At 48.0% G+C, this 921,865-nt stretch overlaps 1 protein-coding gene across 7 annotated transcripts; it reads left to right on the forward strand.

Annotated features, from left to right (window-relative positions):
- The first annotated feature begins 75,815 nt into the window (after positions 1 to 75,815).
- On the forward strand, positions 75,816 to 747,361 carry slit2 (slit homolog 2 (Drosophila)). Of its 7 annotated transcripts, XM_072496476.1 has the most exons (40): positions 75,816 to 76,919; positions 78,719 to 78,790; positions 79,948 to 80,019; positions 130,206 to 130,277; positions 446,725 to 446,796; positions 471,415 to 471,486; positions 473,940 to 474,011; positions 475,451 to 475,614; positions 478,294 to 478,438; positions 502,291 to 502,362; positions 505,933 to 506,004; positions 511,221 to 511,292; positions 523,507 to 523,650; positions 525,899 to 526,062; positions 526,409 to 526,432; positions 532,515 to 532,532; positions 534,495 to 534,645; positions 541,995 to 542,069; positions 549,253 to 549,396; positions 559,994 to 560,137; positions 563,668 to 563,834; positions 569,914 to 570,046; positions 631,044 to 631,112; positions 632,679 to 632,750; positions 632,931 to 633,002; positions 636,076 to 636,147; positions 638,231 to 638,394; positions 640,764 to 640,888; positions 651,021 to 651,118; positions 665,849 to 665,988; positions 672,136 to 672,162; positions 681,046 to 681,139; positions 696,871 to 697,008; positions 706,355 to 706,595; positions 707,138 to 707,268; positions 731,626 to 731,780; positions 732,570 to 732,858; positions 740,837 to 741,048; positions 741,765 to 741,853; positions 745,593 to 745,844. In XM_072496476.1, the coding sequence occupies exons 1-40, from the start codon at positions 76,735 to 76,737 to the stop codon at positions 745,683 to 745,685; spliced, it is 4,587 nt and encodes a 1,528-aa protein (XP_072352577.1). In that variant the 5' UTR covers positions 75,816 to 76,734; the 3' UTR covers positions 745,686 to 745,844. The 7 variants fall into 7 exon arrangements, with proteins under 7 accessions (XP_072352577.1, XP_072352572.1, XP_072352574.1 ...); XM_072496471.1 differs by lacking the exon at positions 741,765 to 741,853 and having other exon boundaries at positions 75,817 to 76,919; positions 745,593 to 747,361; XM_072496473.1 differs by lacking the exons at positions 672,136 to 672,162; positions 741,765 to 741,853 and having other exon boundaries at positions 75,817 to 76,919; positions 745,593 to 747,361.
- Positions 747,362 to 921,865: the final 174,504 nt, after the last annotated feature.

Raw genomic sequence — 921,865 nt, forward strand, 5'->3', positions numbered from 1 at the left:
GCAATTTTCGTGGTTGATGCAGTTATACTCTGAGATCATTTTGTTCCTCTACCTCACCTATTTTTCTACAAAATGAACTCCCTCCCATTTATTCTGAATTGGTTTTCATTTGGCAATTATTTGCCTGCTCTGCATGTTTATTAACATTGTTGCAGTCTTCCTCACTATTAACTATTCCACCCAATTTGATGTCATCCTCAATGTAAAAAATGGTATTTTTGATTCCAAAGCCCAAATTGCCAATATAAATGGCGAACAGCCATGGTCCCCGCATTAATCCTTGTAGAATACCACTTCTTACCTTCTACTCCTCAGAACAACTATCCTTTACCCCCAGAATCACAGATATTTTCCAAACTAAAGGAGGCCATTCAGCCCATCGTGTCTGGACCAGCTCTCTCAATGCGCAATTGAGAGAGTGCCATACCCGCCTTCTCCTCAGATCATAATCCAATTCCCTCATAAATGCCTTGATTGATCCTGCTTGCACCACACTCTCAGAGAGGCGCATTATAGATCTCAACAAGTAATTAATTACATGAAAGCGCTTCTCCCCATGTCTTCATTGCTATTTTTTGCCCATTACTTTAAATCTGTTCCCTCAAATTCTCGATCCATCCACCAATGGGAAATATTTTTCTCTATCTACTCTGTCCAGATCCCTCATGATTTTGAATCCCTTGGTCAAATCTCCTCTCAATCTGAGCCAATATTGTTTAGGAAAACAGTCCTAACTTCTCCAATTTTTCTACATCACAGAAGTTCCTCATCACTGGAACGATTCTTGTGAGTCCTATTTACACTCTCTCTAATGCCTGCATTATAATAAATTATACGCCGGTATTGTCCAGGACCACCTGCTAGATGGCCTGCTGAATCCCGTGTCGGGGCAACTGCGCTTTTTAGGAAACACTTGAGAAGAAAGAGGCAGCCTGATAAAATAAAGTGCGGTTAGGGAACACCTGTTCCCCTGAGTTAATGGATCCCTGCAGAGCTACATAAATAAACAATCCAAAATTGTAACAAGCTGTCAATCAAAAAGCATTTGTAAATGTAAATAATCTTTATTGTCACAAGTAGGCTTACATTAACACTGCAATGAAGTTACTGTGAAAAGCCCCTCATCGCCTTTTACCAGGCAATGATGTGTGACATTAAATATGGATATAATTTTAGCCTTCTAAGCATGCATACAGTCTTCTATACTTTAAAGGTCATTTAAATTGACTGTGGGAAAACCACTTCAAAGGTTTCCACCACTTTAAAGGAATTAATGTGACCTCAATCTCACAGGCCTTTAAACTTGGCATACTGACAGACTTTGTAAACGGTTTGGGGTACAGGTGGGATCACTTTCACTTTATTATGAGAGATGTGTATTTCTGAGATACTGACTGACTGTTTGATGTGTTTAAAGGCTGCAGATGGGGAGAGCACTCAAACAAACCCCATCTCAGGAAAGACCTCCTGACCTGAGCCCCTCAAGCCCAGCACAAGCCCCCCTGACCCCACCACCCTGGAGGCAATTGTTGGAAGGGTACTTATCTGCTTGCCACCCCTCAGAATGCAAGGTGCCAGGATGGCACTGCCAAGGGGTGGGCCTGAAGAGGGGGATTGAGGTTAGGCTGAAGAGGTGGACTGAGGAGATGAGGGGGGGGATGAGGGAGAGTTGAAGGGGGATAATGAGGGGGACCTTGTAAGCAATTATGGTGGGGTGCTGCCTTTCCAGTAATCTGGGGGGCGGGGCTGCAGCACCATTTTGAGGTCAGGACACCCTACAAACATGGTGTCCTGGCCTCTTAGGTGTGGGACCTGTCAGAGCGATTTGGTCCCACCCTTCTAAGTCCCAGCACAGACCCATATGTGCAAAAGAATGCCACTGAAAACCCATTTTAGGCAAAAAAAATGTCAAAGTACAATTGCATTGAACGTCAGGGTTGTTCCCAGTGCCAGCAGGAATCATTCTGGTTTTCCTGCTGGTGGAAGGACTTAGTCGCGAATCAGCACAATCGCGGCCATGGTGCCCAGAACTGGATATAATACTCCAGTTGAACCATGTTTTATACTAATTTAACATAACCACCTTGCTCTGTATTCTATGCCCCCATTAATAAAGCTGAAGATAATGTATGCTTTAATAACTATTTTCTCAACCTGACCAGCTATCTTCAATGATTTATGCACACATACACTTAGTTTTCTCTGCTCCTGACCCCTTTTTAGAATTATAACTTTGTTTTATACTGTCTCTCCATATTGTTTACCAAGATGAATCATTTCACATTACTTTGCATTGAATTTCACTTGCCACTTGTCCACATGCTTTATCAACTTGTCTATGTACTTTGAAGTTCTACGTTATATTCTTCCCAGTTCACAATGCTTCCAAGTTTTCACCTGCAATCATCTGCAAATTTTGAAATTGTGCCCTGTACACCACGGTCTAGGGCATTAATAATATCAGGAAGAACAAGGATCCCAAAACTGACCCCTGGGGAATTCAAGTACAAACCTTCCTCTGGCCCAAAAAACATTCATTTATAGCTACTCTATTTCCTGTCACGGAGCCAATTTTGTATTCATATTGCTACTGTCCCTTTCATTCCCTGAGCTAGAACTATACGTACAAGTCTGCTGTACGGCACTGTATCAAATGCCTTTGGAACTCCTCGTTCAACAGCATTACTCTGTTAAACCCTCTCTGTTATCTCTTCAGAAAACTCCAGCAAGTTAGTTAAACATGATTTTTCCTCAACAAATCCATGCTGGCTTTCCTTAATTACCCTTTCTGACTTAAACCCAACTAGAAATCCATTCTGCCACTTGACCACTGACAACACATCCTCAAACATTACTTAATAGTGTATTGTGGGGCACCTTATCAAAGACCTTTTGAAAATCCAAATAATTTAAATCTACCGCATTGTCATTATCTCGTCTCTCAGTTACCACCTCAAGAAAATCAATAAACTTGTTCAAAGAAGACTGTCCTTTTTGAAATCAATTATGGTTCTTCATTGTTATATTTCTCATTTCTGCTGTTCTTCCTTTCTCTCCTATTATAAGGAAACATTAATTTTACTACCACTGGGAAATGTTCAGACTGGAGTCCAGTTACTAGTGGTGTACCACAAGGATCTGTTTTGGGGCCACTGCTGTTTGTCATTTTTATAAATGACATGGAGGAGGGCGTAGAAGGGGTGAGGGGTGAGTAAATTTGCAGATGACACTAAAGTCGGTGGAGTTGTGGACAGTGCGGAAGGATGTTACAAGTTACAGAGGGACATAGAGAAGCTGCAGCGCTGGGCTGAGAGGTGGCAAATGGAGTTTAATGCAGAAAAGTGTGAGGTGATTCATTTTGGAAGGAATAACAGGAAGACAGAGTACTGGGCTAATGGTAAGATTCTTGGCAGTGTGGATGAGCATCCTTGGATTGTGATGTCTAGCACGACGGGACATAGCTTTAAATTGAGGGGAGATAGATATAGGACAGATGTCAGAGATAGGGGGCGAAATTCACCTGAAATGGCGCGATGTCCGCCGACTGGCGCCCAAAACGGCGCCAATCAGACGGGCATCGCGCCGCCCCAAAGGTGCGGAATGCTCCGCATCTTTGGGGGCCGAGCCCCAACATTGAGGGGCTAGGCCGACGCCGGAGGAATTTCCGCCCCGCCAGCTGGCGGAAACGGCCTCTGTTGCCCCGCCAGCTGGCGCGGAAATGACATCCCCGGGCGGCGCATGCGCGGGAGCGTCAGCGGCCGCTGACAGTTTCCCACGCATGCGCAGTGGAGGGAGTCTCTTCCGCCTCCGCCATGGTGGAGACCGTGGCGGAGGCGGAAGGGAAAGAGTGCCCCCACGGCACAGGCCCGCCCGCGGATCGGTGGGCCCCGATCGCGGGCCAGGCCACCGTGGGGGCACCCCCCAGGGCCAGATCGCCCCGCGCCCCCCCCCAGGACCCCGGAGCCCGCCCACGCCGCCTTGTCCCGCCGTTCAAAAGGTGGTTTAATCCACGCCGGCGGGACAGGCAATTTATCGGCGGGACTTCGGCCCATCCGGGCCGGAGAATCGAGCGGGGGGGCCCGCCAACCATTGCGGCCCGATTCCCCCCTCCGCCGAATATCCGGTGCCGGAGACTTCAGCAACCGGCGGGGGTGGGATTCACGGCAGCCCCCGGCGATTCTCCGACCCGGCGGGGGGTCAGAGAATGACGCCCAGGTTCTTTACTCAGAGAGTAGTCAGGGCGTGGAATACCCTGCCTGCAAAAGCAGTGGACTCGCCAACACTCAGGGCATTCAAATTGTCATTGGATAAACATATGGATGATAAGGGAATAGTGTAGATGGGCTTTAGAGTGGTTTCACAGGTCGGCGCAACATCGTGGGCCGAAGGGCCTGTACTGAGCTGTAATGTTCTATGTTCTTTGTTGTTCTATATTTACCAAGACATGTTCTGTCCCCCTTCTTAAATATAGGAATTTGATTAGCTACCTGGCAGTTGTCTGCCATTGCACATTTTTCTAATGAATTATTAATTATGTGTAGCAATGCCTCTGTTTGCTCAACTCGAGATTATTTGAAAATACTGGATGCAATCCATCTGGACCAGGATTTTGTTTTCTTTCAGTTTCTTTAGTTTGTTCAATACTTTCCTTTTAATTACTATTTGCACTTATATCGTTGCTCATCTCATCATTCAACATCATATTTACCTGATAGATACCAATGTGAAATGTTTATGTAATATTCCTGGTACCTTTCTATTATTAGCTGTGGTCTTATCCTGTCTATACCTAATTCATTTAATTATCACCCCAGACTTCCTTTTTTTACTGATTGCCTGTAAAATGTTTTGCTATTTTGTTCTATGTTCCTTGATAATATAGTGCGCGACCTACTGGCCATGTCACACCGGGCGAGAGAACGAACGGGCCGGTTTGAAAGTGGGTGAGGCTGAAATCGGGAACCACGCAGGGTGGCGATTGGTTTCCAATCTAACCGGCCCGCTCCCGTTGGCGAGATTAGGATCCCGCTGCGGTGTCGTGGGAAACCAGTAATCACCAATTAAGACCAATCTCCATTGAGAGATTCCATTGAGTCTCCCAGGTAGGCCCCCATATTGAATGTCCTCCCGTGATCGGACTGCCTTCCCTGCGAGCGGTTACACAGGCGCCTTTTAGTACCTCTTTAAAACCTTGAAGCTGCAGTGGGAATCTGAAGAGGTGACCAGGCATCTTGGAAATCGGGCAATCAGCCCGGAGGCACTGGAGCCGCTACCCCTGTGCGCCGGGGAAGGAGAGGGGGGGGTTTGATGGTGGAGCCTCCGAGGGGGACGGGCTCAGTCAGGGAATGGGCCGCCACTGTTGAGGAGAGGTTGCCCTTGGGCTGGGGGATGCACTGAGGCCATGGGTCCAACATGCCCCCTCTCCCCTGGATAATGTATACCCAGAATGTGGGCAGTTCCAGCTGCTGCCTGTCCGTCCCACCGAACACACCCAGGGCAGAGCCCTGACCGTGGTAATATGGTGATGACCTTGGCGGCCTCTGGCTGCACAGCTAAGGCTATCGCTCATGGGGAATTGACAATTCTAGTAATGCGAGCACCTCACAACTCCCAAGTGGATCCCCGTGGGTACATGTGCCATGTTGCAGGTGGTTGTTACTGCCTCGCATCCCAAGGAGACTGCGAAGCCTGAACACTTTGCCTGAACTCCAGAGGTATCAATATCACAGAGGCAGCAGCCAATATTCCTACACCCAGGAGCTGTGCCATAGCACTGAGGACATCCCACGATCAAACGGTGGGTATGTCGACCGGGGAGGGAACCAGCGCTTGGTCCAGGTAATGTTCCCAGCGGGTGTCTGGGGTCCGGTGTCTAGGGTCCGGTGCAGGGGACCCTGCTTGCGGCTGGGGGGAGGGGGAGAGAGGGGGGGGTGTTCAGGGTGGGTTGGATGGCACCCTGAGGGTCGGCAGGAGATGTGAAGAGGGGGGTTCGCTTGGGGGATCTGAGGGCCCTGGGGTGGAAGCCACAGCTGTTCCTTAATCTCACACCCTCTCCAATTCCTTACATATATCACATTATGGATGATGTGGTGACCCCACAAAACTGCCATCATGGTGGCAGGCCAGGTGACCAGATGCCCAAGAAGGCAGCGGCAGCAGCTTCGACAGAGGCTCAAGGCAGCAGCTCATGTGCAGGGGCTCGTCCCAACAATGCTGAGTGCACGGCAGCCCATCAGGCCAGGGAGGGACCCAGAGGAGGAGGCCGGCGATGGCCCAAGGTTATCAGATGACGGACAGCATGTGCCGCTGGAGGCCTCGCATCCACAAGGGAACAGTGCGACAACTGTGCCATTACCTTACAGACTTGGCACCACCTGGAGGAGGAGGATATCCATTCCCGATGGCCGTCAAGCTTACCCCAGCCCTGAACTTCTGCACCTCAGGATCATTCCAGGGCTCGAGTGGGGACTTGTGCAGCATTTCACAAGCTATGAAATTATGGATGCCCTGTTTGCCAGGGCAGCCGACTACTGAACTTTCACCTGAACTAAGCACAACAAGATTCCCGGGCAGCAGGATTCTCCACCATCTCCGGGATGACCCATGACACACATGTCAACTTGCGCACTCATTAATAGGCAGGGGTTACACTCTCTAAATGTTCAACTTGTGTGCAACCACCACATGAACATCATGCATGTGTCTGCATGCTTCCCAAGGCGTGCGCATGATAGCTACTGTGGTAGTACCAGGTATTGCGGTACCTGAGAGGCTGATGACCATTGGTTAGACCCAGGAGTCTACCATTGGTTGTATTACGTAGCTCCGCCCTGAAGGCGGGGTATAAGAGACGGTGCCGTCCCAGCAGCCTTCACTTTTTGTACCGAAGCTGCTGGGGAACAAGTTCGAGTAGATTAAAGCCTTCAGTTATGAAATCACTTTGTCTTGAGTGTAATTGATTGCGCATCAATTTAATCTACTAGACTTAAACTGGAAGGATGGATCTCCGAATCAAACCGGGTTGCCTTCAACTCAGCCCCCACACGGAGAACTCTGCTGCAATTTTTAAACACTGGCTGGCGTGCTTTAAAGGCTGCCTGGAGACGGCCGGAGGCACCGCCACAGAAGGACAGAAAATACATCTCCTGCGCTCAAGGGTCAGCCCTGGGATCTACACCCTTATCGAGGAGGCGGCGAACTATGATTCCGCGATCGAACTGCTAAAGAACATTATATCTGCCCTGTGAATTAGTTCTACGCTTGTCACCTGCTTGTGACTAGGCGGCAAAGCCCTGAAGAATCGTTGGAAGATTTCTACTGGGCGCTACTGGTGCTGGGCCGAAACTGTGGCTGCCCACAAGTTTCGGGGAGCGAGCACACGGAACTTTTAATCACGGATGCTTTCGTAGCAGGTATGAGCGCCCCTGATATCTGCCGAAGACTCTGGAAAAGGGACACTCTCGGACTTAGAGAGGAACGGGCCCTGGCAGGGTCCATGGACATTGCCTACAGAAACGTGCAGTACTATGTGCCCGACCGCGCGGTGGCCCCCTGGGCTGCGTGGCACCTCACAGCGGCACCCCCACAGACCTTCCCCCTGACCCCGCAGGCCTGCTCTACGAGACGGCCCGCTAACGCCGCCGGGCCCCACTGTTTCTTCTGCGGGCAGGCGAATCACCCCGCCCGCGCTGTCCGGTCCGCACTGCCACCTGCAAAGGGTGCGGCAAGAAGGGCCACTTTGTGGGGGCCTGCCAGGCCCGCGCCGTGGCCGTGGTCTCCAGCGACTATGACCCGCCATGGCAACCCCCCCTTCAGGCCCCGACTGCCCAGCGCTCACCGCCACCCCCCTATCCGAGCGCCACGTGCGACCCATGGGCGCAGCCATCTTGCCCCCTGGACACCTCGCTGGACGGGTGGACACCGCCATTTTGTCCATCACCGCCACTATCTTGTTCATCCCCAGACACCATGTGTGACCCATGGGTGACGCCATCTTGGATGGAGCCCCAGGCCCCCAGCACGGCCGACTACACGCTACCCGATCAGAACTCGCAATTGCTGCATCTGGCCTCGGTGACACTGGACCAAAGTCGAACCCGGACACTTGCAACAGCTACAACGACGGTGTTCATTAACGGCCACGAGACGTCTTGCCTGATTGACTCTGGGAGCACGGAAAGCTTTGTTCACCCCGACACGGTAAGGCGCTGTTCACTTGTAACCCACCCTGTAAATCAAAGGATCTCCCTGGCCTCCGGGTCACACTCGGTGGAGATGAAGGGGTTCTGCCTAGCGAACCTCACTGTCCAAGGCAGGAAATTCGACAATTTCCGCCTGTATGTCCTGCCGCACCTCTGCACGGCTACCCTCCTGGGGCTGGACTTCCAATGCCATTTGCAAAGCCTGACCTTTAAATTTGGTGGCCCTATACTTCCCCTTACTGTCTGCGGCCTCACAACCCTTAAGGTCGACCCGCCTTCCCTGTTTGCGAACCTCACCCCGGATTGCAAACCCGTCGCCACCAGGAGCAGGCGGTACAGCACCCAGGACCGGACCTTCATCAGGTCAGAGGTCCAAAGGCTGCTGGGGGAAGGGGTCATCGAAACGAGCAACAGTCCCTGGAGAGCTCAAGTAGTGGTGGTAAAGACCGGCGAGAAACATAGGATGGTCATCGACTACAGTCAGACTATCAACAGGTTTACGCAGCTGGACGCGTACCCTCTCCCCCATTTAGCCGACCTGGTAAACAGGATCGCACAATACAAGGTCTTCTCCACGGTGGATCTCAAGTCCGCCTACCACCAACTACCCCTCCGTAATAGTGACCGCAAGTATACTGCCTTCGAAGCAGATGGACGGCGCTATCAATTTTTAAGGGTTCCCTTTGGTGTCACTAATGGGGTTTCAGTCTTCCAGCGAGAGATAGACCGAATGCTTGACCAGTAGGGCTTACGCGCAACGTTCCCGTATCTGGACAACGTCACCATCTGCGGCCATGACCAGCAGGACCACGACACCAACCTCCGCAAATTTCTCCAGGCCGCGAAAATCCTTAATCTGACATACAATAAGGATAAATGCGTGTTTACCACCGACCGTCTAGCCATTCTAGGCTACGTAGTGAGAAGTGGAGTTATAGGCCCCGGCCCTGAGCGCATGCGCCCCCTTATGGAGTTCCCCCTCCCTCACTGCCCCAAGGCCCTAAAGCGCTGCCTCGGGTTCTTCAGCTATTATGCACAGTGGGTCCTCAATTACGCAGGCAAAGCCCGACCCCTAATCCAGTCCACAACCTTCTCCCTGTCGACGGAGGCCCGCCAGGCCTTCAGCCGCATCAAAGCAGACATTGCAAAGGTCACGATGCGCGCTATTGACGAGTCCCTCCCCTTCAAGGCGAGAGCGATGCGTCCGACGTAGCTCTGGTGACCACCCTCAACCAAGCGGGCAGGCCCGTGGCTTTCTTCTCCCGTACTCTCCATGCTTCCGAAATTCGCCACTCCTCTGTTGAAAAAGAGGCACAAGCCATAATAGAAGCTGTGAGACATTGGAGGCATTACCTGGCTGGCAGGAGATTCACTCTCCTCACGGACCAACGGTCGGTTGCCTTCATGTTCGATAATGCACAGCGGGGCAAGATTAAAAACGACAAGATCTTGCGGTGGAGAATAGAACTCTCCACCTTCAACTATGAGATCTTGTACCGTCTGGGGAAGCTCAACGAGCCTCCTGATGCCCTGTCCCGCGGCACTTGTGCCACTGCACAAGTGGACCGCCTCCGATCCCTCCACGAGGACCTCTGCCACCCGGGGGTCACTTGCTTTCTCCATTTTGTCAAGACCCGCAACCTGCCCTACTCCATCGAGGAGGTCAGAACCGTCACCAGGGACTGCCAAATCTGCGCAGAGTGCAAACCGCACTTCTACTGGCCAGAGAAGGCGCACCTGGGGACCTGGCGCCCGCCGGAACCCCACGTGCACCCGAACAAATGCCCCCACCCCCACCCCCACAGCACCTCACTGGGGGGTCGGTCCTCCCGCCGCTCCTGCCTAGGCCATCCCACCCACCGACGCCCCCTATAAGCGCCCCCCCCCCCCCCCGTGTCAACTTTTTGCCCCAACAGCGCTGCCTAGGGGTGACGAAGCTGCCAGGGAGGACGAAACCATGCTCCCGGAGTCGCAACCACCGGGACACCCATCAGAATCACCACCGAAGCCCAGACGCTCCAGAAGGACGACCAGGCCACCCGATCGACTGATTGCTTCGCTGTGACTCTAACTGTGAACTCTGTACATATCCTCGACAGCACGGTACCTCCAAACCTGTTCATACCATGCGAATGTTACCGCTGGCCACCACCCCCGCCGGACTCTTTTTTAACAGGGAGTGAATGTGGTAGTACCAGGTATTGCGGTACCTGAGAGGCTGATGACCATTGGTTAGACCCAGGAGTCTACATTGGCTGCATTACGTAGCTCCACCCTGAAGGCGGGGTATAAGAGATGGTGTCGTCCCAGCAGCCTTCACTTTCTGTATCGAAGCTGCTGGGGAAAAGGTTCTAGTAGATTGAAGCCTTCAGTTATGAAATCACTTCGTCTTGAGTCTAATTGATTGCGCATCAGCTACATTTTGGGGCAGTCAGAGATCCCCAGCATCTTTGAGGGATACCCCGGGGTGACCGGTTGGCTCTTGGGAGATAAGGGACCCACCTAGGACCTGGCTACTGACGCCAGTACGGAGGCCGGTGACCGATGCAGACACCCGATTTAAAGAGGCCCATGTGGCCACTTGGGCTGTCATTGAGTGGTGCACTGGACTGCTGAAAATGTGATTCCGATGCCTCGACCACTCTGGTGGTGCACTGCAGCACATCCCCCGGCGGGTCATCTACTTTGTGGTGGTATGCTGTGCCCTGCACAACCTGGCACAGCAGTGGGGCAATGTGCTGGAGGTGGAGGGGGAGGAACATGCAGCCACCTCTGAGGAGGAGGAGGATGAGGAGGAGCTGGACCTGGAAGGGATGGAGGATGTGCCCAGGGAGGACCCACAGGAGGACGGAGGAAAAGCAGCGGCAGTGGCCAGGGTCCGTCATGCCTGGAGGGCCAGGGAGGCACTCATCCTTGCCGCTGCACATAGGATGTGGCTTTGTACGTCGTCTCTCCCCCTCTCCCGCTCGCTATCACACTTAGAACAAAATCCATTAGATTGCGCTATTAATTTCATAGTCCCTCTTTGACTTCCTTTTTTTAAACTACTGTCCTCTTCTCTTCATATTCTCTCGTAACATGCACTCCGTCTATGTACTTAATGTAGACCTCATACCTAACCCTCAGTAGTTCCCTTCGGTCTTTATTCATCCATGGAGTCTCGCTAGTGTTTAGTTTAGGATGTGTAGCCTAGTATTTAGGATGTAAAGCTATGGAGTCAAAACAGTAGAATATAAATCACTGGAAATAATCTTCAAATTGATGCTGCTCTGACCAGACTGCAACTTGAATGATGATTTCAGTTCTGGTCATTTTGCAACAAGTGAAGTACTGCTGGAGACAGTTCAGGGAAGGGCCACAAGGCCGATGCCCAGATTACAGTCTGAGTTATGAGAAAATTGTGGAGAAACTGTGGATATCCAACTTGGAAAGGAGACGTTAGGGAAGTGGCGTTATGTGGGTATGTAAGAATGTTAAACACATGGAAAAAGTTAAGCAGGAATATTATTTTAAATTAAACGGTGGTAATTCTGCAGCGGTCCAAATTTGTAAAGAGTAATTTTAGAACTGATATCAGGAAGCTCTCCTTCACAAAAAGAATGATCAATGTATGGAATAGGCATCCAAACAGACTATGAGGACAAAATTCCTGGAATCATTTAAGAAACAATGTGACAATGTGTGGTGAAGGGTTAGGATTTATCTGGCTAGTGGCGCCAAGGATCCTGGTTCGATCCTTGCCCTGGGTCACTGTCTGTGTGGAATTTGCACATTCACCCCGTGTCAACCCCAAAAGATGTGCAGGGGGTAGGTGAATTGACCAAGCTAAATTACCCCTTAATTGGAAAAAAACAGAACTGGATACTCTAAATTAAACTTTTTTTGAAGGATTTATCTGGCGAGATGTACTGAGCTGAGTTGAATAGTTTCCTCATCGATAGTTGTCTTGTTACTGTGCAAGGTTCTCAACGTTCTCCAGGTGTGTGTGCATATAGTTGAGAGAGCATAATATATATCACCTGGAGGTTTTGTTTTCGAGAAGGTGTGAGGCATGTTCCCAACAATGCTGATTGTTAAAACGTTTATTCAGCAACACTAATCCATTTGTGACACGTCACCGCTATGGGAATTGGGGGGGCCGGGGGGGGGGGGGGGGGAGCACGTGTGATCATAGAATCATAAAAACCCTACAGTGCAGAAGGATGCCATTCAACCCATTGGGTCTGTACCGACCATCTGAAAGAACAATCTACCTATGCTCACTCCCCATCGCCGTAACCCCATCCAACCTTTGGACACTAAGGGGCAATTTTAGCATGGCCAATCCACCTAACCTACACATCTTTGGACTATGGGAGGAAACCGGAGCACCTGGAGGAAACCCATGCAGACATCGGAAGAACACATAAACTCCACACAGACAGTCACCCAAAATCAGAATGGTGTTGGTTAGCTTAGATGTCAGAGCGTGATGCAAAATTATTTTAATGGTGCAGATTCAATCACCATACTGCCTATGGTAGTTCATGCCTTGCCCCACAATTGTAAAGTGATGACCCTCAAGCTATGTATATTGTCCAACATGAGAGAATCTAACCAATGTCACTTGACATTAAATGGCATTACCATTGCTGAATCTCCCACTATCCACATCCTGAGGGGTTACCATTGACCAGAAATTGAACTGGATTGGCTATGTAAATACTGTGGCACAATAGCAGGTCAGAGGCTATTAATCCTGCGGTGAGTAATGCACCTCCTGACCCCCGAAAGCTTGTCCTTCATCTACAAGGCACAGATCAGGACTGTGATGGAATACTCCCCACTTGCCTGGATGAGTGCAGCTCCAACAACACTAAAGAAGCTCAACATCATCCAGGACAAAGTATCTCACTTAATTGGCACCCCATCCACAAACATTTACTCCCTCCACCACTGACCACAGTGGTAGCAGTGTGCACCATCTACTAGAAGCACTGCAGGAACTCACCAATGCTCCTTTAGACAACACCTTCCAAACTGATGACTGCTGCCATCGAGAAGGACAAGTGCAACAGATGCACAAGAGCAGCACCACCTGGGAATTCACCTCCAGGTCACGCACCACCCTGACTTGGAAATATATTGTTGTTCCTTCACTGTTGCTGAGTCATAATCCTGAAACTCCCTCCAGAACAGCACTGTGGGGGTGTACCTACTCCCCATGGACTGCAGCAGTTCAAGAAGGCAGCTCACTGCCACCTTCTCAAGGGCAATAGGGATGGTAATAAATGCTGACCGAGACAGCAATGCCCAAATGAATATTTTTTAAAAAACAGTTGTCTCTGGAGAGGGTGCCTGCGGTCCTTTGTGCACTCTGGCCAATTATCTTATCTTACATTACCTCACTGCATTAGATAGTAAACAAATACAATGATGCATTGCGAAAATTGTTTATCAGCAAAATAATAGACAACATTTTCTTGCTTTTCAGTGAATTTTCTTGAACAGAGAAATTACTGTTATGGATAGTAGATAAACTGTTAATGCATCCAGATGATATCCAGATATGTTGTACAGATATTACACTACTTATTTTAAATAGCTTAATATCTGTGGCAAAATTGCAGACAGAGGAATGTGCAATGTGTTCATCTCCCAATATTGCCGACAGTCATTTATGGCTTTAGTCTCCGATGAATCATTGTGTGATTCAAAATTAACTGGCTCTGAGGAGGATATTTTAACCTAAACCATCCTTCAGAAATCGGACAGGATCAGACATATCACTAGCTTTACACCACATCAAGTTATACTTTCCATTGTCGTTACTGGAAATGTTTATTGGCTGTGGTGCTAAAATGATAGTCCACCTAATCCTGTGGGTTTCCCACCCAGCAAGGTAGGCTAACAGGAGTTGTCCTCATCCTGATCCCTCGCTGAAGTTATTCCACTTGTCGGCGGAGGTGTGGGTGGGTGGTTTTAATCAATTTCTCACCAAAGGTTATGGCAGAAGATCAGGGAAACCACTGCAGAAATTCAGGGACAGCAGTTTATTGTGGTGAATTAGACTTTGGTGGCAGCACATGATGGGTGACATCTCAATGGTAGCCTGTTTTATCCTCTGGCTTTCTTTTTGTTCTGTGGGAAAGATAATTAGGTGGGGAGTTTAGAATAATGAAAGGTGATCTTATTTAAGCATTTAAGATCCTGAAGGGGCTTGACAGGGCAGACATGCTGAAAGGAGCAATCTAGAACCAGGGGCCAAAGTTTCAAAACATTTAGAACATAGAACATTATAGCGCAGTACAGGCCCTTCGGCCCTTGGTGTTGCGCCGACCTGTGAAACCACTCTAAAGCCCATCTACACTATTCCCTTATCATCCATATGTTTATCCAATGACCATTTGAATGCCCTTAGTGTTGGCGAGTCCACTACTGTTGCAGGCAGGGCATTCCACGCCCTTACTGCTCTCTGAGTAAAGAACCTACCTCTGACATCTGTCTTATATCTATCTCCCTCAATTTAAAGTTATGTCCCCTCGTGCTAGACATCAGCATCTGAGGAAAATGGCTCTCACTGTCCACCCTATCTAATCCTCTGATCACCTTGTATGCCTCAGTTAAGTCACCTCTTAACCTTCTTCTCTCTAACGAAAACAGCATCAAGTCCCTCAGCCTTCCCTCATAAGATCTTTCCTCCATACCAGGCAACATTCTGGTAAATCTCCTCTGCACCCTTTCCAATGCTTCCACATCCTTCCTATAATGCGGCGACCAGAATTGCACGCAATACTCCAACTGCGGCCGCACCAGAGTTTTGTACAGCTGCAACATGACCTCATGGCTCCGAAACTCAATCCCTCTACCAATAAAAGCTAACACACCGTACGCCTTCTTAACAACCCTCTCAACCTGGGTGGCAACTTTCAGGGATCTATGTACATGGACACCGGGATCTTTCTTCTCATCCACACTACCAAGAATCTTACCATTAGCCCAGTACTCTGTCTTCCTGTTCTTCCTTCCAAAATGAATCACCTCACACTTTTCTGCATTAAACTCCATTGCCACCTCTCAGCCAGATCTGCAGCTTATCTATGTCCCTCTGTAACTTGTAACATCCTTCCGCACTGTCCACTACTCCACCGACTTTAGTGTCATCTGCAAATTTACTCACCCATCCTTCTACGCCCTCCTCCATGTCATTTATAAAAATGACAAACAGCAGTAGCCCCAAAACAGATCCCTGTGGTACACCACTAGTAACTGGACTCCAGGCTGAACATTTCCCATCAACCACCACCTTCTTCCAGCCAGCCAATTTCTGATCCAAACTGCTAAATCACCCTGAATCCCATGCCTCCGTATTTTCTGCACTAGCCTACCGTGGGGAACCTGATCAAACACTTTAATGAAATCCATATACACTACATCAACTGCTTTACCCTCGTCCACCTGTTTGGTCACCTTCTCAAAGAACTCAATAAGGTTTGTGAGGCACGGCCTACCCTTCACAAAACCGTGTTGACTATCTTTAATCAAATTATTCCTTTCCAGATGATTATACATCCTATCTCTTATAAACCTTTCCAAGACTTTGCCCACAACAGAAGTAAGGCTCACTGGTCTATAGTTACCTGGGTTGTCTCTACTCCCCTTCTTGAATGAGGAGACAACATTTGCTATCCTCCAGTCTTCTGGCACTATTCCTGTAGACAATGATGACATAAAGATCAAAGCCAAAGGCTCAGCAATCTCCTCCCTAGTTTCCCAGAGAATCCTAGGTTAAATCCCATCCGGCCCAGGGGACTGATCTATTTTCACACTTTCCAGAATGGCTAGCACCTCCTCCTTATGAACCTCAAGCCCTTCTAGTCTAGTAGCCTGAATCTCAGTATTCTCCTCGACAACATTGTCTTTTTCCTGTGTGAATACTGACGAAAAATATTCATTTAGCACCTCTCCTATCTCCTCGGACTCCTCGGATTTAAGACAGAGATGAGGAAGAATTCTTCTCACAGAGGGTTGTTAGACTTTGAAATTCTCTATCCCAGGAAGCAGTGGAGGCAGTGCCATTGAAAATATTCAAGGCTTAGTTAGACAGAGCTTTGGTCAACAAGGGAGTCAAGGGTTATGGGGCAGGCCAGAAAGTTACGTTACGGCCAAAATCAGATGTGGAGTTGGTTTGAGGGATGAAATGGCCGATGATTGCACCGATAGGTGGAAGGGCATGTTGTGATGAGGGTATTGTGCAACAGGATATAGATGGTTGGATGCCTGGGAGAAAACCTGTCAAATGTGGGGAAGTGTGAAGTTGGTAGGAGGAATCAAAAGGCAGATTATCTAAATGGAGAGAGACTGCACGGATCTAGGTGTTCTAGAGCATGGATCACAAAATGCTAGCAGGCCGATCCAACAAGTGATTAAGAAGACAAATAACATTTTGGCCTTTATTGCAAAGGGGTTGGATATTAAAAATAGGGAGATTTTGTTGCAATTGTACAGGATGTTGGCGGGGCTTCAACTGGAATACTGCATACAGTTTTGGTCCCCTTCCCTAAAAAGGGATATAGTAACATTGGAATCCAAAGGTGATTCACCAGACTAATTCCTGGGGTGAAGGGTTGTCCTATCAAGAGAGACTAAATAATTCTGGGTCTGTATTCCTTGAAGTTTAGAAGAGTGAGGGATGACCTTATTCAAACGTATAAGATCCTAGGGTGGCACGGTAGTACAGTGCCAGTGTTTAGCATTGCTACCTCACGGCGCTGAGGATCCAGGTTTGATCCCAGCCCTGTGTCACTGTCCGTGTGGAGTTTGCACATTCTCCCCATGTCTACGTGAGTCTCACCCCCACAACCCAAAGATGTGCAGGGTAGGTAGATTGGCCACGCTAAATTGCTCCTTAATTTGGAAAAAGAAAATGAATTGGGTACTCTAAATTTACAAAAGAAAACATATAAGATCCTGAGTGGGCTTGACAGGGTAGCTGGTGAGATGTTTTCACTAGTGGGACAGTCTTAAACAAGGGGACATGGTTACAAGATAAAGGGACGGTCATTTAAAACTGAGGTGCGTAGAAATTGCTTCTCGCAGAGGGTGGTGAATCTTTGGAATTTTCTGCCCCGGAGGATGGTGGATCTGGATATTAGAAATATTTAAAGTGGAGGTGGACAAATATTTGATAGATTGAGGAATAGAGGCCTCGGGGAAATGGCCCAGAAAAGGAGTTGAGGCCAGTATAGATCAGCCATGATCACATTGAAGACTTGAAGGACCCGGTGGCCGACTCTTGCTTCTAATTCTTGTGTTCTTGTATTGTCTCTTATGTTTCTTATTCTTACAGCTAATGAGTTCCAGAGTGTTCCCTTCCAATAAAAACAGAAAATGCTGGAAGTACATAGCAAGTCTGGCAGCCTCTGAGGAGAGAGAAGCACGTCATGATCTTTCATCACATCGGATAACATAAGATTCAATACGATATGTAGCACAGAAACAGACCATTTAGCCCAACCAGTCCATGCTGATGTTTATGTTCCACTCGAGCCACGTCTCATCTTTTCTCATTTAAATCTACCATCATTTTCTTTTAATTTTTTTCCCAATTAAGGGACGATTTAGCGTGGCCAATCCACCTACCCTGCACATCTTTGGGTTGAGGGGCTGAAACCCACGCAGACACGGGGAGAATGTGCAAACTCCACACGGACAGTGAAACGGGGCTGCGATCGAACCGGGCCCTCGGCACTGTGAGGCAGCAGTGCTAACCACTGTGCCACTGTGTCGCCTAAATCTACCATCATAACCAATTATTCATAAGCACCTAAGCGATAGGAATCATAGATCATTCAGGCCCTTGAGCCTAATCCACCATTCAATAAAATCATGGCTGATTTGATTGTGACCTTAACTCTCTTTTCTTGTCTGTCTCCTGTATAACTTCATAACCTTGTCAATCATAATTCTGCCTAACTCAGCCTTCAATGTGTTCAATGAACCATGTTCCATTGCTCTCTGTGGAGAAGAATTCCAAATTCTTCTGAGAGAAGAAATTCCTCTTCATCGCCTTAAATGGGAGACTCCTTCTTATTAAAATATATCCCCTAGATCTAGAACCCTCCACAGGGGGAAAAATCCTCTCAGCATCCACCCTGCCAAGCCCCGTCAGAAAATCATGTCTCGATAATATCACCTCGTATTCTTCTAAATTCCAATGAATATGGACAGAATCTTACCAAAAAATGACAAAGTGTCAGTTCAAAACCAATTCAAATTTAAGCCAATTCATGGTCCCCACAAGAGAGACAGATAAGGTCCAAGCTGACAAGAAACGGCATTACGCCTCATCGTGAGAAACCCGCTGTCATATGGGGTGAATAATGATAGACTTCACCATAAAGTCTTGCATTGGGATTTACCTCAGTGTTTCCTCAGTGAAATCAAACTTGTATGAGCTTGGGGTGTAATGCTTGGGACACCAACTATTTTGATTGAACCAACTAAACTAAATTAAATAAACTGAGGGACTAAATGAAAAGCAGCAGCCCCTTAAAGGACTTCTACCTTTACTGAATTCAAATTACACAATCTACCATGGTGGGATTTGAAATCAGGGGCGGGATTCTCCGATATCAGCGCGATGTCCGCCGACCGGCGCCAAAAACGGCGCGAATCAGTCCGACATCGCGCCGCCCCAAAGGTGCGGAGGTCTCCGCATCTTGAGCGGCCGAGCCCTCACCTTGAGGGGCTAGGCCCATGCCGGACTGATTTCCGCCCCGCCAGCCGGCGGGAAAGGCCTTTGGTGCCCCGCCAGCTGGCGCGGAACTAACTTTGCAAGGCGGCGCATGCGCGGGATCGTCAGCAGCCGCTCACGGCATCCTCACGCATGCGCAGTGGAGGGGGTCTCTTCCGCCTCCGCCATAGTAGAGACCATGGCGAAGGCAGAAGGAAAAGAGTGCCCCCACGGCACAGGCCCGCCCGTGGATCGGTGGGCCCCGATCGTGGGCCAGGCCACCGTGGGGACACCCCCCGGGGCCAGATCGCCCTGCGCCCCCCCCAGGACCCCGGAGCGCGCCCGCGCCGCCATGTCCCGCCGTCCCAAAGGTGGTTCAATCCACGCCGGCTGGCATGGGTTGACAGCGGCGGGACTTTGGCCCATTGCGGGCCGGAGAATCGCCGGGAGGGGGCCCGCCAACCGGCACGATTCCCGCCCCCGCCAAATATCCGTGCCGGAGAATTCGGCAACTGGCGGGGGCGGGATTCACGCCAGCCCCCGCCGATTCTCCGACCCAGCGGGGGGTCGGAGAATCCTGCCCCAGGTCTCCCAGGGCATTCCCTGGATTACTCGCTCAGCAACAATGACTCCCAGTGACAATGAGCTTAAACTCTGTATATTTCATTGGCATAATTGACTTGTCACTGAAGAATTACATTGAATATCAAGTTAATGAATGGCTTTTGTGACAGAAGAGGTACAGCTGATTAGAGTGAAGCCTGCAATTATCATGACAAGCACAATTCGAGAGGGCACTCTCGTTCTTCCAATTTACAGCCCTACACACTTCCTGAGAGACAAACTTCCCAGATCTGGACAAGTGGAATTGATGTTCAATAGACCTTAACCACTTGGTCCTCAGAGTTCTGCCTGAGTGTGAGGTTCTACTCAAAGTTCAGTTGTGCTTCCCCAAGTGATAGGGTGCTTGTTCCACATGAGGCAGAGGTGCAACCCATTCCTGAGAACCCCACTCTGACCTTGCATACGAGCCTCTCATGGCACCACCCCCCCCCCCCCCCCCCCCTGCATACAAGCCTCTCATGCCCCCTGGAACCTCACAGTCACCCCCAGTGCTAAAACTCTGTATTCACCTCCTCCCACCCACTTTCCAGCTCCCACTAAGGTCAGACACTCCCTCAACGGTGATTTGGCCACAAGCCGAGCAATGAAGACACAGGATGCTGGTTTGCCAGCCACTAGACCCCCTTAAAGCAAGGGGTGATCTGAGGTTAATGGAAAGGAAGGCCTGCTAGCGACTCCTCCCCACAAGATTTAGTGACTTAACCCAGCCCTGGCCCTGGGTTGAACTTATCTCTACCCCCACATCCTCTCCGGTGCACCCTGAACAGTGAAGAGCCTGGAGAACCATGGCTGCCTAAGCGCTCACCTCAGATATCCGCCTGAGAGGTGAAGCCCCAGGTTCACACTTTTCACAAACTAGGAGCAGGGGGAGACCATTCAGCCCTTCGAGGCTGCACCACTTTTCATTATGATCATGGCTGATCTTCAAACTCAATAGCCTAATCCTGCTTTCCCTCCATATCCTTCGTGCCAATTGCCAAATCTTTTTTTTAAAATTTAGAGTACACAATTATTTTTTCCAATTAAGGGACAATTTAGCGTGGCCAATCCACCTATTCTGCGCATCTTTGGGTTGTGTGGGCGAAACCCACGCAGACCCAGGGAGAACGCGCAAACCCCACACGGACAGTGACCCAGGGCTCAAACCCGGGTCCTCAGCACCGTAGGCAGCAATTGCCAAATGAAATGAAATGAAAATCGCTTATTGTCACAAGTAGGCTTCAATGAAGTTACTGTGAAAAGCCCCTAGTCGCCACATTCCAGTCCCTGTTCGGGGAGGCTGGTACGGGAATTGAACCGTGCTGCTGGCCTGCTTGGTCTGCTTTAAAAGCCAGCAATTTAGCCCAGTGTGCTAAACCAGCCCCTGGTGAATCTAACTGCTTCTTGAAAACATACAATGTCTTGGCCTCAACTACTTCCTGTGCTAACAGATTCCACAGGCCGACCACTCTCTGGGTGAAGAAAGTTCTCCTCATCTCTGTCCTAAATGTTCTACTCTTTATCCTCAGACTCTGACCCCTGGTTCTCGACATACCCACCATTGGGAACATCCTTCCTTCAGCTGCCCTGTCTAGTCCTGTTAGAGAGACCTGGAGCTGGCTTCTCCGCAGCACCGTGCCGAAATCGCGTTTGGCGCGGTGGCAAAGAATCAACTTGTGCGCCGAAACCCGGCTCGGCGCCGATCCGGAGATTCTCCGGGACCCAAGAATCGCTGTTTTCGCAAATTACTCTGCGCAGCTGAGGGGCCATTGCCAGAGGTCCGTTCAGCGATCCTCCACTCCCAGCCTGCTGAGTTCCTGACGGCATGGTTCTAATCACCTATTGCCGTTCGGGAACCTACGTGGCGGCTGTGGACTCAATCCACGCCCGTCCTGGTGGGGGACGGGGGGGTCGGGCACCGGGGGGGGGGGGGGGGGGGGGGAGGGGTGGGTGGGGGGGCCTTATGGGTGGCCGGGGGATAGATCGGGATGGTCTGATGCACGGGAGGCCTACATTTCGGAGCTGCCTCCGCAATCCGAGTCCGCCATGGAGCTCGGTGCAGCCGCTGGAGGCCGCCGTCGTGCGCTTGCGTGGACTTGAAGCTGGAATTGCGGAGACCCGTCTCCGCAGCTGAAGCTGCGTGAATGACTCCTGGTCCCTGCCAGACCCCTGAAGGTGAGTGAATTGGTTTAATATTTGTTGAGTAAACCCCGGAGTGCAACGCCAGCGTTTGTACGCCACCGTGGGGACATAGCTTCATTTTGGGAGAATCCAGCCGCTGTAGTAAATTATGCCGTTGTGACCCAGTGAATATTCCGTGAGGGGGGAGGTCTGGTGCGAATGATTGCTAATGACATGTTAATGTATTAAAATGAGCTTCCTGGGCTCCCACAGTGTGATTCGCAGTACTCCACTGGAGAGGGGAGGTGAAAATTCCAAAACCCAAACACACCGGAGAGAATTGTGCTTTTGATTCTCTCTGGATTTTGAGCCCGTGCTGATTTTCTCATTGTAGCGCACAAAGACTCCCGAGAGACGAATAGAGGTGAAGTCGATGAGGCTTTATTAAGCGTGACTTGTTCCCCGCAGTTCAGTAACAGACTGGCCTGCGGGGGAGAACTCCTGGTTCTTATACTCCGCCTTCAGGGCGGAGCTAGAGGTCAACAGCCAACCAGGACCAGGGATCTGTCAGCCAATGACATCACGGCTTCACAGTCCCACATGACCCCTAATGCATACTACCACATTCACCCCTTGTTAAAAATGAACCCGGCGGGGTGGTGCTTCGCATGGTGGTAGAGGTTTACAAGGCTGGTCCTGGGAGGAAAAACTTTTGCATGTCATCACAGTATGTACAGGGTATTTTTTTGTTTTGAACTATTTACAGTATTCGTAAGAGGAAAAAGGGTTAAAAAATTCTCGTTAAAGTCCACAACATTCTAGTGTTACACCGATGCCACAAGTCAGTCGGGTGGTCTGGTCGTCCTTGTCGATCGCCTCAGCGGTGGTGGTGGTGGTGCTTGTTCCAGTGTTGTCGCCTCCGGGAGCTTTACGGTTTCTGCTTCAGCTTCACTTCTGGTCGGACCTGGGAGGAGGACCGATCCTCCCGGGAAGGGGGCTGTCGCAGGGTGAGCCGGTGGCAGGGAGGGGGTGATAGGTGTCGGGGGGGTGTGCGTGTTGCCGGCGGGCGCCAGATCTCGCAGGGAGACCGTGTCCTGTCGGCCGTCGGGGTACTCCACATAGGCGTACTGCGGGTTCGCGTGGAGGAGGTGAACCCTCTCGACCAACGGGTCCGACTTGTGCGCCCGCACATGTTTCCGGAGCAAGATGGGTCCTGGGGCCGCCAGCCAGGTCGGCAGCGACGTTCCAGAGGAGGACTTCCTGGGGAAGACAAGGAGGCGCTCATGAGGCGTTTCGTTAGTAGTGGTACACAGTAGCGACCGGATGGAGTGGAGGGCGTCCGGGAGGACCTCCTGCCACCGTGAAACTGGGAGATCCCTGGACCGTAGGGCCAGTAGGACGGTCTTCCAGACCGTGCCGTTCTCCCTCTCTACTTGCCCGTTCCCCCGGGGGTTGTAGCTGGTCGTCCTGCTCGAGGCTATACCCTTGCTGAGCAGGAACTGGCGCAGCTCGTCGCTCATGAAGGAGGACCCCCTGTCGCTATGGACATATGCGGGGCAACCGAACAGTGTGAATATGGTGTTAAGGGCTTTAATGACTGTGGCCGCTGTCATGTCAGAGCAGGGGATAGCGAAGGGGAAACGGGAGTACTCGTCCACCACGTTCAGGAAGTATGCGTTGCGGTCGGTGGAGGGGAGGGGCCCTTTGAAATCCAGACTGAGGCGTTCAAAGGGACGGGAAGCCTTGATCAGGTGTGCTCTATCTGGCCTGAAAAAGTGCGGTTTGCATTCTGCGCAGATGTGGCAGTTCCTGGTGACTGTATGGACCTCCTCCACAGAGTAGGGGAGGTTGCGGGACTTTATAAAATGGTAGAACCGAGTGACCCCCCGGGTGGCAGAGGTCCTCGTGGAGGGCTTGGAGACGGTCTATTTGTGTGTTGGCACATGTGCCGCGGGATAGGGCATCGGACGGCTCGTTGAGCTTTCCGGGACGGTACAAGATCTCGTAGTTGAAGGTGGAGAGCTCTTGTCATTTTTAATTTTGCCCCGCTGTGCATTATCAAACATGAAAGCTACCGACCGTTGGTCAGTGAGGAGAGTGAATCTCCTGCCGGCCAGGTAATGCCTCCAATCTCGCACAGCTTCCACTATGGCTTGGGCTTCCTTTTCCACTGATGAGTGGCGGATTTCTGAGGCGTGGAGGGTTCGGGAGAAGAAGGCCGCTTGGTTAAGGGTGGCCGCTAGAGCTACATCGGAGGCGTCGCTCTCGACCTGGAAGGGGAGGAACTCGTCGATGGCACGCATCGTGGCCTTTGCGATATCCGCTTTGATGCGGCTGAAGGCCTGGCAAGCCTCTGTCGACAGAGGGAAGGTCGTGGTCTGTATTAGGGGGCGGGCCTTGTCTGCGTACTGGGGGACCCACTGGGCGTAATATGAAAAGAACCCCAGGCAGCGTTTTAGGGCTTTTGAGCAGTGAGGGAGGGGAAATTCCATGAGGGGGCGCATACGTTCGGGGTCGGGGCCTATGATCCCATTGCGCACTACATATCCCAAAATGGCTAGCCAGTTTGTGCTAAAAATGCACTTGTCCTTGTTGTATGTGAGGTTCAAGGCTTTAGCGGTCTGGAGGAATTTTTGGAGGTTGGCGTCGTGGTCCTGCTGATCGTGGCCGCAGATGGTTACATTGTCGAGATACGGGAACGTGGCCTGCAACCCGTGTTGATCAACCATTCGGTCCATCTCTCGTTGGAAGACCGAGACCCCGTTTGTGACGCCAAATGGGACCCTTAGGAAGTGGTATAATCGCCCGTCTGCCTCGAAGGCTGTGTACTTGCGGTCACTTGGGCAGATGGGGAGCTGATGGTAGGCGGACTTGAGGTCCACGGTGGAGAAGACCTTATATTGGGCAATCCGATTGACCATGTCGGATATGCGGGGGAGAGGGTATGCATCTAGCTGTGTGTACCTGTTGATGGTCTGGCTATAGTCTCTGACCATCCTTTGCTTCTCCCCTGTCTTTACTACTACCACCTGTGCTCTCCAGGGACTATTGCTGGCCTGGATTATGCCTTCCTTCAGTAGCCGCTGGACTTCGGACCGAATGAATGTCCGGTCCTGGGCGCTGTACCGTCTGCTCCTAGTGGCGACGGGTTTGCAATCCGCGGTGAGGTTTGCAAACAAGGATGGGGGCTCAACCTTGAGGGTTGCGAGACCGCAGATAGTGAGTGGGGGTATTGGGCCGCCGAATTTGAAAGTTAGGCTCTGCAGGTTGCACTGGAAGTCTAATCCCAGTAATGTGGGCGCGCAGAGTTGGGGAAGGACGTAGAGCCTGTAGTTTTTAAACTCCCTCCCTTGCACCGTTAGGGTCACTATGCAGTAGCCTTTGATCTGTACAGAGTGGGATCCTGCAGCTAGGGAAATCTTTTGCGCACTGGGACGGATGGTCAAAAAACAGCGTCTTACCGTGTCGGGGTGGATGAAGCATCCTGTGCTCCCGGAGTCGACCAGGCATGGTGTCTCATGCCCGTTGATCAGCACCGTTGTTGTCGTCGTCTGGAGCATCCGGGGCCATGCTTGGTCCAGCGTCATTGAGGCCAGACGTGGTCGTAGTGCTTCAGCGTCTTCCTCGAACCCCGTTGAGGCGTCGATGCTGGGGTCCATTGTTGCCATCCAAGATCGTGGCGGGGGTGAACAAAATGGCCACCCCCATGCATCGCACATCGCTTGGGGGTCACAAGATGGCGGCGGGGGTGGACAAAATGGCCGCCCCATGCGTCGCACAGGGCTGGGGGGACCCAAGATGGCGGCGCCCCTCCTCCCCTCGTGGTGGCCGGGACCCAAAATGGCGGTGCCTGCGGGTCGCACATGGGGCGCTGGGGGGTTGGGGAGCGTTTGAAACGCGCAGGACTCCTTGTTCTCCGGGGACAGCGGTGGCGGGGACTCAAAATTGCTGCACCTGCAGGTCGTACATAGGGCGCTGGGGGGGTTGGGGAGCGTTAGAAACGCGCAGGACTGCTTCTTCTCCTGGGACAGCGGCGACCTCCCGGGACCGGCACACAGCCGCGAAATGGCCCTTTTTCCCGCAGCTCTTACAAATCGCTGTGCGGGCCAGGCAGCGCTGCTGGGGGTGTTTCGCCTGGCCACAGAAATAGCAGCGGGCCCCCCCGGGACGACTTGGAGTCTGAACCGCTTAAGCCTGTGGGGTGGGGGGGGGGGGGGTTTGTTGCGACGGGGGTCCACGGAGCCCAATGGGCTGCCGCGCAGTCGGGGCCGTACGCGCGGGCGTTTCGCGCGGCTACATCCAGGGAGGCTGCAAGGGCCCGTGCCTCTGAGAGTCCCAGCGACTCTTTTTCCAAAAGTCTTTGGCGGATTTGGGGAGAGTTCATACCTGCCACAAAAGCATCGCGCATCAACATGTCCATGTGTTCAATCGCGTTTACCGGCGGGCAACTGCAGGCCCGTCCCAAAATTAGCAGCGCGGTGTAGAATTCGTCCAGCGATTCTCCGGGACTTTGCCGTCTCATTGCGAGTTGGTAGCGTGCGTAGATCTGGTTCACTGGGCGAACATAGATGCTCCTTAGTGCTGCGAACGCCGTCTGGAAATCCTCTGCGTCTTCGATGAGAGGGAAAATTTCCGGGCTTACCCTCGAGTGCAGGACCTGTAGTTTCTGGTCTTCTGTGACCCGGCCGGGGGCCGTTCGGAGGTATGCTTCGAAACAAGTCTGCCAGTGTTTAAAAACTGCTGCTGAGTTCACTGCGTGTGGGCTGATCCTCAGGCATTCCGGGATGATCCTGAGCTACATAGTCCTTTAAGCACGCTTAATAAATTGTAGCGCACAAAGACTCCCGAGAGACGAATAGAGGTGAAGTCGATGAGGCTTTATTAAGCGTGACTTGTTCCCCGCAGTTCAGTAACAGACTGGCCTGCGGGGGAGAACTCCTGGTTCTTATACTCCGCCTTCAGGGCGGAGCTAGAGGTCAACAGCCAACCAGGACCAGGGATCTGTCAGCCAATGACATCACGGCTTCACAGTCCCACATGACCCCTAATGCATACTACCACACTCATGGACGGAGAGTAAAGGCTCAAAATCACACCCTACAGTTCAACCTGCTCAACCTTTCCTCATATGGTAATCATGCATCCCATGAATTAGTGAATCTTTTTTGAATTGCTTCCAATGCAAGTATATCCCTCCTTAAGGAAGGGGGCCAGACTATATGCCGTATTGTACACGGCCTCACTAATATGCTGTACAGTTGTAGCAAGAGCTAGCTATTTTATACTCCATACCCCTTGCAATAAAAGCCTACATTTAATCTGCACATTTTATTACCTGTTATAACTGTCTGCTAACTTTTAGTGATTCATTTACAAGGGTATCCAGATCCCTCTGCATTACTATATTCTACATTTAAATAATACTCTGCTTTTCTATTCTTCCTTCCAAAGGGGCTGTTTAGCACAGGGCTTTGAAAGCAGACCAAGGCAGGCCAGCAGCACGGTTCGATTCCTGTACCAGCCTCCCCGAACAGGCGCTGGAATGTGGCGACTAGGGGCTTTTCACAGTAACTTCATTTGAAGCCGACTTGTGACAATAAGCGATTTTCATTTTTTTTTTCAAAGTGGAAAATCACAACTTTATACATTATAAACTATAATTCTCACATTATACTTGTTTTGCCCAAATTTTGCCCACTCATTTAACCTATCTCTTTGCATCCGCCTCCCAACTTGGATTGGATTGGATTGGATTGGATTTGTTTATTGTCACGTGTGCCGAGGTACAGTGAAAAGTATTTTTCTGCGAGCAGCTCAACAGATCATTAAGTACATGAGAAGAAAAGGGAATAAAAGAAAATACATAATAGGGCAACACAACATATACAATGTAACTACATAAGCACTGGCATCGGATGAAGCATACAGGGTGTAGTGTTAATGAAATCAGTCCATTAGAGGGTCATTTAGGAGTCTGGTGACTGTGGGGAAGAAGCTGTTTTTGAGTCTGTTAGTGACTTCTGTATCTCCTGCCCGATGGAAGAAGTTGGAAGAGTGAGTAAGCCGGGTGGGAGGGATCTTTGATTATGCTGCCCACTTTCCCCAGGCAGCGGGAGGTGTAGATGGAGTCAATGGATGGGAGGCAGGTTTGTGTGACGGACTGGGCCGTGTTCACGATTCTCTGAAGTTTCTTGCGGTCCTGGGCCGAGTAGTTGCCATACCAGGCTGTGATGCAGCCTGATAGGATGCTTTCTATGGTGCATCTGTAAAAGTTGGTAAGAGTCAATGTGGACATGCCGAATTTCCTTAGTTTCCTGAGGAAGTATAGGCGCTGTTGTACTTTCTTGGTGGTAGCGTCGACGTGGGTGGACCAGGACAGATTTTTGGAGATGTGCACCCCTAGGAATTTGAAACTGCTAACCATCGCCACCTCGGCCCCGTTGATGCTGATAGGGGTGTGTACAGTACTTTGCTTCCTGAAGTCAATTACCAGCTCTTTAGTTTTGCTGGCATTGAGGGAGAGATTGTTGTCGCTACACCACTCCACTAGGTTCTCTATCTCCCTCCTGTATTCGGACTCATCGTTATTCGAGATCCAGCCCACTATGGTCGTATCGTCAGCAAACTTGTAGATGGAGTTGGAAGCAAGTTTTGCCACACAGTCGTGTGTGTACAGGGAGTAGAGTAGGGGGCTAAGTACGCAGCCTTGCGGGGCGCCGGTATTGAGGACTATTGTGGAGGAGGTGTTGTTGTTCATTCTTACTGATTGTGGTCTGTTGGTCAGAAAACCGAGGATCCAGTTGCAGAGTGGGGAGCCAAGTCCTAGGTTTGGAGCTTTGATATGAGCTTGGCTGCGATTATGGTGTTGAAGGCGGAGCTGTAGTCAATAAATAGGAGTCTAATGTAGGAGTCCTTGTTTTCCGATCTATCTTTGTATCATCAGTAAATGTGTTACTTTATAGTTGACCCCTTCATCCAAGTCCTTATCTGATTATAAATAGTACATTTGTAACTATTATAACTATTATATAAATAGTTGAGGCCCGAGCACTGATCCCTGCAGGACTTCACTTAATACGGTTTGCATGCCTGAAAATATTTATCCCAACTCTTTTTTTCTGGTTAGTTAGCCAATCCTCTATTAAAGCTAATACATCACCCCAACACTATGGGCGCGTTTCAACTACCGCGTTGCGACCAGCGCAGATCTGGGCACATGGGTTAAATCACAGGTGTTGGGGTTGGTCAGAAGGTTGAAGCGTTTCAAGTCGGGGGTCGTCCCGGGGCCGGGGGGTGGTGAGGGGCTTTGCGTCTGTGAGGTGCTCAAGCCATCATTAAATATCGTGGACATCCATAACAGGGGCAAACTGCAGCTTTAGCCTGTCAGTCCTACCAAATATTTCCAGAACAGAGCCTCGCTGTACCTTCAATGCTGAAATTCAATTTCATTCTCTTTCACTGGGACCAGCCTCTAGCTTCACAGCTGAAGGCAAGTAACAAAATAGTCTTGTTAGCTGTGAGAGCACTGCCCAGCTGCAGGTTGTGTTTGCTGCTTGCTCCTGCTTGTGTCTTCAAATACCTGGAGGCTGCTGTAGCTGAGAGTTGATTTGCTGCTTGTTGCTGCCTTTCCTGCTTGCCTGCTGCCTCTCCCCCTTGGGCTTACTTACACTCCCCGGGTACCGGCACACAAGTGGCGGTGATTGCACATAATCTGAACATTCAGGGAATGGAACCCCTTCCTGTTAATGAAGGGCAATCACTGATGCCTCAGTGCACCCAAGGCGACATGTGTGTCATCTATTGGCCCCTGGACCTGAGGCATCCTGGCAATGGTAGGGAATCCTGCTGCCTGGGCATCTTGGTGGGATTGGTCCATTGAAGGTAATGTAATTGGGTGCCCAGGAGTACAGGTTAGTACACCCATGGGGAGTACACCCATGACCTCCTGGATGCACCTGTAGGCTGTATCATGAGAAATGCCGCACAGGTCCCTGCTCGAGTCCTGGAATGATCTGGTTGCGGTGATCTTCACCAGGAGAGGGTGTCCTCCTCCTCCACGGGGTGCCATGTTCACGAGGAGGTGGCACAGGAGAAGGAGTCTCCTGCGACATATGCTGTGCCTCATCTCATCAAAAAACCAACAATGCCTGTAAACGTTGGGCCGTCACTGGCCTCCCACACTGGGTTACTCCCCGGCCTGATGGGCGGCCGGGTCTTCAGGGTGTGTGGTGGTCCCTTGCACATTTGGTGCTGCCTCCAGCTTGCATTGTCGCTGTTGCCGCCTTCTCCAGTGTCTGCCTACCTTGGCTGCCACCAGCAATGGAGGGCAGCCTCTGCGGGATCCACTACAGCAACCATTTCTAATCAGGAAGGAGAGAGATCAACAATCAGTTAGGGCTTCCATCCCAGGATCCTCAAGTCCAACAAGCCCCCCAGCAACCCCCTGACCATGACTGTCCCGCCTTCTCTCAGAGTGCATCTAGTGAGCAAGTTGTGCTGGCAAACCTTGCTCTTCACACACACCCCCGGCCACATCAGGAGCCCCTCGACCCCAGAACTCTGCCGGGAACATTCGGGAGGCCAGGCTCCAGTGTCCTCTCCTGATCCACACTCACCCTTTGGTCATGAGATGATCCACATTGCTGACCCCAGCTCTTTAGTGTTTGATTGTTGGCAGCTGCTTCTATGGTGCTTCTAGAGTTCAGGCACAGTGTTCACAAGCTTTAAAGTTTCCATGAAATGCTGTGCATCTCTGGGTCACGGCACGTGTATTTTGGAGTAGGCACTTGAAAGTTGAGAACATTTTGTTTATTAAACGGTCAACAGTAACAAAATTTTGAAAATCAACGATCTAACATTTCACATATCACACTAATCATTAAACAACAAGGAAATGTTGTTGTTCCATATTGGTACTAATACAAAGCTATAACAGCTCATTTTCACAACAAAACAGACACAGGGGATCACCCCTCGCAGGTTCCGCAAGGGAAACGGAGAATGGGGGAGTGGGGGTGGGGGGTGGGGGCGGGACGGGTGTGCGTGCACTGGCTCCACAGCTGGTGGTATTGTATTATTTTGTTTTTTTGTCTCAATTTTGTCTTTGGTGTGCAGCTGGTGTCCTCGTTATATTCCTGCCTGTTTTGGGTTTTCTTACGGTGCACGCTACCTGTGCTGGTTGGCACGAGGGGCGGCACGGTGGCACAGTGGTTAGCAATGCTGCTTCACAGCTCCAGGGACCCACCGGAGAAAACCTATGGTTGTTACAAATTGATACCCACACCGAGGCGCCCTCCGGACCCAGGTGCCGGGGCCACTGCCCCCACATCCTTTGGGCCGACACCACCACTGGGCTCACAGAGTAGCTGGCCGGCAAGAACGTGAAAGGTGGCAACAACAAAGTCCTTAAACATCTACCTCTACACAATGCCGCCATAATGACCCCTCCCCCACAGCCTATTTCCTACCAGAGCAATATTCGCCACCCAGTAGTAATTCATCATATTTGACAATGTCAGCCCCCGCTCCCCCTAAATGCGCACAGTATACGGAACATGGTAAATGAGCTTGTTGCGCACATTGAAATTGGCCGGTACGATGCTGTGGGCATCACAGAGAGATGGCTGCAAGGGTATCAGGGCTGGGATCTAAATATCCAAGGATGGGCAGATGGGCGTGGTTGCATTGTTCATAAGGAATTAAATTAAATCAATAGCAAGAAGAAGCAATATAGGATCGGAAGGCATTGAATCTGTTTGGGTAGAGTTGAGGAATCGCAAAGGAAAACAGGCCCTGATGGGAGTTATGTACAGGCTCCCTAGCAGTAGTCAGGATGTGGGGAAGAAAATAAATCAGGGGATAGAAAAGGCATGTAAAAAGGCAATATTACAATAATCATGGGGGACTTCAATATGCAGGTGGGCTGGGAAAATCAGGTTGGTAGCAGATTCCAAGAAAAGGAATTTGTGGAATGTCTACAAGTTGTTTTTTGGAGCAGCTTGTGGTAGAGCCTACTAGGGTACAAGCAATTCTGGATTTGGTGATGTGTAATGAGGCAGACCTGATTAGGGAACTGAAGGTGAAGGAACCCTCAGGGAGCAGTGACCACAATAGGATATAATTTACCCTGCAGTTTGAGAGGAGTAGCTGGAATCAGATGTAATGGTATTAGAATTGAATAATGGTAACTACAAGGACATGAGGGAAGAGCTCGCCAGAGTTGATTGGAAGGGGAGCCTAGCAGGGAAGACAGTGGAACAACAAAGGCAGGAGTTTTGGGGGGTGTTTCGGGAGGCCCCACAGTAATTCATCCCAGGAGGAGGAAGCATGCTAAGAAGAGGACGAGAGAATGGCTGACAAGGGGAGTCAAGGACAGCATAAAAACAAAAGAAAAAGCATACAAGGTGGGGAGGACTAGTGGGAAGCCAGAGGATTAGGAAGCCTTTCAAAGTGAGCAGAGAACAACTAAAAAAGTAATAAGGGGGGAGAAGATGAAGTATGAGTGTAAGCTAGCTAGTAATGTAAAAGAAGTTAGCAAGGGGCAGCACGGTAGCATTGTTGGGGCACCACGGTAGCATTGTGGATAGCACAATTGCTTCACAGCTCCAGGTCCCAGGTTCGATTCCGGCTTGGGTCACTGTCTGTGCGGAGTCTGCATATCCTCCCCGTGTGTGCGGGGGTTTCCTCCGGGTGCTCCGGCTTCCTCCCACAGTCCAAAGATGTGCAGGTTAGGTGGATTGGCCATGATAAATTGCCCTTAGTGTCCAAAATTGCCCTTAGTGTTGGGTGGGGTTACTGGGTTATGGGGATAGGGTGGAGGTGTTGACCTTGGGTCGGGTGCTCTTTCCAAGACCTGGTGCAGACTCGATGGGCCGAATTGCCTCCTTCTGCACTGTAAATTCTATGATGAAGAGTTTTTTTCAATATATAAAAGGTAAAAGAGAGGTAACAATAGACATTGGACAACTGGAAAATGAGGCTGGAGAAGTAGTAATTGGAAATCAAGAAATGGCAGAGGAACTGAATGGTTATTTAGAATCAGTCCTCATGGTGGAATACACCAGTGAGATACCAGAACATCAGGGGGCAGAGGTGAGTGTCATGGCCATCACTAAGGAGAAGGTTCTGGGGAAACTGAAAGGTCTGAAGGTGGATAAATCACCTGGGTTCAATGGATTACACCCCAGGGTTCTGAAGGAGATAGCTTAGGAGATTGTGGAGGCATTGGTGGCGATCTTTCAGGAATCACTGGAGGCAGGGAGGTCCCCTGAGGACTGGAAAATTGCTAATGTGTCACCCCTGTTTAAGAACAGAGGAAGGCAGAAGACGGGAAATTATAGGCCAGTTAGCCTGACTTCGGTCATTGGTAAGATTTTAGAGTCCATTGTTAAAGATGAGATTGCGGAGTACTTGCCAGTGCATGGTAAAATGGGACTGAGTCAGCATGGCTTCGACAAGGAGAGGTCATGTCTGACAAATCTGTTACAGTTCTTTGAGGAGGTAACAGGGAAGTTAGACAAAGGAGAACCAGTAAAGGTCATCCATTTAGATTTCCAGAAGGTCTTTGACAAGGTGCCGTATAGGAGTCTGTTAAATTAGTTAAGAGCCCATGGTGTTAAGGTAAGCTACTGACTTGGATAGAGGATTGGCTGACTGGCAAAAAGCAGAGGGTGGTGATAAAGGGGTCTTTTTCAGGATGGCAGCCGGTGACGAGTGGCATGCCTCAAGGGTCGGTGTTGGGACCACAACATTTCACAATATACATTAACGATCTGGAAGAAGGAACCGAGGGTATTGTTGCTAAGTTTGCAGATGATACAAAGATATGCAGAGGGCAAGGTAGTATTGACGAAGCAAAGGAGCTGCAGAAGGACTTGGACAGGCTAGGAGAGTGGGCAAAGAAGTGGCAGATGGAAACAATGTGGAAAGGTGTGAGGTTATACACTTTGGTGGGATGAATGGAGGTATTGACTATTTTCTGAATGGGGAAAACGCTTTGAAATCAGAAGCACAAAGAGACTTGGGAGTCCTTGTTCACATTCTCTTTTTTTTAAATAAATTTAGAGTACCCAATTCATTTTTTCCAATTAAGGGGCAATTTAGCGTGGCCAACCCACCTAACGTGCACATCTTTGGGTTGTGGGGGCGAAACCCATACAAACACGGGGAGAATATGGAAATTCTGCACGGACAGTGACCCAGAGCCGGGATCGAACTTGGGACCTCGGCGCTGTGAGGCAGCAATGCTAGCCACTGTGCCACCATGCTACCCTTTGTTCACGTTCTCTTAAGGTTAACATGCAGATTCAGTCGGGGCACTGGTCAGACCCCATTTGGAGTATTGTGAGCAGTTTTGGGCCCCGTATCTAAGGAAGGATGTGCTGGCCTTGGAAAGGATCCAGATGAGGTTCACAAGAATGATCCCTGGAATGAAGAACTTGTCGTATGAGGAGCGGTTGAGGACTCTGGGTCTGTACACGTTGGAGTTTAGAAGGATGAGGGAGGATCTTCTTGAAACTTACTGAGAGGCCTAGATAAAGTGGACGTGGAGACAATGTTTCCCCTCGTTGAAAAAGCAAGGACCCGAGGACACAGCCTCCGACTGGAGGGACGATCCTTTAAAACAGAGATGAGGAGGAATTTCTTCAGCCAGAGGGTGGTGAATCTGTGTAGACCAAATCACTGAGTGTCTTTAAGACAGAGATTGATAGATTCTTAATTAGTAAAGGGATCAGGGATTATGGGGAGAAGGCAGGAGAATGGGGCTGAGAAACATATCAGCCATGACAGAATGCGGAGCAGACTCGATGGGCCGAATGGCCTAATTTTGCTCCCATGTCTTATGGTCTTATGGTTGCCGGAGGAACAAGCACAAAGATCAGTGTGGGGAGGGTGCAAGGTGTCAACCAGTAATCAGTGGGTGTGGGTGTTTGGGCATTTGAGGAGTGGCAAGCAGAACTGATACCAGGAGAGAGGTGGTAACCTACCCTTGCAGCTCGGTGGAGGTCGTTAGTTTTCTTCCGACACTGGAAGTGGTACTTCTCGTCATGCTGCCTACACTATTTTTTTTTTATTCTCCTCCTTTTTCACGTGTTCTCCCACATTTACACCCATCAACAATAAACAATAATCAACAAGATATGTCAATCCCCATAATAACAACGATCCCATCTACCCACCAACCCCCAAACCTCAACCCGCATGTTTACATAAACAAATGACAAAAAGGAATCAGGGATTACCCGTAGTCACCCTTAATCTACACGGCTCTTCACCCCCCCAACCCCCCACCCACCCCCCCAACCAACGCCATCCAGCCTCTAAAAGGGTACCTTACATGATACCCCAAAGTTGTACCCCCCCCCCCAAAGTCTCCAGCTCCTCCCGTCCACTGCCTCTTGTAAAACTCCTCCTCCCAACCTCGGTTCCCTCCCCCAACCTCGGTTCCCTCCCCCCAACTTTCCACCCCGGCTAGACCACTCGGACCCTGTTCTGTCAGGCTCCGATGGCCGCAGCCCCTCCCCCCACCTCACTCCCGTTCACTGGCCGGCTTAAACCGGCCAGCGTGGAGGCCCCCGCCTGGGTCCCTTTCCCCCTTGCCTGGCCCTAGGAAAGCCCAAAGTTCCCCTTTTAGCACACAAACCCCGCATATCCACCTACACCCCAAAGAGCCCTCCTTTTGAGTGAAAGTCCTGTCCCTTCCCTTGTCCAAATATATGCAACATTGGCTCCTTTAGCCTCTACACCCACGCGCAGTGATACAAAAAAAAGAAGAAAATACAGTCATGATGTTACATCGGCACATGACCATTCCTCAATTTGTCAGTTCTGCCACAGTCCTTCTGCCTTCGCAAACTCCTCCGCTGCTTCCGCCGTTCCAAAATAAAAGTCTCTCAGCTTCGCTGGATATACAATGCCGCACTGCACCTTGCCAATGTACAGTGCCCTCTTCACCCGGTTGAAGGCAGCCCGCCTCCTCGCCAGCTCCACTGTAAAGTCCTGGTATACACGTATACCAGCTCCAGCCCACTGCACCACCCGCTCCTGTTTGGCCCAGCTCAGGACCTTCTCCTTCACACTGTACCTATGGAAGCCCAGAGTCACTGCCCTTGGCGGCTCACTCGCCTTTGGTACAGGCCAACACGACCGATGAGCCCGATCCAGTTCATATCGGGAGGGGTCCTCCCCCTCCCCCAGTAGTTTTGCCAGCATCGCGGCAAAATACTCAGTCGGCTTTGGTCCTTCAACTCCTTCGGGCAGCCCCACGACCCTCAAATTCTGTCGCCTGGATCTGTTTTCCAGATCTTCCATTTTTCCTCGCAGATTCTTGTTCGTGTCCATCACCTTCCGCATCTCCTTCCCCATCGAGGCAAGTTGATCACCGTGCTGCAATACCATCTCCTCCACTTCCTTCAGCGCCTCCCCTTGCTCTCGCACCTCCGCCACTGCGCTCGCCACCGCCGTCTTCACCGGGGAAACCGCCTCCTCCACCTGCACATTCAAAACCTCCCTCATCTCCTTCCTCACCATCTCCATACATTTCTCAATCTGCGGCAACTGCTTTTGGAATTCCGCAGCCATCACCTTAGTTAGTTCTTCAGCCGTAAGCACTGCGGCCTCCCCTGGTGCTCCAGCCTCCATTTTCTTTGTTGACCCCGCGGTGACCTTTCCCCCTCCAACGGACTTTCAGACGCTTTTTTCCCGGCTGTTTTTTTGGTGTTTTTCGACATCCTTCTTCTCCTTGTGCTATCTCCCGACTTTTACTGCCGTCGCTGGCCCCAGGACCGGGCGTTACTCCCTGAAAATGCCGTTCCCAAACGGGAGCCTTCTAATGTGCGGCTGCCTCCCGCCCGCTGTCACCGGAAGTCCCGTCATGCTGCCTACACTGACAGCCACTGCCACTGCCTCCCATGCAGCATTGCTGACCTTGCTGCTGGGCCTCCGACTCCCTCGGGGAGATGGATGTCCCATCACGCATCCTCAGCATCAAGAAGCCTGGCCAGGTCAGCATCTTCAAAGTGTGGAGTAGATCGGGACACTGCCATGCTTGTGTGTTGACTGCGAGTGAGTGCTGAGGGAGCATTTAAAAGCTTTTCCCCCATGTTAGCACCAAAATACTGTGGCACCAGTCTGGCGAATCAGACGGCGAGACAGCCAGTTAAGTCGAGACTCACGTGTGGGCTCATTTCCGGCACTAAGTGCCGTCGAGGAACACCCCACCAAACATGCCCAAAATGACACTTGAGAAATTTTTCCATTGAATTGTGCCCTAAGATTTTATCTTCTGCGGTAACCTTTTAGGTGACTCCTTATTGAATGCCATTTGGAAATGCAAATGCACTACATCTGCACGTTCCCCCTTTTCCACCCTGTTAATACATCTCAAAGAACTCAAATATATTTGTCAAACACAATTTTGCTTTCACAAAACCATGGTGACTCTGCCTGAATGTATTATAATTTTCTAAATATCCTGCAACTCCCTCCTTAATAATGGATTCCAGAATTTTCCCAATGTTTTTTGAACTCCCCCTTACGTGCACATAATATTCACTTCAACCACACCCTGTGGTAGCAAGTTTCACATTCTCATCCTGAATTCCCTATTGGATTTCTTTGTGACTATCATATATTGATGGCCTCTTGTTATGCACTTCCCCATAAGAGGAAACATTTGACCTCTATCCACTCTATCAAAACATTTCATAATTTAAAAAAATTCTATTAGATTACATCTCAGCTTTTTTTGTTTCTGAGCAAAAAGATCCAACTTGTCAATTATTTTCTGATCTGTATCCCTACAGATTTCTGGTATCATCCTTTTTCAATGTTCTTTGCACTCTATCCAGTGCTTGTTCTTTTTTACAGTATGACAACCAGAATGCACTCAGAGCCACTCTCAGTGGCTTCAATTCAGGTTTGGCAAAACTTCTCTACTTTTCAATTCAATAATCTAGAAATAAAAATTAGTGCTGGGTTTGATTTTTTTAAATGGATTTTCTAACCCCCGTTATGTAACTTTTAGTGATTGGTGCATTTATAATCTGAGATCCTTTTGTTCCTCTGTCCCACCTGTATCTTCCATGTAATCAATGAGCTCACTTTTCTTATGAAAATGTACTACCATGCATTTATCTATGTCGATCTTCATTTACCAATTATTTGCCCATTCTGCAAGTTTACTAATGTTCTCTTGTAATTTCTTACAGTCCTCAGTATTGACTATCCCACCAATTTGGTGTCATCACAAATTAAGAATTGTGTTTTTAATTCCCAAGTCCAAACTGTTAAAGTAATTATGAACTGCAGATTTCCCAGCATTGATTCTTATGGAACACTACTGCCCACATTCTGCCACTCAGAATAACTATACTTTATTCCCATTCTCTGCTTTTTATCGTTTCAGAGCTGGGAAATGTTAGAAAAGTAATTGTCCTTCCCTTTTGACCTATCTCCCATCCTCCCCTCTTTTACTTGCTTGAAACCCATTACAATTCTAACTTTTCCCAGTTTTGATTAAAGGTCAGTGATTGAAGGACTGTAATTTTGTGCAGGCTTGTTTAGTGCAAGTTGAAGATCCGCCATTGTGTCCAAACCCAGGAGCTGACCCCACTCGGGTGGGTCCCTGGATCCCGATTAATAGGTCGTTATCAGAGTTGCGTCCATCTCCAAGAGCTTCCATCCCAATCAACAGCTCCAGTATTGCTCTTGCAATGGTGGCCATTGCTGAGGCTGCATCACCAGGTAGAGGGCACTTGAAAATGAAAAATGAAATGAAAATCATTTCACAAGTAGGCTTCAAATGAAGTTACTGTGAAAAGCCCCTAGTCGCCACATTCCAGTGCCTGTTCAGGGAAGCTGGTACGGGAATTGAACCCGCGCTGCTAGCCTGCCTTGGTCTGCTTTAAAAGCCAGCTATTTAGCCCTGTGTTAATGTTGAAGTGAGTTTGCTATGGGGGTGGTGCCTTGGACATGGACCAGCCATTCCCGCCAGTGCACCCATTATGGAAGAGTCTACCAGGAACCCGCCAGGTTCAATTAATGGTCTGGACACATGGCGGCAGGCCCTCCAAAAGTGGATAAAATGCTCTTGGGGGAGGTAAGTGATCCTTAGTTGGGCTATTAAGTGTCTCAAGAACAGCTAAGGTTTCTCTCGCAGGCATAAACTGCAGGAAAACATCAAGGTTTCCTCCTGATGCCTTGCCCCACCATATTGCCAGCCATATTAAGTCCCAAACATCTCCAATGGACCAGGAAAGTTCAGTCCATTAGCTCTTTTTCTTTCTCCACAGATGCTGCCTAACCTGTTGAGTATTTCCAGTATTTCTGTTTTTATTTCTAATTTCCAGTATTCACAGTATTTTGCTTTTATATTAGGTCCCTTCAAATGGACTGATGGGTTTGAAATGCCTGGGACATCCGCCTAACACCCTTCTCCAGGGTTTAAGTAGGGTTGATCTTTCTGTTCAACCATAAAGCTAGAAGTACTGTAACAGAGCAGGGTGGACCTTACACTGAAACATGCTTTTGCCATTAACCTCTGTGCATTGTCCAAGATCAACAAACATTGTTGGATGAGCTCTCAGCAAAACTCCATCAATGACCAGTCAGCGATGAGAGATGAAAGCACTCATGGTAAAGCTCAGACAGATATCCAAAGACAAAAGGATGTGATGATATCAGAAGCGAAGAAAGGCTAGCTGCAGCTTCCAAGGATGCAATATGTCACCATATTTGTCACTTTCTTGTTACTAATTCTGTCAATGTTCCCAGGCTTCATTGGGAACTTATTTTGTCTCTCCCTGAAAAACAAATTGTTTCTGTGGGAGAGAGGGATGTGTGGATTGCCTCATGTTGGCATCAGAAGGACTTGGTGTCTTTTAATTTTCTTCAAATATGTCAAAAATGAGCAAGAACCGACAGAATGAATGTTCAATCCATTTTCTGCTACCATCCACAGGTCATGTAGCAGAAAATCCAATCAGTGGTCTTCAGGTTTGACAGTTTAAGGAGCACACAGTAAAATACGGCAGTATATGTATCTTGTTTCCACCTGAGGCAACATTCAATATGCAACTCGATTATCTTATAGCAATGTCTTGTGTCAAATGCCTTTAAGATGTCGAATAACAATCTGATGCATGGATTTGCTGCAGTTCAGTCAAATGTTCAGTGAAATCCTTTTGTCAGGACAGCATTGCACAGGATGAAGTTCTGTGAATTTAGTCTGGGTCAGAGTAAAATGAATATATGGGAAATGTTTTTGACATGCATACTTGGGGCAAGTACTTGTATAAATGCTTTGTGTGATGAATATTGAAATTGTTATATATTATATTTGATGTGTGTGGCAGTAATGTTATTAAAAGCCTGGGTTAAGGAACATATTTGTTGCAGTAATATAATTAAAGATCTTAGGGTAAGGTAGCCAGACTGTGTGTCTGCTAAAGCTGTAATTGAAAAATCATTAAAGGTGAGGTCATGACTGATTCCAACCATTTACTTGTTGACGTATATAGGGCTAATGGGATATTGTCATGATTGCTGAAGACTCCTTGGAGAATAGATCATTTATAAGGGGTTGTATTTAGTCCCAGCTAAGCTGGGCATGTGACATCTTAGTAGGATACAGATGATGGAATTAATGGGAGGAGCCAGGTCTGTCTGTAGTTTTGCAGATTGCCATAGGTTTTGAATCTGACAAGACAGAGGAATTTATGTTGGACAGCAGTTTTTCCAAATGCTACTAGATTGAGCAGAAGTGTACTGAATCTGCTCTTGAAAGGATCTCTCTCCAAAGGTCTACACAACTAAGCAAGTAATGTGTTTGTTAACTTTATTTATTAGTGGCATTTGAATGGTATTGGGTTTCTTAATTGAAGTTAATATCAGGTGTAGATAGTAAGTTTAAGTTTTTCCTTGTGTTTAAGTACTGTTTGACTGATAATTGTAAAGCTATTTTCTTTGATGGTAATGTGATTAGTTCTGTATTTAAATTAAAGTTGGTTTTCACATTAAAGATACCCATTGATCAGTCATTATTCTTGGGGTGAAGTGTCCTGCCCTCAGTTTTACAAATTAAAAAAATTGTTTGGAGTTCTTGTCTGTATCCTAACAAATGTTGGGGTCTTGTCTTATATCCTAACATGTGCTACAGCCTTATTTTGGCAATTTTCTTCGGGTCAATCATCTTCTTCCAGATCTGCAAAGGTCCATTGGGTCATTCAGTCTTGCTGCTATGTTTGCTTATCCAGTCATTTTTGAAGAAGGGACCCTTTTAGCCTGTCCAGGATAACCCTCCTTTGCTACTTCATAGGATCTCCAGTGATGAGTTATCAATTATAATATTTGATTTGGCAAACTCTAATTTTCATCTGAAAGACATGAGGAGGGCTATATCCTGTGCTGGAAGAACACGGCCAAAAAGAACGAAATAATTATTTCACAGCCAGTGGATAGAATGCTAGGCAGGAGGAAGATCAGGTGAACCATGCTGCAAACAATAATATCAGTGGTTAATGGGCAGACAAGATACCTGCCTTTAAACCTTAATCACCCACAGTTAAAACACCGAATAGTGCATCAAGAGCAACTTCTAGAATCATGCATCAAATAATCTCCATTAGACCATAAGGGATTGGATGCCCCCTACTGGACTACTAAGAAGTTAAACAGTAAAATACCCAAATGAACAAAAGGAGGGGGTGGGGAGCATGCATGTTGGGAACTCTGATGTTATTTCTAATTCTATAGCCCTGAAAGGATGCTTGTGAATAAATTGTTTAAGCGGTTGTCTGAAATTTCTACCCCAGTATTTCAGCAGACAAGCTCATATATCCATTTTAAACAAAATCATAGAATCCTGGAAAAGCACAGTACAGAATGAGGCCTGTCAGCCTGTTGTGTCTGAGCTGGCACATTGCAAGAACAACTCAGCTATCCCATTCCCATATTAAAATAGCAATGAGGTGAATTCCATATGAATGCATTATGCATTCATCCATTTAAGTCCATGGCATAATTCCAGGGGCAATACATTTGCAGTATGAACCACACTTCATCACTGAGTGACAAGAATAAAATCATAAGGTAAATTAGCTTGACCTGTTCAGTGCACTGTTTGGCTAACAGATACAGAATCATTTTGTCTGGAGAGGCTATTCTATTTTAAAGCTATTATTCGAGCTAAATTTGTTGATCTCAGACCTTTCCTTAGTCTGCCCTCACTTCCAATAATCAAAACTGTACCTTTCCCTATCTAATTTCGGTCTGTTGTAGTGAGCTTGGGTATCACACAGAGGAGCGCTGTTCTTGTGTTTCACAGTTGATTATATCATGTGCCCTTGTGTCATCTTCTCTGCTCTGGAAGGCAATAGAGTCACCATTTCAATAGACAGCAGTTTAAGCTATAAACGTCCAAGTTCTACTCTACTGAACAAATGCGTGAACAGAAATAATGACGTTCTACAGTGTACCATTGATTCAGACTTATCCCTCCTTCTTTAAAAAATCGGAAAATAATGGACAATAGGCTAAACTGCATCTGAGGTCTTAGAAGTTGCTGGGCAATGCTATTCCAGCAGCCACATATTGGACCTTGACCCTGTCATGAACGTCCAGCCTACCAGCCAGAGAAGGACACCTCATCTACTTGCAGCTAGTGTGTGACTGGTCATTAGACACCCACTACTGCACACAGGCAACAAGTTCCAATACTTCCTATCATCTGAGGAAGAATGTGCCCAGATACCCCAAACTTTCATTCATCCCACAAAGGCCATTTTATCGACTCATCGCCCCCTCCCACTTTGAGCAAAAGTTATGATTCATTAAATGGAAAGAATCTTCCCTTAATTTTGAGAGTCTGTGCTGCTTCTCTGGCTCAAAACTTATGGATGCTTCAGAAAAACAGTTTTCCTCAACTTACTCGGCATATCAAGCCTCCAAAACTACGCAGGCTGGCTCTCTTTTGAAAGCTGAGGAAGCTCAGATCCCCAGCATTGGCAGTCCCTGCCTTCAGTCCTTCCTTCATGACATCATTGAGCCTTGAGCAGGAGGTAGTTCTGCCCCAAACAGAACCACTGGAAACTCCTACACGTATCCAGCTTCTGACAGAGTTTACAGCAATATTGACAGAATCCAATTGTAGTTACAATGAGAGTACACTGGAATGGCGGAATAATTTCTATCTTTTACCTGGCCGTTTGTTGCTGACTTGCCACAAGGTCTCTCTCGGGCATCTCCCTATGACGGAGTACACATGTTCAACAAACTAAAAAAAAAGCTTTTCATAAAAGATTGGGTCAAGCAACTATTTTACGTTCAAGAAGAGTTGTCAAAAAATATATTAGCGAAGAGAAGCCTCAAAAGTCTTGTATTAAAGGTAAATGGCTTGACCTTCCCTGACTAGTCATTACTGAACAGTAACACAATCACCAGACAGTTTGTGCCATGCTATGTTAGTGCATTATACTGGGAGTATAATACTAGGTTATGGCAGCTCTCCACAAGACCACAGTTAATTCTGAATCTATGCCAGGTTGTCTGGAGAAGGTGTTGAATGCAGTTGAAGTACTGTCCAGGTGGGTGCAAAGTAAATTGACAGTCAATAATCAATAGCAAGCAATCCCAATCCCATAGAACAGTAATTGACTTACGAATGGGACTTGAATAAAATGGTCGACATTAACACTTGCGACAGAACCACCCTCAGAGGACAGAAGCTCCAGATCCTTTACACGCGGCTGAGCTCCGATATCTTTCCCCTCATCCGGGACGCACCGACCTACGCTGAGGCCATGGCGCTACTGAAGGAGAACTACACTCAGCAGCCTAACAAAATCTACGCCAGGCACCTCCTGTCCACGCGACATCAACTCCCCAGTGAGTCTGTGGAAGATTTCTGGCGTGCCCTGCACATCGTGGTGAGAGACTGTGATTGCCGGGCCGTTTCGGCCGCTGAACATTCTGACCTGCTACTTAGAGACGCGTTCGTTACGGGCATAGGGTCGGCCTACATCCGCCAGCGCCTCTTAGAAGGGGCTACCCTCGACCTCGCGGCAACCAAGAAACTAGCGCTCTCGCTCACAGTCACCTCACACAAAATACAGGCGTATGCCCCCGACCACACGGCCCACCCCTCCTGGGCATCAAGGACCCCGCCAGTGAACACCCCACCGTGGACCCCACCAGCGACCTCCCCCAGCCAACCCCAGGCCTGCACAGCGCGGCAGCCAACCAACCCCGGGGGACCCAAGTGCTACTTCTGCGGACACTCATAACACCTCCAACCGCGCTGCCCGGCACGGAGCGCGCTCTGCAAGGCCTGCGGGAAGAAAGGACATTTCGCTGCCGTGTGCCAGGCATGCTTGGTCACCGCTATTGTCCCGGCACCCCCATGTGCAACCCGCGGGCGCCGCCATCTTCCTCGCCTCAGGCCATGTGCGGCCCGTGGGCGCCACCATCTTGCTCCCCTCACAACACGTGCGGCCCGTGGGCGCCGCCATCTTGCTCACCAACTTGTTCGCCTCACAACACGTGCGGCCCGTGGGGGCCGACATCTTGCCTGCCTCAGGACACGTGCGGCCCATGGGCGCCGCCATCTTCCCCGCCTCAGGACCCCTGCTCGTCGGGCACCTTATCGGGCTGCTCATCACCTGCAACCGCCGCCAACCAGCCACGTCTGTCCTCCATCACGATCGACCAGTCCCGACCGCACAACCTCGCGACCGCGTCGACGACAGTGAAGGTCGACGGGCACAAGATATCCTGCCTTCTGGACTCTGGGAGCACTGAGAGCTTCATCCACCCCGATACAGTAAGGCGCTGCTCCCTCTTGGTACACCCCATCAACCAGAGAATCTCCCTAGCCTCCGGGTCCCACTCCGTGGTGATCCGGGTGCATTGCACCGCCACCCTCACCATCCAGGGCGTAGAGTTCAGTGGCTTCCGGCTCTACCTCCTCCCCAACCTCTGCGCTGCCTTGCTATTCGGCCTCGACTTCCAGTGCAACCTCCAGAGCCTAACCCTGAAATTTGGTGGGCCCCTACCACCCCTTACTGTATGCGGCCTCATGACCCTTAAGGTCGACCCACCTTCCCTGTTTGCGAACCTCACCCCAGATTACAAACCCGTTGCCACCAGGAGCAAACGGTACAGTGCCCAGGACAGGATCTTCATCAGGTCTGAGGTCCAGCGGCTGCTGCGGGAAGGTATTATCGAGGCCAGCAACAGCCTCTGGAGAGCCCAAGTGGAAGTGGTGAAAACTGGGGAGAAAAACAGGATGGTCGTTGACTACAGTCAGACCATCAAGCGGTACACGCAGCTTGACGCGTACCCTCTCCCACGCATATCTGATAGCGTCAATCAGATTGCACAGTACCGGGTCTTCTCGACAGTGGACCTGAAATCTGCCTACCACCAGCTCCCCACTCGCAAGGCGGACCGCCAGTACACCGTGTTTGAAGCGGACGGCCGCCTTTACCACTTCCTTAGGGGTCACTAATGGGGCCTCGGTCTTCCAACGGGAGATGGACCGAATGGTTGACCGGTACGGACTGCGGGCCACCTTCCCGTACCTGGATAACGTCACCATCTGCGGCCACGCCCAGCAGGACCACGACGCTAACCTTTCCAAATTCCTCCACACCGCCAAACTCCTCAACCTAACCTACAACAAGGAGAAGTGCGTGTTCAGCACGAACCGATTAGCCATCCTCGGCTATGTGGTTCAGAACGAAGTTCTAGGGCCCGACCCCGATCGCATGCACCCCCTCATGGAACTCCCTCTTCCCCACTGCCCCAAGGCCCTCAAACGATGCCTGGGTTTCTTCTCGTACTACGCCCAGTGGGTCCCTAACTATGCGGACAAGGCCCGCCCACTGATCCACTCCACAATTTTTCCCCGACGGCCCATGCTCACCAGGGCTTCAACCGTATCAAGGCCGACATCGGCAAGGCCGCGATGCACGCGGTCGACGAGACGCTCCCCTTCCAAGTCGAGAGTGATGCATCAGACGTCGCTCTGGCCGCCACCCTCAACCAGACAGGCAGGCCCGTGGCATTCTTTTCCCGCACCCTCCATGCCTCCGAAATTCGGCACTCCTCTGTCGAAAAGGAGGCCCAAGCTATCGTTAAAGCTGTGCGGCATTGGAGGCATTACCTGGCCGGCAGGAAATTCACTCTCCTCACTGACCAACGGTCGGTTGCCTTCATGTTTAACAACACACAGTGGGGTAAGATCAAGAATGATTAGATATTGAGGTGGAGGGTCGAGCTCTCCACCTACAATTACTAGATTTTGTATCGCCCCAGTAAGCTCAACGAACGCCCCGATGCCCTAGCCCGAGGTACATGCGCCAGCGCACAAGTGGACCGACTCCGGACCCTGCACGACGATCTCTGTCACCCAGGGGTCACCCGTTTTTATCACTTCATAAAGGTCCACAATCTGCCCTACTCCATCGAGGAAGTCAGGGCAATCACCGGGGACTGCCAGGTCTGCGCGGAGTGTAAACCACACTTCTACCGGCCAGACCATGCATGCCTGATGAAGGCCTCCCACCGCTTTGAACGCCTCAGCATGGAATTCAAAGGGCTCTCCCCTCCACCGACCGCAACACATACTTTCTTAATGTGGTCGACGAATATTCCAGATTCCTCTTTGCCATCCCATGCCCCGATATGTTGTCTGCCACCGTCATCAAAGCCCTCAACACCATCTTCGCTCTGTTCGGTTTCCCCGCCTACGTCCACAGAGACCAGGGATCCTCATTTATGAGCGATGGGCTGCGCCAGTACCTGCTCAACAGGGCATTGCCTCGAGCAGGACGACCAGCTACAACCCCCGGGGAAACGGGCAGGTGGAGCGGGAGAATGGGACGGTCTGGAAGGCCTTCCAGCTGGCCCTACGGTCCAGAAATCTCCCGGCCTCCCACTGGCAGGAGGTCCTCCCCGACGCCCTTCACTCCAGTCGGTCACTCCTGTGCACCGTGACTAACGAGACTCCCCATGAGTGTCTCTTTGCCTACCCCAGGAAGTCCACCTCTGGGGTTTCGCTCCCAACATGGCTGGCAGCTCCAGGACCCATTCTCCTCTGCAAGCACGTGCGGCTCCACAAGGCGGACCCGTTGGTTGAGAGGGTACAGCTACTCCACGCGAACCTGCAGTGCGCCTACGTAGTATACCCCGATGGCCACTAAGACACAGTCTCCCTCAGGGACCTGGCGCAGCTGGGTCCCCACTCACCCCCGCCTCTGCCCCAGCACCACCCCCCCCCCCCCCCCCCCCGGCGCATCCCACCACAGCCCCCGCTCCAGGACGATCCGTCCTCCCCTTGGTCCCACCGGGGGATGAAGATGAGGTCGACACGCTCCCGGAGTCACCGACAACCGAACCGATGCCTGAATCGCCACCAGAACTGCGGCGCTCGTAACGACGGATCAAGGTGCCCGATCGTCTAAATTTGTAACCTCTTTCTTAAATTTTAAACAACCTGTATGTAAATAGTTTTCCACCACCCCCCCCCCCGGACTCTTTTTTAACAGGGGGTGAATGTGGTAGTCACCACTGTTGTATAGTATATACTGCATACGAGGGTATTACGCTAAGGCCCCTGTACTACAGGTATGGGGGTAGATCCCTGCCTGCTGGCTCCGCCCAGTAGGCGGAGTATAAATATGTGGGCTCTCCGAGCTGCAGCCATTTCGGCAGCAGCTGCGGGAGGCTCCACATCTCTGCGTAATAAAGCCTCGATTACTCTCTACTCTCGTCTCGTCGTAATTGATAGTGCATCAGCCGCCCCACCTGCTTGAAACCATAAAGGATTTCCTTAACTATGCAGATCGAGGATCTCCTGATGTCATTGGACCCCAACTGTTATTTTGATTCTGAACTGAGCAGGGAAGCTGGTTTGCTGCCTTAGGTCAGAAGAGACCATGAAGCAAAAGTGGACATTCAGGGTAAGCTGAATGGTCCTTTGCAGGGCCAGGAGCCCTCCTCTGAGTTCCACAAGGAAAGTTTAGGCCTCCCCAACCCTGGACTCATCTCCCTTCTCCCACATATTGAAATTAGCTTTAGAACCCCAGTTCCCATACCTTACTGAACAGTGGTAGGTGATTAAGGGATCCTCAAGTTTCCAAAACACAACCCTTTCTGGTGATTAAAATCACATGGTTTCATTCTGCCTCGGACAGGTGGGAATCTTACCAAAACCAACAGATTCCACCAGAAATCTATTAGCACTTAAACAAATGCCCACACCACCACACTTCCTCCTTCACCAGCCTCACTTTTATGGAATAAACACTCTCTTTGGCTACTTTGTCCCTTTCTCTTTTTTACAATCTCTGTTATACCTCCAGGAACTGAAGTGGTAATCGACTTAGATTTGTTCACACAAACTGAGTTATTCTAGAAATAACTCCTAACTGCATCATGATCCTTCAGAAAACTTTTCCACCCCACAACCCAACTTTCCTTAACAATTAATCAGTGGCGATACAAAACAAAATGTGACGCTCCCTGGACCTGTGAACATCTGATCAATGTGCAGTTAACATTATACGAATGAAACGTCAAGTTGAAGCTGAGTAAGATCTCCAGTTTGAACTCTGTACAACTTGGGATGCATGGCTATCTGAAGCTGGCTAACATAATAATAATCGTTATTGTCACAGTAGGCTTACATTAACACTGCAATGAAGTTACTGTGAAAAGCCCCGAGTCACCACATTCCAGCGCCTGTTCGGGTACACAGAGGGAAAATTCAGAATGTCCTAATTACCTAACAACATGTCTTTTGGGGCTTGTGGGAGGAAACCCACGCAGACACAGGGAGAACCTGCAGACTCCACACAGACAATGGCCTAAGCCGGGAATTGAACCTGGGACCCTGGAGCTGTGAAGCAACAGTGCTACCCTCTGTGCTACTGGCTCTGTAAGAGCTGAAGGCAATCCGAATAGCTTCCCTCTGCGTTGGAGGAGGGGACACTATTATTGTAAAATACACCACCTAATGGGCACACCAAACACTGGTGCAATCATTTATTGAGTTCAACTACCAGTCAAATTAAGATTCAAGAACACATTCAATAGCGCAGATTGAACCACTTATCTATTTGAACATCTATTTGAAAAGTGCAGATGTACATTTCCTTTTTCATGATCTGCCTGCGGTGTGGTAAGTGTTGGAGGCAGTGCAGCAAAAAACAGTTATGGTGTTGAATTACACTGAAATTTGAAATCCTACAAAAAAACAAGAATGTACTCTGCAGGCATTCAAAACTGGCTTGCCTTGGTATTAATTGCATGTTGTTAAGCAAACCTGTTTGATCGAATGGTTCTCCAGACTGCATACAAGAATTGTAATCAATATTATTGCTGCGCATGTTGCCAATGACTAAAATGGGAATGTTAGGGGACAGGAAAATTGCTGAACAGTTTGCTTAATGTAGGCTAAGTGTTTACATCCACATTTGTATTCTTGCTCTGTTCATTGGACAAGTAAAATATTGATGCCAGTGCCATTGGAACTTAATCAGCTAACCTACAAAGCAACATTTCAGTAAGCAACAAGTAAAATTCTTACTGTACTGACCGAATGGAACAGACTTAATAGGGTGTGTTACAATTACATAATGATGATCAATTATAGCACGCTTCCTTTTGAGTGTTATATCTGATTGATCATTACATGCAAATTCCTACATTTCTTTGCACCAGGGAGTGACACTATCAAAGCAATGGAGTGAAATGGATTGTATGGTTTTAATTTTCAGAAAAAACATTCTAAAACCAACAAACAATGCAAATACATTTTTCTAAATAGCTGGCAGTATAGCAAGTGCCTGTAATTCTCCTCCATTATTCATCTTTCTGAACAGAGAACCAGGGTAAGTGTTAAAATGTGTGCAAGGTTACATTATGAGTCAGTTCTTTCTCCATTTTTACAATTGAAAGCAATTTTTCCATATCATAGCACTTCCGAACAAATGCTTCCTCACCACTTCTGATTTTATTTCACTAATAAGCCCTGAAATTGTAAAAACAAAATCAGGAAATGGAAGTGGATCAAAGAGTTGCTAAAGGTCATTAATAATAATAATAGTAATAATCTTTATCGTCACAAGTCGGCTTACATTGCAACAAAGTTAGTGTGAAAAGCACCTAGTCGCCACATTCCGGCGTCTGTTCGCTGTGGTCATGATTTTCCAGCAATTGTGGTCATCTCATGTGAGATTCTGTGTTGCAATGTTGGGGCTACAGGCTTGGAAATTACACAGGAGTTCTCTGGTTTTCCCACATTCAGTTCAATAGGGAATCCACAAAGCCCCCAGAGAAACAATGTAAATGTCATTATTTCAAAAGCCGTGAATTTGCTGCAAATCCCAGCTTTATTCATAAGTTTGATTCAGTGCGACTTCTTGATGGACTGTCAATTGCAGAAGTGCAGAAATGTGGTTTTCAATGAGTGATTGGTCATTTGACATTTGCATGAGCGATGATATTCCTTCTTGGCTATGAAACATTGAAAGGATGAAAATTGAACTTCATAGAACTGGTTGATCATAAAACCGAGTACAAATAACTAGGAATATTGGAAACCAATTAGGCCATTCAGCCCCTCGAGCTTGTGCTGCATAGCAATTAGATCATGGCTGATGTACATAAATGTAAAATAGTTCTGGAAAGTCAGATTTGTTCTTTAATGCTGACTGCTCACTCTAAAGCAAGCAAATTCCACTGTACTAAGTTAACTGGGCTGTAGTTTAGAACTGTAAGCAAAGCATGGAATTACCTCAATATTCAATCATCAATTTCATAAACTGACCTCAACTCTGTAAATTAAAAACATAAAAATATTTTTATTCAGATGTCAATATGTATCAGCTCCAAACATGACTTTGTTTAACACAATAATTGTATTCTTCATAAATCTAGTAACTTTACAAATAATGCTATGTTAGAAGTGTAATTGCTGCCATATCTTTTCATTGATGTATGGGAATGCTTTGGAATGCATGGCCTGGAAGAAAATTCAATATTAACCTTCAAAATTGAACTGGAGGCTGTGGAAAATGAGTGGACAAGTGGGACGAATTGAATAGCTCTTTGAAAGAGCAGGGAAAGGTAAGATGATCAGAATTGACTTATTCTGAGCTCTATCATTATCTAATTTTAGGATAACCCTTGACTAAGTGTGGTAAAATAGGAATATCTCAAAACACTCAGATAATTTATTAAGGTTGAGAATGAGGCTTCATGAATTTGTCAATGACATTTGAAAGCAAGAGGTTTTCCACCCTTGAAACATACTGTACAGTATCATCTTTGGGATGGTGTACATATGGATTTTTGGGAGATGGGAAAGTAATTCTGTCCCAGATCAGTTTGTTTTTCTTAGTAGTGGTTGCACAGCCAGCGAATAAATCCACTGATGGAATTACATGATATGAATTGAAGTGTTATTTCACTACATGACTTGACCTACATTCATATTTTATTTTATTTACTGGATCACAAAGGAAAATTGGACACCTTGTGTTCGGAAAATAAAGGTAGATTTAAGGGATTTACATTTGTATTGATAAACATTTGAATTAAATAGGTTTAATTCAATGTTTCTGTGCCTGGAAGGGTGGGGGTTTGTTAAGTTCCAACTGTGTTTACATTGTGCATAGAGAGGGCTACAGCATGAAGAATAAATAAAAGGCATAATTGTGTGGATATTACTTAGCAACTGGAGGCCCTTTTAAGAGAAAACAACTTTTTCAGTTTTCATTTTAGCTGGATATATTGTAGTTGGGGATAGGTAGCTCTCACAGCTCAGCTAGACTAATTGGTTTAGAAGCCGACAGATGGGACAGCTCTCTCAGCTTTGCTACAAGTAAAGCCATGTCATGGAGTAATGGTTTATAAAGCAAATGCAAAGATCTGAAAAGCAGCTAGTTAAGGAAACCAGAGAAATGAAGAGAGGATTCCAAGAAGTCTCAGGTTCAAAGTACTAGAACAGAGAAATGTTAGGTAATGACACATTGAGCTACGAAGAAGGCTGAGAGGCCAGAAAGCTATCTGAAGTGATTTTCCGATTTGTGAGGTTTTACTAAGCCTGTGAATGTCAGTTGAAATAACAATGGAAATCAGTGGCTGGATCTCTGAGTTTGTGTAAAAGCAATTAAGTAAAAGGAAACCTGAAATGAATGGTGGAAAAACTTTTGAAAATTAATTTACAGGATACAGGTGTCACTGGTTAGGCCAGCGTTTATTGTCCATCGATAGTTTCCCTTCAGAAGGTGGTGATGAGTTGCCTTCTTGAACTGCTGCAGTCCCAGAGGTGTAGGTAAACTCACAGTGCTGGTCGGAGGGAGTTCCAGGATTTTGCCCCAGTGACAGTGAAGGAACGGCGATATATTTCCAAGTCAGGGTGGTGAATGACTTGGAGGGGAACCTCCAGGTGGTGGTGTTCTCAGATTTCTGCTGCTCTTGCCCTTGTAGATGCAGTGGTCGTGGGTTTGGAAGGTACTGTCCAAGGAACCTTGGTGACTTACTGTAGGTGGTACACAGACTGACACTGGTGGATAGTTTGAATGTTTGTGGAACGGGGAGAAACCAAGTGGACTACTTTGTCCGAGATGATGTTGAGCTTTTTGAGTGTTGTTGAATCTGAACTTATCCAGGCAAGTGCAGAGTTTCCATCACAGTCCTGACTTGTGCCTTGTAGATAGTAGACAGGCTTGGGGGGGGGGGGGTCAGGAGGTGTGTTACTCACCATAGGATCCCAAGCCTTTGACCTGCCTTGGTAGCCACAGTATTAATATGGCTATTCCAGTTCAGTTTCTGATCAATGGTAACCCTAAAGATGTTGATTGTGGGGGATTCAGCGATGGGCATGTCATTGAATGTCAAGGGGTGGTGGTTAGATCTTCTCTTGTGGGAGATGGTCATTGCCTAGCACTTGTGTGGCATGAATGTAACTTGCCAATTGTCAGGCCAAGCATTACCTGAGCAGGTGCTGAACATTGTACAGCCATCTGCGAACATCCCCACTTCGGATCTCATGATGGAAGGGAGGTCATTGATGCAGCAGCTGAAGATGGTTGGGCCTGGGACACTACCCTGAGGAACTCCTGCAGTGATTTCCTGGAGATGAGATGATTTACCTTGAACCACCACAGACATCTTACTTTGTGCCAGGTATGACTCCAACCAGCAGAGAATTTTCCTCCTGATTCCCACTGACACCAGTTTGGCTAGGGTCCTTGATGCCATATTCATAGAATTTACAGTGCAGAAGGAGGCTATTTCGCCCATCGAGTCTGCACCAGCCCTTAACCCCACCCAAGCCCACACCTCCACCCCACCCCCATAACCCAGCAACCCCACCCAACCTTTCTGGACATTAAGGGCAATTTAGCATGGCCAATCCACCTAACCTGCACATTTTGGACTGTGGGAGGAAACCGGAGCACCCGGAGGAAACCTACGCAGACACGGGGAGAAAGTGCAAACTCCACACAGACAGTGACCCAAGCCGGGAATCGAACATGGGACCCTGGAGCTGTGAAGCAACCATGCTAACCACTGTGCTACCGTGCCACCCAAATGCTGACCATTCGGTCAAATGCTGCCATGATATCAAGGGCACTCACTCTCACCTCACCTCTGGCATTCAGCTCTTTTGTCCATGTTTGAAACAAGGCTGTAATGAGGTCCTGAGTGACCCTGACGGAACCCAAACTGAGCAACAGTGAACAGGTTATTGCTGAGTAAGTGCCACTTGATAGCACTACTGATGGCTCCTTCCATCACTTTGTTGATGACCGAGAGTAGACTGATAGGGCGGAAATTGGCTTGGTTGGATTTGTCCTGTTTCTTGTGTACAGGACACACCTGGGCAATTTTCCACATTGATCGGTAAATGCCAGTGTTGTAGCTGTACTGGAACAGCTTGGCTAGGGGTGCGGCAAGTTCTGAAGCACAAGTATTCAGCACTATTGCCGGAATATTGTCAGGGCCTATCATAGCCATTGCAGTATCCTGTGTCTTCAGCCGCTTCTTGATATCATGTGGAGTGAATCATATTGACTAAAAATTGACATATATCTGTTACGATGGAGATCTCCAGAGGAGACCACGATGGATCATCCACTCGGCACTTCCAGCAGAAAATTGTCGCGAATGCCTCAGCCTTGTTTTTTGCACAGATGAGCTGGGCTCCTCCATCATTGAGGATGGGGATATTTGTGGAGTATCCTCCTGCAGTGAGTTGTTTAATTGCCCACTACCATTCACGGCTGGATGTGGCAGGACTGCAGAGCTTAGATCTGATGTTTGTTGTTCAATTACGTGCTGCTTATGCTGTTTGGCACACAAGTAATCTTAAGTTGTAGCTTCCCAACAACCAGGTTGACACTTTATTTTTCGATATGTCTGGCGTTGCTCCTGGCATGCCCTCCTGCACTCTTCATTGAACCAGGGTGGATCCCCTGAGTTGGTCGTCATTGTAGAGTGGGAGATATGCCGGGCCATGATGTTGCAGATTGTGGTTGAATACAATTCTGCTGCTGCTAATGGCTCACAGAGCTTCATGGATGCCCAGTCTTGAGTTGCTAGATCTGTTCGAAGTCTATCCCATTTAGCACGATGGAGGGTATCCTCAATGTAAGGATGATAGATTTCCTTCTCGAAAAGACATTACGACAATTGGCAATGGTTTCATAGTCATCAGATTCAGAATATTTTATTGAGTTTAAATTCCACCACCTGCCATGATGGGATTCGAACCTGGGTCCCCAGTAATCCAGAGACCCAGGTGTCAGTACCAATATGCCACCACCTCCCCTGGTACTGGGTTCCTTGTTAAAAGTGGAGGGGAAGATTTATTTAAAAGTGTCATTTGGAAAATTTGACTGGATTTCAGAATGCACACTTCCAAGGGAAAGCATTATTGTGAGAGAAGATTTTAAAGCGTGCTTTGGGAGTGTCATTTGGAAACTCTCATATGCCAATCATTTGGAGAGATTCTAAGGATAAATCCACAGACATTCCCTGGAGGTTTAGAGTGAAGAGTGTATTTGGCCACAGACAACTTGTGTGTTTAAAGGGACATTATGTTACTGAGACCATTGTAGCTTAAGATATATTTTGTAATCCGTGTTAATCTTAAAATTTATGTGTGTTTGTTAAGCTAGGGGAGGAGTAAAGAAGTATTCTATTGGCCCATGGAATCCGTACAGCGCAGAAGGAGGTAATTCAGCCCATTGAGTCTTCACCAACCCTCTGTAAGAACATTATACCTGAGTCTCCTACCCTATTCCCATAACTCCGTGCATTGATCATGGCCAATCCACCCAACCTGCATATATTTGGACACTAAGGGGAAATTTAGCATGGTCAATCCACCTAACCTGCGCATCTTTGAACTCAAGAAAAAAACGGAGTACCCGGAGGAAACCCATGCAGACATGGGCAGGACGTGCAAACTCCACACAGTCGCTCAAGGCCAGAATTCAATCTGGGTCCCTGGTGCTGTGAGGTAGTACTAATCACTGTGCCTCTCCCAACTTTTCCATGCTCAATAAATGTATTTATCTTGTTGTTAAAACTAATTAGCGATCCTGTGACTCTCCATCCATGTTGTATAAAAAAAGTAAAGGTTGTGGGGTGGGATTCTCCGTCGGCCGACGCCGGAATTGAGAAAGGTGATAGGGTGGAGAATCGGTTTTGACATGAAAATTGTGGCGGGCGCTGGGTACACGCCAAATCACAATTCTCCGGTGCCTCAACAGTTGGATCAATTCATTCCACTCTGCACGTAAATACCCTTGGCATATCAGTAGCGGACCTGACCCGGTATTCTCCGGGGCTTCTGTGATCCTCCGCCTCCACTGGGGGGAATTTCCGACTGCAAGGTTCACTTGCGCTTTCATAAAATCGGGAGACAGGCAGTGGAGGGGGCACGGAAAGTGTCCAACATCGCCATGGTGTACTAAAAGTTATGTTGCTGGCTAGGGAGCTTCTTCCAGGGCTGGGGAAATAGCAGGGGTGCAAGGAGGTGTGCTCTGGGGTCAGGCTGGATGGACACGGAAAACCATTGCTGCAGCCTGCCAGGCAGCCAAGTGGCTGCGTATGCGGCTGTCTGCCCATTGTGAACTTAGTGCCACAGGTGCTATGGGTGCCCTCCCCCAGGCCACCCGTCCTAGGTACCCTCTGGCCCCAGGCGACCCATCAACGGGATGGGCGCGCTCCAGCACAACCAGCGTCATCTTGTTGGCTGGGATGAGTGTGTGTGAGGAGCGGAGTGCTCATATGCAGCTGTTGCTTGTCAACATCTCGAGTGCCAACCCGACCCTGGCGAATCCGTCACCATTTTGCACTGGAATCGGTCGTGTTCCACATGGCCCCAGTGCTAGTTGCTCAACGGTCGCTGAATTAGTTCAGGTGCGGCGCCAGTTTTGCTGTGATAAAGCTCCACTAATCCTGCCCCCGGGTCAACACTTAGTCTCAGGAACAGAGGATCCAGCCGATGGTCTTCTGAGATAGGGTTCCATTCTGGGATCTACCTGTCCAGTTATATCATCAACTGGGATCGTAACATTTGCATCAATTATAATATGATGGTGGAAGAATCATACAACAATTGATCTCTCCATACAGTAAGTGTTCTAGCCAGTACAACACTGAGCGATACAGGCCTGGAATGCTCCTCCCTTGATCCCCAGAATATATTGTAGTAACTAATCTCAGACATGGTAAATGTAGATCAGTACAACTGACTTGTGCATTGAGGGACAGGGAATCACTGAACATGTCTTGTCAGTATCCAACCATTGTGAGTGAGTGTATGGGTGCCATGTAAGGACACACTAGGGTTTGATGGCCCTGAGTGTAATGCAAACCAGGGTGAAATAGTTTGCTGCCATCTTCTAGTGTTTAGTCAACACATGAAGGTTGGCCACTTTCTGGGCATTACAGGGGGTGCCTGTGCACTATATTGCAGCAAGAGTTGATGTCTCCAGGAACTTGTGCAACATGGCAATTAGATCAGGGCTGATCTATATGAATGTAAAATAGTTCTGGAAAGTCAGACTTGATCAGTAATATGGACTGTCTCATTGCCAACTTAGACAGCTTGAGAGAGTATGCTGCTGAGGTAAATTTACTTATCTACTGATGACCATGGCAATAGACTGAAACGTTGGACTTGGGATAAGGCTTTCCTGGGGCAGGCTAGTACTTTCCCCATTTTCTTTGCGCTGATCATAGGGGTGAAATTGTAATATGCATTGGAGAACACATACATTTAAGTTGCATGTCCAGTTCTGAACTGGTTGCTCGTCCACAGTCATCACCAAGCGGGAAATTGCAAAGTGTGTTCTTGGAGACCTTAGTCTTTGCCTGGAGTTTTCTCCGATTGTGTAGTTTCCCGTCCATGCAACACCAAACTCAAGATAAAATGGAATGGTTTCCATCGAAAACAAGTGCTTGACAGACACACAAAGAAAAGCATAGGGGGAGGAAATCCAGAGCTGACAACTCAGCCAAAATGCAATTGTCTGTGATATTCTGTCCTATTTGCAGCAGAACTGTACAGATGCAGGCCAACCTTAGTGTCACCTAGATGCACACCAGAACCCTGCCAAACACCCAAGATGATGAGAAGGATGAACAAGGTAGGTAGACTATACTCAGCTGAGAATTTATACTAGTGCAGAATGTGATAAACTAAATACTGATAGAGTATTCAGATAAAATAATTCCTTGAAATGTAAGAAAGTTGTCAATCAAATTATTTTTTCTTTTATGAATTTAGAAGACACAATTTCTTTCCAATTAAGGGGCAATTTAGCATGGCCAATTCATCTACCCTGCACATCTTTGGGTTATGGGGATGAGACACATGCAGACGTGGGGAGAATGTGCAAACTCCACATGGACAGTGACCCGGGGCCGGGATGGAACTAGGGTCCCTGGCACTGTGAGGCGGCACTGCGTCACCATCAATCAAATAATTAATCTTAACAGCATTGTGTGGTAGTATGTATTAGGGGTCATGTGGGACTGTGAAGCCGTGATGCTATTGGCTGACAGATCCCGGGTCCTGGTTGGCTGTTGACTCCTGGCTCCGCCCTGAAGGCGGAGTATAAGAACCCGAGCTTCTCCCCGCCGCTCCATTCTGTTGCTGAACTGCTGGGGACAAGTCTCGCTTAATAAAGCCTCATCGACTTCATCTCTACTCGTCTCTCTCGTAAGTCATTGTGCGCTACAATTTATTAAGCGAGCTTAAAGGACTATGGAGCTCCGGATCGCCCCGGAATGCCTGCGGATCAGCCCCCACGCAGCGAACTCGGCAGCAGTCGTTAAACACTGGCAAGCTTGTTTTGAAGGCTACCTCCGAACGGCCCCCGGCCGGATCACAGAAGACCAGAAAATGCAGGTCCTGCATTCGAGGGTAAGCCTGGAAATTTACCCTCTCATAGAAGACGCAGAGGATTTCCCGACGGCGCTCGCAGCACTGAAGAGCATCTACGTTCGCCCCGTGAACCAGGTCTACGCACGCTACCAACTCGCAACGAAACGGCAAAGTCCCGGAGAATCGTTAGAGGATGTGGTAGTATGCATTAGGGGTCATGTGGGACTGTGAAGCCGTGATGTCATTGGCTGACAGATCCCGGGTCCTGGTTGGCTGTTGACCTCTAGCTCCGCCCTGAAGGTGGAGTATAAGAACCAGGAGTTCTCCCCCGCAGGCCAGTCTGCTACTGAACTGCAGGGAACAAGTCACGCTTAATAAAGCCTCATCGACTTCATCTCTATTCGTCTCTCGTGAGTCTTTGTGCGCTACAATTTATTAAGCGTGCTTAAAAGAACTATGGAGCTCAGGATCATCCCGGAATGCCTGAGGATCAGCCCCAACGCAGTGAACTCAGCAGCAGTTTTCAAACACTGGCAGACTTGTTTCGAGGCCTACCTCAGAACGACCCCCAGCCGGGTCACAGAAGACCAGAAACTACAGGTCCTGCACTCGAGGGTAAGCCTGGAAATTTTCCCTCTCATCGAAGACGCAGAGGATTTCCAGACGGCGTTCGCAGCACTAAAAAGCATCTATGTTCGCCCAGTGAACCAGATCTACGCACGCTACCAACTCGCAACGAGACGGCAAAGTCCCGGAGAATCGATAGATGAATTCTACGCCGCGCTACTAATTTTGGGACGGGCCTGCAGCTGCCCGCCGGTAAACGCGATGGAACACACGGACATGTTGATGCGTGATGCTTTTGTGGCTGGTATGAACTCTTCCCAAATCCGCCAAAGACTTTTAGAAAAAGAGTCGCTAGGACTCTCAGAGGCACGGGTCCTTGCAGCCTCACTAGATGTGGCCGCGCGAAACGCCCGCGCCTACGGCCCCGACCGGGCGGCAGCCCCTTGGGCCCCGTGGACCCCCGTCGCGACAAACCCCCCCCCCTCCCCCCACCCCACAGGCTTGCGTGGTTAAGACGCCAAGTCGTCCCGGGGGAGCCCGCTGCTATTTCTGCGGCCAGGCGAAACACCCCCGGCAGCGCTGCCCGGCCCGCGCAGCGATTTGTAAGAGCTGCGGGAAAAAGGGCCATTTTGCGGCTGTGTGCCGGTCCCAGGAGGTCGCCGCTGTCCCCGGCGAACAAGGATTCCTGCGCGCTTCTAACGCTCCCCAACCCCCCCAGCGCCCCATGTACGACCCGCAGGCGCAACCAGTTTGGGTCCCGGCCACCGCTGTCCAGCGCCCCATGTACGACCCGCAGGCGCAACCAGTTTGGGTCCCGGCTACCGCTGTCCCCGGAGAACAAGGCGATCTGCGCGTTTCTGACGCTCCCCAACCCCCCCCAGCGCCCCATGTGCGACCCGCAGGCGCCGCCATTTTGGGTCCCAGCCACCACGAGGGGAGGAGGGGCACCGCCATCTTGGGACCCCCCAGACCTGTGCGACGCATGGGGACGGCCATTTTGTCCACCCCCGCCGCTATCTTGTGACCCCCAGCCATGTGCGATGCATGTGGGCGGCCATTTTGTTCACCCCCGCCGCCATCTTGGAAGGCAACAACGGACCCCAGTGTCGACGGCTCCACGGGGTTCGAGGAAGACGCTCAAGCACTACGATCACGTCTGGCCTCAATGACGCTGGACCAAGCACGGCCCCGGACGCTCCAGACGACAACAACAACGGTGCTGATAAACGGGCACGAGACACCATGTCTGGTCGACTCCGGGAGCACGGAAAGCTTCATCCACCCCGACACGGTAAGTCGCTGTTTTTTGACCATCCGTCCCAGTGCGCAAAAGATTTCCCTAGCTGCAGGATCCCACTCCGTACAGATTAAAGGCTTCTGCATAGTGACCCTAACGGTGCAAGGGAGGGAGTTTAAAAACTACAGGATCTACGTCCTTCCCCAACTCTGCGCGCCCACATTACTGGGATTAGATTTCCAGTGCAACCTGCAGAGCCTAACGTTTCAATTCGGCGGCCCAATACCCCCACTCACTATCTGCGACCTCGCAACCCTCAAGGTTGAGCCCCCATCCTTGTTTGCAAACCTCACCCCGGATTGCTAACCCGTCGCCACTAGGAGCAGCGCCCAGGACCGGACATTCATTCGGTCCGAAGTCCAGCGGCTACTGAAGGAAGGCATAATCCAGGCCAGCAACAGTCCCTGGAGAGCACAGGTGGTAGTAGTAGAGACAGGGGAGAAGCAAAGGATGGTCATAGACTATAGCCAGACCATCAACAGGTACACACAACTAGATGCGTACCCTCTCCCCCGCATATCCGACATGGTCAATCTTCTCCACCGTGGACCTCAAGTCCGCCTACCATCAGCTCCCCATCCGCCCAAGTGACTGCAAGTACACAGCCTTCGAGGCAGACGGGCGATTATACCACTTCCTAAGGGTCCCATTTGGCGTCACAAACGGGGTCTCGGTCTTCCAACGAGAGGTGGACCGAATGGTTGATCAACACGGTTTGCAGGCCACGTTCCCATACCTCGACAACGTAACCATCTGCGGCCACGATCAGCAGGACCACAACGCCAACCTCCAAAAATTCCTCCAGACCGCTAAAGCCTTGAACCTCACATACAACGAGGACAAGTGCGTGTTTAGCACAAACCGGCTAGCCATCTTGGGATATGTAGTGCGCAATGGGATAATAGGCCCCGACCCCGAACGCATGCGCCCCCTCATGGAATTTCCCCTCCCGCACTGCTCAAAAGCCCTAAAACGCTGCCTGGGGTTTTTTTCATATTACGCCCAGTGGGTCCCCCAGTACGCAGACAAGGCCCGCCCCCTAATACAGACCACAACCTTCCCTCTGTCGACAGAGGCTTGCCAGGCCTTCAGCCGCATCAAAGCGGATATCGCAAAGGCCACGATGCGCGCCATCGACGAGTCCCTCCCCTTCCAGGTCGAGAGCGACGCCTCCGATGTAGCTCTAGCGGCCACCCTTAACCAAGCGGGCAGGCCCGTGGCCTTTTTCTCCCGAACTCTCCACGCTTCAGAAATCCGCCACTCCTCAGTGGAAAAGGAAGCCCAAGCCATAGTGGAAGCTGTGCGACATTGGAGGCATTACCTGGCCGGCAGGAGATTCACTCTCCTCACGGACCAACGGTCGGTAGCCTTCATGTTCGATAATGCACAGCGGGGCAAAATTAAGAACGACAAGATCTTAAGGTGGAGGATCGAGCTCTCCACCTTCAACTATGAGATCATGTACCGTCCCGGAAAGCTGAACGAGCCGTCTGACGCCCTATCCCGCGGCACATGTGCCAACGCACAAATTAACCGCCTACAAACCCTCCACGAGGACCTCTGCCACCCAGGGGTCACTCGGTTCTACCACTTTATAAAGTCCCGCAACCTCCCCTACTCTGTGGAGGAGGTCTGTACAGTCACAAGGAACTGCCACATCTGCGCAGAGTGCAAACCGCTCTTTTTCAGACCGGATGGTGCGCACCTGATCAAGGCTACCTGTCCCTTTGAACGCCTTAGTCTGGATTTCAAAGGGCCCCTCCCCTCCACCGACCGCAACATACACTTCCTGAACGTGGTGGACGAGTACTCCCGTTTCCCCTTCGCCATCCCCTGCCCTGTCATGACAGCGGCCACAGTCATTAAAGCCCTTAACACCATATTCACACTGTTCGGTTGCCCCGCATACGTCCACAGCGACAGGGGGTCCTCCTTTATGAGTGACGAGCTGCGCCAGTTCCTGCTCAGCAACGGTATAGCCTCGAGCAGGACGACCAGCTACAACCCCCGGGGGAACGGACAAGTAGAGAGGGAGAACGGCACGGTCTGGAAGACCGTCCTACTGGCCCTACGGTTCAGGGACCTCCCAGTTTCACGGTGGCAGGATGTCCTCCCGGACGCTCTCCACTCCATCCGGTCGCTACTGTGTACTAGCACTAACCAAACGGCTCATGAGCGCCTCCTATTCTTCCCCAGGAAGTCCTCCTCTGGAACGTCGCTGCCGACCTGGCTGGCGGTCCCAGGACCCATCTTGCTCCGAAAACATGTGCGGGCGCACAAGTCGGACCCGTTGGTCGAGAGGGTTCGCCTCCTCCACGCGAACCCACAGTACGCTTACGTGGAGTACCCCGACGGCCGACAGGACACGGTCTCCCTGCGAGATCTGGCGCCCGCCGGCAACGCGCACACCCCCCCGACACCAATCACCCCCTCCCTGCCACCGGCGCACCCCGCGAGCGCCCCCTTCCCGGGGGGATCGGTCCTCCTCCCAGGTCTGACCAGAAGTGAAGCGGAAGCAGAAACCGTAAGGCTCCCGGAGACGACAACACGGGAACAAGCACCACCACCGGGGCCGAGGCGATCGACGAGGATGACCAGACCGCCCGACCGACTCGTGGCATCGATGTAACACTATTATATTGTGGACTGTAACGAGAACGTTTTCTTTTTCACCCTTTTACTGTAAATAGTTAAAAACAAAAAAAACCTCTGTACATGCTGTGATGACATGCAAACGTTTTCCTCCCAGGACCAGCCTTGTAAACCCTTACCACCATACGAAGCACCACCCCGCCGGGTTCATTTTTAACAAGGGGTGAATGTGGTAGTATGCATTAGGGGTCATGTGGGACTGTGAAGCCGTGATGTGATTGGCTGACAGATCCCGGGTCCTGGTTGGCTGTTGACCTCTATACACCCTGAAGGCAGAGTATAAGAACCAGGAGTTCTCCCCCGCAGGCCAGTCTGCTACTGAACTGCGGGGAACAAGTCACGCTTAATAAAGTCTCATCGACTTCATCTCTATTCGTCTCCCGTGAGTCTTTGTGCGCTACGGAGGAATTCTACGCCGCGCTGCTAATTTTGGGACGGGGCTGCAGCTGCCCGCCGGTGAACGCGATTGAACACACGGACATGCTAATTCGCGATGCGTTTGTGGCAGGTATGAACTCTCCCCAAATCCGCAAAAGACTTTTAGAAAAAGAGTCGCTAGGACTCTCAGAGGCACAGGCCATTGCAGCTTCCTAGATGTGGCCTCGCAAAACGCCCACGCCTACGGCCCCGACCGCGCGGCAGCCCCTTGGGCCCCCGTCGCGACAAACCCCCCTCCCCTCACAGGCTTGCGCGGTTAAAGCGCCAGATCATCCCGGGGGGGCCCGCTGCTATTTCTGCGGGCAAGCGAAACACCCCCGGCAGCGCTGCCCGGCCCGCGCAGCTATTTGCAAAAGCTGCGGCAAGAAGGGCCATTACGCGGCTGTGTGCCAGTCCCGGGGGGTCGTCGCATTCCCCGGAGAAGAACGAGCCCAACGCATCCCAAACGCTCCCCAACCCCCACCCCCAGCGCCCCATGTGCGACCCGCGGGCGCCGCCATTTTGGGTCCCGCCCACCACGAGGGGAGGATGGGCGCCGCCATCTTGTGACTCCCCAGCCACGTGCGATTCATGGGGGCGGCCATTTTGTCCACCCCCGACCACGTGCGATCCATGGAGGTGGCCATTTTGTCCACCCCCGGCCGCGTGCGATTCATGGACGCCGCCATCTTGGTATGACAGCAAAGGACCCCAGCATTGACGGCTCCACGGGGTCCGAAGAAGACGCCGAGACACTACGACCACGACTGGCTTCGGTGACGCTGGATCAATCACGGCCCCGGACGCTCCAGACGACGACAACAACGGTGCTGATCAACGGACACGAGACATCATGCCTGATCGACTCCGGGAGCACCGAAAGTTTCATTCACCCCGACACGGTAAGACGCTGTTTTCTGACCATCCATCCAAGTACGCAAAAGATTTCCCTAGCTGCAGGATCCCACTCCGTAGAGATCAAAGGGTTCTGCATCGCGAACCTAACGGTGCAAGGGAGGGAGTTTAAAAACTACAGGCTCTACGTCCTTCCCCAACTCTGCGCGCCCACATTACTGGGATTAGATTTCCAGTGTAACCTGCAGAGCCTAACATTTCAATTCGGCGGCCCAATACCCCCACTCACTATCTGCGGCCTCGCAACTCTCAAGGTTGAACCACCGTCCTTGTTTGCAAACCTCACCCCGGATTGCAAACCCGTCGCCACTAGGAGCAGACGGTACAGCGCTCAGGACCGGATATTTATTCGGTCTGAAGTCCAGCGGTTGCTGAAGAAAGGCATAATCCAGGCCAGCAATAGTCCCTGGAGAGCCCAGGTGGTAGTAGTAAAGACCAGGGAAAAGCAAAGGATGGTCATAGCTATAGCCAGACCATCAACAGGTACACACAGCTAGATGCGTACCCTCTCCCCCGCATATCCGACATGGTAAATCGGATTGCCCAGTATAAGGTTTTCTCCACCGTGGACCTCAAGTCCGCCTACCACCAGCTCCCCATCCGCCCAGGTGACCGCAAGTACACAGCCTTCGAGGCAGACGGGTGTCTATACCACTTCCTGAGGGTCCCATTTGGTGTCACGAACGGGGTCTCGGTCTTCCAACGGGAGATGGACCGAATGGTTGACCAGCACGGGTTGCAGGCCACGTTCCCGTATCTCGACAACGTAACCATCTGCGGCCACGATCAGCAGGACCACGACGCCAACCTCCAAAAATTCCTCCAGACCGCTAACGCCTTGAACTTTTCTTTCCATGTCCATGAACCAGCCAGCATTCTCTGGCCCAAGAACTACTCTCATTCTTCACTCATCCCCCACATTTAAGAGGTAGATCCCGTTACACCTGCTGCCCCTACCATTATCACAGGCACAGCATAAACACGTCCCCAATAACTTATTGTTCCTGATACATTCTATGGAGCTTGCATTGCCTCTTTGTCTCATACACATGAAGATACAGACACACACATGCAAACACAGGCACATGCATGTAGACACACACAAAGATGTGCAGGACAGATACTCATCTGCAGAGTATATACAGTCAGACACAGAGACATACATACATGCATGGAGCACAAATGGGTGTGAATGTAAAAGCACATGCAGATACACTCATATGCAGGCATAAACACAACTCGTGCATTTATTACTAAATATTTTCATCAAAATAATTACTTCATAAACAATTAACTTACCAAAAGTTTTTCCTCAGTGTTCCTATGCAGCAAAAAATCTGAAAAGAATTTAAAATAAGTTATTAGAAGTTGCTACTTTCTTTGGGTCATTATGTGTAAATGTAGTGCAAACTTTGGATTGTCACATGCCCACAGGTTTATAATATCCTAAACTTTGGTGGAACCTCATGGCTGTCCTAGAATCCAAGCATTTCAAATGCAGATAATTGGAATTCCTTCAAGTGACAAGTGGAAGCAGGAGATCTACCTATACAGTGCTACAACAAGATTTATGGACATCTTTCAGTGGTTGCAAGAAAGTTTTTGTTTAAGTTACTGGGGTCAAATAGGTTATTGGCACATATTAATAACACACAATGGCTTACATTATTAAATCATCAAATCAAACGTTAAATCAATACATGACACTTGCAATAAAATATTGCAGTCATGAAAAGGATTAAAATGCATCTCAACTAGATTTCTTTGCTCACCTCAGTCAAAACATTTTGTAGATTTATGGTACAAGAGTAAAACCAAGAATATATCTGGGAATATCTGCTCGAACTGTACGATTACATTCCCACAAAATGTTGAGAACAAGGCATTTAAACAAAACAAGTTTGATCAATTAAATTCCTTATACAATGTAACCATTAACCTGTAATGACACAGACCACTGGCATTTGTTAGAATGCTCCTTGTACATAAAGTAGTTGGAAAATCTACCTTTGTGGCATGTTTTTCAAATAGTCCTTAGCTTTTCATAATATCTCAATAGATGTATGAAATTAATTCTACCATTGAACTTAGAATCATAGAATCCCTACAGTGCAGGAGGAGGCCATTCGGCTCCTCGGGTCTGCGCCAACCCTTGGGAAGACCACCCTAATGATGCCCACACCCCCACCTAACCTTTTGGACACTAAGGGGCAATTTAACATGGTCAATCCGTCTAACCTGCAGATCTTTGGACTGTGGGAGGAAACCAGACCACCCGGAGGAAATCCACGCAGAGAAGGGGAGAATGTGCAAACCCCACACTGTCACCCAAGGTCAGAATTGAACCCTGGTCCCTGGCGCTCTGAGGTAGCATTGCTAACCACTGTGCCACCGTGCCACCAACTTTTTGTTGCTGAAATTAATTTATGATAATTTATCAAGACTGTACCAACTATTTGTGTTCAAGAAGCATTGTATAATTGTCATTTTAATATTGCTGGTTTACACTCTGTCTGCTGTGCACTCAAATCTGTGGGACAAGTGAATTGCTTGTCTTCTGCCAGTATAAAATAGGATCTACTTTAGACATACTGTATTTACATTGTTATGCTACCATGCTAGTGTCACCATCACAGTCAGTAGCAACAGCTGGCAGCTATAAAATGGTACTTTGCCATGGTCAAACATATGAGGCCCTGTTAAAAAAGTAGGAATATTGGACAGCACTTAGTCGAACATTTAAAAAATGCTATTTGTTGATCAGTAGCTACAGTGATTGTGCATCTGCCTTCGAAACAGCAGACTTTAAGTAAAGAAGCTTTTACATTGTTAGTGTCATTGGTTTCTGACATCTGGCTATCATACAGCCACTGGCACTACAGATTACAAACATATTGACCTAGTTACAACAAGCGAAAACAAAGACACAATTTTGCTGTGTCTCCATATCTTTTGCTGGTATTGCAACCTTTCACACTTGTGCACACATAGTGAGAGATGAGGAGAGTGATTTGACCCATCTTTGTTCATCCAAGCAGAGAGGCCCCACAGTTCCCCATTGAGACATTTATTTTTCCCGGGGTTTTTGCTCCACTAACCTGACCAGAAGTCTGTTTAATTTGTTAATCACTCTGTGTGAAGGAATCCTTCTGAATACAGTATCAGTTCTAAATTTGGCTCTTACTAGTTTGAGCCTGTGTGTCAGGATTTACTTTTGCTTCCTGTTTATAATCATATATACCTCTTTTGGATGCCTCTTTTCAAGGCTCAAAGGCCCAAGTAACTTAGTCTTTCGCCATAATTCAGACCCTAACACGAGGAAAGAACCTTCTGGTTGTCCTCTGCACTGCCACATGTTGCAGAATATCTCCCTATGATTTGATTACCAGACTAGGCCTGGTAATCAGGATCTGGTCTGACCACAGTACTTACATAGTTTAAACATGATTCCTCTGACTTGTATTCTACTGTTTTGGAAAATTTAGTTCAACATTCTATTAACTTTGATGATTGTGGGGCAGCATGGTGGCGCAGTGGGTTAGCACTGCGGCCTCACGGCGCTGAGGTCCCAGGTTCGATCCCGGCTCTGGGTCACTGTCCGTGTGGAGTTTGCACATTCTCCCCGTGTTTGCGTGGGTTTCGCCCCCACAACCCAAAAATGTGCAAGCTAGGTGGATTGGCCACTCTAAATTGCCCCTTAATTGGAAAAAATGAATTGGGTACTCTAAATTTAAAAAAAACTTTGATGATTGTTATTCTGCAGTTGTCGAAAATGTTGAGTGTGGAGTCTACTAAGATGCTTAGGACTCTACACATGTCTATGTTGAATTTCATTTACCACTGTTCTGCCAAGTTGAATTGTGGTGGTATGTATTAGGGGTATTAAGGTACCCTGTGATGCCGAGAGGCTATTGGTGGATAGACGCTGGGTCCCGATTGGATCAGCCGCCTGCTGGCTCCACCCAGTGGGGCGGAGTATAAGAGCCCGGGTTCTCCCAGCAGCCGCATTCTGTAACTGTGCTGCTGGGGAACAAGTCTGCGTAATAAAGCCATCGTTCGACTCCTTCTCATCTCATCTCTTGAGTGATTGATTGTGCTACAATTTCTTACTCAAAATTTTAAGGACATGGAGCTACGAATCATTCCGGAGTGTCTGCGAATCAGCCCCCACGCGGCAAACTCAGCGGCCACTTTTAAACATTGGTTAGCGTGTTTTCAGGGATACCTCCGAACGGCCCCCGGCATACCTACAGAAGAACAGAAAATTCAGGTCCTGCATGCCAGGGTGAGCCCTGAAATCTACACGCTCATAGAGGATGCGGACGATTTCCCGACGGTGATCGCCATGCTGATAGGAATCTACGTTCGGCCCGTCAACCAGGTCTACGCACGCCACCAGCTCGCGACGAGACGGCAAATCCCCGGGGAATCGCTGGACGAATTCTACAATGCGCTGTTAATACTGGGGAGAAACTGCAACTGCCCATCGGTTTCGGCTAATGAACACACAGTGCTGCTGGTTCGAGATGCGTTCGTGGCAGGTATGCTTTCATCCCAAATTCGCCAGCGATTGCTGGAAAGAGACACACTAGGCCTCAAAGAGGTACGGGCCCTCGCAGCCTCATTTGATGTGGCGTCACAGAACGCCCGCGCATACGCACCCGACCGCGTGGCAGCCCCTTAGGCACCGTGGACCCCCGCCGCGACCGAACCCCCGGGACCCCCGTCCCCCCGCAGGCCTGCGCTGCCAGAGTGGCATTTCACCCGGGGGGGCCCACTGCTACTTTTGTGGGCAGGGGAAACACCCCCGAATGCGCTGCCCGGCCCGCTCGGCCCTCTGTAAAGGGTGCGGCAAAAAGGGGCACTTTCTAGCAGTGTGCCAGGCCCGGGGGGTAGCCGCAATCTCCAGGGGAGAACCCCAAACTGAACCCCCCCCCAGCGATCCATGTGCGGCCAATGGGCGCCGCCATCTTGGGTCCCGGACTCCACGCGGGAGGGATGGGCGCCGCCATTTTGTGTTCTCCCGGCATCGTGCAATCCATGGGCGGCGCCATCTTATCCACCCCCGACCGTGTGCGACCCGTGGACGCCGCCATCTTGTCTGACGACTAAGGACCCCGGGATGGACGGCCACCCGGGGCCTGAAGAAAACGCCCCGATGCAGCAACTATGACTGGCTTCTGTGACCCTGGACCAGTCGCGGCCCCGAACGCTCCAAACAGCATCAACGACCATATTTATAAATGGGTACGAGACGCCCTGCCTGATCGACTCTGGGAGCACGGAGAGTTTTATACACCCCAATACGGTAAGACGCTGTTCCCTTCCGATACACCCGAGTAATCAAAAACAATTCCTGGCGGCAGGGTCCCATTCAGTAGAGATAAAAGGGTTCTGCATCGCGAACCTCACGGTGCAGGGGAGGGAGTTGAAGAACTACCGGCTTTACATCCTTCCCCACTTCTGCGCTGCCACACTCCTGGGATTGAATTTTCAGTGTAATCTCCAGAGTTTAACGTTTAAATTCGGCAGCCTTATACCCCCACTCACTATCTGCAGCCTCGCGACCCTCAAAGTCGATCCGCCTTCCCTGTTCGCGAACCTCACCCCGGATTGCAAACCAGTCGCCACGAGGAGCAGACGGTACAGCGCCCAGGACCGATCTTTTATCCGGTCAGAAGTCCAGCGGCTGCTGAGGGAAGGCATAATTCAGGCCAGCATTTGTCCCTGGAGTGCCCAGGTGGTAGTTGTAAAGACCGGGGAGAAGCAGAGGATGGTCATAGACTACAGTCAAACCATCAATAGGTACACGCAGCTAGATGCGTACCCTCTCCCCCGCATATCCGACATGGTCAATCGGATTGCACAGTACAAGGTCTTTTCCGCGGTGGACCTTAAGTCCGCCTACCACCAGCGCCCCATCCGCCCGAGCGACCGAAAATACACTGCTTTCAAAGCAGATGGGCGGCTCTATCAATTTTTAAGGGTTCCATTCAGCGTCACTAACGGGGTCTCGGTCTTCCAACAGGAGATGGACCGAATGGTTGATCGGTACAGTTAGTGGGCCACGTTCCCGTACCTCGACAACGTCACCCTCTGCGGCCACGACCAGCAGGACCAGGACGCCAAACTCCATAAATTCCTCCAGACCGCGAACGTCCTGAATCTCACAGACAACAGGGAAAAATGTGTGTTTAGCACCGGCCGTCTAGCCATCCTCGGCTATGTAGTGCGAAATGGAGTGACCCTGAACGCATGCGCCCCTTTATGGAGTTCCCCCTCCCCCACTGCTCCAAGGCCCTGAAACACCGCCTGGGCTTTTTCTCTTATTACGCCCAGTGGGTCCCCAGCTACGTGGACAAAGCCCGTCCGCTAATCCAGTCCACGGTTTTTCCCCTGTCAACAGAGGCCCGCCAGGCCTTCAGCCGCATCAAAGCGGATATCGCAAAGGCCACGATGCACGCAATCGACGAGTCCCTCCCCTTCCAAGTCGAGAGCGACGCGTTTGACGTAGCTCTGGCGGCCACCCTCAACCAAGCGGGCAGACCCGTGGCCTTTTTTTCACGCACCTTCCATGCTTCAGAAATCCGCCACTCCTCAGTGGAAAAGGAGGCCCAGGCCATAGTGTGGAAGCTATGCGATATTGGAGGCATTACCTGGCCGGTAGGTTCACTCTCCTCACTGACCAACGGTCGGTTGCCTTCATGTTCGATAATGCACAGCGGGGCAAGATCAAGAACGACAAGATCTTGCGGTGGAGGATCGAACTCTCCACCGATAACTAAATGATCTTGTATCGTCCCGGAAAGCTGAACGAGCCTTCCGATGCCTTATCCCGCGGCAGGTGTGCCAACGCACAAGTGGACCGTCTCCGAACCCTCCACGAGGACCTCTGCCACCCGGTGGTCACTCGGTTCTATCACTTCATAAAGACCCGCAACCTGCCCGACTCCATCGAGGAGGTCAGGACCGCCACCAGGAACTGCCAGATCTGCGCAGAGTGCAAGCCGCATTTCTACCGGCCAGATAAAGTGCACCTGATAAAGGCTTCCCGTCCCTTTGAACGCCTCAGTCTGGACTTCAAAGGCCCCCTCCCCTCCACCAATCGCAACACGTACTTCCTGAACGTGATTGATGAATACTCCCGGTTCCCATTCACCATCCCCTGTCCCGACATGACCGCGGCCATGGTCGTTAGAGCCCTCGGCACCACCTTTACACTGTTCGGTTTCCCCGCCTACATACATAGCGATAGGGGGTCCTCCTTCATGAGCGACGAACTGCGTCAATTCCTGCTCAACAAGGGCATCGCCTGGAGCAGGATGACCAGTTACAACCCCCGGGGAACGGTCAGGTAGAGAGGGAGAACGGAACGGTCTGGAAGACCGTCCTACTGGCCCTACAGTCCAGACGTCTCCCAGTTTCCCGCTGGCAGGAAGTCCTCCCGGACGCCCTCCACTCCATCCGGTCGCTGCTGTGTACAACAACGAATCAAACACCTCACAAACGCCTCCTTTTCTTCCCTAGGAAGTCCTCCTCCGGAACATCACTTCCGACCTGGCTGGCAGGCCTGGGACCCATCCTGCTCTGAAAGTAGGTGCGGACGCACAAATCGGACCCGTTAGTCGAGAGGGTTCATCTCCTCCACGAGAACCCTCAATACGCCTACGTGGCGTACCCCGACGGCCGACAGGACATGGTCTCCCTGCGGGACCTGGCACCCGCCGGAGCTCCACACACACCCCCAACACCAGTGACCCCCTCTGGAGCTACCCCCACCCCCCCAACACCAATCATCCCCTCCCTCCCGCCGGCGCACCCCACAGCCGCCCCCTTCCCGGGTGGATCGGTCCTTCCCCCGGCCCCGAATAGGGGTATTGGAGCGGGGAGAGGCATCGCGACGCTCCCAGAGACAACGGGGCCCGAACCAGCACCTGCATCACCACCGGGGCTAAAACGATCGGCGAGGACGACCAGGTCACCCATTCGACTCATCGAATCAGTATAGTTATGCAAGAAATGCCTCTGTAAATGATTTTTTTGGGTTGCCCAGTAAAAGCGGAATTGTAAGTAGTTGATATCGGAGCATAGCCGCCATGTTAGCAGCATCCTAGGTACTGACTCTGGAAACCCATACCACCATACGGCCCACTACCCCGCCGGGTTCCTTTTTAACAAAGGGTGAATGTGGTGGTATGTATTCGGGGTATTAAGATACCCTGTGATGCTGAGAGGCTATTGGTGGATAGACGCTGGATCCCGATTGGATCAGCTGCCTGCTGGCTCCACCCAGTGGGGCGGAGTATAAGAGCCCGGGTTCTCCCAGCAGCCGCATTCTGTAACTGTGCTGCTGGGGAACAAGTCTGCGTAATAAAGCCATCGTTCGACTCCTTCTCATCTTGTCTGATGAGTGATTGATTGTGCTACATGAATATTTTGTGGAAATATTTTTGCTGTTTTTAGAGCTATGTCCTCTGAGCTTGTCTAATTTGTATATGACTAATTTGCATTGTGTTCTGAATTTAAGTCATTGATGTAAATTTAAAACACTGAAGGGCCAAGATAACAATTGCTGGGGAACTCCCTCTCACCTTGGCATAATTAATCTAACAACTATGTGTACGTTTCTACCCTTCAGACGACACAAAGGTTGGTGGAATTGCGGATAGCGATGAGGACTGTCAGAGGATACAGCAGGATTTAGATTGTTTGGAGACTTGGGCGGAGAGATGGCAGATGGAGTTTAATCCGGACAAATGTGAGGCAATGCATTTTGGAAGGTCTAATGCAGGTAGGGAATATACATTGAATGGTAGAACCCTCAAGAGTAGTGAAAGTCAGAGAGATCTAGGTGTACAAGTCCACAGGTCACTGAAACGGGCAACACAGTTGGAGAAGGTAGTCAAGAAGGCATACGGCATGCTTGTCTTCATTGGCCGGGGCATTGAGTATAAGAATTGGCAAGTCATGTTGCAGCTGTATAGAACCTTAGTTAGGCCATGCTTAGAGTATAGTGTTCAATTCTGGTCACCAGACTACCAGAAGGATGTGGAGGCGTTAGAGAGGGTGCAGAAGAGATTTACCAGAATGTTGCCTGGTATGGAGGGCATTAGCTATGAGGAGCGGTTGAATAAACTCGGTTTGTTCTCACTGGAACGATGGAGGTTGAGGGGCGACCTGATAGAGGTCTACAAAGCTATGAGGGGCATAGACAGAGTGGATAGTCAGAGGCTTTTTCCCAGGGTAGAGGGGTCAATTACTCGGGGGCATAGGTTTAAAGTGCGAGGGGCAAGGTTTAGAGTAGATTTACGAGGCAAGTTTTTTACACAGAGGGTAGTGGGTGCCTGGAACTCGCTACCGGAGGAGGTGGTGGAAGCAGGGACGATAGTGACATTTGAGGGGCATCTTGACAAATACATGAATAGGATGGGAATCGAGGGATATGGATCCAGGAAGTGTAGAAGATTGTAGTTTAGTCGGGCAGCATGGTTGACACGGGCTTGGAGGGCCTAAGGGCCTGTTTTTGTGCTGTACTTTTCTTGTTCTTTGTTCTTCAGCCAACTATTTGCCCATTCCTGACCTTTCAATTAAATTCCTAGAACTTTTGAGGTCAATTATCAGCCTCGTATTTGCAACGTTATCAAGTCACTTTTGGAAATTTAGCTAACACCATGTTTTCGATCTTTCCACATTTCACTCCGAGTGTTACTTCATCAAAAAGTCAAGAAGGTGGGCCAGGTATGATTTTTCCAGCCACCCATCCCAAGTAGAGACATTAATGGGCTGGATGTTTGGGCAGGGGCCGGGACAGCAGTGACAGGCCCAGGGATTCTGAACCTACCCATGTCCCCGGCGCACCTGTTGCAAGCGTCCAGGAGGCGGCCTCCTGCCTGCACGCATCCAGTTCCACTAAGGGCAGCAGTGGGATTCCCGAAGGCCTGCTGGCCCACAGCAGGGGGACTGCTCTCCGCAGGCCTATTCGTAAACAGGGCAACTTGCCGCCTGTCATCCTACCGGCTCCGTCACATGGAGAGAACCTCTGGTGCCATGGAGACCGTCTCCAGTGAGCTGGTGGCCTCCGCACACAGTGGGCGAGGGAGGGGGTGATGCTACACCAACGGCAGTGAAGTACTGATGCCGGTATAAAATGGACTCATTCTGTACACTGCCTCCGGCCAGCCGCCCTGGGAGAGTACCCTGAAGGAGGAATCCCTCTTATATTGCCGGCCCCCTCCGCCTCCAACCCCGGCCCCACAGTGCTTGAAAATCCAACACATTGACCCTTGTTTACTTGGTCTCCAAGTTTACTCCTGCAGATACATTCCATTATTTACGTTGTTTTTTTGTGAGATATTTGAATCAGTGGCTATATATCCCTGATTTGTCACATCCCCTGACAAATGGTTCTCTTTTCGTCCATCACCAAACTACCGGGACAGCCCATTTCACAACATCGCTCTTCCACACGCCCCCCTGCGCTTTACTTCTATAAAAAAACAGAAATGCTGGAAATATTCGGCAGCAGCTGGAGAGGGAGGAACAAAGTCGATTACGTTTCCACAGATACTTCCAGTGTTGTCTGTTTCGGTTGTTTGATTTCCAGCATCCGCGGTCTTTTGCTTTGGACTCCCCTGTCTTATGGTGTCAATCTTTTACAAATCTCCTTTATGCTGAACCGTATTTGCAAATCAGCGTTCTTATATTATCTTTGGAAAATTACTTCACAGCATCAACCACACAAGTGTCATTGGCTTGGTGTTTTTGTTGAATTGCTTTTTTTCGTGTTATGCTAAGTTTCTTTCCCCCCCTAAAAATGAATACTTTTCAATACCGATTTATGTTTCTGCTTCCCTTTTAGGGGAGTCTGTGACAGATCTGATCTTCAGCTCTTTCTCATTTCACTTAAAACCTGGCACCAGCTTCAAAGTGCAAGAATTTTAGAAGATTGTATAAATCATTTTGAGCACAAAGGTGCGAAATAAAACTGATACAATTAGCCTGAAAAGGAGGGAAGCTATTTTACTCAGCAATAATTGGGTAAATTATCCACAGTATCTTAAGCATAGAAATTTAAGTTTCAGACTATCGACGAACATTATCTCAATTTCCAAGCTAAATAGGAGTGGGGATGATTCTTTTAAAGTTCTCGCAATATTTTGCTGATTTTCTTTTACAACTCTGAAGTTTTACGCTATTGTTAACAGCCTTGTTTGTCAATGTGTCTGTAAAATCGCCTTTATAAGTGGTCATTGCCAACCTATTTCTGTTTGCAAACACGCCGAGGTTAATTATATGACAAGACATCATTCTGTCACTTTGGGCACGGCACCACCCTTGGAAAATGACGCACGACCCTTGTAGCTCCAGTCTCCAAACAAAAGAATGCCTTCAACAATTCATTCATTTGTTTACGGCAGGACAACACCCCCACCAAAGAATGCGGTTTCACACCTAAAATGATGCTCCTTTGCACGGGTGAGGAATTACCTGGCCAAAAGTCTCATTGAATTGTGCCTCTGGAATATCTTTCGTGCCATTCACTTTTCTATGGCTGCGAAAATTCAGTAGTTTTGGGGAGAAGGGGAAAGTGGTGGTGGTGGGGGCGGGGGGGCTTAGCCTGTGCCAGCAGCGGGAGAAAGAAGAGGCGGGGACGTGAGGGGGGGGGGAGCTGGGGAACGTGAACAGCAAAGAAAGAGACAAAAGAGCTGATTACTATTTGAGTAGTGAGCGGTGTTAGTGCCAATTAGGTTAGGAGCCGATTGAGGATCTGGGGACTCTCCTGTTCATTCATTCCATTGTTGGCCGCGCCGCGTCTCCACCGTATGCTAATGAGCCGGCGTGCGGGATCCAATGAGACGATCGGGCGGGGAAAGGGGCGGGGCTTACGGCCTGACTACATTAGCGTGTGCCCCAACGCGCTGAATGTTGCAACGTTTGTGAGTGTGGAAGGGTGGCGGAGGCGAGCTTCCAGCAGCAGCAGCTCCTCGCAGGCAGCATGTGAGAGGGACACACACAAAACCGGGCTCCTGGCTACTTCCAATTTTCTCTTGTAACACCCAAACCAAGCAACCATCCGTCGCGCGACTGATGCAACTAGAGAGAGAGAGGTGCTGAGAGTTACAAGAATGCAAACATTTGTTTCAGTGCTCACCTACCTTCAGGTCTTTGGGGCAAATCGAAGATAAGAGATTTTTTTTAAAAATCTGGTCTTAAATCAGTCCTGGACGGACAGAGAAAGAGAACTCCTTCATTGATTACTTGGAATCTGGACTTAAAAAAACAGGCAGGTTGGCAAGACTTTAAGCAATTAAATGCAGATGAATAGTTTTTTCTCGTTGTGTTTGAATCAGGACTTGTGTGATCGCTTTTGCCCATATCCTCAATGATTCTCATGTCTGTCAATAATGACAGCCTGATGGATGCTTGAAGGGAATCAATGTCTGGCGTTGTATGCGGCGCTGTCTGTTGAATCATCTGAGCTGCCTTGGCCGAACGATCCGAAGCTATTCGCTGACAAGATAATTCATTTGGTTGGGTGGCATTTGTTGAAAATCCGGAGCCTCTCTTGTGGCGGTAAAGAAGGCGCTGTGATACGTGTTGTTGTCTGGGAACTGCTCTTCTGAGTTTGCAGGGATTGGAGCGATCGCTGCTTCGAAAACCTCTGCACACACCCCGACACCCTGGCATTGGGACAGAGAACAGAAAGTTGGGACAGCCGATCGGTCTCACTTGGGAGGCAGATTTGAAACGAGCAACTCGCATTTCGCCAAAGCTTTCCGTCTTGTTATTTTCAAAGAAACGAAAGTTTACCCCACCAGGACACAAAAAAAAAGCAGCGATGGGCCCGTTTGGATTCTGGAGGGTTTCCTGCTGCTTTCTCCTGGTGATCGGGACGAATACTTGGAGAGAAGTTGCTGCCCAAGTTTGCCCGAATCACTGTACCTGTGCTGGGACGGCCGTGGATTGCCATGGACTGGGGCTCCGCTCAGTTCCTAAAAGCATCCCTCGGAACACCGAGAGACTGTGAGTACAACACCATTCCCCATCTCTATTTCCCAGCTAGCTGGCAAGGCCTTTGAAACATTCCCATAGAATTGGCATACTCCATTCTGTGAATCCCCTATTTGAATGAAATAGTCTGCAGACAGGAATCGATACGGTGAATGGTGCCTAAGTGGTTTCAATGTGATGCAGGAACTCTGGCCAGATTTCACCAGGAGGTTAGGGGAAGGACCCGCATTGCTCTTTCAAACCGACAGCTTTAAAAACCCGCCTGCGGGGATCTTTGGCTTCAAAAGCCTCATTTTTGCGTGTGCTTGAAATGCTGTCATTGCAGGGCTGACAGGTTTGAGGAGAGGGGCACTGCGGGGGGGACTTGGAGCCAGCCAGCGGGAGCCTGGCTGCACTAGAGAGCGCGGATGATCCTGCACAGGTCTGTTTGACCCAGCTTCAAACATCTGGGAGAAGTGTAAGAATGGGAGTCGGATGCAATATCCAAATGGCATTGAATGCACACTTATTACTTGCTGACTGTCACGCTCTGCAGAATACCCCATCAGTAGGGATCATTTCCCCTAGTTTCGCCTTATTACACATTTGGCTGAAGTGTTCACCGTAACGGTATAATTTTAATTGCTAAACTCTGGAAGCACATATTCGTACCTAGCGGTCATCCGGAATACGCACTTTCTTAGGGACCCTGAGGTTGTTTCTTGGACATTCTCGGCTTATTTTTAAAAAAATGCAGGATCAGGACAGATTTCCCAACTGTTCACAAAACAACAAATCTGGTCGGGGTTACAGGAGGAAGAGTGGAGCTCTGGGTGCTGTTCCTCTTACAGCAGCTCTCCCTCCTTATTGCTGAGGATATTTCGCTTTGATAGAAGCTGCAATAGGGCAGTTTTATTTTAGCGGTTCGTTGAAAGCTTGGGAGTGGGTTTGAAAGAATTGTGCCCTTATTGAGCTTAGTTGACGAGTGTATAAGTGGTCTCAGATGCTTAGTGGGATTACATTTCAAGAGCTTGCTGCGCTGTCAAAGTCTACATTTGCTCGCAGCATAGGGACGCACACACTTTTCCATCAATACTGATTTCTTTTTGAAATGTGCATGCCGGTGAACTTTTCTGCATTTCATGTGCCGTACCTTTCACTTTAAAAAAATAAATAAAAGTAGTGGTACGAAAAATTCCCAAGATAAAAAATTCGTTTTGATATTTATTCAGGTCTCAAATGTGCAGCCTTCAGCAAGCGTGCACTTTTCTTCGGCGGACAACGATCACAGTTTAACCTCTTACCTGCCCCCTTCTTGTCATTGAGATTCAGAATCCGATTCATGAGTTCCCCACCTCCCAAATCCTCCACAGAACCCATTTCTCTGACGGTTTCTCCGCCCTCTGCCCCCAATCTCACCCCGGCCCCCAATTGCTGAGGCAGTTCGTGATCCCAAATGTGAAGGACCATGCTTACAGCTGTGCTAAAAACATCAGATAGACACAGCTTTTCAGTGTGGTTGAGAGAAGGGTCAGTATTTCTTCAGCCGTGTTCATATTTCTGTGGTTATTAATTATTTATTGGCTCCTCTTACTTTAACAATTGGGAGTGAATTGCTGGGAGGGTATTTAACTCCCAAACATTCACCCCCCTCGCGGGGGGGACGGTGGACGTATACACATTCCAGCCAGATTGAAAAATGTCACTGAGTGAAGTGTCAATAACCGGGTATAGATTTGACCACTTGGGTGTGCTTCAGGAAATGATGGTGAGTCTCTCATATTCCCTCTCCTCGCTTGACTGTCAAACACTTTGATATTTTTTCTTTTCAGGGATTTGAATGGGAACAACATCACAAGAATCTCCAAATCAGCCTTTTCAGGATTGAGACACATGCGAGTTCTGTAAGTCCAGATATTCCTGTCACTGTCTCCCAAAACGTTTCTGCTGTTATTTACTGCCAACTCTTCAGCTTGTGTCATTTAAAAAATAAATACAGTTTGATATCTCATGTTACCCTTTATGAATGAAATGCAAGAGTGAGATGTTGTATGAATTAGCACAAGGCAGAGTCAGCAGTGACTAAAAACCACAGAGCTAGACCATAACAGTCTTAATGCTGCTCTTCCAATGAATATCGGCATTCCATTTTTTGCAGGAAAATGTGATTGATTTTAGAAGTTAAAAACTGCAATGATGCCATGGAATATTTTATCCAGCACCTATTCAATGCTTCCAGCTACTTGCTGTTTTGATGTTTAATAGCACAGTATGACAGTGCACTTGGCAAACTCTACTGGGCCGTACTGAGTCCGTCTTTAACATTTTTTTATTTCACTTGTTCGTTGTGAATGGATAATAGTATTCACCAGTCTTTGAAAATTGGCACAACCAAATGCTACTCTTTGAGTAGCCGCAGAGGCACAGCTAGTGTCAAGTACTTCGCATGTGAAAATCTCAAAGATTGGAACAGGGTTTTTGCAGAAATCATAAGCATCAATGTTACTCCTTTTTAACAAATATTTCTATATTTGAACAAGCATTTTACAAATGCTTTATAAATTTCCCCAAATTAAATATATTAAGAACATTATTCCTGGAAGCACTGCTCACAAGTTATACTCTTAACTGTTGGTTGACTTGTCATTCTGTAACAGCATGGACATTTACTAAGCAGCAGCACTTATTCAGTCTGCCTCTGTTTTTCTGTTCTAACAACTTGGAGGTGCTCTGTTATTGGTAATTGTGTTATTTTCATATTTCTTCTGCTTTGCTTTTTATTTTAAATATATATAAAGCACATTTTATTTTAAATATATTTTTAATGGTGAAATGCCTTCTCTCGCCCATTCTTATTTTCTAAGCTACACATGTAGCAGGATGGCTTTCAGGTGTCAGTATCAAGCAGAGCAAATTGGATGCGAAATCCCGAACTCCAGAACGCTATGCTGTGAATAAAGACAAAACAGCCCACAATCTGCTATCAATGTTGTTAAAGGCTGCCTGCCTGTTCGTTACATTAAGATGCCATGACTTCAATTTTCTGTCATCTGCTTCACAGACAGCTCATGGAAAACCAAATAACCACCATTGAGAGGGGAGCCTTTCAGGATCTGAAGGAGCTGGAAAGACTGTAAGTATTGTCAGTAGCTGAACCTCAGAAGGCAACTTCCCAGTAAACTTAGAATTCAAATTTGGTCATTAGTGTTATCTAGCCAAATACAGGAAACAAACAGAACGCAATTCTCACTTTATAATCTCATGAGTTTGTGAGTTTTTTTTTGCTTCAACTTGTCTCTTGTTTTTTTCCTGGGTGCTTCCAGTATCTCGGGTGCTGCAATGTTCTATCAGTTAGAACAGGGTCCGTCCAACAAAATGTTTCAATAAGTCCAATATCTTCAGTTTGAACTTCTTAAAAATCTAGTTGTTTAGAAACACTTCAGACATATTTCTTTGTATACAAATTGAACTTGTGGCCTTCAGCTGTCTAAGCCCTACACTCTGGAATTTCCTTGCTCAGTCTCCCTGCCTCCCTCTCCTTTTAAAATCTGTGCCTTTGACCAAGCTTTGGTTACGTGCTGCAATATCCTCTGGCTCAATATCAATTTTCTTTCGTCTCATAACATTCCTGTAAAGCACCCTGGAGCATTTTACTATATGTCTTGTGCTATATAAATGCAAGTCGTGAAGAGAAAAGCACAAATCTATACAATTAGCTAATGCACAGTTGAGGGCCTCAACCAATGATTGGGGGAGGCAGGATGTCACCAACCCTGTCATTATCTCATGGGGTTAAAGCCCGGACGTCACTTTTAAATGGCGCCCAGGCAGGCTTCTATTCCCTTCAAGTGAGCAGCATCATTCTGCTTGTCTGAAATAAGATTTTGAAACTGAACTGCTGCCACCTCACCCCACTGCCACACTCGGGCCCCTGGAGCTGCAAACCATTACCTTTCATTCTCCCTCCATCACCTTTGACCTTCCCTCCATCATCCTAGACCTATCTTCTGTGTTTCTTGAGCCACCCTTGATTGAGTTGCTTCCCAGCACTCTGAGCTTGCCGCCCCACCACTCTTGACCTGCCAACCATCAGCCATGAACATCCCTTACCTTAGACCTACCCTGGGTTACCTTCTACTCTCCCAGCCTCAACATTGATCTGCCCTCTACAACCCTTGATCACCCCTCTGTCATGCTGAATCTGCTTGTGGCATCACTGTCATCTAGTTCCCTCCCTGTGTTCCCCATGACCCTTCTTAAGGCTGCCATGATCCAACCTCCTCCCTCAGACAACTATGCCATGACCTCGCTAGAGTGTCTCCACTGGCTTACTCACCTCTTTCCTGGTCCAACAAAGTGCTACATACTAGAAAAGTAGCCCTTACTCACTCCAAATCCACCATGAAGACTATTTCACCCGCTGCATGGTGCGTTGAAACAGTCGTAAATAGAAGGCACTTGTTTCTCGTTTGCTGCCGACTTAATCACAAAGGCACAATTTACTCCGCCAGTCTTAATAAGTATGCATGACATGCTAATGCATTAAAAATTGGTTCCCGCCTCTTACTGTCAGGAGCCACAATCTGTCTTTAATCTGTCTGCACTATACTTATCAACTTTAAACCCGTCATTAGGCAGCTGACATTTCACCTCCTGCAGAATTAACTACCTTGTTCCTCGCTTCCGGGAACCAAATTCCACCCCTTGTTAGGCTCACAATTCAAAGGCTGACATTTCAAGCTACATTATAAAACTGGTGTTCAGAGCAGTGGTATAGAGGACCCTGTATTTTCACTGCACCCCTTACTTGAATCTGTATTAAAAATCTAGATCACTCATGGCATTGTACAAGTTTTAGGCGTAGAGTGAGTGTTCTGTACATATCACATTTACTGACCTAGCATCGCTGCTTCATTTCTCATGGGGTTTTATAGTTGGCTCTGAAACTGTTCATTTATCTATCAATGCAATGGTGAGTAATGGCACCTTCATTTCACTCAATGGCTCCAAGTCCATGTGAGGGTTAAATTGGATAGACTCTATTGGTATATGATATGGAGAGCCTTGTGCTTTCAGAATGGTGATATCTTCACGGTTTCTGCTCTTTGCGTATCTTCCTTTGTTGTTCTTTTGAGTATTTGATGTATCATTGTTTTTTTTTCTTATTGGGATTAGTCTCCCAGGAATCCTGGGACTGGAAGTGAAAGAGGATAAGGCCAGAAAGTTGTGGTAGGGAGTGAATGGGGATGCATAAAATGGTAAAGTTCGTAGCAACAAGTGGGGAGGGAAGCAAAGATGTGCCTTTCTCCAACACCTTTATGTGAACCTCAGAAATAAAGGCAAACACAATGGACATTTAGTCCGACAAACTGCAATGAGATGAAGGCCCTATCAGCCTGCTTTTAGAGATGACAGTTTAGAAGGAATGTTTTTCAGGGATTGTTAGCACCTATCTAAACTACTGGAACAGGCGAATAGATTCCAGCCTTGGGTGACTGTGTGGAGTTTGCACATGAGCTGTTGACACCTATTCCCACAAGGTAGTGGCATCTCAGTACTGCCCTGCAATGTCAGACTGGATTATGTGCTGAATGCTAAATTGAGACATGAACCTGTAAAATTCTGAACTGGAAGCAATAGTGCTATCAAATGGGTCCGGTGAACAAAGTATTCAGCAGAGGCATGAGTGGTTCCTGTTCAAGGTATTGTGGTTGACAATGGAATATAAGAGCATATGTGGACTGGTACAGTTAATATGGAATAATATCTGCATAATCAAAGCTGTTTCTTTTGCCCAGGAGGGGGAGAATGGCAATATATATGTATTTATGTTTGTGATTTTCTGAATTTATAATGTGTGAATTATGTCTAATCGTTATTTGTAAGTGGCAAGGTGAAATAACTCTTTTGTTTACAATTTTCCCATGTGATTGGAGTGTTGTGACTGTGTGGACCAATCAGATAGAAAGAAACACTTGCATTTCTATAGTGATTGCTTCGCAGTCAATTGAATACTTTGATTGATGTTGTGTTCATGTAAGAAACATGACAGCTAATTCGCAGCAAGGTTCTATAAACAACAGTTACATAGTGACCATTCAAGCTGTTTTTTAATAGAGATGTTGGTTAAGAGACAAATATTGGCCAGGACAATGTTTGATGCTCACTGCAATCCTACATTCTACATGTGTACATTTCTACAGCCACCCAGGAGAAACTTTCAATAAGATCCTGGATCTGCCTCCAAGATTCGTCAGGGGCTTTGAGAAATGACTTTTCCAGGTGTTCTGCTGCTCTTGTTCTGAAGTTATGGCAGAAGACCAGGTAGAACCCCCACAGAAATTCACAGTGAAAGTATTTAATAATATAAATTATAGCTGTCACCCATGAAAACAGATGATCAACTGTGTCCAGTTTACACAATGCATTTCCAAAACTTTGCATCTGTTGATTATATAACAGCATGCGGCTGTTCACTAACATTAGTCTTATTCAGGAACTATTCTTTTTCGCTTCAGAAAAACTGCTGCAGCAATACCGTACAAGTTTGGTACAAAAGCAAGCTGCAGCAGCACTCAGTAAAAAAAATATAAATTACAAAGTTGCCCCTGCAAAAAACGCCTGTACTTTCTGGCAGACTAACTGCAGAACCAAAAAACACAAAAGCCACATTTTATTCTGTGACACAAGCAGTTATCACGAAACAAATCTGGGAGTATCTGTGGAGAGAGAAACTGAATTCATGTTTCAATTTGAATGCAACTCTTCTTCAGAGCTTCTATGTTCTGCAGAAGAGTCATAATCAACTCAGCCGTAACTCTGTTTCTGTTTCCACATATGCTGCCAGGCCTGCTGCACATTTCCTGCACTTCCCGTTTTCTCTTTCAGATTTCCAGTATCCAGACTATTTCATTTTTATAATGGCAGTTATCGCATTGCTGTCTAGGTGATTTCCTAGTTACAAGCATTGTTGTTTGGTTACTAAAGAACATGAAAGCACTGTATTATCAACATGACTGTTGTGTAAATACAGAATAAAGTCTTAAAAACAACAAATTTGTTTTATTCCTCCCCCAAAACTAATTGTGCTGCTGACGAACCCTGCAGCAATAGTAATTATATGTACTCTTGTGGCCTATGGTATTTATATATTGCTTTTCTAAGACTGCAAAGAATGAAACCTGACATGCTACTTGCTGTTCAAAAAACGTCACCTGAGCCTTGCTCTGCAATGTCGATGCAAACAAATTCAGTACAGATCAGGTTTGATGTATGTGTGTTCCCGCCAGAAAGGACGAGCCACCTCAGGGAGCTCTAGCATATTAATTGTATATCATGAACCAGAACCCACCATCCCGTATGAACGCACTGAAAATTAGTCTTTGAAAATAATTGCAGTTAGTAGAGGTGGTGTTTTCCACTGGTGTTCTATACAGCCCTCTAGCTTGCTTCCGGTTGGCTGCCTCAACTGTTGATCTATAGCTGGTAGGGGCCTGAATGAAGTGTGGGGAATTGAGTTGAATTTCAGTTGTGCACAGAGCCCCCTCTACCTCTAGGAAGTCACAGCTGTCAGCCCCAGAGCATATATTTCATATTTGTTCGGAATAATCTGCGGAAATTCCCATTGTTAGTGGCTGTCAAGTCAACCCGATGTGAAGAGATTGTTATCTGACAAGCAATTTATCTCTTGAGTGTCTATGGAATCCACAAGAAGATTCTCTTGAAGTTTGTATTAATCTGTAATGTGTTTTCATCATATTCTAAATTGAATTGTGATTTCGAAGTGATGTGTCTAAAAACCCCCTGAAGTTTGATTTTTGACTTGAGGGGTTGTTTCTCAGTGCTGTAACTACTTGCTCACCTGCACAGTCTGGAACATAGAATAGATGTTCCCACGATTGCTTCACATTGCAAGTTCCCTGACCTTGACCGGGATATTAAGGGGAAGCGGAGAGAGGGCTAAAGGCTTCTCCATAGGAGGGAAGGAATTTCAGCAGCAAATCACCTCCTATTATAGCAATTGCCTCGACTAGATTGAGGAGATTTTCTGCTTATTTTCGAAACCAGACTTGGTGCCCCTGTCAATTGTTTCAGCAGCATACTATATTCAGACCCTGTTAGGGAGAGATGGAAACAGAAAGTGAGTTGTGGGCAGCCTCTTTATGCTGTCTTTGTCTACTGTCATAAAGCTGGCTCCATTTACTACAGATGCATCAGCACCTGTTTGGAAGCAATTCACATTTCTGTTCACTCGCTTTGGGAATACAATTTCAAGCAGGTCAAACCAAAAGAGAGTATCATTCAGAGTTAAACATTTAAAACATATTAGAGAACATAGGCAAAAGGAAAATCTTGGTGCATAAAGTAGCAACATTTTGTTTGTTTTCTCTGAGAATTGCCACTGTGACGTGGTGGAGAGACTGGTGTTCGTCGACTTTCTCATGAGCAATGCCGTTGGGAGCTCCTTGCTGCTGGTAGGCCCACCCATGGCGGCAGATGTCAAAGTGCCGTCCAAACTCTCCTCAACGGCAGAACAGCCGAAAGAAGAAATGTGTCTCACCGGTTGCAAAGGCAGAAGAAGGCTGCAATGGTAAAGTGGTCTCATTCGTCAAGGTTTGACACATCACCAAAATCTGATCACCAACTCATCAGGATTGGGTGGAGAATAACAGCGCCGCAAGTTCCCCACATTAAACAAGGTCACACGCAGGCTTCTTTCAGTATCTGATAACGATTAGGTTTGCCAGATATCCAAATAAAGTAGAGTTGGTACATCAAGGGCGGGATTCTCCAAAAACTGGCGCGATGTCCGGGACCCGGCGCCAAAACGGCGCGGATCACTCCGGCGTCGGCCCCCCCCCCAAACAACGCAAATTATCTGGCCCCGAATGGGCTAGCAGCGGCATGACGCCATTCGCGATGGCATCACAAGACATGGACGGTGACGCCGTGTGGCGTCATTGACACCGCATGGCGTGACGGCTCAAAAGACGTGCCCCCCCCCCCCCCCCCACCCTGGAAGACCCGATAAGATGGCCGCCCACCGCGCAGCCCGGAGGTTCCATCGCGACATTGAGGCGCTCCTGGACGCAGTGGAGGAGAAGAGGGAGTCCCTGTACCCCGGACATGGCCGCAGGGTCGCCCCACGCCTCAGCCGGCGTCTGTGGAGGGAGGTGGCAGAGACTGTCAGCGCTGTGGCTGTGACACCATGGACAGGCACCCAGTGCCACAAAAAGGTGAACGACCTCGTCAGGGCAGCCAGGGTGAGTCCCCCCCCCACCCTACTCCCTGTCCGATGTGCGGCACACCCCCAGGTGAAACCAACCCTAACCCTAACCTCTGCACTATACACGAAACCGATGGCGTGCATTCATATACCTGTCTAACACAGTTGCCTTTGCCTTTTACCCCTGCCACCCACCCGCTCCCCACAGGAGAAGCATGCACACAACAATAGGGAGCATGAGAGGACTGGAGGGGGCTCAACTGATGAGAGGCCACTCACCGTGCATGAGGAAACGGCCCTAGATCTGGCTGGCGGACCTGTGGACCGCCGAGAGGTTGCCGATGCAGAGATCGGGGGCCCACCAGCAGGTGAGCCACCGACAGCCCGTCCCCATATCCCCTCTCCCCCATATCCCCTCTCCCCATGTCCCCCTCCCCGTATCCCCCATATCCCCCCTCCCCCACATCCCCCATATCCCCCCTCCTCCGTATCGCCCACATCCCCCCTCCCCATATCCCCCCCGCCCTCATATCCCCCATATCCCCCTCCCCCATATCCCCGCTGCCATATCCCCCCTCCCCCATATCCCCCCTCCCCCAAATCCCCCATATCCCCCCTCCCCCATATCCCTCCTCCCCCATATACCCCCTCCCACATATCACCTGATCACCGCCTGCGTGTCTAACCATGCATGCTTCATTGTGTATCGCAGGAGCAAATGTCGAGGCATCCATCCCCGCAAATGCTGACCGCCCGCAGGATATGCCCCAGGGCGACCATGGGATACGGAGAGACCTGGACCCTCTGGCACGCGACGCCCGCAGGATGCCCCATGGCGACCACGGGATACGGAGAGACCCGAACCCTCTGGCACGCGACGCCCGCAGGATGCCCCAGGGCGACCACGGGAGACGGAGAGACCCGGACCCTCTGGCACGCGACGCCCGCAGGATGCCCCAGGGCGACCACAGGAGACGGAGAGACTTGGAGCAATAGGGAGATGATGCCCCCATCTCGTGCAGGTGCGGCGACGCAGGCATGTGATACCCAGCGACGAGGGGGGCAGCCACTGGCCCCCATCGCAGCCGAGCCACGGAACCACTACCCAGGACAGCCCTACCCATGACAGCCCTACCCAGGACACCCCTACCCAGGACAGCCCTACCCAGGACACCCCTACCCAGGACAGCCCTACCCAGGACACCCCTACCCAGGACACCCCTACCCAGGACAGCCCTACCCAGGACAGCCCTACCCAGGACACCCCTACCCAGGACACCCCTACCCAGGACACCCCTACCCAGGACAGCCCTACCCAGGACACCCCTACCCAGGACACCCCTACCCAGGAAACCAAAATACAGGACAGTGACACAGAGTGGATAGGTGGAGACGAACTGCAACCCCAAAGTACCATGGACTCAGAGTCGGACGATGCACACGACACCACGCCACTGCTATCTCCAACACACTCAACCATCGCAGAGACACTCACCTCGGTTGGGCACTTTAGTGATGAGGCGTCTGGTACACTCACTGGTGCTCACAACACAGTTGTACAGGTACAGCAGGTGGAGGTAGGAGCAGCAGAGGGGCCGGCAGGTCGGAGGGCACCCTGGCGCAAGCGAACATCTGCTGCCCAGATGGATCCCAGGTTCCTGGAGTTACCACACCCACCCATAGCCCCGATGCAACCACCGAACCGAAGAGGGTGACGGCCGGCTTGCAGCGGCTGCAGTCGCAGGTGGAGGAGTGCACCCACGTCCAGGAGCTGGGAGTGGTGCCGGTCATGCGTGCCACCCAGGCCGACACCGCACGGGTGGCGTCCGCGGTGGAGGCAATGGGTGCGACGGTGTCAGACATGGGGAACAGTTTGCGAGGCCTGGGGCTTTCCATGCAGGCGGCGTCTGTGGCCCAGGACATGGCTGACCTCTCACAGGAGGCCATGAGCCAGCGCCAGCGGCAGATGGCAGAGGCGCTCAACGCCTTGGCCCTGTCTCAGCAAGCCATGGACCAGTCTCAGTAGGCCATGGCCCAGTCTCAGCAGGCAATGGCCCAATCCCTGCAGGCCATGGCCCAGTCTCAGCAGGCCATCGCAGAGGGCATCGGCGCCATTGCCCATGTGCTAGTCGGCGTCGCACAGTCACAGACAGGGATGGCCAACTCCCTGAGCTCCATGGCTGCAAACCTGAAGACCCTTGTCGATACCAGCACGGGCCTCCAGGACTGGCCGTGCCAGGTGTCGGAGGGGCGTCGGATGGCCGGTCCATTCGCACCCCCGACCCATGTAGAGGCCTGGGGGCCATTGGGCACCCCGAGGGAGGAGGAGTTGCTGGTGCCCGTCCCTGGTCCCCCTGTAGGGGAGGTCCAGGAACACTGCAGCACCTCGGACCCCCCCCTTCTGTCCCAGGTGTATCGGGTGGGCAATGGGCAGGACAGGCTGGCAGCTCGCCATCCCAGTCGCCTGGGCCGCAGCCTGGCCCGTCTAGGCCAGGACGCCCCAGGAAACGGCCGCCAAAGGGATCCCGAGTCAGAGGGCAGGAATCACAGGAGTCCAGCTCCAGTTCTGCTGTACCGTCTGGGGAACCACCTAGGCATAGTCAAAGGGCCCGTAAGGCCAAACAATTAGACACTGAGTAAGTTGGCACGGGTGCAGGGCACAGACAAGTTTTAGGGGCTAGGGCACGTGGATGCACTGTTTGTTATTAAAATCACTTCAACACCTACAGAAGCTGCCTTTGTGCTCTGTCCGAAGTGTGCGGGGGTGTCATGTACATTGAGCGCCAGTGTGTGTGTGAGGGGCGGTCTTACGTCGGCCTCAGGTGAGTCTGCCCCCTTCCTCAGTTGAGTCTGCCCCCTTCCCCCTGGGCCGCCTTCACCATCCCCCCGGGCAGAGGACGGGACCGTGCGCTGCAGGGTCACAGCCGCATGCAGGGATGGTCTGGGTGGATGGTGGTACTGTGGCCATGGGTCAGACATCGTCCAACGATGTGGAGCCAGGAGCTCATCGCAGAGCGGGTTGTCATCATCCTCCATTACCTGCAATAGACACACTTCCACCGGCGCCCGTGAGAGCCCGGCCGTCGTGCCGCAGGTGGATCTGCAATGGAGGGGTGGTGTGCATGCGGGTGGGGTGGGTGGATGGGTGGGGGGGGTGAGGCTGTTCGGGTGTTGCCATGGTGTGCTGTATGTGGCCATACTCGCCGATTCCCACGCCCCCTAGTCAGTGAAGCGGGCGGCTATCAGCCTGTCCCGTGCCCGCTGGCCCAGCCGGTAACGGTGGATAGCCACCCGCCCATGTCTAGCCCGTCTGCCCTGACCATTGCCCCCATCCCCCTCATCTGGGGAGGACTGCGCCTCTTCCTGCTGCTCCTCCACTCCGCCCTCCTCTGCCTGCGGCACATCGCCCCTCTGCTGGGCTATGTTATGCAGGACGCAGCACACCACAATGATGCGGCCGACCCGATCCGACGGATACTGGAGGGCGCCCCCAGAGAGGTCCAGGCACCTGAAACGCATTTTGAGCACGCCAAAGCACCTCTCTATCACACCCCTTGTCGCTGCATGGGCATCATTGTAGCGGTTCTCCGCGTCATTCTGTGGCCTCTGTATCGGCGTCATCAGCCACAACCGCAACGGGTGACCCCTGTCGGCCAGCAACCAGCCCCTCAGTCGGGGTTGGTGCCCCTCGTACATGCAGGGGATGTAAGACCGCAACAACATGTATGAGTCATGTACACTTTCCGGGTACCGGACGGAGACGTGCAGGATAATCATGCGGTGGTCGCAGACCACCTGGATGTTCATGGAATAGGTTCACTTCCTATTGGTGAACTCGGCCCTGTTATCTGCAGCTGGCCGCACGGCGACGTGCATCCCATCGATCACGCCCTGGACCATGGGAAACTCAGCCATGGCAGAGAAGCCCACGGCCCGGGGCATCCTGGCTGGCCCGGTCCACAGGGAAGTGGATGTAGCGGTGCGCCATGGCATATAGGGCATCTGTCACTGCCCGGATATACCGGGTGTGCACCGATGTCTGCGAGATGCCGGACAGGTCCCCACCTGGCGTCTGGAATGACCCCGTGGCATAAACGTTCAAGGCCACCGTAACCTTGACGGACACGGGGAGAGGGTGTGTCCCCCCCCAGTGCCACGCGGTGCCAGGTGTGCCAGCAGATGGCAGATGTGTGCCACGGTTTCCCGGTTCATCCGGAGTCTCCTCCTGCATTCCCGGTCCGTGAGGTCCTGGTACGACAGCCGGGGCCGGAACACATGGGGCCTCCTCAGGTGCCTCTGTTGCCGTGACGCCGTGACGTCCTCCTCCCCCTCCTCGTGTTCCTCCTCCCCTACGTGCTCCCCTTGCTCCTCCTCCTCCTCGTCCTGTCGGGCGGGTGTCCCTTCTGCCTGGGCGGCTACCGCCTGCCCCTATGCGGCATGCTCCTCTGCGGCACCCTGCGCCGCCTCTCTGGCACGCTCCGCCTCCTCCTCCAGGGCAACATGGAGAATAGCGGCTGCCACCATGGCGGCCAACATTGCTGGCTGATCAGAAAACATGACGGCCTGCGAGGGGGGGGGGGGGGGATCGACGACATGTCATCATTGCCCGTAACCCCCCCTCCCCCCAGCCAGGTGGCATGGGCTGCATGGGCGCGACTGTTGGAGGATGGCACCTGGCCAGGCGGACAAATTCCCTTGCCCTTGCACCCTCCGTTCCCGGCACTCACCCCCCCGTACCCGGCACGCACCCCCCATACCCGGCACTCACCCCCCGTACCCGGCACTCATACACCCGTACCCGGCACTCATACCCCATCCCTGGCACTCATCCCCCCCTCCCCGGCACTCACCCCCCTGTACCCAACAGTCACCCCCCCGTACCCGGCACTCACCCACCCGAACCCAGCACTCACCCCCCGTCCCCGGCACTCACCCCCCCGTCCCCGGCACTCATCCCCCCGTACCCGGCACTCACCCCCCCGTACCCGGCACTCATACCCCATCCCCGGCACTCATCCCACCCTTCCCAGCACTCATCACCCCGTACCCGGCACTCACCCCCCATCCCCGGCACTCATCCCCCCCTCCCAGACACTCATCCCCCCCGTACCCGGCACTCACCCCCCCGTACCCGGCACCCATCCCCCCCTCCCAGACACTCATCCCCCCCGTACCCGGCACTCACCCCCCCGTACCCGGCACTCATCCCCCCCTCCCAGACACTCATCCCCCCCGTACCCGGCACTCACCCCCCCGTACCCGGCACTTATCCCCCCCTCCCCGACACTCACCCCCCCGTACCCGACAGTCACCCCCCCGTACCCGGCACCCACCCCCCCGTACCCGGCACTCATACCCCATCCCCGGCACTCAATCCCCCCTCCCCGGCATTCATCCCCCGTACCCGGCACTCACCCTCCCGTACCTATCACTCACCCCCCATACCCGGCACTCATCCCCCCCTCCCCGGCACTCATCCCCCCGTACCCGACACTCATCCCCCCGTACACGGCACTCATACCCCCGTCCCCGGCACTCATACCCCCGTACCCGGCACTCATCCCCACCCCCCCATACCCGGCACTCATCCCCCCGTACCCGGCACTCACCCCCCCATCCTCGGCACTCATCCCCCGTACCCGGCACTCAGCCGCCCGTACCCGGCACTCATCCCCCCCCCCCCCATACCCGGCACTCATCCCCCCGTACCCGGCACTCACCCCCCCATCCTCGGCACTCATCCCCCCGCCCCCGGCACTCACCCCCCCCCCCCCCCCCCGTACCCGGCACTCACCCCCCCATACCTGTCACTCATCGTCCCCGGCACTCATCCCCCCGTCTCCCTCGCCGGCACTCAACCCCCCCCTTCCCCGGCACTCCCCCGAAGCCCACCCCACCCCCGCCGCACACACACCCAGACATACCTCTCCCCGACACACACAGACTGTGGCCACGCCATCACCTCTGATGCGGCCATGCCCCAGGCCGTGACCTACCCCCACGCTGGATGGCGTCAACCATCAGCACTGGTTGAGGCCGTTAAAAAGGTGTTTTGATTTACGCCGACGTCTCCCATCGGGCCGGGAGAATATGGTCAGCCCCGGAGTCCATTGTCTCGCACCCGTCCCTGCCATTCTCCGAGGCGGGCTGCGCGATTGACTCCCCGCCGACATTTCGCCCTTCGGAGAATTCGGCGGGCAGCAGGGGCGGGATTTACGCCGCCCCCCAGCGATTCTCTGACCTGGCGGGGGGGGGGTCGGAGAATCCCGCCTCAAGTTTCTGCTCAAACTATAGCATTTATATTAGGCTGTGGACTGCATTGGCCGGTAAACATTCTGAACTAGAATTATGTTTCAACTATTCTATTTTTCACCATTGAGAAAGATTGCTTTTGTGTGAAAACAAAGAAAAAATCAGAACTGTTTACCACCCCAAGCCCTGTCAACTTGTGTATGTTCCCATCTACTATATCATTAATTGAGGACACCAAAAGGGAAAGTCATCTGACACAACCTTGTTTATTTATAGCCTAGCCTTTTTTTTTAAATGTCAGTCTGGATGCAGTTGGTCTTTTGCTCGCTGACTATGTTGGTTGTGACTTTAAAACAAATATGTCTTTGTTTTTTTTCCATTTTTCTCTATGCTACTTCCCCCTTACTTTCCCTCCTGAACTCAACTGGCACATCCTGCAGTGCATTTCCACGTTGTACTGGTAGAGCGTGGAACCCCAAACAAGCCCAAAGATGTGCATATTAGACGAACTGGCCAAAATTGCCCCTTTGTGTCCAAAATGTTCGGTGGGGTTACTCGGTTACAGGGATTAGGTGAGGTGCTCTTTCGGAAGGCCGGTGCAGACTTGATGGGGCGAATGGCTTTGTTCTGCACCGTAGTGATTCCATGAGTCTAAGTGACTGTTCTTCATGTGTCGACCTGGATAGTGAGCATTGGTAGGCCATTCGCTCCATGCGGGCTACAAAGCCAAGCATGTGTGTGCCATACTCACCATCCATGTACATACATTTAACAGCTGACAACTGACACACAAAGGATGGAAGCCCTTAAGCAGAGCAGGCTTGATGGGCCAAATGGCCTACTGCTACCCCTGGTTTATATGATCTTTTCTTAAGATCTTAACAGCAACGTTGTGAGCTTAAATTCTAGTCTCAAACATCATGAGCTTCTAATTGCCCTTGTTGGGTGAGTCTCACCATTTGAGAGCCTCACAACACAGTTCAGAAGTTGGGTATTGCAGCACAGAAATTAACCTCCTGCCAGCTATCGGTATTGTAAAACAAAAGCACCTAAGATTGCCAACTCTGGTTAGGTGTATTCCTGAAGGTTTCACAATATGACCGCATGCCTCCAACTGCCCCACCCAATCAGTCTTTTCTTCCCATCTCTATTATTTTGATAACTAATGAAAGAGTTTGAAGGAAATGACAAAAATACACATTTATTCTTGACACCTCAGTGCTTTTCTCCTGGCTATGCGCAGCGGTGTCTGGAAGACTTGGGGACAAATCTGGAGGGCTGCGTTTCACTTTAGGTAAGATGTGAAGGCATTAGAGAGAGTGCAGAGAAGACTCACGGAAATGGTTACAGTGGGGAACTTCAGTTACCTATATGGATTGGAGAATGTGGGACCGTTCTCCTTGGAGCAGAGAAGGTTGAGAGGAGATCTGATAGAGGTATACACAATCATGAGGAATCTGGACAGAGTAGATCGTGAAAAACTGTTCCCGTTGGCTGAAGGATCGAGAATCAAGAAGTCACAGATTTAAGATAATAGGCAAAGGAAGCATTGCCGACATGAGGAAAAACATTTTCCCCCAGTGAGTGTTGGGTTCTGATATGCACTGCTTGAGAGTGTAGCGGAGGCAGGCTAAGTCAAGACATTTAAGAGGAAATGCGAGGGCAACACGGTGGCGCAGTGGTTAGCACTGCTGCCTCATGGTGCCGAGGTCCCAGGTTCGATCCCGGCCCTGGATCACTGTCCATGTGGAGTTTGCACATTCTCCCCGTGGTTTGCGTGGGTTTCACCCCCACAACCCAAAGATGTGCAGGGTAGGTGGATTGGCCACACTAAATTGCCCCTTAATTGGAAAGAATGAATTGGGTACTCGTAAGTTTATTTTAAAAAAAGAGGAAATGGGATTGTTATCTGAAAAGGAAGAATGTACAGGTTACAGGAGAAGGCTGGGAGTGGCACTAGGACACGATTGGCCGAATGGTTGTCTCCTTTATTGTAAGTATTCTGTAATTCAATTACATGTTGCACCTTCTCAACTAGAAGATGCGGCTTGGAAAGAAAACACAGCAATAGCACCATGAAAAGGAAAGAAAAAAGAGCATGTAAATAAATAAAACACTGTCTTGAGAAACCAGAAATTAATTTGATCTGACATCAATTTAAAAAGCACTCAGTAGTGCTGCCTGCTAATCTGCTGTGTGTACTGCTCGTTTCTGGTTATAATGGACCTTGAATTATTTTCTTTCACTCCTTTAATGACTTTCTTTTATGTAGTCTAAAAGTGTCAGACAGTCAATGGCAGCGAAATAATCCAATTTTTTTAAACCAAGAATTCCAAGCCATTGCCTGAATCCACAATAAGCGCTGACGAGGAGATTAAACAAGACCTTATTCAATGGGGACAGCTAACTGAAAGTGACAAATAGAATATCTTTCGTAAAAAGAATAGAAAGTGCTCATTTGGTAATAACGTTTGTATTTGTATGCCAGTGTTTCAAATAAACAGATGAATAGCACTGCTCAGCATGAGATTCAACAGCAGAGTGGTGCAATGGAATGACTATTGTAGCCTATTTGGGATTGCTTTGGGAATTAGCGCAGCTAACAACAATAACAACAGCTTAAATTTGTATAGCACTTTTAACATAATGGACGGAATCTTGTTGAGGCATTGGGGGTCTCGCCTGCTGGCTGGAGGGAAACCTGAGCTGCCCAACGAACCAAAAGCCAATCAGGCAGTGGCGAGGCCAGCGGTGGGCTTTCCCCATGGAATCAAGACCCCAGTGGCAAAAAATCATGCCAACCAAGAGCTGCCAGCCAAGCAGCAACTGGCAGTGTTGCTAACTTTGCCTTAGTTCAATTGCTCTGGTTTTTATTACCTTTGCTCTTGAGTCGCCAGGTATCTTTATGATACCGCCACGTGGTTCAAGTCCGAGTAATGATCAATAATCCAATACACCGCTTAGTAAGGTTTAAATCAAAGCACATTTATTATACACAGTAATCGCTACTCATGCACAAATTCTACGTCTAAGCTACTTCTACAACTAACAGGCCTATACTTAACTTGGAACTGGCCCACCAGGTCATGGAAACAAATGGCCTTTTGTTCAGGTTCTGAGCCTGCGGGATTCGAAGTTGGTACAGATTGGTAGCTCGGAGCGCCTATCTCGTAGCGAGCGTTGAATTAAACTTACAATTCGATCTTCACTGCTCTGGTCACGGTCAATGTTGGTTCGTTGTTGCAGGGTGACCCGGGCAAGATGAAGAGCTCGAAGAGGAGCTGCTGAAGAGTGAAGAGCTGGAGAAGCGGTGGTGAAGAGCTGAAGAGCGCAATTTGAACTTGGGGCTCAATTCTTATAGTTCCCAGGGGCTTCCCGCCTTTCGGGGCGGACCCTGTACCTGGTCCTAAGAGATTGGACTTTGTCCCAATCGCTTGGTTCGATTTTCTCCAATGCTGGAGCGGTTCCCTGATCGATGGGCGGTCTTGAGGTGCTCGTTCACCTCCTTTTGTGTTGGCTCCTGCTGGCGCCGAAGAGTCTGGATTTGCTTTGTGTGTCTAAATGTTGCTTATTGTTCCCGGGGATTGCTTATTAGTATGCAGATGGCTGGTGTTTTGTTATGCTGATGGTTGCTGGTATCGATCTTGTCTGGCCTTTCCAGAGGTAAATACACAGCCAACCTGCAGCTGCTCGTTTTTGTCTTGTTGGCTGACTTTCCCACCAGCCTTTGCCGTTCGCCATTTTGAATCGGGAGTTGGCCATTTTAAGTGGCTACAGCAGCTCTTGTATTCAGCAGCACCACTGGATACGCTGTGACTGCTGCTGGAAGGAGAGGCATCAGATTCGCAGGATAGCAGACTGAGCCAGACCATATGCAAATGATTTGGGATGGGGCCTGCAAGGAGATTGGTGCTGCAGGGTTGGTGGCAAGCAAAGGGTGTAGGTCTCAGCAGACCCCTCGCTCCTGATGTCCAGCCGCTTGAGCAGGCACTGAGCGCTTTTGATCTAAGGATACCTCCCAGGAAGTGGCATGCTGGCTGCACAATCGTACAGTCTGTACACACTGCGTAGTGACAGGCTGCACTGGGTTAATACCAGCAGTGACAGGTCAAGGCCCTGCAGTAGTCAGTAATTGGTTACTTCAGCCTCAATTGGTGGTGGGGTGGGACTGTCAACCATGGGCCTTCCCACCCAGAACATAATTTTGGTAGGCACAGGAAGGTGGCTGAGTTCAGGTACACCACCATTCGGCCTCATTAAATGCCGTACCCACCACCAAGCTTACCAAAAGTGAGAGCAGAAGGTTCCGCCCAATAAAATAACCCAAGGTGCTTCACAAAAGCATTTTAAAACAAAATATAGGGCAGCACGGTGGCGCAGTGGGTTAGCACTGTGGCCTCACGGCGCCGAGGTCCCAGGTTCGATCCCGGCTCTGGGTCACTGTCCGTGAGGAGTTTGCACATTCTCCCCGTATTTGAGTGGGTTTCACCCCCACAACCCAAAAATGTCCAAGCTCGGAGGATTGGCCATGCTAAATTGTCCCTTAATTGGGAAAAAGAAATGATTGGGTACTGTAAATTAAAAAAAATATGACACTAAACCACATAAGGAGCTGAATGTTACAGGGCGCCGTAGTCCCCGACCACCCGGCTCAAAAGTTGGTGGGAGCGGCGTTATTTGCTTTCAGGCGAGACTCTGCCAATATCTTATGAGGAAATTCCATCTTCGAGTGGTGCTGGCAAATTGGATGGCCATCAGCTTTGTAGTCCCAACAGCGCTTGGTGGAAGTGGTGGCCACTGCTGGGACTACAAGGCATCCTGACGAAGAGGAGCTCATGTTTAAGTCCGATTACCACCCAGGGCCATACTGGCAGGCCTTGCAGGGCAAATAGGGTGGGACTTGGTTTGAGAGGCCAGGCAGGGAGCATAAGGGGGATGTATGACTTTATGGGGGGTGGTAGTGACTTGCCTCTGATGGTGTCATGGTACCTTTAAGAAATGTTTTTTTAAGAAATGGGTATTATCAGTGATGTCAGAGTGTGGGTGGAGCTGGGCTCTCTCAGCTTTTTACTTTCGTTTTTGAGCAGGTTGCAGGGTGTGTTTTAGTTTCGTTTTCCATGTTGGAGCTGAAGCCAGACCAAGCAGGTGTACTGCTGTTCTCTCTGCCATCAAAAGACTATCTCTTGATCATTTGGTGAATTCAGAATTATAAATGTTCTCAGTAGTGAATGTAAACCTAATGTGCTTCTGGTAAAAGGTGTTTTAAGTCATATGGATGTTGAAAGGAAAGCTTAAAGAATTACTTAATGTTGTATTATTTGGGGGTTGTATTTGAATTAATGGTTGCCGAGATGTTCACTGTATGTTTTAAAAAGGTTAACTTGAGTTCATAGAATAAACATTGGTTTGCTTTAAAAAATACTTTTCAATTTCTGCTGTACCACACCTGCAGAGTGGGCAGTGTGCTCCCCATACTACAATCTATTAAAAGTTGTGGTCAGGTGAACTCCATGATAGACTTTGTGGTTCTCTAAACCCTGGCCCATAACAAATTGGGGGCTTGAGGGGTGTAAAAGTCTATCTATTGGATTAAAGAACTTAAAGACAGTGAGGGGTGAGCATATTGTGGTTGCTTTTCAGGTATGGTATTTCAGTTTAAGTAGGGAGTGTGTTGGGGACAATGGCTCTTTCAGAGGCTCAGAAGGTTTTGGGGTGGAGACGGTCACACGCAGTACCTTACGGACAGAGACTAAAAGCAGACTTTTAGATTTGGCAAAAACATTGCAGTTAACATTACCTGACAAAATGCGAAAAGATGAGGTAATTATGTCGGTGACTAAGAATTTAACGTTGCCTGAGATACAGTTTGACTCATTGGAAATAGCAAAAATTCAGTTACGAATTAAACAAATGGAACATGAGAAAGAATTAAAGCAGCTTGAATACGAAAGAGAGCAAGAGGAAAAAGAACGAGAAAGAGAAAGATAGAGAGAGGAAAAAGAGAGAGAGAAAAGGAAAACAGAAAGAATAGCCCCAGCAGAACAAAAAGAAAGAGAAAGGGAGGTAAAGATCAGGGGAAAAGATAAGGAGAGAGAGTTAGAACTTCAGAAAATGGCCATGAAACATGATAGTCAGTTAAAATTGGCAGACGTAAAGCGAAACGTATAGTTGGTGGATAGTGATGAGGATAGTGAGAAAGAGGGTCAAAGTTGAAGGCTTGGTCTGAATCTATTTAAATATGTCCAAGCATTGCCAAGATTTGACGAGAAGGAGGTAGAAGCCTTTTTAATTTCATTTGAGAAGGTAGATAAACAAATGAAATGACCACAGGACATGTGAGTATTCCTGATTCAAACAAATCTGGTAGGTAGGGCTAGTGAAGTGTTTGCATCACTACTGGAGGAGGTATCTGAGACGTATGAGGAGGTGAAAAAATCCACCTTAGGTGCATATGAACTAGTGCCTGAAGCCTACAGACAAAGGTTTAGAAATTTAAGGAAAGAATTTGGTCAAACATACATGGGGTTTGAAAGGCTCAAACAGAGTAATTTTGATTGGTGGATAAGGGCTTTGAAAATAGACCAAACGTAGGAAGCTCTCAGAGAAATTATACTTTTGGAGGAGTTAAAAAATTCAATTCCTGATGGAGTGAGAACTCACGTGGAAGAGCAGAGGGTTAAAACGGCGAGGTTAGCAGCAGAAATGGCAGATGATTATGAATTAGTTCATAAATCAAAGCTTGGTTTCCGACATCAGTTTCAGCCTGTGAGGGATAGAAACTGGGGATATGAGAAATACTCAAGTGGTAAAGGTAAAGGTGATCTGATGGGAGATGATAAGTAGAGTGTACCTCAGATTAAAAAAGGAATCCAGGAGGGTGGAAAAGAAATGAAAAATTTCAAATGTTTTCACTGTAATAAACTAGGCCATGTAGAGTCACAGAGTTGGTGGTTGAAGAAAAGCACTGGGAAGGCTGATGTGGTAAAAGAGATTAAGACAGTGGGCTTTATTAAGGTGGTAAAAGGAAAGCCCAAGTGAAGCGAAGGAGGTGCAAAAGATTGTACAGCCTGATCAAGAGATGATTGATAAGAAGGTGCCAGATCTCTTTAAATAATTTACTTGTGTGGGTAAAGTTGACTCATGTGTATCAGGAGGAGCAGGTAAAGAAGTCACAATTTTAAGAGATACGGGAGCTAGTCAATCTTTGATGGTAAGAGATGAGAAGTTATGTAGTTTGGGAAGAATGTTGTCAGAAAAGGTGGTAATATGTGGAATTCAAGGTGAGAGGAGTAGTGTTCAATTATATAAGGTAAGGTTGGAAAGTCCAGTGAAGAGTGGTGAAGTGGTAGTCGGAGTAAGAGAGAAACTATCTTGTCCAGGAATATAGTTTATCTTGGGTAATGATATAGCTGGATCGCAGGTGGGAGTGATGCCTACTGTGGTTGATAAGCCAGTGGAAAATCAGACAACTGAAGTGTTGAAGGACGAATATTCTGGGATTTTTCTGGATTGTGTGGTAACAAGGTCACAAAGTCACAGGTTAAAATAAGAGGAGAAATCAAAGAGTGAAGATGACGTTGAAGTGCAATTATCAGAAACTATTTTTGATCAGATGGTTTAAAAAGAACAAGAACAGGTGGAAGATGAGGCGGATATTTTTTGTTCAGGAAAATTGGCGGAGTTAAAAGCAAGGTTTTGTGGACCTTATCAGATTGAAAGGAAATTAAGTGAGGTGAATTATGTGGTAAAAACACCAGATCGAAGGAAAACTCACCGAGTGTGTCATGTGAATATGCTTAAAAGGTACTTTGAAAGGGAAGGAGAGAAAAAGGAGGAGGTTTTAATGATTCTAACTCAAAGTGACGAACCAAATCCAGATGACTGTCAATTTGACATACCTCAAATTAAATTGGAAAACGAGGATGTTCTTAAAAATTGGGATGAATTGTTGAGTTACCTTCCAGAGGAAAAACAAACTGACCTGAAAGAGTTATTGATATCACATGGGCATATTTGTGGAGATAAATTGGGAAGTACTAAAATGGCTCTACATGATGCAGATGTGGGGAATGCTGTTCCAATCAAACAACATCCATACAGACCTAACCCTTTAAAATTGGCACAGGTTAATATAGAGATTGAGAATATGCTTAAAAATTGCATAATTGAAGTGCGTTGCAGCCAATGGAGCTCACCCATAGTGATGGTACCAAAACCGGACGGTACCCAACGGTTGTGTGTGGACTATAGGATGGTTAATGCAATTACAAGAACAGACTCCGAGCCTATCCCACGTTTGGAGGATTGCATTGAGAAAGTGGGACAATCAGGTTTTATTTCCAAACTGGATTTACTTAAAGGTTACAGGCAGGTACCTTTATCCGAAAGGGCGAAGGAGATTTCAGCTTTTGTGACTCCAGATGGTATATACCAATTCAAAGAATTGTGGATAGCACAATTGCTTCACAGCTCCAGGGTCCCAGGTTCGATTCCGGCTTGGGTCACTGTCTGTGCGGAGTTTGCACATCCTCCCCGTGTGTGCATGGGTTTCCCCCGGGTGCTCCGGTTTCCTCCCACAGTCCAAAGATGTGCAGGTTATTGGCCATGATAAATTGCCCTTAGTGTCCAAAATTGCCCTTAGTGTTGGGTGGGGTTACTGGGTTATGGGGATAGGATGGAGGTATGACCTTGGTTAGGGTGCTCTTTCCAAGAGCCGGTGCAGACTCGATGGGCCGAATGGCCTCCTTCTGCACTGGCATGAAAAACGCCCCAGCCACATTTCAACGGTTAACTAACAAAGTCGTTTCAGGATTATCCAATTGTGCAGTGTACATCGACGATCTGGTAATTTTCAGCCAGACATGGAAAGAACATTTGAAACATCTGATGGAGTTATTCGATCGACTTCAGGAGGCGGGTTTGGTGATAAACCTAGCCAAAAGTAAATTTGGAAAAGCCCAAGTCACTTTCCTTGGCCATACAATCGGACAGGGTCGAATGGTCACAGGGGATGTGAAACCAACAGTTTTTGAGGAGTTTTCAATACCCTCAAGACGATGGGAAATAATGCGATTTCTTGGCACGAGTGGATTTGTTCGAACATTGGTGCAAAAGTTGTGTAGCGTGGTTGCTCCACTGATGGACTTGCTGAAGAACTGTCAAAAATGTTGGTGGACAGTGGAGTTTCAACAGGCATTTGACTGCCTGAAAGATGTGATAACCAATGCTCCTGTGTTGGAGAATTACAAGTGACTCTGTGATCAAGATTGAACTAAAGTATCTGACTTTAAAGAGAAATGCCGAGGCGTAGAGAAATGGACGGATTGTGCAGAGACCTTCTTGTTCAAAGAGACTGTCAATCAAGAAGGATTTCAGTTGGAGGAAGAAAAAAAAAATGCACTATGTTATTATACCTGTTTGAGTGTGTTGTTTTTTGAAATGAAAAAGTGTATTTACTGTGTGCATTTCTTAAAGAATGGAGAAAAGGCGAAAAATGGAACCACCTTGAAGTTGATGGGTTTTTTTTCTTGGGGGGAGGTGTCATGTGAGAGTGCCTTTAAGAAATGGGTGTTTAAGAAATGTACCTTTAAGAAATGGGTATTGATGTGTTATGTACTCTGGGATAACACATGCTGCAACTCGATGCAGCTTTGACCAAAAGATACTCCAGACTGTGAAGTAAGTTCAATGTGATTTATTGAACCATTAGCACAGTTCTCTATGAGTTTGACTCTCCTGCTAATCTTGCTATAGTAACTCAGTCTAACTAACCAGCCTGCTCTAAGCCACGTGGTGGGTGTGATGCTTCTGATCTGCCCCTGCCCTACTCTCTAAGTGTTGCCTGTGGAAAGAGGCAGAGCATAGATCATAGAATTTGCAGTGCAGAAGGAGGCCCATTCGGCCCATCGAGTCTGCACCGGCTCTTGGAAAGAGCACCCTACCCAAGGTCCACACCTCCACCCTAGCCCATAACCCAGTAACCCCACCCAACACTAAAGGCAATTTTGGACACTAAGGGCAATTTAGCATGGCCAAGCCACCTAACCTGCACATCTTTGGACTGTGGGAGGAAACCGTAGCACCCGGAGGAAACCCACGCACACACGGGGAGAATGTGCAGACTCCGCACAGACAGTGACCCAAGCCGGGAATCGAACCTGGGACCCTGGAGCTGTGAAGCAATTGTGCTAACCAGAATGCTACCGTGCTGCCCTACATGTGTGCCCGTCATTATATATGGGTTGTGTAATGCCCTCTTGTGGAAGTGTCACCTCTGGGTGTCTTGACTGCCCATTGGTCGTGTCCTATTCTATGTGTTCATTAGCTGTATGTCTGCATGTCATGACATCTCTGGTGCTCTCTCTAGTGTTTACTTAGTTGTAGTGTATTTACATTAACCCCTTGTGTATTTACAGTGATGCATATCACCACATCCCCCCTTTTTTCATGTTAAATGTTTTCTGTACAGTGTTAAAGAAAAATTGAACGAAAACAGGTAAATAAGTGATGACATGTACAAGTTATGATGACTGTGATGACGATACAAGATCAAAGAATAGTTATGATGACATTGAGGATTATACAGTACCAAATAATAGTAATGATGACGTTGAGGATTATACAATGCTAAATAATAGTTATGAGTCCAAAGTTCATGAATTTACACGATCGAGTGGCCTTCCTGTGCTGTTATGGAAATGTCGACGTTGATGTTGTCATTCCCTTGTGAACGCCGTCAGTGTCCTGATGTGTATGTAACCAAGAAGTCATCAGGTGTTCAAATGGTCAAATCACTTCATTGTCTGAGTTGGACTCTTTTTTGTTTTATGCTTGTAGTAGCAATTCTTGATGACATCTTTCCTGAAAGCTGGTTTGCTTGTCCGTAGTGTAGCAAACGTGAATTGGTAAGATGCGTTGACATGCCATGGTATGTTTGCACTCTCACCATTGTTCTGAGCTGGGCAGTAACATTGTCCTTCATTGGCAGAGTTGTACCATGTTGTACCTGTTGTTGTTCTCTTGTTGTTGTCATTGTTGTTATTGACGTGCTTGTTGTGTTTGTTGCCTCTGGTACGCTTCTTGTTGTTGTTTTTGTTGTTTGTGTATGTTTTGTTGTTGTGTTTGTTGCACTCAATGACCACACCGAGTGGAGAATTCGAGTCCTTCACAAAGTTACTTGTGTCAGTGTCCTTGGTGGCATCTGCTGTTTCATTGAGTGTGCCGTCTCTGATTCCTCGACGCTCCCCAGCTGGAGTCATGTCAGGTTCACTGGAATCATCTTTGGCTTGTCGATGCTCCCCGTCTGGAGCCCTTTCTGGTTCACCTGAATCACCTTTGGTTTCTTGATGCTCCCGGTCTGGAGTCATTTCAGGTTCTTGTGGAGAGGCCCGAGTAGATGAGGTTTGAATTAACGTGGTGTCACTGGAATCGCCAGGAGCCTCACTTTGATTGTCAAGTGCATCTGTACATACTAGCTGAGATCTGTCAGTCTCGCTGAGATGTCGCACATCTTGTATGGGAATTGTGAGGCCTTTGTCACTTGTCGCACATACAGTGGGTAGACCTTCAGTGACTTCTTGTCGGTTAGATGAGCTGGGTAGACTGTCAGAGTCTTCTTCTGGTGGCTCAAATAATCTGGGTAGACTGTCATAGTCTTTTTGTTGTTCACGTGAGCGTGGTAGACCGTCATAGTCGTCTTGCTGTGCACTTGAGCGTGGCAGACTTGCATCGTCTGCTGCTGGTTGCTCAGATAAGGTTGCTAGACCGTCATGGTCTTGTTCATGCAAGGACTGCGCTCTGGAGTCTTGTGTTGCTTCCATCGTGGAGTCTGTCAACGAGCTCGCTGTGGAGGCTTGTATCGCTCTCTGTGGAGTCTGGCATCATTCCCTGTGTGGAGTCATGCAGTGGTTTCGCTGTGGAGTCGATCTATGTTCTCTGTGTGGAGACGTTTAGTGGTCCTGCTGTGGAGTCTGTCATCACTTTCCGTGCGGAGTCGGGGATTCTTCGTGGTGCGTGGACCACTCTCTGTGTGGAGTCGGGGACACTTTGTGGTGCGTGGACCACTCTTTTGGCGTCCGGCTGCTCTCTGTGGGCTTGTACCGCTCTCTGTCTCTTGGTGCCAGGCTGCAGCAGAATCCTGTACTCATGGGTTGGGACGTCGTCTATGCTGGGCTGAGGATCCACAAATCCGAAGAACTCATCCAGGACTGTGTCGGATGCTTCAATGTACAACACATCTCGTTGCGGTTCGGATTTGGTACTGGGGTCGCCACGTCCAATGATGAAATCATCGTCTGAATCGTAGTCTTCAAGGACTAAATCATCTCTTAGGGCGGTGCTAACTGTTTGTTGCAGGGTTCTGCGGAGGTTACATTCAGCTACTAGTCGAAGTTCAGTCATTGTGCTGTCGTTGCAGGTGAAAGAATTGTGTTTTCTGGCTTTAAAAATTTTTTCCACTATTTTTGGACATTTCCCCTTTAAGTGGGCGTGGTCCGGGGCTTCTGACGTCATTACGCTTGTGCCGCAGAGTGTAGGAATGGATTGCGCATGCGCAAATCGCTTTTCCTTTACTGTGCGCTTTTTTCGCAACTACGCATGCACAGCTTCTCGCGCATGCGCAAAACACTGTTTTGCCAGTTCGCGTCTTCTGGGGAACGCGCATGTGCGGCTCCTTGCGCAAGATGGCTGCCAATCAAAATTGCCGTTTGCCTCTGCTGCAAGCCTACCTTTGCCTCGTGGTGAGTATAGGCGCTAGTTTTACCGATTTCTGTTGTGTTCACCTCGCAGTAGTTTTCAAACTTGTCCAGGACTGTCTGGAAGTCTCTCTTGCCTGCCCTTTGAAGTACTTGAAGGAGTTGAAGATTTCTGTTGCACTTTCACCTGCAATGGTGAGTAGAAGATCTATCTTCTCAGCATCGGCCATGCCATCTAGGTCGGATGCTACCATGTAAATCTCAAATCTCTGCTTGAATGCATGCCAGTTGGCACTGAGATTTCTGTGGTACCCCTGAGCTGTTGAGGAACCGGAATCACGATCATCTTGCCTGGGTGCTGTTGCTGGTAGTCACGAATCTTGCTGAGTTGAACTATGTAGATTCAACAGGCACTACTGGTACCATGATGTGTTATGGCACTCGGGGATAACACAGGCTGCAACTCAATGCAACTTTGACCAAAAGATACTCCAGACTTTGAAGTAAGTTCAATGAGATTTATTGAACCATTAGCACAGTTCTCTATGAGTCGACTCTCCTACTAATCTTGCTATAGTAACTCAGTCTAACTAACCAGTCTGCTCTAAGCCACGTGATGGATGTGATGCTTCTGATCTGCCCCTGTCCTACTCTCTAAGTGTCGCCTGTGGAAAGAGACAGAGCATGTGTGCTCTGTCCTGAGATATGGGTTGTGTAATGCCCCCTTATGGTAGTGTCACCTCTGGGTGTCTTGACTGCCCATTGGTCATGTCCTATTCTATGTGCTCATTAGCTGTATGTCTGCATGTCATGACGTCTCTGGTGCTCCCTCTAGTGTTTACATAGTCGTAGTGTATCTACATTAACCACCTGTGTATTTACAGCGATGCACATCACCACAGGTATTATCAGTGATGTCAGAGTGTGGGTGGAGCTGGGCTGTCTGTCAGCTTTTTACTTTTGTTTTTGGGCAGGCTGCAGGCTGTGTTTTAGTTTCGTTTTCAGTGTTGGAGCTGAAGCCAGACCAAGCAGGTGTACTGCTGTTCTCTCTGCCATCAAAAGACTATCTCTTGATCATTTGGTGAATTCAGAATTATAAATGTTCTCAGTAGTGAATGTAAACCTGATGTGCTTCTGGTAAAAGGTGTTTTAAGTCGTGTGGATGTTAAAAGGAAACCTTAAAGGATTACTTAGTGTTGTATTATTTGGGGGTTGTATTTGAATTAATGGTTGCTGAGATGTTCACTGTATGTTTTAAAAAGGTTAACTTGAGTTCATAGAATAAACATTGCTTTGCTTTAAGAAATACTTTTCCATTTCTGCTGTACCACACCTGTAGAGTGGGCCATGTGCTCCCCATACCACAATATAGTGGGTCAGGTGAACTCCATGATACACTTTGGGGTTCTCTAAACTCTGGCCCATAACATTGGGCACAGGTATCTAAACATGAGGTTCCCCACGCTTGCCAACACTAGCCCATGCATCTGCAACTGCACAGCTTGGCATAGACTTCTTCCTGCTAGGCCAAAATAGAGGTGGGGCAGAATGAAACCCTTATGTGCCCATTAATTTGCTACTGGAGGACCACAGGCCTACAGGTGGCCAGCCCAACTCCACCAATTTTGAAGTGGGGACCAAAACTGCGGCGTTTGTCTTCCCATGAATTAATTGAAGGACATTTCTGCTCTTCCAGTACTGGATGTCAGAGAAGGAATCGGATAATTTGGTAACATTGGAGAAGCTGAGAAACGTGGTGGTGAGGTGGATCTGGTGTTCATAGAATTTACAGTGCAGAAGGAGGCGATTTGGCCCATCAAGTCTGCATCGGCCCTTGGAAAGAGCACGCTACTTAAGCGCACACCTCCACCCTATCCCCGAAACCCAACCTAACCTTTTTGGACACTAAGGGCAATTTATCATGGCCAATCCACCTAACCTGCACATCTTTGGACTGTGGGAGGAAACCGGAGCACCCGGAGGAAACCCACGCAGACACGGGTAGCATACATGGGAAAACTAGCATTGCTTCTGGATGATGCCGCTAGGGGGCAGCATGATGATTGGACATCGGAGGAGACCAAGAGGGGGATAGATCTTCTGGGTAATGGTGTGCGAGCAGGAAGAGAAGCCATTGCAAATGACACTTTGGTCACATTTGGATAGATAAAAATGGAACCTAGTGGGAGAAGCCCCATCCAGCTGGATGACAATGGAGATGCCTTGATGGTTCAGATTAACAAGGAGGGAAGTTTATCTTTGACACAGCCACATCGGTTGTAATTTGTCACTTTGATAGCTGTTTAATAAGAGACTTCGGTGTTATTTCTTCTTGAGGCAGGATTTCATTTTAGCCTTCGAGATCCCAATGTTGGGACCAAATTCGGGTCCTGAGCCTCCATTTGTTGGGAGCCAGGCCAAAACAGTGATATTCCTGGAAATGGCCTCCTAATTGACATCCTCTGAACTCACAGGTGGCAGGTAGGATTTTGATGCTGCTAGCCCTATGCGAGGGCTGGCACCTCTGAAGCCTCAGCAGTCCCAATGGGCACTCCTGAGATGGTGTCGAGATCACGAGTGTGCCTCAACATGGAGTCAGTATATTTTTTACATATTGAATGGCCGCCGATGGACAGACCCCAGATATGGAGGGGGAATCCCTCCAGGAGGAATGTTTGAGCTATGGAGGCTGCCTTTCCCTCATGTGGTCCATTTAATGTCCATTGAACCTCTGGCCCCTATGCCCCGCGGACTGCCAGTGGGAGACTGACTGCATGAAGTTGGTGGCTTCCACTCTTGGCTGGAGGCCACTTTTCCACCGACATAATTCCAGTGAGCCCTCTACATCGGCGCTATATCGGGCCTCATAATTGCATTTCTCAGATGGCTCTGTTCGGCCGGCAACCATTCTGCATCTGCTCCTGTCACTGGCAAACGTTCCCAGTCACGGGGAGATGCCCCGACATAGCTCTTTGCTATTTTCTTGACGCCCCCACTGCTGTTCTTGCCAGCCTGGGGCCAGAAAAGTCCTGCCCATCTTTTCTGGCAACATGTTTCATTCAAGTTATGGAGATCTGGTTTAGTAACCCTCTCTTCCATGTTGACATTACTGACTCCGGCTTTCAGTCAGGCAGCAGTATTGGAGACCAAGTTTTTCCCTGTAACCTGGAGTTTGTCGTCAGGCATGAGATTCGCTCACATGTAAACATTGATGGAATCCTTGATTGCAATTTTACAGAGGACGACAGCCGCAAAACACAAGACTGGCCCTTTAAATTGTTTCGATAGAATCGTCATTAAAAACAGGGAGGAGAGCCAGCCATTGTTAAAATTCCAAGGACTCGACTGAAATGTGGAAAGATTGCTTGAAGAGGGTTTGAAATCAAAATGTCTAGGAAACAATCTCTTCTCCATCTCATTGTGCTGAGATAATGCTTTAAAGCCCAACAAGAAGCGAAATAGTCTGACACTTAATAATAAAAATAACCTTTTATTGTCACAAGTATGAAGTTACTGTGAAAAGTCCCTAGTCGCCACATTCCGGCGCCTGTTCGGGTAAGCTGGTACGGGAATTGAACCCACGCTGCTGGCCTTGTTCTGCATCACAAACCAGCTGTCTAGCCCACTGAGCTAAACCAGCCTATTCTTGATTCATTAGTGGAAGCTGAATGAAGGACAGCATCTTCAGCAATCTCAGGTTGTCTGCCATAGTCTTGTTATGGGAAGCGGAGAGTGGGGTTGTGGAGCGATGAAGAACAGTTCGAAGGAATGCCTTATACTGAATACCACTTGACGAAGGATGAGAATCACCACCGTTTTAGCAGGGTGATATTTTTAAAAGGAACAGTATTTGAATGAGGGGGGTGGGGACAAACTAATTATGACAAAAGTTGCCCCCTCCCCACTTCAAAACCTACTCACTGTTCCTGAAATGAAGCCTTATTTTTTTCCTGAAGCATTGCTGTCTGCTGCATTCAAAAAGGTGATATTGGACTCCAAAGGATTTGACCAAGAGGGAATCAACTGGTTTCTTATTTTTTGCAGCTCATTCATTATTTGTCACTCATACCTTGCAGTAAAAATCCTCAGAGTCTTTTTATAAAGGGCAGAGTGGGTGTGTTGCCGTAGAAACTCTTCAGAGGGAAGACCCTGGTGGGAAAAGAAACATTTCTTTTATCTGTCTGAATCCTTTAAACAAAGAAACCACAATAGATGGTGATATTCTCCCAGGGAGAGCAATGTGAATAGGCATTCCCACCTGACTGAAGCACAGAAGCTGCCTCTGAGGTGGTGTTGGGACATACCATTTCCATTCAGCTATAAGGAGAGGCATGAGGGTGGAAATGGCTCTTCCTGGTGATGGGTAATGCTTTTCTCTTTCATTGTTGGCACAAAGTGAGTTCTGAACTGTGCATCTTGAGGATGTTCAGTAAATCCCATTTTTATGGTGCATCAAACATATAAGTGCAGTTTTGAAAATAAAATAAGGTTTTCTGTAAATGCACTTTTAAAATCCGCTTTACGATTATAAACGTGAATTTTCCATTTCTACACTGACCCATATTGGTATAGCAATGACAGGACAATGAAAATGGGGCAGATGTCACTTCAGGGGCGGGATTCTTGACCCCCCGGCGGGTCGGAGAATCGCCGGGGGGGGGCAGGCATAAATCCCGCCCGGCCACCCTGCGATATTCTCTGGCCCCCCCAAAATCCCATCGACGTGAATTGCGCCGCGCGCCTCGGAGAATGTCGAGGACCGGCGCAACGCAATGGGCCCCGGGCCGCCTCAATTCTCCGGGCCGGATGGGCCGAAGACCAATCAAATCACCTATTTAACGGCGTCAACCAGTCGTGATGGTTGACGCCGGCCAGCGCGGAGGTAGGGGTCGGCGTGGTGCGGCCATCGGAGAAGTGACGGCATGGCCGCAGATGGTGGTGGGGGTCGCAGGAGCCGTTGGAGTGTGCATGCCGGGGGGGGGGGAGGAGCTGGCTGGGGGGGGGAACTGGGGGGGGGCCTGGGGGGAGGAGCTGAGGGGGTACAGTTGGGGGAGAGGAGCTGGGGGGCGAGGAGATGGGGGAGGAGCTGGGGAGGAGGAGCAGGTGGGGAGGAGCTGGGGGGGGAGGAGCTTGGGGAAGAGCTGGGGGGCAGGTGCTGGGGATGGAGGAACTGGGGGGGAGGAGCTGGGGGGAAGGGGAGGAGGGGGAGGGGAGAGGGAGGGGTTTGGGGGAAGGGGAGGGGGAAGGAGAGGGGGAGGGCAGAGGGGAGGGGGAGGCGTGAGGGGGTTGGGGGGATTGGGGGGAGAGTGGAGGGTTGGGGGGGTTGGGGAGGGTGCGTACCGGGGAGGAGAGGGGATGGCCAGGAAGGGCGAGTGATGGAGAGGATGCGTGCTGCGGAGGAGGGGTGGGGGGGCCGGAGAGGGCGGGTGATGGAGAGAGTGCGTGCCGGGGGGGAGCGGGGGGGGGGGGGGGTTGGGGAGGGTGCGTGCCGGGGAGGAGAGGGGTGGGTTTGGGAACGGTGCGTGCCGGGGAGGGGGAGGTGTCCGCGTGGCCATATGCCAGCTGCCAACAGTCGTGATCATGCAGCCCATAAGCCCATAGCACCTGGCTGCGGGAGGGGGATAATGTTGCTCTTTTTAATGAGCGGAATACTATCCCACCAACGTCACCAATAATGTTGCCAATTCGCACCAGAGACTCCAATAATGTTGCCAATTCGCACCAGAGACTCCAATAATGTTGCCAATTCTGGGGTATCTACTTTAGTCAGATATTAATCTGACCGTTATTAATGAGGATATTGCTTTCAGAGTCGCCAGGTATCAAATGATACCACCACAAGGTTCAAACCCCAACAACCAGTCAGTTAGTTCAAGTTTAATAATAGTTTATTTACACACAAGATTAACTCACACTTGCAACATAAAAACACTACAAGCTAAATTATACCTAACACTACAACAACCTGTACTTAACTTCAGACATCTGGCTTTGGCAGAGGAACAAGGCCTTTGTTGGAATGGAACACTTCAGGTGTTCCATTTCAAAAAGCGTCGTAAAAGGGTTACCATAACGGGAGTTAGACTCTAAGTCATCACCATCTCCCGGTTGCCAAACTCGTGTCTGGCGTTTTCGTGCAGTGGCCGCGTGGGCCATCGTGGGATCTGAATCGTCGTTCCGTATCAATCAACAAGAATTATCGCGGTGCCAAGGGGGAATTCTTTGGTCAGAAGGGGCGGTAGCTGCGAAGGGCAAATTTCTATCATCGGGCGGTGGTGGTGCCGGTGGCTCTGGTTGTGGCAATGAAAGGGGGTATGAGGGGCCAAACATATCTTGGTCGGGGTTCCTGGGGCCTGGGCGATTGTGCCATTGGTCGTTGATTTAAAATAAGTCTGGAGTGCTGTCGCTAGCGTCCGAATCAAGTTCAAGGTGGAAAGTCGTTCCTGGGGGCGCAGACAAGGTTGGGTCTGTGGACGTGCTGTCCTGGCTGGGGGAGGGTCGGACAAGGCTGTCAGTGGGCGGGGCGTAATCATCTGATATTGCCAGGGAGACGTGGTGTGAGTGGCTGCACTGGGTTCCATAAACCTTAAGCTGGTTGATATGAAACCATCCTGCCTTTCCATTAGGATACGTTATTTTATATACCGAGGGGCTTACTTTATCTGAAATTGAGTAGGGTCCTGCAAATTTAGGGGAGAGGAATGAACTGGGGTTATAAAGGGAAACCATCACCTGCTGACTGACTGTATACACTACTGGGTGTACTGTTTTATCAAAGCAGGCCTTACTCTGTTTTTTCCTAGCACCTAGTCGGACAGCTGTAGTGAGCTGGGCTACCTTAATATTTTCCATTACCTGTTGGACTGCTTTTTCGTGGGTGAGGGCGGTGACTGTGGGGCTGGCCAATTCAAGTCCTAATAAATATTCAGTTCCTTTCACGGGTCGTCAGGTCATAAGGGTGTGGGGGGTGAATCCTGTGGAATTTGATACCGTGTTCCTAATAAACATAAGTGCAAATGGAAGAACTGTGTCCCATGTAGTGTTGTGCTGATGCACCATTTTCCTGATAGTCGCTTTTAGGGTTCTGTTCATATGTTCCACAGTGCCGCTGGATTGTGGGTGATAGGCAATTTGGAATTTTTGTTTTTTTCCCCCAAATCGTCAAAACATTCTGCATCACTCTTCCTATAAAATGCGAACCTTGGTCCGATTCAATGCTGCGGGCGAGTCCCCAGCGTGTAAATATTTGCTGTGTTAAAATCTTGGCTGTTGCTTTGGCCGTGTTTGTCTTGGAGGGAAATGCTTCCATCCATTTTGTGAAGGTGTCGATCACTACCAACACATATTTAAAACCATTTCTGCGGGGAGGGAGGGGACCAATGTAATCGAGCTGTAAATTCATCCATGGGCCATTAGCAGGTCGGGTGTGTCTTAATTGTCCTTTCCTGGAGTACCTTTCTGGATTATTCTGTGCGCAGATTAAACAATTGTCAACATAATGCGTGACGTCTGCTTTTAAATTGGGCCACCAGCCCAAAGGTCTTAAGTGGGCAATGGTGGTGTCTGTCCCCTGATATCCTTGTCCATCGTGAAATTGGCAAATTATCTGGTTTCTGTCCTGGGTGGGGACCACATAAATTCCATTCTTTAAAATTATTCCGTCCTGTACCACCAGGTGTCCTTGAATTTGTCGTAGCGGGCTGGGAATTAACCGTTTAAAATTTGCTGAAGAGTGTCGTCTGCCTTTTGGGCCTGTGCTAAATCTTGGATATTCCTCTGTGAGACCTGGACTGCGTGTACTGAGGCACTCTCGGGGGGTCACCAAAAGTGACCGTGTCGTGATCCTGCCTTTGCTAGGGCGTCTACTTTTACGTTACCGGGTAGGGAGGAACGATGATGGCTTCTAACCTTTATGCTGCCATATGTGCGGCCTTTAGCTGTGTCAAGAATGTGCTTCAGTAATGGCGCTGAGAGTAGGGGTTTACTGTCGGCGGATATGAATCCTCTAGATTCCCGCAGGGGCAGGAATTCCATCCAACTGTTACAGACATATAAACTGTCCGAATATATATCTGCGGGGGTCAGGAAAGAATCTGGGTGCTGCACTATATATGCTATTGCTGCTCATTCGGCTGCTTGTGATCCTAAGTGACCTGGTCATTTTAGCAATATCTCCTCTAATGCACGTCCCTGCGTGTCTTCCACATATATACCACATCCAGTAATCCTTTTCCCATTGTCCATGGTGGAGGAACCATCTACATAAATTTTTTAAGAGTTTTCCGTGGTCGGGGGATTCTGTGCTTTACTACCTACACATGGGTGTAGCGATTTTGGAATAAAGGGTCCTGTGTGGTGCATGGCTGCAATGATCTGGCACTCATGTGGGGTTCCTTCATACTGCAAATTATCTGCTAAAAATGTGTGTGTCTTTGTCCTTTTTACTGTGATGTCCCTTCCTTGTAAGAGTAGGGTCCAGGGCGCTGCTCTAATCTGGCTAACTGAACCGTCCTTTAACCTGCCATCTAACAGTAGTTGCGTTGGGGTGTGCTCGTTACGGGGTTGAGGCCTGTGATGTATGCGAAGTACTGAACAGCCCACAAACTGCGAGCAAGTGCCTTTCACAGGCTGAAAATCCTTGCTCCACTGGGTCCAAATCTCGTGAGGAATAGGCTATGGGTCCTAAACGATCGTGCCTTTCTTGGAGTAGTCAGGCCGATAGGGTTCGGTCAGTGGTTGCTACTTCTATGGCGTATGGGGAGTGTGGGTCTCTACCTGCAAAGCGGGGGCTTTACCTAGGGCACGTTTTAATGCATCAATGGCATCCGTATGCTGTGGAAGCCATTCCCAAGGGACGTTCTATTTTAGGAGCTCGGAAAGTGGGGCTGCCTTCGTGGCAAAACCGTCTATATGGTTCCTACAGTAACCAACCAGTCCTAAAAATGACCAGATTGCAGTGGCATTATGGGGCAAGGGCAATTTAACAATCAAGTCAATCCGTTTTTGCTCTATCTCTCTTTTTCTGTTTGTGATGACTGTGCCTAAATAAAAGACCTTTCCTTTTAGGATTTGGGCCTTTTTCGGGTTAACTTTACATCTAATTGAGTGTAGGAGACCTAATAATTCGGAAAGAAGCGAAATGTGCTCATCCTTGGTATCAGTTTGTAGGAGCAAGTCGTCCACATACTGAATGAGGCATTTGGATCGGGAAAATTTGGATAATCCATTTGCCAATTGTCGGTGGAAAATGGAGGGGGAGTTGTGGAAACCTTGCGGAAGGCATGTCCACGTATATTGCTGTCCTTGGAACGTGAAGGCGAATTTGTATTGACATTTCTTATCTGATGGAATGGACCATTGCTCGTGTCCAGTACTGTAAAATACCTTGACTGTAGTCCCTGCTTTAGCATTGTCTCGGGACTCGTGGCAACGGTGGGGGCTGCTAATGGAGTTACTTTATTGAGTTCTCCGTAATCGATGGTCCGTCTCCATGAACCGTCTGGTTTCCTTACGGGCCAAATTGGGGCATTGTTTGTTGAGGCTACGGGCCGAATCACACTTTGATCTAATAAGCTTTGAATTACTCTTGCAATTTCTCCCTCGGCTTGCTGTGGGAAGCCGTATTGTTTCTGGTGCTTGGAATCGGGACCTGTAATTGTGACTGTTCCTGGAATTTTTCCACAATCGTGCTTGTGCTGGGCGAAGGATGCTTTATGTTTTCTTAGGACCTCTCTAATCGTCTTATCAAGGGGCTGTTTAGCACAGGGCTAAATCGCTGGCTTTGAAAGCAGACCAAGGCAGGCCAGCAGCACGGTTCAATTCCCGTAACAGCCTCCCCGAACAGGCGCCGGAATGTGGCAACTAGGGGCTTTTCACAGTAACTTCATTGAAGCCTACTTGTGACAATAAGCAATTTTCATTTTTTCATTTCTGTACTAATGGCTTGCGGATCAAACCAATAGTCGCCTACTGAGCAGATTCTATGTTCGTAGTCTCCGACTGTGAGCGTGGCGGGGGCTCTCGCTGTTCTAGCCATTTTCCAAACACACTTATTCACGGGGTCAAAGAAAAGGTTGTGTGAACTCATGAAGTCGATCCCTAAAATGTATTCTGCTGTTTGGAGCAAATCTACTAAAACAACTGGGTGCTTGGTATTAATGTTTCCGATTTAAATATCTACGGGGGCCGTTATACATCCCTGCTGGATATGTCCAGTAAATCCGCTAAGAGTGATAGTGTCTGTAGTGGGCCATTTATCTCGCTGAAACATTGTGGAGGAGTTTAAAGTAGTGCGGGACCCTCCTGTGTCCCACAGGAACTCTACGGGGTGTCCCCGGACTGTGCCTGCGACTACTGGTCTACCAGACTTGTCCCAGAGTGTGTCGCAGACCCAGATTGGGAAGTCCGAACACCGTCAATCTGTGCTATTTTTTGACCTGCATCTGTGGCGTTGGAGACTAAAATACGGGTCCATTTGGTTGTGTTTTTGACATTTAAGTGTGCGCGGACGAAATCTCCAAATACCGCTTCAAGTGTATACAAAGGCGTCCTGCGCATGCAGTCGGATGCTCTCCCTTCTTTTGTCTGCAGCGATTTAGACCTTCTACGGGATCTCCTCTGTTATAACCAATTGCATCTAAATAGCTGCCTTCATGTCCTGGAGGCTTCCTCCTCCTACATTCTGTGGATCGGGTAATGCTGAACTAACAGATGGGTCAAGGCTCATTACTATACGCTTCACGTCCTCCGGTTTGTCCAGACCGTACACAACTGTCTGTTGTCTTACTCACTCAAAGAAATGATGCAGGTCTGCTGTGGGTTGGAATGGTTCTATTTTGTCACACGCATCTCTCAATTGTGTGATGGTTAGTGGGGTGATGTACACGAAATTGGGTTGTTCTTCTATCGGTGATTTGTGCGCGTGGTGACTGGATTCATGGGGTTGTGTGCTGTCTGTGCAGTCGGTGGTGCGGGTGCTTTCTGTCGTGTGTCTTCTATATATCTATGAGCAGTTTCATTGAGTTCCTGCCAATCGGGGCCATTTTCCTGGTCTAAATTTGGTCCAAAGGTGTCTCTGAAACCATTTTGCACTGAAAGCAGTGACTGTAATCTTGAAATTTGCTGCCTGCATTTGGCGTGGTTTATTGAACTCTGCCTTTGTTCTGTTGTGGAACTGTGGAGTGCTCATAAAGCTGCCTTCAAATCTGTGCATTGGTTCTTTAACTGATCTACCAGTTGTTCCGTCTCTTCTCTTACTAAAACTGCGCGTTTTGTATCTTGGTAGGCCTTATCGTATTGTGTCTGAAAGCTGCTTAGGTGAGCTATACAAGATTGGTGTGCCCATTTGACATCATCAGCTAGCTGCTCTCGGAGTTGCTCATTAACGTTTTCACACTTGCTAATGTTTCCCTCACTCTTCTCCTCTTTCTCTACAAGGTGTCTGCAGAGTGTCCTCACGACCTCCTCTGTGCCTCGCAATTGTGCCAGACAGGACATGATTGCCATCAGCTTACAAACTTTTCCTAAACTCTTCTTGTGTATCTCGGTTAGGTTGTCCCACCAAGTTTGTCTTATACTACCAGGACCTGACTCTTCATACAAACAAAACTCAGACCAAAGGGGCCATCCTTTCCCCTTTAAGTATTTCCTTAGTTCCTCTTCCCATATGGGACACTGCTCTGCTCTACTGGTCGCTGCGACCTCGGGTTTCTGCGGGTTCATAAGGCGTTCCATTGCCTTTGCTGACATTTCTACCAGTATCTCTTTTCTGTATCCTAAGTTTGGGACAGGGGGGACTAGGGCGGCGATACAAACAGCGGGTATGGCCTAAGCTATTGTCCGGTTCACAAACCTCCCGATAGTTTTTACGCAACAAAATCTAATGAGTTTACCTTATATCCCTGTTAGTACGCATGCAAATTACTATGCACTTCCGAATCTTGGAGGTTTGATCAATACGGGTCTTACACTTGTGGTTTCTTTCACTTTTCCAATTGGGTTTCTAAGTCAACGTTTTGTGGGATCTCTCGGAGTGACAAAATCACTTCTAGGTTGAGTCCCGTCAGAGGTCGCCAATAATGTTGCTCTTTTTAATGAGCGGAATACTATCCCACCAGCGTCACCAATAATGTTGCTCTTTTTAATGAGCGGAATACTATCCCACCAACGTCACCAATAATGTTGCCAATTCGCACCAGAGACTCCAATAATGTTGCCAATTCGCACCAGAGACTCCAATAATGTTGCCAATTCTGGGGTATCTACTTTAGTCAGATATTAATCTGACCATTATTAATGAGGATATTGTTTTCAGAGCCGCCAGGTATCAAATGATATCACTACAAGGTTCAACCGGATATCGATCAAAGACCCAACAACCAGTCAGTTAGTTCAAGTTCAATAATAGTTTATTTATACACAAAATTAACTCTCACATGCAACATAAAAACACTACAAGCTAAATTATACCTAACACTACAACAACCTGTACTTAGCTTCAGGAACCCGGCTTTGGCAGAGGAACAAGGCCTTTGTTCGGATCTGGAGTGGCTGGGTCTGGAGAAGTAACTTTGGTTCTGCTGGGCTCATTCGTTTGGTAGCGGTCGTTGATCTTGAACTTGCTTCTGGTCGTGGTACAGCAGTTGGCTTCAGGTACAGGCCGGGCCGAAGAGTGCTGGTGTGCCAGGGCCAAAAGATCGAACACATGGCAGTGTCTCTCTTTACCCTTTGGGGGTTTCGCGCTCTTTTGGGCGGTCCTTAGCTTTGGACCCAATAATTCGGCAGGCTTCGCTTACTGCCTTCGATTTGAGCCAATAAAGGGGCAGGTGCCTTGATGGCTGGGCGTGTCCTGTGCGGTCACTGACCTTGGGTGTTTGGGCTTCCTGGGTGAAGGGAGTGGCGCCGATGTGTCTGGATCTGTATCTGATACCTGAGTACAAGTCTTTTGTCCTGGGGAAATGGGCGATTAGAATGTAAATCGGCTGGGGGTTTCGATAGTGTCTGGTTCTCTAGTGGCGAATATGCGCTTAAGCTCTGAGTTCGTCTGGATCCTGCAATGGCCATATTTCCCTTGATTCTTTGCAAGTGGCCATATTTCCCTTTGTGAGTGGCCATCCCAGATGGCTACAGTATGGGCAGTGATGACATGTCGCCTATCCCCCCCACCCCCACCCCCACCCCCACCCACACCCTGCAAGCCGTTGTGTTTGGTCATCACCCAGCGATGTTGGCCGCCGTGGCGGGAGCTGCACTTCTACATGTTGCCCTGGGGAGCTGGAGCAGCAGCGTGCCAGGGAGGCGGCGGAGGCTGCCGCAGAGCAGCGTGCCGCAAGGAGGTAGGTGGCAGCCGCCCAGGTTGGAGGGCCGTCCACACGACAGGACGAGGAGGAGGAGGAGGTGGTTGTGGTGCCATGGCGACGGAGACGCCCGATGAGGCCCCGTGTGTACCAGCCTCACTCGTCGTACGAGGACCTCACGGACCGGGCATGTAGGAGGGGACTGCGGATGAGCCGGGAAACCGTCGCCCATACATGCCACCTGATGGCGCAGCTGGCACCGCATGGCACTGGGGGAAGACACCCTCTCTCCATGGCCGTCAAGGTTACGCTGACCCTGAACGTTTATGCCACGGGGTTATTCCAGGCGCCGAGTGGGGATCTGTCCGGCATCTCGCTTGCATTGGTGCACCGGTGCATCTGTGCAGTGACGGACGCCCTGTATGCCATTGCGGACCGCTACATCCAGTTCCCTGTGGACCAGGCCAGCCAGGATGCCCGGGCAGCGGGCTTCGCTGGCGTGGCCACGATGCCCATGGTCCAGGGGGCGATCGATGGGATGCATGTCGCCGTGCGGCCACCTGCAGATAACAGGGCCGTGTTCACGAATAGGAAGGGGACCTATTCCATGAACGTGCAGTTGGTCTGTGACCACCGCGTGAGGATCCTGCACGTCTCCGTCCGGTACCCGGGCAGTGTACATGACTCATCCGTATTGGTGCAATCTTTCATCCCACCATGTTCGAGGGACGCCCCCGCCCCCGGCTGAGGGGCTGGTTGCTGGGCAACAGGGGTTAACCATTGCGGTCGTGGCTCATGACGCCTATATGGAGGCCACAGACTGACGCGGAGAACCGCTACAACGATGCCCATGCAGCGACCAGGGCTGTGATAGAGAGGTGATTTGGGCTGCTGAAGATGCGCTTCAGGTGCCTGGACCGCTCTGGAGGGACACTCCAGTACCCGTCAGATACCCGGGTCGGCCGCATCGTTGTGGTCTGCTGCGTCCTGCACAACACAGCCCAGCAGAGGGGCCATGTGCTGGAGGCAGAGGAGGGGGAAGGGGAGGAACAGCAAGACGAGGCACAGACCTCCCCAGATGAGGTGGATGGGGGCAATGGTCAGGACAGACGGGCTGGACATGGATGGGGGGCTGCCCACCGTTACCGGCTGGGCCAGCGGGCATGGGACAGGCTGATAACCGCCCGGTTCACGGGCTAGGGGGGCGTTGGAATCGCCGAGTATGAATCGTAGTGGTGCACACTACGGCACCAGCCTACCACCCTCACCCCACCCACCCAACACCAACCACGCTCACATCACCCGGATGCACACCACTCCTCCATTGCACATCCACCTGCGGCACAACGGGCCGGGCTCACACGGTCGCCGGTGGAAGCGTGTCTATTGGAGGCCATGGAGGATGATGACAACTCGCCCTGCGATGGGCTCTGGGGTCTCCATCGTTGGACAATGTCTGGCCCATGACCACAGGACCACCCTCCACCCGGACCGTCCCTGCATGCGGCCATGACACTGCAGCGCACGGTCCCGTCGTCTGCCCGGGGGGATGGCGAGGGCGACCCGGGGGGAGGGGGGGGCACACTCACCTGAGGCCGACTTTTTATCACCCCTCACACACACACTGGCGCTCACCTCACACCACATCCCCGCACGCATCGGACAGAGCACAGAGGCAGCTTCTGTAGGTATGAAAGTGATTTTAATAACAAACAGTTCATACACGTGCCCTCGCCCCAGAACTAATCTGTGCCCTGCACCCATGCCAACTTACTCAGTGTCTAATTGTTTGGCATTACGGGCCCTATGATTACGTCGAGGTGGTTCCCCAGACGATACAGCAGAGCTGGAGGTGGACTCCTGTGATTCCTGCCCTGTGACTAGGGACCCCTTTGGCAGCCGTTTCCTGGGGTGGCCCGGCCTGCATGGGCCAGGCTGCGGCTCGGGCGACTGGGATGGCGAGCTGCCAGCCAGTCCTGTCCGTTGCCCACCAGGTGCACGTGGGACGGAAGCGGGGGGGAGTCCGAACTGTCGTGGCGTTCCGGGACCTCCCCTGCAGGGGGACCCGGAACGGACCCCAGCACCTCCTCCTCACCTAGGGTGCCCGATGGCCCCCGGGCATCTACATGGGTCGGGGATGCAAATGGACCGAGCACCCGGCGCCCCCCCTCCCCCCCCCCCCTCCCGCCCCCCAATACCTGGCGCTGCCAGTCCTGGAGGCCTGCCCTGGTATCAACAAGGTTCTGCAAGTTTGCAGCCATGGAGCTCAGGGAGTTGGCCATCCCTGTCTGTGTCTGGGTGACGGCGGCCAGCACCTGGGCAATGGCGCCGATGCCCTCAGCGATGGCCTGCAGAGACTGGGCCATTGCCTGCTGAGACTGGGCCGTGGCGTTGAGCGCCTCTGCGATCTGCTGCTGACTCTGGCTCATGGCTACCTGTGAGAGGGCAGCCATGTCCTGGGCCATGGATACCGACTGCATGGAAAGCCCCACACCTTGCATACTGCGACCCATGTCTGACACCGTCGCACCCATTGCCTCCATCGCGGACGCCACCAGTGCGGTGTCAGCCTGGGTGGCATGCATGACCGGCACCACTACCTGCTCCTGCACGTGGGTGGACTCCTCCACCTTCATCTGTAGCTGTCGCAAGCCGGCCGTCACCCTCTTCGGTCGTCCCTTGGTCCGTGACTGCATCGGGTGTTGTAACTCCAGGAACCCGGGACCTGTCTGGGCGGCAGCTGGTTGCCTGCGCCAGGCTGTCCTCCCACCGCTCGGCCACTCGGCTGTTCCTGCCTCCACCTGCTGTACCAGGACGGCTGTGTTGTGTGCACCAGTTAGTGTCCCAGATGCCTCATCGCTAAAGTGCCCAACCGAGGTGAATGTCTCTGCGATGGTGGAGGGCGTAGGAGATAGCAGTGGCATAATGGCGTGCTCCTCATCCGACCTGAAGTCCAGGGTCCCCTGGAGTGGTGATTCCTGTCCATTCGCCCCCTGTGGGTGGGTGTCATGTGTGTCAGTGTCCTGGGCGTCGGTGTCCTGTGTGTTCGGGTCCTGTGTGTTAGGGTCCTGTGTGTCGGTGTCCTGTGCGTCTGTGTCCTGTGTGTTAGGGTCCTGTGTGTTAGGGTCCTGTGTGTCGGTGTCCTGTGTGTTAGGGTCCTGTGTGTCGGTGTCCTGTGTGTCAGTGTCCTGTGTTTTAGGGTCCTGTGTGTCAGTGTCCTGTGTGTCGGTGTCCTGTGTGTTAGGGTCCTGTGTGTTGGTGTCCTGTGTGTCAGTGTCCTGTGTGTTAGGGTCCTGTGTGTCAGTGTCCTGTGTGTCAGTGTCCTGTGTGTTAGGGTCCTGTGTGTCGGTGTCCTGTGTGTTAGGGTCCTGTGTGTCAGTGTCCTGTGTGTCGGTGTCCTGTGTGTTAGGGTCCTGTGTGTCAGTGTCCTGTGTGTCAGTGTCCTGTGTGTTAGGGTCCTGTGTGTCAGTGTCCTGTGTGTCAGTGTCCTGTGTGTTAGGGTCCTGTGTGTCAGTGTCCTGTGTGTCAGTGTCCTGTGTGTTAGGGTCCTGTGTGTCAGTGTCCTGTGTGTCAGTGTCCTGTGTGTTAGGGTCCTGTGTGTCGGTGTCCTGGGCATCAGTGTCCTGGGTCAGCTGCGACGGGGGCCTGTTGCTGTGGCTGCCCTCCTCGTCACTGGGTGTGGCCGGCCGGCGTCACCGTGCTCGCACTAGATGTGGACGGCGTCTGCCTGGTGCTCCGGGTCTGTCCCTAGCTCGTGGCCGCCCTGGAACGTCCTGGGGGTATCGTATGCCTGATGGGCCGGGTCTGTCCCCCCTTCTCCCATATCCCCCCTTCCCCCATATCCCCCCTCCCCCGTATCCCCCTTCCTCCATATCCCCATATGGGGGAAGGGGGGATATGGGGGAAGAGGGATATGGGGGAAGGGGATATAGGGCAAGGGGGATATGGGGGAGGGGGAAAGGGGGCAGGCAGTGGGGGGTCTCACTTGGCGCTGCGCGGGCGGCCATTTCGCCTGGCCTCTGGGGGGTGGGGGTCGTCTTTTGTGCAGTGACACCGTGCGCGTCCGTGACGGGTCACGCCGTTGCGAATGTCGTCACGCCGCTACTAGGCCATTCCTGGACGGAGAATTTGTGACGTTTCGGGGGGCCTGACCTCGGAGTGATTCGCGCCGTTTTTGGCGCCGGGTTCGGGCCATTGTGCCGATTCGTGGAGAATCCTGCCCCAGAGCTGGACGAATGAAGAGGGGTTTGAAATGATTCATCTGCACCCGTTCCATCTGCCCTATCCAGTATGGAGATGTGCCCGGTTACTTCATGTTGTTCTTGGAAGATACAATCAAACTGACATTAGCTGGCTCAAGACTTCCTCCAACCTATTGGCACAGGATCATGTTCTTAAAATGTCAACTGTGACTCAGAGGAACAAGGGCCATTTCTCCTCAGTGTCCGGACCAATATTCACACCTCAACTAATGGCATTAAAACACACATGGGGCTAAATTGGACAGCTACTAAAGTGGACAACACAGATGAGTAACTGTACTGTACATTAGTGTCAGCAGGGGGCCTAATCTGCACCTCTTAAAGGGGAGGTGTGTTATGGCTGGAATAGGTGCTGAGAGTCCTGGTTGAAGAGAACATGACCTGGCAAAGGGTGAGGGATGGCACAACATACGAGAGAGTAGGTTTCAAGGTTCTGAGCAGCTATGCTAGAGGTCTTGGAGGAAATGGGAGATTGAGGAAACCTCCTGTACCCACGATGGGAGATGGAGACCCCACAGACACATGATCAAAAGTCAATGAGAGCAGGTAACCATGGCAGTTACTGCCAAGATTCAACCCACAATGAACTGGATGTAGTTCAATTACCTAACTGATTGGCTGAAATCAGTGAGTGCACCATCAATTTTCATATCCTGCCAATTGGACCACGAGGCTCAGCCCCTGCTCAAACCATGACACCCAGATGACTCAACCACAACAACCTCTAACAATGCAAACTCATACCTGACATTCGTTTGTTTCACCTCAGCCTTATCTACTCTGTATTGCTGTTAATCTCACACCCACCATTCACAGGCAGTATACCCGGTCAGCTAGCCAATCAGTCGAACGGATTGCACAACACTCACTGGCACATTTCTTTCCCTCTGCACAACCAGAGACAGCAGGAGCTAACCTGAGGGGGAGAGGCACATTTGCATGTCCTAGCTCCCATGAAGGGGATGGTGAGACTGAGAGATGGCCATGGCTGAGTGGGTTGGCAGCAGTGGGGCTGAAACCATCAAAGAAGACGGCATCCTCACACCTCACCCTCCTGCTTGCATCCCACTTCCGCCTCATCCCACACTCTTATTTACAAGCTGCAGATAATTTAAGCAGGCACCTCTTAATTTCTTCTGACCTCTACTCCCCTTATCACGACATTATGTTTGTGCCTTTTCCCTCAAGAGGTGTCACCTGACCAGATAGTGGGGGAACGCCAAGAAGATGCTGACAATGAAGACAAGGCACCATCACTTGATTTCACACTCATAGCCATCAGCTCACATAATGTGGGGATAGATTAATAGCAGGGTCTGTTCCTAGGCATGAATGGGCTAGGCTCAGATCAGGGGTAAGGGCAGGTGCCCTCACATACTGCCGGGGACTCAGGTGAGCAGATTGATGGGACAACCTAAAGGAGAACACTGATGTGTATGTACAACAAAATACTTGGCGCATTGGAAAATCTGTCAGAAAAGTTACGGTTAATTTCATGCAAAAGTCCAAAACTAGCTTGGCACAAAGGCAATGTGAAGAACTTGGTGCCTGTTCTTTCCAGTGTGTAAGTGGTGGCAAACTCTGTTAGCACACTCGAGGACCCAAACATGACCCCTGTCAATCAAGCTCAGACTGCCACCATCATAGCTGTGGATTACCAGGTGTTTTGCAACATCCAAACGGAGTATCAGCATTGTTGAGGTTTGGCCCCAGGGAGTGACTGGCACCATGGAGCATAAACTCGCTGTCCTCTCTCAGAAAAGCAGCATTCATCATCCCATCACTGCCGCTCCACTAGTGCCCTTGCTGCTGCCTATGCCAAGATGGTGAAGTCTACAGCTGAGATTTCTAGGCCCGGGGGGAATTGCGACCACCCTCCAAGGCCGTCTGCAATCTCCCCTACTGAAAATTAGCAACCTTCCAGCTGCCATGCTGCAGCCACTGCAGTAATACAGCCTTACAGTAAAAGTAATGTAAAGTCACCATAGTCCCAGATGACCATAGGCTGCTTTCCCCTTTGAAAGGGAGAGCTGCCTGGTGGTGATTTAACCTGAGGATCACCACACTTCAGGCGAGGGGCAAGGTTGAGAAGGTAGGGTCTTCATGAATAACCTCACCAGGACGGGAATTGAACCCGCGCTGCTGGCCTCACTCGGCATCACGAACCAGCTGTCTAGCCAACTGAGCTAAACCAGCTCCCAGTGTTACTAGCATTAGGATAGGAAAAGGCACAAAGGTGGTTAGTTGACTTTTGTATGGAACATTGGACGATTTAATTTAAACATTTGGTTTGGAATTTTTATTTTGTGGTGGATTTTATTTTATCTTTTCATTGTGGCCAAGCAGGCATTGTGATGGTCTGTGAAGGAAGTAAAGAAGTGGGACTGTTGGTGAATGGGGAATTGGGATTGTGGTTACTGGTATTACATGGATGAGTTTTTCACAGACAGTAGAGATGGAAAGGAGCTGTGAGATTGCCTCCTCCCAACTCTTCTTCTATTTCCTTATGCTCCTGCTCCTCAGCTATTTGTTGGATAGATAGTTGTATGGTGACAAGGTTGTGTAACATACAGCAGGCCACCTCAAATTTTGCAGCCTTCTCTGCTGAGTATTGCAGGGCTCCTCCAGAGTGCTCCAGGCAGCAGAAACATTTTTTCCCCGCATGCAAATGTACGTTCCATCACATTTTGTGTGGTGTCATGGCTTTCATTGTGTGCACGCTGTCCATGTGTGCATGGGCCATACAGTAGATTCATGAGCCAGGTCTCATTGAATAGGAGCTGTCACCCAGTAGCCAGTGGCCTTTGTTTTCCTGTAGTGGCTCCAATGTTGTTAACTCAGCACGCTGCCACAGAATGAAGGCATCAGGACTGCTGTCAGGATACTGGGCATTGATCTGCATGATGCACTGCTGTTCATCATACAGCAGCTGGGTGCTGAGTTTTGGTTTCCATATAGGTCAGAGTTGACATGTGGCATCCAAAAAGCAATGTGTGCATCACTAGTGACGTTCTGCACATTGGGTGAAGACAGCAGTCGTAGTGAAGCCACCTACTCACTCTGCCTGCTGCTGTCTCCAAGAGAGAATTAAATATATTTAGCTCAGGGCAGCATGATAACGCAGTGGTTAGCATTGCTTCCTCACAGCGCCGAGGTTCCAGGTTGATCCCGGCTCTGGGTCACTGTCCGTGTGGAGTTTGCACATTCTCCCCATGTTTGCGTGTGTTTAGCTTCCACAACCCAAAGATGTGCAGAGTAGGTGGATTGGCCATGCGCAATTGACCCTTAATTGGAAAAAAAGATTTGGGTACTCTAAATTTATTAAAAAATATATTTAGTTCTCTTTAGCTAGAAAGTCCCCTTGCACAATGGATGGCATACTTTTGAGATGTTTCAAATACCTCTAACTCCAGCCTGGAGGAAGTGAGATCCATAAGTTCATGCCATCCTGCGGCTGCAGTTATGGTTGTGGAAAATTTGAGTGAAGGTGTCACAAACATTGATGTTCACTGTCTTCAGGTTGGAGAATTGCTCCCTGAGCATCCTGGGCAGATATGCTCTCCTACTGAGAGCCTTTCACCTGCTTCTCCTCCTCCCACTTCCAGTAACTTGTCCTACTCTGAATTGCCTTTGCTTATTCTCTAAGTAATGCTGTATTCCAAGGGAAATGCCAAATGGAGCACCAATGCCTAATAGCAACTGCTTTTGCAGAAGCATAGAGGTCAGTACACCCTGTTGTCTTTTGCATCTCGTAACAATTATACAAAGTGCCAAAATGTATACAGTCAAAGAAATACCATAAGAAATAAACCAGCAACTAACCTGTAAGTAGTTAATAATCACTTTAAATAGTGCTGGTCCTTCATGCTATTAAACGTGTGTTCCCCAGTGTGAGGTTAAGGCATGATGTTGAACTCCAAAATGGCAATGCTGAATCATCTCAGCATTACATCAGCAGAACCTCCAGCTCTGCCTCCTTCCAACGGACAATCGTTTCACATGCCAAAGGCCGCACCAACATCCAGGGAAAAACAACCCACTTGATTGGCACCTCATCCACAAACATTCCTTCCCTCTACCACCAACGCATAGTGGCAGCAGTGTGTACCATCTACAAGATGCACTCACCAAGGTTTTTCAACAGCACCTTCCAAATCCATGACCACTACCATCTAGAAAGGTAAGGACAGAAGATACATTGAAATACAATCACCTGCAAGTTCCCTCCAACCATTCACCATCCTGACTTGGAACTGTATTGCGATTTCTTCACTGTGACTGGGTGCTAACAGCACTGTGGGTGTACCTGCAGTGGTTCAAGAAGGCACCACATTCTTAAGGACAATTAGGGGTGGAAAATAAATGCTGGCCAAGCCAGATCCCTTGAAAGAATAAAAAGAAAACATGGTTGTCTTGTCCCAGAGGTGTGTGTGTGCGCACCGTGTATGGCATTTTAAGAGTTGTAAGGGCACTCCTGGTGCCCAAAAATGGTTTTGAAAGAGCCCAATTTCTCAGTCATTATCTCATTGTGGTTTGGAGGACATTGATATGCACAAATTGGTTGCCACAATTTGTGTATTGCAATAGCACCTACACGTAAAAAGCACATAATTTGCTGTAAAGCTCTTTTGAGCATTGCGAAATCATAAAAGGCGCTGTATAAATGCAAGCCTTTATTTAATATGCTAACATTGGCGGTTCATGGCTGGCTTAAAATGTGCGGTGCATGACTGGCTTAAAATGCAAAGTTATGTTCTTCATCAAGGCAATGTTGAAGTAGTTATTCACAGTCAGGTTTGTACATTATTGCAGGGAAAGAAGAGAAACAAAAAAATGTTGTGAACATTGTGAGAGCCTTACATTTTATTCTCATTGGACCTGGTTTCCTACTTAGTGAGCACATAGTTATACTCAGGAATACCTGGCTTTACGTGCAAATTCATAATTATCTGATGACAAGGCAAAATTGACCTTCAGTGATACCCAAGTTATTTGGTGTGCAGTATCACTGTCTGTACTAACCTCTATGACATCCAATGTGGCACAAGATTGTTTTATCTTGATGTTTGTCAAATTCAGCATTTTCTCCATTGGGACAGGATCATGTACACAACCATTAATCTGAGTAAGTACACTCAGACAGTCCAAGTCCCCCTGTACTAAGTATAACATGTTTCCTATCACCACATGTTTTGTTGCAGCAACTAAAGACAGTGTAACAGAGAGGGTTGACTGCATCTTAATAAATAAATAATTGCAATATTAACAAGATCTGTGGCAAGTTGTCAGAGCCATGTTCCACATCAGTGTTCCAGTCCAATGTGTATGAGTGTTAGCTCTTTAACTCATTTTGTCTTTAATGCTTAAATATCACAATGAAAAGTTTTTTTCCCATTCCCCGTTGCTACCACAGTTTCTTCCTGCCCATGCAGAAACCACTACTATTGCAGAGTTCTCAGTGCCTCTCCTTTGCTCTGGGTTGGGTTTTGCCTGACCTTTTTATGGCTATTGATGTTGAAGTGAGGAATGGGGTTTGTTTGCATTGAGCAGGACCTTTTTACTAATTCAGATGGCAAGCTGCTGTTTGTTTTTCCCACATCTGTTTTGCGCTGGTTCTTTGTGGCAATGTTTGCTGGATGCTGGCCCTTCTATTTTCTCCTGAAATGAGAAGCCAGTTTGAACGGATGTTTCGAAATGTTAAAGACACACACTATTGCTTGCTCCCACCCCCCCAGCTCCCAAGTCCTCTGGCGCCACTTTTATTATTATCAGCCCACAATGCTTGGACTGTATTTCACAAAAACAGTAGCTGTCATCTGTCTGTAGTTGAAGACTGAAAGGCCCCACAGCTTTCAAACTGTGGCTTGAATGGATGCGCTTTGTTTAAAAGAAATCGCAACATTGATTTAATTTTCATATTCTAATTCCTACTTCATCCCAAGTAATTTTCCTTTCACCTTTCCTTAAAATAGTAACACTTGCTTAGGTATATCTCACTGACGCTAGCAATTCACAAATATATTACTTAACTGATTGTCCTTCGTGTTCAAGCCTAGACAGTGAGTTTTGTCAAGCTGTTTGACTGAGGGAAGCATCACAACCAGGCCTGATCCTATCCTCAGCTGGAGACCACGCATTCACACTTTTCAAGAGAGGTTATTAGGCAACATCCTCAGCAGGCACTATAGATTATTCTTCCCCACTGAAGTTCATAGAGATTCAGACCATCTGAAAGTATTTAAAAACCTGTTTAACGCACATCACTGAGTATATGTAGACATTGAAATGCGATCAATCGCAGTAATGCCAGTGAAAATATGACTGCAAGTTACCACCTGAATGAATGGGTCAGTCACATGCTGCGCATGTTATCGTGATTGGAAAGGATCAAGAACAACCTGGGCCATCCTGAAACAGAGGTTTATTTAATTTAAGGTATCTTGAAACCAGATGCATGGAAAATCGTGCTTGTTTGTTTTTGTAATTTTGGCAAATTGTTCTATTAGCTAAGAACAAACAAATCACAATTTTGAAGCAACAAGATAGCATTAAACCTATGGATTCCTCTAACACAATGATTGGAAAGTTAGCAATAACTGAAAGGTTGATGCAATTACTGGGCTTTCAGTAAATATGAGAGAGTTCTGGAGTAGGTTAAAAACAATAACGTTCAATTCACCTGGGGACATCAGGAAAGAATTGTTCAGGTTTCACATTCTCATTAGCTTCGCTTCTCATCGCCTCTCGCTGGACTTATGGATTCCTGACTCACTTGCATGCCTACAGGGAACATTTAAACATTCCATATTGTCTTGGGTAAACGCTGCAGACCACCTTGTGGAGTTGACAAGCTGTTATCATACCATGGCCAAATGTATAACACATTTTTCATTTGATGCATGTGTAGCACCTGTGTCCATTAGAGTTTGGACCTTTAATAAACATACAAAGCCAGCCTTTGACAGGCACAATATGAAGAATATTAAGAACAGACACAATGTTCTTATTATATGAAAATGAGACAGTGGAACTCTTGGCGTGCTTCTGAGTACTCAACAAGAATGTTTAAAATGAAGTATCTTTTGCTCTTCAATTTATTTGCAGCCCAGTTTGTGTGAAGCTCATTGATCTCAATGGAGCAACAGTTAAAGGTTCTCTATCTGGCCTCAGGAAATGCCAGTCAGGGTCCTCACTCCTGTTTATTGTTGCTTTGTATCCTGTTTTGGTGAGCACATGATCAGTCCGTGTAGTGACCCTCTCATGGTCAAATAGCCTGTTGACAACTCGTGTAAATCAACTAGTTCCTCATTCTTAGCATTGAGCAACACCGAAAGGGAGCTAAAGTAGTGAAGCTCTATCTTCGATTTGGTGATCCCTCCAGTGCTATGAATTGCTGAGAGTGTGAGAATGCTAAACTTCGCCTTTATGATCTAGGTTCATAAATGAAGGATATCACTGAGCTGGGGTACTGGAGATTACACAGCATTGATTGAATTAGCACCTTGAAGGAGGCATTTGAACATTGAGGGGTGATTTTTGGGCGATAATAGATTTCTCACAACTATTTCTCTTTCCACATTCTGCCTCTCCAGCCGCCTGAATAGAAACAATCTACAGGTCTTGCCAGAGTTACTTTTCCTGGGAACTCCGAAGCTCTACAGACTGTGAGTAGTCAAGTTTCCTTAAACCTGTCAAATTTGACAATGAAAAAGACACCTGGATGATTTCAGTGCCATGTGGCTACTCCTGAACCAATTGCACCACATCAGCACAGCTTGACTCTTGGTAACTTGCTCTTCAATCTAACCTAACATTGCAAATGGCTCTATAATTATAGATATTTTGTTATACGGCTGTCTGAAGAGGGAATTTATTTTTGACTAATTGCCACAATTTTTCTAAATCCCTTACAGCTATATTTTTTGAGAGAACCAGTAGGATAGAGTTGTAATTTGCTTTGTGCTTTCTTACAAATCATAAATCAAAGCTAGAGCTTAAACTCTGAGTTATCCTCAGGCATTTTGAACCAAGCAGATGCAGTCCTGATGGTAATTTAGAAGGAAAACAGTTCATTCTAAAGCCATTGAGAAGTGAACAGCTTCAGAAAGGTACAAGATGAAGGTCATGTCTGGTATGGTTTCACATAGTTATGGTTAACTTGGAATTCTCTATGCCTAATGGGATAAAGTTCCAAAACTGGGATTTGATTCTGAACTAATCTGTGGTTCGTTTTACTTTCAATTTCTTGGCAGAAATGCTGATGTGTTCAGATCTTGAAATTTGAAAGCTTTTTGTTTTGCTTAATGGACGGATAGTAGCTGAAAATGTAAATTGCGGCTGGATTTGTCTTAGTTGTCATAGCGAGCGTTGGCAAATTCACAGTGGTTTATGTCTGAGGAGCCTCCTTTAATTTTAACTTGTGCCAATAGTAATTGGATTCCTCTGACGAAGAAAGACTGTGGGTGCAGCATTTCTCTTTATCAGGTGCGACTGCCTTCTAAACTGTGCTGCCACTCAAAGTGAGACTTAAAGAACTAATCACCTTGGGTCCTATTTCTTTATTCTGTGGGGACAAGTCATGGTTCTCAGAATTTCTTGAAGCAAAAATATAGTTTGTGTGCATTTTGTTGCAAGACTGTCATCCACCCCATATTCTTATGACAAATTTCAGAGTGATCTTGATGTGGATTGTGATTCCTTCAAGTATTTCTAGGTTAGTATAAATCAGTGTAAATATCAGATCAACATCAATCATGCCAATGCAGCTTTTAGCAGTTTATCAATATACTAAAAAAGCATTTGAAATTACGTTCAAGAGATTTTGTTGTGCCATAAATAATTGGATTCAAATTGTAGACAATACTGAGTGGTAATCATACTTTTCACTCCTCTTTTCATCCTCTTGTGTTCCCCCAATTTTGACCCATTTTCTCTCCCAAAGGCTTTGGCCCCTTCCCAGAGTATGAGGCGACTGATGCTTGTCACTCTGAAATACCTCACCTCAGCGTCCGTGCTGAGTGTGTTAGCCTGGACAGTCAGCATTAGCAGGCAGCTTAGTTGCAAGGTTATCATTTAAGCTTGAATCTGCGCTCACCTGACCAAATGCTGTTGGGACCAAGGAGGTGGTGGTGGGGTGGACTGTCGTAGGAATAGCAATTGGAAGTGTAAACATTGTCGAGACTGGTGAGAAAAGTTTTAGCTCATGATTAAAATGGGCAGTAACAAAGTGGATACAAAATTGATTCAGTAACGGGAAACAGTGAGTGGATATTTTTTGGGCTGGAGGAAGGTTTGTTGTGGCGTTCCCCGGGTAATAGGACCTTTGCTTTTCCTGGTATATAATGATCTAGATCTTGCTGTGCAGGGGACAATTTCAATGCGAATGGTACAAAACTTGGATGTATCGAAAACTAAGGAGGACAGTATGCTTCAAAAGGACATAGATAAATTAGTGGATTGGGTGGATAGGTAGCAGATGGAGTTCAGTGCAGAGGAGTGTGAGGTGGTGCATTTTGGACTGAGGAACATGGCGAGACAATATAAAATAAGGGATATAACTCTAAAAGAGTGTGCAGGAGCAGAGAGAACTGGGTATATATGCCTAGGTCAATGAAGGTGGCAGGACAGGTGGAGAGAGCTGTTAATAAAGTATACAGTATCCTGGGCTTTATTAATAGGGGCATGGAATACACCAGCAAGGAGGTTAAGCTGTATTGGACACTAGTTAGACCTCAGCTGGAATGGTTTGTACAGTTCCGAGTGCCATACTTTAGGAAAGACGTGAATGCATTGGAGTGCAGAAGAGGTTTGCAAAAAATGGTTCCAGAGATGAGGCGCGGGATTCACCCAACGAGAGTCTAAGTGCCGACGCTGGAGTAAAAATCAGAATGTTTAACTCCGGCGTCGACGCCCATTGCCAGACCCCTATTCTCCCCCCTCCATGGGGCTAACAGGGGCGTTGCACAATTTACGGGGGCGGGGCTTCGGCACAGCGTAAAAGACGCGGCGCCTTGGGTCCCGCGCATACACAGTTGGGCCGGCGCCTACTAGCGCATGAGCGGTGGCTGTCCTCCCCCAGGCCGTCCCGCACAAACATGGCGGATGGATCCAGGCTCGCCGGCAAAAGAAAGGAGGCCCACTGACAGAGAGGCCGGCCCGCCGATCGTTTGGTCCCGATCGCGTACCAGGCCTCTCCGGAGGGCCTCCCCGGGTTTGGGACCCCGCCCACTGGCCGCTCCTGGCCCTTGAAGCCCCAGGTCCCGCCGGCCCAACAGCAGGTTAGAACGGCGCCGGCGGGACTGTCATTTCTTTCGCCGGCCGCTCGGCCCATTTGGTCGGATAATCGCCGTCCGCCGTTTGCAGCGATTCCCCGAGTGGCCCGCCGCAATTCTCGCAGTGATGGTTTTGGGGGTGGTGGGAGAATCGCGTGCGGGGGTCGAGGCGGCATGATTTGCAGAAGAAGCAAATGTGATGTGAGAAATGTTTTTATCATGTGGCGAGTGGTTCAGTTCTGGAATGCACTGCCTGGAAATGCGGTGGAGGCAGATTTAATTTGAGACCTCACAAAAATTCCTCTCTTAACTAATATCAACAAAAGCAACTTGATGGGTAATTCTCTTGATGACTGCTCGTAGATGCTGTTGGTAAAGACTGCTGTTGGGTTACGTAGCAATGACACTTGTGCTCTGAAAGCAAATATGCAAAGCACTTTAATGTGTAAGTGTGATAAACAACAATATAATTGCAAGACTTGTGGATCATTTTATTTAGTAAATATTTGCAACTGCATCTCCTCACTGAAAACTGCCCAGGACCATCTCTGATGGTGGCAGCATCATTGCTTAAGAAGATCTCATAAACACCTCATGAAGCTCTTTGCCTGAGCATGATTAATAAAACCATTTTGATAGCAATTTCCAATTGCTTTCCAAATAAGACCCTGTAAATGGCAGCCTGAAAATAGTGCACGACTTGGCTGAGTAAAATAATTATACATTTTCAATTGATATTTTAAACTTTGAACTACTGAGTTCTGCAGCTGTATGTTTTATTCAGGCGTGCAACCTACTTTAAAAAAAAATCATTCTATCTACTTAAAGCTATGGTTCTCTCTGAGGGATTTTTCATCAAGGCAGCCTGCTGCACAGTATGTTATATTTCAGTTAAAGGTTATATGAATCATTTTATCCTCAAAAGATAACCATGTTTACTGTGGTGTTTTTTTTCTAACTGCATTTATTTTTCAAAGATGTTGACCGTCTTTAATTCAGAAAGAAATAGCTCCACTCACAACTTTGCATCCTGCACGATATGCAGCTGTCTAGTGCCAAAATGTACATTGCTAGTCTGTTCAGTGCATATTATACGTTTGTGCAGCATTGTAGTGTACTGTTAGTGACAATGATCCTGTTAATAAAATAAGTTAGGTTCTTGGATTCTACTGTTCTTCTTTCAGTATCTGCCTTGAGTTTAATAATATTTAGGCTGAATTAATAATGGGTCTGAGCACGAGGCAACCTATAGGAGTCATTTGGTTTCTGTGAAATTAAAAATGACTTTTAAAAAGCTGCTCTTAGTTCGTATTTATCCAGAGCTCAATTTTAGTCTTTGGCTTAGCTGAGTCAAAGGGCAATCTTCACAAAAGATAAGTTACACTTCCATACCTCAGCATGTAGTCAATGTATAGCACACATTACTTACTAGTAAATGGAATGTGGACTTCTAGCTTATCAGCAGGCGGAGCCAGTAAGAAACCAACTTAGTTCAGATTGACAGAAGCTGACCTGACCCTGCTCTCCCCGCAGTAATGCATTTTAGTTCATCGCATTTTGAGAACTCACAGCACAATATTCACTTCCCAATCTGAAGGTGCTGGTTGGTGTTGGTGAACAGTTTTGCTGATGCTGGTCAGTGTTTGTTACCTTGTCAAAGTAGTGACTTTTCATGCAAGAGTCTAGATACTGAGGGTTGATGTGTTATTTGACTGTAGGAGGCACCATCGCCATCATTCTTGTCTCAATCAAAGGCTGCGCATGCACATTCTAACTGCCGATGGCGATCAGGATCAAAAACCATTGCCAGTTTTGTCTTTGCCTCCTCCTTAACCAAGAGACATGAAGCGGCACCTTTACTACCAACTCAACACAGACTAAGGATTGAAGCTAGGGTATTCCCTCTCTGTGCAGCTTGACCATCCATTGATATAACTGGCTGAGCCATCAGAGGAGATTTCCTCTCTAACTTTGAAATAAAGATAAAATATGCATAAAAGGGGATATTCAGTAAGGCTGTGCTCCAGAGTGGAACCCCTCTTGACAGGATTGCAGGCTGGAGAAGTGGGCTGCAATTGTTATTGTCCTATCCCTCATCTAGTGAGGCTGCAATTTGTCCTATAGCACTTTGCCAGGCCTGAACAGATAGAGATTTGCTGGCTGCCTAGCTACAGCTCATTATACACCACACCCAATGAACAACTTGCCCAATCAGAACCAATCAGGAAGGTGCAGTACAGGCAACCAATCTGTTAACATAAGTCCATGTGAAGCTATGATATCATAGACTTTGCTGTGATTTTCAGCCCCCATCACGGTGTTTTTCTCGGCAGCGGGAGGCAGCCGACTGTTGGCCGGCAGCGGGATCTTCTGGTCCTGCCGCTGGCATTTCCCATTGAATCCACCCCCTGCTGTCGGGAAACCAGCGGCAAGGGTTCACTACTGTCTGCGGGACTGGAAAATACTACTGCTGAGAATGGCCAGAAAATCCCCCCCTCTACAGCTGTGAGGGAAATGGAAGATTTCAATGTAAAGAGAAGGAAACTGAAATATTAGATTTCTCTTGCCCAGGGGTTATTTTTGAACAGACCGTGAAATCAAGCATCTGCGTGTGTGGCTAATGTAGACCTTCACAAATAATGACTTAGTTTAGCAATGTTACTAAATCTGTATTTTTTCTGTTGAATGCTTTATTCTTTAACGTGTATAAAATGGATTTTAATTCAACAGTTTAAGTGACTTTGCAAATTATAATAATGCTGATAATCAGAAACTTGAATACTTAATATAGTGTGAAATGCTGCTCAAAATAAAACTCTTTCAAAACAATTGAACTGCCTTACAGACTGCTTAAAACAGTGCCAAATGAAATTACATTAGAATTTGTGTTGTGTTATCTATTTTCTTCAAGGAAACACGTCTATCAAAGTCTCCAGTAATGTTTTCTCAGGTTGTACTCTACATGCCAAGAATGATTAGCATTTTGTGGCACTCTGTTCCAGTCTCAAGTGAGTTATTTAATTTCTTTGTCAAAATATCCCTGAATCACAGATTGGGAATGATTGACAGTCTAATTCCTTTGTGCATGTGCAATAGAAAGTGACTTTGAGTCGAGTGATATGTGTCCATATATCAGATTGTTTAATGCAATCCAATGACTAGTATATAAGTTACAGGTGGGCAGCTACCTCTCTATCTGTTTGGCACAGATGAACAATCTGAGTAACTGGACATGTGAAGTATGTGTGATTAGTTACAGTTGGTCACTAACAGCAACCAAGGGAATTTTTTTTCACTCTTACTATCTGCTGTGTGGCTTCTCTTAGGGAACTATGCAAGCTGGAAGCATCACAGTCTTAGGTCAAGGTATTTGTTCTGTAACAGGAGTATAGTCACAGCTGTGTTTGCAGGGCTAGGATAACAGTTCAAATATCATTAGCACAATTTATACGATTCACCATTCTGTCATTTTGTAATCCCAGGTACTTGCTGAGCTATGACTACTACTATCCTTGATAATCTCCAAGGGAAGACTGTGCACTGTAATAATGGTGCGTGGGAATTCTAAAGAGCCTGCATCACAAGTGCCGTGCTACAGTTTAGACTTCTGTGCTGGGAGTGCTGAGCAGAAACTTATATTGGCTGTGTATCTCAAAGTTCCAATTCATTCCTATAACTAGTCCTGCTCCTCTGATAACAATCAGAAGGATGTGATTTGAAACACAGAGACCCAGAAGGGAGATTTTACATTGATTAAGACATTATGCTGTCAGTTTGCACACACCTGACTATGAGATGAATTCACACTATTCAAAAATGAGAAAGTAGATTTGTGAGCCTATCTCGATATTAATATCATAAAGCCCAAGTCCATCTTCATTGCATTATGGACTCCATTCCACTCTCATGTTGGCATAAGTAGACAAAAGAAACAGGCTTTTGCTAGCCACCTGAATGGGAACAGTATCATAGAACAAAAAGGCCACTTCAACAAACTTGATGGCAGTGATTGTGAAAAGGAAATTCATCAGTCCTGTCTATATGTGGTATAGTTACAGCAGTGTTTACACATATATATATGTATTGACCAAAATCCGCAGCTGTATCAGTGAACCCCTCCTGTAACTTTAAGCGCCTTTATACAATCTTCATTAACTAAGTTGCTCAGTCTTAATTTCTAACGAAACATTGTATACATGAGTTGGACAATTATAGAGTCTTTGAGGGGGTTTCCTGTTTCTTATAGCGCGACGTAATTCTGTGGTTTGAGATGCTTCCACAGGATCGATATTACCAAGAACTGCAATAACAGGTACTTCATCTGGCACAGGTAGTTCATTACTACTTGCTTCCACAGAGACATCAGTTATATCTGTAACAGGTTGATCAGGTACTTCGGTGCTTACAGGTTCGAAAACATTTCTTGATGGCAAAACTGACTGCTGAAGCGTCTCTATTCCTCAAATGGTCCACTTGTTTATGAATGATCCGTCCTCCACATCCACTTGGTATGAGACAATAATTCCAGGAATCTAACTTGGTCCACTACTGAAGTTTCATATTATGACACCATGTCATGTTATGTACTTAATATGGGTTTGTTATGTTACATGGCTCATTGATAAGACTTTGTCCCGCTTGTGTATTTAAACATGAACAATTTTTTGGGTAGGCTTTAACTATGTACAGTTCCAAATATGGTCTTGCACGGAGCTATTCATGTAGGCTTGCTGCTTACCAAGTTCTGTCGCAAACTGTTCTCTGACCATGTGACTATGTAGATCATTCTGTGGGCGGTGCCACTCTCCTGTCCCATGTTGTCCCTTGCTCTGCCGAGTACCTTACATTATAATACATGCATGATGTGGAGATGCCGGCGTTGGACTGGGGTGAGCACAGTACGAAGTCTTACAACACCAGGTTAAAGTCCAACAGGTTTGTTTCGATGTCACTAGCTTTCGGAGCGCTGCTCCTTCCTCAGGTGAATGATTCACCTGAGGAAGGAGCAGCGCTCCGAAAGCTAGTGACATCGAAACAAACCTGTTGGACTTTAACCTGGTGTTGTAAGACTTCGTACTATAATACATGCAGGCACATATCCTCATAATACAACAGTCTTAAGTCTTTATAGTTTGTTCACCATCACAGTCTGTCACGTGTGAAGGAAGTGTCATAGTACTTCGTTTCTGGTAGTCATGTGATGAAGTTTCTTCTCTTTCCAGCATTTCAATTCAGCATCATTTTCATCAACCATTTTATCATATTGGTTCTTGTGCTTTTCTATTAATGTGACCATTTCAACAATTCTTGTTCTGGCACGTAATCTCAGTTTCTTTCTCTGTCGGAATTGCTGAGTCTGCTGTCAATTTCAATGTTTTTACCTTTTCAGTTAATTTCTCGTTGTCAAGCTTCCTTCTTCAAGCTCTTTTTCTCCTGATTCAATTCTTTACTGCGCTTGTTCTTATTTTCTAGTTGTTTTTTTTCCCTGGAATTCAGCTTATTCTACATTATCTCATTAATTTCTCCTTCTTAGCTTCATTTTGTGAAATTGTGCAACCTTTTTTACTCCAAGTTTGCTGTCAGTCATTTCATCTTGTTTAATGTCTTCTCTAGAGCTTTAATTCTTTTTGCTGATTCTTCTTTATGTTCAATAGTTCCTAATTTATTCAGAAGCCTTTAATTTCTGTGTTTCTTCTGAGGAGAATCCATTATTTTCTTACTGGACATACACATTTCACACAACTTTCATTTCTGCATAAAATTAACTTAAGCCAAATCTTTTTGGCTTCACTGTTGATCAGGTCTGTCTCCAATGAAGTGTTAACTTGTTTCCAGTCTGCAATTCTCTCATTGCCCTTCTTGTGGGGGTTTTCATTGTCCTTCTTGTAGGGTCTTTCATTGCCTTTCTTGTGTAATTTTTCATTGTCCATCTTGTGGGGTCTTTCATTGCACTACTTGTGGGATCTTTCATTGCCCTCCTTCTGGGGTCTTATGTTGCCCTCCTTCTGGGCTCTTTTGTTGCCCTCCTTCTGGGCTCTTTTGTTGCCCTCCTTCTGGACTCTCATGTTGCCCTCCTTCTGGGCTATCATGTTGCTCCCTTTTGCCTTTACTTTGAGGTATTTTGTTGCCTCTTCTTTGAGATCTTCATTGCTTCCTCTGAAGTCTTCCCTTGCCTATTCCTTCAAGCCTTTGATGCTTATGGATTTCCAGTCTGTAGCCGGTTGTTTCTTCTTGTGGTTGCTGCTTTACATGTATAGTCATTTTAAGGGTATTGCTGCTTTAAGACTGTCATCGTTTTTCACTCAGCTGTCAGCAGTTGTCAGCTTTCTCGCAGTGTTTTTCCCATGATTTTGGAGTTTTGGCACAAACCTGGCTGCTCTTTTTTAAAAACTTTTTTACCAAAGGAAAGCCCTTTCACTGATCTTGCGTTTTCTTTCTTTTGGTCAGTTGAAGATTCCATTTTTTCCCTTTTAATTTTATGTGCCGGCTTTTTTAAATTTCTCACGCACTTGGAGGCCTTGTGCTCTCATGGTCTGGTCGGAGGCATTGTTTTTAAAAACTTGTTAACTTTCCTTTTTTAAAGAAAGTTGAGAACTTCTTTGCTTGGTTGAAGTTCATCTGTGTAGTGATTGCTGTCATGGAACCCCCCACAGGCTCTCCCTGACCCTGCATGTCTGGAGCCTGCCACTCTGCTTCAGCTTCATGATTTTTCCCGCTCTTCGGGACACCACGTTGCTGTTCACATTGGCCATTTTTTTTTAAATTTGAAGCTGCGGCACTGTTTAATAGTGCCAGCCATTTTATAAAACGCTTTTTGAACTTTTTTAGCTGTTACAATTCTTTGCCTTTTTTCCAAAGGTACCTGGTGTAAAGGTGGCAATGGGTATGTTTTGTGAGACTAAGTGTACCATGCACTGAACACTATGCACTAAACAGCAGATGCACACACAATCTTCCAAACTGAGATTGTGGCCTGTATCTCAAAGAAATAATAAATCATTTCAACATGACCTTCATAGCTATGATGGCTAATAGAGAGAACCCTGAAGGAGGTTCTTTGTGCCTGTGTTCACAGTAACTTAATTGCAGTGTTAATGTAAGCCTACTTGTGACAATGAAGATTATTATTATTATAATATGTGGATATTTAGAATCATTCAACTGCCTATTTCCGGATGCATTATTATAATTTTGTCAGAATTATTATAAAAGCCAACAGTTTTAACACATCCAATTTCAGTTACCATTGCAGTTGGAGTGATCGCATGTTTCTCTAATACCCATACTGCTCTTGCCGAAAAATCCCAATCGCGTGCTTCATTAAAGGGCTAAATTCTGCATTAGTGTGGGTCCGCATGGTGCACCATTCTGCAATTGCATTGGATACTCTGTTCTGCTGTGCGCAGTAGTCTGATGTATGTCAAAACTGGTAACTAAAAGCAAACTGACCCATGGTGGACATGTGTTAGTACATGTGAAAAGAAAGCAACTGAGGCCTCCATTTTGAGAAGAACACAAGATTAAGGACCGGTGTTTCTTGGCACTGTTGACAATTTCTGAGAAACCAGATCAAAATTCTGCACCATATATCACGTTCTTGGAGCTAGTTAAAAAATAAACAGGCAGTGCAATAATGATCTTGATACATCTCCATGACGGAGAATACTCTGAAGGTTTTGTGGGTTAAAACAGTGAATAATTGAAATATTTTCTGAATCGTGACTTTGAAATGTAAGAAAAAAGTACTTTTACTAAATGGATGCCTGTCCAAACATAACGCCTGTTATGTTTGTGTTTGGCCTCTTGGTTAGCTTGTTGATTTGTGGGCATTGGGAGTAGGTATTAATTTTCTGTATTGGTAAGTGATTTCTTCGGGCTGCAATGGTGTTGAGTACTACCTTATTCACATTCACAATGTAGTACTGTAACGGAGTAAAAGGAAAGTAATTTTTCAGCATGATTATTTGCTCCAGTGGTAATTTCTTTAATTTAATATTTCCAAATACTTTGAGCTGAACCACACAAGACCACAGGAGGTTAAACATTGATTTAAGTGGAATAGGGGAGTCTCTGGGGAAATATATTTGGGCTCTTTTGATATTTGTGCAGAACTAAGAAGTGTGTGTATGTTTATCTCTGTGTATGTGAGTGTGTTTATAGGGGTGGTGGAGGGGGGAAAACTATATTTTACAGAGAAATAGCGTAACATACTCTGTGTTTCATTTCTCAATTTTGATTTGATTTTTCAAATATTTCTTGAATAATGAAAGTTGCGTTCTTTGTTTGTTCTCTGCTGGGTTGCAGCTGCCCGGCTTAGAAAGTGGCTGAATAAAAGATCAGAATTGAAGCCATTTCATAGAATTGTACAATCCCTTCAGTGCAGAAGGAGGCCATTCGGCCCATCAAGTCTGCAGCGACCCTCTGAAAGAGCACCCTACTAGCCGCGCCCCCCCCCCCCCCCCCCAATTTCTCGTTCACAGTAATGCTGCCCTGCCAAAATCGCATTTGTCTCTTGAGAGCACATTGTTCACAGCTTGCTGACTGCTCATCTGAAGCAAATGGATTTTGACTGTTTAATTTGCCTTGTTGGATCACAGTTCAGTGATCGTTATTTTCTGCTCAGCTGTGTTGCAGTGCACCAAGTATTAGACCTGAAACACTGGAAACTCTGCCTTTTGGGAGTCTCGGCACTCTCACAGATGCATTCCTGTAGAACCAACCACTTCCAGTGAGGGAGACAGGTGGGACAATTACATGTAGGCTGGTGCTCAATGGAATAGATGTGCCAAGTGTTTGCGGAGCAGACTTCTTTGAGAAATGTGTCAATGTTATAATAATGCCTCAGTGATGTACAAAAGTGAGATCCAAACACACAAATGGGTTCAGCAGTTGCTTGATTTCAAGACACACTGATTGATTTGGAAGGAGAACTGCACACAAGCAACTGATCCTTTCAGCACCACCCTCCTTCCTTCATTCAAGGGATAGATACCGTCTGGGTAGTGGAATTCTCTTATGGTTTCAAGCAGAGCTGCTCAAGACGGATGGAGCAGGAGGTTTCCATGCTTTAGTAATGCAATAGATTTTTTTCTGCTGACTTTCTCACCCTATGATGGAATGGTGCACTCAACCTAATGTGTTCATCCCTGTACCATGCGCTGTCAGAAAAATGAGGTGCAGCTGATGAATCCCTGCTTGGGCAGGAATCCACAAAAGACTGAGCAGTGACTGAGCAAGATCAACACTCTGCCTTTTATTGTTTTAGACTTTAAGAAGCCAAACACCATTTGTTTTTCTGTCCCACTGTCTGCAGAACTAATGCATCAGGCATGTTCATAACTAACAGAGCTGGGCCAGACCACTTCTCTCTCCATCACAAATTATTACTTGCCACATTCAGATTTAGATTTGGATTTCAAACTTGTCAAGTTTGTGCAATAGGAGACTTTGGGGAGGGGGCACATTGAACATACTGCAAAGCTAGGTTAATATAACAATTACTTCTTTAGATTATATTGTGATATTCTTTTCCTACATTACAGCAGTGATTACAGTCCAAAAAGCACGCCATTGGCTGCAGAATTTTACAAGTATGCCTAGTAGTCATGAAAAGTGTTGAATAAAATGCTTTTTTCTTCTTTTGGTTTCTTAATTCTGTGTATAATGTATGCTCTTGGTTGCTTTCTTTACCCCTCAAATTAACATTTGAAAACTGATTGTTGTTTAGGCTGCAGTAGGTTTAGCTCTAATGTTGTTTTACTAGGGAGTGGACGAATTAATCAGGGTTCCTACTCCTGAACATTATCCAACACCCCTCTACACGATGAATGCAGAGACCAGATTGACCTTGATGGTGACATAGAACATACAGTGCAGAAGGAGGCCATTCGGCCCATCGAGTCTGCACCGACCCACTTAAGCCCTCACTTCCACCCTATCCCCGTAACCCAATAACCCCTCCTAACCTTTTTGGTCACGAAGGCAATTTATCATGGCCAATCCACCTAACCTGCATGCATTTGGACTGTGGGAGGAAACCGGAGCACCCGGTGGAAACCCACGCAGACATGGGGAGAACGTGTAGACTCCGCACAGACAGTGACCCAGCGGGAATCGAACCTGGGACCCTGGCGCTGTGAAGCCACAGTGCTATCCACTTGTGCTACCGTGCTGCCCCTGTTGATGTTGACACTGTTGATGTTTCAACAGTTTGCCAAAATTCATATTCTAGATGCACATTTGAGGGATGATGATAAGGCTGCCGTTGTCTGTGGAACATTGTGCCAGTGGAAGTCGCCATCTTTGGCATTTCAGGGAAGTAAAGGAGACAAAAGTTCTCAAAGAAGCATAAGCACAAAGAATTTATAAATGTCCTTCATTTATGAAATTTGAATGACTTTTTCTTTTAATGCTGACATAACATGATTACTCAAGTGAAATAGATAAGTGATTTGTAAAAGGAAGAAGACAAATGTCTCATTCTGAAAGAGTGTTTCCTGAAATAGAAAATATTTTCTTTGAGTCTAGCAGTTGGCAGGATTGAGAGTTTTGCAGCCTATAACAAAAGCAGGAGCGACACAGGGAACCATCTCGAAAATCCTCCGGAATTAATTTCTCCCAGCTATGATTAAAGTGCAGGACACTAGATGTGTCAGATGCCATAGTTCTTGGCTTCATTTTCTTCCTGGCCTCTCTGGCCTCTGCCGCATTGAATCCAACAATGGCTGTGCAGGCTTCACAGGTTACTGTTGCTATGGTTACTGTCGCCTTGTCAAATCAGAACCATTACTCATCTTGTGAGCTGCCATGATAACTATTGCTGGTTTCAACACTAGGAAGACTCTGGAGATAGTTTACGCAGACGCGAGGGAAGTAGCTTGACTGTGTTCTGTGAGGTGGATTTTAATCTCTTGGCTCTGCTCGCATGGGACAGCTGTCGAGCCCCTGTAAGTTTTCTCTGTCAACCTTGGCTCTTAATTGTCATGGAAACCTGAGAGAGCGATGACTTGGTAAACTTTGTAACACTAAAAGTTTTTTTTTTCAGTTCTAGTCAGGGATTATACCTCAGTGTTGATTTGCCCTGACATTTTGGTTATAACATTATGACCTTTTAAAACTACTTGTATCTTTGAAGTAGTTGAGTTGGTAAAACCCTGTTATATGAATGGGAAAATGCTTTGCTCTTAGTCATCAAAGCTGCTGGCAGCTCATGGTGTCCTTCGGTGCCAGGCTGAAGAGCTTCAAAAGAGCAGACCGACTTTGCAGCAGGGTCTTTAAAGAAGCCGATGACATTGTAAATAAGACATCAGACAATGCGAATTCACAAAGTGGCCTAATCCCTGTGGAGAAAAGGGCTTGTACACAGACAAGCTACTATCTTAGCCAATTGTGCACTTGACTCACAACCTAAAGGTCAAATGTTAAATTACCATTGAAGGGACAGCACTGACAAGTAGCAATGGAGAGGTCCCGAGCCCTTTGCATTGCACCGTCCTGGAAGAAGTGCATAATAAGGATCTTCAGGGACTGATAATGCGGAAAATGTATTATTTTATTATAGACCACTTCTGAGGTTTCGCTAACTACACAAAGGAATTAAAACCATTGGTTCCCCTTCGCGGGGATTTGTCAACCTGCAGTTCCAACTATTTGCTAAGTGTAACTTCCTTGCTGCTTTTACTTTCCTTGAATTCCTCCCTCCCTTCCAATTCCTGATTTACAGCCATTTCTGGTATGTTATTTGTATCCTCTAGTAAAGACCAATACAAAATACCTGTTGAATTTATATGCCATCTCCTTATTTTCCATTAACTCCCAGACTCACTTTCCATAGGATGAACACACATTTTGTCAACTCTTTTCTTAAATATCCGTAGTAATTCTTCCTATCTGTCTTTACATTTCCAGCTTGCTTTCTCTTGTACTCTAAACATTTCCCTCTTTTATTAATCTTTGAGTCATTCTTTGCTTTTTTTATATTCTGCCCAATGTTCTGTTCTGTTACCTATCTTTGCCCAATTATATGCTTTTTCTTTTAAGTTTGATCCTATCTTGGACTTTTTTAGTTAATTATAGATGGCGGATCCTCCCCTTGGACCTTTTATTTTTTATTGGAATGTAACGGTGTATTCTGAAATATCCCCTTAAATGTTGGCCGTTGCATCTTTATTGACCTATCCCTTTACCTAAATTGGTCATTCACTTTCGCTCACTCTGTTTTCATGCCCTCATGATTGCCCTTCTTTAAGTTTAAAATACTAGTCTCAGACCCACTCTTCTCTCCCTCAAACTGAATGTAACATTCAATCATGTGACCACTGCTACCTTGGGGTGTCTTCATTATGAGGTAATTAATTAATCCTATCGCCTTGCACAAAACAACATCAAATGTATCTTTCTCCATGGTTGGCTCCAGAATGTGCTGTTATAACAAATTATCTCCAAAACATTCTATGAATTTGTCACCTGGTTACCTTAACCCATCCTATTTTTCCAGTCTATACTCAGATTAAAATCCTCTATGATAATCTCTGTCCCTTTACGACATATTCTTTCATGTGATTACTGTCAAGAAAATTGTTTGTCACTCACGCAATTACTTCTTGCCTTTATCATTCCTCATATTTAACCAAACTGCTTCTATGGGCACGAATCAGTGACCCCATTGGACCTGGCATGAATCGGGGAGCAACTGGTGAATCAGGGCTCATTCAAATACCCAGACGCCAGATTCACCTGGTGACCGGGACTCATCGGCTACGGCTGGGGGTCCTCGCCAGGGTGTGGTTTAGTACTGGTTCACACAAATGTGGACCAGTTGTAACAGCACCTGGAGGGGTCTCCCAGGCCGTGGGAGATCCCTGGTTGGTCAGGGATAGGGCAAGGTGGTACCCGGGCAATTCCTCTAGCTCCTGGACACCTTGGCACTGCCATCCTGGCACCACAGCTGTGCCATCCTGGTGATGCCAGGCTGGCATTGCCAGGGTGCTTGGTTGGCAGTGCCAGGGGTCAGGCCCGGGTTGGGGGGGGGGGGGCGGGAGTGGGGGAGAGAGCATTGCCAGGTAGGGTGAGGAGGGTGATCCTGGGGGCTTCCCCAAGGTTGGGGGAGGTCGTGCTACAGGGAAAAATGACGGCCCGATCTGCGAGGAAATTCCTCTAACTACAGCCTTGGTGGGGAGAAACTCTCCGTCCGAGGCCCAAAAAATGGCAAAGTGCCGTTGGATAGGAGATTATTTAGCAGCGCTGCTTCGCTAAGAAACACCCTGCTAAACTCGTCGTTCAGCAGACTTTAACTTGAGTCTGCTGAATCATGCCCTTATCCTGGTTTCGTGACCATAGGTTTTCCCTCCCTATTGAACTATTGTTATCTTTAATCAATAGAACCGCCACTCCACCTTTTCCTAACTTCCTACCAGCCACATACCCATTAATATTCAGGTGCCAATCTATACTATCCTGCAGCCATGCCTCTGTAATTGCTATGAGATCACACTTATTAAACTCCATTTGCAGTTCATCTGTTTTGTTTTGAATGCTGTGTGCATTCATTCAGATACAGAGTCTTATGTTTTGTCCTTTTATTATTTTTGTAATCTCTACCCTTCTCTGCTGATTTATTCTTAGATTTATACTCTTTGTCCCTTCCTGCCACAGCCTGTTTATCATTTCCCATATTAATACTTTCCCATATTAATGCAAAATAGGAACAAATGGGCTCAACTGTGTCAATTTTTCCAAACCTGGATAAACATTATTTCAAAACATACTCTGCAATACACAGTCAGGCAATGTGCACATTTAGCATTTATCTGCCAACCTATAAGTGAGAGTTTACATTTTTATTCAAGTACCAGTAAAATCAACACCACGACTGCCAGAAGCTGAGCAACTTTATCCAACAAGCTGGTGAGTTTTAAAGATCCATGAAAGATTCAGGTTACAATCCCAGGTCAGTGCTGACCGTAGCTATGGTAATAAAGAAGTGCTGCTTCTCTACTCCCACAGTAGAATGGGGAATTTCAGTCAGAGCTCCCATTCCTGATTGAACAGCCCCTGAGGGAAGTGCATGTGTGTTGGTATTAGGTTAAGATAGAATTGGATCCAGCTGTGATGCTCTCTCCAGTCAAATAGCCTGCAATACTTTCACAGTTCCCACATCAAAGATCACCATCTGAGCAAAGTACCAGTGGGTCCTGGGTGCCATTGAAAGTGCATCCTGAAAGGAGAAGAGGGAAGGAGAAGAATATCACGGCTGCCGTCATTTAATGTATTATCAATTTTTGTTGCAAAGACCAAACTAATTATCAGCAAATAGCTGACTCAGCGTGCTTGGGATATCTCATTTGAAAATCCACACAAAATGAAATAAAAAACATTGTGTATGATAACTGCAGGAGAAGACAGTCACCCAAATCAAGAACCATGAACTTAGCCATGACAAGTGCAGTATCTGTAGAAAGATTCAAAGGAAATGCTTTCTGAATGGTGTAAACAGCTAGAACGAGCTGTGCGGCTCTCTCCTTATTTGGTGTGAATAATAAAAGTCTGTATCCATGTGGTGTTCTTATGTTACGATGCAATGAAAACAGATGTGGCTGAAGTTACAGTATGTTTCAGTTTCTGAACACTACTTAACACACTGCCAGCATAAACTTTCAGCATCCAAAGCACTGAAAACTGCTCAAATTAAAATATCACCCCGCCTGTAACCATGTCACCAGCATGATGTGTATGGGATGGCAAGCATGTTAGACATTTAAAGTGGCGATAGGAAACATTGCCACATTTAACTGAATCGTACTTTCATTAATTATAGACTACACTTGGTATATAATTACATACTGGGTGAAGTGTGTATAAACATTAGGCGGAGGGAAGAGCAGACATGACAGGTTGATTCATTCCCCAGTTCTTGGCTGCTAAAGGAGAGTGTTGCACACAGACTGAACATTTCAGGGGTTTTTTCCCCCACATGTTCCAGCATACAGCACATACCAAAAGACTGTTCTGTGAATGTTAAATGTTACATTTTTCAAGCAGCACAGACCAGTCCAGACCATTGCCTTATCTGTTGCCTAATTGGATTGACATTATTAGAATGTTAAAGCACATTTTGAGCCCCACCAGCTTTATGCTCTGTCTCGATTCCAGAGCAGACAGACCAGGAAGATAAAAAGGAACAGAACTATAGATAATGAAAACTTGAAACAAAAAACAAAAAAGAGGACAGAAGCACACAACAGGCCAATCGGCATCTGTGGACTAACATTTTGTTAGAAGGGTTGACATAAACGTCTATTCTGCTTCAAGACCAGAAATGAGCTTGGTTCAGTCCTTGGTCTGTGCTGAATTATCTACGTTCACCTGGAACAATGAATGTGCTCCTGTGCTCTCTGACTGTGGAGATAAATACTCTTGGTTCTAATGTTTGATCTATCTTCAGTGTTGTAACTGAGAAAGTTGGACATCGAGAGTCTAAATTTATAATTGACGTGCTGGCTATTTTGTAAACACATACAGAATCGTTACTGTATGGATTATTGCAATGCAATGTTTAGAGTTTGAGTTTATTTTATACACTTAAGCAGTCAATTTTTAGCAGTGACAGTTGTATGAAATAAATCACTGCTGTTATAACAGGACAACAGTTCTCCATTAAAAATAGGGCAATACATAATTGCTGTTTTTAATATAATAAATCCTGTTGACTAGTGAACCAGCTACAAAGTGCACATGAGTGAACATCAGGTGGTGATGGGGTCAGAATTGGCTGTGACACACAGCTGAGTAACACTGCCAATACTCGCTGTGTAAACTCATAAACACCAAGACACTACTTTGTATGAAGTATTCGTTGGCTGTTAGGGTGACATATCCGTTGGTTACTATGATGATTACTAGGGGTTAATTAAATGAGGTGTCTGATGTTTCCTGGATGAGGAATCTAATGGCTACCAGACTGACATGTCCGATGATTACAAGGGCTTGAATTTTTGCAATAATGGAGAGCCTCACCATCATTGCGAAATGGCTCTGGGGGCCCAGATCTGGAAGTTCTGCCCCCCAAAGTGGCTTTTGCTTTTATCGCGGGGTGGAAGGGAGGAATGGGAATAGGTTCCAAATTGCACATCTGTGATTCACAGAAGCAACTGCCCATATAAAACAGCAGCTTCATCCAGCATATCTGATTTTCATTAGCCAGGGAATCACGACCTAGTTGGAGCAGGTGTAAACTTTACAGAGTTGTTTGGATTGGTGGGTACTTTTTTGGACAAGTAAGATGCATGGTCATTGGGCACATTTGGGGCAAATCAGGTGTCTTTTGGGCTTGTTAAAACTAGACATGAATGTACATAAACAGACTCTACACTGTCAAGCTCATTGGAATTGTCAAAAGGAACTGTCAAGGCATTTAAGGATCCTCTTTAACTATTTGAAAATAAAAACTGTCTGGCGTATTGATAAAAAACTAGAGTGTTTTAAAAAAGTAATTGTTTGCTGTTTCACTCTGTCTTTGGACATACACCTTCGGGCTATCATAGAATCATATAATTACAGTGCAGAAGGAGGCCACTCGGCCCATCGAGTCTGCACCGACCCTTGGAAAGAGCACCCTACTAAGCCCACACCTTCACCCTATCTCCCTAACCCAGTAACCCCACCTATCATTATTGGATTGTTGCTACATGAACTGATTTCACAAGCTTCCATTATCAGAGTGGGATGCTTACCATTTAAGTTTGATTGACAGTCCTGAATGGTTGTAGACTCTTTGAAGTGGGACTATGAATTCCAAATGCTTGTTTTATAGGAATTAAAGGAAGTTAAATGTAACAATTGGGTTTTTGTCAGTGAGAAGTTTTTTTCTGAAATAGTGAATTCTGCATTAGATAATTAAGAACATTATTTTCATATGAATGGACCCTGAGATCTGCTCTTAATGGATACTGGTCTGTAAGCAGAGTAGTGTAAGAGGAATGGGTGTTGCTGGGGGGCCATGGATTGGAATGATTTAGCATTATTTTGGCATACGGGCTGTAAGCACAATGGAGGTGGGTGGAGAGCATGAGATGGCATGAGTTGGCGTGGATGGGGCATGGAGAGTGTGTGGGAGGGGGGGGGGGGGCGAAGACTGGATGGCTGTTTTATTGTATTTGAAAAAATATCCTTGACACTGCCAGAGCACCAAGGCCTTCCATCCAGCCCGCCTCCACACCTGGAAGTTTTTGCATTTGTTCCAGTGTCATCCACCAGGTCTCCCCCATTTTCACCTGCCCCCCTAGACTGAAAACCTGACCTTCCAGAGTGTTTCATCCTGGTTCAGGTTCGTAGATCCTAGACTTGTCCCTATTCTGCCGGGGACAAAATGTTAGGCCCAAATACCTAATGGTTATGAGGTTTAGGATGCCTGATGGTTAGTAGGACAAGATGTTCCATTGTTACTAGGACAATATATCCGCTGGTTACTAAGAAGAGGTATTGCTGGATACTGGGAGGTATTGGGGGGGCATTGGAGGTTTTCTGGGATGGGGTGTTCTATTGTTACTGGATGAGGCATCTGATTTTCTTTAAAAGTTCTTTCACCTGATGTGGGCATCTCTGGCTAGGCCAGCATTTATTGCATATTGCTAATTGAACTTGAGAAGGTGGTGGTGAGCCACCTTCTTGAACTGCTGCTGTCCATAGGCGTCATTCTCTGTCCCCGCCGGGTCGGAGAATGGCCGTTGGCCGCCGTGAATCCCGCCCCCGCCGAAGTCTCCGGTACCGGAGATTGGGCGGGGGCGGGAATCGGGCCGCGCCGGTTGGCGGGTCCCCCCGCTCAATTCTCCGGCCAGAATGGGCCGAAGTCCCGCCCAGAAATTGCCTGTCCCGCCGACAAGGCGGCGTGGGTGGGCTCCGGGGTCCTGGGGGGGGGCGCGGGCGATCTGACCCCGGGGCATGCCCCCACGGTGGCCTGGCCCGCGATCTGGGCCCACCGATCCGTGGGCGGGCCTGTGCCGTGGGGGCACTCTTTCCCTTCCGCCTCCGCCACGGCCTCCACCATGGCGGAGGCGGAAGAGACTCTCCCCACTGCGCATGCACGGGAAACTGTCGGCGGCCGCTGACGCTCCCGCGCATGCGCCGCATTTCCGCGCCAGCTGGCGGGGCACCAAACGCCATTTCCGCCAGCTGGCGGGGCAACAAACACCATTTCCGCCAGCTGGCGGGGCGGAAATCCCTCCGGCGCCGGCCTATCCCCTCAATGTTGGGGCTCGGCCCCCAAAGATGCGGAGCATTCCGCACCTTTGGGCCGGCGCGATGCCCGTCTGATTGGCGCCGGCTTTGGCGCCAGTCGGCGGACATCCCGCCGTTGGGGGAGAATTTCGCCCCTGATCTCCAGCTGTAACTTCAGAAGAAATCCTAGAGAAGTGACATAAAGAGTTGAACTCATGCTGACATTATGGTAGAAATCCTGAGAACTGCCACAGAAATTACTAATGTAGTCGAATAGCAGTTTGTTGAGGAAGATGAGGCTTGAGTGGCTGCTTGAATTTTAGATTCTGCTCATTTTAATGCCAACTGCAGGTTTCATGCAGCCAGGAGCAACCCAAATGTTGTTGATTGATTTTCTTTTTAAGGCCATCTGATGGGAAGACTTACTTTCACCCGATTTGAATAGCGACCAGCATGAACGAATCTAGTGATTTTGTAAATCTTAGTGACAAGATTTTTCCCCAACTATAGTGTTTCTTTTTTCAAAATTTGAATGACCCAATTCATTTTTTTTTTTACCAATTAAGAGGCAATTTAGTGTGGTCAATCCATCTACCCTGCACATCTTTGGGTTGTGGGGTGAGACCCACGCAGACCCGGGGAGAATGTGCAAACTACACATGGAGAGTGACCTGGGGCTGAGATCGAACCCAGGTCCTCGGCGCTGTGAGGTAGCTATGCTAACCACTGCACCACTGTGCCACCCTGACTAGTGGTTTTAAATTTCCATCGTAATGAGTATTTCTAATTCTTGTCACTATGGAAAGCAATTATGACTAATCATCGTATCATGGAATGGTTGCAACAGAGAAGGAGGCTATCTGGCCCAGCATATCCCTGCAACAGCAACTCTGTCAATCTCGCTTCCCTACTATTTCCCCATAGCCCTGCAGAATTTTCTTTTCAGATGATTAAACAGTTACCTTTTGCAAGCAAAGATTAAATCTGCTTCCAGGCAGTGCATTCCAGATCTTAATCACTCGCAGTATAAAAATATTTTTCCTCATGTCCCCTTTGGTTCTTTGGTCTTTCACCTTAAATCAGTGTCCTCTGGTTCTCGACCCTTCCACCAATGGGAACTGTTCCTCCTTAGCTGTCCTAATTAGGCTAGTCATGACGGTAAACATTATTATCAAATTTCCTTTTCTAAGGAAAACAGCCCCAGCTTCTCCAATCTATTCACAGAACTGAAAACCCTCATTTTTGGAACCATTCTCCATAATGCCATCACTTTGGCAAGAAAAAGAAAGAACTTGAATTCATATCGCACCTTTCATAATGTCAAGTCATCCCCAAGTGCTTTACAGCAACTAATGCGCTTTCTGAAGTGTCGTCACTGTTATGCTTTTGGAAACAAGGCAGTTAATTTGAGCACGGCATGTTTCCACAAACAACAATCTGACATGGAGCAGAGTCTGTTTCTTGTGATATCACTTGAAAAGTTAATTTGGCCGGGACACCTGTGAGAACTCCCCTTCCCTTTTTCGAAATAATGCCACAAGAACTTTTACATCCACCTGAGGGAGTCTTGGTTTAACATGACATCTGAATGCCAGCAACTTTAACAGTGCAGCACTCCCATTAGTACTGCACTCAGGAAATTGGACTGACTCTGTGAATGATTGGTGATCAGGAGCGGGATTCTCCCCGACCCGGCGGGGCGGGGGGTTCCGGCGTAATGGAGTGTCGGGAACCACTCCAGCGTCGGGCCGCCCCAAAGGTGCGGAAGTCTCCGCACTTTTTGGGGCCAAGCCCTCACCTTGAGGGGCTCGGCCGCCCCGGTGTGGTCTGCGCTCCTCCGACTGGCGGGAAAGGCCTTTGGCGCCACAGCGGCCCCGATCGCGGGCCAGGCCACCGTGGGGGCACCCCCCGGGGCCAGATCGCCCCGCCCCGCCCCCCCCCCCCCCCGCCCCCCCCCCCCCCAGGACCCTCCCGGAGCCTGCACGCGCCGCCTTGTCCCGCCGTTCAAAAGGTGATTTAATCCACACTGGCGGGACAGGCATTCCAGCAGTGGGACTTTGGCCTATCGTGGGCCGGATAATCGGCGGGGGTGGGCCCGCCGACCGGCGCGGCGCGATTCCCGCCCCCGCCGACCGGCGCGGCGCGATTCCCATCCCCACCGAATCTCTGGTGGTGGAGACTTCGGGACACGGCTGGGGGGACTTCACGCCAGCCCCCGGCGATTCTCCGACTCGGCGTGGGGTCGGAGAATCCCGCCCCTGTTCCAGTAGGGAACCAATCTATTGTGGCTTGGTCTCAAGAGCTTCTCAGTGTTTCTGATCTAGGAGGAAATTGCAGGAAATCATACATTGTTGCTGATTGCCATGCCTTTAGGTATATGAACTCCCGGTAAAGGTGAGATTTCAGACACAATTTGGTTGCTCTGAATTTCTGCTTGCAAGTTAAAACTGCAGAGAGCAGGGGCGCGATTCTCCGACCCCCCACCGGGTCGGAGAATCGCCGGGGGCTGGCATGAATCCCGCCCCCGCCGTGTCCCGTATTCTCTGCCACCAGATATTCGGCAGGGGCGGGAATCGTGCCACGCCGGTCGGCGGGCCCACCCCCGCCAATTCTCCGGCCCGCGATGGGCCAAAGTCCCGCCGCTGTCAACCCTCTCCCGCCGGCGTGGATTAAACCACCTTTTGAACGGCGGGACAAGGCGGCGCAGGCAGGCTCTGGGGTCCTGGGGGGGGGGGGGGGGGGGCACGGGGCGATCTGGCCCTGGGGGGTGCCCCGATGGTGGCCTGGACCGCGATCGGGGCCCACCGATCCGCGGGCGGGCCTGTGCCGTGGGGGCACTCTTTTTCTTCCGCCTTCACCATGGTCTTCACTATGGCGGAGGCGGAAGAGACCCCCTCCCCTGCGCATGCGCGGGGCTGGCGTCAGCAGCTGCTGACGCCCCCGCGCATGCGTCGCCCGGCGAAGACCTTTCGGCCCCGGCTGGCGTGGCGCCAAAGGCCTTCCCCGCCAGCCGGCGGAGCGCAAACCACACCGGCGCGGGCCTAGCCCCTCAAGGTGAGGGCTTGGCCCCTAAAGGTGCGGACCTTTGGGGCAGCCCGATGCTGGAGTGCTTCCCGCCACTACATTATGCCGGAACCCCCCGCCCCGCCGGGTAGGGGAGAATCGCGCCCCAGTTTTTTGTTAATTTTGGAACATGTATTTAGATTCATAAATCATCTCTTTGGAAAACACATACAGAATCTGCAACAGGTTTTGCGATGCTGTTTCCACAGAGCAGATTAAGGTTTTTTATGCTCTAGTGGGCGGCACGCTAGCACAGTGGTTTGTACTGTTGCTTCACTGTGCCAGGGACCAGGGTGCGATTCCAATCTTGGGTCACTGTCTATATGTTCTCCCCGTGTCTACGTGGGTTTCCTCAGGGCGCTCTGGTTTCCTCCTACAAGTCCCAAAAGATGTGCTTGTTAGGTGAATTGGACATTCTGAATTCTCCCCCCGTGTACCCGAACAGGCGCCGGAATGTGGCAACTAGGGGATTTTCACGGTAACTTCATTGCAGTGTTAATGTAAGCCTACTTGTGACACCAATAAAGATTATTATTAGAAGAGTCAGCTCTTTTTATATCGGAGGCACAATCAGTGTGCAATGACATAATGAATCACGTAAAGGGACATTTCTTTGAAAATTGCTGATAAAATACGATCCCTGACATAATACCACCATGACAGTTCCACTTTCATAAAAGTATTAGAAGTTCTCTTGATTCTTTTGCCTTTTTAGCTACCAGCTTAAGAATCCCAGAAACTGCTTGGAGTTGTCATTAAATTTCAACTTGAGTCCTGCACAGCACGTTTAGGGTGAAAGTAATGCTAAATGTGACAGTGTCTGGTTGCGAGCACTGCCATTTTGCATTGTTTTCCATGTATATATTCCTGTGAAATTTCAGAGCTCACCTTTCAGCAGATATCAGGCTGGATATTCGAATGTCTGATGTTTGAACATATACAGTTGTTTCAGTAACCTCCTCTGAGGTACCCACTCTCTACCTTGTTTCCCAATGCTTTGTATTAAGAGGTGAATGCAATGAAGTCATTTGGAAGCGCTAGCTGTGCAGATATTGTTGAGTAAACAGCCTCTATTGGTTGATTTTTGTTAATGTATCAATAAAATTATGCAGATTTCAATGTAACTAACACCAGATGTTAACTTGTAAACTGTACTCAAATGAGTGCCATGCTGTGATTAATTCCCTTTATTCGTCATAGTACAAATCCCATCACATCAGTGGATCTCTCGTTATGCCTCTTTGAAACGTTAGTCTGGGCTTTACTGTTGGAAGTAGCCTGGAATGTGGAAATGGATCTGCCAAGGATGGTGGAGATTGCTTCTGCTCTCTATTTTTTTAGAATGCCTTTAAACAACTGCTAGAAATAGTCCACAGAAGAAATGTTTCTTCTATTCAGTGGTTACCAGATACATATCTACGAAGAAATCGCTGTGGTTCACTGATTTTATCCGTCCACTCTGTTGGTGACAACAAAAATCTGTCACTCAGGTTCAGGGAGGAGGTGAATTGGAATCTATTAGAAGAAAGACGTACTGATGCCTGTTTTTTTTTCCTCTTGAGTGACAGAGTAGCGAACAGGGGAGTTAAAATTGTTCAAAGACACAGCATGTCAATTGCATCTAACAAGTAGGTGTCAGGGTGTGCAGATCTGCTTTGGTTCACTATATCACACTCAATGGCAGTCGGCAGGACTAAAATGAAAGGAAAAATAATTAGAAGGGGAAAAATGATCTTCACTTGATATTTGGCTGAATTTTAATCTATTTTGTCCTGTCAATTGTTTTTGGACAATGACTTTAAACAGGTAAAGGAGATATCAGATTGACAACAGAATTAATCTCTGCTGTGTTGGCATTCATGTCACTATTGCTGGAACTTCCTTGCTGGATCTCCTGATTGGCTGCTGTAAAGTTGCATTAACAAGATACCTGCTTGAGATAGAGTGGCCAATCAAGAGAACCCATGTGGAAATTACCAACGGCACTGTTTAGACCTTTTTAATAATCTTTATTGTCACAAGTAGGCTTAAATTAACACTGCAATGAAGTTACTGTGAAAAGCCGCTAGTCGCCACATTCCGGCACCTATTCGGGTACACAGAGGGAGAATTCAGAATGTCCAAATTACCTAACAGCACGTCTTTCGGGACTTGTGGGAGGAAACCGGAGCACCCGGAGGAAACCCACGCAGACACGGGGGGAACGTGCAGACTCCGCACAGACAGTGACCCAAGGCGGGAATCGAACTTGGGACCTTGGAGCTGTGAAGCATCAGTGCTACCCACTGTGCCACCGTGCCGCCCTAGCACGGTATAGTCTTAAGGAGATTTGTAGAAGGATTAGAGGGGACATGAGGAAATATCTTTTCATGCAAAGGGTGGTGGGTGTTTGGAATTCATTGCCCGAATTGGTGGTCGAAGTTGAAATAAGAACATAAGAACTAGGAGCAGGAGTAGGCCATCTGGCCCCTCGAGCCTGCTCCGCCATTCAATGAGATCATGGCTGATCTTTTGTGGACTCAGCTCCACTTTCCGGCCCGAACCCTTAATCCCTTTATTCTTCAAAAAACTATCTATCTTTATCTTAAAAACATTTAATGAAGGAGCCTCTACTGCTTCACTGGGCAAGGAATTGCATAGATTCACAACCCTTTGGGTGAAGAAGTTCCTCCTAATCTCAGTCCTAAATCTACTTCCCCTTATTTTGAGGCTATGCCCCCTAGTTCTGCTTTCACCCGCCAGTGGAAACAACCTGCCCCCATCTATCCTGTCTATTCCCTTCATAATTTTATATGTTTCTATAAGATCCCCCCTCATCCTTCTAAATTCTAACGAGTAGTCTCAGTCTACTCAACCTCTCCTCGTAATCCAACCCCTTCAACTCTGGGATTAACCTCGTGAATCTCCTCTGCACACCCTCCAGTGCCAGTACGTCCTTTCTCAAGTAAGGAGACCAAAACTGAACACAATACTCCAGGTGTGGCCTCACTAACACCTTATACAATTGCAGCATAACCTCCCTAGTCTTAAACTTGGCAGGTACCTGGATCTGTACCTGAAGTTCTGCAACCTGCAAAGGTTAGGAACGAAATATTGCAAAGTGGGACTAAATGAACAGCTAGTTTCCTTTTTCTCTCTTTCTTGGCTGATGCAGACACAAAGAGCTGAATGGCCTCTTTCACTGATATATCGTTTCTATGGCTCTAACACCCCTGCTCTTCAAGTAATGCTGTAGGAACATTTCATAGAATCATAGAAACCCTATTGTGCAGAAGGAGGCCGTTTGGCCCATCGAGTCTGCACTGACCCGCTGAAAGAGCATCCTATCTAGGCCAACTCCCTCACCCTGGGCGGAATTCTCCCCCCCCATGCCGGGTGGGAGTATCGCCGGGGCACCGCGCGAGTCCCGCCACACCGTCCCGACACCCGCACGCGATTCTCCCACCCCCCCCCAAACCAGCGCCACGGGAAACACGCCTGGCCGCTGGGAGAATCGCCGCTCGCTGTTTGCAAAAGGCGAGCAGCGATTCTTCGACCCGAATGGGCTGAGCGGCCACCCCAACACGACAGGTTCCCGCCGGCGCCGTCTACACCTGGTTGCTGCCGGCGGGAACTGTGCGGGACCGCTGGGGGGGGTTCCCTGCACCGGGGGGGTGCCTCCGATGGGGTCTGGCCCGTGATCAGTGCCCACCGATCGGCGGGCCGGTCTCTCTAAAAGAGGACCTCCTTTCCTCCGCCGCCCCGCAAGATCCATCCGCCATCTTCTTGCGGGGCAGCCTCGGGGAGATCGGCAACCTGCTTTTTACGCGGCGCCAAGGCACAGCACGCATAAAATACGCGACGCGCTCCTAGCCCCCGGGGGCGGGAGAATAGGGGGCTGCGAGCGGGCTCTGACGCCGGAGTGAAACACTCCGGTTTTCACTCTGGCGTCGGGACTTTGTCTCCATTTCGGAGAATCGCGCTCATTATCTCTAACCTTCAGACATTATGGACAATTTAGCTTGGCCAATCCACCTAATCTGCACACTTTTGGACTGTTGGAGGAAACTGGAGCACCCGGAGGAAACCCATGCAGGTACAGGGAAATGTACAAACTCCACACAGTCACCCAAGGTCAGAATCGAAACTGGGTCCCTGTGAAGCAGCCATGCTAACCACTATGCCACCCCAATGAATGGTTCTAAACCAACCCCCCCCCCCCCCCCCACACACACACACACCCTCCCCCGCAGTCTACAAATAATGCTGTGGGAACCTTTACAACCCTGTTCATGTTCAAATAATGCTGTGGGAACTTTTACATCCACCAGAACAGGCAAACAGTGCCTCATTTTAACATTCTGCAGTATTTGAGAAATGGTCAGTTCTCCTCAGTGGCAGCTGAGATTATGTCCTCACTGGAAGGTGACTTAATGCCAGTGCACATGCGCTGCACACTGGAGAGAGCCTCAATAAGTATGGGTGAGAACGCCAATGCCAGTGCGCAGTATAAGTGGAGAACCCTCTGTTTAGCAATGCAGCAGTGAAATGCCCAGACCAAATTGGATGCCTAATCTCAATGTAAATGAGATCTGAGACTCTACACCATTGTGCACTGTAACATTTGGCACTCCCTCCACCACCCCCTCCCCTTTCAGTGTAGTAAATGCATTATTTCTGATGATAGCTATCTCCTCTTTCCTGCATGGGAGACGTCTTAGAAGTGAACATCAGAGTAAAAAGCAGCAGCTAAGCTTGCATTAGAGCATTATTCTTCTCCAGCCCCCAACAAGACAAAAGCTGGTTTGTCCTCATTGGGGCCTACTTCAAGTTTGTCATTAACTTTACTGATTGAATAATTTTTTTTCCACACAGCTCTGGTATCCATGGCCAGGGAGCAACTTTACCACCATCCTCCCACATGTTAATGTAATATTTAACTGGTCTAGCCTGGCCCTTTATGATTACCTTTTCCCTTCTACTTTTGACAAATTTCCTGTTTGTAAATGAACACACAAGTTGAAAAGACAAATAGACTATGACAGAAAGTGACACCTTTTTTCCCCCCTTTTCTTTCTTCCCTGCCCTCAGGTTTTTTTTAAATTAAAAAAAACAAAGAGTCCAGTCACAGAGTGCTGCTTGGTAAAGGAGAGCTTGCCTTAGGAATGCAGCGCCTTGTTTGCTGTTTTGTACCTTCCATTCTGCCTTTTATTTGTGTCAGTCTATTACATCAGTGTGCACGAGTATGGACAGTCAGTCAATGTTGGGAAGTGGTGCTGCTGTAGTGGAAATCTTGTTTTTGGTTCTAAAGGCAGTATATCCTCACAGCCCCTGAAGGCTTTAAAAATTCGAGCAACAAAAGTAGGATGTGTAAGAACAAGAGTCTTTGGCTTTCAAAGCCACATCCCGAGAAATGTAAGAAATTATTTGTGGGAGGTTGATGGGGGTTGGGGGTGAGGGTCAGAGTGAGGGTAGGAACTGGCTAACTTCTTATTTTCTGAGGGTTTGAAACCACTTGCAGAGATTCTTTGAAAGAACAGAAAGGAAAAACAATTACAGAGTACAAGAATTATTTTAAATTAAAGACTTTAATACGTCCCTGACAATCGTTTTTCAGTATTCCCTGCAAAATGTACTAACCTGCAAACATTCAGGTGACCCATTGTCCAGTTATGTGAGACCTCGCAATCTGAAATTCGCCTGGCAAGTTCCAGAATTGTACGGTTCATTTAAACATGTCTGCACCCGGGAACTCACCAGCGAGGCCTGGACCGGGCACCATTTAATGCTGGTCCACACAAATGTGGACCAGGCATAACGGCACCAGGGGATTTCTCAGGCCATTGAAGACTCCTGGGTGGTGTGGAACAGAGCACGGTTGACCCTGATTCTCCCTCTGGCAGACTTTCACCTTGGCACTGCCAGGGTGGCAGTTCCAGGGTGGAGGGTGGCACTGCCAAGGGTTGGGGCTGAGGGGGGCCATGCCCATGAAAGTGGGGATGCGGATGAGTATGAAGGATGGGAGGGTTAAGGATAGGAATAAAGGAGCATCAAGCATCATAAAGGTTGGGGGAAGGTTAAAGTTTGGGGTCTTGAAAAGGTGGGGGGGGGCCTGTAAGAGAAGGTGGGAGGCTTGAACGGGAGGGGCCCTCAGCAACCCCATAGCAGGATTTCCTCACTTGTGGGAGGGGGGGGGCGCCCATGTGCGCAGGGAGTGTCATTGCCCATCGGTGGTGGGTGTGGGGGACCTTCAAGCTCACTTTGAGATCAGGGCACCCTTTCAAAATGGCGGCCCATTCTCTGAGGAGCCTATTTCACGGGCGAGTTCAGCTCCCCAGTGCTGAAAACATTTCTAAGTGTGGACTTGACCGGGCAGAACTCCCCAAGGCCCCCAAAAAATTACGAAGGGCGCAATCTAATCAAATGGGAACTATATCCCACAGAGAACCCGTTTTGTTGCGTGTTTCCCGGCACTCGCAGTGCTGAGAAACACAACGCTATTTAATGTGACTCCAGTTAGATACGGGGCTTCAGCGGACACCGCCCCGTCAAGGCCACACTTAGCCCCGTTTTCTGCACTGAGGAGCTCTGCTCACCGGAACTCACCAGTGCAGCGAGAGATCGGGACGCCATTTAAAAATGCCCCAACGTGGCCCCCGAACCCCAACTCATTATAAGGTGGTCCACGGGCCCCCATGCATCCGCACAGGAACCTCCAACCAGCCTAATCACTGCCGCGCAAAAAATGCCAGCTTGGATCTCACCCAAAAAACAGCGAAAAACACACCACCAAATGTACCTAAAATAACACTTTCGAAATGTTTTGGTGAATCTCCTTCTATTGCTGTTACATGATGCCTATTTAGGGGAAATTGCTATGTTGTTCACTCTGAGCCATATACTTATGATTCTGAAGCAGCTTGGATGATATGTCATTCATGCCAATATTGGATCATTCACCAGAAAATAGTCGAAGTTCATTTACTATCTCCTTGTGATGTAGCTAAGATCAAGAACTCAAAGGTGTTTGGAATTGAACCTTTACCACATAATGGTTCAATTTGTAAATACATTAACTAGTTTTAAACTGAACTGTAAGGGACACACACCAAACTTGAATTCCTGGATTCTAATCAGTTAGCTGTGTTCATATGAGGTGACTGTTAAATTTTATATTTGGCCTCAGTACCTTAAAGACCAAGGCCTGATTTATGTTCAGCGAACCCTGCAGCTCAAAGTGTGCATATGTGGACATGGACTAAAAACAGGATTGGGTCAGTCTGCGATGCCCTACAATGTCAAGCAGATGGTCAACGTTTATCATTAGGTTCACTCATGAAGAATGGTCACAAGGATCAGACATTTGATGGTGGCCACTGTCCATGGAAGCATGTCGGAATTTGCATCAGCATCTGTAAAAGAAACAGGGAGAAATATTGAGGTGAGGGCTGCTGCATCGTGTGACATTCAGCTGCTCAATGGCATAAAACATTGGTGTTTTTTCATCCCTTCCTTAAAGTTACAAAGTCACGGACAGGATAAACCCTTAATCCATCTCATTGCTTATTCCGAAAAACAATTCAAATTCAAATTGAATCCAATTCATGGTGTCCACAAGATACATGATCCAAACTGACAAGAAAAGGCATTACTCCTCATCTTGGGTTTGAGCTGGCACTTCATCTTAGTCAAAAGGCCATGCTGAGCCATTGTGCCCCTTAAAAATATTACTTTGTAAGATGCATAGAATCCTGGACCATTTACAAAAACTTGGCAGAAGTGTCGAGCAACACCTCCCCCCTCCCCACCCCAGGGCCGACGGAAGCTAAGTTGCCAATTAATGGTCACTGAAGAGACTTATCTCACCCCTGAAATTTGTTTTCCCATGATGAGAGTAGGCCAAAGCCAAGTGAGAAATCCGACAGCTTTTTCTGTGCGAGCTGTTGTCGCGAAAAGGGAGGTGTGGGAACACATTTCCATTTCCGTGTGCCTATCAGAGGCACCTTCCCCCACCACATTCAAGATCACACTACCCTCTTTATCCTCCCACTGGCCTCCCAAGCCGGCCGCCCAGCCCCTTCAACCCCCTCACTGGGGCCTGTCCGCCTGACGGCTGCAAAAGTCCCCCTACTTACCTTGGCATCCGGTTCCTGCAACAATCTCCACTGGGGACTGTCTCTATTCCCAGCAGTGGCCATTCCTCCTGCCTGGTGCTGCTGGGGCTACAGCTCTAATGGCTGGCATCTCTCTGAGGCGTAACTTCCTATTGCTGGGAGGTGGAAATTCCACTCCAGCCTATTAGCAGTCAGTTGACTGTTAAGTGACAATTGGGACAGTCGTTCTTACTCTGAGTGGACACCCCACTGGATTTTAGCCAGGGGGTAAGTGCGCTCAACAACACCAGACGGGAGCTCACCAAAGAATTCAGCCCCTGGGTAATGGCTGATATGATAACCAGTTACATTACCGATGGTTAGTTTACCAATTAACCTTGAAAGCCTTCATAAATGTTGATATAACACACACGATTAGGTGGTCCTGTAGTAAGGCCAAATCTCAATGCTGATGAAGGAAGCAATAAAGGCAAAGAGCCATGTCAAAGTAATACCAACATTCTGTGAGCAAAGAAAATCCATGGAGAACCATGAAGGGAACATCTGTGAGTGACAAGAAAGTTCATTCAGCAGACTCTGAAATTGGGTGAAACCATCTTGATTAAAATCGAAAAGAAAAGAGGAATAAACAAGCTCAGGATAAAGGCCAGAAAGAAATAAATCTTTGCAGGGCCACACAATGAAGAAACTTTTTCCCTTCTCCCAGAGAAAGATTAAACCTTGAAGTAACTGAATAGCAGAGAAAAGCAGGAAGAAAGGTTGATTGCTTCCCCTCCTACAGTTCAAATTGATGAAAAAAGGCTCAATTCATGTTGTGTTTGTTCTGTGTCTTAGACCATCTGAATTTTTTCTGTGGAGTGGCAGAATACACTGGTCGGAAAGGAGCCAGGGTAAAAAGTCATTGCCGGCTAACAATTGCTTCTAATCCTCACAAAATGCTGAAGAAATTCAATTTATTCTGTATTGGTCAGAATGTAACCTAGGTCACTTGGTGATGGGAAAATTGAACTGGAAGTCGAGTTGGCTGCATCTTTGTCTTGTGCCTAGATGTTTAGCCCAAGTTGTAACAAAGCTTTCTGTAGAGGGTGGTGGGAACTTTGTACAAAATGTTCGCATTCACTTTTTTTTTGGATGCTGTTGTCTCCTGGGGAGAAGCAGAGAGAATGCACCAATTTCAGGATGAGAGCACTACAATTACAGATTGAAATGATTTTTAATTAACACTGAACGATAACCGTGTGTGGAATAAGTAGCCCTTATTGTTGGATTGGCCAGGAGGTTGAATATCCTTCTTTGCTCTGCTGTCCTGTTTAAAAATGGAGCTTTCTTCTAAGAATTGTGGTTGCATTCTGATGCATTATGCTAATTTTATAGTACACATTCTCAGCTTTAATTCCCTGGTTTGCAGATTGTTCTGATCTGCTTGATTTTCTTTTCATTTATCAATGTTTATAATAAAGCAAGCTGCATTGATGATAACTACAAAGCATGAACCTATAATATTTGCTGTGTGAATGTGCCACTGAGTCTGAAACTGAGCAATACAGACCCAGAAGGTTCCTGCTTCAATCCATGTCTTTGCCGAGTTAGCTAACTTTTCCTCTTGGTGGTATAGTATTAACTGTTCTACCTCTCTTTTTGCATCCAGGATCGCAAGGTTCTCCTGATAGCTCAGTATGTTTCTCCAGTTCTCAGGGAGGTACCCAACTTTGTCTTGGTCTGTGCAAACTTAACTGATTTCAGCTAGAACGGCAGCTAGGGGGGTTTACAGTTTGTCTTAGTACACTCGGATCTGTGAGCGCAAAACAAACTAAGGCTCCTACTCCTGATTGCAATTCAGTGATTATGTGCTTGACATGCATCAGTTGTCAACATTGAGAAGGAAGGGCAGCATCAGAATCCAGTGAAATGCCACCTCCCCCACACCACCAGCCATAAAACTACTAATGCTCACCGCCATGGTTCACCTATGAACAATGGATCCTTTGGGGAAGTCCTGGAGGACCCTAATATCTGTGGGACATAGAAGTATGCCTTCTGGAGGGGAGGAAGGGAGAAAAGAGGGGAGAAAACTGACAAAGGGAACAAAAATTACTATCTCAAGTGGAAATAGGAGTTGTGGGCACTGTAGTATGTTGCCCTTTAGCATATGCAGCACCAATGACAATGGGAAGCACTGTGCAAGTGCCTTTGTGCAAAAGACATGAATCACAATTTCTGGCTTTGGATCTTCCTCAATTTAACAGTTGCATTGCTCACCTATACGGGATGGACTGAGCATTCAGGCTTCCAGTGACCACTAAAATGGAAGATAATGACAGGAAGGATTTTCAGTCACCTCGTGTAACACTGCTGCTTGTAGAGGATCCTGGGAAAACAATGTGTTGACACGATTTGCTGCACTTCCAGTGGCCATTTTCTACTTGTCCCATGTGATTGTTGACTTGCAGAGGTAGCTGTATTTATACTACAGCTTTGTCATTGATGTCAGGAAGCACTCAGCAGCAGCACTATGTTGACAAAGGGCCATCATTTATTAGATAATGAGGCTATGTAGGTGGCTGACTCCTTTTGAAAGCAATAAGTGTGCATGGAATTGGATACATTTGGCAAGAGGATTTAAATAAAGCTGATCTGATCTGTGACTGGGTTCATTTCACAAATCTACAATGAGGAGTAAGACAAAATCACAAGTTCTGTGCTTGCAAATGCTAGAAATTTGATATCAAATCTGGACCATGATCTCAGTGCCAAATTTGCAGTATGTATGACGAAATGTGGGTTATGCTTTTCCCAATAGTGGCATGAATACCGAGTAAAGCTGTAGTAGCAGCACTGTGGTGAAGGTCGTCTTAACAGGCAGACTTGTGGAAAGTGATATAAAGAACACAAGGGCATAAGATCTCAGTATAGTCTCCTTTGGAAATGCATTTCAGGAGCTCGACATGAAGCAATTAAGGGCTTCCTTATTGAATTGCCAAAATGTGTCAAGGTACCATGCAAATGAATTACCCGTTTGTTGAGGAAATGCCATTATATCTTGACTATAATGAAGAAATGCACAGAGAAGATTAACCTGAGGAAAACCAAGATTGTAGTTTCAAGGGCATTTGCATTCAGTGCGGAAATGAAAAATTCTCCTTCAGTACCTGCTTCCAGTGGATGGTCAAGCAATCATGAGAAAGAACTGCTATTTATTCCAGCATTAAGGAAATTCACTTCTGAAATTGAATCAAAGCTGCAAAATGTGGGATGGTATTTATTTGCCACAGAAATCTTGCGATTCTTAATTTATAAAGTGGACCTGTGGTGAAAGCTGTTTAGCCTTCCAAAGTGAAGGCAGTTGTTTCAATTTATTGGAGATAATTCCACTGGTTGCCTTGTGGCTGTCTGATCAGTTTTTCCTGTGTGAAATGTTAAAGTGAAATCCAGACGGCATTTCAAAATGGTAGCTTGTTTGCATGGTAATTGAATCTAGCACGGTCAAGAGCCAGCAAGTAACTCAGACAGTAAGTGCTAAGCACCATGAAAGATGTCCATTTGCAACTCAGGAGTGGAAACTAAGATACAGATTCCTACCTTTCCGGTCTCGGAAAAGGAATAAGGACATACTTTCAACAAAATTGAACTGCAGGGATGGATATGTGGAAAAATCTGAGTTTTAAAAAGTAATTTTTGAACAAAATAGTTTTTATTGTGTTCAGGCTGCAGGCAAGAAACAGATGTACACATTAACACATTGTCAAGTGTGTCTGTGTTGCATGTGTCAAGTGATGTCATGTAGCATGATCTGCTTGCCTCCAAGGCCAGAAGAAGCCTGCATAGCACTCTGTTAATTATCTCCTAAAACCCGGGACATTGTCGAACTGCAAACTCTTCACACTCGCGCAGTTCAAATAAAACAAAATTGTTAACCCGGAATTCTGAAATATAAGCAAAACTCTAGATATGTACAACCAGCATGCCAGCAGCTAGAGAATAGATACATTAAAGATCAGGATAGGGACTCTTCAACAGAGCTGAATTGAATTAAGAACATTGAATTATGTGTGAATTCATCATTTTCAGGATTTGCCCCTTTTCATCTGTACTGTATAATTCTAGTGCAGCACATTATGGTACTTGTGTTACTATCAATACAGCACCAAAAAGACACCTGAACCTGTTACTGATAGGCTACATAATGCAACAGACATATTTGAATAACAAACCTAACTCATAAACATGTTGCATTTGAAATTGTGCAAAACAATATTAGATGTACATGATTAATTAATTTCAAAATCCTCTGTTCTTAAGGAAGGAGTTGATTTGTTGAAACTAGTGCTCAATTGAAGGGCAGTGTTTTTGTTAAAAAAGCAGAAATAGTGGGTGCGATTCTCTGCTCCCGCGCCGTTTCAGAGAATAGCCTGGGTCGCCAAATGTTCCCGCGATGTCGGTCCGACGCCCTCCCGCGATTCACGGAAGCGGCCAGATCGGCACAATCGCGTTTTGGGCGGCGCGGTCCATTGAATCGCCCGAGACAGCCAAAATGGCGATTCACCAGTACCCCCGCGATTCTCAGTGCCGGATGGGTCGAGCGGCCTGCCCAAAATGGCGGGTTCCCCCCGACGCCGTCCACACCTGGTCGCTGCCGGCGGGAACAGCGCGGGAACGCTGGGGGGCGGCCAGCAGGGGGGAATCCTGCACCGGGGGGGGGGGGGGGCCTCAAATGGGGTCTGGCCCACGATCGGTGCCCACCGATCGTCGGGCCGGCCTCTCTGAAGGAGGACCTCCTTTCTTCCGCAGCCCCGCAAAATCCGTCGGACATCTTCTTGCGGGGTGGACTCGGGGAGGATGGCAACAACGCATGCGTGGGTTGGCGCCGGCCAACCCGCGCATGTGCGGGTGACGCCAGTTATGCGATGCCGGCCGCGTCATGTATGCGGCGCCGCCTTTACACGGAGCCAAGCCCTGGTGCGCATAAATGACGCGGCGCCGCTCCTAGCCCATTTTCAGGCCCTGAATCGGTCGGGATAGGGGCCGTTTCGCGCCGTCGTGAACCTCGACGGCGTTCACGACGGCACGAACACTCTACCTCCATTTCAAAGAATCGTGCCCAGTAACTTCATACTTGTGGGTTACATGCTTGCTATTACATCAAATCAGTTTGGTTCTGCTAAATTTACAAGTTTATTATCCTGATATAGGTAATTAATGTCTACATTTAATGCTCATATACTCAACATTTACGAATTTGTTAGTAAATTTGTGTACCATTAGTGGGGTTTCCGTCCATTTTGGCAATCATCTTGTAACATGATGTGCTGTTGTATTTGTATTTATTTTGCTTTGTTTTCAATCAATACGTGTAACTGGTACAAATCAACACTACAACAATACCAACAACTTTCATTAGCTTCTGAACTCTCCCTGCTACTACAATAAGAAAGTGAGTTAGCACTGTTGCTTCACAGCGCCAGGGACCCGGGTTCGATTCCCAGCTTGGGTCACTGTCTGTGAGGAGTCTGCACGTTCTTCCCGGGTCAGTTTGCTCATCCCACCTGCTGCCCCCACTCTCATCCAAACAAGCTGAAAAAAACCTCAAACCTGTCAGACAATTGTAAAGGTTGAGGCTCCTGCACGCCTGCCCCCTAGATTCCCTTACCTACCTCACATGCACTGCACTCTCCTGTCCGTGACACACCAGAAGACCCTGTCCTCAGAGGTGTGATTGTCTTCTGGTGCAAAGCATCCCCCTCCTTGTGTTGCAGTCTGCAGCTCAACCTCCAACTTAGTGGCTCTCCAAAGTTCCACAAGCTGCAAACTTATTGCAGGTGTGTTTGACTTGGATCACAATGTTATCAAGGATATCCCACATGCGACAGTCTTGACATATCACCTGTACTGCCATCCTTAAATAATTGCTGAATTGAATTATTTATGGTACTTTTTATATATTTAACTTTACCATCAGTAACTAGTTAATGTGTTTTTATTATGTTTTGCTGAAGGAAGTGTGTTATCCAGAAGAACTCCCTGCTTTTCTTTGAATAGTGCCACTAAGCTCTTTAGCATTCACCTGACCCACTCAGATGGGGCCTTAGTTAACATTCTAACCAAAGGATGTAGTTCTGACAGTGCAGCAATCTCTCAATATAGTACTGGAAGAATGTCCTAGGTCATGAGGTTAAAGGGAGAACGTGACCATTGGCAGTAAAAGTAGATGAATCTCTAACAAGTTGTGTGACCGACCGCTGCCCATTAAGCCCTTTATTTGAAATGTACTACACATTAAATTAATAAACTGAATACTGCTATCCGAATGTTGTGCTAAATGTTGGTCCACTTCTATTGGCAATAGTAATTTTGTGGTGGCCAGTCTGAAAGGAATGTTGCCCTTGCCCCTGATAAAAAACACATGTCCTTAATGCTCCTTTTCCAGTGAAAGCTGTTCCTCAGAAATTATAAACTACAATTGCACAATTGAACAAAATATCATTGGTGATCCTGTGCCAGGGTCTTTCATTATTGCAGGCAGCGTTGATGACTGTTTAGCGTTACCAATGATTAATTTCCATCAGAGGCATCCAGTACAGCCCCTGCTGAACAAGGGTTTTGATAATTTCAGTAGCATATGTGTTGGTTCAGTTACATTACTGGGTTTACTCTAATGCTCGTCTCAAATCCAGAGGTAATCCTGAGTTTAAGTAAGTACTTGGTTTTAGTTTTAACATAGAGACTTATAACAGTCTTGGTCCTTAGTTTGTTTGCACCCACAAGAAGCACTCTTAGCTTGAAGAATTAAATTGTCCTGAAAGAGACAGGGAGGTTGCTGGACAAATTGATGTGTAACAATAAACATAAGCATGGTGGTCAGAAATATTGATCAGGCATTGGCAAATGTTAGATAGTTCATGCAGACATCCAGCCAAAATGTAACCGTAGGTTTTACCAGCTGGTCAAAGAAGGGAATTCTGCCAAAAATGAGACATAATAGTCAAGGCTGGGTAACTTTGCCAGTTTTTGCCTTTTGTGCAGAAAGGCGATTGATGTTTGTGCCATTGAAGAACCAGGCGAGTGAGGGAACACTATGGATTCCTGGTGAGAAGCTGCAAATTTTCCACCAACACTTCCTTCCATGCCAGGTTGTGGAAAGGAAATAAACACACTGTTATTCTGTTTATAAATGAATGTATTGGAGGAGTGAGCCAGAGGCACGAAGGAGAGTGCCAAGTGCCACAATCTGACGTGGAAAACATTGGCGGAGGTAGCAATTCCTAATGACTAAACAACACATGCATTATCACTAATTGTAGATTGCTGTTTCAGCATTGAGTGCCAACACCTGGGAGTTCGCTCGCCGAACTTGGAACCCAGTGGCTGGATATGTAGCGATCTGGCAGCTTTGAAGCCTGCATTAACACTTTGAGCCATGACTGTTTAAGATAAGCTTTTTTCAAAGTGGGAACATTAACACTTCCAGTTAGCACCATATCAGATTCAGAATATAGCAGGCAAAATAGTTACACAGATAAGTGGAGGAGCAGGAAGATGGTTTCAAAATGTTTGAAGGGTTTCTGAAATGGAATTGACAGTAGAAGATGCCAAAATGATAATTACAGTATTCTGAGAGACAGTGGCCAGCCACAGGGGGTGTTTGTAGAACCCTCTGAGGATTGACAGGTGATTGACAGGGTAAACAGTCCTACTGTGCTCTGATAATACATGCTGTGAGCCTCAAAAGAAGCAGAATATCACACAAGCGTGAGGAAATAGCCAGAATCCAATTTTTATTAAAAGTTATTTGGATCAATGGGTGCAAACAACACTTTAATTAGTGGATGAAAAGTGCCAGAGTCTTTCAGTTCATTTGCAGATAGCGCAGCAGTTCTCTGATGGAAGCTGAAAGGATCTGTAAAACGAATTGTGCAGATCTGCACTTAAAGGAAACAGGATTGCAAAACAAACTGTGGGCATTCTCATTAAAAGGGACTTAAATGAGTCTCAATCATTCTTACAGATGATCATTTTTGAATGCTAATTGCAACATGTTCAAAACTGTTCTGCAAATGGCGCTGCATGTGAAGTAATCTCTAGAATATATCTCAATATGATTTTGAGCGGGTAGTTATTGGATTGTGTGAAAACGTCTACAGATTCTGCAATTGTATTTCAGTTTCATCCAAACAAGTGTGCATATCACAATGCATATTCTATACAGTTCATCAAAAGCCAAATTGTGAACATCCTCTTGTGCAAGGATGAACCTGGACCTCCACTTGTGCAAGGATGAGCCTGATACAGTTTAAGGTGGTGCACAGGGGATATATGACTCGGGCGAGAATGAATGGGTTCTTTCAGGGGGTAGCAGATGAGAGTGTGAGAGGTTTGGGTGGGGGCCAGCGAATCACGCGCACATGTTTTGAGGTTGTGAAAAATTGGGAAGATTCTGGGCGGGAGTGCTCGCGGTCTTTGCCAGGATAGTGGAGGAGGGAGTCGGACCCTTTGGTGGTGATATTTGGGGTTTCAGAGAAACCGGAGCTCATGGAGAGGAGGAAGGCTGTCAGACTTGGCCTTCGCCTCACTGATTGCACGGCGACAAATGTTGCTGGAGTGGCGGTCGGCATCGCCACCAGGGGTAGCAGCATGGTTGGGTGACCTGTATGACTTCCTGCGGTTAGAGAAGATAAAGTATGAGTTAAGGGGCTCAGCAGGGGAGTTTGAGAAAAGGTGGGGGATGTTTATGTGACCGTGTTTGAGGAGCTGTTCGTCGCAGGGGGGTGGGGGGTGGGTGATGGGGAGGGGGGTTGAAAAAGGAGAAAAATCTGTACAAACTGTATAGTTGATTGTTGGGAAGAATGTTTCCCGGGGGTGTTTATTTGCTGTAACCTACTTTGATACAAGTTTGAATAAAATGCGTTTACAAAAAAAAACCAAATTGTGCACCCAATGGAGTGCAAAATGTAGAAAAATCAGTGTCCTATTGTTTTAAATTGCAGCTTATTATAACCACTGCAAAGATGTTAACTATTCACATCAGCTGCTTTTTATGTTTGGTTCGATCGTATTCTTCTTCTTGCAACTTAGAGCAAGTTTACTTTGTGCTTGCCATCACTTGTACAAGAGCCGAGTTTTGAGATCGAGTGGCCCATGAGCCCATTACATCCACTATAAAAGCAATTAGATTTAGCCAATGTAAAGTCACATAAGCAGTTTAAAAAAAACAAATGTTATTACAAAAATGTGTTGTATTGACTCATCTTTTAATAACCAATTAATGTTTACAAAATGCTGACTTGCTTATAGCACATAGCAGGCTTGCACTATGCTATGGTAATCTGCAGTTTTGCTTTGCTTTAAAATGAAGTGAACAACACATTACTTCCACAAAGTTATTTTCAATGAGCGTGCAATTCTCTATGGTGTACCATTCGGCACCAGGTAAAGGAACTACACTTCCCAAAAGCAACCAAGAGTCTATCAACTTCAACCTGGAAACGTAGTATTGCTCTGGAATGTGAAAAAAATGCTTTCTGGAAGTTCACATTATGGTTTCACATCCTAGGGATTTAAGCTGAATAATTCATGATGCCTGTATATTCAATGTGACTACAAGTTTTTGCATCCTTGCTGAAAAAGATTTGGTTAATTGTCCCAAATCTTCAGTGGGTGTTCTGGAATGCTGGCATAGTTTTGTATTGCTTCACAGCGCCAGGGTCCCAGGTTCGATTCCCGGCTTGGATCACTATCTGTGCAGAGTCTGCATGTTCTCCCCATGCCTGCATGGGTTTCCCCCGGGTTTTCCGCTTTCCTCCCAGAAGTCCCAAAAGACGGGCTGTTAGGTAATTTGGACATTCTGAATTCTCCCTCGGTGAACCTGAATAGATGCCAGGGTGTAGCGACTAGAGGATTTTCACAGTAACTTCATTGCAGTGTTAATGTAAGCCTTCTTGTGGCAATAATAAAGCTTATTATTATTGTTATTATTTATTGCAAATTCAGTATTTTCTTTCATTGTTGAAGACTCATGTGGGGTAACCAGATAAACAAGTGCACAAACAAGTTTTTGCAGTACAATTCTATTCTCTATCTTATGCTTGATTTTAAATCCTCTTATTCCATCTTGTTCTCCCATTAAATTTAACATGCTATGCAAAGATATTCAATGTCTGATTGCACATTTATTCATTCAGATTCCCGACTGAACCAATGTTTGTAGATCTATTAAACCATTAGATAATGGCAGGAGTGCTTTTAAGCATTTGTCAGTTCAATGTTGTAAGTACAATGGTTAAATTACACAGTGCAGAGATGATCAGATGACTTCATGACATTTCTTTTCCTGAACACCCCTTCATCACATCAAGATTCAGACATGCAGTTCAACGTCATGCCAAATGTTTATTGAATATGCAGTATAGTCAATAGATTTAATGTAAACTAGACTTTTATAGTTCAATCTACAAATTCTTGGCAAAATACCCAAAGATGCTGAATATTTAACAAATACAAATTTTACTTGGTTAAATCTACATGGATCAGTCTTCCCATGAACTGCCCCTTCTTTCACAATGCTGTTAAACACTAGCTTCTGCTATTTGTGTCGCTCAGCACAAGTGCTCTTCCTTTTCCCCACCATTCTGTCGATCAATTGAAAGATCTTTAACATAAATCAACAGGAAAGCTAACAGAAGGAAATACCTAACTACCCTAATGCTGACGCGTCTCACTGGTGCTGTGGATGTATAGCACAGCCAGAGCCCTGGACATGGGCGCCTCAGTCTCTGCTGATAGGTACATTGAAGTCGAGCAAAGGGAGTCGTTAGAAGGAAAAAGGAGGTTTTATCTTTCATTAGTGCCAGTCGATTGAGAAAAGGAACTCTGATCTTTGGTCATTTATGAGAGATCACAGACAAACCTGGGTTGGCAATAAACGTGTTTTGTTGTTCTGCTTGAATGTGGCCTCTAAGGGAAAGATCAAAGGTCAGAGAAGAAGTGTCAAGGAATCTATAGGTCTGAATAATGAAAATGTCAGGAAGAAGAGGGGAGATGATGGTAAGGAGTTTTGAATAAGTCTGGCCTTTAAGTGATGACAAGTACAACTCATTACTGTTACCAATGGACAAAGACTAAAAGGAGACAGGAGCTAAATTTGGACTGATGGCTACAGGCTGCTGTGATTCAAGATTTATTGACATGGACATGAGTTTTACTGCAGAAATGGCTCAGACTTTTTGTGCAATAAGAGACCTTAGATACTATTCTGATGCTTCAGATTTTATAATTTAGATGAATTAGCATATGAAATAGTCATATAAGTTGCAAAGTTTACTGCAGCATTTGAGCATGAACTGAAATATATTGCTTTGTTGGAATGCTATCGCTGATTTCCAATGTTGGACGATATCATTTATATGAAGGACTGGGGTACTGGTAGAACACAAAGGAAACCAGAAGTGGTATCACTTAAGCTAACCCTTCCCAACTTGATTGGTTTCAGATCTCCGCTGTTCCATGAAGGGTATATGCCAAGTATTTCCCTGGAGGTAACAAGAGCAAATCTGGAAAGCAAGTTAAGTTGCCTGCTCATAAACCCCTCTTGCCACTTGACCTAAGAATAACTTGAACAAAGGTGAGGAACAACCACCCTGCTTGCCCTTTGCATTTAGGAAAGGTGGCAAGAGTTGCAAAGGAGGCAAAATCATTTGGAAATTGTACAAAGTCCTGGGCAAATTCCACATGCATTAATTTAAGGCTAATTGAACTTCAACCTTAACCAATATCTAAATAAAAACAAAAACGCAGATGCTGGAGACCTAAATTAACAACAGAAAGTGGTGAAAAACTCAGTCGGTATGTCAGTACCTGCACATCAAAAAACAGTTAATGTTTTGGATCCAATATGACTGGTATAAGTCATATTGGACTTGAAACCTTAACTTTGTTTCTTTCTCCACCGATGCTGCCACGCTTGCTGCGATTATCGAACCTTTCTGTTTTTATTCTTATTATTTGATTTAATTTTCTGTTTCTCATTTTTTTCGGAAGCTGATGAGTGAACAATTCTTGCTATTATATCCATTTTTAAATATTAATGCTGTACTGACAAATATGATATATCGGTGCCAAGAGGGCAATCTAACATTCCGGTGCCGTGTGGTGGTCTTTTGCTTCACAGTAGTGGTTGCATGGCAGCAAAACCCGATCCGCTGGCTTCTGCACATCCTCAGAATGTAACCGAACTGTCTGTCATATCAGTATTTCATAAATGCAAAAGATGCACTGGAGAAGCTCTTGTGCAGGTACAAAACAAGATGGGAGCAGGGCATGGCTGTTTCCATTCCACCCTAGAGTAAGCAAGGTATGGGCGGCATGGTGGCACAGTGATTAGCACTGCCTCCTCACAGCGCCAGGAACCATAGTTAAATTCTAATCTCAGGTGACTGTCTGGAGTTTGCATGTTCTCCCTTGTCTGCGTGGATTTCCTCTGAGTGTGCCAGCTTCCTCCCACAGTCCAAAGGTTAGGTTATGATCTATGTGCAGGTTTATGGGAAAAGGCCTAGATTGGTGCAGATTCGATCAGCCAAATGGCCTCCTTCTGCACTGTAGGAATTTTGTGAACTGAAGGCACCTCATTGCTTCACTCAGTGAGTAGCTTTTCATGTGGTTTGTTTCAATGGATGGAATCCTGTGTGATGGAAGCTGACCAAGAGCCAATTGCTGAGCAGCAAGTTCTGAGTTACCATGCTGACTGCACTACCACCACATTCCTGCTCAGCACATGAACATGAGCTGCAGAATTGCACTAATTGTTAGCTTCCACAATGGATGTGATCAGATCTCATTCCGTGGGACAATCTTCGGCACAGGATTTTGGATGACTAATTAGTTTCAAAATCTAAAATGAGTTATCAAGTGTAATGCTGCCAATTCTTAGTTTCTTAAAATTGTCTTCTTTGTAGCTGGGTTGTTGAAGAAATGGCATCTTTAAAGCCAACCTTCATATCCATTAATGGCTGAGGTGCAGGGATACCAAATTAAATATCATCCTTTGCATCTCTGTCTCGCAAAGAACTTTACAATTCATTTCTTATGTCCGCACTAGATCATTTGTCTTTAAACAAGATAATAACATACGTTGCCATTCTGGCTGCGTATTTTTCCTGGAACCAGGCATAACAGATAGATAGTAGCCGTTCCGACTTTCCATCTGGTCTGGGCTGAAGACATGTTTGGGGTGGGGGAGGGGTGTCCGAGTCACTATTTTATGCTACAGAAACTTGACATGACACAGAATCCCACAGTATGCCAGCAGGGGAAAAATCAGCTCCATGCCTTAGTTATAAATACATCTTTCCATTTGTCTATCTGTGGCTTTATAGTCAAATGACTTTGTAGCCTGAGAAAATAGTATGCAGATAAAATAAGCAAATTGAATAACTGGAGGCTGAATCAATGTAGCTGTAATTATGCAGAAACAAATTTGCTAACTCTACATTGTGTGTTAGGAAGAAAATTAACCTACTTTAACTATCAGTCTCTTTGTGCCTTTCACTTTATTAAATAAAAAAGTCTGAACCACAGAGTGTTCCCATTCTGCTCTTCCCATTTGTGTGTCTGGTTTTTCTTAATTTACTGCCTGTCTAGCTGAGGGAGTCTGGTCATTTATTATGCACTAGTTATTTAAGAAAGACAATTGTATAAATACACACACACAAATAAACACAAATACACACACACACACCTTATTTCCTTACAATCCAATTAAATCACAGGCCAAAGAAACTTCATAGATGATACTTTAAAGTCTAATTTTTCTCTCTTTGCAAGAGAGCATGTAACTTCAATGCACTGCCCAGATTCTGAAGCACTGTTAACGATCCATGTAGCCTTTAAGGAACCTTGCACATTGCTCACAGCTGTGGTTTTATTTAATCAAGTCTGTTATGTTTTGAAGAAGAGGTGTTATTTTGAGGTTTGTGGACTTTTACTAATCCTGACCTCTAAGTAAACAGTTTTTTCCCCAGATGCAGTTTTATTTGTCAAAGGGTCCAAACCCAGTGCTAGTAAATATCAGCAACTGGCTTTAGGCAATCTTAAGTACATCACCATGAATTTCCTCGATGAAAAAATACAAGAACAGTTTCCTTTGACATTGGTTTATTTTGTACGTTGCTATAACTACACTGGGATGTCACCGCAGAGATGGAGAAGACATGTATATGGACAAGGCTGGTCCAACCGCAGTAAACAAGAGGATGGGCAAAAAATAGACTGCACATTCTTTATTATCTCAATGACTTTTGGTTGCTAATGGCTACAAGCGGGATCATGAAAGGCTCTTTTAACTGGGAAACTGTTTGGGGATTAAAAACAAATATTAAAAACCCTTGGTCTTGAGGTTAATTCTCAAGGAATGCGACAAAACATGGGATTGTAAATTATTTCTGAGGTAAAATAAATCTGGTTGAAATAAATCAGGTTTAATTTTCTTAATTTTATTTTCTGTTAGGAAAACAAAGATAGTTTTAAGGGACTTATACTTGTATTGATGAATATTAGAAATAAGGTAGAGTTTTAAGCGAGTTTAATTTAATATTTCTGTGAAAGGAAGGGTACACCTATGGTTTGATTCATGCTGGCCAAAGGTATTTGTATGTGTGGGTGTTGGTTAAGTTCCAGCTGTGTTTCTATTGTGTTTAGGGAAGGCTCTGGGGTAAAGAATAAGTAGACCAGCAGAGGTGCGTGGATGTTGCTTAGCAATTGGGGCCTTGTAAGGCAGGGAAGCATTTAAGTTTTAGTTTTGCATTTAGATTGCAGTTAGAAATAGGTAGTGAGAGAGGAGGCAGCTCAAACAGTTCTGTGAGAAGCAGTTGGTTAAGCAAGATAGTGAGGGGACATCCCTCTCAGCTGTGTTAGAAGAAAAGCCATACCATGGAGTAATGGTTAAGAAAACAAGTGCAGAGATCTGAAGAACAGCAAGTTAAGGAAACTAGAACAATTAAGAGAAGTTTCCAAAAAGTCTGAGATTAAATGTACTAGAACAGAGAAATGTTCAGTAAAGGCAGACAGAGTTGAGAAGAAGAAAGCTCAGATGCCAGAAAGATATCTGAAGCGATTTTCAGGTTTGTGAGATTCTACTACAGTCTGTAGAACGTAAGTTAAAATAACTATGGAAATCAATGGCTGAGTCTCTGAGTTTGTGTAAAAACAGGGAAGACAAAAAATCCTAAAGGGGTTGGTGCAAAATCCTGGGCTGGATTCATTGTTAAAAGTGGAGCAGAAGCTTTGTTGAAAAGTGTCATTTGGAAAACCTGGTCTGGACTTTAGAATGCCAACTGCTAAGAGAAAGTCTAGTTTTGAGAGAAGATTTTTAAATGTGCTTTAAGGAATGTAGTTTGGAAACTTTCTCATGACGATCATCTTGGGGAGTTTCTAAGGAGACATCCACAAACATTCACTTGGGGTTTAGAGTGGAGAGGATGGAGAATGTATTTGCTCACAGTAATCTTGTGTGCTTAAAAGGACTGTTCTGTTAATGAGGCCATCGTAGATTAAGATGTAATTTGTGATCTGTATTAATCCTAAAACCTGTGTGTAATTGTTTAGCTAAGAGGGACAGTAATTGTGTATTGTATCAGTCCAATTGTTTCCATGTTTAATGAATGTATTGTCCTTGTTGTTAAAAATAAATATGACTCAGTTCCTCCACATTTGATAAAAATAAGTAAAGTTTCTGTCTTTTGTGCCCATTCTGGGCTGCTCCCATCCAGTTATAACATCAACTGGCATCATAACATTACTTTATCTCTAAAACTTAAATAATAATCGAATGACAATTGTGGTCTACTGCAGAATAATAAAACCACAGATGTACACTTGGAAAAGGTAAAAATAATCATTGCACAAACATAATTCATTGTTAAACGGATTAGTGTTTTATCTTTACAAAGTCTGCATTGTGTTTTATTCACTGAAATTAAGTTATTTTTAGTAATTGTTTAGTAATGCTGCAGTATACCAATTATTTATGCCAAGAAACGGTAAAGTTCTGAGTGCTGAGGCATATACTATATGATGCTCAAAACAATTCCGACAATGGCTACTCAAACCTATAAATCACTGCTGGTGAGCTTACATATTTGGAATAAACTTGTGTTATGACAGCTTGCCCTTCACTTTGTTTCTTTCAATTTAAATAATTGGCACTGAAAAACCACGTTGTTTGATCACTTGTGGTGAGGGTCGGAACCCAATGGCTGTTTGTGTCATTACCACTGAAAAATGTTCACTGAGCTACACCGCAGTGGCTTACAGAACAGTGGAAGAACACAACCCACAGGCTGCCCTAAGGTTTTAGTTTTTCACGTGGCAATATTTTATGCTTTTAGTTGTCTTTTTCTAGGAGATTGTGTGATGGTTTGTAGAGGGGGCCGGGGAATGCTGTGGGGAGGTGTCGACAAGTTGCAGCATAACCCCCCTCAGGTCAGTAAATTGCTGAAAAATGTCTTAGGGAGGTAGAATTTAGTCTGTGAGAAAGCTAGCTCGAAATGTAAAAAGATTGTAAGAGTTTCCACAAGTATTTAAAAAGGAAAGGAGTAACTAAAGTGAGAATTGATCTTCTAGAGACTGAGTCAGGAGAATTAGTAATAGGACGTAAGGAAATGGCAGAAATGGTGAACTGATATTTTGTATATGCCTTCACTTTGGAAGACACAAACAACATCCCAGAAATACTTGTAAATCAAGAAACAGAGAGAGGAGCTCAAGACAATTGCAATCATCAGGGAAAGGTACCGAGAAAATTATTAGAACCAACGACTGAATGATGGTCTTCATTCTAGAGTGTTAAAAAAAGTGGGGCTGGATTCTCCGCCGGCGGGATCTTCCGCTTTACTGGCAGCGCACTCACACCCGCAGATTTCCTGACTACGTGGGGGTGCCCACAATGGGAAAATCCATTGGCCAGTTGTTGGAATGGAGAATCCCGCTGCCGGTGGGGGGCACCAGAAAGCAGGTACGGCAGGACGGATTATCCCACCCATGGTTTCTGAGATTGTAGATGCATTAGCTTTAACGTTTCGAAATTCTTTCGATTCTTGGAAGGTCCCATCAGATTGGGAACAGTGAATTTAATGATTTTATTTCAGGAAGAAGGGAGGTAGAAAGCCGGAAACTAGAGGCCAGTTAGCCTAATGTCTGTCATAATAAAAATGCTAAAATTTGTTATTAAGGAGGTTGTGGCAGGGTACTTACAAAATTATAATGCAATCAGACAAACTCAATGTGGTTTCCTCAAAGGAAAATTGTGTTTGGCTAATTTATTAGGCGTTTTGCGGAAGTAAAAGAAAGATGGATAAAGAGGAACCTGCAGTTGTGATATACGTGTTTTTCTAAAAGGCATTTGAGAAGGTGCCACATCAAAAGTTACAACACAAAATATGAGTTCATGGCGTAGGGAGTAATTTAATAGCATGGGTAAAGGATTGGTTAGCTAATAGGAAGCAGGGAGTCAGGGAAAATGGGTCATTTTCAGGTTGGCAAGCTGTAACTAGTGGAGTACCAAAGACATCAGTTTTGGGGCCTCAACTACTGAAAACCTACATCAATGACTTGGAATAATGTATGGTTGCTAAATTTGCTGAAAACACAAAGATAGAGGGTGGCATGGCGGCGCAGTGGTTAGCACTGCTGCCTCATGGCGTCAAGGACCCAGGTTCGAGCTCGGCCCCGAGCCACTGTCTGTGTGGAGTTTGCTCATACTCCCCGTGTCTGCGTGGGTCTCACCCCCACAACCCAAAATATGTGCCTGGTGGGTGGATTGGTCATGCTAAATTGCCCCTTAATTGAAAAAAATAATTGGATACTCTAAGCTTATGAAAAAATAAGAAAATACAAAGATATATCGGAGGGTAAGTTGTGAAGAGGACACAAAGGCTTGGATTTTCACCATGTTGGGCTGACTCGTGAGCCCTATAATAAAGGTGGGCAAATCCAGGATTGTCAATCCCATTCCCGGGTTGTCTGATTTTCAGGAATGCCTTAAAAGAGTGCAGGCTTGTTCCCGTCAAAAGCCTGCATCTGCCACTCCTGACCTGGCCTGCTGTATTGAGGAAATTGGCATCTCCTACTCATTTGTGATTTTCATGGAGTTGGGCCAGGTTTTTAAAAAGTCATGGGGCGGGCTTCTCTGCGTCCCATCAAGATCGGTATCGTCGTCCTGTGCATCCCCAACGATGTGGTGGTCATCGTCCCCCTCCGCTTCCTCCTGCACCTGTCGGGCGGGCGGGCCTGCAGCCTGAGCGGGTGGCATGGGGCCCTCTGCAGCCAGTCCCCCTGCTGCAGCCGCTGCTGCCGCAGCTGCTCTGAGCCGCCTCCGTCGACGCTGCCGAAGGGCCATCTGCAGGGCAGCGGCTCCCATCACGGCGACAAACATCGCTGGCTGGTGCGCAAACATGACGATCTGCAGGAGGGGGGGGGGGGGGGGGGGGGGGGGGGAGATACAACATGTTTAACAATGGTGCTTTGACACCTCAACAGCCAGGTGCCATGGGAAACACGTGTGCCCCGGTTGACTGGTGTCGCTATAGACACGCAGGCATCCTGACCCTGCCCACAGTATCCGTCCACCGCCCAGTTTTGCCCATCCCTCCTCATTGCGCCACTGTGGGCTGGCCATGCCCTCCCGGGGGCTGGCGTGTGTCGCCTTCACCCTTCCCAGAGATGGTCTCCATCAGCTGGGTGTTGCGGCACCAGTGTGGTGGTGGGGGGGGGCGCACCCAAGGTCAAGGCGTGTGGCCGCGTGGGATGGTGACGCCAGTGGCCTTTGCCCATCAGCATGACCTCAACTTTCAGGCCTGGCTTTGCCACCGTCCTGCCATGGCAGGCCGGCTGGCATGTCACCCCCTGCCCCGCCCCCCCACAAACATGACTGCACCCTCCCCCCTCCTCCTTCCCCCTCCTCCTTCCCCCTCCTCCTTCCTCCTCCTCCCTCCTCTTTTCCCCCTCGCCCCTCCTCTTTCAACCCTCCTCCTTCCCCCCTCCCTGTCCTCACTCCCCCTGCTCCTCCTTCCCCCTCCTCCTTCCCCCTCCTCCTTCCTCCTCCTCCCTCCTCTTTTCCCCCTCGCCCCTCCTCTTTCAACCCTCCTCCTTCCCCCCTCCCCGTCCTCACTCCCCCTGCTCCTCCTTCCCCCCTCCTCCTTCCTCCCTCCTCCTCCCCCCTCCTCCTTTCCCCCCCCCTCCTGCTCCCTCCCTCCTCCCTCCCCAACCCTCTCACCCCCCGAGCATAGCGACACCCTTCCCCAAAACCCCTCACCCCCTCCCCACCAGCACCGGCCGTGGACGCCACAACATGCTGCCTCTGAACACGCCGGCCGCTCACCTCCTCACTCCGCATCGTCAGTCAGCACGACTGGCTGACAAATTTATTTTGCAGGGGTGAACCGCGACGGCGCGCCCTGGGGTCACGCCATCGGGACTTCGGCCCATGCGGGCCGCTGAATAGCGGGGGGCCCGGACAAACGCAAGACTTAGCACCTTGGGCGATTCTCCGGGAGGTGTGGCGCCAGCCTCGATGACGCCGTTCTCGCCGGATGGGAGAATGGCGGAATGGTGTCGGACTGGCATTGCGCGAAAATCCGGCGCGAACGTCAATTCTCCCAAACGGCGCGGCATGGGAGAATCCCGCCCATGGTTCATGGCTCTTCAGAAGTGTTGTGAACCCTAGTGTACATGTTCGACCTTTTAAAGGTTAAGTTCAAAAGTTTCTCCTCCTGCCCCCATGATAGGTTCTGCACTCCCGCTCACCTCTTATGGCACTTCATGCCCCCTATGTCCCACGCCTATTGACCCAAAATACACTGTTTAGAACCAATGCACCCTATAGTGTATAGTGGGTTGTGTAAAAACAACTTTAAAAAGTAATTAATTCATATCTTTCACATATGTTGAAAAACATAATTTCACTACCAGCTATTACAAGTGTCAATCATCCAGACCCCTTAAAGTATCATTCACAAAAATGACAAACCTTTGAAACCACTTAACTTGTGTAAACAAATTGTGAAATTGACAGCCGAGTCCAGAAAGCCTGAGCTGTCAAACAAACAATGTTTTTTTTTCTGGGGTATAGCTGTTTTGACAAACCTCGGGCAAAATTCTCCGGAAACGGTGCGATGTCCGCCGACTGGCGCCCAAAATGGCGCCAATCAGATGGGCATCGCACAGCCCCAAAGGTGCGGAATGCTCCGCATCTTTGGGGGCCGAGCCCCAACATTGAGGGGCTAGGCCGACGCCGGAGGAATTTCCGCCCTGCCAGCTGGCGGAAACGGCCTTTGTTGCCCCGCCAGCTGGCGCGGAAATGACATCTCCGGGCGGCTCATGCGCAGGAGCGTCAGCGGCCGCTGACAGTTTCCCATGCATGCGCAGTGGAGGGAGTCTCTTCCACCTCCGCCATGGTGGAGACCGTGGCGGAGGCGGAAGTGAAAGAGTGCCGCCACGGCACAGGCCCGCCCGCGGATCGGTGGGCCCCGATCGCGGGCCAGGCCACCGTGGGTGCACCCCCCGGGGCCAGATCGTCCCACGACCCCCCCAGGATCCCGGAGCCCGCCCACGCCGCCTTGTCCCGCCGGTAAGGTAGGTGATTTAATTTACGCCGGCGGGACAGGCAATTTATCGGCGGGACTTCGGCCCATCCGGGCCAGAGAATCGAGCGGGGGGGGGGCAGCCAACCGGCGCGGCGCGATTCCCGCCCCCGCCGAATATCCGGTGCCGGAGACTTCGGCAACCGATGGGGGCGGGATTCATGCCAGCTCCCGGCGATTCTCCGACCCGGCAGGGTGGGGGGTCGGAGAATGTCGCCCCTCATGTTTATTTGGGTTCAGCCAAGCCTCATTATGTATGCTTGGCTGAGAATCCATACAATCATTAGAGCACTAAAACACCTGCTCCCCAGAGAAATACATTGTTTGATTGACAGCAGGTCAATGGGCATGGAAGCTTAGCATGGGTGCATGATGTAGCATGGAGGATAGGTGGGGGGCATCAGGTGGCACGGATGGGGCATGAGTGTGTGGAGGGTGACGGGGTGTGAGCGGCGAGGGCTCGAGGGCCTTTGTATTTTTATTTCAAATGTGACCAAGGCCCACAGCACCGAGGTGAACCTTTTAAACAGCCCTTCCCCACCTCTTGGCACTGAAGATCCTGCCTTTGCGGGCGCTTTCTTTCTAATGGGTGGGGCAAGCTGGAAATTTTCCCGGCTCCCGCTTGAGGATGAAAATTCAGGGGAATCTGTAAAAGGGCTATAGATAGGTTGAATGAATGGGCTAATAATTGACAGTTGCAGCATAATGTGAGAAATTATGAACTTGTTCGCTTTGGTAGGAAGAATAGAAAAGCAGTACTGGAGAGAGATTGAAGAACTCTGAGGTACAGAGCGATCTTGGTTTCCAGACAAAGGAATCATCAAACATTTGAATGCAGGTACAGCAAGGAATTAGGAAGGCAAATGGAATGTTGTTGTTTATTGCAAGGGGAATGGAGTATAAAAGTAAGGATGCTTTTCTATAATTGTACAAGGCATTGGTGTACTGGAAAACTGTGTACAGTTTTGGTCTCCTTATTTAAGAAAGGGTATAATTGCATTGAAAACAGTTCAGCGAAGGTTCATTCAACTGATTTCTGGGATGATGGGGTTATCTTATGAGGAAGATAAGCTGGACCCGTATCCATTGGAATTTAGAAGATTGAGAGGTGATTTTATTGAAACATAAGATCCTGAGGGAACTGGAAAAGATGGATGCAGAAAGGATAATTCACCTCGTGGGAGAGACTAGAACTGGGGGATGGAGTTTAAAAATTAGGGGTCTTCCATTTAACATGGAGGTGAAGAGAAACATTTCCTCTCAAGTCAGTTGGTCTGTAGAGTTCTCTCCCTAGAGGACAGTGGAGGCAGTGTAATTGAATATTTTTAAGGCTGAGTTAAATAGATTCTTTATTGACACACGAGTCAAAAGTTTATAGGGGTAGACAGGAAAGTAGAGTTGAGGTCACAGTCAGATCAGCCATAGCCTTACTAAATGGCAGACCAGGTTCGAGGGGCCAAAAGGTCTCCTGCTGCTCCTAGTTTGTATATTCATATGTTTGTTTGTATGGCCATGTACAACAGGCTTGATATCAATGATCTTTTTGCAGTCCATTTTCAGATGTTCATATCAGTTATGTCACAAGAAATGTCAATTCCAAAACTTTCTGTCCATTGGAATTTTATCGAGCAAGCTCACTAAACCCTCATAGCCAAGACCAAATACCTAAAACTTTCTACTTCATATCATACATTCAGAATTCTACAGTGCAAAAGGGAGCCATTTGGTCATTGCAGACTGCAGTTTCGCTGAATGAGTTAGTTACTTGGTCCTATTACTCTACCTTTTCCCAAATCCTTGGTGCAATTCCATGGCTAATTATGTGTATTTATGATTCAAAGCTAATTTGCTACTCCCAAGCAACTCAACAACAAATCCTGTCTGCTGGAAAAAAATTTAAGTTGAAGAGACTTTCATAAAAGTATAATGCTGTGACGTGATGGACCGATAATAGAACAAATCAAAGGAAAAGATTTTTTTGCAGATTAGACACAAAACTATTATTGTAATAGTGCAAAGAATGACATGCTGTTGTTAACACTCTTCAGAGACGAGAACCCTGTCAGGCATGTCAGTTTAACTGAACCATAATTAATACACTTGATAATAAAGCTCCATATCAACTGCCCTTCCAACAATTAATGTTAACTGCTTAAGATGTCTTGCAGAGGCTGACAGCTTTCTCACAGGCAGTCCTGCCTGCGGGTCATGTGATAAACCTTCTTTGCATACGTCGCCAATGGGAAAGCCCAATTTGCCGAGGTAACATGCCTGGATTGTACTCTTGATGATTGCAGGGCAGCTGCAGGTAATAGGCATGGATGACTTCCTGTGGTACTGGCTGGGTGCATTGGAGCTGTCACTTAGCAACCGAGCAGCGTCTAGCTTCTGCACTACATGTGTCCTTGACCTAATGAAGTTAAATAATCCTATGACACTGCAGTCAAATGTCTGCTCTGGGAGCATGACAGGAATTCCACTTGAAGTGCCAGCTACAGAAGTAGTTAAAAAGCAGCTGGTCACCTCTTTAATATCCCTTTCGTATTTTGGTTGTTCCTAGAATCAGGTATTGGCATGTTTCACCATTTTGAGTGATATGCTGCCTTTTTAGGAGTAGCTGAGTAAACCTTCAACCGAAAACAAACCTGAATATGTTAGCTCTGATTTGACCACTGTTTCTGGTAGTCACGGTGTGTAAATGAATAGTGTATTCTGGAGAAACACCAGCAAAATGACCCAAACCCCAGATGGAAAACCAGGCAGAAAGCCTGAAACTACTGCATGTTCTCAGAACTCTATCTGATAGACAGTTATTTTACAATTCATAGTCTGTCTTTATGTTGCTGTTTCTTTTTCAATTATCTTTGGCATGCAGACACTTCAGCATAGAACTTCTTTTTAAATAGAAGTACCACACATTTTAGATGGGATTGAAGTGTACACAAATTAAGAATTGGAGGATACTTAAAAGTTTAGACAGCGGTGTTACATAATCTTGGCTTGTTTCCAAAAATTATTCATGAAAAAGGATTTTTTTTATGTCTGGAACTAAGAAGTAGGCTTTATTAGGAAAGTTTTGTCTTCATTGTCTTTACTGAATGTGGTAATCCTTGGATTTCTGAGGCCTTGTTATGGGGACATGGGACAGCATGAATCCAGACGTTTGACAGAAGCTGAAGTGCACGCAAGTCTGTGACGCCGATTTTTTTTTTTAAGGTCAGCCTTGCATAATCTGTTTAATGCTTGCTTGTGCCTTTCATGTGAAACCCAAATTGTCATGGTTATTAGCCTAATGGGAACAGGACACGTTCCCATTCCTTGCCTTTAAATGGAAATATTAATATTGCGCTGGGAGGTGGGTTTTGTGTGTGCTTTGTATACGTTCATCTTCAGCTATGTTAAGGTAATGTTTGAAAAAGTTTGAACCAGGTGAATCACAATTTGTTTTTCATGTAGAAAATCTCTTCCTTGATATGATGGTTAAGTCGGTGTTTGATAACCTGTCAGCAACCATGAGTACTAGTGCAAGGCTTCCTGCCCACTTCAGATAATGCTAGCAGATTCTAAAGCTCAGACACTTGCGGTCTGCATAATGATTCGGAGCATGACCTGCAAACATCAGACAGTGCGGTTCAGGTGGGTTAGCACACTTCTTTCACCACTGTACATTAGATACGTTATTTATAAACTGAAATCCATATTACATCTGCCCTGGTTTATTTCTGGATATTAGATATTTTTAAATTTTTACAGTCAGAACCCACTCCTATATTTCTATACTGGGTTTGTTGAGATGTTGTGTGAAAAAATTCAATCACAGAGAAATTGAGATTTGTTCTGTTGGTAATTTTGGTGGTAAAGTTGGTGCGGGACAACACCGTGATGGCACTCAACTTTTCCCTAAAATTTATGCCGAGGGCTATCGTCATCAGATTATATAACCGCATCATTGCTTTCTGATATTCCAGGGTTGAGCGTGATGTTACATGCAGTTTTCCCTTGTCACCTACAGTCTTAGGCAAAAAGGAATGTTTTCCTAAATTTGAGTCAGTGTTTTGGAATGCAAAGATAATTCCTTTACATTGTAGTAATAAAAGTAATTGAAGTAAAATAAACCTTGGATCTGAAGTAAGGACAAGAGTAGACTGATAAGGTTTTTGTAAATTAGGAGCAGTCAATCTCTATTAAATTAAACCTTGGTATGTGTGGTTAGGCACATGTCGTGTTATTTCCCCACACTGCATATTTTGAGGCTAAGTGGGAGAACTGTGGCACTATGCAGTAGTGGTTTACCTACACCAAGGCGGTAACTTGAGGTAAGCTGGATTTCTATGCCTCTTGGCCCAATTCCCTTTTTCTGTTCAGCAGCCAAATACATTTTGTTTTAGCAAAATTACTGTTTTAAATTAGGATGGCCTGCCTTGTACTTAATGAACAAAGTGAAGATTCCTGCTGCATTAAAAACCACTTCTGAACATCTCTGACACCTTTCAAGTGGTTGGGCCGGAGACATTCCAGAGACATTTTGGGGTCTATTGCTATGGAATGCTTTGCAAAGAAAATTCTTTGCCTAAATACAGGAATTGTGCTGAAAGAGTCTCAGCAGTGGGAAGGGTGTGAAACAGAACCATTGCCCAGAGTTCATGTCAACCTGAATCTTCCAAAGAAGAAACCTGGGAAACAATGCTGTAACAGAAAAGGCTCATACTTAACTACATTGTCATAATGTGCTTTACCTTTTACTGTGTATTTTAGATGTGTTTTCACTAAGTGAGGCTCCTTATAAACAGTCTATTTAAAGAGAGAGTTTAGATATATGGATTTCTATCCCATCAGCTAAGTCATTCATAAATACCATGACTAGTTGAAGTTCCAACACAGATCCTTGTGGGAGACTACTGATCACATCCTGCCAATTAGATTACCTGCCCATTATCCCTGTTCTCTCCCGGAACACAAGCCAACTTTCTGACTAGGTCTATAAGCTGCCTTCAGTTGCATGAACATAAAGTTCTCATTAGGAACTTTACCAAGTGCCTTCCTGAAGTCCATATCCATGTCCCCTGTCCATTACTTTAGTCATTTTTCAAACAGATTTGTTCGGCATGACTTACCCTTTACAAATCCATGCTGGCTCTCTGTATGATCAGTAGAAAGTTTTCAAGGTGGTCAGTTGATTGTTCCTCAATTATAGACGATTTCCTGATACAAAATGTGAGGGTAACTCATCTGTAGCTCACTGGTTTCTCTCCCTGACCCTTTTTAAATAGCATGTCATGTGCAATTTTCTTGCCTACTTCCTTTAAAGCCCTGGGATGGAAAACAGTTGGTTCTAGGGATGTGTCACTCTTTATTGCTATTATTTTCTTCATTCCTGATACTTTACTTATGTTAATTTTGGCAAGTTCATGATTCAACATTAATTTCCTTGGGATATCTGTATATTGACCGCTCCGTCTACCGTAAATACTAATATACGGTAATTATTGAATATGTCTGCCATTTCCTTATTTTCTGCAATATCAGTGTTGTCAATTTTCAAGGACCTACATTGCTTTTGTGCACTCTATTTTTCCTAATATAAGTGCAAACATGTTTTGAGTGATTTTGATACTCCTTGCTTTTCTGCTCCCTTTTTGTACCATTCTATCTGTTTTGTCACCCTTTGCTGCTCTTCGTACCTTTTCCATTCACCAGGACCTGTGCTTTGTTGCACTTTTGTAATTTTTTTTGTATTTTCTTACCTCTTTAGTCATGCATTCCTTTTTCTTTAATAAGCAGAGTCCTTCGTGTATAAACTTGTTCTGTATCACATTTCAATCCCTCTCACCATTCTCCTGTTGTACCCCATTAACAGATTTACCTAGTTTCTGTGGACAGTTTCTGTTTCATTGTATTGAAATCAAGCTTACCTAAAGCTGGAATCCTACCAGCCCCCCCCCCCCCCCCCCCACACACACACACACACACAATTCTCGCTGGCAACCCACCCAGAGAATCCATTCCGGCAGTGCAACACCCCACTAACAATGCAGAAGTATAGCCGGCTCTTTCCCTGCACACCAACGTTCCCCCGTTCCCCCCCCCCCCCCCCGCGCCCCAATCATGGGGCTTCCACTAAGGTCTGCTCCCGCTCTGCTCCCGGCACAGGTTGACACTTCCATGTCAGCACTGCCAGGCTGGCGCAATGCTAATCTGGCAATGCCAACCCATGTCCAGGCATGTGCCCCCCCTCCGGTTGGCGTCCTCCCCGAGGCCGCCCCGCAAGAAGATGTCGGATGGACCTTGCGGGCCAGCGGAGGAAAGGAGGTCCTCCTTCAGAGAGGCAGGCCCGCTGATCGGTGGGCACCGATCGCGGGCCAAACCCCATTTGAGGCCCTCCCCGGTGCAGGAACCCCCCTCCTCCCCCCCACAGGCCGCCCCCCCCCAGCGTTCCCAGGCTGTTCCCGCCGGCAGTGACCAGATGTGGACGGCGCCGGTGGGAACCAGTCGTATTGGGCAGGCCGCTCGGCCCATCCAGGTCGGAGAATCGCCGCTCGCCCGTTGCAAACGGCAAGCGGTGATTTTCCCAGCGGCCAGCCGTGATTCTCGCGGCACTGGTTTGGTGGGGTTGGGGTCGGGGGGAGAATCGCATGCGGGCATCGGGGCGGCATGGCGGGACATGCGTGGCGCACCGGCGATTCTCCCACCCGGCCTGGGGGGGGGGGGGAGAATTACGCCCGCGATCTCTCAGGAGAGAATAGTGTTTCCCGATTCTCGTGAGACTTTCCACCCATGCCGCCGATTCCATGTACAGCGAGTAGGGGCTCAAGATCACAGCCCATTTGTTTCCTCCTGTTCTGAGAGAAGCGACTTACTTTGGCATAAATCCATGGGTACCAGTAAACACCTAAATACCTTGCTAAAGTGGCCTTCCATGCTTGTCAATTTAAGTGGGTTGAATTTCTGTGAGTAGTCAGTTGCGGGACCTTTTCTGGTCTGTATATCAAAGTGGTACACCACGTGGTGTATTTCCTCACCTTGCCATCCATTGAACATCAGAGTGAAAAACAAGAATTGAAAGTCTCATGGAGAATATTGTGTTGCATGTTTGATTCTATCACTCTTCCTGAAACCCCACTTTTTCCTGCCTAAAGACTTCACAATATTTATGGCACTTTCTGGGACTATCTTGTTTGTTATGGCTCTCACGGTGGGGAAGAACAGATGACACGTGGGTTTTGGACATGGCAGCGTTTTGGCAAACCACGTTCATGACGCTGCAAGATCCTTATTATGATCGGGGTTGCAGTCAGTACAAGGTTTAAGACAACGAAGGGAGACACTTCACTACCTTTCATAAATATATGGCACAGTCACCAAGAGATAGCGTGTCCATGTGAGCTCAAATGAACTGTAGCTATTGGCTTCTTAAGCTTTGCTGCTTATTTGTTGAAACTAAAAACATTCTGTGTTAAGGACTTTGACTGGGATGAAACTGGGACCGATATCCCTGGATGCCATCTGGCACGCTGGGTCATTTGCGCCCTGTAAATCCAAGTTTGTATGAAAAGCATTTAGCGTTTGCCCTTGTTCTCACATCAGAAGAATTTTTTCTTTTGTGCAATTTATTCTTGTTTCCAAAGGCTTAAAAATGAAAGCTTTGTTTCTGAAATAATGGCTTAGTGTAGGCTTACATTGTTGATCCTCTCAGTAGATGCAATGTAATCCTCTTCGGTAATGTGAATTTTTAAACAATCTTCTCCCTTGGCATTAACCCTTGGATGCTAATAGAGTGCATACGACTGACCAAATTACAATGATCGCAAATGTGTGTTGTTGGTTGGTAGTGCATAATAGGGGCACATAGAACCTGTTGTGACCAGTGTGATTTGTCCCTCCTAACACATCTATATTCACTGAGCCTTCTTTATTGCTTCCTTTTCATTATGAGATGCTACTTCTGACTAAGCAAGGTGTAAGTTGTTGCTGCTGGTGAACTGTACATTTTCACAGGAAAGGTAGAACAAAGTAATTCTTGGGAAGGGTGCAGTGGGATGAAAGAATTCTAAGGCTTGTGTGATGGCCATATTTCTTTGATGCTCGTTTCATACTATATTCCATAGGTAAAAAAAACTGGAGCTCTCATCTTTTTCCAGAGGCACCAGGCTTTGTATCATCTTTGGTGCAGGCTTTTATTGATATTTCTAAAAACAAATTGCCATGATAGATATACAGATGAACAACACAAACCAACTCCAAAGCTAGAAGTAAGTCATTAGTACTGTATCTAATGTGTTTTTGTTTTGTAAAATACAATTGTATTTGCAATTGTGCTGGGAGGAACCACGGCGAAATTCTCCCCCAACGGCGCGATGTCCGCCGACTGGTGCCAAAAACGGCGCCAATCAGACGGGCATTGCGCCGGCCCAAAGGTGCGGAATGCTCCGCATCTTTGGGGGCCGAGCCCCAACATTGAGGGGCTAGGCCGACGCCGGAGGGATTTCCGCCCCGCCAGCTGGCGGAAATGGCGTTTGTTGCCCCGCCAGCTTGCACGGAAATGCGGCTCATGCGCGGGAGCGTCAGCGGCCGCCGACAGTTTCCCGCGCATGCGCAGTGGGGAGAGTCACTTTCTCCTCCGCCATCGCGGAGACGGAAGGGAAAGAGTGCCCCCACGGCACAGGCCCGCCCGTGGATCGGTGGGCCCCGATCGAGGGCCAGGCCACCGTGGGGGCACCCCCGGGGTCAGATCGCCCCGCGCCCCCCCCCAGGACCCCGGAGCCCGCCCACGCCGCCTGGTCCCGCCGGTAAATACCAGCTTTGATTTACGCCGGCGGGACAGGCAATTTCTGGGCGGGACTTCGGCCCATCCGGGCCGGAGAATTGAGCGGGGGGTCCCGCCAACCGGCGCGGCCCGATTCCCGCCCCCGCCCAATCTCTGGTACCGGAGACTTTGGCGGGGGCAGGGGCGGGATTCACGGCGGCCAGCGGCCATTCTCCGACCCGGCGGGGGGTCAGAGAATGACGCCCCAGATTATGAAGTCAATTAGTCATACAATGTATGAAACTGATGTTCCGTTGTTTAAATCCATGTACCTCAGATTTCCCTGATAGCCCTTTGTTAATTTTCCTTCATTCCAACTTCATTTGAAGCCATTGAATCAATGCTGGTCATGCTCCAGTATCTTGTGTAAATGAACATTATTTTTTTTAAATAAATGTTTTTATTGGGTTTTTAAACAAAGTATATTTACCGTTATGTACACAGGATAAGAAACATATATATATATACATATATAGAAGAGAAGGGCACACCCAAACATACCAAAGAAAAGAAAATAATAATTTTTTAAAAATAAAAAATAAAAAATAGAACAACTGGTAGTGTATTGTGCCCCAGCTCAACAGCAGCAACTCTGTACACCTGGCAAAATTATTTACAACATATAGGTAGGCGACTGTGTGGGGGAGGGAGGGGGGAGTGGAGACTGGGGAGGTAAATATACATTCGGGTGCCGGAGAGACAATTACAGTGGGCAATACTCGAATGGGTTTGGTGTTGTTGTCGCTTGCTTCTCCCGGACGGATCTCGCTGCCGTCTCGCGCTCTCCTCTGCTTCTGCGTTCCTCCCGTCTTTCGTCTTTATTCTCCTCGCTCCTGGAGATGCCAAGTTCGTTATTGTATCCTGTGCCTTCCTTCCGGCTCTCCTTTCCCTGCCTCCCCCATCTCCCTGGTTCTCCTCTCTTGTTCCCTATCTCTTTCCTCTTCTCCCCCCCCCCCCTCCTGTGGTTCGCCTTTCTTTCCCCTTAGGTTTAGCTGCCCCCGGCCCCCCGCCCCCCCCCCCCCCCCCCCCCCCGCTTTCCCGGTCTATCTCTCCCTCTCATGCTTTGGCTACTTTCCCCCGATTCTTGGCTACCTGGCTATTCTTCTGCTTGTTCGTTGGCCACAAACAGGTCCCGGAACAATTGGGTGAATGGCTCCCACGTTCTGTGGAAGCCGTTGTCTGACCCTCGGATGGCGAATTTGATTTTCTCCATTTGGAGAGATTCCGAGAGGTCGGACAGCCAGTCTGCAGCTTTGGGTGGTGCTGCTGACCGCCAGCCGAACAGGATTCTACGGCGAGCGATCAGGGAGGCAAAGGCACGGGCATCCGCCCTCCTCCCCAGGAATAGATCTGGCTGGTCTGAAACCCCGAAGACCGCCACTTTCGGGAATGGCTCCACCCTCATCCCCACCACTTTGGACATTGCCTCGAAGAAGGCTGTAAATGAAATTATTGAGGTAAGAGCCTTGATTGTTTGTGTCAGCAGGTATTTGACTGCACAGGGGGTACGGGTGGGCGTGGCAGTGGTGGGTGTTAGGGAGCAACAATCCTGATCTCTCTAAATAGCCACAATGGCTGGAGGAGCAGCTGCATTGGCTTCAGAAACAGCAAACCTGGCAGAAAAAGAAGGACCAGCAGTTATACAGTGCCTTTCACGATCACTGGACATCCCAGAGCACTTGCAGCCAGTGAAATACTTTTAAAATGTCACTGTTGTAATGCAGGAAACACAGCAGCCAATTTGCACACATGCTCTCACAAACAGCCTTGCGATAATGGCCACAGAACTTGCACGCAAAAACATCAGGGGCGAAATTCTCCCGAAACGGCGCGATGTCCGCCGACTGGCGCCCAAATCGGCGCCAATCAGACGGGCATCGCGCCGCCCCAAAGGTGCGGAATGCTCCGCACCTTTGGGGGCCGAGCCCCAACATTGAGGGGCTAGGCCGAAGCTGGAGGAATTTCCGCCCCGCCAGCTGGCGGAAACGGCCTTTGTTGCCCCGCCAGCTGGCGCGGAAATGACATCCCCGGTTGGCGCATGCGCGGGAGCGTCAGCGGCCGCTGACAGTTTCCCATGCATGCGCAGTGGAGGGAGTCTTTTCCGCCTCCGCCATGGTGGAGACCGCGGCGGAGGCGGAAGGGAAAGAGTGCCCCCACGGCACAGGCCTGCCCGCGGATCGGTGGGCCCCGATTGCGGGCCAGGCCACCGTGTGGGCCCCCCCAGGACCCCGGAGCCCACCCACGCCGCCTTGTCCCGCCGTTCAAAAGGTGGTTTAATCCACGCCGGTGGGACAGGCAATTTATCGGCAGGACTTCGGCCCATCCGGGCCGGAGAATCGAGCGGGGGGGCCCGCCAACTGGCGCGGCCCGATTCCCGCCCCCGCCGAATATCCGGTGCCGGAGAGCGGATATTCACTCCGATTCACGGCAGCCCCCGGCGATCCTCCAACCCGGCGGGGGGTCGGAGAATGACGCCCCAGATGTTGACGGGGATAAATATCAAGATATCTCCCTTGATCTTCGAAATATTATCCTAGGATCTTTTATATACATTTGAGAAGGCAAATGTTTTAACGTCTCTTCCAAATGACAGTACCTTTGACAGTGCAGTACTCTCTTACTACTGTATTGACTGTTAGTCTAGATCAGTCATTTTCAAAGTCCGGGTCGCGAACCGCGGCTGGGTCGCGGAGCCATCCATTGTGGCATTCCCGATCGTAGGAATTAATGCGCAACGGCCGCAGCAGCCAGCTTTTAAAAATGCCGGCTGTGACCGGCTTTAAATATAACGTCGACGACCGGCTTACAGAATGCGGGCGCACTGCACATGCGTGCCCCGTTCATCAGTGTGCATACCCGGAGTCCAGCAAGAAACACTGCCTCCATCTGACGTCAGTGCGCTGACCGAGGAGAAGAGTTTTAAAAAATTCAATGCAGTATTCCTGCCTGAAGCGACTGCAGAGAACAGGCCACGTGCCCCGAACTCCGTCGTCACGTGCTCTGGGCGCAATTGCGATTCCTCCGTTTTGTCAGTAGCAAACAAACAAGAGGACTGTAAAACTTAAAATGGATCATTTTGTAATAAGGAAGAGAGGGCCAAAGACACAAACAGGCCAGGATCTCACAACTAAACCTGCTGGAGAGAGTGGCTCAGGGGAATCCACAGCAGGACAAAACAGCACTGGTGTGAGCTGTTGAGGAGAGTCCACAACAGGATAGAGCAGTGCTGGTGTGAGCTCCAGGACCTCTGATGAGCAACCCATACAGAAATATAACATTGAATGACAAAGCAAGTAAGATTATGAGGACCAAGCAGGCTCACCCGTCACATTAAACGTAAGCGAAATGATGGGTCACGACGGTCGGCCGGCGTGGGCCGCGATGGCCGGCCAGCGTGGGTCGCGAAGGTCGGCCGGTTGGTAAAAATGGGTCCCCAGAAACAAAGTTTGAAAAACGCTGGTCTAGATTTTTCTCACATGTTCAGGAGTCAGACTTAAAACTGCCGTCTTCTGACTTTGAGGTCAAAGTGCTACCAACTGAGCTACAGCTGCCACACATACTCCCTTCCTCCCACTCTAATTACTGAGACCAATTGTAGTATACCTGCCTTGGTTAAGTTAGAACAAATTAAAGATCAAATCTGGTATTCTCCTATTCTGTATGCCTGGGCTATTTACTGACTATACTGGCAGAACCATCAGGGGACTCAAGAAATAGCACACCATGAACAGGCATTGAACAATTGACATACTTGTAAAAGAACGGAAATGTCGACTTTGAGAATATTTGACAGTGAACAGAAGCAAAGGATATACCAGGTTCTTTGAAGAATGGGGGCAGGGGTGTGTGGGGTTTGTGGTAGTTGAGGGACTGGCTACTGTCTCTTTCTAATTCTGTCGTGTCAGGCTTGAGAGAGCTAACAGCAGGAACTCCCGTTGATTGTTTGGGAAATAGCTGGAAGCCCTTTTAGAGTTATGTTAATAACACACTCCACTATTAGAAAGGGAGAACAGGGAGTTGATAATAACATAGTTAATCTACCATGGCAGACTTTCACAATTCTACCCTTTCCTCCGGTTATAAGAGAGAGAGAGAGAAAAACTTTAATTGCTTAATTGAGGAAAATTGACAGAAGTAAAAAAAACTGCAGCTGTTCTTCCATGAATTGTACGTGCTTGGATTTGGGGAGCTTGACACTGATTAAGGGTGGCACAGTGGTTAGCACTGCTGCCTCACAGTGCTAGGGACCCAGGTTTGTTCCTTGGGTGGCTTCCTGCGTGGTGTTTGCACGCTCTCCCTGTGTCTGTGTGGGTTTCCTCCGGGCGCTCTGGTTTCCTTCTCTATTTCAAAAATGTGTAGGTTGGCTGGATTGGCCATGATAAATTTTCCCTTAGTGTCCAAAGATGTGTAGGTTAGGTGGGTTACGGGGATAGGACAGGAGAGTGGGCCTAGGTAGGATGCTTGTTCAGAGGGTCGGTGCAGACTCATTGGGCTGAATGGTCTCTTTCTGCACTGTTGGGGTTCTATGGATTCTAGGATCAGCGGAGTGATAAAAATCCAGCATGTGAATTTTATATTCCTGTTTAATGAAGATGATTCTTCAATCTGTGAAGCATCAGTGCTCAAAATATCTGGCCATGAAGTGTGCATTCATTCCCATATTGGAGTTTAAATGTCACTGGCCTTCGCACTCAGTACCAAATGTCTGTCCATTCTATGCAGCATTTAGCAGTGTAATATTGTTCCATATCACTATTCTGAAGCATGAGATAAACCCTTGGGTCATATCACCAGTCAGATTGCACAGTGCAAAGTTAGAATACATCCCACAACTTAAAAAGCGTGGTTTAAATGGAGAGAGTGACTTTGAGCAATTTGGTCACTCTATTTGGCCTATACCCTTCTCCTCAGAAGCTGCTGCCTCAATATGGTGGATGAATGTGAAAAGTGGCATGGCTTTTGTCCACATCACATAGCCATGGCCTAAACTGAATTGTAGAGGAAAGGGGAAATAAAGTAAAGCATAGGCTGTATGTATATTACAGAACAGTGGTAAGTAGCAGATCAGTTGAATACTGACTGCAGAGTCGAAGCATGTTGATGGGACTAGATAAGCTTGGATAAAACCAGTAAAGCTGACCCTGATTTGCTAAACAATCCAGGCAACTTCAACTTAATGCGGTTTAATGTAGTTAAATATTGCATTTATAATCACTTAGGCAGAAACATCAGTAGCTATTAGGGAGTTTTATCTGTTTGACATGCAAATAGACCCAAACAAAATCAACCCAAGTCATCATGTCACACACTGTTAATAAAGCCTTTTGAATGTAAAATGCCATTTTAGCTGCATTCAGCATATAGAATTTAAAGAAAGTAACACTAAGTGCAAGAACATAATGAAACGCAACAAGAGTAGTTCTCATTTTGCAGGTTGTAACAGCCATGGCAGTGCCTCTGTGGGAGAAAATTGAAAGCTAAACAAGGCATGTGTACATCAAAACAACATCCCATTTTGGAAAAGCTGCCTAGAATTGACCTCATTTTGTTCTTTATTTTGTTGAGTGAGATGTGATGCCTTTTGACATCCCCTTCACTAACTATTGGCCCAGTGGAGGTAAGCCTTCATTTCAGTCAATTCCTCGCCTTGATTTTCCTTGAACTGACATGGAATCATAGAATCCCTGCAGTGCAGGAGAAGACAATTTGACTCATCAAGTCTGCACCGACCCTCTGAAAGAATACATCACTGAAGCTCACTTCCCTGTCCCATCCCTAGAATCCCTTAAACCTAGACACTAAGGGACAATTTAGCATGGCCAATCCACCTAACTTGCACATCTTTGGACTGTGGAAGGAAACTGGAGTACCCGGAGGAAACCCATGCAGGGAAAATGTGCAAATTCTACACAGTCACCCAAGGCTGGAATTGAACCTGGGACCCTCGAGCTGTGAGGCAGCAGTGCTAACCATTGTGCCACTTTGCTGCCCGTAAACATCTTTACAGCTCTGCAGGTGAGAAGTAGAGCTGTTTAAAAGAAAGGTGGTCACTCTAGAATTATGATCGCCTGTCTATATTGGTACTTTCTGATATTGTTTAGAGATGTTGTGTACTTCTTCACTGACACTAGAAGAATAACTTACGCACAGTGCAGCTCAGCAACATAATGCATGTTTTCAAAAAATGGCATAGGTGCATACTTGGAGCATAATGGCTGTTGCACGGGTACAGAAAAGAGTTATGTACTGAGCAAAAGAGATACTCCCGAATCTATGAATCTGAAGCCCTGGCTAAACTGAAGATATCTTCAGGGTCGCTGTGTATGTCTAATTATTGTTTCTTCTCATTATTTTCTAATACTCCATGTTCTCCAAAGTTCTTTCCAACCCTCAAAGGTGATTGCTAAAAATGTATAATGAGTAAATAAATTATTTGCCTGGCTATAAGAAAATGTATTTACATTTTAGACAGTGCTGTGTATTTTATAGGGACATCTTGGGACGTGAGAGCAAAGTGACCTGATGGCATGTTGTTGTATTGAGCCAAGCAGAACAGAAGAAACCAGGTTTGAGCCAAAGATCCTTGGCCTGGGTGACCTTAGCATCCCAACTCCACTTAATAAATCAAAACCAAAGTGGAAGTTGCTGCAAGTTATTTATTTCGCTGACAGCACTGAAACACAATCCCATTAAGTGTGTGTGAGTGATTTCTTATAAATTTAGCAATCTTCTAGCAAGCACTGGAATCTGTACATCTATTGACCTTCATCCAAGCTAAGCAATAGCCTCCAGGCTTTGGAACCTGCTCAGACTGCCTCTATTATTGATGTCATTAAAGCAATATGGATGCCCTCTGCCTGGGTGCACTTAGTATTTGAGCATGGGCAATAAAAAGCTCCAAATAACAGCTGCACATCTTTTTTGTGTGCCCACCTACCGCCCTTTGTCCTTGCTCCCTCTATACCAATTCAACTCATAGTCTTGGACACATCCTGGCAGCTTTAACACTTTCTTAACAGATGGACAGTTCCAATGAGTTTGTGCAAAAAAAAGTGTACAATCATGTTAACTTTTAATGATCCCAAAGAGAGCATTACCTCTCCGAAAAATGCCCTGGGACCATATCCAAAGGGGTGCCCTATGCCTACAAAGGCCAACTTTGGCTACCCTGACTATCCATAAGAATCCACCAAGTTCAGACCTGATCTTACCTTTTCTAATCTGCACAGTCCAGGCTTCACACTCCAGGACAACCAAAATCCCATTTCAGTGGAGGCAGTTGATGATTAAAATAGCCAGCTGCCTTTCTGAATTGCGCACGTGCAAACCCTACCACCACTGCACTCCTGCTCCCAGGAAGGTGGGAAATGTCAGGATTGGGAGTCGGGCTTCGAAATTTCGGCCATTTCTGAGATTTGTGCCACGATGGAGAGGCTTTCCATTGTAGTGAAAATCTGGGCACAAAGCTTACACAGTGGGCTCATCAAGGCCCTAACCAGGTGCAGTAAAACTTCTTCATGCACATAATCCAAGTCCTTTATAATACAATCTAGCATATCGTGATGGGGAATAGGCAACTATACTGAACTCTGACTGACTGGAATGTTTTACGGGTCATCTGCATTTTCGAAGAATTACATTTATCAATTTACTGCTCTGTGAAATGAACCCCAATGTTTGATTTGTATTGTTTATAGTTTTGTTAACCGCGCATTGCTACTTCTGATGTTTAGTGAATCTGTAGCCCTTGATCCTTTTGCTCTTCCGTTTCATTAGATTCTTATTTTCTAAGAGATATATCGTCTCATTATTCCTCCAAACAAAATACATTACTTCACTCCTGTGTATTCTGAAATCCATTTGTCATTTACATAATTGTCCTGTAGATTTTGCAAATGCCGTGGATGGATTATTAAACTTCCAGCCACTTGTACCTGTTAGGTGGCTGTTGACCTGCTTCAGGGATGTGGAAGTAACTTGATTACACATAGGTTGTGATTGGCAGACTTTTTTTTGTTCTTGTTGATGAATTTGAATTTCACAAAAACATTGACAGGAATGTTTTGGGCGTGCGTTATTTTGATTGGCGGTCGTTAAGCCCTCTAAAGAATGGAATTATTAACTCTTTTTTATCGAAGTGATGCAATATATGACCTAAGGAGAGCTTCATGCTGACTTGGGTAAGAGGAGGTGGGAGGGTTGTGGTGGTGAAGGTCGACCTTCATCCTGTCAAGGAAATATAACAAAAAGTTGCCATGGCTACAAAACAGAATTTGCCATTTTGTACTCATGCTGACATTTTCAATGGAAGGAATTTTAGCCTCCCTTATTCTCTCCCCCCTCATCCAACTCCTAGGGTACCTGAGAAAGGCAAGTTTTACATAACCCTAGCATAAAGCTATTTTGTTTGTTTGTACAGCATGCGAGAAACAATATTTTTCACTGTATACTAATACATGTGACAATAGTAAATCAAATCAAAAATCAAATCTTAACTCAATTCAAAATTCAGCAAAACAATTGTTAAGAAGAAATGGGGTGAAATCACAAATGGTTACAATGTTCATGTAAATTCCTTAGTATTCCTAACATTTCACAACATCAGTTCATCCTCACAGAACATTCTTTGCAGTGTGACCTGTGTGGTTCAGTCAGAGATATGCACCTCCTTGTGGATAATCTTATCTGCGGAAGCGGACAATTCTTGTCGCCAGTGTTTGAGCTAATGCTGCAAAATGTGTTTCACTGGGTCTGCCAAGGTTGCACACCCAGATCAGTCTTATTTCTTCTTCGCTTCAAACTAGCAGCCCTTGCACTCTTTCCACCCCTGTCCCCTCCTCTGCATGGGTGCATGTTCCATCAAGCAGCAACGGTGCACAGAGGGGATAGATCATCGCACGTGTTTAGCGAGTTGCACAAAAGCCTTGTCTGTTAACATCTCTTTAACCAGTCACTACAGCGATTGCTTTCTTTCAAATGCTTTCACGCACAGAGTCATCAACCAGATGCAAAGGGGACAGCAGAGTAAGTTGTTGAAATTCATGACTGCCAGTTCTCCGCCTCATGCTTTTCAACCTCCTCCTCTCTCCCCCTCCACCCCACCAAAGCGAAATGCCTGGGCTGTGTAGTAAGGCCTCAGTGTGCCTTTTGTAGTTATATACTGGTAGAACAGGTTGCTTACTGGACCATGTTGACGACAGGTTTTTCTTAAGAAAGGTTTTGCCTCTAATAGCTGACTTATAAAAGGTGGCAATGGAGTGAAAGGAAAATGATTCAGCTGTAGATCCCAAGTAGCTGTTATCTACCCCAATCCCAATCGAGCCTCTCGGGCCAATTGCTATATAGGCAGCACTAATTCACTCTCCTCTAACTATCTAAGAGGTCATTACTGAATGCTTTGTGACTATTATTGACATGTCTGAACAGATGTCAATATAATCTTTGCCTGCTTTGATGTGTTCTTTGCTCAGTCTCTCAAGTGTGGTGCAGTATACCATCTGGACTAGTGTAGTTAGTCCAGCTTGTAGTAGTGGGGTTTCTGCTCTGAGTGCTGCAGAGTTTTGCAATGATTCTTCAGCCTCAGTGCTTGCATTGTGCATGCTGATGACTTCCATGCTGTTATATTTTCTATATAATAATCATAGAGCCAACTTATCAGAATTTATGATAAGATCAGATTGCTATAAAAATCTTGATTGTGTGAGACCTGAATTGTAGTGTATATTCATCTCTGTATGGATGATCCGTTTTGCGATAAAATAAACTGGATTTTAACTGTTTTTTTTTTAAAGCTGCGATGTTCTCCTCGTTCCGGTTCAAACATACAAGACTTTGAAAATAATTCCACAGTATTTTTCCGGATTCTTTCCCTTGCACTTTTCAAGGAGTGCTGAATTTCTGCTGATGTTTCAAAAGCTCTCAGGTTTATGTATACTGAAAATTTGTTCTATAAGGGCCTAGTCTAGTCACCATCAGTCCAAATTAATTAATTCTCTTTTAGCAGATGACCCTGACTCAGGAACAACAAATAGATGTAGGTGGGGAAAAACGTTTTAAGCGTGAATTAACTTCAACTGATAGCCACTCAAATACTGGTGTTTATTTAGTATCTCAAGCACAGAAATGTTATGTTGCAGAAGAAGGCCAATCAGCCCATTGTGTCAGTTCCTCAACGGTAATAGTTTCACACTTTTAAACCGTATTTCATTTTTTTAGCCCAGAGAAAAAATTGCAGGGAAAGGTGTTTAAAGCTACACTTTGGTAAAAGATGTGCAAAAATCCAGAAGAACTGATGAATGCTACATTCCGAGTAGTAATCTGCAAGCACACAGACCATTTGCCACAGTTCTGAGTTCCCAGTTTTTAAAAATTCTGGTGTGAATTCACATTCTGTTTCGCACTTATTGCCAAATGGTTGCTTCTGGGGTTTCTTTAACGTCTTTGCTTAAAGGCATGGATTTACAAGAGTTGATTTTGCAGCATAACCTTTCTGGCAAGTCTGAGAAATCCTACGAAACAGAATCCCCCCTTGGTAATATGCCCTGGAAAGTGAGTCCTTATCAAAGTGAGACTCTGGAAAACCTACCTTCCCAACTACCTGTCGAGTTGCACAGCCGCTGTGGAAGGAACATTCTGACATATCAGCCAAGCTCCTGTTTTTTCAGGTGTAAGGCACAACTGCATGTATCAGCATTACTATTCTGCTTTCAAGGCCATTATGACTGAGACCAAATGTACCAAATAAAATACTGGCAATACCTACAACTAGACACAAAGCAAAATGAAAATCACAGCAATTGCTTTCATAGTTTTCACAGGGACAAGCACCATCGAACCCTAATGAAGTCTTGCTTCTTGTGAAAGGATGGCCATTGGGTATTCCTGTGTCATGAACATGGTTAGAACAAAATAAAAAGTGTAAACATTTAATTGGAACGTGCTAACATTCCAGAACACTCATGCATTACTTCTGACCTGACTGACTGATGGAGATCAGCTTATTGGATCTGTTCTGTCGCACACCAAGAAGTGAGCTGTCATAATCGTTTTGGTGAGCGTTTACCAAATGTAGAAAATGAGAAGTTAGTGCGTGCATTCAGAGCAGGTGACAAAGTGTTGAACTTGAGTTATTCTCTTTGTAGAAAGTGGAATCCGCTGGTAAGCAGTGATTGCCGTTGATTTGGTGTGCCTGTGCTCAACCTCTTGTGACGGTGGGGGGGGGGTTCAGGCTACCAGCACAAAATTAATGCCACAATTCTTAGGTAGAAAGCTGCTTCAGAGGAGAATGATAACAGGGTGCTGCAGACGCGCAGAAAGCATTCGGGAGAGCAGCCACCCAGAAGGGGAATCAAATGGTGTACACCTGGAGGGTCAGTGCAGAGGTAACCAGTAGCTAAAGTCATGGGTGACCCAGTTGCCATGATGAATGCTGTGCAGCAGGCTGCCAAGATTATCGGGCCTGCAAGCTTGTCAGCTACTTGTAAATTATGATTTTTTTAAATCGCAGAAAGTGTCTCATTATTCATCACTTCAATCCCAAGTGGTCTCTTGATCAGTGACCTGAATGGCAGGTATGCTTTTAGCTATGTTGAAGTTAATAAAATGTTGGGAGCAAGAACCCCTAGTGGTGTTAAGTGTACTCTGGTATTTGCAGGTGGATAGTTCAACTATTCCCATCTGCTGGAGCACCAGATCAACTCTGCAATCTTCTCTCAGTTCACAATTAAAGCAATCACTTTGTAGATGTAGTAGAAACCTTAGGGGCAAGTACACCTTAAATAACAATTAACATTTATTTGCTTTGTAGCTGACAGCTGTGGGAGACCATGTAAATACTGCATTCTCATCAAGCCCAAATGCATTGTAGTGCTCCAAAAGGAATTCCTTAAATATCTGTAGATGTGACAAAGGTTGAACAAAATTCATACAGAAAAAAAGTATTTTTTCCTTTTACTATTGCTTCTTCCTTCCTTATGTGTTAACAGTACTTGGGGAATTATGCTACCCATTCATCTAACACTTGAAAATAGTAATTTTAGCCAGTAGGGGGCAGAGCTTCAGTGCAGCTTTTGCCAAGATGGTTGCAATATGGGGTGCTGGGGGGTTCCAGCGAATTTGCGACTTAGCTTCCCTGACAGATTGCCAGTTGGCTGGAACCTAGGCATTTCTGAAGCCAAAAAAAGACTTTGGGACTGTGATTAAGTATCTGGCCTGGGCTCCTTTCGTAGGCCCGGTGAGACCTATGCCTGCTGTGGACAATAATTGATTATGTCCTGGGACTAAACAACGTTCCATCAATGCAGGAGCAAAAGTAATTGATTTCTTTACGAGGTAACCTATTCATTCTTTGAGATGGTCAGACCTAATTTTTGTTGACTATTCTTCATTGGTCTAGTTTAGAGTTCAAAAGTCTGCCCTTTTGAAAGGGAAGACAGTCACACGAAAGTGCGCACTTTCAATTTTAATGTTCTTTTGAAAAGAATTACACAAAAAAGACTGACAAAGACAAGAATGTTGAGAGTTAATAATACCTTGTAACTGTTTGAATGTTTTTTAAAGGAACTTTGTTATTCGTACACCACATTAAAATACCTTGCCTCTCGTTCGGGCACTGTAATGAAAAGTAAGTCTGAAACAGGCATGGGAGATCAAAAAAAGTGTCTCAAGAGGGAAACTTATTTCTCCTCTCTTGGAAAAAGATTATCATGCAACTTGGTTAATTGACTTTTTTAAAAGTCTGTAAATGTTCAGTCCCCTCCTTTCAGATATTTATTTGTCTGAAGTAACCGTCACTATTAGTCACTATGAGTTTGGAGTGGTCGCCTCCTCTCTGTCTATTATAAGGAACTCCATGTCTTGCACTGATGTGTCAGGCGGGAACTGACTGGATTAGCATGGCTAAGTCTGTCTGCAGCTGGACTCCACTAATGGCTGAGAACGATGCAGTCTTCCAAAAGAATAAAGGAAAAACTCTGCGAGTGAATGAAAACAACCTGAATGGAGTATAACTCGCACAAACTTCGTCCGACTTTCAAAGCCTGCCTTTTTAAGACTCGCTTTTCAAAACAAACCTCTGGCGCAGTTTCCCACCACTGTTGCAAACAGTGAGCTGCCGCAGAAGCTGTAATTGTGAAATTACATCATTTTGAGACCTTGTCGCTAATGGGTTGCAAGAGAAATTGAATTTTTTTTTGTCTTTTTAAAGTGTTGGTAATTTGGCACTGAGGCCTCCTTCTCCTCCCTCTGTTCTCGGCAAACCCCAGCAATTAGGGGGTTGTCAGAGGAGTGAGAGAGGGGGACTGTTGGTGGTTGTCAGTGACAGGTGTTAAGTTTAAAGCCTTTTCCCTCTGGCAACAGAGTCAATCTTGGACTCCGTCGCGAGCCTGTAAACTTTATAGGTCTCTCGGAAGAAAGCGGGTGGCTGTGCTGGAGCGTTGATATATGAAGTAATTTTGAATTGGATCTCAACGAGACTGGCAACGATAAGATATTTCACACCCAAATTCTAGCCAAGTGACATAATTTGTCAAAACACTATTTCTGTTCTGTTTGAAGAAAGGCAGCAGGGAATTTTGAGTTCCAGAGGAACGGATTGATGTGGCACAAAGAGAAAAAGATTAATTGAACGTTTAACTGCCATAAACAACTTAATACCTTACAATTGTGTAACTGTAAATGAGATTGTTACATATAAGTTGCAAATTCATAGTTTTATATAATGTTAGAGACGCAGTCATTTCAAACATGGAGGGCAGAATCTTGTCAAAATTTAGCCAAGTGTTGGTTGCGGTGGGAAAACCAGTGCGAACCCCACCGGTGGTTCCCACCATTGGTGGGGAATCTCACGGAATATTTGCCACGTGAATCACTCCTCGCCGTGGCAGCCTCCCATTGATTCACTCACCCCGGGTCAATTTAATTTTTTGCAATCAGTGGGGCACTTCATATAAACACCTCCCCAGCACTTGTTAATGATCTATTTGAGGGGATGGCTGCCAGGAGGCCAGCATTGCATTTCTCAGAGGGAGCCCTGACCAGACACCTGGATGGTGTGCAGTAGAGGTGAGATGTCCTCTATTCACGGTCACGCAGATGCCGATCCAACAAGGCAGCCACCCCCGCCTGGGAGGCAGTGGTAGCCCTTGTCAGGGCCAGCCCACTGCAGAAGAAGACGGTGCCGCGAATAAATGAATGAGTTGCTTCACGCAGCCAGGGTAAGTTTGCCACCTCCACTCACTCACTGAACTCCCTCACACACTCCTCCCCTTGCACCTCCAAGGTTTGGCACCTCGCGAGTTGCCAAGTACATTTATGGATTTAGAGAATCCCAAAGTGTATCATGGAGTTCACCTGACCCACAACCTTTAATCGATTGTGGTATGGGGAGCACACAGCTCACTCTCCAGGTATGGTACAGCAGACATTGGACCAATGGTTTTTAAAACAAAACAATGTTTATTCTATGAACTCAAGTTAACCTTTTTAAAACAAACAGTGAATATCTTAGCCACCAGTAAATCAAATACACCCCCCAAAGAATACAACAATAAGTAATCTGTATGCTGTCCTTTTAACATCCAAAACCTGCAAACAGGAGCACATCAGGGTTTACATTCAAGACTGAAAACATTTATAAATCTTCTGAATTCACCAAATGATCCATAGATAGTCTTTTGATGGCAGAGGTCACAGCAGTGCAGCTCACTTTTAACTTCAGATTCAGCTCACTGAAAAACACAGACACACCCAAGCTCTTCCTCAAACTGAAACCAAAAAGCAGAAGTGGAGCTCAGCTCCACCCACACTCTGACATCACTCCAGTAACATGAGCAGCTCCATTTCTTTAAGGTACATTTCTTAAACACCCATTTCTTAAAGGGTACTCTCACATGACACATTGCTGTGGTCTGAAAGCTCTGTGCATCGTACTGCCCCGGCAAAATATATGCATAAAATTAACAAAACTGGCATACAAAGTGGCCGGAGGTTCCAACTTCTGATCAACCATTTACCAAAGTGTTGCTGTGTGACTTCTTTCATACATTTAGAGTACCCAATTAATGTTTTCCAATTAAGGGGCAATTTAGCATGGCCAATCCACCTAGCCTGCACATCCTTTGAGTTGTGGGGGCGAAACCCACGCAAACACAGGGAGAATGTGCAAACTCCACACGGACAGTGACCAAGAGCTGGGATCGAACCTGGGACCTCAGCGCCGTGAGGCAGCAGTGCCACCGTGCTGCCCACGTTGCTGTGTGACTTAACAACATCTTTTTATCCAGTGAAAATTTTGAATTGAAAAAGCAGTCACACTCCTATTTTGATGATAAATAGGTGTTGCCTGGTTGACAGTGTTTCAAATTTAGTTCACAATGTAAAACAGTTTGGATCCTATATATGCTCATCACTGCTAAGTTTGGACCATTCATTTCCACCCAGGAAGAACTCCCCTGGACCAGCTTTGGAAAACTGTGATGGTCGCAGGCTGTGAGGGCTGAGTTGTCCCTGCTAAAACAAATTCATAAAGGGTACTTTCCTGAACACCAGGGTGGTGTAATTTTGACTTTGTGCAATCTATAAAATGGGGGACAACAAATCGGCAGCCAGTTTTATGTCCCTCACCTTTTTTTATTTCCATTGAAGTTAAAAGGAAAGATGTAAAAAGGGCTACTCGTGCCTATTTTGCGCAAAGTCAGAATTTGGAAGCCCTGGAACCATTGAGCAGCCATTCAATATATATGACGGGAGAGAATTTGATCAATGATTAATCTGTCTCAGTTACTGCCCATTCAGTTCCAGCACAAAATTCTTTGTACTTTTCTGTACCAAATATTTTGCGCCTCAGGGATGTGCTGCTTTGGATTTGTTACTGACGAGAAAATGTTCCTGAGTGAAATGGTGGGATTTTAAATTGCCAGGGTGCTGGCACAAAGTGAATTGTTTGGACAGTAAAATGAAAGGGGTTGCTGGTATCATGGAAGGATTAGACCTCCAGTTACAAAACTGCCTCAACTGAGAGGCAGAAGTAAATTGTAGTGAAAGCATTCTTATCAACAAATTCAGTACTAATTTCTTGCCAAGCATTAGTTCAATTAAACCTTTTTATTTTGCACAGAAATCATCTAAGAGCAGTCAGCAACTGGCACAGGAATTCCTAAATATTTTTGGAGGCTTCAGAATGGAAACATGGGGCAGGCTTTCCTCAGCTCGTGATCTTCCTTCTGTTTACCCACCCTGACATATCTGAATTTTTTACGGGTGGTGAACGAGGCTCAGGCAGGTACCCATCCTTGGACTCGTTGGGGCCCCTAAGTGCCCAATTAATGCCTAATGAAGGGCCTTATCCTCCCCCCGCGGTATTGCCTACAGTGGAGGGAGGCCCACACCTTGTGGAAGCCTGACAGTTTTAGCTGTGTGTGTTGGTGTCGAGCAAAGTGCAGGGATGAACATAATTTGTGGATTCCTTGGCCCATTGGAGTCACTTCCTTCCCAAGATCATCACACCCTTTAACCCTCTGAACCAGGCCCACCACCACCACCACTGCTGACATCACTGACCTAGGCTCCTCAGCGTGGTGGAAAGCCTGTAATCTGACCTGTGGCCACAGCTCCTTGCTGCCGCTGTTGGGACTCCAGAGCTTCTTGCAATCCGACTGGCGAGCAGCTCTCCAAGGCAAGACCTTCTCTTAAGAAAGGGCAGACGTCTCGCCTTTAAGCAATTAATGCTGCTTCCAGAGTTAAATTACTGCGGGACAACCATCAGAATCTTGGTGGACTCCCCCAGACTTTTTACTTTGGAGGGGTTGGGGGCTGTGGGAGAGTGGGGACTATAGTGTCCTGTAAAATGCAGACCATAGAATGAGATAGAATGCAGCACAGAAATGGACCATTCAGCCTTATTAGTGTTGATGCTCAACAGAAGCCTCCTTCCATCCCCTCCAGGGAACCCAATCAGGATATCCTTCTATCCCTTTCCCCCTCATGTACTTATCTAGCTTTCCTTTCAAGCATCTTTTGCTAATTACCACAACCAGTCCAGACTAGTAGCAAATTTCACATCGAAACCCCTCTCCGAGTAAAAAAGGTTCTCTTGCATTTCTTACTGAACTCATTAGTAATTATTTTGCATTTTTGTCCCACAGATTTGGACTTCCGTATAGTGGAAACATCTTCCCCACATCTGCCCTAACGAACCACTTCATAGTTTTAAAGATCCCTAGTAGGTTACTCCTCAGCTTTTTCTTTTTGGGAGAAAAGCCTTTTCAGCCTTTCCTGATAATTATATCCTCTCCACTTTGGTATCAGTTAATGAACCTCAATGACAAATTGTCTGCCAACTTTGTCTGGTCACACAGCAGCACAGTCAACCAAAAGGAACACTCCGTCTGAAAAAAAACATTACTCTGCTGCACTGCAAGAATGATTTTATCAGCTCCCAGTGAGCACTAAGTGCACATTTTTAATCAACAGCTCCCTACACTTATCTGGTATTTGATAATATAATATCCTTAAACAGCCGCAACGGCTCATTACATTTCTCGACATAATGTCACTTTAGAAATAATTGGAAATTTGTAAGCAATTTTGAAATGGCGAGCCAGTTCTGTGAATGTAGCTGTGGTTATTGTGGAGAAAGCTAATGAACGGAATCGCCTGTCATCAGTCGTATTTTGTAGCACAGTCCTGTGACCTTCGAGCTATTGGGGCTAAAAATAAACCTGAAATTTCTGCTGGAATCCAGCACTCAGGCTGTTACAATCATACTGCACACAGACTGATAGGCAATAGATTGCCAGGGCTTTGAGCACAAGCGGTCCAAGTGAAGTCTACCTGTTGAGAAGCCTTACGCTATTCCTGGGCCTTATTGGTTTGCTGGACCCAGTAGCTTATGTGTGAATATTCATGTAATTAATTGCATAGAGATTGCTCATCTGGGCTTTTTAATTTTAGCTTTGAGTAATGGATCTACTGGATGCTCTCTGTTCCATATTGGCCCTCATTTTTTAAAATAAGAAGCCTGAAGAAACAAGAATCTTAATTAAATCATGTAGAGGTGCCATTGGTGGGACCTGTTGTTAACCCATTGAGCCACAGGGTTTATTAAACATTGAACGTGTGGCATATTCAAAATATTATACCTTGGTTCTTCAAATACCAAGCTTTTGCTTGGAATAATATTCTTTGGATTGGTAAACCAGAATGCTGAAATGGTGATGTCAACGCCCAGATTTCCTGAACAAACCAAATTTGGAAAGGACAAGAAATCAGGGGCGCCATTCTCCGACCCCTCGCCGGGTCGGAGAATGGCCGTTGGCCGCTGTGAATCCCGCCCCCGCCTCCGCCGAAGTCTCCGGTACCGGAGATTGGGCGGGGGCGGGAATCGGGCCGCGCCGGTTGGCGGGACCCACCGCTGGATTCTCCGGCCCGGATGGGCCGAAGTCCCGCCCAGAAATTGCCTGTCCCGCCGACGTAAATCAAACCTGGTATTTACCGGCGGGACCAGGCGGCGTGGGCAGGCTCCGGGGTCCTGGGGGGGCACGGGGCGATCTGACCCCGGGGGGTGCCCCCACGGTGACCTGGCCCGCGATCGGGGCCCACTGATCCGCGGGCGGGCCTGTGCCGTGGGGGCACTCTTTCCCTTCCGCCTCCGCTACGGCCTCCACCATTGGCGGAGGCGGAAGAGACTCTCCCCACTGCGCATGCGCGGGAAACTGACAGCGGCCGCTGACGCTCCCGCGCATGCGCCGCATTTCTGCGCCAGCTGGCGGGGCAACAAACGCCGTTTCCGCCAGCTGGCGGGGCGGAAATCCCTCCGGCGCCGGCCTAGCCCCTCAATGTTGGGGCTAGGCCCCCAAAGATGCGGAGCATTCCGCACCTTTGGGCCGGCGCGATGCCCGTCTGATTGGCGCCGTCTTTGGTGCCAGTCGGCGGACATCCCGCCGTTGGGGGAGAATTTTGCCCCAGGATTCCCCAAATAAAGATTGATTCAAAAAATTCTCCTTGTTAATTCTCTCACTCACATTATTCTGGGAAGTTACTTTAAGATTCTGATAAGGTTCCCCATGGTTGGCTCATGAAGAAAGTAAGGAGGTGTGGGATAGAGGGAAATTTGACCAATTGGATAAGTAACTGGCTATCACATAGAAGACAGAGAGGGGTGGTGTTGATCTCCAAATTTCTTTCTCTGTCAGTCTGGCCTCAATAAAAGTTGAGACGGATTCGCACGTAAACAGAAGTTATTTATTTAGCTTGCAAGCTTAATCATCTTACAGAAATGTAAGAGACATCCAGCCTCTTTCATTCCAGAAAACGACTGAACTAACAGACAAAGGGATCTCTGCAAAATCAGTTCAAATGGTATCAAGTTTCACATACTCGACGGACATAGGTCAGCCTATGTCCCTCCTGACCTGTTCGATCTATTCTGATTGGCTCACTTCCAATCCCTTTCTCTGGCCCCTATCAATGAAGCATCACCCTCATAGACACACCTCTTCCTGCTTTTTCCATGCGGTCTCAAATTCCTTTGTCCCTAACTGCAAAAATCAAAGTGGCTTATTTCTACATTACATTAACTAGTAACTCTAAAATAACTATTTTATATCACATTCGTCATTCCCTCCTTTTATCATTCCATGATAACCGGACTATCCAATCTATAGCTACGGTTCCTCATCTAAAAAGATTCGTCGCTGCATTTCCAATTCCTGTCTTAGCCCCCCTTCATCTGCTTCACCCTCATGGATTTTAACAGTTAAATTTTTTTCTCGGTGATTGGGGCGGTGATCTGATCCAGTGCACCCAGCATTCTACCCATCACACATTTAAGGATGGCCAGGCCCACAAAGATGCAGCCGATAGCTACCACTAGATACATGGCCATATTTATCAACCAGTCCTTCCATCCTCCAAATCCCCAGTTACCCCAAGAGTCAGGATCCTGCATCCCGTCCAAGTGATCCCGTATGCGATCCATAAATTTAGTAATGTTAGCAGTCAAGTCCTGAATCCCCATAATACACTTGCCCTGTACTATGGCGCATACCCCACCCTCACGGGCCAGAAGATAGTCAAGAGCATACCGGTTGCGTAAGGACCTCCCAGTAGCCCAGTTTATCCAATTTTGAAATGCCCATTCGGGCCGCCCAGCAATGCAGAAAGCCCTATTCCCAACAGTGATATGAGAGACATTCGCCCAGCCACAAAGGAGCTGGAGGCCAGCGTTCAATGGAACGCAAGTGGTGCTATAACAAACGCATTGGCCAGACGCCTGGGTGATATGGCACCTCCTGTCCGTACAGGTGGGAAACAGACATGTTATATTTGTGTCCACCTCTACCAGCAAACAGCCATATCCTTCACTGCTGAAGCAATTCTCGTACGACCGGGAATCCCTATTGGGAGTGAAGTGGCTAGGTATGTACGCCCTCCACCGTCGCAGCCTATCGTACTGTGAATGGGAATTATCCCGAGGGAGGGGAAGGCAAATAGCCGGTGGTGCTGAATCCGGATCGTAAGGAAGAGTGACTTGCTCGGGCAATGGCTCGGAACGCTGACAATGAACCACCGTTTGGGGAGTGCCCCAAAGCGGTGAAACAGAAAATAACCTAGACACCGCTGCGGGGTTTGGGTAGCAGACAACCCGTCCCTGGCCATACAGACGGTGGTAAATCTGGTAGAAGAGATTCATACTACCCGGGTTTTCCTCAGTTTGGCCTTTAATTAACTTAAGTGCATCTCCCGGTAACCTACGTTCTAGCTGTACTTCCCTTCCCACACGCCCCGTCCTCTCTCTAGTCCCTTTCTCTTTCTCATGGTCTCTTCCTACACTCTTCTGACAGCTTGATGTTACCTTTATTGTACCACTTTTAACACATCCAAAATCAAATTTACATGTATTCCAAAAACAAGGCAATGTCCATATAATGTTCCCTTCCCATCGCCGGGGCCGGTGCAGCTGCTTCATGACTCCCGCATTCTCCTTAACTTTGATGACCTTCCATGAGTCGATACCATGTCCTCGTATATGGGGGCAGTGAAGAACATCACCTGTGCATAGGTGATGTATCCTTGTAGATTGGTTGGGGCTACACAGATACATAATATTCCCCTTTTCCATGTCCATCGCCAATAACACGCCAAGCGAAGTGAGGCCAAATATCAGACAGACGATGCGTAGCCACTCCATCATGCTCCACACCTGTAAAATAGCACTGGAGAAGGGAGGCAGGTTAGTATCCGACCTTTTACAGTAGTGGAGATGGGCTCAATTTACAGTGATGTAGGTGGACCCAAGCACTTCGCCCCTCCACTTTAACTGCTGTGGGGGTGGTAAGGAGAACTTGGAAGGGCCCGTCCCATCGCGGCTCCGACCCCTTCCTAGTCCAATTTTTGACCATTACATAACTACCGGGCTGGACTGAAAGTGAGCTAGGTACTGGGCAATGGCTCGTGAGCCGCGCGGACTTGGCCATGGAGTTCCTTGAGCACTTGCGTAAGGGCTAGAACATAGGTGGTCATTTCCTCAGTCATCTGATGAAACTGAACCCGTCTGGGAACCTGCAGGCTCCAGGGAGTTCTAAGAGGCCTGCCATAGAGAATCTCGGCGGGAGAGAGCCGGGCCGGTCCCGCAGGTGTAACCCGCAGCTGGAAGAGGGCAACGGGGAGCAACTTAAGCCATGTCAGTCCCGTGTCTGCTCTTAATTTAGCCAATTTAGTTTTGAGGGTCTGATTGTGTCTTTCAACCACCCCGGCTGCCTGTGGTCTGTAAGCACAGTGTAACTGCTGGCGTATGCCCAACTGGGAGCAAAACTCCTTGTTAATTTGTCCAATAAAATGAGGCCCATTATCAGAACTTAACTGAGCTGGTATACCGTACCGGGGAATGATTTCCCTCATCAAGACTTTAACCACAGTAGCAGCTTTACTATAGATAGTCGGATACGCCTCAACCCATCTGCTGAACACATCCACAATGACCAAAACATATTTATAACATTGACACCTTTCCAACTCAATGTAATCCATTTGGAGCGTCTCAAAGGGACCACTGGGCAACGGGGTTTGCCCCTTCCCACAAGGGATACCTTTTCCGGTGTTATATTGCTGACAAATCAAACACCGATTACTGATACTTTGGGCCAACCCCTGCATTTTAGGGTGCCACCAAGCGTCCAGCAACAAATCACTAGTCCCCCGAGCCCCACAATGAGTTGCAAAGTGTACACATTCGATGACCCATAAAGCCAGTACATCAGACATACAAGTCTGATGTGCAGGCGTGGTCCATAAAGAGGAAACAGAATCATATGTACAACCTAACTGTTTCCACATTTGTTTATCACTCTCAGGAGCGTCCTCCTGTAACCTTATGACGTCTTGGATGGTTGGCATTGGCTTGTCAGGAGCAGACACATTCATAGTAGATCGTTTAGTCTGACTTAACATTTTAGGCACCATCACTTGCTGAATTTGTGCGGCTGTGCGCGCTGCACAATCTGCTCGTTCATTACCAACGTCAACTGGGGTTGTACCATTCGTGTGGGCAGCACATTTAATAACGGAAATCTGCGCTGGCAGAAGGAGGGCCTGCAGTAGGTCATTAACTAAACCCCGGTGGGATATTTGACCACACATAATCATGTCAGGTTGTTCTGACGAAATGTCACTCAAATCGCCCCTTATTGTGGTAGTTTCCTGAATCAAGGCCAAACAGTCGTGGCCAGGTGCGTCTTCATGGACAGGGGGACCACTAAGAAAACAGGCTGGATTGATAGTGGTACAGTATTTAAATGTCAGACGTGGATTGTTCAAAAGGTATATCTCATACCTATTCTGACGAGCTGCGGTAAGATGCTGACCATTCGCCCCATATCCCTGGCATGGTACTGGTCATGGACCTGACGTGTAATATGAGGGCTTACCGAAGCTGACTGTGGCCATAAATGTGGTGATATTGTAACAAAATCGGCTGTACCTTCTTTTCCCGTGACTGTGGCTGTAACCTTGACTGGCCATTCGGTCTCAAGTAATGGCCAGTATTTGTCCTCCAACTCCCTGTTTCGTCCAGTTCTGTCATAGGCCAGGGTAACGTGATGCAGTGATAGTGGCTGTTCAATGTCTAACGTCCACCACTGGGGGGTGATAGAAATATAGCACTGTTGTCTCATCCTCCTCTTCGCTGATCCACCCACCCAAAGTCACTATATTGGAGCTCCTGCTGGTAAACTACCATTTCTGCCGCTTGTTGGGATCGCAGATCATCCTTTTTCATTACATACTCAGTCTTAACCTTTGTAACTGAGCCTCCTTCTTGGCCTACACCCTCCTTCCAGTAAAATCTGACTGCCCTTGCCATCTGGGAAGGGTCGTTCTCTGTCCAATTCATGTTATTACATTTCACAGCAGTAACCACAGAAGGTGGTAGGCAATGCATTAACGTAGCACAGTATTGAGGGGAATTCTGACCATTTTGATACAGCAAATCGCCTGACTGCCCCCGGTAGATTTCATTAAAACGCCCCAGACATTCCTATGGCTCATCAATCTTCCTAGGTTTTAGGTCTAAGATAACAGAAAGATTTATGGGCCTTTGAAATGTGCTATTCAACGCATTCAAGATCTGTGTCCTTCTTTTCTCTATTTGCTCTCTTTTTTTTTAAAACTTAAAAATGTTTGAAAATTCAAATTGAATTACTGCAACTTGCAAGCTTAGCTCTGATCTCAACTCAGAACTAAATTTACAATTTGCTTAACACAAACTTGTATAACATTTACAACTTAATTATTTCTTTATCTTAACAATTTTTTTCTTTTAACAAGTTTTTTTTTTCTGTTACATACACATAAGTATTAGCAAAATCAACTATCATAAGTATTAGCAAAATCAATTATCATCTTCAGATTGACACTTTTTAAAATGGTGTCCATGATCTTCTTTAAGTTTCTATTAATCTCCAGATAAAATGAGATAAACCTTATTTCAAGTAAGTAAAATTTAAGATTCTGGCAATTTCAATCAATTGCTTTCGAAAATAATAACTTTTATCAAAGAGGTGGAGAAACCCACTGGTTTCCTTTAATTAATTCAAAACGTAACTTTGCTGGTGTTCACTGACTCAAAGGAAAGGTATCCGATTACACTGCAGACTGTTATCTCAAGGCCTGAGTGAGAAGCACTGTCTGTTTTCAACTCCGCCTGCTGCTGTTAACCCTTTGAGAGACTTCTGCTTCAACCTCACAATCTCAACTAGACCTCGGAACTTTACAGTCCAAGGAGACAATTTTAGCTTAATCAACTATATATTTAAAACACTCACACATAGAGTTGAACCATCTTCAGATTTAAAAACAGTTATACTGGACTGAACCCCCATCTATTGAAGTCCCATCAGCCCCTGAACCCATATAATAGACTGAACCTTTATTATTTAAAGTCCCATCAGCCTCTGAACCCTAATAATAGACTGAACCTTTATTATTTAAGTCACATCAGCCTCTGAACCCCGATAATAGACTGAACCTTTATTATTTAAAGTCACATCAGCCTCTGAACCCCGATAATAGACTGAACCTTTATTATTTAAAGTCACATCAGCCTCTGAACCCCGATAATAGACTGAACCTTTATTATTTAAAGTCCCATCAGCCCAAAACCCTAACCCAAGCCGAAACAACAATATGAAATCCCATCAATTAAAGTGCTAATCCCCAGACTGACCTGTGATTTCGTCGAGGCGGTCTTTCTGTGCCAACCGCGAGTGACCAGACTAATCAGACGATAAGAAGAGGGGAACAATCAATGCTGGTCGTTTTCCATTTCTACATTGAGGGCCCTTTGTTCCCGTCCTCCTGTTCATAATCAGTCTAATTCTGATTTCGCAGTTGGAACAGGATCGCCCAGAGAAATCCCGGTTTTCGGCACCAAATGTTGATCTCCAAATTTCTTTCTCTGTCAGTCTGGCCTCAATAAAAGTTGAGACGGATTCGCACGTAAACAGAAGTTATTTATTTAGCTTGCAAGCTTAATCATCTTACAGAAATGTAAGAGACATCCAGCCTCTTTCATTCCAGAAAACGACTGAACTAACAGACAAAGGGATCTCTGCAAAATCAGTTCAAATGGTATCAAGTTTCACATACTCGACGGACATAGGTCAGCCTATGTCCCTCCTGACCTGTTCGATCTATTCTGATTGGCTCACTTCCAATCCCTTTCTCTGGCCCCTATCAATGAAGCATCACCCTCATAGACACACCTCTTCCTGCTTTTTCCATGCGGTCTCAAATTCCTTTGTCCCTAACTGCAAAAATCAAAGTGGCTTATTTCTACATTACATTAACTAGTAACTCTAAAGTAACTATTTTATATCACATTCGTCAGTGGTGGATGGAAAATTTTCAGACTGGAGACCAGTTACCAGCGGTGTACCACAGGGATCAGTGCTGGGTCCTCTGCTATTTGTGATTTTTATCAATGACATGGAGGAGGGGGCTGAAGGGTGGGTCAGTAAATTTGCTGATGACACCAAGATTGGTGGAGTAATGGATGAGGTGGAGGGCTGTTGTAGGCTGCAAAGAGACATTGGTAGGATGCAGAGCTGGGCCGAACAATGGCAGGTGGAGTTTAACACTGATAAGTGCGAGGTGATTCATTTTGGTTGGAAAAGTTTGATTGCGGATTACAGGGTCAATGGCAGGGTTCTGAGGAATGTGGAGGAACAGAGAGATCTTGGGTTCATGTCCACAGATCTCTGAAGGTTGCCACTCAAGTGGGTAGAGCAGTGAAGAAGGCCTATAGTTTGTTAGCGTTTATTAACAGGGGGCTTGAGTTTAAGAGCCGTGGGGTTATGCTGCAGCTGTACATGACTCTGGTGAGACCACATTTGGAGTATTGTGTGCAGTCCTGGTCACCTCACTATAGGAAGGATGTGGAAGCATTGGAAAGGGTGCAAAGGAAATTTACCAGGATGCTGCCTGGTTTGGAGGATAGGTCTTATGAGGAAAGGTTGAGGGAGCTAGGGCTTTTTTCTTTGGAGCGGAGGAGGATGAGAGGCGACTTAATAGTGGTTTATAAGATGATGAGGGGGATAGATAGAGTGGACGTTCGGAGACTATTTCCTCGGGTGGATGTAGCTGTTACAAGGGGGCATAACTATAAGGTTCAGGGTGCAAGATGTAGGAGGGATGTCCGAGGTAGGTTCTTTACTCAGAGAGTGGTTAGGGTGTGGAATGGACTGCCTGCTGTGTTAGTGGAGTCGGTCACTTTAGGAACTTTCAAGCGGTTATTGGATAGGCACATGGAGCACACCAGAATGACAGGGAGTGGGATAGCTTGATCTTGGTTTCGGACAAGGCTCGGCACAACATCGAGGGGCGAAGGGCCTGTTCTGTGTTGTACTGTTCTATGTTGAGAGGAAGATCCTTTTCTCTGACAAGGCCCTCATTGTTGAAATTGAACTGGGCTAATTTTCAGGGTTTGAATTGGAGCTGCACAGAACAAAATCTAAAAGGCAGGCTCCATGAATTAGTGGAAGCAACACCACTGAGGATCGGGGGCAGACTGGCTCGGTGGTAAACTTTGTGGCTGTTTCATGACTGAGAAACAGGTAAATTGCTTACCAATTTCGACCCCTGTGTAACGCACATACTGTGGAAATTAAGGTGGGGAGTACAGGATTCCACCATATTTCTAGGACTTAAATTGTGCTTTACTATATTTTCAATATTACCCAAGATAAACATACTTAACCAGTGAGACCAGTTTGCCATTTTATAGTTACAACCATTCTTTTTCACCAACTTGGTCACTTCAAAGACACTGGTGGTGCAGAGGATGAAACTGAACTGCTCTGTGACAGCAACAAGCAACGCTTGTTCTGTGAATTTGAATCAGGAGAACAGATTAGTGTTCTTATCCTGCAACAAAACTGCCAAAAGCTGGTTAGATATTATCCACTTGCTTTAGTTTAGCCCTTATGGTAGAAGTGTGTGTTCTCAGCAATGGACCATTTCATCAATTTGTTTTGAATTTATCTTCATGATTGATGAGTGGGTCTTAGTGTACTAGATTTTAATGTTTGGTCAATTTCACATCATAAACCAAACGGGGGCTTTTTGAACTTTAAAACACAGTCCAATCGGGTCAATTGATAACTGGGATGCCAACTGTTGCTGCTTTCATTTAAATGCATCTGGATGAAAGTTGATGTGGAATCCCCATGTTAAAACATCAGAAGGAAAATACTCCTCCCTTGCCCAAGACAAATAAACAAATGACACAAACCCAACAGAAGCTCAAAGCACCGGAAGGGTTAGTGAAAATTGAAATCTGGGCCAGTAGAGAATACATCATCATCCCTTCTTAAAGATCATCTATTATCCAGCCAAAAAACACCCCCCACCCACACACCAAATGAGAATTCTCATTTCTCTTTTCCTGCCTCTTGCTGACATTCAATTCCTGACCTCAGCTCAAATTCCAATTCTTCATAGAGAGGTTTGGATAGTTTGTGTGTTAATAAAATATTCATCATGGGGGGACTTCACAGTTGACTCTTAACTTATCTGCAGCTAACATCCAAATACATGCTCTTTCCAGCCCAGGTCAGTGCATAGTCTCGAGACGAGGTAACTTTGCTAATGCCATGCCACTGCCAACTCCATAGCTCGACCATGGTCTTTCTGGCCTGTGTAAATCACTAACAACAAAAGCGGTAAAATATTGTAAATGTTGGAAATGTGACAAACAGAAAACCAGCTAATATCAGTTAAAAATTAGCTTGGAAATGTATGTTTGGTCCCACACAGCATAGAACTCTGAACCACTGGGTGTGGACAGCTGAAGAAGATGACACAGTGGGACTAACCGCCAGATTGCTTCTAAGTCAATTAATTTGAGCTCGTATTTTCACAAGCTGGGAATATGGAAAATATGAAAGGAATGATGCTAAAGATCAGCAGTTGTATGATCATGCTGCATTGTTCACTGTGTACCTAGATTCCACAAATAAGGGCAGAAATTTGACATTGTTAATGAAGTGGCAGTGTTACTTCATATCGAATGGCAGAATTGCAGGAGACTGGTCTTACACAGGACAGATTTGTCATTTGTTGTTTTGATATGCTTTATTTCATTTGACATTTCTTTTCATTGATTGATGAGCTGAATTTTCATATGTGTTATGCCTCGGCTCTGCAAAGGTCAAAGTAAAATTATGTTTTTTCTTTCTGATTTTCTCTTCTCCACTTGCCTCCTAAATGCATTGACTCCATGGTGGTTGCTTCATCATGATTGTTGGTTGATCTCTTGTCTAACCTGACAAACATAATTGAACATATATAGGCAATTTGACTGCAGCTCCTGTGATAGCCAAGCCCAATCCAGGCCTCCCCTCTCATCCCTATACACACTTTCTAGGAAAGGTCCCTGGGAGTACTTGGCCACAAGAAGTTGACTGATTTTTCCCTGTCACTCATTCTGCTAACTTCGCAAAATGAGGACCTTGGCCCAAGTGACTCAGTTATGTAATGGACCACTGAGCCTGGCTTTAAAGGGAAGAGATTTCACAATTGTTGGAGGAGGCTACACGTTGGCAACAGAAACTCAACAACAACAACAATTTAAAATCAACCAAGATTTCTAAATGTGCTTTAGAGGTGTGTAATCTGATGAGTATGACTACAAAACTAAAGAAAGAGAGATTAGGAAGGGTCACTAAAAACTCGGTGAAAGGGCAGGTTTAAGTTCAAGAGTGGATGATTATAAGGAGAGAAAGGGGGCAGCACGGTGGCGCAGTGGTTAGCATTGCTGCCTCACGGAGCCGAGGTCCCAGGCTCGATCCCGACTCTGGGTCACTTTGTGGAGTTTGCACATTCTCCCCGTGTTTGCGTGGGTTTCGCCACCACAATCCAAAGATGTGCAGGGTAGGTGGATTGGCCATGCTAAATTGCCCTTTAATTGGAAAAAAAAATGAATTGGGTACTTTAAATTAAAAAAAAACATCTTGAAAAAAAGAAAATAAGGAGGGAACGAAGAACATTTCCTCCCCTAAGCTTCATCCTAAAATAATGGGAAGCGCACAGGGGAGTTCTTCATAAACCAGTTGTCCCTTTCTAAGACTAGAATAAAATAGAAAAAACTCGTGTTTCGGAGTGTGCTGTGCTCAGACTGCGGGCAGGATTCTCTGTCCAGCGACACTGGAATCTCGAAGCATGATCGAGCGGAGAATTCCACGTCAGTCGAAAATCGGCGCTGTGTGCTGTACAGAATGCAATGCTCCGGTGCCTCGACACCGGCGTGAATGTGTTCCACTCTGCACTCCAGCGTGGCCATGCAAATTGTGCAGTAAACGCCGTCGGCAGATTAACAGGCCCGACCTGGCAATTTCCTGTCGCCTGCTCGGTGGCGCAGTGGTTAGCACTGTTGCCTCACGGCACCGAGGACCCAGGTTTGATCCTGGCCCCGAGTCACTATCCGCAGGAGTTTGCACATTCTCCCCGTGTTTGCGTGGGTCTCACCCTCACAACCTCAAACGATGTGCAAGGTAGGTGGATTGGCCATGCTAAGTTTGGGAAAAAAGAATGGGTACTCTAAATTTTAAAAAATAGGAATTGCACTGGTTACACGTGGTGCCTGTGCAAACCCATTAGGATGTCCTGAATCGCTCCAGGACCAGCCCCACTTTCGTCAACGTAGCACTCTCGTGATTCAGTTCTGGTGTCAGCACTTAGTCTCTCAGATGGAGAATCTGCCCTAGCATCTTTAAACAAGGATGGTATCAGGTTGGAATCTTGGGAACTGATGCAAAAACCTGCTTCCTAACTTCTTAGAAAACTATTAAGAATCGTGATTGTCTCATAAAATGGACAGTTAATTTTAATTGATCATTTATAGTTGTTGTGTTGCTGAAGCACTTTAATATGCTCAACTAAGGAATATCCAGTGTCCTCAATGGCTGAATTATTCATGATAGTGTTGCACAAAACATTGCATTATGTAGATTGACATGAACTAATTTGATCAAAACAAAGTAACAAATCTCTAGAATCGCTCATAACCCTGGACATTCTTGATTAATAATTCACTGCTTATCACTTGTTTTCAAAGTTGTCTGATATGCTGAATAAAGCTGATCTCACTTGGCGGGGGAAAAGATATTTGAAATAATTAATAAATGCAGTAATCTTATTTTTTTGAATGCAGTGTGAATACCTCAGTAGGTTGAAACAAATTGAGTAACTCTGACACACACAGTAGCACAGTAGTTAGCACTGTTGCTTCAAAGCGCCAGGGACCTGGGTTCGATTCCCGGCTTGGGTCTGTGTGGAGTCTGCATGTTCTCCCCTTGTCTAAGTGTGGGTTTCCTCCAGGTGCTCCAATTTCCTCCCACACGTCCCGAAAGACGTGCTTGTTAGGTGAATTGGACATTCTGAATTCTCCCTCAGTGTACCCGAACAGGCGCCGGAGTGTGGCGACTCAGGGATTTTCACAGTAACTTCATTGCAGTGTTAATGTAAGCCTACTTGTGACAGTAATAAAGATTATTATTACATTTCATTGCACAAGTATGATGAAAGGATTATCACAATGACTGCTATACAAAAGGGTTGTGGCATCATATGGAAATAAGGTTATCATCACAATGAAGTTAATTTTATAATTATTTACTATTTTAATGTTAGAGCAGTAATCAATTATTTGTAAATTAACATTCTTTAAACAAAATCAATATGTAACATAGTGAGGTAATTAAGTCTACCTGAATCTCATTTCTTTTAGAAATTTTTTAATTCAAATTTTTACATATTTTCAACAAACCCCCCCTTACAGAAAAAAGAAAAACAAAGAACACATAAATAAACACCTTACAACTACATCACAAATTCCCCCAATATACAAACCCCCCCATTAAGCAATAATAAACACAGTAGTAAACACAAAGTACATCCCCCCCCCCCCCCCCCCCCGCCCCCCCGGGCTGCTGCTGCTGACCACCTCCTAACGCTCCGCTAGAAAGTCTAGGAACGGTTGCCACTGCCCGAAGAACCCTTGTACAGACCCTCTCAAGGCAACTTTTACCCTCTCCAATTTAATGAACCCTGCCATGTCGCTGAACCAGGCTTCCACGGCTCGGGGGCCTCGTATCCTACTACTGTAGCAGAATCCTCTGCCGGGCTACCAGGGACGCAAAGGCCAGAATACCGGCCTCTTTCACCTCCTGCACTCCCGACTCGTCCGATACCCCAAATAGTGCTAACCCCCAGCTCAGCTAACCCCTCCAGAACCCATCCAGCGCCGGGCACGCCCAGAACATATGGGTATGATTTGCTGGGCACCCCGAGCACCTCCCACACCTGTCTTCCACCCCAAAGAACCTACTCAGCCTCGCCCCTGTCATATGCGCTCTGTGAAGAACCTTAAATTGTATCAGGCTAAGCCTGGTGCAAGAGGAGGAAGAATTAACCCTACCCAGGGCGTCCGCCAACGTACCCTCGTCTATCTCCGCCCCAAGCTCCTCCTCCCATTTACCCTTTAGCTCCTCCACCGAGGGTCTCCTCCTCCTCCTGCATCTCCTGGTAGATCGCCGAGACCCTGCCCTCTCCAACCCACACCCCCGAGAGCACCCTATCCTGGATCCTGAGTGCTGGAAGCAGCGGGAACTCCCTCACCTGCTGTCTTACAAACACCCTTTCCTGCATGTACCTGAAGGCATTTCTGGGGGGAAGCCCGAATATTTCCTCCAGCGCCCCAAGGCTGGCAAAGGTCCCATCTAAAAACAGGTCCCCCATCTTTCTAATTCCTGCCCTGTGCCAGCTCAAGAACCCTCCATCCAGCTCCTGGCCACCTGGATCCCCAGGTCCGAAAATTCCTTTCCGCCCTCTTCAGTGGAAGCTCGTCTATCCCCCTTCCCTGGTCCCCTGGGTGTACCACAAAGAGCTCACTCTTCCCCACGTTGAGCTTATACCCGGAAAAGTCCCCAAACGCCCTGAGGATCCGCATCACCTCCGGCAACCCCCCCACTGGGTCCGCCACATACAGTAACAGGTCATCGGCATACAACGAAACCCGGTGTTCCTCCCCCCACCCCGGACCAGCCCCCTCCAGTTCCTGGACTCCATTAGAGCCATAGCCAAAGGCTCAATTGCCAGTGCAAATAGCAAGGGAGATAGGGGTACCCCTGCCTCGTCCCCCGGTGCAGCCGAAAGTATTCCGACCTCCTCCGATTCGTGGCCACACTCGCCACCGGGGCTTCGTAAAGTAGCCTAACCCAACTAATGAACCCCTCCCCAAACCCAAACCTCCTCAACACTTCCCAGAGGTATCCCCACTCCACCCTATCGAAGGCCTTCTCCGCGTCCATCGCCGCCACTATCTCCGCCTCCCCCTCCACTGTAGGCATCATGATTACGTTTAGGAGCCTCCGTGTCATGATATCCAGATCAGCATATCATGGTGCAATCACACACACACTGAATCCAGCCCAACATGCGCCGCATAAATCCGGCATCGTCCCAATTCGGGGCATATACATTCACTAATACCACCCGCACCCCCTGCAGCTTACCACTCACCATCACATATCTACCTCCATTGTCTGCCACGATTTTCAGCGCCTCAAACGACACCCGCTTCCCCACCAAAATCGCCACCCCTCGATTCTTTGCGTCCAACCCCGAGTGGAAAACCTGCCCTACCCACCCCTTTCTCAGCCTAACCTGATCTGCCACCCTCAAATGTGTCTCCTGGAGCATAACCACATCTGCCTTCAGTCCCTTCAGGTGCGCGAACACACGGGCCCTCTTGACCGGCCCGTTTCTAGGCCAGCCACGTGCCCGCGCCTCCCGCACTCTCCATTCCCCCCAGCGACAGACCCTCGCCCCGACTCTCTGCCTGAGCTCCAGCTCACCTTTGGCCAATGCAGCAGCAACCCAGTTACCCCCCCAAGCTAGGTCCCCCCCTAGCTGCGTTGCTCCCCCCATAGCACTCCCGTAAGTCAGCTGACTCCTGCTGACCCTGGCCACTCCCGCCATTCCATCAAACCCCCAGTGTGGTAGTCTCCCCCCCCCCTCCTGTCCATCACCGGGCGCTCCTCTCCAACACCGCCCTCCCCCCCCGGCCCTGCCCCCTTCCTTCCCTAGTGCGGGAAAAAGCCCGCACTTTCCATCAGACCGGCCCCGCCCTCTCTGGCGCAGCTCCCTTTTGTGGCCTAATCCTAGCTCCCCCACCTCGGGCCTCCCATCTCCCCTCCCCCCAACGGGGCCCCGACGTTCCATCCACCGACGCCCACACTCTCACAAAACCCCCACTTCGAACCATTTCGCCCAGCACCCAAGGAAACAATACAGAACAGAATAGAACATCCCCAAAGCACAGTAACCACAGTAGCCCCCCCGCGACCTCCCCTCACACCGACCCTCAGTCCGTGTCCAACTTTTCGGCCTGAATAAAGGTCCACGCCTCCTCCGGCGTCTCAAAGTAATAGTGCCGGTCCTTAAACGTGACACACAGTCGCGCCGGCTGCAGCATCCCGAATTTCACCCCCTTCTGATGCAGAACCGCCTTAGCCCGATTGTACCCGGCCTTCTTCTTGGCCACCTCCGCGCTCCAGTCCTGGTATATACGGACCTCTGCATTCTCCCATCTGCTGCTCCGCTCCTTTTTTGCCCATCTTAGGACACACTCCCTGTCTACCAAGCGGTGGAATCACACCAATACCGCCCGCGGTGGCTCGTTAGACTTGAGCCTCCTCGCCAGGACTCGGTGGGCCCCATCCAGCTCCAGGGGCCTCGGGAAGGCACCCGCGCCCATCAACGTGTTCAGCATCGTGACCACATATGCTCCAGCATCCGACCCCTCCACTCCCTCCAGGAGACCCAGAAACCGCAGAATATTCCTCCTTGACCGATTCTCCATGTTCTCAAACCTCTCCTGCCATTTCTTATGCAGCGCCTCGTGCGCCTCCACCTTCACCGCCTGGCCCAATATCTTGGTCTCATTCTCCGAGGCCTCCCGCCGCACCTCTTGGATCGCCGCCCCTTGGGCCTTCTGGGTCTTGACCAGCTTGTCAATCGAAGCCAGCAGCTCTGCTTTCAATTCCGTGAAGCAGCGCTTGAGAAACTCCTGCTGCTCTTGTGCCCACTGCGACCACGCTGCCTGGTCTCCACCCGTCGCCATCTTGGCTTTCCTCCCTCGCACTTTTCGCTGCACCAGAATTACTTTTTTCATCGCTCCATTCCTGGTCCAATCCATACAGTGCCGGGGAAATCGTACTGTCACCTTCCCACACTGGGAACCGTCGAACAAATGCTGCTGGGGCCCCTCAAAAGAGCCCAAAAGTCCGTTTCTGGCGGGAGCTGCCGAACGTGCGACTTAGCTCAGCATAGCCGCAACCGGAAGTCTCAGTCTACCTGAATCTCAAACACACTCATTGTATGAACTCTTTGACCTTATCTCCAAAGTTTGCATGAAATCCGTCGCTGATTTATTACTGTGTTGACAGATTGGGATGGAAATAACAATGACACGACTATGTACCATCTCCACTCTTCCTTTGGAATAAAATAGCAGTTCACATTTCATGTTTACTTTTTGAAAGCATTTCAGAAAGCTTAGCACCTCTCGATGATAATAGCAAAGGCGTCTATGGCCTCCACAGTTCTCTGGTGATCCAGAGCCTGCCCTCGTTAATGCTTCAACTTCACAGTGTGCCATTCTTTACAGCGCACTACAGGTGTGTATAGTCGATAGTACCTTAAAAATTGGAGCATTTGCTTATCCTTCATTAAGGATGGTGTATTTCAACTAATTTACTAACTACCATTGAGTTCTGAGGTATCAAATTTACATGAACAGTCATTGTGGGGAAACTGTGCACGTTGTGCACCTGTTCAGAGGGCAGCTTTCAGCACTTGTAGGGGCATTAAGCTGCCGGGAAAAAAACAAAGGACTAACGGAATTTGTTTTAGGAAATGGTCTGAAAGTGTATGCTCTCTGCGAAATGGATCTTCAAATGCGACATAATGGCAAATATAAACACACTTTCTACTTTTGGATCATTTTGGAAATCATCTGATCGGACAGACTTGTTTGAAAAGACATGGCTATGCCTATACATAGAGTGAGGAGAAATTCACTTTTTCAAAAATATTCTTTCTATTATTTTCCCCTGATTTTTCTCTCCCTTGAAGGCAGTGACAAATGCTGGGCTATGGTCTCCATGGATAAAGTAGTGCTGCAGCACATGGCACATGATTCATGTGCGAGTCTTGGTGATTTATTGACCATGGGGTTGTCCTTGTTGAGTCCTGATCCTATCTTCAGCCAGTGTTCAAGTTTACGCCTTTTAGCACTCACGGTGAGATAGTTCACTGAATCTGCCTCCCCACCACTCCGCCCTATTTAGCACAAAGATGCTGAGATCTATTGTTGTATCACACTGCTAATGACTAGGGTAGGATCTGATAACTGCACAGATTAAGGCTTGAATTCAGGACCTCCCTGGTTTATTTAGTTTTGTCCAACTGTTTTCACTGAGCAAAGATGGATCAGATTTCTTTGAGTTCTCAAAAATGCAAATTACAGAGGCATCACCGTTGCACTGGTTTGATAAAACAGCAATCCTTCATGGATTCTGCTGACAAAAAAGTCCTGAAACAAATTAGATTTTGAGTCTTACAATTTAGCCAGAGACAAATAATCAATTTAAATATAATGCTTTAAATGTTTTCATGATCAATATGAGCTTGGAAAACATGTTTGGTTTCTCATTGTCAATTAAGATTGAATTGCTCAAATGAACTACTTTTTTTTGACTGTTAAAGACTTCAAAATGAGGCTCTTTTGGCCTGACCTAAGAAGGAGCCATGTTTGTCATCCTTCTTTTCCTGTGAGGTTGTACAGGATATTAGAAAGCTGCAGTTGGCAACCACAACCTATCTGACAAAAAGAGCACGTATAATGTTCAGCTTTCCAGCAGCGCAAAATGTAATAATATTTGAAGCAACAGTGTTTAATCTGTCAGATTGTGTTTGTGATAAATGTAGCCAGATTGTCAAATTGTGACTTTGAATTGTCACTACACACTGCTGTGGACCTACGAGGCCTTCTACATTCGACACCGTACTTCTGAACTAATTAAAAAGTATAGCAGTTACAGACTTGACTGTGTCATCTCACAGTTTCAGATCTCAAAATGTACTAGGCGGGTGTCCAATTCCTGGATGGTTTTCAGCAATGTCTGTTATGTTAGCTCTCCCTTCCTCCTCATATGCTTTTATTTAAACCCACACACACGTACATACACCCATGGATATGCATATATAGGTGTCAGCCTTTGGTTTAGTGGCAGTCGCCCTGCATTTGAGTCATAGGTTTGTGAGTTTGCACATTGTTCCTGAGTCTGTGTGCAATCTAGATTGGTACTTATTGAGTGAATACTGAATTAAAACTGAATTTCCTTCTGCCCTCTCAAGTGGCGGTAAAAGGTCACATGATGCTATTTGAAGACTAGTGGGAGAGCTGCCCTGGTACCCTGGCCAATGTTTGTATCTCAACCAACATCATTAAAGCTGATTAACTTGCCATTAATCTAATTGCTGTTTGTGGGACTTCGCAGTGTGCAATTGGGTTGCTGTATTTTCCCACATAACGACATGTGGGAAATGCATTGACGACATGCATTTGGTTGTGACATGCTTCTGGATGTCATGTGTCAATCGCCCGATTGCCTATCCGAACAACAGATTGGGTTGTGCCAATCCCCCGATTGCCTATCCGAACAACAGATTGGGTTGTGCCAATCCCCCGATTGCCTATCCGAACAACAGATTGGATTGTGCCAACCCCCTGATTGCCTATCCCAACCACAGATTGGGTTGTGCCAACCCCCCGATTGCCTATCCCAACCACAGATTGGGTTGTGCCAACCCCCCGATTGCCTATCCGAACAACAGATTGGGTTGTGCCAACCCCCTGATTGCCTATCCCAACCACAGATTGGGTTGTGCCAACCCCCCGATTGCCTATCCCAACCACAGATTGGGTTGTGCCAACCCCCCGATTGCCTATCCCAACCACAGATTGGGTTGTGCCAACCCCCCGATTGCCTATCCCAACAACAGATTGGGTTGTGCCAACCCCCCGATTGCCTATCCGAACAACAGATTGGGTTGTGCCAACCCCCCGATTGCCTTTCCCTTTGCATTTCTTGACACTAATTCTTCTGATGTGGGTTTTTGTTTTCATGAACTGTGAGTAATATTATGTAAGTAGAGAGTCTCATGTCAAGTGCTAATCTAATTTAGTTGGAATATTTGAAGGAGAAAATTAGGTACCTTTGGAAGGTTGGGATGAGCATCAACCCTGATTGAAAATGAAATGCTGTAAAATTGTACACTGCGGAGCACTTGTGGTATTTGTCTGTGAATAGATCAGGGGCGGGATTCTCCGCAATCGGCGCGATGTCCGTCGACCGGCGCCAAAAACGGCACGAATCAGTCCGGCATCGCGCCGCCCCAAAGGTGCGGAATCCTCAGCATCTTGAGGGGCCGAGCTCTAACTTTGAGGGGCTAGGCCTGCGCCGGACTGATTTCCGCCCCGCCAGCTGGCGGGAAAGGCCTTTGGTGCCCCGCCAGCTGGCGCGGAAATGACTTTGCTGGGTGGCGCATGCGCGGGAGCGTCAGCGGCCGCTCACGGCACCCCGCGCATGCGCAGTGAAGGGGGTCTCTTCCGCCTCCGCCATAGTGGAGACCATGGCGAAGGTGGAAAGAAAAGAGTGCCCCCACGGCACAGGCCCGCCCGCGGATCAGTGGGCCCCGATCGCGGGCTAGGCCACCGTGGGGGCACCCCCGAGGGCCAAATTGCCCCGCCCCCCCCCACCAGGACCCCGGAATCTGCCCGCGCCGCCTTGTGCCGCCGGTATGAGAGGTGGTTTGATTCTCGCCGGTGGGACAAGCATTCCAGCAGCGGGACTTCGGCCCATCGCGGGCCAGAGAATCGCCGGGGGGGGCCCGCCAACCGGCGCGGCGCGATTCCCACCCCCGCCGAATATCCGGTGCCGGAGAATTCGGCAACCGGCAGGGGCGGGATTCACGCCAGCCCCCGGCGATTCTCCGACCCGGCGGGGGTTCAGAGAATCCCGCCCAAGATGCGGAGACTTCCGCACCTTTGGGGCGGCGCGATGCCGGACTGATTTGCGCCGTTTTTGACGCCGGTCGGCGGACATCGCGCCAATTGCGGAGAATTCCACCCCCTGTTCCTTCTATCAGCCTTACAATTGTGTGTGTGGAGAGAAGACCTAAAGAGGGGATAAATGTGATGTACAGATTGGTGGCAATGCAATTAGTGAAATTTTCAAAATTGTTTTGGGTTAATATTGTTGAGTATTTATGTATGTGCGAAAATCAACATATAATTCAAACGATCCTCAATACAGGGAAAGCTGGATTGCCCCAGCATCTTATATGTTATTCAGTAGTCTTCCTCGATACCTGGAGTGTGTCATTTGAAATCGATTTACTTATAAATGTCTGCCCTGAGTTACATGTCAGAATATACAGGAACAAAAAGACTAATTTTTTTTAAAAAATGCTTGTGTGGTACTTTATGCGCTGGTTGACAGTGCCTGCAGCTGACATGTTACCCTGTGCACAGCACTGATCCTCGTATATTAACTTTGATTCCTCTAGTCTTACAGGCTCAACACTCTGCTCTCACTATTGACAACCACTGTTTGCTGTCAGTAATAGTGTTCTCACTTTAGGCTAATTTCTGGGAATAGTATACATTTGCCTGCTCCAGACATTAAATCCAAGAATCCTGTAGCTGCTGGCAAAATGTCAGTGTGTAATTCTTGAGGACACGCCTTTGCTGGAGGATTGATTGCTCACACAGCCGTCCAGGGACATACTTGGACTGTAAAAGAACTTGCATCAAGTCAGATCACATATGCTGCAGTGCATCTACTGTAGAGTACCGGGAGAAAAGCAGCCATTACTTTGACCAGAAAGTTACTATCTCCTGCAGAACACTGTTCTCAGATTGGCACTAATCCAGAATGCCTTTAGTGTCCTTTTCTGTACATTAGCCATCAAAGTTGGCAAGATTTTTTCCCTTTCCTTTATCTTGCAAAAAGCCATTTGTCAGAACTTCAGTACTTATGCACTAATCCTATAATGGCTTCTGACATGCTGAAACTCCATTTTGATTCTGAAACATTCAGCTTGAACTAGGTAAGAGCAAATAACTGAAGCCCATCACAGCACGCCATTTGTCCTCCGAATCCACAGCGAGAATGGACTAAATGCGAGATGAGTTAGGTGTGGTATGTTCACGTGTGGTAATTATGCCCACTCGGTAGGCGGACTCCAGGCACTCGTCCTCTGGATCCGTTGTACTGCCAGGATCAGAATCCTGTAATCGTCGTTGCACATTCTGGATGCGCCGTCGTCGGAATTGGGAGCGCTGGCCTCTGACTGGTGGTGCAGACCTGCACAAGGCTGCATAGTGTCCAGGCTTCCCACAGTTTAAACATCGCCTGCCTCTTGCAGGGCAGTGCCCCTTTAAGTGTGCATTGCCACAGTTCGGGCACATCATGACGTCAGCGTCGTGACGCGGTGTACGTCGTCGCACATGCGCAGTGCGGTCAGCAGACATCTGCACCTGCACAGTGTGGGTGTCGGCCGCTTCGTTATCCTGTTCGCATCGTGCATGCATGGGGTTCCGGGAAAAGCGCGCGAGATGGCCGCTGTCTTCAATGCTGAGACGCCAAATCCCGGAGATGGCCTGCACACTCACTGCCTCGTGGGAGGCATGTTTCTCATTTTCAGCCAATTTGTATTGGGAATGCCGATTTGTTTGCTTGCTCATGCACTGTACATGTTTCAATCGCGACTGGTAGGGTCATATGCTTGATTTTTAAGAGCTGCTCTCTCAGAGGATCAGAGTGAACTCCAAACACAATTTGGTCTCTGATCATGGAGTCAACAATATCACCAAAGTTGCAGGACAGCGCTAGCAGGCGGAGCCTAGTTAAGAAGGCATTGAAAGATTCATCTTTACCTTGAAGTCGTTGTTTGAATATGTAGCGCTCGAAGATTTCATTGGTGTCAACTTCACAGTGACTATCAAACTTGTCCAGGATGGTCTGAAACTTTGTCTTGTCCTGGCCTTCGGTGAAGTTAAACGAGTTGAAGAGTTTGATGGCTTAATCACTTGCTGTTGCGAGGAGAAGCGCAATCTTTCTTGCATCAGACGCATCCTCGAGGTCCGAGGCTTCGATGTACAGCAGAAACCTTTGCTTGAATATCCGCCAGTTGGCACTGAGATTGCCGGAGGTCCTGAGCTGCTAAGGAGCTTGAATCTTCTCCAAGGTGCCAGGATACATTTGCTGGTCATCATGGAATGGACTGAGGTAGGCCACCTTAAATTAGTAGTCTCCTGGTATCATGTCGTGTTAGGTACGCTGGTCCAACACTGGCTGCAACTGGATGCAGCTTAGGTCAGAAAGACACTCCAGACCTTGAAGTTAGTTCAATCAGGTTTATTGAACTAATAGCACAGTTAGCACAGTTCTCTGTGAGTTCGACTCTGCTAACTTAAGTGTGGTTACTCTGTCTGACTGAACCAGACTAGCTCTTAGCCATGTGATGGAGGTGTGAGATTGTAACAACACACTTGACTGACTCTCTAGATGGTCATCAGTGGAAAGAGGCAGAGTGTGAGTGCCTCTTGTCTTTTATAGTCAGATCCCACCCCTGAGTGTCCTGCCTGCTTATTGGTCATGTCCTGTTCTCTGTGTCCATTAGCTGCTTGTCTGTATACCATTATGTGTGTGTCTGCATATCATGACAGTGGTACACTGAGGTTCAAGGGTGCCAGCAATATAGCTTGGAAGCTTTGAAATGTTTCCGTATAGGAGCACCAAAGCAGAGTGGACTCAAGAGTTTGCGCAGTGTTAGAATAAGCAACGATTAGGGACAATACAAGAAGAGCAGGGACAGGAATGAAGGAGATCTGATCCAGCAGAGCTCCAGCAGGATGGATGCACTTTGACTACACCTATGCGACACGGGAATGAGGGAAATCAGTATCTTAAGGATAGGACGGAATTAAATTAGGAACAGTGGAATGAAAGAAATTGGGAATGGTGAGGGAAATTGTGGTCAGGACAGGTGATCTCAGTATCAAAGTGAACTCAGTCAAAATTGTAGTTAAATACCATCAACACCAAGGAAGTGGAAGAAACAGGTATTCCAGAGGGCGTTGAAAATCAAAGGAAATGACCAGTATCCAGGAGAAATAAGATTGAAACTGGAAAACTATAATAAATTGGGGGATAGGGCGGAAGAGGGAGAGGGAAAAAAACAAGAGAAAATTGAACCTGATATGAAGCATTGAATCCAATTTTTAAGCAATGGTATTATCGGGTAATTTAAGAGAACAACAGTCTTACTGCACTTCGAATCATAGAATCCCTACTGTGCAGAAGGAGGCCATTCGGCCCATCAAGTTTGCATGGACCCTGTGAAAGAGCACCCTACTTGGCCCACTCTTCCACCCTATGCCAGTAACCCCACCTAGGGGCAAATTAGCATGGCCAATCTACCTAACCTGTGCATCTTTGGACTATGGGAGGTACGCACAGACACGGGGAGAACGTGCAAACTCCACACAGCTATTAAACCCAGGTCTCTGGCACTGTGAGGCAGCAGTGCTAGCCACTGTGCCACTTCTTGGCTGCTTTGTAAGGTGCAATCTTACTGGTATATTTGCATCTTCATAAATGAATTTTTAAAAAAAATCATGCAGTTACAGTTACACAGTAATTTTTACTAAAGAACGATTTTTAAGTTCCAATACAATCTCTAACGTCCCCCTTCACAAATGATAACATCAGTCACTGGTTAATGTTAATGTTTTATGTTGGCAAATTGATGATGGCCTTGTTGAAGTTTCACCACATGTTGCTGACCTCTTTGCAAGGCTGCATTCCACAACACCTGCTGGTATTAATCAGCACTAGAAATTTCCTGTCCCAGATGTGGTTAATTTCCGAACAGATTGTTACTTCACTGATACACATTAGATCTCAAATGGACAAACCCACCATGCATACTTCATTCTTTTTGGTTCCATTGCTCAATAACTGCTGTCAATGTTTTTTGTGCCTGCTGCAAGAAAAGATGCGACCAATAATTTTTGAATGCAATAATCCTCATTTATAGTGTTGCCAAACATTTCCCTGACCTAGCTGGCAAAGGTAAATGGGAAACTAGAAATAGCAACATGAGAGTTTTTTCCATTTTATAATTTAAACATTTCAGCAAAAATATCTTTATTTTCTGGTATTAAGAAACATTTTCAGGGCAGCACGGTGGCACAGAGGGTTAGCCCTGCTGGCTCACGGTGCCGAGGTCCCAGGTTCAATCCCAGCTCTGGGTCACTGTCTGTGTGGAGTTTGCACATTCTCCCCATGTCTGCATGGGTTTCGCCCCCACGATCCAAAGATGTGCAGGCTAGGTGGATTGGCCACGCTAAATTGCCCTTAATTGGTAAAAAATGAATTGGGCACTCTAAATTTAAAAAAAAAAGAAATATTTTCTGTATGTTCTCAGCCATCTTGCTTTTCTCTCGGGGAAATTTGTTATTCTGGACCTCCCAGTTTCCCATAAAATATCTTGAGCAGTGACTGGCGTCCTGACTTCCATCTTCTAACGAAACATCATGGCTAACAAGCTCTGCAGGGTGGCTAATAGTTGTTGTCAGGCAAGGGGAAAATGGTTCACTTTGAAATGCCATCCTCTGTAGATGAAAGGACAAAATGAACTGGTGATCAGAACCAGATATTAGAGGAGTGTCCTGTGTACCAAATGGAAGTTGTTAGGACCCTGGAGCTTTCCTTTCATGTGTGTGAATAATTGGACCCAGTTTGTGAGGAGAACCCTTATGACTGTCTATACCAAATAGAGGATGTATTCCCGCAAGTAAAGAACATGTTTGTGGGATCTACACACTGTCTTCACACTGACAGGAAGAACCTCGGGGCCAAATAGCTTTTTTTTAAAAATCAGTAACTTTTCAAGACTTTCTTTCCCCCTCCTGGGGTAGGAGGTCACGGGTTCAAACCCTACTCCAGGACTCAAACCCAGAATCAAGATTGAAATTTCGAGAGGTTCCAGCTTTTTTAGAGATGCTACCTTAATAAAATGTCAAATTGAAGCTCTGTCTGCCATGACATTATTCACAGAAGAGCTGGGGATTGTGCCCAGACCCTAGTTCTGCTTTAGCCAACATTTATCAACCAACAACACTAAAAACAGATATCTGGACATTCATCTCATTAGTTTATGGGACATTGCTAGGTGAAAATTGACTGTTACATTTTTCTACAAAACAACAATGGCCACACTCTGAAAGTGACTGTGATCTGGTGTGGATATCCTAAGCTTATGAAAGACATATAAATAAAAGTTCTTTATTTGTTTTTACCATCCTCTTGTGAAGTTATAGTAAGGGGCACGTGCAGTACAGATAAAAGTTGAATTCTGTTGCACTCCCTATAACATTCAATTTTGAATATTTTGGAATGTACTTTGACAAACCTTATGAATATATTTTTTTGAAAAAAATAAAGAAAAGAGCCAAAGAAAGACATAGGGCGGGGTGGGATTCTCCCAGCCCAAGGCCGGGCCGGAGAATCCCCGCAACCGGGCCTCGCCGCCCCGACGCTGGCACGCGATTCTCTGCGGAGTGGAGAATTGGCGCCGGCGTGTTTGGCGCGGCGCCGGTCGGGGGCCGCTGATTCTCCAGCCCGAATGGGCCAAGCGGCCGTGCGGAAACGGCAGAGTCCCGCCCGTGCTGTCCACACCTGGTCGCAGCCGGCGGGGACTGTGCGCACAGGGTTGGGGGGCGGCCTGTGGGGGGAGAGGGGGGTTTTGACCCCGTGGGGGGGGGGGCCGCCGATGGGGCCTGGCCCGCAATCGGGCCCACCGATCGGCTGGCCGGCCTCTCGCTCCCCGGGCCTATTTTCTTCCGCGCCGGCCCCTGACCTCCCGCGCCATGATGCGTCGGGGCCGGCGTGTTGAGGGAGGCCACCGCGCATGCACGGCTTGGCGCCAGCGCCACTTCATGAACCGCTCCAGCGCCATGCTGGCCCCCTATAGGGGCCAGAATTGGTACTCCATTGGTTCATGCCATCGTGAAACGCAATGTTGTTTCCGACGGTGTGGACACTGCCGCTGAATGGGAGAATCCCTCCCTTTGCCTTTATATAGCACCATTCACAACCCCGGGGCATCAATATAGTCACTTGTGTAATGTTGTGATAGGATTCAATGAGCCCATCGTATTTTCCCATCGTACTATTTTACATTTTAGACAGTAAGGATTGACTGGGCAATTGGATCATGGCAGTAGCAAAGTTGAAATCTGGCTTCAGCTGATGTTTACAGGTTTTATCATCACTTTTCAATGTGTATCAGTGATCCCCAGAAAGAACAAGAGCTGAAGTATTTATTTTCTCCCATTTCTAGTAATCAAACTGGGGCCACTTCTAATCGATGCTCCAACTGAGATCTGGTGACAGCATAGACCAGTGATCAAAACTCTCAAAGACCCTCTCAGACTGTACGGTTCATGGCATATCCAACAGTATGTTTCCTGGAGGGGTGAAAGTCTTCTAACCCATCCCCAAAGTAACTTAACTCTCTAGATTTTCAACTTGTACTTAGGTGAAGAGAAGAGAAAAAGAAAAGTGAGATTGTGGTATTGGGTTTAAAACGCTAACCGTTGACTGCTTTAGTTAGATATTCTACAGTCATGATCAATTTCCCTGGGAGCAAATAAAATTAACAGAACCTTTCCTTCGGCAAAATAAATAAGTGGAGTAGACATGGCAGGAACAGGCTTGAAGTGGCAATTGGCCAATCTCATTCTATACTCTCTGAACGATATTAAGTTCTGTTTTGAATTGGCCTTAAGGTAACCCCAGAACTGGTTAAGACAGGTTGGGTGTTACCAACGTGACCTCAATTTACATTAAACACCCACAGGGGTTTTCAATCTTTAGGATTGAGAAGCAGGGCAGGCAGGCAGGCAGAAGTTATATAGTGCAAAGTATTAATGGGCAGTCAAACTCACTACCACAGGAAATGCTAAAGCTGATTCGGAGAACTCTTTTTCTTCAGCTGACTGTTGAAAGAAATGTCAGATGTAACATTGTTTGATGTATTTGCTTTGTATAACTGCAGAGCTCATTTACATTACATTTAACACACTGTTCCGAATCAGGATGTTCTTTCACAAGGTTTTAGTTTACAAGCTAATAATCTGCCGCTCAACTCCTTTTAATGAAGACCTATAGACGGTGAACAATCTCCAGCTGATGTCTCTTTATGTTCTATCATTCTCCTGTAAATTATGGTTTGAGTACTGCAGTTAGAGCTTAGTTGCTCCCTTGACACTATGTGCAGGTATCTGTTTCCCTCAGCTAACACTATGATCATTGTCAGCAGGCAGTTTGTGAGAGCTGCTGCATGTTTGAAATAAAAGGAACTTCTTGACAGTTTAGTTTTCTCGGGCAGCTCGTTACTAGTTCACGGATCTTTGAGAAAGCTTTCCTGTTTGATACTATGAGAAATGAGCTCACAATACCTATATAAATACTGAAACCCTAAAACAACCATTTTTGTCTCTCAAGAAATGTATGTTTTAATATGTGAGGCCAAATTTTTCCTTTTGTGCTGGTGAACATAAAAGCTATTTGTACAAAACTTGTACTTATTATAAATTGTGCTGTCATTGGGATTTCAGGATTTTTTTTACACCATATCCATTCCGGTTGTGAAAAATCCCCATCAGTTGAAACGTAGATAAGGTCCTTCCAAATCCAAATGATCTCTGAAGATAGTATTTTGAGTCATGCAGCAGTAGGATAAAACTGCTGTGGTTACTACTCTTCACCTCAGGCAAAGAATTAAAGTCAACATATTAGAGGGGTCACTTTATGACCCTCACTCCCAGGCCTAGCCCACAATCTTCTGACCAATATCTTAAACCTGGTTCACATTTAAGAACAATGACCTGAGCACGTTTTTTTTCCCTGTGGTAATTTGGTGCTGATACGCTAACTAAATCTAGCAAACAACCCAAATATCGCAAATGCAGGTTTGGGTCTGATAATCTTATCTGCTTGTTATGGGGTTTCTCTGCATTTATGCTGGCAATATTATTGTAATGATCAGAAACAGAAGGCAGGCAAAACATAAACTCTGAATACTCAGAAAAGTAGAATAAGAAATAGTTGACAGATATCCAGTGTAACTAGGTGGCCAATGAATAAAGGGCCTGGATAAAGTTAGACATTGTGCCAATTAAAACATACTGAAGAAGCTTCTAAATATGTTCATAATTATACTGCCAGATGCATAAATAATGCAAACCATGAGAGAATGCTTGCAATAACATTTATGGATCTTATTTATGATAATCCTGAAAGAATTCTGATTGTACAGTGCAATACTTTTAGAGGAAATGTAAAATTGATTTGTTTCTAGTTCATTTGTTACATTTTCATCTAATTGATGTTCAGTAAATCACGACCCAATTAATACTCAGCAGGGGATAGCTGGACAAGGACAACGGAAGAAACAAATAGAAGAAGAGGAGGTAAGGGGGGGGGGCGGAAGGGAGGGCGAGGGATGAGGGGAAAGGGGAAGAAGAGAGGGAGACAGGATAGAAGGGGTGAGGATAAATGGGAGCTGATGACAGGAAGGAGGAGGATAATGAGGTTGCAACAATGACAAGAGATAGGGAGAACAATTCGGGATAGGAGAAATGAAGCAAAGAGAGAGGTAATGGAGGGCGGGGCAGAGAAAGACGGATGGCAAAATAGGAGGAATGGATGGATTGTGCGTAGCAGAAGAATAGGGCGTATGCCCGGATATACCACTGGGAGATTGCTGTGGGTTTGTGGGCTGTTGAAGGTGGGTGGGATGGGTTAAGGATGACTGAAGAATGGGCCACAGGACCTTCAAAAATCAAATCAGGAGGTTAAGAGGGAGAGTTGAATAATGTTCCAGACTATCTCATGATAATGGGGAGTGGGGTTTCAGGCAGCACGAGTTCAAAATGTAGGCTCGCAGTGGGAGGGGTGAAGCCATTTGTGGGGTTAGGATGTTTGAATGATGGATGCAATTATGTCTAGTGATGGCCAGAATGGCCCAGAGGTCTCATAACAGAAAAATTAACAAGTAGTGAATGCTCAAATATCATCCAAAACTGGAAAGGGGTGTTTGAAAACAAGTTAAGAAAACTATTGAGCAGAGTAGAGATGGTCAGCGTGAGCAATAAAATGTATCACTGGGGTAAGAGGGTTTCCTGGGGATCTCTAAACAGCTGGGTTAAACTTTACAAAATAATAGCTGTATTTAGTTTCATTTTCAACAGAGGTGAGAACTCCCAATTTATTCAAAGTTTGTTTCAGACCACGAGTCCCCCCCACAAATGGTCTAGAACTCATACACTGTGGCCACGGCTAAAGAATTCCTGTAATGGTGCTCAGCATCTTCACAGAGCAATTGCTAATTCCAAGGGTCAGCGCACAGTGCCAGTAACAGATTATGCAATGAATGGAGATCTTTCAACATTTAAAAGGCCTATCACACTGCCACCTACAGGCATGATTGGTATTGCACCCAAATATTGATCCTTTAAAATGGATTGTGCCAGAGATGCAGCCTGACTTTAGAATGTTCAACACATAAATTTGTTTGTCTATTCAAAAAGGCAAATGTTGCTTGTAGTCAATAAAAATACAATGCTCTAAACTATAATATTGTTCTCAATGTGGTCTGCAAGGGGAAAAACTGATATTGAGGAGACAGGAAGCATGAATTGTTTTTGAATTGTACATCACCTTTTATTGCTTGTTGATATTTACTGACAGGTTCAATACATTAATCCAAGCAACATTATTGAACCTAAAAACTAATTTATCTCGGAGTTAACTCGCTTAATCTTGCCAGAATGTGGTTATGGCCAATTGAGCCCGACACGTTTTATAGGTCTGTTTAGAATGTGTCAATAAAGTGTCTTGGTGAAACATAAAATTAGCGGATATAATAACCTCTAATTATTGGGGTAATTCGAGACAGTTTTTCACTTGTCAAGCTGAAGAGATACATCCTGGTGAACTGACATTGTCCAGTTTATTTTGAGGATGCTGTAGTCAGTCAGAGATAGCTCATGTCCTGTCAGGTAGTTCTCTCCAGTTATCATTTCTGATATGAGCAATTTTATATATCCTTGTTTCTGTCATCACTGTGTATCTGTTACCTAGCAGATCATATCTCCGTGCAGGCACTCTCTGCTGGGGGGTCCTTGCGACACCGGCCATTAAGCTGCACAGAGGAGGCAGAAGCTTTTCTTAATCTGCCTTTCTTTTTTTTTTGTCCATTTTGTTTCAAGCATCTACTTTCAGAAGAGGTTTTAATGAAGTGTTCTGCAAGTTGATGCATTAAAGGGTCACCACTTGTAAATTCCACATGAATTTGAACATTTCTGAGGATTGGAAAGACTATTGGGTCCAACAAGTTCATCCATTTAATAAATACTGAAAGCCAAAACTGAAACCTGAAGCTGAGGAAGAAGATAAAATTCTGTTTTTATGCATCGATCTTATAGGCAATGCTTCCACTGAGAGGTTGCTGATGGTATCATTGTTGACATCCTTCAATCTATGAAAGATGATGGACCCACAGGAAACAATCGACTTCAGATGCTGCGGCGACATGTGGTGTGCCTTTGCAGTTGGCTGAAGAGGCAAATCCTTATGAGGCAGGTTCAACTGCTAATGCTGCACACGAAGCAGCCAAGTGTCATTGTGGTTTATTCTCTTTGGTGTAGACATCTGTTGCCAAGCTGCTGGAGCCACTGGTCATCATGGTGGTGCACTCCAGCCTAAAAGGAGATGTCGCCATTTTCTTCTGTCATCAGCTAGCGACTCCAGGGTGTGATAATTGGGCTTGCAAACATCCTTGAAGGGCCGAATAGTCTCCTGCACTAGGGATTCTATGATTGTATGTATTGGCTTTATGCTTTCATGGTGATCGGTCAGTCATTGTCCAGCTGTAAATTAGCTGTTTGGCTAAACTGGAGGCTTAATTTTCATTCTGATTTTTTTCCCTCACTCAAATGTTCTCGCAGTAGTTTCCCCACCGTTCCTGAAGTCTGAATACAGTTCCACAGGCAATAGTTGCCTTCGTATACCTCATCCTAGAGGGTCATTGGTCAAATATGAGCCTTGCCTGTAAAAGCCAAAGTATTGGAAGATAGGGGGAGTTTGCGGGGGTGAATATCATAGCCATTGTTTGTCGCGAAAACTGTCTGGAGTTGACAGAAGGCTGCTGCTTCCTGTGAACTGCTTCAGTACAAGTTGATGCTTTCATCAGAAGGCAGAAATTGAAGTTAAAAAATAAAGTACAATTGCGTAATTTTCCTGTCACCATGTTGTGTCCTGCTAATAAGCACATGGTTTAAACACAATTTTCCAATGCAGAAATGCCTGATTAGCATAAACTAATGGAAAAGGAGTCAAAATATTGATTATGAGATGTACTTATTTGGTTCTTGGCAAGCAAAACGATCAAATATAAATCTGTTCTCTTGCCAGCAGTATTCCGAGCTCACCTGTAGTATGCCCACTTGCATGAAAGTATGATGTAGTGATTGATATAAGAGTGCAGATTGTTGCAGTTCAGTAGCTTTATTAGTAGTTAGATTTGTTGCAGTAAGCTTTTTATCATTATATACCCATGAACCATAATCTTATCATCTGTTTATTGTATTCTGTTACTGAAGTGAGAGGATTAGAGTGTGCTGACCTGTTTTCTGCAATTCGAGGGAGAAGGAATGATACGGGGGATACATTAGAACATACGGGGGTAAATTTCATGTTTCAGTGCTTCCGGTGTAGAACTTCACGCATCTCTTTGTGAAGATGAGTGCCTTTGATTTATGGTTCCTCATGTAGGCCACAAAGCAAGTCCAAGGCCATTTGCTCTTCCATTGCCTGGAGACCATAAATATCCAATCCGCCATGTGCCACGTATTGTCACTTAACGTTTCTGGAGGCTAGGCTAGAAACGGAGATTAAACAGTGCTGGATGTTTAATCTGTATTGGCATATTTTCCACATGACTGCACACATTTAGGTGTGCCTCAGTTACTGGTTTTGACCCTCCCAGTTAGGCTCAGGCTAGTGTTGTGGGTTATGTCAGGCTATCATGTTGGTTTTGTCCATTTTGTGGAAGAGAACAATTCTCATTAAATATTTGTTTCTTCCAGTCTTTTGTTCTCACTCCTTCTGATGAAGTAATTTATGGTCAGTGGGACCCAGCAGGAAGCCCACTTTCCCTCAAGATAGTTCTGACATTTGAAAAAACCTTGCAGGATTAAAGGCACTCAGGCAAGCACTCACTGCAAAGTCGCAGGCACAACCTGACAGGTCTAATCTGTGCACAGCCAGTGATTGAATGGCTCCGGGGCAGTGCAAGCTTGTAATACAGGCAGGATCAAGCAGACTTTTAATCAGGGGCCGGGCTCAGACCTTTCAATTCGTCCACTAATGTTTTCAGTCTCTACGACCTATCAATCCTCTTTATTTCACATAAAATACATTCTCAATAAACTCCTATTTCGTTTTTTTTTGGTCTCCCTTCTGAATGCAGCAACTGCTCACCATTTCACTTTCCGGAGCCATCCCTTCTGGCTGCTGGAACACAGATTGGAGGAAACTGAGCTTATTAAAAATACTTAACCAATAACATGAAGAGTGAAATCCAGGTACCAGTCAGCAACATTGCTTTTCTCTTTTAATTTTGTTGTAGCTGTAATTGGCTGATATTAAGTTACAGGGCTCAAGCAGAATCTGTCTTTCATTCACTGCATTTTGCACAGCAAAGGAGGGGAGACCAGCTGATACCTTAGCTGCACATAGTCATGGCAACAGGTGCGCGGCTAGCAATTTAACACATATCTTTCTCTACAATCCAATTTTCTCTGTGAAGATGTCTCCAATCATCCAGAGTTCACACCTCTGTTGCTCACTGCACCTTGCTGATGCCTGGGACTGTTTTATCCGATGAAATTATGCCACCCTCGTGAACTGCTGTTGATGAACAGAAATTGCCTTTTCTGTTTCTCCATTTTCCTGTGAACATTAATGGGATAGGAAAAGTATGTGTCTACTCCAGAACGCGACAGTACAGTTGCTAGTTGTGCAGCTTGTCATGATATGCAAACATGCAACCAATGAACACTCAGAATAGGACACAACCAATGGGCAGTCAGGACACTCAGAGGTGGCATCACCACAAGGGGGCATGACATAAACACTATAACAGGGATGAGGCACTCACACCCTGATTCTTTCCACAGACAGACATCTAGAGAGTTAGACAGGGTTGATCAGCAGCATCACACCCCAGCACATGGCTTAGAGCAAGCTGGTGCAGTTAGACCGAGTTACTACAGTTAGATTAGCAGAGAGTCAAACTCATTTGAGAACTGTGTTAATAGTTCAATAAACACGTCGAACTCATTTCAGAGTCTGGAGCATCCTTTAGTTAAGACTGCATCAAGTAGCAGCCTGTGTTATCCGAAGCAGCATAACACAACATGATACCAGGAGTGACTGTTCAATCTATTTAGTTCAACTCAGTAAGATCCGTGACAACCAGCTACTGCATACAGGCACAATGGACAAGATTCAGGCTCACCATCAGCTCAGGACCACCGGCAATCGTAGTGCCAACTTGAGACCATTCAAGCAGAAATTTCAACTATACGTGGAAGAATCCGACCTCAATGGCGAGACCGATGGTCGGAAGATAGCTCTTCTACTCACCACTGCGGGTGACCATACGATAGAGATCTTCAACTCATTTCACTTTTCTGAAGGGCAGGACAAAACGAAGTACCAAACAATCCTGGACAAATTCGACAGCCACTGCGAGGTGGACACCAACGAAATCTTCGGCGCTACATCTTCAAGCAGAGGATGCAAGGTAAAGATGAATCCTCCCAATTCCTATCTAACTAACCTTGGACTGCTAGCGCAATCCTGCAACTTCGGTGATATCACTGACTCCATGATCAGAGACCAAATCGTTCTTGGAGTCCACTCTGATCCTCTGCGAGAGCAATTGTTGAAAATCAAGCACATGACCCTGCCAGTCACGATTGAAACGTGTACTGTGCATGAGCACTCTAAAAATCGCTATTCACAGTACAAAATGACAGAAAGTGAAAAACAAGCCTCCCACGGGGTGGAGCGTGTTCAGGCCATCTCCCAGATGCAGTGCCTCCACATTGACGAAAGCGGCCATTTCGCACACTCTTCGCGGGGCCCGACGCATGCGCAATGCGATCGGGAACACGAAGCGGCCAAAAACCGCACTGCACAGGTGCAGACGTCCGAGAACCGCACCGCGAATGCGCAACGACGCACTGAGTGTGCGAACTGCGGCACCACCCATTTTTTAAAAAACTGCCCTGCAAGAGGCAAACGCTGTTTAAACTGTGGGAAACCAAACCACTATGCAGCCCTGTTCAGATCTGCACCACCAGTCAGGAGCCAGTGCTCCCAATTCCAACAGCGGCGCATCAGAAGTGTGCAACACCGAATGCATGACTCTGATCCAGGCAGTGCGACGGATCCAGATGATGAATACCTGGACAACACTTACCGAGTGGGCATTATTACGAAGTGCGAATACGCCACACAGGACACATCGTGAGTCCAATCAATCCTGGCAGTGGATTCTGAGGACGAATGGCATGCAGTGATGAATGTCAACCACTGCCCCATCCAGTTCAAACTGGACACAGGTGCCTCCGCCAACCTGATCTCGCAGGTGGACTTCAAGAGAATCAAGAAGCCCCCCACAATCCTTCCAGCTGCCTGCAAACTCCTGGACTACAATGGAAACGCAATCAAGGCACTGGGGTCCTGCCACCTGCAGGTGTCCAGCCGACACATACAAGCAAGCTTACGCTTCGAGATTGTTAAACCAGACAGGGCGTCCCTGCTAGGTGCGCACGCCTGCAAGCAACTGAACCTCATTCAAAGGGTCTACACCACGACGTCGTCCCATTCGGATCTTCAGGCCGGCATCAACGACATCCCAACCCAATACCCAAATGTATTTAGCGGGATGGGCGCGCTGCCGTTCGAGTACAAGATTCTACTGCGGCCTGATGCCAAGCCAGTGGTCCACGCACCACGACGTGACCCTGCTCCACTGAGAGAGCGCCTGCAGGCAGAGCTCACGAGTCTACAACAAAAAGGCATCATCTCCAAGGTCACTGAACCAACTGACTGGGTCAGCTCGATGGTGTGCGTAAAGAAGCCTTCGGGGGACCTATGCATCTACATTGACCTCAAGGATCTAAACAAAAACATTATGCGGGAACATTACCTCATCCCGAAGAGAGAAGAAATCACGAGTGAGATGGCACATGCGCACTTCTTCACAAAATTGGACGCATCCCAAGGATTTTGGCAAATCCAACTTGAAGAACCATTAGAAGGCTCTGCACCTCCAACACGCCTTTTGGCAGATTCTGCTACAACCGAATGCCATTTGGCATCACTCGGCATCAGAGATTTTCCATCGCATCATGGAGCAGATGATGGAGGGAATAGAAGGGGTTCGTGTCTACGTTGACGATATCATAATCTGGTCCACAATCCCAGAGAAACATGTGTCTTGACTCAAGAAAGTATTCCGACGCATACATGAACATGGCCTCAAGCTAAACAGGTCCAAGTGCTGTTTTGGGACATCCACGCTGAAGTTCCTGGGCAATCAGATTTTGCAACACGGTGTGCGCCCGGACACAGACAAAATTAAAACCTTCGAGACAATGAAAGTCCCCGAGGACAAGAAGGCAATACTGTGCTTCCTGGGAATGGTCAATTTCCTTGGCAAATTCATCCCGAATTTGGCCACATATACCACGGCCCTACGCAACCTGGTGAAAAAATCAACCGCCTTTGAGTGGAAGGCGGAGCACCGAACAGAGTGGCTGGAGCTGAAAGCCAAGCTCTCCACTGCACTCGTCCTTTCATTCTTTGACCCAGACCGAGAGACCAAGATATCCACAGATGCGAGTCAGGATGGCATTGGGGCGGTGTTGCTTCAAAGAGATGACACGTCATCCTGGGTACCAGTAGCATACGCGTCACGGGCAATGACACCCACTGAGACCAGATATGCGCAGATTGAGAAGGAGTGTTTAGGTCTTCACTCCGGCATCCTCAAATTTCATGATTATGTCTACGGCTTGCCAACATTTCCTGTTAAGACGGATCATAGGCCTCTGGTCCACATCATCCAAAAAGGACCTGAATGACATGACGCCTCGTTTGCAGAGAATTCTGCTCAAACTCAATTTGGTGTACACACCTGGCAAGGAGCTCATCATCGCTGATGTATTATCCCGCTCCGTCAACTCACCCAGTGAACTACTGGAGATCATCCAGCACATTGAATTGCAGGTACAACTGTGTGCAAGCACTCTCCCGACAACAATGAGAAGATCGTTCTTATCCGAGAAGAGACATCCAAAGACCCCCGTTGCAGCGAGTCATCCACAACCTCAGCAATGGCTGGCAGAAAGGGCAATGCCCTCAATTCTACAACGTCAAGGACGACCTGACACTGATCGACGGCATCCTGCTCAAGCTCGACAGGATAGTCATCCTGCTATGTCTCCAGAGCATGGTGCTGCGGCAGATTCATGAGGGACACCTGGGCGTAGAAAAGTGCAGATGCAGGGCCCGGCAAGCGGTCTACTGGCCCGGCATCAACCAGGACATCACGGACATGGTCCTGAACTGCGAAACCTGTCAGAGGTTCCAACCAGCGCAGAGCAAGGTGACGCTCCAACCACATGACCTAGAGGCCTTTCCGTGGTCCAAGGTTGGCATTGACCTATTCCACGCGAATGGTCGCGACTATATCTTAATCATCGATTACTTTTCGAACTGTCCTGAGGTGCTGAAGCTGCTAGACCTCACCTCACGGACCGTCATCAAAGCGTGTAAAGAGACATTCTCACGGCATGGCATCCCGAACACCGTCATGAGCGACAATGGCCCGTGCTTCCACAGTCGAGAATGGTCCACGTTTGCCAAGAGCTACAATTTCAGGCATGTCACCTACAGTCCGCACTATCCGCAGTCCAATGGCAAAGTCAAAAAAGGGTGCACATCGTTAAGCAGCTCGTCCTCAAGGCCTCGGACTCTGCTTCCGACATACACCTTGCACTACTTGCATACCGGGCGACTCCCTTGTCCACTGGCATGTCGCCAGCTCAACTGCTGATGAACAGGCACCTTGCAGGGCTTCCACCCATACACCTGCGCAACATTGATCACCTCCCGGTGCTGCAGAAGATGCAGCAGCTTCGCGACAGCCAGAAGCAGGGCTATGGCGCACATGCCACCAATCTGGACGTGCTATCCCCGGCAGACACGGTCAGGATCAAGATACCGGATGGTGGGTGGTCTGCTCCAGCTGTCGTTATTCGACAGACCACGCTCAGATCCTATGTCATACATAGTATGGCTGATGGCTACATTGTGCGAAGGAATCGAAAGGCACTGCGAAAAGTTGCTTGCCCACAACCACTTTCCCCTCCATTTCCACATGTCGAATTGCCACCTCCAGACACCTCGAACCACGAGGCCACCAGTCGTGCCTCCCACTCGCCTATCAAGACACCATCATCCCCTCCACCACCTCTCCGGCGGTCGACGAGGATCAGACGCAAGCCTCAGAGACTGGACTTATGAGCATTTGTTTTGTTTGTTCTGTTCTGTATTCCTCAGTCAGTCACATTAGACAGACACATTCACATGTATATACAACTAAAAAAAAAAGATGCAGATGCATGATATGAGTTGAACTCATTTGAGAACTGTGTTAATAGTTCAATAAACACGTTGAACTCATTTCAGAGTCTGGAGCATCCTTTAGTTAAGACTGCATCAAGTAGCAGCCTGTGTTATCTGAAGCAGCACAATCTAACACAACACAACTCTCCCAGAACAATTCCTGTCCTTTTTTCTTCATGGTTCCTTGTAGTTCCATTTTGGAGCAGAACATTCAATCAGATGCAGAGGCCAGGAAAACCATGGACTGATAACTGGGAGAATCTGTAACCGGCATCAGTTTGTGACACAACCAATTATTTATTCATACACTTTGGGGGTTCATTTACAACTTTGCCATTTGAACAGTGATCTGGTGAATGGGATGAAAATTTAACAGTTTCAGAAGAAGGGATGGAGCAGACCTGACCACCCACTCCATCTGGAACTCATCCAGTTTTCACTCCACCTGCCAGCTGGTTATTACCCAAATAACGAAGTTGAAAATAACCCGAGTTGTGTTTTCAAAGTTCTCACGGTTTACCTTTGCATGTAAAAATTGTAACCAAAAAGTGAGGAGTCAGTCAAAACAGGGAGTCCGCGTTTTTCCAATGGGTTTTTCCCAATATACTTTGTCATGAGTACACTTAACAGGTAAAATAATCAACAATACGACTAGAGGGGGCTACAGCAATCAACCTTCTTAAATGACTTCACGCATACAAATGTATAAAGCTCAAAAAGATCTGACAAACAGCTGAGGAAAAAATGCGGACAACTCAGAACAAACTGATAGTCAAACTGATACCTCATGACCAAGGTCCTTGCTTCAAGGCAACTGCATAAATGAAGATTCTTCTTACTGCATTAGATTTTAGAATCTCTATTGGCCTTGGTGGAGGTCATGCTGTCACTTTGTTGAGCATAAGGAGACATGAGAGGGAGTGTAATGGTGGGTTTAAATCATAAGGGCAGCGCGAGCATGGTTAAACACAACGGCATGCATCAGTGTGCTGAATTCACTATGTGAAGAGCTGTACCTATATATCTCCTTTTTGTGTCTCACCCAGGTTCCAGCTCTGTTCCCTCACCCCTCCCTGGGTAGGTTATCCCTTGTGCATCAAGAGGAGGAAGAGATATCTGAGTAGGCAGTGTCACATCATACTAGCCCACACTCTGCCAGCTCAGCTCCAAGTACATTGGAAGGACGAAGCGCACGTGTAGAGTCAGTGGCATTGGGTGAAATTCACTGCACCAAAGTGCAGGAGGAGGTGTCAGAGACATCTGCACACAGTCCCATTGGAGGAGGCAGGAAAGACACAATAATGCTCCAGTGGGCAGGAATGTGGAGCCAAGGCAGTCCGGTTTGGGAAACAGTATTTAGATAACCAGCGGCAGATGTGTGGACATCTAATGGCGTTCCCTGAGGCAATTCTAAGAGGAGTCCATCACCATCAAGAGCTCCTTAGCCGCATGAGCTCTAAACATGGGAGATCAGCCTGTCTCGAGGACAGACCCATGCAGCAACACTCGGAGTGGATGCAAGGGCAACATCTTGGCCAGGAAAGAGTGCAAGCCTCCTTCAATGACCTGGATCAGTCTGCTCGGAGTATGAACACTGACATCCATGGAATACATGAGAGATATGTACCCACAAAAGGATCATCATTCTGCTTGAATGGATGACTGCTGCGCACCATCAACCAGTACCAATACCCCTCTCCCAAGTAAAGTCTTGATGGTGCAATGGGTAGTTATAAATTATTCCAGAATGGAAGTTCCATGCTCAAACTCTCATTTTATTGAGTTAGCCAAAATTCACCATGGCAACCATGAAGCCCTGCAGTTGGCAGCAATATCCAATCTCAAAGAGAGAGAAATAATCAATGATGGTTACTGTCTTGGTAACTATTGCTGGAAAACACAATAGTAATAATAATAATAAACATTCAAATATGTGGCTGTGAATGAAGGCAGGATCAGTCCTGGATGTTATGCCCCTCATCAATAAGGCTGCTAGTAACCATTATTGAGGCACACATATAAACAGTGACCCCTTTGAGGAAGCTGAGGGTTATCGAACCTTCCCCCAGCATAAGTTACTGCCTCCAAAGAGGAAGGAGGAAACGGGAGAACATTTGGGAAATATTTTTCCATTTCAAAACTCTTCATTTTGACTAACTTTAGAAAAGTAGTGACAAGAATTGAACTTTCCTTCCATATAGATGCCTGTTTATCCATCAGGATGTTCTAGCTTTAACTGTAGTTTAACTGAATTCAAATTAGATGTCAGCATTGGAGGGCTTCGGCCAAAAACATTAAAAAAATTAATAATCTTCCCAAAGTGATGGGTGGTGGTTTGCGGTTGTGAAATGTTTGCTTTGCACACACAAGGTTATGTTTCTTGAAGATTATCTCTGAAGTACTTGTTGAACAGCGCTTGTCAAATATGCTGCTACCCTGGTATTTGCAGTGAAACTTGATGGAACAAGTCTTACAATTCTGTGAATCAGCAGAAACAAAAACAGAGTCAGGTCCAGTCTGATCACTGTTGCAAAGTGATGACTTGGCCTCAAATGAAATCCCAGTGATTTTCTGTTGAACGTTAGCCATATTGCAAAAAGAATTTCATAATTTCAGCCTTGGTTGGAAACTTCATAGAATCATTGGATGGGATATTCCGGTCCCGCACACCTTGGGAATCATCGCGGGTAAGACAGAAAAGTGATGGACCAGCAAAAGGTCCATTGACTGTGGGCAGGAACTTTCGGTCCTGCAACGGGCAAGACTGTAAAAACCTGCTCATAGAAACTTACAGTACAAAAGAAGGCCATCTGCCCAGTGGTTCTTTGAAAGAACTATGAAATTAGTCTGGCTGCTGCTTTTCCCCCATAGCCTGGCAAATGTTTCCAGGAGATTGGATATAATCCAACACAAAAACATCTTTCTCAAGTTTAATTTCAAAAATTTAATTTAGAGGAATAAATCATGGCAGGACAGCTCCAAGGCGTGGTCTGCTCCTCTTGCTCCATGTGGCAGGCTAGGGACAGTTCCAGTCCCCAGGGTCAGCATGTGTGCAGGAAGTGTCTCCAGTTGCAGCTCCTGGAAGCTCGAGTTTCAGAGCTGGAGTGGCGGCTGGAGACACTGTGGAGCATCCGCGAGTCGGAGAGCATCGTGGATAGCACGTCTAGAGAGGTGGTCACACCGCAGGCTCAGACTCCACAGGCAGGAAAGGAATTGGTGACCATCAGACAGAGCAAGAGAGCGAGGCAGGTAGTGCAGGAGTCTCCTGTGTCCATTCCCCTGCAGGACAGATATACCGCTTTGGATACTGTTGAGGGGAATGGCCTCTCAGGGGAAAACAGCAACAGCCAAACTTGTGGCACCACGGTTGGCCCTGCTGCAGAGGGCAGAGGTGATAAGTGTGACTGTGCAATAGTTATAGGGGATTCAATTGTAAGGGGAATAGACAGGCGTTTCTGTGGCCGCAAACGAGACTCCAGGATGGTATGTTGCCTCCCTGGTGCGAGGGTCAAGGATGTCTCGGAGCTGGCACAGGACATTCTGGAGGGGGAGGGTGAACAGCCAGTGGTCGGTGTACACATCGGTACAAACGACATAAGTAAAAAAAGGGATGAGGTCCTAAAAGCAGAATACAGGGAGCTAGGAAGGAAGTTAAGAAATCGGACCTCGAAGGTAATGATCTCAAGATTACTATCGGTGCCACGTGCTAGTCAGAGTAGAAATGACAGGATATATAGGATGAATACGTGGTTGAAGGGATGGTGTCAGGGGGAGGATTTCAGATTCCTGGGGCACTGGGATTGGTTCTGGGGGAGGTGGGACCTGTACAGACTGGACGGGTTACACCTGGGCAGGACTGGAACTGATGTCCTCGGGGAGCTATTTGCTAGAGCGGTTGGGGAGTGTTCAACCTAATGTGCAGGGTGATGGGAGACGATGTAGGAAGGTAGTAAAACAAGGGCAGAAACAAAAGGCAGTAACGGGGAAAGTATAAGGCAGAGACGCCATAGTCACAAATCAAAAAGGGCGACAGTACAAAGTACAGTGACTGAGGGGAACTCAGTGAATAGGCCCAGTAATAAAGGAATAAAACGGGAAGTAAAAACATAAATGGAAAGCGACGCGGCAGGTTGTTACATGAAGATATGGGTTCAACTACATGGAAAATTAGGAGAAACGTTAAGAGGAAAAATAACTTAGGAGATGTTACTGATCAAGGTGTTAAGATTCAAAACAGATGTACAAAAGCCAACATAAGTGTACTTTACCTGAATGCTCGTAGTATTCGGAATAAGGTAAATGAGTTGATGGCGCAAATCATCGTGAATGACTATGATTTAGTGGCCATTACTAAAACATGGTTAAAGGATGGTCACGACTGGTAGTTAAATATCCAAGGGTATCAAACTATTCGGAAGGACTGAGTGGATGGTAAAGGAGGTGGTGTAGCTCTGTTATTTAAGGATGATAGCCGGGCAACAGTAAGGGAGACATCGGTGCTATGGAGAATAAGATTGAATCCATTTGGGTGGAAATCAGGAATAGTAAGGCGAAAAAGTCACTGATAGGAGTAGTCTATAGGCCACCAAACAGTAACATTATGGTGGGGCAGGCAATAAACAAAGAAATAACTGGTGCATGTAGAAATGGTACAGCAGGTATCCTGGGGGATTTAAATCTCCATGTCGATTGGTTTAACCAGGTCGATCAAGGCAGCCTTGAGGAGGAGTTTATAGAATGTATCCGCGGTAGTTGCCCAGAACAGTATGTAATGGAACCTATGAGGGAACAAGCGGTCCTAGATCTGGTCCTGTGTAATGAGACAGGATTGATTAATGATCTCATAGTTAGGGAACCTCTCAGAAGGAGCGATCATAATATGGCGGAATTTAAAGTAGAGATGGAGGGTGAAAAGGTAAAATCAAACACTAGTGTTTTGTGCTTAAACAAAGGAGATTACAATGGGATGAGGGAAGAGCTAGCTAAGGTAGACTGGGAGCAAAGACTTCATGGTGAAACAGTTGAGCAACAGTGGACAACCTTCCAACCTTTCACAGTGCTCATCTAAGGTTTATACCAACAAAAAGGAAGGACAGTAGAAAGAGGGAAAATCGACCATGGATATCTAAGGAAATAAGGGAGAGTATCAAATTGAAGGAAAAAGCATACAAAGTGGCAAAGATTAGTGGGAGATTAGAGGACAGGGAAATCTTTAGGGGGCAACAGAAAGCTACTAAAAAAGCTATAAAGAAGAATAAGATAGATTATGAGAGTAAACTTACTCAGAATATAAAAACAGGTAGTAAAAGTTTCTATAAATATATAAAATAAAAAAGGATTGGTCCTTTAGAGGATGAGAAGGGAGATTTAATAATGGGAGATGAGGAAATGGCTGAGGAACTGAACAGGTTTATTGGGTCGGTCTTCACAGTGGAAGACACAAATAACATGCCAGTAACTAATGGAAATGAGGCTATGACAGATGAGGACCTTGAGATGATTGTTATCATTTAGGAAGTAGTGATGGGCAAGCTAATGGGGCTAAAGGTAGACAAGTCTCCTGGCCCTGATGGAATGCATCCCAGAGTGCTAAAAGAGATGGCTAGGGAAATTGCAAATGCACGAGTGATAATTTACCAAAATTCACTAGACTCTGGGGTGGTCCCGGCGGATTGGAAATTAGCAAACATGACACGACTGTTTTAAAAAAGGAGGTAGGCAGAAAGCGGGTAATTATAGGCCAGTTAGCTTAACTTCGGTAGTAGGGAAGATGCTGGAATCTATCATCAAGGAAGAAATAGCGAGGCATCTGGATGGAAATTGCCCCATTGGGCAGACGCAGCATGGGTTCATAAAAGGCAGGTCGTGCCTAACTAATTTAGTGGAATTTTTTGAGGACATTCCCAGTGCGGTAGATAACAGGGAGCCAATGGATGTGGTATATCTGGATTTCCAGAAAGCTTTTGACAAGGTGCCACACAAAAGATTGCTGCATAAGATGAAGATGCATGGCATTAAGGGTAAAGTAGTTGCATGGATAGAGGATTGGTTAATTAATAGAAAGCAAAGAGTTGGGATTAATGAGTGTTTCTCTTGTTGGCAATCAGTAGCTAGTGGTTTCCCTCAGGGATCAGTGTTGGGCCCACAATTGTTCACAATTTACAGAGATGATTTGGAGTTGGGGACCAAGTGCAATGTGTCTAAGTTTACAGATGACACGAAGATGAGTGGTAAAGCAAAACATGCAGAGGATACCGGAAGCCTGCAGAGGGATTTGAATAGGTTAAGTGAATGGGCTAGGGTCTGGCAGATGGAATACAATGTTGGCAAATGTGAGGTTATCCATTTTGGTAGGAATAATAGCAAAAGGGATTATTATTTAAATGATAAAATATTAAAATATGCTGCTGTGCAGAGAGACCTGGTGTGCTAGTGCATGAGTCACAAAAAGTTGGTTTACAGGTGCAACAGGTGATTAAGAAGGCAAATGGAGTTTTGTCCTTCATTGCTAGAGGGATGGAGTTTAAGGCTAGGGAGGTTATGCTGCAATTGTATAAGGTGTTAATGAGGCCACACCTGGAGTATTGTGTTCAGTATTGGTCTCCTTACCTGAGAAAGGATGTACTGGCGCTGGAGGGTGTGCAGAGGAGATTCACTAGGTTAATCCCAGAGTTGAAAGTGTTGGATTACGAGGAGAGGTTGCATAGACTGGGACTGTACTCGTTGGAATTTAGAAGGATGCGGGGGGATCTTATAGAAACATATAAAATTATGAAGGGAATAGATAGGATAGATGCGGGGAGGTTGTTTCCACTGGCGGATGAAAGCGAAACTAGGGGGATAGCCTCAAAATAAGGGGAAGTAGATTTAGGACTGAGTTTAGGAGGAACTTCTTCACCCAAAGGGTTGTGAATCTATGGAATTCCTTGCCCAGTGAAGCAGTTGAGGCTCCTTCATTAAATGTTTTTAAGATAAAGATAGATAGTTTTTTGAAGAATAAAGGGATTACGGGTTATGGTGTTTGGGCCGGAAAGTGGAGCTGAGTCCAAAAAAGATCAGCCATGGCCTCATTGAATGGCGGAGCAGGCTCGAGGGGCCAGATGGCCTACTCCTTTTCCTAGTTTTTATGTTCTTATGTTCAAACGTTATGTTCTTTGTTGTAGTGGCAAAGGGAAAGAATCAGCATTGATACATGTTGAGTTTGTATAACATAGTGCAAGGGGTTTATTTACTAGACGCTCCTCAAACAGGGTACAACGGTAAATTCCACAAAAACCCGTGAAACGCTCCAATGACATCATTGAATAACACGTGACATTACAGCAGCCAATGGTGTCACTCAGATACATAAAACAAAGTATTTATTCATTTCCCAAATGAAAGTTGCTCGTGAATAATTTCACTTTCCTTTTCAGCAATGCATTTCAGATCATAAAAATTACTTTTAAAAATTCTCCTGATCTCCCTTCTGGTTCTTTTGTCAGTAAAATTTGTGTTCCCTGGTTATTGGCCCTCCTGTTCCTGACAGTGAAATGTTTCCTTCTTATTTGATCTTTCAAAATTCTTCATAATTTTGAACTGCTCCACAAGGTCAACCCCCTTAACCTTCTCTGCTATGAAGAGAGCGATCACAGCTTCCCTAGTCTTGTTCATTAAACTCAAGTGATGACCATTGTTTCACCAGAGTTTTCCATGTGCGATCAAATTTGCTTTCTAATTACAAGTGGTTGGATTCACCACCACCCGTTGCTGGTAGCGGAGTTCCCATTGTGGCAGAGAATCCAGCATTGGGGAAAAGTTTCCGATGGTCTGGTTCCCCGTGTCCAGAGGGACGGCCTGGGTGGGCTCCCAGATGAGCAGAGATCTTCTGAGCATTAAAAGAGCTCATGCAGCACTCAGCAGTGTGAGTAGCCAGGAGCCTGTAAGTAACACCGAAGGGATGCATTTAGAAGACAGACGGCAGCAATGGTGGTCTGAGCCAGGCCACCCCGCTACCGAGTGGGACACCCCAAGTCCATGGACTTGGCACCAAGTCACTCCTCGCTATTGCCCCTAGCCAGGGCAGCCATTCCTCAGCAAGCCTGACAGTTTTCCACATTTTTTCAGTGGTTTTTTGAGCCTCCCTCTCCCCCTCCGCCGCCATGGGGCTGGGGCTGGCTTATTGGGGCTGGTTAAACACAGCGGGCTAAACAGCTGGCTTGTAATACAGAACAAGGCAGCAGCGCATGTTCAATTCCCATACCGGCCTCCCCGAACAGGTGCCGTAATGTAGGGACTAGGGGCTTTTCATAGTAACTTCATTGAAGCCTACTTGTGACAATAAGCGATTATTATTGTTATTATTATTATTATGGCACCCAGTCCATGTTTGTAAATGTTTGTAGTAATTCACGCCCATGAGACCTCCGCCTGAGAGGAGTGGAGCATTGCGGAAGGGCGGAGAATATCGTGTCGAACCTGCTAATTATATTTAAATACACGCAAATGCGAGTTTTGCATGCCACCGCTGGCACAGGGTGTACATCCCGTTATTGCCACCAGCAAGGGACTGGAGCATGGAGCCTTTATATGGGCCTGGAGCAAACCTCAATTTTGGCCGGACGCCTGAGCCTCCCAAACCGAGAATTCTTCCCGTTGTCTTTTTCTCCATTGGTGTATGCATGTTTGAGATATCGTTTCAAAATTATTTTATTAATAATAATAGCAATAAACTCCGAGGAATGCACATGGAGTAGCACACATCCGGAAACTAGATTTAAATCACGCACATAGGATGAAGGTTTCCTGTCTGATACAAAACTATTTCAGTGCATTTTCTTCCCGTCAGTTTTCAATGAACTGATTCCAAAACAATGTACAAATTTCACCATTTCCTCCAGTATGACCACTAAATGCAATGATTTAACTTAACTTGTTTCCATTATGTCACAATATTATCCCTCTTCCAATTTCTGATGTTTGAGTGATTTTGAAGAGCAAAAATGGTATGGAGAAAGAAGCTAGCTGTACTGGGAAACGAGTTCAGACACAGGGAGCAGATTGTACCAGAAATAAAAACTGTTCAAATTTCTGAAGTTTTGTTGTCATGTTATTAAATGGAATCCATAAATGCTAGACCCTGGCAACAAAAAAAAGCATAAACTAAAGTTTATGTTTTCCTGCACCAGGTTTATCACTCTGCTTGTCTGATATTCGGATTTGGACGAGCAAAAATCCTCTCATGAAATATTGGGAAACCTGAAGCCATTGTCTTCAGCCTCCAACACAAACCCCATTTCCCTAGCCACTTATATTTTCCCTTCCCCAGCCACTGTTCTACACTAGACAGTTTATACCATTGGTGCCCTATTTTACTTTAAGTTTAGCTTTTGGTGCCATATCCTCCCCATTAGGAAGACTACGTATTTCCATCTCTAATATTGCCCGTTCCCATCCTGCCTCAGTCTGCCTGCTGCTGAAACCCTTTGTGGTTTTGTTACCTGTAGACTAGACTCTTCCAATGCTCTTCCACCTTTTGTAAACAGCAGTTCATCCAAGCTTCTACTGTATTTATCCTAACTAGCACCAAGCCCCATATACATGCGTTCATTGGTTTACACTGGCACCTGGTTCATCAATGTTTTGGATTTAAAATCCTTGGGCACAAATGTCCATGACCTCACCCCTTCCTGTCTCTATGACCTCCTCCAGTCTTAAACCCTCAAAGTACTTTTTGTTTCTCCAATTGTTTTATGCATCCCCAATTACCCTCATTCTGCCATTGGCTTCCATGCTTTCAGTTGTCTCAGCTCTAAGCTCCAGAATTATCTCCACAAACATCTCTCTTCCTTGTTGTAAAACTCTTTTAAAAACCTATCTCTTTGACCAAGCTTTTGATCATCCATTCTAATATCTCCTTATGTGTCTTGGTGTCAAATTCTGGTCAGTATTGCTTCTGTGATATATAAATAAAATTTTCTCTCCATGTTGTCGTCTAATTAACAGTTAAAGTTACATCTGGTCATTCTTGTGCAACAGGAACTTCTATGTTTGGGAAGGAGAACGGGAGGATTTGATGGCCATGTAGTCTTGCCATCTCTAAATCAAAGACAGACAGAATTATAGAATATAGAAGAAGGACATTCAGCCCGTTGGATCTGTGCTAGCTCTCAAAAGGCAAAATTCACCATAAGTCACTTCCCTGCCTACTCTCCATAGCTCTGTGCATTCTTCCTTTTCAGATAATAATCCAATTCCCTCTTGAATGGCTCAGTTGAACCTACCTCCACCAAACCCTCAGGCAGTGCATTCCTGATCCTGACCACAAGCTGCATAAAGAGTTTTTATTCATGGCGCCATTGCTTCTTTTGTCAATTACCTCAATTCTGTGCCTTCGTGTTCCCAATCTTTTCACCAATGGGAACAGTTCCTCTCTATCTACTTTGTCCAGACACCTCAAGATTTTGAATGCCTCTATCAAATTTCCTCTCAATCATCTCTTCGTCAATCTATCACGTAATTGAAGTTCCTTTTCCCTTGGACCATACTCGTGAATCTTTTCTCCGTCATTGCTAATGCCTTCACATCCTTCCTAAAGTGTGGGGGTGGATTCTCCGACTTTGAGGCTATGTCCAGAGGATGTGTCTAGTTTTACGACAAAAAAGTTGGTGCTACCCCCGCACCGGTGCTGCGACCGGTGAGGGGCTAGCAGCCACACCACATAAAACGCACGGTCTTCCCTATATAAACGCCTGGAGAATTGCTGGGTCTGTGGCCAAACATGAGCAGGGCGATGACCTGCAGCGGTCACACTTTACAAGATGGCGTCGGCCGTGTGCGGACCCGAGCTGCCAGATTATCATAGAATGTTTTACAGTGCAGAAGGAGGCCATTCGGCCCATCGAGTCGGCACTGGCTCTTCGAAAGAGCACCCTACCCAAGGTCAACACCTCTACTCTATCCCCATAACCCAGTAACCCCACCCAACACTAAGGACAATTTTGGATACTAAGGGCAATTTATCATAGCCAATCCACCTAACATGGACATCTTTGGACTGTGGGAGGAAACTGGAGCACCCGGAGGAAACCCACGCACACACGGGGAGGATGTGCAGACTCCGCACAGACAGTGACCCAAGTCGGAATCGAACCTGGGACCCTGGAGCTGTGAAGCAATTGTGCTAACCACAATGCTACCGTGCTGTCCTAGTGCTCCCCTGGACACCACGTTGCCACCCCCAAGCCATCTCCCACCAGCCCTCGCCGCAGCTCCACTGGCTGCTCCCCCCCCCCAACTGTGGCAGCGCCGGACACAGTCCTTAGCCACCACGCCGGGTTCACAGAAACTGAGAGCACCCGTGTCCCGTCCGGTCGGGAACTCAGCCCCTTCGGGGCGGAGCTTCGGGGGAGGGCCTTCAGGTAACGTCCTGAGGCCGTCCCAACGGTGTGCGGCATACTCCTCGATGAGGCTGTTTTGGAGGGGGCGGAGCATCCAAAAACAGGCACCGCCCCCGATTCGGTCATAAACAGGAATTCTTCGTCCGATCGCTGATTACGACATCGGCGTCGGGCAAGGGAGAATCCTGCCTGTGGTGTCCAGAATGGATGCAATTCTCCATTGAGGGCAAACCAGTATTTTATACAGGTTTATATCCTGGCTTTTATACTCTATGCCCCTATTGATAAAGACCAGGGTGCTGAATGCTTTATTAAATCAATGGTCATATTAGTGAATTCAAGCACCAAGTAACATTGTCCCACATTAGTTCGAATTATTGTACCAAGTGACAATTCTTTTATAATTTTTTTCCAATTAAGGGGCAATTTAGCGTGCCCGATCCACCTACCCTGCAAATCTTTGGGTTGTAGGGCCTGTCATAATATCCACGCATGTATATAATGAAGTGCAGACAGGCAGTGATTGACACACAGGATGACCAGTAAGCACACAGCACAGTGCAGCCAATCACCAGACAGGACACCACCACTGTAAAGCCAGAGGGCACTAGGTTTCGCGCTCTCTCGGGACCCAGACACTGATACAGTCAGAGTCCACGAGCTAGCACAATGCAAACACCATGCGGTAGCTAGTAAGTCTGGTCAGGCTAGTACAAGGTCTCCAGTCAGTTCAGCATAGTGTCGACCCACAGTTAAATATATATGTTAGTTCTATCGTTCAATAAAACAGTGTTGAATCTTCTACAGTGTTAGAGATCTGTTACTCGCATTGCTGCATCAAGTGTAGTCCACACCGAACCGATCTGCCTAACACATCAGGGGCAAAACCCACGCAAACACTGGGAGAATATGCAAACTCCACTCTAACAGTGACCCAGAGTCAGGATCGAACCTGGGACCTCAGTGTTGTGAGGCAGCAGTGCTAACCACTGCACCATCGTGCTGACACCCACCCCCCATTCAAACTTTATTGCAAATATTTGATTGTTTTTTTGTTCCGCATCTCAGTCAAGCTTTACAAGAGTAAACAGCTTTGAGTGACAGCATGAAGTTCTACCTCATCCAACAAGGTTTGTCTTTTTTGAGGCAATTTACAGTTAGAGAGTGCAAGAGTGGAAGTTCTCATCATTCAGTGATTTCTAATTGATTACATTTTTGTAAATCTGAATGCCATACTCTTTGGAGAGGCATAGAATCACTGACAAGAATTTATGGGTTTTTCCCATTTAACTGCACAAGAACGGATTCTAAATGTTGCAGTTTCAGAGCAGCGGCAACAGTTCTACCATCATCACTACCACAAAATCCAGGTCATTGTAAAAACACTTTCATTTTGGGTGCTCAACATTATTGGTCTCTTTAAGAATTGCTGGGTAGGCCACGTGTAAGCCATGTAATTCTAAGTGCAACAGTTGAGTCCTGCTTTTCTTGAGGCAAACGAATTAGAACCTTGCAAAATTCTCCCCCAACGGCGCGATGTCCGCCGACTGGCGCCCAAATCGGCGCCAATCAGACAGGCATCGCGCCGCCCCAAAAGCGCGGAATGCTCCGCATCTTTGGGGGCTGAGCCCCAACATTGAGGGGCTAGGCCGACGCCGGAGGGATTTCCGCCCCGCCAGCTGGCGGAAATGGCGTTTGTTGCCCCGCCAGCTGGCGCGGAAATGCGGCGCATGCGCGGGAGCGTCAGCGGCCGCTGACAGTTTCCCAGCGCATGCGCAGTGGGGAGAGTCACTTCCGCCTCTGCCGTGGTGGAGGCCGTGGCGAAGGCGGAAGGGAAAGAGTGCCCCCATGGCACAGGCCCGCCCGCAGATCGGTGGGCCCCGATCGTGGGCCAGGCCACCGTGGGGGCACCCCCCGGGGTCAGATTGCCCCGCGCCCCCCCCCCTGGACCCCGGAGCCCGCCCACGCCGCCTGGTCCCGCCGGTAAATACCAGGTTTAATTTACGCCAGCGGGACAGGCAATTTCTGGGCGGGTCTTCGGCCCATCCGGGCCGGAGAATTGAGCGGGGGTCAAGGTGGCAACGCAGGTCAATAGAGTGGTCAAGAAGGCATACAGCATGCTTACCTTCATTGGACGGGGTATTGAGTACAAGAGTTGGCAGGTCATGTTAAAGTTGTATAGGACATTGGTTAGGCCACATTTGGAATACTGCGTGCATTTCTGGTCGCCACATTACCAGAAGGATGTGGATGCAGAGGAGGTTCACCAGGATGTTGCCTGGTATGGAGGGTGCTGTATGGAAGAAAGGTTGAGTAGATTAGGATTGTTTTCGTTGGAAAGACAAAGGTTGAGGAGGGACCTGATTGAGGACCACAAAATTATGAGAGGTATGGACAGGGTGGATAGCAACAAGTTTTTTTCCAAGAGTGGGGGTGTCAATTACAAGGGGTCACGATTTCAAGATGAGAGGAGGAAAGTTTAAGGGAGATGTGCGTGGAAAGTTTTTTACGCAGAGGGTGCCTGGAACGCTTTGCCAGCGGAGGTGGTAGAGGCGGGCACGATAGCATCATTCAAGGTGCATCTAGACAGATATATGAACGGGCATTGATCATTTAATTGATCTTTTATTTTACTAAAAGAGTAAAATGTTACGAGGTTTCCTGTGACCCGTGGAGTTGGTGTTCCATGTTTACATAGGTTAACTGAGGTTGCAGCCCCTGGTTCCACTATCTGAGGAGGCTGCTCCTCAAATTCTGCTGCAGCCCCATGCTCCTAATCCTTGTTCACCAGGTGTAGAGGGGGTAGGAAGAATGAAGACCTCCTCGTGGGTCTACTGGATCTGGCCAAAGTGGCCATGAACAGCTTCAGGCAGCAGGCTGTGGAGGGGCTTGTTAGAGCCTACTGTCTGCCCCTATTCTGTGACTGTGTTCACGCCTAGGTGTCCCATCAATGTGCTTGAGGCATCTAATGGGTGCTGCAGGGGCTGGAGTGCATCATCAGACAATGCAATTTAATTAGATAAGTTTCCGTTAAACAATATGTTTTTATTACAGTGCTCCTTAAGGGCCTTTAGCCCTGTTAACTATTAATTAGTCAGTTTTTTTGGTTTATTGTTTATTGTGACTTGAGATGTCTGTGTTCCACATCTATGGAGGATGTCTGAGAGGGGTGCTCCTCAGTTTTGGTTGCACTTCAGCCCCACACTTCTAGGCCTGGAATCTCCAAGCCCGCATTGGGTCAGAGAATTGCCAGTCACGCCGGAATTTCCTGCCACCCTGCTCCGCCACCGGTACGCGATTCTCCGGCGATCAGAGAATTGCCACCAGTCAAGCACGCGCGGTCAACGCAGAGCCGGCCAAGGGCCGTTGAAAACGGTCCCCGCGGCGATTCTCCATGGTCGACCGGCCGAGTTCCTGCTGAGTTCCGCCGGCGTGGTTCCAACCTGGTACCACTTGGCGGGATCTCTGACTCGCGGCCACGGTGGCTGTCCTGGTGGGGGGCCGGGGGGATCAGACTCCAGGGAGGGGCTGCACAACGGCCAGGCCCCCGATCGGGGGCGACCGATCGGCAGGCGCGCGCAATCTGGGGGGGGCTACCTCCTTCCGCGCGGGCCCGCTGTGTGGCTCCGCCATGTTGCGGGCGCTGACTTGGAAACGGCCACCACACGCATGCGCAGACCCATGCCGGCAGTGCAGGGCCGCGTATTGTTGCCGGAGCAGCACACAGCACTCCGGCGCCGTGCAAGCCCCCTGTGGCCCACTGAATCGCTGGGCCAAGAGGCCCTTTGACGCTGGGATGAAACACTCCGGTGTTTACACTTGTCCGGGATTTAGCTGGGGGGGGGGGGGGGGGGGGGGGCGGTGTACAGGGACAGGCAGATCGGTGGATCTACTTTTTAGCCCTCTCCTGGGCATGGTAATGAGCAAGGTCGGGTAGTGGGCGTGACAATATGTATATTGTAAGGATAATGAAGGGTTAACAATTTACTGTAACTACATCCAACTATTAGATGATGATCAAACGCATACACGTGGATTACGTGATAACCTTGATTTGGAGAGCATGTGATTAGGCGGGATAGAGAGTAGTTGTGTTTTCAGAAGCTCTGTAGTTAGAAGCGTAGTTTTAGTTCATCAATAGTCTTTCATATCTTAGTAAGCGCGTCAAATTTATTTTGTTGTAATGTTAATAAATTAGCTTTGTTCAAAACGTAGCTTGAGTTCTTTGTGAGTTACTACACTTCAAAGCCATCCTCATCCACAAAGTAAAGAACATCACAATGGGCTGTGGAGGGGGTCATTACATCTAACTCTCTGCCCCTCCTCTATGGTTACATCCACACTCTGGTGCGCTTGAAGAAGTAGGATACAATGTCCATGCTTGAGGCCTTCCCTGACCTGGTGGGCACCATCATAGCTGGAGTACATCATCAGCCCCAAGAATGATACTTTAAATTAATTTGATAAGTTTCCTTTGCAGTTTTGTTTTTGTTTCAGTGCCCCTTTACGGGGTTGCTAATTAGTTAATTTGTTTGTTTGCTTTTATTTTACTTCAAAATTGTATAAACAGACAGGGCACTTGATTAGTAATGGCCTAACAAAAGAGGCATACATAGACTGACTTAAATTGTAGTTTTTGGATTAGGACGTGTTTGCTTGTAATTTGGAACTCTGTAAATAAATACTGATGAAAGCGTATCGAGAGTGGCTCCAGTTATACCCTTCACCAAATGGCTTTCTGGGCACCCCTCTGCCCCCACTCCCATCTTGGCACACCAAGCATATTGGATGAAAATCATTCTACCACGAAAGATGCAAGCAGGGGTGGAATGTGGTCAATGACTACCTGTTATCTCAAAACTAATGTGATATATATTACAACATTATTAATGGCTGTTTTTTTTGGTGCTTTAATTTTTTTTAAATGTCAAAATAAATTTAGAGTATCCAATTCATTTTTTCCAATTAAGGGGCAATTTTAGCTTGGCCAATCCACCTACCCTGCACTTTGGATTGTGGGGGCGAAACCCATGCAGACATGGGGAGAATGTGCAAACTCCATACGGACAGCGATCCAGAGCCAGGATTGAACCTGGGACCTCGGTGCCGTGAGGCAGCAGCGCTAACCACTGCGCCACCGTGCTGCACTTGATACTTAATTAACATAAATTAAAACAATGGCTCAATATCCTGGAAGACTTGTGTATCTTTAGGAATTAGCCATCTGTGAACTGACTTTTGGAAAATCATCCGGAAGGGTCTATCTCTGCGGATGTCAGTTGAGGGCCAGATTAGGCATGGTACTGATGCAGCAGTGGTCAAATGGTTTGCTAAACCTCTGAGTTTTGTTGACACATGAAAGTCCATTTGGGATAATACTGGGGACCCGAAAGTGGCTGTTGGTCCCCAAATCTAATGATTACCTCGAGCTCAAAGAAGTTGTTTTGCTTTGGTGATGAATTCCTGATAAAAATGAATTTGTCCTAGAGTCAGTACAAGAACATGACCTTACCAAAGGGGTAAATGTAACATAGGGAGACATTTCTAGAAAGCCAAACATTGCCCAGTTGTAAAATTTTGAAACCCAAATTACCATGTTAAACAGGCAGTTACATTTCTTCTCCTCACCTCGAAGAATGTCAAGACACTGACACCACACAGCAGATTATGATTTTCTGTCAGCACCCCCCGTATGCAATAGAATCCCTGATCCTTTAAATTTCAACACGTGGTTGAGTCCCCGTCATTTGCAGTTCTCTTTCTTTATTCTGCTTTGAGGGCATGACATGGCGTTCAGAGGTCGGAGGAAGATGTTGATGACAGTGTTGAGGCAAGTTGCCTGCAGTGTAGGTTGCATTTGTACAGGGGCATTCTTCTATCAACATTCTTAATAAAGCTCCTCATCTTTCTGTCTGCTGATACTGGCCACAGCAAGTAACAATGTGGCAGCTGGAATATCAACTGTCTGTCACACAGAATAAGCTTTAATTTATCTGTTTATTCTGTGGTTTATGCTAATTTCTCTTTTCAATGGGAGATCTTTATGATGGTCAGTCTTTTGTTCACCTTGAATGAAAACTTCAGCTGTGTTAGCTCGTTGCTTTTTCCAAGGATGTTGAATGAAATGCAGTTCTTACATTAGCAGACTGCATGAAACATGAAGACAAATTCAGTGAGGCTCGACTTTGGAAACGTACCCTCAAGGTAGGACCAAGGGTTAGAGAAGATGAACAATAGTGTCATAGCCCTATTTATATCTGAAAAGTGCAGTCATTTACAGGGTATTCCAGGAATACTAATGATTGTGAAACTAACTTGCATTTAAATAGAACCTTTCACAACCTCAGAACACCCAAAACTACTTTACAGCCCATGAGAATTTGAAGTGTAGTCTCTGATGTAATGTAGGAAATGTGGCAGCCAATTTGCACACAGCAAAATCCAACATGCTATGACATGATCATGAGCAGATTATCTGTTTTAGTGATGTTAGTTTGGATGTCAATATAAGGTATAATAAATATAGACACACTGAGGAGATTTCCCCATCTCTTCAAAATATTGCCATGTTATGTCCATCTGTGAAGAAAGATGGGATATCATCATCCCAATAAAATTATCTATTGCAGGAGAAAGGAGCAAACTGGAAAAGAAACATTTGAATATCTTGGTGCCAATGTGTTTAGTTTACTTTTAGCTATTAATATTGCTAATGATAAGGAGAGAGGCAATGGGTGTGATTCAGAGGACTTGAGTGAAAGTCTGCTGAACAGTGGGCGGGATTCTCCAATCCTGGGGCTAAGTGTTGACGCCATCGTAAACGCCGGAGCATTTTACGAGGGTGTCATCTGGCCCCTAGGATCAGTGACCCTGCGCCGCGAAGGGGGCAAACACGGCACTGGAGAGCCTCACGCTGCTCCAGCTGCTGATACGGGCATCAGCACGAGCGGCACGAGTTCGCGCATGTGCGTGGGTTGCCATCTCCGCGCCGGCCCCGACGCAACATGGCGGAGACCTACAGAGGCCCGGCGCGGAGGAACATAGGCCCCCACTGGGATAAGCTCGCCGCCAATCGGTAGGCCCCGGTCGCGGGCCAGGCCATCATGGAAGCTCCCCAGGAGTCGGATCCCCCCCCCCCCCCCCCCCACCAGGCCGCCCCCCGCAGCATGAATGCTGAGGTCCCACCGGGACGTCGGTGAGGCTCGGCCGAACTCGGCCCATCACGCAGGGAGAATCGCCGGGGGAGCCGTGTTGAACAGCCCTCGACCGGCACCATGCCGACCGGAGAATCGGCGGACTGGCGTCGCGTGATTCGCGACCCCCCCCCCGGCGAATCCCACCCAGTGTGTTTAGCAGTATGTTTCTCGGCCCTGCAGACCCCGTTATTCAACCGCACTTTGCCATTTTTTTGACCTGGGTAAGGAACTCTCAGCCGAGGCCCAACTTTAAGTCATATCCTGTCTGCAACCGTTTGTGTGGACCAGTACTACATGGCAACCAGACGAGGTCCCCCAGGCATGAGCGATCGCGGATCGGGTGCCATTTTTAAAAGCAGCCGTGATCTTTCAAACCCTCTCAGTACCCTCACTGTGCCCTCAGGACCCCCACTTCACCCAACTTACCTCTTCTGGAGTCCTCGAGCATCCCCACCCTCACCCCCCCTCTTAAGGGTAAGCCCTCCCCCCCCCACGCCGAACCCCTGGCATGGCAACCTGGCACCATGGTAGCCTGGCACCCTGACAGTGCCCTGGCACCCTGGCAGTGCCCCTGACACCCAAAGGTAGTGCCACCTGGGCAAGCTGGCAGTGCCAGGGTGGCACTGTCAGGGTGCCTAGGTGGCACTGCTAAGGTGGCAGGTTGGCAGTGCCAAGGTGCCAGAGGGAGTGCCAGGTTGCTACTCTGCCCTGTCCCCGACCTGCTGGGGGTGTCCAATGGCCTCCGAGACCTGTCCCCCTCCCAGGTGCTGTTATGACTGGTCCAAATTTGTGTGGACCAGTACTAAATGGCAACCAGACGAGGTCTCCCAGGCATGGCCGGTGGATCCTGAGCCCCAGGAGAAACCGGCGAATGCATATTTTAATGAGCCTTAAGGTTCATTTGAATATGCGCGCCTGGATCTAGCCCAGCGAGAGTGAGATCCAGGTCATGACGCCATGCTAAATTTCCCCTTAGTGTCCAAAAAAGGTTAGGTAAGATTACTGGGTTACGGGGGTAGGGTGGAGGTGTGGGCCAGGTAGGATATTCTTTCCTAGGGTCGGCGCAAATTCGATGGACTGAATGGCCTCCTTCTGCATTGTAGGGATTCTATGATTCTATGAATGTTGGCCTTTATTGCAAGGGGAAGGAGTATAAAATTGGGGCAGTCTTGCTGCAATTTTACCGGGCATTGGTGAAACCACGTTTGGAGGACTGGACACTCGAGGTTTACTAAGCTCATTCCTGGGATGATGTGGTTGTCTTATGAGAAAAGGTTGAGCAGGTTGGACTTACACGCATTGGAGTTCAGAGGAATGAGAGATGATCTTATTGAAACATAAGATTCTGAGGAGGCTTTTGCAAGATAAATGTTGAGAGGATGTTTCCACTAGTGGAGGAATGTAAACAAGGAGGCATAGTTTAACTATGACGAGTCACCTATTTAAGACGGAGATGAGGAGGAATTTCTTGGAAGCTGTGGAGACTGAGTCATTTAATTCAAGGCTGAGAGATAGAGATGTTGAACAATAAAGAGTGAACATTTATGGGAAGAGAGAGAGAGAGAAGTTGAGATCTCAGGCATGATCTTATTGAATGGCGGAGCAGATTCTAGGGACCACATGGCCTACTCCTGCTCCTATTTCATATGTTTATTATGTCTGTGAAATATTGAGAAACGCAAATCAACTGGGACATGTTGGCAGATTACGAAGCTTGGATGCAATGCAGTGGGCGACTATTTTTCGTGTTATACTGTTTTGGGATGTAGTGACCACACCTCGGTGGACCTGGCAATAAATTAAACTCGACTTGGATACCCTAGCCACAGTTGCTCATTCAGTCATCTTTGGTCAGGTGGCTCTGAATAATTTATTGATTTAAGAGGGATTGAATTGGGACAAAATCCCTAGACTGAAGTCATTAGAAGTAAACAGAGTGTGTATTGATTTGGCTTCACATTTGAAACAAGTCCTCACACAATCCTGTCCGCTGCTTTCCTGAGTTATGGTTACTGAAGCTGGACAGGGAAAGAGGGGCTTGGAGCAGCCTTAGAAATAAAGATATTGAATAAAAGTCACAGCTGTAGTGAAAGCTGTGGTGCAGAACTAAATCACAAATGCCAGACTATCAGAAAGGAATTTAATTTTGAAGCTGCGAGTCCTTGGTGTTTGCACATTAATGTTGCTGAAGGGGGAGAGGCGATGAAGAAAATCACTATCTCTTTGCTGTTTCATGTTGAAGATTTATTTCTCTTCCACTTCCTTCAGCTTTATGTTAAGTTGAACATCCGAGAGACTTTAGGCTTCGCTGCAAGTCATTTTGAGGTTTGTGTCCAAAAGTACAGTTTTGTCACAGGCGTCAGGGTACAAAGGATTAACTAACTTCAGGTTTCGGCAAGGGTTTGAAATGAAGTGGCTACATTCGTTTGGAGAGACTAGCAGGGGTCACGAAGAAGAAATTAAGATCCAGTGCAAGTAGGTCCCATAATAAAAACGGTAAAAACCAATGACTGAGAAACTTTAATTGGACCCTGTGGTGAGTTCAACAGCTGCGCACTAACGTGCACTCAACAGTTCAGGTTCACCAAAATAAAGTTTAAAAAACTCAATTCTGAATCAGACGGGCTCCTTAAGGAGTTGATTGGCAGCAAGTAGGTTTATGCTCCGTATTCCCGGCCAACATTTGAAAATTGCAATATGTCGCAAAGGTGTTGGTATCCCGATCTCCAGGGCCATAATTTTCAATCCTGTCTGTACCAGGCCAAGATCTCATGGCCCTTTTGGAAAACTCGCCCTTGGTGTCAGCACATTCAGGTCTGCCATGTTCTTCAGCCCTTGTGATGTTTGCAGAAGATGTTGCATGTTGTCTTAACTGTCAGTAGAACTCTGAATCACAAAGTTTCAGGTTAAAGTCTCACTTGAATGCAAAAACTAAGGCTGACACTCCTGTGCAGTCCTGAGAGAGTGCTGCATTGTTGGAGGTGCCATCTTTTGGATGAATCGTTAAACTGAGGATCCATCTGCCTGCTTGGCATTATTCTTAAGAAGAGCAGGGAATTACCCTCTGTGTTCTGGTGAATGTTTATTCCTCAGTCAACGTCACAAAAAACACAGGTTATCTGGTCGCTATCACATTGCTGTTTGTGGGAGATAGCTTTGTGTAAATTTCCTGTCTCATTTCCTACATTACAATAAGTGTGTACACTTCAAAAGTACTTCATTGGCTCTAAAGTGCTTTGAGACATCCAGTGGCTGTGAAACGTGCCATATAAATGCAGATCTTTCTTTCTTTTACTTGTATGACTGTGTACAGCATTGACTAGTACTAACCCCTGAGATAACTTTATGGCACTGGACAAAACCTGGTCTACATATGCTGACAAGTCTTTAAACACATATAAATCTTTTGGAAATTGCTCCAACTTCTTCGATAAACCTAGTTCACAGGTTCTATGTTTCAGCCTCTGAAAGATATGAGTTTACATTACTGCTGCTATCCTGTGAGCTGCAGAGCTCTTGTCTTATCTAGCTGAAGTAAACACAGATGAAAGTTATGGCTTTACGTTTAGTCTGCAGCACTGAACAAAATGAAAAGTGTTGGGTTGTGAAAGGTAGTCACCCAGGGAAAGGCTTGCTATTTCTTTTTAACTTCAAAGTAAGAATGGGATGCAGCAGGGAAACAAAGTGCTCAGTGGAACGTTGGTTATGACAAACTACTTTCTTACCTAAGTGCCTTCTTGGATGACAGTTGCTGCTATTTCTCCTTGCCTCTCTTATTCATTTAAAATGTTAGAAATAAATTAATTTCTTTAATTCGTATCCTTACTTGAAATACAAATAACGCTTTGGCAGTGGAATTGTCTAAAACATGGCTTTCCATCTGTGCATTATCTCATGATTTATGGATAGAGTATAGACCGTAATTACAGTTCACTGTTTCATGATAATGTAGCATTTTCCTAATGCACCAATTGTCATTAGTGCCATACTTAAATTAAAATGAAGGACGAGGTTGACTCAGTGTAGTGCTGTATAATATAATCTTCTCTAATTTAGTAATGGTTGAGATTATTGTGCAAACAGTAGTAATGATGAATAAATGTAGTCACTTCAGCAAACTATTATGAGGTCATTTTTATAATGGCAATAAAAAAAAGGTGTTTGTCATTTTAAATGCTTCTAAACATTACATTTGCTTTTATCACAATATTTTTTGGGGGAAAATGCTTAGTAGAAGTAAAGATACCTGCAAGGTGGAGTGATCTATTACACTAAGCACTTAAAACATCCTGAGCTGTTACAAAACTAACAACTTCACAAACCCAGACATAAAAAATCTTTACAAAATGGGATAAGTGTTCATATAGCATGGGCACTAAGTTCCTTCACACCTCAAACTAATGAAGAGCCTCTGGGCCGTAACAGTATAAATCAGGCAAACTGTGGGCACCAATCTAGAACAACTTGCTTGTTTGGGTCTTACGAACATAGCCCTGTCATAAGGGTGTATATTTAGGATGGGCTGATAAGTGGTTGGGGAACGGATGAGGACCAGTCGTTAGCAGCTTGCAGACATTTATGAAACCAAGAGGAGCATTCCTGCTCCTTCCAACTCCATAAAATCATAATACAAAGGACTTTTCATGTTTTCAGGCAGCCAGGAAACAGTCTCAACTCTTTCCTTTAAAGACTGCTATGAGTCTGCTTAAAACTCAAATGGTAGTTGTAGCTTGGACATTGCAACTGTCTAAGACAAATGTACTTAAGAGTCTGGGTCTGAAATGAGCACAAGAATCTAATTTCAATAAAATGTGATAGACATTTCATGGAGCCATTAGGTGCAGGTGGCAATCTCACCCCTGAGTCTCAAAGTTTCAAGTTCAAATCTCGGTCCAGGCAGGGCTTGAACATATAAGTCAAAGTAAGCATGCTACTGCAATACTGAGGGAGTACTGCACTTTTGTCTTTTGGTTGAGACGTTAAAGTAAGGCCCCATCTACCAGCTCAAGTGAATGTGAAAGATCCCATGGTACTATTTCAAAATAGAGCAGGAGAGTTATCTCCAGTATCCTGGTCAGTATTTATCCCTCAATCAACAACAATATAAAACAGATTATCTGGTTATTATCACATTGCTGTTCGGGGGAGTTGGTTCTGTAAAAGTTTTGCTGCTGCATTTCCTACATTACAACAGTGATTAAAAATACTTAAATGGCTTTGAGACGTCCAGTGGTCATTATATGTAGGCAAGGTTTTCTTTTTCTCTTTAAAAAAGGCCCCGATCAATAGCAGTGGCTTGAACTGCTATACAGATTAAGCTGATAACTAGGTTACACCGGGCGCGATTCAACAAATAACGCTTTTAACCGTGTGTTTCTTGGCGCTCGCACCATCAAAAAACACATGGCTATACAACGCGACTCACTTTGTATCGGGTCCTCAACGGGGAACAAGCGGCCGCGGCTGAGGCACATAGTCTCATCTAGTACATTGAGGAGCTCCACTCACCGGAGCTTCCCAGTGTAAATTACATCCTGATCTACAAGGCCTCTGAAGAGACCCCTCCCAACCCGGAAGCATTACGGGAGGGTTCCCGCGCCCCCACAACACCCACGTACGGCAGCCCTCTGCCCAATTGTGCACACACAAAAAATGTCAGCTTGGCAGTGCCAACCTGGCAGTGCCCCTGCCAGCTGCCAATGCCAACTAGACAGTGCCAGACTGTCACCCAGGTGGCACTGTCAGGGTGCCAGGCTGGCACTGCCAAGGTGCCCAACTGGCACCAGCAGCACAAGGGTGCCTCCCTACCCAAAGGGCATGCACCTGCAGCGTCCAATTGCATGGGAGGCCCCATGAGTGTCGTCCCTTCTGGTCCCCAGTTGTGGAGACCAGCACCAAGCGGCACTTGCCTGAGGTCTCCAAGGCAAAGGGGATAGATTCCAAAGCCTCAGGTACCTCAGGAATCTGCACATTAAAGTGAGACTAGCGGTCTCGCTTTAATACACAGATTTGGTAAAAATCCATCCCGTCCACAGTGGGCGGGATTCACATCGCAACATCCTCCGAGGTAGCATGAGATCTCGCGAGGCGTTGCGAGCCGGATAGACCCCGGGAACAGGGTCTCTCGGCTTTTATTGGTGACGCTGTGCCTTGGCGAGCTGACTTTGAATCGCACCCACTGTGTCTCCTGCCAATACAAGATGGCCACCAATCCCCATCTGCACATGCACTGGTCTGTCTGGTCACCAGCTCAACGGACTCTAATTACTGTTTGAATCACTGGATTGGATCTGCCAACTCATTGGGCATTATTGTTTATCCCAGCATCAGCAGTCCAGAAGAAAGTCTATTTCATGGATGTTGCACCATAATTGTTTTTGGCTTCAACCTCCTTGAAGCTTGAGGATTTCAGGAGTAATATTTGCATTAAGTGGTGAGAAATTGGATTTGTTTATTGTCATGTGTACCGAGGTACAGTGAAAGTATTTTTCCGCGAGCAGCTCAAACAGATCATTTAGTACCATGAAATGCAATGAAAGTTGCCACAGTTCCCAAAGATCATAGACCGCTCTCCCCTTTTGAGAGAGAGCTGACTGGTGGTGATTTAACCTGAGGATCACCACACCTCATGCGAGGGGCAAAGTTGAGAATAACCTCAACAGGTACTGGAATTGAACCCGTGCTATTGGCATCACTCTGCATCACAAACCAACCACCCAGCCAACTGAGCTACCGACTCCTCGATTGTGAGAGACCATACTCTTCTGTGGGCTTTGAATTATTTAAGCAAAAACCACACTTGAAAGATTGAAATGAATTCAACTTCCAAGATAAATAAAACAAAGTTGTTTCAATTGTTATTTAATTTTCTTGGAATTAAAGAAATATTTCTGTACCTTATTGACAATGTTGGGATTTTGGGCCGAGTTCTACAGCATATAAAGTGATATACTGGCTCTGCGAATTATGTAATTTATTATTCTAGGTGGGTGTAATGTAGTTTAACATATAGACAGCCTTCGACTTTATGATGTTCGAGTTATGATGAACGGTACTTACAACATTTATAGATTTACACTCTATTTCTGCATTACAATGCTGACTTTGACTTTATGATGCCACACCAGTAAACGGTTGATCTTTACCAATTGTTATGTCCCGCCTTTCTAATCCTCGGGAAGGGAAAATTGTTTCTCAGATATAGAAGATCTCGCAAACCATAACGTGACAAAAGCCACCAGTTTAAAACTAACTGACTAAGCAGGGTCTGGTAGGTTTTACACCAAGTTTGAGTTTATTTAACACTCAATGTAAACTTGAATCCTTGTCAAAACTACCAAACATCAAATAAGGGGTGATTCTATACCTCTCTTCAGGGTGTCGCAGCCACAGGTCAATGGAAAGGGAACATGACTTTTCAGTGAAAACAGGGGTCAGGAATCAATCACTTAATTATAAATTTGTCCTATTATAACATTGGGAAAATCGGTTCCAATTTATGACATTTTGATTTATGACTCAGTTTAGGGTGTAAGTCTGAGGACTGCCTGTAAATTGGTCCCTCATATTTGTGCTCACTATCAGAGTCCTCATCGATGTGGCTACCGTGATGTGGCATGCAGCACAGTGGTTAGCACTGTTGTTTCACAGCTTCAGGATCCCAGGTTCAATTCCTAGCTTGGGTCACTGTCTGTGCGGAGTCTGCATGTTCTCCCTGTGTCTGAGTGGGTTTCTTCTGGGTGCTCCGGTTTCCTCCCACAAGTCCCGAAAGACGTGCTGTTAGGTAATTTGGACATTCTGAATTCTCTCTCAGCGTACCCGAACAGGCGCCAGAATGTGGCAACTAGCGGCTTTTCACAGTAACTTCAGTGCAGTGTTAATGTAGTCAGAGGCTTTTTCCCAGGGTAGAGGGGTCAATTACTAGGGGGCATAGGTTTAAGGTGAGAGGGGCAAGGTTTAGAGTAGATGTACGAGGCAAGTTTTTTACGCAGAGGGTAGTGGGTGCCTGGAACTCACTACCGGAGGAGGTAGTGGAAGCAGGGACGATAGGGACATTTAAGGGGCATCTTGACAAATATATGAATAGGATGGGAATAGAAGGATACGGACCCAGGAAGTGTAGAAGATTGTAGTTTAGTCGGGCAGTATGGTCGGCACGGGCTTGGAGGGCCGAAGGGCCTGTTCCTGTGCTGTACATTTCTTTGTTCTTTGTTCTTGTTCTTTGTAAGCCTACTTGTGACAATAAAGATTATTATTATACTGCCTTCCTCCCTTCAGCCAATACTGTCGCGAGCCAAAGGTCCACATGACTGTCTGACTTGTTGATTAATTGTGGAGTTGGTGTTGCGGTGTTGACATTGCTAGTGTTTTCTACCCATTTACAAAGCATCTTGCTTCTCCAACTGAAACTTACCTGCGGCGGCGCTAAATTTGCATGCCAGTTAGAACTTGGACAGAATTGACACCTCGCGCCTAACAGTCCAATACTCTTCTGCTATCCACATAGCATTTTTTCTCGGCCATGCATGACGTTGATGACCCATTTGGGTTTGCCTGCCCAGAAGTAGTCAGATTTGGGCAAATGTAACTACAGACATTGTCATGCTAGGAATGTTACACTTTTGAAGGCTGATATTATAATGTAGTGGCATGGCATACAGTATATTACATCACAAAGCTACTGATTATGCATTTCCTTGTATAACATTGTTCAATTTCATTCATGCTTAAATTTTCTCAATCTGTGCAAAACCATGGACCTATGAGGCCCACCTTTGATCGTCACTTTGTTTTATATTTATTCATGGAATGTGGGTGTTGTTGGCTAGATTTATTGGAAGTCTACCACTTCTTGAACCACTGCAATCTATGCATTGTAGGAATACCCACATTGCTGTACTACTCTGTACTGGGTGAGTTGATCACAGGCAGGATGGCCATGGGGTCAGTGTAATTTGTTTCAGATCTCTGAGGCGGGATTCTCCTGTGCGGGGACCAAGTCCCCACAGCGGTGGGAAAACGGGCGTGACCCATTCCGGCATCACCAGCCCCCAAAAGTGCGGTATTCTAGGTAGACGCAGGAGGGGTTGGCGCTGCTCCAGCCGACGCCGAAGGGACTGCGCGAGTTAGCGCATGCGCAGAACCGCCGGCGTGGTTCTGCGCGGCTGGCGTATTCTGGCGCATGCGCAGGGGGTGTCTTCTCCGCGCCGGCTATGACGGAGCCCTACAGGGGCCGGTGCGGAAGGAAGGCGTGCCCCACGGCACAGGCCCACCCGCAGATCGGTGGGCCCCGATCATGGGCCATGCCACCGTGGGGCCCCCCTGGGGTCAGATCCCCCTGCCCCCCCCCCCCGCGCGGACCGCACCAGTCGACTTACCTGCCAGGTCCCGCCGTGTGGGACCATGTCTAACCCACACTTGCGGGACTGGCCAGAAATGGACGGCCGCTCGGCCCATCGGGTCCAGAGAATTGCCGGGGGGGGGGGGGGGCCTGCCAACGGCCCCCGACCAGCGTGGCGGGGGGTCGGAGAATCCCGCCCCTGGTCTAGCAAGTAGAACAATTGAACCACCCCTCAAAATTGTCTCGTAATCTGAACTGAAAACTAGCCATATATCAACGGGATTGCGTTTGACCGTAAATTCTCTATCGTTTAAATGCTTACCAGCACTAAACTATCAAAACTCACACTTGAGAATCGTTATAATCCCTGTAGAAACTGATACTTTATAAACACAATTTGAAATACCAGATCCCAACTTAAATGAATTGGAAAACTATTTATAAATGAAGAATATAAAATGACACACAGAAATATCAGAAAATAAAATAGTCCCAGTTGGAGACTACATACCAGTACAGATCTGATAGACTAAAGTCTACTTTTCAACTATAATTTAGGTAATCCTGTGACCACTGATTAATTTATCTCTCTTGTTAAGTTTTTTTTCTGTAGTGAATTTAAGGTTTTGTGCTAATTTTCTGATGGATTGGTCAATGCCAATCAGATCACCAAACAGAAAGGTAAGCATTAAATTGCTGATGCAGATACTATTATCTGGCTAACCGAGCCCAGAACTATGGTAACACCATTTACCCAACCTGCTGTGTCGCTTTAATCCTAACTGGGGAATCATTAATTTCTGCTGGTCGTTTTTTAAATGGTTAATCTTCAATGTCACTATCATACAACACCATTGCAGCCCATCCAATTTTAACCATTTTTAACCATTATTATCAATATTATCATCGAATAATTGTCATTCCAATATTCCGTGATATTTTGGTGAGATTGCGGAAGATAAATTAAATCAACAGACATGACCTTTCCAGATGCAGTGAAGCATTTGTGTATTCTGGAATGTTTGTGGAACTGGATAAGTGGAATCTAACAATTAAACACTGAAAGCTATTGATGCAGAAACCAAGAAGTCTAAGTGTTCAGGGTAATTTGTTGCATTGTGTACGCAACTCCTGGCTGTTTTAAGGGGATAAGTATTTCAATCAAGTCTCAAAAATAACTTTATTTTCCGCACTTTAAGTGTTGAGGTCAGACTTGTATGCAGTTACTCGCCTTGTCTTTTTGTTTGTTGATGCAGTGAATAAGACAATTGATAATATTTTGTGCACCATTACAGTTTCTGAGTTCAATGGCATACTGAGTTTGTCCAAGCATTCTTCTGTCTGGTGTACATTCAGTCCCACCTTAGGCAATTTCAAGGTGCACTGATCATAACTTTTCTATTTATTAGTGAATAATATGATGGTTAAAAATGGGATTATTGAATGTACGTGGTCTGATTGTAACCATACAGCAGTGCGCAGTGGGATAGAAAATGAACTGGTTTATAAGTGCTGCTGTTTCTTCATGAATGCTGGATGTGAACTGACATCCAACAGCACTTCAAACAGCCCTTCAGCAACTTCTCTTCAGGGTGTCAAGATTCAACCTCAGAGTAGATTTTCACATACATAACACATTAGGTTTATGAGCACTGTGCAGTTTGATTGCTTACTTGTGGTTTAACGTTGAAATGGTGATCTGCTTCCCTCTACTAACGTTTATTTTATATTTATCATAAACCTGCTCCAACAACAGTTGTCCATTTTAGAGAAATGTTACTGTAAAATTCACTTTTTACTTAAATGTTTTCTCGCAGCCCATAGTGAAGACCAAACTGAATTATTTAATTGTTAGCCGTTGTCCGTCATAACACTCCTGCTTTGAGATAAAGGATCGTGGAATTATAGTCACACTGCAGAAAATTGCACATAAAGTCGGAGTGCTGCACTGGTAAAAGTGCTGTCTTTCGACTTCGGGTGGCGGCTATGGAGGAGTAAGTCGCACATTTGGTGGCTCCTGCTCTGGTCGGATTTTTGGACCTTTCCCCCGGACTTTCCTCTGGTTTTGAACGGTGGACTCGAAAGCTGAGGCAATTGGGCACCGTTTCCACGTATTAGTGTATGGAGCAAATGACCAGAAGTGCACGAAAGGGCAGAAATAAGAAGTTAGCCACGAGCTGTGTTGAAGCTGCAGCGGGTGACAGTATGGCCGAGGACCGGACCCCTGGGGTGGCAGGGGTCCAACAGGCGACCAACAGACCCGGTAATGCAGGCCATCCAGGATGGTTTTGCCAGACAGAAGCGGGAATGTTTGGATCGATCAAAGAATCGATCGATCGGCTAGAGCGCAGATTGGACGCCCAGGATTGGGCGATTCAGAAGGTTGAGAAGGCGCTGGCTGAGCAGGAGGAGCATCAAACAGCGGTGGAGCTGGAGGTGGGGATGCTTCGGGAACAGCAGAAAAGGCTCCTGGAGCAGGTGGAGGACCTTGAGAACCGGTTCCGGAGGCAGAACGTAAGAACTGTCGGGCTCCCGAGGGGGCTGAGGGAGCAGACACTGGGGCATACTTAGCGGGTATGTTCAAAAAACTGCTGGGAGAGGGGGCATTCCCCCGACCGTTGGAGGTGGACAGGGCGTACCGAGCGCTTGCAAGGAAGCCGCGAGCGGGGGACCCGCCGAGGACAATGGTGGTGAGATTCTACAGGTTCCTGGACAAGGAATGCATTCTTCGGTGGGCCAAGCGAATGCGAAGTTGTAAGTGGGACAACAGCATCCTGCAGGTGTACCAGGACCTGAGCGTGGAGGTGGCGAAGAAGAGGGCAAGCTTTAACCAAGTCAAGTCTATTTTCTTCAAGAAACAGGTGAAGTTTGGTCTGCTGTATCCGGCGTGTCTTTGGGTCACACATGAGGACCAGCATCAGTATTTTGAGTTGCCCGATGAGGTGCTGGACTTTGCCAAAAGAAAAGGACTAGTGGGGGTCTGAGAACTCTCGAACTTGAGACAACTTGTTGGCCTGTATTGGGCCCCTTTTTTTCAGTTTTTCCCCTTGGTTTATTGTTTCGTGTCTGCTTTTGGGGTTCCGTTTTCGAAAAAGGGGGTGGGAGGAAAAATGTTGATTTTTCGTTTTTGGGTTCTTTTTCTCGGTGAATGTTGGCAATGGTCCTTTTGTTTTTATTGATGTGCACTTTTGTGGGATGGAGAAGTTTGAGTTTCGGTGGGTGGTGTTTTTGTTTTTGTGTTCTCTTGCTGTTTGTTTGGGGATTGTTAGATGAGGAAGTTTGTTTGTATGAGTGGGGAGAGGGGAGCGAGGGAACAATAGGTGGGAGGCTTCTTGGCGCTGGGGGCAGGGACCACCAAGCTAGCTGGGTGAGCTAGCTCACGGAAGCACAGTGGGGTGTGTGCATACGTTTAGTTTACTAGATGGGTTAGGTTTTAGAGTAGTGTTGCTGGGGTGGGGAGGGGGGATGGGTTCTGCTGACGAGGGAGGGACTTCGGGGCACTGAGGAGGTCGGGGGTGGAGGCTGCCATGGCCTTTGCTTCCCTGGTAGCCCGGAGGAGGATATTATTAGCATGGAGGGACTCGAAGCCCCCGAAATTGGAGACCTGGCTATCTGACATGACTAGCTTCCTCTGCCTGGAGAAAATTAAGGTCACCATGAGAGGGTCTCTGTTAGGGTTCGCCCGGAGGTGACAACCATTCGTCCACTTCTTCGCAGAGAATTAATCGTCAGCTGAAGGGGGGAGTGGTAGGCTAGCGTAGATTAGTGGGGTAAGTAATGGTGGGACCTGTGGGAGAGAGAGGTGGTATTTGCACTATGTTAATATTTTCCTTGTTATGTACATTGTTGATTTTGTTGTACCTCAATAACATGTTTATTTTAAAAAAAGTGCTGTCTCTCAAAGATGTTAAACTGAGGCCCTGTCTGCCCGCTCTGATGGGCATAAAAGATTTCCCGGCACTATTTTGAAGGTGAGCTGCAGAGTCCTAGCCAACATTTACCTCATCGTTTCAACTCTTTCATTGTTAACATCCTATTTTGTCAAACTTGCCTCCCATTGTCAAAAACCTTAAAGAGACATTCCCCATTCAGGGAAAATAAAGTTCCGAGGCTTCAATTTTCACCTGTTACAGTGGCGCCTCGGGTTAAAAGGAACTAAGAAAATCTTGTTGAATACACTTAGGGTAATGGGACTAGCACTGACATTCCTCTGATTTTTCAGGCTTATCGACCTTTCGGGATGTGGAGGAAAATTCACTGCAGTTCTATAACATCCCTCAGCTCCAAATTGTCACAAAATTGTTTTCAGTTTAATGCCAGTATACCTGACGTTGGGAGATAACTCTGTAATAATGCTAGAAATTTTTTTAAAATACAAATATAAACAATGGCTCAACAGAATATTTAATTGGGTATCCAGCTTCCATCTAAATGGTTCAGGCCCTGAGGCATTTTGTCACTTAAGCCTGCTGGAGCCAAAAGCTTGATGTAAGTATATCAGGATCTTCTGTTTACAGATTTGGGAGGTGTTTGTTTGGCCCTGTTTGTGTACATATCAACTGTGTAAATGCACCCCAAAATGTGTAAATTGGGTAATTATCATAGAGACAAAGCTTTAAATAATCAAGCAAAGCAGTCTGTAAGCTATAATTATTTATCAGTATATTTAAATCATATTGATAATTTGCCAGAACTGGACAAATATTTACAGAGCATTTATTTTATTGTTTTGTTTCTCCTTTCAAGGAGAGCTTCAGTCAGATGGAGCCTAGGAAAGGTCTCCTGGCATTCACTAATGCAGGAGTTCTGCTTTATACATGAATTATTTAGTAAGTAATATAGAGAAGCATGGAAAATAGGAGCAGAAGTAGGCCATTTGACCACTCGAGGCTGGTCCTCTATTCAACAACATCGTGGCTGATCCTCTAACTCAATGCCATACTCCAGTGCTCTTCCCATATGCTTTGACACGCTTAGAGTCTAGAAATCTATGTATTTCCTGGTTAAACATATTCAGTGACTTGACCCCCACAGCCTTCTGTGATAGAAAATTCCACAGGTTCACCACGCACTGAGTGAAGAGATTTCTCCTCATCTGAGCCCTAAATGGTCAATGCCATATCTTGAGACTGTGAACCCTTGTTCTGGACTGTCTAGTCAGGGAAAACAACATCCCTGCACCAAGTCTATCCAGACCTGTCAGCATTTTATACTTTTCAAATAGATTCCCTCTATGTTCTAGTGAATACAGGCCCAATTGACACAATCTCTCCTCATAAGACAATCCTGCCACCCCTGGAATCAGTATGGTGAACCTTTGATGCACTCCCTCTATGGCAAATATATATTTTATTAGATAGGAGACCAAAACTGTACACAATGCCCAGGTGTAGTCTCACCAAAGCCCTGGTACAGCTGCAGTAAGACATCCTTGCTCCTTGTAATCAAGTCCTGTTACAATGAAGACCAGCATATCCAATTGCCTTTGTAACCAGCGCGGTAGCACAGTGGGTAGCACAGTTGCTCCACAGCTCCAAGGTCCCAGGTTCGATTCCCAGCTTGGGTCACTGTCTGTGCGGAGTCTGCACGTTCTCCCCATGTCAGCGTGGGTTTCCTCCGGGTGCTCCGTTTTCCTCCCACAGTCCAAAGACGTGCAGGTTAGGTGGATTGGCCATGATAAATTGCCCTTAGTGACCAAAAAGGTTTGGAAGGGTTATTGGGTTACGGGGATAGGGTGGAAGTGAGGGCTTTAGTGGGTCGGTGCAGACTCGATGGGCCGAATGGCCTCCTTCTGCACTGTATGTTCTATGTTGTACGTTCTATTAACTGCTTGCTTTCAGTGACTGATATACCAGGACACCTAGGTCCCTCTGAATATCAACCTTTCCCAATCTATCACTATTTAAATAATAATCTATCACTCTGTTTCTCCGTCCGAAGCGGATAACTTTACATTTAACATGTTATACTGCATTTGCCATGTATTTGCCCACTCTCTCAACTTGTCTATATCACCTTGAAGCCCCTTAACATCCTCCTCAGCACTCACATGGTAAATAGTGTGAAACTGTTCCCACTCCAAACAGCACCAAGAACTAGAGTGCACAGATTCAAAATAATTGGTGTTAGGAAATTTATTTTCATTCGGAAGGTGGTTGGAAGCTGGGATAAAACCCAAGGGGGTGGTGGAGGCAGAGGCATTCAAAGAAAATTGGATTGCTATCTGAAAATAAAGAATATGCAAGCTTATAATGATAAGGCAGGTGTGTAGGACTAGGTAGAATGCAAACTGAATGGGCTGAAAGGCCTCCTTCTGCACTGTGGCGATTGTGTACTGGGATTGTCTTGTGCCTCAGAGGCAGTGTTCCTACCTCTGGGCCAGGAGGTTCAAATCCCATTTCAGGACTTGATGGTCAAGGAAGGTGTGTCATAACATGTCTAAACAGGTTAATTGTTTATCTGTAAAGCCTTCTGAGATGCCTTTGGCAGGCAGTAACAGTGGGAGAGTTTCCTGGTCAGCCATCTGTAGAAGGCAATGGCAAATTACTACAGTACCTTGCCAGGCATGACCATGGACTAACACATTGTTATGAGTCCGGGTTTACAGAACCCCAAAGTGTTTCATGGAGTTCAACCGACTCACAATTTTTAATAGATTGTGGTGTGGGAAGCACACGGCGTACTCTCCAGGTGTGATACAGCAGAAATGGACAAGTGGTTTTTAAAACAAAACAATGTTTATTCTGTGAACTCAAGTTAACCTTTTAGAAACAAACATTGAATATCTTAACACCCATTACTTCAAAGATAAGCCCAAAAGACTACAACTCTAAATAATCCTTCAAACTGTTCCTTTAAACATCCAAAAGACTTCAAACCTTAAAAAATAGGAGCACATTAGATTACATTCAATATATTTATAGTCTTTGGATTGCAGAAATCAACAGACCAGCTCTGTGTTTCTTCATGCAGCTCACAGCAAAACACACAGACACCCCCAGCTGCCTTCCCAAACTGAAACTCAAAAAAGCAGAAGTGAGCTCAGCTTCCCCCACCCTCTGACATCACTTCAGCAATATGATCAGCTCCATTTCTTAAAGGTACATTGCTTAAACATCCATTTCTTAAAGGTACCCTCACATAACACAAGTCCAAGGTTGCCAATGCCCTTTCAAGGTATGCTACCTGAAGAATCAGAATTTACAGTGCTGAAGGAGGCCATTTGGCTCATCGAGTCTGCACCGTCCCTTGGAAAGAGCACCCTAGCTAAGACCACACCTCTACCGTATTCCAGTAGCCCAGTAACCCCAGCCAACCTTTTTTGACACGAAGGGCAATTTAGCATGGCCAATCCACCTAGCCTGCACATCTTTGGACTGTGGGAGGAAACCAGAGCACCTGGAGGAAACTCACGCAGACACGGGGAGAAAGTGTAAACTCTCGCACAGACTGACCCAAGCCGTGAATCGGACCTGGGACCCTGGAGCACTGAAGCAACTGTGTTAACCACTGTGCTACAGAGAGAAGGTTGTGCCAGTGTATTTAACTTGTGCTAAGTTGAATAGTCAGGGGCAGGGATACAGCGGGGAGCCCACTCAGACTAAGGAAGTATTTTATTGCACTTAAGATTGGAAACTATTTCACACATATTCAGAAGGGCAAGCAAATTTTTTACTCTTTTTTTAAATTTAGAGTACCCAATTATTTTTGTTTCCCAATTAAGGGGCAATTTAGCGTGGCCAATCCGCCTAACCTGCACACCTTTGGGTTGTGTGGATGAAACCCACGCAGACACAGGAAGAATGTGCAAACTCCACACAGTCAGTGACCCAGAACCAGTATCGACCCCGGGCCCTCAGCGCCATAGGCAACAGTGCTAACCACCGCGCCAAGTACCGTCCGCAAATCTTTTACTCAACAACAGGATTGACATGTTTTAGTGGTCAGATTTAAATAGGGAGGGATTCTGTGCTAGAGATTGTAATAGCACAATAATAAGATACTGCTTTTCAAAGATTTTGTTCTCCTGCTTTTTGAGATATGTCCTGTGGCTCTGTTGTTTACACTTGTAAAGGCTTCCTGTAGTCCAACCTCACCTTCAGTCAAGTGGACAGCCTGTGTCCGAGTCATACTGGCAATGCATGGGCCATGGGAGTTTAAGACTATCTAATCTCATAAGAGAAAATGCTTCATGTCTGCTTAGAGCCTCCTTAGTGCCTTTGAGACTGAGAACTGACGGCCCATACAGGAAGTCCCTCGAGATCGACAGACACTTTTACCACACTGAGGTGCTGAGACAGCAATTGGCCTGTCTTGGGATATTTAAAAGAGAAAAGGGGAAACAGTTGCCTTGAATGGTTTTGAGGACCCAGCTCCAGTGTACTTAAATTCCGGGTAGAAAGTGACATAACTTAGATGGACCTGAACATGGGAGCTAACATGATTTTAGAATGTACTTTCATTAAAAAATGCAACAACTGTTGGTTTGATCATTAGCCCAGCCAATGTCTTATTGTTCAGATGCCTTTGGATTCCAGCATTTGCACTGCTTCCAGAACGTTATACAAAATCGTGGATTGCAATTGCAAACTATGCAAGATGCAGCGGGGTCAGTGAAATCTATGGCATGCAACACCATGGTAAAGCTCGCACCAATTTAATGACTGACATAGGCTAAAGAATTCAATGTTGTATAACACCCTCTTTCACTAAACATAAAGCACGGTAGCATGGTGGTTAGCACAATTGCTTCACAGCTCCAGGGTCCCAGGTTCGATTCCCCGCTGGGTCACTGTCTGTGCGGAGTCTGCACGTTCTCCCCGTGTCTGCGTGGGTTTCCTCCGGGTGCTCCGGTTTCCTCCCACAGTCCAAAGATGTGCAGGTTAGGTGGATTGGCCAAGCTAAATTGCCCTTAGTGTCCAAAATTGTCCTTGGTGCTGGGTGGGGTTACTGGGTTATTGGGTTACTGGATAGGGTGGAGGTATGAACATGGGTAGGGTGCTCTTTCCAAGAGCCGGTGCAGACTCGATGGGCCGAATGGCCTCCTTCTGCACTGTAAATTCTATGTAATCTATAAAGGAGAGTGTTCATGACATTGCATCATCAACCTTAAATTAAGATGTGGAGATGCCGGCACTGGACTGGTGTGGCACAATAAGAAGTCCCACAACACCAGGTGAAAGTCCAATGGTTTATTCGCTCCGAAAGCTTGTGATTTTTAATAAACCGTTGGACTTTAACCTGGTGTTGTGAGACTTCTCACTGAGCCTTAAATTAATGAATTGCCAATAATATCAAAAGTCTGTTCCAATATGCGCAAGAGACTTTAAAAATGACTTTGCAGTCATTTAAATTAAATTCTGGACCATATTGACGTGGTTTTATCTGGACTGTGATCAGAATATAGTGTAAAATATATTGTTTTAGAGCTGCGAAATGTTATGAACAAATGTCACCTTGTCATTGAAAAATCCAGCAAGCTTTAATAACATGGTAGATTCCTGTCATGCTTTTCAGTAAAACACAGCTCACTTATTCCCAGTGGAGGACTCTGTTCTGGGCACTGTCAATTTATCAAGTCATATCTGACAGCTTGTACACTTCAAGGAGTGATGTGACTTTAGAGATTTGTTGCGATTGGTTCTCATGCTCATTGTATGCAATAATGCAGATTCCTGATCATTTTAGATTTTCTGGTCTGTTTTTACCAGTGAGAAGGAAATGTGATAAAATACATGTACCTGCAAGAAGGCTTAACAGATGATTTGTTCTTACGAGCAAATTTGGTCATTGCTGAAAATGCAATTTACATAAAATGATTGTACCCAAAGGCCTGATAACCACCGTACACTGAGTACAATTCTCCCTGATTCGATTTAAATGGAAACTCATGCAGTAAAATTAGAGAGCAACAGAGCTGGACTGACAGAGGAGAAACAGTGAACAAGATGGAAAATTGATTGAATGATGCTGTCATGCAGTTAAAGTTGAGTATTTTATTTTGATACACAGAAAGTCCTGGAAAATGGCAAAGCTACATGTAGCCTTTTAAATAGCAGAAGATCAGTTTTCAGGATCCAATTTTGATATTTTTTAACAGACTTCAGGGGCGTCATTCTCCGACTCCCCGCCGGGTCGGAGAATGGCCGTTGGCCGCCGTGAATCCCGCCCCCGCAGAAGTCTCCGGTACCGGAGATTGGGCGGGGGCGGGAATCGGGCCGCGCCGGTTGGCGGGACCCCCCGCTCAATTCTCCGGCCCGGATGGGCCGAAGTCCCGCCCAGAAATTGCCTGTCCCGCCGGCGTAAATCAAAGCTGGTATTTACCGGCGGGACCAGGCGGCGTGGGCGGGCTCCGGGGTCCTGGGGGGGGGCGCGGGGCGATCTGACCCCGGGGGTTGCCCCCACGGTGGCCTGGCCTGCGATCGGGGCCCACCGATCCGCGGGCGGGCCTGTGCCGTGGGGCCACTCCTTCCCTTCCGCCTCCGCCACGGTCTCCACCATGGCAGAGGAGGAAGTGACTCTCCCCACTGCGTATGCGCGGGAAACTGTCGGCGGCCGCTGACGCTCCCGCGCATGCGCGCATTTCCGCGCCAGCTGGCGGGGCAACAAACGCCATTTCCGCCAGCTGGCGGGGCAACAAACGCCATTTCCGCCAGCTGGCGGGGCGGAAATCCCTCTGGCGTCGGCCTAGCCCCTCAATGTTGGGGCTCGGCCCCCAAAGATGCGGAGCATTCCGCACCTTTGGGCCAGCGCCACTCCAACCGTCGCCGAAGGGACTGCGCGAGTTCGCGCATGCACCAAAGGGCCGGCGTGATCTCGCACATGCGCGGAACTGCCGGCGTGTTTTGGTGCATGCGCGGGGGGTTCTCTTCTCCGCGCCAGCCATGGCAGAGCTCTACAGGGGCCAGCGTGGAAGGAAGGAGTGCTCCCACGGCACAGGCCCGCCTGCAGATCGGTGGGCCCCGATCGTGGGCCAGGCCACCGTGGAGCGCTCCCCCCCCCCCCGGGGTCGGATCCCCCCGCACCCCCCTGAGGACCGCACCAGCCGATTTACCAGCCAGGTCTCGACAGTACGTGAGCTGAGTGATTCACAGCGGCAGGACTGGCCAAAATCGGACGGCCGCTCGGCCCATCGGGGCCCTGAGAATTGCCGGGGGGGGGCCGCTGCCAACGGCCCCCGACTGGTGTTGCGTGAACCCCCCCCGCACCCAAAAAATGGCACCGGAGAATACGGCAGCCGGCGGCGAATCGGGATTCACGCCGCCCCCCAGGGATTCTCCAACCCGGCGGGGGGTTGGAGAATGCCGCTGGTGACTAAACCTGCTTAGGAAGGGGGGGGGGGGGGGCACCTGCAGTCAGAAGGTGGCTTCTGATGCAAATAGGAGCCCCCAACTCCCCTATCCTACATGAGGACCAGGCCTGTTCCTTTCCAGGCTTTCCTCAAGCCAGGTAAATCTTCCCACCAGACTAAAACGGAGGCTGGGCGGAAATGGACCCTTAAATGGTCAAAAATTGGCCACCTAAAGGCCTCAATTGGAGCAAGGCTTCCCGCCCACCCGAGGCTTTGCCTGCCCCAGTGTAAAATCTCTGCATGGCTGGGGCAAGTGAATCCGAAGTGAACCCCATCCCTTCAATTTAATGCCCCCACCCGCCCCCTACCCCCCCAAGTGGCAGGGGAGCGTGAAATTCTGGCTTCCAGCTTTAACATTTACAAAATTCATCAAGTAATAAGCGTGTGACTTAATCCACCAGAGCCGATTACATGGAGAATTATCAAAGAGTTAAAATATCCACATTAAATGGATACTTGCCACTCTGCCAGCTACCTGCTGTTTTTGGCAGCACTGCTTTTAAAACAATGTGTCTAATCCAGCTTGAATTGTAAATTATTGTATCAAACAAACATTGCAGACAATTGCTGCAGTGTTCCAGGCAGACACTAGCGGACCACCTATCAAGGTGCTAAAGGGCATCATAATTGTAAGGCAACAAGTAACATTGTGTGAACTGGATTTCTGCTCAGAAATGTATTTTTGGAGGTATTTTCATCTAATGTCATTTGCAAAATAAAATATATGTTTCAAGGGAAATCACACCAGTGATATCATTCATCGCACAGGGCGTTGGTGATATTACTTTCGAGAACTTCCATCTACTCAGCACCAACAGCAGTTATTTCCCTCCAGGTAAATGTAGACATTTAGTTTAACCCCAACATTGGCCTGGATTTTGGAACAGAGGTAACACCGCAAACTTATTGTTGATTAAATTGGCCTTCAACTTCCAGCATCTTGGAATTCTGGAACTTGCTGACCATATTACCTTGCTCTTCTCTAAGCTTTGTTACACCTGTGCCTCACCAGGAGGTTTGGCATTGAAACCCCTTGAAGGGCATTAGTTGTAGCATGTAGTTAACCCACTGAACACCCCGGAAAACGTTAGGGCTTGTGCATTAAGACCTAATTATTGTCAAATAACCCCTCTGGCACTGAAAATGTACTTGTGTGTGAAGTCTCTTTTCCTCCGATTTTAAGTATTGTTGGAGAATTAAAAGGATTTTTTTTAACTTTTACTTTCTGCCTGTTCTCCTCTTTCTCTCTTCATTCTATCTTTCTTTCCTTCCCTTTACTATGTTTGCTGTACTTGATTTTACAATGAATTAAATATTCAAATTCATGTTTCCTGGTTTAGACACTGCATGCTCACCGAAATGTCATCAACCTAATTATTTAAGGCGACACATGGTTGCTCGACCTGTCTGGGATCTCCTCTAGCAGGCGCCGCACTGAAATTAATTTCTAATTACTGTAAATTACTGAACAAATGTCCCCCCCCCACCCCAAATGTCTGTGGGCTTAAGCATAATGGATGGCAAGCTTTGTTCCATTGCTGCTGACTGCAAAACCTATGGCTACTATCTCTTATGTATTGATTTAAAAAATGATATAAGATTCTTTCCAAAACATTTCTCCGATTTCACCTCTATTTTTGAAGGTAACACAAGTCTGGATATATTGTGGACCCTTGCTGCCATGCCAAGGGAATTGTATTTGTGTATTGAACCCAATCAGCTCCGCTATAAACATTAATGCAAAAAAACCTACCAGCAGGAATCTGCCTGGATGACCTCCATGGCAGTAACCGTGCTTGATGTTATTTTCTTTTTCTGAACTTGGAGACGCCAAAATGTCACAATTGCTTCCTCATATGAGATTGGCTAAGGGCTGAGCTTTATGCTCTGTATGTGTCAGTGCCACATCAATTGGTACTTTTACCCATTAATCCATTGGGAGATCTTAAAAAAATAATTTTGCGTTACAAGGTGACAACCTCTGTAAAGTTTTTATGATAATTTCTACTAACATAACATTTGGCATAATACTGTTTAATTTGTCTGGTGACTCTCAAATTCTGCAGCAAAAAATAAAGTTATCTGTAAGATTTCTGGATTCAAGCTGAACAATGAGTGGAACTAGGATTTGAATCCAAGCCAAGAGCCTGACAAAATGGATGCCAATCTCTCTCTCTCTTTCTCGATGGTTATTAGGAATAAATGTGAATGTTTGGTTGTGTGCGTGCATATGTTAACACCATAAAATCATTCACAATCTTGCATCGGCTGCCACAAAGTGGGAAATATAACCCAGGCACTGTATAAAACAAGAAATATTCTCCTGACAAAGCGCAGGAAAATCAGGAAGAAAATTTGATTGACGTCATTTATAGGATGATGTTGGTGGGGAAGAATGCACTGCTCTCTCTCTCTCTCGCTCTCAACTGAAGGTGGATGTGATGAGGGGAAAGGATCTCACAGATGGAAAAGTAATTGGGAGGAATACCTTTTAAATCACAACACCCATCCAGAGGGGTTAGAATACATATTATCATTTTAAATTTCTATTTACTGTAAAATACAGAATATATGATGTGCCGTCATGTATCTTGTATACATGTCGAGGGCAGCTGAAGCTCTGGGGCAAACCTATAGCCTAGATTTTTAAGAAATTTCAACTAAGAACATCTAAAAAAAATAAGCAATACATTTGTATGCAGTGCTCTGTTAAGCATTCATTTTTGGATGAAGTTAAGTGAATCCTGTTTTTTTTTATAAAATATTTTATTGAAAATTTTTGGTCAACCATCACAGTACATTGTGTATCCTTTACACAATAATATAACAGTATAAATAACAATGACCTGTTTTATAAACAAAGAATAAATAATATATAACAAAAACGAAAGCTAAAGCTAAATGGCAACTGCCTTGTCTCAGATAAAAGTGAATCCTGGTTAAGGACCATATGCAGTAATGATGGTTTCCGCTGGTTTGCATCTGTATTCAGGGACAGAGTTTAGCCTCAAACGTGGTGTTATCGATACACTTCTCCATAACAGTAATCTGTGAGATGGACTGAAGAGCCTGAAATGTCAATGTAACTAGTTAATCTTCAGCTGCATATTGTGACTATAGTTATGCCTGTTGTGCTGTGAGAATGTACATAAGATACGATGGGGTTAAATTAAATTGGCTATTATTGAATTTGTGGGAACACAAGGGTTAAGGGAATTAAAATATAGTAAGGGGAACTGTGTCAATTCACCTCCATATGGAATGTCTTTAGACAGGATATAGGTAATAAAAAGACCAAAAACTTGTCTCTCGAGGAGGTCATGAAACATGCCAATGGTACGAATACCTCTGATTATCAAGACAGTGCCAGGAAAAATCTCACTAAGGAATTTTGAAACAACTTCTTATTTCATGGGGTTATCTTTGTGGTTAGGGGAGTGGCGACCTTGAAGCAGTATGAAGATACATGCAGATGATGCTCCTCAGCCTTTTGGAATGCAAAGCCTTTTCGGTGGGGGTCTTGTAACTGTTGAAAGAGGCATTATGAAACAGTTCATCAGGCTATGTCCATGAGGGTGACATCACCTTTTCCTACTCACAGAGCTGACCATGCAGGGAGAACCAAATCCCCGATTGCCACAGATTTTGACCACATGTAAAGCAGGTATAAGAAAGGCACATTTCTCCTTTGTCCTTCCATACAGGTGGACATTGGCCAACTTGCCAGAAGTTACATATTTTCCCCTGCCTGTCTGATCAGTGATCCAGGTGAATAGGGACAAGATGGAAGCAGCTGGGTTGAGTAAGAGGAAAGCTTGTGAGTATAGTTCACCAAACATGTGACCTTTTAGGATTGGCTGAGTTGAAGCAGAGAGCTGGGGTGGAAGTGACCGTTTTCATGGTTAAGTTAGACAAAAGCTCTGGGTGGATTATCCATTGCCCGCCGCCAGTAGGGGGTTTCCCGATCCTGCAGGGAATCCAGAGTCGCCGGAAAATGGGATCCCATTCTGATGCTCTGATCCCCCACCGGTAGTGCCAGCGGCACCATGTAAATCATTCATTTGCATCCAATTAATAGCCTAACAAAATAATTCACCAGCACTCCTCTCCCCCTCCCCCAGCCTTCTCAGCCAGCATTCATCTGGCTGTGAATTGGTGCAGATATTTTTAAGCATGTCCCTAATGCAGTGGACCCTGTGCAGCGTCAAGGGGGGTCAGTGCCTCAGAAGGACCCCTTGCCCCCCATAATACACCCCCCTCCCATCAGACCCCACATTATACCCCCATCAGAGACCCCTGCCTGGAAGCTGAAGAACATTCCAGACAGTAGGGTGAAAAAATACTGCATTTTCACTTATCCTTTCCTAACATCTGCTGCCTCAGACAAATGTGTTTAAAGCAGCAGCTGTTACAAGTGTCAGAGGCTTCCTCAAAAACCCAGTACACTTCACAGGGCTTGAAATTCCTTGACAGCCTTTGAAATACAACACTTCCATTCAATTTCACACAGTATTACATTGCATGAGCCATCAATTGACAGTTGGATTACTCCAGAGGCAGCTACTTGGTGGATTGTTGATCTATCTTTCCCTTCACGTTTGAATGCATTTCAATTACCCTGCGTTGATGCTAACCATAATGTTTCTAAACACTCTTGCTATGATTGGCATCTCCTCACCACAGTACTTCGACTTTCTCTTTTTCACAGCGGAAAGCTGCTTTTGATGTGGTGAGGATCTGTGAAGCATAACACAAGTGTTTATAAACATTGTGGTTAGCATGAAACCAGGGAAATGGAGTATATTAGGAAATTACTGTTAATTTTGTAGACAGTTCAACAAAATCTTGAGCTGATAAGTGGCAAGTAACATTTGTGCACACAATTGCCAGACAATGACCATTTTCAACAGGAGAGAATCCAACCATCTCCTCTTGATATTCAACAGCATCACCATCACTGAATTCCCCACTATCAGTATCATAGAGGTTACCATTTACCAGAAACTGGGGTGGGATTCTCCCCTACCCGGCGGGGCGGGGGGTCTCGGTGGGATGGAGTGGCGGGAGTCACTCCGGCGTCGGGCCGCCCCAAAGGTGCGGATTTCTCCACACCTTTAGGGGCCAAGCCCTCACCTTTAGGGGATAGACCTGCGCCGGAGTGGTTGCCGTCCCACCGGCTGGCGTGGAAGGCCTTTGGCGCCACGCCAGCCGGGGCCGAAGGGACTCTGCCGGCCGGCGTAAGTCCGCGCATGCGCGGTTGTGTCAGCGGCTGCTGACGTCACCCCCGCGCATGCGCGGTGGGGGTCACCTCCACGTCGGCCATAGCCTCGCGGAGGGGAAAGAGTGCTCCCACGGCTCAGGCCCGCCCACGGATCGGTGGGGCCCGATCGCAGGACAGGCCACCGTGGGGGCACCCCCCGGGGCCAGATCACCCCGCGCCCCCCCAGGACCCCGGAGCCCGCTCGCTCCGCCTGGTCCCACCGGTACGGGAGGTGGTTTAATTCACGCCGGCGGGACCGGCATTACAGCAGCGGGACTTCACACTGCCCCCTGGCGATTCTCCGACCCGGCGGGGGGTCGGAGAATCCCGCCCCAGAACTGGACAAGCCATCTAAATACTGTGGCTACAGGAGGAGGTCAGAGACTGGGAGCTCTGCAGAGAGTAACTCGCGTCATGGCACCCCAAGGCTTGTCCACCATCTACAAAACACAAATCAGGAGCGTAATGAAATACTCTCCACGTGCTGCTCCAACACCACCATCCAGGAAAAACAGCCTGCTTGATTGGCACACCATCCACCACCGGTGCACAGTAGCAATTGTATGTGCCATTTACAAGATGCACTGCAGCAACTCAACAAGCTTCCTTTTGACAGCACCTTCCAAATTTGTGACCTCTACCATCTAGGTGAACAAGACAGCAGACACATGGGGACACTCACCATCCCGACATGGAAATATATCACTGTCCCTACACTGTCAAAGGGTCAAATTCCTGGAACTCCCTCTCTAACAGCACTGCGAGTGTACCACATGGGCTGCAGCGGGTCAAGAAAGTTCAGCTTACCACCATCTTCTCACGAGCATCTCAAGATGGTCAACCTAGCCAGTGATGCTCATATCCTATGAACAAATATGAAATAGTCAGTGGCCAGTTTGTCCATAGTTCCACAAAGCTATGTGTGCAGAGTCAGTGTCAAGGCACATGCAACATAAATGAATATAGGATCAGGAATTTGAGGACACACCACGTCCATGGAACCTTGTGCCACAGATGATCAATGTGTTCAGGGAAAGAGGATACGAAAATTGGTGATGATAAAGATTTGCGCAATATTGTTGCCATACCATGGGCTAGTACGCAGTCAATTTCAGCTCCACTTGACTCAAAGTCGCAACGCAATTGAAATTAATTATTAATTTTTAGAAAATACCCTAAGTCTTTGGCCTTTAGCTGCCCAATAATTAGTCACCAGTTTTGTAAATTTAAACACAATTAATTTTTAATAATAACAGTAACTATAATTATATAGGCAGCAAATACAACTAGTTCCTAATCCTCCTCCTTTGACTTGCCCCACCATTTACACACACACAAGACAAACAGAGAGGGGGAAGAGGGTATGAAGAAAAAAATAATACAACGACTAAAAGGATAAAAGTCTCCGTTTCAGATGGACATTTTCTACTTTGATTATTTTGGGTGAGGTCTTTGCTTTCAGTCTGTAATGGTTTACACTGTAGATTCATCAGGATCTCATGATTTCTCTGCAGACTCAAACACTAGCAGGCAGGAAATATTTTTGGAGAAAGAGAGAGAGAGAGAGAGAGGGTAATTCACAGCTTCTAATCTCGGCATCTAGGACAGTTTTGTTTTCTTCCTGGAATCTCTGGAAACATCCCACCTGGTAGGACCCAATCACAGTCTGTCGCCAGACAGAATACAGCCTTTGACCTATCCATTGGCTACCAGCCAACCAATCAAATCAAATCTCTCAGGTCCCAAAATGTCTGAGTTCTTGGTCCGGATTCTCTAATAATAGGGCTATGACCCACGCCGGTGGGAAAAGCGGCAACCACTCCGGCGTCAACAGTCCTCGATAATGGGGATTGCTCCCCTTCCTAGGAGGCTAGGTTGGCGCCGGAGTGGTCCCCACAGCTCCAGCCGGCGCGGGACGGCCCACGCGAGTTCGCGCATGCGCGGAACGGCCGGCATATTTCCGCGCATGCGCGCTACGGCCGGCGTAGTTCCACACATGCGCGGGGGTTCCCTTCTCCGCGCCGGCCCTCGGGCAATATGGTGGAGCCCTACAGGGGCCTGGCGCGGAGTAAAATAGGCCCCCATGGAACCAGCCCGCCCGCCGATCGGTAGGCCCCGATCGCGGGCCAGGCCACTGTGGAGGCCCCCCCCGGGGTTGGATCCCGCCAGCCCCCCTCCAGGACGGCCCCCGCAGACTCACCTTCCAGGTCCCGGCTTGTGGGTCCTGAATAACCCACGCCGGCGGGACTCGGCCAAACTCGTCGGCCACTCGGCTCAGCGGAGCCCGGAGAATCGTCGGTGGGGGCGCTGTCAACGGCCCCCGACAGGCGCGGTGGGAATCCCGCGGGCTCCCGAGAATCAGCGCCGGAGAATGGGGACGCCGGCGGCAGGGTGCGATTATCGCGTCCTCCCCTAGGGACTCTGCCACCCGGTGCCGGGTCGGAGAATCCCGGCCCTTTTGTTCGAAATCTAAATCTTCATAGCACAGTGTACTATTATGCAACTGTTGAGTTCCTCACTTCCTCTACTCAAAGGTATACATCCATTAAATATCCATGGATCAAAAATTAATTGATGAATTAATTAATAATCTTTATTGTCACAAGTAGGCTTACATTAACGCTGCAATGAAGTTCCTGTGAAAAGCCCCTAGTCACTACATTCTGGTGTCTGTTTGGGTACACTGAGGGAGAATTCAGAATGTCCAAATTACCTAACAGCACATTTCTGGGACTTGTGGGAGAAAACCGGAGCACCCGGAGGAAACGCATGCAGACACAGGGAGAACGTGCAGACTCCGCACAGACAGTGACCCAAGCTGGGAATCGAAATTGGGACTCTACAATGAAGTGATTCTACAATATAAGTAAATCATTGAGAAAATATTTGTGGGGGCTAAAACAATACTTAAAAGTAAAAAATCTAAAGAGCAATTTGAAAGCATTCCGAATATGCTTTACATACTTATCATCCAAGAGCACTGGTTGTCAAAGGGTCCAAAATCTTGAGACTTGTTGGTGGCTGTCATTCAAGCTATTAAATCACTGAACAATGCTGTAATAACTCTCAATCCTAAATGACAAATTAACTTTGGCAGCTTCGAAAATGAGCTATATAATGTCCTTTACCACACTGGTTGACAGTGGCATCATTGTCAGTCTAGTTAGGAACAACATATACTAATTATGCAAATGACAGTCAACTTTGGGAGTCAACCACTGTGTATGATTCATTGTATCTGAGTCATAAAATTATAGTTCTATGATTAGAAAACTGGAGCAAAAATTACATGTTTGGGCACCAATCTGGGATTGATAGATATGAGTTTACAGCACGACATGGGGTTCTAATAAAAAGAGAAAATGCTGGAAAAGCACAGCAGGTCTGGCAGCATCAGTGGAGAGGGAAACAGAGTTATTGAGCCTGTATGACTCCGCTTCAGGGTATTGTTGTCTTGTGAGATTTAGGGCGCAATTCTCCAAAAACATTTCTAAGTGTGGGAGCGAACGGGAATTGCCACAAGCTTCCCGTCGCTCGGCCCAGCGAGGCCAGCACAGCGAATCAACGTTAATTGGTCCACTGAACAAGGCCTCACGGGCTTCTCATCGCATATGAAGGCTCACCAGCTGATTCGCCGGGACTGCGCTCGCTCGCTCCCTTCTAACAAGGTCGACCAACATTCAAACTGTACTTGATCGGCCAATCCCAGCCAGCTTCCAATAATGGGGCCGAGGAGACCAGCCCCCAAGATTCGGGGATGCTGGCTTGAGGAGGCTCCAACACGCGGTGGAGACCAGGAGGAATGTCCTGTTTTCCCGAGGGATGAGCCACAAGGCAGCCCGTGCTGACTGGGACGAGGTGGCGACAGCCGTCAGTTCGGGAAGTGTGACCAGAAGACTGGCCTTCGGTGCTGGAAAAAGGGCCTCGGCAGGCGGTGGGGTTCCGGACATCAGAATCATGTTCGGGACATCAGAATCATCCTTTGAGGAGCGGGCCCTGGAGGTGACCGGGGTGGCCAAGGATAGGGCGGTCATCCATGTGGAGGCTGGCGGACGCCGCAAAGGTGAGGAACCACCAGCCCCACACAGGGGCCTGTCAACCATGAGTAGTAATTGTCTTAGAGTGATCCATCCCTCCCGCTGAGCACATGTCCATTCTCCTGCAGGTCCTCCAGAAGACAGAGCCGGCCCATCTCGGGTAGTCCCCTCTCCTGACTCTGAGGAGAACACCTCCGAGGAGAGCTCCGTGGATGCACCCATTAGAGTCGCGGCACCCCACTTCCCCGTGGCACTCACCCACCCTCCTGCCGTGGACATGGCCCCAGAGCTGTGTACCATCCCCTGGGTGTTCGGATGTTACATGTGTGGTGTTGTCTCCCGCAATGTTCAAGCACAATGTCCAGGCATAAGGGTGCGATCGGAATGCTAGGCAATGATCCCCGCATACTACATGACCCGCCCACCCATGGGAATCCACTTGGCATGTGCGAAGTGCTCACCTAAGCACGGTTGCCAATTCCCTATTAGCAATAGCCTTCAGCCGCACAGCCAGAAGCCTCAGCAGCCTGTGGGGCTTATGAGTGATCAGTGGGGCAGACAGGCAGGTTCAAGGGACGCCCACGAAACGGGGACAAACAATCCAAGGTTGGCATTGTGGTGCTACGAGTGTTTGGCCCCCTGTTGTGACCCCAGCGCCTACCACCCATCCCCCCCCCATGACGGCCCACCCCTGCGGAGGGACCCCAGCCAAGAGTCCCCCACCCCTGCTGAGCTGGGCTGACAAACACAGCGCCCCTGGTTTCTCTGCCTGTGAGCAAAAATGACTATTCACCCACTTGGCTCACCACAGAAGCTCTTCCGCCAGGTTCACATTTTTCAGGGTTTTTGCAGGGTTGAGCACTATGCTTAGTTGTAAAACTCTTTGAGTGGGAAAAACTTATTGCTGGTGTCAATCTTAGCAGAGCTGGTTAGAAGACGGAGAACAAGATAGGAATTAGCCGCCAGAGGACTCGGCTGCGTCTGTACATTTGAAGTCTCTTAACACCTTTATAGTGCAGGGCGCAGTGGTTGCTGAGTGAGTGCTTGCTGAGAAGGGGAGTAAATTTTTAAAAAACTTACTGTTGGGGGTTTCCAGCTCAATCCGGTCAGAGTGAGGACAGAGTGACTGCTGGGTAAGTAGTAAAGATTTAAATTGTTTGCGCGTGCCCATAACAGCTGATTGCTTTTATAGTGCGGGGCACAGTGGTTGCTGGTTAAGTGTTTTTTTTTAACCTGTATTTAAGTTGGGCGGTTCCTAAACCCGAGACACTACACTTGTAGTGTCCCCCACCCTTCCACCTCCTCTAACCTAAGGGGTTGAGTGAATATCAGGGAAGCCCTTTCTTTCTTTCTTTCTTTTTCTTGTTTTATCCGCATGTTATCTAGAGGGGATGGCAGGGAAGGGAGTGCAATGTTCCTCCTGCAGAATGTTTGAGGTGAGCGACGCTGTCAGTGTCCCTGCTGATTTCACCTGTGGGAAGTGCACCCACCTCCAGCTCCTCAGAAACCGCGTTAGGGAACTGGAGCTGGAGCTGGATGAACTTCGGATCATTCGGGAGGCAGAGGTGGTCATAGATAGTAGCTTCAGGGATGTAGTTACTCCGCAGAATCAAGGTGACGGTGAGAGGGACTGGGAGGAAGCAGTCAGTGCAGGGATCCTCTGTGGTCATTCCCCTCAGTAACAAGTATACCGCTTTGGATACTGTTGAGGGGGACGACCTACCAGGGGTAAGCCACGGTGTACGGATCTCCAGCACTGAGTCCATCCCTGTGGCTCAGAAGGGAAGGAGGGAGAGCAGGAGAGCAATAGTTATTGGGGACTCGATAGTTAGAGGGACAGATAGACGGTTCTGTGGCAACAAAAGAGACTCACAGATGGTACGTTGCATCCCGGGTGCCAGGGTCCGTGACGTCTCAGACCGTGTTTTCAGAACCCTTAAGGGGGAGGGGGAACAGTCACAAGTCGTGGTACACATCGGTACCAACGACATAGGTAAGAGAACGGACAGGAATTTAAAACAGGAATTTAGGGAGCTAGGTTGGAAGCTGAGAGCCAGGACAAACCATGTTGTCATCTCTGGTTTGTTGTCGGTGCCACGTGCAAGCGAGTTGAGGAACCAGGGAGAGAGTGCAGATAAACACGTGGCTGCAGGGATGGTGTGGGAGGGAGGATTTCAGTTGCGTGGATAAGTGGAGCTCATTCTGGGCAAGATGGGACCTGTACAGACAGGACAGTTTGCACCTGAACCAGAGGGGCACCAATATCTTGGGAGGGACATTTGCTACGGCTCTTCGGGGGGGGTTTAAACCAATTTGTCCGGGGGGGCGGGAAAACGAGCTGTAGTCCAGAAGCCAGTGTTGAGAGTAGTGAGGTACTGAGGAGGGTATCAAGGTCGCAGGAGTGTACCAGCAGACAGGAAGGTGGGTTGAAGTGTGTCTACTTCAATGCAAGGAGCATCTGGAATAAGGTAGGTGAACTTGGAGCGTGGATTGGTACTTGGGACTACGATGTTGTGGGCATTACGGAGACATGGTTAGAACAGGGACAGGAATGGTTGTTGGAAGTTCCGGGGTATAGATGTTTTAGTAAGAGTAGGGAAGGTGTTAAAAGAGATGGAGGAGTAGCATTGTTAATCAAGGATAGTTTTAACGGCTGGAGAAAGGCAGTTCGAGGGGGATCTGCCTACTGAGGTAATATGGGCTGAAGTTAGAAATAGGAAAGGAACGGTCACGTTGTTGGGAGTTTTCTATAGGCCCCCAATTAGTAATAGAGATGTGGAGGAAGAAATTGTAAAACAGATTATGGATAGGTGTGGAGGTCTCAGGGTAGTTGTCATGGGTGACTTTAACTTTCCAAATATTGATTGGAACCTCTATAGGTCAAACAGTTCGGATGGGGCAGTTTTTGTACAGTGTGTGCAGGAGGGTTTCCTGACACAATATGTGGATAGGCCGACAAGAGGGGGGGCCACATTGCATTTGGTACTGGGTAATGAACCGGGCCAAGTGTTAGATTTGTTTGTGGGAGAGCACATTGGAGATAGTGACCACAATTCGGTGTCTTTCACTATTGCAATGGAGAAGGATAGGGCCATATGGCAGGGCAAGGTTTATAATTGGGAGAATTATGATGCAATTAGGCAAGAATTAGGGAGCATAACATGGAAACAGAAACTGTCAGGGAAAGGCACAAATAGAAAGTGGAGCTTGTTCAAGGAACAAATACTGCGTGTCCTTGACAGGTATCAAGCAGGGAGGAAATTGCCGTGTGAGGGACCCATGGTTCACAAAAGAGGTTGAATGTCTTGTCAAGAGGAAAAAGGAAGTGTATGTAAGGATGACAAAACCAGGTTCAGTTGGGTCGCTTGAGGGTTACAAAGTAGCAAGCAATGAGCTAAAAAAAAAGGGCTTAGGAGAGCTAGGAGGGGGCATGAAAAGTCCTTGGCGGGTCGGATCAAGGAAAACCCCAAGCCTTTTTACTCTTATGTGAGAAATAAAAGAATGACCAGGGTGAGGTTAGGGCCCGTTAAGGACAATAGTGGGAACTTGTGCATGGAGTCAGAAGAGATAGGAGAGGCATTGAATGAATACTTTTCTTCAGTGTTCACCAAGGAGAGGGGCCAAGTTTTTGAGGATGAGAGTGTGATACAGGTGGGTAGGCTGGTGGAGGTAGATGTTCTGAGGAAGGATGTATTAGCAATTTTTAAAAACCTTAGGGTCGACAAGTCCCCTGGGCCAGATGGGATATATCCTAGGATTCTTTGGGTGGCAAGGGATGAGATTGCAGAGCCTTTGGCTTTGATCTTTGGGTCTTCACTGACCATGGGGATAGTGCCAGAGGACTGGAGAGTGGCGAATGTTGTTCCTCTGTTCAAGAAAGGGAATAGGAATGACCCTGGTAATTATAGGCCGGTTAGTCTTACTTCGGTGGTCGGTAAGTTAATGGAAAAGATCCTGAAGGATAGGATTTATGACCATTTGGAAAGATGCAGCTTAATCCGGGATAGTCAACATGGATTCGTGAAGGGTAAGTCTTGCCTCACAAATTTGATTGAATTCTTTGAGGAGGTAACTATGTGTGTAGATGAAGGTAGAGCAGTTGATGTTGTATACATGGATTTCAGTAAGGCGTTTGATAAGGTTCCCCATGGTTGGCTCATGAAGAAAGTAAGGAGGTGTGGGATAGAGGGAAATTTGGCCAATTGGATATGTAACTGGCTATCACATAGAAGACAGAGAGTGGTGGCGGATGGAACATTTTCAGACTGGAGACCAGTTACCAGCGGTGTACCACAGGGATCAGAGCTGGGTCCTCTGCTATTTGTGATTTTTATCAATGACTTGGAGGAGGGGGCTGAAGGGTGGGTCAGTAAATTTGCTGAGGACACCAAGATTGGTGGAGTAGTGGATGAGGTGGAAGGCTGCTGTAGGCTGCAAAGAGACATTGATAGGATGCAGAGCTGGGCCGAAAAATGGCAGATGGAGTTTAACCCTGATAAGTGCGAGGTGATTCATTTTGGTAGGAAAAGTTTGAATGTGGATTACAGGGTCAATGGCAGGGTTCTGAGGAATGTGGAGGAACAGAGAGATCTTGGGGTTCATGTCCACAGATCTCTGAAGGTTGCCACTCAAGTGGGTAGAGCAGTAAAGAAGGCCTATAGTGTGTTAGCGTTTATTAACAGGGGGCTTGAGTTTAAGAGCCGTGGGGTTATGCTGCAACTGTACATGACCCTGGTGAGACCACATTTGGAGTATTATGTGCAGTTCTGGTCACCTCACTATAGGAAAGATGTGGAAGCATTGGAAAGGGTGCAAAGGAGATTTACCAGGATGCTGCCTGGTTTGGAGGATAGGTCTTATGAGGAAAGGTTGAGGGAGCCAGGGCTTTTCTCTTTGGAGCGGAGGAGGATGAGAGGCGACTTAATAGAGCTTTATAAGATGATGAGGGGGATAGATAGAGTAAAAGTTCAGAGACTATTTCCCCGGGTGGATGTAGCTGTTACAAGGGGGCATAACTATAAGGTTCAGGGTGCAAGATGTAGGAGGGATGTCCGAGGTAGATTCTTTACTCAGAGAGTGGTTAGGGTGTGGAATGGACTGCCTGCTGTGATAGTGGAGTCGAACACTTTAGGAACTTTCAAGCGGTTATTGGATAGGCACGTGGAGCACACCAGAATGACAGGGAGTGGGATAGCTTGAGCTTGGCTTCGGACAATGCTCAGCACAACATCGAGGGCCGAAGGGCCTGTTCTGTGCTGTACTGTTCTGTGTTCTACATTCTATTTATATTCTGGCCTCCAATAACCCACTTGCACAGACCATGCCGAATGTAATTGTGAAATCATGTATATTAAAAACACTGTGCTATGTGGTCTTACCGCCTTAGATTACGACCATTACTACACTTTGATTACAGCTACTCAGCACTGAGGAAATCCTCAGAGGGGGTGAAGTCAGAAATGTATATTTAATGATTAGGCATGTCACAAACAATTAACATCTCCTGCACACTAATCTGACCTGAGCTCCACACGGCCCTTATTGGTCTGCTTATCATGAGCTCAGAAGCTGATCTTGTGATTCAGGGAAGTCGTTCATTCACAGAGTTTGAGGCTGAATGGCTGAACAGTAACCGATACCCACTCTCACAGGGGTCCCACATATACAGAAAAAGACAGCACCTCGATTACATACATTTCAGTCAGAAACCCTCAAGGAGGTACATGTTATCCACTTGGATGTTGTGCTTTAATTATACTTAGATGCACACCTATAAACATATGCATAAATATAATATATATTTTTCAGTTATATTTATCTGCGTTCAGTTTAATGTTTTGAGACATCCATCTCCCTACATCTACATGTTGTTTGAGTGGAAATTGTTACGTAACCATTGTTTCTCTATCAACCGTTTTGCTGGCTTATGATCAGAAAACCGAATTCCAAATTTGTTGCAAATACTGCAAAAAGGGAAAGTAAATGTTTCGGGCAATGGCTCAGAAGTATCATTACTGAAAGATATGTGGCCTTGTCTTCGTCTACTCAAGCCCCAGGGATTGGGTGAAATAAATGTTTCCTTCTCCATCACCAGCAGGGGGCATGAACTGAGTTTCCCGAGATAGTAATCACTGTATTGGCACTGCAGACAAACTATCCTGAAGCTGAAGGTGAACTATTTAATTTGAAATCTTGCCTAATTCCTCAAGTAAATCTAATTTGTGCGGACGTGCCTCCCTGGCTGAAGACGGATGCTACTTCTTGAGTGATTCAAAGATTTTGGCATTTTTGTCTTGCTCTGGGTCGCTCAGAAGAGAGAATCCATTATGGTTAAACAAAGCGCATCTGTGCCAGTCCCCAGTCACTGTCAGCATCCATCCAAATATTGCTGCCAGAAGGGATTTTGTGAAAATAGCTTTCAAGACAATCTTGCAAAAGCATTGTATACTCATTACGATGTATTCTCTTTTGTCAGTGGGGAGCTGTGTAAATAAAGCAGGCACCTCTAACATGACAGTAACTGATGGCACAATAGTAAACCAGGCCAGTTTGATTCTACCTTATTATTCACTTATCTCACACCATAACCTATGTATGTGATCATGGTCTGTATGTGTGAGACAGTACTGGCATCATGGTTGGGTTGGGAGACTAGTTGCCTGATTAATGCTCATGCTTTCACTGTTGCTATTTTTAAAGGGATTTTTTTCATAGGTGATCGGAACACACACCTGTTTCAGGTAGTTGTCCTCTGTGCTATACAACTTTGGGTGCTATACCCTTATTAGAACTCCAGGTTGCAATTTTGAGGCACAACTGGACAAAGCAAAAGCAGCACACGATCGACTGTGTGCCCACCAATTGAGTGAGCTGAGCAGCTGTCCTTAATGTTAGCATTCTTTTGGAGATGCTAGAATACAAGAGCAGGAATGTACTGTTGAGGTTGTATAAGGCTCTGGTCAGACCCTATTTGGAATATTGTGAGCAGTTTTGGGACCCTTATCTAAGTAAGGATGTGCTGGCCGTGGAGAGGGTCCAGAGGAGGTTCACAAAAATGATCCCCAGAATGAAGAACTTGTCATATGAGGAACGGTTGAAGACTCTGGGTCTGTACTTGGTGGACTGTAGAAGGATGAGGGGGGATCTTATTGAAACTAACAGAAGACTGAGAGGCCTAGATACAGTGGACGTGGAGAAGCTGTTTCCACTAATAGGAGAAACTAGGACCCGAGGGCACAGCCTCAGACTGAAGGGACGATCCTTTAAAACAGAGTCGAGGAGGAATTTGTTCAGCCAGAGGATGGTGAATCTGTAGAATTCATTGCCGCAGAAGGCTGTGGAAGTCAAATCACTGAGTGTCTTTAAGACAAAGATAGATATGTTCTTGATTAATAAGGGGATCAGGGTTACGGGGAGAAGGCAGGAGAATAGGGATGAGAAACATATCAGCCATGATTGAATGGTGGAGCAGACCCAATGAGCCAAATGGCCTAATTTTGGTCCTAAATCTTATGGTCTTAAAGGGACCGCAGCTGGTAGGAATAAAAATGTTATGCAAATTACAATTTTATGCAACCTTACTGCATCTTGACGTGCATAAATACTGTCAATCACTGCTGGCTCAGCCCAAACATTCCCCACCACTTCTGAGGGCCTATGTGCAAAATGACTCAGCAACAGAACAGGTTAAAATTCCTATGGTGCCAAACACACTTAGCATCAAAGATATTCTGGTTCTATTTAAATGACAGCAGACCACAATATGGCTCCTATCTTTTTGCTTCTGTAATGGGTGGACAGTCAATATGCTTTGCTGGTTGGACATATAAAAGTTTTTTTTTTAACAAACAATTTTAATGAGGTATTTTTGGCATTACGAACAACCACAGTATAAAAAAATAGAGCACAAAGAACAATCGTCATAATGCAGCCGCCGACATCCGTCCCTCCAAGGCCCGCCTATTTAACCCCCTACTCTATGCTACACCTGACATATAAAAGTTAAAAGTGCGTGCACAAATGCGCGGACGCAAACATGCACACATAACACAAACAAAAACACATACATTGAGTCATTATATTCTAGTTGTCATACAGAAATGTGAGTAGTATTTGTGTTGCCACTATAAAAATGGAGCAATTAGCACTTGATGCATTTTCACTTTTGCGCTACATTTCAGAATTAGTATCAGTCTGACCCCAGTCACCAGCAAACTGAATCTTCCTTGTTTAGAAAACGTAGCATACCTACTGCGACCATTGTGGTCCACATTTTGGTGAATATTGATTTTTCTTTGGTTGTGGAACATTCCTTCTTAAAGAAAATGCTCAGCTGCATAACAAACGATTTCTATATTTTTAACTTATCCTTTTGAGAAAATAAATTGCCAAAACATTAGGATGGGAAAAACTTATTGCTGGTGTCATTCAATAAGGAGAGCAGAAAAGCATGCCTCATATCACAACCACTTCATCCCAGGAACCATCCTAGTGAACCTTCTCTGAACTGGTTCCATGTCGCCCATACTTCTGGGATTGCAATGCCTAAACAGGTTAAAATTTACAAATAGCAATTGCTTGGAAGTACAGTATTTGAGCATTGCTGAAAAAAGAGATGTGATGTTGAGGTTTTTCATCTTGCACTTATCAGGAAAGAATCACAAGAATACCAAATCTCGAAGGGAACAGCAACTTTTACTGCATGAGAAGTTGGTGATTGGTTGGCAAGTGGACTTTGATTGTTAGAGGTGTTGGTCTGGAAAATGCACCAAGGAACAGTTAACTGTCAAGTTTTTGTTTAAATTCAAACAAGGCAAGTTGACTCCAATTGATCAAGGCATTGTCATAAGGAATGAACAAGGGAATGGCTGTCGCACAAAAGGTCGCACAAGCTTTTGTTTAGTTAAAAAAAAAGGCACAGTATCCGGACATATTGGGCAGGATTTTCCGTTAAACGATGCGAAATCGGGAAATGCGATTTGGCGTGAATAGCTCCCGACGCCAAAATCACAGCCGCTGTCGATTTGACGCCAAATCGCGATTCTCCGTCACCTCGAAAACAGAGTCAAAACGTTACACTGCACGCACAATCGGCGCTGTTTGCTCTCCAGGGCCTCAATGGCAGCAGAATCGGTCGAGGTGCGACGCCGGTTTTTCTGTCGTAGAAGCCCACGGATTCTCCGTTGGCGTCAATACTTAGTCTCAGAAACTGATAATCCCTGGGTTGAATTCTCCGATTCTGAGGCTATGTCTCCACCTCCGATGGGCCGAGTTCACTTGTGCTTTTAAAAAGCATGAAACCGGCATGGCGGCTGCGGAGGGAGAAAGAGCGGGTACGGAAAGTGTCCAGCATGGCCATAGTGTGCTGACAGTTGTGCCGCTGCCCGGGGGGCTTCTGCCAGGGGTGGGTGGGGGGGGGGTGATTGGTGGAGGGAGACCAGGAGGTGGGCTGTGGGGTCAGGGTGGACGTATACGGAACATCATTGCCACAGCTGGCAAGGCAGCCATGCAGTTGCGCACGCCGCAAACAGCCCACCGTGAACCTGGTGCCACGGGTCATATAAGTGTTCCCCAAGGCACCCCGTGGGTGCCCTATGGCCCCAGATGACTCATCAACTGTATGGCCGCACTCCAGCATAACCAGTGCCATCCTTTTGGTTTGGATAAGTGTGTGTGGGGAATGTAATGTGTATGTGCGGCTGCAGCTTGTCAGCTTCCCGAGTGTCAACCACGGCCCCGGGGTATTCTGCGCCATTTTTCATTGGAATCGAGAGTGTTCCACGCGGTACTGGTGCTAGCGCCTCAATGGCAGCAGAATCGGTCGACGTGCGACGCCGGTTTTTCTGTCGTAGAAGCCCACGGATTCTCCGTTGGCGTCAACACTTAGTCTCAGAAACTGATAATCCCTGGGTTGAATTCTCCGATTCTGAGGCTATGTCCTCACCGGCATGGGAACGGTGGCGTTTTATGCCCGGAAATCCGACGCAAAAAGTTTATTGTATGCAGAACTGAAAATCATGAACCTATGTCGCATCACTTGATAACAGAGCATGCTCGTGTGTCAGGCCTGCAAACTTTTTTTTAAAAAAAGAATCATGTTTGTGTGCAGACCTGGGGCAAAATTCTCCGGAAATGGCGGGATGTCCGCCGACTGGCGCCCAAAACGGCGCAAATCAGACAGGCATCGCGCCGCCCCAAAGGTGCGGAATGCTCCGCACCTTTGGGGGCCGAGCCCCAACATTGAGGGGCTAGGTCGGCGCCGGACGGATTTCCGCCCCGCCAGCTGGCGGAAAAGGCCTTTGGTGCCCCGCCAGCTGGCGCGGAAATGACATCTCCGGGCGGCGCATGCGCGGGAGCGTCAGCTGCCGCTAACAGCATTCCCGCGCATGCGCAGTGGAGGGAGACTCTTCCGCCTCCGCCATGGTGGAGACCGTGGCGGAGGCGGAAGGGAAAAAGTGCCCCCATGGCACAGGCCCGCCCACGGATCGGTGGGCCCCGATCGCGGGCCAGGCCACTGTGGGGGCACCCCCGGGGCCAGATCGCCCCCCGCCCCCCCAGGACCCCGGAGCCCGCCCACGCTGCCTTGTCCCGCTGGTAAGGTAGGTGGTTTAATTTACGCCGGCGGGACAGGCATTTTAGCGGCGCGACTTTGGCCCATCCGGGCCGGAAAATCGAGCGGGGGGGCCCGCCAACCGGCGCGGCGTGATTCCCACCCCCGCCGAGTCTCCGGTGCCGGAGACTTCGGCAACCAGCGGGGGCGGGATTCACGCCAGCTCCTGGCGATTCTCCGACCCGGCGGGGGGTTGGAGAATTTCGCCCATGAAATGGGTGGACTCCTCCCACTCCTCCTCTGAACATCCTCCACCTGAACCTCCCTCTCCCTCGGTCCCCTACCTAAAACGTCAGTTTGTGTGCAGCCCATTACACCATGCCTTCACTGGGAGTGGTGAAAAGCTTCATGATAAAAGTGTTTAATCGGAGCTTGAGTGCTAAGCCTGTCCCTATTTTAGTACCTACATGGAATTTTGAATTATGATATTCAGCAATTAAGACAAAATGGAGGTGTGCTAAAATGAAACTTTTAAACAAGCATACATTATTAGCTCAGCTCCCATTTGGTATCTGTTTTCACCCTTTCACCAAATTAATCTCTAATTGTTTGCATGAAATGTAGACAATTTTGATATATGCGTGGAATAAAAATCAGACAAATATAACTCAAAAGCCTATTTTGGAAAAGGAGCTGAGGATTGCTCTCTAAGACAAATGCATTTTGATATATTTGATTCACCCGCTTTCAAAGGGTAATTTTAAAACTAAATATACTCTATAAACACACATCCTAGTGCACGCATGTAATATTTCAAGTGAGTTCAAAGCTAAATTGAATTTGTTTGCTGTTTCCTCTGAGCAGGAAAAAACGCAAGGGAAAGCAGAAAGATGGCGAGTTTCTGAGGTGTGACAATTCGAATTCCATGCAAACCATAGCTGGGTTTAATGAGATGTCATACTTATTAATAATAACAAAAGAATTTGCAGCATGATGCATAAATTGGACATTGCAGCATTGAAACAAGAAGCCATGTTGGTTAATCCTCAAGTGCAGTAAAAGGATTATGGCCATTCATGTCTGCTAAAGCAAAATGCTGTTTTGGGCCAAGAATCAAATGCAACTTCCCTTCAAAGCTTTGTGATTGTTGGTTCAAACAGTTACCGTGTTCCTGTAAGATAGTCTCATACACTTGAGCATGTTCCAGCTGAAAGTTGTCCCTGCCTACATAATAGTTATCATCTGCCAGCAGGCTGTGAGACTCCCTTTTGTGCATTATTCTAAACGTAGTGGTGGCTTCCGGATTGAATTTCCTTTTAGCCCAACCAGCCCAGTTGACTTGTTGGGACTCCCTGTGGGAACTAGTCTGTACTCGTATCATCAAGAGGACAATTTATTGCTTCATTTCCTTTCTGTTCCCTTCTGTCATTCCATCCATGAGTAGGATCGTGCATGGATTGCCGCCAGGTGTGTCTTTCCAAGCAACAGGCATTCCTTCTTTTGCTTGAGCTTCTTCAAAACAAATTCTGAATAATGACCTTTTAACCTTTTTCATTTCTTTTCTGAAATTTGTCCTCTTGTAGCTGGAGTGTCAAACAAAATGGACAGATGCAATCAAAAGGTGGGGATTGCTAGGTCGTTTGCAGACCGTAACTTAAAATTATTGGGAAGAATGACAGAATTTTCCCATGATTACAGTATGGGTTGTAGTGTTCCAGTGTGTACGGAACACCAATTGCTGTTGACCTTCGCACAATGAGAATTGTTATAGCCTTTTGAGCAAGTTCAGGAAAACTGTAATTTCAAGCTGCATTTTATATCGACTGCATCAAGTACCAACCTGCAAAGAATTTTGTTTGTCTACACACAAACATGATTCTTTTTTTAAAAAAAAAAGCTTGGCAGGCCTGACACACGAGCATGCTCTGTTATCAAATGATGCGACATAGGTTCATGATTTTCAGTTCTGCATACAATAAACTCTTGACGTGGTTATTAGGGCCCAGGAAATTCTGAGGTTTGAGCCAGAGGGTGCGTCACTTCATGCTCTCCTCAAGGGTCTTCTGTCTCCCACTCACTGGTTGAGGGTGACTTTTGAGTGTCCTGTTGAAATTTTTGTTCCAGCAGGTGAGAAATGCATACTAAATTATATTTGAAAAGAAAATATCTGCAGGGTTATGGGAAAAATAAAAAAGGAATGAGACTAATTGTACACACAACAGCATGGATATGATGAACTAAATGGCCTCCTTCCATATGTGGTTCTATGATCAAGAGAGTGTCTAGAAAGAGGAGAAAAGATGAAATTGCAGAATAATTTACTCCTGTTCATGCCAAAAAATCTTGTTATCATGATTGTCCTTTATTTTGACAGATGATTCTGTGAAAATGCTCTTGACATGGCACTTCAGAATTTCACAAAACAAATCGAAGTTCGACCAAAGCAAACAGCATTTTTTTGTTTAATTTGGAGGGAGGAGAAGAGGTGGGAGAATGGAAGAAAATAGTCAGATGAAGTGACGAGGACACCGGGTTAGGCACTGACTAGTGAGCTGCAGCCAAATACAGTACTACAGTCTTATTTGGACAAAGCATTCTTCTTTATATTTTGAGTTGAACAGCTAATTTATGCCAGGAAACAAACCTCTGCGTTGGTGGAATTTGGCTGAAATAAAATTAATGCTAGGTTTTCTATAACTGATTTTGAGAATCTTTGCTGCCTTAGTGTTTCTGTCCCACGTTATGCATAGTGTATAGATTAGTTTAAAAGCAGGTGAAACTTTAAAAAAAATAATTGGGAATGATAATTACTAAGTCTGTGAAATCTGTTCGAGTTTCATAAATACGAGGCAGTTGGTAATGCAAGCAGATGAGTAATGGTTTTCTACAACTGAGATCCAGACGAAAAGTGAAGTTGGAATATGGCTGGTTGTCTCGATGCTTTGTGTCTGAGGAGAAACTGTTTTTGGTACAACATGGCAAATTTTTCCCCTCGGAAAACAACAGATATATACCACACACACCCAAGAACAAACAGGAGGGGCAGCATGGTGGCACAGTGGTTAGCACTCTTGCCTCATGACACTGAGGACCTGGGTACGATCCCGGCCCTGGATCACTGTCCGTGTGGAGTTTGCACATTCTACCCATTTCTGGGTGGATCTCACCCCCACAACACAAAGATATGCAGGATAGGTGGATTGGACATGCTAAATTGCCCTTTAATTGAAAGAAAAAGATTTGGGTGCTCTAAATTCATTAACTAAAAGAACAAACAAAAGAGACCATTTCAAATGTTCAAATCCTGTTTTGCAATTTCTGTACTCGTATCACCAAGAGGACAATTTATTGTTACAGAATATTGAAGTGTAAACTCTTGTTTTGAGGCAACTGTTAAGACTTGTAGCTGACAGAAGATCCAGTCTCCTTGTTCCGTACTTGCTTTAATTCATTTTTGCAATGTGAAGGTTTCCCCACTTTCCCACTTACTTCTGTGTCACATCAGAGAATCTTCAAAGTTGCTTCAGTCCACCCGGGTTTCAGAGAACAGACCAAAGAAGACTAATGCATGGTGTTTGAAACAACACTGCCTGACTGCAGGGGAAACTTCATCAGGAAAGCAAAGTTAGAATTAAAATGGCGCAAAACTGAGAGCCAGCAATTCTGGTTTTTGTTATGAGGAAAATAAGGGAGGGGGACAGGGGCGAGGGAAATGTTTGTGAAATGTTACTGTAAGGATATTTCCATGCCATCTTGATGGATATTATGAACTGCTGCACTGATACAGTGACTCAAGAATTTGGCTCTTCTTCAGAGAAGTTGATCCCTTTTATCTGTCTTTCAACAACTTGTGCAATATATAGTTTTCATATTTTCTATTTCATTCCATACAGTGTTTATTGCTTCAGCGTCAAGCTGCCTAGATGCTTGCCACATTGTAAAGCAGAACCTTATAAATGGATCCTGCCTCCCTTTGATCTGGAGGCTAGGGTTCCTCTGTAGTTAGTCATCTGTCTGGTGTAGTGACAGAAATGACATTCAATGGCAGAAAGACAACCTTGGCTGAGCAGCACTTTGCTAAATGATTAGAAACCTTTCCTTAAATCAAAATATCCCTCATAGCAATTCGTTGACTCTGTGTAGCTTTTAAAGGGGAAATAAACTGGCGTCGGCTGTGGTCAAATGATTTGCCTGAGTGTAATGAAATAAAATTGGAAGATTTATTTGTGGTTTTGTGAGAACGGATTTCAATTTCTCTGGACAGGCCTGGGTTCTGTTTTAGTATTTGTTTTGGCTCAAGCCGTGTGACTGGTGCTCAGACCTCCCACCTAAATAACAGTAACATAAATGTGTTCCTCCTGCTTCAGACTCACTGCTGTTTAATTGATGAGAAAATCCTACTTGTATGATGAGAACAGAGCTCCAAGCTTAATGTGTGCACTTTTAATCCAGTTTTCAAAAGCCTTTGAAAGTCAATATCAACCAGTCAACCATCTATGGCTCTGTTGACTTACTAACATACTACATGGCATCTTTTAGTAAATTTACTCTTGGGATGTGCATGTCACTGGCAAGGCCAGTATTTATTGCCCATTCTTACCTGCCCATAACTAAGTTGCTTACTGTGGGCACCATGTTGGTATGAGAGTGGAGTCACATGTCGATCAGACCAAGATGGTATTTGGGATTTCTAAAGGACATTCGTGAACCTGTTGAGTTTTTCCCAACAACTTCATAGTCACATTAACTGGTACCAGGATTTTTTTTAAACTGAACTTTTCTCAAACTGTCATGATGGGATTTGAACTGGCGGTCTGAATTATGAACCTAAACCTCTGGATTACTAATCCAGCAAGTACTCGGCTAACAATTGCAGACTGAACTGCTTAAATTGTGATTTGTGAAATAAGGATACAAATTTAAAGAAAATGTGGAAAGTACAGTGTGTGCCTCCAGTCAATGCAATGGGAAACACACTGACTTGTATGGTGTGGAGCCAGACAGGTTGCTCTTTTGCTCTTAGTTTGGGTAGCAGCAGGAAACCTACAATTAAACGCAATACCTTTGAGTTAAGGATAACATAAGTCGGCCAGTGTTACTGCATAGGTGTCTGGCACCTTTGGTGTCAAGTGAACCTTGGGGTTATTAACAGTAGTCATGATTGTATGTAAATAGTGCATAAACAAAATTACTGATATTGGAACTCAATAAAACTCATTGGAACTGTCAAAAATATCAAAATGAATTGTCCATAAGCAACTGTAAAATATGTCAAAATGAACTGTCAAAGGCAAGTGTCAAGCTGTCATGGCATTTAACATTTTAATCTTCAAATCTTTTGAAAAACTGTGGAGCATTAAAAAATAATCATGACTTACTATTTCACTCTGCCTATTGGCATAAGCCTGAGGGTTATCATTAATGGATTAGTGCTGCATGACCAATTTCACAACCTTCTTCCTTTCACAATTTGATTGATAGCTTCAACTGGTTATAGATTCTTTGAATTGGAGCTATGAATTCCAGTGGTTGTTTTTACAAAGGATTACGTTCTTGAATAAAATGTTTGTTTCTTTAGGATGTAACTGAAGGAATGTAAGGTATTTTTATGAAGAAATATTTTTTTAAATAGTGAATTCATCAATAAATACTTAGCACTTTATTTCAGTTAAACTCATCATGGCTCCTGAGATCTGCCCATGGTTGAAACTAGGTGAAATGGCATGGTAGGTGGTGAGGTATGGATTGATATGAATTGGAACAAAGTTGGCATTGGGACTATAAATGGCCATGATGGTGGGTAGAAGGGCATAGTTCAGCATGAAGTGTATGTGAGGTTATTGGTGTCTTGTGGAGGAGGGGCGTAGATTTATATGGAGGATATGAGGGGCCATGGGGTGGGGAGAGTGCATAGATGGAACATGGGGAGGGTGTGGATTTGTGGCTGAAGGCCAGTTTTTGCTTCACTGCTTTTTTTAAATGTTTTTTGTTGGGTTTTTGCACAGAGTATATTTTGCCGTCATGTACACAGGATATGATATATCTGTATATACGTAAGTAGGCATCCGTTCATGCCGGCGAGGCACTTCCGGAGGGCAATCCTCGAGTGGGTCTGGTGCCGGTGTTACCCCTCGCTTCTCCCGGTCGGATTTCGCCGCCGTTGTCTTCTTGTGCACGCTGCCGCTTCATCCGGCCCCCCCATCCTCCGCCTGTGTTCTCCTTTTTCTCTGTTCCTGTGGATGTCGGGTTGTTTAACGTTTCCCTGCCTCCCCCCCCCTACCTCCCTGGCTCTCCTCTATTGTTCCCTGTCTCTTCCCTCCTCCCCCCACCGAGGTTTGCCTTTCCTTCCTCTTAGAATGAGTTGTCCCCCCTCCCCCTCTCCCGGTCTATCTCCTCCTCTCATGCTTTGGCTGCTTTCCCCTGGTTCCTGGCTACCTGGCTATTCTTCTCCTTGTTTGTTGACCACAAACAAGTCCCGGAACAATCGGGTGATTGGCTCCCACATTCTGTGGAAGCCGTCGCCTGACCCTCGGATGGCGAATTTGATTTTCTCCATTTGGAGAGATTCCGAGAGGTCGGACAGCCAGTCTGCAGCTTTAGGTGGTGCTGCTGACTGCCAGCCGAACAGGATTCTACGTCGGGCGATCAGGGAGGCAAAGGCACGGGCATCCGCCCTCCTCCCCAGGAATAGATCTGGCTGGTCTGAAACCCCGAAGACCGCCACTTTCGGGCATGGCTCCACCCTCACCCCCACCACTTTGGACATTGCCTCGAAGAAGGCAGTCCAGTACTCCACAAGTCTGGGGCAGGACCAGAACATGTGGGCATGGTTGGCCGGGCCTCCTTGGCACCATTCACATCTGTCCTCCACCTCCGGGAAGAATCTACTCATACGGGTTCTTGTTAAGTGGGCTCTCTGTACCACTTTTAGTTGTGTCAGGCTGAGCCTTGCGCAGGTGGAGGTGGAGTTGACCCTATGCAGTGCTTCGCTCCAGAGTCCCCACCCTATCTCGATCCCCAGGTCCTCCTCCCATTTCCTTCTTGTTGCATCCAGTACGGTGTCGGCTCCTTCTACCAGTCGGTCATTCATGTCGCTACAGTTTCCTCTCTCTAATATGCTTGCGTCCAGTAACTCTTCCAGTAATGTCTGTCGGGGCGGTTGTGGTTAAGTACTTGTCTCCTTTCGTAGGAAGTTTCTGAGCTGCAGGTACCTTAGCTCGTTCCCCCTGGCCAGCTGGAATTTCTCCATCAGTTTGTCCAGTGCCGCAACCCTGCCGTCAGTGTATCGGTCCCTGACTGTCAGTGTCCCCTCGTGCTGTCTCCACCTTTTGAAGGTGGCGTCAGTCAGTGCTGGTGGGAACCTATGGTTGTTACAGATGGGAACTTTGTCTGACATTTTGGTCAGGCCAAATTGCTGCCATAACAGGTTCCAGGACTGGAGGGTGGCTATCACCACCGGGCTGCTGGAGTGTTTTCTGGGTGGGGATGGGAGTGCCGTCGTGGCGAGGGCCCGGAGGGAGGTCCCCTTAGAGGAGGCCTCCTCTGCGCGCACCCACTCGGCTTCTGGCTCCTTGATCCATTCCCTTATTTGCTCGTCCGTCACCGCCCAGTGGTAGAATTGTAGGTTTGGGAGGGCTAGCCCTCCCCTTGACTTTGTTTTGTAAGACCTTCTTTGTGATCCTAGCATTCCCCCCCCCCCGGCCCATACGAACGCTCTGAGCACAATTGCTAGTGGCTCGATCGCTCGGGCGAACAGCTGCAGGGACAGTGGGCATCCTTGTCTGGTGCCCCTGTGCAGCTGGAAGTATCGGGAGTTGGTGTCGTTTGTCCATACGCTCGCCATGGGAGTGTTGTATAGGAGCTTTACCCAGGAGGTGAACCCTGTTCCAAGCCCGAGCCGCTCCAGTACCTCTATGAGGTATTTCCATTCGACTCTGTCGAAGGCCTTCTCTGCGTCTAGAGAGACGATCACCTCTGGTGTTCTCTCCCCGGAGGAGGTCATTATCATGTTCAGCAGGCGCCTGATGTTGGAGGTAAGCTATCTATCTTTGATAAAGCCCGTCTGGTCTTCTGCGACCACCTCTGGCACGCAGTCTTCAAGACTTTTGGCTCGAATCTTGGCCAGTATTTTGGCATCTGCGTTCAGCAGTGAGATGGTTCTGTATGACCCACATGCTTCACTGCTTTTTAACAAATCTTGGACAAAGTGTTGAAGCAGAGAGGCAGGTGTTCTACCCTGGGCCCAACTCTGCACCACATTCTGGAGTGGGGAGTCTGACTCCCAGAGAGCTCGGCCATCTCGGAATGAAAATCACATGTTCCAGGGCATTTTTTCCCAGGTCAGATTGGCAGAGCTGGGAAAAGTTCCAACTCTCTGCTCCCAACACGGCAGCAAAAATGCGGACCTAAAAGTTTGACAATGTCTATGTGTATTGGTATAATGGAATAAATGAGTACAAGTGGGACCATGGACGTGCTTTCAGAAAGGGAATACATATTGTTTGTGGGTGTTTGTCAATGTTTGTCATGTTAATCTGAAAAGGAGAAATGCTTGGTAACCAGAGAGATGAGTGGAGGCTTTTTGTCATCTGAAGCTTTTCCAGGTCAAGTTTCTTTTTCCCTTTGTATCAGTATCTGATTGTCACTGCGGCTGTTTTCAGCAATATCTGAGTCATTTATAACTTATATTCACCTCCATAAAGTAGGAGAGAACTGGAGAAACCTGTGATACCTGAGGAAGTAGTACCACAAAAACAAAAGCAGTCTATGTAATTGATGTGTTGTGGAGGTGTGAATATTTTACCACACCGGTGGACGATAGTGGGTTCTTGGTAACGGCCAACAAATATTCGGCCGAAAGTGGAGGGAGGTAATGTTTTAGCAGCTCAAACAAGATTCCCAACTGCATGCTGCTGAGAACATTTGTCATGGCTTTCAACCTGACCCTTTTCCTTCCAGAAAAATCTTTTAATGCCAATGTAAACTCTGTGGTGTTTTTGCTGGCATTATGGTATGAGAACCAAGCTAGTGTACACTCTCTGAAAGTACCCATGCCACAGCTGCTATGTGCGCCTCAAAATAACCCAAACTATTCCCTCAGATTTTCAATAGAATTAAGGTGCTTTTCTCTGGGAACAAGATGTTGAAATATGTGTCTTTACCAATGTCCTCAAACAAAGAAATGAGTAAAGAAGTAAAACAACAGTATTTTGTGCTGATCTCCACTTTGGCTGACCCCAGTTTGAGGCTTTCAGGTAGTTTAATCTGCAATCCCCAGTTTAAAACAAAAAGTAAATTTGTCCAAAACTCTTCATTAAATGTAGGGCCATCTTTTTTTTTTAATAAACAATTTTATTGAGGTATTTTTGGCATTGTAAACAGTTACAGTGTACGGTAATGTGCAAATATCAACACAAAGCAGAAACATAGTGCAAAAGACCACTCCTCTCTCATAAACAGTACCCGCCTATTTATCCCTCCTATTCTAATAGGGCCATCTTTTTCATTCTCTTGCTATACATATATATATTACATACATATATATATATGGAAATGATGGTGCAGTAAAACATTGCTTGATAAACACAATTTACATGCAAGAATAGTAAAGGTCGGGGATTTTGTTTTCCTGTATTATTGTGGGTAGGAAACCAGGCAGGGTTATAGCCTGCATTGATCTGTTACCATCTGTTACACAGCCAGTGATATGGTTAATATAAGATCAATGTAAGAAAATATTCTTTTTGTCTAAAGTGACATTCTTGTATCAAAATAAATTAAACCGCTTACATTAAGTGAGAAATTTTGAGTGTGTAATTATGAACCTCAAGAAAAACCTTGCAGCAATTTTTATTCATTGGCAAGATGCGTCCATCTGCGACCCCCTATACAGTAAACCTATCTGTCATCCACCTCATAAAACAGCAAGAAAAGGGAGCTGCTTAATGAGCAGAAGATGGAAAAAGTGAACTAGCACTGAATGATTAGCAACAATAACTTTCTTTTATAAACTTCAAGGAAGGCAAATGTTCCAAGGTATCACATGGAGGGCATACAAAACAAAGGGACACTAAACCAAAAAAAGCAGGGGCGAAATTCTCCGGAAACGGCGCAATGTCTGCCGACTGGCGCCCAAAACGGCGCCAATCAGACGGGCATCGCGCCGCCCCAAAGGTGCGGAATGCTCCGCATCTTTAGGGGCCGAGCCCCAACATTGAGGGGCTAGGCCGGCGCCGGAGGAATTTCCGCCCCGCCAGCTGGCGGAATCGGCCTTTGTTGCCCCGCCAGCTGGCGCGGAAATGACATCCCGGGCGGCGCATGCGCGGGAGCGTCAGCGGCCGCTGACAGTTTCCCACGCATGCACAGTGGAGGGAGTCTCTTCCGCCTCCGCCATGGTGGAGACCGTGGCGGAGGCAGAAGGGAAAGAGTGCCCCCACGGCACAGGCCCGCCCGCGGATCGGTGGGCCCCGATCGCGGGCCAGGCCACCGTGGGGGCACCCCCCCGGGGCCAGATCGCCCCGCGCCCCCCCCAGGACCCCGGAGCCCGCCCACGCCACCTTGTCCCGCCATTCAAAAGGTGGTTTAATCCACGCCGGCGGGACCGGCAATTTATCGACGGGTCTTCGGCCCATTCGGGCCGGAGAATGGAGCGGGGGGGCCCGCCAACCGGCGCAGCGCGATTCCTGCCCCCGCCGAATCTCTGGTGCCGGAGACTTCGGCAACCGGCGGAGGCGGGATTCACGCCAGCCCCCAGCGATTCTCCGACCCGGCGGGGGGTCGGAGAATGAAGCCCCTGGTGTAGGCTGCTGCAACAGCCACGGAATCCTGCAGTGGCTACAGAGAGTGTGTGGGAGGGAGGTGGGGTCTGATCCCACGCCCAGGAGGTTGTCTGATCCCAGTGGGTGGGGGAATTGTCCCAGGAAAGCAGATATGTTTTGGAGACAGGAAATGTTCCCTAAGCTGTCCTTCCCCACCTTGAGTTGCCAAGTTTGCTGTGGCCTGGGAAACCCAGCTGACCAAGATGAAAGCTATTAAGGAAGTTAAATGTGAGGTTCTGCCACCTCAGCAATATTTAAATGACTAACCCATCTATCTCTTGGAGTGAATTTGGTACCTGACTGGAAGTGGGCGGATAGAAGGTAAGTTGAAGTAATGTTTGAGATTTTAAACATTTTTACATCTCATTCCAATCCAAACCACCCATTTTAGGGAGGGGTCAAATTTAACATTTGGTCTTCCCATGCTTAGGTGGAGTAAATAGTGACTCATCCAAATTGGGTGTTGGATAGGTGATCTGGTAAAAGAGAGACTGTGAAGGAAATAATGGAGATATAGAGCTTGCTGTTATCGGCATACATGTGGACGCTAACATATGTAACAGATGATGGCATCAATTGTAATAAACAAATGGAAGAGGAGGAGACCATCAGAATAATTCCTTCAAGAAGTCCTGCGGTGAAGGTACTCTGATGGGAAGAGAAGCTACTACTGTGAATGTTCTGGCTGGGTAAAGGTGAAACTAAGAAAAAGTGGTAAAGATGTTGGAGGAGAAGGGTATGGACAACCATGTTAAAGGCTGTAAATAGGTTGAAAGATAAGGCCGGATAAGGGACTATTACAAAAAAAATCAGTAATAGCTAGGGTTGGGGTTGCTATAGTGCTGTAGGAAGGGTGGAGCAGGAGATAGTGCGAGAAGATGGTGTTGAGGTGGAATTTGCCACTTTCTAATTAAACAGTGGACCAGGCTTGGATGGCCAAATGGGCTACTCCTGTTCCTATGTTTCTATAAATGGTGGATGGAGCGATTCAAGCAGGAGTTGCAGGAGAGAAATGGTATACATCCCCTCATACAGACATTAACCAAACTCACCATAAACTATAACCAAATCCCAATAGACTCCAACCAAACTCCTCAATGGCTGTTATCAAACCCCTATAAACTGTAACTAAATCCCTATAGACTGTAACCAAATCCTTTTAAGCAGTAACCAAACCCCCATAGACTGTAACCAAACTCATTATAGACTGTAACTAAACTCCTTTTAGACTGTAACCAAATTTCATATAGACTGTAACCAAATTTCCATGCCCTGTAACCAAACCCGCATAGAATGTAACCAAATCCTTGACTGCAACCAATCGCTCCATAGACTGTAATCAAAACACCATAGACTGTAACCAAAACCCTATAGACTGTAACCAAACTCCCCATAGACTGTGACAACATTCCAATAGGCTGTAACCACACCCCCTTAGATTGTAACAAAATCCTTGACTGTAACCAAATTCCCTATACACTGTAACGGAACCCCCATAGACTATAACGAAACTCCTATAGAGTGTAACCAATCTCTCATAGACTGCAACCAACTACCCATAGGCTGTAACCAAAGTCCCCACGGACTGAAACCAAATCCTCATAGACTGTAACCAAATCCTCAGACTATAACCAAACTCACTATAGACTGTAACCAATCTCTCTGTAGGCTGTAACCAAACCCCCATTGACTGTAACCAAACCCCCATTGACTGTAACCAAATTCCTAAAGACTGTAACTGAACGCCTCAGGCTGTTACCAAACTCTTCACAGACTGTATTCAAATTCCCATGGACTGTTACAAAATCCCTATAGACTGTAACCAAACCCCCATTGTATGTAACCAAACCCCCATTGACTGTAACCAAACCCCCATAAACTGTATTCAAACCCCCATAGACTGTACTGAAACCCCATAGACTGTACTCAAACCCCCATAGACTGTACTGAAACCCCCATAGACTGTACTCAAACCCCCATAGACTGTATTCAAACCCCCATAGACTGTACTGAAACCCCATAGACTGTACTCAAACCCCCATAGACTGTACTCAAACCCCCATAGACTGTACTCAAACCCCCATAGACTGTACTCAAACCCCCATAGACTGTAATCACACTCCCACAGACTGTAATCAAACCCCATAGACTGTATTCAAACCCCCATAGACTGCAACCAAACCCCCATAGACGGTACCAAACTCCTAGAGAATATAACAAAACTCCCATCGACTGCAACCAAGTCTGAATAGGCTATAACGAAAGTCCCCATGGACTGTAACCAAATCCTGAGACGTAACCAAATCCCGAGACTCTATTCAAATCCCCATAGACTCTATTCAAATCCCCAGAGACTAATCAAATCCCCATAGACTAACTAAATCCCCATAGATTCGAACCAAACTCCCCATCGGCTATAACCAAACACCCCATAGGTTGTAACCAAACTCCTTATAGACTAACCAAACTCCTCATAGGCTGTAACCAAACTCCCTATCGGTTGTAGCCAAACCTCCCATAGGTTGTGACCGAACTCCCCATAGGTTGTAACTAAATCCTATTAGACTGTAACCAAATCCCGATAGGCTGTAACCAAGCTCTCATAGACTGTAACCAAATCCCCCGATTATCTAATCAAACCCCCATAGACACTAATCAAATCCCCATAGACTCTAATCAAACCCCCATAGATTCTAACCAAATCCTCATAGACTGTAATCAAACTCCCTATGTATCGTAACCAGACTCCCCATAGACTATAACCAAGTTACTATAAACTGTAACCGAATCCCCATAGACTAACCAAACATCTTTGACTGTAACCAAATCCTTATAGGCTGTAACCAAATTCCCATAGCATGTAACCAAACTCTCAAAAGACTGTAATCAAATCCCCAGAGACTCTAATCAAACCCTCATGGGCTGCAACCAAATCCCCATTGACTGTAACCAAACTCCCCATGGACTGTGACCACGCTCCCCCTAGACAGTAACCAAGCTGCTACAGGCTGTAACCAACTCCCCCATCAACTTTCTCCAGGCCAACTCTTCACCTCCCATTTCCAAAAATTACATTAAGAAGTTTCCAATTACTAGCATGCCGAATCCAAAAATGATGTGACTTTCAGTCATGGAAGTCCCATGAGATACATTTTTGATAGTTGTGAAATATGGCTTTGTTAAATCCACCAAAGAGATTCTGCTGGTTTAACTGTTACAAGTTGACAATGCACCTAATTTGCTGTCAGTTTACATGGTATAAATTGAGTAAGACATGAAGTTGATGCACTTATCCATTTTCTGCTCAGATTTAACACAGCTTATGATGGACACTATAGATAAATAGCTTGCAATTTGTGAAAGATGTCTGTGAGCTGATTGTCGCAAGAGGCCTGCAAAATTTAGTTTTTTTTTTACTTTAACATATTGAACCAATCATTCAAAACACTTCCTTAGGCTAATTACAGTGATGGCATTGGTAAAAGCCAGAACAGATGTAAATAACAATGAATTAGAAAATCAGCCTGTCCAGTTGTGATCACAGTTAGAAAATAATGCAGAAGAATGAACTTGTTTAGAAAAATCAGAAAGCTGTTTAAAAAAGTGGAAGTGACGGGTTTAAGGGTTGAAACAACTCACATGGAGGTTGCCATTCAGCGGGGAATGAGGACGTTATTGGCCTTCACTGATATCAAATCATTAGCAGTTCCAGTGAATAAAACAGAATAAGGCTTCATTATGTAGGTTAGAACAGATATCAACAGGGATCTCATGCTAGTTCAAAGGCAGTCTCTTTTTGGCAGTTTAAAATATTCATTTTACCTCTTTACCAAGTTGAAACATCTCAGGGCACCTCAGCCAGGGTCCTTTTAACTCTGGGTGATAGTGTAAAACAGACAATATTAATTGAGCTGCTTGTTATACACATCTCACAACTATCAGTTTCACAATAGAAATGGAAATCCAAGAACTGGTGAACAGACTGTGGAAACAATATATATTCATACAACTCTGAAGGGGGACATTTCCTGGTTAGCTCTCTGAATATGCTGTTAAATTCATCCCACACCCCTGCTCTTTTCCCAGTACCCAGTTCATGTTATCAGGCAAAATCAAAATCACCTTCCGTTAATTCCTTAGTAACTTGCTCGTCAAGAGAGTTGACAGTCATTTTTGTTTAAAAGTCTAAAAAGATTCGCTAAAAATATACATAATTTACTTCAACGTCCACAACCTTTTCAGTAAGTTGTACAGATCTTGACAGACGAAGTCACATAATACAGGATGTGTTTTTCAAAGATTAATCTTTACTGTTTGTTCAGTAACCTAACGGGTTATTTCTATCATTGACCTGTGATCTGTCCTATTGTTTTGCTAACAAGCCGTGAAGGTTAAAATTACATCATCGGGCAGAATTTTTTGATATTTTTACAAAGTATCGGTCTCGGCAAGTAAATTGGAGAGAATCCCGCCAGCACCATTGCTGTACATTCAGCCTCTTTTCCCCCCCACGAGATTCATGTTGCGCCCATTGCAGCCTGCCTCTGATTCCTTCGCCCCACCACAACTTAATCTCGACAATCAGTGGGGCTCACCATTTAAATGCCTCCCCAGCATTTGTTCCAAGTCCAGTCGGGGAGATGGCTGCCTGGAAGACGACACCATGCTTCACTGAGGGAGCCCTCAGCAAACTCCTTGACGGGGTCGAGCTATGACGGGAGACCTTCTACACTCGATCGAGCAAACTTCCTGTCAGCAAACTCGCCAATCCAGCCTGAGAAGCTGTGGCCGTGAGTGCCACCTCGCTCCAAAATGAAGACGGGGTTGCAGAGCTGGAATAAGGTGAATGATCTTCTTCATAGATCATAGAATTTACAGTGCAGAAGGAGGCCATTTGGCCCATCGAGTCTGCACCGGCCCTTGGAAAGAGCACCCCACTTAAGGCCATGCGTCCACCCTCACCCAGTAACCCCACCCAGCCTTTAAGGACACTAAGGACAATTTAGCATGGCCAATGCACCTAACCTGCACATCTTTGGACTGTGGGAGGAAACCGGAGCACCCGGAGGAAACCCACGGAGACACGGGTAGAACGTGCAGACTCCGCACAGACAGTGACCCAAGCCAGGAATCGAACCTGGGACCCTGGAGCTGTGAAGCAACTGTGCTAACCACTGTGCTACCGTGCTGCTATTTGTGCAGCCTGGGAATTCTGCCTTCTCATGTATCCCACAGCACCCATTAAAACAACCCTCGCACTTCCATGCAGATCTCATATTCTCAACCACCTCACAGGGCCCCAACACTTACCATGCCAACCTCGCGGCCCCCAGGCACCACAGACCCGAGCAGCTCTGAGGGTGATGTCTCGGAGACCAACATTGAAGAGGTCTCTCACAGCTGTCACCCGCATCTTCTACCAGCGCAGATACTCTCACCTTGGTGGAAATAAGGAGTAGGCAGGCTTCTGGTTCAGTTGCCAGTGAGCACCTCGCAGCTGGTGACCCACAGCAGGCGGAGGCAAGAATTTGCAGGGATGTGGCACTCGGAGGAATGCCAGAGCCCAGGACTCTGCTGAGCCCCAGTCCAGTGACGTGTCCCTGGTTCTGGTCATCCAGATGCTGTCCAAGCTACAAAGGCAGAGTCAAGAGCATCAGGAAGTGATAAGAGCATCCCTCTTCAGACTGCAAGGCTAACTGGAGAAGTCCTATTGCCTTATATCCAAAGAGATGGTGCCATCACTTCAACGCCACAAGGTCAACATTACGAGGGTGGGGCAGCACGGTGACGCAGAGCCCCCACAATCCAAAGATGTGGAAGGTAGGTGAATTGGCCACGCTAAATTGCCCATTAATTGGAAAAAATTAATTGGGTACTCTAAAAAACATTGCGAGGGTGGCATCCACAGTGGAGATGGTGATGAGGACGTGCACTCAGTGGAAGGTGATGAAAGCTCCAAAGTTCAGGTTATGAACTTCATGGCTGAGGGCATGAGCTCCATGATGTGGGGCTTCAACTGCACGGTACAGGCACGAGTGGGAATCCACAAGTGTCAGCGTTAGAGAGTGGAGGGGCTTCTGGATCTCACTCCAGCTATCCCACTAATCAATGGAGGAGCACAGGAGCCTCCAGGCACTTGAAGAGAAGAGGATCAGCAGGAACGCAACCTGGGGTCTTCTGCCCAGGAGACCCTGGGGGTGTCTAGCCCATCTGACACCCCACTCCATGTGAGTGATGCACCTCCAGGCCTGCACACAGTGATGGGTAGCACTGCAAAACTTATGCTGCCCAAAAGCAGGCCTTGACCCTATGGGATGCCTTCCAAGGTCATCTCAGGCTACAGGATGTGGAAGTCAGCAGTCTACCTCAGCCCCAGGCTGGATCCTGGGGACACACCTAGACATGGCAGGAGGTTGAGGAAGACTTAGAAACAAAGGACACTTAGTGGGCCACCCCTCACACCCCCCCACCCCACCTGGTCAGACCCAAGTTCCATTATCTGCATCCTCCCCGCAAACTCTCTGCTGGCCCCTCTGTAGTTAGCATGCTGGAGGGCGATGGCGATCTGAGCACTCACCTCCAATATCTCCTTTGGAGGTGAGGTCGCCAGGTTCCTCTTTTTGTCCAGCTGTTGTAAATCGTTCATGTTGACATGTAATGAATATTTAGTAGGTGGTGGTGGCGGGGTGGGGATAGAGGAGGAGTCCCAGCGGGAGTAGGTGGTGGTGGGGGGGTGGGGATGGAGGAGTCGTCCCAGTGGTTGGACCTGTGAATGATATTATTATGTATTTAAATTGGCATTTTATTCTTCCTCGCATCACGAGCAAGGGGCCTGGAAAATCAGGAAATGAGATCGCGCCGGCACAAATTATGTATACTGATTCTTGAGGGAGGGATTTTCTCGCCATTCTCGCCGACAACTAGTGGGACTCAAAATCCCAACCCATGTGTCTGAGTTCTTCATGCATGGAATTAATTTTAAAAACAATTCCTAAAGTTTTGCTGACAAATTAAAACAGCCCCGACAACAGCAATGGGATGATGCACTGGTTCATCTGCCCGAAGGAACATGTTGTTCAGATTCCTGGAGGACTTTCATCTTAATCACTGGGACAGACAGAAATCGATTCAACATCTCATGTGAAGAATGCCAATCCCTGTCCCCCCACAGTGGCAACCTAGTCCTTGAGCGGAGTTTGAACTTGCAACTTTCTGATGCTGAGGAGCAGTACCATCTGAGCACTAAGCTGAGAGCTACCACTGTGGATGATGCGATAATGTAATTTCTGAAAACTGCCATTCATCGTTCTCCTATTTCTCTCTTCTGAAAAAAACTGAGTCAAATCAGGTATGGTTCTGGCAAGCCTGTCACCATTCTTGGTTTTGTATATGTATGTGTTTGAATATTTTGTAAGTTATTTATCCATCAGCAAGCAAACATGACGGAGCCAATTCGCACATAACAACCTGCCATGAACAGCAATGAGATGCATTGATAAGTTTTCTATTTTCAGGGATGCGAGTTGAGAGACAGCAAAGCCTGAATATTTCATAGCTTAGAGAGCTTGGAAACGCTTGGTGGGAGTGCTCCCACTGCCATCATGAGATAATCCAGCACAAGGTCAAATTTGAACTCTTCCTACACTATATATACACGCACCACCCGGTGCATCTATCTACGTTCCTGCTCGGGGAACACACAGAAAGTAGTCAGGCTATTGTGAATGCTCGCTCTGAAGCTGATATAAACTTTCATTAATTGATTGTTAATTGGCTGCTTAAGTGCTTCAGTCGGCCCAAGGGGAGGCAAGCCACCGACACTTCCCTTGCCAAATTTCAGGCAGGTCAGGTGGTATGTGATGGGAAGGCCACCTGCTGGATTTTATGTGCCCCTCCTCCCCCTGTCTTGATACCCACTGTTGGGGAAGCAAAGAATCCAGCCCCTCATTTTGCCAGTAATGTCAATCAGTTCATGCTGCCCAAATAATATTTTAATCCAACAGATGTAGTTCTGAGTCCATTCATTGATTCACAGTAGCACCAACTGAGACAAGGCGAAGACAGCAACACTGTAAAATCATTGTGTTTTTTTAAGAAAATATTTTATTGAGGCATTTATAGTTTTAACATTTTCAACATTTTAAACAGAGAGATCCAACACATGCAAGAACCAGGCAATATCACCCCCAACTCCCCCATCCCTAAACCTTAACTACCCGTACATTAGATTCCCTGCCCATATCTGGCCCTGTAAAATCATTGTTAAGCAGAGAGTGATCACTAAGTTCCTACATTGCTACAAAAACTACAATTCAAATATACTTAATTGGCCGTGAAACACTTGGTGATATTCTGAGGTTGTGAAAGCCACTATATAAACACCAGGGGCGGGATTCTCCGACCCCCCGCCGGGTCGGAGAATCGGCGAGGGCGGCGTGAATCCCACCCCGCCGGCTGCCGAATTCTCCGGCACCGGTCGGCGGGCCCACCCCCCGGCGATTCTCCGGCCCGCGATGGGCCAAAGTCCCGCTGCTGTAATGCCGGTCCCGCTGGTGTGAATTAAACCACCTCCCTTACCGGTGGGACCAGGTGGCGCGAGCGGGTTCGGGGGGGCGTGGGGCGACCTGGCCCCGGGGGGTGCCCCCACGGTGACCTGGCCCACGATCAGGCGGGTGGGCCTGTGCCGTGGGGGCACTCTTTCCCCTCCGCGTCGGCAATAGTCTCCGCGATAGCCAACACGGAGGTGTGACCCCCCCCGCGCATGCGCGGGGATGACGTCAGCAGCTGCTGACGCTCCCGTGCATGCGTGGACCTCCGCCGGCCGGCGGAGCCCCTTCGGCCCCGGCTGGCGTAGCGCCAAAGGGCTTCCACGCCAGCCGGCGGGACAGCAACCACTCCAGCGCGGGCCTAGTCCCTAAAGGTGAGGGGTTGGCTCCTAAAGGTGCGGAGAAATCTGTACCTTTGGGGCAGCCCGACGACGGAATGGTTAACGCCACTCCATCCCCGCCCCGCCGGGTTGGGGAGAATCCCGCCCAAGTCCTTTCTTTGTGTTTTGAAACAATTTGCTTCATTCTTCCAATGCTGCTTACAAGGCTTCGCCTGCGTTCCTGTGCATAATCCATTCTAAAACTTGCATTCTCAAACCCAACTTCAGTGTAGTTAGCCCTGCCACTGTTAGGTTTCTGTTTAGTCATCTTTAACAAGCGTGTGGAAGGTTCTGGTGATGACAAAACACAAATTTCTTTACCCGTCAGTCTGGCCTCAATAAAAGTCGAGATGGATTTGCAGGTACAGCATTAGTTATTTTATTTTACTTGCAAGCCTGATTCATTTCACAGAGGCACAGGACACAGCTAGTCTCCTACACCCTGGGAAAGCGAATGAACAAGGAGACAAAGGGATTTCTGCAAATACATTCAAATGGTATCAAGTTTCACATACACGATTCCCATAGGTCATCCTATACCCCTCCTGACCTGGCCATGCATCCTGATTGGCTCACTTCTCATCCTTTCCTCTGGCCCCCTTATTACCCAGCATCCTTTTCTCCTCCTTTGCTGGACACACCTCCTTCTTGCTTTGCCATGCGGTCTGAAATCCTTTGTCTGTGAACTCACCAGAATGAGACTGGCCTATCTCTACATTACAGTAACTAATATCTCTAAAGTAACTATTTTATATCACATTCGTCAGTGATACCTCCTGTGTCAGCTATAAAGGACATAATTCTAGTGAGGAGCAGGTTGCTGTGACATGGTCAGGTGCAGATGCTGTTTACACTGTACGGCTTCTGAATTAAGTTTGGTTTGAAACGTAATTCTCCGATGAGGGCATGTAATGCTGTGACAAAGAATAATGGAGAATTCACCATATGTGATGTTAATGGGAGTAGCAGTTTCTGTTCTAATATCCAATGTGGATGCACTTTACAGGATACAAATAAATAGATATAACTTATGAAGTGCGGAGCTTAGCATCTGCAACAATGATTGCAACTGTTCACTGCCGATATAGTGCGGAATTTACCGGCTGTTCACGTCGGCGGGATATTCCGGTCCCACCGATGGCGCACGGGTAAGCTACCAACGTCGGAGAAAGTCAGCACTTTCTGTGTATTCAATAAACCCACAGGATGTTAGTTAGTCTGCATAATCATAAACATCGTGCTTTCCCTTTCTTTAGTCTTATTTTGTGGCCACAACACTTAGTAATTTATGATAATTTTAAAAATATATATTTTTATTGAAAGATTTTCATTTTATAACATACAAATGTGCCACACACATAATCCAATTATACAGCTGTTTCTTCCAGAGTAACAGAAGTAAATATTAAAAATCTTTGAATTCAATCTGGACACTATGTGATTAAACTAAATGGGTGGGATTCTCCGATCCCCGCCGGGTCGGAGAATCCCCGGGGGGCAGCGCGAATCCCACTGCGACGCCGGCTGCCGTATTCTCTGGCGCCGTTTTTCGGGCAGGGGCGGGATTCCCACCACACCGGTCGGGGGCCGTTGACAGCGGTCCCCCCCCCAGCGATTCTCTGGGCCCCGATGGGCCGAGCGGCCATCCATTTTTGGCCAGTCCCGCCGGCGTGAAGCACTCACCTCACGTAAGGCGGGACCTAGCAGGTAAGACGGCAGGGGTGGTCCTCGGTGGGGCGCAGGGGGATCCGACCCCGATGGGGGGCCCCATGTTGGCCTGGCCCGCGATCGGGGCCCACCGATCTGCGGGCGGGCTTGTTCCGTGGAGGCACTCCTTTCTTCCGCGCCAGGTCCCTGTAGGGCTCCGCCATGGCCGGCACGGAGAAGAGAAGACCCGCGCATGCGCTAAAATACGCCGGCCGATCTGCGCAAGCGCAGAATCACGCTGGCGTTTCAGCGCATGCTTGAGATCATGCCGGCCTTTTGGCGCATGCGCGAACTCGCGCCATTCCTGCGGCGCCGGCTAGAGCGGCGCCAACCCCTCCGCCATCCACCTAGCCCCCGAAAGTGCGGAGAATTCCTCACTTTCGGGGGCTGTTGACGCCGGATTGGTTGGCACCGGTTCTCCCGCTGGCGTGGGGACTTAGTCCCCAGAAAGGAGAATCCTTGTCTATATACTTGTGGTAAGCATCTTTCCAGAGTGGTTAATATTTACAGATTGTGGTAATTGCTGATAATTGAGAAATCTGGGGCGGGATTCTCCGACCCCACGCCGGCCCGGAGAATCGCCGGCGGGCGGCGTGAATCCCGCCTGATGCCAGCTGCCGGATTCTCCGGCGCCAGTTTTTCGGCGGGGGCGGGAATCGCGCCGCGTCAGACAGGGGCCGTTGGCAGCGGCCCCCCGGCGATTCTCCGGCTCGCGATGGGCCGAGTGGCCGCCCGTTTTCGGCCGGTCCCGCTGGCGTGAAATACACCAGGTCCCTACCGGCGGGACCTGGCTCTGCGGGCGGCCTGCGGACTCCTCAAGGGGGCGTGGGGGGATCTGGCCTGGGGGGGGGCCCACAGTAGCCTGGCCCGCGATCGGGGCCCACCGATCCCCGGGCGTGCCTGTGCCATGGGGGCACTATTTACCTTCGCACCGGCCGGTGTTACGGTCTGCCATTGCCGGCGCGGAGCAGAACCCCACTGCACATTCACTGGGATGACGCAAGCACATGCTGGTGCTCCCGTGCATTCGCCAACTCGCGCCAGCCAGTGGAGGCCCTCCGGTGCCGCCGGCGCTCGGCCTAGCCCCTGAAGGTGCGGGGGATTCCGCACCTACCAGACAGCCCAATGCCGGAGTGGTTCACGCCACTCCTCGGCGCCGGTACGGCCTGCCCCACCGGTTAGGGGAGAATCCCGCCCCTGTTAAAGTATGAAGGCGTGACTTACTTCAAGGTGGAGAAAGTTAGCCATGAGCATCAGTCATGTCACCAATACACTGGGCGCTTGGTATGCGCAATGCCTTTTTAATGGTGATATACAGTAGATCCATATCAATTATTTTCTAGATTTTCATCAATGTTTGAGTATGATGAGCCTGCTGAATGATATTAATATTGGAGCCAATAGCATCAAGAGAATTTGTGACATGAATTCATGAGTAACATTGTTTTGCTTTCCCAATTGCTTGCTCAGAGAGATCTTGGTGTACAGGTCCACTGGTCACTGAGAGGGGCAACACAGGTGGAGAAGGTAGTCAAGAAGGCATACGGCATGCTTGCCTTCATTGGCCGGGGCATTGAGCATAAACATTGGCAAGTCATGTTGCAGCTGTATAGAACCTTAGTTAGGCCACACTTGGAGTATAATGTTTAATTCTGGTCGCCACACTACCAGAAGGATGTGGAGGCTTTAGAGAGCTGCAGAAGAGATTTACCAGGATGTTGCCTGTTACGGAGGACATTAGATATGAGGAGCGGTTGAATAAACTTGGTTTGTTCTCACTGGAACGAAGGAGGTTGAAGGGCGACCTGATAGAGGTCTACAAAATTATGAGGGGCATAGATGGAGTGGATAGTCTTTGACTTTTTCCCAGGGTAGAGGGGTCAATTACTAGGGGGCATAGGTTTAAGGTGCGAGGGGCAAGGGTTAGAGGAGATGTACGAGGTAAGTTTTTTACACAGAGGGTAGTGGGTGCCTGGAACCCGTTACCAGAGGAGGTGGTGGAAGCAGGGATGATAGTGACATTTAAGGGGCATCTTGACAAACACATGAATAGGATGGGAATAGAGGGATACGGACCCAGGAAGTGTAGAAGATTTTAGTTCAGACGGGCAGCATGGTCGGCGCAGGCTTGGAGGGCCGAAGGGCCTGTTCCTGTGCTGTACTTTTCTTTGTTCTTTGTTCTTAGTGCACAAGTTACAGAACCACACAAACCAGCAAGTTCCAATGTTCAAAGATTGGTTTGCATTGAATCAGCTGATCTGCGTTGTAGGGATTGCTCCTGTTGCTCAATGATTTAATAGTTCTCCTGGTGTAAGGAGGGGAAAATCATACCTGAGATACTGGATGCAACAAGACCGGTGAATAGTGGGAGAGGCCGAAAATGAGAACAGTGCCAAGTGTCAAACAATTTGCGATGCAACTGGCCCACTCAGATGCGACTGCTTGTGGCACCACCATGCCAACCCCTGGATCATGTGTATCTGTTCCAAAGGCAATCGTCGTCTCTGCCTACCGACCACCCATAACCCCCATATGCTACTGAGACCTCTGACCGTGCGGCTGAAGGCTGTTGCTAATAGGGAATTGGCAATAGTGGTTAATAGCCCTTCGTACAACCCAAGTGGATTCCTGGGGGGGGGGTGGGGCATTGAACGCTATGGCAGGGTTTTTGGGCCCGGCAGAACTTGCCCTCATGGTGCTGCTGCTAGGCCGCACGGCCAGACGCCAGAGACGACGGCAGCGTCTGCAGATGCTCCAGGTGGCAGCCCATGTGCCAGACCCCGACCCACACCCTGAGGACCCTCCCATCCATCAGGCCAGGGAGGGACCGAAAGGGGGAATCCCATGAAGGTCCCGGGTGGACAGGCGCCGCTAGTTGTTTGAGGAGATGAAGGATAGCGCATGCTGCAGGAGGCTCCTCGCGTTCTTGGCACAATGTGGCGAAGGAGGACACCTGCTCTCTGTGGCTGTAAAGGTCACCGTAGCCCTGAACGTTTATGTCTCCGGATCCTTCCAGGGCTTGAGTGGGACCTGTACGGATCTCTCAGGCCACAGCCCACAGCTGCATCCATCAGGTCATGGATGCCCTGTTCGCCCAGGTGGGCCGCATCAAATTTGATGTGGCCCAACAGGATGCCCGGGCAGCAGGGATCTCCCTCATCACTGGGATATCACAGGTCGAAGGGGTAGTGGAGATGCCTGGAAGAGATGGGCCAAGGGTTCGGAGGTCGACCCATATTGCAGAAGGAAGTGACAGAGGCGTCACACTGGTTGTGGTCAAGTGTGTTTAATGCGTTTTACAATTCGCCCCGCTCCCGATAGTGCCTGCCACCGCTCCCCGCCCTCTCCTCCCTTACCTGTTGCCCTCAGTGTTCCTCGATGTGCTTGGCCCTCCGAGCTCTACCGTTGTGTTTAGTCTCCCCCGGATGCACTTCCGAGTTGGAAGCAGCCAGCTGCTTACCTCATCCTGTGGGCTTCGATGCCCCTGGCAGGTGTCCTCTCGAGTCTCTGGGGCAGGAGGGCCCTGGCTCACTTGTCGGTAGCTCATCCACAGCCGAGCTGCCCTGTCCCGTGTGCTGACTGTGAGACCTGGCCTCATCAGAGGGGTGAAATTCGTGGGAGCTGGTGGCTCCATTGCTACTCTATGGGGCAGGTTCAGTTTGGCACCCAGTGCCCCCTCCTCCCTGCTGGTGCCCATGGGGCCCTGGGGTCCAACTTGGGACAAAGTGGCAGCTAGTTCGAGCCCCAGCTGCTCCTGCGTCATCTGGCACTACCATCCCTGGCTGTTCTCCAATGCCTGCTCCATCGCCCTTGGTGATGCTCCTCCGGGGAGCACGGTAGCACAGTGATTAAGCACTATTGCTTCACAACTCCAGGGTCCCAGCTTTGATTTCCAGCTTGGGTCACTGTCAGTGCGGAGTCTGCATGTCCTCCCAGTGTCTGCGTGGGTTTCCTCCGGGTGTTAGGTTTCCTCCCACACGTTCCAGAAGACGTGCTTGTTAGGTAATTTGAACATTCTGAGTTCTCCCTCAGTGTACCCGAATAGGTGCCAGAATGTGGCAATGAGGGGATTTTCACAGTAACTTCATTGCAGTGTTAATGTATGCCTACTTGTGACAATAAAGATGATTATTGTTATTATTGATTGGGCCATGCTCTTCAGCCCCTCGGCAACACCCACCTGCGACTTGGACAAGCTCCGCAGCACCTTGGCCATTCCCATCTGACATGTCCCGCAGCACCTCATGATGGTTAGCCTGGTCTAGGGAGACATCCCCCAGCGAGGTGGACCTTCTGCCGAGACCCTCCGCCATGGCCGTCACCGACTGCACAATGCCTTGGACGCCTTCACTAATGCTGCCAATGTCGTGCACCGGATCGGCCACCCTTGTAGTGTTGGCCTTGATGTCATGCATTGTCGACGACATCTCCAATGCCCGTAGTCTCTGGGACTCCTCCAATCAGCTTTGGAACTGCTGGAGTGCCGATCCGTCTTCCTCTGAATGTCCTGACTGCACCCTAACATCTCCATCAGCCCCGGGAAAACCTCTTCATCGACTCAGCATCAGGCTGGGACCCAGCTGGGTCCTGGGATCCAGCAGACCTCCAATTGCTGTCTCGCCTGGGAGTTCCTGCCTCCATCTGATGTACATCAGCAGCTGTGTGGTACTCACCAGATTGTGCCCCAGAAGGCTGACCACTAACATTTCCCACCCAAGTACATGTATCTGCGCTGGTGGAGGGTGGGCTGATAGCTGTGATGCCTCGATTGTGTCTTCCTCGCGGCTTCTCTCTGAGGTGGTCTCCTGGGTGACTGGAGAGGGAGCTGTTTTCCTGATCACGCTCCCGGAGCTAGTTTACAGCTGCCACCATCTCATCCCAGGCAGCACTGGCTGCTCTGTGGCTCACCCTGCGGGTCCCTCTGGGGAACAGGACATCTTGCTCCTGGCCTCCACTGTGTCTAGGAGCCTCCTCAGGTCTGCATCACTGAATCGGGGGGTCAGTCTTCTTGGCGCCATTGTTACGAGCTGATTGGGGTTGGCGGAGCAAGTGCTGCGTAAGTGCTGCTCGCGGGGGGCTGGTGAGCATGGTCCCGACGAATTGGCTAGCGAGCCTTCACTTGTGGCGAGAAGCCCGTGGGGCCTCATTAAGAGGACCAATTGATGTTGAATAGCGTTGCCAGCCTTGCTGGGTTGAGCGCCGGTGAACTCGCGGTAGTTCCCACTCATTACAACACTTAGAAATCTTTCCGGAGAATCGCGCCCCCTGTTCCTAATCAGTATCCAGTAATCACAATCAGATGCTATTAACAGCTGCTGACAATTCCTGCCCAGGCACATTAATGGTGAATGCTCACTTGGGTGTAGGATGTGGAGATGCCGGCGTTGGACTGGGGTGAGCACAGTAAGAAGTCTTACAGCACCAGGTTAAAGTCCAACAGGTTTGTTTTGAATCACTAGCTTTCGGAGCACTGCTCCTTCCTCAGGATTCACCTGAGGAAGGAGCAGTGCTCCGAAAGCTAGTGATTCAAAACAAACCTGTTGGACTTTAACCTGGTGTTGTACGACTTCTTACTACACTTGGGTGTAGTACAGGAGCACTGCTTGCTCCCATGGAAGAATATCTGTACAAGGGGGTAACACCTTCCGAAGAGAAGGGGGACGCAAATATGAAAAAAGAAACAAGGGAATGAAACATTTTAAAGAAATTTGCTCCCTTATTGTCCAGAATTATTTATGAAATAATATCACTCTGGTTAGTTGGTGCAGACCTGACCTGGGACACTTTCCTGAGACAGTTGAGGGGATTGTCGGCAAGTGAACTCTGTGGGGTGCTGTTTGCTTCCATTTTGTGGATATGTAGATTTTCGAGAGATTTGTTCAAAACTGAGAAGTTTTTAAAAAAAACTTAGAGTACCGAATTCTTTTTTTCCCAATTAAGGGGCAATTTAGCGTGGCCAATCCATCTATCCTGCACATAGTTTTTGGTTTGTGGGGGTGAGACCCACGCAGACACGGGGAGGATTTGCAAGCTCCACATGGACAGTGACGGGCCGGGGTCAAATTCAGATCCTCAGCAGCGTGAGGCAGCAGTGCTAACCACCGCACAACCATGCCATCCCAAAACTGAGAAGTTAACACAGAGCTGTTCTTAAAACATCTGCTCATGGTCCAAACGTTTGCGGGGGGGAGGATAGGTTTTTAAAAATCTTCTATACATTTAGTCTTCAGTCAATTAGTTCCAGCCTGCTTTGTGGTTGCTTTGTATTCTTTTTTCTCTTTCAGAGTGCCATTAGCCTGCAACCTAACAATAACTTCACCAAAATTCTTTGATTATTGTGAATGCTTTAATTTGCAGAAATAACTGATCTCAAGTGTCAGGGCATTAATCCTCTATTAGGGACACACGATGTTCCCTCAGTGAATCTCAAAATTATTGCCAATTATACTTTAGTGGTGGTGATTTTCATTTAAAAGGGTTGTGACAGGCATCACTGTTAGTGAGTAGAGAGATTTGTTTTCACAGATTTTGGCCCATCAGATGGAAGCCAAGCAAGGGATATATATTTACAATCTGTGACATTAAGGCTTGGCTAAATTAGGATGAAATCTGATCTGCCTGTCATTACCTAAAGAAAAGCTGTGATTGCTTCAACTCAGGACTCAGAGATTGTGCGCCAGTTATTTGGGGGCTTTGCTGGCGTGGGTGTGTGTGTCTGTGTCCTTGTTACAGTGGAGAAGTTAAACTTTCATCCTTTTGGTAGAAATCTTAATGTTAGATGATCGCTTTAATTTAAACCTTCATGCATCAAGGCCTGCTCTGACAAATGTTGACGTACTTATGCAGCCACTAATGAAATGGAGTCCGGGCTAGTATGTGCTGTAAGTGAATGGCAAAACATCATTTTATTGAATGTCAGCTCTAAAGCATTTGCAATTCCATTAAAAGCTATTACAGTGCTGAGCATTCATAAGGCGTGGGGAGCTGAGAGCATCATTCTTTCGCTTCGAACAGTTTAACATTTAATTTATTTTAGCAAAACAGCAATCTAAATCAAAATACATTTGTTTCTATGATGCCAATCACCGGTAATGCACTTCTTCCTTCTAGACAAAATGTTACCACGGTAACAATATTCCAGACACATCCTTTCTGGGTATGGTCATATTAAGAACCTAGAACAGTTATTTTGAGCCTCTGCACTAAAAGCTACAGGAAACTAGAGAGCTGCAATGCTGCCATTTCATTCCTTAGTGTCAGTTTATCTGGCAGCAGCCATTTATTATTTTAAAGTGTGATAGTGTCAGGAATTTCTGGCTTACAGACCAAAAGTTACTTGATACAAGCAACAAGCAACTTGGCAATTATGCAATGTTTCGCCCGATATACAAGCCCACCATAGGTTGTACACTAACTGTTACATAGCTGAATACTTCATGTAAAACATTTCCTTGGAGAGCAGAGTGTTTTCTTTAAAAAAATAACGTTGCTGCAAAAATATGTGGGAGACTGTAATATCTGTTCTCATCTTAGATTCTCCAAAAGAAACTAAATTATGTGTGACTATAAATTCTGTCAACCAGAAATTGTTAGCACCAATGAGCTGTTTCTGAATGGTAGTTAAAGACTGGCTATTTCCATTTTATAAGTGTTTAAAGTAGCTCTGCGGCACTCATGCTGTGCTCCCAGTTTGATTTGGGAATTTGGGAATCTTAGTTCCTAAATGCTAGTATAAGATCAGTTGATAGCATCTTGAGAATGACTCTTGAGAAGCTGGGTCAGGACTTTGGCACCATGCGCTGAATGTAGCCGGCAGATGGGAACAGACATATGGAGGGTTCACAAGTGCTTGTGGCACAAGTCCTGACAAGGCGAGAGAGTAAGCCTGCAGGAAACGCTGAATATTATTGAGGTGTTTAAAAATGGAATGTTTAAGTTCACCTCCAGCTGCCGAGATGAATTTCAAGTTGGCAAGGAGAGAAGGAGGGAGGGGTAGACATCTTAAAATATTATGTTTCTAAGAATAAAACAGCATCCTTGTCGAAAAGTTAAATTACTTGGCTGCCATGGAGATACTTGAAATGACGGAATGGAAGTGATGTGTTAAGCCTACTGCATTAGTCAGAGAAGGGCCCTGGACTACCTGTTACTTTCTTCTGTGGTTTGGATTGTGGGAAAGTAACCTGTGTGCACTAGCTCTCCATGTTTATTTTGGTACAATTGATCTTTTCATTTGTTTGCTAATGCCCTGGACCCCTGGAAAGTGAACATGTCCCTACCTTACAATCTAAACCTCAGAATCTCCAAAATAACTATTGTTTTACAAATGACTCGGTGAAGTATCAAAAATGGCCAGGTATATAGAGCAACAGACATTTCCGGCATATTGTGTCCATGCCAGCTCTTTCCCAGAGTAATCCAAAACTAATCCCATTACCCTGCTCTTTCTTCATAGCTTCTTCTTTTTTACATATTTATTCAATTGTCCCTGTAAGGATGCAACAGTCACTGCTTCAACCAGTTACCCTGGCAAAGCATTCTGCAACCCTTTGCAGAAGGACATTTATCTATTTCCTTTACTCTCCATTCTCTTAGTTACAGTTTTAAATTGATAATTTCTCATCACTAGCTCCCCAACGAGGCAAAATAGCCCTTTCCTAATAGCCTATCAAAACTTAAAACAATGTAAGGACGGAAGAAATAGGAGCAGGAGTAGGCCATAGAATAACTCGAGCTTGCTTCATCATTCAATAAGGTTGTGACCGCTCTGCTAACTCAATTCCTTTTTTCCACCCGCATCTCCATATATCTTGATTCCCTCAGTGTTCAAAAAGTATCAATTAAACCTCCTGACAGCCTTTTCTGTCATACTGGTAATAGTGCAGTACAGGTTGCACATCGCTTATCTGAAACTCTGAAAAAGGCACTTTGTTTTGAGCGCTGACATGACATCACGAGTGTCCATTCCCACAAGGCTTCCGGGCAATGCGCAGTTCCCAACGCACACCACACATGCGCACTTCGCACCGCACGCCACACATGTGCAGTTCCCAACATTCCGCACATGAGCAGTTTCTAATGCACACCGCACATGTGCAGTTCCAAACATGCTTAGTATATTCGCACATGTGTAGTATATTCCATAATCCGATACACACTCGGCCCCAAGCATTTTGTATAAGGGATTTTCAATCGGTCTGTCCTCTTTCTTCATAATTATAATTTAGCATGGTGAACGATGCTGTATGCTTGCTATATGTTTAATATCCTTTTTAGATTTAGGCACCCAAAACTGCCCAGCACTGAACAAGTGTGATGAATCGCTGCAACTCCCCAGTGTGTGGCAGTAAAGAACCTTTAACTTATTCAAAATAATTTACTGCGCCTTGCCACCGCATCGTTACGTGCCCAGAACCACTCTGCATGGTTAGAATAATGAATTAATGTGGAATCTCCCAGGGAGATGGGGAGTGATTTTCACATTCGGTGTGGGGAGGAAGCTGCCGATTGTGGGTTGCTCACCAATTATATAGCCCATCTGAAATTCAATTCCACTGGAGTGGAAACAAAACCTGGGCCAACGTATAGTGGGCAGCTGCTCTGTGGTTACCAGCTTACCCCGCCAAAATGTTGCCTGTAATCATTAAAGTATTATGATTTATTTTAAAATGAAGTAAATAAGGAGTTCTGTACACTTTTTAATGCAGCTATTGTTATGGTTGTGATAATAATTAGAAATGGTTTAACAACCAAAATGAATGGAACAGGCTGGTACATCTCCCCATTTAATGTCCTTCCTATTAATTAATGACTGACTTCCAAAAGCTATTACTTATTAAGTTAAACCTTGTTGATATGAAGGGCACTGTCTTAATGAAAATGACTCTTTCAACAACTCAACGAGCAATGTGTTATTCAGTGTAGTAAAGAACTATATGGACCATAAAGGTCCTAGGTTTGATCTGTCAGGAGGTATGGTGACAGATGGCTGTGGGGATATTAGCTCTGTAACTGATGTCCCTCAGCTAGGGAAGCAAAAGATCTCCTTCCTGATCAGTGTGTAATTTAGTTAGCAGCACTTGATGTTGCTGCGTCAATTGTTTCATCCAGGACGCGCGGCATCTCAGTTTTCCACAGGAGATCATGAGCTCCCATGACTGGAGTTTGGCCTCGGCAAGCAACCTAGAGCTCCAATTTACTTTCTTCATCCAGGGTGATTGGTCTCCTTGTTCAGGGGCCTGATACATCTCTTATGGAATTGCAAAGTGGGGAAACAAACTTATTATTGTTGCAAAGAACAGCCTGAAGCCTGAGGTTCAGAATTGTCTTAGAAAAGGATTAAAGGGTGTCCAAATTGTTGATAAAAATGAATAATTAGTAATTGAGGATAAGCTAGCATGGAAAGCTTAGAGACAGAGACAGGAGCAAGCAGCATGTTTAATAAGGAAGGGCAGCACGGTGGCGCAGTGGGTTAGCCCTGCTGCCTCACGGCACCGAGGTCCCAGGTTCGATCCCGGCTCTGGGTCACTGTCTGTGTGGAGTTTGCACATTCTCCCCATGTTTGCGTCGGTTTCGTCCCCACAACCCAAAAGATGTGCAGGCTAAGTGGATTGGCCATGCTAAATTGCCCCTTAATTGGAAAAAAAAAAGAATTGGATACTCTAAATTTAAAAAAAAAAGTTTAATAAGGAAATGACAGTCATTGAACAAATATGCTGTATCTGTCTTCCAGTAGAAGGAAGACACAAATGACATACCAGAAATAAAGGCTAACAAAGGTCTAATTTGAGTGAGGAACTTGTGATGATTAATCTCAGCAAAGAAAAAATACTTGAGAAACTTAAGGGATTAAAATCCTACAAATCTCTAGGCTCGTTGGCCTACACTTTGGGCAGGGGATGGTGGGAGATGTCTGCATAGATGGGCCAAGGGTTCGGCAAGTATTGTGGAAGAAAGTGACCGTGGTTGTGCTCAGGGGTGTTTAATGTGCAGTACATTTCCCTCCTCCCCCGGGGCCCTCAGTGATCCTCGACGTGCCTGGCCTTCCTCACCCTCCTGCTACGTCTAGGTGTCTCCATCAGAGGTGGAGGCAGCCAGTTGCTTACCTCATCCTGTGGCCTTTGACAGTGGGTGTCCTCTGGGGGCTCTGGGACCAGAGGGCGCAACGCACTTGTCGGTGCAGATACACAGCCGTTCCACCCTGTCCAGAGTGCTGGCTATGAGACACGGCCTCATCAGAACTGTGGAATTCGGGGGAGCTGGTGGCCACATCTCCACTCATTGGAATGGATTCAGGTGGGCACCCAGCACCCTCTCCTCCAGGTCGGTACTCATAGGGCTCTGGGGTTCACCTTAGAACAGAGGGGCAGCTGGTTCGAGCCCCAGCTGCCCCTAAATTTGGGTTGGTTCCCCATGGTCTGCACCATGGTGTTGACGCCCTTGATGATGCTCCTCAGTGACTGGGCCATGCTCTGCAGCACCTCGGCAATGCCCACCTGTGACTGGGACAAGCTCGGCAGCGCCTAGGCCATTCCCATCTGAGAGTGGCACATGCCCCGCAGAACCTCACCAAGGTCAGTCTGGTACTGGGTCAAATCCCCCAGTGAGTCGGACATTCTGTCAAGACCCTTAGCCATGGCCGTCACCAAATGCATGACACCTTGGACACCTTCACTGATGGTGCTGACATTGTGCACCAAGTTCTCCTCTGCGGTAGCCACCAGTGTTGGCCTCAGTGCCAATCATTAACAACAACATATCCAGCCCCCCAGCCTCTGGGACTCCTCCAATCGGCTCTGGACTTACTGGAGTGTCGCTGACATCGCCCACTGAATGTCCTGACCGACCTCTAACATCTCCATCAGTTCCGGGTAGCCCTGCGCCATAGGCTCAGCATGAGGCTGAGACCCAGCTGGGTCCTGGGATGTAGCAGAATTCCGACTGCTGTCACGCCTGGGGGTTCCTGCCTCCACTTAATGTACATCAGCAGCTGTGTTCTGCAGATTCTACCCCAGAAGTCTGACCACTAGCATTGCTCACCGAGGTCCCTTTATCTGCACTGGTAGATGGTGGGGCTGACAGCTGTGACGCCCCGATCATGTCTATTTTGGAACTCCCTTCCGAGGTCATCTCCTGGGCGCCTGGAGGTCCTGTGGGAGAATGGACGTGTAGTCAGTGGGAGGGATGGGTCATTAGTTAGGCAATAACAACCCACATTTGACAGGTCCTCCGGGTGGGGCCTGGTGGATCCTCACCTCTGCAGCTTCCACCAACCTCCGCATAGGTGACAACCCTGTCCTCGGCCACTCCCGTCACCTTAAAGGCCCTGTCTGAAAAGAAGTTGAGGATTCATATGTCTGGCACACCTCCGCTAGTCTGGGACCTCTCACAACATTTGTGGGAGAGCTTTTCCTGAGGAGTCACAGAGAGGGATCATTAGCCACACATGTGGTTCACAGTGGTAGGAGGAAGGGGGCGTGTGAAGGAAGGCTTGGAGGGTGAGGGAGTGAGGCGGTGAAGGGAGGGTTGGGGGCCGTATTGAGAGTTAGGAGGGTGCTCATGTGGGGGCGGAAATGTCTCGGGGTGGGGTGGGGTGAGGGGTAGGGGTGTCTACTCATTCCTGCTGCCCTGTGTAGGCCATTGACCTTTTTCTGGCTCTGAAGGCCAGTCCTCCTGGTCACACTAGCTGCCCTATGGCTCACCCTCCAGGGCTCTCGAGGGAACAGGACATCCCTCCTGGCCTCCACGGTGTCTAGCAGCCTCCCCAGGTTCGCATCACCAAATCTTGGGGCCGTCTCCTCGACACCATTGTTCTGAGCTGACTGGGGTTGGCTGAGCAAGTGCTGCTCAAGTGCTGCTCGACCTTGTTAGCCAGGGGCTGGTGAGCGCGATGTCAACTAATCAGCTGGCGAGCCTTCATTTGTGGTGAGAAGCCCGTGGGGCCTCGTTAAGTGGACTAATTAACATTGAATAGCATTCCCAGCCTCGGCAGGCCGAGCACCAGGAAGCTCACGGCAATTTCCGTTCACTACTATGCTTAGACATCTTTCTAAGGGCAGCACGGTGGCGCAGTGGGTTAGCCCAGCTGCCACATGGCGCCAAGGTCCCAGGTTCGATCCCGGCTCTGGGTCACTGTCCATGTGGAGTTTGCACATTCTCCCCATGTTTGCGTGGGTTTCGCCCCCACAACCCAAAGATGTGCAGGCTAGGTGGATTGGCCACGCTAAATTGCCCCTTAATTGGAAAAAATGAATTGGGTACTCTAAATTTATTTTAAAAAAGAAATCTTTCTGGAGAATTGCACCCAAAATGATCAATCAAAAAAATATAGGGTTGGATTGTTCGAGAATCCGCTCCAAAATCGCGATCCGTGCGGGGGGTGGAGAATGGGCATTTAGGCCAAAATCCAGTCCGATGCTGCTTCCGCGATTCTCCGGTCCCCATTTAATAAATGTTTTCATCACTTTCTTGCTTTTTCACCCTGTGCCTTAATCTATGAAGTCCAGGATCCCATAGGTTTTTTTTAACCACTTTCTCAACCTGGCCTACCACCTTCAACAATTTCTGCACATATACCTCTGTGTCTCTCTGTTCCGACACCCATCTCTTATCTAATATTGCCTCTCCTCATTTTTCCTCCCAAAATATATCACTTCACACGTCTTTGCCATCTGTCGTGAGTTGGCTATTCCACCTTTGTGTGCTTTGTCTTGCTCTCTATCTCTTTTATCATCCAAGAAGTTCTGGTTTTGGTGGCACTACTTTTACCCCACCTTGACTGTACCTAAATCTTTTTTATTCTCTCTTGGGATGTGGGCCTCACTGGCAAGGCCCGAGTTTGTTGCCATCCCTAATTGCCCTTGAGTAGGCGGTGGTGAGCTGTCTTCTTGGAACATTGCAGTCCATCTCATCCACCTTCTCCCCTTTAAAGGCAGCCCATTGCTCCACTAGTTTTGTCCACCAATCTCGGATTCCAATTTACCTCGACCAGGTCTGTTCCCATCCCACTGAAACAGGCCCTTTTCCATCAATTAATTTTACTCTTGTTTGCTCCATTGCCTCGTGCATGGTTAATCAATACTTTATGGCACTATGATCACTGTCCCCTAAATGTTCAACTGATCAACTTGACGAACCTCATTCCCTGGAGCAGAGCCTGCTTCATAATTACTACACCAAAAGCTAAAAGTAAGAAATTTAGGCACATTGACCAGGCATCCTCACTTTTGTGATATCCTAATCTGCTTTGCAGCCAATGAATTTTAGATACAGTTATTGTTGTTATGTAGGCAAATAAAGCAAGGTAATACAAATTTTATCACGGTAAATTATCCGATAATCTATTTTTGCTTATGTTGAATGAGAAATAAATGGTGGTCATGGCAGTAGGAATACTCTCTTGCTCTTCTTCAAATAGCAAAATGGGGTCCTTTATGAACTGGCAGAAGGAGCTCAGTTGACATCTGAAATGCAACAGTGTAGCATCCCCTTGATATTAATAATGGAGTGTCAGCCTAGATTATCTGCTCAAGTCCTAGATAAGGACTTGAACTCATGAGTGATATCTTTTAAAAACATGATGTGCTATACACTGCTTAGGCTTTCAATGCAAAGAGTACAAGGGAGCTGAGTATTTTCATCTTTTTGGATTCACTTTTATTTTTTAGAATTATAGAATCAAAGAAACTTTACAGGACAGAAGGAGCCCACTTGGCAGAAAAATGAGTCACCTAACCTAATCCCACTTTCCAGTGTGTGGTCTGTAGCCCTGCTGGTTGCAACACTTGATGTACATATCCAGACACCTTTCAAATGAGTTGAGGGGTTCTGTCTGTCTCTATTATCCTTTCAGGCAGCGAGTTCCAGACCCCCACAATTCTCTTTTTGCATGGAAAATGTTTCCCTCAACTCTCCTCTAATTTTTCTACCCATCACTTAAAATCTATGCCCCTAGTCACTGAGGTCTTTGCTAGGCACCTCCCATCCACTCGATCCAGTCTTTGTCCAGCACACACCAATGGCAATACCATTTTATAACAATTATTTTTGTGGCTGTGGAATAACAAGAGGAATTTGCAACCTTGTATGGGAGCATCTTTTGAGTCTAATTATTACTTTGAAAATCACAGCCCTTGTATAAAAGGAATGAACAAAAAGAAGCTGACAGTATTGTGTCACCCAAATGGCAAGAGCATATTAATATTTGTTCAGTGACGCCAGTGGCCTGATATAAAGTTAACATGTTACACAAGTGCTTCAACTTGAAATATAGGTGGATTTGTCTGTGGACTGACTATTTAATAGTGATACTGCAATATTAATGTTCGGCTGATGGCTGATCTCAAATTTGATACTTTGACCCTTTGAAAAATTGGCTTCAGGTGATGGAAATGTTTTTATTTAAATGTTCTTAATGGCCATTACTGTCTACAATGCATAGGTAACCTGATTCAAGTACTTATAGAAAATAGGCTTAGGCTTGTTCATATCTTCTACCTGTGAATGACCCACTGTCTTACAGATCATAAAAAAACTGTTTTATTCAGTGCTGTGCATTGAGGTGGAACATCGTCATGGCTCATTGAATTTGGTTTATTCTTCCATTATTTTCTGTCGAACTATGAAGCCACAAATTGGTTGGACAAAAATAAACTAGAAAAGCCCTATTTGTTTTACACGCTATTTGCCTTCTTTTGGGCACTCCTTATCCTCTGCAAGCAGAGGTTTAACCACCAGCTCGCGCTCCTGTTTTGTTTCACCATTTTAACCTGAAGCTTTATTTGGCTTGGATTGAGGAAAAAGTCTTTCCAGCAGAAGAAGTTTCCTTAAGTCTTGGTACTTCTGTACACACCTGAGACTTTATTATGTCATTTTTAAATAAGACGCATGTCGGTAAATCAAGCAATTAAGAGTATGCGGGGCGCTCCTTCCGAGCAGTGATCCAGTTACTTAGGCAGTGATAGCAGTGTCAAAATAAATGGAAGATGAGGATGACCAGCTGAGGATCAGCTGGCTACTGAATAATGAGCAGAGTCGTGTCATGTTAAAAATCTAAGAGCGTCACAGGAGCAGGTGGCAAATTGCAGCTAGCAGTTTGCACTTTAGCAGTAAAACATCAATCCTGAATCATATGCGTGTGGTTCATAACCCACATAAAACAGGAGGAGAGTTTGAAATCTTGCATTCTAACATTAATAAGATAAGAAAAATGATAAAGTATTTCACATGTTGTAAAATTGCCAATTTTCCCCAACTGACATATCCAACATCAGTAGATGTGCCACCAATCTCACCAGCTTGTGCAGTGTAGGGCACTAAGAGACACATATGTTCAGTATTGTTAAGCATCTATACCCACAACTTAGGACAAGAAGTGGTTTGGGGTCCAAGATGCAAAGTACAAGATTAACATGGATGCCCATGCTCTCTGACAGGGCATGGTACCTGAAGAGAGATCACTTGCAACTGATGTGAAAATGAATACTTCAATTATAAATTTAATTAAAATATTTTAGAAGTGTTTAGCGGCATCTTTGTAAATAGCCAACGTTCAGGTGAGATGGTGGTACAGTGGTAATATTATAGGACTAGTGATCCAGAGGCCTAGGCTCATGTTTGGGCAGCACGGTAGCACAGGTGGATAGCACTGTGGCTTCACAGCGCCAGGGTCCCAGGTACGATTCCCCGCTGGTCACTGTCTGTGCGGATGTGGGTTGGCCATGCTAAATTGCCCTTAGTGTCTAAAAAGGTTGGATGGGGTTATTGGGTTAGGGGTTAGGGTGGAAGTGAGGGCTTAATGTGGGTCGGTGCAGACTCGATGGGCCGAATGGCCTCCTTCTGCATTGTATGTTCTATGTAAAGTTACTGAATCACAATAATAATTGCTCTGAAGAAGAGTCATACGGACACAAAACGATGGGCGGGATTCTCCGGTCCCCAGCGTGTTTCTCGGAGATGCGCTGCTCACTGGAGGCGGGATTCTCTCTTCCCACTGTTCGTGAATGGGAATCCCCATTGAATCCACCTCCCGCCGCTGGGAAACCCGTATGCGGGGTGGGTATGCTTCTAGCGGGAAAAGAGAGTCCCAACCGCCTGAGAATTCCAGCCAATAACTCTGTTTCCCTCTCCAGAGATGGTGCCAGACCTGCGGATTTTATTTTCCTGGCATTTTCTATTCTTATTTCAAAATTCCAACTTCTGCAGTATTTTGCTTTTATATTACTGAGTCACATTGTTGAGGGCACTCTGTTGCAAGATTTGTGTGGTGGAGTCAAATGTCGGAAAGTATTCCTGCATTTTACATTTTAAAATGCAGAGTTCTGAATAAAGAGATGTTGAGATGCTGATCGTGGGGTTCCTCAGGCAGGCATACTGGAGGAAGGTATGAAGGCACTCACCTCCTGAACCTGCACACAGGATTTCCCAATGCCCAAGAAACCTAACCACCAACAGTTAAACGTGAAAAGCTGAATGACAATGAGGCTGGTGTTTAAAGTACAAATCTGCCTCCTTCAACTGTGTATGCTGCCCCTTCACCTTATCACCTCAGTTAAAGCCAGAAATGGAGAGGGCAAAGATGATGGATTTGGATTGGAAATGGCTGATTTATGAGACTTCAATTAGCACCCTACCCCACCAATTTGACTGGAACCTGGCCATTTGTTTAGGTTTAAATATCCCCACAAATTCTAATCTATTTGAAGAAAATCACACCCACTGTCCTGCAACCAGTTCAAAGTTGCAGAAACTCTAGCAAAATGAATTATTCACTGATTAGCTAATTTACTAAGTAGTAGCTTTAATTGCTATTACAGTTATTTCAAACGTTCTCTTGATTGATCTCACTGTTGGCATTTTTAAATGAAGAAAATTAGATAAACATCTGACACTATAGTTTCCCTAATCATCTGATATTTTGAAGATGGTAACTCAGCCTACAGATTACTTCTACTGAACAGTCAGAATATGCCAGTGGGGGGGGGGGGGGGGGGTTATAATATCAAATCTCTGCACACAATTATTTATTCACATATTAGCTAAATATACATACTTTGTTCTGTCCATTAAAGTCAAACATACTTAACATTTAATTGTCCTGAAGTCTTTGGCCAGTGCCCCTCCCTGGTCTGGAACAGTGTTGAAGGTTAAAATGACAGCAGGAGCAAGCCAAGAGTAAACCCATCAGACACCACGAAGAGTAATCAGATATATCTTCACAATTAAACGCTGAGTGCAGCTGGTCTTTGAGAAAATATCCATGGAAACATATGGAACTTCAAAGACGTATGCAACGGTCAGAGTTCTGAATAAAGAGGTCTGTAGGGAGGAGACCCAAACCACAGCCAGATGTGGCCCACAGTGAGACTTTGAACTGAAGAAGGTGTGAAGCACTGAACAAGAAACCTCCGATGACATGCTGGCACTCTTATGCCAGCATGGAGTTCAACTCTACTGAACCCAACAGGACAAAAGGGATAATCATGCCTTTGAGTGATAATAAATCATGGCTCCTTAGGACTTCACAGATGTGCAGAAATGTAAGTCTTAGGCTTATTCCGTGGCATGGTCTTATTGTTTTTGAATACTACTTTAGAACCTTACTCCAGTTTAAATTTGTCATCTTTCGGCACGGTAGCACCATGATTAGTACCGTTGCTTCATAGCTCCAGGGTGCCAGGTCCGATTCCCGGGTTGGGTGACTGTCTGTGCAGAGTCTACACGTTCTCCTTGTGTCTGCGTGGGTTTCCTTCGGGTGCTCCGGTTTCCTCCCACAGTCCAAAGATGTGCAGGTTAGGTGGTTCCTTAGAAATCATCTTCCAAACCCACGACCACTACCATCCAGAAGGACAAGAGCAGCAGATACCTGGGAACCCCACCGCCTGGAGGTTCCCCTCCAAGTCACTCACCACCCTGACGTGGAAATTTATTGCTGTTCCTTCACTGTCGCCGGGACAACACCATGGAACTCTCTCCTAACAGCACAGTATGTGTACCTATAAATCAAGGACTGCAGCGGTTCAAGAAGGCAACTCACCACGGGCGGGATTCTGCGCGAACTGGCGGGGCGGGCCACTTCAGCACCAAGGAGTGGCATGAATCACTCCAGCGTTGGGCCGCCCCAAAAGTGCGGAATCCTCCACACCTTCAGAGTCTAGACCAGCGCCAGAGTGTTTGGCGACGCACCAGCCGGCGTGGAAGGGCTTGGCACCATGCCAACCAGCGCCAAAGGACCTGCGATGGCCGGCGCGGGTTGGCGCATGCGCGGGAGCGCCAGCGTGTGCTGGCGTCATCCCAGCGCATGCGCAGTGGGTTTCTTCTCCGCACCGGCCATGGCAGAGGTTGACAGCAGCCACTGCGGAGGGAAAGAGTGCCCCCACGGCACAGGCCCGCCCGCAGATCGGTGGGCCCCGATCGCGGGCCAGGCCACCGTGGGGGCACCCCCCGGGGCCAGATCCCCCCCGCACCCTCCAAAGACTCGGCAGGCCGCCTGTGGAGCCAGGTCCCGCCAGTAAGGACCTGTTGTGATTTACGCCGGCGGGATCCGCCGAAAACGGGCGGCCACTCTGCCCATCGCGGGTCGGAGAATCGCTGGGGGGGCCGCTGCCAGCAGCCGCCAACCGGCGCGATTCCTGCCCCTGCCAAAACCCCGGCGCCGGAGAATTCGGCAGCCGGCGGGGGCGGGATTCACGCCACCCACCCCCAGCGATTCTCCGACCCGTCGGTCCCGCCTCACACCTTCTGAAGGGCAACTAGGGATGGGCAATAAATGCTGGGCTAACCAGCGACGCCCACATCCCATAAATGAATTTTTTAAAATGGAAAATTCCATCCAGATTTTCTAAACTCTCATTGAGAGCTGCAACCAGTTTTATTCATTTTCATCATGCCGGGGATTTAAATAACTTCACCTGACAGTTAAACAGACCTTATCATCCCTTCAAATGCCTATCCATAAATTTTGACACTCACACTGTGCTTTAAGGCCCTTTCAACAGACAAAATGTGGTATGTTTGAATTCAGCACTGAGTTCAAGTGGCCCTATTGAATTTGGGGATCCGCTTTGTGTAAATCATATCCCACCCCCTCCTCCACTGGCAAAATTGAACCTGTCAGAAATGGGCCTCCCACATCCGGGTCTCGTCCGCCCTTTTAAGATGGACTGAATAATCCCAATTCGCCGAGAACATTGCTCCTAATCTGAGATTCCAATTGGTACTTTTAGTTTGAGCCATTTTTCAAATTATTATTCCTTTTCTAAAAAGAGACATATTTTCCTCTCCTCCTCACTTACAGGCATCATGGAATCATAAGATTGTAGAAACCCCTACAGTGCAGAAGGAGGCCATTTGGCCCATCGCATTTGAACTGACCATCCGAAAGAGCACCCTAGGTGGGCGGCACGGTAGCACAGTGGTTAGCACTGTTGCTTCACAGCGCCAGGACCCAAGTTTGATTTCCGGCTTGGGTTACTGTCTGTGCGGAGTCTGCACGTTCTTGCCGTGTCTGCGTGGGATTCCTCCGGGTGCTTTGGTTTCCCCCCACAAGTTCCAAAAGACGTGCTGGTTAGGTGAATTGGACATCCTGAATTCTCCCTCGGTGTACCCGAACAGGCGCAGGAGTGTGGCGACTAGGGGATTTTCACAGTAACTTCATTGCAGTGTCAATGTAAGCCTACTTGTGACACGGATAAAGATTATTATTATTACTAACCTCAGCTCAAACCCCTGCCCTATCCCTGTAACCCCACATAACCATTAGACACTGAGGGGCTATTTAGCATGGCCAATCCACCTAACCTGCACATCTTTGGACTTTGGGATGAAACTGGAGCACCCGGAGGAAACCCACGCAGACACAGGGAGAACGTGCAAACACGACAGAGACAGTCATACAAGGCCAGAATCAAACCCGGGTCCCTGGCGCTGTGAGACAGCAATGCTAACCACTGTGCCACTGTTAACTATAGCAGCTCCTGGTAACTCGATCAAGAGGCTAGTTTTCATTTTGTAAACTGGGGCAGTGAGTGTTGGCAAGATATTTGACGATGGAAAGTAGCAAGCCAGCTATTTCACCACTGGTTTTACCTCTCGTCCCATTTCCACATATTTACATTTTTACTGGAAACCTTTACCAGGAGCAGGAACTCTGCCCGAGTTTATCTTTACATTCCCTAGGCAAGTAACAATCGTAGAGCTCAATCTATCATTCCATTTTGAAAAAGCTATCTCACCAATAACAGAATGAAAACAGGGGCCTTCAGCGCAATTGGTGTGTGTATCTGATACTGGGGGGTGAGGGGGGGGGCAGTGGGGGAGGTGGGGTGCTTAGCTCAACAGGCAGGCAGCTGTGGTTTCAGAATCAAACTTGTCTGGTGATTCAAAGTTTCACAAACTGACACTTAACAGAACAATGTGTCTCTATTGATTGTTAGGGGTTCAGGCACTACAGAATCCAGTGATGCATCAACCAGTTCATTGAAAATGCTCAGAGCATTAGAGTATCAGTATCTACATTTTGATTCCGGAGCATGTAAGGGACATTATACAATACCAAATGATCAAAAAGAAATGCTGTAAGAGATGATTGGTGAATTTGTTTCAATTGTCTATTATCGGTAACTTCCACTGGTGCAAGAGAGCTGGCAAATCATGGTTTAGATTTGTCAAGATGGATTGCTGAAATTCCATTAGACAACTGCGCCCAAGCAATACAATGTGATTTTTCTTCATCAATTTCATCTTCTTTTCCCCTCACAATGAAATAGAAAGCTTCAGTTTACGGAATCAATTTCAGGAGCATATCATCAATTTGATTGGTAGCCTTAGGCTGACAGCCCAAATATTATGCGTAAGGTGTGATGCGGTGAAATAAACCTCTGGTCTATTCAGATATATTATAATATTTTTGGTCATTTTATACCTTAATTTGTCATGGGATGGAAGAACAGAATTGTGCACACATATGCAGCTTGGGTAGATAGGTTAGTTTCTGTGGAGCTCTGAAGCAAGTGATTTAGAAGGAGCTCTTTTCAAGATTATTGAGCTGAAAGAGAGGTTGTCATTCACCTGTATTTCTGACTGCTTCAAATATTTAACCAATTTCCATTGAGAAGATGAAATAGTCTCTGCCGACACACAATGCATACTCCAACAATCCTCGATATAAAATAAATATCTGTTAACCTCTTACCTCACTCTCTTCACCTCAATTTTAAACTGATGACCTTACTTGTCAGTGGCTTTCCAGCCAGAGAAAATGGCCATTTCCTATGCAATCTACCAAACATAATCATAATTTTGAAATAAACCACTGTTAAACCTTCTCTTAATCTGAAATCTGTTCTTGTGGAAATAGGCAACATCTCTCTTCATCACTATCGTTTTGTACAATCCTGGTGGATCTCAATGGTCTATGGCCTGAAGTTTTGCACAGATGGAGAGGTTCTCTGTCATAGCATAAATGGCACTAGAGACCCATCTGGAATCCAGATGTCCTGAACTTCATCAGTTTTGTGGGGAGGTGTTGTGGGTATGTGGAATGGGGGTAGGTTATACTTTGCACATCCGTGATTCATAGAGGCAGCTGTACATGTGAAAGTGCAACTGCCTTCAGCCAGATCCAATTTTGGCCAGTGGGTTGTCCGAAACACAGCTTGTGCACTTCAGGCCTATCAGGAGAAAGTCTAAAGTTGCCGTAGTTCTTTGGAGAAATAGTATAGCCTTTTGGAAAGGTAGTGGTAGATAATGGGTAAGTTGCCATGGAGGATTCCCATTACACCCCACTCCCACTCCCAGGAAAGAAAACCGGAGCTTCTGGCAACTTTTCAGGAGCTGAGTTCACAGAGTCAGGAATTCTCCTGACCCAGGGAGCAAAAAAATCAGGTTTTTCTGTAATGGATGCCAAAATTCCAGATATTATTCGGACTGTGCTCTGATCAATGTTTTATATAATTTTGTACCTTATGCTTTTATTTCTACAATCCAAAAATCTGTTGGATATTTTCAAGTCTTTGTCTCCCTTTACTTTTAAGAATTACATTGCCTGTACATTGTTATCCCTTTCATTTACTTCTCATATGATCTTGTGACCTATAAAGTGTTTCTTTTTCTGTTATTGTCAGTAACCCCTCAACAATTATTCTGGATATTTTTCCCTCTCAGATCGATTTCTTTTTGTACAATTTATGTTTCAGCACAAAATCTTTTTTCAGGTCTTCCTTCTGTGACTGTGTCACCCTTTCTCCTTCCCATCTTATATGCCTTTCTCTCTCTACCCTGTTAAATCACTGCATGGCTGATATCACATTCCTCTCCTCTCAGTGGGGATTTTAGTTACAGCAGTGCAATACTAGAAATTACAAGATAGTAGTCCATGATATCCATCCATTGAGCTGAAATAGCTGTGATTTGCCAAATAACATTGCCCACTTGCATGGCTCCCCAATGGGAGTACAGGCACTTGGAATCAGCTCTTAGCTGACTTTTCATCCTACAACGGGAGATAGGTGGTAATTAGCAGGTGGCCTTCTTGCCCATATTTGACCTGATGATTTTGAAACCTCATGTGATATTGAGTCAATGTTGAGGATCCCAGGGATTCTCCCTCCTGATTGTTTAACACTGCCGCCACCTCTGGCTGCTCTGTATGATGGTATAGGACATACCAGGTGATGTCTGGGACATTGTTCATAAGGTATTATTCGGTGAATCTGACTTTGTTGGACTGTTTCTTGACTAGTCTGTGGGACAGCTCCCCACAAAACCCCAGATATTAGTAAGGAGGGTGGATATTCCATCGTCATTTCCGAAGATGTTGATTTTTCTGTCGCATAGGAGACTGATAGAACTGGGTGACTTAAATGGGGTCTGGAGACACATCTAGGCCAGACCAAGTAAGGATGGCAGATTTCTTTCCCTCGGGGTGTTTATGATAATTGACAATAGTTTCATGGTCACTAATACTATGACTAGCTTCTTTTAATACCAGATTAATTAATTAATTTTAATGTTTTTAAAAAAAAATTTAAATTACTTTATCAGAGTTGCAAAGCCAGAGTTCAGAGTGTGGACAGGGACAAACCCCTAATCCACTCCTTGCCTTCTCTAAAAAATAATTCAAATTGAATCTAATTCACGGTCCCCACAAGAGAGGCATACCAGATCCAGGAATTACAGCTGACCTAACACTCATCTTAGCCAAAAGGCCGAGAAGCGATCAGATTTATTAATTAACAAAACTGACAGCTGCTATGATGGGTTTTGAACCTGTGCCCTCAGAGCCGGGGCCTCTGAAGTACTCGTCCAGTGACATTACCACTATATCACCACCTCTCTTTGCTTCCCTTTACTGAGGGAGCTGACTGTTATCACTTCTATTCCTTATTTGCAGCTGATTTTGCTGTGCTAAACTCCAGTGCTGTGAAATATCGCAAGACAACAACTAACAGACATTAAAGGCAAATGCTTATCACTGTTTAAAGTAAAAAGCTTATCTTATCACGATTTAAAAATGAAGACAGAAAAGTGCACTTAGAGCTGTGCAACTTAAATACTTAGTAACAAAACATATCTCCGAGCTATCTTAGACATAGGACAGGAAGTATTAAGTATTTTATATAGGCCCCTGAGGGAATTTCTTTCTGTTTTTGACAATTCTGAGTTGAGTCCAGAATAAGGAATGCAATTGATCATTTGTGTTGCCTCCAAGCTAATCAATGCTGGCTCAGATAAGAGCCATCATGATTTATCAGAGTCCCGCAGGAATTATCTTCAGGTCTCTAATGGGTCAGTTAGGAGATAGGATTCCAGTGGCAGTGGACAGTGCGGAGAAACACAACGCTACGGAATGGCACAGGTTAGTTGGGGGCCTCAGCGGGGAACATGCGGACGAGACCACACATAACCCTGTTCTGTGCACTGAAGATTTCTGCTCGCCAGAACTCCTCAGTGTAGCAACCTACCCCCCAACTCACTATGAGGGCCCCCCGGGCTCCCCACATCCCTCCAACACCAGCAAGGGCACCCCGGCCCAATCACCACCAGGACAAAAATGCCAGCTTGGCACCTTAGCAGTGCCCCTGCCAGTGCCACCTGGGCACCTTGGCAGTGCCAGGCTGGCACTCAGGTGACACTGCCAGGGTACCACCCTGCCCAAAGTGCATGCTCCTTGGGGACAATCCCCTGGGAGGCCCACACAAGTGCCATTCCATCTGGTCCTCATTTGTGGAAGCCACACTGAACGACGCTTGCCCACAGTCTCCGAGACAAAGGGGCTAGATCCCAATGCCTTGGGTTCTTGGGAAACTGCATATTAAAGTGAGACGAGCTGTCCCACTTTAATATGCATATTTGACAAAATGTGATCCCGCCTACACTGGGCAGGATTTACATTGCAACGTCTCACGATCGCGTTGGGGCTCGCGAGGCATTGCGAGCTAGGTAGGTCCCGGGAGTGGGGTCTCCCAGCTTCTATCGGCCACGTTGCGCAGCAGTGCGCTGTTTTTCGGGCGCTGCGTGGCCATTCGATCGCGTCCAAAAGGTATTTACTAATAAAACAGCATCCTCATGTCTGTAGCTAACTCCCAAAATGTTTCTTTGCATCGGAGCCTGTCTCACCATAGGTGATTCCACATTCTTGAGTCCTGATTGGTCACACAGTCCATGTGACCCTTAGGCTGCTTTGTTGCCCGTAAAGGGACAAACACCACAAACTCACAGTGCATTATTAGGTCTAATGAAAAAGAAGGGCCGGGATTCTCACGGAATCGATGGGGCAGCCCTTACCGTCACCAAAGAGCAGCATGAACCACTCCGGCGTTGGGCCGCCCAGAAGTTGCGGAATCCTCCGCACTTCCGAGGGCTAGGCCGGCGCTGGAGGGGTTGGCGCCGTGCCAACCGGCACCAAAGGCCCGCCGCCAGCCGGCGCAAGTTGCCGCATGCGCAGAACCGCTGGCGTGTTTCCTGCGCATGCGCAGGGGGTTTCTTCTCCGCGCCGGCCATGGTGGAGCCTTACACAGGCTGGCGAGGAGGGAAAGAGTGCCCCCACAGCACAGGCCCGCCAGCAGATCGGTGGGCCCCGATCGCGGGCCAGGCCACCTTGGGGGCCGGGGCCGGATCCTCCTGTGCCTCCCCGAGGGCTCTGCTAGCCGCCCTCCAAGCCCGGTCCCGTCGGTGTGGACCATGTCTAATCCATGCCAAGGGACTGGCCGTAAACTACCGGGGCCTGGAGAATTGTCGGGGGTCCGCTGCCAATGGCGATCCCTGCCACGCCCAAAAGCCGGCGCCGGAGAATTCGGCAGCCGGCGTCGGAGCGGCGGGGCGGGATTCACGCCATCCCCCGGTGATTCTCTGACCTGGCGGGGGGGTCGGAGAACCCCGCCCTAGATATTTCTAGATGGGAATGCTAAGTTTAAGAAAAACAATGCAATAAATAGCCTTTCAATAACTTGCAGTTTACAATAACCATACCTTAACCATCTTGTTATCCTTATTTAGAAAATAAATGGCAGCATTATCCCATGTAAGAATGTGCTGCAAAATACATTATTGGTATAGAGAGAATGTTACATTTGGGTTCTGTATATTCTTCTCTTGACTTGCTTCACCCTGAATTCCAAATATTGCTATTTCTGTTGAATATTAATTTACATTGGGTTTATTGCTAAGAGCTATGCCTTATGCAAACAAAAGTGGTCTTTTTACCAAATTATTTTTTAAAAACACAATCCTTTTGGAGAGCTTTATTTTTATTGGTGTGTTCTTGCTGCATTTGAGTCTTTGGTCAACTTTTGTTTCAAACTCCAGGGCAATTCTGTGATGATCCCGCTGGGTACAGTATTTTGCCTTAAGATGCTGAGTTTACTGCAATATATCTTATTGAGTCCTTTTTAATTTATTTAAAATGCTTTCTGTTGTTCACCCCAGTTGACTTGCCTCTCACAGCCAGGAAAGCCGGCTATTATTTCTATTTATATTAAATAGCATAAGATTGTAGCTGGCGATATCCCATTGGTTCAGGATTAATTTTCTCTGACAGAAACCAAAGTTACCCAGCCATTTAAATTGAACAGTTTAATTAGTACAGTTAAAAGTACAGAACGTTGAATGAGGAATAGTAGACTGAAAAATTTTTTTTTGCTTGATTACTATTTTAATGTATGACGAGCAGCTTGCACATGACAGTGGAAGGAACAAACTCATTGACTTGAATAAGTCATTGTCCATTCTAGTAGCAAGTCACTTTCCCATAATTTAATATTGTTCCAAAATGTTGACCCGATGCCTGCTCTGTACATTTGCTACTCTTCAATCACTAACAGCTGCATATATAGGGCTAGATTATCACCGAGTCAGGACTCTGTGGACCTTTAGAAATGATGGGTGGGTCCCAGGTTCAGATGTCCCGCTTCCATTGCCAAAAGAAACAGTTTTTACCAGGAAGGGAAAGGGGCTCGGACATGGCTCTCACATGAGGCTATCCCAAACATGGCAGGGCCATTTGAACTCAATCAAACAGATCCAATGGGCAGAATTCTCCCATCCAGGACAAAGCCCCGGAGCGGGAATGAGAATGGGGCATGGTTTCCAGGGCCAGGATTCTTCCCTACCCGGCGGGGCGGGGTTCCCGGCGGGATGGAGTGGCGGGAACCACTCCGGCGTCGGGCCGCCCCAAAGGCGCGGATTTCTCCGCACCTTGAAGGGCCGAGCCCTCACCTTGAGTGGCTAGGCCCGCATCGGCGTGGTTGGCGCGCCGCCGGCCGGCGGGAAAGGCCTTTGGCGCCACACCAGCCGGGGTCGAAAGGACTCCACCGGCCGGCGGAAGTCCGCGCATGCGCGGGAGCATCAGCGGCTGCTGACGTCATCCCCGCGCATGCACAGTGGGGGGTGTCTCTTACGCGTCGGCCATGGTGAAGGCTGTGGCTGAGGCGGAGGGAAAAGAGTGCCACCACGGCACAGGCCCGCCCACGGATCGGTGGGCCCCGATCGCGGGCCACGCCACCATAGGGGCACCCCCCAGGGCCAGATCGTCCCATGCCCCCCCCCAGAACCCCGGAGCCCGCCCGTGCCGCCTAGTCCCACCGGTAAGTGAGGTGGTTTGATTCTCGCCGGCTGGACAGGCATTCCAGCAGCGGGACTTCGGCCCATCGCGGGCCGGAGAATCGCCGGGGGGGGCCCGCCGACCGGCGCAGTGCGATTCCCGCCCCCGCCGAATATCCGGTGCCGGAGAATTCGGCAACCGGCGGGGGCGGGATTCACACCAGCCCCCTGCGATTCTCCGACCCAGCGGGAGGGTCGGAGAATCCCGCCCCTGTTGTGGAGGCCGGGGGGGAAACCATGCTGTATCTTCTAGCCCAGACCTAACTAATTATGTACTTGGGGGTTTAGCACCGTATTCCGTGGCAGGGCGCGTATGATGGAACACGTCCCCCAACATATCTGGGCGCCATATTTAAAAGGCGCCTAACATCACTGATCCACGGTTTTTGCTTTTGTCTTCTGATGATTTTTATACTGACCTGCTCACAGGAATGTCCAAGGGATTAATCTTAAATTTACACAGAAATCAGGACATTCCTAGAGGATTAGAAACTCTAGTTCAACCAAAGTTACACTCTACCAGTGCAATCCTCATAGAGGAGCACTAAATGCCGTGCCACACCCTTTAATTGCACCTGTGGTTGGTCATGCAGATAATGTTGTATACTGTCTTCACTGAATGTACTAGACAATGCACCTTTGCTGTAACTTTCTTGGCAACCAGATAAAGCTTAGAAAAAGATTGTGTCCATGAGGTGAATAATCTTCAGCTGAATAATAATTAATTCTCCCACGAGAAGCATGAAATTGCATTGGTCAAGAATAATGTTGATTTAAGAGTAAATTCCTCATATCTGTTTCCATCTGCTACATTCTTTAGAAATTTAGCCTGAGCTAGGCAAACTAGTTGCTCAGTTGATAATTTGTTAACGGCCATGTTGTAATGCATTTGGTAGTTTCAGATGGTTTGATTAATTTTAGTTCCCTATATTAGAATATTAACTACATTTCAAAAGTACTTCAATGTTGTAAAGTGCTTTGAGGCATCCAGTATTGTGTTATGTAAATGCAAGTCTTTCTATTTTCTTTTTTTTAGAATCAACCGGCTTGAATAGGAGGGGCCTGCATGATGTGTCAATGCAGGACGTCTTATGATTTTTTTTTGAAGGCCCATATTGTCCTGGTCTGGCTGATTAAATCCTAACTCAATCAAGAAATTAGCTGATTGCTGTTCAAAATCTGGTTTGACCTGTTCAGTTGCCAGCTCCAAAGGGTAGTTCATTTAACCCTGTAGTCATGTTGATTTGTTCAACCCTAATAATCCCCATAATTCTGAATTTCCAGGTTGATTTCAGTTCCAAATTCATCCAGATGCTTTCTGGTCTCTTGATTTTACCAGCCCACTCCAATTTCTGTCGAGTGTTGAAGAACTGCCAGGACCCAGCTTGAATTCTGGCCTTGGGTGACTATCTGTGTGGAGTTTGCAACTTCTCCCCGTTGCTGTGTGGGTTTCCTCCGGATGCTCCAGTTTCCTCCCGCAGTCCAAATATGTGCAGGTTATGTGGATTGTCCATGCGAAATTGTCCCTTAAGATCCAAAGATGTGTAGGCCAGGTGGCGTTACGGGGATAGGGCGGTTGATTGGCAGAGTTAGGGTGCTCGTTCAGAGGGTTGGTGCAGACTTGATGGGCCAAATGTTAAAAAATTCGGGTTTTTTCCAATTAAGGGACAATTTAGCGTGGCCAATTCGCCTACCCTGCACATCTTTGGGTTGTGGGGGTGAGACCCACGCAGACACTGGGAGAATGTGCAAACTCCACACCGACAGTGACTAAGAGCCGTGATCGAACCCGGGTCCTCAGCCTTGTGAAGTAGCAGTGTTAACCACTGCGCCACAATGCCGCCTTTAACCTCCCTCTGCACTGTATCGATTCTCCGGAAGGAAGAACAAAAATGTCCTTATTGAATTTCAATTGCCTATTCTATAAATGGAGGAGGTCTTGTGGCACATTGGATAGCATCCCTACTCTGGCCCAGGGGGTCTGGGTATAAGTCCCATGCCATGACATGATGGTCAAGGTTATCAACCTGCGAATCTTTCCAAGACATGTCATTGGTAGACAGTAATAGCAAGAAGGTTTCCTGGTTGGTCATGTGATGGAAAGAAAGGCAGAACCTCTACCGTCACTGTCCATAGGTTCAGACCACAACATACATGTAAAATTACCTTTTGCTAAAGCAACTCAGACTCCCAGAGTGAACTGTAACAAACCACCAGAACTCCAGAAATACTCCCTAAAATGACCATTGAAGAATCCTGTTTCAGACACCATAGGCTTTTAGTCTGGAATATGTTAACTGCAAGTCTCTATGAACAACTCATAACTGTATACTAATTTACAGTAGAAGGTACAGGTTATGGAGCTGAGACTCCATTCTAGGTCTTAACCCAACTCCAAACTGACTCTGGCTGTGGGATATGTGTCTTCTTATAGCACTGTGTGGGCAGTGCTGTATGAAGTCCCACATTAACCCTTTATGTACCAGACTCTGCATATCATATAAAACAATGCATGAGTTTGAAATAAGTGCAGAAAATATGTAAAACTTTAACCTTTCCAAAATTACAGAATATAGCCGTCACCTGAACGTAGCTTACCTACAAGAGTTGCAAAGAATATTTTATGCCATTTCACACATTTAGTGGGTTCATGTTTTCTGCAATTGTAAAACATAACTTCATGCCAGATATGAATGTGATTTGAAAGGTTTTTTTTCTTCATACAGCAAATTATCCTGTGAAAAAATGTGATATCTGATCTGTTAGTTTTGATTTGCATGATACTGTTTACATTGGCGATGCTGCAACTTTAATGGCACCAGCTTGGTTCGGTATTAATAGTGATGGTTAGATGCTCGGACCCTGCCGCCCCCCCCATGTATGTATGGAGTTACATAGAGGTGTAATTGAAGAAATGAAGAGGAGGCATCAGATCGTGAATTACTGGGAAAAGGGTCGCGTTTAAATTAGAATTAGAACCATCCGCCAGTAGTAATGAGTCGAAGTGTAAATTCTCGATCGTACTCGTGCAATAATTAAATGGCATTATACTCTCAGCCTGGCACATATGATAATGAGCACAACAGGGGTTTTATCATTTTATAATAGAGCACACACAAAGCAATTTTGGAATTCCTGTGAGAACTATGGTACATCTGAGTGAAGGGACTTCCCACCATTCAGTTGATAGTTTTTGCTGCCATGTAAGTGCCCTGAGTACAAGAGTCTTGTAGATTACATTTAATTCATCATGATTTTTTACTTTCTCTCTAATACTGTCTTCAACTCTTATTGTGTGGTTTAGAAGCCATAATTATTAATTGTTACGCAGTCAGCTAAGGAAATGGAAACCTTTTAAATGTTGGGTTGCTTGAGGTCAAACATCTATTCAGTGTGCAATATTTGGAAGAAAGCTTGAAAAAGGAGCAAAGTACAATGAAAGCAGTCATTTATTGTCAGAGAAGATTTCTCAATTGGAACTTCCTTATGTTCCTGACAATTCACAAAATTGTAATGAGTTTGGAAGGTAGTCATCTAGCTTTGGTAATCATGATGCCAGTGTTTCAGTAGGCTCCCTTTCAAGCCTCTGAATGTCTGCTGAAATGTACAGGGAAATGTCCCACTGGAAAGCCACCAGCCTGAAACTGGGCAAATAAAAATTGGGAGCATGTGTTAACAATTTTTACCCTCTATATGAGGCACTTGTCAATGGAAATCCATGGAGCCAAATCTAGTTAATAACAGCTGCAGGCAACAGTTCATTTGAAAGCTAATGCAAAGTTCCAAGATTACCAGAGCCTTTGAACAAGTGAAGTTGGCCACAGGGGGAAAGCAGCAGGTCTGCAGTTTGCTTGTTAAGTAAGGTTAGCCTGGGCAAAAGAGCATAAAAATATTCAACCGCAGGTTTTTGTTTTAGATTTCCTTAGAAAGTGAAGTAAAATGACGGAGGCATATTGAAACAAGGATTGCAGCCATTTGGGTTTAGCACAAGAGGTTGTGGATTAGGCATTGCCGTAATGAGGATTCAGAAAATGCACAGCTGTTTGGCACCTCACTGTCCAACTGTTAGGATTTCAAATAGTGCATTAAGTAGCCACAACAAAACTAGCACTGCATGCAATTAAAGCAGCAAATGGAAACGGTCTTGCTAATGGAGATAATAAACATAGAATATACGATACTGCACTAATGTAATTAGGCCGTGTGTGTAACATGAGGAGGTTTTTTGCACTCAGCTAGCAGTTCTGTCCAAGCCCTGGGAGTCTCAAAAATCACCTACTCTTCACAGTTAATTATATGCTGCTATTACTTGAAGGAAGTGGTCAACACAGTTGTCTAAAGTTACTTGCTTATTTTTCTTCATTAAACATCGATTAATAACTCTTGTACCCTCTTGAAATGCTGTTAAAACTTGTGGCTGTGATAGTTTCAATTGCTTAGCAAGTTTATTCAGTGAGGAGCTGAGCCCCACAGAGCACAAAAATTTCAGGTTCAATCCCTAATCTGTGATGAATTATCTCATTCTGAGTTGAAGCATCATTAGGGATTACAGTTGACCTTGAGGCTCTGGGAAGGGAAACTCAGCCAAGGTTCCTGTTCCTTATCACTATCTAATTGAACAGAGATTTTATAGAACTTCCGTGCAGAATGAGGTCATTCGACCCATTGAGTCTGCACCGGCTCTTGGAAAGAGCACCTTACTTAACCTCACACTTCCACCCTATCCCCGTAATCCTCCAGCCCCATCTAACCTAAGGGCAAATTAGTATAGTCAATCCACCTAACCTGCACATCTTTGGACTGTGGGAGGAAACCGGAGCACCCGGAGGAAATCCACGCAGACACGGGGAGAACGTGCAGACTCCGCACAGACAATGACCCAAGCGGGAATCAAACATGGGACCCTGGCGCTGTGAAGCCATAGTGCTAACCACTATGCTACCGTGCTGCCCAAGATTTAGGCTTGGCTGCGATGCTCCCGGTATTGAATAGCCTGCTTAATCTCAGCATCTAGACTGACAAGCGCCTCTTGGACAGAGTACTGAAGGTGTGATCTATGCATCAAGAATGAAAAGAACACAACTTTGGCTGTACCTTTTAATCATTGAAAAGAGTATCATGGCCAAATGAATCAATATATTCAATTAATGAACAAATATCTGTTTGTTTAGTTAATCTTCATTGCCATTCTGTGCTCAGAATAATGTTACAGTTGATTCAGAATATTGAAGATCAATTTACACCGACTAGCTCAATCATTTACAATTCGCTTGTGTTTCCTTCTGAAAGATAAAAAGCAAGGGCTGATTTAAAGTTTTCACAATTTTGCATGAGGTTGGACATGCCAAACTATGTGAGATGCTCCAACAACACCTTATTGACCGGCTCCACAATGGTTCACTTCTTCCAAGGCATTAGAATGCCTCCGGGTGGGCAAATGGAGAAGTGCAGGCACTGATTTGTGCATCTTAACCTGTCAACGTATTGTTTGTTTGGTCATAGTAGAAGCTCTACATTCTCAAGAAAGAGTATCACTTCATGGGTGCTTTTGATTGTTTAGAGAGTTCTAGTAATGTACGGACATCACAATATATTTTAATGATTTAGTTTAGGGAACTAAATGTTTATCGCCAAACTTGCAGATGACACAAAGCTGGGTGGTAAGGTGAGCTGTGAGGCCGATGCAGAGGTGCTTCAGTGTAATTTGATAAGTTGAGTGGGTGAGAAATTGCATGACAGATGCAGTATAATGTGAATAAATGTGAGGTTAGCGACTTTGGTAGCAGAAAAAGGAAGGAAGGCTATTATCTGGATGGCTATCGGTTGAGAGAACAGAATGTGCAACAAGACTTGGGCGTCCTTGTACACCTGAAGATAAGCATGCAGCAGGTGGTAAAGAAGGCAAATGGTATGTTGGCCTTCATTACGAGAGGATTCGAATACCGGAGCAGGGATGGCTTGTTTCAATTATGGAGGGCATTGGACGACCACCTGAAATATTGTGTGCCATTTTGGTCTCCTTATCTGAGAATGGATGTTCTTGCTGTAGAGGGGCAACAGCGAGGATTTACCAGACTGATTACTGGGATGGCGGGACTGATATATGAGGAGATATTGAGTTGGTTCGGATTTTATTCGCTGCAGTTTAGAAGAACGAAGGGGGAATCTTATAGAAACCCATAAAATGCGAACAGAACTGGACAGGGTAGATGCAGGAAGGATGTTCCTGATGGTGGGGGAGTCCAGAACCAAGGGTCACATCTAAGGAGACGGGGTAAAACATTTAAGAGTGAGATGAGGAGCAATATCTTCACCAAGAGAATGGTGAGCCTGTGAATTTGCTACCACAGAAAGCAGCTGAGGCCAAAACATTGCAGGCGATTCTCTCAAAAAAAGTTTGGAAAAGGAGGATTCTCAGCCGCCAGTAGCAGGATATCCAATCCGGTGGAGAATTGAGCACTTTCCAATGTGCCAGTCACCTGCTGGCAGCGACCTATACACCATGTGCCAGCAGGAGGATGCAAAAAAGTCATTTGAACCCATTTGCATCTAATTAATGGACAGGGAACCCAATACTCCACACCCAGTGATGCTCTGACCCTCTCGGCTGGGATTTGTGCAAGTGTTGTCGAGTGTGGCCCTGGCCCCGGTGGACCCCACTCTGGGGCAAAGTGGTAAGTATGTTATATAAGTTCCCCCCCAAAGTCCATCGGAGGGCCCCCATTCCCACCCAATCGCCCAACCCTCCAACAGACCCCTAGACAGACCTCTGACAGAGATCCCCCATCAGACGCCTGACAGAGACTCCCCTTCATGCCCCTGACAGAGGTCCCAAAAAGAGTCCCCCAGATGAGACCCCCCCCCCCATCAGACCTCCAGCAGAAATCTTCCTATCAGATCCCCAAATGAGACCCGCAACAGAGAACCCCCCCCTGCCTGAAAGCTGGAGAGCAGTCCAGGCAGTGGGATTAAAAATGACTTCATTTTCACTTACCCTCTCCTAACATCTGCTGCCTCAGACAAATATGTTCAAAGTACCAGCTGTTACAAGTGTCCGAGGCTTCCTGGAAAGTGCAGTGCAGTTCAAAGGGCTTGAAATCCCTTAACAGCCTTTGAAATGCAGATCTTCCATGCATTTTCACTAGCCAATGATGGACAGTTTTATTACTCCAGAGACAGCTGCTTGGTGGATTGTTCATTGATCTTTCCCTTCATGCTTAAATGCATTGTCATTACCTTGCTTTGATGGTAACCACAATGTTTATAAACACACTTGCTATGATTGACAGCCCTTCACCACATCAGAGGCAGCTAAGTGCTTCCTGCTGTGAAAAAGAGGAGGTTAGAAATCCGGGCACCATTATTGAAGTGTGCCCTAATCTCAGAGTTAAGTTGAAGGTCCCCCCCTCCCTGTTCAAATGCCAGAAATTTGTTTGGATACTGGACAAGAATGCCAAAAAAAAATTTTTACATTTGTAAAACTGTGCAGAAAGGATACTTCACTCCAGGAATGATGACTCTGACCAATAAGTATATTTTATGTTGAAACAAGCTTTAATTTAAACACAGAATTAACCACAATAACATCAAAGAACTAGCTATACAACTTTCAATTGAACACTTAAACTTACTATCTACATCTGCCACCAATTCCAATTAAGCAACCCAATACAGTTTAAATGCCACTTATAAATAAAGTTAACAGGTTTACTTGCGATCTTCTGTATAGATATGTTTAGAGGGCTACCCATTCAAGAGCAGATCTGGTACATTTCTGTCTTGTTAAACTCAAATCCTATTTCAAACTATTCTAACAGACTTCAAAACTACAGAGAGACCTGGTTCCGCCCATTAATTATATAATCTGTATCCCACTAAGTTTCATGACCTGCTTAGCATGGACTAAACACCACTCCCTCATAAATTGTCTCCACGCCAGGGAATTTCCAGAAATCGAAACACAATTCCATTAGTCCTTGATCTGCAACCGATAAGTGGTTGGAATCAATCATTACCTCACCTTTTACAATTAAATCTCTTAAGGCCCCCCCTCCTCTCAGGACCCCCATTTATGCACCCCATCATTCCCCTTTTCATGCTCCCCTCAATTTCCCCAACCTATTTCATGGCCATGCATTCTCTCAAGACCCGCTCATGGCAGTGCCAACTTCTCTGCCCTGTCCCTGACCACCAAGGGCTCCAATGGTCTCCGAGTCCCCCTCTGTGGCCATCCCATCTGGTTTCCATTTTTGGAAAGGAGTAGTGATTCCTGCCAGCCTCAGGCTGCACCTGCCGGTGTGGTGAAGTTAGCGGACTCCGGCTTTAAACAGCCTGAGAATATTTAAATGAGTTTAAAGCCTCATTTAAGTATGCAGCCTGGGTGTGAACCTGATCGCGTCGGGTGCCCTGGGCTGGGAGCATTACACTCCATTTGGCACCTACCCTAAACACTGTTCAGGATCTCTCCAGCTATTCTCCAGGAATAGGGGAAGGTGCGGCATACATAACGGGGGTAGAACTGCACCCATTGTATGTTTCCAAGAAGGAGTTAGATATAGCTCTTGGGGCTCAAGGAATCAAAGGATATCGGGGGAAAGCGGGAACGGGTTACTGAGTTGGATGATCATTCATGATCATAATGAATGTTGGAGCAAGCTCAAAGGATCAAATGGCCTCTTCCTGTTCTTATTTTCCATGTTTCTAATTAAGTTGTTAATTCTGAATCTGGGAATATTGACACAGTGAAGGGACAACACATGCTGCCATCTCTCCTGTTTCCGATTTTAATTTGTACTCATCATTAGTATTGTCAAAGAGAATCAAAGATTAGTTTGGATATGGAACAGCACAATGACAGTGGAAAATAAATGTTCGCATTCATACTGTCAGGGGGCAACTGCCACAAGAAGATGAAACCTTCAAATGATGAACCGATTTAGCAATTCATTTTAATATTTTAGTAAACTGTTGGCAGAAAGGTTATTTAAAAAAGATTAGTTTGCTTGGATGTGCTTGTTGGGATTTATATTGGCCAAATGGTTTTCTTTTAAATCGCAACCCTGCATTAACGGTAAATTGCCCTGTAATTCCTTCTGATTTTTTAAAAGCATTTTTCTGCTAATTTCTGGTAAAATGAAAGGCATGGGAAGCACCATTGTCCATGTTCAATTATTTTAAATGTGGTTCATTTTTCTTGTAATGTTGTTCAATCCCATGTGCCAATGGTTTTACATTCATTTCCTCAAGGGTTAAACAGTTTTAAAAATAACTATTTTCTGAGAAGATTACGGTCCAGGTAACATTGATTCCACACTGATGGTTCAGTGGTTAACTTATAAATATTTCCCATCCAGACACAAGCTAATTTGAGGTTCAAACATTTTGAATAACAGCAGCTTTTTCCAATTGTAACCAATAAGAGCCGAATTGGTGTGAAGTCAGGAAGACTCCACAGTCCTTTAAAAACGGCAGACAGGATCCAGATGCAGAGGCCTCGCCCCCATTTTCCAATTTTGCTGTAGGGGAATGGGGGTGGGGTGTGATTTAATCAGGAGGGTGGGGGATCTGAACTCAGCAGGGCCATTTGAACTTAGTACTGAATTCAAACCAACCCCATTTTGGTTGATATTAAGGACCTTAACCCAAAGTGTTGGAGCCACAAATTGATGGAGTAGACTTTAAACACTTATGAATGAGATCTGTCTAACTGTCATGATCTGAAGTTTCCCTGCTCTTTAAATTTAAAAAAAGGCTATAGCTGTCAGTGAGAGTTTAAAAATAAACCTCTGCTGGACTGATTTGATTGACAGGTGTAGGTTAGAAAACCTAGTATCTGGGCATGCATTTTCAATAGAGCGCCAATTGACATTTCCCCAAGGTATATAATTATGTCAATATGAATACTTGACTGAGTTCCACAAGCTACAATTTTTTGTGTAGACGGTTCTGAGTTCACAGTTTGATTAATGGTCTAAAGAGTCTATTAAAGGATTAGCTGTCTTTAATGTTGGGTCCAAATAGATGTTTGTTTGTTTCTATAGAAGATCAACCACTTGAAATTTAAAAGCTTTGAATGGATTTTATGAATGGGATTGTTTTTCATAATCAAGTGCATAGAATTGCCAGCTGTATTAGCTTATTTGAAGTTACTTCATCTCCACATGGCTCCTGTGGTCTGCTAAATATGAATACTGAGTGAGTGGCTGTGGAGGTGACATGAAGAGTATGAGGGGCCACAGGGAGGGGGGTTGAGGAGGTGTGAGTGCTCGATGGCGTCACAATTTCTTTAAAAAATAATTGGGACCAAGTCCCAGAGAACTGAAGTGGGCTTCTAACTCAGCCCACCTTGACACTCTCCCATATCTGTCAATGCTCTGCTTCTAGGGTCAACGGGACTGATTCTATCCTGCAGCACCCCTGCCCTACCATCACCACCAAAATCCAGCTCCTTATCTCAATATTATTACATTTTCTAACATTCAGAATAGATCTTTGGCCATGACATAAAATATATTAGGCGGAATTTCTTGATCCTGAGGCTAAATGTTGACGCCGTCGTAAATGCCATACCGTTTTATGACGGCGTCAACATGCCCCCAGGAGCAGCAATTCTGAGCCCTACAGGGGGCCAGCATGGAACTGGAGCAACCCAAGCCTCCCCAGCTGCCGATACCGCCGTCAAATGGGCGACTGCGCTTGCGTGGTGCGACCGGTGCCAATGCGCGCATGCGCAGTGTGACCGACGGGATTGCGTGCATGTGCGGTGGCTCAATTCTCCACGCCGGCCCCGACGCAACATGGCGTAGGGCTACAGGGGTCGGCGCGGAGCAAAAGAGGCCCCCAGCCCAAGAGGCCAGCCCGGCGATCGGTCGGCCCCGATCGCGGGCCAGGCCACAGCGGAGGCCCCCCCGGGGTCGGCCCCCCTTCCAGGCCGCCCGTGGATGGATGCCCGCCGGGTAAGGCCATATGTGGACGGCGCAGGTGGGACTCGGATTTTTTTTGCGGCCGTTCGGCCCATCTCAGGTGGAGAATCGCCGGGGGGCACGTAGAGCGGCCCCCGACCGGCACCGCGCCGGCGCCAATGGCGCCGATTCACCGCTCTCCGGAGACTCGGCGGATCGGCTTCCAGTCGGCATCGCGAGATGCTGCCCCGACGCCGGTCCGCCGATTCTCCGGCCCGGCGTGGGCTGAGAGAATCCCGCCCATTGTGTACTGTACTGTTTAATCACTTCACTATTTAAGGAGGAATTCTTTTTGTGATTTTTTTTACTCTACTGTATGTGTAGCCTCGGTTTCAAAATATTTTTCTAGCTGCCTTTAGGGTTCTACCCTCACCACAATCCCAAAACCACCCCCAACCACATGTCGTAAACCTTTCCCCAGCCAACACTGTTAGCATACAACCTGCGCTCAAGCTTCTGCTTCTGTCTCTGGTAACTAGCCACCTGCAGTGCACAGATGATAGGGCCAAGGCTCTGTGAAAAGGTCATAGTTACATGCTAAACAGCATGAAATTCATCTGGGGCGGGATTCTTTGATCCTGAGGCTAAGTGTTGATGCTGTTGGAAACGCCGTCGCATTTCTCGAGGGCGTCAACACGGCCCCAGGATCAGCACTTCTGGCCCCTTCAGGGGACCAACACGGCACTGGAGCGGTTCACGCCGCTCCAGCTGCTGATCCGGCCGTGGAATGGGTGCCGGGGGATGCGCGCATGCGCAGTGGGTCTGGCGCGAACAGAGAGGCCGGCCCGCCGATCGGTGGGACCAGATCGCAGGCCAGGCCACATCGTAGGCATTCTTTCCCCCTCCACTGCGCATGCGTGGGAATGCCGTGAGCGGCCGCTAACGCTCCCGCGCATGCACCGCCCGGAGATGTCATTTCCGCGCCAGCTGGCGGGGCACCAAAGGCCTTTTCCGCCAGCTGGCGGGGCGGAAATTCGTCCGGCGCGGGCCTAGCCCCTTAATGTTGGGGCTCGGCCCCCCAAGATGCGGAGGATTCCGCACCTTTGGGGCGGCGCGATGCCCGACTGATTTGCGCCGTTTTGGGCGCCGGTCGGCGGACATCACGCCGATACCGGAGAATTTTGCCCATGCTGTTAGGCAATTTGGACATTCTGAATTCCCCCTCAGTGTACCTGAACAGATGCCGGAATGTGGCGACTCGGGGCTTTTCACAGTAACTTCATTGCAATGTTAATGTAAGCCAGCTTGAGACAATAAAGATTATTATTATTTAAAAATCGTAGACTTATATGTGCCTGAATTTCCTATATGTACTCCCAGCAAACAAGAATCCACACCAGGAATGAAAATTCTTAAAATAATTCATTTTGTTGTTGGACTGCCACCTTGTGTGTATATTCTTATATTAATTCCATCCTTTTTGTCGAATATGTACAAAGGGTACTAATTAAATCTACGCGAAGTACTGCTCGGAAACAGTGTTTCCACGGAAACCACTGCAAAACATAAATCTCTTACAATGGCTTAGAGTTAGAGACTTTTCACCTTGAAGTGAAACAATTGTGTCTAAAAATAACATATGAAGCATCTATTGATGGGCATCGGGTGCCAGTCTCACAACTTCTTAACCAAGGAAGCGTTGGCTAGTTCTAGCATGAGGGAGCAGGATGGGAGGATTGGATGTTCCCAGCAAGCATTATACGCCCCAAGCCAAAGCAAATATTTGTTCTTGGGTAAGACCATTGCAACCCCCGAAACAGTCAGGATGAACAATGGAATAGGAGAGGAAGGGCTCATCGTTTATGGAAGTCAGATGAATTTCACACTCTTGAGTGTGCACTGTGACTATGGGTTTTCATGGATCCCTGCCTCTAAATTTTATGTGAGGAAAAAAGGAAAAGTGATTAAAGTTCACACAGTTCTGGGCAGCAGGAGGGAGCCACCACTCTATCTTCAAGAGAGCAAGAGGGAACTTTAATCAAGGACCCTGTGAAGAAAAGAAATTGGACTCAAAGGATCCAGAGAGGCTGCTGCTAACAGTTATTCATTTCCTGTACTTTAACACATTGTAATACTTTTAGCCTCTTCATTACGATGTTCATTATAGAAAGGAAAGAGAAAAGCTCAGTTTAACTGTGAAGTGAGGTCAAAGGTTGGGAGGGCCTATTTAAAGTAGAGTTGTGAACTGTTTGTAATGGTGCTTGTAACACTTGAGTAGATGTAAATGACTGCAGGAAACTGTCACTGAAGATACAGTGCTGTCTTTCTCTTTCACGTTTGTGAGCCTTTTTTTTCTTGTTCTTCGAAACAAGTAACCTTGGGTGTCCACTCAAGTCCCTGTCAAATGTTTCAACTGAAGTATACTCCTGGATCGTGCCGGTCTGAAATATTCTGATGCACAATTGCCATTCACACATTCTTACAGCTAATAGGATTAGGGGCGTTACAAAGGGATTTGAACAAGATAATTAGTTTACTGCTTAGTTCGCAATAAAATGGGCAAAATCCCTCTGAGAAAAGACACAAAAGGGGTCAGAAAATGTGTGGGAAATTAAGTGAAGGCTTTCAGCTAGGGCCTTGATCAACACTGAACTTGAAGAAAGCTCTCACAGTATTAATTCTACCACAGCCTTGTTCTCCTTTTTCACTCTCTGCAGTTTTCCCCCTCCTCCTCTTCTCTCCCTCTGCTTTCTGCTAAGTCACAAGAGGTGCATAGGAAAGAGTGACTGAGGCTAAAGTTATGGAAGCAGTGGGAGTGGGGTGTGGTGAGGCAGACCGGGTGGATAGACCTGTGGCACACCAAATTTTCCAGTTGTTCAATCGAAGAACTCATTTTGGCTGAACTATGTGGAGAACTTAGAAAGTGGTGCTGCTGCAGGAAACGTCTTTTAACACAATATGATGCAATTCAAGCGTGGCAATAATAGCCAGCACAAATTGAAGGATGTTAGAATTGACTGTGACCCATTCCTTCTCTTTGTCTATTGAATGGTGCTTCTGAATGAACTGGAAAAGAGGAGATTTCTAAAGACTATAATATGTTGTGGGATTGCGTGTGGTATGCTTTAGTGGTGCAGACAACCAGCTGGGAATACTTCACAGGTTCTACCCATATTTTTGTCTCAGTATCTTGTATTAGCCATTAGGCTGAACAAAGCTTCCAGAATTTTTTAGTGAACAGGCCTGACATGCGCAGCATGGCGACCACACTCCTTCAGACTAGGCAGAAAACTCAGCAGGAACCTCTGTAATGAACTTGCCCAGCATCTCCACAGGACGTGCATCCCTGGGGCTTTTTTGTGATGATATTGAAATATTATGGGTGTGGGGGAAAGTGGTGGGTGTGGAGAAAAGAAAGGTTAGGGTATTACCCATTTCGAAACTGAGGGGGAAGAAAAACAATATTTTGTTCAAAATATCTGCTTCTGGATCGGATTGAAAGTTGAAAAAAGAATAACCCTTTTAGTTGCCACCTTGTTGTGTGAGAAGCTGCTTGGATGTTTCACAGCTGGGGATTCTTTTCTCAGCATTTCATGTATTTATACACCGTAGAAATTTATTTTTGCTTGCAGCACAAAAACAGACCAGTTTGCCTAAAGGGTGTGTGTTCATCGTCCACACCAGCCTCTTTATTGCACTCTTGGTCTTTCCCTATCTGCATAATCCCTTCTATTGCTTTCTCCATCATGTATCTACTTAGCTTCCCTTTCAGACATCAATCCGATTCACCTCGTGGTAGCAAGTTCCACCCTCTAACTTTCTCTGGGTGAAGACATTTATCCTGAATTCTTGATTGGATATCAACTACACACATGTTTTTGCATTGTGAAAATAATTGGAAAATTGTACTTAGCTAAAAGAAAGATAATTTTTAGTAGTTCACATTCACCACTTTTAACAATATGAGGATGATAAATGCAATCTGTGTGCTTTTCCATCCCTTTGCACTCTTGCATCAGGAAAATAAGGTTGAGAGGAGGCCTGATGGAGATGTTCAAAATCATTAGGGGTCTGGACAGAATAGATAGGGAAAAACTGTTCCCACTCATAGAATCATAGAATAGATTCCCTCCAGTGCAGGAGGAAGCCATTCGGCCTATCTAGTCTGCACCAAGCCTTTGAAAGAGCACTCCACCTAAGCCCACCCCCCCACCATATGCCAATAACCCCTTAACCTAACCTACACATCTTTTTTGGACATGAAGGTGCAATTTAGAATGGCCACCTCGGGTGACTGTGGAGTTTGCATATTCTTTCCATATCTGCATGGGTTTCCTCCGGGTGCTCCGGTTTCCTCCCACAGTCCAAAGATGTGCAGGTTAGGTAGATTGGCTATGCTAAATTGCCCCTAGGTGGGGTTACGGGGACATGGTGGGCGATTGGGCCTCGGTAGGCTGCTCTTTCAGAGGGTCGGTGCTGTCTCAATGGGCCGAATGGCCTCCTTCTGCATTGTAGGGATTCTATGTTTCCCCTCTATCTCCGAAAGATACTCGAGTAAAGACCTATTGGTACACACCTTCCTCAAGGACTTCGCCCAAGTCATTGGGTATGCATTGAAACTTAGATTCCTGGATTTCGCCATGGGAACGAAGGCTAATTATCGCACACCTGCTCCATACTGTCCACAAGTTTTTGATCATTAAAATGATAGCCAAAAATAAGTTTTATACATATTCAATATTCATTGCCAGTGGGTGAGGCACCCTTCACCCTGGCAGGCTAGAGTTCAAAATTAATACTTTCAAGTATTTTGGTGTAGACACAGTTAATGGGTTTGCAAGTTCTACCATTTAGTTTTAATTGGTGTTGCAAATCATGTACATATCTTGGACATGAGCATCCAGTGCACAGAACTCCGCATTAAGAGTGTGAAAGGTGAAACGTAGGCCATTGTTGAGCTCATCTTGGAGGAAGATAGGATTGATGGCAGGTTTCTGACATTCTACTGAAAATCATAAATAGAGATTAACACCTAACTGCTGAATGTTGTAGATTGCAACTCGTATCAGATTTGCTGTAATTGAAGATCGCTTTCCCAAGATCACAAGCCACAGTGCTGGAACGTAGAATTTACAGCATGGAAATCTAACTGGTCCAGACCTGTGTTTGTGCTGCACACAGTCTCTTACTACCCTTCTACTCTTTCCATAGAATTTTACAGTGCAGAAGGAGGCTATTTGGCCCACCAAGTCTGCACAGCCCCTTGGAAAGAACACCCGACTTAAGCCCACGCCTCCACCCTATCCCCATAACCCAGTAATCCCACCTAACCTTTTTGGACACTCAGGACAATTTAGCATGGCCAATCCACCTAACCTGCACATCTTTGGACTGTGGAAGGAAACCGGAGCACCCGGAGGAAACCCACGCAGACATGGGGAGAACGTGCAGACTCCGCACAGACAGTGACCTAAGCCGGGAATCGAACCTGGGACCCTGGAGCTGTGAAGCAACTGTTCTACCGTGCTGCCTTCTCTGTGCTAACCACTGTGCTACCTTTTCTCCCTCAAATACTTACTTAGCCTCCCCTCAATACAGCTGGCACACTGCATTATTTGTTACCTTTGTATTGTTGGGATTGGATTCATTCTCTTTAGTCCCCAAGTTGTCCAGCTTTGGTTGTCAGCCCTGAAAGTTACAGATGTTCAATGTTTTATCTGTTTTTCATGGGCTTTTCTCTTTGGAGTGGAGGGGGATGAGAGGCGACTTAATAGAGGTTTATAAGATGATGAGGGGGATAGATAGAGTGGATGTTCAGAGACTCCTTCTGAATTTTTGGTGAATTTTGAGTGCTCAGAATAAGGCAAGGTGAAAAACATTGTATTGCTTTTCCAATAACTCTCAACCTTGAGTACTGACCATTTCCATTATCATATGCTTGTACTGTTACAATCCCAATTGATGTTATAACTGGATGGTAAGATCCCAGAATGGAACCCTGGCTCAAAAGACTGTAGCTTCTACTTTTTTTAATACAATGTGATGGAACAGGATCACATGACCGCTAAATAGTTTTAACGACAAGGAAAAGCATTAATTAAACATGAAAAGTTAGATTATTAGACAATACACCTTTACTCCCCTGTTAGCTTAACAAATACACATAAATTTTAAGGATAATGTGGATTACAATGTACATTTAAATTACAGTGTTCCCATTAACACAAAGTCCCTTTTAAACACACCGATTGTCTGGTCAAATACAGACACTCTGCTCTGAACCCAAGTTCATGTCTGTGGTTTTCTTCTCAGAATTCCCCCAGAATATTGTCACATGAAAGTCTCCAGACTTGCTTTAAAATCTTCTCTGATAATTTTGCTTTCCCTGAGTGGTTTGCGTTCCAAAATTCAGACCAGGTTTTCTGAAGTATAATTTTAAACAAAGCTTTTGCTTCACTTTTAACAGCAAAATCCAATCCAGAATTTTACACCAATCCCCTTAAGATTTATTTGTCTTTATTGTGATACAAACTGTTCACAATTGTATTAACTCTCAATTCCCAGACTGTATTAAAATGGCATCAAATGTACCATTTGCCTCTGAGGGTCTGCCATTTAGTCACTGTATTTGTCTCTTAAATTCAAAATACTTTATTTAACTTTTCCTTGAATTCTTCTGAACAATATATTGTTCTGTTCTCTTAACTTCAGTCATCTCAAGAAGTTCTTTCATTCCCAACTCTCTGGTTATCTGAATAGTAACTGGTACTCTAGGAAGCCTGTTTCTTTGCAGTTCCCATCCTGTCCAGCTTTTCTTCTGGTGAAATTGAGAGATGTTCACTCCCGATATCCTTGGCCGTATTTTCCGTTCCTGAGCCTAAGGGCTGGATTCTCCCATTGCCGACTTCAAAATCGCGTTCAACGATTGGCCGGAGAATCAATTTTTATGCCCATTCAAAAATGGCATAATTGCTGAGTACGTCGCAGGCCATTGGGACGGCCTCAGGATGTCACCTGAGGCCCATCCCCAATGTCCGCCCCCGATGGGCCGACTTTCTGACGGCGTGGGGCGCGTGTGCTCTCAGATTTCGGAGACCTCGCATGGCGGCTGCAGACTGTGGCCACCGCCCCCAGGGTCCGGGGTGGGGGAGCCGTTCCTCTGGCCGAGGGGGCTTCGGCACGGGCTGGGAGGACTGGTGGGGGTTGGTCCAGGGGGAGATTACGAGGGGGCACTATCGGGCAGGCCGGGCCCGCGCGCGGCCGGCACCTTGTTGTGCAGCGCAACCGCTGCAGGTCGCTACCGTGCGCATGCGCAGCCACGGACCCGGCAATTCTCCATCCTTATCTGCAGGTAGGGGGCTTTACTTGGCACGCCTGCTATCCCCCCACCGGGTGGAGGATCGGTGCGGGGCCGCCGACGACTTTTTGGTCGTAAGACTAGACACATGCTCCGGACATAGCCTCAAAATCGGAGAATCCAGCCATAAGTGTTGATGCCGGGGCAGGTTTCATGGACCTCTATGACAGCAAAACTGGCGCCACACCTGGACCGATTCAACGACCATTGAGGGGCTAGCACCGGCACCACGTGGGACACAATCAATTCCAATGAGAAATGGTGCCGGATCCGTGATTGACACTCGGGAGGCTGACAAGCTGCAGCCGCATATACACATTTCACTCCCCACACACACCATCGCAGCCACCAAGATGGCACTGGTTGCGCTGGAACATGCCCAATCTGTTGATGGGTCGGCTTGTGCCAGAGGGTACCTAGGAGACGTAGCCTGAGGCGACACCCATACGACCCATGGCGCTAGGTTCACAGTGGGCAGTCAACGACGTGCCCAGTTGCATGGCTGCTTTTCCGGCTGCGGCAATGGTTTCAGTGCCCATCCACCCCGGCCTGCAGCTCATCTCTCAGCACACAATGGCGATGTTGGACACTTTCCATTTTCCCTCTCTCCCCCTCATCAGCCACGCCGCCTGTTTCACAGCTTTAAAAGCAGAAGTGAACCTCGCCGTCGGGAATTCCCCCCAGTGGAGGCAGAGAATCGCGGAGGTCCCAGAGAATACCAGATCAGGCCCGCTAATGATATGCAAATGGCATTTAATCAACATGCGGAGTAGAACGCATTGACACTGCTGTCGAGGCACCGGAGAATCGCAATTTGGCGTGAACCCGCGTCGGCCATGGTTTTGGCATCAAAACCGATTCTCCGCCCAATCGTCATTCCCGATTCCGACGTTGGCCGACGGAGAATCCATGTCTCCAGCTCCCAAAAAATTCAGCTGAAACAAAGGAAATCACTTCTCCCTGGAAAGTGGTCCCCTGTTGCTAAGGAACCACTTCTAGTTTATTTACTCGCCACACCGTAGCCCTCTCTAAGCACAATAGAAACACAGTTGGAACTTAACCGACCCCACACATACAAACACCTTTATCCAGCATGAACCTAGATATAGGTTTTATATTTCCAGGCACAGAAACATCAAATTAAACCCACTTAAAATTATACCGTTTTTCTACTGTTTATCAATACAAAAATAAATCCTTTACGATTATCTCTGTTTTCCTCACCATATCCAGATCAAATGGCACTCTGTTCTGGCCTGACAATGGGCCAAAATGCCACAGGCCACGATCCTGCACTTACTCAGGGATCCTGTTCACAGCTGCCTGCAGACTATTTGGAATCAGGGGAGTAATGTGGCCAGCAATTCTGTGGACCTTACTCAGGCAACCATTTGCCCGAGAGATTTCAAAATGTGGTATTAGTGGTTAGTTTAAGGGTTGGGGGATCTTTTAGGGTAGCAGGGCTTCAGCAGGTTTTCTGGTTGCCCTCTCCTGTAAATGCAAGTCTGTGCCTTCAGTGATCGCCTCTCAAGAAAACCCTTTATCTCCAGGGAGATACTTTAACCTCCGTTACAGTCTTGATCGGCAAATTCAAAACCGTTTTCTATTGAAGATCCACAGTTGGAACTGGGCTGTAATTGCTTATACTCCTGAAACTTGGATAGTACCCTTTCCTTCATTTAAAGTAGGATTCCTCAGTTTTGATGTGGAATTTAAAGCTGGGGCCTAGCAGCAAAATGGTTATGCCTACCCACTACAGTCTCGCTCCCGCAACTCTAACCCTCCACACCCAGGCTGCTTCCTTTTTTGTAAAGATAGCAATATTATATGTGACTTATCACTATGAAACAGTTTTATACTGCAGTGCCACGACCTCTGGCTCCTAAGGCATGAGTCTGATACATCCCACGACATTCCTAAAACAAACATCCCAAATTTATTATGGATGACAGTCTGGTCCCCAGCCTCAAGAGAACCCAACAAGAGTCCTTTGGTGGTACTCAGCTGCACATAGAGATACAAATGGCACTGGCACTGCAGCAGTGTAAAAGTTGCTGATGAGTGCAGCCAATGGAGAGAGACCTGCATTACATGCTGCAAAGAGAACTGATTCCCTCATCCTGTTGAAATCATTGAATTGGAGATTTCTTTCGGATCCACCCAGCTGGATAAAGAATGTTGGGATAACAGTGCAGCAACTGGGAATCTGCCTCATCTGTTTACTGTCTGTTGAGCACCATGTATAAGCAGAGCCAACGTTCTTACCAGCACAGTTCCCCACTCTCAATGTGCAAGTAAGAGTGTATTGTATGGATATTGCTCTCCTGAAAAATGAATGCAGGGTGATCATGAAGATGAAAGTATCTTATGAAGTGTAAATGATATTTTGACAAACGGTGTTGGAGATTCTGCCCATTAAAATATTTATCCTACATTCCCTTTGCCGCCTGGGTTATTGTATTGATACAAACTACTGTGAAGAAAATCACCAAATTGACTGAATGCATGCTGCGATGGCCATGATTTAAACAAGATGAATTTCATTACCCTCAATCCACTTGATAATATTATTGGGAGACATTTTCTTTTATTTAAATATGTTTATTGAGGCATCTATATAAATATATAAACACAACCAAAAGCAAAAAGAAAGCAAACAGGAATACACATAACAAATACTGAAATATTTAACACTCCACCATCCTCCACCCTGCCATTGCCCTCCACCTCTCCGACCTCCTTTTTAACCCCCAACCCCCTGCTGCCCCCCACTGCTGACATCTCAACGGTGTTCAAAGTAGTCGATGAATGGCTGCCATCTCCGGCAAATCCCTCCGCAGTCCCTCTCAAGACGAAATTGATCTCTTCCAATCTGAGGAATTTTGTGAGGTCACTCACCCAAACCCCTGATTTTGGCGACATCCTACGCGTCTTTTCCCCATATTCATAGACTGCCGCCCTGGCCCTCCGCAGTTGCCCCACCGCCTTACCCGTAGATATCGGTCCAAACTCCATCTGGAGTGTCTGCCGCTCCCTCAACAACCCAACCTCTGGGGCCTCTGAATACCTCCTATCGACTTGCAGGATCTTATCCACTAGCCTCGCCATCTCCGCCTGCTTCGCCTTGTCCCTATATGCCTGTATTGATGTAAACTCCCCCCTAACTACTGCTTTCGGAGCCTCCCATTGCGTGGCGGCTGAAACCTCCCTCGTGTCATTCAGCTCCACATATGCCGAGTAGAAGCCCTCACCAGCTCACAAAAATCCAATATCTAACCTCCACTGCGGGTGCTGCCCCCCTCCCCCGATCCACCTGCAAGTCCACCCAATGGGGTCTAAGACCACAATCACCGAGTACTCCTAACCGACCACTCCCATCAACAAAGTCCGATCCGTTACGAAATCATTGTTCCGGGTGTACACCGATGTACACGGGAGAAGAACGAACATTCCTTCGCCCTCGGCCTACTTAACCTCCACTCCTCCCATATGGTTCATAAACCCTTCCAATTCCGTCGCCACCGCTGATACCCTCTGTGGTGGTATGTATTAGGGGTAATACGGTACACCAGGAATGCTGAGGAACTATTGGAGGACATATGCTGGATCCCGATTGGATCCTCCACCTACTGGGCTCCACCCAGATAGGAGGGGTATAAGAACCTGGGTTTAATCCCCGCTGAGCTGCTGGGGAACGTGTCTGAACAAGTCTGCTCAATAAAGCCTCGATTGAAGTTCTTTACGTCTCGCCTCGTGTGTGATCGATGGTGCTACACCCTCCCCGACCTCGGACTCGACCGATCCAATTTTGGCTCCCATTATCAGCCGGTGTGAGTCCAGGTCCGGGATCTTCCCCAGCACCCGCCTCATGAATTCAACATCGTCCCAATTTGGGGCATAAGGTTAACCAGGACCACCAGCATCCCCTCCAATTTCCCACTCACCATTACGAACGTCCCCCCTGAGTCTGCTACTATGTTCCCCATATTAACCGCTACCCGCTTATTTATCAGGACCGCCACACCCCGCGTCTTCAAAACTAATCCTGAATGAAAGACCTGGCATACTCACCTTTTCATTAGCCTTGTCTGATCCACGATCTTCAGGTGTGTTTCCTGCAAGAATGCCACATCCACCTTTAAACTCCTCAAAAGTGCGAATACGCGGGACCATCTTGACCGGCCCATTCAGTCCTCTCACAATCCACACTATCAGCCTGGTTGGGGGTAACCCCACCCCCTTCTGCCGATCAACCATTAGCCCCTCTTGGGCTAGCCTCCGGAGTGGGTCATGCAACCTTCCAGGCCCGCCCTCTGATTTCCACTGTCATTAACCCCCCTCGAATCGTACTTCAAAAGCCCCACCCCTCTCAGCAGTCCCCACCCCCCAAAACAAAACAACCATCCCAACCCCTACTAACACGCTAATCGCCTGCTCACCCCCTACGGCGCTCCCGTGAACTAGCCTGCCCAGCTAGCTTTGCAGTCCCCGCCCATGGCGCCCAGCATCCTATCCCCCACTGACTCCCCTCCCCTCCGCTCACACACTCCCTTAGTGCAAGCAGCAATAACAATACTAGAAGAAAGAAATTTAAGGAAAATAACACTCAGAGGAAAAACAAAACCAATGCACTCACCCTGCATGCCAAAACATAATCCTGAGTGAAGAAATAAAAAACAAAGGCGGCTTTCCCTTGACCGTGCCCCCCCCCCACCCCCAAATTACAACAGTAACATCCAAATAAGAAATAAATAAGAACCCCCCTGCCCCCACACAGGGAAAAAAAAGACAAACTCCCCGGCAAGGTGGGAGGGGTGGGGGGTCAATCTCCCCAAACACCTCCTCTAAAGTTCATTGTCCTCCTTGCCCTGCCAGTCCATTGTCTCTAACAAACTCCATCACCTCCTCCGGTGTACCAAAATAATGTTCACGACCATTGTGGGTCACTCAGACTTGTGCCGGGTACAGCATCCCGAGCTTCACCCCCTTCTTAAAGAGGGCAGACTTCACTAGGCTGAAAGCGGCTCTCCTCTTGGCCAGTTTAACACCCAGGTCCTGATACACCCAGAGCTCGTTACCCTCCCAGGTACATCGCCTCGTCTGCCTGGCCCACCTCAAGATCCTTTCCTTGTCAAGGAATCGCTGTAATCTCACCACCTCGGTGGCTCGTTCGCCTGTGGCTTCCTCATCAGCGTCCTATGCGCCCGATCCACCTCCAAGGGCCATTTGAAGGCCCGTCCGCCAGCAACTTCTCCAGCATTTTGACTACATAAGAGCCAGTGTCTGCGCCCTCAATGTCCCCTGGCAACCCCACAACCCTCAAATTCTGTCTCTGGGAGCGGTTCTCCAGATCTTCCACTTTCTCTTTGAGCTGCTTCTGGGTATCCTTCAACATCCCAGCTTCAGCTGCCAATGAAGCAAGCTGCTCCTCATGCTCCCCCTCCGTCTCCTCCACCTCAGGATCGCCTGACATTGGGTTTCCAACCTCAGCTCTACATGATCGATCCCTGCCTTCAGCGGGTCTACCACCTACGCCAGGTCCTCCAGAGATTCCTTTCTCATTCTAGAAGTCCACCAGCTGCTCCATTGACTATTGAGATGGTAGGACCAATCCCTTGCCCTCCGCCAGATTTCCCTGTGTCGCTGGAAATGTTTCTTGCTCCAACAGCTCCTTTCGTCTAAAACCACTTCTGCTGCACGAATCCATCCAGCAGTGGAGCATAACTTCCTCCATTACTCCTGCACCATTTTTGTCAAAACATCTGCCTGTAAATCAAGGAAAAGGGCCAACAAAACCGCCACGAGCGGGAGCTGCCAAATGTGCGACCACCCACACCATGGCCGCCACCGGAAATCTGGGTGACATTTTCTGACTGAGAAAATAGTACAGAATGGAGAAACATGGTTCTGTAAAATATATACAACGCATTTCCCAACACTGCAGAGCAAATAAAACCACTCCTGTTTCTAACGGGTGACCATATTCTTTCCTTCAGGTTTGTAAAATGTGCACCACAAATTGAGATTTATATTCCTGAGAAAATGTAGGGCCATTCCCATTATAAATGAGGGCAAACAAGGAGCTGTACGGTTTTTAAAAAATAAATTTAGTGTACCCAATTCATTTTTACCAATTAAGGGGCAATTTAGCGTGGCCATTCCACCTAGTCTGCACAACTTTGGGTGGTGGGGGCGACACCCACGCAAACACGGGGAGAATGTGCAAACTCCACACGGACAGTGACCCAGAGCCGGGATCGAACCTGGGACCTCGGCGCCGCGAGGCTGCCGGGCTAACCCACTGCACAACCGTGCTGCCTGGGAGCTGTACTGTTAAGAATATTATTGACAACGGAGCAGGGAAGGGGAAGGCAGAAAGAAATCCTTCGCAAGGTGGCCAGCTGATTAAACTACTCAATAACATAAAAGTGATAGGCTTAAAAGTGATAAGGAAACAAACAAAGCCCCAAGACTTTTCAAACCCCAGTCCTTTTAATATTTATCTCTCAGCAAATCATAACTCTTGTCCCTGTCAGTATCCAATACAAAAATAGTGTTAGCAAGTCGAAAGAAGATGAACACTGGGAAATGGATCTGGATGAGAAATAACTTATGCTGATGGTTGAGAAATTGCTGAAAGGCTATGATCTCTGGAGCACTCAGCTTATAAAAGCATCTGGCTTTCATTTCTTTAAGTGGTCATGGTGTACTTCGAGTTCCATCTCTCCTATATCATAGGGTTACATCTCACTAATAGGCGTTTATTTCCAATTTCAGAAATATTCCATCAGTGTCTGCAATATGACAAGCTGAGGCACATTCTAACCCTTTTGGCCAGAGGGAATGAAATGGCCACACCAGGAAACGCTTTGTAAAATCAGAATGAGGGATAGGTTATAGATTCAATAAAATTATTTCTTGTTCTTTGCAGAGTATAACATCGAATAAGGAATGTGTCCAGCAAATTGGTGCTCATTTAGGATTTACCATATTTTCACAACCCTTCGAAAGGAAAATGTTAGCTTTTGAATAATTCCAGAGATTGGGATAGGATAGTATGGGCCAGAATTTTACAGCACTCCGCCAGGCTTGCACCCCATTCGAAAGCATGTAAAATTGCATGTGATGATACTGGGCATGGGTCCCAATGTCGCCACGCACACATGCACTATTGAGGTCAACAAGCATGTTTCTGAGTTGCACCTGCCAACAATTAAATGGCCAATTAAGGCCATTAAAAATCGTATTGACTGGGATATTAAGCTGCCCAGGAGATTTTGAGTTCATCACATGGGCAAAAAAGCCGTTACATTTTTTATCAATTTGTCATCCAAGGGTGGGATAAAAGCCCCCCGGGGCACAGGCACTTTTGTTTTATTTGTGATTTTGCTGCTGTTATATTTGAATTTTGCCAGAGACACTTTCGAAGCTGGTTCACCAATAAATCTGTGTCAAAGTTCAAACAAAATAGAACAGTCTGTACAAACCATTGGGAACATTGACGTCTACGAAACCTAACGGTCTTGAAAATCCAAGGCCATTTGGTATATTGCCACTGTAATTATATGGGGAGGTGGGGAGGTTTGAACTGAGGTTAGAGGCTCTCTGAACATTGGACTCCCCATGACTCAGGCCTTGATTACGACCCACCATTTTGACCCAGCTTGTCATCCGAGGTCACCCTAACTGACCCAACAGTGGATGTAGAATCTTGCCAGATCCCTGTATCATTGAACAGTTGTTTTATTAAAGAATTCCCCCACAAAAGAGAACAATCACACTCCTTCCCAGCCCTCAGCACCCTGTCCCTCACTTTGTCCCTCTCACCATGGCCATGAGCTTTGCTTTGCCACCTCAGCCAGGCAGTCCATAGAGTCCATAACTGCTTTGGTTCTGTTCTTGGGTGAATGTCTGTGTAGAGTTTGCACGTTCTCCCTGTGTCTGCATGGGTTTTCTCCAGGTGCTCCGATTTCCTTCCACAGTCCAAAATGTGCAGATTAGGCGGATTGGCCATGATCAATGCATGGTGTTATGGAGCTAGGGCAGGGGAGTGGGCCTAGGTAGTATGCTCTTTCGGAGAGTCAATGCCTCCTTCTGTATTGCAGGGATTCTATGATTAGCAGGTCGACCACAAGCACCTTTGATGGTGTGAGCGTCTACCATATTGGAGCATTTAATTCTCTGTAGTTTACAAGGTTAAGGGTTCAAATCCCATTCCTGAAGGCTGAGCATGTGGTTTTACAGTCTCAGTGAAGTCCTGCACTGTTTGTGGTGCCAGACTTAAGGTGAGATGTTAATCAGAAACCATGTCTATCCTCGCAGATGGATGTAACAGTTTCAACATTGCTGCCTATAGGATCTTGCTGTGTAAAAAGTGGATGGCCAGGACCTTTACTACATTACTCAATGACCACACTTCAAAAAAACAGCAAGGGACTCTGGGAAATGCTGAAAGCTGCTGGAGAAATGCTTATTTGTTATCTTTTCATTCTTCACTGATGTAAGCCTGTCTGTGTGTATGTAGTTTGCAATTTCTCCTCGTGTCTGCGTGGGTTTCCTCTGGTGCGTCGGTTTCCTCCCACAGTGCAAAGATGTGCAGGTTAGGTGGATTGGCCATGACAAATTTCCCTTTAGTATCCAAAAGGTTAGGTGGGGTTACTGGGTTACGGGATAGGGTGGAGGCATGGGCTTAAGTAGTAAGGCGCTCTTTCCAGGGACCAGATTCGATGGGTTGAATGGCCTCCTTTTGCACTGTAAATTCTAAGTAGATGAAGGAACACCCTCCCCAACTCTTCCTCCCTGTCTCCCAACTCACAGCTCCCTCACTGCTGCCACAAAGTTTAGTTGGATCAGTGGGATATGCTGAGCAGGAATTTTCGGGCGGAATTCTCCATGAACCGACGGGGCGGGCTGCACCGGTGCCGAGGAGTAGCGTGGACCACTCCGGCGTCGGGCCGCCCCGAAGGTGCAGAATCCTCCGCACCTAGGCTGGCACTGGAGTGGTTGGCGCCATGCCAACCGACGGCGAAGAGCCTCCGCCGGCCGGCGTGAGTTGGCACATGCACGGGAGCGCCAGCATGTGCTGGTGTGATCCCAGTGCATGCGCAGGGGGTTTCATCTCCGCACCGGCCATGGTGCACCGTTACAGTGGCTGGCGCGGAGGGAAAGAGTGCCCCCACGGCACAGGCCCGCCCGCGGATCGGTGGCCAGCGATCGCAGGCCAGGCCACCGTGGGGGCACCCCCCGGGGCCAGATCCCCCCGCACCCCTCCGAGGACTCCGCAGGCCGCCCGTAGAGCCAGGTCCTGCCGGTACGGACCTGGTTTGATTTATGCTGGCGGGACCGGCCGAAAACGGGTGGCCGCTCAGCCCATTGCGGGCCGGAAAATCGCCGGGAAGGGGGGCTGCTGCCAGCGGTCGCTGACCAGCGCGGGGCGATCCCCGCCCCCGCCAAAACCCCGGCGTCAGAGAATTCGACAGCCAGCGTCAGGGTGGCCGGGCGGGATTCACGCCACCACCCGCCGATTCTCCGACCCGGCAGGTGTTCGGAGAATCACGCCCATAGATTTTCAAGGCTTATTCCAGAGCTACTAATACAAATGCATTGAATCAGTGAAAGTTTTAGTTAGGATCAGTTCATTGTTAAAAACTGCAGAACAAACACCAAATTAATTTCTATACTGTGGGACATATCTGTTTTTCCACTGGAAGTTTAATTGAAGTTACCAAAGTCCTGGCGGGATACCATTGGACCCAGCGCCTGATTCGTTCCCACCCCAGCCCCCACTATCAGGCCAATTGGAAGATGCATATCATGCTGGCCGAATCTTAATTGGCGATCCCGCATGAAATTGGGTTTAAAACACAATCTCGCCCGAGAGCAGATTCCACTTCTGAGCCTGCCAACTTCACACGCACGGCAAGTGTGAAAATTCAGACCGTGTTTTATTTGAAATTTTCGTATGTGTTTTGTGTACCATTTTATTCCTTCCCCTTTTGCCCTGAAGAAGCATTGTCCCATGGGTACTTGTTCAAATTCCGATTATTTATGTATGTGTCTCGGCAGGCAAATACATCTCTGTAAGGAGGAGGAGACATCAAAACAAGCTCAATTCAATCCTTACCTGGGGCAAAATTCTCCGGAAACGGCGCGATGTCCGCCGACTGGTGCCCAAAATGGCGCAAATCAGTCGGGCATCGTGCCGCCCCAAAGGTGCGGAATGCTCCGCATCTTTGGGGGCCGAGCCCCAACCTTAAGGGGCTAGGTCGGCGCCGGTCGAATTTCCGCCCCGCCAGCTGGCGGAAAAGGCCTTTGGTGCCCCGCCAGCTGGCGCGGAAATGACATCTCCGGGCGGCGCATGCGCGGGAGCGTTAGCGGCCGCTGACGGCATTCCCGCGCATGCGCAGTGGAGGGAGTCTCTTCTGCCTCCGCCATGGTGGAGACCGTTGCGAAGGCGGAAGGGAAAGAGTGCCCCCACGGCACAGGCCCGCCCGCGGATCGGTGGGCCCCAATCGCGGGCCAGGCCACCGTGGGGGCACCCCCTGAAGCAAGATTGCCCCGCGCCCCCCCCCCCCAGGACCCCGCATCCCGCCCACGCCGCCTTGTCCCGCCGGTAAGGTAGGTGGTTTAATCTACGCCGGCGGGACAGGCATTTTAGCGGCGGGACCTCGGCCCATCCGGGCCAGAGAATCGCGCGGAGAGGCCTGCCAACCGGCACGGCGCGATTCCCGCCCCCGCCAAATATCCGGTGCCGGAGACTTCGGCGGGGGCGGGATTCACGCCAGCCCCCGGCGATTCTCCGACCCAGCGGGGGGTCGGAGAATCTCGCCCAAGATGTCCATATATACATATTTCCAGCTGATATATTCATCCCTAATAAGGAACAATAGGGCGCAAATGCAACTTCCTTATTAGAATCCTGGTTAGAATGATCTCGTTCAGCAGGGAATAGGAAATGATAAAAAGCATATTACTGCCCCCCTTCCCCTCCCCCCACATCTACATCTGTCACAGTTTACCCTCTGCTGCTAGCTTCTCTGCAGTTTGGCCTTTCACAACTTTTGTTCTCTCGGGGGACTGCCATTAGCACTCCTTCCCCGTGGTTGCTGTGGCTATTAACACCCTGTTTCTCTGGGTTTCTGTGGCTATGATTCATCTTTCATTCTCTCACTCCACAGTATAAATATTTCCCACTTTCTCTGTCTTTTAGCTTTGACAAAGGGTCATCTGGACTCGAAACGTTAGCTCTTTTCTCTCCCTACAGATGCTGCCAGATCTGCTGAGATTTTCCAGCATTTAATCTTTGGTAACAGGAAATGATTATGGGATCTTACTGGTTAGTATAACTTCGGCAGTCTCTGGATAACTTGGTGAATCACCAGGAAGCTTGGAAAATGTAAGTTCGTGAAAAAAGCCAGTTAAATATTCTGAAATTCTGGTATTCTGAAATTCTGGTATTCTGAAATTCTGGTCGCTGTCTGGAAAATGAATGACCTGAAATTTGGGACAGTCCTGACCTCCACAGACAATTGTCCAATCTTTGCTATCATTGAATCAGCAGTTGTGGTGGGAGTGGAGGATATAAATATCTACCTCACTAAATTTGTAGGTCAGAATGTTTTGTGATAACCATGTGCTTGTAAATTACTCTGGTACTTTGCAACACTTTACTTTAATTAAGCCTTCACAAATGAAGTGGATTTAGTCTCTTTGGAGACTGTAACTAGCTTTCTGTGCAAAGTAGATTGATTCCACAAACAGTCAGATAGAATTCTCCAGCTATCCATAACATCACCTTCACTGTTTGGATTTTGCCCAGTGGAATAAGGGATGCATTATCACTAGTCAAACTCCAGAATTCCTTGTCTAACATCATTGCGGAGAAGCATCAGCGCAAGGAATGCTGTTGTTCAAGAAGGCGGCCCACCTCCACCTACTAAAGGCAATTAAGGATGAGCAGTAAATGGCATCTTACCAAAATCACTCACATCCCGGCCTACTTTTATGTTCAAGTTTAACGGGGGCGATTCTCCGAGCCCCGCGCCGGGCCGGAGAATCGCCGCAACCGCGCCACGACGCCGGCACGCGATTCTCCGAGGTGCGGAGAATCGGCGCCATTTGCGCTGGTGCGGCGCTGTCCGCGGCCCGCTGGAACCGGCGAGGCCGCCGACTCTCCGGCGCCGCATGGATACGACAGAGTCCCACCAGCGCCGTTCACCCCTGGTCGCTGCCAGAGGGAAATCTGCGCGAACGGTCGGGGGGCGGCCTGTGGGGGGGGGAGAGGGGGGCTCCTTCACCAGGGGGGGTCTCCACTGGGGTCAGGCCCGCGATCGGGGCCCACCGTTCGGCGGGCCGGCCTCCCTCCCCCCGGGCCTACTTCCTTGCGGGCCGGCCCCTGAACACCGACGCCATGTTGAGTCGGGGCCGGCGCGCTAAAGAAGTCCTCCGCCTATGCGCAGGTTGGCACGGCCCAACTGCGCATGCGTGGGTTGGTGCGGCGCCCATTTGGTGCCGGGAAGGGGGGCTGGAGCGGCGTGAACCGCTCCAATGCCATAGGGGGCCAGAATAGGTCGTACCCGGGCTCAGTTTGCGCCATCATGAAACGCGACGGCATTCACGACGACGCAAACACTTGGGCTCCATTTAGGAGAATTCCCCCCCTCATGTCTAAATACATGAAGCAGTTAAACATTTATGACTCACGCTATATACTTGTCAATTCGTCTCTTTGTTTTACATTATTTTTATTGAATAGTTTGAATAACACATTGCACATAGATATACTTTTCCCCCCCAGATTGTCTGAGAACATTGAGTGCTGTAAGCAGTTGCCGTCGAAAAGTATTCATGTAAAGCTGACCCTCCCAGCTGGGGATGGGGGTACGGGGATTAATGGGGATCCAAATATCTTGCGGAGAGAAGGAATGGGGGAGCTGGCAGATGAAAACAGGCATGAAGTTGCTGATTAAGTGTAGTGATTTTGCGGAACTAATTCACAGAATATAAGGGAAAAGAATAGTGTGCCAAGCCTTGAGATTAGGGAGCTATGTTATTTTCCAGTATCAAACCCTTGATTTCCATTTCTGTCTGTCCTGTGTTTGAATGGTACAATAAATCAAACAAATGTGGAGTTATAAAGTTAAACAAATATGTGATTCAATGTCATGAGGGTTAATAAAATTGTATCTGTCTGACAAAGGTACCTACTGCATTGCAGAACAGAGCAACAGTATAAATTGACAACCTGAGAGATGGGTTGAGGATTTGGACTGAACACATTAAACATTGTGCTACCTGTCTTTACATTGTACTGAAGCCACACTATTCATTTGACATTGATAGGTTAAATCCCCATACATTAAAGTGCAGTTCAAGCATGCTAAATAAGCAACTGTCTTCATGCAGGCTCAGAGGATGAAATCATCTGTGCTTAGTCCCTGACAAAACAGCGGGACCATTTTCCGGTCAGGAACCCAATTAACTAATGGAATGGCTTTGCCAAAGCTTTTTAACTCAGCCACAACATTAGCAACCTGCCACCAGGTTTTCTGACGAATCAGGGAGAACAGGCAAGATGATACATCCTTTCTGCGAAAGGAAGGATTTCTATTTAAAGGGACCATGGCATGGATTAAAACAGTTCACCAGCAGCTGGATCTTGAAGGCTGGAAGCAGCCACACAAAGGGAGCTTTAACAAAGAGTCATCCAGACTCGAAATGTTAGCTCCGTTCGCTCTCCACAGATGCTGTCAGACCTTCTGAGATTGTCAGAATCATGTTCTGTTTGTGTTCGGACTCCAGCATCCATTGTAATTTGCTTTTACACAAATGGAGAGGTGACCTGGGTAGGCCGAACACTCTCATCTCTTTGCTTTCTCTCCTTCCAGGTGAAAAGGACACAACTTGGCAAGTGGCAGAGTCTGGGGGGTTGGAGGGGAATGCCCTCCATTGATAGATGTTAATTGTGCGTACATTGTATGATCAAGGTTAAGGATACAAAGGTGAACGGGCTTTGGTGGAGCAAATATAAAGAAACATATAAAGGTGGGACACTTTGGGAGGAGGCAGACCTATGTAGTGATGCATCCTGCAATTAAAGCTAGTACTAAGTAAAAATACTGGGCTCTGGTTTCCTGCTTCAACATCTGGATTCAGAATGAATTAACAGCCAGCACTTTGATAACCAATGTCAATGCAGTGCCCACCTGGTCCACGGTGAAGGAGGTCTTGCGGCAAGAGACAGCAATATAAGCAACAACCTGCCGCGACAGCCTGAGTTCCTGGGGCAGTGGTGCTCAGACACAAAAAGAGAGCTGAGCCTCTGGCCATAGACCGTGTGCTTGGGGTCCTGCCTCCCTCCAGCTGGATCTTGGTGTCCATCGCATCTGCCTTGTGCAGCTGCATACATAACGTACCTTCTTCCCACCCCAGAGAAACCCGTAAGGAATCAGGGATCCTGACCCACGGTTTAAATTCCTGCATGCTTGCAAACCCCCCTCCAACCCCTCCTTGGAAAATTCCTCCCAGTGACTTTCCAATGTATGGGCAGAATATTCCCAGCCCTATGGAGGTGGTTTACATTGTGGGGGACCAGGAAAATCGTACTAAACCTCTTCAGACAGGATCCTTGATGTGCACTTTTTCTGGAGGCAGGTGCACAGTACTGATAGCAACCCCACCCACAGCGGGAGGAATGACATCAAGATAATTTTGGAGCCATTTAACAGTGATTATTGCAGCAGCACAACAGCACAACAATCTTTCCAGCGTCACTTGGGTCCCCAGCTGTGGCAGCACCCCAGCAGGTGAAAGGATGTATCAGCAAAGCGCAAAATCGAGAGAGATCAAAATGTTTCTGGCAGAAATTGTCAAGACTGCATTCTACCCATTCCATAGCTTTGCCGTGGAGCGTGGAATTCCTGAAGATGTGTGTCTCTGATCATCATGGACCTAATGAGGTCTCCGCCGCTTCCCTGTTACTGATGGTGGCTCCAGTGTTTCCCTGCTGCTTTGGTCTTGGGAGCGCTCCCACCGGCCACACAGTGAAGGATTGTGGTCTTCCTTGTAGTGGGTCACAGTGTCTGCAGTTTCTGTCTCTTGAGCCTGCGCTCTGCCCCTAACTGGACAGCGCCAATGGAGGTAAATTTGACAAAGTGTCATTGGACTCGAAACGTTAGCTCTTTTCTCTCCCTACAGGTGCTGCCAGACCTGCTGAGATTTTCCAGCATTTTCTCTTTCGTTTTAGATTCCAGCATCCGCAGTAATTTGCTTTTATCCAGAGGTAAATTATTGATTGGCCGCCTCTTTGTAAAATTCAGCTGGAAGACATGCTGCTGCCTTGAGCGGATTCACAGCCAGGAAATGACCCAACACCAAGTTACCAATGCTTGTGGCAAAATTCAGCCCTATGTGTGCACCTAATAAATTGACACTAAATGATTCGCAAACACTGAAGCAATATAATTCATGTTCCTTTATAAACCTAATTCCATAGTGTTTGCAAGTAACATTCTATCCTGTTGCTCATTGCTATAGTGACAAATAGATCTTTTAGTAAGATTTTAATTTTAGGAAGTTTTATTCCACAGTAGCATCCAGTAAAATGTTCAGAGGTTTATATTGTAGAATTATACTGTAATATATTGTCTTGAGCGGACCTTGAAGGTTATTCTCATTTTGTTCTCTTGAGTTCAGTCTTACTTGCCAGTCAGCAAGATTGTAACTGAATTTGATGGCCTCAGCGGTTCTGATAGCCTGCTTTTATTTTCAGTTATTAATCAAGACACTTCAATACCCACATGGAACAATAATCATCTGGGTGCCTATGTTCTCTCTGAAATGGACCGGGGGTAACATAAGATATTACACAAAACTATGTTAACCTGAGCTGATTCTTTTCCTTTCACTGATAGTTCATTTTCCATTAGAGTGGGCTTCTAATTATGTGTCAATTTTAAAGACAATATCACACTATAATCAATTTTGCAAAGAAGTACAAGATGATGCATTTTGGAAGGAAGTATGAGGAGAGGCAAGATAAACTAAACAGTATATTTTTTAAATTTAATGAAGGAACAGAAAGACTTGGGGATTCACATATACAAATCTTTGAAAGTGGCAGCATTAATTAATAAGTGTGATCTTGAGTTTTATGAATATGGACATAGAGTACAGATCAATGAAGTTATGCTGAAGCTTTATAGATCACTGGTTAGGTTTCAGCTCGAATATTGTATGTGATTCTGGGCATCACATTAAAGGAAAGATGTCAAGGCTTTGTAGTGGAGATTCACTCAAATCATGTCAGGGTTGAGGGAATTCAATTACATGGAGAGAAGCTGGAATTGTTCGCCTTAGAGTTGAGAAGTTTAAGAGGAGATTTAATAGAGGTGTAAAAATTTATGGAGGGATTTGATTAGAGTAAATAAGGAGAAATAATTTCCACTGATGGGAGGGTTGGTAACTGACAAGAAAAACAGAGGGGAGCTAAGGAACTTCTTTTATGCAGCAATTTTAAAAAATGATTTGCAAAGTGCTGCCTGAAAGAGTAGTGGAAACAAATTCAATTGTAACCTTTGAAAAGGAATTGGTTATATATTGAAAATTATTCTGTGACATTTAAACCTTTTGCCTTGGTTTGGAACCTTTAGAGACTCATGCACCAGGTGCGGGATTTTCCAGTAAAAACGCTGGCAAATCACTCTGGACTTTCCTTAAAAATGTCCTGAGTGATTCTCCCACCTGCAGGGGGCTGGCAGGGTCCCAGAGTGCTTCTCGCAGCTTTGACTGTGGATACACACTTCCAATCGGGGGTCCTCGTATGCGCACTGCGACGGCCTGCAGCGGCCACCCCGTGGGACATTGCGGACTTGGACCACGGAGCGGCAAAAAAAATATAGGCCCCCCCCGAGATTGCGCGCGCCCGCGGGTCCATGACGCCTGATCGCCCCCCTGGCTGTCCATGAGGCCCCCCCACATGGGCGGCCATTCCCGACGGCCAATATGTGGTTAGAACCACGCCATCGAGAACTCGGCCACTTTTCCTCGTAGAATTGCGGGGGGGGGCCTCTGTCAATGACCCCCTACCCGCGCCGTGTAGTTCGCGCACGAGAGACTCCTGAGTGATTCTCCGGGAAAATCGCGGAAGCGGCATCGGACCGGATTTCGGCGTAAATGGCCATTTTCCCCCTCCGCTCTGATCTTCGATTTCGGTGCGGAGGCTCGGACAATCCAGCCCCCATCTCTCTCTCTCTCTCACTCCAGTTCCAAGGCCAGTATGCTTTAAACATGCTTGGCATTAGCCCCACCCAAGTACATTCCAGTCCCTCAGATGATAATATTCTTTCACCTTACGAACTCTGGCGTCACCCCCCAAACATTTTTTTTAAAAAATAATGTTTATTTAAATGTTCACAATATATCAGCAACAAAATACAGAAAGAAAAGAACAACCCCCCCCCCCCTCCCCATATACATAAATAATAAATTAACAGCCTTCATCAACACAAAGGCAGAAATACATGCCCACTCAAGAAAAAACAAAAAACGACCCCCCCTCCCCCCCCCCCCCCCCCGGGATGCTGCCGCTGCTGACCACCTTCTAACGTTCTGCCAGGAAGTCTAGAAACGGTTGCCACCGCCTGAAGAACCCTTGTACCGATCCCCTTAAGGCAAATTTCACCCTCTCCAATTTAATAAACCCCGCCATATCGCTGATCCAGGATTCCACGCTTGGGGGCCTCGCATCCTTCCACTGAAGGAGAATCCTTTGCCGGGCTACCAGGGACGCAAAGGCCAGAATACCGGCCTCTTTCGCCTCCTGCACTCCCGGCTCCTCTGCCACCCCAAATATTGCGAGCCCCCAGCCCGGCTTGACCCTGGAACCTACCACCCTCGACACCGTCCTCGCTACGCCCTTCCAAAAGTCCTCCAGCGCTGGGCAGGCCCAGAACATGTGGGTGTGATTTGCTGGGCTCCCTGAGCACTTAACACACCTGTCCTCGCCCCCAAAGAACCGGCTTATCCTTGTCCCGGTCATGTGAGCCTTATGCAGCACCTTAAATTGTATGAGGCTAAGCCTCGCGCAAGAGGAGGAAGAGTTCACCCTCTCTAGGGCATCCGCCCACATCCCCTCGTCAATCTCCTGATCCAACTCCTCCTCTCCCTTACCCTTTAGCTCCTCCTCCTCCTCCTGCATCACCTGATACATTGCCGAGATCCTTCCCTCTCCAACCCACACCCCCGACAGCACCCTGTCCTGGACCCCGCTTGGCGGCAGCCATGCGAACTCCACCACCTGACGCCGAACAAACGCCCTTACCTGCATATATCTGAAGGTGTACCCCGGGGGGAGCCCAAACTTCTCCTCCAGCTCCCCACAGGCTCGCGAACTTCCCGTCCACAAACAGGTCCCCCATCCTTCTAATACCTACACTGGGCCAGCTCAGAAACCCTCCGTCCATCCTCCCCGGGACAAACCGGTGGTTCCCCCAAATCGGGGACCGCACCCAGGACCCCACCTCCCCCCTGTGATGTCTCCATTGCCCCCAAATTTTGAGGGTAGCCGCCACCACCGGGCTCGTGGTGTACCTTGTTGGAGAAAGCAGCAGCGGCGCCATCACCAGTGCCTCCAGGTTCATGCCCACACAGGACGCCATCTCCAGCCTCTTCCATGCCGCCTCATCCCCCTCCATCACCCACTTACGCACCATCGCCACGTTGGCAGCCCAATAATACCCACAGAGGTTAGGCAGCGCCAACCCCCCCTATCCCTGCACCGCTCCAGGAACACCCTTCTCACCCTCGGGATCTTCTGCGCCCACACAAACCCCAGAATGCTCTTGTTAACCCGCCTGAAGAAGGCCCTAGGGATCAGGATGGGGAGGCATTGGAACAGGAACAAAAACCTCTGGAGCACCATCATTTTAACTGACTGCACCCTCCCCGCCAGGGAGAGTGACAGCACATCCCACCTCTTAAACTCCTCCTCCATCTGCTCCACTAGCCTCATGAAGTTGAGCTTATGTAAGGCCCCCCATATCCTAACCACCTGGATCCCCAGGTACCTGAAACTCCTCTCCGCCCTTTTTAGCGGGAGCTCACCAATCCCCTTCTCCTGGCCCCCCGGGAGCACTACGAGCAACTCGCTCTTTCCCATATTAAGGTTGTACCCAGAAAAATCCCCAAACGCCCTGAGGATCCTCATCACCTCCGGCATTCCCCCCACCGGGTCTGCCACATATAGCACCAAATCATCCGCATAGAGTGACACCCGATGTTCCTCCCCACCCCGCACCAACCCCCTCCAGTTCCTCGACTCCCTCAACGCCATGGCCAGGGGTTCAATCGCCAGTGCAAAGAGCAGGGGGGACAGAGGACACCCCTGCCTAGTCCCCCGGTGTAGCCGGAAATACTCTGACCTTCTGTTCGTGGCCACACTCGCCACCGGGGCCTCATACAGCAGCCTCACCCACCTGACTAACCCCTCCCCGAACCTTTTCAACACCTCCCACAGGTACCCCCACTCCATCCGATCAAAGGCCTTCTCCGCATCCATCGCCGCCACTATCTCCGCCTCTCCTTCCATCGCCGGCGTCATTATAACATTCAAGAGCGTCCGTACATTGGTATTCAACTGCCTCCCTTTCACGAACCCTGTCTGATCCTCGTGTATGACCTGTGGCACACAGTCCTCTATCCTCATGGCCAAAATCTTTGCCAGCAACTTTGCGTCTACATTTAAGAGTGAGATAGGCCTGTAGGGGATCCTTGTCCCGCTTCAGGATCAGGGAAATCAGCGCTCTAGACATCGTCGGGGGCAGAGTCCCCCCCCTTCTCTTGCCTCGTTAAAAGTCCTTACCAACAGCGGGCCCAGCTGGTCCGCGTACTTCTTGTAAAATTCAAGCGGGAACCCATCCGGCCCTGGTGCCTTCCCTGCCTGCATTTTCCCTATCCCTTTGACCAACTCCTCCAACCCATCCGGCGCCCCCAACCCCGCCACCTGCCCCTCCTCCACCCTCGGAAACCTCAGCCGATCCAGGAAGCGACCCATACTTCCCTCTTCCAGTGGGGGCTCAGACCGGTACAGTTCCTCGTAGAAGTCCCTGAAGACCCCATTGATACCAACCGCACTTCGCACCGTGTTCCCTCCGCCATCCCTAACTCCCCCGATCTCCCTAGCTGCCTCTCGCTTCTGAAGCTGGTGCGCCAGCATACGGCTCGCCTTTTCTCCGTATTCATATACCACCCCCTGCGCCTTCCTCCTCTGCGCCTCCGCCTTCCTGGTGGTCAACAAATCGAACTCAGACTGGAGGCTACGCCGCTCCATAAGCAATCCCTCCTCCGGGGCCTCCGCGTACCTCCTATCCACCCTCACCATCTCCCCCACCAACCACTCCCTCTCTCTCCTCTCCCCCCTCTCCTTGTGTGCCCTAATGGAGATCAGTTCTCCTCTGACCAGCGCCTTCAGCGCCTCCCAGACCACCCCTACTTCCACCTCCCCATTGTCCTTAGCCTCCAGGTACCTCTCTATACACTTCCGGACCCGCCCGCTCACCTCCTCGTCCGCCAGCAACTCCACCTCTAGGCGCCACAGCGGGCGCTGGTCCCTCTCCTCCCCCAACACGAGGTCCACCCAGTGCAGAGCATGATCAGAAATGGCTATCGCCGAGTACTCTGCATCCTCCACCCTCGGAATCAGCGCCCTGCTCATGACAAAAAAGTCAATCCGGGAGTAGGCCTTGTGAACATAGGAGAAGAATGAAAATTCCCTGGCCCCAGGCCTCGCAAACCTCCATGGATCCACCCCTCCCATCTGGTCCATGAACCCCCTCAGCACCTTGGCAGCCGCCGGCCTCCTGCCGTTCCCAGACCTAGAGCGATCCAATGTCGGATCCAGCTCGGTGTTGAAATCCCGCCCCCCCCCCCCCCCCCCCCATTATCAGGCCCTCTGTCTCCAGGTCTGGAATCCGGCCCAGCATACGCCGCATGAACCCCGCATCGTCCCAATTTGGGGCATATACATTGACCAACACCACCCGCTCCCCCTGCAGCTTGCCACTTACCATCACATACCTACTGCCATTGTCTGCCACAATGCTCGACGCCTCGAACGACACTCTCTTGCCCACCAAGATCGCCACTCCCCGATTTTTTGCATCCAAACCCGAATGAAACACCTGCCCTACCCACCCTTTTCTCAACCTTACATGATCCGCCACCCTCAGGTGCGTCTCCTGAAGCATGGCCACATCCGCCTTCAGCCCCTTCAGATGCGCGAACACCCAGGCCCGCTTGACCGGCCCATTCAGTGCCCTTATATTCCAGGTTATCAGCCGGATTAGGGGGCTACTCACCCTTCTCCCCCGCCGACTAGCCATATCCCTTCCTAGGCTAGCCATGTGCCTGCGCTCCCCGCACGGCCCGTTCCCCACAGCGGCAGACCCCCACCCCGACATCTTCTACCAACTCCAGCTCCCCCTTGGCCATTCCAGCAGCAACCCGGTCCCCCCCCCCCCCCCCCCCCCAGCTAGGTCCCCCCCTAGCTGCATTGCTCCCCCCATTGCACTCCCGTAAGTCAGCTGACTCCTGCTGACCCCGGCCACTCCCACCGCTCCATTGACCCCCCCCCCCCCCCAGTGTGGAACTTCCCCTCCCCCCCGTCCACCAGCAGGATCTCATCCATTCCACTCCCAACGCAGGAGGAAAAGCCCGCGCTTACCAGCTCCGGCCCCGCCCCTTCAACCCTAAACGTTGGGAAAAAAAGCCCGTGCTTTCCAATCGCCTGGCCCCGCCTCGCCTGGCGCAGCACCCTTTCCAGGCCCGGTCCCACTACCCCCAACTCAGGCCTCTCCTCCCCCCCTGTGGGGCCCCATCTCCCCTACCAACCATCAACCCCCCAAGCAGTTTACCTACACCCCCCCCACGAGCACGCCCGTCGGACCTAATTAAAACAATGCCCAATCAACCCCCAAAAAACAAAGACCCCCCCCCTCAAAACACAACCCAACAATCCCCAACCATACCTCCACCGCGACTCCTCATCCCCAACGCTTAGTCTGAGCCCGGTTTTTCGGCCTGAACAAAGGCCCACGCCTCCTCCGGGGAGTCAAAATAGTGGTGTTGATCCTTATAGGTGACCCACAGACGCGCCGGCTGCAGCATACCGAACTTCACCCCCTTCCTGTGCAGCACTGCCTTCGCCCTGTTGTAGCCGGCCCTCTTCTTCGCCACCTCCGCTCTCCAATCCTGGTAGATCCGGACCTCCGCGTTCTCCCACCTGCTGCTCCGCTCCTTCTTGGCCCACCTTAACACCCACTCTCTATCAGCAAATCAGTGGAACCGCATCAGCACCGCCCGCGGTGGCTCGCTGGGCTTTGGCCTCCTCGCCTGCACTCGGTGGGCCCCCTCCAGCTCCAAGGGCCCCTGAAAGGCCCCCGCTCCCATCAGCAAATTCAGCATAGTGACCATGTAGGCCCCCACGTCCGATCCCTCCAGCCCCTCCAGGAGACCCAGGACCCGCAGGTTTTAGCTCCGCATAGCCGCAACCGGAAGTCCATCACCCCCAAACATGAGGAACCTACTCCTTGGTATGGTGAGGAACGCAACCCTCCGTTTCATGAGGAACCTACCCCTCTGCATGATGAGGAACCCAGCCCTCGGTTTTATGAGGAACGCACCCCTCAGTACCATGAGCAACCCACCCCTTGGTACCTGAGAAGGTGTTGATGGGCTTCTTGCTATTCTTTCTCATGAACCGCTCCAGCGCCATGCTGGCCCCCTGTAGGGGCCGGAATTAGTCCTGGGAGTGGCGTGTTCACGCCATCGTAACACGTGACGGCATTTACAACGGCGTGGATACTCTGCCGCTGGATGAGAGAATCCCGCCCCCAATTCAAGCACTCCTATAATTGTGTTGTCCATTTGATGGATAAGAAAGCAACTGATTAGAAGCTGTGACTTGCACCTGTGGTCTGTTAGAAATTTGTTATATGCAGCACATATGGGGACCATGCGTTACACTTACAGACAAGATATATAGTTCTGTTTTGTACCTGAAATGGACATGCTGATTAATATGATACCAATCTTGCATGTATTGCAGTCTTTAAGTCTTTTGTTGTACACAGTTGTCATATAGATCACAGCACTGTCTCTACCATAAAACAATTTGGCACCATGTGTAAGAATTGTGCCCCTTTGGAAGCCTGAGGTTATAAATGGTTGTGCAGCGAATAGTCGACACCAAATGCTTAAACTAACAGGCGATTTCATTCACTGCCATGCCAAACTTTTGTTTTAAATCATTCCCTGTCCAATTTGTTCCGACCACGGAATATGGACAATACTAAATTAGGAGGGACTGTAAGTAGTGCACATGGCAGCAGGAAGTTGAAAAGAGACAAAGATGAATAAATAGTACTGACTGGAAATCAAACCTGGAAACATCCGAGTTTGAATGGCTTCAATGCTCACTGTACAAAGGTTTATTTGTTGAGGGCACATGCCATAGATTTGGGCACCCCCCCCCCCCCCTCACCAGGCAAGCAGTGGAGGAACATTAATTCCTTAGTTTCAAACTCAACAGTGTATTTCTGAACTGTGATTTTGTGGAATTTCCTTTGCTAACTGTCATGATATTCAAACACACACATCATGATAGACACACCAACAGACAAATCAGAACACACACCACCACAACCAATCACAGAAAGATATAAAAGCACAAACACGACACCTGGTGGTCAGTATTAGCTGGAGAGGAGGACCAGGACAGACCTGCTACACGACACACTCAGGGAGAAAGCACGTGCAGAGTATCCAGAACAAACTGTATTATAAGAGTTAAAATAAAATAGAGTTGTACCACATACAACTGTGTTGGCTCATCTGTGCACCAGAGCACCCAACACCACATGGTACAGGAGTGGATCGATACCTGCCGGCATACCTCAGTGTATACAGACAACCAGCAGTGCCCAGGCAAAATGATAGGGCTCCCGGTTCCGCAGCCGCTCCAGTGCTACGGCGATCTCCGCGAAAACTGGCGGCGATTCCGGCAAGTGTTCGAATTGTTCCTGGTGGCAGCTGAACTCCAAGACCTGGATGATACCGAAAAAATTGAATTTCTCCTCACCATCGCCGGTGCAAGGGCAAGAGAAATATTCACAAGGTTCAGGTTCTTCAGGAGGCAGCAAAGGTACGATTACCAGGCAGTCCTGGACAAATTCTCCAAGTACTGTGAAGAAAACGCAATCCAATCGGCAAGTAAAGGTAAGAAAAGCGGCAGTACTCACCTCGTGGCTGGGATCCCGGAGTCCGAATTCCCAGAGGCCGAAATCCCGGGCCTGAGAGAGGGCTGGGTCGGGGTCGGCGGCCATCTTGTTAAGGTATCACGCTAGCACAGTTGCACGAGCAGTGCGCAGAACCGGAAGTTTCGTTTGCGCATGCGCAAGATGCTGCGCATGCGCAGTCAAGAAAACGGCCATCGGTAAATGAACAGCGATCTGAGCATGCGCAGTCGCTTCCTATGTGCTACATACCGAGCGTCAGGATGTCAGAGGCCCCAGACCGCACCAATTTAAAGGGGAAACGTCCCAAATCCAATTTAAAAGGGAAACGTCCCAAATCAAAAAAAACAAAAATCTGTTAAAGCTGTAAAACAACCTTCCCTCACCTGGAATGACAGCACATTGCCGCAAATTGACCCAGGAGATGAATTTGACCTCCGAAGAACCCTCCGACAAGCAGTTACCTACGCACAAGCCGATGATTCCGACCTCGAATACTTCGATGACGATCTTTACAGTGTTTCCGGACCTCGCGAGCCCAATGACAGCTCCGTGGTCCTATACGACTATGACTCGGACGAACCTTTTGTGTTGCACATTGGCGGCCCCCACATTGAATCCGACGCAGATGCGGATTCATTTTTCGGATTTGAGGATCTTCAATCCAGCAGATATGACGTCCCAACTTATCAGTACCGGATGATGCTGCGGCCTGACATTAACAGACAGGGAGCGCTGCAAGCACACGGAGAGCGCCCTGCTGCCACACAGACCATGGTCCACGTCCCGCTCAACGTTCCCGACTCTATGAAAGAAGACATGCAAGACTGCAGAGCGCAGTCCTCGCATGAACCAGAAGTGACTCCAGTGTCACAAGCCTCCACAGCAAGCTCGTGGACAGACTCCACAATTGCAGAAACGCAAGACTCCAGAGCGCAGTCCTTGCACGAACAAGAAGCGACTCCAGTGTCACAAGCCTCCACAGAGAGCTCGTGGACAGCCTCCACGATAGAAGCAACGCAAGACTCCAGAGCGCAGTCCTTGCATGAACAAGAAGTGACTCCAGAGTCACAAGCCTCCACAGCAAGCTCGTGGACAGCCTCCACGATAGAAGCAACGCAAGACTCCAGAGCGCAGTCCTTGCACGAACAAGAAGTGACTCCAGTGTCACAAGCCTCCACAGAGAGCTCGTGGACAGCCTCCACGATAGAAGCAACGCAAGACTCCAATGTGCGGTCCTTGCAGGAACAAGACCATGAGGGTCTAGCAACCTCTCCTGACCAACCAGCAGCAGACGATGCAAGTCTGCCATGCTCACGTGAACAGCAAGAAGGCTATAACAGCCTACCATGCTCCACTACACAGCAGCATGACCATGACGGTCTCTCATGCTACAATGAAGGGCACAGCGCTGAAGACTGTTCAAGCCCAACTGAAGACAAGCCAAAGGAATCGCCTCTTCCAAGCCCGAAGAAAAAAGGTTTATGCGCTGACCTTCAGGATCATTATAGCCGAACAGAGATTAATAATGCTGCACGGTCACAGAAGGATGCTGAGGATTTGCTAAAGAAATTAATTGAATGTTTAACTTGCAAGGAGCAGACTGAGAATTGCCAGTGTTTTAGTACGGATCGAAAAAATGGACAAGACATTGATCCTCAGGTAATGGAAATAACACAACCTGAATCATATCTACAGCAGGGACAAATGTCTCCCTTCAACACAACGCCGCAAAGTCCCAACTTCGGAGACCAGCAGTTAGTCAGTAATGACTCTTCAAACCTTGAGGGGAACATTAATTGCATTGAACCTATACACACGCCACTGATAAATGAGCAGAACATTGGAGCAAGAATCCTGAGGACACCGACATCGAGTAGCCAGATAACGAATTTAAAACCCGCAGCAGTTTCAAGTGAACCAAGTGTGCTTTCCACTAATGGTGAAGATGCAGATAAGGTCGACCCGATTATCCATTGTACCACACTAACCCCAGTGATTAAGCAATTATGTATGGGGAGTATAATGTGGTCAATTGAGAACAGTAAAAGAGAGACTGTGACCATGCCAGTCCCAGCAAAATCAGACCCAGAGACCATGAAGGCATGTACATTAGACAAAGATACATATGAGGTACCTGAGAAGAAAAGTGAAACGGAATGTTCTTTGGAAAATAGTACAATGTCGATAGAAACATTGGATCCTATATTCGAGACCATACATATGGGAGAATTTGGGGGTAATAAACAAGGTTCTGCAATGTCTGGGGGAAGATTTAAAATTCCAAAGAAGAAAAGCCCAAATGAAGGACAACGGCAAGACAATGACAGTCCACCGACATGGTGTGCACCACCAGATGAAAACTCTGACAATTTACCCAACCCTAGTGAACAGCAAGCTGCTAATGAGGATCTATCCACGGGATGTGAGACGAGTGACGACAGCATCCCACTTCACATGCAAAAGGTGCAAGGTGACAGACCTCGCCTAGTGCGTACCGAGGCACTCGACGATCACGGTGGGACCACTGACGACTGCGGTGGCGGCGCACCGCTTCCACCCTCGATGGCTCGAGCCTCTCCACTGGTTGGTGCATTCCTGCATGTTCCGACTCCAGAAGTGCAGCTTCAGGGAATCTCGGCTGCCTCCAGTGAACCTGTTGGGACTCCGGACGGGGAGCATCGACGGAAGGCAGACCGGACTCCAGATGGGGAGCAGCCAAGCGCCGACTCTGATTCGCGCACGCCAGACCTTGCTCCAGACGGGCGGTGTCGCGGCCTCGGTGATGGCACGCTCAGGGTGACGGCGGATGCCACGGCGACAGGGAATGGATCGCGTGGCAGTCCCACTGGGTCGGCAGTGGCGACCAGCACCGGCGGTCCAAGACGGACACACCAATTTGCGCCATCGCCAGACGTTGATGCGAGCAACAATTCTCTCTCCAAGGCGACATGCTTCGACGTTTCTCTGCGGAGTCGCCCTTCCGGCACAGCAGGTGGCCGGAACCAGCGTGCACGGTCTCGGCCAACTTCCACATCGGGCACAGTCATTGCCTTGCATGATATTAGTGATGGTGCTACTTCGATGGCAACGACCCATCGGCTACAAGATGCCGTCCACCACAAACATAAAAAGAAAAAAGACTCCACCTTGTTCCTGGCATGCAGGGCGGATGGATTGGTGCGTAGGCGCAATCAGCGAGCTTTGCGCCGCCTTCCACGCTCGCAACTGAACCGTACGCACACGCTGGACCCTCCACTGGTTCCCAAGGATGACTTTGTGGAGATGCCACGGATCATGCCCCTTCCATCGCCACCAGAACCAAACCACAGCCAAGGCAACACTAACAAAGATGTTGAATGTTATATTTGCACGAATGAAAAACCAAGCACTGCACGAAGTACAACAAATGGAAAAGTAGAGACTTCGGCAACAGCATCACCTCCAACAGTCCAAGGTGAACCAGTGTGAACCCAAATCTCCACAGCTGAACCGGCTTGAGGACCAGCCTATTCTTGAGGCGGTCACCCATTAAACTGGACTTATAACGCTGTTCATACGTTCAAAAAGTCAAACACTTCTGTATTATAACCTGTTGTTGTTTATCGTTCCAGATATCGTCTGACCGGACCACTGTTCAAGTTGGTTTTTTTTCTCGCATTCATGTTTTGTTATGGTACAACCTTGTTAGTGTGACGCACCCGACATCGCCCCATGTAAATAGTTACGTCATATACACACGCTGTACACAACACACGCACACACTCTTAGATGCACTCACGACACGATTATATTTATAACCACGTAGGCACATATCTTTGTAAAAAGGGAGGATGTCATGATATTCAAACACACACATCATGATAGACACACCAACAGACAAATCAGAACACACACCACCACAACCAATCACAGAAAGATATAAAAGCACAAACACGACACCTGGTGGTCAGTATTAGCTGGAGAGGAGGACCAGGACAGACCTGCTACACGACACACTCAGGGAGACAGCACGTGCAGAGTATCCAGAACGAACTGTATTATAAGAGTTAAAATAAAATAGAGTTGTACCACATACAACTGTGTTGGCTCATCTGTGCACCAGAGCACCCAACACCACACTAACCATTTTGACGAAAAAAGATTTGGAGGGTGCTGGTGTTTATTTTAGGCAAGAAGCGTGATTTAATTTTTAATGCAAACAGTAAGAACTGATGATTATCTATCGTGTGTTGACATCCGCTATATATGTTTGAAAGATTTTGTTAATTGAGTTTACTGAGAATCCTTCAACAGCTCTTACTCTTTCAAGCTAAGTCCATTGTTGGAACAAAGAGAGTCAAATGATTAAATGATGGGATGTTCTCTTGTTATAAATGGGGAATTATTAAACCCTTACAGTAGGTGGATCAGTATCAATGTTGCACACCGTCCAGCAACAGCAGAGTTGTGAATTTTTAGCTTTAGTGGAAGTCCACATTACTGCTCCTTTCAACACCTTGATGTTGAGTCTGGAACTCCTGCATTCCATGGTGTAAATGATCAGATAATGATACAAATGTCACAGCTCATTCCCACGGACTCCAAGCAGAGCAGCATTGGCTGACAAGTTACTGACAACTTCGCGTTTAAAGTTTTGGAATGGGGTCACCTGGGGGAGGCCTCTGAGCAGAATTGGCAGCATTAAATGTTAGGAAAACAAAAAAGCTCTCAGTTTATGACCAGTTGGATTGTTTGCAAAGAGGTAATAATACATTTGAGTTGCAGTGCGCGCGCTGCTTTGTCTGCTGAGCCAGATCAAGTGCATGCAATGGTGAAACTAGTATTAATGGTTCATCTATGCATCAGTCGCATTGTTTGTTGCTGGGAACATTAAAAACAAAATTTTATTTTGCCATTTTTCAAGTGTTCTTTTTGTCTTGTTTAATGTCAGAAAGGAATTTACCTCAGTATTTTTGCTCTGCCACAAGAGGATATTTGCTCTGAAAATGAATGCGGCCCTTTGACCGTTACATTTTGAAAATTACGGCCAATGTGATAGACGTATTGCATTAGCCATTACTTGCTGCAAGTAGTCTGGGCTAAATATGTTAGTTTGGCTTCGTTGGTAGTGCACTTCCGTCTTAAGTCAAAAAATTGTGCATTCAAGTCCTGCTTTAAGATTCAAGCATGTAACCTAGTTAATACTGAAGGAGAGCTGCATCATATGAAACATTCAATTGGTAAACCCTTCTGCCGATTCCAATAGTTGAGGTAGATGGATCCTAAAGATTTAGTGGCACTGCTGGAATAACAGAGAATACAACCTGGTGTCCTGGTCAACATTTATATTAATCAGCCATTTCTGTTTATGGGATCTTACACAAGGTGATGGCTTCATGTACCACTCCAGAGACTTGAACACATAATCCAGGCTGATATCTCAAGGCATTACTGAGGGAATGCTTCATTATTGGATGAAACTTTAACTCAATGGCCCACCTCCCCTCTCAGACAGAACCTCCGTAGTACTATTCAACAGAGTACAACATGGTTCTCCCCGTGTCCTGCCAATCTTTGTCCCTCAACCAACAGCACCGAAAATAAACAGATTATTTGATCATTATCTTATCGATGTTTGTGGGATTAAGATTTGCATTTCTTGTTTCTGAGAAATGTGACGTAGCATTATACAACAAGAGTTTATTCTCCAGATATTTACAGGTGGCAATTCAACCATGTGCACTCTTACTAAACTGAGAACAGAAAAAAATAATAATGTCGAGGTCATAATCCTTTGGAGGATCTTAAACTCGGTGCCAAAAGAATCCAACAAATTCATTGAATTACCATGACTCTTTGTAGATCCGCTTGTTTAACCTTCAGAGTAAGCTGATTCAGTTTTAGTGATTGGTAATTACCATAATGCACATAATGCACACGCTCGTGTCTTTCTGTTTCTAACATTTCATTTTAACATCAATGCTGTAAGTCAACATGTCGAGAGACTTGGAAGGGGAATGATAATATTATAATATTATTTTTTATTAGTGTCATTAGTAGGCTTACATTAACATTGCAATGAAATTACTGTGAAAATTTCCAGCTGTTGGTGTTACAATCTGTTTGCCACCCATTTTCTTCCAGATGGTAGAGTTTGTGGGTTTAGAAGATGCTGCCTGAAGGAGCCTTGGTGAGTTCCTTCCATGCATCTTGTAGATGAAACACACTGCTGCCTCTGTGCTTTGTTAGTAGAGGGAGTCAATATTTGTAGATGGGGTGCCATCAAATGGGCTATTTGGTGGTGCTCTGGATGGTGTCAGTCTTCTTAAACAATAAGACCGTAAGAAATTGGAACAGAAGTAGACCATTCAACCCCTCGAGCCTGCTCCACCATTCAATGGGACCATGGCAGACCTGACATTCCACCTTCCTGTCCTTTCCCCGTAACCCTTGATTCCCTTAACTGATCAAAAATCAATGTCAGGTGCGCCGCTGGCATAGTGGATCGTACGGCTGCCTCACGGTGCTGAGGACCCAGATTCAACCTGGCCCTGGGTCACAGTCCATGTGGAGTTTACACATTCTCCCGTGTTTGCATGGGTCTCACCCCCAAAACCCAAAGATGTGCAAGCTAGGTGGATTGGCCACGCTAAATTACCCCTTAATTAGAAGAAAAACAATTGGGTACTCTAAATTGATTTTTAAAAATCTATCTATCTCAGCCTTAAATATACAGAAAGACTCTGCCCCCACAGCTCTCTGTGGCAAGGAGTTTCAAAGACCCACAACTGTCTGAGCGAAGAAATTCCTTCTCATCTCAGTCTTAAAGACAGACAAACACAGAGGGGAAAGAGGGATGTAAGGAAAAATTTATATGAAAAGTAAAAAGGTTAAAAGTCACTTTCAGATGGATGTCTTCCAGTATACCTTTCTTAAGTCTCGACCTTAAGTTGGAGATTTTTGCTTTGAATCTGTAATAGTTTTCACTGTAGATTCATCCAGGTCTCAAAACCTCTCTGCAGGTTCAGAAAACAGCAGGTAGGCAGCATCAATGGAGAAAGAGAGAGACACACACAGCAGCTCACAGCTTCTTCTCTCAGCATCCAAGACACGACTGTCCCTTCCTGGTTTCTATGAAAACCATCCCACACGGGTAGGACCCAATTACCGCCTGTCGCCGGCCAGAAAACAGCCTTTGGTCAATTCATTGGCCACCAGACAGTCAATCGAACTGAATCCCTCGGATCTCTTTGGTGCCAGAAAGTCTGAGTTCTGCTGTCCAAAAGCTGAATCTCCAAAAGCACAATGTACTATTTTGCAACTTTTGAGTTGGATTGGGTTTGTTTTATTGTCACGTGTACCGAGGTACAGTGAAAATTATTGTTCTGTGTACAGTCCAGACAGATCATTCCATACATGAAAAAAAACCATAGAACATGCATAAATACAGAATGTAAATACATAGACATAAGAAATGGGTAAGCGCCTCACTGAGCAAGTGAGTTCCTCACTTGCTGAGCCTTAAAGGTATATGTCCATGAAATATCCATGGACAAAGTGACAAAATAAAATAAATTGGATATAAGGGAATCAACATGAAAAACCCTTACACCCTCTCTTAGAATCTTCTTCCTTACGGGGATATATTTTTGCTGAGAGTCACAAATTGCCTCTTTAAAAGTCTGCCACTGCTTGGCCGGGATTCTCCGACCCGGCGCAGGGTCGGAGAATCCCAGGGGGGAGGCGCGAATGCCACCCCGACGCAGGTTCCTATTCTCTGGCGCCGATTTTCGGGGGCCGGCAGGATTCCCGCCACGCCAGTCGGGGACCGTTGACAGCGTTCCCCCCGTCGATTCTCCTGGCCCCGATGGACCGAGTGGCCGACAAGTCTTGCCCAGTCCCGCCGGCGTGAATTACTCACCTCACACACGGCGGGACCTGGCAGGTAAGTGTGCGGGGGCCATCCTGGGGGGAGGGGGTGGGAGCGATCTGACCCCGGGAAGGGGCCCACGGTGGCCTGTCTGCGATCGGGGCCTACTGATCAGCAGGTGTGTGGTTCCGTGGGGGCCTTTTTTCCTCCACACCAGGCCCCTGTTGCCATATTGCCGGGGGTCGGCGCGGAGAAGGGAACCTCCGCGCATGCGTGGAAATACGCAGGCCGTTATTCGCATGCGTGGACATACGCCGGTCGTTCTGCACATGCGCGGAAATACCCCGGCCGTTCCGCGCATGCACAAACTTCAGCGCCGGCTGGAGCTGCGGGAACCACTCGGGCGTCAACCTAGCCCCCTAGAAAGGGGAGAATTCCTCACTTTCGGTGGCCGTTGACGCCGGAGTGGCGCCGGTTTTCACGCCGGCGTGGGGACATAGCCCCATTATTGGAGAATCCCGCCCCTTGTTTCTTGTCTTTCCTGCTAATCTATCTGCACAGTCCACTTAAGCTAACTTTATCTTCATTTCATTGTAACTCCCTTTTTTTCAATTAAACACAGTTGTTTCCGACCCAAGTTTCTCACTCTCAATCTGAATATTAAATTCTATCATGTTCTGATCACTACTTCCTAGGGGATCCTTTACTCTGAGGGCATTTATCAAACCTGCCTCATTATCCATTACCAGATCCAAGATAGCTTGTTCCCTGGTTGGTTCAATGGCATATTGCTATAGGAAACTATCCCAGTGCATTCCATGAATTCATTGTCGTAGCTACCCTTTCCAACTTGATCAACCCAATGAACATGAAGATTAAAATCACCCATAATTATTGCTCAGTTCTTTTTTACATGCTCCTGTTATTTGTTGATTTATTCTCTTTCCCACAGTGTGGCTACTGTTTGGGGGTCTATGCACTACTACTACCAATGTCTTCGTTCCCTTGCAGTTTTTTTCCTCCACCCAAATTGACGCTACATCATCCGAGTCTACATCATGTCCCACAACTGTCCTAATTTCATCTCTTATTAACAATGCTACCCCACCACCTTTTCCTTCCCTCCTGTCTTTCTGAAAGGTCGAATATATTGAATATTAAGTCCCCAGTTTTGATCACCTTGTAAGCATATCCCTGTAATGGTTATGAGATCATATCCATTTACCTTGATTTATACCATCAGTTCGTCTACCTTATTCTGATTGCTTCATGCATCAAGATGCAATTTTGCCATTTTTAATCATCCTAACTTTTCTTTGTACTGTGGCCCTATTTGCCTCTTGCCCTTGATCATCCTGTCTACCGTTTTTGCATTTTACTGTTCTTTCTTTTATTACTGCCCTTGTTTCTCTTTCACTTTCATGTGTTGAAGCTGCCCTCATCCAGGCAAGGGAGAGTATGCCGTTCCACTCTTGACCTGTACCTTGTATATGGTACAGACTGCTGCCACTTTGTCAGTGGTGGAGGGAGTGAATGATTAAGATTACAGGATTGCCAATCAAGCAGGCTTTTTGTTAAGCTTCATGAGTGCAGTCACATTTTTATATGGCTGGTCCAGTTCATTTTCTTGTCAATGGTAACCCCGAGGATGTTAATAGTGGGGGATTCAGTCATGGTAATGCCATTGAATGTCAAGGCAAGATCGTTGGGTTCTCTCTTGTTGGCGATGATCATTTCCTGTCATTCATATGGTGTGAATATTACTTGCCACTTATCAGCGACTATGGGATTTCAGATGAGTGCGTGGGATTTTCCTTTGTGTTCGTGGGAATGATAGTACTTATTCTTGAACTCCAACGAAGATAACAAACAAATTAATGTGCACATGCACATGTGCTGATCCAGATTTTGAAAGTTCCAAAACTACCTTCACTTGTTGCTCGGTGTGCTGTTGGGCTAGGCTGATCGGATGCATGATGAGAATATCCCAGTCACCCTGTATGGGATGACGTAATGGTGGTCAGGACCAACACCACTGTATTGAGAGCAGATTTAGAATAGAAATATTTGGGTAGTTTTAACAATGATTTCACTCTTATGCTGCAGATCTAAAAGCTATTGTCAGCTGTAGTGCTGTAATATAAAGGGACCAGAAAAGTTTGGTGTAATCTTAACTTCTGTGCTATTGTTTGATGAGTAATTTTGGATCAGGAGCAAAATATAATGAGGTGGTTAATCTGACGTCATCCATTAAATACTATCAAGTGAAGTTCATGGGATGTGGGCATCGCTGCCAAGGCCAGCACTTATTGCCATCCCTAATTGCCCCTGAAATGAATGGCTTGTTGCCTCTTGCATTTCAGAGGGCAGTTAAGAATCAGCCATATTGCTGTGGGTCTGGAGTCACGTGTACACGTTACCTGGCCAGACCAGGAAACAATGGCAGATTTCCTTCTCTAAATGACATTAGTGAACCTGGTGGGCTCTTATGACAATTTTAACATTAGCCATCAGTAGACTTTTAATTCCAGATTTTAATTGCATTCAAATTTCAACATCTGCCATGTTGAGATTTGAACTCGCATTCATAGACCATTATCCTGGGTGTCTGGATCACCAGGCCAGTGACAATGCCACTACGCCATTGCCTCCCTTCTGACTTTGAATATTATTGAGTGAACCGGTTTCTTTCACAATATAAGTAACCTACTACAAACTCAAAAATCCAGATCCCATTTGCATTCAAACTTCCAGCTACCTTTTTACTTGGTTTGTACTACTCCGCCAATCAGTGGACCACGACGAGTGCTGGCAATGTGTTGTTAATCGTTAAAGCATCTTTATTTTCAACTAGAGTATGGGGCAGCTGACCTGGAAATATCGCTTTGGTTGAGGAAGCTTTGTAAGTTGAGATAGAATGGAAAATGTCAAGTATTGTATGGGCATGTAACTGAAAAAGGATAAAGGTCAGCAGCCATTAATAATTCAAAAACAGTGAAAAGAGAAGAGTTCTAGCATTTGTCTAGGTCTCCTTTCATTAGTATTTGTGGTGAAGTTATTTAATTTTTATTTTACTTTTGTAGATTGTTGAACACTGTCAGCCTCCAACAAAAGGCGTTTGGTTCATTAAAGGGAATTGTAGGCACGCTGACAATGAGCTGCAATTTTTTTATCCCACTTGTGTGGTCTGTTTCTGGTGGCCCACTTCCCATTTGGAAGTGGTTTTTGAGATGCAGTGTGACTTTGGATGCCACAAGCAATACCACCCTCTGCTCTTTATTCATTGATGGTGTTGCTGCCAAAGCACCCTGACCTGTGGCACAAAGCAGGTAAATGAATCAAGAATGGTTCTTCACACTTAGCCAATGACTTTCGGAGAAACCCAACCCACTCTCCCCATTAAATCAACTACAAATGCAATTCATACGTGCAATGTAGCTTTCCTTTCAAAACCGCAAAGATGATATTTTCAGAGGCCTTGAATCATCGTCATGTTTTCAGAAAACAACATTGTTGGTGCATATTAGAAAAATCTGGCAAGATTAAATTTGTACTGTCAGCATACACTAGGAAAATTAAAAGAAAATAAGAACTTACATTTATATGGTGTCTGTCTTAACCTTATGTCCTGAAGTGTTTTGCAGCCAATGAAGTGCTTTTGAAGGATAGTCATTGTTATATAGAAAACAGGGAATTTCTGCACGGCAACCTCCCAGCGACTGTAATGGGATAACAGCCTGATAATTTGGGCAGCCCATGCAATGGGGCAATTTAGTAAGGCCAATCCACCTAACCTACACATCTTTTGGACTGTGAGAGGAAACCTGAGCCCTCGGAGGAAAACCCACACAGACACGGGCAGAAAGTGCAAACTCCACAGTCAACCAATGCTAGATTCAAACCCAGATCCCTGGCGCTGTGAAGCAGCAGCTCTAAGTTCAGGGTGCACATGGGTAATGAGAAAAGCACCTGGAGGAAAGGGTCAAATGGGCTTCCTCAGGGATCTGTTCCGGCCTCACCCCTTTTCAATCTCTGTATCAACGATCTGCCTCCAACTCTGTCTCAGAAGTTAATCTATGCTGACGATATATACTCCTATACTCCTCCTCTCGGGTTTCTGCCTCTCGGGTTCGGACATCTCGGACTTCACAGTCCAAAGATGTGCAGGTTAGGTGGATTGGTCATGCTAAATTGCTCCTTAATGTCCAACGGTTAGGTGGAGTTAGGTGGTGTTAGGCAGGTGGGTTCGATGTGGACTGCACTCGATGCAGGGAAGTGAGAAACAGATGTCTAACACAGGAGAAGATCCAACACTGTTTTATTCAACTAGATGAACTGCTGTACATATTCAGCTGTGGGTCGACACTATACTGATCTGACTAGTGACCTTGTAGCAGCCTGACCAGACTTAGTAGCTACCGCATGGTGTTTGCATTGTGCTAGCTCGTGGACGCTAACTGTCTCAGTAGCTGGGTCCAGGGAGAGCGGGAAACCTAGTGCCCTCTGGCTTTATAGAGGTAGTGTTCTGTGCTGTGTTGTATGCTTACTGGTCATCCTATGTGTCAATCACTGCCTGTCTGCATCTCATTATGTACATGAGTGGATATTATGACAATGGGGATAGGGTGGGGGAATGGACCTAGTTAGGGTGCTCTTTCAGAGGGTCGTGCAGATTTGATGGGCCAAATGGTGGCCTCCTGCACTTTAAGGATTCTAGGATGATTCTATGAAATCTTCTAGACTAGAGGAAACATTAAACAACGATGTTGCAACACTAGCCGACTACTTTAAGACATGGTGCCTTTAGTTCAGCAGCAACAAAACCGTCTCAAGTATGTTCCACATCCACAATGGCAATCCCAATAGTGCCATCTCCTTGAATGGCAGGAGAATGAATCATGAACAACATCCCATTCATATTGATGTTACCCTTGGCTGAATACTGACATATGAAATACATCTGAGCAAGACAGTAGCAAAGATAAAAATGGGAAACAACCTCTTCAGCAAACCTGGCTCTTCATGAGGTGCAGATGCTCAAACCTCAGCTCTTGCCATTGTCTAATCGACTGCAGAGTACTTTGCACCAGTATGGTACAACGTATCCCATACCGGTTTTGTAGATATCCAGCGGAGGTACCCTCCGATCAACTCAACTCCCCTGGCTCCCATTCCTGAGTAACATCCTGCCCCCTTACATCAGGAGGGAGGTTGCAACAAGAAGGCTCCTGGAGAAAGTTTACCACTACCAACGCCCTGACCAATCCACTTGCTGCTTGCCTCCCATCACACCAGCCTATATGGCTCAGACCACCATACCAAGGAATAACAGCAAAGGCCCTGTGGCAGCAGGAATGGAAACAACATGCCGATATTAAAAACCACTTCCACATCACAAATCCCACAGCCCACCCGGCTTCAACCAGCCACACTAACATTGGGAACTCCTAAACCATTTCTACACTGATCAGAACCTTTGTCCAGCAAATCAACATGAGTGAGGCTGTGCAGGGAGCCCGGACTGTAGCTGTGGTGCACCCCAATCAATGACACATATCAGTGAACACTGTCCCCTGACATAATTCAATGGGGAGCCAGTCCGAGAGCTCCATTTAGCAACTGCGGAAGCTATTGTCTGCTTGGTGATTACTGCACACGCTAAAAGAAATGAAGGATAAATACTGGTTTGGAGGTATAGCTCCCCTGCTCTTCTTCAAAGTAGTGCCATGAAGAAAGTATGACATGCATTTATATAGCACCCTTTATGACCACAACAGGACATCTGAAAGCACTTTACAGCCAATGACGTTCTTTTGAACCATGGTCACTCCTGTAATGTAAGAAACACAGCCACCAATTTGCACACAGAAAACTCCTGCACACAGCAATGTGATAAATATTCTCTGTGAATTTGATGCTGACTGAGGAATACATATTGACAAGGTAATCGGGATAACTCCCCTGCTTCTTCAATCAAATGGCCATGGGATTTTTACATTTACGTGACAGTGCCTCAGTTTCATATCACATCTGGAAAAAGGCACCTCGAGCAATGTCGCATTCCATCAGTACTGTGTCAGCTTGTACCCAAGGGCTGTATATCATGGGCTGTACATGGATGGAAAACTGGCAGGTGGACTCATAAGTTAGGGAACTGAGCATCTGGCTTTGTGTCCACTGCTGACCTATGTGTCCCCCCATGAGGTAGGACTTCCTTCTGGAGATAAACGGAACCCCTGCCACATGCGAATGAAAGGGTTGTCATCTGAAAGTTTAAAGCAGAGCTAGCTGGCAAAAGCAAGGCAGGCTTGTCCCTTACTTTTAAACTGGGGTGCGGGTATCTCTCCCTCAGCTCATAATCCAGACCAAGTCTCTTGAGGGGACTTGTGAATTTACGACCTTCTGATTCAGAAGCAAGAGCACTATTACTGAGCCACAGTTGCCTCCACTGATACCAATGGTCCAATATGTATTAGATCATAGATCATAGAATTTACAGTTTAGAAGGAGGCCATTCGGCCCATCGGGCCTGCACCGGCCCATGGAAAGATCACCATATCTAAGCCCACATCTCCACCCTATCCCCGTAACCCAGTAACTCCATCTAACCTTTTTGGACACGAAGGTCAATTGATCATGGCTAATCCTCCTAACCCGCACATCTTTGGACTGTGGGAGGAAACCGGAGCACCCAGAGGAAACCCACGTAGACACGGGGAGAATGTGCAGACTCCGTACAGACAGCAACCCAAGCCAGGAATCGAACCTGGGGCCCTGGAGCTGTGAAGCAACTGTGCAAACCACTGTGCTACCGTGCTGCCCACCATTATTGCTGGTACACATTTCAGAGGGACTGAAATCTCTGCTAATGCTCATCCTGTTTCAATGTTAGCCACTTCCCTTCTACTGAAGGTATTTCCATGACACTGATGAGTTCCTGTTGATGGCCAGGCATCACACACACTGCCTTCTCCACAGGTCGAGCTGATTGGACCTCCTGATGCTGGAACCCGGCCACTGCCCGTAATTGGATGGGGCTACCAGACTTCTTAATAGTCCACTTCCGGGGAGATTGTGGATCGTATCCCCCTACCCGATATTCCAGGTTTGCAACCCAGAATTCACCCTAACTTTGATGCCCACGCCCGTGATGAAGTTCATCACTGCTGGCATAAACTTGGAAAATTGATCCTGCTAAATATAAGAATGATGTGCTGAAGAGTTTATTGAAAGCTGTAGGAAAGTAATAATTGCAAGGTGAAAAAGACCAAGATCCACCTCACTTGCCTTCCATCATCTTGGTGGTCCAATATTAAGAAAGTTGTTGATTAATAAGATTATTTGACTAAGTTAGAAACATTAAACTGTGTCCATACTGCCTCAAACTTGGCCCTCAAAGCTAAACCACACTTTAAGCTTTCTTAAAGTTGCAGATACAATCCCAGTTGATATGAGCTAACTCTTGTTTATTTTTTTAAGTTGGCCCAGGAACATCACAATTAACTACAATTAAAAAAAGACCATAACCATCTTAATTGTCTAGCCAGTACGCTACATTTAAAATCAAATTTCAAAGTGTCCCATTCATCTTATTTTATTCATTCATAAGATGCTGGCAACACCAACATTTATCGCCTATTCCTAATTGCCCTTGAGAAGGTGGTGGTGTGCTGCTTTCGAGGACTTCTTGCGTCCATCTGGGCAGATACACCCACAGTACTGTTGGAGAGAGATTTTAAGGGTTACAATGAAAGAATATTGGTATATTTCCAAGTAAAGAGTGTAACTTAGAGGGGAACATATGGTGATGCTCCTATATGCCTGCTGATCTTGTTCATCTGGGCAGTAGTGGTTGCAGGTGTGGAAGGTGCTGCCAAAAAGATCTTGTTGAGTTGCATATCTTGTACATGGTGCACTGGTGGTAAAGGGAGTGAATGTTTAAGATGGCGCATCAATCAAACAGACGACATAGTCCTTGGCAAGTGAAGAGTGTTTCATCACATGGCTAACCTGTGTCTTGTTGATGTTGGGCAGGCTTTAGGGAGTCAAAAATGAGTTACCTGTCACAGAATATCCAGCCTCCAAACTATTCTTTTTTATGTGGCTAATCTCGTTACATTTCATGGCCGGATTCTCCCCTACCCGGCGGGGCGGGGGATCCCGGCAGGATGGATTGGCGTGAACCACTCCGGCGTCGGGCCGCTTCTCCGCACCTTTAGGGGCCAAGCCCTCAGCGTGAGGGACTAGGCGCCCGCCGGAGTGGTTTCCACTCCACCAGTTGGCGTGGAAGGCTTTTGGCGCCACGCCAGCCGGAGCCGAAAGGACTTTGCCGGCCGGTGGAAGTCCATGCATGCGCGGGAGCGTCAGCGGCTGCTGACGTCATCCCCGAGCATGCGTGGGGGGGGTGTCCCTTACACGTCGGCCATGGTGAAGGCTGTGGCCGGATCGGAGGGAAAAGAGTGCCCCCACAGCTCAGGCCCGCCCGCGGATCGGTGGACCCCGATCGCGGGCCAGGCCACAGTGGGGCACCCCCTGGGGCCAGATCACCCCGCGCCCCTCCCCAGGACCCCGGACCCCGGCGATTCTCCACCCGGCGGGAGGTTGGAGAATCCCGCCCCTGGTCAGTGCTGACACTCCAGAATGTTGATCATTGGGAAATTCAGAGATGGTTCTTTGATTAAACAGAACATAATTGTGAATGTTGCAGTAACTATAAAAGTTGTGATTGCTGTAGTCCTGTGGCACACCATCCCTATAACAGCGTATTTTACTTAGTTTGTTCCAAGTACTCCACAGAGCAGATTTTGGGTCCCCAACACATAATTTTGTGCATTGGAACCACATGTCAGGAATTCAGGTGCAGTCGTTGATGGGCTCCAAATCCTGTAGCTGTTGTTGACCTTTGTACTCAAATCCAAACATATTCTCCTGCCATACATGCCAGGAGCAGAACAATGTAAACTCTACTCTCATTAGTTTAATATTTGCTACATTTCTGAAATTTCATGCTGTTGTATTCTATGCCAAAAATTAATCCATTAATAAAATCATATTTTCCCATTTCTGAGATGGAAGAGGTGTTTTTGAAGGTTTACTGATGTTTCATAATTCTATGATAAACACCTACAGCTGCCAGTAGGTTTACTGAATAGTGCAGCATTATTCAACGTGACATATTTGTATGATGATCTATATTTGAGTTTACCCAAACTGCTCTAACTGAGCAAGTGCTCTAGTTAAATGCACTGGCCTTCGGCAAAAGCATTTGACAAAAGTTATTTTGAAATGAGGGGTAATGGAAAGCTCAGATTATTTCTGTCATGATGAAATCAAGGCAAGTGATATAATGTTATATTTCAAAGTAATGCACACTTCCCTGTCATGTGTTTGTAAACAAACTGGAAAAATATGGCAAGTATTTTTTCCATGAAGACAGCAGACGTTGCCTGTACTTTCATTTTGATCTTTTGTGTAAATGTTACTTTGTTAATATGGAAAACTAAAAACGTCAATATATCTCAGTTCAGGCGCTCTTAAAAATTAAATAAATGGCAGCAATAGTAGAGTAAGGGTTAAAAGCACCTTTAAGAGCAGAAAATCATGGATAAAGTACAAGTTAGCTCTCGGTAAATTCTCATGCAGACATGTTTTTATCGATCTTGCTGCTCTGGGCGAATCGGAATTTAAAAATAATCTCCAATCTGTTTGGCTAGTTTCTGTTGTGGTTAACAGAAATTACAGTGGAAGGAAAAGTATGTATGTTTAGTTCTGAAGAGTCATATTGGAATCAAAACATTAACCTGTTTCTCTCTCAACAGATGTTGACTTGGTGAATTTTTACAGCATTTTCTATTTTTATTATGCATATTTAATTTAATGTTGTGACACAGTCATCCTGGATGCAGTTAGGCTTCATCAAAGGGTTTTAGGTCAAAACCACAGGGAGCTGTCTCCTCATCCTGATGCTAAAATATTGGATAGGGTGCTTTTTTCTATTGATTTGACATCCACGGTCTCATAGCTAATGTCAGACAAAAGACATGAGAGCTAAATATGATCAGGGATTGTAAATCTCTGTTACTATATAGTAGCTTTTTGACTGTTTTCCACTTGTCAATTTTAAGACAACTTGTGCCATCATATATTTTCTATGAGTTTTGTTTAATTAGACAAAGCTAGGGCTGTCATAATATCTGTCGTCGTTTCAGTGAGATTGCATAAGAGGCAGGAAACTTACAGTTTAGCACATCCTACCTGATCTAAAAGCAAACACTGCTCATTTTCCTTTGTTTTCCCTCGACAGATTAATGGTACATTTGAAAAGTAGCTCTTAAAACCTGGGACAGCAGCTTAAAAATTAGGTTTCTTCATGGTCATATTTTCTATTATTTCTAATTTAAAATTCTTACAGCAAATGTACATGGCACTGTTTTGCAAGACTATAGATTTGGGTACTGCATTGATGGGATTACCTATAGTGTGCACAGCAGGGAAAGGTAACATAAAGGAAACCCATAGTTATAGTGAAAGACAGGGAACATTGAGCCAGAATTCTCACTCAGATGGGAGGGCTATCCATCATAGCAGAAATGAACCTGGATGTCCAAATCCAGATGTCCAGCAGATCAAACTTTATCACATAAGAACATAAGATCTAGGAGCAGGAGTTGACCATCTGGCCCTTCGAGCTTTCTCTGCAATTCAATGAGATCATGGCTGATCTTTTGTGGACTCAGCTCCACTTTCCCGCCAGAACACTACAATCCTCTATTCTTAAAAAAACTGTCTATCTTTATCTTGAAACCATTTAGGAAAGGAGCCTCAACTGCTTCACTGGTCAAGGAATTCCATAGATTCACAACCTTTTGGGTGAAGAAGTTCCTCCTGAACTCAGTCCTAAATCTACTTCCCCTTATTTTGAGGCAATGTCCACTAGTTCTGATTTCACCCGCCAGTGGAAACAACCACCCTGCATCTATCTTATCTATTCCCTTCATAATTTTATATGTTTCTATAAGCTCCCCCCACATCCTTCTACGTCCCAGTCTACTCAACCTCTCCTCGTAATCCAACCCCCTCAACTCTGGGATTGAACTAGTGAATCTCCTCTGCACACCCTCCAGCGCAAGTACGTCCTTTCTCAGGTAAGGAGACCAAAATTGAACACAATACTCCAGGTTTGGCCTCACTAACACCGTATACAGTTGTGAGTGCAGCTGGACAGGTTAAAGTGGAACAGACTTCAGTCTGATCTAATTTTTGGAAGGAGGGAATGAGAAATATGGTGTGGGCATATTAGAGCTCGTCGAAAAGGTCTAAACTTATTGGAGTTCTTTGGAGAGGTAGGCACTCTTTTGGAGAGGTAGGGCACCCTTTTGGAGAGGTAGAGTACCCTTATGGATATTGTTATGGGCCAGGGTTTAGAGAACCCCAAAGTGTATCATGGAGTTCACCTGACCCACAACTTTTAACAGACTGTGGTATGGGGAGCACACGGCCCACTCTACAGGTGTGGTACAGCAGAAATGGAAAAGTAATTTTTAAAGCAAAACAATGTTTATTCTATGAACTCAAGTTAACCTTTTTAAAACATACAGTGAACATCTTAGCAACCATTAATTCAAATACAACCTCCAAAGAATACAACACTAAGTAATACTTTAAGATTTCCTTTTAACATCCATATGACTTACAAAAGAAACATCTTTTAACAGAAGCACATCAGGTTAAAGTCACTACTGAAAACATTTATAATTCTGAATTCACCAAATGATCAAGAGATAGTCTTTCCATGGCAGAGAGATCAACAGTACAGCTGCTCTGCCTGGCTTCAGCTCCCACACTGAAAACGAAACTAAAACACACCCTGCAGCAAACAGCCTAAAATGAAAGTAAAAAGCTGACAGACAGCCCAGCGCCACCCACTCTCTGACATCACTGCAGTAATAAACACCCATTTCTTAAAGGTACTCTCACTACAGATATTTATATACACACCCATTTATAAACACCCATTTCTTAAAGGTACTCTAACATGACAATATGGTCCTGGGACATTTTTGGGAGAGGTCAGGTGCCCTTTGGGGTTGTGGAAACCAGACATGAATGTGCAGAAAAAGTGGGTAAACGCATTGAAATAGTCAAGGGAGATGTCAAAGGGAGTTGTCAAGCTGTCAAGGAATTTACATTTCCTGACCTTTAAATATTTGAATGAAAAACTCTGCAGTGTTGAAAAAAATCAGTACTTGCTTTTGCACTCTTTCTGTTTTCATAAGCCTGAGGATTGCCATTGCAGCTTCAGTTTTGCATGACTGCTTTCACAACCTGCCATTATCACAGTGGAGTACCTATCAGTTCACAAGTGTGACTGACAGCTCCATGTGCTTATAAAGTCATTAAAATGGCACCATGAATACAAATGGTTATTTTATTGAGATTACAGAAAGTTAAATGTAGTAAATGTTTTAAATCAATGGGAGGTGTTTTTTATACAGTGAATTCATCATTAGACATTTAATAACGTTAATCAAAGAATGGATTCTAAGGCTTTCCCATGATAGATACTGGGTGGTGGCATGGAGGGTGTAAAGGCAAAGGGTGGTTGTGGGGGATGAATAGGTTGGCATGAGAGGTCATGGGTGTGCTTAGGGCGGTATAGAGGCTATAAAGGGCTGGGAGTGGGTGGAGGGGCATAGATTGTCATGAAAGGTATGAGGGGCATGGGAAGGTGAGTGGGCAATTAGGGGCATGGGTTGGCATGGATGAGCATGAACATGCACATGGACCAGTTCCTTTGGGCAAACTGGGTTAAAATCAGTTTTTGTATTTTATTCCTTTATTTGGGCTTGTTCCATTTCATTCAGCTTGTGGTATCTTTTCCTCAAGGGCAGTTAAGGACGAGCAACAAATGCTGGCCTTGACATCTATGCTCACATCCCATGTAGGATTTAAAAAAATAATTATGCCAAACCTCAAAACATAAAAATAACTAATTTTAAAGGCAAGAAAAGGTCAACGTTAATAATTATTTAATTTTATAAAGGGCATGAGAATCCTTCAAAGATCTATACAAATAGAAGTGAGCCCAGAACAGCAGTCCATCGGTGTGAAACAATTATTAAACTGTGAATATTAATAAACTATTTTTTAACTGTTTTATATTTATTTTGTTTTGAAAACGAAGGAGCTTACTGTCAAAAGATAGAACAAGTATACAAAATGATACCAATGTGACTAATGTATGAATGTGTGTGCAAGGGCTTTGTGCCTGGATGGGAAATAACCAGTTTCTTCAAACAAACTGTGACTTTTGGAGATCAGTGGCTCTGGAGACTTGAAGATCTGGGCTATGTTGAATTTGAATGAGTTGACTTGTAGCTGCTCCCTCAGGCTCTTGAGCATCAGTGAGGTAGATGTTCCTATGTTTGCTAATTCTAATCTTCTAATCACAAAAACATGGATGTGGGTGTCAGGTATTGTCCCTGAGCCAATTAAAATAATTTAATAAGTCAAAAATATGACCATGCGAGGATAAGCCGGCTCTTTGAAGGAGTAGAAGATGTGTGTGAACGTTGTTGGGGGGGGGCCGCCCGCAAATCACGTTCATATGTTTTGGTCCTATCCGAAGCTGGAGGATTACTGGAAGGAGGTGTTTATGGTAAACTCTAAAGTGGTGCACGTGAAACTGGACCCAGGCTCTCGGGAGGCCATATTCGGGGTGTCGGACCAGCCGGAGTTGGGATCGGGCGCGGAGGCAGATGTTGTAACCTTCGCCTCGTTGATTGCCCAAAGGCGGTCCTTGTTAGGGTGGAGATCAACCTCTCCACCCTGTGCCCTGGCATGGCGGGGGGACCTGCTGGAATTCTTGATGCTTGAAAAGGTCAAATTTGAACTGAGGGTAAGGATGGTGGGGTTCTACAATTCATGGGTGTTATTCATTATGCACGTTTGAGAATTGGATCACATCGAACATTAGGGAGGCTGGGAAAGTTGGGGGGAGAGGGACTGTATGTGCTAATGGTGACTATGGGTGATTCCTGATTCCTCTTTGTCATTTGTTTATGTTAAAATGCGGGCTAGTGCTTGGGGGTTTGGTGGGAGGATGGATCGTTGTTATTGATATGGGGATTGACATTACATTCGTTACTGATTATTGTTTATGGTTGGGTTAAATTTGGGAGAAAATGTGAAAAAGGAGGAGAATAAAAAAATATTTAAAAAAAAAATATGACAAGGCATTTGGAAATAGAAAACTTATAGTGAAACACTCTTCTACTGTTTTCTTGTGCTCCTCGCCTGGTCTCAAAATTGGAACATATGAACCGCCCAGACCTGAGGTCACGTAGCACTGGTCTCTGCCCTGTGAAGAAAGTGGAAACCAGAGTAGCACCGTACTGCATCAAGAGGCACCCACACAATGTTTTAAATTGGGCCAATGAAAATTAATAGCATAGTATTTCACAATCATCTTGGTGAAGAAGAAAGAATCATATAAGGACATTCAGTCCCTTTCGGATCAAAATATTCATTTTCTACTCTGAATGGGCCCTTAGTTTGCACAAAGTGAAAGCCCTACACTTACCCTCACCAGGTGCAGATCCTACTTGTCGTACCGAGGAAACCAAAACTGAATTCCTGGAAATGTCCTCTGGACAAACCTCAAGAGCTCTTTTGTGGTTTTGCCCTGGCAAACCGAAGGAGTGAGGGTTTGCGCTGAGTTCAATTTCCAAACATACGTTCAGAGGTGACTATTGCGAGTTGGGGTGAGGGGGGCGGGGGGAGGTTAATTGTAAATCTGATTTCCACTTCAGATTGCATATCTCTTGCCAAAAACTGTTTCACTTAGACCCCTACACCCATACTCCCTCAATGGTAAAACTTTTAAACTATGATTTTTATGTTGGAAAAATAAAATGCATTTTTAATTTAAATACAGTAATGTTGGGCATCCTGTCCAAGTACAAATGAAGGCAGCAGCCTTTCTCTTTCCCAATTTATCTATTCCATTCATATCTCTTTTTTGATTTTCTGGCACTGCCATGGTGTGGGACCCGCTACAGGAGATTTTGTTGTTCTTCTATCTCCTGCTTTCTCATTTTCAAGGACCCTGTAGGGTACTGAACACAGTTGAAAATGTAATTTCTTCTTATACATGTTACGAAATCAGAGTTAAGCAGCGAAGTATGAATTTTACTGAACTTGCCATTAAGATTCTGGGCTTTTCCTTAACCTTCATTAATGTATATTGGAGAGCCACAGAATCATCCTCTCAAGCTACACTGAATTCAGTGGCAGGTACTTTGTCCATTAGATTGCAGTTTTTTCAAAGGCCATTAGAGTGAGGTAATGGAGGGTTGCTGCTAAATGGCAAACCACAACCCAATAAGAATTAAAGCCTTCAGCCCAGGAGGAGAAAGTGGAGGAAATTGAAAAGGAATATTTGGAGAAGGGAGAAGAATAAGATAATCAGATGTAATTTTTACTGGATAACCACAATTGAACAAAATGCAAATTGGGCAGGGAACAAATGAAATATTCTATAGGAAGCATTTTATCATGTAGAAATAAACTCATTGCATAGGCATATGTTTGATGCAGCCTTCAAATTCCTTTGTTAGCACACTGCTATGTCTCACACATTCTACTTCATTATACACTTCTTAAGTGTGAAGCAAAGAATAGTTAGGATGCCTATTCATAAGGCTCTTGGTGATATGCCAAAGCTAGTTTACTCTTCAACAATTCTGTTGAAGATTTTTGTCAAAAAGAGAAATCTACCAGTGATCATTTGCAGACATTTGTGGGAAGTTTATACTTCTTAAAACTGCCAATGGTTTATATATTAGTGTTGTGCATTTAACAGGGAGAAAGTTGCAATTTCCACAATACTCCCAATATCTTGCTGCAGCTTACATAGAACATAGAACATTACAGCGCAGTACAGGCCCTTCGGCCCTCGATGTTGCGCCGACCTGTGAAACCACTCTAAAGCCCACCTACACTATAGAACATAGAACATTACAGCGCAGTACAGGCACTTCGGCCCTCGATGTTGCGCCGACCTGTGAAACCACTCTAAAGCCCATCTACACTATAGAACATAGACTTACAGGAACCCCCGGAGAACTGACGTAAATAGCTAAAAATTGCAATTTATGCTTTTTTTCTAATATTTTCATCCCTCTTGTGCTAAAGTTATGACAGGAAACCCCCCACCCAGGAAAATTGTATTTCACTTTCACTCAGAAGCACCATGCTGGGTCGGACCTGGACACATTGGGCTGGATTCTTCCGCCCTACCCGCCGCAAGAACGCCACAGGCGAGACGCCGACAGTGGAAAAATCCATTGCCTCCAGACAGGATTCTCCGGTTGCCAGGCGAATGTGGCCGGAGAACCCGCCCTATGTTGTTTTATGCTAAATTGGGTCATAACCTTTTTGTTGCAGCCAGTAGTCAACAGGTTTTATCGCTACATAGAATATTTTTATTAATTGATATTTTAAATCAAACTCGTCATTAGCAGTTGCTGCTAATGCAGGCCAATTTATCTGGAGATACAGAGTTTCAGAAAGACAAAAGATAATGGTTTATACTTCATGCATATCCAAAATGTCTGCTTCCAAGTGGTTTTCACAATTTAAGCATTTCCCAATCCTCACATTTATACCCCAAGATGGTATCCATAGGTCGACCTCTACTTCCTGTGTTCTCACTCTGACAACCTTTTGCAGTGTAGTGAAATGGATAATTTACTACAAGGTTGCATTCTTTTTATTGAGTGAATGAGAATTCATAGTTCAAATGTCCTCATACTTGTTTCAGTGGGATGAACTGCATCAGGCTATTAGAAAATAATCTCCAGACCAAGGGCGGAATTCTCCCTCCCCACGCCGGGTGGGAGAGTCGCTGAGGCGCCGCGCGAGTCCCGCCACTCCGCCCCGGCACCCGCACGCGATTCTTCCCCCCCCAACCGGTGCGGCGAGCATCATGGCTGGCCGCTGGGAGAATCGGCGCTCGCAGTTTGTAATGGGCGAGCGGCGATTCTCCGTCCCGGTTGGGCCGAGCGGCTTGCCCAACACAACGGCTTCCCGCCGGCGCCGTCCACACCTGGTCGCTGCCGGCAGGAACAGCGTGGGAATGCTGGGGGGGGGGGCAGCCTGTGGGGAGGGGGATTCCTGCGCCGGGGGCGGCAGCATAAGGGGCCTGGCCCGCGTTCGGTGCCCACCGATCGGTGGACCGGCCTCTCTGAAGGAGGATCTCCTTTCCTCCACCACCTCGCAAGATCCATCCGACATCGTCTTGCGGGGTGGCCTCGGGGAGGACGCCAACCGCGCATGCACGGGTTAGCACTGGCCAACCCGCGCATGCGCGGTCCACACTGCTACTAGCCCCCCCGGGGGCGGGAGAATAGGGGGCTGGGAGCGGCCTCCGACGCCGGAGTGAAATACTCCGGTTTTCGCTCCGGCGTGTCGGGACTTAGTCTCCCGATGGAAGAATTGCGCCCCTCGTATTTCAGGCTAAACCATCAGTCAAAACCATTACATCGAAGAGATACACAGAAGAGTAAAATATAATGGAGCAGGACAAAGTTAAACATACTTCCATTCTGGGGATTATTGATATGTTGGGTTATAATGTCAATTGTATGACAATGCACTTGTGGGGTGATAGAAATAAAAATTGGGAAATGTGACATGGACTGATGCTTCACTATTACCCAGTTTTATATTATAGCACAAAGTAAAAATGACCCTGCTTGTCATTTGTCTTCTGTCACGGAGAAAATATACATGCTCCCTTACTTCCCATGATCTGCATGTTTTGTACGGAAAGAGGTGTGGCTTTTCTTACCCTGTTTGAGGGTGTACCCCAATTATGCCGTTCAGCAGCAAGCTTTTGTAAGTTTAAAAATAAATAAGATTATTTATTCTTACACACTTGTCCCAATGTAAGGCACGCTCATTCTCACACACACAAAGACTAGATACAGATAAAAATCACACACTTTTACAGGTTATAGTTTTCCCAGTTTCTGATTTACGATATCTGGTCTCCTGTGTGGCAAGCCTGTAGTTCCCTGATTGGTTTTGATGCTTTAATTTTGAAGGGAGGGTCTTGTAAAGCACAGGATTCGCAGTGATTGTGAGTTTATTTTGTCGTCAAATTGCAAAGAGGTTAGTTCTCAGATGAGCTTTAACTGGAATAATTACACGCTCTGGCTACCTGAGGTCTCAAACCTCTTCCGAGTCTGGTTCATAGATTGGTTGACTTGTTTGATGAAATGGACATTTGATGTAGTTACATCCAAAGAAACAAATTATAATACAAAGAAGCCTCGAGTAAGTCAGAATATTATCCAGTCTTTCTCTTTTGGCAGCTGACAGACCTCTTTGGTATTTTCCCATATTGTGCTTTTATTTCTGATTTCCAGCATTTGCATCTTTCCTTTTATTCTTCATTTTATCTGGTCGGGGTGGATAAAGCAGTCCTCTAAGATATACAGGTCTCGGTGGATCTTCTCCAAGATGGGGGAAGCTCAGTGTTTGATCACAATCAAGATCACAGAGTTTCACATCATTAGTGTGTTGCGGTCATTATTCTGGATACATGGTGAAATTAATTGGAGAAGATTCTAGGGTCCCAACAACTGGGATCAACAAAACCACCTCTTTGAAGCAATCTGTCGGTATAAACATGCCATCATATTCTTGTTGTGGTATCAGAGCAAAGAGAATCTGACTTCTGTTTTTACCTTTATTTCCCAAGCAATTTGCATACCAAATTCCATGGTCTTCTGTACTGTGCATTGTGGAGCAATTCAGATTCAAACAAATGTCATGAATCTGTTTAGCAGCAGTAAACAAATTTTACAAAATGTAACTGGATGCAAGGTGTCCAGCAACAGGCAGAAATCTGTCTGGAGACAGCAGTGGACAGTATTCAAAACATCCCATTGAGATGCAATGGCGGTGGATGAAGGGAAACATAGAAACATACAGGGTAGGAGCAGGAGGAGGCCATTCAGCCCTTTGAGCCTGCTCCACCATTTATCATGATCATGGCTGATCATCCAACTCAATAGTCTAATCCTGCTTTCTCCCCATAACCCTTGTTTCCAATCTCCTCAAGTGAATTGTCCATCCGCCTCTTGAATGTATTCAATTTCTTAGCCTCAACTACTTCCTGTGGTAATAAATTCCACAGGTTCACCATTCTTTGGGTGAAGAAATATCTCCTCATCTCTGTCCTAAATGGTCTACCCTACATCTTCCCTGTCTACTCCTGATAGAATTTTATAAGTCTCTATGAGATCCCCCCCTCATTCGTCTGAACTCCAGCAAAAACAATCCTAACCTAGTCAACCTCTTCTCATATGTCAGTCCCGCCATCCACGGAATCAGCCTGGTATACATTCGCTGCACACCCTCGAGAGCAAGAACATCTTACTCAGAAAGGGAGACCAAAACTGCACACAATATTTTAGATGTGGCCTCACCAAAGCCCTGTATAATTGCAACAGCACATCCCTGCTCCTGTACTCGAAACCTGTCGCAATGAAAGCCAACATATCATTAGCCTTCTTTACCCCCTGCTGCACCTGCATGATTACCTTCAGCAACTGGTGCACAAGGACACCCAGATCCTGCTGCAGAAACCCCTCTCCCAATTTACAGACATTCACGTAGTAATCTGCCTTCTTGTTTTTTCTTCCAAAGTGAATAACCTCATATTTATCCAAATTATACTGCATCTGCCATTGATTTGCCCATTTACCCAATCTGTCCAGATCATGCTGAAGGTTCTCTGCATCCTCATCACAGTTTACCCTCCTACCCAACTTGATATCATCTGCAAACTTTGAGATGTCACATTTTCGTCCCTCATCCAAATCATTAATATATATTGTGAATAGCTGGGGTCATTGCACCAATCCCTATGGCACCCAACTAGTTACTGCCGCCAATTTGAAAAGGACCCGTTAATTCCTACTCTTTGTTTCCTTTCAGCCAGCCAGTTTTCCATCCATCTCAATACACTTCCCCCAATCCCACGCGCTTTAATCTTGCATGATAATCTCTTATGCGGGACTTTGTCAAACACTTTCTGAAAGTCCAAATATACCACATCGACTGGCTCCTCGTCGACTCTACTTGTTACATCTTCAAAGAATTCCAATAGATTTGTCAAGCATGATTCCCCCTTCATAAATCCATGCTAATTCGGTCTGATTCTGCCACTGTTTTTTAACTGCTCCGCTCAAAAGTCCTTGATAATGGATTTGCGAATTTTCCCCACTACCGACGTTAGGCTTATTGGTCTATAATTCCCTGTTTTCTCTTTATCTCCCTTTTTGAATATTGGAGTGACATTAGCTACACTCCAAGCTGCATGGACTTGCTCCAGAGACTACAGCATCTTGGAAGATGACCACCAATGCATCCACTAGTTCTAGAGCCACTTCCTTAAGTACTCTGGGATGTTGATTATCAGGCCCTGGGGATTAATCAGCCTTCAATCCCATCAATTTCCCCAGCACCATTTCTCCCTCAATTCTTCCCTCTCACTCAATTCTTCCCTCTCACTCAATCCAGTTCAGGATGGGTTTCCAGCTTAATTCTATGAAGAATTCTTCACAGAATTGGGACCTCTTTTAGTTGAGATGTTTGACGAATAAGCTGGCAAGGGAGAGCTCCTGCCCACAGGAATCAATTTAACGTCTTTTGAAGAAGGATAAGGAACCAGAGGACTGTGAATCATATCATCTGATCTAGAACATAGAATTTACAGTGCAGAAGGAGGCCATTTGGCCCATCAAGTCTGCACCGACCCTTGGAAAGACCACCTCACTTAAGCCCACACTTCCACCCTATCCCCGTAACCTCTTAACCCCTCCTAACCCGTCCTATCGTTGTTGAATTTGGATGTGAGGGTTGTGTGCCAGGGGTGATAGATGAGGATCAAGTGGGGTATTTGAAAGGGCAGCATCTGTCAGCTAATATTAGGAGGCTGTTAAATGTGATTATGATGCTCTTGGGGCATCAGGAGATGGAGGAGATAGTGTCTATGGACATGGAGAAGGTGTTTGACCGGGTTGAAATGGAATATTTGTTTGAGGTGCAGGGACGGTTTGGATTTGGGCAGGGATTGGATTAGGTTGTTGTACAGGGACCCCATGGCAAGTGTTTGCATGAATAATATTAGTTCCGGGTATTTCTGCCTGTACCGGGTAACGAGGCAGGGGTGACCATTGTCTCCGTTGCTTTTTGCGTTGGCGATTGAGCCTTTGGTAATGGTGCTTAGGGCTTCGGGGGTTGGAGCGGTATTGAGGGGGGGGGGGGTGGATGGAGCACCGGATCTCCCTGTATAAGGGCGATCTGTTGTTGTATATCATGGATCCGATGGAGAGTATGGATACGATTATGAAGATATTGATGGAATTTGGGTCAGGGTATATGCTCAATGTAGGAAAGAGTGAGGTGTTCCCGGTTAATGCTGGGATGCAGGGGAAGGGCTTGGAGAAGTTGCCGTCTCGGCTGGTCAAGTCGAGTTTTCAATATTTGGGTGGCGCACAATTGGGCCCAATTGCATAAATTGAATTTGGCTAACTTGATGGAGGGAGTGAAGGATCATTTTAAAAGGTGGGATGTTCTCCCACTTTTGCAGGCTGGGAGGGTCCAGCCAGTAAAGCTGATGGTCTTGCTGAAGTCTCTGTTGATTTTTCAGAATCTCCTGATTTTTGTACCCAAGTCTTTCTTTTCAAAGATGAATAGGGTAATTTCTGAGTTTATATGGGCGGGTAAGGTACCCAGGATTAGGAGGACGTTTTTGTTGAGGGACAGGTGGAGGGAGGGTTTAGCAGTGCTGAGCTTGCTAAATTATTACTGAGCGACAAATGTTGAAAAGATCCGGAAGTGGGTGATGGAGGAGAGGTTGGTGTGGGGGCGGATGGAGGAGGCCTCGTGTAGAGGGACGAGCTTGAGGGCACAGTTACTGTTACTTCTGTTCTTATCGGCGAGGTGCTCCACAAGCCCAGTGCTGGTTTCATCGCTCAGAGTGTGAAATCAGTGCAGGCAACATTTTAAGATGAAGGGTACATCATTGTGGGCACCAATCTGTGGCAATTATAGACTTAATGGATTCTACATTTTGGGTGTTGTAGTGGGCGGGGATAGAGTTTGTTAGTGACCTGTTCGTGGGGATAGGTTTTCAGAGTTGGGAGAGTTGGAGGAGGATTTCCAGTCGCCAAGAGATAATGGTTTCTGGTATTTGCAAATCAGGGATTTTGTGAGAAAAGAAGTGGCCATGTTCCTGAGGTTGCACAAAAGAATTCTGTCTGAGGACGAGGGTAGGATCTCGTATATAAATGGGGAACTAATGGAAAGGGAGAGGGCATCAGTGGAGGATATAAAGTGGAAGTGGGAGGAGGAGCTGGAGGTATTTGAGACAGGGTTATGGAATGAGGCCCTGCGAAGGATAAATTTGACTTTCTTGTGTGCGAGGCTAAGCCTCATTCAGTTTAAAGTGGTACACAGAGCGCACATAACAGTGGCGTAGGATGAGTCAGTTTTTTCTGGGGCAGAGGGTAGATGTTGGAGGTGCTCAAAGGGACTGGCCAACGACACCCATCTGCTCTGGGCCTGCCCGAAGCTGGAGAATTTCTGGAAGTCCATTGCGGGGACTATGTCGGAGATTCTGGGGATAAGGATGGCTCCGAGCCCGTGGGTGGCAATATCTGGGATTTCGGAGGATCCGGGAGTGCAGGTGGGGAGAGAGGCTGACGTGTTGGCTTTTGCCTCCCTGATAGCCCAGAGGTGGATCATGTTAGGATGGCGGGATGTGGAGCCGCCTAAGGCGGCGGGGTGGGTCAGTAACTTGACAGAATTCCTCTTGGAAATAATAAATTTGCTATTAGGAGATCAGAGGAGGCTGTTCATCGCCTTCTTTAAGGAATGGTAAACGTCAGCGGGGGGGGAGGTTGGGGCTGTTTTTACTGAATTGTTTATTTTTTGTATGTTTTGTTTTATAATTGAAAGGTTGATTGGATTGGGACATAGAGGGGTTTGGTAATAGGACACAAGGCACTTTTCACATCTTTGACCACAATAATCATCTAGCGACAAACCTCCACAGTACTTAAAGCAAACAGGCTACAAAAGTTATCACAGTCAAATACTTGAAAGTAATGCACCTCAATGATTTGATTTTTACTGACTCTGCCTACAAATTTACAGGTATAAAGAATGCAGCGCCATGAATTAGGACCTAACTGCAGCACAGCAGAACATGATTCTGAATGACACCAGGTGGCTATCAGGAGGAAGTTAATGGACTGTGTCATCCCTGTTAATGAGGGTCTCATACCCTTTTGAAATCAGTAAACTGTCTTCAGCTGCTGTGTTATTAGGAAATGAAGGCAAGAGCTCCCATTTCATTTAGACAATTTTTATGACAAAGTCTAGAAAATTCATCTAATGTGCATGGGTGTGCATGTTAATGTTGACCATGGTGCACTCCTTAGGGGTGATTTGCACCCAGAGACAGTGCCAATATCAAAATTTACTCACTTGTGTCATCAAGATATGATACTTAAAAAAACAATAATTAATTATGCCCAAGGTTTATTCACCATAATTGGTACCAAATCCCGATGAGAAAAAAATTGCATTTGAAGTTATACATTTTAATGTATGGCCAATGCACCAAAATGTATAACTTCAAATGCAATTTTTCTAATCGGATTTGGTACCAATTATGTTCTTTACTTCAACTTTCTCACTGTAGTTCCGCACTCAGGAATGGAACTGTATCCACCTCTCCCCCCCCCCCCGCCCCCCGCCCCCTTCCCCTTCCCCACACATTCTGGAGATAGGCTGTGAGGGAGTGGGGGGCCTTTAATCAGTTGGGAAAGTGTTGGATGGAGACTCCACCTCCTTTCTGACAGCCCCCACAAGTTTTCAACAGAGAATGAGATGGGCGGAGTCCGTGCCATTTGGACAATGCACCAGGTAAACTTTGGTGGGTATATCTGTGGCTTGTTGGAGATGTATGCTGCACAAAGAGATCCGCCGGAGGTATGGGCCACCCATGGGAGGCCTCCCCCATCCTCACCTGGGCCTCCACAACTCGTCCCAGGAGCCCACTTTACCTACCGACGCTCTGTCTCCAATGACAATCCTACAGCCTGAGTCTACGGCAATTCTGACAGTGGACAACGTTCCCAGTGGCACTGCTCTTGCTGGAGAGAGCTGCTGGGCTCTGATTGATCAGCAGCTCTCAGAATTAGGATATCCACCCAGAATATGACAAAGGATCCGGGCGCTGACCAGCTAAATACCTGACTGGCACTGGATCTACGTTGTGTGTGGTGGTGGGAGGGGGGATGACAAATTCCACCTACTGTATCACACAGATCAGGAAATTCAGTTCCTGGTCAATGCTGATTTTTTTGGGCCTCAGATGGGATAGCAGCTGGTGGTGGGGGGGCGGGGCGGAGGGGGGAATTACTACTGTTGGCCCCAGTATGCTGGGAAAACAAAAATTGCTTTTGGGTCATACATTTGATTGCTATCCAGTGGCTCTTGCTGGAATGTACACATGGACACCAGACAAGGACGAGACTGGGCTTAGCTATCACTGAATAGCTGATAGAACTCATTGTTTTGGCTCGTTTATCAGTAATAGCCATAAGTTACTGAAAATCTGCTAGCACCTGTTGAGACAATGGGGGACAATTACCTTTTTATTTGGCTCTAACTATATCTACCCTGTCATGATATTCATATAAACATCATGGTGCAAACACACATACATACTGATGGACAGATCAACGGACGAATCAATACACACACAACATCCCAGCCAATCACAAGCAAGAGCATACACACTATAAAACGGGGAACATGACACTTCCCGTGCATTACAGCAGGAGACAGCTCAGGGCACAAAGCTCACAGCAAGCCACTCAGACATTCACCATGTGCTGAGTGCCTCTCCAAGAGAGTGTTTGGGCTGGGTCCACAGGTTAGAGGGTAATAACGAACCACAGCAACCAGTTTACAGATGTTGTTATTGTTAGTAATAAAACTGAGTTGTACCACCTGCAACCGTGTTGGTTCGTCTGTGTAGCAGAGCACCCAACACGACATACCCCTTATGTGAAAGGCTAATTGTTGCACCAGTGAGGGAATAACTCAGTAAATTTTTGATAAATTTAGGAATTTTTTTATCAATGTTGTTTTAGCATGACTATGACAAAACAGAAATCATGTGAAGCCTATATTTGACAGATTGTCCGTTTTCCAGGACCTGTTGCTAATGGTCAGTCACCTAATTGCACCTTGAAAAAAAGCAGCTTAGATGATATTGCTGATAAATCTATGAAGGAGGAAATGAAAGTGTTTTCATTTAATCCTAATTGTGGAACAGATATTTTTAAAACTACATTCAGTGACTCTTCATTGTGGTGCTGCTGACTGCAGTGATGCAGTATGAAGAGTGAGATGAGCTGCAGCACGGGGTATAACAAGTTACTTGTCAGTTGGCTGCTGGCGTATGATGATTGAGAAAGGTACTGTTTATAGTCTGTCACATTGTGAATTCCATTTCACCATCCACATGTACTGACAATTTTATCTGCTGTCTTTCATCATTGTCCAGACTTGACAGGATTTTAACAAGATGAAATGATGGTGGGGTTAAAAGTATAACATTGATTTCTAGTGTCACTTTTACGATGCTAGTGATGGCAATGGGAAACTGGCAGTGTCAGTGGGCATGTAAAAAGTGGTGGTATTTCCCAGTACTAACACTGTTCATGCCAACAGCAAAAAACCCAAAAAACATTACATTGCTACTGGAGGTGGGTTTCTTTTTTTGGCAACTGGTGGTTGCAGTCGGTAACATACTCAGGTTCACTCTGCAAAAGGCATCAAAACAGTTTGGCAATTTGGGCAAACCGTCCCCAGCCATTGGCCAGCTTACCAAAAACAGTTGCATAAAGCAGCGTAAGCAGCTGCACATGCACAAAACAATTGTGTACAGTCTGTATAATATAAACCACCACAAATGTTTAGTTTATTCCTGTAGGAATATGTTACGTGGGGTGTGGCTTTAAAAATATAGGTACCAGTTCCACTGCACTCTTGCATTTTTAAAGACAGTAGCTTTACTTTGTCCTTGCATTCCCTCCGCTCACTAAATGAGTGAGAGATTTCCTGGAAGTGTAGGTTGCAGCTGCTAGATGACCTCTTTATAATTCAGGCAAGTCATCCAAACAGCTAGTTCTCATGGGGAGGAAGGGTGTGGAAGTGCCAGTTACTCATATGTTGCATTTCTACCAAGGTTAAACATATACCTCATTTGAGCATATTGTCAGTGTCGTAGTAATCAATAAGGACATATTTAGGTGCACACAAGCTGATTGGTGGAATGCAATGAGGAACCATTGTCATAAAAAGAAAGTAAAGACAATTTGGAAGTTACTGTGGAGAAAAATCCTTATCAAATTTAATTTAGGCTTTATTGGGTTTTCCATGCTAAATTGCCCTTTAGTGTCCAAAGATGTGCAGGTCAGGTGGATTGGCCATGACCAATGCACGGGGTTATGGGGATAGGGCGGCGAAGTGGGCTTAGATAGAGTACTCGTTCGGAAGGTCGGTGGTTACTTGATGGGCTGAATGGCCCGCTTCTACACTGTAGGGATTCTATGGATTGGAAATGTGAGTGTTGTGCTAAGATTATTTCAGTCCAAAAACTGTTCTGAATTGGAACCTTTACTTGAACAGATTTTTGAGCATTGGCAAGTACCACCTTTGCCACGGTACTATTTTGTGCATCACGTTCTGGCCTTTTACTGCCCGCTTCAGTTGCTTTTGCAATTTGTCACAAGAAACTTAGTTGGTTAAAGGTATTTATGAACACAATCCGTAGTGGTGGAGATTGATGCTTGCACCATTCTGAGTCCTGGGCCATGTCTTGGAGGAAAATAAAATTACCAGTAATTAAATTTATGGGCAGGTTGCCATCTACTGAAGATTTATTGTGACAGAGTTCAAAGAACAGTGAAGCTGTGTTAGTAACCAATACATTCCCACTGATAACATGATAGGAGCATTGTGAGAGTTTCTCCTCAGAGGGTTAAACTGACAAACCCACAATAAGATTCACTTAAGAAGTCTATAATTTCAGAGATTGCTTTCCAATTGCTTCCACTCTAGTTAGATATTAAGCAGTCAAAAGTAAAACTCTGCACATTTCCATCACTTCTTTTAAATTGCAGCTTTTGCTCCTCACTTTTACACTATCCAATAATCGAAACCCTCTGATGTAGCTCATTGTTTATCGTGTCTTCTCTAGCTTATATAATTTTCTGGTAACATGCACTTCTTTTTACTGTGGGCGGGATTCTCCGGCTGCGCCCGCCTTACGACTGAAAATTCCCGCCCGAGGTCAATGGACTTTTACCTGGTCTGCATCCTGCCCACCGCAAGAATCCGGCCCTTTGTTTTAAAATAGATGTTAGAGAGGCTCCAAAGTATTAATAAGTGTTACATTAAAAAAAAAATGGGAAAACTGACAATAATTTAGTTCAATGTTAATTTAAAAGGACTGGGATTGAGGGCAGATCCTTAGTACTAGGACTCCTGAAATAAAAGGGATGGTAGCAATGTCTACAAAATAGGCTAAGATTGGCTGCCTGACTCATCTTCAGGCCGCCGAGAGCACCGGACCTGCGAGGGACAGCCACTGTTCACACAGCGAACTGACTTTTAAAAACAAAATCCAAGAGTAACGTCACAGGAAACTGATTGGTTGGCGAGTAACTGATATTAGGGACTGTGTCTAAATAGATTTGAAAAAGTAGTTTAGTTGGGAAAATTATTACTTCTATACTTGTTCTAGTCTAAGGTGTAAATTTTGAGACATGACTGAGAAAGGTGTGACATGTGCAAGAGGAATAGTCTGCACCTGAACCACATTGGGACTAACATCCTTGCAGGTAGGTTTGCAAGTGTTGTTGGGAGGAGTTTAAACTTAATCTGACAGGGGGAGGGGACACAGAGTATTAGTAAAATAAAAACACATAATGCTGTAGTAAAGGAAGCAAGTCAGAATGAGTTCAGCTATGTTGAATGTCAAGAGAGTAAGATGAGGCTGGCTGGTCTTTACTTTAATGCTCTGAATAATAGATTACTGGGAGTGTATTATAGGCCCAAAGAGTCAGTGGGAGCAGATATGTAGACAATTTACTGAAGTGTGCAGGAATAATAATTGGATAATTTTACTGGGGGATTTCAATTTCCCCAACATAAATTGGGATAGTCATGGTGTAAAGGGTATAGAGGGGACAGATTTCTTAAAATGCATTCAGGGGAGCTTTTTGTATCAGTATGAAGAAGGGCCAACAAGAGACGAAGCCGTGCTCGATCTGGTTCTGGGAAACAAAGCTGGTGATAGTGACCGCAACACAATACGGTTCAAGTTTTATTATGGACAAGGGGGAAAATGACCTACAAAAGATGGTTTTGGATTGGGGCAAAGCCGATTTTACTAAAGTAAGACAGGATCTGGCCAAAGTTGACTGGGAACAGATTCTTGCGGAAAAATCTTCAGTGGAGCACTGGAGGACGGGTCCAACATGTTCCCTGTCAATGGCTTGTGTTATACATCCAGCAGAATTGGAAAAGAGGAAGTTTGTTGAATTATAGACCCTAGGAGCCGGTATCCAGAACGGTGGGAAAAACAGGCGCCATTAATGCATTTGATGAAGACTGTGGATATGGAATTCATAAGGAAAGATTACAATTATATCTCGTAGCGAATCAAACACCAGAGGACCTAAAGGTCATAATTTTTCTCAGTTTGGCAGGGTGTAAAACTTCTATGCGAGTAATGAAGATTTTAGAAAGACATTTCTTACCTGGACCGCTGTTTTGCTTCCACCGCCATAGTCAGGAAGAAGGTGAAAACATTTTACAATTCATAGTGACTTTAAGAAAGTTAGCAAAATATTGCAAGTTGAGTGAAATCCTTGATGATACCTTTCATGATAGGCTGGTTTGTGGGATCTGCAGTGAAGCTGTTTACTGTAAGCGATTTAACTCTAAAGGCTGCTGTGGCAGTTGCCAAGTCTATGGAGCTAGCAACAACAGAAGCTCCACAAATAGGGGCAGGAGTGAAGATCCACAAAATGGATACCACAAGAAACAAGTCTGCAAGTGTACAACCATGGCATCGATGTACACAAGTTGGTCACTCAGCAGGGGAATGCGGAGTGGAGAAAATAAGTGCAAGCACCATAGCAAAAAGGGCCATATTGCCAAGGCATGTTGGGCTCAGAAAACCTCTCCAACACAAAGAATGTGTAAGAAAAAAAACACATCTAAGCAGACGAGTCATGTCTATAAATTAGGAGACACAGTTCAAGACCGCTCGGAGGATGACGTACCTGAACAGCTTCAGCAGCTGAAACTAGGTGTCTTGTCAGCGCAGGGCATTCAACAATGTTTCTGAACATTTCCAAAACTTGGCGGGCATCAAACTAAAATGGATGTGGATACGAGATAATTTATTACCAAAAGTTGCAGCCTCTGCCTTTAAAACCATCAGTGTGATCCTAAGGACGTACACAAAAGAGGTCATACCATTAAAAGGATGCATTGTGGTGAAAGTAGCCTCTTCATTCTCCGTGGAAATTTTCCTGCTTTATTTGGTTGAACATGGCTGGCAAGGCTGAGACTCAACTGAGGAGGAGTGAATCAACTGGTGGATTGAAAGAGCAACCTACAATAGCTTCTAAAAAAAGTATGAGAAGATGTTTGAAGATACACTAGGCTCAATGACCAGAGTTGAAGTGCAACTAAAGGTCAAGTCAAAGAGTACACCCAAATGTCCCAAAGCTAGAACAGTATCACATGCCATCAGGCCACAAGTCGAAGAGGGACTAGAAAGGCTAGTCCAAACAGAGTCATTGAACCTCTTGCTCAAGTGTTTGGGCAACACCAATAATTCCTGTACTGAAACGTGATTGCGCAGTGAGAATATTTGGAGATTTTAAACAGTTATTAACACGGTATTCTGCATCGATCCCTATCTGCTGTCATTGTTTGAAGACTGGTTTGCTGGACTCTCTGAGGACAGAGATTCAGTAAAATTGATCTTTCACAGTCGTATTTATAAATGAATGTGACTGCAAAATCACAGCTGCTACTCACCATCATGACGCAGAAAGGCCTGTTTTGTTACAGATTACTTTCTTTTGGAATACCATCTGTTTCTGTTCTTTTTCAGAGGTCCATGGCTCAAATTCAGAGTGGGCTAAGTAGGATGCAATGTTATTTAGGTGACATTCTCATTATGGTTCAAATTTACAGGAACAGTTGAAGAACTAAGAAGCTACTTTAAAATGTCTTCAAAGCCATAATTGCCAAGATAAAAAGGTAATGTGTGGCTTTTTCAAGACATCCATAAATTACCAGGGCCACACCATCAATAAGGATGGCTTACACAAGGAGCTGAAGAAGCTGACAGCAATCTTAGAAGTACCACTTCCTCAAAATATGACACAACTTAGATTGTTTTTAGGATTGATCAATTATTTTGGTAAATTTGTGCCGAATTTAGCAACAGGATCGAAGCATTCACACACTTTGCCATGTATCAAACCAGTATGGCAAGGGTCATAAGAATGCAAAAGTGCACACTGTGAGGTAAAAGATGCCTTACAGAATTCAGGGCTGTTAGTTCACTACAGTCCCAAGTCTAAGTTCCAACTTTCCTGCAATGCATCACTATGGGTTGGTGCAGATGTTTCGAACATAATGCCTTCAGGAGAGGAACAACTGAGAGCATTTGCTTCACAAACTATTACTAGTGCTGAACGAATTACGTTCAGTTGGGAAAAGAGGCAATGGCTCAAGTGAAACAAGGCCAATGAAACAAGGCCCTCAGTGTTGAGCGGGGTTACTGGGTTATGGGGATAGGGTGGAGGTGTGGACCTTGGGTAGGGCGCTCTTTCCAAGAGCCAGTGCAGACTTGATGGGCTGAATGGTCTCCTTCTGCACTGTAAATTCTATAATTCTATATAAAAAATAGCGGGAGATGCAAAAAACGAGAACCGCGGCAGGCGCCAAACAGTTTGTGATGTAACTGGCCCATTCCCGTAGGTGAAATCAGGATCTCACGATAGCATTGAAAGAAACCAATTATCACGAATTAAGCCCTATTTCCATACAATTAACGAGAGCCACCCCGTATCCATTGGCCTCCCGTCATTCATCGGCCTCCCTAGCAACTGGTCACACTGGCACCGATTAGCATTCCTTTTACAAAAGTTGAACCTGGCGGAAGTGCTTCGGTCGGGAGGTGAGTAGCCATCTCTGCTCACAGGCAAAGAGACCGGGGGTGCTGGACTTGCTGCTCCTGTGCTCGGCGGGGGGGTAGGGAACCCTCCGTGGGGATCGGCCACCATGGGAGGGTGGGGGAGGCACTCAGGGAGGGGTTGGGGGGGGCAATCACACGCGGCACCACCATGCCAACTCCTGGATCGTGTGTACCATTCTGGGGGCAACTCCTGTTCCTGCCCGTCTGCCCACCAATCACCCTTAACCCCCACAGACTCCCGAGGCCTCTGGCTGTGCGACTGAAGGCTATTGCTAATAGGGAATTGTCAGTCGTGGCTAAGTGTGAGCACGTCACTCAACCCAAGTGGATTCCCATGGGTGTGCGGGCCATGTAGCATGTGGGAGCCATTGCCTGGCATCCCAACCACACCTTGATGTCTGGACACAGTGCTTGAACACTGTGGGAGGCAACACCACACATGCAACAGCCAACATCAGAAAACCCAGGGGATGGGTCACAGCTCTGCAACATGTCCACGGCCACCATGGGAGGGTGGGTGAGTGCCATGAGGAGGAGGGGACGGTGTCTGGGGAGATGGGCCAAGGGTTTGGAGGTTGGCACTCATTGCTGAAGAAAGTGACAGAGGCATCATACTAGTTTTGTTTATTGTGTTTTACTATTCGCTCAGCCCCCTCACCCCCTACCTACTGCCCAACCCCTCCCCTGATGCCCTCAGTGATCATCGATGTGCTTTGCCCTCCCAGCTCTAATACTACTTCTAGGTGAGTCCCCAGGATGCACATCTCAGATGGAGGCAACCAGCTGCTCACCATCACAAAGAATTCTGTTGACAGTTCAGAATGGAGTTTTATTATGGAGAATCCGATTGATCATTCCTCTGTGCTTCCATAACAAAATCCTTGACCAATTGCATGAAGGACATACTGGTGTGGTAAGTTATTTTTGGTGGCCAGGACTGGATGCTCAAATTGTAGAGAAAGTGGGGTAATGTCAGTCCTGTGCAAAACTAAAAATCACTCCACCATGGCAACAATTACATCCATGAGAATGGCCGGCACAGCCATGGCAGAGAATACACAGACTACGCTGGTGCAGTGGGGGGTCACATGTAGCTAGTGATTATGGATGCACACTCTAAATGGCTGGAAGTCATGATCATGAAATCTACAACACTAGAACAGACCATTGAGAAGCTGAACAAAATATTTTCAAGATTTGGTGCACCAGAGCAGGTCGTAAGTGACAATGGTTTTCAGTTCACTTCAAAGGAGTTCAGGGACTACCTGAAAGGAAATGGTATACAGCACATCAAGTCAGCTCCATAACCATCCTGCAACAAAAGCATTGGCTGAACGCTTCATTCATCATTGAAACATTCCATCAAGGCATCGAAGGAAGAGTGAACAAATTCTTAATGTCATACCGGAACACCGCACATGCAACAACGCAGAGTTCACCAGCAATGCTGCTGTTCAAAGGGAAACTGAGAGCACCCTTTGATCTTCTGCTACCACCTGATACTTCAGAGATTGTCAAATAACAACAACAAGCACAGAGTGCGAGGAGGGAACAGAACTCAAAAAATGAGTAGTCAATCAAGAGCGAGTGCCAGCCAGAAGCTACATCAGCAATGACAAATGAATACCTGATGTGATCCTGGCAAAAACAATATCATACACCATGCAGACGGATGATAAAAGAGTTTGGCGACATCATACAAACCAGCTACTAGCTTCATGAAGTGAAATCGCTGACAATTCTCACAAGTATTTCCCATGGACAATTCAGACAGCAGTACTTCAAAACACAGACTAAAAGTAGAGACAAATTCAGATTCTGTTTCTGAGGACTCCCCAATACCTATAGAGATGGATAATGGAGTAACATCCCAGGAAGGAAGGAAAAGAAGACACTTCCAAGATCTTGGGTATGTATATATATGTATTGAGATAAAACATAATTGGGTCTGTTGAATGAAAGTTAGGTTGTTGTTGTACTAAAGAAGAAAGTGGGAGGGGTGTTATGCATCAGGGATGGCATCCCTCCATACCTTTTCTGTTTGCGAAGACTCAAAAATAAAGCAAAGAGCAAGAAGATTATGCTGAACTGATTATACAAGACACTAGTTAGATCTCAGCTGGAATATTGTGTACAGTCCTGGACATCACATTACAGGAAGGACACGATCAAGTTGGAGAGAGTGCAGAAGAGGTTTACAAGAATGGTTCCAGGAATGAGAAATTTTAGTTATGAGAATAGATTGGAGAGGTTAGGACTGTTCCCCTTGGGGAGAAGAAGACAAAGAGGAGATTTGATAGAAATCATGAGGGGGCTGGACAGAGTAGATAAGGAGAAACTGTCCCCACTTGTAAAAGGATCAAGAACAAGAGGGCACAGATTTAAGTGATTTGCAAACGCAGTAAATGTGATGTGAGAAGAAACCTTTTCACACAACGAGTGGCTTGGGTCTGGAATGCACTGCCTGGAAATGTGGTGCGGGCAGGTTCAATTCTGGAGGGCATTCGATGATATTTGAATAGAAACAATGTGCAGGGGTACAGGGAAAAAGCAGAAGAATGGCACAAAATCATGATGCTCATTTGGAGAGTGGGTCCAGACACGATGGGCTGAATGGCCTCCTTCTGCACTCTAACACTTCTGTGATTGTCATATACTCGTATATTCAGAAAGGTTCCTATTTGAATACTGTTTTAGTGTTTCTAATAATTAACTGTTCCATTACATCTGCACATGATAATGAAGTGCAGAAAGCCTAATGCATGTGTGTGTAGCATTCGAGGAGAGAAGGCCATGAATGACTGCAGCAGTTGCACAGATTCTCCCGACAAATATATGTCAAAAAGTCAGATATTCACGCATTTGATTTGAGTGTCAGATTTCAATCTTATTGGCCTCCTGCATTAGCCTCGAATCACAGTACTAATGGTCTACTCTGCATGATGTTACACAAGTGATAAACCCACAATTCTGTATTGAAGCAGAGGTGGACAGTACAGAGACTGTTAGAATGTTAGAACTCAGCTATCAGATTTTCTTTTTCATTTTCCTTGGTATTTACTTAACTTTGATTCAGAAAGTGCTTTAAGCATCTCAGATGTGAATTCCGACTTAAGCACAGCACGCAAAGATGAAATGGTCCTTTTTCCTTTTGGAGCTTGGTTGGAAAATGTTCCAGCGTTTAATGTGAATATTGCTCTAGCAATTCAAAAGGAATGATATCTTGCTAACCGTCTAGGTATCTAATTGTTACATTAAATATTTTTTTAAGACTCAGACATTTTCCTTTTTTGAAGCCCATTTGATTAATGAATGGTGAACATATTGACACGTTGTTGTTAAATTAATGAGGCAACAAAAAGAGAAAATGCTTCAAGCACAATTAATCAGTGCCTGAAAGAAAGCTCTAACAGAGGGTTACATGAAAAAGTGAATAAATCCTCTTGATCGAAGCATTTTCCACACTTTGAGTTTGTATTTCAGATTTCCAGCCTTCATAGTTTTTCTTTTTGTCTAGTTTAATAATGCTGCGTTTGATGACTCTTATTGAAGTGAATTTCCTTGAAGGAAAGGCAAACCTAGCACTAGCTAACTTTTTTCTTCTGGCATGAAGTAGCAATCATTTGCTTTACTGAATATAAGTGTAGCTTATTCTAACTTGTCTAAAACTGTCATGCATTATTGTATTTTACACTTTTGTATCACACTGAATGAAAAGGTACATTGTTGCAGTAAACAATGAAACAACAGTTATGTTTACTGGCACCAAAATGGCATTCAGTCAGGATATTAGATAATAACAGTAGTGTTTGCTTAATGAATAGAAAATTATATGCATGGAACAGAAGACACTTCATTTTTTCATTTGACGTTCATTTGGCATACAGTAATCTAGCATTTTGAGAGTGAGCCAGGGATCAAATTCTCCTGGATTCCTGTCTGCTTGAATAAGAAAACAATAGATGGTGTCAGAATAACCAGAGATAATTCCCTCTCGAAATACCCTTGAGTTAACGGTCAGGAGGTATTGTCTGAGAGGTCAGTGCAATAGAAGATGCATTGCACAGTGGAACTCATGCTGAGTAGAGGTGGGATTGGGCTGCTGCCATTCTGCTAGGTCTGTCATTCAGGAGGACAATGCGGAAAACCTGGTTCTAGTACGTGAATTCTAACAGGAACGCTCCACTCTGTGATAGAGTCTCACTCTCAGCACTCGTTACCATTGAGGTATCAGAATTGGTTCTTTGGTGGTTCACATGACTGGAGAATCGTTAGCCTCTCACACCTTTTGAGAGCAAAATTTGCAGTGGTGTTGAATTTCTGGCATCCTGTCGCACAGCCCATTGTGAAAAATTATATATTTCGGTGGTTGTAAGTAAAACCCACAAATATACACACACTGTACCCACAAGTGTATTGTTGATCTCTTTTGACCAGACAATGGAAGATAGTCCACTCCAATTCATTTTGGATGCTTTATTCTATTGTTATAGTCATGAGGACGCAGTAAATTTAAATATTGTCACTTCTGTGACAGCGATCATTTAATTTCTACTTGAATTTGTTTCCCTTATCATCCTTTCCCTTGTCGAAATGGGCTGTGGTGTGTTTCTCAAACCCTGGTTTATGAGATCCAATGTTAAAAATAACCAAACAGCAAACTCTTTAAGGCAAAATAAAACTTGGGGCGATATTCTCCTTATCATTCTGCTGGCGGGATTATCCGGTCCTACTGAAGTCAATGGGGATTTGAATGGATCGCTCGATCTGCCACGATAGAAAAACCTGCCGCGTCAACGCTGGGAAGTCCCGGAGTAGGAATGATGAACACATTCAAAATCCAAGAGATGGACCACCACACACATTCACACTCATGAGCATACAAGATGGAAAGGCAGAGAAAGAAATGGAAAGAAGTTACAAATTGCGAGTTACTTTAAAAAAAAATTAAAAGGCATTGACATTAATTCATGTGAGTAGAGCCAGTAGCTCAATGTTCAGGGAAGCTTCTTTCTTGCGGCTTTGTCAGCCAGAATTCTTGGTTTCTGCCCACGGAACCCAGTTGCAGGTTGACAATGCAGACGTGTTCGGGAGTTAGTTCACTTTATCGCAGAGCACAGGATTCTTTCTGGAGATCCAACTTTGGGAGAGATGGAAATTAGAGACAGGCTGCAAACCTGGATTCCGGTTTTCTCTTCCGAGGTTAAATTGCAACTGAAGACAGAATTTAAAGGCTGTAAAATTTAAGTAATTTAAATAGCTCCTGTCTCGGTTATGTGACAGAATGATTTAGGGTTAAGCCATTCAGTTGATGATATACTTTAAAGACCCTTGTCAAAGCCCGTTGTATTTTGAGCAGGCAACTGTGGAACCATTAAGAACAAAATGCTGGAAAATCTCAGCAGGCCTGGCAGCATCTGAAGGGAGAGAAAAGAGCTAACGTTTTGAGTCCAGATGACCCTTTGTCAAAGCCAGATGACCCTTTGACAAAGGGTCACCTGGACTCGAAACGTTAGCTCTTTTCTCACCCTACAGATGCTGCCAGATCTGCTGAGATTTTCCAGCATTTTCTCTTTTGTTTCAGATTCCAGCATCCGCAATAATTTGCTTTTATCCAGTGTGGAACCATTAGCTCAACATTGGCGATAAGGAGTCACAATATAGCTCTGCCTTTACCAGAGCTGGCTGGTGCAGACATTTCGTCTACCAGTCATTTGTGTTGGCTTGACTGGAATGTTTATAAAATGCAAAGGGGATGGTGCATCCCAGGTGGATGACGGGTTAGCCTATACCCACTGGAACATCTTAGAATCTTCCAGAACTACTAGCATGTGACCAACCTTTTTATGAGTCCAGCCATTTCCATTTTTTGTAAAAGAACTAAAACAAGAGAAGATGGAAGAGAAACAAATGTTTAAGTTTTTTTTTCTTCATGCCTTCTCAGCATGACATGATGCTACCTACTATAGCACAGCCAGAGGCCACAAAAATAGATGTCGGCATCGCATAATATGTAGGTTGGCGGGCGCACACGATAGTCAGAAGCGTGCACACTAACAATTAAGCAGGTGATTTAGGCCATTATGGGGCCAACTGAATGCAATTTTAAGTGGCACGTCTGCTTTTTGGTTTGGAGGGTGGACTGATTGGCCAGGCGGTTTTTACGTTTTAGCTTCAACCTCGATCCACGGCAGGATGAACTGTTCAGGCTGAAATAAGGGGCGGGATTCTCTGCTGGGTCGAGGAATCGCCAGGAGGCGGCGTGAATCCCGCCCCGACGCCGGCTGCCGAATTCTCCGGGGTTTTGGTAGGGGCGGGAATCGTGACCCGCCGGTCAGTGGCCGCTCGCAGCGGCCCCCCCCAGCGATTCTCCAGCCCGCGATGGGCCGAGCGGCCGCCTGTTTTCAGCCGGTCCCACCGGGATAAATCAAACCAGGTCCACACCAGCGGGACCTGGCTCAACAGGCGGCCTGCAGAGTCCTCGGAGGGGGGGGTGGTGCACAGGGGGATCTGGCCCCGGGGTGGGCCACCAATCTGCGGGCGGGCCTGTGCCGTTGGGGCACTCTTTCCCTCCGTGCCGGCTGCTGTCAACCTCCGACATGACCGGTTCGGAGAAGAACCCCCCTGCGCATGCGCTGGGATGACGCCAGCACACGCTGGCACCCCCGCGCATGCGCCAACTCGCTCCGGCAGAGGCCCTTCAGCGCCGGTTGGTGTGGCGCCAAGCCCTTCCGTGACAGGCCAATCCCGCCGGCGCTGAAGGGCCTCTGCTGGCCGGAGCGAGTTGGCGCATGCGCGGGGGTGCCGGCCTAGCCCCTGAAGGTGCAGAGGATTCCGCACCTTCCGGGCGGCATGACGCCGGAGTGGTTCACGCCACTCCTCGCCGCCGGTACGGCCCGCCCCGCCGGGTAGGGGAGAATCCCGCCCAATGTGTCTGGGGACTGGGTTTTGTGTTTGAATGTTCTGCCTGGACACTTTTAAATAGATTTTCCATCTCAATTTATTGTTTAAAGTTCAGCAGCTGCTGAGACAGCTCCACAGAGGGTGTCCCCCTGAGGGAGATCATTGAAAGCATCAGCCCTCATGCTCTCTTTCCCCGGTGCCCACCCTACTAGCAGCATTCACCCTTTCACAATGCCAGCCAGCGTGAAATTGCGCACCGGGGCCACTGCGACCAACTGGGAACCCGTTTTACGGCAACCTATGGACCCGCCAAGTGTGCATACCTAACGGGTGAAACATTCAGGCCCATGTCTAGTCTTTACCTTAATCACACCAAAGCCCTGAAGTTGCCACACTCGATACTTCGGCAATCTTGCTAAGTGGGAGTGCAGATTGGATTGTCAGCAACACAGGTTAATTTGCCTGATTTATGTTGCTCCAAACATTCAGCCAATCTACTAGCTGGAAATTTGGAAACACCAGTGGACGTGTTAAAATGTTGAAGTCTTTTCTTGAGCACTGCACCTGAGGTTCAATGTGTTAATGGCAGATGAACGAGAATGATCCCACGTTTAATGCTGACATTCACTGAGTTAGCTGACCTCGGTCAGGGTAGCACCAAGTGTTCACTGCTCAATCGAAGCAGCCCTGGGACAAGTAAGGAGGTCAAGTCAGCCAGGCACCCTGCTTCTGACTGCAATCTGGTGTTTGTTCTGTAGTTTGGTGAGAACAGGATCAGGTTCAACTGTAATTGCTCGCACTGTGATCCAGCCTGCCAACATTACATACCTATGCTCATACACGATGAAGGATTACCTGGGAAAAGCATTGAATGACTACTAGTAGTGACTAGATACGGTATTTATAGTTCATCATTAAAATGAATAGATCGAAAATTTCCCAATGCATGAAGCAAGTGAGTGAGCATACCCCCCCACCCAAACCTCCACCTTTGGGGATAGCCCTCATGGGTTATCACATTGACAAAATAAGATATTTATCAAGCACTTCTTTAAATAGTTCTGATTGAATGCATTATCCTTGCAGGAGCATTGGAAATAAAAATAAACTGCAGGATGCTTTAGAACTTAGAATTGTGTTTTGGAACAGAAAGAGTTAATCCTTTTACCTTGAGCTATCATAACAATGACTCGGTGTTATTTCATTTGAAGGTGTACGATTTATTGTCAGGACTTCTGCAGTCATATTGCATTTCACAGATTACTTAAAGTGCTTTGAAAATTGAATCAGAGCAAACAGCTCCCATCTCTTTCTGCACATTCATCACGCCAAAAGTGCACAAGCAACCAGACTTTTATATTTCACTTTGCTTATTGTAGGTGCTTCATTCTCCCAAAGAATTGGGGGTCACAAACATCCAAAAGAAATATCTGATCAATTCAGACAGCTTTCTTTTTTATTTTGCCAAGTACACAAAGCTCAATACTGCGCGGTCTCCGCCTCTTTTTGTTTTGACAGTCTGATCACCTTTTTGTGCATATTAATTTTATGCATTGCAACGTGACTCAGGAACTGTACTTATATTTGAGAAAAACAAGCAAGGAGGCATGCAGGTGATGATGTGGTGTCAGGGAAAAAGGTGAAGAAGCATTGTACCCAATGAAATCACTCCATGCATGCAATCTTTCTCATCTAACTAACGCCCGCTGTGTCCCATATTAATTCTGTTTCCCTTGTTATTTTATTACAGTGATCTGAGCGAAAACCATATTCATGCTATTCCGAGGAAGGCTTTCCGAGGAGCTGTTGACATTAAAAATTTGTGAGTATCTTTGTGACTTGGGACCTATCTGACTCTGAATGTGATTGATTGTTCCACTGTCTTGATGTACTAGGTATACCCGATAAAGGTTGAAAGCATGTATTTCAATACCCTTCATTGTTACACTGCCTGTACATGAATGAAGGTTTTTTTATATGATTGGATCAGTCATGACCACTTGTTTGCAGCAGGACTGGCTCAGCAATTTTACTGGACGCAGACTCCTATTTGGCTGCCCAGGCTTGCCATCACAGTGGGAGGGGTATAGATTCTGCCAACCCTTTTGGAGTGCCGGCAATTCTGAAACCTGAGCAGCCCCAACAGGAGAGATGGGCGCCACTAAAATAGTTTGGAGATTGAGATTTTAGGTGTGTTTGGACAGGTACGTAAGGCTTAAATTTTATGGTCGCACTCACCTTGGGAATCGTCATGGGAGGGATGGAAACCCTAACCATCCGGCAAAAGGTCTGTTAACCTCAGGCAAAGATTTCCAGTCCTGCATTGGGCGGGACTGGAATTTCCCACTTAAAAGTCAGCAGAGCCAAGCTAACGGGCTCTTCCGGGTGGCTCATTGGGGCTAGGCTTCCCCTTCTGTAGCCCCCTCTCTGGGGCATGGAGCCTCCTACATAGAACATACAGTGCAGAAGGAGGCCATTCAGCCCATCAAGTCTGCACCGACCCATTTAAGCCCTCACTTTCATCCTATCCCCATAACCCAATAACCCCTCCTAACCTTTTTTCTTTTGGTCACTAAGGGCAGTTTATCATGGCCAATCCACTTAAGCTGCACGTCTTTGGACTGTGGGAGGAAACAGGAGCACCCGGAGGAAACCCACACAGACACAGGGAGAACGTGCATACTCCGCACAGCCAGTGACCCAGCGGGGAATCGAACCTGGGACCCTGGCGCTGTGAAGCCATAGTGCTATCCACTTGTGCTGCCTGAATGCACTCCCTGTGGACACCTTCCACATGCTGGTGATCTGGGAAAAATTCCCGTAAGAATGCCTTTAATTATTTAAATTGACTGTCTGCCTCAGTTCGAATTGCCACTTGGTCTCACCACTGGGAAACATTCCCAGTGTCAGGGCTGACTCGGAAAGCCATCCTGCTGCGTTTCCCCACGAATTTCCCAGGTCCTCCCCAACCCCAGCCTGCCACCTGGGACCATAAGAACATAAGAAATAGAGCAAAAAAATCCAACCCAATATCTCCTGCAAGTGCTCTTTGCATTCACCAAAAACATGCAAGAGTTCATTATGGGGGCATTATCTCTGGTTGATGAGGTCATTGCCCTCAGCTTTTCCTGTATTGAGTGGAACTTCCACCCTTGGGTTACATCTTTCCTGTGTTAAATCTATCCATTGGAAGTGGCTGTCGATGTGCAGGTGGTCAAGCAGCTTTTAAAGTACACCGCCCATTTGAAGGAGACATTTTTTTCTCACCAAGAAGAGCTGTTTTTGTAGCACTTATCACAGGTCTTCACACTTGTAGACACAGAACGTCGGCCAACACAGCTGAATGGGCCACAGCCATCGTTATGTCACCAACCATATTTGTAGGCCACCGCATACCAACCTCACAATGACCAAATGAATGCAGGCAGTGCCCTCTGATGTATAGGGTCTAGACTATCAATTGCAGATTAGCGTAGGGGTCATCTGCAGTATCAACTACTTGTTTGACAGTAATAAACCAAACAAGTGACTGACTCCTCAGGGCCAGCAGTTCATCTCCTTCCACACTGGATAGCACAGGGGTTTGGCTGCAGGTGAGTGGATTAAACCAAGAAAAATTCCAGGCATGTGAGGAAGGTGGCTCCAAATCTTCAATTTTAATTTTATAGAGATGGGAGAAGGAGTTGGCAACCCTCTCTCTCCCAGGAGGAAGAGTGGCACTTTGAATATGCCTATGAGTCTGGAAGCCTCTGATTTAAGTTGCTTTGCAGATTTTATCATGAAGGTGGTGGACTGAATTTTCCAGACCTCAGAAAACTGGGCAGCTGAAGGGTGCTGACGACAGCTTCTTGGAGAGGTTCTTTACAGCACTGCTTGTGGCCAAGGGAGAACAGGGATTCCTCTCCTCTATCCCCAAGCTACTTACCATCAGATCCCCATCAGACAAAGGCTCCTGAATCAGGAATCGGAACCATTCACCTTGGATCGGACAATTCCTCCCCCTCACCCTTGCCCATCCCAGGCCAGGCATTGTGCAGGAATAAATGAGCATAGCTTTTAGAGAAACTTGGGGCCGGATTCTGTGCTGAGGATGGGCTCCCTGCATCTGGGTGTAAATTTTAGGGGCGAGCTTGCCTCCGCTTAGCCAACTTGTCCAACTTGAATTTTTCAGGCAACAGCCCTTTAATTAGGACCTTGTCTATCTCTAGGGGAATGACCCACCCAACAGAGCTGCTAACCAATTAGAGCCCAACACCCCTGCAAAGTGACAGCACCAAGCAGAAATGGTGGCCACAGCTGGTGCTGCAGGAAGAGAGGAGGTGGCCAGTGATGGACCCAGACAGTCAGGTCTGGTGGCTCCAGCAATGTGGGGTTGGAGGCATGTTGGATAGAGTGGACATGTGGAGGCATTTCTGTTGAGATGGGGTCTCTGACTCCCCTCTGAGCACAAGGGGCTCGGGACCCCCACCCCCCACCAACCCCTGTCACTGACCAGCAGTCTGTGGGGTTAAACCTGCTGGGCTACATGTTGGGCACAGGTTTTTCCAACTGCCTGTTATATTAGAACATCAGTGGGATAAGGCCCTTAATTTGGCATTAATTGCAAACTGAAGGCCTACTTGCAGGTGACCAAACCGATGCATACCTGGCCACCTCCATCATTTTGGCGAGACAGGTTCACGTGTACCAGCAGCGGGTACACAGCCGATGATACAGTGTCCAAATTTAAAGGTCCACCCACCTGTTTTTCCTGCCCACGGGTCACCAGTAGCTTTCAGCCCCTGGACCTCTGGGTTTCCTATCTGAAGCTCTGTCCCTCGCCTATGTCACCTGCCCTTCTTAATATTAATGACAATGTTCATATGAGTAAGTGTGATGATGACAATTAGCACTTTATCCCTCCTCCATTCATGTGTTAGTGCTGTTGCTAAAATGTTGCTAAAATGGACCAATGGTTGTATGCAGCAAAATAGCTACTTGGAACCATCAAGCACAATGCTCACTTGTTCCCCCTTCGCCAAGACATATGTAAGGAGATGTGGTTTGAGACACAGCAGTGAAAGCCCACGGTTCTAAACAGAGAGGAAAAGTTTCAATTTAATTTGAAAAACTTACTTTCGCCAATAGCTTGGTGCTGGTGAAAAAATCCTTTGCAAGAAATGGTGGTGGCATAGCTGATGTTCTCTTGCTAATTCAAATGCAGACTTTGGCTAGCACTGTGTTTCCTGTTGCAGTGATACCTTTCAGACATTTATTCCAATATCAGTACATGCATCCCTTGTGCCTCGTTTTGTTTTTAATCCATGATCAATCTGATGTTTTCTTGAAAGTACAGTTATTGGATATGACAAGAGTAGATGCATATGCTACAGTTCCTTAAAGAATGATGTAATTTAATTCATTGTTCCTCAAGTTTTTTGTATTTCCTTGGGATATTTCTCCTGCTGAGGAAAATGCAATGGTTCTTCCTTGTTAAAGGTGCACGTACCCTAAGGCACTTGAGTTCCCAGCTCATCCTCTTGTCTGAGGATCCCTGAAAGAGAATGAAAAATCTCCTTGTTATCAATAACTTGCTTCCATGTTTGCCCTGGAGATTTTCTGATAGCATTCTGTTCGAGTCTCAGATGAATGAACAAGAATGGAGGGTATGACATTTTTGTCACAGAAACCGTTTCCCTTTCGACTAAACAAATATGCCTCTTTCAGCACCACCTTACTGCCAAGTTCATGTTTAAAGTTTCTCAAGCCCATGAAGCCTACTGCATTGTCAGCACCTGGTCTCAACCTCCCACTTGTCACATCTCATCTGGTTTGTACAATTCAACAAGAGCACATTCTTTAATTGACAAGCCAATTGTCAAACTGACAAGTTTGCTTACTTTACAATCTGGACATCCTTTATTTTTCCATTTGGCAATTTAGTCATATCATTTGTATTTCTACAACCATTTGTTTGATCAATTGTTATTGAAACTCAGTCGAGGAAATGAGGGCTTCTGTCCACAGTTAGAAATGAAGCAAGCCAGCATTAAGCCATAGCAGGACAGGGGTTTGAATATGATACATAGAACCCCTTTATTTTTAACTGCATGGGTTTGAAAGAATGCACATCAAACTTCCTCACCCTCACCTCTTGGTTAGTGATACCAACATTTCTGCCTTCACTAGCCATCATTAGCTAGAAATCATTGTCACTCAAGGGTGGACTCGCTTCATTGTTATCTTGATGAGAGATACTGGAATAAGACCTTTAAAGAAATGTATAATTAAATGTTATAGAAAAAATATAAAGATAATCTGCAGAAGAGGAGCCCCCTTTTAACAAGCTAATTTGAGAAGTGCATTGCTAGCTATTTCCCCTCAAGCTGCTGCCTTTCGTACCTGTCTAGCAGAGATGATTAAAGAGTGGGGCGGGAGCTTTGGCGGCACTGATTTATACAATGACAGCTCAGGAAAATTAGATATAGACCAACATGCAATTCACTCTTCTCCAAATTAACCTGCAGACCACATTAAGCAAATTTGATGGTATTATGAGAATTTCCAATTTGTCAAGTACCAATTTCTCTTTTGTGTTGTGTCAGGAGTCCAGTTTGTGCCATTGTAGTAATTTAAATTGCTTTGATAAATTAAGCTTGAGGTTAAAGAATAATGTTATAGATAAATCTTATAACATAAAATCTAAAAAAAGCTCTTAGCTGAATGATTATTAAAATCACCTTTTTTTTAAAAATCAAGCTTTTTAACATTAGTTAACTATCTCTAGCCTTGGTGAAGAGGCAAGGTATTAAAGTACGTCTCAGAAAATTATGGGACAATGTAACTAAATGTAACACGGGTTATTAGCCAGTGATTAGAATGGTTTTCAAGGTTATTGGGACTAAGCCACCAGGCAGGCTAGGAGTGGAGGTGGCACAGAATCTGCCTGACAGACAGATGGTTGGAAGCCATCAGGAAACTATTGGCAACTTTTTCTTTGTCTCACTCTTTTATGTTTGCTCTTCCTCTTGCCCTACTCTCTTGCATACTTTCACTCTCTCAATCCCCTAATCCTTCACTTGGTTTCTTTCATTGAAGTTAATGAAAGAAAATCTGGCTACATTTGTAAGAGGAATTTCATGCCCAATAAATGCATATCATATTCCCAACTTTTAAAGTATAAGCTGTACCCAACATGAAATCTTCTGGATCTGACTTTTCTTTTAGAATGGACACAGATGGACTGCAAAATATGAAAGAGCACTCTACTTACGCCGGCTCCCCTGCCCTATCCCCTTAACACCACAGATTGACCGTGGCCAATCCACCTAACCTGCACATCTTTAGACACGAAGGTGCAATTTAGCATGACCAATCTATCTAACCTGCACATATTTGGACTGTTGGAGAAAAGTGGAGGACCCAGAGAAGATATGGGGAGAACTTACGAGAACATGGGGAGAATATTAGTCCAAAATGTGCAGATTAGATGCGTAGGCCATGCTAAAGTGCCCCTTAGTTAGATGGGTTTACAGGGTTATGGGGAGAGGTTGGGGCAGTGGGCCAAGGTAGGGTGCTCTTTTGGATGGCCAGTGCAGACCCGATGGGCTGAATGGCCTCTTTATGCACTGTAGGGATTCTATGGAACATGCAAATTCCACAGAGACAGTCACCCAAGGCCATAAATGAACCGGAGTCCCTGGCGCTCGGAGGCAGCAGTGCTAACCACTGCCCCACCGTGCTGTCCTTGTAGCTTCTCGCTGTATGTGGAATGGAAGAAGAACCACGAGTGGCCTAGTAAATTCATTTGTGAAATAAAAAACAGAAAGTGCTGGAAGGATTCACAGCTGTGGGAGAGAGCAAGAGTCGATGTGTCGAGTCCGTTAGACTCTTCTTAAACATCTCAAAATGTTGACTCTGTTTCTCGCTCTACAGAAGTTGCCAGACCTGCTGAGTCTTTCCAGCATTTTATTTCAGATTTCCAGCATCCACAGTATTTTGAATTTAAATTCATTTATGAAAGCTAGCTCACATATATTGGATACAGAAAAATTGTAGCACCTTAACGCTCAAGTCATTCGACTCTCCAAAGTAGCAATTTACTCATCAACAAGCACTGCTGAGTAGCTCAGAATGCTTAATTCAGGGAAAATGCCTCCATTTAAATGACCTGAAGGCAAAATTTAGCAAAAACACAATGGTCTTGGACACCTTGGAAGGGGTGCCATGCAGATTCACCGAAATAATATCAGGGCTTAAGGGGCTAAAAAATGCAGACAAGTTGCCTAATCTTGGCTTGTATTCTATTGTGGTATGTTATGACGTGATTTATTCAAGGCGTTTAGGACAATAGATGGATGAAGGGAACATAATATAAAAATTAGAGGCAGGCTACTTAGGAGTGAAATCAGGGTGCACTTTCAGACTAAGTGCAGTGAACACCTGGAACTCACTCATCAAAAGCATGTGGAGGCTATATGATTTAGCTGCAGGAGATCTATGGGTGAGAACCAACTAAAGAAAATAGTTTTAAAAATGGGAACCATGGGGCGGGATTCTCCGTTGCCCGACACCGAAATCGTCTTCAGCGATCGGGCGGAGAATGGGCTCCAACGCCAAAATTGGGGCCGGTGCCGGTTTGATGCCGGTCAGCCATGCTCCGCCCCCTCAGAAATGTCATCATCGCATTGCGTACCGTTGCAACGGTGTTGACGCGTCATCGTCTGGCCAACCCGCGATGCTCCGCCCCTGATGGGTCAAGTTCCCGATGGCACAGGACACGTGTGGTCTCAGGCATGCGGGGAATCCAGCGTGGCGGCTGCGGAGTCTGTCCAGCACTGCCACACTCAGCCGGGATCCATTCTGCAGGCCGGGTGGGGGGAGGGGGGGGGGGGGGGGCTTCCGTGAGGGCTGATGGGGGGTGGAAATGGGTAGACACTTGGTGAGCTGTGGAGTCGCAGATGGCGGGTCAGGGCTGTGCACAGCCGGCGCGACCGCTGCAGGTCGTCAGCCATGTGCATGCACGGCCCAGGACCCGGCCGTTTTTGGCCCGGGAGGCAGGTGTTTCGTCCGCCACTGGTGCTAGCCCCTTATCGGTCCCAAGATCGGTGAGGGGTCGGCGCCGAGTGTTTCGGTGTAAAAGACCACATATGCTCCGCTGGTACTGGCACTTAGCTGCTAAAATGGAGAATCCAACCCCATATCTATGATTTGGAATGCTGTTCAATGAAGAGTTCTGTCGATCTTAACAAAGCTAATTATCAATTACATCAACATACCTCAGACTTCACAGTATTTGGTGGTATGATTTTCCTTGAGGGGTCAGGTGAACCAGCTACCAACTCATTATCGACCATCATGTGCAATCGCCAAAATTGAATTTCACCTCAAAACGTGCATTTAGAAAACCTATTCTTCATTTGTATTGCATGAACAATTTATGCAGTATTACAAGGTTAGATTCATTATGAATGACAATAGTTGGCTCTCATTGAAACCTGTGGAGTCATATTCTGGAATTGGTAACAGAATTTGGCGGGCTCAAATCAAGACGTCAGTAGTTTGTTGGAGGGCTTTCAATTCAGTAACTTTCCAAGCTAGTAAGTCATAAATTCCTGTGAATAAAATTAAGTCAATTTAAAATATCTAAAATTGATTTCAGCACTAACGTGACCTCCTTTTTAAAGTAGCGCTTTTTATCTAAACTGTTTCAAAGAAATGGGGGCGCGATTCAACCAAAACATTTCTAAGTGTTACTTTGGGCGGGCTTTGCGGGGTGTTTCCTGCTTTTTGGGTGGGATTCAGACCGATATTCATCTTCACTTAGGACGCGGTTTAATGGCCACATTGCGTTTAAGCGAGAGCGCGTCGCGGCCTTTACATTGTGGGAGAGGTCAAAATTGTAAACCACGCCGGGAGCCAATTGGTTTGCGATCTAACCGGCTTGCTACCATTGGCGAAATCAGGATCCTGCGTGGCGAGAAACCAATAAACTCCAATTAAGGTCAATCTCCATAATTAACAGGAGCGACCCCCGACCTATTGGCCTCCCGTGATCTAACCGTCTCCCCAGCAAGTGGTCATGCGAGTGCCAATTAGTACTCCCTTTTAAAAAGGTGAAACTGGTGGAATGGTTGAAAGGGGACCTGAGGAGGTGAGGAGCCACCTTCGCTCCCAGGCAATGAGTCCAGGGGCACTGGGATTGCTGCCTCGGTGCTCGTGAGAGAGGTGGATGAGCCTCAGGGGGGCCAGCCTTGTTCAGGGAGAACTGCCATCTTTGCAGTGGGGTCGCCCAGGGGCTGGGAGAGGAGTATCTCAGCGCCTGCGGGTCTGCCATGCCACCTCCTGGATCATGTGTATCCATTGCAGGGACAATTCCAGTCGCCGCCCATCTGCCCCACCGACCACCCATAACTACCACTGTAACTTCTATGACCGTGGAGGTCACTAGCCGTGCGGCTGAAAGCTATTGCCAACAGGGAATTGGCAATCACAGTTAATCCCTCCCCCCCCCCCCCCCCCCCCCCACCTTCCTCTAACGCTCCGCGGGATAGTCTAGGAACGGTTGCCACCGCCTGTAGAACCCCTGCGCAGACCCTCTCAAGGCAAACTTAATCCTCTCCAGCTTTATGAACCCAGCCATATCATTTATCCAGGCCTCCAGGCTGGGGGGCTTCGCCTCCTTCCACATTAGCAAGATCCTTCGCCGGGCTACTAGGGACGCAAAGGCCAGAATGCTGGCCTCTTTCGCCTCCTGTACTCCCGGCTCGTCCACTGCTCCAAATATTGCTATCCCCCAGCTTGGCTTGACCCGGACTTTCACCACCTGAGATATTGCTCCCGCCACTCTTCTCCAGAACCCTTCCAGTGCCGGGCATGACCAAAACATATGGACATGGTTCGCCGGGCTCCCTGAGCACCTTCCACATCTGTCCTCCTCCCCAAAGAACCTACTTAACCTCGCCCCCGTCAAGTGCGCTCTGTGAACCACCTTAAATTGTATCAGGCTGAGCCTGGCACATGAGGAGGAGGGATTTACCCTACCTAGGGCATCAGCCCACAGACCTTCCTCAATCTCCTCCCCCAGCTCCTCCTCCCATTTACCCTTCAGCTCCTCGACCAGCGCTTCCCCCTCTTCGTTCATCTCCTGATGTATTGCCGACACCTTGCCCTCCCCGACCCATACACCCAAGATCACCCTGTCTTGAATTTCTTGTGCCAGGAGCAACGGGAATTCCCTCACCTGTTGCCTCACAAACGCCCTCACCTGCATATATCTAAAAGCATTTCACGGGGGTATCTCAAACTTCTCCTCCAGTGCCCCTAGGCTCGCAAACGTCCCGTCAATGAACAGGTCCCCCATTCTTCTGATCCCCACCCGATGCCAGCTCTGGAACCCCCCGTCCATCTTCCCCGGGATAAACCGGTGGTTACCCCGATCGGGGACCACACCGATGCTCCCACTGCACCCCTGTGTCTTCTCCACTGGCCCCAGATCCTTAGCGTTGCCGCCACCACCGGGCTCGTGGTATACTTTGACGGCGAGAGCGGCAGCGGTGCCGTCACCAACGCCCCCAGGCTCGTTCCTTTACAGGACGCCATCTCCATCCTCTTCCATGCCGCCCCCTCTCCCTCCATCATCGCCACATTTGCTGCCCAGTAGTAGCTCCCTAGGTTTGGCAGCGCCAACCCTCCTCGGTCCCTACTGCGTTCCAGGAGCACTCTCCTTACCCTTGGGGTCCTATTCGCCCACACAAACCCCATAATACTCCTACCTACTCTCTTAAAAAAGGCCTTGGTGATCACGATGGGAAGACACTGAAACACAAACAGAAACCTCGGAAGGACCACCATTTTGACCGACTGCACTCTACCCGCTAGCGAGAGCGGTAACATGTCCCATCTTTTGAAGCCCTCCTCCAGTTGCTCCACCAACCTCGTCAGATTCAGTTTATGTAGTGCCCCCCAACTCCTGGCTATCTGGATCCCCAGATACCGAAAGCTCCCCTCTGCTCTCCTCAGCGGTAGATCCCCTATCCCTCTTTCTTGGTCCCCTGCCTGTAGTACAAAGAGCTCACTCTTCCCTACATTGAGCTTATAGCCCGAAAACTCCCCAAACTCCCTTAGAGTCTGCATGACCTCCACCATCCCCTCCATTGGATCCGCCACGTACAGCAACAGGTCATCCGCATAAAGCGACACCCGATGCTCTTCTCCCCCTCGGGCCACCCCCCTCCATTTACTAGACTCCCTCAATGACATGGCCAAGGGTTCGATCGCCAATGCAAACAACAGGGGGGACAGGGAGCATCCCTGCCTCGTCCCTCGGTACAGCCGAAAGTACTCCAACCTTCGCCGGTTCGTCACTACACTCGCCACCGGGGCTCTGTAAAGGAGCTTAACCCAACTGATAAACCCTCCCCCGAACCCAAACCTATGCAGCACCTCCCAGAGGTACTCCCACTCTACTCGGTCAAAGGCCTTCTCCGCGTCCATAGCTGCCACTATCTCCGCCTCTCCCTCCTCCGATAGCATCATTATCACATTTAAGAGCCGCCGCACATTAGTGTTTAATTGCCTGCCCTTTACGAATCCCGTCTGGTCCTCGTGGATCACCCCCGGGACACAGTTCTCGATCCTCGTGGCCAGCACTTTTGCCAGCAACTTAGCATCCACATTGAGGAGCGAGATCGGCCTGTATGATCCACATTGCAGTGGGTCCTTGTCCCGCTTTAGGATCAAAGAAATCTTCGCTTCCGACATTGTCGGGCGCAGGGTCCCCTCCTCTCTTGCCTCATTAAAGGTCCTCACTAGTAGCGGGGCCAACAGGTCTACGTACTTCCTGTAGAACTCCACCGGGAACCTGTCCGGTCCCGGGGCCTTCCCCGCCTGCATGCTCCCCAAACCCTTGCTCAGCTCCTCCAACCCAATTGGTGCCCCCAAGCCAGCCACCTCTTGCTCCTCCACCCTCGGGAATCTCAGTTGGTCTAGAAATCGTCTCATCCCCTCTTCCCCCGCTGGGGGCTGGGATCTGTACAGCTCTTCATAGAAGGCCTTGAATACCTCGTTTATTTTCGTCGCACTCCGAACCGTGGCTCCCCTTCCATCTTTGACTCCCCCTATTTCCCTCGCTGCCATCTTCTTACGGAGCTGGTGTGCCAGCATCCGACTAGCCTTTTCCCCATACTCGTAGGTCACCCCCTGCGCCTTCCTCCACTGTGCCTTCCCAGTGGTCAACAGGTCAAACTCCGTTTGGAGCCGTCGTCGTTCCCCAAGTAATCTCTCCTCCGGGGCCTCTGCGTATCTCCTGTCCACTCTTAAAATCTCCCCCACTAACCTCTCCCTTTCCATGCCCTCTGTCTTCTCCCTATGAGCCCTGATGGAGATTAGCTCTCCCCTGATCACCACCTTCAATGCCTCCCATACCACCCCCACCCGCACCTCCCCGTTGTCGTTGGCCTCCAAGTACCTTTCGATGCACCCCCTCACCTTCCGATCCTCCATTCCCCTTCCCGCCTTTCTTCCCTCGCGCGGGAAAACCCCCGCGCTTTCCAAAGCCTACCCCGCCCCTCTGGCGCAGCTCCTGTCGCGGCCTTGTCTCTCTCCCCCAGCCCATGTAACATTTCCTGCGCGTGATTGACCCCCTATTTGCAACAACGATCACACATTAAACCTCAAACATCCCCCCTACCCTCACAAACCCTCAGTTTGAGTCCAACTTTTCAGTTTGTATGAAGGTCCACGCCTCTTCAGGCGTTTCGAAATAATAGTGTTGATCCTTGAGTGTGACCCACAGTCGCGCTGGCTGCAGCATTCCGAATCTCACTCCTTTCCGGTGCAACACCGCCTTGGCCCGGTTGAAACCCGTTCTCCGCTTTGCAACCTCCGTGCTCCAGTCCAGGTATATTCGGATCTCTGCATTGTCCCACTTACTGCTCCGCTCCTTCTTGGCCCATTTCAGCACCCTTTCGCTGTCCGTGAACCGGTGAAATCTCACCACCATCGCCCATGGCGGCTCATTTGCCTTGGGCCTCCTCGCCAACACCCGGTGTGCCCCGTCCAGCTCCAGCGACCTCGAAGGGGCCTCCGCGCCCATCATCGCCCCGAGCATCGTGCTCGCGTATGCTCCGGCATCAGCCCCCTCCACTCCTTCAGGGAGACCCAGGATCCGCAGGTTCTTTCTCCTCGACCTGTTCTCCAGGTCTTCGAGTCTTCCCGCCCACCTCTTGTGTAGCTCCTCGTGCCGCTCCACTCTCACCGCCAGGCCCAAGAGCTTGTCCTCATTCTCACTGACTCTTTTCTGTACCTCCTGGATCTTTACCTTGTGGGCCTTCTGGGTCACCCCTAGTCCTTCAATTGCCGACAGCATAGGCGCCAGCATCTCCTTCCGCAGCTCCTCGAAGCAGCGCTTGATGAACTCCTGCAGCTCCGGCCCGCACTCCGCTTTGTCCCCGGCCGCCGCCATTTTGGGTTTTTCCCTCGCTGCTCCCGCTGCTCCAATGCCACTTTTTTGGCCGTTTCACTTCTGGTCCGGTCCATAAAAGTTGAAGGGGGACCTCTCTATTCCCTTCCCCACAGGTTGTCTTCGAAAAAAATTCCGTTGGGGCTCCTCTAACGAGCCCGAAAGTCCGTGATAGCGGGAGCTGCCGAATCGTGCGGCTTAGCTCCGCATAGCCGCAACCGGAAGCCCAATCACAGTTAATTGAGCACTTCACAGCTCCCAAGGTGATTCCCATGGGTTGGGGTGCCACACAGCATGTTTTTTGCCCAGCATCCCAATCAGGCGGTGATACCAGAACATTGTACCTGAGCACTGCAGGAAGCAACCCCACGGACGCAGCAGTGAACATCCGAATACCCAGGGGCTGGGACCCAGCACCGGGGACGTTTCCGTTATCAGATGTGTGTGCACCGGTGACGGGATCAGTGCCTGGTACAGTAACATTACATGTGGGTGTCTGGGGTACAGGGTGTGGAGTTTGGTGATCAGGGGCCCCCACTGCGGCCGAGGGTGCATGGACAGGGTGCGTCGGATGGCAGGGGATGTGTGTGGGGGGGCAGCTCGAGGGAGAGGGAGCAATGGGGGAATGGAAGGTGTTGGTTGTCAGATACCCTCTCCAATTGTCTACAGATATTACACAGAATGGATGACATCTTGGACCCCGTGGAAACCGCCCTCCTGATGCTGCTGGCAGGGTAGGCGACCAGGCCCTTAAGAAGGCAGCAGCATTGACAGAGGCTCTAAGCGGCAGCCCATGTGCAAGGCCCGCCCCACACCCTGAGGACCCGACTGCCCATCAGGCCAGGGTTGGGCGTAGAGGGGGAAGCCAGTGATGGCCCAGGGTGTACATCTTTCAAACAGATGACGGATAGCGTGTGCTGCAGGAGGCTCCGCCTCAACAAGGGGACAGTGCGACACCTGTGCCGTATCCTTGTGGACCTGGCACCATCTGGAGGAGGAGGATACCCGTTCCCGGTGACTGTCTAGGTCACCGCAGCCGTGAACCTCTACACTTCCGGATCCTTCCAGGGCTCGAGCGGGGACTTGTGCGGCATTTCATAAGCTACAGGCCACAAGTACATCCACCAGGTCACGGATGTCCTATTTGCTCTGGCAGCGAACTATATAAACTTTGACATGGACCAGGCCCAACAAAGTGCCCGAGCAGAAGGATTCTCGCCATTGCCCAGATGCCCCAGGTCCAGGGGGTAATAGATGGCACACGTGTCTCCTTGCGCTCAGCGGGCCGTCAGCGAGAGCCCTTCATCAACAGGAAGGGATTCCACTTCACCTCGCCAATACCCACCTGAGACTGGGACATGCTCCGCAGCGCCTCATCAAGGTCTACATGATACTGGGACACATCCACCAGTGACTGGGACATGCTGTTGAGGAGCTCAGCCATGGTCATCACTGACTGAGCCACACCTTGGACACCACCACTCATGCTGCTGTCATCGTGCACCAGGCTCTCCACTGCGGTCGCCACCCAACAGTATTGGCCTCAGTGCCACGCATAGCCGGCATTACCTCCTGCTCCTGTAGCCTCTAGGGCCCCTCCAAATGGATATGGACCTGCTGGAATGTCATTGGCATCCCCCTCTGAATATCATGGCACCCTATTGACTGCATCAGCTCTGGGTAAACCTGGTCCCATCAAACTGGGACCCTGCTGGGTCCTGGGATCCAGCAGACCTCCGACTGCTATCTCACCTGGGCATTTCTGCCTCCACCTACATCAGTAGCTGTGTGGTGCTCACCAGAATGTGCCCCAGAAGCCTGACCACTAACATTGCCCACTGAAGTGTGTGTATCTGCGCTAGAGGAGGGTGGGGATTTCAGCTGTGCCACGAATACAGTGGTCTCCTCGGAGCGCTCCTCTGAGGTGTTCTCATGGGAAGCATGGGGGGGGGGGGGGGCGCGGAATCCACCCTGGAAGGGCCAGCACAATCGGATGGAGATCCTATGGGAGAATGGACAAGTGGTCATTGGGAGGGACAGGTCATTCTATATGGCATTAACAACTGACGTATGACAGGTCATCTGGGTGGGACCCGGTGGATCCTCTACACTGAGCCATGGCCCAACCTCTATGACGGTGGCAGATCTTTCCTCGGCCACCACTGGAACCTCCTGGGCCTGTTCTTTGTAGTGGGTGAGGACTCGGATGTCTGGTTCCCCAACGCCCATCTGGGCCTTCTCCCGTTTGCTATGGGCCGACTTTTTCAGCGGCTTCACAGAGGGGGCGTCGTGAGCTGCATGCATTGTTTATGGTGGGGGGGGGGGGATTTCGGGGAGCAGGAGGGGTGTTTTGGGGGGATGGAGATGGGGCCGGCTTGGGTGGCACTGCTGGACATGTGTTAGCCGGGACGGTGTTGGGCGAGGGTGGGTTGGGGCTGGTGTCAGGCGCATGCTCATGGGTGGTGTGGGGGAAGTGCCAGAGGCCGGTGCCAACTCACCCATGCTGCCTGGTGGAGGTAATTGATCTCACGGCTCTTGGTGCCACTCCTCTTGGTGCTCCCCGAGCTGACGGCCACTGACACTTCGTCCCAGGTGGCACTGGCTGCACTGTCACTAACCCTCTGAGCCCTTCGGGGAACAGGGCGTCCCACTGACAACGGCGGGACCGGTAGATCCCACTGGCGGGCCACCTTCGCCACCGAAAAACACGCGGCGGGGTGGTCAGTGTGGTGATATGCATCACTGTAAATACACAAGGGGTTAATGTGAACACACTACACCTAGCTAGACAGCAGAGGGAGCACCAGAGACATCATGACACACAGACATTCAACCAATAGCAGTAAGATAGGACACGACCAATGGGCAGTCACGACACACCCAGATGTGACACAACCACAGGGGGGCATTACACCAACCCATATATAAGTACACAGCACACATGATCTTTCTCTTTCCAGTGGAGACACTTAGTGAGCACAGACAGGATTGATTGAAACACATCACACCCACCACGTGGATTGTAGCAGACTGGTTCGTCAGTCTGAGTAGCTATAGAAGGATTAACAGGAGAGTCAAATCCAAGTAGGAGAATCGTTAATAGTTTAATAAACGTGCTAACGCTATCTCCAAGTCTGAACCTTCCTTTGTCAGAGTGCACATCAAGGAAACAGCTTATGCTACGTCAAGAGCATAACAAAACATGGTACTAAGGAGTGACTGTTTAAATCCATATAGTTTCAACACAGCAAACCGTGACAACCAGCAACAGCACCCAGGCAAGATGATCGAGATTCCGGTTCCACAGCGGCTCAGGTGCCACGGCAATCTCAGTGCAAACTGGCGTGCATTCAGGCAAAGGTTTGAGATCTTCCTGGTAGCAGCCGACCTACAAGACGTGGCCGACGCTGAAAAGACAGAGCTTCTGCTCGCAAATGCAGAACAAATCTTCAAAACCTTCAAATACTCCAGAGGTCAAGAAAAGAGAGACTTCCAGACAGTCCAGGACAAGTTCGAACAATACTGCGAGGAAAACACAAAGAAACCAACAGAAAACGGTGAAAGAGGCGCCAATACTAACCACGAAGCCGAGGGAGGCGAGCAACAAACGACAATTTTGGTTGGTGGCCATCTTGGAAAAGGTGCCGCACATGCGCAGTTGAGAGAAGGGCACAAAGTAAAGGAACAGCGATCTGTGCATGCGCAATCACTTCCTACGCTCTACGTCACAAGCTCCGGACCACGCCCACTTAAAGGGGAAATGTCCCAAAACAAGAAAAAAACATTTCAAAGCCTCAAAACAAGATTATTTCACCATAAGTTTTCAGCACAATGCCTGAACTTCGACCAGTAGCTGAAAGTAACCTCCGCAGAACCCTGCAACAAGCAGTTAGCACCGCCCAAAGAGATGATACAGTCCTTGAAGACTACGACTCAGACCTTGATTTCGTCTTTGGACATCGCGAGCCCAATGCCAGCTCCGACACAAAACGTGATGATATGGTCCTAGAAGACTACGACTCAGATGATGATTTCATCATTGGAGATGGCGACCCCACTACCAAATCCGAACCGTGACGAGATGTGTTGCATAGTGAAGAATCCGACATAGACGCGGATGTGTTCTTCGGATTTGAGGACCTTCAGCCCAACCCCAACTCGTGAGCGCAGGATTATGCTGCGGCCTGACGCCAAGAGACAGAGAGCGGGACAAGCCCACAGAGAGCGGCCTGCTGCCACACAGAGAGTGGTCCACGCACCGCGAAGAGTCCCTGACTCCACACAGAGAGTGGTGCACGCACCACGAAGGGTCCCAGCCTCCACACCGAAAGAGATGAAAGACTCCATGGCAAGACAACTGCACGTCTCCACACAGAAAATGACTCCAGTGACGCAAGCCTCCACAGCGAGCACGTGGACAGACTCCACGATAGAATCAACGCAAGACTCCAGAGCGCAGTCCTTGCATGAACAAGAAGGGACTTGAGTGACGCAGGCCTCCACAGCGAGCACGTGGACAGACTCCACGATAGAAGCAACGCAAGACTCCAGAGCGCAGTCCTTGCATGAACAAGAAGGGACTTGAGTGACGCAAGCCTCCACAGCGAGCACGTGGACAGACTCCACGATAGAAGCAACGCAAGACTCCAGAGCGCAGTCCTTGCATGAACAAGAAGGGACTTGAGTGACACAAGCCTCCACAGCGGGCTCGTGGACAGACTCCACGATAGAAGCAACGCAAGACTCCAGAGCGCAGTCCTTGCATGAACAAGAAGTGATGACAGTCTCCACAGCGAAACCAATGCACGATTCCACACAAGGAATGCTGCAAGACTCCACAGAGTGAGTGACACAAGCCTCCACAGCGGGATCGTGGACAGCCTCCACGATGGAAGGAACGCAAGACTCCAGAGTGCAGTCCTTGCATGAACAAGACCATGAGGGTCTCGCAACCTCCTCTGAGCAACCAGCAGCAGACAATGCAGGTCTGCCACGCTCAAGTGAATAACAGAAAGACTATGACAGCCTGCCACGCTCAAGTGCACAGCAAGCAGACTATGACAGTCTACCACGCTCACGTGAACAACAAAGCGACTATGACAGTCCACCAGAAGAAGACTCTGACGGTCTACCCAGCTCAAGTGAACGACAAGAAGCTACTGAGGCTCTACCCACTGTATGTGCGACAAGTGACGACGGCATCCCACTTCCCATACCAGATGTGCAACGTGACAGACCTCAGCTAGTGTGTACAGAGGCACTCGACAATCACAGTGAGACTACTGATGACTCCGGTGACTCCACGTTACTTCAAACCTCATTCGCTCGAGCCTCTCCACAAGCAAATGCATTCCTGAATGTTTTGACTCCGGACGGGGAGCATCACAAAACTTCAGAAGATTCATGTGAAACTGAAATGACTCCGGACGGGGAGCATCAAGAATCCTCAGCTGACACAGGTGTACCAGAAAGGACTCCAGATGGGGAGCATCGACAAGCCAAAGCTGATTCAAGTAAGCCGGACATGACTCCAGATGGGGAGCGCCGCAAACTCGGTGACAGCACGCTCAAGGAAACAGCAGATGCCACAAAGGACGCTGACACGAGTAACTGTGTGAAGGACTCGTATTATCCACAGAGTGTGGTCCTTGAGCGCAGTAAACACGACAACAAAACCAACCACCACAACAACAACATCAAAGACAATAGCAAGAAGCGTACCAAAGGCAACAACGTCGACAACAAGCACGACAAGAACAACAACAATGGAACTACGACTGGTACGACATGATACAACTCTGCAAGTGCGGGACACTGTTACTGCTCAGCTCAGTACAATGACATAGCATGGCAGGCCGACACAGATTGCATACATCGCCACCACAAGCATCGAAAGAAAAAAGAGTCCGAATCAGGGGCGAGATTCTCCGACCTCCCGCCGGGTCGGAGAATCGCCGGGGGCTGGCATGAATCCCACCCCCGCCGGTTGCCGAATTCTCCGGCACCGGTTAGCGCCCCCCCCCCCCCGCGATTCTCCAGCCCGGATGGGATGACGTCCCGCCGCTAAAATGCCTGTCCCACCGGCATAGATTAAACCACCTACCTTACCGGCGGGACAAGGCTGCGCGGGCGGGCTGCCGGGTCCTGGGGGGGGGGCGCGGGGCGATCTGGCCCCGATGGGTGCCCCCACAGTGGCCTGGCCCGCGATCGGGGCCCACCAATCCGCGGGGGGGCCTATGTCGTGGGGGCACTCTTTCCCTTCCGCCTTCGCCACGGTCTCCAACATGGCGGAGGCAGAAGAGACTCCCTCCACTGCACATGCGCGGGAATGCCGTCAGCGGCCGCTAACGCTCCTGCGCATTTGCCGCCCAGAGATGTCATTTCCGCGCCAAAGGCCTTTTCCGCCAGCTGGCGGGGCGGAAATTTGTCCGGCGCAGGCCTAGCCCCTTAAGGTTGGGGCTCGGCCCCCCAAGATGCGGAGCATTCCGCACCTTTGGGACGGCACGATGCCCAACTGATTTGCGCCGTTTTGGGCGCCAGTCAGCGGACATCGCGCCGATACCGGAGAATTTCGCCCCAGACAAAAAAGTGATTTGACCACTCTTGGTTCCTTACGCACAGGGACACTGACGGCATTCACAAAGTCATGCCACCATCAACATCACCAACTCACCAACCAAACAAGAAAGCCGCTTGACCATAACAATTACTGAACTTTGGACTCGTACATATGATTTGGACTTATTGTGTATGTAATCATCACTCATCATGATTTGTACATGTCATCACTTATCTACCTATTTTGTTCAATTTTCTTTAACACTGTATAGAAAATATGTCACACAAAAAGAGGGGGATGTGGTGATATGCATCACTGTAAATACACAAGGGGTTAATGTGAACACACTACACCTAGCTAGACACCAGAGGGAGCACCAGAGACATGACACACAGACATTCAACCAATAGGTCAGTAAGATAGGACACGACCAATGGGCAGTCACGACACACCCAGACGTGACACTACCACGGGGGGGCATTCCACCAACCCATAGATAAGGACACAGCACACATGATCTTTCTCTTTCCAGTGGCGACACTTCATGAGTACAGACAGGGTTGATTGAAACACATCACACCCACTACGTGGATTACAGCAGACTGGTTAGTTAGTCTGAGTATCTATAGCAGGATTAACAGGAGAGTCGAATCCAAGTAGGAGAATAAATGTGTTAAAGCTATCTCCAAGTCTGAACCTTCCTTTGTCAGAGTGCATATCAAGGAAGCAGCTTATGCTACGTCAAGAGCATAACAAAACAGTCAGTAAATCCTGTCCTTAGAAACATTTTTGTTCAATCGTGCCCTGAAGTCATTTTTTGGGGGCTTGGGGGTTTCTCCCCAGTCTAGCCAATACTTAGAAATTTTTCAGCAGTGGGGAGCTGAACTCGGTGGCGTGACCGTCTGGTCAGAGATCGGGCGCTGTTTTCAAAGGGTGCCTGATCTCTTCAGTGCGCTTACACCCCCCACCCACGGGAAATGCCAGCCCCGTGGACATGTGCATTACCACCCCCCACCCACCCAAGTGAAGACACCCCACTAAGGGGCCCTCCTTTTGGGGCCCCGCCAACTGCCTATTTGCCCCCCCCCCCCAACCACCCTTTCAGGAGCCCCTAAGCTTTATGAATTGCCTTCATTATCCCCTCTTTCATGGACATGGCCCCGACACTTGTCAGTGCCAACCTGGAACCCGGGCACCTTGATAGTACCCGCTGGCACCCTGGCAGTGTCATGGTGTCACTGCCTGGGTGCCCAGGTGGCAGTGTAAGGTGCCAGGCTTACAGTGCCTGAGTGCCAGTGGGAGTGCCAAGATGCTGCTCTGCGTAATTCCTGGTGCACGTTTGTGTGGGCCAGGACTAATCAGCCTAATGGTTCATTTAAATCTGTATATCTGGATCTCGCCTGGTGAGACTGAGATCCAGAACTTGCGGCTCGCAAGATTTTTCAAGCGTTGGCCTTGCGTGAAAATCAATGGCCAAGGCCTGAAACAGGTTGGGCGCGAAGAGGCCGTTGAATCATACCCATGTTCTCCATATAAAGGTTTGTTTCTGAACAATACCATCAGAAACTCGCAAAGTGATAGCTCCACAGTGCCTTGGCATTTAAGTGTACTGGCGGATGCAGTACTGAGCCTAGCTGATTAGAAAGGTTCAGATCCAGCAGTGTGATGAGTTAGCTGATCTCAGTTGAGATGGCAGTAGGATCAGCATGAGTTATCCCAGCCCTGGATTAGATAGAGTGAAATCAGCCAAGAGTTCTTGTCGATGCGAGCTATTCAGCAATCACTGTGAAAACATGTAAAGGTACAGGCACTGGATGATGGACTTAGCTGTGATACCCTCCTGCATTTAGCCGGCCGATACTTATTTGATTAAAGCATGGTTATTTGTGGAAGTAACTTGGGTCACTGTCTGTGCAGAATCTGAACGTTCTCCGTGTCTGCATGGGTTTCCTTTGAGGGCAGCACGGTAGCCTTGTGGATAGCACAATTGCTTCACAGCTCCAGGGTCCCAGGTTCGATTCCGGCTTGGGTCACTGTCTGTGCGGAGTCTGCATGTTCTCCCCGTGTCTGCGTGGGTTTCCTCCGGGTGCTCCGGTTTCCTCCCATAGTCCAAAGATGTGCAGGTTAGGTGGATTGGCCATGATAAATTGCCCTTAGGTTAGGTGGGGTTACTGGGTTATTGGGTTACGGGGATAGGGTGGAGGTGCTCTTTCCAAGAGCCGGTGCGGACTCGATGGGCCGAATGGCCTCCTTCTGCACTGTAACTTCTATGATTAACCAGAGGCTGCCCATCACAAATAACAAGGAAGTGTTGCTAACTTTTGGTTGGCTCTTAATTCGTAATTTGCTCTGTTTGTTTAACCGTTGCTCTCGAGTCGCCAGGTATCTTTATGATACCGCCACGAGGTTCAAGTTCAAGTACTGATCAATAACTCAACACACCAATTAGTAAGATTCAAATCAAAACACATTTATTATATACAGTAAGTCACTACTTATGCATATAACTCTACTTTCTAGACTATTTCTGTCACTAAAAGGCCTATACTTAGCTTTGGAATTGGCCCACCAGGTCAGGGGAACAAATGGCCTTTCGTTCAGGTCCTGAGTCTGCAGGATTCAAAAGCTGGTATGGACTGGTAGCTAGGAGCACCTATCTCGTAGCGAGCGTTGACTGGAGACTTACTTGGTTGATGTGGCCGCTTGGGCAGTTCACTCTCCGGGGTTGATTTGCGTTGTTGAGTGACCCTGCCAAGAAGGACGATTTGAACTTGGGGGCTTTACTTTATAGTCCCCAGGGGCTTCCCGCCCTTCGGGGCGGACCCCGTACCTGGTTCCAAGTGATTGGACTGCGTCCCGATCACTTGGATCGATTTCTCCAATACTGGAGTTGTTCCCTGATCGCTGGGCGGTCCCTAAATGTCCGTTGGCGTTCCTTTGTCTTGGCTCCTGCTGGCGCCGAGGAGTCTGGCTTGGCTTTATTCACCTTAAGTGTTGCGATTGTGCCTTGGAATCGCTCATTACAATGCAGATGGTTGCTGGTTTCAGTGCTGTCTGGTTTTTGCAGGTTCCAATACACAGGATTTCTGCACTTGCTCATTTTTGCCTGTGTTAGCTGAATTTCCCTTTAGTCTTTGCGGTTCTCCATTTTAAATCGGGAAGTGGCCAACCCAGGTGGCTACAGAAGTTATGGTGAACCTGTATAAAACATTGGTTTCATCTCAAGTGGAATATTTCACCAGTTCTGGAGCATCACAATTTAGGGAGGTTGCGAAAACATTTGCGAGAGTGCATTAATAAGGGTTCCAGAGATGAGGAACTTCAGTTCAGTAGTTTGATCAAAACTGTTCTCCTGGGGAAGAGAAGGTTGAGAGTAAGATTTGATGGAGGTATTCAAAATCATGAAGGGGTCTGGGCAGAGTAGATGGAGAAAGTTTGGTGGAAATTTGGAGAAAGTTTGGTGGAAATTTTAAGAACCAGGGAACATCGATTTTAAAGGATTGGGAAAAGAAGCAGTGGCAACATGAGGAAAACCCTTTTTAAGCAGCAAGTAATTAGGTCTGAAATGCATCACTGAAGAGTGTGGCAGAGGCAGGTTCAATCAAGGCCTTGAAGAGGGAATCGGATTATTATCTGAAAAGAAAGAAAGTGTAGGACTATGAGGAGAATGCAGGGGAGTGGCACTAGGTGAATTGCTCCTTAAGAGAGCCGGCACAGACAAGAGGATAGATCAAATGGCCTCCTTCAGTACTGTAACAAGTCTTTTTATAATCTTTAGTGTCACAAGTAGGCTTACATTAACACTGCAATGAAGTTACTGTGAAAATCCCCTAGTCGCCACATTCCGGCGCCTGTTCGGGTACACTGAGGGAGAATTCAGAATGCCCAATTCACCGAACAGCATGGGCGTCATTCTCCGCCGGCGGGAGTCTCCGTTCTGCCGGCGCTCGGGGGTTTCCCGACGGCGTGGGGGTGCCCCACAATGGGAAACGCCATTGACCGGCCGGTGTTACGGAGACTCCCGCCGGCCGGTTGGCGCAGAAATGTGGCGGGGCGGGTAGGAGAATTTCGCCCCATGTCTTTCCAATTCTTTGATTCTATAACATTCCTGGGAAAAAAGAAACACGGATAAAGTGCAAAAAATAGCCCAGGAAAGGTGAATTTTGTGAAGAAAATAGAGAATTCTGTCAGTTGTTCCTTAAATTTCTAGCCTACAAGTCAGAAGGTGAAAGAAAAGAAAAGCACTTTACAACCCAGCCAGATTGTGGTGCCATTTATCTATTTTTCTAGAGCCTTCACCAGCTAATTTTCATTTCCCACACGGCCCAATTTCAAACTACCATAACTCAATTCCCTTTGGATTTAGAAGTACAATCCATTATTGTGGGTTTGAGTCACCAATGGTTACAGCCTTTGACAACCGAAGGACAGTTTTAATTGGGGAAGGGATCCTACTTCCTCCTACATGTTTATCTCTATTAACTTACATATTAAGGGAAGAGAGCAATAAAGCTGGATCTTCCAAAACGCTTGTCACTTAGCTCTAGTTATTTCAAGGAAAGTATAAAATTCAGAACTTTCTCTGTTTCTGGAAGTTATTACATTACTGCTGGTGTCTTCAATAAGCTCACACCACCAACAGAACATGGGAACACTTGCTATTTGGAGCACCAGCGGTTGATGGCCACCATTGCTTTCATTTAGAAGAAGCATATTATACTATTTTTCTTTTCTGAAGAAGATTTATTTGTTAAAAAGATCCCAACAGATTTGCTTTTTCTTCAGATTCTGTGTTTGATTATGAATTTAACTGCAGTGAAAATTAGATGTTGGTTGCTTCTTTTCTTTGTTGACTTTTGATACTGTGTGGTACTTTTAGAGACTAATACCCAAGCTGCACTTTGAATGAAGAAGTCTCTGGTGTTTGCTGAGGTTGGTGGAATTAGCATGCAGTTGGGTTCCTCTGATAAATGGATTCAGTTAGGTCACCGAGGGGAACAGTGTGACATTAAGTGATTTACAGTCCTTTTCCTTTAATGAAATTGTTTCAGTGAGATGATGCTGAAAGCTTTTAATGGATAGGTTTTCTTGATGTAATGAAATTGTATTCCGTCGGCATTTAATATAAGGTGCGGTTATTATTTACTGGAGCTTTCCCGAACTGCAGTTGCTTGCACCTAGTCCGAGGAAAGACATTTTCAGACAGTTAATACAGAGAGATGAATAAATATCAAAGGCCAAAGTATTTTAAGAGCGGATGGGTATGAGTGTCTGTGTCAGTGTATGTGTGTGCGAGCGATAGGGAAAGATTGATAGAGCACCTGTAAGCGCATTTCATTCGACAGGCCTACTTACAGAAAAGCCTTCAGGGAGGCTTTGTGGTACATAACATTGCTAATATTCTGCTTCTTTTAAGTTTATCCTTCTGATCTATTTAACAGGCAACTGGATTACAACCAGATCAGCTGCATTGAGGATGGAGCATTCAGGGCTCTGCGTGACCTGGAAGTGCTGTGAGTACTGCTAACATTTATCTCTAACGGGTAGACTTTTGCTCAAGGATTATGCATGTATTGGTATGAAGGTTGCACTTCTTGCAGCAAAGAATGTGTTCAGCATTAGCCTGAGAGCTGGGGAGCAGTTTGTGCTGATTTTTGGTCAGTTTTTCTTCCGTATGTTAGGATTTGCAAACAACATTTTATTTTATTTAATCTTCAGTGGACCATCCACCTCTCAATAAATGTGCATACAGGATGGTACTATCTTAGATTAAATGGTAGGGTAGCTACCTGTTGTCTACAACATGTCAAGTAAAATAGTTTTTCGTTCAGTATATGCACTGACAAACTGGATTGCTCATAGAGACTCCCCTCACATTCTATCGGTGTAATGGAAAGCTTAGCACCGGTCCTAGGAATTCTAAATTAAGTATGACATAAGGTACTGCAGCAGTGCCTGAAACCAGAGATAGTTTACAACAAACTGCTAAGGAGGCACCCAAGGAAACTTAACTATAAAGATTTGACCTTTTAATGTAGTAGTGAAGTCTGGTCAAGCGAATAGCAAAGCCTAAGAGAATTTGAAGCACTTAGCACATTCTTGACATGTTTGGCCTTGGGACTCTATGCTTCACATTCTTCAGATATTTCTAGGTATGTGAGGAAGCCAAGAATAAGTTCCACTTTTTGCAAATATTTTGAACATCAGATGTTCGAAACAAAGGCTAGCTCCACTACTCCGTCAAAAGGGAGGGAATCACATCCTGAGTAACTGCTTAGATTTTTGGATCAACTTACTTGATTCTCAGCACAGTTTGTTTTGGAACGACTGAGGTCATTGCTTGGTTTCAATAGCTGTTAAAGATCGAGTCAATTAATGCTACAGCTTTTGCTATAGACAAGGAAGAGCCTTTCAGGAAATTGCACATATTAACTAACCCCAACCCATTTGGTTTTCAAGCAGCTGATTTACAGCATGTAGTTAAAATGTCTGCTCGAAGAAGGGTGGTTTGCATTCGCTGTGGTTCTTAAAAGACTAGGATTTATTTTCGACAGGCAGGTTCGAATATAGTTTGCCCAGCACTATAGAAGCAATATTCAAATGTGCTTACTGTCTGTGCTCACTGCAATTGTATTGTCTTTTTAAACTGCAGCTAAGATATCTGGGAAACTATTGGTTTCCATGATAACCAGTCAAAAAAATCTGACATCGGTTTTCAATCTATTATATTAGGAAAATAACTGTAAAATGACATTGCAATATTGTCTTGGAAGATTACAGTCCATCTAGGTAATCTAGCGAGGGGCTGTAAACTGCAGTTCTTAAGAAATTAATCTTTCTTTTCACTTTATATGTTTTTTGTCAATCATAATCTACACTGGTCTACTAATAATTGGAAGCATTCTGCAAGAGTAATCTCTGTAAATTATTGTCAGTGGGAGAGCACAGCAATTGGCGTAGCTTAGAGGGAGGAAAAGGGCAATTAGAGTGAGGTTGGATTATTTCTGATCTCTGACACCCAATTCCGTCTGTAGGTACATCTTCCGAAAGAAACTAGAAATAAAACTGCTTAAACTCAAATGTTGTTTATTGATCTGTGTTTGAAGTTCTGATTTGCCATCTTCACTTGGTTTGAGCAGATACTGCTCTAATACAATGATTCAGCTTATTGAAATAGATCACCAGGGCTGCTCATTCTCCACTTGGGCACAGCAATGAATAAACCATCTCAACCCCACAATAAAGGGTGATACTTTATTTTAATAGTAATTGTATTTCTCAAAAGGACATACATGGTTGACATTGGGCAGGATCTTCCTGCCCCCGCTCACCGCCAGGATCATTCGGTCCCATTGGGAGTCAGTGGACTTTTGGCTGGGCAGCGTGTCTCTTTCAGCAGGGCCCCAACACGATGAGGCCGGAAAATTCCAGCCATTATCAAAAATAAGAAATATAACACTGATTTCCACAATTTTATCACATGAATTTTGTGTTTTTTCTTAACATTACTATAGACCATGTAACAAATGGGTAAAGCTATATGTCCTCACAAAGTGACATTTCAATCTTACCTGAACCATAGTTGCACTGTTCAGCCAAGTAAGCAAACATTGATTGGGAGAAAAGAGCTGCCATCAACATTTCAAAGTGATATATAGTGGAATACACAAGGGTTGTCAGTGTCAGTGGCTCCCCTCTTCCTCATTTTCAAAGCTCACATTTCCATTCTGTTATGAAGCATACAGTTGTGAATAATGATCTTACATCAAATACTCGGACTTCTCACAGAAGAAGCAGTCTGTTTATAGCTCTTTGAACTTCCCACAGAAAGAGAATACATTTATTCCCTCATGTCATTAGTCAGAGACTCACAGCTACATCAACAGCAAAAAAGCTATTAAAATGAATAACAAGTGAGTAGTTTGATAATCTTGTAAAATTTATATTTTACCTTTCTGTTTTACAGTACACTTAACAATAACAACATTTCACGACTCTCAGTGGCAAGCTTCAACCACATGCCCAGGCTTAGAACCTTGTAAGTAAAAAAGGAAATGTGGTACTGCTAAGAACTGTAATTTTTATCATATTCCTGAACCTCAGTAAAGACCGAATTAGTGATAAAGCGAAATGGTTTAATAGTGGCAAGATTCCTAACCTGCATCAAAATGCATAATGCAATACTCTTATGTTTCCACTTCTTGGTACTGCTTCTCAAAAATAGATATTATAATAGATGTCAGGACATTGGCTAGAGGTGAATTTAAGCTTGTGACAGATGAAATACAAATCCTGGAGGTATTTCCAGGTGCTTTTCTCATTTTATTTTTATAAACAAATTATATCGCAGCGCTACCTTGAGAGGCACATGTACCAGAATATGTTCCAAAATATATTCCAATGTACAGTATTTAATTAAAAGTAGCTGTCTATCCAGTAATTTCCTAAATGGAAAATTAGCATGTTGGATGGCATTCTGCGTTTCAATATCCATTAGGGTATATTTTGTTAGGATTGAATGCATTGACTAAAAGGTTCTGCTGAAATGACATTACACAGTCAATGCAGGATTCCAGACAGCAGCTTGATTTATAGCTTTTGTCATCCTTTATTTTACTTTGAGGAACATGAAAGCCAGTCTGAAGTAATTTGCCTAATTTAGAGGATACATTTGTCTGATATTTTATTAATGGCAAGGTGCTTTTTGCCTATTGGCTGGGAGCCATGTTCTTGAGAAGGTCCTGTCAGGAAAAACAGCTCATTTAATTCCCCCGCTCACTGCCATTTGCGTCTTTTAATTTCGGAGATTGCATTGAGGACAGGTCCCAAGGGGCCAGAATCTGTTAATCCTTTTTCTGTGATTAAACAAGAATGAGGAAACCAGAAAAAAAAATTGATATGAAAGGACTATTTTATATCGTGTTACTTTAAGTCTTGTTCAGCAGAAAATGAATGTCATCTGCTAAAAGGTTTTTGAAGGCAGTTTTTATAGAGACTAATAATGCCAAGACATATTGGTATTTTTAATTGAGAGCCAAAGCTTCTATTAGCATTATTTTTTCTTGCTGACTGTACGGTATGCCACCACTGTGGGGCAATTTACTTTTTTTTATCATTTGGCTAGACTTAGGCTTCTGAATTCCATAATTGGGTTTCTGGCTCTTAGGTGTTTGCTGAGCTCGTAATCCAGTCAAGGGGGGGACGCTTTGAATTGATTTTGTGACAACTGAGCCAACTTTTATTAATTAATTAATCTCTAGCTAAAAGGCTGCTGTCTCACAAATGTTGCTTGGAAAAAAGGGTGGAAGGATTGGAAATGGTCCTGTCAGGGAGCCTTAGATTTACAGATGAGATTAAAGGATTGATTCCTCATTTGCTCTCCTTATTACATAAACCATGGATCTCTGAAATTCTGTGGCTCACTTTCCTTTGTTCATTTAAATGCAATAACTTTGTTCCTCGCTTTTTTTATTCCAGCCGGCTCCATTCAAACAACCTGCACTGTGACTGCCATTTAGCATGGCTTGCTGATTGGTTGCGGCAGCGCCCTCGGGTTGGGCTTTACACTCAGTGCACGGGTCCTGGGCACCTGAGGGGCCATAATGTTGCAGAAGTACAAAAGAAGGAGTTTATTTGCCCTGGTAAGTGAGGAAAAAAGGGAAGTATTGAAAATAGATTGGTCAAAGCGCATGTATGTAAAATGTGAAAAACTGATCTGCTCATGCTTTTCTAAGTAAAGCTGCCACTTTGCAGTCATGCGGTGCACGCTGCCCACAGAAATAGTAAAAGGATTATGGCTTTAATTATTTAACTGCTCAATAATGTGTACAATTATTTGAGTTTTCCCCACAGTTTACATTTTGAAATCATTAAATGTATTTCTTTAAGATGAAAAAGTAATATATGCTTGCTCTTATTGTTAATGTACTTAGAAAAATGGTGAATCAATTGAATATAAAAATACGATATATATTTCCAACAGGTTTACTAATACACCCATTGTTACAGCATAATACCAGTAGTGAGCTGAAACGTTGCAGAATATTTTACTAGCAATTGTTTTACCTGTTTAGAATTGTTTTTCCTTATATATGTTTCCTTGAAATAGTAATGCTGGAGATATTGAGTGATGATTGCAGCAGTGTCTCTGTGTGAAGTCTAGTGGCAAACTCATTGCTTTTTATTGCTTAGACCTTTGGATGTGTGGTTCCAGAAGAATGTAAGAGAAAGACGGTCTCACTTATTGTTAGATTCCTTTCTGTCTTACGAACAGATAAGAAAAAATGAGCACCCTAATATTCTTGGTGATGTTACAAGTGCTTTGAACGTGTATTATATGGAAATGTTGTCTTCATTCAGGCAGCTAGATGTGAAATGGTGCTCCGACCTTGCTTGCACAGACTCACAGTGCACTTATGGCACTCCCATGAGTGACTACCTTGGGTATCACCTTGGGTATCAGACACCTTTCCTCTTATTTTTTATTAAGCCAAAGATGCTTTTTTGAATTACTTTTAGATTCCGTTGTTGAGCTCTAGTCTTCCAAGAAAGCTGCTAACAGTAACGGTTTACAACCTTTGACAAACATTAGTGGTTTTGTTGGAAAGACATGGTATTAATCTCATTGTGTTTTAATCATTTTTTTCATCCCGCTTTCCAGATGAGGATAAAGGCAAGTTTACTTTTCTTTTCATATTCTACACTTCGTTAGATATTGGCCGGAGTGCTATCTGATGGAATTGCATTCTGTCCTGATATACAAAGCATCCCCTTTAATGTTTTTAAAATCGTGCATGTGCAATCAAGGTGCTAAATAATCGGGTTTATTTTCCTCATTTGTCACTATTGTCATACAAACTCAGATTTTAGGCTTATTATAACACAGCAGAGTAAATAATAGGGATGCAGTTTAATGAATTACATGCATGTAATCCAATTGCAATGTCTGGTCTATGTCCTAAACAATGAAAGTAAAGTGTTCTGTTCATCACCTGAACTTAGGAGTTGGATTTTTGCCCTCTACTTCATTGAGAGCTGCTGTTAATATTTGCAATATGGTGCATTTTCTTCATAATTCCATTGCACTTGTACCTTGCATTTTTGTTGCCATTTAAAAATATTGTATTACATAGCAACAAAAGACATTCTTGAATCAGAGTTGAGATAAATTGAATGAAATATTTAGCCCCTGCTTTGGTACCGGGTATTTTCGTTATCCTCCATCTGGTAAAGATTTCCCAGGTGTAGCCCCAGTTATTCCCCACCTAACCAAATACACATCTGACATAGGCTGGGAAGGACCAGATGTAAAAGTAATGAGGATGGATTCTTGGGGGAACATTTCCACCTCACTGTTACACATCAAGCTTTTTTTTAAAGTTAGCAGGCATTTTCACTTTCTCATCAGTTCCATGCACAGTTCCTGCTGCATTCTTTGGTTATCAAGGGTGGAATTTTCAGGACTTAAACATTGGGCTTTATGCTCACTGGACTTGTAAGTTTTGAGTAAAAAGTCCCATTACAATTAGTGTTCATGTATAAATATGACCTGGTAAGTAATTGCTGCATCCATTTAAAGTGTGTGTTTGTAATTCAGTATGAAGTAATGTACTGGAAAAAGTAAATCTGTCTCGCTGGGTTGTTGCATGTACCACAATTGTAACTGTTTAGCTGGATGCTCTGGAATTTTGATTGTTTTATTCGCCTAGGGTGGCACGGTGGCGCAGTGGTTAGCACTGCTGCCTCACAGCGCCAAAGTCCCAGGTTCGATCCCAGCCCCAGGTCACTGTCCGTGTGGAGTTTGCACATTCTCACCATGTCTGCGTGGGTCTCACCCCCACAACCCAAAGATGTGCAGGGTAGGTGGATTGGCCATGCTAAATTGCCCCTTAATTGGGAAGAAAAAGAATTGGCTACTTTAAAAAAATGTAATTAAACCATTTTTTATTCTTCTGCCTATCAGTAATACAAAAAGGGAAATGTAATAAATGTCGCCATGTTTGTAGATGAATTTGTTTGTGTAAGTCAAATTCAAAGCAACCACATATTTGTTTTTGCATAAGTTCCGACTGAACATTAGGAATAAAGTAACCCTGCTTCACACTACTTCTTGATTTTAAAGAGTAGTCAGTCATTTAAATCTTATTTGCAGTCACTTGTGCTTTAACCTTTTGCACTTGTTGAGACACTAAAATGATATAACTCATTTAAAACTTGCCAGCTGAATTAATAAATAAAGTGGGGCACACTTTTAAGAGGGGAGAAATTCATAACGACTTTAGTTTTCCATAATGTCATTGCTCTTCTCTTCACCCCTGTAGGGCACCAGAGTTTAACAACACAGTCCTGCAGTGTCCATTCAAAGTCATGTCCAGCAGTCTGCACATGTAGCAACAGTATTGTGGATTGTCGCGGCAAGAGCCTCACTGAGATATCCAGCAAGCTTCCCGAGAGCATCACTGAAATGTAAGCTCCTAGCTTCTTTACTCAACCGATGTGTGATCTTATGGTGTACTTGCCTCACAAATATCTGACTGCTCAGTTAAGGGCATTAGCTGCTGTCATTTGTATCGCCATGGAGAGCTGGGGAATTCAGATATATTCACTTGAACAGCAAAGTAGAAAGGATAGCTCTGGTAGTAGATTTAGTCAATTATATCAGGGAGGCATAAAGTTACCAGAAAGCTGAATTACATATACCAATGAACATACGGTAGCACAATTGGATAGCACTGTGGCTTCACAGCGCCAGGGTCCCAGGTTCGATTCCCTGCTGGGTCACTGTCTATGTGGAGTCTGCACGTTCTCCCCGTGTGTGCGTGGGTTTCCTCCGGGTGTTCCGGTTTCCTCCCACAGTCCAAAGATGTGCAGGTTAGGTGGATTGGCCATGATAAATTGCACTTAGTGACCAAAAAGGTTAGGAGGGGTGATTGGGTTACGGGGATAGGGTGGAAGTGAGGGCTTAAGTGGGTCTGGGCAGACTCGATGGGCTGAATGGCTTCCTTCTGCACTGTATGTTCTATGTTCTATAAATGTGGTATGCAGCATAAGCAGTTTCGTTGCTAACTTATTGGGGTCATTTTTGGTCTTTGCTGCCTGCGCTGTATATCTGGTATAGTGGATTCAAATCAATGAAATAAAAATCGGGCAGGATATGTAACCGGCAAGCAGGAGATACTTTTCACAACATTACCGCCCAGGTAGTGAAGACAAAAAACTTCTCCATTGTAAGAACCGTTAGTACCTGCCGCTCCTTTGCTTGATTAATGATTGAAATTTTCAGTGTTAAAATGTTCAGTGTGAGCCACACAATAACTGTTATTTCATAACAGCCTGAGGTTGCAGAATCTGTCTGTGATCTCTCAAGCTGTACTCTGAAATCTTTTTCAGCTAACTTTTTCCATTCAATAATTGCTAACATTTGAAACAAAGATTTTTTAAATGGCATTATTTCACAGTGTATGCTTCCTGGCTACTTCTCAGATCAAATGTAACCCAAATATATTATTGGCATGAAACAAAAGCAAACACTGCATGCAGATGTTGGGAATCAGAAATAAAAATAAATTCAGTGAAATCCTGCTGAGAAAACTTGCAGCATTGCCTGTCACATTTTAAAATTCCCTACACCGCAACAACAGATCAGCATCTCCCGCTGATGAGAGATCAAAAGACGGAACTCCACTGGCTAGAAATGGGTCAGACGCAGTCCACTGGCAGGGTGCTGGAGTTTAGAAAATGGACATCTCGGTTCCAGCACAGCCTTGAGTTGAATTGTTCCACGATTGATGACTGTGCTTTCAGTTGCTGCCGATTTACACTCTGGAACTATAGCAGCCTGCTCACCCACCCAGCAAAGCTCCTTGCCATTCTATCTTTCCTTCCTTCTTTAAGAAGCCCCTAAAAGCCTACCTCTTTGATCAAACATTTGGTCATCTGCCCTAATATCTCCTTATGTGGATGCATCTCACCCGATCCTGGTGCCTTACCAACTTTAAGTACAGGCAACCTATCCAGTACCCACGTTTTCAATTTTAAACCCTCCTGGTGTCTGAATTGCCTCCTTGTTCACATTACCTGCACAGCAGCTTCTTTCTTGGTAAAGGCAAATACAATGTATTAATTTTATACCTCAGCTATGCCCTCTGTCTCCATGTTTAAATCCCCTTTTTGGCCCACCCTTCCTTTCCCACACTTTTACTTTATATGCCTGGAGAAGACTTTGGGATTCCCTTTTATGTTAGCTACCAGTCTCTTACATGCTCCTTCTTTACTTCTCCTATTTGCTCTTTCATCTCCTCTCTGGACCTCTATATTTAGCCTGGTTTCTCCATTTTATTTTCCACCGGACATCTGTGATCAGGACATTTTTTTCTTCTTAACTTAATTTCCATCTCTTTGTCATCCACTGAGCTCTAATTAATTTGGGACAGATCCGTTCTTACCCTATCGAAGTTTGCTTTCCCCTAGTTAATTATTCTTACTCCTGATTTTTCTTTGATTTTTTTCCATAGTTGTACGTTAATCATTGTCCCCTAAATGTCTTCCCAACTGATCTTTGATCTTGTTCACCCACCTGACACTTGCACAGAAACTTTGATTTGGACGTCAATACTTTCTCCCTTTCTCTTATTCCATCTATTAACTTGCTATTCCCCATTCTAGTGTTATCAGAGCAGCACGGTGGCGCAGTGGATAGCACTGCTACCTCACGGCGCCGAGGTCCCAGGTTTGATCCTGGCTCTGGGTCACTGTCCGTGTGGAGTTTGCACATTCTCCCCGTGTTGCGTGGGTTTCATCCCCACAATCTAAAAGATGTGCAGGGTGGATTGGCCATGCTAAATTGACCCTTAATTGGAAAAAATGAATTGGGTACTCTAAATTTAAAAAAAAAAAATTCTAATGTTATATATGTCTCTGCGTGTTCTGGACACCTTGATGATTGGGCTGTTAGTTTGGTTGAGATGGACCTTCCGTCATTTGATTTGCAGTAGCTCTCAGGGATGGCTCATATAAACAGCTCTTATTCCTGAAGCATCACAGGGAGCAGTGACCGTTGTTGGGATTACTCTGAATCTTCCAAAGAAGGGGAGATGTGTATGTAACCGAGATGAAGGTAAGTCCAAGGTCTCACTGTTGCCAGGCTGGCAGCACGCCCCATTAAGGGAGATGGGAGCCTGCGGCAGACAAGTGGGAAGAGGAAACACAGGGGTGAGGGCCGAATACCTTGATGGGATCTCCTGTTAAGCACAGAGAGCACAAGAAGGAGGTACCCCCTGGGCAACAGCCTGCTAAGTCTCATCTGTGCAGCCTAGACACTTGGCATCAACGTCACCTGCCATGGGTTAAAATCCCAGTGGTGGCAGGAGGATTGACACTTGAGCAAGTGAGTTGTCTGGTTTCTCCCCTGCTGCTGGTAAAAGTGCAGCAGCAACAGGCAGGGGGTAGGTACACACTGGTATGGCACACAATGATATTTTCCCATTCTGCCCGGCTTACCATCCTGTCCCCGGCAGACCATAAAATTCCAGCAAATTCCAACCTCAGGAGACATGGGAAATCTTTGTTTCATGCTAATATTTCCAGAAATTCTCTGTTTGTATTTGGAACTGGTAGACAGATGCTTTAAGGGTGGCCTAAATAATGATGGTACCGAGACAGGTATTCTGACAAGCTCTAGATTTTGTGTTGTGAACCAATGTCATCTATCTATCTATCAGGTATGTAGTGTTCTCTATTTTGTGCATGTTGCAGTATCTGATCTTACAATATGACCTTGTGTCACTCTGATTTACTGCACTCACGATTCCAATTCTTAACAGTCGCGACCAAATTAAGCTACGCTGGTGATTTATGTTTGTGAGCTGAAAAAACATGAGGATGAAGAGTTTGAAGAGGTCAAGTAATGCAGCTCCAATAAATTTATATGGAGACAGAAAAAGGCCTGTATATGTATATAGTCGCAAGACTAGTTGCGCCTCTGAGAATTTTTCTTGAGGGAAAACAAAACTAACTTCAAAACAAAAAGTAAGATGATTCTGAAAATGCGATGCACGAGTTTGTTACTGATGTGCCTCTTTGATAGAGAAGAACCTAGAACAAACAATTTGTCAGAAAAACGAAAAGCATAATTCGATTTCCTTTCACATAAGCTGAGAGTATTCCCTCCCCTGATAATGGGATAGTGTGCAAAGGATGTCTGGAGATGGGTGAAATCCTTCTCACATGTTCAGCCACTGAGCTTATTACTATTAAAAAAACAGTTGGGTAGGGTCTAGAAATCCATACAATCACTTTGAGCAGTAAAGAAAATCCCTGGATCCTCCCCATCGCTCAACCTTTCTTACTTTAGTGTCTCTTTAACCCTGTATCACCCCATTGTAAGGCTCAATCGGGAATAACGACATATAACTTACAGTTGCTATCCATGGGCGAGATTCTCCGACCCCCCGCCGGGTCGGAGAATCGCCGGGGGCTGGCGTGAATCCCGCCCCCGCCGGTTGCCGAATTCTCCGGTGCCGGAGATTCGGCGGGGGCGGGAATCGCGCCGCGCCGGTTGGCGGCCCCCCCCCGCGATTCTCCGGCCCGGATGGCCCGAAGTCCCGCTGCTAAAATGCCTGTCCCGCCGGCGTAGATTAAACCACCTACCTTACCGGCGGGACAAGGCGGCGCGGGCGGGCTCCGGGGTCCTGGGGGGGGGGGCGCGGGGCGATCTGGCCCCGGGGGGTGCCCCCACGGTGGCCTCGCCCGCGATCGGGTCCGTGGGCGGGCCTGTGCCGTGGGGGCACTCTTTTCCTTCCGCCTTTGCCACGGTCTCCACCATGGCGGAGGCGGAAGAGACTCCCTCCACTGCGCATGCGCGGGAATGCCGTGAGCAGCCGCTAATGCTCCCGCGCATGCGCCGCCCGGAGATGTCATTTCCGCGCCTGCTGGCGGGGCACCAAAGGCCTTTTCCGCTAGCTGGCGGAGCGGAAATTAGTCCGGCACGAGCCTAGCCCCTTAAGGTTGGGGCTCGGCTCCCCAAGATGCGGAGCATTCCGCACCTTTGGGGCGGCGCGATGCCCGACTGATTTGCGCCGTTTTGGGCGCCAGTCGGCGGACATCGCGCTGATACCGGAGAGTTTCGCCCCATTTATCCATGAATGTGATTCTGATATTAAATAGGCCATTAAAAAGGTGCATTGAAATTATTTATTCAGGTCCACAGAGGGTTGTCCATTATGACCCAATAGGGAAGATCTATACATGCGCCTGTAAATTCTAGTTTTGAATGGCTTCCCATGACATAATTTGGAATCCACAATAGTAATGTTTGAGGGATTCTCACTGATATGCATTTAGTGGAGGGAAGCTTTTCAACCAATGTAACAAATCCATCCACGCCCAGCCAATAACATGTCTCTTGAATGACTCTAGAGCTTTTATTTCCACTATCCAACACAGAAGATCACACAGAGTGATTAAAATCTGGATTTAAAAGGTGCTTTATTAAAACCAGTCTTGAACTTCTCTTTTACTGGTTCTCTCTTTTGTTCCTCAGTTTGCAGCAATAGCTGAACTTGTTTAACTTGCTGTGGTGCTCAGGATTAACATTTCCATTCCACTTGGTATCCTCTACCTTCATAAGGTCCCATCAACCCTCTTGCTTAATTTCAAGATTGGAGAGACCACGGTCGCTATTCTCTCCCCCCCCCCCCCCCACGCCGGGTGGGAGAATCGCAGGGCACCGCGCGAATCGCCCCGACCCCAGCACGCGATTCTCCCGCCCCCCCCGGAAACCAGCGGCGCGCGATTCGCACCGGGCCGCTCGGAGAGCCGGCAAGCAGCGATTCTCCGGCCGGATGGGCCGAGCGGCCGCTACGACACGAAATGTTCCCGCCGGCGCCATCCACCCCTGGTCGCTGCCAGCGGGAACTCAGCGGGAACGCTGGGAGGGCGGCCTGTGGGGGGGGGGGGGGGGGGGGAGGGGGGCTCCTTCACCGGGGTGGCCTCCGATGGGGTCTGGCCCGCGATCGGGGACCACCGATCGGCGGGCCAGCCTCTCCCCCCCGGGCCTACCTCCATCCGCAAGCGGCCCCAGAACACCGGCTCCATGTTGGTGAGGGGTCAGCGTGCGTAAGACGTTCCCCACGCATGCGCAGGATGGCGCGGCCCAACTGCGGCATGCGCAGGATTGGCACGCGTAAGGACGCTGGAGCGGAGTGAACCACTCCAGCGCGTGCTGGCCCCGTGTGGGGGCCAGAATAGGTCATGTCCGGGCCCTGTTTGCGCCGTCGTGAAACGCGACGGCGTTCACGACGGCGCGAACACTTGGCATCAATATCGGAGAATCATTTTTCTAATCTTTCCTCATAATTGAAGTCTCTGGAATTGGCTTCATTGTCTTTTGCACATTGGCTTGGGCCTTGATGTTTTCCTTGTGTCTTGGTGACAGAATGGACAGAATTGAAGCAGTATCCAAGGGGCAGGTTTCCCAGACCACTATATAGCTTCTGCGTAATGTCCTCGGCCAATCAGGCTGTACTTTACAAATGCCCGCTCCCAGCATTGGACATTTGGAGGTTAACTGCAAGGATAACTCCTCTGTGAGGAGGTTAACTGCCTCACAGAACTTTCCATCCATTAAAACATGCTGATCTTCGCATCTGAAACCCTAATGTGTGCTCAATTTTGGGAATGTAAAGGTGCAAAATCTTCCCGATACGTCCCTATACGTTACTCATTTGGTAATATAGCTCATCATTTTATGCTTCTTTATAATAACTGGAGAGGGTCACTGTTAAGCCTCACATTCAGATTCCTTTCAACATCTTCCCTGACTAGTTTAGTCCCACACAGCAAAGAGATTAAAACACTGACAATATGATACATGCATTGTGCTGCCCTTACCAATGTTAGTAGGTAAAAATACTTTCTTGTGAAGCCTAGTAGTGCTTACATTGTCAAGATCTGGTGTCATGCTAAACTGTTAATTTGATTTTGGTAATGAGCATGCTGGTGGTGCAGGGGTGATGGTATGGTGTGGAATTATGATAATCACTTTGAGGGTGAAATGTTGGTTGGATTCTCCGTTTGGGAGGCCATGTTCTCCCCGTGGAGGTGAATTTCACCTGATTGGAGTGCGGATCAGGAAGCAATTCACTATCCTCACCATGCAAATGTATGCATGGCGAGGTTTGCGAGCGATTCCCGTGGGATGCACTCTATCGGGCTGCCATATTGAGCGGGCAGCCCGATAATGAGGTCTACGGCTGCCCCCCCCCCCCCCACCCCCCCCCCCCCCCCCCCCCCCCCCCCCAACCCCTGGCATTGCAAAACAGGCCCCCACTCCGGATTGCCTGGGCCTTCCCCCTTCCCCCAAATATGGGGATGACCCGACACATTGACCCCCCCCCCAACAGAGACCCCCTAAATAGATACCTCCAAAGGCCCTATAAATAGGGGGGGCCACCACAGAGACTCCCTAAATGGGGGAGACCTTCACAGAGACCCATTAAATAGGGGGCGACCCCACAGAGACCCTCTAAATCGGAGACCCTCCAAAAATGAGACTCTTGTCAGTGTCATAATATACACCAGTATATCATGGTGCAGACACACACAGATGGACACACAGTGGGTCCAATCAACATACACAACACCGCAGCCAATCACCAGTGTGAGCACACGCACTATAAGGACAGGGAGCATCAGAGTTCCCACTCATTCGAGTTGCAGCTAGCTAGGAGGACAGAGCTCACAGCCTGCAACACAGACATTCACCAAGTGCTGAGTGCATCGACTGGTTAGGACAAGGCAGAGGTCTTTAGTTAAAGCAAGTATCGTATTAACCCACAGTCTAAGTATGTTTAAACAGTTAATGGTTCAACAAAATAGTGTTGCACTATTTCAAGTGTTGGTGACCTGTATGTCAGCATGGTAGCATTGTGGACAGCACAATTGCTTCACAGCTCCAGGTTCGATTCCCGGCTTGGGTCACTGTCTGTGCAGAGTCTGCACATTCTCCCCATGTGTGCGTGGGTTTCCTCCGGGTGCTCCAGTTTCCTCTCACAGTTCAAAGATGTGCAGGTTAGGTGGATTGGCCATGCTAAATTGCCCTTAGTGTCCAAAATTGCCCTTTAGTGTTGGGTGGGGTTACTGGGTTATGGGGATAGGGTGGAGGTGTGGACCTTGGGTAGGGTGCTCTTTCCAAGAGCCGGTGCAGACTCGATGGGCCGAATGGCCTCCTTCTGCACTGTAAATTCTATGAACTCTATGAACTCTATGTGATCCAGAACACCCAACACATCATGATACCAGGAGTGGTGGGATACTAGCACTTGTTAGACCTACCTTCAAGTGATCTGCCTTCCGCCAGCATTCCATCATCCTGCAACATGGACAACATCAGCCCGCCACCGCCGCGCCACCGCTCCGCATCGCCGGCAACCTCGGGGCCAACTGGAAGATTTTCAAACAGCGCTTCCAGCTCTTCCTAGAAGCCACGGACAGGGAGGGCGCCTCGGACACCAGAAAGATTGCTGTTCTCCTCTCCACGGCCGGGGACCATGCCATCCACATTTTCAACTCTCTCACCTTCGCAGATGATGAAGATAAGATGAAGTTCAAGACGGTCCTCCTCAAGTTTGACACTCACTGCAGCATAGAGGTGAATGAAAGTTTTGAACGCTACGTGTTCCAACAGCGTTTGTAGGGTAAGGATGAACCTGTCCAATCCTTTCTCATGCACCTCTGCATCCTTGCGCAATCTTGCAGCTACGGGCCCACCTCCGACTCCATGATACGCGACCAGATCGTTTTCGGTGTTCAGTCGGACCCCCTACGCCAGCAGCTCCTCAAAGTAAAGCAGCTCACCCTAGCGACCGCCATCGAGACCTGTGTCTTACATGAAAACGCCACGAGTCGGTATTCCCATATACAAGTGGCTGAAACGTCGCGGCAAAGTCCCCACGAGACATAACGGGTCCAAGTGATTGAGCACCTCCAGGGCCTCAGCCTGGATGAGGGCGGCCATTTCGCGCGTTTTTCGCGGACTCCCGCACTTGTACGCACCAAACGAGGGGACGGCGACGGTGAGGAACGTAATGCGCAGGCGCGCACCACGCACGACCGCGCATGCGCGGTGGCGCAGCGAACGTGCTGACGTCACAATGTGCGGCAACTGTGGCTCCGCCCATTTAAAGCGGCAATGCCCCGCAAATTCTCGACAATGTCTATGATGTGGAAGACTTGGCCACTATGCTGCCTTCTGTGAGCAGCTCAGACTGCCAACTTCCATCGCTTCAGCCAGCCTCGCAGGAATGTTCGGGCAATTCAACCCACGGTCACCGAGTCCGATGCGGACCTCCCACACTGCAGTGACACCGAGTCGGTGTCGTAACAAAAAACAGGCTGTCCCCGAAGCAAAGACACCAGCCGCTGTGGGTATACAGCATCGATCCAGACGATGAGTGGTGTGCCACCCTGACGGTCAAACGGTCCCAAATACGATTCCGCCTGGACACTGGTGCCTCCGCCAATCTCATGGCGTGGTCTGCTTTCCAAAGCCTTCGTGTCAAACCAGCCATCCTTCCATCGGCCTGCCAGCTATTGGACTACAATGGCAACATCATTCCTGCTACCGGCTCGTGCCAACTTGAAGTGACGCACAAGTCACGGAAAGCCATCCTTCCTTTCGAGATTGTGGGCTCCTCGAAGGATTCCCTGCTTGGCGCACAGGCGTGCAAGCTGTTGAACCTCGTTCAAAGAGTTCACTCTCTCTCTCCTGATGACACGCCTGCCTTCAAGACGCTGACTTCAGGGCGCAACTCGACGCCATCATCGACCAGCACTGCGATGTCTTCGAAGGCATGGGCATGCTCCCATATACTTACAAGATCCTACTCAAACAGAACGCCACGCCTGTGGTGCATGCACCTCGCAGAGTCCCAGCACCCCTCAAAGACCGCCTCAAGCAGCAGCTGCAGGACCTCCAAGACCAAGGAGTGATCTCAAGAGTTACGGAACCAACCGACTGTGTCAGTTCCATGGTGTGTGTAAAAAGGCCTTCCGGCGAGCTGAGAATTTGCATTGAACCCAAGGATCTGAATCGCAATATCATAAGGGCGCATTATCCAATTCCCAAGCGCGAAGAGATCACATGCGAGATGGCTCGCGCCAAGCTCTTCACCAAACTTGACGCCTCGAAAGGATTCTGGCAAATCAAGCTCGACAAATCCAGCAGGAAACTGTGTACCTTTAACACCCCCTTTGGCAGATATTGTTACAACAGAATGCCATTTGGGATCATATCAGCATCAGAAGTGTTCCACAGGGTCATGGAACAAATGATGGAAGGCATTGAAGGTGTTCACGTCTATGTCGACGACATAATCATTTGGTCCACCACTCCGCAGGAGCATGTCAGTCGCCTCCAGCGCGTGTTCAAACGCATACGGGAGCAGGGCCTACACCTCAACAGAGCCAAATGCTCCTTTGGTCAGACGGAACTCAAGTTCCTCGGGGACCACATCTCCCAGTTGGGTGTGCGGCCAGATGCGGACAAGGTAGCTGCTATCACAGCCTTGAAAATGCCAGAGGACAAGAAGGCAGTCCTCCGATTTCTGGGCATGGTCAACTTCCTGGGGAAGTTAATCCCTAACCTCGCCTCTCATACCACAGCTCTCAGGAACCTGGTCAGGAAGACGACAGACTTCCAATGGCTTCCTGCCCACGAGCGCGAATGGAGAGAACTCAAAACCAAACTCACCACGGCCCCGGTCTTAGCCTTTTTTGATCCAGCGAAAGAAACAAAAATTTCGACCGATGCCAGCCAATCTGGCATTGGGGCAGTGCTCCTGCAACTCGATGAGGCCTCATCATGGGCCCCCGTTGCATATGCGTCACACGCCATGACCCCCACGGAACAGCGCTACGCGCAGATAGAAAAGGAGTGCCTGGGCCTGTTGACCGGTGTCGTCAAGTTTCATGATTATGTGTACGGCCTTCCCCAATTCACCGTCGAGACCGAACATCGCCCGCTGGTCAATATAATACAGAAAAACCTGAACGATATGATGCCTCGCCTCCAGCGTATTCTGCTCAAGCTCCGGCGATATGACTTCCAGCTGGGATACACCTCGGGCAAAGACCTAATCATTGCCGACGCTCTGTCCAGGGCAGTCAACACTCCCAACGGGATTCGTCTGCCAGGTTGACACCCATGTGGCCTTCGTGACCTCCAATCTACTTGCCACGGATGAACGCCTCGTCCAAATTTGCCGCGAGACAGCGGCTGACCGTTTGCTACAGCGTGTCATGCGCCACCTAACAGACGGGTGGCTCAAGGGCCAATGCCCGCAGTTCTACAACATCAGAGATGATCTGGCGGTAGTCGATGGTGTTCTCCTGGAACTGGACTGCATTGTCATCCCGCACAGCATGCGCCAGCTCGTCTTGGAACAGCTACACGAGGGCCATCTTGGCGTGGAGAAGTGCCACCAACGGGCCCGAGAGGCAGTGTACTGGCCCGGCATCAATGACGACATCGCCAATACAGTGCTCAACTGCCCCACTTGTCAGCGCTTCCAGCCGGCCCAACCACATGAGACCCTACAGCCCCTTGAGTTGGTCACGTCCCCTTGGTCCAAGGTTGGCATTGACCTGTTCCACGCGCTGGGCAGGGACTATGTCCTGATTGTAGACTACTTTTCAAACTACCCGGAGGTGGTACGTTTACACGACATAACATTGTCTGCAGTCATCCGTGCCTGTAAGGACACCTTTGTTCGACACGGCATCCCACTCACTGTGATGTTGGACAATGGCCCCTGCTTCGCAAGACAGGAATGGTCCAACTTTGCCAGGAGGTACAACTTTGTGCATGTGACATCCAGTCCCCTGTACCCCCAATCCAACGGCAAAGCGGAGAAGGGCATCCACATAGTCAAACGGCTCCTCTGCAAGGCTGCCGATGCTGGGTCCGATTTCGACCTCGCCCTGCTGGCCTATCGCTCGGCCCCTCTGTCCACTGGCCTGTCGCCAGCCCAGCTGCTCATGAGTCGCACCCTGAGGACGATGGTGCCGTCCATTCATGTCCCAGACCTCGACCACGTTCCGGTCCTTCAACGAATGCAACTATCTCGTGCACAGCACAAGGCGACTCATGGCTCCCGTGCAGCTGATCTCCCTGCTCTGGCTCCAGATGACAACATCCGCATCCATCTTCTGGATGGTGGCTGGTCTGCAACCGCTGTGGTTCTTCGGCAGGTGGCACCCCGCTCGTTCCTGGTTCGTCTACCAGATGGCTCCATTCTGCGCCGCAATCGACGCGCCCTTCGTCTCGTTCCGCGTTCGCTACGTGATCCTCCGCCAGTGCCACGCCCTCCTGTTGACCCTGACCTGGACTATACAGAGACTCCGGTCACTCTGCATCCTCCTCACTCTGACGCAGTCCAGTCCGCTCCTCAGCCGGCAGCTCCTGACCCACCCTAGAGGCGGTCAACCATAATACGTCACCCACCTCAGAGACTTAATTTGTGAACTTTGTGGACTTATGGACTTTCTGATTTGTTCTGTTCTTCCGTTTAATCGTTCAAGTGGTTGTATATAGTGTTCATCTCGTTATTCTTGCGACACACTGTTTTTTCTGCACCAGGCACCTTCCCATGTAAATAGCTTAGTTTTTATGTACATAGTTCTGTAAATATTTTGCGCACACGTAGTCAGGAACATTCACTATACACTATTTATTGCCACGCAGGTACATTTTTATGAAAGGGGGGGATGTCATAATATACACCAGTATATCATGGTGCAGACACACACTGATGGGCAAACAATGGGACCAATCAACATACACAACACCACAGCCAATCACCAGTGAGAGCACACGCGCTATAAAGACAGGGGGCATCAGAGTTTCCGCTCATTCGAGTTGCAGCTAGCGGAGGACAGAGCTCACAGCCTGCAACACAGACATTCACCATGTGCTGAGTGCATCGACTGGTTAGGACAAGGCAGAGGTCTTTAGTTAAAGCGAGTATCGTATTAACCCACGGTCTAAGTATGTTTAAACAGTTAATGGTTCAATAAAATAGTGTTGCACTATTTCAAGTGTTGGTGACCTGTATGTGAACACCCAACACATCAGTCAGAAAGTCCCCCAGAAAAAGGAAACATGTCAGGAAGCCCCCCAGGAAGGAGACCCCTGTCAGGACACCCCCTAGAGTCTGGAAGCTAGAGTGCAGCCCAGGCAGAGGCAGTGAAAGAAAACAACTGTTTTGATTTTTTAAATTTAGATTACCCAATTATTTTTTCCAATTAAGGGGCAATTTAGCGCGGCCAATCCACCTACTCTGCACATTTTTGGGTTGTGGGGGCGAAACCCACGCAGACACGGGGAGAAAACAACTGTTTTATCATTCACCTGGGCATACACCTGCTGGCTCAGACAAAGGAGCACCACAAGAGAAATCGGTGACCTATGTTTAAACTCCTCAGATCCTTGCGCTGCAAACCATGCGTTAATTTCCCCTAGTGGACTATGATTGGCAGCTTCCACAGACACAAATGTGAGCCTTTCTTCATTCATCATTTTCAGGTTCAGTAACTCTGAAGTGCTCTGACCACAATGTTTACAAACATCAACCACTTCAAAGAGAGTTAAATGCTGTCAGTTTCCAGCTGAGCACACCAAACCCTCCTCCAAGATGGCCACATGTTCCTTCCCTCCACCTCAAGCACGCCACCCTGCTGCTGTGCCAGGTTGTGGAGAATGCAGCAGACCACCACCAAGTGGGCGACCCTCTGGGGGGGTGTATTGCAGTGCAGCACCAGAGCGGTCGAGGTATCGGAACTGTATTTTCAGCACCGCTCTGTGACAGACCGGATGGTCACATGGACCTCATAGTACCTGGTCTTCGCATCGGTCACCAGCCTTCATGTTCACGTCATTAATCAGATCCTCTGCGGCTACCCCATATTCCCCCAAGAGCCAACTGACCATCCTGAGGTGATCCTCGAAGAGGCCAGAGATATCTTACTGCCCCAGGATGTAACTGTCGTGCATACTCCCTGGGAAGCAAGCACACACGTGCATGCTCCTCAGGTGGTTGTTGCACACGAGCTGTATGTTGAGGGAGTGGAATCCCTTCCGGTTGATGTAGGGCACTCACAGATGACCGGTGTGCGCAAGGCGACATGCCTGCCATCTATGAGCCCCTGGACTTTGGGTATCTCATCAATGTTGGCGAATCCTGCTGCCTGGGCATCCTGTTGGGTTTTGTCCATGTCAAAGTTTATGTGGCAGACTCGCACGCCGAGACCACCCCTTCTCCGATACTCCCAGCCCCCATGGAGGCCCACCCAAACCGAGGCTGGACCCCCTGATTGCCCCCCGAACCTCCTCCGAGCACTGGGCAGCAAGCTCAGTGCCCACCGGTGAGTGAAGATGGTTACTCACCTCCTTGGCTCCCCACAGCAGCCCCTCCGACAACTTCACATTTTTAAAAAGGAGTTCTAATTGACACCCGTGCGACCACTTGCTGGGGAGGCGATTAGATCACAGGGCAATTGGATATGGGCGGCTCCTATTAATTGTATGGAGAATGGGCTTAAGTGGCGATTATTGGTTTCTCGCCATTCTACGATTTTGCCTCAGAGACTGGACTGATTGGATTGCGAACGGATTGGCGCCTGGCGCGGTTTCCGTTTTTAGCCTCTCCTGCTATTTAGCGGCCTCGTTGCGCTCTCACCCTAGCACAACGTGGTCACTGAATCTTGTCCAATGTCTCTTATCCTCAGATTCAGTCTGTTCATACAGTTACATCCCCAGATCCGGACCAGTATCAAGCATTGGTTTCCTTGTATATCTTTCTGACTTTATCACAATCACGGAGGTTGTTTCTACAGAAATGGATTACGCCTGCATGCCAGCAATCTGAAGATGTATGTTCAGCACAGAAGTTGTGATGAATGCCCACTCTCATTTAACAGTCAGCCTTCAGCTTCCTCATACACGCTTTTCCATTTTACTGTGCAGCACAGCTGGCAAAATGCGAGCAAGTTGTTAGTTTGCAGCATGAAGTGTAAAGATGTTGGTTATACATGCTTCTAAAGCTGACGTTGCACTTAATCTTTCTTATGGGACTCTTAGATTTAAAACCTGGAAAGGTAAAAGGGAAAAGATGTTCATTTGCTTGTTTTCAGACTGATCAGAAACTTCTAGAAACCGCATGTGATCAGTTGGAGCTATTTTATCAACCCAGCAATTATCCATTTTGAAAAACAGAGAAAACAAATTATAAAGTAGCCAGGCTCATGCCGATATATGTTTATTTTCTCCTATCTCAACCGGGACAAAAGAAAGATACCCAAGAGAACCAAAGGGCACAGATTGATTAGCAAAAGATAGTGACTACGTGAGGGATAACTTTATTATGAAACAAGTCGTTACAATCTGAAATGTACTGTGAGAGAGGTCAATTGGGGGTTTCAAAAGGGAATTGGATTATTATCTGAGAAGGCAGAATTTATAGGGATATGGGGAAAAGGAAGGGGACTGGCACCCAGGTGAATTGCTCCTTCAGAGGGTCAGCACAGACTTAACAGGTGCTTTTGTTACCCATGATGACGAATCCTGCCCCAGCCCAGCCCCCATGGAGGCCCACCCAAACCGAGGCTGGACCCACTTGCTGCCCCCCCCCCCCACCCCCACTCCGAGCAGTGGGCAGCAAGCCCAGTGCCCCTTTGCTCTTTGCTTGTGAGTGAAGATGGTTACTCACCTACTTGGGTCCCCGCAGCAGCCCTTCCGCCAACTTCACGTTTTTAAAAAGAAGTTCTAATTGACACCCAGGAACCCAGGCTCGATTCCGACCTTGGGTGTCTGTGTGGAATTTGCACATTCTTCCCGTGTCTGCATGTGTTCCCTCCGGGTGCTCCAGTTTTCTCCCAAATTCCAAAGGTATGCAGGCTAGGTGGATTGACCATGCTAAGTTGCCCCTTAGTGTCTAAAAGGTTATTTGGGGATAGGCCAGGGGAATGGGCCGAGGTAGGGTGCTCTTTTTGAGGGTCAGTGCAGACTCGATGGGCCTTCTGCACTGTAGTGATTTGATGAGCTACTGTGACATGGCACAATTTATAGGATTTACCAAACTGGTAGAAAAATCTGTTTAGTACGAGTTTGGAAAAGATAAAATTCCTGCATTTTTCTGCATTTGCATGGAACAGTGAAGCTTACTCTGAGTGTTTACTGTTCCGAACTATTACTAACAAACTCTTCTCTCCTTGTTGCTGTAACTCAATGTTGACCTCGTAAGAAAAATTTATTTTTGGTGGTGCCTGAGCTTGTCTCAAAATCCATCATGAAGACAAGTTTCAAAGTCAAACCCTGTCCTGATGTGAGTTTTCTTAATTCCAATTGACTGAATCTTTTTGTTAGAAGCACATGTGCATAGCTGATGTGCCAACATCACAGCAGAAGTGTGCAGTGATTCCTTTTGATTCCTTCAGGGTAAAAATACCCTCGTCTCACAATGAAACTTTTCCCTCCACACATTCATTTACTTATTAAAACTTTGAAATGATGTAGGAATTCACGTTTCATCCTGACCACAAAGAACCTTTTATTCCAATACCAAAATTCCAGGGCTTCCCTGAATGACAGCCTCTGAGGCCCAGTTTAAGGTGCGTGCTCTTCAAATAAATATGTACGCATAGATTCTACACCAACCATCTTTCCAGGTCTCTGGTATTGAAGCATTCTGATCTGCTAACCATTGCGACTCTGCCTCCACTTGTGCTATACCTGTGTCGCTCCGCTTATCCTCCTCTGTAACCCTTTTCCTCGTAGAATCTTAGAATAGAAAGAGACATTCAGCCCTTTATGAGTTATCCAGTTAATCCTACGTGTCTGGTCTTTCAACATAGCCCTGCAAATATTTTGTTTTCAAGTATCTATGCGGAATTTCCTTTGAAAAATGTTATTGAATCTGCTTCCATCACACTGCCAGCCTCTGCATTCTAGATCTTAACAACTTGCTGCATTACCAGAATTATCCTCAGCCTCCCCCAGGTTCTTTTGCCAATTACATTAAATCTGGTTATCCAAATCCTCCTGCCAGCAAAACCGTCTCATCCTGTCTGCGCTATCAAAACCCCTCATTGTGGTGCTGTTTATTATTTCCTCCACACTTGGATGTTCATACTTTATAAGGTCAATTGTTGCCAAGTGACCCGTTGTTATGAGATTGTTGGATGAGGTCAATCACTTGTGGGGACTGTAATATAAAATAAAAATAGGAAATGCTGAGGTCAGGAGATAGTTATCATCAATGCAGAGAATTAATGAGAACAGAAATTGCTGGGCAATCGCAGCAGGTCTGACAGCCTCTGGGGAGAGAGAAGGAAGCTAGTGTTTTGAGCCTGGGTGCCTCTTTGTCAAAGTTAGAGAGAACTGGAAATAGGGTCAGATTTGCACTGTTGTTGGGGGCAGGGGGGGCGTGGAGCAGTGGGACTGGATAATGGGCCAACGATAGGTGGAGATTAACAAAGATGACGTGGACAGAAAGACAAAGGGAATGTAAATGGTGGTGATCATGGGTAGGAAGGGTGCTGATATTGGCATAGTAAGAGACCAGAATGTGCGAATGGAAGAAAAAAGGTAAGCAGTGTACCAAAGGACCAAAGAGAAAATGCTAAAAATCTCAGCAGGTCTGGCAGCATCTGTGGGGAGAGAAAAGAGCTAACGTTTTGAGTCCAGATGACCCTTTGTCAAAGCCAAAGGACAACTTGGAACAGGGAACAGATCACCCTGGTGGGGTGGGGTGCAAGGAGGGGAGACAATGTTCAGGGAAAAACAGATCAATGGAAGAAATGAAAATAAATTTACTCAAGGCCTGCAATGGGACTTTAACCTGCAACCCGAACCACAGCCGACAAGTGGGATTTTTGATTCACCACGCAACCTTTGGCCCTATATATACACTTGGAGCTAAAGTAAGGGGCTTGATTCTCCAAAAATGGGGCTATGTTCCCACGCCGGAGTAAAAATGCTGCCGTTTTACTCCAGACTTTCCTGATAAAAATATAGAACAATTCACCTACCTTCAGGAGAGCAGGGACCCGAGGAGGTTCACACAGCTTTGGCCGTGGTTACAGGCCCCCACACTTTTGGTTCCGAGTCTGCGCATGTGCATTGTGGCGGCCTCCAGCGGCCGCGCTGAGCGCCATGGCGGACTAGGACGGCGGACCATCACCGAGAAAGAAGGTCCCCCTGATTGGTCCCGCGCCGCCTCATCCGGCCTGCCCGATCGCTGCCCCGGCCGCCCATATGCCCCCCCCCCCCCCCCCCATGGTGCTTGATCCTCCCGCCCCCCACCAGGGCAGCCGGTACTGAGTCCGCAGCCGCCGCGCGTGAGTCCCAACCAGCCAAACGTGGTTAGAACCACACCGTCGGGAAATCGGCTGGTCGGGATCTGAGTATCGCTGGGGGGGCCTCTGGCAATGGCCCCCCAGCCGCGCGGCGTGATTCGCGGGCGAGCGATTCTCCGGGGATCGCGGGAGTGGCGCCGGGCCCGATTCGGGCGTAAAAGTCGATTTTCCGACCCCCCGCCAAACGCAATTTCGGCGCAATGCTGCGGAGAATCCAGTCCAAGGTTCTCCAAGTAGAAAGTCCAAGGATAAGTAGCAGGATTATCTGTGCATATGTCGCAGCCCCAAGGAGAAGTATTCTGGCAAATATGCCTGCCCATGCCAACTAATCATTTCTGTTTCTCCATCCATTTCTTCCGTCATTCATTCTGTGTGTGGCAAAATGTGTTTGGAACAGACTCAATGCACCTTAAACGATTGTGGAAATAATACCCAATAAAATAGGCTGCCCTTAAAGACAAACCTGGAAAACGGATTTGGCAGCTGAACAGAATCTGAATATTTTACTATGAATATTTCCTCCTAAATGTGTCCGACAATGAAATCAATTACGTGGCAAATTAATTAACCTGATTACAGCAATTCAGTGGATTGCAGAAAACTAATACCACTTGGAACTGGCATTTCCCAGATGTTCTGCACATAGTTACAGAAATTAAGTCAAAAACTAATTCATAAACAAGTATATGCTGCTGGAACACACAATTTTGGTTTTGGCAAGTAAAAGCAAACTTGACAGAATTTGAAAGTTTGTGGTATAGGCTGATCCTTTTAATTTGCATTCATTGGTGGATTTCAGACTCTGCTTGACCCTCATTCAGTTTTCAAGGTCTGAAATTGTACTGAGCTATGTTTACAGCTGAAGCTGTCTTCAGGTTGTTAAAACCTCATGTAAATTCCGATCACATCCTGGTACCAGTTAAAGCAGCTTTAAGCGAGACCAGCTGCGAATGGGAGTCTGGCAGTTGTGTATTAGAGGTTTTGTACCATTGTAGAAATCTACTTGTGCATACATATACATATATATATTGCACTTATAAAACAATCCATTCAAGAAGTATTGAAATAAAAACATCCTTCTCTCTGTGGAAGTACATGGAATGTTTTTCAGTTCCATTCATGGGCAGAGAGTCCTGTACATGTGGAAATTTGTTTTGTACTGTTTATGGGCCTGAAATAAACAAGAGTATGCAACGAGTGCGTTGGAGGCCCAAGATTCATGTGAAATCTGGCCTTGGGCTTCATCACCATATTGCCAGAGTTCTGTGAGCACAAATTGAGTGACCAGAGTTAGATCGCTGAGGTAACTCAACAACAACTTGGCTGCGTCCATGATCTGACAACCCCCTACTGACCTGATATGCCTACCCCTGACCCACTCACCCACATGCCACCCTCACCCACCTACACCTTCCAACCAACTCTTGTACCACAACAACAGCCATCCTATCACCTCACCCATCTGCCACATTACCCCCCTCCCATCCCACCGAGTTGCCAACCTGCCATCCTACCCACCTGCCACCTACCCACCTTTTCAAATATGCTTGGAGCCATTTAAGCACTTTACTTACCAGAACATGGAAGCTTGTGCTTTAAAAAACAAGCGTGGCTTGTCTTCCCCAATGATCCAGCACTGCACAGAAGCAGTTCCAGTTCAGCTACGACCCGCATTTGTACAGAAGCCAGGATTGGTCATCCCAGCCAGACAGGAGGAGCTCCGGCATGGCACAGAAAAGTAGAAGCAGAGTGGGAATCTGACCATTATTGACGCTGCTCAAAAGCCAAGCTGATGTTTCTTCTGTCCATGTGAAGCAGAAAGTTGCTTTGGCTGGAATGGTGTAGTTATGTTTTTGAAAGTCCATCCTTAAACAAAGAGATGTATGAATATACCGGCTGGATTGTGAATGCCCATACTTAATTAGGTATTTGCTGGAGACTCAAGACTATCTGGAGCCTCTAATACGAAAGGTCACATGATATGCATTGGCAATTTTAATAAACTTTAATAAATTTTAGTGGTATGGCCTGAAAGCTCACAACATACTGGAACATGACACTTGGAAGTAAATGGACAGTTTAAAGCTCAATTGTTTACAATCCATCATTCTTAACACTTTTCTAGGACCTTAGAGACATACAGTTTATCCACTGTTCACATATAGGCTGCAGCCATTGTCTCCAGGTGTAAATACCTTGCAACTTCTTCACAGCAAAACAATCTTGACCCCTTTTAACCTCTAACAATCAAACCATCCAGGCTTGTTTGTCAGGCTGATTTTAGAACAGGTCACAAGACCACTTCATTTTATCTTAAATTAACAACATAATCCCAAAAATAACAATCTTATAATCCTCATAATTGTAATAACAGATATTGCCTGATCAGCTGAGTGTTAAAATATATTTTCTTTCTTTATCCCAGCGGTCTTAAATCTGGCTGCATTAGATGCAATGCCTCTGAAAGCTGATTAGAACCAACATGGTCTAAAAGAAACTTAAAAGGGTAAAGAATATACGAGAACAGCAACATGCATTTATATAGCTCCGTTAATATGGTTGAACGTCCCAAGTTGCTTGACAGGAGTGTTTTCAAACAAAACTGGATGCTGAGCCACATGAGGAGATATTGGACAATCTTAAAGGAGGAAGGTGTGAAAGAGTTATCGGGAATTCCGGAGATTGGGGCCTGGGCAGCTGAAGGCCTGGCTGCTAGTCGTGAAGCGGTTGAATTCAAGAATGGGCAAGAGATCAGTGAATGACCGCAGGCATCTCAGATGATTTTAGGGCTGGAGGAAGGCTACAGAGATATGGAGGGTTTGCAAAACAAGGATAGGAATTTTTAAATTGAAGTATTGCCAGACCAGGAACCAATGTAGGTCAGCGAGCAAAGGACCGATGGGCGAGCGGTATGGGGTAAAATAACCCTGTCCCTGACAACATGAATGATGGCATCATCACCGTAACAGCCAAGAATGAGGGTGAATAGCCAGCATAGCGCAGCTGAAAATTATGACTTGACTGTTCCTGTTACACAGCTTGTAATCCAAAGTAAACTACTTGATGATTAGAATGTAACGGGTTATATCAGGATGAGAGGGGAAGAGAGTTTCCTCCCATGCGGTTTAATTAATGTTATGCTAATTTCTATCCATGTGTAGTACCTGAAGACTTGTGCAATTATATTATTTACAGATAGATAAATGTGAGGGTATATTTAATGCAGGGGATTGGCGGCTGGGCCTATTTAATCATGGGAGAAGCCTTGGGCGGGATTCTCCTCTCCCGGGACTAAGTGCCCGCGCAGTTGTGAACGCCGTCACGAAAGCCCGGGCACAACCTATTCTGGCCCCACAGGGGGCCAGCACGGCACTGAAGCGGTTCACGTTCATTCCTGTTGGAATGAGTTGGGTCAGCTCATTCCTGCGCTTGCGCAGTTGGGCTGCGCCATCCTGCGCATGCGCGAGGAACTTCTTACGCGCACCGGCCCCTCACCAACATGACGCCAGGGTTCTGGGGCCGGCCGCGGAAGGAGGTAGGCCCAAAGGGGGAGAGGCCGACCCGCCGATCGGTGGGCCCCGATCGCGGGCCAGACCCCATCGGAGGAACCCCCCGGTGAAGGAGCCCCCTGCCTCCCCCCCACAGGCCGCCCCCCCCCAGCATTCCCACTCAGTTCCCGCCGGCAGCGACCAGGGGTGAACGGCACCGGCGGGACTGTCATTTCTTTCGCCGGCTGCTCGGCCCGTCCGGGCCGGAGAATTGCCGCTCGCCGTTTGCGGCGATTCTCCCAGCGGCCCAGCGTGATTATCGCGGCGCTGGTTTCGGGGGGGGGGGGTGGGAGTCCCTCACCGGCATGCTCTATGTGCTTGATCAAAGGACCCAGCATTGGGCTTCTCCCATGACCTCGTCCTCAGACCCACTTCTTATACTCACTCACCTATGGTTTGGGTCCCTCGCTAATCATCCCCCCTTCGGTAACATTGGCGTTAATGAGAGCTGCTGACCTCTAGCTGGCCCTCAGCAGGTGCGACTTACGTGCCAGGGTCCTGAACCACTGGGAAGGCCCAACAATACTATAATGGAACTGACAGTGGTTCCCCATTGGATCTCTGTCCACGGTAGCACAGTGATTAACCCAATTGCTTCATAGCTCCAGGGTCCCAGGTTCGATTCCCGGCTTGGGTCGCTGTCTGTGGGGCGTATGCTCGTTCTCCCCGTGTGGTTGTGGATTTCCTCCGGGTGCTCCAGTTTCTTCCCATAGTCCAAAGATGTGCAGGTTAGGTGGATTGGCCACGCTAAATTGCCCCTAGGGTCCAAAATTGGGGTTACTGGGTTATGGGAATGGGGTGGAGGTGTGGGCTTGGGTAGGGTGCTCTTTCCAAGAGCCGGTGCAGACTCGATGGGCCGAATGACCTCCTACTGCACTCTAAATTCTATGAAATCTATGAAATCAGACACAGATGGACCTAAACTAATTCCAGCCCTCATGCTGGTTTCAGGCAGATATGGTAAAGGTTTTTAGAAGAGAGAAATACTTGAATTTAATTTGGTTTGCTTTCTTCATAAACAGAGAAATAGGTCTGAATTTCTAGTCCTGGGTCAGGAGTACCGAATCGGGAGAATTTCTAGCCCCATGAACACGCCTCTTGAAAAGCATCCGCGGAAGTTCTGACTTACATTCAGTGGGGGTCGGAGTGTAACTGGAGTCATGCCTGCCAGCCCCGGAAACAGTTTTGAGGCAGCACAGGGCTGCGGGGTGCAGACTGAGCTGGGTGAAAGACCTCAGTGTCCCAGCTGCCATAAAAAAACAGCCATCTAGTCTCCACCCCCTCATCCCCCCAACACATTCCCCATTCTTGCCAGTCTATGCCCCTCAGTACAACCCATGTTCTCTCATCCACTCCATGCCAGCCTATGGCCCCACACCATCATGGCCCTTTATAGCCCCCAAGCCAACTTAGTGCCAGCTCCTGCCCCCACTCTTTGCCCTTACACCCTCCATGTCAACTCACCCAGTCTCCAACATGATCACTGCTCCTAGTGATGCTGCTGGCCTCTGATTGATTGCAGCTCTATGAAGTGGGACTTCCTCCTGGAGAGGGAGAGAAACGTTACTTCATAATAATTAAAGACCAATCATCTGAAAAATTAAAACAGGATGATCCAGCCAAGGTCGGCTAACTCCCAACATTTATATTAGGGTGTCAGGAGCCTAGCCTCCATGTCTCATCCAACACACACAGAAATATTGCAGTATTATTGCAGACAGCACTGCGAAACTAGTCTAATAAAATAACAGGCAACAGAACCTGCCGACAGCACATTTAATGTGAAACATCATTATACTGCTTACGGCAGTCTCAAGTGGAATCCTTATGCGACCATAATTCTGTGTTATTCCACTCTTGAGACTGTGCAGGAGGATGTTTAATGTAAAAATCACCTTGGGTACAATATGTCCACTGCCAACTTGACAATGCTAAACTCGTAGCTCCTACAGCAGTAACACTATCATGACATAAATTTTAATAAGTTGTTTGCTTACAAGCCATCATCATATATCACTTAGTTATGTTGATGAGACAAAAAATGGTCTTTTTCCTCATGAGGCAAGAAGCAACTGGTCAAACACTACGTGAGTCGAGTTTTATTTTACAGTAGAGGAAATTATATTTCCTATACAATAAAGTACTTAATGTGTACAGCTCTAAGAGATGAATTTCTGCTGGACAAAGAGGGAAGGTCATTGGTGTTTGGCTATTCACATTAACATTAACAGGAGTCCAAATAGTGTGGTCTGAGTAAACATGAGTGTTTGAGTGTTGACAAGAGGCTTAGTGTGGACCACCACTGCTGTGTGCTTTACTTTAGGAATGTACTTTCAATAGCAAATTATTTTTTCTCCCCAGACGTCTGGAGCAAAACTCAATCAAAACCATCCCCCCTGGAGCCTTCTCACCCTACAAGAGGTTGCGAAGAATGTGAGTAGAAGAAAATGTATTCCAAATCTTTAGAAGATTATTCAGCATTTGTTCCACCAGGAGAGCTTGAGTGTTTAACAACCTGTAGATGGCAATGCCTGACTGGTCCAAACTGATTTACAGCTCAAATCTATGAATATGTTTTTCGATTTGTAAAGCATTTTCTTTGTGCCCTTCATTGAAATTGATAGAATTGAAACTCTTCAATACTCTTCCAATGACCTCCCCCATCTTATATCTCCCCTGTCCTCCCAAGGCATGTGCTGATATGGTTACATAAATGGAAGTAGCATTTGGTCACTTGCTCCAGTGGTTTTCTTCACATGAGCCTACACAGGATGGGCAGGGCTTAAAATGTTGAAAACTAGAATCATGACCCCCGACTTCTGGTTTAAATGGAGGAGGGTTTGGAGGGCTCAGTAATACTTGCTCTTGAGGTCAGTCAGTCATTTATGTCTGATAATGAAATTCATGCCTCAAATGTCACCTTTTACATTTAACTCCAATATGCTGAATTTTCCAAGGCTTGGAAAACACACAGCTGAAAATGGCTGAATCCAGCAGCCAAGTCCTTTCCAGCACAGATTGTGGACCAAGGGGAACAAGCATGCTCCCCAACCCCCCACAATCGATCCAATGAATGACCACCAGCCAGCCCCAATGAAGTCCCGCCACATGCACTCCCCACCCTGCCACCTCATACCTACCATTAACAATCACCTACAGTCTTCCATCCACAACCTGCCATCTATAATGACCCCAGCAAACTCGCATCTATGATCTTCCTCACCTGCTCATTTTGGGAATTCCTGCCATTTCAACACCACCAACCACTCCTTGCAAACCCTGCCACTTCAAGGTGCCACCAGCCACTCCATGAACATGCCAGTGCGTTTCAGTACACTGTCATGGAATATGTCATGCCACGTCGCAACCTATGCTCACTCAAGGGGCTGAACTGTATGTGCCCCAGTTGGGTATGTTTACTTTGGATGGGGCACATAAAACGGTGTAGGTGCCAATCCCACCACCTTCCCACCCATTCTCAAGCTTACCCACATAATATGGGGGCAGACAGGCTATGAAACCGGCACCCACCTGCCACATTTATATGACCAATTAAAGTCAAGCCTATTGATTCTAATAATACATTGCCTACACAATAATATGTTTGACATGGACAGTAGGGCAGGAACGGGAAGCTCGATTTATAAACAAACGGTCTTTTTGGAAAAAATTAAAACTTAAAGGGCGGGAAGGAAGAGGGGTCAGTCTTTGAGGGTGGCCCTTTGCCAATCGCTGAGAGGCCTATCTTAGCCTGAACACCCCCACTTTTTTCCTACTCCTTACCTCTCTTAAGCCCAACCTTCCCCCACCACTGCCCCTCTCCGTAATGCACTCAAGTCTTCCTGGCGCAAGACCCCAGACTTACCTACTTTGGGGATCCTTTGCCCTGGGCTCCAATCCTTACCATAGTTCTAGCAGCTGCCACTGATGCCTTCCGGGCGCTGTCCGCAGCATGAATTTTACTGTAGGATTTGGGACTCCGACATTAGGGTGAAGGGTGGGACATGGGCCCACCCACACCAATAGTGGGACCGCCCAGCTCATTTTAACACAGATAACCTCCTAATTGGCTGCCTGTAGGCCTGCCATTCAGTTAAAGCTCCTGATCAGAGGGTTAGCTGCTCTGAGACCTCAGCAGTGCCACCAGGAGTGGTGAGCATGACTGAAACACTCAAGATTGGAGGGGGACTCTCTGCGGGCAGATTGCCGGGTCCTTGGGAAATGCCATCCTTGTTTGTGGCCCCCTCTTTGGCAAATGAACTTTCTGGCTCACCCCCTGCCCCTCCCCACCCCAGGTTGCAACAGGGAGGCCACCTCTATTAATCTGGCAGCCTCCCCTTATGGTAGGGAACCACGTCACTGTGGTATGTTGCTCCTTAATTGGACATTCAGACCGCCTCTGGCCCCATTGGTGGGAAAATACTCAAGCAGCGAGATGACATCGGGAAACTGTCCCAAAGTGGTTTATTCCCCTATTTTACTGACCACTTCTTCTCTATTCCTGCCATTCAGAGACCAGTGAAATTCAGGTCAATGGAATTTGCTTCATAAGAGGCAAGTTGGAAGAGGTTTCCAAAGGAAGTGGCAGCAGTATTGCATTCGGGGAATAGTGGCATGTTCCTTCACAGATCTCAGCAAAGCACAGTACCAGTTACAATCCTGCAGTAACAAAAAAAAAAGGAGGCCTTTGAAATGAGCATAAGATTTCCTGTTAGTATGTCTGCCTTAGAGTAATAACCTCTCGAGGTCTCACCATTCTCAGAGTAACACCACGGCCTTACAAAATGGAACAGCCAGTCCTCAAATATAAATACAGGACTTTGTAGTTCAGAAATTTAGAGTAATTTCCAGGCCTCACCTGCTGAAGATGGATGTGAGAAATACATCATTTTCAGTTCCTTTAAAATACTGATGGAAAACTCCAAAGTTCCTGTTTTGCACTCTTGGCAGATTAGATGCATGTGAGGAAAAGGAAAAAAAGAAAAAACATTCCAATTTTTCAGCTTATACCAGGCAGCCCACAGACCCATGATAAAATTGGCTCCTGGAAGCCACATCGTAAGCGGAAACGTCATAGGTTGGAACCAATTTCTCCATAGTAAAAATGGGGGATTGCCCCCAAATGCGGGGCAAAGTAGCATTTTTACCAGTAAATTGCAACCTCATTTCCTGCAGGTTTTAGATATTTGCCCTGATGCATTCAGACCTCTACTGGCAGGCCACAGCAACCGTTCTCTGTAGTGAGCCAAGCAAAAGACTTCATAACGCAGATGATAAAGATCCCATTGTAATCAATGGGTGATCAGCCAGCAGGATTTTCACCAGAAAATTGCAGCCTCATTCCCTGGTTGTCAGTCTAACTTGGCCAGGTAGCAAGCTGCTTGCAGGACACAGCCACCATTCTCCAGAGTGACCTTCCAGCTCAGACTAATGACCTGTTGAATGAAGGGTGCAAGGGGGCTGGTGTTTCATCTGGTGGTTTCACAACTTCCCCAGACTCGTTCACATCCTATCAAATTTATTAATCTTACTATAAAAATATATAAGATGGACTGACATTGCATCGTAAAGTTGAAACTGACGTCGTAAATTTGAAACAGGGTGTCAATTTTTAAATGTCGTAAGAGCCATTTGCCGTAACTCGAACGTCGTAAAATCAAGGTCTGCCTGTATAGTCATTATGCCCAACACACAGAAATAGCAACTAAAAGCTTATTTCAAGCAAATAGCTCCTGATATTGGAAGCTTTTAATAACGTAATGCATTGACCATGAATCTCAGTCACCTGTACAGGTTTTAGTGTGGTGGTCGATTAGCATTCAAGGAAGAAAGAAGTCAAACAATGAGAAACAGATGTAAGGTATTGGGAGTGCCAAAGTAGAAAACCGTGTTGAATACTTATGAGCATTTGAATATAATGAGCAGGCCAGTTGGTCTATAACAGCTTTTTGAGATGGCAGTTAATATTTAATTAACCTTTTACGGCACTGTTCTTCTTTTCAGAGACCTGAGCAACAACCACATCTCTGAAATCGCACCAGATGCTTTCCAGGGACTGAGGTCACTTAACTCCCTGTGAGTTTCTTGGAAATGTTTCGGACTGCCTGAGATTGTTTTTAGAGTAACTCATCCTCCTCATTACATGTTAAACTCTAAAAGATTTGTTTGCCAGTGGTTGCAACATAAAATGTGTGCTAATTACAATAAAAACCAGAAATTACATATGGGTTCAAAAAGCAATTACACTAAAATGGGTGTTTTAATTTTAAATACCATGATTTAATTCTCCATTTAGCCCTATCTAAACTTTTTTTGACACAAAGTTTTGATTACTGTGCATAAATAGACCTGCAAAAATCAAAGACAGAGTGGAAGCTTGGATTAACGGAAGTGTGGGAGAGCAGGCACAGCCCAGATTTCACTGCACACTTTCATGTTTCAATTGGACATGAGAGAAGCTTTGCCCATCATATGTTTGGGTAAACCAAAAAGAATTTCCCGCAGAGGTTCAAAACTTCCAGAAATAACTGCAGCAATGTTGTAGCCACACAGCCTAAATGAAGCTGGTGCCTGAGGTTTGGGAGAATTTTGCACAGGCAAACATGAAAGGAAACTGGTGGCAGCCCACATTAGTGTGGGTTTTATTTTTGTACTGTAGTTTATATTTTTCTCTTCCGATTACGGTTCATTAACCTTTCCCCTCGGCTCTGCTGATTCTGCTGTCTCAGTGGTCGAAATGGCCAAATAGACTGTGTCCATTAGGATTTGCAGATCCCTATTTTCTGCAATGAAAGATGACATTCAGGTGATTTCAACGTTGAGGTGTGCAAATGGGTTGCTAGCCACTGAGTTCCTGAGCTTTCCGAAGCAATCATCCCACGCAGGAGTGGGCACTTGATATCTCCAATTTTAACATTGACAGGGTGATGGCTTCCCTTATGCCTCACTGAGCTGCGCTAAAAGAGGTGCCCATAGCCCCTAAGCAAAACATATTGCAAGGAGGGATGGACACAAAGGAAAGCTGCATGCATTGAGAGGATTTAGAAGGATGTAAAATGGATCTGGACATAAATGGAGACACAGCAAGAGAGGAGATATTTTGAGGAAGTAATAAAAGAGGACTGGAAAATAAATGGACAGAGCCATACCATCTGAAGACAAATTGGCCAAGTAAGAATGGGCAAGCTGGCCTGATGGCAGTGACTGATCAAACTTCACATATGCAGTGCGACTGGTTCTGTTTCGCAATGTTTTGTGTTTGATGGTCCACGTGTTTTCCACTGGTTAATTGCACATGCGGAAAAATTATCATTTGACTTTCCCATCAAGTTTTACTTCCTCCACTTCCCATGAGTGAGTTCCCTGAGTGTAAACAGTTGAGATTAAAATTTACTGTGTGAGGCGTTGCTGGCACAATCCAACACCAGGCCGCATGAATGGAAACCTCAGTGTTTGCTGAAGCCAGTATGGCTGATGGCCAGTAAGTTTATTTCAGTACTGACATTTTCAACCATTTTTTGACCATCTTAAAAAAGTTGAAGTTTTCAAAAATGTGTTCAACTCTTAATAATTGTTCATCCATTTATACCCAGATAAAAGTCTTTGAGCTGAGAAATCATTTACAAAAGTGGCTATAGCTGTGGCAGGTTCCTCAGAAACAGGTTTCATGTACATGCAATCATATGAAATGCACCACAATTTTTTTTTTAAACTGCTTGTTGTTTAAAGCCTGTTCAACTTGTAAGTGCTGCTAAAAACAGGTTTTTAAAAAAATTAACTCCCCCCGTCCTTTGTTGTAAATGAAGTTGAGCATGCCAAAATCAAAAGTAATTAGGGACAGTAACCAGACAAAGTAATGATTATGACAGATAGGGCTCCCTGTGTATCGTGTACAATACACAATGCTACATTGCTTTCTTTTCAGTACAGTACCTGGAACATTTCCAGAAAGGCAGAAAGTTTGAATGCTACCCTGACCAGCACTGTTCTGCAGATGGGTTACAACACTGTCAACACCAAGAATGCAGATCTACCTGAGGTCATAGCAAGCCTTGGTTCAATTTCTAGTGGAGTTTAAATGGTGGAAGCTGAACCAAAAGCCCAAAATATATCAATTCAAACAACATATGGTTTTGATATTTTTTAAAAAGCACAAATGTTTAGTTGCCACATTGTTAAATTATGTTAGGGCTTTATTGTAAGCAATTGAAAATTATTTTTATAGGCATTACTGAAGTTACATTAATGAGGCAAAGCTGAGGCGGATGTGATTTGCAAGCCAACATTTCCTTCAGCAAACGTCTCACAGGGACTGCAAAAGCCACTTTGATGTTCTGTGAAAGTTAATGTCATTGACACACGCAAAATGCAAACTGCAAACAACCCTGGAGACCAAGTGCTGCCTTTAATATTTGTTTTTGTTCATTATCCATTTCCTGTAATCTGTGGCCATATTCCCAACCCGTAGATGACAAACTCTGCAAATTACTGTTTGTTTATCAAAAAACAAGGGCCAGAATTTTCTGCTGTGTTTAATGGCCCACCATTTCCAAAATGAAAATTTGCTATCTAATCTGCCTAATCTTAACAGTGATATCCTCCTTTGCAAACTACTGATAATATTACAAATCTAATCTGCAGTGTCACACTAATCATTTTGGGATCTTTCTCATTAAAGGATCAAGTTCTTTCTGCTGATTTGCCAATTTTCATTTGAAAATTTTCTTGGTATGTTTGTGATTAGTTTCGACTAAGTAGTATTGTCTGGATTGTGCTAAGTGAGGCATATCTTTATAAGCGACACTTATTTCAGGTGTCACATTGATTGCTCACTCCTACTTGCATCAGTGCCGACATTTCTGCCGATAGAGAGTTTGGTCATTGGGAGTATATTACTTCCGCTCAAGTATCAATGTGATTAAACGCTAAATTGTGATGGTTAAAGTAGACTGGAGCATGTAGGAGAGAGAGATAGTGCTGTATTAGGTGACATTGCAGCTTAGATTGTACAGGAGAGTTGTAAAACACTGCAGTTCAGGTCAGAGCTTCTGTTTTTGTAACTCTGTAGGTGGGTAGCAGGCAGCTCTGGAGACTATGCGTAAAGTTTAAATCCATGTTCCATTTAATTTATCTCTAGTTGCTCGTGTGAGAATCCGATGGTATTTCAATTTAGGATTGTCTACCAATAAAGTAAATAATAAAATGCCTTTTTCCAAACCACTAGGCATACAAAGTTCAAGCATCAAACATAAATATCATTACATGTAGACAATAAAGCACAATGCCATCACATGTAGTCTTCAAGGCTCTAATACTTTAAATTTAATCTAAAAATCAAGCTGAACATACAGAATTATAACAGTGAAGTTGCTTTAAACTTCAGAACAAAGCCACAGTTAGGGACGATAATCAGACAATGCAATCATTATTATAAACAGGAGCTCCCTGTGCAACACATTCAATTCAAAACTTTACACTGGTTTCTTTTCAGTACAATACCTGGAACACTTACAGAAAGTCGACAAGTTTCAGTGCTACCCATTGCTATCCCACACTCCTTTGAACCCTTGTCTGCATGACCAGCACTGTTCAGTAATGGCCCACTATTACAAATTTGTGAAGAACCAGCAAATATAAAATTTGTGGACAATTGAGAATGCCCTTGTCGGTCAAATAACACAGTTCCGTTTTTAAGAGTGTCTGTCAGATAATACTGCAGTTTGGACTATGTGAGAGACCACTTTATAGTTACAGCCTGTTTTAAAGTTTTCAGTCTCGTTCACATTTACACAGGGATTACTCTTGAAACTTGACCTCATTCTTTGATTCAATGCAGTAACTATGACCACATCATTTCTGATTACAGTAGTTAGTGGTTATGTTACTTAAATAATCCTAATATTTAGACTAATAATCCAGAGATCGCGAGCACAAATGCCACCATGACAGTTTTCAAAATTTGAATTTGGCTTAATGAAATTTTGGAAATAAAGAAAAGTTGATATCAGTAAAATTGGTTCTCTCCAGACATGCCGCTTTACCCAATCTGACTCATGGGCAGAATCTTCATCAATAATGCTTGCCCAGCAGCCATTTAACCTGTAGCTGGGGCAGGGCTACCGCCCCTCACTCAGGAGGAAGTCTGGATTCAAAGAACTGTCAGCTGATCTGATTGACCAGCAGATCTGCAGTCTCAGAATGCCACAAGGAAAGTTGACCACTGCTGGCATGAAAGCTAGTCCCATGAGTCTAAGTGCTGGGGGCCCCAGTGTACAGGTGAATGCAGAGGCCTTTAAGCCAGGGACAGGAGCGGGGTGGTGAAAGTTGAAGGAGTTGAATCGGTTTGGAAAGGTTAGAGGAGTGGGAACACGTAGAGCTGAAGACCTTGCGCAATGGAGAACTCCCGTCCCCTCCAGCTTTACTCACCCGAGACCCAAGCAGACTAACCTGCTGGGCATCCACTCATCCTTGACCTTCTCTTACTGGCCTCAAAACTGCAGTCGGGCAGAAAGCAACCTTTAATTGCACGCACCGGGGCCTCAATAGGGTTAAAGTGGGCGGGCCGGCCTAGAATTCACCCCCTGTAAATTTTCGGACAGGTTGGGGGGCAGGCAGGCAGACGATGGGAAGGGAACCCAGTGAATTTTACCAGGCCCTTTGTCTTCAAACGTACCAGCAGCCACACATATCTATCCATGTTTTCAGTCTCAAACAGGCACAGTAAGCTACTTAGTTGCATCAGACTCCTACAAAAAATATAGACTGCAGTGGTTCAAGAAGGAGATTCACCACCACTTTTCAGGGCAACTTGTGGTGGATGATAAATGCCAAACCTGCCTCTAGCAATGAAGTGCACATTGAGAGACTAGATTTTATTTACCAAATAGTAAATTAATTTAAATGAGGGTAGGATAACTACCTGATTCAGGCTGATATATATCACCAATTTTTTGTTTAAATTTAGAGTACCCAATTCATTTTTTCCAATTAAGAGGCAATTTAGCGTGGCCAATCCTACTACCCTGCACTTCTTTGGGCTGTGCGGGAGAAACCCACGCAGGCACGCTAGAGAATGTGCAAACTCCACACGGACAGTGACCCAGAGCCGGGATCGAACCTGGGACCTCGGCACCGTGAGGCAGCAGTGCTAACCACTGTGCCACCGTGTTGCCTGACCACCAGTTTTTTAAAGAGAATGAAAGGTTACATAGGTTGTCAAAATTAAGCTGAGAATGTCGACCATTGTTTCTTTATAAGTTTTTACTGACAGTTTTCTACTTCCTCCCACACAGTGTGCTGTATGGAAATAAAATCACAGAGCTGCCTAAAGGTCTCTTTGAAGGCCTCTTCTCTCTGCAGTTACTGTAAGTATGTTTAACCAGTTCCTGGAAAAATAGATTGGGGGAAAAGAATGCAAGGCACTTGATAATTGTTACATTTCTGCAATTCTTAAAACTGTTACTGGTCTTGAGTTTAACATCTCCGCTTGACAGAAACTAAGGATAGTTAAAATTGATCTGAGGCCTGAGCAGAGTAGCAGTGATGCCTTCCCTGCCCGGCAAAGCCTGCCGGCAACACCAGCCAGGATCAAGAAAGGTCCAGCAAATGAAACGTTTCTGAATTTTATTCCGTTTCCTTGTGGGCCAGGAGGTATAAGAGCACTCCATTAGGCCCCATAAGGAAATCCTATACCTCCCCTGTCCTGATATTCCTCTCATCTCTCTGAACAGGCATTTCCCTTCCGGTGAACCTACCTTGTGCTAGGGCCCACATCTCAAGTCCCCTGTGGTGATCCCCTGATGCATAAATTTAACAAGCAGACAGCTGCTTCCTGCTGAGCCCTTTTGATGGGAAGATGACAAGCAGCATGTTAATGATGCTGCCTGTTACACAATGCACAGGGCCTTTCGGCTGCCGGCTCTGAACGGGAACATCATCCATACTTATTCCCACCCTGGAGTAATTGGAATTCAACATAATTCTGTAGCATCACTGCAACAAATGAGTATGTGTAGTCTTCATCGTGAAGGGAAATAATTATTTTCCAGCTTCAGTATTAGCATACGGGCTCAGTGGTGTAGATAGTCGAGCACTCATAATATAATTGGAGACACTTCTAAATTGAAGAAGAACAACTAGGTCTTGTTAAAACATGTGAGACGTCGATCAAAGTGAAAATTTGATCAGTGAAGAGTATTCAATCTCAGATAGAAGTTCCATCAGTACTCATTCCTTCTGTCAATATGTCGATCTTCGTGGGGCAGGTGACACATTTAGCACTGTGGGTGTACCTACAACACATGGACTGCAGTGGTTTAAAAAGGCTGCTTACCACCACCTTCACAAGGACAATTAAGTATGGGCAATAAATGCTGGATTAGCCAGGGACACGTACATTAGGGTTAGGGTTGAATTAATTTTTAAAATAATTTGTCCTTTGGTGAGAGAAGCAGAAATGGCCTGTGGGAGAAACACAGACTGGGGCACAGCTAAATGAAGCCTAAGGAGTGAGGCCAGCACAGGCCTTTGGAGAAATGTTCAGGAGCAAAAAAAGGTGAATGGGAACATCACAGGAAAGTCACAAGTTGGTTGGCTGGTGTGTATTTCTGTTTGGGGACTGAGGGCAAGGTTCTCCGGTACCCCAGCCGCACGTTTCTCAGCGGTGCAACATTCACCGGCACTGGGATTCTACCTTCCCACCGCCTGTCAGTAGGATTTTCTATTGTAACCACCCCGCTGTGCCGGGAAACCAGCAGGCGAAGTGCGCTGCTGGCGGGATAAGTGAATTGCAGCAACCGGAGAATTCCAGCCCGACTCTACCCAACAGGGAGTTTAACAAATGTTAAAACTATTAACTTAATAAGAAGTAACAAGTGAGTATCTGGTGAGTCTTCTGTTTTTAAGTAAGGTTTATTACCACTTCTGAGACATATTAGATATTTGTAGGGATGGGCGGCACGGTAGCGCAGTGGTTAGCACTGCTGCCTTACGGCAAGTAGGACCTGGGTTTGGTCACGCTGCAGTGTAAGAATATGCAGGGATTGAGGGAATGGGTGACCACCAAGCAGCCAAAAATGAACAAACAGTAGTACAGGAATTATCTGAGTGCATCCCATTCTCCAGTCTTGAATACTGATGGGAGTGATGGTTCACCTGGGGAATGCAACCAGACCTTGGGCGGGATTCTCCCGTACCCGGCGGGGCGGGGGGTCCCGGCGGGACGGAGTGGCGTGAACCACTCCGGTGTCGGGCCGCCCCGAAGGTGTGGAATCCTCCACACCTTCAGGGGCTAGGCCCGCCCCGGAGGGGTTGGCGCCCCACCGGCCGGCGGGATAGGGGTTTGGCGCCACGCCAACCGGCACCGAAGGGCCTCCGCCAGCCGGCGTGAGTTGGCGCATGCGCGGGAGCGCCAGCCCGTGCTGGCGAAATCCCTGCGCATGCGTGGGAGGGCTCGTCTCCGCATCGGCCATCGCGGAGGACCACAACGACCGATGCGGAGTAATAGAGTGCCCCCACAGCACAGGCCCGCCCGCGGATCGGTGGGCCCCTACCGTGGGCGAGGCCACCGTGGGGGCACCTCCCAGGGCGAGATTCCCTCACGACGCCCCAGGAACCCCGGAGTCGGCCCACGCCACCAGTTCCCGCCGGTAAGGGACCTAGTCTGATTTACACCGGCGGGACCGGCTACAGATGGGAGGGACTTCGGCCCATCGCGGGCAGGAGAATTCGGGCGGCCCTGGCACCATTGAGTCGCGCCGGACCCCGCCATTCTCCGAGGCGGGCGGCGCGACTCATGCCGGGTCTAATTTTGGGGGGCGGGAGAATTGGGAGGAAGGCGGGGGCAGGCTTCACGCCGACCCCCGGCGATTCTCCCACCCGGCGGAGGGTCGGAGAATCCCACCCCTTATATTAATGACCTAGACCTTGGTGCAGAGGGCATAGTTTAAAAATTTGTGGATGTTACAAAACTTGGAAACATTGTGAACATTGAGGAGGATAGTGTAGAAATTCAAAATCACATGGTGGGTGGGCGGATAGGTGGCAGATGAAGTTCAGTTTGGAGAAACGCAAAGTGAATCGTTTATGAGGATAGATTGGAGAAGTTAGAACTGTTTTCCTTGGGAAAAGAATGCTGAGAGGTGATTTGATTGAGGTTTTCAAAATCATGAGTAGTCTGGGCATGGTTCACAGGGAGAAACTGTTCCCACCCGTGAAATGTCCAAGCACAAGAGGGCATAGATTTACAATAATTTGCAAAGGAGGCAAAGGTGACGTGAGAAAAACTTGTTTCTGCAGCGAGAGGTGAAGGTGTGAAATGCGCTGGAGATTAAGACAGAGGCAGGTTCATTTGATGCATTCGATAGGGAATTAAACTTTTCATAATAGGAAGAATGTGCAGGGTTATGGTGAGAAGGCTGAAGAGCAGCATTAAGTTAATTGCTCATTTGGAGAGCTGATAGTGACACAATGGGCCGAATGGCCTCCTTCTACGATGTAAAAATTGTGTGATTCTGAGATTACAATTATTAAAAAGAAAAATCACTTTTTGTTACAGTTGCTGATTGTGAAACATGGTGAGGCAGTTAGTCCTGTGGGAAATTCATTCCTGCCATCTCCTAAATTACCACCAAGGCATAAAGCTGGAGTTTGGTTTGTTTTTATGTCGGATGCACCTTATTGTGACCTGAGCAAGAGGGGCGGACAAAACCTAACCAAAAGGTCCAATTTTAACCCCTCTTGCTTGACAAAAGTTGAGTAAGGATTGGATTGGTGTTACTGTCTGCTCATCCCACACTCCTGCCTGCTGATACTTCCTTTCCTGGCTTTTGAGAGGCGGCAGAGGTACTTGCCACAGCTGAGCAAGGGCCGCAACTGTGCATAGGTAGGAGTCATATGAAATTGTTAGAAGCCCATGCTATTTTAACAAGTCATACTGAGCTTCAAATCCTCCAGTGAATGCTGGCACCAAGAAAGAGTGGGTTCAGAAGAGACCCTGAAATATTAGTAAAAAATATTTTGCTGTTTGTTTCCTTTGGGGGCAAAATAAACAGTATTTCTTCTCCAGTTTCCGCACACAGTGGAACCTTCTCTGCCACAGGTCGATCTTCCCTTCTACCATCTGTGATTGCATCCAGATCCCCTCACATTAATGCCAGACAATGTTCCATCCTGTTGCAACAAATCCTACTCCCATTCAACAATCAGGTAACTGATCTCTCCAGGCTCGTGTGGGAGTCTGACCTGAAACATTAGAATGACAATCAAAAGATAAATATAGCATTTCTCAGCCATACGGGCCCTGTACATTACATTTGCTGAGTTAAAGTTGGATCCCCTTCACATGCCCCAGTCAAGATACCAAACAATTGAAGCCGCTTTGGCCTCTCATCCCTCTAATTTTTAGAAATGGTGGGCAAAATTTTCTGGCCCCCATCACGGCAAGGGCAGGGCCAGAAAATGCGGTGAGCCTTTCAAAGGTCTATTGACTTCAGAGGATTGGAAAATCACGGCGACAGGTGGGGCGGTAATATTACACCCTGCTTAAATGGTAGGTCTTAGTGTTGTTTCATTAGAAATCATAGAATCCCTACAGTGCAGAAGGAGGCCATTCGGCCCTTCGGGTCTGCACAGACCTTCTGAGAGAGCACCCTATCTCGGCCCAAAGCCCACACTATCCCTGTAGCCCCACCTAGGGCTAATTTAGTGTAGCTAATCCACCTAACCTGCACATCTTTGGACTGTGGGAGGAAACCGGAGCACCCGGAGGAATCCTACGCAGACAGGGGGAGAAAGTGAAAACTCCACACAAACAGTCACTCGACGTCGGAACCAAACCTGGTCCCTGGAGCTGTGAGACAGCAGTGCCTACCACTGTGCCACCGTGCCGTCCAAGGAATTTTGATCAGGTCTGTTGACTGCCAAGTGAGTAAATTAGAAATGAAACGTAAGGGATGAACATTCAGAGAAATTCAGGCTTGGGAATTGGATTGCCGGAAACGCAACCCTTAATTCAAAGGAATCAAAAGGTTTTCTCGAGAATGCTGCAAATAATGTGCGATTCATGTAGAGAGTGTTGGTTCAGGGTCAAAGCACTTTTATTTCCAGTGAGTTTGTACAGTATGCACAAAGCAAGTGTGGAGAATTTGTGGAATCTAGTTTCTCAATCTCCACTGGGTGATCCTTTTGTGGGAGCTGTCATATTTGTTGACCACTGCATCATTGGATGTCTTAGTTTTTGCTCCACATGGGTGAAAGAATTTGATATGTTTATCACACACTGTCAAAGCAAGCAGCAGGAATGCCCCACTGCCAGACATGGCTGAAGAAAAACTGCGTAAAATTGTATGAGAATCACTGGGCTTTCAGTTTGCAAGGAGTGTTGAGTTCAGAAAGTACTGTTCATCTGGTCGGTTAAATAAGCTTAATGCTTGGGCTTTGATTTGATGGGTGTATAGGGCAGCACAATGCCTTAGTGGTTAGTTACCTCACTGCGCCAGGGATCTGGGTTCCATACCGGCCTTGGGTGCACTTTGCTCCCGTGACTGCGTGGGTTTCCTCCGGGTGCTCCGGTTTCCTCCCACAGTCCAAGGATGTGCAGGTTAGGTAGATTGGCCATTCTTTTTTTTTAAATTTGTTTTTATTCAATATTTTTTAATAATTTTTACAAACCACGACAAAAAGAAAAACAACGAAAAGAAAACAGCAATAAAACAGAAAACAACTCAACCACTTAACAATTTAACAAAACAAGGTGGGATATCTGCCCTTTACAAATGAACTCCATCCACCGCCAAAACCCCCAACCCGCCCCCCCCCCCCCCCCCCCCAAGGTATTTCCCGGGGGTAGCCCAAATTTCTCCTCCAGCGCCCTCATACTACCAAAAGTCCCATCAATTAACATTTCCCCCATCCTTTTGATACCCGCCCTGTGTCAACCTAGAACCCCCCCCCCCCGTCTATTCTACCCGGAACGAACCTGTGATTGTTCCATATCGGGGCCCAGACTGAAGCCCCTGCCTCCTCCCTGTGCCATCTCCACTGCCCCCAGATCCTCAATGTCGCCGGCAACACCGGGCTCGTGGTATACCGCGTCGGCGGAAGCGGCAACGGTACTGTTATCAGTGCCCCCAAGCTAGTATCTTTACAAGACGCCGCCTCCACGCCGCCCCTTCTCCCTCCATTACCCATTTCCGAATCATGGATATATTTGCTGCCCAGTAGTAGCTGCAAAAGTTCGGCAGCGCCAACCCACCCGCCGACTGCGCTCCAAGAACAGTCTCTCAACACGTGGGGTCCTGTTTGGTAGATTGGCCATTCTAAATTGCCCCTTAGTGTTCAGAAATCTGAGAGTAAGTGGGGTTACAGGGTTGCAGGGATAGGGCAGAAGCCTGGTTGGGTGCTCTTTCAGAGGGTTGGTGTAGACTCGATGGGCTGAATGGCCTCCTGCGCTGTAGGGATTCTCTCGGGCATGACTATGGGAGGCCAGGGATTTGTGATGGTGCCAACAAAAAAAGTGAATTGTGCTGTCTCGGCTGAAATTTTAATCTACTCAAAACCTACCCTCCCAGAGTTAATATCAGATTCGTCGGCCAGAATTTTCACTCCTGGGAGTGAAGAGGAGCACATTACCCAGTTCCGCAAACCCAACCCAAGTGAAAGTACCCAGAAGTTGGGATTTTTGTTCCAGGGTGGCAGGGTTCTTTGGGAGTCAGGACACGTGACCCTGGAATGAGTGAGATGACTTGCAGGTGTGGAGCTGAGCTGGTCAGAAGGTCTGCCTCGGTGCACCGGCAGTTTGTGAATTTTTATAAGCATTATAAGAAAAGATCAGCCCCCACACATCACATCCCCTCATACTCCACACACTCCAAGTGCCCTCTACCAATCCCCATGGCCCCTCATACATTCCATGGCAACCTATGCCCTCCACCCACCCCACATAACTCTTCATACCCTCCTTGTCCACACATGCCCTCCACCCCATGATCCTTTATCACCCAATGCCAACTTAATGCTAATTCATGCCAAGCTATGTTTGTGCCCACAATCCTTTGACCTTACACCTACCATGCCAACTCACTCAGTATTTATCATGGGCAGACGTCAGGAGCCATACTGAAATTAAATAGAATTAAGTTCCAATGTCTATTGCAGGTTTTATTTTTTTTAAATCATGAGAAACGATTCACTGTATTTACATTCCTTCAACTACATGATTCTTTCTAAGAACAAACATTTCATTCAAGTCCTCAATCTCTTATAAAGTTCTTAATCTCTTATAAAAACAAGCATTGGAATTCATAGTCCCACTTCAAAGATTCTGTAGCTACTTGGAGCTGTCAAAACTGAAATAGAAAACACCCCATTGTGATAATGAAGGGTTGTGAAATCTGTTATGCACCACACATCCAGTAATAACCCTCAAGCTAATGTCAATAGACAACGTGAAATAGCAAGCAGTGATTATTTTTTAATGCTCCACATGGTTTTTCAAAAATGTAAGGGGCACATTTTTTAAATGACTACAGCTTGACAGTTCCTCTTGACACTTTTAGCAGTTCCTCTTGACAGATCTCTTGATGTTTCCAATTAGTTTATCCACTTTTTTTTTCACACACTCACATCTACTTTTAACAACCCCACAGGTTACCTTGCCTCTCCCAAAGGACACCTTACTGTTCCCAAAGGGCAGCTCCCACCTGACCTCCCCCCGAACCATATCCAAAGGACTACCCTACCTCTCTAAATGGATCTACAAAGTTCAGACCTTCTAATAATTCTAATGTGCGCAGATCATGTTTCACACAGTCAGGTCAGAAAAATCAGACATGAGTGGAGGCAGCTACTGATTTTTATGGACAGTTGCCTACGAGAAACGTGCATCTACAAAACACAACCCAATACCATTCCCGCTTGCAAAAATGGTAAATAGCACGTTTGGGGGCGGGTCTTTAGATTTTGATCTCTTCTGCCAATTTCACAATGGCACAGAGGCTCTCCATCATTGCAAAAATCCAGGTCCTGTCATCTAAAAATAATAAAACCAAGGCCCAGTCATGGAGACTACATGTCTTAGTCAAAATGGTGCCCCGACCTCGCATCATGAAGTCCCATCCCCATTTCCAATGGATCCTATTTTTGTCGTTAGGTTAAAGGGGGTGTGGTGTGATTCACACATATGGAAAACCCAAACCCAGCAAGCCAATTCAAATGGACCTCTTTTGTTGACTTTGTCTCTTTGACTTTGTATGACTTCATTTTTAAGAATGTGCACAAAAGGTGGAGAAGGTGTGTGGAACTGTGCAGTTATATAAATCCCCTGCTGTATAAATTATGGAAAAAACCTGGCTTGCTGCGCTCTGCCTCTGAATTGAAACACAATTGCTGCTTGTTATTTTAATAGCTGTTTGTTTACATTAGCCTGAGTGCTATCATTAAAATATTATTACTGCTTGATTGCTTCCACAACCTATCATTAGCAGAGAGGGGGCTGTAAATTCACAGTTTAATTAATAACTCCAAGCGATTATGAGTGATTAGCTGTCTTTGACGTTGGGCTTTGAATTCAAACGTTTCTAAGGGATTAAGCATTTGAAAGAATTGAAATGTACGAATGAGCTTTTATCAATGAATGTATTTTTATATAATGAAGTCAGTAATGGATACTGAGAACTTTATTCCATCTCAGCATGGCTCCTGATGTCTGCTCATGGTGGATACTGGAGGAGTCGGCATGGAAGGTGTAAGGGCATCGGGTAGTGGGTGGGGTGTGTGTTGGTACACATTAACACAATGTTGGCATGGAGCCATGAGGTGGGTAGAGGGACATAGATTAGTATGAAGGGAACGAGGGTAGACAGAAGGACATATGTTGGCAGGAACGGCATAAAGGGCCATGGGAACTGTATAAAGGACATATGTTGGCATGGAGGGTATGAAGGCCCCATGGGTGTGCGTAAAGGGGCAAGACTCGGTATGGATGGGCATGGGAAGTGGGTGAGGGCCAGATGGCCTAACTACTTTTATTACAACTGGGACAAAGTCCAAGAGCACTATGGTGGACCTTTTAAACAGCCTACATTGGCACTCGTGAGCCACTGTGACTCCCTCCGCACTGTTTTTAAGGGTTGCATGCCCAACTCCAGCATGCACAGGCTCTGCCTGAAACAAAATCCAACCATTCAGGGTTGTTTCTCCACAGATGGTTGTGTCAAACCGTGAATTTTTCACAACTCAGCACACTACCAATCGGACTAAGGGACTGTCACACCAATAGAGCCCCTCTCAAACCATACAACGCTTGAGGATCTGATCATTGCAGTTGACAGATGAGTAATGTACCAAGGATTTGTCGTGGAAAGGTTTATTAGAGATGAGGTGTTGTTGCTGTATTAGTAGGATCCCCACTTCCGAACACATGCCAAGCAAACCTTCCCACCACAGAAGAATGTATCAACCTTTAGTTGACTAGTCTGTGCAAGAAGCTTCTGCTATTTGATTTGTTTTGTTTCTCAAGAAGAGCTTGAGCACAGAGTACTGGACATCTGTCCAAAGTCATTCTCTTGGAATGTGTCGTGTGCAGTGAGCTATTTATGGTTTGGTTAATGTTTGGCACCGACATTTCAACTACTGGAAGTTCTGTCATAGGTAACTGTTAGAATGTGGAATAAGGCAAAGCAAAGGCTTCTGGTGACAGGACATTCATCTCAGTTGTCAGACATGATCAGTGATGAGCTTGGGTTAGCTGGAAACCGTGGATAACAGCACAATCCGTCAAAAGGTACTACAGAAAAGAGCCTGAGGGCAGGCCCTTGTTTGAAAGAGAAGTGGTATACTGAAGTATTTAATTTGCATTTTGTCGACAGCAATCCTAGTTCTCATGTAGAATTGGGTAAGAAGGAAGGAAGTTAGACTCCTACCAGCATGTGCTGGGGGATATCTAATTTCCCAATCCTTCTAGATCCAGTCAGTTTTCTAAGATGTTCGGTTGGATATTGGTTCCCAGATCCTAACCATGTTGTCAGGATGAAATAGAAGTCAGGAACCTACAAATGCCTGTTTGGGGACCTAGAAGGAGATATTGGAGGAGCCAGCCAATCAAGTAACCACCTTCGGGAGCCCTGACCAATTAGTAAGGACAGCGAGTGAGCTCCCAATCAGGAGGTCTAATAGGAGGCTGTCCAGCACTGGAAGGTCGGCAACCCCGAAATCAGAAGTGGTTACTGCTGATGAAGGTTGAAGGATGACAGGACGTCTCAAGCTGGAGGTGTACTCTGAAGACAATTTTAATATTTAAAAATAAATAATGGTCACAGTTGCAAGGCCATCATTGTGGAGGGGGAATCCCTCTGCAGGATGGCATATGACCTCAGCTCTGGCCCTCTGTCATTCATGGCTGGGGATGAGAGGGAGGTGAGTGGATGGGGTGGATTTAACAGAAAAATCTCTGGGTCTCCACTGGAAAGCCATCTTCATCCATCGGATTGTGCCTCAGTGGGGAAGGCCCACGTACTGCCTGGAAAATTCTAGACAATGACTAAAGAGTGGCTTTAATAGGCATCATTGTTTACCCAACTCTGACAGGCAGTTAGACGTCATCAACTACTGTAGCAGCCTCTTTCAAAACACACCGGAGGTGGGAACCGCAAACAATTAGCAGCATATTCGCTTCCAAGCCCACTTCTGCACCTTAACAAATCTCCAGCCTGCTGCGTCGGATTTTCTGGTGACCAACTGGGAATTCTACATTGAGATGTGAGCTGTCAGGCTTGGAAAATTATAGGAAGGAGCAAATATGTGAATAAATAGGATTTATGTAATTGGTGATTTGCATAGTTCACACATGCATTAACCATTACTTGTTGCAATAATTAGACTTTGTCATTGAAGCTATTTTTGGGATCAGCAGAAGAATGTTGAATGTCGAGTTTTAATTGGCTTTATCTGCACAAGCAGCTTAGGGGTCCGTGTATAGTGTGAGAAAGGATAAAAGAGGGAGAAGTATATTGCCATGGCTTATGTCAGTCAGCATGAGCAGTCTGAGGAATTTATCCATAATTATTAGTTTCATGCTTCGGACATTCCCTTGAAATTTCCAATAGAGTTATTTTGAAAAACAACCGTTCAGGAGTCAGAACTCCCCGTCTAAATAAGCCTTATTGTTCCTCTGAGTCTGCAATGATAATGCACCACAGAAAGCTACATTTTCTTTTGTATAATCCGGATCAGAAGATTTAAAAATTGCCAGGAAGGACCAACCAAAGCTCGTCCCAAAGCAGCAACATAGATTGGAACACAGGGCCTGACACTTGCTTTTGCTCAATGAAGTTAGCATAATTTTTGAAAGATGCCTTAAATAGTCAATGAGAGGGTGGACTTGGTGGTAGCAGTGTGCTTTCTGTGAGAGAACTCAAACTGTAACTTGTTCGCCAGGCATAAAGCTGGAGTGGCAATGGCATAGAGAAGGAAACAATTCATTTCAAGCCCTTTGTTTCAAAGGTGGAGATTTTAACACAAACCGCCCATCAGGAAACTGGTAAAATTGGATACAATGCCGATCTTACAGCTATTGAAGTCAGTGGAAACCAGTGATCCATTAGTTCTTATCAGTTTCCTGATGAATTTAAAATTAACTCAGAAGTGTCATTATTTTAATGTAACACACTCTATAAAGTGAACACTACTCATTGAGGGTCATTTTGACTTTGCACTTTGTTCAATAGTGTAAAATGGGTGATAGCAAGTTGACAGCCCATTTTTTATCCCTCCCCATTTTTATTTTGATTAAAGCCAACGGGGAAAGTAATGGGCGAGATCTTCTGGCTATTCATGCGGGCAGGATCTTCCGGTCCCGTCGGTGATGCACCCCCACCACAGGTTTTTCAACGCCATTGGGTGGATTCAGTGGGAATTCCTACTGACAGCGGTGGGACCAGAAGTTCTTGCCGCCGGCTGCCTCCTGTCGCCGAGAAACATATCGCAGGGAGGCCAGAGAATCCTGCCCATAAAATGGGCAGCTGATTCTAATAATAATAATAATCCCTTATTGTCACAAGTAGGCTTCAATGAAGCTACTGTGAAAAGCCCCTAGTCACCACATTCCGGCGCCTGTTCGGGGAGGCTGCAATAAGAATTGAACCCGCACTGCTGGTCTTGTTCTGCATTACAAGCCAGTTGTCTTAGCCCACCATTCTGTGTCATCTGTCTTATATTATTCCACGGTTGAAATCGACCCCTGTGTGATTCATGAGTTTGTTATCTGACTACATTTTACTGATCCTAAATATCACCCTCAACAGTTCACTGATGTTGACAGCTTGCATGTAAAGACAGAAAAAACAATTATGGTGGAGAAAAGTCAGGATTTAAGAATGCAAATATCAAGACATTGAAATAACAGGAAATAAAAGTAAAATTGTATCATGAAACACTTACAACGAGAAAGAATGGCTTTCTCTTCCAGCTGTTTGAAATCTGTTGGGACCAGGTGTTGTGAATCTTGTTCTGATTGGAATTGTTCACATTTTATGCAGAAGGTGTTTATATATTTTATGCAGTGTTCATTTTTTTGTTTGACAGGTTGCTGAATGCCAATAAGATTAACTGCCTGCGAGTGGATGCTTTTCAAGATCTCCATAATTTAAACCTTCTCTCTCTATACGACAACAAGTTACAGACCATTGCCAAAGGCACTTTTGCTCCTCTGCGTGTCATCCAGACTTTGTATGTGTTCCTCCAGAATGGAAAGTTTCTATCTTGTGAAAATGTGAAAATAATGCATTAATTAAATGATGGTACTTTTACAGTTTAAAAGAAAATAAGATTTTCTACCCTTCTCCTGGTCTCCTCTAAGACATGCACTGTGTCCACACCAGGCATAAGCAACCCCAGCTTCAGTTTGTTCTACATTCAATTTACCTCACTACCTGTAGAGAAGCAACTGTCCTCTTGATGTAGCATAAGTAATTGTGGATGCAGACGTACATTGTACCTCTCCATCGTGTAGCCTATGGAGGGCAAAGAAAATACATTGGCCCAAATCTTCCAATCTACAGACAGATTATGTTGTTGATGTGGTGTGAATGGACTTCCAAAATGCATTTGATACAGCACTTGTGAGTAAAGTTTATAGCTCATGGAATAAAAGAGAAAATAGCAACATGGATATGAAATTGGCTGAGTGCCAGGAAATAGAAAGTTGTAGTTAATGGATGTTTTTTGATCTGGTGGGAGGTTTGTAGTGAAGTTCCCCAAGTGATGGGACCCTTTTCCTAATACATATTAATCACCGAGACCTTGGGGTACAGGGCACAATTTGAAAGTTTGCAGTTGATATCCAAGTCGGAAGCATTGTGAGTTATAAGGAATCTGCACCTTCTCCCCGTGTCTGCGTGGGTTTCCTCCGGGTGCTCCGGTTTCCTCCCATAAGTCCCGAAAGACGTGCTTGCTCGGTGAATTGGGTATTCTGAATTCTCCCTCTCTGTACCCGAACAGGCGCCGGAATGTGGCGTCTAGGGGACTTTCACAGTAACTTCATTGCAGTGTTAATGTAGGCCTACGTGTGACAATAATAAAGATTATTATTATAATGTCAAACTTCAAAAGGACACAGACAAGTTAGTGGAATGGGCAGACAGGATCAGATGAAGTTCAATTCAGAGAAATGTCAGGAAGGCCATGGAGAGACAATATTTTAAAAGTGTACCATTCTAAACGTATCTAGGAGAAGAGGGACCTGACTGTGTACGTGCATAAGTGATTGAAGGTACCAAGACAGGTTCAGAGAGCAGTTAATAAATCATACAGTGGTCTCGACTTTATTAATATGAGCGTAGCATACAACACCAACGAGGTTTTGTTAAAATTGCATTCGGCACTAGTTTGGCCTCAGCTCCAGTCTTGCATCCAGTTCTGGGCACCACACTTTAGGAAGTGTGTGAAAGCATCGGAGAGGATGCAGTAAAGATTCATGAGAATGGTTCCTTTTCCTCTTCTTGACAAGTTTTCTGGATGGAAACTTCAAATTTCCTCTTAGGTCATCCCCAATTGTCTATTTGACCTCACTGTAAGAACATAGTTTAGGTGCATAAGATCTTACATCAAAGTCCCAGAAATGTTAAATCCTCCCTTTTACACTAACTGTCCTGATGTTTTACACTGTTAAATCCTGATGTTTCTAATCTGAGCTGGTACACACTTTAATCCTTTTATTACTATAAATAACAGACTGCATTTTTAAGACATCTCCTAACTCCTCAAGTTCTCTTTGCGAATCTCCACCCTGTTTTTCCCTATGCCAGTGGTTCCTACTGGAACTGGAATTCTTGGCTGATCATTCTATCTTTCCACAACCCTTTCCAGCCATATTTTCTAATTCTTTCCCCAAGCACAAAGGAAGCAATGTATCATTCAGAATTCCCCAACATAGCTGCAGAAAAGCCTATCTAGTTTTCTAGCCATAGAAGCTCCAATAGCCACCATTTGTGTTTTCTTCACTTTGTAATTTTAACCTACCCCTTCCCCAGGAAACCACTTGCTTCATGACATTGCTCATGATTTCTATTTTCAAAAAATATTTCCAGAGTTGATAATACAAGTTATACATGAATAATGCAGCTTTTACATCTCTGGTAATGAAAGCAATGTACGCCTTCAATAGCTCCAGTCTGCTTTAAATAATTCAGTAGGAAACATTGCAGCTCTACCATATCTCATCTACTCAGGTAATAAGCAGTTTTGAATGTGATGCAGGACTAACAGTCACTGTATTGAATGCTAAGTCATGCATTGTAAATTCTTAATGTATCAGGGTCCCAGTAAATGCATTACAGAAGCAACTAACAATTGGATCCATTAGCTGCTCTACCTCTTGCTTTGAAGAGCTCTTTGCACTACTGCTGAATATTCTTTTGACAGGGTCATTACTATTGTTTTTGACTTTTCTGTTTTTTGTTGTTAATCTTCATAAAAGGCATTTGGCTCAGAACCCATTTATTTGTGATTGCCATCTGAAATGGCTTGCGGATTATCTCCATGCAAACCCCATTGAAACAAGCGGCGCCCGCTGCACTAGTCCTCGTCGGCTGGCAAATAAGAGGATCGGACAGATCAAGAGCAAGAAGTTCCGCTGCTCAGGTAATTGGGTTACTGGAATTTTGTTATTTATCTATTTATATATAGTAATATTAATTACACTGTCTTGGCTGGAAGCTATTCTCTTACAGATTCTGAAAATTCATCTATTGTGCTGTGAATTATTAAAGCTCTCGGAAGCTTTTAACTCTTATTTCTGACTTGGTGATAACTGCAGCACATCAGTCTTGTGCTGTTTGCTTTGCCATGTTTTACTGTTGAGGAGTTGCAACCTGTGGATTTAATATGAAATAAAATGTTTATTTTTCCTTCAGCTGCTAACTTTCAAGTGCATCTCTTCTGTCTTTTCTCTCTCTCTCTTTCTCTCTCTCTTTTTTTATGTTTATAGCAAAAGAACAATATTTCATTCCAGGTAGGTTTGGCTTGCAGCAGATCTGACCGCTGTTAATTTCCCTTCGGATTTAGTGGAGTGCTGCATGTTGTAGTCATTCGGTGAATCTCACCAATAGACAGCTACATAGTCCTTTTCCTCATCTTCCAGTAGCTGAATCTGCTCCTACCAAGAGCTTTGCATGAACCCTTTTAATTCAAGTAGCTGAATCATTAAGCCCATGTTTCCTCGTGTCAGCTATGCAGTTGCCATGCATTAGAGTTATTTTTATTGTTCTTTGGTTTTATTCCCACTTCTGGTCTAAGGTCACTATTTGTTGAAGGTAATAGCACATGATTAATTCCAGATATTGGTGAAGTTAAACATTTGTTGTTGCATTTCATACATTATTGCTTCAACAAATTATTTTTGTTCATATTACTTGGAAAGGGGATGGAGTTAACACCTAAAGTCAAATGAGAAATACTGATCACAACATCATCTGACCTCCACTGTTGTAATTCCCTTGGCGAAGGAAGCAAGGTTTAATTCATATGGCACTTTGGAAGCTATCACTGTCACTTATACCAGAAGAAAATATCTTGTGTGCTCTAATCATAAACTAATCCACTTAGTTTTGAAATGAATAAAATTAAAGCTTCATCCCAAAAACAGTAAAGTACTTTGGGTAGCCACAAAACCACACATCATTTGTTGTTTGAGAGGCTGTGTGAGTTATCTGCTGTTGTTTTATCAGAATCTTGGAGTTGCCTGCGAGGGGAACTGGTTTGCAACATTAGTAATATCTTGCATTTGTACAATGCTCCAAGTGTAGATAAATTGTCCAAGGCACTTCACAGAGGTGCAGTCAGAGAAAAAATGGACTGAGAGGCAAAGGAAATGTCAGGAGGAGTGATCAAGCTTGGTCACAGAGGTAGATTTTAAGTAGGGCTTGAAGGATAAGAGTGATATGGAAAGGAAGAAGGGTTTGAGGAAGCTTTCCTGCATATGCTGCCTGGATAGTTGAGGGAAAAATTTGCCAATGATGAAGTAAAATGTGGGGTGGGAGGTGGTGGCCAAAGGTATTCATCTTTTCGATGTTTAACTGGAGAAAATTGGCTTATTCAATATTGAATGTTGGAACCTGATCTGAGATTCAGTCCAGTCTCCTTAAAAATAAGTGTTATTTCCAGCTAATATCATCACGTGTCTTCATCTCTACCTCATCCCAATAGCTGCTGCAACTTCCATCCATGCCATTGACATCTCGAGACTCAAAAATTCTAATGCCTCCTTGCCTCATCGTCCCTCTTTGCTCTCGCTGACCTATTTTGGCTTCTAATCCTCCAACACCTCAATTTTAAAATTCTTATAGTTTCATTCGAATCCTTTCAAGGTGCCGCAGCCTGGCCTCTCCATTCATCTGACTCCGGTCTGTCGTGTTGCTCCTGCACCCATTCCCCGTCACATTCCCCTCAACCCACTAACCCTCACCCTTGTTATTGGGGCCATTCGTTCAACAAACTTAGGTACATGGGGGTGGGGGGGTGGGGAGTGATTTTCTGGCCACATTAGACATCAGCGAGAACTGTGACGTGGGTGAAAATCCACGTCACTGTTCTCGCTGATGGCTGGCATGGCACAGTAGCACGGTGACATAATGGTTAGCACAGGGACCCGGGTTCAATCCCGGCCTTGGGTGACTATGTGAAGTTTGCACCTTCTCCCCATGTCTGCATGGGTTCTTCTGGGTGCTCCGGTTTCTTTCTGAAGTCCAAAGATGTGCAGGTTCAGTGGATTGGCCATGCTAAAATTACCCCTGAAGAGTCCAAAGACATACATGTTTTTTGGGTTTCAGGGATAGGGCAGGGGGGGTGGATTTGATAACATGCTCTTTCAGAGGGTTCGGTGCAGACTTAATGGACTGAATGGCCTCCTTTTGCACTGTAGGGATTCTATGGGGTTCTGTGATAGTAGTGGTAGGGAAGAGGTGGTGGGGAGGGGGTGCCCACTATGCTGATGGTGGCGTCGGTGTCGGGAGCCCCCGATACTGATGGTGGTGTTTGCAGGAGGGGAGGATAAGAGCCCCGATGCTGATGTTTGTGGTGGGGGTGGGGGGGAGGGGGGGGGGGGGTGGTTAGAAAGCCCCAGTCCTGATGGTGGAGGGGAGGTGAGAGAGACGATACTGATTGGGGGGGCAATGCTTATGGGGGGGGTCACCCCCGTTTCTATGCGGGGCAGTGGGCGGGAGAGAATTGGTGTGGGAGGGTTCATTTTCCGTGCTGATCACAGCCCTGATCAGCTTTAGGTGTAGCCCCAGATCTGGACTTAAACCTGTGCAGCTGTAGAGCTACACGTCAGCTTTCACTCAGAGCCTGCCACTCGTAAAAGAAACATGGGAAAATTTCACCCATGGTCTGGAATTCTTTCTTGAAATTATGCTTTAAAACCCTCGTAAAATACTCTTCACTCACCTTTTTTAATATCTCCTTTTCTGACTCACTATCGTTTTTTTTTATTACACCTCTCTGAAATATCTTGGGTATTCTACTGCATTAAAAGTGCTATATAGGTGCAGCTTGTGAATTGACAGAAGCTCTGTTGTTGTTAGATCTGTTTTCCAATCCCTTTAAAAGTGAGGAACCACAAATTATTTTTAACCCTTTGGAGAAGGATTCTTCATATCAGTTTCCTTCAGGCTCCTTTTATCAGAGTCTTCATTCTTACATGTTTCGTTTTAGGTGGGCATTTTCCTGGGATTTCAAAGTTTACTATCTGAGAGCTGTGGAAAATGCTTCAGTAGCACTTTGCCTTTTCATTTTTTACATGTGTACTTTCATTCTTCATCAAAATCTGTAATCCGTAAAGTGTGCAGAAGAAGCTCTCTGTCTTATTCATGACAGCTCCTTTCCACAGTCATATGGACAACAATCGGTTTAGCCATTCATATAGTTGACTCTACGTGACCTTGATGCAAATTTCTTTCAGGAGATTGCCTGATGATGAAGCATCGGCTGATGCATTGACGATTCTCCATGGTGTTGCAATAGAAGGAATACCTTTTGCATTTATGTAGAACCTGTATCAGCCTCAGGACATTCTAAAGTACTTTTCAGACATTCAAGTACTTTTAATTGATGCAGAGTGACTGTTAGATTGTAGGAATTTGCACACAGTAGATCCCACAAGCACCTGTGAGATAATGACCACATAATCCATTTAATCTGTTTTTTCTTCATGTTGGTTGAGGGAAAATATTGACCAGAACATTGGGAATAACTCCCCTACTCTTCTCTCATCTTCTACATTTCATCCAAAAGGCGGTACCTATGACTTTGTAACACTCACTCAATACTGCACTGGAGTGTCAATTTAGTTCAAGTGCTAGACTCAATTCAACCTTTTGGGGCGAAATTCTCCCCCAACGACGGGATGTCCGCCGACTGGCGCCAAAGACGGCGCCAATCAGACGGGCATCGCGCCGGCCCAAAGGTGCGGAATGCTCCGCATCTTTGGTGGCCTAGCCCCAACATTGAGGGGCTAGGCCGACGCCGGAGGGATTTCCGCCCCCCCAGCTGGCGGAAATGGCGTTTGTTGCCCCGCCAGCTGGCGCGGAAATGCGGCGCATGCGCGGGAGCGTCAGCGGCCGCTGTCAGTTTCCCGCGCATGCGCAGTGGGGACAGTCTCTTCCGCCTCCGCCATGGTGGAGGCCGTAGCGGAGGCGAAGGGAAAGAGTGCCCCCACGGCACAGGCCCGCCCGCGGATCGGTGGGCCCCGATCGCGGGCCAGGCCACCGTGGGGGCACCCCCCGAGGTCAGATCGCCCCGCGCCCCCCCCAGGACCCCGGAGCCCGCCCACGCCGCCTGGTCCCACCGGTAAATACCAGGTTTGATTTACGTCGGCGGGACAGGCAATTCCTGGGCCGGACTTCGGCCCATCCGGGCCGGAGAATCCAGCGGGGGGTCCCGCCAACCGGCGCGGCCCGATTCCCGCCCCCGCCCAATCTCCGGTACCGGAGACTTCGGCGGGGGCGGGATTCACGGCGGCCAACGGCCATTCTCCGACCCGGCGGGGGGTCGGAGAATGACGCCCGTGATGTCTATCAACTGAGCCATGTCTGACTCTGAGTATTTAAATGGACAAGCAGCAGTGTAGCAAGTGAAGATCATGCAGCTTCCCCACTACTCCAGTATCCAGAAACTTTGCTGTAACAAGCACTAGAGGGGATTCAATTCTTCACATTTTTAACCACTGTTGAGCAAGTGTAGGTCCACTGAGCAGAAAGCAGGGATGATTCTGTGGTCTGATACTCTGAATGACGAGCAGCACTTGAGAGGAATGTTGTCTTGGAAAGTTGCAGGTTGTCTGCCTAACATTTTCCAAGAAAGATTGCCTGTGAACTAGATTTCCCGTGATGAGCACCGGATTGTAGAATCACCCTTCATCCCATTTTCATACCTTTGGCAACTGTGTAGCTGTGTCTTTTGTTGCTATAATTAATGAAGAATAGATTGTTCCCAAACACACTTTCATATGATCTTTCAGCTATTTCCCCTCCTCACCTATATGTCAGTTGATAAACTGTGATGTGTATGTTTGAATGTAGTGTTGTGCAAACAAGCTGATTTGCCAGTTTGAAACCCATATACATGTTTGAACCAGTCCAAAGAATAAATCCTCAAGCAATAGCTGAGAGTAAGAACAGGAACTGCTTTTGTTCAATACATTTTTGTTGAAGTATAAGGAATACATTATATGTACAGTATTTGTTAAATATCTGTGTCCAGTAAATAAAAGAATAATTATATGCTGTCGGCACAATTTTTAGCTGTGGATAATTTCAAATCTTTTTCACAAAATTCCTTGTACTTCCCATCATTATCAAAACACTTAGTTTTATTTTGAGCTTGTCGCCATAGAGTTGGATTTAATGGAGCCTGTCAGAGTGGGTGACTCTGCATGATCATGAAATAGGCTCTCATTCCTGCCGGCAGGAAAACTAAGGCCGATTAGGTCAATAGTGGGAATGGGCTGTTGCTGGGAACTTGACCACTGGTTAATTAGGCTCATTAGCGAGCCACTTAAAGGCCATTATCTCTCCTTCCACTGGGATTTAGTGGTGTTCACTGATTCTTCTTCACCAGTATGGGTTTCCTGAAAGATGTCCAGCAAACCCTGTTGAATTGCCTCCCTGGGCATCACTCTTTCAAAGGCATTTATTCCATGATCAAGGAACCCTCCAGTGGGAAGAGGGGAACCCACTGACAGCCACCTCCTGCCCATGAATCCAATCCCTTCCTACCCCGTCCCCCTTCGCCAGGACCCCCTCCCTATGACCTCCACCCTGCCATCACTCACCTGTGGTCTGGACCCCTCAGTGATCCTAGACCTCTCATGGGTGCATTACCAATAGAATTCACCACTCCCAGTGGTGTTGAAGGGTTCTGCAAAGCTGTCTGCCTCTGATTGGTTGGCAGATCTCAATGGACTGAATTTCCATCACCAAGATCCAAAATCTTCGAGAAGACCTGACACTTAAATTTGGGAGCCACAACATCCCCTACAGAAGTGACACATGTTTCCCACTAGGTCTCCAACCAGTGGGTAGGACTCTCATCAAGAACACAAAATCCAGCCTATAGTTCAATATAAAAGCAAATTACTGCAGATGCTGGAATCTGAAACCAAAAAGAAAATGCTGGAAAATCTCAGCAGGTCTGGCAGCATCTGGAGGGAGAGAAAAGAGCTGACGTTTCTAGTCCAGGTGACCCTTTGACAAAGCTGCCAGACCTGCTGAGATTTTCCAGCATTTCTTTTCGGTTATAGTTCAATATGTTCAGCTTATTAATTGAATAATTAAAAGGGGGTTTAGTGCAATGACACTGCAATTCTTCCTGAGGAGATAGGCCTCTTGTCTGCCTTGTTCTCTTAAGTACTGTACTCTACCTGGGTACAATCTGATAGTCGAGATTATCCCCACAGATAATTCATTTTATTTATCCTAATTAAAAGCTACTGTTCTGCAGAGTTAGCACAAATGGATTGGCTGCTGTCTTTGCTTTCCTGAGTATAAATGCAATCGCTCTGTCTCTCTCTTCCTTCTGTGCTTCTTTACTTTTTGCAGGAATTCACCATTTTGGCTGTAAGTACAAATTTGTGTGCTCCCTAATACTTTACCTCTGCCCACCTTCACCTGCCCCTCTTTCAGATTTGGTCCAACACCCCCCCCCCCTCCACCCCGCACCCCCCCCCCCCCCACCCAGTTATTTTTTCCCTTTATCCTGCTATGTTTGATGCCTCACACTCAATCTGTTGGCATCATGTAAGAAACCATCCAGCATTCAATCACAAGTTCCACACCCCCCCATCCCCAACCTTCCCCATACCTTCACGTGTCCCAACACAGGTCTTTAGTACTGCTTAGCTGGCTAGTGACATCAGTCGATACTGAATTTAAGCAATATCCAATTGGACAGAGCTATTCTTTCATATAGGCATTTGTATTGCTTGTGTTCAGCATATAATTCACAATAGTTGTTCTCTTGTACATTAACTGTTTGTGAAAAAAGTTACCCTTGTTTATACTAATGATGTTGTACCCCTACGGCTCCCTACTGCTACATTCTATACCTCTTCCAGTAGAATGCTCTGCCTTCTTTCCTCTACTATCTTCCCTCACACTTTTACCTGGCCTAGCTGATGCGGTTCTGAAACTGAGCGGGATTTTCCGTTGTGCTTGATCTAACCATGTGGTTGCAAGGTACGAATAAAACATGGTTCTGTCAAGCACCATGGAGCGTCACGTATGCCTTCTACAGCATGCCAAGCGAGAGACAATAGAACTATTTTAGAGAAAGGTAGTGTGTTATTATTCTCTGATTAAAGGCCAACAAACCACAGGATGGTAGTTCTGCAGACAGGCTTTCAGAGCTAGAGACCAATCTTATGACATTTGTATTGCAGCCATGGCTGATTGAATTTTCTCATAAAGGAAAGTGGATAAAAAGGACAGACAAGGTTTAATGTAGGAAAAACAGGTGAAGGACCAAATGTAATGACTGTAGCAGATTTGTTACTATTGGCCAGGAAGTGTTCAGTCTTTTTGAATTCCACTCACTATTTCAAAGAAATGGCTCAGGTGGGAGCACCATGTTGAATTAGATAAAGCTTAGCAACATTATGAGCTAGCTGCAGGAGTAGTGAGAAGGCAGTTAGCAGTTAGTAGAAATTGCAATAGAAGGAGTCTGCATTGAAAGGCCAGCTTGTATATGTTACCTCTGCTCTTTTGGATCTTATCTTTACTGTGTGATAAAGTTCAAGATCGAGGTATAATGGGGGCGATTCTCCGATATGGCGGCCAAGTGTTTGTGCCATCGTGAACGCCGTCGCGTTTCACGACGGCGCGAACAAGGCCCGGGCACGACCTATTCTGGCCCCTACAGGGCTAACCAGTGCATGCGCAGTTGGGCCACGCCATCCTGAGCATGCGCAGGGAACTTCTTACGTGCGCCGGCCCTGACCCAACATGGGGTCGGTGTTCAGGGGCCGGCTGTGCCGGAAAGTAGGCCCGGGAGGGGGAGAGGCCGGCCGGCCGATCGGTGGGCCCCGATCGCGGGCAGACACTATCGGAGGCCACGCCCCCCCCGTGAGGGAGCCCCCCTCGCCCCCTCCACAGGCCGTCCCCCGAGCGTTCCCGCAGAGTTCCCGCCGGCAGCGACCAGGGGTGAACGGTGCCGGCGGGACTCTGTCGTGTCGGGTCGGCCACTTATGGGCCGGAGAATCGGCGGCCCCGCCAATTCCCGCGGCCAGCGCCGCGCCAAACGCCCCGGCGCAAATGACGCCGATTCTCCGCACCTCGGAGAATCGCGCATCGGCGTCGGGGTGTCGCGGCGCAGTTGCTCCAATTCTCCGGCCCGGCGCGGGGCTCGGAGAATCGCCCCCATTTTAGTTCCTTGAAATTTTGCTTTTTGTATGGTATTTGTAAAATCTACCCAAAATATTTATTTTTTGCTTGTTAATTGCATAGTTCTACTTCTGTTAAAATGCCTGCGCTTCTGTATGCTGACTTGAGTAATCTGCATATTTTGACCCAAATAATCTGCAGGCACAGAGGATTACAGATCCAAACTCAGTGGAGATTGCTTCCTGGACCTTGCTTGCCCTGAAAAATGTCGATGCGAGGGAACCACTGTGGATTGCTCCAATCAAAGGCTTATGAAAATTCCCGATCACATCCCTCAGTATACTGCAGAGTTGTAAGTTGGCAGAGCAAGCCCACTACTCCAAACATACTTGCTTAGTCTTTCTCATCTACACTTTGGCAGCAAAACAAAGAACTGTAGAATACATTTAGAAAATAGCTTCAGGCAGTAGGCCCACATCACTTGAGCTGAAAGAAAGAAGGTACACTCATGGGAGAAGGGTTATTGGTTGCACATAAACATGAGAAAAAAAGGAAAGGGGAAAAGTCACATGGATATCTGTTAGCAAGTGTTAATAACTGTGCCAGTGTTGGCTCTGGTCTGTAGATCAAATAGAATTTAGACAGCAGTGGCCACATTGTATGTAACAGGGTTTGGTTTTCATGTATTGCATTACAGAGTGACTTTGTTACCCATTAACCATTGTCCTCCATTGATGCCATGTGATTAAGATGCCAACTCATTAACACTGAATAAAGTGTGTTTTGTGTCTGGGTGGTGAGAGACATTAAATGATGTGGGGGTCAATTTTTCAGTTTGGTGCTTGCAGCTGTATTCCTTAAGCCATAGGTCTCACTTGGGAGTTGGTGCACTGGGGAAAACACACTCAATAAAACCCATAGGAATGACACACCCAGTGCAACCCACAAGGATAACACATCCAGTGTAAATCCACAGGGATAACACATCCAGTGTAAATCCACAGGGATAACACATCCAGTGTAAATTCACTGGGATAACACACCTAGTGTAACCCACAGGAATGACACACCCAGTGTAACCCACAAGGATAACACATCCAGTGTAAATCCGCAGAGATAACACATCCAGTGTAAATCCACAGGGATAACACATCCAGTGTAAATTCAGACAGATATATCACACCCAGTGTAAATCCACAGGAATGACACACCCAGTGTAACCCACAAGGATAACACATCCAGTGTAAATCTGCAGGGATAACACATCCAGTGTAAATCCGCAGGGATAACACATCCAGTGTAAATTCACGGGGATAACACACCCAGTGTAAATCCACAGGAATAACACACCCAGTGTAACCAACAGGAATAAAACATCCAGTGTAAATCCGCAGGGATAACACATCCAGTGTAAATTCACAGGGATAACACACCCAGTGTAAATCCGCAGGGATAACACACCCAGTGTAAATCCGCAGGAATAACACACCCAGTGTAAATCCACAGGGATAATACACCCAGTGTAAATCCACAGGATAACACACCCAGTGTAAATCCGCAGGGATAACACACCCAGTGTAAATCCGCAGGGATAACACACCCAGTGTAAATCCACAGGGATAACACTCCCAGTGTAAATCCGCAGGGATAACACACCCAGTGTAAATCCGCAGGGAAAACACACCCAGTGTAAATCCGCAGGGATAACATACCCAGTGTAAATCCGCAGGGATAACACACCCAGTGTAAATCCGCAGGGATAACACGCCCAGTGTAAATCCACAGGGATAATACGCCCAGTGTAAATCCGCAGAGATAACACACCCAGTGTAAATCCGCAGGGATAACACACCCAGTGTATATCCGCAAATATAACACACCCAGTGTAAATCCGCAGGGATAACACACCCAGTGTAAATCCACAGAGATAACACACCCAGTGTATATCCGCAAATATAACACACCCAGTGTAAGTCCACAGAGATAACACACCCAGTGTATATCCGCAGGGATAACACGCCCAGTGTAAATCCGCAGGGATAACACACCCAGTGTAAATCCACAGGGATAACACACCCAGTGTAAATCCGCAGGGATAACACACCCAGTGTAAATCCGCAGGGATAACACACCCAGTGTAAATCCGCAGGGATAACACACCCAGTGTAAATCCGCAGGGATAACACACCCAGTGTAAATCCACAGAGATAACACACCCAGTGTAAATCCGCAGGGATAACACGCCCAGTGTAAATCCGCAGGGATAACACGCCCAGTGTAAATCCGCAGGGATAACACACCCAGTGTATATCCGCAGGGATAACACACCCAGTGTAAATCCGCAGGGATAACACACCCAGTGTAAATCCACAGAGATAACACGCCCAGTGTAAATCCACAGGGATAACACACCCAGTGTAAATCCGCAGGGATAACACGCCCAGTGTAAATCCGCAGGGATAACACACCCAGTGTAAATCCACAGGGATAACACACCCAGTGTAAATCCGCAGGGATAACACGCCCAGTGTAAATCCGCAGGGATAACACACCCAGTGTAAATCCACAGAGATAACACACCCAGTGTAAATCCGCAGGGATAACACACCCAGTGTAAATCCGCAGGGATAAAACACCCAGTGTATATCCGCAGGGATAACACACCCAGTGTAAATCCGCAGGGATAACACACCCAGTGTAAATCCGCAGGGATAACACACCCAGTGTAAATCCGCAGAGATAACACGCCCAGTGTAAATCCGCAGGGATAACACACCCAGTGTAAATCCACAGGGATAACACACCCAGTGTAAATCCGCAGGGATAACACACCCAGTGTAAATCCACAGGGATAACACACCCAGTGTAAATCCGCAGGGATAACACACCCAGTGTATATCCGCAGGGATAACACACCCAGTGTAAATCCGCAGGGATAACACACCCAGTGTAAATCCGCAGGGATAACACACCCAGTGTAAATCCGCAGAGATAACACGCCCAGTGTAAATCCGCAGGGATAACACACCCAGTGTAAATCCACAGGGATAACACACCCAGTGTAAATCCGCAGAGATAACTCACCCAGTGTAAATCCGCAGAGGTAACACACCCAGTGTAAATCCACAGAGATAACACGCCCAGTGTAAATCCACAGGGATAACACACCCAGTGTAAATCCGCAGGGATAACACACCCAGTGTAAATCCACAGAGATAACACGCCCAGTGTAAATCCACAGGGATAACACACCCAGTGTCAATCCACAGAGATAACACACCCAGTGTATATCCGCAGGGATAACACACCCAGTGTAAATCCGCAGGGATAACACACCCAGTGTAAATCCACAGAGATAACACGCCCAGTGTAAATCCACAAGGATAACACACCCAGTGTAAATCCGCAGGGATAACACGCCCAGTGTAAATCCGCAGGGATAACACACCCAGTGTAAATCCGCAGGAATAACACGCCCAGTGTAAATCCGCAGGGATAATACGCCCAGTGTAAATCCGCAGGGATAACACGCCCAGTGTAAATCCGCAGGGATAACACGCCCAGTGTATATCCACAGGGATAACACACCCAGTGTAAATCCACAGGGATAACACACCCAGTGTAAAACCACAGGGATAACACACCCAGTGTAAATCCGCAGGGATAACACACCCAGTGTAAATCCGCAGGGATAACACACCCAGTGTAACCCACGGGGAAAACACACCCAATGCAAATTGACAGGGAAACACATTGTGGTGGCTTGAGGCCATACTAGCGAGACTTCCAGTAAAACTGAACAAGAGTTTATTGTGAACAAGTAAAGATAAACTATACACTGGCATAGAATCACTAAACAGGGGTGTGATTCTCTGACCCCCCACCCGGTCGGAGAATCGCCGGGGGCTGGCGTGAATCCTGCCCCCGCCCTGTCCCGAATTCTCCGCCACCAGAGATTTGGCGGGGGCGGGAATCGCACCGCACCAGTCGGCGGGAATCGCGCCGGTCGGCGGGCCCACCCCCGGCAATTTTCCGGCCCGCGATGGGCCGAAGTCCTGCTGCTGTCAACCCTCGCTCGCCGGCGTGGATTAAACCTCATTTTGAACGGCGGGACAAGGCAGCGGGGCAGGCTCCGGTGTCCTGGGGGGGCAGGATCTGGCCCCGGGGGATGCCCCCAAGGTGGCCTGGCCCGCGATCGGGGCCCACCGATCCGCGGGCAGGCCTCTGCCATGGGGGCACTCTTTTTCTTCCGCCATCGCCATGGTCTTCACTATGGCGGAGGCGGAAGAGACCCCCTCCCCTGCGCATGCGCGGGGATGCCGTGAGCGGCCGCTGACGCTCCCGTGCATGCGTCACCCGGCGAAGACCTCTCGGCGCCGGCTGGCGTGGCGCCAAAGGCCTTTCCCACCAGCCGGCGGAGCAGAAACCACACCGTCGCGGGCCAAGCCCCTCAAGGTGAGGGCTTGGCCCCTAAAGGTGCGGAGAAAGGTGTGGCCCGACGCCGGAGTGGTTCCCGCCACTCCATTACACCGGAATCTCCCGCCCCGCCGTGTAGTGGAGAATCCCGCCCCACGTCTTCACTCTAAGGTCCACTCTGCCTGGGACCCTGCTCCCAGGGTGCTACGCTGTCCCCCCATTGGTTGGGGTTCACCCTCTCCCACTCGATACGCCCCGAGCTACCACATCACCCCCCCTTAAGTCCCTCAACACATATTTAAAGAACAGTTTATGTACAGTAACTATATACGGATTGATGTAAATCTTGGCCTTTACTCCCTTTATTTGAAACAAATCATTCTGGAACATTCTGAACTTATTTACACAAGTCTTACTGTCAAAAACTATCCAAAATTTAGAAAATCTCCAACCAGTTCAACTTGATTTGGCGAAGCCAATCTTGTCCCATGATACTTGGTCGATGTCCCTCAACAATGTTCATAGATAACTCGGCCCCTGTTGTCGATACGACTCTGGTATCATAGTTACCCCAAAAGTTTCAGCATTTTACCCCATATGTGGCCAACTTGGCCGCTGTGCTTCTTAAGTTCAAAGATTCAACTCCTTCTCAAAGATATTTAAATGTTTGTTCACCTACAACCATGGCCACATCCCGGTGTCAACCTCAAAATTTAGTGGTCTTCCATTGAGTGTGAGGACTATCTGATTTGGGGTTGTTTTGCTCACTTTCACCATCTTTAAACTGTATTTTTCAGGTTCTTCATCTGAATTCCTCTCCACTTAGTTTACTGGAGCCATGACCTCTTTTTTATTTTGTGCGTTCTGCCTGGCATGGCAACATGCCTGGATGTGGCCCTTCTTATTGTACTAAAAATAAACATTCTCTGCAGCAGCACACTGCTTGTGAGTGGTCTTCCCCACATCGGGAGCAATTGTCTTGGCATCTGGACTGACGATCCATTTACTTCCCTGACCACTGACTATGATCCTGTTCCTGGGATCTTGGCTGAACCTCCTCTGTGCCTGTCGACCTTGCTGCTCTCCTTGCAGCCATACTGCCCCACAGCTGATTCGCCTCACCCACTTGGACGCTTGGAAGTTCTGATGAGCCCCGCTCAGCACACTGGGTTGCCTGAGCGATTTTGATCACCCTGTCTAAGGTGATCTTTGTTTCAACTTCTTTTGCACACTTATGTTGTTAACACCATATTCTAAATGGTCATGCAACATGTCGCTGAGGGCTGTGCCGAATTGACAATGCTCAGCCATTTTGGATCATCTCTCCAGGGTCCCTGACAACCAATTTAAACTTGTAGCACTGGAGTTTAATTGAGGGTCTGTGGTTGAAATGCTCCCTGACCAGCTTAACTAACTGGACGAACGTCAACTTCATTATGTGGCTGTAGGTTAGGGGCTCACAAACCATTAATAGAATAACCTTCTGTCTACCCTCCCCCATTATGTTGTTCACCATTAAAACGTAGCGGAGCTGCTCAATGTGCCGGCTCCAACCTTCGGCCCCCTGGTTGAATGGGTCAAGCTACCCACTCATGGGCATTTTTCAGTCAATGTTTTATGGTTCCGTCGACTCTTTTCGATTTCTCAGTTCGTTTTGGAGACGTCTCCCTTCCCCCTTGAATTCATAGAATTTACAGTGCAGAAGGAGGCCATTCGGCCCATCGAGTCTACACCGGCTCTTGGAAAGAGCACCCTACCCAAGGTCAACACCTCCACCCTATCCCCAGAACCCAGTAACCCCACCCAACACTAAGGCCAATTTTGGACACTAAGGGCAATTTATCATGGCCAATCCACCTAACCTGCACATCTTTGGACTGTGGGAGGAAACCGGAGCACCCGGAGGAAACCCACGCACACACGGGGAGGATGTGCAGACTCCGCACAGACTGTGACCCAAGCCGGAATCGAACCTGGCACCCTGGAGCTGTGAAGCAATTGTGCCATCCACAATGCTACCATGCTGCCCCATGAGGTACAGAGGATTTGCATTCGATCTGGTTTACACTTGTCGCCAATGTGGTAGCTGGGGGCAATATTTCCAGTATAACCGAACAACGGTTTATTCTTAACCAAATAAGTCTTCACTCTCCGGCTCCCAGGTCCATTCTGCCCAAGGCCTCGCTCCCAGTGCCCTTTCCTTTCTCTCATTGATTGCAGTTCGTGCTCTCCCACGCTCATGTGATTTGCAGATGGAAAATTGTGACCGTTGTGAATCTGGTCTGATGAAGCCCATGCTCAAATTTGTCATGCCAAGGTCTGTGCTGGAATTGCAAAACTGTAACACACAACCCATGTAGCCTAGCTATAGCAGCCTCTACTTTTGTTAAAGCAGTATTTCTCTCGCAAAATTAAATTGAATGGCTTAATTTAAATTGTTTTTATGCTGTGAGCCTGCAATTGTCATTTGGTAAAGGCATTGCCATAGATGGATTGGAAGTATGAAGTCGGGGTTAGCCCATCTCATCTGGATCATCAGTTCGATGTTACAATTGATCCCAGTCTGGGCTATGAAGTTAACTTTGCTGCCTGGCTTTCCCATCCTGATTGCTTTCCAGTGATTCCTGCTGGAAAATACACTTCTGTTGAAACTGAGGAAAGAATCATCAGTAATGCCACCCTGCCAAATACTTGACCAGAAGCCCCGTCAAAGTGCACGCGTAAAGCATGGCATGAGACTGCTGCCTAGTGAACGTCAGCATAGCTCAGCTCCTTCAGGAGAAAACGGAGGAAGTTGCAGTGAGGGTGGTTTGAATTCCAATATTTCTGCCTTGTTTAATCTTCGTTCAAGGGTAAAGGTGACTCAACCTAAACTCTCACTCCCAAGTCAAGGTTGTACGACTGCCGTCACATAGTCCATAGTCATAGTGGTGTATTTCAGCCCCATGTTCATAATTAGCAGGGGATAAACCAATTCCCTTCAGGTCATCTTCATGCTCTTGAAGGAAACTGAAGGTGACACAATATTCAGATCCCTATCTGGTTAAAAATAAATATAAAACTAAATGAAATCAAAAAAAAAATCACTCTCAACTGTCCAACTTCAAATGAAAATATTTAGAAGTAAATTCTTCAACATTAAATTGACCAAAGCTATCTCAAAGGAATCACCAGGTTCATGTTGGAAAAATAAAACATGTGGTTTTAAGTGTGAAACGTTCAGGTTGAAAACGTTCTTGCAAAATCATTTTTCTAATTTCTTTATTTTCCACTTGAACATTTTAGGCGTCTTAACAATAATGAATTTACAGTCTTGGAAGCCACTGGGATCTTCAAGAAACTTCCTCAGCTCCGCAAAATGTAAGTTGAACTTGCACATTAGAAAAATGTTCCCAAATGCAGCTGATGAGCAGCTTCCACCTCTGTGAGCTCTGTTTTGTGAAAGACATTGTTCAAGACAATTCCACAAGTGACCTGTAATGTACTGTTAGCGCGGTGAGTGAGGCTGATCGGAGTTGGCAGGTTGCTCCTGTGTGCTAAACTGCTGCCAAAAGCAACTCTTCATTAGTCGGGCACTGGCATCTCCCTCAATTTCACGTTCAGCCAGCTGACCTCTTCTGCAGCACAGCAGGGACTGCCAGCTCTTTTAAGCCAAAAACAGGATCAGTAATCTCCCCTAACTCCCAGTGCAGCACTCCCTAAATTACTGCCTCCTTTCAGTATATATAACACAGGCCTCTGATTTTTCAAATTAATGTCACATTTAGTAATCGAGGACAAAGAACTATTTTACAGTCTTTATTACCAGTAACTGCTATTTAAGTATTGTTATCCATTTAAAAAAAGTTTTACTAGGATGGGATTATGACTTGAAAGTTTTGGTTCTCTTCATGATCGGGCAATTAAAATAGGGCAGGGCGACAAGTGGATCATTTGCATTTTCATGTCACATTTGCATGTACCAGAACCTGACCAGTCGCAGTAATTAAACAATTAATTTTGAACACTGGAATGTAATTCAACACAGTAAGTCGATATGAAGGAAGTGCCCATTTAACCAAGAGTTTCCAGGAATACATCAATATGAAAATATTGGAAGTTGACTATCATTCTGCTGCATTCTGACCGTATGATTGGCAGGAATCGGCCAGAAGAGGTATCATTTCAGGCGATGTGCTGGGATATACTGCACCCCAGCCTTCCTCATCAGCTTGTGTATCTCAGTAGATAACACTTTTGCCTCGGAATCACAAGGATTTTGGTTCAAGTTTCACTCTAGGGCTTAAGTAGAGAAATGAAGGTTGACAGTCCAGTACAGTACCGAGGGAGCTCCTTGGAGGAAACTTTAAAATGAAGCTTTATCTGCCAGTTCAGGTGGATGTCAAAGACATTTCAGTAGATTTTTCATAAATCTCAACATAGATATATTCCACTGAGAAAAACAGTCTATGAGAAGGATACACCATCTGTGGCTAAGAAGTTAAGGATGGTATCAAATTGAAAGATGCTGCAAAGATTAGTGGTAGGCCAGAACATTTGGCAAAATTTTAGAGAATAACAAAGGATGAGTAAATCAATACTAGAGGGAGAAATGGAATATGAGAGAAAACTAGTATGCAATATAAAAACAGACAGTAAAATCTTCTGCAACTATATTCTACCAAGTTCTACAAAGGAAAATCATAGCTAATGTGAGCATTGGTGTCATAGAGGATGAGATTGGGAATGAATAATGGGGGGAAAAGGAGATGGCAGAAGCTTTGAACAAGTATTTTCTGTCTTTCTTCACAAAGAAATGAGAGAAAAAAGCCTTTGAAGAATAATAGAAAAGTAAGGAAGAAAAGGGAGGGAGGAAATGAAAACAATCATCATCATTAGAAAAAGTACTGAAAACGTTAATGGGACTAAAGACTGATAAGCACCCTGCATCTTAGGGTCTTGAGAAGTGGATCCAGAAACAGTAGTAATCTTCCAAAATTCCATAAATTCTGAAAGGTCCCAGTGGATTGAAAACCCTGGGCGCGATTCTCCGCTCCCGCGCCGGTTGGGAGAATCGCCTGGGTCGCCAAATTTTCCCGCGACGCCGGTCCGACGCCCTCCCGCGATTCATGGAAGCGGCCAGACCGGCACAATCGCGTTTTGCGCGGCGCGGTCCAGTGAATCGCCCGAGACAACCAAAGTGGCGATTCACCGGTACCCCCGCGATTCTCCGGCCCGGATGGGCCGAGCGGCCTGACAAAACGGCGGGTTCCCCCCGGCGCCATCCACACCTGGTCGCTGCCGGCTGGAACAGCACGGGAACGCTGGGGGGGGGGCGGCCTGCGGGGGGATGAGGGGGGATCCTGCACTGGTGGGGGCCTCAAATGGGGTCTGGCCCGTGATCGGTGCCCACCGATCGTCGGGCCGGCCTCTCTGAAGGAGAACCACCTTTCTTCCACAGCCCCGAAAGATCCGTCAGACATCTTCTTGCGGGGCGGACTCGGAGAGGGCGGCAACCACACATGCGCGGGTGACGGCAGTTATGCGGCGCCGGCCGCGTCATGTATGCGGCGCCACCTTTACGCGGCGACAAGGCCTGGCCCGTGTAAATGACGCGGCGCCACTCCTAGCCCATTATCGGGCCCTGAATCGGTCGGGATAGGGGCCGTTTCGCGCCGTCGTGAACCTCGACGCCGTTCAGGACGGCGCGAACACTCTACCTCCATTTCGGAGAATCCCGCCCCCTCTATTCAAGAAAGGAGGGAGATAGAAAGTAGGAATCTGTCGGCCAATTACCCTAACAGCTTTCAATAAAAAAAAGCTAGAATCCATTATTAAGGTGGTAGTAGCAGGACATTTAGAAAATCATAATAAAATCACGCAGAATCAAGATGATTTTGTGAATCATTAGAATTCTTTGAGGATGTAACAAACAGGTTGGATAAAGGAGAACCAGTAAATGTCATAGAATCATAGAATTTACAGTGCAGAAGGAGGCCATTCAGTTCATCTGTGGCGACCCACTGAAAGAGCACCAAACTTAATCCCATGCCTCCACTCTATCCCCGTATCCCAGTAACCCCACCTAACTTTTTGGACTCCAAGGGGCAATTTATCATGGCCAATCCACCTAATCTGCACATCTTTGGACTGTGGGAGGAATCAGGAACACCCGGAGGAAACCCACCAGACACGGGGAGAACGTGCAGACTCTGCACAGACAGTGACCCGAGGCCGGAATTGAACCCGCGTGCCTGAAACTGTGAGGCAGCAGTGCTAAGCACAGTGCCACCGTGCTGCCCCTAATGTATTTGGATTTTCACAAAGCATTTGATAAGGTGCCATGTAAAAAGTTACTGAAAAGGTCCTCATGGTGTTGGAGGTAATATGTCAGCATGGATAGAAGAGTAGCTAAGTAACAGGATGAATGATCATTTTCAGGTTGGCAAATGATAACTAGGGGACTGCCCCATGGATTAGTATTTCTGCCACAACTATTTACAATCTACATTCATGACTTGGATGAAAGGACATACTATTGTAGTTAGGTTTGCTGATGATAAAAAGATGAAAGCAAGTTGTGAGGAGGATACAAAAGGTGGAATTCTCCAGTCTTCCACAGCAGATTTTCTCAAGCGGAGGCAGTACGCCATCAGCCGGAGGCAGGATCTTCTGGTCCCACCATAGTCAATGATGATTTACAGTCCACGTCCGTGCAACTGTCAGGGAATCTGCAATGTGAGGTCATTTCGGCAGCACCAGTAGATCCCACCGGTAGAAAGTGCTGGCGGTTTCTGCCCAGAGAGCCTGAAAAGTGATATATATAGATTAAGTGAGTGAGCAACTGTTTGGGAAATGGAGTATCATGTGTAGTTGTCCACTTTGGCAGAAAGAACAGAATAGCTGACTATAATTTCAATAGAGAGCGAATGCAGAATGCTGCCCTACGTAGGCAGGTTGTTTTTGTAGATAAATCACAGAACGTTAGTTTGCAATAGAAGAACGTGATTGGAAAGGCAAATAAAATGTTGGCTTTTATTGCAGACAGGTTGGAGTGCAAAAGAAGGGATTTCTTGCTGCTGCTGTAGAGCACATTTGCGACAGCGCATCTGGGATAGAATTTTGAGCTTCTGTAAAATTGCATGGATGTAATTCCCCCCCTGGGACCCTGCTTGCCCCGACCCATACGCAATTTCACGGTTGGGCGGGCAAAGCCTCGGTGGAAAACCCACCCTTTCATCTATTAAGACCCTTAAGTGGCCACTTAATGGCCACTCAAGGGCCTTTACCCACCCAGCCACAAAGTTCCAGGTTTCTCCTCTTCCCCCATCCCTGCCCCCTCCGGTTGGCGGGCCCCCCCCCCCGGCGATTCCCCGGCCCGAATGGGCCGAAGTCCCGCTGCTAGAATGCCTGTCCCGCCGGCATGGATTAATCCACCTCTCTTACCGGCGGGACAAGGCGGCGGGGGCGGGCTCCGGGGTCCTGGGGGGGGGCGCGGGGCGATCTGGCCCTGGGGGGTGCCCCCACGGTGGCCTGGCCTGCGATCGGGGCCCACCGATCCGCGGGCGGGCCTGTGCCGTGGGGGCACTCTTTTCCTTCAGCCTTCGCCACGGTCTCCACCATGGCGGAGGCGGAAGAGATTCCCTCCACTGCGCATGCGCGGGTATGCCGTGAGCGGCCGCTGACGGTCCCGCGCATGCGCCGCCCAGCAATGTCATTTCCGCGCCAGTTGGCGGGGCACCAAAGGCCTTTCCCGCCAGCTGGCGGGGCGGAAATCAGTACGGCTCGGGCCTAGCCCCTCAAGGTTAGGGCTCAGCCGGTCAAGATGCGGAGGATTCCGCACCTTTGGGGCGGCGCGATGCCGGACTGATTTGTGCCGTTTTTGGCGCCGGTCGGTGGACATTGCGCCGATTACGGAGAATTGCGCCCGTAATGTGGAATCAAAACCTGGGGCGGGATTCTCTGACCGCTCCCCCCCGCTGGGTCGGAGAATCGCCAGGGGACGGCGTGAATCCCGCCACTGCCGGCCGCCGAATTCACCGGCACCGAAAATTCGGCGGGGGTGGGAATCGCGCCGGTTGGCGGCCCCCTCCGCCCCCCCCCCCCCCCCCCCCGGCGATTCTCCGGCCTGCGATGGGCCGAAGTCCCGCTGCTGTCATGCCAGTCCCGCCGGTGTGAATCAAACCACCTACCGTACCGGTGGGACCGGCGGTGCAGGCGGGCTCCGGGGTCCTGGGGGGGCGTGGGCGATCTGGCCCCTGGGGGTGCCCCCACAGTGGCCTGGCCCGCGATCGGGGCCCACCGATCCGCGGGCGGGACTGTGCCGTGGGGGGCACTCTTTTCCTTCCGCCTCGGTCATAGCCTTCGTGATGGCCGATGTGGAAGTGACCCCCCCGCGCATGCGCGGGGATGACATCAGCAGCCTCTGCCGCTTCCGCACATGCACGGACTTCCGCCGGCCGGTGCAGTCCCTTCGGCCCCGGCTGGCGTGGCGCCAAAGGCCTTTCCCGCCGGCCAGCGGCACGCCAACCACTCTGGCGCGGGCATAGCCCCTCAAGGTGAGGGCTTGGCCCCTAAAGGTGCCCGACGCCGGAGTCTTTCCAGCCACTCCATCCCACCGGGACCCCCCGTCCCGCCGGGTAGGGGAGAATCCCGGCCCTTGTCTTACAGTACATGAGGATGTTTTGATTTGAATGCCAGAAAGAAAAATGCCAGAAAGTGTGAACTTAATTTGCTCTTTTGCTACCATGTCATGAGGTGAAAATTCTGTTCACTTTTTAATCTGGGGTGACCCCGTCCCAAATCCAAAGAACAGGGTAATTTAAGTAGTAGGGGTGGACATCTGTATCTAATGCAGCAGTGACACCTACCCTGTGGGGGCAGAGCAATCTCAGAGCAGCAGCCTACCAGCCTGAGAGGGCACGGAAGAAGTTGCTCAGGCCAATGGGTGGGGAAGGCTAAGAACCATAGAATTGCTACAGTGCAGAAGGAGGCCATTCTTCCAGTCGATCCTGCACCGACCCACTGAAAGAGCACCCTACCTAGGCCACTACCTATCCCTTTAACCCACCCAACCCGCACATCTTTGGACCATGGGAGAAAACTGGAGCACCCAAAGGAAACCCACGCAGACACAGCAAAAAAGTGCAAACTCCACGCAGTCGCCCAAGGCCAGAATTGAACCTGGGTCCATGGTGCTGTGAGACAGCAGTGCTAACAACTGCCCCACCGTGCCACTCACGGTATATTTTGTTCCAAGCTATTGCTCAATGGCAATCGATCCTACTGCATTCAGTCTTTTTAATTTTGCAGCCTACTTCAAGCTTAGAATAAAACCTGCCACTGCTCTCAGTTGAGATAGATTCCAGTGTACCTCTCAGGAGTACACCTGGGGGTTTCTATAATAATCTGGGAGTTCCTGAGACACACTTCAAGGTACTGTCACAGTGTTACTGAAGCAGACAGGAGAAACACTCTCATTAGCACAATTTTACGTTCAATTTAAATGGGGCAGAAGTCCACCAGATCGGGGGCGAAATTCTCCGGAAACGGCGCGATGTCCACCGACTGCCGCCCAAAACGGCGTAAATCAGACGGGCATCGCGCCGCCCCAAAGGTGCGGAATGCTCCACATCTTTGGGGGCCGAGCCCCAACCTTGAGGGGCTAGGTCGGCGCCGGACGAATTTCCGCCCCGCCAGCTGGCGGAAAAACCGTTGGTGCCCCGCCAGCTGGCGCGGAAGTGACATCTCCGGGCGGCGCATGCGCGGGAGCGTCACCGGCCGCTGACAGCTTCCCACGCATGCGCAATGGAGGGAGTCTCTTCTGCCTCCGCCATGGTGGAGACCGTGGCGGAGGCGGAAGGGAAAGAGTGCCCCCACGGCACAGGCCCGCCCGCGGATCGGTGGGCCCTGATCGCGGTCCAGGCCACCGTGGGGGCACCCCCCGGAGCCAGATCGCCCCGCGCCCCCCCCAGGACCCCGGAGCCCGCCCACGCCACCTTGTCCCGCCGGTAAGGTAGCTGGTTTAATTTACGCCGGCGGGACAGGCATTTTAGCGGCGGGACTTTGGCCCATCCGGGCCGGAGAATCGCGCGGGGGGGGCCGCCAACCGGCGCGGCGCGATTCCCACCTCCGCCGAATATCCGGTGCCGGAGACTTCAGCAACCGGCGGGGGCGGGATTCACTCCAGCCCCCGGCGATTCTCCGACCCGGCGGGGGGTCGGAGAATCTCGCCCCATGATTCTGCTCCAAATTCCAATAATTTATATCACAAGACTCCAGAATTGTGTTCTGCCGGAGGGTGTATATTCCTCCCTAATGTGTTTATTGGGGAGAGACAGGGTTCACTCTGCTGTCTGATTGCATTAATAGAATTTATTTGGCTTGACTTTCAACATCGCCATCATATTGCTAACTGAGAAAAATGCCTTCTGTTTAATATTTGTTTCATATATCCATATAAGGCAATGCTCATGTGATGAACCTGGCATCTAAGCCCAGCCCAGGTGAGTACTTTCAATTAAGATTGTAACTTTCTGAATTCCTTCCACACTTTGTCTTTTAGAAACTTGAGCAATAATAAGATTACAGATATTGAGGAGGGTGTGTTTGAGGGAGCTACAGGTGTGAATGAAGTGCTATTGACGGGTAACCGCCTCGAAACTGTACACCGGAAAATGTTCAAAGGACTGGATAGTCTTAAAACACTGTAAGTAAAACAAGTTTGCCATTAATTCTCCATTTTGCATTACTGGACAGTGCTTCACTAGATTACAACAACTGCCTCAGGAGTTTTTCTCATTCACATAATGAAAACAATTACAGATAATGTCATTATCTCTTTGGATGCTTTGCTCAATTTTTTACCCATGGGATTAGATTATGTGCATGCAGACTAAAATTCAGCTATCAATTCAGAAAAAAAGAGTTGGATTTGTTTACATTTAATCAAGTAATCAGTACTTATAATTTTTGATAAATACATTCATAGCACATTGACCTTAATAAATTGCCTGAACACTGATCAAATGGAGACAGAGGGCTTGATTCTCCCGATCCACAACCATGTGTTCCCGTCAGCGGGAAAACCAGAGTGATTCCTGCTAGCGATCAGAGCGACCCCGACGTGCCACGCAATGGTACTTGGCACATTTTGTTTCCTCAAATGGGTTTTCAGTGCCACACCAGGCATATGCTGGAACTGAGAGGGCGGGACCTAATCTCTGTCAGCTCCACAACTCAAAGACTGGGGTGCTATGTTTAATGGGCACCCAATCTTAAATGTTGCTGCAGCCCCCCCGGATCACTGATATGCCCCCCCTCCCTACCCCCACCTTCAGTACCCCTCGTCAGCCCCCCAGTTTCCTCCTTCAGCCCTCCCTCATTCCCCCCTTACCCTATCCCTCCCTCATCTCCCCCTTCTCTATCCCTACCCTGGGCACACCCATCCTGGCACCTTGCAGTCCGAAGGATGTTGGGAAACCCGTTATAGCCGGCTGGTGGGGGTCAGGAGACACACGACTAGTTTGACACCTGGCGTGAATCCCAAGTTTGGCCTAACGCGGGCCATTGCAAACCCGACGGCTAGCGGGCAGTCCCAGAGAATCTGGGCCAGAGTCACAAAAAATCATGGCCTCACAGACCTTACGCTGGAGGTATTAAATGCACTTTTACATTTATGTTCAGATTTTATGAGAATAGCACACTAGTTTAAAATCTGTTTTAATCACAGCAGCATTATGACAGTTTGAGTTTCCTATGGGGAAGTGCTTTTCTGCATTCTGTCCTATGTTAACATTGCCCAGGAGAGTGTGGCATTTTAAAGTCGATAGGATTATAGAAACTGGATGACTTCAATGCACTGTACTCTGTAAAAGCGCTTTATGTTTAATCAGTAAATGATAGGGAGTATTTATTGGTATAATCCTGGATTATGTAGTTGCACCATTACTTCTGAATCACAAAGTTGAGTGTTTAAGGTATGTTGATATTTTAGTGCTATTATGAGGAGGAGCTGCATTTAGAGGTATTGGTGCGATTCAGCGACTGCATTGCGCCCGGCGCGGATCGGGGTACGCTGGGTGAATAGTGAGAGAGGGAAAAATAGAGATTCATGCCGGATGTGAACCAATTTACAATTCACCTGACCCGCTCCCGATGGCGAGTTCCAGATCTCATCCAAAAATGGCCTTAATTAACCCTAATTTGCGTGTATTTCAATCCTAATGAGACTGAAGTTGAATGCAGCAGCCTTCTGGGAATTACCCGACTCCGCAGTGGGAAGTTACACAGGAGTCATTTAGTACTCCTTTTTAAAAACAGGAAGATGGAACAATGGTTTCTGAGGAGTGAGTAGCCATTTCCATTCTCCGGCATGCAGCTCAAGGACACAGGAGCTACTGCCCAGTGCTCGGGGGGTGGGGGACCCCTCAGGGGGATTGGATTTGGTTGGGGGCTAAAGTGTTCCAGGTCAGGGGGTCGCCGCTGGGTCGGGAGGGGGGAGGTGAGGGGTTTAGCATCTGTGAGGCCTTCAAACCATCTTTAAATATTATGGAGGCCCGTAACATGGGCAATCACAGCTGCAGCCTGTCGGTCTTACTGAACTGTCCCAGGACTGGGCCCTGCTACAGCTTCTCTCCTGAAAGTTATTTTCGCCCCCTTTGACTGTGAGAAGCCTCCAGCTTCACAGCTGAAGGTTATCTCAAAAGAGGGATTAACCTTGTTAGTTGTGATAGCACTTCACGCTCCTGAACACCAAAGTGATTCCTCCAAGGCACAGGTGCCATATCTCAGAAAATAATTAGTGCACTGCATGTCCAGCAACTTTGATGCCTGAACGGTGGGCCTGAACTCTAGGAGCATTAGCACCATAGAGGCAGCTGCCAACAATCAAACAGTAAAGAACAGGGCTTCACCACTGAGGATGCTCTTGCAGCCAAAGGGTAAGTGTGTGGATAATTTTGAAAATGCCAATAAAAATATATTTTTTAAAAAGTGTGTGGATGAGCAGAGGGCAGCTGAACATGGCCTCCCTAATGTTCCCAACAAAAGTCTGGGGTCCAGAGGCTCCAGATATGGCCAGGAATAAGCATGCAAAGCATGGGGCAGCACGGTAGCATTGTGGATAGCACAATTGCTTCACAGCTCCAGGGTCCCAGGTTCGATTCCGGCTTGGGTCACTGTCTGTGCGGAGTCTGCACATCCTCCCCGTGTGTGCGTGGGTTTCCTCCGGGTGCTCCGGTTTCCTCCCACAGTCCAAAGATGTGCAGGTTAGGTGGATTGGCCATGATAAATTGCCCTTAGTGTCCAAAATTGCCCTTAGTGTTGGGTGGGGTTACTGGGTTATGGGGATAGGGTGGAGGTGTTGACCTTGGGTAGGGTGCTCTTTCCAAGAGCCGGTGCAGACTCGATGGGCCGAATGGCCTCCTTCTGCACTGTAAATTCTATGATAATCTATGAAAGCAAGGTTATCCAGCATATCTGGCTTGCTGGATGGCACTCTGAAAGAATACGTATCAGTCATGGTAAGGGTGGGAGAGACGTGGGGGATTAGAAGGTCCCGGGATGGAAGCCCTAATGGATTTTTGGTCTCTCTCCTTCTCCAATTCCTTCCAGATGAAACTGTTTTCTGGTGTGGGTCCCACAGAGGCTTTGCTTGTGGCAGCCAAGGCGGACAGACTCCTTGGAAGGCAGCAATGACAATGCAGGCTGGAGGCGGCACCCCATGTGCGGGGTCTGCCGCACATCCTGCAGACCCATTCACCCATCAGGCTGAGGAGCCAGAAGGGGAGTGCAGTGACGGCACAAGGTTACATGCATTGTTGGTCTTTCCATGAACTAACGGACATCATGGGCTGGATTCTCCGTAATCGGCGCGATGTCTGCCGACCGGCGCCAAAAACGGCGCGAATCAGTCCGGCATCGCGCCGCCCCAAAGGTGCGGAATTCTCCACATCTTGAGGGGCCGAGCCCTTACCTTGAGGGGCTAGGCCCGTGCCGGACTGATTCCCGCCCCGCCAGCTGGCGGGAAAGGCCTTTGGTGCCCCGCCAGCCAGCGCGGAAATGACTTTGCCGGGCGGCGCATGCGCGGGAGCGTCAGCGGCCGCTCACGGCATCCACGCGCATGCGCAGTGGAGGGGGTCTCTTCCGCCTCCGCCATAGTGGAGACCAGCTGGCGTGGGTTGACAGCGGCAGGACTTCGGCCCATCGCGGACTGGGGAATCGCCGGGGGATTCCCGCCGACCGGCGCGGCACGATTCCCGCCCCCGCCGAATATCCGGTGGCGGAGAATTCGCGACAAGGCGGGGGCGGGATTCACGCCGGCCCCCGGCAATTCTCCGACCCGGTGGGGGGTCGGAGAATCGCGCCCCATATGCCGCACAAGACTGCGTCTCAGCAGGGAGACAGTACGGCACCTCTGCCACATCCCCGCGGACATGGCACCCATGGAGGATGAGGACGTTCGCTCCGACTGGCCAAGCATTTTACCGCAGCCCTCAACTTCTCTGCCACCGGTTCATTCCAGTGTTCAAGTGGGGACTTGATTGGCATTCGCAACCTACAGCTCACAGGTGTATCCGGGAGCTGGCGGATGCTCTTTATGCCCGGGCATCAGACCATATCACCTTTGACCTGGGCCAGGCCCACCAAGATGCCTGAGCTGCAGGGTTTGCTGCCTTCGCCGGGATGCCCCAGGTCAAGGGGGCAATTGATGGCATGCATATCGCCCTGCGAGCTCTGGGGTATCAGGAGAACCCTATATTAACAGGAGGGGGTTCCACTCCCTGAATGTTCAGATCATGTGCGACCACCACCTCAGGATTATGCTGCTGAAATACGGTTACCATGTCTTGACTGCCCTGGCAGTGTGCTGCAGTACAGGCCCCAGAGGGTCTCATGCTTTGTGGTAGTCTGCTGTGCCCTCCACAATTTGGCACAGCATTGCGATGACATGCTGGAGGAGGAGGAGGCGGAGGGACGTGCGGCCTCATCTGAAGAAGAGGAGGAGGTGTAGCAGGAGAAATGCTGCCAGGTCAGACAGCCAATCTGCAGCCTTGCGTGGTGCTGCCGATCGCCAGCTGAGCTGGAGTCTCCGGCAGGCGATCAAGGAGGCAAAGGCTAGAGCATCAGCCCATTCCCCATAAAGAGCTCTGGCTGCTCTGATATCCTGAAGGCAACCATGAGTGGGCACGTCTCCACCCTCACTCCCACAACCTTGGACATGGCCTCAAAGAAGGAAGTCCAATGCCAACCAAGTCTGGCGCATGCCCAGAACATGTGGGTGCGGTTGGCCGGGCCTCCCTGGCACCATTCAAGTTTGTCCTCCACATCCGGAAAGAGCCCATTCATTCATATTCTCATTAGGTGCGTCCTGTGCATCACCTTTAGTTGCGTTAAGTTCAACCCTGCGCATGTGCAGGTGAAGTTTGCCCAGTTCAGTGCTTCGATCTAAGTCCTCCCTCCCAATCTCCCTGCCTAGTTCTTCCTCCCAATTTTTCTTTTTCTCGTCCAGGGGTGAGTGTTGTCCATACATGCCCCCTCCCCCCCCCCCCCCCCCCCCCAGGTCACCCACATTCAGTAGTCTTTCTAGTAGTGAATGTCCTGGTATCTGGGGATATATTGCCATTTCCTTTCGGAGGAAGTTTTTGACCTCAGGTCGTTCCCTCTCAGGAACTGCAACTTCTATGTAAGTTCCCCAGAGTCGCTACTCTACCGTCCAGGTTCATGTCCCTAACCATCAGTGTCCGCTCATTCTGTCACCACTTCTTGAAGGAGTCGCCATTGTTGCGGGAATGAACCCATGAGTATTGCAGATGGGACCCTGGTGGACATTTCAGTTAGTCCGAAGTGCTGCCTCATTTGATTCTACATTGGGAGCGTGGCTGCTACCACTGGGCTTTTCAATTAACTTGAGCGATCTGAACAGAAAGAGGAACCTGGGTAGCACGTTCATCTTGATTGTCTCTGTTCTCCCTGCGAGGGAGAGTGGGAGTGAACCCCACCTTTGCAAATTCTTTTTAACTTTCTCCACCAGACCTGGTTCCACATGTGGATCAGTATCCATTCATGGGATTTTTGATTTCCCATATTGCGAAATTTGCTCCATGGGTGGCGTTGTGCCTGGCCCGCCTCCAACCTCACATACATGTACTGTGGTGTGTGGTCAGATATCACAATTGCGGCCACTCCTAATATCCCTGGAAGCTTTCCCCACTACGAAGACATCAATACTGGTGTAGACCTGTGTACCTTGGAGAAGAAGAACTCCTTCTCTCCTCGGTGCGTGAACCTCCAGAGGTCCACTGCTCTCATCTGCTCCATGAAGTTGTTCAACTCTCTCGCCATGTTTGATAGTTTCCCTGATTCACAGCTGGATCTGTCCGTCCATGGGTCCTGTATGCAGTTAAAGTGTGCCCCACCCACCCATAATGTGTCACTGTGCGTCTTTGTTGGGGGATTTTTGCCATGAGATTTATGAATACCGTATCGTCCCACTTGGGAGGGTACATGTTTATGAGGACCACTGGTGCCTCTTCCAGGACACCACCAACCATGAAGTAATGTCTCCCTGGGTCCGTGATCATCTTTGTTGGCGTGAAGGTTGTCCTCTTGTTAAGCAGTATGGCCACCCCCTAGTCCTCATTCCATAACATGATTGGTACGTCTGTCCCATCCAGTTCTTTTTACCCGCAGTCAGTCCCTCTCCCTCAGTTGCGTTTCTTGAAGGCAGACAACATGGGCCATCAGACTTTTCAGATAGGCAAAGACTCTGGGGCGTCATTCTCCGACCCCCCGCCGGGTCGGAGAATGGCCGTAGGCCGCCATGAATCCTGCCCCCGCCGAAGTCTCCGGTACCGGAGATTGGGCGGGGGCGGGAATCGGGCCGCGCCGGTTGGTGGGACCCCCCGCTGGATTCTCCGTCCCGGATGGGCCGAAGTCCCGCCCAGAAATTGCCTGTCCCGCCGGCGTAAATCAAACCTGGTATTTACCGGCGGGACCAGGCAGCGTGGGCGGGCTCCGGGGTCCTGGGGCGCGGGGCGATCTGACCCCGGGGGGGGTGCCCCCACGGTGGCCTGGCCCGCGATCGGGGCCCACCGATCCGCGGGCGGGCCTGTACCGTGGGGGCACTCTTTCCCTTCCGCCTCCGCTACGGCCTCCACCATGGCAGAGGCGGAAGAGACTCTCCCCACTGCGCATGCGCGGGAAACTGACAGCGGCCGCTGACGCTCCCGCGCATGCGCCGGGAAACTGTCAGCGGCCGCTGACGCTCCCGCGCATGCGCCGCATTTCCGTGCCAGCTGGCGGGGCAACAAACGCCATTTCCGCCAGCTGGCGGGGCGGAAATCCCTCCGGCGTCGGCCTAGCCCCTCAATGTTGGGGCTAGGCCGCCAAAGATGCGGAGCATTCCGCACCTTTGGGCCGGCGCGATGCCCGTCTGATTGGCGCCGTGTTTGGCGCCAGTCGGCGGACATCGCGCCGTTGGGGGAGAATTTCGCCCCTGGATCTTTTCATTGGGCCATTAAGTCCCTTTACGTTCCAGGTGACTCTCCTGATGGGAGGTTTCTGCCCTCCCACTCCCAGCTTGCGGGGTCAACCATACTTACATAGAACATACAGTGCAGAAGGAGGCCATTCAGCCCATCGAGTCTGCACCGACCCACTTAAGCCCTCACTTCCACCCTATCCCCGTAACCCAATAACCCCTCCTAACATTTTTTGGACACTAAGGGCAATTTAGCATGGTCAATCCACCTAACCTGAACATCTTTGAACTGTGGGAGGAAACCAGAGCAGCCGGAGGAAACCCACGCAGACACGTGGAGAACGTGCAGACTCCGCACAGACAGTGACCCAGCGGGGAATAGAACCTGGGACTCTGTAGTTTTCTCTTCTCCCCCCCCCCAACACTTCTACTCGGCACTCTCTCCCACTCGGGAGCTATGCCGTGGCCCCCCCTTCTCCCGTACTTCCCTGCACTAGCTTGCTCGCTATTGTGGTGGCCCCGCCCACAGGGAGTGATCATTACCTTCCCTTCTCCTATCCGGTGTGTTCCTTCCCCCTGCCCCTAGAATTGTTTGTGGGCATTTAACAGTCACTGTGGTGGTCTTGAAGGAGGATTGGGGACGATTGTCACAAACCTAGTAGCCTATTTTGGTGCTAAAAATGACAAATTCAAACTTCCAGGAGGGAACCATCTTTCCTATATCCGAACCCCACATCCTTATCACCACAGCTCAGGGGGAACCTTGTCCAGAGGTTCGGCATTTGACTGGGACCCAGCTGTGTTCTGGGATCCAGCAGACTTCCGACTGCTGACTCCCTTGGATGTTCCTGCCTTCAGCTGATATGTCTCAGCAACTGTGTGGTGCTCACCGGATTGTGCCCCAGAAGCCCGTCCACTAATGTCACTCACCGAGGTATATGTCTCTGCGCTGGTGCAAGGTACAGGTAAAAGCTGTGATGCCTCATCAGTGGTATTCTTGATTCTTGGAGTTCTCCTCTGAGGTGTTCTCTTGGTGACGGGGGTGGGTTGGTATACGTTTCCGGATAGCCCATCCTCATCAAATGGTGATCCTGCGAGACAATGGTCATGTGGTCAATGAGAGGAAGGTTAATTTTGGCTGACACGAACAACTCACTTGAGACAGGTCATCTGAGTGAAGAGGCAGTGGATTCTCACCTGTCCGGCACAGGCAACCTCTCTGTCAGTGATTGCTCCCTCCTCGGGCAACCCCTCGAATTCCAGGGTCTGTTCCTCACAGGGGTGAAGATTCGAATCTATGGGACTACGCCCCCCCCCCCCCATCTTGGCCCTTTCCTGTTTATTATGGGCTATCTTTTCCTGCGGGGCCAAACAGAGAGCTTTGTGAACCATGTGGCAGGCACGGTAGCATTGTGGATAGCACAATTGCTTCACAGCTCCAGGGTCCCAGGTTCAATTCCGGCTTGGATCACTGTCTGTGTGGAGTCTGCACATCCTCCCCGTGTGTGTGTGGGTTTCCTCCGGGTGCTCCGGTTTCCTCCCACAGTCCAAAGATGTGCAGGTTAGGTGGATTGGCCATTCTAAATTGGCCTGAGTGTCCAAAATTGCCCTTAGTGTTGGGTGGGGTTATTGGGTTACGGGGATAGGGTGGAGGTGTTGACCTTAGGTAGGGGGCTCTTTCCAAGAGCTGGTGCAGACTCGATGGGCCGAATGGCCTCCTTCTGCACTGTAAATTCTATGACTTCTATGATGTGCTTAATGGATCAGGAGGTCTGTTGCAGGTGGCATGTGTAAACACTTGATTCCCTTGCTGATTAAATATGTGTCTATCTCAGCGCAGTAAATGCTTAATTACCTAACCTCTACAGCCCTCTGCTGTAAAGAATTCCACAGATTCACTACCCTCTGAGAGAATAAATTCATCTTCATTTGTCTTAAATGGGTGACCACTTACTCTGAGATGATGCCCTCTGATTCGAGACTCCTACAAGAGGCTGTGACAGTAATGGACCGCAATACATGTCCAAGTGAGTGTGGTAAGTGACTTAAGGGAATTTGGAGGAAATAGAGTTCCCATGCACCTGATGCCCTTCTTGGTGGCAGTTGCCATAGTTTTAGGAAGAGGCATCAGCAGACAGATGACAATCTGCTTTCTGGAGAAGAATAGAGAACAAATTGGGGGGAACAATCAGTTAAGAACTTGTTCTCTAACCAGGGGCGGGATTCTCCGACACCCCGCCGGGTAGGAGAATCGCCGGGGGGGCGGCGTGAATCCCGCCCCCTCCAGCCGCCGAATACTCCGGCACCGAAAAGTCGGCGGGGGTGGCAATCGCGCCGCGCCGGTCGGCGGGCCACCCCCGGCGATTCTCCGGCCCGCGATGGGCTGAAGTCTCGCTGCTGTCATGCCAGTCCCACCGGCGTGAATCAAACCATACCGGCGGGACAAGGCGGCGGGGGCGGGCTCCAGGGTCCTGGGCGGGGCGCGGGGCGATTTGGCCCCGGGGGTTGCCCCCACGGTGGCCTGGCCCGCATTCGGGGCCCACCGATCCGCGGGCGAGCCTGTGCCGTGGGGGCACTCATTTCCTTCCACCTCAGCCATAGCCTTCGCAATGGCCGATGCGGAATTGACCCCCCCCCCCCCCCCGCGCATGCGTGCGGATGACGTCAGCAGCCACTGACGCTCCCACGCATGCACGGACTTCCGCCTGCTGGCCGAATCCCTTCGGCCCTGGCTGGCGTGGCGCCAAAGGCCTTTCCCGCCGGCCGGTGGTGCGCAAACCACTCCGGCGTGGGCCTAGCCCCTCAAGTTGGGGGCTTGGCCCCTAAAGGTGCGGAGAAATCCGCACCTTTGGGGTGGCCCGGCGCCGGAGTGGTTCCCGACACTCCATCCCGCCGGGACCCCCCGCCCCGCCGGGTAGGGGAGAATCCCGGCCCGGGAGTGACAAAGTCACAGAATATGTCATGAAGGCATGGTTAGCCATGGGTAGTTTGCTAAAAGAGTTTTGCATCTGCTTTAAGTTTTCAAAATGTCTAATCTGCAAAAATGAATACTGAACTTACAAATGTCACTGCCATTAATCTGTTATCCTTCCAGCCAGAAAGATACTTCTGGTTGAGCCCAGAGATAGCAAGCTAAAGGTCAGAGTATGTATAAAAAGCTTTGGGACCTACATGCTGATGGAGGGCTGGATTTTCTCTGTGTGAGCTGAATGTTTGGATTATTATTACATCTGTAGAATAGGAAGGGGTTAGCATGAAAAAATTTAGTTGCCATTTAGAAGCATCATTTGTTTTTCTTTAAAAAATTTAAAAGGGTGTTCCTGAAGGTGCTGTGATGCTGCAATGCCTCAAATTGACCATATGTGCTTTAGGACAAGAGTTCATTCCAAAGCACAGGCTGTTTGTCTATTCCGCAGATAATGTCATGAAGTTACTTTGATCTTATAATCTAGCACACTCAGCGCTCCTGAATGTCTTTGATATTTATAAGATCCTGTGGTCTGTTCATTTCCATCAAAAGTAAAGTGCTTCCAGTTTATATGGCAATTTATGTTCATACAGTGCCATTAGTATCGTTGGGGGAAGGGGGGGGGGGGGTGTTAAGGCTCCTCCCACAATTTTAACGTATTCTTGGACATTTTGTAACCAATTTCAAATCTTAAAGCAATGATTTTTTAAAAAGATATTCACTTGCTGACAATGAAGGACCACAGTTTTAGACTCAAGAGATTTTCTCTGTAAGTCAACGGGCTGGATTGTGGATTGTCCATTTTGTAAAGCTATCTCTGACCATCTTGTAATAATTCTGTTTTCTGTCCTTTAGGATGCTGAGGAGCAATAAGATTAGTTGTGTCAGCAACAACACGTTCACAGGCCTGAGTTCTGTTCGTCTGCTCTCACTCTACGACAACCAGATAACTACCATTTCTCCAGGAGCTTTTGATACTCTCCATTCTCTGTCCACGCTGTAAGTTGTCAAGAGTTATAATGAGAAGCCAAAGGATGGACAGTTCAGCAAACTGGCATTTCATTTCTAGTATTGATGACTTGTGTCCTTTGCATACGGGCCAAAGCATTTTAACCTGTAATCTAATTTTGCACAAGGAAACAAGCATTCTTTATGTTTATTCATAATCATTACAGATTTTCTGGCTTGAGGGTTGAGTGGTTATCGAGGGCAATGGAACTTTCAGTAGGAAATTCATTTTTTGCAAGTAACATGTAATCAGTATAATCAGTGCGGCTGTCATCTCCAAAGGGAAGCCTATTTGTTTGTGCAAATAAGTGATGGGGGTCTGGGAATGACATGTTAATGAAATGGCCCTTGTAAAGTCAAAATCTAATCTGTGAGTAAGTCACTGCAGCTTCCCCTTTTCATCTTCAGATTGAATTACCTTTTTATTAGTTCAGCTCAGTTTGACAATGTGCTAAAGCTCATTGACAATTTGAATTACAGCTAAGTGAGCTGTAACCAATAATGCATTATGTTCTGGATTGGATGGGCTCTTTTAAACCAAAAACATGTCACAGAAGCGCAATAAAAGTTTATGACTGGAAAGGCCATTCATCCCAGCAACATTTATCTGGGCCACCCTTCCTGTGTGCTTCCACGATTGTATACTGATTCGCACTCCGCTCAGCTCAAATCCATGTGGCTCTTCCTTCAAAAGAGTCTCAACTCTTTTCTCATGCAAAATATTGTCTTAAGTAAGGTGAGTGAATGAAGCGATTTTTCATGTTGGGCAACCAGCACCACCAGCACTGAGCACCTCAAGATCAGGTATAGCACAATGTACCTTCATCCCAATCACAGAAAAAGATTTCCCCTCAGCAGTTTCCTTTTGTAGCAGTAGATTCCAAGTAGCAGTTTTGAGCTGTATGAGCCTGCACCTGTAAGATGTTGGATTGATAATACTCAAACTCGTTTCTGAAAATTGTAACTTGAAAATTGGTTAGAACAGGATACTTTCTAAATGGTGAAAAGCGAGATACAGTGGAAGTTGAAAAGGACATGAGGGCCCATGAATATTGATCATTAAGGCATCATGGACAGGGTACATAAAAGAATCAAAAAGGCTAATGAAATGGTTACTAAGGGGATCAGGGGTTATGAGGGAAGGCAGGAGAATGGGGATGAGAAAAATATCAGCCATGATTGAATGGCGGGGCAGACTCGATGGGCCGAGTGGTCTAATTCTGCTGCTATGTCTTATGGTCTTGTGGCCTTAATGCTGATCTTCATACCTAGAGGATTGGAATATGAGGGGGAGGCAGTGACGTAGTGGTACTGTCACTGGACCAGTAAACCAGAAATCCAGGGTAATGCTGTGGGGATATTGGTTCAAACCCTGCCACTGTAGATGTCAAAATTTGAATTCAATAAAAATAATCTGGAATTTAAAGTCTAATGAAGACCATGAAACCATTGTCAATTGTCATAAAAACCCATCTGGTTCACTAATGTCCTTTAGTGAAGGAAATCTGTCACCCTTACCTTTTACGCCCACATTTGACTCCAGACCCACAGCAATGGGTGACTCTTACTGCCCCCTCAAGGGCAATTAGGGATGCGTAATAAATGCTGGCCCAGCCAGCAACGCCCACGTCACATGAACGAACAATACAAAATGCTGCAACTATGCAAAACTATGGTTAGATTGCAATTAGAATATTTGAGAAGTTCTGGGCATCATACCTTAGGAAGGATGTGCTGTCCTTAAAGGGAGTGCAGTGTAAATTTACTAGAGTGAAACCTGGACTTAAAACATTGAATTACAAGAAGAGATTACACAATGTGGACTGTATTCTCTGGAATTTAGAAGGTATGGGGCAGATTTAATTGAAGTTTCGGGAGACAGATCAGATAGGAAAAGTGAAACTACTTCTGCACATTGGTGCGTCCAGGGCAAGAGCACATAATCTAAAAAGTTGATCCAAACCTTTCAGGAGTGAAATAAAAACAGAAAATGCTGGAAAAACCCAGCATGCTTGGCAGCATTTGTGGAAGGAGAAGAAACAGAATTAATGTTTTGAGTCCGTTCTTTTAGGCGTGAAGTTGGGAAACACTTCCAATACACAGTGAGTGGTAAAAGCTTGGAACTTTATTTCACAAACAGCAAATGCTATTGGATATGTTACTGGTTTTAAATCTGAATTGATAATATTTTGTTAACCAAAGGTTTTAAGGGATACGGGGCAAAGGTAGATATATGGGGCGGGACTTACTGACAACCCGCAGCACATTTTGTGGAGGCGGCCCGCCAGCCGTACTTTCTGGTCCCAACGGGATTTCCCATTGAATGCACCACTCGTCGCCGTAAACCCGAGGCGGGGGCGTCGTCAGTGGGACTGGAATATCCCGCCAGCGTGAACAGCCGGTAAATTCCGCCCATGGAATTAGATCAAATATGAGGCATGATCTCACTGAATGTCAGAACAAGCTTAAGGGGATGAATGGCCTACTCATGTTCCTTTGTTTCTATGTCCCTCCATCCCAAGTCCATCCAAGCCTTTCATATTGCTTCTTTATTTGGGAAGCACTTCTCGCACTTCTCACAGTCCTGGACATCAGAACAAAATTTGTCATCTGAATGGAAATCCTTCTCTCAGCTCCAAACTTCAGTTTCTCTGTCAGACCTTCTTGCCATGCTCTATTGCATTGATACAGTAATGGCAATTCAGTGCTCTTCTGAATTTTCCCGCCTTGTTTATTCTAAGCAGTAAAAATAGCATCCGATATTCTTTTCCACTACCTTGTACCTTCACAGTTTTCAAATCTTGATTAATTTTCCATTTAACTGGCCCATTCTTTCCTGGACCATAAAAATGGAAATCCTGCCCTCATTAATTTCCTTTCCTCCTGCAATCTGCAAACCTCTAAAGCCAAGTCTGGTGTCACTTAATCGCTGCTTCCTGAATGACCTTGATTTTCCTTCAACTGTTTTCAATCTCAGTCGTCCATTTTGCACTCATTGGTCTATTGTGTGCTTTGGCCATATCCAAAGTTTGTTTTGATGCAAAATGTATAGAAGGTAGAGATCTCACTAATGGTACTGCTAGTAAATCCATTCATTGAGATAAACCCTGATACATACAGACTTCAATCTTATCTGCATTTACACTGGGCCTTGTACCATGAACCATGATGTGGTTGGGCTGTGTCAGATTACAGGATGCCAACGATATGATGATATTGGAAAACAGGAAAAGTCATTTCTAGCCTGATCACATTTATTGCTCACAGCCATTAATATTTGATTCGACATCGGGCAGTTTAACTAAACTATCAACATCGTCATATACATCATGTTTAGTAATTCAAATAAATTTACTGCACATATACAGCTGTAACCTAAATAAGATTTCAGGCAAAGGCATGATGTATGCCAAAAGCCTTACCTTCAAGTAATATGTTTCATATTATATATTGACTTATGATGAGTTACACTGAAACTAAGGACATTTTCTCAATGATTAATCTTTTCCTGGTCTCTTCAGAAATCTGCTGGCCAATCCCTTTAACTGCAATTGCCATCTGGCCTGGTTGGGTGAGTGGCTGAGAAAGAAACGCATAGTCACTGGAAACCCTCGTTGTCAGAAGCCCTATTTCTTGAAGGAAATCCCTATCCAGGACGTGGCAATCCAGGACTTCACATGTGATGATGGTGAGCCTTGCTCTTTTTCTATTACTGCATTTAGATTTGACTGCATGTAAAACGGTTGGTTAGATCAGTGTTGCTAGTTACGCAGAAAGCTATCATAACACCTACAATTCAATGTAATTTGGAACTTGGACCTATAATAAGGACTTAATTCGAGATGACGGCAATGCAGTGATCTCATCTTTGATTCTTAAAATGTTGTGGGTTTTTTTGTACTGGAAGTTTATTTACCGAGAGACTAAACTTTCAGAATGCAACAGCTTTTAAGCGAACAGTTTCTAATCTAAATTTATTGCACTTGACAACATATTCCATATGCCTCCCCTGTTTTTAGACATACAGTTACATTTTGTAGTCTGCAAGGTACAGCACTTAAATCATCTGAAGTGTGACTGCTGATTCATTATGTGAATAGAAAGAATGCAACTGTTGTAATTAATCATTGACCAGAATAAAGTTTCTCTCTATATAAATACAGTATATAAATAACACCAAAGTATTTCACTGTGAATTGAGAGTTTTGCATTTGTGCGGATAACTCGTTTATTATGCATGATGTGTGTCTCATGTGGAGTGCGATGTCCGTGAGCAATCTGTGGAGCTGTGTAACTGTTTATTCATGCCTGTGTTTCCTGTCACACGCTGCTCATGCATGTCGATGTGTGTATTTAGTGTTGTGATTTCCTGGAAAGCTTATCTTGGGCATCGACCTGCATTAATTCAGTGCCATGAATAAAACATTGGATGCAGTTTGTGACTGTGCTTTGACATTGTGCCACAGCTTTTCTCCAGGATAACATGATAATGGTATTTGCTCCAAGGGCCACGGAGAATCGATTTGTGGGAAATACATGCATGTAAAACACATCTGGATTGTAGATGACTAATTCAAAGTGCAATTTTCCATTACTGGGCATCTGTTTTGTGGGAGTAATGCTGTGAGATGGGCAGAAACACATGGGTTCATACTGGGTGGCCAAAGACTTGAAGAATTTGGACCATCTGTTTCTTTCACTTTGACAGTAGTCACTGTTTAATTAAGAAGCAATTTAGCTGTTTTCCCCTTGGTTCTCCTCACACCAAAACCAATTGTAAATCTCCCCCTCGAGTCTGGAGGTTTGCATTGCATCAGTTGGTCTGAAGTGTGATGCAAGCAGAGAAATTCTCCTGAGATAGATTGCCCTCTTTCCCATCCCCACCCCCCCGCCCATTTCTTACTTTGATGGAGCATTCTTTGCTCGTTACAGCATTCCACTCGCCTGGCTGCTTGAGACTGGCAGAGCTTACCCAACCAGTGGGAAACAGCCAGACTGGCAGGGATCTCTGGATCCATCTGACCACTTCAATATCAAATGCCACCAATTGCTTTAAGCGACTGAGTTGCCCAAATATATTATAAATTTTGCACATATCCTGAAATGCAGCACTTCTTTTCGCACTCTTCTGTTATGCTTTCAATCATGTTTAAAATCACCGTTTCTCCTAACCCTAACTTCTTCTTCTCACATAATTACCTCCCAAGTGACTTTCATAGAGAATTAATGGAAAGGGACACAAAACAGAATTCTATCTGATCCTGTCAGTTTCCCCAATAATAGGTTAGGTTAAACTGAACACCCCCACTCATTTCTACTTCTATGTCTCACCCTCTGCTGCCATCCCATGGTTGCATTATCCCATTGCTGGCCTTTCCATTTCTACCTTTCCTGGTGCACCCTACGCCTTGCTCAGTTGGCTGGACAGCTGGTTTGTGATGCAGAGCAAGGTCAGCAGCGTGAGTTCAATTCCCATACTGGCTGAGGTTATTCATGAAGGTCCACCTTCTCAACCCCTCGCCTGAGGTGTGGTGATCCTCAGGTTAAATCATCCTTAGTCAGTCCTCCCTCTCGAAGGGAAAAGCAGCCCCTGGTCATCTGGGACTATAGCGACTTTACTTACTTTTACCCCTTGCATTCATCCCAAACACCTGCCCTCAACTTCCACATTTGCACAGTTGTTCAGGCTCAGGAATCCATAAAATGCACAAACTAGCTTTCTGAGGTGACTGGGGCTGATATCGAATGCACTGAAAATTACTCAGCGTTGTGACAGATGGCACAGCACAGGCGTGTATATTTCATTCACTGCGTTTTGATCCTGAATTCATTGAATCAATCCTATATTCATTTTGCCAACTTTCTGTTTATGTTAATAATGATATCACAAGCTAACCATTTAGGAAAAGAGAGTTGGCACTGTTTTGAGATCTCCTGTAGTTACTGCCTCCTCCTGAACAGTGAAAGCTTCTGAGATACTATGGTTATTGCATTAGCACTGGCATAAGAAGTCCAGAAAGAAAATAATGGAAATATGAGGTTCAAGCAGTGCTCCTTTAATGTAGTATCCTTTTTCATTGTGTCATTAACCTGCATCTGGAAGTGGCTCAGGTTAAATGGAGGTCTTATGACGCAGTAGTCTGCATCCCTGGCTCTGGGCTTAAAGCTCTGGATTTGAGCTCTACCACAGGACTTGATGGCCAAGAAGGTGTGTTCATAACAAAGCTAAACAGGTTGAGTGTCAAACTACAAATCCTTCAATTGCATGTCAATGGCACATTGTAAGAGTGGGAGAGGTTCATCCATCTAATGAAAAGGATGTTGGAGTCTTTACCATTGCTATCCATAGTTCCAGAGTGCAACATGCATGTAAAAGTTCATGTTGCCGCAGCAACTCGGACTCTGAGTGAACTGTAGCACACCAGCACAGATCAGATTGGACGTTAGAGACAAAAATAAATTAAAATCTATAACAAAAACAAAATATTGGAAGTGCTCAATTTGTTGAAACTGACTACACTTGGCAGAGGGTCAGTAATCAGAGGACACAGATTTAAAATAATTGGCAAAAGATTCAAGAGGAGAGATGAGGAGAATTTTTTTTTTTAAACTTAAAAAGTTACTCTGCTTTGGAATGCTGTGCCTGAAAGTGTAACTTTCAAAAGGGAATTGAACGTCCACTTAAGTTGGCACGGGTATGATGAGCTGAACGGCCTTCTTCAGTGCTCTATATTGTCAACTCCCATAAGGATGAAAGAATGGTTGACTTCTCAATTTGACACCTCTAATAGGGTTCGACGCTTGTAAGAACTGCACTACTTGGACTTCATCCCAGAGGCCCAGAGATTGCCACGATGACCCGCTTGGAGAATACATCCTTAATTTCCCATGTAGGCCATTTGTCAGAGCTCTACCATTTTGACTAAGTGTCTTGGCCTGAAGTATGAATTTGTGTTTTATATTTTAAGATGCTGACGGGATATGTTGTATATTTCCAGCATTTCCCGTTTCTGCCACATTTTTGTGTGTATGATTGAGGTAACTTCCTGACTTTGCACTTCTGGATGGAGGCCTCACCTGCTATGATGCCCGTACGAAACATGAGCATGCATTGCTTTTGACAGTGGTTCAAAATTAAACTTTGAGCAATATCACATAAATCTCACATTCCTGGCTTGTGCCAGAGTTATCTTGCTTTGTGGAAACAAAAGTGTTTTTAAATGTTTTTGCATTCTAGTTGTCAGCTACAACAGCAAGAGTTTCTCTTCTCAATGACAAATGTTTGAAAACACATTTTTTCTCCTTCCAAGAACAGTAGAGTTTCTGTCAGGAAACAAGTTTTCAAGCTGTCAGTCCTTATGCTGTATTTGTATTACTTCCTAGTGCAGCTGGAGCTGAGCCAACTCCAGTCTAATCTGCAGAGTGAATCTAACAGACTTATATTCAGTGATGGACTGTAGCAATCATTGCAGGTGCAGCTGGAATACCTGTTCCAGGAAATAAATATATTGAGCACTCTGACAGCTTGGAAATCGCTTCCGGATGCAAATTGTAAGGATGGATTTTGAAGTATGCATCACTGGGAGAACAAAAAAAAAACTTTTGTTGTTCATATTGGGGACCATACTCCCAAAATGTCGATATTTTCTGACCCCCTTCCGTGCTTCAGTTAATGTCGATGAAGTTGTTGTCAAGTACTGGTGTGAGACATAATGTCGCTGTGTATGAAAAGCTTGCTCATTTTTGCACAAGATACCTCAATTTTCTACTGTTGGCATACTTTATGTCAGAACATTAAGCGGCATGGTTCAGATTGTTTGCAATGGAAATGTGTTTTTGTCCAATTTTATGTGGTTGGCTCATCAGCAGAACCTCAATTGCAGTTTCTGTTTAGTTTTGGGAGCATAATTGGCAGTAGATCTTGACTTTGTGCGACCATATTATTGTGAGGCTGGTTGCCGCTCGTCTCTGCACCATTCACATCTGTCTGCATTGCAGTATGCTTGTAATTGGGACAGAACCAAATTTCACAATTTAACTGGATGCGCCAACTTCATTTTGTATGGTATCTACAGGTAAATTTGCAGCAGATAGTAGGATCCCTGCACTTGCCTCTTTGCTGACCTTGGGAATACAGTTCCCTGTAGCCATTGCTGGGTAGGCATGCCATGACCGATATAAATATGTGGTTGTACCTTGGAAAATGTGCATTATTAGGCTAGGCTGGAAGTTGATAACCCTTAAAATAATTCCTTCCATTGTCACTGTAAGTTGGGCACACTGTGCTTGAGATGATGTTGAGGAAACATTCAGCATTCAAATTGATTGGACATTCACGTTTTTCCATGGCACCATCAGAAGCATCACTACCAGCACTGAACACTATCAGAACAAGGTCTGGCTACCTCTCTCTGTGGGCATGGGGGTGTAGCTTGCATTGTGTAAGCATTGAATATCACTAAGATAGTCTGTTCTAGCAACCCTCTGTAGTTTAACATCTTCTTTCAGACATGCCAGATTTCCATTGGAAAATTCAGTGGTGCCAGTGATGTTCTTCGGGCAAAGAATCTGTAATTTGCAACATAAACTGATACAATGAACTTATCTTAAACTTACTCGGTCCTTTCTATGACGCCCAGTGTACGTATCACTGCCTACCACTATTAGACTGCAGTATCACCTAGGCAAGATTCATTCTTGGCATTCTGCAGGCTTGAACAGGGTAAAGGACAAATGGACCTTGACAGGAAATGGTAGCTCTTTTGTTTCTATAAAATTGACCGCGAGTCCTTTACTTCAATGATATTTTTATGTGGCTTCTTCCCACCACCAATGTAAATTACTCCAAAGGGTGAACAAAGAATAATGTTTAAATAACAGGCTCAGTATTTCCATATGAATGCATTAAGTGCTTGTGTATCATATAAATATATTTTTTGATTTGCATTATTTAAACAAAGACAAAAATTGAATCAAGAGATTTGGGTAGTGTGATAGAGGGAGGGGTGGTATGGTGGCACAGTGGTTAGCCAGGGACCAGGCACGATTCCCGGCTTGGGTCACTGTCTGTGCGGAGTCTTCACATTCTCCCCTTGTCTGCCTGGGTTTCCTCCCGGAGTCCAAAGATGTGTGGGTTTGGTGGATTGGACACACAAAATTGCCTCCTAGTGTCCAAAATGTTGGGTGGGGTTGCTGGGTTACGGGGTTAGGGTGGAGGTGTGGGGTAGGTAGGATGCTCTTTCAGGGATCGGTGTGGACTCAATGGGCCGAATGGCCTCCTTCTGCACTGTTGATATCATGATTCAAAGAAGCTCAGGCAATACACAACTATGATCTAGACTGGTTGACTTACATGGGAATAAGACAGTCATCTTATCCATGGTGCCAAGTGCTGATTATTTCATTTCATTGCAGCTTCACTAATACAGTTTCCCTATGTCATCTGAATGATTTGACTAGATTACGACGTTGCAATTACTGCCAGCTAGTCTGCATTTCCTAAATAACATCTGAACAACTCAATTAGATTACCAACTGCTGATCACTGCCAGATATCCATTAATCTCTGGATAAAATTTTAAATCTTGCTGCACGTTTCATCTTGGTACAACAATGCTACTGTACCCCAATGTGAATTAATGTGAACAGCTTGAATCTATTACCTCAAACAAGTTCCTTGTCTTGCTATCCTTTTGAACTATCCTTAGAACTGAAGGAAAATAACTGTTTAGTTTGCCTCACAGTCATCTCTTCTGTCCACAATGCAGGAAATGATGATAACAGCTGTTCACCCCTTGCCCGTTGCCCTGCTGAGTGCACTTGTCTGGATACTGTGGTTCGCTGCAGCAACAAGGGACTGAAGGCCTTACCCAAGGGCCTCCCCAAAGATGTGACAGAACTGTAAGTCACGCTTTTTAGCTCTTACCTTTGGATGCTTATGTTCAAAGTAATAATTGCAGGAGCTTCAGTGATGAAGGATAGTCCAAAAGGTGCTGACCAAACGTGACAATCTGGAGTTAAAGGACTTTCATCAAAAGGCAGACTGTTGTCTTTTGTGGGGGAAATTGTAATTTTTCAAAATAAAGAGAAATACGAAGATTAAATACATTGCACTAACATCTGCACATCTTCTAAAGCAACGTCCAGCTTACATTGGATTTAATATAGTTTTTATCTTTCCTTGTTTGAATTGTACAAGGTGCAGGTGTTCTGCAGAGCCGCAGGAGTAGGCATTTTACATTTCCATCTCTTAGTTCATGACACAGTTTATGTTAAAGTTCTAAACTTGGTGTCTTCCATTAATGAAGATGTTATGGGGCTTCCTGCTACAGATTGAGATGTTTTCCCACATGTAAGGCATATTGGAAATGTGTGTGTGTGTGCTGCACATTATTTTCTGATCATTTAAATTAATGGTTGAAAGATAATACACTCATGGATTGCTGTTATGCTCTACCTTAAAAGTTGAGGAAATTGTAATGTTAATGAAAATTGATAAATGTAAAATGGAAATGGTTTATGCCACAATCTGGGAGCTTTCGGTCCATTAGGTCCAATGGCATGCTCATTAGCTGAAAGCTGGAGTGGGTTTCATTCATGGCTGAGTAAAAACTCCAAGAAAATTAATTATCAGCAAAAAATTCCCATCTGTTCAATTCGGTGCAAGAGATAATTTAACTTTTCTTAGGTCATTCCTGGCTCTCAGAGTCCTCTTCGCCACTTCAATATACACCAGCAGAATGGGCATGTCTCTAAATCACAAGTGAAATTAAGGGTACCCGACCCCATTATGGTAATGATGCGACATGATCTGTTTAGATATTTGGAATTCTATCCCACTATATTTCTACCAGCTGAGCAGAATCCCCAAAATGTTAGGCTCATTCTCTAGATGTTGTTCTCCCTCACTGATTTTTAATTAAGGTTGTTACTCCCATGAACCAGATGGTTCAATCAGTAGATGTCAGGAAATAATTACCATGTAAGAAATCAATTTTATTCATTTCTGAACATGTACAAAATCATCCACCATTTCTCTGGCCTGATATAAAAAATGATAACTGCATTTCCTCTAAGTAACATCCAGCTACAGATCTCATGCATTCCAACTCTAACGCACAATCACCACAGTCTCCAACACACTCCCACCACAGTCTCTAACACACTCTCACCACGGCCTCTAACACACCCTCACCACAGTCTCTAACACACTCTCGCCACAGTCTCTAACACACTCTCACCACAGTCTCTAACACACTCCCACCACAGTCTCTAACACACTCTCACCACAGTCTCTAACACACTCTCACCACAGTCTCTAACACACTCTCGCCACAGTCTCTAACACACTCCCACCACAGTCTGTAACACCCTCTCACCACAGTCTCTAACACACCCTCACCACAGTCTGTAACACACCCTCACCACAGTCTCTAACACACTCTCATCACAGTCTCTAACACACCCTCACCACAGTCTCTAACATACTCTCACCACAGTCTCTAACACACCCTCACCACTGTCTGTAATACACTCTCACCACAGTCTCTAACACACCCTCACCACAGTCTCTAACACACCCTCACCACAGTCTCCAACACACTTTCACCACAGTTTCTAACACACCCTCACCACAGTCCCAAACGAACCCTCACCACAGTCTCTAACACACCCTGACCACAGTCTCCAACACACTTTCACCACAGTCTCTAACACACCCTCACCACAGTCTGTAACACACCATCAACACAGTCTCTAACACACCCTCACCACAGTCTCTAACACACCCTCACCACAGTCTCTAACACACCCTCACCACTGTCTGTAACACACTCTCACCACAGTCTCTAACACACCCTCACCACAGTCTCCAACACACTTTTACCACAGTCTCTAACACACCCTCACCACAGTCTCTAACACACCCTCACCACAGTCTCTATCACACCATCACCACAGTCTCTAACACACCATCACCACGGTCTGTAACACACCCTCACCACAGTCTCTAACAAACCCTCACCACAGTCTCTAACACACCCTCACCACAGTCTCTAACACACCCTCACCACAGTCTCTAACACACCATCACCACAGTCTGTAACACACCCTCACCACAGTCTCTAACACACCTTCACCACAGTCTCTAACACACCATCACCATGGTCTGTAACACACTCTCACCACAGTCTGCAACACACCCTCACCACAGTCTCTATCACACCCTCACCACAGTCTCTAACACACCATCACCACAGTCTGTAACACACCCTCACCACAGTCTCTAACACACCCTCACCACAGTCTCTAACACACCATCACCATGGTCTGTAACACACTCTCACCATAGTCTGCAACACACCCTCACCACAGTCTCTATCAGACTCTCACCACAGTCTCCAGCACACCCTCACCCCAGTCTCTAACACATCCTCACCACAGTCTCTAACACACGCTCACCACAGTCTCTAACACACCCTCACCACAGTCTCTAACACACCCTCACCACAGTCTGTAACACCCTCTCACCACAGTCTCTAACACACTCTCACCAGAGTCTCGAACACACCCTCACCACAGTCTGTAACACCCTCTCACCACAGTCTCTAACACACTCTCACCAGAGTCTCGAACGCACCCTCCCCACAGTCTGTAACACCCTCTCACCACAGTCTGTAACACCCTCTCACCACAGTCTCTATCACACTCTCACCACAGTCTGTAACACACTCTCACCACAGTCTCTAACACACCCTCACCACAGTCTTGAACACACTCTCACCACAGTCTCTAACACACCCTCACCACAGTCTCTAACACAGCCTCACCACAGTCTCGAACACACTCTCACCACAGTCTCTAACACACCCTCACCATAGTCTCTAACACAGCCTCACCACTGTCTCGAACACACCCTCACCACAGTCTCTAACACACCCTCACCACAGTCTCTAACACAGCCTCACCACAGTCTCGAACACACCCTCACCACAGTCTCTAACACACCCTCACCACAGTCTCTAACACACCCTCACCACAGTCTCTAACACACCCTCACCACAGTCTCTAACACAGCCTCACCACAGTCTCTAACACACCCTCACCACAGTCTGTAACACACTCTCACCACAGTCTCTAACACAATCTCACCACAGTCGCTAACACACTCTCACCACAGTCTCTAACACAATCTCACCACAGTCGCTAACACACTCTCACCACAGTCTCTAACACTCTCTCACCACAGTCTCTAACACAGCCTCACCACAGTCTGTAACACAGTCTCAACACAGTCTCTAACACAAGCTCACCACAGTCGCTAACACACTCTCACCACAGTCTCTAATACACCCTCACCACAGTCTCTAACACACCCTCACCACAGTCTCTATCACACTCTCACCACAGTCTCTAATACATCCTCACCACAGTCTCTAACACACCCTCACCACAGTCTGTAACACACCCTCACCACAGTCTCGAACACACCCTCACCACAGTCTCTAACACACCCTCACCACAGTCTGTAACACACTCTCACCACAGTCTCTAACACACCCTCACCACAGTCTCTAACACACCCTCACCATAGTCTCTAACACACCCTCACCACAGTCTGTAACACACTCACACCACAGTCTCTAACACAATCTCACCACAGTCGCTAACAAACTCTCACCACAGTCTCTGCACTCTCTCACCACAGTGTCTAACACACTCCCACCACAGTCTCTAACACACTCTCACCACAGTCTCTAACACTCTCTCACCACAGTGTCTAACACACCCTCACCACCGTCTCAGAACACACCCTCACCACAGTCTCTATCACACCCTCACCACAGTCTCTAACACACCCTCACCACAGTCTCTAACACACCCTCACCACAGTCTGTAACACACACTCACCACAGTCTCTAACACACCCTCACCACAGTCTCTAACACACCCTCACCACAGCCTGCAACACACCCTCACCACAGTCTCTATCACACTTTCACCACAGTCTCCAACACACCCTCACCACAGTCTCTAACATACCATCACCACGGTCTGTAACACACTCTCACCACAGTCTGCAACACACCCTCACCACAGTCTCTAACACGCCCTCACCACAGTCTCTATCACACTCTCACCACAGTCTCTAATACATCCTCACCACAGTCTCTAACACACCCTCACCACAGTCTCTATCACACTCTCACCACAGTCTCTAATACATCCTCACCACAGTCTCTAACACACCCTCACCACAGTCTCGAACACACCCTCACCACAGTCTCTAACACACCCTCACCACAGTCTGTAACACACTCTTACCACAGTCGCTAACACACTCTCACCACAGTCTGCAACACACCCTCACCACAGTCTCTAACACACCCTCACCACAGTCTCTATCACACTCTCACCACAGTCTCTAATACATCCTCACCACAGTCTCTAACACACCCTCACCACAGTCTCTATCACACTCTCACCACAGTCTCTAATACATCCTCACCACAGTCTCTAACACACCCTCACCACAGTCTCTAACACACCCTCACCACAGTCTCTAACACACCCTCACCACAGTCTGCAACACACTCTCACCACAGTCTCTAACACACCCTCACCACAGTCTCTAACACACTCTCACCACAGTCTCTAACACACTCTAATCACGGTCTGTAACACACCCTCACCACAGTCTCTAACACACTCTCATCACAGTCTCTAACACACCCTCACCACAGTCTGTAACACACCCTCACCACAGTCTCTAACATACTCTCACCACAGTCTCTAACACACCCTCACCACTGTCTGTAACACACTCTCACCACAGTCTCTAACACACCCTCACCACAGTCTCTAACACACCATCACCACAGTCTCTAACACACCATCACCACGGTCTGTAACACACCCTCACCACAGTCTCTAACAAACCCTCACCACAGTCTCAAACACACACTCACCACAGTCTCTAACACACCCTCCCCACAGTCTCTAACACACCATCACCACAGTCTGTAACACACCCTCACCACAGTCTCTAACACACCCTCACCACAGTCTCTAACACACCATCACCATGGTCTGTAACACACTCTCACCACAGTTTGCAACACACCCTCACCACAGTCTCTATCACACCCACACCACAGTCTCTAACACACCATCACCACAGTCTGTAACACACCCTCACCACAGTCTCTAACACACCCTCACCACAGTCTCTAACACACCATCACCATGGTCTGTAACACACTCTCACCATAGTCTGCAACACACCCTCACCACAGTCTCTATCACACTCTCACCACAGTCTCCAGCACAATCTCACCCCAGTCTCTATCACACTCTCACCACAGTCTCTAACACATCCTCACCACAGTCTCTAACACACCCTCACCACAGTCTCTAACACACCCTCACCACAGTCTCTAACACACCCTCACCACAGTCTGTAACACCCTCTCACCACAGTCTCTAACACACTCTCACCAGAGTCTCGAACACACCCTCACCACAGTCTGTAACACCCTCTCACCACAGCCTCTAACACACTCTCACCAGAGTCTCGAACACACCCTCACCACAGTCTCTAACACACCCTCACCACAGTCTGTAACACACCCTCACCACAGTCTCGAACACACCCTCACCACAGTCTCTAACACACCCTCACCACAGTCTGTAACACACTCTCACCACAGTCTCTAACACACCCTCACCACAGTCTCTAACACACCCTCACTATAGTCTCTAACACACCCTCACCACAGTCTGTAACACACTCACACCACAGTCTCTAACACAATCTCACCACAGTCGCTAACAAACTCTCACCACAGTCTCTAACACTCTCTCACCACAGTGTCTAACACACTCCCACCACAGTCTCTAACACACTCTCACCACAGTCTCTAACACTCTCTCACCACAGTGTCTAACACACCCTCACCACCGTCTCAGAACACACCCTCACCACAGTCTCTATTAAACCCTCACCACAGTCTCTAACACACCCTCACCACAGTCTCTAACACACCCTCACCACAGTCTGTAACACACACTCACCACAGTCTCTAACACACCCTCACCACAGTCTCTAACACACCCTCACCACAGCCTGCAACACACCCTCACCACAGTCTCTATCACACTTTCACCACAGTCTCTAACACACTCTCACCACAGTCTCTAACACACCCTCACCACTTTCTGTAACACACCCTCACCACAGTCTGTAACACACTCTCACCACAGTCTCTACCACACCCTCACCACAGTCTGTAACACACTCTCACCACAGTCTCCAACACACCCTCACCACAGTCTCTAACATACCATCACCACGGTCTGTAACACACTCTCACCACAGTCTGCAACACACCCTCACCACAGTCTCTAACACGCCCTCACCACAGTCTCTATCACACTCTCACCACAGTCTCTAATACATCCTCACCACAGTCTCTAACACACCCTCACCACAGTCTCTATCACACTCTCACCACAGTCTCTAATACATCCTCACCACAGTCTCTAACACACCCTCACCACAGTCTCGAACACACCCTCACCACAGTCTCTAACACACCCTCACCACAGTCTGTAACACACTCTTACCACAGTCGCTAACACACTCTCACCACAGTCTGCAACACACCCTCACCACAGTCTCTAACACACCCTCACCACAGGCTCTATCACACTCTCACCACAGTCTCTAATACATCCTCACCACAGTCTCTAACACACCCTCACCACAGTCTCTATCACACTCTCACCACAGTCTCTAATACATCCTCACCACAGTCTCTAACACACCCTCACCACAGTCTCTAACACACCCTCACCACAGTCTCTAACACACCCTCACCACAGTCTGCAACACACCCTCACCACAGTCTCTAACACACCCTCACCACAGTCTCTAACACACTCTCACCACAGTCTATAACACACTCTAATCACGGTCTGTAACACACCCTCACCACAGTCTCTAACACACTCTCATCACAGTCTCTAACACACCCTCACCACAGTCTGTAACACACCCTCACCACAGTCTCTAACATACTCTCACCACAGTCTCTAACACACCCTCACCACTGTCTGTAACACACTCTCACCACAGTCTCTAACACACCCTCACCACAGTCTCTAACACACCATCACCACAATCTCTAACACACCATCACCACGGTCTGTAACACACCCTCACCACAGTCTCTAACAAACCCTCACCACAGTCTCTAACACACCCTCACCACAGTCTCTAACACACCCTCACCACAGTCTCTAACACACCATCACCACAGTCTGTAACACACCCTCACCACAGTCTCTAACACACCCTCACCACAGTCTCTAACACACCATCACCATGGTCTGTAACACACTCTCACCACAGTTTGCAACACACCCTCACCACAGTCTCTATCACACCCACACCACAGTCTCTAACACACCATCACCACAGTCTGTAACACACCCTCACCACAGTCTCTAACACACCCTCACCACAGTCTCTAACACACCATCACCATGGTCTGTAACACACTCTCACCATAGTCTGCAACACACCCTCACCACAGTCTCTATCACACTCTCACCACAGTCTCCAGCACAATCTCACCCCAGTCTCTATCACACTCTCACCACAGTCTCTAGCACATCCTCACCACAGTCTCGAACACCCTCTCACCACAGTCTCTAACACACTCTCACCAGAGTCTCGAACGCACCCTCACCACAGTCTGTAACACCCTCTCACCACAGTCTGTAACACCCTCTCACCACAGTCTCTATCACACTCTCACCACAGTCTGTAACACACTCTCACCACAGTCTCTAACACACCCTCACCACAGTCTTGAACACACTCTCACCACAGTCTCTAACACACCCTCACCACAGTCTCTAACACAGCCTCACCACAGTCTCGAACACACTCTCACCACAGTCTCTAACACACCCTCACCATAGTCTCTAACACAGCCTCACCACTGTCTCGAACACACCCTCACCACAGTCTCTAACACACCCTCACCACAGTCTCTAACACAGCCTCACCACAGTCTCGAACACACCCTCACCACAGTCTCTAACACACCCTCACCACAGTCTCTAACACACCCTCACCACAGTCTCTAACACACCCTCACCACAGTCTCTAACACAGCCTCACCACAGTCTCTAACACACCCTCACCACAGTCTGTAACACACTCTCACCACAGTCTCTAACACAATCTCACCACAGTCGCTAACACACTCTCACCACAGTCTCTAACACAATCTCACCACAGTCGCTAACACACTCTCACCACAGTCTCTAACACTCTCTCACCACAGTCTCTAACACAGCCTCACCACAGTCTGTAACACAGTCTCAACACAGTCTCTAACACAAGCTCACCACAGTCGCTAACACACTCTCACCACAGTCTCTAATACACCCTCACCACAGTCTCTAACACACCCTCACCACAGTCTCTATCACACTCTCACCACAGTCTCTAATACATCCTCACCACAGACTCTAACACACCCTCACCACAGTCTGTAACACACCCTCACCACAGTCTCGAACACACCCTCACCACAGTCTCTAACACACCCTCACCACAGTCTGTAACACACTCTCACCACAGTCTCTAACACACCCTCACCACAGTCTCTAACACACCCTCACCATAGTCTCTAACACACCCTCACCACAGTCTGTAACACACTCACACCACAGTCTCTAACACAATCTCACCACAGTCGCTAACAAACTCTCACCACAGTCTCTGCACTCTCTCACCACAGTGTCTAACACACTCCCACCACAGTCTCTAACACACTCTCACCACAGTCTCTAACACTCTCTCACCACAGTGTCTAACACACCCTCACCACCGTCTCAGAACACACCCTCACCACAGTCTCTATCACACCCTCACCACAGTCTCTAACACACCCTCACCACAGTCTCTAACACACCCTCACCACAGTCTGTAACACACACTCACCACAGTCTCTAACACACCCTCACCACAGTCTCTAACACACCCTCACCACAGCCTGCAACACACCCTCACCACAGTCTCTATCACACTTTCACCACAGTCTCCAACACACCCTCACCACAGTCTCTAACATACCATCACCACGGTCTGTAACACACTCTCACCACAGTCTGCAACACACCCTCACCACAGTCTCTAACACGCCCTCACCACAGTCTCTATCACACTCTCACCACAGTCTCTAATACATCCTCACCACAGTCTCTAACACACCCTCACCACAGTCTCTATCACACTCTCACCACAGTCTCTAATACATCCTCACCACAGTCTCTAACACACCCTCACCACAGTCTCGAACACACCCTCACCACAGTCTCTAACACACCCTCACCACAGTCTGTAACACACTCTTACCACAGTCGCTAACACACTCTCACCACAGTCTGCAACACACCCTCACCACAGTCTCTAACACACCCTCACCACAGTCTCTATCACACTCTCACCACAGTCTCTAATACATCCTCACCACAGTCTCTAACACACCCTCACCACAGTCTCTATCACACTCTCACCACAGTCTCTAATACATCCTCACCACAGTCTCTAACACACCCTCACCACAGTCTCTAACACACCCTCACCACAGTCTCTAACACACCCTCACCACAGTCTGCAACACACTCTCACCACAGTCTCTAACACACCCTCACCACAGTCTCTAACACACTCTCACCACAGTCTCTAACACACTCTAATCACGGTCTGTAACACACCCTCACCACAGTCTCTAACACACTCTCATCACAGTCTCTAACACACCCTCACCACAGTCTGTAACACACCCTCACCACAGTCTCTAACATACTCTCACCACAGTCTCTAACACACCCTCACCACTGTCTGTAACACACTCTCACCACAGTCTCTAACACACCCTCACCACAGTCTCTAACACACCATCACCACAGTCTCTAACACACCATCACCACGGTCTGTAACACACCCTCACCACAGTCTCTAACAAACCCTCACCACAGTCTCAAACACACACTCACCACAGTCTCTAACACACCCTCACCACAGTCTCTAACACACCATCACCACAGTCTGTAACACACCCTCACCACAGTCTCTAACACACCCTCACCACAGTCTCTAACACACCATCACCATGGTCTGTAACACACTCTCACCACAGTTTGCAACACACCCTCACCACAGTCTCTATCACACCCACACCACAGTCTCTAACACACCATCACCACAGTCTGTAACACACCCTCACCACAGTCTCTAACACACCCTCACCACAGTCTCTAACACACCATCACCATGGTCTGTAACACACTCTCACCATAGTCTGCAACACACCCTCACCACAGTCTCTATCACACTCTCACCACAGTCTCCAGCACAATCTCACCCCAGTCTCTATCACACTCTCACCACAGTCTCTAACACATCCTCACCACAGTCTCTAACACACCCTCACCACAGTCTCTAACACACCCTCACCACAGTCTCTAACACACCCTCACCACAGTCTGTAACACCCTCTCACCACAGTCTCTAACACACTCTCACCAGAGTCTCGAACACACCCTCACCACAGTCTGTAACACCCTCTCACCACAGCCTCTAACACACTCTCACCAGAGTCTCGAACACACCCTCACCACAGTCTCTAACACACCCTCACCACAGTCTGTAACACACCCTCACCACAGTCTCGAACACACCCTCACCACAGTCTCTAACACACCCTCACCACAGTCTGTAACACACTCTCACCACAGTCTCTAACACACCCTCACCACAGTCTCTAACACACCCTCACTATAGTCTCTAACACACCCTCACCACAGTCTGTAACACACTCACACCACAGTCTCTAACACAATCTCACCACAGTCGCTAACAAACTCTCACCACAGTCTCTAACACTCTCTCACCACAGTGTCTAACACACTCCCACCACAGTCTCTAACACACTCTCACCACAGTCTCTAACACTCTCTCACCACAGTGTCTAACACACCCTCACCACCGTCTCAGAACACACCCTCACCACAGTCTCTATTAAACCCTCACCACAGTCTCTAACACACCCTCACCACAGTCTCTAACACACCCTCACCACAGTCTGTAACACACACTCACCACAGTCTCTAACACACCCTCACCACAGTCTCTAACACACCCTCACCACAGCCTGCAACACACCCTCACCACAGTCTCTATCACACTTTCACCACAGTCTCTAACACACTCTCACCACAGTCTCTAACACACCCTCACCACTTTCTGTAACACACCCTCACCACAGTCTGTAACACACTCTCACCACAGTCTCTACCACACCCTCACCACAGTCTGTAACACACTCTCACCACAGTCTCCAACACACCCTCACCACAGTCTCTAACATACCATCACCACGGTCTGTAACACACTCTCACCACAGTCTGCAACACACCCTCACCACAGTCTCTAACACGCCCTCACCACAGTCTCTATCACACTCTCACCACAGTCTCTAATACATCCTCACCACAGTCTCTAACACACCCTCACCACAGTCTCTAACACGCCCTCACCACAGTCTCTATCACACTCTCACCACAGTCTCTAATACATCCTCACCACAGTCTCTAACACACCCTCACCACAGTCTCTATCACACTCTCACCACAGTCTCTAATACATCCTCACCACAGTCTCTAACACACCCTCACCACAGTCTCGAACACACCCTCACCACAGTCTCTAACACACCCTCACCACAGACTGTAACACACTCTTACCACAGTCGCTAACACACTCTCACCACAGTCTGCAACACACCCTCACCACAGTCTCTAACACACCCTCACCACAGGCTCTATCACACTCTCAACACAGTCTCTAATACATCCTCACCACAGTCTCTAACACACCCTCACCACAGTCTCTATCACACTCTCACCACAGTCTCTAATACATCCTCACCACAGTCTCTAACACACCCTCACCACAGTCTCTAACACACCCTCACCACAGTCTCTAACACACCCTCACCACAGTCTGCAACACACCCTCACCACAGTCTCTAACACACCCTCACCACAGTCTCTAACACACTCTCACCACAGTCTATAACACACTCTAATCACGGTCTGTAACACACCCTCACCACAGTCTCTAACACACTCTCATCACAGTCTCTAACACACCCTCACCACAGTCTGTAACACACCCTCACCACAGTCTCTAACATACTCTCACCACAGTCTCTAACACACCCTCACCACTGTCTGTAACACACTCTCACCACAGTCTCTAACACACCCTCACCACAGTCTCTAACACACCCTCACCACAGTCTCTAACACACCCTCACCACAGTCTGCAACACACTCTCACCACAGTCTCTAACACACCCTCACCACAGTCTCTAACACACTCTCACCACAGTCTCTAACACACTCTAATCACGGTCTGTAACACACCCTCACCACAGTCTCTAACACACTCTCATCACAGTCTCTAACACACCCTCACCACAGTCTCTAACACACCCTCACCACAGTCTCTAACACACCCTCACCACAGTCTCTAACACACCCTCACCACAGTCTGCAACACACTCTCACCACAGTCTCTAACACACCCTCACCACAGTCTCTAACACACTCTCACCACAGTCTCTAACACACTCTAATCACGGTCTGTAACACACCCTCACCACAGTCTCTAACACACTCTCATCACAGTCTCTAACACACCCTCACCACAGTCTGTAACACACCCTCACCACAGTCTCTAACATACTCTCACCACAGTCTCTAACACACCCTCACCACTGTCTGTAACACACTCTCACCACAGTCTCTAACACACCCTCACCACAGTCTCTAACACACCATCACCACAGTCTCTAACACACCATCACCACGGTCTGTAACACACCCTCACCACAGTCTCTAACAAACCCTCACCACAGTCTCAAACACACACTCACCACAGTCTCTAACACACCCTCACCACAGTCTCTAACACACCATCACCACAGTCTGTAACACACCCTCACCACAGTCTCTAACACACCCTCACCACAGTCTCTAACACACCATCACCATGGTCTGTAACACACTCTCACCACAGTTTGCAACACACCCTCACCACAGTCTCTATCACACCCACACCACAGTCTCTAACACACCATCACCACAGTCTGTAACACACCCTCACCACAGTCTCTAACACACCCTCACCACAGTCTCTAACACACCATCACCATGGTCTGTCACACACTCTCACCATAGTCTGCAACACACCCTCACCACAGTCTCTATCACACTCTCACCACAGTCTCCAGCACAATCTCACCCCAGTCTCTATCACACTCTCACCACAGTCTCTAACACATCCTCACCACAGTCTCTAACACACCCTCACCACAGTCTCTAACACACCCTCACCACAGTCTCTAACACACCCTCACCACAGTCTGTAACACCCTCTCACCACAGTCTCTAACACACTCTCACCAGAGTCTCGAACACACCCTCACCACAGTCTGTAACACCCTCTCACCACAGCCTCTAACACACTCTCACCAGAGTCTCGAACACACCCTCACCACAGTCTCTAACACACCCTCACCACAGTCTGTAACACACCCTCACCACAGTCTCGAACACACCCTCACCACAGTCTCTAACACACCCTCACCACAGTCTGTAACACACTCTCACCACAGTCTCTAACACACCCTCACCACAGTCTCTAACACACCCTCACTATAGTCTCTAACACACCCTCACCACAGTCTGTAACACACTCACACCACAGTCTCTAACACAATCTCACCACAGTCGCTAACAAACTCTCACCACAGTCTCTAACACTCTCTCACCACAGTGTCTAACACACTCCCACCACAGTCTCTAACACACTCTCACCACAGTCTCTAACACTCTCTCACCACAGTGTCTAACACACCCTCACCACCGTCTCAGAACACACCCTCACCACAGTCTCTATTAAACCCTCACCACAGTCTCTAACACACCCTCACCACAGTCTCTAACACACCCTCACCACAGTCTGTAACACACACTCACCACAGTCTCTAACACACCCTCACCACAGTCTCTAACACACCCTCACCACAGCCTGCAACACACCCTCACCACAGTCTCTATCACACTTTCACCACAGTCTCTAACACACTCTCACCACAGTCTCTAACACACCCTCACCACTTTCTGTAACACACCCTCACCACAGTCTGTAACACACTCTCACCACAGTCTCTACCACACCCTCACCACAGTCTGTAACACACTCTCACCACAGTCTCCAACACACCCTCACCACAGTCTCTAACATACCATCACCACGGTCTGTAACACACTCTCACCACAGTCTGCAACACACCCTCACCACAGTCTCTAACACGCCCTCACCACAGTCTCTATCACACTCTCACCACAGTCTCTAATACATCCTCACCACAGTCTCTAACACACCCTCACCACAGTCTCTATCACACTCTCACCACAGTCTCTAATACATCCTCACCACAGTCTCTAACACACCCTCACCACAGTCTCGAACACACCCTCACCACAGTCTCTAACACACCCTCACCACAGTCTGTAACACACTCTTACCACAGTCGCTAACACACTCTCACCACAGTCTGCAACACACCCTCACCACAGTCTCTAACACACCCTCACCACAGGCTCTATCACACTCTCACCACAGTCTCTAATACATCCTCACCACAGTCTCTAACACACCCTCACCACAGTCTCTATCACACTCTCACCACAGTCTCTAATACATCCTCACCACAGTCTCTAACACACCCTCACCACAGTCTCTAACACACCCTCACCACAGTCTCTAACACACCCTCACCACAGTCTGCAACACACCCTCACCACAGTCTCTAACACACCCTCACCACAGTCTCTAACACACTCTCACCACAGTCTATAACACACTCTAATCACGGTCTGTAACACACCCTCACCACAGTCTCTAACACACTCTCATCACAGTCTCTAACACACCCTCACCACAGTCTGTAACACACCCTCACCACAGTCTCTAACATACTCTCACCACAGTCTCTAACACACCCTCACCACTGTCTGTAACACACTCTCACCACAGTCTCTAACACACCCTCACCACAGTCTCTAACACACCATCACCACAATCTCTAACACACCATGCCCACGGTCTGTAACACACCCTCACCACAGTCTCTAACAAACCCTCACCACAGTCTCTAACACACCCTCACCACAGTCTCTAACACACCCTCACCACAGTCTCTAACACACCATCACCACAGTCTGTAACACACCCTCACCACAGTCTCTAACACACCCTCACCACAGTCTCTAACACACCATCACCATGGTCTGTAACACACTCTCACCACAGTTTGCAACACACCCTCACCACAGTCTCTATCACACCCACACCACAGTCTCTAACACACCATCACCACAGTCTGTAACACACCCTCACCACAGTCTCTAACACACCCTCACCACAGTCTCTAACACACCATCACCATGGTCTGTAACACACTCTCACCATAGTCTGCAACACACCCTCACCACAGTCTCTATCACACTCTCACCACAGTCTCCAGCACAATCTCACCCCAGTCTCTATCACACTCTCACCACAGTCTCTAACACATCCTCACCACAGTCTCGAACACCCTCTCACCACAGTCTCTAACACACTCTCACCAGAGTCTCGAACGCACCCTCACCACAGTCTGTAACACCCTCTCACCACAGTCTGTAACACCCTCTCACCACAGTCTCTATCACACTCTCACCACAGTCTGTAACACACTCTCACCACAGTCTCTAACACACCCTCACCACAGTCTTGAACACACTCTCACCACAGTCTCTAACACACCCTCACCACAGTCTCTAACACAGCCTCACCACAGTCTCGAACACACTCTCACCACAGTCTCTAACACACCCTCACCATAGTCTCTAACACAGCCTCACCACTGTCTCGAACACACCCTCACCACAGTCTCTAACACACCCTCACCACAGTCTCTAACACAGCCTCACCACAGTCTCGAACACACCCTCACCACAGTCTCTAACACACCCTCACCACAGTCTCTAACACACCCTCACCACAGTCTCTAACACACCCTCACCACAGTCTCTAACACAGCCTCACCACAGTCTCTAACACACCCTCACCACAGTCTGTAACACACTCTCACCACAGTCTCTAACACAATCTCACCACAGTCGCTAACACACTCTCACCACAGTCTCTAACACAATCTCACCACAGTCGCTAACACACTCTCACCACAGTCTCTAACACTCTCTCACCACAGTCTCTAACACAGCCTCACCACAGTCTGTAACACAGTCTCAACACAGTCTCTAACACAAGCTCACCACAGTCGCTAACACACTCTCACCACAGTCTCTAATACACCCTCACCACAGTCTCTAACACACCCTCACCACAGTCTCTATCACACTCTCACCACAGTCTCTAATACATCCTCACCACAGTCTCTAACACACCCTCACCACAGTCTGTAACACACCCTCACCACAGTCTCGAACACACCCTCACCACAGTCTCTAACACACCCTCACCACAGTCTGTAACACACTCTCACCACAGTCTCTAACACACCCTCACCACAGTCTCTAACACACCCTCACCATAGTCTCTAACACACCCTCACCACAGTCTGTAACACACTCACACCACAGTCTCTAACACAATCTCACCACAGTCGCTAACAAACTCTCACCACAGTCTCTGCACTCTCTCACCACAGTGTCTAACACACTCCCACCACAGTCTCTAACACACTCTCACCACAGTCTCTAACACTCTCTCACCACAGTGTCTAACACACCCTCACCACCGTCTCAGAACACACACTCACCACAGTCTCTATCACACCCTCACCACAGTCTCTAACACACCCTCACCACAGTCTCTAACACACCCTCACCACAGTCTGTAACACACACTCACCACAGTCTCTAACACACCCTCACCACAGTCTCTAACACACCCTCACCACAGCCTGCAACACACCCTCACCACAGTCTCTATCACACTTTCACCACAGTCTCCAACACACCCTCACCACAGTCTCTAACATACCATCACCACGGTCTGTAACACACTCTCACCACAGTCTGCAACACACCCTCACCACAGTCTCTAACACGCCCTCACCACAGTCTCTATCACACTCTCACCACAGTCTCTAATACATCCTCACCACAGTCTCTAACACACCCTCACCACAGTCTCTATCACACTCTCACCACAGTCTCTAATACATCCTCACCACAGTCTCTAACACACCCTCACCACAGTCTCGAACACACCCTCACCACAGTCTCTAACACACCCTCACCACAGTCTGTAACACACTCTTACCACAGTCGCTAACACACTCTCACCACAGTCTGCAACACACCCTCACCACAGTCTCTAACACACCCTCACCACAGTCTCTATCACACTCTCACCACAGTCTCTAATACATCCTCACCACAGTCTCTAACACACCCTCACCACAGTCTCTATCACACTCTCACCACAGTCTCTAATACATCCTCACCACAGTCTGTAACACACCCTCACCACAGTCTCTAACACACCCTCACCACAGTCTCTAACACACCCTCACCACAGTCTGCAACACACTCTCACCACAGTCTCTAACACACCCTCACCACAGTCTCTAACACACTCTCACCACAGTCTCTAACACACTCTAATCACGGTCTGTAACACACCCTCACCACAGTCTCTAACACACTCTCATCACAGTCTCTAACACACCCTCACCACAGTCTGTAACACACCCTCACCACAGTCTCTAACATACTCTCACCACAGTCTCTAACACACCCTCACCACTGTCTGTAACACACTCTCACCACAGTCTCTAACACACCCTCACCACAGTCTCTAACACACCATCACCACAGTCTCTAACACACCATCACCACGGTCTGTAACACACCCTCACCACAGTCTCTAACAAACCCTCACCACAGTCTCAAACACACACTCACCACAGTCTCTAACACACCCTCACCACAGTCTCTAACACACCATCACCACAGTCTGTAACACACCCTCACCACAGTCTCTAACACACCCTCACCACAGTCTCTAACACACCATCACCATGGTCTGTAACACACTCTCACCACAGTTTGCAACACACCCTCACCACAGTCTCTATCACACCCACACCACAGTCTCTAACACACCATCACCACAGTCTGTAACACACCCTCACCACAGTCTCTAACACACCCTCACCACAGTCTCTAACACACCATCACCATGGTCTGTAACACACTCTCACCATAGTCTGCAACACACCCTCACCACAGTCTCTATCACACTCTCACCACAGTCTCCAGCACAATCTCACCCCAGTCTCTATCACACTCTCACCACAGTCTCTAACACATCCTCACCACAGTCTCTAACACACCCTCACCACAGTCTCTAACACACCCTCACCACAGTCTCTAACACACCCTCACCACAGTCTGTAACACCCTCTCACCACAGTCTCTAACACACTCTCACCAGAGTCTCGAACACACCCTCACCACAGTCTGTAACACCCTCTCACCACAGCCTCCAACACACTCTCACCAGAGTCTCGAACACACCCTCACCACAGTCTCTAACACACCCTCACCACAGTCTGTAACACACCCTCACCACAGTCTCGAACACACCCTCACCACAGTCTCTAACACACCCTCACCACAGTCTGTAACACACTCTCACCACAGTCTCTAACACACCCTCACCACAGTCTCTAACACACCCTCACTATAGTCTCTAACACACCCTCACCACAGTCTGTAACACACTCACACCACAGTCTCTAACACAATCTCACCACAGTCGCTAACAAACTCTCACCACAGTCTCTAACACTCTCTCACCACAGTGTCTAACACACTCCCACCACAGTCTCTAACACACTCTCACCACAGTCTCTAACACTCTCTCACCACAGTGTCTAACACACCCTCACCACCGTCTCAGAACACACCCTCACCACAGTCTCTATTAAACCCTCACCACAGTCTCTAACACACCCTCACCACAGTCTCTAACACACCCTCACCACAGTCTGTAACACACACTCACCACAGTCTCTAACACACCCTCACCACAGTCTCTAACACACCCTCACCACAGCCTGCAACACACCCTCACCACAGTCTCTATCACACTTTCACCACAGTCTCTAACACACTCTCACCACAGTCTCTAACACACCCTCACCACTTTCTGTAACACACCCTCACCACAGTCTGTAACACACTCTCACCACAGTCTCTACCACACCCTCACCACAGTCTGTAACACACTCTCACCACAGTCTCCAACACACCCTCACCACAGTCTCTAACATACCATCACCACGGTCTGTAACACACTCTCACCACAGTCTGCAACACACCCTCACCACAGTCTCTAACACGCCCTCACCACAGTCTCTATCACACTCTCACCACAGTCTCTAATACATCCTCACCACAGTCTCTAACACACCCTCACCACAGTCTCTATCACACTCTCACCACAGTCTCTAATACATCCTCACCACAGTCTCTAACACACCCTCACCACAGTCTCGAACACACCCTCACCACAGTCTCTAACACACCCTCACCACAGTCTGTAACACACTCTTACCACAGTCGCTAACACACTCTCACCACAGTCTGCAACACACCCTCACCACAGTCTCTAACACACCCTCACCACAGGCTCTATCACACTCTCACCACAGTCTCTAATACATCCTCACCACAGTCTCTAACACACCCTCACCACAGTCTCTATCACACTCTCACCACAGTCTCTAATACATCCTCACCACAGTCTCTAACACACCCTCACCACAGTCTCTAACACACCCTCACCACAGTCTCTAACACACCCTCACCACAGTCTGCAACACACCCTCACCACAGTCTCTAACACACCCTCACCACAGTCTCTAACACACTCTCACCACAGTCTATAACACACTCTAATCACGGTCTGTAACACACCCTCACCACAGTCTCTAACACACTCTCATCACAGTCTCTAACACACCCTCACCACAGTCTGTAACACACCCTCACCACAGTCTCTAACATACTCTCACCACAGTCTCTAACACACCCTCACCACTGTCTGTAACACACTCTCACCACAGTCTCTAACACACCCTCACCACAGTCTCTAACACACCATCACCACAATCTCTAACACACCATCACCACGGTCTGTAACACACCCTCACCACAGTCTCTAACAAACCCTCACCACAGTCTCTAACACACCCTCACCACAGTCTCTAACACACCCTCACCACAGTCTCTCACACACCATCACCACAGTCTGTAACACACCCTCACCACAGTCTCTAACACACCCTCACCACAGTCTCTAACACACCATCACCATGGTCTGTAACACACTCTCACCACAGTTTGCAACACACCCTCACCACAGTCTCTATCACACCCACACCACAGTCTCTAACACACCATCACCACAGTCTGTAACACACCCTCACCACAGTCTCTAACACACCCTCACCACAGTCTCTAACACACCATCACCATGGTCTGTAACACACTCTCACCATAGTCTGCAACACACCCTCACCACAGTCTCTTTCACACTCTCACCACAGTCTCCAGCACAATCTCACCCCAGTCTCTATCACACTCTCACCACAGTCTCTAACACATCCTCACCACAGTCTCGAACACACCCTCACCACAGTCTCTAACACACCCTCACCACAGTCTCTAACACACTCTCACCACAGTCTGTAACACCCTCTCACCACAGTCTCTAACACACTCTCACCAGAGTCTCGAACACACCCTCACCACAGTCTGTAACACCCTCTCACCACAGCCTCTAACACACTCTCACCAGAGTCTCGAACACACCCTCACCACAGTCTGTAACACCCTCTCACCACAGTCTGTAACACCCTCTCACCACCGTCTCTATCACACTCTCACCACAGTCTGTAACACACTCTCACCACAGTCTCTAACACACCCTCACCACAGTCTCGAACACCCTCTCACCACAGCCTCTAACACACTCTCACCAGAGTCTCGAACACACCCTCACCACAGTCTGTAACACCCTCTCACCACAGTCTGTAACACCCTCTCACCACAGTCTCTATCACACTCTCACCACAGTCTGTAACACACTCTCACCACAGTCTCTAACACACCCTCACCACAGTCTCGAACACACTCTCACCACAGTCTCTAACACACCCTCACCACAGTCTCTAACACACCCTCACCACAGTCTGTAACACACTCTCACCACAGTCTCTAACACAGCCTCACCACAGTCTCGAACACACCCTCACCACAGTCTCTAACACACCCTCACCACAGTCTCTAACACAGCCTCACCACAGTCTCTAACACACCCTCACCACAGTCTGTAACACACTCTCACCACAGTCTCTAACACAATCTCACCACAGTCGCTAACACACTCTCACCACAGTCTCTAACACAATCTCACCACAGTCGCTAACACACTCTCACCACAGTCTCTAACACTCTCTCACCACAGTCTCTAACACAGCCTCACCACAGTCTGTAACACAGTCTCAACACAGTCTCTAACACAAGCTCACCACAGTCGCTAACACACTCTCACCACAGTCTCTAATACACCCTCACCACAGTCTCTAACACACCCTCACCACAGTCTCTATCACACTCTCACCACAGTCTCTAATACATCCTCACCACAGTCTCTAACACACCCTCACCACAGTCTGTAACACACCCTCACCACAGTCTCGAACACACCCTCACCACAGTCTCTAACACACCCTCACCACAGTCTGTAACACACTCTCACCACAGTCTCTAACACACCCTCACCACAGTCTCTAACACACCCTCACCATAGTCTCTAACACACCCTCACCACAGTCTGTAACACACTCACACCACAGTCTCTAACACAATCTCACCACAGTCGCTAACAAACTCTCACCACAGTCTCTGCACTCTCTCACCACAGTGTCTAACACACTCCCACCACAGTCTCTAACACACTCTCACCACAGTTTCTAACACTCTCTCACCACAGTGTCTAACACACCCTCACCACCGTCTCAGAACACACCCTCACCACAGTCTCTATCACACCCTCACCACAGTCTCTAACACACCCTCACCACAGTCTCTAACACACCCTCACCACAGTCTGTAACACACACTCACCACAGTCTCTAACACACCCTCACCACAGTCTCTAACACACCCTCACCACAGCCTGCAACACACCCTCACCACAGTCTCTATCACACTTTCACCACAGTCTCTAACACACTCTCACCACAGTCTCTAACACACCCTCACCACTTTCTGTAACACACCCTCACCACAGTCTGTAACACACTCTCACCACAGTCTCTACCACACCCTCACCACAGTCTGTAACACACTCTCACCACAGTCTCCAACACACCCTCACCACAGTCTCTAACATACCATCACCACGGTCTGTAACACACTCTCACCACAGTCTGCAACACACCCTCACCACAGTCTCTAACACGCCCTCACCATAGTCTCTATCACACTCTCACCACAGTCTCTAATACATCCTCACCACAGTCTCTAACACACCCTCACCACAGTCTCTATCACACTCTCACCACAGTCTCTAATACATCCTCACCACAGTCTCTAACACACCCTCACCACAGTCTCGAACACACCCTCACCACAGTCTCTAACACACCCTCACCACAGTCTGTAACACACTCTTACCACAGTCGCTAACACACTCTCACCACAGTCTGCAACACACCCTCACCACAGTCTCTAACACACCCTCACCACAGTCTCTATCACACTCTCACCACAGTCTCTAATACATCCTCACCACAGTCTCTAACACACCCTCACCACAGTCTCTATCACACTCTCACCACAGTCTCTAATACATCCTCACCACAGTCTCTAACACACCCTCACCACAGTCTCTAACACACCCTCACCACAGTCTCTAACACACCCTCACCACAATCTGCAACACACTATCACCACAGTCTCGAACACACCCTCACCACAGTCTCTAACACACTCTCACCACAGTCTCTAACACACTCTAATCACGGTCTGTAACACACCCTCACCACAGTCTCTAACACACTCTCATCACAGTCTCTAACACACCCTCACCACAGTCTGTAACACACCCTCACCACAATCTCTAACATACTCTCACCACAGTCTCTAACACACCCTCACCACTGTCTGTAACACACTCTCACCACAGTCTCTAACACACCCTCACCACAGTCTCTAACACACCATCACCACAGTCTCTAACACACCATCACCACGGTCTGTAACACACCCTCACCACAGTCTCTAACAAACCCTCACCACAGTCTCAAACACACACTCACCACAGTCTCTAACACACCCTCACCACAGTCTCTAACACACCATCACCACAGTCTGTAACACACCCTCACCACAGTCTCTAACACACCCTCACCACAGTCTCTAACACACCATCACCATGGTCTGTAACACACTCTCACCACAGTTTGCAACACACCCTCACCACAGTCTCTATCACACCCACACCACAGTCTCTAACACACCATCACCACAGTCTGTAACACACCCTCACCACAGTCTCTAACACACCCTCACCACAGTCTCTAACACACCATCACCATGGTCTGTAACACACTCTCACCATAGTCTGCAACATACCCTCACCACAGTCTCTATCACACTCTCACCACAGTCTCCAGCACAATCTCACCCCAGTCTCTATCACACTCTCACCACAGTCTCTAACACATCCTCACCACAGTCTCTAACACACCCTCACCACAGTCTCTAACACACCCTCACCACAGTCTCTAACACACCCTCACCACAGTCTGTAACACCCTCTCACCACAGTCTCTAACACACTCTCACCAGAGTCTCGAACACACCCTCACCACAGTCTGTAACACCCTCTCACCACAGCCTCTAACACACTCTCACCAGAGTCTCGAACACACCCTCACCACAGTCTCTAACACACCCTCACCACAGTCTGTAACACACCCTCACCACAGTCTCGAACACACCCTCACCACAGTCTCTAACACACCCTCACCACAGTCTGTAACACACTCTCACCACAGTCTCTAACACACCCTCACCACAGTCTCTAACACACCCTCACTATAGTCTCTAACACACCCTCACCACAGTCTGTAACACACTCACACCACAGTCTCTAACACAATCTCACCACAGTCGCTAACAAACTCTCACCACAGTCTCTAACACTCTCTCACCACAGTGTCTAACACACTCCCACCACAGTCTCTAACACACTCTCACCACAGTCTCTAACACTCTCTCACCACAGTGTCTAACACACCCTCACCACCGTCTCAGAACACACCCTCACCACAGTCTCTATCACACCCTCACCACAGTCTCTAACACACCCTCACCACAGTCTCTAACACACCCTCACCACAGTCTGTAACACACACTCACCACAGTCTCTAACACACCCTCACCACAGTCTCTAACACACCCTCACCACAGCCTGCAACACACCCTCACCACAGTCTCTATCACACTTTCACCACAGTCTCTAACACACTCTCACCACAGTCTCTAACACACCCTCACCACTTTCTGTAACACACCCTCACCACAGTCTGTAACACACTCTCACCACAGTCTCTACCACACCCTCACCACAGTCTGTAACACACTCTCACCACAGTCTCCAACACACCCTCACCACAGTCTCTAACATACCATCACCACGGTCTGTAACACACTCTCACCACAGTCTGCAACACACCCTCACCACAGTCTCTAACACGCCCTCACCACAGTCTCTATCACACTCTCACCACAGTCTCTAATACATCCTCACCACAGTCTCTAACACACCCTCACCACAGTCTCTATCACACTCTCACCACAGTCTCTAATACATCCTCACCACAGTCTCTAACACACCCTCACCACAGTCTCGAACACACCCTCACCACAGTCTCTAACACACCCTCACCACAGTCTGTACCACACTCTTACCACAGTCGCTAACACACTCTCACCACAGTCTGCAACACACCCTCACCACAGTCTCTAACACACCCTCACCACAGGCTCTATCACACTCTCACCACAGTCTCTAATACATCCTCACCACAGTCTCTAACACACCCTCACCACAGTCTCTATCACACTCTCACCACAGTCTCTAATACATCCTCACCACAGTCTCTAACACACCCTCACCACAGTCTCTAACACACCCTCACCACAGTCTCTAACACACCCTCACCACAGTCTGCAACACACCCTCACCACAGTCTCTAACACACCCTCACCACAGTCTCTAACACACTCTCACCACAGTCTATAACACACTCTAATCACGGTCTGTAACACACCCTCACCACAGTCTCTAACACACTCTCATCACAGTCTCTAACACACCCTCACCACAGTCTGTAACACACCCTCACCACAGTCTCTAACATACTCTCACCACAGTCTCTAACACACCCTCACCACTGTCTGTAACACACTCTCACCACAGTCTCTAACACACCCTCACCACAGTCTCTAACACACCATCACCACAGTCTCTAACACACCATCACCACGGTCTGTAACACACCCTCACCACAGTCTCTAACAAACCCTCACCACAGTCTCTAACACACCCTCACCACAGTCTCTAACACACCCTCACCACAGTCTCTAACACACCATCACCACAGTCTGTAACACACCCTCACCACAGTCTCTAACACACCCTCACCACAGTCTCTAACACACCATCACCATGGTCTGTAACACACTCTCACCACAGTTTGCAACACACCCTCACCACAGTCTCTATCACACCCACACCACAGTCTCTAACACACAATCACCACAGTCTGTAACACACCCTCACCACAGTCTCTAACACACCCTCACCACAGTCTCTAACACACCATCACCATGGTCTGTAACACACTCTCACCATAGTCTGCAACACACCCTCACCACAGTCTCTATCACACTCTCACCACAGTCTCCAGCACAATCTCACCCCAGTCTCTATCACACTCTCACCACAGTCTCTAACACATCCTCACCACAGTCTCGAACACACCCTCACCACAGTCTCTAACACACCCTCACCACAGTCTCTAACACACCCTCACCACAGTCTGTAACACCCTCTCACCACAGTCTCTAACACACTCTCACCAGAGTCTCGAACACACCCTCACCACAGTCTGTAACACCCTCTCACCACAGCCTCTAACACACTCTCACCAGAGTCTCGAACACACCCTCACCACAGTCTGTAACACCCTCTCACCACAGTCTGTAACACCCTCTCACCACAGTCTCTATCACACTCTCACCACAGTCTGTAACACACTCTCACCACAGTCTCTAACACACCCTCACCACAGTCTCGAACACCCTCTCACCACAGCCTCTAACACACTCTCACCAGAGTCTCGAACACACCCTCACCACAGTCTGTAACACCCTCTCACCACAGTCTGTAACACCCTCTCACCACAGTCTCTATCACACTCTCACCACAGTCTGTAACACACTCTCACCACAGTCTCTAACACACCCTCACCACAGTCTCGAACACACTCTCACCACAGTCTCTAACACACCCTCACCACAGTCTCTAACACACCCTCACCACAGTCTGTAACACACTCTCACCACAGTCTCTAACACCGCCTCACCACAGTCTCGAACACACCCTCACCACAGTCTCTAACACACCCTCACCACAGTCTCTAACACACCCTCACCACCGTCTCTAACACACCCTCACCACAGTCTCTAACACACCATCACCACAGTCTCTAACACACCATCACCACGGTCTGTAACACACCCTCACCACAGTCTCTAACAAACCCTCACCACAGTCTCTAACACACCCTCACCACAGTCTCTAACACACCCTCACCACAGTCTCTAACACACCATCACCACAGTCTGTAACACACCCTCACCACAGTCTCTAACACACCCTCACCACAGTCTCTAACACACCATCACCATGGTCTGTAACACACTCTCACCACAGTTTGCAACACACCCTCACCACAGTCTCTATCACACCCACACCACAGTCTCTAACACACAATCACCACAGTCTGTAACACACCCTCACCACAGTCTCTAACACACCCTCACCACAGTCTCTAACACACCATCACCATGGTCTGTAACACACTCTCACCATAGTCTGCAACACACCCTCACCACAGTCTCTATCACACTCTCACCACAGTCTCCAGCACAATCTCACCCCAGTCTCTATCACACTCTCACCACAGTCTCTAACACATCCTCACCACAGTCTCGAACACACCCTCACCACAGTCTCTAACACACCCTCACCACAGTCTCTAACACACCCTCACCACAGTCTGTAACACCCTCTCACCACAGTCTCTAACACACTCTCACCAGAGTCTCGAACACACCCTCACCACAGTCTGTAACACCCTCTCACCACAGCCTCTAACACACTCTCACCAGAGTCTCGAACACACCCTCACCACAGTCTGTAACACCCTCTCACCACAGTCTGTAACACCCTCTCACCACAGTCTCTATCACACTCTCACCACAGTCTGTAACACACTCTCACCACAGTCTCTAACACACCCTCACCACAGTCTCGAACACCCTCTCACCACAGCCTCTAACACACTCTCACCAGAGTCTCGAACACACCCTCACCACAGTCTGTAACACCCTCTCACCACAGTCTGTAACACCCTCTCACCACAGTCTCTATCACACTCTCACCACAGTGTGTAACACACTCTCACCACAGTCTCTAACACACCCTCACCACAGTCTCGAACACACTCTCACCACAGTCTCTAACACACCCTCACCACAGTCTCTAACACACCCTCACCACAGTCTGTAACACACTCTCACCACAGTCTCTAACACCGCCTCACCACAGTCTCGAACACACCCTCACCACAGTCTCTAACACACCCTCACCAGAGTCTCTAACACACCCTCACCACCGTCTCTAACACACCCTCACCACAGTCTCTAACACACCATCACCACAGTCTGTAACACACCCTCACCACAGTCTCTATCACACCCACACCACAGTCTCTAACACACCATCACCACAGTCTGTAACACACCCTCACCACAGTCTCTAACACACCCTCACCACAGTCTCTAACACACCATCACCATGGTCTGTAACACACTCTCACCATAGTCTGCAACACACCCTCACCACAGTCTATATCACACTCTCACCACAGTCTCCAGCACAATCTCACCCCAGTCTCTATCACACTCTCACCACAGTCTCTAACACATCCTCACCACAGTCTCTAACACACCCTCACCACAGTCTCTAACACACCCTCACCACAGTCTCTAACACACCCTCACCACAGTCTGTAACACCCTCTCACCACAGTCTCTAACACACTCTCACCAGAGTCTCGAACACACCCTCACCACAGTCTGTAACACCCTCTCACCACAGCCTCTAACACACTCTCACCAGAGTCTCGAACACACCCTCACCACAGTCATTAACACCCTCTCACCACAGTCTGTAACACCCTCTCACCACAGTCTCTATCACACTCTCACCACAGTCTGTAACACACTCTCACCACAGTCTCTAACACACCCTCACCACAGTCTCGAACACACTCTCACCACAGTCTCTAACACACCCTCACCACAGTCTCTAACACACCCTCACCACAGTCTGTAACACACTCTCACCACAGTCTCTAACACACCCTCACCACAGTCTCTAACACACCCTCACCACAGTCTGTAACACACTCTCACCACAGTCTCTAACACAGCCTCACCACAGTCTGTAACAAACTCTCACCACAGTCTCTAACACACCCTCACCACAGTCTCTAACACAGCCTCACCACAGTCTCGAACACACTCTCACCACATGTCTAACACACCCTCACCATAGTCTCTAACACAGCCTCACCACTGTCTCGAACACACCCTGACCACAGTCTCTAACACACCCTCACCACAGTCTCTAACACAGCCTCACCACAGTCTCGAACACACCCTCACCACAGTCTCTAACACACCCTCACCACAGTCTCTAACACACCCTCACCACAGTCTCTAACACAGCCTCACCACAGTCTCTAACACACCCTCACCACAGTCTGTAACACACTCTCACCACAGTCTCTAACACAATCTCACCACAGTCGCTAACACACTCTCACCACAGTCTCTAACACAATCTCACCACAGTCGCTAACACACTCTCACCACAGTCTCTAACACTCTCTCACCACAGTCTCTAACACAGCCTCACCACAGTCTGTAACACACTCTCACCACAGTCTCTAACACAAGCTCACCACAGTCGCTAACACACTCTCGCCACAGTCTCTAATACATCCTCAGCACAGTCTCTAACACACCCTCACCACAGTCTCGATCACACTCTCACCACAGTCACTAATACATCCTCACCACAGTCTCTAACACACCCTCACCACAGTCTGTAACACACCCTCACCACAGTCTCGAACACACCCTCACCACAGTCTCTAACACACCCTCACCACAGTCTGTAACACACTCTCACCACAGTCTCTAACACACCCTCACCACAGTCACTAACACACCCTCACCACAGTCTGTAACACACTCACACCACAGTCTCTAACACAATCTCACCACAGTCGCAAACACACTCTCACCACAGTCTCTAACACTCTCTCACCACAGTGTCTAACACACTCCCACCACAGTCTCTAACACACTCTCACCACAGTCTCTAACACTCTCTCACCACAGTGTCTAACACACCCTCACCACCGTCTCAGAACACACCCTCACCACAGTCTCTATCACACCCTCACCACAATCTCTAACACACCCTCACCACAGTCTCTAACACACCCTCACCACAGTCTGTAACACACTCTCACCACAGTCTCTAACACACCCTCACCACAGTCTCTAACACACCCTCACCACAGTCTGCAACACACCCTCACCACAGTCTCTATCACACTTTCACCACAGTCTCTAACACACTCTCACCACAGTCTCTAACACACCCTCACCACTTTCTGTAACACACCCTCACCACAGTCTGTAACTCACTCTCACCACAGTCTCTACCACGCCCTCACCACAGTCTGTAACACACTCTCACCACAGTCTCCAACACACCCTCACCACAGTCTCTAACATACCATCACCACGGTCTGTAACACAGTCTCACCACAGTCTGCAACACACCCTCACCACAGTCTCTAACACACCGTCACCACAGTCTCTATCACACTCTCACCACAGTCTCTAATACATCCTCACCACAGTCTCTAACACACCCTCACCACAGTCTCTATCACACTCTCACCACAGTCTCTAATACATCCTCACCACAGTCTCTAACACACCCTCACCACAGTCTCGAACACACCCTCACCACAGTCTCTAACACACCCTCGCCACAGTGTGTAACACACTCTTACCACAGTCGCTAACACACTCTCACCACAGTCTGCAACACACCCTCACCACAGTCTCTAACACACCCTCACCACAGTCTCTATCACACTCTCACCACAGTCTCTAATACATCCTCACCACAGTCTCTAACACACCCTCACCACAGTCTCTATCACACTCTCACCACAGGCTCTAATACATCCTCACCACAGTCTCTAACACACCCTCACCACAGTCTCTAACACACCCTCACCAAAGTCTCTCACACACCCTCACCACAGTCTGCAACACACCCTCACCACAGTCTCTAACACACCCTCACCACAGTCTGTAACACACTCTCACCACAGTCTCTAACACACCCTCACCACAGTCTCGAACACACTCTCACCACAGTCTCTAACACACCCTCACCACAGTCTCTAACACACCCTCACCACAGTCTGTAACACACTCTCACCACAGTCTCTAACACACCCTCACCACAGTCTCTAACACACCCTCACCACAGTCTGTAACACACTCTCACCACAGTCTCTAACACAGCCTCACCACAGTCTGTAACAAACTCTCACCACAGTCTCTAACACACCCTCACCACAGTCTCTAACACAGCCTCACCACAGTCTCGAACACACTCTCACCACATGTCTAACACACCCTCACCATAGTCTCTAACACAGCCTCACCACTGTCTCGAACACACCCTCACCACAGTCTCTAACACACCCTCACCACAGTCTCTAACACAGCCTCACCACAGTCTCGAACACACCCTCACCACAGTCTCTAACACACCCTCACCACAGTCTCTAACACACCCTCACCACCGTCTCTAACACACCCTCACCACAGTCTCTAACACAGCCTCACCACAGTCTCTAACACACCCTCACCACAGTCTGTAACACACTCTCACCACAGTCTCTAACACAATCTCACCACAGTCGCTAACACACTCTCACCACAGTCTCTAACACAATCTCACCACAGTCGCTAACACACTCTCACCACAGTCTCTAACACTCTCTCACCACAGTCTCTAACACAGCCTCACCACAGTCTGTAACACACTCTTACCACAGTCTCTAACACAAGCTCACCACAGTCGCTAACACACTCTCGCCACAGTCTCTAATACATCCTCAGCACAGTCTCTAACACACCCTCACCACAGTCTCGATCACACTCTCACCACAGTCACTAATACATCCTCACCACAGTCTCTAACACACCCTCACCACAGTCTGTAACACACCCTCACCACAGTCTCGAACACACCCTCACCACAGTCTCTAACACACCCTCACCACAGTCTGTAACACACTCTCACCACAGTCTCTAACACACCCTCACCACAGTCACTAACACACCCTCACCACAGTCTGTAACACACTCACACCACAGTCTCTAACACAATCTCACCACAGTCGCTAACACACTCTCACCACAGTCTCTAACACTCTCTCACCACAGTGTCTAACACACTCCCACCACAGTCTCTAACACACTCTCACCACAGTCTCTAACACTCTCTCACCACAGTGTCTAACACACCCTCACCACCGTCTCAGAACACACCCTCACCACAGTCTCTATCACACCCTCACCACAATCTCTAACACACCCTCACCACAGTCTCTAACACACCCTCACCACAGTCTGTAACACACTCTCACCACAGTCTCTAACACACCCTCACCACAGTCTCTAACACACCCTCACCACAGTCTGCAACACACCCTCACCACAGTCTCTATCACACTTTCACCACAGTCTCTAACACACTCTCACCACAGTCTCTAACACACCCTCACCACTTTCTGTAACACACCCTCACCACAGTCTGTAACTCACTCTCACCACAGTCTCTACCACGCCCTCAGCACAGTCTGTAACACACTCTCACCACAGTCTCCAACACACCCTCACCACAGTCTCTAACATACCATCACCACGGTCTGTAACACAGTCTCACCACAGTCTGCAACACACCCTCACCACAGTCTCTAACACACCGTCACCACAGTCTCTATCACACTCTCACCACAGTCTCTAATACATCCTCACCACAGTCTCTAACACACCCTCACCACAGTCTCTATCACACTCTCACCACAGTCTCTAATACATCCTCACCACAGTCTCTAACACACCCTCACCACAGTCTCGAACACACCCTCACCACAGTCTCTAACACACCCTCGCCACAGTGTGTAACACACTCTTACCACAGTCGCTAACACACTCTCACCACAGTCTGCAACACACCCTCACCACAGTCTCTAACACACCCTCACCACAGTCTCTATCACACTCTCACCACAGTCTCTAATACATCCTCACCACAGTCTCTAACACACCCTCACCACAGTCTCTATCACACTCTCACCACAGGCTCTAATACATCCTCACCACAGTCTCTAACACACCCTCACCACAGTCTCTAACACACCCTCACCAAAGTCTCTCACACACCCTCACCACAGTCTGCAACACACCCTCACCACAGTCTCTAACACACCCTCACCACAGTCTCTATCACACTCTCACCACAGTCTCTAATACATCCTCACCACAGTCTCTAACACACCCTCACCACAGTCTCTAACACACCCTCACCACAGTCTCTAACACACCCTCACCACAGTCTGCAACACACCCTCACCACAGTCTCCATCACACTTTCACCACAGTCTCTAACACACTCTCACCACAGTCTCTAACACACCCTCACCACTTTCTGTAACACACCCTCACCACAGTCTGTAACACACTCTCACCACAGTCTCTACCACACCCTCACCACAGTCTGTAACACACTCTCACCACAGTCTCCAACACACCCTCACCACAGTCTCTAACATACCATCACCACGGTCTGTAACACACTCTCACCACAGTCTGCAACACACCCTCACCACAGTCTCTAACACACCCTCACCACAGTCTCTATCACACTCTCACCACAGTCTCTAATACATCCTCACCACAGTCTCTAACACAGCCTCACCACAGTCTCGAACACACTCTCACCACATGTCTAACACACCCTCACCATAGTCTCTAACACAGCCTCACCACTGTCTCGAACACACCCTCACCACAGTCTCTAACACACCCTCACCACAGTCTCTAACACAGCCTCACCACAGTCTCGAACACACCCTCACCACAGTCTCTAACACACCCTCACCACAGTCTCTAACACACCCTCACCACCGTCTCTAACACACCCTCACCACAGTCTCTAACACAGCCTCACCACAGTCTCTAACACACCTTCACCACAGTCTGTAACACACTCTCACCACAGTCTCTAACACAATCTCACCACAGTCGCTAACACACTCTCACCACAGTCTCTAACACAATCTCACCACAGTCGCTAACACACTCTCACCACAGTCTCTAACACTCTCTCACCACAGTCTCTAACACAGCCTCACCACAGTCTGTAACACACTCTCACCACAGTCTCTAACACAAGCTCACCACAGTCGCTAACACACTCTCGCCACAGTCTCTAATACATCCTCACCACAGTCTCTAACACACCCTCACCACAGTCTCGATCACACTCTCACCACAGTCTCTAATACATCCTCACCACAGTCTCTAACACACCCTCACCACAGTCTGTAACACACCCTCACCACAGTCTCGAACACACCCTCACCACAGTCTCTAACACACCCTCACCACAGTCTGTAACACACTCTCACCACAGTCTCTAACACACCCTCACCACAGTCACTAACACACCCTCACCACAGTCTGTAACACACTCACACCACAGTCTCTAACACAATCTCACCACAGTCGCTAACACACTCTCACCACAGTCTCTAACACTCTCTCACCACAGTGTCTAACACACTCCCACCACAGTCTCTAACACACTCTCACCACAGTCTCTAACACTCTCTCACCACAGTGTCTAACACACCCTCACCACCGTCTCAGAACACACCCTCACCACAGTCTCTATCACACCCTCACCACAATCTCTAACACACTCTCACCACAGTCTCTAATACATCCTCACCACAGTCTCTAACACAGCCTCACCACAGTCTCGAACACACTCTCACCACATGTCTAACACACCCTCACCATAGTCTCTAACACAGCCTCACCACTGTCTCGAACACACCCTCACCACAGTCTCTAACACACCCTCACAACAGTCTCTAACACAGCCTCACCACAGTCTCGAACACACCCTCACCACAGTCTCTAACACACCCTCACCACAGTCTCTAACACACCCTCACCACCGTCTCTAACACACCCTCACCACAGTCTCTAACACAGCCTCACCACAGTCTTTAACACACCCTCACCACAGTCTGTAACACACTCTCACCACAGTCTCTAACACAATCTCACCACAGTCGCTAACACACTCTCACCACAGTCTCTAACACAATCTCACCACAGTCGCTAACACACTCTCACCACAGTCTCTAACACTCTCTCACCACAGTCTCTAACACAGCCTCACCACAGTCTGTAACACACTCTCACCACAGTCTCTAACACAAGCTCACCACAGTCGCTAACACACTCTCGCCACAGTCTCTAATACATCCTCACCACAGTCTCTAACACACCCTCACCACAGTCTCGATCACACTCTCACCACAGTCTCTAATACATCCTCACCACAGTCTCTAACACACCCTCACCACAGTCTGTAACACACCCTCACCACAGTCTCGAACACACCCTCACCACAGTCTCTAACACACCCTCACCACAGTCTGTAACACACTCTCACCACAGTCTCTAACACACCCTCACCACAGTCACTAACACACCCTCACCACAGTCTGTAACACACTCACACCACAGTCTCTAACACAATCTCACCACAGTCGCTAACACACTCTCACCACAGTCTCTAACACTCTCTCACCACAGTGTCTAACACACTCCCACCACAGTCTCTAACACACTCTCACCACAGTCTCTAACACTCTCTCACCACAGTGTCTAACACACCCTCACCACCGTCTCAGAACACACCCTCACCACAGTCTCTATCACACCCTCACCACAATCTCTAACACACCCTCACCACAGTCTCTAACACACCCAAACCACAGTCTGTAACACACTCTCACCACAGTCTCTAACACACCCTCACCACAGTCTCTAACACACCCTCACCACAGTCTGCAACACACCCTCACCACAGTCTCTATCACACTTTCACCACAGTCTCTAACACACTCTCACCACAGTCTCTAACACACCCTCACCACAGTCACTAACACACCCTCACCACAGTCTGTAACTCACTCTCACCACAGTCTCTACCACGCCCTCACCACAGTCTGTAACACACTCTCACCACAGTCTCCAACACACCCTCACCACAGTCTCTAACATACCATCACCACGGTCTGTAACACAGTCTCACCACAGTCTGCAACACACCCTCACCACAGTCTCTAACACACCGTCACCACAGTCTCTATCACACTCTCACCACAGTCTCTAATACATCCTCACCACAGTCTCTAACACACCCTCACCACAGTCTCTATCACACTCTCACCACAGTCTCTAATACATCCTCACCGCAGTCTCTAACACACCCTCACCACAGTCTCGAACACACCCTCACCACAGTCTCTAACACACCCTCACCACAGTGTGTAACACACTCTTACCACAGTCGCTAACACACTCTCACCACAGTCTGCAACACACCCTCACCACAATCTCTAACACACCCTCACCACAGTCTCTATCACACTCTCACCACAGTCTCTAATACATCCTCACCACAGTCTCTAACACACCCTCACCACAGTCTCTATCACACTCTCACCACAGGCTCTAATACATCCTCACCACAGTCTCTAACACACCCTCACCACAGTCTCTAACACACCCTCACCAAAGTCTCTCACACACCCTCACCACAGTCTGCAACACACCCTCACCACAGTCTCTAACACACCCTCACCACAGTCTCTTTCACACTCTCACCACAGTCTCTAATACATCCTCACCACAGTCTCTAACACACCCTCACCACAGTCTCTAACACACCCTCACCACAGTCTCTAACACACCCTCACCACAGTCTGCAACACACCCTCACCACAGTCTCCATCACACTTTCACCACAGTCTCTAACACACTCTCACCACAGTCTCTAACACACCCTCACCACTTTCTGTAACACACCCTCACCACAGTCTGTAACACACTCTCACCACAGTCTCTACCACACCCTCACCACAGTCTGTAACACACTCTCACCACAGTCTCCAACACACCCTCACCACAGTCTCTAACATACCATCACCACGGTCTGTAACACACTCTCACCACAGTCTGCAACACACCCTCACCACAGTCTCTAACACACCCTCACCACAGTCTCTATCACACTCTCACCACAGTCTCTAATACATCCTCACCACAGTCTCTAACACACCCTCACCACAGTCTGTATCACACTCTCACCACAGTCTCTAACACACCCTCACCACAGTCTCGAACACACCCTCACCACAGTCTCTAACACACCCTCACCACAGTCTCTAACACACTCTCACCACAGTCTGTAACAGACTCTCACCACAGTCGCTAACACACTCTCACCACAGTCTGTAACACACCCTCACCACAGTCTGTAACACACCCTCACCACAGTCTCTAACACACTCTCACCACAGTCTGTAACACACCCTCACCACAGTCTCTAACACACCCTCACCACAGTCTGTAGCACACTCTCACCACAGTCTCTAACACAATCTCACCACAGTCTGTAATACACCCTCACCACAGTCTCTAACACACTCTCACCACAGTCTGTAACACACCCTCACCACAGTCTCTAACACACCCTCACCACAGTCTGTAACACACTCTCACCACAGTCTCTAACACAATCTCACCACAGTCGCTAACACACCCTCACCACAGTCTCTAACACACCCTGACCACAGTCTGTAACACACTCTCACCACAGTCTTTAACACACCCTCACCACAGTCTCTAACACACCCTCACCACAGTCTCTATCACACTCTCACCACAGTCTCTAATACATCCTCACCACAGTCTCTAACACACCCTCACCACAGTCTGCAACACACCCTCACCACAGTCTCTAACACACCCTCACCACAGTCTCTAACACACCCTCACCACAGTCTGTAACACACTCTCACCACAGTCTCTAACACACCCTCACCACAGTCTCTAACACACCCTCACCACAGTCTGTAACACACTCTCACCACAGTCTCTAACCCAATCTCACCACAGTCGCTAACACACTCTCACCACAGTCTCTAACACTCTCTCACCACAGTGTCTAACACACCCTCACCACCGTCTCTAACACACCCTCACCACCGTCTCAGAACACACCCTCACCACAGTCTCTATCACACCCTCACCACAGTCTCTAACACACCCTCACCACAGTCTCTAACACACCCTCACCACAGTCTGTAACACACTCTCACCACAGTCTCTAACACACCCTCACCACAGTCTCTAACACACCCTCACCACAGTCTGCCACACACCCTCACCACAGTCTCTAACACACCCTCACCACTTTCTGTAACACACCCTCACCACAGTCTGTAACACACTCTCACCACAGTCTCTACCACACCCTCACCACAGTCTGTAACACACTCTCACCACAGTCTCCAACACACCCTCACCACAGTCTCTAACATACCATCACCACGGTCTGTAACACACTCTCACCACAGTCTGCAACACACCCTCACCACAGTCTCTAACACACCCTCACCACTTTCTGTAACACACCCTCACCACAGTCTGTAACACACTCTCACCACAGTCTCTACCACACCCTCACCACAGTCTGTAACACACTCTCACCACAGTCTCCAACACACCCTCACCACAGTCTCTAACATACCATCACCACGGTCTGTAACACACTCTCACCACAGTCTGCAACACACCATCACCACAGTCCCTAACACAACCATCACCACAGTCCCTAACACAACCATCACCACAGTCCCTAACACACCATTGCTACTATCTCTACGATTTCAAACACTCCAGCGCAATATTTTCCAACACACCCTCACCACAGTCTCCAGCACAGCTTGTTCCGCGCTGTTACCCGTCTCCTAAATGACCCCCTTATGGACTGACCTGATTAATACTACACTCCTGTGTGCTTCACCCGATGCCGATGTCCATGTATTTATATTGTGTTCCTTGTGTTGCTCTATTATGTAATTTCTTTTTATTTTACTTTCTTGTCGTGTACTAAATGATCTGCCTGAGTCTCTAATTTACCATCACCACAGTCTAATACACCATCAGCACAGTCTCTAATACACCATCACCACAGTCTCTAATACACCATCAGCACAGTCTCTAATACACCATCACCACAGCCTCTAATACACCATCAGCACAGTCTCTAAAACACCATCACCACAGTCTCTAATACACCATCAGCACAGTCTCTAATACACCATCACCACAGTCTCTAATACACCATCAGCACCGTCTCTAATACACCATCAGCACAGTCTCTAATACACCATCAGCACAGTCTCTAATACACCATCACCACAGTCTCTAATACACCATCAGCACAGTCTCTAATACACCATCAGCACAGTCTCTAATACACCATCACCACAGTCCCTAATACACCATCAGCACAGTCTCTAATACACCATCACCACAGTCTCTAATACACCATCAGCACAGTCTCTAATACACCATCAGCACAGTCTCTAATACACCATCACCACAGTCTCTAATACACCATCAGCACAGGCTCTAATACACCATCAGCACAGTCTCTAATACACCATCAGCACAGTCTCTAATACACCATCAATACAGTCTCTAATACACCGTCAGCACAGTCTCTAATACACCATCAGCACAGTCTCTAATACACCATCACCACAGTCTCTAATACACCATCAGCACAGTCTCTAATACACCATCAGCACAGTCTCTAATACACCATCACCACAGTCCCTAATACACCATCAGCACAGTCTCTAATACACCATCAGCACAGTCTCTAATACACCATCACCACAGTCTCTAATACACCATCAGCACAGTCTCTAATACACCATCAGCACAGTCTCTAATACACCATCACCACAGTCTCTAATACACCATCAGCACAGGCTCTAATACACCATCAGCACAGTCTCTAATACACCATCAGCACAGTCTCTAATACACGATCTCCACAGTCTCTAATACACCATCAGCACAGTCTCTAATACACCATCATTACAGTCTCTAATATACCATCAGCGCAATCTCTAATATACCATCACCACAGTCTCTAATAAACCATCAGCACAGTCTCCAATACACCATCAGCACAGTCTCTAATACACCATCAGCACAGTCTCTAATAAACCATCAGCACAGTCTCTAATACACCACCAGCACAGTCTCTAATAAACCATCAGCACAGTCTCTAATACACCACCAGCACAGTCTCTAATACACCATCAGCACAGTCTCTAATACACCATCACCACAGTCTCCAATACACCATCAGCACAGCCTCTAATACACCACCACCACAGTCTCTAATACACCATCAGCACAGTCTCTAATGCACTATCAGCACAGTCTCTAACACACCATCAGCACAGTCTCTAATACACCATCAGCACAGTCTCTAATACACCATCAGCACAGTCTCTAATACACCATCACCACAGTCTCTAATACACCATCAGCACAGTCTCTAATACACCATCAGCACAGACTCTAATACACCATCAGCACAGTCTCTAATACACCATCAGCACAGTCTCCAATACACCATCACCACAGTCTCTAATACACCATCAGCACAGTCTCTAATATACCATCAGCACAGTCTCCAATACACCATCAGCACAGTCTCTAATACACCATCAGCACAGTCTCTAATATACCATCAGCACAGTCTCCAACACACCATCAGCACAGTCTCTAATACACCACCACCACAGTCTCTAATACACGATCACCACAGTCTCTAATATACCATCAGCACAGTCTCTAATAAACCATCAGCACAGTCTCTAATACACCATCAGCACAGTCTCTAATATACCATCAGCACAGCCTCTAATACACCATCAGCACAGTCTCCAATACACCATCAGCACAGTCTCTAATACACCATCAGCACAGTCTCTAATACACCACCACCACAGTCTCTAATACGCCATCAGAACAGTCTCTAATACACCATCAGCACAGTCTCTAATACACCATCAGCACAGTCTCTAATACACCATCAGCAAAGTCTCTAATACACCATCAGCACAGTCTCTAATACACAATTACCACAGTCTCTAATACACCATCACCACAGTCTCCAATACACCATCAGCACAGCCTCTAATACACCACCACCACAGTCTCTAACACACCATCAGCACAGTCTCTAATACACCATCAGCACAGTCTCCAATACACCATCAGCACAGTCTCTAATACACCATCAGCACAGTCTCTAATACACCATCAGCACAGTCTCTAACACACCATCAGCACAGTCTCTAATACACCATCAGCACAGTCTCCAATACACCATCAGCACAGTCTCGAATACACCATCAGCACAGTCTCTAATACACCATCAGCACAGTCTCTAACACACCATCAGCACAGTCTCTAATACACCATCAGCACAGTCTCTAAAACACCATCACCACAGTCTCTAATACACCATCACCACAGTCTCGAATACACCATCACCACAGCCTCTAATACACGATCAGCACAGTCTCTAATACACGATCAGCACAGTCTCTAATACAACATCACCACAGTTTCTAATACACCATCAGAACAGTCTCTAATACACCATCAGCACAGTCTCTAATACACCATCAGCACAGTCTCCAATACACCATCACCACAGTCTCTAATACACCATTAGCACAGTCTCTAATACACCATCACCACAGTCTCTAATACACCATCAGCACAGTCTCTAATACACCATCAGCACAGTCTCTAATACACCATCAGCACAGTCTCTAATACACCATCAGCACAGTCTCTAATACACCATCAGCACAGTCTCTAATACACCATCACCACAGTCTCTAATAAACCATCAGCACAGTATCTAATACACCATCAGCACAGTCTCCAACACACCATCAGCACAGTCTCTAATACACCATCAGCACAGTCTCTTAATACACCATCAGCACAGTCTCTAATACACCATCAGCACAGTCTCTAATACACCATCAGCACAGTCTCTAATACACCATCACCACAGTCTCTAATACACTATCAGCACAGTCTCTAACACACCATCAGCACAGGCTCTAATACACCATCAGCACAGGCACTAATACACTATCACCACAGTCTCTAATATACCATCACCACAGTCTCTAATAAACCATCAGCACAGTCTCCAATACACCATCAGCACAGTCTCTAATACACCATCAGCACAGTCTCTAATAAACCATCAGCACAGTCTCTAATACACCACCAGCACAGTCTCTAATAAACCATCAGCACAGTCTCTAATACACCACCAGCACAGTCTCTAATACACCATCAGCACAGTCTCTAATACACCATCACCACAGTCTCCAATACACCATCAGCACAGCCTCTAATACACCACCACCACAGTCTCTAATACACCATCAGCACAGTCTCTAATGCACTATCAGCACAGTCTCTAACACACCATCAGCACAGTCTCTAATACACCATCAGCACAGTCTCTAATACACCATCAGCACAGTCTCTAATACACCATCACCACAGTCTCTAATACACCATCAGCACAGTCTCTAATACACCATCAGCACAGACTCTAATACACCATCAGCACAGTCTCTAATACACCATCAGCACAGTCTCCAATACACCATCACCACAGTCTCTAATACACCATCAGCACAGTCTCTAATATACCATCAGCACAGTCTCCAATACACCATCAGCACAGTCTCTAATACACCATCAGCACAGTCTCTAATATACCATCAGCACAGTCTCCAACACACCATCAGCACAGTCTCTAATACACCACCACCACAGTCTCTAATACACGATCACCACAGTCTCTAATATACCATCAGCACAGTCTCTAATAAACCATCAGCACAGTCTCTAATACACCATCAGCACAGTCTCTAATATACCATCAGCACAGCCTCTAATACACCATCAGCACAGTCTCCAATACACCATCAGCACAGTCTCTAATACACCATCAGCACAGTCTCTAATACACCACCACCACAGTCTCTAATACGCCATCAGAACAGTCTCTAATACACCATCAGCACAGTCTCTAATACACCATCAGCACAGTCTCTAATACACCATCAGCAAAGTCTCTAATACACCATCAGCACAGTCTCTAATACACAATTACCACAGTCTCTAATACACCATCAGCACAGTCTCTAATACACCATCAGCACAGTCTCTAATACACCATCAGCACAGTCTCTAACACACCATCAGCACAGTCTCTAATACACCATCAGCACAGTCTCCAATACACCATCAGCACAGTCTCGAATACACCATCAGCACAGTCTCTAATACACCATCAGCACAGTCTCTAACACACCATCAGCACAGTCTCTAATACACCATCAGCACAGTCTCTAAAACACCATCACCACAGTCTCTAATACACCATCACCACAGTCTCGAATACACCATCACCACAGCCTCTAATACACGATCAGCACAGTCTCTAATACACGATCAGCACAGTCTCTAATACAACATCACCACAGTCTCTAATACACCATCAGAACAGTCTCTAATACACCATCAGCACAGTCTCTAATACACCATCAGCACAGTCTCCAATACACCATCACCACAGTCTCTAATACACCATTAGCACAGTCTCTAATACACCATCACCACAGTCTCTAATACACCATCAGCACAGTCTCTAATACACCATCAGCACAGTCTCTAATACACCATCAGCACAGTCTCTAATACACCATCAGCACAGTCTCTAATACACCATCAGCACAGTCTCTAATACACCATCACCACAGTCTCTAATAAACCATCAGCACAGTATCTAATACACCATCAGCACAGTCTCCAACACACCATCAGCACAGTCTCTAATACACCATCAGCACAGTCTCTTAATACACCATCAGCACAGTCTCTAATACACCATCAGCACAGTCTCTAATACACCATCAGCACAGTCTCTAATACACCATCACCACAGTCTCTAATACACTATCAGCACAGTCTCTAACACACCATCAGCACAGGCTCTAATACACCATCAGCACAGGCACTAATACACTATCACCACAGTCTCTAATACACTATCAGCACAGTCTCTAACACACCATCAGCACAGTCTCCAATACACCATCAGCACAGTCTCTAATACACTATCAGCACAGGCTCTAATACACCATCAGCACAGTCTCTAATACACTATCACCACAGTCTCTAATACACTATCAGCACAGTCTCTAATACACCATCAGCACAGTCTCCAATACACCATCAGCACAGTCTCCAATACACCATCAGCACAGTCTCCAATACACCATCAGCACAGCCTCTAATACACCACCACCACAGTCTCTAATACACCATCAGCACAGTCTCTAATACACTATCAGCACAATCTCTAACACACCATCAGAACAGTCTCTAATCCACCATCAGCACAGTCTCTAATACACCATCACCACAGTCTCTAATACACTATCAGCACAGTCTCTAATACACCATCAGCACAGTCTCCAATACACCATCAGCACAGTCTCCAATACACCATCAGCACAGTCTCCAATACACCATCAGCACAGCCTCTAATACACCACCACCACAGTCTCTAATACACCATCAGCACAGTCTCTAATACACTATCAGCACAGTCTCTAACACACCATCAGCACAGTCTCTAATACAGCATCAGCACAGTCTCTAATACACGATCACCACAGTCTCTAATATACCATCAGCACAGTCTCTAATAAACCATCAGCACAGTCTCTAACACACCATCAGCACAGTCTCTCATACACCATCAGCACAGTCTCTAATTTACCATCACCACAGTCTGTAATAAACCATCAGCACAGTCTCTAATACACCATCAGCACAATCTCTAATACACCATCTGCACAGTCTCTAATTTGCCATCACCACAGTCTCTAATACACGATTAGCACAGCGTCTAATTCACCATCAGCACAGTCTCCAATAAACCATCAGCACAGTCTCTAATACACCATCAGCACAGTCTCTAATACACGATCAGCACAGTCTCTAATACACGATCAGCACAGTCTCTAATACACCATCACCACAGTCTCTAATTCACGATCAGCACAGTATCTAATACACCACCAGCACAGTCTCCAACACACCATCAGCACAGTCTCTAATTTGCCATCACCACAGTCTCTAATACACGATTAGCACAGCGTCTAATACACCATCAGCACAGTCTCCAATACACCATCAGCACAGTCTCTAATACACCATCATCACAGTCTCTTATACACGATCAGCACAGTCTCTAATACACGATCAGCACAGTCTCTAATACACCATCACCACAGTCTCTAATTCACGATCAGCACAGTATCTAATACACCATCAGCACAGTCTCCAACACACCATCAGCACAGTCTCTAATACACCATCAGCACAGTCTCTTAATACACCATCAGCACAGTCTCTAATACACCATCAGCACAGTCTCTAATACACCATCAGCACAGTCTCTAATACACCATCAGCACAGTCTCTAATACACCACCACCACAGTCTCTAATACGCCATCAGAACAGTCTCTAATACACCATCAGCACAGTCTCTAATACACCATCAGCACAGTCTCTAATACACCATCAGCAAAGTCTCTAATACACCATCAGCACAGTCTCTAATACACAATTACCACAGTCTCTAATACACCATCACCACAGTCTCCAATACACCATCAGCACAGCCTCTAATACACCACCACCACAGTCTCTAACACACCATCAGCACAGTCTCTAATACACCATCAGCACAGTCTCCAATACACCATCAGCACAGTCTCTAATACACCATCAGCACAGTCTCTAATACACCATCAGAACAGTCTCTAATACACCATCAGCACAGTCTCTAATACACCATCAGCACAGTCTCCAATACACCATCACCACAGTCTCTAATACACCATTAGCACAGTCTCTAATACACCATCACCACAGTCTCTAATACACCATCAGCACAGTCTCTAATACACCATCAGCACAGTCTCTAATACACCATCAGCACAGTCTCTAATACACCATCAGCACAGTCTCTAATACACCATCAGCACAGTCTCTAATACACCATCACCACAGTCTCTAACAAACCATCAGCACAGTATCTAATACACCATCAGCACAGTCTCCAACACACCATCAGCACAGTCTCTAATACACCATCAGCACAGTCTCTTAATACACCATCAGCACAGTCTCTAATACACCATCAGCACAGTCTCTAATACACCATCAGCACAGTCTCTAATACACCATCACCACAGTCTCTAATACACTATCAGCACAGTCTCTAACACACCATCAGCACAGGCTCTAATACACCATCAGCACAGGCACTAATACACTATCACCACAGTCTCTAATACACTATCAGCACAGTCTCTAACACACCATCAGCACAGTCTCCAATACACCATCAGCACAGTCTCTAATACACTATCAGCACAGGCTCTAATACACCATCAGCACAGTCTCTAATACACTATCACCACAGTCTCTAATACACTATCAGCACAGTCTCTAATACACCATCAGCACAGTCTCCAATACACCATCAGCACAGTCTCCAATACACCATCAGCACAGTCTCCAATACACCATCAGCACAGCCTCTAATACACCACCACCACAGTCTCTAATACACCATCAGCACAGTCTCTAATACACTATCAGCACAATCTCTAACACACCATCAGAACAGTCTCTAATACACCACCACCACAGTCTCTAATACACGATCACCACAGTCTCTAATATACCATCAGCACAGTCTCTAATAAACCATCAGCACAGTCTCTAATACACCATCAGCACAGTCTCTAATATACCATCAGCACAGCCTCTAATACACCATCAGCACAGTCTCCAATACACCATCAGCACAGTCTCTAATACACCATCAGCACAGTCTCTAATACACCACCACCACAGTCTCTAATACGCCATCAGAACAGTCTCTAATACACCATCAGCACAGTCTCTAATACACCATCAGCACAGTCTCTAATACACCATCAGCAAAGTCTCTAATACACCATCAGCACAGTCTCTAATACACAATTACCACAGTCTCTAATACACCATCAGCACAGTCTCTAATACACCATCAGCACAGTCTCTAATACACCATCAGCACAGTCTCTAACACACCATCAGCACAGTCTCTAATACACCATCAGCACAGTCTCCAATACACCATCAGCACAGTCTCGAATACACCATCAGCACAGTCTCTAATACACCATCAGCACAGTCTCTAACACACCATCAGCACAGTCTCTAATACACCATCAGCACAGTCTCTAAAACACCATCACCACAGTCTCTAATACACCATCACCACAGTCTCGAATACACCATCACCACAGCCTCTAATACACGATCAGCACAGTCTCTAATACACGATCAGCACAGTCTCTAATACAACATCACCACAGTCTCTAATACACCATCAGAACAGTCTCTAATACACCATCAGCACAGTCTCTAATACACCATCAGCACAGTCTCCAATACACCATCACCACAGTCTCTAATACACCATTAGCACAGTCTCTAATACACCATCACCACAGTCTCTAATACACCATCAGCACAGTCTCTAATACACCATCAGCACAGTCTCTAATACACCATCAGCACAGTCTCTAATACACCATCAGCACAGTCTCTAATACACCATCAGCACAGTCTCTAATACACCATCACCACAGTCTCTAATAAACCATCAGCACAGTATCTAATACACCATCAGCACAGTCTCCAACACACCATCAGCACAGTCTCTAATACACCATCAGCACAGTCTCTTAATACACCATCAGCACAGTCTCTAATACACCATCAGCACAGTCTCTAATACACCATCAGCACAGTCTCTAATACACCATCACCACAGTCTCTAATACACTATCAGCACAGTCTCTAACACACCATCAGCACAGGCTCTAATACACCATCAGCACAGGCACTAATACACTATCACCACAGTCTCTAATACACTATCAGCACAGTCTCTAACACACCATCAGCACAGTCTCCAATACACCATCAGCACAGTCTCTAATACACTATCAGCACAGGCTCTAATACACCATCAGCACAGTCTCTAATACACTATCACCACAGTCTCTAATACACTATCAGCACAGTCTCTAATACACCATCAGCACAGTCTCCAATACACCATCAGCACAGTCTCCAATACACCATCAGCACAGTCTCCAATACACCATCAGCACAGCCTCTAATACACCACCACCACAGTCTCTAATACACCATCAGCACAGTCTCTAATACACTATCAGCACAATCTCTAACACACCATCAGAACAGTCTCTAATCCACCATCAGCACAGTCTCTAATACACCATCACCACAGTCTCTAATACACTATCAGCACAGTCTCTAATACACCATCAGCACAGTCTCCAATACACCATCAGCACAGTCTCCAATACACCATCAGCACAGTCTCCAATACACCATCAGCACAGCCTCTAATACACCACCACCACAGTCTCTAATACACCATCAGCACAGTCTCTAATACACTATCAGCACAGTCTCTAACACACCATCAGCACAGTCTCTAATACAGCATCAGCACAGTCTCTAATACACGATCACCACAGTCTCTAATATACCATCAGCACAGTCTCTAATAAACCATCAGCACAGTCTCTAACACACCATCAGCACAGTCTCTCATACACCATCAGCACAGTCTCTAATTTACCATCACCACAGTCTGTAATAAACCATCAGCACAGTCTCTAATACACCATCAGCACAATCTCTAATACACCATCTGCACAGTCTCTAATTTGCCATCACCACAGTCTCTAATACACGATTAGCACAGCGTCTAATTCACCATCAGCACAGTCTCCAATAAACCATCAGCACAGTCTCTAATACACCATCAGCACAGTCTCTAATACACGATCAGCACAGTCTCTAATACACGATCAGCACAGTCTCTAATACACCATCACCACAGTCTCTAATTCACGATCAGCACAGTATCTAATACACCACCAGCACAGTCTCCAACACACCATCAGCACAGTCTCTAATTTGCCATCACCACAGTCTCTAATACACGATTAGCACAGCGTCTAATACACCATCAGCACAGTCTCCAATACACCATCAGCACAGTCTCTAATACACCATCATCACAGTCTCTTATACACGATCAGCACAGTCTCTAATACACGATCAGCACAGTCTCTAATACACCATCACCACAGTCTCTAATTCACGATCAGCACAGTATCTAATACACCATCAGCACAGTCTCCAACACACCATCAGCACAGTCTCTAATACACCATCAGCACAGTCTCTTAATACACCATCAGCACAGTCTCTAATACACCATCAGCACAGTCTCTAATACACCATCAGCACAGTCTCTAATACACCATCAGCACAGTCTCTAATACACCACCACCACAGTCTCTAATACGCCATCAGAACAGTCTCTAATACACCATCAGCACAGTCTCTAATACACCATCAGCACAGTCTCTAATACACCATCAGCAAAGTCTCTAATACACCATCAGCACAGTCTCTAATACACAATTACCACAGTCTCTAATACACCATCACCACAGTCTCCAATACACCATCAGCACAGCCTCTAATACACCACCACCACAGTCTCTAACACACCATCAGCACAGTCTCTAATACACCATCAGCACAGTCTCCAATACACCATCAGCACAGTCTCTAATACACCATCAGCACAGTCTCTAATACACCATCAGAACAGTCTCTAATACACCATCAGCACAGTCTCTAATACACCATCAGCACAGTCTCCAATACACCATCACCACAGTCTCTAATACACCATTAGCACAGTCTCTAATACACCATCACCACAGTCTCTAATACACCATCAGCACAGTCTCTAATACACCATCAGCACAGTCTCTAATACACCATCAGCACAGTCTCTAATACACCATCAGCACAGTCTCTAATACACCATCAGCACAGTCTCTAATACACCATCACCACAGTCTCTAACAAACCATCAGCACAGTATCTAATACACCATCAGCACAGTCTCCAACACACCATCAGCACAGTCTCTAATACACCATCAGCACAGTCTCTTAATACACCATCAGCACAGTCTCTAATACACCATCAGCACAGTCTCTAATACACCATCAGCACAGTCTCTAATACACCATCACCACAGTCTCTAATACACTATCAGCACAGTCTCTAACACACCATCAGCACAGGCTCTAATACACCATCAGCACAGGCACTAATACACTATCACCACAGTCTCTAATACACTATCAGCACAGTCTCTAACACACCATCAGCACAGTCTCCAATACACCATCAGCACAGTCTCTAATACACTATCAGCACAGGCTCTAATACACCATCAGCACAGTCTCTAATACACTATCACCACAGTCTCTAATACACTATCAGCACAGTCTCTAATACACCATCAGCACAGTCTCCAATACACCATCAGCACAGTCTCCAATACACCATCAGCACAGTCTCCAATACACCATCAGCACAGCCTCTAATACACCACCACCACAGTCTCTAATACACCATCAGCACAGTCTCTAATACACTATCAGCACAATCTCTAACACACCATCAGAACAGTCTCTAATACACCATCAGCACAGTCTCTAATACACCATCACCACAGTCTCTAATACACTATCAGCACAGTCTCTAATACACCATCAGCACAGTCTCCAATACACCATCAGCACAGTCTCCAATACACCATCAGCACAGTCTCCAATACACCATCAGCACAGCCTCTAATACACCACCACCACAGTCTCTAATACACCATCAGCACAGTCTCTAATACACTATCAGCACAGTCTCTAACACACCATCAGCACAGTCTCTAATACAGCATCAGCACAGTCTCTAATACACGATCACCACAGTCTCTAATATACCATCAGCACAGTCTCTAATAAACCATCAGCACAGTCTCTAACACACCATCAGCACAGTCTCTAATACACCATCAGCACAGTCTCTAATTTACCATCACCACAGTCTGTAATAAACCATCAGCACAGTCTCTAATACACCATCAGCACAATCTCTAATACACCATCTGCACAGTCTCTAATTTGCCATCACCACAGTCTCTAATACACGATTAGCACAGCGTCTAATTCACCATCAGCACAGTCTCCAATAAACCATCAGCACAGTCTCTAATACACCATCAGCACAGTCTCTAATACACGATCAGCACAGTCTCTCATACACGATCAGCACAGTCTCTAATACACCATCACCACAGTCTCTAATTCACGATCAGCACAGTATCTAATACACCATCAGCACAGTCTCCAACACACCATCAGCACAGTCTCTAATTTGCCATCACCACAGTCTCTAATACACGATTAGCACAGCGTCTAATACACCATCAGCACAGTCTCCAATACACCATCAGCACAGTCTCTAATACACCATCATCACAGTCTCTTATACACGATCAGCACAGTCTCTAATACACGATCAGCACAGTCTCTAATACACCATCACCACAGTCTCTAATTCACGATCAGCACAGTATCTAATACACCATCAGCACAGTCTCTAATACACCATCAGCACAGTCTCTTAATACACCATCAGCACAGTCTCTAATACACCATCAGCACAGTCTCTAATACACCATCAGCACAGTCTCTAATACACCATCACCACAGTCTCTAAAACACTATCAGCACAGTCTCTAACACACCATCAGCACAGGCTCTAATACACCATCAGCACAGGTACTAATACACTATCACCACAGTCTCTAATACACTATCAGCACAGTCTCTAATACACCATCAGCACAGTCTCTAATACACTATCAGCACAGTCTCTAACACACCATCATCACATTCTCCAATACACCATCACCACAGTCTCTAATACACCATCACAACAGTCTCTAATACACCATCAGCAGAGTCTCTAATACACCATCAGCACAGTCTCCAATACACCATCAGCACAGTCTCTAATACACCATCAGCACAGTCTCTAATACACCATCAGCACAGTCTCTAATACACCATCAGCACAGTCTCTAATACACCATCATCATAGTCTCTAATACACCATCAGCACAGTCTCTAATACACGATCAGCACAGTCTCTAATACACCATCACCACAGTCTCTAATTCACGATCAGCACAGTATCTAATACACCATCAGCACAGTCTCCAACACACCATCAGCACAGTCTCTAATACACCATCAGCACAGTCTCTTAATGCACCATCAGCACAGTCTCTAATACACCATCAGCACAGTCTCTAATACACCATCAACACAGTCTCTAATACACCATCACCACAGTCTCTAATACACTATCAGCACAGTCTCTAACACACTATCAGCACAGGCTCTAATACACCATCAGCACAGGCACTAATACACTATCACCACAGTCTCTAATACACTATCAGCACAGTCTCTAACACACCATCATCACATTCTCCAATACACCATCAGCACAGTCTCTAATACACTATCAGCACAGTCTCTAACACACCATCAGCACAGTCTCCAATACACCATCAGCACAGTCTCTAATACACTATCAGCACAGGCTCTAATACACCATCAGCACAGTCTCTAATACACTATCACCACAGTCTCTAATACACTATTAGCACAGTCTCTAATACACCATCAGCACAGTCTCTAATACACCATCAGCACAGTCTCCAATACACCATCAGCACAGTCTCTAATACACCGTCAGCAAAGTCTCCAATACACCATCAGCACAGCCTCTAATACACCACCACCACAGTCTCTAATACACCATCAGCGCAGTCTCTAATACACTATCAGCACAGTCTCTAATACACCATCAGCACAGCCTCTAATACACCATCAGCACAGTCTCCAATACACTATCAGCACAGTCTCTAACACACCATCAGAACAGTCTCTAATACACCATCAGCACAGTCTCTAATACACCACCACCACAGTCTCTAATACACCATCAGCACAGTCTCTAATACACCATCAGCACAGTCTCTAATACTCTATCAGCACAGTCTCTAATACACTATCAGCACAGTCTCTAACACACCATCAGAACAGTCTCTAATACACCATCAGCACAGTCTCTAATACACCATCAGCACAGTCTCTAATACACCACCACCACAGTCTCTAATACACCATCAGCACAGTCTCTAATACACTATCAGCACAGTCTTTAATACACCATCAGCACAGTCTCTAATACACTATCAGCACAGTCTCTAACACACCATCAGAACAGTCTCTAATACACCATCAGCACAGTCTCTAATACAACATCAGCACAGTCTCTAATACACCACCACCACAGTCTCTAATACACCATCAGCACAGTCTCTAATACACTATCAGCACAGTCTCTAATACACCATCAGCACAGTCTCTAACACACCATCAGAACTGTCTCTAATACACCATCAGAACAGTCTCTAATACACCATCAGCACAGTCTCTAATACACTATCAGCACAGTCTCTAATACACCATCAGCACAGTCTCTAATACACCACCACCACAGTCTCTAATACACCATCAGAACAGTCTCTATTACACCATCAGAACAGTCTCTAATACACCATCAGCACAGTCTCTAATACACCATCAGAACAGTCTCTAATACACCATCAGCACAGTCTCTAACACACCATCAGAACAGTCTCTAATACACCATCAGCACAGTCTCTAATACACTATCAGCACAGTCTCTAATACACCTTCAGCACAGTCTCTAATAAACCATCAGCACAGTCTCTAATACACCATCAGCACAGTCTCTAATTTACCATCACCACAGTCTCTAATACACGATTAGCACAGCGTCTAATACACCATCAGCACAGTCTCCAATACACCATCAGCACAGTCTCTAATACACCATCAGAACAGTCTCTAATACACGATCAGCACAGTCTCTAATACACGATCAGCACAGCCTCTAATACACCATCACCACAGTCTCTAATTCACGATCAGCACAGTATCTAATACACCATCAGCACAGTCTCCAACACACCATCAGCACAGTCTCTAATACACCATCAGCACAGTCTCTTAATACACCATCAGCACAGTCTCTAATACACCATCAGCACAGTCTCTAATACACCATCAGCACAGTCTCTAATACACCATCACCACAGTCTCTAATACACTATCAGCACAGTCTCTAACACACCATCAGCACAGGCTCTAATACACCATCAGCACAGGCACTAATACACTATCACCACAGTCTCTAATACACTATCAGCACAGTCTCTAACACACCATCATCACATTCTCCAATACACCATCAGCACAGTCTCTAATACACTATCAGCACAGTCTCTAACACACCATCAGCACAGTCTCCAATACACCATCAGCACAGTCTCTAATACACTATCAGCACAGGCTCTAATACACCATCAGCACAGTCTCTAATACACTATCACCACAGTCTCTAATACACTATCAGCACAGTCTCTAATACACCATCAGCACAGTCTCTAATACACCATCAGCACAGTCTCCAATACACCATCAGCACAGTCTCCAATACACTATCAGCACAGGCTCTAATACACCATCAGCACAGTATCTAATACACTATCACCACAGTCTCTAATACACCATCAGCACAGTCTCTAATACACCATCACCACAGTCTCTAATACACTATCAGCACAGTCTCTAATACACCATCACCACAGGCTCTAATACACCATCAGCACAGTCTCTAATACACTATCACCACAGTCTCTAATACACTATCAGCACAGTCTCTAATACACCATCAGCACAGTCTCTAATACACCATCAGCACAGTCTCTAATACACCATCAGCACAGTCTCTAATACACCATCACCACAGTCTCTAATACACTATCAGCACAGTCTCTAACACACCATCAGCACAGGCTCTAATACACCATCAGCACAGGCACTAATACACTATCACCACAGTCTCTAATACACTATCAGCACAGTCTCTAACACACCATCATCACATTCTCCAATACACCATCAGCACAGTCTCTAATACACTATCAGCACAGTCTCTAACACACCATCAGCACAGTCTCCAATACACCATCAGCACAGTCTCTAATACACTATCAGCACAGGCTCTAATACACCATCAGCACAGTCTCTAATACGCTATCACCACAGTCTCTAATACACTATCAGCACAGTCTCTAATACACCATCAGCACAGTCTCTAATACACCATCAGCACAGTCTCCAATACACCATCAGCACAGTCTCCAATACACTATCAGCACAGGCTCTAATACACCATCAGCACAGTCTCTAATACACTATCACCACAGTCTCTAATACACTATCAGCACAGTCTCTAATACACAATCACCACAGTCTCTAATACACCATCAGCACAGTCTCTAATACACCATCAGCACAGTCTCTAATACACCATCACCACAGTCTCTAATACACTATCAGCACAGTCTCTAATACACCATCACCACAGTCTCTAATACACCATCAGCACAGTCTCTAACACACCATCAGCACAGTCTCTAACACACCATCAGCACAGTCTCCAATACACCATCAGCACAGTCTCTAATACACCATCAGCACAGTCTCTAATACACCATCAATACTGTCTCTAATACACGATCAGCACAGTCTCCAATACACCATCAGCACAGTCTCTAATACACCATCAGCACAGTCTCTAATACACCATCAGCACAGTCTCTAATACACCATCAGCACAGTCTCTAATACACTATCAGCACAGTCTCTAATACACTATCAGCACAGTCTCTAACACACCGTCAGCACAGTCTCTAACACAACCATCAGCACAGTCTCTAATACGCCATCAGAACAGTCTCTAATACACCATCAGCACAGTCTCCAATACACCATCAGCACAGTCTCTAATACACTATCAGCACAGTCTCTAATACACTATCAGCACAGTCTCTAACACACCATCAGCACAGTCTCTAATACACCATCAGCACAGTCTCTAATACACCATCAGCACAGTCTCTAATACACTATCAGCACAGTCTCTAATACACTATCAGCACAGTCTCTAATACACTATCACCACAGTCTCTAATACACTATCAGCACAGTCTCTAATACACCATCAGCACCGTCTCTAATACACCATCAGCACAGGCTCTAATACACTATCAGCACAGTCTCTAACACACCATCAGCGCCATCTCTAATACACCATCAGCACAGTCTCTAATACACCATCAGCACAGTCTCTAACACACCATCAGCACAGTCTCTAACACACCATCAGCACAGTCTCTAACACACCATCAGCACAGTCTCTAATACACCATCAGCACAGTCTCTAATACACCATCAGCACCGTCTCTAATACACCATCAGCACAGGCTCTAATACACTATCAGCACAGTCTCTAACACACCATCAGCACCATCTCTAATACACCATCAGCACAGTCTCTAATACACCATCAGCACCGTCTCTAATACACCATCAGCACAGTCTCTAATACACCATCAGCACAGTCTCTAATAAACCATCAGCACCGTCTCTAATACACCATCAGCACAGTCTCTAATACACCATCAGCACAGTCTCCAATACACCATCAGCACAGTCTCTAATACACCATTAGCACAGTCTCTAATACACCATCAGCACAGTCTCTAATAAATCATCAGCACAGTCTCCAATTTACCATCACCACAGTCTCTAATACACGATCAGCACAGTCTCTAATACACCATCAGCACAGTCTCTAATACACCACCAGCACAGTCACTAATACACGATCAGCACAGTCTCCAATACACCATCAGCACAGTTTCTAATACACCACCAGCACAGTCTCTAATACACGATCAGCACAGTCTCTAATACACCATCAGCACAGTCTCTAATAAATCATCAGCACAGTCTCCAATTTACCATCACCACAGTCTCTAATACACGATCAGCACAGTCTCTAATACACCATCAGCACAGTCTCTAATACACGATCAGCACAGTCTCCAATACACCATCAGCACAGTCTCTAATACACCATCAGCACAGTCTCTAATACACCACCAGCACAGTCTCTAATAAATCATCAGCACCGTCTCCAATTTACCATCACCACAGTCTCTAATACACGATCAGCACAGTCTCTAATACACCATCAGCACAGTCTCTAATACACCACCAGCACAGTCTCTAATACACGATCAGCACAGTCTCCAATACACCATCAGCACAGTCTCTAATACACCACCAGCACAGTCTCTAATACACGATCAGCACCGTCTCTAATACACCATCAGCACAGTCTCTAATAAATCATCAGCACAGTCTCCAATTTACCATCACCACAGTCTCTAATACACGATCAGCACAGTCTCTAATACACCATCAGCACAGTCTCTAATACACGATCAGCACAGTCTCCAATACACCATCAGCACAGTCTCTAATACACCACCAGCACAGTCTCTAATACACGATCAGCACAGTCTCCAATACACCATCAACACAGCCTCTGATACACCATCAGCACAGTCTCTAATACACCATCAGCACAGTCTCTAATACACTATCAGCACAGTCTCTAATACACGATCAGCACAGTCTCCAATACACCATCAGCACAGCCTCTAATACACCATCAGCACAGTCTCTAATACACCATCAGCACAGTCTCTAATACACCATCAGCACAGCCTCTAATACACCATCAGCACAGTCTCTAATACACTATCAGCACAGTCTCTAATACACCATCAGAACAGTCTCTAATACACCATCAGCACAGTCTCTAATACAGCATCAGCACAGTCTCTAATACACTATCAGCACAGTCTCTAACACACCATCAGCACCGTCTCTAATACACCATCAGCACAGTCTCTAATACACCATCAGCACAGTCTCTAATACACCATCAGCACAGGCTCTAATACACTATCAGCACAGTCTCTAACACACCATCAGCACAGTCTCTAACACACCATCAGCACCGTCTCTAATACACCATCAGCACAGTCTCTAATACACCATCAGCACAGTCTCTAATACACCATCAGCACAGTCTCTAATAAACCATCAGCACAGTCTCTAATAAATCATCAGCACAGTCTCCAATTTACCATCACCACAGTCTCTAATACACGATCAGCACAGTCTCTAATACACCATCAGCACAGTCTCTAATACACCACCAGCACAGTCTCTAATACACGATCAGCACAGTCTCTAATACACCATCACCACAGTCTCTAATACACTATCAGCACAGTGTCTAATACACCATCACCACAGTCTCTAATACACCATCAGCACAGTCTCTAACACACCCTCACCACAATCTCTAACACACCCTCACCACAGTCTCTAACACACCCTCACCACAGTCTCTAACGAACCCTCACCACGGCGTTCAACACACCATTACCAGAGTCTCTGATCACACCCTCATCACAGTCTCTAATACATCCTCACCTGTCTCTAACACCCTTACTACTGTCTCTAACACACCCTCATCACAGTCTCTAATACACTCTCACCAGTCTCTAACACCCTTACTACAGGCTCGAACACACCCTCACCATGTCTCCAACACTCCATCACAGTTTCCAACACATCATCACCACAGTCTTTAACACATCATCGCCATATCTATATCATACCCTCACAGTCTCCAACACCCTCTCACCACATACTCTAACACACAATCACCACAGTTTTATTCACACAATCACCACAGTTTTTAATACACAATCGCCATAGTCCCTAACACAACCATCGCCACTATATATAACTTGCCATCACCATAGTTTCTAACACACCATCACCACAGCCTCTAACACACCATCACCACAGTCCCTAACACAACCATCACCACAATCTCTAACACACCATCAGCACAGTCTCCAATACACCATCAGCACAGTCTCTAATACACTATCAGCACAGTCTCTAACACACCATCAGCACAGTCTCTAATACACCATCAGCACAGTCTCTAATACACCATCAGCACAGTCTCTAATACACGATCAGCACAGTCTCTAATACACTATCAGCACAGTCTCTAATACACCATCAGCACAGTCTCTAACACACCATCACCACAGTCCCTAACACAACCATCACCACAGTCTCTAACACACCATCAGCACAGTCTCCAATACACCATCAGCACAGTCTCTAATACACTATCAGCACAGTCTCTAACACACCATCAGCACAGTCTCTAACACACCATCAGCACAGTCTCTAATACACCATCAGCACAGTCTCTAATACACCATCAGCACAGTCTCTAATACACGATCACCACAGTCTCTAATATACCATCAGCACAGTCTCTAATACACCATCAGCACAGTCTCTAATACACGATCAGCACAGTCTCTAATACACCATCAGCACAGGCTCTAATACACCATCAGCACAGCCTCTAATACACCATCACCACAGTCTCTAATACACCGTCACCACAGTCTCTAATACACCATCAGCACAGTCTCCAATACACCAGCAGCACAGTCTCTAATACACCATTACCACAGTTTATAACGCACCATGATCACAGACTTTAATGCACAATCACCAAAGTCTTAACCACACCATTACAAAAGTCTCGAAAACACCATCACCACGGTCTCTAACACCCCTGCATCACTATCTCAAACATAGTCTTGAACACACCATCCATCCAGCCTCTAACAAAGCCTCACCACAGTTTCTAATACAGCATCGCCAGAGTCTTTAATACGCCATCAACACAATATCTAGCACACCCTCACCACAGTTTCTATCACACCATACCTCAGTTCGAAACACACCCTCATCACAATCATCAATACACCAATGCTACTATCTTTAACAAACCATCATTACAGTCTCGAACACACATCACAACAGACTCTAACACACCATCAAAAAAACAGCCTCTAACATACCACCACAGACTCAAACACACTCACTACAATTTCTAACACACCATTACCACCATCTCTAACATACAATCCTACTATCTTGTCTGCTCAGCTGGGGAACACAATTATGGTGTGCAAATTTTCTCCCCCTCAGCTAATCTAATGAAGTTCCATCCTGTTAGTGCCACACTAACATTCTCCCCCATGATGCATTTCTCCAAATCAAGTCCCTGGCCTTACTGATATAGAAACTTGAATCACAGCTGATGATCTGGTTCAGGAATTATCGTTTTCGCCAGGGAAATGAATACCATTGTCTTATGATTAGCGAACCTCCCTCTATCTTGTTGCAGCACACTGAGTCATCAGTAGTACAATAGTTATTGTTGGTTAAAACCACCTACATTTACCTTGGTTCTCTTATTGAAAGTTCCTTTATTATTTGTTCAATCTTATATTCAAAAAGCAAAAGGCTTGAATTGATTACAGGGCCTTTTAGAATAATTATTTGCAAAGGAAAACTACAGTGATTAATATTTAAAGCAAACAGTAGCAGATCTCAGTCTTGCTCGCACTCCAGTCCATACATAGATTGCCTAAGAACAGTTGCATGCTGTACTTAATATTTATAACAATGGGTTACTGCTTCGCAAAGGCACAGTATTAATTTTTTAACACAACAAAGGCTAAAACCAGCCTTCTATTATCAACAATAATGATTATTTAACAGAAACATTAACAATTAACGGTTACCTAAGGGCAACTGTGATTAGAACATCAAACAACAAAATAAAAGTCTTCCTATGCAGTTGGTGGAGGGAGGCAGGTGTGTTAATTGATTTATTTGGTTTAAAGTTAAAAGGGTGAACACAAACTAATGAATCATGATAGCCCAATGTCATATCTCATGTCATGTTCTGTGTTCCAGATATCTGGACGGAAATCAGTTTGTGATGGTGCCCAAGGAACTCACCACCTTCAAGCATTTATTACTTATGTAGGTACTTTCCTTATTGCGCTCCTAACCGACTGATACTTGAAAACAGGATAATAGCTGATCTGTACCCACCTTGGCTCTGTATCCCTTGATGCAATTAGCTCGCAAAATCAAACTTTTTGCTTCCTATCTTCTCTCCTGTCTCTGCCCCTTGTTCTAGATTCCCTCCCAGTAAATAAACATTTTCTTCTATTTCTTCCATCAATTCTCTTTGGAATTTTGTTCTCTGATTAATTTTAATGTTCAGTTTGTCAGACTTCATTCCCCACAAGAGGCTTGTCACTGACAACTGATTGTTTAACTCAGAATCAAAGACTTACTTTTGTGGTGGTGCAATCCAATATCATTGTTCGAAAAAGGATATCAGTGTTGACTACATGCTGCACATGTTCACTGCTAAGGACCTTAAAGACCATGGACACAGTCTATACCAGGCAGTGCTGAGTATCCCGAAGGGTAAATTATGTAAAGTACAAGTGTTTACCCTTGTGAGTGAGTGACTTGGTGACTTTGGGCTCCTTGTGTGTTGCCCCATAGTTTCTGTGGCCATCTAGGGTACGAGGGGGTAAGTTGGTCCAGCTCCTAGAGCAGTTACAACTCTGCTTCCAAAGCAGGATGGGGTGTTCCCAGTATAATGCCTCATTTTCCTGCTGAATCACTAGTTGGGAACCCTGAGGAGAAGTCCACTCATCCCTCTAGTGGCCACTTTCATTTGGGAGCCAGAACGGTATTCCTGATCTGTGTTGTTCAGTAATCATTGCGCCATCAAATGAGCTCCCCAGAATAAATCTGTGGTATACAGCATGCATAATGTAAATCTAGAGAAGTGCAAATTCAGGTGGTCAAGTGATTTTCAGCCAACATGCCTGGGAGTGCCAGAGCAAAACTGGTGATCAGCGCTGGGAAATGAAGCACGATTCATGTAAAAGCTTCATTTTAAAGTTGCACTGAATAATAAGGAGATGGGAACATCACAGATGTGATTCTGTGGTTTGCTCACTGTGCAGTCAGATTTCTCAAACAAAAAGCAGCCAGGCATATTCTGGGGCACCTGGAAGTCTTTGTTTAAAGAGGGACCAGCTGTATTTTCATAAATAAACTTTGGGTTTGTGAGAGCTCACATTTTTGTTTGTATTCTTTGGAAGTTTGTTTATATATTGGAGGTTCTTTGCCTCCAAGCTGGCAGCAAGATCTATGTTTGCTGCAACCACAATTCTGGATCTGCAAATGGCTGGACAGCACAGCATTATTTGCAGAAGGAAGAGACACTCAAAGACTGGAGCTTTGCTCAGGTTATATGGTTACACTATGGGAATACCTTCTAATTAGCACAATTGATTAAAGAACCACGTGCGCAGTTTGCATGCCAAGCTGCAAGTTGCAAACCCTGATTGACCACAAGCTGCCTTAGACATAGTGTAGGCCTCAGGCTTTCACATCCGGTAGTATCAGAAGGTACAATGCATCAGGCGCTCACCATCCCTTTATAGGCCCTTGCTGTCTGTGTAAATCATATAGATGGCCTTTTCTGCCAACCGTTCTGATTATATCCAATGTATTTTCCAGTGATTTGAGTAACAACAGGATCAGTACTTTGTACAACCAGAGCTTCAGCAATATGACAGAGCTCCTGACTTTGTAAGTATAATATCTATTTGGCACTAAACTAGGACTACTGTTGGTTGTAGAAAAATTGATTAAACTGGCTATATCAAACTCCATTGCAGATTTGCAAAATAGAGAAATATTTGACCCTACCCTCAGCATGCTTCTGTTTACAAACTGCCTTTTTCATCTAACATATTTTTATTTTCACAGAATTCTTAGTTATAACCGGCTCAGATGTATTCCAGTTCGAACATTCGATGGCTTGAAGTCCCTACGTTTGTTGTAAGTACGAGAGTAGATCAGATGGCTCCTATTGCCATTACTTTTAATGCTGCAGCTAACCTCTACCAGCATCTATGTCAGCTTAAGTAATGTTCTGGAGTTTCCCAGCCCTTTCTACCAATCAATGCTATAACTTTAGTCGTCTTTTTATTGCTACACATGCTAGTGTGACCAGCCTACCCACCCTTTCCTCAAAAATCACATGCCCATGGCAGATTGCTGAGAAGACCGGAGTCAGAACAGCAGAGTGGGAACAATGCACGGTGGCACAGTGGTTAGCACTGCTGCCTCACAGCTCCAGGGTCCCGGGTTCAATTCCGGCCTCAGGTCACTGTTTGTGTGGAGTCTGTACGTTCTCCCCGTGTGTGCGTGGGTTTCCTCCGGGTGCTTCGGTTTCCTCCCACTGTCCAAAGAAGTGCAGGTTAGGTGGATTGGCCGTGATAAATTGTCCCTTAGTGTACAAAAGGTTAGGTTGTGTTACTGGGTAACGGGGATAGGGTCGAAGCCTGGGCTTGGGTAGGGTGTGCTTTACAAGGGCCGGTGTAGACACGATGAGCTGAATGGCCTCCTTCTGCACTGTAAATTCTATGATTGTATGAACTCTGAGGGAATTGCTGAACCTGATATTTGTGAATCTGCAATTCTATATTACATGAGCCAATGGCTACAGGAGATAAATGCATTAGGAGCCATTGGCACTAACACAGCACAAAATCAATATAAAGGCAGTATTCTCCATCTCTGTCTGACTTTCAAATGGACTTGTGCATCCACTGTAAGGCCACTTACCTAAGGAGGTCATGGCCAATCCCAAATTATGAGGACAGGGGGTCATTCACATACTTAGAAACAAACAGATCGTGTAGCAGCAAGTAATATTAGGTGGGGTGTAAAATGACATTTCACCTGATCCTGAGGATTTGCAACCCGGCGAGTTAGGTTGTCCCCAATAAATAAGTGGACAGAGATTCAGGAGGTACTGGAAAAGCCTGAGCAAAGTAGATGTAGTTCCAGTGCTATATAGGTATGGTGGATTTGAAATAAAATTAGAAAATACTCAGCCAATTTAGCAGCATCTGTGGAGAGAGAAAAACAGAGTTAATTGTTTTGACACATCAATATTGTTTCTCACTCCACAAATGCTGTCACACCTGGAGAATATTTCCAGCATTTTCTGTTCTATTTCAGATTTCCTGGGCGAAATTCTCCGGTATCGGCGCGATGTCCGCCGACCGGCGCCCAAAACGGCGCAAATCAGTCGGGCATCGCGCCGCCCCAAAGGTGCGGAATCCTCCGCATCTTTGGGGGCCAAGCCCCAACCTTAAGGGGCTAGACCAGCGCCGGACTAATTTCCGCCCCGCCAGCTGGCGGAAAAGGCCTTTGGTGCCCCGCCAGTTGGCACGGAAATGACATCTCCGGGCGGCGCATGCGCGGGAGCGTTAGCGGCCGCTCATGGCATCCCCGCGCATGCGCTGTGGAGGGAGTCTCTTCCGCCTCCGCCATGGTGGAGACCGTAGTGAAGGCGGAAGGAAAAGAGTGCCCCCACGGCACAGGCCCGGCCACGGATCGGTGGGCCCCGATCGCGGGCCAGGCCACCGTGGGGGCACCCCCCCGGGGCCAGATCGCTCCGCGCCCACCCCAGGACCCCGGAGCCCGCCCGCGCCGCCTTGTCCCGCCGGTATGGTAGGTGGTTTAATCTACGCCGGCGGGACAGGCATTCTAGCAGCAGCGGGACTTCGGCCCATCCGGCCGGAGAATCGCGGGGGGGGGGCCGCCAACCGGCGCAGCGCGATTCCCACCCCCGCCGAATATCCGGTGCCGGAGAATTCGGCAACTGGCGGGGGCGGGATTCATGCCAGCCCCCGGCGATTCTCTGACCCGGCGGGGGGTCGGAGAATCTCGCCCAGGTCTGCAGTATTTTGCAGTGAGGTCAATGGATTTGTAAGTTGAATTCGGTGACAGTGGATTCAGTCATCTCAAATTATAGGAATACCGTTTGCTCATAGCTGACATCTGACAGAAGTTCTGTTTGCTTTTTATTTGCGTTCATGCAGGTGTGGTGACAAATCAGGGCCACAAATATTTGCTCACACTGTCAGAACTTAGTGCGGAAATGCAGATTTTATTTTTCTCTAGTTGTGGTTTAGTTGCCAAGGAGAAATGCGAATTGATGTTAAGACACTTTTATAGAGGCATGTTTGCTAATTTGTAGCATGGGAAACCATTGCCCATATGCAGGCTTTCTGTGTTTATACTTCAAACCCAGCGGCCTTTTCCCAGTGGCATAATTACCAGCACAAAAAAGTAGCACCCCGGGGCAATTTTAACCCAACGTGCTCATTGGAAACTGCTGAGATTGGACGCTAAGCTGATTTTACAAATCATACAGTTTGACTTGGTATTGAAGTCACTGCCAGTCCTATTGAGCTGGGTGGAAAGCTAGAGGATGGAATTTTCAGGCCACTCATGCCACTGGGATCTTCTGGTCCCACCAAAGTTAAGGGAACATTTGCATGGCACGCCACTTCCGCCATGGAGGAACATGCCCCAGCACAGCCAGAAAATACCGGCCTGAGTTCCAGCCAATGCCAAGGGTTTCCCATACTGCAAATTTGTTTAAAAATGGAGAGAAAAGAGCTAACAATTCGAGTCCGATGATTCTTTGTCAAAGCCATCGGACTTGAAACGTTAGCTCTTTTCTCTCCCTACAGATGCTGCCAGACTTGCTGAGATTTTCCATCATTTTCTTTTTCGTTTAAGATTCCAGCATCCGCAGTAATTTGCTTTTAACCAAAGATGTGCAGGTTAGGTGGATTGGCCACGCTAAATTGCCCCTTAATTAGAAAAAAAATAATTGGGTACTCTAAATTTAAAAAAAAGGAAGTGTAACTGTGGGAGAAATTGTACAAGCACAAACTATATGAATGCCAATTGTTAAATTTTTGGCAGCACCCTAACCATGTAACTCAAACTTAAGATGGAAACACATCTCATTATTGTTTGAGAAGCTGAATAGAATTTGTGCAGGTCTCTGGTAGATTGCATTCATTGTGTATAATAAACTATTTTCCAGGTCTTTGCATGGAAATGAGATCTCAGCTATTCCTGAAGGAGCATTTAAAGACCTTTCATCGCTGTCACATTTGTAAGTCGATTCGTCAATAAGATCCAGTTATTTTTTTTTCCTGTTCTGAGCTTGAAGCAAATAGAATTCCCCTTCAGTTGATGAAACTCAAAGCAGGGAACAGCCAGGGATGATGAATGGTTCTGGCACTTTTACAAGTTAATGTGCTATTTCCTTTTGCACTGAAAATTTAATATTAAGATCTATATTGCTGAACCAAATTATCCAGATAATATTTTGCATGGAATGAATTTGATTCCCTTGTCGATAATGAATTTAATTTGAATGGACCATACAGCTTTGCGGTGCAATGATTCAGGGTCTGAAACCATTTTTTGCTATTTCTTCATTCAGAATGATATAGAGGTGAAATTTGTCTTTGGTGGCCGCATCAAGCAGGTGACAATGAACCAGCAGCCTGTTTTACACCCAACTTGATTTTCGACCCAATGACCTCAATCTTGAGGTTGTTTCCCCTGGCTGGGGAATTTAGAACACAGGGGCACAGTTCTCAGTACAAGGGGCTGATCATTTAGGACTGAGATGAGGAATTGCTTCACTCGAAGGGTTATGGATCATTGGAATTCTCTACCATCGAGAATTGTGGATTGATGAACAATGAATATATCACTGAATATATTTAAGGCTGAAGCAGACAGATCTTTGGGCGCTCAGGGAATCATAGTAAATGGGGAGTGGACGAGAAAGTGGATTTGCAACAGAAGATCAACCATGATTGTATTGAACAGCAGAGCCGGCTCAAGCGGCCGTACGGTCTAATCCTGCGACTATTTCTTATGTTTTTATGTTCTCTAAAGAAAATTGGTTCTGTTTGAAACAGGATGCTCATTTGCTATCTACCCCAAGATCTGATCTCACCCCTTACATGTTATGAATTCACACAGAAAGAAGAGTTAACGGGCGTTTAAATGTGTCACAAAATATGCATTGCAGGGTGTCTCTTAATATTGTGGTAGCTGCAGGAGAAATGCTCTTGAGCAAACATGCATTCATAAAATTGGACGATTGTTGCTAGATCAGTTGTTTGACATCTGAGACTGCCATGCTTAATCTGTGCAGTATACTGATTGGGTCACACTCTGTTAAAGTATAGAACTCTGAGGATCTGCAACTTTAAAAGGAGGCAAATGTGAAGGGGCATTAGGACAATAACTGAAGAGAGTAACTGTAATATAAAATGCCGATCTGGGGCATAGCTTCAGGAAAATAGCACTGCCAATGGACAAGGAATATTAGCACACATTATGAAAAGGTATGGTCAAGATTGAGGCCAGGAACCACTTCGTTATAGTATGAACAATGAATGCCAGTTCTTCCATGGAGGCGGTAGAGGCCAAAACTCTGAAAATCTTTTAGTGGCATTTGAATGTAGTGATATGGGGAGGAGCAGAGAAGACACTGGTTTCTATGGAAGGATGAGTTACATGGGACATATAGCCCAATTTGTATTTATTTTTCTGATCTTTTAATGGACTGAATGTTGTAGTCAGCGGTGAGGCAATGGCATTTGCCACTGACCGTGAAGAAAGCTGACCACAAAGATATAGTAATCTCCATGATGCAGACTCTCCTTTACAAGTCAAAGGGATTTCCAGATGTCTAGCAACGATGATGTTATCAAGTAGCAAATCACAATGCAGTATTCTTACAGAGAGCTAACCCAGAAGTTAACAACCACTGAACAATGTGGAACTTGTCATAATGGAGAAATTTGACATTCAACAAACATGAAATGAGGCTGTTTAGCAGTAATTATGAACTTACTACACCATTAAAAACCCAGTTGCGCCATATTCAACTAGGGTCAATCTTTTCTGAGGTTTTACTGAAAGACGTGGCGCATAAAAGGGCAAGTTCTTGTAATTTCAATCATTTCTAATTGATTACCACCTGTGGGGATACTAACAGTTCATCTCTGGAAAAGAATAAAACCATTGACAGCAACTTTTAGATTTCTGTGTTTAACTGTGCAGGTGCGGACTTCAGAAGTTGCTCTCAGTTTTTGACATCATTACAATCATAAACTTTGGAACAATATTCCGTGCGTAGAAAAGCAATTAATCAATTTGTTTTGTCTATCCAGAGCCCTTGGAGCAAATCCCCTGTACTGTGACTGTAACATGCAGTGGTTATCAGACTGGGTAAAATCGGGCTATAAAGAGCCAGGCATAGCTCGCTGTGCTGGACCTGGTGATATGACCGATAAGCTACTGCTCACTACGCCTTCGAAGAAATTTGAATGTCAAGGTAATGCCACCAATTGAGTTTGACTATGGAGTTGAGTGTACATCGAAAAATATATTTGTTTTGGAGTGGAGATTAAATCAGAATTTGCAAATGTGGATTATCTATCAGATTGACCTCTGTATAACGATTGACTAATAACCATTTGGTTGTGGTTGACTGGTTACGTTTATAATGAGATTTGATTTTAACTTGCTGATGAAACTTTTATGTAACTGTTATTTGGCCTTTGACTTTCTTTGGTTGCATGCAATTTAACATTTTTTAATTTTTCAATTGTGACCTTTGACATCCTATGCCCTGCCAATAGAGATTCCAGGGCCTTGCAGTTTTCTGGTGCCAGGTAAGAGAGCTGACCCACCCCGGTGAACACAGACCTTCTGCCTTTCCTTAAATGTGATCCCAAGAAACACCCTAGTCTCTCAAACAGACTTGTTTCCTTAATAACCAATGTCCATTTGATATGAATATACAGTTTATACATTGTCAGTCCAACTTCTGACCTTAAATATGAAGTGCATGAGTTTGAGCCGAAATTGAAAGATGAGCGTAAAATAAATGTCTGTCTTCTTTAAATGTTGAATTGTCTTTATTGTATTTTTAAAAATTAAAGATTATATTCCACATTTAGGGCACGATTTAACCAAAATATTTCTAAGTGTAATTTTGGGCGAGTTTGGCATGGTGTTTCTCGCTGGCTTTTTGGGTGAGATCTACACCGATACTCACCCACATTTAGGGGGCGATTCACTGGCTGCGTTCCACCAGAATCGGAATGTGACGTAGCCAGTAGATCCTAGGAGAGGCCTCTCCCGGGATTCCCAATGGTTGACAAGCCTTGCGAGATCTAACAAGATCTTGCGAGGGGTCTCGATCTGGGTGGGACCCAGACTCGCAGAGGCAAAAGAGCTTAAAAGCTCACTTAGCTATGGTACTACCAGATCGAATGGCCACCCAGCATCTATCAGCCTCGCCGAGCAGACCTCAGCCGCGTGCCGTTTAGCACTGGTCCCCACAAACGGGGACTTGTGCGGCGATCAGAGGCCTCTGGGTGGTCAGTCTCCAGCGTGATTCGGACGTGATGAGTCTGGTAAATCGTGCCCTTAGTGTATTATTCTCTCCAAGCGAATATCTCACTGTGGCGTGTGACGATGTATCTTTGTCAATGCTGATATGTTAATATGCATCTTTGAAGTTTAAGCAAAACTGTTTTCTGAAAACTTAAATAAGAAGGATTTTATTAAAATACTATCAAATGAGGTTAATTTTTGTTTATTTTGTTTAAAATTGGAGCCCTGATCATCTTGTACCATTGCTGATCACTGAACTATATTGAAGTCTGAAGTTCAGTCATTTATTTGCAGTTATTTATTTCTGCCCAATATTGGGCGCGATTCTTTGAAATGGAGACAGAGTGTTCACGCCGTCGTGAACGCCGTCGAGGTTCACGACAGCGCGAAACGGCCCCTATCCCGACCGATTCAGGGCCCGAAAATGGGCTAGGAGCGGCGCCGCGTCATTTACGTGCACCAGGCCTTGGCGCCGCGTAAAAGCGGCGCCGCATACATGACGCGGCCAGTGCCGCATAACTGGCCACACCCGCGCATGCGCGTGTTGGCCGGCGCCAACCTGCGCATGCGTGGTTGCCGACCTCCCCGAGTCCGCCCCGCAAGAAGATGTCAGACGGATCTTGCGGGGCTGCGGAAGAAAGGAGGTCCTCCTTCAGAGAGGACGGCCCGATGATCGGTGGGTACCGATTGCGGGCCAGATCCCATTTGAGGCCCCCCCCCCCCCCCCCCCCCCCCCCCCCGGTGCAGGATCCCCCCTCGCCTCCCCGCAGGCCACCCCCCCCCCCCCCCCCCCCAGCATTCCCACGCTGTTCCCGCCGGCAGCGACCAGGTGTGGACGGCGCCGGGGGGAACCCGCCGTTTTGGGCAGGCCGCTCGGCCCATCCGGCACTGAGAATCACAGGGGTACCGGTGAATCACCATTTTGGCTGTCTCTGGCAATTCACTGGACCGCGCCGCGCAAAACGCGATTGTGCCGATCTGGCCGCTTCCGTGAATCGCGGGAGGGCGTCGGACCGGTGTCACGGGAAAATTTGGCGGCCCAGGCGATTCTCCAAACTGGCACGGGAGCGGAGAATCGCGCCCATGAGTTATTAGCCTTTCAGGGATTTCAGATCATTTGTGATTATGAGTTTTAGCATAATTTTTGTGATATTGCAGTATTCGTTTTGCAAAGGCGCTATAAAGAATTCAAATGACAAGGAACAGATTATGTCTTGTGATCTTTGCGAATGTAAAGTCCTCACATTTTGTTGTTAAGCTTTCAGGTATTGCTTGACTGACACAGGTATTTTACTTTTCAAGGTCCCATTGACATCAACATTCTAGCCAAGTGTAATCCTTGTCTTTCTAACCCATGTAAAAATGATGGCACCTGCAACAATGACCCAGTGGATTTCTATCGATGCACCTGCCCTTATGGATTCAAGGTATGTTCAGATCTTGCCTAGAATAATAACAATTCCAGCTTTGATATATCATAAGTCACCACTGTGTTCCTTGTGATATTTAACTTGCAAACACTTAATGCTGGATGTACGACAGATTCAGGCTCACAATTTGTTTACTCGTCATCTTGTGTGCTGCATAAATACTAATGGATGATGAATGAAGAATATTTATGTTTCTGAATTGTCACCTATGTGGATGCGTGTCCTAGACCAAGCAGCGACTTCACAAACATTTATTATTTTAGTGAGAAAAAAAAAATTTCTTCCATCAAGTTCACTTTTCCTAGCATACCACACACTGTTTGATCTGTTGTATCACTCCTCCAGCCTGCTTAATCTCTTGTAGGCTTCAAGAAGGAAAAACTAATTAAACTTCTCCCTGAAGATAGTTGAGTAAAAGATCCACATATTGGTTCAACATTATAGATGTTACATCATTCATTCCTGATTCGACAGATGATATTCCTTGAGTCACGAGGACTGAAAAAATGTAATTCCATCGAGGATTTATTCTTTGATAACCTTCAATCCTATTCTTTGCCAGATATTTATCCAGCTGTTTCTGCTTTAAAATCAAGGAGCATCTACAACTCAATAGGGACAAATAATTCCTTGTGATCAAAAGTCTCATTGCAGGCTTGTTAATTTTATACTTGCCGTTCATCCTGGGAATATGTGATTTAAATTCGAGGTAACTACATAAATTCATGTTAACCATGGCTTACAAAATATTAAAGACACGGATCAAGATTCTTTGTTCCTCCAGTGGGAATTAATTTTCATGTTTGTAAAATCTCAGGCTGCAGGCCCACATTTCCCTACCTGCAATCTTTGCTGGGAGAGGTTGATCACAGAATCAGCCACCTAAAGCAAAGATGTTGGGCTGGATTCTCCGGTCGCCGACGCCGAAATCACGTTCGGCGACCGGCCAGAGAATCAGAGTCAGAGTTCCCGACCAAATTGAGGAAGGTGCCGCTTTCGCGATGCTCTGCACCCTCCAAAGCCGCATACGCTGCGTCACGTATCGACGGCCTCAGGATATTGCCTGAGGCCTGCACAACCCCCCCCGATGCTCCGCCCCTGGCCGGCCGAGTTCCCAACGGCATCGGCCGCGTGTGGTCTCATAAGTCGGGAACTCGGCGTGGCAGCTGCGGACTCAGTTCAGCACCGATCCGTGGGCAAGGGGGGACTTTATTAGGGGCTTTGGCCTATCTGGGGGGATGGCCTGGGCGCGCGAGCTAGCCGGGGGGGCACTATTTTGCCGGCCGGGGACCTGGCAATTCTCCGGGCCATATCGGCAGCTAGAGCCGGGTGCTCTATGCTGCCGGCATGCTAACCGCCAGCAAAACGGGGAATCTGTGGCCATTTAACACTGTTTTTTCTGGTGTAAAACGCCAACGTTCCCACACTGGCATGGGGACATAGCCCCAGAATCGGACAATCCAGCATGTTATTTTGGGTGAAGAATTTGTATTGTCGAATCAGGATGAGTAAATTACATTGGCAACGAGACTATTGACAAGGAAAGGCGACGTAAATAACCCGCAGAGTGTTAGAATTTTCGAGCATTCTGCCAGCTTAACTTTGGTGAGAAATCATCACGGCACCATTCTGCAAAATGGCAATGCCCTAATTGCACCAGGGCTGAATCTGACATTGACCTGCCAGTGCATTTGAAAGCGGTGTGGGCTTAGAAAATCCAGCAAGCAGCCTTTAACTGTGTGGGGCTGTTGATTGATAAGTAAGGGGAAGTCACCTTTGGGGCCCGCTGTGTGCATCAGCAGCATTCCCCCAGCAGGTTACACACATACACACACTCCCCACGTACTCCCACCCTCATCCTTTAATCCTCCCCCTGATCTCTTGGAGATGGCCGCTCCCCCCTCCTAGCCAAGACCCTGACCCGGGACGTATCTGGGTTCCTCAGCGTGGTGGGACTGCCTGTTGTTCTAGCATGACCACCTCGTCTGCTGAGACTACAGAGCTTCCTGCCATCAGATTGGCTGGCAGCTTCCTGCGGCAGGACTTCGACCCGAGGAAGGGGTGGAAGCCTTGCCTTCAAACAATTAACGCTATTTCCAGTGTGAAATGGTTGTGGGGCAGCTTTCGAATTCTTAGCCAGGGGGAAGTGTGGGAATCACAGTGCCCCATAAAACCCTGCCGCAGGTCTCTGCCATTTCTATAAATTTCATCTTTGCTCTGAAAAGGGTTGAGTCCCATTTATATTTCAAGGCCAATGATGGTTGGAAGCTGAGACAGGGCATGGATCCTTGAATGCTGAAGTTCCCACTCTGAGCCTTACAAAGGTAGCTGGGGCAGTAGTTGTGAAAGGTATGCTGAGTGAGGTATGTGGGGCTGGATTCTCCGGTCACCGATGCCGAAATCGCATACGGCGATGGGCCGGAGAATCCAAATTCCTGACAGAATCGGGGGTGGCACCGCTTTTGCAATGTTCCGCTCCCTCCAAAGCGTGCCACATATCCACAGCCTCAGGCCATTGCCTGAGGCCCGCCCCCCAATGTTCCGCCCCCGACCGGCCGAGTTCCCAACGGTGTGGGTTTCTCATGGTCTCATCCTTCGGGAGCTCAGCATGGCGGCTGCGGACTCAGTCAAGCGTCGCCACAGCCGGGGAAGGGCCGATCCGTGGGGAGAAGGGACATTATTCAGGGCTGGGGGCACTGTGGTGGAGCGGTCCAGGGCGTGCCGAGCTGGCAGAAGGAGGGGACTATTTTGTGGGCCAGGTCCGCGGGCTTCGTCTTCCATGAAGCACGGCGAGGCCATTGCCGGCAATTCTCCAGGCCGTATCGGCAGCTAGAACCGGGTGGTCTATGCTGAATTCCTGCTAGCCCGCAGCAAAACGGGGAATCAGTGGCCGTTTAGCGCCAGTTTTCCTGCCCGTTCCCATGCTGGCGTGGGGACATAGGCCAGGATTCTACCGGAATTGGCGGGTCGGCCGGTACTGGCGCCAAGGAGCGGCGTGAACCGCTCCGGCATTGGGCCGCCCGGAAGTTGTGGAATCCTCCGCAGTTCCGGGGGCTAGGCCAGCGCTGGAGGGGTTGGTGCCGTGCCAACCAGCGCTGAAGGGCCTCCGCCGGCCGGCGTGAGTTGGCGCATGCGCAGGACCGCCAGCGCGTTCTGGTGCATGGGCAGAACCGCTGCCGTGTTTCCTGCGCATGCGCAGGGGGTTTCGCGCCGCGCCGGCCATCACGGAGCCTTAGAGAGGCCGGCGCGGAGGTAAAGAGTGGCACAGGCCCGCCCGCAGATCAATGGGCGCTGATCGTGGGCCAGGCCACCGTGGGGCCGGATCCCCCCGCGCCCCCCCCGAGGACCCAGCTAACCGCCCTCTATGCCAGGTCCCGCCGGTATGGACCATGTCTAATCCACGTCGGCGGGACTGGCCGAAATCGGGCGGCCGCTCAGCCCATCAGGGCCTGGAGAATTGCTGGGGGGGCCGCTGCCAATGGCCCCCGACCGGCGCGGCTCGATCCCCGCCCCCATCCGAAAACCGGCGCCAGAGAATTCGGCAGCCGGCACTGGAGCGGTGGGACTCTAAATCGGAGGATCCAGCCCATTCTGACCCACTGCTGGGGCCCAAGCCGGGCAGAAAATACGACTAGACACCCTAAGGAATGAAAACTTAAACCAAAAATTGCTGCAGAGGGCCAATAAGACAAGAATCTGGTTGGAAGCTTGGTAATTCCCATTATACTGGGCAGGCATTGGGCTTTCTGGCTTTCAAGAGCAAGCAGCTTCCAAAGATAGGCCAAAAGTGTTCCTTGCATCCACTTGACCCACACTCTCAATCTTGCACTGATCATGTAAATGCCGGCAGGAATTCTGCTGGTCTCCACTGGATGTGATCCTGGCTTAAACCTAGAATTTCACCCATGGAATTTAGTGCCCATGTATTTGCAATATAATTTACTCACAAAGATATCAATTTCAGTCATATCCTGGGTGACAGGGGAACAAAATTGGCTGTCTGCCATTTGTGTTGTACAGCAGCTTGTTTTTGAAGAAAGCATGAGTGCATCATCAAGAAGATAGCTCTGAACATCAGTTAATTACTGTTCAACATTGTCACACAGATGGTACCATCCCCTTGTATCTCATTTGTTCTGCCAGGTCAAGTAAGCCTGTTAGATTGACCTGACGAATCGTGCGCAACTTACAGATGTCTATCCTCCTGATCGAATATGAAATAATATATTGCTCGAGTGACAGTTGACAGTAATTTTAAAACGGAACAGTGACAGTTTGAGGTGATTTATGGTGATTGTCCCTTCAACACAGCAGAATAAGAGTCAGATGGCTTAGGTGACCAATTGGGACTCAGAATGGCTGATCACCCCAAGGTTGGTCTTCTCTTAGACAAGAGGCACGCAGGGGCCTAAGGTGCAGCTTTGTGGCTGCTGAACAATTCTTCATATTAATAAATCGTTTTGTGTTTTTAATGAAGTCTGTGAAAGTGCACCATTACACAGTTGATAGTAGTGTTAAAACTGAAGAGCGATAGATTATGGTAATTTAAAAAATGGAAGAGTGACAGTTGATGGTAATTTTTTTAATTTTTAAAATAAATTCTGAGTACCCAATTCTTTTTTCCCAATTAAGGGGCAACTTAGCGTGGCCAATCCACCTAACCTGCACATCTTTGGGCTGTGGGGTGAGACCCACGCAGACACGGGGAGAATGTGCAAACTCCACATGGACAGTGACCCGGGGCCGGGATCGACCCCGGGTCCTCACCGCCATGAGGCAGCAGTGCTAACCACTGTGCCACCGTGCTGCCCCATGCCCCGTTGATGGCAATTTTTAAACAGAAGAGTGGCAATTGATGGTAATTTTAAAACAGAAGAGTGACAGGTGATGGTAATTTTAAAATCGAAGTGTGACATTTAAAGGTAATTTTAAAACAGAAGAGTGACTGTTGACAGTAATTTTAAAACCAAAGAGTGACAGAAACTTTGCAGCGAGCAAAAGTAACCCCCGACGAGGGAGTAGGCTAAAAGAACAAAGAAAAACTGTACATGCGAGCCCCTACCAGCTGCGGATGAGTAACCAAACCCCAAGACCCTTACAATACTTAAACTCCCCTAGGGGGCACTATACTCCCCATTCTGTTTCCCTGACCACTACCCTCCAGCTACTGTAGCCCCGTCAATCCCAAACATACAACAGATACAAACTACAACCCCTCCCAAATCAACCGTTCCCATTAAAGTGCCAATGAATCCATTCAATCAAGGCCAAGTCCATGCTCCTTAACAAAAGCCCCCGCCTCCTTCAAAGTGGTTGAAAAAGTGATCTTTCGACTGAAAATTCACTTTCAGCCTCGCCGGATGCACCACTCAAAACCTAACACCACTCCTGAATAGCACTGACTCCGCCTTATTAAAAGCTGCATGCCACTTCGCCAATATTGCTCCGACATCTTGGAATATAATAATAATAATCTTTATCATTGTCACAAGTAGGCTTACATTAACTGCAATGAAGTTACTGTGAAAATCCCCTTGTCGCCACACTCCGGCACCTGTTCGGATACACTGAGGGAGAATTCAGAATGTCCAATTCACCTAACAAGCACATCTTTCGGGACTTGTGGGAGGAAACCGGAGCAGCTGGAGGAAATAACGCAGACAGGGGGAGATCGTGCAGACTCCACACAGACAGTGACTGAAGCCGGGAATCGAACCCCGGTCCCTGGCACTGTGAAGCCACAGTGCGAACCACTGTGCTACCGTGTCACCTTAACTCTGCCACATTATCAGCAAATTGCCAAACGAACAGTTTCAAATCCATACATGCAAGGGCAAGTCTACCTCATAGCAGACACCATTAGATGTCCTGTTACAGTAAATTAGGGCCAATTAAAGTTCCTATATAAATGAAAGTCAATTTTATCTTTGTTACTGGTGGCCCCAAAGGACATGGGAGGCCATCAATAGATCTCTCCGAAGGGGTTGTGGAGTATGAACTTCCCTATTGAGCGGGTGGAAAATGAACAGTAGGGGTTTAAAACCTTTTGCTTCAACCCAAACTGGTATTCTGTAGGAATTGTCCACTGTGAGTCGTGGCTGTGGCCTTTTCCGTTATGTAAATAAAAGGGGTTAGCCTCTGAAGACTGGCCATGGCGAGATTATTACAGTTACCTTCCACATTGCAGGAGCTTTTTTCCAATTAGTCAAAGTGGAAGCAATAGCATGAGCATTTTTCGTTTGCTTGATAAATAAACATGTTTGAATATTTACTTAGAAGAGAACTCCACTGATTTCCTTTATACTAGAGTTGATGGGTTGGACGGAGACTTGTATGGATGCTGTGAAAAGGATGGGCTTTCTAGAATCAATAGCCTTTTCAGGTTTATGCTTTTACGAGGCATTTATTTATATCTTGGCCGAAGTTTCTAAAAAAAACAGTGAGGCAAGTTGATCTCCCAGTGTCGTATTCACTGATTTATATGAACTAGGGTTTTGTCCCTTCCTAATATTACTACTGGGCACTGTTCTTGGTCCTACTCGTGCTCTTGCCCTGTTTAATCACTAGCCTCCTAACATAGAACATACAGTGCAGAAGGAGGCCATTTGGCCCATCGAGTCTGCACCGACCCACTTAAGCCCTCACTTCCACCCTATCCCCATAACCCAATAACCCCTCCGAACCTTTTTGGACACTAAGGGCAATTTAACATGGTCAGTCCACCTAACCTGCACGTCTTTGGACTGTGGGAGGAAACCGGAGCACCCGGAGGAAACCCACGCAAACAGGGTGAGAACGTGCAGACTCCGCACAGACAGTGACCCAGCGGGGAATCGAACCTGGGACCCTGGCGCTGTGAAGCCACAGTCCTATCCACTATTCTACCGTGCTGCCCAACCTTTCGCTCCTCTCTAATTCCGATTCAGTTTCTCAATTATATAATTATTATTTTAGTTAATATATCTCCACTCCAAACTGATATCCTACACAGTTGTATTTCTCTTGGCCTGGTTGGTATCCTCATTTATTATCAACCATAGTCTTTATAGAGTATTTAGTTTTGAGGTTTCAGACAGACAGTTTACTCATGATTTGCAGGCACCAGAGGAATTGTTTGGCAATTTTAAATATACACTGGAACCCCAGCTGCTTGGAATTCTATTCTCACTGGACAGGTACAATGGAGGTCTCTGAGCTTGAACAGTCAGCTAGATGGGTAAAGCAAGGTTTTGTACAATGGGGTTGGTGAATAATGAAGTAGAAGATAGACAATTAGAAAGGAGAAAAACATGGAGACTAAAACACTTAATTACTTGAAGAGGAATATCGCCCTGTTTGATTTTGGTAACAGGTTTAATGTCAACTATAGAGACTAGATAAGTGCTCAGTATTAGGCTGTTGAACATGATAATAGGTTGTTGAGCAGGCTGGCATCATATTGATTTTACTGATGCTTATACCAGTAGGTTCACTTATCAGTTATAGCAAATGGCTTCAGTAAAATATCTGCTTTATTATTTAAAATGTAACACTTGCTTCATGCCTGGATTCATGACTTTAGAATCAGCATATGGGTAAAAGTCATGGTGGCGCTACGGTTAGCACTGCTACCTACGGCAGGTTCGATCCTGGCCCCTGGTCACTGTCTGTGTGGGGTTTCCTCATTCTCCCCGTGTCTGTTTGGATTTCACCCCCACACCCCAAAGATGTGCAGGTTAGCTGGATTGGTCACACTAAATTGCCCTTAATTGGAAAAAAATAATTGGGTCCTCTAAATTTAAAAGAAAAGAGAAAAAAGAATCAGCACATAATCTTCAAACAGCTATACAATGAGACCCAAAGCACCTTACCTAAGTCTTATCCCTGGATTTTCACTACCAAGTCAAGGAGCTTGAGTTAGACCCTTTAGCCCTCACTCCTTCACCCACTCTCCATACCAATTCATGCCCTCTCCACCCCTCCTCCTGGCCCCATGCCAACTTGTGTCCTTTCCATGCCCATTCTCACAGTGTACACTATGTACCAAACAAATTAGCCACATAGTAACAATGGTATCTGTAGAACTGCTCAGAAAAAAACACCCACTCACAAACCATTTTCTGGGGGGAAAAAACTACTGTTTGTACACTGCTGTAAAAGTGTCAATCAGATGGAGCATTAATGTATCAACAACAGAACTTCAAACACTTCACGCTTATTAATCTTATAGAATATACTTTGGACATTGACAAAAGAGATCAAAAAATTATCATTTATTATAACAATTTAAAGATGTCAATCAAGCAAAGTCAACATTCTCTTCAGCTGTCAAAACGACCACCCACTTGAATAATCCTTTTATAAGTATGACGTCTTATTGTTCAGTCTCAAGCAGGGTATAGGCCCACCGGTATGTGGACATGCCCTGGTTTTTATGAAACAAACTCCCCATTCTAGGCGAATAGCTGAACTGCCTTATGCATGCCTCAAGAGAGTTCAAGGCTAAGTGAGTAAACTTTGCCAAAAATCTGGAGTGGAGCCCAAAGGCTAGCTAAATGTGCCATCTTTCTGGCCACTCCTGTAAAAAAAGCAAGTGGCAAACATAATGCTTTGAATTCTTTTGAACTCAGCGAGGAGGTCCAGAAGGGGAATCTAACATTTGGGCAGCCAGGGTCTCTAAAACGTTTGCTCAGATTTACCCCCTGGAGATGATACTCCAGTTTCATAACACATCATAACACGACACAGGAGGCAGCATAGTAAACAGGATGACTTAACATGGAGTTAATCACCATGACACAATCTATCATCTTACAAGATGCAAGTGTAATTAGTTTTAATTTTATTTGCAATGAAAACATTTTTTGAAGTCATCAGTGCAGCAGGTAAAGCAGCTTACCCTGTATTCACTTTGAAATCTGGTGGCCCAACTGAATTAGGCTGCTGTTCCCAGTCACACCCATTCCTCTAATGACTGTTTATGTTGAACTGTTGTTCCTGTGCTGTCATATCCAGTGATGTAATGACTGTTTAAGTTAGAGCCTTGTCTCCATTCCTGTAGTAGCTATTGGGCTGTTGCTCCGCAGTTTTATAAGGTGGAATCTTACCATATTTTGTCAAAGTGTCAGGCTCAGACTAAAAACCGGCATGTAACTTTCCAGCTGCACAGACCATTTTTCTCTGCAGAAAAAATGAGTGGGCAGGGTTTATGCTGTCACTCTGGCAGTGTAGGAACTGATAGAGCCAGCACCCGGTTCCACAGAGATTGGGGAAGCCACCTTTAAAAGGTGCCCGATCAGTACTGAAACTGAATAACCCCCCCCCCCCCCAACCTCAGGGCAATCATCGGGGTCTCCCCCCAATCCCCATAGTCATTGGTCATCAGGGCTCTCCCCCCCACCCTCCGCTCCCCCACCACCACCATGGAAGTATCTCTGGTGTTCAGCAACCCCCCCCCCCCAACCCTGTCTGCTACCCTCCGTGCCTGCAAGTAAGCTCCATAACTGTCCACGCTGCCCCACCCCCACCCAGCAAACATAAATGGAACACCCCTCCCCAAGTGGCTCCCATGAGGGCCCATCCCTGGCATTGCCTCTGGAACAGGTTTTAAATGGCAGGTTGGAACAGTGCAGGGACATCTGCAATTTGTCTAGAAGCATTTAAGAACAAAGAGGCAGGCCCATATAAGAGCTGTCATTAAGAAAACACCTTCTCTCCTGAGTTCTTGGATCCCTGCTGAGCTGTTAAGATAAACAATCTGATTCTCGTCCGTGAAATTGCCTTGCCCTGTCAATCAAGAATTTTTCAGCAGGCAATGGAGTGTGAAATTGAATGTAAACAAATAAGTTCAAAGCTTTCAGCCTTGTGATCATACACACAGGCTTCTATACTTTAAAGGGAAATTAAACTGACTGTGTGAAAACCTCTCAAAAGGTTTCCACCACTTTAAAGGGATAACTTTTGCCTTCATCTCACAGACCCGCTATAGCCAACGAGGTGGGCACAGAGACACGTGACTGGTTTGCCTTCTGGTGCAAATCCTGATTTTGGGCATTGCGGGATTAGACCATTGCGAATCCTGCTTCTAGTGGGCAGACACTGAAGATCCCAGCCAGTGTAATTAACTGCTCTGTATTCTGTTACTCCACAGGGACAAGACTGTGATGTTCCCATTCATGCCTGTGTTAATAGCCCATGCAAAAATAGTGGAACCTGCCACCTTAAAGAAGGAGAAAAGGATGGTTTCTGGTTTGTATATTTTGATTTATGTTTATTTTATTACAAATGCTGATGAGCATGTTATAAAAGTTCAGCATTCATGAATCAACTTTGTACAACAGACTCTAACTTACCTCAACTGAGGAATCGGGGGCTGGATTCTCCGAGCCTCTGCGCCGAAATAGCGATCGGCGCGGGGGCGGAGAATTGGCGTTTACGCCAAAATCTGGACATACACCATTCCCGCGATTCTCCGGTTCCCGGACTTTCTTCAAGAAAGTCCAGAGTGATTCGCCAGCGTTTTTGGAGAATCCAGCCCCCTGGTGACTCTCTGAGGGAAATGTAAACTTTAAACAATAATAAAATATTTGTGTAAAGCTAAAAAAGAGATAGCAAGCTTTGTTTTCCATCTCAGCAGTGCTGCAAGCTTTGATCTTCCAATAATAACAAATGGATGTATATAAATAAAAATCTTGAAATTGCTGAAGAAGCAAAACAATTGAGAAATTCTATGCAGGTAGAATTTAAATACTGCCAAAAGAAATGAGCAAATGGATATTTTATCGCCTCACCACAAAAGTGAGCTTCATCTGATTAATTTGCAAAAGAGATGTGAAATAAAACAGCGGACTGATGAGATAATAATGCGGTGAAACAGAAAATAAATTAAAGCGTCTTTTTCAAACCACAGCTCTAATCTGACAATCACCTTCGCCCCACTGTTGTTTTTAAGTGGCCTAAAGCTTTGGTCTAATTAGAAAAATAAAATTCCAGACTTCTCGGCAAATAAAATAAATTGGATATGGAAGAGCAAATTCAAAATCATTTTATTCCAGCATTTTTGGAAGTGTCACAAACTGCGTGTGTGCCATTGATCAATTGAAGATTCAGACTACTGTTACACCACTACTGATTCATTTTCATTGATTATTAAAAACAAGGCTGGGAATTTTTTTTTAGTTAATAACTAACTAATAATTATAGAATAGATTATATGTACTTGGGTGTGTTTTCCATTGAATTATAGCAGGATACTGGGCCACTCCAGCAGATGTGAGTAACAACTTGCTTCACCAACTTTACTTGGCTCCTGCCAGCTGATTGATTGATTTGATTTATTGTCACATGTATCAAAGTACAATGAAAAGTATTTTTCTGCAGCCAAGGGAACGTACACAGTACGTACGTAGTAGACACAAAAAAAAATAATCGACAGAGTACATTGACAAATTGTACATCGACAAACAGTGATTGGTTACAGTGCGGAACAAGGGGCCAAACAAAGCAAATACATGAGCAAGAGCAGCATAGGGCTTCGGGGATAGTGTTCTTACCCAGGGAACAGATCAGTCCGAGGGAGAGTCGTTGAGGAGTCTAGGAGCTTTGGGGAAGAAACTGTTCCTATGTCTAGATGTGCGGGTCTTCAGATTTTTGTATCTTCTGACTGATGGAAGAGTCTGGAGGAAGGCTAAGCCTGGGTGGGATCTTAGATAATGCTGAGATCTTCTTCCTGAGGCAGCGGGAGGTGTATACAGAATCAATGTGGGAGTGGCAAGCTTCACTGCTTCATGAGAGATGATGGGGCACTTGCCAGATCTCTGCCCCTAAGTGCATGTTAAAATTATATGAAAATGTCTGAAATTCATGACCATGAATGCATATTTAAAATTAAACGGCCAAGCAATTGTGTAGGTACTAAGTATGAAAATAATTGAATAATAATATTTAAGTTGACAACGATGTTGACAGCAGAACGACTCCATTACTGATGGAGGCCGGGAAGCCCATCAAAAAAACTTTAAAAACTCTGAGGCTGGGAAATGCATCTCTGTTACTAAGAGGAGGTCCACCACACTAAAGAGCTCCAGTTTCCCCGAAAGTGGAATATCTGTACGTGGTGCAAGTGATGGTCATTGTTCAGCCTCTGTGCAGCCACTCATAAATCAAATTGAATTTTCAGTGGCTTTAAATCATTTGTTTACCTGCTGGCTCTGCACAGGGTGCATGCTCGCAGTTGAAGAGTGCAATGACATGCAGTAATCTTTAGCAAATGTGTTCTGCTACGGTCGGTTGACAATTGATAGAATGTTATTGCAGTGAAACAGAAAATGAGAAAGTCGTTCTCAAACTGCTGCAGCAGAGCAGATAAACATCCTCAGAGCTTCACATATAAATACAAGCTTAAACTGAGTGCAGCTGCCTGCTCATAAATTATGAAGCTGTGCTCTTTATTAGCGTAGTTTAATAGTTTCACATGAGAATGGCAATTAATTCATCAAGGTTGTTAAGTATACGTGCAGCTTCATACTTGCATACATCATTAAGATAATAAAGATCTTTTTTATTTGGGTGGAAAGATGAACCAGCTACAGTTTTTGCAGCAGGATGATTTTATGTAGCTATTGATTTGTGCACAGTTATTCTATTACCGCTACTAAATGTGCTGAACTATTTAATGAAATATTCTGCTGGAAAGAGTGAAAATGTACATTAAGATGTATTTTCAATTAAGAGCTTGTTCTACTGAGGAATAGGCTTGCCTTATCTTCTGCAATGCTAAATGGTGCTTGCATGGGGAGATTTACAACAATCCCATTTATTTTATTCCACTAAAACAGTAAGATAGGTTTTTCAATTGGTTATGTTTGAGTAGTGGGCATGACTGATCAAAAGGATAGTGGAAAATCTATACAAACATAGGTGGTGCAATCAACCGATTTGCATGGGTTTATACCATCTCGTGTATATAGCTGCAATGACTTTATGGCATTGATTGCACTGCGTAAATAGATAGCCAGTTGTAAACGTGGCGCATCTGCTGAAAGGGCATCCATGCCTACATATAAGACAGGAGCAGGAACTCTGTGACACAAAATCTGCACCTTTCTGCCTGAGATTAACTAAGTCAGCACAGACTTAAAATTGGGGTTTGAGCCTTCTCGTTATGGTTTGGTTACAGTTACTTCAAGCAAGTGAGTCACTGGTGAATACCAAACCATGTTGGCTATTTTTAAAAGTTTTTCTCAGTAAAGCTGAGAAACTCTTCTTTCAGTTGCTTTGGACTGGAACTTCCTCTGCTGGACCGTCCAAAATTGAGGATAATAGTGAGGAAATATTGGGCGCGATTCTCTGCTCCTGCGCCGTTTCAGAGAATCGCCCTCCCGCGATTCCCGGAAGTGGCCAGATTGGCACAATCGCGTTTTGCCGTGAATCGCCCGAGGCAGCCAAAATGGCAATTCACCGGTAGCCCCGCAATTCTCAGTGCCGGATGGGCCGAGCGGCCTGCCCAAAACGGAGGGTTCCTCCCGGCGCCGTCCACACCTGGTCGCTGCCGGCGGGAACAGCGCGGGAACGCTGGGGGGGGGCAGCCTGCAGGGGGGGGTAGGGGGGATCCTGCACCAGGGGGGGCCTCAAATGGGGTCTGGCCTGCGATCAGTGCCCACCGATCGTCAGGCCGGCCTCTCTGAAGGAGGACCTCCTTTCCTCCGTAGCCCCGCAAGATCCGTCGGACATCTTCTTGCGGGGCTGTCTCGGGGAGGACGGGAAACATGCATGCGTGGGTTGGCGTCGGCCAACCCGCGCATGCGCGGGTGATGCCAGTTATGTGGCGCCGGCCACGTCATGTATGCGGCGCCGCCTTTACGCAGTGCCAAGGCCTGGCGCGCGTAAATAACGCGGCGCCGCTCCTAACCCATTTTCGGGCCCTGAATCGGTCGGGATAGGGGCCGTTTCGCACCATCGTGAACCTCGACGGCATTCACAATGGCGCGAACGCTGTGTCTCCATTTCAGAGAATCACGCCCATGGAAAGGGAATCATGTCTGAGTCTACCCCCACCACCCAGCAATGGGCCTCCTTCACCTCTCCCCCCGCTGCCCCACAATGCCCAAATGCAGGTTACAGAATCCCAGATCACCCTGCCACAATTAATGATGGTGAGTATATGTGGCCCTGTTTCCTGCTGAATATCACTCCTTTCACTTCAGCCACCACTGACCCAAGAGACCATTAGCGGTTAAGGTAGACCCTGTAGAGGCAATGGAAGACTTGCCAAATCCTCTATTGGAGATAGAGGATCCAGTGCTGAGCACCTCTCTATCACATCTTGTGTCAAATCGAGTCCTGAGAAGCCTTTACTCAATTGAAAATAACATCATCTCTGGTGATGTTAGAGTGTAAAATAGAGATCCGTTTTCAGTGGTGAAACTCTCTTGAGCAAAGTTCAAACTGTCAGCTTTTCTTGGCCAGGCTTTTGCTGTAAAACCAGTTGCACTGCAAGTAGGTGACCTATGATCAACTCACTTCTGCGTTTGCCTGTTGGGAAGTGATTGATTTTACTTGATTCTTCTCCAACGTTGCATGGGTCATGGGTGTAAATCGATTTCTTACCATTTTCTGGTTAAGCATTTTGATGTGGCAGCATACGACACCACCACACAATCTGGAACAGCTTTACTTAAGTAGTAATGCTGATTACATTATTGGAGAAACTAATTTGGATGAGTTGCTGATCCTTGCAGTGCAGGGGAATACACAAATATACATTAGGTAAGAAAATAGCATCTCTGAGGCACGTGAATAACCTACCATATCCATACCTCACTCCCTCATTTAGTAACTCTTCCAAGTCAGTTCTCACGTATGTGCCGGGATTCTCCCTTTTAGAGACTTAATGCTGATGCCGGGACTGAATTGGTGGTGTTCTCCGACCCCGAAAACAGCGCCGGTCCTGGAGCAATTCAGGACCCGTTAATGGGCTAGCACCGGCACCATGTGGAACTAGTGCAATTCCAATGCATGACGGAGTCCAATTCGCCGGGGTCAGGATTGGCACTCGAAATGCTGACAAGTTGCAGCTGCATATAAACACTCCATTCCCCACACACGCTCATTCCTGTCAAGAAGATGGTACCCTGAAGAGCGGCACCCTGTTTCGCCGATGCGGAGCTTGAGATCCTGCTGGATGCCATGGAGGAGAGGCGGAGCACCCTGTTTCCCGGGGTGGGAAGGAGGCTGCTACGCGCCACAGTACACGGGGCCTGGGCACAGGTGGTAGAGGCCATGAGCCCCAATGCCAGGACCGGCCAGCGATGCCATAAAAATATGCACAACCGCCTCAGGTCAGCCAGGGTGAATAACCAGCAGCGTATCCCTGGCACCAACCCCTGTCAACACACCCGTCACACCCGTACCTTTTTTCCTTGAAGAAGCCGATGAACAGCTGCCACCTCCGAGCGAACCCCTGTCACGAACCCCTTAAGGCGAACTTGATTTTCTCCAACCTGAGAAACTCCGCCATGCCGTTGACCCAAACTCCCAACCTTGGAGGCTCCGAGTCCCTGCATCCCAACAGAATACGTCTCCGGGCCACCAGGGAGGCAAAGGCCAAAACGTCGGCCTCTCTCCCCTGCTGGGCTCCCGGATCTTCCGACACCCCAAATATTGCCACCTCTGGACTCCGAACAAAGTCCGGCACTTGAAAGTGCCGGAACCCATTCCCACCTGGCAACTCGAACTCCTCCTCTAGCTCCTCCAAACTCGGAAACCCTCAATAAAAAGATCTCTGAATCCCTCAAAACCTGCCCGCTGCCACCTCCTAAAGCCCCCGTCCAGCTCCCCTGGAGCGAACCGATGGTTGTCACAGATCGGTGACCACATCGCCCCCCGCATCCAGTCCCATGTGCTGTCTCCATTGTCCCCACACCGTCTGGTCTGCCACTACCACCGGGCTTGTGGAGTACCGAGACGGTGAGAATGGCAGAGGTGCCGTTAACAAAGCCTTCAGACTCGTGCCCTTATAAGATGCCTCCTCCACTCACGCCCACATCGACCCCTCCCCCACTACCCACTTCCTAATCATCGATATGTTCGCTGCCCAGTAAAGTTCGGAAGGGCCAGCCCCCCCAACCCCGCCACCTCACTCAAGTAGGACCTTCATCATCAGTTGGTCATCGTGAAGAAGCTCCTGGTGCGCACCACACAAGTGCAGCGGTACATCAGGTGGAGGTAGGAACCGCCCAGGGGGCAGACGGTCAGAGGGTGGCCCGACCCCAGGGACTAGCTGCCATCGAGACAGGTCTCAGGCTTCTGGATAGGGTAATCCCATTGATACAAGAGATGCGGACACAGAGCCAGGGACTACATGAGGGGTGTCAGCAACCATCTAGCGCCTGCAGATGCAGTTGGAGGAGTCCAACCGCCTGCAGGGGCAGGAGGTGGTGCCGACCATGCCTGCTACCCAGACCAACACTGAACGAGTGGCGTCAGCAGTGGAGGCCTGGGGGGCGAGGGCCACGGCCATGGGTCAAGTTGTCCAAGGCCTAGGGCACTCTGTGCAGGCGGTAGCCGAAGCAATGACAGGGCGGCCCTGTTACAGGCAGTCATATACCTGAGCCACCTGGACATTGCAGCGGTGCTCCAGAGCTTGGCCCAGTCACAAAGGGTCATGGCTGTGGGCATCGACGGCATTGCCCAGGTGCTTGCTGACCTGAGCCAGTCCCAGAGGTGGGTGGCCCTGTCCCTGTGCTCCATGGCCGCCGGCATTGAGACCCTGGTCCAGACGAGAGCGGGCCTCCAGAACTGCCAGCGCCAGGTGGCGGGCGAGCCCTCAGAGTATGCTTCGGCTGCAACCCCATTCCAAGGAGTAGTTCGAGGGCCATCGAGCACCCAAAGGAGGAGGAGGTGATGGGGCCCATGCCGGTGACTCCCCCAAGGGAGCTGCCGGAACACCACAGTGCTTCAGCCACCTCCCCCCGTCCCTGGCGCATCTGATGGGCAGCGGGCACAACTGGGTAGCACCATGCCACCTGGGACACCCGAGAGTCTGCTGGGCCCATACAACCCTGGTCGCTCCAGAGGACAGACCCAAAGGGGACCCAGGTCACCGGGCAGGAATCGCAGCAGGTCACCTCACCCCTGATGTACCTCCTGGGGAACCACCGAGATGGAGCTTTAGGGCTCGTAAAGTTAGACACCAGTTACTTTGGCACAGGTACGGACTTCCGGTAGCGGCCATGACCTGCTAGGTCACACGAACGGCAGCTCCCGCCGGGATCGGTGTTTCGGGCCGCTAAAAGGAGCGGCGGTGGCAATTAACAGGAGGGACCGGCGTGGGAATAGACGTGGGAGCCCCCCCCCGCCCCCCCTCTGGTGCATGGAGAGGACCAGGAGCGGAGCCAGCAGACGCGAGAACCCGGGGAAGAAGGTCGAGAAGGTCCGGGAGGACAAAATGGCGGCCGGAGAAGATCGGGAGGTGTGGGCCCAGTGGGCCAGAAAACAGCAGGAGCTCCTTAAAAACTGCTTCATGGAGCTGAAAACGGAGATGCTGGCCTCCATGGACAGAATTGTGGTGACCCAGAAGGCGCAGGAGAAGGAGATCAAGGAAGTGAGGAGGAAGGTGGCGGAGAACGAGGACGAGATCCTGGGCCTGGCGGTGAAAGTGGAGGCGCACGAGACGCTCCATAAGAGATGGCAGGAGAGGCTGGATGACCTTGAGTGCAGGTCTCGGAGCCACAATCTGTGGATCCTGGGCCTTCCTGAAGGAGCGGAGGGGGCGGACGCGAGCACATACGTGGCCACAATGTTGGGGACGCTGATGGGCGCTGGGGCCTTCCCGCGGCCCTTGGATCTGGATGGGGCGCACAGGGTTCTCGCCAGAAAGCCGAGGGTAAACGAGCCACCGAGGGCGATGGTGATACAGTTTCAGCGCTTGGCAGGCCGGGAGCGAGTCCTGCGGTGGGCGAAGAAAGAGCGGAGCAGTAAGTGGGACAATGGCGAGATCCGAATTTACCAGGACCTGGGAGCTGAGCTGGCGAGGAGGCGTGCAGGTTTTAACCGGGCGAAGGCGATCCTCCATGGTAAAGGGGTGAAGTTTGGGCTCCTGCACCCGGCGAGACTGTGGGTAACATACCAGGACAGGCACCACTATTTTGATACCGCAGACGAGGCTTGGTCGTTCATCATGCAGGAGAAGCTGGACCTGAACTAAAGGACTGTTGTATGGGGGTGAAATGTGCGGGTGGGGAGGGACCTAGGGGAGGATGGCGGGTAAAGCACAAGTTTATGGGCATGTCTGCCCTAGTTTGGTTGGGGGTTTTGTTGTTTGTTTTGCTTGTTTTCCAGGTGTTTTGTTTTCCAGGTGTTTGGTGCTAGGGGGTGGAAAACGCCCGGGACAGGCTGTCCGGCGCACGGGGAGGGCCCAGATGGCGCTTGCCCCTCTACCCTGCAGGGGAGGGGGTGTAGGGTGGCCGGAAGAAGGCAACAAGTTAAGGGTTGGTATATAGAGGCGGGAGCGGTCGGGGTCAGCATGGGTGAGCTGACTCACGGAAGCACAATGGGGGGGAAACCAGAGCTAAGCGGATGCTTGGCAGGGGAGGGGGGGGGGGGGGGGTCCTGCTTTGCTGACTGAAGGGGAGCCAGGTAAGGGGCATGGATGGAGAGTCGGGCGGGGGGGGGCGCCGGAGGAAGAGCTGGAGGAGAGAGGTGGGGGCACGCAGTTGGCCGAAAAAGGGAGATGGCTAGTCGGCGGGATGGGGGGGTGGTTACCCCTCCCCCCCCCGCCCCCGGACCAGGCTGATCACGTGGAACGTGGGGGGCCTGAATGGGCCAGTCAAGAGGTCCCGCGTGTTCTCGCATTTGAAGGGGTTGAAGGCGGACGTGGCCATGTTGCAAGAGACGCACTTAAAGCTCGCGGACCAGACGAGGCGAAGGAAAGGATGGGTGGGACAGGTGTTTCACTCGGGGTTAGACTCAAACACCAGAGGAGAATGGCTATTTTGGTCAGTAAACGGGTGGCGTTTGAGGCGGGGAGCATCGTGGCGGACAAGGGGGGCAGGTATATAATGGTGAGTGGCAAGCTGCAGGGGGCCCGGGTGGTGTTAGTGAATGTATATGCCCCGAACTGGGACGATGCGGACTTTATGAGGCGCATGTTGGGTTGGATCCCGAACTTGGAGATAAGTCACCTGATTATGGGAGAGGACTTTAATACGGTCTTGGATCCGAGCTTGGATCATTCCAAGTCCAGAACGGGAAAGAGACCAGCGGCGGCCGGGCCTTGTGGGAGTTCATGGGCCAGATGGGGGGAGTGGACCCCTGGAGGTTTATGCGGCCAAGAACGAAGGAGTTTTCCTTTTTCTCCCATGTCCATAAAGTCTATTCGCGAATAGACTTCTTTGTGTTGAGTAGGGCATTAATCCCGAGGGTGGTGGTGGTAGAATACTCGGCCATTGCGATCTCGGACCATGCCCCGCACTGGGTGGACCTGCGACTGGGTGCGGAACGGGGTCAGCGCCCTCTCTGGCGACTGGATGTGGGGCTGCTGGCGGACGAAGAGGTGTGTGGGCGGATAAGGAGGAGTATTGAGAATTATGTGGGAGCGAATGACACAGGTGGCAGTGGTTTGGGAGGCTCTGAAGGCGGTCATTAGGGGAGAGTTAATCTCCATTAGGTCCCACAGAGAGAGGAAGGAGAGGGCGGAGAGGGAGAGACTGGTGGGAGAGATACTCAGGGTAGATAGGAGGTACGCGGAGGCCCCAGAGGAGGGGCTGTTGAACGAGCGCCGGAAATTACAGGCGGAGTTTGACCTGCTGTACACGGGGAAGGCGGAGGCGCAGCTGAGGAAAGCGAAGGTGGCAGTTTATGAGTATGGGAGAAGGCGAGTAGGATGCTGGCGCACCAGCTGCGCGGGAGGGAGGCGGCCAGAGAGATTGAGGGAGTGCGGGATAGGGAAGGCATCATGGTGCTGAGCCCAGAGAGGATCAATGAAGTCTTCAAGGAGTTCTACGGAAGGTTATACGAGTCGGAACCCCCCGGGGAGGGGGAAGGGATGAGGCGGTTCATGGGCCGGTTGAGCTTCTGAAGGGTGGAAGCAGAGCGGGTGCAGGGACTGGGGGCCCCGATTGGGTTGGAGGAGGTAGTCAGGGGGCTGGCAGGCATGCAGACGGGCAAGGCCCCGGGCCCGGACGGCTTCCCCGTAGAATTTTATAAGAAGTTCTCGGAGCTGTTCAGCCCGCTCCTGATGAGAACCTTCAATGAGGCAAAGGAGAAAGGGATCCTCCCTCCAACAATGTCGCAGCCATTGATTTCGCTTATCTTGAAGAAGGAGAAGGATCCGCTTCAGTATGGGTCCTACAGGCCGATATCGCTCCTGAACGTGGATGCCAACCTTTGGGAAAAATTCTGCCACCAGAATAGAGGACTGTGTCCCGGGAGTGATTGGGGAGGACCAGACGGGTTTTGTTAAGGGCAGGCAGCTGAACGCGAATGTGAGGAGGCTCCTGAATATTATCATGATGCCCTCGGAGGGGGGGGAGGTGGAGGTGGTGGCTGCGATGGACGCGGAGAAGGCCTTTGACAGGGTGGAGTGGGAGTATCTGTGGGAGACGCTAGGTAGGTTTGGATTTGGGGAGGGATTTATAGGGTGGGTCAAGCTGCTGTATTAGGCCCCTGTAGCGAGTGTGTCCACAAACCGGCTAAGGTCGGAATATTTCAGGCTGCACCGGGGGACGAGACAGGGGTGTCCCCTGTCCCCGTTGCTGTTTGCCCTGGCAATTGAGCCGTGGGCCATTGCGCTCAGGACTTCGGGGGATTGGAGGGGGCTGGTGCGCGGAGGGGAGGAGCACCGGATCTTCCTCTACGCGGATGACCTGCTGTTGTATATTTTGGACCCGTTAGAGGGGATGGGGGAGGTCATGCGGATCCTGGGGGACTTCGGGAGGTTCTCGGGGTATAAGTTGAACGTGGGGAAGAGTAAGCTGTTCGTGGTCCACGGTAGGGGCCAGGAGGAGAGACTGAGGCAGCTCCCGCTCAGGATAGTGGAGAGGAACTTTCGGTACTTGGGGATACAAGTGGCCAGGAACTGGGTTGCCCTGCACAGGCTCAACTTAACCCGGCTAGTGGAGCAGATGGAGGGAGAGTTCAAAAGGTGGGATATGGTCCTGCTTTCCTTGGCGGGACGGGTGCAGACTGTGAAGATGACGGTTCACCCCAGGTTCCTCTTCATATTTCAGTGCCTCCCCATTTTCATCCTCAAGTCCTTCTTTAAGCGGGTGAGTAGGATTGTGACGGGATTTGTGTGGGCGAATAAAATCCCGCGAGTCAAAAGGGTATTCTTGGAGCGTAGCCGGGGGGTGGAGGGGAAGGACTGGCTCTGCCGAACTTCTGCAGTTATTACTGGGCGACCAATGTGGCCATGATCAGGAAATGGACGATGGAGGAGGGGGTGGCGTGGGGGCGGTTGGAGGCGGCGCCGTGTAGAGGCACCAGTCTAGGGGCACTTGTTACGGCTCCGCTGCCGTTCTCGCCGGCGCGATACACCATTAGTCCGGTGGTGACGGCGGCACTGAGGATCTGGGGGAAGTGGAGGAGACACAGGGGAGAGGAGGGGGCCTCGGTGAGGACACCAATACGGAATAACCACAGATTTGCTCCGGGTAGTTTGGATGGGGGATACCAAGGCTGGTATAGGGCAGGTATTAGGAGGATGGGGGACCTGTTTATAGACGGGACTTTCCCTAGCATGCAGGCACTGGAGGAGAAGTTCGGCCTGCCCCCGGGGAATGCGTTCAGGTACCTCCAGGTTCGGGACTTTCTTAGAAAACAGGTGGGGACATTTCCGCGTAGGACCCAGGACAGGGTGGTGTCTGGCATCTGGGTAGGGGAGGGGAAGGTGTCGGACATATATCAGGAGCTGCAGGAGGTGGAGGAAGCCTTAGTGGAGAAGTTGAAGGGCAAGTGGGAGGAGGAGCTGGCTGAGGAGCTGGATGAGGGCCTGTGGGCCGACACACTGGGCAGGGTGAACTCCTCCTCATCATGTGCCACGCTCAGTTTAATTCAGTTTAAGGTGGTGCATCGGGCGCATATAACGGCGGCAAGAATGGGTAAGTTTTTTGGGGTGGAGGACAGGTGCCCGAGATGTGCAGGGAGTCCGGCGAACCATGCCCATATGTTTTGGGCTTGTCCGGCGCTTAAAGAATTCTGGCAGGGGTTTGTGAGGGTGATGTCTAGGAGTAGCGATATTTAGGGTGTCGGAGGATCTGGGAGTGCAGGAAGCAAAACAGGCCGAGGTACTGGCCTTTGCCTCCCTGGTAGCCCGGAGACGGATCTTGCGAATGTGGAGGGACTCGAAACCACCGGGGGTGGAGACCTGGGTTAATGATACGGCGGGATTCCTCAGCCTGGAGTGAATAAAGTTTGCCCTGAGAGGGTCCTTAAGGGGGTTCTCCCAGCGGTGGCAACCTTTCCTTGACTTTCTAGGGGAGCAGTAAGTGTCAGCAGGAGCAGCATCCTGGGGGGGAGGGAGGATGCTTCAGGTGGGGGTACTGTTGATATAATGTGAGTTGGGCATGGAGACAAAACCCACCTTGTTCTGTTTAAAAAAAAGAAAAAATTCTGTTGTGTAAGTAGTTTCACTGTAAGCTTTGGGATATGTTTATTGTTATTTTTTATTACTAGCTGTATTTCTATTTTTGTTATGTAAAAACGCTCATTGGAAAAACTTTAATAAAACATTTATTTTTTTTAAAAGTTGGCACAGGTACAGCACGTAGGATAGCAATAGTGGCGAGGGCACAAACCTGTAGAAACAAGGGCCTGGATTCTCCAAGCCTCCGTGCCGAAATCGCGCCCGGCGCGGGGGCGGAGAATGGGGCATTAGACCCGCGATCGGATCCGATGCTGGGACGCGAACCTCCGGTGATAGCAGAATCGGCGGCAGTAGCGCACGTGCGCGTTCGACGTGGCGCCAGTTGGGGGCCGTTGAAAGAGGCTCCAGCAGCAATTCTCCGCGGTCGACTGGCCGCGTTCCCGTCGGCGTGGTTCACGTATGGTTCCACCCGACGGGAGCTCGGCGTCACAGCTGCGGTGGCCGTCCTGGTGGGAGGCAGGGGGATCAGTCTCCCGGGGAGGCCTCCACGACAGCCAGGCCCACGATCGGGGGCCACCGATCGGCGGGCGCACGCGATCTGGGGGGGGCCTACCTTCCTCAGCGCCGGCCCGTTGTGTGTGGCCACCATGTCGCGCGGGGCCGGCGCGGAAGCAGCCACCACGCTCATGCGCAGATCCGTGGCTGAAAGTGCAGGGCCGCGTATCGGCAGCAGGAGGTGCATGGAGCACTCCGGCGCCGTGCTGGCCCCCTGTGGGCCATGGAATCGCTGGGCCAAGAGGTCCATTGACGCTGGTGTGAAACACTCCGGTGTTTACGCCGGTGTCAACACTTAGCCGCCGTTTATAAGTATCCCGGCCATGTTCTTCTGTTCACAATAAACATCTGCTCACAAACCTTCCAACCTGCCTCAATGCTCTGCCAGAAGGGTATGAGGGATGGGCTGGACTGGGCCAGATGCAGAGGGAGTGTTGGGCGGAGACGTGGGAGTTGGGCACAGGCCAGGGCCCCCAGGTCAGCCACCGCATATCGCTCCTGCCCCGCCCCTTCCCTCGCCCCCACACCCCGCCCTACCTCCTCCTCCATTCCATGGGTTTGATGGAACGGTGTGATGGAATGGCCAGCTCGTATGCAGGAATCACCCATCCGGACGGTGGAAATTGTTGTTTGGGCAGGAGTACAACATTGTCAAACAATGCGGAGCAACAGAGCTCATCACAGATCGGGTGATCATCACCTACCATCCCAGCGACCAGACCCACTCATACCGCCAACCTACGACCTGCACCCCATAGTTAGGCAGGTAGAAATCATGGTACCGTGTTGCAGGGAGGGTGGACATATGTGGGGTGGTTGGTCGGGGGGAAGGAGTATGGGCATGGGACAGGATGTTCGTGCTGACCCACCGGGCAGACCCCCTCGTCGATGAACCTGGAGGCAATTAGAGCGTCCCATGCGCGGCGACTCTGGCGCACAAATTGAGCAACCTCCTGTGGTTGCCCAGGCTGCATCTTCTACCCATCCTGGCCCTCCTAGTGCATCTCCAGAGAGGTCCAGGCATCTGAACCGCATCTTTAGTACGCCGATGCACCGCTTCATCATGCCCCTGGGTCACGGCATGAACGTCATTGTAGTGAGTCTCCGCATCGGTCTGTGGCCTCCGGATAGGCATAGCCGGATAACTCCTGTCGCCCAAGAGCCAACCCCTCACCCGGGGTGTACCTTTAAGGTGTCTGAACCATCAAGTGTGCCAGGATGAAGGCATTATGCATGCTGCCTGGGTATCGGCCACAGATGTATATGATGTGCATCACGTGGTCACACACCAGCTGCACAGTCATGGAGTGGTACCCCTTTCGGTTTCTGAAGGCCAAAATATCAGCAGGAAGATAAAAACGGTCATCTAACAATTACAAATTATTGTCAATGCACTCACATCAAATAGAAGCTCAGAAGTTCATTAAATGGGTCCCTGATAGGAAAATCACAACGAGTGCCAAGGATTAAGTGATGGGTCTGGGCACAGGAAAACCTGAAACAAAATGTGACTGAGGATGGAAGGGAGAGCGAAATGTGAAATGGTGATAGCTCATGATCTCTGTAGCCAGCCTAGTGGCAGACTGGTTGACTGATGGTTAGTCACCCCTTTTAAAGGTTAGGCCAAGGATTGACACAGACTTGCAGTGAAGTCACTTACCTGTGTCTGCATTAACTGGATGACCATTAATCCTGAAGATTTAAGTCTTGCAGTTCAGTGAATGTGCAGGAAACATTAATATGCACAAGCCATTCTGTTTAATCAAAACAATTTTGAAGTGTTTTGTACTTTACATTTAGAACTTACTCGTGTTTGAATGTCAGTTGTCCTGTTCTCTCAGGTGCTCATGCGCTGATGGCTTTGAAGGTGAGGTCTGCGCAATAAATATTGATGACTGCGAGGACAACGATTGTGAGAATAATTCCACCTGCATTGATGGGATCAATAACTACACTTGCCTCTGTCCGCCTGAATTTACAGGTAAGCGAAATAGGAGGTGGTGGCAATCTGATTAGTCCAAAACCAACAATAGATGCATATTAAAGAGATGAGGGTAAGATTATCTGTTTCTTTCAGTGAGAAAAGCGTAATGAGAAACTTGCCAACGGTTGCAGAGTTTCTTTTTCTGTTCAAAAACATGTTATATTAAAATAAACCAGCATTTTCCATCTTTAAATTGGACTGCTTGTGCAATAATTTGTTAAATGAATACTTTTTCCATATTTTTCCCTCACATTTTTGCACTCTTGATTTTCTCCCCTTACCTATTTTTTCCTGAAGGCACTGCGGGGATATGGTTCCACAAACTGTGGCAATCCTCCAGTAATTCAACCCTTGGATATTCTTCATGTGAGGCCAGTTGTAGCAGTTTTGTCTATCACCACCCCAGCTGACATCAGCTAATTTAACCTAGACCAGAGATTTGACCCAGAACATTCCAAGACTGTATACCACACTTAAAACACAGAATGGAACATGTGTGCATGTCAGAAAATCATGCATTCATTTCTAAACTAAAATGAATGCAGTAAAACTTGCATCTAAAATTATTATTTGCAATGCAAACATGTGAATGTAATGCATTCCTTTTAGGATACTAGGTGAAGTGTTCAGACACTGATATTGCAAACGATAATTTCTAGATTTTAAATTCCTAACTGTTTGAGGTATTTGACAGATGATTAAACCTGAAGGTAGTAATTTCACATTGTCTGGTAATTTCTTTTGAATATACTTTAAAACCTATTGAAAGCTGTGTTCTAGTTGTTCCATTTGTATTCTGTCTGCTTTGTTGTTTGAATAGGAACCTATTAAAACTGGCCTCAGTCTAACAAATGGTAGTTTCTGAAAGAAATGTTGTAATTTAGTAATTTGGTTTCCCACTGCAATGTAAGTTTTCTTTAAAAATACACAACTTTATGGAGTTAGAGCCATCTGGAGAGTTGAGAGGCAGATGTCTGGGTGGCTTCTACCACTGAAGATGCACAGTATGAAATAATTTAGTAAAGTAAAGGATGACGCCAACGCGCTATTTTGAGGTAATTGTGCCACATGCATTAACCGCAAACAAAAACAGAGGAACAAAGACTTTATAACGTCAAAGCTCTGCACTGCTTTGTTCCGTTGTGTATTTTCTTTGGAATGCTGTGATCCAGTTTCCTATAAGCACAAGAAACATACCACAGCTTGCTGGTGGATTGAGGGGGAATAGAGCTGAAGGCAAGCATGATGTGGATGCTGCCTGCTGTATTTCACAGTATGGCATTCCCAAAGGTGTGCTTCGTGATGGAAATTTTCAGATTTGCACCGATTTGTTTTAAGTCAGGATTTCAGTTTTGACTTCTGCATTGGAATCATAAAATTGTCTTATTACTAATGCACCATGGATAACAGTAAATTGGAACAGAGCGGCATGGAGATACATTGTTAAAACAATTATTTCTACAATAGCAGTTATGTTACTTCCAGATTCATATTAAATATTAAATCATGCAGATATTGTAGCTATTTCAGCTAATGTATATTTTGTTGAAAAGAAAGTCGCACTGCCAAGGTTTTTTGTCTTGCACACATTGGGACAAATGCAAGAATGCCAAATCTCAAGTGATCACAACAATTTTACTGCAGAAGAAAAGGGTGCAGATTGGTTGGCAAGTTGACTCTAATTGACCGAGGTGTAGCCATGAAGAAAGCAAAGGGGAGCTATAGGTTCTGCAAGCTTCTGAGTAATTCAAAAAAGGCTCAGAGCTTAAACATATTCTTTTTGTTTGCAGAGAAAAGTCCTTGTGTATGACTATGTCTCACTAGTAAGCATAAATGAGCTCCAATGACTTACTTAAATTGGTTGTTTGTGTAATTATTAGCACAATCAGGATCATACAGCAAGTGCTGTATAAGCACCAAACCATATCTAACAGTTGATGTTTTCTTTTGGCTTTCACAAGCGTGGGTAGTTGAGCATGGTCTGTACTCTGCCTATTACAAATAACCAAAGCAACATGCTTCAATTGATCAGGATTTTCCTTCAGTTGTTCATAATAGGCAGTATGTAGCCTGTAACTCAACTAGCCCACACTTGCAAAACCCGAAACAAACTCTGCTATTAGATATGATTCCGCTATTGGACAGAATTTGCTGAATAATCCCGAGTGCGCTAACAGCCACAGCAGCAACCAATTTAAGATAATAAGTCAAACTCGTAACATGGCACATTTACATTTAATAGAAGTGATTTACATGCATCCACAGGGACCTGTTCTCTACAAACAAAGAGAATATGTTCAAGCCATGCGCTGCCTTTGAATTACGCGGAAGCTTGGGGCGCCTGTATATTCTCATTGCTTTCTTCATGACGATGCCTCAGCAAATCAGAGTCGACTTGCTACCCAATCAACACACTTTTCTCCTGTAGTGTAAATTGTTGTTATTGTTTAAAATTTGGCATCCTTGCCTTTGTCCTGATGAGTGAAAGACAGAAACCTTCGTCAACATGGCTCTCATTTCAACAATTATTCCATTTCTTAACTACCAAACAATTATTTTAAACCTCTGGTGCAAACACATTCAAATATGATAAAAGTCAAAATGTTCATACTAATGCTATATTAAAAGGCAAAATCCAGCAATGGATGCTCCTGAGATTGCAGTTATCCATGACATCCTATGCACTGGCCCCAGGGTCTGGGACAAAATACCCTACGCCCTCTTGGAACGTTTCTGCCGTAAAGCCAGAAGAACCAAAAATAGAAAATAGACCATGATGGAAATTTATAGCCCCCCCCCCCCCCCCCCCCCCCCCAAGTTTCTGCTGAGCCTTGTTTGGGGCCCCAAAGAGGAGCACTTGAGTTAGAGGGAGCATGGTCAAGAAGGAAAATCCCAAGCTGACACTTTCTTTGTCCTTGACTTGACTGAACAATAGCAGGCCAAGCGAGAGGTGGCATAACACCCTGCAGCCAAATATATAAGGGCCTTCCTAAGATCTTGAACAGAGCCTTCAAAAATTGCGAAATTTTTAACATTACTTTTTGACTCGCTATGAAAAGGGCCAACAGGGTACTGAGAGTATTTTCCAGGAGCAGCTGGGATTCACACACCCACAGAGCTGGCATACCCCATCGGTTTTCTGCCATTCCGCCATATGACGCACACAGGATGGTCACTGATGCCTAGATTATGCAAAGGAGATAATCTTCTGCACGCTTTGGAGCAGTTAGTGCCAAAGGTCACTGGCAGGCATATTCCATAAATTAGCTGCCACATCATAATATGGCTGGAACACCATAGAAGGCAAGATCACTTTCAATAAAAGAAAAGAAAAGTGGGCTACTCAGGATCCCATCTTCCACTTGCACAGTCTCCCACCCCATATCAGAAACTTGTATTATCAGACACTGACAGCCGTTCATTGGTACATCTGATATTCTATCTCTAGCACTTTCAGGATATCATGTGCAGCCTAACACCAGTAAATGAGGCAGCTGAGCTGGCCTCATGCCATCCAATGATGGCAGCTCAGTTACAGCACCTGAGAAACATAATCACCTAAAAGTGCATGATTACATTTCGGTATAACTTTATTCATTTGAGAAGAGAGACATGATGTGGTTCTGATGCAGTGAAGTGTGTAAGAATATTTATGTTATTGCCTAGCTGTCATCAAGGAAAATACTTTTGCTAAATACCTCTTTGTGAAGGTCCGGCCCCTTTAAGGAGGCCACATTACAAAAATGATGTACACAGCTTGGTTGCTTGTTGTTAAGTTAAGTTTAATCAGCCATCTTTCTATTGAATGTTCGAACAGGCTCAAAGGGCTGAATGGTCTGTTTCAACTCCTACTTACGTATTTATGTTCCTCCAGTTGGTGGAGTTCATTTTAAAATGTAAAATGGACAATATTGGTTTAGCTGACTCTTAAACTTCTTGTCCAATTTTCATTTGAAATTTCAGTTGCATTGTCAGCCAGATTTTATTATTTACTGAAATGAAATGCTCTAATCCAATCTGATGCTACAAGCTCTGTCACCTTACCACCAAGTCCATACCTCTCCCCAGCAAATGCCTAAGGTTGAATTGGGCTGTTTGCAACTTCAGTATCTTATTTAACTGTGCTGAACCTCCAACCTCATGTCCTGTCCCTTACCAATACAGCCTACTTACACTTCTGTCATATTGTCCATTTCTTCAGTGTCTCATCTTAGCCTGCTGCTGACATCCTCAGCCATGCCTCTGGTACCTTCAGACATGACTATTTCAATGCTCTCCTAACTGACCTTCCACCGATAGCTGCCCGCCTCAGCTACTATAAACCTGAGTTCTTCCAAAATTCTGCTCTTGCATCCTAGCTCACACTAAGTCCTGTTCACTCATCATGCTGTACTTGCTGATTTACATTGGCCATTGGTTCCCTGTCTGACAGCACTTCCATTTAAAAATTCTTATCCTCTTGTACCAAGCCCTCTGTGGCCTTGCCCTTCACTGCCTCAGTATCCTTCCTCGTGATCACTGCCCCTGCCACTCCTGTAGATTGCGGTTTAAAAACTACCTGTTTGACCAAGATTTTGGTCATCCATTTATATTATGTTTCTGTGGCTTGTAACAATTTGTTAAAATGCTTGTGATTTTTTAAAATTACATTTTTGTACTTCAAAACAATGGAGTTGTGGCACCATTAATGGTTGGTCAATTAGTAAAATGTTGCTGTGTAGTGAGATTTGCACATCATTGTGGAAAGGGGGAAAGTACTATTACCAATTATTGTTTGGCAACACTAGTTCCAAGAACATTGCACGTAGTGTCATTACCACTTTGTCAATTAGTCGCCATAGTCCCAGGTGACCATAGGCTGCTCTCCCCTGTGACCAGGAGAGCTGACTGGTGGTGATTTGACCTGAGGATCACCACACCTCAGGCGAGGGATAAGGTTGAGAAGGTAGGGCCTTCATGAATAGCCTCTGTCAGTGCAGGAATTGAACCCATACTGTTGGTCTCGCTCTACATCACAAACCAGCTGTCCAGTCAACTGAGCTAAACTGGCTCCCTTAGTCAATGTTGAGTAACTTGAACCTGTTCTGTACACTTTGTCAACTCATTTTTGCAACACTAGGGATTTTGTCAACAGACAAAGAAATAGCAACTAATTGTGGAATTTCCTGACATCTGGTGAACACATGAAACTAGAGAAAATAAATTACCAACGTATGCCACTAATTAAACCAGTTAATTTTGTTTACTGGTTTGTACCATAATTTGCCAGCACCATTTAAACACACTTGCTAAAAGCTCTGAATGACTAGGTTTATTCAGAGGTGAGATTTTAGAATTTGTCAACGTATTTCTACAGCTTTGTCAAGTGAAGAATGATTAGATGCTTCAATATTGTGTCCCATTGACCAGTCATTAGAATGAGAAAAGTTGGCTTTCCCAATAGCTTAATGTGAAGATGCACATTCCAGTGTGTTACTGAGTAAATACAGGTCAAGAAAGTCTCCATTTAGATTCTTTGCCGGAGCTGAGTTATCCAAATTTAACCAAATGACAGTTTTGCTTTTGCAGTTCACCTCAGTTCCACAAAAAAGGGAGAGGAAAAATCAGCTAAAGCTCCTGGCTCTAGATCTGGAGAAACCTTGCTGAAAAGCACATGCATTATTAAGGGACTAGCAGGATCAGGCTCAAATGTGATGGCCTCCACGGTCGGATATCCTACTGATACTCATTGCTCATGGAAAAGGTCAGTTGCCTGGGGTACTGTAGGATAACCAGACCTACAGAACCATATCCAAGCAACAATCAGTGCTATCAGGAAAAAAAGGAAGGAAATTGGGGGTGAGAAATGGATTTAAAATGAAGAAAAGCAAAATAGTTAATGAATTACACCAAGATAATTACTTCATGAGAATTGGACTACTGTGATCTACAGGGGAGACTGTGACCCTGATGAGGGTGCAATCTGATAAAAAGATAATAAAAAAAGGCAGAGAAATAATATAGGAAAATAGAAATATAGAGAGATGATGAAAGCCTCAGATAGTTACTAAGCTTTTATTTTCTGCTGAATTATATTGTTCCAGTGTCTTTCAGAAGAATAAACTCAGAAAATCTCTTGTTTCTTCTATCTCTTGTCACTGCAAGCTGCTAATCTGAATGAGGTGGAAAAAGGTCAGTCGCAGTCTGTTTCTCTCCTTTTTATCTTTCCCACAAGCTGTTCGACTCAGATCATTTTTTCTTGTTCCTGTCACCTGCTTGTTCCTTGGAAATGAGGTGCATGATTTCCACTCCCACCTCCTGACACGACTGTCATTTCCCCCTCTTATTTTGAAATCATTATGGTGAGGTAGGTAAGGATATCAAGTCAAGCAGCTCTTCTTTAGCAAACCTTCAGCTTTGAGAGATAACTGGATCTCAGCCTCATGATGTGCCAAAAATCACCTGCTGTTTAAAAATTGCATCCCTTCTACTTTGCACAGAAGCTTAATTCTGCTTTATCATAGTCGCACCGGCCCCAATTCAACTAGATCTTTCCTATCTGCTGCCTGTTGCATCAGCTGGATCGATGAATATGATTCAATTGTGATATATCTGCTGCATTGACATGTGGTATTTGTTATTGAGATAGCCAGTTTCATTCCTTATGCCATAATTATTGGGGGTGATGCTGCTTAATGGAGCCTGTTTGCGCTCGATCCTGTGTCGCTTACTGATCGTTTGATGTAGATTACTACACCTCACCTCTAGCAAAACAAACTGTAACCAAGTAAGATAAATAATGCAATTATCGGATGTTCACCAGGAACTAGACAAGAGTAGAATGTATAACATATTAACCGTCCAGACTAAAATAACAGAACAAACAAGATATATGACATAATTACGGCATCCAGAGTAGAAATGAAGTAAAACGGCAATAAGTAGCACAAAATGTGTCTCGAGGGCAAACAGCTCCAATATGCATGATATCCCTAATATTAGAGAGCTGAATCCAAACCCGTCAATAAATATCTTTGCAGTTTATGTGACACTATGCTATTGTAGAGCTCATAATCTGTGCATTAATCTAGTTGAGAGCAGAATTGGGTTCAATCCTCTGCATTTATCCTAACAACAGACAGAACAAGCAGATTTTTTTAAAAACCTGTCCTCTCGTACAGGTAGAATGGGGTCATCAATGCCCACATGTGCAGAAAACATGCTGACCCTCCCCTAAAATTTCCCAGTTGTTCCCTTTGCAGGTTAACCCAATGCCTCTGGTAAGAGCTGTGCTCGGTATGTTCAGCACATTGCCTGTCTTCAATATGATGCACTAAATTGGGATGCACATAGGTCAGATTCTGTTTCAAAGACAGTTTTCAGTAGCTGCATACAGATAAATTTTCAGTGTGGTGTACCCTATATGCCAAGCCTAGGAATCATTTAAATAAATTCAGTATATGGTTCCAATTCTATTCAACATTTAATGAATTGTAATTGTACATTGCATGATGCTGTTTGAACACTACAGTAATCAGCACCTGATGGATGGTCGTCACCTGCATGAACCTTGCTGTTATTTTCCTGAGTTGCATGCAACAATATTTCCCCACTTACAGAAAATTTGAGCTGGAGATAAACATCCGGCATCATTTTGTCTTGACTGCTCTATCTCCTCCAACATCTTTTAACTGATTAATTCATCATTTTTTGAGTAATCGTTTTATGCTAATAAAAGAGAATGATGGTTATCAGTGCTAGGAATTGGAGCCGGGAATCAGCCTTAGAGCTTCCCAACCCTTCTGCAAAAGGTGCCTTAACTCTAATCTCAGAAGAAGTTGCTCGACTGCACCATAGTGAATTTCTCTACTTTGCACCCTGGATCGTCTATTGAGTGAGAAACATCTGGATTGTGGGCAGTTTAGGAGATGGGTGAGAATGCTCCAACTCATTCCACTTAGGATCCTTCTCGTCTTAAGTCAGCGAGAGGTGACTGAATCAAAACTTGATTATTTGTATGATGTGGGTGGTCTCATTTCATCAACTTAACAGTGAATAAAAACTGCACGGAAGAATGTTAGGACACAATAGTCATTGTTTGGAACTACATCCTTGATTGTGGAGTGGGGAATGTGCCAGCACAAAACCCTGCAGCAACAGGTGAAATAATCCACAGTGGATTTGCATTAAAATTAGTGTAATTAGACAGTGACTAGCAGCTTCAGGGGAAACATTTCTGGATCATTTTACTTCAGATTGTGCACAAAACGGAATTCCCGTTTTATGCACATGCTGACTTCCATCCTCAAATTAGCATCAAGAGAAATGTCACTCTTTTACCTTCCGACTTTAAAGCATATCCACACTACAGAGCTTAATAAGGCTGCATTGGGGGTTCAGAAAAATAGTGAAGCATGTTTTTAACTTTTGGTCATTTTTTCTTCATATTCAAGCATAGAAAAATGACGATTTTAAATTATGTGTCAGCGATATACTAGATGTACCTTGCTGGTTGCATGAAAACTACATCATTTTGTGTTGTTCATAAACCTTTAGGGTATGGGTAGGTATAGATTAGAAATTCTTCATATGCCAGTGTTTCCGCTGCGAGTTATTTTTCACATCTCACTGGTAAGATTAAGAGTGCACAGTGCTCTGGATTTTGCAACAATGTGACTGGCATGTGCAGCAGCAGCCTGTTAGTATCTCTCACAGGTATAAGATACCTTTGAAATCTGGAAAAAAGATCAGGGCCCAAATCAATCTGTGGACCAGCGATCTTGAAACTTACACCAGAATCATGCCCCAGTGGAGTATGCGATGTTGGGAGGTCACCTAATTTGAATATCCTGGCAGTTGCCTGCATCGAAAAGCCTGAATAAAGCTCCAGTCTTGTTCAAAAGATGGCAAATTGTGATGTTGGAATCTAGGTACTGGCTAGCAGGGATGGAGGTGTCAGGCTTCTTCCTCTTGAACATGTCTTGATTTTACTGCAGTGCTGCAATCTTAGAGCTGCTCTGGAAAAAATCATTAAATGCATCTGTTTGATTCTGACCTGCACCCCCGGATGAACCACTATAGAGGTCACTGATGTCCAATGGGCATCCTTGCCTTATATTAGACCCTACATTAGGGTTGAGTTCATGAGAACACCTGATGCAAGCAACCTCTTGCTTTGTCCCTTTATACAACTCATCTTGTAAGGGGCAGGTGTTGGCTCCACCTTTACAAGGCTCATTGCAACTCCAGTTTATTCCAGGATCTGCCGTTTCCATGTCTTCTTACACATCCTTGCAGTAATTATGGTGAGAATGCATAGGAACGGCTCTAGTTATTTGGTCTCCAGCTCATTCCTGTGCTCATCAAGATGAAGCTGATCAATTCTGATGAATGCTATATTTTTCTCCATCATCTAAATCCAGTATCGGTTTCAAATCGTGCCCCAGTTAGGTTTACCGGATGCAGAGTGAAGGTTCCTCTAATCTAGCTCAAAATACCTTGACACAAGATTCAAAAATCTACCTCCTACCAGACTAACAAATAATTTCCAATCCCACAGAAGCATTCACATGTCTTCCCTAAGTGAGACTGACATATCACGCAATTAGTGCTCATTTATGACAAGTTTTGTAGTGTAAACTATTACCCAGTTAAGGTTATGTACACAAATTCATCTCACATTGGAATTTTAGAATGAGTCTTGTTGTGTTATGTACTCTGGGATAATACATGTTGCAACTCGATGCAGCTTTGACCAAAAGATACTCCAGACTTTGAAGTAAGTTCAATGTGATTTATTGAACCATTAGCACAGTTCTCTATGAGTTCGACTCTCCTGCTAATCTTGCTATAGTAACTCAGTCTAACTAACCAGTCTGCTCTAAGCCACGTGGTGGGTGTGATGCTTCTGATCTGCCCCTGTCCTACTCTCTAAGTGTCGCCTGTGGAAAGAGACAGAGCATGTGTGCCCTGTCCTTATATATGGGTTGTGTAATGCCTCCTTGTGGTAGAGTCACCTCTGGGTGTCTTGACTGCCCATTGGTCGTGTCCTATTTTATGTGTTCATTAGCTGTATATCTGCATGACATGACGTCACTGGTGCTCCCTCTAGTGTTTACTTAATCATAGTGTATTTACATTAACCCCTTGTGTATTTACAGTGATGCATATCACCACAAGTCTCTTTGCTACAATTCTACCATTCTATCAGTCTGGCTTGGGCAGAATAGCTATTATTAAAGGTGATTGACATTGTTCACAGTTATTGGGCGGGATTCTCCACGAACCGGCGGGGCGGACAACAACGGTGCAAAGGAATGGCGTGAACCACTCCGGCGTCGGGCCGCCCCGAAGGTCGCAGAGGTGAACCCCCCCTGAGCATGCGCTGGGATGACGCCAGCACACGCTGGTGCTCCCGTGCATGCACCAACTCACGCTGGCCGGCGGAGGCCCTTCGGCGCCGGTTGGCATGGCACAAACCACTCCGGCACCGGCCTAGCCCCTGAAGATGCAGAGGATTCCACACCTTTGTGGCGGCCCGACGCCAGAGTGGTTCATGCCACTCCTTCGCGCTGGAGTTGCCCACCCCGCTGGTTCGTGAAGAATCCCGCCCCTAGTGTAATATACGCCGGCGGGACTGGCCGAAAACGGGCGGCCACATGGCCCATCGCGGGCTGGAGAATCGCCGGGGGGGGCGTTGCCAGCGGCCGCCGACCGGCGCGGCGCGATTCCCACCCCCGCCAATACCCCGGCACTGGAGAATTCGGCAGCCGGCGGGGGCGGGCTTCACGCCGCCCCCCAGCGATTCTCCGATCCGGCGGGGGGTTGGAGATTCCCGCCCTTTGTGTCACCAAGCCAGCAAAATTGATTACTTTTTTTAATACCATGCTCTAGCCATTGGGCAGAATTCTCCCATCGTGACAATGGTGTGTTTGGTGGCGGGCACGGATGGTAAATCCAGTGGGAGCCGAGAAGCCGCTAACCACTAGCGTAAAAGCACTTTGCAAGTCTCCAAATGGTGGGTCTGTACGACCGCTGGTGGCATGAACACCATTTGTATTCATTTGTGTCTTACGACTGCTCAGTAAACTAAATAATCGGCAAAATCTCGTCAGGCCTTCCAATCTTGTGTCAAATCAGCAGGAAATCATGTTGGTGTCTAACCCATTTGAAAGAGTGGCATGCAAAACGCAGATCTCAGTTCATTTGAGACTTCAAGGTGAGTGCAGCATAGCCTACTTGCCATAGCGCTGCACTCACCTTGACTGAACGCCACTTTTCTGGGGCAGACTGGGTTGCGCCCTACAGCTCTATGCTGAGCTGGTCTTTATGGACAGCATTGTGCTGCAGGACTCTTGGACCCTCCACTCCAACGGTGTGAACTTTGACCAGAGGTGGGGTCTGAGGTAAGGGCAGGGGTGGGTGGGTGGGTGCTGTCTAAGACATGGGGGGGGGGGGGAATATGGAAGAAGGGCTACGCAAGGGCAGGGATGAAATGGCAAAAGAGCACAATGGCATATAGAATTGTTAGGCGGTGGAAGAAGATGACAGCAATGGAAGGCAGAGGCAAGACCAGGGAGAGGAAAGCTGGGTCCTGACAAAGCTGCATGAAAAGTTCACAAACATAGGGCTCAAAGGGATATCACATAGTTTACTGGAAGATGCTTGAAAATTCCAGATGTGGTGGGTAGAGGTCCAAGGGGGCATGGCGCCCCACAGGTAATGGGTTCGGGGAGAGGGTGGCTGAATCGAGGAACAGACTTCTTCTTGAGGCTGCTATCCTTTTCCTTCTGGGTTGCTGAGGTCCTTCACAGTCTGTTGAAGATCAGTGGGCTGGAGAGAGTGATATGCATGTTCTGGACTGGTGTTTAAATATGGCACCTGGAGCTTTGCACACGGCAGCTGCTGGAACACCATGAGATTTGGAGGGGAACTTTCCTGTGCGTAATTATTGAGATTCCAAGCGCAGAATCTGGCGTGGGATACCACCATTCCAGCCAGTGGGAAAGGTGCCTCTGGATCTATCTGTAATTGCTCTTAGTCTCAAAAATGGAGAATTCTGCCCATAACATGTGCTTGAAGTTTTTCCCTAAATATAAGACTGTGCATATGTGAGGGAGTGATTGGGGCCTTCTCAGTCTGTTGTCTTGTCTCAGAAAGTTTTTAGTTCACAGTCACTAGTGAAGAGAAATGCTTATAAGGCATAAATAGAATAATCATTCTTAACATTCCTTTAACTGTGACTATCATAGATCATCTAAACATGACTTGGGTAAACAGAATATGGATATAACATGCAACATTGAATAAGGGCTGTTGGATAAATTTGGAGGAGTTTAGCAGGCTTTCTCTAGAAAGTCAATTCAGTAGCACCAGTACATAGATTGTGTCAAGAGAATGGCAAAATGCCATGTGTGTGTACGTGTGAGTTTGTTGATCAAACTGAGTAGAAAGTGTTCCGGTCAGCGGAGCAACAGTTCAAACTGCACTGATTTCCTCTTCCCATCTTTCCATAAGCATAAAGTGTTTTGAATTAATATTTTAAAAGTAATAAGTGGTTACATGTGTTCTCAATTCCTTGTACTTTTGGGATCCAATTGTACTAATAATCCACAGCAAACCCGAGTTAGGATTAACTCCAAAGGTTAATAATAATAAACTTTATTATTGTCACAATACATTAGCAATGAAGTGACTGTGAAAGTCCCCTAGTCGCCACACTCCAGCGCCTGTTCGGGTACACGGAGGGAGAATACAGAATGGCCAATTCACCTAAGAAACACGTCTTTCGGTACTTGTGGGAGGGAATCGGAACTCCCCGAGGAAACCCATGCAGCCACAGGGAAAAAGTGCAGACTCCACACAGACAGTGACCCAAGCTGGGAATCAAACTTGGCATTGTGAAGCAACAGTGCTAACCACTGTGCTACAGTGCCGCTCAATGTATTTTACACATTCAAAACTTGAAGGAAAAAAGGGAGGTTTGCCACTTCCAAACTGTACATTCACACAGTAAAAGGGAGCGTTGAGAAAAGGATTTTTACATGATAAAGACCGCAGAAAAATGAATATTAGTTTATGTGAGTTCCAGAATCCAGTTAGAGACATGAGGGTGTTTCTTTCATGCTAGAGTTCCATTCAAATGAGTTTTTGGTTGTCTAAACAATATGAAAATCCTTGAAACAAATTATGCTGCTGCACGATGGACTTTTGTATGTTTGGACAATTTGGCAGGCGTTGATCAGAGACTTTTTAAAAATCAAGAAGGTGTTGAGACTGTTTACCCAGTCTGGCTGCTGGAGTTATGTCCATTTGATGTTAAAACAGCAGTTTCACTGAGAAGGCCAACGATGTGGGGCTGGATTCTCCGTTTGGGAGACTAAGTCCCCACGCCTGCGTGAAAACAGTGGCGTTTTAAGCAAGGAAAACTGGCACAAACAGACCACCAGTTCCCTGCTCGTGGGTGGTTGTTGGGGTGGGGGGGAGCTAGCAGCCAGGCAGCGTAGAGATTCCAGCTCTAGATGCCGATACGGCCCAGAGCATTGCCGGGTCCATGGCTGTGCACGCGCACGGTGGCGGCCTGCAGTGGCCGCGCCATGCTTTGTGGCGGACGCAGCCCACAAAAATAGACCCCCCTTCGGCCGACTCACGTGCCTCGGACCGCGTCCCCACAGTGCCCCCAGCCCCAAATAATGCCCCCTGCCGCTCGCGGATCAGCCCTCCCCTGACTGTGGCGGCGCTGGACTGAGTCCGGAGCCGCCATGCTGATTTCCCGACGGATGAGACCACAAGTGTCCCACGCCGTCGGGAACTCGGCCAGTTGAGGATGGAGCATTGCAGGGCGGGTCACAGGCAATAGCCTAAGGCCGTTGATACAGCATGCAGCGTACCCCTAGAGTACGCCGCTTTTCAGGGGGTGGGGCATCGCGGAGGTGGTGCCGCCCCCGATTCTAACATCATTGGGAATTCTTCGCCCCGTCGCCGAACGCGATTTCGGCGTCGGGGATCAGAGAATCCACTCCATGATATTAAACTATCCAAAGGCCTGAGTCATGTGACTTTTCTTCCTCACAATGACTTCAAACGGGATGTTTTTCCAACATCTGTATATGGCTTTGGTTTCTGGACTGATTATATTTCAATTATTAGTTGTTGAAAGGGGCACAATCTATGTTGCGAGTCTGACATTTGGGAAGCCATTGTCCCAGCAGACTCACTGACCCCACTAACAAGGTTGATTATCAAATATAAACGACATCCCTGTACCTCCCTTTCAAATTGATCTGAACAGTACCAGTTCTGATGTGAGTCTTTTCGTATCTCTCTTGGCATAACAATGTGTGACATTCCAGAAACTGAAAAATATTTTTTGTCCTTGAAACTCCTGGGGACAGCGCTCAGACAGAGGGTTAACCCCGTGATCAGGTGACTTGTAGCAGCCATCTTAATTTTCTTTGTTCATCAGAAAATTACCAATTTAAAAAATAAATAGCAATAAGGATAACATTTTTAAAAATATAGTGGTGGCTGCTTTCCTTATCGTAAGAACCCAACAGTAGCTTTGTGGTAAATTTATGTATCGACAATGAAAATCAGCAATATGGTGATAACACTAAAAGAAACAGAAACTTATATTGTCAAATGTTGTATTTATCAACCATTCAGATTTAAAGGTCCAAAGAAATAGGCCTGTACTAGTAGATAAACATACTTCGTAACTCAAATGTGTTTTGTGTCTCAATCCCATCGATCAGGAGTTACAGATATTTTCTGGTTTTGGTGCAATGCATCCTTTCCACAGGATTGAATAACACAGTACTTTCAGGAAGCACCTAGGGAAGATCGACAAAGAAAAACATTCACTATTTAGCTCTGTGTAATGAAATCATTCATCACATTAACTCCATCAGCAGCTTTTAAGGGTGATGGAGAATGTCTCAGCAATTTTTCTCTTAAGATTTAGACCTCAGAGTTTCCAAGCAATAATTCAGGCCCCTCTTCCATTATTTTGCCGTTCAGGTCAAGTCTCATTGCTGCAACAGGGGATAAATGTCACCTTTTCTTATTCTGTCATAGGTGAACTATGCGAAGAGAAACTGGACTTCTGTGCCCCGGAGCTGAACGCCTGTCAACATGACTCCAAATGTATCATGACTGTCAAGGGATTCAAGTATGTGGAATGATCATTTGCTGGATGATTAATCTGTCATTTTTTGATCACCATGTAATTCTTCTGTTAACGCGAGCATAAATGAATAATTTAGAAATTGTACATTCACATACTTGATTCTGAGAAAGAGAGAGAGATTGAGATACCTTGGGGTGGAATTTGGCCAGACTTAGTTTCATTGACAACTACTGAGGTCGCTGTGTAACCCTGAGTGGAGGCGATTAGTTGCTCCAGTTTTGTTCATCCCAACCAATTTTGGGAAGGGACTCTAAGGTCGGCATCAGATTCTTTTTTACTCACAGACAGACTATCTTATCTGTTAATGAGGCGTTTGGGGGTTCCTTGCCCAATTTAGCAGCGACTCAAATTGTCCCATGCTAAATTTTTTAATTGTTACACTATGTTTTAAGCCCAGAAAATGGGCAAAATGCTTAATAATTTCTACCCCCAAGGGTTTCTGATTCTTTCAAATATTTATAACCAATTCATGGAGCCTTACTCTATTTTGTTGCCTTTTATATGTTGCATATAATTTTAAAGATCAGGCAAACTCGATGAGTCTCTTCCTACATTGCATCGTCTCACCCTATCAACATATTATCCTCTTTCTTTCTGCCTCATTTACTTATGTGACATCTCATTAAATGTATCTATGCTATTGTTCACACTGCATATATGGTAGTGAGTTCCACATTCTCACCACTCTCTGAATGAAGAGGTTTCAATTGAATTCCTGGTTGGATTTATTAGTGACTATCTTGTGTTTATGGCCCTGATTCTTGAATTCCCTTGAAGAGTAGAGGGCTTGTCGGAGTAAAGTTAAGAGAGAAATCAGGAGGGCAAAAAGGGGACATGAGATTGTCTTGGCAGATAAGGCAAAGGAAAATCCAAAGAGCTTTTACAGATACATAAAGGGTAAAAGGGTGACGAGGGAGAGGGTAGGGGCTCTTATGGATAAACAAGATCATCTATATGCAGACCCACAAGAGAAGCGACAGGTACTAAATGAATATTTCTCGTCAGTATTTACTGTTGAGATAGGCACGAATGTTAGGGAATTGGGGAAATAAAAAGTGATGTCTTGAGGTGTGTACATATTACTGAGGAAGTGGTTCTGGAGGCATTAACGCACATCAAGATAGATAAGGTAGATAGTCAACATATTTTCCCGAAGTTGAGGTGTCTAGAACGAGAGGGCACAGATTTAAGGTGAGAGGGGAGAGATACAAAAGAGACCAGAGGGGAAATTTCTTCACACAGAGGGTGGTGAGCATCTGGAATGAGCTGCCAGAGGCAGTGATAGAGGCGGGTACAATTTTACCTTTTAAAAAACAGTTAGACAGTTACATGGGCAGGGTGGGTAAAGAGGGATATGGGCCAAATGGGGGCAAGTGAGACTAGCTTAGTGATAGAAACTGGGCAGCATGGACAAGCTGGGCCGAAGGGCCTGTTTCCATGCTGTAAACATCTATGACTCTACGACTCTAAATGGAAACATTGGGTTGGATTAAATTCAACCTACTGCAGCAAAAGCTATAATGGTGGGCCCACTTAATTGTGGGAGAGTCCGTATGCCAATCTCCCAGCAGCACAAAGCATCTCTATTGAGTTGGATAGCAGAGGAGCTGACACGGCACTCCCGGTCACTTGGGGCGGGATGTAAGTTGGGTTTATTAATGAGACAACTGACACCCATGTCCTAGACCAAAATGCAGTTTAGTGGTGGATTCAATGGAGGTCACAAGGCTTTCCCGCACCTTCAGGTTTGCCAGCATCCTCCCCGGATGTCCTTGGCTAACAGGTACACCATGCCTGATCAAGCAACCTGGCATTAGGCAATTGGTGGCCGCTGAAAACCAATGCTTGCCTTCAACTGCCTCAACCCTTACCCTCACACCGCAACCCCTGTCCTGCCTTCACTCACCTTGATCTGGGATCCCACGACGAACCTGAACCTCTGGTGGCAGCATCACAGCTAGCTGCCACCGCTGATGCACGAGGAGCTACCAGCCTCTGATTGGCCAGAAGCTCTCAGCGGCTGAGAATGTCTGCCACCAGGGACCTAAATTACGAGGAGGCCTGATGCAGCCCTGTTTATTCCATCGGGCATTCCTATTGGAACTGATGTGGGGTCCCCACCAATTCTCTGTCCGGTGGGCAAAACATTCCTTGGCTTGATAAAATCCCAGCCATCAGCTCTGTGGCCACCCTATTGAAACCCATCATCAATTTAAAGACGCGTGGTAGGTCACCTCTCTCTGTGTTTTCTTTTCTAGAGAGCCCTCTTTGATCTGGTTTTATCTTTATAAATGTTTGGATACCCTCCCCGTTGCTTCCATGTCCTTTTTGTAATATGATCTAGAAAGCTGCACTATTCTCTACGTATGGCTAACCCAGGGTTTTTCACATTGTGGGTCAAACCATAGGGTGGATCACGGGCGGGTGTTGGGAGGGTCGCACAACCATCAGCTTTTAAATAGAAAGATGCAACCTTCCTGCCAGAAGCGGCGGGAGAGAACAGGGTACCCACCCAGGACGTACACTGAAGTCACGCCTCCTGTACATCCGAGTTTTGGGCACAAAATCATGGAGGAGAGATTCCTCCACTTTGTAGCTGTGAGCAAGCAAGGCTACAGGACTGTGAAGAACTGAAGATGATAGTTTTGTTATAAGGAAGAGAGGGCCAGAACCACAAGCAGGCCAGGATTGCAACTGAATCTGCTGGAGAGAGCTGCCAGGAGAGTCTACGTCAAGACAAAGCAGTGCTGGTTGTGAGCTGTATTCAGAGCTACAGGGTCTCTGGTGAACAACCTACGAAGAAGAAACTGAAATCGGGATCAGATCAGGATAAAGATGATTTCTTGAATTATGACTTTGTTAATTGTGCTATTGCAAATCAGTGTGCAAAGCCCATGGGCGCGATTCTCCGCTCCCGCGACTAAGTGCCCACGCCGTCGTGAACGCCGTCGGGTTTCACGATGGCGCGAAACGGCCCCGATCGCGATTGATTCAGGGCCCGAAAATGGGCTAGGAGTGGGGCCGCGAGGAACTCGGGGGGCGTGGCGCGAAAGCAGCGTCATAAATGGCGCGATCCGCGCACGGAAGGACCCAGGAGGAGAGATGGCTGAGCCCCGACGAGCCGCACCGAGGTTCCGGGACATGGACCTGGACACCCTCCTCGATGAGGTTGAAAGCCGAAGAGCTCCCTCTGCCCAAGACGTGGGCATCGCCAGCCATCCAGCACGGTGCGGCGCGGTTGGCGTGAAGTTGGCACCGCTGTGAGTGCTGTGGGGCACACCCCCCGGTCCGGGGAGCAGTGTCGGAAGAAGCTGCATGACCTCACTCAGGCTGCCAGGGTAAGTGCCATGAGGGTGCCCCCGGGTCACAACCAACCCCCCCCATCCCGTGCACGAGGGGGGCAAGTGGGGTGAGGGGGGGGGGTTCAGGGTGCACAATGTTGTACTCGACCCACATGAGTACTGGGACCCCCCCTGGTTAGATGCCATGGCGTGGCTCCAACTGTCTCCTCACCCAGCATGAATATCTGCACGCCCTGATGATACCCGCCTAATTGTGATGCTTTATCCAACCCCCCCCCCCCGCAGGACAAGACAGCTCACAACCAACATGAGCGTATGAGAAGCAGAGGGGGTTCTCCTGTGCTGCACCCCCTAAATGTTCACCAGCAGAGGGCCCTCGACTTCGCTGGGGGATCCGCTACCCGGGAGGTCGCGACATGCCAGGTCGGAGGCGCAGAAGCAAGTGAGACAACCCTGCATGTCCTCAACCCCCCACCCCTCCAACCCATCATCGCCCCCCTCACACTGGCCACTGCACCCTCAATTCCCTCCCCCCTCACACTGGCCACTGCACTCTCGATCCCCTCCCCCCTCACACTCATGCCACTGCACCCCCGATCCCCTCCCCCCCTCACACACTGCCCCCACCACCACCATACACCCGGCCCAGCGTGTCTAACGAACCCCGTATCGGTGTGTTCCCCAGGGCCAGCCGCTGAACGTCCAGGGTTGTCTCGGCCAAGACAAAGCCGACCATCTCCAACCTCAAGCGCACCCAGGGACGCACGCCAGAGAGTGGCAGCCGGTCAGGCAGGAGGGCCATCCTCTCAGTTTGGGACGCTGGACGGGGACGCACATACGACGGACAGAGACAATACTGAGGGGCACAGGATGGACCGTGAAGATGACGTACAGAGAACGGCCACACAGTCCACGGATTCACCAAGAGGGCAACATGACATGGGCCGCATGCACTTTGCGCCGGGCCATGAGGGGGACCAGTACACACCAGACTTCCTAACGGACGATGACCTCGAGCTAGCGGCACTGCTGTCTCCCACACCATCCACCATCGCAGAGACACTCACCTCGGTTGGGCATATAAGTGATGAGGCTCCCGGGTCACTGTCTGGTGCGCACCCCACAGCCGAGCCGGTACAGCAGGTGGAGTTTGGAGCAGCCAAGGGGCTGGACGGTCGGAGGGCAGCCCAGGCCCAGCAAACAGCTGCCGCCCAGACGGTACCCGGGTTCCTGGATGTACTTGACCCACCCGGACAACCGATGCATGTGGACACCGAGGGACTGAATAACGAGATGAGGGCCATCTTCCAGGACCTGCACACGCAGTTGGAGGAGTCCATTCGCGTCCAGGAGCAGGGAGTGGTGCCGCTCATCGCAACCACCCAGGCTGACACCGCACGGGTGGCATCCGCGGTGGAGGCAATGGGTGAAAGGTTTTCGGCCATTGGTCAGGTTCTGCAAGGCATTGGGCTTCACGTGCATGCGTCATCCATGGCCCAGGAGAGGGCTGCCCTCTCACAGGTAGCCATGCGCCAGAGCCAACACGACATTGCCGCCGCTCTCCGGGCCCTGGCTGAGTCTCACCATGCCATGGCCCGGTCCCAGCAGGCGATGGCACAGTCCCAGCAGTCAGTCGCGGAGAGCATAGACCGCCTGCCGCACGTGATGGATGGCGTGGCGCACTCACAGGTTGAGATCGCACAGTCCATGGCAGGAATGTCGCACTCCCTGGGCTCCGTCTCTGCGAGCATTCAGACCGTGATCGATACCGCTGCAGGCCTCCAGGACTGGCAGCGCCAGGTGTTGGTGGTGCGACGGGGCATGTCTCCGATCGCACCTCCGTCCCACAGTGAGCCCCGGGGAACACCCGGCTCCCTGAGGGAGGAGGAGGTTCTGGGGCCCGTCACGGTACCTCCAGCAAAGGACGTCCCGGGACACTCGGCCTCCCCCCGTTCCATCCCTGGCGCATCTGGTGGGCAGCGGGCAGGTCAGGGTGGCATCACGCCATCCAGCACGCCCGCCGAGCAGCTTGGCCCAACGAAGCCGGGCCGCCACAGGAAACGCGTGCCGACAGGGAGCCATGTCGAAGGGCGTGATTCTCAGCAGTCTGCCTCCACTCCTGCTGTACCATCTGGGGAGACACCTAGACGTAGTGGTAGGGCCCGTAGGGCAAAGAAGTTAGGCACATAATAATTTGGCACGGGTGCAGGGCACAGTTTAGTTGTAGGGGGTAGGGCATCTGTATGTGAATGTCACAAATAAACTCACTGTTGCACTTAACTTGTAAGACTCTGTGCTATGTCCGGTGCCAGGGGGCTCGTGAGGGTGACCGAGTGGCGCTGTGGTTAATGAGCGGTTCACCGTCGGTGCCGGATGTGCTGACCCTTTCCCCCCTGCCTCCCAAAATCGGAAACCGTAGTCCTCGGCACTCCGACGCCAGCTACCCCACACAGGCACGTGATGAAATGCCCGTTACAAAGGCTCTGACCATCGGAGTGCATGGTTCAGCTATAGCCATGAGTCAGACCGCGGCTGGCGAATCTGAGCACACAGCTCATCGCAGAGCGGGCTGTCATCATTCAACATGGCACTGATCACAACCGCTTACCCAATCATCACTGTTGTGCAATCCCGTAGTGCCGCAGTGGTAAGGTGATATGGAATTGGTGACGTGAATGCGGTGCGCGGGGGGGGAGGGGGGGGGGGGTGCTGTGTGGTGCCCATGTGCAGGACTGGCGGTGCAAGTGGCAGTGTTCAGCTAATCCCTCCCTCACGGTGCGTGAACCGTGCGGCCACCAACGCGTCGCGTGCCCGCGGCGGTGCCGTCGTGCAGCCTCCTGGACACAACCAGCAGCCGGGTAGTGTCTGCGCCTGCGCCCCTCCCCCCACCCTGATGCACGCCATCATCCTCATCCTCCGCATCCTCCTCCTCCTCCTCCCCTTCGTTTGTGTTGGCTCCGGTGCCGTCGGGTCCTCCCTCCGACTCCTCCACCAGTGCATCTACCCTCTGCATGGCTATGTTGTGCAGCGCACAGCAGACCACAAGTATGCAACCGACCCTGTCGGGATGGTACTGCAGGGCCCCTCCGGAGCGGTCCAGGCATCTGAATCTCATCTTCAGTAGGCCGAAGCACCGCTCCACCACACCCCTGGTTGCTGCATGGGCCTCGTTGTATAGGCTCTCCACGTTGGTCTGAGGCCTCCGTATTGGCGTCATCAGCCATGACCTCAACGGATAACCCCTGTCACCCAGCAACCAGCCCCTCAGCCGATGGGGGCATCCATCGAACATTGCGGGGATGAATGACTGTGCCAGAATGTAGGCGTCATGCACACTGCCGGGGTACTTTGCACACACGTGCATGATCTTCATGTGGGGGTCGCACACCACCTGAATGTTCATGGAGTATGCGCCCTTTCTGTTCATGAACACTTCCCTGTTGTCTGCAGGCGGGCGCATGGGGACGTGCACACCATTGATGACACCCTGGACCATCGGTATCCCGGCCACCTTGGCGAATCCACGTGCCCGTGCTTCCTGCTGTGCTCGGTCCTCGGGGAATTTAATGTACCTGATCGCGATGGCGTACAAGGCGTTGGTCACGGCCCTGATGCACCTGTGGACCGACGCCTGTGATATCCCGGTTAGGTCCCCGCTCGGCGCCTGGAAGGAACCGGTAGCGTAAATGTTTAAGGCCACCATCACCTTGATGGAGACTGGTATCGCGTGTCCTCCTCCCATTCCACGTGGTGCGAGGTGCGCCACGAGCTGGCATATATGTGCGACCGTCTCCCTGCTGAACCGTAGTCTCCTCCTGCATGTGATATCCGTTAGGGCCTCGAACGACATTCTGTCACGGTACACCCTCGGCCTTGCTGGACGCCTGTGGCGCCCTGGCATCACCATCAGTGGCTCCTCCTCCCCCCCCCCAGCACTTCGATATCAGTGCCCACTTCCTGTGCATTCCTCGCCGTCTGGCGGTCAATGTTCCACTCGGCATCCCACTGGACATTCTGGGCCTGAGCGCCTGCGCGGCGACGACGGGCCACTCCGCGGCCATCCCCTCTGCTGCACCGGCAACCACTGCATCTGCAGCCACTGTGAGCCGTCTGAGTCTACGCTGCCGGATGGCCACCTGCAGAGCTGCGGCTCCAACCATGGCAGTGAACATCGCTGTCTGGTTGGCATACATGGTGACCTGCAGGAGGGTGGTGGGGGGCAGAGATACGACATGTTACACGGAGGTTCTTCCACACCTCGCCAGCCAGGTTGCATGGGATACCTGTGTGCCCCGGTGGGATGGTCGCGCTGCAGATACGCAGCCAGCCTAACACCTGGACACTGTCTGCGTCCAACAGTCAGTTCACACCATCCTCCTAACCAGTGTGCCAGTCGCCTGTGCCCATCAGCCACCCGACAACCTGCGGCCGTGTCCTCATCACCGTCCTGCCATATCAGGGCAGCTGACATGTGGCATCCGCGGATGGACGACACCCTCTACACTCTCCCTCACCCCCCTCCCACCTCCACTCCCTCCCTCACCCCTCCTCCCACCTCCACTCCCTCCCTCACTCCCCTCCCACCTCCACTCCCTCCCTCAACCCCTCCCACCTCCACTCCCTCCCTCACCCCCCTCCCACCTCCACACTCTCCCTCACCCACCTCCACTCCCGCCCGCACTCCCCATCCCACCTCCACTCTCTCCCTCACCCCCCTCCCACCTCCACACTCTCCCTCCCCCCCTCCCACCTCCACACTCTCCCGCACCCACCTCCACTCCCTCCCTCACACCCCCTCCCACCTCCACTCCCTCCCTCACCCCCCCCCCCCCCCTCCCACTACCCCGCAGCATTCTGGGGGAGCCTGCCCGGTCTGCAGGAGCTCCGTAACAGTCCGCTCACCAGCACGACTGGCTGATGACTTCATTTGCCAGGTGTGGACGGCGACGGCGTGACCCCAGTTCACGCCGTCGGGACTTCGGCCCATCCGGGCCGGAGAATAGTGGGGGTAGCGGAGAATCACCATTTTGGGTGTCTCGGGCGATTCTCCAGCCTGCGCCACGCAGTACTCGATGGGGCCGATCTCGCCGCTTGGGTGAATCGCGGGAGGGCATCGGACCGGTGTCGCGTGGAAAAATGGCGCCCCAGGCGATTATTCCCAACCGGCACGGCATTGGAAAATCGCGCCCCTTGTGTGCCAAATGCAGAGAAGTACTGGAAAATGAGAGTTTAAAACCCTCAAAACTTCAAATGCATTTGAAGATTAAGCTCGGTGAATTAGAGGATAAACGACTTGATTTTTTTTCAAGGGGTGCAACGAGATCTTAAATCTTCAGCTGAAGTCCTTATCAGAAATGTAATATTTAATGACAAAGCAAGTGAGATCGTGAAGGCCAAGCAGGCTCACCTGTCGCATTAAAGGTATGTGAAAACGGTGTGTCACGAAGGTTGGCCGTCATGGGTCACGATAATTGGCCAGTGTGGGCTACAATGGTCAGCCGGTTAGTAAAAGTGGGTCCCGGGAAAAAAAGTTTGAAAAACACTAGTCTGTATAGAGGCTTAACATAAATTCTCGGCTTTGAATTTTAGGGCCCAGGGGAGTGAGCTGGGAGGCAGGGTTGGGGGTAAAATCTGGTGGGATGGCAGTGTGTGGTGGCCTGTCATCATCTTGTCACCACTGGTATTTTTCTAGCAGCGGGGTTGATGGTGCACTCTTGGGTCAGTTAAGGGCGTCTTATTGCAGCCACTGGTATTTTACCATTGGTGGGCGGTTACTTCACCACATGCAGAGACAGTTCTCCTGTGTTCTCATGAGTGGGGTGCTCTTCCTAATCAGGCACCATGTGGCCCATGGAGGAGTCGCTGACACAAATATGCCCCGTCTGACAGAATTTCCCTTTGCCACCACAACCAACAGCACCCTTATTTATTTACCCTTTGATTGACCCCTTTGAGTCCAACCCAACCTTTAAATTCCCGGTCTCCCTCCATGAATGCTACTCTGGGCCTTCTGTCTACCTCCAGTAGCACTGCTGGAACTAGAGAGCTGCCATCCATCTGACAGGTCCTCGGGCAGTTAATTGCCTGAGGAATGGAAAATTCAGTCAGAGCTTCTATGACTGATGGTGATAGGGGGCGAGATTCTCCAGTCGGCGATGCCGCAATCGCGTTTAGCGATCGGCCATAGAATACCCGTTTACGAACAAATCGGGGGCAGCGCTGCTTTAACGATGCTCCGCCCCCTCTAAAGCGGCATACTACACCGTGCGCCGTATCAACGGCCTCAGGACGTTGTCTGAGGCCCATCCCCCCGATGCTCCGCTCCCGACAGGCCAAGTTCCCGACGGCATCAGTCGCGTGTGGTATCATCCGTCGGGAACTCAGCGTGACGGCTGCAGACTCAGTCCAGCGCCGCCACAGTTGGGTGAGGGCCGATCCGCGGGCAGGGGGGACTTTGTCAAGGGCTGGGGGCACTGTTGGGGGGTGGTCTGGGGCTCGCGAGCCGGCCAAAAGGGGGGCACTATTTTGCAGTCCGGTCCGTGAGAGGCCAGCGCCATGTTGCACCGTGCGGCCGTTGCCGTGCGCATGCGTGACCATGACCTGGCAATTCTCCGGGCCGTATCGGCAGCTAGAGCTGGGTGCTCTACGCCGCTCGACTGCTAGCCCCCAGCCAAACGGAGGATCGGTGGCTGTTTTACTACAAATTTTCGGTCGTAATATCCCACCATTCCCACGCCAGCGTGGAGACATAGGGCGAAATTCTCCGGAAACGGCGCGATGTCCGCCGACTGGCGCCCAAAATGGCGCAAATCAGACGGGCATCGCGCCGCCCCAAAGGTGCGGAATGGTCCGCATCTTTGGGGGCCGAGCCCCAACCTTGAGGGGCTAGGTCGGCGCCGGACGAATTTCCGCCCCGCCAGCTGGCGGAAAAGGCCTCTGGTGCCCCGCCAGCTGGCACGGAAATGACATCTCCGGGCGGCGCATGCGCGGGAGCGTCAGCGGCCGCTGACGGCATTCCCGCGCATGCGCAGTGGAGGGAGTCTCTTCCGCCTCCGCCATGGTGGAGACCGTGGCGGAGGCGGAAGGGAAAGAGTGCCCCCACTGCACAGACCCGCCCACGGATCGGTGGGCCCCGATCGCGGGCCCGGCCACCGTGGGGGCACCCCCCAGGGCCAGATCGCCCCGTGCCCCCCCCAGGACCCTGGAGCCCGCCCGCGCCGCCTTCTCCCGCCGGTAAGGTAGGTGGTTTAATTTACGCCGGCAGGACAGGCATTTTAGTGGCGGGACTTCGGCCCATCCGGGCCGGAGAATTGAGCAGGGGGGCCCGCCAAACTATCCCTGGAATACTTGCAATGGTACAGGGGTGTTGCCTCAAAGCTCCACTTCATATGGTTTGCTGGGAGGGAGGCAACCACGGGCTGCTGACCCAGCCACACTGAAGGCACAGCCAGTAGAAGGAAACTTGCAGATGCTGCTGATCCCATGCCTCTGTTGACCTTGTCCTTCTAGCTGCCACATCTCATGGGTCTAGAGGGAGCTGCAAAGTAGCCTTTAGGACTATCAGCAGTGTATCCTTTACATAGCACACACAGCAGTCACTATGTGTCGATGGTGGAGGACCTGAATGTTGAGGGTGCTTTGTGGGGCATCAGTGAAGTGGTCTACTTCATTCTGGATGGTGTCCAGCTTCATGAGAGCTGTTGGAGCTACACTTATCCAGGCAAGTGGACAGTATTGCCTCAAATCCCTCACTTGAGCAAGGAGATCAGTTATCAGTCACAAAATTAGTGTCATGTGACCTGCTCCTGCATCAGAAGTGCTCACAATCCATCAAACTATCTTTGTACAGGAGAAGACAGTGCACAGCAGACAAAAGATGGAGAAGACAGCAGAGGGGGATGTCTTGAGACCTAACTCCTCACACAATTTGAACAGCAGGCTGCTTTGCTCTCATGCGGAGGACCGTGTCTGTGCTGAGGATGAGATCAGCATCCCCCAAGCACCTAGTGAGGAAGCAGGCATAATCCAAATAGCCTTGGAAAACCAAGGTGATTGAGTGCCAATTTTAAACCAGCCTAGGCAGTCTCTCATTCTCTCCTCTCTCCATTCTAATTGCCAGCAGGAAGAGGGTGAGGCCAGTCAGTCTGGTCCACAGGAGGCTTCGGAAAAGAATGTCTTATCACCTGGTACAATCGTCACAGCATTCATCTGCACCCTCCACCAGCCCAGAGGCACACACTGCACTGGATCATAGATCTAGTTTAGACTTGGGCTCACACTTCGGTGGTCAGCACACAGACACATGCCCAAAGCAGGAGGACAGTCAAGGTCTCTGGCACTTGAAGGACTGCTGGAGAAGAGCCTTCTGCCAAGTCTGAGTCAAATGATGAGCCTCTGGAATTGGTTATGGAGAAAACATTGGAACATCTGTGAGGTGGCACAGAACATCAGGCAGGGGTGTCAGAGGCCCTTGCCAGAGTGGCACTTGCGATGGAGGACTGCATCCACATGCTCTTTGATGACTTGGCTCCAACACGTACCATATTAATGTCTCTGTGGGGAGGATGAAGACCCAATCCAGCAAAACATCCATTTCTGCCAGAGATGTGCTCAGATGTACACTCTACCATTGATTTATGGTGCAGAGCAAGACATGGGTTCAATTCCCGTACATTCTGAAGTTATTCATGAAGATTCACCTTCTCAACCTCACCCCTCACCTGAGGTGTGGTGATCCTCAGGTTAAATCACCATCAGTCAGCTCTCCCAAGGGAGTCTATGGTCATCTGGGACTATGGCGCCTTTACTTAACACTATAACCAGGGGTGAGTTTCGTAGGTGCTATGTGAGAGGTGGATGAAGCACTTCTAGTTGACTCTTTTCCTCTTGAGGCATCCAAAGGGAGGAGGAGCATCAGGAAGACAACCCTGGGACTTCCAGCCAGGATTCTCCAATGGTGTCCATGTATTATAAGGCCCTTCAGGCAGTCATCCCATCAGCTCCAGTCTCTGGGACTACAAGTATGAATCTGCCCCAGAGCACGAGACCCAAAGAAGGCTGGGACCCTCGAGGCCTCGGCTCTTGATAGGACACCCACCAAACTCATTGCAGACAAGAAGAAACAAAAGTCAGCAGGCTGCTCCACCTCTGCTGCAGATGTCGGGGAAGCACCTAGACACAGTGGTAGAATATGAAAAATTAAGATGTATTAAGTTCCTAGATAGAATGGACGCAGAGAGGATGTTTCCACTAATAAGAAAAACTAGAACCCGAGGCCACAGCCGAAGACTGAAGGGACAATCCTTTAAAACTGAGATGAGGAGGAATTTCTTCAGCCAGAGGGTGGTGAATCTGTGGAACTCATTGCCGCAGAAGTCTGTGGAGGCCAAATCACTGAGTGTCTTGACAGAGATAGATAGGTTCTTGATTAATAAGGGGATCAGGGTTTATGGGGAGAAGGCAGGAGAATGGGGATGAGAAACACATCAGCCATGATTGAATGGCAGAGCAGATTCAATGGGCCGAATGGCCTAATTCAGCTCCTATGTCTTATGGTCTTATGGTCTAACACTGGTGGCACGAGTATACGATCATCATATAAAGTTTTAGCACTTTTATAAGTCAGTGAATCATTTCACTTCATAGAGGTCTCCTGGGTTTTTCTTGCTGCGGCTTGTGTTATTGCCTGTGTGCACTCTCCTATTCTCCTCCTCCTCCTCCTCCCCCTCCCCCCCCCCCCCCCCCCCCAATCCCCACCTTACAGGGAGCAACCAAGTTCGGGTCTTTGTCCCCCTGAATCATGTCTGTGCCTGGAGGCATTGCTCTTTGCCAAGATTCATGCAAGCCAGGTGCGGGAAGCCTGCCATTCACATAATTCCCCTTCGCTCCATTGCCCTCTAGAGCCTCGAGAAAGAGACTTTTGTCAGGAAAGTTACTCAGGGTTCTCCTTCAGTTGTCCAGGTGAGCTGACCTTCAGCTCCACCCACCCAATGACCGTCCTCCCAGCGAGAAATGTTTCTGTTGAACATTGAGGGCGTCAACATTTTGGTCTGGATGGCGTGTGTCACCTTCCAGACAATGTCAAACACCTTTTACCCACCCTGTACCCCCATAATCATCCACCCCCTCCCTCCCCGGTGTTACCGTCACCCTCCCATCGGTTACCCTTAAAATTCCCCCTATCACGCTAGAACTCATTACCTTCACCTTTCAAATGCCTTTGCTCCACAATGTGCCCGCAATCCCTATATCCACTCTGATCCTGCCCACTCTCAAGATCTGTGTGACAATCCCCTCAATGACTCCCTTTCAGCCCTTTGGTTATTTCCTTGGCGTGCACCATACTTGGTGTCGTGTGATCCTCTGCTACTGCAGGCCATGACTTCTGTGGTAAGTGCTCTTAACTATCTAGCCACACACATGCCAGTTTTTTCCCCTGGTGAATCAGAATTCCCGGCTGAAGACATCCTGGAGGGCTGGAGTCTGGGAAGGATTCCGGTCTGCTGCTGATTTGTACAGCATTCATTAGATGCAAATTCAATTCCTGACGATCTTCGGTGGAAAAGACAAACTGCCATTTACCTGCCATAACAGACAATGGCCGGGGGGGGGTTTGGAATTTGCTCATGTAGCCTCACTCTATTTAGCAGTCTACAGACTATATTGATCCCCCAGGAGGATAGGCTGATGACTTGTCTCTACCTAAGCAGCCCTCATGGTTTTCTTCATTTATCTCATTGAGAAAACCCATAAAGGCCGAGGAGGTAATGGCCCACAGTGCTGTCTGCACTAGGGAGTTGATATAAGTCTGCATGGTTCCATAATGGTTGAAATAATGCCAGCCAAACAGTTCTCTCCTGAGGGTACCTTTACATATGAGTGGGGCAACCAAGGCTAATTATAAAAATAATAGTAAAAAGGGAGCTCAATAGGTAATTAAGTTGGTAACTGTACCATAATGAACAGTGGGATCTCACATTTCCATCCCCGAGCAGTACAGAATTGTCTGACTTTCCCAGAAACAGTCATCGTAAATTATCATCCCTGAGAAAAATAATAGAGAGTTGACTACAGCACCGTAGCACAGTGGTGAGCACAGTTGCTTCACAGTTCCAGGGTCCCAAGTTTGATTCCCGGCTTGGGTCACTGTCTGTGTGGAGTCTGCACATTTTCCCCGTGTTTGCATGGGTTTCCTCTGGGTGCTCCGGTTTCCTCCCACAGTCCAAAGATGTGCAGGTTAGGTGGATTGGCCGTGATAAATTGCCCTTAGTGTCCAAAAAAGGTTAAGTGGGATTACGGGGATAGGGTGGAGGCATGGTGCTTAAGTAGAGTGCTCTTTCCAAGGGCCGGTGCAGACTCAATGGGCTGAATGGCCTCCTTCTGCACTGTAGATTCTATGATTCTATGACTGGTATGTGCTGACCGTTGCAGGAAAGTATACATTCATGAATGTTGGTAAAGACAGACTAGGGTTCAGCTGCGATGCCCTCTGTGGTGAATTTGTCGACTGACATTGCATAGGTTTATATATGTGGGAAGCTGCTCGCTGTGGAATACAACATTCTGCATATTCAAGAGAGAGGGGAAGAATATTCGCCTGAAAATTATACGCATCAATGTGTATCAAAATGGAAGCCTGTGTGAAAGTAAGAGTTTTCTGAAGTTCTAATTGAACTTTTGATTGGGGGGGGGATCTCTCCAGGAAACCCTAGTGCCTTTGATGACTTTTGCTATATTAATAAATAAGTTGCATATCTTCTCCACTGTGCTCAGAATTATAGAAAACAACAGTTGTATGTTGTAACTTGGATATCATCCAGCTGGAAGCAGGTGCTGCTATAGCACTTCCTTTCTGCCTACAGGTACAGAATAGTTCTTGCACGCCTACACATGAAGTCCTTTTGTGTCACTGTACGTACTGTGCACTCTGCCAGCAGCATTACTTGTGTTCTCTTGGCTGTCTGGGCCAGTCCGAATTCTAAGTAGTCACTGTTGGCCTTCCAATGAAGGAGACTTAAATTTCAGGAAGAACTTACAGATTTTTTGATGATATTGCATTAACAGAGTATGTAACACATGTTAATGAGATCCCAGCACCTGAAACGTAAGACTTCAACAAAACTGGAATCCTTTAAAAAAAATTTAAATACCAGTAATATTTTCCCTCCAAACCGATGGATTTAGGAGATGGACCTTTTTCTCACTGGTGCTCAAATGGCATTGACAGCATCAAGTGCTGTAAGTCACATTTCCTATAACCTAGCGACACTTGGAAAACAACCAAAATGTATCTGACATCATGCAAGAAGAATTAATTCAGGGAAACATCTTTTGCAAAGAAAACATGATTTTTGAAGTGCTGCACTGATGGATATTTTACCTGACCTTTAGAGATTACTCTCTGTTTTACAGATGTGAGTGCACACCTGGATATGTTGGTGAACACTGTGACATTGACTATGATGACTGCCAAGAGAACAAGTGTAAAAACAGTGCTCAGTGTATTGATGCAGTGAATGGGTATACATGTATCTGCCCAGAAGGTTACAGGTAGGTTTGAGTTGGAGAGACACTGAGAATATAAAATATTTTGGCAAAGGAAAGCACTTGAGGAACACGTAATCTGTGACTTGCTGTCAATGTTGTTTCTCATAAACTGGTTCCATCTCAGCCTTTTCCTGAGTTTGCAGAATGCAGGTAAAGTCAGTGATTGACTTATGTCAGCTGTAACAGTGAGTGCAGTACTGTGTGACTGTAAGAACGACAAAGTTACCCACAAGATTGTTGTCAAAACTGGAATCAGGGAATGGCCACCACCTGCAAGTTATTGTTACTGGTCGGTATTATAACCATCCTCCACAGACGATTCAGTGTACATCTGAGCAAGTCACAAGACACTGATGTTATGCCAGAATGTTCAGCAGATGTATAATTGGACCAGTTGATGCCCTGTGCTTTGTACATGGTTAATGGGAGAATGTGATCACTCTCTTAACACGACTTTTTGCCACCTTTGCATTGCTGCTCCTCTCCAGGCACTTCCCTGACTGTTCTCTCTCTAGGTCATTGTAACTTCAGTCAGCTGATGTGAACCGCAGACAGACTGATAAGCTTGGTTTCTGCTGACCTAACATTGATGTTGCAGACGGGAAATGTTTAGGACAGCAGAGTCTCAGACCCCGCCACCCGGAAAGTCAGTGGGGAACACCCCCCCCACCAACTACAGCAGCTCCAATGCTATATCACGGTCTAACGAACATTAATTGGCATAAGGTGAGACTTCCGCCCGTCACTCATGAGGAAATCCTGGGCTGGATTCTCCATTCGGGAGATTAAGTGCTGATGCCAGCGTAGAATGTGTCGACTTTCACGACAGGAAATTCGCCGCTGACTCCTCACTGATTCCGGTACATGTGAGGGGCTAGCACCGGCACCAAGTGAAAGTCCCGCAGATCGTGCTGAAAACGGCCGCAGAATGGACGGGTCCCGGGCTGTGCATGCGCATGGCTGACGACCTGCACCAATCGCGCTGTACAACATAGCGCCGGCTGTGCACTAAACCTAGCCCGCCAACTGCGACCCCACAGACTACCCCCTGGCCAGTCCCCCCAGCACTAGCAGAAGCCCTCCCTGGCGAGCAGCAAGGATCCCGGGCGAGTGTGGTGGCGCTGGACACAGTCTGCAGCCATCAAGTCGGCTCATACCACACGGATCCTGCGCCATCGGGAGTGGGCCAGCCGATGATGTGCCAACGCCACTGAACTGACATGCGGCGCGCGTCACGATGACACCATTTTGGAGGGGGCGGAGCATGGTGGACCGGCATCAAACCGGCGCCGGCCCCGATTTCGGCATTGGAGTCCATTCTCCACCCAATCGCCGATCACGATTATGGCGCCAGAGTATGGAGACTCCCGCCACCTATCTTTTCGAGATGCTGGCCAATCAGATTAGCCGGCAGCTCTCCGCTCCCTCCAGGCACAGCACTACAGTGTCTGGAAGAGACATAAAGGGAGCTGTCAGGTACGAAGTCCCAGGACCCGAAAGACTAGTAATTGGCAGGGATCTGGGTGGGGTAGGGAACGTCTGGGGGATGGCAAGGGAAGTGATTAGGATTTTGGGGGAGTTAGGTGCACAAGGTCTGTCCATGGTGTCTTATTGAGGAAACATCCTCACCCGTCTCCACTGAAATTCTATTTTTTTTTACAAATATTTTTATTGGCATTTAAAATAGAACAGAATACCGGCACACCAATGACAAAAATCAACACAATAGTAACGATAACACATGAGCCCCAAGCTGTCACCCTGTCTGTGGCAGGGGTCCCAGTTCTATCCTACATCACTTACATTCGTGTTTGTGAGTATTATATAATTTTTTGAAGGGTCCTACTGGGATCCTCACCGCCTAGCGGCAAGAGATAAACACAGCTTCACCCACAAATTTACATTCCTTGCCAGGACCCTTCACCTCATTTACAAATTGTCATGTTTTGCTGGGGGGGGGGGGGGGGGGTGGGGGGGGGAAACGGAAGGAGCCCTGTTAGTCCTCTTTCCCCCTTGAGTTCTTGAGGGAGGTCCAGCAAGTTCCATCTTCCCGGTTTGGCCCGTGTGGAAGAGGCCTGTGTCCCTCCTGCGAGGGGCCATCCTCCCCATCCTCCTCTGCCTTTTGCAAACTCCCTTTCACCCAGGCGGCATTTCCTACCCCACCGCACCCCCCCCCAGTTAGATCCAGAGTTCTGCACATATCTCCGTGCCCATCTCCTCCCCATTCACGTCTGGTCTCATCCAGTGGGGTCCTGACATTTTCTAGGAGTCGACCATAGCAGCCGCCATATTTGTCATGCCCTAACTAGTCCATTCCTACCACTGTGTCCAGAAACATGTGCCTGGGTCGCTGGGGGAACGTTTTTGTCTTCTCACGGAGAAAGTCAAGCAGCTGCAGGTACCTGAGCTTGCTCCATTTTGGGAGTTGGAGCTTCTCTGAGAGTCTCCCCCCCCCACCCCTGCAGACGAAGGCCATGATTAACTTGTCGATCCTGGTGAAGATGAATTTGGGGATAAAGATCGGGAGTGATCTAAATACGAAGAGGAACCTAGGCAGCACGTTCATTTTGAGTGGCTGTACCCTTCCCACTAGTGAGAGCGGGAGTGAGCCCCATCTCCCATCTCCTCCACCAGGCTGGAGAAGTTCCATTTGTGGAGCGTCCTCCAGGTGTGGGCCTCTTGGTTCGCAGCTTCCTGAACTAGGTTTGGGTTACTTTAAACGGTAGTTCCTCCAGCTCCGCTCCTCGCTCTCAAGGGTTCACGTGGAAGGTTTTGTTCCTGCCCAGATTGAGTTTGTAAACTGAAAAGGCACCGATCTCCCTAAGGAGTCCTGTTATCTTTGCCATACTGGCTAGGGGGGGTCGACACGTGGAGCAGCAGGTCACCCACACAGAGCGAGACTCTATGCGCTCTGCCCCCTCTCTGAATGCCCGTCCACCAGTCCGCCGATCTGAGGGCGATAGCGAGCAATTCAATTGGCAATGCAAACAGGAGCAGGGATAACGGGCACCCTTGCCTCGTTTTCCTGTCCAGCCGGAAATATTCAGAGCTCGTGGCATTCATCCGCATGCCCACCGTAGGAACACTGTACAGGAGCTTGACCCACGCAGTAACCTCAGCCCCGAACCCAAACCGTTCAAGCTCCTCCTCGAGGTACCTCCATTCTACTCAATCAAAGGCCTTCTCACTGTCCAGGAAGACAATCACCTCTGGTGTCCTCTCCCCGGATGGGATCATTGTTGCATTAGCAGGCACCTGATGTTCACTGTTAGTTGTGTGCCCTTGACAAACCCGGTCTGATCTTCGGCAATCATTTCTGATAGGCAGTTCTCCAGGCACCTTGCCAGAACTTTAACAAGGACCTTTGTGTCAGTATTTCGGAGAGATATGGGTCTGTATGTTCCACACTCTGTCGGGTTTTTGTCCTTTTTGGGGATCAATGAGATCGAGGCCTGGGCCAGAGTGGGCGGCAGAGCCCCCTTTGACAGTGAGTCATTGAACATCTCCCGCAAGTGCGGGGCCAGCGCGGCTGAGAATTCTTTGTAAAAGTCTACCGGGAACCCAGCTGGTCCCGGTGCTTTCCCTGTCTGCATGGAATGAATGCATTGCACTATTTTGCTCAGCCCTAACAGTGCTTTCAACCCTTGTTTCCTGTCCTCCCTCACTGTTTCATCCCCCAGTCCCACTCCGGGGGTTCAGAGGCATATAGCCCCTGGTAAAAGTTTGTAAAGGCCTCTTTAATCTTGTTCGGATCTGCTACCATCCTGCTATTTCTGTTGCTAATTTGTGCTATCTCTTTCGCAGCTGCCTGTTTTCTCAACTAGTATGCCAGCATGCGGCTGGCCTTGTCTCCATGTTCTTAGAAGACACTCCGTGCCTGGTGGAGTTTATCATCATAGTTTATCATAGATTATACAGTGCAGAAGGAGGCCATTCGGCCTATCGAGTCTGCACCGGCTCTTGGAAAGAGCACCCTACCCAAGATCCACACCTCCGCCCTATAGCCCAGTAACCCTACCCAACACTAAGGGCAATTTTGAACACTAAGGGCAATTTAGCATGGCCAATCCACCTTACCTGCACATCTTTGGACTGTGGGAGGAAACCGGAGCACCCGGAGGAAACCCACGCACACACGGGGAGGATGTGCAGACTCCACACAGACAGTGACCCAAGCCGGAATCGAACCTGGAACCCTGGAGCTGTGAAGCAATTGTGGAGTTGGACTGCCTTCCGCGTGAAGCGCAGGTCAAATTCCATCTGCATCTTTTTCCTCTCCACCAGCAGTTCCATGGTTGGGGCTATAGAGTATTGACGATCTGCCTCCAGTATGGAGTCGATCAGCCACTGCTTGGTTGCCCTTTCCTGTCTCTAAGGGCCCTATAGGCTGTGATATCCCCCGTGACCACCACCTTCAGTGCCTCCCCGAACGTAGAGGGTGAGACCTCCCGATTCAGGTTGCAGGAATTATAACCAATGATGGCTTGGGATATTTTTGTGCGAGGAGCGTTCTATCCAGCTTCCATGGGGGGCAATGGGCCCATCCCTTTTCCAACCTCACGTCTGTGTATTGTGGCGCGTGGTCAGAGATTTCCCCCTTTGTTACCCCTGGAAGCACCATTTCCCTGCAACAAAAAAAAATCTAAGCATGTGTAGGCCTTGCGCACGTGACAGAAGAAGGAGAATTATTTTTCTCTTGAGTGGTTGAACCTCCATGGGTCTACCCTCCATCTGCTCCATGAAGGCATCCAATTCTCATGCCAGGCGTGACATGTTATCTGCCCTGGTGTTGGATTTGTATATTGTTAGGTCTTGTGCACAGTTAAAGTCCCCTCTCTGCCATGATGAGTAGGGTGCCTAGGTCCCGGATTTTGGCCATCATTTCTTTCACAAATTCAGCATCGTTTCAGTTTGGGAGTATATGTTTACAAGTACTACAGGAGCCCCTTCCAGGGTCCCGCTGACCATAACGTATCGCTCCCCTGGGTCCGTCACCGTGCTTGCCACTGTGAATGATCAGCCCGACTAATTAGTATGGCCACCCCCTTGTCCTGGTGTTGAAACATGAACAAAATGTTTGTCCTACCCAGCCCTTACCCTCAGTCAATTTCTCTTTCTTATGTGTGTCTCTTGTGCGAAGGCTACGTCCACCCTCAGACTCATGAGATGGGCGCACATTTTGGATCTCCTCACCGACCCGTTGAAGCTCCTCACATTCCAAGTTACTATCTGGACCCCCACTTCCTGTGGGGCCAACCATACTCACTGTGTGGGCCTGGCCCTGTTCGTCCAGGCCTATGCTTGCTTATGGGACATTCAAGATGGCCATCACCGACTTCCTCTTTTTCGCCTTTTCCACATGTTGTCTGCTGCAACCAGCACTCTACCCACTCTTCACTTCCCCTGACTACCCTCTTATTGTCCTTTGTTTTTCCTGAATTTCTGTTTTTTCGTTCTCCTCTACCATGCTCTCCTGTGAGGTGCGTCGTGACTTCCTCCTTCGCTGTACTCCCGTACACCAGCCTACTCGCTGGTGTAGTGGCTCTCCTAATCAAGTTCTCCTATTTAACCTGTGTCTACCTTCCTTTCCCCTCCCACCCCCTCATTTTCTCTGCACCTCCGCCTGTTTTCATTTTGCAGCCCACGCTCTGGGTATTGCCCTCTATCTTTGTTTGCCCATTCCATTCTGCTGCACAAACTTGTTGGCTTCCACTGGGGTGTCAAAGTAGTGTTCCTAGCCCTGGTATGTCACCCATAGCTTGGCAAGCATGCCAAACCACACTCCGCTTTTGTATAGGGCGGATTCGGCACTGTTGAATTCAGCCCGGCACTTGGCCAGGTCAGCGCCAATGTCCTGGCACAAGCAGATCAAATGTCCTTCTCACCTGCACCCTCTTGTGCAATTCAAATCCCACCGCAGGACCCGCTCTTTGACCTGAGAGCTGTGGAGCTTCACCATTATCACCTGCGGTGGCTCCTCCGCCTTGAGCTGCTGCCGAAGCGACCAATGGGCATGGTCTACCTCTGAGGGTTTGGCGAAGCCCTTCTCACTGACTAGCTTCCCAAGCATCGCTGCCACGTACTCAGTGGGGCTTCTCCTCTCCGTTCCTTGCAAAAGCCCCACGATTCTCAAATTCTGCTGACACAATCTGTTCTCCTCGTCGTCGACCTTGGTCTTTTAGCAACTTCTAGTTTCTGACCAGGTTTACCACCTCGGCCTCGAGTGCCACAATCCGTTTCCCTTGGTCCCTGGCGGACTTTTCGAGATCCCTTGTCTTCTCATGGGCCTCTAGCCTCCGCTCCACATTGTCCATAGCCTCCCTCATGGGGGTCGTCGCAGCTTCCACTGCCGTTTCCACGGCTACCAGGAGGTCTCTCCTCATCTCCTCCCTGTGTCTCTGGAGCTTGGAGGTGATGAAGCCCATCAGCTTGTCCATCAGCCCCTGGGTCTGTGCTGGGAGCTCTGTGGGGTCAGCCCTCCCCGGTTCTGTGCCTCCACGTGTGGTTGCCGGCTTGAGGCTGAGGTTTCCCTCACCTTGTCTCAGCTGGCTTTTTGGCTTGGCAGCCGACTTTATCCCATCTTGCTTGGCAGTGCGGTCGATGGGGGGTCAGGGTGGGAGATAGTCGATACTTTTTCATGCCCATATGCTGGAGTTGAATGGCTGTAATCGAAGATCTTACAAAAGAGCCACCTTTCGTGTGACCGTCCAGCTCATGGCCGCCACCAGAAGTCCCCACTGAAATTCCTGACATCTCGCTGTCTTTCTTCTTCAGCTTCTCCTCTCTCTTTCACTTCTATGTTATTTCTTTTGTATTATCTTTTCTTTCTCCTTCTTTTTTCTCATCTTTCTTCACTTTTAAGTGGTAATTGTGGTATGCTTTGGCAGGAACAGGGTCACCAATGGCTACAGGCTACACTAAGAGAAAATGTGGCCCTCAGTGTGTCCTTCTCCATTCCTTTCCTCAAACATTCTTACTTCCCCCATTCCTTTGCTCTGATCACACCCCTGATCTTCCATGTGCCTATTACCTTTAATAGCTCTTGCTCACACCCATCACTACCACTTTTTCCCTTTGGAACTATCTACTCAACCACTTTCACTGTCACTCAAAGGCTTTCCTTTCAAAATTCAACTTCTCTGTTTCTCTGTTCTTCTCTCCCCCTCCTCCATCGCCTGGATTTTAAATGGGTGTTAGAGAGTCGAATTTACAAACATTTGGGTTCAAAATTCAATTGCAATTATCTGTGTTTGGAAGTTGAACTAACATTGAACCAATGCACGCTCGATAGGCCGAATGGCCTCCTTCTACACTGTAAAGAGTCTGAGGTTCTCTATGAAAATTAAACAATGAAAGATGCACACGCATTGGCTCTCCTATTTTGAAGCATGTTTTAAACAAAAAAATTAAGTGACAGTGAATTAAGTGACAGTGAATGTACAAGTAGAACAGGGTCTTCTTTCTCTCTCATGCTTCAATGTACAGAATCACTCTGTCTTATAAAATGAAAGCATTCAGTTCTTGCCATGATCAGCAACTCCTCATCACATCAAAAGCAGCTAAGTGAAAAAGAAATGAAACCACAAAGCTGCTTTTGATGTGTGGAGCTGTCAATCGTAGCAAGACTGTTTATAAACATTCTGGTTAGCATCAAAGCAGGGTAATGGAGATACATTCAAGCGTGTGAAGGGAAAGATAAATAAATAATCCACCAAGCCCCTGTGCCTGGACCAATAAAACTATCAATCACTGGCGAGTGAAATGTATTGCTGTGCGGAATTTGCATTTCAAAGGCTGACGGTGGATTTGAATCCCTTTCATGTGTACTTGGCTTTGGAGGAAGCCTCTAACACTTGTAACAGCTGTTTTTTTCTGAGGCAGCAGATGTTAGCAAAAGGATAAGTGAAAATACAGTGATTTCCCACTGTATTGCCTGGACTGCTCTTCAGCTTTCAGATGGGATGACTGGTGGGAGTTTTCTGATATGGGTCTCTAGTGGAGGGGTGTGATGGGGGACTGAAGGTGGGCTGGAAAGGGGACACAACCCTCTGCAGCCTGGCAGCAGCAGAGGGGCATTTCATCAATGCCCTGACCCCCTCTCAGGCTTCACTGCGGGAGGGATGTACTTGGCCACCCTTGCACGAAAGCCTGCCTGGTGGAGGCCCCAAGAGTGGGTCGGAACATCACATAGGAGGGGGTGGGGGAGGGGGGGGGCGTGAGACTCAGGCTTCAAGTCTGTTAATTGCATGCATATGCATACTTTAATTTACATGCTCCCATCGGCGCAAAACGGGTAGCCCGCTACCGCCATGGCGGGAGATGGGAGCACAACAAAGGGTTTGGCGTCCATTTATCGGCGGACACTTCATTCCCCTTCCGATCGGGATTCCTGATCGCAGTGGAGGTTAATGGGGTCTGGGAGTCCATGGATTTTGAGTTTTGGTAAATACATGGACAACAGGAGGTGTAAATTTCACCTGCGGTTTTGTCTCCAGCAGGCCTGTTGAAGGGAGGGCATCGTAATCATGGTCATTTAAGTGAGTGTTTTCTGGAGACTTGAGGAAATCTGAATCTGTGCCGAAATGACAAAAATCACCTGAATCTTGGCATTTATCTTAGCAGTTATTGCTTTAGTCTTTTAAAACTTGGTCGTTTTCAGTCTGTACATAAAGTCACTTTCAATATAAAGCTCAACTTCACAACACTATGAAGTGCTTGAACCTTAAAGAACAATATCCCATCAGCTGACTGAGTTGGTGCGTCTGGAAAACAGGTGTTCTTCTGCCAACCAGTGAATCTGGGTCCAAGAACTCGCAAAATCCCATTCCCCCCCACCTTTGCTGATGGCCATGTTTGGGGCACGGAAAGGTCTCATTACTAATGTGGAATCTACAAATTCAAAGACATTTCATGGAATTTTCAATGACAATCCAGCCGTTTTTATAGTCTATTTCTCGTGTACTGCACACAAATACTGGCTCCCTGATCAAGTACTTTAACCACTGCTCTACCATATCATTGAGTAACATGAGTATTATTTGTCCACAGCCGCCATCTAAAGTACCAGTTTTCGACAAACTGTATTAACTGATTAAATTTCTTGAATCTGTGTATTCCATAAATTAAATTCTACCTGCTAATTTAATCCCAGTCTAGGACATCCTTTTCGACTCTTGGGTATTTTGCTTGTTGCAAAGATTTCTAGATTCCCTATTTTGTAAATGTGAAGATTATTTCACTGGCGAAGATATTATGTTAGATCGTTTGATACGCAGCGTGTTTGTGCAGGCTTTATTACACATCATTTTCCAAAAACACGAAATGGTTTTCTTTTTAATTCTCTTTTCAGTGGCCTGTTTTGTGAGCTGACTCCCCCAATGGTTTTGCCTCGCACCAGCCCCTGTGATCATTTTGAATGTCAGAATGGAGCCCAGTGTATTGAGATTGGAAATGAGCCTGTTTGCCAGTGTTTGGCTGGTTATGAGGGTGACAAGTGCGAAAAATTGGTTAGTGTAAACTTCGTGAACAGAGACTCCTACCTACAGATTCCCTCACCAAACATACAGCTTCAGCCCAATATCTCTCTCCAGGTAAGGAAAATGTTACAATTAGCCATTTTAGATTCATATCTTTATCAAAGATTCTTATGTCAATTCAGTCACCAAAAGTTACTGTTCTTTGAGAAGTCTAGTCAAAATATGTATTCAGGCCTCTAGTCATTTTTAATGCAGACAAAACATGCCTTCATTTCAGATTTAACATGAGTAAAACTCCTATCTGAACCAAGAAATGATAATCAGGGACATTTGTCATTCTCCTGGACCATAATGATATCTGTGCTTCAATAGAAACTATGCCGGGGATGTTTGTGAAACAAATATTGAGAGATTTACCATATAGTTTCCTGTAATAGTCAGTAATGCCGTTTTACCTGAAATAGAGACAAAGAGATCGTGATCTCCGAGACTTTTGTTTCGAAGAAATGCCTGCAGTGGAACTGAATACCAAGCATTCCGTATTTGGGGTGGCTGATCCAGTATAGCCCATTTTGTACCACTGCAAGAGATGAATTTCTACTCTAACCTCTCCATGAAGATCTGATTAGCTAACCTTTCCATTTGATATTCCTCAGGTTGCTACAGATGAAGACAATGGGATTTTACTGTACAAAGGGGACAGTGATCACATAGCTGTGGAGCTTTTCCGTGGGCGTGTACGTGTCAGCTATGACACAGGTACCTATCCAGCATCAGCCATTTACAGGTGAGGAAAATGTGGACTCTGTCTCCGTTACAAAAGTGTGTCCCCATGCAAATAATGACTGAAGTGGCTTGGCTAATGAAGACTGAATATGTGATAATTAGAGGAGACATGTTAAAGAAAGTTTATTTTTCTTCAAGTAAGTTTTGACTTTATAACAAAATCAAAATACTCGGGAATTGAGCTCCTGAGCACCACTGGATTTGGCACCACCAGAGGCTCAATGGGCTAAGAATTTTTTAAAATATAAATTTAGAGTACCCAATTAATTTTTTCCAATTAAGGGGCAATTTAGCGTGGCCAATCCACCTAGCCTGCACCTCTTTGGGTTGTGGGGGCGAAACCCACGCAAACACAGGGAGAATGTGCAAACTCCACATGGACAGTGACCCAGAGCGGGATCGAACCTGGGACCTCGGCGCCGTGAGGCAGCAGTGCTAACCACTGCGCCACCGTGCTGCCCTCAATGGGCTAAAATTGCCGATAAGCCACCAGTCACTTTCAAAGCAACCCATGCCATTTGCCATTTTTGGGCAGCACGGTGGCACAGGGGCAACACGGTGGCACAGTTGTTAGCACTGCTGCCTCACAGCTCAAGGGACCCGGGTTCAATTCCGGCCTCGGGTGACTGTGCGGAGTTTGCACTTTCTCCCGTGTCTGTGTGGGTTTCCTCCGGGTGCTCTGGTTTCCTCCCACAGTCCAAAGATGTGCAGGTTAGGTGGATTGGCCATGACAAATTGCCCCTTAGTGACCAAAAGGTTAGGTGGCGTTACGGGGATTAGATGGAGGCATGGGTTTAAGTATGGTGCTCTTTCAAGGGCCGGTGCAGACTCGACGGGCTGAATGGCCTCCTTCTGCACTGTAGGGATTCTATGAAAATGCAATATAGTGCAGGCTTGCTGTGCAGGTGCTGGATGCATGAAGAGTGGCAGATCGGGACATTAGTCAGCGTCTAATTCTAATATATTGCCAGACCTTTCAGGGCCTGTTAGAAACCTCTCTTAAATGTGCTCGGTTGACCGTGTGTTTGGCTACATGAGATCCCCCACTCACGTTATTTGAAGTCTTCAGCATAGGATTTTCAGGCGAGGTGATTTTGATTTTCTAGCACAGTCGTTAGCACTGTTACTTCACAGCGGCAGGGTCCCAGGTTCGATTCCCACTTGGGTCACTGTCTACAGGTTGTTGCAATTAGTGGAAGTCAGTGGAGCAGAAAATCTGCTCTCATTCGTTAACTGTAAAAGAGATTGCCGCTGTGGTCCTGCTGCCCACTTTCTCCGACTCAGGATTCCCATTGGATCTGAACATCTGGGTTATTCTCATGGTAGCAAATTTGCTGCCCACTTCTATCTCCATCTCATCCAGCGGCAGTGTTTGCGCTAACTGCCATGCACCAAGGGACAGTGCAGCTAGCCCCTCACCAAGATTCTCAGTTCACTGCGCATCAGTATATCAGAGAAGTCAGCAACTCACAGGGACTCCACTGGCTTCTCTGTATGTGGAGTGAAGCCGGAGGAGAAAGCAGGTGGCTTTGCCAGCTTAGTTGGGTTCCAAATGATGCAGGGACTACATGCATGTGCCTAACTGGGCATCACATCTCAAAGGGGAGGTGTACTGGAACCACAAAAGTATTCCACTCCCTTTACAGGTAGATTGTGTGTGATTATGCACAGAGCATCACCTTGGTGATTGCCGGTATTCTGACAGCAGCTTTGGTCCTGTGCTGAGAAACAATAGCAAAAGCACCAGCAGAGTGGTCGAGGTGGGAAAATGAAATGTTCTCATCCTGCCAGAGGACAGGATGTCTGTACTCCATGGAACTACTGCCACTCCCCCGGAGCAGTGCCACAACAATCCTAGTAACCTGCTGGGAGGACATATTGCTAGAAAGCTGTGAGAGCCAGCATGCCTCTTTGAGCACCGAGATCTGCAGCCATGGCAACAGCAGGCTGGGTTTGCATGGCAGCATGCATGGATCTCATGAGCTCAGTCTAAGCTTCCAGTGGAGCACTAAGACCTCCTGGGCCTTCTGCCTGTGCTGCAATGGAAGCTGAGATACCAACAACCAGACACTGCATCATGGCTGGGTCCATAAGTGCTATCATGGAGTTGATCCCATTTCCAAGGCGGAAAGGATAGACTCCAAGTTCTATGTGAAGCTCTGTGGCAAGTTGGAGCCGGACTCCTCCCTGCTCCTTGATGACAACAACTGTAATGTAAATGGCCAACAGATGAGATATGCTGATGTATGACATAGATGATGATGTACCACTGACACGAGTCAGCATTATTACACTCTCACAAGAGAGATTGGAATCATGCCTAAGAGCTACATATCTACTCTGTAACCTGTGTAGAAGTGCTATTAATAAACAAGTGGTAAGCAGATACCAGAATATGCCTGAGAATCAAATCTCACGCCTAGAATCCAAGGTAAAAGGATCCTATCTCAGCACATGGTGGCAGTTCAGAACAACTACAGGCTTTTTTTTTGCAGGTCTGCCAGTGTACCAAGAATTTCTGGGTGCACGTCGACCAATTGTTTCCTGTACACCAAAGCCCTCACCTTTCTCTGCAGCAGAGCTCTTCCACAACCTCACTCTTAGGGAAGCTGGCACACTGACAATTCAGAGGCCCGAACAATCCCCATCCACCAACACTCTTCTCCATCTGGCTGAACCTGTCCTCTCACTGAAAAATGTCTTCTTTAACATGTCTCATTTCCTCCAAACCAAATGTGTGGCTATGGGTACTCACATGGGTCCCAGTTTAGCCCATCTCTTTATGGGGTATGTGGGACATTCCTGGTTGCAGTCCTACTCTGGCCCAATCCCACAACTCTTTTATCGGTCCATTGACGACTGTTTCGGAGCCACTTTATATTCCCCTTTCGACCTGGGACCATTTATTCGTTTTGCTTCCAATTTCCATACCTCTTTGTCCTTCACATGGTCCATATCTGACACTTCCCTTCCTTGACCTTTCTATTTCAATTTTTGGGTATAGACTGTCCACTAATATCCATTACAAACCTACTGACTCCCACCTCGAATACAGCTCTTCGCACTCCACATCCTGTGGGGTCTCCATCCCACTCTCTCGGTTCCTTCGCCTCCGCGCATCTTTTCTGAAAACGGTTTTGTTGACATGTCTTCATTCTTCATTAATCGTGGCTTCCCACGAACTGTGGTCGGCAGGGCTCTCAGCCTTATCCGAACCATCTCCCGCACCTCTGTCCTCATCCCCTTTCCTCTCTCCCAGAACCAGGATAGCGTCCCCCTTGTCCTCACTTTTTACCCCACAAGCCTCCACATTTAAAGACCCTCCGCCAGTTCCGACAACTCCAGCAAGATTCCACCACCAAACACTTCTCCCCCTCACTCCCCCTGGCAGCATTTCGCAGGAACCGTTCCCTCCGGGATACCCTGGCCCACTCCTCCATCGTCCCCAACTACTCACCCGCTTCCCACGGCACCTTCTGATGCAATGGATGAAGGAGTAACACCTGCCCCTTTATCTCCGCCCTGTGCACCTTCTCTTGCCCTAAACACTCTATTCAAGTGAGGCATCCAGTCTGTCCATCCAGTCTGTCCATCCCGACATCCCGTCTGTCCATCCCGAAATCCAATCTGTCCATCCCGACATCCAGTCTGTCCATCCCGACATCCCGTCTGTCCATCCCGAAATCCAATCTGTCCATCCCGACATCCAGTCTGTCCATCCCGACATCCCGTCTGTCCATCCCCGACATCCAGTCTGTCCATCCAGTCTGTCCATCCCGAAATCCAATCTGTCCATCCCGACATCCCGTCTGTCCATCCCGACATCCAGTCTGTCCATCCCGACATCCAGTCTGTCCATCCCGACATCCTGTTTGCTAATCCCCGACATCCAGACTGTCCATCCCGACAACCAGTCTGTCCATCCCGACATCCAGTCTGTCCATCCCCGACATCCCGTCTGTCCATCCCGACCTCCAGTCTGCCCATCCCGACATCCAGTCTGTCCATCCCGACCTCCAGTCTGTCCATTCCCGACATCCAGTCTGTCCATCCCGACATCCCGTCTGTCCATCCCGACCTCCAGTCTGTCCATCCCGACCTCCAGTCTGTCCATTCCCGACATCCAGTCTGTCCATCCCGACCTCCAGTCTGTCCATCCCGACCTCCAGTCTGTCCATTCCCGACATCCAGTCTGTCCATCCCGACATCCAGTCCTTCCATCCCGACATCCAGTCTGTCCATCCCGACATCCAGTCCTTCCATCCCGACAACCAGTCTGTCCATCCCGACATCCAGTCCTTCCATCCCGACATCCAGTCTGTCCATTCCCGACATCCAGTCTGTCCATCCCGACATCCCGTCTGTCCACCCGACATCCAGTCTGTCCATCCCGACATCCAGTCTGTCCATCCCGACATCCAGTCTGTCCATCCTGACATCCAGTCTGTCCATCCCCAACATCCAGTCTGTCCATCCCGACATCCAGTCTGTCCATCCCGACATCCAGTCCTTCCATCCCGACATCCAGTCTGTCCATTCCCGACATCCAGTACTTCCATCCCAACATCCAGTCTGTCCATCCCGACATCCCGTCTGTCCACCCGACATCCAGTCTGTCCATCCCGACATCCAGTCTGTCCATCCCGACATCCAGTCTGTCCATCCCCAACATCCAGTCTGTCCATCCTGACATCCAGTCTGTCCATCCCCGACATCCAGTCTGTCCATCCCGACATCCAGTCTGTCCATCCCGACATCCAGTCTGTCCATCCCCGACATCCAGTCTGTCCATCCCGACATCCAGTCTGTCCATCCCGACATCCAGTCTGTCCATCCCGACATCCAGTCTGTCCATTCCCGACATCCAGTCCTTCCATCCCGACATCCAGTCTGTCCATCCCGACATCCCGTCTGTCCATCCCCAACATCCAGTCTGTCCATCCCGACATCCAGTCTGTCCATCCCGACATCCAGTCTGTCCATCCTCAACATCCAGTCTGTCCATCCCCGACATCCAGTCTGTCCATCCAGTCTGTCCATCCCGACATCCAGTCTGTCCATCCCCAACATCCCGTCTGTCCATCCCGACATCCAGTCTGTCCATCCCGACATCCAGTCTGTCCATCCCCAACATCCAGTCCTTCCATCCCGACATCCCGTCTGTCCATCCCCAACATCCAGTCTGTCCATCCCGACATCCAGTCTGTCCATCCCGACATCCAGTCTGTCCATCCCCGACATCCAGTCTGTCCATCCCGACATCCAGTCTGTCCATTCCCGACATCCAGTCTGTCCATCCCCGACATCCAGTCTGTCCATCCCGACATCCAGTCTGTCCATCCCGACATCCAGTCTGTCCATCCCCAACATACAGTCCTTCCATCCCGACATCCAGTCTGTCCATCCCGACATCCAGTCTGTCCATCCCGACATCCAGTCTGTCCATTCCGACATCCAGTCTGTCCATCCCGACATCCAGTCTGTCCATCCCGACATCCAGTCTGTCCATCCAGTCTGTCCATCCCGACATCCAGTCTGTCCATCCCGACATCCAGTCTGTCCATCCCGACATCCAGTCTGTCCATCCCGACATCCAGTCTGTCCATCCCCGACATCCAGTCTGTCCATCCCCGACATCCAGTCTGTCCATCCCGACATCCAGTCTGTCCATCCCGACACCCAGTCTGTCCATCCTCAACATCCAGTCTGTCCATCCCCGACATCCAGTCTGTCCATCCCCAACATCCAGTCCTTCCATCCCGACATCCCGTCTGTCCATCCCCAACATCCAGTCTGTCCATCCCGACATCCAGTCTGTCCATCCAGTCTGTCCATCCCGACATCCAGTCTGTCCATCCCGACATCCCGTCTGTCCATCCCCAACATCCAGTCCTTCCATCCCGACATCCAGTCTGTCTATTCCCGACATCCAGTCCTTCCATCCCGACATCCAGTCTGTCCATCCCCAACATCCAGTCTGTCCATCCCTGACATCCAGCCTGTCCATCCCCACATCCAGTCTGTCCATCCCCAACATCCAGTCTGTCCATCCCGATATCCAGTCTGTCCATCCCGACCTCCAGTCTGTCCATCCAGTCTGTCCATCCCGACATCCCGTCTGTCCATTCAGTCTGCTAATCCCCGACATCCAGTCTGACCATCCAGTCTGACCATCCAGTCTGACCATCCCGACATCCAGTCTGTCCATCCCCGACATCCAGTCCTTCCATCCCGACATCCAGTCTGTCCATTCCCGACATCCAGTCTGTCCATCCTCAACATCCCGTCTGTCCACCCGACATCCAGTCTGACCATCCCCGAAATCCAGTCTGTCCATCCCCAACATCCAGTCTGTCCATCCCGACATCCAGTCTGCCCATCCCCGACATCCAGTCTGTCCATCCCCAACATCCAGTCTGTCCATCCCCAACATCCCGTCTGTCCATCCCCGACATCCAGTCTGTCCATCCCCAACATCCAGTCTGTCCAGCCCGACATCCAATCTGTCCATTCCCAACATCCCGTCTGTCCATCCCCGACATCCTGTCTGTCCATCCCCAACATCCAGTCTGTCCATTCCCAACATCCCGTCTGTCCATCCCCGACATCCAGTCTGTCCATCCCCAACATCCAGTCTGTCCATCCCCGACATCCAGTCTGTCCATCCCGACATCCAGTCTGTCCATCCCGACATCCAGTCTGTCCATCCTCAACATCCACTCTGTCCAGCCCGACATCCAGTCCTTCCATTCCCGAAATCCAGTCAGTCCATCCTCAACATCCAGTCAGTCCATCCTCAACATCCAGTCTGACCATCCCGACATCCAGTCTGACCATCCCCGACATCCAGTCTGTCCATCCCCGACATCCAGTCTGTCCTTCCCCGACATCCAGTCTGTCCATCCCTGACTCCATTCTGTCCATCCTCAACATCCAGTCTGACCATCCCGACATCCAGTCTGACCATCCTCAACATCCAGTCTGTCCATCCCGACATCCAGTCTGTCCATCCCGACATCCAGTCTGTCCATCCTCAACATCCACTCTGTCCAGCCCGACATCCAGTCCTTCCATTCCCGAAATCCAGTCAGTCCATCCTCAACATCCAGTCTGTCCATCCCCACATCCAGTCTGTCCATCCCGACATCCAGTCTGTCCATCCTCAACATCCACTCTGTCCAGCCCGACATCCAGTCCTTCCATTCCCGAAATCCAGTCAGTCCATCCTCAACATCCAGTCTGTCCATCCCAACATCCAGTCTGACCATCCCCAACATCCAGTCTGTCCATCCCCAACATCCAGTCTGTCCATCCCGACATCCAGTCTGTCCATCCCCGACATCCAGTCTGTCCATCCCCGACATCCAGTCCTTCCATTCCCGAAATCCAGTCTGTCCATCCTCAACATCCAGTCTGTCCATCCCCAACATCCAGTCTGTCCATCCCGACATCCAGTCTGTCCATCCCGACATCCAGTCTGTCCATCCCGAAATCCAGTCAGTCCATCCTCAACATCCAGTCTGTCCATCCCAACATCCAGTCTGACCATCCCCAACATCCAGTCTGTCCATCCCCAACATCCAGTCTGTCCATCCCGACATCCAGTCTGTCCATCCCCGACATCCATTCTGTCCATCCCCGACATCCAGTCCTTCCATTCCCGAAATCCAGTCTGTCCATCCTCAACATCCAGTATGTCCATCCCGACATCCAGTCTGTCCATCCCGACATCCAGTCTGTCCATCCCGACATCCAGTCTGTCCATCCCCAACATCCAGTCCTTCCATCCCGACATCCCGTCTGTCCATCCCCAACATCCAGTCTGTCCATCCCCAACATCCAGTCTGTCCATCCCGACATCCAGTCTGTCCATCCCCGACATCCAGTCTGACCATCCCCAACATCCAGTCTGTCCATCCCCAACATCCAGTCTGTCCATCCCGACATCCAGTCTGGCCATCCCCAACATCCAGTCTGTCCATCCCCAACATCCAGTCTGTCCATCCCGACATCCAGTCTGTCGATCCCGACATCCAGACTGTCCATCCCGACATCCAGTCTGTCCATCCAGTCTGTCCATCCCGACATCCGGACTGTCCATCCCGACATCCAGTCTGTCCATCCTGACATCCAGTCTGTCCATCCCGACATCCAGTCTGTCCATCCAGTCTGTCCATCCCGACATCCAGTCTGTCCATCCCGACATCCAGTCTGCCCATCCCGACATCCAGTCTGCTAATCCCCGACATCCAGTCTGTCCATCCCGACATCCAGTCTGTCCATCCCGACATCCAGTCTGTCCATCCTGACATCCAGTCTGTCCATCCCCGACATCCAGTCTGTCCATCCCGACATCCAGTCTGACCATCCCCGACATCCAGTCTGTCTATCCCCAACATCCAGTCTGTCCATCCCGACATCCAGTCTGTCCATCCCGACATCCAGTCTGTCCATCCCGACATCCCGTCTGTCCATCCCCGACATCCAGTCTGTCCATCCCCGACATCCAGTCTGTCCATTCCCGACATCCAGTCTGTCCATCCCGACATCCCGTCTGTCCATCCCGACATCCAGTCTGTCCATCCCGATATCCAGTCTGTCCATCCCGACATCCAGTCTGTCCATTCCCGACATCCAGTCTGCCCATCCCGACATCCAGTCTGTCCATCCCGACATCCAGTCTGTCCATCCCCGACATCCAGTCTGTCCATCCCGACATCCAGTCTGTCCATCCCGACATCCAGTCTCTCCATCCAGTCTGCTAATCCCCGACATCCAGTCTGTCCATCCAGTCTGTGCATCCCGACATCCCGTCTGTCCATCCCCGACATCCAGTCTGTCGATCCCGACATCCAGTCTGTCCATCCCGACATCCCGTCTGTCCATCCAGTCTGTCCATCCCCGACATCCAGTCTGCCCATCCCTGACTCCATTCTGTCCATCCCGACATCCCGTCTGTCCATCCCGACATCCAGTCTGTTAATCCAGACATCCAGTCTGCTAATCCCTGACATCCAGTCTGTCAATCCCGACATCCAGTCTGTCCATCCCGACATCCTGTCTGTCCATCCAGTCTGTTCATCCCGACATCCCGTCTGTCCATCCAGTCTGTCCATCCCGACATCCCGTCTGTCCATTCAGTCTGCTAATCCCCGACATCCAGTCTGCTAATCCCCGACATCCAGTCTGTCCATCCCGACATCCAGTCCGTCCATCCCGACATCCAGTCTGTCCATCTCTGACATCCAGTCTGTCCATCCCGACATCTAGTCTGTCCATCCCGACATCCCGTCTGACCATCCCGACATCCAGTCTGTCCATCCCGACATCCAGTCTGTCCATCCCGACATCCAGTCTGTCCATCTCTGACATCCAGTCTGTCCATCCCGACATCTAGTCTGTCCATCCCGACATCCCGTCTGACCATCCCGACATCCAGTCTGTCCATCCCGACATCCAGTCTGTCCATCCCGACATCCAGTCTGTCCATCTCTGACATCCAGTCTGTCCATCCCGACATCCAGTCCGTCCATCCCGACATCCAGTCCGTCCATCCCGACATCCAGTCCGTCCATCCCGACATCCAGTCCGTCCATCGCCACATCCAGTCTGTCCATCCAGTCTGTCCATCCCCGACATCCAGTCTGTCCATCCCGACATCCAGTCTGTCCATCCAGTCTGTTCAGCCCGACATCCAGTCTGTCCATCCAGTCTGCTAATCCCCAACATCCAGTCTGTCCATCCCGACATCCAGTCTGTCCATCCCGACATCCAGTCTGTCCATCCCGACATCCAGTCTGTCCATCCCCGACATCTAGTCTGTCCATCCACGACATCCAGTCTGTCCATCCCGACATCCAGTCTATCCATCCCCGACATCCAGTCTGTCCATCCCGACATCCAGTCTACTAATCCCCGACATCCGGTCTGTCCATCCCGACATCCAGTTTATCCATCCCGACATCCAGTCTGTCCATCCAGTCTGTCCATCCCGACAGCCAGTCTGCTAATCCCCGACATCTAATCTGTCCATCTCTGACATCCAGTCTGCCTGCCCTGTGTGTGGATGCCTATCCCATCGGTGTGGTTTGAGATGTGGTTCACCCCACTTGTGGCTTTGGAAAGCACAGCACTCAGTTGACAGTTTTACATGTCCTGCAACTCTTTCTTGGTACGCATGCACCAATGGCTCCAAAGTCCCTGAAATGACTCCTGTGATGCTTGATGAGAGGAAGTCATTTCAGGTTGTTTATTTTCCCCTTGTTTTCTACTCTCTTTTCCTCTCCTGAAAGATGATTTACTATAGGATTTGTGTTCATGATTAGCAGCAACACTCCACTCTCCTGCCCAAGTAGTTAGTCGTCTCCATCCATATGCTTGGCAATTTATCAATATCAGAGTGCACGGGTGGGGCATGCATGAATCTGACACCATATCCACATGATGTTCAGCCAAAAATACTTCTCCAGCAAAAGAATCAATTCAATGTTTTTTTAAAAATAATTTACAGGATGTGGGCTTCGCATTTTGGCCAGCATTTATTGCTCATCCCTAGTTAAGCTTCAGAAGGTGGTGGTGAATTGCCTTCTTGAACCGCAGCAGTCCTTGAGGCACACCCGCTGTGCTTTAGAGAGGGAGCTAAACATAGAAACATAAAAAATAGATGCAGGAGTAGGCCATTCAGCCCTTCGAGCCTGCACCACTATTCAATATGATCATGGCTGATCATGCAAATTCAGTATCCCACTCCCGCTTTCTCTCCATGCCCCTTGATCACTTAAGCCACAAGGGCACATTCACCTCCCTCTTGAATCTATCCAACAAACTGGTCCGAGCAACTTTCTGTGGTCGAGAATTCCACAAGTTCACAACTCTCTGAGAGAAGAAGTTCTTCCTCATCTCCGTCCTGAATGATTTACCCCTTATTCTTAGGCTGTGACCCCTAGTTCTGGATGTCCCCAACATCGGGGCATTCTTGCCGCATCAAGCCTGTCCTGTGCCATCAGAATTTTATACATTTCTATGAGATCCCCTCTCATTCTTCTAAACCGCAGTGAGTACAAGCCCAGTCGATCCAGTCTTTCTTCATATGTCAGTCCTGTCATCCCGGGAATTAGTCTGTTGAACCTTCGCTGGACACCCTCAATAGCAAGAATGTCCTTCCTCAAGCTAAGAGACCAAAACTGCACACAATACTCAAGGTATGGTCTCACCAAGGCCCTGTATAACTGCAGCAAGGCATCCCTACTCCTGTACTCAAATCCTCTCGCTATGAAGACCAGCATGCCATTAGCTTTCCTCACTTCCTGCTGTACCTGCATGCCAACCTTCAGTGACTGTTCCACTGTGACACCCAGGTCTCATTGCACTTCCTCTTTTCCTAAACTGTCACCATTCAGATAATAATCTGCCTTCCTATTTTGACACCAGTGGACAACCTCAGATTTACCCACATAATATTGCATTTGCCAAATATTTGCCTACTCAGCCAGCTTGTCTGTCACCCTGTAGAATCTTTGCATCCTCCTCACAGCACACACTGCCACCCAGCTTCGTGTCATTTGCAAATTTGAAGATGTTGCATGCAATTCCTTCTTCCAAATCATTAATGTATATTGTGAACAGCATGGGTCCACTCGTCACTGCCTGCCACTCTGAAAAGTACCCGTTCATTCCCACTCTCTCCTTCCTGTCTGTCAACCTGTTCTCTATCCACATTAATACATTACCCCCAATACCATGGGCTTTAATTTTGCTCACTAATCTCATGTGTGGGACCTTGTCAAAAGCCCTTTAAAAGTCCAGGTGCACAAAATCCACTGGTTCACTCTTGTCCACTCTACTGGTCATATCCTCAAAATTTTCGTGAAGATTTGTCAAGCATGATTTCCCATTAGTGAATCCATGCTGACTTGGACTGATCCTGTCCCTGCTTTCCAAATGCTCAGTTATTTCATCCTTAATAATTGACTCCAGCATTTTCCCCACCACCAATGTCAGGTTAACTGGTCTATAATTCTCCGTTTTCTCTCCCTCCTTTTTTAAAAAGTGCGGTTACATTAGCTACCCTCCAATCCATTGGAACTCTCCCCTGGTCTATAGAATGCTGGAAAACGATCACCAATGCGTCCACTAAATCTAGGGCCACTTCCTTAAGTACTTTGGGATGCAGAGCATCAAGCCCTGGGGACTTATCCGGTTTTAATCCCATCCATTTCCCCAATACAATTTCCTGACTAATAACAATTTACTTTAGTTCCTCCTTCATGCTAGACCCTCTGTTCTCTAGTATTTCCGGAAGGTTATTTGTGCCCTCCTTAGTCAAGACAGAGCCAAAGTATTTGTTTAACTGGCCTGCCATCTCTTTGTTGCCTATTATGAATTCTTCTGTTTCGAACTGTAAGGGACCTACATTTGTCTTCACCAGTCTTTTTCTCTTCACATATCGATAGAAGTGTTTGAAGTCAGTTTTTATGTTTTCTGCAAGCTTCCTCCCATATTCTATTTCCCCCTTCCAAATTAAACTCTTTGTCCTCCTCTGCTGAAATTTACATTTCTCCCGGTCCTCAGGCTTGCTGCTTCTTTTCCTGGCCAATTTATATGCTGCCTCTTTGGCTTCAACACTATCCCTGATTTCCCTTGTTAGCCATGGTTGAACCACCTTCCCCGTCTTATTCTTGTGCCAGACAGGGATGTTCAATTGTTGAAATTCATCCATGTATTCTTTAAATGTCTACCATTGCCTATCCACTGTCAACCCCTTAAGTATCCTTTGTCAGCATATCTTAGCTAATGCATGTCTCATACCATCAAAATTAGCTTTCTTTAAGTTTAGAACCGTAGTCTCAGACTTAACTGTGTAACTCTTCATCTTAATGAAAAATCCTGCCGTATTATGGTCACTCACCCCAAAAGGATCTCACACCACAACATTGCTGATTAATCCTCTCTCATTGCACAATACCCAGTCAAGGATGGCCTGCTGTCTAGTTGGTTCCTCAACCTATTGGTTGAGATAACCATCCCTTATACATTCCAGGAAATCCTGCTCCATCGTATTGCTACTAGTTTGATCAGCTCAATTAATATGCAGACTGAAGTCCCCTCTAATAACTGCTGTACCCTTACTGCACGGATCTCTAATTTCCTGTATGATGCCATCCCCAACCTCACAACTACTTTCTGGCGGTCTGTACACAACTCCCACTAACGTTTTTTGCCCCTTGGTGTTCCACAGCTCCACCCATACAGTCTCCACATTGTCCAGGCTAATGCCCTTCCTTACTAATGCGCTAATCCCCTCTTTAAACAGCTACGCTTCCCACCTCCCTTCCCTTTCCTTTTATCTTTCCTGAATATTAAATACCCCTGGATGTCCTTGGTCAACCTGGAGCCAGGTCTCCGTGATCCCAATTACATCATATTTATTAATGATTGTCAGCGCAATTAATTCATCAACCTTATTAAAAATGTTCCTTGCATTGAGATGCAGAACCTTCAGGCTTGTTTTTTGGCATTTACCGCCCTTTTAGAATTATGATGTAATGTAGCCCTTTTTGATTTTTGTCTGTGGTTTCGCTGACTTCCACTTTTCCTTTTACTGCCGTTTGTTTATGTCCCTACCTTACTTCCTTCTGACTTCCTCTATCAGTTCCCACCCCACTTCCAAATTAGTTTAAACCCTCCTCAACAGCATGAGAAAACACTCCCCCTAGGATATTGGATCTGGTCCTGCCCAGGTGCAGACCATCCAATTTGTACTGGTCCCACCTCCCCCAGAACTGGTTCCAATGTCCCAGGAATTTGAATCCCTCCCTCTTGCACCATCCCTCAAGCCATGTATTCATCTTAGCTATCCTGCCATTCCTAATCTGTCTAGCATGTGGCAGTGGTAGCAATCCTGAGATTACTACCTTTGAGGTCCTGCTTTTTAATTTAACTCATAACTCCCTAAATTCAGCTTGTAGGACCTCATCCCATATTCACCTATATCATTGGTGCCTATATGCACCACGACAGCTGGCTGTTCACCCTCCTCCTCCAGAATGCCCTGCAGCCGCTCCGAGACATCCTTGGCCCTTGCACCAAGGAGGCAACACACCATCCTGGAGTTTTGTTTGCGGCCGCAGAAATGCCTATCTATTCCCCTTACAGTTGAATCCCCTATCCCTGCCCTACTGTGCAGCAGAGCCAGCCACGCTGCCATGAACCTGGCTGCTGCCACCTTCCCCTGGTGAGCCATCTCCCCCAACAGTATCCAAATGGTATATCGGTCTTGGAGGGAGATGACCCCAGTGGACACCTGCACTGCCTTCCTACCCTTCCTCTGTCTGGTGGTCACCCATTCTCTATTTTCCTCAGTAATTTTTATCTGCGGTGTGACCAATTTACTGAACATGCTATCCACAATTTCCTCAATACCGCGGATGCTCCGAAGTAAATACACCTGCAGCTCCAGAGCTATCAAGCAGTCTAACAGCAGCTGCAGTTGGACACACTTCTTGCACATGAAGGAGTCAGGGACACCAAAGGGTCCCGAAGTGTTCCTGAACTTCCAAATCGTACAGGAGGAACATGACACGGGTCTGGGATCTCCTGCCATGACTCAACCTTTAAGTTAACTTTACAACAATGCCAAGAGAGAATAAGAGAAAAGAAAAGTTCCAGAATGTTGCCCCAGCGACAGTGAAGAAATGGCGACATATTTCCAAGTCACGTTGGTGGGGAACTTCCAGGTGGTGGGGTTCCCAGGCAACTGCTGCTTTTGTCCTTCTAGATGGCAGTGGTCGTGGGTTTGGAAGGTGCTACCTTCAGAACCATGATGAGTTACTGCACTGCATCTTGGACATGCTCACACCAGCTCCAAGTAGTATTGCTCATCTCAGATTCGCCTGAAACCTTTATAAAACCAGGGAAATGGGAAGAAATTAGAGGATCACTCCCCAATTACAAAAGTAAAAATGTTTAAAGATTTTAACATTGTTTTAAGGAAAAAAATGTATTTTGACAATTCATTGTGAAATGAATCTGCAGCAAAGTTCTTTCTAAAGGATCAGGCTGCAAGCAACATGCTTGAAACTAGCTGATTCCCAGTGATTCATCCAAACTCATCCAACCAAACAAGACTGGTAATGTCAGAATTAATTGCGGAGTCACAAAAGAGGGGAAAAGAGAAATGTTGTGCTATAAGGCATTAATTAGCCAATTTTTCACTCATACACGGAATAGTGACAGACCCTTCTGGCAATATGTGGGCTTGCAAAACACACAGATCCTGCTAATAATTAACTCAACTCAATTAGAATGCCTTGACAAGCCTGCGATTCTTTACATTTAGCATTTATTACGACAACTTCAGTCAATGGGGACATTATGGTGGGTTTTCAATACAGCTGTCACACAGCAGTAGTATGGTATAACACTCATATGGGTAATTATGGATAAGTACTTACACATGCATGATGGATCTATTTGATTAAAATAAATAGCATGATACTGCACATGCTGGACATTTGAAAGAAAAAACAAATGCTAGAAACAGTCAGTGGATCAGGTAGCTTTTGTGGACAGAATAGACACATTATACTAAAGGTCTATTTCTGACGAATGGCCAAGACCAAATGTTAATGTTTGTCTGTACCTACCACAACTGCTGCTTGATGTAATGATCATTTCCAACATTTTCTGATTTGTTTTACCATTATTCAAGCTTGAATATTCTTCCAAAAGCTGCAAATCAGTCCTTTTGTCATCAGCCCTGGATCATTCTGCCGTAAAAATGATGACATGTTTAAACGATATGCTAAGACTTTAATCTCACAAATGAAGCTGTCGTCCTGCTAATAGAAATGGCACATCACCAAGCTGCGCCACTGATCAGTAAAGTCAGAATAAGGTTGACAGTGAGGTACTGGGTTAGCACTTTGCAGAGTGCTTGTCAGTCATATGTGAATTGTTGCTGTGACAATGGTCTTCCATTAAGTCTGAGTGAGATAGAAAACATCCATCTCCCTGAGGCACTGCCACATAATTAAGCACACCATTCTAATGCTTTTCACACGTCCACTGATCAGCAGCTAGCAAAGGCAATACAGATATGTTTGCATGTCATCTCTAAAAGAGGCTAATATTCTTCCACATACATCAGATAAGTGGTCATTTGTACACTCAACAGCTTATTTTCCACAGAAGAATAGACGTGAAAGCCAATCGTTGCTATATATGCACATCTTTAATAAATGAGCATTCTCACAAACATTTAGTTCCTCTTTGTCCACATTTACAATGTGGCATTAGTTATTGTCACCTGAACGCTACACAGAAATCCTGGAAACCATTTATGGAAATATCACAGGAACGGGAGTCTCGCTGAGCTGTTGCTTGATTCTATTATATGTTGGCTAATCTGTGCCTCAGCTCCATTTACTCATATTCCTCAACACGTTTATTAAACAAAAATCTCTTCATCTCTGTCTGGACATTTCAGCTGTTCCAGTGTCCATAGCTGTTTAGAGTTCCAGGTTTCAACTGTCCTATGTGAATTCACCCCGAAAGGCCCCAACTCTGATTTCATAGTTTCATAGAATTTACAGTGCAGAAGGAGGCCATTCGGCCCATCGAGTCTGCACCGGCTCTTGGAAAGAGCACCCTACCCAAGACTACACCTCCACTCTATCCCCATAACCCAGTAACCCCACGCAACACAAAGGGCAATTTTGGACATGCAGGGCAATTTAGCATGGCCAATCCACCTGCACATCTTTGGACTGTGGGAGGAAACCGGAGCACCCGGAGGAAACCCATGCACACATGGGGAGAACGTGCAGACTCCGCACAGACAGTGACCCAAGCCGGGAATCGAACCTAGGACCCTGGAGCTGTGAAGTAATTGTGCTAACCACTATGCTGCCGTGCTGCCCCTTTATTTCAAACTACCCTAAGCCCATTTGCCAGAGGAAATAGTTCTTTGCATCTGCACTCTATCACATTTTAAACTTATATACACCTTAATTAAAATACCTCTAAACCTAACCTCAAGTGAGTGGAAGCCACATTTATGCAACTAATTCTCACAATCTAACTCTAAGTGTCATTCTGTGAGTCTGCATTCGTAATCCTCATTTTGCGTTCTCTGGTCAAAGGCATGCCTGACTCACAGCGCCATGGCCTTCACCACAGGTAGGGGCAAGGAAGCAGTTCTCAGATCCACCTCAGCTGGAATAGGGATCAAACCCCATCTATCTGATCCACTCCAATCATTCAGCCAGCTGAGTCAACTGCTCCAACCCCTCCCACCCCCCTCCCCCCCCCCCCCCGCCTCCGCCACCATGAGTCTGAGATGCTGTGGAAACATACCACCTTTACATATATGTTATAACCTCAAACTATTACGATGAATGTAAGAAATTTGTATATATATTGCATTTGATATCTGTTGCAGTAATGTTTTTAAAAGCCTGCGGTCAGATATAGATATCTATTGCAGTAATATTAGTAAAGAGTCTAAGTTAAGGTTTCCAGGCACTGTGGCTGCAGAAGTTGCAATTAAGATGTTGTAAAAGTAAGATCATCATTCATTCCACCCTTGTATATTGTTTACCTATCCAAGGCCCATGGAATTGTGTTTATAAAAAGGTTTCCTTGGGTTTAGATACTTGAGGGGTTGTGGTTAGCCTTAGTGAGATGGTCATAACCCAGTTAATGTGCTAAGATGATGTAATTATTGGGAGGAGCCAGGTCTGCATCAGGCAGTTTAACTATTAGTTTTTGATAGGCTGCCAGGTTAAGCAGTAGTCGCCAAATGACAGCAGGACCTGCAGCTGGTGCCTGAAAGATTATCTCTCTCTCTCTTCAAGCAGTCTTTTCCAAGAAATCTTCACCAAGAGGACTGCAAGCATCCCTGTGTTTGTTAACTTTATTTGTAAGAGGAGTGGCACGGTGGTTAGCACTGCTACCTCACGCTGCCGAGGACCCAGGTTCGATCCCGGACCTGGTTCACTGTCAATGTGGAGTTTGCACACTCTCCCCATGTTTGCATGGGTCTCACCCCCACAATACAAAAATGTGCAGGGTAGGTGGATTGGCCATGCTAAATTGCTGCTTAATTGGGGGGGGGGGGGAAGTAATTGCATACTCTAAATTTATTTGAAAAAGAAAGTATTTATAAGTGGCTTTTGACCTGTGATGGGCTTTGCTGAAATGAAGATAGAGAAAGTATCAGTTAGAAGTTAAAGTGTGTCCTTTAATTGTTAAGAATTGTTTAACTGTTAATTGTAAGCTATTTTTTGTGATGTTAATGTGTTTAATCCTGTGTTAAGAATAACGTTTGTTTTAATATAAACAATACCCATAGGTCAGTGGAATCGCTCCTGGTGCGAAGTATCCTTTCCTCACAGTTTTGAAAATGTTAATAAATGTTTGGAGTTCTTGTCAGGTATCCTAACAAATATCCGAATCTGTTCTGGGATCTTAACCCTATGGGCAGTAATGGAAGAGCCTCAAGTTATTTTCCATCACATCCCTACCTGAAAATGTTGACATTTTTGCATTCGGTGCACTCAGAAACGACCAGCAATCACTTGACATCGGGGGCGTCATTCTCCGCCGGCGGGAGTCTCCGTTCTGCAGGCGCCCGGGGGTTTCCCGACGGCGTGGGGCTGCCCCACAATGGGAAACCCCATTGACCGGCCGGTGTTACGGAGACTCCCGCCGGCCGGTCGGCGCAGAAATGTGGCGGGGCGGGTAGGAGAATTTTGCCTCAGTGTTCTAATTTGGAATGAGTTTGATCACAATCAGTAGAGTTTTGCCATCTTTGACATCAAATTGCAAAAGACACTCAAATCTGTCCAGTGGGCTTTATGCTGTCCAGTGGGCTCAATGCTGTCCACTGGGTTCAATGCTGCCCAGTGAGCTCAATGCTGTCCAGTGGGCTCAATGCTGTCCAGTGAGCGCAATGCTGTCCAGTGAGCTCAATGCTGTCCAGTGAGCTCAATGCTGTCCAGTGAGCTCAATGCTGTCCAGTGGGCTCAATGCTGTCCTGTGAGCTCAATGCTATCCAGTGAGCTCAATGCTGTCCAGTGGGTTCAATGCTGCCCAGTGAGCTCAATGCTGCCCAGTGAGCTCAATGCTCTCCAATGGGCTCAATGCTGTCCAGTGAGCTCAATGCTGTCCAGTGAGCTCAATGCTGTCCAGTGGGCTCAATGCTGTCCAGTGGGCTCAATGCTGTCCAGTGGGCTCAATGCTGTCAGTGGACTTAATGCTGTCCAGTGAGCTCAATGCTGTCCAGTGGGCTCAATGCTGTCCAGTGAGCTCAATGCTGTCCAGTGGGCTCAATGCTGTCCACTGGGCTGAATGCTGCCCAGTGGGCTCAATGCTGTCCAATAGGATCAATGCTGTCCAGTGAGCTCAATGCTGTTCAGTGGGCTCAATGCTGTCCAGTGGGCTCAATGCTGTCCAGTGAGCTCAATGCTGTCCAGTGGGCTCAATGCTGTCCAGTGGGCTCAATGCTGTCCACTGGGCTCAATGCTGTCCAGTAGGCTCAATGCTGTCCACTAGGTTCAATGCTGCCCAGTGAGCTCAATGCTGTCCAGTAGGCTCAATGCTGTCCACTAGGTTCAATGCTGCCCAGTGAGCTCAATGCTGTCCACTGGGCTCAATGCTGTCCAGTAGGCTCAATGCTGTCCACTAGGTTCAATGCTGCCCAGTGAGCTCAATGCTGTCCACTGGGCTGAATGCTCCCCAGTGGGCTCAATGCTGTCCATTAGGCTCAATGCTGTCCAGTGAGCTCAATGCTGTTCAGTGGGCTCAATGCTGTCCAGTGGGCTCAATGCTGTCCAGTGAGCTCAATGCTGTCCAGTGGGCTCAATGCTGTCCAGTGGGCTCAATGCTGTCCACTGGGCTCAATGCTGTCCAGTAGGCTCAGTGCTGTCCACTAGGTTCAATGCTGCCCAGTGAGCTCAATGCTGTCCAGTAGGCTCAATGCTGTCCAGTGGGCTCAATGCTGTCCAGTGGGCTCAATGCTGTCCATTGGGCTCAATGCTGTCCACTGGGCTCAATGCTGTTCAGTGGGCTCAATGCTGTCCAGTGGGCTCAATGCTGTCCAGTGGGCTCAATGCTGTCCACTGGGCTCAATGCTGTTCAGTGGGCTCAATGCTGTCCAGTGGGCTCAATGCTGTCCAGTGAGCTCAATGCTGTCCAGTGGGCTCAATGCTGTCCAGTGGGCTCAATGCTGTCCACTGGGCTCAATGCTGTCCAGTAGGCTCAGTGCTGTCCACTAGGTTCAATGCTGCCCAGTGAGCTCAATGCTGTCCAGTAGGCTCAATGCTGTCCAGTGGGCTCAATGCTGTCCAGTGGGCTCAATGCTGTCCACTGGGCTCAATGCTGTCCACTGGGCTCAATGCTGTCCAGTGGGCTCAATGCTGTCCACTGGGCTCAATGCTGTTCAGTGGGCTCAATGCTGTCCACTGGGTTCAATGCTGCCCAGTGGGCTCAATGCTGTCCAGTGGGCTTAATGCTGTCCACTGGGCTCAATGCTGCCCAGTGGGCTCAATGCTGCCCACTGGGCTCAATGCTGCCCAGAGGGCTCAATGCTGCCCAGTGGGCTCAATGCTGTCCAGTGGGCTCAATGCTGCCCAGTGGGCTCAATGCTGTCCAGTGGGCTCAATGCTGTCCACTGGGCTCAGTGCTGTCCAGTGGGCTCAATGCTGTCCAGTGGGCTCAATGCTGTCCACTGGGCTCAGTGCTGTCCAGTGGACTCAACAACCTGCATTGACGAATACAACAACATTAGCTATTAAAATAATATCTGAATTTATTCAGTGTTTTATTTAGTCAAAAAAATTGTTCCATTATACAGAGCATGTTATGGAGCACCCACTAGATCCCTGTCAGCTCTTAATTTATTTTAGCCTCAGGGTCCTCAGTTTCCACCATGCCCACCCACCCTGGTCTTGGACTCTAAAGTTTCTGCAAACCCTGGACCTCCGCCCCGGTTCAAGTGCCAAAACTTAAATTCTTCACCCATCCCAGACCCAGGGTCTAAACATTCTCCCTCTGACCCGCCCCTCCTCCCCACCTCCACAGCTCTCAGGGTCTAAACACTCTAACCCCTCACCTCTAACTCTAATCTGAAGGTCTAACTAAACTCTCCACTCCCAATCTCAACTCCCTCTTACTCCAGTCTCCAGGCTTTGGGCCTGACTAATACATCAGGGCCCACCAATGCCACCCAACTACAGATCCTACTAACCTCCCTCGGCCCCATTCCAACATTTCTCGGCTCAATTCAAGGGCAGCACGGTAGCATAGTGGTTAGCACAATTGCTTCACAGCTCCAGGGTCCCAGGTTCGATTCCCGGCTGGGTCACTGTCTGTGGTGAGTCTGCATGTTCTCCCCATGTCTGCGTGGGTTTCCTCCGGTTGCTCCAGTTTCCTCCCACAGTCCAAAGATGTGCGGGTTAGGTGGATTGGCCATGCTAAATTTCCCTTAGTGTCCACAAAAATGTTAAGTGGGGGTTACTGGTCTACGGGGTAGTGTAGATACGTGGGCTTCAGTAGGGTGCTCTTTGTAAGGGCCGGTGCAGACTCGATGGGCCGAATGGGCTCCTTCTGCACTGTAAATTCCATGATTCTATGAATTCTAACTTCGTCCAACTCCTGACCACTCTTGACGACCCTGCTTTCTATTGACACAAAGAACAACAAAGAACAAAGAACAAAGAAATGTACAGCACAGGAACAGGCCCTTCGGCCCTCCAAGCCCGTGCCGACCATACTGCCCGACTAAACTACAATCTTCTACACTTCCTGGGTCCGTATCCTTCTATTCCCATCCTATTCATATATTTGTCAAGATGCCCCTTAAATGTCCCTATCGTCCCTGCCTCCACTACCTCCTCCGGTAGTGAGTTCCAGGCACCCACTACCCTCTGCGTAAAAAACTTGCCTCGTACATCTACTCTAAACTTTGCCCCTCTCACCTTAAACCTATGCCCCCTAGTAATTGACCCCTCTACCCTGGGGAAAAGCCTCTGACTATCCACTCTGTCTATGCCCCTCATAATTTTGTATACCTCTATCAGGTCGCCCCTCAACCTCCTTCGTTCCAGTGAGAACAAACCGAGTTTATTCAATCGCTCCTCATAGCTTATGCCCTCCATACCAGGCAACATTCTGGTAAATCTCTTCTGCACCCTCTCTAAAGCCTCCACATCCTTCTGGTAGTGTGGCGACCAGAATTGAACACTATACTCCAAGTGTGGCCTAACTAAGGTTCTAACACATCCATCTCTCTCAACAACCCCCCTTCTCTTGACCCCGCCAACCTCTCTTGACCCTCTTTAGACCTCTCATCCTCTTGACCTCTCTGAATCCCCTGGCATCTCTTGGCCCACTCACCTCCTGACTCCCTAAAGGCTGTCTTCCATCTACAAGGCACAGATCAGGAGTGTGATGGAATACTCTCGACTTACCTGGATGAGTGACGCTCCAACAACACTCAAGAAGCTCGACGTCATCCAGGAAAAAGCAGCCCATTTGATCAGCAGCCATCCACAGACATTCACTCCCTCCAACAACGGCACACAATAGCAGCAGTGTGTACCACTAACAAGACGCACTGCAGGAACTCACCAGGGCTCCTTAAACAGCATCTTTCAAACCCATGACTACTACTATCTAGAAGGACAGGGCAGCAGACACATGTGAACACCACAGCGTGGAAGTTGCCCTCCAAGTCACTCACCATCCTGACTTGGAAATATAGCACCATTCATCCACTGTGACTGGGTCAAAATCCTGGATCCCACTCCCTAACAGCACTACCCCACATGGACTGCAGCGGTTCAAGAAGGCAGCTCACTCCCACTTTCTTGAGGACAATTAGGGATGGGCAATTAAGCCCCTAGCCAGTGATGTCCACTTCCCATGAATAAAGAAAACAAACTGCTGTAATCCTGTGCAGGGGGTGGGTGGGCACAGTGGGGGTTGGGAGGGGGTTGTGCAGCACAAGTTATGAAGAAAAACATTTTAAAAACTCAGCAAAATAGAGCCTGATTTTTTGAAAGTTTGATTAGCTTCATAATATGTGAAGCAATCAAAATTGAGAAATATGGAAAATAAACTGCATGATAGTTTTTGGTGTTTGAATGCTTAAGTGATGTTGCTAATCATAAATGTTTGAGCACTATGGTTTAGGGCAATTGATGACATTGATATCCTTATGTTACTTGTCATGTTAAATGAAAGCTAAATGATTGGTTTTGAGTGCAACTGATATTAAGTGATAGCTTTTGAGTGCGAATGATATCAAATGAGTGCGAATTATATCAATCTTTTCAGGTAAGGATGGCTGACAAGGATCTCTCCGACTCTTACCGCCTGATATTGTATGTTGGAAGAATTTATAAGTTGACACCTGTTCCGTTACATTATAAGTGTCCGTTCCTTGCCTATCAAGTCTTGAAGTGGGCCTTCAACCTGGAGCTTCTGGTTCAGAGGCAGGGACATAACCCGCTGTACCACAAGACCCATTATCTCAAAGGGAAAAAATACCTTTCAAAATTTAAATTCAAAGTTGAGTTGGTCACTAAAATGATTTTTTCTGGCACTTAATTTGTTTCTTACTTTGTGTTTTACCATTTTCTTTTGCAATTCCAATCTGTCCAGCATTCTCCGTTGGCTGCTTCTGTTTCTCAAGTCTTTTTGCTACTTCAGTTTACTTTGTTCTGCTTTTGTTCCCTGCCGACTTCTTCAGAATGATTTACTTTTAAATAAATAGTCTTTGGTTTGTGCAAACACAAAGGCCAAACAAATTGCAACGTAACTCCTTCCCTTTCATGCCACAAGGCATTCTGGCGTAATGAGAATTGGGCCTTCATCCTAGGCTGTCCATGGAGGTGGAGTTCATGGACAGCATCGGCGGTGACAAGGATTAATACTAATGGCAATTTTTGCCAATGGATCAAGGGAATAATTCCTCTGAAGTGATCACATATTTTATGTTAGGCAATAGTAGATATCTCGGCCTGAATTCTCTGGCCGTTGTGATTCTCTTTTCCTGCTGGCAGCGCACCCCCGCCCATGGGTGTCCTGGCAACATGGGGTGGCTTCAATGGGACATCCCATTGACAAGAGGCGGGAAGAGAGAATTCCGCTGCCAGCGAACGGCCGGTGCCGAGAAACACGTAGCTGGGGGATCGAAGGATCCCTCCCTCATCTTTAGGAAAATATACATTCAATATGTGATTGAGTGCAAATATTTATTATGTTCTAGATAGCCATTTACATAAATATCTCTGATTTTAATACAATGTAAAATATCCATTAGCCAGGTAACTTACTGTTCTTGTTCTTTCTGCAGTGTGGAAACAATCAATGATGGTAACTTTCACAGTCTGGAGCTGGTAGCAGCTGATCAGATGTTAAGCTTGGTGATAGATGGAGGAAATCCAAAGGTCATCAACAACTTAGCCAGACAATCCACACTCAACATTGACTCCCCTCTCTATGTTGGAGGTATTGTGAATTTTCAGTAAATTACTCATATTTACACAGATGAGAGAATTCCTTCCAGTGACCGTTTTGTGTAATCCTTCACTGTTCTGGCCAAAGAGCAAACTGGCAAGATGCACAATAAGCAACATCCTGTTAGATATCAGGGTATTTCAGCCCATTTTGTTAAACTGAAAAATATGTTTATAATGAAATATCAATTAAAATGTTGTAAATTGGCGATTGGAGAGATGTGTTTAATCAATAAAGCAGAACCTTTTGCATGATAATTTTCTTGCTAAAGGCAACTACTGCTGGATCAACACATTTACATGCAGAGGCAACATTTACCAAAGCAATTGCACAAAATAACGCTGCCTTACCTAGGGCACTGTTTTAGTGATTACACTTGCCTCCTTTATAGATAGTTTAAGCGATACTCGCAAGGGCTGCTCTCCAGAACACCTACTCACTGTGCCTTGGAGTGGTGTGATTCATGCTTCTGCCTGTGATTCTCCAATTTAAAATGTTTTTATCATAATGGATACTGCTCACATGTAGTCTTGACTATAGGGTTAGATTTACAGATTATTGTTGATGGGATCTAAGATAGAAAATAATTGGAAATGTAAGCTTAAAAGGAGAGTTGCAAGATAGTTTTAATAATAAGTATTTAATCATTTGAGGAAATGAACTGCAAGAAGTATTTTCACGTCAATGGAACATGCTTGATTATTGCTGCGTGATTTTAGTAATAACTCAAAAGTATATTTGCTGCCCCAGATTATTCATTATAACGTTGCTACTTTTTAGGTATGCCCACCAAGACAAACTTTGCAGCTTTGCGCCAAGGACCCGGCCAGAATGGCACCAGTTTCCATGGCTGCATTCGTAACTTGTATATCAACAATGAACTGCAGGACTTCAAGAAAGTTCCCATGCAGATTGGCATTCTGCCAGGCTGTGAACCCTGCCAGAAGAAGATGTGCCAGCATGGCACCTGTCACTCTATTGGCCAGTCCAGCTTCACCTGTGAGTGTGAGGGAGGTTGGACAGGGACACTTTGTGACCAGCAAACCAACGACCCATGTCAGGGCAATAAGTAAGTAATTGTGCAACATGCTATTTGTTTATTTTTTATTGGTTAAATTCTCATTGTTTGCACTTGGGAAAATGGGAATTACTTAGGAAGAGAATATTTTCCCATTTTTGGACTCCAGTGGAAACATCGAGTGCTTCCACAGACCAGAAAAAGGCTGGGACCTTTGTTGAGAAAAATTCCCTTCAATTTTCCCCACCAGTATATTTTCAATCTCAGATCAGCTACTTTTACTGTGACCAGGTGATGACTTTGAAAACATTTGGCGCGATCTAATGGGGAAAAAAACAAGTCCCTTTCTGAGCATAATTAGTGCTGGGACGGACCCCGCTATTGAACAGCACTCTATTATTCTTCGGGCATAGGCGAAGAACGCCCCGCCGAGGCTGCACTCAGTTGCATTTCCTCCACAGAGGAGCTCTGCTCACCAGTACAGGAAGAGATCGGGTGCCATTTTTAAAGTGCCCCGATCTCTCAACCCCCCCCCCTCACCCCCCGACATGACTCCCCAATCCCCCAAGTGCCATCTCACCTGTTGGGGAGTCCTCGAGCTATCCCGCAACCCACTTCATGCAGCCAAGGCACCCCGGGGCCCAATCCCTGGCGCGGGTAAAATGGCACCTGGACACCCAGGTGGCTCTGCAAAGGTGCCAATGTGGCATTGCTGGGACATGAGGTTGGTAGTGCCCAGGTGGCATCAGCAGTGCCAGGGTGCCACTCTGCCAAGTGACCAACCACCTGGGGACCTCCAATCTCCTGGAAGAACCCCCCCCATTCCATTCCGCCTGGTCACCCATTTGTGGGCATAGACATAGTTAAGTGAGCTGTTCACTTAACGATGCAAGTCTGGATCCCACCCATTGTGGGCGGGATCCATAACACGGCATCTCTTATAATCTTGTTATATCTCGCCGGGCGTAACGACCATCGGGAATCCCAGAAGAGACCTCTTGCAGGATTTACCGGCCACGTTCCATCCTAATTCTGGCAGGACACACCAGCAAATCGCACCCATTGACCTTTATAGCCCAGTCTATAGAAATGTCGGCCTGTGAATGCCAACTTGTCATCTAAATAACTGGAAATATTTTTAGGTTTTCACTGACCTAGATTTGAGACTTTTGCACCCTCGCCTTGATTGCTTTTGATGTTGAATGCACTGGAGATTGTCCTATGTCTATTTATGCATCATTAATGACTTTAGCTCTGAAGGGTTTCACTGAATCTTAACCAAAATTCATAATTGATTTCATGCAAGGAAGACATTCTGGGTTGTGCTCACTGACCTACATTGGGTGAAGGCTCACCAAAATTTCTATTTTGAAATTCTGGTTTAGTGTTCAAGTTCCTCTAGGGTCGCTTCCTTCCCCCATCTCTGTAACCTCCTGCAGCCACACAACCCTTTGAGAATACTGCACTCTTCCAATGCTGGCCGCTTGTAGATCCCCCACCAACTTAATCTCACGATTGGCAGCCATGCCTTCAGCTGCTTTGGAATTCCCCCTCCAACCTCTCTACCTTTCTGTCTCACTCCTCCTGTAAAATGCTCCTTAGAATCAACTTTTAACCAACTTTTGGTCACCTGTCCTAATATCACATCCTTTGATTCAATGACAGTGTTTGTCTGATTACACTCCTGTGAAGCTCACAGGATGTTTCACTGCGTTAAAGAAATGGGGCGTCATTCTCCGACCCCCCGCCGGGTCGGAGAATGGCCGTTGGCCGCCGTGAATCCCGCCCCTGCCCCCGCCGAAGTCTCCGGTACCGGAGATTGGGCGGGTGCGGGAATCATGCCACGCCGGTTGGCGGGACCCCCCGCTCAATTCTCCGGCCCGGATGGGCCGAAGTCCCGCCCAGAAATTGCCTGTCCCGCCGGCGTAAATCAAAGCTGGTATTTACCGGCGGGACCAGGCGGCTTGGGCGGGCTCCGGGGTCCTGGGGGGGGGCGCGGGGCGATCTGACCCCGGGGGTGCCCCCACGGTGGCCTGGCCCGCGATCGGGGCCCACCGATCCGCGGGCGGGCCTGTGCCGTGAGGGCACTCTTTCCCTTCCGCCACGGTCTCCACCATGGCGGAGGCGGAAGAGACTCTCCCCACTGCGCATGCGCGGGAAACTGACAGCGGCCGCTGACGCTCCCGCGCATGTGCCGCATTTCCGCGCCAGCTGGCGGGGCACCAAACGCCATTTCCGCCAGCTGGCGGGGCAACAAACGCCATTTCCGCCAGCTGGCGGGGCGGAAATCCCTCCGGCGCCGGCCTAGCCCCTCAATGTTGGGGCTCGGCCCCCAAAGATGCGGAGCATTCCGCACCTTTGGGCCGGCGCGATGCCCGTCTGATTGGCACCGTTTTTGGCGCCAGTCGGCGGACATCCCGCCGTTGGGGGAGAATTTCGCCCATGGAAGTTGGTGTTCTTAACTTCCTTTTTATACTATTTTCAATGCAATTGTTAATATATTCACATATGTTTGTAATCCCTTTGTTTTAAGCATATTAGCAACTAATTAAAATAATAGTAGGCAAGATTATATGTGTTCTTGATAACTGCTAATCATAACAAATAGGGAAACATAAACCCACAGATACATATAACCTTGTCCATGCATTACTATTAACTGAACATTTAAAACATATTAATTTTGCACATGTCAAACATTTACAAATGCTGTTGGTAGGACATCGCACATAGAAGTCATGTTTAACATAGCTTGTAGAAAAACACTGTAAAGACATTTTCATACAGTTTAGGGAATGGAATATATTGATCTTAAAATACAAAGCACCCTGTGTATTTCCTTTTCATCATTATTTGACTCTTTTCAATAACACCGGTAATCTCCTGCAGCATCTGGGGGGGCGATTTACCGGCTTCGTCCCTCTGAAATCGGCACGGGATGCAGCCGGTAGATCCCACAATAGGCCTCTTCCAGGATCCCCAATGGTCATTATGCCTGACAAGATCTAATGAAATCTTGCGATCTGTATCTCACCCACATAGTTAAGCTCACGTAACTATGCCGATGTCAGATCGATTCGGCTCCTGGGATCCACTGGTCTTGCCTAGGTGACCCCAGCCAAGCGCCATTTAGCATTTGGGAGTATCTCCCAGGCAATCAGAGGTTGATATCTGGTCAGGGTGGCACTCTAGCATTACTGATACCACCTGGGTACCTTGGCACTGCCAGCCTGGCACTCTGGCAGTGCCCGCTGGCACCGTGGTAGTGCCACCTGAATGCCAGCCTGAAACTGCCAGGGTGTACAGGTTGCACTGACGGGGCACTGCCAGGATGCCAGGCTGGCAGTGCCAAGGTGTTCAGGTGGCATTTTACCCGAGCCGGGAATCGGGCCTGGATTGCCCTGGCCATATGAGGTGGGGTGCAGGGGGCTCGAGGACTTCCCAACAGGGAAGTTGGATCACTGGGAGTGGGGGGTGGGGGCGGGGGGGGGGGGGTCTGGGATTGAGTCGCGGGTGGGGGAAGTCAAGAGATCGGGGTGCCATTTTCTGATCTCTTCCTGCACTGAGGAGCTCTGCTCGTCGGAGTTCCTCAGTGCAGGGAATGCCACTGAGTGCAGTCTGAGCAGGGCGCTCCCCATTGAGGCCCGGAAAAACAGGGTCATTACTTAGCGGGGTTGATCCTGACGCTTGTAGCCAGGAATGACCCCTCTAATCCTGGCGAACAGACTTTCATTTTCGTTAGCTCGCGCTCCTGCTCTTGTTTTAAATTTTGTTTTGTAAACTATACAATTGCTTTGTAATTTCCCAGTACACTTCTCCTGTCCTTCAGCTTGGGCACATATGGGTTTAGATCTTTGCACGTGGCAGATTCACTCCATAATCTGTCAGCCAGTTGGCCGCAGGAAGCTGGAATCTATGCCAATCGGTGGGCTTCCCACTCCAAGCTGGAGAAATCTGTTGCCAAATGCTTCATTTAGTGTCCAAAATCAATGACGGTTGTCTTTGGCCAAGCCATTTGCCACAACAGAGAGCCTCTCCATCATGGCGAGCTTGGAAATCCTAACCTGGCACTTCCTATGGGAGTGGGACTAGAGTCAGGCCAGTATTCAAGCATGCGCAGTGTTCGGAGGCAGCTGCTCCACTGAATTGGAATTTTGGTAGACCGGGGGCTGGATTATCCGCTCCTCGACACTGAAATTGTTTCGGTGACGGGGCGGAGAATCCATTTTGCTGCCGAAATCAGGAGCAGCGCCGGTTTTTAAATTCTCCACACACCGAAAATCGACGTACTTGTGGTGTACGCCGCGCCGAGTAGCCACCTCCTGAGGCCTGCCCTGCAATGCTCAGTCCCCGACCGGCCGAATTCCCGATGGCATGGGTCTCTCATGGTCCCTCCATCCAGGATCCTCGCATGGTGGCTGCGGACTCAGTCCGGGACCGGCACAGTTGGGGAGGGCCAATCGGCGTGCGGCGGGGGGGGGGGGCTTCATTTGGGGCTGGAGGCAATGTGTGCGGGCAGTCCGGGGCACGCGAACGTCCGATGTGGGGCACTATTTTGCCGGCCCAGGTTCGCGGGCTGAGGCCGCCGCCGTGTGGATGCGCAGCCTCTGACCCGGAAGTTCTGGAGGCCGTATCGGCAGCTAGAGCTGCGAGCTCTACAACGGCTGCCAGCTAGCCCCCAACAAAATGGGGAATCTGTGGCCTTTTGACGTGAGTTTACCTGGCGTAAAAGACCACAGTTTTTACGATGTGGCTTTTAGTCCCAAAAACAGAGAATCCAGCCACAGGAGTGTGCAGATTAAACCAGTTAAGAGGAGGTCTGAACTTGGTGGATTTGTTTGGATAGCTATGGTACCTCTTTGAATATGGTTTCAGGAGGAAGTTAGGAACACTTTTGGATGAGTAAAGCACCCTTTGGGATAGGTGAGGTACCTTTTGGGATTGTTAAAAGTAAAAATGATTATGCATAAAAAGTGCATAAACCCATTGGAACAGTTAAAGCTATCAAAGAACTGCCATGGATATCAAAGGTCACAAGGTGAGTTGGCATGGAAGTAGGAAGGGCCAAGAGTGTTGTGTAGGGGGCATGGGTTGGCATAGGGGGTATGAGGAGGCATGTTGAATGGGAGTGGGTGGGGTAATGAAGTGGCATAGCTTGGCATAAATGCGTCATAGGGAGTGTGTGTGTTTTTGGAGGGGCGGGAGGGGGTGGGGGGTTGAGGCCTGGGCGACCTTGTTTCATTTTTTAAAAATTAATTCAATAAAGTGCTGTAGCACAGAGGCAGGCTCGCCGCTCATCCCACCTCCGCAACCAGCAGTCTGTGAACCCATTCAGGGCTACTTATAACCCCATCACTTCTCCACCGCCACTCCCCCAAACCATCGGAACTGTGGAAATCGGAACTGTGGGCAGCCATTTCTAAAGATTGGGTTTGCAGAGCAAGGAATTCTCCGGATTTGAAGTTGAGGCATGATCTTCCGGCCGCGCTGCAGCTCGCCGCGGCGCAGCGTGGCCGGTGAAAGCCGGGAGACCCTGATCCTGGGATTTACCCAGCTCACACGCCTCGCGAGATTCAACACAATCTTGTGAGACATTGCAAGGGGAATCCGCCCACAATGGGGATCAGTTTTTGGCAAGTCTGCATATTAGAGCGAGGCAGTAAGTCTTACTCTAATGTGCAGATTCCCAAGGTACCTGAGGCTTTGGGCAGGGTGGTGCCCTATCACTGCTGATGCCACCTGGGTACCCTGGCAGTGCCAAGGTGACCAGGTGATGCTGGCAGGGGTGCTGTCAAGTTGGCACTGCCAAGGTGCCAAGCTGTCATTTTTGCGTGTGCGTGATCGGGCCAGGGTTGCCTGCCATGGGTGTTGCGAAGGTGGTGAGGGAGCCGGGGGATCTCCCATGTTGCGTTCGGGCTGGGGGGGGATTGGGGATTTTAAAATGGCGTCCGAATCTCTCGATACAACGGAGAGTTCCAGCGAGCGGAGCTCCCCATTCTAAAAAAGGCGGCTATGAGGGGCCTCGGCCGCACGTTTCCCGTTTAGGCCCTTATTCAAAGTGAATCGCGTTGAATAGCCACATGTTTCTCGACACTGTGAGTGCTAGGAAACACGCGGCTAAATGCGCTCACTCGGGAAATTTGTTCCATTTTGGTCAAATGCAGACCTTTACAACACTCCTATAAGATTACTTATCAGAATCAAATCATACTTTGTTTCCTATTTCTGTACACTAGTAAAAAGATTCATGTTTACTTTATGCTGCTGTGAAAGTAGAAATTAAATATAATTTTACGCTGGATTAACTACATAATAATGAAAAAGGAGGAAGACATCATAGTAATATGCAGAGATTTTGAGATGACTGGAAAGAAAGGCTAATTAACAGCAATTAATCATCATTATAGCTCATTATAGCTACTGTGGAATTCCCTGCAAAAGTGAAACTCAACAGTCAAACCTATAGTGAATGCTCTAAAGTTAATAATATTCTCAGAATGCAACTATGGTACTAAATACATTTGAAAATGACCAGGAAATAAGTAATATACCGTAGGTTTTCACAAAGTTTATTATTAAGATGATTCGGTGTGGACTCAGTATTTCTCTTGTGTTTCATTTAGGCCTGATTGTCAAGTATAGCTGATGCTAATTGTTCCTTTGAGGCATATTGGAAACATCAAGAAATCCAAACAAATAATTTACCTGATTAGTGCACTCTAATGAGGAATTTGAAGCTCTTCAAGCAGGAAGTTTGGAATTATCATGCCTCACTTTTCCTCTAAGCTCATATATGTTATTAATACTAGCAAAAAAAAAAGACAATAGTTTTGAATTGTAACCAGGGGCAATAAAGCTACCATACTACATTTATAATGTTTGCTTGTTCCTCAAAAGCACATTTTTACTGAGGTTTTTTGAATGCACCCAATCTTGGAATTAATATTTTAAATGATTTTCTGCATCTAATAAGCAAGTTATACTGTAAAAATTAACTGCTAGATTTCAGGCGGGTTATTTTAATTGGAACACTATGGTAAATAGTATTACTGTGATTTTTGGCTTTTGGAAGCATTGATCCAGAATGAAACTAAACTTGTTTGAATGAGGCAGTTGGTTTTGGCTGGAAAGATCTGTGTGGGTGCTGCGACATAAAGACTGATTAATTACATGCAAATGGTATTAATGATGACATTATGAAAAAGGAGAAGAATTATTATACATTCCTCACAACTGTCATTAATGAATAAAGAGATAAGGTATAATTTTACAGCACTCAGGCTCAGTAATGAGAATTTTCATCTGATAAAAAACCTCAGTTAAATTTCTGCCCAACTAATGCTATTTTGTCGGCAAGTGTGGCCTTTGCTGTTCTGTTAGTCACCGCGAACAGGTATACAGGAGGGAGCTTCTGATTTATGTGGAACAGAACCTCACCTGGAGGTTTAATTTTCATTAACAATGCACTACTTCATGCATTTTGCAAAATTGCTCCATGCATAATTCAAATGAAACAATGACTGTGATAAAATAGGACATAAAAGCATTCGATATTGGCACAAGGAAATTAAACCCCCAGGGGCCTTCAACCAACTGATGGCCTGACTACTGTTGAGAATTTGGTATTGCAGAACTGTGGGTAGGGATTCATGTTGTACTATGGCACATCATACTGGTGATCCCTCATCTCTAGACCATTCAAACAGGTGAGCAGATAAAGAAAGTTAGCTGTAGATGAAAATATGACCTGAATTTTGTTCACCCCCACCCGGTCTTCAGTTCAAGGCAGTTGCTCAATTTTCTCCACCTCAGTTGTGTTCCTTCACAATCCACGACAGGATAGATTAAGATATGAGAGTGAGACATTCTATCTGGGCAACTAATATTGCTTGCCCACTCTTTGAGTAGCAGAAAGCAGTATTATGAGACACAGCAGGAAGGAGAGAAAATAAAGTGGGAACTGTAAGAGAAAAAGCAATTATTAAATTTGCTGATTATTTAATTGCATTTTAATCTTTAATGTTTCCAGGTGTGTACATGGTATTTGTGTGCCCATCAATGCCTTCTCATACAGCTGTAAATGCCAGACGGGTTTCAAAAATGTACTGTGTGATGAGGAAGAGGAGCTGTTTAACCCCTGTCAGAACATCAGGTGTAAACATGGGAAATGTAGGCTTTCAGCTGTCAACAGGCCTTATTGCGAATGTAATAGTGGATACACTGGAGAGAACTGTGATAAAGGTAGGGGAAGTTCATTTTAAGTAACTTTTTGAATATAGATTTGATTGTTTGCCTGCTTGTTTAACCATGGCACAGTTTCTGAAATGTTGTAATTTGAATCCACAATTAATTTTGAACTACTCTACCATTTGCTTTCCTTATACTTAAGCATTTCCAAGATTGTGGAAGCAACCAGTGGAGAAATAAATTACTTTCATTGTTTGTGTACTTTTGTGACTGATTTAATTCCTCTGTCCAGAAATAATGCCTACATTGTATGTTATGCACAATAAAGAAATTTGAGGAACATCAATATAGAATAATATACTTCTTCAAAATTAACATCAAGGCTGTGACAGAAATGTTTATCATTCACTGTATTCCACCCCTCCAAAAGTTGAAGTCTGATGGTTCATTCAGAAGTAGTTATTCTTTGCTTGAGAAAGAGTGTCTACAAATTGTATTTTCTTCCCTCCTTTTGAATATTGACAGATCACTCTGTATACCTTCAAGCTGAATTGTACCGAATGCTGACAAGGGCATGTTTGTATCCTACATCACACTTTCAAATACTATTGTTTGCGTTAATGTATGCCTCAGTTTAATTCAGTTTTCGTATTATGAGCTTTAATTAAATGAATTCAAAAGCCCTCATTTAAATAGGTTTCATTTATCAGCTTTAACCTCACTGCTGTTTATCTCACTTTAACATTTCTATATCTTCCTGGACTGAGCAGCCAAATCCAATGATTCCGCATTTAACCCTAGTACAAACTCTACCTCTGACCTCTCAGCTTCAACTGACCAATCACAGCACCTCTTGCAGGTGAGACGAATGGGAAAAGGGGTGAATCGTTTCTTTTTCTCTCTCTCTTCCTGCTAGTTACCCTTTCTAAAAATCCTTTTCTTTCTTATTCACGTGTTTGAATCCAATAAAATCTATTTACCCCCGTGATCCTGGCTCAGAGCTTTACCCTGCCCTTTTACCTTGTAGAGTTTGGTTTTCTTATTCTGTTGTTGTGTTAAAGCATGCAGTCAGTGATTATTATTTCCATGTCTTGTTGGTTCATGTTTCCGTACTAGACGGCTGAAGGCATAGTCAATAAATAAATGTGTAATGTGTTGCAAAAATCAATCCTTTTGTATCCATAACAACTCATGGAAAGATTGAAGTGCGAAGGGAGCTTGTGCTCGTCGTTCATGATGTACATATGAAGCCGCAATATTTTACTGAAAAGCACAATGTTTGCAGTCTCCGATTAGAATAACATTCAAAATATATTTAACAGAACTAGCCTTAAAAGAGCATTTGTCAACAGTCACGACCCAGTTTTTTTCCGCAAGTAAAAAAGAGTTGAGAAGTCATGAAGTTGTGACGCTCTCCCTCATCAGTGACATAAACTGGGTATAACCTCATTTCCACTGGGTGTTTTGTTTCTAGAATTAGGTTTGAGGATAAATTTGTTTCCCATTTGATAGTATTTTCATAGAACTTGTCATAAAGTCTCTACAGTGCAGGAGGAGACCAGTCTGCCCATTCATAGAATTTACAGTGCAGAAGGAGGCCATTCGGCCCATCGAGTCTGCACCGGCTCTTGGAAAGAGCACCCTACCCAAGGTCAACACCGCCACCCTATCCCCGTAACCCAGTAACCCCACCCAACACTAAGGGCAATTTTGGACACTAAGGGCAATTTATCATGGCCAATCCACCTAACCTGCACATCTTTGGACTGTGGGAGGAAACCGGAGCACCCGGAGGAAACCCACGCACACACGGGGAGGATGTGCAGACTCCGCACAGACAGTGACCCAAGCCGGAATCGAACCTGGGACCCTGGAGCTGTGAAGCATGTGCGATCCACAAGGCTACCGTGCTGCCCCTTGAGTCCACATCGACCCTCCGAAAGAGCACTCTACCACGGCCCACTTCCCCAACCTATTCCCGTAATCCCACCTCTCCTGAACATCAGAGCAATTTATCATGGCCAATCCACCTAACCCAAGCTTTGGACTGTGAGAGGAAACCGTAGGAAACCCATGCAGACATAGGGAGTATGTGCAGACTCCACAGACAGTCAACCAAGGCTGGAATTGAGCCTGGGTCCCTGGTGTTGTGAGGCAGCTGTGCTAACCAGTGTGTCACTTAACAAATATTTCAAGTATAGATGGTACGTTAATACTTCCAATTTTGTAACTGGCCACTAACAGAACAATTCTTGAAGTATTGAAATCTTGAATTTTTGGGGTATCCCAGGTTCCAAAATTACGTTACTTTAGTAATCAGTCGCGGGGTTTGTATGAATAATCAATTTCCTAATTATATGAGGTTTTTTTAATGCTTTCATGAAATGCGAGCACCACCACTGGCAAGGCCAGCAGTTTTTGTCCATCCTTAATTATTCTTGAGAAAGTGGTGGTGAGCTGCCTTTTTGAACTACACTAACAACCTCCCATTGTGCTAGGTTTGACTCCAGCCAGTGGAGAGTTTTTCTCCAATTCTCCTTGATACCAATTTTGCAAGGCTACCATGATGCCACACTTGGTCATGCTGCCTTGATTGCAAGATCAGTCATTCCTACCTCACCCCTGGAATTCAGATCTTTTTTCCATGTTTGGACAAGGGCTGAAATGAAGTCTGGACCTGAGTCGTAATAGTAACATCCAAACTGAGCATCGGCGAACAGGCTATTGCTGCATAAATGCCATCTGATAGCACTGTTGACGATACCTTCCATCACTTTGCTGATGATTGGGAGTAGACTGATGGGGCAATAATTTGCCTGATTGGATGTGTCCTGCTTTTTACTGACAGGAAGCATTGTGGGCAATTTTGCACATTTCCAGGTAGATGCTTGTATTGCAGTTTGACTGGAACAGCTTAGCTTAGGGTGCAGCTAATTCTGGAACTCAGGTTTTCAGCACCACAGCTGCAAGATTAGATTGTCAGGGTCCATAACCTTTGCTGTGTCAAGTGTGCTCAACCTTTGCTTGATATCACATGGTGTGATTTGAATTGTCTGAAGGTTGACATCTCTGATACTGGGGACATCAGGAGGAGGCTGAGATAGAGAATCCACCCAACACTTCCAGTTGAAGATGGTTGTAAAAGTCTTATCTTTTTTGCTGATGTTCTGAGCTCAGTCATTGAGGATGGGAATATTTAAAGAGCCTCCTCTTCTGGTTAGCTGTTAAAGTGTCCACCATCATCCACGACTGGGTGTGGCAACAATGCAGAGCTTAAATCTGATCCACTGGTTGTGAGATTGTTTAGCTCTGTCCTTAGCAGGGTGCTTAATGCTTGCAGTCCTGTGTTTTAGGTATGCTTGCTGCTGCTCCTTGCATGCTCTCCTGCATTCCTCAATGAATCAAGATTGGTCCCTTGACTTGATGGTAATGGTAGAGTGAAGGATATGCTGGACCATGGGGTTACACATTATGATTGAATACAATTCTGCCACTCATGATGGGCCATAGTGCCTCATGGATGCCCAGTTTTGAGCTGCTGGATCAGTTCTGAATCTATCACATTTGCCATATTGGTAGTCTCACACAACTCAATAGACGGTCTCTTCGGTGTGAAGGGGGCACTCCGTCTTTACCAGGACTGTGCCGTGCACATTCCTACCAATGTTGCCACGGGCAGGTCCATCAATGACAATGATTGGTGAGGGCAAGGCCAAGTAGGTTTTCCCCCTTGATGGTTCCCTCCCCATTTGCCAAAGGCCAGGTCTGGCAGACCAGGTAAGAGGGGCAGATTTCCTTCCTTAAACGGCACTAGTGAACCTAATCTATTTTTACAACATCGCCATTGCTAAAAGTTGCTTTTGATTCCAGATTTATTAACCAATTGGATTTAAATTCCACCAGCAGCTATGGTGGGATTTGAATCCATGTCCCCAGAGCATTAACCTGGCTGTCTGAAGTATTAGTCCAATGACAATACCATTGTGCCACCATTCCCAATAAATGATATTGAAATAAACTTTACTCATGTTCCTTTCATTCTGCAGTCAGTTATACATCTTCCACTTCAACCATACAACTGCCAAATGCAGCAGACTTGAGTGAAGAAGGGACTTTTTATTTATTCCCAAGATGTAGGCAAAGCCTGCAAAATCACTTTTATCACCTATCATTGTCTGTGCTGATAACTGCTATGATTGCAAGAGCATTTAGGATCATTTTGCAAATCACCAGATTAATTGCATTTGATTTCCAAGATTCCCCAAACTGGGAACTTGTAAGTTACAGTTTGCCAGTCCAGTAATGCATATTTTCTATATAATGAGACATGCAAACTTCAAAAGGTAATGGCTGGTGCTGAAGCATGCCTTCCATAGCTAACAACAGCCTAGATAGGGGAGTTTCTATTTTCCATTCTAAGTATGCAAATATCTTGTCCTGTTTTGGCAACTGATACTTGCGCAAGTGGCTAATCCATTTAGACAGAAGCTAATTGATCCTGATGATTTAAGACCATGAATCGCCTAAGAAGCTAAATACATCACTTGGATGGTGTCATCACTAGAAGCAAATAATGGTTCTTTCATTCTCACTTGCAGAAATCTCCTGTCGAGGGGAACGAATCCGAGATTACTACCAGAAGCAGCAAGGCTATGCCGCTTGCCAGACAACCAAAAAGGTCTCGCGGTTAGAGTGCCGAGGTGGATGTGACAACAGACAGTGCTGTGAACCTCTGAGAAGCAAGCGACGGAAATACAGTTTTCAATGCACTGACGGCTCTTCATTTGTGGAGGAGGTGGAAAAAGTCGTGAAATGCGGCTGCTCACGATGTTCTTTGTAAAAGCTTCAAACGCTCGCCCTTTTTCAAAACTATGTGCACCTGGTGACTGTGTGGGACGTATTTTGCTTCCGTGGTGGAGATATTTGAATTATATTGTAAAATACAGAACAGACTTATTTTTATTATCAGAAAATGACTATTTTCTTCATTTACAAAAATGTTTCAAGTCCTTTTGACTGAAAGTTGTTGCAAAATGCATACAGGCGTCTGTCAGATGCCAAACCGCTTTGGACTGGATTTTGACTTTTCCTGACTTGGCATAAAGGAAACTCTCCATATTTCGACATCAAGTGGAGAGGAAAAGCGAAATGGAAAGGAGGACTGTACCACTGAAAGTGGGCGATGTCCGCTTGAAGAAGATGACAAGCTGCCAGTCATGTCAGTTCATCTTTGAAACAGGGATATAGATTTAACTGTGCTTCAAAGAACTGAAATCAAGAGTGTGCATCAATGAAGAAGCCTGGAACCTCCGCTGTCATTTCATATCTTGATTATGTGAACAGTCATTTTCTTTTCCCCAGTATAATGTGTACATTAGCATATATGAGCTTACAAAGTGTTTTAGCAAGCCTTGTTTCCAGTATTAATTCTTTGTAATATAATTATAAATGGGGGACTATACAACCAATAGAGAATTGATGTATGGATTACTTAGTTGGATAAAGTTTTGTGGTTTTCTTTTTGAAATGAGTTTATGCAGTATTCAAGATATCATTACGAAGTATTTATTGTATCAAAAAACGTGTACCTAACTTTGCTAGATCTTCTCTTTCACTCCATTTTGAATCTTTAATATATATTAATTTATATTTCGTCCTCATATTTTTGTATGTTAAAAACATTTAAAAAAAAGATTGCAGTTTTTTTTATTTTGTGGGGGGGGGGGATAGAGTAACTAACAACCTAGCATGTCCTCTCGGGTGAATTGTCTTGTTATCTTTTTGATCAGTTGTGTTTCCTGTACTTTTGACCAATGACATTGTTTTGGTTTACAAAGCCTGGGAAATAACCTCAACCTAACCATTTCAGGTATAACAAACCAGTGTATATTTTGTGAATTCTGCTGAATTTGAACCTACCTGGACACTCTAGACTTTTTGTTATAGAAGTGATTTGTTACAACCACCAACTCCCCCAATCCCCTGAAATTTAGTCAAAGTGAAAATTAAAACACATGTCATTTCCCTTAAAGATGGACAAGTTTTTCCATATCAGGATATTGTTTGGAGTTCCTCAGCTTCCTGACTGACTGTAAAGTTCAGAATTGTCTCCTTTTCTTGACTATTGAAACTACATGTCAGCCCTTTGTTCTCCTCCAGTAACTTGTTGCTGCTAAACCACAGATTTAGAGTTGATAAATTTAAGTAGTTGGGCTGTGCTCTTTACAAATTAAAGTCTGGGAACGCCTGTGTAAATACAACTTGGTTTCCTTTGATTTCTTTCTTTTTACAACTGGTTAGATGTACATGTTGACTGATATCGGTAATGTTACTGATGTTTGTAAATTAAATCAGATATTAACTTCAATTGGATTGACCCTTGCATTTATTGACTGGTTATGTAGTACCTTGCCTGTTGGTTAAAAAGTAAGAGCCAACGCACTTTATGAATCATTCCATCGTTTTGCTGACTAGATTACTAGTTTAACAGCTTGATAGAAGAAGCATAGGGGGAGAAATTCAATTTAGTTCACCCGTCTTTTGAGTATTAAATCAGCATTAAGGTCACAAATTTCAGTTTGTGGTTTCCTATGCCTCATCTTCCTGGAAGGGTTCTGACCACATTGGATCAGACAAATTTTAATTGTCCTGGGTAGCTGCCAGTAAGCAGTGTTCTCATTAAATCATTAAAATTAGGGTCCTACAACAGTATTAAACCTTTTATGCCAAACTGAACTTTTGACATGTGGAATTCATTGATTCTTAAGACTCAGATGTTCTTGTCACCAACAATAGCTTAATATACCACCTGTGGTAATTAAAGGGATTTTTGTCTCCATTCAGTTACATTTCTTGCTAGGCTTTCTAGGCTGCCACTGGACCTTTGTCTTTTTATCTGGATAAAATTTTGGGAAGTTAATTTTTGGAGGCACAAGATTCATTCTGTGCAGGGACTTCACCGCATACCCTATGAAATTGGAGGGATGCTGCCAAAAGCTGGTGGCAGAAGAGAGTGAAAGAGAAGAGGGTACAGCAGGCTTACATCACATGGGTCTTTCAAAGATAAGCATCCTACCTCAGTGTAACTGAAAAGCTGAGTTTCGGGCAGCTCTGCTTCACCAGAGACTCTGTGATAGAGATATGTCACCTTTTGCAGCACCAACTGCCATCCAAAGGTACATGCATTTCTGACAGTGGCTGTAAAGCTAATCTCAGCCCCTAATTGCTACACAAAGGGTCACTCCAGGCTGCAATAGGTAACATTAGCAACACTAGTCTATTTGCAGTCCACTTTTGCATCAGGTGCCCTCCTCACTAAGCAGCACAAATTTATCAGGTTCGCCATGGTGGCAGCAAAACAAGGAGTAAGAGCTTTGAGCTTTGCCACAATTGGAGGCTGCCCACAAATGCAAGGTCAAATGACAGTACTCGCATTTCTTTTGCATAATCCATACAAAGAGCCCAGTATCTTCATTGACAGAAAGGGTTCCACTCTTTCAATGTGCAACTATGATAGGGCCATAGGTAGTGCATCATGCGGAACTGTTCCTGGTTTCTTTGCAGTAGTCATGATGCATTTATCAATTGCCAGCATGCAGTCCATTGTCACATTAACACAGATTATCAAGATATAGGCTGACTGCTTGAGGGCAAAGGGTATCCCATAAATTCATGGATCATGGCACTTCTAATAGCCCGAGTACAGAAAGTAAGGAGCAACATAATCAGTCACAACTCCACTAAAGTTCTGATTGAACAGACAATTGGCAAGAGGTTACATCATCCGAATAGGTCAGGAATCATCCTTCTGTCTGAGAGTCTCCACATTCAGGTAAGGTGTATGCAACATAATTTCAAACTTTTAAATAGCACAACCATGGAATCAACTAAGGAAGACATGGAGGTGCAACAGCATGAGGATTACAATGAATCTGAGAAAGAAATATGCCAATAACTTCCATGATTCCAAGGCAACAAAGAATAGGCATTTGTTGAATTGTGGATGTATACCCATTGAAGTGATTGTACCTGTACTCGTACTTGAAGCGGGGGAAAGATCTGATGCTGAACTCTCTGACAGTCTGGTCCAAAGAGAAGTTGTGAGGAGCTTTATTGGAGGGTTCTTCATGGCCCACTGATGTGGTTTGGAAGAGAGATACGGGGCTGGATTCTCCGATTCGGACTAAATACTGATGCCGGCGTGGGAACGGTGGCGTTTTACAACCGGAAAAACGGCGCAAAATGGACAGCGATCCTCCATTTGGTGAGGGGCTAGCAAGCACGCAGCGTAGAGCACTCGGCTCTAGCTGCAGATACAGCCGGAGAATTGGCAGGTCCCTGGCCGCGGATGTACACGGCGGCGGCCTACAGCGGCCGCGCCATGCAACATGGCACCGGCCACGCACGGGCCCAGACTGCCAAATAGTGACCCCATTTGTCCAGACATGCCAACCCCGGACCACCCCCCAACAGTGCGCCCAGCCCCAGCCAAAACCCCCCCTACTCACGGATTGGTTCCTTCTCGATTGTGGCAGCGCTGGACTTAGTCCGCAGCCGCCACGCCGGATTCCTGAAAATAAATACCGCACGCGACCAACGCCATCGGGAACTTCGGCCCATCGGGGGACCTGAAACCTGATGGCATGGAGTACACTGTTTTGGAGGCGGCAGAGCATCGCAAAAGCGGTGCCGATTTCAGCGATGACATGGATTCTCCGGGCAATTGCCGAACGTGAATTGGCACTGGAGGCCGGAGAATCGTGCCCACGGGATTTTGTGAAGGAACCGTGATATTATTCCTAGTCAGGATGATGTGTGACACAGTGAAGAGCTTTCAGGCTGTGGTGTTCCCAAACACTTGCTGCCTTGTCCTTCCAGGTGGTAGAGTTTACGGGTTTGGAAGGTGCTACCAAAGGAGACCTTATGAGGTGCTGAGAGTTAAGAATGCAATTGAAAGTTTGAAAATGCTTTTTGTTCCTTTTTTTAAGCTCCGGTAGATGGTGAGTTTTTTTAAACCTAAAGTTTATTTCTGTTAAGTTACTTAATGATATAATCAATAGAGTTTTGGCATTGCACCTCAATCCTGTAGAATACGCATCCTGTTCCATGTAGGAATTCCCAAATCTTCTTGTGCCTTGACAACAAAATATGCTGGAAGCATCATCAGTTAAAGGAGCTCCAGCTCCAGCTCTCCATGCTTGTGCAGTAGCTGACATCACTGTGGTGCATCCGTGAGGGCAAGAGTTACATGGAGAGCATGTTCCTGGAGGCGATTGTCCTGAAAATTAAGTACGGGCACGAAAGAAATGGGTAACCAGTGAAGGAGGAGCAGGCCGATAGTGCAGAAGTTCCCTCATTAGATGCAGGTATTCAGTCCCAAAAACTAGTGAAAGTGATGGTTCCTCTGGGGAATCCATGACACCAAAGCTGGCACAGCTAAACAGTAGGAGGAAGAAAGTTGAGAAATAAAGAGGAGGGGGGGGGGGATTTGAAAGTTAGGACAAGATGAGGGGGGCTGCAAAAGTGACTCTAGGATGGTACTTTGCATCCCTGATGGTAGAGTCAGGATATAACTGAATGGCTCCAGAGTACTCTTAGAGGGGAAGACTAAAGAACCAGGGGCCGTGGTCCATTTCTGTACCAATGACATAGGTAGAAGGGGTGATGAGGTCCTGCAGGCAGATCTCAGTGAGCTAACAAGCTGGACTTCAAAGTTAGTGGACTTAAGGTTATTTCTAGTACCAGGAGCTGGTGAATATAGAAATGGTAGGACAGAACACAAGAATGCATGGCTGGGGAGTCAGGAGGGAAGCCTTTACATTACTGGGACATTGCGACTGGTTCTGGAGGAGTTGAAATCTGTGCAGCCCTGCTGAATTGTAGCTCAACTGGACCAACATCTCATTGGGCAGCTTGTTAGTGCTGTTGGAGAGGATTTACACTAACTTGGCTGTGGGTGGGAGCCAGGATGTAACGTTAGAAAGGAGAAACAAAAGGTGTACAAAGATTGGAAGAGACAGATAGCAACAGAGCTAGATAGGTGAGGTCACACAAAGAAGGAATAGGGTGGAAGTTAGGTTTATAGTGCATGTAAGTAAATCCAATAGGCGTGGTAACTATGTTGATGAGTTACAGGCACATCAGCATTTGATGTTATCACTATGACAGAGACCAGGCTCAAAAAAGGGCAGGACAGGGTACCCAGGAAAGTGTGAGTTACTTGGGGAGGACGAACAAGGTGAAGGATTACACTATGAATGGTAGGAAAGTACTGAAGATCAAAGGGCCCTCTGACTGCATATCCACAGATCCCTGACGGTGGCAGGGCAAGTAGATAAGGCAGTTAGGAAGATGTATGCGATACTTGCCTTTATTAGCCGAGGCACAGAATACAAAAACAGAGAGGTCATGCTGGAACTGTACAAAACACTGGTTAGGCCACAACTGGAGCACTGCATGCAATTCTGGTCACCACATTACAGGAAAGATGTGATTGCACCGGAGAGGGTGCAGAAGCGATTTACCAGGATGCTACCTGAGCTGGAGGATCTGAGCTATGAAGACAAATTGGACAAGCTGAGGCTGTTTTCCTGGAACAGCGAATGTTGAGAGGGAACTTTAAACATTTTTTTTACAGGATGTGGGCTTCGCTGGCTAGGCCAGCATTTGTTGCCCATTCTTAATTGCCCTTGAGAAGGTGAGCTGACACCACCGCTGCAATCCATGTGGTGTAGGTTCACCCCACTGTGCTATTAGGAAGGGGGTACATTCCCCTTTCTATATTGCCAAGTCAGGATGTTGAGTGACATCCAAGCGATGTCCAAGCGATGGGGTTCCCAGGTATCCGCTGCTCTAGTCCTTATAGGTTTTGGTTTAGAAAGTGCTGCCGAAAGAACTTGATGAATTCCTGCAGTGCATCTTGTAGATAGTACACACTGTCCATTTGCGGTGGAGGGATTGAATATTTGTGGAAATGGTGCCAATCAAGCGGGCTGCTTTGTCCTGGACGGCATTGAGCTTCTTGAGTGTTGTTGGAGCTCACTCATCCAGGCAAGTGGAGAGTTTTCCATTAACTCCTGACTTGTGCCTTGTAGGTGGTGGACAGGCTTTGGGAAGTCAGGTGAATTGCTCATTGAGCTGCTCTTTTAGCCACAATATTTATATGACTAGCCCAGTTCAGTTTCTGGTCAATGGTAACCCCCAGGATGTTGATAGTGGAGATTCATCCCCACTTCTGATCTTCACATTGGAAAGGAGGTTGTTGATAAAGAAGCTGAAGATGACTGAGCCTAGGACACTATCCTGAATACCTGCAGTGATGTCCCAGGACTGAGATGATTGACCTCCAACAACCATAACCACCTTCCTTTGTGCTATATATGACTCCAACCAGTGGAGAATTTCCCCCCTAATTCCCATTGACTCCAATTTTGCGAGGACTCCTTGATCAGTGAGCAGGTTATTGCTAAGTGCCGCTTCATAGCACTGTTGATGACCCCTTCCATCACTTGGCTGATGATTGAGAGTAGACTGATAGGGTGGTAATTGGCTGGGTTGAATTTGTCCTACTTTTTCTGTACAGGATATGACTGGGCAATTTTCCATATTGCCAGGTAGATGCCAGTATTGTAGCTGTACTGGCTAGCGGCATGGCAAGTTCTGAAGCATAAGTCTTCAGTACTATTGTCGATATATTGTCACGGCCAATAGACTTTGCAGTAGCCAGTACCTTCAGCCATTTCATGATATCACATGGGGTGAATCGAATTGGCTGAAGACTCACACCTTTGTTGCTGGGGATCTCCGGAGGAGATCGAGACAAATCATCTACTCGGTACTTCTGTAAGAAGTCTTACAACACCAGGTTGCATAGATCCATAGATACATTGGCTGGGTTGAATTTGTCCTACTTTTTCTGTACAGGATATGACTGGGCAATTTTCCATATTGCCAGGTAGATGCCAGTATCGTAGCTGTACTGGAACAGCTTGGCTAGCGGCATGGCAAGTTCTGAAGCATGAGTCTTCAGTACTATTATCGATATATTGTCACGGCCAATAGATTTTGCAGTAGCCAGTACCTTCAGCCATTTCTTGATGTCACATGGGGTGAATCGAATTGGCTGAAGACTCGCACCTTTGTTGCTGGGGATCTCCAGAGGAGACCGTGACAAATCATCTACTCGGTACTTCTGTAAGAAGTCTTACAACACCAGGTTACGTAGATACATAGATCCATAGATACATTGGCTGGGTTGAATTTGTCCTACTTATGCTTCAGAACTTGCCATGCCGCTAGCCAAGCTGTTCCAGTACAGCTACGATACTGGCATCTACCTGGCAATATGGAAAATTGCCCAGTCATATCCTGTACAGAAAAAGTAGGACAAATTCAACCCAGCCAATGTATCTATGGATCTATGGATCTATGCAACCTGGTGTTGTAAGACTTCTTACAGAAGAACCGAGTAGATGATTTGTCTCAGTCTCCTCCGGAGATCCCCAGCAACAAAGGTATGAGTCTTCATTCTGTGCCCTAGCTACCCTCAGTGCTTCCTCCAAGTGGTGTTCAACATGGAGGAGTACTGATGGCTAGTACGTGGTAATCAGCAAGAGGTTTCTTTGCCCATATTTAATCGGAAGCCATGAGACTTCATGGGCTCCAGAGTCAATGTTGAGGACTCCCAGGGCAACTCCCTCCTGACTGTCTCCCACTGTGCAGGTGGGACAGGACATACCCAGTGATGGTGTAGTGGTGTCTGGAACGTTATCTGTAAGGTATAGTTCCATGAGCATGACTGTCAGACTGTTGCTTGAATAGTCTGTGAGACAGCTCTCCTGATTTTGGCACAAGCCCCCAGATGTTAGTAAGGAGGTCTTTGCATGATCGGGTTTGCATTTGTTGTTTCCAGTGTCTAGGTCAATGCCGGGTGGTCCGTCTGGTTTCGTTCCTTTTTTGCTGACTTTGTAGAAGTTTCATACAACTGAGTGGCTTGCTGGATCATTTTAGAGGGCATTTAAGAGTCAACATTGCTGTGGGTCTGGAGTCACATAAAGGCCAGACTTCTGTCATGTGGAATTCACTGATTCTTAAACCCACCAAAACGTTATTTTCTCCCACAATAGTTAGTACACCACACCAGTGTTATTCAAAGGGACTGCAGATTTCTCTTCCCTAAAAGGCATTCAAGTTTTTACGACACTCAATAATGGTTTCATGGTCATCGTTAGACTTCTTTTAAATTCCAAGGGCTGGATTCTCCAGCGTAAAAACGCTGGCATTGCACTCCCCAGTTTCCTACAAAAAATAAAATGTGATTCACTTACCTGCAGGGGGCTAGCAGGGATCCTTCGTGAAGCTCGCAGCTTTGGCTGCAGATGCGGGCCTCAGCACTTCTGGTTCCGAGTCCGCGCAAGTGCACTGCGGCGGCCTCCAGCGGCCGCGCCAAGCGCCATTGCGGACTCGGATCGCGGACCAACACGGACAATGTAGGTACCCCCCCCCCCGCCGCCCCCGACCGGCTGCGTGCCACTGCATCGGACCGGCCCGGTCGCTGCCCTGGCTGCCCATAAGGTCCCCCCTGGTGCTCGATCCCCCCACCAGGGCGGCCGCGGATGAGTCCGGGCGAGTGTCCCGACCGGCCATTCCACATTAGTTCCACGCCGTCGGGAACTCGGCCAATCGGGAGCGGAGTATCGCTGGGTGGGTTTCTGGCAATGGCCCCCCAGCCGCGCAACGTAATTCACGGGCGAGCGATTCTCCGGAGCCCTCGGTTGGGAACTTCGATTTTCCACTCCCGCGCCAAACACGATTTTGGAGCGGGGCTGCGGAGAATCCAGCCCCAGATATTTATTGGATTCAATTTCCATCATCTGCATTGTCGAGAATCGAAACCGGATCCCCAGGGTTACCCTGGGCCATTGGATCACCATTCGAGTGACTATGTCACTACGCCACCATCTCCTCACCTGATATCAGTGTATAACATAGGGCTGGATTATCCAATAATGGAGCTATGTCCCCACGCCAGCATAAAAACGCTGTTTCACTCTGGACATTTCTTAAGAAAGCCCTGAGCGATTCTCCTACCTGCAGGGGGCGGGGAGGGCCCCGGCGTGCTCCTCGCAGCTCTGGCTGCGGATACGGGGCCCCTCCAATCAGAGCGGCATCAAAATTGTAGGCCCCTCCGAGATTGCGTGCACCCACGGGTCCGTGATGCCTGATCGCTCCCCAGGCCATCCATGAGGTCCCCCTCCACCCCCCGGTGATCGATCACCCTGCCCCCCACCAGGGCGGCCGTGGACTGAGTCCCCAGCCACCGCGCGAGAGTCCCGACGGCCGATAGGTGGTTAGAACCACGACGTCGGGAACACGGCCAGTTTTGAGCGGAGAATCGCGGGAGGGGGCCTCTGTCAATGGTCCCCTACCTGTGCCGCATAGTTCGTGGCCGGAGAATCGCGGGAGCGCTGCTGGTCCCGATGTCCGGGTAAACGGCCATTCTCCGCTCCCACGCTGAATGCGATTTCGGCATGGAGGCTCGGAGAATCCAGCCCTATATGTTTAGAAACTTTAAAAAATAAGATTATGAGGGGCATGGATAAGGTGGATAGGAAGGCACTTTTTCCATTTGTAGAAGGGTCAACAACAATCAGGCATAGATTTAAGGTAAGAGGTAGAAGGCTGTGAGGGAAGTGGAGGACAAAACATTTCCCCAGAGGGTAGTGGGAGTCTGGAACTCACTGCTTGAAAGGGTTGAGTCAGTCAGAAACTCTCATAACATTTAAGAACTATTTGGATATTCACTTGCACTGCCGTAACCTCCGGGCTATATGCCAAGCGCTGGAAAATGGGATTAGTTTAGTCAGATCTTTGTTGATTGGCATGAATACGATGGGCTGGATAGCCTCATTCTGTACTGTAAACACCCATGAATCTATAAACATTCTGGTTTCTAAGTGTCCAAGAAAGATAAAGAAGGGAAGGAAAGAAAGGAGGAGTGAAACTATTAATTTTGAACATAAGGAATAAGAGCAGGAGATGGCTATTCAACCCCTCAAGCCATACTGTTATGATTTTCCTTGTAGCCTCAAAAAACAGAATTAGAGGTGGTACACGTCGAGTTTGTATAACATAGTATAAAGGGTTTATTTACAAAATGCTGCTCAAACAGGGTACAATGGTGAACTCCACAAAGCCTGCAAAATGCTCAAATTATGTCATTGCATAACACGTGACATTACGCCAGCCAATGGTGCTACTCTAATAAATACCAGCCCTCCCTCTTCACTCCTTTAGTGTCCCTGGCATTTTTACTTAACTAACATTTTAACACAGATCCAACATATTATGTTATGTTACGGATACATATGTCCATTAATTAATAAGACGGTCTTTTGGGTGGACATCTGTCTCGTTTTGGCAGAACACAATGTTCAGGAACTTGGCTCTTAGCGGTATGAGGAGTATCTTCCTCTACACTGGTCAGTGTTACATCTGGCGAAACCAACTCAGGAACTGTCTGTGCTTGTGTGGATAATTCTGTCGGAACAGATTGTGTAATTTCGGCAGTTGTAGTGCTTAAATCGGGCATATCGCTATTCGTACTCTGTGGTGAAAACATCTGGTACAGATTCTGTACTGTCACTGTGTGCAGACATTAATTAGTCAGCGTGCCGATCCCAAATGTATTCATCAGTTCGCACCCGTTTTGGCTAATACAATTGTTGGAGTCCATTTATCGCCTGAGGTATAATTTTTCACAAGAACATGTTCCCCATGGTCAAAGAATCTGCTTTTGGAATGTTGTTCCCTTCACGCCACTTGGGTCTGATGTTGTTGTCTGACTATCTCTGAAGTTGAAGGGGGAAGTCAAAAAGTCGAACTGTGTGCATAGTTTCCTTTTGAACATCAGTGCAGCCAGTGAACCTGGTGTTGTTGAATGCACAGTGTTCCTGTATGCCATTAGAAAGCTAGTGGCACGTTTAGGTAGAGATCCTTTATTCCTCGAAACCTTCACTGCAAACAAAATGTTGAGCTCAGCCGTTGGTAGCTGGATGGTTGGGGGCAGATTTGATATGGCAGATGCCACATCCCTTCAGTTAGACCTTTAATTTGGCTGATGGGAACTGAGTACCGTTATCACCCACAAGTTGGTCAGGTCACCTAAATCTTTTTTTTTTAGAAAATATTTTATTGAAGCATTTGTAATTTTCACAATTTAACATGTTAACATTTCTAAACCAACCGCGCGGGTCGACGCACAAAATACCCCCTAAAAGAACAACAAACAATAAACCACGTCCCCCACTTCTCCCGCCCCATCCCCAATTACCGTATACTAAGTTCCCTGTCCTTATTTAACATTACCATGCCTCCTATTTTCCTCCGCCCCCCCCCCTTTTCCCTTTCCCCCTTTACTGCTGACGTTCAGTTTTTGTTAAAGAAATCGATGAACGGCTGCCAACTCCGGGCGAATCCCTGTATTGATCCTCGCAGAGCGAACTTGATTTTCTCCAGATTGAGAAACTCTACCATATTGCTGACCCACACTCCTGATTTTGGGGGCTCCGAGTCCCTCCTTCTCAGCAAGATCCGTCTCCGGCCACCAGGGGGGAGAAGGCCAGGATATCGGCCTCCCTTCCCCTCTTTGCCTCCGGATCTTCCGACACCCCAAATATTGCTAATTCTGGACTCAGAGTTACTCTACCTTCCAGGACTTCCGACATAACATCTGCAAAGCCCTGCCATAATTCCCTCAGTTTTGGACATGCCCAAAACATATGAACTTGGTTGGCCGGGCTACCCCTACACCGTCCACATCTGTCCTCCACCTCCTCGAAGAACGTACTCATTCGAGCTACCGTCATGTGGGCCCTGTGGACTACCTTGAACTGAAGCAAGCTAAGTCTAGCACAGGACGAGGATGCATTTACCCTTTTCAAGGCTTTTTCCCACAGTTCAGTTTCCAACTCCCCTCCTAGCTCCTCTTCCCACTTCCTCTTCACCTCTCTGATAGGAGCCCCTTCCCACTTTAACAATTCCCTGTATATCTCCAAAACCTTCCCACCTCCAACCCTTATTTTTGACAGCACTTTATCCTGGAGTCCCCTCAGGGGGAGGCGAGGAAAGCATGGGACCTGCGTCCGTACAAAGTCACGTGCTCCCACCCGGCAAATCAAACTCCTCCTCTAATGTCTCCAAGGTCGGAAAGCCCTCCTGGATGAATAAATCCCTAAACCTCTCAATCCCTGCCTGCTGCCATACCTTAAAGCCCCCATCCAGCACCCCCCGGGACAAACCGGTGATTGTCACAGATCGGTGACCAGTCTTATATGCTGCCTCCATTGCCCCCACACCCTCAGGGCTTCCACCAGCACCGGACGTGTAGAGTACCGAGCCGGCGAGAACAGCAGGGGCGCCATCAGTAAAGCCTCTAAGCTCGTACCTTTGCAGGATGCTGCCTCCATCCGTGTGGTAGTCACCACTGTTGTATTATATTGTATATACTGCACTGCATACAAGGGTATTACGGTAAGGCCCCTGTACTACAGGTATGGGGGTAGATCCCTGCCTGCTGGCTCCGCCCAGTAGGCAGAGTATAAATGTGTGTACTCTCCAAACTGCAGCGGTTTCGGCAGCAGCTGTAGGAGGCCACACATCTCTGCGTAATAAAACCTCGATTACTCTCTACTCTCGTGTAGTCGTAATTGATAGTGCATCAATTTATTACACAGAGATTTTACAAAGATGGATTTCCGCATCAAGCCGGATTGCCTGCAGCTGCATCCTCAAGCAGACAACGCCAAAAAGGACTTCACACATTGGCGAGCTTGCTTTAAAGCATACATCGGATCTGCGACAGACCCAATCCCAGAAGCACAGAAGCTCCAGATTCTGTAAACGCGGCTGAGCTCCGATGTCTTTCCCCTCATCAAGGACGCACCGACCGACGCAGAGGCCATGGCGCTACTGGAGGAGAACTACGCTCAGAAGACCAACGAGATCTACGCCAGGCACCTCTTGTTCACCCGGCACCAACTTCCCGGTGAGTCTGTGGAAGATTTCTGGCGTGCCCTGCTCGCCCTGGTGGGAGACTGATTGCCAGGCCGTTTCGGCCGCAGAACATTCTAACCTGCTAATGAGAGACGCGTTCGTTACGGGCATAGGGTCAGCCTACATCCGCCAGCGCCTCTTAGAAGGGGCTATGCTTGACCTCGCGGCGACCAAGAAACTATCGCTCTCGCTCACAGTCACCTCACGCAATGTACAGGCGTATGCCCCCGACCGCACGGCCCACCCCTCCTGGGCATCGTGGACCCCGCCAGCGGCCACCCCATTGTGGATCCCATCAGCGACCGCCCCCAGCCAACCGCCTGCACCACGCGGCAGCCAACCAACCCCGGGGGACACAAGTGCTACTTCTGCGGACAGACAAAACACCCCCGGCAGCATTGCCTGGCGCAGGGCCGCTCTGCAAGGAGTGTGGCAAGAAAGGACATTTCGCTTCAGTGTGCCAGGCCCGCTGAATCGCCGCTATTGTCCCTGCACCCCCCGCGTGCGGCCAGTGGGCGCCGCCACCTTCCTCGCCTCAGACCACGTGTGGCCCGTCAGCGCCGCCATCTTGCTCCCCTCACAACACATGCAGCCCGTGGGCGCCGCCATCTTGCTTGCCTCACAACCAATCAGCGGAGCCATCTTGCCTGCCCCAGGACACGTGCGGCCCGAGGGTGCCGCCATCTTGCCTGCCTCGGGACACGTGCGGCCCGTGGGCGCTGCCATCTTCCCCGCTTCAATGGCCCTGCCCGTTGGGCACCTCATCGGGCTGCTCGTCGGCTGCAACCGCCGATGACCAACCGTGTCTCGCCTCCGTCACGATCGACCAGTCCCGACCGCACAACCTCGCGACCGCGTCGACAAAGGTGAAGGTCGACGGGCATGAGATATCCTGCCTTCTGGACTCCGGGAGCACTGAGAGCTTCATCCACCCCGATACGGTATGGCGCTGCTCCCTCGCAGTACACCCCATTAACCAAAGAATCTCCCTGGCCTCCGGATCCCACTCCGTGGCAATCCGGGGGTACTGCATCGCCACCCTCACCATCCAGGGCGTAGAGTTCATCGGCTTACGGCTCTATGTCCTCCCCAACCTCTGCGCTGCCTTGCTACTCGGCCTGGACTTCCAGTGCAACCTCCAGAGCCTAACCCTGAAATTTGGCAGGCCACTACCACCCCTTACTGTATGCAGTCTCACGACCCTCAAGGTCGACCCGCCTTCTCTGTTTGCAAACCTCACCCCAGATTGCAAACCCGTTGCCACCAGGAACAGATGGTACAACACCCAGGACAGGACCTTCATCAAATCTGAGATCCAGCGGCTGCTGCGGGAAGGTATCATCGAGGCCAGCAATAGCCTCTGGAGAGCCCAAGTGGTAGTGGTGAAAACCGGGGAGAAAAACAGGATGGCCGTTGACTACAGTCAGACCATCAATCGGTACACGCAGCTCGACGCGTACCCCCTCCCACGCATGTCTGATATGGTCAATCAGATTGCACACTGCCAGGTCTTCTCGACAGTGGACCTGAAATCTGCCTACCACCAGCTCCCCATTCGCAAGGCCTGTACGCCGCGTTTGAAGCAGACGGCCGCCTTTACCATTTCCTTAGGGTTCCCTTCCGTGTCACAAACAGGGTCTCGGTCTTCCAACGGGAGGTGGACCGAATGGTTGACCGGTACGGACTGCGGGCCACTTTCCCGTACCTGGATAATGTCACCATCTGCGGCCACGAACAGCAGGACCACGACGCTAACCTTTCCAAATTTCTCCACACCGCCAAACTCCTCAACCTATCCTACAACAAGGAGAAGTGCGTGTTCAGCACGAACTGCTTAGCCATCCTCGGCTATGTGGTTCAGAACGGAGTTCTAGGGTCCGACCCCAATCGCATGCGCCCCCTCATGGATCTTCTCCTTCCCCACTGCCCCAAGGCCCTCAAACGATGCCTGGGGTTCTTTTCGTACTACGGCCAGTGGGTCCCTAACTATGCGGACAAGGCCTGCCCACTCATCCACTCCACTGGTTTCCCACTGATGGCCGAGGCTCACCAGGCCTTCAAGCGTATCAAGGCCGACATCGTCAAGGCTGCGATGCACGTGGTTGACGAGATGCTCCCCTTCCAAGTCGAGAATGGTGTCATGATATTCAAACACACACATCATGATAGACACACCAACAGACAAATCAGAACACACACCACCACAACCAATCACAGAAAGATATAAAAGCACAAACACGACACCTGGTGGTCAGTATTAGCTGCAGAGGAGGACCAGGACAGACCGGCTACACGACACACTCAGGGAGACAGCACATGCAGAGTATCCAGAACAAACTGTATTATAAGAGTTAAAATAAAATAGAGTTGTACCACATACAACTGTGTTGGCTCATCTGTGCACCAGAGCACCCAACACCACAAATGGTACAACAGACGTCGCTCTGGCCGCCACCCTCAACCAGGCAGGCAGGCCCGTGGCATTCTTTTCCCACACCCTCCATGCCTCCGAAATTCGGCACTCCTCCGTCGATAGGGAGGCCCAAGTTATCATTGAAGCTGTGCGGCACTGGAGGCATTACCTGGCCAGCAGGAGACTCACTCTCCTCACAGACCAATGGTCGGTTGCCTTCATGTTTAACAACACACAGTGGGGTAAGGTCAAAAATGATAAGATCTTGCGGTGGAGGCTCGAGCTCTCCACCTTTAATTACGGGATTTTGTATCGCTCAACGTAAGCTCAACGAACCCTCCAATGCCCTGTCCCGAGGTACATGTGCCAGCGCACAAGTGGACCGACTCCAGACCCTGCACGACGATCACTGTCACCCAGCGGTCACCCGCTTTTATCACTTCATTAAGGCCCGCAATCTGTCCTACTCCATCGAGGAAGTCAGGGCTGTCACCAGAGACTGCATCGTTTGCGCGGAGTGTAAACCACACTTCTACGGCCAGGCCGTGCGCGCCTGGTGAAGGCTTCCCGCCCCTTTGAACGCCTCAGCGTGGACTTCAAAGGGCCCCTCCCCTCCATTGACCTCAACACGTACTTCCTCAGTGTGGTCGACGAATATTCCAGATTCCCCTTCGCCATCCCATGCCCCGTTATGACATCTGCCACCGTCATCAAAGCCCTCAACACCATCTTCGCTCTGTTCGGTTTCCCCGCCTACATCCACAGCGACCGGGGATCCTCCTTTATGAGCGATGAGCTGTGCCAGTACCTGCTCAACAGGGGCATTGCCTCGAGCAGGATGACCAGCTACAACCCCCGGGGAAACGGGCAGGTGGAGCGGGAGAATGGGATGGTCTGGAAGGCCGTCCAGCTGACCCTGCGGTCCAGAAATCTCCCGGCCTCCCGCTGGCAGGAGGTCCTCCCGGACGCACTTCAATCCATTTGGTCGCTCCTGTACACGGCAACGAACGAGACCCCCCCTGATCGTCTCTTTGCCTTCCCCAGGAAGTCCACCTCCGGGGTTTCGTTCCCAACGTGATGAGCAGCTCCAGGACCCGTTCTCCTCCGCAAGCACGTGTGGCTCCACAAGGCGGACCCGTTGGTTGAGAGGGTACAGCTATTCCACGCAAACCCGTAGTATGCCTACGTAGCGTACCCCGACGGCCGCCAAGACACAGTCTCCCTCAGGGACCAGGCACCAGCTGGGTCCCCACACACACCCCCCTCTGCACCGGCGCCGCCCTCCCTACCCCCAGCGCACCCCACCACAGCCCTTGCTCCAGGACAATCCGTCCTCCCCTTGGTCCCACCCGGGGATGAAGAGGATGTCGACACGCTCCCTGAGTCACCGACGACAGAGCCGACACCTGACTCGCCACCAGCACTGCGGCGCTCTCAACGACGGATCAAGGTGCCCGACCGTCGAAATTTGTAACCTTCTCTGAAATTTTAATGACAACCTGTATGTAAATAGTTTTCCACCACCCCCGCTGGACTCATTTTTAACAGGGGGTGAATGTGGTAGTCACCACTGTTGTATTATATTGTATGTACTGCACTGCATACAAGGGTATTACGGTAAGGCCCCTGCACTACAGGTACAGGGGTAGATCCCTGCCTGCTGGCTCCGCCCAGTAGGCGGAGTATAAATGTGTGTGCTCTCTGAACGGCAGCCATTTCAGCAGCAGCTGTAGGAGGCCACACATCTCTGTGTAATAAAGCCTCGATTACTCTCTACTCCCGTGTAATCGTAATTGATAGTGCATTAATCCGCTCCTGGACCGACCCCTCCCCCACTACCCACTTCCTGACCATCGATATGTTGGCAACCCAGTAATAGTTAATAAAGCTCGGGAGGGCCAAGCCCGCTTCCCCGCGGGCCAGTTGCAGGAGTGCCCTCCTTACTCTCGGGGTTTTACCCGCCCATATAAACTTCGATATCGCCACATTCATACTTCTGAAAAAAGCCTTTGGGACAAAAATCGGAAGACACTGAAAAAAGAAAAGCAGTCTCAGAAGGACCGCCATCTTCACCACCTGAACCCTCCCCACCAGCGTCAGTGGGAGCATGTCCCATCTACGGAAATACTTTCTCAATTGATCCACTGCTTTGCCCAAATTTAACTTGTGAAGCTGTGTCCAATCCTTGGCCACGTGAATCCCCAGATACCTAAAACTCCTCCCAACCACTTTAAAATGTAGCTCCTTCAGTCTCCTTTCCTGTCCCCTTGCCTGGATCACAAAAATCTCGCTCTTTTCCATATTTAACATATAGCCTGATAATCTCCGAATACCTCTGTGATTCCGGTCATCCCCCCACCGGGTCCGTGACATAAAGCAGCAAATCGTCCGCAAAGAAAGAGACCCTCCTGTGTTCCATCCCCACCGCCCTCACTATACCCCGCCAGGCATTCGCTGCTCTCAGGGCCATTGCTAAGGGCTCTATGGCCATGGCAAACAGTAATGGGGCGAGTGGGCATCCCTGCCTTGTCCCCCGACATAGACTAAAGCATTCTGACCGAACTCTGTTAGTTCTTCCGTTTGCCATTGGGACCCGATATAATAACCGGACCCACTCCACAAGTTCCTTCCCAAACCCAAACTTGCCTAAAATATCCCGTAGATACTTCCACTCCACTCGGTCGAAAGCCTTCTCCGCGTCCATGGCGACTACCACCAGAGCCTCGCGCCCCTCCGCTGGCATCATTAAGAAGCCGTCTAATGTTGGATGTCAGGTTCCTGCCCTTTACAAATCCCGTCTGATCCTCCCCAATTATCTACGGGACACAATCCTCTATTCGAGTGGCTCGGATCTTTGCCAATAATTTGGCATCTACATTCAAGAGGGAAATTGGCCTGTACGATCCACAGCTCTACGGGTCCTTGTCTCGCTTCAGGATGAGAGAAATTGATACATGTGATAACATTAGGGGGAATACTCCCAGCTCCTTGGACTCGTTAAATGCCTTAACCAGGAGCGGCCCCAGTAACCCAGAGAACTTCTTATAAAATTCCACTGGGAATCCGTCAAGTCCTGGGGCTTTACCCGATTGCATCGCCCCCAGTCCCTCTAACACCTCCCCAAGCCCAATTGGGCTCCCCAGCGCCTCCACCAGCTCCTCATTTACCTTCGGGAACTCTAGCCTCCCCAGGAATTGATTCATGCCCTCCTCCCCAACCGGGGGTACCGACTCATATAACTGGCTATAAAATTCCCGGAACACTTCATTCACTGCCCCCCGGGTCCGTCACCATCTTCTCCCTCATATCCTTTATTTTCCCTGTTTCTTTCGCCGCCTCCTGTTTCCTCAGCTGATATGTCAGCATCCTGCTAGCTTTCTCCCCATGTTCATATATTGCCCCTTTTACCCACCTCAGCTGACCCTCTGCCTTACCTGTGGACAGGAGCTTAAACTCCATTTGGAGTCTCTGACACTCCTTCAGGAGCTCCTCATTTGGAGACTCCAAATATCACCTGTCCACCTATAAGATTCCTCCTACCAACCTGTCCAGTTCCGACCGCTCAGTTTAAAAATTTTTTTTATAGTACCCAATTCATTTTTTCCAATTAAGGGGCAATTTAGCGTGGCCAATCCACCTGGCTTGCACGTTTTTGGTTTGCGGGGGCGAAACCCACGCTAACATGGGGAGAATGTGCAAACTCCACATGGACAGTGACCCAGAGCCGGGATCGAACTTGGGACCTCAGCGCCGTGAGTCCGTAGTGCTAACCCATTGCGCCACCGACCACTCAGTTTTATCCCTGTGGGCTCGAATCAAAATACATTCCCCTCTAATAACCGCTTTCAGTGCCTCCCAGACCACCCCAGCAGCAATCTCGCCTGTGTCATTGATCTATATGTACCCCTGAATGGCCTCTCTCACTCGCTCACAGATCTCCTCATCCGCTAACAGCCCTGTATCTAGTCTCCACTGTGGGCACTGGGGCATTCCCGTGCCTGCCCGTAGGCCTATCCAGTGTGGTGCGTGATCTGAAACCACAATTGCTGAGTACTCATTTTCCTCAACCCCTTCTAACAGTGTTTTATCTAGCACAAAGAAATCTACCCTGGACTACGCCTTATGTACATGGGAGTAGAATGAATATTCTCTGCTCCTTGCCCTCCCAAATCTCCACGGATCCACCTCTCCCATGCGCTCCATGACCCCCGCAGTTCCTTTGCCATTGCTGATAATTTCCCCGACCTAGCACTCGATCGGGACAACCTTGGGTCCAGGACCATATTAAAGTCACCACCCATGATCAGCCGGTGCCAGTCAAGGTCATCATCCCAGTTTGGGGCATATATATTCACCAGCACCACTGCCATTCTCTCTAGCTTCCCACTAACCATCAAAATCTGCCTCCCGGGTCTGCCTCTATCTTCCCCACCTCGAATGTCACCCTTTTGTTAATCAAGATGGCCACCCCCCTTGTTTTAAAGTCCAGTCCTGAATAAAACACTTGCCCGACCTATCCCTTCTTTAATCTAATTTGGTCTCCCAGCTTCAGGTGTGTCTCCTGTAGCATGGCCACCCCAGCTTTTAACTGTCTCAGGTGTGCGAACACACGGGCTCTCTTAACCAACCCGTTCAGTCCACGAACATTCCATGTAACAAGTCTGGTCAGGGGCGGGGGGGGGCTCTTGCCCCCCTCCCCTGTCGATCAGCCATGACTTTTCCTAGGCCAGCCCCTCACTTGATCTGCCCCTTGGCGGCAAACACCATCTGATCTCCATCTCCAGTCTCCTAGCTGTCACTTACCCATCAGCATTACCCCCCCTCCGCCGCCCCTCGCCCCCCCCCCCGACTTTGTCTTTCCTCAGCTCTCCCCCCACTTTGCTCCCGTCAACGAGCTATCCAGCTAGCCCATCAGCTCCCACCCTCTGGCGTCAAAAAACCTGCCATCTGCCAGATTCTATCCCCCCTAAACATAGCACAAGCACTCAACACAGTAAGAACAATCCCCAAAAGCAAACACACCATCTCCCAACGCGCAGGCAACAGGGCCCTCACCCTTTAACCGATTCTTATCAATCCCATCACCTTCAAACAGAATCAAACACAATAGAAGAAGCTTCAAGCAGCTTAAGCAAAATTATGCATGCAAGAATCAACCATCTTTCTTACAGAAAAGAAAAACCCCCGTCGCAACTTTAAAGTTTTTCCCTTTGTAATCCAGTACATAAAGCAATAAATCAAAATCAAATTACACAAGAAAAAAACACGCCCCATTTTCTTCCCGAACATCGCGACTTAACTCACAGAATTAGAAAGACTGAAATCTTAAACAAGAGAAAACAAAACACAGAACTATTTAGGTCACCTAAATCTTGCAAGTAACTTGTGGTCTGTTCCTTAGTTGTCAATTTCAAGATGGCAATCTCTGGCCACTTTGAATGCTCATCAACCATGACCAAAAACAGTGGATGGGATTCTCTAAAAGCGCGGCTAAGTGTTGCCGCCGGCCTAAACACAGTAGTGCTTCATGCCGGCGTCAATGGGCCTCTTGGCCCAGCGATTCTGTAGCCCACAGGGGGCCAGAACGGCGAGGGAGTGCTCCGCGCTGCTCCAGCTGCCTAATGGCCTCCTTCTGAACTGTAGGGATTCTCTGATTCTATGATCGTCTGCACTCTTCCTGCCAGGGAGAGTAGGAGTGGGCCCCACCTCTGCAGGTCCCTTTTGACTTTCTCCGCCAAATGCATCAGGTTCTATTTGTGGATCCGTGTCCAGTCATGGGCTATTTGGATCCCCAGATAGCGAACGCCTGTGACTCGATTGCCAGAGAAAATAGCAGCGGGGCCAGCAGGCGTCCCTGCTCCAGGCCTCTGTGCAGCTCGAAGTATTCAGAGCTAGCACAGGGCTGCTTCTCACCTAAACCTTTGGTCATCACCGAGAGGATCTATAAACGTAACCAACAAGAAGATGAATCAATCACACAGTTCGTAGCTACTTTGAAGGAATTTGTGAATACTATGAGTATGGGGCGGCACAGTGGCACAGTGGTTAGCACAGCTGCCTCAGAGCACCAGGGACCTCGGTTCAACTTGGGGCCTCAGATCACTGTCTGTGTGGAGTTTGTGCATTCTCCCAGTGTCTGCATGGGTTTCCCCCGGGTGCTCCGGTTTCCTCCCACAGTCCAAAGATGTGCCAGTTAGGTGGATTGCCATGCTAAATTGCCCCTTACTGTCCAAAGGTTAGATGGGTTACAGGGATAGGGCGGGGAGATTGGGCCTGGGTAGGGTGCTCATTTGGAGGGTCAGTAAAGACTCGATGGGATTCTATGAGGAGATGTCTTGAACAACACCATTAGAGACAGACTAGCATGTAAGTTAAGGAGCGAAGCTGTCCAAAAAAGCTGTTAGAAGTGGTTAGTGCTACTGCCTCACGGCGCCGAGGACCCAGGTTCGATCCCAGCTCTGGGTCACTGTCCATGTGGAGTTTGCACATTCTCCCCGTGTTTGCGTGGGTTTCGCCTCCACAACGCAAAGTTGTGCAGGGTAGGCCGATTGGACATACTAAATTGCCCCTTAATTGGAAAAAATGAATTGGATAAATTTATTTTAAAAAAGAAGTCACTATCTCTCAGGAATTAGCAGCTGAGGAAGTCCAAAAATTAGGTTTGATCACTAGAATCCACAAAATGTTGCCTGAGGCCTGAACACAAACTCAGGTTTGAAATTGCCATCATGTGCAAAAACTGGTCACACAGCAGCAGACTGCCGGAGTAAAGATGCAAAATGCAGGAATTGTGGTAAAAAGGGGCACATCAAACGTGTATGTTGGCGAAAGTTACAACAAGTGCAATTTTCCCACCGCGTTGGGACCGGAGCCGATCTGGGTGTGCCGAGTGAATCGTGGGAGAGGCCCAAATAGAAATTCGCACCGGACACAAAACATTTTGCAATTTACCTGGCCCACTCCCAATGGCGAGTTCCAGATCTCACCCCAAAATAGCTAGAAGGTCAGTGAGCTTAATTTGCAATCATTTCAAGCTCATTAGCGAGATTGAGGTTGAATACAGCGGCCTCCCGGGAGCCACCCAACTCCCCAAGGAGAAATCACGCAGGAATTGTTTAGTACTCCTTTACAAAAACCATCTCCACGGGGTGCCATGTCCACAAGGATGTGGCACAGGTGCCGCACTGACTCCCTGTTGAGACGGATTCCTTTGTGGCATATGCTGTCCGTCAGTTCATGGGAGGACCAAAGACTCCTATACACCCTGGCACGTCGCTGGCCACCCCTTCTGGCCCCCTGCTCAGACTTAATGGATGGCCGGGTCTTCAGGGTGTGCAGCAGTCCCCTGGACATGTGATGCCACCTCAGGCCTGTGTTGGCGTTGCTGCCGACTTCAGTGTCTGGCCGCCTTAGCTGCTACTAGCACAGTGAGGACAGCCTTCAAGGGATCCACACCAGGAAGCTGGCACAATGGTTAATGATGGGAAGTGAGGATTGAGTAGCCCTCTCCGTTTTTACGGCATGCAGCTTAAAGGCATCAGAGCTCCTGCCCCAGTGCTCGGGCAGCTCTTCGGGGGGCTGGGGTTGTTCGGAGGACGGGAGGGGTCCAGGTCATAGGTCATCACTGAGCCAAGGAGGTGAGGGGCTTTGTGTCTGTGAGGCCTTTAAGCCATCCTTCAATATTCGGAGGCCCATAACAGGGGCAACCACAGCTGCAGCCTGTCTGTCCTACCAAATTCACTCTGTCTGAGTGGACTGGATGTCCTGCAATCTTTGATGCCTGAACAATGTGTCTGTGTTCCAGGAGAATCATCACCATGGAGGCAGCTGTCAACAATTAAACACCAAAGAGCAGGGGTTCACCACTGAGGACCTTCTCGTCACATGTTTGGAGTCACATGTAGGCCAGCTCAGGTAAGGATGGCAGATTTCCTTAGTGAACCAGATGGGCCTTTATGACAATCGGCAATGGTTTCATGGTCATCATTTGAATTTTTTAATTCCAGACTTTTATTGAATTCAATATTTCACCATCTGCCGTGGCGGGATTCGAACCCAGATCCCCAGAGCATTATCCTGGGTTTCTGTTTAATAGTCCAGTGATAATACCTCTGCGCCACTGCGAGCTCCAGGGCATCAGGGAGTAAGCTATAATAGCAGGAAGGGGTTCTACTCCCTGAATGTTTAGATTGTGTATGACCACCACCTCAGGATCATGCATGTGTGTGCCCGCTACCCTGAGGGCATGCATGACAGCTATGTCCTGGGGCACTCAAAGATCCCCAGGGTCTTCAAGGATAACCCCGGGATGACGGGTTGGCTCCTGGAGGACAAGGGATACCTGCTGAGGTCATGGCTGATAATGCTGGTGCAGAGGACTGAGATCAAGGTGGAGGCCTGTTACAATGAGGCCCACGCTACTACCCATGCTGTCATTGAGCGGTGCATTGGGCTGCTCAAAATGCAGTTCCGATGCCTGGAACGCTCTGGCAGGGCCCAACAGTACACCCCCCCAGAGGGTCTCCTACTTTGTGGTAGTCTGCTGTGCCCGCCACAATCTGGCACATCAGTGGGGCAACATGTTGGAGGAGGAGTATGCAGAGGTATATGCGGCTTTGTCTGAGGAGGAGGACCAGGAGGGGCTGGAGGGCAAGCCAGAGGAAGAAGTGGAGGGTGGAGGACAGGTGATGGTAAGATTCTGACATGCCAGGAGGACCAGGGAAGCTCTTATCATCTCCAGATTCCCCTTGAACGAGTGTTTGTCCGTCAGCTGAACAACACTCCCCCCATACCCCCAATTCCCTCCCTGCAAGGGAATTTGTTAAATCACTCCCGGGTGACAGGCCTGTGTTGGCACTGTCAGTGGGTCCCTATACAAGGCAGGAGAGTGATGACTTCTCGCTGTGAGGAAAGCTCTGATGCTCCTCAGGATCTGATTAAGTCTGACTCCTGTCTTTCTGCTGACAACACACTCACACCCATCCTCATGACGGAGTCTGTATCGGGGGATTTTGATCTTGGACCACTCTGCCAGGGGGAGGGGGAGGGTGGGGGAAGGAGGACCGCGGGAACACGGGATGGCCGTGCAGGCCGGAGACAGAGATAGAGACGGAGACATAGACATTTGTGAGATGGAGACAGAGACTTCACTTGTATGAAATGTTTAAATAATGAACACTTTAACATGACCGATTCCCATTCCCCCTGACTTTTGTTCAAATGAGGAAACAGGTCCCGGGAGTATAGGACATACTTGGTGGGAGAACCTGAGCGAAATCCATAAGAAGAGCTTAGGGAAAGCTCGCAAGCCGATGGCAATCGTGTCCTATCTGGCACAATTGCGAGGCACAGAGGAGGTCATTCGGACGCTCTGCAAAGAGATAGAAGAGAGACATCGAATGAGCAAGGTCGATGTTAGTGAGATCGAGAGAAATGTAGAATTAAGAAGGAAGTTGGCAGCAAAGGACGGAGAGGTGGATGATGCCAAGTGGGCACACCAGTCTTGTCTAGCGCATCTGAGCAGCTTCCAAACCCAATACGATAAGGCCTATCAGGACACGCAACATGCAGTCCTGGTAAGAGAGAGAGAAACAGGTAGAGGCATTGCAAAGGCAGTGCAGCGATCTAAAAGCAGCGTTAAGAGCACTCCGTGCTGCCACCACGGAGCACAGACAAAGCTCAGTGGATCATGCAAAATGCCGGAAGCAGATTGCGGAACTGCAGTCTTTGCTTTCAGTGCAAAATGGGTTTCAAAGCACCTTTGGATCCCAATTAGATGAAGAAGACGGCCCTGATTGGCAAGAACTAAATGAAACCGCGCATAGATATGTACAGGGAACATGTGCACAAGGAAAGTTCATGCTGAGGCACTCAAAGGGGCGGGAGGCCTTCACCAGGTGTGCTCGATCTGGCCGGTAGAAGTGCGACTTGCACTCTGCACAGACCTGGCAGTCTCTGGTGACAGCCCTGACCTCCTCAATGGAGTAGGGCAGGTTGCGGGCCTTGATGAAATGGAAGAACCGGGTGGCAGAGGTCATAGTGGAGAGCCCGGAATCGGTCCACTTGTGCGCTGGCACATGTACTGCGGGATAGGGCATCAAGGGGCTCGTTGAGCTTCCCCGGGTGGTACAAAATCTCATAATTATAGGTGGAAAGTTCGATCCTCCACCTTAAGGTCTTGTCATTTTTGATCTTGCCCCGTTGTGTGTTATTGAATATGAAGGCAACCGACTGTTGGTCAGTGAGGAGAGTGAATCTCCTGCCGGCCAGGTAATGCCGATAATGTCGCACAGCTTCCACAATGACTTGGGCCTCCTTTTCGACAGAGGAGTGCCGAATTTCGGAGGCGTGGAGGGTGCAGGAAAAGAAGACCACGGGCCTTCCCGCCTGGTTGAGGGTGGCGGCCAGAGCTAAGTCCGATCTATCGCTCTCGACCTGAAAGGGAAGGGACTCGTTGACCGCGTGCATCGTGGCCTTGGCGATGTCTGCCTTGATGCCGTTGAAGGCCTGGCGGGCCTCAACTGTCAGGGGAAAAACTGTGGACTGAATGAATGGGCGGGCCTTGTTCGCATAATTAGGGACCTACTGGGCATAATAGGAGAAAAACCCCAGGCATTGTTTCAGGGCCTTGGGGCAGTGGGGGAGGGGAAGTTCCATGAGGGGCACATGCGGTCGGGGTCGGGCCCCAGAACTCCATTTTCCACAATGTGGTAATACCAGGTATTGCGGTACCTGAGAGGTGGATGACCATTGGTTAGACCCAGGAGTCTACCATTGGCTGATGTACGTAGCTCCGCCCTGAGAGGCGGAGTATAAGAACCGGTCTGTCCTGGGATCTACCCTCTTATCGAGGAGGTGGAGAATTATGCTGCCGTGGTCCAGCTGCTAGAAGGACATTATATCCGCCCTGTGAACCAGGTCTACGCTCGTCACCTGCTGGCGACTAGGAGGCAAAGCCCTGGGGAAACGTTGGAAGACTTCTACCGGGCGCTGCTGGTCCTGTGCCGAAACTGTGGCTGCCCGCCAGTTTCGGGGAGCGAGCACACAGAACTTTTGATCAGGGATGCCTTCGTGGCAGGTATGACCTCCCCCGATATCCACCGAAGGCTCCTAGAAATGGACACTCTGGGACTTACAGAGGCACGGGCCCTGGCAGGGTCCATGGACGTTGCCTATAAAAACGCGCTGTCCTTTGCACCCGATCGCGCGGCGGCCCCCTGGGCTGCGTGGCACCCCGTAGCGGCAGCCCCTCAGACCTTTCCCCGACCCCGCAAGCCTGCGCGGCGAGACGCCCCGCTAACGCCGCCAGACACCGCTGTTTCTTCTGCGGGCAGGCGGATCATCCCCGCCCGCGCTGCCCGGCCCGCACCGCCACCTGCAAAGCGTGCGGCAAGAAGGGCCACTTTGTGGGGGTCTGCCAGGCCCGCGCCGTGTCCACGGTCTCCAGCGACTATCGGCAACCCCCCCTTCAGGCCCCGACCGGCCAGCGCTCACCACCACCCCCCTATCCTAGCGCCACGTGCGACCCACGGGCGCGGCCATCTTGCCCCCCGGACTCCACGCTGGACGGGTGGGCACCGCTATTTTGTCCCTCGCCACCGCCATCTTCTTCATCCCCGGACACCATGTGCGACCCATGGGTGACGCCATCTTGGATGGGGCCCCAGGCCCCAGCACAGCCGACTACATGCTGCCCGACCAGAACTCTCCATTACTTCAGCTGGCCTTGGTGACTCTGGACCAGAGTCGGCCCCGGACGCTTGCGAAAGCTACAACGACGATCTCCATCAACGGCCACGCGACGTCGTGCTTGATTGACTCTGGGAGCATGGAAAGCTTTGTTCACCCCGACACGGTAAGGTGTTGTTCTCTTGTCACCCGTCCCGTAAATCAAAGGATCTCCCTGGCCTCCGGGTCACACTCGGTGGAGATAAAGGGGTTCTGCCTAGCGAACCTCACTGTCCAAGGCAGGAAATTCGACAATTTCCGCCTGATTGTCCTGCCGCACCTCTGCGCGGCTACCCTCCTGGGGCTGGATTTCCAATGCCACTTGCAAAGCCTGACCTTTAAATTCGGTGGCCCTATACCTCCCCTTACTGTCTGCGGCCTCGCGACCCTTAAGGTCGACCCGCCTTCCCTGTTTGCGAACCTCACCCCGGATTGCAAACCCGTCGCCACCAGGAGCAGACGGTACAGAGCCCAGGACCGGACCTTTATCAGGTCGGAGGTCCAAAGGCTGCTGAGGGAAGGGGTCATCGAAGCGAGCAACAGTCCCTGGAGAGCTCAAGTAGTGGTGGTAAAGACTGGGGAGAAACATAAGATGGTCATTGACTACAGTCAGACCATCAACAGGTTTACGTAGCTGGATGCATACCCTCTCCCCCGTATGACCGACCTGGTGAACAGGATCGCGCAATACAAGGTTTTCTCCACGGTGGATCTCAAGTCTGCCTACCACCAGCTACCCCTCCGTAATGGTGACCGCCAGTACACTGCCTTTGAAGCAGACGGGAGGCTATATCACTTTTTAAGGGTTCCCTTTGGTGTCACGAACGGGGTCTCGGTCTTCCAGCGAGAGATGGACCGAATGGTTGACCGGTACGGCTTACGCGCAACGTTCCCGTATCTGGATAACGTCACCATCTGCGGCCATGACCAGCAGGACCACGACACAGATTAAAGCCTTCAGTTATGAATCACTTCGTCTTGAGAGTAATTGATTGCACATCACACGACATAGCCAAAGATGGCTAAGCGGTTGGTGCGGAACATGCATTTCTCCTTATTGTACATGAGGTTAAGGAGTTTGGCAGTCTGGAGGAATTTTTGAAGGTTAGCGTCGTGGCCCTGCTGATTGTGGCCGCAGATGGTGACGTTATCCAGGTACGGGGAGGTAACCCGCAGTCCGTGCCGGTCAACAATTCGGTCCATCTCACGTTGGAAGACCGAAACCCCATTAGTGACGCCAAAGGAAACCCTAAGGAAGTGATAGAGGCGGCCATCTGCTTCGAACGCAGTGTATTGGCGGTCCTCCGGGCGGATGGGGAGCTGGTGATAGGCGGACTTCAGGTCCACTGTGGAAAAGATCCAATACTGCGCCATCTGATTGGCCATGTCAGATATGCGTGGAAGGGGGTACGTGTCGAGCTGCGTGTGCCGATTGATGGTCTGACTGTAGTCAATGAACATCCTGTGCTTCTCCCCAGTCTGTACACTACTACTTGAGCTCTCCAGGGGTTGTTGCTGGCCTCAACGACCCCTTCCCGCAGTAGCCGTTGGATCTCCGACCGGATGAAGATCCTGTCCTGGGCATTGTACCGTCTGCTCCTGGTGGCGACGGGTTTGCAATCCGGGGTGAGGTTCGCAAACAAGGAAGGTGGATCGACCTTAAGGGTTGTGAGGCCGCATACGGTGAGGGGGGTAGGGGTCCGCCGGATTTTAAGGTTAAGCTTTGGAGGTGGCACTGGAAGTCCAGGCCGAGTAACAGGGCAGCACAGAGGTGGGGGAGGATGTCAAGCTGGAAGTTGCTAAACTCTACGCCTTGGATGGTGAGTGTCGCGATGCAGTAACCCCGGATTTCCATGGAATGGGATCTGGAGGCCAGGGAGATTTTCAAGGTAACAAGGTGTACCGCGAGGGAGCAGCGCGTTACTGTCGTGGGGTGGATGAAGCTTTCTGTGCTCCCGGAGTCAAAAAGACAGGTCGTCTAGTGCCCATCGATTTTCACCGTCGTTGTTGCGGTCGCGAGGTTGCGGGGCCGGGACTGATCCAGGGTGATCGAGGCGAGCTGCGGCAGATGCTGAGAGGTCCCGGGCTGGTCAGCGGTGGTGGAGGTAGCGGCAGGCGATGAACAACCAGATGAACAGGGGTCCTGAGGCGCCGTCCAAAATGGCGGCAAAGATGGCGGTGCCCACGGGGCGCACATGGCAGGCAGCATCAAAGATGGCCGCACCCACGGGCCGAACGTGTCCTGCGGAGAAAAAGATATCTGCGACAACGGGCCGCACGTGGCTTGCGAGGAGGAAAATGGCGGCCCCCCCGGGTCGCACATGGGGGGTGTAGGAACGCCAGGCCTGGAAACAGCGGCGGCTGACTGGGCCTGGCAAACAGAAACAAAGTGTCCCTTCTTTCCACATCTGTTGCAGGTTGCGCTCCGCGCCGGGCAGCACTGCCGGGGGTGTTTGTTCTGCCCGTAAAAATAGAACTTGGGTCCCCCAGGGTTGGCTGACTGCCGCGCGGCGTAGGCTTGTGATGAGCTGGAGTCGGCAGCTGGTGGGGCCCACGATGCCCATGAGGGTGGCGCATGGCTGGGGGCATACGACTGGACATTACCGGAGGCCACTACTAACGTGTTCGCGAGCTGCCTAGTTCCCGCAAGATCAAGCGTACCCCCTTCCAGTAGGCGCTGGCGGACGTACGCAGATCTCATGCCCATAACGAAGGCGTCTCAGATTAAAAGTTCTGTGTGCTGGACTGCCGAAACTGCCTGGCAGTCACAGTTCCTCCCCAAGATGTGCAGGGCACACCAGAAATCGTCCAGAGTTGCTGTCTCGTGGACAGGAGGTGCCTGGCGTATAGTTGATTGACTGGCCGAATGTAATGTCCCTTCTGGAGCTCCATTGCATCGGAGTAAGTGGGCGCATCTCGGATGAGAGGAAAAATGTCATGGCTCACCCGTGAATAAAGGACTTGGAGCTTCTGCGCGTCCGAGGGTTCGTCAGCCGATGTTCGGAGGTAGCTTTCGAAGTAGGCTAGCCAGTGGTCAAAAGTGGACATAGTGTTGGCTGCTTGAGGGCTCAGCTGCAGGCGATCAGGCTTGATGCGAAGATCCATCGTTTTAAAATTCTTTGCTCAATAAATTGATGCACTATCAATTACCACAAAGATGAGAGTAGTGGAATAATCGAGGCTTTATTGAGCAAAGATGTGTTGCCTCCTGTAGCTGGAACCAGAATGGCTGCAGCACCGGCGAGCACACACATTTATACACCGCCTACTGGGCGGAGCCAGCAGGCAGGGATTTACTCATGTACCTCTATTATACGTGTCTTACTGTAATACATATAATACTGCTAGTGGTGACTACCACAGTGGGTGAAGTGTGTGAGGCAGTGTAGCAGTGTTGAGTGTATGTGGGTGAAGTGTGTGAGGCAGTGTAGCAGTGTTGAGTGTATGTGGGTGAAGTGTGTGAGGCAGTGCAGCAGTGTTGAGTGTATATGGGTGATGCCCTATCAATTACCACAAAGACGAGAGTAGTGGAATAATCGAGGCTTTATTGAGAAAGGTGTTGTGCCTCCTGTAGCTGGAACCAGAATGGCTGCAGCACCGGCGAGCACACACATTTATACACCGTCTACTGGGCGGAGCCAGCAGGCAGGGATTTACCCCCGTACCTCTATTATACGTATCTTACTGTAATACATATAATACTGCTAGTGGTGACTACCACAGTGGGTGAAGTGTGTGTGACAGTGCAGCAGTGTTGAGTGTATGTGGGTGAAGTGTGTGTGACAGTGCAGCAGTGTTGAGTGTAAATGGGTGATGCATTATCAATTACCACAAAGGTGAGAGTAGTGGAATAATCGAGGCTTTATTGAGAAAGGTGTTGTGCCTCCTGTAGCTGGAACCAGAATGGCTGCAGCACCGGCGAGCACACACATTTATACGCCGCCTACTGGGCGGAGCCAGCAGGCAGGGATTTACTCATGTACCTCCATTATACGTGTCTTACTGTAATACATATAATACTGCTAGTGGCGATTATCGCACCAGCTAAGAAGGTTGTGCAGTGCTGGTCCGAAGAAACAGAAGAGTTCTTCGTGACTGCTTAGAGACAGTAGACTGGTCCACATTTAAGAACTCAGCGACCAGCTTAAATGAATGTGCCACCATCGTCACAGACATGGGGCAGGATTCTCCGACCACCCCGCCGGGTCGGAGAATCGGCGGGGGTTGGCGTGAATCCCGTCCCGCCGCCCGCCGCCGGTGGCCGAATTCTCCGGCGCTGGGGTTTTGGCGGGGGCGGGAATCGCACCGCGCTGGTCGGGGGCTGTTTGCAGCGCCCCCCCCCCCCCCCGGCGATTCTCTGGCTCGTGATGGGCCGAGTGGCCGCCTGTTTTCGGCCGGTCCCGCCGGCGTAAATCAAACCAGGTCTGTACTGGCGGGACCTGGCTCTACGGGCAGCATGCGGAGACCTCGGGGGGGGGGGTACAGGGGGATCTGGCCCCGGAGGGTGCCTCCACGGTGGCCTGGCCTGCGATCGGGGCCCACCGATCCGCGGGCGGGCCTGTGCCGTGGGGGCACTCTCGCTCTATGCCGACTGCTGTCAACCTCCGCCATGGCCGGCGCGGAGAAGAATCACCCTGCGCATGTGCTGTGATGACGCCAGCACACGCTGGCGCTCCTGCGCATGTGCCAACTCGATCCGGCCAGCGGAGACCCTTCGGTGCCGGTTGACGCGGCACCAAGCCCTGCCACGCCATCTGGTGCGGCACCATTCCCGCCGGCGCCGGCCCAGCCCATAAGGTGCGAAGGATTCTGCACCTTCCGGGCGGCCCGACGCCGGAGTGGTTCATGCCACTACTCGGCGCCAGTACGGCCCGCCCCACCGGGTAGGGGAGAATCCCGCCCTTCATCAGCAAATGTGTGGACGACTGCGTGCCAAAAAAAGCAGTACGTAAGTTCCCAACCGGAAACAATGGGGCAATCGCGAGATTGACTCCCTACTGAAGGACAGATCTGAGGCGTTCAAGTCAGACGACCCTGACTTATACAAGAAATCCAGGAACGACCTCCGCAAAGCCGTCCGAGATGTCAAGAGAGAATATCAAACCAAGCTAGAGTCACAGACAGATTCTCGGCAGTTGTGGCAAGGACTAAACAACATAACGGGCTACAAAGCGAAGCCGAGCAGTATCTCCGGCAGCAGCGCACCCCTCCCCGATGAACTCAATGCATTCTATGTTCGGTTCGAGCAGGTAACCAACAATCCGCTGTCGAATGCCCCAGCAGCCCATAACTCATCCATACCCACCATCACAGCTTCCGAAGTCAGATTGGCCTTCCTGAAAGTGAACCCTCGGAAGTCGACAGGCACGGACGGGATCCCTGGTCGTGCAATCAGAGCCTGCGCGGACCAGCTGGCAGAGGTGCTCGCGGACATCTTTAACCTGTCCCTACTCCACTCCAAGGTCCCCACCTGCTTCAAGAAGACCACCATCATACCAGTGCTAAAGAAGAACCAGGCAATGTGCCTCAATGACTACCGTCCGGTGGCCCTGACTTCAGTCGTAATGAAGTGCTTTAAGATGTTGATCACCTCCATACTCCCAGAATGCCTTGATCCACTGCAATTCACATACCGTCGCAACAGTCCACAGCAGACGCCATTTCCCTGGCCCCACACTCATCCCTAGAGCATCTCGACAACAAGGACTCCTACATTAGACTCCTATTTATTGACTACAGCTCTGCCTTCAACACCATAATCCCAGCCAAGCTCATATCAAAGCTCCAAAACCTAGGACTTGGCTCCCCACTCTGCAACTGGATCCTCGATTTTCTGACCAACAGACCACAATCAGTAAGAATGAACAACAACACCTCCTCCACAATAGTCCTCAATGCTGGGACCCCGCAAGGCTACATACTTAGCCCCCTACTCTACTCCCTGTACACACACGACTGCGTGGCAAAATTTGGTTCCAACTCCATCTACATGTTTGCTGATGGTACGACCATAGTGGGCCGGATCTTGAATAACGACGAGTCAGAATACAGGAGGGAGACAGAGAACCTAGTGGAGTGGTGCAGCGACAACAATCTCTCCCTCAATGCCAGCAAAACTAAAGAGCTGGTCATTGACTTCAGGAAGCAAAGTACTGCATACACCCCTGTCAGCATCAATGGGGCCGAGGTGGAGATGGTTAGCAGTTTCAAATTCCTAGGGGTGCACATCTCCAAAAATCTGTCCTGGTCCATTCACATCGACGCTACCACCAAGAAAGCACAACAATGCCTATACTTCCTCAGGAAACAAAGGAAATTTGTCATGTCCACATTAACCCTTACCCACTTTTACAGATGCACCATAGAAAGCATCCTATTGGGCTGCATCACCGCCTGGTATGGCAACTGCTCGGCCCAGGACCGCAAGAAACTTCAGAGAATCGTGAACACGGCCCAGTCCATCACACAAACCTGCCTCCCATCCATTGACTCCATCTACACCTCCCACTGCCTGGGGAAAGTGGGCAGCATAATCAAAGATCCTTCCCACCCTTCCTTACTCACTCTTCCAACTTCTTCCATCGGGCAGGAGATACAGAAGTCTGAGAACACGCACGAACAGACTCAAAAACAGCTTCTTCCCCACTGTTACCAGACTCCTAAACGACCCTCTAATGGACTGACCTTATTAACACTACACCCTGGATGCTTCACTCTATGTCGGTGTTATGTAGTTACATTGTGTACCTTGTGTTGCCCTATTATGTATTTTCTTTTATTTCCTTTTCTTTTCATGCACTTAATGATCTGTTGAGCTGCTCGCAGAAAAATACTTTTCACTGTACCTCGGTACACATGATAATAAACAAATCCAATCCAAGATAAATGTTGATCCATATTCACAACAATATTTGACAATATTTGACAATCGTGACACACAGAGGGCTATTCAGATATAAAAAACGTCTGTTTGGCGTCACGTCTGCACTTGCATTGTTCCAATGTGCCATGGATCAAATTCTACGTGGACTAGAAGGAGTCCAGCACTACGTAGAAGATGGGTAGAATCTTACCAAAACTTGACAAAGTGTCGGTTCCAGTGAGAAAACCGGTGCAAAATCTCACAGAATTTTATGACTCATGGCGGTCTTCCGCTGATTCGCTCGCCCTATGTCAACTTGATCTAGGAACATAGGATATAGGAACCGGAGTAGGCCATTCAGCCCCTCAAGCCTGTCCTGCCATTTAATGAGATCATGGCTGATCTGTGGCCAATATCCTTTCATATTTTTGTTTAACAATAATCTATCTATCTCAGATTTAAAATTCACAACTGTTAGCGCCTGTGATGGCCCGATTTCCCAAAGACGTGTTTCTAATGTGTTTTAAAAAATCGTGAACCTGGTGTGCTGGCTGCTGCGCGAGAGAGAGGAGATAGGAAGTGGCGTGGGGTGACTGCGGGCATCCAGCTTGGACACCGGCTGTGCCAGGGCCGAGGGAGGGGAAGAGGAGGGGGCATAGGCCAAACAGTCGGGGAGCCCGCCCACAGGACAGGGGTGGTGCCCAGGCGGCGACCGCCATTAAGGCGGCCATCTTGCTGACCACCCACCCCGTCCCCTGGGTGCACGCAGTAACAACGGCCATATGGATGGGCACCCCATTCCCCCGACCACCCCACCCATCCGGCAGCCACTCAGGGGACCACCCAGTGAGGGCAGTGCCAGCCAACAGTGCCCCTGGCAGCAGAGATGGGCATCAGGACCGGGCACCGAGGTGGCCGGGGTGGGGGACATACGTGGGTTGGGCCCATGGTGCCAACCTGGGCCACCATGTAGCCCATGGTACTTGGTTGGGTACGGGTGTATGCACCATGCTAACATGTTTCCCTTCCACCCCATGCAGAAAATAATAGCTTATGGTCATCAACCTGCGATGCATAATCTCCTTATATTCCAGTCCTCCTAGATATAAAGGCCGGCATTCCATCAGCTTTTTTGATTATTTTCTGCACGTGTTCGGAGACTTTTAAGGATCTATGCACCTGAACCCCCAAGACTCTTTGGAATTGACTGGACCTAATCTCATTCCATTTAGAAAGTATTCTGCTCGATCAGTTTTGGTCCAAAATGGATAACCTTACACTTACTTACAATGAATTCCATCTGAATTCCTTAACAGAGGGATTGAATTTAAGAGCCGTGAGGTGATGATGCAGCTGTACAAAACTTTGGTAAGGCCACATTTGGAGTACTGTGTACAGTTCTGGTCGCCTCATTTTAGGAAGGATGTGGAAGCTCTGGAAAAGGTGCAAAGAAGATTTACCAGGATGTTGCCTGGAATGGAGAGTAGGTCTTACGAGGAAAGGTTGAGGGTGCTAGGCCTTTTCTCATTAGAGCGGAGAAGGATGAGGGGCGACTTGACAGAGGTTTATAAGATGATCAGGGGAATAGATAGAGTAGACAGTCAGAGACTTTTTCCCCGGGTGGAACACACCATTACAAGGGGACATAAATTTAAGGTGAAAGGTGGAAGATATAGGAGGGATATCAGAGGTAGGTTCTTTACCCAGAGAGTAGTGGGGGCATGGAATGCACTGCCTGTGGAAGTAGTTGAGTCGGAAACATTAGGGACCTTCAAGCAGCTATTGGATAGGTACATGGATTACGGTAAAATGATATAGTGTAGATTTATTTGTTCTCAAGGGCAGCACGGTAGCATTGTGGATAGCACAATTGCTTCACAGCTCCATGGTCCCAGGTTCGATTCCGGCTTGGGTCATTGTCTGTGCGGAGTCTGCACTTCCTCCCCGTGTCTGCGTGGGTTTCCTCCGGGTGCTCCGGTTTCCTCCCACAGTCCAAAGATGTGCGGGTTAGGTGAATTGGCCAATGATAAATTGCCCTTAATGTCCAAATTGCCCTTGGTGTTGGGTGGAGGTGTTGAGTTTGGGTAGGGTGCTCTTTCCAAGAGCCGGTGCAGACTCAAAGGGCCGAATGGCCTCCTTTTGCACTGTAAATTCAATGATAATCTATGATTAATCTAGGACAAAGGTTCGGCACAACATCGTGGGCCGAAGGGCCTGTTCTGTGCTGTATTTTCTATGTTCTATGTTCTGCCACAATGCTGCCCATTCAGCTAGTCTGCCAATATGTCCTTGCAATTTTGTGCTATCACCTAGGCTGTCTACAATGCCACCTAACTTTGTATCATCAGCAAATTTGGATATATGACTTTCTATGCCAGGATTCAAGTCATTGATGAATAATATAAATAATTGAAGCCCGAAAACAGATCCCTGCAGTACACCACTAGTCACATCCTGCCAATTAGAGTACTTATCCATTATCCCCGCTCTCTGTCCCCTAACCATGTCAATAATTTGCCCTCAACTCCATGGGCTTCTACCTATGTTAAGTTTCTTATGTGGGACTTTATCAAGTGGCTTCTGGAAGTCCATATAAATAACATCCACCGACATTCACCTATCCAATACCTTAGTCACCTCTTCAAAAAATTCAGTAAGATTAGTCAGGTATAAACTTCCTTTCACAAATCCATGTTGGCTCTCCCTGATTGATCAAAATGTTTCGCGCTGTTCTGTTCAGGTATGTATAGAAGGGATGCATAGAATCCCTACAGTGCAGAAGGAGGCCTTTTGGCCCATCGCGTCTGCACTAACCCTCTAAAAGAACACCCCTCCAAGGCCCTATCCCCATAACCCCACCTGACCTTTTTGGACACGAAGAGGAAATTTAGCATGGCCAATCAACCTAACCTGTGCACCTTTAACACAGTCAGATGGAAACCGTCAGGTCCTGGGGATTTGTTACTTTTTAGTTCCATTAATTTCTTAGTTTCTGGTGCTGTACTTATAATAATAATCTTTATTATTCTCACAAGTAGGCTTACATTAACACTGCAATAAAGTTACTGTGAAAATCCGCTCGTCACCACACTCTGGTGCCTGTTCGGGTACACTGAGGGAGAATTCAGAATGTCCAATTCACCTAACAAGCATGTCTTTTGGGACTTGTGGGAGGAAACCGGAGCACCCGGAGGAAACCCACACAGACACAGGTAGAACATGCAGACTCCGCACAGTGACCCAGGCAGGTATCGAACCTGGGACCCTGGCGCTGTGAAGCAACAGTGCTAACCACTGTGCTGCTGTGCCGCCCATTATGTTAATTGCATTAAGTCCCTGTCGTCTATCTTATTTTTTAAAGAACTTACGGCAAGTTATTCTCCTTTTCAACTGTAAATACCGAGGCAAGGTAATTGTTCAACATGCCTGCCATTTCCCCATTATCACTGATAATACCTATATTTTCAGCTTTTATTGGGCCTACATTGCTCTTGACCCCCGATTTTTCCTTTATATAAGTACAACATTTCTTCTGATTGATTTTGATGTCCCTAGCAAGTTTCCTACCCTTTTTGTAGCTCTTATATGCGGCTTTGTGACACTTTGCTGTTCTTTGTATCTATCCCATTTATCCGGACCTGTGTTTTGCGTTTTTGTAAGCCTTTTCTTTTAGTTTTATGCTGTCCCTAACCTCTTTAGCTGTCAATGGCTGATCTTTTTTGTGAAGTGTTTTTTTTCTTCCTTTCAGGGATATATACTCTGTATCTTATTAAATGTTTCTTTAAATATTCTCCACTGATCTTCAGTTGTTTGACCCATGTGGTAGTCACCACTGTTGTATTGTATATACTGCATACGAGGGTATTACGGTAAGGCCCCTGTACTACAGGTACGGGGGTAGATCCCTGCCTGCTGGCTCCGCCCAGTAAGTGGAGTATCAATGTGTGGGCTCTCCGAGCTGCAGCCATTTCGGCAGCAGCTGCGGGAGGCTCCACACCTCTGCGTAATAAAGCCTCGATTACTCCGATTACTCTCTACTCTCGTCTCTTCGTAATTGATAGTGCATCACTTTATTACGCAGAGATGTGGAGCCTCCCGCAGCTTATCGGTCTTCCCAGTTTGCCGTGGACAATCTCTGTCTCATCCTTTTAAAGTCTGCCTTACCCAAGTCTAAAATTATAGTACCTGAAATGGGCTTTTCAGTTGCAAACGCTACACTGAATTCAATCAAGTTGGGATCACTATTTGATAAATGTTCATGCACAGGTAGGCGACTAATTAAATTTGACGCATGACTCATAACTCAGTTTAATATTGCCTGTCCCCTTGTTGCATCGAGAACTTATTGCTGCAGAAAACTATCCACGGCACATTCCAGAAATTCACCACCTTTCTGAAAGTGCTTGTCTGCCTCTCCTAATATATGTGTAAGTTAAAATCCCCCATTAATACTACCCAGCCTTTGTTACACATTTGCCTAATTTCTGCATTTATACAATCTAACGCCTCAGAACTGTTACCAGGGGGTCGATACACAACAGCCATTACAGTTTTAGATCCTTTTCTGTTCCTCAGTTCCACCTATATGGGGCTGGATTCTCCGCTCCCCGACGCCGAAATGAGCGAAATGCAATCAGGCAGAGAATAGCTTCTAACGCCAAAATCGAGGTAGACACTGGTTTGACGCCAAATCGGGTTCCTCCGGCCCCTCAAAAACGACGTAAAGGTGCGGCCTGAAAGTACAATAGGCATATCATTAGCGCCTCTGATGGCCTGATTTCCCGAAGGCGTGTTTCTAATGTGTTTTTAGAAATCGTGAACCTGGTGCGCTGGCTGCTGCGCGAGAGAGAGGAGGTAGGAAGTGGCGTGGGGTGACTGCGGGCATCCGGCTCGGACACCGGCTGTGCTGGCTGCGGGGGGGCCCTGCCAGAGCCGAGGGAGGGGAAAGGGAGGGGGGATAGGCCAAGCAGTTGGGGAGCCCCCCCACAGGACAGGGGCGGTGCCCAAGCGGCGACCTCCATTAAGACGGCCATCTTCCTGACCACCCACCCCGTCCCCTGGGTGCACGCAGTAACAATGGCCGTATGGATGGGCACCCCACTCCCCCGACCACCCCACCCATCTGGCAGCCACTCACCGGGGGACCACCCAGTGAGGGCAGTGCCAGCCAACAGTGCCCCTGGCAGCAGAGATGGGCGTCAGGAATGGGGGCACCGAGGGGGCTGGTGCGGGGGTGGGGGACATGTGTGGGTTGGGCCTGTGGTGCCAACCTGGGCCACTGTGTAGCCCATGGTACCTGGTTGGGTACGGGTGTATGCGCCATGCTAACATGTTTGCCTTTCACCTCCTGCAGAAAATAATGGCTTTTGGTCATCAACCTGCGATGCTGGCTGCCGTGGCGATGGCCGCTGCACTGTGGCAGCATGAGCAGGGGCCGCTCAGAGAGGAGGCGGAGGCTGCAGCAGAGGAGCGGGCTGCAGAGGGGCAAGTGGCAGCCGCGCAGGCTGGAGGGCTGGCTGTCCAACAGGCCGAGGAGAGGGAGGAGGAGGAGGGTGCCAAGGAGACGCTGGAAGAGGCCTTGCGTGTACTGGCATCGCAGGGGTTTGGGGAGGACACCCGCTACCGGTAGCTGTCAAGGTGACGGTCACGCTGAATTTCTACGCGATTGGGTCGTTCCAGTCGCCGAGTGGGGACCTCTCCGGCATCTCCCAGGCATCAGCGCACAAGTGCATCCGTGCTATCACTGACGCCCTGTATGCCCAGGCGGAGCGGCACATCGAGTACCTTGTGGACCACGCCCACCAGGATGCCGGGCAGCAGGCTTCACTGCCGTCGCCGGGATGCCCCGGGTCCAGGGAGTGATAGGCGGAATGCATGTTGCCCTACGGCGGATAAAAGGCTGCTGTTCACGAACAGGAGGGGGTATCACTCCATGAACCCAAAGCTGGTCTGCGACCATCAGATGCACATCATGCACATCTGCGCCCGATACCCGGGCAGTCTACATGACTCGTTCATACTGGTGCACTCGGTGATCCCCGAGATGTTCGATGTGCACCCCCACCCAGCTGCGGGGCTGGTTGCTGGGCGTCAGGGGTTACCCGTTGCGGTTGTGGCTGATGATGCCTATACGGAGACCACAGGCTGACGCAGAGACCCGCTACAACGACGCCATACAGCGAGCAGGGGTGTGGTCGAGAGGCGCTTAGGGGTCCTGAGGATGCGCTTCAGGTGCCTGGACCGCTCTGGAGGGGCCCTCCAGTACGAGGCCAGGAGTACCACCCGCATCGTGGTAGTCTGCTGCGTCATCTACAACATCGCACAGTAGAGGGGCGATGTGCTGGAGGAGGATGAGGAGCAAGGGCAGGCCTCATCAGACGAGGAGGATGATGGGGAGGGGGACAATGAGCCGGACATGGGGCCTGGCCAGGCATGGGAGGTCACCTCGAACGGAACTGCCAGAGCCAGCGCGCACAGGACACACTCGTCGCGACATGCTTCACAGACTAGAGGTGAGGGGGGTCGCTCTAGTCACACCCCCTCACCTCCCACACCACCAAACCATCCGCATGCACACACCCCTCCATTACACATACCTGAGGCGCAACAAGCTGGGGGCACTGGGTTGCGAGTGACAGCGGGTCTGGTCCATGGGTTGGAGGATGATGACAGCACGCTCTGCGATGAGCTCCGTGCTCCACATCGTTTGACAATGTCTGACTCATGCCAGCAGCACATTCCACCTGGGTGATCCCTGCATGCGAGCTGGCCAGTCCATCACATGGTCCTGTCGAATCGCTGGGGAGGGAGTGCTGGGGACGGTCGGGGTGGCGCGCGGGGAGGGGGGGGGGCATAACACAGTCCACCCATTGGGCCTTCACTCTTCCCACACCCCTCACTCACACTGACCAGCACTGACCGCCTCACCGCCAGACAGAGTGAAGGTTGAGAGTGAGGGGAATGGGGGGGCGGGGGGGGGGGGGGGGGGCACACATGTGCCAGACAGAGAACGGATGCAGGTTTCAACAGTGTTTAATGTGAAGAGGTGTATATACAGTCTGTGCCCTAGCCCCTATAACTGAACTGGGCCCTGCACCCGTGCCAATTTAACTGGTGTCGAACTTTCTGGCCTTACAGGCCCTAATACTATGCCGAGGTGGTTCCCCAGATGGTACAACAGGGGTGGAGGTGGACTGCTGTGACTCCTGCCCTGGATGGGCCCGGCTGCTGCTTGGGCATCCCGTGTGGCCTGGTGCCTCCCTAAGGGTCTGTGCCACAAGAGCCAGTGAGTGGGCCGCGTCCCTCTGGGTGTGGACCACATCAGCCAGTGAGTGGTCCACATCCCCCTGGGACTGGGCCACGTCCCTCTGGGACTGGGTCACCTCCCTCTGGGTCTGCACCCCACCGGCCTGCACCTGAGCAATGCCGTCGATGCTCTCACCCCTGGCCTGGATGGGCCCGGCTGCTGTTTGGGCATCCCGTGTGGCGTGGTGCCTCCCCGTTCAGCCAGCTGACCACCAGATGCAGCAGGGACAGGAAGTGGGGGAGCGGGGGTGTCCGCGGTGCTGCGCTGTTCCGGTACCTCCCCTGCGGGCGTCACCAGCACGGGCCCCAATATCTCCTCCTACCTCAGGGTGCCCGATGGCCCCTGGGCTTCTCCTTGGGACTGGGGTGCGAGCAGAGCCATCCCCTGAGACCCCCCCCCCCCCCGCCACCTGGCGCTGCCAGTCCTGGAGGCCCGCTTAGGTCTCGACAAGGGTTTGCACGTTAGCGGCCATGGAGCACAGGGAGTGGCCCATCTCAATCTGGGACTACATCACATCACTATGCGACTGTGCCACCACCCTAAGGGTCTGTGCCACATCAGCAAGTGAGTGGGCTGCGTCCCTCTGGGTGTGGACCACATCAGACAGTGAGTGTCCACATCCCCCTGGGACTGGACCATAGTCCCTCTGGGACTGGGTCACCTCCCTCTGTGTCTGCACCCCACCGGCCTGCACCTGGGCAATGCCGCCGGTGCTCTCAGCCATGGCCTGCCGTGACTGGGCCACGCTGAGGAGCGCCGCTGCAATCTCCAGGTGGCTCTTGCACATGGCTGCCTGTGAGAGGGCAGCCCTGTCCTGGGCCTCCGCCTCCGCCTGCACAGAATGCCCCAGGCCTTGTGCACGTTGACCCGTATCAGACACCGTCTCCCCCCATTGCCTCCACCGCAGACGCCACCCGTGCGGTTTCAGTCTGGGTGGCATGCATGACCAGCGACAGCCCCTGCCCCTGTATGTGGATGGACTCCTCCACCTGTGCCCGCAGGTGCTGGACACCAACCATCATCCCCTCCCGTAATCCCTGGGTCTCTGCCTGCATCTACACTGTGGCTGGGACTGGATGTTCCAGGACCCCGGCACCTGTTTGGGCGGCAGCTGGTTCCTGGGGCCGGGCTGTCCTCCCATTGTCCGGCGGCCCTGCTGCTCCTATCTCCACCTGCTGTACCAGACCAACTGTGTGGTGCGCAACAGATAGTGTCACAGGAGGCCCTTCACTAATGTGCCCAACCGAGGTGATAGTCTCTGAGATGGTGGAGGGTGTTGGAGACAGCAGTGACGGAAAGTCAGTGTCCTCCTCCGGCCCAAACCCCGGGGTGTCCTGAGTCTCGGGCAGAGGGCTGGTGTTTAGGCTGCTCTGCCCGTCAGTGCTCTGCCATCGGGGAGGGGGGGGGGCACAGGCTCTGGCACTTGCTGGGGGCTCTGGATGACTGGACCCATCTCCGGCAGGTCCTCTAAGACACAAGACGGCATGTATGGATAGACAGCCGGACGGGGGTAAGGCGTGAGGGGCTGAGTGGAGGGTGTGGAGGATTTGGGGTGTGTGGGGGGTGTAGGGGCATGTGGGTGATTGAGGGGGGTGTGGGGGGTGTGGATGGGTGAGGGGGTGTGTGGGTGTGTGAAGTGGATGTGGGGGTGTGGGTGTGTGGGTGGATGAGGGGGGCGTGGGGGTGTGTGAAAGGGTGTGGGGGTGTGGGTGGATGAGGGGGGGTGGGAGGGGGGTGTGGGTTGGTGAAGGGTGAGGGTGTGGGTGGATGAGGGTGGTGTGGGGGGTGTGGATGAGTGAGGGTGGTGTGTGGGTGTGTGAAGGGGGTGTGGGGGTTTGAGTGGATGAGAGGGGTGTGGGAGGGGGGGTGGGTTGGTGAAGGGTGAGGGTGTGGGTGAGGGGGGGTGTGGAAGGCTGAGAGTGAGGGGGTGGGGTGGGGCACACATGTGTCATGAGGATCCGTAACTAGGCAGGGTGTCTCACTTCCTCGCCCGCTGCCGACCTCCGCCTTGGCGACCTCCCTCTTCTCCGGGCTGCTGTCCACATCCAGTGCCCTCTGCCCGGGCACAGGGAGGGGACGCAGGTCTGGTGCTCCCCCTCCGATCTTCTCCCACTCCTGGCAGTTGGACAATTGTCCGGCCTTGTCCTGGGGGGGGGGGGCGACAAACAATGACACTGTTAGACAGTCTGGTGCATGCAGCCCAGAGGTTGGGTGGATGATGGCATCGCCCGGCTATTGCGGCTGGCATGGGTGCAGGCATCTGGGACAGGATGTGGGTCCGGCCGTCCCACGGGGGGGTGTCCGGGCAACATGTGTGTGATGGGTAGAGGGGTTGGTGCCAGGGGCACAGCACTGCCACCCAGGCCGTCCTGACGAGGTCATGCAGTTTCTTTCTGCACTGGTTGGCAGTCCGGGCGACTTCGCCAATGGCACTGACCGTGTCTGCCACCTCCGCCAGGCACAGCAATCGGCGCGCCTGATGACCTACCTCCCGGGCCGGGGCACAGCACCATCTGCCTCTCCTCCACGGCGTCCAGGAGGGTCTCCAGCTCTGTGTCCCAGAACCCGCGGCGCTGCGACGGTGTGTGTGTGTGGGGGGGGGAGCGCTGGGGGGGGGGGGGGGGGGGGGGGGGTGTGAATCGCTTAAGTGCGGCTACAGCTGTGGGGGCTGCAGACAAAAGTGGGAACCCTCAAGACACACAGTCATTATTTATCCCTCATGATGCACTAATCTCACTTCCCTTGCAGGGTAATCAGTCAACCAGCCCAGACCATCCTCGCGCCCATTGGAGACTATGGCCAGGAGCAGCTCTGATGGAGAATTCTTGGACACCACCACTGAAGAGGCGTCACTTCTGTCAACCGCACCGTCCACCAATGCAGATCCTCACACCCGGTGCGATTAAGTAGTCGGCAGGCTTAACATAGAATTTACAGTGCAGAAGGAGGCCATTCGGCCCATCGAGACTGCACCAGCTCTTGGAAAGAGCACCCAACCCAAGGTCAACACCTCCACCCTATCCCCATAACCCAGTAACCCCACCCAACACTAAGGGCAATTTTGGACACTAAGGGCAATTTATCATGGCTAATCCACCTAACCTGCACATCTTTGGACTGTGGGAGGAAACCGGAGCACCCAGAGGAAACCCACGCACACACGGGGAGGATGTGCAAACTCCGCACAGACAGTGACCCAAGCCGGAATCGAACTTGGGACCCTGGAGCTGTGAAGCAATTGTGCTATCCACAATGCTACCGTGCTGCCTCTGGGGAACTCACTTGTGATCACCTCACAATTGAAGACCCACAGGAGGTGGGGCAGGGATGTCCCAGGGAACCAGCACTCAGAGGGATACCAGAGTCCAGAACTCTGCTGAGCCCTTGGCCGATGACATTCCCCTGGGTCTGGTCATCCTAGAGCGGATTAAACTGCAAAGGCAGAATTGTGAAGATCAGGAAGGCATGACAGCATCACCCCTTGGACTGCAAGGCCAACTAGAGGACTCCCATGACTTTCTGTCCAGGGAGATGGTGCTGTCGCTCCTATGCAATGAGGCCAACACTGCGAGGGTGGCATCTGCAGTGGAGACCCTGGTACAGGACAGGCACTTCATGGCGGGGTATGTCCACTCCATGGTTCAGGACACAACCTCCATGGCTGAGGGCTCCTTAGTGTGGGGCTTCAACTGCATGGTGTAGGCACTAGTGGGAATCCATGTGTGTCTGTGACAGAGGCTGAAGGGACTGTTGAATCTCACTCCAACTCCCTCCTATCCCCTGGAAGAGCACAGGGATACTGGGAACCCTAAGGGAAGAGGATTGGCAGGAGCACCCTGGGGGTACCCAACCTATCTGACAATCCCCCCCCCCCCTTGTGAGTGACACACCTCCAACCCAACACACTGAGGAGAGTAGCACCTGGGGATCCAGATTGGTGGGGGTGGATGGGGCAGGTAGCCAAATTTGTTTTGGGCTAGTTTAAATGGTAGTCCCTCCAGCTCTGCCCCTCCCCCTCCCAGATTCATCGGGAATTCTTCACTTTTGCCCAGGTTGAGTTTGTATCCTGAGAAGGCTCCGAACTCTCCCAGGAGCTGCATGATTCCTTTCATGCCACTTTGCGGGTCCAAGATGTGGAGAAGCAGGTCAACTGCACAGGACAAAACTCTGTGCTCCCTGCCTCCTCGGAGATTACAATCGTGGCGTATTCCGCACTGACTATCTCTGGATACACCCATTTCCCCACTACAGAGAAGTTGATTTGGGTAGACTGGCGAGAAAAACAAGAATTACTTCTCACCTGGGGTACATGAACTGCCATGGGTCCACGGGCTCCATCTATTCCATGAATGTTCCCAGTTACCTAGCCATGCCTGTATTTTTACCTGTTCTGGGGTTTGACCTGTCTGTCAGCGAGTCCTGTACACAGTTAAAGTTTCCCCCCCGATCAGTCGGTGCACATCGATGTCAGGGATTTCCACCATTGTCTTATTTACAAATTCCTTGTTGTCCCATTTGGGAGCGTACAGGTTGACGAGCGCTACCGGTGCCCCATCCAGGGCACCACTGATGGTGGCATATCATCCCCCTGGATCCGTAACCATCTTCATCGCCGTGAACAATGGCCTCTTACTTATCAATATGTCTACCCCGAGAGTGAGAAAAGCAAACTCGACAAGCTCCATGATTTTCCAGAATCATGCACAGAAAAGAAGAGAATGCTGAGGATTCCTGACAGCCCTGTACCTCAGCCTTCTACGCCTCTGGTGTATCCATCCCTTGTCCCTTACTCTCCAAAAGCCTCATGCCCTTCACCTCTCACACTATTGTTGTCCCCACAGTTGTCCCTCTCAACTCCCTCTGCATGTGAGGCGTGTGAAAACTCAAGAATCGCAGTGGTATTTTACCCACGGCCATAACCACACCTCCCTCCCCCCAACTCTGTCGTTAGGTCAAAGGGCAGTTTAATGGATGCATGGAACCAGCATCTGCACCCTCACGGGGGACCTTAAAGACACCCCCTGTCATGACCTTGAATGGGGTGAGTGATGATAGACATCACCATCATGCTTTGCATAGGGATACAAGTCAGTGTCATCTGTGTAACGTTAATGCGTGTATGGAGTTCAAAGCTTGGGGCCAATGCTTCCAACTATTTTAACAACACAAAAGAACTAAGTAAACAGGATCAAATTAATTGAGGGATAAATTAAAGGTTTAATTTCCAAGTTCCAAGTGGAAACTATCTTAAACAAAAAAACATTCACAAGGAAACTTAAAACAGCAAATCAAAATGAGATTAAAGGGGTCAATAAGGCACCCCAGCCACTGTGGTGCCCAAAGGGCATGGAAGGCTTTGACGGTGCCCATGGGCAGCACATGCTCCCTCTCCAGGGACACCCAGCTGCAAACAGACTGGCAGACAGACAGGTCGGACAGCCCCCTAGGTCGCCTGCTGCCTTGATCTGTTGATGGCAAGCTTTGCCTGGCCCAGGAGCAGGTCCATGAGGATGTTCTCCTCCTTCCCCGCCCCTCTCCGCACTGGGTACCCGTAAATCAGGAGCGTGGGACTGCATTGCAATAAAACTGCAACAAAAGGTTTGTTAAATAACGAAACGGAGTGCAGCCTACTGCAACATATATAAACCTGGTCCATGGACTCCGCAACACCGTAAAAGAGGCAGGTATCTTGGGAGTGCGTGAACCGGTGCATCCTATGGTTGTCTGGGACTGCTGCGTGCAACATCCTCCACCCCAGGTCCCCGATGTTAAGGGGCAGGACTCCACTGTAGAGAGACCTCTATCGGAGACCTCCGACACTGGATAGCAACAAGACACGCCAAGGCATGTCTGGGTGATGGGTGAGGACAAGGAAGCGAAGGGTGTGCAGCAGCAGCCCATACAAGAAACTCTTCCATGCAGGAGCCAATGCTTCCAAAGGATTAATAACTTGGCTCCAATCAGTGGCACTAATGTTTAGCTCTGTAGATTTAATTGGTACAATTGTCTAGTCAAGGAAGGTGAGGCAGAATGTCAGGCAAATGACTGCCTCTTGTTGCAGAGGAGGCACAGCTGATATGACAAGCACATCACTAGAGGGCACCCTCATTCTCCCAGGTCACAAGGGCTGCAGAGGTGATCAGCCTGCAATCAGCCACAGCCATCCACCCAACACTAATTCCTGACAGTCAAACTTCCCTGACAAGTGGATTTGAACTTCCATGCAGCTTAATGCTTTTGTCTTTACCGTGCTGCCTGAGTGTGGGGTTCAACTCACACTGCAATCCTCTTGCTCCTTGTGAGAGGGTCTTCATGTCTCATGAGGCAGGGATGCACCCCATTCCTGAGTCCCCATCTGTCTTTACAGCCTGGCCTCTCATGGAGCCCCACTCAGGTGCCTCTCTGTCACTCCAAGTGCTCACCTGCTGTATTCACATCCTCCCACCCACTTCCCAGCTCCCATAAAGGACAGGCACTTCCTCAATGCTGATTTGGGCACAAGTACAGCAAGGAGAACATGGCAAGTGCTGCCTGCATGCCAGCCTCCAGATCCCCTTAAAGCAAGGAACTGCCCGACGAGAAGGGCAAGTAAGCTCTGCTAGTTTACCTGTCCCCACGAGATTGAGATACTTAACCCCGCCCCCGGCCCTGAGTTGAATTTATGAGTGTCCCTTGCTTCCTCCCTGGTGCACCCTGAGCAGTTAACATCCTGGAAGGTGATGACTGACTGAGAACTCACCTCCAAAATCCCCCTCAGAGATGAGGCTGCCAGGTTCACGTTTATATAAACCTGTTGTACATGGCATCGGCGTGACGTCATGCTGGCGCCCGCTGAATTTTTAGTGAGGGGGGAGGGACCCGGGACCCGGGAGTGAGTGCTCATGAATGGTATGCTAATGTATTAAAATAAGATTCCCGGGCTCCCATAGAGTATTTTGTGTTATTCCACTGCCGAGGGGGCTGGAAATTGGAAATGGCGATCTCCGCGGAGAGAATCGCATTTTCCAATTCACTCCAGATTTTGAACCCATGTTGCTGTTCCCACTGATGGCTGACACAGGTTCAAACTCACCCCAATATCTTAGTTACTGGAAAGAATGAAGAAGAACATCTTCAAAATGTAGGTACTACTCTCCAGAGACGAGAAGATTATGGACGATGAGTACAGAAGGATAAATGTGAATTCCTCACATCTGCTATTGAACACCTCGGGCATGTCTTGGATGCAAATGAACGGCACAAATCGCCTTCAAAAGTAAAAGCCAAAACCGAGGCACCTGCATCTGAAAACGTAAATCAACTTTGATCATTTTCAACCTATTATGGAAGATTTGTCCCTCATCTAGCAACTATTTTTAAACCTTTACACAACTTATTGTATAAAAACAGGAAATAGAAATTGGTGGATCAGTGCGAGAAGACCTTCGTACAAACTAAAGAGGCACTACTAAATTCAGAAGTACTGACCCACAATGATTCAAAGTTACCCTTGAAACTGGCTTGCGATGCATCACCTCATGGGATGGAAGCAATGGTTTCTCACAGAATACCCAATGATGAAGAGAGGTTTCTGCATCAAGATCCTGAATAAAGCAGAAATGAGCTGTGCACAAATAGAGAAGAAAGCTCTCGGCATCATTTTCAGAATCTAACGATTTTACCAATACCTATATAGAGGGAAATTTACTTTACGAACGGATCATTGACTACTGACAACGAGACTGGGGCCGCACACTGGTATTCCATCTCCAGCAGCAAGCTGGATGCAGAGATCGTGTTCATGTTGTCAGCACATATATACACGCTAAAATATTATCAGTCAAATTTCCATGGGAACACTGATGGACTCCCTAGGTTACCTAATGACTCATCAATGAATAGTTTGAGTGGTAATGTTTTTTATTTCAAAGAAGTCAATAACACTCTTGTAATCGCAGGACAAGTTTGAAAGTATACCAGAAATAATCCACTACTGTCAGAAGATATGGACATGGTACTTCTTGGCAAGACTGTGAGAGCAAATCCGGAGCGGAAGCCATATGTTACCTGGAGACTCAAACTATCCGTACAGGTTGGTTGTCTCCTCTGGGGAATAAGGGTCATTATTCCACCGTTGTTAAGGAAATGTGTCCTAAACCAACTTCATGAAGGTCATTATGGGATAGTAAGGATGAAGAAGATAGCCAGAAGCTATTTTTGATGGCCAGGGCTCGATAGTGAAATCGAGGAGAGGGCAGGCATGTGTTCAGCTTGTACAAATGTTCGAAACCTGTCACTCACGCCATTACACCCATGGGAATGGCCAGAAGGGCCATGGCAAAGAGTTCATATAGATTATGCGAGACTATTCAAAAGAGGAATGTTTTTCATTGTGAAACTCGAAATGGCCTGAAGTCTTTGGAGAGAGCAATAGAAAGACTGGGTGAGATTTTTGCAAGATTCCGTTATCCTGAACAACTTGTTAGCAACAATGGGCCACGGTTCATTTCATAAGAATTTACAAATTATCTGCAGGAAAACGGATTCCAACACATCCATTTGCTTCTTATCATCCTGCTACAAATGGGCTGGCTGATGCACGATCAATTACACTCAAGACGAAGTGATTTCATAACTGAAGGCTTTAATCGACTAGAACTTGTTCCCCAGCAGCTTCGGTACAGAAAGTGAAGGCTGCTGGGACCTCACCAGTTCTTATACTCCGCCTGTCAGGGCGGAGCTACGTATCAACAGCCAATGGTAAACTCCTGGGTTTAACCAATGGTCATCAGCCTCTTAGGTACCGCAATACTTGATAATACCACATTCACCCCCTGTTAAAAAAGAGTGCGGCGGGGGTGGTGGCCAGTGGTAACAGTCGCCTTTAACATGGTATGATCAGATATGTAGGTACCATGATACCTCCTTACAGAGCTTTCAAGAATATTTACAAAGTGTTCGTTCACGGTTAAGGTCACAGCGAAGCAATCAGTTGATCGGGTGGCCTGGTCATCCTTCTGGATGGTCTGGGTTTCAGTGGTGATTCTGGTGGGGGTCCAGGTGGTTGCGACTCCGGGAGCGTGATTTCGGCCTCCCTGGCAGCTTCGTCACCCCTAGGCGGCGCTGTTGGGGCAAACGGTTGACACGGGGGGGGGAGGGCGCCTGTAGGGGGCGTCGGTGGCTGGGTGGGCCTAGGCAGGAGCGGCGGGAGTACTGACCCTCCAGTGAGGTGCTGTGGGGGGGGTGGGGGTGGGGGCAATGGTTCGGGTGCGCATGGGGTTCCGGCGGGCGCCGGGTCCCAGACAGAGACTGTATCTTGCCTGCCGTCAGGGAATGCCACGTAGGCGTACTGGGGGTTGCGTGCAGCAGGTGGACGCTTTCGACCAACGAGTCCGACTTGTGCGCCCGCACGTGCTTCCAAAGCATGATGGGTCCGGGCGTCACTAGCCAGGTTGGGAGCGAGGTCCCGGAGGAGGACTTCCTGGGGAAAACAAGGAGACATTCATGAGGTGTCTGATTGGTAGTTGTACAGAGCAGCGACCGGATGGCGTGGAGGGCCAGCGGAAGACTGGGATATTCCTGGACTGTCGGGCCAGTAGAACAGTCTTCCAGACCGTTCCACCTGTCCGTTTCCCCGGGGGTTGTAACTGGTCGTCCTGCTTGAGGCAATGGCCCTGCTGAGCAGGAATTGACGCAGTTCGTCGCTCATAAAGGAGGACCCCCTATCACTGTGTATGTACGCGCGGAAACCGAACAGTGTAAAGATACCCTGGAGGGCCATGATGACGGTGGTTGCGGTCATGTCTGGGCAGGGGATGGCGAATGTGAACCGGGAGTACTCGTCAATCACGTTCAGGAAACACGTGTTGCGGTCGGTGGATGGGAGGGGGCCTTTGAAATCCATGCTAAGGCGTTCAAAGGAACAGGAAGCCTTTATCAGGTGCGCCCTCTCTGGCTGGTAGAAGTGCGGTTTGCACTCCGCGCAGATTTGGAAGTCCCTGGTGACTGTCCTGACCTCCTCGATGGCGTAGGGCAGGTTGCGGGTCTTGATGAAGTGGAAGAAATGAGTGACCCCAGGGTGGCAGAGGTCCCCGTGGAGGGCTCGCAGGCGGTCCACTTGTGCAGTGGCACATGTGCCGCGGGACAGGGCATCAGGAGGCTCGTTTAGCTTCCCCGGACGGTACAAGATCTCGTAGTTGAAGGTGGAGAGTTTTATTCTCCACCGCAAGATCTTGTCGTTTTTAATCTTGCTCCGCTGTGCATTATCAAACATGAAAGCAACCGACCGTTGGTCCGTGAAGAGAGTGAGATCTCCTGCCGGCCAGGTAATGCCTCCAATGTCTCACAGCTTCAACTATGGCTTGTGCCTCTTTTTCGACTGAGGAATGGCGAATTTCAGAAGCGTGGAGGGTACGGGGGAAGAAGGCCACAGGCCTGCCCGCTTGGTTGAGGGTGGCCGCCAGAGCTACGTCGGATGCATCGCTCCCGACCTGGAAGGGGAGGGACTCGTCGATGGTGCGCATCGTGGCCTTTGCAATGTCTGCTTTGATGCGGCTGAAGGCCTGGCGGGTCTCCGTCGACAGGGGGAAGGTTGTGGACTGGATTAGGGGACGGGCTTTGTCTGCGTAGTTCGGGACCCACTGGGCGTAGTAACTGAAAAACCCGAGGCATCGCTTCAGGGCCTTGGGGCAGTGAGGGATGGGGAACGCCATAAGGGGGCGCATGCGCTCAGGGTCGGGGCCTAGAACTCCATTTCGCACTACGTAGCCTAGAATGGCTAGGCGGTCGGTGCTAAATACGCATTTATCCTTATTGTACGTTAAGTTAAGGATTTTCGCAGTCTGGAGAAATTTGCGAAGGTTGGTGTCGTGGTCCTGCTGGTCGTGGCCGCAGGTGGTGACGTTATCCAGATACGGGAACGTTGCGCGTAAGCCGTACCGGTCAACCATTCGGTCCATCTCTCGCTGGAAGACCGAGACCCCATTAGTGACACCAAAGGGAACTCTTAAAAATTGATAGAGCCGCCCATCTGCTTCGAAGGCAGTGTACTTGCGGTCACTATTATGGAGGGGTAGCTGATGGTAGGCAGACTTGAGATCCACCGTGGAGAAGACCTTGTATTGCGCGATCCTGTTTACCAGGTCGGCTATACGGGGGAGAGGGTACACATCCAGCTGCGTAAACCTGTTGATGGTCTGGCTGTAGTCACAGACCATCCTATGCTTCTCCCCGGTCTTTACCACCACTACTTGAGCCCTCCAGGGACTGTTTCTCGCGTCGATGACCCCTTCCCTCAGCAGTCTTTGGACCTCTGACCTGATGAAGGTCCGGTCCTGGGCACTGTACCGTCTGCTCCTGGTGGCGATGGGTTTGCAATCTGGGCTGAGGCTCTCAAACAGGGAAGGCGGGTCGACCTTAAGGTTCGCGAGGCCGCAGACAGTAAGGGGAGGTATAGGACCGCCAAATTTAAAGGTCAGGCTTTGCAAGTTACATTGGAAGTCCAACCCCAGGAGTGTAGCCGCGCAGAGGTGCAGCAGGAAGTAAAGGCGGAAATTGTTGAATCTCCTGCCTTGGACAGTGATGTTCGCGAGGCAGAACCCCTTTATCTCCACCGAGTGTGACCCGGAGGCCAGGGAGATCCTTTGGTTTACAGGGTGGGTAACAAGTGAACAGCGCCTTACTGTGTCAGTGTGAACAAAGCTTTCCGTGCTCCCAGAGCCAATCTCGTGGCCGTTGATGAAGACTGTCGTTGTTGCTGTTGCGAGTGTCTGAGGTCGACTTTGGTCCAGTGTCACCGAGGCCAGATGAAGCAGTTGCGAGTTCTGATTGGGCAGCGTGTAGTCGGCCATGCTGGGGGCCTGGGGCCCCATCCAAGATTGCGTCTCTCATGGGTCGCACATGGTGGCCGGGGATGGACAAGATGGCGGCGGGGCTGGACAAAATGGCGGCGCCCACCCATCCAGCGTGGTGTCCGGAGGCAAGATGGCTGCGCCCGTGGGTCGCACGTGGCCATAGGATAAGGGGGTGGCGGTGAGCGCTGGCCGGTCAGGGCCTGAAGGGGGGGTTGCCGCAGCGGTCCGGAGTCGCTGGAGACCGCGGCCAGAGCGCGGGCCTGGCAGACCCCCACAAAGTGACCCTTTTTGCCGCATGGTTTGCAGGTGGCGGTGCGGGCCGGGCAGCGTTGGCGGGGATGATTCGCCTGCCTGCAGAAGAAACAGCGGGGCCCGGCGGCGTTAGCAAGCCGTCTCGCAGCGCAGGCCTGCGGGGTCAGGGGGAAGGTCTGTGGGGCTGCCGCTGCGGGGTGACACGCAGCCCAGGGGGCCGCCGCGCGGTCGGGCGCGTGAGACTGCGCGTTTTGGGAGGCTTCGTCCATGGACCCTGCCAGGGCCCGTGCCTCTCTAAGTCCCAGGGTGTCCTTTTCTAGGAGTCTTTGGCGGATCTCTGAGGAGCTCATACCTGCTACGAAGGTATCCCTGATTAAAAGTTCCGTGTGCTGATTTCCGGTGACGGCGGGCGGGAGGTAGCCGCGCGTTGGAGGGCTCCCATTCGGGAACGGCATTGTCGGGGGTTAATGCCCGGTCCTAGGGCCAGCGAAGGCAGTAAAAGTCAGGAGACAGCACAGTGGAGGGGAATATCGAAGACCAGTAAAGAAACGGTCGTGAAAAAAGCGTCTGAAAGTCCGTCGGGGAATGGAAAGGTCACCGCGGGGTCAGTAAAGAAAATGGAGGCTGGAGCACCAGGAGAGGCCGCGTTGCTTACGGCTGAAGAAATAACTAAGGTGATGGCTGCGGAATTCGAAAGGCAGTTTGCAAAATGCATGGAGACGGTGAGGAAGGAGATGAGGGAGGTTTTGAGTGCGCTGGTGTAGGAGGCGATTTTCCTGGTGATGAGGGCGGTGGCGAGCGCAGTGGCGGAGGTGCGAGAGCAAGGGGAGGTGCTGAAGGAAGTGGAGGAGATGATATTGCAGCACAGTGATCAACTTGCCTCGATGGGGAAGGAGATGCGGAAGGTGATGGACAGTAACAAGGATCTGCAAGGAAAAATGGAAGACCTGGAAAATAGATCCAGACGACAGAATTTGAGGATTATGGGGCTGCCCGAAGGAGTTGAAGGACCGAAGCCGACTGAGTTTTTTGCCACAATGCTGGCAAAACTACTGGGGGAGGGGGAGGATCCCTCCCGATATGAACTGGATCGGGCTCATCGGTCGTGGAGGCCTGTACCAAAGGCGAGTGAGCCGCCAAGGGCAGTGACTCTGTACGTCCGTAGGTACAGTGTGAAGGAGAAGGTCCTGAGCTGGGCCAAGCAGAAGCGGGTGGTGCAGTGGGCTGGAGCTGGTATACGCGTATACCAGGACTTTACGGTGGAGCTGGCGAGGAGGCGAGCTGCCTTCAACCGGGTGAAGAGGGCACTGTACATTAGCAAGGTGCAGTGCGGCATTGTATATCCAGCGAAGCTGAGGGCGACTTACAAGTTCAGGGACTTTTATTTTGGAACGACGGAAGCAGCGGAGGAGTTTGCGAAAGCAGAAGGACTGTGGCAGAACTGACAAATTGAGGAATGGCCATGTGCCGATGTAACCTCATGACTGTATTTTCTTCTTTTTTGTTTCACTGCGTGCGGGTGTAGAGGCTAAAGGAGCCAATGTTGTATATATTTGGACAAGGGAAGAGATGGGACTTTCACTCGAAATGAGGGCTCTTTGGGGTGTAGGTGGATATGCGGGGTTTGTGTGCTAAAAGGGGATCTCTGGGCTTTCCTAGGGCTGGGAAAGGGGGAAAGGGACCCAGGCGGGGGCCTCCACGCTGGCAGGTTTAAGCCGGCCAGTGAACGGGAGTGAGGTGGGAGGAGGGGCTGCGGCCATCGGAGCCTGGCAGAACAGGGTCCGAGTGGTCTAGCCGGGGTGGAAAGTTGGGGGGAAGGAACCAAGGTTGGGAGGAGTGGTTTTACAAGAGGCAGTGGACGGGAGGAGCTGGAGACTTGGGGTGGGGGTGGGGGGGGTGGGGGGTACAACTCTTGGGTATCATATACGGTACTCTTTCAGAGGCTGGATGGTGTTGAGTGTAGGGAGGGAGGGGGGAGTGGACTCTATAGGTCAATGGTGACCATGGGCGGTCCCGGACTCCTTTTTCTTTTTCTCCTTTGTTTTTTGTTTCCACCGTGGGAGGGTTTGGTTTATTGGATGCATATATTGACAGGTGGGCCGTTGTTTGGGGTGGTGGGAGGGTATTTGTTACCATTTACTGTTTGTGGGTGGGGTGTAAATTCTTGAAGGAAAATGTGAAAATGTAGAATAAAAAAATATTTTTTAAAAAAAGTTCCGTGTGCTCGCTCCCCGAAACTTGCGGGCAGCCACAGTTTCGGCCCAGCACCAGTAGCGCCTGGTAGAAATCCTCCAACGATTCCCTGGGGCTTTGCCGTCTAGTTGCAAGCAGGTGACATGCGTAGACCTGATTTACAGGGCGGATATAATGTCCTTTTAACAGTTCGATCGCGGCATCATAGTCCTCCGCCTCCTCGATAAGGGTGTAGATCCCAGGGCTGACCCCTGAGTGCAGGAGATGCATTTTCTCTTCTCTTGAGGGGGTGCCTCCGGCCATGTCGAGGTAACCTTTCAAGCACGCCAGCCAGTGTTTAAATATTGCAGCCGAGTTCTCCGTATGGGGGCTGAGTTGTAGGCACTGATTTGTAGGTTTGATTCGGAGATCCATCCTTCCAGCTTAAGTCTAGTCAATTAAATTGATGCACGATCAATTACACTCAAGACAAAGTGATTTCATAACTGAAGGCTTTAATCGACTAGAACTGTTCCCCAGCAGCATCGGTACAGAAAGTGAAGGCTGCTGGGATGGCACCAGTTCTTATACTCCGCCTGTCAGGGCGGAGCTACGTATCAACAACCAATGGTAAACTCCTAGGTTTAACCAATGGTCATCAGCCTCTTAGGTACAGCAATACCTGATAATACCACACTGGCTAAATGGTTTGTTCAAACAATGAAGCATTCTTTGAAGATGAATGATGAGCAAGGATCATTATAGACAACTAAACCAATTCCTGATGACAACAAACTCGGCAATCCAAAGTTCTCCAGCATTTCTCATGGTAAAACGTCAGTTACCCACAGCATTGATTTGCTGAAGCCACCTAAGACAAGAGAAATCCTTGAGAGAAAACAGCAAAGTCAGGCTTTCCGACATGAGAACAGGTCAGGAAGTATTGGCAAGGGGCTATAGCATCAGTGAGAAGTGGATACCTGCCATCATATTAACACAGACAGGACCGGCTTCTTACACCATTCATAATCAGGATGATGTTGTGTGGAGAATTCACGTTGATCAACGTTTAGCAACTAGAACTAGTTTCCAGGGACAAAGTCAACCGTGGGTCTGTAAAAAACTGTGCCAAGTAAAGACCTAGACATTTTTGAGAACCTGACAATACCAGAAACAACTGTGGAAGACATGTGAGGACACTTCAACCTACTGAGTCAACCTCCGAACACTAAGTCGACTCCAATTGAGACAACTACAGACAGTATCCAAACTGAACAAAAACACCAGAGGTTACAGTCAATATATAAAAGCTAACACCCGAGGTTCGCCAACAACCGCACGATATCAAAGTCCTCCCAAACGTCTAACATATTGGTGTTACGTTTCTTAATTGTTCATATTGGAAATTCTGATAACGTTATATTGTGTTTCATTGCAGACACCCCTAATGTAAAGAGAAAGGAAAGTGCTGTGTATACATGTTTGCTCCAAGATGGAACAAGGTCACTTTCTGAGCCCGATCTTGTGACGAATTGATGACATCATCGGGCAAATGGGCAGTCTATCCTTACGCCTGTGGAGTAAACACCTTTCCAATAAAGCTCGTGTTTGTTTGTACCTTTGTGGTCTGCAAGCCTATCCTTTATAAATATCACAAACATTTTAAATACTTATTGCATGAAATTTCCACAAATTGCTGCAAGTGTTAAAGGCAAAAAGAAGCATTTTCTTCTGCCCCTTCAGGGAATTTCCACTCTCACCAAATTCTGAATTTCCCATTTTATTCATGATCCACTCAGCTGGGTAGTGGAACATTCTTCCACATATGCTGTGGCATTCTACATCGGCGGTATCCTCCACTTCGCCAGCAGAGCATCCACGCCCACGGGTTTACTGAGGGCATGGGGGTGGCTTCAATGGGAAACCAAATTGTTTGGCTGTGGGAACAGAGAATTCCGCTGCTGGTGGGGATGCGTTGTGCTGGAAAACGGCGAATGCCGTTCATGGTGTTTATAATCCTGGTAAGATATATTTAGAAGCAATTTAAAACCTGCTTTACAATCTTACAGTGTGTAGCGCACAAAGACTCACGAGAGACGAATAGAGATGAAGTCGATGAGGCTTTATTAAGCGTGACTTGTTCCCCGCAGTTCAGTAGCAGACTGGCCTGCGGGGGAGAACTCCTGGTTCTTATACTCCGCCCTCAGGGCGGAGCTAGAGGTCAACAGCCAACCAGGACCCGGGATCTGTCAGCCAATGACATCACGGCTTCACAGTCCCACATGACCCCTAATGCATACTACCACACAGTGATATATTTTAACCTCAGTCACTGAGCTGAGTGCCCAACCAATGCGGCGTTTCCATTTTCCAATCTAGCTACCCAAGTGAGATAGCCAATTTACTACCATTTAAGAATTAATTTCTAGCCTCTGCTTTGAACCCGCACTGACTGTGAACTGAGTTGATATTGACAAAAGGATTATTACAGACAAGAAAAGGAGGTTTTTTCCATCAATGTGAGCTCTGCTCAAGTCTGCTCCAACAGCACAGAATATGAATTAATGCATCACTCATTTATCCAAGTGTTGGGATTTTACTGCAGAAAGGTACATGAAAACTTCTGGTGATCAATTGAACATCTTTTGCAATATTATACTCACTATCAACTGTAATCAAGGATGAATATTAAATTACTTTGTTAGAACAGACTGAAATAACGAAACACTGGAGTATGATAAACACAGAGAGATTATAAACTGGGTGGATGCAATTGGTTGGTAAGAAGATATACATCATCATAGCTTGGGATAGGTGGAAACAATACCCATGTGTGCGAACGTGGCATGTAGAAATGTTTCAGCTACATCTACATGAGTCAGAGAACGGTAAAAGAAGAATTGCTTTTGAATTCTCCTTGTGCCTGCATGCATAAAACGGCAGCAGAAGGCAAATGCAAATTTATCATCATCATCAAATTGATTGGATGTTACATTTAGACAAGCCACTCCATCCGTTAATTCGTATAAAAAGGCATAACTCACAGAGCACTCATCATAGTATTAGGAATTCTGTAAAAATGTATCAGGATGTAGTTTTGTTTATTTAAAGTCACTTGTTTTCATCTCTTTCTGACAGGCAATTTGCCCAGACTGAACTGCTGTTACAGCCTGACGGTGTTTATCAAGAAATAAAGATAATTTGTTCGTTACATGACAGGCTATCTGCATGATGAGAAATATCCTTTACAGTTAAGTCACCAAGGTTTATTTTACCCACTTGAACAAATAAGCCATTCTCTCTTCCATCCATCGTGCATGCCAAAAGATAGAGTGAATCACGATGATTTGGGCCCAATTGCAATACTCTATGAAAACAAAGACCAAATTCACCTTCCGCAGAAGACATGTTTCTGACCAATCTCGACTTGTTAATTGTTACCTACAGATTGTTAAACAACACCATTCATCAGTTTTGAATATTAGAGCAGTTAATAAAGATTCAGACAGTCAAAAAACTATTTAATCACATTGGCCCTAAAATTGCTGGGAAAATAGTGTAGAGTCCATGATGTCCATCACTATGAGTTCATTTGTGATGAAGAATAGATAATAATAGAGAGGAGGTACAGAAAGTGCCCAACATCACCATAATTTGCTGACAGTCATGCCGCTGGTCGGAGAGGGGGGGGGTGCAGGGTTTCTCGAGGGCTGGGGTGAGTAGTGGGGGTTGGCCGGTAGATGGGCTGTGGGGTTGGGGTGGAAGGGCATGGAACAACATTGTCACAGCCTGCAAGACAGCCATACAGCTGTGCACACCACTGACTGCCCACTGTGAACCTAGGGCCACAGGTCATATAGGTGTCCCCCCCAGGCCACTCCCCCAGGTGCCGTCTGGACCCAGGCAACCCAACAGTGGGATGGGCATGCTCCAGCACAAGCAGTGCCATCTTGTTGGCTGGGATAATGTGTGTGGGGAGTGAAGTGTGTATATGCGGCTGCAGCTTGTCAGCCTCCTGAGAGTCAATCCCGAATCTGGCGAATCCGGCACCATTTTTCATTGGAATTGATTGTATTCCACATGCCGCTGGTGCTAGTCCCTTAACAGTTGTTGAAGCAGTCCAGGTGCGGCGCCAGTTTTGCTGACGTGGAAGTCCACAAATTATGACCTGACGCCAACGGAGAATCCCGCTGCTTATATTTAAGCTGTGCCACCTAGTTGTGGAATCCTCAATGCGGGAAACTATCCATCCAGCATCTACCCTGTTAAGTCCCTCACAATCTTATATGATTCAAGAAAATCACCTCTCAGTCTTCTGAACTCCAATGGGTATAAGCCCAACCTGCTCAATCTTTCCTCGTAAGACCATCCAGGAAGCAGCTTAATTAATCTTCTTTGAGCTGCCTTCAATGCAAGTAATCTTAAGTAATGGGAGCAAAACTGAACACAATACCATTGGTGTGGACTCACCAATTCCCTGTACGGTTGTGGCAAGACTCCCCTTCTTTTATACTCCACTCCCCTTGCAATAAAGGCCCACATTCCATTTGTTTTCTTAATGACTTGCTGTTCATAATTTATTTAAAAGGATAGTCAGGTCCCTCCATACTGCAACATTCTCTATTCTCAATCCATTTAAAGTATTTTGCTTTTTTACTCTTTCTGTCAAAGTGGACAACCCCACGTCATACTCAATCTGCCAATTGTTTACCCACTCACTTAACCAATCTATATCCCTTGCCAGACTCTTTGTATCCTCCTCACAACTTGCATTCTTACCAGTCTTTATATTGTTATGGACAGGGGAGGGGAGATAATCTGAAAGCCCCCAAATTCCCAGGCGGTTCTGTGTGGTGGGGGTCTGTGTGTATTGGGGGGTCTGTGAAGGGGCTTCCTTTAGAGAGGGATCCCTGTGGGGGGTCCCCCAATATAGAGGGGTCACTGTAGTGGAGAGGGGGGGGGTGGTTCACCTATTACAAGTGTCCTTGAGGGGTCCTTCTTGAGGGGGGAGATCAGGTCACCCCCCGTACTTGGTGGTGGAGGTCACCCAGGCAATCTGGAGTAGGGGGCTGCTGTACGGTGGAGTGGGTGTTGGGGCAGACTTGCGGTTGGGGGGGTGTTGGCTGTTATCTTGACCAAGCGGCTCAATAGTGAGGTCTAGCGGCCGGCAATCCCTCATATTTATGCATGGCATGGAACATTGAATTGCATCCTCCTTTACAACCGCAAGGGGATCGTAAAACTGATGCAATCCGACTCCAGCGGGAGAACAAAGGGCTGAATGCTCCGTTATTGGGACCATGTTCCCACGCCGACATCGAAACGGTAGAGTTCCACGCCAGAAGAACTGGCATCAAAGGGCCACACATTCCTAGCCCTGCAGGGGGCTAGCAGAGACTCGGTGTAGATCTGGCAGCTTTTGCTGCAGATACGGGTCCCCACACGTCCGGGTCGGAGGCTGTGCATGCGCACGGCGGTAGCCTCCTCGGCCGCGATGTGCTCCATGGTGGACTCAGACCACAGAGCTGGACCCTAAAATTAAACCCCCCAAACGGACGCCCGCCCGATCCTCAACACCCGCACAAACATTTCCTGCCCGCCTATAAGGCCTCCCCTGCTCTCCGATCGGCCCACCCCGACCAGGGTGGCTGCGGACTGAGTCCCCGGCCGCCATGCAAGTATCCCGACCAGCTGAACCACATTAGTTCCACGCTGTCGGGACTTTGGCCGGTCGGGGGCGGAGAATGTTGGAGCGGGCCTCTGGCAATGGCTCCAGGTTTCCTAGGCGGCGCGGCGTACTCCCCGTATACGGCGCTTTTCGGGGCCGGCAGAATCGGGGAACCGCTGCCGGGTCCGATTCCATGCAGGAAAGTGGATTCTCCGCCCTGCGTCGGCGCGATTTCGGCATCGAGATGCGGAGAATCTAGCCCATGGTATCAAGCTGGGAGGCTTTTTGGAAAGATCTTTAAACTTCTTGGTGCTTAAAAGGTAGCAGAGCCTTTCTCTGCAGCTGCTGTCTTGTCGGTGTTATTCTGCCCAAGCATTTAACAGCTGACAGACTTTTCTAAGCTAACCTGTAAAATTCAGCCCAGCTTTCCACAGTGGGAAAGGTGCGCTCAAAACTCTGTGTGAAGCCCTGTGCCAGTTGGAGCTGTTTTTCTTTAATGTTCCTTGACATTGACAGGAGATTGCCTGGCGGAGCTATCATTGTACCAAGCATTTCAGTGGGCATGCCCAGCTATTTTCTATACACTGTCTCATCGAAGTGCTCAGCTGAGTCCTCTGCAGCAGAACTCACGTTCTGACCCTGCCCTCCGGGGAACTGGCACCTGTGCTATACTTTCTCGCTGGCCTGACTGTCACCCCCTCGTGCCCAATGACTCATCAATTGCCGATCTCATCTCCCTGTTACTTTCTAAATTAAACACAGTGCCAGTGCGTGAGTTGGTGGCTGTGAGTGTCATATTAAAAAATTGCTTTTTATCTTTCTACTGGTTGTGTTGGCATTGGCTGTATGTGCGGACAAAAGTACTAACTTTTGCTTCCTCTTCTTGCCACATGGATGAGGGTGATGACGGAGTTGAGAAGGGGGGTGGGGGTAAGACAGCCATTTAACATCATCCTGGATGGTCGTGGTGGCACCGGAAGCCTCTGTTGCTGCCAGCTCCATGATTCACAGCACTCGCTCCACAAGGGGCTTCAGCGTTTGGAGTTGTGCTGACCATCCCACAACCTCCCCCAGCCATGCCTGCCACTGCTGCTTCTCTGTGCCTCCCTACTGGAGGGGTTATCTTTCCCTGCAGCATCATTGGAAGATGCCTGTGGGCAAGGCACGGTACCTGAATGTTAGGTGTGAACTCTGAGTGCTCAGGGCTTCTGCTGGGTGAGTAATGGGGGTGTTGTACACGAAGCAGTGTGAGAGGTTTATGGTATGATGTGTAGGAGATGTCATTTGAGAATACACTCACTAATCTCGACCAGGTATGTGAAGTAATTAAACTTCTTGTAGCACCGCTGTCAGACTCCATGCACTCCCTTCAAAGATTGCAGTATGAGGGCCTTGTGGCTCCCTGAGGAAAGATGGCCTGCTTCCTGAGTCACTAGTGCCTCCAACCCAGTGTCACTCATTGTTGGAATCTTCTCTGTCTTTTTCTGGTGTGTCATTTTTCTTGACCATCGGTGTTCCAAAACCACTTTCTGTCAGATTTCAGCACAACAGTAGTTTTCCTTCAAGGGGGGCAGTCTACCTTTAAGGACTGGAGGCGAGCGGCGACATGCTATTGAACCCCTGAATTCTGTGCAGCCAGGCAGCCAGCAGTGGGCCAGATGCTCAGCCCCACACTACAATCATGCTAATGAGATGACAGCACAGAATTAGCAACTTGAATGGAACGGGCACAGGCATATCACGAGTCACCGCCCCACACCCAAAAAACAGGGTAAAATCATTTTTAACTCCAGGTCTGTTCTCAATAAATAGGCTGGGGAACAAGAGTGGCAATGATACAAGTTCAAAGCCCAATTACACAATAAAGCTTAATAAAATCTATCTCTTTCCACAGCCCATAAATTGAGAAATATCCTACGTTCAAGAGAAATACCCCTAATAATTCTCCGCTGGGGTTTGGAAATCTGTCCGAGCAGTTACAATGTGACAAATTGGTTCTGTTTGATAGCATATGGATTACATCATTTATATCCAGGGCTGCCAGGCACTGATTTGCTATCTGATTCTTATTACTTTGTGTGCATACGCATTGCATTGTGACAGCAATGTAGCACTGATCTGTGAAAAACAGATGAAAATTGCTACTTCACCTCATGGTTCACTGCAAAATTACAATTTACCTCTCACAAAAGAGATTAGGTTTTCTTACGAGCAAGAAAAATATGCACAAAAATTGACATGTTGTGCATGCTGAGTGAGACTCTGTTCCTGTGTCTAAGAGCGCCCATCAGCAGAGAATTGGGACTGGTCCCCGCTGGTGCTAAGAGCGTCGCTATTCACATACCTTTGCCATGCAAATTTATTCATGGCAGCAAGCGCACCAGTTTCCCTTCCCGGTATCGGGCCGCCATTTTGATCGGGCGCACCGCTCCCAACGTCCAGCATTAGGCCCCACTCCCCCCCCACAATGTAAATGTGTTGACCCCCTTCCCCCGCTGACAAAGGAAGCACCCCCAATCCCTCAGCAAGAAGGGGTATCCTTTCTGCCCCACCACAGGAATAATGGGACAACTCGGCACACCACACATGCATGAGGGTGAGCTGATCACCTTACTCTCACCCTGAACCCTCCCCTTCAGCCACCACCTTCCCCAGCCACCCCTCCCCAGGGCACCCCCACAGGCCGTCCCTTCCATCACCACCCCCTGGCATTGCAACCAGTGCACTGTCCCCTGGCACAATGGCATTGACACACTGGCGGTAACACCATAGCTTGGTGTGATGGACTCCGAATGGGGTCAAGGAGGTGAGCCCATTGCTCCCATGCTCCTCTGCCACTGCCAGGGTCCTAGTGATTTGGTGGGCTCAGGTGCGGTTCAAAAAAAGGAAATGAAACCACTTCCTTGCTTTGATGTGGTCAGGGGCTGTCAATCATAACAAAAATGTTTACAAGCTTCAGGATTAGAATCAATGGGAGTATTTCAGTTGAGCGTTAAGGGAATGATCAATAAACAAACCTTCTGGCAGCTCTGTTTAAACCTTTAAACTGTCAATCATAGGTGAGGGAAGGTACTGGTAGGTGAAATTAAATGAATGCTGATCATTTCAAAGAATCTCTGGGGGATTACTATCTGCTTTTATGTTCTGGCATCTGGCATCGGGCAGGAATGGGGCATTGGCATCAATACTGGGGCAGGAGGGACCTGTACCGTTGGGACGGTCTTCACCTGAACCATTCTGGGACTAGTGTTCTAGCGAATAGGATAAATAGGTTGGTCACAAGGACTTTAAACTAGCAAGTTGGGGGGAAGGGAAGTGTAAAGCTATGGACAGTATAATGGTTAATGGAGATCAAGGCAGCAGGTTACGTGACAGGTTATTATGTAGAGATATGGGTTCAAAGACAAGGAAAATTAGGAGAAAGGGCAAGAGGAAAAATAAATTGCGAAAAGTTACTGATCAAGGTGTTAGGATTCATAACAAAGACATAAAAAACAGCATAAGTGTACTTTACCTGAATGCTCGTAGTATACGAATAAGGTAAATGAGTTGATGGCGCAAATCATCGTGAATGACTATGATTTAGTGGCCATTACTGAAACATGGTTAAAAGATGGTCACGACTGGGAGTTAAATATCCAAGGGTATCAGACTATACGAAAGGATAGAATGGATGGTAAGGGCGGTGGTGTAGCTTTGTTGTTTAAGGATGGCATCCGGGCAATAGTAAGGGATGATATTGGTGCTATGGAGGACAAGGTTGAATCAATTTGGGTGGAAATCAGGAATAGTAAGGCGAAAAGGTCACTGATAGGAGTAGTCTATAGGCCACCAAATTGTAACAGGATGGTAGGGCAGGCAATAAGCAAAGAAATAGCGGATGCATGTAGAAATGGTACAGCGGTTATCATGGGAGATTTTAATCTGCATATCGATTGGTTTAACCAGGTTGGTAAAGGCAGCCTTGAGGAGGAGTTTATAGAATGTGCCCGGGATAATTTCCTGGAACAGTATGTAACGGAACCTACAAGGGAACAAGCGGTCCTAGATCTGGTCCTGTGTAATGAGGCAGGATTGATTAATGATCTCATAGTTCGGGATCCTCTTGGAAGGAGCGACCACAATATGGTGGAATTTAAAATACAGTTGGAGGATGACAAGGTAAAATCAAACACTAGTGTTTTGTGCTTAAACAAAGGCGATTACAATGGGATGAGAGAAGAACTAGCTAAGGTAGACTGGGAGCAAAGACTTCATGGTGAAGCAGTTGAGGAACAGTGGAGAACCTTCCGAGCGATCTTTCACAATGTCCAGAAAAGGTTCATACCGACAAAAAAGAAAGACGGTAGAAAGGGGAAAAATCGACCATGGATATCTAAGGAGGTGAGCGAGAGTATCAAATTGAAGGCAAAAACATACAAAGTGGCAAAAATTAGTGGAAGACTAGAGGACTGGGAAGTCTTTAGGGGACAACAGAAAGCTACTAAAAAAGCCATAAAGAAGAGTAAGGTAGACTATGAAAGTAAACTGGCTCAGAACATAAAAGCAGATAGTAAAAGCTTCTACAAATATATAAGACAAAAAAGAGTGGCTAAGGTAAATATTGGTCCTTTGGAAGATGAGAAGGGAGATTTAATAATAGGAGACAGGGAAATGGCTGAGGAGCTGAACAGGTTTTTTGGGTCAGTCTTCACAGTGGAGGACACAAATAACATGCCAGTGACTGATGGAAATAAGGATATGATAGGTGAGGACCTTGAGATGATTGTAATCACTAAGGAGGCAGTATTGGGCAAGCTAATGGGGCTAAAGGTAGACAAGTCTCCTGGCCCTGATGGGATGCATCCCAGTGTTAAAAGAGATGGCTCGGGAAATTGTAAATGCACTAGTGATAATTTATCAAAATTCACTAGACTCTGGGGTGGTCCCAGAGGATTGGAAAGTAGCAAACGTGACACCACTGTTTAAAAAAGGAGGTCGGCAGAAAGCGGGTAATTATAGGCCGGTGAGCTTAACTTCGGTTGTAGGGAAAATGCTGGAATCTATCATTAAGGAGGAAATAGCGACGCACCTGGAGGGAAATTGTCCCATTGGGCAGGCGCAGCATGGGTTCACAAAGGGTAGGTCGTGTCTGACTAATTTGGTAGAATTTTTTGAGGACGTTACCAGTGCAGTGGATAACGGGGAGCCAATGGATGTGGTATATCTGGATTTCCAGAAAGCTTTTGACAAGGTGCCACACAAAATGTTGCTGCTTAAAATAAAGATGCACGGCATTGAGGGTAAAGTGGTAGCATGGGTAGAGGATTGGTTAACTAACAGAAAGCAGAGAGTGGGGATAAATGGGTGTTTCCCTGGTTGGCAACCTGTAACTAGTGGGGTCCCTCAAGGATCAGTGTTGGGCCCGCAGTTGTTCACAATTTACACAGACGATTTGGAGTTGGGGACCAAGTGCAATGTGTCAAAGTTTGCAGACGACACTAAGATGAGTGGTAAAGCAAAAAGGGCAGAGGGTACCGGAAGTCTGCAGAAGGATTTGGATAGGTTAGGTGAATGGGCTAGGGTCTGGCAGATGGAATTCAATGTTGCCAAATGTGAGGCTATCCATTTTGGGAGGAATAACAGCAGAATGGATTATTATTTAAACGGTAAGATGTTAAAACATGCTGCTGTGCAGAGGGACCTGGGTGTGCTGGTGCACGAGTCGCAAAACGTTGGTGTGCAGGTGCAACAGGTGATTAAGAAGGCTAATCGAGTTTTGTCTTTCATTGCTAGAGGGATGGAGTTCAAGACTAGTGAGGGTATGCTGCAATTGTATAAGGTGTTGGTGAGGCCGCATCTGGAGTATTGTGTTCAGTTTTGGTCTCCTTACCTGAGAAAGGACATATTGGCACTGGCGGGAGTGCAGAGGAGATTCACTAGGTTGATCCCAAAGTTGAGGGGATTAGATTATGACGAGAGGTTGAGTAGACTGGGACTGTACTCATTGGAGTTTAGAAGGATGCGGGGGGGATCTTATTGAGACATATAAAGTTATGAAGGGAATAGATAGGATAGATGCGGACAGGTTGTTTCCACTGGTCGGGGAAAGCAGAACTAGGGGGCATAGCCTCAAAATAAGGGGAGGTAGATTTAGGATAGAGTGTAGGAGGAACTTCTTCACCCAAAGGGTTGTGAATCTCTGGAATTCCTTGCCCAGTGAAGCAGTTGAGGCTCCTTCTTTAAACGTTTTTAAGAAAAAGATAGATGCCTTTCTAAAGAGTAAAGGGATTCGGGGATATGGTGTACGGGCCGGAAAGTGGAGCTGAGTCCACAAAGATCAGCCATGATCTCATTGAATGGCGGAGCAGGCTCGAGGGGCTAGATGGCCTACTCCTGCTCCTAGTTCTTATGTTCTTATGTTCTTTTCAAGTATTGTGGGCTTTCTAGGAAGACTCTGACACTTCAAAAAGCAGCAAGTTTAAAAGCATAGGGCTGAGGGAGCAGATTAGAGGAAAAGGGAAGTCTTCCTGGTTTGAATCTTCAACAAACTGTCCAAACTTTTCTTCAGCTGTCAGGCAGAGCAGTTCAGAGTGAGAAGGCCACTTCAAAGTTTAAAGAGGTCAAACCAGGATGATGATTTCGAACAGAGGAGTGCCTGGGATCAACATGCCAAGTGTGATCTTCAGGTTTCCCAGGGCTGGTCCAAGGGTCGGTCCAGATCCAGGACCCCCATCCTGGGGTGGGACCCGGTGTCTACCCCCTACCCATTGCCTGAGCCCACCCAACGCAGGACCCTTGGGAGACCCACCCTTTGCAGCCTGGCAGTGGAGGAGGGGCATATAAGCAATGGGGTAATTCCCTTGACCCACTGGGGTCCATTGCACCATAATAATCTTTATTAGTGTCACAAGCAGGCTTACATTAACACTACAATGAAGTTACTGTGAAAAGCCCCCAAGTCGCCACATTCCGGCGCCTGTCCAGGTACACAGAGGGAGAATTCAGAATGTCCAAATTACCTAACAGCACGTCTTTCGAGATTGTAGGAGGAAACCGGAGCACCCGGGGGAAACCATACAGACACGAGGAGAACGTGCAGACTCCGGGTCTCTGATGCTGTGAAGCAACAGTGCTAACCACTGTGCTACCGTGCCGCCATCAGGACTGCGCTTGGCCAAACCAAACCCTGCCCAGTGGAGTTCCAGCTGGAGGGAGGGGTCAGAGCAGAAACGGAGGACCGAAGATTCGGGCTTCCAGCCCATTAATTGTATTGTGATCCATGCAAATCATTTGTTTTCACGTTCCTGCTGGCGCGGGAAGAGAAGACCCCTTCGGCCGGTGGGGCAGGAGTGAAGACTAAGGATGGGACTGGGCCTGCTGCCGATCCTGTTTTTGTCCTGACGCAGGATTCTCTGCCCAATCTTAGTGGCGGGGAATGGTGAATCCCGGCTTATGTTTAATTTGCTGCCAAAGCTTTGAATGCATAAATTAGGATTATGTTACAGCAATTGAAAAAAAATTAGATTATCCTTCATTCTTTGGAATAATAACATCATTGGGGAAATTACTTTGGGGCAGTCATTGAGCCTGACAGTGTCAGGAACTTAATTAATATCAGTGCAAACAGGGCATGTTTACCAGAAATGTGCCCTTCCCATCAGCACAGAATGTGCAAGTGATAGCAAGACGGGCTGAGATTTTGTCAACAGCGTGTCATTCTTGATGTTGTAACTGGACAAGAGATTATAATTAAAATTCTAAGCGGCAAACACATGTGCCGGGATTCTCCGACCCCGCGCCGGGTCGGAGAATTGCCGGGGGCGCGGGAAATTCCCGCCACACCGCTCTGATGCTAGGCGGCCGATTCTCCGGTCGCCGCTGCGCAGGTTGGGGTTGCTGAAATAGGTCCCCGTGGCGATTCTCCGCGTGCGACGGGCTGAACTCCTGCCGGCGTGGTTTACATCTGGTACCACCCGGCGGGAGCTCAGACCCACAGCCGCGGTGGCGGTCCTGGTTGGGGGCCTCAGCGGTGGCCAGGCCCGCGATCGGGGGCCACCGATCGACGGGCCATCGCGATCTGGGGGGACCTGCCTTCCTCTGCGCGTGCCCGCTGTGTGGACAGCAGAGCCCCGCTAGCAGCCAGAGCTGCGGGACGTGTCATGATATTCAAACATACATCATAACACATACATAATGATAGAGAGACCAACGGACCAATTAGCACACATAACACGACAGCCAATCACAGACAAGAGCAGACACAGTATAAAACAAGAAACATGACACTTCCTGGGCAGTCCATCTGGAGACGGCACAGGGCCAGGACCTCGTAGCAAGACACTCACACAGTCACAACGTGCTGAGTACCAAGTCTGATGTATAAATTGTTTAATGGAATAAAACTGCGTTGTACCAATCGCAACCGTGTTGGTTCGTCTGTACCTCAGAGCACCCAACACTTCAGGACGCACGCCCCCTGGAAAATGGAGAATCACCCGGACGTTCGAGGAAAAAGTCCGGAGTGATTCTCGCCCGTTTTCCAGTGGGCATGGGGACTTAGTCCCCAAATGGGAGAATCCCAGCCCTGTGATTTAGCAGCGGGTCAAGTATTTAATTGGCGAACACCATTGTCAGCTGACAATGCTGCATATCTAGGACTAGTGAGCTTCCTTGTCAAACAGGGAGGCTCTGCATCAATGCCACAGCTTTCCTGCCCAACTACATTGCTATTAACAGAAGAATTGCGAGTACAAAGGATGTATTTCATAACTAAATTTCACTTGCATATATTTCACATTACATTGGTTTCACTTTATTTACATGTGCATCATGTGCATTATTTGTTGAGATTAGTTTAGTCAGAGCTCAATGTACTGACAACATTCACGGTTGGCACACATGGAATCTTTTTGGGTATCCATGCTCAATTCACTCAATGCATCTTCAAATGACTAACTTCAGCCAAGGTAGAGGTCCCTCACACAATTGGTTAAATATTCCCAGCTCCATGGATACAAGTTTGGAGGGCAGGACAATAGGCGGAAACTTCATTGAGGTGGCTCCCTGATGCCTTCCCACCTCCAAGGGAATTTCCGAGGAGTGGGCTGGGAACAAAGTTGGCTGCTCTTTTCCTCCAAATTCTCACTGACCGTCGTTGATTTCTGGCTAACTCTGGTCCCACAGAGGCCTAGATAGAGTGGACGTGGAGTGGATGTTTCAACGAGCAGGAGAAACTAAAACCCGAGGGTACAGCCTCAGACTGAAGGGACGATCCTTTAAAACAGAAATGAGGAGGGATTTCTTCAGCCAGAGGGTGGTGAATCTGTGGAACACTTTGCCGCAGAAGACTGGGGAGGCCAATTCACTGAGTGCCTCTAAAACAGAGATAGATAGGTTCTTGATTAATAAGGGGATCAGGGGTTATGGGGAGAAGGCAGGAGAATGGGGATGAGAAACACATCAGCCATGATTGAATGGAAGAGCAGTCTCGATGGGCCAAATGGCCCAATTCTGCTCCTGTATCTTATGGTCTCAGACCAGATGTAAATGATAGTAAAGCAGGGATGTCATTTAAGTTCCTGACAAATTTCCCTTGTCTGCTTGTGTTACTCCCCTTCCTGGGTCATCATTGGGAAGATGGCGGTAAGCTCTAATAACTCTAAGATCCTCCAGAGAGGAAGAAAAGTTCCTTGTTGTAGCCTCCTCTGCTTCTGGTCCGCCCCCCAGCACCTGCCTGCAGATCAGTCAAGATCTTCAATGGAATATATATTCCACCTTTAAACTCTCTCACTGGCACCATTGAGATTCTAGTCTTCGAACAATTGACTTCCTCTTGGCAACTGTAATTCTGCCAGAAGTCTATTTTTTTTATTTTTTAAAAATATGTTTATTCAAATTTTCCAACAAAATTTTTAACAAACCCCTCCCCAATAACAAAAAGAAAGAAACACAAACACAACAGTCAAATATTATACAAAACTCATACATTGGGTTTCCCCATATACAGTAACCCCCCCATATGACATTCAAAGGTACCCGTAGGGCAGCCCCCCCCCACCCACCCGAATTTCCCCCCCCCCCGAAAGAGACCCCCCCTCCCCCCACCACCCTTGGGTTGCTGCTGCTGCTGACCTCCTCCTAATGCTCCGCGAGATAGTCAAAGAACGGTTGCCACCGCCTGAAGAACCCCTGCACAGACCCTCATAAGGCAAACTTTATCCTCTCCAGCTTAATGAACCCTGCCATGTCATTTATCCAGGCTTCCACACTGGGGGGCTTCGCGTCCTTCCATCATAGCAAGATCCTCCGCCGGGCTACCAGGGACGCATGAGCCAGGATACCGGCCTCTTTCGCCTCCTGCACGCCCAGCTCGTCCGTTACCCCAAATAGTGCCAACCCCCAACTTGGCTTGACCTGGACTTTCACCACCTTGGACATAGTCCTCGCGAAACCCCTCCAAAACCCATCCAGTGCCGGGCACAACCAGAACATGTGGATGTGATTCGCCGGGCTTCCCGAGCACCTCCCACATCTATCCTCCACCCAAAAGAACCTACTCAACCTTGCCCCTGTCATATGCGCTCTGTGAGTAACTTTAAACTGTATTAGGCTGAGCCTGGCGCAAGAGGAGGAAGAATTAACCCTACTCAGGGCATCAGCCCACAGATCCTCATCTATCTCCTCCCCAAGCTCCTCCTCCCACTTGCCCTTTAACTCCTCTACCGAGGCCTCCTCCTCTTCTTTCAGCTCCTGGTAGATCGCCGAAACCCTGCCTTCTCCAACCCATACACCCGAAATCACCCTGTCCTGAGTCCCCTGTGCCGGGAGCAGCGGGAATTTCCTCACCTGCCGCCTCACAAACGCCCTCACTTGCATATACCTGAAAGCATTTCCCGGGGGTAACCCAAACTTCTCCTCCAGTGCCCCTAGGCCTCGCAAACGTCCCATCTATAAACAGGTCCCCCATTCTTCTAATCCCTGCCCGATGATAGCTCCGAAACCCCCATCCACCCTTCCCGGGACGAACCGATGGTTCTACCGAATCGGGGACCAAACCGAGGCTCCCACCTCGCCCCTGTGTCGTCTCCACTGCCCCCAGATCTTCAACATCGCTGCCACCACCGGACTCGTGGTGTACCTTGTCGGCGAGAGCGGCAGCGGTGCAGTCGCCAGCGCCCTCAGGCTCGTGCCCACACAGGACGCCATCTCCAACCTCTTGAACGCCACCCCCTCTCCCTCCATTACCCACTTACGGATCATCGCCACATTGGCAGCCCAATAATAGCCGCACAAATTTGGCAAAGCTAGCCCTCCCCTGTCTCTACTATGCTCCAGAAACACCCTTTTTACCCTCGGGGTCTTATTTGCCCACACAAAACCCATGATGCTCCTACCTACCCGTTTGAAAAAGGCCTTGAGAATCATAATGGGAAGGCACTGGAACACAAAGAGAAACCTCGGGAGGACCATCATTTTAACCGACTGCACCATGCCCGCTAGCGAGAGTGGCAGCACATCCCATCTTTTGAAATCCTCCTCCATCTGCTCCACCAACCGCATCAAATTGAGCTTGTGCAGGGCCCCCCAACTCCAAGCCACCTGGATCCCTAAGTACCGAAAGCTTCTTTCCGCCCTCTTATACGGCAGGTCGTCTATCCCCTTTCCCTGGTCCCCTGGATGCACCACAAAGAGCTCACTTTTCCCTACATTGAGCTTATACCCCGAGAAGTCCCCAAACTCCCTTAGGATCCGCATGTCTTCCGCCATCCCCTCCACTGGATCTCCCACATACAGCAACAGGTCGTCCGCATCAGCGACACCGGATGGTCCTCTCCCCCTCGGACCAGTCCCCTCCATTTTCTGGACTCCCTTAGTGCCATGGCCAGAGGCTCAATTGCCAATGCAAACAACAAGGGGGACAGGGGGCACCCCTGTCTCATCCCTCGGTACAGCCGAAAGTACTCCGACCTCTGCCGTTTCGTAGCCACACTCACCACCGGGGCTCTACATAGCAACCTGACCCAGCTGATGAACCCCTCCCCAAACCCAAACCTCCGCAGCACTTCCCAAAGATACTCCCACTCCACCCGGTCGAAGGCCTTCTCCACGTCCATAGCTGCCACTACCTCCGCTTCTCCCTCCACCGAGGGCATCATAATCACATTGAGGAGCCTCCGCACATTAGTGTTTAGCTGCCTGCCCTTTACAAATCCCGTCTGGTCCTCATGAATCACCCCCGGGACACAGTCCTCAATTCTCGTAGCCAGCACCTTTGCTAGCAACTTAGCATCCACATTCAGGAGCGAGATCGGTCTATACGACCCACATTGCAGTGGGTCCTTGTCCCGCTTCAGGATCAGAGAGATCAGCACCCCAGACATTGTCGGGGGCAAGGTCCCCTCCTCCCTTGCCTTATTGAAAGTCCTCACTAGCAACGGGCCTAGCAGGTCCACGTATTTCCTGTAAAACTCCACCGGGAACCCATCTGGCCCCGGGGCCTTCCCCGCCTGCATGCTCCCCAATCCTTTAACCAGCTCTTCCAGCCCAATTGGCGCCCCTAAACCAGCCACCTCCTGCTCCTCCACCCTCGGGAACCTCAGCTGATCCAAAAATCGTCACATCCCCTTTTCCCCCACTGGGGGCTCAGATCTGTACAGATCCCCATAGAAGTCCCTAAATACCTTGTTTATTCTCACAACACTCCGCACCGTATTCCCCCCGCTATCTATAACTCCACCTATCTCCCTCGCTGCCTCCCTCTTACTAAGCTGGTGTGCCAGCATCCGACTCGCCTTCTCCCCATACTCATACGTCGCCCCCTGCGCTTTCCTCCACTGTGTCTGCTTTCCCTGTGGTCAACAGGTCGAACTCCGTCTGGAGGTTCCGCTGCTCCCTGAGTAGTCCCTCCTCGGGGGCCTCTACATATCTCCTGTCCACCCTTAAGATCTCCCCCACCAACCTCTCCTGCTCCCTCCCCTCTCTCTTCTCCCTGTGGGCCCTGATGGAGATTAACTCTCCCCTGACCACCGCCTTCAGCGCCTCCCAGACTACCCCCACCTGCACCTCCCCGTTGTCATTGGCCTCCAAATATCTTTCAATGCACCCCCACACCCGCCCGCACACCTCCTCATCTGCCAATAATCCCACATCTAGACGTCACAGCGGGCGCTGGTCCCTCTCCTCTCCTAACTCCAGCTCCACCCAGTGTGGGGCGTGGTCTGAGATGGCTATGGCCGAATACTCCGTTCCCTCCACTTTCGGGATTAGCACCCTACTCAAAATTTAAAAATCTATCCGGGAGTAGGCTCCATGGACGTGGGAAAAGAATAAAAATTCCCTGGCCAGGGGCCTGACAAACCTCCGTGGATCCACTCCCCCCATCTGGTCCATAAACCCCCGAAGCACCTTGGCCGCAGCCGGCCTCTTACCCATCCTGGACCTAGAGCGATCCAGTGCTGGGTCCAGCACCGTGTTGAAGTCCCCCCCCATTATCAAGCTTCCTACCTCCAGATATGGAATCCGACCCAGCATGCGTTTCATAAATCCGGCACCATCCCAATTCGGGGCATATATGTCCACCAGTACCACCCGCACCCCCTGCAACCTACCGTTCACATCACATATCGACCTCCATTATCCACTACAATATTCATTGCCTCAAACGACACCCGCTTCCCCACCAATATTGCAACCCCTCTGTTCGTCGCATCCAGCCCTGAATGGAATATATGTCCTACCCATCCCTTTCTCAGCCTAACCTGATCTGCCATCTTAAATGTGTGTCCTGGAGCATAACCACGTCTGCCTTCAGTCCCTTTAAGTGCGCGAACACCCGGGCCCTCTTGACCGGCCAGTTCAGGCCCCTCACATTCCAAGTTATCAGCCGGATTGGGGAGTTGCTCACCTCCCCCCTCCCGCCGACTAGCGATCTCCTTTTCTAGGCCAGCCACGTGCCCGCGCCTCCCGCACCCTCCAGTCCCCCAGACGGCGGGCCCCCGCCCCGACTACCTCTCCTACTTCCAGCTCCCTTTTGGCCAATGCAGCAGCAACCCCTATACCCCCCTCTCCACCCCCCCCCCCACCCCGCTAGATCCACATCTAGCCCTTTTGCTCCCCCCATAACACTCCCGTAAGTCAGCTGACTCCTGCTGACCCCGGCCTCTCCCGCCATTCCATCGACCCCCCCCCCCAGTGTGAGAATCCCCCCCTCCCTGGCAGTCAGTGTGCGCTCCTCTCCAGCACTGCCCACCCCCCCCCCCCCCCCCCCCCCCCGGGCCCCACCCCGTCCTTCCCTAGCGTGGGAAAAAGCCCGCGCTTTCCTGAGCCGGCCCTGCCCCCTCTGGCACAGCTCCTTTTGCGGCCTTACCCCAATTCCCCATCCCCGGGCCTCCACTCCCCCTCTTCCTTCATGGGGGTCTGCCCCTCCAACACCGCCGCCCACGCTCTCCCACGGTCTCCCCATCAAATCCCTTCACCCATCCCCATCCAGCACCCAAACCAAAGGAACATTCCCTAAATGTAATAAACACCATGTACACAGTAAACATCCCCTCACAACAAACCCTCAATTTGAGTCCAACGTTTCAGTCCGTATAAAGCTCCATGCCTCATCAGGCCTTTCAAAATAGTGGTGCCGATCCTGGAACGTGACCCACAATCGCGCTGGCTGCAGCATCCCGAACTTCACCCCCTTTCGATGGAGCACCGCCTTAGCCCGATTGAAACCAGCTCTCTTCCTAGCCACCTCTGCACTCCAGTCCTGGTAGATTTGGATCTCCGTGTTCTCCCACCTGCTGCTCCGCTCTTTCTTGGCCCATCTCAGGACACACTCTCTGTCCATAAAGTGGTGAAACCTCACCACTACAGCCCTTGGCGGCTCGTTGGCCTTGGGTCTCCTTGCTAGGACCCGGTGAGTCCTATCTAGCTCCAGAGGCCTCGGGAACTATATCACTGCTGAGGGATTGCCCTTCCAGAGTGGCAGCAGTAAAGTGGGTGGGAGGAGGTGAATCCACAGGTTCAGCACTGGCAGTGACTGTGAGGTCCCTAGGTGTGGTCCCATGCGATGCCTGGCTGCATGGGCAGAGTGGAGGATACTAAGAAAGACCTCTTGAGGCCTGAAGACCCTCGCATAGGGGGGAGGATGACTGCAGTGAGAATGAATTCACACTCAGGCAGCAGTGTGAAGCCAGGGGGCATGAGACGTCAGAAAGTTCAAGGTCCAGTACTGGTTATGGAGGCCAGATAGTTAGGGATTTGCGTCTGGGTGGCTAGCTGTTCCAGCTGGAAGGCTTGTTTAATCTGCAACCCATGTGAGCTGGGGGAATGAGGGTGTCCTCTCCGGATGAAGTTGACATGTTAATTGCAGTCTGAACATGTATCAAGTGTGCCTCGTCTGAGGAAATCAGTCAACTGATCAGCTCTTTGACCCTTCCTCGATGAGTCAATTGTGCCAATTAAGTTAGCATTGTCACTGAATGGCGCCGAATTCATGACCCTTTGGAGGCATTGCCCAAGGCTCATACTCACGTCTACATAACAGAGAGATGACACAGATATTGCCCACAATGCAAGGCATTATGGTGAATCTGCTTATCACTCCTCCGTTCAAGACAATGACAGGAGGCATCATCTTGATTTCCCGTGAGGGTAGAATGCTGATCCATTGAATGTGCTCAACTTCCCTAATACCACATGCCTGAGGGGGGAGTGGTTAGGATCGCTGAGACTCTCAAGAGTCATTCAGCTGGAGTTGAGTAGGACAACTGTGGGGAAATGGTTATTGTGTGACAGGGGAGGGAGTGAGGCTTAGTGGAAAGGCACATACAAAGGGGGAAGCACACAAGTGGGTGCCCCAGATCCTGAGACGGATCAGTGTCAGGGCACTGTCAGGAAACCTCATCGCTCTTTTGATGTTCTTTTCCTTCAGTTTATGATTCTGGAGAATCATGGAGCCAGTCAATTTGGTTATTCTATTGATAGCAACCAACCAGCAGCAGCAACTTCGATGTGTCACTGCATGTGGCCAGGAACAGCACCCTTCAGAGGAGGGGAAGGCTGGGTCCATTTCACTTCCGTGGGCAGGGCCACAGATAGTGGAGTATCGGAGGAGACTCTAGCGACCACGAGTCTTCCAATGTTGAACTTCCTATCTCCTGATGTCAGAGCTCCAGTACTGGAGATGACTTCATCTGTCCCGTTGGACAGTGCAACACCTGTGCCAGATGATGCAAGAAGTGGCACCACATCACCTGGCCATTAAAGTAACTGCTGCACTGAACTTGTTTCTAAGCGGCTTGCTTCAGGGCTGCATTGGTGACATTTGTGGGATATCCCAGTCAGCCACGCACAAGTGCTTAAGGGAGATCACCAATGCAAGAGCCCACATATACATAAACCTGAACTGGGACCAGGCAAGCCAGGACAACATGGTCATGGGATTCACCCATATAGCTGGCATGCCCTCAGGGGATGCAGTGGCATAGTGGTATTGTCACTAAACTGGATAGTCAGAGACCCAGGGCAATACTCTGGGGACCCGGCTTCGAATCTCGCCATGGCAAATAGTGGAAATTGAATCCAATAAATATCTGGAATTAAAAAGTCTAATAGTAACCATGAAACTATTGTCGAATGTTGTAAAAACCCACCTGGTCCATTAATTTCCTTCAGAGGAGGACAACTGCCAGCCTTAGCTGGTGTGGTCTACATGTGATCTACAGCAATGTGGTTGACTCTTAAATGCCTTCTGAAATGGCCTAACAAGCCACTCAGTTGTATCAAATTGCTACAAAGTCAATAAAAAGGAAAGTAACCGGACGGACCACCCAGCATCGACCTAGGCATTGGAAATAAAAATGGCAAACCCAGCCCTGTCGACCCTGCAAAGTCCACTTTATTAACATCTGGTGGCTTGTGGCAAAATTGGGAGAGCTGTCTTGCAGACTAGTCAAGCAACAGCCCCACATAATCATACATACCTTACATACAGGGATGGATTCTCCGCTTTTGCGGCTATGTCCGGAGGAAGCACCTGGCCTTATGACCAATTGTCGGTGCCGCCCCTGCACCGATGCTCCGCCCAGTGTGGGGCTAGCAGCTGTGCCACATAAAGCCCACCTGCAGATATGGACGGAGAATGGCCGGGTGAAAGGCCACGCATGCGCACGGCGGCTATCTGCGGCGGCTGCGCCGTACAACATGACGCCGGCCACGCGTGGACCCGGCCTGCCAGATAGCGTTCTCCTGTAATCCCCCTCGCCACCCCCCGACCAGCCCCCACCAGTCCCCCCAGCCCCGCCAAAGCCCCCCAGTCAGTGAAACGGCTCCCCCCCACCCTCCGCCGACTGTGGCAGCGCTGGATACATACAGTCCGCAGCCACCACGCGAGGTCCCCGATAACTGAGAGGACACGCAACCAATGCCATCGGGAAATCAGGCCATCAGGGGCGGAGCATCGGGGAGGGCCTTAGGTGACATCTTGAGGCCGTTCCAACGGTGTGCGGTGTACTCAGTGATTTTGTGTTTTTGAGGGGGTGGAGCGTCCGAAAAACGGCACCGCCCCCAATTTCGGCCTAAAAACGGATTCTCCGGTCAATCACCAAACACGATCAATTTTGGCATCGGCAATCAGAGAATCCCGCCCAGTCACCACTGTCACCATCCCTTTCCACTGGCAGGACAGATCCAGCAGAGGTGGTGGCACAGTGGTATGCATTTTGGAGGGAATTGTCATGGGAGTCCTCAACATTGACTCTGGATCCAGTCATAGAATTATCATAGAATTTACAGTGCAGAAGGAGGCCATTCCGCCCATCGAGTCTGCACCGGCTCTTGGAAAGAGCACCCTACCTAAAGTCAACACCTCCACCCTAACCCCATAACCCAGTAACCCCACCCAACACTAAGGGCAATTTTGGACACTAAGGGCAATTTTTATCATGGCCAATCCACCTAACCTGCACATCTTTGGACTGTGGGAGGAAACCGGAGCACCCGGAGGAAACCCACGCACACACGGGGAGGACGTGCAGACTCCGCACAGACAGTGACCCAAGCCGGAATCGAACCTGGGACCCTGGAGCTGTGAAGCAATTGTGCTATCCACAAGGCTACCGTGCTGCCCGTAAAGTCATGGCTGTAGAAACTGTTATGGGCCAGGGTTTAGAAAACCCCAAAGTATATCATGGAGTTCACCTGACCTACAACTGTTTCTTTATTTTGGTTACGATGTCTGTCCATGACAGAGAGCACAAGAGTCTGCCTTTTGGGTGCTATTCAACAGAGGGCCTAAACACGTTTTAATCAAAAACAAAGTTTATTCTACGAATTTAGTTAACATTTTTATAAACACACACAGTAAGCATTTTTATCATGTACCAACATAAATATCCCACACAGCTACAGTATATCCCTTAATAAATTACCCCTTTATCTGTTCCAATTTAATAACAAGATGCCATAAACCAGAAAACCCTTTTCAAAGCTGTGGCCCAGCACACAGCACTCAAGAGCTGGTTTGGATGCTCTTGTTTCCTTTCCAAAACTGCAGGTTTGAATTCCTTCCAGAAAACAATTATTTCTTTTCAAGTTATCAAGCAGTCTGGAAACAGCTTTTAAAGTGCAAATAGAGGAAAAAAACCTTCTTTCAAACTGTACAGAACAAAACCAGTTCAAACTCAGCGAAAGTAAAACCAACTCAAAACAAAAGTAAAACCCCACGCCACAGTCCAGCTCCACCCACACAATGACATCACTAAAGCCATAAGACAAAAAACATTTCTTAAAGGGACACTCCCATGACAAAACCTCTTACTGATTACTACGTACCGCCCATGATCAACTGCTGAATCTGTACGCCTCCATGTTGAATACCCATTTGGCAGAGGCACTGAGTGTGGCAAGGGTGCAGAATGTACTCTGGGTTGGGGACTTCAATGTCCTCACCAAGAGTGGCACGGTAGCACCACTACTGACCAAGGTGCCGAGGCCTAAAGGACATAACTGCTAAACTAGGCCTATGACAGGTGGTGATGGAACCAACAAGAGGGAAAACATACTTAACCTCATCCTCACCAACCTGCCTGCCGCAAATGCATCTGTCCATGAGAATATCGGTAGGAGTAACCACCACACAGTCCTTGTGGAGATGAAGTTCCATCTTCCTATTGAGGATACCGTCCATTGTGTTGTGTGGTACTACCATCATGTGAAATGGGTTAGAATCAAGCAGATCTTGCAGCTCAAGACTGTGCATCCATGAGGCTCCATGGGCCATCAGCAACAGCAGAATTGTACTCAGTCACAAACTGTAACCTCATGGCCCAGCATATCCCCCACTCCACCATTGCCACCAGGCCAGTGGATCAACTCTGGTTCAGTGAAGAGTGCAGCAGGGCATATTAGGCATACTGAAAAATGACTACCTGATAAAGCTGCAACACAGCAGCAAGCAATAGACAAATCTAAGCAATCCCCCAACCATCGGATCAGATTTGCAGTCCTGCCACATTCGGCCGTGAATAATGATGGACAATTAAACAACTCACTGAAGGAGGATGTTCCACAAATATCTCCATCCTCAATGATGGAGGAGCCCAGCACATTGGTGCAAAGAACAAGGCTGAGGCATCCGCAACAATCTTCAGCCGGAAATGCCGAGTGGATGATCCATCTCGGCCTCCTCCAGAGGTATCCAGAATCACAGATACTAGTCCTCAGCCAATTTGATTCATCCCACGTTATATCAAGAAATGGCAGAAGGCACTGGATAGTGCAAAGGTTATGGGCCCTGATAATATTCCGGCAATAATACTGAAGATTTGTGCTCCGGAACTTGCCATGTCCCTAGCCAAGCTGCTCCTGTACAGCTGCAGCACTGGCATCTACCCGCCAATTTGGAAAATTGCCCTCTTATGTTCTGCACACAAGAAACAGGACAAATCCAGCCCAGCCAATTACCGCCCTATCAGTATAGTCTCAATCATCAGTAAAGTGATGGAAGGCTCATCAACAGTGCTATCAAGTGACACTTATTTAGCTATAACCTGCTCACTGATGCTTAGTTCCGCCAGGGTCACTCAGCTCCTGATCTCATTACAGTCTTGGTTCAGTGGGGACTTCAATGTCCTCACCAAGAGTGGCACGGTAGCACCACTACTGACCAAGGTGCCGAGGCCTAAAGGACATAACTGCTAAACTAGGCCTATGACAGGTGGTGATGGAACCAACAAGAGGGAAAACATACTTAACCAAAGTAGCTGAATGTCAGATGTGAGGTGAGAGTGACTGCCCTGACATCAAGGCAGTATTTAATTGCGCCAGGCGCAGATCCCAGTTTTGGTCTCTCCTGCGATCTACCCAACTCACATGGATCTACGACAGGCGCAATACGGCAGTTAGATCATGCCCACTATTTATTTTAGAGTAGATATAAATGTTCCTGCAGGTCTTGAAGACAGATTAGGTCTGTAAAACTGTCATGATGTGAAGATATTTAAACCGTTAGCCCTTTAAAAATAAAAAAAATGACTACCTGTGTCAATGAGAGTTGACAAATTTCTCGCAATTAACTGCTTAATGAAACAACTGAAACAAATACCCAGAGATTCAAGGCAGGCCTTTGAACCAGCTCAACTGTTTGTTGACACTTGCCCAAAAGAATCATGATCTCATTACTATTGCTTGTCTGCATCTCTCAAGTTATAATTATCACAGCAGGGAGTCCTGAATTCACAGTTTAAAGAACATTTCAAAGAGGCTATTAAAATTGTCTTTGATGTGGGTTATGATGTTATGGACCAGGCGTTTTCAGAACCCCAAAATGGATCATGGAGTTCAACCAACCGCCCCCTTTAATGTATTGTTGCTTGTCCGAGCACACAGCTTGTTCTCCAGGTGTGGGATTACAAATATGGACACGTGGGTTTTTAAACACAAAACAACGTTTATTCTATGAACTCAACTTAACCCTTTTAAATAAACCTTGGATCTTTTAACACCCCTTACTTCAAAGATAACCCCGAAAATATTACAACACTAAATAATCCTTCAGTTATTCCTTTCAACATCCAAGAGACTTAACACCTTTAAACAGAAACACATCAGGTTAAAGGCATTACTTTTATGAGTTTAAATCACCCAAATGATCTAGAGATAGTCTTTCATGGCAGAGATCACAGAAGATCCAGCTCATTGCCAACACACCCAAGCTCTTTTCAAACTGAAACTAAACTGCAAAATGGCTGATCTAAAGCCCAGCTCCACCCACACTCTGACATCACTGCATTTCTTAAAGGTACATTGCTTAAACATCCATTTCTTAAAGGCACTCTCACATGACAATGAATAAAGGTGTTTGTTTTATAAGGGATTAGGCAATTGAGGGGATTAAAACGTTTTGGATGGGCTTTCATGAATTGGAACTTCAAAACATATATTGAAGGCTGTAATAAATATTTAGAACTTTACTATATTTCATCCAAACGTGTTTGAGAGCAAAGAGGAAGCAGAGAGTAGGCATAAATGGGTCTTTTTCAGGTTAGCAAGGTGTAACGAGTGTTATGCCACAGGGATCAGTGCTGGAACCTCAACTGTTTACAATTTATAAAATTACTTAAATAAAGAGATCGAAGGGATTGTTGCAAAATTAGTTAAATACACAAAGATAGGTAAGAAAGTAAGTTGTGAAGAGGACATAAGGAGGCTACAAAAATATATAGATATACTGAGTGGGCAAAAATCTGGCAAATGGAGTATAATGTGGAAAATTGTAAAATTGTTCTTTATGGCGAGAATTATTTTTTTTAAAAGCATGTTATCTAAATGGAGAGAAATAGCAGAACTCTGAGATGCAGAGGGATCTGGTGTCCTCGTGCATGAGCACAAAAGGCTAGTGTACAGGTGCAGAAAGTAATCGGGAAAACTAATAGAATGGTATCATTTATTGTGAGGGGTTTCCCATTATGGGCAGGAAATCCCCGGGCGTGGGTTCGCTACCAGCGCAACGGATAATCCCGACAGCGAAGAATCCAACCCCAGTTCTTTTTATAGAAAATTGTGAATAGTTGTTTTCTAAGTAATTCTACACATGCCATTGTTGCTTAGGGTCCATTGAGTCTGTAGGGAGCATACACTAAATGAACAGGCATGTGACTTCAATGAGCTGGCATGGAAAGTATGAGGGGCTCTGGGATGGGTGGGGTGAAGGTGCCTTCCCCTGATGGAGTAATGGAGCCAGTCAGGTTGAGTATTCATTGTGCAGGTACATCACCCTTATTCCACACCAATAAAAATTGGGCGTGCAGGAAACCGGGACAGGAATCCTGGTGTATTTGCCACGGTTTTCACTGGGCAGAATTTTCTATTTCTGAAAGCAAGTGCTGTGGCGGACACGTTCTGTGGCATATTTCCCGTTGGTTGGAGTGGCGGGAACTTGCATCTGATTTCATGGTCGGAAGCTAATTAATTATGCATAGGTGAGTATCTTTCCAAATCACATCATGGGTCGGGACCCACCATTACCTAATGGGGTTGAAGGTCAAGGTGCCACATTTAAACATCACCTAAACAAACATATCCACTCTCTGCAGCCCAGCTGCCTTCAGGAACCGTTTCGAGATGGCTGCACACACAAACTAATCTGAGCTTTATCCACAACTCCCTCAAGCCGCCTGCCAACAGTGAGATGTCCTCTATTCCAGGGATAACTCCAGGAAGCCCACCAATCTGACCTTGCCAGCCGAGGAGGCTGTTGCCAGTGAGGTTAGATCGTTGGGTACCTGCCCCAGAAACGCCATCCAGTGGGGGAAAAATAAGAATGATTTCATTTGCTCTGCCAGGCTATGTCAATCTTCAGCTCACTCCAATCTCACACTCTTGTCATGGCATCATGCTCTCAAAGGGCTACATAGCAAAGTGATATCACTCAATATCAGCGGTAGACACATCAGCACTGATTGTCTCACAGTCACTTTCATATCACCAGGATATCATCTATTATGCAAGCAGTAACTCCATCCTCAGCCCTTGCTGGGTAGGGCTTACCACACACAGTTGGCAAGCATGCTTCCCAACCTCTGCTCCATCCCTTCCTATCACATTGCATCCATTTGTTTTCATGTGGAGGAGGGATGGCCAACATCCATGTCACAAGCTTGAGGATGCTATCACCAATCTTGCAGGGAAGGACAGGAATCGTTCCTGCCGGGGAGGAGAGAGCAGCCTCTCCTACAAAGTGCAGATGAACCCTCCATGAGCTTATCATATCCTGAAATTCACAGTTAGTGACATGCAATTTTGTACTCAGTCTGTTCATCAACTCCATCTATCTTCTCTCTTTTACAGGCACCAAAAGGTTCAGGCATGTCAACATAAGCCCATCCCCCAACCCACCTCTGGAGGAAGCTGAGGAGCCATCTGAAGCAGATCTGTCATTGCACCCTCCACCAGCATAGAGATACACACCTCAGCGCCTCATAGTTCTAGATTAGGCTTGTGGTTACTTTCTGGAATACACCTCACTGAAATGTCTCCACGGCAGTCAGAGGCAATGCCAGCCCACCACCCTGGCATTTGAAGGGCTGCAGGAGAACAAGCACCTGCTGAGTGTGAGTCAGGTGATCAGCCTCTGCAAGTGGCTGCCAAAGGAATACTGGTGATGCAACAACAGGTGGGGGAACATCAGGGAGAATGGCGAGAGGCTGTCAACAGACTGGAGCAAAGGATGGAAGAGTCAATCCATGCTCTGACTGATGTTGTGGCTCCCAGGTCACCATGGCAAGGGTGGCAGTCGCCTTGACGACACTGGTCAGCAGGTGTTGCTGGAGATGCACTTGGACCTGCACTCCATCATTATAGGCATTGGCAGGATCCATCAGTGGCTAGGCAATGGGGAGGTGGGGCATCTTGACCTCCCTCCAGGTGGTTTCAAGTAGTCAAGGAGGGGCCGTTGGGCGCCAACAGAGATGAACATCTGTTGGACACCCCGGAAGCTTTCACACAAGACATTCCAAGGGTGTCCAGCTGCTCTGAATCCCCTCTGCCTGTGCACCTGAGCAGGGAGGAGACCCTTATCAGGCTAGGGCCCTTGAGGCCTCGGACATCCGCAGGATGCTCACCAAGGCCATCTCATATAATAGGGCATAGCAGTCAGTAGGTTCACCTGTTTTGTATGGGTGTTGGGGCTGCAACCTGGTGGAGCAGTAGGGAAGAAGAAAAATTGTTGACATTACTTTTGGATCACAGATGTTCAATCATTATATATATCACACACATTTATAACTACTTTAGAAATTCATGAGAATGGTCTTGTCATTGGAAAGCATCACCCATATGTATCTATGTGTGTTCCCATTGTGGGAGTGGTGATGACTGCATCAAGTTCATCTGCACTGTTGTGCCATTTTCTCTTCAATGAGGTAGGGGTGAAATTTTCAGCATTGACCCTTCCAAAGCTTAGGGCATGTTGAATAATGAAGGCTAAAGGTGCCAGTCTGAATGCTGAAAGTACTCAATGTTACTGGTTGTAAAGACCTTTCAGTTCACTGGCATGGTGCTAAGGAAAAGGCGGAATGTGGCTGTCTCCCATTGCCTGCACCTTATTCTTCCTGGAATCTTGTGGCTATCAATATGGCATGTGCACACCTTCCACATTGTGCTTCTTCGATGGCATTGTCACGTGGAAACTAACTGTTATATATGTGGGTTAATATTGTTGTGAGGGGCGGCATGGTGGCGCAGTAGTTAGCCCTGTTGCCTCACAGTGCCGAGGATCCTGGGTCACTGTTTATGTGGAGTTTGCACATTCTCCTCATATCTGCGTGGATCTCACCCCCACAACCCAAAGATGTGCAAGGTAGGTAGATTGGCCACACTAAATTGACCCTCAATTGGAAAATTGTTTTAAAAAGATATTGTTGTGCAGTTGCATGGTCTCATTAAGAATTGAGTCCATGGTGTCATTGGCTACTTTGAGGGTTTATAGTTAGTCTAAACCTTGCCTTTGCACACTTAACAGCCATCTAGTAATCCTCTGTGGATTATTGTGTTCAACTCATGTGCTTGAGCATTTCATTTCTTTTATCTTCCAAGTACAGTACACAACACAAAAAATTAAACTGACGACAAGGAACAGGTCAGGAAAAAAAATATTTTTCAAAGTGAAAAGCCAACATTGAGGCAGATCAACAGTGGGTCAGCAATCGCACCTCTCACATAGCCCCCCTGCACCAGGCATCAGAACCGGTAAGGTTTGGGGCATAAATTCAACAGAAAGGTCTATTCTGAATTTAATCTAGCATCCAAGGAGCTCAGGCTGCAGAGCTCACCACATGCAATACAGTAAAACACAAAGGTAGAGGGGGCAAAGAAAGAAAAAAGTTCAGGCATTGCGAGATGATACAATTGGCTCTTTGACATAGTTAAAATAGACCATTGAAGTCTATTCAAGGGGAGTTGCAATAGCATTCCGATATCGCTGAAAAATGGTGTGAAACTTTTGCAACATGGGTCCATTTGATGAAGACCCATAAAACTGGAAATCATATACAGAGAGATTCCACTATTATATTCTGACCAGTAACATTTCAGAAGATATTCAGATCCCTGTTTTTCTTCATACAATTGGAAGCAAAACTTTTAATTTGCTCACGCGTTTGATCCAACCTGAGAAAACCGGTGACAAACTTCACCCGAATTGGTCAAAATATCAGAAGACCAATATACACCAAAGTCATTAATTATTATGGAGATGTTTTAATTTTACTGATGGAATCAGCTAGAGCGGGAAAGCATTGCCTTTGTTGTGAACCTTAAGCACCTTGTAGCGTTTTGTGAATTTGGTGACTCGCTTGATGATACTATTAGAGATCGCTTGATTTGTGGGTTGAGAAATGAGGCCATTTGGAGGAGATTATTAACGGAATAAAATCTAAGTTTATAAAACAGCATTAGGTAGTGCCATTGCAATGGAGCTTGTTGCAAAAAATGCTTCTCAGCTTGGAGCAGGCACGCGGATCCATAATCTGGCTGTCCACCAGAAAAACCTTGCCTTTGCACACTTAACAACCATCTAACCAGCAACAGGTGAGCCATCAATGTGCAAAAACAGACCATTTGCGGGCTGATTGCTGGAGCAAGGATAGCCATTGGAAAAATTGTGGCAGAACTGGCCACACAGCAAGAGCTTGCTGGAGTAAAATAACTTCTCCAAAGAATAACGTACAAGGCAAAACACAGAACATTTGTAAAAGAAGAAGCAAAATTAATTCAACTAAGAAAATTCACAATGCAGAAGAAAATAAGAAATACAACAACAAAAATACAGCACATGGTTCTGATGAGGAACTGACGTTGAATGTATTGTCTGTACAAGGTAAATTACATCGGTTTTGGGTAAATCCAAAGCTAAATGGTCAACTTGTAAAAAGGAGGTTGGTACGGGGGCTGTGGTCTCCTTAATTGCTGAGACCATTTCATCGAGCACCTACAGTGCAGAAGGAGGCGATTTGGCACATCAAGTCTGCACCGGCCCTCTGAAAGAGCACCCTACCTAGGCCACTCCCCCGCCCTATCCCCGTAACCTCACCTAACCTTTGGACACTAAGGCGCAATTTAGCATGGCCAATCCACCTAACCTGCACATCTTTGGACTGTGGGAGGAAACAGGAGCACCCGGAGGAAACCCACGCAGACACTGGAAGAATGTACAAACTCCCAGTCAGTCCCCCGAGATCGGAATCGAACCCAGGTCTCTGGCACTGTGATGTAGCAATGCTAACCACAGTGCCATCGTGCCACCCATTTTATGAGCAGAAACTGAATCACCTATCATTGAAGCCAGCAGATATCATCCTGAGGCCCTGTACTGATGAAATAGTGTCGCTACGTGGGTGAATCCCAAACAAAGTAGAGTTAAGTGGGCAAACTGTGGAGCTGCCACTTCGTGGTGTCTGAGGAGGTTTTTCCAGTCCCTTTGGCCGCTCTTGGCTGAAAAAGAACAAATTAAACTGGATTTCAGTAAATGACTAAGTTGATTCAAAAACTGATTTACAGACCATCCCAGAAATATATTGCAATGCATTTGAGGATACACTGGGGTTCATGAAAGGAATAAAAATGTCATTAAAGATCAAGCAAAATAACCAGTCAAAATATCTCAAGGCTAAAGCACAACCCTACGCTATACGTCCAGAGGTAGAATCTGAACTAATGAGACTTCTGAAAACAGGAGTCTCAGAACCCATCACAACCAGTGATTGGGCAACTGCTATTGTGCCTGCAAGGAAGCAAGATGGAACAATTCGCATCAGCAGAGATTGCAAAACAACCATCAATCCGATTCTAGGCTCAGATCAATACCTGTTACCATTGATTGAGGGATTTGTTTGTCGGCCTAGCAGGAGTACAGAAGTTCCGCAAGATTGATCTATCACAGGCCTATCTGCAAATTGATATTGCAGCTGAATCTCAACACCTGCTCACCATTATAACACATAAAGGCTTTTTCCACTAAAAGAGGGAAACTAAACAAGTAATAAAAACAGCTCGGATAAATTACGAAAGGAAACTCCCGCAAAATATCAAAAAGGATAGCAAAAGCATCTATAAGTATATAAAAGGGAAGAGAGTCACTAAAGGGAAGAGAGTCGCTTAAGTGAATGGTGGTCCCTTGAAAGGTGAAACCAGAGAGTTAATAGTGGGGAACAGAGAAATGGCAAAGATGCTAAATTAGTACTTTGCCTCAGTTTTGTCGTGGAGGACATGAGTGCCATTTCTTTTTTTAAATATGTATTTTATTCCAAATGTGTAAAAAACAGCAACATACACAAAAACACACTCCACAAACTCACAGCTTGTACAATTTTTCCCCTTTTCACCCCTCTCCTCCCCTCCTCCACACTGAACACCCACAATGAACAGTTCCTCAAACATTATCATGAACAACCCCAACTGCGTCTCAAAGCTCTCCGCTGACTCCCCTCAACTCAAATTTAATCTTTTCCAACCAGAGGAAATCATACAGGTCCCCAAGCCAGGCCACAACCCCTGGCGGCGCATCCGGCCTGCAGTTTAGCAAGATCCTTCGCCGGGCAATTAGAAAGGCGAAGGCCAGAATAACGGCCCCCTTCCCCTCCGCTCCGGCACTTCCAATACCCCAAAAATCGCCACCATTGGATCTGGCCTGACCTCCGCCCCCACAATCTTAGATAACATCCCAAACACCCCTTCCCAGTATCTCTCCAGCTTCTCGCAACCCCAGAACATCTGCGTATGATTCGCCAGCCCTCGCCCACACTTCTCACACTCATTGGCCACCCCTTGGAGGAATCCACTCATCCTCGCACGGGTCATATGAACCCTGTGCACCATCTTGAACTGAATCAAGCTCATCCTCGCACAGGAGGAGGTTGAATTCACCCTATGCATCACCTTGCACCACAGTCCCCGGCCTATTTCCACTCCAACTCCTCTTCCCATTTGTTCTTGATCCTCACCACCTGCATTCCTCCCACTGCTCCCCAACCACCCGTATATATCCTCAATCCTACCATCTCCCAACTCTGCCAAGAGCAGCAATTGCTCCAATAAGGTGTACACCACCTACCTGGGAAATGCCCTCCACTGCTTTCGCGCAAAGTCCCTCACCTGTATATATCTAAATTCACTCCCCCTCTGGCAAATCAAACCTCCTCCGTAACTCATCCAGACCTGGAGACTTCCCTTCCAAGTACAAATCCCTCACCCTCACCAGCCACACCTCCCTCCACTTCCCATACATCCCATCCATCTCCCCCAGCTTAAACCTATAGTTCCCGTTCAGTGGTGTCAACACCGACATCCCCTCCAATTTAAAATATGTCCATAGCTGATTCCACACCCTGACCATCGACTGTACCATAGGGCTCTCCGTATACTTCCTGGGAGCCAGTGGAAACAGAGCTGTCACCATAATCCCCAGACTGGAACTCCTACAGGACTCCTACTCCCAGCTGGCCCACTTCCCCCCAACATCACCTCACCTTCTCCACATCTGCTGCCAATAATAGTGCAGCAGGTTCGGGAACGCCAACCCTTCTTTCTGTCTCTGCCTCTGTAACAGGGCCTTCTTTACCCTCGGCAATTTCCCTGCCCATATAAATTCCTAAATCACTGTCTCCAATTTCCAGAGAAGGCCTGAGGCAGAGAGATCATGAGGGTCTGGAAAACAAACAGAAACCTTGGCAGCACATTCATCTTTACCACCTACACTCCCCTGCAAATGTCAGGTGTAATGTATACCATCTCTTAAAATCACCCCTAATCTCCTCCACCAACGTAGACAAATTCCACCTGTGCATTGATGCACGATCAATCACTACTGAAGCGAGATTGTAGTCCAATTGAAGGCTTTAATGAACAGGTAGTTACCCCAGCAGCTGCGGTACAGAATGTCTGCTGTGGGTGAAACACAGACTCTTATGCTCCGCCTGCTGGGCGGAACCAGCAGGCAGGTTCCACCACTCATACTACAGTATAAGGTACATCCCACCTAGGTACCGTGATACCCCTAATATAGCCTACCACATTCACCCCCTGTTTAAAAAAGAGTCCAGCGGGGGTGGTGGCCTTGCTTTTACAGTGGTAGAGATTATAGCGGTACCCTTCGGTGCCTTTACATGCAATACACATATTTACAGACAATTCTTTACAAGTTCATTTTACAATGAAACTATCAGCCGGTCAGGGGCCCTGGTCGTCCTCTGCGATCGTCGCAGTCCCGGCGGTGATGCTGGCGTCAGCTCGGGCATCCGTGGCTCTGGGAGCATGTCGTTTCAGCTTCATCGCATCCGGATGGGGCCAGTGGGAGGACGGATCACCCTGGGAAAGGGGCAGCGGTGGTGTGCGCCGGTGAAAAAATGGTTGGGGTTGGTGGTGGGGGGGGGGGGGGGGGATCCAGCGGGGGCCAGATCCCGGAGGGAGACTGTGTCTTGTCGGCCGTTGGGGTATGCCACATAGGCATACTGGGGGTTATCATGGAGGAGATGTACCCTCTCGACCAGTGGGTCCGAATTGTGGGCCTGTACATGTTTGCGGACTAGGACGGGTCCGGGGGCTGCCAGCCATGTTAGGAGCGAGGTCCCCGAGGAGGACTTCCTAGGGAAGGCAAGGAGACGTTCATGAGGTGTTTCGTTGGTAGTAGTGCACTGTAGTGATCGGATGGAGTGAAGTGCATCGGAGAGGACCTCCTGCCATCGGGACACTGGGAGATTCTTGAACTGTAGGGCCAGTAGGATGGCCTTCTAGACCGTCCCGTTCTCCCTCTCTACCTGCCCGTTTCCCCGGGGGTTGTAACTGGTCGTCCTGCTGGAGGCAATGCCCTTGCTGAGCAGGAATTGATGCTGCTCGTCACTCATGAAGGAGGACCCCCTATCGCTATAGATGTAGGCGGGGAAATTGAACAGGGTAAAGATGCTGTGGAGGGCTTTAATGACAGTGGCAGCCGTCATGTCGGGACAGGGGATGGCGAAAGGGAACTGGGAGTACTCATCGATCACGTTTAAGAAATATGTGTTGCGGTCGGTGGAGGGAAGAGGTCTATTGAAATCCACGCTGAGGCGTTCAAAGGGGCGGGAAGCCTTCACCAGGTGCGTTTTCTCTGGCTTGTAGAAGTGCGGCTTGCACTCCGTGCAGATTTGGCAGTTTCTGGTTACGGCCCTGACCTCCTCGATGGAGTAGGGCAGATTGCGGGTTTTAACAAAATGGAAGAACCGGGTGACCCCCGGGTGGCAGAGGTTCTCGTGGAGGGTCCGGAGTTGGTCTACTTGTACACTGGCACAAGTGCCGCGGGACAGGGCATCAGGAGTTTCGTTGAGCTTCCCGGGATGATACAAGATCTCGTAATTATAGGTAGAGAGCTTGATCCTCCATCGTAAGATCTTATCATTCCTAATTTTGCCCCGCTGTGCATTGTCAAACATGAAGGCTACCGACCATTAGTCAGTGAGGGGAGTGAATCTCCTGCTGGCCAGGTAATGCCTCTAATGCCGCACAGCTTCGACGATGGCTTGGGCCTCCTTCTCGACGGAGGAATGGCGGATTTCTGAGGCGTGGAGGGTGCGTGAAAAGAAGGCCACGGGTCTGCCCGCATGATTGAGGGTGGCAGCCAGAGCTACGTCTGATGCGTCGCTCTAGACCTGGAAGGGGAGGGACTCATCGATTGCGTGCATCGTCGCCCTGGCGATGTCTGCTTTGATGCGACTGAAAGCCTGGCGGGCCTCTGCCAATAGGGGAAAAGCCGTGGACTGGATTAGTGGGCAGGCCTTGTCCTCATAATTGGGGACCTACTGGGTGTAATAAGAAAAGAAGCCCAGGCAACGTTTCAGGGCCTTGGGACAGTGGGGGAGGGGAAACTCCATGAGGGGGCGCATGCGTTCGGGATATGGGCCTATGACTCCATCATGCACTACGTAGCCGAGGATGGCTAGGCGATCGGTGCTAAACACGCATTTGTCCTTGTTATAGGTTAAGTTAAGGCTTTTTGCGGTATGGAGGAATTTTCAGAGGTTGGTGTCGTGGTCCTGCCGATCGTGGCCGCAGATGGTGACATTGTCGAGGTACGGGAACGTGGCCCGCAGACCGTACCGGTCAACCATTCAGTCCATCTCCCGTTGGAAGACCAAGACCCCATTTGTGACACCAAAGGGAACCCTTAGAAAGTGGTTGAGCCGCCCATCTGCTTCGAATGCAGTGGACTTGCGGTTGTCCGGGCGAATGAGGAGCTGTTGGTGGGCTGATTTAAGGTCTACTGTGGAGAAAACCTTATATTGTGCTATCTGGTTGACCATTTCAGATATGCGGGGGAGATGGTACACGTCGATCTGCGTATACCTGTTGATGGTCTGACTGTAGTCTATGACCATCCTATGTTTCTCCCCGGTCTTTACAACCACCACTTGAGCTCTCCAGGGGCTGTTGCTGGCCCCGATAACGCCTTCCTTTAGTAACCGTTGGACTTCCGACCTAATGAAGGTCCGGTCCTGGGCACTGTACCGTCTGCTCCTGGCGGCGACGGGTTTGCAATCGGGGGTAAGGTTTGCAAACATGGAAGGCGGGTAGACCTTGAGGGTCGCGAGACCGCAGACAGTGAAGGGGGGGTATGGGGCCGCCAAATTTGAACATGAAACTTTGCAGGTTACACTGGAAGTCCAGTCCCAGGAGTGTGGCAGCGCAGAGATGGGAGAGGATGTAGAATTGGAAGTTATTGAACTCCACTCCCTGGACCGTGAGGTTGGCTATGCAGTACCCCCGGATCTCCACAGAGTGGGACCCAGAGCCAGGGAGACCTTTTGTTTAATCGGGTATACAGCGAGGGAGCAGTGTCTTACCGTATTGGGATGGATGAAGCTCTCCGTGCTCCCAGAGTCGATCAAGCAGGATGTCTTGGGCCCGTTGATGAGTACCCACGTCGTAGCGGTTGTGGTAGTCTGTGTAGAGGTATTACGGTACCTAGTAATGCTGGAACATCATTGGTAGATATTGTATGTTTCCCATTGGTCAAGCTGTATGGTAGCTCCAGCCTGCAAGGCGGGGTATAAGAGCCTATGCCACCCTAGCAGCCTTCTTTCTGTACTTGAGCGGCTGGGGGAAACATCTAGCTTATTAAAGCCTTCAGTTGGACTAGAACCTTGCTTTAGTAGTCATTGATCGTGCATCAATTTAATAAGTTAGATTTAAAAGGATGGAGCTCCGAATCAAGCCGGAGTGTCTGAAACTCAGCCCCCACGTGGCAAACTCAGCGGCAATCTTCAAGCACTGGCTGGCGTATTTTAACGGATATCTCGGAACGGCCGAAAACACACCCACGGGAGAACAGAAATTGCAAGTCCTGCACTCGTGGGTGAGCCCAGAAATTTACACCCTCATCGAGGACGCGGACGACTTCGATGCAGCAATGGAGCTGCTAAAAGGACATTATATTCGCCCGGTAAACCAGGTCTACGCCTGACATCTGCTAGCGACGAGGCGACAAATCCCTGGGGAATCGCTGGAAGAGTTCTACCATGCGCTCCTGGTGTTGGGGAGAAACTGCAGCTGCCCGCATGTTTCGGAGAGTGACCACACAGAACCTTTGATCTGGGACGCTTTTGTTGCAGGTATGCTGTCCTCCCAAATCCGCCAGCGATTGCTGGAGAAAGATACCCTAGGCCTCAAGGAGGCACGGGCCCTTGCCGGCTCCCTGGATGTAGCCTCCCAAAACACCCGCGCTTACATCCCCGACCGCGCGGCATCCCCCTGGGCAGCGTGAAAGCCCCCAGCGGCCGACCCCGAGACATCTCCCATCCCCCCACAAGCTTGTGCTGCAAGACGGCCTGCAACCCAGGGGGGCCCCGCTGCTATTTTTGCGGGCAAGCCAAGCACCCCCGGCAGCGCTGTCCGGCCCGCGCATTCACCTGCAAGGGATGCAGTAAAAAGGGCCACTTCGTGGTGGTATGCCATGCCCGGGTGGTCGCTGCGGTCTCCGGTGGCGAATGCGGACCGCCACCACAATCCTCTCCACGGTCCCCGTGCGGCCAGCGGGCACTGCCATCTTCCTCCTCCAGGGCCACGTGCGGCTTCCGGGTACCACCATCTTGTCCCGCGGACGCCACGTGCGATGGATGGGCGCCGCCATTTTGTGCACCCCCAGCCATGTGCGACCAATGGGTGCCGCCATCTTGGATGGACTCCCAGGACCCCAGCTCGGCTGACCACACACCGCCCGAAGAGAACATTCAACTGCATCCGCGATTAGCCTCGGTGACCCTGGACCAGTCCCGGCCTCGAACACTCTCAACTGCTACAACAATGGTACTAATCAACGGGCATGAGACGTCCTGCTTAATCGACGCTGGGAGCACGGAGAGCTTCATACACCCCGACACGGTAAGGCGCTGTTCTCTCCACGTCCACCCCGTTAACCAAAAAATCTCCCTGGCCTCCGGTTCCCACTCAGTAGAGATAAAGGGGTTTTGTGTAGCAAACCTCATGGTCCAGGGAAGGGAGTTTAAAAATTACCGGCTCTACGTCCTTCCCCACTCTGCGTGGCCACACTCCTAGGGTTAGACTTCCAGTGCAACTTCCAAAGTCTAACTTTCAAATTCGGCGGCCCTATACCCCCTCTCACTGTCTGCAGCCTCGCAACCCTCAAGATCGATCCGCCTTCCCTGTTTGCGAACCTCACCCCGGATTGCAAACCCGTTGCCACCAGGAGCAGACGGTACAGTGCCCAGAATCGGATCTTTATTAGGTCAGAGGTCCAACGGCTACTGAGGGAAGGAGTCATTGAAACTAGCAACAGTCCCTAGAGAGCTCAAGTAGTGGTGGTAAAGACCGGGGAGAAACATAGGATGGTCATCGACTACAGTCAGACCATCAACAGGTTTACACAGCTGGACGCGCACCCTCTCCCCGCTATCCGACCTGGTAAACAGGATCGCGCATTACAAGGTCTTTTCCACGGTGGACCTTAAGTCCGCCTACCACCAGCTCCCCATCCGCACTTGTGACCGCAAGTACACTGCCTTCGAGGCAGATGGGCAGCTCTACCACTTCTTAAGGGTTCCTTTCGTTGTCACTAACGGGGTCTTGGTCTAACGCGAGATGGACCGAATGGTTGACCGGTCCGGTTTGTGGGCAACATTCCCGTATCTCGATAATGTCACCATTTGCGGCCACGACCAGCAGGACCACGACACCAACCTCCGAAAATTCCTCCAGACCGCAAAGTTCCTAAACCTTAAGTATAACAAGGATAAATGCATGTTTAGCACTGACCGCCTAGCCATCCTCAGCTACGTAGTGCGAAATGGAGTCATAGGCCCCGACCCTGAACGCATGCGCCCCCTTAAGGAGATCCCCCTCCTCACTGCTCCAAGGCCCTGAAGCGCTGCCTTGGCTTTTTTTCTTACTATGCCCAGTGGGTCCCCAACTACGCAGACAAAGCCCGACCCCTGATCCGGTCCACAACCTTCCCCCTGTCGACGGAGGTCCGCCAGGCCTTCAGCCGCATCAAAGCAGACATTGCAAAAGCCACGATGCGCGCCATCGACGAGTCCCTCCCCTTCCAGGTCGAAAGCGATGCGTCCGACGTAGCTCTGGCGGCCACCCTCAACCAAGTGAGCAGACCTGTGGCCTTCTTCTCACGTACCCTCCATGGTTCCGAAATCTGCCACTCCTCAGTCGAAAAGGAGGCCCAGGCCATAGTAGAAGCTGTGCGACATTGGAGGCATTACCTGGCCGGCAGGAGATTCACTCTCCTCACTGGCCAACGGTCGGTCGCCTTCATGTTCGATAATGCACAGCGGGGCAAGATAAAAAACGATAAGATCTTACGGTGGAGGATCGAACTCTCCACCTATAACTACGAGATCTTGTATTTTCCCGGGAAGCTAAACCAGCCCCCTGATGCCCTGTCCCGCGGCACGTGTGCCAACGCACAAGTGGACTGCCTCCGAGCCCTCCACGAGGACCTCTGCCATCCGGGGGTCACTCGCTTCTTCTACTTTATCAAGACCCGCAACCTGCCCTACTCCATCGAGGAGGCCAGGACAGCCACCAGGAATTGCCAAATCTGCGCGGAGCGCAAACCGCACTTCCTCCATAGCATCTTTACGCTGTTCGCGTTCCCCGCTTACATACATAGTGATAGGGGATCCTCCTTTATGAGCGATGAACTGCGTCAATTCCTGCTCAGCAAGGGCATTGCCTCGAACAGGACGACCAGGGGAAACGGGCAGGTAGAGAGGGAGAACGGAACGGTCTGGAAGACCGTCCTACTGGCCCTCCGGTCCAGGAATCTCCCAGTCTCCCGCTGGCAGGAAGTCCTCCCGGATGCCCTCCACTCCATCCGGTCACTGCTCTGTACCACGACCAACCAAACACCTCACCACACTTGGAGTATAGTGTTCAATTCTGGTCGCCACACTACCAGAAGGATGTGGAGGCTTTAGAGAGGGTGCAGAAGAGATTTACCAGAATGTTGCCTGGTATGGAGGGCATAAGCTATGAGGAGCGATTGAATAAACTCGGTTTGTTCTCACTGGAACGAAGGAGGTTGAGGGGCGACCTGATAGAGGTATACAAAATTATGAGGGGCATAGACAGAGTGGATAGTCAGAGGCTTTTCCCCAGGGTAGAGGGGTCAATTACTAGGGGGCATAGGTTTAAGGTGAGAGGGGCAAAGTTTAGAGTAGATGTACGAGGCAAGTTTTTTACGCAGAGGGTAGTGGGTGCCTGGAACTCACTACCGGAGGAGGTAGTGGAGGCAGGGACGATAGGGACATTTAAGGGGCATCTTGACAAATATATGAATAGGATGGGAATAGAAGGATACGGACCCAGGAAGTGTAGAAGAGTGTAGTTTAGTCGGGCAGTATGGTCGGCACGGGCTTGGAGGGCCGAAGGGCCTGTTCCTGTGCTGTACATTTCTTTGTTCTTTGTTTGTTTTGTCTCCTTGTCTTCCCCAGGAAGTCTACCTCTGGGACCTCGCTCCCATCCTGGCTGGCAGCTCCCGGACCCATCGTGCTGCGAAAACACGTGCGGGCGCACAAGTTGGACATGTTGGTTGAGAGGGTCCATCTCCTCCACGCTAACCCTCAGTACGCCTACGTAGCGTACCCCGACGGCCGACAAGATACGGTCTCCCTACGAGACCTGGCGGCCGCTGGATCCCCATGCACACCGCAGCCACCAGTCCCACCCTCCCTCCCACTGGTACACCTTACAGCCGCCCCCATCCCAGGAGGATCGGTTCTTCCGCCGACCCCATCTAGGCCCCCCCGCCCACCGACGCCCCCCGCAGACGCTCCCTTCCCAGGTCAATCGGCCTCCCCACCAGCACCGTCTAGGGGTGTTGAAGCTGCCACAGAGATTGCGGCCACGCTCCCGGAGTCACAGACGCCTGAGCCTCCACTGGCGTCACCACCAAATCTTCGATGATCACAGAGGACGACCAGGGCCCCCAAATGACTGATTGCTTCATTTTAAAGTGTATATAGTTCATTGTGAAATTGTAAATAGTTACGACAATAAGACAAAACGCTGTATGGAGGTATTACGGTACCTCCATAACTATAACTTCTACCACGTTGTAATACCAAGCCACCACCCCCGCCGGACTCTTTTTTAACAGGGGGTGAATGTGGTAGTCTGTGTAGAGGTATTACGGTACCTAGTAATGCTGGAACACCATTGGTAGATATTGTATGTTTCCCATTGGTCAAGCTGTATGGTAACTCCGCCCTGCAAGGCGGGATATAAGAGCCCGTGCCGCCCCAGCAGCCTTCTTTCTGTACCTGAGTTGCTGGGGGAAACATTCAGCTTATTAAAGCCTACAGTTGGACTACAACCTCGCTTTAGTAGTCATTGATTGTGCATCAGCGGTTGAAAGCGTTCGGGGCCGAGACTGGTCCAGTGTCACTGAGGCAAGTTGTGGCAGAAGCTGAGAGATCTCGTCGGGCGATACACGGCCACCCGAGTTGGGGTCCTGAGACGTCATCCAAGATAGCTGCCCCCATGAATTGCACATGGCCGGCTGGGAGATCTCATCAGGCGATACATGGCCAGCCGAGTCGGGGTCCTGAGACATCATCCAAGATGGCTGCCCCCATGAATCGCACATGGCCTGTGAGGAGAGGAATGGCAGTGGGCCTGGTTCTCCTGTGGAGACAGCGGGGGCCGACTGTGCCTGGCATACTGCCACGAGGTGCCCCTTCTTCCCACAGCCCTTGCAGATTGCGGATCCGGCAGCACAAGCTTGTGGGGAATTTAGGGGTGCTGCGGTGGGGTCCACCCTGTCCATGCGGGTACCGCGCGGTTGGGAACATAGGCCTGGGCGTTGCGGGAGGCTACATCTAGGGAATGCACAAGTTTCCGTGCCTCTTTAAGCCCTAGCGTGTCGTTTTCCAGCAGTCGCTTGCGGATTTTAGAGGACAGCATGCCCGCAACAAAAGCATCCCGTATTAAGAGTTCGGTGTGCCCATTGGCTGAGACTTGTGGACAGTTACAGTTTCTACCTAACACTAACAATGCGCGGTAAAAATCGTCCAGTGATTCCCCTGGGATCTGCCGTCTGGTAGCTAAAAGATGCCAAGCGTATACCTGATTCACAGTGCGGACGTAGTGCTCTTTTAACAAAGGCATTGCGTCCTTGAAACCGTCCGCGTCTTCAATAAGCATGTAGTTTCTGGGCTCACCCTTGAGTGGAGGACTTGCATTTTCTGTTCCTCTGTGGGGGTAGTCGGGGCCGTCCTGGTGTACCCGTTGAAACATGCCAGCCAATGTTTAAAAGTTGCTGCTGCATTTGCCGCGTGGGGGTTGATTTATAGACACTCTGGCTTGATGCGGAGAGCAGCCATTCTTCAACTTGTTCAGTAAATTGATGCACGATCAATCACTACTGAAGACCATAAGACCATAAGACATAGGAGTGGAAGTAAGGCCATTCGGCCCATCGAGTCCACTCCGCCATTCAATCATGGCTGATTTCAACTCCATTTACCCGCTCTCTCTCCATAGCCCTTAATTCCTCGAGAAATCAAGAATTTATCAACTTCTGTCTTAAAGACACTCAACGTCCCGGCCTCCACCGCCCTCTGTGGCAATGAATTCCACAGACCCACCACTCTCTGGCTGAAGAAATTTCTCCTCATCTCTGTTCTAAAGTGACTCCCTTTTATGCTAAGGCTGTGCCCCCGGGTCCTAGTCTCCCCTGCTAACGCAAGATTGTAGTCCAATTGAAGGCTTTAATGAACAAGTAGTTACCCCAGCAGCTGCGGTACAGAATGACTGCTGTGGGTGAAACACAGACTCTTATGCTCCGCCTGCTGGGCGGAACCAGCAGGCAGGTTCCACCACTCATACTACAGTATAAGGTACATCCCACCTAGGTACCGCGATACCCCTAATATAACCTACCACATGCATCTTAGTCCATTTCCTCGTCACCTGAATCCCTAATAACTGAACCTTTTCCGAGTTACCTTAAAGGGCAACACCCCGAAGTTGGCTCCCTGCCCTGCCACATTCATCGGAAGCACCTCACTCTTCCCGACATTTAACTTGTACCCAGAGAAGGCTCCAAACCTCTTCAATATTCCATAATCCTGTTGTGTTATGCTGCTTCGGATAACACAGGCTGCTACTTGATGCAGTCTTAACTGAAGAATGCTCCAGACTCTGAAATGAGTTCAACGTGTTTATTGAACTATTGACACAGTTCTCAAATGAGTTCGACTCTCTGCTAATCTAACTGTAGTAACTCAGTCTAACTGTACCAGCTTGCTCTAAGCCACGTGCTGGGGTGTGATGCTGCTGATCAACCCTGTCTAACTCTCTAGATGTCTGTCTGTGGAAAGAGGCAGGGTGTGAGTGCCTCATCCCTTTTATAGTGTTTATGTCATGCCCCCTTGTGGTGATGCCACCTCTGAGTCTCCTGACTGCCCATTTGTTGTGTCCTATTCTGAATGTTCATTGGTTGCATGTTTGCATATCATGACAAATCCTACCAAAATCGTCATTTGGTCCGATACAATCAACAACAGGTCATCCCCGACATTGACACCCGGTGCTCCCTGTTCCCCATCACAATCCCCTACCATTCCACAGACGCCCTAAGGGCCATTGCCAAGGGCTCCATCGCCAACCTGAACAACAACAGCGACAGTGGACCCCTCTCTTATTCCCCTGTGCAGTCCAAAATTCTGTGAGCTCATCTCATTTGTACATACACTTGCCACTGGGGCTACATACAACAAATGCACTCAGGCCACAAACTTCTGCCAAACCCAAACCTACCCAAGATTTAAAATAAATACCTCCACTACGCCCGATCAAAAGCCTTCTCTGCATCCAGAGAAACAATAACCTCCGGAGCCCACTGCACTGATGGAGTCATCACCACATTTAACAGCTTCCTGGTATTACTAGAGAGCTGCCTGCCCTTTACAAAACCCGTTTAATCCTCAGTGACCACCCCTGGCACACATCCCTCCATCCTCCCGCCACTAACTTGGCCAGCACTTTCACGTCTGTGTTCAACAATGAAATGGGCATATATGACCCACACTCCAACAGATCCTTCCCCTTCTTCAGGATTAGCGTGCTCGACGCCTCTGTCAGTGTCGCTGGCAGCTCCCCCTTCTCCAACGCCTCACTCAACATCCCCAACAGATGCAGTGCCAACTCTGCCCAAACGCCTTATTAAACTCTGCTGGAAAGCTGTCCGGCCCTGTAGCCTTCCTCGACTTCAGTTCCCTAATGCTGTCAGTCACCTCCCTCAGCCCCAGTGGCTTCTCCAACGACTGCCTCCTCCCTTGCTCCAGCCTTGGAAACGCCAGCCCATCCAAAAATCGGCCCATACCCCTTCCCCTCCACCCGGTTAAGCGCTGTACAGTTTCTCATGGTACCCCCTGAACACCTTGTTTATCCTCCCTCTTCTCTGTTCGCACCCCCTTAAAGTTTCCCTGGACACAGCTGCCTCCGCAGCTGGTGGGCCAGCATACGGCTCGCTTTCTCCCCATATTCATATTGCACCCCCCTTGCCCTCCGCTGCTTCCCCGCTGCCCTTCCCATCGTTAACCTATCAAACTGCCCCTGCAACCTCTTCCTCTCCGCCAACAGCTCTTTAGTAGGGCCCCCTGAGTATCTCCTGTCCACCTCAACTATCGCGTCCAAGCTCCTCCCTCCTCCTCCTACCCCTGTGCGCCTCGAAAGAGATAATCTCCCCTCAGACCACTGTCTTCAACGCCTCCCAGAACGTGGCCGCTGACACCTCCCTGTTCTGATTAAGCTCCTCGTAATCCCCAAGATGCAACTAGTGTGGTTCCACAGGGATTGGTTCTTGGGCCGCACCTTTTTACAATCTATATTAATGACTGTGATACAGGGATAGAAGATTCTACAGCCAAATTTGCAGATGACACAAAAATAGGTGAGGTAGTAAGTTGCAATGAGGAAATAAAAACCTTACAAATGGATTTAGATGGGTTAGGAGAGTGGGCCAAAATGTGACAGATGGATAAGTGTGAGGTCATGCATATTGGTCAGAAAAATGGGAAGGCAACTTATCTAAATGGGGAGAGAGTTTGGGGTGCTCCGTTGCAGAGGGATCTGGAGATCCTCATTCATGAGTCGCAGAAAACTAGCATGCAGGTACATTAGATAATAAAGAAAGCAAATGGAATGTTGGCATTTACAGCTAAGGGAATAGAGTAAAATCAGGGAAGCATTGTTGCAACTGTACAAGGCTTTGGTGAGACCGCACCTCGAGTATTGTGCACAGTTGTGGTCCTTTTATTTGAGGAAAGATGCAGTGGCATTTGGAGGCAGTTCAGAGGAGGTTCACTAGATTGATTCCAGAGATGAAGCTTGTTGTATGAAGAGACATTGAACAGCTTAGGCCTATACTCTCTTGGGTTTAGAAGAATGAGAGGAGATCAAATTGAGGTATGCAAGATGCCAAAAGGTATGGATTAAGTAGTCATGGAGCATATGCTTCCTATTGTGGGCATTCTAGAACAAGAGGTCATAGTCTTCGGATAAGATGTAGCAAATTTAAAACGGAGTTAAGGAGAAACTACTTCTCCGAAAGGGTTATGAATCTGTGGAATTCACTGGGCAGTACGGTGGTCTCGTGGTTAGCACAGTTGCCTCACTGCGCTGAGGTCCCAGGTTCGATCCCGGCTCTGGGTCACTGTCCCTGTGGAGTTTGCACATTCTCCCCGTGTCTGCATGGGTTTCGCCCCCACAACCCAAAAATATGCAGAGTAGGTGGATTGGCCATGCTAAATTGCTCCTTAATTGGAAAAAATAATTGGGTAATCTAAATTTTTTTTTTAAAAAATGAATCTGTGGAATTTGCTACCCCAGAGTGCGGTGGGTGCAGGGACAGTTAATAAATTTAAGGAGGAGTTAAACAGATTTTTAATTGGTAATGGGTTGAAGGGTTATGGAGAACAGGCAGGACGGTGGGGTTGAGGCCACGATGATATCACCCATGATCGAATGAAGGAGCAGACTCAATGGGCCGAATGCCTAATTCTGCTTCTATCTCTTATGAATTTATGTCCTTTGAACAGGAGGAAAGCATGTCCATTCCATAACATGACCAAATTTTCTCCCATTGAAATAAATGGGCGAAATAAATGGAGAATATCCATTCTGCAGTGTAACAGCTCCCTCTTCTGGAAGCACAGAGAAAACACAAATGAGAGAATATTACAAATATCTGTTTGATTATAAAATGTCTGATAGTGCGCTATTTAACAAGGTTTAGACACATCTCTAATCATTCACAACATGATGTTGAAACATTTCTGCCACTGATTGAAGCAGATTTGGTAATTCTGCTGAGGTTTCCACCAGGGAGGTGATAGAACCCCTTTAAGGTAGTACATCAGGAAAACCTCTGGGAAAGTCTCAGTTTTGTTAATGCGCATAACTGGTTATTACCTTCTGTCACCATCTGGCAGTAAATTTGAAGTTAAAAGCATGGAATGTTGGGGAACTAGATATACAAACTTGTACCCTAGGTTAATGTGGCCACAACGTACAATGAGGACTTTGGTATAATTTCATACAGTCGGATCTTATTGCAGTCCAGAATTAATTAGTTGTTGTTTTGTTATCTTGAAAATTTCCAGCACAAATGTGAAGTGAAACATTAAATGTCTAACAGTAGTACAGAAGTTGGTGCACTACTTGTTTGTTACAAAGCTAATTTAAATTTACAGGCTGCCAGTGCCCGCCTCCCCCACCACAGCCCACTCGTCGCAAAAATAGTTTGCAAAATGTGATAAAGTTTATTTTTTCCAGATTTGTTATCTGGCAGTAAAACCTTTCTGCTCATTCAGCTTCACAGAGCTGAGTGCAGAGTGCTGTTTGGAGATGCAGTCTTTTATTGTGCACAGAAGGACTTCCAGTGAACTGAGATACATGGATGCAGCAGTGACATCGCAGTTCCCGTGTTATTTAATTATTTCAGCATAAATAGAATTTACAGTGCAGAAGGAGACCATTCGTCCCATCGAGTCTGCACCGGCCCTTGGAAAGAGCACCCTACTTAAGCCTCCGCCTCCATCCTATCCCCGTAACCCAGTAACCCCACCTAACCTTTATCGACACTAAGGGGTAATTTAGCACGGCCAATCCACCTAACCCGCACATCTTTGGACTGTGGGCGGAAAGCGGAGCAACCGGAGGAAACCCACACAGACACGGGGAGAATGTGCAGACTCCGCACAGACAGAGACCCGAGGCTGGAATTAAACCCGGGACCCTGGAGCTGCATTAAAAAGCGGTCAGAAATTTAAACACGTTAAGAAAATAAGATCCGCCATAAGATTGTGGAGAAAGTGATGTCTTTAGAGGCAACAGGGAAAAAAGGCTTTTGTCTTAGAACCATGGACGTCAGGTGAATCAAACTACAATTTCATTTCTCACCTGAAATGAAATGAAATGAAGATCACTTATTGTCACATTTAGGCTTCAAATGGAGTTACTGTGAAAAGCCCCTAGTCACCACATTCTGGCGCCTGTTCGGGGAGGCTGGTACGGGAATTGAACCATGCTGCTGACCTGCCTTGGTCTGTTTCAAAAGCCAGCTATTTAGCCCAGTGTGCTAAACCAGCCCCTGTATCCTGGCAGAACAGATTGCCCAGCTTTTAGAGATCCCGTCTATAACAATCTATTAAATTCCAAAGTACTGAATTACTGATCAGGCAGTAAAGATAAAAGACAATCTTATTGCTGAGCATATCTTAGTACACTGTATCCTAAACTGGGTTCCGCGGAACTCTTGGGTTCCATCGGAGGCATCCAGGGTTCTGGGGTAGATCTGGGCATTGTAAATTGGGAAAGGTTGTCCTCCCAACTATCCAATTTGGAGGAGATTTTAACTTGTGCTGGCGACAGTTATGCACGCTGGTCAGCCTATCAGCTGCCAATGCACTTAGAAGCTGGCCTCCGATTGGGCGAGGTGAAAGTAGAAGCAAAGCCAGTATTCAAAATTCCAGACAAGGGCAAGAGTGAAGTCGAGCGGCCGACGGAACGGGAGGCAGAGCGAGGTAGGAAACAGCCATGGAGGGTGGGAGGGGAAACGGCCACGGAGTGCAGGAGATTGAGATGAGAGTGTGAGTATGAGAGAGGGAGAGAGAGAGGTGAGAGTGTTGTGTATGTGTGTGTTAGAGAGAGGGAGAGGTACGAGTATAAGTTAGAGGGAAAGATGTGAGAGTGTGTATGAGAGGGGGAGAGGTGAGAGTGTTTGTGAGAGAAAGAGGTGAGAGTGTGAGAGAGAGGGGAGAGCGTGAGTATGTGTGTCAGAGAGGGAGAGGGGGGAGTGAGAGTGTGTATGTGAGGGAGGAAGAGATTAGAGTGTGACTGTGTACGTGTGAGCGAAGTATAGATTTCATAGATATCATAGAATTTACAGTGCAGAAGGAGGCCATTTGGCCCATCGAGTCTGCACCGGCCCTTGGAAAGAGCACCCTACTTAAGCCCATGCCCCCATCCTATCCTCGTAACCCAGGAACCCCACCCAACATTTTTGGACACGAAGGGGCATTTTAGCATGGCCAGTTGAACTAACCTGCACATCTTTGGACTGGGGGAGGAAACCGGAGCACCCGGAGGAAACCCACACAGACACAGGAAGAACGTGCAGACTCCGCACAGAAAGTGACCCAGCAGGGAATCGAACCTGGGACCCAAGAGCTGTGAAGCAATAGTGCTAACCACTGTGCTACCATGCCACCCACTTTTTTTGTCATCCCGGCGCCTCTGCCGGGTGAGAGTCTGAATGTATGCATGTGAGAAAGGGTGAGGTGAAAGTGTTAGTTTGTCTGTGAGAGAGGGGGAGGTGAGAGTGTGAGTGTGTGGGAGAGAGGGAGAGGTGAGTGTGTGAGAGAGAGAGAGGCAAGAGTGTGTGTATGTATGAGAGAGAGAGGTTAGTATGTGTGCCTGAGAGAGGAGAGGTGAAAGTGTGAGTGTGTCTGTGTGAGAGAGGTGAATGTATGTGTGTGTGTGAGAGAGAGAGGTTAGTATGTGTGCGTGAGAGAGAGAGAGAGAGAGGTGACTGTGTGAGAGAGAGGGAGAGGTGAAAGTGTGTGTGTGAGAGAGAGAGGTTTGTATGTGTGTGTGAGAGAGAGGTGACTGTGTGAGAAGTGTCATGATATCCACATTAACATATCATGGTGCAATCACACACACACACTGATGGACAGGTCGACGGACCAATCAACACACACACAACATCACAGCCAATCACCAATGAGAGCACACGCACTATAAAACAGGGAACACCACAGTTCCCGCTCATTCCACCAGGAGATAGCTCAGAGCACAGAGCTCACAGCATGCCACTCAGACATACACCATGTGCTGAGTGCCTCTCTAAGATAGTGCTAGGGCTGGGTCCACAGGTTAACTGGTGAAGTACGAATCACAGCCAGAAGTTAACAGTTGTTATTATACAGAATAATAAAACAGAGTTGTAACATCTACAACCGTGTTGGTTTGTTTGTATATCGGAACACCCAACACGACAAGGGAGAGGTGAAAGTGTGTGTGTGAGAGAGAAGTAAGAGGTGAGAGTATGAGTGCCTGTGTGAGAGGAGGGGGGGGGGGGGGGGTGTGAGATAGAGGCAAGAGTGTATGTGTGTGTGAGAGAGAGGTTCATGTGTATGTCAGAGAGAGAGAGAGGTATGTGTGTCTGTGAGAGAGGGAGAGGTTCATGTGTATGTCTGAAAGAGAGAAGTGAGTATGTGTCTGAAAGAGAGGGAGTGGTGCGAGTGTGAGTGCGTGGTTGTGAGAGAGAGCTGAGAGTGAATGTGTGCTTGAGAATGAGAGAGGTGAGAGTGTGAGTGTGTGTATATGTGAGAGAGAGAGTTATCTGAGAGAAAGAGGTGAGTGTGTGTGAGAGGGATGTGCACGTGTGAATGTATGTGTGAGAGAGAGTTGAGGGTGAGTATCTGTATGAGAGAGGGAGATATGAGTGTGAGAGAAAACGGTGAGAGTGTGTATTGTCTACAAGAGAGAAGTGAGAGTGTGATGTCTGTGCGAGAGAGGAAGAATGGGAGTTGAGAGAGAGAGGTGAGAATGTGTGAGAGAAAGGTGAGAGGATGTGTGTGTGAGAGAGGGAAAGTCTGTGTGTGAGAGAGAAGTCCAAATGTGAGTGCCTCTGCGAGAGGGAGTGGTGAGTATGTGTGTAAGACAGAGAGAAGTTGGATTGTGAATGTGTGTGTATGTGAGATAGAGGGACAGTGTATGTGTGTGAGAGAGAGAGAGAGTTGAGTTGTATGTGTGTGTGTGAGAGAGATATGTGAGTGTGCGCGTGCAAGAGGTGAGTGTGTGACTATGTGTGCATGAGTGACAGGGAGGAAGGGAGGATAATGTGTATGTGACGGAGAGGTGAGTGTGTGTGTGAGCGAGGGAGACGGGTGAGAATGTGAGTATGCATATGAAAGCGAGGTCAGTGTGTGCGTAATGATATGTAGAATATAATTTGTGTCTATAACATAATAACCAAACTATATATAAACATTAGTGCCTGCATGCATATGCAGCATCCGACCACACGTGGCATGGCTACAGGAGACGGTTACTGGAAGACAACCACATGGGAGACAGGACGTAGTCTAGCATCGGATCACAGGTGGCATGGCAACAGAAGAAGGACACTGGAAGACACCCACATGGCACACAGAACCTGGCCAGCACAGTCTGCAGTAACAGATCGAGCAGCTCCTGAGTCAACAGTAATTAATAATAGTTAATCATAGTTGTTTGTATTTAGCCGTCATATCCAACTGTAATCTTAGCAAACATAGAAACCCTTTAATGTTTTTGTTAATTCATAAACAGTTATATTCATTTACAAAGCCGTATGTTCTCTGGTCACTGCATCTACAAAGACCTCGCCATCCATGCATACAGAGAACATTACCGTGTGCATGTGACAGAGAGAGGTGAAAGTGTGAGCATGTGCATATGAGAGAGAGGGAGAGGTGAGGGTGTGTGTGAGAGAGGAGAGTGTATGTGGAGTGACAGAGGTGTGTGAACATGTGTGTGTGAGCAAGAATGAGGTGAGTGTATATGTGTGTGTGTAAGAGAGAAAGGGAGAGGTGAGAGTTTGTGTGTGAGAGTGTGTGTGTGTTTATGAGTGACAGAGGTGAGAGCATGGGAGAGAGGTGAGTGTACATTAGAGAGGTGTGAGTGTGTGTGTATGAGAGGGAGGTGAAAATGTGAGTACCTGTGTGAGAGAGGGAGGGGTGAGTGTGAGTGTGAGAAAGAGAGAGATGAGAGTATATGTGTGTATGAGAGAGAGGTGAATGAGTGTGTGAGAGATACTAAGAGGTGCGAGTGTGAATGAGCATGTTGAGAGTGAAGTGTGTGCATGTGTTTGTATGTGAGAGAGGTGAGAATGTGAGTGTCTTTGGGAGAGAGGGAGAGACGAGTGTGTGTGAGAGGGAGAGGGGTAAATGTGTCTGTGTGAGAGAGAGGTGAGTGCGTGTGTATGTGAGGGAGGGAGAGATGTGACAGTGTGAGTGTGTGTGGGAGAGAGAAAGAGTTGAGTGTGTGAGTGTGTTTGTATGTGTGAGAAGAGAGAGGTCAGTGCATGTGTGAGAGAGATGTACAAATGTGAGTGTGTGTATGAGAGAGGAAGGGGTGAGGGTGTGAGTGTATGCGAGAGAAAGGTGAGTGTGTGTGCATGAGAGAGATGAAAGTATATGCGTGTGTGTGAGAGAGAGGTGAATATGTGCGTGAGATAGGAAGAGGTGCGAGTGTGAATGAGCATGTGAGAGAGAAGTATGACCTTGCATGACAGAGGTGAGACTGTGAGTGTGTTTTTGTATGTGAGGGAGAAAGAGGTGATAGTGTGAGTGTGTGTGTGAGAGAAGCAAAGGTGTGAGTGTGTGTGAGAGGTGAAAATTTGAGGAGAGGTCAGTGTGTCAATGTGAGAGAGAGAGATGAAAGTGTGAGCCTGTGTGAATGAGAGAGGTAAGAGTGTGTATGAGAGAGGTGAGATTGTAAGTGTGTGAGTGAAAGAGGTGTGAGTGTGTGTGAGAGAGAGGTGAGCGTGTGTGTGTTAGAGAGAGGGAGAGATGAGAGCGTGTGTGTGATGGAGAGAGGAGAGGTGTGAGTGTGTTTACTGGTGACAGAAGTGAGAGCGTGAGTGTGCGTGTGTGAGTAACAGAGGTGTGAATGTGTGTGTGAGAGAGAGATGTGAGCATGTATGTGTGTGAGTGAGGGAGAGGTTAGTGTGTGTGTGAGAGTGAGCTGAGGGTGTGTGTATGTGTGTGCGACAGAAGTGAGGATGTGAGTGTGTATGAGAGAGGAGAGAGTGTGTGTGTGAGAGAGGTGAGAGTGTGTGTGTGAGAGAAAGTGGTGAGTGAGTGTGTGTGAGAGAAAGAGGGAGAGGTGAGAGTTTGTGTGTGTTTGTGTGAGAGAGAGAGAGAGGTGAGAGAGTGTGTGTGAGAGAGAAGTGAAAGTGAGTGTGTGTGTGAGAGGAAGAGAGAGGGTGAGTATGTGTGCGTGTGAGAGACGGAAGGAAGTGTTTGAATGTGTGTATATGTGCATGAATGTGATGGGTGTGTGAGAGAGAGAGGTGAGAGAAAGGGACAGGTTATAGTGTGTGTGTGTGAGAGAGACGTGAGAGTGTAAGTGTGCAAGAGAGTGTGAGGTGAGTGTTTGTGCGTTTGAGAGAGGTGAGCGTGTGTGAGGGAGAGCTGTGATAGTGAGTGCGTGCGTGAGAGAGAGTTGTGAAAGTTTGAGTGTATATGTATGTGATTGTGTGTGAGAGGAGAAGTGACAGTGTTTGTGAGAGTATGTAGAGAGAGAGAACAAGAGTATGTGTGTGTGTCTGTTGTGGGAATCCAGTTCTCCAGCAGCTCTCCGAATATTAAGCTAATTTGTGCGCAAAAGAATCAGCTTTACACCTCCCTTTTTAATGATAATAAATAAATAAATAAATAATCTTTATTGTCACAAGTTAACACTGCAATGAAGTTACTGTGAAAAGCCTCTAGCCGGCACATTCCGGCGCCTGTTCGGGTACACAGAGGGAGAATTCTCAGCTGGTACGGAAATTGAACCCGTGCTGCTGGCCTTGTTCTGCATCACAAACCAGCTGTCTAGCCCACTGAGCTTAACCATTATGTCTGCATAATAAGAAATAGAAAAGATTTTTATAAATTTGATTTGTATGTTTGGACCTATTTTTCCTTAGGTGTTCTGTCAGTACCCTTGGGGCCTGAAAAGGGTTCTGCGGCTGGAAACATTTGGGAAACCCTGGCCGGAATTCTCCGGCTGTTAGGATTTTCCTTTCCAGCAGGCAGCACAAACCCTCCCACTTGTTTTCCAGCTGTGAGGGGTGGCTTCAATGGGAAACCCCATTGTCAAGCAGCAAGAGTAGAGAATCCCACCACCAGCGAATGGCGACCATTAAGAAACATGCGGCTATGGGACCAGAGAATCTAGCTCACTGCCTTACTATATCAACTGTTTAAGACTTCTTCAAGTTAGAATGTTAATAGGTTTCTATTTAGTCAATGGGGTGTAGTTAATACCTAATGTGAAATTACATACAATAGGAAATACAGAAACAGGTCAAGCAGTCCAATTGGTCCTTCAGGTGAACAATCCTCACCCTTCTCATCTCACCCTAGTAGCATATCTCACAATTCCTTTCTCCTTAACATGTTTATTTCATATCCCCTTAAATGCATCTGTGCTGTTAGCCTCAACTACTTCTGTGGGTGGCACAATGGTTATCACTGCTGCCTCACAGCTCCAGGGACTCGGGTTCAATTCGGCCTCAGGTGACTGTGTGGAGTTTGCACTTTCTCCCAATGTCTGCGTGGGTTTCCTCCGGGTGCTCCAGTTTCCTTCCTTAACCAAAGATGTGCAGGTTAGGTGGATTGTCCATGCTTAATTGCCCCTTAGTGTCCAAAAAAGATTAGACTGGGTTACGTGGAGGTGTGGGCTTTTTAGGGTGCTCTTTCCAAGAGCTGGTGCAGACTCAAATGGACTCTTTCTGCACTGTAGGGATTCTATGATTCTCAATTCTAACCATTATCTTGGTAAAGAAGCTTCTGAAATCCCTATTGATTTGTTTGGTGACTATCTTATGCTGACAGATCTGTGAGGTACTGTCAAAGAAGGCATGGTGAGTTGTTGCAGTCCAACTTATATTTGACACGCACAGCAGATTCAGTGGACAGGTGATGGAGGGATTGAATGTTTGAAGTGTAGGATGGGGTGTCAATTAAACAGGTTAGATTCCTAATTACATACCCATTCTGAAAGTTTATTTATATTTTAGTCCTCCGTATTATCTAGATCCCCTAACTTTGCATTGTTCACGGACTGATATATTGTTCTTCTGAATCCCAAGACCAAATCATTATATAAATAGTGAACAGCTGGTATCCCAGCACAGACCCTTGTGGAGCCTATCTTTTGTCAGATATGTAATTTCCTTTGCACGCTGCTGTCTGTTTTCTGTTTTGTCGCCACTTGCTATCCATTCCTCTACTGATCCCGTCATTCTGATTTTCAGTAGGACAGATAAACATTTGACTGCCAGGAGGTACCATGTTCTCACACGGCACTAATATCGGGATCTAATTTCTAATTCTTTATTGTCAATCCTCTCTTCCACATGTGAATCATTGGCTGCTGCAAAATACTACAGAGGATTAAAAAAAAGATAATTCTTTTAACTCTGAGTTACCTTGATGTATCAACGAGAAAACAAAGTCTGTTACTCACAGATGTTGAGCTAGCAGGCTTGTGCAGTCTATCAAATATGATGGATTGTCCAACCAATGACCTTCTTACTTCAGGCAGTGATGTCTCACTTAACTTTTTAATGCAAATAGGATTGCAGCTTGTTTGCTATTTGTAATAGCATGATCATTATAATAATCACTTGGCAGTACAGAACTTGAGTATTGCTGAAAAAAGAGACAAGAAGGTCTTCGCCTTGCAATCACCAGGACAGGTGCAAGATTGCCAAATTTGAAAGGGAACAACAATTTATACTGCATGAGTAAAGGCTGATTGGTTGGCAAGTTGGCCAGCCAAATGATCACGACATTGCCATGGTGAATGCACCAGGAACCTATTGCCACCATGTTCGCCCCCCCATGCTTTTTTTATATCTGGTACACTAACAACCAATTTAAGATTGGCAGTTAGGTTTGCAAAGTACTTGACTAACACTTAGAAGTTACATATTTTCATATGCAAGGATCTGTCCTCCACAGGCAAAATGAATATGCCCAGACATTGCACCCTTTTTGAATAAATAAAAACATGGGGGACAATATCTCCCTGATGCATCAGCCATGGCAACAGTTTGACAGATCAGAACAAATGGGTGGCACGGTAGCACAGTGATTAGCAGGGTCCCAAGTTCGATTCCCAGCTTGGGTCACAGTCTGTGCGGAGTCTGTATGTTCTCCCTGTGTCTGCATGGGTTTGCTCCGGTTTACTCCCATAAGTCCCCAAAGACGTGCTGTTAGGTGAATTGGACATTCTGAATTCTCCCTCAGGGTACCCGGACATGCGCCGGAATGTGGCGATGAGGGGATTTTTACAGTAACTTCATTGCAGTATTAATGTAAGCTTACTTTTGACAATAATAATAAAGATTATATGTACCAACAAGTCACCACTTTTCTTTTGTTGTTCCCTTTGAACTTTGGCATTCTTGCAATTGTCCTCATGAGTGCAAGCCAAAAAAATTCAACAGCATGTCTCTTTTTTTCAAAAATAATAAATATCTAATGTAAGCTGCAATTTACACAATTTATATTCTGGTTACTCTACACTTTTCAGTTTGGTCACAAACGAGTGATTTTTCTTTGCAAGGGTGAGAGGATCATTAGGATTATTTTGTTCCTACCAAAAGTAAAAGTTTCCTTAATCATCAGAATAAATTTGAAGGCCAGAAATCCTTTTTTGTTAAATATCAATCTTTTTATTTCATTTGATTATCAAATTTGCTAGTAAGGTGGATTTTTGTAAATAAATTATTATGAACCCAAACCAGACCCCTACAGTGGAAGGACACTGGACAGAAACCCAAATATTTTATTTTAATTTTGTAAGACAGTGAGGAAAGGATATCTCGCTCCAGGGGTGATTCCGTGCAAAATGGGGATATGGTATATTAAAGCAAACTTTACTACTAACACAGTATTAAAATATCTTTAACATGACACAAGAAAAATAGTTTACAATTACCCCTTAAACAATGTCAATCAATACAGTGACACAATTATTCTTAACTGATATGTTTATTTATTTCCAGTCAAATACCAAAACCATCTCAGCTCTTAATCGACTTTCAAAAACAGTTAGCAATCAGAAATACCTGCTGTACAGAGATGTTTGGATACTCTTCTTGAGAAAGAGATATCTTTTGACCCTGCTTTAAAGAAAAGGCCTGAGTCCTGTCAGAACCACACAGAAACTCTGACTGTATTTCTTCAGCAGCTGCTTCTCAGCTTGTTTTAGCTCACCTTCCAGCCACACAATTCTCAACAGCTTGGAAATAAACTGCTAATCTGTCTACAGACATACCTTTCAGTGAACTGCAGTGGGAGCCGATGCTTGATCATTGCTCACATTCTAATCTAAAACTCAACTAAACTACTTTTTTACAAAATGCCTGATACCTTAGCTCCTCCCATTGAATACATCACCTTACCAAGCTAAAACACAATGGGCGGGATTCTCCAGCCGCACCTGCCCAGTGACCAGAGAATCCCGCCCAAGGATTTCTCCACTGTCGACGTCTTGCCCGTGGCGTTCTTGCAGTAGGTGAGGTGGGAGAATCCAGCCCAATGGGGGCGATTCTCCCATATTGGGCCCAAGAGTTTGCACCGTCGTGAACGCCGTCACGTTTCACGATGGCGCGAACTGGGCCCGGTTATGTACAATTCTGGCTCCCACAGGGGGCCAGCATGGCACTGGAGTGGTTCACGCCGCTCCAGCCTCCTTTTGCGGTGCCAAATGGGCCCCGCGCCAGCCCGCGCAGCACAGTTGGGCCAGCTCCATCCTGTGCATGCGCAGTTGGGCCGCGCCATCCTGCGCATGCGCTGGGGACTTCTTTTGCGCGCCGGCCCTGAACAACATGGGGTCGGTGTTCAGGGGCTGGCCGCGCCAGGAAGTAGGTGCGGGGGGGGCGGGGGGGGGGGGGGGGGGGGGGGGGGAGGCCGGCCCGCCGATTGGTGGGCCATAATCGCGGGCCAGACACCATCGGAGCCCCCCCCCAGTGAAGGAGCCCCTCTCCCCCCCCCCATAGGCCGCCCCCCCGACCGTCCCCACAGAGTTCCCACCGGCAGCAACCAGGGGTGAACAGCGCCGGCGGGACTCTGTCGTATCGGAGCGGCCGCTCGGCCCACCCGAGCCGGAGAATCGGTGACCCTGTCGATTCCAGCGGCCGCGGCCGGTGCCGCGCCAAATGCGCCGTCGCAAATGCCGCTGATTCTTTGCACCTCGGAGAATCGCACGCCGGCGTCGGGGCGTCATGGCGCGGTGATAGTCCACCAAAAGGTTGCAACAGGTATGAAAGCGGCAGTGACAGAACCTCTGAACAACAGGGAGACGGAGTAGAGGTTATGGACAAAGCAAACTCTGCACAATACACTCTATCAACTTGGAGCTGGGTCCTCCACACTCTTTGACAATGAGAGGCTGGCTGGCAGGTCAGCCAAGGCACGCAGCATCTCCAACACAAAAGCAAAATACTGCAGATCATGAAAATCTAAAATTTTAAAAATGCTGAAACTGCTCAGCAAGTCTGCATTCAGAGCATTGTCAAACATGTTAATTGTTGGCCTGCAAACCTTCCCTTCCACTAGAGATTTCTGGTTAGCCATACTGCAGAAGGCAGTGGCAAACCAATGCTGTGCCTTGCCTGCAGGATGATAAACCAATCCAATGGAAATCCATGATTGCCAATGCCCTTTGAGGGAATGGTACCTGAAGGAGGTGACGGAGGACTCAGCAAATCAGGCAGCACTTGTGGAGAGAAAAACAAACTCAATATTTTATGTCTGTCGCCTTACATTGGGCAGGTGTTAGCTGGAGGAGGAGGACATTTAATGGGGCACAAGGGTGCCGGGAGTAGAACCTGCCATCTTGCCAACTTGCCCAATTAATGCCCAGTTACGTGGGTCTCATTCAGCTGTCACTGCTGTTCAACCAGCAACAAGCTGTGGCGTTGCCATGCAAGGAGCCAGAAAAGCAATTGCAGGCTTCCAGGATATGATGTGGGGAGGGGAGGTCATTTGTTCAAAGGCACTCAGTGCTTCATCAAGGGAACTGGCATTGGGAATGATGAAGGGGCCTGCTCAGAGCCACACACTCCTTGCTGTCCTTGCTTGTAACCCCCTCCTGCATGCGCCAGTGACCAACCCCCCGGCCCCATCCCAGTCTCACCCACCTGTGGTCCGGGTACCCTCGTTGATCCCAGGAATCTGTTGAGTGCATTGCCGGCAGCAGCCACCATTCCTAGTGGTGGTGATGGGCAATTGAAAGCTGCAGGACTCTGATTGGCTGGAAACTCTCGGGAGTCGGGATTTCTGGCCCTGGCATCCTAAGTCTGGGAGAAGGATGAACGCTGGCCAGTTAAGGACATGAAGAGCACTTAATTCTGACATGCCTTCTAGGAGGGAGGTGATGAGGGGGTTTCTGCCATTTTTCTAGCCCATGGCCAAGATTGCCCTTGCCAATATTAAGTTGTGCCTTTTAACTCTGCAGATACCGATGAAGATGTCCAGCATTTTCTTTTGCTATTGCACCCAGTATCTTGGTATGTATGTCCTTTTTTTTATTGCCCATCCCTAATTGCCCTTGAGGGGGCAGTTGAGAGTCAACCACATTGCTGTGGGTCTGGAGTCACATGTAGGCCCAGGCCAGGTAAGGACGGCAGATTTCCTTCCCTAAAGGGCATTAGTGAACCAGATGGGGTTTTACGACGATAGACAATGGTTTCATTTAATTCCAGACTTTTATTGAATTCAAATTTCACCATCTGCAATAGCGGGATTTGAACCTGAGACCCCAGAGCACTCTGGGTCTCTGGATTACTAGTCCAATGTCAATACCACTATGCCACCGCCTCCCCTCAATATTTTCATAGAATCATAGAATTCCTACAGTGCAGACGGAGGCCATTCGGCCCATCGGGTCTGAACCGACCTTTTCAAAGACTCCCTACACAGACCCAATCCCCGCCCTAACCCTGTATCCCCACCTAACCTTTGGTCACTTAGGGACAATTTAATAATAATAATAACAATCTCTTATTGTCACAAGTAAGCTTCAATGAAGTTACTGTGAAAAGCCCCTAGTCGCCACATTCCGGCGCCTGTTCGGGGAGGCCGGTACAGGAATTGAACCTGCACTGCTGGCCTTGTACTGCATTATAAGCCAGCTGTTTAGTCCACTGTGCTAAACCAGTCCCTAAACCAGCATGGCCAATCCACCGAACCTGCACATCTTTTGACTGTGGGAGGAAACCGGAGCACCCGGAGGAAACCCACGCAAATATGGAGAGAACGTGCATACTCCACACTGACAATCACCTGAGGTCAGAATCGAACCCCGTGGGTGGCATGTGGCGCAGTGGTTAGCACTGGGACTGCAGCATTGAGGACCCGGGTTTGAATCCCGGCCCTGGGTCACTGTCCGTGTGGAGTATGCACATTCTCCCCGTGTCTGCATGGGTTTCATCCCCACAATCCAAAGATCTGCAGGTTAGGTGGATTGGCCACGCTAAATTGCCCCTTAATTGGAAAAGAAAAATAATTGGCCACTCTAAATTTTAAAAAAAAGAATAGAACCCGAGTCCCTGATGCTGTAAGGCAGCAGTGCTAACCACTGTGCCACTGTGCTGCCCCATCGATGTCCTTATCTGAGCCCTCTTCAGTTGTCTGTGATCTCACCCTTTGATAAGCTACCAGATGGCCTACCAGTTGCCCACTTGCCTCGCCATATGCTAATTTCAACTCCATACTAGCTTCCAAGATACGAGCAGTGTCCGTATCTGAGTCGGTGGCTGCAAGTGTCAGATTGAGTTAATGCAGTGCTGTTGCTTTCATTTTTCCTCTTCGGACTGCTTTCGCAGAATGCATTAGGGTAGTAAATCAGAAGGGGAAGATGGGGTGAGGGAGTAGTTTGAAGTGTGAACTATGGTCACACCATCAGCAGATTTTTGTTATGGCAGGATGAGGGGGAAGTGAAAGTTTAATAGGGACATAAGGTAGGAACATATCATCTGCAACGTTCTCAATATCAACAGATACTAGAGGTTCTGTTGCTCCTAGCCCCATAATGCTGAGATCCAGCTCCTCCAAAGGCTCAGGAAATGCAGGTGTTCATGTTCTCCAAGGTTCTGCTCTTCTCCCTTCCACTGTGTGCTATATTGCTCTGTAAGAGGGAGTGAAAAATGTCAGTAACCATGTAGTGCTATGATTGAGAGACATGTCTGCCACAGCTGAATGACTGGAGATATGTAGAGGGAGTGAGAGGTGGATGTGAGGTGGGCAATCAAGTAAAGCTGAAGTGCAGTATTTGGATGGGAGGTGTGAGTCCTGAGTATTAGGGAGTGTTGCTGGGTGACTGATGAGATTTTGTGCATTGAGCAATGTGAATGATTGGTGGAAGGGTGGGTAGGAAATATATGAAGATGCATTCACTGACCTTGACCACTCATGAGATCATTAGACTTTCTGCGTCACAGTTGCCAGGCTCTCAGAGCCAGTCTCTGGAAGTTAACCTTCCTGGCCACCTGCTCCCATTTCCTTCTGGAGGTGGTCCTTGGGCATCTCCTGGCCCTCGAGGAACGATGACATCGCTCCTTCTTCTCATTTCCACCATTAATGCTTCCAGCACTGCATCGATCCCTCTTGAAGCCTCCTCCTGCCCTTGTGTTCCACTATCCATGTTTTAAATTCAAGGAATATTATTCAGTTTTATTTTCCTTTCAGAGTGATAGCTGGCTACACAATGTGCTCTCAGCACAATGCTGCTTGCCCCCCTGCTGAGTGCAGAAGCAGGCAGCAGTGGCTCAGAGTCAGCAAGCAGCAGAACCACTTGGCCGCCTGTTACAACCATGGTAATGAAGTGGCTACAGCAAGTCTGCGTGCTGCACCTCCAAGAGAACCGTACAAGTGTGTTGCAAATCGTGAACACTGCACCCCGCCAAAAAATAAACGGGGTCGGTGAATTTTTAGCTCAATTTATTTTATTTGTTGAAGTAAATGGAAGCTGAATACTGAAGCTGAATCAATGTGCAAAATGATGGAAGCATTCTGTAATCTAAAATAAACAAGATGTGGGTGCACTGAAATGCAATGATCTGAGCGCCATCATGTGGATTAGATAGTATAAAGCCCATGGAATGATAAATTACAAAAGCAACGTATGTTTGACAAACATTGCTGTAGTATTACCATGGTAGACCGATGAATATTGCTACATTTTTTGCCATAGTGTCGGATGAACATTGATGTAATATTACTATGGTATCTGATGAATTTTGCCACCGTGTTAACATGTAAGACTAAATTTTTAAAAAAAGATTTAAAATTTTACTTCAATTATTTTCCCTCTTCACAGTGCATTGAGGTTGAGTGAAAAGAATAGCCATACTAATTTTAGTTTTATCATTGCAGTACATGATAATGTGAGCCAGCTCTCGTGTATTATTGCTGCCATTCTTCAGATTCCCAAGTTGCAAGCTGTAGGGCAATTTGGTAATAGAATTAAGCTCCATTTTCAACACAACGCGAATGAGACAAACACGACCAACCATAAATATTGTGGCAAATTTTTTAAAGAACTGCTGAGAACTTTTTGAAATATGTGCTGTTGCTGAAAGAAAAACATAGCAAATCACATACCATCCCCCTCAGATATCTCCCTTTGTTAAATCAATGTTATTGGATCAAATTCCTGCAAGTCATTATCTAATATCGTCACATCGACTGCACCTATGCAAGGTTAAGACCCATCATCACATTATCGAGACAATTAGGGATGGACGATAAATATGGGCTTGCCACTGTTGCCATTCCCATTCATGGGCGGCACGGTAGCCCAGTAGTTAGTACTGTTGCTTCACAGCACCAGGGTCCCAGGTTCAATTCCTGCTTGGGTCACTGTCTGTGCAGAGTCTGCACATTCTCCCTGTGTCTCGTGGGTTTCCTCCAGGTGCTCCGGTTTCCTCCCACAAGTCCCGAAACACATGCTGTTAGGTGAATTGGACATTCTGAATTCTCCCTGTGTACCCGAACAGGCGGCATAGTGTGGCGACTAGGGGATTTTCACAGTAACTTCATTCCAATGTTCATGTAAGCCTACTCGTGACACTAATAAAGATTAAAAAATGTCTTCAGTGGTTCACTGATTTCCAGTGACAGTGGCAATCCCAACAGTCTGAGAGAATATTTTGTAAAAATCATATCTGAGGTAAATTTCTACTCTGATGCTGCAAACTAATGACTGCATTTTCCTGTGAGCTGTGTAGATGTGATGTTTTGTTTCACCACCATCTCTTAATATATGAGATTTTACTTCTTTAATTATCTTTAGAAATTGATGAAATCCAATCTCAATCCTTGACAGCAATTCGATTAACTTTCATCTGTGGTGAGTTCTGAAACTCTGGGCTAAATTTTCATGGCCCATTGCAGACAGGCTGGGAGGCTGGAGGCCTCGCAATATGTCAGGGGAAGCCAGCAGGAGGGAATCCATGTGTTCCCACCAGCATAGCCATTGCTAGTGGCATGAAGCTTTGTGGCAGGGCCGTCACTGGGTGCCCAACTGAACCATTTACATGGCAAATTAAGAGCCACATCCTGTACCACGGGTATTTTGCCCATGTCACAAAGGCCCAGTACACCGTGTGGGAAACTGCCAGGTAAATCCTTCTTTGATAGCCCATGAAGGAGCCTCCTGCTGGTAATTACCATCCTGCAGTTAATGTGCCACAACCTCCCTGCCTCCCTGGCCCAAGCTTCCCTAAAGACACCCACGTCACTTTGAGGGCATTCTGCCTATGAGACATCCACCACCACCATGTCTGATTGGGCCAGCAGTTCTTGGGGGGTTGGGGGTGTTCACAGATTGGATGGCTCGTCTAGCGACAGTCTTTTAATTGGTTGCCATTGGCAAAATGCTCCTCAGGGTCTCATCACTTGCCGAAGCAAGGTCAGTTACCACTTTCAACTCCAGCAGCAGGACATTAACATCAGGAAGAAAACCCAGCTTTCTGAAAAGACTACAGGTGGAATTCTCCATTTCTTTTGGCTGAGTGCAGTGCAGGCAGTTCCAATGGTCTCATTCTGCTGTCTGAAATGTCGTGAACTTGCACCCGATTCCGCGCCTGGAGTCTCATTAATTATGCACCAACAAATATCTCTCCAGATCACCTGTTGGCTTGGGAGGTGTTGTCATTTGCGACAGTGTTTGCATCATTAGACGGTGTCAAAAGTATCAAGCCTTGTCTCACATGGCTATCCTTCCTTGCTGGACTCTAGGTTGACAGAGTGAGTGGATTAGCAGATCACCAATGATCACAACTAAGATCAAATCCTAGCAAGTCATGAACTCATGACAATCAAATGTGAAAGTGGAACCTATCCTCTCCCTGATGGTTCACCTATTCCCTGAGATGAAAGAGACTGACTTGAAGGGCTGGGAGGGGGCATGTTTCAGATGATCTCACCTAACTTTATTCTTCCTGGAATCTGTCAACTATTAAAGTATCAAGGTACATCTCTCACATCTTCCTTTCTTCATTGCATCACCTCGGTCATACTGCCCCTCAGCAGCCCCCTGGGCTACCTTCTTTTCCTCATCTTCATCTTCCAATGAACTCCCACCTTCCTCCAGTTCCCCTTGTGGTAGGGCCTCACCTCTTTGCATTGGCAGATTGTGAAGGACACAGCAAACTGAGATCATGGCCGCAATTCTCCCTTACCCGGCGGGGCGGGGGGTCCCGGCGGGATGGAGTGGCGTGAACCACTCCGGCGTCAGGCCGCCCCAAAGGTGCGGATTTCTCTGCACCTTTAGAGGCCACGCCCTCAGCTTGAGGGGCTAGGTCCACACCGGAGTGGTTGGCGTGCCGTCGGACGGCGGGAAAAGCCTTCGGCGCCACGCCAGTCAGGGCCGAAAGGACTTCGCTGGTCGGCGGAAGTCCGCACATGCGCGGGAGCGTCAGCGGCTGCTGATGCCATCCCCGCGCATGCGCAGGGGGTGGTCACTTCCGCATCGGCCATCACGGAGGCTGTGGCCGAGGCGGAAGGAAAAGAGTGCCCCCACGGCACTGGCCCACCCGCGGATCGGTGGGCTCCGATCGTGGGCCAGGCCACCGTGGGGGCACCCCCCAGGGCCAGATCGCCCCCCCCAGGACCCCGGAGTCCGCCTGCGCCGCCAGTCCCACCGGTAAGGCAGGTAGTTTGATTCACGTCGGTGGGGCTGGCATGACAGCAGCGGGACTTCGGCCCATCGCGGGCTGGAGAATCACCGGGGAGGGGGCCCTCCGACCGGCGCGGCACGATTCCCGCCCCCGCTGAATTTTCGGAGCTGGAGAATTCGGCGGCCGGCGGGGGCGGGATTCAGCCATCCCCCGGTGATTCTCCGATCCGGCGGGGATTCGGAGAATCCCGCCCCATATAACAAACCGTCCCTGGTGTGTATTGCAGAGAGCCACCTGTGTGGTCCAGGCATCTGAAGCACATCTTCAGATGTCTGCTCTTTGGGGAGCATGTAGAACTGTGAGCAGCGTAGCACATCTCCTGGGCTGGAGTCTGAGGGCAACACACCGGGGTCATCAGACAATGTTCACCTGGGAATGACTGGGGATGTGGGATTCATGATAACTCCCAAGGTACCGTGCATATATGTGCAAGATGTTCTTGCGATGATCACAAAACAGCTGTACATTGATGGAATGGTAGCCCTTGCAGATTATAAACATTAGGGCCTGCTGCCACGGAGTCCATATAGCCACATGGTGTACTCTATTGCACCCTGCATCTTGGGAAGCCTGAGATGATGGAGAAGTCGGTGAATCTTGCAGCCTGGCTATCTTTGCCCAGAGCAAACTTGATATAATGATGGGCCTTCCCATAAAGGGCACCTGTGACCTCCTTTATACATCTATGTGTTGTGGACTGAGAAATGCCACATAGGTCCCTGTGGATCCTTGGAAAGATCCGAAGGGAAAGATTTTTAGTGCTGTTGTCACTTTCAAAACCATTGGCATGGGGAAGACTCCAATCCCACATGGTGTCAGGTTTTCATGCGCAATGTCACATATGTGATGAATGAGGTCTCTGGACAACTGCAGCTATGTCTGACACTGCCACTCACTTACTTGTACGTAGGAGACTCATCATACAATAAACCCTCTGCATAGGGAGTGACCTCCACTGTCCCTTTGACATGCCGCCTGCTGGAGCAGTGCGTGCTGACACCTTTCCCTCCTTCATCTTCTCCATTGACTGAGGACTCTGAGAAATGCAGTGTTTATGGCCGGATCCATTAGTCCTTTTGCATTCTCTCTGAAAGTAAGTATCAAAGACAATAATTGTTAAACGGTCAAAAAGGGAAGCTGTGTGTGAAAGACCTATGGGAGATGTGAGGCTGCACAGCTTTGGCTGCCTTATTGCATTGTGCCTGATGAAGGCTTACCCCTGAGATTCTAGCACACACATCCTGTCGCCGACTCCGAAATCGTGTTCAGCGATCGACTGAAGAATCAGAGTTCCTGACCAAATCGGGGGTGGCGCTGCTTTTGCGATGCTCCACCCCCTCCAAAGCAGCAACACGTGTGGTCTCATCCGTCGGGAACTTGGCATGGCAGCTGCGGACTCAGCCCAGCACCGCCACAGTCGGGGGAGGGCCGATCCGCGGGCAGGGGGTACTTCATCAGGGGCTGGAGGATCTGTGGGGGGGTGGTTTGCGGCTCATGAATCGGCTGAAGGCGGGGGAGGGGATTATTTTATAGGCCAGGTCCGCGAGTGGCCGCCGCCATGTTGCATGGCGTAGCTGCTGCAGGCTGCCGTCGTGCACATGCGCTGCCGCGGACTCGACAGTTCTCCGGGCCATAACGGCAGCTAGAGCCGGGTGCTGTACGCTGCCTTCCTGTTACCTCCCAGCAAAATGGGAAATCAGTAGCCATTTTATGCCACTTGTCTAGCGTAAAATGCCACCGTTGCCATGCCGGCGTGGGGACATAGCCCCAGAATCAGCAAATCCAGCCCGTGACAAATAAGGTGCAAATAAATGATTCAACCAAAATAGCTCTGCACGCCATTATTTGAAGTGACATAAATATCACCTTACTGTTGCTCATGGTCAGTGAGTGGAATCCGCTTGGCCAGTGATGAATGGCATTCATTGTTAATCCATACCTGCCCTTACTGATGGGTTAGCAGTTCTGATGCAGCTGTGCCTCCTTCATTATAGCCTTCACTCTTCAAGGCTGCATTTTTATCTTCCAATCTGTCGATGTTGAAACTTTGAGGTGAGGCTACTGAGTTCTGTCTCTCCCTTTAACAGTACAGAATGAAATTATTGGCTTCCTGGGGGATGAGGTCTCTGTCCTGGGTAATTGATCTGGATCCTGACTTCCGGTTGCGGCATGTAGATGGAGATCGCATGTTTGGTGATTCCAACCAGAGCTGTCTTTTATAGGCTCTTTACACCCAGATTTTTGGAAAGGTTTTTATGTGAGAAGTTGTGGGAAGGTCTGAGGCGTTTCAAGCATGCTAAAAACCGAAAAAAAGAACCCAGGGAAAAAGAGAGTGAGAGCAAGTACAAAGTCGAACGTGGTGAGGGGTTCAGCGGGAGAAAAGATGGCGGGAGAGAGAGCGCCAGGTGGAGCCGCGCCCATCACAGTGGAAAAGATGGCCGAAGTGATGGCTGGGGAGTTTGGGCAGCTGTTTTCAAAACAGGCATTGGACAGAGATAATGATCTCGCTCAAGGAGTGGGTGGATGAGACCCTTGCCCCAATGAAAGAGGCGTTGGCAAATATTTTGATGCTGATGTGGGAGCAAGGAGCGAAGATGAAGGGTGTGGAGGAGGCATTGTCGCAGCACAGTGACCAGTTCACCTCATTGGGCGAGGAGAGGCGGAGGGTGGCGGGGAGCAACAGAGGGCTGAGAGCCAAAGTGGAGGACCTGGAGAACAGGTCACAAAGGCAGAACTTTAGGATCGTGGGTGTGCTTGAGGCGGTAGAGGAGCAGAGGCCTACAGAGTTCTTTGCTGAGACATTCGCAAAGTTGATGGGGGAAGGGGAGGACCCCTCCCATTACAATTTGGACAGGACCCACCTGTCACTCTGGCCGAAACCAAAAACGAATGAACTGCCAAAAGCTGTGATCGTCTGCTTTCACAATTTTCAGGTAAAGGAGAAGGTGCTGAGATGGGCAAAGCAAAAGTGGGAGGTGAAGAGGGGACGGTAATGGTGTATGTATACACTGGCGAGGAGGCAGGCAACCTTCGGTCGGGTATCAATGCAACGTGCGGTTTGATGTGGTCTACCCGGCAAAGCTGAGAGTCACTCATAACGGCAAGGACCACTACTTCGAGACAGAGGCGGATGCGTTTGTGAAGGTAGAAGGCCTGGACTGAGTTTGGACTTTGGTGCTTTTTGCTCAGGTTTTTCCTTTATGTTGTTCTTTCCCTTTATGGCTGTTTATCTTTAATTGTTTTGTTAAGTGGTGTTTGGGCTGGGGCAGTTTGTGGACAATGGTTGGGATTTGTGGTTTGTTGGGTTTGGGAGCTTGTTGTGTTACAGGGTGTTGGGGATTTCGATGGTTTGGGTGTGGGGGGGCTTTGGTGTTGGTATGCTTTTTCGATGTGGGGAGGATGCTGAGTGCACCGTGTTAGCAAACGCAAGGTTGGCTAGTGAACGGGAGTGAGGTGGGGGAGGGGCCACGGTCATTGGAACATGTATGGGCAGGTTTCGTTGGGCCTGGGAGGTGTGAATGGGGGGGCATGAGCACGATCCTGGGTGAGGTTTTTTCAAGAGAGTGGTTGGGGGGATTCTGGGAAGGGGGAGAAGTAGGGGGTATGACGGTGACTAGGGCTAGGCTGGGTCTCGTCAGCAAGGCGGGGCCTGGGGGGATGGTCATGACAGATAGGAAGGGGAGGAGGAGAGCTCCCTGTCAGAGCGGTGACGTCGAACGTGCAAGTGTTGGGGGAACCAGTGAAGAGTTTTTTAAAATATTTTTATTCTCCTCCTTTTTCACATTTTCCCACAAATTTCACCCACCAACAATAAACAATAATCAGTAACAAATATGTCAATTCCCATATCAATAACAACGGACCCATCCTCCCGCCAAACCCCAAACATTAGCCTGCATGTTCACACAAACAAATGACAAAAAGGAATCAAGAATCACCCATAGTCACCATTAAGACACACAGCCCTCCTCCCCCCAAACCCTCCCCCTGCCCCCCCCCCCCCAACTAATGTTAGATGTTATCCAGTTCTTAAAAGTGCAGAATGAAAAATGCCCATGAATTGTAGAACCCCTCCATCCTTCCCCTCAGTTCAAACTTAAGCTTCTCAAGAGTCAAGAATTCCAACAGGTCCCCCCACCATGCCAGGGCACAGGGTGGAGAGGTTGCTCTCCATCCCAACAGGATCCGCCTTCAGGCGATCAACGAGGCGAAGGCTACAACATCTGCACCCGTTTCCAACCCTGGCTGGTCCGACAACCCAAATATGGCCTCCCGGGGGCCCAGGTCCACTTTCACGTGCACCACCTTGGAAATTACCCTAAAAACATCCTTCCAGTAATCCTCCAGCTTTGGACAGGACCAAAACATATGAACGTGATTAGCAGGGGGCTCCCCGCAACGTTCACACACATCTTCTACTCCTTCAAAGAATCAGCTCATCCTCGCCCTCGTGAGGTGTGCTCTGTATACCACCTTCAGCTGTATCAGCCCCAACCTCGCACATGAGGTGGAGGCATTTACTCTCCGGAGCACCTCACACCAGAACCCCTCCTCCATATCGTCTCCCAGCTCTTCCTCCCACTTTGCTTTGATCCCTTCCAGTGGTGCCTTCTCCTTTTCCAAAATAGCTCCGTACACCGCTGACACTACCCCCTTCTCCAGTCCCCCTGTCGTCAGCAGCTCCTCCAGCAATGTGGAGGCCGGCTCCACCAGGAAGCTCTATATCTCCTTTCTGGCAAAATCTTGAACCTGCATGTATTTAAACATTTCCCCCTGCTCCAGCCCATATTTCGCTCCCAGCTCCTTCAATCCTGGATACCGGCCCTTAAGAAACAAATCTTTTAGTGTCTGTATCCCCTTCTCCTCCCATTTCCGAAAATTTCCGACCCACTTCCCTGGCTCAAATCTGTGGTTCCCCCGAATCGGCATTTCCCTTGACCCTGCTCCCAACCCGAAGTATTGGCGAAACTGCCTCCAAATTCTCAATGAAGCTATTATTACCGGACTCCCTGAGTATTTTCCCGGAGCCATCGGGAGCGGCACTGTTGCTAGTGCTTTCAATCCCGACCCCCTGCACAAACTCTCCTCCATTCTGACCCACAAACTAAATCTAGACAAGAGTGAGTATTTTGTGGTGTCTCGGCCGGGGGTGGGGGCAGGGGTGCAGGGGCTGCCATTCCGTAGGGCAGGGACTCACTTTAGGTACCTGGGGGTGCAGGTTGCCCGGGAGTGGGGTTGTGGGGGGCTCCGCAGGTACATTTCTAGTTTGATGGGGAGAGTGAAAGCTGATCTGGCAAAGTGGGATGGTCTCTCTGTCACTGGCGGGTCGGGTGCAAGTGGTTAAAATGTTGCCGCGATTTCTGTTTATTTTCCAATGCCTGCCGATTTTCCTGCCAAAGGCTTTTTTCAGAGAGATTGAGGGAAGGATTTTGTTGTTCATATGGGGAGGGAAGGTGGCCAGAGTTAGAAAGGTGCTACTACAGAGGGGAAGGCAGGCAGGGGGTTTGGGTCTTCCGAACCTGATGCATTAATACTGGGCGGCGAATGTGGAGAAGGTGCGGAGCTGGGACAGAGGGGCTGATTCCCAGTGGGACCAGTGAAGAGAGCGCAAATTTTCTCACATTTGAAGGGCCTGAGAGCAGATATGGTGCTGTTACAGGAGACCCTTCTGAGGGTAAAGGAGCAGATGAGGCTGAGGAAGGGCTGGGTGAGCCAGATGTTTCATTCGAGCTTCGGCAGCAGGGCCCGGGTGTGTGTATGGCCATATTGATGGCCAAACGAGTGAGGTTCTAGACCAGAAAGGCAGGTACGTGATAGTAATGGGTGCATTGGAAGGGAGGCTGGTGGTGCTGGTGAGCGTGTACGCCCCAAACTAGGACGATGCTGGGATTGTGAAGAAAATGTTGGCTGCCATTCCAGATTTGGATACTCACCAGTTGGGGGGGGGGGTGGATCGACATTTTCATGGTGGGGAATGTGATCGTGATATCGGACCATGCTCCGCACTGGGTGGATGTGGTTTTGGAGAAGGGGCCAGCACAGAGGCCGGCATGGAGGCTAGATGTGGGCTTGATGGCAGACCCGAATTTTTGTACTAAAATGGGAAAGGTGATTGAGGAGCATGTGGGGTTTTACCGGAATGGGGAGGGTTTACCGTCGGTGGTCTAGGAGGCGTTGAAGGCGGCAGTGAGGGATGAGGTCATCTCATTCAAGGAAAAGATGGAGGCGCCGGAAGAGCAGCAGTGGTTGATAGAAGAAATGTTGAAGTTAGATGGGAGATATACGGAGGACCTGGAGCCGGGACGTTTGGCGAGGAGGAAGGAGTTGCAGGAGACGTTTTCTCTTCTATTCACGGAGAGGACAGTTCGGCAGCTGAGGGGAGCGAGGGGGGTTGTCTATGAGTATGAAGAGAAGGCCAGTCGATTGCTGGTGGGCCAACTCCGTTGGCAGATGACAGAGAGAGAGATTGTGAGAATTAGAGATGGGACGGGCAGGTTGGTAGTCGTACCGGAGCAGGTGAATAAGGTGTTTGAAGACTTTTACAGGGACTTGTATAACTTGGAGCCACTGGAGGATACTTTGGATGTGAGGGAGTTCCTGGAGCGACTGGTCTGCCCGGACCCCGGCTGGGGGAAGAGGAGAGGGCAGGACTGGAGGAACCAACAGGGGTGGAAGATACAGTTGGATAAAGCGCTGGGGCCGAATGGGTTCCTGGTGGAATTTTATTAAAATGTTAAGGATCAGTTGGCAGTGCCGATGGTAGAAATGTTTGAGGATGCGATGGTGAGGGGAGTATTGCTGAAGACAAGGAGGCAAACATCCATCTCACTATTACTTAAAAAGGAGAAGGATGCGGTGGAGTGTGGATCGTACAGGCCCATTTCTCAACTGAACGCGGATGCTAAGATATTGGTGGTGAGGTTGGAGGAGTGCCTCCTGAACGTGGTGGGGGAGGATCAGCCGGGGTTCATTAAGGGCAGGCAGCTGTCGAATGTGCGCCGAGTGCTGAATGTGGTACTTTCTCCGGCAGAAGAAAGGGCGCTGGAGGTGGTGATGGCATTAGATGTGGAGAAGGCGTTTGACAGGGTGGAGTGGAGCTATCTGTTTGTGGTGGTAGAGAAATTTGGGATCGGGCCTAAGTTTGTGCATGGTGAAATTGTTGTACAAGGATCTGACAGCATGTGTACGAATGAACAATATGAATTTGGGGTAGTTTCCACTATTTTGGGGAATGAGGCAGGGATGCCCCATGTCCCCCCTTCTCTTTGCCCTGGCGACAGAATTCTTGGCCATGCACTGAGGGGTTTGGACTTATGGAAGGGATTCGTGAGGCAGGCGGTGGAGCATAGGGTGTCTCTGTATGCAGATGATCTGCTATTGTACATCTCGGACCCAAGCTCTTTGGTGATGGATATAATGGGTTGCGAAGGAGAGTCAAGCATTTTCGGGTACAAATTGAATTTAGGGAAAAGTGTGTACGTTGTGGTGTCCTTCCCACTCGCAGGGGAGGGTGCTGGGGTGTTCCATTCGGGATTGATCACGGCTTGGTTGGGAGGATAAAGGAAGACTTGTTGTGGTGGGATAGTATCCCCTTATCATTGGCAGGCCGGGTGCAGGCAATGAAGATGAACATTCTGCCACGGTTTTTGTTTCTGTTTCAGTGTCTGCCGGTCTTTTTACCAAAGTCATTTTTTAAGGGGGTGGATAGGCTGGTCTCATCGTTTGTGTGGGCAGGGAAGGTGGCTAGGATAAAGAAAGCGGTGCTCCAAAGGGGTCAGCAGTCGGGAGGGGGGGGGGAGGATTGGTCCTTCCGAACTTCCTTTACTGTTACTGGGCGGTGAATGCGGAGAAGTTGCGGGACTGGAGTAGGGAGGTGGAGGCCTTATGGGTGCGGATGGAGGTGTGTTCCTGTAAGGGATCGGAGTTGTGGGCGCTTGCAACTGTGCCGTTACCGTTTGCCCCAGGGAAGTATTCGGTGAGTCCTTGGTGGTAGCCACACTGAAAATTTGGAAGCAATTCTGGCAGCACTTTAAGTTGAGGGCAGGCTCAAGGGTGTTGCCGATAAGTGGGAACCATAAGTTTGTGCCAGGGAGAATGGATGCGAGGTTCCGGGGTTGGGAGGAGAGATGGGTGAAGGAGATGAAGGATTTTTTTTTGGTAGGGGCAGTGCGCAAGCTTGAAGGAGTTGGGAATGAGGTTTGGGCTCCAGCGTGAGGAGGGCTACAGATACATGTAGATGCGGAACTTCACAAGAAAGGTCTTCCCGAACTTCCCGGTGGCACCGTCCTCTTCATCGCTGGAGGCGGTGCTGTTGGTGTTGGGGCTGGAGGGTGGGGTCATTTCAGCGATTTGCAATAGGATCATGTAGGAGGATAAAGTGTCCATGGAAGGGATTAAGGCGAAGTGGGAGGAACTGGGGATGGCGTTGGAGGAGAAATTATGGTGCGAGGTGCATGGAGGGTTAATGCCTCAACCTCAGCCGTGAGGCTGGGTTTCATTCAATTAAAAGTGGTACACAGGGCGCACTTAACAAAGGCGAGGATGAGCCGGCTCTTTGGGGGGGGGGGTATGGTAGTCACCACTGTTGTATTATATTGTATATATGGGTATTACAATAAGGCCCCTGTACTACAGGTACGGGGGTAGATCCCTGCCTGATGGCTCCACCCAGTAGGCCGAGTATAAATGTGTGTGCTCTGCGAACAGCAGCCATTTCGTAAGCTGCTGTAGGAAGCCACACATCTCTGTGTAATAAAGCCTCGATTACTCTCTACTCTCGTCTCATCGTAATTGATAGTGCATCAATTTATTACACAGAGATTTTTCAGAGATGGACCTCCGCATCAAGCCGGATCGCCTGCAGCTGCATCCTCAAGCAGACAACGCCAAAAAAAACTTCCAACATTGGCTAGCCTGTTTTGAAGCATACATCGGATCTGCGTCAGACCAAATCCCAGAAGCACAGAAGCTCCAGATTCTGTACACACGGCTGAGCTCCAACGTTTTTCCCCTCATCCAGGACGTGCCTACCTACACAGAGGCCATGGCGCTACTGAAGGAGAACTACGCTCAGCAGACCAACAAGATCTACACCAGGCACCTCCTCTCCATGCGGCACCAACTTCCTGGTGAGTCAGTGGAATATTTCTGGCGTGCCCTGCTCGCCCTGGTGGGAGACTGATTGCCGGGCCGTTTTGGCCACTGAACATTCAAACCTGCTAATGAGAGACGCATTCGTTACGGGCATAGGGTCGGCCTACATCCGCCAGCGCCTCTTAGAAGGGGCTACGCTTGACCTCACGACAACCAAGAAACTAGCGCTCTCGCTCACGGTCGCCTCACGAAACGTACAGGCTTATGCCCCCGACCGCACGGTCCACTCCCCCTGTGCATCGTGGACCCCGCCAGCGGCCACCCCATCGTGGACCCCATCAGCGACCGCCCTCAGTCAACCCCAACGCCTGTGCCCCGCGGCAGCCAACCAACCCCGGGAAACCCATGTGCTACTTCTGCGGACAGACAAAACCCCCCCGGCAGCGCTGCCCGGCGCGAAGCGCGCTCTGCAAGGCCTGTGGCAAGAAGGGACATTTCGCTGCAGTGTGCCAGGCCCGCTATTGTCCCCCACATGCGGCCAGTGGACGCCACCATCTTGCTCCACTCACAGCACTTGCGGCCCGTGGACGCTGCCATCTTGCTTGCCTCAGAACCAATAGGCACCGCCATCTTGCCTGCCCCAGGACACGTGTGGCCCGAGTGCGCCGCCACCTTGCCTGCCCCAGGACACGTGCGCCTGTGGGCGCCGCCATCTTATCTGCCTCAGAACCCCTGCCCATCGGGCACCTCATCGGGCCGCTCATCGCCTGCACCAGTCGCGTCTTGCCTCGGTCACGATCGACCAATCTCGACCGCACAACCTCGCGACCGCTTCGACAAAGGTGAAGGTTGACGAGTACGAGATATCCTGCCTTCTGGACTCCGGGAGCACTGAGAGCTTCATTCACCCCGATACGGTAACGTGCTGCTCCCTCGTGGTACACCCAGCTAACTAAAGAATCTCCCTGGCCTCCGGATCATACTCCGTGGCAATCCGGGGGTACTGCATCGCCACCCTCACCGTCCAGGGCGTTGAGTTCAGCGGCATCCGGCTCTACGTCCTCCCCAACCTCTGCGCTGCCTTGCTACTCGGCCTGGAGTTCCAGTGCAACCTCCAGAGCCTAACCCTGAAATTTGGCGGGCCCCTACCACCCCCTTACTGTTTGCGGCCTCGCAACCCTTAAGGTCGACCTGCCTTCCCTATTTGCAAACCTCACTCCGGATTGCAAACCCGTCGCCACCAGGAGCAGACGGTACAGCGCCCAGGACAGGACTTTCATCAGGTCTGAGGTCCAGCGGCTGCTTCGGGAAGGTACCATTGAGGCCAGCAACAGCCCCTGGAGAGCCCAAGTGGTACTGGTGAAAACCGGGGAGAAAAACAGGATGGTCGTTGACTACAGTCAGACCATCAATTGGTATACGCAGCTCGACGCGTACCCCCTCCCACGCATATCTGATATGGTCAATCAGATTGCACAGTACCGGGTCTTCTCGACAGTGGACCTGAAATCTGTCTACCACCAGCTCCCCATCCGTAAGGCGGACCCCCCATACACTGCGCTTGAAGCAGACAGCCGCCTTTACCATTTCCTTAGGGTTCCCTTTGGCGTCACCAATGGGGTCTCGGTCTTCCAACGGGAGATGGACCGAATAGTTGGCCGCAACGGGCTGCGGGACACTTTCCCGTACCTGGACAACGTCACCACCTGTGGCCACGACCAGCAGGACCACGACGCTAACCTTTCCAAATTTATCCACACCGCCGCACTCCTCAACCTAACTTACAACAAGGAGAAGTGTGTGTTCAGCACGAACCGATTGGCCATTCTCGGCTATGTGGTTCAGAACAGAGTTCTAGGGCCCGATCCTGATCGCATGCGCCCCCTCATGGAACTCCCCCTCCCCCACTGTCCCAAGGCCCTCAAACGATGCCTGGGGTTCTTTTTGTATTATGCCCAGTGGGTCCCAGACTATGCGTACAAGGCCCGCCTACTCATTCAATCCACCGCTTTCCCACTGATGGCCGAGGCTCACCAGGCCTTCAACCGTATCAAGGCCGACATCGCCAAGGCCGCTATGCAAGCGATCGACGAGACGCTCCCCTTCCAAGTCGAGAGCGATGCATCAGACGTCGCTCTGGCTGCCACCCTCAACCAGGCAGGGAGGCCCGTGGCATTCTTTTCCCGCAGCCTCCATGCCTCCGAAATTCGGCACTCCTCCGTCGAAAAGAAGGCCCAAGCGATCCTTGAAGCTGTGCGACATTGGAGGCATTACCTGGCCGGCAGGAGATTCACTCTCCACACTGACCAATGGTCGGTTGTCTTCATGTTTAACAACACACAGCGGGGTAAGATCAAGAATGATAAAATCATTCTCTGTTGGGCGGATTGAGCTCTCCACCTACAATTACTCCCCGGTAAGCTCAACGAGCCCCCCGATGCCCTGTTCCATTATACATGTGCCCGCGCACAAGTGGACCGACTCTGGACCCTGCACGACGATCTCTGTCACCCGGGAGTCATCCGCTTTTCCAACTTCATTAAGGCCCGCAATCTGCCCTACTCCATCGAGGAAGTCAGGGATATCACCAGAGACTGCCAGGTCTGCGCGGAGTGTAAACCGCACTTCTACCGGCCAGACCGTACGCGCCTGATGAAGGCCTCCCACCCCTTTGAACGCCTCAGTGTGGACTTCAAAGGGCCCCACCCCTCCACCGACCTCAACACGTAATTTCTTAATGTGGTCGACGAGTATTCCCGATTCCCCTTCGTCGCCCCATGCCCCGATATGACGTCTGCCACCATCATCGACGCCCTCAACACCATCTGCGCTCTGTTCTGTTTCCCCGCCTACGACCACAGCGACCAGGGATCTTCATTTATGAGCGAGGAGCTGCGCCAGTACCTGCTCAACAGGGGCATTGCCTCGAGCAGGTTGACGAGCTACAACCCCAGGGGAAACAGGCAGGTGGAGTGGGAGAATGGGACGGTCTGGAGGGCCGTCCAGCTGGCCCTACGGACCAGAAATCTCCCGGCCTCCTGTTGGTAGGAGGTCCTCCCCGACGCACTTCTCTCCATTTGGTCGCACCTGTACACTGTGAACAACGAAACCCCCCATGAACGTCTCTTTGCCTTCCCCAGGAAGTCCACCTCCGGGGTTTCGCTCCCAGCGTGGCTGGCAGCTCCAGGACCCGCTCTCCTCCGCAAGAACGTGCGGCTCCACAAGGCAGACCCGTTGGTTGAGAGAGTACAGCTACTCCATGTCAGTACCCCTACGTAGCGTACCCCAACGGCCGTCAAGACACAGTCTCCCTCAGGGATCTGGCACCAGCTGGGTCCCCCCCCCTCCTGCCCCGGAGCCACCCTCCCCTCACCGGGTGCATCTCACCGCAGCCCCTGCTCCAGGGCAATCCATCCTCCCCTTGCTCCGACCCGGCGATGAAGATGATTTTGACACGCTCCCGGAGTCACCGAAGACCAAGCCAACGCCTGAGTCGCCACCAGCACTGCGACGCTCTCAACGACAGATCAAGGCACCCGATCATCTAAATTCGTAACCTTCGCTGTAATTTTAAAACCAATCTATATGTATATAGTTCCCCCCCACACCGCTGAATTCATTTTTAACAGAGGGTGAATGTGGTAGTCACCACTGTTGTATTATATTGTATATATGGGTATTACGGTAAGGCCTCTGTACTACAGGTACAGGGGTAGATCCCTGCCTGCTAGCTCCGCCCAGGAGGTGGAGTATAAATGTGTGTGCTCTCCGAACAGCAGCCATTTCATAAGCTGCTGTAGGAGGCCACACATCTCTGTGTAATAAAGCCTCGATTACTCTCGTCTCGTCGTAATTGATAGTGCACCAGGAGGTTTGTTGCAAGTGAGGGAGGGATCTAGCTAATCATATTCATATGTTCTGGTCCTGTCCAAAGATGGAGACATTTTGGGGTCGTTTGTCAGCACCATCTCAGAGGTCTTACACGTAGATTTGGCGCCGTGTCCGGAGGCCATATTCACGGTGTCAGACTTGCTGGAGTTGCAGAAGGTTGCAGGGGTAGATGTCTCAGCCATCGCCTCATTGATCTCTCACAGGTGGGTCCTGTTGGGGTGGATATCAGCTTCTCCCCTCTGTGCCTCAGTGTGGCTGGGATCTCTAATGGAACTCCTATACTTGGAGAAGGTGAAATTTGCTCTCAGGGCAGATGAGGGCTTCCACCAGAAATGGGAGTTGTTTTACATTTTGGGGATGTGGTAGTCGGTATTAGGGGTATTACGGTACCCAGGTTGGTGCTGTAAAACCATTGGTGTGGGAGGTACCTGAGACAGCAATATAATTGGTGAAGCCTGTCTGCTGGGACCCGCCCAGTAAGGCGGAGTATAAGAGTCTGTGTCTCCCTAGCAGCCGCATTCTGTACCTGCGCTGTTGGGGGAAACATCTAGTCCAATAAAACCTTCAATTGTCTCCCAATCTCGCTTCTGGAGTTATTGATCGAGCATCAGGGGATCTGAGTCAAGAGTTAGCGGGGTGGGGGGGGGGGGGGCGCTGCAGTTTGCAGGGGGGTGGGGGTGGAGCGGGGAGTTGTGTTTGGTCTGTGTTTATTCTTTGTAAAAATGTTAAAATACTGAAAATTTGAATACATTTTTAAAAAAAAAATTGACCTGGACCCTGTCCACTGTAGTGGCACTAACAAGTGAGTGTGCATCGCAAGGAGTCCCACAGCCCAGCTTAGTAGTCCTCGCATATTGCCTCATTCCCCTCCCAGACAAACCGGATCTTACTTTCAGTTTTGAGTGATGTCATTGTAATGGGATCTCAAGATGGTGCTTCTACAAGTGTCCTTCAGGAGCCAGTTCGACCCTCCCTTCCTTACTACCTGCATGTCCTTGATTTACCTGGAGAATCATGTTGAACAGTTATTCTCCAGCTTACCCCACTGATACCAGATCCCACCTTTGTGGTGGTGGATATTCCGACACTCCACCCAACCCTAGCACCTGTGAAGCACCCATGCTCCACACGGACCGCTGTCACCCCATTTGGAGGGTTTGCGCACAATAACCCCCCCCCTCCCCCACCCCCGGCCCGTACACCCTCCACCCATCATATGTGCTCCCTATCTTCAGATACATGCAGTGATCATCAACATTCCTTCTTTCTTTAAGATATTTTTATTGAGGCATTTATATGAACAGTAAATACAAACAAACACAAGAGCGAGAACAAACAGGGACATCATAATAAATAACTAACCAACACCCCAACCCTCCTGCCATCCCCCTCCTCCCATCCTGTCTTCCCCATTTTAACCCCTTTATCCCCCCCTCCCCCTGCAGACACCTCAATTTTCCTACAGTCTCCACCTCCGGGCAAACCCATCAACTGACCCTCTTAAAACAAACTTGATTTTCCCCAGCCTTAGGAACTCCGCCAAGTCACTCACCCACACCCCCGGTTTTGATGGCTCCTAGTCCCTCCAAGCCAGCAAAGTCCATATCCGAGCTACGAGGGAGGTAAAGGCCAGAACATCGGCCTCTCTCGCCCCCTGAGACTCCCGGGTCTCCCGACACTCCAAATGTTGCCACCTCGGGGCCACCTTCACTCTCAACACCTCGGACATTACATCCACGAACTCCTGGCAGAACCCCTTCAGTTTCTGACTTGCCCAAAACACGTGAACAGTTGTTCAGTGTTTCATGTACCCTTGTCAGGCTCCAGCTTCCCAGCCTTCAGTCTTCACTCTGCCTTCCATTGGTCATCAACTTCCTTTACCTCCCTGCCACTCTGCATTCCATCGTGCCACCTTGCCCTTGCCCCTCACCCTTGCACATCCGTCCCTCCCCATTGCCCCCTTGTGCCCATCAGCCCCACCCTCACCTTAAATCCCACACCTTGGTCGAACTTTGTCCAGTCGAAGTAGCGGGTGCATGAATCCTACAGCATAGTGCTGTCCAAACAGACAACGATGGCAAGCACCGGCAGCAGAATGATCCCTGCAGCCTACAATCCCAGGCACAGCACTGGTCAGAGTCGGTCCGGTGGAGGGCCCATGAGTTCCGCAGGATAGCGCAGTCCATAAAGACCAGCTGAACATGGAGTTGAGTTGGAGGCCACAACTGGTTTGCCTCTGCAGAGAGGCATTCAGAGCAATAGGAGCAGTGCAGCACTATGGCAAGTAGGTTATGTATGTTGGACTCACCTCAACATCTCAAGCAAACTGAGGTCCACCTTGTACATGCCCCTCTTTTTAAAATGGATTTGAGACCGATGTAATTTCCCCGTTGGCACGATGCAAGATTGGAAGGCCTGCTGTGATTCCAGCGGGCAGCTGTTTTAATGAACATTCATGACATGCAAATGGCATTCATGCCATCAGGCAGTGGGAAAACTGACCCGCCATGAACCCGCCATTGGGAGATTGGAATGGGTTTTTATGCCAGCGGATTTCTGACTTTTTGCATCCCAGTAGATTCTCTTCTCCAGCCTGTCATCAACCCCCCTACAGGCGGGTTAGGAGAATTACATCTCATATTTGGAATGCTCGCCCTGGGAGCTCACATATTAATACATTCACTGTACCCCTATGCATCATTAAAAGCGTAGAAAGGAGTTGAAGCGAGGAGTAGAAGACTAAACCCCATAAATGGAACAGGTTTGCAAGCATTATATCATTCTAATATGAAAGTGGAGCTTCGGGCAAATCGTTCCACCAGGTTACATCATAAAGAAGTTATATGTCTTTATCGATGATACTTTGTCCATGTGATTTTCTGGACTGGTTTCGATTATCTGAGAGAAATGAAGGGGAATTTTCTAGTTTTTATTCTTCATTAGCCCTGTGTTTTTGCATCACCCAGGAGATGACTGCTTGCATTCTCCATTCATGAGTCTAAGTGCTCCCACCAGTGGAAGGGGAGGCGGTCAGATTGTGGTATTGTTGCTGGACTGGTAATCTAGAGACCAGGGTTAGGATCTGGGGACCCGGGTTTGAATCCCAAGATGGCAGGTGGTGGAATTTAAACTCAATTAAATATCTGGAATTAAAAGTATGATGGTGACTGTCATGATATCCATATTTACATATCATGGTCCAATCACACACACACACTGATGGACAGGTCGACGGACCAATCAACACACATGCAACATCACAGCCAATCACCAATGAGAGAACACGCACTATAAAACAGGGAACACCACAGTTCTCGCTCATTCCAGCAGGAGATAGCTCAGAACACAGAGCTCACAGCGTGCCACTCAGACATACACCATGTGCTGAGTGCCTCTCTAAGATAGTGCTAGGGCTGGGTCCACAGGTTAACTGGTGAAGTACGAACCACAGCCAGAAGTTAACAGTTGTTATTATTCAGAACAATAAAACAGAGTTGTACTATCTGCAACCGTGTTGGTTCGTTTGTATATCGGAACACCCAACACGACAGTGACCTTGAAGCCATTGTCGATTGTGGCAAAATCCCATCTGATTCGCTAATGTCCTTTTGAGAAGGAAATCTGCCATCCTTACCAGGTCTGGCCCTACACGTGACTCCAGGCCCACAGCAATGTAGCTGACTCTTAAATGCCCTCTGAAATGGCCAAGCACGCTACTCAGCTGTATTCAACCGCTACGCAAACACAAAAAAAGAATTAAACTGGGCGGACCACCCTGCATCGAATCAGGCACCGGGAACAACAATGTCAAACCCAGCCTTGTTGACCCTGCAAAATCCTGCTCACTAACATCTTGAGGCTTGTGCCAAAGCTGGGAGGGATGTCTCACAAGCAACACCCTCACATAGTCATACTCACAGAATCGTACCTTACAATGTCCCAGACTCCACTATCACCATTCGTGACTATGTCCTGTCTCATCAGCAGAGGTGGCAGCACAATGGTATACAGTCAGGAGGGAGTTGACCTGGGAGTCCTTAACATCGACTCTGGACCCCATGAAGTCTCATGACTTCAGGTTAAACATGGGCAAGGAAACATCCTGCTGATTACCACGTACCAGCCACCATCAGCTGATGAATCAGTACTCGTCCATGTTGAACACCACTTGAAGGAAGCACTGAGGATGACAAGGGCGCAGAATATGTTCTGGGTGGGAACTTCAATGTCCATCACCAAGAGTGGCTCAGTAGTACCAGAACGGACCGAGCTGGTCATTCCTAAAGGACATAGCTGCCAGACTGGCAGTGCAGTAGGTGGTGAGGGAACCAACAAGAGGGAAAAACATACTTGATCTCATCCTCACCAACCTGCCTGCTGCAGAGTCCATGACAGTATCGGTAGAAGTGACCACTGTACAGTCCATGTGCTACTGTGGGCCACTGTACTCAACCACAATCTGCAACCTCATGGCCCAGAATATTCCCCACTCTACCATTACCACCAAACCTAGGGTTCAACCTTAGTTGAAATGAAGAATGCAGGAGGGCATGCCTGGAGCAGCACCAGGCATACCTAAAAATGAGGTGTCAACCTGGTGAAGCTAGAATACTGGATTCCTTGTGTGCCAAACAGCATAAGCAGCAAGTAATAGACAGAACTAAACGATTCCACAACTAACGCATCAGATCTAAGCTCTGCAGTTCTGTCATATCCAGTCGTGAATGGTGGTGGACAATTGAACAACTCACTGGAGGAGAAGGCTCCACAAATATCCCCATTCACAATGGTGGAGCAGAACAGCACATCTGAGCAAACGACAAGGCTGAAGCATTCTCCACAATCTTCAGCTAAAAGTGCCAAACGATCCATCTTGGTGTCCTCCTGGACTCCCTAGCATCACAGATGTCAGACTTAAGCCATTATGATTCAATCCACGTGATATCAAGAAACGTCTGAAGGCACTGGATATTGCAAAAGCTATGGGTCCTGACAATATTTCAGCAATAGTACTGAAGACTTGTGCTCCAGAACTTGCCGCACCCCTAGCCAAGCTGTTCCAGTACAGCTACAACACTGGCATCAACCCGGCAATATGGAAAATTGCCCAGGTGTGTCCTGTACACAGGCAACAGGACAAATCCAACCCAGCCAATAATCGCTCTATCAGTCTACTCTCCATCATCAGCAAAGTGATGGAATGAATCATCAACAGTGCTACCAAGCGGCATTTACTCAGCAATAACCTGCTCACGGATGCTCAGTTTGGAGTTCTCCAGGGTCACTCAGCCCCTGACCTCATTGGTTCAAACATGGATAAAAGAGCTGCATGCCAGAGGTGAAGTCAGAGTGACTGCCCTTAACATCACGGCAGCATTTGACCGAGTATGGCATCTAGGACCTCTAGCAAACTCACCAAGGCTCCTTAGGCAGCACCTTCTAAACCCACGACCACTACCATCTAGAAAGACAAGGGCAGCAGTTACCTGGAAACCCCACCACCTGGAGATTCCCCTCCAAGTCTCTCACCATCTTGACTTGGGAATGTATCACCGTTCTTTCACCGTCAGTGGGTCAAAGTCCTGGAAGTCCCTCCCTAACAGCATTGTGAGTGTACCTACACCTCAGGGACTGCAGCGGTTAAAGAAGACCACTCACCACCATCTTCTGAAGGGCAGCTACGGATGGACAATAAATGCTGCCCTAGCCAGCGGTGCCCACATCCCATAAATCAATTTAAAAAAAGAATCGTTACTGGTCTGTGCTGATGCTGGGCATAGAGCTCAGAATGCGAGTCTCTGTCCTTCACTATGCTAATTTATGCATGTGGGAGAGCTCTTCAGATTCCATCAGAATCCCTGTGTAAGGCTGTAATTTTGAACAGTGGGCTCAATACCAAGTTCTAATGGCAGGCCCCCCTCCCCCACAACAGAAATCCTGCACCCCGCCAAAAAATAGGGGCTTCATCCCCTTCCCCCCACCACGGAAATAATGGGTCACCACCCACAACACGCATGCATGAGAGTGACCCAACCTGCCCCATGACCTCCTCAAACCCCCATCAGCAACCTCTATCAGAGACCCCCCAACAGAGAACACCGCAGAGCCTTCCCCAACAGAGATCTCCATCAGAGACCCCTATCAGAGATCTCCATCAGAGACCTCTATCAGAGATCTCCATAAGAGACCTCCATAAGAGACCCCCTCAGAGATCTCCATAGGAGACCCCTATCAGAGATCTCCATAAGAGACCTTCATCAGAGACCTCCATCAGAGACCCCCGTCAGAGACCTCCATAAGAGACCCCCATAAGAGACCCCCTCAGAGATCTCCATCAGAGACCTCCGTCAGAGAACTTCATCAGAGACCCCTATCAGAGATCTCCATAAGAGACCTCCATCAGAGACCTCCATCAGAGACCCCCGTCAGAGACCTCCATAAGAGAGCCCCTCAGAGATCTCCATCAGAGACCACCGTCAGAGAACTTCATCAGAGACCCCTATCAGAGATCTCCATAAGAGACCCCCGTCAGAGACCTCCATAAGAGACCCCCTCAGAGATCTCCATCAGAGACCACCATCAGAGATCTCCATCAGAGACCCCTATCAGAGATCTCCATAAGAGACCTCCATCAGAGACCTCCATCAGAGACCCCCGTCAGAGACCTCCATAAGAGACCCCTATCAGAGATCTCCATAAGAGACCTCCATCAGAGACCTCCATCAGAGACCCCCGTCAGAGACCTCCATCAGAGACCACCCTCAGAGACCTCCAGAAGAGACCCCCTCAGAGACCTCCAGAAGAGACCTCCATCAGAGACCTCCATCAGAGACCACCATCAGAGACCTCCATCAGAGACCACCCTCAGAGACCTCCAGAAGAGACCCCCTCAGAGATCTCCATCAGAGACCCCTATCAGAGATCTCCATCAGAGCCCCCCCTCAGAGATCTCCATCAGAGACCCCCGTCAGAGACCTCAATCAGAGACGCTCGTCAGAAACCTCCATCAGAGAGCCCCATCAGAGATCTCCATTAGAGACCCCTTCAGAGATCTCCATCAGAGACCCCCGTCAAGACCTCAATCAGAAACCCTCGTCAGAGACCTCCATCAGAGAGCCCCATCAGAGATCTCCATCAGAGACCCCCCTCAGAGATCTCCATCAGAGAGCCCCATCAGCGATCTCCATTAGAGACCCCTTCAGAGATCTCCATCAGAGACCCCCGTCAAGACCTCAATCAGAGACCCTCGTCAGAGACCTCCATCAGAGAGCCTCCTCAGAGAACTCCATCAGAGACCCCCGTCAGAGACCTCCATCAGATACCCCCTCAGAAATCTCCATCAGATACCCCCATCAGAGATCACCATCAGAGACCCCTATCAGAGAACCTCGTCAGAGACCTCCATCAGAGACTTCCATTAGAGACCCCTGTCAGAGACCTCCATCAAAGACCCCCATCAGTGACCTCCATCAAAGACTCCAACAGAGACCTCCATCAGAGACCTCCATCAGAGACCCCGGTCAGAGACCTCCATCAGAGACCATCATTAGAGACCTCCATCAGAGACCCCCATTAGAGACCCCATCAGAGACCGCCATCAGAGACCCTATCAGAGATCTCCATCAGAGACCTCCGTCAGAGACCCCTGTCAGAGACCTCCATCGGAGACCCCGGTCAGAGACCTCCATCAGAGGCCATCATTAGAGACCTCCATCAAAGACCCTCATCAGAGACCCCCATCAGAGACCTCCAACAGAGACCCCATCAGCGATCTCCATCAGAGACCTCCGTCAGAGACCTCCGTCAGAGACCTCCATCAGATACCCCAGTCAGAGATCTACATCAGAGACCCCATCAGAGATCTCCATCAGAGACCCCCGTCAGAGACCTCTATCAGAGACCCTCGTCAGAAACCTCCATCAGATACCCCCCTCAGAGACCCCCATTAGATACCCCCCTCAGAGACCTCCATCAGAGACCCCAACAGAGATCAGTAAAGCTGTCAATCACTGGCTAGTGAAATGTATTGCTGTATGAAATGTAATGGATGATTTGCATTTCAAAGGCTGTCAAGGGATTTGAAGCCCTTTCAAGTGTACTTGGCTTTGGAGGAGGCCTCTGACATTGGTAACAACTGCTGCTTTAAACACTTTTATTTGAGGCAGCAGATGTTAGGGAAGGTAGGTGAAAATGCAGTGATTTTTCACTCTTTTGCCTGGACTGCTCTTCAGCTTTCATGCAGGTGTGACTGATGGGGGTCTCTGATTGGAGTCTCTGTTGGGGGTCTCTGTTGGGGAGGTTTCTGATGTGGGGGGTCGGGTCAGGTCACCCTCATGCGTGCATGCTGTGTGAGGGGTGACCCATTATTCCTGTGGTGGGAGAGACAATATCAGAGGGGGGCGGAGCAGGATTAGCATTGTGGGGAAGGGGGCCTTCGAGAGGCACCTCATTTATGTAGTGACTATCTTGATGCACCTCGTGGTCCACATCATCAGGGTCACGCTTCATAAATGTTGCATCAGAGCCCGGCCAGTGGATTTCCCATTGTGGGAGTCAGTGCTTAAAGCGGAGGGGGGGGGGGGGGGGGGGGGGTGTGGGGGTGGGGGGGGGGGGGGGGGGGTGCAGATCAGTGATTTATGTCCTCCTGGCAGGATGGGTAACGTGCAGGGATCGGAGCATCACAGCAGGTTTGGCACACTCTTTGTTCCCTCAATGATCCATTCTCCAACCGATAAGGAATCTCATTATCAGCATCGGGCAACGGAGAACGCACCCCAACATCTGCAGGGATGTGGGAAATGGCAGAGGGTTGGGAAGGGAAGACGTGTTTAGGCATGATGTTCCAGGATTCATGGGGCAGACTTGATGGACTAACTGCCTACACATGTTCATCAAATTCATATGTCAGCATAGGACCTTTAAAATGAGTCACACTGTTATTATCAAAACCTCTGCAGGAGCAGTGAAAATAGCTTTAGTCATTTGCCTTCTTTTGCTGCTGACTCCTTGTGGGCTCCACATTATGATCATGATGCCTTCATTTAGTCCCGAAAGTCAATATGTATCCAGCTGGTCACAGCTAAATGAGAGAGTACATCAACACATTTCCTTAAACGTCTTCAGCAGTAAAATCAAAATCATAACAGCATCAACATATGGTTTAATTTTAATCTATTCTGGATACTATTCTCAGTCTATCTAACGTAAAAAGAATAATGGCAACATATCCCAAAAGCACATTACAGTCAATAAAGTACCTTTGAACTTGTAATGTAGCAAACCTGGCAGCCAATTTGTGTCCATTGGGAAATATGACATTTCCTCAATCCTGGGACTGATCAGATGGACTAAAATAATCATAGTATAAAATCATCAGAGAATCCTGCAGATCAAGGTGCTTGATGATTGATGCAACGAACCTCCTGTGAATCCAAATTGAATTTTCACAAAATAATATTGTGCAACTTTTTGAATTTCTGTAAACGCAGCAGCTTTTAAATGAGTTTGTGTGCCCTTTGTTTTGCTTCAAATATTGAAGGTTTGGGAATCTCTTTGGGCCACAAGACATTAACTCTTATCAAAGGATGTCAGGAGCTGTTCCAGTACTGAGTGATGTGTAAATGCAGTTATCGGAGATTGGATTTTCATTCAAGTGAACAGGATGTATCAGGTTGAATACATTCAATATAATTGGAGGTTGCAAGTGTACTTCCTTTGTCAACCAATGTGAGTTGCTATTTGGAACAAGCTAAAAATCCAATCAAGAGGCATATTTTATAATATATTGCTCCTGCTGTTGAGCTTTGTCAGTTGTAAGCGGACCTCAGGGATTAATGCATGCACTACGCCAAACATTTTTAAATCATTGTAATACAGTGAATTACTGAATGCAGCAGTTGCCCAAATTAATGACTGTTACTGGTTCCATACAATGTTTTACAAAATTGCTCCTAAAATCCATAAAATGAAACATTTTCAAAGACATTTTTAATGAGATAATCTCACCTGTTTTCAATTTAACTGAAGGATATAAACAAACACATCAAAGGATTCCAACCTATTCTGTACTAGATCGCACTAACCAACCACTCAGCTCTTTCTGAGCTTCCTCTCATCCAGTACTAAGTTCTATTGACCAATCACATACCATTTACTGAACTGCATTTATTCCAGTGCAAGGTACCATACGTCCTCAAAGAATTCCATTGATTTGCCTGCTCCCAACTCAATATCTTTGGTTTTGAGGTGTCATGGAGACTCCAGAGGCCTTTACAACTGGTGATTGACTGCCAAATGAAGAAATTGTGCCCACATTTTCAACAGATCCTATTTTCACTGGTAGTGAACTCAGAAGGGCATGACTCACACATGAGGGAAACTTGAACTTAGTAGGATCATTTGAACTCAGTGCTGAGTTGGAACAGATCCCATGTTCAACAGAGCAAGGGCCTTAACTTGCAGAGTGGAAATTATTCTTGTAAATAGCGGATAAGGTCTGTAGATGTGTTGAGCTGCCGATTTTTAAAATATCCTGCCCGTTAAAAATTGTAAAAAGTGTACCTGTGGCTGAGAGTTGAAAACATTTTCCGAGCATTTTCAATAGCTATTTTTCGATATAACCCTAACTATTATTATATCATTATTAATGCTTGACTGCTTCCCACAACTTAACTTTATCATAGCATTTGGTTGGGGGTTTGGGCAGAGTATGAATACCAATTTGTGTTTTTTTCATAATGGATTAAGTACTTGAGGGGATTTAAATGTATTGAATGTGGTTTCATAAATTAGTCTATTTTTTATCTAGTTAAGTTTGTAATAGAACTGTCTTTTATTTAATTTCACATGGCGCTTGGGGTCCGCCCATGATCAATACCGGATGTGTTGTTATGGAAGGTATAAGGGGAAAGGGCTTGAGTTGGTATTAGTTGGCATCAAGTTAGCATCAGAACTACAAGGGGTCATGGAGTGAGTGGGGGCATGTGGTGGTATGAGTTAGCATGTATGTGCATGTGGAAGGGGTGGCGGGTGAGGGGTGAGGCCAAGAGGACCTATTATTTTAAGAAACCAACTAGCAAGTAGTCCCAGAGAACCGAGGCAGGCCTTTTAAGCAGCCCACCTTGGTACTTGGCAAGCACTGTGGCTGCTGCCAAACTGTATCCAGGGGTGACAGGCCTGACTCGATCACCCAACTCCTCTCCATGAAGTATGAATATCCCTCCATTTGAAGAACATTTTTCCTGAAGCAGGTGTAGGAGATTCCTCTGCTCTGCAAACCAACTTCCGGAGCAAAATCCAGACGAATGAAGTCATAATCCTCACTTTTATTAAAAATCTTCCTCCTTGACAACCCTACCTATGCAAACTCCTTCAGCTTTATACCACAGCTTGAACCTCCCATTCTTCTGAGTCTTGACAAATATGCATCCACTCTCCCTCTTCTCTATCATGGCCCCACAATATGGCCTTGTCTCCCTAAATACCTCCAATCTTATTACCCACTGATCACCATCAGTCTTCAGGATAGAGGACACAAGTAACATCCCAGAAACACCTGTAAATCAGTAAGTGGAAGAGAGGGAGGAACTCAGGAAAATAAGGTGCCACATCAAAGGTTATTGTGGAAAATAAAACCTCATGGTGCAGGGGGAAACATATTGGTAAGGATAGAAGATAGGCGAGCTAACAGGAAATAGAGAGTAGTCATAAATGGGTCTTATTCTGGTCAGTGGGAAGAAACTAGTGGTGCGCCACAGGGGCCTTCGCCTTTTACAATTTATATAAGTGACTTGGATGATGGGACTGAAGGTATGGTCATTAAATTTGCCGATGACACAAAGATAGGTAGGAAAGTAAATTGTGATGAGGGAGTAAGGAGGCTATGAAGGGGTATACAGGGAAAAGCCTGGGGAATGGCACTAAGTCATGATGCTTGTTTGGAGAGCCGATGCAGACACAATGGGCCAAGTGGCTTCATTCTGCGCTGTAGGAATTCTCTGGGTGGCTTCATTCCTGAGGCCATAAACTAATCAGTCGCAAAGTGTATTATCCAATGTCTTGCCAAATTCACAGTACTTTGCTAGCTTTTGCAGTGATGTGAAAGTGGAATCTTTCAGCTATTAATAGTGGACGGGGAGAGAAATGTACTTGCAAGATAGTCATTAACCCATCAGATGACTTGTCTCCAGGTTTAGCTGGGTGTATTAAATTCTAAAGTAACATGAATGTTTTCCTCCCAACTGAGCTGAGAAAGATTGCAGTACGCAGGTCTGCTGGTGTCTGATTGGCTTTAAGGAATGACTGGAACCTTTCCTCATAAGACCTCCATATCGCCTCCTCATCAAACACATCCATGGCACCTTCTCTTTCTGCCATTTTTGGATCGCAGCTCGCTGATCTGTGCTACTCAGCCTTCAGCCTGTCCCCCTACCATTCATTTTCTCTCGGTTTAAAGCAGATAAATCCGCAGCGCACGGGCAGACTAGCTGTTTCTGTGCCTTGCTATCAATTCCTGGGCAGTAGGTTGTTGAGTCGAAAGTCCCGGAGGTTCATGTTCCCGCAGCCCATTTCACTGCCTCATGCGCGGTCTCTGCAGCTCTATCCACTACAATGATAAGTGTATTGAAACTTCGATCTAAATTAAGCCACCAGTAATTCGCAGTTGCTTGATCGTTTTAATTTTTCTGTTTGAAACCCTTTTACTTGTACTCGCGGTTGTCGCGATTGACTGGATGATTTGCCGACGCCCCGCTACAAACTGTACGGTGTCCAAATGTTTACTTGAGAGATATTTTTACTTGCCACAACAATGATTTCGCCTTGGAAGTTAGTGATATTTCACAATGTTGTCTGGATCTGGATCTCTGTCAATGATTCCTTCTTCTGGCTCACAAATCGTCGTCGAAAGCTGTTTTCCTCCAATTTTTTTATAATGGCCCATGTCTCATCACCGGTTTCTCTTTTGTTAGATTCTTTGTTGTGACCCCTGCAAAGAGAAAGAATCAGAGGTGGCACACGTCGAGTTCGTTTAGCACAGTGCAAGGAGTTTATTTACAAGATGCTGCTAAAACAGCAAGAAAATGAGGGATTGCAGAGCTCTGAGGTGCAGTGGGATCTGGGTGTCCTAATGCGTGAATCACAAAAGGTACAACAAGTAATTTGGAAAGCTATTGGCATGTTACAATTTATTGTGAGGAGAATTGATTACAAAATTACGGAGATTATTCTTCTGTTGTACAGGCTATTGGTGAGACCACATCTGGAATATTGTGCACAGTGTTGGACTCCTTTTTAAGGAAAGGTGTAAAGGCGTTAGAAGCAGTTCAGATAATTTTTACTGGACTAATACCAGGAATGGGCAGGTTGTCTTATGAGGAAAGATTGGAGAGCTCAGGTTTGTATCTGCCAGAGTTTAGAAGAGTAAAACGCAACTTGGCGAAACCTTTTAGACGCTGAGGGGTATTGACAGGGTGGATGTAGACAGGATGTTTCCTCTTGTCGGAGAATCTAGAACTAAGGACCACTGTTTAAAAATAAGGGGTCGTTCATTTAAGAAGGAGATAAGGAGAAATTTGTTCTCCGAGGGTTGTGAGGCTCTGGAATTCTCTTCCTCAAAAGACAGTAGAAGCAGAGTCTTTTAATATTTTTAAGGCAAAGATAGATAGATTCCTGATTAACAAGGGGATTAAAGGTTATCAGCGTAAGCAGGAATGTGGGGTCGAGTTTACAATCAGATCAGCCAGGAACTTATTGGATGCTGGAGCAGGCTTGAGGGGCCGAGTGGCCTACTCATGCTCCTAATTTGTATGTATGTATGTTTGTAAATTCTCTTTAAAGCTAAACTCTTCAACCATCCCTTTGTACATCCATTTTTTTCTATTTCTGGAGCGCATCCTACATTCCCTATTCTCAAGATATCTTCTAACATTAAATTCACTACAAGTACAGAGTCTGTTGCTACTGTAGCTGCTGCAAGCACAGTCAGTAGAAAGCAACACCTGACCTTTGTGTCCTCTTACCACTACCCAGACTTTAACTTCTATCATAAATCAAAAAGGAGTTAGTAAAAAGAAAGAAAAGTTAAAAAGATGTAAACGCTGATCTAAAAAAGCAGGTTCAAACAAGAGAGAATTATTTGAAAAGTGAGTGCTGAACTCACATTGAGAAGGAAGGTTAGCTAGATAGGGAGGACGGCTGCATCAGAGGAAATTCACTGGTGCAGGATGTAGTGGGATTTTCCAAATTATCTTTTTAATTAGCCTTTTTACATCAAGGCTAAATCACAAAGCATCACCCTGCTCAAATAATGTCAAAAGTAAGTGTTTCTAGAATGCACTGGGTAAGCAGTGGACTTGAGATAGTGATTACTTAGACTAATCAAGGACAAAACAATATATGAAAGAAACAATTTAACGATTGTTTAAATGAATCAAGGAAGAGAGAATGCAGAAAGGTGAGGTCATACCTGACCAATCATTTGGGTAATGTTAGAACATGGTCAAATATGGTTCGGAAGGGACTTGGAAAGAGAGATAAATGAAGGAAGCTGAAAAATAGTGGGCGGCATTTTCCAGACCTTCCTGCAGCAGGATCGTCCAGTCCCACCAATGATGACCCCCCCCACCCCCACTCCGCCCTCTCTGTGGCAGGTTCCCTTGCAGCTGAACAAGAAAGCCATGCAAATTGCCATAGACATTGCCCGAATCGCCAATCAAAGACGAACCATCTCTACCACCAGAAAACCGCCAAAAAGAAGGGGGTGTTGCAGAAAATCCTGCCCATTATTAGAACAGTTGGAAGAGGCACAGAAGAAACAAAGACATCACCTGTGCCATGACAACTTGGGAAGCAAGAACCAAAGATTGGTGTCAATCACCTTTGTTAAGTAGTACACTATTACTTAATACATTATACTTGATTCACTGTACCTGATGGCCTCCATGTATTGGGTCACAATCCAGTCAGTAACCATCTTTACATTACTGCACCCTGATTACAAACATATGAATTAGGAGCAGGAGTAGGCCATTCAATTCCTCAAGCCTGCTCCGCTATTCACAACAAGATCATGGCTGATCTGACTGTGGCTTGAACTCCATATTCCACCTACCCTCAATATCTTTTGGCTCCCTTGATAGTCAAAAATGTATCTACCTCTGCCTTAATAATATTCATTGACCCTGCCTCCACCACTCTCTGGGGAAGAGAGTTGCAAAGGTTCACAACCCTCTGAGAGAAAACAATTCTTCTCACCTCCATCTTAAACAGGAGACCCCTTATTTGTAAATCATATCCCCTAGTTCTAGTCTCTCCCACAAGGGGAAACATTCTTTCAGAATTCATCCTGTTGAATACCCTCAGGATCTGATAGGTTTCAATAAGATCATCTCGCAATATTCTAAATTCCAATGGATACAATCCCAGCCTGTCCAATCCTTTTTCATAAAATATACTCCCCTCCCAGGAAACTTGCTCTGAACCTGATTCTAATGTATTTACATCCTTTCTTAACTAAGGAGTCCAAAACTGTACACAGTACCCTAGATGTGGTATCACCAATGCCCTGTTCAACTGGAGCAAAAGATCCCAATGTTATATTCCATTCCCCTTGTAGTAAAGAACAACATTCAATTTCCTTCCCAATCACTTGTTTTACCTGGATACTAACCTTTTGTGATTCACATACCAGGATGCCCAGATCCTTCTGTACCTCAGAGTACTGCTGTCTCTCTCCAGTTAAATAATATTCAGCTTTTTAAATTTTCTTGACAAAATGCTTTAGTCCACATTTTCCAACATTATGCTCCATCTATCAATTTTTTCCCACTCACTTAACTGATTTATGTCACTTTGCAGGCTCCTTAATTCCTCTTCACTCCTTATTTTCCTACCTATTTTTGTGTCTTTAGCAAATTTGGCAACCATGACTTTGGTCTTTGCACCCAAGTCATTGACATTAATTGTAAATAGTTGAAGCCCCAGATCTGGGGCGAGATTCTCCGACCCCCCACCGGGTCGGAGAATCGGCGGGGGCTGGCGTGAATCCCGCCCCCGCCGGTTGCCGAATTCTCCGGCACCGGATATTCAGCGGGGGGCGGGAATCGCGCTGCGCCGGTTGGCGGGCCCCCCCCCGCAATTCTCCGGCCCGGATGGGCCGAAGTCCCGCCGCTAAAATGCCTGTCCCGCCGCCGTAGATTAAACCACCCACCTTACCGGCGGGACAAGGCGGCGCGGGCGGGCTCCGGGGTCCTGGGGGGGGGCGCGGGGCGATCTGGCCCCGGGGGGTGCCCCCACGGTGGCCTGGCCCACGATCGGGGCCCACCGATCCACGGGCGGGCCTGTGCCGTGGGGGCACTCTTTTCCTTCCGCCTTCACCACGGTCTCCACCATGGCGGAGGCGGAAGAGACTCCCTCCACTGCGCATGCGCGGGAATGCCGTCAGCGGCCGCTAACGCTCCTGCGCATGCGCCGCCCGGAGATGTCATTTCCGCGCCAGCTGGCAGGGCACCAAAGGCCTTTTCCACCAGCTGGCGGGGCGGAAGTTCGTCCGCCGCCAGCCTAGCCCCTCAAGGTTGGGGCTCGGCCCCCAAAGATGCGGAGCATTCCGCACCTTTGGGGCGGCGCGATGCCCGACTGATTTGCGCCGTTTTGGGTGCCAGTCGGCGGACATCGTGCCGATACCGGAGAATTTCGCCCCTGATCTCTGCAGCACCCCACACATCACATCTTGCCAACCTGAAAAATACCTACTTTTACTCTCTGCTTGCTGTTAGCTAACCAATTCTCTATCCATGTTGTTATGTTACCCACTACTTCATGAGCTCTTATTTTGCATTATAACCTTTGATTTGGCACCTTGTCAAATGCCTTCAGGAAAACATCCCCAGGTTCCCCTTTATCCACATTGCTTGCTACTTGCCCAAAGAATTCCAACAAATTAGTCAAACATACCTTCCCTTGCACAAAACAATGTCAACTTGATTCATTGCATTGAGATTTTCTAAGTGCTTCCTTAAACATGTGCGGCTCCACAAAGCGGATCCGTTGGTGGAAAGGGTGCATCTGCTCCACGCAAACCCACAGTACTCCTACGTGGCGTTCCCTGACGGCCGCCAGGATACCGTCTCCCTCAGGTACCTGGCACCAGCAGGTTCCACCCCCACACCACCCCCGTCACCCCCGGCGCCACCCTCCCCTCCCCCGCCGCCCCCATCACCCCCCCAGGACTGTCCGTCCTCCCCCTGCCCACCCCCGTTGATGAAGAGGATTTCGGCACGCTCCCGGAGTCAACTTCGACCACGACAGCACCAACATCGCCGGCTCCACTTCATCGATCCCAGAGGACGATCAAGGCGCCGGACCGGCTGAACCTCTGACCGGCCCACTGGCTGACCAGAGACACTTTTTTTTCACTGTTCTGTAAATATTAAAGATTGTGAATTGTATATAGTTATCCACCACCCCCGCTGGACTCAATTTTAACAGGGGGTGAATGTGGTAAACCATTGTGTTCCTATATTAAGGGTTGTAGGTAGAACCTGCACTACAGGTTCACCTGGGCCCCTGCATGCTAACTCCGCCCAGGAGCCGGGTTATAAATATGCGTGGCCGCCAGCTCGCAGCCATTTCGTCAGCTGCTGTAGGAGGCCACACTTCAGATACTAATACAGCCTCAGTTTGAATTCAACTTCGTCTCCAGCCAAATTGATCGTGCCTCAGGGGCCTTTCCAGAATTGAGGGAATTTTGGAAAATTAAAACCAATCATCTACTACGTCAGCAGTCACTTCATTTAAAACCATAGGATGAAGTTCATCAGGGTCTGGGAACTTGTCAGCTTTTAGTTCTAAGATTTTTCTCAATACCCTTCCCCTGGTGATTGTGATTGTTTTGAAGTTCCTCCCTCCCTTTCACCTCCGGATGGAGAACTATTTCTGGAATGTTATTTATAACTTCTTGGTAAAAGACTGATGCAAAGTGCCTGTTTTATTCATCTGCCTTTCTCATTTTTCATTATTAATTCACATTCTCATTCTCTGCAGGACTAATGCTCGCTTTACTTATTATTTTACTTGTTAAGTACCGGTAGAAATTCTTACTGTTTTTATGTTTCTAGCTGGCTTTCACTCATACTTTAATTTCGCCCTCCTTATTAATCTATTAATCATTCTTTGCTGTTCTTTATATTCTGTCCAATGTTCTGATTTGCCACTCATCTTTGCAGAATTAAATGCATTTTCTTTCAATTTGATTCGATTCTTAACTTTTTTAGTTAGTTATGTATGATGTGCCCTTCACTTAGAGCCTTTCTTCCTCACTGGAATGTATCTTTTCTGAGTGTGTTGAAATATCTCCTTAAATGTTTGACGCTGCATCTGGACTGACTTATCCCTTAACCTAATTTTTCAGCTCACTTGAGCTAGTTCTGTTTTCATGCCCTCACAATTGCCTTTAATTTAAGTTTGAAACACTAGGCTCAGATTCACTCCCCTATCTCAAACTGAATGTGAAATTCAATGATATTATGATCATTGCTACCTAGCGGTGCCTCTATGAAGCCATTGATTATCTTGTTTCATTGTCCATTACCAGGTCTAGTATAGACTGCTTTCTATTGCTCAAATGTACTGCTCTAGAAAACTGTCCAGAAAACATTCTATGAACTCATCATCCACACTGCATTTGCCAATCTGATTTATCCAATCTATATGTAGATTAAAAAGACCAAGATTGTCACCATATGTTTCTCACAAGCCTCCGTTATTTCTTCCTGTATACCCATCCCATCCTACAGTGTGTTTACTGTTAAGGGACCTATAAACCATTCCCACAAATTACTTATTATCTTTAATACTTCTTTTCTCTACCCAAACTGATTCTACATTTTGATCTCCAGAACTGATCTCTATTGTACTGTTATCCTTAATTAACATAGCTACCCCTCCACTTTTTCCTAGCTTCCTGTCCTTCCTAAATGTCATGTATCCTTGAATATTCAAATCCAAGACTTAGTCATCTTGCAGCCATGTTGCTGCAATGATTATCAGCTCAGACATATTTATTTATATTTGTGCTGTCAATTCATCGGTTTTATTATGAATGCTGTATGTATTCAGATACGGTGCCTTCAGGTCTGTATTGTTACTCTCTTTGTAACCTTTAGCCTTATCTGCTGGTGGACTCTTTGGTTTGTACACTTTATTGTTTCTTGCCATGCTCTGATCATCATTTGTCCTTTGACCCAGCATAATTCAGGTGAAGACCATCCCAATGATACAGCTACCACTTTCTCAAGTGCTGGCGCCAGTGCCCGATGAATTGAAACCCATTTCTCCCTCACTAATCTTTGAACTATGCATTTAACTTTCTAATCTGATTTATCCTGTGCCAATTTGCTCGTAGCTCAGATAGTAACCTTGAGAGTATTGCCTTTAAGGTTCTGCTTTTTAATTTAGTCCCTAGTTGCTCATACTCCATCAAAAGAACCTCTTTCCTAGTCCTGCCTATGTTGATGGTACTATGTGGACAATGGTCATCCTCCCCCCCCCACTGCAAATCTGTCTCCAGCCCAGAGCAGATGTCCTGAAATCTCGCACTGTGCAGACAACATAGCCATCTAGACTCCTGCCTTTAGCTGCAGAGAACAGTGTCAAACCCCCTTGATTATCTGATTATATTGTCCCCAACTACCATTACATTTCTATTAACTGCACCCCTCACTTGAATTGCTTCTTGTACCATGTTGCCATGACAACTTGCTCATCCACCTGCACACAAATTTCACCAATATCGGCTGGAGGACCCCACACTTGTTGGACAATTGCAAAGGCTGAGGTCCTCCACTGTTACCTTTTGGGTGCCCCTACCTGCCTCATTCAAAGTCACACCCTCCTGTTTATGACCAAATCAGAAGATCCTGGGCGTCATTCTCCGACCCCCCGCCGGGTCGGAGAATGGCCGTTGGCCGCCGTGAATCCCGCCCCCGCCCCCGCCGAAGTCTCCGAAGGGAGAAAAGTCGGCGGGGCGTTAATGGCGCCGCTGCCGCGGAGAATGTCACGGGTCTGCGCAAGGCAGCCGATTTTCGGCCTGCCGATATTCTCCCTTCCGGATGGGCCGAAGTCCCGTCGACGTGATGACCGTTCACGTCGACGTGAATCAAACCTCCTTTTCATCGGCGTGACCCGGTGCTCCAGGCTCACGCCGACCAGCGAGGAGGTGAGTGACGGCCTGGGGGGTTGGCTCTGGGCAGGAAATGGCGTGGCCGCAGACTGATTGCCTGAGGAGAGGTGTGTCTCGGCTTGTGTGTGTGTGCGGCGGGGGGGGGCGGGGGGTGGTTAGAGTAGGCTGGGCTCCGGGGGAGTGCCGGGAGGGGGTCCGTGCCGGGGTGGAGGTTGGGGGTTGTGGAGGGGGTCCGTGCCGGGGTGGAGGTTGGGGGGGGGGTCCGTGCTGGGGTGGAGGTTGGGGGTTGGGGAGGGGGTCCGTGCCGGTGTGGAGGTTGGGGAGGGGGTCCGTGCCGGGGTGGAGGTTGGGGAGGGGGTCCGTGCCGGGGTGGAGGTTGGGGGGGGGTCCGTGCTGGGGTGGAGGTTGGGGGTTGGGGAGGGGGTCCGTGCCGGGGTGGAGGTTGGGGGGGTCCGTGCTGGGGTGGAGGTTGGGGGTTGGGGAGGGGGTCCGTGCCGGGGTGGAGGTTGGGGGGGGGGGGGTCCGTGCCGGGGTGGGTGATGGGAGGGCAAATGAGTTGGTCCACCTGGCCAGGTGCCAGCCTCCAACAGTTGGACCCATGCGGTCCATGCCACCTGGCTGGGGGGAGGAGGGGATATGGGCAATGATGACATGTCGTCGTTCCCCTCCCCCCCACCAGGCCGTCATGTTTTCAGACCATCCAGCGATGTTGGCCGCCGTGGTGGCAGCCGCTCATGTCTATGTTGCCCTGGATGAGGAGGAGGAGGAGGAGGAGGAGGAGGAGCGTGCCAGAGAGGCGGCGCAGGCTGCCGCAGAGGGGCAGGCGGCAGCCGCCCAGGCTGGAGGGACACCTGACCGACAGGACGAGGAGGGGGAGGAGGACGTCGCGGCCCCACGGCAACAGAGGCACCCGAGGGCGCCCCGTGTGTACCGGCCCCGGCAGTCATACCAGGACCTCACGGACCGGGAATGCAGGAGGAGACTCCGGATGAGCCGGGAAACCGTGGCACACATCTGCCACCTGCTGGCACACCTGTCACCGCGTGGCACTGGCTGGGGACACCCTCTCCCCGTGTCCGTCAAGGTTACGGTGGCCCTGAACTTTTATGCAACGGGGTCATTCCAGGCACCGAGTGGGGACCTGTCCGGCATATCGCAGACATCGGTGCATCGGTGCATCCGGGCAGTGACAGATGCCCTTTATGCCATGGCGCACCGCTACATCCGCTTCCCCGTGGACCGGGCCAGCCAAGATGCCCGGGCCGTGGGCTTCTCTGCCATTGCCGGGTTCCCCATGGTCCAGGGCGCGATCGATGGGATGCACGTCGCCGTGCGGCCACCTGCAGATAACAGGGCCGTGTTCACTAATAGGAAGGGGACCTATTCGATGAACGTACAGGTGGTCTGCGACCACCGCATGATGATCCTGCACGTCTGCGCCCGTCACCCAGGCAGTGTACACGACTCATTTGTGTTGTCGCGGTCATCCATCCCCGGCATGTACGAGGGACGCCATCCCCGGCTGAGGGGCTGGTTGCTGGGCGACAGGGGCTACCCATTGCGATCGTGGCTGATGACGCCTATACGGAGGCCACGCAATGAGGCAGAGAACCGCTACAATGATGCCCATGTAGCGACAAGGGGAGTGATCGAGAGGTGCTTTGGCGTGCTGAAGATGCGTTTCAGGTGCCTGGACCTCTCTGGGGGCGCCCTCCAGTATCGGTCAGATAGGGTCGGCCGCATCATTGTGGTGTGCTGCGTCCTGCACAACATAGCCCAGCAGAGGGGCGATGTGCCGCAGGCAGAGGAGGGCGGAGTGGAGGAGCAGCAGGAAGAGGCCCAGTCCTCCCCAGATGAGGGGGATGGGGGCAATGGTCAGGGCAGACGGGGTAGACACAGACGGGTGGCTGTCCACCGTTACCGGCTGGCCCAGCGGGCACGGGACAGACTGATAGACGCCCGCTTCACTGACTAGATGGGCGTGGGAATCGGGTAGTATGGCCACAGACCGCACACCATGACAACAGCCGACCACCCACACCCCCCACCCATCCACCCACCCAGCACCCTCACCCCCCTCCCCAACCCCACACACCCCACCCGCATGCACACCACCCCCCCACCCCCAATTGCCGATCCACCGGCGGCACAACGGGCCGGGCTCACCCAGTTGCGGGTGGACGCGTGTCTATCGCAGGCCATGGAGAATGATGACAACCCGCCTCCGATGAGCTCCTGGCTCTACATCGTTGGACTATGTCTGACCCATGGCCACAGTACCACCATCCACCCGGACCATCCCTGCATGCGGCTGTGACACTGCAGCGCACGGTCCCGTCCTCTGCCCGGGGGATGTTGATGGCGGCCCAGGGGGAAGGGGGCAGACTCACCTGGGGCTGAGGTAAGACCACCCCTCACACACACACTTGCGCTCAACGTACATGACACCCCCGCACACTTTGGACAGAGCACAAAGGCAGCTTCGGTAGGTGTAACATTGACTTTAATAACCAAAGGAGTTCATGCACGTGCCCTAGCGCCTAAAACTCATCTGTGCCCTGCACCCGTGCCAACTTACTCAGTGTCTAATTGTTTGGCCTTACGGGCCCTTTGACTACGTCTACGTGGTTCCCCAGACGGTACAGCAGAACTGGAGGTGGACTCCTGTGATTCCTGCCCTCTGACACTGGATCCCTTTGGCGGCCGTTTCCTGGGGCGTCCTGGCCTAGATGGGCCAGGCTGCGGCCCGGGCGACTGGGATGGCGAGCTGCCAGCCTGTCCTGCCCGTTGCCCACCCGATGCACCTGGGACGGAAGGGGGGGAGTCCGAGGTGTCGCGGTGTACCGGGACCTCCCCTACAGAGGGAGCCGGGACGGACCACACCACCTCCTCCTCCCTCGGGGTGCCCGATGGCCCCCAGGCCTCTACATGGGTGGAGGATGCGAACGGACTGGCCATCCGACGCGCCCCCGACATCTGGCGCTGCCAGTCCTGGAGGCCCGTGCTGGTATCGACAGGGGTCTGCAGGTTTGCAGCCATGGAGCCCAGGGGGTTGTCGAACCCTGTCTGCGACAGTGCGACGCCAGCTCGCACATGGCCACTGGCGCCGATGCCCTCAGCGATGGCCTGCTGAGACTGGGCCATGGCCTGCAGAGACTGGGCCATGGCCTGCAGAGACTGGGCTATGGCCTGCTGAGACTGGGCCATGGCCTGCTGAGACTGGGCCATGGCCTGCTGAGACTGGGCTATGGCGTTGAGCGCCTCTGCCATCTGGCGCTGGCACTGGCTCATGGCCTCCTGTGAGAGGGCAGCCATTTCCTGGGCCACAGACGCCGCCTGCACGGAAGGCCCCAGGCCTCGCAAACCGTTCCCCATGTCTGACACCGTCGCACCCATTGCCTCCACCGCGGACGCCACCCGTGCGGTGTCAGCCTGGGTGGCACGCATGACCGGGACCACTCCCAGCTCCTGGACGCGGGTGGACTCCTCCACCTGCGACCGCAGCCGCCGCAAGCCACCCGTCACCCTATTCGCTCGTCTCCGTGTCGGTGGTTGCATCGGATCTATGTGTGGGTGTGGTAACTGCAGGAACCCGGGATCCATCTGGGCGGCAGATGTTCGCTTGGCCTGGGCTGCCCTCCGACCGCCCGGTCCCCCTGCTGCTCCTACCTCCACCTGCTGTACCGGGACGGCTGTGTTGTGCGCACCAGTGAGTGTACCAGACGCCTCATCACTAAAGTGCCCAACCGTGGTGAGTGTTTCTGCGATGGTGGAGGGTGTTGGTGACAGCAGTGGCGTTGTGTCGTGCTCTTCGTCCCACTCTGAGTCCATGGCACTTTGGGGTGGGGGTTCGTCTCCACCCATCCACTCTGAGTCACTGTCCGGTATTTCGTCTTCCCGGGTAGGGGTGTCCTGGGTAGTGCTGTCCCGGGTAGTGCTGTCCCGGGTAGTGCTGTCCCGGGTAGTGCTGTCCCGGGTAGTGGTGTCCCGGGTAGGGGTGTCCTGGGTAGTGGTGTCCCGGGTAGGGGTGTCCTGGATAGTGGTGTCCTGGGTAGTGGTGTCCTGGCTCGGATGTGACGGGGGCCTGTGGCTGCCCCCCTCATCACTGGGTGGTCGCTCCCGCATGTGACGGGGATGTCGTCTCCCTGTTGCTCCAGGTCTCTCCGTCTCCCGTGGTGTGCGAGGGGCATCCTGCGGGCGTCGCATGCTGGAGGGTCCGGGTCTCTCCGTCTCCCGTGGTCTCCGAGGGGCATCCTGCGGGCGTCGCATGCTGGAGGGTCCGGGTCTCTCCGTCTCCCGTGGTCTCCGAGGGGCATCCTGCGGGCGTCGCATGCTGGAGGGTTCGGGTCTCTCCGTCTCCCGTGGTCTCCGAGGGGCATCCTGCGGGCGTCGCATGCTGGAGGGTGCGGGTCTCTCCGTCGCCCGTGGTCTCCGAGGGGCATCCTGCGGGCGGTCTGCATCTGCGGGGATGGGTGCCTGGACGTTTGGTCCTGCGATACACAATGAAGCATGCATGGTTAGACATCAGGCAGTGATCAGGTGATACGGGAGAGGGGGATATAGGGGAGGGGGGATATGGGGACGGGCTGTTGGTGGCTCACTTGCTCGTGGGGCCCCGACCTCTGCATCAGCAACCTCCCGGTCCTCAGGTCCGCCAGCCAGTTCCAGGGCCCTTTCCTCGTGTACGGTCAGTGGCCTCTCATCAGCGGGCCCTCCTCCAGTCCTCACATGCTCCCTATTGTTGTGTGCGCGCTTCTCCTGGGGGGGGGGGGGGGTGGTGGCAGGGGTAAAAGGCAACAGTGTTAGGCAGGTATATGAATGCACGCCATCGGTTGCGCGTGCATTGCAGAGGTTAAGGTTAGGGCTGGATTCACTTGGGGATATGGGGGATATGGGGGAGGGGGGGATATGGGGGAGGGGGGATATGGGGGATATGGGGGAGGGGGGATATGGGGGATATGGGGGAGGGGGAATATGGGGGATATGGTGGAGGGGGGATATGGGGGATATGGAGGAGGGGGGATATGGGGGATATGGGGGAGGGGGGGATATGGGGGAGGGGGGATATGGGGGATATGGGGGAGGGGGGATATGGGGGATATGGGGGAGGGGGGATATGTGGGAGGGGGGATATGGGGGAGGGGGGATATGGGGGATATGGGGGAGGGGGGATATGGGGGAGGGGGGAATATGGGGGATATGGGGGAGGGGGATATGGGGGAGGGGGGAATATGGGGGATATGGGGGAGGTGGGATATGGGGGAGGAGGGAATATGGGGGATATGGGGGAGGGGGGATATGGGGGAGGGGGGATATGGGGGAGGGGGATATGGGGGAGGGGGGAATATGGGGGATATGGGGGAGGGGGGATATGGGGGAGGGGAGATATGGGGTAGGGGGAATATGGGGGATATGGGGAGGGGGGATATGGGGGAGGGGGGAATATGGGGGATATGGGGGAGGGGGGATATGGGGGAGGGGGGAATATGGGGGATATGGGGAGGGGGGATATGGGGGATATGGGGGAGGGGGGATATGGGGGAGGGGGGAATATGGGGGATATGGGGGAGGGGGGATATGGGGGATATGGGGGAGGGGGGATATGGGGGAGGGGGGAATATGGGGGATATGGGGGAGGGGGGATATGGGGGATATGGGGGAGGGGGGATATGGGGGAGGGGGATATGGGGGATATGGGGAGGGGGGATATGGGGGATATGGGGAGGGGGGATATGGGGGAGGGGGGATATGGGGGAGGGGGGAATATGGGGGATATGGGGGAGGGGGCATATGGGAATATGGGGGATATGGGGGAGGGGGATATGGGGGATATCGGAGAGGGGGGGATATGGGGGAGGGGGGATATGGGGGATATGGGGGATATGGGGGAGGGGGGATATGGGGGAGGGGGGGGGATATGGGGGAGGGGGGATTTGGGGGAGAGGGGATATGGGGGATATGGGGAGGCTCACCCTGCCTGCTCTGACGAGGTCGTTCACCTTCTTGTGGCACTGGGTGCCTGTCCGTGGTGTTAGGGCCACAGCGGTGACGGCCTCTGCCACCTCCCTCCACAGACGCCGGCTGTGGCGTGGGGCAACTCTGCGGCCGTGCCCGGGATACAGGGCGTCCCTCCTCTGCTCCACCGCATCCAGGAGCGCCTCCACATCGCGTGACTCGAACCTCGGGGCTGAGCGACGGCCAGCCATCAAGTCGGGTGTTGCGGTCGGCTGTTCCGGTCGGGTGGGGGGGAGCTGCGCGGCCTTATGAGCCGTCACGCCGTGCAGCGCGTATGACGCTGCACGGCGTGAACCACTGCGCAAGCGCGGATCCCGTTACGTCGCTGCTAGCCCATTTCGGGCCGCAGACTATCGGTCCATTTTTATGACGTGATGCAAGTGGGATTTGCGCCGTTTTTTGCGCCGATCGGCGGAGTTTCCGCCGATAACGGAGAATTTCGCCCCCTATTCTAAGCACTGTGACTTCCTCCTGGTACAAAGTATCTAGGTAACTTTTCCCCTTCTAACACATCACAGTGTCCGCAACTCAGCCTCCAGCTCAATGACTCTGAGCTGAAGCTCCTCAAGTCTTAGTCACTTACTAAAAGATGTGTTTTCTCTAGATCACCCTGGTGGTACCCAGGAACTCTCACATTCTGCAGGTGCAACACATCACCTGCCTGCCATATTTATTATGTGTTAATTCATTCATTGGTTTCAACCAGCTGTTTTTTACACAGACTTTGTTTTCTTGTTTACCTGAATTAGGTGTGACATCCCACTGATCAGTTATCAGGGTATGAAATTAATAAGTTGATAACAGATAATGATGTTAAGGCCATTCACAATTTATAAGGTATAGTATACACCATGAACTAATAACAGAAAATGCTGAAAATATTCAGCAGATCAGGTAGAATCTGTAGAGAGAAACAGTGTTAATGTTTCAGGTAAATGACACTTCCATCAGAAAAATACACACCGTGATTAGCTATACCCTGTTAATCTTAAACCATCTCACAGCCACAACTACAGCAACGGCAACACAATGCATTTAATGTAATAGGCTTCCAAAGATGCTTCACAGGAATAGTGCCATGCCCAGTAAATTAATGTCACATTCCTGACAGTTAAGCTACAAACTCTATTAAATGTGGACTCGGTATTTTTTAAAATAAAGTGAAGGAACATGGATAAACGACACTGTATTCTCTCAAAATGGCTGCCATAAAGTGAGGTGACTACTATTTGTGATTTCTAGACAGACAAGGATCAACGTATGCCTGAACATGCTTCTTGAAAGTCGGGAAAATGTAAATGTAAAGACCCTCCCTTGAAAATACATTCAAAATGTGAGGTCATTTGTTCGTCTAGATATGTACAAGAACTCAAATACAACAGCCATTCAGGCAAAATGGGTGGCATTATCCGGCCTCCCTTATGTGGGCAGCACAGTAGCACAAGTGGATAGCACTGTGGATTCACAGCGCCAGGGTCCCAGGTTCGATTCCCCACTGGGTCACTGTCTGTGCGGAGTCTGTACGTTCTCCCTGTGTCTGCGTGGGTTTCCTCCCACAGCCAAAGACATGCAGGTTAGGTTGATTGGCCATGCTAAAGTTCCCTTAGTGTCCAAAAAAGGTTAGGAGGGGTTATTGGGTTACAGTTTTGAGTGGATTGGTACAGACTCAATGGGCCGAATGGCTTCCTTCTGCACTTTATGTTCTATGTTCCCAGCCGTGTGTTTCTCGGCGGTGCATCATTCGCTGATGGCAGGATACCTTATTCTTGCCGCTGTCAATGGGATTTCCAATTGAAGCCATCCCATGCCACCAGGAAAACCATGGACAGGGATGCACTGCTAGCTGGACCAGAGAATCCTGCTGTCAGTGAACAATTGGAGAATTCCAGCCAATGTCTGTAAACTCAAAACTTAGCAAAAAGAGAAGGAAGGAACTAATTTATCACAAGGTGATGTGAATGGCCATTTTCCATCTTCCCAGTCTGAATGCATTAGTTTGTCCTGAATCTCTACCAATCATTCATAATGAGGGCAGCTTGCAATTGTATCAATAGAAGCAGGCTGAACAGATGATCATGCATGTATTTTTCCAGATGGCATGGGGGGTATCCGGGGACATGGAGGGGGTCCGCACATGAGTGTAGTCGAGTGACAAGAGTGAGGGCCATGTACAACATGCCTTCTAACCAGTCTTCCTTGCCACCTGCATGCCTTCACTGACACTTTTAGCTTTGTGGTAGTATGTATTAGGGGTCATGTGGGACTGGAAGCCCTAATGTCATTGGCTGACAGATCCCGGGTCCTGGTTGGCCGTTGACCTCTAGCTCCGCCCTGAAGGCGGAGTATAAGAAGCCGGAGTCCTCCCCGCAGGCCAGTCTACTATCGAGCTGCGGGGGAACAGACACGCTTAATAAAGCCTCATCGTGGACTTCCGGGTGCGGCGATGACCAGCTGAGTCGCACGTTTCGGCAGCTCCCTGTGAAACGGACTTTTGGGCTCTTGATAGGAGCCCCAACGGCAATTTTGACGGCTAAAAACACTGTGCGGTAAACCAGAAGGGAATCCCCCCTGGATACGGATGGAAAAAGGAGGAGAGAGTGGCCAGATTGCAGTGGATCCTTTAGAACAGCGGCAAGGAAGGCAAGCAAAAACCAAGATGGCGTCGGAAGGTGGCAGTTTAAGATGGGGCCCTGAACAACAAGAGTTCTTGAAATGCTGTGTGGAAGAGATCAAAAAGGAAATGAAGAAAGAGCTGTTGGCCCCGATACTACAGGCGATCGAAGGGCTAAAGGAGGAACAAAAGACCCAGGAGCGGGAGCTTCGGGTCGTGAAGGCAAAGGCAGCCGAGAATGAGGACGATATACAGGGCCTGGTGGTGAAGACGGAGACGCAGGAGGCACATCAGAAACGATGTGTGGAAAGGTTGGAGGCACTGGAAAACAACGCAAGGAGGAACAACCTGAGGATTCTTGGTCTTCCTGAAGGTGTGGAGGGAGCGGACGTCGGGGCATATGTGAGCACGATGCTGCACTCGTTAATGGGAGCGGAGGCCCCGGTGGGTCCGTTGGAGGTGGAGGGAGCATACCGAGTGATGGCGCGAGGACCGAGAGCAGGAGAAATTCCCAGAGCCATAGTGGTGAGATTCCTCCGTTTTAAGGATAGAGAAATGGTCCTTAGATGGGCGAAGAAAACTCGGAGCAGTAAATGGGAGAACGCGGTGATCCGCGTTTATTAAGACTGGAGTGCGGAGGTGGCGAGAAGGAGGGCGAGCTTTAATCGGGCCAAGGTGGTGCTTCATAAAAAGAAGATAAAATTTGGAATGCTGCAACCGGCAAGACTGTGGGTCACATATCGAGGGAGGCACCACTACTTTGAGACGGCGGATGAAGCGTGGACTTTTATTGTGGAAGAAAAACTGGAATGAGCGGGTTATTAAAAAGAACGTTCGAACAAAGTGGTGGGGGCGAATGTGGGGGGCAAAGAGGGGTTTTATGTACTAATCCTGCGATGTGGTAACTTTTCTCTCTCCCACAGGTGGTGATGGGGGGAGGAGGGGAGGTGGAGGAGATGGGGCGTTGGCCATTAGGGGCGGGGCCAAGGGAGAAGCGCGGGCTTGGTTCCCGCGCTATGATAATCATGGCGGGAATAGAGAAGCAGGAAGGAGGGGGCGTCGCACGGTGCGAGCCGAGGTCACGGGGGGAAGCCGAGGTCAGCCAGAGTTTGCTGACTTCTGGGAGCAACATGGGGGGAGTAATTACGCTAGCGGGGGATCTAGCGGGGGGGGTGGGAGGGGGGAATTACTGGGTTGCTGCTGCTGGGGAGAGGGGGGAGCTGGTATGGGAGAGGATGGGCGGGGGGGCACCGCCTGGGGGAGATACAGCTGCGTGGGAACCGGGTGAGGAGCTGGAAAAAGGTAATGGCTAATCGACAAGGGGGGGGGTAGGAAGCCCCCCAACTCGGCTGATCACGTGGAGCGTGAGAGGGCTGAACGGGCCGATAAAGAGGGCACGGGTACTCGCACACCTTAAGAAACTTAAGGCAGATGTGGTTATGTTACAGGAAACGCACCTGAAACTGATAGACCAGGTTAGGCTACGCAAAGGATGGGTGGGGCAGGTGTTCCATTCGGGGCTAGATGCGAAAAACAGGGGGGTGGCTATATTAGTGGGGAAGCGGGTAATGTTCGAGGCAAAGACTATAGTGGCGGATAACGGGGGCAGATACATGATGGTGAGTGGCAAACTACAGGGGGAGACGGTGGTTTTGGTAAACGTATATGCCCCGAACTGGGATGATGCCAATTTTATGAGGCGGATGCTAGGACGCATTCCGGACCTAGAGATGGGAAAGCTGATAATGGGGGGAGATTTTAATACGGTGTTGGAAACAGGGCTGGATAGGTCGAAGTCCAGGACTGGAAGGAGGCCGGCAGCAGCCAAGGTACTTAAAGATTTTATGGCGCAGATGGGAGGTGTAGACCCGTGGAGATTTAGCAGACCTAGGAGTAAGGAGTTCTCGTTTTTCTCCAATGTCCATAAAGTCTACTCGCGAATAGACTTTTTTGTGCTGGGTAGGGCATTGATCCCGAAGGTGAGGGGTACGGAGTATACGGCTATAGCCATTTCGGATCACGCTCCACACTGGGTGGACTTGGAGATAGGGGAGGAAACAGGAGGGCGCCCACCCTGGAGAATGGACATGGGACTAATGGCAGATGAGGGTGTGTGTCTAAGGGTGAGGGGGTGCATTGAAAAGTACTTGTAACTCAATGATAATGGGGAGGTCCAGGTGGGAGTGGTCTGGGAGGCGTTGAAGGCGGTGGTTAGAGGGGAGCTGATATCAATAAGGGCACATAAAGGGAAGCAGGAGAGTAAGGAACGGGAGCGGTTGCTGCAAGAACTTTTGAGGGTGGACAGACAATATGCGGAAGCACCGGAGGAGGGACTGTACAGGGAAAGGCAAAGGCTACATGTAGAATTTGACTTGCTGACTACAGGCACTGCAGAGGCACAATGGAGGAAGGCACAGGGTGTACAGTACGAATATGGGGAGAAGGCGAGCAGGTTGCTGGCACACCAATTGAGGAAAAGGGGAGCAGCGAGGGAAATAGGGGGAGTGAGGGATGAGGAAGGAGAGATGGAGCAGGGAGCGGAGAGAGTGAATGGAGTGTTCAAGACATTTTATAAAAAATTATATGAAGCTCAACCCCCGGATGGGAGGGAGAGAATGATGGGCTTCTTGGATCGGCTGGAATTTCCCAAGGTGGAAGAGCAGGAAAGGGTGGGACTGGGAGCACAGATCGAGGTAGAAGAAGTGGTGAAAGGAATTAGGAGCATGCAGGCGGGAAAGGCCCCGGGACCGGATGGATTCCCAATCGAATTCTATAGAAAATATGTGGACTTGCTCGCCCCGGTACTGACGAGGACCTTTAATGAGGCAAAGGAAAGGGGACAACTGCCCCCGACTATGTCTGAAGCAACGATATCGCTTCTCTTAAAGAAGGAAAAGGACCCGCTACAATGCGGGTCCTATAGACCTATTTCCCTCCTAAATGTAGATGCCAAGGTCCTGGCCAAGGTAATGGCAATGAGAATAGAGGAATGTGTCCCGGGGGTGGTCCACGAGGACCAAACTGGGTTTGTGAAGGGGAGACAGCTGAACACGAATATACGGAGGTTGTTAGGGGTAATGATGATGGCCCCACCAGAGGGAGAAACTGAGATAGTAGTGGCGATGGATGCCGAGAAAGCATTTGATAGAGTGGAGTGGGATTATTTGTGGGAGGTGTTGAGGAGATTTGGTTTTGGAGAGGGGTATGTTAGATGGGTGCAGCTGTTGTATAGGGCCCCAGTGGCGAGCGTGGTCACGAATGGACGGGGATCTGCATATTTTCGGCTCCATAGAGGGACAAGGCAGGGATGCCCTCTGTCCCCATTATTGTTTGCACTGGCGATTGAGCCCCTGGCGATAGCGTTGAGCGGTTCCAAGAAGTGGAGGGGAGTACTTAGGGGAGGAGAAGAGCACCGGGTATCTTTGTATGCGGACGATTTGCTACTATACGTGGCGGACCCGGCGGAGGGGATGCCAGAAATAATGCGGATACTTGGGGAGTTTGGGGATTTTTCAGGGTATAAATTGAACATGGGGAAAAGTGAGTTGTTTGTGGTGCATCCAGGGGAGCAGAGTAGAGAAATAGAGGACCTACCGTTGAGGAAGGTAACAAGGGACTTTCGTTACCTGGGGATCCAGATAGCTAAGAATTGGGGCACATTGCATAGGTTAAATTTAACGCGGTTGGTGGAACAGATGGAGGAGGATTTCAAGAGATGGGATATGGTATCCCTGTCAATGGCAGGGAGGGTGCAGGCGGTTAAGATGGTGGTCCTCCCGAGATTCCTCTTTGTGTTTCAGTGCCTCCCGGTGGTGATCACGAAGGCTTTTTTTAAAAGGATTGAAAAGAGCATCATGGGTTTTGTGTGGGCCGGGAAGACCCCGAGAGTGAGGAAGGGATTCTTACAGCGTAGCAGGGATAGGGGGGGGCTGGCACTACCGAGCCTAAGTGAGTATTATTGGGCCGCTAATATTTCAATGGTGAGTAAGTGGATGGGAGAGGAGGAGGGAGCGGCGTGGAAGAGATTAGAGAGGGCGTCCTGTAGGGGGACTAGCCTACAGGCTATGGTGACAGCCCCATTGCCGTTCTCACCGAGGAACTACACCACAAGCCCGGTGGTGGTGGCTACACTGAAGATTTGGGGACAGTGGAGACGGCATAGGGGAAAGACTGGAGCCTTGGGGGGGTCCCCGATAAGAAACAACCATAGGTTTGCCCCGGGGGGAATGGATGGGGGATATGGAATGTGGCAAAGAGCAGGAATATCGCAACTGAAAGATCTGTTTGTGGATGGGAAGTTTGCGAGTCTGGGAGCGCTGACCGAGAAATATGGGTTGCCCCAAGGGAATGCATTCAGGTATATGCAACTGAGGGCTTTTGCGAGGCAACAGGTGAGGGAATTCCCGCAGCTCACGACACAAGAGGTGCAGGACAGAGTGATCTCAAAGACATGGGTGGGGGATGGTAAGGTGTCAGATATATATAGGGAAATGAGGGACGAAGGGGAGACTATGGTAGATGAACTAAATGGGAAATGGGAAGAAGAGCTGGGGGAGGAGATCGAGGAGGGGCTGTGGGCAGATGCCCTAAGCAGGGTAAACTCGTCGTCCTCGTGTGCCAGGCTAAGCCTGATTCAGTTTAAGGTATTACACAGGGCACATATGACTGGAGTACGGCTCAGTAAATGTTTTGGGGTGGAGGATAGGTGTGCGAGGTGCTCGAGAAGCCCAGCGAATCACACCCATATGTTTTGGTCATGCCCGGCACTACAGGGGTTTTGGATGGGGGTGACAAAGGTGCTTTCAAAAGTAGTAGGAGTCCGGGTCAAACCAAGCTGGGGGTTGGCTATATTTGGGGTTGCACAAGAGCCGGGAGTGCAGGAGGCGAGAGAGGCCGATGTTTTGGCCTTTGCGTCCCTAGTAGCCCGGCGCAGGATATTGCTAATGTGGAAAGAAGCCAAGCCCCCGGGGATGGAGACCTGGATAAATGACATGGCGGGGTTTATAAAGCTAGAGCGGATTAAGTTCGTCCTAAGGGGGTCGGCTCAAGGGTTCACCAGGCGGTGGCAACCGTTCATCGAATACCTCGCAGAAAGATAGACGGAATGGGAAAAAGAAGGCAGCAGCAGCAGCCCAGGATTGGGGTGGGGGGGGGAGGGGTGGGGGGGGGGAGGAGGAACCAGAAGGACTCTCAGGGTTGTTAATATATACTGTATAGTATGTATAGGTCGTTGCTACAGATAATTATATATTGGACTGTTAAATTATATTTTTGGAGAGTGTTACTTGTGACAAGGCAGTTGCCAATTAGGGCTAGTTTTCATTTTTGTTATTTATTATTTATTCATTTTTTGTTTATAAAATAGGTCATTGTTATTTGTGTTGTTATAATATTGTGTAAAGGATGCACAATGTACTGTGTTGGTTGACCAAAAATTTTCAATAAAATATTTAATAAAAAAAAAACCTCATCGACTTCACTCTATTCGTCTCACGGAGTCTTTGTGCGCTACAATTTATTAAGCGTGCCTAAAAAGGACTATGGAGCTCAGGATCATCCCGGAATGCCTGAGGATCAGCCCCCACGCAGTGAACGCGGCAGCAGCCTTCAAGCACTGGCAGGCTTGTTTCGAGGCCTATCTCAGAACGGCCACCGGCCGGGTCACAGAAGACCAAAAACTACAGGTCCTGCACTCGAGGTTAAGCACGGAGATTTTCTCCCTCATCGAAGACGCGGAGGATTTCCAGACGGCGTTCGCAGCACTGAAAAGTCTCTATGTCCGCCCAGTTAATCAAATCTACGCTCGCTACCAGCTCGCGACGAGACGGCAAAGTCCCGGAGAATCGATGGACGAATTCTACGCCGCGCTGCTGATTTTGGGACGAGCCTGCAGCTGCCCTTCGGTGAACGCAAATGAACACACGGACATGTTAATGCGCGATGCTTTTGTGGCACGTATAAATTCCTCCCAAATCCGCCAAAGACTTCTAGAAAAAGAGTCGCTAGGACTCTCAGAGGCACGGGCCCTAGCAGCCTCCCTAGACGTGGCCGCGCGTAATACCCGCGCCTACGGCCCCGACCACGCGGCAGCCCATTGGGCTCCGTACGTACCCGTCGCGACAAACCCACCCCCCCCCGGACACCCCACAGGCTTGCGCGGTCCAAACGCCAAGTCGCACCGGGGGCGCCCGCTGCTATTTCTGCGGCCAGGCGAAACACCCCCGGCAGTGCTGCCCGGCCCGCGCAGCAATCTGCAAGAGCTGCGGGAAAAAGGGCCATTTCGCGGTTGTGTGCCGGTCCCGCGAGGTCGCCGCTGTCCCAGGAGAACAGGGAGCCCTGCACGCCGCTTACGCTCCCCAACCCCCCCAGCGCCCCATGTACGACCCGCAGGCGCAGCCACTCTGGGTTCCGACCACCGCGGTCCCGGGAGAACAGGGAGCCCTGCACGCCGCTTACGCTCCCCAGCCCCCCTCTCCCGTCCCCACGTATGACCCGCCGGCGCTACCAATTTGGGTCCCGACCACCGCTGTCCCCAGAGATGAGGGAGCCCCGCGCGGTCCTAACGCTCCCCAACCCCCCCAGCGCCCCATGTGCGACCCGCAGACGCCGCCATTTTGTGTCCCGGCCACCACGAGGGGAGGAAGGGCGCCGCCATCTTGGACCATCCCAGACCTGTACGACGCGTGGGGGCGGCCATTTTGTCCACCCCCGCCGCCATCTTGTGACCCCCCAGCCATGTGCGATGTATGGGGGCAGCCATTTTGTTCATCCCCGACGCCATCTTGGACGGCAACAACGGACCCCAGTGTCGACGGCCCCACGGGGTTCGAGGAAGACGCTCCACTACTACAACCACGTCTCGCTTCAATTATGCTCGATCAAGCTCGGCCCCGGACACTCCAGACGACGACGACAACGGTGCTAATAAACGGGCACGAGACACCATGCCTAGTCGACTCTGGGAGCACGGAGAGCTTTATCCACCCCGACACGGTAAGACGCTGTTCCTTGACCACCTATCCCAGCGCACAAAAGATTTCCCTAGCTGCAGGGTCCCACTCCGTACAGATCAAAAGTTTCTGCATAGTTACCCTAACGGTGCAGGGGAGGGAGTTCAAAAACTACAAACTACACGTCCTTCCCCAACTCTGCGCCCCCACATGACTGGGATTAGATTTCCAGTGCAATCTACAGAGCCTTACGTTCACATTCGGCGGCCCAATACCCCCACTCACTATCTGCGGCCTCGCAACCCTCAAGGTGCAACCCCCGTCCTTGTTTGCGAACCTCACCCCAGATTGCAAACACGTCGCCACTAGGAGCAGACGGTACAGCGCCCAGGACCGGACCTTCATTCGGTCCGAAGTCCAGCTTCTACTAAAGGAAGGCATAATCCAGGCCAGCAATAGTCCCTGGAGAGCACAGGTGGTAGTAGTGAAGACAGGGGAGAAACAAAGGATGGTCATAGATTATAGCCAGACCATCAACAGGTACACACAACTAGACGCGTACCCTCTCCCCCGCATATCCGACATGGTCAATCGGATTGCCCAATATAAAGTCTTCTCCACCGTGGACCTCAAGTCCGCCTACCATCAGCTCCCCATCCGCCCAAGTGACCGCAAGTACACAGCCTTCGAGGCAGACGGGCGATTATACCATTTCCTAAGGGTCCCATTTGGCGTCACAAACGGGGTCTCGGTCTTCCAACGGGAGATGGACTGAATGGTTGATCAACATGGGTTGCGGGCCACGTTCCCGTATCTCGACAATGTAACCATCTGCGGCCACGACCAGCAGGACCACGACACCAACCTCCAAAAATTCCTCCAGACCGCCAAAGCCTTGAACCTCACGTACAACGAGGACAAGTGCGTTTTTAGCACCAACCGGCTAGCCATTCTGGGCTACGTAGTGCGCAATGGGATAATATGCCCCGACCCCGAACGTATGCGCGCCCTCATGGAATTTCCCCTCCCGCACTGCTCAAAAGCCCTGAAACGCTGCCTGGGGTTTTTTTCATACTACGCCCAGTGGGTCCCCCAGTACGCAGACAAGGCCCGCCCCCTAATACAGACCACGACCTTCCCTCTGTCGACAGAGGCTTGCCAGGCCTTCAGCCGCATCAAAGCGGATATCGCAAAGGCCACGATGCGCGCCATCGACGGGTCCCTCCCCTTCCAGGTCGAGAGTGACGCCTCAGACGTAGCTCTAGCGGCCACCCTTAACCAAGCGGGCAGACCCGTGGCCTTTTTCTCCCGAACCCTCCACGCTTCAGAAATCCGCCACTCCTCAGTGGAAAAGGAAGCCCAAGCCATAGTGGAAGCTGTGCGACATTGGAGGCATTACCTGGCCGGCAGGAGATTCACTCTCCTCACCGACCAACGGTCGGTAGCCTTCATGTTCGATAATGCACTGCGGGGCAAAATCAAAAACGACAAGATCTTAAGGTGGAGGATCGAGCTCTCCACCTTCAACTACGAGATCTTGTATCGTCCCGGAAAGCTGAACGAGCCGTCCGATGCCCTATCCCGCGGCACATGTGCCAACGCACAAATTAACCGCCTCCAAACCCTCCACGAGGACCTCTGCCACCCGGGGGTCACTCAGTTTTTCCACTTTATCAAGTCCCGCAACCTCCCATACTCTTTAGAGGAGGTCCGTACAGTCACAAGGGACTGCCACATCTGCGCGGAATGCAAACCGCATTTTTTCAGGCCGGAGGGTGCGCGCCTGATTAAGGCTTCCCGCCCCTTTGAACGCCTTAGTCTGGATTTCAAAGGGCCCCTCCCCTCCACCGACCGCAACACATACTTCCTTAATGTGGTGGACGAATACTCCCGCTTTCCATTCGCCATTCCCTGCTCTGACATGACCGCGGCCACAGTCATTAAAGCCATGACCACCATCTTCACATTGTTCGGTTGCCCTGCATACGTCCACAGCGACAGGGGGTCCTCTTTCATGAGTGACGAGCTGCGCCAGTTCCTGCTCAGCAATGGCATAGCCTCAAGCAGGACGACCAGCTACAACCCCCGGGGGAACGGGCAAGTAGAGAGGGAGAACGGCACGGTCTGGAAGACCGTCCTACTGGCCCTACGGTCCAGGGACCTCCCAGTTTCACGGTGGCAGGAGGTCCTCCCGGACGCTCTCCACTCCATCCGGTCGCTATTGTGTACGAGCACTAATCAAACGCCTCATGAGCGTCTCCTTGTCTTCCCTAGGAAGTCCTCCTGTGGAACGTCGCTGCCAACCTGGCTGGCCGCCCCAGGACCCATCTTGCTCTGAAAGCATGTGCGGGCACACAAGGCGGACCCGTTGGTCGAAAGGTTTCACCTCCTCCACGCGAACCCGCAGTACGCTTACGTGGAGTACCCCGACGGCCGACAGGACACGGTCTCCCTGCGAGATCTGGTGCCCGCCGGCAACACACAACCCCCCCCCCCCCGACACCATTCACCCAACCCCCGCCTTCCTGCCACCGCCGCACCCCGCGACCGCCCCCTTCCCAGGAGGATCAGTCCTCCTCCCAGGCCCGACCAGGAATAAAGCCCAAGCTGAAACCGTAAGGCTCCCGGAGACGACAACACTGGAACAAGCACCACCACCACCACCGGGGCTGAGGCGATCGACACGGACGACCAGACCGCCCGACCGACTCGTGGCGTCGATCTAAATCAATATATGGACTTTTCACAAGAACATTTTGCTTTTTTATGAATGTTTTCCTCCCAGGACCAGCCCTGTAAACCCTTACCACCATACGAAGCATCACCCCGCCGGGTTCATTTTTGACAAGGGGTGAATGTGGTAGTATGTATTAGGGGTCATGTGGGACTGGAAGCCCTAATGTCATTGGCTGACAGATCCCGGGTCCTGGTTGGCCGTTGACCTCTAGCTCCGCCCTGAAGGCGGAGTATAAGAAGCCAGAGTCCTCCCCCGCAGGCCAGTCTACTATCGAGCTGCGGGGGAACAGACACGCTTAATAAAGCCTCATCGACTTCACTCTATTCGTCTCACGGAGTCTTTGTGCGCTACAAGCTTGCTTCGGGAGGAAATATTCCCAACTCCAGCCTGACCCCTACTCCTGGAGACCAAAATCTCATGGGATATTGGCAGCATGATATTGGAAAATGGTCCGACTTGTAGTTTCTGACTATAAGGGGTAAATCTGACTAAAAGTGGCTTGGGTCTTACGGTGCAGTCCAATGTAATACTGAAGTGTAGTGTTGATGTGCAGAAATTTGGAAGCCAAATATGTAGAAAAATATAATTGCTCACTGGGAGGACAAAGTAAAAAGTAGACATGGTCAGAAATTGGTTGGCGGCAGTTTAATCTAGCAGTCAACTTGTAGTTCGGGCTAAAATTATCTGACTAATACAGCCAGGGAATTGCAAGCAATGGAAGAAAGGCAATTGAAGAACAATGGGCAAAGGATGGCAGCAGATGGTCAAGGATAGAGCTGCACAGAAAGATGATGCATGCATGCCTCAGGACCTGAATAGCCAGGAGTCATCTTGAATCAATTCAGCAGCAAATTAACAGCTGAATGTTGGGTTGAAGGCAGGAGTGTGAGATGATATTTCGATATCACAGTGTTGGAACAGCTGAATGGAATAATAGCTGACAGCAACAGATGGCAGCAATGCGCTGGTTAAAATAAGCTGAAACTGAGATTAATGGATGGCAGAAGGTGTGGAAGTGAGAACGAAATGGAAACTTTAGCTGAGAGATTTTCTTGAGTGAAATTTTGAATGATGAGTGGTCCATCTTATTTTTTAATATTTAATATATCACTTACTTGTGTTGAATTTGGTGAATTTAGTTGAATTGGCAGCCTTCAAAGATAATTATTTGACCGAAAACACTTGGTTTCTAGCTAAAATGATGTAAGCCAAGTTAAATGAATTATGGGCCAAGTTCAGTCAGTAGTTGAAACATTTTACTGGCTTTGTTGAATTGCTTCAGACAGATTCCAGCAGAGACACCTGATTTTCACTATGTATGAATGCATGGCCTCCACTTGTCACAGTGGGGAACATAGATTTCCACGCATTTAGCTTGGTAGGCACTGTGAAAGCTATTGAAGTACAAATCAAAGTTTTACTGCAAAGGTTTGGAATTTTGTTCTGTGAAATTGCTCAAACCTCCAGCAACAGGAGAAACGGAAGCCAGAAAATCAGAGTAGTAAAATTCACAAACTTCTCAGAAGATTGCTGCAGTGTTTTTCAGTGCTTGGTGTATGAGAAGCTATAGCGACACTTGATCACCTTTCTTCAGCCATTCATTGACTAGACAGCACAAATTGCACGCATGTAGTTGCAATGGAACAGAGTCACTACACTCACGGCACATATACCTCACTGCCACAATCCCCTGGTCACTTAGTGGCCACAATCCCGTGATCACTTAGTGATAGGAAAGTCACTCATTAGAACTGACAAACACCACCCAGTACTGTTTGATGTGTCTCACTTTTGTAAAGGAACATTTTTCTTTTGTTTAAATGTGATAGCTCGGCTGTAAATGTTATATTTTAAGTTGGTGAAGGAAATCAGCTATTTCTGACATGTAAAAGGCCATTTTAATGTAAATATTAAAGCCCAGTCTTTAATACCCATTTTAAAATACAGATTTCAGTATTCATAGCCTTAGGTCATGACAAAACACATAACTTAAACAGAGGTACTAAGCTTGACACATCCACAAACTAATTGAAGATAAAACAACATTTTTACTGACAATATGAACGGACTATTGTTCTTCAAAGTAAGTTTCATATTAAGAAATGAGCTGTACCAGTAATCAAGATCAAGGTCGAAATAAGCACCATAGCAATATGAAGCCACCATTGTTCAGAATATGGATAAAGTGAAAGTCAGCAGAAAATCAGTAAAAAACAGACTTGATTACAGCACAAAATCACATTCCATAGCACACACAAATATTCAAACATGAAACATTTAAAACTTATGTTGCACATTGAGGAATGACAGTGAACCATCAAATCAAATGTATTTGAAATTCACCCAAACCAATTAGGACGACTTAGAGGTATGGACAGATGGCCTCAGACTGATAACATTTTCCTTAAACATGAGAGTTCAGACAGCCATTTTCTATCCGGGATCACTCTATACTTTGATCTAAGTTGCTATCTTTATTTTCTTATTTTAACTTTTCCACTCTAACTCTTGAAGTTCGCGCAAGCTGTTTTGCTTTAAGCAAGAAACCATTTCTGTATTATTTTTGAAAGTTAGAATTGTTTTATAAATTACTTCTCTTTAAGTTTTTGCTGGCAAGGCTTTATTGAGA

The sequence above is a fragment of the Scyliorhinus torazame genome, chromosome 3 (genome assembly GCF_047496885.1).
Source record: "Scyliorhinus torazame isolate Kashiwa2021f chromosome 3, sScyTor2.1, whole genome shotgun sequence".
In the NCBI taxonomy this organism is placed as follows: Eukaryota; Metazoa; Chordata; class Chondrichthyes; order Carcharhiniformes; family Scyliorhinidae; genus Scyliorhinus; species Scyliorhinus torazame.

Bases quoted from the DNA above. Each gene is read 5' to 3' on its own strand.
- slit2 (XM_072496471.1), top strand. From the start codon at position 76,735: ATGGGCCCGTTTGGATTCTGGAGGGTTTCCTGCTGCTTTCTCCTGGTG. The intron at 651,119-665,848 runs GTTTGTATATTT...CTGTTCTCTCAG, and splicing joins GGAGAAAAGGATGGTTTCTG to GTGCTCATGCGCTGATGGCT. The intron at 697,009-706,354 runs GTAGGTTTGAGT...TTCTCTTTTCAG, and splicing joins ATCTGCCCAGAAGGTTACAG to TGGCCTGTTTTGTGAGCTGA.